General features: G+C 39.6%; 6 protein-coding genes, 1 long non-coding RNA gene and 2 other non-coding genes across 17 annotated transcripts; 7 read left to right on the forward strand and 2 right to left on the reverse strand.

Moving 5' to 3' along the window:
• Positions 1-116,971: 116,971 nt before the first annotated feature.
• On the forward strand, positions 116,972-910,625 carry GRIP1 (glutamate receptor interacting protein 1). The gene is made up of 24 exons (XM_010598620.3): positions 116,972-117,163; positions 676,429-676,509; positions 716,477-716,612; positions 719,376-719,521; positions 730,130-730,213; positions 735,206-735,281; positions 737,920-738,065; positions 787,178-787,325; positions 789,115-789,284; positions 796,807-796,962; positions 797,983-798,138; positions 808,980-809,166; positions 809,946-810,091; positions 818,724-818,804; positions 833,160-833,229; positions 835,639-835,784; positions 848,984-849,128; positions 851,229-851,368; positions 851,539-851,733; positions 871,747-871,903; positions 873,352-873,463; positions 877,915-878,148; positions 907,835-907,981; positions 908,660-910,625. The coding sequence occupies exons 1-24, from the start codon at positions 117,106-117,108 to the stop codon at positions 908,888-908,890; spliced, it is 3,348 nt and encodes a 1,115-aa protein (XP_010596922.3). The 5' UTR covers positions 116,972-117,105; the 3' UTR covers positions 908,891-910,625.
• On the forward strand, positions 143,270-198,298 carry LOC111752972 (uncharacterized). 3 transcript variants are annotated; one of them, XR_010321815.1, is made up of 5 exons: positions 143,270-159,428; positions 164,489-164,643; positions 166,150-166,214; positions 166,292-189,141; positions 192,377-198,298. It is a non-coding gene; the product is annotated as an uncharacterized LOC111752972 (long non-coding RNA). The 3 variants fall into 3 exon arrangements; XR_002787825.2 differs by having other exon boundaries at positions 166,292-166,377; positions 189,043-198,298; XR_002787824.2 differs by having other exon boundaries at positions 166,292-198,298.
• LOC111748451 (U6 spliceosomal RNA) lies at positions 278,009-278,113 on the forward strand. The gene has a single exon (XR_002784168.1). It is a non-coding gene; the product is annotated as a U6 spliceosomal RNA (small nuclear RNA).
• Positions 725,889-726,638, forward strand: LOC111752967 (large ribosomal subunit protein eL37-like). Its single transcript, XM_064285219.1, has one exon. The coding sequence runs from the start codon at positions 726,324-726,326 to the stop codon at positions 726,615-726,617; it is 294 nt and encodes a 97-aa protein (XP_064141289.1). The 5' UTR covers positions 725,889-726,323; the 3' UTR covers positions 726,618-726,638.
• Positions 760,005-760,111, forward strand: LOC111748476 (U6 spliceosomal RNA). The gene has a single exon (XR_002784196.1). It is a non-coding gene; the product is annotated as a U6 spliceosomal RNA (small nuclear RNA).
• A 2,799-nt stretch (positions 910,626-913,424) lies between the features above and the next one.
• On the reverse strand, positions 913,425-953,470 carry HELB (DNA helicase B). Of its 2 annotated transcripts, none has more exons than XM_023558525.2 (13): positions 950,577-950,689; positions 947,909-948,185; positions 947,023-947,192; positions 945,688-946,557; positions 941,862-942,039; positions 940,656-940,797; positions 937,296-937,450; positions 932,157-932,238; positions 931,725-931,784; positions 928,526-928,763; positions 927,243-927,386; positions 925,667-926,161; positions 913,425-921,327 (listed from the first exon to the last, which is right to left on the reverse strand). In XM_023558525.2, exons 3-13 carry the CDS (start codon positions 947,173-947,175, stop codon positions 921,223-921,225), a joined length of 2,622 nt encoding a protein of 873 aa, XP_023414293.1. In that variant the 5' UTR covers positions 947,176-947,192; positions 947,909-948,185; positions 950,577-950,689; the 3' UTR covers positions 913,425-921,222. The 2 variants fall into 2 exon arrangements, with proteins under 2 accessions (XP_023414293.1, XP_003405632.1); XM_003405584.3 differs by lacking the exon at positions 947,909-948,185 and adding an exon at positions 953,103-953,470 and having other exon boundaries at positions 913,429-921,327; positions 950,577-950,984.
• Positions 953,471-997,406: 43,936 nt separating this feature from the next.
• IRAK3 (interleukin 1 receptor associated kinase 3) lies at positions 997,407-1,076,549 on the reverse strand. 2 transcript variants are annotated; one of them, XM_003405583.4, is made up of 12 exons: positions 1,076,330-1,076,544; positions 1,049,710-1,049,892; positions 1,042,950-1,043,014; positions 1,042,273-1,042,327; positions 1,038,702-1,038,853; positions 1,034,753-1,034,817; positions 1,030,088-1,030,202; positions 1,025,849-1,025,967; positions 1,006,489-1,006,687; positions 1,006,165-1,006,227; positions 1,005,913-1,006,077; positions 997,407-1,003,551 (listed from the first exon to the last, which is right to left on the reverse strand). In XM_003405583.4, the coding sequence occupies exons 1-12, from the start codon at positions 1,076,472-1,076,474 to the stop codon at positions 1,003,132-1,003,134; spliced, it is 1,746 nt and encodes a 581-aa protein (XP_003405631.3). In that variant the 5' UTR covers positions 1,076,475-1,076,544; the 3' UTR covers positions 997,407-1,003,131. The 2 variants fall into 2 exon arrangements, 1 of the variants encoding a protein (XP_003405631.3); XR_002787813.2 differs by having other exon boundaries at positions 1,003,438-1,003,551; positions 1,005,913-1,006,016; positions 1,076,330-1,076,549.
• Positions 1,076,550-1,108,039: 31,490 nt separating this feature from the next.
• TMBIM4 (transmembrane BAX inhibitor motif containing 4) lies at positions 1,108,040-1,121,836 on the forward strand. 3 transcript variants are annotated; one of them, XR_010321816.1, is made up of 8 exons: positions 1,108,040-1,108,224; positions 1,113,552-1,113,660; positions 1,115,310-1,115,415; positions 1,115,756-1,115,789; positions 1,117,699-1,117,816; positions 1,119,531-1,119,576; positions 1,120,286-1,120,432; positions 1,120,985-1,121,059. XR_010321816.1 is itself a non-coding variant. In XM_003405183.4 (7 exons), the coding sequence occupies exons 1-7, from the start codon at positions 1,108,128-1,108,130 to the stop codon at positions 1,121,189-1,121,191; spliced, it is 717 nt and encodes a 238-aa protein (XP_003405231.1). In that variant the 5' UTR covers positions 1,108,040-1,108,127; the 3' UTR covers positions 1,121,192-1,121,836. The 3 variants fall into 3 exon arrangements, 2 of the variants coding, with proteins under 2 accessions (XP_003405231.1, XP_010596896.1); XM_003405183.4 differs by lacking the exon at positions 1,120,286-1,120,432 and having other exon boundaries at positions 1,120,985-1,121,836; XM_010598594.1 differs by lacking the exon at positions 1,120,286-1,120,432 and having other exon boundaries at positions 1,108,183-1,108,240; positions 1,113,591-1,113,660; positions 1,120,985-1,121,836.
• A 4,609-nt stretch (positions 1,121,837-1,126,445) lies between these two features.
• On the forward strand, positions 1,126,446-1,133,697 carry LLPH (LLP homolog, long-term synaptic facilitation factor). 3 transcript variants are annotated; one of them, XM_010598580.2, is made up of 3 exons: positions 1,126,446-1,126,555; positions 1,128,140-1,128,351; positions 1,133,058-1,133,697. In XM_010598580.2, the coding sequence occupies exons 2-3, from the start codon at positions 1,128,147-1,128,149 to the stop codon at positions 1,133,225-1,133,227; spliced, it is 375 nt and encodes a 124-aa protein (XP_010596882.1). In that variant the 5' UTR covers positions 1,126,446-1,126,555; positions 1,128,140-1,128,146; the 3' UTR covers positions 1,133,228-1,133,697. The 3 variants fall into 3 exon arrangements, with proteins under 3 accessions (XP_010596882.1, XP_023414271.1, XP_003405230.1); XM_023558503.1 differs by having other exon boundaries at positions 1,126,479-1,126,577; XM_003405182.4 differs by lacking the exon at positions 1,126,446-1,126,555 and adding an exon at positions 1,127,027-1,127,260.
• The last annotated feature ends 19,736 nt before the right edge of the window (positions 1,133,698-1,153,433 follow it).

Here is a 1,153,433-nt window from a genome sequence, read left to right on the forward strand (position 1 = left end):
AGTCCTCAAAGTGACCTCTTTGCTTTTTAACACTTCAAAGAGGTCTTTTGCAGCAGATTTGCTCTTGTAGTATGTCGTTTGATTGTGGATCCAAGTCAAGTGAAATCCTTGACAACTTTATTTTTTCCCTCTGTTTATCAGGATGTTGCTTATTGGTCCAGTTGTGAGGATTTTTGTTTTCTTTATGTTGATGTGTAATTCTTAATGAAGGCTGTAGTCTTCGATCTTCATCAGTTTTAAGTGCCTCAAGTCCTCTTCACTTTCAGCAAGCAAGGTTGTGTCATCTGCATATCACAGGTTGCTAACGAGTCTTCCTTCAATCCTGAGGCCGAGTTCTTTTTCATATAGTCTAGGTTCTAGGATTATTTGCTCAGCATACAGATTGAATAAGTATGGTGAAATGATACACCCCTGACACACAGCGTTCCTGATTTTAAACCGTGAAGTATGCCCTTGTTCTGTTGAAATGACTCCCTCTTTGTCTATGTACAGATTCCTCATGAGCACAATTAAGTGTTCTGAAATTCCCATTCTTTGTAAAGTTATCTATAATTTGCTATAATCCACACAATTGAATGCATTTGCATAGTGAATAAAACACAGGTAAACATCTTTCTGGTATTCTCTGCTTTCAGTCACGATACATCTGACATCAGCAATGATATCCCTTGTTCCATGTCCTCTTCTGAATCCAACCTGAGTTTCTGGCAGTTCCCTGTCCATGTACTGCTGCAACTGTTTTTGAATTATCTTTACCTTAATTTTACTTGATACTATTCAATAATTTCCACATCCTGTTGGATCACCTTTCCAGTCAGCTGGCCAGGTAGCTCTCTTGCAAATTTCTTGGCATAGACAAGTGAGTGCTTCCAGTGTTGTGTCTGTTTGTTCAAACATTTCGATTGCTATTCCGTCGATTCCTAAAACCTTGTTTTTCACCAATGCCTTCAGTGCAGCTTGGACTTCTTCCTTCAATACCATCAGTTCTTGATCATATGCTACCTCCTGAAATGGTTGAACATCTACTAATTCTTTTTGGTACAGTTACTCTGTGTATTCTTTCCATATTCTTTTAATGTTTCCTGTGTCATTCAATATTTTGCCCAGAGAATTCTTCAGTACTGCAACTCAAAGTTTGATTTTTTTTTTTTCTGTTCTTTCAGGTTGAGAAATGTCGAGTGTGTTCTTCCCTTTTGGTTTTCTAACTTTGCACATTTCAGCATAATACTTTGTCTTCTTAAGCTGCCCTTTGAAATCTGCTCAGCTCTTTTACTTGATCATTTCTCCCTTTCCCTTTAGCTAGTCTATGTACAAAAGCAAGTTTCAGAGATTCTTCTGACGTCCTTGTGGTCTTTTCTTTTTAATGATCTTTTGCTTTCTTCAAGTATGATGTCTTTGATGTCATCCCATCAGAATGTAGATAATTTCACCATAACTCTCAGCTCGGTCATATTTTGTAGGGCAAACTCACAAAATCCTGGACTTTTTTATAGTTTAGGATACAAATTAAGGCGAATCAGGGCTTTGGGAATAGCAAATCAGCTATTAAATAAAATAAAACAAACTGACTTAAATTAAGTCATGCCATTTTGACTATAAAAGAGAATGTTTCTCTACGTTCTCTTGAAATAACTTATCTTTAGTCAATTTTCGCCTTCTTAAGCACATCCTTATATAGACCTTCCATTGGTTATTATGTGCCATTTGCACTGGCTTGAGAAGAATTTAGATTATTGTGGTATGAATATAAAGAGAAAAAATATATAAATTTTTATGCTTTTTTGTTAGTTTTAACTTCCCAAATAGAACTTTGAGAGGCAAAATAGAAGTTCCTGAGGATAATAGGACAGAGAATTTAAACCATAACTCTTGTGGTGGACCTGGGATGCAACCCAGATCTTCCTCCAAATAAGGACTTACTGCCTCAACTGCCAGGAGTGCTGTCAGCAGAGAGCCTTTAGCTGTCAGCCCCTTCTGGGACTTCCCCAGCAGCAGAGAGCTGCCTGTCTAAGGTCACAACCTTCCTGAGATAACCCACAGCCAGTAGCTGATGGAGGCAGGACTATAAAGGTCTAGCCCTTTTGGCCCAAGGCAGGACAACTATGATCAGCCATTTTCATTTCAGAGCCCCCCGGGTAGTCAGCAGAGGCTGTGGTCAGGCTGCATGGCAGCTCAGCTCCTTCTTCTGCTGAGTCCTACCTCTTTCCCTCCTTTCCACAGGTATGGATTCCAAAGGGCATGTCTAATAAACATTCTACTCATTGACCCAGTTTCAAAAACTAACATGCAACAACAATAAAATTGAAAAGCAAATAGAGAGGTGGATGATGCTGGCCCCAAAAATTTCTGATGAGGATTTCTTGGGCAAGGAAAGAGAGAAAAGAGCAAGGGTGGGAGAATGGACTTAGGAACATAATCATGCCAGTAGACTACGCCTTTAATCTCAATTAAAAAAACTTGTTGCTGCTGTGTCAATTCTGACTCATTGCAAGCACATGTATTACAGAGTAGAGCTGCTTCATAGACTTTTCTTGTCTGTAATCTTTACAAAAGCAAATCACCAGGGCTTTCTTCCACAGTGCCTCCGGTTGGGTTTGAACCACCAGCTGTTCAGTTAGTAGTTGAATGCAAACTGTTTGCACCACCCAGGGACCTATAAGTTCCAATAAGTTCCCTCAACTGAAGAAAGGCCCTTGACAGTAGTAGTGTGAGAGGGACTTGACAGTGAGGAAATCCACCCCTGCAACATTAATATATCAGTTTCTTTCTTGAAAAATGTCACTTCCTTACTTCAGGATCAATGTCTCAGGTACTCCAAAGGCTAACACTAATTCTTCCCCAGGGGCACTCCTATTCAGAGAAAAAGCCACATAGCTTTGGTCTGAAACAGGAAATAAAATTCTTATGCTGGTCTCTGATTCCTGCCGCCCAGAACCTGGAAAACAGAATGAAAAATGTGTATTTCTCCTCCTATGCATTAGCATGTCTATTGACTTTGAGTCAGAATACCTGAACATCATTAAGGCAGCTGTCTTAGAAATGTCTCAAGAAACAGAAGGTTTTACAGAGTGAAGGGTAGAAGGAAAGGAAGGAATTTTTCCATAAGAAAGTCCAGTTGAGTCCTGGAGTTTGCACTGAAGACATGTTAGGCTGCATTACACAGCATTCCTACCGGGAGAAAATTGCTTCTGGAAGAAAGAAGAGAAAGCAAAGGAAAACTTCAGAGGAAAATCCTTTTCATTTCAGCAAGCAAGCGAAACAGATGGAGAAAGACTTTGCAAAGAGAATTTTTCATTGCAAAGATTCTATTTAGACCTTTTGGTTGCTGTTGTGAATCTCAAATCCAAGTTCAACTATTCCTGCTGATGATGGCAAACAAATGATCAGTTCATATCCTAATGCTCTCATAATAGTTGTGGTTATGGTAATGATGATGATGACAAATATTTTTTATGTTAACTAATATTTTGCTATGTGCCGGGCATTATTCTAACTGAATAAGCAAGTATGCCATAATTTTTCTTTCATTTGTTGATGTACTAGGAGTAGTAGGCAAATTTGTTTCAGAGATTAACCTAGGCCAATAGATGAATGAATCATGTGGTTTTCTATTTTAGTAAGTCTACCTCATGCGAAAACTGGATAATGAATAAAGGAGACCAAAGAAGAATTGATGCCTTTGAATTGTGATGTTGGCAAAGAATACCGAGTATACCATAGGCTGCCAGAAGAACGAACAAGTCTGTCTGGGAAGAAGTGCAGACAGCCATAATATTCTTTGGAGGTGAGGATGGCAACGCTTTGCCTCATGTATTTTGGACATGTTATCAGGAGGGATCTCCTTGGAGAAGGACATCATGACTGGTAAAGTAGAGGGTCAGGAAAAGAGAGGAAGGCCCTCAACAAGCTGGACTGACTCTGGCTGCAACGATGGGCTCAAACATAGCAATGATTGTGAGGATGGTGCACGACTGGGCAGTGTTTCATTCTGTTGTACACAGGGATGCTATGAGTTGGAGCTGACTCAGCGGCACCTGACAACAACAATGACATCCTTAAATTTCACTAACTCCTCTGTGTTACCACAGCGTGGGCAGTTTATTTGGGTGTGATTGAGGATGGAGGGTTATAACTATCCCTCGCAGCACTTACTACTAGGATACAACACTTGTTCAGAAATGTCTGTCAGTTTATTAAATACACCTACACTCTTCTTCTAACAGCTTGCTGGATGTTTCGGTTCAACTTAAAAAACAATTACTTGTACCTGTGATGTAGAGACGCTGTGTATCTCCTGTCAGAGACTCTCAATCTGCTTTGGAGAGACTAGAAATAAACACATGAAATGGGCAGCGAACAATCCGAGAAATGGTATTGCTACATGCCACAGTGTTCTAGTAGTTCTGGAAAGAGGGAAAGAAATCAGGACTGGAGCCTGGTGGGCACAGTAGGGTAATGTGGCTTGGTTGGTGCCAACGGATGAGTAAATGGAAGATACTGCAGCGGGAGAAAACATTTACAATGAGACCTGTGTGGGTAGGGCACAGACTCTACCTTTTCTGAAAGGATAAAAAAATTTTTGCTGAGAGTTCTGACTTTACACAGCACAGGACATCAAAACAGATAATTAAAAACAGCAAAGGAGATACCAGTTACTGATAATTCAAAACAATAAGAGAAATATGGTGTGAGTAGGAGTCCCTGGGTGTTGCAAATGGTAAACTTGCTCTGCTATTCAGTGAAAGGTCAGAGGCTCAAGTCCATCCAGAGGTGCCTTGGAAGAAAAGCCTGGCAATCTACTTTAAAAAATCAGCCATTGAAAACCCTATGGAGCACAGTTCTACGCTGACACACACAGGGTCACCATGAATCAGATTCAGCTTGACAGCAACTAGTTTTGGTGGTATGGGTTATCCCCCAAATTTAAGAGAAAAATATAAACCCAGTGTGATCATTAAGATTGTGTCAACTTGGCTGGGCTATGATTCTCAGTGGTTTGGCAGTTATGATGTAGTCTAGCAGTTGTATAGTGATGTAATTACTTTCACTATGAGATCGGATATAATATGATCACCTTTGTGATGGAATCTGCTGCTGAGTAGCCAGTCAGTTGAAACGGAGTTTCCTTGGGGGTGTGGCCTGCATCCAATATATGTGAACTTTCTCACAAAGCTCACTGGCTTTTGTTTTGTTCTGGATCCTGCATTTGGCTCATCAGCACCTGACTGCCAGCTCTTGGGATCTGGGCCACAGACCACCAGCCTACCATCTTACCTGCCAATCTTGAACACGTCAGTTTTTGTGGTCACGAGTCAGCAGTCTGCAGCCTGACCTGTGGACCTCGGGTTCATCAGCCCCTGCAGCTATGTGAGTTAGGAGAAGCCTCCAGGCTGACACTTGATACCTGACCCTTGGACTTGGGACTTAGTGGCCTCTACAACCACTTAAGCCATTTCCTTGAGATAAATGCCTCTCTCTACATATATTAAACATATATATGTATGTACATACATACATATGTATACGCTTCACTGATTTTGCTTCTCTAGAGAATCCAGGCTAAGACACCAAGATTAATGTTTCGTGATGGAGTAACTCACTTATATTTTAATTAGTGAAGATAATATTATTAGAAATTCACTTATTTTGCCCTCTTTGCCTCAACTATTTCAGCCCTTCATTGCAGTCTGTGCTGATTCAAAGAATGTCACTTTTGAGAGTGATGACTGTCCAATGCAGTGTTTCTATAACTTCAGTAATGTGTATTCTCAATTTAAAGGGAAAGGCATACCCCCACAGCATGTTGCCTTACATTATTCTATTATATTGTGAAATAAATATGCACATATTTTATTTGAATGTAAAAAAAAAATGTGCTTACAACTCCTATCCAACTAAAACACAAAAGCGAATTTGCAACTTAAATACCAACAAAACTAAAAATCCATTAAAATTCAAATTAGGAGCATTAACTCAATGTATTGCATAACTGGAACTACACTGCTGACCTAGCGTTTAATATATAAGGATGCAGCCTCAGGACAGGTTTTATATTTAATCGTTTTTTTATATTTTGACTCCAACAATATTAAAGTAAGAAAAATGCTTTTTCTCCTAAGTATGACTTTGGTCCCTAGTTCAGGATAATCAAAACTCTTCCCATGAATAATGGTCCTTGAATAATTTTCATGAAGTGTCAACTTAGTAAACTTGTTTACTTTAAGGTAAATTTAACATTGTGGCATTAAAAAATATATATGGGTACTCAATCTATTAAAATAATGAATACTTGGTTGCATATTTATTGTTAATGAAGTATTACTACTTAGTATCTGAGAAATATTCCCACTTGCAAAATAAGTATGATATGAGATGCTGTAGCGCAGATTTTTTTTTTAAATTCGGCATACATACACCTTCCTATTCCATGTGACGACACCATTCTCCCACTCCTTTGCTCTAGTCTTAAAACTGAGAAACTGTTGGTCAGTTAGCAGTCCATGATGCTATTTGGTACAAAATCCGTTGCTGTCGAGATAATTTCAACTCATAGAGATCCTATAGGACAGAGTAAAACTGCTCCCCTACCCCCCACCACATAGGGTTTTGAAGGAGCCGCTGGTGGATCCAAACTGCTGAGCTTTGGATTAGCAGCTGCTCTCTTAACCACTGCGCCACCAGGGCTCAATTTGATACAAACACAATCATAAATACAAACCCAAACCCAGGCACTAGAATTACATTGTCAGTGCGTGATTTTTTTTGTACTTTAGATGAAGGTTTACAGAACAAACTAGTTTCTGATTAGACAATACACATATTGTTTTATGATGTTGGTTAATAACCCCACGACATGTCAACAATCTCCCTTCTCAACCTTGGGTTCCCTATCACCAGCTTTCCTGTTCCCTCCTACCTCCTAGTCCTTGCCCCAGCACTGGCATGCCCCTTTAGCTTCGTTTTATTTTATGGGCCTGTCCAATCTTTGGCTGAAAGGTGAACCTCAGGAGTGACTTCATTACTGAGCTGAAAGGGTGTCCGGGGGCCACGGTCTCAGGGTTTCTCCAGTCTGTGTCAGGCCAGCAAGTCTGTTCTTTCTTTTTGAGTTAGGATTTTCTTCTACATTTTTCTCCACCTCTGCCTGGGACCCTCTATTGTGATCCCTGTCAGAGCGGTCAGTGGTGGTAGCCGGGCACCATCTAGTTGTACTGGACTCAGTCTGGTAAAGGCCATGGTAGATGTGGTCCATTAGTCCCTTGGACTAATCTTTCCCTTGTATCTTTAGTTTTCTTCATTATTCCTTGCTCCCAAAGGGGTGAGATCAGTGGAACAACCTGGATGGCTGCTCACAGGCTTTTAAGACCCGAGATGCTACTCACCAAAGTAGAATGTAGAACACTTTCTTCATAAACTATGTTATGCCAATTGAGCTAGATGTTCCCTGAGACCAGGGTCCCCACAGCCCTCAGTCCAGCAATTATCCCAGCAATTCCGTCCCTCAGGGAGTTGGAATGTGTCTATGGAGCTTCCATGACCTTGCCTTGGACAAGTTGTGCTGGCTTCCCCAGTATTGTGTACTGTCTTACCCTTTAAGTAGGTGATCGTTTTGATAAGCCAGAATGTGTTTACATTAACTATTAAATTTATCAATGAAATCAAAACATAAAATTAACAAGCTTTTTCCAAGAACTGAGACTCCACAGAACATAACTATGCACTCTTAGTGCTCCACAGATTATTTTTGAAAATGCTGGTTCAGGGCCTAGTGAAGAGAAGCAGACCAATGAAATAAAGGATTTGAGCTATTCACAAAACTTTTTGAAGTGAAGCATCAGTTGTCAATCACTTTTACTTTTTTTTTATGGCAATGAAGTTGGGGGAAGATAAGCATAGGGGAAGAGACAGGTTTGCTAGGGCAAAGACAGTAAACAAAAAGGAAGCCAAGGTGTAAAGACCAAGAGTGTATTTCAAAGGAATACACAAAGAATGCATTCCAAAAGGAAAAACTCCATTGGTGGGGGAATTTAACGGGTAAACCCAGCAGGTCTAGGGTGCTTATAGGCTCAGCCTGAATGCTGACATTCAGGGATGAATCACATTCATCGTTTCCACACCCAGGTATGATCGGTTGGCACTGATAGCCTGTCTGTTTTACCCAAGGGCTGTAAGTTACTCAAGGACCAGAACAACACCTCATTCATCTCTGTACTTCTAGTGTCTTGCACAATTTCATATACACAGTAGAAGCTCAAATACAGTACATGAATTGAAAGAAATATTTCTGTGTAGGAAGGAACCTGAAAGACCCTCTCTGCAAGTACGTCACAACTTTCAAGCTATAGGTTGGGGAGGTACCCTTTTACCTGCCTAGCAAGAGCTTCTACCTACCATCTTGTAGAGGCAAGACTATATTAATAACATTTATTGAGCATTTACTCCTCAAACCCAGGTCTTTCTGATACTAGAGTCCAAATTATTAACCATTTAACATAATACTTCCAAGTAATTTTAAAGTCATTAGTCAAGTAATAACTTCGAGAAGCCAGATTTTTTTATTTTCGTCTACAAAATGGGACTATAATAGAGATGACTGGTTGCTCCCCAAAATTCTTACTCCCCTTTCTATAATGGTAATATATATATTACCTTTTCATGACATAAAGTTGCTGTTGGAAAGTGGCTGTCTGGCCACAGACTTCATTTCTTAGCCCCACCTTGCATCAAGTTGAAGCCATGTGAGAGTGGAATGTGGGTAGAAGTGTTTTGTGACACTTCTGGGCCAGGACTTTAAGAAGCATTGTGCCTTCTCTAGTTTCTATTTCTTCTTCTTCCAGCTGGATTCAGATGATGTTGTTAAGATTCTAGAACAGGGATTAGCAAACATTCTTGTAAGGCATCAGAGAATAAATATTTTAGACTTTGCAAGTCATGATGTCTCTGTGGCAACTTTTCAGCTCTGCCATCGTAGTATAAAAGTAGCCATGGGCAATACACCAATGAAATGGGCAAAGCTGTGCTCCAGGGAAATTTTATTTGCAAGAACAAATGGCATTCAATTTGCCAATCTCTGCCAAAGGAAACTAAATCCCTGTATCACCGCATGGAGGAGAGTCCTCTGAAAAAGAAAAAGCCCACATTGGATAGCTATGTGAATGAGAAATAAATTTCTATTTAGAGTTATTTATGTTTTTTTAAATCTATTTGTTATAGTCCTTAGGGTCATTCTAACTAGCAAAAATTGATAACTCAAAGTATGATGCTACTGTAATAATAACAACAACAAAAATATATAGTACTGGCTTAGAGGGCACGTGGTGAGCAGTGAGAAAGCAGAGAACTAAACCTAGGAAAATGGAGATACTTGTTAGGCAATGGCAAAATGTTTGGTAAAACCAGGGACGGATTACCCAATAAGCAAGGTACGCACTGGCTTACTTGTGCTTACTTATCAAAGATGTGATGAAACCCATGGGAAATTGTGTACTACAGATTAGTAAGTAAACACAAGTAAGTCTGTGCATATCTTGCCTACTGGTTAATTCTCTCCTGGGTAAAACCATGATCTGCAATAGTTTGGAAAGGAAGACCAAGTGCCTACTGAGTCTGCAGCTCTGGGGTGGGAGTTGGGGGTGGTTAGAAAAAGTCAGAATCTATATTCTACTTTGGTGAGTGGCGTCTGGGGTCTTAAAAGCCTGTGAGTGGCCATCTAGGGTACTGCACTGGTCTCACCCCTTTAGGAGTAAGGAAAAATGAAGAAAACTAAAGATCCAAGGGAACGATTAGTCCAAAGGACTAATGGACCACATCACCACAGCCTCCATCAGACTGAGTTCAGTACAACAAGATGGTGTCTGGCTACCACCACTGACTGCTCTGACAGCGATCACAATAGAAGGCTCCAGACAGAGATAGAAGAAAATTCTAACTCAAAAAGAAAGAACAGACTTGCTGGCCTGACAGAGACTAGAGAAACACTGAGAGTATGGCCCCCGACACCCTTTCAGCTCAGTAATGAAGTCACTCCTGAGGTTCACCTTTCAGTCAAAGATTGAACAGGCCCATGGAACAAAATGTGACTAAAGGGGCACACCAGCCCTGGGGCAAGGACTGGAAGGCAGGAGGGAACAGGAAAGCTGGTAATAGGGAACCCAGGGTTGAGAAGGGAAAGTGTTGACATGTCGTGCGGTTGTTAACCAATATCATACAACAATGTGTGTACTAACTGTTTGATGAGAAACTAGTTTGCTCTGTAAACCTTCATCGAAAGTACAATAAAAAATTTTCTAAAAATGAAAAGCCAGAATTTTATTGTGTGTTGGCAATTGCTTGACTGTTCCTTTCCTAAGACTTGCAGGGTTATATATCACTTTGGCTAAAACAGAAAGAGTAATAAATGACAACAGCTTCACAGAAACATCTCAACCAGCTCAGGTATTTGGTGATACTATTCAGCTGGATCAACATCCCATAAATGACTCTTTGGGTAAAAACAAAAATGGGTAGTAAGGTTTTATTCATATGACCTCCACTGAGCTATTGGTCCATAGTCTGCTTTGCATAGTGCCACCTCCTGGCCAAATCTGAGAAATGTAGGTTAAAAAATTTGGAGGTGTTGGTTAAGAGCTCAGGCTGTTAACCAAAAAGTCAGCAGTTCGAATCCATCAGTTGCTCTTTGGAAACCCTATAGGGTTGTTCTACTTTGTCCTATAGGGTTGCTATGAGTCAGAATCAACTCAACAGCAGTGGGTTTGGTTTTTGGTATAAGTGCCTGGAGCCCTGGGGTAGAGTGGTTAAGAGCTCAACTGCTAACCAAAAAGTCAGCAGTCCGAATCCACCAGCCACTCCTTGGAAACCCTATGGGGCATTTCTGCTCTGCCCTATAGGGTCACTATGAGTTGATATTGATTTGACAGCAATGGTTTTTTTTTTTTTTGGTAAGTGGCTCATCATGTTCCCCACCCCACCCCCCAAATAAGATGATCCAGTGGTGTTAAAGAAAGAGATTGCAATTTTAATATGGAGGCATTCTACAAAAGTCAAGAAGCCCCAGTTACTCCAAAGTTGTTCCAGCAGTAGGTGATTTCTGGGGTTTCTCTGGTCACATATCCCTTATTTCTCTAATCTGGTGGTTCTCAAAGTGTAGTTCCCAGATTAGCATCATCAACATCATCTAGGACGTGTAGCAAATTCACATTCTCAGGCCCTACCTAAGACCTACTAAATAGGAAATTCTAGTGGTGGGGTCCAGCAATCTGTGTTTTAACAATTTGCCCAGATGATTCTGATACACGCTCGAGTTTGAGAACCACTGTTCTAACCTGACTATTCTCTGAATTCTTCATGTGAAAAGGATTTTCTTGGTTCCTAGACATGACTGTGGCCTCATAGTCACTGAATATCTTATTCATCTCAGCTCCAAATCCTACTTACAGCTTTGACGATATCTGAAACACCATTGGAGGAAAGCATATTCCTTCAGAAGTAGATCCAAGCTCTGGTGCCCCTGCTCTTTATAATTCTCTTAGAAGCTAATCCCAGCTTAGGCCAATTAGTCTGTGTGAGAACAAGTGTTATTACAGCTCACGGGCACCTGGATACGTATGCACACTCTCCTAAGGGAACCTGCAGGTTGCTCCCAGACCACTAAGAATAACTGAGGCAAACCTGTAATTCAGATCATGTCAGTTGGAAAGGACCATTTTGCACTAATTGGCTGCATCACCTACATTACATTACATATGTTATATCTGATTTACATACTGGGCATACAGACCTGCCTGATTTTTACTCCGAAAGCCAGAATGTTGGGGGACAGAAGAAAGACTCAACCCCAGGAAATCCTCCGACATCATTGCAGTTAATGAAGATAGTTTGCCTGAGCAGCAGCCACTAAGAGAAATCCAGTTCTACCCAGACACAGTCCTTGAGCTATAGAGTGTTGCTGAGCTTGTACATCCCCACCAAATAGGTCTGACACATAATCAACAGGACCAGCCTACTAAAATTCTGGTGGACCGCATTCTCCACTTAAAATTTAAAATGTAGTACATAAGAATTTTCACTTGATTTGAAACTCTCCAGCACGCCCCTCTCTGCTATATCTGTCATTGGTCAGGGGACCATTGGACTTGCTCACAAACTCAAATGCCCCTGTAACATCATTGCCCAGTGTTTCTAACCTGTCTTTTTCTTAGCCACATCTCCAACCTACAGTTGGGAAACCCTCTCTGCAAAAATACCAGATTTCCTTTTCTTTTATGCATTGCCGCCATACTCAACTCGCCTGGCCCCAAACAACACCAACCACTGCACTTTGTTCATTTTCTGCCTTTTGGTGCCTAATTGTCTGGGTCACATCCATGACCCTTTGTTTGTCTTCTCAGTGCTAATTTATTTTACAAATATTGATTGAATACCTGGCATAAAGGATACAGCAATAGGGGTAATTATGCCTTCTCAATGTCCCATTTCAGTTTTAAGCCCATTTATTGAGAATTTACTATGTGCCAGGTCCTAGGCTGATGGATATATACATAAACTTTCTCATTTAACATGTGAGGCACGCAATAGTAATATCTCTGTTTTACAGATAAGGTAATTAAGGCTCAGATAAGTGGTACAAATGTTTAGCATGCTCAGCTGCTAACCCAAAGGTTGGTCGTTCAAGTTCACCCACAGGCACTTTGGAAGAAAGATCTGGCAACCTAGTTTTGAAAAACTCAACCATTGAAGATTTTATGGAGCACAGTTCTGCTCTGACACACATGGGGTTGCCATGAGTTGGCATCAACTCAATGGCAATTGGTTATTAAGTAAAATAATTTTCTCAAGGTCACGAGCTGGTAACTGAAGGGCATTGGATGAACTGGTCAATGTACTTAAGTGTCGTAGACTATGCTGACTGCTCTTACAAAGCCATTCCACTCCTCAGTGATGGAAACAAAAGTTTAGCTTTTCTCTCCAGAATAGTGGCTGTCCATTCACCCAAACGCGAGCTCCATAAATGAGCCCAAGTTAGCTGTATAACTAAGCAGTAGATGAATACAAGAACCAATAGAGGAAATTGGCATGTGTGGCTGGAAATTTTTAGACCAAGTCTTATTTATTTCACCCATTCTGATCAACAGTTCAACTAATTTTGTTCTTCAGCTTCTGTTTGACTCTGTACCTTCTGACAACCCCTTTGAATAATCTAATTTGGATGGGCCCAGCATTTTCTCTTAGGCCTTTGCTTTATTATCAGGCACAGTGTATCTTGACTGTTGATAAATCACATTTCCAGACCCCTCACCTCATTCCTGCGAGAATACTAGCATGGCCAGCTCCTTGAACAGCCTTCCCATCAGGGGAGACAAAGATCTGACGAAAAATTCATGTATTTACCATGGGTGGTGGAGGGGGACTGATACTACTAAAAGTAGAGTTTTGGAAAACTCTACTTTTAGTATTATTAGTTCATCTTTGCTTGAATTACATCTGTGAGTCAAGTCAAGTAATCCTCAAAGACAAGTTCTACACAACCAGTTTAAAAATGTTGGCTATTCCATTGTTGTGTAGCTTTTCTTTACATTGATTCTCCTAAACTGCTCCCTGGTTTATTTGTTTTTAACCGCTTAGGGTCATAGAACAAATCTATTCCTTTTTCCACAGCACTATAATGCAAATATTTATGTTACCTCCCATGTCTGCTGAGTCAGAATTGACTCGACGCCAATGGGTCCCCATGTTCTTTGCTGTGTCAAATCATCCTTTGAGCAGCAAAAGACAAAATAGATAAACAGGACCTCATAAAAGTTAAATACTTTTGTTCATCAAAGGACTTTATTAAAAAGTGAAAAGACACCTACAGATCGGGAAAAAAATTTAAGAATTATATATTCAACATGGGTCTAATATCCGAATTTATAAAATACTTCTACAACTTAAGAACAAAGAGACAAATGATCCAATCAAAAAATGGGAGGAGGTGGGGCCAAAATGGCGGAGTAGTCAGATACTTCCAGTGATCTCTCTTACAACAAAGACCTGAAAAAACAAGTGAAACAATTAATTTATGACAAGTTAGGAGCCCTGAACATCAAGGGCAAACTTAGAAAATGGACTGAGTGGCAGGGGGTGGGAGAGATGGTCCAGAAATAGAGAGGAGTTTCCAGACCTGAATAGCTGGGAACCCTCAGGCACCATTCCCAGGAGTGACTGTGGCGGGCTGGTGGTACTGTTCAGCAGCAGTCTCCTCAGGGAGAAACAGCCAGCCGCACAGCCTACTCACACGTCCGGAACCAGAAAAGAATGGCACTCTCAGCAAAAGCTAAGTACTTGCATATATTTTACCATGCCCCCGGCCCCCAAGCTGGCTTCGGTGGCTGTCAATTTCCCTGGGCCTGAGATAGGTTCTGCTGAGTGCTCTGAGCCATTCTTCTGCCCTAGGAGAAGAAATAAATTCACAATTAGGGGAAAAGATAATCTGCCAGCTCCTCTAACCTGGGGAGGTCAGGACAGAAGTGGCTCCTGTTCAGGCATAAATGGTCCATGGACTTTGAATACTTTTCCCCACTGAATGGACCTATGTGGGCCTATTTCAGGAGAATAGGACCTTGTCGGTAGACTGCAACTGTTTCAGCTGTGCAATGGAGAGGTCAGTGTTTGATGTTCAACACTACTTTGCCTATTAAACAGGGTCCTCACCTACCCACATCAGGGGCCTAAGGACTGGTGGCTCTGCTCACGTCACCCAGCAACCAATGACAAGGGTCCAAGGATAACTGATATCTCCCAACCTTACAACCAAAAGCACTGGGTGCCCATGGTCCATCTGCAGAGCCCACTCACCTGTGTGCACTAGGGAACAGGGATGCACTTTCCTTACAGACACTTGGGGGCAGTTGTCTGCCCCCTGCCTTGTTCAGACGGTGATCTACAGCTGCAACCAGATACCAGTACCTAAGACTGTAGGACAGAGCCTGTACCACACACTTGATGACCAACTACCTGGACATGTGAGCTGAATCCATAAAAGAAAAGTGAATGGACTCCTAGACAGATATACCTGATAACAGCTCTAGCAATCTGGTGACAAGACATCAGAGCTTCAAAGGCAAAAATGATCAAGCTAGCTCACTCAAGCAACCTATTTGGGCATATCAAAACAAAGAAAGAAGCTAGGATACAGTAAGCAAACATAAAATAAGCTAATACAATAACTTATAGGTGGCTTGGAGAAAACAGTCAATATCAAATCACATAAAGAAGCAGACCGTGATCGCTTCAACAAGCTCTCAAAACAAATACCCAAGGGATCTTCCGGATGAAGATACCTTCCTGGAATTACCAGATGCAGAATACAAAATTTTAATATACAGAACTCTTCAAGACATCAGGAAGGAGATCAGGCAATATGCAGAACAAGCAAGGAACATACAGATAAAGCAGCTAAAGAAATTAAAAACATTATTCAAGAACATAATGAAAAATTTAATAAGCTGCAAAGATCCATAGAGAGACAGCAATCAGAATTCAGAAGATTAACAATAAAATTACAGAATTAGACAACTCAACAGAAAGTCAGAGGGGCAGAATTGTGAAAGTGGAAGCCAGAATTAGTGAGATTGAAGATAAAACACTTGCACCAATATATTTGAAGAAAAATCAGGGAAAAGAATTACAAAAAATGAAGAAACCCTAAGAATCACGTGGGACTCCATCAAGAGAAATAACCTACAAGTGATTGGAGTACCAGAACAGGGAGGGACAACAGAAAATACAGAGAGAATTGTTGAAGATTTGTTGGCAGAAGACTTCCCTAATATCACGAAAGATGAAAAGATATCTATCCAACATGCTCATGGAACTCCACATAAGGTAGATCTTAAAAGAAAGTCACCAAGATATATTATAATCAAACTTGCCAAAACCAAAGATAAAGAGAGAAATTTTAAGAGTGGCTAGAGATAAACGAAAAGTCACCTACAAAGAAGAGTCAATAAGAATAAGCTTGGACTACTTGGCAGAAACCATGCAGGCAAGAAAGCAATGGGATGACTTATATCAAGAGTTGAAGGAAAAGAATTGCCAGCCAAGAATCATATATCCAGCAAAATTGTCTCTCAAATATGAAGGCGAAATTAAGACATTTCCAGATAAACAGAAGTTTAGGGAATTTGTAAAAACCAACCCAAAACTACAAGAAATACTAAAAGGACTTCTCTGGTTAGAAAATCAATAATATCAAATATTGACCCAAGGCTAGAACACAGGACAGCGCAATAATATGTTAACCCAGATAGGGAAAACACAAAAATAAAACAAAATTAAAAAAAAAAAGGCTCGAAACAGGGCAATATCAATGTCATTATGTAAAAGAAGACAACATTAAAACAATAAAGGGAGACTAAGAAATGTGGTCATAGATCTTTCATATGGACAGGAAGAAAATAAAGACATGAAAGAAAATTAGGTATAAACTTAGAAAAATAGGGGACAATATTCAGGTAACCATAAAGGAGACTAATGATCCTACTCATCAAAATAAAGTACAAGAAAAAAATAGAGACTCAGCAGAAACAAAATCAACAACAATGAAGAAGAGGAAAAGACAATACATAAACTACTCAGCACAGAAAAATTAAGTGAGAAAAGAAACTGTCAACAACACACAAAAAAAGACGTCAAAATGACAGCACTAAACTCATACCTATCCATAATTATGCTGAATGTAAATGGACCAAATGCACCAATAAAGAGACAGAAAGTGGCAGAATGGATAAAAAAACAAGATCTGTCTATATGCTGCCTACAAGAGACACACCTTAGACTTACACAAACAAACTAAAACTCAAAGGATGGAAAAAAAATATGTCGAGCAAACAACAATCAAAAAAGAGCAGGAGTGGTAATATTAATTTCTGACAAAATAGACTATAAAGCTAAATCCACCACAAAGGGTAAGGAAGGACACTATATAATGATTAAGGGGACAATTACCAGGAGGATATAACCATATTAAACGTATATACACCCAATGAGAGGGCTGCAAGATACACAAACAAAGTTTAGCAGCATTGGAAAGTGAGATAGACAGCTCCACAATAATAGTAGGAGACTTCAACACACCATTTTCGGTGAAGAACAGGACATCCAGAAAGAAGCTCAATAAAGACACAGAAGATCTAAATGGCACAATCAATCAACTTGACCTCATAGACGTATACAGAACACTCCACCCAACAGCAGCCAAGTATACTTTCTTTCTAGTGCATGTGGAACATTCTCTAGAATAGACCACATATTAGGTCATAAAGCAAGCCTTAGCAGAATCCAAAACATCAAAATATTACAAAGTATCTTCTCTGACCAAAAGCAATAAAAGTAGAAATCAATTTCAGAAAAAGCAGGGAAAAGAAATCAAACACTTGGAAACCAAAAAATACCCTGCTCAAAAACGACTGGATTACAGAAGACATGAAGGATGGAATAAAGAAATTCATAGAATCCAATGAGAATGAAAACACCTCCTATCAGAACCTCTGGGACAGAGTGAAAGCAATGCTCAGAGGTCAATTTATATCAATAAATGCCCACATACAAAAGAAAGAAGGGACCAAAATCACAGAATTATCCCTACAACTTGAACAAATAGAAAGAGAGCAATAAAAGAAGCCCTCAGGCACCAGAAGAAAGCAAATAATAAAAATTAGAGCAGAATTAAATGAAACAGGGAACAGAAAAATAATTGAAAGAGTTAACAAGAACAAAAGCTGGTTCTTTGAAAAAAATAACTGGCAAAACTGACAAAAGAAAAACAGGAGAGGAGGTAAAGAACCCGAATAAGAAATGAGATTGGTGATATCACAACAGACACAAATTAAATTAAAACAATCATATCAGATTACTAGGAAAAGTTGTACTTTAACAAATTTGAAAACCTAGAAGAAATGGATGATTTTCTAGAAACACACTACCTACCTAAGCTAACACAGACAGAGGTAGAACAACTAAATAAACCCATAACAGAAGAAGAGATTAAAAAGGTAATTTAAAAAACTCCCAACAAAAAAAAAAGCCCTGGCCCAATGGCTTCACTGCAGAGTTCTACCAATCTTTCAGAGCAGAGTTAACACCACTACTACTAAAGGTATTCCAGAGCATAGAAAAAGATGGAATACTCCCAAACTCATTCTATGAAGCCACCATATCCCTGATACCAAAACCAGGTAAAGACACCACAAAAAAAGAAAATTACAGACCTATATCCCTTATGAACTTAGATGCAAAAATCCTCAACAAATTCTAGCCAAGAGAATTCAAGAACATATCAAAAAAATAATTCACCTTGACCAAGTGGGATTCATACCAGGTATGCAGGGAAGGTTCAACTTTAGAAAAACAATTAATGTAATCCATCATATAAACAAAACAAAAGACAAGAATCACATATCTTATCAATTGATGCAGAAAAGGCATTTGACAAAGTCCAACACCCATTCATGATAAAAACTCTCAGCAAAATAGGAATAGAAGGAAAAATCCTCAGCATAATAAAGGGTATTTATACAAAACCAATAGCGAACATCATCCAAAATGGAGAGAGCCTGAAAGCATTCCCCTTGAGATCAGGAACCAGGCAAGGATGCCCTTTATCACCACTCTTATTGTGCTGGAGGTCCTAGCCAGAGCAATTAGGCTAGATAAAGAAATAAATGGCATCCAGATTGGCAAGGAGGAAGTAAAAGTATCTTTATTTGCAGATGATATGATCTTATACACAGAAAACCCTAAGGAATCCTTAAGAAAACTACTGAAACTAATAGAAGAGTTCAGCAGAACATCAGGATACAAGATAAACATACGACAATCAGTTGGATTATTCTATACCAACAAAAAGAACATTGGAGAGGAAATTACCAAATCAATACAATTTGCAGTAGCCCCCAATAAGATAAAATACTTAGGAATAAATCTTAACAGAGATGTAAAAGACCTATACAAAGAAAATGACAAGACACTACTGCAAGAAACCTAAAGAGAACTACATAAGTGGAAAAACATACCTTGCTCATGGATGGGAAGACTTAACATTGTAAAGATGTCTATTCTACCAAAAGCGATCTATAGATACAATGCAATCCTGATCCAAATTCCAAAGACATTTTTTAATGAGTTGGAGAAACAAATCAGCAACTTCATGTGGAAGGGAAAGAGACCCCAGATAAGGAAAGCATTACTGAAACAGAAGAACAAAGTGGGAGGCCTCACTCTACCTGATTTTAGAACTGATTATACCACCAAAATAGTCAAAACAGCCTGGAACTGGTACAACGACAGATATACAGACCAATGGAACAGAACTGAGAATCCAGACATAAAGCCATCCACATAACACCAGCTGATATTTGACAGAGGCCCAAAGTCAGTTAAATGGGGAAAAGACAGTCTCTTTAACAAATGATGCTGTCATAACTGGATATCCATCGGCAAAAAAATGGAACAAGACCCATACCTCACACCATGCACAAAAAGTAACTCAAAATGGATCAAAGGCCTAAATATAAAATCTGAAAGGATAAAGATCATGGAACAAAAAATAGGGACAATACTAGGAGCCCTAATACATGGCATAAACACTGTATAAAACATTACTGACAATACACAAACACCAGAAGAGAAAGTAGAGAAATGGGAGCTCCTAAAAATCAAACACCTAAACTCTATGGGGCAGTTCTACTCTGTCCTATAGGGTCACTATGAGTCGGAATCAACTCAGTGGTGGTGGGTTTGGTGGGTTTTTGGTATGTTCATCCAAAGACTTCACCGAAAGAGTAAAAAGATTACCTACAGATTGGGTAAAAGTTTTTAGCTATGACATTTCTGATCAGCGTCTGATCTCTAAAATCTACATGATACTGCAAAAACTCAACTACAAAAAGACAAATAACCCAATTAAAAAATGGGCAAAGGATATAAACTGGCACTTCACTAAAGAAGACATTCAGGTAGCTAACAGATACATGAGGAAATGCTCATGATCATTAGCCATTAGAGAAATGCAAATCCAAACTACCATGAGATTACATCTCACTCCAACTAGGCTGGCATTAATCCAAAAAACACAAAGCAATAAATGTTGGAGAGGCTGTGGAGAGACTGGAACATTTATACACTGTTAGTGGAAATGTAAAATGGTACAACCACTTTGGAAATTGATTTGGCGCTTCCTTAAAAAGCTAGAAATAGAACTACCATACCATCCAGTAGTCCCACTCCTTGGAATATATCCTAGAGAAATAAGAGCCTTTACATGAACAGATACATGCACACCCATGTTCACTGCAGCACTGTTTACATAGCAAAAAGATGGAAGCAACCAAGATGCTCATCAACGGATGAATGGATAAATAAACTATGGTATATTCACACAATGGACTACTACACATCAATAAAGAACAATGATGGATCTGTGAAACATTTCATAACATGGAGGAATCTGGAAGGCTCTATGCTGAGTGAAATTAGTCAGTTGCAAAAGGACAAATATTGTATGAGACCACTATCATAAGAACTCGAAAAATAGTTTAAACACAGAAGAAAATATTCTTTGATGTTTACGAGAGTGGGGAGGGAGAGAGGAAGAGGCGTATTCACTAATTAGGTAGTAGACAGGATCTATTTTAGGTGAAGGGAAAGACAACAGGCAATACAGGAGAGGTCAGCACAACTGGACTAAACCAGATGCAAAGAAGTTTCCTGAATAAGCTGAATGCTTTGAAGGCCAGTGCAGCAGGGGCATGGGTTTGAGAACCATGGTTTCAGGGGACATCTAGGTCAATAGGCATGATAAAATGTATTAAGAAAACATTCTGCATCCCACTTTGGAGAGTGGTGTCTGGGGTCTTAAACGCTAGCAAGCGGCCATTTAAGATGCATCAATTGGTCTCAACCCACCTGGAGCAAAGGAGAATGAAAAACACAAAAGATAACAAGGTAATTATGAGCCCAAGGACAGAAAGGGCCATATAAACCAGAGACTACATCAGCCTGTGACCAGAAGAACTAGATTGTGCCCGGCTACAATAGGTGGCTGCCCTGACAGGGAGCACAACAGAGAACCCCTAAGGGAGCAGGAGAGCAGTGGAATGCAGCCCTCAAATTCTCATAAAAAGACCAGACTTAATGGTCTGACTGAGACCAGAAGGACCCTGGGAGTCATGGTCCCCTTCTTTAGCCCAAGAGAGGAACCATTCCTAAAGCTACCTCTTCAGACAGGGATTGGTCTGGACTATGGGATAGAAAATGATACTGGTAAGGAGTGAGCTTCTTGGAGACTGTGTGGACAGCTCCTGTCTGGAGGGGAGATGAGAGGACAAGGGGGGTCAGAAGCTGGCTGAATGGCCACGAAAATAGAGAGTGAAGAGAAGGAGTGTGCTGTCTCATTAGGGGGAGGGCAACTAGGAGTACATAGTAAGGTATATATTAATTTTTGTATGAGAGACTGACTTCATTTGTAAACTGTCACTTAAAGCAGAATAAAAAATTTAAAAAAATGGGAAACAACTTGAACAGGCATTGCGCCAAAGAGGATGTTCGAATGGTCAATAGGCACATGAAAAGACATTCAACGTCATTAGCCGTTAGAGAGATGCAAATCGTAGCCAGAATGAGATACCATCTCACAGGCTTTAGAATGAATATGGATTAATAAAAAAAAAAAAAAAAAAATCTGGGAAACAACAGGTGTTAACGAGGTTGTGGAGAAACAGGAACCCTCATCCATGGCTGGTAGGAATGTAAAATGGTACAGCCACTGTGGGGAACAGTTAAAAAATTTGAACATAGAACTAACTACCTACCATATAACCCAGGTATTCTACTCTTAGGTATATACCCAAAAGACTTGAAAGCAGCACTATTCAGAATAGCCAAAAGGAGGAAACAACCGAAGTGTTCATCAACAGATGAATGGATAAACAAAATGTGCTACATACACATACGATGGAAGATTACTCAGCCATAAAGGGAAATGAAGTTCTGCCACATGCCGCAACGTGGATGAGCCTTGAAAACATTATGTTGAGTGAAATTAGTCAATCCCAAAAGGAAAAATACTAATGATCTCACTTATATGAAATAAGCAAATATATAGAAACCAAAAATTTTTAGTGGTACCAGGAGTGGGAAAGAGAGGGGAAAGGGGGAATTTTTCTTAGGGGGCAATGAGTTTATGTTAATGGTAGTAGAATAATTTGGAAAAAGATAGTAAGAATGGCTGTACTACTTGAAGAATGTAATCGACGTCACTGCAGTATACGTGTAGAAATAGTTGGATTAGTGTATGTGGTGTTGTGTATATTTTCACCAAGAAAAAAAGAAGAAATCATCCTCTTTACACCCAAGTCTTTTCTATCCGGCTAAACATCCCCAGTCCATTCAACTTTTCCTTATATGCCAGAGTCTACAATCTCATCATTACAGACCTAATCATCTAAATAATAATTATTTGTCTAAATTTCTCCTTAAGTGTGGTATCTGGAATGGCACAAATCTTCTAGGCCTTCACAAACACTTCTTTCTTTTAAATATGATTATGAAATGTTCCAGAAAAACAAAATAATAAATAGTACCATAACAAACACCTATGTACCGATCACCAAGCTTAACAAAATATTACCAAATAGCTGAAATCTCCTGTATAACCTTTCCTTTCACCTCCTCTTCCCATCCCCACAGGTAATCACTATACTTATTTTGGTGTCTATCACTCCAGTGTATTTTTATGCCACTAAAGACCGCTTTGGAAACCCTGGTGGCGTAGTGGTTAAGTGCTATGGCTGCTAACCAAAGGGTCAGCAGTTCAAATCCGCCAGGCACTCCTTGGAAACTCTTTGGGGCAGTTCTACTCTGTCCTATAGGGTCGCTATGAGTCGGAATCGACTCAATGGCACTGGGTTTGGTTTTTTTGTTTTTGGAAAGACCGTTTTAAATTATCCTTTATGCTGTGCATGTCATCTTATGCTAAAAACTACCAGTTTTGTTTTTATAATCCTTTGATAAAAGAGTTAGTTAGTGTAAGAGCTCTTCATCTTATGCTTCCAACTTTTCATTATCATTCCTGTCAATCATTTTTTATGTTAAAACTTGAATTCTTACTATTATCAGTTAACTAAATCTACAGCTGACGTCAGCAGAAATGAAGGATACTTGTTCTCCATCTTCTGATGTAATGCTTATACATATATATATGTAAAAAAAACCCAGTGCCGTTGAGTCGATAAATCTCCTATGCAAATATCTCGTCACCAATTTAAGTAGGTACTAACTATGACCACTTCATGTTTTCTCTAAAGAAAGCTTGAGCCCTGAAAACTGTAATCATTTCCCATTATCAGAAGGGATATCAGTTTGGTAGTCTGAGCCTCTGTCAGGTAGATTAAATTTCCCTACATACCTCTGTGGTTCAGAAAGTCTGTTAATAGGTTAATCTCCCAGCCGGATCCAGCAGATATCTATGTGAGCTTCCCTGAGTCAGAAGCCTTAAGTGATTGCACTTATAACAAATTGTCTGTTCCAAAACCACCCAAACCCACTGCTATCAATTCCAACTCACAGTGATGCTACAGGACAGAGTAGAACTGCCCTATAGGGTTTCCAAGGCTGTCAATCCTTACAGAAGCAGATTGTCACATCTTTCTCCTGCAGAGTGAACAGCTGGTGGGTTGGAACTGCTGACCTTTCAGTTGGCGCCTGAGTGCTTTAACCACTGTGCTACGAGGGCCCACATCTATTCCAAAGCTAGCAGGAAATTGACTAAGTTTTCTCTGTATGTAGGGAGGCTTGATTCTACCGAAATCTCAAACTCTTCAAGGGCCTAATAAAATAGAATACCTCGGGAAGAGATAAGCAGCTTAAGATCTGTCTTTAACATTGTAGCTTCAAGGACACTCTGTGTATATTTTAGAAGCAAATATTCTCAATTTTCTGTTACTTAAAATAGACCTTACAATGAAACTGCTTTGGTTTAGATACTGTTCCCGTTGAATTGTTTTTTCATTTATTAAAGAAAAAATGGTTTTATTCTCTGTTATCAACTAGATTCTATCTTCATTAGCCAGAAAGCAATAGGCAAATCACTTTTGGCACATTATGCAAAGAGAAAGGAGTTAAATATAGATTGTACCTTTGAGAAAAATGATATCTAAACTTTTAAGATGAAATAACCTGGGAAATGTACAAATCTCTGTAGTCATCAAAATGGAACACTAATCAAATGAATTATACAGCTTCAATATTAGTAATAAAGTTTTGCCCTTTAATGATCCAGGAGAGAAGATTATGAAACAGAATAAAATATTTCTGAAAGAAATGGGTTAAATTGGCAAGACTCCAAAATTCACATAGTTGTATTGTTGTTGTTAGATACCATCAAGTTGACTCCAACTCATAGCGACCTTATGTACAACAGAACAGAACATTGCCTGGTCCTACACCATCCTCACAATTGTTGCTATGTTTGAGCCCATTGTTGCAGCCATAGGTTGTTGAATAACAACTATTTTTTAAAAATACACAAAATAATTAGCCAACTCCCATGCATTCATCACTAAAAAAGAAAAAAAATATGTCAACGTTTTAACATTTCTGCTTCAGTTTTTAAAATTTAATTCAGGGAAAAATATTTTGAATGAAGTTAAAATTCCCCTTGGCTCCCTCCCGTGTTCCAGCCTCCTGTTCCTTATCAGAGGCCACTCATACTTCACTGATCATGAATGCCATGTGTATCCTTTATCCATGTTTTTATACTCATTACATATATGTACTCTGTTTGTTTTGAATTTAAATAAATGCTCTTTGTGGTATATGTCATTTCCTAATTTTTTTCACCATCATGTTATTGAATACTATTCATCTTGCTTAATATAAATTTAGGTCATTCACTTTAACGGCTGTATGATATTTCATTTCATAACACAATTTACTTATTTATCTCCTTATTGATGGAAAGGTAGTCTGTTTCCAATATTTTGCTATTTTAAATACTGCTGCAGTAGACATTTTTACATGTCTTCTTGTGCACATGTTGTGGAGTTTCTCTAAAAAGATAAACTGTGAGGTGGGTACATTTTACATTGTATCAGGTATTGCCAAAATACTCTCCATGTAAGTTGTACCCATTACACTTCTACCAAAAGTTCTTGTTTCCCTACATCATGTTTATCATATGGTATTGTCAGCGTAGTAAACATTTGTCATTTCTTGGCTACTTAAAAAAAAAATTTAGCACCCTTGAATATCCTTCCTATGTTTGGGGAATGTCCAAATGATGAGCCTCTATTTCCCACTACGCACACCAAATACTCTCTTTCCCACCCCCACGAGGCATATACTGTGGCTTTTCAGTGAGATTCATCTAAACCAGGCCGTGAATGGAAAGTCAATGACTTAACAGGAAGCAGGTAGCCCTTGGAATCCACTCTTGTTGGCAGCAGCTACATCCACTTTTCAGAGGCCACACAGAGAGACAGAGATTCCAAAGCAACATTATGTGGCTGGCATTGATGGTATTTGTGACACAAATGGTGGTCGGGATCCAGTGTTCCTGATGGTTGTAGAGCTTCATTGAAACGGGATGGTTTGATTTTGGGCGTGGACCCTGCCTCTCTCATAGTCTGTGAATTTTCTAACAGTTGAGGGTGAATTCTAAAACGGGTGAACTCTGGAATCAAGCTGTTCAAGCTGTTGTTTCTTGACAAATAGCTGTGTAACCTTGGACAATTAACCTCTCAAAGCTCACTTCCTCCTCTGTAACACGTGAGAAATAATTCCACCTGTTTTGTAGAGCTGTGAGGATCAAATGAGTGAATACATATAAAACCTTTGGAGCTGTACCTGGCACATAGTGAACAATCACTAAATGTTAGCAACTATAATTTAATACAATTTTTTCTGTTTAACCTAACTGTGGTTGGCTTCTGTAGTTTGCAACTAAGAATCACCTCTGATGGATTCAGACATTTTTATTTTTCTTAGTCTGACGAATGTGAAATAATATCTTACTGATTTTATTGCATTTTCTTCAATACTAGTGAGCCGAAGCATTTTTTCCACATACTTATTGGCCATTTGGAGCTCCTCTTCTGTGAATTGCTTGTTAGTAGCCTTTGCACATTTTCTATTGGGCTATTTTTCTTTTTTCCTGTTCAATTTTAGGCTGTCTTTGTATATTCTGGATACTAAACCTTTGTTTGCTTTATGTGTTGCAAATATCTTCTTTTGGTCTGTCACTTGCCTTTAATTTTGTTTATGGTGTCTTTTACCATGCTAAAGTTTTAAATTTTGATGTGAGCCTATTTATTAGACTTTTATCAGTTAGGCTTTTTGTGCCTCACTGAAATTCTTTCCTATCCTGTGGTCATAAATATATTATCCTTTTTTTTTTTTTCCTAACAGGCTTGAAGCATTCTTTTTCACGTTTCAGTGTTTATGCTATATGAAACATGATTTTTAAAAAAATAAATTATGAAAAAGTTTATAGCAATAGTAAGTTTCCATTATTTCTCAGCTTCTAGCTTGTCAACAATAACTGCAGCAGAGTTGTCTTTTCAGAAATTGCAGAGCCGTTTTACTAAGACACCAGAAGCAAGGAGGCCAACTGTCAGGAAAGGCTGATAACACAAGGTGAGGAGTCCAGTTTTTTTAGGGCCTGACTAAACAATCTGGTAGATACATTATCTTGCCTTCCTTAAAATCTTTCCCATCACATGTAAATGTACCCTACACACTCTTTGGATGTATCTATTTGACTAACAGAGGTCAGCAGTTCAAAGCACAGGCACTTATGTCTAAGATTAGTTTTAATTTCCACTAAGGAAATTCTAGGCAGAAGGGGTTAAGAACAGATTGATGAAGCAGTATAGAAAAACCTTCGGAAGCACAAAGCTGCCAACAGCCTTGCTCCAGCCCTGCTCATGGTCGGCGTGATGTCCTCCAGCCCCTGCATCAGTGCTCTCGGCTCAGGCTTTAAAATGGATTGTGTCATTTTAAATTAATCATTTCCAAACTTCTTTCCATATCTATTTTGGCCCAGAATAGAAGTCTGGTCTTGCAGATTCTTTCTACTTCTCAAATAAAAATGACTGTCTTCGTGTGCCTCCACATCTCTCATCCAGGAGTCCATATAAAGTTGGATTTTGTGCATAGACTGTATAAATATTCATTTATGTAAAACTAGGTTAGTTTTGCTTCCAGTGGAAATGGGAAGAGTGATGATGCAGTGTAATTGGAAAGGCAGAGCTGAGATACTTGGAGACCTCTGCAATCACATTGTGCCAATCTGCCCTGGGCCTGAAGTTCCACCAATAGAGATTTGAGATTTATCCCTATGGGTAAGGCTTTCTTTTTGAAACTCTAGGGCGCATAAGAAACAACAGGAGAGCCTATAGAAGTTCAGATTCTGAGCCTCATTCCAGATTCTAATCCAGTAGGTCCAGAGTGAGCTCCCCTCATCAAAACAAAACAAGAAAACTAAACCTGTTGCCTTTAAGTCAATTCTAACTTGTAGCAGCCCTATATGACAGAGTAGAACCGCCCCACATGGTTTCCAAGGCTGTACTCTTTACGGTGGCAAACTGCCACGTATTTCTCTTGCAGAGCAGCTGATGGATTCGAACTGCCGATCTTTTGGTTAGCAGCCAGCACTTAACCACTGCGCCACCAAGGCTCTTCTGAATGAGTCCCACGCACCTGCAATTTTACGTACATCCCTAACATTGGTCCATGAATCTCTCTTTGAGAAAATGTAGGTTAGGGCATTTCATCTTTAGAAATCTTCTGTTGAGCTCTAAGTATCCCAGAGCAAGGTAGCATGTTTTACATTAAAACAAATCAGTTGTTTGTTTTGCTCATCATCTAATATCCTTGGGGGAGAGAGACCTGAAAACAAATGTTTTTTGGTGAAGACATGAAAGGTAGAGGTAGACGTGGATTTAGAGCATAGAACAAGACTTTCCCAGAAAAGAAGAGCCTCAGCGGATCAGAACAGTGGAGGTTCTAGAGAAAGGCACTGAGAAATGTGTAAATCCTGCACCTGAGAGCAGAGGTGGTTCCCTGGACAAGACCTTGCTGATACAGCCTTCCCAGCTGTGCTTCTCAATATCTGAGTGACTCATGGCTTGGTCCTGGACCTTCTTCTCAAACTATATTCTCTTTTTTCCTGATCTCACCTAGACCTCTGACTTTAAATACACATGCTGAAGGTGCCCAACTTTTTATTTCCTCCACAGATCTCCCCAACTTGGTCCCAGAATTGTATAAACCTACTGCAACACTTCCATAATCTTTCTCAGACCATCACTTCCTATCTTTCTAGCACACTGTTTTGACTTATCCTGAGTCCAATGGTTCCTCAACCTCTCTTGGGCCTAAAATTCATTGAATCTATCACCTTTTCACTTTCCCACATCCTTTCATGTCCTCAATTTCTTGCCCATTTTCCCTCATTATAATAATTAAAGAATAATAATTATAATTAGCTTCCAGATTAAGACAGGCTAGGAAAAAGGATCCAACAATCTACTTCTGAAAACATTATGAATAGCAGCAGAACATTGTCAGAGATAGTGCTGGAAGATGAGCCCCTCAGGTTGGAAGGCACTCAAAATGAGACTGGAAAAGAGCTGCCTCCTCAAAGTAGAGTCGACCTTAAGGACATGGATAGAGTCAAGCTTTTGGGACCTTCATTTGCTAATGTAACGTGACTCAAAATGAGAAGAAACAGCTACAAACACCCATTAATAATCAGAATGTGGAATGTATGAATTATGAATCCAGGAAATTTGTAAGTTGTCAAAAATGAAATAGAATGCATGAAGATCAATATCCTAGCCATTATTGACCTGAAATGGGCTGATATTTGTTATTTTGAATAGGACAATCATGTGATCTACCATGCCAGGAATGACAACTTGAAGAGGAATGGTGTTGCATTTATGGTCAAAAAGAACATTTTGAGATGTATCCTGAAGTACAATGCTGTCATTGATAGTATAATAACCACATGCCTACAAGGAAGACCAATTAATATGACTATTATTCAAATTTATGCATGAACCACTAAGGCCAAAGACGAAGAAATTGGAGATTTTCATCAACTTCTGCAGTCTGAAATTCATAGAACATGCAATCAGGATGCATTCATAATTGTTTGTGATTGGAATGCAAAAGTTGGGAACAAAGAAGAAGGATGGGTCTTTGGAAAATACGGCCTTGGTGATAGAAATGATGTCAGACATCATATGATCGAATTTTGCAAGACGAACAAGTTCTTCATTGCAAATACCCTTTTATCACCAACATAAACAGCGACTATACACGTGGACCTCACCAGATGGAATACACAGGAATCAAATAGACTACACATGTGGAAAGAGACGATGGAAAAGCTCAATATCATCAGTCAGAACAAGACTAGGGGCTGACTGTGGATCAGACCATCAATTACTCATATGCAAGCTCAAGTTGAATCTGAAGGAGATTAGAACAAGTCTATGAGAGCCAAAGTACAACCCAGAGTATATACCACCTGAATTTAGAGACCATCTCAGGAATAGGTTTGAATAGTTAAACACTAATGACTGAAGACCAGACAAGTTGTGGAGTGACATCAAGGACATCATACATGAAGAAAGCAAGAGGTCCTTAAAAAGATAACAGAGAAAAAGAAAACCTAAATGGATGTCAGAAGGGATTCTGAAACTTGCTCTTGAATGTCAAGTAGCTAAAGCAAAAGAAAAAAATGATGAAGTAAGAGTTTTGAACAGAAGATTTCAAAGGGCAGCTTGAGAAGACAAAGAAAATATTATGATGGCATGTGCAAGACCTGGAGATAGAAAAGGAAAAGGGAGGAATATGCTCAGCATTTCTCAAGCTGAAAGAACTGAAGAAAAAATTAAAGCCTCGAGTTGCAATAATAAATGATTCTACGCAGAAAATATTAAATGACGCAGGAAGTATCCAAAGAAGATGGAAGGAATACATGGAGTCACTATACCAAAAAGAATTGATTGACATTCAACCATTTCAGGAGGTAGCATATGATCAGGAACTGATGGTACTGAAGGCAGAAGTCCAAGCTGCACTGAAGGCATTGGCAAAAAACAAGGCTCCAGGAATTGACAGAATACCAACTGAGATGTTTCAACAATCAGATGCAGCACTGTAGTGCTCACTCATCTATGCCAAGAAATTTGGAAGACAGCTACCTCGCCAACCAACTGGAAGAGATCCATACTTATGCCTATTCCCAAGGCAGGGAATCCAACCACATGTGGAAATTATAAAAAAAAATCATTAATATCACATGCAAGCAAAATTTTGCTGAAGATCATTCAAAAGTGGCTGCAGGAGTGTATCAACAGGGAACTGCCAGAAATTCAAGCCAGATTTAGAAGAGGACATGGAACCAGGGATATCATTCCTGCTGTCAGATGGATCCTGGCTGAAAGCAGAGAGTACCAGAAAGATGTTTACCTATGTTTTACTGGCTATGCTAAGGTATTCGATGGTGTGGATCATAACAAATTACAGCTAATATTATGATTCCGGAACACTTAATTGTGCTCATGAGGAATCTGTACATGGATCAAGAGGCAGTCATTCCAACAGAACAAGGTGATACTGATCAGTTTAAAGTCAGGAAAGGTGTGTGTCAGGGTGGTATCCTTTCACCATACCTATTCAGTCTGTATGCTGAGCAAATAATACAAGAAGCTGGATTATATGAGGAAGAAAGGGGCATCAGGATTGAAGGAAAACACATTATCAACCTATGTTATGCAGATGACACAACCTTGCTTCCTGAAAGTAAAGAGGACTGGAAGCACTTACTGATGAAGATCAAAGACAGCAGGCTTCAGTATGGATTACAGCTCAACATAAAGAAAACAAAAATCCTCACAACTGGACCTATAAGCAACATCATGTTGAACAAAGAAAAGATTGAGGTTTTCAAGGATTTCATTTTACTTGGATCCACAATCAGCAGCCATGGAAGCAGCAGTCAAGAAATCAAAAGACGCATTGCACTGGGCAAATCAGCCGCAAAAGACCTCTTTAAAGCAAAGATGTCACCTTGAGGACTAAGGTGCACCTGACCCAAGCCACGGTGTTTTCAATTGCCTCCTATGCATGTGAAAGCTGGACATTCAATTAGGAAGACGAAGGTAGAATTGATGACTTTGAATTGTGATGTCAATGAAGAATATTGATTATACCATGGACTGCCAAAAAAAACTGAACAAATCTGTCTTGGAAGAAGTACAACTAGAATGCTCCTTAGAGGCAGGGATGGTGAGACTATGTGTCATGTACTTTGGACATCTTAGGAGAGATCAGTACCTGGAGAAGGACTTCATGCTTGGTAAAATAGAGGGTCAGCAAAAAAGAGGAAGACCCTCAATGAGGCGGATTGACACGGTGGCTGCAACAATGGGCTCAAGCATAGCAACGATTGTGGGGATGACGTAGGACCTGGCAGTGTTTTGTTCTGTTGTATATAGGGTCACTATGAGTCAGAACTGACTCAACAGCACCTGACAACAACAACAACAATCTTAAGTGAGTCCTTAAGGCAACCTTGCATACATACTATGTTTCCGTGGCCCCTTTATTCTCCCTCTTTTCTAGATGATTACTGTTGATTTTCATTGTTTATGATTGTTATGTTGTATAAAGTTGCCACAAATGCTGAATTAGTGACTACCAAACCATTGCTTCTAGGAGTAATACAGGATTAGGGTCCTACAAGCCTCTGGTCATACATTTTTATCAGCTGATCAATACTTAACCCTGTTTTATGTGTGTTTCTGTTAAAGACACCTTATTTAATACACATTGTTGACTTATTAACATTGAACCCAATGCCTGAATGAAGCTTGTCTAACACAAGTATTTTCTCCATAAGGCACATCCCAACCATAGTATTTATTTAGGTACACTAGACGACATTTCAGAACTACACTTGGGGGTCATTTTAAACAGCAAAATCACAAAAAAGAAGCATAAAAATGTGAAAAATGTTGCACTGAATGGCCTGCAAAATGGACATTTATTTCCAGTATGAAAGCTGAAACGAGTATGCAGACAGTATTGCCTTGTTCCACAATAGCTGGGAATGTGTGCTTCAGGCGACTCAAATTTTTCACCACTCAACACATGCCTGCAAATAACCACAGAAGTTCCTCAAATATTGATTTGGGGGTTACAAATAAAGTTTAGTGAGCTCGTAAATTCACAAATATGAAGTCTATGAATAGTGAGTTTTGGCAGCACTAGGTAACTGATACAAAGGGAATACTATAAACGTCTTTATACCATAAATTTGACAACTTAGATGGGATAGAATAGTAATTCCTCAAATAGTACAATCACCCAATGTGGGATATTTAATTTGAATAGCCCTATCAAAATTAATGAAACTGAATTCATAATTTAAAATCTCCTAAAAAAGAACTCTTCAGGCCCAGGACATTTCACTGGAGAATTCTACAAAGTGTTTAAAGAGTTAACACCACACCTACACAAACTCAGGAAATAGAATAGGAGGGACCACCTCTCAACACAGTCTATGAAGCTGTTACTCTGATGCCAAACTGGTACAAAAAAAACAGTACCAGAAAGAAAAACACAGACCAATATCCCTCAGTTCCAGAGGCTATCTAGATACGGAAGTTAAGAGATAAAGACATGAAAATAATTACGATTAATATGTTAAAAACAAAGAAAAAGATAGACAAAATGAATGAACTATTGAACTATTTAAGTAGGGAATTATAATCAGTAAGAATCAAAAGAACTTTCTAGAACTGCAAAATACATCAGATATAAAGAATTTGTGCTTGCTGGCCCACAGAATAAGAAAAAAAAATTGCAAATTATATACCTGATAAGGGACTTGTTTCCAGAATATAGAAACTACTCTTACAACTCAAAAACAAAAAGATAAATAACTCAATTTAAAAGTGGGAAAATAAACAGACATTTATCCAAAGAAGATATACAAATAGCCAATAAGCAAACAAAAAGATCCTAAACATCATTAGCCATTAGGGAAACCTGGTATTCACCATGTTTAAACAGGAGTAAAAGAAATTGAAACTACATGGCAAAGCACTTTCAAATAAAAATCACAATGAGAAATGCCTTGCACCTACTTGGATGGCTGTAACAAAAAAGACAGGTAAGAACAAGTATTAGTGAGGATGTAGAGAAATTGGAAATCTCATACATCGCTGTTGGTAGTAAAATGGTGCAGCTGCTTTGTAAAATGGTTTGGTAGTTCTTCAAAAAATGATACATAGAATTTCCATATTATTGTTGTTGTTAGGTGCCGTCATTTGGTTCTGATTCATAGCAACCTTACGTACAACAGAATGAGACACTACCTGGTCCTGTACTATCCTCACAATCATTGCTATATTGAGTCCATTTTTGTAGCCATTGTCTTTTTTTCGATGACCCTCTACTTTACCGAGCATGATGTCCTGCTCCAGAGGCTGTTCCTTCCTGATAACATGTCCAAAATACGGGAGATGAAGTCTCACCATCCTCGCTTCTAAGGAGCACTCTGGCTGTAATTCTTCCAGGACAGGTTTGTTCATTCGTTCTCTGGTAGTATATTCAATATTCTTTGCCAACACCATAATTCAAAGCATCAACTCTCCTTCAGTTTTCTTTATTCACATGCATATGAGGCAATTGAAAATACCATGTCCTGGATGAGGCATACCTTAGTCCTCAAAGTGACATCTTTGCTTTTTAACACTTTGAAGAAGTCTTTTGGAGCAGATTTGTCCAATGCTATACATTGTTTGATTTCTTGACTGCTGCTTCCGTGGGCGTTGATTATGGATTCAAGGAAAATGAAGTCCTTCACAACTTCTATATTTTCTCCGTTTATCATGAGGTGGGTTATTGGTCCAGTTGTGAGAATTTTTTTTTTCTATATGTTGAGGTGTAATCCATACTGAAGGCTGTGGTCTTTGATCTTCATCAGTAAGTGGTTCAAGCCCTCCTCACTGTCATCAAGCAAGGTTGTGCCATCTGCATATTGCAGATTGTTAATGTGTCTCCCTCCAATTCTGATGCAGCATTCTTCTTCGTATTGTCCAGCTTCTCAGATTATTTGCTCGGCACACAGATTGAATAAATATGGCAAAAGGATACAACCCTGATACACACTTTTCCTGATTTTAAACCAGAAAGCATCCCCTTGTTCTGTTCCAAAGACTGTGTCTTGGTCTACGTACAGGTTCCTCATGAGCACAATTAAGTGTTCAGAAATTCCCATTCTTCCTAACGTTATCCATAATTTGTTACGATTCCACAGCTGAATGCCTTTACATAGTCAATATAACACAAGTAAACATTTTTCTGGTATTCTCTGCTTTCAACCAAGATCCATCTGACATCAACAATGGTATCCCCTGTTCCATGTCCTCTTCTGAATCTGGCATGAATTTCTGGCACTTCCCTGTTGATGTTCTGCAACCATTTTTGAATTATCTTCAGCAAAATTTTACTTAAATGTGATATTAATGATATTGCTCAATAATTTCCATGTTCTGTTGGATCATCTTTCTTTGGAATGGGCACAAATATGGTTCTCCTATAGTCGGATAGCCTAGTAGCTGTCTCCCAAATTTTTTGGCATAGATGAGTGAGTACTTCCAGTGTTGCATCCGTTTGTTGAAACATCTCAATCGGTATTGTGTCAATCTCTGAAGCCTTGTTTTTTGCCAATGCCTTCGATGCAGCTTGGACTTCTTCCTTCAATAACTTTGGTTCCTGATCATATGCTACATCCTGATACAGTATGACCCCACATTTCCACTTCTGGGTATATACTCAAGAGATATGAAAACATATACCTACACAAAAACTTGTAAAAAAATGTTCATAGCAGTATTATTCCTAATAGCCAAAAAGTGGAATCAACCCAAATGTCTATCAACTGATGAATATAAAAAAATGTAGCATAACAGAATATTATTTAACAGTAAAAAAAGAAAAAGGTACAGAGTGTCATGTTGGCCTAACTCTTAATACACTACATCAGAGTTAATAAAAATTTCCATTATTTTAAAAAGTGGGAGTTACATACTTGGATATCATGTTTTCCCCCAGAAACACTACTTTTTTCCAATTAATTCAAAATTGTTTGCTCTACCATTATAGCCTAGCTTAAGAGTGTTATTTCAAACAAAACTTTAGCTTCTGGCATATCAAACAAGACAGAATAAATGCATTTTGAAAAATTATTTCCAAGGAACTTCTCTCAAAAAAGAAAAAAAGGTATCATTCAGGGTCCAATCAGGAGACAGAAACAAAAATTTGAACAGGGAAAGTATAATATCAAGAATTAGTAACTATCAAAGAGGATTGGAATAATGAGGGATTAGCTAGTAAGAAATAAAGAGAACTGAAGAATGTAGAATTAGCAGACATAAAGAGTAGCGATGGACTCTAGGGCTGATAGAAACCCTAAGGAAGAGGTGACCTCAGGACTGCGTTACAAAGAGTGCCAGAGAAGGAGCTGTGGTACCGTACCAGTGGAACCTGCTGGATATTTGCAACTAGGGTGTTGGGGAAAGCTGTTCACAGGAAGATGTCACACAAAAGCCCTTTCCTACAAAAGTGCCCAAGGAGAGTGCTGGGGGAATCTGCTGGTCAATGGGTGCTGCTGACCACTAGGCACTGCAGGAGTCAGGCAGTAGAGAAGCAGTCTGCTCTGCAGGAGCTGGGTGCCAGAGAAGCCAATCATGTTGCAGAGCTAGCACATAGAACCAGGAAGACCCTTTCTCTAGCAATGTCTCTAGCACCCACTACTGGCGAAATTTAACATCATGCCAGCTGGGAAAGGAAAAATATTTAAAGGACCTGGCTCCATTTTCTCAGAGCATTCGATGAAGGGCGAGTTTGGAGCTGAGGCAATAAATTGATTACTGGCACAGAATGTGGTTTAGGTTACTATTATCTAATACTACAGTATGTTTTAAAACTATAATAATGAAAACAACATGAGGGTGGTACAAGACTGAAAGTACTGATCAATGGAATAGAACAAAAGGCTCAGATATATATATGTATGTATATATTTCTATCTAGTCAATTTCAACTTATGGTGACCCTGTGAGTGTCAGAGTAGAACCGTGCTCCATAGGGTTTTTAGTGATGATTTTTTGCAAGGAGATCATCAACCCTTTCTTCTGAGGTGCCTCTGAATGGACTTGAACCTCTACTCTTTCCATTAGCAGCTGTGGAGTCCATTCCGACCCATAGCAACCCTATAGGACAGAGTAGAACTGTTTCATAGGGTTTCCAAGGCTGAAATAGTTACAGAAGCAGACTACCACATCTTTCTCCCAAGGAGCTGAATTTAACCACCTGAGCTAAGCTCTCTAAACACTGCACCATCAGGACTCTTCATATACACACACAGGCACACATACAAATATAGTCAATTAAATGTAATATGTCAAATCATTGAGGAAAAGAAATATTACTTGTTAGGAAAATTAGCATAAATTTAGATTCCCATTTCATACCATATAAGAAAATAAATTTGAAATGTATTAAAAAATTAAATTTAAAGACACTCGATGCTCCAATTATCATTGCATTGATTCTCTCTGCTCCCACCAGTCTCAGCGTAGCTCCTAGCATTACTCCAAATTCTTGCAGTTCAAAAAAAAGTTCAATTTTCAAAGAAACTTTAGAAAGTCTCAAAAACAAGGTTAAATATTTTTTCAATCCAGAGAGTACAAAGTCTTTCTAAACATAACATCAAATAAAAAATAAGGAAAAAATAGTTACATTACCTAAAATTTAAAATCCCATGTGTGGAAAACCAAAAAAAACAAACCCACTGCCATCAAGTCGATTTCGACTTATAGCGACCCTATAGGACAGAGTAGAACCGCCCCATAGAGTTTCCAAGAAGTGCCTGGTGGATTTGAACTGCCATCCTCTTGGTTAGCAGCTGTAGCACTTAGCTTACTACCCCACCAGGGTTCCCAGACATGGAAAGACACTATAAATAGAATTTTAATACCATTTAAAAGCCATAAAAAAATTTTGCAAAATGAATGATAAATTTTGATTTATCATAATTATATAATTGCAAATCAATAAGAAAGATAAATAAATGGTGGCATAGTGATAGAGTGCTACGGCTGCTAACCAAGAGGTTGGCAGTTCAAATCCACCAGGTGCTCCTTGGAACCTCTATGGGACAGCTCTACTCTGTCCAGTAGGATCGCTGTGAGTCGGAATCAACTCGACGGCAGTGGGTTTTCATCAGTGATTCAAGAAGCACAAATTAAAAGACAAAAAAGAATTTTTCCTGCAAATTGGCAAATATATTTTAACTATATCAAAAGTCTTAGAATTATGCATACTCTTTCATCCAGCTATTTTACTTCTATAACTTTATCTTAAGGCAGTAAGAACGGATATTCTCAAAAGTGTATGGCCAAAGTTGTTAATGGCAGCATTACTTGTAATAACATGAAACTGGAAGGAAACCCTGGTGGCATAGTGGTTAAGTGCTGCAGCTGCTAACCAAAGGGTCAAATCCACCAGGTGTTCTTTGGAAACTCTATGGGGCAGTTCTACCCCGTCCTACAGGGTTGCTATGAGTCAGAATCCACTCAATGGCAACATGTTAAAATTGGAAACACCTTAGCAATTCAACAATAAAATTTGGTAAATTCTGACAGTAAGAGACATATTGTAGTGCAGTAGTTAAGAACACAGACTCTGGATTCAAATTATCTGGATTCAAATCCTGAATCTTCTAATTCTTAGCTTTAGAATCTTGGATAAATTTATTTCCCTAAATCTCAGCATAAAAGATGATCCTAATTGTACTAACATGTAGGTGGTTGGGAGCATTACATAAAACAGTCTACGATGCAAGTCAACCAGAAGGTGCCACTGAAAATGAGCTATCGGTATTTTGCTTTAATAAAGTGTCATGCGGACATTAAAATAGTGTCTCAGTAGACCAAGTAATGGAAAGGAAAAATGTTTATGGTGTATTGTTAAAGGGAAAAAACAGAGTATAAAATTTTATGTAAGGTATAATATAAATCATATAACCAGAGAAACATAATACATATATTTAAAAGCCAGGAAGATGTACATAAAAACATTAAAAGGCTTATCTCTGCATAAGGAGTGATCACCATTTTCTTCATTGTCGTTTTCTACATTTTCTGCATTGCTTTGCAGTGAACATCTATTTTGTAATAAAAAATAATAATTGTCATAAATAAGAATGAAATCTGTGAATTTGTTCAGCTTTACCCTCCTTGGCTATCACAAAATATTACACATCATACTTTTATTCTTCCCATTTTAGAACTTCTACTTCATCAACAAATTTTACCTTCACTGCCTTTCTACTTTTGGCATAAAAAAATGGTCAGGAAGGCTTGTCAAGAATGTGTTTTCCTGTAGGCGGGACCAAGATGGCGGAATAGCCAGATGCTTCCAGCAATCCTTCTTAAACAAAGACCCCAAAATCAAATGAAACAATTATATTCATGACAAACTAGGAGCCCTGAACATCAAAGTCAAACTTAGAAAATGGACTGAGCAGCAGAAGGAGAAAGAGACACTTCAGAAGCGGAGAGGAGTTGCCAGACCTGAATCACCAGGATGCCTCAGGCACCATTCCCAGGAGCAGCAGTGGTAGGCTTGTGGTAGCATTCAGCCATAGTTTCCTCAGGGAGAAGCAGCAAGCTGCACAGCCTACTAACACCTCCGGAACCAGAGAAGAGTGGTGCTCTCGGCAAAAGCTAATTACTTGTGTATATTTTACCGTGCCCCACGCCCCCAAGCCAGCTTCAACAGCAGTTGATTTCCCTGGGCCTGAGATAGGCCCATTAGAGTACCCTGAGCCATGCTCCCAGACTCGAAAAAGGAATAAATTCAAAACAGGGGGAAAAGATAATTTGCCAACTCTGCTAAGCTAGGGAGCTCAGGACAGAAGCAGCACTTGTCCAGGCATAAACAGTCCGTGGACTTTGAATACCTTTCCCCCTGCATGGACCTGTGTGGGCTTATTTCAGGAGAATAGGGCCTTGCTGGCAGACCGCAACTGTTTAAGCTGTGCAGCGGAGAGGAAGGTGTTTGATATTTGACAGCACTTTGCCTATTAAACACAGTCATCACCTACCCACATTAGGGACCTAAGGACTGGTGACTCCACTCAGGTCACCCAGCCACCCATGACAGGGGTCCAAGGATAAGTGGTACCTCCCAGTCCTTACAATCAAAAGTATTGGGTACCCATGGTCCGTCTGCAGAACCCAACCACCTGTATGCTCTAGGAAACAGGGAAGTCTCAGAGACACTCAGGGGACAGTTCTAAGCCTCCTGCCTTGTTCAGAGAGTGACCCCATGCTGAAACCAGATACTGGTACCTACACCAAACACCCCTGCCCCTCTAAGACCATAGGACAGAGACTTGATGACCAGTTACCTGGACACCTGAGCTGAATCCACACAAAAAAATTAATGGACTTATAAGCTCATATACCTGATAACAGCTCTAGCCATCTGGTGACAGGACATCAGAGCTCCAAAGGTGAAAATAATCAAGCTAGGTCACTCAGACAACCCATTTGGGCATATCAAAACAAAACAATGCAAAAAACTAGGATACAATAAACAAACAAAATAAACTAGTACAATAACTTATAAATGGCTCGGAGAAAACAGTCAATATCAAACTACATAAAGAAACAGATGATTATTGCTTCAACAAGCTCACAAAACAGAGAATCAAAGGATCTTCTGGGTGAAGGTGACTTCCTAGAATTAATGGATGTGGAATTCAAAAGATTAATATACAGAACTCTTCAAGACATCAGGAAGGATACCAGGCAATATGCAGAACAAGCCAAGGAACACAGAGATAAAACAGTTGAAGAAATTAAAAAGGTAATTCAAGAACATAATGAAAAGTTGAATAAGCTGCAAGGATCCATAGAGAGACAGTAATCAGAAATTCAGAAGATTAACAATTAAATTACAGAATTAGACAACTCAATAGAAAGTTGGAACAGCAGAATCAAGCAAGTGGAAGGTAGAATTGGTGACCTTGAAGATAAAGCATTTGGCACTACTGTATTTGAAGAAAAATCAGATAAAAGAATTTAAAAAATGAAGAAACCTTAAGAATCATGTGGGACTTTATAAAGAGAAATAACATATGAGTGATTGGAGAGCCAGAACAGGGACAGATAACAGAAAATAGAGAAAGAATTGTTGAAGATTTGTTGGCAGAAAACTTCCCTGATATCGTAAAACATTAGAAGATATCAATCCAAGATGCCCATCGAACTCCACATAAGGTACATTTTAAAAGAAAGTCACCAAGACATATTATAGTCACACTTGCCTCAACCAAAGATAAAGAAAGAATTTTAAGAGCACCTAGAGGTAAACGAAAAGTCACCTACAACGGAGAGTCAATAAGAATAAGCTCAGACTACTCAGCTGAAGCCATGCAGGCAAGAAGGCAATGGGATGACTTATATAAAAAAATTGAAGGAAAAAAATTGCCAGCCAAGAATCATATATCCAGCAAAACTGTCTCTCAAATATGAAGGTGAAATTAGGACATTTCCAGATAAACAAGTTTAGGGAATTCGTAAAAACCAAAACAAAACTACAAGAAATACTAAAGGGAGTTCTTTGGTTAGCAAATGAATAATATCAGTTACCAAACCAAGACTAGAATACTGGACAGAGCAATCATATGTTAACCCAGACAGGGAAATCACAAAACTAAAACAAGGTAAAAAAACAAAAAATGCTCAAAGCAGGGAAACAGTGATGTCATTTTGTAATAGAAACCCAAAAAAATCCACTACTGTCGAGTCGATTCTGACTCATAGTGACCCTATAGGACAGAGTAGAACTGCCCCATAGAGTTTCCAAGGAGTGCCTGGCAGATCTGAACTGCCAACCCCTTGGTTAGCAGCCATAGCACTTAACCGTTATGCCACCAGGGTTTCCATGTAAAAGAAGACAACACTATAATGATAAAGAGGGACTAAGAAATGTAGTCATAGATTTTTCATATAGAGAGGAAGACATGCAATATAAAGAAATAAACGTTTGGTTTAAATTTAGAAAAATAGGGGTAAATATTAAGGTAACTGCCAAGGAGACTAACTATCCTACTCATCAAAATAAAATACAAGAAGAAAATAGAGACTCAGCAAAAACAAAATGGACAACAACAAAGAAGAGGAAAAGACAATATATAAAGATAAACAACTCAGGACAAAAAATTAAGTGGGAAAAAGAAACTGTCAACAGCACACCAAAAAAGACATCAAAAGGACAGCACTAAACTCGTACCTATCAATAATTACGTCAAATGTTAATGGACTAAATGCAGCAATAAAGAGACAGAGAGTGGCAGAATGGATAAAAAAAACAAGATCTGTCTATATGCTGCCTACAAGAGACACACCTTACATTCAGAGACACAAACAAACTAAAACTCAAAGGATGGAAAAACATATATAAAGCAAACAACAATCAAAAAAAAAACAGGAGTGGCAATATTAATTTCTGACAAAATAGACTTGAAAGTTAAATCCACCCCAAAGGGTAAGGAAGGACACTATATCATGATTAAGGGGACAATATACCAGCAGGATATAACCATATTAAATATACATACACCCAGTGAGAGGGTTGCAAGATACATAAAAAAAAGCCCTAACAGCATTGAAAAGTGAGATAGACAGCTCCACAATTATACCAGGACACTTCAACACACTACTTTCGGTGAAGAACAAGACATCCAGAAAGAAGCTCAATAAAGACATGGAGGATCTAAATGCCACAATCAACCAACTTCACCTCATAGACATATACAGAACACTCCACCCAACAGCAACCGAGTATACTGTCTTTTCTAGTGCACGTGGAACATTCTCTAGAATAGACCACATATTGGGTCATAAAGCAAGCCTTAGCAGAATTCAAAACATCTAAATATTACAAAGCATCTCCTCTGACCATAAGGCCATGAAAGTGGAAATCAGTAACAGAAAAAGCAGGGAAAAGAAATCAAATACTTGGAAACTGAACAATACCCTGCTCATAAAAGACTGGATTATAGAAGACATTAAGGATGGAATAAAGAAATTCATAGAATCCAATGAGAATGAAAACACTTCCTATCAGCACCTTTGGGACACAGCAAAAGCAGTGTTCAGAGGTCAATTTGTATCAATAAATGCACACATACAAAAAGAAGAAAGAGCCAAAATCAAAGAATTATCCATACAACTTGAATAGAAAGAGAGCAACAAAAGAAACCTTCAGGCACTAGAAGAAAGGAAATAACAAAAATTAGAGCAGAACTAAATGAAATGGAAAACAGAAAAACAATTGAAACTGTTAACAAGGCCAAAAGCTGGTTCTTTGAAAAAATTAACAAAATTGATAAACTATTGGCCAAACTGACAAAAGAAAAACAGGAGAGGAAGCAAATAACCTGAATAAGAAATGAGATGGGAGATATTACAACAGACCCAACTGAAATTAAAAGAATCATATCAGATTACTATGAAAAATGGTACTCTTAACAAATTTGAAAACCTAGAGGAAATGGATGAATTCCCAGAAACACACTACCTACCTAAACTAACAAACAGAGGTAGAACAAATAAATAGACCCATAACAAAAGAAGAGATTGAAAAGGTATTCAAAGAACTTCCCCCCGCCCCCCCCCCCCAAAAAGCCCTGGCCCAATGGCTTCACTGCAGAGCTCTACCAAACTTTTGAGGAAGAATTAACACCACTACTACTAAAGGTATTTCAGAACATAGAAAAGGACAGAGTACTCCCAAACTCATTCTATGAAACCAGCATATCCCTGATACCAAAACTAGGTAAAGACACCACAAAAAAAAGAAAATTACAGACCTATATCCCTTACAAACTTAGATGCAAAAATCCTCGACAAAATTCTAGCCAATAAAATTGAACAACATATCAAAAAAAAATTCACCATGACCAAGTGGAATTCATACCAGCCATGCAGATGGTTTGACATTAGAAAAACAATGTAATCCATCATATAAAGAAAGCAAAAGGCAAGAACCACATGATCTTATCAATCGATGCAGAAAAGGCATTTGACAAAGTTCAACACCTATTCATGATAAAAAAAAAAAACTCTCAGCAAAATAGGAATAGAAGAAAAATTCCTCAACATAATAAAGGGCATTTATACAAAGCCAACAGCCCACATCACCCAAAAAGGAGAGAGTCTGAAAGCATTCTCCTTGAGATCGGGAGCCAGACAAGGATGCCCTTTATCACTGCTCTTATTAAACATTGTGCTGGAGGTCCTAGCCAGAGCAATTAGGCCAGATAAAGAAATAAAGGGCATCCAGATTGGTAAGGAAGAAGTAAAAGTATCTCTATTTGCAGATGATATGATCTTATACACAGAAAACCCTAAGGAATCCTCAAGAAAACTACTGAAACTAATAGAAGAGTTCAGCAGAGCATCAGGATACAAGATAAACATACGACAATCAGTTGGATTATTCTACACCAACAAAAAGAACATTGGAGAGGAAATTGCCAAATCAATACAATTTGCAGTAGCCCCCAATAAGATAAAATACTTAGGAATAAATCTTACCAGAGATGTAAAAGACCTATACATAGAAAACTACAAGATGCTACAGCAAGAAGCAAAAAGAGACCTACATAAGTGAAATAACATACCTTGCTGATGGATAGGAAGACTTATAGCGATCTACAGATACAATGCAATTCCGATTCAAATTCTAAGGACATTTTTTAATGAGATGGAGAAACAAATCAGCAACTTCATATGGAAGGGAAAGAGACCCCAGATAAGTAAAGCATTACTGAAACAGAAGAACAAAGTGGGAGGTCTCACTCTACCTGATTTTGGGAGGGATTATACTGCCAAAATAGTCAAAACAGCCTGGTACTGGTACAACAACAGATATATAGACCAATGGAACAGAACTGAGAATCCAGACATAAACCCATCCACATAATACCAGCTGATGTTTGACAAAGGCCCAAAGTCAATTAAATGGGGGAAAAGACAGTCTTTTTAACAAGTGGTGCTGGCATAATTGGATATCCATCGGCAAAAAAATGAAACAAGACCATACCTCACACCATGCACAAAAACTAACTCAAAATGGATCAAAGACAAATATAAAATCTCAAACAATAAAGATCATGAAATAAAAAATAGGGACAATGCTAAGAGCCCTAATACATGGCATAAACACTACACACTACATTACTAACAATGCAGAAGAGAAACCAGATAACTGGGAGCTCCTGAAAATCAAACACCTATGCTCATCCAAAAACTTCACCAAAAGAGTAAAAAGATTTCCTACAGACCAGGTAAAAGTTTTTAGCTATAACATTTCTGATCAGCGTCTGATCTCTAAAATCTACATGATACTGCAAAAACTCAACTACAAAAAGACAAATAACCCATTTAAAAAATGGGCAAAGGATATGAACAGACACTTCACTAAAGAAGACATTCAGGTAGCTAACAGATACATGAGGAAATACTCATGATCATTAGCCATTAGAGAAATGCAAACCAAAACTACAATGAGATTCCATCTCACTTCAACAAGGCTGGCATTAATCCAAAAAATACAGAATAATAAATGTTGGAGAGGTTGCAGTGAGACTGGAACACTTACACACTACTGGTGGGAATGTAAAATGTTACAACCACTTTGGAAATCATTTTGGCACTTCCTTAGAAATCTAGAAATAGAACTACCATATGATCTAGCAATCCCACTCCTTGGAATATATTGTAGAGAAACAAGAGCCTTCACACAAACAGATATATGCACACCCATGTTCACTGCAGCACTGTTTACAATAGCAAAAAGATGGAAGCAACCAAGGTGCCCATCAACGGATGAATGGATAAATAAATTATGGTATATTCACACAGTGGAATACTACACATCAATAAAGAACAATGATGAATCCGTGAAACATTTCATAACATGGAAGAACCTGGATGACATTATGCTGAGTGAAATTAGTCAGCTGCAAAAGGACAAATATTGTATAAGACCACTATTATAAGAACTTGAGAAATAGTTTAAACAGAGAAGAGAATATTCTTTGATGGTTATGAGAGGGGGAAGGGAGGGGGGGAAGGAGAGGGGTTTTCAATGATTAGATAGTAGATAAGAACTATTTTAGGTGAAGGGAAAGACAATGCACAATACAGAGGAGGTCAGCACAACTGGATTAAACCAAAAGCAAAGAACTTTCCTGAATAAACTGAGCACTTCAAAGGCCAGCATAATGGGGGCGGGGGTTTGGGGACCATGGTTTCGGGGGACATCTAAGTCAATTGGCATAATAAAATCTATTAAGAAAACATTCTGCATTCCACTTTGGAGAGTGGTGTCTGGGGTCTTAAACGCTAGCAAGTCGCCATCTAAGATGCATCAATTGGTCTCAACCCACCTAGAGCAAAGGAGAATGAAGAACACCAAAGACACAAGGTAATTATGAGCCCAAGAGGCAAAAAGGGCCACATAAAGCAGAGACTACATTAGCCTGAGACCAGAAGAACTAGATGGTGCCTGACTACAACCAATGACTGTCCTGACAGGGAACACAACAGAGAATCCCTGAGGGAGCCAGAGAGCAGTGGGATGCAGACCCCAAAATCTCGTAAAAAGAACAGACTTAATGGTCTCACTGAGACTAGAATGACACCGCAGGTCATGGTTCCCAGACCTACTGTTAGCCCAAGGCAGGAACCATACACAAAGCCATCTCTTCAGAGAGGGATTGGCACTGGGTTTTTTTTTTTTTTCTCTTTATGGGATAGACAATGATACTGGTGAAGAATGAGTTTCTTGGATCAATTAGACACATGAGACTATGTTGGCAGCTCCTGTCTGAAGGGAGGATGAGAGGGTAGAGGGAGTTAGAAGCTAGCGAAATGGACATGAAAAGAGAGAGTGGAGGGAAGGAGTGTGCTGTCTCATTGCGGGGAGAGCAATTAGGAGTATATAGCAAGGTGTTTATAAATTCTTGTATAAGACTCCAACTTGATTTGTAAACTTTCCTTAAAGCATAATAAAAATAAAAAATTAAAAAAAGGGAGAGGGAGATGAGACATAGCAAGGTTGGCAAAATGTCAATCATGATTCCAGCTGTGTGATGAGTCCGTGAGGGTTCACGGTACTCTTCCCTCTGCTTTTTGAATGTTTAAAATTGTTCGTTATGAAAAGTTAATTATTTTTCTTTTTATTTTACCAGAAAGGGAAAAAGACGTGCAGTTTTAAATGTTAGAATGTACAAGTTGCTTCGTTACAATAAAAGCAAATGTATGCATAAAGAAAAGAATGTGCTTCCCTGGTGATAGCTGATTGAGTGCTAGTGTCACATTTAAAGTGACTTTTTAAGTATTCTTTTTTTTCTTGGATCCCTGATAGGACCAAGGGTGCAGATATAATGACCCTCTCTGTTGATTTGCCAATATTCAGAAGAAAAAGTTTCCTCCTTTGTTAGAAATGCAAATACAATATAATATCTATTTTTGCCTTCTAGTATTAAGGGTTTTTTATATTAAGGATTCTAAATTGCCTAAGGAACAAAATAAAATAATGTTAATAATAATGATAATAAAAAAATGGAAATATTTCAAATTTCAAGCATATAATGGATTATCAACAAATACTTGTTCAAGAAAATGGAACTGAAAATAGATACCAGTCACTGTATATAAGATTTTCATATTGAATTTACTAAGTTTTTCTCCAATTTCAGAGATGTTGTACATTTCACTATCTGAAATAAAAGGATTCAGTCAAATTTTGCTTAAAGGATTTTGCTGTCGTTAGGTGCCCTCCAGTCAGTTCCAACATACAGCGACCCTATATACAACAGAACAAACACAGCCTGGTCCTGTACCATTCTTACAATCATTGCTAGACTTGAGCCCATTGTTGCAGCCATTTTCTCAACCCATCTCCTTGAGGGTCTTCCTCTTTTTCACTGACGTTCTACTTTACCAGGCATGATGTCCTTCTCCAGGGATTGATCTCCTAATAATAAGTACATGACGCAAAGTCTTGGTATCCTCATTTCTAAGGAGCATTCTGGCTCTACTTCCTCCAAGACAGATTTGTTCATTCTTCTGGCAGTTCGTGGTATATTCAATATTCTTCACTAACATGATAATTCAAAGGCATCAATTCTTTTAAAAAAAAAAAAAATTCTTCTTAGGTCTTCCTTATTCATTTTCCCGCTTTCCCATGCATATAAGGCAATTGAAAATACCATGACTTGAGTCAGGCACACTTTAATTCTCAAGGTGACATCTTTGCTTCTTAACTTTTACAGCAGGTTTGCCCAATGCAATATATAGTTTTATTTCTTGACTACTGCTTCCGTGGGTATTGATTGTGGATGCAAGGAAACTGAAATCCTTGACAACTTCAGTATTTTCCCCGTTTATCATGATGTTGCTTATTGGCCCAATTGTGAGGATTTTTGTTTCCTTTATGTTGAAGTATAGTACATACTGAAGGCTGTAGGCTTTGATCTTCATCAATAAGTGCTTCAAGCCCTCTACGCTTTCAGCAAGCAAGATTGTGTCATCTGTATACCACAGATTGTTAACAAGTCTTCCTCCAAACCTGATGCCCCATTTTCCTTTATATAGTCCAGCTTCTCAAATTATTTGCTCACCATACAGATTGAATAAGTATGGTGAAAGGATACAACCATGAGGCACGACTTTCCTAATTTTAAACCATGCAGTATCCCTTGTTCTGTTAGGACAACTGCCCTTTGGTCTATGTACAGGTTCCTCACGAGCACAATTAAGGGTTCTGGAATTTCCATTCTTCAAAATTTATCCATCATTTGTTAGGATCCACACAGTTGAATGCCTTTGCATAGTTAATAAAACACAGGTAAGCATCTTTCTGGTATTCTCTGCTTTCAGCCAAGATCCATCTGATATCAGCAATGATATCCCTCATTTCACATTCTCTTCTGAATTCAACTTGAATTTCTGGCATTTCCCTGTCAATGTACTGCTGTAACCTTTTTTTAAATTATCTTCATCAAAATTTTACTTGCATTTGATGTTAATGATACTGCTCGATGATTCCGCAATCCGTTGGATCATGTTTCTTTGGAATGGGCACAGACATGGGTCTCTTCCAATCGGGCGGCCAGGTAGCTGTCTTCCACATTCCCTGGCATAGACAACTGAGCGATTCCAGTATCGCATCAGTTGCTAGGACATCTCAATTGGTATTCCATCAATTCCTGGAACCTTATTTTTCACCAATGCCTTCAGTGCAGCTTGGACTTCTTTCAATCCCATCAGTTCTTGCTCATATGCTACCTCCAGAAACGGTTGAATGTCTACCAATTCTTTTTGGTACAGTAACTCTGTGTATTCCTTCCATCTTCCTTTGATGCTTCCCACATCATTCAGTATTTTCCCCATAGAATCCTTCAAAATTGCAACTCAAAGCTTGAATTTTTTTTTTTTTTTTTTCCAGTTCTTTCAGCTTCAGAAATGCTGAGCATCTTTCTTCCTTTTGGTTTTCTAACTCCAGGTCTTTGCACATTTCATTATAATACTTTATCTTCTTGAGCTGCTCTTTGAAATCTTCTGCTCAGCTCTTTTACTTCATCATTTCTTCCTTTTGTTTTAGCTACTTTACACCCAAGAGCAAGTTTCAGAGTCTCACCTGACATCCATTTTGGTCTTTTCTTTCTTTCTTGTCTTTTTAACTACCTCCTGCTTTCTTCATGTATGATGTACTTGATGTCATCCCACAACTCACCTGGCCTTTGCTCATCAGTGTTCAGTGTGTCAAATCTTTTCTTGAGCTAATCTCTAAATTCAGGTGGGATGTAGTCAAGTTCATAGTTTGGCTCTTGTGGATTTGTTTTAATTTTCTTCAGCTTCAACTTGAACTTACATATGAGCAGTTCATGGTCTGTTCTGCAGTCAGCTCCTGGGCTTGTTCTCATTGATGATATTGAGCTTCTCCATTGTCTCTTTCCACAGATGTAATTAATTTGATTCCTAGGTATTCCATCTGGTGAGATCCACATGTATAGTTGCCATTTATGTTGTTGAAAAATGTATTTCCAATGAATAAGTCATTGGTCTTGCAAAGTTCTATCATGTGATCTCCTGAATTGATTTCTATCACCTAGGCCATATTTTTCCACTACTGATCCTTTTTGTTTCCAACTCTTGAATTCCAATTACCAGTAATTATCAATGCATCTTGATTACATGTTTGATCAATTTCAGACTGCAGAAGTTGGTAAAAATCTTCAATATCTTTATCTTTTGCATTAATGGTTGGTGCATAAATTGGAGTAATATTTGTATTAACTGGTCTTCCTAGTAGACATATGGATATTATCCTATCACTGACAGTGTTGTACTTCAGGATAGATCTTGAAACGTTCTTTTTGATGATGAATGCAATGCCATTCTACTTCAATTTGTCATTCCCAGCAAAGTAGACCATATGATTTTCCAATTTAAAATGGCCAACACCAGTCCATTTCAGCTCATTAATGCCTAGGGTACTGATGTTTGTGCATTCCATTTCATGTTTGACGATTTCCAACTTTCCTAGATTCATATTTTCTACATTCTACATTCCTATTATTAACAGATGTTTCCAGTTGTTTCTTCTTATCTTGAGTCACGCCACATCAGCAAATGAAGGTGCTGAAGGCACCATCCACACCACTAAGGTTGACTCTACTTTGAGAAGGCAGCTCTTCCCCAGTAGTATTTTGAGTGCCTTCCAACCTGAGGGGCTCATCTTCTGGCACTATATATCAAATAATGTTCCGCTGCTACTCATAATGTTTTCACCGGCCAATCTTTTTCAGAAGTAGACCCTCAGGTCCTCTTCCTAGTCTTTCTTAGTCTGGAAGCTCTGCTGAAACCTGTCTACCATGGGTGACCCTGCAGGTGTTTGAAATACCAGTGGCATAGCTTCTAGCATCACAGCAACACGCAAGCCACTACAGTATGACAAACTGACAGACAAGTGAAGGTTAAAGGATTTAGGGACCCATTTTTTTAACTCTGTCAGTAGACTATTTGGAGAATTATTGACTATAGTTGTTATTGACACTTTCTTCTCTCTTTTGTAATTAATATTCTTGCATTTGCGGCTCACCCTACAAGAGTCCCAGTCTCTACTGATCATTCTTTTAGAGCTCCTTATCACTGGTGGAGTCCTCATTTTTATCACTATTCATTTGTATCAGTCAGTAATAGGTTTGGTTGAATACAACAGAAAATTCTACACAAAATAGCCTTGGCTATTTTGGGTAAGTTTAAGTTAAGGAACCTGGGGGTAGCCAGTCCAGGACTGGGTCTGAGAGAAAGGGAGCCAGTAAGGTAGTTGGACAAGGTCTTCAGGAATCCAAGATTCTTCCAACTCATCAGTCTGCCATTGATAGAGGGTATCCTTGACTTCACAATCCAAGATGCCTGATAGAGCTCCAACCAGCACATCCATGCTCCAAGCAGTAATACACATGCTCTCTTCTTTTACGGAGACTTTCTAGAGGTATCCCATTGCACTTCCTTTACATCTGTATTATCCCAAAACAGCAACTTAAAGCAACAAATATTTATTACCTCATAGTTTCTGTGGGTCAGGAATCCAGGTGCAGTTTAGCTGGGTAGTTCTGGCTCAGGGTCTCTCACAAGCTGCAGTCAAATTGTTGGCTAGGGCTACAATCAACTAAAGGCTTATCCGGAGGAGGCTATGCCTCTGAAATTACTCACGAAGCTCTTTGAAGGCCTCAGGTCCTCACTGACTGTTGGCCTGAGATATAAGCTTCTTGCCATGTGGGTTTCTCCGTAGCACAGCTCATGACATGGCAATTGGCTGGCCTCAGAGTGAAAGAGGACATCCCAAAATGGAAGTCACAAAATCTTTGTCACCTAATCTAGGAAAGGATGTTTTAATATCACTTCTGTCATATTCTATTCATTAGAAGTAGGTCACTAGTTCTACCCCAAACTCAAAAGGAGGGGATTGCACAAAGGCATGAATACTAGGAGGCAGGGATCATTGGGGACCACAAAGTCTCATTATATACAACCTACCAAAAATATAGTAAGTGAGGCTTGGAAATGTAGTTTTTCAGTTGTGTAGTAATGTGCTTAACTAAAATTTAGGATTTTATAACTAAAAAAGAAGGGAGGAATAACTGTTTGGAAGCAACTAGCATTCTCTACTACCCTCACTGTCCCTTGGTTTTTTAATCCCATAATCTCTCCTTTTTCTCCTGCCATTCTTTCCTCTACTGAAGTCCTCATCCTAAACCCTTCATTGAACAGAGATCCTATATTTATCATTGTTATGTAAGAATATTAGACCAAAAGCACCCTCTCCTTGATGTTCAGAAATTAGAAGTTTTGCACATTCTACTCTTAGCCATCTCTTTCTTTTCATTTACTTTGCCATTACCTTTGCGTGGACCTTCAATACTTCGTATATGGAGATAATCCGCTTCTCCCTTACGTCTCATCTTTAAATTTGCCCTAAATTATTCTACGAGATTAATTCACCTAGGAATTTAGGGGCTTGTAATCTAGTCTCAGCTTTGCTCCTTACAAGCTGCATGACCTCATAAAAATCACAAACTTCTCTGAGACTCAACTTCCTCATCTGTGACACCAAGGCCAAGTCCCCCATGGTGGAAGGGATGGAAGTACCATGACTTTCAGCTTTCTCCTTCCCCTCAAAACCCACATTCTTTTAAGAACAAGCACAATTATCAGTGGCTTGAATCCAGGTGAGGTACACTTTTAGCTCAGCAGCTGGTGGAGTTAAGGGATAGGAGACTCCCCAGTCTTATTGCTGGGGCATACTGCATCTCATTGCCATATGACCCTTCTAAATCATGTGCCTCTCAAACTTAGAGGCCACCATTTGCTCCTCATTATCCACTCGTACACTTTCTTATCAAAAATATATTGAGTACTTACCATGCGCCAGGGGCTTGGCTGGGTGCTTGGAGAGGACAAAGTAAACAAGACAGACATATTTTCTGCCCACAGAGCATTTTAACAGGCAGTAACAATAAAATATGATATGTGTTTGATAAAGGATAGCATATTAGCATTAAATAGGGGCATCTAGCCTAGTATCGACTCAAGGGCACTGGGTTTTTTAGCCTAGTGTGGAAGATTCGAGAAAAATTACCAGAGGAAATAAAGTCTAAACTCCTTCTTTTCCTGCAAACAACTTCATGTTCTGATTCCACCTACATTTTTTTAACCTATGCTTTTTATTCCCCCTTGCATTCCCTACTCTCCAACTAACTGGCCAATTAACTGGATTAAACTGTGCCCTCCCCCCACAAATATGGGTTATAAATCCTAACCCCTATACTTGTGAATATAATCCTATTTGGAAATAGGGTTTCCTTTATTATGTTAATTAGGTCATACTCAAGTTTTAAATCTAATCATTTCTGAGTTATAAAAAAGAAGCATATTAGACACAGAGATACACACACACACAAGGGAAGACAGGTGCCATGTGAAGAGCACCAAGTAACTACGAAATGCCTGGGTTACCAACAGAGAAGACATTGACATAGCCAAGATCCTCATTTGGACTTTAGTCTCCAAACCTGTGCGGAAATAAATTCCTGTTCTTTAAAGCCATCCACTTGTTGTATTTCTGTTACAGCACCACTAGGAAACTAAAACTCCAAATAAAATCCATTCTATGCTGAATACACACTACACTATTATGAAACTACTGTCGTCGTCTACATTTAAAAGATACATAACCTGGACCCCCTCTCTCCTCCCTACTGCTGAGCTACAGGTATTTCCAAAAAGTATTTCGAACACCAGGAGCTTTTTATTCTGACCTATCAACAAAGTTTAGGGGCCATGTTTTTCTGGGCTGGTTTTGTAACTGACTTGTCTTCTTTACACCCATTTCAGCCTCTGCTGCTCAGCCACCACTGCATAGCAGTCTAAAATCTAAAAATAACTTATTAGACTTGTTGTTCTAGGGTACAATCATTTGCTCTAAGGAAGTTCATCAACAGCTCCCTCAAGGATTCTGGGGATGTTTGAAATCTACTGAGATAGAAAAGTATGCTGGAGACTTGGAAACATATTCTAATAATAGCATCCAGGTCCCTTGTAACGTCAGGCATGGGTGCATAAAATAGATTGAGTCCAATTGTGCCCATTATGTACTTGTGCTACACACCATTAATGATGGGCAAGACATCGAACCAAGCTTTTCCTGCCCTACCGCAACAAGTCATTCTACCAAGAAATCGCCTTGTTCAGTCAATCAGGCACTGGGAAGTCATTTCAAGTATTTGCATCATTGCTATTTCAGCCAAATGTTTGATGTTCTTCCAATAATAAAATCCTTTCTGAAAAAAGCCTAAGATACAAATTGACATTTGAGAGATTACATAGGACAGTGGTTGAACTTAGTTCTTAGCTTGGATTATGCCAGTGATTTGCTCATGACCTATCACAAGTCATCTGCCCACGCACACCCGCTTCCCATTATGAACTACAAAATTGACAGTTTGAGAGAAGTATGTGTGTCCAGAACAATGTCTGAAATCTGTGGAATGCCTTGAAGATTGTTATGTAATTTAAGTTTATTATTACCAATACTAGTTTTAATCAGCCTCATTTCCTAATAAATTATTCATGGTGCCATTTAATTAATATAACCAGTATTACTCAACAATTTTGCTTTTTGCAAGGAGCATAGCATCTTTTTTGCCTTCATTCTTTTTTTTCTCATTACTTGCATTTGGCCTTTTACCTAGCAATCACCAACCATACATATTTCACTCATGGACAAAGTAACACGTGAATCATCAGTCGTTAAGTAGATTCCCTTATTTTTGAGAAAAAGAATATTCCCCTCACACAGCCTCCACTCTCTGCTATGCATTAATATTTTGGCTATTGATAATTGTTCTTGCTATTTCTACCCATAAAAAGCTGAGAGTCAGAAAGCCAACATCTTTCTCATGCCTTAAGCAATAATTCATTTGCCTTAAAACATCAGGATTGGCTGTGGTGATGGATTGAAAATTCTCTTAAATACAAGACTGAGGCATAGACATAGCCTGAAGCAGTTTCAAATTTTGACTTGGAAGGAACATCAAACTTTGGCACCATCACTCTGTGGGCTAGGGAAATATTGAAATAACTTAGGGCAAAAATCATATAGAAGGTAAAACCTACTTTGAATCCCACCCTTCTATCTTCTTTTTTTTCCCCTCATCCTAGTGTTGTCAGGCTGCCCATAGCTTTCAAATTTTAACCAGCTCCACACTTTACTTGCCCTTTTATCTTCCCCTACCAAGGTTCCTCTATTCCCATACAATACTACCTAAAATCCTACAGTCTCTGAGTTGAAATAGAGCAAGAATTCATCTCGTCCAAACCTTTGTCCAGTGTTTCAATTCTGCCTGCAACATTTGTCAGAGAATTTCCCCAGCCTCTACTTGAATCTCCTGAAAATGGGAAATTCACCACTTCCAGAGGTAGCCCATTTCATCGTAGAATGTCTAATTGATTGAAAGGATCTAAGTCCTTGTTTAAAATGCAGCCTTCTGGGCTCTGACTCCAGAATTAATGAATCAAAATATGTGGGAAATCCGCATTTTTTCTTTTTAAACAAAGCCTCTTAGCTGATTCATATGTTCTCTAAAGATTGATAACCACCAAAGTAGTCAGTACTATCGGTTTCCTGAGTCCACTGAAGCTCCCATCCCACCTCTTGACTAAAACTCTATTCTCAAAGGTCATCAATGGGCTCCACACTGCTAAACCCCAGTCTCATCTCTGCAGCAATTCTCCTAAAAATTGTATCCCCTCAATATCTAAAATCACCAAAGGGTAATTCTCCTTTTTCCTCTTGTCTCCTCTCTCTCAGCACTTTTCTCTGGCTCTTTATTTGCTCAATCCTCAAATGAAGTTGCTTCCCAGGCATTCACTCATGACCTTTCTCAGTCTGCATGTGCTCTGACTGCCACCTCTTCACCTTTGATCCCCGAATACCCATGTTCTGCTCCACCTCTATTTCAAGCATTCTAACAGTCATAACAAATCAGCAAACTCAACATTTCAAAAATACTATCCTCCTCACAGCAACCTGTTTCTCCATATTTGGATTAATAAGACCACTGTATCAGTGAGGATAACTTCAGCTGTAAGTAACAGAAAACTCTGACTCAACTGATTTAAAAAATAAGGGAAATTTATTATGTCACTTAACGATAATCCTGGAGATAGGGCAAGTCCTTCATTGGTTAACCCAAAGGCTAAATAACATCAAGGAAGACCCAGCTTGTTTCTACATTTCCTTTCTGTCATTTTCAGCCCATTGGTTTATCCGCAAGCTAGCCTGTTTGAGATGGATGCTGCAGTTCTAAGCATCACATCCAGACATGGTACTGTTCATTGGAAGAAGATAGGGACTATTTCTTTTCCTGTGTCTCTTCTTATCAGCCAAGAAAACCTTTCCCAGGAACCCACTAGAAGGCTTCTCCTCTCATCCCATTGGCCCGAATTGTGCCACTTGCACTTGCCAAAATCATCTACTACAAAAATGAAAAAGGAAGGACCACTGTTATAAACCCACCTATCTTCATATACTTGCCTTGAGGAAGGTAGATGCCTGAACAGGATCAGGGTTCTGTTTGAAAAGAAAGAAGATAGTTGAATCAGTTAGGATTTGGCTTCACTGGTATTAACAAAAACCCAATTCAACAGTGGTTTAAACATGTAAGGGAATCCAGAGGCAGACAATCTAGGGCAGTTGCCTTGGTTCCATGAAGTGACCAGGGATCCAGGCTCCTTCCAAGATTTCTGCTATTCTGTGTGAGGCTTCCGTGCCACAATCCAGGCATTGCATCTGCATTCCAGGTAGTTGTTGTTGTTGTTAGGTCCTGTCGAGTTAGTTCAGACTTGTAGCCACCTTATATACAATAGAACGAAACACTGCCCAATCCTGCATCATCCTCACAAGCATTGTCATGCTTGAGACCATTGTTGCAGCCACTGCATCAATCCATCTCATTGAGGGTCTTCCTCTTTTTTGCTGACCCTCTACTTTACCAAGCATGATGTCCTTCTCCAGGGACTGATCCCTCCTGATTACATGTCCAAAGTATGTGAGACATAGTCTTGACACTCTTGTTTCTAAGGAACATTCTAACTGTACTTTTCCCAAGACAGATTTGTTCATTCTTTTGGCAGTCCATGGTATATTCAATATTCTTCACCATCACCATAATTCAAAGGCATCAATTCTTCTTTGGTCTTCCTTATTCATTGCCCAGCTTTCACATGCATGTGAGGCGATTAAAAATACCATGGCTTGGGTCAGGTGCACGTTAGTCTTCAAGGTGACATCTTTGCTTTTCAACACTTAAAAGAGGTCTTTTGCAGCAGGTTTGCCCAATGCAATACATCATTTGATTTCTTGACTGCTGCTTCCATGGGTGTTGATTGTGGATCCAAGTAAAATGAAATCCTTGACAACCTCAATCTTTTCTCCATTTATCATGATGTTGTTTATTGGTCCAGTTGTGAGGATTTTTACTTTCTTAATGTTGAGGTGTAATCCATACTGAAGGCTGTGGTCTGGTCTTCATCAGTAAGTGTTTCAAGTCCTCTTTGCTTTCAGCAAGCAAGATTGTGTCATCTGTATATCAAAGGTTGTTAATGAGTCTTCCTCCAGTCCTAATGCCATGTCCTTCTTCATAGAGTCCAGTTCCTCAGATTATTTGCTCAGCATACAGACTGAATTCTAGGCAGTAGGATTAAGGAAATGAAAGAAAGGGGCTCAACATCTGTCCTTTAAGGAGACTTCCCAGATATACTAGATAACATTTCTGCTTATATTGCAAGGAATGCTGGTAAATGTCGTTTTCAGCTTGATACATTGTCCAGGTCTCTGTTGTTAAGGCTCCGTCTATTGGGAGGCAACCAGCAAATCTGCTGTGAGGTGAATACTTGTTGGACAGGCAGCCAATAGTCCCTCTTACTCTCATCATTCCCCCAAGCTATCCAAACTAGAAACCAAACATCTTTAATTGCTTCCTCATATCATTTGGCATATTCAATAGGACACTGCGCCCCACTGGTTTTGTCTGCAACAACTTAACAAACCTTTATTTTTCAATCTCAATTTCCACTGTCCCTGCCTTCAATCAGAACTTTATGGTATCTGGACTCCTGTAATAGCTTCTTAACAGTCCTCTCTGTCCCCAGACTGATACTTCTTGTTTCAGTCTATTCCCCATACTACCTTCAGGTTCTTTCTTAAACACAACCTGATTTACTAACATCACTATAACAGCCCTCTGTTGCTTCCAGAATAAAGTTAAACCACTTAGTGGGCCAATCAAAACTCAATACTTTGACCTCAACCAACCACTCCCACTACTCCCTGCCGCACTATAGCCACACCAGACCGAATCCTTTTAGAGCCACTCATGTAATATTGATTGATGATCTGTGTTTTGGTGATATATTTCAATATGCTGCTAATGCATAATTTTTCTCTTGCTCTAAATGTTGTCAAATGCTCTTAGCCAATGGCATCTCAATGTGCTTTTCTAAGTTGTGTCTTTTCTACAATATGTATGGGTTTTTTCCACTATGGTTTCTCTGTCTGTCATTTATTTTCATGATCTGGCTAGAACTTTGGATCCATGATGCCTAACTAAAGGTATGCAAGTTGTATTCCTGGACTTAGCATAAAGGAACAAAGGGAAAATAACTACCTGGACTTAAAATGGAGCCCTGGTGGCACAGTGCTTAAGAGTTCAGCTGCTAAGAAAAAGGTCAGCAGTTTGAATCCACCAGCTACTCCTTGGAAACCCTATGGGAGGCACTTCTACTCTGCTCTATAGGGTCGCTATGAGTCGGAATTGATCCTATGGCAACGGGTTGTTTTTGTTTTTTGTTCTTTTTGGTTTATATCTGAGTTCACACTGATAATTCCAATTCCAATTCCAATCCCAGACTGCAGGATTCACTTTAGTTGGCTTTTTATCAAATTTATAACAATGAAAAGCCGGGCTACCAAAATCTCAATTTACTTACCTCTTGTATTAATTCTGCCTTTTTGTAACCAACCTTCTCCCATACCCTGCCACATGGGTGCCTCCTCACTCCGCACTGACTTTCTCTTCACTGTGTTTGAGCTCTCATACCCTACTCTGAGCTACCACTACCACCACCCCACCCCACCCCACCCCACTCCCAGCACAGACTTCCTCTTTACCCCACTCGAGCTCCAACACCCTGCAGTGTGCCTCATGAATCACCTCCTCGTCCTTCATGGGTTCTGACAGCCCATCTCCGTCCATCTTCCTTGCCCCCCTCACACAGCTGCCATCTTCTTTCACCCCATTTGGGCTTTTTGATACCCCATACTGGGCTATTACCAAAACTGCCACCACCACCACCCTGACAGACACCTACTGTTATGGATTGAATTGGGTCCCCCAAAAAGATATGTTGAAGTCCTAATCCACCTACCTGTGAACATTTTGGCATGGGATCTTTGAAGACATTATCAGTTAAATTAACATGAGGTCATGCTGAAGTAGGGTGGGTCCTAATCCAATCTGAGTGGTGTCCATATAAAAAAGAAGAGACTTACAGAGACAGACAAAGGAAAGACAACCATGTGAAGATGCATCTAAAAACCAAGGAACACCAGGGCTACCAGAATCTGGGAAAGACAAGAAAGGCTCTTTCTCAAGAACCTTAACAGACAGCGTGGTCCTGCTGGCACCCTGAATTTGGACTTCTAGCTTCGAGAAATATGAGATAAATTTCTGTCATTTTAAGCCACCTACTTCATCGTATTTTTTATGGCAGCCCTAGGAAACTAATACATCAATCATGCTGAGCCCTAACCAGTGGTTTTTGGACTAAATTATTCAGGAAATAAGGGAGGGAGGGAAGAAAGAAGGAAACTGGCCGTATGTTTTTGTAAACTTGGAAAGACAAGATATTTATAATCACAATCAGTTAAGGACACTGTCTCTTTCCACGGCAGTACCCTTCTGTCACATGGTCCCTTGTGTTGAGTGGCACTCAGGTGGCCATAAGCATTTTTGAGTTCCATGTAAGGAGAGATTGAGTTGGAATTACATTTGTTGTTGTTAGGCATCATCAAGCTGGTTCCGACTCTTAGCGACCCTATGCACAACAGAACAAAGCACTGCCTAGTCCTGCACCATCCTCACAATCACTACCATGCTTGAGCCCGTTATTGCAGCCACTGTGTCAGTCCATCTCACTGAGGGCCTTCCTCTTTTTTGCTGATCCTCTACCAAGCGTAATGTCCTTCTCCAGGGACTGATCCCTCCTGATAACATGTCCAAAGTATGTGAGACTAGTCTGGCCATCCTTGCTTCTAAGGAGCATTCTGACTGTATTTTCCCTAGACAGGTTCGTTCATTCTTTTGGCAGTCCATGATATATTCAGTATTCTTCGCCAACACCATAATTCGAAGGCATCAATTCTTCTTCAGCCTTCCTTATTCATTTTCCAGCTTTCACATGCATATGAACGCACCATGGCTTGGGTCAGGCACACCATAGTCCCCAAGGTGACCTCTTTGCTTTTTAAAATGCTAAAGAGATCTCTCGCAGCCGATTTGCCCAATGCAAACTGTCTTTTGATTTCCTGACTACTGCTTCCATGGGTGTTGATTTTGGATCCAAGCGAAACGAAATCTTTGACAATCTCAATCTTTTCTCTATTTATCGTGATGTTGCTTATTGGTCCAGTTGTGTGTACAGGTTCCTCATAAGCACAACTAAGTGTTCCAGAATTCCCATTCTCCTCAATGTTATCCATAATTCGTTATGATCCACACAGTTGAATGCCTTAGCATAGTCAATACAACTCAGGTAAATACCTTTCTGGTATTTTCTGCTTTTAGCCAGAATCCATCTGACATTGGCAATGATATCCCTGGTTCCACATCCTCTCCTAAATCTGGCTTGAATTTCTTCATCTTTCACCTTAATGGTTGGTGCATAAATTTGAATAATAGTCGTATTAACCGGTCTTCCTTGTAGGCACAAGAACATTGACCTATCACAGCGTTGTACTTCATGATAGATCTTGAAATGATCTTTTTGACAATGAATGCAATGCCGTTCATCTTCAAGTTGTCACTCCCAGCATGGTAGACCATATGATTATCCAAATCAAAATGATCAGTACTGGTCTATTTCAGCTCACTACTACCTAGGATATTTATGTTTATGTGTCCCATTTCATTATTTACAATTTACAATTTTCCTAGATTCATACTTTGTACATTCCAGGTTCCAATTATTAATGGATGTTTGCAGCTGTTTCTTCTTATTTTGAGTCTTGCCACATCAGCAAATGAAGGTCCGGAAAGCTTGACTCCATTCACTTCATTAAGGCTGACTCTACTTTGAGGAGGTAGCTCTTCCCCTGTCGTATTTTGAGTGCCTTCAAACCTGGGGGGCTCATCTTCTGGCACTATATCAATGTTCCGCTGCTATTCATAAGGTTTTCATTGGCTAATTCTTTTCAGAAGTAGACTGCTAGATCCTTCCTAGTTTGTCTTAGTCTGGAAGCTCAGCTGAAACCTGTCCACCATTGGTGACCCTGCTGGTATATGAATGCCGGTAGCATAGCTTTCAGCATCACAGCAACACACAAGCTCCCACAGTATGACAAACCGACAGACACCTGGGGGGAATTATATTTAGTTTGGATACAGTGGAATATTTTTTATGTGGTTTTGACTTTATTTTGCTAACTGAGAAGCATCTATCTGTGATCGTATTCAACACAGTAAAGCAAATTCTGTTACATTATAACCTACCCCTAATCCACATTTGCAACCAAACTTTGTGACATCACAGCTATTATAAAAGGTGAGGGCAACAATCTTATTAAGATCATTAATAAGTTTTTCAGAATATGGACCACGTACAGCTCATTCCTTTCATCCTGCTGGAGAAAAAGCTGGCTCCACAGTTCCTAAGGTTATTGATTACTTTGATGTTTCATAAGAGATATATGTTTTCTGATTTATTTCATAGGTGGAGTATTTAAACACACATACCAAACTGGATTTTTTTTTTAAGTCTTAATGGAACAATATGATGTGTCCATTATAGAGCTGTTCAAGACTTGCAACATGGATACAAATAAGACCCAAAAGGTTTACTTAAAATTTAATAAAACTCAGGAATACTGTTTTAACTGAAATTTGGCTATCATTTATGAACATTTCAATAAAACAAGTGAGAAACTGCAGATTCCTGATTTGGATATATATGAAGTTGTTGTTGTTAGGTGCTGTCGAGTTCGTTCCGACTCATAGCGACCCCATGTACAACAGAACAAAACGCTGCCCGGTCCTGCGCCATGCCCACAATCGTTGTTATGCTTGAGCCCATTGTTGCAGCCACTGTGTCAATCCATCTCACTGAGGGTCTTCCTCTTTTTTGCTGACCCTCTACTAAGCATGATATCCTTCTCCAGGGACTGGTCCCTCCCGAAAACATGTCCAAAATATGTGCGAGGAAGTCTCGCCGTCTTCGCTTTCAAGGAGCAGTCCGGCTGTACTTCTTCCAAGGCAGATTTGTTTGTTCTTCTGTCAGTCCATGGTATATTCAGTATTCTTCTCCAATACCACAATTGAAAAGTGTCAATTTTTCTGTCTTCCTTATTCATTGTCCAGCTTTCACATGCATGTGATTCCATTGAAAATACCATGGCTTGGGTCAGGTGCACCTTAGTCTTCAAAGTGACACTTTTGCTTTTCTTCACTTTAAAGATGTCTCTCAAAGCAGATTTGTCCAATGCAAATCTCTTGATTTCTGCACTGCTGATTCCATGGGTGTTGATTGTGGATCCGAGTAAAATGAAATCCTTGACAACTTCAATCTCCTCTGCATTCATCATGATGTTGCTTATTGGTTATTTTTTTTTTTTTATGTTGAAGCGCAATCCATACTGAAGGTTGTGACCTTTGATCTTCATCAGTAAGTACTTCAAGTCCTCTTCACTTTCAGCAAGCAAAGTTGTGTCATCTGCATAATGCAGCTTGTTAATGAGTCTTCCTCCAATCCTGATGCCCTGTTCTTCTTCATATAGTCCAGCTTCTCAGGTTACTTGCTTAGCATACAGATTGAATAGGTACGGTGAAAGGATACAACCCTGACACACAGTTTTCCTGACTTTAAAATACGCAGTATCCCCTTGTGCTGTTGGAATGACTGCCTCTTCATTCATGTACAGATTCCTCATAAGCACAATTAAGTGTTCCAGAGTTCCCATTCTCTGCAATGTTATCCATAACTTGTTATGATCTGCATAGTGGAGTGCCTTAGCATAGTCAATAAAACACAGGTAAACCTCTTTCTGGTATTCTGTGTTTTCAGCCAAGATCCGTCTTACAGCAGCAGTGATATCCCTGGTTCCACGTCCTCTTCTGAACCTGGCCTGAATTTTTGGCAGTTCCCTGTTGATATACTGCTGCAGTCCCTCTTGAATGCTCTTCAGCAAAATTTTACTTGCAAGTGATGTTAATATTGTTCAATAATTTCCACATTTGGTTTGTTCCCCTTTCTTGGGAATAAGCATAAATATGGATCTTTTCTAGTTGGTTGGCCAGGTAGTTGTCTTCCAAATTTTTTGTCATAAATGAGTGAGCACTTCCGGCACTGCATCCATTTGTTGAAACTTCTCAATTGATATTCTGTCAATTCCTGGAGCCTTGTTTTTTCCAATGCCTTCAGTGCAGTTTGGACTTCTTTCAGCACGAGTGGTTCCTGATCATATGCTACCTCTTGCAATGGTTGAGAGTCAACCAATTCTTTTTGATATAATGGCTCTGTATTCCTTCCATCTTCTTTTGATGCTTCATGTGTCATTTAATACTTTCCACATAGCATCCTTCACTATTGCAACTAAAGGCTTGAATTTTTTCTTCAGTGCTTTAAGCTTGAGAAATGCTGAATGTGTTCTTTCCTTTTGTTTTTCTATCTCCAGCTCTTTGCACATTTCATTGTAATACTTTGTCTCTTGAGACGCCCTTCGAAATCTTCTGTTCAGCTCTTTTACTGTGTCATTTCTTCCTTTTCTTTAGCTATTCGATGTTCAAGGGGAAGTTTCAGAGTCTCTTCTGACATCCATTTTGGTCTTTTCTTTCTTTCCTGTCTTTTTAATGCCCTCTTGCTTTCTTCATGTATGATGCCCTTGATGTCAATTGAAGTCCAGAGGAGTTGTGGAATGTATATGAAGGGTACCTCCTTTTATCATATTTAAATTTATTTAATAAGGAAATGCAAAAAAAAAAAGATTAAATATGAAATGAGATAAAGATGAGAATAAAATCTATAGAAATGATCCTGACACTGAAACATAATTCATTCATAGGAAAGACAGATTTTGAATAAAAGTAATAAAGAGGCCTTGAATTTTTTTAATGAAGAAGAATGAAGCATATGAATGCAATGAAAAAGCTTTAAATTCCTTCCTGATTTGACATAAATAACTGGCATCAGAGAAGATAAAATAAAACTCCTGATATGCTACCCCAGTGAAAACATTAATGACAACATGATAATGATGTCATTAATTCAAAGAGAATTGAAGATTAGTCACTGAAAAAAGATACTTGAAATGCCTGAACTCTTATAGCTCATGTGTAAAAGAAACTTGATAGATGTTACCCCAAATTTGATCACACTTCTCAAAATTTACATGGCATTTCCAACAAAAAGTTGTGAAATTGAAACAAGTTTTTCTAAACTGTTAATAATAGAAATTAAATTTTATCAACTGCTATGGATTGAATTCTATTACTTCTCTTCCTAAAAAATACTTTGAAGCCCTAACCGAGGGTACCTTTGAATGTGAGCTTTGAAGATGCTATCAGTTAACATGAGGTCGCACTGGATTAGGGTGGGTTCTAAACCAATCTAAGTTGGATAGTACTTAAAAAGGAGGAAAAGAAATACAGATAGACATAGGGAAGATGGCCCCGTGAAGGCAGAGGCAGAGATTGAAGTGATTCATCTACAAGCCAAAGAAGACTAAGGCTCACCTGCCATCACCAGAAGCTAGGAGAGAATCCTGGAACAGATTCTCCCTCAGTGCCCTCAAAAAAAGATCAACACGGCTGACAATCTGATTTTGGACTTCTAATCTCCAACTCATATCAACCCTATAGGACAGAGTAGAAAGACCCCATAGAGTTTCCAAGGAGTACCCAGTGGATTCAAACTGCCAACCTTGTGCTTAGCAGCCAGAGCATTTAACCACTATGCCACCAGGGTTTCCTCCAGAACTTTAAGACACTAAATTTCTAACCTTATAAACCACCCAGTTTGTGGCACCATGTTACCACAGTCCAAGGAACTAATATGTCAACCACACATAATGAATCCTTTCTTCTGTCCATACATAAAAAAAAAAACTACATTATAAAATCATTGTCATATGAAGAAGTTATCGATGAGTACAAGCTCCCAAAAAAATATTGTGGAAAAAAGTTTTATAGAATTCTGTCAATTAATTAATATCATTTTGTTTTTGTGAGGTTTGTGATCTTTGTTGTTGTGAGCTACCTTTTCATTCTAAATAAACATTTCCTTTAGTATTTAATTATATATTCATACTTTTTAATTATTTTTATTAAAGGGAGTCCTGAATATATATAGTCTTCAGGCTCGACAAAGCCTGAATCTACCCCTGTGTCATGGATTGAATTGTGTCCCCCTAAAAAATATGTGTCAACTTGGTTAGGCCATGATTCCCAGTATTGTGTGGTTGTCTTCCATTTTGTGACGGTAATTTTACGTTGAGAGGATTAGGGTGGGATTGTAACACCAGCCTTACTCAGGTCATCTCTCTGATCCAAGGTAAAGGGAGTGTCCCTGGGGTGTGGTCTGTACCACATTTTATCTCTCAAGAGATAAAAGGGAAGGGAAACTAGCAGAGAGTTGGGGGCCTCATACCACCAAGAAAGCAGCACAAGGAGCAGAGCGCATCCTTTGGACCCAGGGTCCCTGCTCCTGAGAAGCTCCTCGACCAGGGGAAGATTGAGGACAAGGACCTTCCTCCAGAGCTGACAGAGAGAAAGCCTTGCCCTGGAGCCAACGCCCTGAATTTGGATTTGTAATCTAATAGACCGTGAGCAAATAAATTTCTCTTTGTTAAAGCCATCCACTTGTGGTATTCCTGTTATGGCAGCACTAGATGGCTAAGACACCCTGCTTATAGTATCCAATCCTTTGCTCATGCTGTTCCCTGTGCCTGGACCTGACCCCAATGGCCATATGATGCTTTTTTTTTTTTTTTAAATCTTGTTGTTTAGATTTCTAGGTCTTTTCCTGAGCTCCTTTGTGCCTGTAATCTGCTCCTTATGGCAATTCTTCTGTTGGTGGAGAAACACTTATTTTCTAAAACTGTTGTTAAGGCGTCTTTTACAAATAAGAAATTTACAGGGGGAGCAGGGGCAGCGGGTAGGAGAAGAAGAAAAAGCTGGATCCATACCCAAAATGCTCAGGGAGAATTCATCATATCTTTGTATTGTGAACAGAGGACCAGGAGCCTCTGAAAGGAATTTCTTTTCATTTCCTGATTACACTGCAATCTATTGCCTTCCTTTCCGTCATACACGAGCATTTTTTTCTGCTTACGTTTCCCTTCCTCCACAGCATATTTCATTTCCTGCCTAATATTTAGCACATTAGGTCTTTCTCTGTTTAATTTCTCTTGCTCTGCTTAATATCAATGTGCATGTAACTGCAGAAGCCACTTGTCAAGCCTGCCTGCTGATGTTATTCATGTTTGTTCCCATCACTGGTTCATGTTCAAGGTGACTTGCACAAAACCATACCTGTCTTTGTTCAGGTCTTTGATGCATATTGAGCCCTATACTGGATGTGACACCACACCCAGGATCCACCTGTCCAAAACCTTCTCTTGGCCATTGCAAAATTAACTGGAGACTCTGTTATTCATAAACAGCTTGTTCATACATTATGTATCTGAATTTGTTTATTGAAATAAAGAGAGCCCTATTATCACTAACAGGGTCACTAAGTAGTTTGATTATTTCTTTCAGTTTACACTCAATATTCATTCATGCATTCACTTATTGAGCAAACTTTTGAGGACTTCTTATGTATTAACCCCAAACCAAACCAACCCCATTGCCGTCAGGTCAACTCTGACTCATAGCAACCCAAAGGGCAGAGTAGAACTGCCCCATAGGGTTTCCAAGGAGTGGCTGGTAGATTCGAACTGCCAGCCTTTTGGTTAGCAGCTGAGCTCTTTAACCACTGCACCGCCAGAGCTCCTCTTATATATATAGTAAAAAAAAATATATATATATAGTAAAAAAAATATATAGTAGGAACTGTTAATATGTTGAGGGTACAAAAATTCATAGGACTGGATCTTCGATCACCAAGAGCTTTATCTGTAATTATAGTTATATAAAGCAGAGAGGCTTTTGAGTCAGAAAACCTAGGGTCTTAATTATGACTTTGCCTCGAAGTAGCTATGAAAGTGTTTAACCAGTCTGGTCTTAAGTTTTGCCATATGTAAAACAGGAGAAATAATATCCATATTCCAATGTAGTTTGAACTAAATTATTTAATTTTCAAAGTATTATTGAAAGATTAGGGTAGGGAGGGTTAGGTCATGCGAATGTCCCAGGGCTTTCTCTATTTTTATTGGAAAATTGCCTTTTTCCCTTTAAGGAAATGAAAGGGCTGGAGTTTCTGAGCAGCACCAAAGACAAGGGAAGAATTGGTCCCAATGCCAGACCCCAACCCAACACCAAGAACAAACCAGCCCAACACAGGGTGGAGACACATACCTGTTCCTCCAGAGCTGGCAGCAGTAGTGACTGGCTCTCAGTCATGGCCCTGGCTAGAGATGCATCAAAGAGAAAGAAGCAGGAGCAGCAGGCACAGGTCCCAGAGCAGCAGCAGCGGCAGCAGCAGCAGCAGTATCACCAACACCCAGGAGGGGGAGATCCTGAAGGTAGGGCATTTTCCTCAGATTCCTTCCTTCCAGACAATTAGTGCAGGAACCTGACCTTGACATTAGCTGTTGGCTGCTACAGATGGAGCCAATGGTCGGTCCCTGAACTCAGAAGGAAATAGAAGGGTCTAGAGTGGAGGCACAGGAGTGGGTAGCAGATTCCAGAATGATTCTTCTGGGCATAGTTAGAAACTACTGGTTTCACTGAATTCTTTATATATTCCCTCTACCATGCTACTGTCTTTCTCCAGTTTTGTGGTTGGGGGGACATCAATTACGATGTGCAGAACTACAAGCCCAATGTATTGAGTGCTTTCCATATGCTGGATGTATGAGTGTGGTCATATGTGTGCATGTGGTCATATGTCTCATATGTGTGCATGTCATATGTGTGTGTGTATGTTCATATATTCCATCTTCATAACTCTTTAAGGTAAGTGTTAGTATTCCCATTTGACAGATGAGGAACCCAAGTTCAGAGAAAAGATAAGCACCTTTCCGAGATCACGCAGCTAGAAAAGCGGAAAACATGGACTTCAACCTAGGTGTCTGATTCACATAGCCAGGCTCCTTCCACCTTCCCCTTTGTAGGTGCTTGGCTTTTATGGCATGAATTTTGAGTGAATCCTAGGCCTGCTTCTCTCTTCACAGAGCCCAAGAGATTCAAATATGGGCACTTAAAGCCTTCATGGCTATTACTTACTTTGTCATCTCCTGAGGAGGGCAATGGAACTATGGATTGTGCCCAAGGGAATTGTTGGAAGTGTTGCTCAATGACCTAGTTCTACTTCAGATAATTCCTTTTTTTGTGCGTGCGAGTGTGTGCACTTGTGTGTGGGTACACACACATATACATACATAAAAAAGTAAAAAAACTATACATATATGCATATACATACACACACGCACACACATATATATATAAAGCTTGCTGCCTAAACTAACATTTCACAGAGAAGACTGGAGTATCTTTGTCACAAGTACATAGAGACCAATGTTGTTTTTAATCAACTCACTGCTTCCAAAAAACCTTTCCTGAATTAATCCACCAGGTTATTCATTCCAACACAACAGCTATATAGAATGCTTTCTCCTAATTTGTACTTCACTTTTCATTCTGCTTTATTTATTTATTTAAATAATTTTTATTGAGCTTTAGGTGAACGTTTACAAATCAAGTCAGTCTGTCACATATAAGCTTATATACACCTTACTCCATACTCCCACTTACTCTCCCCCTAATGAGTCAGCCCTTCCAGTCTATCCTTTCATGACAATTTTGCCAGTTTCTAACCCTCTCTACCCTCCTATCTCCTCTCCAGACAGGAGATGCCAACACAGTCTCAAGTGTCCACCTGATACAAGTAGCTCACTCTTCATCAGCATCTCTCTCCAAACCATTGTCCAGTCCCTTCCATGTCTGATGAGTTGTCTTTGGGAATGGTTCCTGTTCTGGGCCAACAGAAGGTTTGGGGACCATGACCGCCGGGATTCTTTGAGTCTCAGTCAGACCATTAAGTCTGGTCTTTTTATGAGAATTTGGGGTCTGCATCCCACTGTTCTCCTGCTCCCTCAGGGGTTCTCTGTTGTGCTCCCTGTCAGGGGAGTCATCGGTTGTGGCCAGACACCATCTAGTTCTTCTGGTCTCAGGATGATGTAAGACTCTGGTTCATGTGGCCCTTTCTGTCTCTTGGGCTCATAGTCGTCGTGTGACCTTGGTGTTCTTGTTCTTCATTCTCCTTTGATCCAGGTGGGTTGAGACCAACTGATGCATCTAGATGGCCACTTGTTAGCCTTTAAGACCCCAGATGCCACATTTCAAAGTGGGATGCAGTCATTCTGCTTTATTTAAAAAAAAAAAAAGTATATTGCATTTCTAACTAAACAGTTCTAAAGTAAAAGCCATTTTTCTGTTTTGTTGGCATCCATGCAGAATCCTGTAAGTGCTCATTAAATATTATCACTTTAAAATCACTATGTGTGTGTTGAGAGTAGGATGGGCATGGAGAGTAGCTGGGCTTAAAAAAATAAAAGACGCTTAAACTGTATTTCCCCCAGGCCACGCCAGCCTTGGGGAGGGTAGAGAGGCAACAGGATCAAGATATTTTTAACAAAAGAGTGTCTGTTAGGTTCTGGTCCCTCCGGATGATTCATGGGAAACTCCAGCCCTCTAGATGAGGAAATCCTTAGAGGGTATGGTACTACATGGGCTACCAGACTTAATCTCTCTAGCTGTCCTTTGGGATCCTTTGCCCTCTCCACCCCTAATAGTGCTTGCTTGGGTGTCAGGTTGTGGTGATATCCACGGTCCTTCCTCTTTTCCTCATAATACCGGCCAAGGTGATCCAGGTGGCTGCTCTGAATGCTGTTTCCAGTAATAACTGCTGCAACATGAGACAACTGCCTTCAGGTTGAACAGAGGAATTTATCCCTCCCCTCACTTGGGTTATATTCTATTACAGGTCACAGAGCCATGTTGCCCTATCTGTATCTTACAACTATGCTGGTGATCAGCTTCTAATCTGACACTTCCTTCAAGGGCTCTGGCCCTGGTTTCTGGATGTGACTGAGGACAGAGTGAAATCTGAGCAATATAAACCTTGCTAACCTCAGTCCCTCCTCTCTGACAATTCCACGTTGTCCTAGGACCAAGCTTGCACACCTTAGTTCTCTTTGGGTGAATTCCTTCCCACGAGACCACATGGTTCCTCCTGGAAATAACTCCCTGGCAGGCAGAACCTCCTGGCTCGCCCTCTAGACATGTTTGTGGAATATCAAAAATATTACAGTGACTTCCCTAATTCTAGATCTCACTATAGAACTCTGCTACACACCTCTCCCTTTGGTCATTTTGAACAGTGAGTTCTAAGGAACTTCTGTGTGTTACCAGTGCTGCTCTCTCAAAGATCATGCCCCTCACCCTTTATATACATCAGAGTTACAAGTGGATTTGAAAGTTTTTCAGGTTACAAGTTAGGACTAGGAAGCCTTATTGGTGCGACGGTTAAGTACTTGGCTGCTAACCTAAAGACTGGCAGTTCAAAGCCACCCAGAGGCTCCTGGAGAGAAAGACCTGGCCATCTGCTCCCATAAAGATTACAGCCTAGAAAACCCTGCGAGGCAGTCCTACTCTGTCACAAAACCAAAAAAACCAAACCCACTGCCATCGAGTCGATTCCGACTCATAGTGACCCTACAGAACAGAGTAGAACCGCCCCATAGAGTTTCCAAGGAGCACCTGGTGGATTTGAACTGCTGACCTCTCGGTTAGCAGCTGTAGCACTTAACCAGTATGCCACCAGGGTTTCCGGCACTCTGTCACAAGAGGTCACTACATGTCGAAAATCACCTTGATGGCACAGAACAACAACTTAGGACTCCTGTTAGAAAGCTATGTCATTCCTCAATTATTATTTAAGAACCCATTGCCATCAAGTTGATTCTGACTCATAGTGACCCTATAGGACAGGGTACAGCTGCCCCATAGAGTTTCCAAGGAGCAGCTGGTAGATTTGAACTGCCAACCTTTTGATTAGCAGTCAAGCTCTTAACTACTGTGCCACCAAGGCTGTATTATTTAAGTCCTTAAATTATTTAAACAACTAATTCTTGATATTAAATTCATTGGACTGGTTTAATGATTTTATCCTAAATACATGTGAAATTGTTATTAGTAAGGGTTATTCCATTTATGAAAATTTGCTGAAAAATCGAAGAGCAGTACATTTTAAGCCTTCTATTTTGTCTTTTGACCTCAAAGACTTACCTTAGGGGGTTGGAGGGATTTTAATTGATGCCAAGATAAGTTTGAGGGAACCTAAATAATATTTGAGAAAAAAGGAAATGAGTCTGCACTTTAGGAACTCTACAGGGAGAAAAATTGAATTTCAATTGATTTTCCTATGAATTTCATATCCCTCTTCCCACCAAAAAATAAAAGAAAGAAAAAACTTATTCATAATTGTGCTTCATTGATTTAAGGTTTTTTTTTTGTCATTTTTGTTTCTAATTTGGGACATCCTGAGCAGTTTGTTTCACTTTTTGAAATATTTAAATTAAGTAGCTGGAATCTTGAATGTATAATCTTAGTTGTTAAAACATGGCTAATCTTGGTTAAGCTTGTAATGTGTTACTTAGAGAAAGACAACTTAATCTTCTTATTTCTTAGGCCCAAGGAGAAGTTTTATGCATATGTAATCAGAATAATCCTGACTAATAACTAAACCTGGGGTCTTCAAGCTTCATGATATTGTGAACTTACCCCAAACTCTTTTACTCTTTCCAGCAATTCTCTTAATTTGGGCTTTGTCTACATGAAGTATGTACAAGTGAATTGTGATATTCTATATAAACAAGTTTTTTCTTTAACCCATTTCACTTATTTCTATTGGTCTAAATGAAACAGACCAAGAGAAAAATATCCAGATGACAATGCCTGTTTCAATAGCTTAGTAGAGATAATTCTTTCGAATAATGGAAAAAGGGCAATTGCCACAGGGCCCAAAACTTTGGTCTCTTTGTGAAGCAGTAAAAAATAGGTCACTGAAGCTCAGACTGTCACTCAGAGAGACAGGCAGAGAGAGACAGAGGTGTACTGACAGCTGATGACAAACATGAGATCTAAGGCTTGTAGGTAGAGTGTCATGCCATTAATAATTATTTCAAATAATTTATGCAAATTTAACTATGCTTGCTTAGGAGAGGAAGAGAGAGATGCTAAAATGATGCTTGCCTCCCTAACCCCCAGGTCAGTGAGAGACAAGAAACACAAATCTGCTGTGATCTAAACTCTTACCATATTTAAACATTCAACTTGGCCCCTACAATACAAATCAACTATTTTACCTGAAATAACAGAAGTCTATCTCAACGCCAAAAAAAAAAAAACCCAAAAAACCTGATGGTATTAAAATTCCTGAGAGGAGGTCTGCTGGTCTCCAACAGGCATCTTACAGAAAAATTTTCAGGGTAATTTTGAACGTCTCACTTCTGTCTTGAGCTAATTTTAGACCACCACTCCTGAATAATTTGCTATCTCAGTGTATAATCATCTCATTACCATTTTACCTTCATCCCTGCCTCCATCATCTCTAAGGGAAAACCTGTGATTTCTCTTCTCTGTTCTACACACCCTTGTTTTAAAATATGGGACTATATTAGAGGGAGGAAGCGAGAGAGTGAGATGTGGTTTGCCCCCAGAACTCTCTTTAGCTGGGCCTTGGCTCTGCAACCCCATGGGGAACCTGAGCCCATTGTTTACAATATTTATACATATGTAATATATTTTATGGTCCTGCTCAATTTCTTCTCCTTGAAAATCTAATTCCAGCTCTGGTGTCACCTTCTACAAGGCCTGCCCCGACCATGCTATTTAAAATGGTGATTGTGATGGTTACGGTTGTGTGTTAACTTGGCTGGATCATGATTCTCCGTGGTTTGGCAATTACGTAACGATGTAGTTTGGCAGCTATGTAATGATGTAGTCATCCTCCATGATGTGATCTGATGTGATCAGCCAATCAGTTGTGAGGGGAATATCCTCAGGGGTGTGCCTATATACAATACAGATATGGATGTTCTGGCAAAGCTTGCTTGCTTACTTTGGATCCTGCATCCAGCTTGTCATCATCTGATCTTCAGCTCTTGGGACTTGAGCCAGGGGCCTGCCGTATTTCCCGCCAGTCTTGGAATTCATCAGCCTCCACAGCCCATGAGCCAGAAGCCTGCCATCTGACCTGCCAATCTTGGTTCGTTAGCCCCTACAGCTATGTGAGTCAGAGAAGCATCCAACCTGACACCTGACCCACTTGGGACTTGCCAGCCTCCACAACAGCGTGAGCCATTTCCTTGAGATAAACTTCTCTCTCTCTCTTTCTGTACATATATATACATATACACGCTTCCCTGGTTTTGCTTTCCTAGAAAACTCAGCCTAAGACAGTGATGTCACCTATCAACTTCCCAGTGCTCCTTACCCTCTCATGGCACTGTCACCTTTCCACATACTATAGCACTGACTTTTTTTTATTATGTTTATCTTTGTCGCCCTTCTACCCCCACTAGAGGGTAAACTACACAAGGCGGAGATCTTAATCGGTCCATCCACTGATGTGTCTCATCACCAAGAACAGTGCCTGGCACATGTTAGGTATTTAATATATTTACTGTGTGAATCCTGAGGCTTCCACATTTGAATTTCCTGACCAGGAATGTTTTAAGGGGTAGTTACTGACGTAGAACAGGTCTTACATTTGTGCTGAATTCTCTACTTTATCATCATTAAAAACAGGTCATTGGTAATTAGTAAAATTTCCAAAAGTTGTTTACCAGTTACTAGACATACGCAAAGACATACAATATCCAAAACAATCGGCCTTATTGTCAATAGATCAAAATCCATTACAGCAAATAATTTGGAGTAGAAATTTGTTTGATGAAAATGTCTGAATCTAGCTAGTGGCCCATTTATTTTAAATTAAGTTCTTATCCACAAAATCCTATTACAGCAAAGTGATTTAAAGAGATTCTTCATCTTCTCTTAAATGTGACTTAACCTGGGTATTAAGAAGACTTTAATTAAATAGCTTGATGAGGAATCTACATTTTCCAGACCACAAAAATCATTTAAACAAATGACGCTTTTCTTAAGTGCTGCTATTATCAAACTCTCAATAACACCTGTCCCTTACTGACGTGTTAGCAGTGACATTGACAAGGCTAGAATTTTGCCTCCTTAATTTTCAATTACAGGTGCCCTCAATGGCAAAAAATACAGATATTAAGAGGTTTCCAGAGTTGTTTAATACACTAACCCACATTTTTCTTAACCACATTTGAAACACACCTCTGCCTGCTACCTTCAGGTGTAATCATGATGTTTCTGATAAAACTGACATTAGCAAATCAATGAAGTGCCATTTTAGCCCTGTGGGTTACATTTTCCTCTTTTTATTAAAATTCTAGCTTGTCCAGAGTCTCAGTTTTTCAAGTTCAGCCATTACAATTTGTACAGCTGATTTGAACCACAAAGGTGTGGAGACAGACGTTGGTTAGGTTCCTGGATCCATCACTCCACAGGTGGGCATGACTTTAGACATGTTCTCTAATTGTCCTGAGACTCAGTTACTTTGTCCATAAAATGAGTCTACCCCTACTTTGCAGCATCACTGTGGGTATTAGAGAAACAACATGTAAACTTCCAGTAGTGTCTGACATGTAGAGTTAATGTTGTTCCATAAATCACGGCTGTAATCATGATCATTACTTTTTCTGATCTGACCATTTTTTTATTTGAAAATTTTCATAAAGATACAAAGGTTTAATTTTATTAATTATGTTTAATAGCTTTTATTGAAAAACATTATGTGAACTCAGTGTTATCCTGGAAAATTCATCCAAGTCTTAGGATCACTTTTTATAGGTCTTGATTCTTTCCTGAGATCCTGAAAGTAGTCTTAACATTTTAGGGGCCCAGAGACCTCTACTGGTATTTGTTTAAGCAAAGGGGCACGTGTACCAGTTGCTAGCCTGAGTCACACAGTGGCTGCTGAAGGATGAGGGAGGCAGCTCCCAGCATCATTACTACATCAGGGCACTTATCTTCTCGTTCTGAGAGGGCAAGCAGGGTCAAGGGTGTATATTTCATCCGACGATTTAACATACCTTGTCCCTGGCTACAGGATAGAGAGAAGAGAAGAAAGGAAAAAAAGGAAGAGAGGAGGGGAGGGGAGGGAAGAAGAGAAGGAGAGGAGAGTAGAGGGGGAGGGAGAGGAGGGGAGGAGAGGAGAAGGAGGAAGAGAGAGTAGGAGAGGAGGGGAGGAGGGAGGGCTTGGAGTAAGTTGAAGACCAGCAAGCTTGCTGAAGTGTTACCAAAAAGATGGTGGTGTCAAAGAGTTCTTTCTAAGGTCAGCAGAGCAAGGGCGGGGGTTTGGGGACCATGGTTTAAGGGGACTTCTAAGTCAATTGGCAAAATAATTCTATTATGAAAACATTCTGCATCCCACTTTGAAATGTGGCATCTGGGGTCTTAAATGCTAACAAGTGGCCATCTAAGATGCATCAATTGGTCTCAACCCACCTGAATCAAAGGAGAATGAAGAACACCAAGGTCACACGATAACTAAGAGCCCAAGAGACAGAAAGGGCCACATCAACCAGAGACCTATATCATCCTGAGACCAGGAGAACTACTTGGTGCCCGGCCACCATCGATGACTGCCCTGACATGGAGTACAACAGAGAACCCCTGAGGGAGCAGGAGATCAGTGGGATGCAGACCCCAAATTCACACAAAAAGACCATACTTAATGGTCTGACTGAGACTAGAGGAATCCCGGCGGTCATGGTCCCCAAACCTTCTGTTGGCCCAGGACAGGAACCATTCCCGAAGACAACTCATCAGACATGAAAGGGACTGGGCAGTGGGTAGAGACAGATGCTGATGAAGAGCTAATTATATCAGGTGGACACTTGAGACTGTGTTGGCATCTCCTGTCTGGAGGGAGGATGGGAGGATAGAGAGAGTTGGAAGCTGGCAAAATTGTCACGAAAGGAGAGACTGGAAGGGCTGCCTCATTAGGGGGAGAGCAAGTGGGAGTACGGAGTAAGGTGTATATAAACTTAAATGTGACAGTCTGACTTGATTTGTAAACGTTCCCTTGAAGCTCAATAAAAGTTAATAAAAAAAAAAAAAGAGTTCTTTCTCCTCCCCAGCTTCAGGCAAAGAAGTCGTCATCAGGATGGGAATATTTTTTTCTTCTTTACCAAAAGAAGGAAAGCTTTAAATATTTACCCTGCCCACTAACTATGTAACTGAACTCCACTGGAAGCAGCTGAGCAAAGGCTTGCCTTCTGGGCCACGTGGAAAGGAACTGGAGATGGCCTCTAGGAACTGAAAGTGGTCCTTAGCCAACAGCTTGCAACAAAACAGGGACCTCAGTCATACAGTAGCACAGAAATGAACTCTGCCAACAATAACATGAGCTTTGAAGAGGATCCTGGACCTTAGATGAGATTGCAGCCCCTGCTGACACTTTGATTTCAGCCTGTAGAGACTGATCACAGAACCCACCTGAGTCTAACCTACAGAATTTTGAGATAATAAATCTGTGTTGTTTTAAGCCACTAAATTGTGGTAATTTGTTATGAGCTTTTTATAGAAAGAAATACTACATAATATCATATTATGTGGAAAGATATGTTGCACAATAATATGTTGTGTTAGGTAATGTCTAAGATATTTTTAAAAAGATGCAAACATACAGAGGATTAGAGACAATAGGAGTTCACTTCCTTCACACTTTGTAGTTCTGAAGTGAGCAGTCCAGGATGAGAGGTGGCTCTGCTCTATGTGGGCATTCAGGTGTTCACATTTTCCCCATTTTGTTGCCCTGGCAACTCCTTAGAGAGAGCCCTCTCCTTATCTGCATGGTCAAAGATGAGCCCCCCACACACTGAGAAGTGTAAGAGAGACCAAGTCCAGGGTATCAATTTCATTTTAGGCAAATGATGCAGGAGTCTTACTCATTACTTCCATTTACCTTCCTTTTTTGAGAATCCCATAATCATATCTAGGCTCAAATGAGTTTGGGAAGTGCAGTCTTGGGGTATGAGGTGGAGGGGGGAGCATATGCCCAGAAGTAGAGGAGAATGAATTTTGGTCAATAATTAGTAGTTTCCACCACCAATATTATATAAAATAATATTAATCACTGCAATATACTGTCCAATTACTCTCTAGACTTGCTTCCCTGTATGGCACTTTGGTTTGATTACTTCAGAGAGGGCCAAATTTAACTGCACAGGCAACACTTCATAATTTTGTAATGCTGAGTCACTCTTTCATGACGCAGTGTTGACCTCTGCCTGGGATAGAGGTAATATTAACAACTGTACTGCTTGCTGTTAATTACTACAATTCATAATCAAATGTACTTTTCTTAGTGCTTCACAAACAGGTACAAATACGTTCCAATCAATAGGTTTTATCCACCTCCATATCCTCACCTGTGACTTGGTGCTAGGGGGAATGATAAAAAAGCAGAATGCAGAGTTCATACCAACCCTACCTGGCATTTCCCCTTCTCCTCATCCTTTCCCTTTTAAAGTACTATAGGAGGAAGAGCTGTATAGGCTATAGGCTATTTTTGCTGTGATTTAGCCCAAGGGCTGAGAAGAATGTGTACTGCTGGACAGTGTTTTTTTATTTTTATTTTTATTTTTTTGTGGCAAGAAAATTCATGAGGTCAGCTTCACATTTTCTTTGAGGACTAGATTGACCAAAATGCTACTTTGCTGAGACTCCCTTAAAGATTGCAAGAGAATGGACGTTTTACAGGGAAAATGATAAAAGTAATTTTGTTGTTGTTGACCGAGTAATAACAAATGTTTACTGATGTCAATGATAGTATATATATGCAAGTAATCCATCTTAAAATAAAAGAAATCTTCCCACAATTTTCAGAATCCATTCCATGAAATCCTATTGATTGTTGGCTTCCTCTCCTTTGAAGCTGGAGCTTGGATTCCAGGGCTATTTTTCACAAAATAGTATGTATTTTACTAACTGTATATAACTCCATGTCATGTTATCCAGAAATCTGGTTTCTAATGCTTTCTTTTCTGTGTTGTAAGCTAGTGATACCACTAGACCTTGGGGGAAAGTCTGCCTTCTGACAGAATTGTTATAGAGGACAAAACTCTCAGATTCTGATACTACCTTTTATAAAGGAACTCAAAGCATCTTCCCAGATTATAAGCAGTTTCTTGACTTTGTTCTATACTGCCACACCAAGTAAAAAAATAAATAAATAAAAAATAAGTAGCAATGTTTAATTATTATTTCCTAGCAAGAATATTTCTTTTTTTTTTTTTTATTTTTTAAATTGTGATTTAGGTGAAAGTTTACAGAGCAAATTAGTTTCTCATTGAACAGTTAGTACACAAATTGTTTTGTGACATGGGCTGCTAACCCCTTGATATATCAACACTTCCCTCTTCTCCACGCCAGTTTCCCTGTTTCCATTTGTCCAGTTTTCCTGTCCCTTCCTGCCTTCTCATCTTTGCTTTTGGGCTAGTATGCCCAGTAGCCTTGTACACATAATTGAACTATGAAACTATGAAAATTGAACTATGTTCACATCTCGGGGAACATCAAGCTCAATTGGCATAGCATAGTCTATAAGGAAAATGTTCTACATCTGACTATGGTGAGCAGCAGCTTAAAAGCCTGTGAGCAGCCATCTAAGATACATCTATTGGTCCTGTCCTGGCTAGAGCAAAGGAGAATGAAGAAGACCAAAGACACAAGGGAAGAATTAGCCCAAAGGACTAATGGACCACAACTACTACAACTTCCACCAGACTAAGCTCAGAAAAACTGGATGGTGCCCGGTTACCACCACTCTCTCCTCTGGCAGGGATCACAATAGATGGCCCTAGACAGAGCAGGAAAAAAATGTAGAACAAAATGCAAATTCACGTATGCAAAAAAAAAAAAAAAAAACCCCACAGGCTTGCTGGTCTGACAGAGACTGGGGAAACTCCAAGAGTACAGCCCCCAGACACCCTTTTAACTCAGTACTGACGTCACTGCTGAGGTTCACCCTTCAGCCAAAGACTAGACAGGTCTACAGGACCAAGACTGGTCTATAGGAGCTGGTGGAGCAGTGGTTAAGAGCTCTGCTGGTAACCAGAATGACAGTACTTGAAATCTACCAGCTGCTCCTTGGAACCCCTATGGGGCAGTTCTACTCTATCCTATAGGGTCACTGTGAGTTGGAGTTGACTTGACAGCAATGGCTTTTTTTGCTATTGTTTTTGTTTATAGGACCAAGAATATTTGCTAAGGAGCAGAATCCAATTTATTTCAAGTTAACCCACCCCAATTAATTGTCTGATTCTCCGCACACTGAGTTCAATCTCCACAGATGGAAAGCTGGTCCTTGTAAACCCTGGCCTATTAGAAACAGAGCCATGAATTTATGGAATGACTCAAAAGTTGACTAATTGTGTTAGTCATCTAGTGCTGCCATAACAGAAATACCACAAGTGGGTGGCTTTAACAAAGAGAAATTTATTTCTCACAGTCTAGTAGGTTACAAGTCCAAATTCAGGGCATCTGCTCCAGGGGAAGGCTTTCCCTCTGTCGGCTCTGGATGAAGATTTCCCCTAGTCAAGGAGCTTCTCAGGCACAGGGACCCCGGGTCCAAAGGATGTGCTCTACTCCTGGTGCTTCTTTCTTGGTGGTAGGAGGTCCCCAACTCTCTGCTTGCTTCCTTTTTCTTTTATCTCTTAAGAGATAAAAGGTGGTGCAGGCCATACCTCAGAGGAGCTCCCTTTACCTTGGATCAGGGAGGTGACTTGAGTAAGAGTGGTGTTACAATCCCACCCTAATCTTCTCAACATAGAATTACAATCACAAAATGGAGGTCAACCACACATGGCCTAACCAAGTTGATACACAGATTCTTTGGGGGCATAGTTCAATCCATGACACTAATCTCCTGGCCAGAAAACTAGAAGAGATAGGGTTTGAGACAGAATAAGGAAGAAGTAAGCAGTATGACTTTCTTATTCCTTTCTCAATTCCAAAGGCAAGGAATGGACCTATGTTTTATTAAAATAATAGGCAATCATTCAGGCTGGGGACGTGGTTACCAGCCTTCTACCTGCTGAGAAACACATGAAGAAGAAATAACTTGCACTTCTAAATTTCTGAAAACACATGTTACAAGTACCTATCAAGACATAGAAGGAGTGCTCATTCATTCACACCTCTGATGGGCTGCTGAAACAGGTCTAAATCAGAACTAAGCAAATAATAATACGATGAATTTGTATGGTCATTTGTAGTCTCCAAAGTATGATCACATTTTTCATCTCAGATGTTTCTCAGAACAACCCGTGAGAGTAATAATAGTAGCTCTATAATTGAGCATTTACTGTGGCTTACTCATTGACTCCTCACAACAACACTGAGAATCCAGTACTATTATTATCAGCCCCATTTTACAGATGAGGTTTAGGAAGGTTGAGATTCCCAAGTTGGCACAGTGGTAAGTGATAGAGCCAGCACTATGAGCCTAGACAGTCTAGCTTCAAAGCCCAGATGCTAAACCACTACACTATACTGGCTCAGTGGCTTTTAGAAAAATCAAGTGACCAGTAACCAGTAGCACTCAAACAAGGACCTGTTTGTCCTGCTTTGTTCTTATTTCAGCATTCTACTGTTTGGGAATCTTTTTAGGCTTTTGTACTCTAATGACCTTTTTCACCATAGTCTACTGTGGTTGTGGTTTCTCCTATGGTGGTTACTCAAGGCAACCTTTTTTTCTAAAGTCAAGCTCAGGATTTGAAACCTTTAATTTCCTTCCATTTGACATTTCACCATTTCATAGTTCCAAGCCTCCTGCGGCTTTTAAAGGGGTGATTGCAGATATCCACTCCCTACATCTCTGAGAACAATTCATTTCAATCTTGGGACATTGCCCAGAATTCAAGCAAACTTGCATAATCTTCCAGTCTAGTTTTTAATTATGTTTATTAGCTAAAGCTCTGCTTAAAGGCACAAACTACTAGGTAAGAAGTGAGAAAAAATTCAGTATTCCAGATGTTATCTTTGCCTGGTGTTTTGTGTAGGGAAAACAAAAGGTCCAGATACTGGTTTCTTAATCTGGATATTTTAGAGTCATGGAGACAGTGAAAAACTATATCCTATAAGGTTTTGGAAACCTTGGTGGCCTAGTGAAGTGCTAAGGCTGCTAACAAAAAGGTCAGCAGTTCAAATCCACCAGGCCTCCTTGGAAACTCGATGGGGCAGTTCTACTCTGTCCTATAGGGTCGCTGTGAGTGAGAATTGACTCTACAGCAATGGGTTTGGATTTTTTTTTTTAATAAGACTTTATCACCATTTAAAGAACAGTGGTGCTAACCCACCTAATCTAATCATAATAAAAGTTTTTCAATAAATCCTATGAGTCTAGGAAAAAGAAAAGTTTTAATTGTTTGTCCCTAAAAATGGCTTAAGAAGATAAATGTTAGGGAGTGGTGCTTTGGTGAAATGGTCTTTTGGTAACCCAAGAGTATTTATAAAGTGGAGACAGCACAGACAATGGAAATGACTTCAGCAACTTAGCTTGAAATGAACAAAACTACAGCATTCTCCAGGAGAGTCATTCCTGATAGGATGACTATTGATCAGAGTGTTTGAAAAAAGTTAAAGGGGGCTACTGGTTTGAACATTCACTTTACCTGTTCCTTAAATTCTCTATTTTTTCTGTTCATGATTTTTTTTTTAAATATCGACAAAAGTTTAGAGTTGTCAACAAGTAATCCAGTAAGACATTTAAAATTAAATTTAATAACGTAAATCTGTTCTATTAAACATTTGTGAGGTAATTCTTTCAAAAATAAAGCATAAAAGCCCATGACTCCATCAGCAATTCTAGAAACAATTTTAGTGAAAACTAAGGCTTTTTCTTAAATAGAAAAATGAAATGTATTATTTACAAGTTTAATTTTCATTAATTCATAAAACCATCAGCAAAGGAGTTGACCATATCCAACACACTTGGTATAGAATAGTATGGAAAAAAGAAAGGAATTAACATTTAGTGAGTAATATCTGCATATTGAGGAATAATATTAAAAATTATAAGGCCCTGATATTTAAGATAGACAAGCTAAAAATTTTCCAATTTGTTGTCTTCCCCCATTTATCTGATACTGTCTCGCCATACCAAATATTAGCTGTGAATGGCAAATATTGTCCAATTGTTCTTTCTATTTCTATTCCTAATTGCTTTAGAATGATACTCTTGCCCCAACCCAAAGAAATCAACCATTATGATATGGATCGCTTATGTCAATTTTTTTTTGAAAGCCTTATTTATTGGTAGTGTTGAAAATCACAGAAGAGTAAAAGAAGCCAGTCCTTCAGACAAGATGGCAACAGCAAGAAACTCCTTTTCAGCTCTTTTATTTCTATGAAGTACTTCTATGCAAAGAAATTTGGAAGACAGCTACTTGGCCAACTGACTCATAGAGATCTATATCTATGTCTGTTCCGAAGAAAGGCAGCCCAACAGAATGAGGAAATTATGGAACAATATCATTAATATCACATGCCAGCAAAATTTTGCTGAAGATCATTCAAAGGTAGCTACAGCAGTATACAGGCACAGAATTGCCAGAAATTCAAGCCAGATTTAGAAAAGGATGTGGAACCAGGGATATCATTGCTTATATCAGATGAATCCTGGCTGAAAGCAAAGTATACCAGAAAGCTGTTTACCTGTGTTTTATTGACTATGCTAAGGCATTCCACTGTGTGGATCATAACAAATTATGGATAACACTGTGCTCATGAGGAAAATATACATGGATCAAGAGGCAGTCATGTGAACAGAACGAGGGGATATTGCATGGTTTAAAGTCAGGAAAGGTGTGTGCCAGGGTTGTATCTTTTCACCATACCTATTCAATCTGTATGCTAACCTAATATTCTGGGGAGGTGGACTATATGAAGAAGAACAGGGCATGAGGATTGGAGGAAGACTCTTTAACAACCTGCATTATGCAGATGACACAACCTTCCTTGCTGAAAAGTGAAGAGGACTTGAAGTACTTATGGATGAAAATCAAAGACCACAGCCTTCACCAACAAAGAGAATGTCAAAGAGGAAATCACCAAATCAATACCATTTACACTAGCCCCCAAGAAGATAAAATACTTAGGAATAAATCTAACCAGAGACATAAACAATGTACAAAGAAAACTACAAGACCCTACTACAAGAAACCAAAAGAGACCTACATAAGCGGAAAAACATACCTTGCTCATGGATAGGAAGACTCAGCATTGTAAAAATGTCTATTCTACCCAAAGTGATCTATAGATACAATGCAATCCTGATTCAAATACCAATGACACTTTTTAATGAGACAGAGAGACAAATCACCAACTTCATATGGAAGGGAAGAAGCCCTGGACAAGTAAAGCAAAACAAAGTGGGAGGCCTCACACTACCTGACTTTAGAACATATTATACCACCACAGTAGTCAAAACAGCTTGGTACTGGTACTACAACAGATACATAGACCAATGGAACAGAATTGAGAATCCAGACATAAATCCATCCACATATGAGCAGTTGATATTTGACAAAGGCCCAAAGTCTGTTAAATGGGGAAAAGGCCATCTCTTTAACAAATGGTGCTGGCATAACTGGATATCCATCTGCAAAAAATGAATCAAGACCCATACCTCACACCATGCACAAAAACTAACTCAAATTGGATCAAAGACCTAAATATAAAATCTGAAAGCATAAAGATCATGGAAGAAAAAATAGGGACAATGCTAGGAGCCCTAATACATGGCATAAAAGTATGCAAAACATTACTAATGATGCACAAACACCAGGAGAGAAACTAGATAACTGGAAGCTCCTAAAAATCAAACAGTTATGGTCATCCAAAGATTTCACCAAAAGAGTAAAAAGATTACCTACAGACTGGGAAAAAGTTTTTAGCTATGACGTATCTGATTAATGTCTCATCTCTAAAATCTATATGATACTGCAAAAACTCAATGACAAAAAGACAAATAACCCAATTAAAAAATAGGCAACAGGTATGAATAGGCACTTCACCAAAGAAGACATTCAGGTGGCTAACAGATACACGAGGAAAAGCTCGTGATCATTAGTCATTAGAGAAATGCAAATCAAAACTACAATGAGATACCATTTCACCCCAATGAGGCCAGCATTAATCCAAAAAACACAAAATAATAAATGTTGGAGAGGTTGTAGAGAGACTGGCACACTTGTACACAGCTGGTGGGAATGTAAAATTTGGAAATCCATTTGGCGATTCCTTAAAAAGCTAGAAATAGAAATACCGTAAGATCCAGCAATTCCACTCCTTGGAATATATCCTGGAGAAATAAAAGCCTTCACACAAACAGATATGTGCACACCCATGTTCATTGCAGCACTGTTTACAATAGCAAAACAATGGAAGCAACCAAGGTTCCCATCAATGGTTGAATGGATAAATCATGGCATATTCATATAATGGGATACTACGCAATGATTAAGAACAATGATGAATCCACGAAACATCTCATAACATGGAAGAACATGGAAGGCATTATGCTGAGTGAAATTAGTCAGTTGCAAAAGAACGAATATTATATGAGACCACTACTATAAGAACTCAGGAAAAAGTTTAAACACAGAAGAAAATATTCTTCACTTGTTATGAGGGTGGGAAGTGAGGGAGAGGAGTATTCACTAATTAGATAGTAGATAAGAACTATTTTAGGTGAAGGGAAAGACAACACACAATACAGGAGAGGTCAGCACAACTGGACTAAACCAAAAGCAAAGAAGTTCCTGAATACCGCTGAACACTTCCAAGGCCGGAGTAGCAGGGACAGGGGTTTGGGGACCATAGTTTCAGGGGATATCTAGGTCAATTGGAATAACAAAATGTATTAAGAAAGGGAGGTGGATTAAGAAAATGTTCTGCATCCCACTTTGGTGAGTGGCATCTGGGGTCTTAAATGCTAGCAACTGGACATCTAAGATGTATCAACTGGTCTCAACTCACCTGGAGCAAAAGAGAATAAAGAACACCAAAGACATAAGATAAAGACGAGCCCAAGAGACAGAAAAGGCCACATAAACTGGAGACTGTATCAGCCTGAGACCGGAAGAACTAGATGGTGTCCAGCTACCACCAATGACTGCCCTGACAGGGAACAACACAGAGAATCCCAGAAGAAGCAGGAGAACAGTGGGATGCAGATCACAAATTCTCATAAAAAGACCAGACTTCATGTTCTGACTGAGACTAGAGGGACCCCTGAGGTCATGGCCCCCAGACCTTTTGTTTGCCCAAGACTGGAACCATTCCCGAAGCCAGCTTTTCAGACAAGAATTGGACTGGACTATAAGACAGAAAATGACACAGGTGAGGAGTGAGCTTCTTGGCTCAAGTAGACACATGAGACTATGTGGACAACTCCTGTCTGGAGGTGAAATGAGATGGCAGAAGGGGACAGGAGCTGGTTGAATGGACATGGGGAATACAGGGTGGAGAGGAGGAGTATGCTGTCTCATTAGAGCGAGAGCAGCTAGATGTATATGGCAAGGTGTGTATAAGTTTTTGTATGAGAGACTGACTTGATTTGTAAACTCTCACTTAAAAAAAAGCACAATTAAAAAAAAAAAAAGACCACAGCCTTCAGTATGAATTACACCTCAATATAAAGAAAACAAAAATCCTCACAACTGGACAAATAAGCAACATCTTGAAAAACAGAGAAAAGACTGAGGTTGTCAAAGATTTCATTTTACTTGGATCCGCAATGAGCACGCATGGAAGCAGTAGTCAGGAAATCAAAAGACACATTGCCATTGGGCAAATCAGCTGCAAAAAACCTCTTTAAAGTGTTGAAGAGCAAAGATGTCACCTCGAGGACTAAGGTGCGCCTGACTCAAGCCATGGTGTTTTCAATCACCTTATATGCATGGGAAAGCCGGACAACTTATAAGGAAGACCTAAGAAGAATTGATACACTTGAATTGTGGTGTTGGCAAAGAATATTGAACATACCACGGACTGCCAAAAGAACAACCAAATCTGTCCTGGAAGAAGTACAACTAGAATGCTCATTAGAAGCATGGATATGTCTACATCTCACAGATTTTGGACATGTTATCAGGAGGTATTGGTCCCTAGAGAAGGACGTCATGCTTGGTAAAGTAGAGGGTCAGCGAAAAAGAGGAAGACCCTCAACAAGGTGGATTGACACAGCAGCTGCAATAATGGGCTAGAGCATAGCAACAACCGTGTGGATGGCTCAGGACCGGGCAGTGTTTCATTCTGTTGTGCATGAGGTTGCTATTAGTCCAAACTGACTCACAGCACCTAAGAACAACAACTTCTGTGATGACGGGATGGAGCTGCTACTGGAAAGAAGCTAGGCAAAGGATTATAATTTTTAACTCATAAAATTTTCGTGAAAACAACTCTTTACCAACCAAGTTTGGACAGGTTCAGTACCTGAATTTCTTGGTGAAGGGATGCCACATGATAATAAAACCTCCGAAGATTCAGCAATCTTCCAGTCTGTCTTTTTTCCATTTATTCCAGGACCCCAATGGCCAAAACTAGTTTAAAAACTAGGGGGTGGGGGGGTTGGTCTTGGTTGGTTGAATACTATATTTTATGGACCCTTTTTTATTTCATTCTCACTACAATACTTCAAGATAATTAATTAACACTCCCTTCATTTGAAACAAACACTCTGAAAGCTCAGGAAGCTTGCCAGGAGCTAGCAACCTGGGAAGAAAGAAAACCAGGATTCAACCCCGGTGTGTCTGATCCAGAGTCCAAGGCTTTTCCATTGACCCCTTCCTTCTCCCTCTGTGCATGTCATATTCGCTGTCCTCTACTGCTGCCTAAGCAAGGGACTGGAATTTAACCAAGGGTTGGGAGGGAAGCCAGGATGAGAAAAACATCAAGTGAATAGAACAAAGCTCCTTGTTAAAGGACTCTCCCAGATGCACAGTAAGTTCAATGAGCTAGAAGGCAGAATGTGCAATGGAAACACAACAGGCCTTGAACTCAGACATGGGTTCAAATTCTATCTTCACCATGACTGAATGACATCTACTTCCTGGATAGTGTGTTTACATGTGACATCATGCTCCTAGGAGTAATCAATGGGCCACATCTTCTTCATTGCCTCAACTTCCCCTCCAGTGTGTATGTTCCTCTGTTAATTTCCTAGAGCTATTATAACAAAATATGGCAAAGTGGCATTAAACCACAATTTTTTAATTCAACTTTAGATGAAGGTTTACAGAACAAACTAGCTTCTCATTAAACAGTTATACACATATTGTTTTATGACATTGGTTAACAACTCCACAACATGTCAACACTCTCCCTTCTCGACTTTGGGTTATTACCAGCTGTCCTGTTCCCTCCTGCCTTCTAGGCTTTGCCCCTGGCCTGGTGTGCCCCTTTAGTCTTGGTTTGTTTTATGGGCTTGTCCAATCTTTGGTTGAATGGTGAACTTTACAAGTGACTTTATTACTGAGCTGAAAGTGTGTCTGGGGGCCATACTCTCAGGGTTTCTCCTGTCTCTGTCAGGCCAATAAGTCTGGTCTTTCTTGTGAGTTAGAATTTTATTCTACATTTTTCTCCAGCTCTGTCCAGGACCTCTATTGTGATCCCTTCAGAAAGGTCAGTGGTGGTACCCAGGCACCACCTAGTTGTACTGGACTCAGTCTGGTGGAGGCCATGGTAGGTAGTTATGGTCTATTAATCCTTTGGACTAATCTTTCTCTTGTGTCTTTAGTTTTCTTCATTCTTCCTTGCTGCCAAAGGGGTGAGACCAGTGGACTATCTCAGATGTCTGCTCACAGGATTTTAAGACCCCAGATGCTATCCACCAAAGTAGAATGTAGAACATTTTCTTCGTAAACTACATTATGCCAATTGAGCTAGATGTTCCCTGAGACCATTGTCCCCACAGCCCTCAGCCTAGTAATTTGGTCCCTCAGGGATTTTGGAGGTAAGTATGGAGCTTCCATGACCTTGCCATGTACAAGTTGTGCTGGCTTCCCCAGTATTGTGTATTGTCTTACCCTTCACAATTGTCTATTTAGTATTTCTCCTTCCCCACCCCTCCCCCCCTTGTAACCATCAAAAACTTTTCTTTTTGTGTATAAGCCTTTTCATGAGTTTTTACAGTAGTGTTCTTATACAATATTTATCCTTTTGTGGTTGACTTATTTCACTCAGCGTAATACCCTCCAGATTCATCCATGTTGTGAGATGCTTTGCAGATTCAGCATTGTTCTTTATCGTACTCCATTATGTGTATGTACCATAGTTTGTTTATCCATACATCTGTTGACGAGCATGTAGGTTGTTTCCATCTTTTTGCTATTGTGAACAATGCTGCAGTGAACATGTGTGTGCACATGTCTATTCATGTGATGGCTCTTATTCTCTAGGATATGTTCTTAGGAGTGGGATTGCTGGATCACCATATGGTATTCTTTTTCTAGCTTTCTAAGGAAGCACCATATCATTTTCCAAAATGGTTGTACCGTTTTGCATTCCCACAGCAATACATAGGCGTTACAATCTCCCCACAGCCTCTCTAACATTTGTTATTTTCTGTTTTTTTTATTTGTGTCAGTAATGCCAGGATGAGATGGTATCTCATTGTGGTTTTGCTTTGCATTTCTCTAATGGCTAGTGGTCATGAGCATTTCCTCACGTGTCTGTTAGTCACTTAAATGTCTTCATTGGTGAAGTGTCTGTTCATTTCCTTTGGCCATTTTTAAATTGGATTATTTGTCTTTTTCTTGTAGATGTGTTGGATTTTCCTATATATTTTAGAGGTTAATTCTTTGTCAGGTTCGTAATAGCCCAAAATTTTTTCCCAATCTGTAGTTTCTCTTTTTACTCTTTTGATGAAGTCTTTTGATGAGCATAAGTGTTTAATTTTTAAAAGATCCCTCTTATCTAGTTTATCTTCTGGAAATTGTGTATTGTATCATATGGTTTATATCCTGTTAATGCCACATATTAAGAGCTCTAGAGTTGATCCTATTTTTCCTTGTATGATCTTTATAGTTTTTGGTTTTATGTTTAGGTCTTTGATCCATTTTGAATTAGTTTTTGTGTATAGTGTGAAGTATGGGTCCTGTTTCTTTTTTTTTTTTTTTTGCAGATGAACATCCAGTTTTGCCAGCACCATTTGTTAAAAACACTGTCTTTTCCCCACTTGATGGACTTTGGGCCCTTGTTGAAGATCAGGTGACCATAGGTGAACGGGTTTACATCTGGGTTCTCAATTCTGTTCCATTGGTCAATGTATTTGTCATTGTACCAGTACCAGGCTGTTTTGACTACCATAGCTGTGTGGTAGATTCTGAGGTCAGGTAGTGCAAGCCCTTCTACTTTATTCTTCTTCTTCAATAGTGCTATACTTATCCAGGGTCTCTTCCCTTTCCATATAAAGTTAATGATTAATTTTTCCATCTCTGTAAAGAATGTTGTTGGTATTTGAATCAGGATTGCTTTGTATTCGTAAATTGCTTTGGGTAGAACTGTCATTTTCACAATGTTGAGTCTACCTATCCTTGAGCATGGCATGTTTTTCCCTTTATGTAGATCTCTTTTGGTTTCTGGAAGTAGTGTTTTGTAATTTTCTTTGTATAGGTGTTTTATATTCCTGCTTACATTTATTCCTAAGTATTTTATTTTTTTAGGGGCTATTATAAATGACATTGTTTTCCTGATTTCCTTTTCATCATTCTCTTTATTGGTGTATAGGGATCCAACTGATTTTTGTATGTTTATCTTGTATCCTGATATGTTGCTGAACTCTCCTATTAGTTCCAGTAGTTTTCTCATGGATTCTTTAGGGTTTTCTGTGTCTACGATCACATCATCTGCAAATACAGGTAATTTTATTTCTTCCTTACCAATTTGGATGCCCTTTATTTCTTTTTCTTGCCTTATTGCTCTAGCTAAGACTTCCAGCACAATGTTAAATAGGAGTGGTGATAAAGGGCATCCTTGTCTTGTTCCCCTCTCCATTAAGAATGGATGTTAGCTGTTGATTTTGCATAGATGCCCTTCATTACGCTGAGGAATTTCCCTTCTTTGCCTATTTTATTGAGAGTTTTTATCAGGAATGAGCATTGGACTTTGTCAAATGCCTTTTCTGTGTCGATTAAGATGAGCATGTGATTTTTTAAAATTTTCTTTTACTTAAGTGGTCGATTATGTTGATTGATTTTCTAATGTTGAACCATCCTTGTATACCTGGTATTATTATGTTTTTTTTTTTATATGATATTGGCTATTTTGTCGAAAATTTTTGCATCTATATTCATGAGAGATATTGATCTGTAATTTTCTTTTTTTGTGGTGTCTTTGCCTGGCTTTGATGTCAGGGTTATGCGGCTTCATAGAATGAATTTGGAAGCATCCCTTCTTTTTCAATGTTCTGAAATATTTGGAGTAGTATGGTGTAAGCTCTTCTCTGAATGTTTGATAGAATTCTCCAGTGAAGCCATCTGGATCATGGCTTTTTTTGTTGTTGTTGGTAGTTTTTTTTATTACCTTTTCAATCTCTTCTCTTGTTATGAGTCTGTTCAGATTATCAACATCCTTTTGTGTTAGCTTGGGTAGGTAGTGTGTTTCTAGAAATTTGTCCATTTCCTCTAGGTTTTCAAATTTGCTGGAGTTTAGTTTTTCATAATACTCTGCTATGACCCTCTTTATTTCATTTGGGTTTGTTGTAATACCCGCATTTCATTTCTTATTTGGGTCATTTGTGTCCTCTCCTGTTTTTCTTTTGTCACTTTGGTCAGTGGTTTGTTGATTTTGTTGAACCTTTGAAACAACCAACTTTTGGTTTTGTTGATTCTTTCTACTGTTTTTTATCCTCTATTTCATATATTTCTGCTCTGGTCTTTTTTGTTTTGTTTCTTCTGGTGGCTGTGGGCCTCTTTCACTGTTCTCTTTCTATTTGTTTGTGTTGTATAGCTAATGTCTTGATTTTGACCTTTTCTTTTTTTTTTGGTGTGTGCATCTATTGCTATAAATTGACCTCTGAGCAGTGCCTTTGCTGTGTCCCAAAAGATTTGGTATGATGTGTTTTCATTCTCATTTGATTCCAGGAAATTTTTTATTCCATCTTTGATTTCTTCTAATACCCAGTGGTTTTTCAACAGGGTGTTATTCAGTTTCCATGTAATTGTTTTTTTTTTTTTCTTGTTAATTTCTGCTTTAATGGTGTTGTGGTCAGAGAAGGTACTTTGTATATCTCAATGTTTGGGATTTTTTTGAGGGTTGCTTTGTGGCCTAAGATATGGTCTGTTTTGGAGAACATTTCATGTGCATTGGAAAAGTGTGTGTATTTTGCAGCTGCTGGTTGGAGTGTTCTATATATGTCTATGAGGTCAAGCTGGCTGATTGTGTCCTCTAGATCTTCTGTATCTTTGTTGAATTCCTTTCTAGATGCTCTGTCCTTTACCGAGAATGGTGTGTTGAAGTCTCCTACTATTACTGTGGAACTGTCAATTTCTCTTTTCAGTGCTGTTAGAGTTTGTTTTATATATTTTGAAGCCCTGTCATTGGGTGCATAGATATTTGTTATGGATATGTCTTCATGATGGACTGTCCCTTTAATCATTATATATAATGCCCTTCTTTGTCTTTAATACTGGATTTTATTTTAAAGACTATTTTATCTGAGATTAGTGTTGCCACTCCTGCTTTTTTTTGGTAACTGTTCCCATGATACATTTTTTTCCACTCTTTGATTTTTAATAAATCTACATCTTTGTTTCTAAGGTGTGTCTCTTGTAGACAGCATATTGATGGTTCCTGTTTTTTTGTCCATTCTGTCACTCTCTGTCCCTTTACGTGTGCATTTAGGCCATTTACATTCAGTGTAATTATTGATAGGTGTGAGTTTATTGCTGTCATTTTGTAGTGCTTTTCTTCTTTGTGATGCTGACGTTTTCTTTGTTCCTCTTACTCTCCTGTGCTGTCCTTTTGTTTGAGATATTTTTTCATTTCTTTTGTTTTTGTAAATTTTGTGTTTACTGAGACTTTGTGTTTTTCTTCTTTATTTTGACGTGTAGGTTTAAATGACAAATATTTATCCTCTCATAGTTCTGTAGGCTTAGGGTAAGATCACAGTGTTGGTGGTGTTGATTTCCTTCTGAGGCTTTGAGGGAGAATCTTTTCTATGTCTCTCTCGTAGCTTCTGGTCGCTCCAGGTGCTCCTTAACTTGCAGCTGTAAGGTCACATGGCATCCTTCCTCTGTCTCTCTGTGTCTGCTCTTCTCTTTATAAGGACAGCACTCAAATAGGATTAGAGCCCACCGTACTCTGATATGACCTCATGTTAACTGATAACATTGTCAATGACCCTATTTTCAAACAAGGTCATATTCAAAGGTACCAGAAGTTAGAATTTCAACATATCTTTTGTTGGGGACACAATTAAATCCATAACAGTTCCCCAGTGTGCTCCATTCCAATTCTCTCTTAGAGGTGGGCCATCTTGTGTATAACAGACCAGTTATCAGTGAGCTCTGAGACTCCTCTCTCTTAGTCCTGTCAGGCCCAGCTTGGTTTTCATCCTTTAGTTTTTTAGTCAGGATTAGAATTGGATTTGTCATGTCTTGAACTTCCTGATTTGGATGGCAAATATCTCCCTAGATGGGGCCAGTACTTTTGTTCTCAGGTTCCTCTAACCCTGATCCTTTAAGAGCAAGTTATTTCCTTCTTCCAATCCCGGCAAGGAGTTACCAACATGCTACGCGGATGCTGCTCCCAGATATTTCAAACGGTAGCCCTGGAACATATGCTTGACTACACTGGGCACTTACAGGGATCTTGCATTCTCCTAGCATTCACACAAATCATCTCCAGCCTGGCTCACTACATTCCTCTTTACAGTGGCAAGGATAAAGTGGGGAGTCCCCCAAACTAAGAGATAAACCTACCACTTTCCTAGTAAACACATTTCTTCCCACCCTCCAGTCATCAATGTCTACGTTTTAATAGAATTACCAGATTTTTGAAGTTTTGGAGGGAAAGGAGAGAAGAAGTTGGATTCAGAATATCAATCAATACAAAACATAGTGTTAAACCAACCAGGAACACTACAATCCTATAGAATAAATTGCATTTGATATCCTATTTTCCTAGGATGTGCTTCTATCTTGGTATTAGAGTTTTTATTGCATCTGTGGAGCCCTGGTCATGCAGCGGTTAAGAGATATGGTTGCTAACCAAAAGGTTGGCAGTTCAAATCCACCATTTGCTCCGTGGAAACCCTATGCAGTATTTCGACTTTCTCCTATAGGGTCACTATGGGTTGGAATCAACTTCACCGCAATGAGGTTGGGTTTTTTTTTTTTTAATTGCATCTGCAGAGGAATGTTTTAGTTACCGGATCCTTTTAAACTTTCTATTACAAAATTTTTTGAACATATACAAAAGTACAGAGAATAGTATAAGGAACCACCATACACTCTTCATTAGCTTCAACAATTGTCAACACATGGCCATTGTTTTTTCATCTATACCCCACCCACATCTCCCACTGCTAAAATAAATCACAGAGATTATACCACTTTATCCATGAATATTTCATAATATATCATTTAAAAATAAGGATTTTTTCTAAAAAGTATAACCACAATACCATTATTACACCAAAAAAAAAAAAAAATTCTTTAATGTCATCAAATGTCCAGTTAGTCTTCAGATTTCCCTGATTGCTTCCGAAGAGATTATTTTTTTTATACTTCCTTTGTTTGAAGAAGCCAAGTTCACATTTGATTAATATGCCTTTCAAGCCTCTTTTAAGCTGTAAGTACCTTTCCTTTCTTTTTCTTGCAATTTGATGAAGAAAGCAGATAACTTTTCCTGTAGAATTTCCCACATTCTGGATCGTCCTATAATATCCTCTGTCTTCTGTATTTCTTACAAAATTGGCAGTTAGATATTGAGGCCTTGTTGAGAATCTAGTTCAAATTTTTGTATGAGAATATTTCATAGATAGTGCTGTGTTTTTCCTTTTGTACCATATCAGTAGCCTCAGAGTTTCCTTTTGTATAATGTTAAATTTGACCAGTGGATTCTAGTGTTATGAGCTTGACCCATTCATTTTGATATTTCCCATTAGTTTTTCATCTAATGGTTTAGAAGCCAATGGTAGTCATTGTTCAGATTCTTTATTTCATTAAAAAAAAAATTAGGGATTGCTAAATGAAGAGAAGGACACAGCAGCAGGATTGAAGGAAGACTTATAAACAACCTGTGATATGCAGCTGACACAATCTTGCTTGCTGAAAGCAAAGAGGACTCAAAGCACTTACTGATGAAGATCAAATACTACTGCCTTCAGTATGGATTACAACTCAACATAAAGAAAACAAAAATCCTCACAACAGGACCAATAAGCAGCATTATGATAAACAAAGAAAGTATTGAAGTTGTCAAGTATTTCACTTTACTTGGATCTACAATCAATGCCCATGGAAGCGGCTGTCAAGAAATCAAACAATATATTGCATTGGGCAAATCAGCTGCAAAAGTGTTAAAAAGCAAATGTCACCTTGAGGACTAAGGTTCACCTGAGACAAGCCATAGTACTTTCGATCACCTCGTATGCATGTGAAAGCTGGACAATGAATAAGGAAGACCGAAGAAGAATCGATGCCTTTGAATTATGGTGCTGGTGAAGAATATTGAATATGCTATGGACTGCTGGAAGAAATAACAAATCTGTCATGGAAGAAGTACAACCAGAAAGCTCCTTAAAAGCAAGGATGGCAAGACTTCGTCTCACATACTTTGGACATGTTATCAGGACATTATCAGTCCCTGGAAAAGGACATCATGCTTGGTAAAGTAGAGGTTTAGTCAAAAAGAAGAAGATCCCTAATGAGATGAATTGATGCAGTGGCTGCAACAATGGGCTCAAACATAGCAACGATTGTGAGGTTGGCACAGGACCTGGCATTGTTCCGTTCTGTTGTGTATGGGGTTGCTATGAGTTGGAACTGACTCAACGCTACCTAACAACAACGATTATCTTTTCTGCATTTATTAGCTGAAATCAATTTAAAAAAATGACTTTCCTCATCAACTATTTGGTTACTCTAAGGTCAAGTTCACATAAGAAAAATACATAAGCTTGATTCTTTCTTTCTCTTCTCCACCGCCCTTCCCCCCTCCCTGACCTCCCCTCTCCATTATAGATTGAATTGTGTCCCCCAAAAATATGTGTTGTAATTCCCAACCTCTATGCCTGTGCTTATAATCCCACTTGGGAATGGATTTTCTTTGTTATGTTAATGAGGCAGGATTAGCGCAGGGTATACTTTGAGTCAATCTCTTCTGAGATATAAAAGAGAATAAGCAGGGAAGCTAAGAAGTAGAGAATGGGTAAGCTAGATGCTGAGATACATGGAGATCTCCCAGGAACCAGGAAGCAGAAGCTGAAGAGACAAAGACCTTCCTCCAGAGCCACCAGGGAGAGAAAGACTTCCTCTAGAGCTGGCACTTTGAATTCAGACTTCTAACTTCCTAAACTGTGAGAAAATAAATTTCTGTTTGTTATAGCTACCCACTTGTGGTATTTCTGTTACAGCAGTACTAGATAACTAAGACACCCCTCTTTATTTTTTTTTTTTTACCAGTTTCTAAAGCTGACTAATGAGTATTTCTAAGTATAACTATAAACGTGTGTATTCTTAGCATATTTAATGTTCTTCATCTTGCTGAATATTACTATTACTATGTAGATAATATTCTATAGACCACAATTTGTTATTGTGTGGCTTGTGTGTAGCTGTGATGCTGGAAGCTATGCCACTGATATTTCAAATACCAGCAGGGTTACCTATGGTGGACAGGTTTCAGTGGAGCTTCCAGATTAAGACAGACTAGGAAGAAAGGTGTGACTATCTACTTCCAAAAATTAGCCAACGAAAATCCTATAGATCACAACAGAATATTGTCTGAAATCATGCTAGAAGATGAGCCTCCTAGGTTGGAAGGCACTCAAAATACACAGTGGCTTCATCAATGGACTCCAAACATACCAACAATCATGAAGATGGCATAGGACCAAGAAACATTTTGTTCTATTGTACACGAGGTCGTTATGAACCAAAGCCAACTCGATAGCAGCTAACAACAACAACTAATTTGCTAATCTAAATTGGAAAATTCTGGAAGTGTAAAAAGGAAGCAGTTGGCAGAAATATGATCAAGCTACAAAAAGTGGTCATCATCAACAACAAAAACTCTGAAAATTTGCAGCAGAACAGGAAGGGCTGACTAGCGCTCTCTGAGTCTGCATGCCCAGGAAGAAATGAGCCCCATTCAGGGCGCAGTGGAAGCCTGGTGAGTGATGGGCAGACTCAGACACTGCAGAACTTCTGAGTCAGCATCGGGGCAAGTGCAGTGAGGGCAGTTTTAATCTGGAATTAAGAGGGAGAGTTGGGAGCCAGAGAGGAAGGCATGAGTAAATCAAGGAGCAAAGGGAGGAATCTGAGTCAGCAAATCTAGCAAGGAATCTTGAGTGACAGCTTTTGAATCAGAATATAGAGTTAAACCACATCAACCTAGCTTCAGAAAAAAAAAAACCCGCATCTGTACATTGACTACTGCACACATAGTATGTGAGCTAAGATCCCCTCACTTCTGTTACGCAGTTCTGTTGGGCATGTATTACACCTCAGAGAGCTTGTCAGAAGAGCGGCACCACAGAGAGAGAAATACAGGGAGGCCTTGCCTCAAGAATGTAATCTTTGGAGGATAAATGATTCAGTTAGCATCCCAAATACATTAGGAAACTTCTTTGGGGTTTGCCTAGGATCCATTTTATCTCAAAAAGCAGCCATAGCGGCCATAAATATTTCCATATTGTATCTTAGGCAAATATAACTGTGTATATTACTTAATATGATTATTTCAGTATTTTTTTTTTACCACTAACTTTACAAAAAGGCGTAATAAAATCATCAGAGATCACAGAGTGGGAAAGAATCTTAAAGGTCACATAGCTATAGTCTTAAATAAGAATATTAGGACAAAATTCTCATTCCATTATAAAAAACAAAAACACTGACATTTAGCTGAACTAATTCCACACAGGGCCAAGCCCTTTTGCCTCCTGGGCACAGGAGAAATAACAGCTTTATGACAGAGTTTTAATAATAATAATTAACAAGAAAAACCAACATAGCTTACAGCCGTTGTAAATTTTTTTTACAAGGGGCATTTTCATATTTTATGAAATTGCAGATTGTCTACTCGAATTCCTTTTTAGACTTGTTAGTTTCAAGCCAACCTGGAAAAGATTCACACTGAGAGCAAGATTTCAGGAGCATTCTGAATGGAGGTAGAAACTCAAACATAGATTTGGATAAGATTATATTTCCTTGATATTCTTCTTTTTATTAAACTTACCTCAATTTACCTACCTTTAAATAAGGAGGGAAATTTGTGCTTTTAAATGCTGCCTATTTGGGCCCTTTTTTTTTTTTTCCTTCTTCATCTTTCCTTTTATTTTAAACACAATATAAAGGCCTCTGAAACACAGAAAACTTACCGGATACAGCATATTTCCACTTAAAACGTGGTGTGCCTTATGGTAGAATAGTCATGGTCTTAACTTCAAGCTGCCCTTTCTACTTTTCAGCTGCTAAAGGAAGCACCTTCTCAAAAATTGCCTCCAAAAAGTCACGTTTAATGGTTAAAAGCAAAACTACTTATAAAAGTACTTTCACTTTCTCAGCAGAGTACATCCTCATTACGAATATTGAGTATTTTGGGGCAAGCTCACACATGAGCTTGGAGCTCACTTTTCGTCGACGTTCTTCCCTAGATATGTAATCTGCTGTTCTTTAGTGAAAGACAAGATGAATGCCAATAAATACATATATAAATCTGAAAACAAACTTTTAATCATAGCACCAAAAACCAAAAACCAAACCTGTTGCCGTTGAGTCAATTCCAACTCATAGCAACCCTATAGGACAGAGTAGAACTGCCTCACAGAGTTTCTAAGCAGTGCCTGGTGGATTTGAACTGCCAACCTTTTGGTAAGCACTATGCCCCCAGGATTTCCAATCGTAGCACATATTATTTAAAAGCATGTATTTGGGACAACTGTTTTAAAGGGGCATTATTACCTCTTAAATTTTGTATGTGCATATATGTGTGTTCATTCCCAGATGATACCAGAATAACCGTTAATGGGAATGGAATACAAACAAAGAATTCCATAACCAGTCTCTGTACAAAATTTGGACTTAATATGCTCTTCTCCCCTACAATAGTTTTAAAATATAATTTTCATTTGCTATGTAGACACGAGCTTGAATGGGCCAAAAGCCATGTCCTTGCATCAAGTGTCAGAAGACTAAGCCACAGATGTTGAATCTTCTATTCAAATAGCAATAATTTTCAACTTCCAAGGCCTCACTGTTCTCATTATAATATAAATAATAATATCTTTGAACTGTTTCATGGGGATGTGGAACCTCAATAGCCAATAATTTTGTCATTTCCACATCTAAATAAGCTATAGGGGATATGACTACATGAATTCCGTAAGCTGGGCTTGAAAATCTGTCCTGTTATTGTAGTCACCCTTCTTCTGAAAACTTGAGTTACTCTTTAACCAGTCCCCATTTCCCAACAGTATTCTAACCAAAGGAGCTAGCATTAAGTAGAAATCATTTACTCTGGAGAAAAGACTGTTACTCTCTTTATCAAAGTAAAAAGGATGTGGAAAATTTGACTAATCTGATTCAGATAAGAATTATTGATTGTTTTAAACTGCCCTCCCCCCTTTATTTTTCTGGAGTGAAGCCAAATATGTACACAGAGATAGAGTAAGGTGTGTGTGTGTGTTGTATGTGTGTGTGTTGTATGCGTGTGTGTATGTGTGTGTGTTGTGTGTATATGCTTGTGTGTATGCATGTGTCTGCACGCAGGCTAGTGCCTCCATGCTTCTGAAAGGTTACTATAAACTGGAGATAAGGTTAGGCATTCTAAAGAGAACAGCTCTGTGCTTCTCCATGGATCAGAGAATGATAGGGTCATTTTTGACCTCCTGCAGCACAGATACAATAATAAAAAGTCAAGTTAGACTTGCCATTCATTCCGAAGTAAAACTGACTTTGAGATCATTATCAGAAGAAAAGCTCAGTAAACAAACTTTTGAACCATGAAACAAGTAACTCCCAGGTGGTACCTCCTAGAGTCAGGCAATTCTAGCATTCATTTTGCAAGAAGGAAAATGCTCCTGCAGAAGCAAGCCTGTGTCAGCATCTCAGCTCTATAACCTCCTTTCTCTTCTAACCTTAGGAATGGTGTGATACCTGAGGCACTCCCTAGATGCAGGTAAGGCCTGGAAGACCCCTCCTACAGTGTTTTTTATGTAGTCATAATCACTTCTAGATAGACACTGAGTATCATCATGTAGCAATGTATATGGCTGGAGGAATGTGTAAGGAAAAGGGCTAAGGGCAATATGTTTATATTACCCACCTTATAGGGGTAGAACATGGGGTTTTTAGCCCAGTTGCACCTTTGAACCTCTATTGACTAGCAGAATCACCTTCTCCCAGTCTGGCCATGCTTGTGGCAATAAGGATTTAGCTGATAAAGAAAGCATGGAAAGGAGACCATCCCTTTCACCACACCATAGGGACAGCTCTGCATATGACTCATTGCAAAGGTTAAGATGATTCCCTGGTTCCCTACAAGCCTGTGCAATGCAGGAAGCAAAATAATAAAACTTCTGACTTTATTTCATTGGTTACTCTATTTTGTCATTATATATAATCATTTTGAGGCATTGAAAGACTAAGGACTGTTACATGGCTGTTTTGCTCATGATTTCATAATCATTTGCACTAAAGCTGAGCTTTTTTAAAAAATAGTGCAGTATTTTATACTTTTATTCTGCATGTGTTTTCCAAAAAGACAAAACAAAAAACCCACAAAACCAAAGTGGTTGCTGTTGCGTCATTTCCGATACCAGTAGTTACATAATAATTAATTAGTTTCATCCCTCTAATTATGAGGTAAAACACTTATGGAAATAAATAAGGTTTCTATTTCTTCTGATTCAAAAAGCACCTGTCCAAGCACTGAATACCTTATAGACATATAGTTCTTTGATTACACTTTGTTTCAAAATTTAAATAATTGTCTCTTTAATTATAATGCTATAACCTTTATATCACAAATAAATTCTAGCAGTGCTATATTTGATTTAAAAAATCAGTAACAGCTAAGCTATGGAGTATTTATTATGTTCCAGGAAGCAGGTTCTATTACTATCCCCATTTTACAGATGAGAAAACTGAGGCTCAACAATGTTGCTCTCCAGTGCACACAGATCCTACATGAGGGACTCGGATTCCAATCCAGTTCTGTCTGAGTCTATGCTGTGAACTACTAAGCTATTCTTTCTTCCACATTTACACACTTAATGCGAGCCTTCTGTGCTTAAGATTCTATTTTCTGACATTTAATTTTTTTCAATTAAAAAAAAGGATGAGTTGTTGTGGGAAAAGTATTTAATATGGCAACAAAGTGAGGTGGCTGCTAGTTGTCCTTGAGTCCTTAAATTTATCTGCTCATCTATGAAGGATGGAGTGTTTTCAGCCTCTGTTGCTGTCTGTACTTTGAAAGGTCCGTGAAAATAAAGGCTTCTCATCAATGACATGAGAGTGTGCCAAGGAAGATCAGATTGTTGTTTTTCAGCAAGATTGGGGTCCCAGTAATCACCAGTGATTTTTTTTTAAATCAGATTAGGAGTCATTCTACCGATATTCCTGTCAAAATTAACTCCATCTCCAAAGATGAAAAGAGAGCTGCAAAAAAAAGGAAATGCTGCAATATCGTAGCTGATGATATTTGTTCCTTTTCACTGCAGATTTTGAATTTTTTGTTTGTTTTTAACATTTCATTGACTTATAGCATATGCAACAACAACATGGTGTGTGCAGAAAAGCACACATAGTCTAATTGTGTTGTGTTGTTGTTAGGTGCTGTAAAGTCGGTTCCAACTCGTAGCAACCCTGTGCACAACAGAAAGAAACACTGCCCTGTCCTGCGCTGTCCTCACAACAGCTGCTATTTTTGAGCCCGTTGTTGCAGCCACAGTGTCAGTCTATCTCATTGACGGTCTTCCTCTTTTTTGCTGACCCTCTACCAAGCATGATGTCCAAAGTAAGTGAGATGAAGTCTTGCCATCCTCGATTCTAAGGAGCATTGTGGCTATACTTCTTCCAAGACAGGTTTGTTTGTTCTTCTGGCAGTCCATGGTATGTTCAACATTCTTTCCCAACACCATAATTCAAAGGCATCAATTCTTCTTCTGCCTTCCTTATTCATTGTCCAGCTTTCACATGCATAAGAGGCAATTGAAAATGCTGTGGCTTGGGTCAGGCACACCTTAGTCCTCAAAGTGACATATTTGCTTTTTAACACTTTAAAGAGGTCTTTGGCAGCATATTTGCACAATGCAATACGTCGTTTGATTTCTTAACTGCTGCTTCGATAGGCGTTGATTGTGGATCCAAGTAAAATGAAATCCTCAACGACGTCACTATTTTCTCTGCTCATCATAACGTTGCTTATTGTTCCAGTTGTGAAGAGTCTAAGCAATTTTGTTTTGTTTTGTTTGATTTTTATTGTGCTTTAAGTGAAAGTTTACAAATCGAGTCAGTCTCTCATACAAAAATTTATATAAACCTTGCTATATACTTCTTTTTTTATATATACTTCTAGTTGCTCTACCCCTAATGAGACAGCACACTCCTTCTCTCCACCCTCTCCTTTCATGTCCATTCGGCCACCTTCTGACCCCCTCTGCCCTCTTATCTCCCCTCCAGACAGGAGCTGCCCACATAGTCTCATGTGTCTACTTGATCCGAGAAGCTCATTCTTCACCAATATCATTTTCTATCCCACAGTCCAGTCTAAGCCCTGTCTGAAGAGTTGGCTTTGGGAATGGTTCCTGTCTTGAGCTAACAGAAGGTCTGGGGACCATGACAGGCTTTGAATATTTTATTTAAAGATCTCATTGAGAAACCAGTAGGGCTGGCCTCAGAAAAATTATAAGAGATGAGGTTAGTTTCTGCAGGGCCCGTTCCGGCATTACCTGGTGCCACATTCCATGGCCAGGCAATTTCTTCCTGTTGTCTCTCTGGGGACCCTCCCCAAGTCCCTCTTGGTAATTCTGTCTTCTGAAGGACAACTCCATGTCCTGGTTTCCTCTGTCTCCTGGCAATTTTACCTGCAGAAATGATTGTTAGGTGGTTAAAACACAATACATCAGCCTCTGATAATGTCATGTCTGATGCTAGTAAGTTAATGTTACCTATTCCATATGTATGTTTTAGGGTAGACTTTTTTTTTTCATGGAGAACATGACTTGACCCAAAGATCAGTGGTTGGTATCACCTAGTGTGGTAACTCATGGTGTCACCCCCACCATGCTAATTACCACAACAATGTAGTTAAAGCACCAGAAAATTTGACAAAATCAGTGCCTATAAAAATACGGGCAGCAACAAAAACAACAGCAGTGCAGATGAAACCACATGATTCAAAGCATCATTGTAACTGGGTAATAATGACAGCTCTGACCAGAGTGCAGGAGAAGGTTCAAAAAGTAAATTAGCATAGATTTTTAACCTTGTAGGAACACTGATACGTGTAAGCTGGGCTGACAAAAAATTTTTGTTGTTATAACTAACTACAGGGATATTTTTATAAAAAATAATAAATTACTGCTGGAACACTGTACAAAAATTATATAGACAGTCATTTTGGTGTCACCCCCCTCTGACACTGTGTCACCTGGTGCAGCTTGCACTCCCCGAACCCCCTTAATGGCGCCACTGCCAAAGAATCTCGCTGTAGGAGAGGGAAGTATAATCTCAGTAATAGAATAGAGAACGCTGCCACGGTGGTCTAACAGCCAGTATGATTAAATTCAAAGGCAGAAAAAAATTATAGCCCCCAAAAGAGCATTGCTTGGTGCTTATGTCAAATGATTGGGCTCACTGAACAGATCAGGTGGAAAAAGAGGAATAACATTTAAATCTTGTGACCTCATCTGTACATTGTTGTTGTTGTTAGTTGCCATTTAGTTGACCCCCCAACTCATGACACCCCATGCACAATGGAATGAAATGCCATCTGGTCCTGTGCCACCCCCATGACTGGTTGCAGATTGAACTGTTGTGATTCATATGGTTTTCACTGGCTGATTTTCAGAAATAGATCACCAGACCTTTCTCCCTAGTCCATCTTAGTCTGGAAAGGCTGCTGAAATCTGTTCAGCATTATAGCAGCCCTGGAAGCCTCCACGGTCAGACAGATAGTGACTGTGCTTGAGGTGCATCGGCCTGGAATCCTGCCCAGTCTCCCACACGGAAAACAACAATTCTGCTCCTGAACCACCACCACCTCGTCTGTACTTTTGTTAACAATTTTCCCCCTTTAAAGAATACATGGAATAGTGATTTTTTTTTTTAACTTTTTTTTCCCCCTCTCTGGTATCTCAAAAAATGTATAGATGTAGTATAACCATGAGCAAGAAATTCTTACTCTTGATTTAGTAGATATAAAAAAAAAACTATAGCTTAATAAATTATGTTCTTAGGAGCAACCATTGGAGCAGTAAAAGTGGCTAGTCTTTCATTTCAGCTGAAAGCCTTCCTATGAACAAGTTGTTAGAACATGTTCAGAGATGCCCATCATGGGAACATATAATAGGACAAATTGACTGTGGGAGAAGAAGGCTGGGATTAGTCACTCACATGCTGGCAGCATACAGACAAGGTAAAGGGCTGCACACTGGCTGACAACCAGAAGATGAATAGGCACCCTGCCCTGATGTGGGTAGGCACTTATTTCTTAATGAATTAATAACTTTTTCACAGACTATGTTAATAAAACTGCAAAAGTAAAGAATGAAGTTTAGTATACAACACAAAAAGATTTAAAGAATTTCTCTATTCATGGTATATGCCTTCAGGATTACTAGTTCCCCAACAGAGAAAATAATGGTTAATTCAACTAGGCAAAACCTGAAACTGTAGATAAATGAATATGGAAAATGCCAAGTATCAAATGGTAACTTATGAGCAAACCCCTGTTTTATTATGCAACGGCTTGTTTATGTCAAAAATGCCTGGTCTAGGGTAAATTCTCGTTAGACAGACAAGCTGGTTTTCACCAATTCGGTGATAACCAAGAAACCAGCCTACTACCTTTAGGGCAATGCTGGGTATTTAATGTTTCTGTGATAAGGCTTATTTTATTGCTAGCGTCCACTCAGTAATCTCCCGCCATATGCCATGACGCCATGGATTGCAGTGGATATGGCTGTGTAGGACAGTGAATTGCAAGTGATTTTACCTATCCAAGGAAGGGAAGGGTCAGTTGGGGCTGAAAGGAGTTGGAAGTACTTATGAATATGGTTATTGAAAAAAAAAAAAAGAAAATACCATTTTCTCTCTGGAATAGAAGTGCTGAAAGTGCATAAATGCAGAACTGGCTATTCTGAAAATCCCCAAATAAAACTCTCTTCCTTTTTGGTGTTTGCAAAAATGAAGTAAGTACAAATCCCTCCACATTTTTAGAGAAGACACATTCAAAAGACTAGATAAGCTAAAGACAAAGTATACGATGATCTTTTCTAAGTCTTTCCACTGTCTCTGTTCTTAGCCTTATTTAATCTAATAGAATGGAGCCCTAAGTCTTGCTGGCCGAATCAGTTAGTATCCAATTCACTGTCTATTATTTGCACAGGGCGTGATGATTCTCTATAGCATGTACAGAAACACAACATACAAGACGAAGTATTTTCCATTCCCCTTAGCATGTTAGTTCAGTTATAAATTTCTTGCTAAAGATTGTTACAAATACAAGGAACTATCTAAATAGTCTTGGCATTTTTTGTACTATGTCCTTAATTTTTTTAATTGCCAGGAAAGAATAGATTCTAAATTGCTGTAGTTCATCTTTCAGACCTCATTGTGCTATTCTCACAATGTGCATCACAATGAAAATGTCTGACTAAGGAGTTTGAATCCAAGTAAATACAGAAAAAAAATTTTTTTTTTTTTTTTTTTTAAATACAGAAGCTGTATGTAAATCTGCTGGTCGAATCAGAAGAAAAAGCTCCGAGGAGTCGTTGATGCTTTCTTTCATCTGAAGTGCCATTTTCTCTGAACATCAGATAACATATTGATTTTAGTGTACTCCAATTCTCAATTTGCCATAAACCATGAAAACCTTAATGACTTCTCCAAAGCTCAAGTGAGAAACAATCAATTTTCCCAGTAGTTCAACTCTGTCAAAATTAAAGTGCCATTTTAACGAATTTTTCAGACATGTTGGTTGTACATGGCAGCAGTTTAATCCCCCAAATCTTTCTTTTACTGTTGCAGGGAAATTTTAAATATATGCCAATTAAATAGGGAGTTCAAATATCTTAACCTTTAAGACGTGAAAATGCAAGGCACTTTACATGGCATTTCTCTAGAGTTTAACCTAGTGCTGAACCTACAGTAGCTCTGAGCACAACTGTTGCAGAATCATTCATAATAAAACAGTCAAAATTCATCAACTACTATCCTTGTGTACAGTGACATCACTCCCTTTGTTGTGGCTGGAAGAATAACAAAGAGGCTGTCCTATTTCGCCACAGGTCTAATGTCTTACCCAAAATAACCGTTGTGAACACAACCTCTTTGAATTAAGGCATTATTTTAAAGGTCACAGTAAAAATTCCTGGGAGGAAAAAAAGATAGGAAACTAACCTGCTTCCGTTTGCACATTAGTGATTACTAGCGTATTGGCATAGGTTAGTTTTATCAGATTAGTTATCTGTCACTTAGTAAGCAGAGATTACAAAAGGAACAGGTGCCATTTGGGGGCGGAGGAGAGGAAGTACAAAAGGTCTCTATCTTGAAGTGACATTGTGGAAGGCTCCAGGAAGAAAGAGAACAAATAGCAGTGATGAAGAAGAAGGTGCTGAAAAAGGTTGGCTGTTCGAGTTCACCTGAAGATGCCTTGAAAGAAAGGCCTGGGAATCAATCTACTCCCAAAAAAGCAGACATTAAAAACTCTATGGAGCATAGTTCTATTCTAACACTCATGGGGTCACCTTGAGTCAAAATTCACTTGACAGCAACTTTGTGTTTGTTTGTTTTTTGACAAGGGTCAGAATTTGAAAGGCAAGGGGCAGCCTCAAAGTAAAATGACTAACAAAAATAAAACACTAGAATATTAACTGGAACTCTGCAATGAGTTAAAAATAGAACTAAATTACAGATAGAGAGGATACTGTAGTCTAAGTTTCATTAGTAGAATATGGACTGCACTTTGCTAAAATGAAGTTCAGCAATATTGCTTGCTTGGTAAAATTCAATGTTTGGGCCGTGTGAGAATCTACTGTGACCCCGAAGAGATACCTTCATGACGTATCACTTAGCGTCTGTTGGGGATTTTTTGTTTTGCTTTTCTGCTTTTTTTTTTTTAATTCCACCACTTGAGTTATAATGTAAAATTCACTTAATGACTTAGTGAATTTAGGAATGCTGTCTTTCCTGAAACTTCTTTGTTTATAATTTTCCCTTTTCACAAGCCTGGATCTGCTACAGTCCATTCACAAGAAGGAAGCATTTTCCCTCACATACAGACTAATTTGCAATTTGGCCTGTTTCCTGTTAGACTTCAGGGTGACTGTAGATAGTCACTTTTTAAAAAATAATTTGTTTTATTTTTGTTGTTGTTTTTGTTGAGAGTATACACAGAACATACACCAATTCATCATTTTCTACACGTACAATTTAGTGACATTGATTACATTCTTTGAGTTGTGTAACCATCCTCACCCTCCTTTTCCAAGTTGTTCCTCCCCCATAACATAAACTCACTGCCCCCTAAGTTTCCAGTTGCTGTTATCAATTTGACCCCAGGTAGACAGATCTTAAAAGAGTTCAATGCTCAAAGCAGACATTCTTTACTGGTTTAGCTAAACTACTGCTTAGTTTTGAGAAGACTCCAGGAGATATTTTTGGTTTAAGGTTTAAAGATTATCTCATGGCAGTGGTTTCAAGAGTTCATTCACCCTCCATGGCTCCAGGAAATTTGGATTCCATGAGAATTTGAAATTCTGTTCTGTATTTCCCATCTCTTGATTAAAGGTTCTTTTCTGTAGAATCTTTGATGAAACCATTCAGTAATGATAGCCAGGCACCATCCAGTTCTTCTGGTCTCATGGCAGAGAAGGCAGTAGTTCTTCATGGAGGGAATTAGTCTCACATTCCATACTTTCCTTCTATTTATGACTCTCTTTCTTCTGTTACTCCAGGCAAATAGAGACCAATTGTTGTGACAGTCACATTTTTTTTCTTGCTTATCTTGCCCACTGTTCCTTACAATTTTGAAATAAATCCTTTGGTTGCCTGTTAATCATTCATAGGCATTTGCATAGTATAGGTCTTTTCTCATTTCCCATGGGGCTAACTGCATAGTACAGCGTTAGGGTAATTTCTGAGTCAAGCCCTAGGAATTCCTGCTTCTTCACTTACAAAATGCGAGTTGGTATTTCTTTTTGGAAGCTGACCTGCCTCACAGATTCTAGGAGGAGCTGACTTTTTTATCATTCTGAATTGAGTGCAGTTATTTCTTCCCCTATCTTCATTTCCAGCTACACTGTTTTTCTTAAAGCTTAGGCAACTGTGTGGGTGGGCAAATGGAAGGGGCTGATTATCATTCAGGACATAAATAAAAATCAAGAGGCAACTCAGTTATCAAATGCAAGAAAGAAAATCACATCATAAATCTTGTAAGTTATTTCCCATCTACATAACCGGTAGCAAATATCACTTGTAGTGCTTAAATAATGTAAATATAAACTAGGAGCGACTCTATCCATGGATCTTAATGAAACATCGTATATAATAAATGTAGAATGAAAAGGCTCATTGAACAGATTTTAAAAAGTCAAAGAGAATATAAACAAATGCTCACACATGCATAATACATATGTGTCAGGTGCTTTGGTGGAATGCTGAGACGAAATTTGCAGGTTATAAAAATAAATAAGCTTCCAAATCCCTAAGGGGATTTTTTTTTTTTTAAATCTTTTGATACATCAGATGGAAACTGATCTGAGGCTGGGATTCCTGGGGATTTCAATAGATTGGCTGGCCTGGGCCCCCATAGCAAGTGTGGAAATGAATGTTGCTTAGTGATAAGTTAAAGGGGAGATAGATTTGTCTTCACAGAATGCTTTGTTCATACTCTGCTGGGACTCCCTGCAATTATGATATAATCTGTTTCATTTCAGGTGTTCACTCACTGTTACTCTGAAGTAGGTGAGTGAGCACTATCTTGTATTTCTTACATAGGTGGATAGCGAAATCCTAGAAAACTCACAGGATTTGTAAACGATTAGGCTGACAGAAACGAGAATGAAATTCAGACTTCCAAATTTCCAGTTCTTAGCCCATTCGCTACAGAATTGCTTATAGATAATCTAATCCCAGACTAGCTTAAGAAGAAATCTCATCTTCAACCATTTGTTTCCATCACTGTTTATAAAAGCTATACTTATTAAAAGTCCTATTAAATACATATTATTGCTCTTTTATAACAACTGAAAAATATAAAACTGTGTTAAAAAAGGAAAATTAAACCTGTAGATGATGCTAATGCCCAGAGAGAACATATTTTGATATATTTCTCCCCAATTAAAAATACTTTGATTTGTATTTTCTGTACATAGAGTTTCTCATTATCTAGGAGGTTGTCTGTAGTAACAGCAGTATTTATGAACTATTAAGAAAAAAAAGAAAACACTGCCAATAAACTATGAAATAACGCTTCACCACTTAGAATTATTATTTTATACTTTTTTTTTTTACTTATTGAGGGAAGTCCTGTAGACGTAGGCATCATGAAATATCAATATGGAGCTTACATAGAAAAAATAAGTGAAATTAATTCGTTAGGTATTACTAAAACGTCACATTCAAACTTCAACTCTTCTGACTCACTGTATGATTCAGCCTCTTCAATATTTGTGTTTTCCCACACAATCTTCCTTTCTCTCTGCTAGATATTGGTGATGCAGTATTTCCTGAAAGAGTGTTATTATCTCCAGAACGTGCCTTCAAACTGATGTCCCCCATCTGCAAGTTCTAATACACATACACAGGCAATGAAACTACAATAAACATTCTGATTTTAGACACGTAAAAATATTTTTAAAAAAACCATGCAGCTTTGAATCTATGGAATATAGTATACGTAACCCTCCTTTTTGCTGAATTTTATATCTGCTGTCTTTTAAAGTCATGATGATTAACGGTTTTACAACAGTCAACATGGCTTATGTAAACAATCCCCTACCGTTGGACAGTTAGGGCCTTTTCAATTTTTTGTCATTGCAAATAAAGATTTGATAAACATCTTTAAGCATAAACTTTTATCTTCATCTTCAATTATTTCCTTAGGAAGAATTTCCAGAAATAGCTTGACTAGGTAAAATGTGTGTATTTCCCGTATCTAGCAAAACCTGCAAATGCCGGAACCTGTGTAAGGCGGAAACCCATCAGAGAAGGAAGTCTCAAATATTTTCCACTAAAACGAGTGATAGAAAAGTGGTAAGACAGCACCCTGTCAAAGGCGGAAAACTTTAAAGACCTGGAAAAACAAGGCAGTCCCGGGGAGTTCCGGTTCTCACAGGTTTCGCTGTATTGCCAAGCTGCTTTGCGAAATGATTGTATCAGTCTGTATGCTGACCAGTAGAGTAGGTGAGTGCACAGGGTTTTCTAGTCAGTGGTTTTCACTACTCATCAGCAGTATGTTTAAACTACCTCTTAACCAGCCTAAGCTTTCCTTTCTTCCTTTGTTTTTATTTATCACCTGCCCACATTGTAAGTAATTCCTTTTCCTTTTTAGTGTTTACTCCTTTACCGATCCTATAAATTTCATCCGAGAAAGCTCTTAGTCGTTGCTTTGTCAATCTATACCAGATGTAGCTAGCTGCCTCAATTTCTCCTCTAAAGTCAGTTCCTTAATCACTTTATCACTCTAATTTTTTAGGTACTCAAGGGGCTAAACCTGAATTCATTATTAGAAGCTTTTCTTCATGAAGGTAGAAACCACCTATTTTCCTTGAGATATGCTTATTTACACCTAGTCCCCTATTCGATTAGTCATTTTTGCTCTGGTTTGTAATAATAATAATAGTCATTGTTCACCATTCTGACCTAAAAGCTTTCTTTTATACGTATTTTAAAGCCTTATTGAAAAAAAAAAATTCCATCACTAGTGCATTTATGACCTAGGTCTTCTTGATCATTGGGGATTTGTTTAGGAGGTGAAAACTATTCAATGTTCATTCACTCAGCAAGTATCCATTGGGCATGCACCATTTATGAGGTGCAATGCCTGGCGCCTGTTGCAATGCCAAGAAGCATAAGGTACATTCCTATGATGAAAATTATAGCATCTAAAATTTATTGAATTCTCCGTATGTGCCAGGCATAGCTCTAAATGCTTTACATGTAGTAACTCATTCAATCTGCCCAAGCACACTATGAGATTGGTCCTATTATTATCCCCATTTTACAGATAAGAAAATGAAGGTAGGGAGAAGTAAATAATTTCACATGATCACACAGTAAGTGGAGAACCTGGGACTTGAACCTAGACTCCAGAATCTGCTTGCCTAACACTTAATTCCCTATAGAAACTTAGAATACAGATAAGACTTACACATAAGCATAGATAAGGCTCATACACAACATACAACCAAACCAAAAAAACCAAACCCATTGCTACTGAGTTGATTCCAACTCATAGCAACCCTATAGGACAGAGTAGAACTGCCCCATAGAGTTTCCAAGGCTGAAATCTTTATGAAAGCTGACTGCCACATTTTTCTCCCACAGAGCAGCTGGTGGGTTCGAATCACTGAGCTTTTAGTTAGCAGCCAAGTGCTTAACCACTGCTCCACCAGGGCTCCTTCTTAGCCACAACAATGTACTGTAAACAAAGGGATATGGTAGCACAGAGTGTTGAGGAAATAAGATAAACCAAGATTCAGAGAAGAGCTAGAATTTCAGAGGGCCGTAAAAGATGAGAAATGGTTAGAAATGAAAGTGGGTGCAGCATTCTTAGTAGAGGTAGGTAGTTCAATGTGCGGTGAAAAGATAATAAACTTTAGAACTCTCCACTCCTGGGTTCAAATTCTGACTCCAGCATGTAATAGTTGTAAGGTAACTTCTCTCAGCTTCAGGCACGCAAACTATTTTAGTTCTGATAAGCAAAGATATAAAGGTTTGGAAGCACATGATGTGTTTAGGGGATGGAGGTAATGCAGGGTAGAGGGGGTTTAAGAAGGTATTGGAAGGTAGTTTAAGGAAGGAAGGAATGAAGGAAGGGTATGTGCGCGGAGCAGACTTGCAGAAGACATAACGGGAGAGGTCTAAGCTGTTATTGGAAGATTGAAGAGAGTAGAAAGGCAGTTTGGTGTTTTACTTAAAAGGGAAACAACATCAAAGTTGCAGTTTGGAGAGAGGAGAGGCTGAATAGCTGAACCAGGAGGAGGCTACAGCCTTGCCCAGGAGAAAGATAATAAGTGCATGAATCAGGCAGGACAAAGTTCACGGAAAATAAGAGAGATTCCAGAATTATTTTAAGGGTTGATTTGAAAGAACTTGGTAACCAGTTGGAGATTTGGGATTGAGTAAAAATGTTCATCAGGTTTTTTGCCTCAGGTGTCCAAAATGATGATGATCATTCCTTTTACTGAGGCAAGTTGCAGTTTAGTTGAAAACTTGAGTGTCAGGAGTATCGATGATTCTGTGAAAAGTTTGAATGTAAACAGAAAGAGAATGGAGATTTTAAGCGTTAGTAACCCTAATATGGAAACCCTGGAGGTGTAGTGGTTAAGTGCTACAGCTGCTAAACAAAGGGTTGGCAGTTTGAATCACCAGGCGCTCCTTGGAAACTCTGTAGGGCAGCTCTACCCTGTCCTATAGGGTTGTTATGAGTCAGAATCTACTCCACGGCACTGGGTTTTGGTAACCCTAATACTCTGCTAGGAAGGTAAATCTTTTTTATTAACGCTTTCCTTTCTTTAGCAAAACTTAAAGTTAATTATATATTAATGGAGCCTTCATCTCGTGTTTACCAGGGACCTCTGTCTTCTTACTGGGTTAAGCATTCCTTTGAGAAATTGATGAAAGCTATGGACTTTCTCCTTAAGAGTGTGAGGCGGGGGGGCATAAACATATATACAAAATTTTGCATATACTTTTAGGGAGCTCTTGTATTTTTTGATGTGCAGCCCATGAATTCTAAGTCTGCTCTATGTAACTTTTTTTTCCCCAATGCATTAATTTTTTCAGCTACAGCTAACTACGTATCAGGTACTGTGCGAAGTACCTTGCTATATAAGCTCATTTAGACCACGCCACAATGTTGCTATATCAGTACTACCTTTTAAATATTGGGAAACACATGATTCAGGTACTGTGCTAAGTACATTGCTATATAAGCTCATTTAGACCTTGCCACAACGTTGCTATATCAGTTAAAAAAAATATTGGGAAACACATGATTCGTGAGTTAAATAAAGAGCCTGGCCCACAGAGCTCCTAAGGGGTAGAGCAAGGAATTGAACATAGGTCTGACTCCAACCCCTATGCCCTGCATTGCCACTTTTGAACACATTCTAATATTTCGCTTAGATGAACTTTTTTTTTTTTTTTGCTTTTACACCCAGGCCTTACTTAAATTATTCATGTTATAGCTAGCTTCTTCTCCCTTGTTTCCCATTTCCCGTTACGTTCTCTTAATTGAAGATTTTAAAGTGAAAACAACTTGGATTCATTCTGCTTCCTTTCTGTTCTCTTTATTCACCGCGCCCCCGCTGAAGATAAACTATCCAAGGAAACTTCTTTCATTTTAAATGTTCAAAGAGGGCTTTGCAGCTAAAAGTGAGTTAACAATATCTAAAGGACTCCAGGGGTACCTGCTAGGAGTGCATATTAGGTGTTAAAAGGGTTTCCAAATTCCCTGCATGCAAGAGAAAAGAAGTGGTAGTTTTTGGTAGGAGTGGTGAAACTTTCAGGTGTCTGGTTAGTATGCAGTGTCTGTGTTCCTAAAAAGTCAATTCACGATTAAAAATACATATGTTGTGGATTTTTTTTTTAGGCCCTGGAGCAATCCAAGACAACAGCTGGGATTTTACATCTCCTGGGGGACTCCTCAAAATCCCGAAATTCAGTCCCAAGAAGTCATAACACTCTGTTAGAGTGAAGGCTCTGTGAGCAGGAGATGGAAGCTCAGTTATCAGAGCACAAAGGAAATGAAAGGGAAGCCACTCTTTCTATCACACAGATTTTCAGTTCTTTAATGGACTGAGTGTATCCACATAGCTTGACAAAGATGATCAAACAGTAAAATTAAAGCTTTTAGTTTACAAAAAATTTTTTTTTCCTTTTCTATCAGGTAAGGGAGGTACTAACAGTAAAAGAATGTACCTTATCCCTTTATTTTGAGAATTGCAAACAGAAAAGGAGATGAATCAGGGCAACTTTTAGGAGTCTATCTTATGACCTCTGCAATCAACTGTACACCTTGTTAAGGTAAAACAATTAATATTGAATTATGTAAACCCAGACTGCAAAGCCATTCAAAATCACACAAAAACCTGGAAAAATTTCAAAAAGGATCACAGATTCTTAGTGTAAGTGAAATGGTGTCTAGAAACAGACATTACAATTGCAGCTGAAGCTGTAGTATTTAGAGGACCCTGATTTTCAAATTTAATAAAGGAGAAAGATATCTTAGTGACTGGTAGATTTCTTCAAAAAGGTCCTGATAGTCCTACAACTTCCTTGAAATAGATTTATATATAAGATGCTCTGAGTATGAGATGACTTCACACAACAGAACCAAATATATCAGACATAAGTGTTCAGTGATTTAGTCTTTTTTCTGGATTGATACTATCAAATATCTCAGCAGCCTCATCAAAAGGATTCATTAACATCTATTTCCCTGGGGTGGTGTGGTAGGGTAGCCCAAATGAGGTTAAATTCCATCATCATTGACCATCATTTACTTAATGCTTACTGTCCTTGGCTTTGGGTGACAAAGAGGTAAGTCATATTTCCTCTTGCCAAAACTAAGAGCCTAGTTGGTAACTTAGGTGTAACATACAAAGATGATACAAAGCATTGGGTATTGCTGAAGCAGTGTTTAGACAATAAATGTTTTGAAGTGGAATACATTCCTTAAAGAGTTTCTTTACCTGTCTCAGTTGTATACTCTGTAAAATCATACTTGATTATTAACAGACAGGGGAATGTATAAAAATTATTTTGATCTTGCATTGTTGCTAGCTGCCATCAAGTAGATTCTGACTCATGGGTACATTATTACAGAGTAGAACTGCTTCATAGGGTTTTCTTGGCTGTAATCTCAATGGAAGCAGAAAGCCAGGCCTTTTTTTCTGCAGTACCATGGGTGGGTTTGAACCGCCAAGCTTTAGGTTAGTCATCGAATGCAAACGGTTTACGTCACTTAAACTCCTTCTTATATCCCCAGCTCTTAGACAAGTCTAACACATAGTAGGGATTTCACCTATCTGGGCTAAAATACTATTAATGAGATGACAGTTGTGAGCTAGAACTCTCTTTCAACTATAATCTGTCACTCATCTTGGCAGGACAATTACACTGCTAGTTGCAATGTAATCATATGTGTGTGGTTCAGTCAATACCAGTTGAGTTTGTAGGTCTTCCAGAATTATGCTTGTTTCAATAACCACACACATACAAAATGCTATATAAACCAAAAAGCCAAGCCCGTTGCTGTCGATTCTGACGCCATAAAAAAAAAGTAAGCACGGCCAATGTTGCAGTCATTGCTACATATCAAAACCTAGGCCTTTGCCTGTATACATCCACCAGCTGCCCTGGTCATAGTGAAGCTGGCCTTGTTCTTTTGGGGGAATCAATGACAAATGCCTTTATCCAAATGAGGTGGGTGAGTAAGTCTTGAAACAAAGTTAGAACAAGACTGGAGACTTAAGGAGTCTTGTTTATTTCAGGATGGAGGGTGACCCATTTAAGTGCAATAGGTCCAACATTTATACTGATTTTCTGGATTTTACTTCTCAGAATCTGGAAAGAAGATTTGAGCAGCTCAGACAGGACTTTTACTAATAACTCCCCGCACTGGTTAGACTCTGCCTTTTACTTAGCCCTCCAGTTCCTTCACCCTTGAAGCTTCTCGGCCAGGGCCTCTCCTTTGCTTAGGACAGACAGCCACTTGTCTTTGGCAGCGGAGCCATCTGCAATGACATATGGTCACCCAACCACATGGCAGCAGCAGAAGCAAACATCTTTGCCTGATAAGACCGCTTATGCAGTGGCAAGAAAAAGAGGATTCTATCTTTCCAGCTTCTGTAGTTATTACATTTCTCCAACTGTATTATTATGTTTCCAAGGGAAGAGAAAGAAAAGGCTGGCAAGAGCTGTGTCCTCAGTTTGGGAGTGCAAACTGCAGTTCCTTCTGAGGCCAAAATAAACTGCAGGACAGACACTCACCACAGTGCAGAGGTTGGCCCCCAACAGCTACAAACCAGTAGTCCTAGCCTTCCCACTAAAACCAAACCCACTGCCGTCGAGTAGACTCTGACTCATAGCGACCCTATAGCACACAGTAAAACTGCCCCATAGAGTTTCCAAGGAGCGCCTAGCGCATTCGAACTGCCGACCTGACCTTTTGGTTAGCAGCCGTAGGACTTAACCACTACGCCACCAGGGTTTACATCCTAGCCTTAGGGCCCCCAGATTCTTTGGTCCACATCAGACACTCACGAGGTGAAGACACAGGTATTATCTAGCCAGGCCCCCAGCCTTGAGGTAGATGGATGTCATATCCCCTCAGGGGACACAGTTGCCAAATGTCATCCGGAAGACTGTCAGGACACCCCCGCCCCAAGCATTTTTATTTTCAAACCACAAGGAAGCGCCCCCATATCTAGGCAGAATCTTCCAGGCTGTACTGTAAAGCTCCCCTTCCCCCCTTATTTATTCTCTGATGCTTTGAGCCTATGACAAGCGGAAGAAACTAACCATAAAACCTGATCATAAAACCCTCCTTATACTTGAAGACAGCGATTCAGTATTCACTCAGCCAGTCTCCTTGCATCACTTAAAACAAAAGAGGTTCTCCAGTCACGCCCCTCCCATCCCCCCCCCTCCCCGCGCGGGCAAAAAAACGCTTTCCTAGGACCAGCGTTGACCATCTCCGAAGTTGTTATTTCCCTTAGTTGAGGGCAAAGTTAGCGAACCCGTAGCTGTAAGTCTCAACTTGGAAGAGGGGGCGACAGTGGGGGGGGAGGGGGGAGAGCTGCGAGGAGGAGGGACTAGAGGGAGGGATACAGCCCCCTACTTCATCGAGGTCTTAGCCTAAAACGGTGGTAGCTGCCAGTTTGGATTTGGGAGGGAGGGAGTGGCGGCTGTGGGGGAGCGGCGTGGGCTCCGCACCCGCGGCTCTGTGCCAGCGAGGTACCTGGCGGGCCAGGCGCGCCTGGCAGGCCGACCGCCCGGGGCGCGGAGGGTGTGAGCGCGCGCGCCCCCTTCGTGCCCGCTCAGCCTCGCGCGCGTCTCAGGGGAGGCTCCGCTGAGAGGCGCCCGGGGAGCCCGCAGCCTCAGTTCTGCCGCCGGTGGAGCTTTGTGCGGCGGCGGCGGCGGCGGCTCCGAGTCCCACCTGCTGGCGGCGGAGAGACAAGGAAGGGGAAGAAGGAGGAGAAAGAGGAGGAGGGGAAAGAGGCGGCGGCGCAAGCCCACTCCTCCCGCCGGCGCCCACCTCCCGGGGGCTCCGCAGTCCCCCGCTCTCGGCCTCCTCACGCCCCCCGCCCGGCCGCCCTCCCCGAGGCCCCCGCCCCCGGCCCGGCCTCCCGCCCACACCGCGGCAGCAGCTGCTGCAGCTCCTCCGGTCCGGTCCGGTCCGGCCCGGCCGCCGCGCCCGGAGCCAACGGCGAGTTTGAGGCGAGCGCGAAGCGCGCGGCGCCGCCTCGATGTGCCCGGGAGCCGCCTCGGCGCCCCAGCCCTGCTGAACAGCCCCGAGCGCGTTGCGGCCGGCCCGAGAGGGCGAACGAGGAGGAGCGGCGAGACCCGGAGAAAGGGAACGAGAAAGAGCGAGCCCGAGAGCGAGCGCCAGGAGCAGACACCATGCCCGGCTGGAAGAAGAATATCCCCATCTGCTTGCAGGCGGAGGAGCAGGAGAGAGGTGAGTGAAGCGACGGGGCGGGGAAAGGCAGGGAAGGGGCGTCTGGGCCTGGGGCCGCCCAGGGTGCCCCCTCGCCCCCGGCTCCTTCCCGACCTGTCCAGGGGCGGGCGGGGGAGGGGCGCCGCGCCCTCTGGGGCCGCGGGCGAATCCAGGTGGTGTCTTGCGAACTCTGGGCGGTTTATTTGGGGGGGGGGGTGCGGGGGTGGGGAGGGCAGGAGGAAGGGTGCTGCACCAGGGAACTTCTCGCTTGAGGAAAGATTTTTTGGCTTGGACTTAGGGGAAACTCCACCTTCTCCAGGGCCCTCTCGCATGTGGAGCCCCCGAGCGACTTTCTGTGGGTGGGTGCTGGCGTATTGGTGGTGGGGGGGGGGGGGTCCTGCAGCCTTTTCCAAATTGAGTTTTCAAACTTTCCTCCTCCTCCCGCGGCCGCCTTCCCGGCGTCCTCGCCTCAGGCTAGGCTGCCATGGTGCTGCCAAGCTCAAAGTTGCTGGAAATTCATAAAGGAGGAGGAGGAAGAGCGTGGGGACGGGAAGGGGGCGCTGCCGCAGGTCTCTGGAGGAGGAGAGGAGAAGGGAAAGGTTGTCTCTTGGCTGAGGGTCTGGGGCTGGCAGTATTGCCTGGGAGATGAGTTATGCCTCAGCGCAGTCCTCGCTGTCAAGTTAATACCGCAGGACTGCGGGCTTTTCTTAATTACTGTCTATTTTCTTTGTAAAAGCCTGCTTTCCAGGCCAGGTTGCTTGTAGACCTTTTGTGTTTCAGCGATACAAGTGTGCAGGGCACTTTAGTTTTAAGTGACTTGCAGAGGAAAAGTTGAAGGCCTTTTGCACCTTAAAGGTTTGGTTCTATTGAGGCCATTTTATGGTGTTTAGTTTGTGCAGAGGTTGGCCAGGGACTTCAGCTTGGTAACCTGGATATGACATACTGAGTGCACCAGAATTTCCTATACACGCCCCATGGGGGCTAGAAGAGTGTATGCCCTGGCCCTGCTGGCATCCAGAGGGACCCTAGCTGGCAACGTCCACCAGTTTATTCTTCTGCTCCTCCCACCTGGCCTGCCTTAGCTTTCAGGAATCTGCTTTAAAATTAGGTAGGTTTCAGGATGCAGGGTCTCCTTGGGCTATGGCAACAGTCGGCTGAGGTGAAATGGTGCTGCATGGGTGGGAGGGTGAGGAAAGCAGGAGGGGGCCAATCTGTTGTGTGAAGAAAGCAGAGTTGTCAGGGGAGCTTGAACCAACAGCTTTGATGAGCTGGTATGGCTGGTGGTTTGGCTATGGGGCATGTCGAAAGTTTCAGGGGTTTGTAATGACGCTTACCACTGAGGAACCAATGTTGATTTCCAGTTTTTCTCTAGGTGGCACAACCTGTCTTTGGTTTAGATCCTGTTTAATGACTCAGGGAGTTCATCCCTTTTTAACCACTTCCTTATTAGATACATTGCACTGATTTTCCAGCACACTTTCTGGCAGGTGACCTTATGTTTACCCACTCCAAAGGCACCCGGGCTTTAGAAATATTGCTGCTTCTTTCTTTAGTGAACTGTATCTTAGAAGTTGCAAATAGCGGTACTGATGATTTATAACCAGGTAGAAGCACTCAATGTTAATATTCTGTCAGGCATGGAGTGTCTGTCCTATCAACTAAATGTCACAGTACAATCGGCATTAAATGTATCAGTTTGCGTTTAAAAAAAAAAGAAAGAGTGCTGCCAGCAAGTTTTATCAGAATGCTAAAATGGGCAGGTTTTTGGATTGTGACTAGCTGTACTTGGATGTCTTTTAGAAATATATGGTAACTTTGGAAGATGATTGCCTAATCTGCTTGGTGGAGATAAGACTGAAATTCCTCCAGTGCATAAAAATCTGAGTCGAAAATTGGATATTCTGCCTTATCTCCTCCAACTGGAGCAAACAGGGAACGTTTGTTGCTTGGTGTCTTTTTTCACTTTAAAGGATTCTTGCTTTTGCTTATATTATGAGATGCTTTCCTAAACAATTAGATTTTGTTCAGTTGTGCCTTTTTTTTTTGAGGTCTTGCTTTTTAATTTTTTTTTTTGAAATCTCCTTGCCTACCTGGTGTTTGTGTTTGTATTTCAAGAGTGTATGTGGGTGTTGTTGTGTATATATGTATACAGTGTATATATGTGTATATGTATATGAATGAACTGAACTGCTTACGTGACTTTTATTGCATATTTCAGAGGACACACTTGAGCTTGGCTTGTCCTTTTGGAAGAATTTAACTGAAAGTGAGGAGCAATGTTTTCTATTTGTATTTGAAATTGGATTATATTGACCTTTTTCCTTAGAACTAGAAAATTTAAGTGATTCAAATAATGTTGAATTAGGTCTTTATTAAATATAAACAGAAAGATGAAACTGTCAGGTTGGTCAAGAAAATAGTGAATGTAGAGGAAACAAATACATTCCTAATTTTATCTGGGGATAACATTGACCAAAAAGTCAGCTTCTAGTATCTTACTATTACTGTTAAATTCTAAGGCTGGTTGTTCTCATATAAAACCAAAACCAAACCCAGTGCCGTTGAGTTGATGTTCTTATATAAAATAATACAGCCATTGTTATTTCCACCACCCTCCCAATTTACATTTAAACATTCTAAAACCTATTATGGAGACTACTCTAGCATAACATCTTTTCATGTAGATTTTATTTAGCTAAATCTTTTCATGAGCTTAGCACAAATTAGTGTAAGATGCTAGTTCTTTAAGGACCATATATTTGAATGAGTATATTTCTTAGCATTGCTCTTTTAAAAATGCTAATCTTAACTCAGAGATTGAAGGAATGAGCTTTATTGGTATTGTCACATATAAAGAGAGATTTGGCTAATCTATATAATTTTAGACAGTATGTACACACTGTTCGTAACTTCGGTTCGTCTTGAAGGCCTTTGTCAAGATTACACTGAGTGAGCTATTGCTGCTGCCCTGCCCGCGGTGCTGAGCAGAGAATCCGTGACATATGGGTTGTTGCAGTCATGTAGTCACTTCTAAAATGACATGTTAAGACTTACCCATGTATGATGACATGCTATTAAAATTCAGGGCACATTTCTCTGCCCCCCCCCACCCGATTTTCTGCCTGAGTTGCTAAACCCAATCCATTTAGAACCCCTGTAATACACTTTTGGGTGAATGTTTTGGGAGATGAGAGATGATGCTGAAACTGTTCTATTTAATAAAACAGTTGTTTTATGTTCGCTTCTTAGCTGACCATGTATAATAAGCATATAATTTTTGAAGAAAATTTCAGTATAAAGGGATAGGTGCCTTTTTATTGCATTGTAGCTTTCCTTCTGAATTGTGTGGTCTTGGTTAGCAAATGTTAATTGCAGTTTAAAATGTGTAGTAAGGATATGTAATCAAACATCCTGCTCAGGAAGACACACACACACAGGGGTGTGTGTGTGTGTGTAGATGTACATGTGTGTAATGTGTATATATATATAGATACTCAAACGTTCTTCTGGAATTTTTTATTACTGGGGAACAGAAAAATATTGTCGTTTTCTCTAATTTTGTATTAAGACTGAATGAGTATATGAATATTATCTCATATAGATGTGATAAATGCATTTTATGTAAGCATGCATATTCACCATGGGAAAATGTATGCATTTTGTATGTCTCACATCCCTCACCTTTTTATTCTCATAAGTTTTGGAGATCTACAAGTGAGCCTGAGAACCTCTCTTTGGACTTCTGTTGTAGTAATTATTATATCTGGATTTTTGCTTGTATTTTGGCAAATGACAGTATTTGCATCTCTTGAGACATGAAGGATTCACTTTGAAAAAAATCTGAGAAAGCATGGAGGATTTAAGGAGTGTGTCTTCATTACATCTTGGTCATTTCCCACATCACAGAGAGATCTGGTGGGGTAGGAGCTATGCCACAACTTGCTTAACCAGAAGCCAAATTTGCAATTTGGGTTTTAAGGGGGAGTAGTGAGGAGAAGAGCAGAAATCCATACTCATCAAGAGTCTGCTGTGTGTCAGGCACTATTAGAAGACCCACATGTGTTACTTGGTACAGTCCTTACAACGTGCCTGTAAGGTAGGTATTATCACTTACTCTGTCAGATGGAGAAACAGGCTCAGAGAAGTAATGAATTTGCCTAAAGTTTTAAAGCCAAGACTTAGAGCACCATTATCTAAGGAGATGATTTAAAAAGAAGTTGTTACAGTTTCAGAGATGAAGTTTCTAGCATTATATTAAAATTACAGCATCTTATTTTTTTGACAGAATCTTAATACACTGCCACCAAATCTTTCATTAAGAATTCACCAGAAGATTTCTTTAGTTATACACACTGGGGAAATGCTTCCGAAGTGTATTTTGGGATTTTGACAGATTTTGCTGGATAGGTTTAATAGCTCAAAGAATAACAATTTAAAACCCACCATATTTTTGAGTAGAGTTATTTGACTAAACTTAAATAAACTCATTTAGATGAATGGCTTTTTCTACCAAAGACTTGAAGTAATTATATAGTTTTTCTTCTATTCAAACAGTATTTGCCACGGAAGCAAGAATTAACAAGAATTGGGTGTTCTTCCTCACTGTGATGGACAGGAAGGTACTGTATTATTAATAGCCATTGTGCATTTGCCCTTTTGCCAACATTTTATTTAATTAAAGCCATCCATCTGAACTCTCAGCCTGGCTACCTATCAGATGGCCCAGTGGCCAAACAGAGGAACTTCAGACCATGTTTTCTTCTGCAGCAACCTGATTGGCTTCTTTCATGGACAAAAAGAAATTTCAACTTATATTGGTAAAGAAAGTGAGACTTGAACCTTGTGGGTTTTTAAACTTAGGCAGTGTGACTGCAGGCATTTAGGATTTGATCGGTTTATTTTCAATTACAAGAGCTACAGCACCATGTCCAACAGAGTGGGCCATTCAAACTCAAAGCCAAAATCTGGATTTGAATCTCTTGTTTTATCTTTTATTTAAGTTTATTTCTTATTAAACTCCAAAGGTTCCCTAAGTATAAATATAAGAAGTTATCAATACAAATTTCCATATTCAAGAAGCCTACTTGTTTAGGTATGTCAGTGGCCAGAGGGTGCTGTCAGTTTTATGGAAAAGTTTTAAATATGTTGAGAATTATAATGCATCTGATTTAATTTCTTACTGCCTTTCGTTTCACCAGTGATTGAACTGTAAACACCAAATTAGGTGATGTTGAGTAGAATGTGGAGAAGACAAGGGTTGTGTTTTAGATGAATTCCTTAGTGCGAGCACAGTGACTCTTACAAGAGAGTTGAAGTCAGACAACATTGCGTTTAAATCTACTGAAGCGCTTACTAGCTCTGTGGCATTTTAATTTCTTAAAGCCCTTGTTTTCTCTTTAAGATGGGGACAAGGAACGTTTTCCTCCTTGAGTTTTTGTGAGGGTTAAATCAAATTAACAAATGTAGAGAATTTATGAAAGTATCTTGCATGTAGTTCAGGGCTCAGTAATGGCAAATAACCGAGTTGTTATTTTTATGATATCTTGATCTAGACCTATTAACTTGACACTTCAGTGTGTCCTGATGATTAAACTGTTTATTTGTTTAAAAATCTCATAAACTTGTAAAAAGAAAGTTCTAGAGTTTTGTGAAAAGCTACACTGAAATGCAGTACCTTATGAGGCCAAAGATGTTGATAGAGTGGTCCAACTCTCTTATGAAGATGAAAATGCTCCAGTGCAGAGGGAAATGTGTCCAAGGGCACATCTCACATATTTAGTAAACTTCTGTTGATCACTAACTGCCACGATGGGTGTTGGGGATGAAAAGATCATGGTTCCCTTTTCTAAGGGGATTATTAAGTAGAGCTGTAGAGAGCTAACCCCAGTACCGCCTCTCTCCGCCAGTACAGATAAGTGCTAAGGGAGCAGAGTAGATGAGGTGACTGTGCTGAGGATAGGTGGGAGGAAGGAAGTTACTGAGGCCAGCGATCAGAAGAGGTGGCACAGAGGAAGTGTTAAAAGACTTGAAGAAAGGAGTTTAGAAGGTTGAGAGGAAATGGGGGGAGGAGGTGGTGGGAAGGCAGGGGGTGCGGTGTGTTCCAAAGCATTGTGGAACGAACTATTCTAGGAGCCACTACTGGTTTCTTCAGAGGCTGGAGTGTAGAATGTGAACATGTGTATGGTATCCCACAAGGTTGGTAAACTGGGTGAGGGACGGTGAGACTAGAGAAGGCCAGATTCTAGAGGTCTTTAAATGCTAGGGAAACCCTGGTGGTGTAGTGGTTAACTGCTACGGCTGCTAACCAAAGGGTTGGCAGTTCGAATCCGCCAGGCGCTCCTTGGAAACTCTGTGGGACAGTTCTACTCTCTCCTATAGGGTCGCTATGAGTTGGAATCAACTCGATGGTACTGCGTTTGGTTTGGTTTTTTGGTAACATGCCGGATTAAATAGTTCGAATTGTACCCAGCAGGTAATGAGGACTCATCGAAGGACTTCCAATAGAGGAGCTACAGGATCAGATTTGCATTTTAGAAAGATCATCTTGGTTTGCAGCATGGAGGAAAGTTTGGAAGAGAGGGACTGGAGGGGCTGGGGATCAGGTAGGAGGCTATTGCCCTGTTCCAGGCCAGGCAGAGGTACTGAGGAAGAGGACTGGGTGACCAGGAAAGATGAAGGGGTAGGTCTCTGGTTCAAGTACTAATTAGACCTGGTGTCTTGATACAGAATCTGGTGTTCTTTTGACCACGTACTGCCTTTTCTTTACCCAAAAAGAATCTAAGAGGAAAAAAAAAAAATCTAGTAGAATAATGTAAAAATGGAGGAACACCAGGCTGGGTCGTGATAACTTAATGTGCACAAGTTTTTTCTTTAAACTGAAAGAAAAATGGTAGTTATTTCATAGAAATGTCTTCCCTGTAATAGAATTTTACTAGGTGTTTTTTTAATTATTGTTTTCTTAGAACAATAACATTTTTATCTGTGAATAAAGCATTAATATTTCCTTACACTTGAGTCAAAATTAGAAAACCTGGTTAAGTCCTCTCTCAGGTGTTTTAGCTCTTTTCGTTTTTGGCATAGACTGCCCCTCGGGACCTTGGTTGTCTCATCTGCAAGGTTAGAACGACTCTTGGCCTGATGATCTCCTGGAGTGATGTTAAAAGGTAGAAGTTATTGTTTTATTACAATGGTGAGGAGTTGTTGAAAGACTGAGGACTGAAGGTTGGGTAGAGTCTTAAAGTACGTATGTCTGCTTGCAGGCCATCTTGGGATGGGGGTATTATTTGCATAGCTTCTGTTTCACAAACTAGAAATTTTCATGAAAAAAAGTCTTTAATTCTTATTCTTCTAAAATGAAGTTCAAGGGTACTATGAGATCCCCCCACCAGGCTCCAGTTTATAACAGCATAACTCAAGTACTGCAACTGAATTACAGTGGCTGCAATGGTGCACAGTTCCCAGAGGCAGCCTCTTTTCCAGGCTGTAGCTGGGAATGTCCAGCTCAAATGCTGAGTGGACTTTGCTGCTCCCTGTTCAGTTTCTGCTTCTCTCCAGCTCAGACTTCTGACCTCACTCCAATATCCAAAAGCCATTATTTCTCAAATTGAAATAAAAATGGAGCCCTTTCACAGGGAAAAAAAATTTCTTGCTGATTTCCACCGCTGACTCCATTTATTTTTTTCTTAAATATGTACTCATGTAAAACTAGGTGTAAACTCCTCATGCTTATAGCCCTCATACAACCACAAAGCCGAAAAGGATTTTACAAATGAAATACAAACAGAACTATGAAACAAAATCAGTACATTCGCATGAACAACATTAATTCCATGTGACTTGATACTGTTTGCCTAAACCAAAATCTCCTTTTACAGGGTGAATGTGGTACTGTGAAAAGTAATGCCATCACTGTTTTTCTCTTTGAACTCCTGTGAAACCTTGGTTTTAGCAGTATGATGTCACTTGTCTTCCCCGGGCATGAACACATCATTAACAGAAGTCCTCTATTCTCATTTGGTGGCTTCTCCCCTTTCTCATGAGTTTTCCCCTTCCTTGTCCCCAAGATGGTGTCTGGGTGAAGGGCATTTTGTTCATTGTGTGACTCTCACTGAATCCACTGCTTTAGAGCTTGGCACCCTTGGTAACTGGGCGTTGTGCCCTGGTATCCAGTGAGATGAGACTCTTCCCATTTGGTCTTTTGAATGTCATCCTGGCAGCTGATTTGGATGTCTTGGACCTTGCCATTATGTCTGGTCATGAGATCCTTGTAGTCCTTGACCTTGTTGAAACCGAGGCTTTTTCTAGTGTACCAGTCCTATCAGCATTTCTATATTCCTCCTGGGAGCCAGGGAACTCTTAACTGTTTTCCCCAGATCATGATGGGGTTTGTGGGATTGTAGGAGGTGCCCTTGGTTCCACCTGCCTAAGGGACCTTCTGTAGATGGGGTTTGTGGGATTGTAGGAGGCGCCTTTGGTTCCACCAGCCTTAGGGACCTTCTGCAGATATCACTACTCTGTTACTCAAATGCTATGTTGAATGTCCCCAGTGTAGCATGTGCCAGATAGGGGACCTTCATACTAGGGGATGAGGGTTATTAACTGGATGTTCATAGATTCCTTCAAAGATATGCAGGGATTAGTTTCCCTCTCCTGTACCTGTCAACAAGTTTTGAATCCTTTCAGGATACTTACATCTGATCTTTTACCTCCCCTTCCCCACCATTTTTTCCTTCTCTACTGACTTCACCTGTCCCAGATATCTGAAGTGGCTTAAGTGACTTGAAAACTTAAAAGTAGAAGGGATAAGGGTCCGAAAGGTGAATGAATGATAATGGGGGAAAGAAGACTTCTGTTCTCATCATTAGGTCGGCACCCCACTTTAATATCCAAATTTCAGGGAAGAAAGAAAGAGGGGAGAAGTGTCAAACAGCCCAGAGGCAACCAGCACTTCCATCCATTTCTGAGCCCTGCTGATAACTGACATTTCTAATAAGATCCCAGGTGATGCTAATGCTGCTGGTTAAGGGCCAATTCTGAGAACGACTAGTAGACACAGAGTGACCCTATCGAACAGAGTAGAACTGCCCCATAGGATTTCCAAGCATTGGCTGGTGAATTCAAACTGCTGACCTTTTGGTTAGCAGCTGAGCTTTTAAGCACTGTGCCACCAGAGGCCCACTAGTAGAGCAGTGGTTCTCAAAATTTATTATACGTAAGGCTGACCTGGGGATCTTGTTAAAATGTAGATCTGATTCGGTGTATCTAGGGCGGCAATGCAAATTCTCAGCAAGGGGTTCGAACTTGGAACAAACTGGTTCAAAGCCCTGAAGGCAACACAGCTTGAAGATGGCAAGTAATTTTGACCAGTACCTTTTACGGGTCTACCATGTACATAAACCTTTTTCTTTTAGCAGTTTTCCTGGAAATCTGCTGTTTATATTTCATCAGCAAATGTGTAAGTATGAGAACTGACATATTTCTTCTCACAGTCTGGTAGTATAATTGCAGTGAGTATTTTCTATCAGATATTGATGTATTTTAAGGGTTTACTTTGTGTTTTGAATAAAGATGTTTAGAATAGATAACTGTATGTACTAAAGACTTCATGTATGAATAGTTTTAGCATTAATACACCTTTTGATTTTTTTTACTGTTGAAGTGCTAATTTATTTTCACAACTGTTGACTACAGCAGACAATATGAAAATATGATACAGAGATAATTTACTAGGATTCCTGTCCTTTTTAGGTAGAGTTCATCATTTGAGAAAAAGTTTAATGTAGTTTTCACTCTGGCTAGTGCATTAAAAACAAAATAAAACAGTAGCCAATAGGATAAGTAAACATTCAGGTAATAACATTATAGGTGTATATTTGTTTGTTCTGGTATATAATCTGTAACTAGATTTCCTCTTTGATGCCTTCTGATGTTAAGTATTTACAGGTCTCATTGCTGATACTCACAAATTCCATTGAAATAGACTGAGGGGAGTGCACTAATATCCTCATGAAATGAAACTTGGATAGTCATAGAATTTCTGCATTGCCCTCTTTAGAAGTGTTAGGATTGTTGACTAAAAGAGAGTGACATTTAAAATTGGATTTTTTCAGATGAATTCAAGTGTTCCTTTTTAGGTGTATAATTTTCTAGTTGGGCAGAGCACGTTTTCATTAAATGAAAATCTTGGATAAGGCGATATAAATTTGCCTTCTTTGTTACCATTTCACTTTCTTTCCTGTAATTTTAGTTAGGAGAATGAAAATTTGCCAGGCTACAATCAGACACCTGTAGTGCTACATCTGCTGAGAAAGCACCTCATCTGCTTTGCGGGTGAGCTGAAATCCCGATATACACACAAGAGCTCGAACAGTAGCCCTTAGTTTTTACCAACAATCATATGCAATTATCGAGTAGCTTTATGATTTGGGCTCTGCATTCAATGGCTGCCTTTACTCAAACCTTCCACCATAGCCCCCTGTCTTCATATTGAAAATGTAGGAAGGACAGGAACAGAAGTTCAGTCAATGGTTTATACGATGTATCTGTAAATATTGTCCTTCAGGTCTGGAAACGTCTCATTTTGAACAAAGCGTGCTGGGGTGGCTTTCAAATATGACCCCAGAATCTGACAGTTTGGCCATTGAGGATTGTGTTCCCTCCGTTTGAGTCTGGACAGGCTGGCTACTAGTTTAACCAGTAAAGTATGGTGACAATGACACTGTGTGACTTCTGAGGTTGGGACATAAAAGATGATGCACCTTCTCCCTTGTTAGCTGGAACACTTGCTTTTAGTGCCCTGAGCCACCATGTGGCTCTCCTACCACAACTACCTTGGTGCTGCCATGCTGTGAGGAAGCCTAAGCCACATGGAGAGGCTGCGTGCAGGTGTTCTGGTTGGTGGTCATCCCAGCCCAGGCACCAGACTTGTAAGCGAATGGGCCTTCAGATGACTTTAGCCTCCAGTTGTTGAGTCACCCCAGCCTTTGAGTCTTCACAGTTGAGGTTCCAGACATCATAGCATTCTTGCTATACCCTGTCTGAATTCCTGACTTTCAGAATCCATGAGCATAAAAAAATGCTGCCAAAAGGTGCTAAGTTTTGGAGTGATTTGTTACACAGGAATAGTAATTGGAAAGATGCTGTCTGGCCCCATTTTGGGTTCCTATCCCCTCTTCCACGGTGGTCTCTGGAACTTATTGTCCATCTTCAGCAAAACCCCTTATATCCTCAAACTCATCCATTAACTTTTCTTTCACCTTCAACCTCTAACTGAAACTTGGCTCTCTCTACGGCATTGCTTCCTCTTCCACCCTCTTAGGTGGTGGTAGTTTTCTCTCACATACTCTGAAGGAAGGGTAGAAGGTCCTCTTTGCTGCTTCCAGACTGTTCTCCTTCCGTCCTTTCTAAAAATCCCCAATTTTGAATCTCATGCCATCTGACCCCTCCCACTGTTCCTCCTTTTTACAGTCACTTGAACTCCTGGCTCACCATCACCTGTTCTAGTACTGTTGTGGTCATAATTCTTGGTGATTTCAGTATTCATATAAATTATCCTTATACTTTCTTGTCTTCTCAGATCTCTGTCTTCCTCTCTTTAAATTGTTATATCTTCCACTGTACCTCACCTGCTCATTTCCACAGCCAAGCCTTAGACCAGCAGTTCTCAAAGTGTGAGACCTTGGGGGCTCCCTGAGATGCTTTCTGTGAGTCAAAACTATTATGTAATAATACTAAGACATAATTTGCCTTCTGTGTACTCTCATTCTCTCAAAGTGCACTGGACAGATTTCCAGAGGCTACATGATGTGGAATGACGTCTTCCTTCTGGCAGCTCATGGAATGTGTGCTTGTATAGTCTTGGGTTTTAAAATATTTTGTTTTTAATTTCTAAAGATATGGTAAATATTGATAGGCAAAACCTGTGTGAAAAATACTCTTTGGGGTGGTCTAACTTCATGCTGTAACTGAAACTTGGCCCTCAGGGAATTGCTTCCTTTTCCACCCTCTCAGGTGGTAGTAATTTTCTCTCACATACCCTGTAGGAAGGATATTTCAGGAGGCAGACAGCATTCTTTCCTTTTGTTCTTTCTCTGTCTCCTTCAGTCTAAACTGATGGGTTTTCCACTGTGGTAGTTGGTTAGATCCACCAGTCACAGGTTAATCTCTTAAACAAAATATTTTGTAGCCATGTCCTTGGTGAACATTCTAGGACATGTGTTGTTAGTTTGTACGACAGACTTTTCCAAATCTTTAAGTTCTGTTTTCATTTTGCACAATTCATTTTTAAGTCCATCTCTTTCCTCTCACATTTTACTGTAAGCAGCAAGGAGAAACCACACGGCCCCTTTAAGATCTTGCATAGGAATCACATCAGCCAGATATCCGAGTGCATCACTTATAAGTTCCACCTTCCACCAAATATTGGAACATAATTCAGACAAATTCTTTGGCACTGCATAAGAAGCATCACCCTTCTTCCAATGCCCAGTCACGTGTTCATCACTTTCCTTTAAAGCCTCACCAGAAGCATATTCAACGTACACATTTCTAGCAACATTCTGTTGCTGGCACCATATTCTCTAAGACATTAGAGACTTTATAGCCCTCCTCACTTCATTCTGAGCCCTCATCAGAATCACCTTTGATGTCCATAATTCTACCAACAGGCTTATCAAAACAGTCTAGGATTTTACTTCAAGGCACCTTAAAACTCTTCCAGCCTCTACTCATTACCCAATTTCAAAACTGCTTTGGTACTGTTGGAGCAGCACCCTATTCCTGAGGTACCAAATTATTAGTTATCTAGCACTGCTATGGAAACCCTGGTGGCACAGTGGTTAAGTGCTACAGCTGCTAACCAAGAGGTCGGCAGTTCAAATCCACCAGGCGCTCCTTGGAAACTCTATGGGGCAGTTCTATCCTATAGGGTCGCTACGAGTCGGAATCAACTCGACGGCAGTGGGTTTAGTGCTGCTATAACAAATACCAGAAGTGGGTGGCTTTAACAAACAGAAATTTATTTTCTCACAGTTTAGGGGGCTAGAAGTTTGAATTCAGAGTCCTTGTCTCTTTGAGCTCCTGTTCCTGGGCCATCTTCAAGTGGCTTGGTGTATCTCTTCTCCAGTCTTTGCTTCTCTTGCTTGCTTGTTTAATTGCTTTTATATCTCAGAAGAGATTGACTCAAGATACACCCTAATCTTGCCTCATTAACATAATAAACATAACCTAATTCTGCCTCACTAACATAACAGACACAACGCTTTCACTAATGGAATTTTAACCACAGGCAGAGGTTAAGATTTACAACACATCACGAAATGGAGAATAAATTCCATCAGATCACAAAATGGTGTACAGCTGCACAATACTGGGATCATGGCCTAGACAAGTTGACGGATATTTTGGGGGGAGACAATTCAATCCATGGTAGGTCCTGAGACCAAAAGGTTTGAAAATTGCTGCCTGAGACCTTGCCATTACCAGTGACTACAACACTTCTGTGTCTCATTGTCAAGCATCCTCTCCAAAAACGCCTTCTGTCTTTCTCACTCAGTCTCTGTTATCCTGACTCCAATAATCCGTCAGTCCTACCGGGACCTAAAATCCACTGACCCTCCTTTTACATTGCCCATCACCTTGCTCATGTGCTCGCTCCCCTTCTTCCTAACTTACATTTCTTCATATAATCAGTCCTTTATATAATACGTAATATATAAGTAATAAAATTTCTTCACATAATTGGCCCCTTAATTTCCCTTAATTTTCTCATCCCTCTCTCACTTGTGGGACTCATCTGGAAAACCTGATTAAACCCAACTGTCTACCTCTCTATGCCATGCCTTTTAATGTAGCAGGAGAAAGAAACACACACAGCCAAACTGACTGTTTTCACTTTAATTTCATGATTACTGATCTCAAATGACAGAAGCCCGGGTGGTACAGTAGTTAAGTGCTCCACTGCTAAGTGAAAGGTCATCGATTTGAACCCACCAGCCGCTCCACGGGAGAAAGATGTGGCAGTCTGCTTCCGTAAATATTACAGCCTTGAAAACCCAATAGGACAGTTCTGCTCTGTCCTGTAGGGTCACTATGAGTTGGAATTGACTCAACAGCAATGGGTTTTTTAAATCTCAAATGGTCCTTTAGTGCTGCCAGGTTATCAAGATACATTTCTTTGGTTGTCAGTTCATTCTTGTCTCTGCTATCCTAAATGACTGATGACTTCCACTCTCTCCTCTTTCCTCAAATCTTCCATTCTCACCCTTAACTGAACATTTTGTTTCTCATTTCACTTAGAAAATAGAAACAATTAGAAGAGAATTTCTGCCTGCACCTGTGTCCATATAATCTGTCTTCACTCTTGTTACTGTGGTTGAACTGTGTTCTTTTAATGAGCCAACCCTCCACTGTACGCCAGATCCCATTCCTTCTCACTTACTCCAGGATGTGACTCCAGCATATTCTCCCCTCTTTTTAGCATCACCAGTTTCTCCCTCCTTACTGGGTTATTCACAACAGCATACAAACATGTTATTTCACCTACCTTTAAAAACAACCATCTCTTGACTCTACTCCCTCTAGCTACCACTGCACTTTTGTGTTTCTCTTAATAGCAAACTCTTGAGAAATTTGTCTATATTCACTCTGTAAGAGTTATTTTCTTCTTATTCTCCCATGAACCTATTCTGGTTAGGATTTTGTGCCTCCCTATGTCTCCTTCTAAAAGGTCTGTAGGTGGTGCGAATGGTTTGCACTTGACTGCTAACCTAAAGGTGGTGGTTTGAACCCATCCTGCAGTACTGCAGGAGAAAAAGCCTGGTGATCTGCTTCTGTTAAGATTAAAAGCCAAGAAAACCCTATGGGGCAGTTCTACTCTGTAACACATGGCGTTGCCATGAGTCAGAATCAACTCAATGGAAGCTCACAACAAGAACAACACAATTTGTTTTACCAAGATGACCAAAGACCTCCATAATGTTAAGTCTAGCGGCCAGTTCTTGATCACGTTACTTGACCTTTCAGCAACATTTGAGATACTCCATTACTTTTTTTTAGAAACGCTTTATTTACTTGGCCTCTAGGCTATTACATTGTCCTGCTTTTCCTTCTCCCTCATTGATCATTCCTTTTTGTTGCCTTGGTGTTTTCTCCTGGTGTCCTTGATGTCTAAATATTGGCGTCCTCCAGGGTTTGGTCCTTGTACCTTCTCTTCTTTGGTGATCTCATCCTGTCCCATCAGTATATTGATACCTCCTAAGTTTATATCTCCAATCTAGTCCTTTCTCTGAATTCCAGGCTTCCTTATTCACATGACTATTCAGCGTCACTATTGGAATGTCTAACAGACAGACATCTTAAGCCTAATAAAAAAAAAAAAAAAAGCCTAATATGTCCCCCAAATCAAGCTCCTGATTCTTTCTCTCAAACCTGCTCCTCTCTAGTTTTTCCAGTCTTTGTAAATGACAATCCATCTTTCCAGTTGTCCATGTCAAAACCCTTGGTATCATTCTGGATTCCTCTATTTTTCTCATACTCCACATCCAATCTATCAATAAATCCTGTTGACTTTACTTTCAAAATATATTCAGAATTTGGTCATTGTCATGCATCTTCATTAACTTCTAACTTAGTTCAAGTCATCATCATCTATATTTGTCTGCATTTTCTTTCTAACTTGTTTTTCTGCTTGTACCCTGTTCTGTGCTTTCTCTAGCCATTTTCTGCAGAACAAACAGAGCAATCCTTTGAAAATATGTCACACCTGCTCAGAACACTTTAGTGGCTCCCCATGTCATCCAGAGTAATTACCAAAGCGTAAGGCCCTACATGTCCGGCCTCCCTGTTACCCACCCACCTGCCCTTATCTCCCCATGCGTACCCCCTCATTTACTTTGTTCCAGTCATACTGGCCTAGAAACATTTACCTTGTTCCTGCCTCAGGGTCTTTCTGTGCATTTGCTCTTCTCTTTGCCTGTGTGACTCTCTCACCTTCTTCAAGTCTTTGCATAAATGCCACTTTCTTAGAGAAGCCTTCCTTTACTACCTTATTTGCAACTGCAACTTCCTCAACACTGCCTTTATCATCCCTGCTTTATTTTTTGCAGTAACACCATATGACACACTATTTTTTTTTACTGATTTGTTTACTGTATATGTCTGTGTCTATTGCTAATTGAAGCTCCATGAGGGCAGGGATTTTTGTCTGTTTTATTGCTGCTGTGTCACTGATCACAGAAGAGTACTTGGCTCTTAGTAAATATCTGTTGGATGAATTAAGCTTCTAAGGCAGTGTTCTGAGAGAGCAAGAGAAGTGGTTTGTAGACCATGGAGTGAGTAGTTACATTCACATTTAGGTGTTCCGTTGCTTTCAAGGTTCGTGTTTGAGCTATACGCATCTCGATTCCAGAGGAAGAAGAACCAGGAGCAATAAAAAACTGATCTTCCCATTGGGGCTGGAGAATTGAAGACCTAAATAAATTTTACTCCCACCTGAAGAGAGGTAGATGGCAAATGAGCAGGGAGTTTCTCTTCCTTCACTGATAAGGACTGGCCCCTGAAAGGAACTCTTTAATGTCTACAACCACAAATACTTTCTCCTAAAATATAACTGTGTTGATGATACAGTTAATGTTTTAAAGCAGAAAAATAAATGATAGAGGAATGTTTTACAGGACTTTTTTTCTTGATTTGATAGCCGTGTCAGCAGCTGTGTCATAGTTTTCTCATTTGTGTCTTCATTGCCTACCATGGTGCGTGGCATTTTGTAGATACTTAGTATTTGTTAAATGAATGAACAAATAAGAGAAAATGAGTTGACATTATGAGAAATTGTAGTGGGAAGGATATATGTCTACCTTATTTCCTCTAGCCGGAGGTAAAAACTATGTAAAAGTCAAGGGTAGAGTATATTACCACCTGGTATTAGGACCGAGCCTTGGTGGCTCAGTGGTTAAGGGCTCAGCTGCTAATTAAAAGGTCGGCAGTTTGAATCCACCAGCCACCGCCTGGAAACTCTATGGGGCAGTTCTACTCTGTCCTACAGGGTCGCTATGAGTCGGATGGCAATGGGTTAGGTTAGATACTAGGACACATCACTCAATTATACTATGCAGTTGCTTTAAGTGGAAAAATAATTTTAGTCTTCATGATGGGCAGCATTTGATAAAGTTGTGCCAGAAACAAGGTGGTTCTTAAAACAAATCTGAATAGTTGATGTATTTCCTTATCTATATATTAAAAAAAATTCTTAATTCTTAGAAAAGGAATGGATTGCAGAGTTTCTAACAGCCCCCTACTGCCCCTAGATAAGCCCCATTAGTTTTATCAGTATATAATAACATGTAAGTAAAATGAAGATTAGTATAGTTTGCCCTGATTTTTCTAAGCTAATTCATTGTACTCTAATGGAGTGAAATAAAAAACAAGCTTTAATTGAATAATTTATTGTGCCGTTTGTTTTTTTCTTAATATCAAACACAGGAAATAATCAATTTCCTTGCTTATTAGTGAAGCCAAAGGACAGCGTAGGTATATGGTAAACCTATTAGAGAATGTTTGTATCTTTTTATTTTTTAGGAAAGCATATAATGCTATGACAGTAAAACCTGCAAAAGCCAGAACCTTCGTAAGGCAGAAATCTGTCAGAGAAGGGAAACACAAATATTTTCCACTAGTAGAGAATGATAGGAGAGTGGTAAGACTGTACGCTGTCAAAAGTGGAAAACTTGCAGACCCCAAAAAACAAGGCAGTTCCATTGAGTTCCGGCTCTTACAGGTTTTACCATCACTTTTTTTTTTTTTGTACTTTAGAGGAAGGTTTACAGAACAAACGAGCCACTATCACTTTGTTTTAAAGTTGCATTTTCTGTGTACATACAGTCTTAATCACACTTTTTTTTGGTTTATATGTATAGTTGATTGCATGGTGAATAATCTTAAATTCCATGAATCATACTTAGATTAAGGCAATTGATTAAATGCCATAGCCCCCCGCCCCCCACCACCCAGCACCTCTTTAACAACTAATTTCCATGTGAACGGTCCTTTTTTGCTTGTGTTCCAGTGCTTTTCACCCTCAAAGTCCCTGACTCTATTTCTAAGTTCCCAAGATCCAAGATACCTGCTTGCTCTCCCGCTTCACCTCCAACATTGAAATATCAGAATAGTAATCAATTCTACCACTCCACTGGTTTCTTTTGTGATACCTGGCACCACAAGTCTCAGGCATTCAATAGATACTTGTTGATTGATTGATGTCAGCCCCCACCCTCCTCCTGCAGACTCTCTTTAACCTAAGGAAGACTCTTGAGTGGAGCAAAGGCCTCATCATGTAACTAGTCAGTTAGATTGGAGATGTATGTATTGGATGAAGAGTGAATATTAAGTGATTAAAATTTTACTTTCTATTATGGGAAAACAATCTGGGAAATTTCATTTTGCTGCAGGATAATTAGTTGGTTTTGTAGAATCATACTTCGGTTTGAATACTAACTCCTATACTAATTAGCTCTATGACTTTGGGCAAATTATTTGACTTCTTAATTTCTTCATTTGTAAAATGACGTAACACCTACTGTGCAGAGTTGTAGTAAAGATTGAGTATGTGTAAAAGTATCTGCTAGTGGTGGGCCTCCTATTAAGTAACTAGACATAAACCTGTTGCTGTCCAGTCAATTCCGGCTCATAGTGACCCTGTGGTACAGAGTAGAACTGCCCAATAGGGTTTCCAAGGCAGTAATCTTTACAGGGGCAGACTGCCACATCTTTGTCCTACCAAGTGGCTGGTGGGTTTGAACTGTTGACCTTCCAGTTAGCAGCTGAGCACTTAACTACTGTGCCACCAGGGCTCCTTAACAATACATAGAATAGTGAAACTTAGATGAGTGTAGTAATTACACAATTTTTTTTGTACAAGATGAATCCAAGGTGTTCATGTTATTTTGGGTGATACAATTAATTACCTGAGTATTGTTTTAGCATGTTTGTTACAGGATGTTTGGAAATCCCTGTATCTTGTGAGGAATAAGAGGTTGAGGTTGACATGGCGATAGAGAACCTAGCAGAGGCGTTGTGCCAGATACTTACCAAGGCTCTCTCTTTTAATCTTCTCAATGGTTGTTGTTAGCTACTGTGGAGTCAATTATGACTCATGGCGACCCCACGTGTGCAGAGTAGAGCTGCTCTGTAGAGTTTTCAAAGATGTGACCTTTTGGAAGCAGATCACTAGGCCTGTCTTCTGAGACACCTCTGGGTGGGTTTGAACTGCCAGTCTTTCCATTAGTAGTCGAGTGCTTAACTGTTTGTGCCACTCAGGGACTCAATCTTACCAATAGTCCTTATGTTATAGATGAAAAAAAGAAAATAATCTAAAAATTTAGGGTTAAGTGAGTAGCCTGAGGGCGCTCAGAGAGCATTTGGTCTCTGACTTCAGAACTTGAACTTGGTCCTCTGACTTCAGAGAGGGTATTTTCTGTTAATTCCATACTGCTTCTTAAGATTTTGGAAACATAGTGTTTTATGCTTGACCAGAAAGTTCACAGATTTTACATCTTAAGATAAATATTTGGTAACAGTATTTTTTAAAATATTTGGAAAAAAGTAATTATGCACATAACCCAGAACTTACCTAGGCTAATTCATGTGAGACTTAAGGACCCCAAGCTTGTGACAGAATTTTACATATCTAGATAAAAAGATTGATTTTTTTTAAAACCACGTGACTTCATTTGTTTCATTGCTTATATATTGTTCAGCCTGATATCAAGCTCTTGAATTACAATTTTCCAGTTTTCTTCTGATCAGTGACTTAACTTGACAAATAGCTTTATGCACTGCGAGATTTTCAATATACGTTAAGTGAAGACAGTAAACATATCAACTGAACTATTACCTTTGAGTATAGAGAACCGGCAAAGATATGATGAGCTGGATTTTGTCTGAATACTTCAATTAATAGCTTAGAGATAAAGAGAACATCAGTGCTGTTCTCTGATTCCAGGATGTGGAGAACCTTCCCTGGGATCTGTGGGGGTTCCTTTTGGCTGCTCAAACCCCTCTGCCACTGGAACCCTGCATTATTTACAGCCATTAGGAGCTGCCTGACTTTCCTCTCTACTCATAACGAGGTGTACCTCTCTAACCCCACTGTGGACTCAGAACTATTCATTGTCTAGGCCAGTTCCACTGTGTTTGTCAACATGAAGCGTATAGGGAACTCCTGCCTGGGAGAATTTGATTCGTTATAGAGGTCAGTGCCAATGGCGCCCTCTACTTACTACTCAGTCCTGATCATGTCAGGATTGCAGGATCTGCTGCTGAGTACCAGTCTAACTGGGTGCTGCACATCATTGAAATAAATCAGGAACATAGTGCGCATAGCTCAGGTGTCTATACATGCCTTCTCCCACCCTAGCAAACACATGCACAAGCAGAAAAAAAAATTTTATTGTACATTAGATAAAGGTTTATAGAACACACTGACTTCTCATTAAATGATTAGTATACATATATTGTTTCATGACATTGGTTAACAACCCCACAACATGTCAGCTCTCTCCCTTCTTGACCTTGGGTTCCCTATTATCAACTTTCCTGTCCCCTCCTGGCTTCTAGTCCTTGCCCCTGGGTTGGTGTGCCCCTTTAGTCTTGTTTTGTTTTATGGGCCTATCCAATCTTTGGCTGGGTAAACTTCGGAGGGACTCCCTTACTGAGCTAAAAGGGTGTATAGAGGCCATACTCTCGGGTTTTCTCCAGTCTCTGTCAGACCAGTAAGTCTGGTCTTTTTTTGTGAGTTAGAATTTTGTTGTATATTTTTCTCCAGCTTTGTTTGGGAACCTCTACTGTGATCCCTGTTAGAGTAGTCTGTGGTGGTAGCTGGGCACCATCTAGTTGTACTGGACTCGGTCTGGTGGAGGCTGTAGTAGATGTGGTCCATTAGTCCTTTGGACCAATCTTTCCCTTGTATCTTTAGTTTTCTTCATTCTCCCTTGCTCCCAAAGGGGTGAGACCAGTGGAGTGTCTTAGATGGCCACTCACAGGCTTTTAAGACCCCAGATGCTACATGCCAAAGTAGAATGTAGAACATTTTCTTTATAAACTATGTTATGCCAATTGAGCAAGATGTTCACTAAGACCACGGTCCCCACAGCCCTCAGCCTGGCAACTCAGTCCCTCAGGGAGCTTGGATGTGGTCCCTGGAGTTTCCATGACCTTGCCATCCACAAGTTGTGCTGGCTTCCCCAGTATTGTGTACTGTCTTACCCTTCACCAAGCGCAAGCAGAAATTTTTAAACTCCCTCATAGAGTGCATGGGCAGCAAATGATTGGCATCCATCATGAGCCCCTAGTTGTAGTTCAGCCCAGGTCTTGGTGGTTAGAACTGATACTGCTGGCCACTCCCTCCATTCCGTCTTCAGGCCCTGCCTCGGTTCCTGCCTCTTGTTCCTGATGCATTATTGTCCAGTGTGTGATGTTTACTTCTTGTCCACACCACCATCTAGCCCATTGTTGTTGTTAGGTGCCGTTGAATCAGTTCGGACTCATAGAGCCTAAGTCCTGCTAACATTTGTATGTTCTCCCTGAGGGTCTGTGACTCCGGTCATGCTCTTTTCCTGTGTCTCAAGCATGTGCTTTGTCCAGCATCTTCCTGGATCTCAGAATACTGATTTTAACTTTTTATTAGGACACTACTGTCCTCTTAGGAGCCCCTCGGTGGTACAAACGGTTAATATACTTGGCTACTGCTAACTGAAAGGTTGGCAGTTCGAGTTCACCCAGGGGAGCCTCAGAAGAAACCCCTGGCAGTCTACTTCAGAAAGATCAGCCAGTGAGAACTCACTGGAGCACAGTTCTACTCTGACACACACGGGGTTGCCTTGAGTTGGAGTTGACTCATTCATGGCACCTGGTGGTACGTTACCATTTGTTTCCTCCTTCTATTTCACACAGACTCTGACCTTTGCTTCCTTTCTGTCTCCTCTGAAAACTGGTACCTGCAGAATTTCTCAGAGTGTTTAAATGATAAAGTTCATTGTACTTCTGGTGTGTGGGTGGGTTGGGGGAAAAGGCGAAAGCAATGTGTAGTGGTTGTCATTAGAGCATCTTGTAGGGCAACGTAGTTTAGAAGACAACTGGAGAAATGCTGCCAGACAGAGCATTAGTGATGTATGCGGTTTTGTCGCCTCAACCACAGAAGAACGTTAGTGCTATGGAACGTTTGATTTTGTTCTCACAGTGGTTCTGTCATGTCAGTGTAATAAAATCTTTCCTCTCCATTCTGAGGTTCTTTTATTGAGCTTGCCCTTCTTGAATTGCTCCTTTCTCTGTATATGAACAAATGCAACATTTATTGAGAACCTACTACATGTTATGTGCTGTGCTAGTTGCTGGAAACAAATATCAGTAAGCTAGGCCTGCCCTTGAAAAATGAATTTAATGTAAAATGAACATTTTATAAATCCGACCCTACATCAAGCCAATTATTATTATTTTTTTCCATTTCAGGACTAAGACTTTTTTTTTTTTAAACAGGGCTTTTTTTCTCTTTCCACTCCATATAATAAAGCATCTTCTTGGGATAAAGAAGGAATTTCTGAGCATATTGCAAAAAATAGAATAAATTGATAAAGACAGTATTTCTATATGTCAGACTCTACCACAGACACAGTTAAAGGGAAAATAGTAAACTAGGAAGAACATTCGTAAAATAAAAGACAAAATTTTAATATCCTTAATAAAATGAGCTTTGTATAAATCATTGTGGAATGAATGAATGAATTCAAAGTGATAAGAAAAATAAAATCATCCCAGTAGGAAAAAAAAAAGATGTGAACAGTTGCCATAGGGTAAGCGACACACACAAAAAAGCACAAATCCAAATATACAAAAAAGCAATGAAATACAAATTAAGATGAGATAACCTTTCCACATATTATTCACTAATTTGGCAAATACTTATTAAGCAACTGTTATCACCATTCTGTTAATTGCTTTAAAAATGATATTATTTAATTTAAACAACTGCCCATCTAAAATTGGTATTGTTATCCTCATTTTACCAATGAGGAAAGGTCTTAAAGAAGCTAAGTCTTATAGTTAAAATTCTGGAGGCAGCATTTCAGCTCAAACCTGTCTCTAAAGTCCATGGTCTTTTCTGCCCTAGTATTCTTTTAGCATTAAAAATATCATGAAGAGAATTTTATGATATATAGCAAGTTGCTTAGGAAATATAGCAAATATAAGCAAAAACACATTATAAAACAGTATGCATGCATGATTCCAAGTGTGTTCTTTTTAAAATGGTATATGCATAGAACAGAATCTGAAAAGATAATGTGCTAAAATGTGAACAGTGGTTATCTATGACTTTTGAGAATTTGGCTGACTTTTATCTCTTTTTTATTGATCTGTGCTTTCTAGTTTTCCTACAATATGTGTGTACGTATACATATATAAAGATCTGTTATAAGCAACAATATTTTAAAAATTTAATCAATTTGTGTGTGTGTGTGTCTGTATGTGACTATGGCAAAATTAGTTTGAAGTTAATATGAAATAGTAGACAAGCCACAACTTTTTTTCTAAAAAGAAGAAGAAAGAAGAACACCTAGGAGAAATAGAACAGTGTTAGTTCCTGGTGCAGAAAGTACAGCATGAATGAATACATTGATAAATGGCATGAATAGGCAACTCAGAGAAGAGGAATCACAAATGTCTAATACACCTTTAGAGAAATTGTTGTTGTTGTTAGGTGCTGTCAAGTCGGTTCCAACTCATAGCAACCCCATTGCACGACAGAACGAAACACTGTGCGGTCCTGCGCCATCCATACAATCGTTATTACGCTTGAGCTCATTGTTGCAGCCACTGTGTCAGTCCACTTCATTGAGGGTCTTTGCTCTTCAGCACTTTAAAGAGGTCCTTTGCAGCAGATTTACCCAATGGTATGTGTCTTTTGATTTCTTGACTGCTGCTTCCATGGCTGTTGATTGTAAAAAAAAAAAAAATTTTTTTTTTTGATACAAGTAAAATGAAATCCTTGACAACTTCAGTCTTTTCTCCGTTTATCATGATGTTGCTCATTGGTCCAGTTGTGAGGATTTTTGTTTTCTTCATGTCGAGGTGTAATCCATACTGAAGGCTGTGGTCTTTGATCTTCTTAGTAAGTTCTTCAAGTCCTTTTCACTTTCAGCGAGCAAGATTGTGTCATCTGTATAACGCAGGTTGTTAACAAGTCTTCCTCCAATCCTGATGCCGCGTTCTTCTTCTTCATATAGTCCAGCTTCTCGGATTATTTGCTCAGCATACAGATTGAATAGGTATGGTGAAAGAATACAACCCTGATGCACACCTTTCCTGACTTTAAAGCAATCAGTATCCCCTTGTTCTGTCCGAACAACTACCTCTTAATCTACGTAAAGATTCCTCATGAGCTTAATTAAGTGTTCTGGAATTCCCATTCTTTGCAATGTTATCCATAATTTGTTATGATCCACACAGTCGAATGCCTTTGCATAGTCAATAAAACACACGTAAACATCCTTCTGGTGTTCTCTGCTTTCAGCCAGGATCCATCTGACATCAGCAATGATATCTCTGGTTCCATGTCCTCTTCTGAAACTGGCCTGAATTTCTGGTAGTTCCCTGTTGATATACTGCTGCAGCCATTTTTGAATGATCTTCAGCAAAATTTTGCTTGTGTGTGATATTAATGATATTGTTCTCTAATTTCCACATTTGCCTGGGTCACCTTTCTTGGGAATAGGCATAAATATGCATCTCTTCCAGTCAGTTGGCCAAGAAGCCATCTTCCATATTTCTTGGCATAGATGAGTGAGCACCTCCAGTGCTGCATCTGTTTGTTGAAACATCTCAATTGATATTCCATCAATTCCTGGAGTCTTGTTTTTTGCCAGTGCCTTCAGAGCAGATGGACTTCTTCCTTCAGTACCATTGGTTCCTGATTATGTGCTCCATCTTGAAATGGTGGAACATCGACCAATTCTTTTTGGTATAATGACTGTGTATTCCTTCCATCTTCTTTTGATGCTTCCTGCGTCATTTAATATTTTCCCCATTGAATCCTTCACTGTTGCAACTCAAGGCTTGAATTTTTTCTTCAGTTCTTTCAGCTTGAGATTTAGAGAAATAGTCAATAATATTAGTAATTAAAGATTTTCAAATAACTATCATGAGATAAGTATTTTTTACCTATGAGATTAGGAAACCTTTTTTAAAAAGGTTGTTCTGTGCTTTCAAAAAGTATGCTGAAATAGGCATCCCAAAGTTACTGCTTTGGAGAAAGCAATTTGATGATCTGTATCAGAAGACTTAAAATTGCCTGTAGAAATCTTGACCAGTAATTCAACTTCTGGAACTCAATTCCAAGTAAATAATCCCAAATACTGAAAAGCTTTATTATGCCCAAAGATACATATTACCCATATGTGATGGTTGAAGTTGTGTGTCAACTTCGCTGAGCCATGATTCTCAGTGGCTTGGCAGTTATGTAATAGTGTAGGTTGACAGTTATATAATAATGTAATTTGTAAGTTATGTGATGATGTAATTATCATCTATGATGTAATCTGATATGACCTGCCAATGAGTTGTAAGCAGAGTTTCCTCCTGGGTGTGGCCTACATCCGATATATATGTGGATATTCTGGCAAAATGTACTTGCTTGCTCTGGATCCTGCATCTGGCTCGTCATCATCTGACCTCTGGTTCTTGGGAATTGAACTAGCTGCTGATTGATCTTGAGCCCACTGTCTGACCTGCTGATCTTGGATTCATCAACCTGTGCAGCCTGTGAGTTAGCAGCCTCCTGTTTTCCACCTGCTGATCTTGGGTTTGTCAGCACCTGCAGCTACATGAGTCAAAAGAAGCCTCCAGCCTGATGCCTGACCCACAGACTTGGGAATTGCTAGCCTCTATAACTGCAAGAACCATTTCCTTGAGATAAATCTCTCTCTCTCTTTCACTATATATATACACTTCACTGGTTTTACTTCTCTAGAGAACCCAGCTTAAGACACCATAATAGTGAAAAATTGAAAACAAATGCACAGCATTAGGGTCATGGGGCAGTAAATAATAGGATAAATCACTCATTGATTAGTTTGTTATTCATCAAGTGCCTACTCCTGTGTCAGGCAGTGCTGAGATGCTGAGGATACAGCAGCGAACAAAACAGACAAAATCTCTTTCTCAAATGATTTTTAAAAAGAAGATTTGCGTAATATGGGAAATGCTAGTTTTTAAAATGCTAGATATAAAAAGTAGAATATGAAATTGTGTACACATTGACCTCAACTGTGTGAAAATGATCAGAAAACACCCGAAAGGAAGTACATGAAAATATCAGCAGTCATTACTTTGCATTTGGATTGTATATGAGTTGTTTTCTTTTTGTATTTTTCAGTATGTTCTAAATTTTCCATGAAAATATATTGCTTTTTTTAAGTTAGTAAAATAAAGATAAAACTTAATTGGTGTTATTTATTACATGTTTGGAGCATTTTCTTTAAATAGGAAAACAGGAGCTTATGTCCATACAGTGATGAGAATTTAACAGTTCTAATTAAAATTAACAGAATTTGTGATTTTATTGAGCTCTTAAAACATTTTTGGTTTTACTGATATATTTAAAGCCTTTAAGATGCTACTTTCATTAAAACACTTCTATAATAAACGTTAATTGTGTATTGAACAGATAAAAACTACATTCAACAGATCAAAAAGCCCAACATAATGTCAGTTTGATTAGGTAAATGTAAATTTAACAGCAGGGTGATTCTTCAGGCTTCTTATTTTACATGCCATAAAGACTGCAGTACTATGACTATTTAGGGTAATGTTTTTTCTTTCTTTTTTTCCTCTCCTTTTCTTAAAGTAAAATGGGAGAAATGAAATTTCCATTGCAGCTTTATTTCCTATAGTGAAGAATTCCACTACTTTAATTATGTAAACTTTAATTATGTTCTGTACTTTTATGTAAATTTATTTTGAGTAATTGGGTTGTATTTTGAAATGTTTTAGATAGAGTCTCTTAAGTTTTGGAATTGTTTTTATACTTTGTGTTTAAAAATTGGTTTGAACTAATAAAGATATTTTAAATTAAATTTAAAATTATGAGAGATTTCAGTAACAGCTTAAGATTTTTAAACTTAGGCCAGGAAAATCTGTATTTGGGTTGCGTCAAGAGTTTATATGTCCCGTGTAAATGTACATGAGATTTAAAACTGACATCTCAAAATTACTGAAATTAGCGTGAAATTCAATCATGTCAGAGCCACTAAACCAAAACCAAACCCACTGCCCTGGAGTCAATTCTGGCTCATAGCAACCCTATAGGACAGAGTAGAACTGCCCCATAGGGTTACCAAGGAGTGCCTGGTAGATTTGAACTGCCAACCTTTTGGTTAGCGGCCATAGCTCTTAACCACTATCCCACCAGGGTTTCTAGTGCCTAGTCCTGTGTCAGGCAATGCTTAGATGCTTAGTGGGGTTTCTAGTAAGGGCAAAAAGCCCAGTTAGAGAATTGAAAGAATGTCAAAAATCTTGTGTAGACAAGAGGTCTTATGAATTAGGTATTGTTGTTGTTGGGTGCTGGTGAGTCAGCTCCAACTCATCCAAAAAAAAAAAAAAACCCACTGCCATTTAGTCTATTCTAATTCGTAGCAACCCTGTAGGACAGAGTAGAACTGCCCATAGGGTTTCCAAGGCTGTAATCTTTCTAGAAGCAGATTGCCACTTCTTTGTCCTGCAGAGTAGCTGGTGGGTTTGAACAGCTGATCTTTCAATTAGCAGCTGAGTGCTTTTAACCATTGTGCCACCAGGGCTCCTTAGGCCACCCTACATGACAGACCAGAACCGCCTCATAGGGTTTTCTAGGCTGTAATTTTTATGGGAGCAGACCTCCAGGTTTTTTCTCCTGTGGAGCTGCGGATGGATTTAAACTGCTGACCTTTTGGTTAGCAGCTGAACTGCTTAACCATTGCACCACCGGGGCTCCTTGGATTAGATATTGTTGTTAGGTGCTGTCGAGTTGGTTCCGACTCATAGTGACCCTATGCACAATGGAACAAAACACAGCCGGGTCCTCTGCCATCCTTACAATTGTTGTTATGCTTAAGCCCATTGTTGCAGCCACTGTGTCAGTCCACCTTGTTGACAGTCTTCCTCTTTTCCGCTGACGCTGTGCTTTGCCAAGTGTAATGTCCTTCTCCAGGGACTGATCCTTCCTGACAACATGTCCAAGGTATTTAAGACGCAGTCTCGCCACCTTGCTTCTAAGGAGCATTCTTTTCTCTGTTTATCATGATGTTGCTCATCGGTCCAGTTGTGAGGATTTTTGTTTTCTTTATGTTGAGGTGTAATCCATACTGAAGGCTGTGGTCTTTGATCTTCTTATTAAGTTCTTCAGGTCCTTTTCACTTTCAGCAAGCAAGGTTGTGTCATCTGCATAATGCAGGTTGTTAATGAGTCTTCCTCCAATCCTGATGCCACGTTCTTCTTCGTATAGTCCAGCTTCTCGGATTATTTGCTCAGCATACAGATTGAATAGGTATGGTGAAAGCATACAACCCTGATGCACACTTTTCCTGACTTTAAACCAATCAGTATGACATTGCTTTTTCACAAGATGAGGTCATGGAGAGCCAGAGTCTTTCTGAAGATCTCACAGTTGGAGAGCTGGGAACAAAATTCTATTTCCACAGCCAGTGATTGCACCAGCTAACACTCATTTCTGCCCCTTCCAGCGAGTGGGGCATGAGGTGAAGGGTTATTGGCTGCAGCTTCGGGGCTGAACTCAATTGGGAAATGGAAGTCAACTGAAGAGGACTCAGGTTGTTTTCTTTCCAGTTTTATCAGAAAATAAAATGGTGGCTGCACCTCTACCTCCATCTCTTCTCTGTGAGGTGCTTTTCCCTCTAAAGTGTGTAGTACAGTCACATCACAGGGGCGTGCCCCAGACATGTCTATTGTGAACCCCAGAATTGAGAAGTTGGTTGTATGCCTTTCGGGTTAATTTTGCCCTTCTATGGAGTGCATCTGTTGGGGCCTGGCCAGTGCGAGTAGTCACTCTCTCTAATTGGGGCTGGTGGGATTGCTGTCTTTGTGTTGTGGTTGAAGTGCTGACAGCCCTGGTGGCACAAGCTTTTGACCAGAGTTGGTGATCACGGACAAAGCAAAGCCCTCAGCCAGTGTGACATTTAACATGTGAAAGCCCCACCTCCAAACAGTGGTCTGGCCTGCCCAATGCCTCTTGTAGCCCCCTTTTTGTTTAGTTTTTTTCTTAATGTAGTTACAACTGTGAGTTGAAACTTGAGACTACTTCCTCAGTGTGCTCAGCATTCTGTTACAGAGATCTGCTCAGATTGTCACCCCCAGTGTATCCTTTGCCATCACCAGGCTCCAGCAGTGTGCGGGTGACCTCTTTCCCCTTAGGGAATTAAAATGAAAGGACATAGCATTCAGTTTGGCCCTAACAGGAAAACTGTATCCTCTAACAGACCCACTGCTGAGTTGGACATGCAACACAGCAGAAAGAAACTTTTCTCAAGTAATACAGCATTTCCTATTGATTTATTTGGGCTCTAAAGAGTTGGGGGATCAGGATTTTCCTGCTTCCTTATCTGCCTCTATTCCCACCCCCTTGCTGTCCTCTGACACAGAATCAACAGTACTTTCCCTGCTATTTAGGTTAAAGAAAAAAAAAAAATCGGAGAACAGAATGGCCCACTCTCCATTGTATCGTTAGACACTTCTTGATTATTTTATTTAAGCAACATGTTTTTAAGTCTCATCTGCTGTATGCTGTGTTTTATTCTTCTCTATCGGTAGAATAAGGTATTGTTGAGAGCATAGACTCTGGAAAGAGTCTGCTTCTATTCCAGTCCTGGCTCTGCCTTTTGTTAGCTGTGTGACCTTAGTCTTTGAATACTTCTGTACCTCAGTTTGCACATTTTAAGAGTGTGATAATTATGGTATCTTCCTCATTGGGTTATTATGATGATTAAATGTACTAACACATGAAACTCTTAGCATGTAATAAGTAATCAATAAGAATGACTGTTCTGTTGCTAACCAACTCAATCTCTCTTTCTGGACTGTTGTTGTTAGATACCATTGAGTCGATTCCGACTGATAGTGACAGCAGAATGAAACACTGCCTGGTCCTGCACTGTCCTCACAATTGTTGCTCTGCTTGAGCCCGTTGTTGCAGCCCATGTCAGTCCACCTCGTCGAGGGTCTTCCTCTTTTTTGCTGACCCACTAGATTAGTGCATTGCAGAAAGCATTTTAAAATATGTATCCAGGACATGGTTTTTAATATATAACTCTTTGATTTTTTTTCTTGATGTAGAATAGTGTATTACATGACCCTGGATTAGAATCTGTATAAACTCTAAAACAGAAGCGTTATGACAGTCACTAGAGGAGAACTGGAATTAGTTGGTGTCAGTATGAATGGAGCAGAATGAGATAAAGAGCAATTGTAATAGCACACCCTGGGAATCAATGGGAATTTTACAGTAATTGTGATTATGGTAACAGTTGTACTAGATTTTCCCAGTAGCTTTTTATTTCAAAGATTTTCAAGGGAAATGTACAGCCCCTTAAAAAAATCTGCATGAAAAAATTTTTTTATCACTTTTATTTTCTGTGGAAGGTAAAAAGTGAGCAAGAAAATGGTTGAATAATTTCCCCAGGGAATAATACTAGATCAATAAGTGGTGAATCCAAGGAGCTTAATTTCTGATTTGCTTCTTTAAGATCTACAAATCCTAGTTCTCTCAAGATGGGAACAATTTGCATGTGAAATTTAGGGGAAAAGTTGTTTGGATTAAATCCCTTAGGTGAATGTAACGTGGTTTTCTTCCACAAAGATATTTAAATGGTGGAAGAAATGCTCCCCGTCCCCTGCCTGCACCTCCCCCCATCCCCTCAGGAACAAATTGATAGGAACAGCCCTTGGTAGAAACTGGAAGCATCGTTAGCTTTTTTCTAAGCATTAGTATGTTTTTCTAGTACTTTTAGAGCTGAATATTCAGAATTAATAGCCAAATCTCTTAAGATTAAAACTCATGGCTCTATTATAAAAGTTTCTCTTGGGGTCAGCCTTACTCATGGGTGGAGTGAGCCCTAAATAAGTTGTTTCACTTTAGCAGCTGAGAAATGCCTTTGAATTCCCTCCAAATAGCTCTTTTATCTATCCACTCTTTGAAATTCCACATTTTTTTTTTTCCGTGAATTTTCGTGTTCTGAATCTCCTATACAAATATCCCAGGCATAGCTAAGAAATAATATGTTCAGCCTTAAGTAATGTGTTGGTGAATTTAAGAACTCTTTTCTAGATTATGGGATTTTTGTTTTGTCTTAGTAGCACTGAGTAGAGAGAATACCATGGGTGTAGGTCCTGGGGAGTGGGGTGGGATGGGGAGTAAGAAGGTGATGCCCCACAATGGGGCGTGGGCATAACAGAAAAACTGGGTGACTGGAAGGCCAGATGTTTTGTGCTTTTCTCTTTTGCTCTGGGCCAAGTGCTTTTTCTTGGTCTTTGAGTAAACAGAAAAACAAATTCAAACTTTACACCTCTAAAGTTTCATTTATATCTTTGAGAGGGTCTGATGCACTTTACTTCTGTTTGATTAAGAGCTTGGAATCACTCTTTTTTCCTGGGAGGAGAGGGAAGATACCTGAGAACTGAATGATGACAGTTTCAGTGAAAGTGGAAAGATTTTCAGATTATTCCCGAGCTCTCATGGTAGACTTTAGGACTGTTCCCAGAGTTCAGCTATTCCTCCTTTCAGTAGGCTCCAGAAGAAAATTCTAGGTAATAAAGATGAATACTTAATTCATGGCTCTTAAGAGGATAAAAACCGAAGGAAGAGTTTGTGTCGTATCAACTTCAGCAATGGCAATAGAGCTGCAAGGGCTCCCCAGAGGACCTAGCTCCCTGCTGCAGTCACTGGCACCTGCAGAGCTAGCCTTGGCCTCTCAGCCCAGCAGCACACACCTGCCTAGCCCTTGTCTAAGCACACTGGGGAGGCCATTTAAAGCCTTGACAGTAGGCATTCTTGAATTGTGCCGTCCTGTGGACGAGCCTATTTGTCCCATATCTCGAGAGATTCTTCTCTGCCTGTTTCCTTATAAGTTGCTTGACAGATGTATTCTGCTCCTGTCCAGGCATTTTTTCAGAACCCTGACCCATCCATACTTAGAGTCTAACCCTTGTGCTTCACTTTTTCCCAGCTCCAGTTGCTCTGTTGTTACTTTTACCTTCGTGACTCACAGTCATAGCACAACTCCTGCCCATCAGAATGGTCCCTTCAATCTTTTTTTCTACCCTGGTGCCATTCTAATAGTTCCCACCGCTAAATTTCCCTAGGTCCTGGCCTTCCAGCCAGCCTGTGGGTAGGTGTCCACTTGTGACTTGGCCATCTCACAGAGTGGTCTTTCTCTAGAATAAAGAAGCAAAGATATTTAAAGCCAAAGACCAGGCAGGACACTGGAAATTGAGGACACATAAGCCGTGAGGCATGAACAAGTAAAGAAATAAAATGTCTGGCAGAGAAATAAAGATATTTTTATCCCGTGAGTTGAAATAGAATGAAATTACAGGGTTTGGGGATGTCCTCTGACCCTCTGCTAAGAAAAATATGAAAAGAGATTATGGAAAATTCTACACTTAAAAGACACGAAGATCTTTTTTATTATCCTTCAAAGAGAAAGGTTATTTCATTTTATGATGGTTTCATGAGCAAACTTCAGGTTATACAAGTATATGCCAAAAGATTGTAATCATAGGCAGTAAATGAATAACCATGTCGTTAACAGTGCTGTGGGTTTTGCTAGACATAGTATGTCTTCAGGGAGCTTATAGTCTAACATACACAGCAGTGAAACACATAAAAATTAATTCTCTAGTAGATAGATCTACTTACAAGTCTTCTTTTGCTGTGGCTTTTCTTCCTTAAAATTTCTTATTAAAAAAGTGACATAAAAACTAAAGTTATTAAGTTTGCTTTCAATAACTAGAAATGAGGCCAGAGTGATATTTTGTTACCAAGGCATACTTGTGTGCTAAGTGAACTACTTCGGTGCATTTACTTAAATGGCTGGTTTTACTGAGGATCACCTGCTCCTTTTCTGAGCTGAAAGAAAATAGAGGAGATTACACTTTTTTCCCTGTCATGTTTGTGGCTGAAATTAGAGAAAGACCAGTGTATTGGGTTTAATAGTGTGATACTGATGATGATGATTTTCAATAATAAAAATAGTAGCCAGCTTTTATTGAGCACATTCTGAGTGCCTGGCCTTGTGCTACGTTCCTTCCTAACATTATCTCATTCGATTGTCTAATTCTGTGAATTTCGTAGCTTGATTCCACAGCTGAGGAAACCTTAGAGATTGAAGTGGGTGCCTTGGGATTCTCTGGGGAGACAGAACCAGTGTGTAACTATATATATATGAAACCAAAAAATCCAAACCTGTTGCTGTTGAATTGATTCTGACTTGTATACACACACACACACACACACACACACACACACACACACACGTATATATATATGTATATATATACACCGAAACCACATATATGTATATAAAGAGAGAGATATTGATTAATCAATTTACTTCAAGGGACTGGCTAATGCGATTGTGGGGCTGGCAAGTCCAAAATCCATAGGTCAGGTGACAGGCTAGAGACTCTTCCTTGTAGGAGTTGTGGGAGGTTGCCAAATACAAAATCTGTAGATCAGGCTGCAGGCTGGAGACTTCTGTAGACTTACATCTTAAGATCTGAAGGTCAGGTGATGGGAAGAGTGCAGAGTGAAGAAGAGAGTGAGTTCTGCCAGAATACCTATTCATAGTCTGGAGGCTGACCACACCCCCTGTGTATACTTTCCTTTCAACTGATTGATTGATTATGTTAGATTACATTACGGAAAGTGATTAGATTACATTAGACTACCTTATGAAACAGCAGCTAGCATAGTGTTTGGCCAAAGCCCTGGGAATCATAGTCTAGACAAGTTGACACATAAAATTAACCATCACAGAGGTAAGGGCTGTAGGGTCACAATGAGTCGGAATCGACTCAATGGCAATGAATTTTTTTTTTTCAAGGTCCCACAGATAGTGACTGAGCTAGGGCTCAAGTCCTTCTGTTTAACATGAAAACAACAGATTGGCTGAGAATTGTTGGAGATCCCTTGAAGGGACATTTGAGTTTGAAAGCTCTTTGTGAATTCAAATAGTTTATGTACTTACTGAAATTTTGACTTATTTCCACCATAATGATCACAGTAGGGATTTATGTATGTGGGAAGAATCCTAGGAAAAGGCTCAGAAAGAGCACTTGAGAATGTTGTGAACAGACCAAGTAGCAGGAAGTTAAAAAGATATATTTGGTGTTTAAGGTTGAGACAGGTGGTTTCGCTAGTTATATGGAATCGAGGATTCTCTCAACTTGCTGGAGTGGGGTTTGACCTTGCACTATTGGAGCTCACCCATCACACCTTGCTGGAAAGGGGAGATGTCATTATCCACGTGTGCTGTGATTACCCTGCAGCTATCTGGAACTCAGCTAACAAGTGGAGAGTAATGTGGAAAAGGCCCATGAGAAATGAAATCAGATGCCATGAAATTCATGGATTGTAACCCAGGCCTTGATTCAGCCTGTTTGCTCTTACCTGAAACACTGGTTTCCAAGATTAGAGCAGTGAGAGAGGCTGCAAACTATAAAAGACAGAGGGAGGAGAGACTTTGCAATGAGCAGACAGGTTGAGAGTGGTAGGAAATAATAGCTGATTGACTAAACTGGGTGGAAAAAACTTTGAAAAAGCAAACATAAACCCAAAATACACCACAACCAGGGCCCATTTAGCCTAAACTAAAACGTCCTTTCACACCAAAGACCATTTGACAGGAAGTAGTAATTGTCATTCATAATGAGTCACCAGGAGTTCATATCAGGTTTAGAGCTCTCTATTTAAGAAGGTCTAGAACTGTGTAGTACATTCTAGAAGGGACCTTGGAAAATTAGAAAGATGTTTTAGAGCTCAAAGGAATGAGCCTTCATTTACCTAGGGGGGGAAAAAAAGTTTCCCCATAATGTTCCATGCTTCCTAGGGTGCTGGAGAGTTGTCTTTCTGGAACAATAATCCTTATTATTAAACCCTTTTGAATTCCTCCTATTGCTGCAGTCGCAGTGCTCTTTTTGGAAATGGAGCTGTCGGCCTTAATTGACTTTTGACTAGCACCCACATTGGCTGTAGCTTAAATAGGGTTAGAGAGCCCAGCTGTGCAGAATTCATTTCCAGTGTTAGACCTGAAATTCTCACGGACTGTGCAGCTAGCCGGGCTGCCTTTTATCCTGTCTGAAACAAATTTATTTTCACTTTATACACACTCTTGATGGAAGAATCACTGTTTGGAATTTACTTTTTTTCTGCCCATGCCTGATATTAGGGTGACATTTAAAGAAGATCCAGGGTCTGTTTCCTTTTATCTAAACATGTTTCTCAGATGTCTAAAAATAAGCATCAAGTTAAGCTATAACCGAATTTAAATGGTGTATTTGCCAGTATTGCTTTGGGGAATTTCCCAAACTGTCAAAAATAAAATATTCCACTTGACCCCAAATATAAACCTTTTCAAACTCCTCATTTTCAGTAAGATTATAACTTTAAGTTTTCAGGGCCTCTTTTTTCATTTTAAAATTGTCTGAGGAATAAATGATAAGTGTGTATGTAGTGTGTGGTTTGAGGCCACTTTTTAATACATATTTATGAGGATTTGGGGATGAGTTTGGTCATATTTCCGTGGTGCATATTAAGGCCTTGCCTGGTACTTCAGAGTATGCACGTGATATTGATCTGCAGCCAGTACAGAGTCAAGCTGCATTAAAGTATTGATTGATAATATTTTTAAAAGTCAATACTGAATTATCTAAGATGAAATATGTATTTGTGGCAATTGACCTAATTCTAAGAGGAAAATGTTCTTTTGATTTGTACAGAATCTGCCTTTGCCAAGATGAAATGGGCAGACGACGAGGTGATACCATTTTGGGGTTTCCTCTTCAAACCTTCCCTTTCACAACATGTTTTGCCTTAAATTCGAAATGATTTAGTTGAGAAAACACATTGTATTAAGTTTGTACAAATGTATACATTCTTGTTTTTCAAAGTGAACTCTGTGGAGTACTAGCTCAAAGGCTGTTAGTAGATATTATGTTAAAAAAACAAAAAGGTTCTAGCGAAAAAAAGTTCTACCAAAGTTGTACTAAATTGCAAAAAATACTGTGGGAGTTCTCAAATGATTTCACGTTAATGTACTTCGTGACGCTGTAAAGAGAGGGCATACTGTTTTCATAGCTAAAGCTCTTTATTACAAGCCACAGAAACCAACTGGAATTAAGTTAAAGAGGCAGAGAGAGAGAGTTTATTGTAAGGATTCAGGGGTATCTCATGAAACATGAAGGAGGGAATGGATCTGGGTCACAAGACTGTCCTAGAAAACCCTCATGATCCTCTCCCCTTGCCCTTATTTCTGCAGTGCGTCTGCTCAGTTTCTTCCCTTTATTCATAGTTGGCATTCTGTGGTGATTCTCCTGGGAAGTCCGTCTGCTCTTGATAATGATGTCATTGGTTAGTCTTTCACTAACTGGGTTCAGTGCTGGGTAGTCAGACAGCACGTTATAGACATGAGATGACCAGTGTAGGTTGTATTGAAGAGTTTTTGTTTGTCATAATCTCAAATATTTAAGGTTGATAAATAGCTTTTACTAATTTCAGTATATTTAGGATAGTGCATAATTTACAACAGTTTTACTTCTGTTAAACCCCCCTCTGTTAAAAGATTATTTAAAGAAAAACCTATATTAACTTGTAGATGTCCTAATAGTTAGTGATCTAGATCAAACATGGTACAGTCTAGGTTAATATCCCACTGATAGACTGAATTGTAAGTATGAAGAAGAAGTTGAATAAACTTTTCTTGTCATAACCCATGGTAAATGCACTTATACTGTAATGATCTAGGACATAGAGTTAGTCTTTTACATATGAAGAAGTGATAAATGCTGAGTTTAACTGTTCTTGCTTGAAATATAGCTCTTCACATCTGCTTTTGCTTTACTATGAAGAACATCCTAACTCCTCTTTGTCAAAATTCTATAAAGTTCCATTTATTCAGAATCCACGAGCTTAAATAATATATTTTCTTTCTGCAGCAATGCATACAGAGAATTGCTGTTCTAAATAATGCCCTCAAGGCATGGCAAGAATTGGCTTCTGAATCTCCAGAGAAAGATTACATTATGTTTGGTACAGCATCAGCATTAGAGTATTTTATTCTTATTCGTAGAACATTGGTACAATATTTAACTGTGTGTTCATACCCACAAACCATACTGGCTTACACACTTGTGAAAGACCCTGAAGGGTTTTTCATGTTTCCAGAAATAGATGTAGTGTTTATTTAGTGCATTTATGTCTTTGTATTCATATTTTGGTGAAATTTGGAAGAAGTATAGGGGCAGGAGGTGGTGAGGAGACAACCTGAAAAGAGTCTTGGAATCCCTAGATTGTCAGGTTCAGTGGAGTTGCAAGAGGAAAGGAGAATTTTGGAGGCTGACAGTTAATGAAAGAGGTCTAATAGCGATGCCACAGCAGGGAGTTCCCCGAAGGTACAAATGTGTTGACATCTTCATTCCCTATTGTTATGAATGCAAGGTGAGTAGGAAAGGACAATAATCTGGCACTGGCTACTAAGTTTTTAGTCTGAGTCCAGGCTAATTAATTATGAATTTTTGGATGTATCACTTAGTCAGCCCAAGCCTCAGATTCTAATGGTATAAAGATGGAATTGGACTTGATGTCTTACAGCATTAAATTTTAGATCATTTCTGTGGAAATTTTAGATGAAGAGAAGCTATATTTATGTCAACTCTCCTTCCTGTATACTGTTATTTATTCAGCAAATATTTTTTGAGAACCTGTTACGTGGACCATCACCCATCCATCAGATTGCCATACTGTGGCAGCATGTGTGTATGCTGGAAGCTGTGTCACCAGTATTTCAAATACTAGCAGGGTCACGCATGGTGGGCAGGTTTCAGCAGAGCTTCCAGACTAAGACAGACTAGGAGGAAAGAGGCCATCTACTTTAGAAAATTGGTTAATAGAAACCTGATGGATCACAACAGAACATTGTCTGACTTGCTTGATTTGGACATATCATTTGAAAAAAAAACAAAAAAATCCAACCAAACCTATTGCCATCCAGTAGATTCTGACTCATAGTGACCCTATAGGACAGAGCAGAACTGCCCCCTAGGTAGGTTTTCCAAGACTGTAATCTTAGGGTAGCGGACTGCCACATCTTTTTCCCACGGAGTGGCTAGTAGATTGAACTGCCGGCTGAACCAACCTTTGGGTTAGCAGTGAAGCACTTAACCATTCCGCCACCAGGGCTCCTTGGACTCGTCATTAGGAGGGTCAGTTGCTGAAGGAGGACATCATGTTTAGTGAAGTAAAGAAGATGGCCAGCAACGGCAAAGGAGAACCTCAGTGAGATGGATTGGCACAGTAGCTACAATGACAGATTCAAACATGTTGGCAATCATGAGTTTGACACAGGACCAGGCAATGTTTCATTCTCTCGTACATGAGGTCGCCCTGAGTCAGAGTTGACTGAATGGCAGCTGTCTATCTGTGATGCGGAGGTGCTGGATATTCTAGTGCTAAGGGCATAGGACCGCTCATCCTCTCTTGGAGCTTATGTTCTCTTGGGAAGGGATGCATAGCTCACACACCTTTAGAAACGTGTCTGTATATGTAATATGTCAGGGTGAGGTAAATACTTTGAAGAAAATGAAGACAAGGTTAGGGATATAAATGGAGGAGGAGCAATTTTAGATAAAGTAGTCAGGGCTGTCCTATCATGAAGTGACACTTGAGAAGAGATTTGATTGAAGTGAGCTCGTGCTAGTCCTATACCTGGAAGGAGAGTGACCAGGCAGAGGGGAGAAGAAGTGCAAAGACCGCCAAGTGCAAGCATGTTGGGGAAGGCCATGAATATCCTTAGTTACTAAATTCAGGACAATTAAAATACCAATTGTATCTCATTTAGGTTTGTTCAAGTTTTGACAGTGAGGGAAAGAGGGTAAGTGTGGACAAGCCTGAGGAAGGAGTGTGCAGTAGGGAGCCATGGTTGTGCCTGACTCTTCAAGGACGCTTGTGCATTACATGGTCCCTGGACGGTGCAAATGGTTAACACACTTGGCTGCTAACCAAAAGATTAGAAGTCAAGTCTGCATGGAGGCACCTTGAAAGAAAGACCTGGTGATCTGCTTAGGAAAGGCCACAGACTTGAAAACTCTGTGGGATACAGTTCTACTCAGACACATGTGGAGTTGCCGTGAGTTGGAATTGACTTGATGGCAACTTATTTTTGGACATCACCAAGGATCTGGCATGTCTGTCTGTGATGTTTTAAGACATATATGAACATGTTCTTAAAGACATCATAATGGCTGTGTACTCACAACACAATCCTATAGATCAGCCACATCTTCTAGCTGGTGCATTCCATGCCCTGCTAGTATCATTTTCTCTTTAATTTCCTGTCCCTTAGCACCAGTGAATTTCTTACAGCATTTTTCCTCATTTACTTTTCTGCCTGCTTTTGGTATATCTTCTTTAGAAGTTAGTTTCCAATTTTTAAGTTGAATACAATTTATTCCCTCTTGCTTGATGTTATTTTTGATGGCCCCTTGGCAGCCTAACGTCATTGCTAACCTCTCCGCTCCTCAGGATCACGTTTTCCAGCAAACACACCATGAGCACTTATTTAAATGCCTAATCATTGGCAGAAATGCAGCTGTGTTCATCATTGTCAGTTCTGATTTGTATGATGTTCTCATCCAAACATACCTCAGGGTACATTTGCACATCTAATTACAACATTAAAACTAATAATAGCCCGATAAAATACTACTCAGACAAATGTCTAAGCAAACAGCTGGCTGTTTCATTGTGTCCTGAAGGACAGGCAGATTCAGACTTTGTTCCCTAACTCGAGGGCCTGAATTCCAAACCGCAAACCCTCCTCTATGAACACCCTGCTGATGGGAGGCTTAGCTAGGCAGGAAGTATCTAATTCAAAGGCATGTCCTTAGATGAAAGAGCCACCATGAAACCAGACCTTTATGGAACTGCATTGAAGGGAAAAGTGGTTTTCTTTCACTTCACTTGGAGGTAGACTGAGAATAAATTCTGCCTGAACCAAAATGCAACAGAATACTGGTGCAAGGTGTTATGAACGTGCCAACTTTTCTACAGAACCCAGAAAGTTAATATCTAGAACTTCTGAGGGAAGAAGGCTGAGGAATAATTTAATAACACTTTTCAGATATTTGCAGGAGTCATGTTGTTATCATATAGAAAACAGTGGTAGGCTTTATTTGCCACAAGTGATTGAGTTTATGCCTTTGTTGAGAGAGAAGAAATTTGGTAAAATTGGCTTTATCTTACTGGCACAGTAGGCCCTCCTATTATCCAAACCAGTGAAGGTGGAGTATTTAGGAAATAGAAACTAATCATACTTCCCCTGCTGAGATTCTGCACATGGAGCAGGACTGATCCTAACCTAGTTAGGAAATAGAGAATTTTTTCTCCAGGGTGATATGCTCCCTCCAGCAGGTTCCATTTGCCCAGGTGAGTTGGTTTTTGAAACATAGACTAAAATTGTAGATAATGTTAGAAAACTTTTGGATTATAAGAGTTGTCACTTAATGTGTTCTTGAGGGAGGCTTTACAATCTTTTCTTTAAAGCTTTTAAATAATAATTTAAAATTTTATCAGCCTCTATAGATTTTTTTTTTATATAGATTAGGCATAATACTACTGAAGGGTAAAAATAGATTAAAATAAACCCCCAAGTTGCTTCTTGCCTTCTGATTCTTTCAGATGCAACAGACATTTAAAATCACAGGAATACTGTGCTTGATATTTTCACATACATTAAAATTCCTTTAAGATAATTCTCACAAAAACGTGCAAAGCAGATATCATTTACCAGTGGTCAAAGAGGTGAACAAGTTACTTACTGCAAGTTGCGCAGCTTGGAAGGGATGGGAGAGAGGGCTTGGAACCAGGTCTCAGAAACTTGAATGCAGGCTTGTTGTTGTTATTGCTGTCAAGTTCGCCTCGACTTCCACGGTGACCCTGTGTACAACAAACAGACATTGCCGGTCCTGAGCCATCTCCATGATCCAAAGAGTTTTCACTGGCTGCTTTTTGGAAGTAGATCACCACGCCTGTCTTAACCATCAATAGCTACCCGTTGCCCGTAACCACCAATAGCTAGGTGCCATCAATTCGATTCTGAGGTATGACAGCTCTATGTATTTCAGAGTAGAACTGCGTTCCCTAAGGTTTTCCAGGCTGTGACCTTTTGGAGGCTGATCACTCGGCCCTTCTTTTGAGGCAGCTCTGGGTGGGTTGGAATTGCCAGCTTTTCAGCTGTAGCCAAGGGCTTAACTGTTGGCACCACCCAGAGAGCCAGGCCTTTTTTAGACTTCGATTAATAAGCTCCGAAATCTCAGGTGGATCTCTGACCCTCTCTAGACCCCAGTTTCCTTGTAAAGTGGAGAGGTTGGAATGAGAAGATTGGAATAAGTTTACCTCTCACTTTGGTAATGTTATGATCCGGGGGAAACATGAGAGTGGTCAGTAGTTAATGAACACAGCCACATTTTTGTGTAAACTGTGACCGTGTACTATGTAGGATGTATAAACCAAAACCGAACCTGTTGCTGTCAAGTCGGTTCCGACTCATAGTGACCCTATAGGACAAAGTAGAACTGGCCCATTGTGTTTTCAGGGAATGGCTGATGGATTCGAACTGCTGACCTTTTTGGTTAGCAGCTGTAGTTTGCTGTAGATCTTAACTCTGTGCCACCAGGGCCCTTGTGGGATGTATAGATGGATATTATTCTTGGGCTGGGAATTTTGGATGTGGAAGGCAGGTGTAAAAATTAACAATTCTATATGATCTAATGACCAGAGCTAGTAAAGTAGAAGAATCATGTTACAGCCATTTTTTTGATTTTCCTTATTTTTTTTCACGTCTACTTTCCTATCCCAGATCCCCTCTCATGCATTTCCTTTGAAATTTTCTGAGTTTATATCTGATCCTAAATTTTGCTATATTTAATTATAGCTGTGACTGGAAGGCAAGAAAAGAGAAGATTCCTCTATTCTTCCTGAATAGTAAGTTATTGGTCTAAGGAAAACTGTTTGGATTTAAGATGTTCAGCACAGTAGCCAGTAGCCACGTGTGGCCATTAAGAAATTGAAATGTGACTAGTCTGAACTGATACATGCTGTAAATATAAAATGTACATTGGATTTTGAAAATTTGGTAAAAAAAAGAATGTAAAATATTTCATTATTTTTTATATTGATTACATGTATAAATGAAAATATTCTAGGTGTGTTGGGTTAAATAAAATATATTATTAACATTAATTTAATCTGCTCCACCAAAGCTCCAACAGTTTAACAGTTGATACCCTAAATCAGGGATCGTATCTAATTCTGCTTGCCCTTACGCTACTTGGGCTAAGGAGGATATTTCTGGTAAAACGAATAAAATGCAAATAAAACCACCACAGAACAGATAACCTGCTCGTAGTCAGAAGCAAAATCATTTTTTTTTAAATATTTTTTTCTTTTAATTTATTTATTGTGCTTTAGGCAAAAGTTTACAAATCAAGTCAGTGTCATATAAAAAGCCACACACACCCGGCTGTGCACTCCCAGCCGCTCTCCCCTTAATGAGACAGCACTTTGCTCCTCTCCGCCCTGTATTCCCCGTATCCATTCAACCAGCTCCTGTCCCCCTCTGCCTTCTCATGTCGCCATCAGCCAAGAGTCCGCTCACATAGTCTCACGTGTCTACTTGAGCCACGAAGTTCACTCCTCACCAGCATCATCGTCTGTCTTATACTCCAGGCCAATCCCTGTCTGTAGAGTTGGTTTCGGGAATGGTTCCAGTCTTGGGCTATCAAAGGATCTGGGGACCATGACTGTCGGGGTTCCTCCAGTCTCAGTCAGACCAGTAAGCCTGGTCTTTTTACAAGAATTTAAGATCTGAGAAGCAAAATCATTTGATATTTTTATTTGATCTGCTATAGTCAGAAGATTTGGTGAAAAGAGAAGCTGAACTGCTTTATTTTTGAAGCCTATTTAGTACTGAGGATGTATGGGAAATAGCTGAGTGATTTTTAGAATCAAAGAGGAAAAATAATACTTTTAAAGCGTAGTTGCACATTGGAAACTTTTTCTAACTATAAAAATATGTTAAATGGCTTTTTTTTTTTTCTCCTGCATGTATCTTATTGCTCAAGTTATGGTGTCAAGCAAAAGTGGGTGTTTTTCAATCTGGACTGGGTGGGGGACATATTTCTACTTTACCTTGAGGTTTACCTCCCCATACGTGTTACTAATGACAACTTTTACTTCCTGTAGCAATCATCTTTTGATGTCTAAGGGAAAGTTTACATTAAGACTCTACTTAGGACTTTGATTTTTTATTATTGTTATGGGAAATAAGTAAAAATATATAAGCCATTCACATTTGAAGAATTTGAATTTTTTTTAAATACAAAAAGTGTAAAAAAATACACAAATTGTACTTCTATTGCCAGTAGTATAAATGGTCAAAGTTTCAGTCAGCATGGCTTGGCACATGTCAGTTACTGCTTTTGAGGGACTTTTATTCTAAAAGTAGATGGAAAACTATCTTGAAGCAATGTTATGTGGTTGCCAGAATTTTGCTTTGGTGATCAAAAGGTATATGACTTGACTTCTGGATTTGCCAAAGATTCATTATTTGGCCTTGATCAAAGTTTATGTGAACCTATTAACGTTTAAGCCCCAAACTCAATGTTTATAAAATGAGAATAACAATGAATCCCATTATCAACTTCACAGTGATTAAGCCTGCAGTGCTATCTTCTTGTTGGGTGCCGTTGAGTTGGTTCTGACTCATAGCGACCCCAGGTACAACAGAACGAGACGCTGTCTGGTCCTGTGCCATCCTCACAGTGTTGCAGGCACTGTCCATCTTGTTGAGGGTCTTCCTCTTTTTCGCTGACCCTCTACTTTACCAAGCATGATGTCCCTGTCCAGGGACTGGTCCTTATTGGTAACATGTCCAAAGTATGTGAAATGAAGCCTCACCTTCCTTTCCTCCAAGGAGCACTCTGGCTGTCTTCCAAGACAGATTTGTTTGTTCTTCTGGCAGTCTCATTTTATATTCAATTTTCTTTACCATCACCATAATATCTTAAGTGCTGGAATAAATTACAATTACAAAAAGTTGAGAAATTCTGTAACCAGTGTTCTGCACACTTCTCTTGACTAGTTAATTTTAATAGTGATTTGTAAAGTATTAGTACTATAACATATAAAAAGTGTATTTACTAAGTGTATATAGTAAATAGTTAGCACAGGGATTACTTAGTACTCCTTGCTGTCTGCTTTTGGGATATATTCTTAAATAGTTGATATTAGAAACATGTTATGGAGGAAGAAGGGAAAGGATTCTCTACATTTATCTTTTTTAAGAAAGAGCCAAATAGGAAGATTTGTTCAAGTATCTAGTAAAAGATACTGAAGAGGTAGAAACTATTTTATAAAAACAGTTAAAAAAATTATATTTAAATGCCTATAAGCCTGCTAACAGTTTTCCACATTAGAGTATCAACCTTATAGGATAGAGTAGAACTGCCCCATAGGGTTTCTAAGGAGCAGCTGGTGGATTTGAACTGCTAACCTTTTGGTTAGCAGGCAAGTTCTTAACCACTGTACCACCAGGCCTCCAGAGTAGATAATGGGGTATGGGTAATGTTTCCTTTTCCAGAAATCTTTTTAAAATAATTTGTACTTACATGATTGCTGAAAACTGTTAATGTAATTACAAGTATCCATTCAACTCGAAATACACTTGTGGAGAGACTACTAAAAATACATCTATTTAAAAACGCTTCTATTCAAATATGGTTTTTGAAATTTCAGTGTTCAGTCTTAAAAAGGCAATATTTGAAAACTCTGGGTTTGGTGTTTGGTGTGAGCACAGACTTGAGTTCTCTCCAAATTCCAACTGAAATGGCTGGCTGGTTATAGAAATCAGGGAACATCAGTATTAGCAAGAGAAACCAGTAATAGTCCATGCGGCAGGAAATGAGAGGAGTTTTTTTTAGTGGTACCTCAATGGTTCCAGATTGGAGGACTTCTCAGAGCCCCTTTCCCTAATAGAGGTTGGTTGTCCAGAAAATAGCCAGGTGACTTGAGAGACAGTGTTTGGAGGTGAGGCCAGGTTGAGAGACTGCAGGTATGCATGCCACCTAAGGGTATTAAAACTGAAGTTACCTTCTAGTGTGTCCCCCCACATCCATCTTATCCTCTTCCAATTCCTTTTTCTCACTAGACTTCGGTGATCTTTTCAAATGGCATATCTGGCCATGTGATCCCTTTGTTTGTACTGTTCTTAGGATCAAGGCAGACCTGTCTTCCTAGTCTGGTGTCACACCATGCCTTCTCTCCTGCAGCCATACTGACCTCATGTGCACCACTGTCCCTGAGTCTTTGCACCAGCCCTGGACTAATTCCACTGCCTGAACACTTTACTTGGCCTTCTACCTAGTTAATTCCTGATCATCCTTCATGTCTTGGCTCCCTCATTTCTTCTTCCTTAGGGACCGTCAGTGATCTGTGCTCTCCTAGCACCCTGTGCTTCTGTGAGGGCAGGGGTGGTATCTGGTTCTGCATTCCATTGTGGCCCTAGCACTTATCCCACCACTTGGCATGTGTTAGATGTCCAATAAATATTTATGGCATGAATGAATACGTGAATTGGTGGATGGAAGCATTTGCATTTCAGCAACTGTATAAGGTACCCCTGGCCTCTGCTTCCTCTACAGTCAGCTACACCAAGCCAAAGACCAGGCATGGTGATGGGCAAGTTCTTCAGGTTGCTCTTGCTGTGGCTGCCAAAACTGGCAGAGGTTCTGGAAAATGGGAACTTACCCAAGGAATAGGATCCAAATTGGAGGTCTAGGGATGTTCTCTCTTGTTTCTTTACTCTCCCCATTGGCTACTGGATGTTCTTGCTGATAAACCGTTGTCTTCTCCACCCCCTACTGCCTCACCCATTTTCTCTTCAGTGTCTCTGAGAAAGATTGGGTGGGAATTCACAACAAAACCTGTCAAAAGCAGCTCAACTTCTATTAGAAGATTATTTCACCAGAAAGTATGGCACTTTCTCAAAAAAGATAAATGGATTGTAAAAAGACTTCAATTTTATTAAGGGATTTTTTTTTATTCAAAAGAAAGAGATCACCATTTTCCTGACCTGAAGAATTGCTTCCTCTGCAATAGACTGACCGTGAGAAATGAGACGATTTTAGAAGCTATGTTTTTGTGCTTTCAACAACACTTGAGGGAATGTTGCAGCTATAAAACTACAGCTAACTAAGCAGGCCATCAGGAAAAGGATGAAAAGGAGGCAGTATGCAGAGTGGAAAAATGCAAAAGCCAGTTTCAGCAGAAATGACCATAAGAACTAGCATTTGTTGAGCACTTACTAGTCGCCAGGCATGTTCTAAGGGCTTCCGTGCTCTAACTCATTTGATCCTCATTACAGCCCTACGGGGGAGAGATTATTTAAGGCCGTTTAGAAAACCTTTATGGAAGAGTGAATAGAAAATGCGATACTGCAGAATATAAAAAATAGGAAGTAGAAAACAAGTTTGAGGAAAAAATTTCCAGATATAAAGGATGAGAACTGGGGGGAAAAATATATTAGCTCTTAATGATGTTATCTTTGGGTGGTAAGATTAGGGATGGTTTTTATGTTCTTTATACCTTTCAATATTTTGTAGAAAGAACTTTTTAAAAGGCACTTCTTTTAACAAAGAGCATAGTTGACAGAGAACGTGTAAGGTTTCCAGTAAATAATCTTCAGTAATTCAGTGAAAATTAAATTGCTTTGGAGGTGCAGTGTTCAGGAAGTTAGGCAAGATTGAAGCAGCACAAGTAGGAAGGAAACCTCCTAATTGAGAAGACGAGCAAAGGGATTCATGCTGCTGAAGAAGCGCTGTGACTGTGCAGTTTTCCTCCTCCAGCTGAAAAATACAAAGAAAAACAGCATGGTCTAGTTAAATGTATATGGAGAATTTAGAGTGCTGAGAAAGCATTCTTATACATGATAATTAGGGGTTAATAGTTTATACTTGTAAGTTTAATACATATTTATTTTTAAATAGAAAATGCGTCATTGCCTGGATCCTGTGACCTTTCATTTATCCACACCTGGAGTAAACCGTTGTGACCCAAGATACCACCTGGTGGCAGGTGTAGGAATTGCAAGTTAAAACCCTGACAAATCTTAGAAATTCATACCCAGGGGGTGATACTAAAGGTAATGAACACTTGAAAGTGCTAGGACTGGCTCCGTAATATACATTTATTCATTCTATCTCTTATTTTCAGAAATAGAAGGCAAAGTGTAAGTTTACCTAAAAAATAATTATAAATTCAAATGACTGTGGAATTAAAATTCCTTTTTTTCTAGTTTTCTCTTTTTTAAATTACAGAATTTTCCCCCCCACAGGTTGTGCAATTATTCTCTTTTCTCATTGTTATAGAAGAGATTTTATTCTTTTTAATAGTCAAGTGGAGTCCCTGGATGGTACAAACATGACATGCTTGGCTGCTAACTTGAGAGGTTGGTGGTTCAAGTCCACCCAGAGGTGCCTTGGAAGAAAGACCTGGGAATCTACTTCCAAAAAATCATCCATTAAAAACCCTGTGGAGCACAGTTCTCCTCTGACACGTGTGGGGCCTCCGAGAGTCGGCGTCGACTCAGCGGCAGCTGTTTTGTTTCATAGGGAAGTAGAGATGGGATCTTTCAGAAATCGGCGTAGGTTTCCAACCATCTTGTAGAGGGGTCTCCTGAGTGAAATTAGAGAAAATAAAAATGGCAGTGAGAAAAATGTCATGGTTTCTTTAAATTGAAAAAAAAAAAAAAAAAAGTTCGAATATGTTTGATGGGAGAGCCACTGATTATTAGTATAACAAATATATTATTGGAAAGACCCTTTGGTTAAGATACATGTGTATCAATCATTTTCTTTCCTTTATTGAACCAGGAATTAAATAAAACCAATGTGGAAGAGCAGCCATTTCTAGTTTTTGATCTTTTATACGTTTCTCAGAGATACAGAACTTTCAAAAATTATGTGAAGTGATCAAGGTCATAATACTTTTCCTTTCTAAATTTTATCATTTAGACTTTGCACTTAGAACACAAATTGAATAAGATGCTAAGATTTTTTTTTTCTTAAGGGACATTTTATTACAGAGGCAGCCCCTGACTTACAAATACCAAACAAAAACCAAACCCATTGCCGTTAAGTCAATTCCAACTCATAGCAACCCTGAAGGACAGAGTAGAAGTGCCCATAGGGTTTCCAAGGCTGTAAAACTTTACAGAAGCAGACTGACACATCTTTCTCTCCACAGAGTGGGTGGTGGGTTCAAAATGTGGACCTTTCAGTTAGCAGCCGAGAGCTCAACCACCATGCCACCGGGACCCTTGACTTACAAACAGTTCCTATGAATGGGCCTTTAGGAACAGCATACCAGTACTATTTCAGGGTTGCTGCCTCTGCCAGGACTTCTCACCCTTTCTCCTTCCCTGTCCTGTTGTTGCTCTGCTTTGAAGCACTCTCCCGTTACTTTCTGAACTGTTTCCCCCTCCGCTAGTTTCTATGGCGCGGGGTCTGTCCTTCTTATATTCTTCCCCATGTGCTTCCCTAGGTAGCCCCAAACAGAACTCTTTCAAGCAGTTCCCTTCTCAGAGATACCCATGAGTTGCCAATCCTTTGGGCCATCGTGGTTATAATCTTTTGTGCTGTGTCTTTAGAGTCCTAGAAAGTGAAGACAGGGAGGCGACGAGAGATGAGAGGAAAACCCTATCTCTGATAACTGGTAACTACTTTTTAAAAAAGACTCTAAGCTCTTTAATGTGGACAGTCTCAAAAGGCGTTTTTTATATTTTCTTTAAGGACATGAGAGTTGAGAAATAGCTGTGGCATGTTGATCCCCAGCCCTGGTTGGAAGATCCTGGTGGTGACAGCAGAAAGGGAAGCAGGTGAGCAATTCCTAATACCCTCAGGTAAAAGGAAGGAAGGAAAAGGAAAAGGGAAGAAAAGAAAGGAAAGGAATGGAAAAGGAGAGAAAAGGTGAGAAAGGAAAGTAGCCTTGGGTCCCTAGGGAGACTCCCTACTCCTGTGTCTGATCTTAGGCTCTTACTCTCTCTGCCTTGGTGTGCCGGAGCCTAGGGCATTGGTATCCACCGCGACTGGTGTGAGGCTGGCAGTTAGATGAGAGAGGAATTTTTGGATTCCACTTCCTTAGATTAATTATCCTAGATTGAGCTATAGCTTCAGTGCCATTCCATTCAAAATCCCAGCAGCCTTTTTTTTTTTTTTTGTAATATATTGACAAATTTATATGGAGATGCAAAGGGCTTAGACTAGTCAAAACAACTTGGGGACAAAAATAAAAAAAAGAGGACTCACATTACCTGATTTCAGTATTTATTATAAAGTTGTAATAATCAAGGCAGCGTGGTGTTGGTATCAAGATAGACCTATAAATCAAAGTTCATATCAGTTTTTTTCATATTAGCCAAAAGTTGCAAACAGCCCAGATGTCTACCAACAGGCAAATGGATGAATGTTGTTGATGTTAGGTGCTGTTGAGCTGGTTCTCGCCTCGTAACCACCCTATAGGACAGAGTAGAACTGCCCCATAGAGTTTCCAAGGAGTGGTTGGTGGATTTGAACTGCCGACCTTTTGGTTAGCAGCCGTAGCTCTTAACTGCTATGGCACCTTATGAATCTTGAGGTAATTATGCTGAGCAAAAGAAACCAGACACACCCCCATCCCAAAACAAGAGTGCATGCTGTATGATCTCATTTGTATAAGATTCTGGGAAATGTAAACTAATGTGTAGTATAGGAAGCAGATCAGAATGGAAAGGGAATGAAGATTGGAAATGGCAAGAGGAAGGGACTAACAAAAAGTCATGAAACTTCACAATGATGTATTTGTTCATTATCTTGATTGTGGTGATGATTTCTTGAGTATGTACATATGTCAAAGACACCCTGGTGGGGCGTGGTTAAGCACTCAGCTGGTAACCAAAAGGTCTGCTCTTTGAACCCGCCACCTGCTCTGCAGGTAAAAGATGTGGCAGTTTGCTTCTGTAAAGATTGGAAACTCTGTGGAGCAACTATTCTGTGTTGGAATCAAGTCGATGCTAATGGTATACCTATGTCAAAACTTATCAGATTATACACTTTAAATATGTGCAATTTATTGTGTGTTAATTATGCCTCAATAAAGTTGTTAAAAGAAAACTATATTCTTTAACCCAAACTAAACCTGTAGCCATAGAGTTGATCCCAGCTCATGGCAGCCCCATGTGTTACAGAGTAGAACTGCTTCATAGGGTTTTCTTGGTTGCAATCTTTACAGAAGCAGATGGTTAGGCCTTTCTTCCGTGACACTGCTGATTGAGTTCGAACTTCCAGCCTTTAGATTAGTTGCTGAGAATAACCATTTGCACCATTCAGGGACCTTAAGTTCAACCCCTACACATAGATTTATCCTTGGCTGATTGGTTTAAATTGTGCTTTTCTTAAGTGTTTGTTTTTAGGTTAACACTTTCTGGGTTTACGTTAACACTTCGTTGGTGTTACTGAGATTTAGAAGTTTTTGGACTTTAAATATTATTATGCACACACTTAAAATGACACAAACATTGAAGGGCCAGAATTTCATGAAACAGAGAAATTGTGAAATAAAGCAAGATAAATTATTTGTTACATTGAAGCTGTCTATATAGGACAGTATAGAAAGTGCAGTGTAATGCAAAAAAAGAAGTGGCATGGAAGACCTGACCTCTAGAGGAATTTACATTTTAGTTGTGAAAATGAGATTTATGTACATAATCAACAAACTAAGAATTAAAGGAAGGCGTTAACTGAGATCAAGAGTACGGTAGTTGACATTTGTTTCCTACAGGACTTAACTTTCTGAGGTGTTGATCAAGAGTTTCACATTTCTTCAGCAGGAAATAATGGCATTTTCAATGTTTCAGATCTTTACAATACACTTTTAAATCTATGTATTCATCCTGAACCACCTACTGGTCTTTTAGTAATTACATTTAATGAGGGAATTTAATTCTATATTTAATCTCCTTTTTAACATATTTACCCAAGACCTGATGTGAAAATTGCTAATGGTGTTTTTGATCTAGTCACCCTGCCTTGAAATTATAGCAGTAACATTCAGTAATATTAGCATTTTTTGTCGATGTTACCTCTCTGGCTGTGAAGATTTTCTATTGATGATTCCTGTGAAGCTTGGAAACTGAACATACTTTCTGGAGAACCACTTATCTTTTCTGCTGCTCTTATTTTGAGTGACTTTACAGTGACCATTTTCATGATGTATATCTTTAACATATTTCCCTTTCTTCCTTTGTATTTCATCCTTTTTATTACAGCTCCGTGTAATCAAAGCCAGACTAGGTGCCAACACGCCACGTGCCTATCGCTCCCAGGCGAGCTGGCTGAGAAGGAAACGCCTGTATTTATGTCTTGTCATCACTTAGGGCCTCCTGAGGTGCTGACTGTGGTTGCTTGCATTGTGCCACTGCTAAGAAGGTTCTTGGACTGCATGCTTCTTCCGTGGATAGGTATAGATGTATGTGTGCCAGCTGTGGGCAAAATTGTGAAGTAGGAAGTTTACCATTCATGCCTGAGCCATCATTTTTTAAATTGTTTCTCTCCCTACCTTAGGGCTCTTATTCAGCTTCACAGAGCTTTTGTGTTCTGTTCTTATTAAAACTCACTCTTAGAAAAGAACACAAAACTGTTACTAGTCCCACTTAATGTAAATTTCATGACGTCCCAGGGTGGTGCCAACGGCTTGTACCTGAGTGCAAACCTAAAGGTTGGCAGTTTGAGCCCACCCAGCAGCACTACGGAAGAAAAATGGCAATCTGTTTATGTAAAGATTACAGCCGTGAACACCCTATGGAACAGTTCTAGTCTGTAATACGTGGGTTGCCATGAGTTGGAATCGGCTCTGAATGTGGTGTGAAACGCTTTTCTCGCCTTAAATGGAGTGTAGGCTTTGGGGAACAAGTGGAGGGGGAGTGGTTTTGGGGCAGGAGCCGCTTGCTTAGTGCATCTGAAATCATTCTGTGGGTCGATTGTTTTCCAAATGTTTTTAGTCACATATTCCTTTTTGTTGAAGCCTAGTATATAAAAATGGTTTTAAAAAATGGAGGCCTTTGGAAGAGACAGGAATGGAAGATTCAGAGGCACACTCACGCATCCTTCCCAAGGACTGCCCCAAGGCCTCTCTGTGAACCTCCTGGGGTTCCTCAGACCACAGTTTGAAAACCAATTTGTACATCTGGCTTCCACTTGATATGCAGGTAGAAAGAGCATGGCTTCCACCCTGAAAACAAGAAATAGTCTACAAAATCATAACTATCCTTGAACCCATCAGAGAGCGCAGGTTGCAGGGCAGCCAACCTGCCTGAAATCCAAGGGAGAGCAGGCACCTCCAAGGAGAGATTGAACTTAAGCCTTGGCTTATCTGTTGCAGAACTTGAAAGGAAGGCAGGTCTGCCATACAAGCAGGCAAAATGAATTCAGCTAAAACTGGTAATGAATTGCTAATGGCTGATCATGGACTGGCATGGGGGTATAGAACTCATGAGAGTGGCAGGCACAAGGAGAATGTGCACAGACTTCTCCATAGACCTTACTGTGTGCTCACAAGAAAGACTGGGGGCAGGGCGGGGCCTGAGAAAGTCTCCCTTGGTGATACACTCCTGGAGGAGGGGACGAAACTGTCTTGGGCCCAGACCTTTAGAGGCCTCCTACCACTGAATGAGGGGCAGAATCACTGAGAAAGGCCACCCCTGAGACATAAGGATATGGGGTCTGGGGCTGGGCCAGCATAACAGAGAACATCCCCCTCACCTTCCACCGTACCTCAGACAAGCTCAGTGTTTCAGGTATCTATTGCAGTGTAACAAATAACATCAGAATGTAGTAGCTTAAGACATAAGCAGTTTATTCTCTCTCTTAATTCTATAACCTGGGCAGAGCTCATCTGGGCAGTTCCTCAGCTCCACCTGATGTCTCCTAGGGCTGAAATGGTCATGATGGCCTCTTCATCTTACAGGGGATGACTGGTAGAAATGCAGATGGTTTTAATATGCTTACCCCCCTCCCCCCAACCTCTGTCTTGCTAAGGAGGTTGCTCTTCCTAAGAGCCAAAGAAGAAGCTGCCAGGCTTCTTAAAGACCAGACCAGAAACTGGAACCATGTCACTTGTAGTGCATTGTGTTGGTCAAGGTAAGTCACAGATTCAAGGGAACAAGACTCCATTTCTTGATGGGTGGACCAGTGTGTACATATAGGGAGGAAAGATTTGATGATGGCTAACTTCTTATTTTTTTAACTTCATAGATTATCTACTGTACTTAATTTGCCATTTTTTTTTCCCTCCCTGTCTTTGGCTTTCTTGAGCCCCTCTATTACTGTTCTCTCCCAGAATCTCTACCCATTAAAATATGCCCATCCTTTAAGGCCCAACTTAAATGCTGCCACCTCCACCATATAATTTATTTCCCAAATTGGGATAATTTGAGAGTGTAAGGGGCCACTAAAAGGACAATGGGTATAAATTGGGACTGTTCCCGGCAAACTGGACGTATGATGACTCTAATCGTGAACTTTTCCCTGATTTTCCGTTCATGGATGATCTTTCCCTTCTCCGGATATCTTGGTTGGGACACATTATGTTACTCCTTGTATTTTGGATACAAATGGCGAGGAATCGATTCCAACTCATCGCGACCCTGTAGGACAGAGTAGAACTGCCCCATAGAGTTTCCAAGGAGCGCCTGGTGGATTCGAACTGCTGACCCTCTGGTTAGCAGCTGTAGCACTTAACCACTACATCACCAGGGTTTCCGTAATACCTGTCTAAGTGCTCTTAAATTGTAAATCCCTAGAAAGCAGATTCACTGTCTTTATTTGCATTTCTCAGAGCATTTGGCATAGTGCTATCTATGTGGTAAGCTCTCAATTGTGAATTGAAGACAACGTAAAGGACAGAAAGATACCACACTAATGTTCTTAGGTCATTAATACGTCCTATAGAATCAAATTATTCACCAGCAGGTCTAAGTTCTAGTAATCTTACTTTCTTTACTAAAGTTCATATGACCTTGGTCAAATGATTTAATATGTAGGCGTCTAAGCTTCTTCATTTAAAAAATGAAAGAAATTATACCTATACTACATATTTTATAGGGATATGGTAAAGGCAAAATAGTGTGTGCAAAAGCACTTTGAGATATTTTATGTAAAAGTGGCTCTACAGATAAAGACAATATCATTAAAATTAGCTTATTTGTTTCCAAAAAGGAATCAATTGAGTAGTCCAGATAACCTCTTCCTTTATTGTTAAGCTGTTTTTTTTTCCAGTGGAGTTTAGATTTTAATTTCTTTTTTCCAAATTCCTTAACTCTGGTTAAGATAAGATGGAAGGAACAATAGGTCAGGAATAGTAAGATTTAAGTCTCCTTTCATGCATTTCACCTAGTGCTGAGATGTAAGCAAGCCACTTCGCTTTTTCGAGTCGGTTTCCATATCTATAAAGTGAAAATGATACCTACTCTGTCCAAGAGGATATGTGAGGGTCAAGTTAAATGCATGTGAAATATTTTTGAAATAAATATATAGTGGGCTAAGTGGAGGCCCCCTCAAAAGATACATGCACATCCTAATCCTCAGAACCTGAAAAAGTCAGCTTGTTTAGAAAAAGGGTTTAAGTTAAAGACCTTGAGATGAGGAGATCATCTTGGATTATCTAGATGTAGCTCTGAATCCATTGACAAGTGTCAGAAGAGGAGCAGGCTGTGTGATCACAAAGGCAGATACTGGAGTGATGCAACGACAAGCCCACAAGTGCCAGCAGCCATCAGCTGCTGGAAGAGGCAAAGAATGGATTCTCTTCTAGAGCTTCCTGAGGGAGTGTGGATCTGTTGACACTTTGGTTTTGGATATCTGGACTCCAGAATTATGAGAGAATAAATTTCTGTTGTTTTAAGCCACTGAGTCCATGGTCATTTGTTACGGGAGCCCCAGGAAACTAATACACCACCCGAGCTCACGCAACTGCACAGACACTTTCCTACATTTTTTCTGCCTCTCTCAGAGTTCTGAAGGTATTCCATAAATAAATAAATTTCTGTTGTTTTTAGCTACCGAATTTGTGGTGATTTGTTGGGGCAGTATAGAAAACTAATACAAAAGGGTAATGATATTAGCGAGTATTTTAGAACACCCATTTGTTCTGTGGCTTCCTAACTGATGTTTGGTATCTCTTCCTGTTTATCTTTGTATGTGTTTGTGTGTCACGTGAGTATATTTGGCATTATTAGATATTTGGAATTTCTGGGTGTCATAATGCTTTAATTTCTCATATGTTTGGACTGTCTTCTATCTTCTTCAGAGAAAGGAACCATTTTACCTTAATTTTTTACTTATATATAAACACGAACTATGAAACAAAGTGTTTCCCCTTCCCTTTTGAAGTATCATGTGCATTTTAAACAAGTATATAGACAATAAAATATTGTTGTGTTGTTGTGTGCTGTTGAGTCAGTTCTGACTCAAAAAGACCCTATATGACAGAGTAAAACTGCCCCATAGGGTTTCCTAGGCTGTAATCTTTGCAGGAGCAGATCGCCAGGTCTTTTCTTCTGTGGATCTGCTGATGGGTTTGAACCGCTGACCTTTTGGTTAGCAGCTGAGCACTTAACCATTGCACCACCAGGACTCCTTCAACAAAAACTACTGCAGTAAAAGTGACATGAAGAATCTTAATACCTCCTCATAACCCAGAGTTACGTGGTTTCAGGATTCAGTAAGATGCTATTGTGCATTTAAATCCTTGCCCCAGATACCTGAGAGTTCTGTAGAAGCAGATGGCGGCAGCGATGGTGCTGGTGGTGGGGCCAGTGGTAAACCATAGCTTGAACCTCCTGGTAACTGGGACTCATTGACGGTAATCCTCAGACCATTTCTATCATGCTTATTCTAATGCAACTGTTGTTGCCCCTCATGTGGGTATAATATTGTCTCTGAGGCCCGGCAGCATTCTCTGATTTTATGCCAACTGTTCTGTAGCCAGCTGCTGAGAATTCTCCGTAACGACATGTCATGTATCCTTCCTCCTGTAGAAATTGAAGGCAAATTGCTCTCTTGTCTTCACAACATGGATTGTTTGCACTCGGCATCCATCTGAGGGTTATTTGTTTCCTTCCTTGCATGGCTGTGGGTCCTTGATGCTGTAGTCAAGCCATGCATTCTCCCTCCCTCCCCACTCTCTCAGTTTCAGGCGCCCAGTGTGGAATTCCTGTCAAAAGTCTTTTTAGAGTGCTTCTTGAAAGCTCTGAGGACTTCCTGAATTACAAGGATTCGCCAAGTCCAACTTGCAGTGATGATGCCAGTCTGTCTGCTGTAAGCAGGATTTATTTTAGGGCATCCCCAAAGCTTTTTGTTTTGTTCTGCTCAGAGTCAAGAGAACCCCTCTTGGGGGCAGTGAAATATGCCCTGGCACATTTCTCCTGAGCCCATGTTTATGTTTCAGCAAAAAGGTGCCCCCTAAGCTTGCTACAAATTTATCTAGCAAAGATTGTAATTTCTCAAGTCCCTTGTAAAGTCACTATGGTTGAGGTGACCTCTGGGATAATGTGCGTCTTAAAGTACTGCAGAATATCAGCTTACACATTCTTTGATCAGCATAGAACTCTGCTTACACAAAATTACTGGTGTGTTTGTGTGCATTCCTTCCTCACTTTTTTCTCTCCTGAATAATAGGACCTGTGCCCTTGCAAGAGTCATAGGAACTGAGAAGGCGCTATTTTAGTTATGTAGTAGAGATTCTTTCTTTTATTCTTTTGTTCATGGCTCTTACTGAATTAGTCACTGGGAGAGGTGAGTTTTTGTTTTATCATTTATTTACTTATTTATTTTACACTTAGAATTTTTAATCATCACAGAACATAGTCTTTTTTAGAATATATTAAATACTTCTCAACTTTTTAAGGAAACTTGGTGGCACAGTGGTTAAGAGCTATGGCTTCTAACCAAAAGGTCAGCAGTTTGAATCCACCAGCCCTCCTTGAAAACCCTATGGGGCAGTTCTACTCTGTCTTATAGGGTCATTATGAGACAGAATCAACTCAGCAGCTATGGGTTTGGTTTGGTTTATCCTGAAATAGAATGCTGTCAGCGATAGAATAATATCTTTATGTGTATGGGAAAGACCAGTTAATATGATTATTATTCAAATTTACACACCAACCAATAATGCCAAAGATGAAGAAATTGAAGACTTTTACCAACTTCTGCAGCCTAAAATTGATCAAACATGCAATCAAGATGCATTGGAAATTATTGGAATGTGCAAGTTGGAAACAAAGAACGGTCAGTAGTTGGAAAATATGACCTTGTTGATACTAACAACACAGGAGATTGCATGGTAGAATTTTGCAAGACTGGTGACTTATTCATTGGAAATACCTTTTTTCAACAACATAAGCAAGGACTGTGCGTGTGGACCTTGCTGGATGGAGTACCCAGGGATCAAGTTTGCTACATTTGTGGAATGAGACAATGGAGAAGCTTAATATCATCAGTCAGAACAAGGCCAGGGGCCGACTGTGCAACAGACCATCAAGAGCTCATATGCAAGTTCAGGTTGAAACTGAAGAAAATTAAAACAAGTCCACGAGAGCCAAAGTATGACCTTGAGTACATCCCACCTGAACTGGAGACAATCTCAAGAATAGATCTGACACATTGAAATTAATGTCCAAAGACCAGATGAGTTGTGGAATGACATCAAGGACACCATACATGAAGAAGGGAAAAGGTCATTAAAAAGACAGCAAAGAAAGAAAAGACCAAAATGGATGTCAGAAGGGACTCTGAAACTTGCTCTTGAATGTAGAGTAGTAAAAACAAAAGGAAGAAATGTTGAAGTAAAGGAGCTGAACAGAAAATTTCAAAAGGTGGCTCGAGAAGACAGAGTAAAGTATAATGAAATGTACAGAGACCTGGAGATAGAAAACCAAAAGGGAAGAACATGTTCAGCATTTCTGAAGCTGAAAGAACTGAAAAAAAATTCAAGCTTTGAGTTGCAATATTGAAGAATTCTATGGGGGAAAATATTGAACGACACAGTACGCATCCAAGGAAGATGGAAGGAATACACAGTCACTGTACCAAAAAGAGTTGGTCGATGTTTTATCATTTCAGGAGGCAGCATATGATCAAGAACGAATAGTACTGAAGAAAGGAGTCCAAGCTTTACTCAAGGTATTGGTGAAAAACAAGGCTTCAGGAATTGACAGAATACCAAGTGAGATGTTTCAACAAATGGATACAATGCTGGAAGCACTCACTAGTCTATGCCAAGAAATTTGGAAGACAGCTGCCTAGCCAACTGACTGACAGATCTATATCCATTTCTGTTCCAAAGAATGGTGATCAGACAGAATGTAGAAATTATGGAACAATATCATTTACATCACACAGAAGTAAAATTATGCTGAAGATAATTCAAAAGCAGTTTCAGCAGTCCACCAACAGGGGAACTTCCGGAAATTTAAGCCAAATTCAGAAAGGGACATGAAACGAGGAATATCATTGCTTGTGTCAGATGGATCTTGGCTGAAAGCAGAGAACACCGGAAGGATGTTTACCTGTATTTTATTGACTATGCAAAGGCATTCAACTGTGTGGATCATAAATTATGGATAACATTGTGAAGAATGGGAATTCTCGAACACTTTACTGTTCTCATGCAAAAACTGTACATAGACCAAAAGCCAGTGTTTGAACAGAACAAGGGAATACTGCATGGTTTAAAATCAGAAAAGGTGTGCGTCAGGATTGTATCCTTTCACTATACTTACTCAACCTATATGCTGAGCAAATAATCCGAGAAGATGCTAACCCTCAAAAAAGCAATGAGCACCCAAAAGTTGGCAATTCAGATCTACCAGGTGCTCTTTGGAAACCCTATGGGGCAGTCCTACTCTGTCCTAAGGGTTGCTATGTCGGAATCGACTTGCGGCAGCGGGTTTGATTTTTATATTTTGGTGCTAAGTATATAGTCATGTGTTAGGAATTGCAGATCTGTAGATTGGAGGTTCTAGGTGTGATGTTGGAAGAGGGGCTGGTGTGGCTGAGCAAGGCTGTTGAGTGTGTTATAGGAGCATAGGTACAGTTTTATCTGTCTTCCCAGTTTCTCCCTTTATCTTAACATCTCTGAGTCTCAGCTTCCTCATTTGTAAAATAAGGATAATGCCATTTAAACTTGAGGAGTTTTTTCAAGAATTAAATAAATCTTGGCATATAAAACTCTTGTCACAAGATTGGGACTCAGTAAATACATTATTACCCTTAGCGGGCAGACCCTAAGTGATGGCTTACCATACCTTTTGCTGTCGATTTGATTGTGACTCATGGTGACTCCATATGTTTCAAAGTAGAACTGTACTCCACAGAGTTTTCAGTGGCTGTGAAGCACATTGCCAGGCCTTTCTTCCAAGGCATCTCTGGGTGTATTCAAACCGCTAACCTTTCAGTTGATAGCTGAAAGCTTAACTGTTTGCACTACCCAAGAACTCCTAAGCGATGATATAGAATGTTAAATTTGAAGGCATATGGGAAGTCTTCTAGTCCAACTTCCTATTAATGTAAAAATCTTTCCTGGAGCACTTATGAAAAACGGCCATTCAAGTTCTTACTAAACAGCTCAGGGATCCCACTGCCTCAAAAGGCAACCTGTATGCAGCTCTAAATCTTAATGATAACAATGTATATTTTGTTTGTAGTTTACAAAATGCTTTCACATACATTGTCTTAGCTAATATACATAGTAATTCTGTAGGGTTGGTAGAACTGTTAGAAAGCTTTTCCTCACATTGAATCCATTTCTGCTGCCCTGTAACTTGCACTTATTAATCTATAGAGCTATATAGAACAAGTCTATATAGCTTTTTTCAGATAGCATCCATTCAACAAGTACTTACCGTGCATCTACTATCATATGTCAGGCATTTGTCTAGGCAACAGAAGTACAGCAGAGTAAAACAGGATTGTCCTTGCCTTATTCGAACTCATAGTCTAGTACAGAGGTTGGCAAATTATAGTTTTTAGTTCAAATCCAGTCCACTAGTTGTTTGTGTAGATAAAGTTTTATTGGAACACAGCCCTACCCATTCTTTTATGTATTTTCTATGGCTGCTTTTGTGCTATGACAGCAGAGTTGCAACAGAGATCATATAGCCCTTAAATACTAAGGTATTTAGTGTTTGATACTTTACAGAAAAATTTTCTGACCCATAGTCTGGTGGATTAGGTCAATATTAAATCCTTGAACACACCAATACATTTGTCATGGCACATTTTTGCAATGTAGGGTGGTATAAAAGAAAACAGGGTGAATCTAACATAGATTGAGTAGCAGCAAGCCTTCCCTGAATGTCTTAGTCTGGGTACTCTAGAGGATCAGAACCAGTGGGGTGTGTGTGTGTGTGCGTGTGTGTATGCATATGTGTGTGTGTAGAGAGAGAAAGAAAGAGAGAGGGTGATTGATTTATTTCAAGGAAATGGCTCATGCAGTTGTTTGTGGAGGCTGAAAAGTCTCAAATCCATAGGTCAGGTGGTAGGCTGAAGACCTCTACTGGCTCACAGGATTGTGGAGGCTGATGAATTCAAAATCAGCAAGTCAGGTGGCAGGCAAGAGACTTTTTCAGGCTTATGTCCTGGGAACTATAGGTCAGGTGACTAGAAGTGCAGGGTGGTGAGAGAGAGCTTTGCCAGAACATCCATTTATATACTGGAGGCAGGGCATACCCTCAAGGAAACTCCCCTTTCAACTGATTGGCTAATCACACCAGATAACATCATGGAAATTGATTATGTTATAATGCATTATGCAAGAGCAACCATTCCTGTGCATGCCAAACCGCTGAGAATCATAGCCTAGCCTAGTTGACACAAAACATTAACCATCACACTGAGAAAGTGACATTTATGCAGGGCTCTGAAGGGCAAAAAAAGGAGCCAGGAGATTGCAAGGCTATGAGGAGCATATTGGCAGAGGGAGAACAAAAAGAGCTTGGCATATTTGAAGAACTGAAATAAGCTGGAACCCAGTGAATAGAGAAGGAGAGTGGTATGAGGTTGTGCTAGAAGGGCAGGCATGAGCCAGATATGCAGGGCCTTCTAAAATTGTTATTCTTTTCCCAAGATCAGTGGAAAGTTACTGAGGGATTTTAAGTAGACTTGTATTTTAAAAAACCAGTTACTTGGAGATGGAAGCAAGTGGTTGGATTAACTGGTGGACTGCTTGCTTTGATGTGGGAGAAAGCGGGGCAAGGAATCTAGGATGACTTTCAGTTATCTTGTTTAAACAGTTGGGTGAATGGAGTTGCCATTTGTAAGATGGGGGACTCTTGAGGAGAAGCAGGCTTAGTGGGTGACGATGATGATTTGAGTTTTGGACATGTTCAGTTTGAGATGCTAGTAAGATATCTAAGTAGAAATGTTAAGTTCAGAGTACAGATTTGGAGCTTAGAAGGAAAATATGAGTAATAGATATAATTTGGAATTCATCAGCATTTACTATTCTTTGAAGTCATGATGGTGGGTGATATTGCCTAGGGAGATGAGCGCAGAGAGGAGAGGGCTAGGCCTAAGTCCTGAGGACTCCAGTGTTTATGGTTTGGGTGGAGGATGAGGGGGAACCATCAAAGGAGACTGAGATGGAGCAGCTAGAGGAGTAGGAAGAAACCTAGGAAAATTGGGATCTCTATACTAACTGGAGAGATTGTTTCAAGAAGGAGGGCTGGTTTAATATGCCCAATGCTGCGGCTCATATAAGCTTAAGATTGAGGAGACCGTTAGATTAGAAAAATGAAAGACATTGATAACCTTGGCAAGATCAGAATCAGTCGAGTGGTGAGGGCAGAAACCAGATAGGGTAGGTCGAGAAATACATGGGTAGGAAGTGAGCATAAACAGACAAAATTTTTCAAGATGTTGGCTGCAAAAGATAGGAGAGAGAAGGCAGCAGGTAGAGATGGATATCGAGAGTTTCATTTATTTTTAAGATAGGTAAGCCTAGATGGGGGAAATCCTGGTGGTGTAGTGGTTAAGTGCTACAGCTGCTAACCAAAGGGTTGGCAGTTCATATCCTCCAGGCGCTCCTTGGAAACTCTGTGGGACAGTTCTACTCTGGCCTATAGGGTCGCTGTGAGTCAGAATCGACTCAACAGCACTGGGTTTGGGTTTTTTTTTTTGTTTTGTTTTAAGCCTAGATGGGAAGGGAAGAGTAGGGTGGGAAAAGTAAAGAGACAGAAGGGTTAAAGGATAATAGATGGAATGAAGCCCCTGAGAACACTAGAGTGCATGCAGTCTTCACTACATATGAAGGAAATGGTTTTTGATAGGAGGAAGGCCACTTTCTCCATTTTAACAAGAAACAGAGGACAAGATGGATGCAGGTGCAGGTACAGGTAGGTTTGCCCATGTGCTGGCAGAAAATTGAGGGAATGTCATGGTGGCTTATATTTTTTTCTGTGAAATATGAAACAAGGTCACCTGCTAAAAGTGAAAATGGGGGCGATGTCAGGAAGGAGGTAACAAGAAAATGCAAAACATATGAAATAGCTAATTATTGCTGAGAGAAGGAGAACATGTTAATCAGAGAAAGAAGGCAGGATTCCCATTCAGTTGAGGTTGATGATAATGACTTTCTTGTGAACTAATCTCTGGTGTGGTGGTTTTTCTTCAGGAGAGCTCAGATACTTAAGTTCATGGATTGAGAAGGCAAATGGAAAAGTTAGACCGCAGAATGAGGTGGAAGGGCAAGGAAAAGAAAAGTTAATGGTGGCTGGAAGCATTATTGTAATGAAGGATGATGACATCTAAGTTGGATAGGGAGGATAATAAATACAGGGGGGACCTTATGAATAGGGATATGAAGAAGAACGGGGCATCAGGATTGGAGGAAGACTCGTTAACAACCTATGTTATGCAGATGATACAGCCTTGCTTGCTGAAAGTGAGGAGGACTTGAAGCAATTACTAATGAAGATCAGAGACCACTGCCTTCAGTATAGATTGCACTTCAACATAAAGAAAACAGAAATTCTCACAACTGTACCAATGAGCAATATCATGATAAACAGAAAAGATTGAAGTTGTCAAGGATTTCATTTTATTTGGATCCACAATGAACACCCATGGAAGCAGCAGTCAGGAAATCAAAAGATGCTTTGCATTGGGTAAATCTGCTTTAAAGGACTTGTTTAAAGTGTTGAAAAGCAAAGATGTCACCTTGAAGACTAATGTGTGCCTGACCCAAGCCGTGGTATTTTCAGTCGCATCATATGCATGTGAAAGCTGGGTAATGAATAAGGAAGACCAAAGAAGAATTGATGCCTTTGAATTGTGGTGTTGGCGAAGAATATTGAATATACCATGGACTGCCAAAAGAACAAACAAATCTGTCTTGGAGGAGGTGCAACCTGAATGCCCCTTAAAAGCAAGGATGGCGAGACTCTCTCTTACCTACTTTGGCCATGTTTTCAGGAGGGATCAGTCCCTGGAGAAGGAGATTATGCTTGGCAAAGTACAGGGTCAGCGGAAGAGAGAAAGACTCTCAATGAGGTGGATTGACACAGTGGCTGCAACAATGAGCTCGAGGATAACAATTGTAAGGATGGCGCAGGACCGGGCAGTGTTTTGTTCTGTTGTGCATGAGGTCCCTATGAGTCAGAACCGCCTTGATGGCAGCTAACAACAACAAAGATCAGTAGATTGAAGGTGCCTATGACACACACACATACACACACACACACAAGCACACATACATACACTCACAGTATGGTAGTGCTTGAGCTAGCAAGCTGGAAGAATAGTAGCCTGTGAGCAGAGAATGAGATGTTTGGAGTGGTGATTTCAGTTTTGGTGATGGTGAGGTCCAAGGTGTGACAGTGGAATGGCTAACTGTGGGAGTTCAGGAGATGATTATTGAAGGTAAGGAAGTCAAAGAATCTAGATCACAATGTGCTAAACCACATAGAATGACAGTGAAATTTGTGGTGAGAAAAGACTCTGAAGGATTCCTTAAATCTTCAGTGAATGAAGTGGATTTGCTAGCAAAAAGAAAGAGGGGAAAGCAGTATGCATCTCAGAGGAGCAGTGAAACCTTGGCAGAACCCAGATGCCCAACACTGGCCCTAAGTATACAAGATGTGAGACAGTAGACAGCTGCAATGGATATGAATCTTTGAAATCACCGCGTTTCACTACGGTAAGGAGACAAAGGCAAGGAAGTGAAAACGACTGCTTAGAAGATATGCTGAGGATATGGCGGAAGAATGGGTTCAGTGCTTTCTGGAGTTCCACAAGCTGTAGTCAAAGATCATAGGAGGGTGGGATTCATTGTGGAGCAGAAAGTAGCTTGGGGAAGATAATTGGGGAGGTGATAGCTGTTGTAATCTGTCCCAATAAACCATGCCTGCCCGTGTCATGCCTTGTATAGTCCCATTTTCATAAATCTGGTCTGAGTTAGTGACTGGCTTTAACCGGTAGAATGTGGTTATAGTGAGGTAGTGCCAGTTCTAGGGCTAAGCTTTTAATCTTTTGTAATCCCTTTTTGTTGTTGTTTACTGTCAAGTCAATTCTGACTCCTAGCGACTCTGTAGGACAGAGTGGAATTTCCCCATAGGGTTTGTTAGGCTATAATCTCTACAGAAGTAGATCATCAGGCCTTTTCTTTCACAGAGTTGCTGGTAGATTTGAACCACCAACCTTTCAGTTAGCGGCTGAACACTTAACTGTTGTGGCACCGAGGCTCAAGTTATAAGCTCTTAAATGCCATTAAAGAAGTCTGGCTATCCTGCTGGAGAGCCTACATGAAGAGACCATGTGGAGAGGGAGAATCCCTAAGACCACGTGGCGAGAGAGGGAGACTGACTCTGTCATCTCAGCTGAGTCCAGCTCCCAGCCAGTCTGCTATCCGAATATAGCCACAGAATGAGCACTATCAAGATCAACAGAACCATCCTGCTATGCTCAGCCCACATTGCACAGTCATAACCATAAAAAAGCTTTTAGCCCCTAAGTTTTGGGGTGGTTTATTAACATGAATAGATAATTGAAATAACAGGTGAGTGGTGAGGCCTGCTTTAGGAAGTAACCAAGGATTTGGTCTTGATGTTACCCTAGAAGAATGCAGGCCTTAGGACATAACAGGATCTAGATATGGCCTGGACTAAGGGCTCAGAAGTTGTGGTTTGGGACTCTGTGTTCCCATTTCCACCCTCAGCTCTTGTTAACAACTCTCTGGTTAGCTACAGTGAGGAGGTGAACACACCCTTGGCCTGTTCTTCCACAATTTTTTCTTCTGGCTCATCATCTTAATTTCCTTCAGTCCTTTCTCAGATCTGATTTCAAAACTCCTTGACATTCTTATCACCATCCCTTGGTAGATTGTGTCTTGTAAATGGCCGTCTTAAATGTGGCACCTGGAACTGTACTCATCAATTCCTGGTGCGGTCGTAGCTGTACATAATAGAAAGGACTATTACATTTTCTTGCTTTAGGCTCTATTCTTTTTTAATGTAATTTCAGATTGGTTTAGGCTTTTGGGGTAGCTGTACCATTGCTGACTCATATTTAGTTTGCAGGGAACTAAAACATCTTTTTTTTTTTCAAGTATAAACTGCTATTAGGTCAAATTCTGTTCTTGTGGTGTTGATTTTTTGAACCTAGGAATGGAGAATTAAATTCAGTCTGGCATGTTTTGGTCCATTCATCTCATCAACTGTCCCCTTTTTGAATCTTGGTTTTTATCTTTTTATGTTACTTATCCTCTTAGCTGTGCATTGTCTACAAGCTTTAAAAGTATACATTCTCTTACCTTTACCTGAATTAATGATTAAAAACTTTGGGTTGGGGAGAAGGAGGTTGGAGACAGAGTCCTATGGAATACCCATGGAACCTTTGTCTGGGTTCATGCCAAACAATTAAATGACGCGCTCTACCTAGAAATACATCTTCACTTTTGTTACATCTCTCCCTTTAGCAAAAGTTCAATGAGAGGCCAGTAACTACCACCTCACGTTATCACGAGAACTCTTAGAATCCTGCTCCAAGTGATGGATCCTGCCTGATATTTGTTCCACAGCTAGTATTTCTTCTGGATGGACTCAAGGTATAGCCTATGTTCAAAAAGAGTAACAGTCAGTCTCACCCAATTATAGACCTGTTCTTTTGCTAGGTACACTTTCAAAATGTATAGCCTTCTCAGTAGTTTTCACTGAGGTCTTATAGTGTGTCTTGGGTGAGGACCAACAGGTTGTAGTCTATTTTGGTAACATATTCAGGAGCAATGGAGGACTTTCCAACATTTATGGATGTCTGTGGTCAGTCTTTAAGGGCCAACTGTAATTCAGCATGGATCATAAGCTGTTAATGTTTCTTTAACATTTGTGTCATATAAAACCACTTTGAGGATAGAGGTGCTCTTGGTAGATCAAATTCCAGTGCTAAATAGTGTAAAACAAAACTGTCTTGCCGTTTGACATCACCAAATAACTCAGTACAGCTCTTAGATGAGCTGTATGCATGTCCTTCTGTCAAAGTAAATAGAAAGATCAGCACTTTTCTCCATGTTGTTAGCAAGGCAGGCGAATGCAATGGCTAGCTAAATAGGAAAGCTAAATGTCTTCTATGCCAAAGTCTGCAGCAGTTACTTTTTACTTGATTAACATGGGAAACAATTTGTAGCTAATTCATTATAATTTGTATAATGCCAAGGTTTTTATTTTTTAATCATGATTAACATGGTCAGCTGGTAGTTCCTGCTCTTAAAATATTTGAGACCAAAGTCATCCCTGTCCTACTTTATGATATAAAACTCTAGTGTCTCAATTTCTTAGAATCTTGAAATAAGTGCAAAATTAATTCTTGAAACAGATTTTGTCTTACATTTACAGGTTTTTTAATATCCCAACTTTGTGTGAAGGTGAGATGACTTTTTCTCTGGAGAAGAGAAGGGTCAGGTTCTTTAATTTTTATAACTATATGACATGTATGTATTTGTTAGCAAAGCATATAGATTTTTTTTTTAAATAATAAGAACAACCTTGCAGTTTGGGGAGTCCTCTTTTAGAATCGCTAACTACAAAATTAACAGCATCTGTAGTTTATTGAGAAATTTATGTAGATTATTTCTCACAGTCCCCTAAAAAGTAGGTGTTACCCTTTCAGTTTTACAAGTGAGAAAACTGAAGGTTAGGGATGTACAGTACCTTGATCAACGTCACCTAGATAGTAAGAGGTAGCGATAGAGGGTAGATCTCATTCTCTCTCCCTCCAGTCTGGGTTCAGAACCACTGTGCTCAACTGCTGTATTACCAGCTCTAGTTTGATGTGTCTTTTATTGTGCGTTAAAGCACGTTTCTTTTTGAAACTAGGCAGAATATAAACAATGATTTATTGAGCGCCCTTCTGTTAAAATGAATTCATAACCTTATTGTTGGAAGCCTTTAAAGAAATCTTTTTAAGTAATATGGTGAATGGATTTCAGACTTTCTTTTCCAGACTCAGTATTTTTCCCTTGAATAGTTGGCTATTTCTACAGATTTTCTTTGTTTTTTTTTTTATTTCTTTTTATGTGTGTAGAACTGAATTGTGAGCATTAATGGGGCAATACCTCTTATCCTTTCCTATCCCCTATCACACATACGAAGAGGCAGTGGATGTCAGCATTTAGACTGGCAGTGGCTTTTCAATGAGTATAGAACGATTTGACATGTTCTGTCATTTGTCAAAGAGAAAACTTTAAATACATGCATATTATCCTGTGTCATAGAAGCTTTTATTATGATTGATTCCTTCTGAAACAGTATACTATGCAGATGTTTTATTCATGAGTTGTTACTTCTGCAGAAATTCTGTGGGTTCCTATTTCATTTTCCTCAGCTGAATATGCCATGATTTGGGTTTTTGTTAAATTTATCCTTATATAGGCAATATTATTTCTGAGATGTCGATGCATGTTGTAGGGCTAGAACACAGCTGTTTGTAAAACTTAATGATTGTTGCCTGCAGTTAAATTTCCACGAGTTTGTATAGCTATTGAAGGCATTGATTATGGAAAAAAAATTTACCCTTGACTTACATGGCAAGACTGCTGTCACACCATGATTACAATTTTCCTGTGGTGGCAGGGGCGTTGGAGAGGATGGCATCGGAAATAGATGACCTTTAACTGGTAAGAGCAGCAAGAGGAACAGTGGACGTGGAGTAAACTCATCCATCTAATGAACTTTTAAACCATATGTATTTATTAAAACAATGGAATATAAAAATATGGACACCAGTATCATACTTGCCCATCATTCTTTTTCTTTCATTTGCCGTACTCGCCTTTTTTGGGGAATTGGGGAGGGGACATAATTTGCTCATATTGGTAATGCAATGGATTAGTATAAATGATGACAGAAGAAAAGGTAGGTTGTATCTAATGGCCACACATGTTTTTAATATTGCTTTTCTGAATAAATGCTGATTACATTCCTTTTCTTCTCCCCTATGAATCTTGTTTCCCTGAATGTTGGCAGATAATCCTATTAAACAGTAGTACAGGGTATCCTTTTGTACTTGTTGAGTATTTTGTGTGTGTGTGTGTGTGTTAACAGGAAGAAAATTGTAATTATCTGGTTAGCAATTTAGCAGTTCCTGCTTTCTACTGTTTGCCCCCCCAACTCCTTAGATCACCACTGTGGCTTCCATACTAGGGTTTTGTTTTTCATCCTAGAAATTAAAAGGAAAGAGAAAAAGTGAGCAGTGTTGCTCTAATTTGAGCCTAGCTCTGACTTCACAAGAACTAGCGAAAACATTCTTCATGGACATAACTTGCTTTGCAAACCAAGGCTGCAGATTGTCTTTATGAGGTCTCATGGTAAATGGGGAAAACAAAGAAACAAACAAAAACAAAAAATAAACAAAAGCACTTTTTTGTTTGTTACTTATTTCTGCCTTGGGCCACATTATTTTCTCCATTCTTCCCTTTCGAGCCTCCTCCCCTATGTATTTAGGGTTACATCAGCCAACAGCCTCTTGTATGAACAGCAAAGCCCCCTCAGATGAAGACTGGTGACATGGCTTTTTTATTGTCCGTGCCTATCTGACTGGACGCTGCGAGAAAGTGATTTCTTTACTTGCCTTTGGAGCTTGTCTTTTTTCTGACTTGTTTATGGATTCCTTTTTCTAGTCCTTTCTCCATGTATACTTACCCTTACTGTGCCAGGTCATTAGAAATACTGGCACTGCTTTTCCCTTTAAAGTGTATTACAGGTGATGATGCCACTTTATCGTCACATTTAAGAAGCTGAGGAACTGGCTTGTGGATTATTGGAGAGAATGCCAGGGAGGTGGAGGCTTGAGGTCACCAGCCCTCCACAGGCAGATTACCTGGATGGCTAGATTCCTTTTCTGTACTTGAGCAGACACAAGCTTATTAAATGTGACATGAATCACTATTCTTTATTGCCGGTATGATTGTTAAGTATGCTTGCCTTTTGAATCTTCCTTATTGTGTATAAATGATGATCTACCATTTACTGTGTGACCGTGGGCAAGTGACTTAATCTCTTTGTGTGGTAGATTCCATAGCTGAGTTTAATAATACTACCTACCTCCCAGATAGGTTGTGAGGAGTAAGATATGTGTAAGATGCCTAGGACAGTGCCTGGCACACACGAGCATCCAGTAAACAATAGGTGCCACCACACTGCAGCAGCGGTGGATGAGTTTTCCTCTCTGGTTTCAGACTGCCTGGGTTTGCATCCTGGCTTGGCTACTGCTAGTCTTGGGATCTTAACCTTATTTTCCCTTACTGCAAAGTTTCCATACAAACAGTATTTACCGTGTAAGATTTTTGTGAGGATTTAAAGAAATCGTCCAAGTTAAATGCTTCGCATAGTGTCTGGCCTATAGTAATGAATGACAGATAATATTAGCATTGTAGTGGATTTCTGGAAATTTCTTTACTGTCTCTACTTCAGAACCCCTTTAGAGTTGCTGTGAGTTGGAATCTACTCGACGGCAACGATTTTTTGTTTTGTTGTTGTTTGTTTTAGTGGTATATTTTTTTAGTTACCAATGCCATGTCTTTGACGGCTAAAAGATGTTATCAACAGACTGCTCTTTCTCTAGGCTCCAAGTTCAGATTAGATATGTTAGAAGAGATGGAAAATTAGCTCCTGAAATATTTGAGCTTGTCTTTTGAGGTGTTTGGATTTTGGAAAGGGGAGAATACAGGTTTTCAAGTTGCTATGTGAGCTTTCCATGTGGGCTAAAGAGCGTTTCCCTGCCTCCTACTTAGGCTGCTTTGGCCAAATCCTCATAAAAAAGTAAAAATCTTACTTTCATATTTTCTGTCCACAGTGATGAAAATAAATTGATATTTTATTTGCCTTCTTTTAAAGTTAATGCATCAAGGGCAACTTATGACCTTTAAAAAAGTCTCTCACTGTTTCTCTTGGAGACTTTTTTTCCATTGCTTTTAATCCTTTGAGAAGATATTAAATTCCTCTCTTTCTGGTCTATACATATTTCAAATGTTTGTGCATAATTGTGTCCTGTCTTAGATACAGCCTGACTAAATTAGTTATATACTCTGTGTTCACTCACTTTCTCAAAAGTGAATTCCCTTCTTATCTCATTAATCCTTTCATTCCTTCTCTAAGCTTAAAAATTATTTATAGGAGGTTTTGCTGTCAGGAGGTGCTCAACATCTAACTCACAGTTTCTCATGTGATGTCCCAAGAAGGATACTGGTCACCCCTCTTCTTTCATTCCTATCCAACCAGATTATCATGGGTGGATCACATTTCACCATATTATATTTTCATTGTCTCCAAAGCCGGGTCTACTGTTGGTCTTGTAACAATAGAACTTTATCCTATTTATGGAGTGCTTTCTAAACAGGGCTGTCATTAAATTCTGTGAGCTTGGTGTTGCCCATTGAAAAAATTTCTAAATTTAGTCCAACTTGCTTTGTCATCTAGGTGATTTTCCAAATTAAGAATCTTGAATGCTTCATCTACTCAGTGCTAATGGTGACACAACTGGGACCTGTTCAGTAAGAATGTAGTAACCCCATAAAGCAATATACTTGAAAGATAGTAGTTGGCTTGTGCTTTTTAGCCAGTTATTTCACATGTAATACTGTGCTCATCTGTTCTTCACTCTCTTGTTATTCTCATTCTAAAGTAGACGGAGGAAGAACAAAAACTTGTAGGACTTATTATTATTGAAATGCCAATATTTATTACAGAATTGGTTGTGTAGAATTACGTAGTAAGTGAGGAACTTAATTGGACTAGTATCAATCTAAAATAAAAAAATAGAAATGCAGCATATTTATTCCTTAACAATAAATAGTTTGATATTTAGAATCAAAACTGTTCAAATTGGTATGTTGGAGTTGGGGTATAAATGGGGGAGAAGGAAAAGAGGAAACAGTAAATATAAATTACTGAAAGGTGCTGTTTACTTTAGAATTTTACTTTTCTGTAAGTTGTGTGCTTACGATTTTGACACTTTTCTTCCAGGGGGAGAGAAGCAGGCAGACCACCGCAGCCATTTCTTCCCAGTGCGTAGAAGGACCTAACACCTGATGTTACTCAGCCAGGGAAATCAGAAAGGAAATTGTAAGGAGAAACAAATGTGCTGATGGGCAGGGTAAAGGCATGAGTGCTGATTGACTCCCTTTTCCCCAAATAGCCTTCCTTTATGGCAGAAAGTCAGCTGTAACTGAGTGAACGCTGACAGGGACAAAGGACTTTTTATTTAGAGAAGTCTTGAATTATTAAAGAAAGGATAGGAAAGGAAAGAGGAAAGCCAGGATTCCAGTCCAGTTTTACAGGAAAAAGAGTTCCTCAGGAAAAGATAGCATGCTGTCTAAAAATGAGAAGAGAAACTATATATACATGCTGTGCCCTGAATCATGAACCCAATTAATCATATATGACTGTTATAATAAAAAAAAAAAAATTGTTTCTTCTTTTAACTGATTAACCCAGTGCCGTTGAGTTTATTCCCACTCATAGTGACCCTAGAGGACAGGGTAGAACTGCCCCATAGAGCTTCCAAGGAGCACCTGGCGGATTTGAACTTCCGACCCTTTGGTTAGCAGCTGTAGCACTTAACCACTACACCACCAGGGTTTCCATTTTAACTGATTAGAGAATTTTAATTTACTTTATAGCATGAACTGCCTTGTGGAAAAGACCAGTGTTATCTCTTATTTAGCAGATTGGATAACAGAACCTTGGTGATGTTACATATTTAGGAAATTTGCCTAATAAATGTGAGATAATGTGCTACACCAGGATCCTAATGTTCCGGTCTTTTCTACTGTTGATGCACAAGATTTACCAATTATTCTGTTGGTATGGTTTGTGGCAGTGTCTTGCTTATGTTCTTTGTAATATTTAGGTCAGTGAATTGCAACATGAAGATTTGCTGATTTAAATGCTTTGCTTCAGGTTGTCTTCCATTCTTGACAGGTTTACAGTTTACAAATACTACATGTCAAGTAGGAAAAAAGAGTTATGCTATAATTCTTTTGGAATTAGGAGTATTGGTTGCATCTGTCATTGCTGTAAATAATAGTTAAAGTACTGTATTTGTTTTTAGTTTGAATCTAATACTGTTCATTTAATGTGTAGTACTTCCAGGATTCTACACCTCACAATTCTCTTGATTTATAATTTGGTACATATTTTCCTCGGAGTTTTTTTTTCCTTATAGTCTTTGTAAAACTTGATCATTTATATCTCATGTTGAATTTTGCTTCACTTTACACTGGGTGAACATACACATTTATCCAGGTGAGACCTTGTACAAATTAGTAGGGACAGTGGACGGTTGGAGCCTGCTAGGGTGTGACATGCACAATTCACCCATGAAAACTGCAGAGCGAAGAAAGGAGGAACTAGGTTGGTTGGTTGTGTGGATGTGTGAAAAGCAAAAGGTCTGTATGAGGCAATCACAGACTTCAGGGCAGCCAGAGGTACAGTGGGATGCAGGTGAGACCATAGCAAGTCATGGAGGCTTTTGGGAGAGGGATTCTTGGGAGAACACATGTGTGGCCTAACCCAAGGGGGCAGCTCTCTTCAGCTCCAGCCTTTGTTTACCAGATTGGAATGCAAGCTCAAATAGGAATGCTGGGTCTTCTTTGTCAAGAGAAGTCATAGAGGCAGATATTTAGGTATTATCCTGATTATTAAGTTTTGGTAAGTAATTAAAAAACTTTTTTTTTTTTTAAAACACCACAGAGGATTACACGTGTGAGCCAAATAAAGCTTGTCTGGTCCGTGGGTCACGAGTTTGTGATTGAACGTACACTGATTTAATGTACTGATCAGTGTTACCCCACCCTGGGCTCTCATGGAAAATATTATTGCCACTCTTTCCTCAGTTATTGCAGCTGTATCTTGATTCTTCTTTCTCTTTTATTCCTCTAGTCTGTGGGAGAGAATTTAGATAGCTCCCCAGGCCTCAGTGTAATTTATGTTGGGAAGCACTGGTGGAGATCTGGCTCTTTCAAGGCAAATTGCTGAGCTAGAGCAAAATCTGAAGAGATAATCAGAACTCTTTTCAAAATTCTCTGGCAGGGACAGAGCCAGGATAAACAAGTAGAGTTAGAGATTGATAGATTGAATTAACCAGGAAGCATTAAAAAAAAAAAAACACAGGTTCAGGCAGCCTGACATCAGTGCTGTGTGAAGATGATTCTAGAATTATGGAAAGATTAATTTCTTCCACAGTGTAGGATTGTTTGATAAAGTACAGGACACTCAGTTAAATTTTAATTTCAGATAAACGATGAATAATGTTTCCATATAAGTATGTCCTATGTAATATTTTTTAGTGTAAGTATGTTCCAAATACTGCATGGAGCATACTTATACGAAAACATTATTCATTATTTATCTGAAATTCAAATTTAACCTATCATCTTGTGTTTGTATATAATCTGGCAACCTCACACCAGGGGCCTGGGGCAAAATCTAGAGTCTAGGCCAGAATATTCAAAATTCCCAAGCTACATAAAAAAGTTGTATTAAATTCTTTCAACAGTGTTTGGACTGATTGTCTGATGTTGCAGTATCCTTATAAACTTGCTGAATTTTAAAATGCCCTTTACTAGAATGGCTGCAGGTGAGGAGGCAGACCAATCTAAATATATGCAAAGTTAACATGGAAGTTTCTAGAAGAATACAGTTTGGCTATTTGTCCATAATGGAAGGCTCTCTGAGTGAATGACAAAGATGCTTTGGAGGCAGATAGAAGTTATTGCTTAGACATATTACAAACACAATAGTGGGGAGAGTGATTAGATATTAGTGGTTTTTTTTTTTTTTTAATATCTAATTCCTGTTATTTGGCTGGAAATGAAAGATTTGGGGAAGTATAGATAATTCCTAAATATTATGTGTACCATAGAAACATAGGATTCTTTTTTTTATTTATGGACTATTAATAATTGAAAATATATGGTATTCCTCTTGCCTTCCAGTAGTTACCTAATTTATTTATAAAATCCTGTGCCAGGCCCTGAGGAGAAAAAGAGATGTGCAAGACAGATTCGCCTTCCCCAAGATGTCCTAGCCTAGTTCAAGATAACAGAATAAATGTGGGAAAAGATAGAGTAATACACATATAAATGCATACTGCCACGTGGCTTGTTATCTAGTGAGGTAGATAACAAAGTTTTTGAAATCAAGAAAGAAATGCTTGAGCTCTTGAATCTGGAAAAAACTTCGCGGGAGGAGGAAGAAGAGTTGGGAGCTTTGAAAGGAAAATGGCGAGAGAAAAGTTAGGAGTGCAGCAAGGTATAGGGCATGAGTTTGGGGGAATAAGTGTCCACTTTTTTTCTAGTGCTTGTGACCACCTATTACTGTGAAAACATCTCTGGTCATGGCCACAAGTTAACAGAAATTGTGAGTAGGTATTTCTATGATGTATAATTATATCTCAATTCTCTTTTTTGGTGGTGTTGTTCTTACTGCTATTTTTACTTTAAGTCCTCTTTTGTATTTTTTTCTTTAGCTTTCTCTTTTTGCTCTTATATGTGCATTCACTAGTTAGATATTTCTGTACTACACTTTTCCTTATTAGTGGTTAATGTCCCTTGCCACCATCTTTATGACCTTTGGTTGTTTTCAATGTTCACTTCCTTAATATTCTCATTCTTGAGTTATAGTGTTGCTTTGTTTCTTGATGACTTGGTCAAGAGCTTCATTCAGTAAACAAACAAAAAGTGTATTTGAGTACCTGTTATCTAGAGAGGCAGCAAAATATAGTGGTTGAGAGCATGGGCTATGGAGATATGCTGCTCAGGTTTCATCCTGATTCTACCACTTACTAGCTGTGTAACCCTGGGCAAGTTATATAAAACCTCCCTGGGCGTTAGTTTTCTGGGCTGTGAAATAATATAGTACTACCTCAAAGCTAAGTGAAAATTAAATAAGATAATCTACACTTTGACCATGGCAAATTGGTATTCTATTATTATTGTTATTTGCTCCACTGAAGATGTGGGGTATGAACAAGACTGAAAAACTCTCTGCAGTTCTGGAACTTTTTTTTTTTTCCTACTGATATAAGTGCTGGAGCCCTGGTGGTCTAGTGGTTAAGAGCTCGGCTGCTATCCAAAAGGCTGGCAGTTCGAATCCACGAGCCGTCCCTTAGGAACCCCATGAGGCAGTTCTCCTCTGTCCTGTACGGTTGCTATGAATTGGAATGGACTTCATGGCAACCGTTTTGGTTTTTTGGGTTTAATATAAGTGTTATGAAGAAAACAGCCTAATGTGGTAGAGACCATGCGGATGTGAGGTTTGGGCAGCTTTGGATAGGTAGTCAGCAAAGGGTACATTGAGGAGGTGTCATTTGAGCCAAGACTTATATGAAGTGAGCAGAGAAATGGAGTTATTGCTGGAGGGCACTGTTAGGGATTGAATTATATCCCCCCAAAATGTGTATTAAGTTCCTAGCCCTTGATAATAGGGTTTTTCTTGTGTTATGTTAATGAGGTCATGCCACTGTAGGGTGGATCCTAAACCTAATCACTTCTGAGTTATAAAAAGACAGGAATAGATACTGAGACACATACAGGAAGACTGATGCTATATGAAGATTGGCTACAAGCCTGGGAACACAGAGGAACCCAGGAATGCCCAGGGCTACTGACAAGGGAAAAATTAACAAAGCTTAGTCTCTGTCTGATTTGGACATTTAGCATCCAGAAGTGTGAGTAAATAAATTTCTGTTCTTTAAAGCCTCCTGCTTGTGGTATTTGTGCTACAGCAGCACTGGGTAACTAAGACAGGCACTTATGACCTAAATACCTTTTAAAAAAACAAAAAAGTCCATTACAGCATGCTGTAATGCTGGTAGATATGACCCAGCAGAGAGGGAGACATTGATGCTACAGGAGAGAGAGGGAATAATGGCATAAGTGCTGTGTCTGAGGTAGGTGGAGGGCATGGGATCCAGGGCACAGCTGAAGAGCTTAGTCTTTGTTAGGAGCTGGGACTTTTCTTAATTTGTTAAAAAGAGAAGGTAGAACATGGGCCCAGTGCAGATGGGTGGGCACATCTGGGAGTGGGAAGATTAGAGGGCTCCTGTTTCCAGTTGTTTGATTTTCTCTGTGAAGAATGAGGCAAGGTCTTAGGTTGAGAGGAATGTGTGTGTGTGTGTGTGCGTGCATGTGTGTGCACATGTGTGTATGTATGTGTGTATAAGGGGATGGGAGGGGTGGGTGGGCACCAATTTTGTAGGTTTGAGGAGAGAAAAGAATGTGGGAAGTAAACTTATCAGGGATATGTAGTGGGATTTCCAGGCATTTTTAGTGCTCATTTTAGATTTGTAGTCATGAATTTAAAATGAGACTAGTTAGCATGGTTGCATGCATAAACAAACATTATTCTCAAAAAAGTACATGAGTAGTATATTTTCTGAGATTTTCCCAAAACTGAAAAAAATTTTCTCTAACCTTTAAAGAGTAATTGAAACTTTACCATACAGTTATTTGGTCAAGAAATTTTATTCAAAACTCTATAGTCCAGCCCTGTCCAGTAGAGCTTTCTGTGATATAGAAATGTTCTGTATCAGTGCTATCTAATACATTAGTACCCTATAGCTCACATGTGGCTATTGAATACTTGAAGCATGGCCAGTTTAATTTTTTATACAGTATTTTTAGGCAAATAATATGCATCTTCTACTTTTGTTTACCAACTGTGCCCCCCCCCGAGGTATTTTAATAAGTGCTGCTATACCAATCATTTTTTATGAGTTGCTGTAAAAAAAAATTAGTATAGCACGTATAAAAATACCTTGCAGGGGGAGGGCTCATTTTGGTTGAGAATATGGGACTTCCATTAATTTAAATTTAAATAGTCCATATGGCTAGTGGCTACCATTTTGGACAGCACAGCCATAGACGTTACCCCTGTCTTCTGACATTTACTACTGCAGAAGAGAATCCAAGTTCACTCTGTCTTGATTTAGAAATGACGAATATAGTTTTAAAAATATTTTCCTGTAATTTGCTGAGTACTTGGCAATTGCCAGTCCTTTTCCAGGTTTTGAAAGTTTTCTTTTAGTATATCTTTTGGAACCTGTGCTATGTGATTGACAAAAAAATACAGGCTGTGCATACTTGGATTTATATTCCAACTCCACAAATTAAAACTCGGTGACCTTGGAAAAATGCTTTAACCTTTCTCAGAATTATTTTCCTCCAAGGGTTATTATCAGATCAAAATGGAGGATTCATTCATTTTCCCTGCCCTGATCAATTCATTTGCATTGGTTTCTATTTTGAGAATACCAGTTATTCATAGGCAGGATTTCTGATAGTATCTTCAAAATGACTGTCTTCAGGTTCATTCTTTTTATCTATTCATTCCTGGGACATTTTCTCAAGTTTGTTATTTATCCTTCTTATTCCATTTTCTGTTGTATAAAACTTGTGTCTGGTGTGAATTTAATTTTTTCTACTGTATTCTTTGGTCCTCACAACTGGACAAGTAAGCAACATCATGATAAACAGAAAATATTGAAGTCGTCAAGGATTTTATTTTACTTGGATCAACAGAGATGTATTCCATTGGGTAAACCTGCAAAAGACATCTTTAAAGTCTTAAAAGGTAAAGATGTCAGTTTGATGACTAAGATGCAGCTGACCCAGTCACCTCATTTTCATTTGCCTCATATGTGTGTTAAAGCTAGAAAATGAATAAGGAAGATCGAAGAAGAATCGACACAACTGAATTGTGTTGGCAAAGAATATTGAATATACCATGACTGCCAGAAGAAGGAGCAAATCTGTCTTAGAGGAGGTATAGCCAGAATGCTCATTAGAAGTGAAAGTGGCGACACTTCATCCTGCTTGCTTTGGGCATGTTATCAGACGGGACCAATCCCTGGAGAAGGACATCATGCTTGGTAGAGGGTCAGTGAAAAAGAGGAAGACCCTCCACAAGATGTCTTGATACAGTGACCGCAACAGTGGGCTCGAGCACAACAATGATTGTGAGGGTGGCGCAAGTCCGGGCAGTATTTCATTCTGTTGTACATAGGGTCACTCTGAGTTGGAGCCGATGGCACGTAACAGCAACCTGACAAATACTGTACTTTTTTATTTTACTATCTGCTTTTCTTATTCTACCCATTCTTATTTAATAGAGACAGTATCTTCTCGAATCCTGGTAGTAGCATCAAACACGTTTGCTCTATGTATGATGTGCCCTGTCGTAAAAATACTTAAGAGGTGGATTTCGCATTAAATTTTTAGGGAAATGTCTCTTGTGCTACAAATTATTTCAACGCATGCTTTTTGTTTTGTTCCCCTCTTTTATTCTTGAATAAATTCACTAGGTCCAGTGTTGGATAATAGTCAAAATTTAGGGATTACCCTTATCTCTCTGTCAGTTTCTTTGTCCAGGGATTGCCAAGTGCATTTTCTTAGTTCTTCTGCTGGAAGCTGTGTGCTTGTTATGGGTTAATTGTGTCAATCTAGCTAATGGTTTTGTATAGTTAGTTGATCTTTTCAAGGAACCAGAAAAGTTTCTGCAGCTGCCTCTGGGTTGTGAACTACAGGATATACCTGGGGTAATAGGACTCAGCCTTTAGAGAGGATGTGATTCAAGATTCAACTGAGTGCAATCTATGCCTACGAAGAAAATGTACTGATGATATTCTTCTAAATTTGAAGATGGCTAAAAGTATCTCAGAACTACCATGAAATTTCTGTCTGTGAGGTCATATTTTGAGTGGTGTTTGAATGTGTCCTCTTTTGCGAAAGCATTTTCTGTTTCATGAAACTGCTGGAATCAAGGCTAAGAGCTCCCATTAGTGTTGTTAATCTGGAATCCAAATTGAGATGGGCTCTGGCTGAATACACCCTCGAGACTTCAAGAATTGTCCAGTTTGACAAATACTAGGTTCTCATTGATGTTGTTAATAATGATTAACATATACTTATTATCACTAAGTATATTTTTAGGTGGATTAAATTATTTTTGCATTGTGTTCTTGTCACCATTAAAGATTTTACTGGCTGTATTTCAACATTGCTATTAATAAATAAATCATTTGGCTTTGTTGTAGTGAAAAAAACTACGAGTCTGTTTAAGTTTAAAAACAGAGACTTTTATTACAGTGAAAAGGCATTTTGCAAAATGGGAAACATAGTGCTGGAGTAATCTGAACAAAGTGCTTCTCTGAGCTGCAGTGTTACAGAGGCTTATGAAGTAAAAAAACTGCAAACAGAAGGATACAGCTAAAGCATTTTTGATTGGTTAACATTTCCAAAGCTGCAGGTTGCAGGGTCTCGGTTGATTGTCCTTACAGGGGCTGGCTTCCTTTACAAGGATGGCTCCAGGAGACAGGATTTTGCCTGACCACTAAAATCACATGTTTCCTGGTGCCTAGACATTTGCAGCCTGTGTTAATCTGAGTTACCTTAGTATCATGGTGATGAATGCTGCTGAAGTATAAAAGTGAGGTTTGTTAAAGGATTAGGGCGATTATAAGTGAAAGTTCTAACAGGTATTCTAATGTTTGTTAAGGAGAGAAGGAAAAAAAGGCTTTTGATACAGAAAAGTTACAGCTTTGTATTTAACATCTGGCTATTTTAACTCTAAGCTGGGCTAGTTAGAATAAGGTTTGGAAAATTACAAGTATGTTTGAGGGAGTTTAAAGGGGATATCTTCTTAGAATTGGCTTAGCCACTAAAATCACATGTTTAACACTATGTCTAACACTGGCATAAAGCTGGATAATCTCTTCTTAACATTGGCCATTTCTAACCACAAACTCTTCCTTTAGTAGAGTAAAAGGAGTAGGCAGGTAAAACTGCAGTTTTCTGTAGAATTCAAAGTTACAGCAGAAATCTGCAGAAGATAGGCTGTATCGTATGTCTTTAAAAACACAAAACTGAGTCACTTAAGACAGGAAGGAATTTTGGCCTTGACCTTAGGCAGAAGCCCTAGTCTGTCAGTAGCCTTAGTTTTGAAATGCTCTTCTCAGCTTTCACAATGTGAATTTGTATATATGTTGCCCTTTACGGAAAAAATTGGTTGTGCCCAGTCTGTCTTCATGTTTCTCTCTACTCTTTCAGTCAGAAATAATAATTATTTGGAGAAATGAATAAAGTATTTTAGTTAACAATTCCATATTTTACTTTGAAGCTTGGTGTTATTTTTTGAAGCCTGATGTTGATTTCCCCTCACTCAACTACATGGAAGAAATATTTTGTTCTTCAGCTGCCTGCTATGACAATGCCTTAGTCTCCCTAACGCGGAAATGGAAATGAATTCACATCTCTAATCATTACTGATTGATTTTCTTTATTGGAGTTTTTTTTTTTTTTTTGGTAGAGCTCACAGAAGTTAAAAGTTGATTATTCATTTGCATGGTTTGTCTTTTAAGCAACCCCTACTACCAAGCCTGTTGTATGTTTTGCTAACATATATATGTTTGGATACTGAAAAGGGTAGATATAATGGTATAAAGTCCCAGTTGACCCATGTTACTATGTGACCTTGGGCAAGCTGTACTCCTTTTCTGAGCCTGGGTGAGCTTTACTACAAAATGGGAATAATGCCACCTTCTCCAGATTGTTGTGAGCCTTGAATGAGCTCATGGCTGTAAAGGTCCTAGTCTACTGTATGGTACACAGGATACTCAACACGTTAGCTTCCTTTCCGTCCTCTCTCTCCCTTCCAGTGGCAGATACTCTCCTTCATGTTAATAGGTTCATATTAATTATCTGTGTATTTTTCAAACATGGTCCAGTGCTGGACCTTGTTTTTAGGTGCTGTTGAGTCTGTTGCAACTCATAGTGACCCCTCTATGTACAACAGAATGAAACACTGCCTGGTCCTTTGCCATCTTCACAATTGTTGCTGTGTTTGAGCCCATTGTTGCATCCACTGTGTCGATCTATCTCGTAGAGGGTCTTCCTCTTTTTTACTGACCCACTACTTTACCAAGCATGATGTCCTTCTCCAGAGACTAGTCCCTTCTAGTAACATGTCCAAAGTAAGTGAGACGAGGTCTTGTCACCCTTGCTTCTAAGGACTATTCTGGCTTTTACTTCTTCCAAGACAGAGTCGTTCGTTCTTCTGGCAGTCCATATATGTTCAATATTCTTTGCCAACACCGTAATTTAAGTACATCAGATTCCTCTTTGGTCTTCCTTATTCATTGTCCAGCTTTCACTTGCATGTGAGGCTATTGAAAATACCATGGCTTGGGTCAGGCACATCTTAGGCCTCAAAGTGACATCTTTATTTTTTAACATTTTAAAGAGGTCTCTTGCAGCACATTAGCCCAATGCAGTACATTGTTTAATTTCTTGACTGCTGCTTCCGTGGGCGTTGATTGTAGATCCAAGTAAAATGAAATCCTTGGCAGTCTTTTCACTGTTTACCATGATGTTGCTTAGTTGTCCAGTTGTGGTAATTTTTGTTTTCTTTATGTTGAGGTGTAATTCATGCTGAAAGCTGTAGTCTTTGATCTTCATCAGTAAGTGCTTTAACTTCTCTCTGCTTTCAGCAAGAAAGGCTGTATCATCTTCATATCGTAGGTTGTTAATGAGTCTTCTCCAATTCTGATGTCTCACTCTTCTTCATATAGTCCAGCTTCTCAGATATTTGCTCAGCATACAGATTGAATAAGTATGGTGAAAGGATACAATCCTAATACACACCTTTGTTGATTTTAAGCCACTCAGTATCTCCTTGTTCTAACACCTGCCTCTTAGTCTGTGTAAAAGTTCTGCATGAGCACAATTAAGTGTTCTACAATTCTCATTCTTCGCAGTGTCATCTATAATTTATGATCCACACAGTCAAATGCCTTTGCCTAGTCAATAAAACACACGTAAACATCTTTCTGGTATTTCTGCTTTCAGCTAAGATCCATCTGATATCAGCAGTGGTATCCCTCCTTCATGTCCTCTTCTGAATCCCACTTGAACTTCTGGCAGTTTCTTGTTGATGCACTGCTACAACCATGGCAGATGAGCTCTTTTATGTTACTGGTTTATATTAATTATCTCTCTATTTTTCAAACATGGCCTAGTGCAGGAACCTAGTAAGTGTTAAATACATTATTTTTACAGGTTTAATAACGTTTCCCCAGACTCAACAAATTGTCACCTCCCTAGGATTCTAGCTTTTTAGAATTTGAGGCTGTATTTCTGTCATCCTTGTTCTGAGCTACACCTTTTAATGACATAATATGAAATATAGTGCTAGTCAGAAATACGCATAAGATAATTTTAAAATAGCACTAATACTTTAATTCCATGAGATGTTACCAAACAATATCTGGCTGTATTTCTTTTATCATTGTCCTTTGGAATTTGTAATTCCCTTGAAATCTTTTTCACTTTTTTCCCCTGCTTCTCACTTTGCATCAAATAGAACTGATTGTATTTATTTTTCCACTTGTAACTAAATTCCGTTAAAGGTGTTAATGCCGTCAGCCAGATGGTGTTGGAACCAGAAATTTTGTTTCCCGCTATCAAACTAATATCTTCCATTATTTTTCTTCCTTGTGTTATGACAATGTTTATTGTTGTTTCAAAGCCAATTTGAAATTTTACTTTAGGAACGTTGTATTTTGATATGACCATTTGGCTTAAAAAAAAAAAAAGAAAGAAAAGAAAAAGGGTTCTCTAAGAGTGAGATAGAGGTTTTCTGTTTAATGATGATTAGTAATAACTTATTTGGATGTATTCGTCTGAGGAACTGAGATGATTTTGCCATTGGGCCATTTCTATAAGGCACAAACAGATGGGACTTATTCCAGCCCTGAAGGTGAACAGACGTCCCCCTTTAATTGCCTAGGGAAGAAGATTTCAGTGGCTGTGGCTCCCTCACAAGGGCACAGTGGTCTTGACTGTTACGACTTCCAAGTTTGTTACTTTTAAACCCGGCCCAAACAGAAAATAAAACCAGCTCGTTGTATTTATTCAATAAAAAGTTCCTATACTGTGCAGTACACACATGGGGTTGCCATGGATTGTAATCTACTGGAAGGCAACTAACAACAACAGTACTGTGCTGAGGCTAACTATTCAGAGTAACAGCAAAGAAGAGAGCCTGCAGTGAGTAAGTATTCATTTTAATTATGAATTTGTGGCAAGCTTACATACAAGAGTATCAGATTAACAAAGAAGTTTAAAAATGTTAGAAATTTGGTAGGAAATTGCCTGTGGCCCTTGGGAATGACAGCTGTAGAGTCAGGATTTTGTGATTCACAGTACAATCTTCTAGAACCTCCTGTCTCTTGTAATCTGTTCTGTGGAACTGACAGTGCCTTTCTTAGAAGGCTGTTGTAAAGATGAAATACAAAGCACTGGCCCAAGGTAAGTGTTCAGCAACTGGTAGTTACTATGACATTTAGTTTCTGAAAATATTTGTAGATGAAGGTTATGATTGCCACTAGTCATCATTCTAGTTCATAGTTGGAGTTAAACATGTTAGCAAATCTCAACAACTAAACATCTTCCATTATAAAGTAGTGAACTCATCCTTCTTTACTGAGGTCTAATCAATTAACATCTCAACAACTGTCTCTTGAATAACTAGATAAATGAACAAACCATATAGTCTAACAGAATTTGAAATCAAGAACCTAAAGTTCCCAAACATGGATCAAAACTCAAACAGGTATTATTAAAAAATACAAGTTCTGGAACACCAGAGAAGTGGCACAATACTATGCATAGAGTGAGTGCCTAGTAAATATTTACTTATCTATTGATCGAAGAAATAAACGGCACCATTAGATTACAAGAAAGAATTAAATAGCACCATTATTTTACACCATCAAGAGAGATTATTGTTTGGAGTCCTTTCTTAATTACTTATCGATTTGAAGAATTTGTGACTAGAAGAGACTGTTAAGTTTATCTATTCCCAAATACCAGTTTTATAAATGAGGAAAGAGATGCCCTGGGGGTTAAATAACTTGGCTGTAGCTACTTAGTGACTGAGAAGGGCTTGGAAATCAGGGTAGATTTACTGAGGGCATAAAGAAAGAGAAAAAGCCAACCCATGGCCTTCTTGGTCTTATGCACATGGAGTGCTATTGACTGGACATTCTTGAAAGCAATAGCAGCATACAAGAAATGGAGACCTGAAAGGTGAAGTTGTCTAAAAAATAAAATAGTTTAAATAAAGGAAAAGCCTCCTTATTAATTTTCACTGGGTCCACAGTGAGTGGAAAATGTGTGAGTACCACTCTTTGGTGACCATTCTGTTGCCTTACGACTGACCCCGTTAATGGAAGGTCTGCTTAACAACCATTAAGAAGACCAGGCTGCAGGTAATGCTCCTTTACAGAAGGTGGGAGACACTTGCAGTTCTACTGAGTGGCGTCCTATCGTGTTGATGTGGGTAGACTTTCTCTCTGGTAGATGTATATTGTTGTGTGCTATCCAGTCAATTCCAACTCATAAACCAGTGCGTCCCCTATTATGACAGTGTAGAACTGCCCCGTAGGGTTTCCTAGGCTTTATGAGAGCAGATCGCCGGATCTTTTTTCCTCTGGAGCAGCTGGTGGGTTCAGACCACTGACGTTTTGGTTAGCAGCTGATGCTTAGCCACGGCATCACCAGAGCTCCTTCAGATGTATCTAAAAAACCAAAACCAAACCCATTGCCATCAAGTCGATTTCAACTCATAATGACCCAATAGGACAGAGTAGAACTGTCCCATAGGGTTTCCAAGGCTGTAAATCTTTCCAGAAGCAAACTGCTGCATCTTTTTCCTGCAGAGTCAGTGGTGGGTTCGAACCGCCAACCTTTTGTCTGGCAGCCAAACACTTAACCAATGCGTCACCAGGGCTCCTTTTCACATGTATTTAGGTTCCTTTATATTTATGATGGGAAGATGCAGCTCTGCACTCCAGCTCTCCAGACAGGGAGAGAAGGTTAGCCTCCCACTCTGGCTGAGTATGAATACGGTTGATAAGAAGGCAAATGCCTAAAAGACAGTATCTGCTGCTAAGGGTCTACATTCCCATCTCTCACTGCATTGTATCTCAAGGATTATTACTGTGGCTATCATTCGTTCAATCAACAAATAATTGTTGACTATCTGCTACCTGCTAGGCATTGTTTTAGTTCTGGGGGTATCACAGTGAACAAAGCAACAACCTTTGTCTTAACAGAGGTTAAATTATGGTGGGAGAGACAATAAATCATGTTCTGCCCCCCTCCTACCTGCTTACCTTCATATCCTGCTCCCTAGGTTCTTCTTCATCCTTTCCTAGGAACATTCAGGAGGTTACCTTTATTCCAATTTATTTCAACTTCTACTGACCCTTGTATGCTTTACTATATGGTAGAGGGCTCAGGCCCAAACACTCTTGCTGAACACTTTATTTGATTATAAATATGTTGTTGTGTGCCATCGAGTTGATTCTGACTCATAGTGAACCTATGTGACAGAGTATAACTGCCTCATAGTTCTGCTATGAGTTTCCAAGGCTGTTATCTTTATGGGAGCAGATCGACAGGTCTTTTTTTTCCTGCGGAGCTGCTGGTGGGTTCAAACCACTGACCTTTAGCTTAAACATCCAAGTGCTTGATGATTACACCACCAGGGCTCTTTATAAATAGGTAAAGACCCTGTAAAGGGTGGTATCCTTTTACCATACTTATTCAGTCTGTATGGTGAGCATATAAGCCAAGAAGCTGAAGAAGAAGAATGCAGCATCAGGATTGGAGAGAGATTCATTAACAACCTGCGATATGCAGATGATACAACCTTACTTGTGGAAAGCAAAGAGGACTTGAAGCACTTACTGATGAAGATCAAAGACTCTACCCTCCAGTATGGATTACACCTCAACATAAAGAAAAAAAATCCTTACCACTGGACTAATAAGCAACATCATGATAAATGCAGAAAAGAGTGAAGTTGTAAAGGGTTTCATTTTACTTGGATTTACAATCAATGCCCATGGATGCAGCAGTCAGGAAATCAAATGACATATTGCATTGGGCAAATCTGCAAAAGACCTCTTTAAGTAAGTTTTAAAAAGCAAAGATGTCCCTGTGAGGTCTAAGGCATGCTTGACCCAAGCCATGGCATTTTCAGTCTCCTCATATGCATGCAAAAGCTGGACAATGAATAAGGAAAACCAGAGAAGAATTAATGCTTTTAAATGATGGTGTAGGTGAAGAATAGTGAATTTATACCGTGGCTGCCAGAAGAACAAACCAATCTGTCTTGGAAGAAGTACAACCAGAATACTCCTTAGGTGGGAGGATGGTAAGATTTCATCTCGCATATTTTGAACATGTTACCAGGAGGGACCAGTCCTGGAGGAGGACATCATGCTTGGTAAAGGAGAGGGTCAGCAAATAAGAGGAAGACCCTTGATGTAATGGGATGACACAGTGGCTATGACAGTGGGCTTAATCATAGCAGTGATCATGAGGATGGTGCAGGACTGGGCAGTGTTTTGTTCTGTTGTACATAGGGTCGCCATGAGTGGGAAGAGACTCGATGGCACCTAACAACAACAACAACGACAACAAAAAAGACCCTAAACAGGTAAAGCTTTCCTATACTGTCTGTTTGGATATACATGGTATCGCCGAGCTTCTTGGAATTTCAATTAGGATTTCCAAATGTTTCCAAATGATTTTTAGGTAACATTTTTGTTAATACAGGTATAGATCTAACATTGATTTTGGATGTGTATTCAGAGGGAGTACAGAAATGAAGATTTGTGATTGAGTTAAGCAACGCGTATGATTTAGGTCAGTTAGGGGACAGGTGGACAGGGGATTTCAGACTGGAGAACAGTATATCTCAGGGATGAAAGTGAAGGTGAGGATAAAAAATAAGCAGCACTTATAATCAGAATGAAATCAGTAACTGTTGCTGACCATTGAGTGAAGGCACATGAATTACAGTGATGGAGTTGTTTTCCAGTGTCCCCAGTGAAGGATCTACAAATGACATGCCATCTTGGTAAAGTGAACCACACTTTTGATTTACAGTGCATTTCCAGGTTAGAATGAACTGGCTCAGAGGTAGTATGTGTTACTGAAAGTGATACTACATGAATGGCAGTGCTCATTTTTCTATTTTAACATGACAATAGAAAAATCTACTCTCTCATGATACCAGTCCTTATTAGCTTTTCCCATTAGAAGGCAATTTAACCTCAAATTTGGTGTCCAGGAAGTTGAAACCAGATCAGACACAGTTAAGTTGTTCATTGAAATATCTTCGAGCTCTATAATGGAAGGAAATATATATAGTAGAAATTTTATTTTTTAAAATAACCCATGAGGTTTTTGATTATAATAGGATGCTGTTGACATCACTTATTTAATTCCTTTATTTGTTGTGTATATCTACTATCTCTAGCTTTTGAAAAGCTACAGTTGTATTATTGATAGATTATATTTCCCATATGATCTAGATGGCTGCTGATGCTGTAAGCTACTCTTACAATATGATGTTGACAGTTTTTCGAATGAGTGGTAGGGTCTGTGTCTCCTTTCTTTGAACCTGGGTGACCGTTCTGACTGCTTTGACCAATATTTGGAAGTGATACTACCTGATTTCTGAAGCTAGGTCATAAAAGTGCCATGTACTTCCGCCTTATTCTTTTGGGATGTTTGCTCTTGGAATCTAGCCACCATGCTGTCAGGGAGCCAAGTAACAACATGGAGATGCCACGTGTAGGTATTCTGGCTGACAGCCCAAACTGAGGTCCCACCTGACTGCCAGCATCAACTGCCGGACAGATTTGAGTGACTTTCAGATTATTCCAGCCTGCAGGCATGGAATCACTCACCCCTACCCTAGCCTTCAAGCCACCCCACTGGCACTACATGGAGCATAGAAGAACCCTACTTAGGTTGCAGGTTCTTAAGCAAAATAAAATGATTGTTGTATAGTTTTAAGCCTCTAGGTTTGGGATTGGAAATCCTGGTGGCATAGTGGTTAAACATTTGGCTGCTAACCAAAAGGTCTGCAGTTCGAATCTACCAGGCGCTCCTTGGAAACTCTGTGGGGCAGTTCTACTCTCCCCTTATAAGGTCACTATGAGTCGGAATCGACTCGATGGCAGTGAGTTTTTTTTTTTTTTTTTAATAGGTTTGGGGCAGTTTGAGATCATTTGTTTCACAGCAGTAAATAACCTGAGTATATATGTCTAGCATATATAGACAGAAATCAGCCTTATTAGTCAAAATTAAGAGGGCCTGCTTATATAGTTTACCTATAGTAGGGAACAGAATAATCAGATAGAGTCTATGTCATCTCGGCTACAGATAACGTCTAGACAGGGTTTTAGTGTAATGAGTGAGAGTGTGACTCTGTACAGTTCTGCAACCTCCTAGTTTGTGGGCAGGTTACTTCGTTTCTTCATCTGTAAAGTGAGGATGCATTAATACATGTACTTAGAACAAAACCTGGCACACAGTAAAAAAAAAAAAAAACACAGTAAGCACTCAATAAATGTTAGATACTGTTATTATTATTACAAGCCTGGTGCGTTATAAAAATAACCTAAGGATTCATTGAGAGCAATTGAATCCACCACTGATTATGTTTACTTCATAGTTTTCTACATGTTCTTATATAAAAAAAAAAATCTTACATATGATAAATTGTAGAGGCTATTCAGTGGCTTTTGATATTAGTCCCAAGTTTCTCTTTAGTAAGGAACTCTGGTACTCAGTGGAAATAATTCTGGTCCCAACTGGATCCTCCTTGTGCATTTGCAACTGCTAGAATGACCCTTTTTTTGTAGACTCGTAACTATATCTTCATGTTCACTTACGCTCTTGAGGTGTAGTTTTAAAGCATAGACCAGAGGCTTGATTTATCTGTGGATTTCTAAGTGTGGTTTGCTTCTCTTGAGTTTGTTCAGCAAATTGCTGGCTGTGGTCACGCAATGCTGAATTTCTAACCTGTACATCTCCATCTGTGTTTTCTTTGCAGTAATCGATGTCTTCCGTGTGCTGCAAAGATAGGAGGCAGGTTTTAAATCGGCTTTGGTGGGAAGAGGTGCTTCCTCTGGAGCCTGATTTGAAAATAGATACCCATTGCGCAAAAACAGAGACACCATAATACTTCCTGGGCAACACCATTAAGTATACCCTAGATAACAGCAGCCAAGGGCAATATTGCTTAATCACCGCGTGTACAGTACCCTTTGAGTTACATAGATGATACTGGCTGATGAAGTGTAAGTATTGAATTTAATCTGCTGCTTACTGGGCTTATTTAAGATTTTTTATGAATTATTTTGAAGACATAGACATAAAAAAAAGCCCATTAAATTCATGTATAGCATAGATTTGAAAGTTTTTATTCATTTTATTTTTGTTAGTTACATTAAATAAAATTTTATTATGATGCAATTATTAAAATTATTACCTACACATTATTTATTTGGATTTAAAAATATTTATTAGGTTTTAAAAAAAATTTTAGTAAGACTTAAAATTATTTAAATATGCTCACTTATTGTCAATGCTATTAGACCTGGAATGGTCATTAAATAAGATGGTTTATTATACAATATGTCTGCAGTGTTAAAATAAAAATAATAATACCTTTAATTTATATTGTATTTTATGAGATACAAAACACTTCATCACACCTGGCTGAGTAGAAAGGGAGAATGTTATTAACCTTCTATTTTACAGAGGTAACTGGAGCTCACAGAAGTTAAACGACATGGCTAAAGCTGGAACGGAGTAAATCAATTAGAATTGCATCTGGCTGCAAATAACAGGACCCAAAGAAGGATGTCTCTTTCTTTTGTAACAGAATGTAAGAATAAAGCAGTGCGGGACTGAGGTAGCAGCTCAATGGTGCCATAAAAAAAATAAAGGACCCAGGTATTATATTCACGGTGCAAAATGACTCCTCTGACTTCAGGCATCGTGTTGACATCCCAGGAAGGAAGAAGGAAAAACACCAAATGCTTGTAGCAGCTGAGCTTGTCCTTTTTTAAATCAAGGAAACGATGAATTTTCCGGTAGCCCCATTCATCTGTCTTCTGTGTATATTTCACTGGCTATAAGTGAGTCATGTGGCTCCTACCCACTTCAAAGGAATTGTGTTAGTTATCTATTGTTACATAACAAATTAGCCTACCTTATCCCATTTGTTGAGTCAATTCCAGCTCATAGCGACCCTTTAGGACAGAGTAGAAGTGCCCCATAGGGTTTCCAAGGCTGTAATCTTTATGGAAGAAGACTGCCACGTCTTTCTCCTGAGAAGTGGCTGGTGGGTTTGAACTGCTGACCCTTTGGTTAGCAGCTGAGCATTTTAACAACTCTGTCACTAGGATTCCTCTAGCCTGCCTTAAAAAAAAAAAAAATACACACGTTTATTATTTCACATTTTCTGGGGGTCAAGAATCCAGTCACAGTTCAGCTGGTTGCCTCTGCCTCACAGTCTCTTGCAAGACTGCCAACAGGTTGTCACTTGGGGGCTGCAGTCTCATCTGAAACTTGAGTGGGGGAGATCCCACTTCCAAGCTCAGGTACATGGTTGTTGGTAGGATTCAATTCCTAACATGTTGTTTGACTGAAGGCCTCAGTTCCTCATTTGTTGCCAGACTTTCTCAGTACCTTGCCACAAGAGCTTCTCTACAGACAGGTCACAATGTGGCAGCTGTCTTCCCTCAGAGTGAGCAGGAGAGCAAGAGAGAGCATCCCAGGATGGAAACCACAGTCTTTTTGTAACCTGATCTCAGGAGTGCCATCACATCACTTTTGTCCTCTTCTATTCGTTAGAAGTGTCAGTAGATTCAGCACACACTCAAGGGGAGGGGATTACATAAGGGCATGAATACCAGGAAGTGGAGATCTACCCATTGGGAGCAATCCTAGAGGCCCCCAGCACAGGAGTCTAAAAGGACATGAATAATTTTAATTGCTTTGTATTACCTATCTCTGACAAAGTTAGGAAGAAGAGGAGAATGGATATTGGGTAGTCAAATAGCGGTGTCTACCACAGAGAGTAGATAAAGTGCACAGAGTTTGGGTTAGAAGGAATGGATTTGAATCCTAGATCTGCCACTCATTAAATGGATTAATTAACTTTCTTGATCTTCTGTTTTCCTCAACAGAGTCACAGGGTGATTGTCCAAATTAAATGGTATAATATAGCTTAAATGTGTGTTTGTAAGTTTTCAGTAAATGATTTTTGTTATTGTTAGTTGCTGTCGAATCTGTTCTGACAAATGATGACCCCGTGTGTGCAGAGTAGAACTGCACTCTATAGGGTTTTCAAGGCTGTGACTTTTCCGAAGCAGAATACTATATAGTGTAGCTGGAACTATCATCTAGTTTTCCCACGGGTAACAAGAGCAGGATACAGCGCAACCTAGACATACGGATTCTGAGATTGAGAGTTAGGAAACCTAAAATTTAGGTATTTTACTTCCTTATTTAGAAATTACTATCTTTTTGATTAGGCTGTATTACCATCTGGGCAAAAGTAAAGGAGATGAGTCCCCTCTGCTAATGTGCTGTTAGAATACTTACACCGATCAAACAATCCTTCATCTCTGAAAAACTGTAGCGTTTGTTTTTTCCTTTAAATAGAGGCTTTTCCTTGACCCTACTTTTGGGTTAAATAAAGTTTACCTCAGAACCTTGCTGCAAAGCTAAATTTTTTCTCTTATGCTTTTCAGACTTTGTTACAGTTTTTGTAATAGATAGGAACTGATTCTTGAGGTGAAACTCTTTATGTCGCTTTCAGTGGACAATTCAGCATATTATTGCAGGAGTATCACTTGCCCAATATTATGGTCATTGTATATTTATTCATTCAAAGATATATTTTGAGTACCTGCTTTATATAAGGCAGCAAGGAAAGTGTAGTGGGGGAGACAGAATAAGATTTAGGTTTTGACATCAAGGAATTTATGATCCAAAAAGGGAAGTAACACAGAACACAAATAATTATAATAAAATGTAGTTTCTGATAAATATCATAAGAAGTACACTAAATGTTAAGGGGATTTAGACAGAGAGAGCCATCACTTCCAACTTGTGGCTCAAGTAAACTCCTCTAGTGCAACCAGTAGTTACAAACCAATCCCCATAAAGCCTGTTATGTTAAAAATTCGAAGTACTTACAGTGGTTCATAATAAAAAAGGCTCTACTTTGCAACTTGCATGAAAACATTATTATTATTACTGATTATTATGTTAAAGATATTTTAGTGTATCTGCAAGTGTTTTCTTTAATGCTTTTTATGCATAGAAAGGTACACTATATACTAAGACAAACATTTGACTGACTTTAGATACGAACCGTGCCTAACTGTTCCGACTTAGGTACAAATGCAGTTTAAATGCAATTTAGGAATGGAACTTGTTCGTAATCCGGGGACTGCCTGTACTATAATTCAATTGGAATAAAAGGCATTTTAAATCAAAATCCTTAACCTTTCCGCCCTAGGGAAAGTGGGAAACAGCTCATTTGCAGAAAGGACTCAGCTCTGCTACAAGTTAATTTGGGGAAGGTCCAAAACAGAGTAAGGGAGAACAGGCAGGAAGGATGGGGGAAATGAAAGGCCCTGCTTAGTAACAGTGAACACAGATAAGCTGAACAGTCAGAACTTCATCCAGTGTGGATTTATAATGGAGCAGCCGCTGCGTCTTTGCTGTAGTGAAGAAACTGGCTCTGGAGTCAGACTGTCTGGGTTGTCAGACTATAGTTCTGCTGCTATCTGGTTATGGACCTGGAGCAAGTTAATTTCTTATTGCCTCAATTTACTCATCTGTAAATAATAATAATTATTATATAATTATTATTATAATAATTTCATAGGCTTTTTGTTCTAAGAATTAAATGAGATAATACATATAAACTCTAACGCTAGTGCCTGGCCCATGGTAAGCACTCAATATTTGTTACCCATTACCCGTTGCTGTTGAGTTGATTCTGACTCATAATGAACCTACAGGACAGAGTAGAACTGCCGACGTTCTGGTTAGCAGCCGAGCTCTTAACCACTAGGCCACCAGGGCTCCCAATATGTGTTAGGTTTTATTATTGCTTGAGGTGTAGTGGATTTCCAGAATTCCAGTCACTCACATTCAAATGTAAGTCTAAATACAAATATAAATACATATACAGATACAAGTACAAATATAAGTCCTCTTACAAATATGAGGCAGATTGAATAACTGCTTTTAGTATTTCATCTCATCATAGGTATAATGGTTAAGGCTGTATGTCAACTTGGCTGAGCCATGATTCTCAGTGATTTGACAGTCCTGCCTGTGATGGTGTAATCACTTCCATGATGAGATTTGATATTATGTGATCACCTCCATGATGAGCTTTGCTGTGAGTTGAAAAGGAGTTCCCTTGGGTCTGTGGCCTGCATTGAATATAAGTGGATATTCTGGCAAGGCTTGGGGCTTTTGCTTGTTTTGGATCCTGCAGCTGCCTCCTATTCATCCGATCTCCAGTTCTTGGGCCTTCAGCTAGCGGCTTACCTGCAGCCTTGCCTGCTGATTTTTGGGATTTGTCGGTCTTCACAGCCTGTGAACAAGAGCTCTGTCCTCTGACCTACTGATCTGTCGGCCTCTGTGGCTACACACATCAGGAGAAGCCTGACCCACTGACTTGAGCTGTTCTAGTCTCTATAACCGCATGAGCCATTTCCTTGATATAAAGCTCTCTTTCTATGTGTATTTATACGCCTTACTGAGTTTGCTTCTCTAGAGAACGCAACCTAAGACAATAGGTAACTGAGAATTGAGAAAATTCAGTGAATGATACTAGATTATGATTTACCTGATTTGGCAGTCTGGAGTCTTATGAAAGAAGGGGTTCTATAGAAGCTTTGCTGGCACTGTGCTTAAATACACTCATCATAACATCTCTCAGAATTAAGGTTTGGAGCCTCAGGAGGGTCTGGGGTCATGAAGATAGGAGCTGTAGAGCTCTAATTTTTTGGTTGTGGCTCATAAGAGGTATTGCAATATAAACTAGGTTATTAACAAGCAGGTTTCATTCCTGGGATGATTCATTGAGTTTTCTTCTACCTTCCCCAAATATATGAATTCATATTCAAAAAAAAAAAAAAGCAAAAGTAATTGTAGAACCATCTAGTGGTGATGGTCTTTTGTTTTAGTTTGCTACTTTTATTTTTTTTTTAAATAGAAGGTAAGCTTGGTGGCTTGGGGGTGTTTTATGAATCCTCAAGTGAGGCCATGGGGATCAAAATGTTTGGGATTTATTGCAGTATAGGGAGAGCAATGTATTTTCTGCTTAATTCCCTGAGAAAAGTCACACATGGGATCACAGCAGGTTTAGTAAATCATATATCCTGGGGGAGGAACCCAGATGGTGTAAAGCTACTGACCTAGCACAGAGAGTTGAGGCATGCTGCTAAAGGCATAAAGCTGGCTGGCTTCTGCGGGCTTGAGCTGTGGTCGTGTCACGGTCTACCACATTGCCATTTGTCCCTGTGGATTCTGAAAGCTGCAGATAAAATTTTCAAAGGCTTAGCTGTCTGTAATTTAAGAATGAACTTGATTAGAAGTCAGATCAAGTAAAAGAAAACGGAAATGTTATTGCACAAGAGAAAAATGAACAATCTGGTGGGAATTCAGTACTTTAAAAAAAGAGTTCTCTATTTTTAATTTTTTTGTTGTAGTAAGTGTATATGTAACCAAAATGTGCCATTTCAGTGTTTTTTACAAGTAAAATTATTCAGTGACATTATTATATCCACCATGTTGTAGAAGCATCACCACTTTCCATTTCCAAATTTCCTTATTGGAAACTCATTGCTCCCTAAGCCAGGACTCTCTCTTTCCCTCTGCCTTCCACCGCTAATAAAATTCAGTCTCTATACATTTGCCTCTTTTAGATATTTCATACAAGTAGGATCATATAATATTTGTTCTTTTGTGATTGACTCCTTTCACTCAGCATAATGTTTTCAGGTTCATCCATGTTGTAGCAGGCCTTCATTTCTCTTACTTGATTTTACTTGTTAGCTTTTGAGCCTACTACTTCCCTTTTTGGCTTTAATTTAGTAACATTAATGTTTGGGAAAAAGTAGAAAATAACTGATGTGATTGTTAAGGTTGTGTGTCAACTTAGGTGTGCCATGATTCTCAGTGGTTTGGCAGTTAAGTAATGATACAGTTGGCAGTTATATAATGATGTTCTTTGGAGGTTATGTAACGATGTAGCTATCTTCCATTTTGTGATATAATGTAATTATCTCTATGATGTGATCAGCCAGTCAGCTGTAAGGGGAGTTTCCTCAGGGGTGTGGCCTGTATCCAATATATATGGACATTCTGGCAAAGCTTGTTGGCTTTTGCTCACTCTGGATCCTGCATCTAGCTTGTCATCATCTGACCTCTGGTTCTTGGGATTTGTCGACCTCCACAGCCTGTGAGCCAGCAGCCTGTCGTCTTACTGCCAGTCTTGGATTCGTCAGCCTTTACCAGCCTCCTCCTGCCATGTGTCCTGCTGATCTTGAGCTCGTCCACTCCTGCAGCTGTGTGAATCAGGAGAAGCCTCCAGCCTGACACCTGATGCATAGAATCTACAACTGGATGAGCTGTTTTCTTGAGATAAATCTCTCTTTCTCTCTGTACACACGTGCGTGCACACACACACGCGCACACACACTTGTGTTGCTTCTCTAGAGAACCCAGCCTGAGACAACTGGCTTGAGAAAGATGAAATAAAAGAATGCTGAAGTGTGGTCCGTGGGTAGCTGTCACCCAGATACCCCCTCAAGGAAAGAACATAGTAGCATTTCCTCCTTGGTAAAAATGAGGGCTGGTTTGTGGAAGACGGAAGCTAGGACATAGAGAACTACCCAGGAACGAGGGTGAGGGGAGAGTGGTCATTCCAGATTACTTGGTGAAAAATAGGTAAGTCAATGTTACATGCATTTGATTTGATGTAAATCTGTTAATTTGATCTACAATTCAAACCACACACCAGCTCATTCTGTAGAAGTGCTTTTAAGTCAAAGTTCAAAAATTTTAGAGTATAGTGCTTTTTAAAGTTATTTTCCTTGTAATAAAAGTTATTTCTTTTCCTTTTATGTATAAATATATACTTTATCCTATCTAGGGGTCATCCTAAAAATCCCCAGGGTTGAATCCGTTTATTAACTCTTGCTGAGATAGTTTCTAGACTTGAATTTAAGGCATAAAATGTTAAACTTTATCAAAAGAAGTACACCAATTCTGGAACTAACTAGTGATTGAAGGGAGGCATTCTTTAGTGATACATTACAAAACAAGAATGTTTTGACTAGTGCTGCTATCAAAATTCTTGTACATGGTAGCATTATTCATAATATCCTCAAACTGGAAATAACCCAAATGTCCATCAACAGAAGAACGGATAAATGTGGTACATCCATCAATGGAATATAGTACAGCTTTAGAATGAACTGCTATTACATGTACTAACATTATTGTGAGTGAAAGAAGCATGATACAAAAAAGTATGTTTTGCACGATTCCCATTTATATAAAGTTCAAAAATAGGCAAAACTGATCAATGGTTTTATAAGTCAGAATAGTGGTGTACTTTGGGGTGGTTAATTGGAGTGGTTTGATGAGGACTTTCCCAACTGCTGGTAGTACTCTGGAAACCCTGCTGGTGTGGTAGTTAAGTGCTATGAGTGTTAACCAAAAGGTTGGCAGTTCAGATCCACAAGGGGCTCCTTGGAAACTCTATGGGTCAGTTCTACTCTGTCCTATAGGGCTGCTATGAGTTGGAATCGGCTTGACGCCAAAGGGTTTTTTTTTTTTTGGTAGTACTGTGTTCCTTAATTTGAGGGTTAGTGGTTTGAATGTGTTTACTTTGTCAAAAGGAGCTTTAGTGGTGCAGTGATTAAGCGCTTGGCTAATAACCAAAAAGTTGGCGATTTGAATCCACCCAGCGACTCTGTGGGATAAAGACCTGGTGATTTGCTTCCACAGCCTAGAAAACCCTATGGGGCAGTTCTGTTCTGGGGCTTGCTGTGATTTGAAATTAACCCTACAGCACCTAACAAAGACAGCAGTACTTTGAGAAAATTCACCAAGCTGTATGCTTAGTCGTTTGTGTAATTTTCTGTTATATTTATGTTACATTTTAAAAAGAGTGTTACAAAATTTAATGGACACTCAGAAATTTTCTGAAGGTAACTTTATCCAAACCCCAACATGTCCGTCAGTTTTTCATACTGTGGGGGCTTGTGTGTTGCTGTGATGCTGGAAGCTATGCCACCGGTATTCAGATACCAGCAGGGTCACCCATGGAGGACAGGTTTTAGCTGAGTTTCCAGACTAAGACAGAGTAGGAAGAAGGACCCGGCAGTCTATTTCTGAAAAGCATTAGCCGTGAAAACCTTATGAATAGCAGCGGAACATTGTCTGATATAGTGCTGGAAGATGAGCTCCCCAGGTTGGAAGGCACTCAAAAGATGACTAGGGAAGAGCTGCCTCCTCAAAGTAGAGTCGACTTTAATGATGTGGATGGAGTAAAGCTTTTGGGGCCTTCATTTGCTGATGTGGCATGACTCAAAATGAGAAGAAACAGCTGTAAACATCCGTTAATAATGGGAACCTGGAATGTACAAAGTATGAATCTAGGAAAATTGGAAATCATCAAAAATGAAATGGAACACATAAACATTGATATCCTAGGCATTAGTGAGCAGAAATGGACTGGTATTGGCCATTTTGAATCGGACAATCATATCGTCTACTATGCTGGGAATGACAACTCAGAGAGGGATGGTGCTGCATTCATTGTCAAACAGAACGTTTCAAGACCTATCCTGAGGTACAGCGCTGTCAGTGATAGGATAATATCCATATGCCTACAAGGAAGACCAGTTAATACCATTATTATTCAAATTTACGCACCAACCACTTGGACCAAAGATGAAGAAAGAGAAGATTTTTATCAGCTGCTGCAGTCTGAAATTGATTGAACATGCAATCAAGATGCATTGATAATTACTGGTGATTGGAATGTGAAAGTTGGAAACAAAGAATAAGGATCAGTAGTGGGAAAATACGGTGACAGAAACAATGCCGGAGATCGAATGATAGAATTTTGCAAGACCAACGACTTCTTCATTGCAAATACCTTCTTTCACCAACATAAATGGCGTCTGTACACATGGACCTCGCCAGATGGAACACACAGAAATCAAATTGACTCCATCTGTGGAAAGAGACGATGGAAAAGCTCAATATCATCAGTCAGAACAAGGCCAGGGGCCAACTGTGGAACAGACCATCAATTGCTCATATGCAAGTTCAAGTTGAAACTGAAGAAAATCAGAGCAAGTCCACGAGAGCCAAAATATGACCTTGAGTATATCCCACCTGAATTTAGAGACCATCTGAAGAACAGATTTAATGCATTGAACACTAGTGACCGCAGACCAGACGTGTTGTGGAATGACATCAAGGACATCATCCATGAAGAAAACAAGAGGTCACTGAAAAGACAGGAAAGGAAGAAGAGACCAAGATGGATGTCAGAGGAGACTCTGAAACTTGCTCTTGAGCATCGAGCAACTAAAGCAAAAGGAAGAATTGATGAAGTAAAAGAACTGAACAGAAGATTTCAAAGGGCCTCTCGAGAAGACAAAGTAAAGTTTTTTTTTTTTATTAACTTTTATTGAGCTTCAAGTGAACGTTTACAAATCAAGTCAGACTGTCACATATAAGTTTATATACACCTCACTCCGTTCTCCCACTTGCTCTCCCCCTAATGAGTCAGCCCTTCCAGTCTCTCCTTTTGTGACAATTTTGCCAGCTTCCAACTCTCTCTATCCTCCCATCCCTCCTCCAGACAGGACATGCCAGCACAGTCTCAAGTGTCCACCTGATATCATTAGTTCACTCTTCATCAGCATCTCTCTTCTACCCACTGTCCAGTCCCTTTCATGTCTGATGAGTTGTCTTCGGGAATGGTTCCTGTCCTGTGCCAACAGAAGGTTTGGGGACCATGACCGCCGGGATTCCTCTAGTCTCAGTCAGACCATTAAGTATGGTCTTTTTGTGAGAATTTGGGGTCTGCATCCCACTGATCTCCTGCTCCCTCAGGGGTGCTCTGTTGTGCTCCCTGCCAGGGCAGTCATCGGTTGTAGCCGGGCACCATCTAGTTCTTCTGGTCTCAGGATGATGCAAGTCTCTAGTTCATGTGGTCCTTTCTGTCTCTTGGGCTCTTAGTTATCGTATGACCTTTGTGTTCTTCATTCTCCTTTGATCCAGATGGGTTGAGACCAATTGATGCATCTTAGATGGCCGCTTGTTAGCATTTAAGACCCCAGACGCCACATTTCAAAGTGGGATGCCGAATGTTTTCATAATAGAATTATTTTGCCAGTTGACTTAGAAGTCCCCTTAAGCCATAGTCCCCAAACTCCCGCCCTTGCTCCACTGACCTTTGAAGTATTCAGTTTATCCCAGAAACTTCTTTGCTTTTGGTCCAGTCCAGTCCAGTTGAGATGACCTTCCATGTATTGAGTATTGTCCTTCCCTTCACCTAAAGCAGTTCTTATCTACTAACTAATCAGTAAAAAACCCTCTCCCACCCTCCCTCCCTCCCCCCCTCATAACCACAAAAGTATGTGTTCTTCTCAGTTTATACTGTTTCTCAAGATGTTATAATAGTGGTCTTATACAATATTTGACCTTTTGCCTCTGACTAATTTCGCTCAGCATAATGCCTTCCAGGTTCCTCCATGTTATGAAATGTTTCACAGATTCATCACTATTCTTTATCGATGCGTAGTATTCCATTGTGTGAATATACCACAATTTATTTAACCATTCATCCGTTGATGGACACCTTGGTTGCTTCCAGCTTTTTGCTATTGTAAACAGAGCTGCAATAAACATGGGTGTGCATATATCTGTTTGTGTGAAGGCTCTTATTTCTCTAGGGTATATTCCAAGGAGTGGGATTTCTGGGTTGTATGGTAGTTCTATTTCTAACTGTTTAAGATAACGCCAGATAGATTTCCAAAGTGGTTGTACCATTTTACATTCCCACCAGCAGTGTATAAGAGTTCCAATCTCTCCGCAGCTTCTCCAACATTCATTATTTTGTGTTTTTTGGATTAATGCCAGCCTTGTTGGAGTGAGGTGGAATCTCATCGTAGTTTTAATTTGCATTTCTCTAATGGCTAATGATCGAGAGCATTTTCTCATGTATCTGTTAGCTGCCTGAATATCTTCTTTAGTGAAATGTGTGTTCATATCCTTTGCCCACTTCTTGATCAGGTTGTTTGTCTTTTTGTGGTTGAGTTTTAACAGAATCATACAGATTTTAGAGATGAGGCGCTGGTCTGAGATGTCATAGCTGAAAATTCTTTCCCAGTCTGTAGGTGGTGTTTTTACTCTTTTGGTGAAGTCTTTAGATGAGCATAGGTGTTTGATTTTTAGGAGCTCCCAATTATCTGATTTCTCTTCGCAAAGCAAAGTTTTATAATGACATGTGCAAAGGGCTGGAGATGGAAAACCAAAAGGGAAGAACACGCTCGGCATTTCTCAGGCTGAAAGAACGGAAGAAAAAATTCAAGCCTCGAGTTGCAATAGTGAAGGATTCTATGGGGGAAAATATTAAACGACGCAGGAAGCATCAAAAGAAGATGGAAGGAATACACGGAGTTATTATACCAAAAAGAATTAGTTGATATTCAACCATTTCAAGAGGTGGCATATGATCAGGAACCGATGGTACTGAAGGAAGAAGTGCAAGCTGCTCTGAAGGCATTGGCGAAAAACAAGGCTCCAGGAATTGATGGAATATCAATTGAGATGTTTGAGCAAACAGATGCAGCGCTGGAGGTGCTCACTCGTCTATGCCAAGAAATATGGAAGACAGCTTCCTGGCCAATTGACTGGAAGAGATCCATATTTATGCCTATTCCCAAGAAAGGTGATCCAACCAAATGTGGAAATTATCGAACAATATCATTAATATCACACACAAGCAAAATTCTGCTGAAGATCATTCAAAAATGGCTGCAGCAGTATATCGACAGGGTACTGCCAAAAATTCAGGCCGGCTTCAGAAGAGGACATGGAACCAGGGATATCATTGCTGATGTCAGATGGATCCTGGCTGAAAGCAGAGAATACCAGAAGGATGTTTACCTGTGTTTTATTGACTATGCAAAGGCATTCGACTGTGTGGATCATAACAAACTGTGGATAACACTGCGAAGAACGGGAATTCCAGAACACTTAACTGTGCTCATGAGGAACCTTTACATAGATCAAGAGGCAGTTGTTCAGACAGAACAAGGGGATACTGACTGGTTTGCAGTCAGGAAAGGTGTGTGTCAGGGTTGTATTCTTTCACCCTACCTATTTAATCTGTATGCTGAACAAATAATACTAGAAGCTGGACTATATGAAGAAGAACGGGGCATCAAGATTGGAGGGAGACTCTTTAACAACCTGTGTTATGCAGATGACATAACCTTGCTTGCTGAAAATGAAGAGGACTTGAAGCACTTACTCATGAAGATCAAAGACCACAGCCTTCAGCATGGATTACACCTCAACATGAAGAAAACAAAAATCCTCACAACTGGACCAATGAGCAACATCATGATAAACGGAGAAAAGATTGAAGTTGTCAAGGATTTCATTTTACTTGGATCCACAATCAACAGCCGTGGAAACAGCAGTCCAGAAATCAAAAGATGCATTGCATTGTGCCAATCTAGTGCAAAGGACCTCTTCAAAGTGTTGAAGAGCAAAGATGTCACCCTGAAGACTAAGGTGCACCTGACCCAAGCCATGGTATTTTCAATCACATCATATGCATGTGGAAGCTGGAAAATGAATAAGGAAGACCAAAGAAGAGTTGACGCCTTTGAATTGTGGTGTTGGCGAAGAATATTGAATATACCATGGACTGCCAAAAGAACGAACGAATCTGTCTTGTATGAAGTGGCACCAGAATGCTCCTTGGAGGCAAGGATGGCGAGGCTGCTGCGTCTTACATACTTTGGCCATGTTGTCAGGAGGGATCAGTCCCTGGAGAGGGGCATCATGCTTGGCAGAGTACAGGGTCAGTGGAAAAGAGGAAGACCCTTAAAGAGGTGGATTGACACAGTGGCTGCAACCGTGATCTCAAGCATAACAACGATTGTAAGGATGGCGCAGGACTGGGCAGTGTTTTGTTCTGTTGTGCATAGGGTTGCTATGAGTCAGAACCGACTCGACGGCACATAACAACAACAACAACAACAACTTTTTCCAAAAGAAATTTTAATTTTATCGGCTTGCTGATATATCATGGTGAAAGTCTGATCTGACCTTAATCATGGTAGATTTGGGAATACTAGCTTTTATATTTTGTTTTTTTCATAATTGCACCAAAATTGGTGCATCTTGCTCTTCGAACTGTCCACTGATACTCCCTGTAATTAGCAACCTTTTCCAGTTTCTGAAATTGTATTTTAAATCATATAAGTTTGCTCAAATGCCTTAGCAGGGGCCAGAATTTGCTACAGTTTATATTCAGTTCAGAATATAGAACTTATTTCTCAAATTTCTAATTAGATTGGAATGTCATAAACTTGAATGAATATGCGTATGTGAGTTTTAGGAATCTGAGGATTGGACAAAGGAGAAAGATTAAATAGATTTGGAAAAGGTTTAGAGGATTTTGAGAAGAGGGGGTGACAAGTGGAAATAATGATATCAGAAGAAACAGTCTTCAGATGTTTATTGAAAATCAGGATGATGGAATGTTTTATTGGCCTGATATATGTGATTTCCAGAGAGCTGTTTGTATTCCAGTGGTATTGCTTGAATGAATTCTACAGAAGTGGTGGTGGTGTAAGGGATTTAGGTTGTATTTTAAATATTGTTCATTTAATGTGTTTTCTTAAACACTGGAGCCCTGGTCGCAAAGTGGTTAAGAGCTCAGGTTGCTAACCGAAAGGTCGGCAATTTGAATCCACCAGCCACTCCTTGGAAACCTTATGGGGCAATTCTGCTGTGTTCTGTAGGGTTGCCATAAGTCGGAATTGACTCAGTGTCACACAACAACAACAACAACAACAACAACAACAATGAATACTTATTTTGTACTGGGTGAGGGAAATAATATATAATGATACATATCATATAGTTCCTGTTTTCTGCCCATCCAAGTCTTATTCTCTAGATGAAGAAACAAGGCATCTAGAGGTAAAATGTCTAAATGAAAATGTATGAGTGCCAAGATAAATGGTATAAATACATGTACAGTAACATTAACAATATTTGACATTTATTGAGCATCTATTTGTGGACCAATCAAATGATAAAGACCAACTTTCTAATACAAAAATAGTGAAGGACTGGACCGCAGTGTACGAGGAAAGACATATGAAATGTATCCAGCATCACTGGTCATTGAAGTATCTCAAGTTAAAACAAACTACCATCATGTATCTGATTGGCAGAAGTGAGAAAGAACGATAATACCTAGCGTTGACGAACTTTTGAGGAAACGGGGAGTGTCAATTGGTATAATCTTGCCAGTAGGAAAATTAAGCAGCATATATCAAGATTTAAAATGTAAATACTCAGTGACCAGAGGCACTTGTAGGGTCTGTAGCGCTCGAAGCTTATGCAATTCTGCAAGATTTCTTAAAAAAAAAAAAAAAAAAAAAGAATACAAAATTGAATCTTTATTTTGAATGAGAAAAGAAATCCTAACCAATTTTTATAAAATTGATAAATACATCACAAAATCCAGCTCTAAGAAGCAGACTTGAGCTAGTCTGACTCCAGGGCTTGATTCTGACAGCCTCATCACTCATATACATATATTTTAGAGCCCTGGTAGCACAGTGGTTAAGAGCTTGGCTTCTAACCAAAATGTCAGCAGTTCGAATCCACCAGCTGTTCTTTGGAAACCCTATGGGCCAGTTCTGTTCTGTCTTACAGGCTTGCTATGAGTTGGAAGCGACTTGATAGCAACTGGTTTGGTTTTTTTTTTATTTTAAAGACCAAAACATATTTGTAACTTCTTGCCGCCTCTACTGGTGGTACAGTGGTCCAAACCTCCATCTTGTATCTCTTGGATCGATGGAATGGCCTCCTAACCAGTCTCTGTGTTTTGCTGTTGAATGGAATATATCGTATTTAACATTTTTACTAAAAATGTAAATGTTTACCTTACATACAATGTAAAAATTTTTTTTTTTTTGCCTGATCTAAAGTCTAAATTTTTAACTGACATTCCTCTGTAATACTTAATTTCTTGCATTTTAAGTTTTGGTTACTCTTTGATTGCCTTTTCCTGGGATAGTGATTTTGTACTGTTTTCTACAAAGAGGTGGGAAAGGTGATTAAGACTTTTCTTTGGCGTGATAGAAATTTAGTTTTTTAGAAATAGGATCCATAAAGGACACCATGTTTGGTAAAGTGAAGGGTCAGCGGAAAGGAGGGAAATCCCCCGTGAAATGGATAGACATGAGGGCTTCAAGACTGAGCTCAAACATACCAACAATTGTGAGGTACTGTTCTGTTATACATAAGATTGTCGTGAGTTGGGGCCAACTCAGCAACAACTAACAACAGTACTGCTATAGGTTTGTGCCTTACATGGATGGGGATCCTGAAAAATTCTATTTTGTGTGATTCCCATTTTAAAAAATAGAGAAAAAATATGGTATATTTATAATTGCATATGTAGCATTATTGATTATATTCCTGGCAGGAGAGAACTTCCATTTAATCTAGCCACTGATGAGAACTGAATCCCTTGATTACAATTTTAGACATCTGGTGATTGGAAGAATTTTCTGCAGACTAGCTCCTGGCTCTGTACATTTCAAATCATTTTTCTCCTCCAAAAAAAACCCATTGTCGTTGAGTTGGTTCCAACTCATAGAGACCCTATAGGAAAGAGTAGAACTGCCCCACTGCCCGCACAGTGTTTCCAAGGCTGTATGGGAGCAGACTGCCACATCTTTCTTCTGTGGAGTGGCTGGTGGGTTCGAACTGCAGACCTTTTGGTTAGGAGCAGAGTGCTTAACCGCTGCGCCATCAGGGCTTAACTGCTGTGCTGTCAGGGCTCCTTGTTTCTTCTCTACTACCCATATACTTCTGGTGCCAGGGTTGGAAGAGGTGTTTACATTGTGATGCGACCTCTGGGCCTGCAGGTTGAGTTGGAATGATGGGCAGAAGTATTTCTGGCTATTTACACTTGGGAACAGCTAGCATTAACTGTCCCTGGAAATGACCTCAAAGCCCATATATAAAAAGCACTTAACCAAAACAAAACATAAATCCCAGCTCAATTTGCCCTTAGTGGATTCCAAAAATGCCCATGGCTATTCTAGTGCCACTCACTGTGAGGGCAAGCATGATGGAAAGGAAATTGGAGTGGAAGGCAACGATTGTTATCATGGATGCAGTTAAATATCTTATTTTTACAGGTTTTATGACAACATATGGCTATGTGAATACATTTTGAAGGCCCCTTCCATGAGAGACCCTGAAAATTAAGCTTTATTGTTTTGTTGTTGTTAGATGCTCTCGAGTCGGTTCTGACTCAGAGCCACACAGTACCACATAGTACCACACAACGAAACACTGCCCGGTCCTGCACCATCCTTACAATCCTTGTTATGCTTGAGTCGTTTGTTGTAGCCACTGTGTCAGTCCCTCTTGGTGAGGGTCTTCCCCTTTTTCGCTGACCCTCTACCAAGCATGATGTCCTTCTCCAGGGACAGTTACATTATATATATGCGTCTGTCTATGACCAGCAATTCCACTTCTGAGAATTTATCCTAAGGAAAGTGTGTAATAATAATCAGTGATAGCAATCATTGTTATGTGCTTACTGTGTGCCAGACACCCTGCTAAGACTTCATTTTGATTTTTCATAATGAGTGTTTTGATTACTTTTATAATCAAAAAAGTTCCAGAGAATACTCCCAGTATTTAAATGAGAATTCTGATTTAGACAATGTCAAAATTATGATCATTTTTACCTTTTTACTTCAGCATTTATATAGATACGTGTATGAACCTGTGTTCATTAAAATTTTGTTTTGAAATGCTTATTTGAAATTTTTATTGAATGCCAGGCAGTGTTCTAGAAGTTCAAATCCTTGCCTTTATGGAGTTTACACTCTAGTTGGGGAGATACTAAATAATAAGTCAACAAATAAGATTCGTAAGTGCAGTCTATAATATGTTGGAAACCCTGGCGGCATAGTGGTTAAGAGCTATGGCTGCTAACCAAAAGGTTGGCAGTTCAAATCCACCAGGCACTCCTTGGAAACCCCATGGAGCAGTTCTACTCTGACCTATAGGGTCACTGTGAGTCAGAACCGACTCGATGGCAATGGATTTGGCAATGGGTTTTGGTATAATATGTTAGATAGTCATGAGTACTAAAGAGAAACAATACAGCAGACAGGTGAAAGTCAGAAATGTGTGTGTATGTTGAGAGTGGTTGTTGAGATTTTAAATAGATCATGGAGAAGGTGACACTAGACCTGAAGGAATAAGGGAGCTTTGTGGGCCATAGTAGGAATTTTGGCTTTTCCTCTGAGAGAGATGGGAAGCATTTGGAATACGTTGAGGAGGGACATGATTTGACTTCTGATTTAGAAATGTCCCTCTGGCTGCTGGGTTGAGAATAGAAGAAGGTCATGGGCAGAATAGGGAGCTGGGTTAAGAGGTATTCTAACAATCTGCTGGGAGGTGATGGGGATGTGGAACAGGGAGGCAGTGTTGTAACAGGTGGTGAGAAGGGGCCAGTGGTGAGAAGGGGCCAGAGTCTATGTTTAGTCTTTAATAGTCAGGAAGGCATCTGAGCCGTGAATTCCAAGGCACTCAAAGCATAGCTGTTAAGAGCCAACCGTGATGTGTCATCCTGACACTCAGGAAGGGAATGGTGATTTAAAGGAACTGTTGTTCATATCTCATGGTGATTTCTTCCGAGCTGGAGAAACAAAGATAAATGTCCTAGAGTTTGTGCTAAAAGACCTAATTGTGAGGAGATAGACTCAAACCTTTCATACTCTTACTAGTCAATAGTTTAAAAAGTAACCTTACCAAAAATGAAATAAAATAACCTTACAATATTGGCTAACTAACAGCATGGAGTATTTTGTTCATTTATTTATAATTTTTATATTGCACTCACGCAATTACTTGTTTAATATTGAAAAAAGAAAGAAAAGAACGGAAGAAATAAAGAATGCTCTCAAACCCTGGAACCTAGGAAAACTCTAGACTTGAATGCTGAGTATGACCAAGTGTCTTCCTATGTCACTTTAATGCCTGGATTAAATTAGGATGATAGTAAAGAAAAGCCATAACTTCAGCTAGCTGATACACTTTTACTTGCTGTGTATCCTTGGAAAAGGCAGTATGTTGCCTGCAAAATTAATTTTAGTGTTATGTTATACTTGCTCTTTTATTGAAGGGCATTGGAGCAAATTACCATTTAAAGTAACAGAATTATCTTTCCTGGAGTTCTTTAAAAATAAGGTAAACACTGGCATAGCTGTGATGTTTTGATTTAGGTGAAGAGAGGTCAGATAACTTGAAAGACCGCAGGTTCTTTGATTTAGTAAGGAGTATTCATTCAGAATTCAAAAATCTTTTCAAATACGCCCTTCTGTATAGAGACAGCAGGATCTGAACCAAGCAAATTACAAATGTCTTAACACACTGAAAGAAAGGTTTTGAAGTGTATTTTCCTTTTTATTTTTTTCAGTTGTCTTGTCAGCCAGGAAAAGAGATTTAAAAAAAAAAAAAAACCAAGACCCTGAATAAACCTACATAGTGGCTTTTTGGGGGGGGTGGGGAGGGGCAGGCGTGTTAAAGAATGCTTTATTATTATTATTTTAGACTTTTCACTGTTGTTTACAGAAAAAATATATAGTTTTACATGATATGTGTAGATTTATGAAAAATTACCTGTTACCATGTTTATGGAAAAAGAACAATGGGCCAAGTTTTTAAAAAAGAAATTGCAGCAACTTCTGTGTGAAAAGGCATAGGTGGTATTGAAAGAAACAAGCCTGGCATTAGGGATCCTAAGGTCTGCTTTCATCTCAGCCTCTAGTTTGTTAGATGATGTGTCAGAGCTAACTTGAATACTCCCATTGTGTTTCATTTTCTTTTATCTTCCTCTCATACTCCAACCCCCTTTTGGGAGTCAGAGGTTCCTTTGGGATTCTAAAGGCAGCCGTGGAGGCTTTCCCCTCAGAAATGCACATATGTATACAGTAGATTTACAGATAAGCTTAGGGGTTTCATGGTTTCTGGAAACCATCAGTGGACCTCAGCTGAGTGTGAGTGAATTAGAATGTAGCAGTACAAACACGTGGGCTTTAAAATATGCCATGTGAACAATGGTTAGAGCAGTTCGGTGTGATTAGCTAGGAAAAAAATAAGCTTGGGGACAAGTCAATAGTGAACTGTCACTCATATTTGGAGAGCTGCTATGTGAAAGAAGTAAGTTAATTCTGGGTTGTTCTGGGGCTACACTAGCCATGTGTAGCTATTTAAATTAAAATTAAATAAAATTTAAAATTCAGTTCTCCAGTTGCCTTCCCCATATTTCAAGTGCCCAGTGTCCACATACAGCTAGTGGCTACTGAATTGGATGGTGCAGATATAGGATATTTCATCGTACCAAAAAGGTCTATTGGATAGCACTGCTCCTGAGGTTTAAATTTGGAGTAGACCGGGTTATGGAAAGGCAGATTTTGGCTCATTATGAAAAAAAGCATCCTAGCAATTTTAGCTGTCCAGTGCCTGTTCTGTTGAACTGGCTGCCTTAAAGAATAGCCAGCTTCCTGTCATTGGAAGGACTCAAGCAGAGACTGGGCTCCTACCTATTTGGATTGATGTTAGAAGAGATTCCTGCATAGGACTTTAGGATGTTTAAGTGGGAAGAAAACTCAGAGATTCACTTTTTTTTTTTAAACCAAAGATGAGGACACAGGCTCAGAGCCAAGCGATTTTGCTCAAGTGCTCCCTACAATTAGTGGCTAAGCCCTGGTGTCCTCAGGAAGCCTAGTTTGGTACCTTTTTTGTTCCTCCTAGCATTCACTGTTTTAATACCAAGGGTTTGTTGAACCTGATTTTCAATTCTAGCATTAACCAGCTTTTCTGCTGTCCTTTCCCACCACTCCATAATGAAAATTACGCTGCAGTCACGCTGAACTGGCTGTATTAGAATGCATTGTTCTTATGTCTGCCTCCAAGACTTTGCCATTGCTGTGCCCTTTATCACAGTGACATTTTTCACAAACTTAATTCTACTAATTTTTTTTTTTTTAACTCTGTTGAAGTCCTGGGATCCCGGAATACTCAAATCCACACCATTCCTTCTCTTTGCTGAACTACCTTATTACACTGTACTCAAACATATATACTGTCTGTGGTTATTACATTGGCTCACCATTCTGATGAACTTCTTAAAGACTGAGATTATGATGTTCGTGTGTATGTACTTTTTCTGACTCCCCCACTAAAATATGAGTCCCATGAGGGCAATGAACATATCTGTCTTTTTTGTCACACCACTTAGAACCATAAAATGAAAAACCAAACCAGTTGCCATTGAGTCGATTCCAACTCATGGTGGTCTAATGTGTACAGAGTAGAACTGCGCTCCATAGGATTTTCAAGGCTGTGATCTTTCAGATGCAGATTGCCAGGCCTTTCTTTCCAGGCACCTCCAGGTGGGTTTGAACTGCCAACCTTTCGATTAGTAGTCGAGTACTTAACCGTTTATACGACCTAGGGACTCCCTTAGCACCATAACAAAACTCGGAAGCAAACCCGTTGCCGTCAAGTCAGTTCCGACTCATAGCGACCCTATAGGATAAAACTGCCCCATGAGGTTTCCAGGGTTGTAATCATGAAAGCTGACTACCACATCTTTCTCCTGCAAAGTGGCTGGTAGGTTCAAACTGCTGACCTTACAGTTAGCAGCCAATCACTTAGCCACTGCGCCACCAGGGTCTGCCTTAGCACCATAAAAATAGTAGGTGCTTAATAAATACTTGTTGAATGAATGAATGAAATTTTATCTTCTGAGGTACCTGGTACTATGCTATGTTTGTAGTGAGTTCTCAGTAAATACATTTCCAGGCAAACATTTCTGTTCTTTATAAAAATATGAGTATGAAAAAAAAAAAATGTAAGTAGCTCTGATATATAAAGAGTTTGGAAATTTTCACTCCCATCCTTATAGCAAGACAAAGCTGAACAAATTGAAAGTTAATGAGTTTTCTTGGACTTTTCAGCAGCTGCAGGGCAAACCACCACTCTGAAATCTAGAGAGATAAGTGAATACACCGTCACAGATAAAATGTACTTACCTGGATCAGAAGCAGCTGGAGCCATAAAATTGTAGGAACAGTTGAGTCATAATTTTAATGAATTACTAGATAAAGACATTTTAAGAAAGAAAAACTATGGACGAATGTCTTTCACAACATAGATGCAAAAATGCTCAAGGAAATACTGACAGATTGAATACAACAATGTATAAAAAGAATTATACACCATGACCAAACTGAATTTATTCCAGGCATGCAAAGCTGGTACAACATTAAAAAATCAATCAAATAATCTATCTCATCAACAGACTATTCAAGGAAAACACTATTATTATATCAATTGATGAAGGAAAGCACTTGACAAAATCCAACAACTATTCATGGTAAAAATTCTCACAATCTAGGAGAGGAGGAAAACTTTCTCAACTTGATAAAGAATATCAATGAAAAACCTACAGGTATAATCATACTTAATGGTGAAATACTAAATGCTTTCCCCCTAAAACCAGGGACAAGGCAGGAATTTCCTCTCTTATCACTCTTATTCAACATCATACTGAAGTACTAGCTAGTATAATAAGAAAAGAAGATAAAAGAAATAGACATTGGGAAATAAGAATGAAAACTGTCTTTGTTCACAGATGACATGATTGGCCGTATAAAATCCGAAGATAAAAAAAAAAAAAAAAAAATTCCTCCAACATAATAGGCCAGTATAACAAGGTTGCAAGATACAAGGTTAATATACAAATATACAACATTGGGAGATTCAAACTGTCTGATTTTAATACTTACTGTACAGCTACAGTAATCAAGACAGTGTAGTATTGATGAAAGAATAGGTACACACACACACAAACATATGGAGTAGATCAGAGAGCCCACAAAAATATACCGGCAATGAACAGTTGGAATTTAAAATTTAAAAACAACACCATTTACAATAAAAGCTGTTGGCATTGAGTCAATTCTGAGTCATAGCAACCCTATGGGACAGAGTAGAACTGCCCCACAGGGTTTCCAAGGAGTGGCTGCTGGATTTAAACTGCTGAACTTTTTGGTTAGCAGCAGAGCTCCTAACCACTGCATCACCAGGGCCCCCCATTTACAGTAGCATCAGATATAAAACTAGCAAATTATGTATTGGGTCTATATGTAAAAAGCTATAAAACTCTGATGAAAGAAAGCAAAGATCTAAAAAATGGAGACTATTCCATATTTATGGAGTGGGAGGCTCAGTATTGCTAAGATATCAGTTCCCAAAGTACAGTACCAATATTGATCTAAGAAAGCTATTTTGTAGATACTGAGAAACTGATTCTGAAGTTCATATGGAAAGGTAAAAGACCTATAATGTCCAATACAGTACTGAAAAAGAGGAACAGCATTGAGGGATTCAAACTGCCTGATTTGAATACTTATTATAAAGCTACAGTAATCAAGACAGTGTGGTATTGATGAAAGAAATAAGCACACACACATATGGAGTAGATCAGAGAGCCCACAAAAATATAGGCAATTGATCTGTGACAAGAGAGCAAAGGCATTTCAGTAGTCTCTTCAACAAGTAATGCTAGAACAATGAGATGTTCATATTAAAAAGAGAAAAAGAATCTATGCACAAACCTTACACATTTCAAAAAAAATTAACTCAAAATGAATCACAGACCTAAATGTAAAAGATGGAACTGTAAAGCTGCCAGAAGAAAACACAAGAGAACATCTAGATGACTTTGGGTTTGGCAATGAACTTTTTAGATAAAACATCAAAACATAAGACATGAAAAAAAATTGATTAGTTGGATTTATTAAAATCAAAAAGCTGTGAAAGACACTGTTTAGAGAATGAAAAGACAAGCCACAGACCGAGGGAAAGTATTTGCAAAACACATATCCAATAAAGGACTTGTATCCAAACTATACAAGGAACTAATAAAACTCAATAATAAAAAAACAAGCAGCCCCATTAAATGGGCAAAAGATCGGAACAGATGCCTGATCAAAGAAGATATACAAATAAGTTATATGAAAAGGTGTTCAACATCATTTATCATTAGGGAATTGTGAATTAAAACAACAATGAGAAACCAGTATACACCTATCAGATAGCTAAAATCCAGAAAACTGACACCACCAATTGCTGGTGAGGATGGAGAGCAACAGGAACTCTCATTCATTGCTGGTGGGAAGGCAAGATGGTATGTTGGAATACAGTTTGACAGTTTGTTAAAAAGCTAAATGTAATCTTACCATTAAAAACAAAACAAGAACTGTTGCTGTTGAGTTGATTCCGACTTATAGTGACCCTACAGGACAGAGTAGAACTGCCCTGTAGAGTTTCCAAGTTGTGGCTGGTGGATTTGGACTGCCAACCTTTTGGTTAGCAGCCAGAGGTCTTAACCACTGCGCCACCAGGGCTCATCTTTGTTCGCAATAGTACAGTACAGAAAGGGGAAAAGAGTCATTTTACTGTGGAGAAACCTGACAAACAGTACCTTTACCAGATAATCAAGATTAACATTGGGAGTGATAAGTCATGTTGATATTAGGTACTCTTGCTATGGTGTGATGAAAATGGCACTTTACCCCTGTGGTCTTCCTCCCGAAAACACATAACCCCAGTCTAGCAAACAGTTAATGCACTAGGTTGCTAACTAAAAGGTTGGAGGTTCAAGTCCACACAGAGACACCTTGGAAGAAAGGCCTGGTGATCTACTTCTAAAAAATCAGCCATTGAAAACCCTGTGGAGCACAGTTCTACTTTGACGCTCATGGGGTTACCATGCGTCAAAATCAACTCGATAATAGCTATTTTCTTTTTTAATCATGAGAAAAATGTCAGGCAGATCTCAATTGGGGGATATTCTACAAAATCTTGACCAATACTCCTTCCTCAAAACTATCAAGATCATCAAAAAGAAGGAAAGTCTGAGAGAAACCTGCATTATCCTTGATGGGTTCCTGGAGCAGCAGCAAAAGAACATAAGGTAAAAAACTAAGGGAACCTGAATAAAGTATGACTTTAGTTCATAATAATATATTAATATTGGTTAATTAATTGCAGCAAAAGTAGGCTACTAATTTAAGATGTTAATAATAGAAGAAACTGGTTGCAGGGGTGTATGGGAGTTCTCTGTACTATCTTCTCAATGTCTCTGTACATCTTAAACTGTTCTAAAAATAAATTTTATTTTCAAAAATCAATGTAAGTATACCTACTTATAAGGAGCCTGAGTGGCAAAATGGTCAATTAAGCCTTTGGCTACTAACCTAAAGGTTGGCAGCTCAAACCTACCAATCGTTCCACAGAAGAAGAGACCTGGTGATCTGCTCCTATGGGTCAGTCTACTCATCCCATAGGGTTGCTATGAGTTGGAATTGACTCAACAGCACTCAGCAACACCATAAACCCAAAAAACACCCCAGTGCCCTCCATAAAAAAAAAAAGAAAAATTTTTTTTTCCCCCATACCTATGTATTTTGTGTATATATCCGTTTGTCGAACTTGTACCTAAGGCCATTCATTGCATTGTAAGAATTTCTGCTGAATAAAACTTTTGCATTTATGATGGTCAGTTTGTTTTTAGAATACAACGATTCTAGTATTTTTCCTTACAAACATTTGTAAGGACAAAAATTGTCTTTTAGTTGTTGAAATACTGTCTTCCATATATTTTCTAGAATTCATGTTATTCATTGTCATTTTACAACATGCTATTTAAGGACAAAATACGTCTAGTCTCAAATGAGAAAAAAGAAAGGTCCATCTCTTTCATCTACTCCTTTTATCATCACGGTAAGAAGTGCCAGTATGGAGAAGGCATCACTTTGAAAGCAGACTGTCTGGCAGAAAACTGCATTTTGCAATGGTGTCATCCAAACTCTGGGGAGTTCTGTTGTTCGGAAGTCTCCGTGGTTCATTCATGCAGTAAGAGAAAGCCTTCTGCTTTCTCATCCTGACAGAGGAGGGTGTTGCCATGACAGCTGTTAGGAGAGTGGAGATGCTGTAAAGGGCATCCATAACGAACAGAGAAAATAGCCTAGCTTCTCGGATCTCAGCGATGATGCCTGCAATAACATGCATGGATTCTCAAAATGCACCTTGAAAATGCTTTAGTTTCATTTTAGGCATAATTCTTTACACACACACACACACAGAATTCATTTTTCAGTGGCGTTAAGAGGCATGGAGAAAAATTAAACCTCAGCTAGAACCACCATAGAGACCTGCTTTCCCATGTTTAGAGTGTAGACCAAGATGTACCATATTATTTTTAAAATTTGTTTTGTAAATTATTATGAAAAAGGAAAAAAGGATCTTTTGTGTAAAGGTCATTGCTACTCAAAACCAGCAAAGAGGGAATAACCAGAGACCTAAGTAGGACTCGTCTGTTTTGTTCCAGTGAGAAAAATATGTTTTCTTTACCTAAAACTTGAAAGGAATATTTACTGATTAAAGGACATGATATTTAGCATTTGCTTCAAAATAATGTGGGAATGAGGGAAATGGCTAGGGTTATAGGCAAAACAGGATTGGTCTTGAGTTGATGTAGAATACCTATCACATGATCAAGGCAAGTAGTTATGCAATAACATTATAGTGTGGTAAGTGATACAGTAGGGAGGTTTAAGTTGCTTTGGGAGCATTTTGGTGGATAACAAAACCAGAACTGGAAGACTTGCTGGAAGTGGGTAGTAGTCAGCCTGATGCAAAGGGCAGGGGAAAGAGAATTGTTAGTAGAAGGAACAGCATTGCAGAGGCCTGGCTATGAGAACATAGCATGTTTGGAAAATTAAAAGTAGTTCAATAGGGATGGAATCTAAAGTGTGTGTGAATGAAGTTGTAGTAAGATTTGACCCCAGAGAAGTAAGCTTTCATCACTATCAAAAACCCATTACATGTACACATACGCATTTTGTTTAATGAATTGTTTTTTCACTAGAATACAAGCTCCTTGTTTGGTTTTTATCTGTTTTATTCACTGTTAGAGTTTTTACTACCTAGAAGAGTGCCTGTCACATCATAGGTGCTCAACAAAAAATTGCTGACTCAATGAATGAACACCTTGCATGATTTATTTCTTTAGAAAAATCACTTTGGTAGTACTGTGGAAAGTGATTGGGCTATGACCCCATGCAGGGAAAACAGGAAGCTGTTGCAGTAGTCCTGCCGAGGCTGATGGTGGAGCTATGGATGGAAATACTACACTGATGAGAGAGTTACTCGGGAGGTGGAATCAAGAGAACTTGTCATATTATTGGATATAGGGTTTGAGGTGAAAAGGGGAGTCAAGGATCACTCCCAAGTTTTTGGCTTAGTCACTAAGCAGAAAGATAGGGTTATGTCCTGTGGCAAGAAACATCTGAAGAGAAATAGGCTTGAGAGGTGGTTGGAGATACTGAGTTCAGTTTTGGTCACGTGTAGCTTTAGGTAGCAGAATGACCAAGTGAAAATGTCTAGCCAGTGGCGGCTGTAGAGGAAGACTGGACTGGAACTCTAGAGTTAGGAATCTTTAACCTAGAGGTAAAATGAAAGCCACGGGAATGGATTCTGTTGCCCCCCAAGAGTGTGTAGACACAGAAGGTGCATTGAGAGTAAAATGGAAGCAAGAAATCAAAGCAGGCAATGAGATGTTTAGTACCTTCTCCAAGAGTTCCGTGAATTCCTTACTACATTTGTCATTATTTTAAAGAATTTTAAGGAGAAAGCATAGTTCAAAATTTAGCTTTGAAGCTATAACCTTAGGTAATGTACTTAACCTTTTTACTTCTTATTTTTATTCATCTGTAAAATGGATCCAGTAATAATACCCACCTCTATCATTTTTTTTTTTCTATCATAGGTTTGTTGTGAGGACTAGAAGAGATGTCTGTAAAGCCTTTAGCATATAATGCAAACTCAGTAATTGTTAACTCTTATTATTATTTTTAGTTATATTTTCGGTTTGGAACATTGGTGTTAATTGGCTTCCTAGGCCAACCATAGAAGGATTTTTTGGTGTGGATTGTTGAGTGAGACATAATACTTTTTTATGTTATGTTTGTGAATATGTGTATAATTATTCAAAAACACACTATACCTACTAATGATAAATTATAAACCAAATGATATGAAATATAAAACAGCATTTAATAATATAAGTCAACCAAATAATATAAAACGTAAAGCAACACTTAATAAAATACAAACTCCAGAGTAAAATTAAGCATGCTATTGGCAAAACCTTAGTCATTATTATTTAATCACAATCTTACAGTTTTTCCTTTTTGTTTTCAGATGGACCTGTTACATTAATACCTCAAATATCTTAAAGCTCTGGACCCCTACAAATTTACTGGCTCATTACAGTGTCTGCAGTGTTTTATCTGTTATCTCTCATTGACATTCTTGTTGGCATGGTGTCCTAGTGGGTGGCCAGTTCTTACTGCTTCCTACCTGTCTTCTACGGAGAAGTTATTTTCACTCTCCAGTGTCTGTTTTTGGTCTAAATGGCACTGTTTAGCTATCAGAGAAGCTTGTTACAAAGGCCTCATGCTTGAGTTCACTGTAAAACGCTCCCCCATTCCTATCTTTGCCTAATCAGAAAAGTCCGCTCCACTTGACCCACTTTTCCTGCCTTAATTCTATTCCCTTTTGAAGTCCAGTGTAGAAGTTTCTTTGCATAAAGCTGTTTACCATAATATGTTAATCCTGTTAGTAGGTTTCCATACCTTTCAAAATCTCTATCTCTCTGGAAGATTTTTTTTTTTTTAAATTACTAAAGGAAGTAGACTTTTCTTTCTACATTTTAAAACCATTTGTTAGCTTGGGCCACGCTTGCATCACCACTGCCAGAGCCACGGAAAAAATAGAGATATTTTAATATCCCAAAGGGAGGAATAAAAGTATAGCTATAAATATATATACCATTTGAGTGAGGCTGACCCAAGGGGTAGGCTCTCAGGCAGGGCTGGCCTGTTTACGGTGACCTTTGTGTTCAAAACGTCATTCTTCACACTGTTGGGCCATTTTGTAAAAAATGTATGCAGTAATGCTACATAAAAATTCCCCTTTTGAAATACATTAGTGTAATCAAACATCATTTTTTAAAATAGAAATATCTTCATTCATTTGTTCATCATGCATTCATTGATCAATATTATTTTTGGATGCCAGGCAGTCTGGTAGTTTCTTAGTATTCAGTAGTGAACGAAGGAGACATGTACTTGCTCTTATGGAGCTTAGTCTTCAGTGGAGGACAGGCATTGAACAAGTAAGTACATAAATATTCAGCAAATAGTTGATGAACAAATGAGCTTTAAAAAAAAACTGGATGGAATTGAGGGTGTTCACAAGAAAGGAGAAGGAAGCTGATTTTTCTTTACTTCTAAAACTCTTGAACTCATGGTCTTATAGGTCTTGGGCTGTCATCAGTGTCAAAAGATGTTACAGGTAAAGCAGGCTTTGGCAGTTTTTTTCTTAAATCTGCTACTTCTCATAATGTTTCTGTGGGAGGATGCATACAGAATTCCAAACAATAAATGCTAAATGATCATTTGGAATGCTTCATATTTGTAAGTGGGGCTTTCCTTTCCTGTGTAAAGTCATTTATCCTTTCTCCTACCCAAACTCCCAATCTCCCCGTCCCTCCCTAGTCTTAAACCAGAAAACCAAACCCACTGCCATGGACTCATAGTAACCCTATAGGACAGAGTAGAACTGCTTCATAGGGTTTTGAAGGCTGTAATCATTACGGAAGCAGACTGCCACGTCTTTCTCCCACTGAGCGGCTGGTGGGTTGGAACCACCGATCTTTCAGTTAGCAGCAGAGTGCTTTAACCACTCTTAATCCTTCTAAAATAATGGTTAGCTCCCTCCCCTGTGTGTGGTGAGCACCTGAGAAATAGAGAAAGGTTAGGGGTTAACATGAAGCGATGCAAAACTATTTCTAAATATATGCCTGTTTTGTGGTTTGTTGAATAATAACATAGATTTGAAAATTCTTTTTAGGGGAAAATAGATATTTTTCAGTATTAATTAGACTCTAATCTAATATATACAACGCTTTGGTTTGCAATAGCATTTGACACTGTTTGTTGCCCATATCTTCTTTGAAAAACTTTCTTCCCTTGTTCCTGACACCAGACAGATACTCCTGGTATTCTTCCCCATTGTATAGTGGCTCCTCTTCAGTCTCCATTCCTGACCCATCATAGTCTTCAGGTGGAGTTACTGGAAGCTCACATCTCATAACACTGTATGTTAGAGTCCTTCCATCTTGGCACTCTTGATATTTTTGGCTGGATAATCTCTGTTGTGGGGGCCTGTCCTGTGCATTGTAGGATGCTTAGCATCATTCCTGACATCTCTTCACTAGATGCCACCAGTTGTGACAATTGAAAATGTCTGTAGACGTTTCTAACTCTCCCTTGAGGGGAAAAATAGTGGAGAACCACTACTGTGTACTCTTTCCCTAAGCAGCCTCACCCACACCTTTTGATTCAGTTATAATCTGCATGCTAATCATGCTCATTTTATAATCTCCTCCCGGTTCTTGTTTCTGAGCTCCAATGACAACGTGTCTTCTTGGATTTTTCAAAGATACTGCAAATCCAAAAGTTGAAAATGGTGACCTTTTTACCACACTTCCTCTGTTGGTGTTCCCTTTCTCAGGGTAAGGCGCTACCATCCACCCATTTGCTTGCTTCCTTTTTCTGTTAATCACTAACTGCTGTTGACTTTGCATTTAAATTGAACCCCAGATCCATTCTCTTCTCTCCATATCCACCACTCCTACCACTGAAAGTCAAGTTGCCACCATCTTTTGCCTACAGATGAGCCCCAACCCTGGGCATTAGAGACTCTTCAGTCCATTCTCTACATCAGTCAGGAATCTTATAAAAACAGTGAACTTGAACAAGTCACTTACATGCATTTCTATCTGCTTTTAGGTTAAGGACCCAAATCCTTAACAGAACTTATAAAACATTTTAAATTTGAACAAGTGACTTGCATGTGCTTCTATCTGCTTTTAGGTTGAGGACCCAGATTTTTTTTTATTAACTTTTATTGAGCTTCAAGTGAACGTTTACAAATCAAGTCAGACTGTCACATTTAAGTTTATGTACACCTTACTCTGTACTCCCACTTGCTCTCCCCCAATGAGTCAGCCCTTCCAGTCTCTCCTTTCGTGACATTTTTTGCCAGCTTCCAACTCTCTCTATCCTCCCATCCCCCCTCCAGACAGGAGATGCCAGCACAGTCTCAAGTGTCCACCTGATATAAATAGCTCACTCTTCATCAGCATCTCTCTTCTACCCACTGTCCAGTCCCTTTCATGTCTGATGAGTTGTCTTCGGGAATGGTTCCTGTCCTGAGCCAGCATTAGGTTTGGGGACCATGACCGCCGGAATTCCTCTAGTCAGTCAGACCATTAAGTATGGTCTTTTTATGAGAATTTGGGGTCTGCATCCCACTGATCTCCTGCTCCCTCAGGGGTTCTCAGTTGTGCTCCCTGTCAGGGCAGTCATCGGTTGTGGCCGGGCACCAACTAGTTCTTCTGGTCTCAGGATGATGTAGGTCTCTGGTTGATGTGGCCCTTTCTGTCTCTTGGGCTCTTAGTTATCGTATGACCTTGGTGTTCTTCATTCTCCTTTGCTCCAGGTGGGTTGAGACCAATTGATGCATCTTAGATGGCCGCTTGTTAGCATTTAAGACCCCAGACGCCGCATTTCAAAGTGGGATGCAGAATGTTTTCATAATAGAATTATTTTGCCAATTGACTTAGAAGTCCCCTTAAACCATGGTCCCCAAACCCCCGCCCTTGCTCCGCTGACCTTTGAAGCATTCAGTTTATCCCGGAAACTTCTTTGCTTTTGGTCCAGTCCAGTTGGGCTGACCTTCCATGTATTGAGTATTGTCCTTCCCTTCACCTAAAGCAGTTCTTATCTACTAATTAATCAGTAAAAAACCCTCTCCCACCCTCCCTCCCTTCCCCCCTCGTAACCACAGAAGTATGTGTTCTTCTCAGTTTATACTATTTCTCAAGATCTTATAATAGTGGACCCAGATTTTTAACAAGACAAGATAGCATGTGTGATCTGGCCTGTGCCTACTTGTCTTCTGTCTCCTGAACATGCTGTGTCTTTCCACCTCCATGCCCCTGAACATCCCTGGAGTATTTCTAGTCAGCTACTCCTCAAACCCACCATCCTAGCTGATTCCTTGCATTATGGATATGTGTTTTTTTTTCTCTCCTCATTTGAAATTTCACTAATGCTACTTTAATATATATGGTTTCATCAGTTTCTTTTTTGTGTGTGTGTTGCATATTTCTTATTAAATAAAAATTAAATAAACTTGACAACATGTATATCTATGTATATTCTTTTCTAAAAGTGAAAAAAATAATGAAAATAATATAAGAATAAGAAAATAGATATTGAGCTATGTATACATGTATGTATATATTTGGAATTATTTTTTAATGGTATTTTCTGTTTATCAATTTTTGATGTATTTTTTTTCTTTAGAATGTATCAAGATGTTTGTCAAAATGTCTGTGCAAGAAAATATACTATATCATAAAGACTCAAAAAGAGATAATTTGTGGCTACTGAGCCAGAAATGTGTATGAGTCATAAATTAAATCTGACAGACCTGTCATAAAATATAAATTTTAATAGAAGCCTAATCCCTGCTTTCATGACTGTGTCAGAATCAATAATACATCATCAGCTCCTTTTTAGTGCATCTGGAAAACTGTTAAATGTAAATGTGGGTGAGCTCCCTACCTCAAATCTACAAATTAGTTTAAATTATAAGAATATGGAATATGGAAAGTTATTGTTCAAAAAGAAATAGTCCATAAACCAAATTTGAAGACAAAAGACAAACTGAGAAAGATGGCTGAAACATATGTAACAGGCAGAGTCAAATTTTTTAATATACAAATACTCTTTTATTTCAGTTTTTGAAGAAAGTACCTTAGTAGGAAAGTGGGCAAAGTCCTTGAACAGAAGTTTTTTAGGTAGGGGATTCAAATGGCAGATAAATATTGGAAACATTGTTCATCCTCCCTAGGAATGAATTACAGCTACAAAGTAAGTTTTTGTTCATTAAGTGAGAAATGATTTTAAAAAACAACAGTAACCATACCTGATACTGGAGAGAACATAGGGCAATGGCCCTCGTTCTCTGTAGGTAGGATTCTGAAAGACCTTTCCATATTATCTGTCAAAAGTCCTAAACTCCCAATTTCCAACTCTAAGAATTTATCTTAAGAAAATAGTCATGAGTGTGATGATTTTGATGTAAGAAAGTTTATCACAATATTATTTATAATATCTAAATACCTAGAAACAGTCTAAATATCCATCAATAGATGGCATTGTGGTTTATTCACACAATGGAATATTATATAGTTCTAAAAATGATCATGTAAAATGTTTATCCACGTGGAAAAGAATGTGATGAATTGTTAGGTCAAAAGTGATACACCTTAGTTAGTTGCTTCCTAATGCCATTCTCCAAGAAAAGGAACCAGAGTTCTTTGGAAAAATGACTGATTTCAGGACTGGAGCAGGAAACATACAAGATGCACATGGGACATATTGTAGTGCCAGAAAGTAACCAAAAAAAAAAAAAAAAATCCCAAACCTACTGCCACTGAGTCGATTCTGACTCATAGCAACCCTATAGGACAGAGTAGAACTGCCCCATAGAGTTTCCAGGGAGTGCCTGGTAGATTCAAACTGCCGAACTTTTGGTTAGCGGCTGCAGCTCTTAACCACTAAGCCACCAGGGTTTCCCCAGAAAGTAAGGAAGTGCTTCCTTACAACTATGAAATATTTCAAAGGGACACAGGAGCCAATTTAAAGAGCTCCTAATGACCAAAGTTGAAACAATTTAAGCAACAGAATAAAGTAGTATTGGATGATTATAATCCAATGTATAAAGTATCAGTGTTGTCGTTGTTAGGTGCCATCAAGTCGATTCCAACTCATAGTGACCCTGTATACAAGAGAACAAAACACTGCCCGGTCCTGCCCCATCCTCACAATCGTTGTTACGCCTGAACATAAGATTGTTGCAGCCACTGTCAGTCCATCTTATCGATGGTCTTCCTCTTTTTCGCTGACCCTCTACCAAGCACAATGTTCTCCAGGGACTGGTCCCTCCGGATAACATGTCCAAAACACGTGAGAGGAAGTCTCACCATCCTTGCTTCTAAGCAGCAGTTTGGCTGTACTACTTCCGAGACAGATTTGTTTGTTCTTTGGACAGTCCATGGGTTTATTCGATATTCTTTGCCAGCACCATAATTCAAAGGCATCAGTTCTTTGGCCTTTCTTGTTCATTGTCCAGCTTTCACGTGCATTTGAGGTGATTGAAAACACCATGGCTTGGATCAGGTGCCCCTTACTCCTTAAAGTGACATCTTTGCTTTTTTTAACACTTTAAAGACGTCTTTTGCAGCAGATTCGTCCAATGCAGTGCGTCGTTTGGTTTCTTGACTGCTGCTTCCATGGACGTTGATTGTGAATCCAAGTAAAATGAAGTCCTTGACAACTTCAATCTTTTCTCTGTTTATCCTGATGTTACTTATTATCAGTGAGTCCATACAGATATAAATAAATGATTAGATGAATAAATAATTGGGGACAAGGAACAAATCTTTGATGCAGAGAAATCCCTAATAATTTATGTAGATACTCCATGGTCAAGGAGATGGAGTATAACTTGCCACTCCTTAATTGTGGGCTCTACACAGTGACTTTGTTCCAAAGAGTACAGTAAGGAAAGGGAGACAAAAGAATAACTTGAAGTGGAGAAACCTGACAAATACTGCCTCAGCCAGGGGATCAAGATCAATATCAACAGTGATAAATTATGTTTTAGTGTGTAACTATGGTATGATGAAAATGGCACTTTACCTCTGTGGTCTCCCACCCAACAACACATAACCCCAGTCTAATAATGAGAAAACATCAAACTGCAATTGATGGACTTGCTACAAAATACCTGACCAGTACTCCTTCTTTCGTTGTGTCATACAAGTGTCACAATGAATCGGAACTAACTTGAGGGCACCTAACAACAACAGTCCTTGAAACTGTCAGGGTAGTCAAATCAAAGGAAGTCTAAGAAACTGTCACAGCTAAGTGGAGCCTAAGGCATCTAATTCCAGTGTATTGGTCTCAGTGGGATCCTGAGAAAAGCTTGGGTAAAAAAGTAAAGAAGCCTGAATAAAGTTATGGACTTCAGTAAATAATAATGTATCAGTATTGCTTTAGAAATTGTAAGGAGTATACCATACTAATGTAAGATGTTAATAATAAGGAAAACTGAGTCCAGGGTATATGGGAGTTCTGCACTACCTTCTTAATTTTTCTGTAGATTTCTGTGCTTGAATGTCACTTTATCAATGAGGCTTTCCTTAACCAGCCTATTTATAATTGCAACATGCTACCCCCTCCACTACCTGACATTCCCAAACTCCTTTTTTTCCCCATAGTACTTATGACCTTCTAATAAGTCATATAATTTGTATGTTTATTCTGTGCATCTTTAAATGTCTGTCACCCCCTGCTAGATTGAAGCCCTTTGCTGACAGGGACTTTTGTTTTCACTGATGTAGTCCAAGTGCTAATATCAGACCATGGCACACAGTAGGCACTTAATAAATATTTGTTTTCTCAATGAATGGCAGGTATTACTGTCTTTTGTAAGTGGGTTTCAAACAGTTTTTAAGCACATTAGGGCTTCTGCATGTTTGATTTGACTTGTGAAATGGCTTCATAATTAGGCTGTGCTTTTTTTTTTTGATACTAATAGTCTCCAACCCAAATAAGATAAGAAACATTAGAGCTGCTTTGGTTGAAGCAGAATGGGATCCAACCCTGTTGGCTACTCTACACATCCATTCTTTCCCTGGGAACCTAGTGCTCAGGGGCTGGGATTCTGGGAGAGATTTCACTGGCAAAAGGGCTGCATTGCTAAAAGAGTTTGAAACTCATTACATTATACCGTTAAAGTTAGAACAGTTGGATTTCTCCCCTTAAATATTGCTGAACTCTAGTCATTTTTTATTGGTGAGAGAGAGTCACAGTTAAGAACTAGGAAGTTGTTCCTGGCAGAAGGAACAGAGTGGAGATGTCATGAAGAAAGAATTAGGAGAAGGGAAGAGACGAGGCAGAGGGAATTTAGATGGACCAGACAGATGCACAGATAGTGGTTAACAAAGTAGGAGAGGTGGTAAAGGCAAAGCTCTTGTGAGGAGGCTTAGAAACCGAGAAATGTGAACTTTTTTGCAGGGGTATCAGTGGAGAGTTCTAAGAGAGAAGTGTTGTGATAAGCTGTGAACGAGATGGTTTTTGGAAATGTCGTTAACAGATTTGGGGGTTGGGAAGAGATAGTATAATCTGCTGAGCAAGAGACCAGATTTTGAGTGTGAAGTTTTATTACGGGGATAGAGAAAGGCCAGATCTTCGTTATCTAGGTTATAAATGTGTGTGTGTGTGCACGCGCCTGTGTGTCTGTATGTCTTTCTGTCTTTGGTCTGTCACTTAGTAGCTGATACAGTGTTACCTGGTAAATGGTATTTTGTCTACCTTTGTTTTTGCCTAGCTCTCTCTCTCTTTTTTTAAATCTAATCTTTTATGGTACTGCCTCCTTGATCTGTCATTCTTGAGGAGGCAAGGCACCCTCACAGGAAACCATTGAATACCCATGAACATCAAAGCATTAACAAAATCATAACCATACTTTCGTGATAGCATTTCTAAAAGCCTGCCACCTCTGTTATTTTGCTGAGCAAAATTTAAAAATTTTTCTTAATGTCTCAGGATAACCATTGTGAGCATTGTAATTTATGCTTAAAAAAAAAAAAAAAACTCTCTAAACTTTAGTTTCCTTGTCTTAAAATAGAGATAATGACATTACTACCCAATTCAGAAAGTTGCTGTGAGGGTCAAATGAGATAATTTGTATGGAACACTCCCTCAGGGCCTGGCTCGGTTATATGTACAGCATGAATGACGGCCACCAATGTCATCATCATCCTCCTCCTCCCGCCTCCCAGGCTTAAGTTAGATAACTCTGTTACAACCCACCTACTTCCTAGTGCTTTTCCTTCATAGCCTTGGCAAGATTGCAGTTTTCATCTCACATGGAGCATGTCTGTCCCATTCACACCTGTTGTTCAGTGCTGAACAAATGGCAGGAACTCAGCAGATAATCTACAAAATCAATCAATCAATACATGATTATTTTGGATTTTTTTTTTTTTTTAGATTGAAACTCATTCTCCGTTTGTTGTTGGGTGAACTGTTTCTTTAGATACGTGGTACTGTTTCTATGCTTTGAAAACCAACTCCAAGATGACATATTTCTCCTTCTGACTTGTGTTGCAGCTATGCTAAGCCAAGTTTGGAATTTAAATTTTTGTGCGTGGCATAGTTAAGCTATGCAGAACACTTATAAAAGGCCTCATGTAACTCTAATCATAAACTTGAATAACTTTGCAAGTATACTCAATAGAAATAAACTGAAAATGGCATATGTTTACTCATCAGAATCATGTTCCTTTCAGGATTCTAGGGCCCAGATCATGCATACAATTTCTGAAATCATTCATCCAGCAGCAAATAGAGAATTTTTTAAATGAGATGTCAAATCACATTGAATTGTGGTCATGAAAGACGTTGAATATATTGAGTCACAGAAATTTGAACTCTACTGAGATGAAACATTATGCTTCGTGTTAAAATGAAAAAGTAAATGTTTACCTGCCATTTATGTTTTGTTTTTAAGTCCTATTTTATCATACCTAAGTGCAGATTCAGAAGAGGACATGGAACAAGGAAGATCATTGCTGACATCAGGTGGATCATGGTTAAAAGCAGAGAATACCAGAAAGATGTTTACCTGTGTTTTATTGACTATGCAAAGGTATTCAGCTGTGTGGATCATTACAAATTATGGATAACATCGCAAAGAATGAGAATTCCAGATTTAACTGTGCACATGAGGAACCTGTACTTAGACCAAGAGGCCGTTTTTCAGGCAGCACAAGGGGATCCTAAGTGGTTTAAAGTCAGGAAGGGTGTGCATCAGGGTTGTATCCTTTCACCATACTTATTCAATCTGTATGCTGAGAAAATAATCCAAGAAGCTGGACTATGTGAAGAAGAATTGGAGGAAGACTCATTAACAACCTGCAATATGCAGATGACACAACCTTGCTTGCTGAAAGTGAAGGGGGACTTGAAGCACTTACTGATGAAGATCAAAGATCACAGCCTTCAGTATGAATTGCACCTCAACATAAAGAAAATAGAAATCCTCACAATTGGACCAATAAGCAACATTATAATAAATGGAGAAAATATTGAAGTTGTAAAGGGTTTCATTTTATTTTAATCAACAGTAAACACCTGTGGAAACATTAGTCAAGAAATCAAAGGATGCATTGCATTGGGCAAATCTGCTGTAAAAGACCTCTTTAAAGTGTTAAAAAGCAAAGATGTCACTTTAAGGACTAAGGAGTGCCTGATCCAAGCTGTGGTGTTTTTGGCCGCCTCATATGCAAGTGAAAGCTGGATAGTGAATAAAGAAGATGGAAGAAGAATCAATGACTTTGAATGGCGTTGGTGAAGGATATTGAATATACAATGAACTGCCAAAAGAACAAACAGGTCCGTCTTGGAAGAAGTACAGCCAGAATGCTTTTTAGAAGCAAGGATGGTGAGACTTTGTCTTACATACCTTGGCCATGTTATCAGGAGGGACCGGTCCCTGGAGGAGAACATCATGCTTGATAGAGTAGAGGGTCAGCAAAAAAGAGGAAAACCCGCAATAAGATGGTTGACACAGTAGCTGCAACAATGGGTGGAAACACAGCAATGGTTTTTAGGATGGCGCAGGATTGGGCAGCGTTTTCTTCTATTGTATGTAGGGTCACTGTGAGTCAGAATGGACTCAAGGGCACCTAATAAATAATAACACTATGGATTAAATATAAGTTCTTCACCCAGGCAAGGCTTCCTCATTATCTTTCTTATCACACTTCATAGCACGTAACACAGCTATAATTATACCTTATTTATGTGATTATTTGATTAATGTTTGCTAGACTGTCAGCTCTATGACAGCAGGGATTATGTCCGTTTTTACTCACCATTTTTTCCCCGATACCTAACATGGTGCCTGCGTAAAGTAGGTTTCAATAACGCGGGCCATGTGGTGAACATAAGCCAAAGATAACTCATAAATTTGCCACTTGTTCTTCCAAATACCAGATGTTTAGCTGATCAGTATTTAGTTTCAACATATAATATGTAATTTCTTAAGAAGTAGCCTCTTTATCCTGTAGGGTGAGCATGATAGCCAACCTATACACACTGCACGCTAGCCCTAGATATAGAAGTGAATGACCAGCTACTCATCAGTAGTCAATAACTTTTCTTAGTAAGTGTAAGAAAATTAAATATCAACGTGCTTTAGGACAATGTTTTTCCAAAGTTGTTTGCCATGGTTCACTTTACCTCGTGATCGAGTGTACACACTTATGCACATGTGCATGCACACGAACAGAACTGAAGTAAAGCTTTTCATGAATCAGTATATTCCATCGCTACTCGTAGTACGCAGGGTTTTTTTTTTTTTTTTTTCTATTTATGCCACAATATTTTCTTCGTAATGCTGGTTGGAACTAAATCGATTTCAGAAATACAAATATATTTTTCATAAAATATTATTTTTAGAACGTGGCTTTGAATAGATATGTTAAAATTGAATAAATTCACTGAAGTTGGACATATATTTTATTTCAAATTCATGAGAAGTATTTTAAAGAAAGAAAAATGTTTTCGAAGGTCTGGAATACTTTCTCCTAAAAAAAAAAAAAAGAGTTAAAATATCAAAATTGTTTTCCAGCTAGCCTTTTGAAAATGTTAATTTGAGAACTATTGGCTGTTTAAGAATTCCTTTTATTTCTGTATCTACAACCGTGGGGTGCAAAAAGGACATTAAATTTGGTTTTAAGCCCATAAATCAGCAAGGTCTGAAAGGGTTTGGTATTATTTTGATGAAATTTTGGATAAATAAAAAAGCAAACATGAGAAGGAAAATTTAAAGGAAGTAGAAACTTTTATATCTGTTATCAATCCGTGGTCTTAGACTTGTAAGAGCCAACTTCTGAGCAGAGCTGAAAATACCATGTTGAGGTATCCTATGACTAACCAGAGAAGTAAGGGTGGTTGGTATTAGTGCACTGCCATGTCTTCTTTTTAGAATCAGATATATAATTCATTATTAAGAAGCTTAATTTTAGTAATTAAGACAAATCACTCTTTAGAAAATGTTTTTAAAGAAAGAGAAGACAGATGCACTATTCATCCTTTATCACTTAATGGTGACATTAGCTTTTGGGCTTGCGAAGTGCCATCTTAGCCACAGATTTGTATTCACACCAGGTGGGTTCTCAGAGCTGATTGTACACATGCCTCTCATTTAACAGCACAGTTGCTCAGAGTAAAACTGCCTAATGACTCCATGATTTTTTCCTCTAATCAAAAGGAGAATGTTTCTACTTGGCTTTTTAGTTTTTCTTTTCCCTTTATAGAAAATGGTTAAGAATTTTTTTTCTAGGAACCAGGTGCAACTAGATTAATATGCATACTTTTTTTTTGTAATCAGTAATTTAAAATTATGGTATGTTGTCGTTAGGTGCTGTAGAGTCGATTCTGACTCATAGCGACCCTATGTACAACAGAATGAAACACTGCCCGGTCCTGTGCCATCCTCACAATTGTTATGCTTGAGCCCATTGTTGCAGCCACCATCAACCCATCTCGTTGTGAGTCTTCCTCTCTTTTGGTGACCCTCTACTTTACCACGCATGATGTTCTTCTCCAGGGACTGATCCCTCCTGATAACATGTCCAAAGCATGTGAGATGAAGTCTTGCCATTGTCACTTCTAAGGAGCATTCTGGTTTTACATCTTCCAAAACAGATTTGTTGATTGTTCTGGAAGTCTATGGTATTTTCAAAATTATGGTTATAAATAATTATGTTTTAAAATCATTTTCTTAAAGAGCTAATGTTCCTATAAAAAACATTTTCTACAAAATTTAAGTAGTTGCATTTTGACTAGTATAAACTAGTTTAATCACAGCTTAAATTGATGAAAATATTGGAAATGAGGCTAAATTGGAGGGAGGGGTCTTCTGGTCCTTTCCTTAATTTCATCTCATTTTCAGTCTAGCTGTGTGCTTTTGGAGTCCCTAGGTAGTGCAAACAGTTAACACACCTGGTTGCTTATCGAAAGGTTGGTGGTTCCAGTCTACCCAGAGGCACCTCAGAAGAAATGTGTGGCTATCTACTTCATAAAAGTCAGCCATTGAAAACCCTGTGGAGCACAGTTCTACTCTGACACACAAGGGGTTGCTGTGGGTCAGAATCAACTTGATTGGAAGCTGGTATTAGTATAAGTGCTTTCAGTTTATGTTTTTAGCTGCAACACATTTAATAATTTACAATGGAGAGTCTCTAATATTGGCTAACCAGTGGAAATGAAAATAGATATAAAATGAAAATCTCTGATTCCATCCTCCTGTAATAGGAAGTTAGGGATTTATTCTTGTTGCAAATTCGAGAAAAGGTAAGACCTTTAGAAGATAGCTTCCGTTTTCTCCCTTCCTCTTCTTCCACATACCTGTGCATCCTTTGAAATCCAGCTCAGACACCACCTCTATTTGAAACCTTCCTCATAGCTTCCAGCAAAGTTAGTTCCCCGTTGCCTTGTGTTCTCAATATACTCTATTTATTCTTCTGTTTATGTGCCCTGTAAAACAGGGTTCATCTAGTCACGTGGCTGTCTCTCCCCATGGACAATGAGCTTCTTTAGGACAGATATCATCACTTACTCATCTTTGATACCCCTTTCATACTACTGTCCTTAACACACAGTGTCTGCTCAGTAGCATTTGATGATTGAATAGTAAATCTCCACGTCAGGGGTTTCCAAGCACAACCACACCTCAGCTCAGTTGGCTAAATGAAGTGGAGAGAACTGAAGAAAGAACACAGAGACATCTAACAAACCCAATGTTTAGAAATTGAAAATATTTTTAAGGAGAGAATGTAAAAGTCCATCTTCCCCCAGAAGGACATATAATAGCAGTTTACAGTATTAAAATATGTCTAATATATAAGAAACATCAATTTTATAAGTTATTATTTAATGTAGAGGTAAAGTTGTAACACCAACCCCTTTCGGCCTTGACCTTGGGAATAAGCACACCATCTGATTTTCAGTTTTAAGCTTTCTCTGCTGTAATAGGAGTGGCCTGTATGTCTTGATGTGAGTGAACAGATACACTGAGCAGGTGAACCCACTTTATAGAGGGGTGTTACTGGCCAGTCTTTTATAAACAATGAGGTCCTGCTTCCTCATAAAGCCTCTGAGGATAACAAAATATGTAACAGATGACGCAGGAGAAAGACAGGGCAGGACTAACTCTCCTTTCCACACCAGACCTGACGATGGTTCTGTAATTTCAGCCGTGAATGTTGCCTGCAGAGCCTGGCACTGTGTGTGGCTCCATGTGTTATACTTGGTTATTGATTAGGATGGAGTCATGCAGAAATAGCCTGTCTCCGGAGAAATCGCACTGATGAGAAGATGCTAAAACTGTGGATAAAATTATGGTTAAAATTCTCGTTCATGATGCCTTTCAGTGACATTAGGGAAGCAGCCACTGAATCAGAGCATTATTCCTTTCTATGCTAGAAGTCACCCATCTGTCACCTGCTCAGAAGAGTACGAAAATAATTATCACCTCTAAGAACCAGGTTAGGAAACCCTTGTGGTGTAGTGGGTAAGTGCTACGGCTGCTAACCAAAACTCTATGGGGCAGTTCTACTCTGCCCTATAGGGTCACTATGAGTCGGAACTGAATCAAAGGCACTGGGTTTTTGTCTGGGTAAGAACCAAACGCATGGAGCCCTGTGTACTGTATCAACTCTTTTCATCTCCTTCGACCTTCTCACTCTTTACATATTCCTCCCGCCCTCATAGCATTTCGGAGTCGTCAACAACAATCATGGTGATTAAGGGGAAACCGTGGGAATGGAAAATGAGTGTCATCTTCTGAATAGTTCCACATTTATAATGTAAGGTCTGCGCCTATCCTTATGGCTACCGCGATGACAGGGGTCTGGGAGGGATGATTAATATGCAGACCACACCAGCCCTCACTCAGTAGATCTTACAGGAAGTGGAAGTAGAATCTGTGGGAACAGGATGATTCATCACCATATGTGGGCTGAAAAGGGTACAGGTGAAAGTATTTGCTACCTACAGCTTCAGCAGAAAGCTCCAGCCCTTCTGTTAGTAAAAACACTCTGATTCCCTTGCTGCCTGTCTTAGGTGGAGGGATGAGAACGGTAAAAGCAGCGGTTCTTAAAGGGACAGTGCATTGGCAGCACCTGCAATGTGTTTGAAATGTACACTTCTAGGCCTAATGAGTCAGAAACCCCGGGGGGTGTGGCCCAGCAGTCTGTGTTCCCAGAAGCCCTTCAGTTCATTCTGATGCTAGCTAAAGTTTGAGAATACTGTATATAAAGAATATAAAATATATAAAGAATCATGCAGTCTGAGACCTGGGCTTGAGTGCTGGCCAGCGCACCGCATGCGCCATCAGTGGAGACTGGCATGTTGCTATCACACTGAACAGGTTTCAGCAGAGCTACCAGACTAAGGCAGGCTAGAAAGAAAGGCCTGTTGATCTGTTTCCATAAACCAGTCAGTGAAAACCCTGTGGCTCACAACAACTGGATCTGCAACCGATCATGTGGATAGTGCTGGACAGGGCAGTGTTTCATGAGGTTGTGCATGGGATTGCCGTAAGTCAGGGGCTGGCTTCACAGCAGCTAGCAGCAACAACAGCGCCACTTTTTAGAATCCGTGGTAATACATTTAGGCTACTGTGTATTTAGAATGGATGTCCATCATTTAGGGCATATATTTAAATATATTTGTAATGGACAAATGTCATTATTGGAAACTACAACTGCTACTGAAGAATCGATCATTTTTAAGGGAAGGGTAATAATCTTAATCTTTTGACTGGACCCTTTGAAGGGTCCAGTCTGCAAAGCCGGGCCTAGAATCGAGTTTATAAGACAGGCCAGAAGAGAACTGAATTGCTGCAAATAATAAAGAGGTTATTTTAGAATTTTCGTGGACATTCTGGGAAGTAGAGTAATCTGTCTTGGAAGAAGTGCAGCCAGAATGCTCCTTGGAGGCAAGGATGGTGAGACGTCATCTCACATACTTTGGACCTATTATCAGGAGGGATCAGTCCCTGGAGAAGGACATTATTCTTGGTAAAGTAGAGGGTCAGCGAAAACCCTCAGTCAGATGAATTGATGCAGTGGCTGCGACAATGGATTCAAGCATAACGATGAATGTGAGGATGGTGCAGGACCAGGCAGTGTTTTGTTCTGTTGTACATAGGATCACTATGAGTCGGAACCAACTTGATGGCACCTAACAACAGCAACAACAACAACAACAACAGAGGAAAATAAAGGAGCCAGAAAATAGTGAAGGAGCTAGGTGGAGTGACCCAAAGAGAATTCTTGGAGTCAAGGAAGTAGAAAAGTCTTTTAAGAAAAGGTTAAGATGTTGACTTGGCAGTGCAGTGCAGTGCAGAGTAGTAAACCCTCCCCTCTGACTCACCAAGCTTCCCTTAATATTCTCAGTGTGAGAGCTGTGAATAATTAATTAACAGGAAGTAGGGTGGGATCAAAGGAAAGGGAGAGAGCTCCACATTTGGGTCTGTGCTGAGGTGGAGGTAAAAAAAATAGCTGCAGGGTGTTGATCAACTAATTCCGTAGAGCCAAAGGAGAGAAGCTTCCAAATTTGCTAAAAGATTAAGAAGGATATTAGATTTTTTTCCATAGGATGCAGAATGGAGGTTTGAGCCAAACTTTCCTAGATCTTAAAGAGTGACAGCTGACACTTGGGCTCCATTTTCATTGTAACAGTTAGATGAATGTTTTTTGGAAGTGAACGGAGTCTCATTTCCCTGTGAAAAAGAATGGTAATTCCATATTAAGAGCCTCTTGTGTTACTTGATTTTAAAACTTTTGTTGAGGAAAGGATTTGAGGAAATAGCTAGCTATGGGGTCCTCTGAGTGACAAGGCCCTGCGTATGGAAAACACAGTTTCTCTTTTTCTTCTGGGCCCTTGGTGTCACTCTCCTGGTATTTCCCTCCTTTCCCATCAGCTCATTTGGGCCACATCTCAGATTTCTCTTAACTCCCTACTTACTTTCAGGATTGTGTCCCTCCTTTCCCTCTGCTTAGAAAGAATGTACTGACACTCCAGCAAAGTGCCCCGTCAAAAATGCAGAGTGCTCCAACGTGAAATGAATCAGAGCTCCACTTTATCGACTTGAATTTCAAGCTGAATGTCACATTTACTTAAAACGACAGAACCTTTTACAGCTTCTTTATGGTTGCCTCAGGGTCAGGCTATCTGTCAAGCTCTGACAACAAAGGAGGAAACTAAGCCATCCACGGCCCACATACTAAAGCTGGGAGGACCTGAGAGGTCACAAAGCCCAACTCCTTTATCTAGCAGATCAAAAGCCTGAATGGTAAATGAGTTGCCCCAGCTAGAAAGTGAGTGGTCTTTCACAGTCCAACCGTGTCATAAGGACCTTACTGTCAACAAGGTAGGGAGAGGCATCCTATCTCCTCTCCCACTGAAGTTCTACTTGGAACAACCCATGGGAGATTACATTAACCCCTCCAAAGCTTGCGAGATGGAATTAGTGATCATCTCAGGGTGTCAGAGAAAGACTGGAGATCATGAATTTTAAGAATAATAGCGTTTTTCTTTCAGATTACCTGGGTCAAGGTGAACCTCTTAAAAAGAGCTAACCCATGAAAATTTTAGGTAGGAGCCTACTGTGTGCCGTCGAGTTGATTTGGACTCATAGTGACCCTATAGGACAGAGTAGAACTGCCCCACAGGCTTTCCTAAGCTGTAGTCTTTATGGGAGCAGATCCCCAGGTCTTTTCTTCTGTGCAGCAGCTGCTGGGTTCCAACCGCCAGCCTTTTAGTTAGCAGCCGAGTTGCTTAACCACTGCCCCACCATTGCTCCTTAGACCTACTGCCACTTCAAACTGATATAAAGGAAACTTAAAAACTAAGAATATATTGAATCAAATACTTTTACTGTATCAGTTGATTTTTAGTTGCATTGCATTTTAGGGACCACTAAAGTATTTTTTTAAAGTACCTTTCAATTAAAAACAAAACAAACAAAAACCTTCAGTATGTTCTATGGAGCAAAGCTTAAACAGATGATTTATGGTCTCTAGCAAATGAAATTTCAAGAGCAGAATGAGCTGTATGTGTATTTACTGTAATACTGCTTCCCTTTTTAAAAATTATTCAGGGGCATGCTTACTGCCTTTTGTATTTGGTGTGAACTGAAGCAGTTTCACAGAAAAGAGAAACCCAGATTAAAACCTAAATATAATGCTGTCATTTTAGTAAAGATCTCTTTAACGCATATGTACATTTAAAGAGATGAGATCAATTTATCAATATGTTTTTACATCTTCATTCCTCATGTCACTCAAACTGTCTTCTCATCGGAAAGCTCTTCCTTGACAATCCCTGCCCTCCCCTTTCCCCAACCTGGTGCTTGTTCCTGGAATTCCACCTCTGGTGCTTTGCACGTGCTGAGCTGTCCAATGTGAATGTCCTTACTGAGTGCACTCTGCCCCATTCCCTCTCTAGCCTAACTTCTACTTGTCTTCCAGCTGAGGCATTAACCAGAGGAATCCAAGATTAGTTCATTGTAGCTTGCCAACAAGGGAAAATAGAAAGATTCTACATATGGTCAGAAGATAAAAGTATCAACAAAGGAATCTCCCATTTTTTTCATATTTCTTCCCCTTTTTATAAACTCCCATGCTTACAAAGCAGCATCTACAACTGCAGTCTTCAGTCTAACACACACTGCTTGCTCTGATCCTCCTTTCTTACCAACTACAGATATTGCATGAAATGAAAGCTGTCAGTAACAGATGCTCTGAAAGAACATTCCTGCCCCCTAGATGATTTAAAGCATACCTCGTTGTTCAATTCAAGTGTCAACTCAGAACTGGGTTCCCATCTGCTGTCTTTGATCACTTGTATACGTGGAGGAGGAAGAGGGGCAAAGAAAGTGGAAAGAACAAAAAGTAGTAGTGTTGTGCCTGGCAGTCATCTACATACTAATATGAATTTATGAATTAAGAAAATCTCACATTACTTTGTTAGCGTTTGTAAAGACATTGAGCACCCAGAAAATAAGAGAAAAATTAGGGAAGGGAGGACTGGGCAAAGAATGACAAACTACATATTTGGAATTCTTCCCTGAGACCCTGGTTGCAGCTGCTACTGGCTAGGAGACATGGGGGAAACTCAATCTCTCTGGGACTCAGTTTCCTTTCAGGAAATAATGATCAGAATAGTACCTACCTGTGGAGGTCCTTATGAGGATCAAGTGAATTAATACATGTAAAGTACCTAGAATAGTGCCTGACACACAGAATCAAAACTGTTTATCTACTTTTCTGTGGTTAATGTCTACCACAGGGTCTCGCATAGGGTGTGACATGTAATTGGTGTCCAATAAATGCTTGTTGTATAAGTTATTGGATGAATTATGTCTTTGAATGTAAACAAAGAGGTTTATAACTCTATTGACACACGTCTAGATAGTAAATAGTTCTCCATTTCACTGAATTCTGCTAGAGATTTTAGGAAGATCCAGAAGATTCAGGTAGATCATGGTTGTGTTACTGGTTGTTATTTAATTGTGTGTTGTATGATTTATCAGTATATTTATAATTATCTTTTGGATTCCTCAGGGATAGTGTGAAATGAAAATTAAAAAATGGGCAAATATTCAGCTCAGTAATGAAGTCATTTCTAGAGTTCACCCTTCAGCCAAAGATTAGACAGGTGAATAAAACAAGACTAAAGGGGCGCAGCAGCCCAAGGGCAAGGACTAGAAAGCAGGAGGGGATAGGAACGCTGGTAATAGGGAACCCAAGGTTGAGAAGGAAGAAGGGTTGGTATCCAATGTCACAAAACAATTTGTGTACTAATTGTTTAATGAGAAGCTAGTTTGTTCTGTAAACCCTCATCTAAAGTACAGTAATAAAAAAAGTAAAAGAAAAGGACACTGTGTTTGGTAAAGTAGAGGGTCAGTGAAAATCGTCAATGAGATAGATTGACACAGTGGCCGCAACAATGGACTCAGACATACTTTGGGGTAAAGAATTTAACCTTACCCAAAGTAAAGTGGCATTTGTCCTTGGTTCCTGAGAAACAACCCTTGGAGTAATGGGTCTTGACCTAGGACTTCCGGGCCACACCTGAGGATTTGTGCTGTCAAGTGGGGGCTGGCCAGAGCAGAAAAGACTCATCTGGGAGGCTGATATCAACTAGCCTCAGGAGGCATTATTTCACCTGTCACGAAGGACTAGCCAATAAAAGCCTGGAACACAAAGTTTCGGGGAGCTTCCTGATTGGTGAGAGGCAATCATTCATCTGGAAGGGACACGGAAGCTCCACACTGGGGACCCTTACACACTGGGGCAGACCTTGCCCATGCATCTCATCATGACAATCCTGATGTGTATCCTTTTGCTATAATAAATCTATAATCATAAGTTCAAAAAAAGGGACAAATATAATGGGTTGGAAGAAATGAGCAAGGGCTTTCGGACATGGTCCTTTGTTATGCCCATAGCAACACCTCATGGTAAAACCCTATGAGTTGAAGGAATGTTTAGCGTTAAAGTAGAGGAAGCTTGAAGGGGACTGGCTCTTTTATGGAAACGGGATGAGATTTATGCCGTGTAGCTCAGGACTGAAGGATAAAAATAACTGGGGAGAAGATTTAGATTCACTGTAAAGAAGATATTTCAGAATTGGCAGCGGTGACCTTATAAAAGGGGTGAGTCGTTGGAACTGTTACACAGAAACTGAATAACCACATGTCACAAATATTATTGATAAAATTCCTGTGTGGTTTAGGAGATTAAAAAACCTCCATGGTGAATTCCAACACTAAGATTTTAAGTGCTGGCAAATGAATCTGTTGATATGGTTTCTAGTCCTAGAAAGTGCGATCCTGGGCAAGTCACTAACCCTCTCTGAGCCTCTTCATCCATAAAGTTGGTTTAAAAATTCCTTCCTACTGTAAATGGCTTTAAAAAAAAAAATCACATGAATTAATGTATATGAAACTAAGGTGCCATAAAAAGTACGGTCTCACTGCCAACATACTGTTAAAGCATACTTGCTGTTATTGCCTATTTGTCATTTCCTGCATATTCTTTAAGTGCTCCACTCACTGGAGACTGTCCTCAGTGCTGTGATTTATTTTCATAAAATGCATTATTATTTCCCTTAGGTTTTATTTTTAGTGGAAATTGTACTTATTCATATAAAAAATGTACATTAATATCAAAGATGAATAGTTTTACTAAATAAAAAATTTATATATCACTTTTTCCACAGATGGTTTAAAACAGATTATTTTTCTGCCTTGAATTAACACTCTTAGGGTTTTTATATGACATTCTTCTGTTGAACGTTAGATTGTTGGAATTCGTGGGTGAAGTTTATGAGCCTTTATTCAAACTGATAAGGAGAGAGTTCCCATCGGAACTTTTCTGTAATTTGCTTTTTAACTTTGTAGAAACTGAATCAATAGTTTTTGATGACACTCAGGTTTTTTTCTGCTTTTCAAACACCATTCAGTTAGCTTGGATTAATTTTTCTAGAATATCCTCAAGCAGTTACTTTTTAATGGAAATTAATGAAACTTTTATTCTGCAAACCATGCTTTTCCATTTTAATACATACTATCTGGTTTGCTAACTTGGCTGATGCATTGGTACCTTTAGGAGAACGGTATTAAGAAGCAGTCTACTGTGCTGACTGATGTAATTTTGTCATTCATTTGGGGGTAGGTGGGCTTGACAGGGTTGGGAGGGGCAGTGGGACTTGGAGGAAAGAAAAGGGTTTGAGGAACTAACACCGAGTACCTACTGCATGCCAGGATCATCTCATTCAGTTTTCACAGTGCCAGAGGTTTATGGCATGTTGTTCCCATTTTTCTTTAAGGAAGTTGAAATTCTGAGAAGTTGGTTAACATGCCCAAGATTCCAAATTTAATAAGCAAAGAGGTGAGGTTTGGATTTAGGTCTCTCTGATTCTAACTCCCAATGCCTCTCTCTGGCATGCTAGCCTGATCTAACCAGGATGAGCCCCAGAGATTGAGCCTTTGCCCTAAACACACACAGACATGCATGCACACGTGCACGCATGCACGCACTCACGCACACCATCATCAGGAGTTCTTGTCACCTTTACTGTGGTGCCTTTTAGGAAATGATGAGAATAACCCAAAAGGTATACATAGTCTTTTACTGATTTTTTTCCTACCAGTGAGATTTTGCTGCTTCATATTATGCCTTGTAGAACCTAAGTATACCAAACTACTATATTTTTAAAAAGAAATCAGGAAAATGAAAGAAATATTAGTCCTTTTTGTAACCACCAGGTATCTTAAGATAATGAAAGCAGGTAACAGTTATATACACATTTTGTTTTATATAAAGGCCTCTAAAAATAAAATATGATGGTATTTTTAAAGTTTTTGAATGAGGGATAGTTACAGTTTAGATGAGAGATAGAGGGAATATATTTGGAAATTATGAATAATTTTATACCTACAAAGCCCTGTGATTTCTGAGGAAAACACTGTTTTATTCCAAACATAAGTTTTGATGTTTTTAAGTAAAAGCATACATAACCCTCTTTGTAACTTGAAATGTGCCAAATGGACGATTTCTACAGTCCATTCCACAGTTGAAATGACAGTGTACAGAAGGTAAACTGTGTATGTCTTAACTCCTTGCTCGGACCTCAGAGCCTAGTTAGTTCATGCTTAGTTACTGTAATTGCCAGGATATTTACTGGAATTTATGCATTTTATGTACCCATTTGTCGTACTGGTCTCAGAATAATTTGAAGACAGGAACTTATTTTCAGATACCTAGAGTTTTGGTTTTTTTTTTTTAGAGTTTAGGATGTATTAAGCTCTTCATAAATGCTTGTTGATTGATTATATCTATATTATAATTAGATAACTTGTTTCACACACCTCCACCCCACCTCCAGAAAGAAGTTGGTCTTAACTTCCGGAACTACTCTTAGATCTCGAGTCAGCACGGACTAGGTGGGCTTCAAAGTCTGTCTTCTCCGACCAACTTCAGCTGTACCTTTTTTCAAACACCAGTTTACCTCCTCCCTGAAGTTGAAAATCTGCTTTCCGTTGAAGATGCTGCTTCTTTAGCAAACTTATTGAATAGAGGACTACCTTCACCCATTTCTCCAGATGTGTGGGACTAGTATCAAGTCTGCAGAAATTTTTGTACATGCCTTGGACACTCCTAAACCAGCGCTGTCCAGTAGGAAAATAATGGTAACCCATGTATGTAATTTAAAATTTTCTATTAGCAATAGTAAGAACATAAAAAGATACAATTGAAATTAATTTTAATCATGTTATCATTTCAACATGTTATTAATACAAAATTATTGAGATGTTTTACACCTATTTTTGCACTAAGTGTTTGAAGTCTGGTGTGCATTTTACATTATTATAGACATCACAATACAGACTAGCCACATTTCAAGTGCTCAATAGCCCCAGATATCTAGTGGCTGCTGTATTGGAAAGCCAGTGCAAACCATTATTTCCCTGCCATATCTCACTATTTCATAGTCTTTCTCTTAGAGCACCTTTTTCTCATAATTTTTGCTGTGACCACTAAGATTGTTTCTCACTTTTCTGGATTTTTTAGCATCAATTACTATACAAAGTTTTTCTCTACCCCTTTGTCTGTCATCATCTTTGAAAACTCAATACCTATGGGCTTATTATCTCTTGATGTCTTAGTACATTTCCACTTAACCAGCCACCATCATCGTCATTCTTTGGTTCTTATTATCACCTAAAAATCTCTTAAGCTCCTTAGGTTCCTTTATCTGATTATGATTCTTAAAAAAAAAAAAAATCATTGCCGTCAAGTTGATTCCAACTCATAGCAATTGTATAGGACAGAGTAGAACTGAGTTTCCCACAGAGTTTCTAAGGAGCGCCTGGTGGATTCAAACTGCCGACCTTTTGGGTAGTAGCGGTATCTCTTAACCACTATGCCACCAGGGTTTCCTTATGGTTCTTGGCATCCTGTTATTATCTAAAATTGTACTAGTTCTTTCAAGCTCTTTTGGGAATCATTTGTATAGTCATTTCAGGCAAGAGCACGTAGATTGCTTAACTATGCTGCTGTGCTTATTATATCACAGAAAAATACATCATTGATCCATTCAGCAAATATTTATCAAGCACCTTCTGTTTATCTGTCATGTACTTTTCTTGGTGTTAAGGATAAAGCAGTGGACAAACAGCAAAGACCCCTGCCTTCTTGGGGCTTACATTCTGCTGGGGAGACAGATGGGAAACAAGCCATTGACATATGTAATGTGTCAGTTAATGATAAATGTCATGGAGACAATGAAGCAGAAAAGGGAGTGGCTGAGTGTCAGGGATTGACTTGAAATTGCAGAGAACATGGCCAGTGAGGATCAACTGAGAAGATGACATTTATACGAAGACTTGGAGGAAGTTAGGCAGTGAGCCATGCAGATACCTAGGGGAGGTGTGTTCCAGGCAAAGGGAACAGCAAGTGCAAAGGCCTTGAGTCTACCTGTAAGTCTGTTGGGGGAAAACCGTAGAGGAGAAAGCAATCATTGGTTTATCCTCAAAATGGAGGACTAATTAGAGCAATATAAAAGTGGGAAATGGCAGAAACCAGAGTCCAGTCACTGCATTTACTAATGCGAAAACTCACCCTCTGAAATGGTACATGACTTGAATGAGATCACAGAGATGTAAAGTGGCAGATTTGGCCATGGACCACATGTCCCCTGACCTTAAGATTGACTTTTTTATCCGTGCTGAATAAGCATTATAATTGTGTGTTTCCATGAAAGGACAGAAATCTAAACACTGTTTGGTTATGAATTTTGCCACAAGATAGCCAGCTCAGAAGGAATTTTCCATGATCAAAGATCACGTTCATCCCTTGTTTCAAGGGGCAGCTGGTGAGGGTATAAAAGAACGATAAATGAAAACATATTTAACTGTACCTTTTTCACCTAGGCCTCTTCTGGAGGACAGGGCATTGTAGATGGATACAAACTGCTCAGGATAAAGTTGATGTCACCAACTCCTTGACCTGAGGGCTTTGGCAATTCCCCTTTCATTACCTCATTGGTGAAGGAAGATCTTTGCTAATGAAGTTCTTTCTGGTGTCTCCTGGGCAGAGGGTAAATCTCATAACAGATACTTGTTCAGTTGCTTACTGTGTTCCTCCATCATCTTCCATGATCCCTGTAGGATTTTTCAAGTTTAAACAAGCATTTACTTATATTTGATATCTAGTTAAAATAAAAAGCTAAAGAAATAGACAGCTTGTGTTGAAAAAGAAGAAAAACATTGGACAGAGAGTGGGTTTAGGAAACAATAATTTTCACTTGCTACTTTTACTGGTAAAAATTTGTTGATTTTTAAAATTCATTCAAGTGTTTATTTGGCAAAGATTTTTTATTTTCTACCATATATAGGGCATTGTCTGAGACACTGGTATACAAACACAACTAGGACTTGACCCCTCCTTTCAGATCTGCAGCTAGATGATTATAAAACAGTGTGGTAAGTTCAACTAATATAGTTATTTCTTCTGTATTGTAGAAGCACAGAGGAGGAGAACTTGAACTACCCTTGGGGAGTAGAGAACAAGGGTCAGGGAAAGTTTTTGGAGGAGGTAATGTCTGAACTAAGCATTGAAGGATGAACAGACATTTCCCCAGAAAAGATTGTGACCAAAGATGATTCCAGGCAGTGTGTAAAGCTTGAGCAGAGGCAGGGAGGTGAGAAGTGTCCTGCTGTGCTTGGAGAAATACAAGCTATTCTGTAGAATGTAAAGCAAGTTGTAGGAGGTGACCTGAAAAGATAACAAGTGATCACATTGTATGCTACGTTAAGTAGGCTTGGATGAGATCAAGGACAGTAGGAAAGTACCGGTCAAAACAAGGTGCTCTCATGTGTTATACGGATTGTGAGAGGACATTTTTTTGTGCACTTTGGAAGAATGAGTAATGCTACTGGGGGAAGGTGGTGAGGATAGGAATAATAATAATAATAAAAACCTCTATTAAAGATAACTTTTGCAAAAGGGAATAACTGCCACAAGAAAAAAAGCTCGCTGCATATTCTGTGAATCTGCTCAGATTTATATCTGGGCTATAGTTTAATACTGTGCATAACAGAATTTGCTCAGTCACTTGTTTGGATCCTGACACTATCAGATATTTCTAAGTTTATGAAGGAATGAATGGGTTTCCTTTTTCATTTTCCAATTTGAAATAAGTAAACATTAATGCTCTTTAGATACAGGTGGTATATTTATAAGTATGAATGTATGTTTATATTCTCATCCACTAGAATATAAGCTCCATGAGGGTCGGGATGTTGCTTTCTTAATTTGATTTCATTACTGTGTCCTCAGAGCCTACAACAGGTACGTAGTAGGCCCTCAATTAATTTTTGTTGGATGAACTGAATATGCAAAAACTAAGATGTGTGCCCTAGTTAACCTATGCAGAGGAAGAAGTTAAATAATAGACATTATGTATTTAGCATGATAAACGTATTTCAAAATCAACAACATGCTAAGCTGATTTCACCCTAAGACTAGAGTTATGTTTGGAGAAAATTTCAGCAGTCATTCCCGTATAGTGTAAGACAGAATTTATTTTTAGTTGAATTACGCACAAGTGATCTCATCTTTTATTGTAGGTTTCTCTGGAGAATTAATGTGTTGATGATCCCAAACTCCTGAGTAGCTCCTCTGGGAAGAGGTGCATACTTCGTCGTGCCTTTATTGGCATAAGACTTGGAAAAGCGGTGCCAGCCTCAGCCTGTGTTGGTTGTATTCAAGGAAAAAGTTAGATCAAATCATTAAATCTTATTTTGGAAACTATTCAGTGAAGGACATTAAGGTGAATCTACAAGTTCAGCATCTAGAAGAGAAATTAGACTGAAGGCTAAGAACTGTCACGCACAGGAAAGATTGTTAATAAAAATGGAAGACATCACCTGTAGGGATGATATCCATTGCTAGATTCCTGCTGTTAAACCACAGTGGTAATCTGAGTCTCTGTCTCTGATTTTAGCCCCTTGAGCCTAATGCCTTCAGTAGTGTTTCTTCAGTATATATAGTTCTTATTCTTCTGCTTGCTTCACTAAGAGGCTCCCTCCAGTGTTGGTGTCCAACTAAGTCACCTATTTGCTTAAGTCTCAGAGCCTTACGCACAGGAGTCGTCAATAAATATTTGTTTGAGTGAATCCCTTTTTTAAAGTTAGAATATAGAAGCAGTTGGTGGATAGTACTGGTGATTCCTTTCCAGGGTAGGAATTAGTTTTTAGAGTGGTAGACTTTCCAATTCATCACCTTCCCCAAATGACAAATGAAGTAAAGACAATTAGGTGCTAATAGATGGTTAGACTAATGGGATGAATGTGTGCTGGTTTGCACTTTTGTTGTTCCTGGACTGATGAAATCCTCATACTGTGTCTCTTGAGACCATTTGGATTATGGTTCACAACCGAGATACAAGATGCAGTCAGTTCTTGGGTCCCAGTGCCTTTTGAAAATTTGCTTGTGGCCAGGAGCCTTTATCTTATCACTTATTTCTGCTGGGTTATGGTTGATTATTAATAGATCATTGATCCCTTCAGCATGTAAGATACAAAGTAAATATTTAATGAATTTTGCTTACATATAGCAATACGTCTGTTTTTTTCCTCCATTCAAAAGAAATTCAGTTATTCATTTATGGTGGGAATGCAAAACGGTACAGACACTTTGGAAGACAGCCTGGCAGTTTCTTATAAAGCTAAACATAGGCTTACCATATGATCCAACAAGCGTGCTCCTTAGTATTTACCCAAATGAGCTGAAAACGTATGTCTGCATAAAAACCTGCACACAAATGTTTATAGCAGCTTTTTTCATAATTACCAAATATTGGAAGCAGCCAAGATGTCCCTCAGTAGGTGAACGAATAAACAAATTATGGTACATCCATACAGTGGAGTATTATTCAGTGATAAAAAGAAATAGGCTATCGAGTTACAAAAAGACAAAGGAACATTAAGTGTGTCTTAAGTGAAAGAAGCCAGTTTGAAAAAGCTACGTACTGTCTGATTCCAACTATGTGATGTTCTGGAAAAGGCAAGACTATAGAGCCAGTGAAAAGATCAACAGTTTTCAGAGGTTCTGGGCAAGAGGAAAGGGATGAATAGGTGAAGCACAGGGCGTTTTTTTGGACAGCCCATCTATTCTGTATGATACTGTAATGGTAGACACATGACATTATGCATTTGTCAAAACTGGTAGGAGTATGCAACACAAAAAGTGAGCCCTAATGAAACTGTGGACTTTAGTTAATAATAATGTATCAATGTTGAGTCATTAGTTATAACAAATGTACCACACAACTGCAAGATTCCTAATAATGGGAGAAACAGTGTGGAGGGGGAGAGGGTAAATATGGAACTCTTTTGTCTATGCACAGTTTTTCTATAAACCTAAAACTAATCTAAATAAACAAAGTGTATTTTTAAAAAAAAGAAATAAATTTTCTTCTGCTATAGTCTTCATATTAAAAAAGTGAGATAGTGTAGCTACCAAGCCATGCAAATTCACTGTTTTATTTAGTTGTGGAAGTCTTCAGAACTTGGCATATAAACCATAATTGATATTGGGGCCATGTAACAATTTAACAAAACATAAGAAAGGGAGGTCCAAAATTTCCATGGTGATTTAGCATAGTTAAGGAAGAAATCTTTGGATGTAGTGTGAGCAAAATCAAGTGGCCTTGAGGAACAATATTTCTTTACTGATATTTTATCTATTATTCTCAGGATTCTAATTTCTAGGGTTGAATTTCCCTTTCCTCACTCTTGTTACATGTCCCATTATTTTGAAAAGGATGTACATAATGGTTACTCTCATTGTTTTTTAAACCTGAAATATCTTTCCATACTCAAAAAGGGCAACTGTGCCAATTATTTTTGCTAATTGATTTAAATACTGCTTGCAGATTTTAGCATCTCTCTTAATTAATAGCTGGCTATGATCTATTTCTCTTCTGTATTTTACTGTCCACCTTCCTCAACAAAAATCTTGGTTTCTTTCCTTTCCATCATCATTCTTTTCATTTCTTGATCATCTGCCAAAGTGATATTCTTTGTTGTTATTCTTCTAAAAATTTGAAGGACCTTGGGGCCACCTAATCATCCAGTATTAATCCTTTTTCCATAATGAAATAGTTGACATTGGTGGCCAACCATTCGTAGAATTTCAACCCTGCCTCTGCCTCAGGTCATCTCTGCTACATACCATGGTTATTCTTTAACTCTCATATGGGTTCTTCCTTCGCTCTCTTCCTCCAGTCCTTAACTTCAACTATTTTTAAGATTCAATTCTTGACCTCTTGACTTTTCTTGGCCTTTTTCTTCTATTCCGTTTCCTGTGAAGAGGCTTTAATTCTGTTCCTTCAACTCTCAATGTCCATTTGAAAGCAATAAATCCCCTAAAACAGTAGGGAAGACATAGCATAGAAGGGAGTTGGCAGAGGGGCACATTGCATCCTAGGAAATGTTTTACCCTGTGTACACTGGTGGTTGTGTGTTAGCCTATGCTTCTAAACTTCATCGTTTGAAAGAGTTGAGAGAGAAGATCCCTCCCAAGTCCATGAAAGCTGCTCTAACTGACCCTTGACTAGGCTCTAGGAGCCAGGCTGGAGCTGTTACACCAGCCTTCCCTCCAGCTTTAAGTCTGAGATTAGACCTGGTCTTGGGTTGACAGTGAGTACAGCCAAGAGCTCTGTGAATCACCTGTTTGGTCAGTACATGAGTCTGGCTAGAATTCTTCTCCTTCTAGAATGAAAACAGAGGAAAATCCTAAATTTGAGGTATATAAAATACTGCAGATTAAGGGAAAGAAGCATCAAGCTTAAAGACTAGAGGAAAAAAATACTTCTAAATATAATTTATTACAGGAAACAGCATGAAATTTTAAATAATTTTTAGCCACACTACATTGGAGGCAGAATCTCAATGGAGGAGCATAAATTCCATAGGACAGACTGCATCGAGGTTTAAAAAAAAGAGGGGTAGGGAGCTGAATGACATACATAAAATAGCAAGAAAAAAAAACAAATGGAATTATAGAGTTCAAATTCACATTGGAGTCTTTAAGGAACAGAATTGACATGATAGAAAATCCCATCAATCACAAGTAGAATAACTTTAAAAACGTCTTCTAGAACTCAGAGAAAAAGGGCAATTTGATAAGAAAGACAAATGAGCAGGTGACAGGAATGAAGGACAGGGATCAGAGGTAGAACCTCTGTTAGGCTGTGGGAATAAAAAGTGAATGTGACAAGTTTCCTGTTTTCCACATCCTCACAAGGTAGGTAATAGTTCTAGGTGACGCTCCCTGAGAGACTTAAGATTTGACTTGGACATGGGATGGATAATACTTGAACAGGGAAATATGAATGAGGAAAGGCATTTTAGGAGAAGGGCAGCTTGGACAAAGAGGAGCAGGATAGTGTACGAACCTCCCCATTTTGGTCTGAGCAATGAACAAGACAGGAAAGATCTGTTCCTTCATCAAATTTATATTCACGAGGTCAGAGGTAGACAATATACAAAAACCAAAAACAAAACTGTTGCTGTCGAGTTGATTCCGACTCATAGTGACCCTATGGGACAGAGTAGAACTATCTCATGGGGTTTCCACGGAGTGTCTGGTGGATTCCAACTGCTGACCTTTTTGGTTAGCAGCCAAATATACAATATACAAGTAAACAAACAAGTAAGGTAATACATTGTGATATGCACTATGAAGGATCAAGGCAGATGGATATGTCGCAGAGTAACCAGGTTTGGGGAAGACCCTTTAGACAGGGTGTTGAGGGAAGGCCTTTTGGCTGAGGAGGTGACTTTTGAGCTGAGATGTGAATGATGGGATAAAATTAGCCATGCAGAGTCAGAGGAGTCTTCTAGATGGAAAGAGGAGCAAGTTCAGAGACACTGAGGCAGAGGATGTTCAGGAAATGATCCATTGCCCCAAGCATTTGACTAGAGCTGTAGCTGTACTTCTAATTTGGATAGTTCTTGTTTTTGTTTTCAAGAACTGAAGGAAGCATTTGGAGAGAGTGCTAGTCCTAGAAGTTAGTGAGCTTGGTCCTCTTCTCAGCTCTGCCAGCAGCTATCTTCAGGACTTTGGGCAAGTTAATAATCACCCTTGGCCTCAGTTCTTTGATCTGTGACGTGAAGGTAATGGTGTATAGCTGTACTCTTACACTTGGGTAAATATGCCATCTGCCCCTGAGAATACACAGTGGTGGGCCAGTGGGGTCAACCCAAAGCCACAGACTCGATGCTGTGCAACTTCCTAGGCTGTTAATTTCACTAAGGTGTTTGGGAAAAATAAATAATATTCTGCACTAGAATACAAAATTCCCTTGCAATTTTTAAGATTAGAAAGTCAAACGTCAAAGGTATTTCATGCTTTTGGCAAGCCCATTCAGGCACTATTCCCATAGTCATGAAAATGTTTCCCTCATGAATTACAGTGGAAAAGTTTCAGAAGTGTTAATCCAGACAATCTCTAAGGCTTTTTCCAGTCCTTATTCTATGATCCATGATTCTTCATTTTTGGATTATTTCATGTTAACCTCATTTTCTTCTATGAGCGAATGAATTATCCAAAATAGATTGCTGTATATGCCTTCCGATTTAAGGGAACTCCTTTTTCAATTCAAAGAAAGGACTTTAAAACCAAAGTATTTCTAGGTTTTCTGGAGGATATTAAACACCAGGTTTAGAGAGGAGAGAGAACTTAAAAACTAAGCATGGTCAGTATTGTTTTAACTTCACAAAAATAATCACAGATGCCTCCCACCCTCTTCACTTGGGCCTTAAGGAGATATGCTGTCCTTCTCATCATAATTTAATGGAGAGCTATGGAAACCCTGGTGGTGTAGTGGTTAAGTCTTACGGCTGGTAACCAAAGGGCCGGCAGTTTGAATCCGCCAGGCGCTCCTTGGAAACTCTATGGGGCAGTTCTACTCTGCCCTATAGAGTCGCTATGAGTCGGAATCAACTCTGTGGCACTGGGTTTGGTTTGGTTTTTTTGTATTCTAAAAGCACATGCCTTCTCTCCTAATTTGTAGTTCAACCAATATTTTCCACAGGATTATATCTGGATACTTCAAACTGTAAGTAACAGAAAACCCCACACAAACTAGTTTAAGTAATAAAGATATTATCCCGTATAAATGGAAGTCCAGTGGTCAGACAAACTTGGCTCCATTTCCTTAGGATCTCAGCTATGCTCTTCTGTGTTGCCTTTTTTTTTTTTTTTCCAAGCCAGTTCCACTATGATCACAAGATAATCACCACCAGCAGCGGCAATCATTTCTAATTTTAGTGGGGGAAAGGGCTCATTCTCCAGCCATCGACTAAAAATTCTTGCCCCCAGTCTAATTGGCAAACAGAGGCCATGTGTGCACTCAGCAAGGTGAATTATATTATGATCAGAGCAGGCTAATCTGGACTCGGGCTTGGATTTGGGATAATGTCTTCTTCCTCTGAGATCCATGGATTGCATCGGAATGCGGGGGGTGGGGGGGTGGAGGGGTGGAGGGGGACACCTGAACTAAATCATGGCTCTATCAGGAAAGAGGAAGGGGGTAGATACTAGGTGGGTAACCACCTTCTAAGTGTTTATTAGAAACTATTTAAAATACTTCAATAAAAAAAAAAAAATTTGCTCTTTACTAGCAGCACCCGAGTTCTGTGGAGCAGCAGACATTTTCCTTCTTGTGAATAGAAACAGGGAGGGACTGAAAGTTTCCATTTAGAAAATATTTACTGGGTTGCAGTTGTGTTTCAAGAGCTCAAACCCACAGCCTGGTGGGAGAGATGGCCACGTAAACAAATAATAATAACACCGATGGAAATGACCACGAACCTAAGACAGTTCACATTCATCTTTAATCAGTATCTGCTCCATTGTAAGATCTATGGCAGTGGGGACTTTTTCATTACTTTGTTCACTGTGTATCTATAACACCTAATACACTGCTTGACGCGTACTATGCATGCTACACACCTAGATTGAAATAATGTTTCTTGGAATGTTGTTGTTGTGCCGTGGAGTCAATTCCGACTTACAGAGACCCTAGAGGACAGAGTAGAACTGTCCCATAGGATTTCCAAGGAGTGGCTGGTGGATTTGAACTGCTGACGTTTTGGTTAGCAGACTGAGCTCTTAACTACTTTGCCACCAGGGCTCCAAAACAGAGGCATGTAAAACAGAACCTCAGTGATAGGCCTGACTAGTTGGAAGGTTCTGTAAACTAAGAAGTCCAACGGGGTAAATTAATTCCTTCTCTCTCAGAAGGTGTGAGCATCTAATGAAGGAGTTTTGATGTCAGAAAAGCCCTGAGACCTTAACTTGATGTGACAAGTTGAAGTATTTACACCCTAGATGAATTTTTATTGCACAAAAATATTTAGCGTAGCATCTAACACATAGAACATATTCAATAAATAATTGATGAAAGAATGAATGAATGGTGAACTTTCTAATTAGATTTGGGAGACCATTATGATTAGATTAAATAGTTCATATCCCACTGTGCCTGCGTGCATTTATTTTTTTTCCTTGCTTTTATTGGTGTAATTTGTGATAATAGTAGACTTGTTATTTTAATGGAGAACTATATTTCTGATGGAGAAATACAACCAAGTGAATGGTGCTTTGACTCAGTTTTCTGTGCCAAACTAAAGTCTACTTGTTTGGAGCATTTGTTGTTAGTTGCTGTCGAATCGGTTCCAACTTAACGGTAACACCACGTGTGTCAGAACTGTGCATATAGGCTTAGATTTTGCATTGAGCAAAATTGCTTCTTTAGCGCCTGAAAGAATACAACCTGAAAGCCTACCAACCAAATATGTACAGAGATGACTAAAATTATATAGAATAACTGAATGGCATACTTGGAAAGGACCTGAGAGAGCATCTTGTCCAGCTCTCCCATTTTGTAGATGGGAAAACATGAGACCAGGCAAGCAGGATGATGATGCCCTGCTATTTCAGTGCCAGTAAGTGGTAGAGTCAAAACTTGAACTCAGGTCTCTCAGCCTAACTGAAGCTCTCTATATGTGTGAGGAAATAATGGATAATAGATAGCCACAGGTGTATTTTAAAGTTTAATTTTAGGTAATAGCTAGCTTTGAGCCATGGGAGTCTTGCACGTCTTGAATAGACTGTTATTTCGTTAATGGGCCATTTGGAATAAGGAAAAAATTAAAGTAATAGTCTCCTTAGGTGGTGGAGAACATTATCGCATGTAAAAGACTGAAGCCATTGTCAGAGCAACTGGTAACATTGACGAAACACTGAGAACTTTAAACAAAAACTCCTCGGTGACTCCTTCTAAAATACATTGTGGGGTAATGACTTTGCTAATGTTGAAAAGCAGCCTCCCTTTCAGAATGCTTCTTCCCTTGTCTGTGTTGAGCAAAATTTATCTATTCACCTCTTAGAATATGTTTTTCAGTATTCCTATCTTAAAAATATCTAATAAAGTTAGTTAATTTGTTAATTAGGATACATAGTTTCATGCTGTTTCTCCTTATTGTTTAGAAATTTTCTTAAATAGGTTTGATTATAGATAGTTTTTAGGATATTCAGATTTAGAAACATTTGACATTCTGTATCTGCCTAAAGATGTCAGACAAATGAAAACTGAACTCATGTTCATTCATTCTTCTATATCATGGAAGAGGAATATTTTTTATACATACTTGGGATACATACTTGAGAGTATATTTTTACTTCATTTGTTTTTTTCAACATATCTGTTGTTTTCTGGTTTGTCTTTCCTCCTATAATTTGCCCTAACCCTACTTCATTGGCACTCCCACATTCTGTTTTACTTGTGGGCATGAACGTGTGTGTACAGATCTTTATTTAGCTATATTTTTTAAATCTCCGAGTTTTATCTGTGCATCCCAGTGACATGGTGATTTAAAAATTCTTTCAGTATTCATCTATGGAATCTTATGAAATTATTTACTTATATTCTCTTCTTCCGAATCTTATCTTCCCAAGTACCCAAAATCTGCTGAAGTCTCACTATTTATTTTAAAATAGTGAGTGTCAGTAACAATATAATTTGTTTATATTTTGAATGAAAAATATTTTTCTATATTAATTTTTACCTGGCTTCTCTTATGAGCTAGGAATCACTTGTGTTGTGATGCATCTTATGTTTTGTCAATTCATTAGCCCAATATAAAGATCACTGTTAAAATTAGCCAAGTGCATTTTCAATATCAAGTTTTCAAGAACTGCATTATTATATGTTGGCAATTACCTAGAGAAAACAAAAGGAATTTAGTCAATTCAGTTGTCTTTCAGCTGATTGTATGACTCTAGATAAGTTACACAAAACATTTCTGTATTTCTCTGCCTGTAATAGGGCTCAGTCATATATACCAATATTTATTTTTCAGGGATTTTCCCAAGATTTTTTTTTTTAATAATTTTTATTGTGCTTTAAGTGAATGTTTACAAATCAAGTCAGTCTGTCACATATAAGCTTATATACAACTTACTCCATACTCCCATTTACTCTCCCCCTAATGAGTCAGCCTGCTCCCTCCTTCCAGTCTCTCCTTTCATGATGATTTTGCCAGTTTCTAACCCTGTCTCCCCTCCTATCTCCCCTCCAAACAGGAGATGCCAACACAGTTTCAAGTGTCCACCTGATACAAGTAGCTCACTGTTCATCAGCATCTCTCTCCAACCCGTTGTCCAGTCCCTTCCATGTTTGATGAGTTGTCTTCAGGAATGGTTCCTGTCCTGAGCCAGCAGAAGGTTTGGGGACCATGACCGCCGGAATTCCTCTAGTCATTCAGACCATTAAGTATGGTCTTTTTATGAGAATTTGGGGTCTGCATCCCACTTCTCTCTTGCTCCCTCAGGGGTTCTCTGTTGTGCTCCCTGTCAGGGCAGTCATGGGTTGTGGCCGGGCAACATCTAGTTCTTCTGGTCCCAGGATGATGTAAGTCTCTGGTCCATGTGGCCCTTTCTGTCTCTTGGGCTCATAGTTATCGTGTGACCTTGGTGTTCTTCATTCTCCTTTGATCCAGGTGGGGTGAGACCAATTGATGCATCTTAGATGGCCGTTTGTTAGCATTTAAGACCCCAGATGCCACATTTCAAAGTGGGATGCAGAACATTTTCGTAACAGAATTATTTTGCCAATTGACTTAGAAGTTCCCTTAAGCCGTAGTCCCCAAACCCCCGCCCTTGCTCTGCTGACCTTGGAAGCATTCAGTTTATCCCAGAAACTTCTTTGCTTTTGGTCCAGTCCAGTTGAGCTGACCTTCTGTGTATTGAGTATTGTCCTTCCCTTCACGTAAAGTAGTTCTTATCTACTAACTAATCAGTAAAAAACCCTCTCCCACCCTCCATCCCTCCCTCCCCCCCTCGTAACCACAAAAGTATGTGTTCTTCTCAGTTTATACTGTTTCTCAAGATCTTATAATAGTGGTCTTATACAATATTTGTCCTTTCGCCTCTGACTAATTTCACTCAGCATAATGCCTTCCAGGTTCCTCCATGTTATGAAATGTTTCAGAGATTCGTCACTGTTCTTTATCGATGCGTAGTATTCCATTGTGTGAATGTACCATAATTTATTTAACCATTCATCTGTTGATGGGCACCTTGGTTGCTTCCAGCTTTTTGCTATTGTAAACAGAGCTGCAGTAAATATGGATGTGCATATATCTGTTCGTGTAAAGGCTCTTATTTCTCTAGGGTATATTCCGAGGAGTGGGATTTCTGGGTTGTGTGGTAGTTCTATTTCTAACTTTTTAGGAAAACGCCAGATAGATTTCCAAAGTGGTTGTACCATTTTTTGTACCATTTTGCATTGCCACCAGCAGTGTATAAGAGTTCCAATCTCTCCGCAGCCTCTCCAACATTTATTATTTTGTGTTTTTTGGATTAATGCCAGCCTTGTTGGAGTGAGATGGAATCTCATCGTAGTTTTAATTTGCATTTCTCTAATAGCTTTTTTTTTTTTTAATAGCTACTGATCGAGAGCATTTTCTCATGTATCTGTTAGCTGCCTGAGTATCTTCTTTAGTGAAGTGCGTGTTCATATCCTTTGCCCACTTCTTGATTGGGTTGTTTGTCTTTTTGTGGTTGAGTTTTAACAGAATCATATAGATTTTAGAGATCAGGCGCTGGTCGGAGATGTCATAGCTGAAAATTCTTTCCTAGTCTGTAGGTGGTCTTTTTACTCTTTTGGTGAAGTCTTTAGATGAGCATAGATGTTTGATTTTTAGTAGCTCCCATTTATCTGGTTTCTCTTCGTCATTTTTGGTAATGTTTTGTATTTTGTTTATGCCTTGTATTAGGGCTCCTAGGGTTGTCCCTATTTTTTCTTCCATGATCTTTATCGTTTTAGTCTTTATGTTTAGGTCTTTGATCCATTTGGAGTTAGTTTTTGTGCATGGTGTGAGGTATGGGTCCTGCTTCATTTTTTTGCAAATGGATATCCAGTTATGCCAGCACCATTTGTTAAAAAGACTATCTTTCCCCCAATTAACTGACACTGGGCCTTTGTCAAATATCAGCTGCTCATATGTGGATAGATTTATATCTGGGTTCTCAATTCTGTTCCATTGGTCTATGTGCCTGTTGTTGTACCAGTACCAGGCTGTTTTGACTACTGTGGCTGTATAATATGTTCTAAAATCAGGTAGAGTGAGGCCTCCCACTTTCTTCTTCTTTTTCAGTAATAATTTACTTATCTGGGGCTTCTTTCCCTTCCATATGAAGTTGGTGATTTGTTTCTCCATCACATTAAAAAATGTCGTTGGAATTTGGATCGGAAGTGCATTGTATATATAGATGGCTTTTGGTAGAATAGACATTTTTACTATGTTAAGGCTTCTTATCCATGAGCAAGGTATGTTTTTCCACTTATGTAGGTCCTTTTTAGTTTCTTGCAGTAGTACTTTGTAGTTTTCTTTGTATAGGTCTTTTACATCTTTGGTAAGATTTATTCCTAAGTATTTTATCTTCTTGGGGGCTACTGTGAATGGTATTGATTTGGTGATTTCCTCTTCGATGTTCTTCTTCTTGATGTAGAAGAATCCAAGTGATTTTGGTATGTTTATCTTATAACCTGAGACTCTGCCAAACTCTTCTATTAGTTTCAGTAGTTTTCTGGAGGATTCCTTAGGGTTTTCTGTGTGTAAGATCATGTCATCTGCAAATAGAGATAATTTTACTTCCTCCTTGCCAATCCGGATGCCCTTTATTTCTTTGTCTAGCCTAATTGCTCTGGCTAGGACCTCTAGCACAATGTTGAATAAGAGTGGTGATAAAGGCATCCTTGTCTGGTTCCCGCTCTCAAGTTTTTTTCCCAAGATTTTAAATGGAGGTTGATAATGTATAGTTTATTCAGCAAGTATTTATTATGTTCCAACTGTGTGCTAGTCTTTTTGTATTGTGACTGTGACAGATACGGTGTAGATATCATTATGATATGAACAAAGATAGAATATGAACTAACATTGTTTCAGTGCTTCCCATGTTCCAAACGTTTTGCTAAAAATATGATAAAATAATTATTTGATCCTTTCAGAAGTTCTTATGGTATAGATACAACAGGTATTCATATTTCATAGCTAAAAAATGGAAACTTAGATGGGTAAGGGACTTTTTCAAGATTTCTCAGCAAGTAAGTGATAGAGCTGGAATTCCAGCCCCAGGTCCTTCTGAACCAAGAGCCTGAGCTCTTACCCCATACAGACTCAAAATTCAGGTGGGTTGGGAGATTTGTTGTAGGAAGCTGTGGTGGCCATTATTTGGTGATTTTTATTTTTTCTCTGAAGTGGAAGGTGAGGTTTTCTGCTGAGAGTTTAGTGTGGTTAAAAAAGGGAATGGAGGATTGTGGCAAGTTGAGGAGATTTGGAAAACACTTGTTGAGTAAGAGGGAGAGGTGATGAAAGAGTATGAGTGGGTGTGCCAGGCATGTCCAAGGAGTCAGGTGATGCTGTAGATGATGATTTTGTGGTGGTATTATTCCACCAAATAATGTGCAATGTTGCATGAAAAAAAAAATTTTTTTTAAAAGGTCAAACAACCCAATAGCTATCTGTATCAATTAGGATTAGGTTCAGCTACTAGCAGTAGGAACCCAAGATACTAGTTACTTAAGACAGAGGTTCATTTTTTTTTTTCTTATGCAAAAAAAATCTTGAGACAAGTAGTCAAGGGCTTGTATGCTATTTGCATAGCCGTCAGAGTTTTCTATCTTTTGCTCCACTATTCTTAGGGCAGGCTTTCCGTTTCAAGGTCACTTCATAGTCATAGGATAACCACTGGAGTCCCAGCCAACCTGCAGACAGCAGGAGGGAGAAAAGGAAAAGGGCAAAAGACTGCCGACTGAGTCATCTCTCTTCATAGCATTTTCCCAGAAGCCCCAGTCAGTAGCCTCTTTTCACATCACTTTGGCCACTCTTAGGAGCCCTGGTGGTGCAGCGGCTAAGAACTTGGCTGCTAACCAAAAGTTTGGCAGTTCGAATCCACGAGCTTCTCCTTGGAAACCCTATGGGGCAGCTCTGCTCTGTCCTACAGTGTCGTTATGAGTTGGAATCTATTTGACAGCAACAGGTTTTTTTTTTTTTTTTTTTTTTTATATAAGGGAGTTGGGAATTATAGTGTCTTTTGTTTTTAACTTGGGCAATTTGCAGTTTAGAATAATATAAAAGCCTAAAACCAAACCTGTTGCCATCAAGCAGCTTACAATAATATAAGAGCCTGCTATTAAAGATAAAGGAAAAGTAAATGTTGGGTCAGCAACTGGCAGTCTTTGCATCACTTTTCTAACCCAAAATCTTCAGTTATACACCCGATATTTAGAAATATTAGATTAAAATTGAGCATACAAAATGTGCGTTTTGGGACTTTCTCACAAGCTTAGAATATAAAGAATTGCCTCTGTTTTCTGCTTTACAATGACAGGAAATCATGAAGTCCTGGTTCTGTAGAGGACAAACAGGGCAGTGATGCCGATGCTTCTTCCCAGGGCAAGTCTTGCACTGCATAAATTGCTTTAGGGTACTGATGTGTTCTAGAGGTAGGGAAACTATATATGTATATATATATATATATAAAGTGTTTACTGCTGATTGTTTTGTGTATTTATTAATTGGCTTTCTTCATTCTTTCCCAAAGAGAATTTCACAGTTGTTGATTCTTCTTACAAATAGTTGGTTTCTAAATTAAACATAAACCAGCTACATTCTTTGAACTAATTTTTCGCATTGTTGTTCATGGAAGCAGTGATCCCCTTTTTCTAATTCTCTTTCCTTTCACTTGGCAGAAAAATGGGGAAATTAGCAGAAGCCTCTATAGTGACTTGACAGTAACAAAGGGAAGATGTTCAAGATGGCCTGAAATCATAAGGTTGTATAAAGGAGGACTATTCGGTGCAGAGAAAAAAACATACTTTTAGATGTACAGAACTGAGTTAGCAAACATTTAAGTGCCTCCTGACATAGATCACAGTTTCTCCAGATGGTTTTAAGCAGATTCACATGGATTCGATATTCCTGATTTGTGCTTTCAGTCCCAGTTTTGTGCTGGTTGACGTGACACAGTCTTATGCCCTGTCCCAGGAGACCAACAAGTGGCTTGATGCTGTCAGTGGTATGAGCCCACCTGTAGGAGCCTGCAGTGTGCTGGGTTTAAAAGCCAGGTCTGCATCAGTGGGAGGGATCAAGGCACAAAGCCAGGGAATTGGGAAGGTGGGTGTCTTAGGCTGGGTTATCTAGAGAAGCAAACCAGTAAAGTGTATAAATATATATGGAGATTTATGTCAAGGAAGTGGCTCACACAGTTGTACAGGCTGGAACGTCTCAAGTCTTTGGATCAGAATAGAGGCTACTCCTGATTCACGTAGCTGCAAGGGTTGGTGCAACCAATATTGGGAGGTAAGAGATCAGGGCTCTTGCTTATAGGCTGTGAAGATTGACGAATCCCAAGATCAGCAGGCAAGACCACAGGTAAGCTGCTGGCTCAAGACCCAAGAACTGGAGGTCAGATGAACAGGAGCCAGCTGCAGGATCTAGAGTGAACAAAAACCCCTGAGCCTTGCCGGAGTGTCCACTTACATTTGATGCAGGCCGCATGCCCAAGGAAACACCCTTTCAACTGATTGGCCACTTACAGCAGACCCTATTATAGAGGTGATCACGTTATATCAAATGTCATCATGGAAGTGATCATTACATCATAGGACTGCTAAACCACTGAGAATCATGGCTCAGCCAAGTTGACATAGAACCTTAACCATCACAGTGGGTTCACCCAAGGATTAGAAATAAAGACTGAGGTCAAGGAGTTGCTCAGGAGTCTGGCTGGAAGGCAGTCCAAACAGCTCTGGATAAGCCAGGGTAGGGTCTTTTTGTACTAATGTATTGTTGTGTTCATACTGAGGAGCCAGAAACAGTCATCTTTCTCAGCATTGTATGTGGAATCTTGCACGGGGCTTTAGGCATTTGACACATCTTGGATTTATGGAAAACAGTTTTCCTGGATACTTAGTGTGTCTCCCTGAATGACATGTCAGGTCAGAGGCTATCACAGCATTTTCTTTGCTGTTATAAACAGTTCTCTGAGCTGAAAGGCTTCTGCATTCATCTCTTACTCCCCTCTGGGTGGGAGGTGATGTCTCAAGACTGGTAACAAAGGCTCACATATCACCTGCCTTTAATGGTAACATCAGGGCATCTCATTTCCTAGGAGTGTGGCTTTAATTTCCTGTCATCTGAATGGCTGTGTTCAGGGGCTCCAGGGGCTCGGTTCTGCCATCCCAAATGAGAAGAGTGACAGGAAGCATCCTTGCCTCATGTTACAATTTTGCCAGAAGGTAGTCAGAGAGATCCTTTTATGCCTTACTCCAAATGAATGAGTCACACTGTTGCATTCTCATTCTTTAGTGGTGGGACAGGAGTGTTAAGGAGATGGGGAGTATTCCATTAAAATAAGTGGGAATCTTAGCAGGCCAGTGGATATGGTCTTCATTAACATTGATAAGGTGTGAAAAGCAATTGATAGGATCAGAATGCCCTGAAGTTATGTTCAAGCAATAAAGAGATGGGGAAGAAGCGGAATAGAGAGCTATGGATGACTAGAGGCTATGAGATTTTAAGGAAAAGTTTTGGGATCTGGGTTTGATTAAGGCTGTTTATATCTGTTCTTCTTCTACTTGTTAGTTGCTGCTGTCAAGGTGGCTCAGATTCATAGTGACCCTGTGTTCAACAGAATGAAACATTGTCTGGTTGTGTGCCATCTTCGTGATCCCTGGTATGCTCAAGTCCATTGTTGCAGCCACTGTGTATTTTGAGTGCCTTCCAACCTAGGGGATTCATCTTCCAGCACTATATCAGACAGTATTCTGTTGTGATCTGTAGGGTTGTTATTGGTTAGTTTTTGCAAATAGTTTGTCGGGCCCTTGTGCCTAGTCTGTCTTAGTATAGAAGCTCTTAGGAAACCTGTCTACCATGGCTGACCCTGCTGGTATTTGAAATATCAGTGGAATAGCTTACAGCATTGTAACAACATATAAGCCACCATAGTATGACAAACTATAAAATGGTGATTTTATCTACTAGTAACAAGGAACTAAAATACGAATGAGTTACGTAACTTTTTCTGGAATGATAAAAATATTGACTAGGAGTGATGAATAATTGGAAGGTAATTCTTAACCAGACACCAAAAGGTCTCTTTAGTGCTTAGGTTTCTTCCATAATTTTCCTGATGGTACTTTTCATTGTAGCTGTCTTCTCCTGGTAACTCTGAGATTCACCGGGCACTGCCGAGTGCTCTTGAGATTTTTGGACATGAATGTAACGTGTGCCTTGTCATCGCAATTGTGGGTTTCTCTCTAGCAGCATTCAGCTGCTTGAGGGAGGAAGGAAGAAGGCAAATTATTGGATATAGATGATTATGCTGTTGGTAGAGAAGGGCCAGGGTGAGTGCAAAGGAGTGATCACAGTCATAGGCCATGAAACATTAAGCTGGATAAGCAGGAAGATGAGTACAGGTGGAAGAGAACATTACTCAACAATGCTGGACAACTGAGATTTTAGCATTTAATATGTTATTATTAGGTGCTGTTGAGTCGGTTCTGACTCATAGTGACCCTGTGTACAACGGGAGGAAACACTGCCCGGTCCTGTGCCATCCTCACAATTGTTGCTGTGCTTGAGCCCATTTTTGTAGCCACTGTGTCAATCCATCTCTTTGGGGTCTTCCTTTCCTGTATTGTATTTAGTATAAACCCAGTGCTGTCGAGCCGATTGCATATACTAAAACTGGAACAATACAGAGAAGATTAGCATGGCCCCTGCGCAAGGATGACACGCAAATTCGTGAAGTGTTCCATATATTTAGTATAAAAAAATTTGTAGGCCAATATAAATCTTGCATTTTTTTGTTTTCTCATTTTTTTCTTGCCTCATCCTAATTCTTGATAATATTTACATGTTATCTTCTATAGGCTCATTTATCTCTCTAGTAGCCGTAATTTTAATGGTCTTTATAATTTGAGAAGCATTTGCTTCTAAGCGTGAAGTCTCTACAGTAGAACTCACAACAACAAATGTAGAATGACTTAATGGATGTCCACCTCCACATCATACATTCGAAGAGCCAGCCTACGTAAAATCCAATTCGAGAAAGGAAGGAATCGAACCTCCAATAGTTAGTTTCAAGCCAACTCTGTAACATACATGTTGTATGACTCTGATAGACTAACAATTGACAAAAGTAAACACATCAACAAACAACTCATTCTTTACAAACATTTTTTGATTTACATATAAAATCTGTTGGATTTATATTATTGACAGTTGTTTGCTTTTTAATGTTTCTAGTCACTCTGTACTCCTTATATTTCTCTGTGAATTTATACATTATATTAATTTTTTTTTTTTATTCATTGTACAAATAAATTTTCCCACTAGAGATACTGTAACTTGACCTACGTAAGAATTTATTTCAGGTGTTTTTATGTATAGGCTTTTTAAAAAAAATTATGCAACATTATTTTCTGAACATATCTCCAGCCCTTTTATTTATTCAAATTTATACTCTATCATATATTAATGAAGAGATAAGTCAACATTTTACATTGTGATGCATCTTTCTGGCTTACCTTACTTCCTTATCCCTCTCATTGGAATGGCTAATTGAGGTAATTATCTGGGGGAGAAATCAACCCCCAAACCAAATTCTTGCTTCATTTTTTCATTTCATTGGTCTCATTGAGGTGCCTGTCTTTATGTTATTAGGAAGCAGACAACAATCTATTATGTAAGCTAAAATAGGGGAGAATGATGTAATGATAAGTGCAAACAAGTTCCTGTGTAGTCCAGAAAAAAAAAAAATTGAGTTGCAGTGAAAGAATTTTCGGTTTTTCTCTAGCACTTTCCAGAGTTAAGGTGCACTGCTTATTAATGAGTCATCTTGCTCCTTACACAAAAATATCTTAAGGTAGAGAAGGGCAGTTCACCAACCTACATCATCTGATTCCCTGAGAAATATAATAACCTTTGTTCGGTTTTGTTTCCACCAAACCATCTGCCAATTGCTAACTTAGCTTCCGTAATAGATGCTCCATCCCCAGTCCCTAGGAAGTCCATGGCCCATATAGACAGGTCACTAGTACTTGGGCCAAGCCAAAACTTCTATTTAAATAAATGATAATCTGAAGTTTAAATCAGCTTATTTTCCTTAGATTATGGTTAATTGGTTCCATTATACCTGTTACAGTCTGGGAAAAATCAAACAAAATCATTTTTCTGAAACCACAAAAGGTCAGATCCTGATTCATGGTGATTCCCAAAGGTACAGCCCCTGTGAGACTGACCACCTGGCCTCACCCATTTCTGAACCACTCATGATGGATGTTTAATACTTGTTGATTGTTTTTATATACAGTTTAAGGTGAGCCCAAGGCTTAAATGTTAAGATTCTGTGACATTTATATTATTCATGTATACTGAGTTTTCATTTTACATTTCTATAAAAGATCCTTATAGCTTTAATGATATTCTTGAGTTTTGGGGGGAACTTGTCAAATGAAGACTGATATTTGAATTTGGACTTTCTTTTGTTTGTTTATCTTGAGAATATCACTATTTTATTAGGGGAGGTAAGATAAATAATATGGAATTCTTCTAAATATGAGAAAGGATCATTTTTCTGCTTAAGAAAAAAAATTTATTCCTGCTGACAGGGTTTTTCTGAATAATTTAAAAATACTTGTCTGAAAACATTTTCATGCTCTAAAACTCTGCAGTTTGGGAGAATTAGAAAAAAGGAGGTACATTTGGGAATATCACTGGTTGGATGAAGTAGTTTTGATTCAGAGATATAAGAAGAGATGATGGAATATAATTATTTTAAAAATTACAAACATCAGAGGGAACATTATATAAAATGACTTAATTTATCCATTTTAATGTTTTCTACAATATCTGATTTAAAAAGAATGATGCTGAGAAAACAGGGGAAATTGAAATAATGCTTTAAAAATGGCTTAGAGCATTCTTTAAAATGTTTGGTGATTGAAATTAATGCAGTAAATTTCCCCTGTGGCATATTTTAGGTGTTGGATAAATAATGATTAAAATGGAGCCCTATGCTTGGCGTATGATAAAAGGAAATCACATCTTACGGTTTATCAATTGTTGTACCTGAATTATATTATCATGAAAATATGCACTTATAAACCCTAATTTATGCTTGATATGCATTGTGACATAGTTTTACCATAAATGCTTAATAACAGATCCTTTTTGGTAAGACTTTCTCTCCCCAGTTTCCCTGTTACTCAGCAATACATTCTTGGATTAAGGGAAGTGCCTTCACAATGTTTGAAAAACAACCCTTTTCTTTGCTATGCAGGATGGATATATTTGAAATAAACATATTAGGAAAGTGTAGAGATTAGTGGTTACAGAATTTTGCTGCTTTTGTTAATGACTAAAATAGTAACATGTGAAGGTTTCTTGAATTAGGGCTATGCTGATAAAAGTTTAAAAAGGCTAAAAATAAGCAAAGATAAAAAAATGAAATGAAGAACTTGAAGATATTCTTTAAGTATATAAGATGCAGTTTTAAGAACATAGTAACCAAAAACCAAACCAAATCCGTGGCCGCTGAGTCACTTCCAACTTACAGCGACCTTATAGGACAGAGTAGAACTGGCCCATAGGGTTTACAAGGATGGTGCAGTGGTTAAAGCGCTTGACTGCTATCTGAAAGGTCGGTGACTCCACGGGAGAAAGATGGGGCAGTTGGTTTCCATAAAGATTTACAGCCTTGGAAACCCTCTGGGGCAGTTCTGCCCTGTCCTGTAGGGTCGTTATGAGATGAAATTGGCTCCACAGCAATGGGTAATCTTTGCAGACAGGCAGCCTTCTACATCTTTCTCTCATGGAGCAGCTGGTATGTTTGAGCCACTGACCTTTCAGTTAGCAGCCGAGTGCATAACCACTGTACCACCGGGGCTCTTTAGATTCTGAGAAACCCGCTCCACATTAAATTTAGCATATCCTCTACATTTTTTTTTTTTTTTCTACATTTGTCACCAACCACTAGAAAACAGATCATAACATCTGGAACACATGTGAGGAAAAAATACTTTCTGACTTAAAAAAAATCCTAATGCTATGTGATGTCTGTCTTGTGGTGAACAAAATTAATTTTAACACAGCAATGAAATGCGTGTGATCTTTTTAGAATACCAGGACTTCAGGTAGAGTACTGCCTTTAATTCTAGGGAGAAGGGCATAGTACAAGAAACTTGGTTTATGTTAAGATTTCCACCCCTACTCCAGTTCCTGTGTTTTTTCGACTGTTTTTCCTGGCGGTGGCTCCCTGAACAGTTTTGCAAACAGAAAAAGATATCCATATCCTTCCCCTCCCCCCAAGAAATCTGTTGGAATGGGAAATTTGAAGTAATGGTGTGTGCATTTTGCTTTTTTAAAAATATGATGCTTCTAATACTTTTTATTTTGAAATTTTTTTTATTTGTTATGTGAAAGGTACTTTACAGTACACTGGCGGCTTCTGAAGGGGGTTTCTGGAAGGTGAAGTGCTAAGACTGTTCTTGGTACAAAGTCAGGACTTCCCAGGGGAGCTAAGCTCCACACGCCTAAACCTGATTAGGTATAAAATGTGTGTTGGGGGAGGGAAGCAGGGACATGAATGAGGTTTTTCTGTCTTTGATTCCCCAAATAGGAACATTTGAGTCCCATAGGGCCCCTGCTATGAACTCTAGCCCCAGAGGCAGATACACAGACATCGCCTTGTTGTGGGTAGAGGCCGAAGCTTAAAATACCATGTGGAACTTTTTGTCTTTTAAATTAAAAAAAAATATTTACTATTTTCCTTTTTAGTGGACTTCCTTATAAATTCACTTTTATATATTACTTTATGTTTAAATTGTGACCCAGGAGCATGGCATAAGGAGGGGCTGCTCTAAGGATAACTGATACACTAAACAAGGCTGAAAGATGTTTCATTTTCCTTTCACGAATGGACTCTAAAGTGGCCCTTCCTGTACTTTATCGTAAATGCCAACCTGAATCAGTTGCCCTAAAATTAGCCAGGAAAGGTAGCAATATTACCATTGACCTGAGTAATGCGGTAGGTCCCCAAACCCAATCCTTCTCTGCCACAGAATTTCTGAACTAGTGGTCACTTCTCTTGTAGAGCAATGTTATTTCTTAGCACAACAAAATGCATGACTCAACATCCATGATCTCCAATACAGAATACGTAGTCTGGTGAATTTAAAATCCAAAGACAGTAGGAACTGGGAGACCTGAGGATTGTGAGTCAGTGTGACCTTTCAGGATTAATCCTAGTAAACAATCATTTTGCTCTAGGGAGACCTGTGTGGTTGGTTCTGTGACCACTGAACTGTTTGTACTGGCCTAGGATGACATAAATACAAAAATTGAGAGTCAGAATTTAGAAACATTTATAGCAATTTGACACAGAAATTTCATGTCTATTGAATCTAGTAATAAAAAATCTGGGTTTTTATTTTGTGTGTCTTTTTTTATTTCTTTTTTTTTAGCAATTCATTTTCATTGTATTTATAAAAATACTGGCCTACAGTGGATTGAAAATTAAAACACAAAACAAAAAAACCTTGGTTTTCCAACACAGATAGTTGAAGAAGTACTGCTCTAGATTGCTGGATGAAACTCATTAGGAGGAGATAGAACAATTAATTCATAATCAGTTTATTGGAATGGTTTCTAACACCTGCCTTCTCCTCCTTCCAGAGTATAAACAGGATATCACTGAATCATCTTCGCTGTTAGAAGGGTCTTCTAAGTTTTCCTAATTCTCTTTTCTTGACAGGAACTTTAAGGAGACGTTGTGTGGGACTGGCATTATAAGGCAGAGGTAGACATGCTCAGGGCTCAGAGGCTCCATAGTATGCATTGTTGTGTGTGCCATAGCTTTTAGCCAAAGGTTAACAGAACCTTACCCACATACCCCTGCCTCCCACAAAGCTTAAGAACTACAGCTTCAGCCCCTCCCAAGGATTTGCCAGATAACTTCTAGTATGATCACTTCTGCCTCAGTTTCTCACAAAGAACTCCCATGAGAAGGTTGTTCTGAACTCTTCCTATCACTTTGCTTCCAATCTTGGGTGAATGTCAGTAGGTGCTAAGCATCCCGGGGTGAGAGTTGTGGGTTATTCTTGATTTTATCCCCAGTGCCTAGCCCAGTATGTGACCCACATTCCTAGCTATTAGATGTGTTTGTTTAGTGAGGAACTGGAGGCAATCCTGAGGAAAAGTCAGGCTTGAGGTCTTGCATTGCCTTTACCCCGGCATAGACAATGAGGCTGTACCCTAGTTTGCCCCATTTAATGTCTTACTCTTCAACTGAAAACCCCACATGGAGAGGCTTCACAGTTGGGAGATCTGTGCCATCTCTGGAACCTGCCTGTCAGTGCTTACAGTGACTGACAGCAGTATCCATTCTGTCACTCCGTGATTGCTACCCACGTCTCTGCCAGCTGAGAACACGGGCTCTGTGCGTGATTCATGGACTCTGTGCCTGATTCCCGCCCTCTCTCTGTCTTACTCTCCCCTGTCACAATATACTCTTTTCCCCAAAAGCTAGCTAGTCAGCCCCCTCTTCCATCTCCAGATAGCCTTGCCTGAGAAGCCCACAGACTGTCCCACTACCAAGAACTGTTTCCTGGCATGCATAATTAACCAGGTCTAACTCTGATGGTGTGAGTCAGTAAGTAGGCATTTACCAAAAAGAAAATGAGGGCATTCTTCTTCACTTACTGAATTCTGTGGGATGTTTATTCCTTTCAATGGTTAAAACCCTTGGGGCGTGTCAGGATGGATGGGTATCTCAAAAGCAAGATTTTGCTCTGCTGAGGTTACTACTGGACTTGATGTTATTTTCCTGCAGGGCACCTGGATTTTAGGAAGAGTTTATGAAAGCAAAATTTACATTGATACAGGGAACTCCTTTTTTCAGGTGAGGCAGCCATGGTAGAGTGGTGAGTGCAGGCTCTGGTACCTGACTGCCTTGGTTCAAAGTTTCCCAATTGGTCAGCACAGAAGTGGGCCATCCAGAAGGGTGATACATGTCTCATCAAATAGGAAAACTTGTTGCATTCTGGGTTTTACTCTCATTTTCTTTCTCATTTGATCCACCTTCAGTGTCTTCATCTTTGTGGTTCTCCTGCCAGGGGGCATGGAGACTCTTTGGTTTTTCAGGTCTCAGGTTGACAATCTTTAAAACTTTCTGTTACACTGTAAATTGCCAGACCTCTCATCAGGGAAAAGGTGGCCTGGGAAGGCCTTCCTCAAGGGCCAGTAGTTAACACAGACAGTTCTTACCCACTGTGTCATGATATACCAGCTTATCTTGATCAGCTCTGTGGTATACTAGATTTACTAATAAATTCCAAGATTTTCTAATGATTTCATTTTTTATATAATTTAAAGGAGATTTGCATTTATACCTTGTCTTACTTATCTAGTGTTGCTATAACAGAAATACCACAAGTGAATGGTTTTAACAAACAAATTTATTCTCTCACAGTCTAGGAGGCTAGAAGTCTGAATTTAGGGTGCAAGCTGCAGGGGAAGGCTTTCTGTCTCTGTTGGCTATGGGGAAGGTCCTTGTCATCAATCTTTCCCTAGTCTAGGAGCTTCTCTGTGCAGGGACCTCAGGTCCAAAGGACATGATCCCTTCTTGGATCTTTATTCTTGGTGATAGGAGGTCCCTTCTCCTCTCTGCTTGATTCTCTCATAAGATATTGACTCAAGATACAATCTAATCTTGTAGATTGAGTCCTACTTTACTAACATAACTGCCTCTAATCCTGCCTCATTAATGTAATAGAGGTTAGGATTTACAACACATAGGATAATGACATCAGATCATAAAATGGTGGACAACCACACAATACTAGGAATCATGGCCTAGGGAAGTTGACATTTTTGGAGGACACAATTCAATGTGTAACATATCCGTAATAATTCTCATTGCTTTCTAATATGCTTTCATATATGGAGGAGAACAGGGTTAGAATTGAAACTAATGCACCTGGAATGGCCACGTGGTTGTGATTGTGCATTGCTTCTGTGCTAGTAAAAGTTTTGGCAATTCCCAATTATGTTAATAACTACATCACAGTTATAATTAGTAAAACAGCAAAAAAAGTGATGAGTAAGTGAAATTTGTAGTAACATAATTCATATTTATTACAGTTTAAAGATCTATAAATTCTATTTACTGTAATTCAAAACAATAAAACAGTATTTTTTTATGCTTGTTCTTTAATAATGCATGCCTTTTTGCTTAATTAATTTCACCTGTGGAATAACATTTGGGAAAAGAGACTCAAATTAAAAAAAAATTATTTCAAATAATTGTAGTTAATGTTTATTCATTTTGTTCCACGAAAAATGGCAAAATTTTGAGGTCTTTTAAATTGCCGTTTCATTGTCCATATGGTTAGGAAATACTTTTATAAATACCATACCAAAAAATGTGTGACACTCTTTGTTAACTTCATCACAATTTGGTTTATTAAAAATAGGGTAGGTTTTAGGGAATGTTATATGTGAGCATCATTTGTCATGTGTGTTGTGGAGAAAATGAAGGTCCGAAATTAGGTTCACAGATAACAACCTGAGTGAATCAAAGATGAAGATGCCTGGTCAAGAACAGCTCTAACCTTTACCTATATTGTTAAAAAAAAACAAAACTGACAGCCTAAGCAGCAAACCTGAAAGAATTTATCTTATCTCTAATAATGGGGTCAGCATTATTATTTGCGTGTCACAGTCTTTGAGGTGGATATCTGAAATCAAATTAAAAAGTTACCATCCCAGAATTTGCTTTTTGCAGCATAAGAAAAATGTTTAAAACTTAGAGATAAAGAAAAGGTTTCTATTTCTAATAATAGCCTTTCATTGTCTGTGGACTTAACCCAGTGCCGTTGAGTCGATTCCGACTCATAGCGACCCTATAGGACAGAGTAGAACTGCCCCACAGAGTTTCAAGGAGCGCCTGGCGGATTCGAACTGCGGACCCTTTGGTTAGCAGCCGTAGGACTTAACCACTACACCACCAGAATTTCAGTCTGTGGACTTACTAATGTAATATTGTTTTATGTCTTTTGAGAAAAACATGCCCTCCTAAACATAAACCAGCATATCGCCGACAGCTTTATTTATTGCTAAGAGTGTGTGTTCCTTGAGGACAGACTGTTTTACTCATCTTTGTGGCTTTGGGACCTGGCATAGTGTGTGTCGCAGGGTAGGATAATAATAAAAATTTGTTGAATGAATGGATTGAAAAGAAAACATCATTCCAGTTGTTTCAACGCTTAAGTTTAATTATTAGGGCTACAAATGAACAAAGCCATGGACTCCAAAGAAATAGTTTATGAAAGCAAAATGTGCATTGATACAGGGAACTCCTTTCTCCAGGTGAGGCAGCCATGGTGGAGTGGTGAATGCAGGCTCCGGAACCTTACTGCCTTGGTTCAGAGTTTCCTGCAGCCACTACCTGGGCAAGTGATGTGGTGTTTTCCTCTCAGTCTGTACATTCGTTGTGCTATTGTAAGGAATAAATGGTCTAATACATGTGAAACTCTTAGAATGCTTGGCTCACAGGAAACACTTTATGAGGGTTGACTGTTCCTATCATCCTAGGACACTTCTCCTAATTTGATAGACTATAGAACACTTCTGCGCTTGGAAATCACTATCCCTTTGTGTTTAGCAATCTTAATTGTCTCAATGAGAATGTTCACTGCCAGATAATTGAGATTCTGCCCTGAGGAATCTCAGTTCTTGGGTAACAATCCTTGTGTTCTTTGGATGTAGTTTTCTCTGGGCAGCCTCAAAGTGTAGGCTACATTATTTTCTAAAAGTAACCTCACCTCTCCCGTATTATAAATCCATTAGTCTTTTGAGTTGATCATGAAAACTCTTTGCAACCTTTTTTTGAATAATGTGCATGTCTTTCATTTGCAATCAGTTACCTTATATGAAGAGCAAGCTGGTTTAGACCGAACATTATACTATCTTTATGCACTATTATACAAATACTACACTATTTATATGTACTATTATACAAATATTATACTATAATACAATAAGCAACATCATGATAAATGGAGAAAAGATTGAAGTTGCAAAGGGTTTCATTTTACTTGGATCTGCAATCAACGCCCATGGAAGCAGCAGTCAAGAAATCAAATGATGGATTGCATCGGGCAAATCTGCTGCAGAAGACCTTTTTAAAGTGCCGAAAAGCAAAGATATCACTTTAAGGACTAAGGTGCACCTGACCCAAGCCATGTTGTTTTCAGTCGTCTCATATGCTTGCGAAAGCTGGACAATGAATAAGGAAGACCAGAGAAGAATTGATGCCTTTGGATTATGGTGTTGGCCAAGAATATTGAATGTACTATGGACTGCCAGAAGAATGAACAAATCTGTCTTGGAAGAAGTACAGCCAGAATGATCTTTAGAAACAAGGATGGAGAGACTATGTCTCATACACTTTGGACGTGTTATCAGATGGGACCGGTGCCTAGAGAAGGACGTCGTTCTTGGTAGAGGGTCATTGAAAAAGAGAAAGACCCTCAGCGACATGGATTGACACAGTGGCTTCAACAATAGGCTCAAGTATAACAACGATTGTGAGGATGTCACAGACTGGGCAGTGTTTTCGTTCTGTTGTACATAGGGTTGCTACGAATTGAAACCTGCTCAATGGTACCTAACAACATTATACTTTTAACTACTGTTACATTCTTTTTCATTTTTCTGAGACTTCAGCCAAGACCAGTGTCAGACTCTTCACAGCATTCAAGATCTATCTTCAGGTCTCCCTGCACCCACTAATATGGACTGGTTGGCAATGAGCCAAACCATACCAACCCAATGTGGAGAGGTTGCCGAGCCCATGGACTCTGAAGCCAGACAGGCTGAGCTGACATCCTCCTTCTGCCTCTGCCTAACTTCTCTGTGCCTCAGTTTCCTGCTTGGTAAATAGGGGTGATAATAATACTGATCTCATAGGATTGTTGTAAGAGTTTAATGGCTTAATATGAGTAAACCATGGCATACAGCACAATAATATTGTTTATGATTATTATTGAGCCTAGGCTGGTGAAGATTCTTCAAAAAATATATTCAGGTACTTTTTTGATGACAGCACTGTAAAGGAAAGGAATGATCTACTAACAGATTAGATTTCAGTATCAAATGGTATAGAACAGTGTAATGTTTAAGAGTTCTTTCAGCTTATTTTACTCTTACAATTATCAGATTTCTTACTTGAATGACCTCCTGACATAATTCAATAGAAAAATATTCCTCTTTAGGCTGAAGAGATTGAATTTCTATTCCAGCTCTAGGAAATTGGTGATCTTGCTGTCACATTATTGTTTTAAGAAGCAGCTCAATATAGGTTATACCAAACCTATTGTTATTTTGTAGATGATTTTTCAATAATGATAAACAATGCTCTCTTGAAGCCTGGTTCATTCGGTTGCCTGGGGACATGTCTTAAGGTTAATTTAGCACAGAAGATCCTTGAGGAGTCAGTGCTGCTGTAAGCCAAACATTTTAATGGAACAGCACGGAGGTTTTTTTTTTTTTTTTGCTGAGGTGGTGATCCACCACCATCATCACTGCTGTTGGCCATGGAGTCCAGTTGATTTCAACTTATGACAACCCCATGTGTGTCGTAGTGGAACTGTGTTCCATAGGGGTTTCAGTAGCTGATTTTTCAGAAGTAGATCATCAGGCCTTTGTTCCAAGATGCCTCTGGGTGGACCTGAACTTACAAACTTTTGGTTAGTAGCTGGTCATGTTAACAGTACCTCCCAGGGACTCCAAGATGGTAATACCCGTCCAGAAAATATTCTGACTTACATCATCACTGATGGTAATTTCCAAACTATGTACCATAGGCTTGCAAGATGCTTCAAAAAAAAAAAAAACGGAGATTGTAGTCAGATAAGTTTACTGCACATTCTGTGTCTACTTTGGGAGGTCTACATTACATGTCAGTTAATTAAAAGCTCTGAGACATCTTGGACTAGAGAAATATTTAGAGAAATAATACTCATTGTTACGGTACTTTGGAATTTCAAATGAGCAGTTTTTCAGGAACTTTGAGCAGATCCAAAGCTGCTTATTGAGGCCAGTTTTGATCCTAGATGGTACTGTGTCTGACTTGTGTGGAGGTGAGGTGACTCCTTACCTAGGGGAGAATTATAGATGGTTTTCCAGGTTCTAGAATGCAGTGTTAATTTTGTACTTTTACATTTGGCATCTAAAGTTCTTCCTTCAGGCATGATTAAAAGGTAATGCTTAGAGCTGTAATTTACATCTGTCGTTAGTAACAGTTGCACCTGAGGAAAAATAATAAAGGAAATATTAGTTGTCAGTTCTCTTTAAGTCCCACCCATGAATTAATGATCACCAGAGAGCTATATTCCTTAAATTCTTCGATATAACCAGTTGCCAACAAGTCATCTCCAGCTCATGGCAACCCCACGTGTGTCACAGTAGAACTGTGCACCATAGGGTTTTCAGTGGCTGATTTTTCAGTGGTATATCACCAGACCTTTCTCCAAGTTGCCTCAGGGTGAACTTGAACCACAAACATTTTAGTTTGCAGCTGAGCCTTAAATGTTTGCACTACCCTGGGGACTTTGTGGAAAAACCCTCACTAAGGACATTAGGAAACCCTGGTGGCATAGTGGTTAAGTGTCACGGCTGCTAACCATAAGAGTCGGCAGTTCAAATCTACCAGGCACTCCTTGGGAACTCTATGGGCAGTTCTACCCTGTCCTATAGGGTCGCTATGAGTCTGAATCGACTCGACAGCACTGGGTTTAGTTTGGTTTTTTTGGAAGTGACGTTAATGCTATGCCCTCACTTTATTGAAGATCTGGGTAATACATAGTGTTCTGAGGATTGTTTTTCAGTCTACTGTCACATGTTTCTGTTGAAGGCATGATACTGATAAATGCTCCTTTTAAAAATTTCCTCAATTAGTACTTCTTGATAAATCCTGTTTAGAATTTAGTAGTGAAAATGTTTATTCTTCCTAAGGAACATGAATGGTTTGTCTTAACAGATGAACTAAGTATAATTAATTATTCTTTTTATGTTTTCCTTTTTGTCTAGGCTGCCAGGAAGAGCACAGCCAAATTTGATACACATCATAGTAACAGCTACACATGCTATTTTGTTTCATGTTTGCTTTAAACAGGCTTATATGTTACTTCACTTCCCTTAGAAGCAGGTAGTACTTAAATTTTATATTAACAGTAAAACATACTACTTATGCAAAGCCTCTGTTCAGAAAATTCATCTTAATGGATTTTTTTCATAGAAATAAAGTTAAATGTGTGTTAGGCTTTATGCTGACTTTCAAACCTTCTTAATCCATTACATAGCTCAAGTCCCATGCACAGAGATAGTAGAAAAAAGAAAGAAAGAAACATTGAAATGTTCTATAAAATTAGGTACGGAAAGTATTTTGGAATGTTATTTAAGCATGATCATTTCCTTAAAAGCCCCAGTAATTAAAAAGTAACAAAAGGGAAACAGTAAAATTTAATGAAAAATATATGTTGCTCATGACATCTAGAAACACAGATATTTATTTTTTAACAAATTGATCCTACTTAATTGCTTGATCTAGAGTACACAAAAGTGTAGGTTTAGTCAGTGAAAATTAGAGATGTACTTATCACAGGCAGTGTATCTCAGATGTGTATGCACGGATTGACAGCAACAACGTTAAATACACGGTGATCATCCCAGTTTCACATGGCTCTTTGAAGGATGCATTGCTAATGAGAGACAGTGCGTTGAACATAATCATGTATTGTAATGTAACATCAATAAACCATTTTTACATATATTCATTTATGTTTTTGGCCACCCTCTAGATTTTCATTTATTTTGAATGATAATAAAGAAAAATGAACTTTAAAGGTCTTTGGTCCACATTTTATTATACATAATCTCATTTAATTATTTGATATATTTTGATTCCAGGATATCACCATGATTGCTGTTATAGTTATTCCAAATGAAATGAACTGCTCGCCTAGAAGAGCCATTTCTTCAAGTCTCCTTTCTTCCAGTATTCTCTCCTTTTTTGCCTTGCTTAGATGAAACCATGATACAATTCGTATAAATAAAATCTATACAGCCTGGAGGGTGGAAAATCAAGGGAAGGGGAGGATGACAGAACTCAAGTCTTAAAAGGCAATCTCATGGGAAAGGTTAATGGGCATAGTCTCTGTAGAGTTAGAGACAGAACTAGAGCCAGGGGTTGAAGCCACAAGAAGCTCAAGAAGATAGATTTTAGCCCTAAAAGAATTTTAATACTTAGAAGTGTTAAAAATAGAGCTGGCTACCTTGTTTGATTTTCCACCACTGGGAATGTATAAGCAGAGCCTCAAAAGCCAGTTTCTGGATGTCAAAGCATCTTTTTTATGGACTCTTAAAGCTTCTTGTTCTTCGTCCGCCACAGCACCTCTTCACATTGTGCAGTGAGCATTACTTCCTATGTCTGTCTCCCCATCTCCAGGAAGGACTGCTTGAGTGCAGCAACCACACCTTACTTATTTTTGTGTCTCCATCCCTTAGCACAGTGCTTGGCACATAGTAGATGCTCAATTAATGTTTGTTGAATGGATGATTGCATGAATAGCCGCAGGGTGGGGTAATGGTTTTTAAACCTTTTTTTTTTTTTTTTTAATCTGCAGGACATAACCTTTAAATTGAAGTCTGACATGGAGGTCCACTATGTAAAAGAAATAAGAAATGGAGCTTCTCTGGTTAAGGGAAGTGTAAGAGCCTGAAGACTTAACCACTTAGTGCTTGAGGCATTTCTGAAAAACCTCTAGGGACACGGTTTAAGAATCACCATTCTAACAAAGTTGAACAGAGATGACTATTCTGGTTCACTTTTTTAAAACTTCTAATTCTATGCTTCTTGATCTCTTTCAAATTTCTGTGTGTGTGTTTCAGACTTACTCTTTCTTGTCCTCAAAATGGGTTTTTTTAAGATTCGGAGCCAGGTGCTCACTAGATGGGGCCTGTGCTTGTATACCTCACCCCAGGCCCAATTTCGTAGGTACGTAAGCTGGAAAGGTTATAGGACTGACACATTTCTTAGTTCTTTGCTACAAGCTTGTGGCTACGATACATTTTGGGTGTTAATATTATGACCGCAGTGTCCTGGCTTCTGGCCCTAAGTGTGGATAAAGTGGGAGCACTATAAGCCCATGGTCCCTACCGAAACATGAAATCGCATTTTACAGAACCCAGGAGAAGTGAGGAGCTTCAACTCTGAAAATGGAAATAGTCACCTAAATGGTCCCCAGCCATGCTTCATCTTTCACACTGGGGCAGAGAAGAAGGTAAGAACAGAGAAATGCCAGTGATGAACCCCATCAGTCAAATGGCCAAGGAGACAGATGACAGGAGAATAACAGAAGCAGGAAGAGACAGGAAAGATGAGTTGCTGGGCTGTTGCTTCCAAGCAAGTAATAAGTCAAGTGTTTCTATGTCTGGAATTTTATGTACTGCCACTGTCCCAGTCATCCTAGTAATAATGCTCTTCAAATACTGAAGACGCTCGAGAATACGTTAAAAGAAGACTTTGATTAAATGCACTGGTAAGAAATAGTAGTGCACTTGTGATTACAGTTTACTTAGATGAGGTGAGAAATTGAGGTTGTGGGGATGAGATAGATATTTCGGATGGTATCAGTTTTTGGAACTTTTTTATCCCAATTTTAGGAGATTTGACTTATTGTGGAGGCAATTTGGAACTATTTTATTGTGTTCAATCATCTAACTGGGGATAATATTTTAGATAGATTAGAAGAGAACTAGTCTGGGGCAAAGAGAAAGATGGGAGAGGAGGGGAGAAAGTAAAAAGAAATGGAGTCAAATGATGTTTTTGAAGAAGAACCTCACATACCTTGTTTCCGTGCACCTTGTATCCACCTCCATTTTAGCTTCACCTAGAATTACTTGGTTGACCAAGAATGCAAATGGTAAGTGCCCAGTAAATCCTAATTGGTTGCATGTGAAATAAAAATAAGAAGATAGAGTGTGGCGATTCAACTATGACTATTGATGCAAGGTCGGGGAAGATAAGTCTTCAACTGACCTTGTGAGCTGGTGATGAAACAGCCTTGCTGAAATGCTCTGTAAATAGGTTTTAGGTTGAAACTAGTTTTGCATATGAAACAGTTTTCAAAACCCTTATCAGTACTGAACAGGTGAATAGCCTATTTGTCTGGACCATCCTAGCTTTAGCGCTTACCTCAAATGTCCGCTCTACCTCCATGCCCCTGTCTCTCAAGAGACGACTTTGTCTCATTCTTCACAGAGAACATTGGAAGGATACAGTGGCTGGTGTTAAAGAGGCCATTGGAGGTGGAGGAGAGAGAAGTACCAGGAGCTTGGGTCACTAGGAGCTAACGCATCCAAAGAATTAAAAGGGCAAAAGAGTAAATTAAAGAAAGTGCATAACAAGGACGTGTACAAGGGATGATATATAATATATATATATTTTAATTAAAAACAAAGTTGGTCAGTAAGAAAAAATGTCAAATCAGTAAATGGTATTAACACACACAGGTACACACACACACACACATACATAAACAAAAGGAAAATAGCAAAAACATTGAGGAATGTTCCAGAACAAAAGAGGGATGTTTAGTGCTGGGCAGAGTGTATAGTGGAGTCATCACCTCCTTTTAGGGGCAGAGTTACTGTGTCTGAGGCGGCCTTGGTGGAGCTCTCAGATCCTTTTAAATCCAGAGGTTTTCAGGGCCATTGTTCAAGCTGGTCAGTCTCCAAGGCAGATTATCTTGCATCTAGTTCTCTTAGACCTGCAAGAAAAACATTTTCAAGGCTGAAAATTACTGCAGCTGTCTTCATTAGAAACAAACAAACAAAAAAACCGAACAAAAATAAACAAAAAACAAAACTGTTGACACTGAGTCAATTCAAACTTATAGCAACCTTTTTGGACAGAGTAGAACTGTCCGATAGGGTTTCCAGGGACCACCTAGTGGATTCAAACTGCTGACCTTTTCGTTAGCTCTTACCCGCTATGCAACCAGGGCACTGTCTTCATGAGAGGACCCTTGCAAATGTGCAAACCTCTCTCAGCAAACAGCCCTGCCCAGCTTACTCTTCTCCTCAGCCTGGAAACATAATCCCCTCCATAAAAATACTTACTCCACCTGCCATACCTGTGCTTTTTTATCTCCCTCCTTTCGCTCACAGACAAACTCTCTGGAAGAGACTTTTCAATAGTAGTGCTGTTTCTTTAGATCACATTTGCTCCTGAACTTAGCTGAGTTCAGTGTCAAGCCCACTGCTGTTCTGAAACTAAGGAAGGTCATCCGAGGCAGCTTGCCTAAGGGGCAGCTCACAGGAACCATTTTTAGTGCTCATCCTGCTTCGCCCTCTATGGGTAGGGATGCCTCCTTATTGAAAGCCTCTCCTTCTCTAATTTCTTTGACCAAGTTTTTCCCAGACCTTTCACTGTTCTATGGCTTCCGACCTTCAGTGGCTTCTAATCTGCCACCCACACCCTACGTATTAGTCTTCCACTGCCATCTTGCCAAGCTGTGTTCTGTACTCTTTAATCCATCTCATGTTCTTGTGGGTTTTTATATCAAATGTCCTCAGAATCTATATTTTCAGCCAAGACCAAGGCATTTAAAAGCAGTAAACCCTGACATTATATCACCTGTGTGACATAATAAAACAATACCGAGCCATTAAACTGTGCTTAAGGAAGTTTAACATAGTTCTTACAATTTCCATGATGTTGTTTTTTAGGAAAAATAATAAATATCTCTACTTTTCAGGATTTTTTTCTTATTTTTGGTGCCCCAATTTGTTGGTTTCCTAATCTTTGTCATCTTGTAGGAGACCACAGTACTGTTCAGTCCCCAGGTATCTCTTGATCCTTTGAGTGTGTTATTCTTGCATTGGCATGACCTTTCCCTTTTCATTTCTCCAACTTTCTTCCTTCCAGATAACTCAGAAAAACATCTTGGCATGCATTTGATATAGGAATCTCATTGTATTTCACTTTTCTGTCCATATTTTAAATTTCTCATACGTAACTGGCCATTCCTGTCTTTTCCAGTATCATCTAATGCATTCTTCCCCCTACCCTCTTCTAATAAGTGTCTCAATGACACAGCATTTTAAGTTACTAGAAGATGACAAATGCTCCTGATTCTAGCCTTTGTGGATACTATTCCCGCTTCCTGGACCACTCATGCTCTCTCTTCCACCTGACCTACCCCTGGTCATCACTCAGATCTCAGCTTACTGTCATTTCCTCCAGGGAAGCTCTCCTGGCCTCTAAGATGAGGTGAAATCCATTTGCTGAATGTGTCTCTTGTCCTCCTTATCTCCTCTTTGTAATTCTCAACACACTTGTGATGACTTATTTAACATCTCATAAGATGTGTAAGAGCAGAGACCATTATGATAAATACATGTTTGAATTGAACAGATGAGATGTAAATAATACATTGGGAAAATTCCACTTTTCAAGACCAAGTTCAAATGTTACCTTTCTGTGAACCTTCTCACCCTCCCGTCCAAGGCAAAAAATACGTCTCTCATAGAACTTAAACACTCTGCTTTGATTGTTTAAAAGTCAGTCAGCAAAAATGTCAAATCATGAAAGACAAGAAAGGACTGAGGAACTGTCCCAGAATAGTGGAGACTAAAGAGACATGATGACTAAATTTGGGATCCTGGAGTGGGCCCTTGGACAGAAGGACATTAGTGGAAAAACTGATGAAGTGCAAATAAAGAGTGTATTTAGTTGATACTAAGGTCAGTTTCCTACTTTGATAATTGTATGACAGTTGTGTGAGACGTTAACATTAGGGGAAGCTAGGTGAAAGGTGGAGCCCTGGTGGTGCAGTGGTTAAGTGATATGGCTGCTAACCAAAAGGTTGGCAGTTCAAATCCACCAGCTGCTCCTCGGAAGCCCCATGGGGCAGTTCTACTCTGTCCTATAGGGTCACTATAGGTCAGAAAGGTATATGGGAACCAATTCTACAATTTTTGAAGCCCTTCTCAAAGTCTAAAATCATTTTAAAATACAAAATCGAAAAGTCAAGTAGGAGATTTCTGTAAAAGAGTGTATGCATTCTAGAAATTTGGATTCCTAGCCCCTAACAGTGCTGAGCCTAGTAAGTGCTCAGTAAATGCCAGGTTACTTTGTCCTTGCTTGCTCCCGCTTTGGTTATTGCAGTCTATGTTTTCTCCTTTCCCTTCCTGCCTTACCTAGCAACAGCTTGGCTCCTTTAGGGAAGACTTGGTCCCAGAGTGCGCTTGCTTGAGAGGCCAGCATCCTGTCTTTTGATGGTAGTGATATTGTGCTACATATATCCTGTGTATGGGTAATTTGCTTTCATCAAGACTGAGGGTGATAAAGAAAAGATGGACTAGAGAAGAATGAGCTTAAAAAAGGGGGTCTGAGTCTTTGTGCCCTGATTTTAAATTGTATCTATTTCACCTTTTTATTGAAAAATTTTATTAATATTTGCATGCCAAGATATTCCAATTTCTAATTTACTGTTTTTTCATGATTTTCACATTCTCTATTTTTTCATACATAGAAAGCTGAAACTAGCTTTGCACTAATAGCATCTCATCTCAAATCTTATGCAGAAGATGTCCTTCCAAGATTTCTTAAATATATAAAAAGACCAAATCAAACTCATTGGCTTTGAGTCAATTCTGACTCATAGTGACCCTATAGGACAGAGTAGAACTGCCCCCACAGGTTTTCCAAGGAGCAGTAGTTGGAGCCCTGATAGCACAATGGTTAAGAGCTCAGCTGCTAATGAAAGTTTGGCAGTCCAAATTCATTATCCGCTCCTTGGAAACCCTATGGAGCAGTTCTGCCCTGCCCTATAGGGTCGATATGAGTCATAATCGACTCAATGGCAATTTTTTTTTAATCCTAATATATTATGATAGGAATGCAGAACACTATGGCGTTTTTTAAAGAGAATTTGTAGAGGTTGAAGAACAAGTTTAAAACTTCAGAAATCCTTGTAAAAACCTCCCTGAGCATTTGGAAGAGCACTCTGAACTTAGTCCATCACTTTAACATGACTGTATAATAAAAAAACCAAACCCAGTGCCGTCGAGTCTATTCCGACTCATAGCCACCCTATAGGACAGAGTAGAACTGCCCCATAGAGTTTCCAAGGAGTGCCTGGTGAATTCTAACTGCCAACCCTTTGTTTAGCAGCAGTAGCACTTAACCACTATGCCACCAGAGTTTCCGACTGTGTAATAGCACATGTAATTAATGAGAGCCGTAATAAGGCATTCGAATCAGCAAAAAATCTAAGAAAGGGTTTCTAAAGGTTGAATCCTTTATAGAAATTTAGGGTCAGTGTGTAGTTATTTTCCTCTTGCTCATAAACCTCTGGCTTAAAATTATATCCTATTGAAAACACATGGTATTTCATTTTAATCATAACTAAACTGTCATTTGCTGTCATAAACTGTACACTACTAACCACAGAGTAAGATTGTCTTAGCAAAGAAAAGTCCCTCTTGTCTGTTTCTCCGTATCCTCAGGAGGGCTTTCTGCTTTGCACAGCTACCTACTTAAGTATTTCTGTGGCACCTATCATCTTTGTATCTAGGCATTCACACCTCACAAACACAAACATCCACACATGCAAAGTGCAGAGCTTGGAGCAAAGGCTTCCTACAGTGAATGCTTTTACAGTGTTAGACCTCGGTCACTTGCTGTATTCTGGCTCCTCCAGCATGAAATATGGGCATCTGGATGGGGCAATTTCTAGTAGAATTCAAAGATGAAAAGCAGGAAGTCCCCAGTTTTCATATATATTGCAAACCTGAATGCTCAAAAAATACCTACTTTGTGATGTATAACAAATACTTCTGCAAGATCAACATGTGTGGAAACTGAGCAACATTTGCTGTATCCGTAATGGCTGTAAGGGTGAAATCTCCTTTCCTGAGTACATGGTAGAGGTAGCCTGTCTTCTGAACTCATTTGTGTTTCCATTAAAAGGATGAACAAAAGCAGTAGCCTGTCTTCTGAACTCATTTGTGTTTCCATTAAAAGAATGAACAAAAGCAGTCTTACATTTTAACAAGATTCCTGTATTTAATGGGGGTTGGGGGTAGTTTCCACACCCAGATAACTAAATATATAATGAAATTTCTAATTAGATCTATTTTTAGGCACAAGCTTTGAATATAAATTTCCAGCATTCTATACAGTTTCTTTACTTTCATCATTTTAACTAGCAGGTGAACACATGATCATCCAACTCTCAGATCGAGACTAAAGGTCAATTGATTTTCCATTTGAGACCCTTGCCCCTTGTCATTAGAACTAATACCTTCATGACTTCCATTTTTCTTTTCAATTTAATTAAAAAAAAAAAAAGTATCTACTGAAATCCCCAGATAAGTACTGGTGCTCACTTTAAAGTGGCATCATTGCCAGAACTTAAGTGCTGGCCAGTAGGCAGCAGCACCGTGCAGTGGCTTGAAATAATTGTTCAAGAGCTGATGTGCAAATGTCTGGGCTGCAGGAAGGTTGAAGACATCTCTGCTAAGGTTATACCACAGTGCCCTCTAGCCTATAGAACAGGAAGAAAAATGTTTCCCCTCCCTGCTGTTCATTTCTGGAGGTAGATTATTTAGCAACAACCTTTTTGCTGTAGGAAGGCTAAATTTATCTGTTACATAAGAGGTATTAACCTTTAAATACTCCCTAAAATGTCTTTTTTTTTTCCCTTAACATTGGACATGAAGGTTACCTTCTTGAAGAGTCAGCAGCTTGAATGCTGCTTTATTGAAGAATAACCTGTGTCCTAAAGTGTCAACAGGTGCAGAAACTCAGCAGTACTGCTGTGTCTAGACATTGTATCTTTGGAGCCCTTTGCTTGACTGAGTAAAAGCAGAAAAGAGCTCAACTTCCACCTCTCTTCCCCCTCCCCATCAGAAAGCAGCAATCCATACATGCTATTTATCCTTGACCATTTCAAAGGCAGGTGTCCTTGGTCTTACTTAATTTTCATTGATCCCTAACTCTTCATTGTGTATTACCCACATTCTCTCCCTTCATATCATTTTGGAAAAGAAAAAGATCTATAGATAGATTTAAGCCTCCCTGTCTCTGTAAATTTATGTTCAATAAACTAGACTTTAAAGAGAAAATTTAGTATTTCCTAGAACCTTTCTTTGATTACTTAATATCTGTGGTTTCTTCCCCACCTCTCCTTCAAGGAGAAACTTTGAAGACCTAAAAATGTAACCCCAAGAATTTCATTAAGCTAGGCTCATAAAATATATTTTCTTCAAAGAACATTTTTGAAAAATAAGGAATCTTTTTCTTTAAAGTTTCCAAATTGTAGAAGTGGGTAAACAGTAAAACATAATTTGTTCTGCTCTGCCACTTCTTAACCTTGGAAGTTCTCTTAACAGGCAGTCTCTTCCCTGATTATAGAAAGCATTTAATAGGAAAAAACACTCCTGAAATCTTGCAGTGCATAGAGTTTTTACTTCAAAAATATACTGCAGCACATTTGTACTCTCCCATAAAGTACTATAATGAATAATTAAAGCCAAACTAGAATTGTCACAATAAATGATAACTATGGATTGTGGTGCACTGCTCTTAAATTTTTTTCATGTGTTTTTGTGTGTTGATTTGCATAGCATAGTAATCAGCAAAGGATTTCCCAGTCATTAAGTGTGAATTAACAAGATAGTATTTTAATGGGTATTTTGGTCTTATTTCAGAATTTGGTCAGTTATTTAATTCTATAGCCATCTCTTGCATTTGCTGTAAAAAAGAACTTAATGATTTGTATAGAAAGTAAGTGTTTGAAGGTAAACAAATCAGAGCTCCATGGTTTGGAAAAAAAATAGCAATTAATTTTTCACATAGATGTGAAGCTTTCCCTAGAGTTCAATTCTGAGCAATGAAGAAATGAACAATTCAGACAGAATGTGTATCTTTTCTATTAAATAATTCAAAAGCAGTAAAAACAATATGCATTTAAGGTCTCTGTATTTCATTTTGATATATAAGCTCTTAAAACAACAGTACTTCTGTGCCTATAGACAAATGTATTAAATGATTTCAAAATGAATTTTCACAGAAGACTGTCGCTATTTCCTAAGTTAAGTCACTGGGGCTGAAAACTCCAGCTCACTTTCAGCCCCATCCTTTTTAAAACTTTCCAAAATGGTCTTACCTGGTGACCTCAACTCTGAGGTGAGAAGTGGAGCTAGCAATTTTCACAAGTCTTATTTCACTCTGAGATGAGAAGTGGAGCTAGCAATTTTCACAGGTTACCTCCAAGTCCTGAGGCGAAGAGCTGGAGATGGGATGAGGACTGCTGAGTGATGCTGGGGGCCTGTTCAGGTGAGCTGAACTTTCCAACTCTGGCGTTCTTTACATATTCTCTGCACCTTTCCAGAGTCCTCCCCCAAAGTCATCCCTAAGGCGAGGTGTTTTTTGAAGGTCTGTGTCTAATGTCACACTATGAAGGAGCAGAAGGTTTGAACTGTGGCTATGCTACTGGGTTTTACACTGAAGGTTTAGTGGCTGCAGCAGTGGGCTCAAGCGTAACAAGGATTGTAAGGATGGCACAGGACCCCAGACAGTGTTTCATTCTATTGTACATGGGGTCGCTATGAGTCGGAGCCAACTCGATGGCACCTAATAATAACAACATGCTACAGGGTGGCTCAAACTGTTAAGTGCCCAACTACTAACCAAAATGTTGGTGGTTTGCACCCACTCAAAGGCTACTTGGAAGACAGGCCTGATGACCTGTTTCCGAAAGGTTACAGCATTAAAAACCTTACAGAGCACAGTTCTACTGTGACACACATGGGGTTGCCATGAGTTCAGAATCGACTTGACAGTAACTAACAACAAACGACATGCTATCATTGCCACCAACTGACAGACGGGTGGCCATACTGTGGCGGTTTGCATATTGCTATAATGCTGGAAGATAAGCTACACATCAGTATTTCAAATACCAGCAGGGTCACCAGGGTGGACAGGTTTCAACAGAGCTTCCAAACTAAGACAGAGTAGGAAGAAAGGCCTAACAATCTTCCATCAAAAAGTAGTCAGTGAATTTGGACTTGGAAAAAAAAAAAAAGTCAACGAAAACCTCATGGATCAGAACAGAACATTGTTTGAGTCTGTTGCTATGGACAAGTTATCAGGAGGAATCAATTCCTAGAGGAGGACATCGTGTTTGGTGAAGGAGAGGGCTAACCAGGGCGTGGGAGACCCTTGGTGAGATGGATTGGCACAATAGAAGCAACAGTGGACTTGAACATACTGGTGGTTGTGAGGATGGTGCAGGACCGGGTAATGTTTTGTTCTGTTGTACATCAGCTCGCCATGAGGCAGTCCACTCAGTGGCAGCTAACAACAGTGCTATTGTCGGCACCCTCATTTAATCTCAAAATATATTAATTTCATCAAATTGTGCTAAGCATGTGAGCCTAAATCCAAAAGAGTGAATTGTTTGGAATGGGATAGGATAGGGAATGGGAGAGAGGGAAAGATTCTAATATTTGTTGAATACCTACTTAACGCCGGGCGCTTGATAGGTATTATCTCCTTGAATCATTGCAACGTCCTTGTAAGGAAATGGTTTCCCTGTTTGGGAAATGAAAAATGTTAATTGTTTGCCCAGTGAATCCTGGATTCCCAGCCAAGTATTTCTGGCTCCAGATCTCATGTTTTCTCCATTTATTCACGTGCTGAGAAGGATTATCTCAGGAATGAATACTTTTTGTTGTTGAAAGCATTACAGCTCTGAGAAGGCTTTATATATGACAGTGCTCCTCAGATATTACGGTATAATTGTGAAAACACTACATGGATTTTTGGTTCATTATTGTTGTGGAAAGGTAGCAGGAGAATAAAAATATCAAGACTTATTTCTCCTATTGCTCCATGTTTCTTGCCTGATACCAGGTTTTCCTCAGGCCAGCAGTAAAACATGGACCTGGGGTTTAGGTGCTATTGAGTAGAACTGCCCCATAGGGTTTACAAGGAGCAGCAGATGGATTTGAACTGCTGACCTTTTGGTTAGCAGCCAAACTATTTCACCACTGTGTCATCAGGGCTCCAATTCTTAGATAAAGAGGCTCAGTTCCTGATTGTATATTAAAAAAGGTTCACCTTTGTTAAGGCTAATAAACATCCTAGCTTTCCTGAGATAGCTCCGTGTTCAGGTGTTTTTATTCTTGCCATGAAAGCAATCTCTTTAATGTATGCCATTTTACCTTTGTAAGACTATTCTATAAATTTGCAAAAAAGAAAAAATGCCACTCCCCCATCCCCGCCAGTCAAACCATCTAATCTTTCTATTCACCATAGCCATAGGGTCGCTATGAGTTGGAATCGACTCGATGGCAATGGGTTTGTTTTTTTTGGCTTTATAGCCATAGGGTCTCAGGAAGCATAAGGACAACTCTGTGGGATATTCAGGGCTTCCCTTTCACCAGATGTGTGTCACATGTGGTTGAGTGAAGCCATCCACCCTGTCAGCAGGAGGGTTGGCCTTGGGCCCATTTCTGCATCCACTCTTTCTTTTGTCAGTTGCTTAAAATAACTGAATTTTATATTTTCTTTTCCCTCATCATGTGAAATTGCAGATGCTTATTGGTTTCATTCTTTCTTTTGTTGAACTAACTCCCACTCTAATGGATGTTTTTCATTCAAAACAAAGGCCTCTATTTTCAGTTTGAATAGCTTCCTCTGATATGATAGACTTCAGTTGTTTTCCTTACAGATCAAGAGCCCCTTTCATTTTAAAGTTAAAAATAATCTAAAAGATGTGAATGATAAATTCCCATTGACTGACTTAAAAGCCCTGCTCTGTTTTCATCCCCGGGCGTCTCCACTGCTCTGGAGAAGTGTGAGTTAGAAGAAATGGTGGTGCGTGACCTCCTTGCTTTCAGAAACATGCAGGATTTAAGGGTCAAGGCCAAGCGGTTTTGTCTTAGTTTTTAGGGCAGAAACTGCTAGTTATCTACCCTAATCCATTCTCCCTTTACTCGCAGAAACCTGATTTTTTTCCAAGTGGCAATATGCCCACCTAAACTCTAATTTCCCAGCTTCCCTTAGGTGGTCAATGAGATTAAGCTGGAGTCCTTGGGTGGGCTTTCAAGAAGGCTATTTAAAGCAGGCTGACTCAGCTGTGAGGTGCACCTTTTTATCTCACTCCTCTTTCTGCCTGACATGTAGTATCTTGACCTCCACGGCCATCTTGGACTTTAAGCATGGAAGCCATGCAGAAAGATAGGATGCTGGGTTCCTGATAGCTTTGGAACTGCCTAACCCCATGCCATCTTTACCTAAGGGAAAAATAAACTCCTGTCTTGTTTAAGCCACATATTTGGGATTTCTGTTATATGCAAACAAACCTCATCCTACCTGTACTGTTTTGTTTAGCTTTCCCATAGCTGTAATGCAAAAAAAATCTACTATTGCTTCCCCAGCCTTTTTCTTCTCCCAACTCTAATTCCCTCCATTTCTACTTATTGCTAGCATTAAAGAGGACATTTTCAGGCAGGAATTGCCTGTCCAAAAGTCTCATATGCAGGCTAGAGCTGCCCAGGAATGTCTTCTCAGCTGTTTCTGCTGTTTCTTCCTTTGTTCTGCTTTGAACACAGAGATTTCCAAAGAGGCATAAAGACTTTTCACAGTGGCACTTGCTGCAGTAGTTGTGGGATGTGCACGAGGCTGTGCAGTATAGGACGGTTATTTTATATTATCGGTCTGTAGTCTACCATGCAGCAAAGGATGAGTTGTACAGGACTAGAATCTCACATGGGGCAAGACCATAGATTCCAGTGATGTCTACAGGAAGTAGGTCTGTCCTGCCAGAAGCATTGCACAGAGTGTTTCAAGACTAGTGGGTGAGAAAGCTCCCTTTGAGCCTTTACTTGATTCTTGAGTCTCTCACTTGCCTTCCTGCAAATTTCTACAACATTGCTTATGCCCAAAAAGATAGAGGGCAAATTCAGCCTGGAATAAATTAAAGGAATAATCCAGTGAAAAGAAAACATCAGGGGGCAACATGGGCATAAATTGGGAAGGTGGAGCATGTTAGGCACAAACCCAAAGTGAGGTTCAGGGATACAGCATATCAGAGAAACAACCCCCTTGCTCACTTTCAGTGCCACATGCTGGAGGGAGAGGATACAGATGCTGTCACTTGCATGCTATGTCATATTGCCCACCCCCCAGCCTCTATCAAGATGCTTGGTGTTGAGGCCTTACTTAACCCAATCCCTACCATCAGTCTGCTTCCTTCCCAGGCACCAAAGTATTTGGCATGCTTGTAGAGAGTAATTTCAAGGTAGATTGTAATTGTTGATAATAAACACACTACATTGAGCACAAGCTGGACTAGGAGAGAGTGTCATAAAAAGAAATCTGTGATGCTAATGGATTGCAAGTTGATAATATCCTAACAAGATAAAGCTTTTATTAAAATTATGAATGTTTCTCTCTCTCTCTCTCTCCTCCCTGTAAAAACAAACTGGGAGTGGTTATTTCAGCTTTACCTGGCGTGGGCTCTTCATTATAAGAGGAATGTGTATATGTAATACATATATATGTATTTTGAGGGCAGCATCAAGAGCTTGGAAGGGGCCCAAACTGAACCGAACCAAACCAAACCAAACCCATTGCTCTCAAGTCGATTCTGACTCATAGTGACCCTATCAGACAGAGTAGAACTGCCCCACAGGTTTTCCAAGGAGCGCCTGGTAGATTCAAACTGCCCACCTTTTGGTTAGCAGCCGTAGCTCTTAACCCCTCAGGGTTTCCTGGAAGAGAAGACCAAATGCAATTATCAATGGGTTGGAAAATCAGGCCTTTAACAAAAGGTTAAAGGAGGAGAGGCAGTTTAATAACTGTTAAAGAGCCGTTATTAAGGAATACACTGACCGATGTTTGCTCTCCCCTTAGATGAATTGTCTAAACTAGAAGAGAGGGATTTAGATTAAATATTAGGAAGCATTTCTTGAAACTGAGGATCATTAAAAAAAAAAAAGAAAGAAACCATAAGCTGTAACTAGTTATTGAGGAAGGTAGGGGAAACTGTGTCTCAAGATACTAGTGTAGTGGGCATGGCACAGGCTCTGACTTCAGACAGAACTGGTCTGGCATCCCAATTCTTTCCTTAGCTAATGTGAGTAAAATGATTTTTAAAATTCCTCCACTTCTTAGGATTTTGGGGGCTTAGGAGCCATAGTCTACGGGAAAGCATTTAGGTGATAAAGGTGATAAAATCAGTATTATTTTCTTGCCTTAACTTGTGTATTTTTTGTTTGAGATTTTATAGCAGAAGGGATGAGCCATGTCTCCTTGTTGGTACTGGTTATTTTCCTTTGCTTTTTCAAGAATTTGGCTTTTATAGAAAAATGAATCAGCATTTTGTGGCAGGAGATTATCATTACAAAATCATAATAGATGTGTGTGTGTGTGTATTCACACACCATGAACAAAGTAATATAAAAAGCTCTTTCAAAATCAAAGCCAAAAGAAAGTCTGTATTATTAAAAAAAAAAAATCACTGGTCTAAAAATTGTACGCCAAGGCACCGTGTTAATTTCCCGTTTTGCCATAATGATCTATTCGCCTTACCAAGTTTCGTGTTACTTTGTCAACTATTTGCAAACATCTCTATATAGGGACACCATAGCTCTGTTTGATCTTGTCTGCCACCCAGCATTGGCTCCCTCTTATTCATTTATATGTTGGTCTTTGAGGCAAGTATTCTAAAGCTGCTGCTTGCCTGCCTTGGTTATAACGTCAGCCTTTTAATTAATGGAACGGAATATGTATTTATTCCTTAATGGTATTTAAGCACATGCAGTTGTTAAACTAATGCCAATTTTCTATATTGCCAGAAGCTAATAAGAAAGAGGCAGAAAGTCTAAAAGTTATTGATTCTCACCTCCACAGGAGACTCCAAGAGTCTTAGCCTGTGACCCCAAGTTTTCTTGCAGAGTGGGGAACTTGATTCTTAGCTCTCAGGGCAGGGCTCATTTAGTGAGTTGTTTCCTGATACATACATATATAAAAAAAACCCAGATATATATATATATATATGTCATGAGTACCTACTGTGTGCCAGAGGCCAATTTAAATGTTCCATGCATTAATTCATGTAATTCTTCCAACAGTGTTGTGAATTTGGTACTATTTATTTTTGTTCACATTTTACAAATGATAAAATGTAATCACAGAGGACATAACTGCCCTGGATCACGCAGTTGGCAAATGGCTGAGCTGACATTTAGACTCAGGCGAGCCAGCTCCTGAGCCTGTATGCTTAACCACTGAGCTCTACTGCCTCTCAGTTTGAGCAGCTTCCTGTGTCCTTGAACAAAGACTTTGGAAGACTGTCTGGAAAATGCCTTGACACAGTCTAATTATTTGTTCCTTTATCGTGGGAATGTTTTGAAATTCTAGAACTAGAAAACCATTAAGCTATCCTTTTAATCCTTGCTTCGTGACACTTAACTTGGAATACAGAATTTGTTATGGCTGGTTAACTTGGAACTCTCTTGATTCTAAAAACAGCTTCCCTGCCTATTCTTCAGTCTTCAGGGCTGTTTTTTGCAGCAGCCTCTTAACCCGTTCACACCTTTCTTCACATCACAGCTGCTTTAACTTACATCACCACCACCCCTAGCCAGTTAGAGTTAAATTTAGGGTTAGGAGTATCCATTCACAGGCAAAAAGTCTATCACCAGTGACAGATTAGAGTCCTTTGTTTGGAGCCCTAAAGCATTGTCTTGAACCTTCTGTTCCATATAAGGTAGGAGATGCAAGCCCACTAGTTTTTGCACATTCCTGAGGGGTAATATTCTCATAGGGAGTCCCTGGGTGGCACAAATGATTAAGTGCTCGACTACCAACTGAAAGATTGGTGGTTTGAACCCACCCAGAGGCACTTGGGAAGAAAAGCCTGGCAATTTGCTTCTGAAGGTCACAGCCACGAAAACCCTATGGAGCAGAGTTCTATGACACACATGGGGTTGCCCTGAGTTGGAATCAACTTGATGGCAACTTTTTTTTTTTTTTTATGTTTTCACAATCACTTTTAGATTTGCGTTTCAGTTCCGCCTGAAGTCTTTTGCTATTGTATTCCCTCTGCTCCATATTGATTCATACCTGGCTCCCTTCCCCTCCCCACCTAGATTTCTCCCCATGTTACTCACACAAGGTATTTTCAGGTATAGGAGACTTTATTGAATATTTGGGGGCAACAGAGGACATTTAGCAGTTACATTACTACAACACAGATAACCTAGAACTGGATATAAACCTTCCTGGTGGTGTAGTGGTTAAGAGCTACAGCTGCTAACCAAAAGGTCAGCAGTTTGAATCCATCAGGCGCTCCTGGGTAACCATATGGGGCAGTTCTCTGTCCTATAGTGTCGCTATGAGTTGGAATTGACTCGGGCGACAACAGGTTTGGTTTTGTTTGTTCTTAAATGTCCCTCAGCTACTCCATCACAGAGAATTTTCTCACCTTTATAATAGGTTCTAGCCTCTTGCTCAGCCTTATGCAGTTCTCTCTACACGTCAGATTCAGTTTCCCTCAGTCTTTATGCACAGTTGTGTAGCGCACAACCCACTCTTTGGCCTCATGCCTGCCTTTGTCTGTCTGAGGATTCATTAATATCTGGCTAAGCAAAATGGCCATTATTCTTTATCAGTATAGCAGAACTGGCAACGAGTTTAGAGTTTCAGCTTTCTCTCTCCCACTTCCCTCCCATCACCACACTCCTGCTCTGGCTCTGAAAGTGGAAATGATCAGAGGACAAAATGTATTTTTTCTCAATGATAAGAATTTTGACTTTCCTCTTAGGTGGCAGAAGTGGCCATAGTCAGTTTGAGTTAAATACATCTATTCTGACGCAGTAGTTAAAGCGTTTGGCTGCTAACTGAAGTCAGTGGTTGGAATCTACTAGCCGCTCCTTGGAAACCCTGTGGGGCAGTTCTGCTCTGTCCTGTAGGGTCACTATGAGTCAGAATTTTTTTTGTTTGTTTTTAATTCTTTGGGGTAAAAACCCAGTAACAAAGAGTATTATTATAATTAAGGCACATAATAGGAATCACGGAGCCCTGGTTGTTCAGTGGTTAAGAGCTCAGCTGCTAATCAAAAGGTCAGCAGTTCGAATCCATTAGCTCCTTGGAAACCCTTGGGGCAGTTCTACTCTGTCCTGTAGGGTTGCTATGAGTCAGAACCAACTGAATGGCAATGGATTTTTTTTTTTTTGTAGGAATCACAAAATACTACAAAATGTCTGTAACCTGAGTACCTTCTGAGAACTGAACATTAATGTGAAAGTAAACCAGTAGCACGCTTACACTAACCACAGGAGGAAGTGTTAGATCTGAGGCTGCCTTTACATTTGGGGACAGATCCTTGAATAAGGCAATGATTGATAATCAAATCTCATTTTTTGCTTGTTAATATGCTCAGTAGAGCATTGCATTGAGCTCGGGACATGCCAGGCTCAGGGAGAAACAAGGAGAGAATGGATTCAGACCAAGTGAGACTGTGACAGTTGACTGTGCTACAAGGGCATCTGGTCAGTCCAAAGATGTGCCCAAAGCACCTGTGTGGCTAGCTAGTCCCTGGTACCAGAGGTTGATGATCCAGCAGGTGAAGCACTTGGAGGCTGTAGGTGGAGCACAGAGGGCAAAGTCAGGCTCAGCTGAGCCACATCAAACAACCTGTCCCTTCACAGCAGAATTGCAGTCCTTGACTGTGATGGTGGTGAGACCCTGAGGGAGGGGGCTAGGTAGGGCACAGGACCTAATCCTGTTTTAGAGGGGGGCTAGCTTATTGGCCAGGATATCCAGGCAGATTATGGGAAATTTTCCCTCAACACAGTGACTGGAAAATTGCTAATGGGAGGCCTCAGGGATGCCTACTGCTTGTCTCTTGCAGAGTCTGTCTGATTGGCAGCTCCATTTAATTCCGAGGTCTACTGGGAGTCAGTCTGTCTGCTTATCTAATTCTTGCCATTTTCACCATTAGCTCAGGAACCAGAGCAGGCCTGGACCTGTGAGGAGCTGGGAAGGCAAACACTTCCCAGTGTTTGTGGCAGGCCAATGATCATAGAACACCATTCGGCACCTGGTTTTTCTCCCAGATGCAGACAGCTGGAGAGAGCATTGTTCCTGACCTTAAAATGAAAATAAAAAGGCAGGACAAGCTGAAAATTCATGCATTTTCTTGAAGTTATTGGAGAGCTTAGTTGTGGTGCAACTAAGTGACCCCAAATCTAAGTAGAGGCGGATGCCTAAAGGAGGAGACAAAATGTGAGCCCTGGCTTACCTGAGATACATGTTACCAGACAGACACTGGCAAGAATAGCTCTGCTGGGGTTGGCAGATTGGGGGAGGCTGAGTGTGGACTGGTGAGAGGGGGGGAAGGCCCTGAGAAATTGTAGAAATGGTGTAATACACACCCTCTTTAGGGTTTTTCTCCACAAACTCCACTGGGCATTCACAGAAAAGATTTAAGAAAGTTGTAGTGTGGACCCTTAGGGAGAGAGACCATATATAGCTACTGTAGAAGGCCCATGAAACTCCACCTGGACCCTTCTCATCTACAGAACAAAGGCCGCCATCTATGGAGAGAAGGGCAACAATACTGTTGTTCTTGGGACATTGGTGAAAATGCATTGCAGCTCAGGGAAGGGCCCCAGAACTATGCTGAAGAGGGAAAAGAGCACTAAGCAGACTACACCTGAGACCCAGGGACACAGTGCCTCCCTTAGGCAGACGCTAAATCAGAACAACAGGGATTGCCACCTTCCCACTGCCCCCACCCTCCACCAGGGTACCAAGCAACAAGTAGCAAGCAACAGGATTGTTGGGAGTCATACAGGGGAGGGACAAAAAGAGCATAGAAGGAGACTGACTCTGAGGTGCAGTGCCAAGAAAAGAGCTAAAGCTAAGGGTGGAGCCGACATTGTGAAAACAACCCTCCGGCAGCAGCCTCCGCATATACTTTAGTGAAGTATCAGGTTAGATCTTTTGCTAACTGTGTTAAAAAACTGGCTCACAAATTTCCTGAAAAATGAACAACGGGCTATCACCAGTCATTACCAGCTGACGTGAGCTGATTCCAGCATGCCACTGAAGCAGTCTTCTAGGGATGGGGATTAGGAAGAAGGAAAGATGTAAAGTCTCCTGTCCTCCTAGAGCTCACGTTATAGTGGAGGAATCAGAAAACAAAGACATAAGTAAACTGTATAGATGTTAGATGTTGGCAACTGCTGTGGATAAAGTAAAGCAGGAAAGAGATGCTGTAATTTAAAGGCTGGGCTTTGAAGATGAGGGAGCAAGCTTCTTGGACTTTTGAGAGATGAGCAGCCCTGGCAGAGGGAAGAACAAATACAAAGGCCTGAAGTGGGAGTGTCCTGGTTTATGGGAGGAATAAGTAGGAGGCTGGTGTGGCGAGCAGAATGAGTAAGGGCTAGAGTAGTGAAGTAGAGAGTAGAGAGGTGATGGGAGCCAGGCTAGGGAAGGTCTTATAGAGACTTAAATGGACAGTGGCTTCTAACTGTAGTGAAGTAGGAAGCCATTGGAGGGTTTTGAGCAAGAAGTGATGTAACAGGACTTCTTATTTTAAATAATCCCAAATTACAGTGAAACCCGTGAGAGCCAGAACTCGCTGTGACTGCATCGTTTTTCCAGGTGTTATATGTGTTCTACCTTTGACAGGGTTCAGTCTTACCTCTTTTCTGTCATTCTCTGTTAGTGGAAAATATTTTCGTTTTCTGTTTTTGACAGCTTGGCACCTTACACAGGTTCCAGCTTTTGAAGGTTTCGCTGTATTTTGGTAGTTCCTAGTAAAGCTAAATATATACTTACATATGACCCTGCGCTTTGTCCCTGGGTATTTCTCCTAGAGAAATGAGCAGTTAAAAATATTTATTTATTTATTTATTTATTTTAAGTCCCTGGGTATTTCTCCTAGAGAAATGAGAACTTAGGTTCACACAAAAACCCGTACACAAATGTTCATAAAAGTTTTATTTGTAATAGCCCCAAACTGGAAATAACCCAAATGTCCTTCAGTGGGCGAATAGAAAAGCAAACTGTGATACATCCATACGATGGAGTAGTACCTGAAAAGAAAAAAGAAAAAATTGTTGAATGCATACAGCAACTTGCATGGATCTCAAGGATATTATGCTGGCTGAAAAAAGCCAGTATCAAAAGGTATTGTACTATATGATTTCACTTATATAACTGACTCAAAATGGCAGAATTATAGAGATGGATAACTGATGAGAGGTTATCAGGGGTGAGGTTTGGGGGAGGGTGTGACCGTAAAGGAGTAGCACCAGGGAGTGTCTTTGTGGTGATGGAACAGTTCTGTATCCTGATTGTGATGGTGGCTGCACAAATCTTGTGGTAAAATTTCATACACTGATACTGTAAAAATTAGAAAAAAACATAAGAATGCCTGGAAAAACTGATGAAATCCTAATAAGGCCTGTAGTTTAGTTACTATTGTTGTTAGCTGATGTAGAGCTGGCCCCAATACCTTCCTGGTCCCTCTAGGCCTGGAAGCTCCACTTAAACCTGTTTAAGCATTCTACCACTGAACCATATTGTACCAATGTCCATTTCCTTGTTTGATAAGGTAATGTTGTTACGTAAGATGCTACCATTGGGGGAAGCCAGGTGGAGGGTATACAGAAACTCTTTTATTTTTTCAACTTTCTTGTGAGTCTGAAATTATTTCTAAGCAAAAAATTAAAAAGAGTCATTTTGGTGGTTACACTGAATTGACAGTAAAGGGGGAAGGAGAAGAAGTAGGGAGACTGATTTGGAGGCTACTGCAGTAATCCAGGTGAGAGATGCTGGTGGCTGGTACCAGGATGGCACTGATCATGGTATTCTTACCTGTGCTTTCCGGGTTGTGCAGTGGAGCAACTTGCAGACACCCAAGCCTGTCAGTACACCATCACCATCTCTGTTATCTTCTCTGGATCCAGTCTGTCACCAGTACTGATCGTGATGCAACTGTCTGTCAATGTGGCTGCCATTTGAGCCCCACAGCAAGTGTGGGTACCAGTACCCTGAAGATGCAGTGGATCCCTGCTTCTTTGTTGCCAGAATTGCCCTGAGCCTTTGCAGGCCCTTGACCTTTAGTGTCTGTGCTGCATTTCCTCTGCCCATCTGTTAAGAAAGATAACCAACTTGTCCTGTGGGGTTTCACTTGGAATTTTCCACTTGAAGATGTATTATATGTGCTTTTCTTACTCTCTCTTTCTCAGAAAAGATGGTGAGATCCTTTCAGGAAGCTTCTAATACCTTTCCCACCTTCATGGGGGAAGAGTTTACCTCAGGGGTATTTTCTAATGAGGTCTCCTCATCTCTTAGCTTCTTCTCAAGGCACATTCCTATCTAAGAGAAGGAAGAAAAAATATAGTGTCAAAGCATTTTCCTTTCTACTGATTGAATTTTATGCTATTTATCCTCACCCGCTGTCAGGAGTATGGCTAGCTCAGTGATCACTAGGAAAGTATAAGAGGCTCGCTCCTCCTGATTTCCATCCCCTGGGAGGTAGAGAATGCAGCTGCCCCACTTCTATTTTTGACACCTAGCCCTCAGGCATCATTTTAATATCAGCACACTGGCCCACACCCTTGCCGTGCACCCTTCTGGTGGGAGGTTAAGTCGTCCTCATTGACTCCTAACTGCAGCCGGGCCCTTCAGCATCCCATCCTCCAGGAAGCATATGGCGATGGCTCTGCGGCCACTTGGTTATGAACACGTCTTCAGGACTGGCAGACCTGCTTGGCCCTTGTTACTCAGAATTTGGATTAAGTCTTGGAGCAGACAGTTGAATCACAACTGCAACCAATTTTTTAATAATGTCATGAGAAGCCTTGTATACATTTTGAATCATTATTGGAATTATCTCAGAAAAACTGTTGAGTCTTTTGCCAGCCGCTTTTCAAGCATAGTCTAAAACCTCATGGAGAAATAGACAAGTTTTAGCTTGCTTTTCTCAATGCTTTGAGACCCTTCCACTTCCATTCTATCAAAGCAAATTATCGGTTTGATAACAATCATGAAATTGCTATTACAAAATCAAGTATGCAGTTCTTAGAGCAGCATTAAGATACTGCAGTACTTTACTTATTCCCCCATCCACCCTCCTCCCCACATCCCTGTGTTCTCTGTGATGTTACTTAAGTCTCTGAGAAACACATTATAAAGTCATCGACTATCTCTGATGATGCTCCAAGATGGAAGACCCATGGCCTCAGAGTCAGTCCTGGCACCGATGCAGTTCTTGCTACACATAGCACACCTGCTACCCTGTCACAGTCCCTGGCCTTCTGCTACAGTTTATCTTTAGTCAGATAATTTCTTTTTTAGATCAAAAGATGGCTGACCCATTAACATGTATAATAAACTCATTTGTATTCCAGTTACAATCACCTGAATTATTTGCATTTATTAAATATTTCTGTATGCCTGTTTTTCTAATTTCATATTCCCTGGTGCTCACTCTTAGAGCGCAGCATAGATTTAGTTACAGGTGTACCATGTCTGAAGGCTGTATTGACTCTCTCTGTCACTCAGACTAAGAAGGAGGCTCTTCAGCAGCATTAAATTCAGTTTTCACCGCAGTCAGTCTTTATCCAGATTAATAGCATCAGTATTTTTTTTTTAAACAGCTGCATTTTTCAGCCTAAATTATGTTTAAATTTAGCTTTACCTAAAAATTTTCATTTGAATCAGTTTTATATTTAACAAAGTTGAACTTAGACTGCGTCTTAGAGTTCTCTAGAGAAACAGAACCAGTGAGGTACACAGACTAACACACACACACAGACACACACACACTTGTGGGGAGGAGGGAGAGAGAAGAGAGAGCACTTGCTTTTAGAGAAAGAATTGGTTCATAAGATCATGATTGTAGGTGGCTGCAAATTCAAAATCCATAGCTGAGACAAGGAAAAGAGTGAAGAGTAAAAGTTTTCTGGCAAAGTATCTGTAGTCTAGAGCAGAACACATCTTAGGGAAAACTCTGTTTTTTTCTCTTAAGGTCTTCAGCTGATTGACTGAGTCCTGCCCACCTTATGGAAGATAATCTGCTCTTACCTGAGGCCAACCGACTGAATCACATGCAACTACTTTATAATAGCAGCTAGACTAGTGTTTTACTGACAGCTGGGCACCGTAGCCTAGCCACGTTGACACATAAAATTAGCCCTCACAGAATGGTCTTAAATCAATTATTGTGAGGCAGTGTACGGTTTATGGATCAAGCACTGGCTTTGGAACAAAACTGGTCTGGACTAGGATGCTTACTTTGCCAACTAATAGCTTTGTTTGTGAGAAGTTTAAGTTCCCTGAGCCATCTATGAAGTTTATGTGATCCAATTAAAGGTTGTGTGTGTATAGTACAATGCCTGGCATACAGTAGGCACTCAATGGTAGTTACAATTATTGTTAGAAATGTAGCCCCAAATTCAAGGATGTGAACTATAACAGGTTAGTACATTGTAATACGTGACAGCATCTGCCAAGTTTCCTCCACCCAGGAACACAGCCCAGACAACAATTGTGCAAATGGCATAAAATCCAAACTTAATAAAATTAATATTATTTAACTTTTATAAAAACTTGGAGGTCAGTTAACTGCACTCATTGTGATTGGAAGCCAAGGGTATATTTTAGCTTGCATTACTGGCTATTTAGCAAATTTGCTTTGAATTTTGCTGACATATTTTCAAACGAATTAACATGTACAGCATATAATAGTGTCCGGTGTTGAATCACAGTTCTTCAAAATCTGTGAAACTTAAAAAAAAAAAAAGAATGCTTGTGTGTACCACACACACACAGACATACCTAAACTTACAATAGAAAAAATATGGCAGGAGAGGAAAAAAACAGGTTTGAGACTGGACTCTGCCACTGGCTTTGTTCCCTTGGACAGAGCATGTAACTTCTTAGAGCTTGGTTTTTTCTAGATAATCTGTGTTTTCTAACATTAACCTGTTGCTCTTGAGTCAGTTCTGACTCATGAATGACGACCCCATGTGTAACAGAGTAAAAGTGTGCTTGCTCAAGTTTCCTGGGCTGTAACCTTTACAGAAGCAGGTTGCTAGGCCTTTCTTCCATAGCACCTCTGGGTGGGTTTGAACCACCAACCTTTATGTTAGTAAACAAGCACAAGCCATTTGTGCCACCCAGCAACTCTTTTTCTAGCGTTACGTCCTCATTAATATCCCACTGTGACTATAGAGGAACAGATTGTTTATTCAGACATATTCTTCAGACGTTTTTAGGGCATGAATCCTCAGATCAAAATATGGCTTTTTTAATTTAAATGTGGCTTTTTTTTGAAGTCTAATGATAGCAATTGTGTTGTTCAGTGGAAAAGGATAACATCATGGACTCACAAAATTTTAACTCCTCTTAGCTGCTAACTGAAAGGTCAGTGGTTTGAACCCACTAGGTGCTCCACGGGAGAAAGATGTGGCAGTCTGCATCCACAAAGATTACAGCCTTGGAAACTCTAGGGGGCAGTTCTACTCTATCCTATAGGGTCGCTATCAGTCGAAATTGACTTGACAGCAATGAGTTTAGCAAAATACCCAAAACCCCAACCAAACCCACTGCCGTCGAGTTGATTCCGACTCATAGCTACCCTATAGGACAGAGTAGAACTGCCCACTAGAGTTTCCAAGGAGCGCCTGGTGGGTCTGAACTGCTGACCTCTTGGTTAACAGCCATAGCACTTAACCGTTGCACCACCAGGGTTTTCTTAGCAAAATAGGAGCTTGGAAATCTTGCTTGGAAATATTTAGGTCCATAGTTCTTCACCCAGGATGCATGTTCCTGTAACCTGAGTAGCCTTTAAAAATGTCACCTCTTGGGCCTCACCCCCACCAGGTTGAATCTGAATCACTGGGGAGGCAGAAGGATTTTGGCTGTGTTGCTAAGAGCTCCCCAGTCTCCAGATGGTTGAGATGTACACAGAGGACAGAGAACTACTGATTTGGGCCTGTCGTTATCTAAATTAAATTTTAAATTATTATTATTTTTTTTTCCTTCTAGTGGAGGGACATCTCAGAATGAATACCTTCACACACTCGTATAGGTAAACATTCTCTTTGGTTAAGAAGCTATTTAACATAGCAGCCACCTCTATTTCTCTTTGTAAAGTTAACTTTAAAGTCTATTAAGAAAAGTTTAAAATTATCACAGTCATTTCTTCTTTTTTATTATGCTTTAGGTGAAAGTTTAAAGCTTAAGTTAATTTCTCATACACAAATTTATACACATATTGTCCTGTGACACTAGTTGCAATCCCTATAATGTAACAGCACATTACCCCTGTCTATCCCAGGTTTCCCTGTCCATCCAACCAGCTCCTCTCCCTTCCTACCTTCTCATCCTGCCTCCTGACAGGAGCCGCCCATTTGATCTCTTGTGTGTGCTTGAACTAAGAAGCATACTCTTCACGAGTATTATTTTCTGTTTTATAGTCTAGTCTTTGTCTGAAGAGTGGTTTTGGGGTCCACAATCATTTCTTATTGGTTAATTCCTTAAGAGATTTTTTTTGATCATATAATAAAACCCAGTGCCGTCGAGTCAATTCCAACTCATAGCGACCCTATAGGACAGAGTAGTAGCCATACATAAAACATGATAATCAAACACACTGCCAAAGCATAGAGTTTTCAAATTAGTTAAAAGACATCTAAATATCAGATGTAAACATCCTTTACTTCTAGGAGAAAATCTAAAGACCTAGCTGAAGTTTTCCATAGTTTATTGTTCAATCATTAGAAATGACAATACTGCTAGCTAACATTAATGGGGTTCTGATGTTCTAGGGGAAACCCGGATGGCATAGCAGCTAAGATCTACCGCTGCAAACCAAAAGGTCGGCAGTTCAAATCCACCAGGCACTCCTTGGAAATCTTATGGGGCAGTTCTACTCTGTCCTATAGGGTCGTTATGAGTCGAAATCAACTTGACGGCAGTGAGTTTGGTTTTGGTTTGGTGTTCCAGGCAGTATTCTAAGCACGTTAGGGCAGGATTTCATTCAGTCTTCACAGTAATCCATGAGATAGGTACCATATTACCACATTTTACACAGGAAGAAATTGAAGCACAATGAGAAATCTTGGCATTTGTAAGTATTATGTAAATATTGTAAGGGGTAATTCTGCTTTGAACTCTAAGGCTTTTTTCTAAAAAATTTCAGTCCTTTAGCAGCCTATTGAGCCCTGGTGGCGCAGTGGTCAAGAGCTACAGCTGCTAACCAAAAGTTGACATTTCGAATCTGCTAGCTGCTCCTAGGAAACCCAATGGGGCAGTTATAGTTATACTCTGTGTCCACAAGGGTGTTATAAGTCAGAATCGCCTCGATGGCAACGGACTTTTTTTTTTTGGTTAGCAGTCTATTATTTCCAAGTACTGCTAGAATTTTAAATGCCAATCTTTATTAAAATATGTTTTATTCCTAAGGAAAAGCCAGAAGGCAGAGTCTTCAAAGCAGTTGAATCCCCTGTACCTACTGTCTTGGTTATCTAGTGCAGCTATAACAGAAATACCACAAGTGAATTGGCGTTAAAAAAGAGAAATTTATTTTCTCACAGTCTAGTGGGCTAGAGATCCAAATTCAGGGCGTCAGCTCCAGGGGAGGGCTTTCTGTCTCTGTCGGCTCTGGAGGAAGGTCATTCTTATCAATCTTCCCCTGAACTAGGAGCTTCTCTGTGCAGGAACCTTAAGTCCAAAGGACTCACTATGCTCCTGTTGCTTCTTTCTTGGTGGGATGAGGTCCCCCGTCTCTCTGCTTGCTTCTGTCTTTTATATCTCAAAAGAGATTGGCTTAAGACACAATCCAATCTTGTAGATTGAGTCCTGCCTCATTAAAATAACTGCTGCCTATCCCACCTCATTAATATCATAGAGGTAGGATTTACAACACATAGGAAAATCACATCAGATGACAAAATGGTGGCCAGTTACACAATACTGGGAACCATGGCCTAACCAAATTGATACACGTATTTTTGTGGGACACAATTCAATCCATGACACCGACATAGCTAACAAAGCCAGAAAAACAAAGGATAAGATCAAGTGGTTCATACATTACAGTCTTAATTGCTTTGCTTTCTCAATTCCCCAACTTTCAAGATTTAAAATTCATTTATTTGCTAAAGAACCATATTGGGAGATAGCGATGTACAGTGGAAAGAGCACAGGAAGACTTGACTTAGACTTCCAGTCCCAGCTCTCACTTAGGTGTGTGACCTTGCAAAACCCCCAAACCTGTTGAGACTTCATGTATGTGCTGTAAAACAGGGGAAGCAGTAGTGATACTAGTAATGATTAATAACAACAGCAATAATATCTGCCATATCTTCTTCACAGTATTGTTGTCACAATCAACTGCTATATTTGTTAGTACTTTTGGCTATTCTGTGCTGTATGAATATTAACGCTGTTGCTGTCAAGTCAATGCTGATTCATGGCAACCCCATGCGTTGCAGAGTAGAACTGCATCATAGGGTTTTCAGGGCTGTAACCTTTATGGAAGCAGATTACCAGACCTTCCTTTGGTGGTGCCCCTGGGTAGGTTCAAACCACAACCTTTAGGTTAGTGGATGAGTGCAAACGGTTTTCACCACCCAGGGACCTATACAAATGTTTCTTATTGCTCTTTCCCTGTTATTATTGTTACCATTATTATTTTATTGTTTTTGTTTATTGCTGTGAACTGAAAGTAAACCCACAAGTCTAGAATAGATCAAAGATTGGGTAAAGGGGTGCTGGAGCCAGACTATGAAGGAGTCTGTATGTCAAGCTCAGGAGTCTACACTTGTGGACTCAAGGAGTTTTAAGCTTGGGAACACAAGCATTTTCAGCAGGGAAATCTCTTAGACAGATTTGCTTTCAAAGAAGGACATTTTGATTGCAGTGGGAGAAGAGATGGGGGAGGTTGTAATTGGGCTGGGGGTGGTTAGAAATTGAAAACTAGAAGGCTTATCAATCCTAATGCACAAACTGACACTTTTAAAAACCAGTCATTTTATTCTATTTGTTATGAGCATTTTTACCTCAAACACCTCTATTATTTGAGAATAATCTTCTTTTCTTCCCCAAATTACTGTCTATCAGGGGCCATATCCAGTCATGAAATTAACTCTCAGTTTATTAATTTACCATTAAGCAAGTATTTTAGCTTGAGTTTGAGAGAATACATGCTAAAATATTAATAATATATTGTCTTGCACTTACACAAGCTAAATATTTGCTTTTAAAAAGTAGCAAACTTTAAACCTTGCAAATAACATTATTATTTCCAAATACATTTTATTATGACTGAAAAAGTTCAATTTTTAGGTAGTATGAGCTCCCAATTAGTGGCAGACATGTTCATGGTACCTGATCTATTTCTAGGCCTTTATTCTTCTCATTTTCAGGTGCTGACATCACTAAGGTTGATCCTACTTTCAAGAAAAAGAGAGCCTAGACTTTGGGTATGCATTCAATCCTGACTTTTTTCTACCCACAGCCTTTACGACAGGTTCTCATTGTCTCAGATCAACCTGGATTGCATATTGGCCCTGACTCTCAGTCATTTTCTATGCCCCTCTCAAAGGCCCATGGGAACTTTTCAGCTGTCTTTCATGCCCTGCTATCACCAAGGAGACTGGTGTTGAGGGAGGTAGAAAGAGCTAGTCTTCTCTGTGTAAATTTGCCTGCTGGTATTTCTACTCTGTTGCAGGCTTATCATATTGGTGTATGGCACTATTGAGAGTTCCAATTAAGAAGGGGGCATGAGTCCCCTTTGCTTTCAGATACTCAGTTTCCCTGGGGGATCCCCATATACTCTTCTAGGGTTTTTATTTCATTGGGAAGGAGTCACCAGACTTATAGTAGAGTTTTTACTCATTTCTTCATGCTTGTTTTTGATATTTAAAGCATATTTTGGGAAGTGAGGGAAAACCTCTAAGTACCCAGCTCTTATAAGGGAAAATCAGGGTTTTTGTCACAATAGATTTTAAAAGAGAGCTATTTTAAAGCAAAAAACTGGGAAATTACTTCATTATTCTTGCCTGGTCCTGCCCTTTGAGCTTCAAAGAGTGGAAGATACTGAGACAACAAGAATTGCCAGGAATGATGCATATATTAGATGACATTTCAAAATTTATTTTACTATATGTACAAATCACATTTTATTTTTGTTCTTTTCTTTTTTTGCATTTAGTTTCTTTCTTCTTTGCCTTTCTGTCCAAGAAATTATACATGGGATAGTCATTGGGAACGTCTTATATTTAAGACTAGGTTTTAACTACATGAAACTTGCATCTTTTCTTTTTATAATCAATTTATATTTTTCCCCTTAAAGCTTCTCTTTCTTATAACTTCAAAATTTTATGATCAGAAAAAATCTTTGGGAATGATATATCTGGTAAGGGTCTGATCTCTAAAATGTATAGATAACTTCAACAACTCAACAAGAAGACAAACAATCCACTTAAATGGACAAAAGACATGAGAAGACACTTCACCAAAGAGGACATTCAAACAGCTAACAAACATATGAAAAGATGCTCGTGACCATCTTTTCAGAGGGATGCAAATCAAAACTACAATGAGATATCATCTCACCCCTGCAAAAATGGCACTCCTCAAAACAACAGAAAACAACAAACGCTGGTGAGATTGTGGAGAGATTGGAGCCTTTATCCACTGCTGGTAGGAACGTATAATGGTTCAACTACTATGGAGAATGGTATGGCGCTTCCTCAAAAAGCTAAAAATAGAAATACCCTAAGATCCATCAGTCCCACTCCTAGGTATAGGCCCTAGAAACCTAATAGCAGTGACACAAATAGACATGTGCACACTTAAGTTCATTGCAGCATTATTTACAATAGCAAAAAGATGGAAACAACCTAAGTGCCATCAACGGATAAATGGATAAACAAAATGGTAAACATACAATGGAGCACTTCTTGGCTATGAAGAATAATGATGAGGCTGAGAAACATAACATGGATGAATCTGGAGGACATTATGCTGAGTAAAATAAATTAAGCACAAAAGGACAAATATTGTATGATCCCGCTTTTATAAAAAGGCAAAAATAGGCATACATACAGAAATAAACATTTTTTGGTGGTTACCAGGGATGGGAGAGGGAAGGAGAGGGCATCACTCTCTAGGCGGTAGACACTTGTTAGGTTTGGTGATGGGGAAGAAAACACTAAATGTTGCTGAAGTGTGCACAACTTAACCAAGATAATGGATGACGCTAAGAGATACACAAGAATAAGTGATATTATTGGTAAATGCTATACCGTACAATTTGGCAACATCAGCAGAAACAATAACAAAAATATGTGAGTGGTTATATAGATATGTGTGCATATGTATGTATAGGAAGGTATACATATGCATATATGTGTATAGGAAGGTATATGTACGCATATATGTGTATAAGAAGGTATGTGTGTCTATATACATGAGCATACATAGGTGGTGGTGGTGTTAGGCACTGTCGGTTCTGACTCATAGTGACCGTATGTACAACAGAATGTAACACTGCCCAGTCCTCATAATTGTTGCTCTGTTTGAGCCCGTTGGTACAGCTACTGTGTCAATCCATCTCATTGAGGTTCTTCCTCTTTTTGCTGACCTCTTCTTTACTAAGCATAATATCCTTCTCCAGTGACTGGTCCCTCCTGATAACAAGTCCAAAGTATATTCAGTATTCTTTACCAACAGTAGGCATATCTGTATACATGTTTGTGGGTGTTGCACATATATTCATACGTATAATAAAGCATATAGAGGGCATAGTCATGAATACCTCCCAGTCATAACTAAAGACCTGGAAGGATTGGTTTCCTGGGTTTGAAGCTTAGGACCACAGTCTCGAGGGACATCTTGGTCAATTGGCATAACACAGTCTATAAAGTTTATGTTCTGCATCCTAGTCTGGTAAGTAGTGTCTGGGGTTTTAAAAGCTTGCAAGCGGCCATCTGAGATACAACTATTGGTCTCTCCTCATCTGGAGCAAAACAGAAAGAAGGAAACCAAAGACTCAAAGAAGAAAGCAGTTTACAGGACTTAGCCTTCTCTACCAATTTTAGATCCTGAATGATATGCTTTGTATTATTGGAGACTGGAGAAAGACAATTTCTCAAACAGCTCTCTATTCCCTTGTGGTACAAAAATTCTAATACAACAGAGGGAGGTGCAGATCTCTGTTCTCTGTTGTTAGCAAGAGCACTACACTAAGTGGTCCCATTTAAATTATTAATAAAATACACAGGTCCAGCATGCAACCTTTTGCCCTGTTTTTTTTTTTTTTTTTTTTTTATGCTCTTTCTCTGCTCTTCAAAAACATAATGCAGCACAAAAGGCACTCTCACAGGTTGAGATAAAAACCTGATCAATTTGTTGCTGGAATGCGTTGGAAGCTCAACATTTAGTAATTGCGGTTTTTCTGTTCACACGTGCGTGTGCACTGGAGTGACCAACTTGTCTAACTTGGTGATCATAACAATGGCTCACATTTTTGAACACTTACTGTGTGCCTGGCATTATGCTAACTCTTTTGCATGTAACATCTTACTTAATCGTCACAATCCTGTGAAGTAGGTACTCATTTTGCAGATGAAGAAACGGAAATTTAGAGCAGTTGAAAAATTTGACCATGGTCACACTGCAGAAAGGTAATGGAGCTCACATCCAGCATGAATGACCAAGTCTTTGTTTTTCCTCGCCCTGTATTATATTGTTCAAACTGGGACGTCTTTGAAAGTGAAATGGGACATTATTGATGTTTATACTGGGGTGTCAGATATAAACCAGGGTTTTCCAGGACATACGTTAACTGTAACTATAAGCTATAAACTAGGACCTCTGTTAACCATAGTTATAAGACCTCTTACTGGGAAGCTTCCAATCTTTGAGACACTAAAGGAAGATTCTGGGGTCCGTTTCAAAGTCCTTTCCCCAAAGCTGGCAAGTCCCTAGTCCCTAATTAGATCCAGTTTTTACTCTAAGCAGGCAACCTTCCATCAGTCTGTCCACTGATGCAATACTATGTAAACATGATCAGAGCCACACCTCACTCCCTCTCTACTAACAGAGTTTCAGTTTGTTAACGCAACAAACATGTATTGAAAACTTACTCTGGGTTGGGTATTTTGATAGATAACTGGAAAGATGAAGGTGAAAAGACCTGGTCCATTCTCAAAGACTTTATAATCTGGCGTGGAAACTAATGCCAACAATTATAGAACAGGCTAAATGGTGCTGTAAAGGGGATGGTGTGCAGATATGATGGGAACAAGAGTGGAGAAGTCTGTCAGGGTAGGTAAGGGGAGCTCCTGCAGGAGAGTGACATGATGGGTTTTATGTGGAGAATGGTATGAGGGGCAGAGACGAGAGAGACAGGATCCACGTTCAGTGGTAGATGCAGTCATCCAAGTGAAAGATGATGAAGACTGTGACAGTGGGGATGGAGTGGTGGGATCAGAAATGAATGGAATAAAAGGGATAGAGTGCACATGACTTGGTGATTGATGGAATGGGAGGGACGAGAGGAAAAGCTCCTTCCTCCCAGTTTTGCTTTCTTACTTTGCGTGTGTGTTTGTTGTTATCCCCATTTTGGGAGCCAGAATCCAGCAAAGGTATTGGTTTAGTTAATGAACCTTGCAGAGAAAGGCAGAGCAGAACAAGTATTTAAAGCAGCCTCATATTCTTTGTCTGTAAAGTACAGATAATAAACCCTTCCAGCCCTCTGGGTTGTTGTGAAGCCAAAACGATACCATGAGGAAATGGAAAAGCAAAATATCAGGTACTATTATTACCATTGGTATTAATGATTATGATATTCATTCTAGGTTTATCTTGAAATAAAATCACAGTGATGATGATGATGGCAGCAGTGGTGGTGTAATGGTAGTTAATACTTTATTTGGCTTTAATACATTCCCAATCCTAAATGATTTAGATGTTTTGACTGATACAATAACCCCATTTTGTAGATGAGGCAACTAAGGCACAGAGATGTTAGGTAATTAATGGTCTAATGGCCTATGCTGGGCTTCAGCCAAGGTCTACTTGCTCCTCTTACTTCTCTTTTCTCTTATACTACTTGTTGGATCTCAAGTACAAGGTAGCCATTGATTTGCTTCCAGTTTGCCTCTGGTGATCTTGAAGGTGTCCTGTCTCTCTACACTGTCTTGTCCGCTACCTTTCCAGGTGGTCTCCACTTCTAAACTTATTATAAGCATTTCATTGGTTCAAATGCTTTAATGTCTGCATTGATGGAAGAGTTGCCGTTTAAGTGATGGAGGACCATACACACAGGAGGTGCAAGCAGAGGGCCCAAGGGTTTAGTTCTTTGGTGAACGCTTTAGTACAGGGTTTAATATCTGTTCTTTCTGCATGCTTCCAGAGGAAATAAGCAGTGCCAGTGCATAACATCGAAGGCATAATGAAAGGAAGAAGGTTGTAAAAATGTCGGGGCAGCAGTGTCTCACCCCCTCTGATTTCACAAGGGGGAAGGAGAGTCAAGATTAACAGCTCAATGCTAATTCCCATAAGATGGAGATCCGATATGCCTCCTCTTCGCACCTTCTTTACCAGTTCTGACACCAACTGCCCCTCCCATGGCACTCTCTACTTCTCTGCTGGGTTCAGTAATTCATTGCAGTGGCCACATGGGATTTACAGACAATACTCATGATTATGTGGTTTATTAAGGAAATAACAGGTCATAGTTCAGTTTTAGGAATGCTCAGGATACAGTTCTTCTATCAGAACAGCCTCTTCCCAGCTGTGTTCTTACGCAGGCCACTCCCTGGTCCTTGGCCTGCTCAGGCAAGCGTTTCAAAGCTCTTTTCACTCTGCCAGTAAATGCCCCGAGGCACCCCACTCCACCAGGAAGCCTCCTGCTCAAAAGCACTCAGGTTTCTTGCTCTGTGGGCCAGGAAGCCCACCACACCATCTCCTGCTGGTCTCTTCTGTTAGTCTCTCCTACTGGTGTTTCTCTGCTGCGCTTCTTCTCACAGTCTTCAGTGTTACTGCTTTCTCTCTCTGTCTCCTGGTCCCAGAATCTTCTCCGCACAGGGATCTTGGGTCCAAAGACACGCTGTACTCTTGGCTGTTCTTCCCTAGTAGTGATAGGATCATCTCTCTCTCACCTCTGGGATGGCCCACCACAAGCCCGGCAGGATGACAAAACTGACCAACCCCTTTAAACTAAAAAAGAAAAACAAAAAACCAAACCAGTTGCCATCAAGTTGATTCCAACTCATAGCGACCCTATAGGACAGAGTAGAACTGTCCCATATTTTCCAAAGAGCAGCTGGTGGATTTGAACTGCTGACCTTTTGGTTAGCAGACAAGCTCTTAACCACTGTGCTACTAGGGCTCTCAACCAGTTCCTTTGGTGGGCCACAATTACCCTATCTGCACAGCCCTGCCCAGTCACTGGAGTGGGAGTTACAAGATCATGGCAAGAAAAGCCACACAAAAGTGATCCATCACACCACAAAGGATAAAAAGGGAGCAAGTACATAGTAATACCAAAAGTACAGAGAGGAAGACAAGGAAGAATGTGAAATAATAGGAGCTGGGGTTAAGTGTATCCTTAGATACCACCTGTCTGGCTGAGTGAGTGACCGACTGATGGATGAATAAATGAAAAGACAAATTTTGAGTGCCTGCTGTGTACCAGGCACTCTATTAGGCCTTTTAATCTCTGTCATCTCAGTTAATCTTGACAGTGACTCCACTTGGTTTGAGAAAATGCAACCTGGGTATTTTGTTGCCTCTGTTTCTTCTGTGCCTTTGATTTCTGACAGCCCACGGCCACACACTGATTTCCAGCAGTTATTCTTTTTTTCTGGATCCAAAGGTTCTTGAGTAGGTAACTTTTCTAGGAGTTTTCAAGCTGATCAGTCTTCTACAGATTTGTGCTTTAGCCGTTCCCACTCCTTTGTAAAAAGGTCTGTGAGTTTGATTTCTGCAATCCTGGGGTTCTTTTAACAAGGCCTTCAACGATGGTAAAGCTCAGTGGTACATGCGATGGATGGGACAGGAAAAGCGGTTGAAAAAAGTTCTCTATCCCTACCAAATTCTAGGAAGGAAAAAGTGTGAGTAATGGGTTAACTAGAGCTCTTAAGTTATAAAAGCCATAATTATATATGCATGTAATTTTTAGCACAGAGATTTATTAATTTGCATTCAGATCATTAGAGCCAATTAGCAGCTTCAGCTTCTCCAGCTCTGCTTTAAGCTTTTACCCTTTACTACCCTGTGAGTCCCAGATCTCATCTTCACAGACTGAGGTTTAAAATTGAACATTGGTATTAGCGTCCAGAAAAAAAGGAAGCTCTATGTTGCATCTTCCTCCCCCACTGTGATACATGCAAGCTTCTGTTTTTTCTATTTCTGTAGTTTAGCTATCCCTTGGGGCTTTTTCTTTAAAGGCACTCTGTTTACCATTTGTCAGATAGCCCGTTTGGTACAATATTGGGTGGAACTAATAACCAAAAAGAAAAAAAGTGAAAATTCCCTTTAGTCCTCCTTGTCCTGCTTAACTGAGACACATGTTTAGAAGGAAAGGAAAAGAGCTGAAGAGTAACAGAAATTCTGCCTGAAAACCTGACTTCAGCTGTTGGCCCTGGTGAGAACTTGAGATGTTTTCTTATTCACTGCACCACTTTCTTGGCAGTGGTGTTTGTAGAGAACAAGTATTAAAGGAACCTTAAGACATTATCAAAAGTATCCTTAATTCTTAAGGGGATCCCTATGTAATTGTACAGGTCAGTTAATCAGTTCAACATTTCTTTGGGAATCATTTATGCATCTTTGGTGAATATAAATTGATTATACATATTCTGCCATGTTTCCATTATTTATTTCCATGGCATCTTCCTCCTGTGGTTTTACTTTGTTCAAATTAAGTTATAAATTATTTGAGTTGGAGGTCCATTTCTTATTACTATTCATTGACTATAAGTAATTTAAAAATTAGCCGTTGAGGCTTCGTGTCCACCGTTTGTGTCCCTCCCCAGGGTATTCCAGCCATCTCTGTTCCCAGTCCCACACAGTTGAGCATGGGTAGGGGTCTCCCAACTGTGATGTTGACTTACGTAAACACTGACCGATGAACTCAGAGTCAAGGTGTTTCACCTCCACTGCATTCTCAGCTTTATCCTGATGTGTTTACTTTTGATACCCTGAGAATTTCCTGTCAGTTTAATTAAAGTGGCTATTTCTGACCTTCTCTATCCTGAAGCTTTTCTCTATCCCCACCTCTCTTTCTCTTAGCAGATGATCATGCCACTCACAGCCCTAGAAAATATGAAGTTCTCAGGCATGTGTTCATCTGCTCTCTTGTTTGCACACTAAATTTGCTCCCAATTCCACCCATCCTCAGCTTTTTCCCTCCTCCTTTGCATGACTGGGAAACCCTGGTGGTGTAGTGGTTAAGTGCTGCGGCTGCTAACCAAAGGGTCGGCAGTTCAAATCCACCAGGTGCTTCTTGGAAACTCTATGGGGCAGTTCTGCCCTGTCCTATAGGGTTGCTATGAGTTGGAATCGACTCAACAGCACTGGGTTTGGTTTGGTTTGGTTTTGCATGGCTGAAGACCCTACCTCTGTCCTCATGAGCCAACCTCTGTTTACCTCTCAGCTTTACCTTTTGCAAATACTCATAGTCCCTCCTTCTCCCCCCCGCCCCCCCACCACATGAACTACGTGCATTTCTTCAAGTGGACCTTGGTGTAAACACTTCCATCTACTTTGAACAGACATCTCAACTTCTACTTAATTGGTTTCAGTCTTCTTCATCCTGAAGTTGGCTCTGAAGTCTGGTTTTTATATACACCTCGCACAGGCTCTCATGCCATCTGTGCATACCTTAATCATAGCACTAATCCTACTGTAGTCCAGCTGCCCATGAACTTTGGAAGTCAGGAACATACCATCTTATCTACTTCTGTGTTGCTGCAGCTAGCAGAGTGCCTAGCACAAAAGACAAACCAAAACAAAAAAAATGATTTGCTCTTGAGTCCATTCCAACTCATGGCAACCCCATGTGGGTTAGAGTAGAACTGTGCTCCACAGGGTTTTCAATGGCTGAGTTTTTGGAAGTAGATTGCCAGGCTTTTCTTACAAGGTGCTTCTGGGTGGACTCAAAGCTCCAACCTTTTGGTTAGCAGCTGAGTGTGTTAACCATACGTATCACCCACAAATTCTACATGGCCGTATGCTTCAAGACATATGTGTTGAAAGGTTAGCAATGAAAAAATGAATGAATTCTATAACTGGTTGCCATTCAACCCATTCAGCCTTGAAAGTACTTTTTAACTCGGTCACTGCCTTTCTCATTTCTCTGTCACTGCTCCATTTTCTCCAGCTCAAGCTTTTATTACTTATTTTTGGAAAACAGTGTAGAGCAAGTGCAGTGTCTGGAGCCAGGCTACCTTGGTTTGGAGCCTGATGCTGGCTGTGCGGGGTTGTCCAGATTACTTAGTCCCTGTGCTGCATTTGTTTTTATTTATAGCTGAAAGATAATAATAACGTCCCTCCCACAGGATTGTTGTGTGAATTAATTGCGGTAATGCACATGTAGCATTTAATGCCTGGTACATTGTTGTTGTTAGCTGTTGTTGAGTCAGCACCCTGCTCTTGGTGACCCCATGTACAAAATGCTGCCTGGTCTTGTGCTATCCCCATGATTGGTTGCAGCTCTGACCATTGTGATCCATAGGGCCTGGTACGGAAAAACCCACTGCCTTCAAGTCAATTCTGACTTATAGTAGCCCCATAGGACAGAATAGAACTGCCCCATAGGGTTTCCAAGGCTGTAAGTCTTTATGGAAGTGGACTGCCACATCTTTCTCTCACAGATAAGCTAGTTAGTTTGAACTGCTGACCTTTTGGTTAGCGGCCGAGCACTTTAACCACTGTCCCCAAAACTGCTTTAATTATTACTAGCCACCACTTTCACAGTTTTCTTCTTTATTTTGTGAGCTATTTCAGACATGCAAGGATTAGACATTAATGTAGTAAACTCCTATATCCCACCACCAACTTAAGGAAGAAAACAATAAAGATAGTGAAAGCAACTTGAGGACCATTTCCTATATGACATCTCCCTCCCTTTCTCATTCCCTCCCTCCCAAGGGTAACCACTGACCTGAATTTGATGTTTATCATTGCAGGAGTCATAGACACTATATAGCATGCAATACATTGTCCTGCTTCTTTGTCTCCCTGCAACATATTCCTCAAATTGTTACTTCATATTGTTGCTAGACTTATCATCCCAATACACGTCGGATTTTGTAAATAGCTCGAAATTTATTCTTGAATTCCCGTTATGTATATTATCACCTCATATCAGCTGTTATTCAAATGCCACCTGCTCAGTGAGGTCTTCTCTGGACACTCTAAAATTATAACATCCCGCTTCCCCTTCCCTTCTTCATTTTCTCCACAATACTTCTTACCCTATCATATATACCATGTATTTTTTTCTTTTTTGTCTTAGTGTATATTTCTCTAACTAAAATGTAAGCTGCATGAGGTTTAGGATTTTTACCTGCTATGTCCCTACTGCCTAAAACAGAATCTGATACATATTAGGTTCTCTGTCAATATTTGCCTAATAAATGTTGAATATATAGAATAAAGTCCCACTTTGTTGACGTGGCTTTCAAATTTACCTTTAGTTTGGCCCTTACCTGTGTCTCCTGCCTCTCCAGTCCTATGTCTTCACACTAATAGCATTACTTCAGTTTGCCCCTTATTTTCTCATCTCCCTTTCCCCTGTTCAAGCTTTGTCCTTTCTTTGGAATGCCTCCTCTTTCCCACTCAAGCTCCGGTCAAATGCTACCTACTCCAAGAAGCTTCTCAGATCCCCCTAGTTAAAATGGATCTCCCACCCATGTTTCTTTAGCACTTTGTACTTCTCTTATAACTTTGTTTCATAAACCAAAAAACCCATTGCCGTCGAGTTGATTCTGACTCCTAGGGACCCTGTAGAACAGAGTAGAATTGCCCTATAGGGTTCCCAAGGCTGTAATCTTTATGGAACCATACAGCCACGTCCTTCTCCTGTGGAGCAGCTGGTGAGCTCAAACCAATGATGTTTTAGTTAGCAGCTGAGCGCTTAACCACTGTGCCACCAGGGCTCCCTCATTTGTTTCATAGTCTTCCTTATTCAGATTTACTTATGAATATGTTCCATGCAGGAATGTGGAGTGTAGAGTCTTGTTATTTTCATCTCTCTCTTTAGTATCCACCCTGCACACTTTGCCCATGTATTGAGTGGGAGCTTAATATATTTTTGTTTAATTAATTGAATCTGAATGTAAGAAGGAACTTCAGAAAAGTCACTCATACATCTTTGTAAAGAGCTCTCAATTCATGCTTAATAATTGTGGACTAAATGACCCTTTTAAATGGCAAAGCATGGAGGAACATTTGAGCTCTTCTTCAGTTAAAATTACGATACTTTGATATAATCTTCTGAATATTTCCACAATGTTGGCCCACAGAGCAATCAAATGACTTCAACTCCACAGCATTTCTTGCATTTTACTTCCATTGTTTCTGTTGTTGCCTCTTTCACTCAAATTTTTTCTTTCCTTTTTTTTTTAATTTAAAATTAATTTATAAGCATCATCTCACTTCGCTTTTGACTTCAAATGACTTTCTGCCAAGTATGTTTCTGTGTGGATTAAGAAGAAAGAATGAATATGTGGGAGCACATATAGAATGCTATTTCCTGCACCATAGACCAGGAAAAGCATTTCCCATTATAAAATGTGTAAATTAGGGAATTTCCAGAAATAGAAGTGTATGTTCTGTGAGCAGTAATGCCAAGTAAGAGGTGGTGTGCAATTTACTTTTGATTTTGGCTACAGTTACTTTTATAGAAAAAAAAATCACCGATTATGGCTTAATTTAATAGGCTAGAATAGAACCTTAAAAGTGGATTAGATCTTAGTTATCACCTAGTCCAGAATTTCTTCATCATATTGCAATCAGTCCATTCCTTTTATGGCAAATATTTCGTAACGCTGGCCTTAGAAAAATATGTTTCAATGAAATATAATTAACACACACGGGTTTAACAAAATCAATATAATATCCAGACTGAAATATAAAGGAAAACTAAAAAGACAGTAACTTATAATAAAATTAAATATATATAACATGTGTATACACACACACATACATGTACATGTGTCAGTATCAGTATATAAATGGTTGGACATGACTGCTTTGGAGGACATACTGAAGTAGTCAAATAGTTTTACCTGTCTGTAGAGTTGCTATGAATGGGACAGCTACAAATGCTGTTGGCTACAGGTGTGTTGTATTGGCACCTCTAACACCCTGAGGTGGCCTTGTGTCAGTGATATGATTTTCCTAGGTGGTGAACAATCATTGATAAATTTCCAAATAAAGCAGGTGCACTCAGAAATGCACACGCACACAGATACACACCTTGTAACTGCATTCCTGGAATAATCAGTGTGTATTAAAATAGTACAAAACAAAAAATGTCTTGGGTTTATATGTAAAAAGGAGCTAATGTGTACACTCAGATAATTATTAAAATGGTTTTTCTAATACCTGAATGTCTGGTGGAACATTTGGGAAATCGTGTAGCACAGGGGACAGTTCTTCCACGTGTGGCATCATTGTCCCATTCATTGCAGCCTCTCTGATTGACCCTTGCCCACCAGACGCTCATAATAGTGATTCACAATCATTGTGACTTCATGCTTCACCCCCAATGTCCAGATTACACCCTAACAATTGGTGATACCCAGTTGTTAATCTTTGCCTCAGTCCTACCACCTCCTTGAAGAATTTGAGAACTAGGAAGTTTCAGTTACCTGAAACTAGTCACATAACTAGTTAAGGTTCTTGTGGCTCATGAGCTGATTGACAGCAGTATCTGTAGCTGTCATGCCCCTCACATTTACTGTCAGAAATATCTGAACAGGTAATAATTATGAGGAAATATGGAGTCTGACTGCCTGGGGTTTGAGCTTTGGCTGTATTACTTACCATTTTTATTAGGTACCATTGAGTCAGCTCAGACTCTTAGCAACCTATATGTAACAGAATGACACCTTGCCCAGTCCTGTGCCATCCTCCCAGTTGTTACTGTGTTTGAGTCCATTGTTGTAGCCATCATCAATCTGTCTCATGGAGGGTCTCCCTCTTTTTTGCTGACCCTCAACTTTAGCAAGTGTGCTGTCCTTCTCCAGCAATTGGTCCCTGCTGATGGCTAGGTGTAGGTAAGTAATTTGTATTAGTTATTTAAACTGTCTTGGCTCAGTTTCTTAACCAGTAATCCACAGCATCTAACTCACAGAGTTATGTTAAGGATTAATTTAGAAAATGTGAGTAAAGTGCTTGGAATACAGTAAGTATTTAGTAAAGGATAGTGAAGATGAGGAAACCCTGGCGGTGTAGTGGTTAAGTGCTATCTATGGCTGCTAACCAAAAGGTCAGCAGTTCAAATCCACCAGGCGCTCCTTGGAAACCCTGTGGGGTGGTTCTGCTCTGTCCTATAGGGTCGCTATGAGTTGGAGTTGACTCGATGGCAGTGGTGGTGATGAGGATAAAATATTGTACTTGAAATAAAATTTAAGTTCTTTAACTTTTATTTTGTTTCTAATTTTTTCTTTAAGCAGCTAGATTGGTGAGTTTTTACCCCAGTTTGGTCTTTATTATCACCCTTATGGGTTTTTGGTTTATGTTAAATGCTCATAGTTTTCATCTTAGCTAATACTAAAATTTAAATTGCCTAACAGTTGAAATCTTTCTTCACTGATACGCTTGAGATTTCCACATGTGACTTTAAGTGAAGTTGTATTAATAAAATCCTTTTTTACATTGGTAGGGAATAAGTATCTAAATTTTATTGCACCACTGTTTTTGAATAATGTATTTCCATTCACTTTTTCAGAGACTGTATTCCCAGAACTTAGGGGAATCATGCTGTAATGATTTCTTTAGTAGCACACAAATTCTGTATTAATCTCTCAGCAGTTTTCTCAGCTAACTGCATTTTTATGCTTGGCAGGATTAGGATAGTCTAGGAAAATTAGTTTTCTTTTCTTATTACTTTTCCTGTTTAATTTGTAACCAGTTAAAACACCACAGTATGATGGATGACTGTACTGATTCTAGTAAAACTGCAAAGTTAAGGGATAATTGGCAGACTTTCGTTAAGCAATGAAGTCTTCCACTACCTCCCGACAGCTTTCAAGACAACCTCGTTATTACGACATATATACAAGGAAAATTCTGGATGTGCAGGGAATTTAATTACTGACTAAGTAGCAATGATGCCAGGGTTTTATTTTTATGGTAAATGAGTAATGTTTATAAAACAGCATATGGAATGGGTGAGCCCTAGCAACTGCGGAGGAGCTTGCCAGAAAATGGGATTTTGCAGCTAGAAACGACATCCTAGTCACTTCTGGGCAGTGCACTGCAGGGCATGTTCATTTCCAGAGGCATCTGAGTGTTGGACATCCAGTTGTTCAGCTCAATCAAGACTCATTCCTGCAACCCTAGCTCAAATTTACATATTTTGACTGCGGAAATTAAATCCTTCTTGATGATAGCAGCACAAGATGTGAGCCACTTAGTTCCTAAAGAAGCTGACGTTCCGTTTTAGAATAATCTAGATATTCTGCCACCATCACCAGTTGCTGTTGAGTTGATTCTGACTTCGCTCCATCGGGTTTTCATGGCTGTGACCTCTCAGAAGCGGGTTACCTTCTTCTGAGGTGCCTCTGGGTTAGTTCAAACTGCTAACCTTTCTGTTAACGGCTAAGCAATTAACCGTTTGTGCTGCCGAGGGACAGTATGGATATTACCAACTTGTATTTTTAGGATGAGACTGATCAAGTTGTTGAGATGTTGAGTGAACGAGACAAGGTGACCTAAAACCTAAACATGTTTCATCATTCTTTCATTTATTCAGTCATTCATTGCAACGTTTTACAAATGTTCATTAACACCTATTCTATATGAAAGGAGCCCTGGTGGCACTATGGTTCAGTGCTCGGCTGCAAATTATAAGGTTGCCTGTTCGAACCCACCCAGTGGCTCCTCAGGAGAAAGACCTCGTGATTAACTTCCGTGAAGATTACAGTCAAGAAAATCCTATGGGGCAGTTCTACTCTGTCCCATGGGGTTGCTATGAGCCTGAATTTACTCTATGGCACCTGCCAACAACAACGTTCAGTATGAGAAACTGTGAAGGGTGCAGGAGATATGTAAGATAGACGTGGTTCCTAACCTCATGCATTGTATTTCTGGTACTAATGAGTTTGAATTTGCAACATACAGACAAGGTATGTATATGCATGGGACATAAAATACTTTAGAAAGTGATTATAACGACCATCCCATTGAACATAAGCTGCCAGAAGTTTAGAAATCTTAAGTCCTAGCCAAATAGAAAACATCAGCATTGTGGTACGTGAACTATATATTCGAGAGAATAACCGATGAGCCTGTATCTTGAAACAGCATATATCTTCACCAGATCACATACTGATGAGGAGAAATATCCTTCAAGAATCTTAATAGACTTTGCAGCAGAACCTCCTTTTGCCTAGAAGGGAATCGGGAATGATTTCAGTGCACCTTTTGGCAGTAGAGAGATGTAATTGATTTTTTCAGTGGAAAACTTAGCTACACTGTTCTGGTCAGTGAGTATGATATAAATTATCACGTCGTTATCAACACCATCTTCCATCTATACAACTAGAGGAAATACATGAGCATCATGAAAACCCTTTTACCATCAAAGGGATTTTCTATTCATGACAGTGCTGAAAGCAAAACACAAGATTTTTCAAAAGATCTTTAACTATTTTGCAGAGGAAACATAGTCCCAGGGATTTATGATAAGCTGGAGGAAAATACAAACTATATATTAATTTGGACTGTTATGAAGAGATTTTGGTATTCAGAACTCTTAAGTAGTCACTAGATTCTTTAGATGAGTATTCCATAGTTCAGTTATGTGCTGATGGATGAAAAATGGAAAGTAAAACTGAGAAAGTCAGCATATCCTTTGGGAGCTCTACTAGATGCAGGTTATTATGATAGTATCCAGCCTCAAAATACCCCGGTAGTCTATGCATAAGTCAGCCAGCTTCTGATTATGATTCCTGGACATCTTTAGAATTAACATTTCTATGCTAAATCCATTTTTGCCAGTATCACTGTGGCAGATTTTATTTTCCAAAGGTGGATGCAGAAGTACCTATCGTTCACCATGCTCCTCTACAGTGTAACCATGCTATTTCCCTAACAGGAGATGGAGTCTAAACCCCATTCTCTTGAATCTGGGTAGACTGACTGCTTTGGCCATGAGAGCATGGTGGAATTGACACTGTGTGGCTTTCAAGCCTGGTAATAAAAGGGAATGCACTGTCCCCCTTGTTCACGGGCATACTTGCCCTTTGGTCTTGAGCTGCCAATTAAGAAGTCTAATTACCCTGAGGCCACCATATTATGAGGAAGCCAAGAAACATAGAGAGGCCATACGTAGGGAATCCAGTCAGCAGTCCTAGTCTCCTGGTCACCCCAGTTGAGGCACCAGAGAGGCATGTAAAAAAGTCTCCAGGTTAGTACATCCCCCAGCCATGAATCATCCTTCATTTCTTCCCTACTGAGGTCCCAGAAGTCATGAAACAGAGATAAGACGACTCCACTGTTGACCTGTCCAAATTCTTGACCCACAATATCTGTGAGCATAATAAAACGGTTGTTGTTTTAAGCCATTCGGTTTTGAGGTAGTTTATTTCATAGCATGTTGTTAGGGTGCCGTTGAGTCGATTCCAACTCATAGAGACCTCATGTATAACAGAACGAAGTGTTGCCTGGTCCTGCACCATCTTCACAGTCATTGCTATGTTTGAGCCCATTGTCAAAGCCACTGTGTGAATCCATCTCATTAAGGGTCATCCTCTTTTTTGCTGACCCTCTGCTTTACCAAGCATAATATCCTTCTCCAGGGATTGGTCCCTTTTGATAAAATTCCCAAAGTAAGTGAGATGAAGTCTTGCTATCCTCGCTTCTAAGGAGCATTGTGACTGTATTTCTTCCAAGGCAGATTTGTTCATTCTTTTGGCAATCCATGGTATATTTGATATTCTTCACCAACACCATAATTCAAATGAACCAATTTCATAGCATAGTTAACTGGAAAAATTACTGATAAAGTAAACATGAAAGTATAATGGCAAAGTATAATTGTCAACTGCTAGGGCCTGAACAATGCCTTTTCTTCCCTGTGTGAGTATTTATTGAAAATTTAGAGAAGAAATTTGCACATTTAAGGTGGAGATAATTATGTCGTTAGTTGCCATCAAGTCAGCTCTGACTCGTGGCAACCTAATGTATAACAGAAAAAAAAATGTTGCCTAGTCCTGTGCCATTTCTCAGTCTGACTTAGTCTGGAAGCTCCACTGAAACTTGTCCACTAAGGGTGACCCTACTGCTGTTTGAAATACCAGTGGCATAGTTCCCACCATCATAGCAACATGCAAGACACCACAGCACAACTAACAGACTGGTCGTGTAGACATAAATAATGCAGCTGCTATTTCTAAGCACCAGGTGCTTTATATATGTTACTGGTACAGGTTGGTAGTTGTAGCCAAGAGCGGGTTAGTCAATAAGCAAAGTAAGCACAGTGCTTACCTTCCTTACCAGATCATTTGTAGTGAACAGTTTCACATTTTTTCACAACATCAAAGATTCTGCTTTTAGGTATGGCTGGCATCTGTCTCTCTTTCAACCCCACAGCACTTTGGTGCAGGATCAAAGTCTCTTTTCAAATTTATAATGCCTGAACAGGGGCGGATGACTCAGTAAGCGAGGTAAGCATGGGCTTGCTTGCTAATCTGTAATGAACAATTTCATGTGGGTTTCACCACATCTTTGATACCTGCCCCTGGTTGTAGCTCTTAGGGTTTAGTGTTGAAATCTAAACTTACTTTAAATCGAGTATAAACTTACAGGAATAATCTTAAAGCCAGGCTTCAAAACTGGCCTGATGAGGAAACCATTGCTGCTGCTGCTGCTGCTGCTGCTGTTTCCTACTGAACACCAGAAGAAACCCCTGCACTGGCTGTCCCTGAGAGCTGGCTGCCTCTGCTGCCACTTACGCCAGCAAAATGGACTCCACCCCAAAGCTTGTCTCCGCAAGTTGCTTGTTGCCAAACCAAAGATTCAGGAATGTGTGACTGACTGGCAAAACCTCGGCCAAGAGTCCTGTGTCCTAGCTGCAAGGGAGTCTGGGAACTTGAGTTTTCTGGTTTCTACTTTGATGAAACCGAATCTGTAAGGCTACAAATTTCACAAACAAAGCAAGGGTGTTTGAAAGGTGCTGGGTAGCTCAAACCATGACAGACACGCAAGATGAGGTATGGTAAAAGAAGACAGATACAAATCTGCGGCCGTTACTCAGGAGATTTTATTATTCTGGTGGAGCCAAAGAACAAAACTGGAGACAGCTGATGGAGTGTTCAGATCTACCTCTAGGCGGGTGTTCAGTTTTGACAACGGAAAGTTTCTTGCTGCACCACGACATTGCCGAATCTTATTTTAATTTCAAGCCTCTCTCAACAAAACTTGGTATAATATTTGGGGAGGGGGCGGGGAGGGAGAGGAGATATTATCAGAAGAAATGACATGAATAAGCTTAACTCTATAGTCTTTACCCTTTAATACTGGGGTTGGGGTCCTTTGTCCATCATATCCTTTCTCTTGGTATGGTATGATCTTGAACAAATAATAGTAATAATGATAAACAATAATAACTAATATTTATTGAGTGCTTACTATGTTCCAGGCACTCTCTTAAGTGCTTTATTGGCATTAATTCTTTTAAGTCTTTACAACAGCCCTATATTTTTTTATAACATAGGTAATATTATTATCCTTATTTTATAGATAAGGAAACCGAGGCACAGAGCAATCAGACAGCTAATAAGTGGCAGTGCTGAGATTTGGACCCAGATAGTCTTTTCTATGCACTGTAGAGTTTTACTGGATATCTCTGTGTATGGGCTTTGCCCCCATGACTGAGTGAATACCAGGCACTCTTATATTAACATGAATCCCTGAGCGATGCAAATGGTTAACGTGCTTAGCTGCTAACTGAAAGGCTGAAGGTTTGAGTCTATCCTTAGATGCATTGGAAGAAAGGCCTGGCAATCTGCTTCTCAAAAATCAACCATTGAAAACCCAGTGGAGCACAGTTCTACTCTAACGTACATGGGGATGCCATCAGTCAAATCAACTTGACAGCAACTGGTGTTATGTGTTAACTAGAAGGAAAAGTTATCATAGGATGGTCCTGTTTGAAAAAGGAACAGCTAAGAAAACTGCAGCATTGCCTAATTCTACAACAGTCTTAACTCTAGACCGTGACGCCTAAATAAGGGGCCCAGGAGATCTTCCACCCACCATACTTCTATTTGAAGCTTTCCAATATTTTACCTTGTTTAATCTTTACAACAGTGCTGAAAGGTTGGTCATTTAATACCTCCCTCCATTTTGCAGATGAAAAAATGAGTCTCCAAATGGTTGTATACCATGACCAAGGTCACACAATATAAACAGTAAAAACCAGGCCTTGAGTGCAAATCCCATGTTCTTAACTACAGTGCAACGCTGTAGTTTTAAGGTTCTCAGCAAAATGCGATAGTTTAACACAGCAAGACAAGGCTATAAAGCAGCAGTGGCAGAGACCAAATTGGTATGTCATCTTTGGAAATGGAGTGGCTCTTTGTGAAGTGGCATCATACAAAGTCCAGGACTGCAAATCCTAGCATTTACAAACAGTTTACATCCTATAGGTCATGCACATGTTGCAAATAACCCTATCAGGAGTGTGGACTAGACCCAACTTCTGTCTTTTTTTTCATTGCTGTCTCCGTGCCCAAATTTGGCTAACCTCATGCTGAGAAGTAATTGCTGTATTTAGATAGGCACACATGGTGAAACCCAGGACAAGCAAAATCGTCACTTCTAAATTCAAACTGCAGGATATGAGCCATTTCAGCCTAACAGTTTTAAATTCTATACTGTATCAGACTATGCTGACATTCTTTGTTTTTGCACCAAGAGATGCTTTGTGGAGTAACAGCATTGCCCCCAAACCGATCAACATAAAAAAAGATTTGGGGGGGGGGTCTGTCTTCTCATGACTATGCTAGATATTTCTGCAATCTATTTTTTTCAACCTCGGTCTACTTCCTGAAATTTAACTCAAAAGTTTGCATCTTGTTTAGTATTATACGTCTATGATTTTTTGCCTTTTAAGTGTCTCCCGTAAGCTACATCCGTAGTCCTGTAATTTGGCAAACGTGCGTATTTATTTGCACCATTTCTCTGTCATGGAATTTTTATTTCTGTCATACTTACCAGATTTCACCTTCAGCAGGAGAGGCTTATAATCATTTTAGAGCAGTAGTTCACAATCGAGATGATGTTGCTTCTCCCAGGGGATGTTTGGCAATGTCTGGAGACATGTTTGGTTTTCACAGCTGGGAGGGTGCTACTGGCGTCTAGTAGGTAGAGGCCAGGGTTGATGTTAAACACCCTACAATAAACAGCACAGCCTCTCACAACAAAGAATTGTCCTGCCCCAAAGCGTTCATCGTGCAGAGGTTGTAGATGTCTCTCTCTGGATCCTGAGTTACGCAGTATGTCTGTCTTCCAGCACAATTACAGAATCTGGATTTGCTGCAAAGGGGAAACAATGCCCTTTGTTTTTTCAAACGCTTCCTGATGATAGAGGCATTGGGAAGTTTATGGCCATTACATTTAGAAGATGCTTTTTTTGAGCCTAGTGCCTTCATTGCTTCCCTAAGTTGTTACTTACGGCTCAAAGTCCATCCTGTGGAATACTTTTGTATTTTAATCACTAGTTTGTACTTCAGTGAAGCACATCTGTTACTTTTCATTCCACTCAACTCTTGTCATTTTCTTTGCCACTTATGCTTATTAGTTTGACACCTTTTTTATCAGCAGTCTGGAAGACTTCATGGCCAAGTCAGCCAGGTGATTTATATTTAAAAAAATGTTAATTAAGTTCAACTGCAACAGAGACCTTGCTGTTAATTCCCCTCCATTTAGAGAAATTATGTATTTATCCTTTCTTCTTTATAGTTTTTGAACTGGCTTTCTTCCCTCGACAAAACACTTCAGGTAGAAATGGAATATTGTCAGAAGTCTAAAAAAAGATTAGTGAAGTGGCATTTCCCCTAGTAGAAACCACAGTTGCCTTTCCAGCCAGCCGTTGTGCTTACTCATGTGGTCAGGGGTTGATTGATTCAAGAAAAATTGAGCACAGGTCAATGTGCCAGGCTCTCAGGGAATCCAAGATGAATGAGAAATAGCCCTTGCTGAACAATTTGAAGTCCAGTTAGGGTGGTAAGATATGTACATATATAACTGTAACACATTGTAGAAATAGATGTATGAAAGATAGAGTTTCAGTGGTGTGTGGGCCATCATATTGTAGAGTCTGCCTGCCAGTTGTGCATGAAAGTTCAAATTACTGTTCCATACCTCTGCTGTCCAGATTCTATGTTAGATTCGTGCTGGTAATCTTCCAGACCCTTTGCATAAGGGATAATTTGTAAATGACAAGTTGTACGTTTTGGCCGAGTGTCTCACTGTTTCATCCTGAAGTTCCTTGAGACCTCTAAAGTGTATTACAGCCACTCCTGGTGATTTATGTATGTTCCTTATGTCCGACCCAGAACATCATGTATTTTTTTATTTTTATTGTGCTTTAAGTGAAAGTTTACAAATCAAGTCAGTCTCTTATACAAAAATTTATATATACCTTGCTATATACTCCTAGTTGCTCTGCCTCTAATGAGCCAGCATACTCCTTCCCTCCACTCTCTATTTCCGTGTCCATTCGGCCACCTTCTGACCCCTTCTGCCCTCTCATTTCCTCTCCAGACAGGAGCTGCACATAGTCTCATGTGTCTACTTGATCTGAAAAGCTCACTCTTCACCAGTATCATTTTCTATCCCATAGTCCAGTCCAATCCCTGTCTTAAGAGTTGGCTTTGGGAATGGTTCCTGTCTTGGGCTAACAGAAGGTCTGGGGACCATGATTTCCAGGGTCCCTCTAGTCTCAGTCAGACCATTAAGTCTGATCTTTTTACGAGAATTTGGGGTCTGCATCCCGCTGTTCTCTGGCTCCCTCAGGGGTTCTCTGTTTTGTTCCCTGTCAGGGCAGTCATCGGTTGTAGCTGGGCACCATCTATTTCTTCTGGTCTCAGGCTGATGTAGTCTCTGGTTTATGTGGCCCTTTCTGTCTCTTGGGCCATGTATTCTTTACATTATTTGACCTCTCTGCTTGAAAAGATGATTTTAGCTTTCAGATTCCCCTAATAGCTGCCACAGTAAGGATTCAAATACAATTTTTGTGTAATTTCTATATTCTTTCATTATCACAATTAGTTTTTTTGTTTTTGTTTTTTTAGCATATGACTGCCCTCTCTCCCACTATCCCAACTATATTTTGCAGACTTTTCTTCTTGAGGTGGTATGGTGGAGAAATGATGTATTTTAGAGTCAGACTTAACCTGTATTTGAATCCCTGCTGTGACTTTGTGTCTCTTTGGATAAATTTTCCAGCTTCATGCAACTATGATTTTCTCATCTGTACTGACAGGATAATAATGTCTACATTTCATAGGTTTGAGAGGATTAGCTGAGATGACATAAAATTCTTGCAAAAAGAAGGCTATGAGAATCTTCCTCCCCCACTTTTATCTTTCTCAGATAATATTTCTCAAAGGAAGAATTTTCCTTTCTTCTTCTGTATCTCAGTAATGGTCTGGATGGGTGGATGGGTGGATGGGTGGATGGGTTGATGGGTGGATGGATGGATGGATGGATGGAATGTGTTGTGGACCTTTTAAAACTGTACATATAAATTAAGGAGATCCCTTTGTAGCCAGAAATGACTGTATTTTTATTTCTGCCGAAAAGCTACAGTAAAGATCTGCTGTTGTATTTAGGTAGACCATCTTATTGTCCTCCTACTCTAAGATACTTTCCTCTTTTATGAAGGAGTTATAATTTTGAAAAAAATAATGAAATTTGGTAATTAAGAACTGTGTTTATTTATCTGGAATTTGAACACAATAAATCCTGGTTTAATCCAGAGACACAGACAGAAATGTACAGCAAACTCTATTTCTGCTCACAAAAATAAAGTTAGGGTAATATAAACTTTTTCATATTGGATTTTGGAACAGCAATCCTCTTGTCATGCTTCTTTGAACTAAAATATTGAAAGCTAAAATTTCAACTTAGTGCTTGTTTTTTATCTTATAGCTCCCTAATCCAAATGTTTAATTAGCCTCTACTCATTTAACGTAGCAAATCATTACTTCTAAAAATTAACTATAGGTCTGGGACATATGTGGACAAAATGCTGTTTTTTGGTCACCAGATTTCTAAGGGAGCATTTAAATTCTTCAGCTCTACAGGTCAAATTGTGTTATAACACATTTCATTAGAAAGCAGGTCCGTGTGACACTAAGATAGTAACAAATTCCAGTCAATGGAACATGTATTATAAGAGATATGCTGTAAGGCAAGAGATTAGAACTAAAAAATTTTTTGAACCAGCAATAATTTTCTGAATTTGTTATGTAGAGTAATAGGGAGCTTGAAAAATGTTAGTACTTACCGACATAATGTAAACAGATCTTTGAAAAATTGTTTTACATAACTCAGATCATATTATTGATGACTGATCTTTACAGAGTTGGTCTAGAGCTCAATTGAAGAACATTTATTGAGTGTTAGGTTATCATAATAAGTATAAAGATTTATAAAAGTATCTCTGATATCCAGGAGTTTGCAGACTGATGAAATGGACATGTGCTCAAAAACTGTAGTATAGTGTAGATAACTGCCGTGAAGAGGATACTAGAAAAAAACAACAGAAATTCAGAGAGATCGATTACTTTTGACTGCGGTAGAGGAAAAGGCAAAAGATCATGTCAGCATATGTGAATGTGAAGTGCATTGAGGGCACCTGACTCAAGATGCTCTCTGTAAATGGTGTAATTGAATGAGAGAAGCATGACATCTTGACAGGTGGAATGGCATTCGATCCAGAGGAACAGCGTTCTCTACTCAAAACCTGGTGGTGGTACATCTCCCTCAGAATACAATTCAAAGTCCTCAACCTGGCTCACCAGATCCCACCTAAGTACTGTTGAGGGTGTGGTCTCCAGATATTGCCAACCCAGGACCTGTTTGGGTCTACGAAGAGATAGATTCAGGAACTTTTATAGCAGTAGGCATTGCAGTGACATTTTAATTGTATTTTATAAAATTAGCAATCAAATATGGGTTGTGAAATACAAACAAACCACTGGTTCTTTACCACAGAGAGTTTGAGGAGCACTGTCCTACATGATTGCCTCACTGCTCTTCTGCTCTGCTTTCAGATAATTGCCCCGTCCCCATTCCCACTGGTGTACACCTGGCCTCCTAGCTGTTCCTTCAACACAGCGAGCATACGCTTCTCATAGCATTTGCACTTGCTTTAAGTGCACTTCCTCCATATAACTTCATCTTTCTTCCAGATCTCTCTTCAAATGTCATCTTATCACAGACGCTTTCTCAGATGACTTAAACACACCTGTCTCATCATTATGTCTCTTCACCTTGCTTTATCTTCCTTCTTTTAAGTTATTAATCCTTGGCATATATTTATCAGTTTGTTTATTGTCTGTCTAACCCCCACCGACAACCCACTGCCGTTGAGTCGATTCCGACTCTACTAGACCACAAATCAACTCTGTAAGAATAGGGACTTTCTTTATCTTATACACTGCTGTATTCTCAGCACCTAGAACAGTGCCTGATATGTAGTTGGTCTTAATAAATATTTATTCAATGCATGCATGCATGAATGAATGAATAACTAGCAAGAATAATGCAGTGGGGCTAGAAAATGCAAGCATACTTAGGGAGCTTTAAGTAATCTAACTTGAGTAGAAAAGGAAATATTCTAAAGAAGTGAGGTTTTAGTCTGCTCTGGTTTTAGTTAGTTCATGTGAGTAAAGTCGTATTTTGGTTTTAGATTTCAGCATATATAATTAAAGAACATTCTTCTTTTTCTGGAGTTAACCTGATACTGCCTTCTGGATCCTTTTTCTAACCAATTATAGATTTGTTGGGTTTTGTTTGTTTTGTTTGGTATTTCAGTCTTAGTACTGTATTTCATATTTTAATTTTCATCATCTTACCATTGGAAAGTTTACTCACAAAATCCTGGTTCAATTTTCCTGAACCTTCAGCACATTGGAAGTTTTTAATGGATGTGGTAAGGGAAGAGGGATGCTGCCTTAATCATTTATAAGATGGAATCCAAGGTGCGGCCTTTCTTCTAGTAAAGCTGAGTGTTCAGCAAAGCTAATTCATGAAAATTTACAGGTGGGCACCTTCCCTGTGAGGGTGTCGAAGGCCTTTGGGGGGTTCTTGGCAAATGGAAAGAAAGGTCAGTTTTGTCAGGCAACTGAGAAGATCCTACAAATGAGACAAGACAGCTCACTGGTGAGTACGGCTGCCCCCCTTATTCCCGCTGGAGTATACCTGGCCTCCTAGCTGTTCCCTGAACACCAAGTATACGCTTCTCACAGCTTTTGCGCTTGCTTTTCTCTTTGTTCAGAACACATTCCCTGCACGTGACTGTGTCTTTCTCCCAGAGCTCTCTTCAAAACGTGCCCCACCAGTGCTCCCAACCCTCTTGGCATTGCTTCTCCATCCTTCCAGGGGGCTTGGAGAGTGCACTGGTTTCACTAAGAGGAGAAAACAGCCCCGTTTGGAAAGAGCGAGGAAGCCATTTTCTGCTTTCAGCATGGCCTAGTGTACAGATAGCTTACATAATTAATGTGCTCCAGAAAGCTGTTTAAATTAATTATGGGATTGCCTCCTAGAAATATGCCACAGGAGGAAGTGCTTTAGGTGTTTGAAGCCAGGGTCTGGGAATTCCACGTTCTTTTTTCCTCGCCATTAGGACTTTGTGACCTAAGGCAATTCACTTAAGGTTCCTCTGAAGCACCTGTAAGGTACTTTATTGATCCATATTTTATTCATCCTTTCCACTTCTGAATCTCAGGAAAACCTCAGTAGAGCCACTTTGAGGGTCATTGAGTGAATGCCAGTAATGCCCTTTGAGAGCCTCCGTAGAAAATTGCTTAAAAGGGCCTAGTTATATATGTTTTTCTGACATCTCAAAGTAGGTAATTCATAGCACTAATCATTATTATTTAATATGCCCTGTTAATCCCACACATCTGCTTAATTTTTAAAAGTTAGCGTCTAAGACCTAAGCGATCAACTCTTGCAACTAGATTGAATGCTAATTCAGGTAGGAAATTGTTCAGTCATTGCAAAACTATATACTACATGACAGAGAAAGTTGCCTTGTTGCCTTTTCCTTGAAAGATGTCAGTAAGAAATGCTTGTGGAATCCTTAAACATCTTTCTCACTTATTCCTTTTTTGCCATTTGCATGAAAGAATTTTTGCCCAGTTATAGTCCACAAGTGAGCTGGATTAGAAATTTGTAGCGTCTACTAGGCTGCATCAATTTCTTGTTTGTGAGGAGTGCTGCCAAATAATGTGTGCTCATATTTTATTGATGAAGATTCGTGTAAGCTCCAGCAGGTTCCAGAAAACCAGGTTTTTTCTTTTCTTTCTGTTTTTTTTTTTTTATTTGAAGAAGAAACAGTTCTTTCTTCTGCATGGCCATGTGGGATTTCTATGTTCAGCATCGAGCCCTGCACCAGTATGTATGTAGTGCCATAAAAACACCTCTAGTTTTCTAAGCAAAAGAGAATAAACCAAACATGTTGATGTCTAATCAATTCCGATTCATAGCGACCCTATAAGACAGAGTAGAGCTGCCCCATAGAGTTTTTAAGGAGTGGCGGGTAGATTCGAACTGCCGACCTTTTGGTTAGCAGCCGATCTCTTAACCACTGTGCCACTAAGGCTTCAATAGATACTGTAAAACCTTTTTCTCTGCGAATAAACCAGTGCAGAAGTATAGTAGTTTGCTTTAGTCTGCATAAATCTCATTGAAGAGCTTTAGAAAATTGCATATTCTTATTCCCCGAGGGAATCTTGTATTTTTTTTTTTCCTGCTGCATGTCAGCAGCTGAACAGCAGATGGCACTGTGTGGTAACCGAATGATACTGCTTCCTGTGGAAAATGGACTGTGCACTTCTGCATGTATATTTAAAATACTCTGTTAACACTACAGTGAAGGGTATGACACTTTTTCTAATACATGATAGTAAATGTCTCATTTATAAATTTGTATCTTATACAAATATAAATATTATTATATACTACTGCCCTTCAAAAGTACAGTGAAACTCTTAATAGTTCCTTAAGAAGCTTTTTATTTACTGTTAACATTGGAGTTCACTTAACAGCTTGTCCTAATAGGGAAGAGATATATCAGCAAACAGTCCCGCCACTGATATTATCTTGGGTGCCCTGTCCTCTGCGTTGGTGGAGAGGGATGGACACGGTCAGGCCAAGTGTAATAGTTAGCCCTCAGAGAGCTCACAGTCAGTTCACCATTGCCACTTCATGGAATGTTGTGGTAGCCAAAAAGGCTACTCAAAGAAGGAGCCCTTAGGTGGTGCAAATAGTTAAACACTCGGCTGCTAATAATAAGGTTGGAAGTTTGAATCCACCCAGAGGTACCTTGGAAGAAAGGTGTGGCGATCTGCTTCTGAAAAATGAGCCATTGAAGACCTTAGGAAGCACACTTCTAATCGGGCACATATGGGGCTGCCATGAGTAGGAATTGACTTGATGGCAACTTGTTAGTTGAAGTGTTGGTCCTGGAAGCATCAGCCTACCTGGGGGCTTGTCAGAAATGCAGTGTCTTGGGCCCAGAGTTAATGAATGCAGAATATGCAATTCAGTAAGGCTCCCAGGTGATTCATATGCACATTAAAGTTTGAGAAGCATTGATTATTAAGTGCCTCCTATTCCTTTAATGGAAATTCTGGTGGCCTAGTTGTTAAGAGATTGGCTGCTAACCAAAAGGTCCGCAGTTCCAATCCACCAGGCGTTTCTTGGAAACTCTATGGGGCAGTTCTACTTTGCCTTCTAGGGTTGCTGTGAATCGGAATTGACTTGATGGTAACAGGTTTGGTTTGGGTTTTTTATTCCTTTACTGAAAAACAGGTGTTGAGAGCCTACTCCTATGTGTCAAGCAGGGTAGCCTGGGCTTGGGTTGCAGAGATGACCAAATCAGAAGACCAGCGAAGAGAGCATATAGTCAGGGATGGACACGTGTTAAAAATAAAAAACAAAACAGCAATATAGGTGCTAAAACAGGTATGTACTAAGTGCAGGCATGTGTTTAGCAGGCATTGTGCTGAGGTTCCTATTTAACCTTTACAACAGCTCTAAAGACAGAAGTCACTGTCCTGGAAGAGGAAACTGCAAAGTCAGTTACATAGCCAGTAAAGGACAGAGTTAAAGCCTATACATGGCTCAGTTAAACTCCAAGGTCTAAACTTTTTTAATAAGCTGCCTCCTAGAAGGTAGTAAAGAACCCTGGTGGTGCAATGGTGAAAAGCTCGGCTGCTAACCGAAAGGTTGGTGGTTCAAACCCACCCAACAATTCCGCTGAAGAAAAGACCTGGCAGTCTGCTCTGCAAAGATTACAGCCTGCAAAACTGTATGGGGCTGTTCTACTCTGTCACACGGGGTCACTATGGATCAGAATCAACTTGGCGACACCTAACAACAACAGAATGTGATAACAGATGAAAGGATTGATTTCCAGACCAAGGAGCTGAGGACCTTACTTTAAAATGTAAAATGTGGAAAGTTTGTAAGTTAGGCACTTAAGGATGATGTTCCAAATGACAGTGGTGATTGCTCATACCTGGCGTATCGCTTATCTAAGGCTCTACAGCAGGATGTCTGGGACCTAGTGGGCCCATCTGTCCTGAGGAGGTCAGGACTGATGCAGGTGGGTGACAGGAGGGAACTTTTAGATGGAGAATTTGTAATGCAGTGGAATTACGTTAATGCAGAGCTTGGGAGAGCTAAGAATCCAAGTATTCACTCCCAGGTCCAAGCAGGTGCAGCCTGGAGTCAGCATCCATGAGGGTGTTAAGTAACCTGCATCACCCACACAACACTATTTTTAGGAATTGCCCAGATTTATCTCTTCAGAATCATTTTCAGGGTTAATATAGTTGTAATTATCTACACTTATATGATCCTGGTTGTTTTATCTAAGTTCATTGATGAGCCGCCCACAGAGAACAGAATTAGACGTCTCAGTAAGATAAAGATTATGTATTTTCTCCCTCCCTGTGTTTATGAGGATCGTTGCTCAGTCTGAGGAGATTATTTCCTTCAGTGCCTTTTTTCTGTGTGTATTGTCATTTATTAATTCATCGTACAGTATTATACATACTTGTCAGCAGAGCTTACTCTTGTAGTTTCAATAACCACTTAGAAGCAGGATCATATGTAGTTGGCAACAATGAAAATCCCTTCTTTTGCAGAACCTGTGGATCATACAGTAATCTTGAAAGAATTAAATAACCTATATGTCTTTGGTGGCTAATATATATATTTTCTAGAAAATGGAGAAATGTTTATCCTAGTTTTTTTAAGCATCATTTTGTTGTTTCCAGGCAATTTGTTCCATTTAGTGTTCCAAAGTCAGAAATGGTTTGCTTCTGCCTTGTCTGGTATCAGTGGTGAATGCACATTTCAAATATGGCCCATATTCCCAGGTATACAAAGTGGAGTAAAGTGTGGTAAAAAATTGTTAGGGGGAAAAAAAAAAACCTAAACAGCAATTGGGTAGTGGCTGGAAAAATAGGTCAAAATGGTCAGTTATGATGGGACAGTGATAATTGGTCAGTAAGCACAGTTATTCTTTAAAGGAGTAGCTCTGATACATTAAAAGTTCCCAGTAATCATAAAAAGTAGATACTGATTTAATGCTAAAATACTAGATCTTTTTCATAAAGTTGAGTGTTCCCGATTTTTAATTACTGAACAAAAAAACCCGTTGCCATCCAGTCAACTGACTCATAGTGACCCTGTAAGGCAGAGTAGAACTGCCCCATAGGGTTTCCAAGGAGCGGCTGGTGGATTTGAACTGCTGACCTTTTGGTGAGCAGCTGAGCTCTAAACGCTCCATTTTAATTGGTATTGCTCCCATATTCCCCTCAATACCACTAACTCCTTTTTTCCCCTTAATTTTGTGTCCAAGTCTGTCTTGGAAAAAATACAGCCAGAGTGCCCCTTGGAATTAAGGATGCCCAGACATTGTCTCATGTACTTCAGACATGTTATCAGGAGAGACCAGTCCCTGAAGAAGGACATTGTACTTGGTAAAGGAGAGGGTCAGCAAAAAAGAGGAAGACTCTCAGTGAGATGGATCGACACAGTAGCTGCAACAATGGGCTCAAGTGTAACAGCGATTGTGAGGATGGTGCAGGACTGGGCAGTGTTTTGTTCTGTGGTACATAAGGTGGATATGAGTTGGAACTAACTCAACGGCACCTAACAATAACAACAATTTTCCATCAACTATGTTTTCTAGGAGTAGAAGATTTTATTTCAAATGAAAGAGGATAGAGTTAAGATGAAAGCAACTCTGAAAGAGGTCTGTTATGAATTGTATTTGGTTATTATGTGAAAACACTTTCAAAAGTGGTCTCTGACCATTCCAGTGTATTCTCCCTTTTCCGCATAAGAAAATGAAATGTTTCCCAAGGAAAAGTAGACACTGTTAATTAGTATTCCACCATGGGAAATCCATAGTAGTTTATCTGCAGAAGAGACAAAAATACCAAGAAAAGTTCATTTGACTGATTTATATTTTTAAAAGTAGTTCTGGGATCTATCATAGTGTCAGTTCACATTCAGCTTAATTTCTTATACACACACGTCTCAGAGTTATGAAACTTATCATGGTGGTGAGAAACTAAATTATCACAAAGAACAGTGAGCGTGCCGTATGCTGTAAAACATGCTGAGCGTTGTTTTAGTTAAGAACATAAGGAAGATTTGGAAAATTAAAAGTCATCTCTCGTATATATGGAAATCATCTGCTAATCATATTATTTCATTAAACAGAGCATCCCTTTCTTTAACATACGGAATAACTTGATAGTACCAAAATTAAAAAACAAAACAAAACTCATGATAAAAATTGTAGAGAGGATTGCCCTGGAAAATGTGATTAAAAGAAAACTGAAAAGTGCCCCCTCTATATACCACGTGCTCCAGCTACCTGAGCTACCGAGATCCTAGTGAACGTGCTGTGATATTTCACACAACCATGCCCTGCGTTAACGGTGCTTCTGCCCCTAGTGTCAGCTCTGATACTCTGCCCTCTCTGGGCACTTGAACTTGTACTTATCTTTCAAGACTCAGATCAGGTATCTTCTAGTGTCTGAAGCTACCTGATAACTCTCCTCCTCCTTCTCTTACATCCGGCTGTGTTCTTGGCTTAAAAAAAAAAAAAAAAAACTACATTTAAATTATGTCATGATGTATCTGCTTCCCCCCTCCCAAGGGAAAAAAAGGAGTTCCTTGAAGCTAAGAACCACATGATACTGTTTTTTTATATAGCCAGTGCCTATTTCATGTGCCTCCATTCCTAACTCTGTATCTGTGACAGGCATTGCTAATCAGTCATGACATTTTTTTCTCTCTGAGACTAGACACAGCCTCATGATATTTCTGAACGCCACACTAGAGGCAACTACTACAAATTAATTGTAATTGACATATGAGATTAACCCTACTGGCCTAACAAAACACCAGGCTTCTAATACCAGTTGCTGTTGAGTTAATTCCAACTCATGGCAGCGCCATGTGCATCAGAGTAGAACTGTCATCCACAGGCCTTTCACTGGCTGAGTGTTTGGAAGTAAATCACCAAGATTTTCTTCCAATTTGAACTTCTAGTCTTTCGGTTAGCAGCTGAGAGCATTAACTGTTTGCACACCCAGAGACTCCTAGGCTTATAATGTGTCGTTGTTGGTTGCTGTTGAGTTGATTATGACTCATGGTGACCCCACGTGTGTCACAGTGTAATTGTGTGCTGTAGAGCTTTCAAGGCTGTGAACTTCCAGAAGCAGATTACCAGGCCTGTCTTCCCAGTTGCCTTGGAGTGGGTTTGAACGACCAATCTTTCGGCTAGTAGTTAACTGTAGTAGCTTAACTGTTTGTGTCACCCGGGGATTTGCAAACTTATAATAAAAATAAAAAACCAAACCTGTTGCCATCTAGTTGATTCTCACTCTTAGTGACCTTATGGGACAGAGAAGAACTGGGTTTTCAAAGAGTGGCTGGTGGATTTGAACTGCCAAGCTTTTTTTTTTTTAAGTAAAGCAGAAACAAAGTTTTATCTGGCATATGTTCAAAGAAGCAAAAGTGGGAAAATAGACAAGCATGCTGCTAGAGCCACGCCTGTCGAAGTCCAAAGAATATTACAGAATAGGCAAGAGTGGGAAGACAGACAAGCATGCTGTCAGAGCCATGTCTGTCTGAGTCCAGAGAGTACTGCAGAATACACAGGAGTGGGAAAATAGACAAGCATGCTGCTAGAACCATGTCTGCCCAAGCCTAGAGAGTGTAATAGGCAAGAGTGGGAAAACGGACAAGCATGCTGCCACAGCCCTGTCTGCACAAGCCCCTCGAACTGCCGACCTTTTGGTTAGTAGCTGAGCCCTTAACCATTGCACCACCAGGGCTTCCAAACTTATAATCCAAAAAAAAAAAAAAAAAAACTGTTGTCATTGAGTCGATTCCAGTTGTTATTATTTTTATGTTAAGAACTGATATTAAATGAAAATCATCTAAAATCTATGCATCAGTTTGATTTTTAATTTATGTATAAGCCCTTGGAAACCCTATGGGGCAGTTCTACTCTATCCTATAAGGTCGCAGTGAGTCAGAATCGACTTGATGGCAACGAGTTTGGTTTTTGGTTTATTCTATTAAAGTTGAAGCTACAAATAAGTTGTAAAACTTTCTGGGATCTTAACCACTGGGATTTGATGACGTCTTTGTTGTTGTTGTTGTTGTTGTTGTTTTTTTTTGTACTTCCTTTTAGTTTTGAAAAACTCATTTGAGTAGAAGGATGTAGTTTGCAATTGAATATAGGATATCTCATCATTGTAATCTGAAAGAAAAAAAACCTTAAAAATTTGGTCTTGTCAATATCAAAGTAGAGATAAAAGGTATATGACCAAGTTTCTGTGATGCTAGTGTAGATGAGATTTTATGCCTGGGAAGGTGGAAGTGGTAATCAAGTAATAATAGTGGCTTGATTTGAATGTATTGGGAAGCAAAACTTCCGCTCTGAGGGGTTCTTGTCTAAGTAGGAAACAGGTTAACAATAACGAATTGCATTTATGGTAGTACCTGCCTAAGTCTCTAAAGGTTTTTGTGTATATGTGAGTTCCTTTTTTAACTCAGTAATCCTTCAGTGCCAGATGTTTTATTTTATTTAGTCAGTTATTTTACAAATATTTGACAGAAGTGTACTGATACATAAGAAGGATCATTGCACAAATGGGAAATATTAGATATCAGTCTCTCTTTTTTAATGGAATTGTTTTTTGTTAGCCACTGTTGAGTCAGGCCCCAACTCATGGCAACCACCTGCACAACTGGATCAGAGCTTTGTGATCCATAGGATTTTCATTGGCTGATTTTTCGGAAGTAGATCGGCAGGTCTTTCTCCTAGTCTGTCTTAGTCTGGAAGCTCCGCTGAAACCTTTTCAGCATCATAGCAACATGCAAGCCTCCACTGACAGATGAGTGATGGCTGCCCAATATCTGTACAGCATCTGCCACATAGCAACTGCTCAAAAATTCTTGGGTGCATGAATTCTCCCTTCCCTTATTTTTTTTCTTATACTTGTCAACTCAAAGAAAGTGAAAACATAAATCATTTCTTATTAATCCTAATAGCATTGGCCATATTTTAGTAATTTTGTGAATCAGAAAGATAATCTGCTGTTTTTAGAACTAAAAACTGATGGTTTTCTGTGTATGTTAAAAAGAAAGCACCCCACTAACATAAGCCAAGCATATTTATGAATGCTCAAATTATATTCTTGCAGAATTAATGGTAATTGAACTTCAGATATTTAGTTCTTTCTGCTACCTCACCATAGTGTTTATTCTTGGTAATTCAATAAGAGTTCTGTCATTGGAATGCATGCCAATAATTGTTGGCACAAGAATTAATGAAAGATACACACTTGATTTGGGTTTTTGTTTTGTCCCATGGATTATAAATGTATAAATGAGAAAAAAGACATTTCGTAATTTTATATCTCCATGGATGTGATGTTTAGAGCTTCTGATAAGCTCAGATTTGTTAGAACTGAGCTGACATTTATAAAGACATAAAACTTCCGTGTAGCTGCAGTTTTAATTGTTATTGAAGAGCGAAGAGTCCTTAAAATGGCTCTCTCAGATGCGTGAGCTTTAGATTATGTAAGGGGAAAAAAAAGATAAATCTCATAAATGAAGTTCAGTCAAACAGTTTGCACTGCCAGTGACTCTATAATTCTTTTTGGGGACGACTTTCACGTTGGGTCTAGGAATGAAACCAAGTATCAGATGCGTCACTGGCTGCTGACAGGTAATGGTGAAAACTTAAGGGGGGAAAAAAATCTTTACCCATGTGAGAAAGATCTGACAGTATTTATAGAAGTATTTGAGCTTCTTCAAAGTTCACGAACTCCACAGCAACTGAGATTTAGAATCTTCCTTTCCTGTAATTCAGGAACCCTCTCGTGGTTGCCTGAGAATTCTCTCAGTCAGGAGAAAAATCCTCCCATGTTTGGTCTGTAAGACATGAACTCAAAGCTATTAGCATCTTTAGTTGTTGTTACTTTTCGTGTTTATTAAGGGGAACTTGAACAAGAATAGCTGCCTGAGAGGGTTAAGATGCGTTCTGCTAGCTTGGCATGTTTTATTCTTATGCTTGCGACAAATGGAGGTTGGCCTGTGTTAGGATGTGAGTCTGTTCTCCAAAGGTCTATATGCTGATAGCACAAATAATTTGCAATATTTAACAGTAAAACTGTTTTACTTGCAGCGACTCCAGGCTCTGAATTATAAATGGAATCATTTTATATCTTTTGGCATTAGAAAAAAATGCCTGGGAATTGCCTCAGATTTCCCATTAATAATGTAACAAGTAAATGTTTCAAAATCATTACAGTTGATATCTCTATTTAATTGGTATTTGGAAAATACATTTTATTTATCAAACAACTATGTATCTTAAAACTTATGTAAATTTATGCTGATTTGAAAAATATCCAAATTTATTTTGTAATGGATATGGTATCGTTATATATATATATGTGTATGTGTGTGTATATATATGTGCACACACACTATATTATGCTTACTTTAGGAGCCCTGGTGGTGCAGTGATTAAAGCATTTGGCTGCTAACCAACAGGTCTGCAGTTCGAACCCACCAGCTCCTCCACAGGGGAAAGATGTGACAGTCTGTGTCCGTAAAGATTACAGCCTTGGAAACTCTCTGGGACAGTTCTGCTCTGTTCTACAGGGTCACTATGAGTCGAAATCCACTCAACAGCAGGGGTTTTTTTTTTTTTATATTATGCGTATCTGCGTGTATATATATGTACGTTTTTATTTGTCTGTTGGGGTGATGAAAAAATCCAACCTAAACTTAGGGGTCGTAAGAAGTTTTCTACTGTGGCCTCATTCTAAATAAATGACCTTAAATTTAATTTCTTGGGTCGGCATCTAACTGAGAGAACTGGTAAATCTTGGCCTCTTTCTTGGCCTAGGGAAAATCATGCAATTTTGGAAAGACATAAAATTTACTTTTGAAAAAAAATCCCTGGCACAACTAATGTGAGATATGGTTTTCATGACTAAAGTAGGTACAGAAGGGTGCCCAAAAATGGAAAAATGAATTTGTGTTTTTGTAGATAACTCTTTTTACAGTCTTGACCCAGTCCTCTTCTACTAAAGCTGCGAACTCATTTATGAAGACTTAACCGTTAAAATGTAATCGAATTTTTTATTTGAAAATGTATCCCCTCTACTTATAGGTTATGACTGTAATGCATCATGATGTGATGAGGAAAAGGAATGAATATTAATTATACCAAGGTCTGAATTGTAAGTGGTGTGAACTGTCACAGCATGTTGGCTTTTGATAAAGTTTTACAATTATATCTCTATAAGGGTAGAGTCAACCTAAAAAAATTGCAGATGGTTTGAGATTAAAGAAAAAATGCTGGATCTGTTAATAATTTCTTTGCGTGTCTAATGTGAGGAAAAAAAAATCTTAAAAACAGACTAAAATTCAGAGAGCCAAAAACTGAGGATCCAGGATCCTGCTCTGCCATGTACTATCAAAAGCTTGGTTAAATTACCTGGTTTCCATGGCTGGTTTGCTGCTGTCAGGTTGGCCCCAGACTCATGGTGACCCCATGCACAAGAGAGCAAAACGCTGCCCGTCTTACGCATCCCTTTGATTGGTTGCGGATCCATCAGACCATTGTGCTCCACAGTTTTCATTGGCTCATTTTTCAGAAGTATATGGCCAGTCCTTTATCCCTAGCCCGTCTGAGTCTGAAAACTCTGCTGAAATCCGTTTAGCATCAAAACAGCACACACGCCTCCACTGACAGGCGAGTGGTGGCTACACGTGGGCCGCATCGACCCGGGTCTTCTGTGTGGAAGGTGAGAACTCTACTACTCAGCCACCAATGTCCCCACGCAGAGTGTTACTCAGTGTTGCAAGAATTCTACCACCGAGCTAGAAGGGTAGAGGTGTGGAATTTTAGAGCTTAAAGGAGAGCTTAAACTAGCCTACTTTACAAATGGAGAAACTGAGCCCAGAGAGGTGAAATGTTACGTCTGAGATCGCTGAGCTGATCAGTGACCGTGCCCACGTTACCACTGCCTGGTATTCAGTTCTAGACTGGCCCAGCTGGTAAAACTGTAGGGGACAGCTGTAAGGCCTGCATGATGAAGAGTCAGTTAGCTCTTTGGAATATAAACAGCTATATGAATTTCAAATGTAATTATAATGAAATTCTATATTTTGGCTTTGGGCTGCTGAGCTCTTGGATGGACAGCTGCTCTAGCCAGGGAAACATTCTCCTGCCGATAACATCCTCTTTTATAGTATACAGAGATGCCTGCCAATGTTCCTACTTTAGTGTGCAGCCAGCCTCCTGTCCCCACTTCCAGATGTCCTATGTAGGAGATGATGGTCTCGTGAAAAAGTGTCATCCTTTCAGACGGTCAGGTTTTAAAAAAGAAAAAGCTATCGCTTACCAATATTTTACCTCCATGTCTCTGTTCCCAAACTCCCCCTGCATTTCAGTTTATCCTTCCATCTCCATAAAATTGGGGATAATTTAAATGGAGGAAGGAGGGAAGAAAACTAACCTTTATTCAGCACCTTACTGTTTGTCAGGTATTCACCTCAAATTGCTTTTGGAATGAGGTCAGTATGAATACATAAATCAATAAAAGACTCCAGGCATCATGCTAGATATCTTACCTACATTATTAATCACTGTGTAAACTAAGGTTCAGAGAAGTCAAATAAGTCAGGGGAGAGGAATTAAAAAGTCTAGAAGCCCAAAACGGGGGACATTACCAGGAGAGAGTCATACTCCCCTTCCTCATTAATAAAAAAGAGTGCTAAAAAAGAAATATGTTTATATGCTGATTGCTATCTATATGGAAATAGTAAATAAGTATGTATACACATATATCCTTTTGCATAGGAATGTCCATTGGAAATACGTATTAAGAAAATGTGTTCTGAGTTTTTCTGTGTTTGCTAACTCTATTCAGTAACTTGCTGGAGTGTATCTGATGTCCTAGGCATCTAAGAGGCACTTCTGGGTATTCCTGTACTCACTGCTGTTACCGAAATTGCATCAAGATCTGCAATCCAAGATACAAAGTTTGAAATCTACCCTTACAAAAGGTTATAATAAAAACAATGACAACGGCATAAAAACTTTGTAATCTGAAAATCCAGTAGAGTGATGTTTTACTAGATCTTACAATACAGTTTCATCGTTCAACAGAGGGATTTTCTAACTGTAAATCCTGAAGTATTCTGAGATCTTGAAAACTGTGCAGCCATCTCAAGAACCCAGATCTGAGTTCGTCACAAATGCTCTGTGAAGGAACTAAAGTTTTAACTGCTCGATGCTTGACCACCATTGTCAGCTAACTCCGTGGAGGGGTAATGTGTTCAAAGGACGAGCTGTTACCTCACTTTTACAAACAGTTTTTCAAATTCATTTTGGTCTGTTCAGTTTGTAATACAGTTCATCTCTCCTTTTTTCTCATACTGCCTTACATTGACTAGTGCTTCTGTCTTTCTTTAAAGAGTCTCCCCTCTGGTTACTTATATGTGTCCTGGGTTGTAGAGTATAAGTATCTCCATTAGACTGAGACTGAAAAGGGACTTTAACAATTATCTGGTCCAGTCTCTCTCATTTTATAGACGAGGAAATTGTGGCACACAGAGATTGAGAAACTAGGTCAGAATTATCCAGCCAGAGACTGACCAAGCCAGAAATCAAACTTGGAATGCTGGGCCCCTAGGCCCGTACTTGCTCCAGTAGACTACATCTGCCTGAGGAAAGGCCCCCCGTCCTTGAAAAATAAAAGAATAAGAGAGATAGATTGCAGATGTAGGGAATGTTTTGTTTCTTTCAGATCTATTTATTCTAGGTCTAGCCCACATGCCTTTTAGGAGCTAGGTAAAAAATGTGTGCCTTCATTTTCATTTGATTCAGCAAGAAGTTTGGGCCTCACACTGCTATACAGTGGGTGGGAAAGAGGGTGGGTAAATAAAGAATTTCAAGGTCTACCAGAATTTGTAACATCATCATCGAAACAAGAATAATACAAATTAAAGCTCTAGGTTATAAAAGAAGATTGCAAAACAAGTGGGAGAGTAGATGTTTAGAGAGAGGAATCAATGCAGGCTGGAGTGACCTGTGAAGGCTTTGTGGAGAAGGTAGGGACATAAGGTCAGTCATCTAGGACATACAAGAAAGTCTAGATAGGAGAGGAGGGCACAGCTCCTTAGCAGGAAGGAGCAGGTATGAGTGATCTCAGGACTGATGTGTGCAGTTGTAGCCTGTTCAAGCAGAAGACTCATCCTGGGGAGAGGAGATGGTATCTTGAGGGCCACTAAAGATCCTGGGGGCAGAGAAGTGACCTAGGTCAGTGCTGTAGGAAGATGAACCTGGCAACAGTGTGCAGGGTGGATTGGAGTTTGGAGACACTGAGCAGGCAAGAGGTGAGAGGTAATGAAGACTCTGGACTAGTGAATGAAGACATAATGAAGATAACAGACTAGGAAAATTCAGAGATTTAACATGAGAATTCCAGACCGATTTTCTGGCTCAGTCGATCCCTGGCTGGGTAATTCTGACCTAGTGACTCAATCTTTCTGTGCCACAATTTTCAGGTCTATAAAATGAGAGAGATCGGACCAGATAATTGTTAAAGTCCCTTTTCAGTCTCAGTCTAATAGAGATACTTATACTGTACAACCCAGAGCACATGTAGGTAACCAGAGGGGAGATTGGTTAAAGAAAGACAGAAGCCCTGGTCCATGTAAGGGAATATGAGAAAAAGGAGACGTGAAGTGTATAGGAGTTCATTAGGTGCCGTTCCTCGTTTATAGTCTGGGGACCTGTCTTAGTCATCTAGTGTTGTTATAACAGAAATACCACAAGTGGATGGCTTCAACAAAGAGAAATTTATTCTCTCACAGTCTAGTCTAAGGCTAGAAGTCCAAATTCAGGGCGTCGCCTCCAGGGAAAGGCTTTCTCTGTCAGCTCTGGAGGAAGGTCCTTGTCATCAGTCTTCTCCTGGACTAGAAGCTTCTCCATGCAAGAACCAAAGAATGAGCCCTACTCCCGGCACTGTTTTCATTGTGGGTCCCCTCCCCCCGCCCCAGCTTTGTTCAATTGCCTTTCCTTTTATCTCTTATAAGATAAAAGGTGGTGCAGACTACACTCGAGGAAACTCCCTTTACCTTGGATCAGGGATGTGACCTTAGTAAGGGTGTTATAATTCCACCCTAATCCTCTTTAACATAAAATTATCATCACAAAATGGAGGAAAACCACACAATACTGGGAATCATGGCCTAACCAAGTTGACATATATTTTGGGGGAACATAATTCAATCCATGACAAGACCTAACTTCCTTAATCAGACACAAAGGTCAGTCAGGAGCCAGGTGGAGCTAGAGAACCCACATTTTTACTCTAAATAAGCTTTCTTTCTGTTTAAAGTAACTTAAAATTTTAAACCTGAGTGACAAGGTAACATTGAAATAAGTTAAAAATTGACTGGGGGTGGGATGTTTACAAGGGAAGACGATGAATTAGATTCTATCGTTTATTTAAGGGTTCAGATAATATCTGTTAGTGGAATGCCCATCTGGCTAATTCTTTTATGCCAGTTTAGATGTCACATCTTCCAGAAGGCCTTCCTGACTCCTGGGCTCAGGTTATTTTCCCTCCTAATTGCTTTCACAGCACCTTACCATAGCATCTCCCATGGTGAGTTATAATTGCTTAATAGTTGGTCACTCCTTTAGACTGTGAACTTCACAAAGACAGAGCTATTTTCTGTCTCATTGGCTGTTTCATCCCCTAGGGCCTGGTATAATGTCCACCACAGAGGGAAGTACTCAGTATGTTCTTATTGAATAGTGAATGATTGGCTAACTGAAAGAATACATTGAGACCAGAAGATGATTGCAAAGAAAGAAAGAAGGAGAAGGAAAAAGAGGAAGGAAGGGAGGGAGGAGCAGGAGAAAGAGGAGAAGGAGGAAAGGAAGGAAGAAAGAAAAAGAAGGAGGGAAGAAAGGAGAGGAGGAGAAGAAGAAATGATTAAAGATTTAGGAAGAAAAGCACTAAATTAGGGGTATTGCAAAGAACTTTGTTTTCAAGTTGGCCCGTATGTGTTTCCCCAAAGGCCGTTAATATTGATATAGATGATATTGGTATCCTGGCCTTTGAAAGTTCATATGCGATGCAAATCTTATTGCTCATGACTGGTTCTATCTTTTAATGAAATAAAATTTTTTCAAGTTAACGAGGGGAATTATGACAAATCCTATGAGCAGGTAAACTCACTTGCTACCTCTTAAATAAATGTTTTATTTAAAAAGATGATAATGCAGCAACAGAAAAGAAATGAAAACGTATGCTCATAGCCTATTTCCATAATTTAAATACTTTGGGAAAATTTTAATATTGAAACGAGTTATTAACATACCACGTTGTATCTTGAGAATGTTTATCATTTTGACTGAAGTGTCGCACACATTCTAAAGCAGAATACTAGCTCATAGAGTTCCTAGGAAGCAAGAATTTTCTGAACAGATCATTTTCATTGTAAGACATGATCATCAAATTTAAGATGTCTGCCTGAAACCCTACTCTTTATATTCAAATAAATTTACCCATTTTACCTTCAGGGCTCATATTAATGATGCAGATAAGTATGCATAATGAATAACAACATCTGATTAATTAAAGCTAAATGCCATTACTTAATTTGCCAAATAAAGTTAAATCATATAACTGGAATTGACTTAAGGTGTTCATTAGGGTCCTTGCAATTGACATCTTTTTAGTAGAAAGGGAACAAATGACAAGTTATACATGCATGATGGTAAGACCTAAAATGTAACTATCAAGAAGAAAAGTTCTAATTTAAATGTCCTATCAGAAACCCTGGTGGTGTAGTGGGTAAGAGCTACAGCTGGTAACCAAAAGGTTGGCAGTTCGAATCCACGAGGTGCTCCTTGGAATCTACGTGGGACAGTTCTACTGTACCCTGTAGAGTAGCTATGAGTTGGAATGGACTTGACAGCATTAGGTTTGGCTTTTCTTTTTTTGGTATCAGACTACTACTGTGTCTATTTATTCATTATTATTTGAAGTGACTATTGCAAGTGGTTAAGTGCTATGGCTACCAACCAAACGATAGGCAGTTTGAATCTACCAGGTGCTCCTTGGAAACTCTATTGGGCAGTTCTACTCCGTTCTGTAGGATTGCTATGAGTCAGGATCGACTCGACGGCAAAGGGTTTTTTTTTTATTGCATTTGGAAAGATAACTCTGAACAAAAACAGCTGACATATGCTGTATCAATTCTAGATCTAGAGAAAAGTGCTAAGATGCTCAGCTTGTACATATAGTGCCCTCAGTTCTAGAAAGTTTTTCTAGAAGCTTTGGAAAACTGATTAAAAAATTGTTAGTTAAGCATGATTGGTGTAATCGACATCACTAAATTGCACACCTGAAACATGTTGAATTAGCAATATTTTGTTATATATATATTTTTTACAACAATAAAAAATTGTTACTTATAGAATTTGTCATGTATATGGGGTATATAAATTGGTGAAAGGCCTTTAACATTATCTTTGGTTTCAAAAATTTTAACTTTTATCTACTTATATGGGTTTTAGCATTAAATAATAACTATAATCATCAATTAATATTTTAAATGACCTGTCACCATTCATTTGTTCATTTGGTTAATTACCAATCATCTACTATGTACCAGACAGTAGGAATCAGTGGTAATTTTTTTTTTTTTAACATGGATAATGTAACTTCCCTGATGGAATGTTTAGTCTAATGAGAGTGATAGATTTTAAGAAAGAAAATATATAATGAATATAAGATCATAACTCTAGTAAATATTAAGAAGGAGGGGTACAAGATGCTCTCAGAATTCAACTTGAGAGAACTGGGAAAGCTCCCTTGAGGAAGTGATGACTAAGCTAGTATGTAGAGTCTGCATTAACTAGGTGCAGGGGGTAGGAGAAGGATGTGCCAAGCAGAAGAAGAGCCTATGGGAAGAGCCTGTGGTGGGAGGAAGCATAGAACTTCCACTGAACAGTGAAAACGTCAATGTGTGTGGATGCAGTGTGTGGTTAGCAGGAGCATGATGCAACTGTGGCTAGAGGAATAGAAAGGAGCCAGACCTTTAAGGAGTTCATAGACTACATTATAGAACTGAGTCTTTAGCCTAAGAAAATGGGAAACCTCTGACTGGTAAAAGGAAAGGCAATATACAATATGGGGGAAATCAGCAAAACGTGACTGAGGTAAATGGAGACACTGAGAGGCACACAAGAATAAAGGACAACTAGGGTAAATAACATATACAATTCTGCAACAACAGTAATAGCAACCAGAAATTTGTGAGATACAGATTCTATATGGGTGTGAGAGAGCATATGGCAGTACATGCACATGCATAGGTATAGTTGTGGGCATTTGTATATACATATTTGTATGTGCTGTATGTATATTCATATGTATAATAGAACACATAGGGGGCACAGTTATGGAAACTTCTTAGACATACCCAAACACCTAATTACTGGGCTTGAAGCCTAAGGACCATAGTCTCAGGGGACATCTAGGTCAATTGGCATAACGTAGTTCATAATGTTCTTAATCCTAGTTTGGTGGGTAGCGTCTAGAATTTTTAAAGCTTGTGAGCGGCCATCTAAGATACAACTATTGGTCTCTTCCCATCTGGAGCAAAGGGGAGTGAAGGAAACCAAAAACTCAAGGAAGAAATTGGCCACAGGACTAATGGCCCACACGAACCACAGTCTCCTCTAGCCTGAGACCGGAAGAACTAGATGGTGCTTGGCTACCACAACTGACAACACTAACCAGAGGCACAGTAGAAGGTCCTCGTTAGAATGAGAGAGAAATGTAGAACAAAACTCAAATTCTTAAAAAGACCAGATTTAGTGGACTGGAGAAACCCCTGAGACTGTCCCCTAAGACACCCTTTTAACCTGGAACTGAAGCCACTTCCAGAGGTCACCTTTCAGCCAAACAATAACACTAGTGAGAAATATGCTCCTTAAAGCAATCAACTATGAGAGACCAAACGGGCAACATTTGCCCAAGAGCAAAGATGAGAAGGCAAGGAGGGGCAGAGAAACTGAAGGGATGGAAATGGGGAACGCAGGGTGGAAATGGGGAACGCAGGGTGGAAATGGGGAGAGTGTTGGCACATTGCGAGGATAGCAACCAGTGTCACAGAAAATCTTGTGTATAAATTGCTGAATGGAAAACTAATTTGCTGTGTAAACTTTCACCTAAAACACAATAAAATGTTTAAAAAAAAAAATAGAACCTCTGAAGGATTTTAGGTCAGGATGGAGAAGGAACAAGAGGTGGACCATAGTGACTCTTACGAGACCCTTAGAAGGCTTTTGAAGTAAATGTCCAGGGGTGACATGCTGGACTAAGTTGGTGGTAGAAACAGCAAGATGTTGGTGGATTCAGAGATCCCTAGGAGATAAAGTCAACTGAATTACACGGTAGATGGTGTTACTTAGGTAGTGACAGATTTCTGACTTACAGGGGCCAAGAAAACCAGAAGAGGCTTTGATTTGCGGGATAAAGCCTTGAGTTTGGTATGGGGCTTGTTGATATTAGGGTTACTGATACATTCAAGTGGAAATATTAAGGAGACAATTGGATATGCAGTTTAGAACTGGTGGATAGATCTTGTTGAGAAAGGAGGACATATGCGTAATTGAGTTAAGGAAATTATATCAACTGAGTGTTAGAGATTATTGTTGTTGTTAGGTGCTGTTGAGTCAGTTCTGACTCATAGCCATGCTGTGTACAACAGAAGGAAACACTACCCCGTCCTGTGCCATCCTTGCAGTTGTTCCTATGCTTGAGCCCATTGTTGCAACCACTGTGTTAATCTACCTCCTTGAAGGTCTTCCTCTTTTTTGCTGACCCTCTACTTTAACAAGCATGATGCCCTTCTCTAGGGACTGGTCCCTCCTGATAACATGTCCAAAGTAAGTGAGGTGAAGTCTCACCATCCTCTTTTTTGAGGAAAATTCTGGTAGCAATCAGGGTTTCCAAGGCTGTAAATCTTTGCAGAAGCAGACTGCCACATCTTTCTCCCAGGTGGAGTGGCTGGTGGGTTTGAACCACCAACCTTTCAGTTAGCAGCCAAGCGCTTAAACCACTCTGCCACCAGGGCTCCTCTGTTCTTAGTAAGGGAACGTATATCAGAGCACTTGAAATTAATCTCCAAGTTGGGAGTAGCATCAGTGGAAGAGAGTAGTGAAATCACTACTGATCTGACTTTGCCAAATGAAAGTTGTCGGGGCTGTGATGATTATAAAAAGCCTTGGTGGTGCAATGGTTAAGCGCCAGGCTGCTAACTGAAAGGTTGGCAGTTTGAACCCACTAGCAGCTCCGCAGGAGTAAAGACCTGGTGATCTTTCCCCTAAAGTTTACCGATTGCCATTGAGTCAATTCTGACTCATAAAAACCCTCTAGGACAGAGTAGAACTGCCCCATAGGAATTTCAAGGAGTGGCTGGTGGATTCGAACTGCAGACCTTTTTCGTTAGCAGCCATAGCACACCGGAGCGCTTAATCCCTGCACCACCAAGGCCCCCCCTAAAGATTACAGCTTGGGAAACCCTATGGGGCAGTTCTACTCTGTCCTATAGGGTTGCTACGAGGGGAAATCAATTTGATGACACACAACAACAATTAACAAAATGATAATTATAGAAAACTTTGGTCCTTTGCATATTTTTAAAGTATTTTGAATATGTGTGTGTTTAATTAACTTGACATGTGGGCGGAAATGATGTCATCTTTCATCATATGATTGTATTGGTTTTATTAGTAGTATGCTTCCTGAGGACAGGGACATAAATTTCTTGGTATTCCTTAAACCTAGAAGAATGGAAAATTAACAAGGGAAGGAGGAAGAAACTAACACATGGGAAGCACCCATGGTATGCCAGCCACTCGGATTTGAAGTTTCAGTTCCTTTTTACCTTCTGCCCCCACCTGCGAATTTCCCTGAAATCCTTGGAAGCTTAGCTGTGACAGATTTTGGAAATAAAAATACAGAACACCCAGTTAAATTTGAATTTCAGGTGAACCATGAATACTTTTAAAGTGGAAATATAGCTCATGCAGTGTTTGGGACATACTTATACTAAAATATTATTTGTTATTTGAAAGTCAAATTTAATTAGACAGCCTGTATTACATCAAACAACTCAATTAAATTTTAAAATGATTAAAAAAATTTTTTTAAGCCAGTTAAAAAGAAGTAGCTGAATCAGCATAAAAACAGAAAAGAAAGAAAAGGCACGTTGGGCTTGTGTGTATATCAGTTGAGCACTGGAGGACCATTTGTTGTTGTCATTAGATGCCGTTGAGTCGATTCCGACTCATAGCGACCCTGTGTGTAACAGAATGACATACCACCCAGTGCTGTGCCATCTTCACAGTCGCCGCTATGCTTGAGCCCATCGTTGTAGCCACTGTGTCAGTCCATCTCACTGAGGGTCTTCCTCTTTTGGAGGACCAGAGGGTGACATAATGCCTACCCTTTTCTGCCTTTCAGGTACTCCAAATGACTTTCTAGAGGGTTTGGGGACTCCTAGTAGGTATTCATTTTGGTTTCAGTTTAAACAGTAGTGAAAAATCTTAGGTGCTTCAGGTTTAATGCTAATCCCTGGTGTTGTAAAATGAATTCACTTTGCAAGGTGAATAATAACATCACTGCAAGAAAAATGTCAACCAATCAGCTTGGAAAAATTTTACATATGCCTCATTAACAATGCAGCTCTTCCTGTCGTCGTCGTCGAATGATCGTGGCCTTTCCCTGATCTTGTCTAGGACAAATATTCTCCTTTTAAAGCTCCCTCTTAACATTGTTTTCTATCATTTCCCCAGCAGATTAACAGTAAAAATGTTACATTTTCACAATTTCATTAGCGATTAAAGCGACAAGCCCAAATTTATAAACTTATCATTGTCCCTTAATAAGAATAACCTCCATTGCTCTGTACTCAAGATAATGAAGATTGAAATCCCCTCACGTTTGCTTTAGTTAGCGGTCAGTATCAGAAGCTTATTTTATTTTAAATTTGCAAGTAGTCGAACTTTTCTTTAAATTATACATTGAGGAGCCTTTTTATTCTCTGTAGTTGGGGTAGCTGTGGCTTGAGGTGTTGATGGACTTGATGGGAGGGAATTTGTATGCATAAACTGCCGAATAGCAATGCAGGGCTAAAACCTGGAAATGCCAATAACTAAATAAACTAAAATCATTTTCCTACACTTTTGGTCATGGATTAAATTGTATTGTGTTTGCAGCCTTATGGATTATATATGCTAGCTATGTATCTGTTTGGAAACCCTGGTGGTGTAGTGGTTAAGAGCTACGGCTGCTAACCAAAAAGTCAACAGCTCAAATCTACCAGGCGCTCCTTGGAAACTCTATGGGGGCAATTTTACTCTGTCCTGTAGGGTTGCTATGAGTTGAAATCGACTTGATGGCAGCGGGTTTGGTTTTGGTTTTTTGGTTATGTATCTAATACACTACCCAATATAAAAAGGATAAATAGGGGCATAAGAGGAGAAGATTGGTACAGGGATCAATGAATGGGTATCCGTCTAGCCTCTACATTAACTTGAAGCACCCAGCAAAGTGCCTTGCACAGAGCAAGTGCAAAATTAATACTCGTTGAACTGAGCTGTCTCCATATCCCCCCCTCAGTCTGTACTGGTGGGTGTCCTACCCTCCCAGGTAAGCTGTCACCTAATCAGACTGCAACCTGAGCTGTTTCAGGAATCGACTGTGCCATGGATTGCTATCCTGTTTTTGGCTTTTGAAGTCCAAGCTTGTCCCTTTGGGGACATTTCTCCTTGTTTCTTATGCTGTGTAACTCAGACTTGACTGAAGTCACTGAATTTTTCAGGCATTTCTTACATGACTGTGGTGAGTCTACGTATAATCTCATACATATATGCATAGACCAAAGCATGGATGTTGGAAAATGTATGTTTAAAACAAAGAAATGGATATTACATGTTATTAACCTGCAGAATTAAGCCCTTTGGAAAATCCTCATCCTATAGAATTGTATCTGTTACAGGTTGGCCTCATAAGCAGATGACACAGGAGGGAGTCATGTGTGCCTACATAATTTTATTGCTTTTCCACTGTGGTATCTAATAGGTTCATTAGGGACTCCAGAGTCACTTACTTGGCAATTTTGCATGTTAAGTTATTCCAAAAGTCCATTACTTACTGACATTGAATGGGAGAACTCTTTTTCCTTTTCTTCAGTAATGCAAGCATTTCCATTTTTTCTTGATGTTTCTTTTGTATTTTTACCTCAAATATGAGTCTGTTGGGAATTAAATCCAAATTAGTCTAATTTTCTTTCATAGCAATAGCCATATTACAGGAAGTCTCATTATTTCAGTAACCAGCACTTAGTATCTTGATTTCATTGCTGTTTGATATGAAATTTTCAAGTCTGTGGCAGAGTTCTTGTAGTATTTGTGAACCAGGCAGCTAATGATTTCTGCGTCCACTCTGCCTGGCCCTTTAAAGTGTCATACTCAGTGCAGTTTAAAATTGACCTTTATTCATGGGAGGCTGCCCTCATCTAGGACCCCGGTATTTTACCCTGACAGTTCTGTTATCCTTATGCCTCCTCTGTCATCCTTTCTGATTCAGTGGGCTTTTCTTTTTTTAACCTCTTCCATTTTCTCACTTGCCCAGCCACTGCTATTACAGAACTAGAAAGAATTACCCGACTCCCTTGCTTATTTTTTTCAAGCCAAACCAAAGTACGCCATGCCCCCTTCTCAGGTGATGCTCTGTCCTTGTGTTTGCCTCTCCTGTTATTTTAACCCAGTCACTGATCCCAAACATCCCTAATCCAGTTCTGTGGCTTTATTATGTCTAAGTTGATTTGTCCCCACGCATGAATGAGTGTGCTGAGCATCCTGGCAGGATTCTTGTCTGATCCAAGTTTTGCATCTCCCGGGTTGGCTCCAGGCACGCAGAGTCCTGTTTCATTAATGTAATCCTGATGGCCCAGCCTCATCTCTCTGTTAACTGTTTTACTCATTACCCACTAAGTTTTCTCATTTTGAAATACTTGAAGTATTCTTTTAAGTTTTTAAAACTGGTTCTCTAAAAGGTGTAGTTGCACAAATGGTATGCAAAAACAGATTAATAAATGAAGAAGAGTATTTCTTATGCCTCACTTATTGCTGTTCTAGGTCCTGGGTGGTGCAGTATGTGCTTGACTGCTAACCTGAATGTGGGTGGTTTGAACCTACACAAAGGCACTGCAGAAGAAAGGCCTGGCAATTTGCTTCCATAAAGACTATAGCCAAGGAAACCCTATGGAGCAGTTCCACTCTGTAACACATGGGGTCACCATGAGTTAGAATTGACTTGATGGCAATTTTTTTTTGTTCATTTGCTATCCTGGAAAGGATCAACTCAGTGCCTTTTCCCTCAAATTGCTTCTCCTGCTGGATTCTTTATCTCCAACTCAACGCACCCAAGCCTAGAACCGGAGCCTCAACCCTGATGCCTTCCTCTTTATTCTGTTATTAAGTCCTAAACATTTTATCATTTTTCTTTACCCCTTGGTTTACCCTCATCCTCCTCCCCTGCCAATGCCTGGGCTATGGAGTAGGCTTCTAACTGTATCCGTAAAACCATTCTTCATTTCACTCTCCACACTGCAACAGGAATGATTTTTCTAAAGCCCAAATAGGTTGGGGTTATTTTTCTGCTAAAATTTTTCAAAAGCCTTTTGTTACTTGCAAGGTAACATATAAGCTCCTTAACATGCCCTTCCATTACCTTGTCCCTGCCAACAACGTGTCCAGACTCCTTTCTCTCTTCCTTTACCTGCAGCACCCTGAACGTTGTAATTACAGGAGGCCTCCGGGCATTGGTACATGCTGCTCCTGCTGCAGGAACGACCTTCATTCCTGAAAGTATACCAAGTGCACGTCAACAACTGGCTGAGAAAACATCTCCCCCCTGACTCTCTTCACCCACCCAAGTAGGGTCCATCACTTCCTCCTTGGTTCTTTCTCTGTATGTGTTACGCACCTTTGTTATTGCAACTAGTAACCAATTGCTGTTGAGTTGATTACAACTCATGGCAACCCCCTGTATGTCAAGGTAGAATTGTACTCCACAGAGTTTTCAATGGCTAATTATTTTCAGAAGTAGATCTCTAGGTCTTTCTTCCAAGATGCCTCTCGATGGGCTTGAACCTCTAACCTTTCAGGTAGCAGTTGAACACATTAAATGATTGTACCACCCAGGGACTTGTTAATGCAACCTCTCTCTAAATCTCTCCCTTACTCTACTGTGATATTTTTGAAGACAGGAACAATGTCTCATTTACCTTTGCATTCCGTGGGCCTGCTACTGCTCATAGTACCGGTAAAACCAGTTGCCGTGGAGTCGATTCTGACTCATGGTGACCTCATGGATATCAGAGTAGATCTGTGCTCCATAGAGTTTTCAGTGGCTGATTTTTCAGAAGTAGACTACCAGACCTTTTTTCCCAGGCACCTCTGGGGGGACTTGAGCCACCAGCCTTTTGGTTAGCAGTTGATTATTAACCATTTGCATTAACAGGGGGCTCCATGACTCATAGTAGGCACTTAGTAAAAATGTGCTAAATGAATTTGAATGGGAGAATAAAGACTTTTCTGACTTTTTCTCTTGGAGAGAAAAAAGCCATGAATAGTGAAGGGAAGGAACCAAATGGAAGTGACAGATTCTGATGATTCAGTGCACAACGGAAATGAGTCCAGACTAGGTTGTTTGGTGGCAGTTATCATTTGGTTTAAAAGCATGCGTGGCCTCCCTTATAGCCCACCCTTGAAAAAGAGTTTTGAAGGGAAAATAAAAACAACATGAATGCACTCTTTATTTCTTTTGAGAATCAGTGTGCTTCTCTGATGGCTGAGCTCGCCAGCTGTCAGCACTAAACCCCCTCTTCTTCAAATGAACTAATCATCACTCATGCTTTTGGTGGAGCGACCTGCTGCCAGCCTGTAAATGAGGCCTATTGATGATGTTACTCACTTCAAGTCTGTAAATGTGAGCACAAGAGAAGGGGGACCCCAAATACTATGGCAGGCCGTTAATCCGTGCTATTGATGGAGGCACTTTTATCAATACCAGCCTCTCATCCTTCTAATGAAGAGTTTCCTCATTATTTCATTGTTTGCAAGTTAAAAGGATGTGTGTTTCAAAATAGAGATTCATGAGCAGAAAAAAATTACTGCACTTGTAGTATTTTCTCTTTAAATTTAGTGAAACCGATTGGGGGGTGGTTTGAGGGCCTTATAACAACATTTCTACTCAAAGAGCTATGATCCATTTTAAAAGCTGTATTAGAAGAATGCAGTAATGTAATTGCCACTGTGTCACTGCCTGAAAGCTCCCATTAACTAGTAGCGGACATATATAAAAGGGCTGTGGGAAGTCTGGAAGCGAGAGGTGGCCTAGGGAAGGCAGGCACCTTCTGCAAGGAAGTGAGGTCGTAGGTTCTTGGGCCTGGGTTCTTCTCCAAGCATTTAGAAATGTTGAGTTTTGTGAGATTTTTTTTTTTTTTCTATAAGGAATATTTATTCATTATATCTCAGATGGACACAAAGATTCTGAAACACAATGGGGTGATAAAACAATCACGTCAAATTTAATATTGTATTAGAACCTTAACGGCTTACGAATAGCTGTTGTGAGTTGCCATCGAGTCAGCTTTGACTCATGGGGACCCTATTAAAACAGAACAAAACATCGTCCAGTCTTGCACCATCTCCACAATCTCTGGTATGCTCAAGTCCATTGTTGCCACCACTGTGTATTTTGAGTGCCTTCTAACCTAGGGGGCTCATCATTCAGGATGATACTGCACAGTATTTTCCTGTGATCCATAAGGGCTTCATAGGTTAATTTTCAGAAGTAGATCACTGGGCCTTTCTTCCCAGTCTTAGTCTGGACACTCTGCTGAAACCTGTCCACCATGGGTTACCCTTCTGGTATTTGAAATACCAGTGGCATACTTCCAGCATCATAGTAACACACAAGCCTCTACCGTACAACAAACTAACAGGTGGGCAGTGGTTACCAATAGTAGTAGCAGGCTTATAGTCTGGCCAATTATGTGCTTCTATTAAAAGGATATAAATGAACAAACCTTTTAAGCACAACAATACTTTTTAGTACTTTAGAGGCAAATACAATGAAGAACAAGATATGAAGAAATGCTAAGATACAGTCAGCCCTCTGTATCTGCGGGTTCCGTATCCACAGATTAAACCAACTGTGGATCGAAAATATTCGGGGGAAAAAAAAAATTCCAAAAAAGCAAGACTTGAATTTGCCCTGTGCCAACCACTATGCTGAATCCATGCCAGTGAAGGAATGTTTAGGCATCCCCTGCTGTAGCCTCCCGCCATTTCACAGATCCTCAGTCTCTTGCTCCAGCACTCGTTTGAGCATTGCTCACCTCACGTCTTGTCATTATTCCCTAAACAACACAGTATAACAACTGTTTACTTAGCATTTACAGTGTATTAGGTATTATAAGGAGCGCTGGTGGCGCAGTGGTTAAGAGCTCAGGTTGCTAACTAGAAGGTCGGCAGTTCGAATCCACCAGCTACTCCTTGGAAACTCAATGGGGCAGTTCTGCTCTGTCCTGTAGGGTCGCTATGAGTTGGAATCCACTCGATGGCAATGGGTTTGGTTTTTGGTTTTGGTTTGGGCATGATAAGTAATCTAGAGATGATTTAAGTATACAGGAGAATGCATGTGGTTATATGCAAACGCTATGCCATTTTATATAAGGGAATTGAGTATCCTTGGATTTTGGTATCCATAGGGATTCTGGAACCAATCCCCCATGGATAAAAAAACCCAACAAAATGCAAACGCTATGCCATTTTATATAAGGGAATTGAGTGTCCTTGGATTTTGATATCCATAGGGATTCTGGAACCAATCCCCCATGGATACCAAGGAACAAATGTATTTGCTGCTACTTTCATTATTATGAATCACTATTTAACTGAATATTGGCTTTTCCTTGATCTCAAGGAAAGTTTTTAATTTCATCTTCCTCATGGGATTTGTAAGTCTTTATGGAGCTCTATCTTGTATCTGTATTAATTCAGAGTCACTGTTTCCTCATGCACATACTCAGCTGTCAGTGTGGAATGAAAGGCCACGGCTTGATGGCTGCACAGAAGGTGGTGCAGTGTAAGGATTTGAACCCTGGTTCTTCTACTTATTAGCTGTGTAACATGGGGTGATAGAGCGTCTCAAAGTTTCAGTTCGATCAGTTATTAAATGGAGCTAATAATAATACTTACTGGTCTGTATGGAGGATTAAATGATATAGTCCATTCAAAATGCTTTTGATGCCTGGCACATAGCTAGCCCTTGATACATTTTGTCTATTTTTACCTATTAAGACTTTTCTTTCTTCTCCCAATTTTTATGATTTTATGTTTTTGGTTATTGTTTTATTTTAATGTAGGAAATAGAAAAATAATGTTGTGACATGTTTTACTTTGCTGCATGCAGCATCCAACTCCGTGGTGATTTTTGAATTGCAGCAATGATGACAGTAATCACAATGACAATTCACAGTTGAAATTTGGTAGCAAGGGTCTAGTGTTGGAGTGGGGAATGGGTATGTCTGCAGGTTATGACTGAACTACAGGAGAAGGGTAAACCCCTCAGAGTGGCAAAGGGAGATGAAGGAAGGGAGAGGAATTGGGATGAGTTTGGGTCTAGTGATAGAAAAGAGAGCCCCATTTCCCCTAGAGAAAGGGAGACCACAAAGACACCCTTTGGTTTCCTAAAAAACCAACCAAACAACTAGTTGCCATCAAGTCGACTCATGGTGCCCCCATGTGCTTCAGGTTAGAACTATGCTCCACAGGGTTTCCTGTCTACCTAGTGCTGTTGCTGTTGTTAGTTGCTGTCAAGTTGATTCGGACTCATGGCGACTCCATGTGTGCAGAGTAGAAATGCTGCATAGAGTTCTCAAGGCAGTGCTAAAAGAAGAGAAGTGCTGCAATGTCCCCAAGTGATATAAGGAGACTCTGGATCCCTAGGAGGGAAGAGGTGGGGTTTTAGTAGGTCCTACTTGGTGTCAACTCATAATAACCTTAAAGGACAGAGTAGAAGTGCCCCATAGGGTTTCCAAGGCCGTAAGTTTTTATGGAAGCAGACTGCCACATCTAATTCCCACAGAATGGCTGGTGGGTTCAAACTGTCAACCTTTTGGTGAGCAGTTGACTGTTTTAACGACTGCACCACTAGGGCTCCTGTAAGGTTCCTATGAGTCCGAATCAACTTGATGGCAGTGGATTTGGTTTGGTTTACTTGGTGTCCAAGAGAGAGTGGCTGACGATATAGTAATATTTCAGAAGGAAAGGAAAAGCAGCCCCACCTTTATGCCAGAATAAAGAGAGTGTGAGAAGTTGGACATTCCAGAAGGGCTGCCATGGGATGGATGCCCTGCCCAGAGCAGTGACGAGGGTATCCTTGTAGAACAGCCTTTGCCCCACCCAAGACTGTCTTCAGCACCTTCCTTAACACCAGTGCTTGTGGCAGCAGCCAAGAAAGTTGCTGCATCATGCAAAGATGGACCCCGGGTTCAAGGAGGAAATCAGCTCCATAAACGTGGGAATTCCAAGGTTAGACTCTGTCTCTAAACTGACCAAGTTCCATCTCTGTGTCTCAGTAAGCTGGGTGCTCATCAGAAGGAGCATATCTCAAAGCAAACCCCATTCTGCAGGGGGTGGAAAGAACTTGGGAAGTTGGAGTGCCTGTGGGCATGCTGTTGAAATATTATGTCAAACACCTTAACCTTGCTGGCATCAAAGATCCTCCCTTGTGGAAGCACCTGTTACATAGCACTTTACAGTCACTGATGCACTTTATTTAACATTATCTCACTTGATTGTCACAACACGCTTATGAAGTAAAAGGGCAGTTGTCATCTATCAGTTTTCTAGGGTTGCTTAACAAGATACTACAAGTGGGTGGCTTTAAAGAACAAAGATTTGTTTTCTCACAGTTCTGGAAGCTAGAAGTCCAAATTCAGGGCATTTTCAGGGCTATTCTCCGTCTCTCTGTCGGCCCTGGGAGACAATCCTTACTCATCAGTTGATGTTGTGTGCCATCAAGTGGACTGCAACTTAGAGACCCTGTATGACAGAGTAGAACTGCCCCAATCGGTTTCCTAGGATGTGATCTTTACGGGAGCGGATGACCAGGTGTTTTCTCCTCCAGAGTGGCTGGTGGGTTTGAACTGCCAACCTTTTGGTTAGTAGCCCAGTGCTTAATGATTGTGCCACCAGAGTTCCTTTACTTGTCAGTAGCCCTGTGCATTTCTTGGCATCCCTTGGCTTATAGGTGGATTCTCACATGGTGTCTTCCCCCGTGTGTAGCTGTCTGTGTCTGTTCTGCTCTTTTAATGAAACACCACTCAGAAGGGAATTGGATCAGGACCCACTGTACTGAGGTGTGGACTCATTGACATAACAAAAGAAAAGTCCTATTTCCAAACAGAGCCATATTTACAGGTACGGGGTTTAAGACTTCAGCATACCTTTTTGGGGTATACTGTTCAATCCATAACATCATCACACCCTTTTCATTGGTTTGCTTAAGGCCAGATAAACACTAAATGAAGTCGCCTGATCTAGACTCTTTCTCCTTATTTCCAGTCTAGAAGTTTTCTTACTGCAAGCAGTTAAGTTCACCCCCTAAGTACCATCACCACTTGCTCTGCTAAACCAAAAAACCCAATGCCGTCGAGTCGATTCCGACTCATAGCGACCCTATAGGCCAGAGTAGAACTGCTGCATAGAGTTTCCAAGGAGCGCTTGGTGGATTTGAACTGCCAACCCTTTGGTTAGCAGCTGTAGCTCCGCTAACAGGGCTCAATTTGCAGTAAACCACTTCTTTACCAAGTTCTGCAGCTCTAAAAAAGAAATATACATATAGGGAGAGAGAGAGTGAGAGTAAACAGAGTAGACAGATTATATGGCATTTAAGGTGAGACATTCGTAAGAAAGAATGAAAAGCCTTGAGCATTGATTTAGGAGGAAGAATATCAGCTACAGTTTAAGAAGCCCCTTTGTGAAAAGAGCCCAGGTGTCTGTAGAAAGAGCCTAGATTGTATTTTGTGTATTCCTGAACTTGAGCCCCAGTTGAAATATAAGGCACTGTGCTTATGACTTTGGGTCAATCCAAGTCTGACATTCAAATCAGTTACCACAGAAAGCTTTAAAATCCCTTTCTCTGGAGATATTTCATACTGAGGTAAATAATTTCAGAAGGAACCAAGCTACAGCTTCAAGATGAACTTAAAAGACCTTTTGATATTTTCTAAGCATAAAACTAGTTCAGTAGGAATGTACAAGTCCTGAATGTACACAGAGCGAGTCTCCAAAGTTACTTGTCTCAGTTCACAACTTGCCCTTACCTTTTGCATACTAAAATTTCTCTGGACATGACCCTGGATGAAATAAGGAGTAGTGTAAAATGACTGAGGAAATTAACTTATAACTCTAACTTATTAAAAATAATCAGGGTTAAAAACATGCATTGGTCACTTTGTTCCAGAAACTGTGCTAAGCACCAGTATGGATTGAATTGTGTCCCCCCAAAATATGTGTTGTAAATCCTTATCCCTATACCTGTGTTTATATTCCCATTTGGGAATGGGTTTTCTTTGTTATGTTAATGACGCAGTATTAGTCTAGGGTATATCTTAAGTCAGTCTCTTCTGAGATACAAAAGAGTAGGTTAAGCCAGCAAGCACAAACAAAAGAGAGGATACATGCCATATGCCAAGGAACCTAGGAACAGAAGCTGAAAAGAGACAAGGACCTTCCCCCAGGGTAGACAGAGAGAAAGAGCTTGCCCCTAAGCCAGTGCCCTGAATTAAGACTTCTAGACCCCTAAACTGTGAGGGGAAAAAAAAAAAATTTGTTAAAGCCACTCACTTGTGGTATTTCTGTTGTAGCAACACTAGATAACTAAGACAGTGCTATTATTGTCTTGGTTTTATGCCTGAGAAACTGGCTTCAAGACATTAAGTAACTTGGCAAGTAAGAGACAGATCTGGGTTTTATAGCTTGCTCTTCCCCAGGTGCAACACATGCCACTTGGTGTGAAATCTGCAAAGGGCATATATTTCTGAGACTGACCTGCGTTCGACTTCTGCACTGCCGTTTTCCAACTCTGTGACCTCGGCAAAGTTATTTAACTTCTCCAAGACTCAAGTTTTAAACCTGTAAAGAGGATGAAATACCTGTTTTAAAGTGTTGTTTGTAATGGCATATATGAAGAAGAGACTCTTTAGCTATTATAATTTTGAAATATGTCCAGGGAACCTGAATGGGTCAAAGAATGACATTTGGAAAGAAGCTTGATTACTTCTTCCTTCAAACTGAGGGTGACAGAGTCAACTCATTCTTTCTCTTGTCATTCTTGAAAGAAATTGCAAATGTAAGATATCTCAAAGTCCTTGAAAATATCAATAACATTACCATAATGCTAATGTGAATAAATCAGCACGAACTAATCAGCATTCCTGGAAAAACAGAGCCAAGTGTCACCTTGTAGCAGCTTATTCTGCACATCTGAACCTAGGTGGCCAGCTCCCAAGTGGTTGGTCGGAAGAAGGTTCAACAGCGTCAGACTGTGCCTGAGGCCTCTGGAGGGGCTCTGGAGATGGGGGGTAGAGAGCAGGTAGCAAGGCAGGCTGTACCTACCCCTTACCCCCAACACCTTCCCTTCAGAACAGAACTACTTTGATTTCTTTTATACATTGAGGATTCGATGTAAGATTTTGTTTGAAAAAATATATATTTTTTTAATTTGAAAATCACTGCTTCATAGAATATGCTGGGTTGCATTGCTTTGGAACAGTCCTTAAGTGACTTAAATGGTTAAGTGCTTGACTAGTAACTGAAAGGTTGGGAATTGAACCACCCTGCCAGGGGTGCCTGAGAAGAAAGGCCTGGCAATCTACCTCTGAAAAATCAGCCACCGAAAATGACACACATAGGTCGTAATGTGTTGGAATCAACTCAGCTGCAAATGATTTGTTTTTTGGGTTTTGGTATTGCTTTAGAATAGGAATAAAGTACTTAAAATAGTTTTGCAAAATGAATACAAGTAACCAGTCCACCAGTCATCTGTCAGTTTGTCGTACTGTGGTGGCTTGCGTGTTGCTGTGAGGCTGGAAGCAGTATTTCAAATACGAGAGGGCTCACCCATGGTGGACAGGTTTCAGTGGAGCTTGAGACTAAGACAGACTGGGAAGAAGGACCGCGTGGTCTACTTCTGAAAAAAATGGCCAGTGAAAGAAAATAGCCATGGAACATTATCTGATATAGTGCCAGAAGATGAGCCCCTCAGGTTGGAAGGCACTCATAATACGACTCGGGCAGAACTGCCTCCTCAAAGTAGAGTCAACCTTAATAAACATGGATGGAGTAAAGCTTTCAGGGCCTTCGTTTACTGATGTGGCATAACTCAAAATGAGAAGAACAGCTACAAACATCCGTTAATAACTGGAATGTAGATGTACACATATGAATGTGGAAAACTGGAAGTCGTCAAAAATGTAATGGAACATATAAACATCAATATCCTAGGTATTAGCGAGCTGAAATGGACTGGTACTGGCCATTCCATATCAGACGGTCATATGAACTGCTGTGCCAGAAATGACAAATTGCAGAGGAATGGCATGGCACTCATCGTCAAAAATAACATCTCAAGATCTATCCTGAAGTATAACAATGTCAGCCATAAGATAATATACGTAAGTCTACAAGGAAAAACACTTAATACAACAATTATTCCAATTTATGCACCAACCACTAATGCCAAAGATGAAGAAAATGAAGATTTTTACCTTCTACAATCTGAAATTGATCAAACATGCAATCAGTTAATTGTATTCATGCAAAACCTTTGTGTAGACCAAGAGGTGGTCATTTGAACAGAACAAGGGGATATTGCTGGACATCAGGAAAGATGTGCATCAGGGTTGTATCCTTTTACCAAATTTATTCTTTCTGTATGCTGAGTAAATAATCCGAGAAGCTGGACTATATGAAGAAGAACAGGGCATCAGGATTGGAGGAAGACTCATTAACAATGTGTGATATGCAGATGACACAACCTTGCTTGCTGAAAGTGAAGAGGACTTGAAGCACTTACTGATGAAGATCAAAGACTACAGCTTTCAGTATGGATTACACCTCACCTTAAAGAAAACAAAAATTCTCAGAATTCTACCAATACCTCATGATGAACAGAGAAAGTATTGATGTTGTCAAGGATTTAATTTTACTTGGATCCACAATCAGCAGCCATGGAAGCAGCAGTCAAGAAATCATTGTATTTCATTGGGCAAACCAGCCACAAAAGACCTCTTTAAAGTGTTAAAAAGCAAAGATGTCACCTTGAAGACTAAGGTACATCTGACCCAAGAGGTTTTCAATTGCCTCAAATGCCTGTGAAAGCTGGCCAGTGCATGAGGAGAGCGAAGAAGAATTGATGCATTCGAATTATGATGTTGGCGAAGAATGTTGAATATAACACAAACTACCGGAAGAACAAACAAACCTGTCTTGGAAGACGTACAGCCAGAATGCCCCTTAGAAGCGAGGATGGCAACACTTTGTCTCATGTACTTTGGACATTATCAGGAGGGATCAGTCCCTAGAGAAGGACATTATGCTTGGTAAAGCAGAGGGTCAGTGAAAAGAAAATGACCCTCAGTGCGAGGGATTGAAACAGTGGCTGCAACAAGGGGTTCAAACATAGCAACAGTTGTGAGGATGGTTCAGGACCAGGCAGTGTTTCATATTCTGGTACATGAGGTCTCTAAGAGTCAGAACCAACTGGACAGTACCTAACAACAACGATAACCAGTGATGGAAAAAGGTGAAAAAGGAGGAAGGAAATTCAGATGGAGGCGGTAGAGAAGAAAGACTGATGTTGTGGGCTTTGTAGTTGGAGTGCCTGTGTTAGAATTCTGGATCTGTCCCAACAGCTGTGTGAACTTTAGGCAAGTTACTTAACTTCTCTGTCTTCAGTTTCCTTATCTGGAAAATGAGGAGGAGGATGGTGATGTATTAGTTTCCTATTGTTGCTGTCACAAATTACCACAAAGTGAGTGGCCTTAAAATAATAGAAATTTGTTATTTTATAGTCATAGAGGTTAGCTGGTGGCACAGTGGTTAAAAGCTCGACTGTTAACCAAAAGGTCATCAGTTCAAATAGACTATGTGCTCCTTGAAAACACTATGGAGCAGTTCTGGTCTGTCCTATAGGGTCACTATGAGTCGGAATTGACTCATCGGCAATGGTTTTTTTTTTGTTTGTTTGTTTAGTGATCAGAAATCCAGAATGGATTTTTACGGGGCTGCAGTCAAGTCAGCAGGTTCTAGGAGAGAAAACTTGCCTTTTTTCAGCTTCTAGAGGCTTCCTGCATTCCTGGGCTTATAGCCCCTCTTCCATCTTTAGACCAATAGTGTGACATAGTCCAGGCTCACTCTGACTCTGACCCTCTGCTTCCATTCTAACATCTCTGTCTTCTGACTTTGACCATTCCCCTGTCTCCCTCTCAGGGGGAGATTTGTGATTACATTTGGGTCCACCTGGAAAATCCAGGCTAATTTCCCTATTTTGAGATCCTTGAGTGCATCTTCAAAGTCTCTTTTACATGTAAGGTAACACAGTCACAGGTTCTGGCAATTAGGCTGTGGACATCTTTGGATGGCCATTATTTCACTTGTTGTTATTGTTGTTAAGTGCCGTCGAGTCGGCTCCGACTCATAGCGACCGCATGCACAACAGAACGAAACACTGCCTGGTCCTGCGCCATCCTTACTATCGTTGTTATGCTTGAGCTCATTGCTGCAGCCATTGTGTCAATCCACCTTGTTGAGGGTCTTCCTCTTTTCCGCTGACCCTGTACTCTGCCAAGGATGATGTCCTTCTCCAGGGACTGATCCCTCCTGACAACATATCCAAAGTACGTAAGATGCAGTCTCGCCATCCTTGCCTCTAAGGAGCATTCTGGCCGCACTTCTTCCAAGACAGATTTGTTCGTTCTTTTGGCAGTCCATGGTATATTCAATATCCTTCGGCAACACCACAATTGAAAGATGTCAACTCTTCTTCGCTCTTCCTTATTCATTGTCCAGCTTTCACATGCATATGATGTGATTGAAAATACCATGGCTTGGGTCAGGCGCACCTTAGTCTTCAGGGTGACATCTTTGCTCTTCAACACTTCGAAGAGGTCCTTTGCAGCAGATTTGCCCAATGCAATGTGTCTTTTGATTTCTTGACTGCTGTTTCCATGGCTGTTGATTGTGGATCCAAGTAAAATGAAATCCTTGACAATTTCAATCTTTTCTCCGTTTATCATGATGTGTTGCCCATTGGTCCAGTTGTGAGGATTTTTGTTTTCTTTATGTTGAGGTATAATCCATACTGAAGGCTGTGGTCTTTGATCTTCATCAGTAAGTGCTTCAAGTCCTCTTCACTTTCAGCAAGCAAGGTTGTGTCATCTGCATAATGCAGATTGTTAATGAGTCTTCATGCAATCCTGATCCCCCGTTCTTCTTCATGTAGTCCAGCTTCTCAGATTATTTGTTCAGCATACAGATTAAATAGGTATGGTGAAAGAATACAACCCTGATGAATACCTTTCCTGACTTTAAACCAATCAGTATCCCCTTGTTCTGTCCGAACAACTGCCTCTTGATCTATGTAAAGGTTCCTCATGAGCACAATTAAGTGTTCTGGAATTCCATTCTTCGCAATGTTATCCATAATTTGTTATGATCCACACAGTTGAATGCCTTTGCACACTCAATAAAACACAGGTAAACATCCTTCTGGTATTCTCTGCTTTCAGCCAGGATCCATCTGACATCAGCAATGATATCCCTGGTTCCACGTCCTCTTCTGAAACCGGCCTGAATTTCTGGCACTTCCCTGTCGATATACTGCTACAGCCGTTTTTGAATGATCTTCAGCAAAATTTTGCTTGTGTGTGATATTAATGATATTGTTCTATAATTTCCACATTTGGTTGGCTCACTTTTCTTGGGAATAGGCATAAACATGGATCTCTTCCAGTCAGTTGGCCAGGAAGCTGTCTTCCATATTTCTTGGCATAGAGGAGTGAGCACCTCCAGCGCTGCATCTGTTTGTTGAAGCATCTCAATTGATATTCCATCAATTCCTGGAGCCTTGTTTTTCGCCAATGCCTTCAGAGCAGCTTGGACTTCTTCCTTCAATATCATCAGTTCCTGATCATATGCCACCTCTTGAAATGGTTGAATATCGACTAACTCTTTTTGGTATAATGACTGTGTATTCCTTCCATCTTCTTTTGATGCTCCCTGTGTCGTTTAATATTTTCCCCATGGAATCCTTCACTATCGCAACTCGAGGCTTGAATTTTTTCTTCAGTTCTTTCAGCTTGAGAAACGTGGAGCGTGTTCTTCCCTTTTAGTTTTCCATCTCCAGCTCTTTGCACATGTCATTATAATATTTTACTTTGTCTTTTCGAGAGGTCCTTTGAAATCTTCTGTTCGGTTCTTTTACTTCATCAATTCTTCCTTTTTCTTTAGCTGCTCGACGCTGAAGAGCAAGTTTCAGAGTCTCCTCTGACATCCATCTTGGTCTTTTCTTTCTTTCCTGTCTTTTCGGTAACTTTTTGGTTCCTTCATGGATGATGTCCTTGATGTCATTCCACAACTCGTCTGGTCTTCTCACACTAGTGTTCAGTGCGTCAAATCTGTTCTTCAGATGGTCTCTAAATTCAGGTGGGATATACGCAAGGTCATATTTTGGCTCTCATGGACTTGCTCTGATTTTCTTCAGTTTCAGCTTGAACTTGCATATGAGCAATTGATGGTCTGTTAAAAAAAAAAAAAAATTTTTTTTTTTTTTTTTTTCCACAGTTGGCCCCTGGCCTTGTCCTGACTGATGATATTGAGCTTTTCCTTCGTCTCTTTCCACAGGTTTGGTGAGTCAGTTTGATTTCTGTGTGTTCCATCTGGCAAGGTCCATGTGTATAGTCACTGTTTATATTGGTGAAAGAAGGTATTTGCAATGAAGAAGTCGTTGGTCTTGTAAAATTCTATCATTCGATCTCCAGCATTGTTTCTGTCACCAAGGCCATATTTTCCAACTACTGATCCTTCTTCTTTGTTTCCAACTTTTGCATTCCACTCGCCAGTTATTATCAATGCATCTTGATTGCATGTTTGATCAATTTCAGACTGCAGCAGCTGATAAAAATCTTCTCTTTCTTCATCTTTGGCCCTAGTGGTTGGTGTATAAATTTGAATAATAATGGTATTAACTGGTCTTCCTTGTAGGCATATGGATATTATCCTATCACTGACAGTGTTGCGCTTCAGGATAGATCTTGAAACGTTCTTTTGGATGATGAATGCCATACCATTCTTCTTTGAGTTGTCATTCCCAGCATAGTAGACTATATGATTGTCCAATTAAAAATGACGAGTACCAGTCCAGTTCAGCTCACTAATGCCTAGGATATCGATGTTTATGCGTTCCATTTCATTTTTGATGATTTCCAATTTTCCTAGAATCATACTTCGTACATTCCAGGTTCCAGTTATTAATGGATGTTTGCAGCTGTTTCTTCTCATTTTGAGTCTCACCACATTAGCAAATGAAGGTTCCGAAAGCTTTACTCCATCCATGTCATTAAGGTCGACTCTACTTTGAGGAGGCAGCTCTTCCCCAGTCATCTTTTGAGTGCCTTCCAACCTGGGGGTCTCATTTTCCAGCACTATATCAGACAATGTTTCGCTGCTATTCATAAGGTTTTCACTGGCTAATGCTTTCCAGAAGTAGACTGCCAGGTCCTTCTTCCTAGTCTGTCTTAGTCTGGAAGCTCAGCTGAAACCTGTCCTCCATGGGTGACCCTGCTGGTATCTGAATACCGGTGGCATAGCTTCCAGCATCACAGCAACACACAAGCCCCCACAGTACGACAAACTGACAGACACGTTATATTATATGTCGTATTCCGTACTACATATATAAAAAAAAAACAAAAAACATATATACTAAACTAAAAATCAGGGTGGGGGGTAAATCATACTTGATTCTATTTCTACTTATCTGAAATGCAAGAGGAGTTATGAATGTGTTGAAAATGTTAAAGCTGTGGAGATGTGAGGTGTTGGTTATTAATAATGTGTGTAATCTTCAAATCGTGTTATTTAAGTACTGCATATCAGTTAGATAATGGATGGATGGTGAGGTCTTAATATTTTGAAGGGCAAATGCAATGTCAGGAATTCCAAGTATCACTCCTACTTGTTAGTTCTTTTCAGTATGGCCTTTGGCAATCTCTTGGACCTTACACTATCCACACAGGACATTATGCGTAATTGTGATCACGTCATCTGTAATTCACAAGGATTGTTTTGAATTTATTAATGCCTGTAGAAAAAGTGGTATTACGTGAATGTTAAACCATGATGGAGTAATTTCCTTTCCCCAAAGCTGGTAAATTATGTCATCTTCTGGCTAATACTGGGTGCATTTTGTACGCTGAGGCATACAGAATCAGTTGCTATTGAGTCGTTTCTGACTCATAGAGACCCCATGTGACCGAGTAGAACTGCCTCATGTGGTTTTCTAGCTGTAACCTTTATGGGAGAAGATTGCCAGGTCTTCCTCTTGTGGAGCCACTGGGTAGGTTTGAATTGCTAACCCCTTGGTTAGCAGCGGAGTACTTAACTATTACACCACCAGGTCTCTTTTCATGCCGAGGCACAAGAGTCCCAGATTCAGGGCAAGTCCAGTGTTTGACAGTGATGTCTCTGCTCCCTGGTACAGGTTGAAATGTTTCCAGCAGACCATCCTTAGTAAGACAGTACCTTCATTCCCCTTCTCTGCAGCCTCCAGCTACTAACTGAGCACTGAGAAAACTAGAACTTGACACGCTTACTCTGTACTAGGGCAAACAAGCAAGATACGTTTTTATGAAAAATAATTTATTTTTAAGTTTAAACTGTAAGTGAATGTATATCTAGCTTTCACAAATATTTCAAAATAATACATCAAAAGAATCAGTGCTCAATTAGGAAAAAAAAAAGAGAATGGAGAATGGAGGCATTTTCAGGTTTTTTAAATCAATAGTACCAGCCCTCTCTTGCACCAAAGATGAATCTACTAATACATATCAAAATAGGTGAGTGTGGCAAACAGACTCTTAAGTTGGCCCCCATGATCCCGACATTCTGAAATTCACACCCTTGTGTCATCTTCTCCCCTTGAGTGTGGGAAGGACTGTGACTTCCTTTAAACTAATTGAATAAGGCAAAGGTGATAGAATATACAAGATTGTTGTTGTTAGTTGCCCTAAATTCAATTTTGACTTAATGGTAAACCCATGTGTGAAAAGTAGAACTGCTCCATAGAGTTTTCCAAGGTATAATCTTTCAGAAGTATATTGCGAGGCCCATCTTACAAGGTGCCTTTGGGTGGGTTTGAACCACCAGCCTTTTGGTTAATAGTCTAGCATTTAACCATCTGTGCCACCCAGGGACTGCTATATGTGATTACATGCAAGTAATTATGTGATCATGTTACATAAGGTAGTAGCTTCCATCCTGCTGGAAGCTGAGGGCAGCCTACAGCCTATACCTACAGCCAGCAAGAACCAGAAGGTCTGAGTCCTACAACTCTTAAGAAATGAATTTGGCCAACAATTCGTTGATGAGTTTGGAAGTGGACCCTTTCCCAGGTAAGATGAGAACTCAGTGTGGTTGACAGATTGATTACAGCCTTTTGAGACCCTGAACAGAGGACCCAGCTAAGCCTTGCCAAGACTCCAGACCCACAGAAGCTGAGATACTAAACGTGTGCCGTTTAAACCACTAAGTTTGCAAAATATTGCTATGTAACAACAGATACTAGTATAATGAATCTGGATTTTTCTCTCTGCGGATAAACTTTAGTATATACAAAAGACTACCCCAAGGAGGAAAGAGAGAAAAGCCCAGGCCATAGGCATCAAACAGCTGATCACTTCGGAAAATTTTAAAAATATATTTAGGATAGATAATGTATATGTATTGATTTTCCTCTACCCACACTCTATGTTATTTCTTCCTCACTTTTAAGTTATTTTTCATTGGACAGAATTTAATACATTGTTGATTTCCTTTTCTGTAACTTTAATTTCATTTATATATACGTGTAGGGCAGAGATTTCTCTAGATGTTGTTTTAAATATCTAATTCCAGTAGCATTTGAAATAAGTAATAGACTTAATTCCATTGCCACAAAATAATATTTTAATGACTTTTTAGTTCAATCTGCCTAATGTTTTACAAGTACTTTGGGATCATAAAAATCTCAAATACTGGTTAAAAGTTTAGTTCCTTAATTCTTTTTTTTTTTTTTTTTAATAATTTTTATTGTGCTTTAAGTGAAAGTTTACAAATGAAGTCAGTCTCTCACACAAAAACCCTTATACACCTTGCTACACATTCCCAGTTACTCTCCCCCTAATGAGACAGCCTGCTCTCTCCCTCCACTCTCTCTTTTCATGTCATTTTCCCCAGCTTCTAATCCCCTCCACCCTCTCATCTCCCCTCCAGGCAGGAGATGCCAACATAGTCTCAAGTGTCCACCTGATCCAAGAATCTCACTCCTCACCAGCATCCCTCTCCAACCCATTGTCCAGTCCGATCCATGTCTGAAGAGTTAGCTTCGGGAATGGTTCCTGTTCTGGGGCAACAGAAGGTCTGGGGGCCACGACCACCGGGGTACTTCCAGTCTCAGTCAGACTATTTAGTCTGGTCTTATGAGAATTTGGGGTGTGCATCCCACTGCTTTCCTGCTCCCTCAGGGGTTCTCTGTTGTGTTCTCTGTCAGGGCAGTCATCGGTTGTGGCCGGGCATCATCTAGTTCTTCTGGACTCAGGATGATGTATTCTCTGGTTCATGTGGCCCTTTCTATCTCTTGGGCTCGTAATCACCTTGTGTCCTTGGTGTTCTTCATTCTCCTTTGATCCAGGTGGGTTGAGACCAATTGATGCATCTTAGATGGCTGCTTGCTAGTGTTTAAGACCCCAGACACCACTCTTCAAAGTGGGATGCAGAATGTTTTCTTAATAGATTTTATTATGCCATTTGACTTAGATGTCCCCTGAAACCATGGTCCCCAGACCCCTGCCCCTGCTACACTGGCCTTCGAAGCATTCAGTTTATTCAGGAAACTGCTTTGCTTTTGGTTTAGTCCAATTGTACTGACCTCCCCTGTATTGTGTGCTGTCTTTCCTTCACCTAAAGTAGTTTTTATTCACTATCTAATTAGTGAATACCCCTCTCCCACCCTCCCTTCCTCCGCCCCTCGTAACCACAAAAGAATGTTTTCTTCTCAGTTTAAACTATTTCTCAAGTTCTTATCATAGTGGTCTTAGACAATATTTGTCCCTTTGCAAGTAATTTCACTCAGCACAATGCCTTCCAGGTTCCTCCATGTTATGAAATGTTTACAGATTCCTCACTGTTCTTTATTGATGCGTAGTATTCCATTGTGTGAATATACCATAATTTATTTATCCATTCATCCGTTGATGGGCACCTTGGTTGCTTCCATGTTTTTGCTATTGTAAACAGTGCTGCAGTAAACATGAGTGTGCATATATCTGTTCGTGTAAAGGCTCTTATTTCTCTAGGATATATTCCAAGGAGTGGGATTGCGGGATCGTATGGTAGTTCTATTTCTAACTTTTTAAGGAAGTGCCAAATCGATTACCAAAGTGGTTGTACCATTTGACATTCTGACCAGCAGAGTAGAAGTGTTCCAGTCTCTTCACAACCTCTCCAACATTTACTATTTTGTGTTTTTTGGATTAATGCCAGCCTTGTTGCAGTGAGATGAAATCTCATTGTAGTTTTGATCTGCATTTCTCTAATGGCTAATGATCGTGAACATTTCCTCATATATCTGTTAGCTACCTGAATGTCTTCTTTAGTGAAGTGTGTATTCATATCTTTTGCCCATTTTTTAAATTGGTTTATTTGTCTTTTTGTAGTTGAGTTTTTGTAGTATCATGTAAATTTTAGAGATCAGACGCTGATCAGAAATGTCATAGCTAAAAACTTTTTCCCAGTCTGTAGGTAGTCTTTTTACTCTTTTGGTGAAGTCTTTGGATGAGCATAGGTGTTTGATTTTTAGGAGCTCCCAGTTTTCTACTTTTTCTTCTACATTCTTTATGTTTTCTATACTGTTTATGCCATGTATTAGGGCTTCTAACGTTTTCCCTATTTTTTCTTCCACGATCTTTATTGTTTTAGATTTTATATTTAGGTCTTTGATCCATTTTGAGTTAGTTTTTGTGCATGGTATGAGGTATGGGTCTTGTTTCATTTTTTTACAGATGGATATCCAGTTATGCCAGCACCATTTGTTAAAAAGACTGTCTTTTCCCCATTTAACTGTTTTGGGGCCTTTGTCAAATATCAACTGCTCTTATGTGGATGGATTTATGTCTGGATTCTCAGTTCTGTTCCATTGGTCCATATATCTGTTCTTGTACCAGTACCAGGCTGTTTTACTACTGTGGCTGTATAATAGGTTCTAAAATCAGGTAAAGTAAGGCCTCCTACTTTGTTCTTCTTTTTCAGTAATGCCTTATTTATCCGGGGCCTCTTTCTCTTCCATATGAAATTGGTGATTTGTTTCTCCATCTCATTAAAGAATGTCCTTGGAATTTGGATCAGAATTGCATTAAATGTATAGATTGCTTTTGGTAGAATAGACATTTTTATAATGTTAAGTCTTCCTATCTGTGAGCAAGGTATGTTCTTCCACTTATGTAAGTCTCTTTTGGTTTCTTGCAGAAGTGTACTCTAGTTTTCTTTGTATAAGTCTTTTACATCTCTGGTAAGGTTTATTCCTAAGTATGTTATCTTCTTGGGGGCTACTGTAAATGGCATTGATTTGGTGATTCCCTCTTCGATGTTCTTCTTGTTAGTGTAGAGGAATCCAGCTGATTTTTGTAAGTTTATCTTGTATCCCAATACTCTGCTGAACTCTTCTATTAGTTTCAGTAGTTTTCTGGAGGATTCCTTAGGGTTTTCTGTGTATAAGATCATGTCATCTGCAAATAGAGATACTTTTACTTCTTCCTTGCCAATCTGGATGCCCTTAATTTCTTTATCTAGCCTAATTGCTCTGGCTAGGACTTCCAGCACAGTGTTGAGTAAGAGTGGTGATAAAGGACATCCTTGTCTGGTTCCCGATCTCAATGGGAATGTTTTCAGACTCTCTCCATAAAATTTAGGGTGATGTTGGCTGTTGGCTTTGTATATATGGCCCTTTATTATGTTGAGAAATTTTCCTTCTATCCCTATTTTGCTGAGAGTTTTTAGCATGAATGAGTGTTGAACTTTTTCAAATCCCTTTTTCTGCATCGATTGATAAAATCATGTGATTCTTGTCTTTTGTTTTATTTATGTGGTGGATTACATTAATTGTTTTTCTAATGTTGAACCATCCCTGCATGCCTTGTATGAATCCCACTTGGTCATGGTAAATTTTTTTTTTCAATATGTTGTTGAATTCTATTGGCTAGAATTTTGTTGAGGATTTTTGCATCTACATTCATGAGGGATATAGGTCTATAATTTTCTTTTCTTGTGGTGTCTTTACCTGGTTTTGGTATCAGGGATATGGTGGCTTCATAGAATGAATTTGGTAGTATTCCATCCTTTTCTATGCTCTTAAATACCTTTAGTAGTGGTGGTGTTAACTCTTCTCTAAAAGTTTGGTAGAAGTCTGCAGTGAAGCCCTCCGGACCAAGCCTTTTTTTTGGTTGGGAGTTTTTTGATTACCTTTTCAATCTCTTCTTTTGTTATGGGTCTATGTAGTTGTTCTACCTCTGTTTGTGTTAGTTTAGATAGGTAGTGTGTTTCTAGGAATTCATCCATTTCTTCTAGGTTTTCAAATTTGTTTGAGCATAGTTTTTCATAGTAATCTGATATGATTCTTTTAATTTCAGTTGGGTCTGTTGTAATATCACCCATCTCATTTCTTGTTCGGGTTATTTGCTTTCTCTCCTGTTTTTCTTTTGTAGTTTGGCCAATGGTTTATCAATTTTGTTGAGTTTTTCAAAAAGTCAGCTTTTGGTCTTGTTAATTCTTTCAATTGTTTTTCTGTTTTCTATTTCATTTAGTTCAGCTCTAATTTTTAGTATTTGTTTTCTTCTGCTGCCTGAGGATTTCTTTTGTTGCTCTCTTTCTATTTGTTCAAATTGTAGGGATAGTTCTTTGATTTTGGCCCTTTCTTCTTTTTGGATGTGTGCATTTATTGATATAAATTGTCCTCTGAGCACCGCTTTTGCTGTGTCCCAAAGGTTCTGATAGGAAGTGTTTTCATTCTCATTGGATTCTATGAATTTCTTTATTCCATCCTTAATGTCTTCTATAAGCCAGTCTTTTTTGAACAGGATATTGTTCAGTTTCCAAATGTTGATTTCTTTTCCCTGCTTTTCCTATTATTGATTTCCACTTTTATGGCCTTATGATCAGAGAAGATGCTTTGTAATATTTCAGTGTTTTGGATTCTGGTAAGGCTTGCTTTATGACCTAATATGTGGTCTATTCTAGAGAATGTTTCGTGTGCACTAGAAAAGAAAGTATAGTTGGTTGCTGTTGGGTGGAGTGTTCTGTATATGTCTACAAGGTCAAGTTGATTGATTGTGGCATTTAGATCTTCTGTGTCTTTATTGAGCTTCTTTCTGGATGTCCTGTCCTTCACAGAAAGTGGTGTGTTGAAGTCCTACTATTATTGTGGAGCTGTCTTTCTCACTTTTCAGTGCTGATAGAGTTTGTTTTATGTATCTTGCAGCCCTCTTTGGGTGCATAAATATTTAGTATGGTTTTATATTCTTGGTGTATTATCCCTTTAATCATTATATAGTGTCCTTCCTTGTCCTTTCTTTTGGATTTAACTTTAAAGTCTATTTTGTCAGAAATTAATATTGCCACTCCTGTTCTTTTTTGATTGCTGTTTGCTTCATATATTTTTTTCCAGTCTTTGAGTTTTAGTTTGTTTGTGTCTCTAAGTCTAAGGCATGTCTCTTGTAGGCAGCATATAGACGGATCTTGTTTTTTAATCCATTCTGCCACTCTCTGCCTCTTTATTGGTACATTTAGTCCATTTACTTTCAGGGTAATTATGGATAGGCATGAATTTAGTGTTATCATTTTGATGTCTTTTTTTGTGTGTTGACAACTTCTTTTTCCAACTTGATTTTATGTGCTGAGTAGATTTTCTTTATATATTGTCCTTTCCCCATATTTGTTGTTGATTTTGTTTCTGCTGAGTCTGTATTTTTCCTTTGTATTTTATTTTGATGTGCAGGATAGTTTGTCTCCTTTGTTGTTACCCTATTATTTACCCCTATTTTTCTAAGTTTAAAACTAACTTTTATTTCTTTGTATCGCCGTATCTTCCTCTCCATATGGAAGGTGTATGATTACATTTCTTAATCCCTCTTTATTATTTTAATATTGTCTTCTTTTATATAATAACATCGCCATTGCCCTGTGTTGGGCTTTTTTTTTTTTAATCTTCCTTCTTGGGTTTTTTTTTTTTTTTTTGTATTTCCCTGTCTGGGTAGACTTCTAGTTGCTCTGCCCAGTGTTCTAGTCTTGGGTCAGTACCTGATATTATTGATTTTCTAACCAAAGAACTTGCTTTAGTATTTCTTGTAGTTTTGGTTTTTACGAATTCCCTCAACTTGTGTTTATCTGGAAATGTCTTAATTTCACCTTCATATTTAAGAGACAGTTTTGCTGGATATACGATTCTTGGCAGGCAATTTTTTTCCTTCAATTTTTTAAATATGTCATCCCATTGCCTTCTTGCCTGCATGGTTTCTCCCGAGTAGTCTGAGCTTATTCTTATTGGCTCTCCCTTGTAGGTGATTTTTCTTTTGTCCCTTGCTGCTCTTAAAATTGTCTCGTTATTTTTGGTTTTGGCAAGCTTGATTTGTCTTGGTGACTTTCTTTTAAGGTCTACCTCGTATGGAGTTCGATGAACATTTTGGATACATATCTTCTCATCTTTTACAATATCAGGGAAGTTTTCTGCCAACAAATATTCAATAATTTTCTCCGTATTTTCTGTTACCCTCCCTGTTCTGGTACTCCAATCACTTGTAGGTTATTTCTCTTGAAAGAGTCCCACATAATTCTTAAGGTTTCTTCTTTTTTTTTTAATTCTTTTATCTGATTTTTCTTCAAATGTATTAGTGCCAAGTGATTTATCTTTGAGTAGCTTCTACCTGCTCAATTCTGCTCCTCTGACTTTCTATTGAGTTATCTGATTCTGTAATTTTATTGTTAATCTTCTGAATTTCTGATTGCTGTCTGTCTGTGGATTTTTCCAGCTTATTAAACTTTTCATTATGTTCCTGAATAATCTTCCTAATTTATTCAGTTGCTTTATCTGTGTGTTCCTTGGCTTGTTCTGCATATTGCTTCATTTCCTTCCTGATGTCTTGAAGGGTTCTGTCTATTAAATTTTTGTATTCTGTATGTGGTAATTCCAGGAATGCACTTCCATCTAAAAGACCCCTGGATTCTTTGTTTTGAGAGCCTGTTGAGGTGATCTTGGTCTGTTTCTTTATGTGACTTGATATTGACTGTTGTCTCCCAGCCATCTATAAGTTATTGTATTAGTTTATGCTTGCTTACTGTGTCGTAGTTGCTTGCTTTGTTTTGTCTTGGTATATCCGTATGGGTTGCTTGAGTGAGCTAGCTTGATTATTTTCGCCTTTGGAGCTCTGGTGTCCTGTCCCCAGCTGGCTAGAGCTGTTACCAGGTATATTAGTTTAGGATTCCATTCAGTTTTCTTGTATGAATTCAGCTCAGGTTTCCAGGTAGCTGATATCAAGTGTGTGGTACAGGCTCTGTCCTACAGTCTTAGAGGGGCGGGGTGATTGGCGTATATACCCGTATCTGATTGCAGCAGGGGGTCACTCTCTGAACAAGGCAGGGGGCTGAAAACTGACCCCCAAGTGTCTCTAAGGAAAAAGCGTCTCTGTTCCCTAGAGCGCACTGGTGGCTGGGCTCTGCAGAGGGACCATGGGCACTGAAAGTTTTTGTTGTAAGGACTGGGAGGTACTAGTTATCCCTGGACCCCTGTCGCAGGTGGCTGGGCGACCCAAGCGGAGCCACCAGTCTTTAGATCCCTGTTGTGGGTAGGTGAGGACCTTGATTAATAGGCAAAGCAATGTCAAACGTCAAACAGCCAGCTCTCCACTGCACAGCTGAAATGGTTGGAGTTTGCCAATAAGGGCCTATTCTCCCGAAATAGACCCACACGGGTCCATGCAGAAGGGAAAGGTGCTCAAGTTCCACGGACGGTTTATGCCTGGACAGGAGCTGCTTCTGTCCTTAGCTCCCCTGGTTAATGGAGCTAGCAAATTATCTTTTCCCCCCAGTTGCAAATTTTTTCCTTCCCCAATGCCGGGAGGACAGCTCCAGGTGCTCACCAGGGCCTATCTCAGGCCCAGGGATTCAGCTGCTGAAGCCGGCTTGGGGGCGGGGAGGACACGGTAAAATATACACAAGTACTTAGCTTTTGCGGAGAGCGCCCTTCTCCTTAGGTTCCAGAGGCATGTGGCTGGCTGTTTCTTCCTGAGGAAACTGCGGTTGAACGCTAGTCCCAGCCCGCGGCTGCCGCAGCCGCTCCGGGAATGGTGCCTGAGGGCTCCCCGCAATTCAGGTCCGGTAATTCCTGTCTACGTCTGAACAGCATCTTCCTTCCCCTGCCCCTCAGTTCCTTGTCTAAGCTTGCCTTTGATGCTCAGGGCTCCGAGCTTGTCACAAATATACTCGTTTCACTTGTTTTTTCGGGTCTTTGTTGTAAACAGGGCTCGACAGATGTGTCAGTCTATTCTGCCATCTTGGCTCCCTAGTTTTTTAAAACATTTTTGAATATTGTCTAATTTCTTGAAAAAAAGAGGCTTGCTATTAGTCATCCAGAGTCACCAACGTTGTAGTACAAGCATAACAGCAGTGTATTGAGTGCTCAGTACCTGCTAAGCACTGTAAATTCATTTAATCCTCTCAAGCAGCCAGTGATATCGGTACTGCAGTTATACCCATTTTGCAGATGAGAAAACTGTGGAACAAAGAGATTCGTTGCCTTGCCTAAAGTCTCAGATTGGTAGAGCAGGATAGCAAACAGACTTCAGAATCTAAGATCTTATTACTTACTAATCTCCAAAAATAAGAATGGAGGCATATCTATATCAAATTAGCTTCCCTAGGAGAAAAGATAGCTCATGCTCTCTGTACAAAATAATATGATCATGTGGATAATAAGCACTCCATATTTAACTTTTGCAGTGCCTTACATGTATAGTCATATAAGAGACTAAACAAAAAAAGAAAAAACCCACTGCCTTCGAGTCGATTCCGACTCTTAGCGACCCTATGGGACAGAGTAGAACCGCCCAATAGAGTTTCCAAGGAGTGCGTGGTGGATTCAAACTTTTGACCTCTTGGTTAGCAGCCGGAGCACTTAACCACTACACCACCAGGGTTTCCTGTGTAAGAAATTAGGTGGTAATAATAGTAATGTCATCAAAATTCCCATTAAGTGAGCCACAAGGCAAAAATTGTTATAACATGAAAAAAACATTTACTAATGAACTGATCGCTTTAAAACTTGTCTGTGAAAAGATCTCTCCTTTATTAACTCTACAGTCTACTCTTGCCTTGTCAATCTTTTTCAGTAAGTATCTCTTCCTTGTTGAGAGATGTTGTAAATATGTGCTATTATATATATGTTAGTAATTCTTGACAATAAAGAATAGTATAAATTGAAAATCTTGCAAAAATTGAGTTTCATTAGATTCATAAAGAGATATGGGAAAACTCCTCAAATCTGAAGACAGAATTGGACTAAAGGTCGAAAATGAAAAATAAATAAGAATAGTGATAATACAGTAGAGGATCAGCAAAAAAGAGGTAGGCCCTCAATGACATGGATTGGCACAGTGGCTGCAACAATGGGCTCAAATATAGCAACAATTGTGAGGATGCCACAGGACCGGGCAGTGTTTTGTTCTGTTGTACGTAAGGTCGCTATGAGTCAGAACCGACTGGATGGCACTTAGTACAGAGATTCTTACCTGGACCCGGAGCTTCAACAGCACATGCTATGTATGCCCCTAGTCGTGTTTCTTTTCTCTTTCTAGCTTTACCTTTTGGAGCCCCTGTATGGTGCAACCTATTAACACTCTCAGCTGCTAACTGAAAAGTTGCAGGTTTGAGTTCACCTAGAAGTGCCTGAGAAGAAAGGCCTGGTGATCTACTTCTGAAAAATCAGCCACTGAAAACCCTGTGGAGCACAGTTCTCCTCTGACACACGTGGGGTCACCATGAGTTAGAATCAACTTGATGGAAACTGGTTTTAGTAATGCCTTTTAGAACCCCCCAAAAAGAAAAATACTCAACGAGGCTACCTTTCTTGCTTCTATATTTCCCACACCTGTGTGTGTGTGTATGTGTGTGTGTGTGTGTGTGTTTTGGGAGAGGTTGTGAGTGTGTCTAGTTTTTTGTTTGGTGATTAAAATGCCTCATCTTGAACCTCTTAGTGTTTAGGGATTATGTCCCCACTCCCCCTATTTAAAAAAAAAAATCCTGTCTGATTCAGAGTACCTCTGCTGTAATTGTATTATGGAAATCATTGTTAATGCCATTAACATTTGAAAACTTGTCAGGCTTGTACAAAGAATGAAACATTAGGTCCTTATGACAGCTGGAGCCCATTCTATGTACTGTCCTGGAAAGGACACAGCTATTAGTAGAATTAGATCTGATTACCCTTGGGAATCATCGGACCTGCAATTTCAGAGTTTGAGGATGGCACTGGAGTTTCTTTCCTAAATGTTGTTCAATTGATAAGAAATTTAGTTCAAACACAGCAGTAAAAAGCACCGGGGTGTGTGTTGGTGTTTGAGGATGGGTGGGAAGGAGGATCGTGCTCTCCCCTAAATCCTTTCAGAATTCTCTACCACGAGTCCTGCATCCTCTGAGCACTTTCAGTGCCAGGAGTCTTAGAAACTGTTTGAATAGAGAAATGGTTCTGTAGTGTTAACAGTTGGTTTTCCCTGAGTAAATGCTTGATTTCCAGTATTGTTTCTATTAAATGTCTCTACTTTATTTGGTCAAAGTACAAAAATGTAATTTGTCTTCTGTAGAGATACATGTGGTGCCGAAGTAGGTATTTAGTAAATAGTGATGAAGGAGAAAGATGCATCTTAATGGAGGTATAATTTCCGTTAGCAAGAGAAACTTTAATGATCATTGATCATTTTTATCATGAAAATGTTAATGTGCAAAGCACTTTGCTAGCCATTATTGGGTAATTACCCAAATAGAAATCTAGAGATCTCCATCCTTGGAAATTTTAATCTCCTAAAACAAATACAAAGGCAGCTACTTGAGAACCATTACCATCAAGTACCAAATAATACATGATTATAGGAAACAGTTCTTTGCCACATTCTCTTAGTTTTCTAGGAAATTTTGATACTTCAAGATGTTTGCGCAACTGAGAATATATAATCAGACAGTTGTAGAATTTTTGAGCCGCAAAAGACAAATTATAATCTTATTCAGTCCCTTCATTTCAGTGGGATCACTAGAGGGGTGCAGGAAGTACAAACCATGCTGGGTGACATTGTCAGAGGGGTGACACCAAAACGACTGTCTATAAAATTTTCATGCAGTGTTTCAGCAGAAATTTATTATTTTTTATAAAAATATCCCTTGTAGTTAATTATGACAACAAAAACATTTTTTGTAAAGCCCATCTTACATGTATCAATATACCCACAAGGCCAAAACTCTATGCCAGTTTACTTTTTGAACCTTCTAATGAGCGCCGTTTACAGCTGTCATTATTACCTAATTACAGTGGTGCTTCAAAGCATGTGGTTTCGTCTGAACCATGCTACAAGTACACCGTGTTGTTTCCGTTGCTGCCGGTGTTTTTATAGCCGCTTTTTAAATCAAATTTTCTGGTATTTTAGCCATAATATTGTGGCAGTTAGTATTTGTGAGCCTATATCAGTTATTCTTTTGAGAATGAAGTAGTAAATAAAGGAAAAAGAAAAATCAAAAAGGTTTTCCTTTCAATTACTATGTTCTAATAATGTGATTCAGTGTAGAAAGATTTTACAAAACAATTTTGTTGTTAATATTCATATAATCTAAGAAATACTACAATTAAAGAATTTACAACTATATTTATAGATATTATTCTATGATTAAAATTGATAGGGAACATTACTAAGAATTCTGTATGGTCTGGTACAGGAGAAAGTCTATAGAGGGAGGGGTGACACGACGAGTTATTGTGTGACACTAACCCTGATGATACCACTGCCTCATTTTACAGAGGACAAAGTAAGTGTAGAGAGGTTACGTAATTTGTGCAAGGTCAGGCAGCTAGTTAGCAGCTCTGCCGAAGCTAGTAACCAGGTATATTTTCAGTAACAGACCTATTTCTGCATTGATGGCTTTGTCTTTATAAACGAAATGGCATACTGACCTTTGGAACCTTTCACAGGTACGCTGAGAAAGTATATATGTGGTTTCGTTAGACATAAAAACATTATTGGTGAAAATACTAAAACAAAATAATGAAACCACCTTCTACCAGGTTTTCTGCTTCTAGATGCTTTGCCATTTGGCAAAAGTTAAGTCACTTTCAGGCAGCCTATTTCATTTCTTCCTAGCCCACCTACACATTTCAACTGCAGAATGTTAGTTAAAAAGAAAAGAGGCACATTTATTTGGATGTCGTACACAAAAAGAAAAAAGCTAGAAGTGGTACCATCACTGATCCAAGGTTCAAGATACCATCCGGATGTTCTTCCTGGGATGAAGTGGTTGGCAAGGATGCTGCCTTCATAATGCTTCAGGACCTCCACTTTTTGTTGCTTGATGAGATGTACATCACAGACTCACCCCTTCTCCTGATGGGGGTCTGAATCTTGTGTTCAATTCCACTCCTTCCCATCAAAAGCCACCTACTTCCACAAGGCTGCTTCAGAAGAGGAGAGTTGCTGATAATCTCATTGGTTTATTGCCTTCTAAAACCCAGAAGAGTAAGTATGTGTAGTGGCAGTTTCTAATTACTATTGGCTGAATTTCTCTAGGGAGACTAGTTAGTAATAAATAATAGTAGAAATTAAATCAGGTCTTTGGATAAATTTTATTGACAAGGACAAGGCTATCTTTCTGTTGGCTGACATTTGTTTTCCCTATGTTAGAAAGTTATAAATAGAATCCAAATAAATATTCTTTATTTCTCTTGCCAGGAGCAAGAAGTCTGAGAAGAACCATAATTATGTATGCCATGGTGTTTCTCAATCAAGTACTCATGGTATCTATAATCAAATAAGAGATACTATTTACTTTAATTCACCTATAGCATTCTATGGAAACTCTGGTAGTATAGTGGTTAAGCGCTATGGCTGCTAACCAAGAGGTTGGCAGTCGGGATCCGCCGGGCGCTCCTTGGAAACGCTATGGTGCAGTACTACTCTGTCCTATAGGGTTGCCATGAGTCGGAATCGACTCAGCAGCAGTGGGTTTTTGGTTTATAGCATTCTATATTTTTGCGAAAACTCTAGCCTCATTTTTAGAATACTCCTTATCTCATGATAAACTCTAAAAGCAATGTCAAGTAAGAGTTCTTGCTGAATTTTACTTGTCTCTATGAAGTTTATAGTTTTACTATGAATGCTAGAATTGGATTAGGTTGAATTTTGAAAGTAAATATTAAAAATATCACTATGGCTTGACATTTTTAGCATATAAGTCTCAGATAATACCTTGTACTGGCATCATAAAAACAGTTTAAATACAGCAATGTATATTATTTGAGAACTTCCTTAATTATATGTTTCAAAGTGCCTAGCTCAGTTTCTGGTACTTAATTGTTGTTAGGTGCCGTCGAGTTGGCTCCCATTCATAGCGAACCAGTGTACAACAGAATGAAACACTGCCTAGTCCTGTGCCATCCTCACAATCCTTGTTATGCTTGAGTCCATTGTTGCAGCCACTGTATCAGTCCATCTCCTTGAGGGTCTTCCTCTTTTTCGCTGACCCTCTACACCTAGCATGACGTCCTTCTCCAGGGTCTGATCCCTCCTGATAAATATGTCCAAAGTATGTGAGACATAGTCTCACCATTCTTGCTTCTAAGGAGCATTCTGGTTGTATATCTTCCAAGACAAATTCGTTCTTTTGGCAGTCCATGGTATATACAATATTCTTTGACAGCACCACAATTCAAAAGCATCAATTCTTCTGTGGTCTTCCTTATTCATTGTCCAGATTTCACATGCATATGAGGCGATTGAAAATACCATGGCTTGGGTCAGGTGCACTGTAGCCTTCCAGGTGACATTTTTGCTTTTCAAGACTTTAAAGGGATTTTTTGCAGCAGATTTGCCCCGTTTTGATTTCTTGACTGCTGGTTCCATGGGTGTTGATTGTGGATCCAAGTAAAATGAAATCCTTTCCAACTTCAGTCTTTTCTCTGTTTATCATGATGTTGCTTATTGGTCTGGTTGTGAGAATTTTTTTTTTCTTTATGTTGAGGTATAATCCATACTGAGAGCTGTAGTCTTTGATCTTCATCAGTAAGTGCTTCAAGTCCTCTCCCCTTTGAGCAAGCAAGGTTGTGTCATTTGCATAACGCAGGTTATTAATGGGTCTTTCTCCCATCCTGATACCCCGTTCTTCTTCATAGTCCAGCCTCTCTGATTATTTGATCAGCATACTGATTGAATAGGTATGGTGAAAGGGTACAACCTTGACACACACCTTTCCTGACTTTAAACCGTGCAGTATCCCCTTGTTCTGTTCAAATGACTGCCTCTTGATCCATGTATATTGATTCCTCATGAGCACAGTTAAGTGTTTGGAATTCACATTCTTCTCAACGTTAACCATAATTTGCTACAATCCACACAGTCAGATGCCTTTGCATAGTCAGTAAAACACAGGTAAACATCTTTCTGGTATTCTCTGCTTTTAGCCAGAATCCATCTGACATCAGCAATGGCATCCCTGCTTCCACATCCTCTTCTGAATCTGGCTTCAATTTCTTGCAGTTCCCTGTTTATGTGTCACTGCAGCCACTTTTGAATGATCTTCCGTAAAATTTTACTTGCATGTGATATTAATGATATTGTTCAGTAATTTCCGCATTTGGCTGGATCACCTTTCTTGGGAATAGACGTAATTATGGATCTCTTCCAGTAGGTTTGCCAGGTAGCTGTCTTCCAAAGTTCTTGTCATAGGTGAGTGAGCATTTCCAGCACTGCATTGGTTTGTTGAAACATCTCAATTGATATTCCATCAATTCCTGGAGCCTTGTTTTTCGCCAATGCCTTCAATTTAGCTTGGACTTCTTCTTCAGTACCATAGGTTCTTGATCATATGCTACCTCCTGAAATGGCTGAATGTCGACCAATTCTTTTTGGTATGGTAACTTTGTGTATTCCTTCCATCTTCTTTTGATGCCTCCTGCATCGTTTAATATTTTCCCTGTAGAATCTTTCAGTTTTGCAACTCGAGGCTTGAATTTTTTCTTCAGTTCTTTCAGCTTGAGAAATTATGAGCGTGTTCTTTACTTTTGGTTTTCTATCTCCAGTTCTTTGCACATGTCGTTATCATACTTCGTCTTCTTGAACTGCCCTTTGAAATCTTCTGTTTAGCAATTTTACTTTATCATTTCTACCTTTCACTTTAGCTACTCGACATTCAAGATCACGTTTCAGAGTCTCTTCGGACACCCATTTTGGTCTTTTCTTTCTTTCCTGTCTCTTTAATGACCTCTTGCTTTCTTCATGTATGATGTCCTTGATGTCATTCCAGAACTCATCTGGTCTTCAGTCATTAGTGTTCAATGTGTCAGATCTATCCTTGAGACGGTCTATAAATTCAGGTGGGATATACTCAAGGTCGTACTTCAACTCTCATGGACTTGTTCTAATTTTCTTCATTTTCAACTTGAACTTGCATATAAACAATTGATAGCCTGTTCCACACTTGGCCCCTGGCCTTGTTCTAACTGATAATCTTGAGATTTTCCATCGTTTCTTTCCACTAATGTGGTTGATTTGATTCCTGTGTATTCCATCTGGTGAGATCCACCTGTATAGTCTCCATTTATGTTGTTGAAAAAAGGTATTTGCGATGAAGAAGTCTCGCATAATTCTGCCATGCAATCTCCAGCATCATTTCTATCACCAAGGCCATGTTTTCCAGCTACCAGTCCTCCTTTGTTCCCAACTTTTGCATTCCAATCACCAGCAATTATCAGTGCATTCTGATTGCATGTTCAATCATTTTCAGACTGAGAAGTTGGTAAAAATAATCAATTTCTTCATCTTTGGCCTTAGTGGTTGGTGCATAGTTTTGAATAATAGTCATATTAACTGGACTTCCTTGTAGGCATATAGGTATTACAAACATAATAGATTTCAATAAATATTTTTTGACGAGTAATAGTTTAATTCATGTTTTTGCCATAATTGCTCTGAGGACAAAAGTAACTTAAGAACAATATTGAAGAAACCCACCATCAGTCCCACCTCATAAAAAATAGCTACCCTGTATGACAGAGTAGAATTGCCTCATAAGGTTTCCTAGGCTGTAATCCTTATGAAAGCAGATTGCTACATCTTTATCCTGAGGAGGGGCTGGTGGGTTTGAACTGTTGACCTTTCGGTTAGCAGCCAAATGCTTAACTACTGTGCCACCAGAGCTAGTTAATTATAGAAAACATTTAAAAGTTTGGTTATTTAACATTAAAAAATATTGGTGTTTCCTAGTACAGTTCAGTATAGCTACCATCTTCTGCTAGACGTTGCTTTAGTTGATTTCAACCTTTGTAAAATGTCATCCCCGATATTATTGGCTGAAAGGATTGCATTTGTAGTCCCTAACTTTACAATCACCAAAAACATAAAGCTTTGATATATACACACAGTTTGGATGGGACTTACAAAACCCAAAAATAGCCTAATGGAGGCAAATCAGGAGGCTAAGGGTGTCCTCTACCAGTCCATTCAGAAACAGTTGTACACTAAAAATTAAAAATCTTCCAAATTCACAAAACAAAATGCATGCAAAAAACATTTAAGTCAGTTGTTGTTAGCATTCGTACTTCTGAAATTATTAAAGCTTTTAATTGTACTAAGATTTTTGGAACACCCTTTATTGGAGCAAATAACAGAATACCAAGGCTCTTAACTGTGTTTTCCCAAAGTGTATTGTGTGTAGCAGCGTTTCTCAAGGTGCAGTCTGTGAACCCCTGGGGTATCCTTATTATTTGCCATTACCCAGTGGTGAGTAGCACCTCTGCAACCTTAGCACCAAGGGAATGGTTCCAGAGTGCACTAGTAGTCATTGTATTCCTCGCCACCGTGCGATTGCAATTAAAAACAAAAACAAAAAACAGGTTTTACTTAAGACTGTCTCTGATGAAATAATAAACATCTATTTAAATAGCCTGTGTCACAGAATGGAAAGTACTCTTAAAGCACTTCTGTTTTGTACCAAAATACTATGGTTGTCTGGAGAAAAAAAACTAGCTGGATTGAAATATACACTAGTCTAGCCACTTTTTCTTGGTTATTTTTCATAAAATATGTTATTTATGTTAATGTAGAATAGGTTTATTATTTCTAAATAAAATACCTATTCTACATTAACATAAGTAACATTTAGTAAAAATTTTTACTTCTTAGTTTTAATTTTTAATATGTGTCTTAGACTAGGTTCTCTGGGCAGGGAGATTTATATCAAGGAAATGGCTCATGCAGTCGTAGAAGCTAGAAAGTCCCAAGTCTGTGGGTCAGACATCAGGCTGGAGGCTTCTCCTGACTCAGGTAGCTACAGAAGCTGACAAACTTAAGATTGGCAGGTAAGATGGCAGGCTGTTGGCTGAAGTCCCAAGAACCAGATTTCAGATGATGACGAGCTGAATTCAGGATCCAGAGCAGAGCAAAAGCCAGCTAGCTTTGCCAGAAAGTCCATATGTATTGGATGCAAGCCATACCCACAAGGAAACTCTCTTTCAACTGGTTGGCTGCTCATAGTGGATCTCATTGTGGAGGAGATAATATCAGATCTCATCAGGAAGGTGACTATATCATTTACATAACTACCAAACTACACTGTAACTGCCAAATCACTGAGAGACAGGGCCCAGCCAAGTTGACACACAACCTTAACTATAAGAATAAATTTTAATACTGATAGATATAAAATGAAAAGGACTATTTTGCCCTTGAACTGACAGATAAGTAAGCAGATCAGAAGTTTGTAAAGAGCAGCCGTAATATGGTTAATGAATATAATCTGTGAATTAAACTTTGACAGTCATTACTGTGCAAAAATAATTGAATTTTATTTCTTGAAAAAATGCATTACAAAAAGAATACTTACATACCTGTGTCTATAGGTGGGCTTTGAACAAGGAGTTCAGTTTTAACTACATCAGTAAATTCACAACATTGCTGATTGAGAGTCTGAAGTTACTGGGTACTGCTTATGGGAAGAAATTTACTCAGTGATGTACCAGTGACATGAAAGAAAAAGTCAGTATCTATCATGGATTAAATTATGTACCCCCCAAAATGTGTGTATTAACTTGGTTAGTCCATGATTCCCGGTATTCTGTGGTTGTCCTCTATTTGTGATTGTAATTTTATGTTAAAGAATATTAGGGTGGGGTGTAACACCCTTGCTGAGGCCACATCCCTGATGCAATGTAAAGGGAGTTTCCCTGGGGTGTGGCCTGCATCATGTTTTATCTCTCAAGAGATAAAAAGGGAAGGGAAGCAAGTAGAGAGTTGGGGACCTCATACCACCAAGAAAGCAGCACCAGGAGCAGAGCGTGTCCTTTGGACATGGGGTCCCAGTGCTTGAGAAGTTCCTTGACCATGGGAAGATGGAGGACAAGGACCTTCCTCCAGAACCCACAGAAAGAGAAAGGCTTCTGCTGGAGCCAACGCCCTGAATTTGGTCATGTAACATACCAGACTGTGAGAAAATAAACTTTTCTTTGTGAAAGCCATCTACTGGTGGTATCTCTGTTATAGCAGCATTAGATGACTAAGACAGTATGGATCTGGGCTCCTGATTTTGCATTAGGTGAAGGATTAGATAGAAGTCATAGCTGATGTGAACACCTTGGGCTATACAGGATAGAGTTTCCCTACTGGTAAATACCATGTATTGTAACTTTAAAGGAAATTGCTTTAGTACACACCTTTCAGTTTTAATGTTTGATTATTCAAAGAAATTTTCCCTGATGTAAAATCAGCATCAACATTCTTAAACTGTTAAAGTCGTTAAAATAAAACTGATACTGTGTAATGGTTTTAAAAATGAATAAATAAAAATTGAACAGGTAGTCCTCAGTTTCTCACATACCGAAGTTGGACACTGACATCAAAATTATAAAGTGCGTTTTGAGGCTGTTCACTGCCCCCACCCCCAAGTATGTTTTAATGTTGCCTCTTCATTTCATTTACTTGAGTAACTGATGAATGCAGGGTGATTAACGCAGTGGTAGTATTACAAAACCAAGCATTTTTAATAAAGAAAGCTTCCTCTTCATATATATAAAAAAAAAACAAACCGAGTACAATCTAAAAATGTAAGTAAAGATTTATAAATACAGTAGTCACCTAGGACGCTGTAGCAGTCAGTTCTCTTGTAGGTTCTCACCCCACTTCATAACTTAATCATTTCTTCATTGAAGGCATTTTCAAGCTTTCATTGAAATTAATGCAAAATGTTTAAAGAAATTTGCCATTAAGAAATGAAAGTGGAATGAAGTTTCTAAAGGAATTTGAATACAGAAAAATACTTATTTTTAAAAAACCTAAATAGTTCCTACTTGGGTCTCTAATTTGATTCAGCCCAGTCACTAATTATTTGTCTTGTTTATTAAATAAGGCATAGAGCCACCTGCCTAAACAATAATAAATGTAGCCTAAGTTTGCTGGTCTGAAAATTGATGAATAATGTACGCTAATTCATCCATCTGTGAAAGATTTCAAGGTCGACCCTTTACTGGCTATAAGATTTTGAGTTAAAAAGACAGTGGCGGACAGTGCTTATAGTTTGATAATGTTTGCTTACTGAGCGTGAAATGAAATTTAACTGTGGCATGTCTGCATTTGTACATTTATTGTGGTTGTTCAGACTTCTTGCAAAAGGAAATGTCAGGCAGTCGTTCTGAGATTCCAAATGTATTAGGCTTTGAAGAGCTTAGATAACTGAGATGATTCTTTCAGTTTTCAAAAATGGTTTTTCTTCACCATACAAAATTAATTATTATGTTCAGTTAGTAAATGCGGAATGAGCATTGGTGAGTAAACATAAAACTTAGAAATAATTTCCACATTTGAAATGTGAAGTGTACCGTCTGAATATTCTGGGGCTATCAGAAACGTGCAGAGTGTCAGATTTCATATTTTCCCTCAAGATGCCATGTATCTTACCAGGAAAAGATTTAGATCAGAAAGTCTTTCCTAGGTACAAGATGTTACAATTTTTATGCTGCTAAATGCTTTCAAGTGATTAAAAAAAAAATTACTGATTATGAAGCCTTTTTAGGTAATTGTGATACATCATGGACTGTATTTAAGCTCCCTGTTTGTGGTTCCGAAGACTCTCTTACCTAATGGTTTCTACTGTTCTATTCCCTAGGAATAGTTTTTTTTTTTCTCTCTCTCTCCGCCCCATCCTTCCAGGCTACTGGAGAGCAAGAACAATCTATTTTTAAATGGCATCCACTTATTTATTTATTTATGTTTGTTTCTTGGTTGGCTGGTTGGTTTTACTATTGTCATAAAGCTGGCATTTTTATTGATTTATTTGGCTACAGGAACGTTTTCTTGGTATTTAAAATCTTTTCCTGTGGTCTCGCTTCTTTCACAAGTTGTGATGACTCATTTAAATTTCTCCTCTTTTCCTTCTTGTGAATGCTTTGCCTTATGATTCATCTGTCCTACTTTCTTGACCATTTTCTCCTAAATTCCAATTCTAGCTGCCATTTACGGGAACACCTGTTTATTTTGGTATCAAACGTTTTTAAAGTATTAGCTAGTTTTTTAATTTTTAGGAGCTGTTTGTACAAGTGGCATTTAACCAAAGTTCTTGCCTCTCCTCTTTGCTTTTATTATTGAACTTTTGGCTGGTTCATTTCTTTATTCATTCATTCACTCAGTTGTTCCTCACACATGTATTGCACACTCAGTATTTATCATGCAGTGGGTATGGAACAGGAGGTGGAGGGAGAATTCTCAGTCATCTTTCTGCTTGATAATAGCTTTAGTCACAAGTTTAGTGAAGAGTTTAAAATCATCAGCTTAAATAGGCTTTTGTTTTGGAATGTCTCTGGCTTTAAGAATTCATATATTCACTCTATAAAATGTTTTTAGCACCTGTCACATGCTAGTTACTTAATCCATGTCAGCCCTGACCAGTCTTTAGAACTGGCTCTGTTTTATATTCTTGCTGGCTGAGTTTATGTGTTTGACATACTTTGAGGAAAGAAACTTTAAAGGCCATTATATAGGTTAGAAAGTATGTACCCGTGAACCATGAATAAAAAAATAAGAATATGTGCTTATCTTGTACTGAATCTGTAATATGTAGACGTAATAGTTGCTTATTGATTGATTCATCCATTTGACAAATTTGTACTGTTTATTTGCAGTGCTCTGGTGGTGTAGCAGTTAGGAGCTGGGCTGCTAACCAAAAGATTGGCAGTTCTAATCCATGAGCTGCTCCTTGAAAACCTTATGGGACAGTTCTACTCTGTCCTATAGGGTTGCTATGAGTAGGAACCAACTACGAGTTAGACTTTGAGTCAGAACTGACTGGACAGCACCTAACAACAACAACACCACCTGCAGTGCCAGGCATTGTTCATACTCTGGAGATAGAGCAGAGAACATGAGGGTATAGGTCCCTACTCTCACAGAAGTCATGTTCTAGAAGAGGGGAACATAGCACACATGTAAGCACACCATCAAACCAAATCATTTCAGACGGTAAGAAGTAACAGGGTGATATGATGGAAAGTGACCGTGGGGGCCACATGAGAAAGGGGGAACCTGAGAAAGTCTCACCAGGAGGAGAAAAAATTTGAATTGAGACTAAATCATAGAAAAAGATCCACCAATGCAGAGATCTGGGGACAGAAGAGTCCATGCCAAGGGGACAGGCAATACTAAGACATTAACCCTGACATTTTTCTGGGAACAGAAAGAAGGCCACTGTGGAGAAGGAGGTAAAGAAATAGGCAGGGACCAGCTCAAACTGGGCTTTGCATATCCTGATAAGGATTGGACTTTTATTCTACATACATTTAGGAGATCACTGGAGAGTTTCAAGGAAGGATGTGACATGATCTAAGTGTTAATACAACCATAGAGCCCTGGTGGCACAGTGGTTTGTTGTGTGGAAAATGGGGCAAGTGGAAATAGGGTGCCTACTTAGGAGATTTTATGGTAGTCCAGGGCAGAAAGGATGCTGACTGGCTTCGCAGGTAGCAGTGGAGCATGGGAAAGTAGATAGATTTGGGACTTAATTTGGAGGCATAGCTGATAAATTGGATGGACTAAGTATAACAGATAAAGGAGAGGAATCAAGGATGACTTTGATTTTTGGTTTTTGGCTTGAATAACTGGAACCAAAAAAACTCATTGCTGTTGAGTCCATTCTGACTCATAGCGACAGAGTAGAATTGCCCCATAGGATTTCCAAGGAGCGGCTGGTGGATTCAGACTACCAGCCTTTTGGTTAGCAGCTGTAGCTCTTAACCACTGTGCCACCAGGGCTCCGAATATCTGGAAAGGTAATTCTATTTATTGAGATGAGAATGATGGTGGGAGCTACAGGATTTAAGAGTTTTTGACCTCATTATCTTGGAGATGCCTATTACACACCTTAGGAAGAACTTGGATATGAGTATATGAATCTGGAGCTCAGTGGAGGCATAGTGTGTGGATGAGAGTATAAACAGAATAACCCACTGCCGTCGAGTCGATTCCGACTCATAGCGACCCTATAGGACAAAGTAGAACTGCCCCATAGAGTTTTCAAGGAGCGCCTGGCGGATTTGAACTGCCGACCTTTTTGGTTACGAGCCATAGCACTTAACCACTACGCCACCAGGGTTTCCATAAACACAATTGTATTCTTTTATTCAATCACAAGTTATCAATTATAAATTAGAGTAAAATACTGTTATGGATTGAATTGTGTCCCCCAAAAATGTGTGTTGTAAATCCTAACCCCATATCTATGGATGTAATCCTTTTTGGAAATAGGGTTTTTTTTGTTACGTTAATGAGGCCAGGAACCAGGATCTGGTCTCTAGAACCTGTGTCTCACCCTCACATCCCTGTCCAGTGACTTGTTAGCTCAGCGGAACAGACACAGCTAAACTACTGTGTAACAGCTCTGTCACTCTCAGTGAGTGAGCTCAGGCAAATCTTGTCTCTTCAGCCACCATTCAATCAATTATTCATCCATCCATTTAGTCACTCTTCATTCTATCTTTCATCCGCTTATCAGCCATTGAGTATGTAGCATGTCCTCCCAGCTGAGTGAAAGAGTGAAATCACAGCTGAATGAAAAAATGAAATGAAATGTGAAACCACTACACTTAAGGCAGCGGTCTCACGCTTTTGTTGCACCAGAGGAATGTGAAAAAAAACTTCATTTCCCTCACACATTTCTAACTTGACATCTAGACTTTTTCATCATTTATATATTTGCAAAAGGAGCTCTGGTGGCGCAGTGGTTAAGGCACTCAACTGCTAACCGAAAGGTCATCTGCTCGAAACCACCAGGGCTCTACAGGAGAAACATGTAGCAGTCTGCTTCCTTAGGGATTTATAGCCTTGGAAACCCTATGGGGTCACTAAGAATTGGAATCATCTCAACAGCAGTGGTTTTGGTTTGGTTTTATGTATTTGCAAAATATGTCATTTCTAACATATTATAAATTTAAAATCAGATCAAAACTATCCTTTTTTTGTACTTTAGGTAAAGGTTTACAGAACAAACTAGTTTCTCATTAAACAGTACACACATTGCTTTATGACACTGGTTAACAACCCCATGACATGTCAACACTCTCCCTCTCCACCTTGGGTTCCCTATTACCAGCTTTTCTGTTCCCTCCTGCCTTCTAGTCCTTGCCCCTGGGCTGGTGTGCTCCTTCAGTCTCATTTTGTTTTAAGGACCTGTCCAATCTTTGGCTGAAGGGTGAGCCTCAGGAATGACTTCATTACTGAGCTGAAAGGGTATCTGGGGGCCATACTCCCCGGGTTTCTCTAGTCTCTGTCAGGCCAGCATTTCTGGTCTTTATTATGAGTTAGAATTTTGTTCTGCATTTTTCTCTAGCTCTGTCTGGGACCCTCTACTGTGATCCCTGTCAGAGCAGTCAGTGGTGGTAGCTGGGCACTATCTAGTTGTACTGGACTCCGTCTGGTGGAGGCTGTGGTAGATGTGGGAACTATCCTTTCTAACATTAATGCTTTGTGAATCTAAATTCTTGAAAAAATATGTCATTAGATTTCATCTCCTTTGTTAACTAAGGTATTTTGGCATTGCTATCTTTATTTTTTTTTATCTTAAAATGAAATATTTTTTTTTTATCTTATGAGTATAACCAAAACATTTATTGAGTACCTGGACACCTACGCTTCCAGGTATAGTGAACGCCTATCTGTGTGTGAATGGCGTCTGCTTATAGATATATGTTCCTGGGGAGAGTTCAGGAAAAATCTACTTTACATTGAAATTATTTTATTTCAGGCTCTGATGAGTTCTTTCTGGACTGGAGGCTATTTTACATTTTTTTTTTTTAAATAGTGAAAACAAATGTCTTCATTATTTAAATAAACGTAATGAATTAGAGTTGATCGAAGGGCTTTAGTGACTGTTCATTTAGGCTTAGATTTGACTGTACCAACAGAGAGTGTCTTCCTTCAGTAAATCTGAATGTCATTATCAGCAGAATAATAATGATTTAAATGCCTTGGGCATGGTGCGAAGCACTTATTTTTAATTTGAAGCATTTGTTTTGGAACTTGGTTTCTTTTAAATTTTGCACAAATTCATGAAAATCAAGAAGACAGAAAATATTAGTATTATACCATTTAGTTTTCTTAGAATACTACTGGGTTTGAATACCAACAGCCAAAATAAAAATAGTCTTTACACTTCAAGGTGTCTTAAATAAGGAGGAAAAAAATGGTGGCAAGGGGTTTTTACCTTACGTAGGAAGAATGGCAGCATTTGCTGGGTTAATTTAGCTCTGTGTTTATCAGCTGGAGCAAGACTGCCCCTCTTGGTAAGTTTGAGAAGTTACAGGAGCGTTTTGGATTGTCACAATGCGGGGTAGGAGATGGGGGGAAAGAGGTTACTGGTTAGTTGTTGTTAGTTGCTTAGTTGCCACGGGGTAGGTTCTGACCCATGGCAACCCCATCAGTGCAGAGAGGACTGCTCCATAGGGTTTTCAAGGCTGTGCCCTTTCAGAAGCAGATGGCAGGCCTGTCTTCTGAGGCACCTCTGGGTGTGTTCAAACTGCCAGCCTTTAGACTAGTGGTCAAATGCTTAACTGTTTGCACCATCTAGGGACTGTGCCACCCAGAGACTCCCAGCATTTTGTGGGTAGGGAAGTGCTAGAAGTCCTGAAATAAGGGAGAGGTTCTTACATACTAAAAATTTGTCCTGCATCCTGTACAACTTCCAAATATTCATGTGAATAAATATTCCTATAAATGAAAAAAACCTATTTATTAGTATTTGAGTCTAGAAGCTCAAATACTTAAAAATGACTTAAGACATTTTCCACGGTTTTAATATACAGTGAATGCCTACGTTTTTATTCTGGTGTCCACGTCTAGTCATTCCTTGTTTGTACCTTGTATGGAATGCCTTCTGATCATCTTTTAAATTCAGAATTGTTCATTAGAAATAAGTGCAAGAATCTGACTACATCTGGCATAGCCATACCCCTACATTTATTTATTTAAATACATATTATTAAACATACTTAAATAGATAGTAGGATATTATGTTTAAATTATTTGTACATGGGTACATGATCCATGAATTTTATTTAGACTTGTCAAAGGGGGATGTTACAAATCACTTGTTACAATAAGGTGGTGTAGGGTCTGACGGAGTTAAGGACACCATCATTGCTAGGGATCGGGGCACTTTTCCCTTCCAACCGTGCCATCCTCAGTATGTTGGGGTGTCTGCCCTTAGGTCATGGGAAGGGTGCAGCAGTTCTTGACGTCACATGCAGACACCATGGCATCTAAAAGGGCCAGATTGATATAATGTCTCAAAGATTCCTCTGATAGACTGTATGTTCCATACCGCTACTCAGAAAATTTTAGTCAATATAAATATACACAAGGGTACTACTTAATCAGTGATTTAGGAAAGGCTGTAAATTGAAGATTTAATATCAATAATTGGTCCATTGCACTGTCCTAAAAGGGAAGTTCGGAAGAGTATAGAAACCATGCAAATGCTTTATAAACAATTGCCTACTTTTCAGGAAGAAAATAATTGGTTTTAATTTTTTCTTTTGAAATATCGACTAACATAGATTTGCCATTCTTAGTTGAAGCACATTTTGTTCAATAATTCTGCTTTATTTCCTCATTTGAGCAAATTTTTCTAAAAAATGAAATTTTAAAATTTAGTGAACATTTATTAGGTGCCGTTGAGCTGGTTCCGACTCATGGTGACCCTATAGGACAGAGTACAACTGCCCCATCAGGTTTCCAAGAAGCAGCTGGTGAATTTGAACTGCTTGACCTTTTGGTTAGCAGCCGAGCTCTTAACTACTAGGCCACCAGGGCTCTAACATTTAGTGCAACTAAAACCAATTTTTTAAATATAGTAACCTGTTCTCTTTACATGAAAATATAAGGAGAGTTGAAATTTCTTTTAAAGAATTAATGCTTTGACATTGGCTTGTCGGGATACTACCACAACCATGGTTCCCAAGCATAAATGTCAGCAGGGGCCAGGTGGTAACTGGATGAGAGAGTTGGGCCCAGGGGAGGGGACCGTGGCCAAGTGAAAGCACATGTTTACTTATGGATGGCAGTCACCACTCAGCTCGAGTTGATAGATGCTATATGGGAATTGGGCTCAGTGTTACCAGGTCTTCTGAGGTTTCAAGAAAAAAATGTCTGATTTATTTGTGAAATCTCCTGACTTTTAAATGTGGGACCAATTAAAAAAAAAAAAAAAACGCTTGTGTGAACCACACAAAACACACTTTTGTGGAAGAGATCTGATCTGTGAACTGCCATTTGCAGCTTCTAAGCTAGCCCATTTATTTAGAAACTATAGAGTGCAATGATTGGTGAATAGCACTTGCTAATGTTTGTGCAGGAAACGATGGTGGCGTAGTGGCTAAGTGCTATGGCTGCTAACCAGAAGGTCATGCAGTTCAAATCTACCAGCTGCTATGGGGCAGTTCTACCCTATTCTATAGGGTCACTATGAGTCAGAATTGACTCGATGGCAATGGGTTGATGGGTTAATGTTTGTGCTGTGGGGTGAAATAGCAGTTCCCTCTACAGAAAGATGGCACACCTAACTGAATGGACTTGAACTACACTCTACTAATTTGCCAATTCTTGTGGGATAGTCTCACTATTTTGTAATAGCAAGTCTTTAGGGATTTTAAGTTGGTTCACCATTGCTAAACATAGATTATTTAGAATATGAGAAAAAGTCATAGCTATAGAGCCAGGAAGGTTGAATGAAGAATCCCTTCCACCTCCATACCCCATCATCCCCAAGGCAGAGCAGCAAGTGTCTTGCCTTCTAGCTTTGGATTGTGACACATATACACATGCCCCATCTCCCCACATTGTGCACTGCCACATTCTTTCATTCTTTGTACCCCAAGTAAAAACAAAAAAACAAAGCTTGTTGTGGTTGAGTCCATTCTGACTCATGGTAACCCTATGTGTTACAGTGTAGAACTGCTCCAGAGGATTTTCTTGGCTCTAATCTTTATGAGTTAAGCGCTCGGTCAGTGGTTTGAACCATCAGCCGCTCCGTGGGAGAAAGATACAGCAGACTGCTTCTGTAAAGATTACAGCCTTGGAAACCCCATGGGGCAGTTCTACTCTGTCCTATAGGGTCCCTGTAAGTTGGAATCGACTCGATGGCAATGGATTGGTTTATTTAATCTTTATGGAAGCAGATCACAAGGCATTTCTTCCACGGCACCACTGGATAACTTTGAACTGCCAACCTTTAGGTAAGTAGCTGACTGGAAACTTCACCACCCAGGGACCTGTAACTCAGGTAGACCTCTTCTAAACAGTAGTTTCTCTATTCCTGCTTCAGGCATCTATGATTTTTTTAACAGAACTCTTCCCCTATCTACCATGCCTCTCCAAACATATGACTTAATGCCAAACTCTTTCTCGGCATCACCAACCCTCATCTTGTATAAAAATGGTATCATCACAATCTGATACTAAATTTTAACTTCCCAAAATAAAACCCTTCAAAAATAGGGAAATAATAGAAAGGTGCCTAAGCACAATTTCCATTTATTTCTCAAAACAATTTGGTATGTTGGTATTTTTTGCTTTGTCTGCATCGGATCTTGTGCAAAAATGGTTGCTTACCACTGCATTAGAAAATCCCGGTATTTTTAAATACTAAAACATACAAGCAAACAAACCAGTAAACTCTAGTGGAATGTTTTAAGTTGGTCCATGCAAAAGGGATCTTCTGTTTACCGAAGAGTAAAGCATCACCGTTCTATGTCAGTCATTTCAGATTGAACTGGGAGCTCATAACTGCAAGACTTAAATAGTGGGGACCTCAGTAATTTAGGAGTCACAGCAATCCAGGTTTAGTTGGGTAAAACTTGTTGCCTGCATTGTCTCTGGGAGACAAGCAATTGAAAAATGAATCACAAAAACCAGGGTAGATGTTTGGTCTGCTTAAAAATGAAAGTCAACTATTTTCAAATTTCATTTCAACGGTAAACTTGTATTAAGTGAATTACTGATTGCAAATAATGCTTAGATAGACAAGATAAACTCTGAATCCATATGCAAAAAAAAATCTCTGGTACTACCTGCCTTGGCCGTGTTATCTTGGTGATCTTGGACAAGCTCACCACCTTTGAGCCTTCTTTCCTCATCCGTAAAGTTATAATGATACTCATCTGAAAGGGTTTTGGGGCAGATTAAGTGAACAAAAATATATGTATTGTTATTACTTAGTGACCTATTCAAGGTCTAGACTTCAGATCTTTAAATTTCTAGCTCACTGATTTTTAATTGTACTGGTTTGTTTTGGTTGAGGAGTCAGAATACTAAAGAACCAATAGACAAGTGATTTTTTTGTTTAAAGGTCTTCGTAAAAATTTTTATAGCCTGTTTTTGTCACCATGATTAAGTTTTTATTTCTCTTCACTAACACACTCCTAAGGCATAAAAAACAAGAAAAACCCTAAGAGTAGGTGAAATTCGTGGAACCAAGGTAACTTGGTACACATTTCAGAGCTGAAATGCTCTTGTTTGGTGATTATTTACCTCTCTAAGTTTCTCCCTACTCCGTTGTTAACAATTATTATCTGAAAATAGGGAACTGTTTATGTTTAGAAGAGAGACAAACTGCTTGTGGATCAGGATAAAATGCAGTCAGTTCCCTCTGGGTTGGTCCTGCAAACTTAGTATTACATGGATATTGAACAACTGGTATACAGTAAAAAAAAAAAAAAAAAATTTTTTTTTTAAAGCAGCATTAAAATAATTACATTTCTGGGAATATTAAGCCACAGAATATCATTAGTTTAGTAGGTAATATGTCTAACATGCTTCATTAATTGTAAACAAATCTAATTTTTCCTGGTGTTAAAAACCCCCATTCATTTAAAGACCTGAAGAAAGAAGCTAGAGAGGAAAACATTATCTGTGATTAACGCTGACTTGTCTGGACTTTAGAGTACCTCTTTCATCTAGCCTGAAGTGTTTCTGATTGTCGGACTTAAAAAAAAAAAAAAAGCTTGCAAAAGGTTTAAGGATGAAGAGGGCATGAGCATATTTTGAATCTCCTCTCCCTCCCTCCGTCCATCTACACTGAGAAGAATTAAGTTTCGTTTGCTGTTTAGCCAATTCACTTTCGTAGTTTGTAGAAGTGTAACAACTCAGTTCAATTTTATATTTGAGCTTGATGTAAACAGAGTTGGATTATGTGTGCTTCTCTTCCCGGAAACCACAGTTTGCTTTATTTGCTGATTAAGGTATGCGGTTACTAAGCCTATGAGAAGCCTCTCTGTGAAGTACATTTTAATATTTAGATCAAACAGCGATTGGAATATATTAATGCCCCGTGGGTAAACTTGTCATTTGAAAGCAGCTGCTGAGCCTTCTCCCTGCTGCTCCAATTAACACATACAGCACACTTTTGTCAGCAACAGGGCTGTGCATATGGATGAAACCACTTTGCTGCATATTAATATGCAGAGAACACAAAGAGTTAATCAGTCTACCCATTGCAAAGTAAATGGCTTTTCAAGAAGTTTCCCGGGGTGCTTTGAGATGAGGAGTACAAGGATGAGGAAGTAGGATTAGTAGGTAGGAAAGTCAGATGAAGCTCTAGCTTTGGTTCAGTCCATTGACTAAAGTGTTTCCCCGCCCCTCTCTTCTCCCACAACCCGCCCCTGATGATGGAGACGTTGGATAGTGAAATTCTAGTACTGGGACTCCTTTGCCTGAGCTGAATCTCTTGAACTTTGTTCTGTTTAGTTTTGAAGCTGTGTGAAGTCTAAAGCTTTGCTGTTGATGTTTTCTCTTAGTCTTTCATTATTATTTCACTCTTTTTCTTTTTACGTGCACCTTTGACAGTTTATTAAGCTAAGTGAGAAACCTTATCAGGGTACACCCATATTGTTGTTGATTTTTCCCCTCCCGTGGCTCACATCTCTGGGCTGATGGTAGCACCGAGGCAGCTAGAAGGGTAGCAGCGCATTCCGGTCCCAGGTTTGGAGCTGGTCATTCATGCTGCCCCAGCTTCCCTGGCAGCTGGGCTGTTGCTCTGCTCTGGTGCTAGCTGAGCCAGGCTGCTCCAGGAGTGAGAGATGGACCGCTTCCTGGGTTTTGTCAAGCAGATAAGAAGATCTAGGAGAAGAAAGGGGAAAAAGTACCGACCAGAAGAGGATTACCACGAGGGCTATGAGGATGTCTATTATTACGCTTCAGAGCATTTTCGAAGTAAGAGCTTCCCTCCACCCTCCTATTCCTTCTCGCATGCTGGGGCTAACAATAAACCTTATATGGAGCGTTTATCTTAAATGCAAAAGGTTTGCCAGATGGTGTTCTCTGTGAGCAGTCTGTAAGTACTGAAGTGCCACATTTCACTTGATTTGTTTTAAGAATAGCTATCGGCTAGTAGCTGGACAGTATTACCAGCTAATACTCATGATTACTATTTTAGGTGCAATTAATTGATTATGTTATCATTTAATAAGCCAGTCAGAAAAGTACTTTCTCTTGCAAGTCGGTGTAGTAGGTGGTTAGAATATGCTCTGTTGTAGTTGTTTTTAAATAATTGTTCTTTTCTGTCGGAAAAAGGAAGGCTAGCTCATTTGGAAGAAATCCTTGTTCATGTTCAAGTAGATGCTGATGACTAATGCTCCGTGATACAGACTTGTAGACGGCTGTCTGTGTTTAATCCGAGGTGTTATTTGTACAAGGAAGTGCAAATGCTCTTCTCTGATGCATGTTCATAATTTTTTTATTAAGGAGCTCTTATTTGCTGTCAGCTAGAAGCAGCAATACTTGTAGAATAAAATAATATATACATATTGAGACATTTGTAAATTTGCTTATAAATAGCAAAGACCTAGACTTTTTCTTGTACCTGTCAGTGCTTTATGTTCCTGGTGAGGTTTAGACTTGTCCCAGTGGATTTAAAATGCCCAGAAATGCCTAAGGCTGCAGCGAGAAAGCAGCTACATACAGAGATCACCGAGTTTATGATGTGCCCTAAGTGGGGGGAACTGAGAGTTACATATGGTCTCCATTTAAAAAAAGATAATAACTATGTTTTATTTTCTTGAATAAGGATTCTTATAAACTTGTATTTCAGTTATAATTCTTGGCCATTTGATGTCTAACTGTGAATGTGTTGCGTTTACCACCTCTGTGAGTTGACTAATAAATAATTTAGGTTCAATTTCTGTGATATTGAAATCTATGAGAATTCTAGATGCCAGAAATTCTGTTGAGATGGATGAAAGCTGAGGGCTGAAAATTCATGTGGTGGCAATAATACATAATGCGAAATTGTAATTCTTTGACATTGCTTGAATAATACCCTGTTATTGAGTAATCTCAGCGTTTTAGGGATATTTTCCTTTTATAATCCTTTTACATGAATAACCTGTTCTAATGTAGTGACAGCCTAGGTTTCCTAAATTTAGTTTCCATGATATATTCAAGAATTTAACTAAGATTTGTGTCGCCTCAAAAAATACTATCAGCCTGTGTCCTTAATTCTGAACACTTGGAGATTAGGGGAAAAAAAGCATAGAAACTTTTAATTAGATTGGTGTTCATGGTACAGATTTCTTGCAGTTGCTAAAACGAGTCAAATTCATACTTTCTCAGGTTTGTATTGATATATCTTTGTACAAATAAAATCAAATGGTATCTCTCAAATGCCTGTATCATTCAAGTTCTGGTAAGATTAAAAACAATAGGAATACTTTGTAAGTTGACAAAATGTGCCTACAAGGAGAAATATTTATGGAAGTATCGAAGAAATTTCCCCAAACTAGAGTGAGGAGGATGGTATAGCTACACATCAAGTGCAGAAACTCAAAGAGAAGCATGTTTTAACATCTGATTTGTCAAGGTCATGCTAAGGATAAGGTGTTAAACGTCAAAAGCCATTTGCTCTTCCACTGTGCTTTATCAGAAAGCACCCATTATGTAATACGTAACTTTGTGGAGTTAGATGCATACTGCAACTTCAGGCTGCTCCCTAATAAACAGTGTGTTGCAGTGGACTCAGGCACTTGGGATTTGGTATTTCATCAAATGTCCAGTAGTCAGGGCTTTTAAAGGAGACACATCATGTAACAGTACATCCTTTGACTTAAGCTTCAGGACTCTTCTGAATTCAGAAGGGGAAGCATCACGTATTGTACAGCTACAGAATGGATTAATGAGTGATGCTCATTAATCTTTAAAACCAATCCTCTCAAATGTGTAATTTGGTTGAATTCAATTACATCTACTGCATATCTATTTTAATTAGTCTTTGCCATAATTTGCAAGTGTAGAGAAAATCGCTCTCTTTATGCCCTGTGTGTTTCCCCAAATGACTTAGAAAAACTATTTACCTTCAGGCTCAAAAGTTAGTGAAATTTACATCTTAGTTACATCTTAGTTAATGGTGCTAAAGATCTAACAAACCAGAAGTCTTTCCTATCCTGTAGTGTTTATTTTGCTCTTGAAAGAAGCTTAACTCCAGGTCTTGTCAATGTGTCTAACGGTTCAGATTACCACAGGGACTTTAACCCTTGCCATCGATTTTGACTGATAGTGACCCTGTAGGACAGAGTAGAACTGCCCCATCGGTTTCCAAGGCTGTAAGTCTTTATGGAAGCAGACTGCCACATCTTTTTCCTGTGGAGGCCCTGGTGAGTTTGAACTGCCAGTATTTCAGTTAGCAGCCAAGTGCTTTACCACTGCACCACCAGGGCTCCTTGTCCATAGGGTCAGATGCTATGAAAGAGATTTTACTCTAAAAATGGACGACTTTTCTGTAACTGCCTCAAAACTGAGGTTTAGTAATAATAATAGATGATGATGATGATAGACTGATTATAAATCATCCCCGACTTTATGTTGTCTTGATGTCATGTGTCCGTGGGAATGACTGTCTTTGATTTCTTAAAAACCGCTTTTCGTCTCTCATCTACCTTTTTATAAAATAGAGTAAAACTTTAAATAAATTATGCAAGTGCCTTGGGAAAATCACCAAACTTTGCTGGGCCTTAGTTTCCTAAAATGTAACACAGAATGGCTTTATTTGTAAAGATTTTTCCAGGTCTAGAGCTAGAGATTTTAAACTTAACTTCTAAAACAATTCAGATAAAGGTATTGACTGAAGGATTTTAACTGAGATTTGAACCAAAAAATTCACCGGAATATCCCGAGGGAATTGTTTTTTTCTGGCAGGAATTGTCAGTATGGAGATTCTTATTTAATGTTATAAATCTATCTTTGAATATTAAAGGGTTTGGAGAATTTTGATAAACCTATGAAATTCTGCACGCGTTGGAAAATCCTAGACTTCATCTTTTATTTAATCCTATCCACCAAGAAGCACCACTTATGCTTTGAAATTCTCACAGAGATGATTCATCTGGTATTTTTCCTTAAGAATAATAGCTTGTGTTAATGACAAAACTGATTCATAAGCTTGAGTGTAACAAAAAGCTAGATAAAAAGCCACAAATTCCATTTTATTATGTTTGATGTTATTTTTCATTTTTCTCTAAGTGCAGTGTTACAGCAATGCCTTTTCAAGGCCCTGCAGGTTATATTTTAATCAATGTACCATACAAAAAATAAGCCCTCTGTCCCTGTTGTATAAAAAAAAATAAAATTATTATCTATTTTTTATTTAACCACACTGGATAATATTCAATTTATAAAACATACTGGGAGTGCATATTTTACAAGCATTCTTATCACTGTTATTATCCAGGATAGAAATCCTGGCCCGTCAAGGTGCATGCAGGGAAGGCTATTGAATTACTTGGGAAGGAGGGATTTGTTTCTCTCTGATGAATGAAGATATGTGAGCCGCTTTCACTTATGACCCTGGCACCTTTTGCACATGTGTTGTAATGGTGTTGAATTAGGCCTGGACTCCTCCATGGTAACTGCTCTTCTCAGCTTGCATCCTGACTCACCAGGCAGGAGAAAAGCTGTGTGTGGCAGCTGCTCAGTGCAGTCATTAGTGACCATTAACCCTTCTGCTGAGGTCATTGAGGGGTACTAAAGAAAGGGAGGGGGGCATGAGTATGGTTTAGACCTCTTGACAAAGGGTCATTTGTATTTACAGATTATTTTATTAGTGAGTTTTTTTTTGTTGTCGTTATTTGGCTATTTTAATAGACGTTGAGCAGTACTTTTGGAGTATTGTGCATGGGTGTGTGTGTGTGTATAAAAACATCACTAAGATATTTCATGCAACAATATATGCATTTAAAATCCGTAGTTAGGCCAATCATCCTTTAAAGAACCCTAAATGTTCAAACTGCATTTTAAGGGGGTGCTTCATATCCTGTTATCTGTTTCGTTTTTATTTTTTATTTCATGAAAAAACACCCTAACACTTTTTTAGAGGGGAAAAATGTTTTTGGTGCTGCCTGTTCATATTGTGAGAATTTTTAAGTGTTGTAGGTAACAGGTGTAATTTTTCGTACTCCTTCCTTTAAATAGATTGGTCATTGTATGTTCAGGGAACTGACATGTAATTAGGATTGTCTCCTCCTAAGTGTGTTTTTTTTTTTTTTTCCTCCTAAGTGTGCCAAAAGAATGGAGTGGGACCTTGACTTATACTTTGGAAAAATGGTAGGCCCTTCCTATAAAGTGTACAAAAGCTGAACTCACAGTCAAAGGGGCTGTTACTTTCCTTAGCCTATGGGGAAGGAGGGAAGGTGGGGGAAGGGGGGGAGAGGAGAGAGGGAAGCACATTTCATAGGCTCCCCTTACCTCACCGGTGCTCAAGCACACACACCATTTATTTCTATGTTAAAAATAGTGGTCATCAAACTGACAGGTAAATGTCTTGGATGTGAGATCCTGGATGATTCAAACCTTAGCTGTACTTACTTTGACTCGAGAAATCCCAGATAAATTAGAAGAAACATTGATTGTACAGAAATAGGGCAAACTTGCTTGCTTTATGGCTACAGTGCATCATTTTCTTTCCCAATAATTGCTTTCCATCCACAGTTTATTTATTTTGTTGAAAATCAATTGGGTAACATGTTCCATTTGTCCATGGTATTTTGTGTCACCAACTTTATCTCAAGGTGTATTTTTATTTTTTGTTCTTTTTCTACATGGAATAATTTAAAGGAATATTAGAGTTGAAAGGGACCTTGGAACTCACTTTGTTCAACCTGCATATTTTTAGATCGGTCAGCTAAGATACAACAAGCAAGTTAAGTGACTTATCCAAGCCCCACTGATTATTGTGAAACTGAGACTAGCAGCAGACCTCCTAGTAGGGTCTGGTCTCCCCCCTCTATTCCATACTCATCACTTAGCTTTCTGATAACTCTTCTGGTGATATTTAAAGTCCAGGGTGTGTGTGTTGGGGGAGGTGTCCATCTACATATGAATCAGAACTGTTAATTTCTCTTGTAGGTAGCTTTATTCCTTTGAACAGTGGGCCATCTTAAACTCTTGAACAAAAACTAACTCCTAATGTAATTTGTGCAAGTCAGATTAACATGTTGTATCTTATTTATATACTCGTTGCCATCAAGTCGATTCTGACTCATAGAGACTCTAAAGGACGGAGTAGAACCGCCCCATAGGGTTTCCAAGGAACGACTGGTAGATTCAAACTGCTGACCTTGTGGTTAGCAGCTGTAGTTCCTAACCACTGCACCACCAGGGTTCCATCTTATTTATAGATGTTGTTAATAACAGTGATTGTCAGTGACTCAAAAGACCAGCGCCCTCTGCATCACCTCCCATTTGCTCTGTGGTCTGCAATACAGCTGTCTTTGTGAATGAATATTCCTTCAGGGGACTGAAAATAGCATAATTCTATCAGGGAATATTAGAATTAGGAGAAACCTTGGAATTCAATCAGCAAAGTCTGCTGTCCAGTACAGGAAGTCCTTCCTCAGCATCTCTGATATAAGGACACCCAGCTTTTGCTTACATCCTTTCGGTGTGAACACATTCACTTTCAGACAAGGCAAGTCACTGAATAAACCTATGCCTATTTTAAGCAAGATTCTAAATTATGTATTAAGTTGCTTGCACATTCCAACCAATAAAATATATGCTCAAAAATCCAGCTCTTCAGACAAAGATCATACTGAACTATAAGACAGAAAATGATACCCGTGAAGAGTGTACTTCTTAGTTCAAGTAGATACATGAGACTAAATGGGTGAGATGAGAATGCAGAAAGGGACAGGAGCTGGTTGAATGGACACGGGAAATCCAGAGTGGGAGGAGGAGTGTGCTGTCACATTGTAGGGAGAGCGACTAGGGACACATAACAATATGTGTATAAATTTTTGTATGAGAAACTAACTTGAGCTATAAACTTTCATTTAAAGCACAATAATATATATATATATATATATATATATATATATATGCTCAAAACCTGTATCTCAACCCCATAAGTATAGATTCTGTTGAATTTAAAGTGCCATAAGATTTCATGCCTTCTCTCTATTCACATTATTCTTATAGTGATGTAACATATGGCATGTGGAGGTGAGTAATTCCTTCAATGCTATTTTTGTTTTAACTATACAAACCCAGAAGAGCTGTTTCTTGGGCCCACATCCATGTGGTAATTTTTATTTCTGTTTTTTTCTTTTTTGTTTATTTCTAAAAAGTCACCAAACCTTCCATGTATTTGATTAAAAATAGATTCCAGTGCTTTCTGTTTGCATGACCTAGTGGACATCTATTTGTCTGCCCTGTATTTCTCTCTTTTTTTCCTGGGAAGAGCAGCCCTAATATTTAAAATACCCATTTCCACTCCAATTCTGCTATCCTTGATTGATCAAAGCAGACATGATTATAGTACACCATTCCCTTGGCCATGGTGATTGGTCTGGGAATGGCTAGGTAAATCAGAATGCCTCTCCAGGAGATGGCAAATATAAACCAGTGCCCTCAACTGCATGGGGAAAACTAGTCTGGAGTGGGACAGAATCAAACTAATATGCAAAAGAGGTGGAGATCAAAGATTAAGAGAGCCCTTAGAGTATTGCTGTCTCTATTGTTCCAGTCTTTGAGTTCTCTAGAGCTGCCCAAGTTAAAATTCACATAGAAAGGGCCAGAGTCAGTATAGAAACTCATGTTTTGATTTAAAAAGCATAAATCTTTGGCTATTTTTGTTTGATAGAAAAAAGTGCCGGAGATGGAAATTAGATTCCTTCAATTAAAGTTCCTGCCCTTCAAAATTATAATTCTCTTAATGGGACTAAGGAACCTGTGTGCCTTTGGATGAATCACTTGGATCTCCATTTGTTTTCTATTTGTAAAATTAGGGCACTGCATTAGGTGTTTGATAAGGTCCTTCCATCCCAGTACAGAGCGCCCGAGACCCAGAAAGTCTATAGAGCTGTGCGTCTGAGGACAGAACATACCCAAAGCAGCTGAAGAAAGGGAATGGCTAATGAGGAAACTTGAGCAGAGAATTTCACTTAGCAGCATATCCGATATGCAATTAACATTCTGTGCCCTAACTTTGTATTGAGAGTTAAATCTCATTTTAAAGAGGGCCACACAACTTCTTACCACATCTTACCAGGATTCTGCCATCAGTGTCTTACAACTGAATTAGAAGAGGGTTTGGATGGATCTAAGACAATTATTCTTTATCAATATATACCCTGAAAGTGGGTGCTTTAGAATACCAAAGGACTCATGGGAGGGTGTGTATATACACAATACACATACACTGCACATATATAACACTTGTAGGTATTTGTGAGATCAAAAACAACACCCTTTCTTTCCTGTAAGGCAGTATCTGTTTTCACAGAGGCAGTTGTATCATGCTGGTTAAGGGTATGGCACCCGGATAAGACTACCTAAGTTTGAATCCTGGCTCCCTCCTTTGATAGGTAGGTGACCTTGGCAAATAAACCTTCCTGTACCTCAGTTTCTTTATGTGTGAAATGGGGTAAATAACTACCTACAGGGCTATTGTGAAATAAATAACATAATACAGTACTTAGTGCCCATACTGAGCACTTAATAAAACATTAGTAAAAGAAAGCCTTATTTATAAAGGTGTTAGGTAAAGCATACTGAAGGGTTTTGAATCGGAGGTTAAGGAGTTTAAATTTATTGTGCGGGCAATAATGTAGGCTTTTTTTAGTAGATGTGTAACCAGAAAAGAGCTATACCTTGGGAAAATTAGTTTGATAATAGTGTGTAAAAGGGATTAGAGGAAGAGACATAAATAAAATGATAAATATGGCAGTAGTGGAAAGGCATGGATTCGAACAGAAGGAAGATATTCAACATACTGAGTTGGAGTTGCCAATGGGATGTCCAGAGAGAATTGTTAGGAGGCAGAGTAAAAATGACATGAGGGCAGTGTCTGACCTCCTCTAACTTCACAAGGAGGAAGGAGAATCAAGATCAACAGCCCAAGGCTGATTCCTGTGAGGCAAGGGTTAGACATGCCTTCTCTCTCTGCCATCTTTACCAATTCTAACACCAATTGTCCCTCCCAGGACAATCTCTGCTTCTCTGCTGGGCTCGATAATTCATTGCAATGGCCACACAGAAAGCACAGACAGTACTCACGATTATGGGGTTTATTAGGGAAGTAACAAGTTACAATTCAGGCTCAGGAAGACTCGGGATACAGTTCTTCCATCAGGACAGCATCTTCCTAGCCATGCTCGCAGGCTCGCCTCTCCTTGGCCCTCAGTCTCTGCCCAAAGGCACTCACTTTCTCCCTCTGTGTGCCAGGAAGCCCACTGTGCCATCTCCTGCGGGTCTCTCCTGTGGGTCTGCACTTCCTTGGTGGTGGTGGGCTCTTCCCTTTCTTGCCCCTGGGTTGGCCCATTTCAAACCTACCGGGAAGGCAAAACTTTCTGAAGGCTTTGATAGGCCAAAATTACCCTATCACACAGTCCTGCCCAATCACTTGGGTGGGAATTAAAAGACCATGGCTAGAAAGGCCATGTTAAATAATTCATTACACCGGAGGCAGCTTGAAACATGGAAGGTGGAGTTATGTAGAGTGGACAGGGCTCAGAGATTTTAATTCATGTGTACAGATTTGGTGGACGAAATCATGGAAATAGATGAACTTGGCATGGAAAATTCTTTTGACTAACAGTTTTATGCTGACTCTTCTTGGGGCCAAACCAGGATAATGATTAAGCATATAGTTCACATGGTGATATGTTCCAATAAATAAAATAATCAATCTCGTGAATATTTTAATAAGGGAATTTGCAATGAATATATGAATGGATTATCCATTTGATTAATTTCTTATAATGATGAGATAAAAGATTAAATGTTAGTTCATTGTGCAAATGGAAAATGCAACTCAAAGAAGGTGTTAGGATTCAAAAGTGGGATTTTTATTAGTGTTGGACATTCAGTTATGGCCTCTTAGAGACAAGGCTTTTTCTAAATAAGTTTCGAAATAGAGGGACTGATACATGCAACAACATGGATGAACCTCAAAAATATTATGCTAAGTTAAAAAAAGAAAAGCCAGACCAAGAAAGCCATGTATAGACTGCATGAGGTTTCTTTATAGTAAGATGGAAATGTTCTAAAAGACTCTGGTGGTGGTTGTACAACTCTGTAAATTTGCCAAAAATCACTAAATTATTAAAAAGAAAAAAAATAAGGGGATAGACACTCAAATGAATATGTGTAAGGTATTTTTATTTTTTAGTAGCCCTCAAATGGGCAGCCAGAAACATCCAGTACCTGGCTGCCTGACACAATCTGGGCCCTCAGTGGATGTTTCTGGCTTGAACAGCTGTCAGGGAGGAGATCAGTTCCCATAAGCCAACCATGAAAAACAAAACAAACAAACAAACAAACAAAAAACCTATCTTTATATAGGCATTTATCTGAAGTGATTGGGAAGTTTAGAAAACAGTATTCTTTGGCTGTAAGAATTAATTTTTCCCCTTCACCTCCTACTATTCTATGTAGCATAAAAGAACACAACTCTTTTGTTGTTGTTCTTTTTGTAGAAATAGAAAATGTAACACAAAATTTGCCAATTCAGTGTTTTCATGTGTATAATTTAGTGACACCAATTACATTACATTACCATAATCATGTTGTGTAGTCATCACCAATATCCACTGCCAAATTTTCCGTCACCATAGGCAGAAACTCAGTGCTTTCTAAACAATAACTCCCCCATTCTCTCTCTTTCCCACCTCTGGTAACCACTAAAAAACTTTGGTCTCTATACATTTGCTTCTTCTAGATACTTTATAAGGAGCCCTGGTGGGGCAGCTGTTAAGCACTCAGCTGCTAACCAAGAGGTCGGTGGTTTGAACACATCCAGCAGCTCCCTGAGAGAAAGGCCTGGAGATCTACTTCTATAAAGATTAAAAAAAATATTACATCCTAGAAAATCCTATGGAGCAGTTCTGCTTTGTCACATAGGGTCACCCTGAGTCGAAAATCATCTGAACAGCACCGCCACCACCAAGAGATATTTCATATAAGTGAGATCATACAATATTGATTGACTTACATCACTCAGCATAATGTTTGCAGGGTTCATCCATGTTATAGCATATATCAGGAATTCATTTCTCTTAGTGGCTTTATGGCTGAGTAATATTCCACTGTGTGTGTGTGTGTATATATATATATGTGTATGTGCACCACATTTTATTTATCCATTCATTTGCTGATGGACACTTAGGTCGTTCCCACCTTTTGGCTATTGTGAATAGCCAGTGAACGTTGTCTGGTTGCGTCACTGTTTTCAAGTCTCTTGGGCATATACCTAGGAGTAGAATTTCTGGGCTATGTGGTAGGAGAACACAATTCTTACAACATATTTTTAGAGAATCTAAATGCAATGAAAACTGAAGGAAGAAAGGAAACATTTGTATTTTATAACAGTTTATAGATCTGCTTCTCTTATTCAACACACAATTATTGAGCACCTGCTATGTAGAAGGCCCTGAGCTAGGGTTATTCACGTACCAGCTTTGTGGCACTGGGCAAGTTACCAGGTTCGTGATGCTTGGCCTTCTGAGATTAGTGCATGCTGGGCCCTCTGCTAAGCACTTTGTTTGCATTATCTCATTCAATTCTTACAACAACTCTATGACACAGGTATCATTATCTTTATTTTCCAGATAAAACTAGGTCCAAAAGAGCTTAATTAAACATCCCAATTATCAGCAAATATTCATAAAGCACTCCTTGTATGCCGAGAGTTATGCCAAGTGCTTCACCTCTCCCAGCTGCAGTGCTGGTGTGCACTCCTCCCCACGTTGTCGTTCAAGGCTGCCTTAATGAGCGGAACTTGAACCCCTTGACAGGTTGACAAACTTCTTAGTCATCTCGGATATTAATTCCATGACTCTAAAGGTAGAAAAAGCAGCAAAGGCAGCTGCTTTTATGACCGAACATTCTTTGTGATGAGAGAAGTTTTCTTCTCGGTCTTGTTCATTCAATTACTTTGAACCCAGTTGTGCTTTGAGCAGGACAGTTGGCCTTACATTCTAGTGTAATTTTTGTTTTGTTTTCGCTGAATCTGAAATCAAGAACTGATATATATAACTCACAGAATATTTGGACTAGAAGAAGACTTACTGTCACGAAGGTGAACAAACAGTTCCAGTTTAGAGTGGGGCACTTGACCAAGCCCTGTTGAAAATCCCTCAGCAACGTAGAGCTGAGAGAACAGGAGGGCTGTGAGACTGTGCTGTCACATGGGGCCATCTGAATATCTGATTATGAATACATGTTGTATCTGTAATACCTAAAACTCAAGCTATTAAAAGGTAAAACAGTATAAAACCAATGCATCTCTGTAAACAAATATGGGTATAAATCTGTCATAAAAACAGAGTTCTGTTATGGCTCTACATAAATACTAGAATTCATGAGAATTGAAAAATGATATAGGACCTAATTTTATTTATTTATATTCTCCATTACTAAGTCACACTTGAATCCTATCTCCCTTCCTTCCCTCCCCCCCCAGGAAAATAAATACCCATATATCACATTTACTGATAGGACTTATTTCTCAAGAGGAGTGAAATTATTTACTACAAAGCATAAATCTTTTAAGAATGGACACTATTCTGAATCTTGACCAGTGGTTAAGGAACTGCTAGTGTCAGGTTACATCATTTGCATTACCCAGTTTGAGTTTGGTTTTGTTCTTGTGTTTTACATGGAGTTTCTTAATTGCCTCGGATATTTAGCTCTTTATGCATTTGGAAGGATTTTATTTTTTACTTTTTTATTTTTCCTTCTTAAACTGTAAGATTCCCAAATAATCAGCAATTGCAGTATTTATTAACTGAATAGGCATTTCTTAGTTTGAAATGTAATTGCAAGGCTGAGAAATGACCTGATATTACTCGGAATTATTTAATTTTAAGAGCAAACTGCCAATCTTAATTAAGCTTTGTAGAGAAAAGTTACACTGAGTGTATCATTTTTTAAAATGTAGAATCAGTTTTTTTGCTTTGTTAAGGCACTTGGTAACTTTTAATTTCATCAGGTTCTCTATTTTTTAAATCCTTTTTCTCATTAGAAATCCCGTGAAATCCGCTTTTTCTACCTCTCCTTCACCATCACTCCCTCTAAACCTGAAGGTTAAACTCATCAGGCCCTTGAGTTTCTACCCATTCTCTCCACCTGTCGGAATGTCTTTGCCTTCTTTCATTAGACAGCCAAATCCTTGCTGAACCACCAGGCATCCCCTGGAATTAAGCCTCATGAGCTGTCAATGCTTGACCTTAGCTCCACCAACTCATCTGGGGTCTTCACTCTTGATCTCAGGCTTCTGACATTACTGGAAGAAAAAGAATGTATAACCATGATGGCTGGCTGTGGTACAAATTTCTAAGTTCTAGCCTCAGCTGGGCTTTTAGCACTAGTCATCAATCTTTTGACTTTATCTCCAGTCACTCTCTCTCCCTTTCCCTGAACATTGATTCCCAAATTTTACCTCTTCTGAAGTTCCAACCTGCACCTCCCCTTCCTAAACACACTCTTAACTGAAGACATGGACTACTTCTAAGTTCTCCTGACTCTTCTTTCCCTACCTCACCTGCCCCGCTAGGCCCCAAATTTCTTTTACAAAAAAATTCTATATATATAGCTTGTACTTTCCCTCCCCCAAAATGCAAAGAAGGTGCTCAATTAATATTAGACTGATTGAAGCATGACTCATGGCTCTCTGGATTCTGTACCCACCGTGTCACTGAAAATGATCTAGCAGAGAGCATCAGTGACCACCTGATTCTAAATTTAATGGCCTCTAAAAATTCCTGAACTTGGTTGATTTTTCTGTGGTATTTGACAAGTGGCCATCATTTTGGTCTTTAAGTTCTTCTTTTGGCTCTTCTGACCCGTCTTCTTCCTGCTTCTCCTCCCCTTTTGTGATCACCTTTTCTTTCCCCCCTCCCTTTAACTCTTGAGTTCCCTGGAGTTCAGTCTTGCCCTTTTTGTATTCTCACTCTGTAAATTTTTACTGGACAATCTCTCACACCCTCTGCTTTGTAGTTCAGATGTCACACATGAGCTCTGATCCCTATTTCCAACTGCTCCACCATCTAAATGCTCCACCACCCTGTATCTCAGCACTACCTACACTGAACTCAGTTGTTTTATATCCTTCCCTAAACAGGTTGGCTCTACCTTCCTTCTCTCTCTTGCTCTCTTTTTTAGTTAAAGGCATTGCCCTCTAAAAACTTGTCCAAACTAGAATCTTCAAAATCATTCCTCACCCTCTACATTCTCTAAGTTTTTCAATTACATTTTATCTACTTCATCTACTTTGTGCTTCATCTTCCTATTCCCTCTGCATCTAGCCTAGTCCATAGTTAGAGCTTTATAAATGTTTTATTTTATTTTATTTCACACCAAACTATAGACAACTAGAATAGTGGATTCCAAGGGACATATCTATCTTCAACTTTGATGTATATATTAATATTTAGGCCTTCTGGAAAGATACTTGGCAGTTTATGATGCCTTGAGGCTGAAATTTTTCTGAGGTACAGTATTCTATTAGTGTCATGGTATTTCAATTCATGATTTTGACCTTGTTCATTAAAAGCAAAGTGGGTAACTTGAGTCTCAAGGATCTCTGTAACTAGAAATATTAGCTTGGAGTCTAGAATTCAGTAGTCATTGGTTGCTCAGTCCAATGCAGTTTATTGTTGATATCTTTTCCCTAAAATGGAATCAGTTATTCTTCCCTGTGCATTTTTTTTAATGGCCCTGCTATTTGGGCTAGAACAATGAAGTATGGTGGCATATTGAAAATAAGAAAAATAAAGTGTGTTTTTCAGTGACCTCAAAATGCTGATCTAATGAATCAAAGTATACTAGAGGAAGCTTAGTGGAGAAAGGCAATAGAAGTAATGAAAACAGTTAATTCATTCTAAATGGTAGCTCTAAACACTGCTTAAAATTTACCATCAAAGAAAATTCTTTTTCAGAGAACAGAAAGCTTTTTGCTTACAAAAGTTATTAATTGATCCAAATGACTACAGTTTGCATTTTCTTTGTTAATTTTCACTCAGTTTTTCTGTAAGCAATTACCCTGTCTTTTCACAGAGAGTAAACTAAGATGAAAGTATAAACCCCTAAACCCATTGCCATCGAGTTGATTCCAACTTATAGCAACTCAGTAGGACAGAGCAGAACTGCCCCATATGGTTTCCAAGGAGTGCCTGGTGGATTCAAACTGCCAGCCTTTTGGTTAGCAGCTGTATGAGACATTTAAATTCAGGGGAGAAGTAATTCAGACTACATGTTTTTGAAAGAAGTGATCAAGACAGGTCAAATTTGCAAATTTCAAATTTAGGGACACATTTAAATAGTTTATAGAACAAAAATTTTCACATGTAAGTAAGCAGCAAAATAATTATGGATCATCCTTACCTCTTTCTAAAGGAAAGCCTATATATTATAATTTTGGTAATAAGCATTGTAGTAATTATATTTTTACAGTGCTTTTATAAACATTTTCTATGTGGTCCTTCTAGCAGTGTTCTAAGTTGGTAAATTAGCTGCTATTATTGTTATTCCCCATTTTGTATATGAGAAAACAAAAGCACAGAAAGGTTAAGTGGCTGCCCAGGGTCACACAATGCCATGTAGGGTGTTCCTCTTGATTTGTCTCTTTCCAAATCTCATGAGCTTGGTTCCTCTCCTGAATAGACTTTGAGCTCTTTCAAATAAGCTACCCTGTGCTGTCATCCCCCTGTGTCTGGAATGTAGCAGGTGCTCAATGTGTATTTGTAGAATAGATTAGTCTGGACTAGAATAGGATTTCTGCTATGCCAATCTCTCACTTAAAGAATCTTACTATTCAAATACAATACTTATCCACTTAATTATGTTCTCGCTTAAAAATATTGAAACTGTATTTTAAAGTTTTATAAGTAAGGTATTTTTTTTTTACTGGGAGTTGTCATGGAAAACATAGGAGGCAAAGGATAAGTGCATCATTTTTACAAAATCTGTATGGGGTTCATTCCATCATTGCTGCATAACAAATTACCCCCAAAATTAGCAGCTTAAACCAACAGACATTTGTTATCTCACAGTTTCTGAGGGTCAGGAATCTAGGTGCAGCTTAGCTGGGTCATTTGACTCACCATCTCTCACAAGGCTGCAATCAAGTTTTAGGCTGGGGCTGAACCTCAGCGCTAGACGGCAGGAGGTTCCTCTCCCAAGCTCACTCATGTGGCTGTAGGCAGGTCTCAGGTCCCCTGACAACTGATTAGAAACATCAGTTCTTTGCCATTTGGGCCTCTGCATTGGGCAGCTCGAGCTTGGCATCTGGCCCTCCTCAGAGCTAATGAGCCAGGACAGAGCAACAAAGGGTAAACAAGATGGAAGCCTCTTTGTAACCTGATCTTGGAAGTAACCTCCCATCACTTTTGCTGTATTCTCTTTACTAGAAGAGAGTCACTGGGTCTACCCACATTTCAAGGGGAGAGGATTACACAGGAGCATGAGTACTGGGAGGCCAGAATCATTGGGGTCATCAGAGGCTGCGTGCCACATTCATATTACACCTTAATGTTCAACTACCGTAAATCAAAAGAAATACAGTTCCAACAGTCTGACCTCTACCTCATCTAGACTCTTTAAAATAAATGTTGCAGAAAGCCAACTCAAACTGGCTTTAACACAAAACATATAATTTATTTAACAAAAAATGTCAGAGTTGTCCTCGGTAGGATCTTTTCTCTCATTTTTCCCCAACACTCAGCTCTGCTTTTTAAATAGTTCTGAATGGATTCTATTGGTATGTTTTGTGACACATGCCCATCTCCGTGGCCAGGGAAAAGAAATGCACCAATTGACCAGTCCTGGGTCACCTACTCACTTCTGGAGTCCGAGGAAAGTGACAGGAGCAGGCATCTAAGTCAGATGTACGGAGATCAGGGGAAGGGTAGTTTCCAAGAGGAGAAATAAGGTGCTATTGCCACCGTAAGGGAGCCTGAATGGTGGGCTGGCAAATCACTGATGCACACACACTCCACTGTCCCCTTTATGATCCTACTTTTTCTAGCTCATGTCATTTGCTATCTTTGTGGTGGACCTAATGATGTACAGGATGGCACGTCTTGTTTTGGTGGCAGGGAAATGCTAAATAATTGCTTAAAATCAACAACCAAAGGTTTTGCAATGCAAGTATATCCTAGAGAAGCAAAATGGTTCCCAAACGTTTTTGCAAAACATTTAATCACTAACAGCACATCCTTAGGACTGAATCCACTTCACCTGCCTGCAGTTGTAGCATGTAAACAAGGCCTTATTAATGGGTTGACTTAGAGGAAACACAGGTGTGTGTGCATGGATAGCAATTGGCCTCAGCTGGAACGAATCATTCAGGGGTCAAATATTAGGTATCTGAGCACTGGTGTGTAAAATTGAACCTGATAAGCTGTAGTCACAGATTTATGACAGATTGTTGTTGTTTTCTTTTGCCCTCCCCCCAGTCCATTTTCAGATATTTAAAAGATAAGACCTGAGGGGTCAGGAAGGATCCCTGGTAGCGCAGTGGCTAAAGCTCTTGGCTGCTAACAACCAAAAGGTCAGGGGTTTGAACCCACCAGCTGCTCCTCGGGAGAAAGATGTGATAGTCTGCTTCCATGAAGAGAGAAAATAGGAGAGGACATAGAATCAAGAGTCTGCCATTGTGATTAAATTAAATTGTATGAGGTCGATAGCAAAACCAAAGGTCATTAGTGGGACCTTGGTGTAATTTTCCCCCTGTGGTTCCAGGTAAACTGGTCCCAGCTCAGCATGCCCTGACTGTAAGTTCTCCTCTTCCTGCACTTGGGAAGATCCCTGGAAGAAAGTACATTCCTGGGGAGTCAGCTCACCAAGGCTCTAGCCACTCTCCTTCCCGCTGTGGCACCTTGCAACAGGACATTTGGTAGGGAAACTGTTCCACCATCTTTCATCTTGAGTGCTCATCACTAGACGTAGTGTGAAGCTCTAGGGATGCTGAGGAACATAGAACACAGTCCACGTCTGGGGACATAATAAGGAATAAGCGATGTCTGAGCTTGGTCCAGGAAGGAGAAGAAAGAAGCAGCTTGACTGATCCTGCCTTGGATGGGCATGAGAGTTAAATTGCCACCTAAAATGGTCTACAGTCTCTTGTTGCCCACTGGCCTGTCCACCAACAAAGTACTTATGGCTGCCATTTGTCTCAGGTGTTCAGCCACTGTGCCACTTCAAAATTCTCTGTTCTACCATGAGTACTGATTTTTATTTTGCAAAACATGGTCATTATATCCATCCTTCAGAATGGATTTTGACTTTTTTCCAAATCTCCAGACTTCTTCACATCCCTGCGCCTTATCCTGGTCAAAGGCTATACCCTCAATACCAAAACTTAGTGTCCTTCACTCGAATTACTTTTTTTAAAACACTCATTTAAGGAATGTGACTGCCTGGTGACCCAGGCTATTATGTACGAGTTATTCGTTTTGCTTTTGTTTTTGTTTTTTACTAACCCAAATGAGTAGGGGAGAGAGTTTTGGACTGGATCACTTTTACTAAATTTTGCTTCTACAAATATTCTACGTAGATAGGAGAACATCTTGGTATGGTGAATTTTCACCCTCTCCTGCCAGAAATATTTCCATCTCTTCAGTTGTTTTTCTTCAGTCAGTTCTCGACTTTTATTCTGCTTTCCTTTTCTCACATCTAGATTTTTATTTAGACATCAAGGTCTGTGCTGGCTAGTATTAAATTGTATAAATCATTAGAGCTATGAAACTAGTTAAAAAAAAAAACAAAAACACCTATTCTTGGGATGTGTTATGGGAGTCCCTCACTGGTACAAACAATTAACTCTTGGCTTGTAACCAAAAAGTTTGAAGTTTGAGTTCACCCAGAGGTGCCTCAGAAGAAAGGCCTGTCAGTCTACTTCCAAAAAATCAACCATTGAAAACCTTGAAGAACACAGTTCTATTTTCTGACACAGGTTGAATATGCTTAGAAACTATGAGTCAGGATCAACTCAACGGCAGCTGGTAGGTAACTGGTAAGGATGTGTTATAAAGAGAGCCAGAACACAGAAGGTAGGAATAATCCTACTTTAAAAAAAAAAAAAAAAATTTTTTTTTTTTTTTCTATATGGACTGGTCAGTTCTTTACGCATATATCCTTTCTCTAGCATCACTGAGGAGCCCTGGTGGCATAGTGGTTAAGAGCTCAGCTGCTAACCAAAAGGTCGGCAGTTCAGATCCACTATACTCTCCTCAGAAACCCTATGGGGCAGTTCTACCCTGTCCTGTAGGGTCGCTATGAGTCAGAATCGACTCAGCGGCACCTAACAACAACATCACTAACATGTGATCTCAGAATAACCGTGTTATTGCTTTTAGGGAAAAAAAAAAAAGGCTTTTTTCTGAAATACGTTCATTGGTCTTAGCCTTGCTAAAGGTCGAAACAGAAAAAATTCTTGGGGTGCTCATGGCACCGATCTCATTCAGGATATTGTGAGGCTATGAAATGAGATAATGTGTGTAAATCAGGTAGTACAGTGCCTTATACATAATAAGTGCTCAATGTTAGTATTGAGAAAGACTGTGAGATCAGAGAAATCCATGCTTGGTGGGAAAGCAAGCCCTGATTAGTTAGCGATGTCTACCATGGGGGTGAGAGAAAGCATGCCATATATTTATCATCTTTGGTGGATAGTTGAATGAAATGATAATTTATGCTCACTCTTATATTTAATGTGATGCAGTTATCCACTAACTATTGATTAAATTAGAGGGAACCTTGACTTAAGTTTGGGGCCTTCTGCTATCCATATTTCCGTTCCATCCCTCCAATCCAACCCGTGTATAGTAAGTTTAAAATTATGATAATTATTTGGAAGAAAAATACCGTTTTTACTCTACTATTAACCTTAATAATCTTGCAACATGAATGAATTGGAAGGAAATGCACTTTGCAATGCATAATGAGCCTGTACTTGTTAAATTTCTCATACTACTATGAATTAGATATATGAAAAGAATGAGGAAAATCAAATCCTACAGCAAGCTCTCTTTTGCCAAATCAAATATATCTTATCTAAATATACCTTTTAATATTTGTGTTAGACTCAAAATAGCACTTTTCAGCACTTTAGTGTATGAGTGGTCCCTTAGACTCTACTTGGTGAACTTTATCTTAAATATTTGTGGATACTTAAGAAAATTGTAAAATTGATGCATTGGCCATGAATCTGTAACACTGCCTGTCGTATGTTGTCAGGAACATTGCTGGGGAAATAAAGATGTGTCATTAAAGTGGTAACGTTTACAAGGTCATCTTTCTGGGTGTTGAATAACTCTTAGGCCACTAAGCACAGCCACTTTACTTACATGTGTCTGCCAAGAGGAAAATGCTGATGCTGACTGAAGATAGCCTTCCAATATAAATAATTGAGAAAAACTGGGCTACACCATAGAAATAAACTACTCATATATTTGTTTCCATGATATTATACTGATCAGGGAACAACCCATCTATTTACCACTGCCCCATAGGGTTTCCAAGAAATGACTGGTGGATTCGAACTGCAGACCTTTTGGTTAGCAGCTGTAACAACCACTGTGCCACCAGAGTTCCATATATAAATATGATGATGTTCTATTAAATTCAAAGAAGCAGTATTACCCCTTGGTTAATATCAGATTCTGGGGTGAAAACTAGATTGAAATCCTGGCTTCTCTGTTTAATTGATTTATAACCTTGTCAAAATGTCTTAACTTTTCTAAGCATCTTCAGCATCCCCATCTGAAAAATGAAGACAACAGTTATATTTGTAGTCTGTTGTGGAGATTAAATTAGATCAGTGGGAAGGCCCTTATCACAGAGTTTGGTGCAGGGTAAGCAACAACATTAACTATTATTATTAATAGGAAAAGTAGTTTATGAGTCAAGAGCCCTGGCTTCTAGTCCCAGTGTTGACTCTAACTAGTTGTGTAATCTTGGGCCAATCATTTCAGCTCTCTGGATTATTTCTTCAACTGTAAATAAAGTGAAGGAAATTGAATGATCTTGAGTTTTCTTCCAACTCTAAAATGCTACCCTGGTTACAGAAACCACTTACAAACTCGAACTACAACAAAAAGCTTTCATCATTCCGAAGTGGTAGTGAATTATTTCAGTCTTTATTTTCTGTGAGGGAAAGACCTTTTTCTTTCCCCACCTATAATTGACTTGACAGCAATGGGTTATTTCCCTAGGAATTTCATTGCCTCCAGTTCACAGGAAGGGTGTTAAGGAGAAAATTAACATTGTCTCGTTACTCTGTGAACACTAACTGCTCTTAATTACTCTGTTTAAGATACCTCTCTGTTAAGGGACTTGCAAATTCTGTCTCCATCCAGGTTCTTAATATTATTTTATCAAACATAAACCTATCCATTTTTAAGTAAGCTTTGTAGTGAAGCAACAGTCAAGGTGCTCAGATGCTAACCAGAACGTTGGCAGTTCAAACCCACCCAGTGGCTTCATGGGAGAAAGACCTGGAGATCACTTCTGTAAAGATTACGAAGAAAACCCTATGGGGCAATTCCACTCTGTCACATGGGGTTGCTGGCAGTCAGAATCGACTTGACGGCACCCAACAACAACATCATTCATATAGAAAAGTGGACAAATTATAAATGTACAACTTGCTGAATCTTTACAATATGAACACACCAGTGTAACCAGCACCCATATCAAGAAACATTACCAGCACCTCAAAATCCACCCCATGCCAGAGTCCATTTCAGTTATAAACTCCCATCCTGATTTCTAACATGATAGATTACTTTTTCAGTGTTTTTGAACTTTATATAAATTAAATTATATAATAAGTTGTCATTTTTATTGGGTATATACATACCTAGAAGTTGAATTGCTGGGTCATAGTATATATTCAGCTCTTATAGATACAAACAGTTTTGAGAAATGATTATACCAGTTTGTTACACATTCCCAACCAGGAAATGAGAAATCCACTTTTCATTATCTGTTTTAAAACCAAGTTTCTTAAAGCAAGCTCCTGTTTTCAATTAGATTATACAGATTTCTCCCCCACACTTGTAACCTGTACATCAGGTACACCCTGGTTTGCCCTGCTCAGAAGCTGAATATGCCAAGTAATACTGGTTGGCCTTGCATAATTATTACTAATGCTCCTTTCACTTTCAAAATTGTCCTGAGTTAGGGGAGATGAGGAAACCCTGGTGGCATAGTGGTTAAGAGCTACAGCTGCTAACCAAAAGGTCGGCAGTTCAGTTCTACCAGGCGCTCCTTGGAAACTGTATGGGGCAGCTCTACTCTGCCCTATAGGGTCGCTATGAGTCAGAATTGGCTCATTGGCAAAGGGTTTGGTTATTTTTTAGGGGAGATGAAAGTGTTCTAAAATGAGATTGTGATGGTTGCACAAGCATATGAATGTATTAAAAGCATTGAATTATAACCTTTGAATGAGTGAATTGAATGGCATGGGAATTATACCCCAATAAAGCTGTATTGAAAAATTGCCCTACTTTGGTTGATAATCCATTCCCAAATAAATTTTAAAAAAGACAGAATAAACAAGAAAGGAAAAACTAAATGAATCTGGCTCCTGCTTTTGAGAAAAAAAAAAAAAACAAACAAAAACTCCCCAGCATGGTATTTGAATCATTTTCTAGCAAGAGATTCAATTCAAAGCAAAGGAAAATTGATTTTGCCACACCAGTTGGTTAAAACTGCTTATTTGAAAGGGAAATCCTGTCATTAGATTTAATTTCATTTTCTAACTTACCAAAAGTAAGGAAGACTTTTCTGATAAAAATATCTTATAAATTTTGCTACGAGTTCCAAAATATTTGATTAAAACTATAGTATTTCCGTTACTATTACTGGACAACAAACCACCCTAGAATTAGTCATGAAAAAACTACTGTTTCATCATGCTCACTGATTCTATGGTCAGGAATTCAGATAGAGTACAGTACAGAGAACTAGTCTCCTCTCCATAGCTATCTGCGGCCTCACATGGTTGTTGGCTGGAACCTCAGCTCAGCTGCTGGCTAGAATGCCTACATGTGGCCTCTCCCTGTGGGCTCATTTGGGTGTCCTTACAACATGGCAGCTGGCTTCCAAGAGGGCAAGGTGGAAGTGCATGGCGTATATATGATCTGGCCTCAAAAGTCACAGAGTCACTTTTGTCATATTCCATTAATCGATTTAGTCACAAAATTCTGCCCAGATTCAAGGGGAGGGAACACAGACCCCCATCATTGGATAGGTGAGTATCAAAGTAATGCTGTCATAGGAACATGTAGGATGGGCAATAGCATGAGGCCTAGCTCTGGAAACTATACCTCCCCCTTTATCTAGATCTTTTTTTCCCTTCATTGCTACTGTTCTTTTCCTTCTCCATTTTTATGCTACTCTGAACAGTTTCTCCTCAATGTGAGGTCCTGTGCTAGAAGGGAGCACTGGTTGGATTCAAGGGTTCACAGGGGCTAGGCTGCTGTGGCCCCTTTAATCCTCACCATGGGTCCCTTGCCCTCACTAACTTTTGGATTGGGCAGTCTCAGCCACTGTTATCAAATCGGCCAGCAGCACTTTCTAGTGAGTATTTGCTGCCTATTTGGGATTCTCCTTTTCTCGAATCCCTCAGACACTAGGTGCTACCCTCTGCTTTCTCTTGCACGAAGTTATTGTATCTCTTGCACAAAGTTATTGTATCTCTTGGTGGTTTGTCTCTGTCACAGATTGAGTTGTGTCCCCCCAAAATATGTGTCAACTTGGCTAGGCTATGATTCCCAGCATTGTGTGGTTGTCCTCGATTTTGTGATCTGATATAATTATCCTATGTGTTGTAAATCCTAGCCTCTATGCCAGTGGTTATGAGGCAGGACACAATCTACCTACGGGTTTAGGTTTTATCTTAAGTCAATCTCTTTTGAGATACAAAAGAGAGAAGCAAGCAGAGAGGGACCTCATTACCACCAACCAAGAAGAGCCAGGAGTGGAACATGCCCTTTGGACCTGGGGTCCCTGCGCTGAGAAACTCCTAGCCTGGGGAAAGATTGATAAAAAGGACTTTCCCCTAGAGCCAACAGAAAGAGAAAGCCGTCCCTTGGAGCTGGCGCCCTGAGTTTGGACTTCTCGTCTCCTAAACTGAGAGAATAAATTTCTCTTTGTTAAAGCCATCCCCTTCTGGTATTTCTGTTATAGCAGCACTAGATAACTAAGATGGCCACCAACCCCTTATAATTTGGAGTTTGTGAGATACATAGTTTTGTGTAAATATCCCTGTTTGTTTTCTTTAACATGACTGTCTAGTTATTCTGTTTTTATGTAGAGATTTGGGTTGATCCAAAATCATGCTGCCACTGACTACCACCACGTTACCAGAATTCTTCCAGAGTGATTTCCCAGATAATACCGCTGCTGCCTAAAATCCTCCAGTGACATCCCATTGCACTGAGAATAAAATCCAAACTTCTTACCTTGTCCACACAGCATATCAAGATGACATCTCCCACTGCTCCACTCCTGCCTCCCTACGCTCAGGCTTCACTAATCCCTCTGTCCCTGGACTCCTTTAAGCTTACCTGAGGGCCTTTGTACTAGCCTGAGATGTGCTTCCTGAATATAGTCACATGGCTGACTGCTTCTCTTCATGCGAATATCATTTTAAATGTCATCTCCTCAGAGATTGGACCTCCTAAATCTGTAGTGGCTTCCTAAATCACTCTACCACATTGTTCTAGTTTATTTTCACCACAGCGCTTATCATTGCGTGCTATTTTCTTATTTGTTTGTTCATTGAGCTCCCCACCAACTCTACTACTTACGGACCTTGCCTATCTGGTTAAGTAGTGTATCCCCAGTATCTGATACATAGTAGATGCTCACCGAATGTTAGTAAGTTGAATAAAGGAATGAATAAAGAGTGACTAACCCAGATTCCCTGATTATATAACTATCATTATAATCTCTGAACTCTTTTGTCTTCTGGATCTCAGTAGACTGAAAAGCCATTCCATCTCTAATATTCTTTGAAACAATAGACCTGTGTCATTTGTGAGGAAATTTCCCAGGAGGCCTTCTTATACCCACAAATTCACAAACACCGTAACATAAAATGTCCTCTATAAAATGCGGTAAAGTGTAACTGAAAAACCTAAATGACCTCTTAATGTTTCTTTGTTCTAAAATCATTTCTAAAGCCATTAAAGCAAATACAGCCACTAAAATAAATGCTATACTACATTACACAAGCCTTTTTATTTTCAAGAGGTTCTTTTTTGTTCTCCTGATAGTCTATGGTTTGACATATAGAAGAACAGGTCCAGCTTAGTTTTGAAAACCTGACCTATTGACGTGGAATAGGAAAGACAGACAGTCCTTGGCAACTTAAATCTGATTTTATATTTTCTCGTTGAAAATATAAGTTAACAAAGGCATTTTCTTCAAGTATAGTGTTTCATCTTTACTAAACAAGGGCTCTGGTTTCTCTGTCTTCTCTTCCATGCATCTCTTTGACTCAGAAAAACCAAACCCAGTGTCGTTGAGTTGATTCCGACTCATAGCGACCCTGTAGGACAGAGTAGAACTGCCCAATAGAGTTTCCAAGGAGTGCCTGGCAGATTCAAACTGCCAACCTGTTGGTTAGGAGCCGTAGCACTTAACCACTATGCCACCAGGGTTTCCAATGAATCTCTTTATTGTGGGAGAAAAAGCTTCTAAAGCTAGTGGTCAGCTGATGTGGCCCTCTCCTCTTGCCTCACAGTATGTGGAGCTCTTCCCCTACACCTGCTGGAGGTGACATCAGTTCACACTCTGCCCTCGTGGTTTGGCTACCTGTTGCATCTGGACAGTGTTGGTACAAGCCCCATAACTTTCCACCAATTCCTATTTTACTGCCCAGTCTTCACTGAAGTTTTCACTGAGGGTAGTTTTGCACCTTCTGAATACTCCGCAACTGTTTACCATAGAATTACAGTGTCATAGATTGGAGCGCCCTCGACCCTGCACCAAAAATCCAACGTTTCGTTCCTTCATTTATTTCCAGCTTATATTTTCCTGACTAAAATTCGTACCTTTATTAGCAATGTTTACTTTCCTTTCCCATAGGTAATAAAACCTGCACAAGCATGGAGAAAAATGATACTGCCCACTGCTTGATGGTAGAGCTAATTACTTTATGCCAGCTTTATGAACGATTTCCTCTGCAAAAAAAAACCAGGCACCATACCACTGTGTGATATACCTTTGTATATATTTATCTCATTTAATTTCCACCATAATCCTTTAGGGTAGGTGATCATATCTCCATTTTACTGGCAAAGAATACTAAGGCTCAGAGAAGTTAAGTAAAGGCAAAGCTGGTTTTTTGGTCAGGTCTGTGTAGCTTCAAAGTCTTTTCACCATTCTTGGTTATAATATATGTAATTTTTTAGGAGAGAGAAGCACCGTCCAGTAGAAATATAATATCACAAATGCAAGCCATGTGTATAATTTTAGATTTTCTTGTTACTTTCTCACTGTCCTTCTCATTTCTCACATTAAAAAGGTCAAAAGAAACAGGTGAAATTAATGCTAATGATATATTTTATTAAACCAATACATCCAAAATATTATTTTCACATGCAATCAATATAAAAATTATTAATGAACAATTTTACACTCTTTTCTGTACCAATTTTTTGTGAAATTTGTTGTGTATTTGATACATGTTTTACACAGCACATTTTGATTTGGACTAAACCAAACCAAACCCAGCGCATCGAGTCGATTCCGACTCATAGCGACCCTATAGGACAGAGCAGAACTGCCCCATAGAGTTTCCAAGGAGCGCCTGGCGGATTCGAACTGCCGACCCTTTGGTTAGCAGCCATAGCACTTAACCACTACAGCACCAGGGTTTCCTGGTTTTGACTAGCCACATTTAAAGTTTTCAAATCCTTAATAGGCACATGTGGCTGTTGCTTTTGTTAGGTTCTGTCAGGTTTATTTCAACTCATAGTGACCCCATGTGACAGAGTAGAACAGCCCTATAGGGTTTTCTAGACTGTAATCTTTATAAAAGCAGATTGCCAGGTCTTTCTTCCCTGGAACCATTGAGTAGGTTCAAACTGCCAACTTTTCTGCAAGCAGCAGTTAGCAGCCCAGCACTTAACCAGCTGTTAACCATTGCACCACCATGACTCCTTCATATGTGGCTAGCAGCTACTATGTTGGATTGCAGAGGAAGAAAGGGAAGGAGGAAGAAAATGAAGGGAGAGAGAGAGGAAGTTGAGGAAAGAGAGTGGGTTGGGGGGAACGTAATGTACGTGTTAAAACAAACAAAGCAATACTCACAGGACACAAAAGGATTTAAAGCTGGAAGTAAAACTCCTTACATTTCTAATCCTCACTTCCTCAGTACTCTCCAGAGATAGTCTATACATCAGGTATATTTTCCGTTCTTTTTTACATAGAGACATATCATACACACTTTTGTATCTGCATTTGTTTATTTTTTCCCATTTAACCATATATCTTGGGGGGTCATTCCATCATCATGTATATGTGTACTTATGTGTGTGTTTATGTGTGTTTATATGTGTGTATGTATTCAATTGAAATATTTATTGACTACTTACTATATAGTCCTGGTGGCTCGCTGGTTAAGTACTTGGCTGCTAACTGAAAGGTCGGCAGTTCAATCCCACCAGCTGCTCCATGGTAGAAAGATGTGGCAGCCTGCTTCCATAAAGATTTACAGCCTTGAAAACCTTACGGGGCAGTTCTACTCTGTCCTGTAGTGTCGCTATGAGTCGGAATCGACTTTACGGCAATGGGTTTGGTTTTGGGTTTTGACCTACTATATAACACACACTTTGTGGGCACTTGAGTTATATCAGTGAACAAAACTGATAAATATCCTGCCTTAATAGACCTGGGATTTTAGCCGAAGGAGATAGATAATAAATAATAAGCGTATAAGTAAGTAAATTATATAGTATGTTAAAAAAAATCAAAACAGTTGCCTTTGAGTAGATTCTGACTCATGACAAACCTATGTGTGTCAGAGTAGAACTGTGCTCCATAGGGTTTTGAAGGCTGTCACCTTTGAGAAGCAGATCACCAGGCCTGTCTTCCAAGGCATCTGTGGGTGGGTTCAAACCTCCAACCTTTCAGCTACTAGTCGATTTACAGCTTAACTGTGTGCCCCACCCAGGAACTCTCATATAGTATGTTGCTATTGTTTAATGCCATTAAGCTGATTCAACTCATAGCAACCCCATGTGACAGAGTATAACTGCCCCCATAGGATTTTCTGGGCTGTAATCTTTATGGGAATAGATGGCCAAATCTTTCTCCCTTAGAGCTGCTGGGTGGGTTTGAACCTCCAACTTTTTGGTTAGCAGTTGAGCACTTAACCGTTACACTGCCAGGGCTCATATAGTGTGTTAGAAGGTAATACTATGAAAAAAAGAAAAATTGGTGAGGGCAAGTTTTCATTTTAAATGTGGTAGACTTCGTTGAGTAGGTGAGATTTGTGCAGAAACCGAAGGAGGTGAGGAGGCTCTCCGTGGCTACATGTGGGAGAGGAGTGTCCAGGCAGAGTAAGCTGGCAGTACAAAGACCTGAGGGTGGGAGGCTGCCTGGCACGTGTGAGGTGCAATGAGAAGGCCAGTGTGGCTGAAGCGAAGTGAGAGAGGTGCGCAGAGAGCGTGAGCAAGGTCAGAGAGGTGAGGGCAGCGGGTCTCCTAGAGCTTTGTGGGCTACTGTAATGACAGATCTTCCCACCTAGAGAAGGGAAAGCCTGCTGCTTCTGTTTAGCATCCACAAAGGATTCCAATATACAGATGTATCGTAAATTATTTACCAGCCTCATCCTGAGAGGGACACTTAGGTCGTTTCTAACCTGTTTTTACTGTGAACAGTAAACAGTACATATCCTTGAATCGACATGTCTTTGAACACATGTCTGGACTTAGTGTTGGCTAAATTGCTAGTGATAGAAGAGCTGAATAAAGGAATGTTAATTTTTGATTTTCCTAGATATTGCTAAATTCCCTTCTAAAATAGTTGTACAAATTTATCCCCTACCCACAATGCATAAGAATGCTTGTTTTTTTTTTAAACTACTGGTAAAGCAAGTAATCAAAATATATATTTTTTCAGTCTGATAAGTAAAAGTGTTCTCTTATCGCATCATTTTTGAGCGATCCCCCGCCACTCTAAGTCATATAATAACATGAATTCTATCCCATTCCTTTCCCTCTTCTCAGTGCTCTCAAACTGCTGTGCATTTTACACCTATTATAGCAGTATCACTTTATGTTATAACTGTTCATGCCCTTGCCTCCTGTTCTTTATTAGAAATTTCTCAAAAGCAGGGCTAACCTCTGAGTTTTTATACTGTCCTCCAGTGGCCAGGATTTTGTTTAACATGTAATAAGCAGTTATCATATCTTTGTTGATTAATGAGTGAGTGACTTAATGCTGTTTGGAGGATGTCATATAACTTGTTATCAATTTAATAATTTAAATTACAGCAATAACTGCCTGTGGACTCTTTGGTTTAGTAGATTGCATGTTTTTGACTGCTGGCTGAGAACAATTGCATGTTCCATCTATAGTGTTCAGGATGGAAATAGTCAATTTGTTATCTCATTTCTAATCCCTGAAGTAAGCATTTCTTTAAATACAGGAAAACCTGAGGGCTGAATTGGATACCTATGTAAATGACAGTAAATAGAGTTAAATCAGGTTCCTGGAGTTTTATCTGGGTCTATCTGGTTTGTCATCTTGAAACTGAGCAGCAATTTCTGGTATGTAGGGTCGTTCTGAGTCAGAATCTACTGGACAGCAATGGGTTTGGAGCCTTGGATGTCTGGCTCCTGAGGTCATTAGACCAATGGCTGCCTCACCATTTAGTTTTGAGAATCCTGAAAAATGTGATTTGAAAATGGATTTGGACAGAGGCATGTGTGGTGGTTCAGGAAGATGAGAGTATTTCCTGGACTGTGTTTCCCAGTGCATGTAGGTCCCTAGAGAAAATAACAAATATTACATTTGGAAATATTATACTGTATCTCCCTCCCTGATGCACATAAGCACATTAAGAGTTCTGAGAAAACTTTAACCTGGGGTTTCTCAAATTGATTTGACCTCAGAAAGCGTTTTTTTTTTCCCCCCCAAATAACAGCTATCAATATATTACAGGATACCAGTTTTCTATTGAATAAAGTTGGAGGTATACTAGAACAAGTGCTTTTTGTTTTGCATTTTGTATCATTAGAGGTGATTTTATAAATTTATAAATATTTATCATTAAATATATGCGTTTTTAATTTCCTGCTGTGTATTCACCAAATAAAGGGTCACTCTTCAGTAATAGTAGAACCCTGGTGGTGCAATGGTTAAGAGCTATGGCTGCTAACCAAAAGGCTGGCAGTTCGAATCCACCATCTGCTCCCTGAAAACCCTGTGGGGCAGTTCTGTTCTGTCCTATGGGTCGCTATGTGTCAGGATCAACCTGATGTCAATGGGTTTGGTTTTTTGGTTTATTCAGTAATCGGGTTATTTGTAGCTAGTTCACTACAGAAATAGGCCACAGATAAATTGCATGTTTTCATTTAGTGATCTTTTTTTTTTAATAGACTACATGCTAGACCAATTAGAATAAAGCTAGTCTGAGTGTTTAGAAATAGGTCTAAATCTGAAAATTGATATATGAAGAAAAAAAAAGCTACTAATTTTCCCTGATGTATTATAATGATTGTACAAAGACCTAGAGTTAGAAAACCAAAAGGGAGGAACACGTTCAGCATTTCTCAAGCCGAAAGAGCCAAAGAAAAAATACTCTCCAGTTGCAGTATTGAAGGATTCTGTGGGCAAAGTATTGAATGACGCAGGAAGCATTAAAAGAAGATAGAGGGAATATACAGAGTAACTATACCAAAAAGAATTGGCCAACGTTCAACCATTTCAGGAGGTATTATATGATCAAGAGCCAATAATACTGAAGGAAGAAGTCCAAGCTGCACTGAAGGCATTGGAGAAAAACAAGGCTTCAGGAATTTATGCAGTACCAACTGAGATGCTTCAACAAACTAATGCAGCGCTGGAAGTGCTTACATGTCTATGCCAAGAAATACAGAAGACAGCTACCTGGTCAACTGACTGTAAGAGACCCATATTTGTGCCCATTCCAAAGAATGGTGATCCAACAGAACACAGAAATTATTGAACAATACCATTAATATCACACGAAAGTAAAATTTTGCTGAAGATAATTCAAAAACAGTTGCAACAATACATCAATAGGGAACTGGCGGAAATTCAAGCCAGATTAAGAAGCGTACATGGAATGAGAGATATCATTGCTCATGTCATATGAATGTCGGCTGAAAGCAGAGAATTCCAGAAAAATGTTTACCTTTGTTTTATTGACTATGCAAAGGCATTTGACTGTGTGGACCTTAACAAATGATGGATAACATTGCAAGGAATGGGAATTCCAAAACACTTAATTGTGCTCATGCAAAACCTTTACATAGACCAAGAGGCAGTCATTCAAACAGAACAAAGGATACTGCGTGGTTTAAAATCAAGAAAGGTGTGCATCAGGGTTGTATCCTTTCACCATACTTATTCAGCCTGTATGCTGAGCAAATAATCCGAGAAGCTGGACTATATGAAGAAGAACAGGGCATCAAGTTGAAGGAATACTCATTAATAATATGTGGTATGCAAATGACCCAACTTACTTACTGAAAGCTAAGAACACTGACTGATGAAGATCAAAGACCACAGCCTTCAGTATGGATTATACCTCAACATAAAGAAAACAAAAATCCTCACAACTGGATCAGTAAGCAACATCATGATATATGGAGAAAAGATTGAAATTGTCAAGGATTTCATTTTACTTGGATCCACAATCAACGCCCATGGAAGCAGCAGTCAGGAAATCAAAAGATACCATGCATTGGGCACATTTGCTGCAAAAGACCTCTTTAAAGTGTTGAAAAGCAAAGGTGTCACTTTGAGAGCTAAGATGCGCCCTACCCAAACCATGGTGTTTTCAGTTGCTTCGTATGCATGTCAAAGTTGGACAGTGATCAAGAAAGACTGAAGAATAATTGATACCTTTGAATGATGGTGCTGGCAAAGAATATTGAATATACTGTGGACTGCCAGAAGAACGAACAAATCTGTCTTGGGAGAAGTACAGCCAGAGTGCTCCTTAGAAATGAGGTTGGTGAGACTTTGTCTCACTTATTTAGGACACGTTATCAGGAGGGAGCAGTTCCTGGAGGAGGCACCTCATGCTTGGTAAAGTGGAAGGTCAGCAAAACAGAGGAAGACTCTCAATAAGTTGGAGTGACACAATGCTGCAACGAGGGCTCAAGCATAGCAATGATTGTGAGGACGGGGCAGAACCGGACAGTGTTTTGTTCTGTTGTTCTGTCGCTGTGAGTTGGGACCGACTCGATGGCACCAAACAACAACAGCGTACAATATTTTCAGGTACCAGAAATATTGTCAGAGAAGTGCTTTTAAAACATCTGTCGATATTGTCAGAGTTTCTTTTATTTTATATTATGGAGATTTATTTAGCACTGTTATCTTTCATCTATCCTGGAAAAAAATTCAAATGCCCCACCCCTTTTGTCACACTTGTGTTTGTCGGGTTGTCCTTCCTCTTCTCATTTCTTTCTCTTTCCTCTGTGTTACTTAAAAACATCCACTAGCCTGGCAATTAGGGGCTGAACACAGATGCATCCTTTAATTTAATTTCACATTCCATCATTTGAAACATGACCGAGTGTGTGCTGCTTATGGCCTTCAGAGTGCTGGGAAATCAATATGTTAATTTACCTCCATCTTTTGAAATCATCTTTGAGAGGCAGCAAACACCGCCTGTGAAATAAGAGGCTGACAGTGGGGAGTGTGTGGCTGTGTGTAAGAGAAGTGGCCTTAAGCACCTCTCTACTCTCAGGGTCCCCCTTTATGGATGAGTTATGTTCCAAAGTTTATTTGTAAATTGGCTATTTAGAACTTTGAACACTTTTTTTTTTTCTACTGAAAACTGTTGTTTTAGTCTTTATGATTCCAAGCCAGTGCTTAAAGACCTATTAACCCTGTCATTGAATTATATGTGTAGCAACTGTTGAATTGGCAAATGTTTTCTTGTGTATATTTTCATCACAATAAAAAATAACAACGGAAAAAATCTATTAATCCATGGTGAATCTAAAACATGGTACAATTAATGCATTGAGGCTGCAATCATTTGTTGTATTTTCAGCCAAATGGGAAATAACCATTCCATTCTGTTCTACTGGAGTAATATTTTTATTAGTGCAGCCAATGGTTGCATTCCCTTTTAGCATCCCGGTCTTATTGTGTGACTCTGCAGTGCAGTGAATTACTTCATATGGCCCTTCTAGCCATTGTCTTTGTAACTCCCACACAATCATTAAGTGAGACTATGCAAATAAGGTGTATGGAACCCATGGTGGTTAGAGTTGTGTGTCAACTTGGCTGAGCCATGATTTTCAGTGGTTTGGCAGTTATGTAGTCGTCCTCCATTTTCTGATCTAATTATCCTCCATTTCATGATATATTGTAAATCCTAACCTCTATGTCTGTAGTTATGGTCCCTTTTGGGCCTGAGCTCTGCATTATGCTAATGAGGCAGGATTAGAGTGGGATGTATCTTGAGTCACTGCCTTACTAGAGGGTGTGAGTCAAGTCACCACCATTACCCCAGTCACCACCCTTTTACCCTTATTCAAGCCTTGCTTTATTTGAGTCACACCTTTTATCTTACATAAGATAAAAGCAGAGAGAAGCAAGTGGGGGGAGAGGACCCACCACCACCAAGAAGAAGAGCTAGGAGTGGAGCTGGTCATTTGAACCCGGGACCCCTGGGCTGAGAACTTCTTAGACCCAGGAGGCAGAGAGCTGCAAAACCAGTGATAGTGCAAGATGGTAAGAAGTGGCAGCAAGTGTGACAGAAAATGGGCAGCAGCAGACTAGGAGACTAATGCAAGATGGCGCAGTGTGCTTCCTAACCCATGGAGCACGGTGGCTACAGTGGGTGTGCCAACCCCCAGAGCAAGAGAGCTGAGCACCTTTGGGCAGGGGTTTACTGGCAGAGTAGGGTGCCCCCACGCACTTATCGGCGGAGCTAAAGAGATTTGTAACACTTGCCCGAGCAAGGCAGAGGCTGAGCTGAGGGGCAGAGGGCCAAGGGCCAGAGAGAGAGGCCTGTATGTGGGCATGGCTGAGAAGAGGTTGTCCTGATCAAAGAACTGAATCCTGAGTCATTCCTGATCCTGAATTGTAACCTACTACTTCCCTAATAAACTCATAATCATGACTACTATTCTGAGTTTTGTGTGGCCATTGCAACAAATTATTGAACCCAGCAGAGAAGTAGAGAGTGCCAAGGGAGGGACAGCTGGTGTCAGAATTGGTAAAAAGGTTGGAGAGAGGTGTGTTAGGTATTGAATTATGTGCCCCAAGAATGTATGTCGCCTTGGCTAGGCCATGATTCCCAGCATGTTGTGATTGTCCACCATTTCATCATTTGATGTGATTTTCCTATGTGTTGTAAACCCTACCGCTATGGTATTAATGAGGCAGGATTAGAGGCAGTTTTGTTAATGAGGCTGGACTCAATCTACAAGATTAGATTGTATATTGAGTCAATCTCTTTTAAGATATAGAAGAGAGAAGCAAACAGAGAGACAGAGGGACCACATGCCACCAAGAATGAAGAACCAGGAGGGGAACGCCTCCTTTGGACCCAGGGTCTTTATGCTGAAAAGGTCTTAGTACAGGAGAAGATTGATGACAAGGACCTTCCCCCAGAGCCAAAAGAGAGAGAAAGCTTCCCCTGGAGTTAGCACCTTGAATTGGGACTTCTAGCCTCCCAGACTGTGAGAGAATAAATTTCTCTTTTTTAAAGCCATCCACTTGTGGTATTTCTGTTGTAGCAACACTAGATGACTAAGATAAGGAGGTATGTCTGTATGAGGCCTCATGGGAATCAGCCTAGGGCTATTGATGCTGATAATGATTCTCTCTCCCCCTTGTGACGTTAGAGGAGGTCACGTGCCCCTGCCACACCATTTTCGCAGACCCATACTCAACTTGTGGTAAAAATGAAACCTCCAAGAATTTTTCTACATCAAATACACCAAGATTCAGGCTGTACCTCTCTTCTTTCTTGTACCTGTGCAATTAAAATATTTTGCAGTAATGAAAGTACACCCCTGTTACACTCCATTCTTTTTGATTTTGTCTCATTGTTCATGCAAGTGTAGTGCTTGTTAATCTTCATTTAGTCATTATTCAGCACATTAGCTTCAACTCAGCTGTGTCACTTTCATATTTCTGTCTTTGTACAAACTGTGGGTAGAAATGTGGAACAGGACGGCGCAAGGACTCCAGTTGCCAGAACACTTTTGTTACCAATCGCCAATCTGACACAAAGGGTCCTTGTCTTTTCTTGAATAAGAATACACGTGAAAGACAAACTTTATCTTCAGCAAGCTTTTTTTTGCTTGAGTCAAGCAAAAGGAGTCAGCAGGGATCTAAGTCTCTCCAAAAGACTGACTCTGAAACGGGAAGCAAGGCTAGGGCTTATAGGGGTTCCGTGGAGACAATAGAGTAATGAATATTTAGCGGGCTTCTTTCAAGGGGCGGGTACTTCTCAGAATGGGGGTGCATTTTAATTAGGTTGCCTGTGCATCTAGAATCCAAGATGGAACCCACTGATATTCAAGATGGAGTCCCCTCAGCAGCCCTTGGCATCACTTATTATGGGATAGAGCACAAGCGCACTGATCTTTGGCACTACATCACCACCTTCAGAGGGTTAAGGAAAGTTAAACAGTCACGCTTTATTCTTCTGCGAAGGGGGAAGGGACTAGAAAAAGATTAAGAAGGAGATAGTAATTCATGGATTGTTTCAGCCTTATCTCTTGTTGACAGGGTGTGGTTCCTGTTTACCCAACTTGTAGATTGTAATCTTTTAACAGCTCTTTTGTTCTGCCAGCACAGTTAACCCTGTCTGTATCACTTTCAGAAGAGAACACCATCTCATTTGAGCCTCCTTCAAACCGTGGGAGATGGACTAAACTAGTAAATGACTATAATGATCTCCATTTCTAGAGATGGCCAAATGGAGGCATCAAGGATGTGATGTCCCTAGTTACACATCAAGTGATTGGTAAATCTGAACTTACTCTTTATGCATTTGTTTCTTTTTTTTTCCTTTTTCTATGGTTTGACAATATCTCACCGAATTTATTCTCAAATATACTGTTCCCCACTTTTTTTAATTTAGTATATATATTTTTACTCCTTCTAGCACCATTTAAGTTTACAATGACTGCATAGATTAACCTCAGTAGTTCTTGAATCATATCTTCATCTTCTGTATGTCCCTTATCTTCCAATTTAAGCCAATTGGATCTGAAGTCTCCATTTAAATTAAAGCGCTAGGAGCTGCCTCATGGGTATCTTCTTGCCTGTTATGTTCTTCTTGCCTGTTATGTTCTTCCTGATAGAGAAATGAATACAAAAAGTAACTCAGTACTTCTGTTTTCTTTCAGTATTTTCTTAACACTGCAGCAATTAACTCCCTCCCCCAAACAAACAATACACCGGTGGGTTGGTCCTTTCTTTGTTATTGCCAAGACCAGAGCTAATATAACCACCCTCAGCTTCCCAAGGTCCTGCCAACCTGAGGATAAATGAGGGCCTCAGTAACAGAATATTTCTTAGCTTCTGCCTCCCCTCACTCATTCAGTTGTGTGACCCCCACCACTAACAGAATTGCAGGTGCTCTTTCTCCTCTTAAATCTCTTCAACATTCTAGCACTCCAACTTGTTTTGGAAGTCCTTTGCCTACTTAGTCCAGGAAATTCATTTTCCCAGTTGTCATGTTGGGGGTGGGATTGTCCTCTCTTGTGGTTTCGTGAGTCTCCTCCCACTCCTGATGCTCTGATGAGGTATGGCTCCCAGCCTGCTGCTTAGGTCCATCCCAGTCTCCAGTGTGTTTCAAAAGTCGACTCAAATGGGAAACCCTCTCCTCCCCCCCGCTCCACACACATGTGGCTGTACTCTGCCACATGGGCCTTAGAGACTGGCTGTCTGCTCTCAGGAGCCTAAGGGGCTTTAAAGAAGCAATGCTTTTATATCTCCACTCCCCAGAGCTCTGACAGAAGTCCACTGGGTGGGGATAACACACAAATCAGACCTCTCTAACCTGATGCCATTATCTTTTTTTTAGAGCAAGCCTTTGTGTGGCATTAGGCATTTCCCTTAGGACATGTTATTACTCCCTGTCGTTTTTCACCCCTGTGTTAGGCATACCCCATTAGCCCTTCAGATGTGCCCAGCAGTGGCTGAAGCTTGGTGCCTACAAGATTTATGCTCTCAACTTTGGACCCGAATAATAAAATACCCTTTGTATTGTTTTCAGCAATTTTCAAACGATCCAGCTCATTGAGGGTTTTAGTTCACTGCGCTGTCCTTTGGGAGCCCCCTTTATGATTCTTTCTTGACTGTGTGCCAATTCTTCTGTGTTTTGTAATTTTTTATGTAAGATCTAAACCTACTGAGGAGTTCTCTGCCCAATCACTCTCTACTGAGAGGCAGGCTAGTGTGTGGCTGAGGGCTCCAGGGCTGGATGTGACAGGCCCAGGTTTGCATTCTAGCTCTGTCATCTGTGAGTGTATGACCTTGGGCAAGTCACTCAACTCACTGAGCCACAGTTTCTAAACCATAAAATGGTGATGATATAGTACCTATTTCATGGGGCTGTTAGAGGATCAAGTGAGATAACTGTGTAAAACATCTGCACAGTACCTGAAATATAGCTAATTCTCAGTAAATCTTGGCTGTTTATCAACATCATTATTAACATTTTTATTATAATTTAACCCTTGCCATGCAGTCAGTTTTATGAGTCACTTCTTTATGCAGGTCCTGTTAATAAGTTGAAGATTATTCTATCAGTTGTGACACTTAGAGTGAGCCTTTGTGGGTTTAGCATCTGTATTAGATCCTAGACTTTCGTCTGTCTGTGGCCCCCAACACTAAGGATTTCGGCTCTTTCCAGAGCTACTGAAGTAACATTTCTTGTTTATTTTAGGCTTAAGGAACTTACTTTTTCCCCAAACAAATAGCAAAAGATTGTCTGAGGTGCCTTTAAAAAACTCATTGCCATGAGGTAAATTTTGACTCATGGTGACCCCATGTATTACAGAGTAGAACTGCTCTGTACGGTTTTTTTAAAGTAATCTTTGTGGCAGCAGATTTCCAGTCCATTCTTCCCTGGTGTCACTGAGTGGGTTTGAACTGCCAACCTTTAGTAGTCGAGTGCAAACTGTTCAAGCCACCCAGGGACCTTTTGTTACCCAATAATCCCCTAAAAAGCCATGTCAGTTGTATAACCCTCTTAACAGGTTTGAGTAAGTCTTATAAGTGACTTGTTCTTAAGGGCCCTCCTGGACTCGGATTGCCTGAGAGCAGATTGCATCCAAAGCTTGTTAGACCAAAATGAACCCAGATTTAACTCAGTTTTAGCGTACACCCGTGGATCTGTAGCATAGACAATGAATGCGCCTTACTTTATGATGCACTCAGTGGCTTGCTTTTAGTTTCATTATTTGCTTGGATAGGAATTGCTCCATCTATATGTGTTATGTGTGTGTGCAAGATCTTGTAAGCTTATGGTCCAATATATATATTTTTAAATATAGTTGAGACTTAATGGTGCGTTGTCTCACTATATTACGTTTGAGTATCAGGTTGGAAAAATATAATAATGAGTATAGAATATCATCATTAAAAATGAATTTCCTTTAAATGAGCATTTTCTGAACGTAAGTGGGAGATTAGGACTCTGAAAGATGAAATGGGCTGTGATGTTGAGTCTTTGGCATGTCTCTGCATAATGAACCACGCCACATAGACCAACTGCTTGCTTGAGTTCTTACTGCAGGCTGGACTGGTAAAGTAAGTGGGGCTGCGCAGGTACTGTGAGATGGAGAGTATGCCTTTTTTTATTTATAAATATAAATGGAAGGAAATCCTTAAAACATAGTAAAGTTAAACAGATCCCTGATCCACCCAGCCTACCGCTTTTAGCTTCATTATCCTCATTTTCCCAGGCCCCTGCTTCTCTCCGGCCGTTTCTTGGCCATCTCCCACTGTTCTGCCCCACTTTCCCCAGGTGCTGATCCAGTGAGCCAGCCTCAGATCTTTGCCTCCAATCCTGCTTTTTGCCATTCTGTTTTTATTAACTGTTCACCCCATCATATATAAGGCCTGAATCCCTCTCTTTTTTTCTTCTTGGCAAAAGTAACTTTCACAGAATAATCTTGAGTCTGACTCAGCTATAAAAATAAATTTTATAGCACTTCTGGTGATGAACTTCATACTGAATCATACTCTCCATCCATACGCTTTTATATTTTAGATGCCCTGAATCTGAAGTTTCACAGATCTAAGTGACTCTTTCCTGTTGCTTATTTGGTTAGTCATTTGTTTATTCATTTATTCAGTTCTCTACTCAGCATTTGTGGAGTGTCCACTATGTAATAAATCAGCAGCTCACATATAGCAAATACTTGCTATGTACTACAGAGCCCTGGTGGTGCAATGGTTAAGCATTTGGCTGTTAACCAAAAGGCTAGCAGTTCGAATCCACCAGCTGCTCCTTGGAAACCCTATGGGGCAGTTCTACTCTGTCCTATAGGGTTGTCATGAGTCAGAATCGACTGGATGGCAATGGGTTTGGTTTTTTGGTACTATGTGCTAGGCACCATGCTTTGCAGCCTTAGCTCATTTCATGCACATAATAACCTCATGAGTTAAGCATTACTGTTGTTGTTAGGTACCATCGAATCGGTTCCAACTCCTAGTGACCCTGTAGGACAGAGTAGAAACTGGGTTTCCCAGGAGTGGCTGGTGGATTTGAACTCTCGACCCTTTGGTTAGCCACTGAACTTTTAACGACTACGCCACCAGGTGAGGAAGTGGAGGCACAGGCGGTCAAATAATTTCCTCCAAAGCCACCAGCTAGTGAGTGGCATTTTTGAGACACAATCCCCTATTTGAGTAACTCTATCACTAATTTTTAAATTATAAACAAAGTATTCTATCACCTGTTCCCTTATTCCCCATTAATTAAATCTGAGAGTGTCCGCAAAGTTGAATGGAAAAGGAAACATCCTCCTTTCCTAATGCTGTTATTTTTTGTAAGCTGAGGATGTGGACCCAGAGATAAGAGGTGGGTACAGCCAGGAAGACATAAAAAATATATACATCTTCTAAAAAATCACTGGTTGTTAACAGTGAACTTGCTGGAAAGGGAGATTTTTTTTCCTCCCACATTCAGAGGGTTTACAGCAATCAGAGATAATGAAGAGTTTGTGCTCAGCACACTGGAGACTTTTCTCTATGACTGAGTCTTATTTCTCAGACATTGTGTTCTGAGAATGGCGCGTGTGTCCTTGACCCCACAGAAGACGGCAGTAAAGAAGCTGCTCCACAGGGAATACAGGAAGTGGACTTTTTCTCACTTCTCCGGTTGGGGCCTGGTCGTCTTTTCATGCCCAAGTCATCTTGGTTATTAGGGGAGAGTGGTTTCACAAGCAGCAGTCATGAAATCACGAAATCAGACTATAGCCGTGGAAGCAGCAGTCAAGAAATCAAATGATGTATTGCACTGGGCAAATCTGCTGCAAAAAACCTCTTTAAAGTTTTAAAAGGCATAGATGTCATTTTGATGACTAAGGTATGTCTGACCCAAGCCATGGTTGCCTCATATGTGTATGAAAGCTGGATAGTGAAAAAGAATTGATGCATTTGAACTGTGGTGTTGGCAAAGAATATCGAATATACTTTTTGGACCGCCAAAAGAATGAACAGATGAATGTTAGAGGAAATAAAACCAGAATGTTCCCTAGAAACAAGAGTGGTGAGACTCTGACTCACTTACTTTGGATATGTCATAGGGAAAGAGCAATTGCTAGAAAAGTACCTCATGGTTGGTAAAGTAGAGGGCCAGGGAAAACCCTTAATAAGATAGATTGATACAGTGGCTACAACAGTGGACTCAGGTGTACTAACAATCATGAAGGTGGTGCAGACAACCTTGCATGCTGTTGTACATAGGTCTCCATGAGTTGAAGCCAACTTGGTGGAAACTAACAACTAATATTAAAAATAATTTCATAATTAGAGGAAGTAAAGAAGTGGTCCTCAAACTTTGGTAAGCTTAATCAGTACTGAAATAAAATTTATGGGGCCTGAATGAGTAGTAATTCTGATCTACTATATCTGGAGCGGGGCCTAAGCATCTGAATTTTAAAGGCACACCAGACCTTTCTGATGGCAGCGTATCACATACAGCTAAATTCATTGAAGGCAGTGATTCTCAAAGTGTGGCCCCTGGACAGCATCACTATCACCTGGGAACTTGTTAGAAAGGACAATTCAGACCTATTAGTCAGAAACTCTGGGGGTGGGGCCCAGCCATCTGTGTTTTAATAAGCCTCCCAGGTGATTCTCATGCTCGCTCAAGAGCCAGGGGCACTGGGTGGAGGGAAGGAAGCCGCTGTTATGGAGGACCGCACCACTGGGTCTCAAACTGGGCTGTACTTTGGAATCACCTGGCACGTTTCAAAAACTGAGTCACATTCCCAGAGATTCTGACTGAGTTGGTCTAGAGGGTGGTCTGGGTTTTAGGATTTTTTTTAAAGGTGTCCAGGTGACTCTAATGTGCACAAAGATTGAGAACCACTAACTTATAGCCCAGATATACCTGAGTTTCTTTCTCACACTGTATTGTAAAGTCTTTAATGCAAGCATTACCTTTGTCCCTGGTCTCCAGTAATGAAATGCCACTGTGTCAAGAAAAAGATAAATGTTGTTATGTATAAACACTGTCTAGCTGACATGTTTATTTTTCATAATAAACACTTATTTAAAGCTGAGCCCAAAAAAGGTAAGTAACTCCCTACTCCCTCCAAGCCGTTGGGAAAACCAGAGGCAAGGTTGAAATAAGAACATAGTGTTGGCGCCTTCACTCCCTGGGTCTGCTGGCCAGTCCACGGAGCCACACAAACTCTCACATCATTAACTTCTTCAGTCCCCTCAGGTGCATCATCCCCTGTGTTGGCAATCCTTGTCTTATTACCATGGAAGCAATTGGCAAGGTTGCAAGCCCCAACCAACAAGGTCTGTCATGTCCCCAGCTGCACTTGGCTGTATGTGAGCATGTCTTTGTAGACAAATATTTAGTAATTGGTAATAAAAAAAAAAAAAATTTTTTTTCTTTTAAATAATTGTAAAAAAAAAAAATGTAATTTGGTAAAGCAGATACCGGCTACACTGAGGTTATATCAAATATTAATTTTAGTGAAGTCCATCAGAAAGCGCCAGTATTTTGTAAATGACATCCACTGACGGGAGACATCTTTCCCCAGCGTTCTCAGTTTTGCTCCTCTAAGCACCAGCAAGCAATATTAATGTGCATCCCCACCTCTACCTTCAAAAAAATATATGGCAAATAAAGCATTTAATCAGTGTCACTGGATGGATGTATAGTTCTGTGACTCCAGCATTTCTCGAAGTGCTTCTTCAAGGACATAGAAGTTATTACTCATTGCTGAAGTGAATTGATTTTCCCTTTTATAAGCCACCAGGATACAAACATTTGACAGGGCTTGTAGTGATTCTTCATCCTCCCTTCTCTTACGAGATCTGAAGTTATTTTATCCAGGCTTATCACAAACTAGTTGTTGTATCTCCACATTGTTCAAAGGGGGAAAACCCAAGGCCGTTGTCTTGTTAGGAAACATTACCTCAGTGTGGTACCAAGGCATGTGTGTTATACCCCTGGTGGATACAGCTGAGGAGAGGCAAACCACATCCTGTCAGTGCTCACTATCTCAATTGACTCATGTGTACATTATTTTCTTGTCTTCTGCTTCAGTGATTATGTAATTTTCTCTCATGTTAGTTGCAGCTTTTCAGCCTACTGTGAGAAATCATGCCTGGTAGCCAATTCATCCTGTCAAAGGTCACTTATACTGATTAAAGCTATTTTTTAAACATGGAGATGGCCCCTTGCTGGGAAGGCAAAAAATGATGATGTATATAGCATTCTTCTTCAGCTTCTGTAGTCTAATTAGATATATCAGAAAACATCTAGTGCCTTTAACCCTGTTCCTAGACCTTTCTATTGAAATAACTCTCTTAACATCTCAGCATCTAGGTATAAATTATGAAAGTAGTTTTTTCTATTCCCAAGTCCTTTACCCCAGGTGCTGCTTTTTAGAACTTCCTCCCTCCTTCTTCTGCCCCTCCTACTCCCTCTTCATCCCCCAGAATTGATAGGCTTCTGATTTGGAGTGTTTCTGGAGATGTCTTGTTAATGTGAAGTACTTGTATTGTAAAGCTGCAGCAGTAAAAGTAGCCAGGAACTTAAAGAGGCATTTTTGTGGCAGAAATAGTATTTAAAACTGAATTTTTAAAACAATCAAATTGAAGCATTTGTGATAAGAATCTAAAATGGCTTTCAGAGATTTAAAGCTTATTAGATTGGTAGCAGGATTAACCAGATCAATTCAGAAAATTATGAACCATTCTTTAAACCTGTTTCATTTAATAAATGTACTTACAAACAAAAAGTTTTACTGAAGGATATATATGCAAGCATACCTCAGGAAGTTGTTTGCTAACTTATACATCACTTCATAAATTTATTTCGTCAAAGTTTCCCCCATTTCATGGATGAAGAAACTGAGGCAAAGATATGTTATGACCTGCCCTTGAGCCAGTGATTTCTAAGTTAGGTTTTTCTTTGGGGTTCCTTTTCCCCTTGAGATATAGAAGAGATTCAAGACTCACTTGTTAGCTCCGATTTTATAGATTCACTTTTTATAATGTCATCTGATTTGAAAGTGGCATTCCTTTAGATAATGGGAAGTGTGCTTGCTGTAATTAGTATGTTGTTGTTGTTGTTAGGTGCCTTCAAGTCGGTTCCAATTCATAGCCACCCTACGTATAACAGAATAAAACACTGCCTGGTCTTGTGCCATTCTCACAGTCGCTGCTATGTTTGAGCCCGTTGTTGCAGCCACTGTGTCAATCCATCTCATTGGAGGTCTTCTTCTTTTTCGCCCACCCTTTCCTTAACCAAGCATGATGGCCTTCTCCAGGGACTGGTCTCTCCTGATAAACCAAAAACTTGGTGCTGTCCGGTCAATTCCAACTCATAGCAAGCCTATGTAACATGTCCAAAGTACATGAAATGCCGTCTCACCATCCTCAGTTCTAAGGAGCATTCTGGCTGTACATCTTCCGAGATAGACTTGTTCTTTATGCATTGTCCAGCTTTTGCGTGCATATGAGGCAATTGAAAATACCATGGCTTGGATCAGGTGAACTTTTAGTCCTCAAAGTGATATCTTTGCTTTTCAGCACTTTAAAGAGGTCTTTTGCCACAAATTTGTCCAATGCAATATGTCGTTTGATTTCCTGACTGCTACTTCTGTGGATGTTGATTGTGGATCCAAAAAAAAAAATTGGTTCCTATTATTAGATGAATTTCAAACATTATTTTTATTAAAATAATGATTTTATTTTTGTCAAATTGGAGGCCAGTATTAAAAAAGGATCCTATTCCACATCTCCGCTGTCTTTTACCTAAGCTAAATTGACTTTTAGTCACTTTATTATTTGAGCTGCTAGTCATTTTTTTTTTTTAATACCAAAGCTATTAGGTCACCTGATCTATTAGTCAATAGCCAGGCTTATCTTCATTTAGTTAGTGGTATCAGATTTACCTTGTAATCATTTCAAATTTTATTTAAATGCCTTAAAACTAAACCATTGAACTGTAGAGTTTGAGTCTCCGGTAACTTAAAGACAATCAAACACTACCTATTTTAAATGGATAGCAGATTCCAGTGGAGAGAAATAGGAGTTAGTCCCTTATCCATTTATCATTCCTTTATTCATTCATATTGAATGCTTGCTTAATTGTGGATGGATTTCTCAGTAGGCATTACTCAAAACTTCAGTTGCTGGGAATATGCTTGCATGAACATCAAATTAGGAAGAGCATGATGGAGCTCCATCAAATAAAAATCACAACTATGTCATTAACAAGTGTATAATAATAAGATTATTATAAAGATTATAAAAAATAATCTTCTTATAAAAATAAGATTAACCTGTCGTGGCCTTGGTTGTTGGATCTGTAAGTAAAAGGATTAGCAATACCCTGAGGACCTCCTGTACTGTTATTGTATCTCCCTAAATGGAAGTCTGCCCCATGCAGAGCTTCATCGTGTGTTTGATTCCTCACAGGGTTGGCCATGTAGAAAGAATGGATGATCGTGCAGGCCCCATGTGAAGTGCTGAGAATATAAAGATGACCATGACACAGTATCTGCCCTCAAGGAGTTCACAGTCTAGGGGGAGACAGACATGTGAATGGTAAATGGTTCAGGGGAGGTGTGTGTACAGTGCTGTAATTAGAGAGCCAAGAAGGGAGTGGCAATCCTGCCTAGAATGCCATCCACCTTCTCAAAAATGATGCCAACAGATCCAAAAGCATACCACATGCAGAAATATGAAAAGCTTTTATATGAAATCCAGGGTAGCCGCAGGAGAGGAGGCTGGACCTGGGAAAGACCACTGACCCCAAAATATCTCTGCCACCAGCTGGCTGATACATTAAATTCAGTAGCTGGTATTTCACCCTTTAGTTTTTAATCCCTGTTACAAAAATGCTTTTGATGCTGCTAATGTATCAAGTTGTCATTATTTACGTCTTAGTGTGAATGACCTTCAGGTGTTTTCTCTGAGCATGTTCTGATAGTTTAAGGGGGAAAAAAGAGAGCTGTGTTGTACTAGGTGCTGGAGGAGGTTGGATGAGGGGATCCAGAAAGACAGATGACAGCACAGTGTCGAGTAGTCTGCAAGCTCTGAAGACCGACTATGCCAACACAGTATTTACCTAAGGATGCCCTGTCTGCCTGTTTTTTCCTCCTTGTTTATCCTTATCCTTCAGTTTCTCCTACCTTCCCTCTTTCTTTCCCCGATTTATTCCTCAACTAGAATACATAATTCTTTCACTGAAAGAGAATGGTGTCGGCACGTTTTCACACGATTTTTAAAAGAAAAGAGACAGCTTCAGCTTTACCTATCAAGACCTTTCCAATCAACATAAGTTTTACATATTACTTGTTTCTAGTGTGTTTTTACTACGGCAAAGTGAAGGAGTCCTAGCACGTTCAACAGTGGAGGAGCCAGATGAAGCTGACAGAGAGTTTGAAGCAGGGGGAATGTGATTACCAGAAATGAGGATCAGATATCCCAGCCCACAGTTGAAGACCAGCCTTCTAAAATTTGCATTCCCTAATATGGAATTTTGTAATATCACACTCTTGATTTTAGTTAACACCTATTAAAACAAAAAAAAAACTGTGGCATAGCTCCTGACTGTTTTATTTACATAGAGTAACACTGCAAAGGAAGATGTTCTTGGTTGACTAGAAAAGAGCCATGTCAAAGACTGCCATGAGTGCAAATCAACAAACTGTGGTGACAGAGTTCTCCTTCCAAAGGTAGGCTGGAGATGTTCAGGTAAAGGCTGAAGACCCATTTAAAAAGAATGGTTCCTGCAGTAGGTGAAACATTAAATGACTTTGAGATCTTTTTCAACTTCAAGAGTGTATGAGCCTATAAAATGTCATCACCAGAACATGTGAACAGGCTACGTCTAAGAGCCTGTCCCATCAACCAGAAAGACCAAGTATGTTTTCAGCAAAGGGCATGTATTTAGTGAGATCAGGAACTTCATCTCCTTCCTAGTTTTGCACTCTATTGAAGTTGCAAGAGGGTAACCTATTTCATGGGAAAAAAATATGTAAATATGTGTACTTTGATTTCCTCATCTGTTGAATAGGGATGATAATAAGAGCGTAATTCGTAAGATTTTATAAGGATTAGGTGAATCAGTTCATGTAGAGCACTTAGAACAGTGCCTGAACATAGGAAACACTAGATATTAGCTGCTATTATTGTGATATTTTACAGACTACTTAAGCTGCCCTTCTTCTAGGTAGGGAAACAACAATGGCTGTGCAAACCAGGCAAGAGATGGAGAGCTTTGCTTATGTTCAAGTTGAAGTTCTTTGTCCCTGGTTACCCTTTATTCCAACAGGGAAGAATATAAAACAAAGAAAAAGAAAACACAGTTCTGTTCTCTACCCCTCATTATTTCAAATAACTGAATGTTAATAAGTTTTGATAAATATAAAACCTTCTAGAATTTTTATCTATGACTGAAAATCATAGGTGGGATTTCAGTAAGTGTAGCCCATTCATTTGCTCTCAATTGTAGGTGAACTTTTTTTTTTTTTTTAACAATTTTCATTGTGCTTTAAGTGAAAGTTTACAAATCAGGTCAGTCTCTCACATAAAAACTTACATACACCTTGCTACATATTCCCAATTACTATCCCCCCCATGAGACAGCCCGCTCCCTCCTTCCACTTTCTCTTTTCGTGACCATTTTGCCAGCTTCTAAGCCCCTCTACCCTCGCATCTCCCCTCCAGGCAGGAGATGCCAACGTAGTCTCAAGTGTTCACCTGAACCAAGTAGCTCACGCCTCAGTAGGTGAACTTCTTATTATGAAATATAGCACATCCCTGAAGGGTTGAGCTTCAGTTAAATTTTGGTCGAGGATCTTAGTGTAAACAAAGTAACAACTATGTTGACTGTATTTTCCTAAGGCATGCTTGAGGTGGCAGTAGGCTCATAGCAGTATGTTGGTGCTGTAGCCTTTTGACTGAAACTTAGAGCCAAGATGAAGGAATTCTAGCTTCTCCCATCTTTAATGTTCATGTTAGATTTTACACTCCTTACATTAGTCAGCTATCAGCCTCTGGTTCTTTCCCATTTATTTTCATTCTCTGCCAATTTTTTTTCTGTGGCCAGAAACACAAATGGAACCTATTTTCCAAATGATTATTTATGTCCAATTTTGATTTGGACAGCCAAATGGCCTCTCTGCATGGTCTAGATTACACTTGGCTTTCTTCTTCCCAGCTGCACAGTCCTCTTGGCACAACAAATGGTATGGGGAGGCATGATGTCCCATTGCTGTTCATGGCAGGTTGCATTTGCCTTGTTAGGCAATGTAAGTGCTTGCTGCTCCACTTTGTAATTTGTGTCTCTTGAATAGAAGTGGGAAGACTTTTAGAGAATTTCCAGAGAAAAATATAAAACAAACTCTTTGAAAATGTGAGAACATAATACATGCTTAGCAGATGGCATTGTCATTGGTGATTTGTGGATAATTATTGTTCAGTTTTAGGTAGTACTTAAGTCCTTTGTCCACAATGAGAAGATTCATTTGTATACATCATCATTATCCCTCCTGACATGTGCTTTGGTGACATTAATCTGTGTTTTATTTCCTGCAGCAGTAATGATGGGGTTGTCTTCCGTGGCTTTATTATGTTGTCATGTTTTTGCACTGATCGTCCTCACAGTACAAAAGAAATATCTCATGTGGGGATAAACTCCAAAATAGCTGACATTTAGCAGTCAGGCTGGCAAGCATCTAGTTTTGTTCCACTTCTTTTTCTTTGTCAAGCTGAGTCCTGGGGAATTATCATTGATTTTGGCCGAACTGGTAGTTGTTTGTCATTTTATGGCATCAAACATTGCTGAGGTGAGCTCGTTTGCTAAAGACCGTATAGCTTGCACAAGAGTAAATGGAACACGAATTCAAACCTCTGTATGACTAGCTGATTTGAGAGAAGGTTGGGAAAAAGAAGGGATCGCCAGGGTTGCTGGTGAAACCACCAGTATCGGAGATATTGAGCTGCAGCTGTAGTCACTGGCCCTTGCAGTTCAGGGGGTCAGCTTCTAAATCCAATGGTGGAAGCACAAAGGGAAACAGATGTACCAGGGCCTGCTTTGAGGGCAGCAGGGATTAGCTTAACAGTAAACATCTAAAAATCCAATTTTAAAGCTCCGATTCTTTAAAAAAAAAAAAAAAAGTCTTATCACTTTTATTTGTAGATTTGCATTAATAGAACAAATGAGAGCATGGCTTATGTAAATAGAATATTCAAGAATGTGATGATCAGTGACTATTCTCTGTACTTTAGTTCAACAGCCCCTGATAACAGCTTCACACACAAAGCGCATTAAACACAGGGAATGATGAAATGAAATCATTTGATATTGTTTATTAATTTGTTAGATGTTTTAATAAAGCTGATCCCCAGGGCAGAACCAATCTGTGTTACCATATAGCACATTGTATATACTACTACTAAGGCATTTAACTTATTACCTTGCAGTTGTTTGTTTTCATATCTGTCTCCTTCAAATAAATGTGAGCTCCTGGAGGGCAGGAACTTGCCTTGTTTGTCTTTGATTCCCTGGGATAAGCACAGTGCCTAGCACAGAATGGTGCTAGTGGTGTTTGGGGAGTTGAAATGAACCAGATATTTCACCTGTTCTCTGAAGGATTTAAGCAGATATTGAGCTACAGGTTTTAAGTGATACAGCAGGCATTGTGAAATTACAAATAAGTGGGGAAATAGGAAGGGAAATAGAAGACTGGGAAAGGAAAACTGCAGACATACTTCAGGCATCGAGCCCCTCAGTTGTCACTGTCAACATCTCTGACCCAGGAGGTGGGCTTCTGCCCTTACAGTCTCCTCTGACCAGGGGAAAATGAAACTCTTGACATAGTTGTGTAGCAGGAAGCTTCTTCCAGGCTAGGTAAATTGCCCGCAGTCTAGAATCTCCTTGTTGACAATTATACCTTGACACTTAATGTTAAATAAACCTCATACTAAGCAAGTATAAATCACCAGAAAGTTTCTACAGATTTCACCAAGCCATTAATAAAGGTGAGCCTCATGGAAAAAGCAGAAACATGAAGACCCAGTTTTAATATTATTTTAATCAATTTATTAAGCACTGAGTATATGTCATGCATATAAAAATATTACCTCATCTCTTTTTCTTAACTCCATAGAGTAGGCAATATAATTATCCTCTTTTTACAGGTGAGGAAACTGGGGCATAGAGAAATAAAGCAAGTTGCCCGAGGTCACATAGCCAGTGTTCTACAGAGCTGGGGTTCATCCCAGGCAGTCTGGTTGTAGAATCCAGGGGTTTCCCCACTACCCTACGTTGCTTCTCTCATTCAGTTGTTTGATGAAACACAGACACTTGAAGAAGCTTCTAGCTCTAGGATTTTTTCAAAACTCAGAGTTCTTGAAATTACTATCTTTAAGCTTCTATTTCTGTTAAAAATATATTGAATGGGCCCTGCTGTGTGCTAGACTCCAAAGGAAAGTCAAAAATAATTATGACAGTTCCTGTCCTCAAGAAGCTTTTGACTGAGTAGGGGAGATAATACGTGGCAGGGTTAATTGGGTGTCGTAGGAGAGGCCCAGTCTGAGTGTGGTAGGATCAGGAAAAGGCTCACATTTAGTTGAGGGGAGGAGATAAGGTTTTGTGGGACACTGGAGAAGGGTACTGAAGGATTAGCAAGACTTGGAGGTGAGGCAGTGGGAGTTTAATTTTAGGTACAAAAAAGAAACAGATGCCGAAACAGGATGGAGCAGAAGGCTTAGTGGAAGAACATGCATCTAGCACTGGCTGGAGAAGAGGCAGGTGTGGGCTTTGGATGACAGACGAAGATGCGTGTCCTTAATTTGGAAGATAGAAGGGAGAGCCCATGGACGTTTTTGAGTAGGGAAATAATTTTGCTTAAGAAAGATTTATCTATGGTGATGCTTAGGATGGGGGAGAGACAGGAGGTGAGTAAGGATGTGTCACCGTGGTGCCAAGCAAGAAGGGATGAGGTAGATGTCTTAGTTATCTAGTGCTGCTATAACAGAAACACCACAAGTGGATGGCTTTAACAAAGTGAAATTTATTCTCTCACAATCTAAGAGGCTAAAAGTCCAAACTCAGGGTGCCAGCTCCAGGAGAGGGCTTTCTCGCTGTATCGGCTCTGGTGGAAGGTCCTTGTCATCGTTCTTCCACTGGTCTGGGAGCTTCTCAGGTGCAGGGACCTTGGGTCCAAAGGATGTGCCCTGCTTCTGGCACTGCTTTCTTGGTGGTACGAAGTCTTCTCTGCTCCATTCTCTCTTTTATATCTCAAAAGAGATTGGTTTAAAACACAGCCTAATCTTGTAGATTGAGTTCTGCCTCGTTAATATAACTGCCACTAATCCCATCTCATTAACATCATAGAGAGAGGATTTACAACACATAGGAAAATCACAAAATGGTAGATAATCACACAATATTGGGAATCATGGCCTAGCCAAACTGATACACATATTTTTGGGGGACACAATTCAATCCATAACAGTAAGATAACAGGAAAGGAAAGGGATGAAAGTAAAAGACTGATTGCATTTATGAATTACAAAGGCAAAAAAGCATGGATTATCTTGCCAAATTGGGTGAGGGGTATGGACTAATAAATCTGAAGGATTAGAAATCATATACCATGTCATCTTATACTGAGTAGTAGTTTTTGGATTCTGTAGCGCTCAGAGGTTCACTGAGTTTTACTAGCTATTTGGCTTCCTGGTCAGAGTCAGTGGTGGCAGAAAATGGTGCCTCAGACTGTTTGTGAGGACTGTCAAACAGAATGTAGTGCTAATGTGGAAACGAATTCCAGATCAAATCGAAGATCTCAAGACCATTGAGAGTGTGTAATCTTCATCGCGTATATATTTTTATCTCAAATTAATTCTAAAATACTCCTATTTTTAGAACTATTTCTTTTTAGGTTTCCAAACTAACTATATCCTGGAGGTATATATTTTTGCAAATCTCATAAACTGTCTGTTCTTTTTCTAGTAATATGATATATGGGAAGGTTTTATTTTCCTCCTTGATTTGTGCGAGGAAAAATAATAGGATTTTTTATTCATCAGTGGGGCTTTTTTTTTTTTTTTTTTCCTTTCATAGACTCATTTTTGGGATTTAACTCCCTCCCCAACCCCCCCAAAAAAGGTGCATGTAAAGTAATTGGCAAAGTTCCTGGCACATAGAAGGACTCAGATTTGTTTGATATTTTAGAGAGAGGCGGTGTCTATCATACACGTGGTTAAGGGGCAAGCTCTGAGGACAGAAAAGCTTAGATTCAAATCCTATTTCTGTCAGTTGTTGGCTCTGCGGCCTCAGACAAATTATTAGTTTACCTTGATAGCCTCAGTTCTACGTTTGCCACGTGGTGCTGATAAGACAACTCAAGGTAGAAAGCATTAAATGAGATGATACGTAGTACTTTCTCAGAGAGCTCAATAAAAGTTAACTTTTTCCACTACTAGAGTCTCTGGGTGGTGCAGGCAGTTAACATGCTCAGCTGCTAACCTAAAGGTTGGCATTTAAAGTCCACCCACAGGCAACTCAGAAGAAAGGTCTGGCATTCTACATCCACAAAAACCAGCCTTTGAAACCCTGGGGAGCACAGACTCAGTGGTGACTGGAAAAGTTTCTACAACCACCACACTGCTGCCGCTGCCATCACTACTGCCCTTACTGCCACCATTGCCACCGTTATTGAGGCTCTTATTGCTGGTTTAATTTCAACAAAAAAAAATTTTATTAGATAAGTATCATGCACTTAAGCATAAAAGTGTAGTTATGAAATGAAACATTGTTCTGTGATGCAAGTTTCTAGACAAGTCCTAATACCCAAGTCAGGAATCTGTTTTCATAGGACAGGTTTGCTGCTCAAATGAGTTAATCCTCAGTTATGCATCTAGCCAGGATTTTCTAGAGACTCAACCTGAGGCAAGGATTGAGGAGTTAATACTTTGAGATCTACAAATCCAGGTCAGCGAGGTGATGAAAATGGAAGGGAGGCAGGAGAGGAGGTGAAGCACTGTGAAGCAATGAGATTCAGTGCTGGTTACTACTGCACAAAACTGAGAAGAGACACAGCTGGTGGTTCGGCAGCTGCATCCGCTTGGCATGTGGCACTTTTTTTGGACAGGGTGGAAGGAAGAGCCATGTCTCAGAGGAGTGTGTGGGAGGGAGGGGAGGGAATTTATCTGCCCAGCTCTCTTCCATCTCAGGGCCAGGATCTGCCCTCAGGGAGTTAACTCCCCTGCACCACCAGGTTGCGTTGGGTCACTTCAGCTGTCACCTCCCACATCTGTAAGTAGTGGGAGAACCCAGAAACTCCAGGTGTGAGACTGATAGGCCCAGCTGCCCAGGGAAAAGTTAACAAGGTAACTTTTAACAGAGCAGGTAACCCTGGTGATGGAAACTTAGCTGCCCAGGAGGGAGGCCGCATGCTCAGGGAAACCTGAGGATGAGCGTAAGACTTGTGTTTGATACGCACTGCTAGCCCTTTTTGTGCTAATGAAATAATTGCTATTATACTCTACTTTTTCTTTCTTTTTTTATTTTTTTAAACAACATAAGTGCATTGCTCTTAGTGTGCTTCATATTAGAAACCACTGGTTAAATGCTTGGTTGTTAACCAAAAGGTTGTCAGTTCGAATGCACCCGCTGCTCCTTGGAAATCCTACAAGGCAGTTCTACTCTGTTCTGTAGGGTCGCTTTGAGTTGGAATTGACTTGACGGCAGTTTATTTGCTTTGGTTTTTAATATCATTGTTAGTTGGCTGGATGCTGCAAAGCATGATTTTAAGATTGTTCCCCACATTCTTTGCCCTCTTTGCCTTTGGAAATGTATTTATCACATAATGCAATGAGAGATAGCAATTTGTTCTAAAAAATATTAAAGACTCGATTTTGTCACGGCCCTTCGAATGTTCTAAATGTTAACAAGTATCACTGTAGCAACGTGTTCTCGGTTCCTACCCTGAGCTTTTTTAATAGGAAAATTTCCTGATGATGATCCCAGGTTTCCTTCTGTTTTCTTTTGGAGCACTTTTGTTTTACTAAAATATGTGAGGATGACACAGAACCAGGCAGTGTTTCATTCTATTGTACGTAGTGTCACTATGAGTTGGAACCAACTCGACAGCACCTAACAACAAGAACATGTTTGGGACTGGTGCCCTGGTGGCACTGTGGTTAAAATGCTTGGCTGCTAACTGAAAGTTTGGTGGTTTGAACCCAGCAGCCACTCCACAGGAAGCAGATATGACAGTCTGGTTCTGTAAAGATTACAGCCTTGGAGACACTATGAGGTAACTCTGTTCTGTCCTATACGGTTGCCATGAGTTGGGATCGACTCTACGGCAAAGGGTTTTTGTTTTGTTTTTTAAGTCTATGTTTGGGAAGCCAGATCAGTCAGTGTTTCCTGGAGGAAAAAAAATGAAATGTAGTGGCATTTTAGAGAATGTAAAAGCATTTCCCATTCAGAAAACGGGAGAATTATGCTTGTTTGCCTCTTGATAAATGGTCGCATAGTTTTGTGTATAGGGAAATGAATTTTGATCATAGCCCTTGGATCAAACTCATATGACAGCTGACTAGATCAAATGGTGTCAGAATAAAGCAAGCAAACCCAAGGAAATGGGCTTCCCAAAATGCTGGAATGCAAAGATGTTTTTAAGGGCACCTGGGCCTTCTACCTTCCACTGTTTTCTCTCCTCTACTTGCCTCTTCTCCTGTGGGAGGATGGGACATTCTGGGTGCTTAAATTGGTTAAAGAATAAAGAGAACTCAATGTTAGTCTGAGTTTTTCTGGCATGATGATATAAGCCCTGAGTATTAAAGGACAGTGGTTTCAAAAGAACCATGCTTCTCAGATCCTGTGAGACCTTACCTTGAATGGACAGTGTACTGACATCTGTCTGCCCTTGCTAGGAGTCCTGAGACCAGTAGCAGCTGCATCGAGACATATTGTCTCTTTCTTTAATTAAACCAGGAACTTAATCCAGTAGTATTCTTTGTGTGTTCCTGTGAGTGAGTGCGTGTTTGGTCATTGCACGCCCATTTGTGACCCTCAAGAAACCCTGCAGTATGGTGATGCAGCTCGGGAAGGGAGGGGGCACACAATACTCATAAATTCCTCAGAAATACATGGGTCTAGTTTTTGATATTATGGACTAAAAAGAATCTTTGTATATTTTCTGCTTTTCATTAACACTTGTTTTAAAGACCCTTTTCAATTCTTTGCAGCTAGATTATTTTTGAGTAATGCCGGAGGTATCCACCATCGGTCTTTTCTTTATTTGTCAAAAAGAAAAATAAACCCCTTCCGAAATATCACAACAGATCATATTTATTTACCAGCAAGTTATCACTTAAACCCTAAAGGGCTATTAGGAGAGTAAGAGCAGATGCATTTGTGATGGTTGTGTTTGATGATTCTCATTGTTAAGCATCATAAAGGGAATGAAAAAATGTACCATGTTTATCCAAGGGAATGGTACAGTTTAAAAATGGCATTCAAGTGTAAGTCAAATACATTGCTGAATCCAACAATAGTATTTTCTTACCAACCATAAAAAAGTATTTTTTCTTGTATTCTAAATCAAATTCATATATAAGCTTGCTACTAAATTAATATAGCATTCTCAAATGCCATCACTCACTCAGCAACTCTCAATAAACATTTATTGAGCATCTACTATGGGTTACTCTGTCCTATAGGGTTGCTATGAGTCAGATTTGACCCGACAGCAATGGGTTTTTATGGGTTAGGATTCACAGATGACTAAAACAGAGCATCTACCCTCAGAGAACTCACAAGCTAGCGTATGATTCAGATAGCAATGAATAATGAGTATAACATAATAAAGGCTCTGAGAACACAATGAAGAGCGTGATTAATTCTGCCTGTGGGGGTGGAAAAGACTGCAGAGGAGGAAACTTTGATTTATGATTAAAAGATAAGTAGGTGTAGTAGTTAAGGTAAATAATGCTAGCTACTATAACAGATAAAGTCCTATAAGAAAGCAAGGTCACTAACCCATGGTACTGTATCTAAATAACTCAGGAGTTCATACTGACCAGCAACAAAGGGACATACGTATTGGATGATCAAATCAAATATGTTAATTGCTTTGAGCCGGACATAATAGTGAAGACAAATCCTTGTTCTCTAGGTGTTTAAGATCTCAACTAAATACATGACTGTCATTGGAAAATTGTTATATTTTATATTCAATCTTAGAATGTTTGGTTTAATTTACTATAAAACTCAATGTTATTTTCCATTTCAAACTAGAAAACATTTTAAGTATACATGTGAATTTAGTCCCCCCTGAAAAGGGTAGATTAATGGAACTCTCAGATAGAGGACTACGTAGGTGTTTGATAAAAAACACTCCAACCAGTTCATTATGTTCATTCCATGCCATAGTCATTATTACCGTGGTCTTGGTTGTTAAATGGAAACTTATAATCATTATAAATTGTTATGCTGGACTTGGTTATGTTTACAATGTGGATAAATACTTCCTCTATGCAAGAAGCATTGTCATTAGCCATTTGCTCAAAAATTGAGGGCCCGCCAGTAAGAACGATGACTTCGTATTCTCTTCCCATGCCTAGCCGGTTGGTCTCTTGCATTTGTGACATGCTTACCTTATTGACAGTTATTCATTATGGTTTCGTGCTTTGCTTTTATTTGGAATTGTAGCAGGGTTATTAAAGTCATTTAGATTTCACTTTCTACCATTTGTTCACCATGTAGACATTAAACAGGTGACACATGCTGTCAGCACTTTCAGATTATATGTGAAACTTAAAAGCGACTTTGCCAAGTTTGTAAGTGAGGTAGATTTGGCGCAAGATCTACATCTAAACAAACTATGAAATGTTCCTCATTGAGGTTAATGAAAGCACCACATTCTTATTTAATTCAGCACTTGTTCATGGAGCATCTGCCTAAGGGCCAGTCTGTGGGAGGGTGTCATCAATGCCAAAGAGAGGAGGACCTAACTCTCACCCTTGAGGTGTTCACACAGTGGGGAGAGAAGACATCGTGAAGGGTGTGAGCCAGATTAGAACTAACATACACTAAACTAAGCACTCAGTAATTGTTCTACACAGTTCACTCCCTGTGGAAGACCCAATCCTGAATATTCTTTTACCTTCTATTTATGAAGTGGGTGGACTAGGTTGGGGATGGAGGTGGTTAGAGAATGAGAATGTAGGAAGCTTAAATGGCTTCCCAGCTATGTTGGTTACTTCTCTTCTTCCCCTACTTTTGAACATCCATAAACAGTAATAACTCTCGTTAACTTCCCTACTCACCTCTCCATTCTGTGTGCCTTAGTTTTCCTAATGTTTTATCCTTTTGTTCTCCACTTCCTGTACATTAAATCTAGAGGTGATAAAGAGAAAATTGATATAAACAAAAAGAGAAACAAAAACCCACGTTGATGTCGAGTCAATTCCAACTCATAGAGACCCTATAGGGTAGAGTAGAACTATTCTACAGGGTTTCCAACCCTGGTGGTGTAGTGGTTAAATGCTACCACTGCTAACCAAAGGGTCGGCAGTTCGAATCTGTCAGGGCTCCTTGGAAACTCTGTCGGGCAGTTCTATTCCGGCCTGTAGGGTCACTTTGAGTCAGAAATGACAGCAGTGGGTTTGGTTTTGGTTTTAATCCTTACAGAAGCAGGCTTTCTGTAAAGGCCTACACATCTTTCTCCCATGGAGCAGCTTTTGGGTTTGGAGCACTGACCTTTTGGTTAGCAGCCAAGCGCTTAACCACTGTGCCACCAGGGCTCCTTAATCATATGACCAAAAAAAAAAAAAAAAAAAACCAAACCCAGTGCCATCAAGTCGATTCCGACTCATAGCAACCCTATAGGACAGAGTAGAACTGCCCCGTAGAGTTTCCAAGGAGCACCTGGCAAATTTGAACTGCCAACCCTTTGGTTAGCAGCCGTAGCACTTAACCACTACACCACCAGTGTTTCCAATAATGTGGTAGCAATACCAAAATACCTTAAATGGATATGATGGAGTGCATAGTACTGTTGGGGACAACCAGTCCAGTGTCCCTACCTTAAGGTCTGATAATAACTCTGGAGGGTTCCACATGGTACATTTATATTTTTTTCTCAATTTCTCGCTTCAACTGTATTTTTATTTTAACTTACGACCTTTTTAAAATCAACGTTATCCCACCAAAAGCAGACTACTATATTAAATATTTGAAGATGAAAGAGAATAAAGTTACAGCAGCCTTCTAATGTTTCAGCCTTTATTGGTTTAAATCAGTCTTCCTGTTACTTTAGGAATGAATAAGAGTTCATTGCCTATGCTGTTTTAATGATCACGTGTGAAGACTTTATTTTAAATTCTGTGTGATATTTGTAGTTTGATGACTTAACCCCTATTTCACTAGTCTTTGCTTATTCTGTGAAACTCTGTTGCTGTTAGTATGTATCATTTAAGACTGGTTTTAGGAATGTGTTCCCTTTGCTATCTATAGGTATTTTGACATTCTGATCTAAGAGGCTTATTTAACATTGTTATTCAAAAGCAGGTACATGCCTTTAGAATTGTACAGAAGAAGTGTCTGACAATGACCCTGGGAGCTTACCCTGGGTTGCCTGGACAACAAGCCACCAGGGACAAGGTGGAGGAGGAGGGGCTGTCTCCTTCTCCCGGTGTGCACAGCTGTACAAAACTCAGCTTCCTACAGGACCAGTGGCTTCCTCCTCTTGATGGGTGAACTGCAACATCCGGGTGCTTGGGTTACTCAGCCAGTTCATATAAAAAGCTGGTGCCCCTCACTGAGACTGCTGTGGACAAGGAGGTGGGGAGGAGGGTACAAATTTAGAGATTGCCCCTGTGCACTCGTTACCCTTGCTATGCTTCTGTGGCAACCATATTGTGTCAGGTTTTTAAGGCTGCAACCTTTCAGAAGCAGATTGCCAGGCCTTTCTTTTGAGGCGCCTCTGGGTGAGTTCAAACCACCAACCTTTCGCTTAGTAGTCGAGCATTTAACCATTTGTACCACCCATTGGCTCTGTTTGCACTATTGTTGGTTGTCATTGAGTTGATTCCGACTCATGGTGACCCCGTGTGTGCAGAGTAGAACTGCTCCATGGGGTTTTTAAAAAGGAGATCGCCAAGCCTGTCTTCTGAGGTGTCTCTGGGTGGGTTTGAACCTACAACCTTTCAGCTAGTAGTCCAGTATTTAACAATTGGTACTACCTGGGGACTCCCATTTACACTATAGACATATACAAATTGGAATGCATTGTCTCCAGTTTGTTGGAGCTGGCTTTGTAGAGGTGGTAGATCAGTATCGGATACCACTATTAGAGCTTGACTATCAGCCTGAGAAATGGGAGTAGTATAAAAGGCTAACCTGATGAAACGTTCTGCTTTCCTAGTAGTTACAAGATTAACTAAGGTATAAATTTACCTCTCTTGTACCTGTCTGGAGATAAGCAGTCTACAGGGACGGGGACCCAGGCTCCTTCTATCCTGTTGCTTTGCCACCCCAGAGCACTATCTTTATCCAAGATGCCTCACCACAACTATATCTGTATTTTAGACAACAGTAGGGGTAAGAGGGAAACCCTCGTGGTGTTGTGGGTAAGAGTTCGGCTGTTAACCAAAAGGTCAACTGTTCAAATCTACCAGGCACTCCTTGGAAACCCAATGAGAACAGTTCTAGTCTGCCCTGTAGGGTCACTATGAATCAGAATTGCCTTGATGGCTGGGGGGTTGGTGGTTTTTTGGTTTAGGGGTGAGAGACGAAAGGAAAGACATCCAGAAGATGCTGAAGGGGAGACTGGGAAATGAAGTCATGCCCACCAAATCCCAGGTGACAAAACTGCCAAATTATCTTGACCAGAGGTCTGATTATACCAGTTGCCATCAAGTGGCGTTTGATGCATGGAGACCCCATGTGTGTCAGACAATATCTGAGCTCCATAGGGTTTTTAGTAGCTGAATTTTTGAAGTAGGCCACCAGGCCTTTCTTCCAAGGCACCTCTGGGTAAACTCGAGTCAACAACCTTTCAGTTAGCAGCCAAGCATTTAACTGTTTTTACTATCTAGGGACTCCTGACTACTATATCCTAGTCAGTCAAAAAGACTGCAGTTTTACAGAACCAACATTTAGGAAGAGTCAGTAAAACCCAAGAGAAAATATAAAAATGACTTACAGAAAACGCATTTAGAGAACAGGAATTAGCCTCATCAGTTTACCCATAGATGAGCCATTGTCTAAAATATGGCTGAGAAAAGGCAAAATTGTCTCGGGTGAATGATAAGCTGAGGGCGATTGAGAATTGAGTTGGTTCTTTCATAAACTATACTGAATAAACAGTATGGAAAAACAGATGAATCAGTAAATGGGGTCATTCATTCAATATTTATGCCTGGTAGGTGCCAGATATTGTGTTAGGAATTATGAAAAATGAGACTAAATGAGACATAGTTTTTCTTCCTGGATAGCTCACGTTTTAATGAAGGAGACAAACATGTAATTGGAAGATTATAGTGAATAGTCCCAGAAAAAATAAAGCTTTCAGTAAAAGAAAGGAAGAACGGATACTGGTGGGCAACTAGCAATCTCTGACCCAGTTTGTATATTAATTAATTTTCTTGACAAACGTTTACTAAGTCTCCCCTAGGTGCTAGCCATGCCCTAGGTGTTGGTGTTACAGCAGTGAGCAACATACAGTGATATATGTATAGTGAAGAGTTGGGTTTATACATGCAAAGTCTACAAGAGCAGTAACCTCTGAGGGTGGATACTCTTCTGAACAGTATAACTATTTTATAGAAGGCATGTCTTTTTAAAACGGGGACCGTGACCATTGCCGTCATGTCGATTCTGACTCACAGCTACCCGATAGGACAGAGTAGAACTGCTCCATAGGGTTTCCAAGGAGTGGCTGATGGATTCATACTGCCCACCTTTTGGATACCAGCTGAGCTTTTAACTACTGCGTCACTGGTGCTTCTTTAAAATGGTAGTAACAATCAAATAGGAACGTGGAGTGTCAAAATACTCAGGAGCATCTGAAAAGAGCAAAATCACATGGCAAATGAACACAGCCAGAAGACAGCAGACCATTTGTGAACTCAGAGTTGCTCATGGATCATTGTATAAAGGAAAGAAGATTTAATTTTCTGCACAGCAAAGATAGACCAAGACCTGAAATCTTAACCTTGGACCATATCCTAAGGCCGTTCTGTAACACAGTGTTCTCAGTACGAGTTGTGATTAGTTACTGATGGGTACACACCGTAAACACTGGGAGTGAAGGAATGAGTTGCTGCCAGGTAAGTGTAAGAGTTAAAAGGGGATCAGGCAAAAGCAAATACTATGGGGAATGTGTGGAATACAGGAATTGCCATTATCCTTATTTTACATTTGAGGAAGCTGAGCCACAAACAGTTAAATACATCTTCTAAGATTGTACAAATATATGATGCTGGGATTTGTACTCAGGCAATCTGTCTCTAGAGTCTTCATACAAGTAATTGATACTGATGGTTTAAAACTGTGGAGAAGTGGTAGAATAAGAATGCAGAATACACAAATTTAATTAGTTTAATTTGCATCATAGGTGCATAGTATTAGCGAAGGAAATCATCATTCTAGAAAATCGAAGAAGTCTTTATAATTTATTAATTCCTTCTTAACTTTGCTTTTTTGAATGCATATTTTTGAATATATTACATTTCCTCAAAACAAAGCTCACTCATGTTCTTTATGTCAATTGTAGTACACCAGGGTTCTTCATACATGGCAAAGCCTTGTAATAAATCTTATGTAAAAAGAATAATATGACACAGTTTCACTGACTCAAGGCCTGTGGAATAGTTGACAAGGGCAAAGTCAATTGAGCTGAAGATAATTATGAATATTTTTTAACATGTAAATATTTTGCTGGCAATATTCCTGGAATGGTTCAGCTGATCTGTTCACATGTATGTGTAAGAGACAGCAGGTGGCGCATACAGTGCTAACCTTAAGGATGTGTTATGTTTATTTTATTTTTTTATTTTTTAGATGGAAGTTACAACTTAATTTCGCATTGAAAAATTTATACAGGTATTGTTTGCGACATTAGTTGCAATCCCCACAATGTGATATAGCACACTCCGCCAAATTATCTATCCAGCCAAGAAACATGTATGTGTATGTCTATGTAAAACCAAAAACCAAACCAAACCCATTGCCATCGAGTTGATTCTGACTCATAGTGACCCTATAGGACAGAGTAGGACTGCCCCCTAGGGTTTCCAAGGAGTGCCTGGTGGATTCGAACTGCTGACCTATTGGTCAGCAGCCATAGCTCTTAACCACTACGCCACCAGGGTTTCAGTATGTATATATATATAGAGAGAAAATATATAGATAGATATATAACTTTTATATATAATTTATATATAATTTTTCACTCTTATAATTTTGAACTTTTATTGAATGCAAATTGTAGTTATTATAGTCAAAGTAATATTTTAACCCATGTTTTATTTTCTTGGGAGTTCAAGAAGAGATTAAGCACTTACAGAGTTATGGAGCCAGACCCTCTACATTTTACACTGGGTCCTTTAAACACAAGTAGGTATTGTTAAACCCGTTTTGCAGATTAAGAGACCAAGGCTCAGAAAGGTTAAATAACTTGGTCAAGGTGTCACGTTCAGACCTGTGGTTCTCCTTGCCTCTTTCTATAAGTCTCTGTTCAAATCTGAATGAACACGTATACATGTATAGACTTTCTTATTTGGTTGCTATCCCATCTAATTTCCTATTCTCTATTGTTCTGAAATTAAAGTCCCTTTTAATCTATTTTATTTTTCTCTTGAAAAATTTGTGTAGTCACTCAATGAGAAAGCATTAAAAAAATGCTTCTTCTCATGTTTATCAGTGATAATTTAAATTTTGGGCCCTTGTCAAGAACATGTAGATTGCTTGATTTTAGAAGCTTCTTCTGAAAGATATTTTTTCATGTACATAGTTGCCTCTTGGACCGTGTGGGCAGTAATGCTATATAGTTATTTTTCAAGCCAGTCACCAATTTTAAGTAGTATGTTCAGCCAAACAATTTAGGTGTAATTTTTATTTACTCACCTGGTCTGTCCCTTGTATTCTTTCTGGAGATATCTTAAGGTTTATTTTTTTTTTTTTTAGTAGAGTATATAATTTGTTCATTTCCCTCTCAGTTCACTTCTTTCCAACATCCAACTAAATAAGCTTTATCGGTTTTCCCAATCCCAAATCCAATTTTCTGTTCTATCTAGTCATGCTCTCTTTTACTTACCATCATATATAATTTAATCTTAGCTAGACTGGTTAGACTGTCATCACCATCATTTCCATAACTCGGATGAATGTGGCTTAATGTATTATAACACTGTTTGGCCTGTAAGTGGATTCTAGTAATTTATTGTTCTGCTAGCAGTGGCCCACAGTAGGTAGGGACAATAGATAACTGCGAGCCTTCCCAGCTCAAAAATAACTCTTTCCCGTAGACCACCAGTTAGAAATCCATTTGGATTAACAAATTCCCTTAAAATGTCAATGCTTGCTGGGGAGTTAATCCAATCAGCCTTTCACACCTTCCTTAGTGCATGAGATATTACTTTAATAAGATAATCATATCCTTTTCCTCTGAGTACCTAATGAAGCTCAGTCACAATGATGTAAGTATTCAGGTAGTAGATGTAAAGTAATGCCTTCGCAGCAGCTTCCGTGCCCTCTTTGTAGCATGGCCAAAAGACCCCTTCTAAGTTTCCCTAATGTATAAACAGCACTTCCCAAATGTGCGTGAGATTCACATGGAGAGCTTAATGAACTGCAGACTGATTGAGCAGGTATTGGGTGCAGCCCAAGATTCTGCATTTCTGACAAGCTCCCAGGTGATGCCGATGTTGCTGGTCCTGGGACCACATTTGAGTAGCACAGCCATAAAACACCCAACGTGTCCGTGAAGTTATGGAGATAAGTGGCTTTTTTGGATATTCTTCCATTTCTAAATTTTCTTTTAGTTTCTCTTAGAAAAATTTATTTCCCTTCTAAATAAATTTACTCTCTCAGCAAGTTCAACAGCTTTTTTGTTTTCACTTTATTGTTACAGATATATACATAACACACCAATTCAGCATTTTTAAATGTACAATTCAGTGGTACCAGTTACATCAGTCATGTTGTACAACCATTCAAGCAATGAGATTTCTGATCTGTTTCCTTTCTAGTTCTCTTTCTTTTATTCAATAGATATGACTGCCAGGCAGATCCTGCCAGTGCAAAATTCGTCTTTTCTGGTGGCTGGACTGGTCCTTCATATGATGTTTTCTTTGAGAAATGTTCGAAGCTCATACTTTTGAGAACTAACTTCAAGTGGATAAACTTGCCCTTTTTAAATCTGAAATTTTCAGTATACTCAGCAGCAGCCAGAGTGCCTCATCTCTCTGATCTGGTGTTATTGGGCGATAGAGCGTTGCCTCTCACAGCCCCAGCTCTGCCGTTTCTGACCCTGCTCACCACGGCTCTTGTGGCTTCTAGGATCCTCTGTGTCCTGTTCCTCCTGCTGCTTTCTGACTAGTCCTTTGCAGTACACTTTCTTAACTTTGCCTCCTTCCTTTGGTGTTGCCGACTTCTTACACTTTGAAATGTTGTCCCAGTCTTTGCATGTCATTGTATTCCTTTTTAAGATATTGCTCACACGTTGGTCACATTACCCTGCTCTGTAAAGTGGTTTGCATAATTCTCCTTTAGCACTTACCATCTATTACAATCTTTTATTTACGTGTTGTCTTAGCACTGGGATGGGAGCTACTCAAGAACAAAAACATTATCTTGTTCATCTTTATTTTTGGAACTCCTAGTATGATATCTGGGACCTATAGGACACAGAATAAATGTTGAATAAATGACTATATTTGTTGATGAGCTTGTTTTTCCATATTATTTACTCTGTATGATTTATGTTTTTTAAAAAAACTTCATTTTGAATTGCTCCTAATTTATCATTTTCCCCACATAACTTGTCTTTCCTCAGCTTTGTTTCATCTACAATCATGGCCAAACCAATGAGGTCTTTCTGTTCTCTACATGAATTAGCTAAAATCGTCTGTATATTTTTTTTACTAGGTTTCACTGACTGTTCCTCAATGCAGATTCTGTAAAACTGTGACCCTTTTTACTGACTAGTTTATATATGCTGTAGTCAGACTTCCTGTAGAGGTAATTTAGCAGTTTTGCCACCTGAGAGCAATAGACACTCTTGATGTTATTCGCTATCTATGGCCTCGTGTGATGAAGCGCTCCTTTCAGTTACAGCTGTCAGGTGATACATGGAATGTTTTGTCCCTGACATTCAAATGGCCCCTGCAATGTGTCCCACCTTTTACAGGATCAGAATGACTTTCTTAAAACCGGAAGCCCAATTCATTAATTTCCTGCTGGTGATATATAACATAGCCTTATAGTATTATGCATTCAATAAACGTCAGCAGTACTAACAGGACTGTTTGTAGTATAAGTGGGTAAGATCCCTGTGTATGAAACTAAACTGTGATGAATGAGTTGCTCGATAGATGAGGGAAAATAACCTTTAGGTAGTATCAGAGACCGGGTGGTTCTGGATTGTATATGCAGAAGGAGGTGCTGAGACTGAAACACTAATAGGTGGGCTGACATGCTAAGACAGGTGATGTATAGGGTGGGGGCCAGGTCTCAAGAGGGACCTGGGAATGAAGGGTTAGCATGAAACTCAAGGTCTGCAATAAGGTTAACAGTCTAGAGCTGACTGCCTCGTAATTAGGCATTGTCGTTCAGACACATCTTGGAGGTCAGAACTCACTTAAGACCCAAACCGAGCAAGACAGACCAGGCAGCAAAAGCCCAGCTGAGGAGTTCAGGAACAAGAGGAACCAGAAACTCAGCAAAATTACCTGTGTAGGAGAGATGGGTCACCGTGGTTTTTATCTGTCAGGATAAGCATCGATAAAACAACAAGAAAATCAAACCCACTGCCATTGAGTCGATTCTGACTCATAGTGAACCCTTAGGGTTTCCAAGGCTGTAAATCGCTCCGGAAGCGGATAGCCACATTGACGTGTTCTCCTGGAGAGTCAATGGTGGTTTCAAACCATTGACCTTTCGCTTCACAGTTGAGTGCTTTAACCACTGTGCCACCAGGAATCCTTTTCCACTCCCCAGAAAGGGTAGGCTAAGGAGTGCCAACAGAATTAAATGACTAGAGAAAGAGTAAAGGGGAAGGGAAGGGCTATTCTTTTTTTTTAAATAATTTTTATTGTGCTTTAAGTGAAAGTTTACAAATCAAGTCAGTCTGTCACATTTAAGCTTATATACACCTTACCACACACTCCCATTCACTCTCCCCCTAATGAGTCAGCCCGCTTCCTTCCTCCAGTCTCTCCTTTCGTGACCGTTTTGTCAGTTTCTAACCCTCTCTACCCTCCCATCTCCCCTCCAGACAGGAGATGCCAATACAGTCTCAAGTGTCTGCGTGATATGGGTAGCTCACTCTTCATCAGCATCTCTCTCCAGCCCATTGTCCAGTCAGAAGGGCTATTCTTAATAAAAATCGACCTTTCCCCCCCACCAGGAATTCAGAACCATCTTAATAAATGTATTGGTGAGGAATGAAAGGAAAGGGGGGCATAAAATGAGATTGTTGTTTTTGTTAGTTGCCATTGAGTCAGTTCCAGCTCATGGTGACCCCATCTGTGTCAGAGTAGAACTGCTCCATAGGGTTTTCAAAGCTGTGACCTTTAGGAAACAGATCACCAGGCCTGTCTTCTGAGGCACCTTTGGGAGGATTCAAATCTTTCGGCTAGTAACTGAGCACTTAACCATTTACACTGCCCGGGGACTCCTATATAGCTATAGGGTGTGTATTTTTGACTGGATGGTAGAGCTACTGGTGATGAGAATTCTCCTTCTTCCCCTAAAACATGTAATGGAGGAAAAGTCCTCTGCAAAGGGTTCAGTCTTTTCATAGCTGTGCTACTTGTGGTAATCCACTGGGAAAGGGTGAGTATGAATAGAAGATTGATTAGTGTATTGGCATTCTAATCTTAATCATCATTAACTCTGGTTTTATTACATGTTAATAAATCTTACAACTTCTCTTTCCCTCTTGCACAACTTTCTAGAAACTCCTGGACAGGATCCCATTAAGTCTTGGTAAAGGCCAAGTGCCAGTCCTCAAAAAAGAAAAAAAAATGCATAACATTTTTTTTTTTTTTTAAAGGCCAAGTGCCAGTCCTCAAAAAAGAAAAAAAAAATGCATAACATAGTTTATGAAGAAAATGTTCTACATTCTACTTTGGTGAGTAGTGTCTGGGTCTTAAAAGCCTATGAGCAGCCATCTAAAGATATTACACTGGTCTCACCCCTTTGGAAGCAAGGAGAATGAAGAAAACTAAAGATACAAGAGAAAGATTAGTCCAAAGGACTAAGGGACTACATGTACTACGGCCTCCACCAGGCTGAGTCCAGTACAACTAGATGGTGCCCAACTACCACCACCGACTGCTCTGACAGGGATCACAACAGAGTACCCTGGACAGAGCTGGAGAAAAATGTAGAACAAAATTTTAACTCACAAAAAAAGACCAGACATGCTGGCCTGATAGAGACTGGAGAAAGCCAGAGAGTATGGCCCCTGGACATGCTTTTAGCTCAGTAATGAAGTCACTCCTGAGGTTTACCCTTCATCCAAAACTGAGACCAGCCAATAAAACAAAACAAGACTAAAGGGGCATACCAGCCCAGGAGCAAGGACTAGAGGGCAGGAGGGGACAGGAAAGCTGGTAATAGGGAACCAAAGATCGAGAAGAGAGAGCGTTGACATGTCCTGGGGTTGTTAACCAATGTTGCAAAACAATATGTGTACTAACTGTTTAATGAGAAGCTAGTTTGTTCTGTAAACCTTCATCTAAAGTACAAGAACAACAACAACAACAAAAAAGCTTATATACCTATGGACATCATTTGCTCAACTTGCCCCATGGAGAGCGTGATCTCTGTTTCATACTGATTTATATACTGACTTCTTCCCAGCCCCTGGCTCCTGATCCATGGATCTAGCTAGGTCAGGCGGACTTTGGCTTCAGATAGGGTTCCTCCTCATGACGCCACCTCTGTTTTGGGGATTTATAATAAAGCTTCCTTGGTCACCCCACCAGTTCAGATAATAGCAGGACTCCTGTTGCCGCCCAGACTTAACCTTTCCGCTTTTGAGGAATTCACCACTGGCCCTGTGGTTCTCAACGTTTTTTCTACCCCAGGATTTTTGGGGATAGGAATATGCCTAGTAATAACCTGCAGCTATATCCATTGCTTAAAAATACCTTCAGCGAATATTTCATGAGTACCTGCTATATGCCATGTAAGATGCTAGGCCTTGGGGTGGATATGAGGTGAATAAAATGCAGCCCTTATACCCTAGCTTCAGACCGGATCTGATAGTAATTTCTCCTTTTCATCTCTGTCATCATTATAACAGTGGGCTTTTGAGACTTACTAGTTTGCTTTGAGGCATAAACCAATTGCTGTTGAATCGATTCCTACTAGTGGAATTGTGCTCCATAGGGTTTTCGATGGCTGAGTTTTCAGAAGTAGATTGCCAGGCCTTTCTTCTGAGGTACCTCTGGGTGGACACAAACCTCCAACCTTTTGGTTTGCAGACGAATGTGTTAACCGTTTGTACCACCTGGGGGCATTAACTGTACAAAATTAACAATTATTTTTAATTGTGAAATTATAGGTAATAAATTTGACTGCCATTCTGCCTTCATTTTTTATTGCCTCATTGTGTTTCACTTGCCCTTTTCTTCTCTCAGCTTGCAGTGGTGTGTTATCATCTGAGGAGAACACAGCCATTTCCTTATGTGTTACTGTTTCCTGGCCCCCCTTCTGTATCTCTCAGTTGGAGCAACTTTACAATACAATTTTTTTGCTTTTTTTCTGAGTCAAATATGTATAGTGTGATATGCCAGAAATGGCCACAGATCCATCCTATCCAAAGAGTATAAATCTGTTTCGTCACTTCCGTTACAATTAACCTTTCTCTAGGATGATCTTGGAAATGCTCTGGTTGTTTCTTCTTGACTTTCTAATTATCTCCCTGTGATAATATATTCTTCTTCCAGAGGGACTGGTGGTTTGGTTAGGATGCTCTTCTGGTTAGCATAGCTCCTTTTGGCATCTTCATACCAATTCCTTGATGATTACCACCAAATATTTCTGTCCAGTGTCTGTTCTTTACTTGGACTCTACTCTCTGTCTCTTTCTGTCTCTTTCTCTTGCTTGCTTGCTCTCCAGGTTTTTCCTAAGAAAATTATTTTGTTAGTTCTTTTATAACAATATTCCAACTTCTTTGAAAGAAAAGATGAGTTGAGACTTCCAGTAAAAATGCAAATAGAGCAGGACAGTTAACGTCAGAAAGAAAGATCAAAACTCTCCTAGAGGAAACTATGGAGTTTTTAGTAGTAAATCTCTGAAAACTGGCAGCCCCTATAAATCAAAGACAAGAGGTATGAAAATAAAACAATACAAGAGCAGAGAGAGAACCTGTCCTTTATAAAACAGAGGAGAAAAAGTACAATGGTGTGTAATTCTCAGTATTCGGTATTCAGGGGATTCGTTGACAGAAAATTATTTTCTTTAGTATGAGATGAGTAAAGAATTATTGATGAGGATAGGAAACAGTGAAGGGAAAAATGCCAGTCCGAGAAAGAGGTGAGAGAAGACTATTTTCTGAAGCCATGAAGTTCTAGAAACTTGAAGAGTACTCACATATTTGTGACATCTAGCCCTGTACTGTCTATTATGGTAGCCACTAGCCACATGTGGCTATCAAGTACTTGAAATGTGGCTAGTTCAAATTAAGATGTGCTTGTAAGTGCAACATACATACCAGATTCCAAGTCTGGATACTAAAAAAAGAGAGAGAATTTAAAATACCTCATTAATAATTTTTATATTGATTTATATGCAGAAATGATAATATTTTGGATATATTGAGAGAAATAAAATGTTATTAAAATTAAATTCACTTTTTAATGTGACTAAATTTAATATTACTTACGTAGCTCATATTATATTTCTATTGGACAGTGCTGGTCTAACCCTCTATCATGTTAGTATGATTATCTTGTATCTCTGTGATTTATTTTATCTTCCAGCAGTTAGCTTTCTTGCATGATTGATTTCACTTTTTATCATATTTTCCCTGAGTTATTTTTTTTAAGGTAGTGATTTTATGTATTTTAGAAACCATTTTTAAAGTAGGAGATGGATACGAGTAAAGAAAATAGTTGGAGGATTATTTTTATAGACAGGCCCTGGAGACAATCTTTTGAAATTAAAGATTTTTAAATACTTCTTAAGTAAAAACTCCTGTTAAATTTTCATTATTGATACATAAACTACACAAATAGCACCTAGGAAGGTAAATTGATTCAGAATATGAGTACTGGTTGCCATCAAGTCGATTCCAATTCATGGCGACCCCATGTGTGTCAGAATAGAACTCTGTTTCATAGTTCCTTCAGTGGCTGATTTTTCAGAAATAGATCCCCGGGCCTTTCTTCTGAGGTACCTGTGGGTGGACTTGAACTCCCAAGCTTTTGGTTAGCGTTTAACCGTTTATGCCATCCTGGGACTCCTGTTTCTAAATAATTCCTTTTCATTCTTATTAGTAGGAATAGATGTTGAATCTTTGAAAAAGAGAACTGTGAACAGTTATTAAAGAGGCAGGAGCTGTTTTCCTGAGCATTAGTCTTCACCCAGTCTCCTTCTTGTAGATTCACGAAGGCTTGGCCACATTGTACACGTCTTTTTTAATTACATTTCTAACTTTGAATTTTAATTTTGCATACCTTTAAAATATATGTGTCCATGTACATGTCCTCATTGTATTTGACTATTCTGGAAAAGAAAAAAAATATGAACTCTCTCATCCAAGGTTGAGGAAGAGAACAATATTGAATGATTGATTTGACTGGTTCCTAGCTCCATCATGCCCTAGTTCTGTGATCTTAGGCAAGTTCCTTCATCTCTCCAAGCCAAAGTTTTCTCAAATGTAACATAGAGATAATTATAACAACTAGATTGTTGTGAGGATTAAACGTGATAACTATCTAAAGCATTTATCACATTGGCTGGCCCATAGGTGCTCAGTAAATATTAACTAGTTTTATATATAACTTGGATTCTGGAAAACACAGCCTCCGTTTAGCTCACCGTATTTTGGCCCTCTTTTCTTTTAATGGGATAAATCAACAGAAGGCAATGTGATTTTTCCAACATCTTTAATGAATTAAAAGCACTCTTGGCATTGGACATCAAGCTTCAACCCTTCCATGCCCTGGGCCAGGAGCCAGAAATTATTGCCAGTCACAGTTCAGATTCTGGGGAAGAGACTGAAGTGACTTCAGCTCTGACTCCCTTTGTTGAAGTCAAGAGCCTTACATGATGCTGACACTGACATTTGTATCACTTATGCCTCCTAGGCACTGACAGGGCTGAGGATGACCCAGTTAAACTCAGATGGCTGGACCCAAATGAAGGGGGAATGACCTGGAATTAGATCATTCCATTGTGGGGTGACGGTGGGGATAGGAAAGACAGGCACACCGTAAAATCAGAAACTATTGCAACAAATAGGTTGGTATTCATTATCAGGGGCCCAGCGTACGTGGCAGAGTAACAAGAGTATGTGACCACCAGACCGTACCCAGCCACTGAGCTTTCTCGACACTGGCAGTATTTGAGGATCCACTCCGTTCACATCAGAGTCATCTGTCGGAAGAACCTGGAATAAAATGCCAGGACTCAGGACTGCAGGAGAGAGCTTACAAAAGTAGGATCACAGGCTAGGCATGCTGTGCATGCTGCTGGGGTGGAGGCTTAGATGGGATATCTTTACTAGAATTCAGGTATGAGGCAGATGGGGGCCCTCAATAACAGGTAGAGGCTGGGTTTTAGGATTGAGCCACAGCAGACTTGTAGCAAGATTGTCTGGTGCTGACCATTCCTTAAGGCGCGAGCAGTATTGCTCCAGATTGTCCCTTGCATCTCTCTTGCCTGAGTTTCAGAACCTAAAATGAGGCTGGATCTGCAGACTGGAAGGGAGGAGTGGTTAAAAGGCTATTAAATACCCTTCTCCCCAAGAAGAAGAGAACTAAGAGGAGGAGTCAAGTTATGACACCCTCCATAGTCAGTGTGACAAATACAAATATCACAGAGACTGTTGGAAATATCAGTAATGCCTTTAACTGTTGAATGAGACTTGGAGCCAAGAATTCCTCTATAGAAAGTGAAGCCTCTTATTGTGAGGTGCATTGTACCTCAGCAGAGAAACAAGGCAGTTGTAGAATCAGGCTGCTGGTTCCACTCTTTGTGCCTTTGTGCACATTACTTTGCTTTTCTAAGTCTCAGTCTCTTCGTCTGTAAAACAGACATCAGTTGTAGGACTCACCTCATTGGAGTTCTGTGATGTTTAAATAATCCACCTAGAATACCTAGCATATGTGTAGGTACTTAGTAAATGTTAATAATTACCATTCTTAAATAATCTCTAATCTTAATTTTACTGTTGGCAGGATTTACAGTAGATAATTTCTTCTTTGATGACTTCAATAATGTAGTCTTTTAACCTAGAACTTCATTGTGACCAAAGCAAATTATAGACCCAGTATTTGCAGTTGCTGGAAGTGTACTGACTCATTAATCTCATCCATTTATGAACAGGACTTTCCTGGTCAAGGACCAAAGTTCCTGAGGAACTTCTGAACAAATGAAGGGCAGAATAACAGGAAATATGTAAGGAAGGAATTGGGAAGGAAGGGTTTCTAGCAGGAGTGGAGAGACAGTGTGGGAAAGTAAGCTTCCATCCAGGCAGTAGTTTTGCACCTTCGTGTTATCACAATGGGAGATTTATTCTCCATTCTTAATATATCCATTCTCACCCATGTCCATTCATTCTCACTGCTAGCATGCTAAGGTAAGCCTTCAGCATCTTTCACAGGGACTCCCACCATGGCCTTCTGCTTACTCTCTCCATCTCTACTCTTGCTTCTTCTGATCCATCCTCTCCATGTCATGGAAATGATCTTTCTCAGATCATATAACTGACCTGTCTCCCCTTACTGCTTAAAATCCTCCAAAGTCTTCACGTTGCTCGTGGAAGAATAAATAACATCATTGAAGTGCCTCAAAGACCCTGAACGTTCTGACCCCTGCCTGCATCACCAGCTCGTCTCCCACTCCACCCCCTCTCAGCTCATCTCTGCACTTCTTTCCAGTCTCAAACACACATGCTCCTCTCTCAGGACTTTACAGCTGGGGGCACCAGAAGTGGATTCCCCCAACTCCCTTCCAGTCTCCTGCCCTTCTGCTTCCTGGACTTAAGCCTTTCTTGATTTCTTTGACCTGGTCACCTCCCATTTTTAAATGCTCTCTCTGCATCCTGCCTTTCTTCTTTGTAGTATATTATCGCAACTATATTAAATAAATCACCTGTTTAATGTCCGCCTTCTCAGCCAAAATTTAAACATCATGAGGGCATAAAATCAGTCTTTCTCTTCCCTTGAGGTATCCTGAGTGCCTGACATGGCACCTGGCACATGGTGGGTGATGATTAAATATTTGTGAAAAGAATGAAAAAAGGAAAGAGTAAAGAAATAGGACCAAGACAAAGAAAAAGAGATATGACAGTGTTATTAGCTTTTAAAAAATAACCTCAAAGGGGATGCTGGGTTGGAGGAAGAAGAAGATAGAAGTTATATTAGAAAGACTAGAGAGGTAAGGGGTAATGAGGTGATTTTATGAGGTGAGAGTGTGTAAAAGAGACAGACAGAGAGTATCCTGGGATCACTAGAGGTGAAATAAACCACAGTTTGCAGAACCTAGAAAGAAAAAAAGGCAGTCAGTCATAATGAACTGCAACCTAAGCAAGCAAGCATCTTGTGCAGCTTAGGGTAATGACTTAATAACCTTTTTGTACAAAAGCAAAGGAAACTGACCCTTGTTTAGCTCTGTGCTAACCACACCAGGATGCACACAAGATCATGGTCAACTCTTCAATCATTAGTCTCTCCTGCTTTGCAGCTGCACCTGAAAATCCCCAGTGAATAGTTGTCAGCCTGAATAGCCCAGTGAATGTTAGGATGGTAGTGTTTTAACAAAACTGGGGGTGGCGGGCGGGGGGGGAAGCCTGCAAAACAGCTGAATGCCAGAGCAAGCACTGATGTATATTCAGTTTGAAGCCTTCTGTTCCAGAAAATGCCACAGTGGATCTTGTCTAATTTAAATGCGTCTTTATGGCACCAATTCGTCTACCTAGCAAACCCCTTTTCTTGTGTTATTGTTTTTTGTTAGGTGCTGTCAAGTCAGTTCCAACTCATAGTGACCCCATGTACAACAAAACAAAACAAAACACTGCCCAGTCCAGCATCATCCACACAATAGTTGCTATGTTTGAGCCCATTGTCATAGCCACTGTGTCATCCCATCTCATTGAGGGTCTTCCTCTTATTCGCTGACCCTCTCCTTTATCAAGCATGATGTCGTCCTCCAGGGACTGGTCCCTCCTGATAACATGTTCGAAGCACATGAGACAGAATCTCACCATCCTTGCTTCTGAGGAGCACTCTGGTTGTACTTCTTCCAAGACAGATTTGTTCGTTCTTCTGGCAGTCCACGGTGTAGTCAGTATTCTTCATCATTACCATCGTTGAAAGGCATCAATTCTTCTTCAGTCTTCCTTATTCATTATCCAGCTTTCACATGAATATGAGGTGATTGAAAACACCATGGCTTGGGTCAGGCTCACCTTAGTCCTCAAGGAAAAACGGCCTGGTGATCTACTTGTGAAAATTGGCCAGTGAAAACCTTTTCCTGTATCTCTTTAAAATTTTCACATTCCTCTTTTTTTCCCTCCCAAGGAATTTAGCTGCAGATAAGTATCAACTCAAATGCTTAAAATATATGTTCATCTTTGTCATGTTCCTGGGTGTCACACTGCATATCTGTCTCTAGATTCCTCTTCTTATTCATTTGCTTCCTGGTAAGGGGGGAGTGGAGGGCAGAGCCTATAGTTACAGTGTAATGTGGAGGCATATTCCCTCTGGAATGGATTCATGCTGAAATTGATTTAAAAAAATGGAATTACGAAAGGATTTGTCTTAGTAATGGCAGCTTTTGTATTTGAAAGTTCTGCCAGTTATGATTGAGTACCTCTCTCTTCCTGGAGCCTTCTTTATTCAGCCTGTTTTCTTTTAGCAGGCAGCTTCTTAATGGTCTCTTTCCCCTGACACCTTACTTTTCCCCTTCCTTCTACCTTTGTTCTTCAGGTTTTCTCTCTTCTTGTCACCTCTATTCCTTTTTTTTCTCCTGCTGCCACTTAAACTTTTTATCTTTCTACCAAGTTTGATCAGATTTTCCCTTTTGTCATAAAGGAGTCTTAGAATGACTCCAGGCAATATGGAGCAAGTCAGAAATTTATGTCCAGACTGTGGGCTTGTTATCCTGCCAGGCTCCCCTGTTGCCACCACCACTGGGCTACCGAGAGTTTTTATTGACTTCGCAGAATCTTTTATTGACTTTGTTCCTATAACTTTTCTTTACTCCGAAGTTTGTTCTCCTTCCTACCTTTATTTTTTTTTATGCCTAGGAAATTTCTTACCATCATTTTGACATTGTAAACATGTAATCTTTAATTACTATATGAGTAGCTTAAAATCTGCCTATTCTTCTTTCATAAATCCCTGGAAGTCTGTTATAAAGTTTACTATTGAATAAATTTACACAGGTTCAGGGCAGTCACATTCCTTTAAGGAGCCTTGAGAAGAACACAGGCTCCAGTCATCTTAGTGCCCATCACTGCTGTGAGGACAAGTATTTGAACATTTCTTTGCCTCACTTTCCACATCTGTGAAATGGGAATAGTAAAAGTACCTACTTCATGGAATAAATGAGTTAGTATGAGTTAATACATGTAAGAATGTTATCAAAAGGCCTATTATATAATTAATGCTCAATAAATGGTAGTTATTGTGTTATGTTTATTATTATTATATTAAAGTACTACATAGTACTTTAATATAATAAGTGTAATTAACCTGTTATGTCTTTAACGTATTATCATATAATTAACATATTATCAGTCTTATAGAAAGATTGTACTATTCCTTAAGCTTATATTCTAGTGATAATTCTAGTAGTGAATTCCCTAATGTTAACATTTTCAGTGTGTTTTTATAACTGTCTTCCCACTGTTCACAAAACTTAGATGTTTGTTCCCATTTACCTGTTGAGAGTTCCATTTCCGAATCATTTTCTTCTCCCTGATCTGACTCAATCTAGCCCTTCTTTAAATCTCTTGCCCATTTTGTTCCTCAGAAACCATTCCATCATAGATCCGTGTACCAAGCAAATTAAGACTTCTGTACCATGACTTTGGTTTGCCTCTTTTAAAGTACAGTTCAGAGGAGTGCTTTTTAATTTTTAAGCACTAATCAGTTTGAGCCTTTATTACCATAGAAACCACATTTCTCACCCTGAAACATGACAGCAGAGATCATCACTGACAGTTCACAGACCTGAATTTCAGACAATCAAAGGCAAAGCAATTTGAAAGTCTGTTCGTTTAGAATTCTCTTTTTCACAATTTCAAGGAAGCACGTTGCAGGCTCTCTTCCAATTTGTCAGAACCAAGAAAAGCCTGTAGATGCCGAGAGCAGAATACCAACTTTCAGCCCAAGGTAACAGTCTCAAACACATTTTTATGATTCTCTAGAAAATAAGGTTGTAAAAAGTAATGGCGGACACAACCTTAATGATGACACTTTAAGTATGCTGCTGTAATTAAAATAGGAATTTTATGATACTAGACCTCCGAGGGCCTAGTGTATATACCACGTAGATCTCAGGGAAAGCAAGCAACTTTAATTCCTGCTGCTTTTGCTGTGTGGGCTACACATTTCCTTTGTCTCTCTCCTGCTTGTGGTTTATGTAGAAAGCCACCTCACTCCTGGCAAAAAGCAATAAGCATCTATGTTTTGAATAATGCCCTGTGGTGATAGTACTGTGGCTTTCAGCACACTTAGCTCTGAAATGTCACAAAAGGAGCTGCTCTTTGTCCTTTGATTTCCCTTGGAATAAAACTTCTATGTGTTCTGCGATGGGGTTAAAATCCTACAAGACATTTTGGTTAAAATTTGAAGAGGTCTTTCTTATGTCAGTGGAATGTCATATCCATTTTATTCCTCTTCAGCCTACTATACCAATAACCGGTTGCTGCTGAGTCGATGCTAACTCATGGCAATCCCGTATGTATCAGAGTAGGACTGTGCTCCACAGGTTTTCAGTGCAGGCTGACTTTTCAGAAGTAGATTGCCAGGGCTTTTTTCTAAGGCATCCCGGTGTGGACTTAAACCTCCACCTTTTCAGTCAGCAGCCTATCCCGTTAACAATTTGCACCAGCCAGGGACTCCTTAACCTGATATATTGGTTAAGAATTGTGCACAAAAGATAGTGGCTTAAAAAATTAGTCATTTATTTTTCTCCTGTGATGAGAACATTAGAAGTTGGCAGTCCACAGCTGCTGTGCTGATGACACAGCCCCTGATGGGACCCAGGAGCCTACCATATGGGACTCTTCTGCTTTTCCTGGTTGACCATATTTATCGTGTGGGACTCAGGCCCCAAAACAGCTGCCAGAACTTCAGCTGTAGGAGGAAGTCCCAGGAAGAAGAAGGGTAAAGGAAAGGTCACATCCTGGGTGTCAGCCCTCGTTTTAAGAAGCTTTCCCCAGAAGTCCCATGTAAAAATTTCTGCTCACTTCTTATGAGCCAAAACTTAGTCATATGGAAAATGTAGCTTATCAACTGAGTATATTGCCAGCTCTTTAAAAAAAAAAAAAAAGAAAAATCAGTGCTTTGTTTTAAGGGAGAAGGAGAGAAGGGATATTGGTTCAACAATTAGCAGTCTTGGCCAGAACAGACAACATATAAAAACAAATACAAGTACCAGATTCCTCTCTCTCCCCATTGTATTTTTATTTATCATGACCTAATTCTTTTCTTATCTACCCTAGTATCTGGCGTGAAATAGGTACTCTTTCAATGTTTGTTTATGCAGAGGAGTTTTTACCTCAAAAGTGATTATTTCCCCATCAGACTTATCTTTCATTCTAATGACTTAATAAGTGGCCATGTTTTTGTTGTTAGTTGCCATCGAGTGGGCTCTGACTCACGGTGACCTCTGTGTAACAGAATGAATTATTGTCTGATCCTGCCCCATCTTTCTGGTTGTTGGTATGTTTGAGTCCAGTGTGCCAATCCAACTCATTGAGGGTTTCCCTCGTTTTCATTGGCCCTCTGCTTTAAAAAACATTACATCTTTTTTGTAGCAATAGGCTTTTCTTGATGACAGTAAGCAGGTCTAACTGAACCATGTACTTAATGAACTTTCTAATCCATAACAGTACACAAGTGATGTTATGCAGTTATAACATCTTCGTCCCATAGTCCCTAGAACTAAAGTTAAGACATGTCAAACTCCAGATGGCTAAGAACATTTTTTATGACATGAAGAACTTAAAATCTCTTCTGAGTCTACTAGCTTCTTAATGATAGTCCAAAAACACTTCTCAGTTGTAATCTTTTTTTAATGATAATTTAACAAATACCTCTTTTCTCTTAATACTCTCTTCTGTTTTGCTTTAAGCAATAGAGCCTATTCTTGTTTGGCAACCCAATAGAACTTTTTAAAGTAATGCTATCCACCAGCAGAGAAAATATCTAATGCAATCTCCCTGAGGAAAAATATGTGCATAGAAGACATTATGAGCTTTTTATGGCCCTAAAGCTAGAATGGAAACCCTGGGGGCATAGTGTTTAAGAGCTATGGCTGCTAACCAAAAGGTTGGCAGTTTGAATCCGCCAGGCGCTCCTTGGAAACTCTATGGGGCAGGTCCACTCTGTCCTGTAGGGTCACTATGAGTCAGAATCAGCTTGATGGCAATGGGTTTGGGTTTCTTGTTTGTTTGTTTGTTTAAACTAGAATAGTGGCCCTCCTGTCTCCCTTTGTCATTTAACCAAGTAAGATAAAGCAACTTCAACATTAATAATAATGCTTCCCATACTTACTTTATGTCTCTTTTTTCCAGGGATACAGAATATTCTATTTTGATATAATGCCATTAAATTGTTGGTAATGAGTAGAGTAACCCAAGGCACACACAGAGTAAGATAATATAATTATTTTGCAAATTTGAAGCAAGATGTCAATTTCCCTACATACCAGCTCAGCGCTGTGCCCTTTCTCCCTGTGCAAAGGGCATGGGAAATACTACATGTGAGAGAAGTTTCTTCTTTGTAAATGGCCCTCCTGGAATATCATTCTTGGACTAGCACCCTGTTAGGCTCTGGGCCTTGTTGTTAAGAAAAGGATATTTTAAGTTAACAATTTGACTTTTTTTCCAGTAACCAAATTTTAGAAAAAGAATATGCAATTCACATATATTTTTTTGAAACTTGAGGCCTTTTTTTGATAGATAATTATAACTCGTAAACTCAGGAGATCACTTTTGATCTTTTAGTTAGATACAGGAATTGTGAATATGATGGTATGCAATAAATAATGCATTTTCTAATTGTATTAGTTATCTAGTGCTGCTATAACAAATACAAATGGATGGCTTCAACAAAGGGAAGTTTATTCTCTCATAGTCCAGTAGGCTAGAAGTCCGAATTCAGGGTGCTGGCTCCAGGGGGAGGCTTTCTCTCTCTGTCTGGTCTGGAGGAAGGTCCTTGCCATCAGTCTTCCCTTGGTCTAGGAGCATCTCAATGCAAGAACCTCAGGTCTAAAGGACGTGCTTTGCTTCCAGTGCTGCTTTCTTGGTGGTATGAAGTCCCCAACTCTCTGCTTGCTTCCCTTTCCTTTTTATGGCTTAAAAGATAAAAGGTGGTGCAGGCCACAGCGCAGGGAAACTCCCTATATATTGGATCAGGAATATGACCTGGGTAGGGATGTTACAATCTCACCCTAATCCTCTTTAACATAAAATTGCAATCACAGAGTGGAGGGTAGCCCCACAGTACTGGATATCATGGACCAGTCAAATCGATGCATGCATTTTTGGGGGGACATAATTTAATCCATGACACTGATCAGTGTTCCTACCCCTAGAATGTTTCAGTAAACTCTGTACAATGTAAAGGGTGGATATTAAAATGTTTAGAATTATAGCTATTTATGAAATAATTTGCAGTATTCTAAAACACTCAAAATTAGCATGTTTTGTCTGAAGAAGGATTTCTCAATCCAATTAGTAGCCATTAGTGACAGATGATAGTTTTTTACTAGAAATTCAAAGTGGTAGGATTGTACATAATGTTGGGAAATGTTTATGATTTTAAAGAGTTACTGCAAAATAAAATCCATTAGTATGGTACAAAGGTATTGAAAAGTAGATTAAAAGTACTAATAATAAGCATAATAATTTCACATTTCAGTCAGTCATTCCTCAGCTGTTGAGTGGCTATTATATATGACTGACTCACTCTGCTGTGCCCTGCTTTTGTGATGAAGTGGAAGAGGGTTTTCTGAATATTCATTTGACTAAAAGATGATGAGAAGACAATGAAGAAGTATAAAAATAAGGGCAAAGATATAATTACCTAGTTATCTTCAAATACATACCATTTTCCTTAAGATACATGCTGCAGTAAGGCAGTGATTAAGCTTGCGTCTTGGAGTCAGAGAGACAAAATTTGTATTCTGGTTTCACCTTCCATCATTGAGTGAATATGGGCAAATTACTCCTGAGTTTCTATTCCATAAATTGGAAGATATACTATTCCCCATATCCAGGTTTATTTTAGAAAAAGGAATGAAATGAAATGAACAATGTTAGGTGCAGAGCATAGTGCTGTTTGTCACACAGCAAGTGTTCACTATATGCTCACTATATTTTCAGTACAGGTAAACCATATACTATTTGTTAGGGAAAAAAACTCTTTTTAGTGTGTGTCATAGATTGAATTATGTCCCCCCCAAAATGTGTGTATTAACTTGCTTAGGCCATGATTCCCAGTATTCTGTGGTTGTCCTCCATTTTGTGATTGTAATCTTATGCTAAAGAGGATTAGGGTGGGATTTTAACACCCTTACCAGGTCATATCTCTTATCCAATATAAAGGGAGTTTCCCTGGGGTATGGTCTGCACCACCTTTTATCTCTCAAGAGATAAAAGGAAAGGGAAGTAAGCAGAGAGTTGGGGACCTCATACCACCAAGAAAGCAGTTCCAGGAGCAAAGCGCCAGGAGCAGAGCGTGTCCTTTGGACCTGAGGTTCCTATGCTGAGATGCCCCCAGACCCAGGGAAGATGGATGACAAGGACCTTTCTCCACAGCTGACAGAGCTGACGACCTGAATTTGGACTTCTAGCCTACTAGACTGTAAGAAAATGAATTCCTCTTTGTTAAAGCTGTCCACTTGTGGTATTTCTGTTATAGCAGCACTAGATGACTAAAACGGTATGCATTAAATATGGTGTACTTTCAAAAGAAATATATGTGTAGGAAAAGGTTAATGTCAACATGGTTTATCTTAATATTAGCTAAAAACCTTTTGGGTAAAGTTAAATATCGGAAAGGAAAAGATAATATGTGCTTCTTTTCATCAAATTCAGACCACTGAATTTACACTATTAATTCTAGCAATCGAGATGAGCATGTTTTGTCTAAAGAAAGATTTCTCAATCCAGTTAATCTACAAACCCTTTTCGATCTGACTCATAAGATGTTTTGGATAATGTTGGTGAATCCTGGACTTTGAGTTTTAAATAATGCCAATAAAAGAGAAAAGGAAGAAGGGAGAGAGGGAGGAGAGGACACGGGGGAGAAGTAAAAAGATTGATAGATATCTTAGTTATAAAAAAAAAAGTTATCTAGTGCTGCTATAATAGAAATACCACAAATGGATGGCTTTAACAAAAGGAAATTTATTCTCTCACCGTCTAGGAGGCTAGAAATCCAGCTCCAGGAGAAGGCTTTTTCTCTCTGTTAGCTCTGGAGGAACGTCCTTGTCATCAGTTTTCCCTGGTAGAAGAGCTTCTCAGCTAAGGGACCCTGGGTCCAAAGGACAAGCTATTCTCCTGGCTCTTATTTCTTGGTGGTATGAGGTCCCTATGTCTCTCTGCTCCCTTCTCTTTTGTATATCATGAAAGAGATTGATTTAAGACACAGTTTAATTTTATAGATTGAACCCTGGCTCATTAACATAACTGCCACTAATCTCACATCATTAACATCAAAGAAGTAGGATTTACAACACATAGGAAGATCACATCAGGTGACAAAATGGTGGACAGTCATAAAATACTGGGAATCATGGACTTGCCAAGTTCACACACATTATTTTGGGTGGACATAATTCAATCCGTAACAATAGATGTCACCTTAGTTTTATGTATGCTGGGATTTTATGGGTTAATATTGGTAGGGGTTGTTTAGATCTCAAAATGATACGCGATTGCTTTATTTCTGTAAGTTTCTTGGATTTCCATAGTGATTTAGGGCAGATTGTTGGAAAACTGCTTGCTCCTTGCCTATATATTTGTACTCTTGACACAATTAGAATTGTGGCAGAGTCTACTGGTTCTCTATATCCATTCTTTGTTAATAATAGAACCCCCAGTTTTTTACCTGAAGACATTTATTTGAAGCTACCCATGAATCTAAGTTCTGGCAAATATGACATAAGCTAAAGTGTCACATGTAACATCTGGGAAGCACCCTTACAGAGAAAGGGCATGACAGTTTTATCTTTTCCTCTCTTTTGCTGCATGGAATATGGATGTGATGGCTGGGGCTCAGGAAGCCACCTTAGACCTTAAGAGGGAAAACTATGCTGAGAATTGTGGAGCCACACGATGGAGGGATCCTGGGCCTCTGGCATTGTGTCGAGCCATTCCAACCCCATGTTTAGAGTCTTTCATACAAGGAAAAAACATCCTACTGTGTTTAAGCCACTGTTAATTTGGATTATCTGTCACTCATAGGCAAAACTAATCCTAAAAAATAAAAATAACATAAGAAATTTTTTATAGATTGTAGAATATAGACTACATTAAAATATGAATTATTTTCCTCCCTTTCATTTTCTTCACACGTTGATCAAGGTGGATCTTTTGTCTTTGGCAGTGTGTCAGCTGTGTTTTTCTCTTTTGAATGCCTAGTCTCTTCTGGAAAACCATATTGAAATCTATAGTTATTAATTGTCATTTCTGAATTTAAAGATTTAACTTAGATCAAGATTTAGAGTCATCAGAAACAACATTGGTAAAACATTAGCATCTTTCTTGCCCATGTTCTTAAGCAAGCTAAAACCCCTCTCTTTACCTAGAATGTGTTGCAGCCTTCTCAGTCTATCAGCAACTCCTCAGAAATTGTATGCATATAAATTTTTAGCTTCCACATTTTATCTCATCAATTCTTACAAGATCATCATTAATTTCCATAGTATTTCTATTATTTTTCTACCTTCTTTCAGAAGGCTGTGCCTTTAAAGAATGGAAAATTTGTGCAAGCCATTTTGGGAATAAATAAAAGAAAAAGATTTGATTTCTGTGTTTTTCCCATTTGGTTTTATTCCATTAATGCAACCTAACAGACAACCTCAAGATCTCAGCACTCACAGCGATCTCCATTTATTTTTCTCACCCTGTTGGATGGCTGGGGCAATTTTGCTTCAGGTGCAGGTTGGGTTCAGATCTGCACCACTTGTCTCTCATAGTAGGACTGGCAGCTCTCCAGTTCTTATTTTTCTGACAGATGGCAGGGGACCAAGAGGACTGAGCATAAACACATGATCCCTCAGCCTCACCTGAGAACTGTCATTCAGTCATTTCTGCCAGAGTCCACTGGCCAAAGTCTCTGAGGCAGGGATGTGTGTTCCACCTATTCCGCTTAAGGGTACTGCAGGTTACATGGCAGAGGGCGCAGATCTACAATTCTCTCACAGGGAACTGAAGAACTTGAAGCAATACTTCACTTTACTATACCATTGTGAATAAATGCACGCTTTCTCTTGACATGCACACCTGCGTGCGCACACACACACATGCACGCCATCATCAAATTCCAACTTTATGATCCAGATGGAGTAAAATCTAGAAAGGAGTTGTACTTTGGGAGCTTAGAGCCATATGTTAGAGAATTCTTTATTTTTATAGTCTTTAGAAAGGGATATTTTACATTTTATAGTATTACAATATAAATGGTTTGGTCAGTTGACTGAACTACATACTGTATGTGTTTAACGAATTCTAAATGTCAAGGCTATCAGCCAGTGTATCCTGAAGGGCATACTGGGTCTCTTGAGAAAATTTGCTTTTGCTTCTGATGACTGAATTACTTCATATTAGGATCCAGCTGATCTTATTGAATAGACAAAATGAAGATAGTGGCTAACTTTACTGCCTCAGATTCTTCCAGTTCAGTGATGCTATGAGAGCTATATTAAAAATAGTCTGCTCAACAGAGTATAGTTTCTATCTATGATTGCAGTATACTTTGGGACCTCCGTGGGCATAAAATATTATAGCTCCATGACAGGCTGCTTCAGTGGTTGTTAGAGGTCAGACCAATTATACATAGGTGCCTAAGCTTTTAAAAATTTATTGCTCCTGTTCCCAGATCACAGTTTGAAAAACAGAAATGCTAATGGGGATGATATGTTGGCCACTATAGTTTTATACTAGTGAGCTAAGGGATATGCACTGATGGAGCTGATTGTAATTAGTTTCTGACAATTTTGGCATCGTTACTTGTGGGAGAAACATTTGCTGCTCACAGCATATCCTTTTGCTCCCTCACATTTTCTGGTTTCTTTGGAGTTGGGCAGGGCCAGTTACTGGATCTAGTCAACGGGCTTTGAATAGATACTATTTGTGATATTACCAGGCCAATGCTTTTAAGAGTCAGTGCACCACCCTCTAGCTTTCTTTTTCCCCTGCTGTATCTGAGTTGGTGGTACCATAAGATTGGAGCAGCCTGGGTCACGGAATTGCCACGTGGAGTGGAGCCACCTGGATTCTTACTAAGCGTACACTGGAATTGGCCAAATAAGAAATAAAACTTTTTGGAGTTATGCCCTTAAGATCTGAGGGGGTATTGTGATCATGGCATGATCTAGCTGGCCTAACCTTAATAATACATTGATATTTCTAAAAGGTTTGTGTATACGTATTTCCATGTTTTATATTTATAAATTATATTGTTATAAAATACTTATATTCTTCCATTTCATCCCTACATTCTTTCAAGTATGTAGGACAGTCATTTCTATTTTACAGATAAAGTAACTGAAAGTCATAAAGTCAAGGTATTTTGCCAACCCTGTACCCCATTGCTGTTGGCTCGATTGTGACTCACAGTGACCCTATAGGACAGAGTAGAACTGCCCCGCAGGGTTTCCAAGGAGTGGCTAGTCGATTTCAATTGCTGATCTTTTGGTTAGCAGCTGAGCTCTCAGCCATTTGCCAACCCATATAGTGATAATATCACATACTCCACAGGGCTGTGGCTTAAAGTTCTTCTAGCTGCTCATTTGAGTTGTAATAGCTTGATATTTACCCAGTTGTGGAAATTTACAGGACTGGCTCCTTTAGAAAATTGTAAAACAGTATAACAAAACTAACTCATGGATCATAAAATAAATATTAATTTATTTTTGTCATGGAAAATGTTCAGCATTTTTCCTATATATTTAAGGGTGCTATTTTTTTTTATGTGCCCCCCCCGCCCCATACATACATGCACACAGACATCTCTGTCTACCAGTAGTTAGTGATTCAGAATGGCTGAGAGATATAGAGACGGTGTGGGCTGAGAACCAGGAAATCTGATGCTGGTTTTGAATATGCCACTTATTCACCGTGTGATCTTGGAAAACCACTTTACTTCTCTGGGACTCAGTTTTCTTCTCTTTAAAAGGAGGGGTTTGATTAGATTAATGTTTTTCAACTTGTGTGTTGTGAGTCATAAATCTGGTCAGAAGATTTCCACCAGTACTTTTTTTTTAACACACAAAGAGTAAAATAGAAATTTTAAGCCCGCTTTTTCTTAAGTATTAAGGGTAAGTGTTATTACATGAAACATTGGTTTCTGTTGTGTGTGCATAATGTGAATGTGTGTATTTGGTTTCAGTATAAAATATATTTTTTAATGTAGGTTGTTGTAAAAAATTTGAGAAACACTAGAATAGATGACCTCTTGCATACCTTCACACACACACAACCACACACACATAATTTAATGATTTAAAAAGATATTTGCAATATACTAAGTGAAAAAAAAATTCAGTTTCATACTATTTATGTATATGTATGCACGCTTGCATGGAAACCCTGGTGGTGTACTGGTTAAGTGCTACAGCTGCTAACCAAAGGGTTGGCAGTTCGAATCCTCCAGGCACTCCTTGGAAACTCTATGGGGCAGTTCTACTCTGTCCTATAGGGTTGCTATGAGTCAGAATCGACTTGACAGCACTGGGTTTGGATTTATGCATGCTTGCACACACACGTGCACACAAACAAAATGAAAATAAAAAACATCATCCAGGACTAATGATGATACTAACTGTACAGTTTTGTTGTTGTTGTTCTTTACCATGATTAGTCCTGGGTAATGTTTTTTATTTTTGTTTGTTTGTCTTTACATTATGTACTGTTCATATATCACTTTTAATTTATTTTTATAAGATTTTTTTCTTTCTAAAAGGAAGCCCTAATTGGTAGGACTTCCATTTGGGCGTCAAAGTGGAGAGAAGTAATTTAGGCAACAGCGGTGCTCAGTGTGGCGCCAGCATGCAGTCAGGGAGCTAGCCTGCACTGCTTCTCATGCGAGGGTGTCTGCCAGAGGGGCAGCTCTCCTAGGCAGACTCTGCTTTCACAAGTGTCTCTTCCACTTCTGTGGGCAAAGATTCTCTGAGCTCCCTGTGGGTTTTTTTTTTTTTTTTTTGCTTTGTTTTGTTTTTGGAGCAGCAAATGGTGATGTAAATCCAGGGTGATAGTAGCTTTTAATATTTATCTATTTCAAATGGACATAGAAACATGAGGCAATTTCTGAAGGAAGGGTTGCATGGTGCAGTACACCAAATGGTCATCAAACTAAGAGAAGTTACCTGTTATTAGCAGTGTCCCTGAAGTCCACTTTGGCCTAAAACCCCATGACTGAAGCAAGAAGATATCAGGTTTTAAGGTACACTGAGCTGAAAGGCTGGTAAACTTTTCACTAAAATGTTCTATGCTTGTATGACATGGGTGATGTTAGGCAAGAAAGACCTAAAGAGCTTTGGTGCAGCTAATTTCCCTGTGCCTCAGTTACCCAGAACACACAGAATAATGCTGGTGTGAGGGCATTGGTGGCTCAGTGGTAGAATTCTTGCCTTCATATGGGAGACCTGAATCCATTCTTGGCCAGTATACCTCTGTGCAGTCGCCACCCATCTGTCAGTGGAGGCTTGCCTGTGGCTATGGTACTGAATGGGTTTCACACTAAGATAAATTAGGATCAAAGGCCTGCTGAATTACTTCTGAAAATCAGCCAGTGAAACCCCTATGGATCACCATGGTCTGATTTGCAGCCAGTCACGGGATTGGTGCATGACAGGACAGCATTTTGTTCCATCATACGTGGGGTCACTACGAGTTGGGGCTAACTCGAGGGCAGCTATCAATAACAGCAATGCTCAGGGTGGCTTAGTACTCCTGAGCCCTTCTGCCCGGGCTGGCTGGAAAAAGATCAGGCTAGTGGTCTGATGCTGAGGTTGTCGGTGGCACTGCTGGTGTTTATGGAAATACCGCAGAGAGACATTTGCTAAAAAACTTGCTTATATGTGTAGAGAAATGACTGCTAGCACCCAGATGTATCAGAAACTTCTCACTGTTAGAGAGCTGGATCAAGCTTTCCAAAAAGCTATTTCCACCTTAGCACTACTGCATAGAAACCGTCTTCTCCCACTACTCAAGTATGAATTCCCAGAGTCTCCTGAATGTACTTGGGTACTAATTCAAACTCCTAAACTATTATTTTGAACTGGGGGAACGTCAGGGTATTATGACGTGAGGCCATGATGCTTTCCTACCTATCATTTCTGTAAAGCACCATTTCTGTGTTTTGTTTTGCTTTTATTTTCGAACCAACCTTTCCCCCTTACTGCTTTGCTGCTTATTCTATAATATGTTGACCTAATGGAGGAAATGCCCATTTTACTGAACCATTGTGCTTTATTCATCAGATGTCTGTTTGCAGACAAAAAAAAAAAAACAAAAACCCAGTGCCGTCAAGTAGATTCTGACTCATAGCAACCCGACAGGACAGAGTAGAACTGCCCCATAGAGTTTCCAAGGAGTGCCTGGTGGATTTGAACTGCCAACCCTTTGGTTAGCAGCTGTAGCTCTTAACCACTATGCCACCAGGGTTTTCCTGTTTGCAGAAGGGCCCCAAATTGGTCACTATATTTGAATTCTTTGTACTGAAGCTATCTCTGACAATTTCTAATTCCATATTTCTCCTGCCTTTTCTTGGCATGAAGTATCTAACATTGTTTTACATGTAGATACTTTGCTGTTGTGTTGCCGTATGCTGCTGTTAGGTGTCATCAAGTTGATTTTGACTCATAGCGACCCCATGTGACGGAGTAGAACCGCCTCATAGGGTTTTCTTGGCTGTAATCCTTATGGAAGCAGATCACCAGGTCTTTTTCCCGTGGAGCTGCTTGGTGAGTTCAAACCACCAACCTTTCAGTTAGCCACCAAGTGCTTAACCACTGGGCCACAGAGTTCCTTGTTGTCTTATAGTGCCTCCGAAAACTGTATGGTGAAGCCAGGTGCGTGCAGAAAACCCCTTAACTTCTTGGCATTTTCAAGCCAAAAAAAAAAGAGAGAGAAATTCTGATTTAATAGAGGAATCCAATGAGTATAAATTTGACTTATCATGTGCTTTCATTTTTTTTTTCCTCCCCAAAAAAGATATTTGTAGAGTGCTGCCCAGGGGCTACCCCTGTGCCAGTTCCTCCAGTGACTTGGTTTAGGGTGAGTGAAGGCCTAAGGACAAGTGGATCCACTTTGTGTTGGGTATTCTGTTTTGTTTTTCTTTATTGATTAAAGTGTTTCAATACCATGGATTATCAAAAATAGCTTTGGAAAAATGAAAGTTTTTATAGCAGACAGTCAACTATTATGGAAATACTGCTACAGTTGTCTGCAAGTGATCTGACTGGAGTTAGAAATCCAGTTCTCATTATAGCTATTTGACCCTGGCCGCATCATTTGCCTTCTCACCTGTAAAATGGGAAGTTTTGATGCTATATTACTTTATAGCATTGTTAGTAAACAACGTGCGAGCTGAAAAGATGAGCTACTTTTGTACTGTCTTTATTTTGAAGTTCCTTTTCTATGAACTAGAAGGATTAGAGATTTGGTCTAGAAACCACAGAAATGACCACCTATTTTGATAAAATGACAACCTTACAATGCCTGAAAATTAATCTCCATTTATTAACAAATACTATTTTCTTATGTAAGAATAGGTAAAATGATTTCAACCTTCTGTACATAATCTACTCGTTACAGCCCTGGGTTGTGACTTCAACTCTATTCCTAGTTTACTGTATGATATTGGACAAGATGCTTTATATCCCTGGGCTTGTATCTTTATGAGCAAACAATCTAAACTGAAATGGCTTTTGAGATTCCTTTTACCCTCCACACTGTTCATCTATAAATTGGGTCCAAGTGTGAACCTCTCAGTTCTTTAATTCTAACGTTGTGGCCCCTGGGCATTTTCAGTGTTAATTCTTACATAAAGGCAGTGACCTCTTCAGAGACCAGGGCCTCATGGCAAAGCGTTCAGCGTGGTTCAACTTGTAAGAAGCCCAGTTACTCAAGTTGATGATTTTTCGTTTGTTAAGTAATACATTCTTCGTACGCCTTGTGGCAAAATAGTAAATTGGAAAAAATTGGATTATAAAACATTTTGAGTCTTCCCTTGAAACAATCATGTTTAGTTGGGTTGGTTTGTGGTAAGTGTCTCCAGGACTTGAATAAGTTCCTATGAGTCAAATCATGAAATCCTAAAGATACTAGCTGATTCTTGAAACTCCTAGCTCTCACACAATGCAGAAATGCAGCACTCCTCACCGGTTAACATCTAGCCTCTGTTTGAATACCTCTTGAGAGAGAAAGGTGCCCACCACTTCCTAACAGAATTCATTCTCTTTGGGGTAGATCAAATTGCTAGAAAATTCCTTTTTACATTATGTAAAAATCTCCCTCCATATAACTTCTTTCTGTTCTTATTTATTTATTTATTTATTTGCCTGCTATAGCAATACAGGAAACCCTGATGGCATAGTGGTTAAGAGTTTGGCGGCTAACCAAAAGGTTGGCACTTTGGATCCACCAGGCACTCCTTGGAAACCCTATGGGGCAGTTCTATTCAGTCTTATAAGGTCTCTATGAGTCAGAATCGACTGGATGGCAATTAGTTTTTGTTTTTGTTTTTGTTTTATTGTCAGAAAAATACCCATCCCTCTTATGATTTATAGCTTTCAAACCTTAAAGTTGAGGATCAGTATTTGACTCCCTTTTGCTTATCTTTGCTGGACAAAGATGTGGCAGTCTGCTTCTGTAAAGACTTGCAGCCTTAGTAACCGAATGGGGCAATTCTACTCTGTCCGGTAACGGTCTCTGTGAGTTGAAATCGACTCAACAGCAGTGGGTTGGTTTTCTTACCTTTGTGAATTCCTGGGTGGCACAAATGGTTTAGCACTCGACTACTAACCTAAAAGTTGGCGGTTAGAATCCACCCAGGGCTACCTTGGAAGAAAGACTTGGCGATCTTCTGAATGGTCACAGCTTTGGAAACCCTATGGAATGCATACGCAACTTAATGCCAACTGGTATTTTGGTCTATTTTCTTTAGCCCCCAAAATGTTTTGTTTTATGCTTCTTTGTGGTGACCATACCTCCCTGTTGGGACAGTCTCAATTTATGCCTGCTTAAAAAAAAAAAAAAAAAAATTTTTTTTTTTTTTACTAATAGCATCTCCTATCATTCTCAAGAGTTTCCTAATTGGACATAAGTTATATGGTCACTCTGTGCCCCTCTAATAGTGTCTTCCAAAGTTTGTTCTAGATGTTTCTAGATATCAAGCATACTATATGAGAAAACAGCAAAAAGGTTAGGAAATACTTGTATGTGCTGTCCCCCTTCCTATAGATTCACAAGGAATATTAGTAAAAATTCTACAGGTAAGGAAATTTGCTTTACTTTGTTTACGGTACTGTTTCCCAAATTTATTTAATCATGTAGACGCCTGTTGTTCTAAGATGTTTAAGAAATACAGCTTGGAAATCTCTCTTTTAGAAACATAACTTAGGATAATTTTAATTTTATTTCCATTTATTATGACTTTTTTCCTAAACTATTGAAAAATTACCTTGGATATTAACCACTCTAGCTCTCAGTTTGTGATCTGTAAAATGAGGCAGTTACAGTGGGCTTCTAGGATCAAAAAGTTAAAAAAAAAGAACCTTGGTAATCATCTTAGGACAACCTCCATGTTTTATTCCACCAGTGTTGGTAATTAATGTGGTCAGGATAAACAGGACGTTAGGAGTAGTGGCCCCATGAATTCTCAGTTTGTTGTACTGTGGTGGCTTGTGTTTTGCTGTGATGCTGGAAACTATGTCACTGGTATTACAAATACCAGCAGGGTCACCCATGGTGGACAGGTTTCAGTGGAGCTTCCAGAATAAGACAGATAGGAAGAAGAACCTGGTGGTCTGCTTCTGAAAAAACTGGCCAGTGAAAACCTTATGAATAACAGTTGAACATTTTCTGCAATAGTGCCAGAAGATGAGCCCCTCAGTTTGGAAGGTACTCAAAATATGACTGGGGAAGAGCTGCCTCCTCAAAGTAGAGTTGATCTTAATGATGTGGATGGAGTAAAGCTTTCAGGACCTTCATTTGCTGATATGGGACAACTCAAAATGAGAAGAAACAGCTACAAACATCCATTAATAATCGGAACAAGGAATGTATGAAGTATGAATCTAGGAAAATTGGAAGTGGTAAAAAGTCAAATGGACCACATAAAGATCCATATCTTAGGCATTAGTGAGCTGAAATGGGCTGGTATTGGCCATTTTGAATCAGAAGATTATATGGCCTGCTATGCCGGGAATGACAAATTGAAGAGGAGTGGCGTTGCATTCATCATCAAAAAGAACATTTCAAGATCTATTCTGAACTACAGTGCTGTCAGTGATAGGATAATATCCATACACCTACAAGGAAGACCAGTTAATATGATTATTCAAATTTATGCACCAACCACTAATGCCAAAGGTGAGGAAATTGAATATTTTTACCACTTCTGCAGTCTGAAATTGATCAAACATGCAACCAAGATGCATTGATAATTACTGGTGATTGGAATGCAAACGTTGGAAACAAATAAGGGTTGGTAGTTGGAAAATAATGGCATTGTTAATACTAAGGATGCCAGAGATCGCATGATAGAATTTTGGAAGACCAACAGCTACTTCATTCCAAATACGTTTTTTCAGCAACATAAACGGCGACTATACACATGGACCTCGCCAGATGGAATACACAGGAATCGAATCGACTAAACCTGTGGAAAGAGATGATGGAAAAGCTCAATATCATCAGTCAGAACAAGGCCAGGAGCCAACTGAGGAACAGACCATCAACTGTTCTTATGCAAGTTCAAGTTGAAGCTGAAGAAAATGAGAAGAACTCCTCCAGAGTCAAATACAACCTTGAGTATATCCTACCTGAATTTAGAGACCATCTCAAGAATAGATTTGAGGCCTTGAGCACTAATTACCGAAGACCAGACAAGTTATGGAATGCCATCAAGGACATCATATGTCAATAAAGCAAAAGGTCATTAAAAAGACAGGAAAGAAAGAAAAGACCAAAATAGATGTCAGAAGAGATGCTGAAACTTGCTCTTGAACATAGAGCAGCTAGAGCGAATGGAAGAAATGATGATGTAAAAGAGCTGAACAGAAGATTACAAAGGGTAGCTAGACAAGAAGTTTGATAATGAAATATGCAAAGACCTGGAGTTAGAAAACCAAAAGGGAAGAACATGCTCAGCATTTCTCAAGCTGAAAGAACTGAAGGAAAAACTCAAGCCTCGACTTGCAATATTGAAGGATTCTATGGGGAAAATATTGAGTGACCCAGGAAGCATCGAAAGAAAATGGAGGAAATACACAGATTCACTGTACCAAAAAGAATTGGTGGATGTTGAAGTGCTTCAAGAGGTAGCATATGGTAAAAAAAACTGTTGGTAATGAAGGAAGAAGTCCAAGCTGCACCAAAGGCACTAGGAAAAAACAAGTCTTCAAGAATTAACAGAACACCAGATGCTTCAACAAACGAATGCAGCGCTGGAGGCACTCACTCATCTATGACAAGAAATTTAGAAGACAGCTTCCTGGACAACTGACTGGAAGAGATCCATATTTGTGCCCATTTCAAAGAAAAGTGATCCAACAGAATGTGGAAATTATCTAACAATATCATTAACATGACAAAAAAAGAAAAAAAAATATGACACACAAGTAAAATTAATATGACACACAAGTAAAATTTTGCTGAGGATGATTCAAAAAACACTTGCAGCAGTGCATCCACAAGGAACTGTCAGAAGTCCCAGCCGCATTTGGAAGAGGACATGGAACTAGAAATATCATTGGTGATGTCAAATGGATCTTGGCTGAAAGTAGAGAATACCAGAAAGATGTTTACCTGTGTTTTATTAACTCTTAAAAGGCATTGGACTGTGTGTATCATAACAAATTATGGATAGCAATGAGAAGAATGGGAATTTCAGAACACTTAATTGTGCTCACGTGGAACCTGTACATAGACCAAGAGGCAGTTGTTGTGATAGACCAAGGGGATACTGCATGGTTTAAAGTCAGGAAACGCATGTGTCAGGGTTGTATCCTTTCACCATACTTGTTCAATCTGTATGCTGAGTAAATAATCCAAGAAGCTGAACTACATGAAGAAGAATGCAGCATAAGGATTGGAGGAAGACTTATTAACAATCTGTGTTATGCAGATGACACAACCTTGCTTGCTAAAAGCTAAGAGGACTTGAAGTACTTACGAAAATCAAAGACTACAGCCTTCAGTATGGATTATACCTCAACATAAAGAAAAGAAAAATCTTCACAACTAGACCAATAAGCAACACCATGATAAATGGAGCAAATATTGAAGTTGTGAAGCTTTCATTTTACTTGGATCCACAATCAATACCCACGGAAGCAGCAGTCAAGAAATCAAGTGACGTATTGGATTGGGCAAATCTGCTGCAAAAGACTGCTTTAAAGTGTTAAAAAGCAAAGATGTCAATCTGAGGACTAAGGTCTGCCTGGCCAAAGCTATGATATTTTCAATAGCCTTATATACATGTGAAAGCTGGACAATGAATAAGGAAGACCAAAGTAGAATTGATGCCTTTGAATTATGTCATTGGCAAAGAGTATTGAAAATACCATGGACTACCAGAAAAACGAACAATTCTGTCTTGGAAGAAATTCAAACACAATGCTCCATAGTATCAAGGATGGTGTGATTTGTCTCACGTACTTTGGACATGTTATCAGGAGGGATCAGTCCCTGGAGAAGCACATTATGCTTGGTAAAGTAGAGAGTCAGCAAGAAAGAGGAAGACCCTCAACAAGATGGATTGATACAGTGGCTGCAACAATAGGCTTAAGCATAGCAACAACATTGAAGATGGTGGAGGACCAGGCAGTGTTTCGTTCTTTTTTACATGGGGTTGCTATGAGGCATAACTAACTCGATGGCACCTAACAACAACAGGGGTAGTGGGAATTCTTTGGCATTAATGAGGGGCATTGCTGTAGTCTAGGAGAAGTGACCAGCCATTGTGTGAATGGTAGCTGGAAGAATCTACAGGTGGAAGCTAGTCAGGGGATTTGAAGTAAACTGAAGAGCAATCACCAAAGTATGATTCCAGGAACAGATATCCATAGGAACTGTGTTGCGATGGCCCCAGGGGGCACTGATTGGATCAGTGCTCCTGTGTCCAGAAATGCATCCCTCAGAAAACAGGATGCACCCATTTGCCAGTTGTCCTCCCACATAAGGGAACTACAGTAGTCATTTGTTATCTTCTAATCCAAGAGTCCCCCACATGTCTGTCAGTTTGTTGTACTGTGGGGGCTTGTGTGTTGCTGTGATGCTGAAAGCTATGCCACCAATATTCAGATACCAGCAGGGTCACCCATGGAGGACAGGTTTCAGCTGAGCTTCCAGACTAAGACAGACTAGGAAGAAGGACCCGGCAGTCTACTTCTGAAAAGCATTAACCAGTGAAAACCTTATGAATAGCAGTGGAACATTGTCTGATATAGTGCTGGAAGATGAGCCCCCCAGGTTGGAAGGCACTCAAAAGATGACTGGGGAAGAGCTGCCTCCTCAAAGTAGAGTCGACCTTAATGACGTGGATGGAGTAAAGCTTTCGGGGTCTTCATATGCTGATGTGGCACAACTCTAAATGAAAAGAAACAGCTGCAAACATCCATTAATAATCAGAACCTGGAATGTATAACGTATGAATCTAGGAAAATTGGAAATTGTCAAAAATGAAATGAAACGCATAAACATCGATATCCTAGGCATTAGTGAGCTGAAATGGACTGGTATTGGCCATTTTGAATCAGACAATCATATAGTCTACTATGCTGGGAATGACAGCTCAGAGAGGAATGGTGTTGCATTCATCGTCAAAAAGAGCGTTTCAAGATCTATCCTGAAGTACAACGTTGTCAGTGATAGGGTAATATCCATACACCTATAAGGAAGACCAGTTAATATTCCAAATTTACCCACCAACCACTATGGCCAAAGATGAAGAAATAGAAGATTTTTATCAGCTGCTGCAGTCTGAAATTCATCGAGCATGCAATCAAGATCCATTGATAATTCCTGGTGATTGGAATGCAAAATTTGGAAACAAAGAAGAAGGATCAATAGTTGGAAAATATGGCTTTGGTGATAAAAACAATGCCAGAGATTGAATGATAGAATTTTGCAAGACCAACGACTTCTTCATTGCAAATACCTTCTTTCACCAATATAAACAGTGACTATACACATGGACCTCGCCAGATGGAACACACAGAAATCAAACTGACTCACCAAACCTGTGGAAAGAGACGAAGGAAAAGCTCAATATCATCAGTCAGGACAAGGCCAGGGGCCAACTGTGGAAAAAAAAAAAAAAAATTTTTTTTTTTGAACAGACCATCAATTGCTCATATGCAAGTTCAAGCTGAAACTGAAGAAAATCAGAGCAAGTCCATAAGACCCAAAATATGACCTTGCGTATATCCCACCTGAATTTAGAGACCATCTCACGAATAGTTTTGATGCATTGAACATTAGTGTGAGAAGACCACATGAGTTGTGGAATGACATCAAGGACATCATCCATGAAGAAAGCAAGAAGTCACTGAAAAGACAGGAAAGAAAGAAAAGACCAAGATGGATGTCAGAGGAGACTCTGAAACTTGCTCTTCAGCATCGAGCAGCTAAAGCAAAAGGAAGAATTGATGAAGCAAAAGAACTGAACAGAAGATTTCAAAGGACCTCTCGAGAAGACAAAGTAAAGTGTTATAATGACATGTGCAAAGAGCTGGAGATGGAAAACCAAAAGGGAAAAACACACTCAGCATTTCTCAAGCTGAAAGAACTGAAGAAAAAATTCAAGCCTCGAGTTGCAATAGTGAAGGATTCCATGGGGAAAATATTAAACGACGCAGGAAGCATCAAAAGAAGATGGAAGGAATACACAGTTATACCAGAAAGAATTAGTCAATATTCAACCATTTCAAGAAGTGGCATATGATCAGGAACCGATGGTACTGAAGGAAGAAGTCCAAGCTGCTCTGAAGGCATTGGTGAAAAACAAGGCTCCAGGAATTGATGGACTATCAATTGAGATGCTTCAACAAACAGATGCAGCGCTGGAGGTGCTCACTCCTCTATGCCAAGAAATATGGAAGACAGCTTCCTGGCCAACTGACTGGAAGAGATCCATTTTTATGCCTATTCCCAAGAAAGGTGATCCAACGGAATGTGGAAATTATAGAACAATATCATTAATATCACATGCAAGCAAAATTTTGCTGAAGATCATTCAAAAACGGCTGCAGCAGTATATCGACAGGGAACTGCCAGAAATTCAGGCTGGTTTCAGAAGAAGATGTGGAACCAGGGATATCATTACTGATGTTAGATGGATCCTGGCTGAAAGCAGAGAATATCAGAAGGATGTTTGCCTGTGTTTTATTGAGTGTGCAAAGGCATTCAACTGTGCGGATCATAACAAACTATGGATAACATTGTGAAGAATAGGAATTCCAGAACACTTAATTGTGCTCATGAGGAAACTTTACATAGATAAAGAGGCACTTGTTCAGACAGAACAAGGGGATACTGATTGGTTTAAAGTCAGGAAAGGTGTGCATCAGGGTTGTATTCTTTCACCATACCTATTTAATCTGTATGCTGAGCCAATAATACGAGAAGCTGGACTATACGAAGAAGAACGGGGCATCAGGATTGGAGGAAGACTCATTAACAACCTGTGTTATGCAGATGACACAATCTTGCTTGCTGAAAGTGAAGAGGACTTGAAGCACTTACTGATGAAGATCAAAGACCACAGCCTTCAGTATGGATTACACCTCAACATAAAGAAAACAAAAATCCTCACAACTGGACCAATGAGCAACATCATGATAAACGAAGAAAAGATTGAAGTTGTCAAGGATTTCATTTTACCTGGATCCACAATCAACAGCCATGGAAACAGCAGTCAAGAAATCAAAAGACGCATTGCATTGGGCAAATCTGCTGCAAAAGACTTCTTCAAAGTGTTGAAGAGCAAAGATGTCACCCTGAAGACTAAGGTGCGCCTGACCCAAGCCATGGTATTTTCAGTCACATCATATGCATGTGAAAGCTGGACAATGAATAAGGAAGAGCAAAGAAGAGTTGACACCTTTCAGTTGCGGTGTTGCCGAAGGATATTGAATATACCATGGACTGCCAAAAGAACGAACAAATGTGTCTTGGAGGAAGTCCGGCCAGAACGTTCCTTAGAGGCAAGGATGGGGAGACTGCGTCTTACATACTTTGGACACGTTGTCAGGAGGGCTCAGTCCCTGGAGAAGGACATCAAGCTTGGCAGAGTACAGGGTCAGCGGAAGAGAGGAAGACCCTCAACGAGGTGGATTGACACGGCTGCAACAATGAGCTCAAGCACAACAACAATTGTAAAGATGGCGCAGGACCGGGCAGTGTTTCGTTCTGTTGTGCATAGGGTCACTATGAGTTGGAACCGACTCGACGGCACCTAACAGCAACAACAACAATCCAAGAGTAAGGAGCAGTGGTGGTGCAGTGTTTAAAGTAATTGACTGCTTACCAAAAGGTTGGTGGTTCGAAACCACCAGCTGCTCCGCAGGAGAGAGATGTGGCAGCCTGCTTTCATAGAGATTTATAGCCTTGGAAACCTGATGGGGTCACTATGAGTTGCAATTGACTTGAAGACAGTGGGTTTGGTTTTGGTTTACTTCAAGAGTATATGTGTTAACCAAAACAAAAATGTGAAAGAGATTTACTCTGAAACAACAAATAGCATTTAAAATCACTATCTCTTAAGTTCTAATTTAATTCTGTTTGTCAATGAGTACATTGGATTTAAATGCACTATCATTTATAATTAAAGACCAACACAATTACTCTTTAACATGCACTGTCATTATAAGTAAATGCTGTACTTTCATAGGCAGCCATAGAAAGTCAATTAAAAGATGATCTACTGAAGATCAAATTCTTAATTCTCTTTCAAGAGTCCTGGTATAAATCACCTTGGCACTACATTACTCGGATTTGCAAAATGACAGAGTATGACATGATCAGTTACCATTTTTAACTCTGAGTTTTTTGACACAGTGCTTGCCATCACATCTGTGTGCATACCCTTTCCAATGCCAGGGTTGACATCGGATGCATTCTTTTGCTGAACTGAATATTTAAATACCTCCTGAGCTATCTAGAGATTTTTTTTTTTCAGTGAGCAAAAATGCCAAACCACTATAAATGACTAAAGATATTTTGAGGTTATAAAGTACCATTACATAAAGTCATCTTGAGGAGAGGGCTTTCTGCAAAATTGGCACATAGGCTTTTCTTGTGCAGTTGGCTTGTACATGCTGCCCTCTGTCTACAAAATTCCAGAAAAATAACTTTCTGCCTTATGTTTTCTAATAATAAGAATAACCTTAGATTTCACCCTATAGGACGGAGTAGAATTGTCCCATAGGGTTTCCAAGGAGCACCTGGTGGATTCGAACTGCCGACCTTTTGGTAGGCATCCGCGGCTCTTAACCACTGTGCCACCACGGTTTCCCAGTAATAAGAATGGGCTATGATTAAATGTGTGTTCTGTAACTTTACTGAACTAATCTTTCTTGAGTAAGAGGAGCAGTTTCACATCTAACAATGAGTTGTGTTTTTAAAGGTCAGAGGCCACTAGGGTTTTTGGAACTTGGAACAGATTCTGTCATGGAAACAAAGTTATATAAATAGTAATCAAGTTCTCAGTCAGTTTCATCAATTTCTTGCCTGGTGTGCGTGTTTGGTTGTGAGAAGGGTAGGGAGGGGAAAAAAGGGTAAGGATGGAAGTAGAAATGATACCATTACAATAGCTGAATTAGAATACTGAGAACAAGCCCCAGTTTCCTGCCTTGAGAGTTGGGTATCTTGGAACTTATGAGGGTGTTGAAAACATAAAAGTATTTCCAGCTCATTTTTTTTTTAATTTTTATTGTGCTATAAGTGAAAGTTTACAAATTGAGTCAGTCTCTCATACGAAAATTTATATACACCTTGCTATATTCTCCTAATTGCTCTCCCCCTAATAAGACAGCACACTCCTTCCCTCCACTCTCTATTTTCGTGTTCATTCGGCCAGCTTCTGACCCCTTCTGTCCTCTCATCTCCTTGCCAGACAGGAGATGCTAACATAGTCTCATGTGTCTACTTGATCCAAGAAGCTCATTCTTTACCAGTATCATTTTCTATCCCATAGTCCTTTGAAGCAAGTGGAATTTAGACCTTATAGTTCCCACCTCCCACCTCCCTTTACTTCACTTTTCTTTCACTAATGCCCCTCACAGGTGGCATCACTTCCACTCAAGCCCCAGTTACTACAGTCATAGATTACAAACTGTGTGTGTGGAAAAGCCATGAGGGGGTTGGAGAGGCATGTTTAAACATGTAGGTTTCAGTCCATTATGTCTGAGGCCCAGATGTCTGTGTTCTTAACACGTCTCTATTTTGAGAAACATCTTCCAATAGGATATTAGGGAGTCCTTGAATGGTGCAGTTAATGTGTTTGGCTGCTAACTGAAAGGTCGCAGGTTTGAGTCTATACAGAGGCACCTCAGAAGAAAGACCTGGCAATCTACCTCCAAAAAATCAGCCATTGAAAAACTCTATGGAGCACAGTTCTACTCTGACATACATGGGGTCACAATGAGATGGAATCGACTTATCAGCAACTGGTTTTTTATTAGGATTTGTTGTTATTCGGTACCATCAAGTCGCTTCTGACTCATAACAACCCTATGTACAATGGAATGAAACGCAACTCAGTCCTGGAATTTGACTTAAAACAGCGGTTCTCCAGCTAGCTCGTTGTCATAGTCCCATGCAGATTTCTAGGCTTTGCTCCTGGAGCCTCTCATTTACCAGGTCTGTGGGAGACCCGGACATCTGTATGTCCCCAGGAGATTCTAATGAACAGACAGCTCAGGGGATCAATAATTAAAAGACCTGAATCCCTTCCCTCCATATCAAAAACCCTATTCCCAAATCTTACGAAAGATGTAAAAGACCTATACAAAGAAAACTACAAAGTACTACTACAAGAAACTAAAAAGGACCTACTTAAGTAGAAAAACATACCTTGCTCATGGATAGGAAGACTTAACATAGTAAAAATGTCTATTCTACCAAAAGCCATCTATACATACAATGCGCTTCCGATCCAAATTCCAATGTCATTTTTTAAGGCGATAGAGAAACAAATCACCAACTTCATATGGAAGGGAAAGAAGCCCCGGATAAGTAAAGCATTACTAAAAAAGAAGTAGAAAGTGGGAGGCCTCAGTTTACCTGATTTTAGAATCTATTATACAGCCACAGTAGTCAAAACAGCCTGGTACTGGTACAGCAACAGGCACGTAGACCAATGGAACAGAATTGAGAACCCAGATATAAATCCATCCACATATGAGCAGCTGATATTTGACAAAGGCCCAGTGCCAGTTAATTGGGGAAAAGATAGTCTTTTTAACAAATGGTGCTGGCACAACTGGATATCCATTTGCAAAAAAATGAAGCAGGACCCATACCTCACACCATGCACAAAAACTAACCCCAAGTGGATCAAAGACCTAAACATAAAGACTAAAACGATAAAGATCATGGAAGAAAATATAGGGACAACGTTAGGAGCCCTAATACAAGGCATAAACAGAATACAAAACATTACCAAAAATGACGAAGAGAAACCAGATAACTGGGAGCTCCTAAAAATCAAACACCTATGCTCATCTAAAGACTTCACCAAAAGAGTAAAAAGACCACCCACAGATTGGGCAAGAATTTTCAGCTATGACATCTCAGACCAGCGCCTGATCTCTAAAATCTGTATGATTCTGGTAAAACTCAACCACAAAAAGACAAACAACCCAATCAAGAAGTGGGCAAAGGATATGAACACACCTCACTAAAGAAGATATTCAGGCAGCTAACAGATACATGAGAAAATGCTCTCGATCATTAGCCATTAGAGAAATGCAAATTAAAACTACGATGAGATTCCATCTCACTCCAACAAGGCTGGCATTAATCCAAAAAACACAAAATAATAAATGTTGGAGAGGCTGTGGAGAGACTGGAACTCTTATACACTGCTGGTGGGAATGTAAAGTGGTACAACCACTTTGGAAATCTATCTGGCGTTTTCTTAAAAAGTTAGAAATAGAACTACCATACAACCCAGAAATCCCATTCCTCGGAATATACCCTAGAGAAATAAGAGCCTTCACACGAACAGATATATGCACACCCATGTTTATTGCAGCTCTGTTTACAATAGCAAAAAAGCTGGAAGCAACCAAGGTGTCCAACAATGGATGAATGGTTAAATAAATTGTGGTATAGTCACACAATGGAATACTACGCATCAATAAGGAACAGTGACGGATCTGTGAAACATTTCATAACATGGAGGAACCTGGAAGGCATTATGCTGAGTGAAATTAGTGTCCTTGCAAAAGGACAAATATTGTATAAGACCACTATTATAAGATCTTGAGAAATAGTATAAACTGAGAACACATACTTTTGTGGTTACGGGGAGGGGGAGGGAGGGTGGGAGAGGGTTATTTACTGATTAGTTAGCAGATAAGAACTACTTTAGGTGAAGGGAAGGACAATACTCGATACACGGAAGGTCAGCTCAGCTGGCCTGGACCAAAAGCAAAGAGTTTCCGGGATAAACTGAATGCTTCACAGGTCAGCGGAGCAAGGGCCGTGGTTTGGGGACTATGGCTTAATGGTACTTATAAGTCAATTGGCAAAATAATTCTATTATGAAAACATTCTGCATCCCACTTTGAAATGTGGCATCAGGGGTCTTAAATGCTAACAAACGGCCATCTAAGATGCATCAATTGGTCTCAACCCACCAGGATCAAAGGAGAATGAAGAACACCAAGGTCCCACGATAACTACGAGCCCAAGAGACAGAAAGGGCCACATGAACCAGAGACTTACGTCATCCTGAAACCAGAAGAACTAGATGGTGCCCAGCCACAACCGATGACTGCCCTGACAGGGAGCACAACAGAGAACCCCTGAGGGAGCAGGAGATCAGTGGGATGCAGACCCCAAATTCTCATAAAAAGACCAGACTTAATGGTCTGACTGAGACTAGAGGAATCCCGGCGGTCATGGTCCCCAAACCTTCTGTTGGCCCAGAATGGTTCCTGAAGACAACTCATCAGACATGGAAGGGACTGGACAATGGGTTGGAGAGAGATGGTGATGAAGAGTGAGCTACTTGTATCAGGTGGACACTTGAGACTGTGTTGGCATCTCCTGCCTGGAGGAGAGATAGGAGGGTAGAGAGGGTTAGAAACTGGCAAAATTGTCACGAAAGGAGAGACTGGAAGGGCTGACTCATTAGGGGGAGAGTAAGTGGGAGTATGTAGTAAGGTATATATAAGCTTATATGTGACAGACTGACTTGATTTGTAAACGTTCACTTAAGGCTCAATAAAAATTATTAAAAAAAACACACATGCACGCAAAAAAATACTATTAAAAAAAAAAAAAAAAACCCTATTTCCTCCAATCAGTTAAACTGAGCTAAGGGAAAAAAGAAAAATACAAATTAACTGTATTCACACTAAGCTAGGAGTAATATGTTAGATTTACTTGATTTTTTATGCTCCTCAAAGTAATCTCACTTTATCACGTCTCAGCCTCACAGAAAAGGAGGGAGATTATTATCATCCTGAATTTTTAGGTAAGGAAACTGACCTCAAAAAAGGGAAGGATACTTAGTTTTTCATAGGAGAACACCCGTTAACCTAAATGTATCAGCTTCAGCAAGTCTTCCTCAGTACCAAATAGGTAAAAGTCTTCCTCAGTACAAAATGGGTATAAATAGATAAATCTCAAAAACATCATCAATGGGGGGAATTATAGATGAATGAGTAAAACCTTCATGTTGGATGAGAGATTTTTTTTTTTTTTTTTTTTTTTGGTAAAAAGGGTTGACCAGGTCTGATTGAATGAGTTCCTTTGTAGGAAAACCCTCTTAAATTACTCCAAGTAGGCATAGTTTTCTTCCTTCTTAAACTTCTAGATCTAAACTATCTTCCTCAAAGCTCACACTTTAGGATCAGTGAGAACTGAAGAGAAGGACAGAGACAAGTACAGGTGAGGTCGGGCAGGTGGCAGCAATTCAAGATTCTCGATTAAGCTTTTTATAACTCTGCCTGTATGCCCTTTATTGCATGTTTTAATTTTTTCATGTTTCTGGCATAGCTCTTCACGGGGTCAGCTTTAGGTGTATGCAAAGTAAACAACCATCCATTCGTTCAACCTGTGTTTTTTGATTATCTTCCTTATGTAGGCGTTCCACTTGACACTGGGCAACAGAGAAGGAAAGAAGTGCTCCTGCCCATGAGCTGTTTAATCTAGAAGGGAGACAGACACACAAACAAACAAATCAAACTTCAGTCAGATGGTTGCTGTGGTGGAATTATGCGTAAGCTCAGATCTTGTAGACAAAATAGGAGTTTGTGAGTTGGGTGAGGAGAGGGTTCTAGGGACAAGGAATAGCATGAGCCCTGCCTAAGGAGGAGCAACACCACATGGAAGTTCCAGCAAGTACAAGTAGCATAGTGAGTGAATTTCTGAGGGGCCAAAGGTAAATATAAAGTTGGTCTGGGCTACAGATCATGCAAGCCCTGTGTACCTTGCTGAAGAGTTTAGATTTTTTGTCCTTGATGATAGAAAGACATTGAAGACCTCTCAGATGGGAAGTTAGAGGGATCATTAGCCACAGTTGAAGAGAGGCAGAAAGGCAGATATGGAGGCCTGAACAAGAGCAACAGAAGTGGGCATGTATGACGGATGGGTGGATGGGTAGATGGTGGATGGGTGGATGAGTGGGTGGATGGGTAGGTGGATGGATTGGATGGATTGGATGGATGGAGAGGGAAGAATCTGGGCTGACTCCCCATTTTCTGGCTTTACCAGCTACAGGAATGGGAACACCATTCACCAGCTGTACAGAAGGGGTAACACTTGAAGAAGTTACCTTAACAAAAGCTCATCAAATAAGACTTAATGACATAGTTTTTTTTTGTAGTATACTGAATAAGGTAAGGTTTATTATAAAGTGTTCATGCAGTGATTATTTAATGGTCATCTTTTGATAGTTTGAAAATTATAAAAGGAGCAAATATTTTGTTCTGATATCCTTTGAAGAGGTCATTTAGTAAATTTACAGAAGAATTGAGATTGTATGACATTTAATTTAGATAGATGCTGACACAAATTTTTATAGTAACAGAATAGAAAATAAAAGATTTAGAGAGAACACCTGGCAATCAAATTGACAGTTAAGCCAGTTCATATTTTTTTACTGATGTTCTGTGTCTTATGTATTTCTATTAATTCTTATAGTTTCTTATGCTTATAGTATTTCCAAGAATTATGTTATAATTTTCATCAAAATATAATGAGAATAAAAAAAAATACTTCCAATATTTCACATCCTGATTACACCAAGTTCTTAAGTTGTGAATTGGATTCTGCTTTCATTATCTTAAAAAAAAAAAAAAAAAGCCCTCATTTGGTTTAAATCAGACCAAGTTGATCTGATGGGTGGAATTAGAAAGTAAAACAATGATAATTTTTCACATTCGTTTAGAATACCAAGTTTTGAACCTTAAAAATTATAACTGAAGACATCCTGCAGGAAATTTTTAAATAAGGATAAAAATGTATGCCTTGTCAAAATAATCCTGCAGTGTGGAGACCTGGGAGAGTGCTAGTTCACTGAAGTGGCAACAGGATGAATTTAAATGAATGTTTACCCTTTCCTAGCTCTGACTGGGGAAATTCCCAACTCTTTTTATCAGGTAGTTTAAGATTTAGTATATGTTTCCCGACTATCCAGCGTACACAGGCATTGTGCTAGGTACCTGGATACAGAGGTGAAGGGGCTGCTTCTGGTGACAGAGCCCCTGGACTACATAAAGGAAGCAGATGTGTAAACAGTATGCTAGGTGTGTTGTCGGTAGAAATGGACACAGATGTAGAAAAGGTAAAGAGAGAAAGAAGGAATTAACTCTCTGAGGGGCAAGGGTGGGCAGGGAAGTCTTCTAGAGGAGGTCACGTCAGAGCAGGGTTGACAAGGTAGGTAGGACAAGTGGGAGGACTTTCAGACAAGCAGATGGACAACTGCACTGAGAGTAGGAGGTGCAGGAGACCAGGTTGCTGACTTCCGGTCTCTGCTGCTAGGAACTGTGCTTCCACTGTTCTGTGGAAGAATCTAAGAATCTACATTTTTAATAAGCACCTTAGTTGACTCTTAGGCACACTAAGGTCTAGAGTAGTGCAATCATTCTTTAAATTTATTGAGAGAAGAGATTGTTTTATTATCACTGTTTCCTCAATGCCTAGCAGACTACCTGGTCCGTGGTAGGTGATCAGTAAATGTATGTTGAAGAATGAGACCAAATAATTGCTCAAAATTTGAATGATAAGGGACCAGTCCTGCTCAGTTTCTTAGGGATGTTCTGCTTTGGCTGTGAATTTATTGCCGCCCTGTCCTACTTTGAGAACATAGAAGTGTTGACTGTCATAAAGACAAAGATTAGGGGAGGAAATTTTGATGGAAGGGGGGTACTAGGTTATTTTAGCAGAAGAAAAAGTAGGCTGTTGATTTATTTTCTGTCTTTTCTGCTTGGAAAGCTTATAATAAAAATAAGAGAAGTGGTCTATAAAAATACTTTGAATATTCAGTGTTCATTCATTTGTTTTGGACTTAATAGTCTGATGCTGTGTCTCTAGGGATTTAGACTTAGCCTCTGTCCTCAATGAGTTCACCACCTAGAAGTGAAGACAAATAAGCAAACCCCGATTCCTAGACAGGTTGATAGGTGCCAGGACTACAGAGTAAGTGCCAAGCACTGGACCGAACACTTTCCATAAGTTATCGCATCATTTAATCCTAATAGCCTTATAAGTGAATATTTTACAAATGTTGAAACCGAGGCTTAGAAGTAATTTGCCTTAGGCCACATAGAGGCAAGAGGTATACCAAGGTGAATTAAGTCTGAAAAACTGCAGTTACAGACACGTTATTATTACTCACTGTGTTTCTCCACCAGTATATCCTCCTATTGATTGTGTTTGGCTTCATTTGTTCATTCCCAAATAATCACCAAATATAATTGAATAGTGCACTGACATCTTTAATTTCCTCAAAATTCAAATACCGAATTGAAAGATGGAATACATGTGTCATTCTGAACATTCTATCTGACCTCAACAAGTCATTTGACCTCCCTGTGTACAACTTCCCAAATTGTTTCATGATGAAAATTAAGGTATTGCCATTTTCCCAATTTTTATGGGATCTTAAGAATATTAGTAGGTCTTATACATGAGTTACACCCATTTCCTTTGACAAAAATACCGTATTTCTGCATGTTGATAATATTAATATACAATATTTCAGCATTCGATAATTACCAGGTTTAACTTAACATATGAAATATAAATTGAAGTCAGAAATCAAACCGCTTGGAAACAGTACATTTCATTGTAGGTTAAACAAGAGAGGTAGAGGATTTTATTAAAATTCAAGGTTTGTGAGCACCCGCAGTTTTTTAAAACTTGAGACTTTAAAAAAAAATTGCCATTAACGTAATAAGTATACCACTGTTATTATACAGCTAAATTCAATGGATTTATCACTGATGTGATAGTTTTATAGGAATATTTATTTTAAAAAATGATACTGGTCCTAAAACATTTGGGATTCTATCTATTCATATCAGCTAATGATTCAGTTTTGATTTACCCATTTACAAACTATGATTCAGAGTGTTCTGTATAGCCTGGCAAACAACTGTTTGGGTATTCTCAAACTCGATCTAGTAATGTTGGTAGTCATAGTTTCTCATGTATAATTCATGGCGGCATACTCAAACAATTCTGAGTTCCAAAAGGATACTATTGGCATGTAGATTTTTAGTTTATCCATTACTTGTGCATTGACACCCTTGGATTTGTAGTTATTCCATTTGTAAGACATATAAATATGCCAAGGTTTGCATCAGTGTGAACTGTAACCCAGTTATTCTATTAAGAAAAATCTCAGTGTTGGATATAAATATGTGTTACACCTCTCATATTTTAGGCTTTTTAATATCTAAGAGCACAGTGGATTTTGTTTTATTGATATATTTTAAGGCTTGGGCAAAATTTAATTTTCTTGATGTCAAAACCTTTTGTTGATCTGTGGTGAGATAAAATTTATTATGCTCAGAAAACTTTCTTGATGATTTAATTATGCCCATAAATTCTTCAAAGATCTCTAAATAATTGATGTATAAATGTTTACAAAACTGTGTTTCTCAGAAACATGTATTAGTACTGAGCTGCATGAATTTTTAATCCGTTTTTAGGAAGTTTGTTTTTCATTTTTTTCAACAGAAGATTCTAGGAATACCCTTCATTGAAAGCCTGTGGTCTCATGATTTCTCTATTGAATACATTTTTAACCATTTTTAAAATACTTCTTCTTAAAGCAGGAATGTGAGCGAGCAAGTTCTAAAGCAGGTTATCCATCTGAGCGCTAAATGAATACCAAAAGTTGTTTATGTTGTCTAATATTTTCAGAAAGCCAGTGCTTTGTACTAGTATCATAAACTATACTGAAGTGATCCAGAAAGGCAGGAGCCTGTGGAAGATTTTCCTGAAAATCCCTTTCAGAGATATTCCGACTCAGTCGTATATTATATTCCTTCCCCTTCAGAGGCCCCAGTCTGAATTGCGATTTGTGGTTTTCTTTTTTTAAAAGAATGGCATGAATTTTTTAAATGTAATTTGGCATACCATGTTATTGATCGTGCATCATTTATGTTAAGATTCTCTTTAATCATATGCCTTGCAAAGTGTATGACAGGAGGAATGGGTTGAATTCCATCTTTGTGTTTAGGGTCATTAACTCAGGAGTTATAGCAACAGTAAATTCTTGCAGGAAGTGCCTCTGTGGCTCGGCATTTTGTTTATAGATGTGGGAAAGTTAATATAAAGGTTTGAAACAAACCAACCTGGGACCACCATTTACCACATTCGTACATTTTAATGAATAAATATTAATTTACCTCAAGAAAAAGACATGTTTGCAAAAGATAGAAGGAGCATAATGGCTGACCTGCTTGTTTCCCGTGAAAAAGAAAACCATAGAATTGTTCTCTTCTTGCAAATGTCTTAGACAGCAAAGCTCCACTTATTTCTTTAGAAGACTATTATTCAGAGATTTCCCATAGCTAGTTTATAATCTCCCAAAGAGCAAGCTGTATTTTGCTTATTTTACCCAACCATTCCTCCTCTCTCTTGAGACATAATTCTACCCCCTTCTACTTTTAAAAACACTCAAGAGAGGTGGACATAACTCCCACCCCTTAAACGTGGGCTGTGCACAATGACTTCCAAAGAATACAGTATGGAAAGGGGAAAGGAATAACTTTATAATGGAGAAACCTGACAAACACTGCCTCAGCCAGGAGATCATGGGTGACACCAGCAGTGATAAGTCATGGTGATAGGATGTAGTCTTGATATCATGTGATGAGAGTGGTGGCCTTCCTCCCAATAACCACAGTGTAATCCTGAGAAAAACATCAGGCAAATCCTAATTGAGGGGCATACCTGACCAGTGCTCCTCAAAACTGACAAGGTCATTAAAAACAAGGAAAATACAAGAACCATCACAGCCAAGAGGAGCCTACAGAGGCATGACAACTAAAATATAATGTGTTATTCTGTATGGTATCTGGGAACAGAAAAAGGATACTAAGTAAAATTAAGGAAATCTGAATGAGATACGGACTTTAGTTAATAATAATACATCAATATTGGTTCATTAATTGTGACAGATGTACCATACTAATATAAAACCCACTGTCGTTAAGTCAATTCCTACTCATAGAACCCTATAGGACAAAGTAGAACTGCTCTATGGGGTTTCCAAGGAGCGGCTAGTGGATTCCAACTGCTGACCTTCTGGTTAGCAGCCGAGCCCTTAACCACTACACCACCAAGGCTCCAATACTAATATAAGATATTAATAATTGTGGAAACTGGGTGTGGAGTATATGGGAACTCTGTACTTCCACACTTTTTTTGTAAAAAGTTTTTACAAAAAACTCTCGAAAAGTTGTTGTTGTTGTTAGGTGCTGTCGAGTCAGTTCCAATTCATAGCAACCCTATGCACAACAGAAGGAAACACTGCCCGGTCCTGTGCCATCCTTACAATCGTTGTTATGCTTGAGCTCATTGTTGCAGCCACTATGTCCATCCACCTCGTTGAGGGTCTTCCTCTTTTCCGCCAACCCTGCACTCTGCCAAGCATGATGTCCTTCTCCAGGGACTGATCCCTCCTGACAACATGTCCAAAGTATGTAAGACACAGTCTCCCCATCCTTGCCTCTAAGGAGCATTCTGGCCACACTTCTTCCAAGACAGATTTGTTTGTTCTTTTAGCAGTCCATGGTATATTCAATATTCTTCACCAACACCACAATTCAAAGGCGTCAACTCCTCTTCCATCTTCCTTATTCATTGTCCAGCTTTCACATGCATATGATGTGATTGAAAATACCATGGCTTGGGTCAGGCGCACCTTGGTCTTCAGGGTGACATCTTTGCTCTTCAACACTTTGAAGAGGTCCTTTGCAGCAGATTTGCCCAATGCAATACATCGTTTGAAAAGTTATGTACATGAAATAGCTTCATTGTCACCACTGTGTGCCCAGAGGATCATATCTGCATGGGGTTTATTGGGTTTTTCTCTCATTTTTAGAAAGAGATACCTAGTTCTAGACGTTCAGAATTAGTACTCCATATGATCAGGAGCCCTGGTGGCACAGTGATTAAAACACTTGGCTGCTAACTGAAAGGTCAGTGGTTCAAACCCATCAGCCACTTAATGGGAGAAAGATGTGGCAGCCTACTTCCGTAAAGATCTCAGCCTTGGAAGCCCTATGGGGCAGTTCTATTCTGTTCTATAGGGTCGCTGAGTCTGAACCGACTTGGCAACAGTGGTTATAATACGATCAGCATTATCTGCAAGTCCTGATGTCACGTCTGAGCCCTAAGTTATCTAAATTTGCGTTTCTTGGTCAAGAAGTACAATCTTAGAGCTCAACTCTATGTGTAGTATGGTCTCAGATGTTCACTTTTCTGTTGCATATAAAGAACTGAGGTTTTAAGGCAATGTTTTTTGCTCAAATGCAATAGTTGTACAGCAAGTCAGAGTAACCATCATCTAACATTCATTTACACATCCATTCACTCAACAGGCATTTGCTAAAATGACATTCCTGGACTTCAAAGAGGTCACTCAACTAACAACAGACAGCAGAACTCACCCCGAGCCCCACCCCAATATTACCAGTGTTATTATAGACCAGCCCTGGAGTGGGGGCGGGGAGGGGGGCAAGAGTGGAACGGCTTCCAATAGTCAAATATATTAATATTTCCGCAGCAAAACCTACGGATAGTCAAACTATGTGGGGTGAATACTTAAACCACCACTTGTCAGCCCAGGTTGGGTGTTGCCACCAAAAGGTTAAAAACAACTTTCAGTTTGCAGTTCTTTTTTTTTTTTTTTAGTAGCCATGCAGTTTAACTCTTTGCATCACCCAGGTACTCCCCACTTTAGAGCAACCTGCGTTATTGACAGGAGAGGTGGGCAATGCCTCCACCCCTGAAGAACTGGGAGATGGGAGATTTGTGGCTGGAAGGTCAACTCTGTCTATGTCACCTTGGCCAAGCTTCTCCTTTTTGATTTCTACCTCTGTATGGCACTAGTTTTTCTTTTCTTTTTTTTTTTTTTATGTTAAAGAAGGAGCTCTGGTGGCGCAGCGGTCAAGAGGTTGGCTACCAACCAAAAGGTCAGCAGTTCAGATCCACCAGGTCTCCTTAGAAACCCTAAGCGGCAGTTCCACTGTGCCCTGCTATGAGTCAGAATTGACCTAATGGCAACAGGTTTGTTTTGTTGTTGCTGTTATTTTTGGGTGCCATTGAGTCGATTCTGACTCATAGTGACCCTATAGGTCAGAGGAGAATTGCCCCCACAGGGTTTCGTAGGCTGTAATCTTTATGGAAACAGACTGCCACATCTTTCTCCCACGGAGTGGCTGGTGGCCTCTAACTGCCCACCCTTCGGCCAGCAGCTAAGTGACCAACTGCTGAGCTACCAGGGCTCCTTAGCATTCTGCATTAGGATGGTACATTTGTTACAACATAGGGTTTTCTTTTTTTTTTTTAATTGTTCTTTAAATGAAGGTTTACAGAACAAACTAGTTTCTCATTAAACAGTTAGTACACATATTGTTTTATGACATTGGCTAATAACCCCATGACATGTCAACACTCTCCCTTCTTGACCTGGGGTTCCCTATTACCAGCTTTCCTGTCCCCTCCTGCCTTCTTGTCCTTGCCCCTGGACTGGTGTGCTCCTTTAGTCTCGTTTTATTTTATGGGCCTGTCTAATCTTTGGCTGAAGGGTGAACCTCAGGAGTGACTTTATTACTGAGCTAAAAGGGTGTCCAGGGGCCATACTCTTACGGTTTTTCCAGTCTCTGTCAGACCAGTAAGTTTGGTCTTTTTTGTGAGTTAGAATTTTCCTCTGCATTTTTCTCCAGCTCTGTCTGGGACCCTGTCAGAGCAGTCAGTGGTGGTAGCCGGGCACTATCTAGTTGTGCTGGACTCATTCTAGTGGAGGCCATGGTAGTTTTGGTCCAGGTTTTCAGTTGTTTTTGATTTGGGGACCTGTAGATGAGGGATTGTTAACTTTACTCAATCAGATATGCCTCCCTGTTAAGTTCATTTTGAATCCTGAGTCCACCAACAATACATTAGTGTTTTCTCCTCTTTTTGACTCATTAACACCTTTCATATATATATATATACACACACACATATGCTCTGTGTATCTTCATTTAAGTCACTGATTAAAAAAAACATACTGACCAGAAACATTTTTCTCATAGATATTTCACCAGATCCTGAGATTTTCTTCTTGCTTTTTATTCATTTTTAAAAGTTATTTATCTTTGAATGTGATTGCCAAATAAATAGGCTCTAAAAGCTTTTTAAATACTTTATTTTGATTATTTCACTTTCTGTGCTTGTGGTAAATACCCTGGAAGCTTTTTCTTATTTTTTACTGTGTTCTAACTCATGAAGTTATGTTATTTTTCTTTTATCTTAATTTTTCTGTGGTTATGAATGTCATAGAATTTCAGATTCAATAACTTAACGTGATTTTATTAATTTATTTGATTTTGCAAGTTATGTTTATTTCATGTGTCAAAATCTTTACCAACAGTGTTTTCACATGCACACAAATATCATTTTTAGCCAGCAGAGGGAGTCAATTACAACTAAATATAGTTTAGGTCAGCTGTTCAAAGGTAAGAAAAGTAAATATAGACTAATTTGTGGATTTTAAAATGTGTAAGCATATAAACATATATATAAACTAATTTCATGAAATTCCACTGGAGACAGAACCAAGTTTGTCTTTCCATTTGCAAAGTTAGTTTGTTTTACTTTGCTGCATCGGTGGAGAAATATAAATAGCAGTGTCTTAGCAAACCTGGTGATCTGTTTTTTAAATTATTTGATCATCACTTGGAAACACTGGATTAGTGTCGATCTCCCTGGGCCAAAACTAGGAAAATAAGCATTACAAAGTAAAATTTCCTAATAACAGTTAGGAAACCCTGGTGGTGTAGTGGTTAAGAGCTCAGCTGCTGACCAAAAGTTCGGCAGTTCAAATCCACCAGATGCTCCTTGGAAACCCTATGGGGCAGTTCTACACTGTCCTGTAGGGTCATTATGAGTTGGAATCAACTTGATGGCAACCAGTTTTTAATAAAAGTTAAAAATAAACTAACAAAGCCTAACTGTGGAGTTGTAAAGCTTGAGCATTGTCCTGAATTAATCACCTTATAAAACACTCTTGTCTATATTGATACCTAAAAATTTAAGCAAATGCAATTTTAGATAGGGGTTAGATTTTCTTTTCTTTCTTTCTTGTTTTTGTTTTTAATTACCTTTAATTTGCCTGTATTCTGTGCTGTGGGGAGCTGTGTTTAATTTCTGTTTTTCAAGTTTGGTGTGAAAAAGCGTTATACAAAACATCATTGAGCTCTTTCTTATTGTGTACATGTGCTGTGAATGCTGTATGTCCCAGGAGGCATTCCAGTGCTTCTGAGGGCTTCGAAAATTTTATAGACCAGTTCACTTTAAATATTCAAGAGACAGTAACGGGATTCTGAAAATACTCCCTTTTAGACTATTAAAACCAGTATTATTACAGTGACTGTTATACAAATACCCATTTCTGTTCTCTGCTTCTCTCTTTTTTTAAATTGTGAATAACCCCCCGAGTCAAGATGAACCCACAATTAACATTTAGTATTACCGCACACAAGAACAACATTACAAATAATTAGACTAGTTTGTCTAATTTTTTTTTAATTCCTGCATAGTATATTATTTTAAACATGCTTTTAATGACACTAGTAATTTCTTTTTTATTCTTTAGTATAACAGTAAAATGCATGGTACAAACAGTTAATGCACTCACCTGCTAACTGAAAGGTTCGAGTTTCGAGTCTACCCAGAGATGCTTTGGAAGAAAGACCTGGCAATCTACTCTTGAAAAATCGGCCATTAGGAACCCAGTTCTACTCTGGCACACATGAGGTTACCATGACTTGTAGTTGATTCAACTGCAACTCTGTGTGTGTGTGTGTGTGTGTGTGTGTGTGTGTGTGTGTGTGTATGAGAGTGAGTATTTTAAAGATGTAACATATTCAAACTGATGGGGGATTGTTTTAGCAAAAGTGCCTGGAGTTTCAATACATAGCATTACAAGGCATTGTGGTTGAATTATAGGGAAATTCGCCAGGTTCCAACTTTGTAGGAATAAGTAGGAAGGAGGTGGTGAGAGGAGGCGCTGACATTTTTTCCCCTACTTTCACAAAAACTTGCCTCTTTAGAAGTTCCATGGGTGCTACAGTCAGTTAAGCGCTTGACTGCTAACTGAAAGGCTGATGGTTCAAACCCAGTCAGAGATGCCTCAGTAGAAGGGCCTGGCAATCTGCTCCTGAAAGGTTACAACCTTGAAAACCCTATGGAGCAGTTCTACTCTGCACTCATCGGGTCACCGTGAATCGGAATTAACTTGTCGGCAACTGGTTTGGCTTTCTGGTCTTTGATTTTTTGTTTAAAGAAGTATGACTTGAAGTGCTAAGAGAGGGTCACTGTACATGGCCAGTGTCTCTAGATAAGCCAGCGCAAGCCTCCCATACCTTTCTTTTTTTTTTTGAATCAGTGATTGCCTCAGTCAGTAAAATCGCAAGGCTTATCACTATTACTCAGAGAAGGAAGATTGCGTTTACTACTTTTAATCAGACTTCAGAGACTGAGTGTAAGCAAGTTTTTATCCGTGGTGCTTATTTACATGGTATGTTTTAACCTGCCATTCAGCAGTAGTAATAAATCATTCCCTCCATTTCATAATCTCACAGCCAACTAAAAAAATTTTTTTTTTCATCTCATAATCTCACAGCCAACTGCAGAAGTTCTCAGAGCAGCAAGTCCAGCACGGAAGCTGTGGCACGAAGGCTGTCAGGTTGAAAGTCTCCCAGAACACCTGGATGGGCTTTGGGAGCAGAGTGGACGGTTATAGAGGGAACATAACTTGGACAGCTTTGCGCTTGGAGAGCCACTTGCACATTGAAAACTCGTTCTGTTTGATTTCATTTTCCCCCGTTAAAAATTAAAAACAAATCTGAAATGAAGGTTTTTACTAGTTTTAAATCCTATGTAGTCAGTATTTCCCAGTTTATTTAAAGAGTATTGAGTTTTCTTGCAGTAGGCTAACATTTACATCATGATAAACAGAGAAAATATTGAATATGTCAAGGATTTCATTTTACTTGTATCCACAATCAATGCCCATGGAAGCAGCAGCCAAGAAATCAACTAATGTATTGCCTTGGGCAAATCAGCTGCAAAAGACCTCATTAATGTGTTTAAAAAGCAGAGATGCCACTTTCAGGGCTAAGGTGTACCTGACCCAAGCCTTGGTGTTTTCAGTCACTTCATAGGCACACAAAAGCTGGACAATCAATAAGGAAGATCGAAGAAGAATTGATGACTTTGAATTATGATGTTGGCAAAAAAGTATTTTATATACCATGGACTGCTAGAAGAGCAAACAAATCTGTCTTGGAAAAAGTACAGCCTGAGTGCTCCTTAGAAGTAAGAATGGAGAGACTTGTCTCATGTACTTGGGCCATGTTATCAGGAGAGACCAGTCCCTGGAGAAGGGCATCATGCTTGGTAGAGCAGAGGGTCAGCAAAAAAGAGGAAGAGCCTCAACCAGATGGAGTCCTGATGATCTATTTCCCAAAGATCATAGCCACTGAAAACTCTGTGGAACACAATTCTACTCGGACACACTTGAGGTCTCCAGGAGTCGGTCAGAATCTACTCAATGGCAACTGATTTTGTTTGATGTTTTTTGTTCTGTTTTATCGTGTTGAGTGCATAGCAAAGAAGACCTTCATGGAGCATAGTGTCTAGACAAGAGGAAAACTATCGGCATAAGGAGTGGGATAAAGGGGATTGCAGGATGCCATGGCACTGTGTAACAGGGATAGCAATATGGGTAAGGGTGCAGGACTGGCTGAGACATCAAATAAAAGAAGGGATTATCTAGAGGAATAATGGGAGAAAGTGTTATAGGTAGAAGGCTCCACAAGTCCTTTTTTTTTAACATAGAAAAAAGACTGTGATGAAAACCTATATGCAAAAATCTTGGCTATATTCCTGGATATTTCTTCAGAATGGATTCCTGCTTTTTTTTTTTTTCTTTTCTTTAGATAAAAGTTTACAAAGCAAATTAGTTTCTCATTAAACAATTAACATGCATATTATTGCCAACCCCACAATGTGTCAACACTCTTTGCTTCTTGATCTTGGGTTCCCCGTTACCAGATTTCCTGTCCCCTCCGGCCTTCTCGTCCTTGCCTCTGGGCTGGTGTGCCCGTTTACTCTCATTTTGTTTTATGGGCCTGTCAAGAGAACATTTTAAGGCTCTTGATATAAGTTTTCAGGGAGCTCCCTGGAAAATTGGTACTCAATTGACCTTCTACCCCTGATGCATAGGCATTCGTATTCTGCAGAGTACTCACCAAAACTGGATAAATCTTTATAATTTAATAGATGAAAAATCACATCTCATTGGTTTATTTTGCAGTTCCGTGATTATTCATGATGCTGACAAGTTTTCCATATATGCATTAGTTACTTTTTTACTGGACTGTTTCTTCCTGCCCTTTGTCTATTTTCCTGTTGAGGTCTTAGTGATATATGTTATTGAGTCTGTGTTCTTTTGTAGAATAATATTAATCCTTTTCATATTTGTGTCTAATTCTTTACAAATTGTTTGCCTTTTAATTTCATTTTTAACATTAAGATGTTTTAAGTATAAAAATCTGTTGATATTTTCCTTCATGATATCTTTTATTGCTTTGAAAGTTCTTCCCCACCCACAGATCAAATACGCACCTAAAGGTTTTTCTAGATATTTTATGGTCTCTTTTTTTTTTTGTTTGTTTGTAGGGTCGCTATGAGTCGGAATCGACTCGACGGCACTGGGTTTGGTTTGGTTTGTTTATATGTTATACTTATCAAATTGGAGTTTATTTTGTATTTTATGATGTATTTTAATTGACTTTTTGGGTGGAGTTAGGCAATTTCACCATCTGTTTTCTATTGATGTATCCTTCCTTTGTCATCTACTGCATTCTTCTGTGTATTAGGCTCTCCTTTAGGTCTGTCATTCTCTTTTATTGGCATGTGTGTACCTCTCACAGCTCTGTCACATGGCTTTAATTATCAGAGATTTGTAATATGTTTTAATGTCTGATAGGTATATCATCCAACCCATTGCTCTTCCTTAAAATTAATACTCTTAATTGTGCGTATGTGTAGTATTGCTTTAAAGGCTTCTCCTAGTTTATTTTCTGTCCTGTGAATGACTCCATCCATCACCAGTTACCCAAGCATGAAATCTGGGTGTCATGCTAGGGTCTTCTTTCTTCTTCTCTTCCCACATAAACTCAGTCACTTTTCCTGTTGATCTTCTGCTGTTAATATTCCTCAGATCTCTACTTTTTCCTACTGACCCCAGTACCCCTGCCCTTGTTAAGGTCCAGGAATATTGTCACTACCTCCTAGCAGATTTTCCTTCCTCTCCTTTGGCCTTCTGCCATCCACCCTGAACACTGGTACCACCATAATTGTCTTTATAATACAGATATAATCAAGCCACATTCCTGGCTAAAACCTTTCTGCAGTTCTTCACTTCCCAGTATAGAGTTCAGATTCTTTGGACCTTCGAAGTCTTATTACTTCTCTTTTACCCAAAGTCTACACCTTCCGTCCCTCACACATACATTGCCTTACAAGTTTAAGTCTTATGGAATTCACACTCCAGGAGGGTCAATCCCTAGCAAGGTGCAATAACTTTGCTCATACCTGGAAACCTTGTCTGCTCTACTTCCACCCCCCACCCCCTTAGTCCCTTCTCCATCCCACCACTCCCTCAGGTTATTAGGTCTCCTCTGCTGTGCTCCAAGCGCTATTGTCAACTCTAGCCTGGGAACCACTCATTGCAGTGTAATTGAGTGTCTCCTGCCCAAAGATTCCATGAAGGCAGAATGCCAAGCGCAGTAAATGGCACAGTAAGTATTTGTGGAATGAGGGTGAGGGTATAAGTATTCATCTGTGTTCACTAGCATTTCACGCATCCCATGGTATTTCTTTAAAACCGAGTGAAGTTAACAAGAATTGTCTGAAATAATTTTTCACAAGGTTACTGTGAATTGTTTTCTTCCTTGAATTCTAACTACTGCCTTTTATTGGTCACAGAAGAGATCCTGACCCTTCCTACTTCTCTTCTTGTTAAATAGAATGATTCATTAACTTGTACATGAAAGAAACTTCCTTTTTCTACCACCCACTCTGTATTTAGCTTTTGAATAAGCTATTTATTAATGTGCATTGCATCGTATCTCTTTTTGCTTTGTTATGGTGACTTTTAATTGAGGCTGCCTTTATTATACTGCCTCTTATGGCCGCTTCGTTGTAACTTATTTCCTAGTAATTGGATATGTACCTTCTCTGAAATGTAATTTTCTTTGGGCTTGTAAAATGCAAAGAGCAAGCCATACACATGAACCCTTTCATAGAACTTTTGCTGTCATTAAAAATAAGGATAAAAATTACTGCTCTGAAAGTAGAACTGCAGGTATTCAAACTGTGGCTAGAAGCTGTCAAGAGAACAAAGGAGTGAAATTAACACAAGAGATCCCAAATTAAGGGAGGAAAGTGTAATTCTAGAGCATTATGAAATGAAAGCATCATTGCATCAGAGTGAAAAAAGCCTTTGGTCTTTCCCTGACAGTTTATACAAGATTCATTCCCATGAAGAGTAAATGAAATGAGTCTGAAAGTATCTTCTTTAATAGAATATAATGAATATTAAAAAAAAAAAACCCAGAAAACAAACCCACTGGCATTGAGTCAATTCTGATTCATAATGACCCTATAGGACAGAGTAGAACTGCCCTATGGGATTTCCAAGGCTCCAAATCTTTATGAAGCAGACTATGACTTCTTTATCCCGTGGAGCAGCAGGTGGATTTGAACCACCGATCTTTTGGTTAGCAGCCCAGGGCTTTAACCACTGTGCCACCAGCGCTTCTTTGAATATAATAAAGCAAACATTTAAATTTAGTCTAGTTGAGTACATGTTGTTGTTGTTGTTAGGTGCTGCTGAATTGCTTCTGACTCATAGTGACCCTATGTAGAACAGAACGAAACACTGCTCGGTCCTGCACCATCCTTATAATTGTTGTTATGCTTGAGCCCATTGTTTACAAGCATTGTGTCAGTCCATCTCGTTGAGGCTCCTCCTCTTCTTCACTGACCCTCTGCTTTGCCAAGCATGATGCCCTTCTCCAGAGACTGAACCCTCCTGATAGCATGTCCAAAATGTATGAGATGAAGTCTCACCATCCTCACTTCTAAGGAGGTTTCTGGCAGTTACTTCTTCAAAGGCAGATTTGTTTGTTCTTTTGGTAGTCCATGGTATATTCAGTATTCTTCACCAACACCATAATTGGAAGTCATCAATTCTTCTTCCATCTTCCTTACTCGTTGCCCAGCTTTTACATGCATATGTTACATGTTATATGTATATGTTAGCTGCCCGCAAGTAGATTTCAACTCTTAGCCACCCCATGTGACAGTGGAGGACTGACTTACAGGATTTTCTAGGCTGTAATCTTAACAGAAGCAGATTCAATCACTTACGTTGTTTAAAAAAGGTATTTGCAATGAAGAAGTTTTTGGTCCTGCAGAATTCTATCATGTGATCTCTGGAGTCATTTCTATCACTAAGGCCATATTTTTCAATTACTGATCCTTCTTTGTTTCCAACTTTTGCATTCCAGTTGCCAGTAATTATCAATTTATTTTGTTTCCGTGTTTGACCAATTTTGAACTGCAGAAGTGGGGAAAAATATTCAATTTCCTCATCTTTGTCATTAGTGTTTGGTGCATAAATTTGAATAATAGTCTTATTAACTGCTACCATCTTCTTTGTAGAAGTGTAGGTATTATCCTATCACTGGCAGCATTGTACTTCAGGACAGATCTTGAAATATCCTTTTCGATGATGAATGTGACCCCATTCCTCTTCAATTTGTCATTCTTGGCATAGTAGACCATTTGATTGTCTAATTCAAAATGTTCGGTACCAGTCCATGTCAGCTCACGAATGCCTAGGATATCGAAGCTTATGCATTCCATTTCATTTTTGATGACTTCTAATTTTCCTAGATTCACACTTCATACATTTCATGCTCCGATTATTAATGGATGTTTGAAACTGTTCTTCTCATAATGAGTTGTGCCACTTCAGCAAATGAAGGTCCTGACAGCTTTGCCTCCATACATGTCATTGAAGTTGACTCTACTTTGAGGAGGCAGCTCTGCCCCAGTGGTATTTTGAATGCCTTCCAACCTGAGGAGCTCCTCTTCTGGCACTATATCAGACAGTGTTCTGCCACTATTCATGAAGTTTTCATTGGCCAGTTTTTCCAGAAGTAGACCTCCAGGTCCTTCTTCCTAGTCTGTCTTAGTCTGGAAGCTCTGCTGAAACCTGTCCATCCTGAGTGACCCTGCTGGTATTTGAAACACTGGTGGCATAGCTTCCAGCATCACAGCTATGTGCAAGTCACCACAGTGCAACAAACTGACAGGTGTGTGGTAGAATTGAGTGTATAACCTAGTGTAAATGGGTAGAAATGGCATACGTAATAATATTGTTGGTGTGATGCAATAGGAATCTTCATCCCATTTTATCATCAGCTACCACTAAGACTTCTCAAAGCGGGGTTAGAATTTGTGTTGTGTGATCAGCTCTATGGTACGTGAGTTTCTTGAGATTTAGCTTTTTGGTTTTATTCACTGTAACATCAGCATCCATAAAGATAACTTTTTCAGCTATTTTTACAATTGTAGTTGTAAAAAGTGACTGATGACCAATTAAGTAGATAGCTATTGCCAATATGATCACATAAAAGTTATGGGAATGTGTTCTGTTAAAAGTTTGCTTGAAATATGCTATTTAAGCTAGTGTGAAGGTAATATAAGAAAGTTTAATTAATCAGCAGGTATTTATTGAACACATACTGTGTGGCTAACACTGTAAGGATTATGTAATAGTTGTTGCTCTCAAGGAAATGAGCTATTTGAGGAGATGAGGCTAATATTTATGAAGCAATTTGTGAGTAATTGTGTGCTAAACTCTGGGGCATTGAGCTATGGATGATAGGAGGAATCCAGAGACAGAACAGAGCAGTGAAGACAGGAGTTGGAAAAGCCTTCCTGTAGGCAGCCTGAAGAGCGTGTAACAATTTATATTTAAATATGTCTTGTGTAAGGAGCCTCTGGTGGCACAATGGTTAAGTTCTTGGCTGCCAAATGAAAGGCTGACAGTTTGAACCAACCCAGCTGCTCCATGTTATCTACTTCCATAAAGATTATAGCCTAGAAAACCCTATAAGGCAGTTCTGCTTTGTTATATGGGGTCATTATGAGTCGAAATCGACTAAATGACACCTAACAACAACAATATGTGTATCTTAGACACTAGGCTTATCTTCTTAAGAGTGAGGACTTTCTCTTATCTTTGTATACTCAGCACCCAGCACTACTGGTGCAGTACGGCACTTACTCAATGAATGCTTGCTTGTTGAATACATGTTGTAATCCAGTGTGAAGTGGCCTAAACTAGGGCTATGGTGAGAATACAGAAGAAAGAGTGGATGGTCGTGATGATAACAACAGCTAGCATTTAGTGAGCCTACTACAGGGCTAAGTACTTCACGTATGTTGCTACATAAGCTTTCCCACAACCCTACAAGGTAACTTGGCTTTTTCCCAGTTTCTTATGAAAATATGAGTTTGCCCACAGTTACATAATAAGAATAGTAGTTCTGGGATTTCAATCCAGTTAGTCTTACCCCAGGAAAAAAAGAAAAAAAGTCAAAGAAAGAAGTAACAAGGTTTATTATGGTGACAAGGAACCCTGCTGGCACAGTGGATAAGTGCTCTGCTGCTAACCAAAAGGTCAGCAGTTTGAACCCACCAGTTGCTCCATGGGAGAAAGATGTGGCAGTCTGCGTTTGCATAGATCACAGCCTAGGAAATTCTATGGGGTAGTTCTACTCTGTCTTATAGGGTTGCTATGAGTCAGAATCTATTCAATGACAATGGTTTATTATGGTGACTCAGTAGAGGACATATATGATCCCACCTACTCTATCGTGAACTTTCTGAGCAACCAGATAAGTTGGATAGACTCATATTAAGCCCTTAATGGAACAAAGAAGGAGGACCACCCTATTGCCAACAAGGGGATGGGAAGCTGAGCAAGACGATTATTTTTATCTTCATTGAACAAATGAGGAAATAAGGACTCAGAAGTAAAATGAATTCTCCCAGTATAAATCTGGGTGTTTTCTTTTTACAGTTCTAGTGGTGTCAAGGTTCTAGAAGGTGAAAAGAAAAGAAAATGAGGACACCTAGATTTTTAGCCCAGGAGACAAGAAGATTGGTGGCTCAACTGGGAGAAAGGAGATAATTGAAATGCAACTATCTTGGGGAGGATTTGTTAAGCTCTGCTTTGCATATATGGAATTTGCAATGATGGTAGAGCTTTCAGGTGTGATGCCCTGTGTGCAACTGAAAATATGCCACAGGTACAAGTATAGTTTTTACTATTCAATAAATAATATTTTTTAAAAAATCAGACATCCTCATATATAAATAAAAGTTGTTGCAAACTGGTAGAGCTTTCTTTCTAAGCCAGGTATAATTTATTGTGATCTTATTCCTGGTCATACTTTTGATGTATTTAGTCTTTCCATTGTCTACTCAAGCCCAGGTGGATACTGATAGTACAGTGATTGAGGAGAATTTTGATACAATTCTCTTGAGCCTGCACATCTGATGGCACAAGTCCCACTTTGCAATGTCTTTCATTCTTTTTTAACCTCCTAATATCTGGTTATTTTAAATATGGTAGAAACCATTGTTTTTCATTTTCTTTTCTCCATTTAATTTTGTACATTAAATTTTTTTTTTTTTTTTTTTCGATCTAGGGTCCAGGTAAATCTAGATGTAGGGTCCAGATCAATAATAAGAGGATCAATACAGTTTTATTTTTATTTCACTTCCTTTTTCTGAGGGAGCTTGATTTGCATTTGCTGATTAGAGCAATTTGTCTGCAATGTTGACATGATAAATGTAGTTTGAATAGGGTTAGAACTTCCTACAAAGAGATTAAACAATAAAATTGCCATCAAATTGACTCCGACCCACAGTGACCCCAAGCATGTCAGAGTAGAACTGTGTTCTGTAGGGTGTTCAATGGCAGTAACCTTTCAGAGGAAATGCTAGTGGCCTAGTGGTTAAGTGTTACAACTGCTAACCAAAAGGTCCTTATTTCAAATCCACCAAGTGCTCCTTGGAAACTCTATGGGGCTCTATGAGTCAGAATCCACTCGATGTTAATGAGTTTGGGTTTTTTTTTTTAATTGAGCCTTTTGGAAATAGCTCTCCAGGCCTTTCTTCTGAGGTACCTGTGGGTAGACTCAAACTTCTAATCTTTTGGCTAGCAGCCTAGCATGTTAGCCATTCGCACCACCCAGGAACTGTAACCTAACTAAAATACCCTCAAATCCATTGCTTTTCATGTTCCTGTACCTTCTCTTTCCTGGAATTTAGTTCAAAATCAGGGCTTCCAGAGGGCCGAGAAAAATGTGTCTGTTTCATCTCTGTTCTCCACTCAACCCAGTGCAGGTCTCAGCACACCTCTCAACTCTTCACCACACAACTGACAGTAAGGACTTAAAGTTGTTATTGCCCTCATACTGAGCCCAAGTGAATCCAAGGCTGAGGACCAAGTGGTTTGATTGGCTTTGCTGGCCATTTTCCCTGTTGCCACATGGCCCTTTCCATGTTCTAGTTGAAGATACTTGAGATATCATTGAAAATGGTTTGTTTAAAGGTGTGACAGCTGTGTTTTCATGAGAAGCTTATAATAATGAAATTAATACCTGTAGTGTCCAAAAGATAAAGCCATTGAAGATATTTACCAGCTTCTTCTACCTGAAATGAATCAAGCATGCAATCATGATACACTGATAATTACCCGTGATTGGAATTCAAAAGTTTGGAATTCAAAAGATTGGAATTCAAAAACAGAGACTATACACGTGGACCTCACCAAATGGAATACACAGAAATCAAATTGACTGTATCTGTGGAAAGAAACGATGGAGAAGCTCGATATCCTTGGTCAGAACAAGACCAGGGGCCAATTGTGGAACAGACCGTCAAGTTCAGGTTGAAGCTTAAGAAATTTAAAACAAGTCCATGAGAGCCAAAGTACAACTTTGAGTATACCAAAAACCTAAACCAAACCTGTTGCAGTTGAGTTGATTCCAACTCATAGCAACTCTATAGGACAGAGTAGAACTGCCCTATAAGGTTTCCAAGGAGCAGCTGGTGGATTCAAACTGCCAACCTTTTGGTTAGCAGCTGAGCTCCTTACCACTACACCACCAGAGCTTTAAACTTGAGTCTATCTTGAATTTAGAGACCATCTCAAGAGTAGATTTGACACATTGAACACTAATGGCTGAAGACCAGACAAGTTGTGGGGTAACATCAAGGACATCATACATGAAGAAAGCAAAAGGTTATCTAGAAGACGGGAAAGAAAGAAAATACCAAAATGTATGTCAGAAGAGACTCTGAAACTTGCTCTTGAACATGGAGTAGCTAAAGGAAATGGAAGAAATGATGAAGTAAAAGAGCTGAACAGATGATTTCAAAGGGTGGTTCAAGAAGACAAAGTATCATAATGAGATGTGCAAAACCCTGGAGTCAGAAAACCAAAAGGAAAGAACACGCTCAACATTTCCCAAGCTGAAGAAACTGGAGAAAAAATTCAAGCCTTGAGTTGCAATTTTGAAGGATTCTGTAGCGTTTTCAGTAGCCTCATATGCATGCAGAAGCTGGGCAATGAATAAGGAAGACTCAAGAAGAACTGGTGCTTTTGAATTACGGTGTCAATAAATATTAAAAATACCATGGACTGCCAAAAGAACAAATAAATCTGTCTTGGAAGAAGTACAGCCAGAATGTTCCTTAGAAGCAAGGATGGTGAGACATCATCTCACATACATTAGAGATGTTATTAGGAGGGATCAGTCCCTGGAGAAGGACATCACGCTTGGTAAAGTAGAGGGTCAACAAAAAAGAGGAAGGCCCTCAACGAGGTGTATTGACATGGTGGCCTCAACAATGGGCTCAAGCATGATGATGCTTTTGAGGATGGCACAGGACCAGGCAGTGTTCAGTTCTGTTGTGCCTAGGGTCACTGTGAGTCAGAAGTGACTCTATGGCACCTAACAACAATAACATTGAACAAATTATTGAATGATGCAGGAAATGTCAAAAGAAAATGGAAGGAATACACATAGTCACTATAGCAAAATGAATTGGTTAATGTTCAGCCATTTCAGGAGGTAGCATATGATCAAGAACCAATGGTATCGAAGGAAGAAGTGCAAGCTTCACTGAAGGCATTGGCAAAAAACAAGACTCCAGGAATTGACAGAATACCAATTGAGGTGTTTCAACAAATGGATGCAACACTGGAAGTGCTCACTCATCTATGCCAAGAAATTTAGAAAACAACTACCTGGCCAACTATAGTGGACTGAATTATGTCCCCCAAAAATATGTGTCAACTTGGTTAGGCCATGTGTGGTTGTCCTCCATTTTGTAATTTTCCTGTGTTATAAATCATAATCTCTGCCTGAGGTTAAAAGGTTTAGGGTGGGATGTAACACTCTTGCTCAGGCCACATCTCTGATCCATTGTAAAGGGATTTTCCCTTGGGTGTGGCCTGCACCGCCTTTCATCTCTCAAGAGATAAAAGGAAAGGGAAGCAAGCAGAGAGTGGGGGACCTCATACCACCAAGAAATTAGCACCAGGAGCAGAGCGCATCCTTTGGGCACGGGGTCCCTATGCCTGAGAAGCTCCTCAACCAGGGGAAGCCTTCCTCCAGAGCCAACGGAGAGAGAAAGTCTTCCCTTGGAGCCGACACCCTGAATTTGGACTTGTACCCCACTAGACTGTGAGAAAATAAATTTCTCTTTGTTAAAGCCATCCACTTGTGGTATTTCTGTTATGGCAGTGCTAGATGATGACTAAAACACCAACCAACTGGAAGAGATCCATATTTGTGCCCATTCCAAAGAAAGGCGATCCAACAGAATGTGGAAATTTTCAAACAGTATCGTTAATATCACACACAAGTAAAATTTTGCTGAAAATAATTCAAAAATGGTTGCAGCAGTACATCGACAGGGAACTGCCGGAAACTCAGGCCAGACTCAGAAGAGGACATGGAATGAGGGATAACATAGCTGATGTCATATGGATCTTGGCTGAAAGCAGAGAGTACCAGAATGACGTTTACCTGTGTTTTATTGACTGTGCAAGGTGTTCAACTGTGTGAATCATAACAAATTATGGATAACATTGTGAAGAATGGTAATTCAAGAACACGTAATTGTGCTCATGCAAAACTTGTACATAGACAAAGAAGCAGTTTTTCGCATAGAACAAGGGGATACTGATCAGATTAAAATCAGGAAAGGTGTGTGTCAGGGTTGTATCCTTTCACCATACTTATTCAATCTGTATGCTGAGCAAATGATCGAGAAGCTGGACTGTATGAAAAGGAATCAGGATTGGAGGAAGTCTCATTAACAACCTGCGATATGAAGATAACACAGCCTTGCTTGCTGAAAGCGAAGAAGCCTTGAAGCACTTACTGATGAAGATCAAAGACTACAGGCTTCAGTATAGATTACAGTTTAACCTAAAGACAATAAAAATCCTCACAACTGGACCAATAAGCAACAGCATGATAAACGGAGGAAATATTGACGTTGTCAAGGATTTCATTTTGCTTGGATCCACAATCAACACTGATGGAAGCAGCAGTCAAGAAATCAAATAACATATTGCATTGGGCAAATCTGCAAAATACCTATTTAAAGTGTTAAAAATAAAGATGTCACCTTGAAGACTAAGGTGCCCCTGACCGAGCTGGGTATTTTCATTGGCCCTATATGCATGCAAAAGCTAGACAATGAATAAGGAAGACCGAAGAAGAATTGATACTTTTGAATTATGGTGTTGACAAAGAGTATTAAAATATACCATGGACTGCCAGAAGAATTAATAAATCTGTCTTAGAAGAAGTACAGCCCAAATACTCCTTAGAAGTGAGGATGGCAAGACTTTGTCTTACCTGCTTTGGACATGTTATCAAAAGGGACCAGTCCCTGGAGAAGGACATCATGCTTAGTAAAGTAGAGGGTCAGCAAAAAAGAGGAAGACCCTCAACGAGATGGATTGACACAGTGGCTGCATCAGTGCGCTCAAGCATAACAACAACTGTGAGGATGGCGCAGGACTGGGCAGTGTTTTGTTCTATTGTACATAGGGTCGCTATGAGTCAGAACCAACTTGATGGCACCTGACAACAACAACAATGTCCCTCTCCAAGGAGCTCCAGAAGCTTTGCACATATTAACATCTTTATTCTTCCCACATCGCTCTGAAGTGAGGAAAAAGTCATTTCTGTGCTTCTCTTAATGCAGGGGAGGTAAGACATGGCAAAGGTAAAGCTTTAGGTAGGTCAGGAGAGAATGAAATTTGGTCTTTGTCTTCTTCCCTTTAGATTTTACTCCCTTTTTTTATGATTGCTAAATTCAATTAATTCTTCCTCTCTGTTCATTAATATATTTACCTATTCCTTCATTCATTTCCTGCCATATGTTTGTAAGCACCTGCTCTATGTCAGGTACTAAGATCTAACTTGTCTTCATAGCAGTTTAAGCAGTCATTGTATAGAAATTACTCCGTGGTTTGAAGTGGAAGCACAGTTTATAAGCCACTGAAGTTGAATATCATTCATTCCTTCATTCAACAAGCCTTTTTTGAGCACCTGCCATGTCCTGTTAGGCACAAGTTGTCTAACATTCCCTCCTAGATCCAAAATTCTTCAACTATAATCACTTATTTAAGGAGCCCTGGTAGATTTTTTTTTTTTTCTGGTAGCACAACGGTTAAGTGTTCAGCTGCTAAATGAGTGGTTGGTGATGGAATCCACCCAGTGGCTCTATGGGAGAAAGACTTAGAGACCTGCTTCCATAAAGATTAAGCCCTGTGGGGCAGTTCTACTCTGTTACATCAGGTCACCATGAGTCAGAATTGACTCAGCAGCACCCAGCAACAACTACAACAGCAATCATTTATTTAATTTCTTTTTCATATTGAATATATTCTTTTTCTTATCTTCTGTTTGTTTTCTGACCAGTATGTCCATCAAAAATATAGGATTTGTAGAATTTCTTCTTCGTTACTCTGTCCTTAATGTTTAGATTAGTATTCTATGTAAGGCTAGAATCTTACTTATCAGAAAACAAAACAAAAAAGAATGAAAGGAGCATCACTCCTCAGAGTGAGTTTTCTCGTCAGGAATCTGGATGAGTTGACTTGTATTTCTGCATTTCCACTGGGTCGGCGGGCCATTATTGAGACATGAAGTATCCGGAATCTGTAAAAAGCCCCACAGATGGAAAGCGTTTCCATGATTTGTCCTCTTAAGAAAAATGGAGGTCTGAGATATTAGTGACTTTTGCTTATCATTAGCTATAATTTCCCTGTAAGTAGTATATATACAGTACATCACATATATTAGCCATATTGTAATTTCGTTCTCCAGTCCCTTCTTCATTTAATTCTCTGAATTACTTTGATGCTTCTTTCTCATCTGCCCATACTACATGCTGTTTTCTCTGCTTGGAATACTTGCCTCCTCTTCCTTGGACAAACTCCTACTTTATCCGTCAAGGTCCAGCTCCACTGCCTCCTCCACTGTGCAACTTTCCCACACTTTTCTCACATCCTCATTTATCTGTTTCCTTCACTAATTTCTTCTCTCATCTTTGCTCCCCTTCCACAACATCCTATGATAGTACCGATATGACATGTATTCCATTGAATTATTGTTACCTGTTTAAAGTGATCCTGCATATGTAAATTATATTGTGGAACAGGCATCCATTAAATGCTATTTCCTTTCCATTCTATCATCTTCTGTACCTCCCTCCCCTAGAAGTTCCTTAAAGATGAGGATAACCATGCTCACTTTTGTACCTCCAGCACCTTATCAAGTGCTCAAAACATTTGCTTTTGGACTAGTAACAGTACTCAGTAGTGATATGAGACAGGATGACCTCCAACAGGCTTTTCAGATTTATGCTCGTGGATCAATCCCATTAGCGGTGGATGTGGACTAGAGCCAAGAGGGGGAATAGGGCCAACCGCTGACTGAGCTGCAGGATCTCCTCCTCACATGTGGCCCCAAGCCCGTGTAGTGTATGCCAACCCTGGGCTAATCAGTCCATTTCCAGAACAGGTGTTCTCTGTCCTGCATACTGTTGCTAAGAGCAGAGGGGAAGAGTTTGCCACCTGGACAGAATTTGTAGAAACAGATGCCGTAAAGAAAAACCTTAGATTGCATGCTGTGTCAGCAGTTCGAGAGTGCTTTGAGCAAAATGGCTTCCGCTCTGAGAGCAAGGCTCCTCTTCACATTTGCCCTGCCCCCTTCTCCACCCAGGGGAGTCAGAGCCTGTTCTGTGGGCCCAGGTAGTTTGTAAAGCTTATTTCTCCTATTCAATATCTGGCACACCTCACTGCACGGGGAACTTGATGGTCCTTGTACCTTGAATATGGATAGATGATTTGGAAGGGAGGAATAAAAAGGATTTCTTCCTTATTTTAAAAAGATTGCCTTTTTTTTCATGAGATTAAAAGACAACAGCAACCAGTAAGACTTCAGTGCCCCAGGAAGTCTGTTAGCCTCACCCTCAGCCTGGAGCTGTTTTGCCCTTTCCTCTGGGCATTCCTGGTCACTGTGATGCCTGCTGTGGTCATCCAGAAATTGGTCACCATCATCTACCCCTTAGGATATGGAAGTATATCAGTAGCAGTGACTACTTACGATTTTATACCTAGAAAACTAGGATCACAGTGGCAGGGGGAGGCACTAGAGCACAGAAATAAGAATAGCTAATATTACCACCATTTATTGGGTTTATTGAGCCTTTACTGTTTGCCAAGCACTGTGCTAAATACTTTCTGTTTAATTTAATATAACCCTGATACTTTGTTGTTGTTGGGTGCTGTTGAGTTGATTCTGACTGGTAGCAACCCAAGTGACAGAGTAGAACTGCCCCATAGGGTTTTCTTGGCTATAATCTTTACAGGAGCAGATTGCCAGTCTTTCCATTACAGAGCTGCTAGGTGGGTTCAAACTGCCAACTGGTTAGCAGCCGAGCACTTAACTGTTGTACCACAAGGGCTCCTTCAACCCTTATACTATGTATTTTTTATTATCTTCATTTACAGTTGAGGAAACTGATGCCAGTGGATAATAATAAAAACATATAATACCTATTGAGCATTTACTGTGTGCAGGCACTGTGTTCTTCTGCCAAGACCTTGTCAGAAATTATGATTCAAACCCTGGTTTTTATGGCTATAAGACCAAAGCTTTACAGACTGCTCTCTGCTTCCCCCTCTAGATAACAGGCTTATGTAGTAATGGTTAGTCCATGTCAGGGATGCTTAGGAAACCCTGATGGCCTGATGGTGTAGTGGTTAAGTGCTACAGCTGCTAACCAAAAGGCCAGCAGTTCAAATCTACCAGGGGCTCCTTGGAAACTCTATGGGGCAGTTCTGCTGTGTCCTATAGGGTCGCTATGAGACATAATCGACTCGATGACAACAGATTTAGGGATCCTTACACTTGAATCATGCTGGAAACAGTACAGCTGTGCCTTGCTCAAGGGCACCATGTTGGGGGGTGCCATTCCCATATTAGACATGGTGAATATATATAGTTTTACGGTACTTTTTTCCAGTGGTAAAATGTATTGAGAAAGCAATTTTTTTTCCCTAATGCTCATAATAAATAGTACCATCTGGGCTAGCAGTGGCCCTGGCAATGATAGAGATATGAAGAATAGATGATGGAGTTGAGAAGTGTTAAGGGAGTGAAATTGGCGGGACTTGATTAATGACTGGATTTAGTAAAGGAGCTGAGACAGAGGACAAAGACGAGGATAATTCTTGAAGTACTGACTATAATCTGAATCTTTCTTCTGAATGAGATTTCACGCTCATATGATATTTTTATTTTAAAAATGCCAAATTTGACTTCAGCCAAGGCAACCAGTAAATTTATGATCAATACAAAACATCTGATTTTTCTAAGCATAGTCCTTGATTTTATGCATGCACACAACTTATTCTTTTGTAACATAGTCTCTGCCTCCACCAGTGTGAGATACAATTGTAATTTAAAGAATAGTGAGGAGTAATGGAATTTTCTTGTCCACAAATAAACCTTTAAACGAAGGAGGTGTTTCTATGACTGGGTTTTAGGGGGTTCATGATCCCCGTGGACTTTCCTGTCATACGCTGTGAGTATACATATATGTGTACATTTTACTGGGAAAAATTTCCCTAGCATTCATCAGATTCTCAGAAGGGTTCAGGGCCTTAAAAATCATATTCTGCCTGAGATCATGTCACAAGGACACCTAGAATAGATTCAAGAGGACAAAGGCAAGTCCCTGCAAGGGTCCAAAAGATAACACAGCATATGAAGTAGACCTGGTGGGGCGGAGTGAGCTGGAGAATGTATGCCCCCAAATATCTAAAATGGCAGCCATTTCTCAGCTCCAGCTGAGAGTTGCTTTGCAGACATGCAAGCCCAATGTGGCCAGACCTCTTGACTGTTCAAGAAAAGCCATGAATACATAGTGGACTCTGGGAATTTTTTAAGTGTACAACTAATTAAAAACCTGTCGTGACGTTGTTATTGTTGTTGGGTCCCGTGGAGTCCTTTTTTTGTTTCCAGCTTTCACATTCTAATCACTGTATCCTGACTGCACATTCAATCAATTTCAGACTGCAGAAGTTGGTAAAAATCTTCAGTTTCTTCATCAACACCCATGGAAGCAACAGTCTGGAAATCAAATGATATATTGCATTGGGCAAATCTGCTGCAAAAGACCTCTTTAAAATGTTGAAAAGCAAAGATGTCACTTTGAAGACTAAGGTGCACTTGACCCAAGACATATTTTGAACTGTCTCATGTGCATGGAAAAGCTGGACAGTGAATAAGGGAGACCAAATAAGAATTGATGCCTATGTTGGCAAAGAATATTGAATATATACCATGGACTGTTAGAACAAAGAACAAATCTGTCGTGGAAGAAGTACAACCTGAATGCTCCTTTGAAGCAAGGACGGTGAGACTTCGTCTCATGTACTTTGGACATGTTATCAGGAGGGACCAGTCTCTGAAGAAGGATATTATGTTTGGTAAAGTAAAAGGTCAGTGAAAAAGAGGAAGACCCTCAATGAGATAGATTGACACAGTGGCTGCAACAATGGGTTCAAGCATAACAATGATTGTGAGAACCAGGCAATGTTTCGTTCTGTTGTACGTGGGGTTGCTATGAGTCAGAACTGACTCAACGGCACCTAACAACGACAACATCATGAGGTTGCATTATTATGATGATATTTTAACATAGCTCAGGCAAAACAAACATATCTACGGGTCATTCGTGATCCTTGAGCTGCCAGTTTGACAACCTTGAGTTAAGACATCAACCTGTGATTCATAAACTTAAGATCTGGCTCTCTGGGGGTACGGAGACATGCCACGTTAGGAACTACTCTTGCTGCTTATAATGACAACATTCATAATAACAATGGCGAACACTTGAGTGCCTCCTATGTACCAAGCAGCATTCTAAATTTATTATTTATAATAACTTTTTAAACTGTCTCAGCAGTCTGGTAAGATAGGTTACTATTAGTTTTCTTTCACAACATCACCGTGAAACTAAAACCAAAACCCATTGCCATGGAGTCTATTCTGACTCATAGTATTAGTTTGGCAAACCATTAGGTAGCATTTACCATGTGTCAAGTGTTAGGTACAAGACTAACTCATTTAATCCTCATAACGAACCTGAGTAGCTGGGGAAACTGAGGCACAGGATGATTTAGTAGCTTGCCCTAGATCATACCCTAGATTCAAACCCAGCCAGCCTGGTTCCAGGGCCTACACTCTTCACCACTGTGGTGTTCTGCTAGCCTTTGGGGTGCTCTAGGTACTGGGCACCCTTCATATAACGCTCTGCTGCAGTGCTCAGTGGTCCCAGAGAAGCCCTCTGCACATTGGCATGACGATGAGGCAACTCTGACCAAGTATATTCAGCCCCAGGCCTTCTGTGAAATCCATCTCATTTTCATGCATCGCCAGACGTGCTTTATTCAATTTTTTTTTAATCTCCTCTGAAATGAGCAGATCATAAATCCTTTGCTGTATGAGATTTCCAAATAATGGTGATAGATGGCCTTGTCTTTTGCCTTCCGACAAGTTTGGCCCTGTCATCACAATAGTCAAAAAGGGTTGTATTGAATAAGACGACCTCTAGATGCAGTGCCAGAAAAGAAGGCTACAGCTGAATTCTCCACTCAAATTCCTGTTTCATCTGAACTCCTTCAAATGAGTGAGGCTTCCTAAAGGTTTGCACAAAGGAAACTCCCAAGATAAGTGAGAAATTACAGTTGTAATGACAGAGAATTGACTTTAATCTGCAACGACAACATGGAATCTCCGTCTGATGAATGAAGACAGGATTATGACTTGGGAACGTGCTGTGATTTGCAGAACACACTGGGTTCCAATTCGGTTTATTAGTGCCAGTGCTGAAATCCAGACCCTGCTGAGAGATTGACAGTGGAACCTTGAGGAAGGGAGGGAAAAAAACAGGGTGTGAATCTACTCCAAAGCTGTCACATGCCGTAAATTATACCAAACAGGTCTCTAATTTTCTACTTAGAAAATTCCCCGTATTTAAGAAAAAAAAAGTGGATTTGGCTGTTACTTTACAGCTTTGCGTTTCCATCAGCTCACCAGTTCTATGACGCTTCCAGTAAGCAGTGGGTCTTAGCAGTTGGTGTACTTCATTAGCATATGCGTCTGCAAAATATCTCATCCTTCTGTGACTCTGTGACTCTCTTTTGATCAATTAAGCTCCTGTATTTCCCTTCCCAGACAAGTTCAAAGAGTGGAGGCATGGAAGGTGTGTCTTCCTGGGGACTAGTGTTCATGTCAGTCCTGAAAATAAAACATTAGACATGAAGCCAAGAGAAAGATAGCTCTAGAATAAAAAATGCCTGTAAAGAGAACTTTTTTATTGATCACTGGAACTCACAACCAAAAATATGGAAGAATGAGTGAGCAAGGGCATGGCGGGAGTGTTGTAGAATCCCAGGCTTGATAGTGTAGCTAACCATTAAGAACCACTTGGAAATCTATACAAACAGAGAGTTAAGTTAATAGGTCTAACTACCTTTTGAAAAGTGGATATATTTTTTTAATATCCTGTAAAAACGAAAGTAAACTTTTTAAAAACAATATTTTATTATATTTTCAGTGAAAGTTTACACAGCAAACTGGGTTCCCGTTCAACAATTTCTACATAAGTTGTTCAGTGACACTGGTGGCACACTTCACATTGTGTCAACATTCTCATTATTTCTGTCCTGGTTGTACCGTTTCCAGCTAGTTTCCCTGCCCTTCCACCTTCTCATCTTTGCTCTAGAGTAATTGTTGTCCTTTTGGTCTTATAGATGATTTTTTAAAGCAGCCCAGTATTCATGAATGATATCCTTTATTTTATGAGCCAACTTGTTATTTAGCTAAAAGGTGACTTCAGGGGATAATTTCGATTCAGTGTTTAAAGGGTACCGTAGGGCAACAGTTTCAGGTGTCCTCTAGTCTCAGCCAGTCCAGTAAGTCTAGATATTTTTAAGAATTTGGAGTTTTGTTCCATATTTTTCTATCAGGATCCATCTATTGTGGCCTGATCAGAGCAGTCAGTAGTTGTAGCCAGGTACCATCCAGTTCTTCTGGTCTCTGGGTAGATGAGGCCATGGTTTGTATAGACAGTCCCTCTGCACTAGTTTCTTCTCTGAGTCTTCGGTTTCCTTCTTTCCCTTTTTTTTTTTTTTTTGCTCTGGACAATACTTGTATCTTAGATTGTAACTTGCAAGCCTTTGAAACCCCAGACACTACTCAGCAAACTAGAATATAGAACATAAACTTTTATGAATTATGCCAATTGACTAAGTTGTCCCACGAGAATATGGCCCTAAACCCTCAAACCAAGAAAACCAGTCTGGTGAGGTGCTTGGTTATGTCTAAGAAGTATTCATAACTGTGCCCTTGTGTACTTTATTACATATATATATGAATTTATATGCAGGCACACGTGTATGTATATGTATACATATTACCAAAACCAAACTGATTGCTGTCAAGTTGATTTTGACTCATAACAACCCTATAGGACAGAGTAGAACTGTCCCATAGGATTTCCAAGGAGCAGCTGGTGGATTCAAACTGCCAACCTTTAGGTTAGCAGCTGAGCTCTTAACCACTGTGCCACCAGGGCTCCTATGTATATATATATATATAGGTATGTGTATGTATGTATATATGTGTGTGTATATATATATGTATATGTGCACATATATACATACCTATATGCATATATGCATGCATACATGTATATATGCAAACACATATATTTTGGTTGTTGTTGCAAAATTATATATGCCATAGCATTTACCAAACATCCTTTTTATTGTGTACATCTTAGTGGCACCCTTTACCTTGGTTAAGCTGTACACACTTTGCCTACATTCTGTGTTACCTTTCCCATCACCCAAAATAACAAGTGTTTACTATCTGGAGAATGATCCCCCTCCTACCCCTGGTGACCAGCAATGAATGTTGGCCTCTGTATCTATCTATATATATATATATCTTTTTCTTGTTCTGTAAAACCGAGACCATACAATATTTGTTCTTTTATGATTAACTTATTTCATTTAGCATAATGTCATCCAGATTCAGATTCATTCACATAATAAGATGTTTCAAGAGCTCAACATTCTTTATGACTGCCTAGTATCCCACTGCAAGTACGTACCACATTTTGTTTGTCCAGTCATCTAGTGATGAGCACTCAGGTTGTTTCCATCTCTTTTGCTCTTGTGAATAGTGCTACAATGAACATAGGTGTGTGTATGTCTGTTTGTGTGTCTTCTATTAGATGTCTAGGGTATATACCTAGAAGTTAAACTGCTGGGTCTTAAGAAAGTAAACTTTTTTCCTGCTTTATTTTTAATTAAATCTTTTTCGTTTTTCCTTGCATTGTTAAATTAAAATCTAATGTGTCCATTTGATACTTTTTCTAATTGGGCCTAAACATAAATCACAGGATTTGTAGGGACCTAGAGCTTCTAGTAGTTTGTGCTCTTGTCCTCAGCCAGGACTACAGATCTGAGGAATTGAAGGCATGGTGCTTAAAGAAAAAAAATGAGAAATGACATCATCGAAACTGGTAGAAGGTCCGACAGTAGTGAATTCCAGTAGTAGTTGCTTTGGAGTTGAGTATGGGAAGTTTTAAAGTTAGAAGGCAAGACAAAAATCCAGTAAAGTCAAGATTATCCTTGACCAACCGTTGTATTTCTTGGGTTGAGCAGATGAAACAACTGGCCAAAATATAAGTGCTGTGTCATATTCAAATGGAGAATTACATTCAATGTAATGCCTACATTACATTTGTATTGAATTAGCACCACTCTAGAAAATCAATATATAATATATATTTAAAAGCCTTAGGGTAGGGAGGATTTGAGAGCAGCACCTTGGAATCCCTTCTAAGTATGTCCCTCATATGAAGCTGATTTCCAGTTGTCCCTCAGGGATATTTTTAAGAGCTCTCTTGACAGAGTGGCCTGGAATATGTTTGGAATCTGTTGGTCTGGAAAGTACTTCTTCTACATATTCTGAGACTAGGGTGTTTCTAGAACTTTCTAAATAAGAGAACTCTGAAGAGGCTGGGATCATATGACCAAGATATATGCATGGGGAGAGGTAAGAGGCATGGGAAAGCCTCTGGGACCAAACAAAGGACTCAGAAATGAAGAGAGAAGCCCTAGACCTGACGCTGCCTAACAGAATTCTCTTATCCAAGCTCCCTAGATGGTCTAGAGGCACCCTAACCCTTCAGGTGAGCTCACACTTGAAAGCCCAGCCTGTTCTAGAATTATCTATGCCAATGCCTGCCCTACCCACTGCCATGGAGTTGATTCCAACTCGTAGTGACCCTATAGGACAGAGTGGAACTGCCCCATAGGGTTTCCAAGGAATGGCTGCTGGATTCAAACTGCTGACCTTTTGGTTAACAGCCAAGCTCTTAACCACTGTGCCACCAGGGCTCCACCTACCCTACAAAAAAATAAAAACAGCTCTTAGTTAATAGAGAACTCCCTAAAATGTCTGTTTTTTCTGCTTCTGTAGTGAAAGGGCCTGAGAAAGAAAAGGTCCTGTTGGTAATAAGGACCTCCTGAGCCTACTACCTGGGGCCCAGGTTCCTCTATTAGAGCTTTTCTATGGGAGCACAAGAGTGAGAGCTGCAGCGCCTTTGTGGTTAGTCCTCTGTCTTTTATATCCCAGTGTACATTGATTATGGCATTAATTATACACTTTTACATAGTACTGTCTTGTTCTCTCAGCCTTCTCCTCCTATACCCCCTTCACTCATTCATTCTTTCATTCAAGAAACATTTACTAAAAACCCACTGTTCCTCAAGTCCTGGGCCCTGAGACCACAAAAATGAAAAGACTGCCTGTGTCCTCCAGAGGCTTTCTGTGCCTGGGAGAGTTGACGGCAAATGTACAATCGTTGTTCCAAAGTGCAGTTGGGAAATAGAAGGAGCATCCTTAGCTGCAAAATGGGAGCGATAATTACCCCTCCCTGCAGAGAATTGTTATTGAGGATTAAATGAAGAAATGTGTTTGGAAGAAAGGCCTGGCAATCTATTTCAAAAAAATCAGCATCAAAACCCTATGGAGCACATTTCTACTCTGACACGTATGGAGTGGCCATGAATCAGAATTGTCTCCACAGCAACTGGGTAGGTTAGGTTAGGTTATGTGCAGGCTTAGACCACGCCGAGCACGCAGTGAGCACCTGTGAACTTGAGTGGTTCCTTGAATTCTAGCCAGAATCCCCTTTGCTTGACACTGACTCCCCTTCCCCTTAGCTTTACCCTGTTGTCATTGTTAGTTGGTGTCTAGTTGATTCCGACTCATGGTGACTCCAGGTGTGCAGAGTAGAACTCCATCATAGGGTTTTCATGGCCGTGACCTTTTGGAAGCAGATTGTCAGGCCTTACTTCCAGAGCACCTCTCAGTGGTTTTGAACTGCCAAGTTTTCAGTTAGTAGTCCAGAAATTAACCATTGCACCACTCAGAGAGCCCCTAAAACTCATTGCTGTCGAGTTGATTCTGACTCATAGGAACCCTATAGGACAGAGTAGAACTGCCCCTTAAGGTTTCCAAGGAGCAGCTGGTGGATTTGAACTGCTGACATTTGGTTAGCAGCCAAGTGCTTAACCACTTTGCACTGGAGAGCCCCTAGGCCCCTGGTTTCTTGGGAACTTTCTGCCTCTGCTCCTGTCACTGGGTACTCAGGTAAGTCCTTGGATTTTTGTCAATACAGGCATTGTCACAAGCTTGTAAAGAATTTAGGGCCACCCTGAAAGTAAACCCTCCCTGACTTATGATGGGGGGCTGGACCCAAGACTCGCTCCAGGCCTCTGGCCTCAGGTGCCCTGGTCAGTTCCCAGTCAGCCGTAGGAGCCTCGTGCTCCCGTTTCTGATGCTTTGCTGCCCTCTAGTAGCTGCTCGCCCCACTGCACAGCCGGAACAAAAAACAGACCGTTAGCTCCCAGCATCACAGGGGCTCCCTTAACTGAGTGTTAGAGAGAATGCCTGAGGAGGAAAAAAGACCCAGTTTAGAATGTCCCTCCGCCCCGGCTTCATTCTCTTTTTTTCCTTTTCTACATTCTTTCCATTCTTATAGAGCCCTTCCCTCCCCCTCTTCCCCTTTAGGCATTTTTAAGGAGTTTTCTCCTTTGGAGGAAAATAAAAGAAACACCTTGACTTTTTTTTTCCCCCCAGAGTCAGTGATCAGTGATTGAAAGTTGCTTACAAAACATTAAAGGAGTCCTTTAGTGTTATTTGTATGAAAAATTAAAGAGAAAAATAATAAGCACTATTAAATAAAAAAAAAAAAAAAAAAGAGAGAGAGGAAAGGCCCTTGTGGGGTGTGGTAAAGAGTTTCGGAAGCCAGGACTTGGTTAGTAGAAACCTTTGGGATTTGGTAAAATGTGGATTTTCTATGGTCTTTTACCAGAACAAGCGAGAACGTTTTCCTCCTTATTTTCTGAGGCTGTATCCTTATACAATGGTATTACAAATGAAGTGGACTCTGGAGGCTACTAATTTTGTAGGGGTGTGTGTGTGTGTGTGTGTGTATTTTAAGATTTGAATACTATTATTCTCATAAATCCTCATACTCTTTGTAGTGCACCTTTAAATTGACAAAATCTTGCACGTTTAAATTCCCATTCATTGTGTTCATTTGATCATCACAACAACCCCTTAAGACAGCTAAATTCAGTATTATAAAAGAATGTCAGCATGGCAGAGGATCTTAGAAACACAACCTCTTTACAAATCAGGAATGTGAGGCTGAGGAAGTATATTAGACAAAGATTTTTTTGATCTCAAGTGACAGAAGCCCAACTAAAGTGGATTAGCAAAAGGAGGATAATATGGACTCATATAACCAAAAAGTCCAGGGAAGTATGACTTCAGGAATGGGTGGATCCAGATGTTCCAACAATATCACCAGGAACCTGTCATTCTCCATGTCTTGACTCTATTCTCATCCGTCTTGACATGGTTCAAAGGAGCCCTGGTGGCACAGTGGTTAAATGCTTGGGTGCTAACCGAAAGTTCGAAGTTTTGAACCCACCAGCTGCTCCACAGGAGAAAGATGTGGCAGTCTACTTCTGTAAAGATTACAGCCTTGGGAACTCTATGGGGCGGTTCTTCTCTGTTCTGTGGGGTCGGTATGAGTTGGAATCGACTCCATGGCAATGGGTTTGGTTTGGTTTTGGCATCGTTCAAAGGCAACTTCTCCCCAAGCAGTGATCAGATGGCAGGTCCATACTCATAACGCAGCATTCCTAGTGGAACGAGATCATCTCCTTTACAGCAGTTCTAACAGAAGTCCTGGAATTGCATCTCACCAGCCTGGCCTGAATCACTGTCTATTTCTGAACCAGTCTCTGTTGTCAAAGGGGTGATACGCTCTACTTGGTGAGGCCTGAAGTCCACCCCTGGAGTGGTAGTGGGCGTGGGGAAGGTGCCAGCCCCACCCACACCACATGGGCTGAGAGTGGGTTCTGAAAAGGAAATCAAAGTGTTATTATCTTTAAAAGGGGAGGGGGACATTGATGCTACATAGACATAAGCAATTTATACAGTTAAACGACATTTTGTGTAAAAGTGGTTCTCAAGTTTTTTAGTTGGAATTCTCTACTAGTGTATAGTGCCCTGAGTTAGAATATCCCCCACTAACGTAAGCTTTTCCAGGAAAGGGATTATATCTTTTTCACCTATGTGCTCCCAGAGTCGATGGTGGTGAAGGGCGTACGGTACTGAAGATCAAACAAGTAATATACAACTGCATCCAAATTTTGTTGTTGTTAGGCGTCGTCAAGTTGGTTCCAACTCATAGTGACCCCATGTACAATAGAATGAAACACTGCCCTGTCCGACGCCATCCTCAGCCTCGTTATACTTGAGGCCGTTGTTGCAGCCACTGTGTCAATACATCTCATGAAGGGTTTTCCTCTTTTTTGCTGACCCTCTACTTTACCAAGCTTGATGTCCCTCCTGATAACATGTCCAAAGTACGTGAAACAACTTTATTATGAGACTTTTTATTCCTTTTTTAGACTTCTTAAAAATTTTTTTAATTTTTTTTTTGCAACTCTGCTATCCTATTTCCCATGTTTAATTTTCCTTTTTTGTACTTTCACAATCAGTATAATCAGTGTAATTTGATTAAAATATTCAAGTGGGTGACTGCATTTGTCACATACTTGCATGCATTTAATGACCTGTAACACATGTCACTGGAAGCTGTTTGTCCATTTTGTTGAATCAGAAGTGATAATTATATCAAGACTTAACTTTTCCCTCATTTAAAGTCCTTAGATATTTATGTATCTAGAGGATATCTTAAAGAATGGCCAAGACAATTTTATTTGATGAATAAAATGACTTAGAATTAAGGAAACTTTGTTGCTGCTTTTGTTATAGCTTGTTGTTGGTCTTCTGCTTCTTTATGTTTAATGCATGCATTCTTACTGTGAAAAGCTTAACTCCTGTTTCCACAAATGAGACCCATCAACATAGCAGCTAAATAGCAAGAAGGTCAGTTTGGAGCCTAATTGTTATAGTACAAAGCCCTATTTTAAAAAAAAAACCAAACCTGTTGCTGTTGAGTCAATTCTGACTGATAGTGACCCTGTAGGACAGAGTACAACTGCCCCATAGGGTTCCAAGGAGCAGCAGGTGGATTCAAACTGCTTACGTTTTGGTTAGCAACCGAGATCTTAACCACTATGCCACCAGAGCTCCTCAAAACCCTATAGAAGACTGCAATTACAAAGGTTTTTAGTCATGTATCACAGGATATAGAAACTTTTTAAAACAGACACATCCCTTACTTTAGAGATATGTTTTTGACATACTATAATTATGTATGTTAGAACTAAATCTACTATCACGATGAGTATCTTATTTGCTACTTCCCTCCAATGGTGTCACTAGGGAAATGCAGGGGGTGCAGACTGCACCAGGTGACACCGTCAAAGGGGGTGATACCAAAATGACTGCCTATAAAAATATCCCTGTAGTTAAACAACAAAATCATTTTTCATAAGCCCAGCTTACATGTATCAATATACCTACAAGGCTAAAACGCTATGCTGACTTACTTTTTGAACCTTGTAATGAGCTCTGGTCAGAGCTGTCATTATTACCTAATTACAATGACTCTTCGAATCACATGGGTTCATTTGCACACGGTACAAGCATGCCCTGTTGTTTTCATTGCTGCCGGTGTTTTTATAGTCTCTGATTTTGTCAAATTTTCTGGTGTTATAAGATTGTGGTAATTTGTATTTGTGAACCTATGTCAATAACTTTTTTGAGAATGAAGTAGTAATTAAAGGAAAAGAAGGAGTGATATATATGTACGGGAATTAAAATTTACAAGTTAACGTTAATACAAAAAACATTACTGAGGATTCTGTATGGTGTGGGGGGTGGAGGTCACACCATGAGTTACCACACTGGCTGACACCAATCTTAGTGATGCCACTGCTTCCCTCATTCAAAGGGCAAAACCAAAGAGAATTCTCTTTAATTTTAGCATCTTTTATTTCTTCTTTTTCCTCTTTGCTGTTCCTGCTGCCTCTGACTTCAGTGAAAAACTAGCTGGGCTGTGTATTTCTTCATATTTCAAGAACAACAGGGTCCTATGAATCATCTTGTTGAATGTACCAGGAATAAATCTGTGGTGTACTCTGGAAAGGAGGGCGCTCAGCACATCTCTTTCCCCTTTTCCCTCTACAAGCAGGTGATATTCAAGAAACATGTTGCCATTTGGGAAATTTGCTCTTAAAGTGACCGAGCTTTTTTTTAAAGTAATTAAACTTCCCCTTTTGTAGAAGAACTTTAGAAACAGTATTGGTTATAAATGCAAGTCCACTAAAAGGGAAACGCCTACAAATTTATTTATTCAGTGAAAATTTATTGAATACTGGTTATATGCTCGGTGCTGCTCTAGACAATGAATGAATTAGACCGTAGGAGCTCCAGTGGTGGGAGGCAGACAAGAGAGTAAACAAATAAATAATTTAAATAGGTAGTGTATTAGATGGTGCTTAGTGATGGGGAGGGAGGAAGCAGAAAAGGATGCTAAAGAGACTATGGGGGGAGAGATGCTGGGAAAAACCACTTTATCCAACCTGCTTTTAGAAATTTCATTTCTCCCCTTGATATAACATGGTTTCAATGAGGTTTTGATTGTTTTTTTTAATTTTTGTGTTTATTGCCTTCTCAGTGGCACATAAGTTCATGGACAAGTCCTGGGGAGTATGGAAAGTTAATGTTCCCTTAAATCAGCCTTAGTCTGTTGCTTTCATAACCACAAAACTCTTCCCTTTTGGATTTCAAGTTGTTTATGCTTCAAATCAGAATCAACTCAACGGCAACTAATAGCAAACAACTTACTTCGGATAAGGTACTTGTCTTCCAGAAGACCTGTAGTTGGTTGGTCTCAAGTACTTGATATAACTTCGATGATTTTAGTTCCTACCTAGTAGACATCAGGCTCAGCTGGGACTTGGTTTGGTCCTGATATGTAGGTGGAGGTGGCCTGTCCCTCCCCTGAGCTGCAGTGTTAATATGTATCTTGTGGTTCTGTCTTTGCCCTCTTTTCTCTATACTACAAGACTGGCATATCCAAGAAATGGGATCCTTCTTCAGCTTTGGTCCTAGAATAAAGAGCATGTGGAAGCCAGTTTCAGCCAAGCTGCAGCAAACTTGCAACATGAACACTGATCATTGTTATATTTTTCTAAGTACATGAGGTTATTTATATGAAAGTACTCTTTAACTTATCCCTAAAAAAAGGACAGAAATTTTACTAAGACTATAAAATTCAAAGGGTAATTCTACCCCTAAGGAACTACTCGGAATTAAGAAAGATGAAACGTGTTTGCCACCGATTCTGGGGTGAAATAGGAAGTATCCCTGGCATGGGGCCCAGTGCCCCAGTGACTAGAACAAAACAAAAAACACCAAACCCATTACCATTAAGTCGATTCTGACTCATGACAACTCATGTGTTACAGAGCAGAACTTTGCTCCATAGAGTTTTCTTGGCTGTAATTTTTATAGAAGCAGATTCCCAGGCCTTTCTACCATGGCACCACTGGGTGAGTCTGAACTGACAGCCTTTAGGTTAGTAGTCAGGTGCAAGCTGTTTGTGCCAATCAGGGACCTGGGACTAGAACAAAATAATCCATAAACATTTGTAAGGAAAAATTCCTGTGTGCAATGACCATGCAGATCTGAACTAGAGTTCTTGTAGTCAGAACTGGAATGAGTTGAGAGGACCTACAAATGGGACTTGGAGGGGACAGACTGTTGAGGAAGAGGGTGGTGACGTCAGTGAGTTCATGGAAGAGGAACATGTGCCTCCCCTTGGGGAGAAAATGATGAGCTCAAATTTGGTTCAATTTAGTTTGAGATGATCGTGGCGGGCTCTCATAGTTCTGGTAATCAACTACCAGGAAGGTGGTTTCGGAATGAGAAATCAAGTTGGGGCTGAAGATTGAAACTTAGAAGTCAAAGCATAGAGGTGATTGCTGGAGCTCTGGGAGTAAATAAAATGCTGAAAAGGAGGACAAAAGTATGTAACAAAACTTGGGGGAATTCCATCTTTTAGGAGCAAGAGAAGGAGAAGCATGAGAGCAGGAAGCTTCAGGAGTTAAAGGCAATCATGGAAGAGTTCACGGAAAAGGAATTGTTCTAGTTGTTAATCCTAACGTCCACCTCCTTGTGATTTCTCTGACCAAACCCAATCCATGGTAACCTCATGGCAATGTAAGGAGGAGCCTGGGCTCTGAAACCAAATGCCGGACTGTACAATTGCATTCCCTACCAAACACATAGTGAGTTTTACGATTCCCTGTTCTAAGCACTTTATACAGATAAACTCAGTTAATCATTAGAAATGATTTTCACTATTTTACAAATGAAGAACAGAGAGGTTAATAAACTTGTTCAAGGTCACACAGCCATTTAGTAATAAAGGCAGGATTCAAAGCCAAGCAATTTGATTCTAAAGCCAGCACTTTTTACCTCTATACCCTTCTTTCTCTACATAATTCCTCAGTAAATAGTTGGACGTAAACTGGGCTTTGGCGGGGCGATGGTTTCTGGTAGGTTTCCTGTTGTACTGCATTTCACATTTTCTGCATATCCCCATCTAACACTTCCAGCCAGATGCATTTAATGGACAAATTTCTAAGGTTCTTACCTTCGTGAGAGCTTTTCTGGCCTTCTCATGTTAAGTGGAGGCAACTCTCTTCCCTTGGCACCGTGAAGGGCATTAGAGCCCCGACTAGATAAGCAAATAGCATGCAGTGTGTGCATTTATACTCATCCATTCATATCACAGCACAGCAGAGGCTCAGAGCCACTAAGTGCTTTTTAATCACCCTGGATTTGCAAGAGCATGTCCTAATGACACTTCCTAAAGGGCATCATTACTTCTACGACAATGTTTTCTTATAAAGTATTTGTAAAAAATGCTTAATAAATCCTGTCTTGGGTAATTACACCAAATCTCCGCACCCTTAGAACCCCTGTCAGCAAATTAGGTGTTGCTTTTCGTGAGAGTCTTCAGCTACAGTCAGTCAGTGCTGAGTTCTGCTTGGAGCACACTTCCCTTGCCTCATCCTAATGTTTGATCTCACATTGACATACTCCATGAATTAAGTGACAGACAGCGGTAATGAGAATTAGAACATGTTTGAGGTTTGTAGCTGGTTATAATAAGGATGAGTCAGTGAGGTCGTTCATAAGTAACTGAGAAGGGTCATTGTTGTTAGCTGCCATCAAGTTTGCCCCAACTCATAGTGACTCCGAGCACAATGGAACTCAACGCTGCCCTGCCTGTGCCATCCTCATGATTGGTTGGGGATTGGACCATTGTGATCATAGGGTTTTCGTTGGCTGACTACTAGAAGTTGATCTCCAGGCCTTTCTTTCTTCCTTAGTCCATCTTAGTCTGGAAGATCCGATAAACCTGTTCAGCATCATAACAACACGCAAGCTTCCACTGACGGAAGGGTAGTGGCTGCACATGGCTAGGGATCACATCTTTAGATCCCCGTGAACATTGTGTTCCAAATACCCATGACAGCTTGAAAAATGGCCAATAGATATTAAGTGTGGCAGGCGGGGGGTGGAACTTGTATATTCAATACTAGCCAACTCAGGACCTCCTATGCTATTTAAATAATGATCTAAACATGGTATTTGGCATTTTGGAGCAACTGCGTTTAAAGAAAAAGAAAGGTAATAATTTAATAAGTAATTGAACAAATGGCATTTATCAAGTATATTTTATAATATAAAGGTTTATGAAATCAGTTGAGATAAGGAAGAAAGTGCAAATTATTTTGATACTTTAATCAAATTTCTTCTAATAACATAAAAGAGTAGAGTCAACCCTCTTTTTAAAAAAATGAATTTTCCAGGTATAGGTATATGGAAGGAAACTTGGGGCTTATGATCATTCTTTCCTATTAAGAATCAAAAGAATCTGCAAACAGCTGTGCTTAATTTGGGGGCAGCGTTATTATCGAGAAGAATGAACCCAAAAGAGGAGAATTAAGTAGATGAGAAAATTAGCAGAATGAGGTAACGGAGGTGAAGGGAGTGCCCACCCCCTGATGCCTCTGTGGGATGCTTTGATTTTGAGAACATATTGGAATCTTTGAGCCAACCTAATGGTTTTCTTGTGTGTGTGTGTGTGTGTCAACACTTCCTACCCTCATCCTATAATGAAATTGCGACCACACTGACCCTGGGGTGATATTGAAACTATTTAAAAATCAGTGTGACAAAGATACCAACCAGAGAGAATGGACAAACTGTCCAGTTAGAATACCACTTGTGGCACATGCTTGGTACATATGTTCTCGAGCCAGGAGGTGCCTGTCCTGACTGCCTCTTCATTTCTGGTTCCTTTGGTCACAGTTTTGGTCACATTAGTTGTGCTTCAAAGGAATGGCCAAGGAAGAAGAAGAGTTGGAAGTGGTTGACTCTACATTTGTCTCTTGTCATAAAATACAGCCGTACTTAAAAGTTCTTAACTAATTGGATTCACCCCCTTGCCCCTGTCCCCACCCCTGCCCCGAAGCTGGATCATATGCCCTGTGAGAGGAAAAGGAGCAATGAGAAAGCAAAGAGTTGAAAGAATATTCAGCCACGGACAAGAAGGTTTGGATTCTTTTCCGTTCTTTACTACTTACTAGCTGAGTGACCTTGATGAAAAACACTGTGTCTGAGAACCAGCTTCTTTATCTGTAACAAAAACCATAACAGAGCCTCTCCAGTGATATAATATGTGTGAAAGTACTTTGTAATCTGTTAAATTCTAGATGAACGAAAAATACGCTTATATTATTTCTTAGGCAAACTAATATTTTAAAGAAGCCCTGAAATAATTTCTCTTGTCATGCAAAGTATTATCATTTAAGGGAAAAATCAGCCCCAAATCCATTAAGCCCGTATTTTTATATGTTGGATTTTTTTTTTTAAGAGAGATAAACGTCATGAACTAACTCTTCCCAGGATCACTTTGGAGCTTAATCAGAAATACAGTTTGTAACATTTTGCCTGCTATACATTTCCTTAGACCCTCATTTGGACCCGCAAAAAGCATGTTATAAAATCTGAATTATGTAGACAGCTGAGCCAACCATAATTAATGTGGGTTGACTGTAGGGTCCCAGAGACACGTGCTTATGTTAATCTGGTGGCAAGAAATATAGGTCACTCTGGCCCAAAGGTGGCTCATGGTAGTAGAGTATGGTCCAGTTCTACCAGTCACCTTGGCTGTTTGGAACCTTAGTTGTATAGATCAATAAGTTCTGAGATGGAGCAATTTGCACTGGCTGGAAGGCATTTTCCAAGCATACAGTTTAAGATCTCAGCCCGCTAAGCAAAAAAAAAAAAAAGCAAAGGGGGGAGGAGATGCCTAGGGCAAGAAGACTGACCTGGGAACAACTCCCAGGAGAAATTTCTGAAGATTCTCCTGGAGAGGCCAAAAATGGAGGAAGGTTGTAATACCTGACAGTTTCTTTCATTTCCTGGAAAAGGGTTACTGTCGGATGACACCATTTCTGTAAGATCCCTGGAGCTGAGCCTGAGCTGACTAATAGGATATATGTGAATTGGCAGCCATAGTATCCAGAGAGAGAGGGGAAAAAAAAAATCCGAAATTAGGCCCTCAGGAGTCTTTCACAGGACTCCAGGATGGGTTATTTCTCCTGCCAGAAAAATAGGACATTTTAATAATTCTGAAGATCTTTCTTGGGACCAGAGGACAAAGGTAAAAAAAAAAAAAAAAAAGGGGGTAGGGACATACTGGTAAGAGAGGGAATATTTGATCACTTTAGCTTTAAGGAAGAAGCAAATTAGATCTGAGTATGCATAATAGCATAATAGCAGAGGGACAAGAGATTCCTATATGATTTTGAGTTTTATTTGAATAGACATTAATAAAATGGACTAGAGTGGTGATGTTCTGTGGGCAAGCTTTTACTATTTGACAGCTGCATATTTTCAGCGCCTGGATTTTAAGAAAGATGTTAGATTTTGGGAAGGATCTTAAAGAGCTAACTATAAATATTTATCTTGCTTTAGCTGATAACCCAGTTCTCTGGCACTAAGGTACGTTTCTATTTAGGGCAAAAACTATCAAGGAAGTGAAAATATTACTAGGGGTGGCCTAATAGAGGTGGCAGTGGAATGGGTTGAAATTAAAAAATGATTCATGCTAATTGAGACAATATAAAAATTGATTCTGCGCTACAATCCGTTTAATACACTCTTCTATTGATTTGCAATGGTAGATTGCTTTAGCTAGACCATCCTTGGTAAGGGAATTCTGTTTCTTTTCAAAAACGTTTAAAGTAGGCGCTTTGACTATCTAATTTTTCACACAGAGATGATTTTTGTATTGGACCTAAAATAGAGTGCATATGCATTTCAGTATCATTGGATTGAAATTGCTTGACTTAATGTGGAATTTGTGAATGAAGAGGAGAAAGCTCTGTCACTAAATTTGGAAAATTGGAAGTTACTTTAGAAACCAGCTTGAAAGGTTTTTTTTTTTTTTTCCTTTTTACAGCCTTAGAGTAGAGAATAAAACTGTGTGAATAATTCATATAGTCCTAGAAATGTTAATCAAATATTTTAGACAGTGATGAATCTTTTCATTTTGACTACATAACTGATGTTTTAAAGTTCCTGGGCAACTGTCTGATTTTTTGATGTTCTGAATGTCTATGTTAAGCCCTGCGGGAGATGCGTGGATTTTGATTTAAATTCCATACCAAATGTTGGTTTGTATTGACTGTGCGCTGACTAGGCTGGTGCTGGCAGGAAGAGCTGGGGTCCACCTTCTTGTCATTTCGTGAATGGATTGTGAAGGGTTTGTTAATTTGCTCTTCACGCCACTGGAGCAGATACCCACAAATATCTGCTATGTCACAAGACTGTTTTATTTGCTTAATGAGAAGAATGGTTTGGGGGAGGGTTGTTTGGGAAATTGGATAATAAGGTACATTAAAAATAGAAATACTTGGCCCTGTTTGCTTTTATTCCTGGTATCTTTAGAAACAATCTTGACTGTGCTGCTTTCCAGCCAAGTCCTTTTTTGGAAAGGGTGATTTAAGGGGCTGGAACTCCATCTGCCTGACGATCTGCCTTGCCTGCACCCTTCTCTTAGCCCTTCTTGCATTTCGTCTCTAAACCTGGGCTGCCTTGACTCTTGTATATTTATAAAGTGCCAGATAGGTCTCTCTGACTCTATCATAGGGATGGTTCCTTTTTATAGGCAAAAATACCATCCTCTCCTGGTTTCCAAAGACAAACTACCTCCCTCCTTTTTGTTGTTGTTAAAAGAACATAGTACATAAAAAAAAAAAAAATACATATGATAAATACATTTCTTCCTAAAGTAAGAGTGCCAGCGTTTAACTTGCATTTCCTGCTAAATGAGTTACATAAAGGACACTGACTTGAGGCTGACAGGGGTGAGGGGTGGTAGAATGGGGGCTGAGTTGGCTGAAATACATAGCCCTTTGCCTAAAACAGAATGCATTGCTCAGTGCTTAGTATTAGATTTATGGAATGGCTCCTCGCCCAGCGTCGTCCCTGCTTTATACAATTTGGTGCTTTGTTGCTGTCGAAACAGCTGTACTTTCTAAGCAATTGTGATGGTGCAGGGGGAGGAGGCTGTGCTGGGCAGGGGTGGCAGTAGTAGTGAATGACACAGCTTTGCCAGATGACATGTAGCGGACCTCTGCATCAGTTAAGAGGAATTAAGCTTTGTCACTCCCCACTGGGACTACCTTTCTCCTGGTATGTGCACAAGGAATTCATATGCTCCTGCTGCTGCAGCCGCCAGAGCAGAGCCCTGAGTACACTTTGCCACAGAAAGCAGTGAGCAAGAATGATAGCTGTCTCTTTTAAATGCCGTTGTCAAATTCTGAGGCGACTTACGAAAGGTATCGTGCTTTGCTTGTTATTCACTCAGCGAGTCTGTTGCAGTATTCTGTGAACACAGTTTAGTGGTTTTTTACTTTCGAATATGACTGCTTTTACAATTTATTGTCAGGCAACAAAGAACTCAGTGAAATATGTGTATATATATATATATATATATATATATATGCAGGTAGACTTGGCTTTGCTTTCCATCCTTACATCCTGACTGTGTTCATGCTGAATTCATGAAACCGGCATGTGTGTGGGCGTGGGTGTGGGTGTGTGTGTTTTTAAACGACTTCATTCATTGCCGACAAGAAAATGTGTTTGAGTCCGGTGCTGAAGTTATTATGGGGAAATGGTCATTTTGCATGCTGATTAACTGGTCAAGAGGAGTCAAGTGTGGGTTACTGTGCTTTCCATGATACATGTTACTAAATGCAGCTTTCAGGAGCTGCACAGCTGGTGAATCCACGGAATAATTGTTTATTCTATTAATTTTCAACATCTCATGAGCTTTTTCCCAGGGCCCCTTTAAATTTTTTATGTGTTAGAATTGTATGTTCAGAAATGTAGGCAATTCACGATGCTTTGGTCCTTGGTTAGGATGTAGCCATGTGATATTTGAAGAAGTTTATTTGAAAGTAAAAATCATTGCTCTGTATCTTATCATCCAGAATTACTGGCTTGAGATTGTCTCTCTGAGAACTCTAAAATACTAATTAAATCCCTCTGTAATATCTAAAATAAGCTTTTCTTTGAAATCACTCTAGCTATACCATCTCATTTACTTTGTGTGCGTTCTATTACAAAGTTAGTGAACGGTTGCATTAAAAACTCTATCTACTCTCTTGTCTTATTTCCTTTATATAGAGTCTTCTTTAGAGAAAATTTATTATTTAAAAAAAAAAAAACACTTCATTTTGAGTAAAGGTGTGTAGCTAGCTATGCCTTTCTGTTTCAGCCTGTAATGTAGAGTACTGTCAGGTAATTAATGGATGTAATTATGCTGTAGAAGCTCTGAACCTATAAATATGTTAATGGGTGCTATTTCTATCAGTTTAGCTTGACATATCAGAGTTCTTTGATCCCCAGCAGTGCAGCTAAATATGCAATTAATATTTTATTTGGCAGAAGAATGAGCGCAAAGCAAATAGTGAGAAATGGATCTTGAGTCAGTAACAGGAAAGGGAATAAATACTATAGTCCAACTTACTTGAATGCATTTGCAATTTGTTTAGATGGAAGAGTTGAGTCTTTTAAAAGGTACTTTGGGGGAAATATAGGAAGCACTGTCCATTTTACATTGGGTTGTTAGTCTGGGGCAGTAAATTCAGTTTTGACTTTCTACCTTTGCAGTTTTTACAATTGCAAAGAAATGTACAATTCTGTTTATAGAATGTACAATTTCTGTTTCAGAATCACTTTCAAAAGAATTTACTTCACGCTATGGTTTTGGCTAAGATTTTTAAAGGCAGATATCTTATTCTCAAAAGTTCTTAGCTGATTTTACTGTTTATCTTGATGTTGGGAAATTGATGCTGTTCTTATTTTATAATCATGAAACAATATTTTCTATTGCATGTATATTGGAAATTCTTTTATAAGTCCCTCATATTAGGAAGAAAGTGTTCTTATAAATAACTTTAACTTTTTTATAATGTTCCCAGTTTTATAGAAGCCTTGGTCTCCTGCATTGGAAGGAGATTTAAATATTTACTAAGATAACTGCTGAAAATCTAGATAAATGAGGAAAGTATTTTGTATCTTCTTTGTAGTGGCTACTTCACATTTCCTTTTGAAACCTTTGTATCTTCTCTTTTCTAGTTGATATTTAGAGTAAGATTGCCAATTGATTAAAATAAAATCTCTGTGGAATCAATTTACAGTAATTCGGTTGCTCTTAGTGTTTGGCTGGATGTTCAAACATTTGCGAGAATGTGCCTGAGTAACGCAACCTTGCCATCCACTTACAGTCCTGCCTAATACAATTCAAGTCCCATCAATGCTTCCTAAACCTGTTGTTCCAATGTAGGTTAACTGAGTTCTAGCAACCTTAGCTGTAGTGCTGTTTTTCTTAGGCTGTTATAATAAAACCATGAAGTATGTACAGTTACAACCTTAAATGTCCCTTCTTTGGTGTTTGGGAGGAAATATGAATTTGGATGAAGTGTCTTTCCTATCCCATCCTCCCAACATCCAGCCCCCAACCACACACATTTCTCGTGTTTGTGCACACCAAACTCCCTTCCACCAGATACATAACACACCGTAGGCACTCAGTAACTGTTAAAATGAGTTAGATTTGCCTAGTTGAAAATGGTAGGACATTTGAATTTTTTGTGAATTCTTAGGAAATGTTGCAAGTGCTTTATTGGACCTCTTGCAGCTAGAAGGTTTCCCAGATCTTAGCGGGAAAAAGTTTGCTTTGTGTTTCAGGAACTACCTAACTACCTTACTGTTTGTGCTTGATGTTACCCACAAGAAGAAGCAATATAGCAAATGCAACAACTTTTAAATTCTCTTAAGGAAAGAAGGATGCAATTAAAGGGAGACTTTTCTACATGCACGTTGACAATCTTAGCATTTCACATGTTTTTTTTCCTAGGTTCTTTAATCATCTATTGTCCATTTAACAAATATCAATTGAGTGCTTACTATGTGTCAGGCACTGCTATTTTTGCAGCAGAATCCTGGACTGGGGACATTTTATATCTGTAGTAAGCATTTTTTTTTTTTTTAATATCAGTATATTAACATACTGTTCTTTATCTGAGAAATAATTTTTAAATATCTATAAAATATGTGGAAACCCTGGTGGCGTAGTGGTTAAGTGATACAGCTGCTACCCAAAAGGTCGGCAGTTCGAATCCACCAGGCGCTCCTTGGAAACTCTATGGGGCAGTTCTACTCTGTTCTATAGGGTCACTATGAGTCGGAATCAATTCGACGGCAGTGGGTTTTTATAGACTACGTATTTTATAGACAGGTCTTCTGCTCACCCCACATAGAAGCATGACTGACAGTATTATGGCAGAACATGTTTCGGGTGGACTTAGCACTTCCCAGGCTTGAGAACTGAGTCTTTTTCTTATTTCTACTTCAAGTGACTATTTCCATTTATTTACCTCATCAGCTCGCTACCAATGTAGAATAAAAACAAGAGAATAACCTTTACCCAAAAGGCCTGTCCCTGTTGTGAATGCCATTATGACAGGAACTTTAAGGTCACTAAAAGACTAAGCACTGTCAAAAGTATTCTTTTACATTTAAAACAGAAATCTAGAGAAGAGATGCTATCTTCTGCTCTTCATCTCTTCCTCCAGAGTGAGACTGTCTACTGACTACCTATCCTTGGAGCTGAATCTAAAAATAACATTTTCTCAGCTTTCCAGCCACATCTGACAAAGGAGTTTTCTTGAGCGAGTAAAGCCTGCCTTCTTGGCACCCACCTTCACAGCTGCTTACCTCTGAGAGCCCCGCTCTCTCTGCCAGGAGCTACAGTACCTCAGGAGATGTGAATTGCTACTCAGAGAAGGGAATGTATTGTTATGGCTTTTACAACAGGCTTAGTTCTTTTCCTTTCGTCATGGTTGTGTCATTTTTTCTTGCAACTGGTCAGCGTCATATGCAAAGAATCATTTTCTGTGGTGACAAGTGTTGTGACTCTACTTCTTTCTCGGGTGCTACCATTTTTAGTTCAGAGATCTAAACTTTCATGCTCTACCGTGTGTGACATTTTCTTTTCATCAGCTTTACTCTGTCTACCAAAGTCAACATCAGCCATCAAATATTTACTGGCATTCCACAGGAAGCCTGGCTCTGGGTGCCTTTTGTGCTTTCATCCCATCCACTTTATCTTCCTCTCCTTCCTACTGGCTCAAAACTCATGTCCAAAATCTCTGCCTTCACTTAGTATAAATTTCAAAATTGCTCATTTATAACTGGCCTAAATGTCATTTTATTTTCTACTTGTACAGGCAGCCCTCTTGACCTGTGTCCCAGTGGGTTGTCTGCATGAGATGCTTGTGGTTTGCACCCAACTGCTCTTGCCTGTGCATTCTGCTTTCTGTCTCTTTCCTTGCTCATGTCCCTCTCTTTCTCCTTCCCAGATTCTCCTCCCAATCTTGATAGCCTTTCCTCTTTTCTGCTGCCTGGGCATGCATGGATATTGCTTTATCCACTGGCACTGAGCAGAATTAAAAGGCTGTGTTTTAATCATATCTGCATTCTCTTCCTCTCATCCAGTTCTTTGGGAGAGAATCATCATGCTTGAAAGGGAAGGTCAGACATTAATCTAGGTCAGCGCCCTGAGAGAACTGAAACTCAACCATTTTAGACAGCCAGAAATCTTACTCGTAATTCTCTCCAACAAGAGCAATCTCAAAATTTGCCTGATACTCTCTCGAAGGGTTATTCAAGTGACCTCTGAATCCCTTTAAACTCTGAGATTCTTTGACTCTCATCTAATGTTTAAAAATTCCTTCATTCAGAAATTCATTTTCTATGCGTAATCTCAATCAGCTGTGACAAGAAGCAATACAGCAAATGCAACAACTTTTTTTGTCTTAATGGAAGACATCCCTTCCCTTCTGCAGCATCTTTTAATGCAAGGAACTCTATATCAGTCATTGAGTTCAGTGTCATTGTTCTGAACATGCTTGCTCCTCTTCAGCCAGCTTCAAATTTTCTGTTCAGGTCCCTCTGCACTTGCCCATCTGTCTATGTCTAGTCTCCTGGCTCCTCCGGCATTCTCCTCTAATGGCTCCTCGTCCACTCCGTGATATGATTCAGAATTGGTTATCATCCGAGATGAGAATGCTCTCTCTGCTGAATCTCATTTCTCCCATCTCCCCATCGTCATCCCTCCTGCTAACCCATGCTGGCCCCTCTGTCAGATCCTGCCATCTGGAACAGCTTGACTGTATCTCTCCACTTCATTAACTTTCCATCCCTTTTCAAATCTCACCTGAAAACAGATCCTTTCTCCTTTGCCTCTACCTCTTCATTTCATTTCATTTCATCAAAGCGAGTATTTATTATTCTAGCCTATAAACTTTTGAAAATAGAATTCATTTAAAAGATATTTCACAAAAGAAGGTTGTTTTATTTTGTTGGGATTTTGGTCTATTGCTAGGCCATGGGGCATATTTCTCTCACAAATAGAAAACCTGTTGCTGTCGAGTTGCTTCCGATTCATGGTGACCCCAAGTGTCACAGAGTAGAGCTGCTCCATAGGGTTTTCTTGGCTGTAAGCTTTCAGAAGCAGATCACCAGGCTTTTCTTCCACGGTGCTGCTGGGTGGGTTCGAACTGCCAACCTTTGAGCACAAAACGTTTCTGCCACCCAGACCACAATTGACTAGGAGAATTCTGCAACCTATTGCCAATCAGACCTTGTGATTCTTGCACAAGTGTTGCTGGTGACGGTGTCTGTGATGTGTTTCTTGCTGTGTTTCTCATCCAGTACTTTCAAGGAGTTTACACTGAACACTCCTAGTCATCTGAATCTTTTCCTTTATCAACTTGCTAGGCTTATGATAATGGCAGGCTTGTTTCTCCCCCATCTTCCAGATGAAATTACATGCTGAAAATACTTCATTTCCTTCCAGGAGGCACCCATCCTTTAGATGGAATATTGGGCTATGCCTCATATACCCTCAGCTGAACAAGAAAGAGTCTGGAACCCTTCTAATATGATTATAGCTAGTCAGGAAAGAAAGGCTGGTTCGTTACCACAAAAAGTGAGGTCAGTTTAGGGCAGGCATTCTAGTTTATTAACTTATATGTTTTAAGCAGATGTTTAGGAGGAGGAATAACGATAATGATAGCTAACATATATTGATCACTTACTACAGACCAGGCATTATTCTGAACACTTTACATGTACTAACTCATTTAATTCTCACGACAATCCTGTATTGTTATTATCCCCTTATACATGTCAAAAAAGCAGAGACTCCAAGAAATTAAAGGACTTTCTTAAGGTCACAAAACTTGTAGGAGTGGTGGAGCTAGTGCCCAATGTTTCATTTTTGCCACAGTTTTCTATACTAGGAAGTAGGGTTGGGAACCATAGACCTCTTGTCTAGAATGATAAAGAGAAGTCAACCAAGGCACTACATCACTAATCCCTCAACATTCCAGGTGGTATAGAAGGAAATACTGTAGACTTAGAAGTAGGGAGAGGTAGATCCCATCCCAACTTTCCCCTTTTTACCTGTGGGACATAAAAAAAAAAAAATCACTGAACTTCCTCAATAAATCTCAGTATCCTCATCTGTGAACTAGAAATCATATGTGAAAGTGCTTTACATGGTTTTATACCCATGTTAGTTATAACATAATGATTTCATTTTACTTTTCTACTGTACTTGATTCATTAAAAAATGTCATTAGGAATTTTTTATCTCAATAAATTCACCTTATCCTGGCAGAATATTTTGGTAATTTCTCATCATTTTAAGAAAATGGTATTCTGAAATTTTATAGCAGTATAAGGTGAGCAGTCAATGTTTGATCCTATCTCTTTCTTTTAAACTCTTTTATTTAGTCTCTTATTGACATTATTTATCCATATTCATGAAAATTATATGTTAACCTCAAAATTAATAATCATGCTGTTTAAAATCTATTGAAGAAAACTTCAGTAGAATTTCAATATCATGTATATCCAAAACCATGCACCAGATGTTTATTACATTTAGCTTCTTGAGGGATATTACTTCACTTTTGCAATGCAAAGAGGAACTTTGACCTAGCTGTTACAAAAAGCAATAAAAACAAAATGGGCTCATATTTCTTACTCAGTGCTCACCACCTAAATTCAGACAAAGCTTCTTGGGCTAATAGGAAATGGGAAAAAGCTTCTTATTAATAATTCAAACCAGATTATTAAAGAATTCCAAAATTTGATAGCTGAGTATATAAAGAAGAGTATAATAAGTACAACAAGGAAATTTCTGTTCCATTTTCAAAACAAAGATGAATTAGAAGAAAGGGTGAACTATAATGTCATTAAAGATTTTGTTGCCAGTGTTATGGTGGAAACCGATGGGAGAGACAAGTTGATTTATAATTTATTCTGTGTGCTTTTTAATAAGTTGAAGTTATACTATATGTGTAATACATATTTTTGTCCTACATTTTCCTCTTAATATTCTACCCATTTGTGCATGTTAGCTCACACTTATAGGAAAATTTTACGTCTCTATAGTATTTTGTTACATAAATTACCATAATTTGCATATTTCTCCAGTTTTTCCAAATGTTCACTCTAATAAGTAATACAGTGTTGAGTATTTTTAAAGGATCTCTTTTGTGCTTTAAACTGTCCCTGTAATATATTTTCATTTTAAAGTCTCTTGATACATATTCCCTGAGAACTATCTTTAGGATACATATCCCTCGCATTTTCCCAAGGGTTTTTTAAGCTAAAAAGGTGAAGAAAGAAAAATAGTGAGAGAAGCAGAGTTTAGATACCATAACATCCAAAAATCAAAGTGAGGGCAATGCTTCAAGCAGGCAGAGGAGAGAACAATCTTTAGTGAGAAAGTGAAACAAGAAACAGTCATTCCATTTTGTAAGTGGGTCATTGCTGACCTTTGAGAGAACACCTTCAGCAGAGTAATGATGTCCAAAACCAGATTACCCGGGTTTTAGGCATTCCTAAGTGTGTACGCACAGACCGGTGTTTTAGAATGTTGAGATGAAGGTGAGGCTAGAGAAGGGCCAGTAGCTTGCAGGCGTGGAGGGTGGGTTAGCAGGGACTAGAGAAGGGTATTATAGGCTAGGAAAGATCAGGCAGTTTTGTGGTTCTAGAGGAAAGATCCAGTAGGCAAAGCTGTAAGATGCAAACTGGAGGAGGGATGATTCCTAGAGCCAGGCAAGGCAGGGTGAGAAAGGTAAGATATGGACACTGATGGACACCAGCCAGGTAAGCAAGGGGAACACTCCATTTCAGAGATAGAAGAGCATGGGAAGAAAGGCATTGAAGTAGAAATTAGAACACCTAACTTGACTTTCTTGGTAAACTAGGAGACTCTAAAAACTCATATTTTTATAAGTCCCTGTTACAGAGGTTTCTAAATTTGCCTCCCATACTGGGTGCCATATTGGAATCATTTGGGGAGCTTCAAAGAATAGTGGTGCCTGAAATTGTGGTTTAATTGGCCTGGGGTATGGCCTGGCCTTTGGGATTGTTAAAGCATACCAGATGATTCTGCGGCACAGATGAGTTGGGGAGGCACTGACTGAACCATTTAGGCAGCTTTATAGAGGTGCCAGAAGACCGTGAGTGATGCAAACAGTTAATGCTCAACTGCTAACTGAAAGGTTGGCACTTAGAGTCCACCCAGAAGTGCTTTGGAAGAAAAGCCTGGTGATCTACTTCCAAGAAATCAGCCACTAAAAACCCTATGGAGCACAGTTGTACTCTGATGTCAACACATGGGGTTGCCCTGAGTTGGAATCAACATGATGGCAACTGGTGAGTGGTGCAATAGAGATGCCACACTGGATGTTTGGAGTCAGACACATTTTATGCAGAGGCAAGCCCAAGATTTTTATTTAAATGCTGGAAGGAGAAGCTAGGAAGGTATAAGGGCTGGAGCTACTCTATCCTTCCTGTGACTATGAGAGCAAAGCCCATCTGAAAATGCAGTGGAAACTGGTTTTGGGTATTATCACCTGAGCCTCTGGCCGAGAACTACCTTAAGTGTGAACTCTGAGTTGTACCCCTAGAATTCTTTAATTATGTGACCAATAAATCCCCCTATCACTCAAGGTAATTAGAGCCAAATTTTCTGTCACTTGCAATCAGATTAGCCCTGATATGGGTTATAACACATTTGAATGGGCACATTTTGATAAAAGTTAAGATGATAGTTTAAAAGTGACTGTTGATGCAGCCATTTGTGGACTCCTAAAATCACTCCCATTTCACAGAATACAGTTTGAATGCCAGTGCACCCTCAGCAAACCCTAATACCCAGCTCTGTGTTACGTTCCTGAGCACCACTGCTAATTTAGGGGTTGCCAGTGGATCATTATGTGTTGTGGATCATTGGCTGTACATCAGCACCAAACTTGAAGGAATTTCCAGATGGGGATGGAGATGACTGTTTCATTTCCATGTGATTTTTCACCATTTTAGCAAGCTAATGGAGTCCCCTGGTGGCACAAACATTTACGTGCTCAACTATGAGCCAAAAGGTTGACAGTTTGAAACCACCCGGAGATGCCTCGGAAGATAGGCCTGGTAGTCTGCTTCCCAAAGGTCCCAGCCTTGAAAACACTATGAAGCAGTTCTACTTAGCACATATGGGGTTGTCATGAGTTGGCATTGACTCGATGGCAACTAACAACAACAACAAAAGGCCAGCTGATACCTCCCTTCCTCCTCCTCCTAAGCAGGTAATTGATTAGAGAGAGAGTTGAAGAGCAGGGATATGAAGTTGCCCTGCTTCGGTTGTATGTAATGCAGTGTTTCCACGGGCATTGTCCACTTGTCTCATTACCCCCTCTTCCCTTCCATTACCTTTCTCCTCCCAATTATAACTGGCATAGACCTACTTATGGTAAAGGCTGCTCCTCCTTTAAAGGAGTATCCTGCAGAAAGTCTGTCCTCCTAGCCCCCATTTGGGGGTAAATGTAGTGGAATGCTGGAGCCAGCTCATCACAAAAGATGATTGTTAAATTTCACAGGAAGCTTGTGAGCTGGTTGTTAAACACAGCTGCTATTAAAAATTACGTGAACTTACATTTAAATAAATTATATTTAAAAACAAAAGTAATAAATGCTCAAAAATTCATCATTTCCTAATTATTATTTTACTTTTTAATTCCCATGATCTTGAAGTTATTTAAGTCTGTTGTATGTGTACGGTAGAAATATGTACAGCACATACCAACTCCACATTCAGAGACATCAATTTGGTAGCTTGAAATTGGCTATAGTGGGAGTATTTACACCATGGAAATTGGCAAATGCTACAAATCACTCCCAGCCCACCATGCCCAGAAAGCCAGCTGTTAAGTACTTACACACATACTGCTAGATAGGTACCCCTGTTATGAGTGTTCATAAAAGTCTGTGGAGATGCCATTTGTCATGCTAACTTGAATTGTAATTATCAGTTTATGTATGTTTCCCTCCATTGCTGTGAATTCCTTGAAGTTAATACCCATGCTTTATTTACTGCAAAAGAAAAAAGTACCCAATAAATGTCTGTAAAACAGATAGCGTTAATTTTCAAACATCTCCTGAATTAATCAATCTCACATGTTCTTTTTGGACCTGGGATGTTTCAGGTCACTCTGTCCCTTTTCGTCAGATCTCTTGATTTTTGAACATATTCTTTCAGGTTTTCATATCATATGAGGGAGTAAGCCCCAGGAATATTATTACCAGGGTCTTTAGCTTCCTCTAACACCTGCTAATTTCCTAATTTCCCTTTTAACAAGAGGGGTGTTCCATGCCCTCCTCCTTTCCCTCCTCCTCCTCCTACCCAAGTCTGCTCAGGATATCTGGAGAAAGATACTAGCGAGAGGCCAGGAGCAGCCCCAGGGAGCTGGAAGCTGAAGGACAAACTATTGTTAAATTCTGCATGACAAAATTCTCAATTGAATTCTGTCCAGGGAATATCTAGGACCCCACAGAGTTTCTGACAGAATTGAGTCTTCTGCATTCTATACAGCTAGGTGACCTCATACTGATCAAAAATGAATTTCATTTATTGCCTTTGTTTTCTAAATGGTTTGTTGATAAATTTGGTTCATAAACTGTGGAAATTCAGTTGTATAGTCTCAGAATCAAGACGATTTCCAGGGTGACTAATTACTAATGATATCTTTACATAGATGCTATTTACGTGTTTGTTTTAAATGTCTGCCTCCAGATGTAAAAATCAGTGTACATACTAGCTGTTCAAGGCACACTGACTGCAAACTTCCACCTCAGCTGCACTCCAATGTCAGCATGAAAGTAAAAAAGGGAGTTCTAAAAATGAGAGGTTTGGATAGCAACAGACTAGAGATTTCCAGAAAGTTCCGGAAGATGGAAAGTAGAAAAATCAAAGCGGACGTCACAGTCCTGAGCAAATACATGAAATATGGAGTGGGAGTCATGCTTCTTGCCAACAGAGCCACAGACTTGTGTTGGTCTGAGAGATCAGAAACAGCTGAAAACAAGGTGATTGTTTGGAGGATAAAAGTGCTAAGGAATGTCAAACACCACCCTTCCATCCTCCATGTATCACTGTCTGTTGTAGTCTTGCTCCCTAATGTAAAACTAGAAAACCAATCTTTTAAGAAATTCGTCGATCCGTAGTGATGATGGTTCCCAGAGTAAAGCCTTCCCTGTGTTGTCACGAAGTTGGTGGGGAATGGGCAGGTATAGCACCTGCCTGCCTTACAGCCTATTCCTAGCCCCCAAGCCTTTCAAGTAAAGCCTGCCAATTATCATGCTCTGTTCTTCTGGGGAAAGGTTGGTTGAGAAAACATATCAATATAACCCATACTCACAACGTGTATTAAGTAACCTGGTTCTTTATTAATAAATATATACTGATAAGCAGTTATCACTGATATTTGGGGGAAATAACTGACCGGAAGAAAACAGAGGTGATTCCGGAACAAAAGTAGAGAGAAGTATAGGTCTGCTAATTACCTCGTCTTATGTACAGGATGCCTTAAGAGAATATCTAAAGTTGACATGTTAAGAAAAAAGAAAAAAAAAAAGCCACAATGAAAAAGACTGACAGTAGTATCAGTATCTGATAACAGGGTGGAAACAGGAAGGGGGCTTATAGGATGCTGGTACTGGTCTATTTCTTATCCTGAGTTGTGGTTACACGGGTCTGTTCACTTTGTGAATACTTATCTAGTTATTCACTTTTCATTTGTGCACTTCTCTTTGTGTATGCTGTGCTTCCATTAAAAGTTTATTAAATGTTTATGTATTTTATATTTTGTAAACCTAACAATAAAAGAACTACTAATGACAACTAATAGGTGGAGTGAGGAAGAGAGGGCAAAACATATACTGTTTAAAATTGATAAAGAAATTGTAAAATTTATTTTAGTATTGTCAGAAGTTTAAAAACTGAAATAGTAAAAAAAGAAAGTCTCCTTTTGAGGAATGGAAGCAAGTAGGAGAAAGAATGGGGAAAGGAAACTTTTACTTTTTCCCTTTTATTCTTATGTACCATTAACATTAAAAACTGAAAGGCAAAACAATTAAAAGTAATATTAATATTACTAATAAACCCATTGCCATCAAGTTGATTCTGACTCATAGCGACCCTATAGGACAAAGTAGAACTGCCCCATAGAGTTTCGAAGGAGCGCCTGCTGGATTCCAACTGCCGACCTTTTGGTTAGCAGCCATAGCTCTTAACCACTACGCCACCAGGGTTTCCATTAATAATAAAAAAAAAAAAAATTTTTTTTTTTAATAGTTACCATTTATTTCCACATTCTGTTGGATTACCTTTCTTTAGAAGGGATACAAATATGGATCTCTTCCAGTCAGTTGGCCAGGTCTTCCGAATTTCTTGGCATAGACGAGTGAGCACCTCCAGCACTGCATCCATTTGTTGCAACTTCCCAATTGATATTCCGTCAGTTCCTGGAGCCTTGTCTTTTGCCAGTGCCTTCAGTGCAGCTTGGATTTCTTACTTTAATTCCATTGGTTCTTGATTGTATGCTACCTTATGTACTTTGGACGTGTTATCAGGAGGGGTCAGTCCCTGGAGAAGGACATCATGCTTGGAAAGATAGAAAAAAAAAAAAAAGGTCAGCTAAAAAGAGGAAGACTTTTGATGAAATGGATTGATACAGTGGCTGCAGCAGTGGGCTAAAATATATCAACGATTCTGAGCATGGCACAGGACCAGGCAGTGTTTCATTCTGCCGTACATAGGGTCACTATGAGTCGAAACCTCCTCAAAGCCACCTAACAACAGCCATTTATTTAAGGAGCCCTGGAGGTACAATGGTTAAGTGCTTGGCTGCTAACTGAAAGGTCACCAGTTCAAACCCACCAGCAGCTCCTTAGGAGAAAAGACCTGGTGATCTGCTCCCGTAAGGATTTATAGCCTAGGAAACTCTAGGAGGCAGTTCTGCTGTGTCCTGTAGGGTTCACTGTCAGTTGGCGTCGACTTAATGGCACACAATGACAGCAACCATTTACTTAATGCTTACCATTATTGAGACACCAAACTAAATATTCTTTACAACTTATCTCAATTAAATCTTCACACCTTATATTCTTCACCACATTTATTAAAGTGGGAATTATCAACCCAGTTCTAATAATAAAGAAACTGAATATCAGAACACCCAATTTTAATATAAAAGATATTAAATGTTATTTAGAAAGAAAAGTTCTCAGTGACCCAGAATATGTTCATTATTATATTAAGGCACATTTGAGTTTAATCTCCCTAGCAGTCAAGGAGGAAAAAAAGAATTCCTAATTGTGTTTATAAATCTCATTGTCCATTAAAAAACCAAAGAGATAATCAGTACCTAGGAATAAATTCTAGAAGGAATGTACACTATGGATATTCATCTAATTTATGTTAGGTACTATAATTATGTTACAATAAAAAGATAGTAAAGCATTTTAGAAACTCTTTCTCTTGTTGACTGTCTATAAAATCCAAGGGTACATTATACCAGAATGCAGAGAAGTAATTTCTTCAGGAGATACTGATAGTAGAGTATGAACTGATTAATTTCTGGAGGTCTAGCTGATGTTTCCCAACTTTTGGTCTTCAGAAAACTCATTCTGCTAGATGTTAATAGTTACTCTGTAGAAAATATGTTCAAGTTAAATTATTTTTGAAAATGCAAAAAAAAAAAAAAGTGATTTCCCTTTTGTAGATTCAAAGCCATATTAGCATATTAAAAACCCTTAGAACTCCAATAGGAAAGAAAGCTAATTAACTTTGTTTAACCCAATGTTCCCCCAATTTTTCCTCCAATTTTTTTGCTGATGGGACCTTTTCCCAAGGAACATTAACACTGCAGAAACAAAAATTTGGGAAACACTAGTATCTTAGTGACCTAGTGCTGCTGTAACAGAAATACTGCAAGTGGATGGCTTTAACAAAGAACAATTTATTCTCTCTCATTCTAGGAGGCTGAAGTCTGAATTCATTGTACCAGCTCCAGGGGAAGGCTTTCTGTCTCAGGCAGTTCTGGGGGAAGGTCCTCATCATCAATCTTCCCCTGGTCTAGGACTTTCTCAGGGCGAAGACCGTGGGTCCAAAGACGCGCTCCCTCCCAGCCCTTCTTTCTCAGTGGTATGAGGTCCCTCTCCTCTATGCTCAATTCTTTTCTGTATCTCAAAAGAGATCGACTCAAGATACAGTCTAATCCTGTAGATTGAATACTCCTCTAATCCTGCCTCATTAACATCATAAAGGTTAGAATTTACAACACATAGGATAATCACATCAGATCACAAAATGATGGGCAACCACAATACTGGGAATCATAGCCTAGCCCAGTTCACACATTTTGAGGCAACACAATTCAATGCATAACAACTAGCTAACCTCAAAATGGGTTGGAGCATAGTGAACCTAGAAACATCACTCATTAATGGATCCTTAGGCTAAACCAAAAAACCAAACCCATTGCCATTGATTCCGACTCATTGCAACGCTGTAAGACAGAGTTGGGGTTCCAAGGAGCAGCTGGTGGATTCGAACTGCCAACCTTTTGATTGGTTAACAGCTGATTTTTTTTTAATAATTTTTATTGTGCTTTAAGTGAAAGTTTACTAATCAAGTCCGTCTCTCACACAAAAACTTATATATGCCTAGCTACATACTCCCAATTACTCTCCCCCTAATGAGACAGCCTGCTCCCTCCCTCCACTCTCTTTTTTCAAGTCCATTTCACCAGCTTCTAACCCCCTGTACCCTCTCATCTCCCCTCCAGGCAGGAGATGCCAGCATAGTCTCAAGTGTCCACCTGATCCAAGACGCTCACTCCTCACCAGCATCTTTCTCCAACCCATTGTCCAGTCCAATCCATGTCTGAAGAGTTGGCTTCGGGAATGGTTCCTGTCCTGGGCTGACATAAGGTCTGGGGGCCATGACCACCAGGGTCCTTCTAGTTTCATTCAGACCATTAAGTCTGGTCTTATGAGAATTTGGGGTGTGCATCCCACTGCTCTCCTGCTCCCTCAGGGGTTCTCTGTTGTGTTCCCTGTCAGGGCAGTCATGGGTTGTAGCTGGGCACCATCTAGTTCTTCTGGTCTCAGGATGATGTAGTTTCTGGTTCATGTGGCCCTTTCTGTCTCTTGGGCTCATACTCGCCTTGTGTCCTTGGTGTTCTTCATTCTCCTTTGATCTAGGTGGGTTGAGACCAATTGATGCATCTTAGATGGTTGCTTGCTAGTGTTTAAGACCGCAGACGCCACTCTTCAAAGTGGGATGCAGAATGTTTTCTTAATAGATTTTATTATGCCAGTTGACTTAGATGTGCCCTGAAACCATGGTCCCTAGACCCCTGCCCCTGCTACACTGGCCTTCAAAGCATTCGGTTTATTCAGGAAACTTCTTTGCTTTTGGTTTAGTCCAGTTGTGCTGGCCTCCCCTGTATTGTGTGCTGTCTTTCCCTTTACCTAAAGTAGTTTTATCTACTATCTGATTAGTGAATGTCCCCTCCCCCCTCCCCCTCCCCCTCCCCTCTCATAACCACAAAAGAATGTTTTCTTCTCAGTTTAAACTATTTCTCAAGTTCTTATAATAGTAGTCTTATATAATATTTGTCCTTTTGCAACTGACTAATTTCACTCAGCATAATGCCTTCCAGGTTCCTCCATGTTATGAAATGTTTCACAGATTCTTCACTGTTCTTTATCGTATTCCATTGTGTGAATATACCATAATTTATCCATTCATCCATTTTTGGGCACCTTGGTTGCTTCCATCTTTTTGCTATTGTAAACAGAGCTGCAATAAACATGGGTGTGCATGTATCTGTTCTTGTAAAGGCTCTTATTTCTCTAGGATATATTCCAAGGAGTGGGATTGCTGGATCGTATGGTAGCTGTATTTCTAGCTTTTTAAGGAAGTGCCAAATTGATTTCCAAAGTGGTTGTACCATTATACATTCCCACCAGCAGTGTATAAGTGTTCCAATCTCTCCACAGCCCCTCCAACATTTATTATTTTGTGTTTTTTGGATTAATGCCAGCATTGTTGGAGTGAGATGAAATCTCATTGTAATTTTGATCTGCATTTCTCTAATGGCTAATGAGCGTGAACATTTCCTCATATATCTGTTAGCTAACTGAATGTCTTCTTTAGTGAAGTATTTGTTCATACCTTTAACCCATTTTGTAATTGGGTTAATTGTCTTTTTGTAGTTGAGTTCTTGCAATATCATGTAGATTTTAGAGATCAGACGCTGATTGGAAATGTCATAGCTAAAAACTTTTTCCCAGTCAGTAGGTAGTCTTTTTATCCTTTTGGTGAACTCTTCGGATGAGCATAGGTGTTCAATTTTTAGGAGCTCCACTGGGTGGGTCCCAGTTATCTAGTCTTTCTTCTGCATTGTTAGTAATGTTTTGTATACTGTTTATGCCATGTATTAGGGCTCCTAACATTGTCCCTATTTTTTCTTCCATGAATTTTATTGTTTTAGATTTTGTATTTAGATCTTTGATCCATTTTGAGCTCATTTTTGTACATGGAGTGAGGTATGGGTCTTGTTTCATTTTTTTGCAGATGGATATTCAGTTGTGCCAGCACCATTTGTTAAAAAGACTTTCTTTTCTCCATTTAACTGTCTTGGGGCCTTTGTCAAATATCAACTGCACATATGTGGATGAATTTATGTCTGGATTCTCAATTCTGTTCCATTGGTCTATGTATCTGTTGTTGTACCAGTACCAGGCTGTTTGGACTACTGTGGCGGTATAATAGGTTTAAAATCAGGTAAAATAAGGCCTCCTACTCTGTTCTTCTTTTTCAGTAATGCCTTATTTATCCGGGGCCTCTTTCTCTTCCATATGAAGTTGGTGATTTGTTTCTCCATCTCATTAAAGAATGTCGTTGGGATTTGGACCGGAATTGCATTAAATGTATAGATCGCTTTTGGTAGAATAGCCGTTTTTATAATGTTAAGTCTTCCTATCCATGAGCAAGGTATGTTTTTCCACTTACGTAAATAAAGTCTCTTTTGGTTTCTTGCAGAAGCGTGCTGTAGTTTTCTTTGTATAAGTCTTTTACATCTCTAGTAAGATTTATTACTAAGTATTTTATCTTCTTGGGGGTTACTGTAAGTGGCATTGATTTGGTAATTTCCTCTTCGATGCTCTTTTTGTTGGTGTAGAGGAATCCAACTGATTTTTGTATGTTTATCTTATATCTGCTAAACTCTTCTATTAGTTTCAGTAGTTTTCTTGAGGATTCCTTAGGGTTTTCTGTGTATAAGATCATGCCATCTGCAAATAGATATACTTTTACTTCTTCCTTGCCAATCTGGATGCCCTTTATTTCTTTATCTAGCCGAATTGCTCTGGCTAGGACCTGGAACACAATGTTGAATAAGAGCAGTGATAAAGGACATCCTTGTCTGGTTCCCCATCTCAAGGGGAATGCTTTCAGGCTCTCTCCATTTAGGGTGATGTTGGCTGTTGGCTTTGTATAAATGCCCTTTATTATGTTGAGGAATTTTCCTTTTATTCCTATTTTGCTGAGAGTTTTTATCATGAATGGGTGTTGAACTTTGTCAAATGCCTTTTCTGCATCAATTGATAAAATCATGCGATTCTTGTCTTTTATTTATGTGATGGATTACATTAATTGTTTTTCTAATGTTGAACCATCCCTGCATACCTGGTATGAATCCCACTTGGTCAGAGTAAATTATTTTTTTGATATGCTGTTGAATTATATTGGCTAGAATTTTATTGAGAATTTTTGCATCTAAGTTCATGAGGGATATAGGTCTATAATTTTCTTTTTTTCTGGTGTCTTTACCTGGTTTTGGTATCAGGGATATGGTGACTTCATAAAATGAGCTTGGTAGTATTCCATCCTTTTCTATGCTCTTAAATACCTTTAGTAGTACTGGTGTTAACTCTTTTCTGAAAGTTTGGTAGAACTCTGCAGTGATGCAGCCCGGTCAGGGTTCTTTTTTTGGTTGGGGGTTTTTTGATTACCTTTTCAATTTCTTCTTTTGTTATGGGTCTATTTAGTTGTTCTACCTCTGTTTGTATTACTTTAGGTAGGCAGTATGTTTCTAGGAATTCATCCATTTCTTCTAGGTTTTCAAATTTGTTAGAGTACAATTTTTCATAGTAATCTGATATGATTCTTTTAATTTCAGTTGGGTGTGTTGTAATATCACCCATCTCGTTTCTTATTTGGGTTATTTGCTTCCGCTCCTGTTTTTCTTTTGTCAGATTGGCCAGTGATTTATCAATTTTGTTGATTTTGTCAAAGAACTAGCTTTTGGTCTTGTTAATTCTTTCAATTGTTTTTCTGTTTTCTATTTCATTTAGTTCAGCTCTAATTTTTAGTATTTGTTTTCTTCTGGTGCCTGTGGGTTTCTTTGTTGCTCTCTTTCTATTTGTTCAAGTTGTAGGGATAATTCTTTGATTTTGGCCCTTTCTTCTTTTTGGATGTGTGCATTTATTAATATAAATTGGCCTCTGAGCACTGCTTTCGCCGTGTCCCAAAGGTTCTGATAGGAAGTGTTTTCATTCTCTTTGGATTCTATGAATTTCTTTATTCCATCCTTAATGTCTTCTATAAGCCAGTTTTTTTTTGAGCAGGGTATTGTTCAGTTTCCAAGTGTAGGATTTCTTTTCCCAGCTTTTTCTGTTATTGATTTCTACTTTTATGGCCTTATGGTCAGAGAAGATGCTTTGTAATATTTCAATGTTTTGGATTCTGCTAAGGCTTGCTTTATGACCTAATATGTGGTCTATTCTAGAGAATGTTCCATGTGCACTGGAAAAGAAAGTATATTTGGTTGCTGTTGGGTGGAGTGTTCTGTATATGTCTATGAGGTGAAGTTGGTTGATTGTGGCATTTAGATCTTCTAAGCCTTTCTTGAGCTTCTTTCTGGATGTCCTGTCCTTCACTGAAAGTGATGTGGTAAAGCCTCCTACTATTATTGTGGAGTTGTCTATCTCACTTTTCAGTGCTGATAGAATTCATTTTATGTATCTTGCAGCCCTGTCACTGGGTGTGTAAATATTTAACATGGTTATATCTTTGTGGCATAAATCATTATATAGTGTCCTTCCTTATCCTTTCTGATGGATTTAACTTTAAAGTCTATTTTTTCAGAAATTAATATTGCTGCTCCTGCTTTTCTGATTGTCCTTTGCTTGATATATTTTTTCCATCCTTTGAGTTTTAGTTTGTTTGTTTCTCTAAGGTGTGTCTTTGTCAGCAGCATATAGACAGATCTTGTTTTTTAATACATTCTGCCACTCTCTGTCTCTTTATTGATGCATTTGATCCATTTACATTCAGCGTAATTATGGATAGGTATGAATTTAGTGCAATCATTTTGATGTCTTTTTTGTGTGTTGACAGTTTCTTTTTCCCACTTAATTTTATGTGCTGAGTAGATTATCTTTATATATTGTCCTTTCCTCATATTCATTGTTGTTGATTTTGTTTCTGCTGAGTCTCTGTTTTTCCCTTGTATTTTATTTTGGTGAGTAGGATAGTTTGTCTCCTTTGTGGTTACCTTGTTATTTGCCTCTATTTTTCTTAATTTAAACCTAACTTTTATTTCTTTGTATCACCATATCTTCCTCTCCATATGGAAGATCTATGATTACATTTTTTAGTCCCTCTTTATTATTTTAGTATTGTCTTCTTTTATATAATAATGTCAGTGTTACCCTGTTTTGAGCTTTTTTTTTTTTTTTTAAATATTGCTTTGTTTTTTTGATTTCCCCGTCTGGGTTGACTTCTGATTGCTCTGGCCAGTGTTCTAGTCTTGGGTTGATATCTGATATTCTTGATTTTCTAACCAAAGAACTCCCTTTAGTATTTCTTGTAGTTTTCGTTTGGTTTTTACGAATTCCCTAAACTTCTGTTTACCTGGAAATGTCCTAATTTCACCTTCATATTTAAGAGACAGTTTTGCTGGATGTATGATTCTTGGCTGGCAGTTTTTTTCCTTCAGTTTTTTAAGTAAGTCATCCCATTGCCTTCTTGCCTGCATGGTTTCTGCTGGGTAGTCTGAGTTTATTCTTATTGGCTCTCCTTTTTAGGTGATTTTTCATTTATCCCTAGCTGCTCTTAAAATTCTTTATCTTTGGTTTTGGCAAGTTTGATTATAATATGTCTTGGTGACTTTCTTTGAACATCTACCTTATGTGGAGTTCGATGAGCAGCTTGGATAGATATCTTCTTATCTGTCACAATATCAGGGAAGTTTTCTGCCAACAAATTTTGAACAATTCTCTCTGTATTTTCTGTTATCTCTCCCTGTTCTGGTACTCCAATTACTCGTAGGTTATTTCTCTTGATAGAGTCCCACATGATTCTTAAGGTTTCTTCATTTTTTTTTTTAATTCTTTTATCTGATTTTTTTTTCAAATATATTAGTGCCAAACGATTTATTCTCGAGTTCAGAAATTCTGGCTTCTACTACCTCACTTCTGCTCCTCTGACTTTCTATTGAGTTATCTACTTCTATAATTCTGTTGTTAATCTTCTGAGTTTCTGATTGTTGTCTGTCTGTGGATTTTTCCAGCTTATTAAATTTTTCATTATGTTCCTGAATAATCTTTCTAATTTCTTCAATTGCTTTATCTGTGTGTTCCTTGACTTGTTCTGCATATTGCCTCATTTCCTTCCTGATGTCTTGAAGGGTTCTGTATATCTATCTTTTGTATTCTGGCACTGGTAATTCCAGGAATGCACTTTCATCTAGAAGATCCCTGGATTCTTTGTTTTGAGAGCTTATTCAGGTGATCATGGTCTGTTTCTTTATGTGTCTTGGTATTGATGGTTGTCTCCGAGCCATCTATAAGTTATTGTATTAGTTTATGCTTGCTTACTGTAGCGTAGCTTCTTGCTTTGTTTTGTTTTGATATACCCAGATGGGTTGCTTGAGTGAGCTAGCTTGATTATTTTCACCTTTGGAGCTCTGACGTCCTGTTCCCAGTGGCTAGAGCTGTTATCCGGTATATCAGTCTAGGAATCCATCCACTTTTCTTGGATGAATTCAGCTCAGGTGTCCAGGTAGTTGATCATCAAGTGTGTGGTACAGGCTCTGTCGTACAGTCTTAGAGGGGCAGGGGCGATTGGTGTGTGTACTGGTATCAGATTGCAGCAGGGGGTCACACTCTGAACAAGGCAGGGGGCTGAGAACTGACCCCCGAGTATCTCTGAGGAAAGTACATCCCTGTTCCCTAGAGCATGCAGGTGGGTAGGTTCTGCAGGTGGACCATGGCCACCCAATGTTTTTGGTTGTAAGGACTGGGAGGTACCAGTTATCTTTGGACCCCTGTTGCGGGTGGCTGGGTGACCTGAGTGGAGTCCTTAGGACCCTGATGTGGGTAGGTAAGGTCCTTGTTTAATAGGCAAAGCAATGTCAAACATCAAACACCCCCCTCTCCACTGCACAGCTAAAATGGTTGGAGTCTGCCAACAAGGGCCTGTTCTCTGAAATAGGCCCACACAGATCCATGCAGAAAGGAAAGGTGCTCAAAGTCCATGGACCGTTTATGCCTGGACAGGAGCCATTTCTGTCCTGAGCTCCCCTGGTTAGTGGAGCTGGCAAATTATCTTTTTCCCCAATTGCAAATTTTTTCCTTTTCCAGTGCCGGGGGGATGGCTCTGGGTGCTCAACAGGGATTATCTCAGGCCCAGGGAATTCAGCCGCCGAAGCCAGCTTGGTGATGGTGGGGCGTGGTTAAATATACTCAAGTACTTAGCTCTTGCCAAGAGTGCCGTTCTCCTCAGGTTCTGGAGGTGTGAGTAGGCTTGTGGCTGGCTGCTTCTCCCTGAGGAAACTGCAGCCAAACGCTAGTACTAGCCTGCTGCCACCGCCACTCCGGGAATGGTGCCTGAGGGGTCCCAGCAATTCAGGTCCGGTAACTCCTCTAGGCTTCCAAACAGTCTCTTCCTCCCCTTGCCCCTTCATTCATTTTCTAAGCTGGCCTTTGAAGCTCAGGGCTCCCAGTTTGTCACAAATATACTCATTTCACTTGTTTTTTCAAGTCTTTGTTTTAAATATGGCTCACCAGAAGCGTCTGTCTATTCTGCCATCTTGGCTCCTCCTCCAATAGCTGATTTCTTAACCACTGCACCACCAGGGCTCCGATCCTTAGATAGTTGCTTGCAAATGAGTTTTGTCTAGTCCTGGAAGGTGGAAAATTTGCAGTTAAATATTCTGAGCATTGCCTCAGTTGCCAGTATTCTCTGGTGTTGTTTATAAAATTAGATCCATATACTTTAGGGTTCAAATGTGTAGAAGGCAAAGTTATCACCCTGTTACAAAAATGTAGGAGCTTAACACATTTTTGCCTAGACAGAGTCCCCCCACTCCACACAGAAATGAACTGCAGGAAGGTCTGCAGCTAGATCAGACCCTTCCTCTGCCCGCCTCCCCCACACACACACACCTCCCAAATTGAGAGCCTTGAATCTGTCAAATCATTTAAGTCACTTCCATGAAACCACTTAGTTCTGTGCCATGAAGCACGAAAGAAACGGTTTGAATTTATGGCATTTACAAGGCAGCTGTTACTAATTGTCCACTCAGAAGATAAGAGAAAGAGAAATGTTACCCTCAGACACTGTCTAGTTTTGAACAACTACTTCCAGATGAGCCTAGCAAATTTAATTCGCTGCAAAGTATGCCCTCTCCCCAGGTAGCTGAATGAGTAAAATTTTTTTTTGGAGGGGTGGGGGTTTAGGGATCAGTTTTTCACTTACACATCAGAGAATGTCTACCAAATATAAACATTTTGCATTCTATCATTAGTATGTCTTATACTAAGTTGTTCTTTTTGGCAATAACTGATGAATATATTCTGATAATGAAACACTGGCATAGAGGAAGATAGTCATCTTTCAATTTGGTGGGGAAAAACGGAGTCCTGGGTGGTGCAGTGGTTAAGTGCTCAGCTGCTAACCAGAAGGTTGGCGGTTCAAACCCACCAGCCACTCCATGGGAGAAAGATGTGGCATTCTGCTTCCGTAAAGATTTACAGCCTTGGAAATCCTAGGGGGCAGTTGTGCTCTGTCCTATAGGGTCACTATGAGTTGGGACTGAAATGACAGCAACTGGTAGTATAAATCCAACTGATCTCAAAACATCAAGTTATCTTGATAAAGGTTAACCAGAAGGGGAATACTATACCATTTAGAATTAGAATTTGATCTGTCAAACAAGCTTTCTTATCCATGCACTGATTCTGACAATAGTATTATGGCATACACTTTGAAAAAGCTTTAATAGCCTGGGTTTTAATCCAAGATTGTACAGCTTGACTCATACATAGTTCCTGTTTATGGAATCAAAGGCAAAAAAGATCAATGAACACAACAAAAAGTCTTACCTCGTCTCAGTGCAAGAAAGCAAGAGGAGAGCAGGAATCAGCTGTGGGATCTTTGCTCCTTGGGTGTAAGATATTAGAGTGAGTGACCCAGGCTTACTGTTTTTGTTTCCAGGAAGGAAACGAGTTGTAGTTTTACATTTTGAGTGAAATGTAAGGTTTCCCATTCAGAAAAGAAAGGCCCTTGACTTGGAGCCTACCATGAAGGGATTATGCCAGAGACATCATTAGAGTGACCTGACGAAAGGCACACCACTTGGGATAGATGCCTGTTTTAATAGAAAGTGATATGTTCCTGAGATCTTTTTCAACATTTAAGTGGTAAAAAATTTTAAAGTGATTGTCTTACTAAATCCTAGGAAGGGACAGGCCTATAAACCATAAAATGTGGAGAGACATCCTGAAATAATTCACCTGGTCATCTAAAGAAACATGTGTTTCTCCACTTCCCCTAAAGTAGTTATAACTTGGTGACAGTGCACAAAAAATTTCCACAGCCTCAATGGCTAAATTAAAGCTTTTCTTAGGAACTAAGTAGAATCTTTTTTTCTCCAAAGAAATGTGTTACTTTGAAGAGATTCAAAGTTAGTTTATGCACAATGTCCCCCACACTGTTTTAAGAGAGTCACCTTAACTTGGATAGATGTTGGTAGGTGGGTGGAGTGCAGAAGTGGGAATGGGTCACTGAGAGTGATAAGGAGGAAGCAGAATTCCTGATACTATAGACAGCGAACTGAAAAATAACAAGGCGGTAGTCAAGATTAGTAGTGTCATTCTAAATATATGTTGTTGTTAGATGCCATCAAGTCGGTTCCGACTTATAGCAACCCTGTGCACAATAGAGCAAACACCGCCCTGCCCTGCGCCATCCTCACAATTGTTGCTATGCTTGAGCCTCTTGTTGCAGCCACTGTGTCATTCCATCTCGTTGAGGATCTTCCTCTTTTTAACTGACCCTCTAGTTTACCAAGCATGATGTCCTTCTCCAGGGGCTGATCCCTCCTGATAACATGTCCAAAGTATGTGAAGCACAGTTTCACCAACCTTGCTTCTAATGAGCATTCTTATTGTACTTCTTCCAAGACAGATTTGTTTGTTCTTCTGGTGGTCCATGGTATATTCAGTATCCTCCACAGACACCACAATTCAAAGACATCGATTCTTCTTCAATCTTCCTTGTTAATTGTCTGGCTTTCGCATGCATCTAGATATATACCAAAAACCAAACCCACTGCCGTCAAGTCGATTCCAACTCATAGCGACCTTAGAGACCCTAGAGGACAGAGTAGAACTGCCCCATAGAGTTTCCAAGGAGCGCCTAGTGGATTTGAACTGCCGACCTTTTGGTTAGCAGCCGTAGCACTTAACCACTACGCCACCAGGGTTTCCCTCTAGATATATAGGAATCTATAATTCGTTACATACAATGAATGCCTTAGAACATTAGGGCTTGTTTCTCTCATGGAAACTAGGGTGAGAAAGGTTGTAATGTTACTTATGGGAAGGAAAAGACCCTTACTGTATCTAAACCTTGTTTTTGTTAGCTGCCGTTGAGTGGGCCTCTAACTCATGGTGACTCATGCACCATGGTATGAAACATCATCAGGTCCTGCACCGTCTCCATGATTGGTTGCAGACTGGCCCTTTGTGATTCATAGAGTTTTCATTGGCTGATGTTTTAGAAGTAGTTGGCTAAGCCTTTCTTCCGAGACCTTCTTAGTCTGAAATCTCCTCTGCAACCTGTTCAGTATTATAGTAGCACACAAACCACCACTGAGAGATGGGTGGTAGCTATGCTCAAGGCACGTTGGCTGGAAATCAAACCGAGGTCTTCCACATAGAAGGCTAGAATTCTACCATTGAAACACCAGTGCCCCCATCTAAATCTTACCTGCTGGGAATTTTGCTGGTCCAACTGCTGTGTATTGTGAAATCTTGGAATAGTAATGCCAAAGAGTATCTTTAGGATAAAGTAATCATTTTATTTAAATATCTAAAGAACAGAGGTGGAATGAAAAATGTGTTGATAATTATAGAAATAGGACGTTGACCATTATAAAGCCTTGAGATGGTGCTTCAGTAATGCTTAAAGCAAAACTAAAGGAAGACTCAGAAAAAGATCAGTTTTGGAAAAAAGAAATGTATAAATTATCTTTCCTGTCACTTCAGTTAATTATAGACAATACTGCTTATAATCTAAAATTATGTACTGTCATGTAGTATATAATATATAAATGAAGACCCTCTCAGGTTTTAATAAGTATTATGATGAATTGTCTGGACAGGGATACCCAAGTCAAATTGAAAACAGTGGTAGATCTGGTTTGTTTTGATTTTGTTCCCACCTCCCTATCTTTCCAGAATCTGACCAGGTTTAATTTCCAAAGGACTTCACTCTCAGCTGGTTTTCTTAGAGGGAAGCAGTCTCTTCTTTGAGAAACTAACTCCTAGGAACTTTGATTGTTTCACCGCTCCAGGACTTGGCCTTTTGCAGTGGGAATTTTAGGTAACCAATACTCCTTCAAGAGTCAAATCCCCAGAGCAGAACTTTAAGCTATTCGGCAGGCCTACATTTGGCATAGGAAGTTCTTTCTAGAATTCCTCAAATCAGCAATAAGTTGCTTTCTACTTTGAGGGGCAATTCTGGATGGAAGACATTGTGTCAAATATCACTCAATTTCTATAAAGTCATAGATCTTGCATTACAGCTGAAGATTTGCCTGTGTTTCTGAGGTTTCAGGAATACTACCATATATCTGCATGTTAAGCTTTTATCTTCCTGAAAATACAGCATCCATTCCAACTTTAATATTCATATGTGTTCAGAGAATATTATACCTAATGACTTATATTCTAGAAAGCTCAGATAATACATATAAGTATAATTTTTATTGTATATACATATTTGTATATATGTAATATGGTGGCACAATGGTTAAATGTTTGGCTGGTAACTGAAAGGTTGGTGGATCTAACCCACCCAGTGGTTCCACGAGAGAAAGACCTGGTGATCTGCTTCCATAAGGATTACAACCAAGAAAATCCTATGGGGCGGTTCATGGCATTTTATGGGATCACTATGAGTTGAAAATTGACTGAACAGCACCCAACAACGATATGTATATATATAATTTTGTGTGTTTATACACACACCTAAATTTATTGGATGCTCTGAAAAGTACATTTACTTTTTTCTATACCTAAACAGCCATTATTCAAATGCACATAACCCGTATCCTTCTCCTCCCAGGATCCCCAGCACCTAGCACAGTGCCTGGAGTGCTGCAGGCAATCAGTAAATATTTGTCAAATTAAATTGTAATCAAACTAATATCTTAGCCTCCTGTTCATACTTCATTCCAGAAAGCAGAAATGTGTTAGTACGTGTTGCCATATTAAACAGTGAACTGAGAATGGTTTATGAGAAATGCTTGTAATATCACTTTGTAAAATTTTGTACAAATACAAGGTAGTCTTACATTCCTGTTAAATATAAATATCTGAAATGTCATAATATAGTTGTATAATAAAAGTATAGTTTTAACAATAGACCCTGGATTACTAATAACCAGTTGAAAAAAAAAATTTTTTTTTTCCAGGTCATTAGCTGAGGGACAAGTTACTGATTTAAAATATCAGTAAAAGAATACACCATGAATTTAATCATTTTTCTTTCTTCCTTCAGACAGCATTAAATGTCTAGCTGGGACACAGGAACAATTTTTAAAAAATATTCTAATACTATGATATTACCATTCATTTGACTATATAGACCCACCCAAACCCAGTGCAGTCCAGGCGATTCCGACTCATAGCGACCCTATAGGACAGAGTAGAACTGCCCCGTAGAGTTTCCAAGGAGCACCTGGTGGATTCAAACTGCTAATCTTTTGCAGCCATAGCTCTTAACCACTACGCCACCAGGGTTTCCATTATAATAGGAGGTATGTTATATTATGATATAGATTTCAATATTTAGTATTTGTTATTTTAGGTTATGAATGTTAGAGATCATCTTAGTAGCAGAATTGAGGTTTGAAAATGTAAGAAGAAAATTCTAACAAAGACACAATATTGGTTCTTTAACTGCATCGGTGGCCAGAAGTTCACCACAGAACCATTGGGCCTGGGGCTGCTGCATCTTATACAGTTTAGGCACCAACATAAGAATCATAGAAAACAATAGGTAGTTTGGTTTCTCTCTTTAGAGAAGCATGGGCATTGATTTGTCTTGACGGCTATCTTTGTACAGCAACAGAATCGTTTTAATAGACAATCATTTGGGGTGTTTTTGTGTGTGTGTGTGTGTGGTACCTGCATGTTAACTTGAGTTATGTTTAGGGAGTTTGTACTATGTTAGGCCATTTTTCTGGTCTAAGAGCAAGGTAGACATCCTTTCCTTTTCCACTAGAGAGAGTTTATAGGAGAATCGCGTGGCAACAATTCACCACCAGTTAGCATTTATTTAGCCTCTAGTGGGTATGTGGTACAAAACTGGGTTCTTCTTGAAATTTATCTTCTAAATGACCATGTTTAGAGGGCATACTAGATAAACTGTCAGAATGAACAATCATTTGAAATGAAAAAGAATTGTTTTATTAGATTGCGTTCAGTATACATATACGTGTATAAAAAAAAAAGTGTATAGTTTATGTTAAATCAGAATCCACACAGAGAAATGGGTGTGGTTGTCTTTTTTTTTAAAAAAAGTCTTTTTTAGTAGGCTATAAAATGGATTTAGCCATTAGTATTCATATCCTCAAGGTTTGTGTGTCACTGTATTACATGCATGTGGACATGATGCTGTTAAATGTTGTACTTGAAGAACTAATAGAAAATGGAACAAAGTTGTTTTTAAAAAAGGAATATAAAATGGCAGCTTCATTAATTTACTCAGAAATACTTACTGAGCACCTATGAAGTGTGAGCTAAAGCTCTGGGTGCTGGGGTTTGCACAGAAGTGAACAAAACAGGCATTGTCCTTGCATTCATGGAGCTTCACTTTTAATGGGAGAGGCAGAGAGTAAATAAGTATAAAAATAAATGCATACTCTCAGTGTTATACAGAAAATCAAAGGAGGGTGTGGGATTAGGTGAGGGGGAAGGCACTGTTTAAGATGGTGTACTCAGGGACAGCCTCTCTGATGAGGTGAAATTTGAGCTGAGACAAGAAAGCCATGTGAATATCTAGGGGAAGCATGTTCCATGCAGAGAACAGCAAGTACAAAGGCCCTGAGGTAGGAATGAGCTTGGCATGCAAGGACCAGTAAAGGGAACAATATTGCTACAGTGGAGTTTGTAACGGAAAGTCTTCAGGAAAGCCTTTTTAAGTGATGGATTTTTAAAGTGAGCACTTTATCATCTCCGTATGCAAGCGTACCCCCTCAATGCTCCCTAAAGGAATAAATTGCAAGACTGCAGGACTTCACAAGGAATTCACAAAATATCCTTGGAAACAGCAAAGAGAGCCCTCATCCCAGACCTATAGTCAGCACAGATTGCATTAAGTTCTCAAAGTAATGTTGCATTAAGTTCTCAAAGTAATTTCTTTAATAGTACTGATAATTTTATACATCATTTGCATCGTTCTCATTGATTTCTTTTGTCTTTACTCTGCTGTTTTTTTAACATTAGCATGTCAATTACATAAGCATTCTTCAAATGAATTGTTTATTAACTACTAAAGTAATTGTGTACTATTAATTTCACTAATGAGTACATTTTGAATTTAAGAGAATTTGCTCTCCCAGGGGTTTATCAGCAAGGAATTAGACCTTCTTAGGGCAAGGACAGGACAGATGGTAAACTATTCACTTATACAATTTGAAATACCTTTTATATTTCTATAAGAACCAAAATTTAGATTAAATCCTCCAAACAAATGACCTTTTCAAGCATTTAATGTACAACAGAGTAAAATTTTAAATCACCTAAATTAGAGTCCCTACTGTTGTCTGGTAGATATTTAGTATGGCTAGTACTTTGTTCCTTTGTCTTTCTCTTATCCATCTTTTGAAGGTTTTACTAATTTCTATGGCGTTTTCCTACATATTAAGTCGGGGGGGGGAGGACTTTAAAATGCAGTGAAAAGGAAACCTATTGTAGTTGGAAGTAAATATGGTTGAACCCACATAAACATGAGATGGGGGATGGTACAGCTTTTAGCATCTGTTCTCCAACTACAGTCAGGAGTCTCCCACTTTTGACCCTGGAAAAATTATTTTCTAATCAGAGATCATCTTTCTCAATAAAAATGATCTTCTAATGATGTCAAAATACCTGAAAGGACCTATTTTCGTTGAGCAGAAGATTGGAGTAAGGCCTGTATCATTTTTGGCCACAAGGATACCACAATTCCAGACATTATCCCCATCACCTTCTCTGACACTCCATTCTGTCTGCTATGAGGATTAAGCACCAAAGCAACTGCCTTCCCTCCTGGAGACAGAAGCAGTAAGCAGCTCAGCTGGTACTTGGAGGTCTTCCTGAAGTCCAGGTAGTTACTTTTCCTGGGGCCACACTGTATGCCGATGGGTACATACCATCATCTTCCTCCCTTCAAGACCCTCCCTAGTGATGAATCCCTGATTAGAGAGCTATTTTGCATCGTTTAAAGGTAACTATTAGAAAAAAAAAAAAAAATTTTTTTTTTTTATTAGATAAGGCAAATCTAACCTTGTAATTAATTCCCTACAACTGGCAATGCTAGAGGCAGAGTTAAAATACACTGCTCTCATGTTATTTAAATCAAAATCAGACTACCTTCAATTTTTAGAAGAACTGCATATGCTGCTAATAAATTCTGCCAGAATGGTACCAGGGTCAGTCTAATAGAGGAAAAGTAGGATTAGGAAGGTTTCCGGATTGTTAGAGAGGATTTTCTACTGGGATGAAGCATGTGTGAGACTAAATATTAAAAAGCTAAAGAGAAATTTCCTTTCTTTAAAGTTCATATAAATATTGCATTTCTAAAAGTATCTGAGATGAGGTAGTTGCAAACTCTAATGCCTACAGGAGGCAGCCATTTAACATAAATAATAAATAAATAACTGCTACCCCTTATGACCTAGACCCACACTGTTTGCATATTAAACACCTAAGGATACAGTCTTCACTTTCACAAAGAAATATATTCTCTCCAATTTTTCATGGAACACTGAGCCCCCTCAGTCCATGTTTATTTTTCCCCCTCTTTTTTTTTTTTCTTAGAGGCTAGGATACGAAGAAATATTTTTACCATAAGAAAAACAAGAGTTCAAGCAGTAATAGGTGGTTGCTGACAAATGGCCTTGGTGTCAGAATGGCAATGGGAAGGGGTGGTATCAAAGTGGGAACACCAGCCCATTTAAAGGTAGTTGCAGCTACTTTCTTTGATTGTTGCTAGGCAGAAATATAAGATAGGTATTTCCACATAGTTAAGTTTTGCAAGAAAAGCCAAGAGTTCCATTTTTAAATGGGAAACTTTCCAAATTTAAAGCGTTCATTCTGTTTACCACTAGTCTGTCAGTTTGGTGTACTGTGATGGCTTGTGTGTTGCTATGATGCTGGAAGCTATGTCACCAGTATTTCACATATCAGCAGGATCACTCATGGTGAACAGGTTTCAGTGGAGCTTCCAGATTTAGACAGTCTGGGAAGAAGGACCTGACAATCTACTTCTGAAAAAATTGGCCAGTGAAAACCTTACGGACAGCAGAGGAATATTGTCTGGTTTTAAAAGCAGGAAAGGTGTTTACCAGGATTGTATCATTTCACCATACTTATTCAATCTTTATGCTGAGCAAACAATCCAAGAAACTGGACTATATGAAGAAGAACGTGGCATCGGGATTGGGGAAGACTCACTCGTTAACAACTTGTGATATGCGGATAATACAATCTTGCTTGCTGAAAGTGAAGAGGACTTGAAGCACTTACTGATGAAGATCAAGACTATAGCCTTTAATAGGGACTACACCTCAACATAAAGAAAATAAAAATCTTCACAACTGGACTAATAAGCAACATCATGATAATTGGAGAAAATTTTGCTGTTGTCAGGAATTTCATTTTACTTGGCCCCACAATCAACACCCATGGAAGCAACAGTCAAGAAACAAAACAACGTATTGCATTGGGCAAATATGCTGCAGAAGACCTCTTTAAAGTGTTAAAAAGGAAAGATGTCACCTTTAAGACTAAGGTGCCCCTGACCCACCCATGGTATTTTCCATCACCCCGTATACATGTAAAAGCTGGATAATGAACAAGGAATACCAAAGAAGAGTTAATTCCTTTGAATAATGGTGTTGATGAAGAATATTGAATATATCATGGACTGCCAAAAGAAAAAAATAAATCTGTCTTGAAAGAAGTACAGCCAGAATGCTTCTTAGAAACAAGGATGGTGACACTTCATCTCACGTAAAAAAAAAAAAAAAAAAATTAGGATATATTATAAGACGGATGTTATAACAGTGTCTGGAGAAGGACATCATGCTTGGTAAGTAGAGGGTCAGTGAAAAAGAGGAAGGGCCTCATCAAGAAGGATTGACACAGTGGCTGCAACAATGAGTTCAAACAGCAACAATTGTGAGGATGGTGCAAGACCAGGCAGCGTTTCATTCTGTTGTACATAGGGTAGCTATGAGTCAGAACCAACTTGGTGGCACCTAACAACAACAACAGCATTGTATTTGAAAAAAATGAATACTGTGTCAGCTAACAAAATTCATTTGTAGTTCAAATTTCTCTTGTGGCTGCCAGTTTCCAAGCTGTATATTGAATATTCTTCAGCAGGGAAAAAAAAATTATCCATTCATTCATTCAATGAACATTTGTTGAGTATCACACCATGTCTGATGCTCTTGGACTTTCAAATATGAATAATATAGAGATACTGCTCTCAAAGAAATCAGAGTACAGTGGATGCCTCAACCTAGCCTAGAAGACAAACTCGTACTCATTAGCTAACTAATCTCTCTATGTTTATAGGCTCCAAAGCAGTGATTACAATTCCAGTCTCTCACTAGACCTTCAGTATATCTGTTGTTGTTATTAGTTGCCATTGAGTTAGCTCTAGCTCAGGGCAACCCAGTGTACAACAGAATGATATGTTGCCTGGTCCTGTGGCATCTTTACAGTCAATTGGTATGCTCCGAGTCCATTGTGGTGGCCATTGTTCATTTTTGAATGCCTTTCAACCTGGAGGCTCATCTTTCAGCACTATTTTGGACAGTATTCTATTGTGACCCATAGAATTTCCACTGGCTAATTTTTTTTATTATTATTATTTTTTAATTTTATTTTTAAAAATAAAAAAAAAAATTTTGGACATTAGATCACCAGGCCTTTCTTCATAGTCTGTCTTAGTCTGGAAGCTATGCTGAAATCTGTCCACCATGGGCATCCCTACTGGTATTTAAAATACCAGTGGAATAGCTTCAGCATCGTAGCAACATGGAAGCCACCACAGTACAACAAACTGACAGATGGGTGGTGGTCCGGTACATCTAACTTTCTTTAGCTATCATATATCAATAAACAAGGTCTACATGTATAAACATGAATACATGGCCAAACATAATAAGTAGAAAAAATTTTTAAAGTTGCAAAGAAAGATATACAGAATGATTTTATGTGAATTTTTAAAGCACACAAAACAATATTGTACATTATAGGTACATCCAGATGTAGGGAAATATAAAAAACCTCTACAGCTGAAAGTTAATTGCACTCACTTGAGGACTGTGCTTGCCTCTGGGGAAAGGGCCAGAGAAATGCGGTGGAGATGTTGGGCTTTAGTTGTATGTACAATATTTTATTTCTTAAAAAATATCTAATGCAATTTTGATAAAATATAAACATTTGTTACATCTTGATGATGGGTACTTGGGTATCACAGTTTTTCTATGTTCCTTTTACAATATTTAAAATAGATACTAAAAACAAAATAAGAATGTAAAAGAAAAAACAGCATGACTAAATTAATTTTTTTTCCCTATGTTCCTAAGGGAATGCCTTTTCTAATCTTCACTATTTTCTGTGGTGGCACTAGCCTTTTCCCAAGCTTAAGATATTTAAATTTTCCCTCTTGTTTTTCCCCAGTGGCTAAATAAATCAGTTCTTTCTTTAATTCTACCTTCAAAATATCTCTCCATTTTTACCATAGCACTGTGGCACAGACATCATCACCTGACATCTCAACCACCATCATCACCTCCCAAGTTGTCTGATCACCTCCAGAGTCCGCCCACTCCATCCTGTGCGATGTGACTAGAAAAGTCTTTCTGAGTACCTCCTTCATTATGTTTTTGTCGTGCTCCCATTGGTCCCAAATGAAATTCGACTTCTCTGTCTGGCACTTCAGTGTCACCATAGTTTGGCTTCATCTCAATTTATAAAGCATGTCTCCTTCTCTCACTGTCTCTAACTTATCTTTACTCCTCAACTCTTCAATCTCTCTATGAAACCAAGCTCTAATATACTTTTCAAATTCCATAGTTTAGCATATGGTGTTTCTCATTCAGAAAGTGCTCCTTCCTTTTCTACATTTTGAAAACTTCCTACAGGCCTGGTTCAAGTTCTACTTCTTGTCTTATATTGGTTTTTGTTGTTGTCATTATATTTCTTGGTATTGATTGTATATAGCTTGGTACTTTATTCAGGGCTTCAAATCGGTTCTTTCCAATTTGAACCCCTGCTGACACTTTGCATTTCTAAAAAGTTGCCTACTGAGAATTTGCATTTCCACTCCAGATATACTGAATCAGAATCTACATTTTAACAACATTCCCCAGGTGTTCCTATGTATAACTTCCTTCAGTCTTGTTAGAAATGCAAACTCTCAGCAGGCATTCAAATTGGAATGAATCATTTTGAAGCCCTGACTTTATTATACTTCATGTTTTCAAGTCCATCTTGAGTGGAGGAAAAAAAAAATTTTTTTTTTTTGTTTGCTTCCCCCCCCCCCCCTTATTAAGCTGAACTTCCGTGTCCAAAATTTTTGTAGCTGTCACCTTCTGGCCCCTGGAGAGTCAACAACAATTCTGAAGTAGGTCTGATGTCCCCTAGGGGCTCTCTTCTACAAGGCTGTCTGAGACAGTTTAAATCTAGTATCTAGGCTTGGCACTTTGTAGTTCTGCTCCTTCGCTCTACTTGAACAGGCAATTCTTACCAATCCCAGCCCTAGGCAGTGATCACAGCATTTTATACTTCTGCTCACTGCTGCTTTGTGCAGTGATCCTCAGCTGCTGCTTCATGAAGTGATCCTCCTTTTAGTCGCATGTGCACATGAAGGGCTGTGAGTCCCTGTCGCAAGGGTGTGACCATGAGCAACTGCACGTGTATCCAGTCCTGAGACAGGAGGCTTGCTGCTCTAATCTCCACCCAATGTTGTACCTTCTAGCTCAAAATTTTGTTCTGCCGAGATGTTTATCATAAGTTTTAATTTTTTGTTTTTTTAATTTTCATTGCTACATATTTGAAATGAGCTAGAGGGGTTCTGTGTGTTCTCATTCGAGTCTTTATTGGAAATACCTCCTGAATTGCAGGGTTTCAGTCAGGTAACTCTCTTGGATGAAGTTTATGATGGATATTTCTTATCCAGATTTTTATAGCAAATAGTTTCTACCTTTAGGTCTAGTGCGGATCATCAAATCTTGGGTTCAGTAGCCTCTCACAATGGCATAAATGTTGACATGCCAGATGAGGTGTGCAAGAAACTAAAGAAAAAACAATACTGGGTGAAGCTTCTATTCTACTACATCAGGCTAGTAGGTGGAGGAATTCTTAATGTAGAGGTATTTGATTGATCACTGATTATATTTCCCAAATTAGTACTCACTCTTTGTGGTATTTTCAGGGTATTGGTTGGCTGAAATATTCTGTGAAAACATGGGCTATTCCGCTTACAGGGGCATCTGAAGTTTATAATATTTCTGGTTTTTGCTACTTGGTTGTTTTCCCCACAAGGCAGGTATTCGGAAAATTATAATATGGTAGTAATTAAATGGATTACATATTAATGTTTGTGCAAAAAGAGATTTGCTTTTTATTCCCTTATGAATTTAGAACCTCTGTGAAAACTATATGTGGAAACTGAGACCCTGAGATTTAGGTATCAGTATCAAAGAATCCAAGGACTGAGCTCTTACCATCCACTAAACCAAGAGTGGTGAAGCCGTCATACATTGACCACCTCGACTTTTCTAAAACAATATAGTTGTGAGCACAATAGAATTTTTTCCAAAACAACCAAATTAAAACTTTTTAGCACTGAGCTTTTTAAGATAGCCTCATCTACCTCTGTAATTTTTCAACTAAAGGAATTGGCATTCCTACCCTGCTGATCAAACAAATGAGAGAGGACAAGCTGTAGCCTGTTTCGTAATCCTCATGTAGGCCTTTTCACTATCTACTAGGCATGGATAGGCCCACATAAGGGTCTCTGGAGTAGAAATCTTTTCATAAAATTCTAAGAGGAAAGGCTAGACTTCTCACTGGTCAAATCAGCTTTGACTGCAGGGACATGCTCCCTAGTAGTGAGACACTTTCCCCAGCACCCATGCAAGCAAAGTCTCTACCAACTGTTGGCCCTACTCATTGATAATGCGGTCCTAACTGCCTAATACTGACTGCCAACTTTCAAACACATTTCTTCTCTTCCTGCTGTGTTGGATCTCTATGAAGGTAACCCACTATCTCCTATACTTCCTTGTTTTCCTCCAGAGCTCCCATGGTAGGACTTTGCATATAGGAGTAATGGAACAAGAATTTGTTTCACATCATTTGGTTTTTCATTGAGAAGAATCAGCTTTCCTTGCAAGTATTTTTCCCAAAAGGTGGAATACTTTTTTCCATTAAATTTACTCATACTATTCAGAACCCCCTTTGTTTCCTAGTATTTTCATTTTTCTCACAATGATTTCCAGATGTTACAACCCCTGTTGAGAAAACTCTTTAAAATACAGCGTGCATTATAGTAGGAAATGGGTCTGGGCAGCCCCATGTGTTGCCCTCTTAACACTAGATTTTTTTTTCCTTAATTAAAAGAAAATGTATTGAGAAATAATGGATGATATTATTTAGTTTAGAAATAATGAGTAAAAGCTCCCCTCCCGCCTCCTTAAAATTATGCCTATACTTAAATGCTAATAAGCGCCCATCTAAGATGCATCTATTGGTCTCAACCGACCTGGAGCAAAGAATGAAGAACACCAAAGACATTTGGTGAAGATGAGCCCAAGAGACAGAAAGGGCCACATAAACCAGAGACTACATCAGCCTGAGACTAGAAGAACTAGATGGTGCCCAGCTACCACCAATGATTACCCTGACAGGGAACACAACAGAAAATCCCTGGTGGACCAGAAGAACAGTGGGATCCAGATCTCAGATTCTCGTAAAAAGACCAGTCTTACTGGTCTGACTGAGACTAGAGGGACCCTGGAGGTCATGGTCCCCAGACCTTCTGTTAGCCCAAGACTGGAACCATTCCTGAAGCCAACTCTTTAGACAGGGATTGGACTGGACTATAAGACAGAAAATGATACTGATGAGGAGTGAGCTACTTGGCTGAAGTAGACACATAAGACTATGTGGGCAACTCCTGTCTGGAGGAGAGATGAGAAGGCAGAGGGGGACAGGAGCTGGTTAAATGGCCATGGGGAATACAGGGTGGAGAGAAGGAATGTGCTGTCTCATTAGGGGGGACAGCAGCTAGGACTACATAGCAAGGTGTGTATAAGTTTTTGTCTGAGAGACTGACTTGATTTGTAAACTTTGACTTAAAGCACAAATATATATATATATATGTATATATATATACACCCATAGAGATTTCCACCAAGCAAAGGATTTTTTTTCCTCCATTACCCAGTACTGTAAAATTCCACTTAACATGTTGCCAGTGTGCCGATGAATGGTTATAGGCCTACAGACATAATCCTAATGTGCTCGTTTGCTGTTTTCCCCAATCAGTCATGGTGTATTAAAGTGAATAAAATCTTTTAAAGTCGTTTGGCAGCTATTTTTGCTGAAGTGCTCATATCCATATTAAAAGAACAACGATTGTCAGTATTCTGATTTGGAAATAGAGAGAAATTGAGAATGTTGGAAAAAAGCTAAATGGCATTGGGAGAAAAGCAGTCCCTAGAGCAGAACACAATAGCTCTTAAAGCTTAAGATTTAGGAAATAAATTAAATTTTGCTGATGCCTCTCCTTCAGCCCCAGGGTTTCCTGGGCTTTACAGAAGATTCTAGGATGTGAAATGAATCAAGTATTGATCCTGCTTTAGGATAATCCTTTCATCTGTGGAATATGAAATTTAAGTAGATAAATGGATCCAATGAATATAATTCTAGGTTTCCTTTTTGGTGCTTAATATTCTAGAGTTGCTCTACCACCTGTTGACTGGGCAGGGTAGATTCACCTAAAACAAAAAGCATATGTATCCCAATGGGAAATCAGTGACCTACCAGGAGCACCTAGCACATCACCTGGAGCATACTAACCAATAATAACAACAACAACAGCTGTTTACTGAGCACTTTCTATGCGTATTAGGCGCTGTTTTGTGTTTTGCACACATCAACCCCTTTAATCCTTACAACAATTGTATAAGTTAGGTATTGTTACCATGCTCATTTTAGAGATGAGGAAATTTAGAGACGGAGAGGTTAGAGGTTAAGTAGTTTGGCCAAGATCACACTGCTAGATTGAACTCAGGATCACCATGAGTCAGAATTGACTCAATGGTAACTAATGACCACAGTGTGGTATTCCCTTTCTGTATTTGCAATAAATAATTGTTGAACAAATGAGGGGTAGTAAGTTTGAGGGTAGAGCTACTCAAGTGTATAAGGGTTGGTCATTGGCTTTGTTAAAGAAAATTACAAAGCATTGCAATAATCTCTTCATCTAAAATATTACATATTTGAAACAGTAAAATACAAGGGTAGCACTGGCATATATTTGTGTTCATTGCATACCATGTACCAAATTGTTGTTGTTAGGTGCCGTGGAGTTGGTTCTGACTCATAGTGACAGAATGTACAACAGAATGAAATACTGCCCAGTCCTGCGCCATCCTCACAATTGCTGTTATGCCTGAGCCCATTGTTGCAGCCATTGTGTCAATCCATCTCACTGAGGGTCTTGCTCTGTTTTGCTGACCCTCTACTTTACCAAACATGATGTCCTTCTCCAGGGACTGGTCCCTCCTGATAACATGTCCAAAGTATGTGAGACGAAATCTTGCCATCCTTGCTTCCAAGGAGCGTCTTGGCTGTATCAAATTACTAGCAGCAAAATCTCAAATCACTGATCTGTAATGACCTTTGTGTTTCCAATATTGATTTCTCCTATAATTCCTTCATGACAATTGAGATCAGCTTGTGGTCTGAATAATTAATAACAGTGACAAGTATATGTAAGCTGTCTTTCGAAGGAGGTGTTATTTCTCACAGTGTTCAGTGATTGAGATAATGTGTGGGACATTTCCGTTAGGTCCTTCCTACTGAGAAAACATGCAACTCACTGACTAGAATAAAATTTAAATTCTGTAACATAGCATGTTCATAACTTGATTTTGGAGGGCTCAGAATTTCATCAGAGTCAGACTGAGAACAGATAAGATAGTATCTCTCTAGTAAAATATGTTTTATTTGTTTATTAATTTGCTTGAACAAGATCTATAAGATTAAGGAAGAAATCTGTCCTGGTGGCTCTTGTCTGCCTCAGGCATCCCAAGAGTTAGGTGGTATAGATGGACACAGCTATGTTATTGGTCAGATGACCCAAGTAGACATAAAAAGTATTATTCTAATTCTTTCAAGGCTTACACTGGAGTATGGATTCTGAGAGCTGTAAAAGTAGGGTGGGACATCCTTGTTTGAATTTGGAGCTAACACTGTAGTGTACAGGGAAAGTGATAGTCAGTAGACCCTGCGCTTAATTCATTCAGGTATTTTGGTAAGATGGATGGAGAGTGGACACTGTGGTGTGGTGGAAAGAATATGAGCTTTGAAGCTTTAAGTCCCGGATATATCACTCACTATCTATATTATCTTAAACCAGGTGCTGTCGAATCAGTTCTGAATCATGGCAATCCTATGAGTGTCAGAGTAGAACTGTGATCCATAGGGTTTTTAATGACTGAATGTTTCAGAAGTAGATCTCCAGGCCTTTCTTTCAAGGTGCCTCAGGGTGGTGTCAAAGCACCAGCTTTAGCTTTCTGAGGCTCAGTTTCCCTTTTCTGTGAAATAGACATAATAATACCTAGCTTTAAAATTCACCACTCTAATCCATACTACATTTTCAGCCTCTTCTCTTACTACCTGACAGCCCAATCAACGAACAACACAAATATGTTGTCGTTATATGCCATCGAGTCAGTTCCAACTCATAGCAACACTATGTACAACAGAATGAAACACTGCTGGGTCCTGCGCCATCCTCTCAATTGTTGTTATGTTTGAGCCCATTGTCGTAGCCACTGTGCCAGTCCGTCACATTAAGGGTTTTCCTCTTTTTCGATGACCCTCTACTTTACCAAGCATGATGTCCTTCTCCAGGGACTGGTCCCTACTGATAACATGTCCAAAGTATGTGAGATGAAGTTTTGCCATCCTTGCTTCTAAGGAGCATTCTGGCTGTGCATCTTCCAAGACAGATTTGTTCATTCTTCCTGGCAGTCCATGGTATATTCAGTATTCTTGGTCACCACCATAATTCAGACGCATCAATTCTTCTTCGGTCTTCCAAATTCATTGTCCAACTTTCACATGCATATGAGGCAGCTGAAAATATCATGGCTTGGGTCAGGCGAACCTTAGTCCTCGAAATGACGTCTTTGCTTTTCAACACTTTGAAGAGGTCTTTTGCAGCAGATTTTCTAATGCAATAAGTCATTTGATTTCTTGCCTGCTGCTTCCATGGATGTTGATTGTGGATCCAAGTAAAACGAAACCCTTGACAACTTCAATCTTTTCTCCATTTATCATGATGTTGCTTACTGGTCCAGTTGTGAGGATTTTTGTTTATGTTGAGGTGTAATCCACACTGAAGGCTATGGCCTTTCATCTTCATCAGTAAGTGCTTCAAGTCCTCTTCAGTTTCAGCAAGCAAGGTGTGTCATCTGCATATTGTAGGTTGACCATGAGTCTTCCATGAATCCTGATTCCACATTCTTCTTCATATAGTCTAGCTTCTTGGATTATCTGCTCACCACACAGATTGAATAAGTATGGTGAAAGGATACAACCCTGACACATGCCTTTCCTGGTTTTAAACCACTCTTATTCTGTTCAGATGACTGCCTCATGGTCTCTGTACAGTTTCCTCATAAGCACAGTTTTCTGAAATTCCCATTCTTCGTAATGTAAGCCACAATTTGTAATGATCCACACAGACGAATGCCTTTACGTAGTCAATAAAACACGGGTATTCTGGTATTCTCTGCTTTCAGCCAAGATCCATCTCACATCAGCAATGATATCTTTCTTTTCACATCCTCTTCTGAATCTGGCATGGATTTCTGGCAGTTCCCTGTCAATGTACTGCTGCAACTGCTTTTGATTGCTTTTCAGCAAAATTTTACTTGCATGTGATATTAATGACATTGTTCAATAATTTCTGCATTCTATTGGATCACCTTTCTTTGGAATGGGCACAAATATAGATCTCTTCCAGTCATTTGGCCACGTAGCTGTCTTCCAAGTTTTTTGACTTAGATGAGTGAGCACCTCCAGTGCTGCATGCATTTTTTGAAATATCTCAATTGGTATTCCCCCAGTTCCTGGAACACAAATGTGTTCCTCTCTATATATGTATATGATTTTTCTACTTAAATGCCTTTGATTATGTTGTATCTTCTTCCCAGCATATTCATTTTCCTCATTTCCTTGTGTTTGAAACCTACCTCTTTTTCAAGGCCTAATTTAAATTCCTTGTTCAAAACAAACCTTTTCCTAATTCCACCAAATAGAAATAATTTCTCTTTTCACTGTCTTCTAATCCTCCTTGGAAGCTCTTGATGGCATTTAGCATGTCCTTCCTTAGGTTACACTTGTTTAAATGCTGCATTTATCTTTCCCACTGGACTACAAACTCATTGTGAGGGAAATAATGTCCAGTTCACTATACAGTGCTTAGCATAGTTCCTCGCACTTTGGCAGTCAACAGTATCTATCTAATTGAATTGAATGAAAGAGAGAAATTAAACTTTGTGCATATCTCTGGGCCTTTCTCTCTGCCCAGGCTTGAGAGACTCTGCTTATTTTATAAAGTGATTTAGACTAAGGTAATAAGGGATATAAAGTTGATGGCTTTCCCTAGTCCTCCAGGTGGCAATCTTCTATATTCTTCAGGAATCAGGTGGCCTCCTGGTAGATGGATACGCACTGAGAATTTTATAGATTGAGTACATTTTTAAAAATACAGTCAAAGAGAATTGAGCCAGGTCAACTTCAAACATGACGTCGCTGGGGGAAACATCCAGTCTGTATTTTATTTGATTTACAGTTAAGGAATGTATTGATTCTTTTTCTTCTTTACTCAATTATTGCATATGACCCTCTTTTATTTTATTTTTGTGCTTTAGACGAAGATTTACAGCACGAATTAGTTTCTCATTAAACAATTAATACACGTATCGTTTTGTGAAATTAGTTGTCAACCCTGCGCCGTGTTCACACTATCCCCTTTTTGACCGTGGCTTCTCCATTTCCGTTCACCTACCTTTCCTGTCCCCTCCTGTCTTCTCATCCTGCCTCTGGGCTGGTGTGCCCTTTTACTCTGTTATATGTCGTTAAATTATGTGTACTGTTGTTTGTTTTATGGGTCTGGCTAATCTTTGGCTGAATGGTGAACCTCAGGAGTGACTTCACTACTGAGTTAAAAGGTTGTTCAGGGGCCATACCCTCAGGGTTTCCCCAGTTTCTGTGAGACCAGTAAGTCTGGCCTTTTTTTGTGTTAGAATTTTGTTCTACATTTGTCTCCAGCTCTGTCTAGGACCCTCTATTTTGATCCCTGTCAGAGCAGTTGGTGGTGGTACCTGGGCACCATCGAGTTGTCCTGGACTTAGTCTGGTGGAGGCTGTGGTAGTTGTGGTTCATTAGTCCTTTGGACTAATCTTTCCCTGTGTTTTTGGTTTTCTTCATTCTCCCTTGCTCCTAACAGGGTGTCACCAGCGGGGTATCTTAGGTGGCCATTCTCGAGCTTTTAAGATCCCAAACACTACTCACTAAAGTAGGATGTAGAACATTTTCTTTATAAACTGTGTTATGCCAATTGAGCTAGGTGTTTCCTGAAGCCATGGTCCCCAGGCCTCCGCCCTCCTTTTGCTTTTTAAACTACAAGAATGTTTGTGTATGACAAAAAGCTGAAAGAATAAATTTGCATGTTGTCAGATATATGATAAAATGGAAGTCATAAAATAAATCTGTTTATAAATAGTGTTAAATTATCAGGATTTTTTTATATATTGATTTCCCCCTCTAGACTGCTTTCAAAATATTTAGTTGTCAAGTTTACAGTGTTCACGCAACTAGGTGGATATAGAAAATGCTCTTTAAGTCTGCAGTTAAAACTGGGCTTGGAGCTGTAGATGTACATTGTACAGTTTGATGCTAAAATTTTGCCACAGGTGAGCCTTAAAAATATTGCCTACATGGGTGATAATCTCTCTGGCTATCTCATTAACTCCTTGCCCTCTCTGCACTCATCCCGTCTCTGATTAAATTCTTGACTTGAATACTTTACTCTGTTCACCTGTTTTGTTGCTTCTCAGCAGCTACTAATAAACCCAAAGGACTTATCCTTTCTGAACATTTTCAAGGAATGCTTTATAGTGGAAGGAACGTTTCGGCCGAAAGTCAGTTCAACAAATATTTATTGAGCAACTGCCATGTGCCGGAACTGGGGATACCTATCCATCCCTTTTTTTGTTTGTTTGAACTTCCAGAGGGAAGAACTGTACCCAGCTATCTTATAGGTCAAACCTTGATAAATAATCAGGAGAAAGGAAAAGATTTAAAGATGAAGGAAGGAAAGACTCTAGTACTTATTACATACAGTATCCTCTACAACCTGAATGGCTAGGTCTAGGAGCTCTTGTGTGCAGTGGTTAAGAGCGCAGCTGCTAACTGAAGGTTGGCGGTTCTAACCCACTAGCTGCTCTGTGGGAGAAAGATGTGGCAGTCTGCTTCTGTAAAGATTTACAGCCTTGGAAACCCTATGGAGCAGTTTTTACTCTGTCCTATAGGATCACTGTGAGTTGGAATCAACTTACTGGTAACAGGTTTGGGTTTGGGTTTTTCTGTAGCTAGATCTGGGCTAGACAGAATGGACATCAGCCATAACCTGGAGCACCTATTCACGTGCCTTAGGTTGCTAGACCATGGGAAGGCCTTAGGGCCTGTGGGTAGACAGGGGCCTAGGTGGCAAGGAGGCACTGGTTAGGCAGGGAAAAGGGGGTGGGAGAGAGCACTCAGGGCAGCAACTTTTACCAGATATTTTTGAAGAATTTCAGAATTTTGGCCACCCTTACGCAAAACAGATAGATATCAAACACAACAATTCTATGAGCTAAGTATTATTGTGCAGAGTTTAAAATGAAGAAATTACATATTAGGAAGGAGATTGAGTCACATAGCTAGTAAAAGAACTGGGTTTAACCCGGGCCACCCTAATTCCAAAGTTCGTGGTCTTTCGTCTGTAATAGTCACTGATTCATACCAACAAATCCAGGGGAACATGATCATAATGTACAAAGTAAGTGCCTTTTAAGTGGGACCTTTAAAGTAGAAAGATATTTTGCTACCATACATCCAAAAATATGTGATCGCAGGTTACTTTGTTCAGTCTTTTTTTCCTGATTAGTCTCTTTCCCTTCCTTTTTCCCATATGTATCACTTTCTTTAGATCAAAACTTCTTAATCCAGGGTTCAAATGCAGGGGACCATGAATGAACTTCAGGAATCCTAGGACCCTTTGTGGTTGTGTCTGCCAATATGCATTTTTTGAGGGAAGGTGATCCATAGTTTTCTTCTGATCCTCAAAGGCCTCTCTGTAACTCCAAAAGGTTAAAACCTTTGCATTAAAGGAACAAAAAATTTTTTTTCATAGATGGGAATTTTAGTCATTATGATGTCAAATAATGTAACATTCTGAAAATACAGCACAGCCAGTTGAATTGCAAAGGACTGAAAAAGTGAGTACTCCCTATTTCACCGTTACACATGTATTTACTGTCAAATGAATAAGCATTTTTTCAGCACATACCAATAAATACGAATGAATGAGCATTTAGCAAAATTAAAAACCAATTGCTGTCGAGTCAATTCTGACTCATAGTGACCCTATATTAGCAAAATTAGAAACTACAGGTATGTACCCAGCCTTGGCTGACACTGCTGCCATGTTAGCTGTGGCCGACACCACCACATATGTTGTGGTGTCTAGTACAGTGGCTAATTTCAAGCTTAGGATCTGACTACTGGAGTTCAACCTTGACTCTTGATTACCTACTCTATAACTTTGTCAAGTTTCTTAATCCCAATGTGCCTTGATTTCCTTATCTGGAAAATGAGGGTACTAATAGTACCAACCTTTTACAGTTATTATGAAGAGTAAGTGATTGATGTAAAGTGGGTCTAAAGAGGTCCACAGGTGCTCACCTTTGCACCAAGGCCAAAGTGGCAGAAGGCTGGAGAATTCACTGAAGTCTCCTTGCTTTCAGCACTCACCTTTCCTTCCTCCCTGTACTCTACATACCATCTACCATCGTAATTGTGCCAGGACTTCCTGTTGTTCTTATCACCGTATCTAGTTACCCTGTCTCAGCAGTGGGGTGAGGAAGGGGGTAGGGAATGAAAACGGTGACACAATTCTGGAGGCTTGTCATATTTTAATGTAATAAACGGATCTCAATATTCCAGAACTACTCATTCAATTGAGTTAAAAGGAAAACAACACCTCTTTTTTATGCTTCTCATACAGTTTAACCATGCCAATGAAACTAGCCATCTGTCAATCAACAAATATTACTTGTGTGCCCAACTTTTACACAAAGCATAAAGAGAGATAAAAAATAATTTCATTCATAAAAAATAATTGCACAGGATACACAGATTAGCAAGGAATCCATGAGTATTGTCATCCACTCTTATTTAACTGAAATCTTATATACTTTTTTTGTGTTTAGAGTGTTTTGAAAGATGAATGGATATTGCAGCCCATTTTGAGAAAGCCACGGCAAAATCAGTTAAGAAACATCATGTTATCACTTCTGAACCTTCTCTTCCAGCAACTTTAACCCTGGGCCGCATCTCCTTTAATGCTGATGGTTCTATTCAATATAAAGAAAAGCCGTATTCTTCTGCCTCTGAAGCCCTAGCCGCTTACATTAATGATTTTGATTTAAGCTGTGAGTCTCCCGATATTAATGATACAAAGGTTAACCTGGATCAGAGTCCTCTTGAATTTCTTGCTAAACTAAACAGTGGTAAGCTTTCATTATTCTCTGGTTCAATTTTTAATTATCTGTAGAAAACTGATGGTTTGCAAAGATATGGTCTCTGACTTTTTTTCTTTTCTTGGAAAATGATTGTCTTATGATTCTTGAATCCTTTTATAAGATTGTTATATAACTTCATAGTTCCAAAACTTTTTCAACAATGGGTTCCTTTGAATTGTGAGTTCATTACAGAAAACAGATCCTAGCCTTGATTTCAGACTGGAAAAGTTCCGACCTTTGAGGCTAAAACCTTGGGCTTTGTGACTAAAGTTGTTACAAAGTCATTTAAATTGGCCTAGCCAAAATTACCCTAGCCAAAATTACCCCTGGTTAAGGTGAAACTAATAATGATACCCACCTCATAAGGTTATGATGGGAACTAAATGTATGTGAAAACACCCTATAAATTGTTACTGATGTAGGATCCTCAGGTTCTTTCCGTAGCACAATGAAAAGAATGCTATAATAGGGGTCAGGTAGCTTCAGGTCTGGTTTGCAATTTCCTAATTACAGTTGGGATATTGCAAGAGTCATATATGCTCTCTGAGCTTCAGTTTCTTTGTCAATAAAATTACACGATTCAGCTATATGAGCTCTGTCTTAGCTAGTGCTGTCATAACAAAATAACACAAAGCGGGTGCCTTTAAAGAACAGGAATGCATTGTTGCACAGTTCTGTCGAGTCGATTCCGACTCATAGCGACCCTATAGGACAGAGTAGAGCTGTCCCATAAGGTTTCCAAGGAGCAGCTGGTGGATTCAAACTGCTGACCCCTTGGTTAGCAGCCAAACTCTTAACCACTGAGCCACCAGGGCTACAAATTCAGGGCACCAGCAGGGCTGTGCTCTCTCTCTCTGTGTTGGCTCTAAGGGAAGGTCTTTCCTTGTCTGGCATTTCTTGGCATTCCTTGGCTTGTGGATGGACCTTTACATGGTGTCTCCTCCCTGTGTGTGTGACTGTTTCTGTGTTTCTTCTTGCCTTTTATAAGACAACACTGAGGAGGTATTAGTGTTAGGATCCGCCCTATTCTAGTATGATCTCATTTAACTCAACTGATAACGAAAGAAAAATCCTATTTCCAAAAAGATCACATTCACAGGTGCAAGGGTTACATCTTGAACGTATCTTTTTGAGAGACACCACTCAATTCAAAACAAGCTCCATAATTTTAAAATTCTGTATTATGTAGATTAAAAAAAAAACACAGAAAAAAAAAACCGTTCAACTCCAGTATTTCTCATTAAAAACGTGTCATTTATAGGAGCTGAAAAAATACCACATGAAAGCAAAACTGGGTGCGAATCTTAATTTGTGGCTGATTGTGAAACGCTTTGGGACGTAATTAACCTCTTCTGATACTAACTTCTTTCCATAAACATAGGGTTAATGATATTATTAATAATGCCTGCTCTTCCTCTAAACATGGTCTTTTTAAGACTATATATTAGTGTACACAAAAGAATATTGGAGAACAATACATTACTCTAAGGAGCCTTGGTGGCACAATGGTTAAGCAGTCAGCTGCTAACTGAAAGGTCGGCAGTTCGAACCCACCAGCCGCTCCAGGGGAGAAGAGACCTGGAGATCTGCTCCCGTAAAGATTACAGCCTAGGAAACCCTATAAGGCAGTTCTACTCCGTCATACAGGGTTACTCTGAGTCGGCATTGACTCCAGGACACACAACAGCAACAACATACATATATTATAAAAATAAGATGACATTCTTTTATTGTTATTGGTTTTTAGATTTATTTAAACAACAAATCATGGTCCCTATACTTGATATACAAGTTATAGATGAAACGGCTTCTTATTATTTCCCAAGTGAAAAAACATAGAGCTAAATGAGAATTCATGAATGTGAGACAAAGTCCTACACAAGAGAAAGCCATGTTTCTTTATATAAGTTGTATTGCTTGTATTATTTGACACAGCGTGATACATGAGGCGTCATGATATGGAAACTGAATGTGAGAATGTGGTTTAAGTACCTATATTGTCTATGCAATTGGAGTACAAAATATATTATAATTTATTCAGAAATACTGTTGGTTTTCCTGACGGGAACTTTCATTCTTTTTCTGAAGTTCAGTGGTGGAAAGAGTTTTTCTGTGTCAGTTCTTATTGAATCCACAGAGAAGAGGCTGTATAGCTGGCAGTTGTTAATGACTTGGGATGTGATACAGGCAATTGCTCCCTTCCTGTTGTCCTCCTGAGTTATTAACTCTACCCTCAATATTATTCTTGCACCTTTTTATTTTTTTTCTGTTGACAGACAGCCCCCAGGTTACAAATGTCAGACTTACGTACAACCAGTGGTTACAAGCCAGATCCCTTAAAGCCTGTAAAGGAAAACCAATTCAATGTGGTGTTTGGCCCCGGGCTCCTACAACACAAGGGGTCCTTGGGCACCTGCTGGCCACCAGTGGGCCCCTGCAATGTGGTGCACCTAGCCGCAGCCTGTGGCAGCAAGCCAAGAGCCCACATGCACATGCCTCCCTGGGAAGGGGCTGGCCTCACTGTCCGCATGCCCCAAACGCCGCTGCTGTGCTCCACAAGAGACGCAGACACTGTGCTCCATGGGCAGTGCGTTGTACTTAGGCACATGGCCAGGCCTCTGTGTAGACCACTTACCCAGCTCCGCCCAACCCCATCCCACCTGGCCCTCCATGCTGTGCAGCCTGGGCCATCACAGTACCTCTCTGGGCTTCTGTTTTTCCCATCTTACACATGTGGGATTTTATTATTGGCAGCGGTTCTTGGCCTTTTGGTGGCTGGAGGGGAGGGTTGTCTTAGATTCCTGACCTCTGTGTGGTCCATATGGTTTCTGGGGGCCCATGGAAAACTTTGGATTTTGGTTTCCCTAAGCGTCCTCTTCCCACTTTTGGGCCCCAGGCTCACTGTTAGCACATCCTAAGCAACACTTTCTCCCTCGTACCTCGAGGCAGAGGCCTCACAGTTGATGCATGAGGTTTGGTGAGAAGGTGATGGGGAAACGATCTGTTTGACCCCAATACCATCCTACCCATGCCCCCAAACCACCCTGCCTCTGCTGAGGAGGGTTCAAAACCCAGCAGAAATGCAGCACCATGGTACAAAGTAGATTTTTTAGTTCAGAATCTACAATAAAGTATCTGATTGGTCTCAAAGAATTTATAGAACAGAATCTTCTGCGTATTTTGGGTAACGTTTGCCCTGTAGGTATATCTTCAACTGTGGAGAAGGTACATACAATAATAATAACATACAAACATAATAACAAACAGATGCTACTTTGCAATGCCCATTAAAACATCATTATTGTTATTACTGTATTACTATGTTAAAGATGTTTTAATGTATTTGGAACTGTTTCTTTAATTTTTTTACGCATAGACAGGTACCTATATACTATATACTAAGACAAACATTTGACTGACATTAGATACGAACTGTACCTAACTGTTCCCACTTACATACAAATTTAACTTAAAGACAAACTTAGGAATAGAACTCATTCATAATCTGAGGTCTGCCTTATAAAAATAACATGTACTCTACAATGCACTTCCGATCCAAATTCCAACGACATTTTGTAATGTGATGGAGAAACAAATCACCAAATTCATACGGAAGGGAAAGAAGCCCCAGATAAGTAAAGCATTACTGAAAAAGAAGAAGAAAGTGGGAGGCCTCACTCTACCTGATTTTAGAACCTATTATACAGCCCCAGTAGTCAAAACAGCCTGGTACTGGTATAACAACAGGCACATAGACCAATGGAACAGAATTGAGAACCCAGATATAAATCCATCCACATATGAGCAGCTGATATTTGACAAAAGCCCAGTGTCAGTTAATTGGGGAAAAGATAGTCTTTTTAACAAATGGTGCTGGCATAACTGGATATCCATTTGCAAAAAAATGAAGCAGGACCCATACCTCACACCATGCACAAAAACTAACTCCAAGTGGATCAAAGACCTAAACATAAAGACTAAAACGATTAAGATCATGGAAGAAAATATAGGGACAACCTTAGGAGCCCTCATACCAGGCATAAACAGAATACAAAACATTACCAAAAATAACGAAGAGAAACCAGATAACTGGGAGCTCCTAAAAATCAAACACCTATGCTCATCTAAAGACTTCACCAAAAGAGTAGAAAGACCACCTACAGATTGGGAAAGAATTTTCAGCTATGACATCTCCGACCAGCGCCTGATCTCTAAAATCTAAATGATTCTGTTAAAACTCAACCACAAAAAGACAAACAACCCAATCAAAAAGTGGGCAAAGGATATGAACACACGCTTCACTAAAGAAGATATTCAGGCAGCTAACAGATACATGAGAAAATGCTCTCGATCACTAGCCATTAGAGAAATGCAAATTAAAACTACGATGAGATTCCATCTCACTCCAACAAGGCTGGAATTAATCCAAAAAACACAAAATAATAAATGTTGGAGAGGCTGCGGAGAGATTGGAACTCTTATACACTGCTGGTGGCAATGTAAAGTGGTACAACCACTTTGGAAATCTATCTGGCGTTTTCTTAAAAAGTTAGAAATAGAACTACCATACAACCCAGAAATCCCACTCCTGGGAATATACCCTAGAGAAATAAGAGTCTTCACACAAACAGATACATGCACACCCATGTTTATCGCAGCTCTGTTTACAATAGCAAAAGGCTGGAAGCAACCAAGGTGTCCATCAACGGATGAATGGTTAAATAAATTATGGTACATTCACACAATGGAATACTACACATCGATAAAGAACAGTGACGAATCTCTGAAACATTTCATAACATGGAGGAACTTGGAAGGCATTATGCTGACTGAAATTAGTCAGAGGCAAAAGGACAAATATTGTATAAGATCACTATTATAAGATCTTGAGAAATAGTATAAACTGAGAAGAACACATACTTTTGTGGTTACTAGAGGGGGAGGGAGAGGGTGGGAGAGGGTTATTTACTGATTAGTTAGTAGATAAGAACTACTTTAGGTGAAGGGAAGGACAATACTCAATACATGGAAGGTCAGCTCAACTGGACTGAACCAAAAGCAAAGAAGTTTCTGGGATAAATTGAATGCTTCAAAGGTCAGCGGAGCAAGGGCGGGGGTTTGGGGACTATGGCTTAAGGGGACTTCTAAGTCAGTTGGCGAAATAATTCTATTATGAAAACATTCTGCATCCCACTTTGAAATGTGGCATCTGAGGTCTTAAATGCTAACAAGCGGCCATCTAAGATGCATCAGTTGGTCTCAACCCACCTGGATCAAAGGAGAATGAGGAACACCAAGGTCACACGATAACTATGAGCCCAAGAAACAGAAAGGGCCACATGAATCAGAGACTTACATCATCCTGAAACCAGAAGAACTAGATGTTGCCCGGCCACAACCGATGACTGCCCAGACAGGGAGCACAACAGAGAACATCTGAGAGAGCAGGAGATCAGTGGGATGCAGACCCCAAATTCTCATAAAAAGACCAGACTTAATGGTCTGACTGAGACTAGAGGAATCCCAGCAGTCATGGTCCCCAAACCTTCTGTTGGCCCAGGACAGGAACCATTCCCGCAGACAACTCATCAGACATGGAAGGGACTGGACAATGGGTAGGAGAGAGCTGCTGATGAAGAGTGAGCTACTTGTATCAGGTGGACACTTGAGACTGTGTTGGCATCTCCTGTCTGGAGGGGAGATAGGAGGGTAGAGAGGGTTAGAAACTAGCAAAATCGTCACGAAAGGAGAGACTGGAAGGAGGGAGCGGAGCTGACTCATTAGGGGGAGAGTAAGTGGCAGTATGGACTAAGGTGTATATAAGCTTATATGTGACAGACTGACTTGATTTGTAAACATTCACTTAAAGCACAATAAAAATTATTAAAAAAAAATAACATGTACTCATGGCAAGAATATTTTCAGAAAAAGTGTAAGAAGAAAACAGAAACCAACCATATTCCCAATACCTGAGAAAACCATGGTTAATAATTCTATATAAATTTCCCTTTTTCCTGTGTATATATTTGCACATATACACATATATATGTATATATAATTATATTCTACCTAATTATACTATACCCACTGTTCCGTAACCTTGTTTATTCACTTATCAATATATTGTCAATGTCTTTTCATGTCATTAAAATAATTCTGTATCTTTTCATTAAATGGCTCTGTAGTATTTCATTGTCCCTGTCAGGATATTTTGGTTGTCACTAATATCTTTGTTTGAAATCTCCATTACTACCTTTTTACATGCATATTCAGGTAGTTTTCTAGTTATTTCCTTAGAATAAATTTCTAGGAATGGAGTAGCTAGATCAAATGGCATGCATGTTTTAAAGGCTTCAATTCATATCATTAAATTGTCTCCCATAATTGGTTTACCAATTTTATACACTCCCACTAACTGAGAATAGAATTCTTATTGCCCCACAGTCTCACTACCCATACGTATTATGAACCTGGTTAATCCTTGACAATCTGCTGGGTAAAAGTTGGTATCTGTGTTTATTGGGAATTTCCTTTTTGTTCTTTTGTGAATTGCCTAGCAATGGTCTTTGCGTTTTCGTCTTATACATTTAAATATTTACTTCATCTGGAATTTATTTTGCTGTTAGGTATGGGAAAAGCCTAATTATTGTTTTAAGTCATCTCACTCGCTACCTTTATTATAACCTAAATTCCCATGTATACTTAGAATCATTTCTTGACTTTCTGTTTCATTCTTCCATTTGGGTACTGTTATCATTGTATTTTAATTAAAGTGAATTTAAAATAACTTTAGTGTCTTGACCAGCACAGAGGATGGGAGGCTTGGAGGGATCCTATCTATTCTCATCAATGTGTTCTTCCAAGTGGATTTAAGAACCATTCTTCACAATTTCTAAATCCTGGTCTTTGGATCACTTGGATTCCTGACCATCCTGCTGGGCCCTGCCCAGCCATTTCCAACCAGTTCTCCCGCTTGCAACCAGAGGGATCTTTATAACAAATAAATCGGCTTCTGTCATTTGTGTGCTGAAGGTACTGTAATGGCTCGTCATTAACCTGAAAGGTAAGGCTCAGACTCCTTAATGTGGCCTCAAGGCCGTTGATGATTTAGCTCCTACTTAACACTCTACTTTCCATTTCTCATCTCTGCAGCCGCCAGCCCTCCCCCCCGCCCCCCCCCCCACACACATACACACTGTTCTCCTTGTTCAGCCATCCTGATCGACCTCTCACCCATAGAACGCACAGAGCACAGATTGCCTCTCTGCCTCACACACCGGTCCCTCTAATTGGAGTTCTGTCCTCCTCCTCTTCTAGTAAAGTCTTCTCTCTGGGCTCAATTTAGATGTCACTTCCCTGACATCCTCCTTTTCCCAGCAAAGTCCTGTTTAGTTGTTCCTATTGTGTCTTCCGTTTCGCACCTGTTAGGTCTCCTAGGATGGCATGTAATGCTGTTTTGTTAGAAAAAAGTAAACAAGCCTGTTTACTGGCTTGTCTCCCCCACTATATTAACGAGGTCATCTAAGCTGTACATCTTGTTTATCATTCTGATTCACCTTGGAACTTACTGAAGAATGAAGTAGGAAACGGTACATTGCTGCTACAGTCACACTGTGTATGTCTAAGACACCAGGATCCCTTTTTTTTTTTTTTTTAATTCCGAGCTAATCTTTCTATTGATAGTGTGGATGTTACAGAAACTAGTTTTTAAATAATGGTTCTCTCCTGTATATCTTTTATTATTAATCTAATTTTTTATTTAGTTACTCTGATGAAAGCATAGTAATACTTGTTTCAGGGGCTCCCTGGGTGGTAGAAATGATTTGTGCTTGACTACTAACCTAAAGCTTGGCAGTTCGAACCCACCCAACAGTGCTGTGGAAAAAAGCCTGGTGATCCATTTCTATAAAGATTATAGCCAAGAAAACTCTATGGAGCAGCTGTACTCTGTAACACATGGGGTCGCTATGAGTCAGAATCAACTTGATAACAGTATTTTTGGTTTTAATCCTTGTTTCCACTTCTCATATGATCAGCATAAGCATGGTCTGGCTGTGTAGGACCGGGTACCGATAGCACTGAGAATGTTATAAGGCATGTATGTCCACAGTGAGGGAGAGAGATGACCCACAGTATTAACGTGTTTTCTGTTCTTTACAAAACTCTCAACTGATGATTTCCTTGAATCAACTTCTTGAGACTCATACCCGCCACTTCGTCACTTTATCTGACTTATTTAGGCTCATCCTTTAAGACTCACCTCAAAGCTCCAGCTGACTGGTTTAGCTGCTGTTACACCTGGGGCATGGTTGCGCCTGTGCAGATCTTTGCACTCACCACGTTTGACGAAATGTCTAATTCTGTATCTGGGAGTAAGTTCTGTGAGGCATCAACAGTGCCTCAGTTATCACTATTTCCACAGCACCTGGCATAGTTAATTAAACTGAACTAAAATGACAAATTACTCAAGGATTACTACCTTATATGTCAGATAAAGATACATACTTGTCTAAAGTGAGGGCAAGTGTGGCTGTATCTACTGTCAGTCCTTAATACTCAGCCTGCTCAGGCATATCTTACTCATTGCACAGAAGTTTGGGGGATTCTCCCCCCCAAAAAGTTATTGATACCTTTTTCATGGGCTTTTTCATTATCTACTCCATTCTAATGTTTTTCTGTTCCTGTTATATAAAGAACTTTTTCTCTGCAATGGGGTTTGCAAAGTCTTTCCGTGTAATATTTTGTTTGGTTTTTGCCTTCAAAATCAAGTGATTTTCCTTTACTGGAAAATGTTCTTTGGGGAACCAGAGAGAAGAGTCTACTGAAAGATTATGGCAAAATTCTGTATGGCTTTTCCTTGAAACATTAATTCCTTGACTACTCCTCTTTTAGTTTTTATGCTCGTGTGTGGGGAAAATGATCCAGCGAAGTTGTAACAGCCTGTTTTGTGGATGAGAGAGTTGTGCTTCTTTCACAGTAATGAAAAGTCATGACAACTGATGTGAAGATAGACAGATCTGGAAAACAAAGGAGAATTTCAATAGACATAAGAAAGAAAAGTTCTTCCTACTCCCCAAAACAACTATGACATGTATTATCTGAGTCTTCCATCCTACCTTGAGTATCTCTGGAACATTTAGCCATATAACCTATTTATAGTTTTGAAGTGGAGAAATAAGAAATCTATTTAACACTCATCTTATTATTCTAAAGATGATTAAATTATTTTCAATCTATGCTCATCTGATGTCATCAAACTATGAGCATCTGTTTGTTGTTGTTGTTATTAGGTGCCTTTGAGCCGGTTCCAACTCGTAGTGACTGTATAACATTTATTTAGTGCCTAATATGTGCTAAGGAAACCCTGGTGGTGTAGTGTTTAAGTGCTACGGCTGTCAACCAAAGGGTCAGCAGTTCGAATCCGCCAGGCTGTCCTTAGAAACTCTATGGGGCAGTTCTACTCTGTCCTATAGGGCTGCTATGAGTCAGAATCGACTCGACGGCACTGGGTTTGATTTTGGAATATGTGCTAAACTCTGTGCTTTGAATTAGGGGCTTGAAGTATGGTCTCTGCTTGGAATAACCAGGATTTCTGCCTTGGAGGATCTTTATATTATTGAAATACAAATAAATATAACACCAGTGATTATAATACAGTGTGGTGAGTGCTAAGATGGAAGTATTCGCAACTGCTATGGAAGCTGAACACCTAAATAAGCACCTAAAGCAGGTTGGAAGGTTGGAGATGGCTTCCCAGAGGAAGTAACCCTTCAACCGAATTTTGAAGACAAAGTAGAATATCCAAACTAAAACCAAACCCATTGTTGTTGAGTGAATTCCAACTCATAGCGACCCTATAGGAATGAGTAGAACCGCCCCATAGGGTTTCCAAGGAGTGGCTGGTGGATTCAAACTGCGAAACTTTTGGTTAGCAGCTAAGCTCTTAACCACTGCACCACCAGGGCTCCAAGTAGAAGATATCCTAAACCTTACCCATTGCCATCGAGTCGATACCGACTCATAGTGACCCTATAGGACAGAGTAGAACTGCCCCATAGAGTTTCCAAGGAGCACCTATTGGATTTGAACTGCTGACCTTTAGGTTAGCAACCATAGCACTTAACCACTGTGCCACCAAGGTTTCCAAGTAGAAGATAGCAGGCCAAAATAATTCTTTCTTTAACATTTGTCTCAGCTTCAACTTCAATTCTACTGGTGTAACTGCAAGTGAGAAAATAGTTTTTACTCATTTTCACGTGTGGTAATTTTTAATAGAAAAATAGTAATGAGACTATTTCATGCAAATGTTTTCTACAGCTTTTATCTCTGAAATGTTAAACTTTCACACCAGAAAATACAAAAATTAAGAATTTAAATATGAATTTGATCACAGTTCAAGTAGATTATTTTATGCTGGATTATTTATTGGTCTGTCTAATCCATGGCTCTTTCTAATGCCTAGAATGATTTTTAATCCTTTCACAGTTTACTTGCCTCAAAGAGTTATCTCCCGCTTGCTACCCGGTCCCTTATACCTACCTCAATTTTATCTCCACTCCTATTACTGCTCTGAAATCGGTCCCTTGATGCTGATGTCCCACCCTACCAACCCACCTACACAAGCTGCTGTTTCATGCCATGTGCTTTTACAAACACCCACCCCTCTCCTAGAATGCCCTCACCACCACCAACACACGCCGTCTTCGTGTATCTAACTCCTATTCACCCTTCTAAACCCAGTTCAAGCTCAGCCTCTTCTAGAAAGCCTTCTTAATCCTTTTCTGCCCAGATGCCTTGCCTCTGTGCTCTTCCTCATGGCACCCAAGTGCTATACAGTAAAACCTGTGAAAGCCAGAGCCCATGTGAGGTGGAAACCTGTCAGAGGAGGAAAACTTAAATATTTTTTGCTAAGACAAAAGATAGATAAGTGGTAAGACTTCGGAAAACTTATGAAACCCAGAAAAACAAGGCAGGCCTGTTGAGTTCCAGCTGTCACAGGTTTCACTGTATATGTATATATATGTATGTGTGTGTGTATAGCTAACCTTTATTAAGGTATGTGTCAGCAACTACTAAATGTTTTATCTACATCATATCATTGAACCCTCACAACCACACTATGAGCTGTTAGCCCCATTTTACAAAGACGCAGAGAGAGTATGTAAAATGCCCAAGGGCACAGGGCTATAAGGGTTGCCCAGACAGTCTCACTCCGAAGCCCACGCTCTGGGCCAGCACTGTACTACATGCAATTCATATGTGTTATAACTGAAGCAATGAGATAGAAGGCTGAGACTTTTTTTTTTTTAATCCTAAAAATCATCTTAGACATGATCATCTGAGTTTTGGAGAAGGACCTAAATTGACAAACACAGTTCCATATTTTACTTCCTTGGTGCCTCTTAGAACGAATTAATGAGCAGGAAAATAACCAAAAAGATAGGAAAAGTTCTTAAACTTTGGGGATGGGGAGAAGCAAAGAGCCTGGCTGATTAGTTCTTGACTTGTTAATTATTTTGGTTCTCATTACGAAAATTGTTTTTTAAGGCGGTAAGAAGAAACAGTATGGTGGCCACAGTACTGGACTTTGAGTCAGAAGAACTAAGTCTAAATGCCAACACTTTCATTTGCCCACATTGTAACCCTAGGCAGGTTATTTCATCTCTTTCTCTTTTCACACATAAAGTGGGAAAAGTAATACCTATCAAGGATGATATATTGAGGATTGAATAAAATGATACATGTGAATGTACCTAAAATAGCATATGTCATCTTGTCAGTGCCCCCAATATAATTTTTTTACCCTAGTGGAGTAAAATGTAAAATATGGCATTTTTCACTGGTTATGACATTATTTTCCTTTAACCCTTTGCTCTCATTCTTTCTAAAAATCTCACCATAACTCCCACACCTAGCTATAACAAAAATGACTGTATGTTTTCATATGAACAGCTACATTCTCACCCCAAGGGGGAAACGGTGCTCTTCATGGCTGTGTATAAGCCTGTGGCATGTGTCCAAACGGCCCTCAGACTTTACATACACGATGAGGAGTCTCAGTTGACGGCATCCCAAAGATTTTTTTACTCTTCACAGTGTATTTGGTAGCTGGCATGGATTTTGCAGCACTTCTGGTAAAATTGTGATTTATGTAGCTGACTCTTTTAGGCAGTTCGAGTAATTTATTATATCAGAGTTCTGCTTGCTTAGTTATCTGTCCCAGTTATGCCCTGCAACTTGAAGTTTTATACACTATTTGTTTATGGCCTTCCATTTCTCTCTCTCGTGCATTATCATATGATAGACACACTGGGAGATTGTATAACAGGGCTGAGCGAGACAAGGAGAATTTCTGAGATCAGTAGAGGATTCCATGAGCTTAATGGAAAATTGGTTCCCAGAGGGCTCAGTTTTTTAATGGAGAAAATAAAAAAGCAGAGATCTTTAATTTGAGTACAACTACTTTAACTATCATCGTCTGTGAAACACACACATAACAACAACAACACAGGAAGGGGACAAAGATAAAACTATTAACAAAATTTTGGACCAAGATAATGAAATTTAATTAAGCTATATGCTTTGCGTATTGCATATTGTAAGTAATTTCTTGAATTTTTAATAAATATTCTATTTATGTAAAATAAGAATATGTAGAATGGATCTATATATTTTAAAGAATAATAAGAAGACATCCTTCAGACAGGGATTGGGCTGGACTATGGGATAGAAAATAATACTGGTAAAGAGTGAGCTTCTTGGATCAAGTAGACACATGAGACTATGTTGACATCTCCTGTCTGAAGAGGGGATGAGAGGGCAGAGGGGGGTCAGAAGCTGGCCGAATGGACACGAAAAGAGAGAGTGGAGGGAAGGAGTATGCTGTCTCATTAGGGGGAGGGCAATTAGGAGTATATAGTAAGGTGTATATAAATTTTTGTATGAGAGACTGACTCGATTTGTAAACTTTCACTTAAAGCACAGTAAAAATTAAAAAAAAAAAAAAAAAAAGACATCCACGTGCCCACCCCAGCTTACAAACTGGTATGTTGGTACACCTGTGAAGTCCCTAGGTGCCCCGCAATACCTCCCTGCAATGTCTTCCCAGATATAATGTTATCCTGAGTTTTAAATTTATTATTCACCTGCTCTTCTTTATATTTTCTATTCTCCTGTCAATATACATGTTTCCAGATTTTGCTAGTACAAACAATGCCCCAGTTATCTTCCTTGTACTTGTCTCATGTTACACACGTGCTGGAGTTTCTCTTAGAGGGCATTGGTAGTTCAGTGTTAGAATTCGCACCTGCCATGCAGGAGACCCAGGTTCGATTCCTGGCCAATACACCTCAAGTGCAGCCACCACCCATCTGTCAGTGGAGGCTTGTGTGTTGCTGTGGTGCTGAACAGGTTTTAGGAGAGCTTAAAAAAAAAATTTTTTTTTTTCTAGACTAAGACAGACTAGGAAGAAAGGCCTGGCAATCTGCTTTCAAAATCAGCCAGTGAAAACCCTGTGAATCACAAGGGTCAGATTCCATTGTGCATAGGATCCCCATGAGTTGTAGGCCACTCATCGGCAGCTAACAACAATCACAAGAGTTTCTCTAGAGCACATACCATGCAGTGTAATTACGGGGCTGTGGGAGTATACCTCTGCAGCTTTGCTAGACCAGGCCAGACGGCGCTGCATACACTCTGGTCTGTCGTATGTGAGCTCCATTGCTCCACTGTTGCTAAGACTTGCTATTGTCAGGTGGGTTTTTTGGTCAGTCTAGTGGATATAAAATGATATCTCATTCTGCTTTTTAATTTTCATTTCCTTGATTACAGAAATTGAATTTCTGATCTTACTTTTATTGGCCATTATTAGCCATTTGTGTATTTTGTATTTAAAATACACATTCATATATCTTACTTTTTTTTTTTAATGGATTACTTGTATTTTTCTTGATTAATGAGTTCTTTATGTATTCTGGATGCTTATCCTTTCTTGCTTATATGTACAGCAGTTTTCTCTTAATATGTAGTTTGTATTTATAATTTCTTTATGATTTTTTTGTTAAATTGTTTGTTATGTGCCATCAAGTTGATGCCAACTCATAGCGACCCTATAGAAAAGAGTGGAACTGTCCCATAGGGTTTCCTAGGCTGTAATCTTAACAGGAAGAGATCACCAGGTCTTTTATCCTGCAAAGTAGATGGTGGGTTCGGACCAAGTGGCTGAGCTCTTAACCATTACACCACCAGGGCCCCTTGTAGAAGCCCTTAATTTTAACATAGTAGAATTTATCTTTTTTTTAATGGTTTCTTGTTTAAAAAATCTACCTTGAAGACCTTAAAAGATACATATTTTTTAAAGTCCAGTTAAAGTAAATATGGATATATGAAGAACAAAATATAAACAGGGGGAAGGGTTAAGATTAAATCTGAGACTTCATTTAACAAGTATTTATTGAATCCTCTGCCCTAACACTACCTGTCTGTCAGCTCGTTGCACTGTGGTGACTTGCACGTTGCTATGATGCTGGAAGCTGCACCGCTAGTGTTTCAAATACCAGCAGGGTCACCCATGATGGACAGGTTTCAGAAGAGCTTCCAGACTAAGACAGACTAGGAAGAAAGACCTGGCAATCTACTTCCAAAAATTAGCCAATGAAAATCTTATGGATCACAACAGAACACTGTCTAGCTTACTTGCTTTGGACACGTCATCAGGAGGAATCAATCACTAGAGGACGACATCACAGTTGGTGAAGTAGAGGGCCAGGAAGGGTGTGGGAGACCGTTGGTGAGATGCATTGGCAACATAGCCGCAACAATGGTCTTGAATGTGCTGGCGGTTGTGAGGATGATGCAGGACGAGGCAATGTTTTGCTCTATTGTATGTAAGGTTGCCATGAATCAGAGTCAACTCCATGGCAGCTGACAACTCCATGCCATATGCTGTTGGAGGTCATAGGTTCTTTGCCTTCATGGAACTTACATACTTTGGAGAAGAAAGGTAATAACCAAATGAATATATCATATAATGCCAGGTAGTCATAAATACCATGAAGAAAGACTGAAGGAAATTCCTGTTTTGGGGTCAAAGAACCTCCCACCCATATGGGTCATGTGGAAAGCATGTGAGAGGAAGGGTACAACCTGTAAGCAAGCAGAGTGTGGCTGAAAGGGTATAAATAGCATCCCACATACAGGGGTTCTAGTCCCAGGCTTGTACGTTCGGTGAAATTCATCTTATTTGTCAGTTAAATGTGTGGATTGAATTAAATAGTTGTATGATTCCTTTTACCTTCAGAAATTTTCTAGAATTCTGAGAATTTAAAAAGTTGTGCTTTTTTAAACCTCTTTGGGATAAACTAGAGGAAAGAATATGGTAACTTTAAATTTTTCTAATGGTAAAAGAACGTTGTTCACCTCTAGTCTAGATTCTTTATGTCTTGGAAAGAACAATTTTTCATCATTTCCAATAAAACCAACTTTAGATTCAGCTGAAGTGCTGTAAATGGAAGCCCATTTGTAAAGGATTTCCCTGTAATTAAGATGACTCTGCAGAGAAAGCTATAAAAGCAAGTCTTCCATGATTGGCTGCAAAAAGTAAAGCACTAAAATTGCTAAGTAATACTATAGATTTCAAAATTTATACGTATCTTTAGAGCTAGTCTCATAAAAGGAATGATTACTTAACAGTCTAAATTCCTGAAAATGGTTTTCATAGTGGGAAAAAATGTAATACGCACGGCTATACTTCTTTTTCTGTGGACATTAAAATGTAAATTTCACCTTGGAACGTGTAGAAAATCTTTCATGGAATGAATGCTAAATTAAGTGTGACAGGTGATTGTGATTAATCACTACGTATTACCAGGAGAGGAAGAAAAGGAACTTTTGGTGCCTAATGAAATATAACGCGATGCAAGAGGAAAATGCCAAGATGGACCATTTTTTAAGTCACACTTAAACCATTTCATATCTCTTTGAAAAACTGAATGAAAAGCATAAAAGTCTCACACTTCCCATCCACCCAAGGGTTACTCTGGATTTCTGGCTTTCTTAAAAGCTTTAAGGTTTCTTCAAGATAATACTCTTAAGTGTGTTTAAAGGGAGCCATTGGTAATTTCAGTTAAAGATTTTGCCAATGAAGATGGATGAAGGCAGAGGTTGCACAGGCTATGGAAGAGGTCACATAGTAGAGTGGGTAGGAGCACAGCTTCTGGAGCCCAACTTCCTAGTTCAAACCCTCGTTCTGATACTTATAGCCGAGCTAACTTGGGCAAGTTTTATTTAACCTCAGGTTGTTTGTACTCTTCTGTGAAACAGGGATGGTAGTGTTGTTATTGTTGTTAGTTGCCCTGACTCACAGCGACCTTATATATGACAGAATAAAACGTTGCCTGGCTTTGCGCCATCTTCATGATTGTTGGGAAACCTTGGTGGCGTAGTGATTAAGTGCTACGGCTGCTAACCAAAGGGTCGGCAGTTCGAATCCACCAGGTGCTCCTTGGAAACTCTGTGGGGCAGTTCTACTCTGGCCTATAGGGTCGCTGTGAGTCGGAATCGACTCGGCGGCACTGGGTTTGGTTTGGGTTTGGGTTTCATGATTGTTGGCATATTTGAGTCCATTGTTGCAGCTATTGTGTAGTGCTTTCCAACCTAGGGGCTCATCTCCCAGCACTACATGAAACAGTATTCTGTTGTGATCCATAAGGTTTTTGGAAGTAGATTGCCAGGACTTTCTTCCTAGTCTGTCTTAGTCTGGAAGTGCTGCTGAAACCTGTCCACCATGGGTGACCCTGTTGGAATTTGAAATACTGGTGGCATAGCTTCCAGCATCATAGCAATAGCAAGCCACCACAGTATGATAAACCAACAGATGGGTAGTAGAAAATAGTTATCATTGTAACCTAATCCATGACTTTATGGATTAAAAGAAAAAAGCCATGTATTTAAAAGTTATAGTTTTTTTCTTCATTCTCTCCTCCTTGGTTTTTTGAATTTGTGATAAATTTTTTATTTTGTTCTTTTTATAACTTCTTTTTTTTTTTCGTTGTGCTTTAGGTGAAAGTTTAGAGCTCAAGCTAGTTTCTTATACAAAAATGTATACACATACTGTTATGTGACCCTAGTTGCAGTCCCTATAATGTGACAGCACACTCCCCGTTTCTACCCTAGGTTTCCTGTGTCCATTCAACCAGCTGCTATCCCTTTCTGCCTTCTCATCCCGACTCTGGACAGGAGCTGCACGTTTAGTCTCATGTATCTACTTGAACTGGAAACCCTGGTGGTGTAGTGGTTAAGTGCTACAGCTGCTAATCAAAAGGTCGGCTGTTCAAATCCACCAGGTGCTCCTTGGAAACCATATGGGGCAGTTCTACTCTGTCCTATAGGGTCACTATGAGTCGGAATCGACTCGATGGCATTGGGTTTGGTTTTTTGTTGTTGTTTTTTTGGTATTGAACTAAGAAGCACACTCTTCACGAGTATTATGTTTTATAGTCCAGTCTAATCTTTCTCTGAAGAGTTGACTTCAGGAATGGTTTTAGTTCTGGGTTAACAGAGAGTCCAGGGGGCATGTCTTCTGGGGTTCCTCTAGTCTGGTCTTTTTATATGAATCTGAGTTCTGCATAACAGTTTTCTCCTGCTCCATCAGGGACTCTCTGTTGTGTTCCCTATCAGAGCAGCCATTGGTGGTAGCTGGGCACCATCTAGTTCTTCTGCTGTCAGGCTGATGGCATTTCTGGTTTATGTGACCCTTTTGTCTCTTGGGCTGTTTTCCTTGTGCCTTTGGTGTTCTTCATTCTTTGCTCCATTTGGGTTGGGACCAATCAATGCGTCTTAGATGGCCACTTGCAAGCTTTTAAGACCCCAGACGCCACTCACCAAAATGGGATGCAGAACATTTTCTTAATAAACTTTGTTATGCCAGTTGACCTAGATGCCCCCCGAAATCATGTTTCTCAGACCCCCGCCCTTGCTACTCTGTCCCTCGAAGTGTTTGATTGTGTTCAGGAAACTTCTTAGCTTTTGGTTTAGTCCAGTTTTGCTGACTTCCCCTGTGTTATGTGTTGTCCTTCCTTTCACCTAAGATAATTCTTGTCTGTTACATGGTTAGTGAGTTCCCCTCTCCCTCCCTCCCCACCCTAGTAACCATCAAAAAGTGTTTTCTTCTGTGTTTAAACCATTTCTTGAGTTCTTATAATAGTGGCCTCATACAATATTTGTCCTTTTGCGACTGGCTAATTTCACTCAGCATAATGCCTTCTAGATTCATCCATGTTGTGAGATGTTTCAAGGATTCGTCATTGTATTTTCAGCATAGTATTCCATTGTGTGAATATACCATAATTTGTCCATTCGTCTGTTAACAGGCATCTAGGTTGTTTCCATCTTTTTGCTGTTGTGAACAGTGCTGCAATGAACATGGATGTGCATATATCTATTCGTGTGAAGGCTCTTATTTCTCTAGGATATATTCCAAGGAGTGGGATTTCTTGTGAGGATGGCACAGGACTGGGCAGTGTTTCATTCTGTTGTGCATAAACTCAATGGCACCTAACAACAACAACAAACAACATGGTACTTCTATTTCTAGCTTTTTAAGGAAACGTCAAATGGATTTCCAAAGTGGTTGTACCATTTTAAATTCCCACTAGCAGTGTATAAGTGTTCCAGTCTCTCCACAACCTTTCTAACATTTATTGTTTTGTGTTTTTTGGATTAATGATAGCCTTGTTGGGGTGAGATGATATCTCATTGTAGTTTTGATTTGCATTTCTCTAAAATTTCTGTAAATATTTTTATTTTTAAAGAGTGATCTTAAAAATTACAAGTACCATTGTATCCACTGTAGAGACTGCTGGATTCCCTATCCTTCCGATTACTAGCCCTTGAGCAAATCACTTAACCTCCTGACTTTCAGTTTTCTTATTTATAAAATGGAACTGATACCACTGCATAAGGATTGTAGGTTCCCCATGGACTCTGAGCGTTAAACTTTTTAATATACAGCAAATCAGAGTAGGAATATGCAGTTATCTTAAGCAATGGTTTTTAACCTTAGAATCAAGTATGGGTTTCTAGGAATCTTGAAATCCCTGGAAATTATAAGTATTTATGTTTGTGTATGTCTGTTTTTCTGAAGAGAAATTCTGTATCTTTCAAAATATTCTCAAAGGAGTTTATGTCCCAAAAAAGGTTAAGAACCACTTTCTCAGCATGAGATAACTTCCTAAGAAGCAAGACTTGACTGTAACCTGGCCAAATGAGCTAATATAACTTAATAAGGAGAGTATTCATCATAATAGGGCTTGGTCTTCATTGGAAGCATAGTAAAACAGAGGGCCAAGAAGTAAATACTGGCACTGTCCAAGGAGGAAAGGAAATCTTAGTTAATGGTCTGTAACTATTCCAAGCCCAAAAGTTAGATCATACCTAACGTAAACATACAGGGAAATTGTTGTTAGTGGGCGTCAAGGGCCCCTCTCAGAATGCCATTGCCATCCCTTTAGATATAGCTCCTTTTGTTTCCATTTCCTACTCTCCCAGCAACCTTCTGATTCTGTTTTGCTTCTCATGTAGTTCTTCCTACAGTAAGTATTCTTGTTCCTGTGACAACGAATTTCTCATTATATATCAGTCTCATTATACATCAGCTTCCTCAGTTGGGTAATTTGAGTTGCCTCTGAGAAATGGGAGCGCCCTTGGTGTGCTAACTAAGCAAGTTTGTAGACCTACATACAAGACAGAGGGGCAGAATGAGAACCATGGTAAAATAACCAAGGAGTTGATGACACCTTGGAATGCCTTGTAGGAGATAGGCTATAGAGATACCCTCAGTATACTCACCTCCTTTTTGCAGTACTGCATATGTCTTTTTCCATTTTGAACTTCTGTGGGAAAGGATACCTACCTCATAAGGTTGGACAAGAATTAGATAAAATAATATACGTAAAATACTTAGCCTCCCCATGGCACATATTCAGTATTAATAATATTCATTCTGATTTTGCTTTCTTGTGACACTTTCTGACAGCCTTTTGCTTAGATAGAAATGTCTGTATCAATTGGCACACATGGGTGGGATGTTACCATTCTGAAAAGTGTCATTAGTCTCCCATAATAATGACAAAGGATGGTCTCACTTGTCCTTTTCCTTTTGTTCCACAGAAAGTCAGATGACCACAGCAAATGGCATGGTATTAAAAAGAGAAATGGAGAGAAACCTTGCCTATTCCCAATGCTTACTAAATGAAAGAAAACAACAGCAACAATCAAAACAGATAAACACTGTATTCATCTTTAGTGTTGTTCCTTCGAAACCTTATGGGGCAGTTCTGCTTTGTCCTATGGGGTTGCTATGAGTCGGAATCGACTCGACAGCAGTGGGCTTAGTTTTAGTTTATTGCTATTATACTCATTAAAAAAATTTATAGTCATTAAAAAAATCTAGGGATAGGTAGTGTTTATTTTTCTCATTAATAAATCTCCATGTTCTTTGAACACCATCTGTAATATCCTTTTTATCAGAGCAGTAAGCAAAGCCAATAAAAAATACTTGCTATCACTTACAATGTGTATAAGATGCTGTGTGAGGAACAAGATAATAAGAAATAGCCCCATCTCCAATAATTGTGAATCAACTCTACACCCAAGGAAATTCTATCTTTCCTGATTACCTTATTATCATTATAGTATAAAGAAGCTTTACTTTTCTCGTCTATTACCCCCAAAGTTATCTCAATAAATACAGCCAACATATATGGAGATTTGGCTTTGGAGGAATGCCTTTTGGTCTTCTCTGGAGAGAAATATCAGTAAAACCCTAAGAGTAGACAGTGTTTTTCATAGAGGCTTTCACCTATCTGAGAACACTTTTTAATGCACAAAAAGTGTAATGAAATGCAGAAGCATACTATTGTCCTGTGATTCATAAGAGACTAACCAAACCATTTTAAACGTCTCCCCTCCTTCGTGGACTTTGCGGTATCATGATGGTAGATCAACTAGGCTCTGAATGCGTTGCGTTAAGAGAGCCAGGAAGGTATCCTCCGTTTTCAGATACTTTCAACTAACTTACCTAAGCTTTACTTTTCATAACTAACTGCCAAATTGCAGTCATTCTTCCACTCAAAAATATTTCTCTGCTAATTGAACTTTAAGGTCCATGTTTTTCTGTTCCACAAGCGTTTAAGCTCTTTGAGGGCACAGATTAAGAACTATCCAGGGAAGGCTCTAAGTTGAGATGTGATAACAGATATTCTGAATCATTTTTATTTTCTCCAATACCTAGCTAAAAGGGCCTTACATATTGTAGCTGGCGAATAAAGAAACTAAAGGTATCTTAAGGTCCCTAAGGCCTGACCTATATCTGAGAATATGAACCAGAGGCTTGTGGATTTTAGGAAGAACACTGTTTTTAAGTTCAAAATTGAGCTTGTATTATTTGAGGTGTTTTTTCATATAAAATATAGAATTTTGAGGTGTTTTTTCATATAAAATTTCATCATAGAAATATAATAATTTAGTGGTGCTGTTGAATAAAGGCTGTTTGTACATTTAAATAATTCCCTTCCTCATGGAGAAGGTAAACATCTCCAGATGAAAAAAGGTCCAGTGTCTTTGTTTGTAACGTGCCTTGAAGGAAACGGTCTTGGTCTATAAACTAGTTCCTTTTGATTTTTATGAAGTAGTAGATTTTAGTTCATTGTTTTAGATTCCATTTATTAATTAGCCACTTCATTTTCTCAATGTTTTTACTTTGTAGCTCTTCCAGAAATTGATTTCAACATAAAAATTCATTTGTATGTTCACTTGAGTTAAACTCTTAAAGCACATATTATGACGTAAGGCTATTATTAGAGGCTGTAAAGCTATTAGAGGCTGCAGCAGTATATTGACAGGGAACTGCCAGAAATTCAGGCCAGTTTCAAAAGACACGGAATCAGGGATATCATTGCGGATGTCAGATGGATCCTGGCTGAAAGCAGAGAATACCAGAAGGATGTTTAGCTGTGTTTTATTGATTACGCAAAGGCATTTGACTGTGTGGATCGTAACAAACTATGGATAACACTGTGAAGAATGAGAATTCCAGAACACTTAATTGTGCTCGTGGGGAATCTTTACATAAATCAAGAGGTGGTTGTTCGGACAGAACAAGGGGATATACTGATTGGTTTAAAGTCAGGAAAGGAGTGTGTCAGGGTTGTATTCTTTCACCATACCTATTTAATCTGTATGCTGAACAAATAATACAAGAAGCTGGGCTATATGAAGAAGAACAGGGCATCAAGATTGGAGAAAGACTCATTAACAACCTGTGTTATACAGATGACACAGCCTTGCTTGCTGAAAGTGAAGAGGACTTGAAGCACTTACTGATGAAGATCAAAGACCACAGCCTTCAGCATGGATTACATCTCAACATAAAGAAAACAAAAATCCTCACAACTGGACCAATGGGCAACATCATGATAAACGGAGAAAAGATTGAAGTTGTCAAGGATTTCATTTTACTTGGATCCACAATCAGCAGCCATGGAAGCAGCGGTCAAGAAATCAAAAGATGCGTTGCATTGTGCAAATCTGCTGCAAAGGACCTCTTCAAAGTGTTGAGGAGCAAAGATGTCACCCTGAAGACTAAGGTGCACCTGACCCAAGCCATATGCATCATATGCATGTGAAAGCTGGACAATGAATAAGGAAGACCGAAGAAGAGTTGACACCTTTGAATAGTGGTGTTGGCGAAGAATATTGAATATACCATGGACTGTCAAAAGAATGAACAAATCTGTCTTAGAAGAAGTACAACCAGAATGTTCCTTAGAAGCAAGGATGGCGAGACTGCGTCTTACGTACATTGGACATGTTGTCAGGAGGGATCAGTCCCTGGAGAAGGACATCATGCTTGGCAGAATACAGGGTCAGCGGAAAAGAGAAAGATCCTCAATGAGGTGGATTGACACAGTGGCTGCAACAATGAGCTCAAACATAACAACGATTGTAAGGATGGCACAGGACCGGGCAGTGTTTCGTTCTGTTGTGCATAGGGTCGCTATGAGTCAGAACCGACTCAACGGCACCTAACAACAGCAACAACAGTAGAGCTCTTCACCGTTGAAGACACAGCCCAGGTTTATTAGATAGCAGATATGAAGCACAGGACTGGCATTATCATTCATTTCAAGGATAATTTGATGATGCCACTCTGATAACTCTCTGAAGTGCTGGTCATTACACATTGGACCTCATGCCATTTGTATCACTAAAGCTTGTCATCCCTATATGCTATAAGGTATGAGGGACTACTGCAACCGCAGCCATATATTTTAATATGCCTTGTCAACTTTCCAAGGATATCCTCCTATGTTAAACAAATATTTTTATAGGGAATGGAGCCTCTTTTTAAAGCAAAATACAGCCATGCAACCAAGAATTTTGTTTCTAGGAAATAATAAATGAATACAGAGAATTAAATTTTGCATGCTAGTATATGTACTGCAGTGAAGGAGAAATGATTTGAATACTGTGCTGTTTCCAAGAGTAGATTTACCATTTCATTAATGACAGCATTGAACAAATGATTATTGAGGCCCTACTTATGAGTCTTTGAGAATATAACATGCAAAATTGACTTAATTCCTGCCCTTATAGAACTTATAGTTTAGTGGTAAAAAAAGAAAATACATTAATCAAATAATAACAAAAATAGATCAATAGCTCCAAATTGTGATGATTTCTATCAGGGTTTCTCAACTCAGCGCTATTGATATTTGAGGCCATGTAATTTCTTCTTGTAGGGGAGCAGTCCTGTGTATTACAAAATATTTAGCAGCATCCTTGGCCTCTACCTACTAGATGCCGACAGCAACCCCCCCCCCATACACACACAGTGCTGACAATCAAAAATTTCTCCAGATATTATCAAATGTCCCAGGGGGAGGTTTTTGTTGTTACGTTGTTGTTAGGTGATGTGATGGTAGTTCTGACTTGTAGTGACTTGTAATGAAACACTGCCTGTTCCTACACCATCCTCACAATTGTTGCTATGCTTGAGCCTTTTCTTGCAGCCACTGTCAATCCGTCTCATCAATGGTCTTCCTCTTTTTTGCTCACCTTCTGTTTTTCTAAGCATGATGTCCTTCTCCAGGGACTGGTCCCTCCCGATAACATGTCCAGAGTATGTGAGACAAAGTCTCACCATCCTTGCTTCTAAGGAGCATTCTGGTTGTACTTTTTCCAAGGCAGATTTTTTCATTCTTCCGGCAGTCCATAGTATATTCAGTATTCTTCACCAACACCATAATTCAAAGGCATCAATTCTTCTTCGGCTTTCCTTATTTATTATCCAGCTTTCACATGCATATGAAGTGATCAAAAGTACTATGGCTTGCCTCAGGTGAACCTTAGTCCTCAAGGTGACATCTTTGCTTTTTAACACTTTAAGAGGTCTTTTGCAGCAGATATGCCCAATGCAATGCACATTTGATTTCTTGACTGCTGCTTCCATGGATGTTGACTGTGTATCCAAGTAAAGTGAAATCCTTGACAACTTCAATATTTTCTCCCTTTATCATGATATAGCTATTGGTCCAGTTGTGCGGATTTTTGTTTTCTTTATGTTGATGTGTAATCCATACTGAAGGCTGTAGTCTTTGATCTTCATCAATAAATGCTTCAAGCTCTCTTCACTGTCAGTAAGCAAGGTTGTGTCATCTGCAATAATGCAGGTTGTTAATGAGTCTTCCTCCAATCCTGATGCCCCATTCTTCTTCATATAGTCCAACCCATTGCTTATAACCACTGACTTATATGAAGGACAAGTTCAAGGTATTTTGAGAATATATAACAGGGGAACCTAGCCTAGTCTGGTGAGACATCCCAATAAGTGATGTGGTGACATTTATATTAAGCTCTACTGGAAAAGTAAGAGTTAACTAGACAAAGAGGGCTGGGAACATGGAGAAGATGGGGGAGGGGAAAGGGGAAAAAAAATAACAAGTTATTTTAGGTTTCTTTCTGAAGGCCTGTTCTCAGTACATGTTTGTTACCTTGGTGAAGTCCTCAAGAGCAAGGGTAGCATCCTGCTCTGTTTTTGAAATCCTCTCATTCACTGTAGAGCTGGGTACATAGAGGCAGTCAAGAAATTTGTGTTGAAGGCATAATAGATATCCAGTCTAGCAGGCACAGTGCTAAACAGCAGGAGGCATAAATATGACTAAGCCATGCTCTCTGGTATCTGTGAGCTCACAGTATACTTAGACCAGAATAAAGAAAGTGAGTAACCGTTCTGGGGAAAAAGAGGTCTGAGGACGTGGCCTTTGAAGAATAGTGAGGAATAGGCAGGTGCCAGCTGGCTGCGGCCTTTCCCCAGTGGCTCTGGCAGAGTGGGGTGCTTCCTCTTCAGCATTCATTTTGTGGTTCGTCAGTGCTTCCGTCATTGCCCTTGGACTATATTTTAACTAGTTACTTTTTTGGTCAGGTCCTTTTGGTTGCTAGTGGAGGAGTTTGTTTCAAAGCAAAATTAGTTCACATGACTAAAAAGTCTAGTTGTAGGTCTGACTTTGGGAACAGCACATCTAAATGCCCAAATGTTGAGATTAGTTTCTCTCTCTCTCCTTTTTTCCCTCTCCCACACACATTTCCACCTCTCCTTTGCCCCTCTCCCTCATTCCCTCTCTTCTTTTTCCCCCTCTCTTCCTCTCCCTCTCTCTCCCTCATTACCTCCCCCCTGCAACCCTCCCTCGGGTTGCCTCCCTTCCATCCTCATTCCCAGGCAGGCAGGCCTTCTCCCCTTGGTGGCCTTATACTCTCTCAGCTCCAAGCCTAGCAGAAGACGTTCTTTCTTCCTAACAGTTCCAACAAAAGACCACAAATGGAATCATGTTGCAGCTAATGGAATCACTTAGGATCCCTGAGCCAATCACTGTGCCCAGGGGGATACAGTACTCTGGCCAGGACTAGGTCCTACACCCACCACCCCCTCCCCACCCCCTCAAAAAAACTTCAGGTAGAATCAGTTCTACCCAAATAGCATGGGTTCAGAACAACGGAGAGATGTTTTCCCAGTTTAATAACAGTTACTGTTAAGGGAAAAGGGAGAAACAGCTGCTAACTAGGTAAAAACATTACTTGTCTTCTGTCGTTACCTGCCTGATTCTCCTCTGCCCAATACACTGTAAGCCCGCTACAGTCAACTTTGACCTTTGCAAGGCATGTACTTGGCGCATAAAAAATATTAAATAAATATTGTAGACATTTGTTGAATTAAAGAATGAATGAGCAAATGAATGAACATTTTCATTTTGTTTTAGGTATAGAAATCTGGTGAGTTGGAGAAGAGTCAAGGAAACCAGATAGGAATCTGTTCAGTAGTCCAGGCTAGAGATTTGGTAGATCTGGTCATCTTGTAGAATGTCAGGGCTGTAGTCTCCTTCCTTGGAAATCCTGGTGGCGTAGTGGTTAAGAGCTATGGCTGCTAATCAAAAGGTCACCGGTTCAAATCTACCAGGCACTCCTTGGAAACTCTATGGAGCAGTTCTAGTCAGTCCTATAGGGTCGTTATGAGTTGGAATTGACTCGATGGCAACAGGTTTGGTTTTAGTTTTTTGGGATTCTCCTTCCTAGCACAGAAACATGTCACCCGCAGATTAGACACTGATATCTGCCACAAAGAAACCAAGTGACAAAGAGCAAATAATAAAAATTCAGTCTTCCCAAGGTGAATGTCTACCTTTTTGAACAATAAGGGAGAACACCTGATATTCTCTATCAAGGGAAACTATACAGCTGTCTTAATGTTCGGAAGGACAGATAAATGGCCCAGCAGCAAGTGGCAGATTGAGCAAGACCTGATCTGTAAGCACCTGTGGTTAGAAAATGGGAAGGCACAGTGTGCAGTGACATTTGGAGCTTAATGTCCATGCAAATGAATTATTTGGCCCAGGTAGAGGTGGCCACAGAGCTCACAAGCTTGAATACTGGCAAGTAGCATTTATGCCAAGTCCCCAATTGTTCGAGCTCCATGCCCTTTCTTCTTGACACCTGCAGAGTCATCTCCTTGGAAGGAAGCAGACCCTCTCTCCTCAGGGTCCTATGCTCATTTCTACAGTGGAAGCATGGAGTTGTGACACTATGTCTCTTTTTAATTGAGACAGTAAGGCCTTCTCACCTTCCCACGCTCACTCGGGAGAGAATATGAAACATTGGAAGGAAGAGAGGCCAAGAGAAATTAAGGACAAGACAGAATTATTAGAAGAAATTGTAACCAAAATGTTTTCAGGAAATAGGTTACCCAGCTACTGTAGCTACTGCTGGCATATATTCAAAACATTTAAGAAATTTCCTCTCGGTTTTCTCTATGGAAATATTAATTTATACATACATATTCAGTATACATATATATGTATTTTTATATATTGTCAGAACAAAATATATATACACCTTACTTATAGGTATATTAATTGGTAATGAATGTATTGTTTGGCTCTTTTAGCATGTGGTTTTTAGAAATAAATATACCCTTAATTTATCAGTGCTTTTTCATCTAATTTAATTTAATTTAATCAGTGCTTTTGAGACTAACATGCTTGCTATCAGCTCTGCCTGGAACACTCCTCCCCAGATGTTGGGCTAGCTCTTCTCCTTATTTGGGTCTCAGCCCACATTACCTCTAAAGAGAGACCTTCCCTACCTGATGCTACCTCAGTATTCTCCGTATCTGAAATTCTTGGTAGGCATGAAGTAAATATTTGTTGAATCCTGTGTAAAAGACTAGAGCCCTGGTAGCACAGCGGTTAAGAGCTCAGGCTGTTAACCAAAAGGTCGGCAGTTCAGACCCACCAGCCGCTCCTTGGAAACCCTATGGGGCAGTTCCACTCTGCCCTATAGGGTCACTATGAGTTGGAACCGACATGACAGCAAGAGAGTAAATAGAAGATGCTTTCAAATGTCTGTATGTTATCTTTATGCTGTTTTTATTTTTTGGCAGATTTCTTATCTAAATACTCTTTGACCCCTCAAATTTGTTACATTATCTTAAAGTAATTCCATTTTGGAAGTTTCATTTAAAATTGATGTTTGCAAACTTTTTCTATCTCAGTGGCATTTCCATTAAAGTCTAACACTTAATAAAAAGCCACACATAATGCTCAAACTTCCAGGTTAATTCTGTCATTTTGGATTTCTTCATTTTATCGTCAGTTCCTAACGGGAAGTACATATGTGAAAATCTGTCCATTTGCAAGTACGATACATAGCCAAGATTAGGGATTCTATTCAGTTTGGGAGAAATATAATGTAAGCCATCCATAATAAAAGCTTATGAAGTGTAAAGCACAAGATTTGAGTTATAATGGTTAACAAAACATGGAGCTATTATAATACATGTGACTTAGAGAACACAGCAGCCCATCTGGTCATTTGAAGGCCTGTCTTCAGATGGGAGATTTATAATAGAGGGTCATGACACATAGTAACATTTTTCCCCTCCTCCCTGAGAAAGTTGGGTCTTCTGTTTTATACAAAGAATGATTTTACAAACTCACAACCTACTCCAAACCCACTTTTCTGGAAAAGGAACTGAAAAACACAATCTAAGCTACATATAGCCTTACCTTGGTGTTCATTTGCATTTGGCTTTTAAACATGGCAAAAATCAATAATAGGTTTTCACTTTAAGCTATTTCTGAATGTTATGTAGGAAATCAGCTGCAAATGTGACATTCTCTGGAGCAAGTTAAATTGAAAATGCTGCCCATGCTAAATGAAATATAACCATAAGCATTTTTAACTATGAATGAGAATCCTGAAAGAAAAATGTACTTTTCATATAACTTTTAAAGATTTGCTACATTGTATGAAAAATTTAACATGGGGGAAACCAAATAATAACTACTGTCTTTCTTTAGAGAGAGATTAAAAAGGGCAAGAGGTATGAAAAAGAATGTATGTTCTATTAGCCATCAACCTTATACTTGCTGCAAAGAATAATTACAGTTCTTTGCTGTACTATTGAAGACCATGTCCTTAGCATAGACGATTATTTTACACGCTTTATTTCTCTAACACATTCAGAGAGAATCAATAAATTGTATTTATTATTCAGATGAAAGAGATGTTTTGCAGTCTGTCCAATAGTGAATTTCTAATATATTCATCTTGCTTTAAAATGTTACTTCTGTTTTTTTCTCACTTTAGGGATTAATTCACAACTATAGCAGCCTATTGTATATTTTGATTTAAAATTCTAAATCATCCTGAAATGAGACATATTGTTTACTTATTTAAACCAAAATAATGGTACCAACGTCTATGCAGCATGTAGTCTAGCCTTTTGAGAGGGCAAGTATGCATACAGAAAAAGGGGAATTAACTGAAAAAATGTGTTTTCTTACAAAAATTTGTTTAAATATCCAAAATCATGTTGTTGTAGGTGTTTTTAGGTGCCATCGAGTTCATTCTGACTCATAGTGACTCTGTGTACAACAGCATGAAACACTACCCAGTTCCGTGCCATCCTCACAATCATTGCTATCATTGCAGCCACTACGTCAGCCCGTCTCAGTGAGGGCCTTCCTCTTTTTTGCTGACCCTCTACTTTACCAAGCATGATGTCCTTCTCCAGGGACTGGTCTCTCATAATACAGCCCAAAGTACTTGAGATGAAGTCTCACCATCCTTGCTTCTAAGGAGCATTCTGGCCGTACTTCTTTCAAGACAGATTTGTTCATTCTTCTGGCTGTGTATGGTATATTCAATATTCTTCGCCAACACCATAGTTCAAAGACGTCAGTTCTTCTTTGGTTTTCCCTATTTATTGTCCAGCTTTCGCATACATACGAGGCGATTGAAAATACCATGGCTTGAGTCAGGTGAACCTTAGTCCTCAATGTGACATCTTTGCTTTTTAACACTTTAAAGAGGTCTTTTGCAGCAGATTTGCCCAATGCAATACATCATTTGATTTCTTGACTACTTCCATTAGCATTGCTTGTGGATCCAAGTAAAATGAAACCCTTGACACCTTCAGTATTTTTTTTTTTTTATGATGATGTTGTTTATTGGTCCAGTTGTGAGGAGTTTTGTTTTCTTTATATTGAGATGTAACCCATACTGAAGGCTGTGGTCTTTGAACTTCATCAATAAGTGCTTCAAGTCCTCTTAGCTTTCAGCAAGCAAGGTTGTATCCATCTGCGTGTTATAGGTTGTTAATGAGTCTTCCTCTAATCCTGATGCCACTTTTTTCTTCATATAGTCCAGCTTCTTGTATTATTTGCTCAGCGTACAGATGTGAATACCTGTGGTGAAAGGATACAACGCTGACACACACCTTTCCTGATTTTAAATGATGTAGTATTCCCTTGTTGTGTTCAAGGGACTGCCTCTTGGTCTATGTACAGGTTCCTCATGAGCACAATTAAGTGTTCTGGAATTCCCATTCTTCACGGTTTATCCTTAAAGTGTTATGATCCACACAGTCAAATGCCTTCACATAGTCAGTAAAACACAGGTAAACATCTTTCTGGTATTCTCTGCTTTCAGCCGAGATCTATCTGACATCAGCAATAATATTCCTTGTTTCAAGTCCTCTTCTGAATGCAGCTTGAACTTCTGGCACTTCCCTGTCAATGTACTGCTACAATTGTTTTTGAATTATCTTTAGCAAAATTTTACTTGTGTATATTGTTCAATAATTTCCATTCTGTTGGATCACCTTTCTTTGGATGGGCACAAGTATGGATCTCTTCTAGTCCATTGGCCAAGTAGCTGCCTTCCAAATTTCTTGACATAGATCAGTGAGTGCTTCCAGTGTTGTGTCCATTTGTTGAAACATCTCAATTGGTATTCTGTCAATTTCTGGAGGCTTGTTTTTCACCAGTGCTTTCAGTGCAGCTTGGACTTTTTCCTTCAATATCATCAATTCTTGATCATATGCTGCCTTCTGAAATGGTTGAACGTCCATCAGTTCTTTTTGGTACACTGACTCCGCATTTCTTCCATTTTCTTTTGATGCTTCCTGCGTCATTCAATATTTTCCCTGTGGAATCCTTCAACATTACAACTCAAAGCTTGAATTTTTTCTTCAGTTCTTTCAGCTTGAGAAATGCCAAGCATGTTCTTCCCATTCGATTTTTGATCTCCAGCTCTTTGCACATGTTATTATAATACTTTACTTTGTCTTCTTGAACTGCCCTTTGAAATCTTCTGTTCAGTTCTTTTACTTCATCATTTCTTCCTTTTCCTTTAGCTACTTGATATTCAGGAAACCCTGGTGGTATAGTGGTTAAGAGCTATGGCTGCTAACCAAAAGGTCGGCAGTTTGAATCCACCAGGTGCTCCTTGGAAACTCTATGGGGCAGTTCTACTCTGCCCTACAGGGTTGCTGTGAGTCTGAATTGACTTGGTGGCAATGGGTTTTTGAGTTTACCTGATATTCAAGAGCAAGTTTCAGAATCTCTTCTGACATCCATTTTAGTCTTTTCTTCCTTCTTGTCTTTTTAATGTCCTCTTGCTTTCTTCATGTATGATGTCCTTGATGTCATCCCACAACTCGTCTGGCCTTAGGTCACTAGTGTTCCGTGTATCAAATCTGTTCTTGAGATGGTCTCTAAACTCAGGTGGGGTTTACTCAAGGTTTTATTTTGACTTTCGTGGACTTGTTCTAATTTTCTTCAGTTTTAACTTAAACTTGCATATGAGCAATTGAGGGTCTGTTTCGCAGTCGGTCCCATGGCCGACTGATGTTCTGACTAATGTTACTGAGCTTTTCCATGGTCTCTTTCCACAGATGTAGTCAATTTGATTCCTGTGTATTCCGTCTGGTAAGGTTCACATGTATGGTTGCCTTGTATGTCAGTACAAAAATGTATTTGAAATGAAGTCGTTGGTCTTGCAATATTCTACCATGCGATCTCCAGCATCATTTCTATCACCAAGGTCATATTTTCCAACTATCAGTCTTTCTTCTTTGCTTCCATCTTTCACATTCCAATCACCAGTAATTACCAATGCATTCTAATTGCATGTTTCATCAATTTCAGACTGTAGAAGTTGGTAAAAATCTTCAGTTTCTTCATCTTCGGCCTTAGTGGTTGTTGCACAAATTTGAATAATAGTTGTGTTAACTGGTCTTCCTTGTAGGCGTATGGATATTATCCTATCACTGACAGTGTTGTACTTCAGGATAGATCTTGAAATGTTCTTTTTGACCATGAATGCAAAGCCATTCCTCTTCAAGTTGTCGTTCCTGGCATAGTAGATCATATGATTGTCCAATTCAAAATGACCAGTACCAGTCTATTTCAGCTCACTATTGCCTAGGATATCAATGTTTATGCGTTCCATTTCATTTTAGAAGATTTCCAATTTTCCTAGATTCATACTTCGTACTTCCCATGTTCTGATTGTTAATGGATGTTTGTAGTTGTTTCTTCTTATTTTGAGTTGTGCCACATCAGCAAATGAAGGTCCCGAAAGCCTGACTCCATCTGTATCATTCAGGTTGACTCTACTTTGAGGAAGCAGCTCTTCCCCAGTCATCTTTTGAGTGCCTTCCAACCTGGGGGCTCATCTTCCAGCACTATATCAGACAATATTCTTCTGCTATTCATAAGGTTTTCACTGGCTAATGCTTTTCAGAAGTAGACTGCCAGGTCCTTCTCCCTAGTCTGTCTTAGTCTGGAAGCTTTGCTAAAACCTGCCTGTCATGGGTGACCCTGATGGCATTTGAATACTGGTGGTATAGCTTCTGACATCAAAGCAACACAGAAGCCTCCAAAGTAGGACAAACTGACAGACACATGAGGGAAACTCTGGTGATGTATTAGTTCAGTGCTACAGCTGCTAACCAAAAGATCAGCAGTTCAGTCCGCGAAGTGCTCCTTGGAAACTGTATGGTATCAGAGTTCAGTCAAAATAGGAACGCTGTGTCCTGTAATTGATAAAATATTTTCCCAAAGATAAACTATAACTTTAGTAAATACAGTAACCTCTTCAAAAACTTAATTCACTCATCATCTGCTACCCCTAGGACTTTGAGGGCATGAATCTGAGCCAATTAGAGAAGTTTGGGCAGGAAAAGGTGTTATGAGTGAATAATCACACGCTTGAGCTTCCAGACTTCAAAAGAACTTCTGGAACCCATCCCGTAATTTGCCATGAGGGAGGAGCCCCTTACACCACTCTCCATCTGATCATTCAGCCAAAGAGGCCTTAGGGGAGTGGGTGGCACAATAAATAGATTAAAAAAAAAAAAAAAAATGGTGCTAGTCTGCAGCTTCCTGGTTGTCTTATTTTTGTTCTCACTCTCAAAAAAAGGTACAAATGTCCTCAGAGAGCTCTTACCTGGAGTATAAGACCTGTATGGCTTACTAGTTAATTATGTTTATTGTTCTTTGAACATCTCTAATTGTTAACATCCGTCTGATATTGAAGTGGGATGTCCAGCAGGTGAGAGCAAAGCTTTCCCAGGCTTCTAGAGCAGCCTACTCGGGAATTTGAGTCAGAGGAAAATTAATTCCTTGCTCAACTCATGGCTCAAAACTATATGGGGCTTTTGGGTGCAGGGAGTCAAAGGTCCTGGAAGGTGACAGTGCATCAGTGTGTCTTCATAATTAACACTAAACCTATATGAGAGCTCCCTTAGCAGACCATTGGCACAGATCCTCACAGTCCCTGGCTGGTCACTCTAGAAAAGAATTGAATGCCTTATTTTCCTAAGACCACATATTTTTGAGTTTCTGTGGAGGTGGTTGTTGTTGTTGTTGTTGTATGCCATTGAGTCAATAATAGCGACCCTATAGGACAGAGTGTTAACTGCGCCATTGGGTTTCAAAGGTGGATTCAGACTGGCAGACTTTTGGTTAGCAGCCTGAGCTCTTAACCACTTCACCACCAGGGCCCTACACAGAATTTGTGGAATAATGAAGTAGGTTTGAATCTCTGCTCCACTTCTTACTGCCTATGTGAACTTGAGCAGATAGCTTAATCTTTCTGAGCTTTGGTCTCTGCATATTATCAGTGTTATAAAAAATGATAAAATTCAAACTCATTGCCATTGAATCGATTCTGACTTGTGGCAACTCCACGTGTTACAAGGTAGAACTGCTTCATAGAGTTTTCTTGCCTGTAATCTTTACTGAAGCAGATTGCCAGGAATTTCTTCCATGGGGCTATTGAGCGGGTTCAAACTCCCATCCTTTAGGTTAGCAGCCAATCACAAACTGCTTGTACTGCCTAGGCAACTTCATCAGGGTTGTAGGGATGATAACATTAACTCATTAAATGAAATAATGGCCATAAAGTTGCACTGAAACCGTAAAGTGCTTTATAATAGTTATTCTGATTAGAAATATGTGAGAGGCAGTAAGTTCACCCCCAATCAACTAATTTACTTCTTTTTCAACAATAAAAACCATATAGTAGTAAACCAGTACTTTTGTTTTTAATCTCATGTACTTATTCTCTGTACAGACAGATTTCAGATGTTTGCTCTCTCACTGGGGAATGAAATTAGGTGGACAGTATCTATTGTTATTAGTGGCCATGGAGTCAGTTCCAACTCATAGTGACCCTATCTACAACAAAACAAAACAATGCCCGGTCCTGCACCATCCTAGCAATCACTGCCATGTTTGAACCCATTGTTGCAGCCACTGTGTCAGTGCATCTCACTGAGGGTTCTCCTCTTTTTTGCTGACCTTCTACTTTACCAAGCATGATGGTTCCTCCTGATAACATGCCCAAAGTACATAATGCGAAGTCTCACCATCCTCCTTTCTAAGGAGCAATCTGGTTGTACTTTTTTCAAGACAGATTTTTTCCCTTTTCTTGCAGTCCCTGGTATACTCAATATTCTTCGTCAACACCATAATTCAAAGACATCAATTCTTCTTTGGTCTTCTTTATTCATTGTCCAGCTTTCACATGCATATGAGGTAATTGAAAACACCATAGCTTGGGTCAGGCATATCTTCGTCTTCAAGGTGACATCTTTGCTTTTCAACACTGCAAAGAGGGCTTTTGCAGACTTGCCCAGTGCAATGCGTCTTTTGATTTCTTGACTGCTGCATCCATGAGTGTTGATTGTGGATCCAAGTAAAATGAAATCCTTGACATTTTGATAAAGAAATTGCTTCAAAATTACCCTCAAATCTTTTTTTCTTTCATCTTTTGGTTTTCTTGTACAAAGCAGGTAAAAATGGAAAAGTTCACTGTTTTGACCATTTTATACTCTTTTTTGTACAGTATTCATTCATGGCCCTCCTTTCTTTTACTCCCGATAGGTCGCAAAGTCTGGGAGCTTACTGTTCTGTTCCTTTTGAAGTAGGCCTTGAATACAAATATTGTAGGCTACAATTTTTGTCAAGGATGCCACCAGGAAGAAGAAAAAATTCCCTAAGATATATTGTTGATTCAGGGAGACCAAGGAAAACTGCCCATAATGGCTCTCTCTAATTTTGTCTGTTTTTTCTGGCTCTACAATGGCCCATTAGGCCCTATGATCTAGTACCTAGTTCTCCAACTGTCATTTTAGAATTGTGAATTTTGAACATTATGCCCATCTAAAAATACCCTATGTAGGTTTTTGGCTCCCCCCCCTTTTTTTTTTCTTTTTAAGAAAAATGTAACTTACATTGTAATACTGCTTATCCTATGGCTCCTGAACTCTTTCTCTATTCACAGTGTTTTACTGGAATTTAGTGTATATGTTTTAGCTTATGTTGTCTTATAACTTGATCCTTAATACCTCGCGTTTTTTTTTTTTTCTTTAATTACCCAAGAAAGACCTTGAATAACTGCAACAACGATAACAACAAAAACCTTGAAGGAAATGTCTTATATCTGGATATTTTAAATACCCTTGGTTCATATCTACCTGAACAGCATTTTAAACAACAATAGAGTATGATTTTTCCAGTATTAAAACCTGTAAAAAATAAAATTAAATTACCAATACTAAGATGGTATGTGATAGCCACTGAACTGCTTTTCATTTTTTGCCTTTTACTGTAGATGATGGTGGTGTCTTGTTTCAGAAGGCTTCATCTAATAAGCTTTGGTTCCTAATTGTTTTACAAGTCTGACATTTAATCAGTGTTAATTCTCAGGAAGTTTAATTCGCTACATGCGTTAGTGGATCTTTATAAGTGTTTCATTATACATATGTATTCATGAAATGTCTTTCAGTGTTTATCTTTTCATATTTATTAGATGTCCTTGGCAAAGAAAGTTGCCAGAGAAAATGTTAAGTGTATTCAGGAATATATATGCAATATGTTTTTGGAAAATCCAGAAATTGCGGCATCGTAATCAATCATCCTTTATTTTTACTGATTTTTTTTTTTTTGAATAGGTAGATTTTAGTACAACTAGAGGGTTTAAAACTCAAGACATGTAAAACATATATAGCAAAAAGATTCCCTCTCTTCCCTATCCCCCAGCCAGCCAGTTCCCACTGCTACATACATAAAATGAAAACCACTTTTTTTAGTTTCTTAGAATTCTTCCAGATGTTCTTTATGCAAATATAAGCAAATGTAAATTCATATTTTTAATTTTTCACTTTTAAAAGGAAACATAACATTCAATGCACGCTGTTCTGCAATTTCCATTTTTCAATGAAAAATATATCTTTCCATATTGGTACATAAAGTGGTTCATCATTCTTATTTATACGTGCATGGTATTCCATTGCATGAGTACACCCGAATTTATTTAACCAGTCCCTCGTTTACAAACGTTAGAGTTGTTTCCTGTCTTTATTTATGAACATTTGAGTTCTTTCCAATTTTTTGCTATTATGAAATTGCTGTAATGAGTATCTTACTTTATACGTGTGCAAGTATATCTGTAAGATAAATTGCAGTAGTGGAATCCCGAGTCAGAGGATGTACACACTTATAATATTGATAGATATTGCCAAATTGCCTTCTTTAAAGGTGATACCAGTTCATATTCCCACCTGCAATGCATGAGAGAATCTGTTCCCAATAGCCTTACCATCAGTGTATTTTATCCAATTTGCAGGTTTTTGCCAATCTGAGAGGTAAAAAAATGGTATTTCATTTTTTATTTAAAATACTATTTTAATTTGCATTTTCTTATGAGTGTCTTAGTTATCTAGTGCTGTTATAACAGAAATAGCTTTAACAAACAAAATTTTATTTTCACACAGTTTAGGAGGCTAGAAGTCCGAATTCAGGATGCCAACTCTAGGGGAAGTCTTTCTGTCTCTGTTGGATCTGGAGGAAAGTCCTTGTCTCTTTGCACTTCTGCTCTTGGGCAATCTTTATGTGTCTTGGCATCTCTCTTCCGCTATCTCTGCTTGCTAACATGCATTTAATCTCTTCTATATCTCAAAAGAGATTCACTCAAGATACACCCTACACTAATTCTGTCTCGTTAACATAACAAAGACAACCTTTTCCCAAATAGGATTCTAACCACAGGCATAGAGTTTAGGATTCAAAACACATTGTCTGGGGACACGATTCAATTCATAACAGTGAGGTTGACCCATCTTTCTTTTAAAAACCATCTCTATTTCCTTTTCTGTGAATTTTTGGTTGAAATCAGGAGCACATTTTCCTACTGGGTTTTGGTTTGTGATGTGTTAAAATCAAGTATATGTAAATATCTCAGACTTGAGCAAATTATGGAAACTGATCTCTAGCCAGAACCAGTCTCTCTGAGGCCTGTCAGGGACTTGGAATATGTCTAACATGGGTGAAAAGTGGGGTCTGCAGCTCATCCCTGAGACTTCCACTTTTTGGGGGAAAAGATTCTAATTAATATTGAGAGAAATAGAGAATGTGATGAAGCATTCATATTGTAAATTAATTCATGTGGTGATTCAAGTTCCCTGACATCATTAGCTTTGATTAAACATCATTCTTGTAAATTCAATTAAGAACTGGAGCTATTAGATAGATAATGTCACTAAAAAAGATGAACAGGGCCACCATTACAGTACTTTACAAGCATCTCCTTTTCTCTTTGGCTTTGTGGAGGAAGCAGCCAAATCTGAGTTAGGGTCTTTTGGGTAATTGAAGCTATTTCTCAGTCCCACTCTGGGGGTGATTTTCTGCAGTTGAAAGGGACCTCAGATTATACATCCCTCTACCACACGTGCCCTGGTGGCACAGTGGTTTAAGCATTTGACTGCTAACCAAAAGGATGGTAGTTTGAATCTACCAGCTACTCCTTGGAAATCCTATGGGGCAGTTCTACTCTGCCTTATAGGGTCACTGTGAGTCAGAATCGACTTAGTGGCACTGGGATACCACACACATGCACACATACTCATGCACACATACACACATCCACACACACACACACATGCCTCCCCACCTATTGCTTGAATTCTGTCTGTAAAGTGTTAAGTTGTTGCCTAACTCTTGAGGAAATCGATTTGGTTTCCTTTCTTCCTGTCTCTTATGACTCACCTCTCTAGAACCGATAGATGTTTCAACTCTAGTAAGGACTTTACGGATTTATTCTAGTAAATAGGTATCTCGCTGTTGTGGATTGACTTGTTTCCCCCCAAAATCCAAACCCACTGCCGTCGAGTTGATTCTGACTCATAGTGACCCTATAGGACAGAGTAGAACGGCCCCACAGGGTTTCAAGGGAGCACCTGGTGGATTCGAACTGCTGACCTTTTGGTTAACAGCAGTCTCTTAACCACTACGCCACCAGGGTTTCCCCCCAAAAAATATGTGTTATAAATCCTAACCCTTATTCCTGTGGATATAATCACATTTGATGATAAAGGTTTCTTTGTTATGTTAATGAAGTCCTATCAGTATAGGGTACCTCTTAAAGCTAAGAGCAGATTAGGTGTAGAGAGAAGCAAGCACAAATGAGAGAAAGGTAGATGCCACATGGAACCCTGGTCAAGAATTTTCCCCCAGAACCCACAAAAAGAGCCTTCCCCTAGAGCAGGGGACCTGAATTCAGACTTCTAGCCTCCTAAACTGTGAGAAAATAAATTTCCCTTTGTTAAAGCCACCTACTTGTGTTTCTGTTATAGCAGCACTAAGACATTGCTTTAATTTCTGTTCATGGCTGGATTGTGTGTGTCAGGATTTGGCCACAGAGCAGATGGATTAGGCCACAATAATTGTAAGTTCCAAACGGCTACTCATTTTTCCCTAGAGAATCAGAGGGAGACAATGGGCTGAGACAGATGACAATAGCCAGTCACTTGTTTTTGCTTGTTTGGTTCATTGGTTTGAAAGTTCTGAGACCAGAAAGATTTGGCCCCCCTTTCACCTTTTGTATTCTTGGTTATAGCTGCCTAACAACAACAACAGACCTGTCATGGAGGCTAGAGGAGACACTTGGCCCAGGTCTCACCTTCTCATCAAAACCAAAAAAACCAAACCCAGTGCCGTCGAGCCAATTCCGACTTGTAGCAACCCTATAAGACAGAGTAGAACTGCCCCATAGAGTTTCCAAGGAGCGCCTGGCAGGTTTGAACTGTAGACCCTTTGGTTAGCAGCCATAGCACTTAACCACTACGTCACCAGGGTTTCCAACCTTCTCATAGAGCCTCTAATTTAGACTTTTGCCATGATATGCATGTACAAAGGAGCTATGGTGGTGCAGTGGTTAAGCGCTTGGCTGCTAACCCCAGGGTCAGCAGTTCAAACCCACCAAGTGCTCCAAGGGAGAATGATGTGGCAGTTTGCTTCCATAAGGATCTACAACCTTGGAAACCCTTTGGGGCAGTTCTACTCTGTCCTATAGGGTCGCTATGAGTAGGAATCGACTCGGCGGCAACAGGTTTCGTTGTTTGTTTGTTTGTTTTTTAATGCATATACCTGCCACAGAGATTCATGGACTGCATTGTATGGAGTAGGTGTTCACCTTACAGCTTTACGATGTGTGTCCCAGCAGCAGATCACAGACCCTGTAGTGCACTAGGAATAAACATTTTTTTGAATGAATCCTATAATTACAAGACATTCATTTGGGGGGTTGAAAATATTAATGTGTTCAATGTAAATATTTAAAATATTCCATAATTTTGGTAACTTCATTTCATCATTTTTTAATGAAAAATAAAATTACTAGGCATCTCAAAAATTGAAAGTGGCCCACTCCTCTGTCAACTTCCAGGAAAGCTGTGGGTAGTCAAGAGGGCTGTATTAGCCACATCATTAGCTCCCTTAACTAAAAAAAAAAAGCCACCCAAAAGCCACCCAAATAACGAGATGCAGCTATGCAGATGTTTGGAAGTGACATTTAGGGATATTTGTTGAGAGCAACCGTGTGAGTCAGAACTTTCCTGATTATGTTTTTAAGAGACAGATGTCATTCACTTTTCTCTGAAAAGGTCTTCTATGTTTTAATGCAGGCAAATTGTTAATTAAAAGTTTGCCATTTATTAGGAGCACTAGCGTATTCATTTAAGATAAATCAAAGTTATGATTTAAAGTCACATTTTTACTTGCTATGCAGAATGCCACCACCTGTCTGTCAGTTCATTGTACTGTTGTGGCTTGCATGTTGCTGTGATACCAGAAGCTATGTGACTGTTATTTCAAATACCAGCAGGGTCACCCATGGTGAACAGGTTTCAGTGGAGCTTCCAGACAAAAACAGACTAGGAAGAAAGACCTGGCAATCTACTTTCTAAAATTAGCCAATGAAAACCCTGTGGATGACAACAGAATATTGTCTGGTATAATGCTAGAAGATGAGCCTCCTGGGTTGGAAGGCACTGCACAATAGCCATAACAATGGACTCAAATATAACAATGATCACAAAGATGGCACAGGATTGGGCAGCATTTCATACTATTACACATAAGGCCTTCAGGAGTGGAAGCCAAGTCAATGGCAACTAACAATGACAGTATGCAGAATGGTTGTGCACTTTGGTGCCAAATGTTGGATTTCCTTGTATAGTCAGTGACTTCTGTGTAATCACCCCACGTATAATACGTTTATAGGGTGCAGCCAGCTGTACTTGATTCTGCAATGGGGACCTCACTAGGCTTGACTGCTCCTCTCTCTCTTTGTGAAGTTTTGTTAGCTCACTGCCTCTCTCTGAGCCGCAGAGCATTGTAAAACAAGGGGGCTACAACATAATTTCTAGGCCTTTCCCACTTCTTGAACTCAGCAACCAGGAGCATGGTTTCGTTGTTTTTACTGTAAAATAGTTTGGTTGTCATGTTTTGACTTTATTGTATAGGTATGTGTGTGCGTATATATGTATATATATATATATATATCATTACATATATATATAACACTGTGAATACATTCAAAATATTCGTTAAACAAATACTTGTTGAATACCTACTGTGTGCCAAAACAGGGAGACAAAATTTACATGACCTCTGCTCTCATGGAGTTTATATTCTAGTGGAAGAGATACACACTAAACAAATAAATAATAAACATTTCAGGTAGTGCTCAGTGCTGGGAAGAAAACGAAAATAAAGTAATAAATAGAGAGTGACTTGGAGAGAAGGAAAGTTTGGGAAGGGATGCTCAAGGGGAAAGAAATGACATTTTACTGAGATTGGGCTAATAAGAAGGAGCTAAAAAAAATAAGAAGGAGCTAGTCATTAAAAAAAAAATTTTTTTTTTTTTTAGTCATTCAAAGATTTAGGGGAAGAATGTTCCAGGCAGAAGGCAGAGAAGAAAAGCTTTAAGGTGAGAACGACCTTAGCATATACAAGGAGTGGGAGGAAGTCCGTGGAGGTGGAATATAAAGGGGAGGAGAAATATACAAGACCAGGTGAGAAAAATAGATAGGCCCAGATTCCATAGGATGCTGTAGACCTTGGTCAGGGATATTATACTAAGAATAATGGGAAACTGCTGGAGAATTTTAAGCCGAGGAGTGATGTGATTTGTTAGGTTGTAAAAAGCTAACTCTAGCAGTCTTGGGGACAAGGTCAGGGAGCTGTGGCAGTAGTCCACGTGAGAGGTCGTGGTGGCTTAGACCAGGGTGTAAGTAGTGAGAAGTGGATGGGTTTGGGATAATTCTACGGAACAGCCATCAGAACTTGCTTATCGATTCAAGTAGAATGTAAGGGCGAGAGAGGATCCAAGATAGCGGGAGTAACGGGGGCCTGAGTAACTGGTTGAATGGGGATGTCATTGGGAGATATCAACAATTTTGCTTTGGTTGTGTTAAAATTGATGCCTTTTAGATGTTCAAGCAGAGGTGTCAGATAGCGACTTACATGTCCTGGATCTGGATCTCAGGTGGGAGGTCACAGTTGTCGGTGAGGTAGGTGGGAAACCTCCATAAAGGACTTTATGGTGAATCTGAGGACATGGGAGGGAGTCACTCCCGGAATGTTGCCAAGATGTAAGGGATGAAGAGGTCAGGGAGTATTTTAAAGCAGCGTGTAATGCTGTGTTTTATGATAGGAGTTCTGACCAGAAGTGGGTACCACCTGTACTGCATTTTAAGTTTGTGATATTTCTAAAGTTTTAAACTCAGGATGCAGAAACATTTTATTTTATGCTTGCACAGAACAAACCTAAAGCCAATGAAAAGTAATTGCACTCTAATGGTGATTCAGGAAACGAGAACAAATTGGTGTGCCCTGGGCAGCCTTCCAGCGGATCTCATTCCCTAGCCGGAACATGATTTATAATGCCCAAGAGCATTCGCCTTTTCCCACATTTCACTTTTCAGAACAGTATTTTATAGAAAGAAATGAGAAAGTTCTTTTTTTCCATAGTTGTTACTAAATTGGTTAATAACGCCACCCTGTCCTTTGTCACCATTTATGATGCAAAGCAAGGAGAGTAGTAGGTATTCATTATTTAAAGGTTGTGAATGACTTGTTATTCAGTTGTTTCTCATATTATTTAATTATAGTTCCAAAAAGAATTGCAATGCATAGCTAACTCTCTACGTGTAGACAGAGGGTGCATCTCAGAGGTGAGCTGCATGCAAAATGATAACATTGGAGGCACTTAATGAAACAAATACAAACCAGATTTGAGCAGTTATTGATACCTATGCATAAAGGATCAGGTGAGCCAATCTCCCTTGCTTTAATGTAAACCTTCACAAGCAGCATTAGTTCTAGGGCCACCAGGGCACTATTAAAGTGATAATTTAGTAAATGATATCATAGTACCCTGAAAGAATTAGCATTTTCCCACCTGATGTGTCTGGATTATGGAACTAAGTTATGCCTCAGGGAGGATTTACTATGCTGCATTTTAAAGATATATTTTATATTCAATAGGTTTCATGTGTATTTTTTAGATTATTTAACTGGGCTTTTAAGGAGCTATTTTTAGTTCTCTCAGAACTTATCTCAAATTAATTCAGATTATTTTGTATGAACAGCAATACTTTTGTTCTCTGCCGTTTGGGTTCTTTCTCTCACAATAAAATAAATATATATAATATTATATATATATATAATTCTGGGCTTTAGATAATCTCCATTTGCATGATTTTTATTTTACCAGACATGTGTGATCAATCATCATGTAGTCAGTGCCCCCAAGGGGTGCTTGAAATCACACCAGGCCAAGGTGGCATAGAGAAGCTAGAATTTATTGAGCCTGTGCTCTGTACTAAGGGAGCCCTGGTAACCCAGTGGTTAAGAAGTGCAGCTGCTAATCAAAAGGCCAGCAGTTCGAATCCACCAGCCTCTCCTTGGGAACCCCATGGGCAGTTATACTCTGTCTGACCTTGCTATGTATATCAAGGTCTTTACATGCATTATTGCAATTAATTCTTACAAGTTTGAAAAATAATGTTATCCCCATTTGAGATGTGAGAAAATGGAAGCTTAGAGGATTTCTCTAACTTGCCCAAAATAAATGGAGAAACCAAGTTTCAAACCTTTTGTGATTATAAAGCCCAATGTGCTATCCACATTACTGTGTTAACTCTCCGCAAAAAGAACCCGTTTCTGTGTTCCAGTTGTTTGCAGTCAGATTAGCTTGAGAGAAGCACAGACACACTAGGCATTGTGTGAGTGTGATTTAAGTACAGTATACAAATGCACTCTATTGCTATAAAGCTTAAGAAGAAAAGCTCTACAAGAAAAATAAAGAATTGCCTTTGCTCGCCTATTTCCAATTTGCTTATTGTTGCTGGTGGCAGGGGAAAAAAAAAAAAAACTGTGGGAAATGTATGCCTCCTTGACATTTATAAAATTTGTAGTAGGCCTACGTGATTCACAACCTAAGTGAAAAGAGATCTTTTAGTGGATATACCCCCGTCCTTAAGTTTGGTAGACATTATTCACAGGCCAGCTCGCCCTAAAATGCTTCTCAGGGCTCCTGGAATGAGAGTCCAGCCTTTGTACATTATATTTTGTCTCAGTTACATAGAAATATGCAGCGCAAGAAGGAAGTGCTCTGGTCAAAAGAAAAGAAGATAATGGAAATGGGAAAAGATAGTTTAATTATGCAGCTTCTTGAGGCTTTCTAGTATTTCTCTACCAAATTTAACATCTTTTTTTTCCTTTCAGGTAAGTTTGTAGATATTTAACAAAGGTGGGAAAGCTCTCTACTTCGTTCAAGAAAGAATTTTTTTTTTTTTTTTTTTAGCTAAAATCTCTCATAATTAGAATTTTTTTAAAATATCATCCTTGAAATAGTTTCCTAGAGGGAAGATGCTGACAAGGATAGCACCAGTATTTCAGTTTTACAACCTCTGTTTATGTAAATGTGACGTTTTTCAGATGATACACAAATGCTTTTACTTATTTCAAACAATATACATTCCTAAATCTGAGTTTTATCGTACCCAGAATAGCCATTATGTGTTGTTTGTTCTTTCTGTTACAATAAATATCGCATGTTTTGTTAAGTTTGTCTTAAGCAAAACAGAAGCCAATAAAGCCTGCAGTTATACATTGGAGAAATGCGAAGGCAAGCTGTGCTTAAAGTCAGTACCGAACTGTTCAACAGAGCTAGATGCAAATATGTAACCTTTCTAAGCTACTTTTTGTATGCAGTAGGTGTGTAGACAGTGCATTTTAATGGTATTCCTACCCACCTCTACACTGTCTGCTGTGCTCTGCTTGAGTTATTCACATTGTACCATGGAAATAATTTCTCACATAGCCGTACTTCTACAAGCTATGGACCTGCACTGCATATGCTTCATACTTGTAGGCTATGTCTCCAACCTAAATTAAAATCTCTCTGCAGTCATATCTAGATAAAATACAGCAATCTTAAATGTAGAATTCCTAGAGCAATGAATTATATACACTTAAGGACTGAGGACTACAGTGCATCTGACCCAATTCATGGTATTTTCAATCATATCATATGCATGTGAAAGCTGGACAATGGATAAGGAAGACCAAAGAATTGATGCCTTTGAATTATGGTGTTGGCAAAGAATATTGAATATGCCATGGGCTGTCTGAAGAATGACCAAGTCTGTCTTGGAGGAAGTATAGCCAGAATGCTCCTTAGAAACAAGGATGGTGAGACTTCATCTCACGTACTTTGGACATGTTATCAGGAAGGACCAGTCCCTGGAGAGGGACATCACGCTTGGTAGGGTAGAGGCTCAGTGAAAAAGAGGAAGTGGATTGACACAGTGGCTGCAACATGGATTCAAACATAGCAACGATTGTGAGGATGGTGCAAGACGGGGCTGTGTTTCGTTCTGTTGTACATAGTGTCACTATGAGTCAGAACTGACTCAGTGGCACCTAACAACAATAACAAGGACAAATTTGAAGGAGTCCTGGTGGCACAGTTGTTAAGCATTCAGCTGCTAACTGAAAGGTCCATAGTTCGAACCCACCAGCTGCTACACAGGATAAAGATGTGGCAATCTGCTTGGAAATCCTATGGGGCAGTTCTACTCTGTCCTATACGGTTGCTATGGATTGGAATCAACTCAAGAGCAACAGGTTTGGTTTGGGCTTTTTAAGGACAAATTTGGCATATATGTTCTAGAAAGTTGAAATTTCTGGAACTTTACTGAAGCTCTGTACCTACCATCTTGGTTCTTGCCATTGGTTACAAGTTCCTGGTCATTCTATGTCAGGGCCCAGTAAGAAGTCACAGGGATGAAGATGGTGGTCTCCAAATTCTGCTCACTGTATTTTGCCAGGTAGGATAGGATGTTGTTGTTAGGTGCCACTGAGTCAGTTCTGACTCATGAGGCATCCTGGCTTTTCTGTTCATATGTACTTTTTCCTAGTAGTGGTCATCAGTAGATATATATGTATATAATAAATATATATGAGGCATACATATCAAATATATACATATGTGTGTGTATACCCCAAAATCAAACCAAACCCATTGCCATTCAGTGGATTCTGACTCATTGCAACCCTACAGAACAGAGTAGAACTAACCCATAAGGTTTCCAAAGAGTGGCTGTTGGATTCAAACTGCTGACCTTTTGGTTAGTAGCTGAGCACTTAACCACCACACTACCAGGGCTCGCTCTCTCTATATATATGTGTGTCAGTTGCCCCTGAGTTGATTCTGACTCATGGCAAGCCCATGCGTGTCAGCGTAGAACTGTGCTCCATAGGGTTTTCAGGGGCTTATTCTTTGGAAGTAGATCACCAGGCCTTTTTTCCAAGACACTTATGGCAGACTTGAACTACCAACCTTTCTGTTATCAGCCAAGCACATTAACCCTTTGTGCCACCCAGGGACTCCTATATAAATAAAATCAAAACTAAGCCTGTTGCTGTTGACTCGATTCAGATTCATAGAGACCCCATGTGCTTCAGAGTAAAACTGTGCTGCACAGGATTTTCATAGCTATAATCTTCATGGAAGTAGATTACCAGGACTTTCTTTTGTAGCATCACTGGGTGGCTTTGAACTGCCAACCTTTTAGTTAGTAGCCCAGCGCAAACTATTTGCACCACCTTGGGATATATATATATATATATATATATATATCCATATATATATATGTTTTACATATATATGTATGTAAAACCCATTGCCATCAAGTTGATTCTGACTCATAGTGACCCCACAGGACAGAGTAGAACTACCCCACAGGATTTCCAAGGAGTGCCTGGTGGATTCGAACTGCCGACCTTTTGGTTAGCAGTCATAGCTCTTAACCACTATGCCACCAGGGTTTCCACAGTATGTATACTATGTGTGTGTGTGTGTGTGTGTGTATATATATATATATATATATGTTGTTGTTAGGTGCCATCGAGTTGGTTCCGACTCATAGCGACCCTACACACAACAGAACGAAACACTGCCCGGTCCTGCACCATCCTTAAAATCGTTGTTATGCTTGAGCTCATTGTTTCAGCCACTGTGTCAATCCACCTCATTGAGGGTCTTCCTCTTTTCCGCTGACCCTGTACTCTGCCAAGCATGATGTCCTTCTCCAGGGACTGATCCCTCCTGAAAACATGTCCAAAGTATGTAAGATGCAGTCTCGCCATCCTTGCCTCTAAGGAGCATTCTGGCCGCACTTCTTCCAAGACAGATTTGTTCGTTCTTTTGGCAGTCCATGGTATATTCAATATTCTTTGGCAACACCACAGTTCAAAGGCGTCAACTCTTCTCCAGTCTTCCTTATTCATTGTCCAGCTTTTACATGCATATGATGTGATTGAAAATACTGTGGTTTGGGTCAGGTGCACCTTAGTCTTCAGGGTGACATCATTGCTCTTCAACTCTTTGAAGAGGTCCTTTGCAGTAGATTTGCCCAATGCAATGCATCTTTTGATTTCTTGACTGCTGCTTCCATGGCTCTTGATTGTGGATCCAAGTAAAATGAAATCCTTGACAACTTTAATCTTTTCTCCATTTATCATGATGTTACTCACTGGTCCAGTTGTGAGGATTTTTGTTTTCTTTATGTTGAGGCATAATCCATACTGAAGGCTGTGGTCTTTGATCTTCATTAGTGAGTGCTTCAAGTCCTCTTTACTTTCAGCAAGCAAGGTTGTGTCATCTGCATAACACAGGTTGTTAATGAGTCCTCCTCCATTCCTGATGCCCAGTTCTTCTTCATATAGTCCAGCTTCTCGGATTACAGCATACAGATTAAATAGGTATGGTGAAAGAATACAACCCTGACGCACACCTTTCCTGACTTTAAACCTAGCAGTATCCCCTTGTTCTGTCTGAACAACTGTCTCTTGATCTATGTAAAGGTTCTTCACGAGCACAATTAAGAGTTCGGGAATTCCCATTCTTCGCAGTGTTATCCATAGTTTGTTACGATCCACACAGTCGAATGCCTTTGCATACTTAATAAAACACAGGTAAACATCCTTCTGGTATTCTCTGCTTTCAGCCAGGATCCATCTGACATCAGCAATGATATCCCTGGTTCCACATCCTCTTCTGAAACTGGCCTGAATTTCTGGCAGTTCCCTGTCAATATACTGCTGCAGCAATTTTTGAATGATCTTCAGCAAAATTTTGCTTGCATGTGATATTAATGATATTGTTCTATAATTTCCACATTCGGTTGGATCACCTTTCTAGGGAATAGGCATAAATATGCATCTCTTCCAGCCAATTGGCCAGGAAGCTGTCTTCCATATTTCTTGGCATAGACGAGTGAACACCTCCAGCGCTGCATCTGTTTGTTGAAACATCTCAATTGATATTCCATCAATTCCTGGAGCCTTGTTTTTCACCAATGCCTTCAGAGCAGCTTGGACTTCTTCCTTCAGTACCATCGGTTCCTGATCATATGCCACCTCTTGAAATGGTTGAACATCGACTAATTCTTTTTGGTATAATGGCTCTGTATATTCCTTCCATCTTCTTTTGATGCTTCCTGCGTTGTTTAATATTTTCCCCATGGAATCCTTCACTGTCGCAACTCGAGGCTTGAATTTTTTCTTCAGCTCTTTCAGCTTGAGAAACGCCAAGCGTGTTCTTCCCTTTTGGTTTTCCATCTCCAGCTCTTTGCACATGTTATTATAATGCTTTACTTTGTCTTCTCGAGAGGCCCTTTGAAATCTTCTGTGTATGTATATATATGTACATATATATATATACATATAGTGCCCAGATAGTGTGTATAAAGAAAGTAAAATATATACCTGTATAAGTAGATAGGTAGGTAGACAGATAGATAGATTTTACTCTTCATGATTTTCTTATATGGCACTGCTATTATAACTGATCTAGAAAATATAAACAATGTTTACAGTGAAAAAGATTGACCGATTTGGCTGTCAATATTGAATTTCCTGAAACTCTCTGTTTCAATATATACTGCGGTTCAGAGTTAAGTGCTTAGGAGTACCCTCCTAAAGGTCTGACAATGTGATTCTAAAATACCTTAAGACAAACTGCATGTCAGATGAAACCGAGGCAAAGAGAGTTTCAGTTATCATAAATGGACCTCCTCTAAGGCATTATTGCTAACAGAATCCAGTATAGTTTTTATATGATTACTTTCATGATTGACATGCCCCAAAGCAGAACCAAAATTCAGTCATGAAAATGACAAACAGTGATAGAAGGAAAGGTTTCTTTTATTCTAGATGTTTGTAAATGATCATAACTCATTAGTTGAGAAATTGGAAGAGTCCTACTGAGTATAATATGACAAAATCAGCTTAAAATTAAACATTCACATTTTGTAGAGCTGTATTGCATTTTCCCTTTTTATCCTAATTAACTTTAAAAGCTGAATCTTTTTTCAGGCAAGATTTATTAAAAAAAAAAAGTAGTGAAGTTGATGAAGTAGACATAACCTAGAAGAGTTAGACAAGCAGGTTGTTCATGAGGAAATTGTATGTCTGAATTATTTGTCTCAGAAGCAAATGAAGATACTTTTATAATCTTTGAACTATTAATTCTCTTAAAATTTTTAATTTTTGTTTTGCCACTGACAAATTGAGTGATAATGAACAGACCATTTAGTATTAATGAACTCACTAAAAACTCAGTAAAGGCTATCCCATAGGATAAAAACAAAAATATGTCAAGTAGCTGCATCTTTATTATGATAGAAAGGAGAGGGACAGTTTGAACAGCATTCAGACTGGCCTACAATGGTCAGAAACAAACCTCTTTTCTACTAATGGTGGTTTGCTTGTTCAAACCCTCTTTTTTGAGGCAGAATAGCAATACTGGCAAAAGGAGGGACTTTGATATCAGGCAGACCTGGGTTAGAATCATGTTTCTGCCACATATCAGCTATTTAGCTTGGACAAGTTTTTCACCTCCTTGAGATTCAGTTATCTCATTCATAAAAATGGAGATAATAATACCTATGAATATAAATAAATCATTGGGTGAGGCAAACTGTTAACCTGCTTGGCTGCTAACCCAGAGGTGCCTTGGAAGAAAAGTCTGGTGTTCTACTTCTGAAAAACCAGTCATTTAAAACTGTATGAAGCACAGTTCGACTCTGGCACACATGGGGTGGCTGTGAGCCAGAATCAACTGGTTGACAACTGGTTTTTGTGTGTGTATGTGTGTGCGTGTGTGTGTATGTTTTTATGAGTGTAAGAACAAATCTCTATTCAAAAATTTCATCAGGCTGGGATAAGCAGGTAATGGTTGCAAAGTAGCACTGTATCATAGAAACACGTGTTTGCTGCTGTGGAATTCTGCTGGCCCTTGTCTATTACCCTGCTTCCTTACATGCCAGATAAAGGGACAGAACCACCACCTCTTGAATATACACCAGTGCCAGTGCTTTGGGGCCTTATTTACACTATTTAATCCTCATAGTAAAACTGTGGGGTCAGCGTAAAAACCAAACCCAATGCCATCGAGTCATTTCCAACTCATAGCAACCCCCTATATTACAGAGTAGAACTGCTCCATAGGATTTTCTTGGCTGTGATTAATTACGGAATTACATCACCAGCCTTTCTTCCACGGCACCACTGGGTGGATTCGAACTACCAACCCTTTTGGTTAGCAGCTGAGTACAAACTGCACAACCCAGGGACTCAATATGGAGTAGATAATATTTCCATTTTGTAGGTGAGAAAACTAAAGCTCAGAGAGAATAAGTAACTTGTCCAAGATCACACAGCTAGTATGTGGTGGAACAGTATTTCATTATAGTGAAATGCTAGTGAACTAAAAATGATTTCAGTGTTTGTTATACAGAAATTATTTCTGGTCTAACACCCTTGTGAGGTTTTGTCTGTATAATCACTGCCTTTCACTGTAAAACCAGAAAGTATCCAAAGTAGGGCTTTAAACAGCAAAAATCATAGACTCCCTGGATTCTGACAGCTATGATAAATCCTGCTTTAATCATGCATTTAGAACACATGTCATCTGTTTGATAAGCAGTCATCTGCTATTGCTTGGCCTAGCAATGAATTAGTAAAGCAAAATATATGACAACTCAAGACATATGTATAAAATATATTATTCCCAAGACATCCAAATGTAACTTTTCCTTGGAGCAAGAAGGTGTCAGTTATAGAGAAATTGAGCTTAAATCTGAACATTTTCCAAACTAAAAACCATAAAGAAGTGAGTTCAGAGAAAGATCCTGAAATTAGCCAAGGTCAGGAGAAATGACAGCCTTGGAAAGGCTGCCTAGTAAATGTCAATTGCCTTGGCTTCAAAAGCCGCCTGTGAAATTCTTGAGTTTAACAAAGAGTCCATGCTTGTCTACCCAGTGATTGCTGCTCAGAGCCACCCCTGAGTCTAAGAACTGAGGTTGGAGTCACCTGAATTTCCTCTGTAGTGCTGGGCTTGAGGAACTAGAGGGAGAGGCAAGACAGGCTCATGATATCCTTTGCCAACCCCACAAGCCATGCCACCATTTCTCCACTACTTTGCTAGATGTCACGTGGTCACAGATTCATTTCCCCCCTCTGGCTACATGATCATTAATAAAAAGGTTTGAAATATTGTGAGCAACAGACCATGAGCATGTTGTCTGGAATACTAAGGGGAGAAAGAGTGTGTCCCAGTATTTATTCATTTTAAGTTGATAAACCACTTGTTCGAACCAGTTCATAAATGCTCCATCAGTAGAGAATGGTTGGCACAGAGTGGGAGTTAGAGAGATAAATTCAACCAGATTTCATCCCCTAAAACACTAGGAGCTTCTTGGCTAACAGGCCTTCTTTCAGGTGATTTGTTTATGTGCCTCAAAAACCTTGATTCTTACATCATAAATTAAACCTGGAATTCATGGCAAGGAAGTGAGTTCGAAAATTAGATGAGATGGTATTTTATTGCCTATACTGAAATTCCAGGCGATCATCAAATGCAGCCCCAAGCCCATACGCCAGTGATTTTTAGGATATGCCTGGTATTAACTGCTGCGTGAGGCTGCACCTCTCTTACTTTGCATCACAAAATAAATTTCCAACAAAAAGTACATGAATCAAATTTTGTCAAGCAATATATCATGGTGGTTAAGAGCAGACTCTATAAAGACATGTAAGTTAACAGCCCAATTTATGCATCTTGCTCCCTGGGTAGATTTAAGCACAGTACTTCCCCTCTGTAAGACTCTGTCCTTATACTTCAAGCAGGACAGTGTACTTGCATAATTGCAATTGCATTGTTGTGAGTGTAGATAATGCCTACGAGGTATGAACGGAGCTCAGTACCGATCATATAGTATGCCCTCCTGCTGCAGGCTTTCATATAATTTGTTGTTGCATCTAAAATTCCTCATGGAATCTACTATTTAGGATGAACGATGGCAAATTCTTCTGTAAAACCAGGGTGCCTCTTCTAAGGTGAATTTATCTGGTTTGCAATTATGAATTTTTCTGGATTGTTGTCAGATACATATAAAGGATTAGGCTGTTGCTATCATAGAGTTAACCAGTTGTCATAGAATTAATTCTGACTCATGATGACCTCATGTGTGTCAGAGTAGAACTGCCCCCCGTAGGGTTTTCAGTGGCTGATTTATTGGAAGGAGACTCAGGCCTTTCTTCCAAGGTGCTTCTGAGTAGACTTGAACCATCAACCTTTCAATTAGCAGCCAAGCACAGTACCCATTTGCATCATCCAGGGACTCACCATGAGTCGGAGTCCACTTGACAGCAAGTGACGTACCAAAAAAACCCAAACCAAACCTGTTGCCATCGAGTCAATTCCAACTCATAGTGACCCTGTAGGACAGAGTAGAACTGCCCCATATGGTTTCCAAGGAACGCCTGGTGGATTTGAACTGCCGACCTTTTTGGTTAGCAGCCGTAGCTCTTAACCACTGCAACACCAGTGTTTCCAACTGACATCCAGTTAGTGCTTAATAAATATTAGCTATAACTATTTATTTTTTTTATAACTATTTATTTTTAGTCTTGTTATTATTACCATGAAAAACTCTTCTGGTTGACTGAAGTATGCTTGAACTACTTATTAAAGTTAGCAAAAACTCAGAAGTAAAGGTCTGTAAAATTATTTAGATTACCTTAGAGAAAATTATGGCATTGATGTATAATGAAAGAAATATCTAGACATATGATTACCAGCAAATCCTAGTTTCTGTACATGTAAGTTACGTCCCTTACATATGGCCAGAGTCTTCCATCTGTTGCTTACTTTTCCTTCCATGTATTTCGTACTCCAATAACTTTTGGGTTAACCTATTTTCTCTATTACCACAAAGTGCCATCTCTTGTTTCTCTCTCTCTGCCTCACTGTTTTAAATATTAATGAGAATAGCCTCCTAGAAAAAGCTTGGGTTTTCCTCAGCATGTCTAAAACATCCTTCGGAGCATTGTTTCTAAGGCCACACACTTTGGACATGACGAGGGAGTTGGGAATCTGTCTTAGTTATCTAGTGCTTCTTTAACAGAAATGCCACAAGTGGATGGCTTTAACAAACAGAAACGTATTTTCTCACAGTTTAGGAGGCTAGAAGTCTGAATTCAGAGCGCCAGGCTTTCTTTCTCCATCCTTTCTGGAGTAAGGTCCTTGTCTCTTCAGCCTCTACTTGCTGTGTCCTTGGAGATCCCCATGTGTTTTGGCACCCATTTTACCCCATCTCTGCTTGCCTAACCTGTTCTTTTTATCTGTAGTAAGAGACTGACTCAAAACACACCCTACACTAATCCTGCCTCATTAACATAACAGAAAACTCATTCCCAAATGTAACCCCAGGCTTAGAGGTTAGGAATTAAAATACATATTTTTGTGGGACGCAATTCAGTCCATAACAGAGTCACTCAGTGGATTTTAGCAGCACCTAGATAGTCACTATGAGTCGGAATCAACTCAACAGCACTGGGTTTGGTTTTTTGGTTAGGCAGTCACAGGAGAGCCTGGTGGTTAAGAGCTAAGGCTGCTAACCGAAAGCTCATCAATTTGAATCCACCGGTTGTTCCTTGGAAACCCTATGGGGCAGTTCTGTTCTGTCCTTTAGGGTCCCTGTGAGTTGGAATCGACTTCACGGCAACAGGTTTTTTTTTTTTTCCAGGTAGTCACAAGTATCCCATGTTCTTAGTCACATCAGTTACCTTGGCAAGAATGGTCTGTGTTTCTGGCTCTGAGACTTTACCCCAGGTTATAAACATATACTATGGTATTATATACTAGTAAAACTAGTATACATTTTTCCCTTTTTATTACTCCAGGATGCTAGATATAGATTTTCAACTTGTATAAAGGAAACTGAGTCTGAACATCGGTGGTAATACTTTTTTTATATTACTTTATTTAGAAATTCTCTCGCAGTAAACCAAAAACAAACCCATTGCCATTGAATCAATTCCAACTCATAGAACCCTATAGGACAGGGTAGGACAGCCCCATAGGATTTCCAAAGCTGTGATCTTTCGCAAGCAGACTGCCAGGCCTTTCTCCCATGAAGTGGCTGGTGGATTCCAACAGGCGAGCTTTCAGCTAACAGCTGAGCACTTAACCACTGCACCACCAGGGCTCCTTTTGCCAGCAGTAGTGATTATCTAATCATTTATTTTTATGAAGTAATTTGCCAGCAATTGACATTTGTTGCAGTTGACACTAAACTTTAAGAGGTTAAGAAGGAAAAAAAAAAAAGGAAGAAGAAAATCAGAAGACCTCAGAGTTGCCTGAGCTCTAAAATTTCATCATGTCACTGATTGTAAGAGAAACAGGTGAAGGCTTTAAAGGCTGTTTTCTCCATAATCAACCCTAGAGGGAAAAGCTCCACCCCAGAGACAGAAGTGAATCATTCTTTATCTAATGACACCCAGTGTTCTTTCCCACCCTGGCCCAAGATTTAGATCCCGTAAAATAAAGTAATACTGATGGCATTTTACTTTCGCTTGGTTTTTTTTGTTTTTTTTCCCTATCAGATTTGACCTCATTCTAGCAACTATCATATTGAAAATTTCTAAATGTAGAAAGCTTCACAGTAAAATCATGTAGAAGAGAATCATAGGTCTTAAAGAGCCTTTATTTAACAAAAAATACAATATTTTTCTCTACAATTTACATCATAATGCAAAAAAGGTCCTAGAGGGGACATAGTTAAAGTGATATAAGTAATCAAAAAGTATAGTCATTTAAGTGATCTAATTTTCAATCTGGTCATCATCGTCATTAACCAAAAAAAAAGCCAAACCCGTTGCCGTTGAGTCGATTCCGACTCATAGCGTCATCGTTATTAGACTGTTAAAAAAAAAAAAAAAAAAACCATCAATGTTTTTCATGAAGTAAGGACATTTTAAATATTTTGCTTCATGAGCTCTTACTCAAGAAGACCTAAGTGCTATTTTAAGTTATTTTCCCCCAAATTTACTCCAGTCTAAGTTGTGATCAAGATAAATTAAAATAACTATTTAATCTCCTTTTATTTATTGGTCAAAAAATTGAGGGAAACTTTTCTCTAAATGTCTTCTTTTAATTCCATCACTCAGCTCTAGTTTCTATTACATAAAACCAAACACTAATTTTTTATGTCCCTCCAAAAATGTTCCAGTATAGGTAACTTGTTTATACCCACATAAAGATCCCTGGTGGTACAATGGTTAAGCACTCGGCTGCTAACTAGAAGGCTGACAGTTTGAATCCACCAGGAGCTCCAAGGGAGAAAAGACCTGCTGATCTGTTCCCCTAAGGATTAGAGCCTGGGAAGCCCTGTGAGGCAATTCTATTCTGTCATACGTGGTCGTTAGGAGTCAGAATTGACTCAACAGCACACAGCACAACAATATACCCACATAAATGCATTTTTTTCCGAAGAATGGTGCGCTTTTTAAACAAGAATTTGCAAATGTAGTTGTAAATAGCCAATACGCACTACCCTGAGGTAGTTCATATTTTTCTCCAGATTTTTATTCTAATGCTAAGAACTTATTGAACATATTAATATTTCCTAGTGTGAGACTGCCATAGCGAGAATGCCAACTGGCATAATCTAATGGCTAAGCCAAGTGTTTTGAGTATATAAACCTCCCCACCATGTAGAAATTGTGGAAGCTGTACTGAATGTGTAAGACTTTCAAAGTTTTAAGTTGGGATCTGATACCGTAATGAAAATAAGCTTTATAGAATAGAGTCTGGCCCTCTAGAAATTTGAATTCTGTGGTAATGAGGCAGGTCTGTGACTGTGTGACTGCCATGACTCTTGCTCATCTGTCCTTGCTGGAAACAATATGAGGAAGGAGCATAGGGGTTATCATTTGTGATTCAGACATTTCAATAGGAATGCCAGAGGCAAAAAATGTGCAATTTCACGCTCATCAATTTCAGAGAGGATTTACAAGTTAACCTGCCTTGAGATATTACTCTTTCTGAAGGCCTGCAGGCATCATCAAGAAGCACAGTTACCACAGACACTTCCGCGAGGTTGACCAGATGCTCAAGGGGTGCCCTGGTCCTATATTTATCCCTCTTCGTAGATCAGAGGTCTGGTTCTTTGCTGGAAGCTTCCCTGGTTCCGAGAGAGCCGTGCAAATGCAAGGAAGAAAACTCTGCATCTGAAGAGAAAGCATCTAAGGAGCTAGTGCCATCTTCCCCAGATCTCTTATTATGAGGCAGGAAGTGACTTCCCATTTTCAGCTGCCCTTTGCTAGCTAGGTCCTTGGGTGGCATTTCCAAGGGCAGTATTTTAATATTTCTCCTCTTTCCACCCTAAAGTGTAAGTTGACTATTAAATTATTATTACAATCAATTGCCCAGTTCATCGGACTTTAGATGTATCCAGAACCCCTATAACTCAGCCATTTTAGAACTGTTGAAGGGTTTAAGGTAGATCAGGAAGAGATGGAATTCACTTGAAACCATAACATTGCCACAGTTTCCTTACCATTTGAGAAAGTCACTCCATAACCACCTTGATAAATGCAGTGTTGGAGCTCTGGAAATACTATTGGAGACATTCTGGCACTGACACGACCAGAAGAGACATCAGGACAGGTGTAGGCTCACTACCTGTGCACCTTCTGTTGTTCTTATCAGTTGGAGCAGAGCTTTCCATACTTGAGTGTACACGCAAACCACCTGAGATTTTGTTAAACGCAGATTCTGTAGGTCTAGGGTGGGGCCTGAGATTCAGCATTACTGATAAGCTCCTGGGTGATGCCCATGCTGCTGGTCCATGGACCACATTGTGAATATCAAGAAGTTAGGTAATGGATGAGTGAGGGAGAGCAATGGTGTTGTATACAAACAGGCCTCCACAAACACAAGCCGTGTGGTTGACATTCTTCTTACCTGTAGTATTTAATCCCTGAAATGGTTATGAAATTGTGATTAATGTAATTTTTATAGGCCACTCTGTCATTGTTAAGGAACCACTGTACATTTGTTTTTAAAATGAAGTTGTGCTCTATTTGGATGACTTTTTTTAAATATTCCAAAGCAAAAAGACCTGGTCCCTTTAAGAATAGAAGGCACATCTGTGTCTGAATGGTAAAACTCTAAGGAAACCTGCAGAGTCAAGGATAGAAATTAATGTCATGCAGATGCAAAACAAATAACAAAAGAGTAGAGGGGAAGTGGATGGATGAGGGGGAGAAATCATCTCTTGGTAGGTAAGAGGCTGCTCTGATGGAACTGCACGCTGCCTCCACCTCCTGCCATCAAGCTCACATCATTCCTGCTCCCTTCCGGTTTGAGCCTAGCTGTGTGGGCCGGTTTATCGGGTTAGGAAAGGAGATAGAAATTAATTCGTTCTCAATAATTGGTTGTAAGCAGGTATGGTATTGTGTGATACTCCAAAGCAATGGAGCTAAAAGTTTATATAGGACCCAGGAGCCTTTGGACTCTAGGAAAGATAGAGAGTGTACCTTTTCCTTGGCCCTGGAAAGACAGAATTATTTTAATCGAGGTTTAAGAACTATTTAGGCTTGAAGAAGGCTATTTGGCCAAATCTTTGAGTTTGTATTTCTTTAAATTATGCAGGACACTGTATTTGTCATTATACATGATTTTAATAAAAAGAGAAAGAGATAATTAAGTTCTACTGTCAAAACCCTCTGACAGCTAATCCTACAGGAAGTCTTTTATTTTTTTACACTGACGTCAAACCACCAAGGCAGCAAAGTGAACTGGAGGCTTAGTGCCTCATACAGCAAAATACCTGTGATACAGTCACGCTCAGCTGCGATAAGAGGTTCACAGGACCCAAGTGCTGAAAATATCGTAGTTCTCCACTGTATAAAATCCCCATGCTAGCTAAAAATTAAAATGGCTGGTTTCTAGATTTTCTGATGGCAAAATTCTGCGTAAATTCATTGTGGTTGATCTCCCTTTCTCTTCTCATACTCCGGCTCCACCAGCACCCTAAGCTCAGCAGCTCCCTGGGGGTAATGCACTATGTTTCTGTCTCAATCCTGTGAAGTAATAAAGATTATGCAACCACCATTCCACTTGACGTTTACTATCTTTTATCCACTTTGATTCAGTTTCTTAGTTTGCACATAGTAGGCACTAAAGTTGGTGGAATTGAGTTCAAGTAACAGATTATTTCCTTTGCAATGGACTTCATTTTGTTCACTGAGGGAAAACCAAGTTTTCTTCTGAGCTTGTAATGACGTGCACGAGCTGTGGCTTGAGCTGCCTGTCTCCCCGCTGCCAGGAAATTCTCATGATGTTTAACTGCACAAAGTGCCTTTTTTTTCTAATGAAGAAGTTAAGGGCTCTGCTGGCTTAGCAGGTGCATCAATTGCATAAAAGTAGTTGCTTGGAATTGTTTAGCATAGGCTGATTAGTCTCAGCCAGAGGAGATTAATCTTTTTTTTTTTCCTTCAACAAAGCTGTGAACACAGCTAGAGAATCCTGAAATCATAGTCATATCTTGTTACTCTAGGAAGCTTAGCCCCGGTAACGGGAGAGGCAGGAGATGGAGAGAGCCAGCGTGATGACACATGGATGCTATTTGATGCCAGGCAACCATTTAAGAACACGAGAACATGAACGGACCTGAGTCCATTCCTCAAGATGTGACTCTCCCACTCCAGCATGGGCTTTGGTTCCTGCTGTTTGCTTTCCAACTTTGTAAATGCCAGCTTCACTTGGAACACGTAATCAAAACAAATGAACAGCATTTGCCTCCTCTGTGTTTGGCACATGAGGAGACTGACCAAATTGGAGGGAATGAGGGAGACAGATGGTCCCCCCGCCGCCACTCCATTGTTCCACTTCTGTTTTAAATGTACGCTTGACTAAGCCATTTCCGGGCCTCCGTCAGTGTCAATTCTCCCCACTAATGCAGGGCATTTTTCATAGCCCCATGGGATGTCACTATAAAAGGGACCCATGCTATTCCTTGTTATGTCCCATATGCAGTGGGAGGTGATCACTGTGTGACAGTGATTATCTAGCTGCTAAAATGTCATTCAAAAAGGCAGACAGTTTTGATACCCTGAGATGCCCTTAATGATTGCCTACAGCATTCATTTTACTAAGAAATAGCTTACCAGCTGAATGCCTGTTTTGCCCCTGTATAATGACTTAAAATAATACGCTTCACCTTCAAAGCCAAAGCTGGGAGTCTGGTATGAAAATCAGAAATCCTTTATTTAGAGGCAGCATTTTCCAACAAATCCCTCTGTAATTAGAATGAATATGAAAGAAAATATATTTTAATATTGGTTTTGTAAAGAATCAGCGGTATTTTGGCTGTTGTTTTGTTTTAAATTTTCTTATTTTGGTGAAAATGTACACAGCCAAAGATACAGCATTTCAACGATTTCTACACGTACAATTCAGTAACATCGGTTACATTCTTCAAGTTGCACTACCATTCTTGCTGTCCTTTTTCAAATTATTCCACCACCTTTATCTTAAACTCACTGCCCTCTAAGCTTCCCATCCAGCCTTTTGAATTGCCATTGTCAATCTGATCTCACATAGATAAATTTTTAAAAGAGCACCATGCTCAAAACAGATATACTTTACTACTTAAGATAAGCTATTTTTTGGTTCAAGGAGGACTTCAGGGAATCATTTGGGGTTAAGATTTAAAGTTTGAAGATTATCTCAGGGCAATAGGTTCAGGGGCTCATCTAGCCTCAATGGCTGCAGAAAGTCTAGAAAGAATCATAGATTTTTAACATACAGTAAGTCAGTGCTGGGTGATGACTTGACTTTAGAAGGAATAGGCTATAAATCTAGAAAAAGAAAATCAGGAGTAAAGTGTGGTTCATGACAAATGTTCACAGGCTGCTTCTTTACAATGAATGCTCTAGTTTAAAAAGTTGAATATAATTCATTCATCCATCTGCACATATTTAATGAATGCCTACTATGTGCCAGGTATTGTTCTAGATATATTATCTACTGGTTGATTCCTTTCCTTGTTATTTGATCTGTTACTTATTTATGTAACTGGATGGAATTTGAAAGTCTGGTGTCTCCCTGATAAAACAAAGGAAAAGTATTAGCATACATCTTATAATTTAGTGAACATTTTGAAGCCCATACTGGAAAAGTGAGTTGTATTTAAACAAACAAAAAAATGTTCATTCAAAAAAGTGAATTGGAAAAGTAAAAGTCAGTTCTATAGCAAAATGTAAGTGTATTTCACTTTAGACAAGTATGTGGGGCTGAGGGTGAGAAATGAAGTCTGTATACTTACACCCAAAAAGAATTGACTGTGATTGTTCATTTTCATAAGCTTCTTCATGTTTAGGAACTGACTTATACTGTGCTAGGTCTCTGCTGATATGGAGTGTCCCGTCACTTACCTTTGTAATACTGAATTCTACATGGGATCTGATGAACTTTCAAATTTCATTTTCCCACCAACGGCAAATAAGATAAAGATGAAAGAGCATGGAAATAAGAATAAAAGAAATTCAGATTATAGATTCAGTTTAGATGTCTGTCTTTCTATGAATTTACCTCTCTGGGCCTCAGTCCCGACTATAAAATGAAAGAATGGCCTAGATCATCCCTTATAACATGAAGCTCTAGAGATATATCTACAAATCTGTTAAAGTGCTGTTAAGGAACACACGAAAAGACCATGATAGAAACCTCCATAGCTCTGTACGACTTTATGCTCAAGGATGTAAAATATACCCTAGACATTGTCCTTGTCCTTTAGGATCCTATTATGGAGCCAATGACCACTGATTTATTCAGTGTCTCCACTCTATTTCTATTTTCAACCAAAGTTTGAATCAAGAATTGACTTATAGTAAATCACATCAAAAGAGCTGATACTCATTCTGTGATGGGGAGCTTTTTTATAAAAGACCCACAATTCCTCTAAAGTATTTAAAATAGAGAGATATTCTTAGGAAAAGTTTCTTTAAAAATCAAGTACTAAATTGGTCTATGCTGCTCTGTTGCTATGCTGTCCTTAACTCTCATGATAAATGTTGTCAAGACTCTGCCTTACTTCCAATAGGAGTTATTGCTTTCACCTTGATTGACTTTGGCAAGCTATTTTTAGATAATATTGAACTTATTTCAAGCAATACAACTTTTGGCTTCAAGATAATTGTTTACTTTAGCCTCTGCTCAGTAAGGACACTCTTGATCCTCGGAATGAGGGTAGGAGCTGGGGAATGGAGATGCAGAGAAAGGCCAGGGAGCCATCTATAATTCAGTTTCAACCTTTTAAGGATGTGTATAACCAGACTATCTCAGCTCTAAATCAAGGAAATTGTTTTCAAATATAAATGAGAAAACAATTTTACCAGGGTTGACTACTTCTGTAATACAAACTAGGTAAATTTCTTTGAAAATGGCTTCTTAAAATAGAGCATCAAGTAGAAATAACCCCACAGTCCCTTAGACAAAATCCCTTGTTGCCCTTTAAGAAAATCAACACTGGATTCAACCCAAGACTTATTGGTTGGAATCGTGACAAACTGAAGCTGAGGGAAGTCTTTGGGCTTCCAAAAATGCTGTTCCTAAACTTGGTTGTTATGATCTCTGTCTCCTTATGCAATGCTTTGTACTCGTAAATACAGTTTCAAAGTCATGCATAATAAAAGGAAATAGATTTTAAAATCAGTGTTACAGAGAATCCCAGATTTTAACATATTGTGGGTTTGTTTTTTTTTTAATAGATCCTACATAAACTGCCACTGTAAGAAGAACAACCAAATATGTGAGAATGGTGGGGCAACTGGAGACTTTTTGTAGTGTAATACTCATACTTTGTTGCGTGGTCTGTAATTATACTCAAAATTGTGTTTGAAAAAGGGAAGAGTCAGAGAAGTGGTATACTGCTTCATGAGCAAAAATGATTCTGTGGGTTGTATTGGTATCTGAAAGTTGGTATTTTATTGTTATGGTTGGAAGAATATAAAGAATTGTGTGACAACTGGGATGTAAACATGAAACAGTGTGACTTCAGTTTTTTAAGTTAATTGCAGCTTACGGCTTTGTCAATCTTTTCTTTATGTCATTGTTTGTAAAGACCTTGTTTGTTTTATGAAGAAATCCTGAATCATTTCAACTGGAAGCACATCCTGAAGAGGAATCTAGTTGCTCAATTTTGAAAACAAGCCACTAAGTTGGGGGAATTACTGTTTTCGGATGATAAAGCTTTGTTGTGGAATTAAATCCTATTTAATAGCTTTCCAAGCACAATACAGCTCTTTCTAATCCTTTAATGATTTCCTATTTAAAAAAACAAACAAACAAATCTCAGTGTGGCCAGAAGCAACATTTGGGTCAGCTAGCTTGACTGGATATGCTAGATAATTTTATACTATGTTTATTCAGGCCGTAGACATCCTATTCTTGAACCTTTTTAAAGTTGCTACTCAAATATCTTTTTCGTTTTACAGACATAACCCTCCCTCATCCAAACCAGGAAGAATTCTTCCTTTCTATTTTATGTCTAATATTTGCCATGCTAGATCATTACTGCTTTCCAAGCCAGAGCAAATTCCTTCCCGGATTTAAAAAAGAGAAAAACTACTGTGACTCTGAAGGATCCATCAACTCTATGATCTTCTCACCTAACTTGCACAGATATACTGAGCTTTACTCTTTCACTCTTTCGGTTACTCTTTTTATGGTGCTGCAGATTATTTTCATCTCTTTCTAAAAGAGTCCTAATAAGCTCATTGCAATATACTTCCTCTTATACCAAACCATCCTTCTTCCCTTTTCTTAACCCAGCTTCTCTACTCTTACCTCTGAAGGTACCTCTCCATCCATTTTGCACTGGATGCCAGTTTATACACTGGGAGGAACCCACTAACTCCATGTGTCTTTATTCCCTCGCAATGTGGTACTAACACTGTCATCTTCTTATCTGAAATATAACCTTTCCTTCTATTTCTTTTGTTCTTGTTCTTGATTATTCTTAGTGCCCATTGAGCCATTTTATTCCTTCTTTATCTTCCTGTTACTGGTATTCACCAATACTTATTTATCAATGAATGTAGGAGACAAGCAAATAATTTGTATACTTCTTACCACATTATAAATGTTTTCACATGCACTATTGCTTTTGACCTTGACAACCCTAAGGGGTGGAAAAGAAAGTATGCTCTTCTTTTATAGGGGAAGAAACTGATGTTCAAAATGTTTTAAATGACTTGTCCCACAGCTAAACCAAGGCTAGAATCCAGGTCTACCAACTCTTTCTACTGTTTCTTTCTGCAAAAGGATTGCAGTCCATTAAAAGTCTTCACTATACTAGAAACTGGATGGAAATTAACCAAACCCTTCGTTGTACCTTTGCAGATGAGAGTCCCTACACTAAATCCGCCAGCCAGACAAAGCCGCCTGATGGAGCATTGGCTGTGAGGAGACAGAGCATCCCAGGTTAGACCAGACTGTTGGATTTTTCAGCTGTTTTATTTTTGAACCCTGTTATTTGGTGATCCTTAGTAATTCCAACTTGGTAATAAGAATCATGTTATTTCACAGAGCTTAGAATGCATTCTGTACAACTTGTTCAAAAAACAATTTCCATAAAAGGTAGACTTTGGAAAAGCTTGCCAGCTTGTGAGAATTCATCTAGTGTACAAATCCTTTGTAACATGACTTGAATTTATATCAACTCTCACTCATTCACTTACTCTCACCTCTTCTTTTGGAGAATGACTTTCGCAGCAGCATCTATTTCTTTACCGAGAAATACCCAGCAGAACAAAGGAGTTCAAAATCACTGTAGCAGATCATGGATGTGCTGAATAAAATATTATTCCTTTCTTCTCATCTCTTTGAACCTATATTTACTTCCGTTAGACAACTTGTAAAATTCTGGGACTTTTTTTCTGTATGAAGCTTAAGGTTCTTGTCATACCAAATAAATGATGTGCATGTTTTTCCAACAAAACCTTTTGGAGAAATATTTTTAAATGCCTGGACCCTAAAACTTCAATATTTAGGAGCTTTGAATTTGAAAATGACACAAAACCATGCCAATTCTAAAATTAAACCGAGAAGAAAATTCAGAAAATTAATTAGTCTTTTTCTGTACTAGATAATTCATGGGGTGAGGGGAAAATATTTGTGGAAGCAACTATACTTAAGAAAAAGATTAAAAGTATTAATACATTTAAACATTTATTTTAAAAAGTAATGTATCTATATACTTTACACAAGCAAATTGTTTACAGCGAAACCTTAGCTCCCCAATTTTAAAGTATAGTAGTCTTAGCAATTCAGGAGAAACAAAACAGTATTTCCAACATCAAATTGAATGGTTTGGCAAATTTGTCAGTGAAAAGGGAATTTTCTGTTTGAACAGAGATCAAGATGAGTCCAGTTTCTGAGCAACTGTGTTCATTTATTTCTACAAGAGCAACATGTAGTTATTTTTACTTCTATTCTGACGGCTTATATTCATTATGAGATTACATGGCTTGTAAAGGGACATAATATAAGTATGTTAGACATTCTTGTTTTGATGCTTTGAAGATTCAAAAGTAATTTAGATTTGGTAATTAGATGGCATCACCCAGTGGTGAGATTTCTTGCATTCTACCCTATGAAAACATCATTCTTAATGCTGGTCACGTTTAGAAAAACTATTGCAGTCAGCTATGGGCTGTTTTCTTTGCCTTCTCTTTGTCAGCAATAAGGAAGTACCCAAAGTGTGAAGTTCAAGAACACCAGTTATCCATCAATTCCTTCTTGGCTCCTTTATATTAGCTGGTACTCAGTATTGCTCTGCTGGAAGGAGGGAAGACACTTCCCAATGTCCTTACTACTTTATGTGAAACGAAACTCAAGCACCAAAAAAAAAATAAATAAAAACACAAGCTCGAGCACCAGCTATTATCACTGTTTTCCTCTTGCAGGTTCTCTTGTGTTCCATACTAAATTTAATCCATGTTTGAGGGCCAGGCTTTTTCTTAAAGCCATCAGGTATTTTTTATTTTTGATACACAAAATTAGGCTAACCTTAATTCTTGGTTTATGACACACTCTTCACTATAGAATTTTACCTTTTGTACCTTTTTATCTCAGAATTAAAAGACACTGGAATCAGGAAACTTTTTTTTTTTTTAGGCTTCATGGGCTGTTGTCATGGAGTTTTACCACAGACAGATAACTTTTTGTTTTTTAAAGCAGAGGCTACAAGGGGTTGGCAGTCCTTAAAATCTGCTTAGATGTTTGGAAAGGTCCAGGAAAAAAAGACTGCACCAGCCAAAAGGCTAAGAAACCAAAGTGGCTAATAGCTAATTAGTTAAAAGAAAAAAACAGCTGTTGTTGAGTTGATTCCGACTCAAGCCGACCACATGTGTATCAGAGTAAAACCTTTATCAGTGGCTGATTTTTCTTGAAGTTCTGAACCCTTACCTTACTGTCTTACTTAAATGTACCTATTGATCACGTTTTGGCAAAAATAAGGGGGTCTCCCTAGACCTTTTGCCAAGAAGTCACTTAAATCAAACAGATATCTAACCCAGCATCCTGAAGTCTTGACCAGCCACCTACCGTGTCCACCTTGCCACTACTAAGTCCATGAAAGAGAAATACACAGAGGAAAAAAAAACTACCCGTCGCAATGGAGTCAATTCCAACTCATAGCGACCCTATAGTACAGAGTGGAACTGCCCCATAGGGTTTCCAAGGAGCGCCTGGTGGATTCGAACTGCTGACCTTTTGGTTTGCAGCCATAGCTTTTAACCACTACACTACCAGGTTTTCAGCTAGGTAAATACAAGTTCTTTATTATTTGCTGGAGCTTCCACTGAAAAAATCCCAAAGTAGTCTCCTGATGTGCAATGTTGGATTATATGGAGCTATAAGAAAAAGATGCAAGCTTAAAGCTTTTTGTCTGTGCTCATCCCTCAATCTTAACTTCCACCCTGTTAGTGAGGAAAGATGAGTCCAGAGAAAAGTGCACCAGGGAAAATAAGGCCTAAGGGAGATCTTGCCTCATTTGCTAGCCATGGGTCTCCTCAAAAGGAACCCTGGTGGTGCAGTGGTTAAGTGCTCAGCTGCTAACCTAAAGGTCAATGGATCAAACCCAGCAATCCACCAGCCCCGCTCCGAGGGAGAAAGATGTAGCAGTCTGCTTCCATAAAGATTACAGCCTTGGAAACCCTGTGGGGGAGTTCTAGTCTGTCCTCAACTCTAGAATCAATTCAAGGGCATTGGGTTTTTTGTTTGTTTGGGTCTCCTCAGTACAGAGACATTTCCCAAGCCAGATGCAGCCCTCAGGCTATTTTCCTCCCCCAGCTACTGGAGAGTGAGCAAACCCAAGGAAGCTGAAATTTTAAAGGAGTTATAATTTCCCCCCACATCTACCTCAAAGCCTCATTCTCTAAAACTTTCACCTGTTCTTTGGAACTTATTCTACAAATGTACACCTGATGCTCTCTGAAGTAAACATTTATACACATATATGTAGAGAATCGCTGATAATAAGATTTCTTAACATAGGCTCCACCATTTCCATGATACAGTAGTTATTTTTAATAATCCTGTTCCAAAAGGTAACCTTGAATGTTAACATAAATATAATTTGCTTTTCTTTCATGTCAAAATTCACTACCTCTGTCTAAACTCAAAATTTATTCCACAGTTACTTGATCATCCTAAGTTAAATATGTGTCTTTCATTAAATGCCAATTCCAACTGCAAATCCTTTCATCCCCCTCCTTTTCTCTTTCCAAAAAAGGGAATGGATTAAACATCTCTTAGGAGCAAAATGCATTTGCTTTGGATAAGGGGGAGATACATTATTCATGTTATTTGGGAACTTATCGTTTTAATCATGTCTCCTATGGTACAAGATGTAAAAATAAAAAAATTTTTTTAGTCTTTCACAAAGTTTTGTAGAATTTTTAGTAACGATGATAGTGAATAATGGCATGAGTGTCCTTATTACATAGATGTTTAAATTTAGATTGGAGGCTTTACATTCTGTTTAAAAAAAAAAATTAAGGAGGTGTACTTTAAATCTTATTTTTGCCCGTGTTTCTTTCCCCCAAAGATAAGATGAATTCCAACTGCAAAGGTATTTTGAACTCAGAGATTTTACCAAACATCTGTCTATTCAAAAGCATCTGTTGATCTCATTTTCTTTTATTGGACAGATTATTGGTAAATTGAAGTTTGACCACGTGAAGGGTTTGTCCATGTTATTAAAGGAAATCTGTACAGACTCTAGACTTGACAGATTTTGCAATAATTTGTGGGTTTGCCTACTTAGAGATAAGACATTCAGTCATGTTCTGTCTAATGTTAGTTAAGGGAAAAGGCAGGATACCACACTAGACCTCAAGGTCTAGAGTTAGTATATTATTTATTTGACTCACCATATCTTTCCAGGTAGAATATCTTTCTTTTCTTTTGCTCATCTTGACAAAGAATTCTGGGCAATTCACAGATGCAGGAGATGTCAAGTCCTATATCTGTTGCATTTCCAAACATTAGGGTCCCCCAGAAGAAATATCTTAAATCTGTAGCCGGAATGAGGCTGCAAAAGTTTGCACAAGATTTTTCCCCCCTAGAATATGAGAAAAGACACGTATCAATTTGGTCATCGTGGAATGAAGTTGATATCCTTCTCTTTCTAGATTCTCACCTTTAGATATTTTGGGGAAAGTAAAAATATATAGAGAGCTGAGAATCTGAAACTTCTAATACCTCCAGTACCCCAAGGTGTATACAGTCAAGCTGTTTAGAATGCGTCAACAAAGGGCCAACACCTATTGAAAAATTAAAGTCTGGAAATAATACAGTTTTCTTGACACCATGGAGAAACTGGCAACCTTGTACTAAGTGGTAAACGACAGGAATTGTGAAGGTTCTGCCCTCCTTATTCAGCATTTTTCTGTATTTGTAATGCACACAATTCGATGCTTCATTGGACCAAATTTTCATAATTACAGCAACTATATAGTGTGACATCTACACTAGGACTTCATAACTGTAACACCATACAGGCCTATGAAGGGCATTTACTTTGAATGTTGGGCCTGGTTCTGCCTTCTCTGTTTAGTTCTGCCATTGAGCCCTTCCCAAAAATGAGTGAGTCTCATTGATTAGAAACCAAAGTCAACTGGATCCAGCAAGCATGAAAAATCATAAAAAGAATGAAGGTACTGCCCAAACGCATTAAGTTAAACTCTATTGTTAGTGAGAACATAACCAAGGCAAGAAAATACTAAGTGGCAAGCACCTTTGCTAGGCAGGCAGCAAGCATCCCAGTGGGCCAAGGTGAGGACTGTGGGCTAAGGACCAGGTGTGTCCTACCAAAGCCCCTCACTGTCAGCATTAAGAAAGAACCCCAGACAGTGATGTATATGAGTATTAAAAACACTGCACATTTAAGAAATTAGCTAAACCATAACATTTCTTTAAAGATAATTTTCCAAGATTATGAAGTCCTTTGTCTGGACAATTAGTTAAAAACAAAAGCAAAAAAAAAAAAACCCGTTGCCATCTAATTGATTCTGACTCATGGTGACCTCATGTGTTACAGAGTAGAACTGAATCACATAGAGTTTTCTTGGCAATAACCTTTATGGAAACAGATCACCAGTCCTTTGTTCTGTGGTGCCACTGGGTGGGTTCGAACCGCCAACCTTTCAGTAAGTAGTCAAGCACAAATATGTCTGAGATTCTGCCCCGACCCTGTTTGCATCTTTCTTTATTTCTGAGATTAACTGATAAATTTATTTTTTTTTCGGAGTCTACACTAAAATGTAAACCCTACAGAGGCAGCCACTGTGTATGTCCTGTTGTGTACATCCCCAGGACATAGAACAGTGCTTGGCAAATGGTAGGAGTCAAACAATACTTATAAAATGAATAAACAGGCAAAGTTCTGCAGGCAAGATTTCTTGTACAGAATCTGTTACCTTATGAGGAGTATAACTTTATTACAAAAAGGCACAACACAGTCTCTGTTTACCACCTCTTTCCTGACTCGTGGTACGCTGTGCAGCAAATACTCATGTTGGCCTTGAGGCTACACCAATATAACATTCCTAAAGGAAATGTCTGCTGTCCAAAACTAGTGAATGGAATACAGGTCAGCTAGAAGCTGGAGAATTCTAAAGGCCAGAGACCTTTCCACAATCTCCTTCGCTTCTGTTTGTGCAGAAAATGTCTGTGCAGTTCTGTAACACTAAAGAGAAATTTTGAACATAATTTAACAATAAAATTGACAACATGAAAATGATTCATTCAAGTGTTCTGCTACAGGAAAGGGCTAAAAAAATGTGTGAAAATAGCCGGAGTCCATAAATAGAACAATGCAAAACAGAACTTATTACTTATTATGGCAGGTACACATCAAGGATTTCTCTGGAGAACTGATCCAGTTTGTGAGGCGGCTGGGTGTACATACTGATTCTCCTTCAATAGCAGCAGGCCAAACAAGCAGCTTGACTTGTGTGCTCAGTGCTGCTGCTTTCATTAGAAATTCAATGAAATGACCGTCAATTAAGTTAGAACATCGCTCATGCCTTCTTCATAAACATGGTAAAATATAATAAAGTGGTACATATGAAGCAAATGATTTTTAAACAGTAATTCTTCTGCTGTACAATTGAAGCAGGGCTTGGAACTGGTTCAGTAATTGCTAGCGTAAACAAGGGCAGAGTATCCCTTGCATAGCAACCAAATCTGTTGCCCGTCGTATTTTGACCAGAGTAGGAAACAAACAGAGAGCCCGCTCGAAGATGGTGGCCGACCCCTGCTTTGAATGTGTGTCACTCTTGACAGTCCTGCCAATACTGCAGTCTCCCATATCAGGGTCCTGAAATTTTGGGATCCGAAAGACTGGATTATTGGCAGGAGTGTGGAGAGTGACACATATTCAGAGTGGTGGGGTCAGCTGCCATCTTTGAGAGGGAGGGCACTGCCGTTTGTTTACTACTCAGGTCAAAATCCAACGGGCAACAGATTTGGTTGTTATGCAAGGAGTACACTGCTCTCGTTTATGTCAGCAATTACTGAATCATTCAGAACCGGTTCGAAGCCCTGAGTTGAAGGAAAAATGACTTGCGGGTAAATAGTACTGTGCTTTAATATTTCCTGAATGCTCCTGTGTTGCAGGAATGGTGGCACTTAGGCAATGTCGTGCTTCAGGTACACATGGTAATTAGATGGACGTGCCCCTGATGGAGGCTAACAACGCCTCCCCGTGTCTAAGGAACATTTTACAAGGAGGCTCCAGGATATGTCCATAAGGGCTGCAAGGAGAAAAACGTTTCCTTCTACTACTTTTCCACTGAAGAAAAAATTCTACTCTCCAGGTTAGGGAGACCTTTAACTGGGGTTTTAAAATGAAGTTAACTGGGTGAAAGTTGTACTGTATGCTTGACATTGAGGAAAGTGAAGAATCATCTTATACAGTTTACTGTAGAATCGGATAGTTGGCCAATTAATACTCCTTTTTTATCCATCAGCCTTAAATGGTTTAAAATACTTTGTAAATTTCAGTTACTCACATGTCACCTTCATGCATTTGGCTTTCTACTGGGGGAGACAGACTGTGGACAAACATTGGCTGTCTAACATAGTCAGGCTCTGCTTAGTACAGTGAAGGGAAATAAACTGGTTAGGGAGTAGAGAGTGGCGAGAGCAGGAGGACATATGCTCTATGTTAGAAAGAAAAGTCAGGGACAGCCTCTCTGAGGAGGTGACATTTGAGTGAGCGTGAAATGAGGGGTGAGCCACCTGATGATCAGAGGAAGAGGGTTCTAGGCTTAAAAAAAAAAAAAGCAAGTTCAAAGACCCTGAGGGAAGGTCAGCATGGCCAGAAAGGGGAAAACAAGGCCGAGAATGGCAAGATAGGAGGTTAGAGAAATGGACAAGGATAGATCCTGGAACACTTGTAGGTCATGGCAAGAATTTGGATTTTATTGTATAATAGGAAGCCAGTGTAGGGGTTGAGAAAGAGTACTAACATACCTTTGGTTAAGAAAAAAAATCACTCTAGCTGCAGCATGGAAAATAGACTTTAAAGGAGACAAGAGTGAAAATAAGAATACTGGTTAGCTGGCTGTTGCGATAGTTCAGGACAAAAATGATGGTGGCTTACATCTCCTGCCTGGAGGGGAGATGAGAGGGTGGAAGGGGTTGGAAGCTGGCGAAATGGATACGAAAAGAGAGAGTGAAGGGAGGGAGCAGACTGTCTCATTAGCGGGAGAGTAATTGGGAGTGTGTAGCAAGGTGTATATGGGTTTTCGTGTGAAACTGACCTGATTTGTAAATTTTCACTTAAAGCACAATAAAAGTTATTATAAAAAAAAAAATGATGGTGGCTTAGACTAAGATGGTGGAGGTAGAGATAGTGAAAAAATGGTCATTTTGAAGAAAGAGCCCAAATAACTTATGTACTGATGAATCGGTGTAAGAAGTAAGAAGAAAAATGGCTTTAGGATAATTCCAAGGTTTTTGCTCTTCACAACTGGGTAAATAGTGGCGCCACTTACTAATGCAGAGAACCACTGAAGAAGAAATGGATGGGTGGAGAGGGGAGTAGGGAGCTCAGAGCAGAGCTTAGTTGGAGATAGAAATTGTAGAGCTATCAGTTTGTCGATAGTACTTACACCCTTGGAGATTGCATGGTAACATCTAGGTAGCACAGATCATCGACTGAGGTCCAAGGACTGAGCCTGGGGCACACTAACCCTCAGAGGTCAGCAACAGGAGGAATATTCAGCAGAAGACATGAAGAGACAGAGGCAGTGAGGCAGGAGGAGAGCCAGGAGAAGGCAATGCCCTTGAATCCAAGTTAAGAACAACGTGTTACTAAGGAGGGAGAAACCAACAGAGTCAAGTATGAATGATAGGGTGAATGAGGTGAGGACTGAGAATTAGTCTTAGGAGTCTGTAAGAAGAAAGTTTTTAGTGACCCTGACAAGAGCACTTTCAGGGGAATGATGGGAGCGCAAGCCTGATTGGAGTGGGCTGAAGTGCAAATACAGGAAACAAGAAACAGGATATAGACAACTCTTTTTTTTTTTTTGAAAGAGTTTCTCTATAAAGGCAAACAGAGAAATAGTACAGTGGCTGGAGGGAACATGAGGAGAGCTTTTTTATTTTTTAATATGGGAGAAGGTACAGTATGTTTCTATGCTGGTGTAGTTGATTTAGTGGAGCAGAAGGGGGCCATCCAGCATGAGGAGGGGCCCAGCAGGGGGGAAGTCAGAGTATGAAGGCACAGAGGCCAGAGCAAGGCAGATTTCATGCTGAGAAGATGTGTCAGTACTCTTCTGGTTGCTCTATTTTGTCAGTGAAATAAGAGATGAGACCATCGACCGAGAGCAAGGGAGGGGGGAACCTAACCCATTGCCGTCGAGTCAATTCCGACTCATAGTGACCCTATAGGACAGAGTAGAACTGTCCCACAGGGTTTCCAGGGAGTGCCTGATGGGCTCAAACTGCCAGCCTTTTGGTTAGCAGCCGTAGCAATTAACCACTACACCACCAGGGTTTCCAAGGGGATTAAAGGGTTGTAGAGAGAGGAAGAGATGTCACTTCAAAGAACAGATGAGTGGGTTGCCTGGGGCAATGTCAGAGGATTACCCTATATGCTGCCAGTCCTATATCCCCACCTAAACGTCACCCTCTGCCCTCTTACAAACCCGATCTGTTAAATCACCCAGACCCAGTGCCGTCGAGTCAATTCTGACTCATAGCGACCCTATAGGACAGAGTAGAACTGCCCCATAGAGTTTCTAAGGAGCGCCTGGCGGATTCGAACTGCCAGCCTTTTGGTTAGCAGCTGTAGCACTTAACCACTACGCCACCAGGGTTTCCCATCACATTACCCTTTTAATTCTAATGCTCCTATTCCTCTCCATATATCATATTGCATGTCCCCTGGAAGTTTCCTGCAACTTCTCCCTTCCTTGACTATCATTTCTTTTATGAACACCCAAAATATTATGTCTTTACTGAACCTTTTGACAGTTTAACTCATCCTGCTTCAAGTTGCTCTGCAATTCTTTTCATGGGCGCTAGACTTATCTCCCTAATTTAAGAAAAAAAAAAGTGTTTCTTTTTGAAGAATTCCCCTGGCAGAATTTTGCCCAGCAAAGTTCTTAGCTGGTGGGCAGTCCCTGTTTGTTGAATTAAAGACCCTGCTTTTATCACTTAGGATCTGTGATGTACCAGCCCTTACAAAATGACAAGATGGAATGATGGAGTGGAGCTCATAACATCAGACTCTTTTTTTCTCTAATGAACACCTAAACAGGTACACACGCACAACACACACACATACATTTTTGTCTTTGCTTTTCTCTTTTAATATAGGGAACCCCCACATCTAACTTCTGTTTCATTTTTAATGACAGGAAATATATTATCTTTCAAGTTATCCATTGCCATTGAGTCGATTCCAACTCATGGCTTCCCCATGCGTTACAGACTAGAACTGCTCCATAGGGTTGTCTCAGCTATAACCTTTACAGAAGCAGATCACCACACTTTTCTTCTGTGATGTCACTAAGTGAGTTGAAACCACCAGCCTTTCAGCTAGTGAAAAAACAAACCCATTGCCATCAAGTCGATTCCAACTCATAGCAACCCTGTAAGACAGAGTAGAGCTGCTCTATAGGGTTTCCAAGGAACGGCTGGTGGATTAGAACTGCTAACCTTTTGGTTAGCAGCCCAGCTCTTAACCACCACACCAGCTAGTAGTTGAGTGCTAAACCATGTGTCTTAGTCATCCCGTGCTGCTGTAACAGAAACACCACAAGTGGGTGGCTTTAACAAAGAGAAATTGATTTTCTCACAGTCTAGTAGGCTATAAGTCCAAATTTAGGGCATCAATCCCAGGGGAAGTCTTTCTCTCTCTGTTGGCTCTGGAGAAAGGTCCTTGTTGTCAATCTTCCCTTGGTCTGGGAGCTTCTCAGCACTGGAACCTCCGGTGCAAAGAATACGCTTTGCTCCTGGTGCTGCGTTCTTGGTGGTCTGAGGTCTCCCTGTCTCTCTGCTCACTTCTGTCTTTTATATCTCAAAAGAGATTGGCTCAAGACACAATCCAATCTTGTAGATTGAGTCCTGCCTCATTGGTACAACTGCCGCCTATCCCACCTCATTAACGTCATAGAGGTAGGATTTACAACACATAGAAAAATCACATCAGATAACAAAATGGTGGACAGCCACACAATACTGGGAATTATGGCCTAGCCAAATTGATACACATATTTTGGGAGGACAAAATTCAATATATGACACCATGTGTACACCATTTTTTTACATCGCTGCCTATTAGGAAGTATTCCTTAGGCCACTGAGCTGAAGTTTCCTGCCTTGTACCTCCACCCAATGGCTCTAGTTCTTTTGAACATCCCCAAAATAAGTCTTTCATTTACTTGAATACAGCTATCATCTCTTCCCTAAGTTTTCTTTTAACAGGATAAAACATTTCCCTTCCTTCAACTCTGCCTTGTGTGACATGTTTTCCACAGCCTGGTAGTCTTTCTCCTGTATATCAATGTTCTTTCACATGTGGTAGCCAAAACTGAACACTTCTCCCAGCTGTTGTCTAAAGAGAACAGTGTGAACCATTGGATGTTCTACTCAACTAATGCCATTAAGATGATATTTTTATGTATTATTATTATATTATTTTATTTTATATTGTTATTAATAAAGTAATGTCTGTTCATATTGAACTTGCAGTCAAATAAAACTTACAGCTCTTGTTCACAAGAGCTAGGTTCTTGTTCTTAAGGCCTAGGCTTCTTCTATATTGAGTAGTGGCACTCTGTATGATGTTGGATACCTTTGTACTGTTCTTTCTGTCATCTGTACATTTATTTTAATTATATTCATCCAGAAATATTTGAGAAGAGGAGAGGAGGAAGGGAACTAACCTTTATTGGATACCTACCACGTACCAGAAATCATCTAAAACCAAACCAAACTTGTTGCCGTCGAGTTGATTCCGACTCACAGTGACCCTAAAGGACAGAGTAGAACTCCCCCATAGAGTTTTGAAGGAGTGCCTAGTGGATTTGAACTGCTAATCGTTTGGTTAGCAGCCATAGCTCTTAACCACTACGCCACCAAGGTTTCCAGAAATCATCTAGGTCTTAATTATTTAAAAAAGAGAGTTATTTCCCCAGTTTTAGGGAGGAAGAAATTAAAGCCACAGATGCTTAAGTAACTTGCTCATATTTTTCCACCAACAGAGCTGGTATTTAAGTTTAGGGTTAGCCCCTGATCTTTCAGCCATGTACACCAGCTTTTGAATGATTCAGCCCATCTTTCCAACCTGGTGTATATAGTCTTGATTCTTCATCATCACCCATACTTCCTACATTCCTAGCAGTGCATTAACAAAAAATTTGATAAGCATCGAATAGAGTGGTAAGAATTTTGAGTCTTCCCTCTACATATCATTTTGTGTCTCTTCATCTCTTCTCATAAGGACACCACTCATATTAGATTGGACCCACCCTACTCCAGTGTGACTGCATATTAACTAATAACATCTTCAAAGACCCTATTTCCAAACAAGGTCATACACGTACCATGCATTAGGACATCAACATTTCTTTTTGGGAAACAGCACTCATAGGAAACCTTGCCCCCTTCCACATTAACGTTCATCCGCATGTTTCTGGTATCATTCTCAGTGATCTTCAAAGCCACCATTCTTCAGCTTTTATTACTCCATCCTGACCACAAGCAACCATGGGAGATCTTTCCAAAAGCCCACTGGAGTACTAAAATACTCTGTCTACAGTATATTGTCTTTATATGACATGATTTCCTTACTCTGTTCTTTTTGGTGGTCCTTGTTTGCCATATCTTATTCTTCTGTGGTCTTTTGAAAATGTTGCCATGATATGACATCAGTCCTAGCAGTCCAGGATTTCCAGAGCTCCTCTTTGTAGAAATCAAGATACTCACTCATTTTTAGTCTTTTGGCATATCTTTTCATTTTTATTTATTTCACTATCACATCTTCATGTTCTTTTAATTCTCTGGGAGGTAATTGCTAGACTCTAGAAATTCAGTATATTTAAACAGCCTAGGGTATTCTCAGTCATATTTTGAGTGCTGTTCAACCCGAGGAGCTCATCTTCCAGCACTTTATCAGACAATATTCAGCTGCTATTCGTAAGGTTTTCACTGGCCAACTTTTTTAGAAGTGGACTGTCAGGTCCTTCTTCCTAGTCTGTCTTAATCTGGAAGCTCCACTGAAACCTGTCTACCATGGGTGACCATGCTGGTATTTGAAATACCAGTGGCATAACTTTCAGCATCACAGCAACATGCAAGACCATAGTACAACAAACTGACAGACCAATGATGTATACTCATTTGGAAATACCCTTTTTCAACAACATAAATGGTGACTATACACATGGACTTCATCAAATGGAATACACAGGAATCAAATCAACTATATCTGTGGAAAGAAACTATGGAGAAGTGCAACATCATCAGTCAGAACAAGGCCACAGGCCAACTGCAGAAGAGACTATCGATTACTCATCTGTAAGTTCAAGTTGAAGCTGAGGAAAATAAAAACAAGTCCACGAGAGCCAAAGTACGACCTTGAGTATATCCCACCTGAATTTAGAGACCATCTCAAGAATAGATTTGACCCATTGGACACTAATGACTGAAGACAAGATGAGTTGTGGAATGACATCATGGACATCATATATGAAGAAAGCAAAAGGCCATTAAAAAGACAGGAAAGAAAAGATCAAAATGGATATCAGAAGAGACTGAAGCTTGCTCTTGAATGTACAGTAGCTAAAGCATATGGAAAAAATGATGATGTAAAAGAGCTGAACAGAAGATTTCAAAGGGCACCTCAAGAAGACAAAATAAAATATTATAATGAAATATGCAAAGACCTGGAGTTAGAAAACCAAAAGGGAAGAACACACTCAGCATTTCTCAAGCTGAAAGGACCGAAGAAAAAATTCGAGCCTCAAGTTACAATATTGAAAAAAAATTTTTTTTTTAATGTGCAAAATACTGAACAACGCAGGAAGCATGAAAAGAAGATGGAAGGAATACAGAGTCACTGTACCAAAAAGAATTGGTTGACATTTAACCGTTTCAGGAGGTAGCATATGATCAAGAACCGATGGTACTGAAGGAAGAAGTCCAAGCTGCACTGAAGGCACTGGTGAAAAACAAGTCTCCAAGAATTGACGGAACAACAAGTAAAATTTTTCTGCAGATAATTTGGAACAGTTGCAGCAATACATCAACAGGTAACTCCCAGAAATTCAAGATGGATTCCAAAGAGGATATGGAACAAGGGATATCATTGCTGATGTCAAATGAATCTTGACTGAAGCAGAGAATACCAGAAAAATGTTTACCTGTGTTTAATTGACTATTCAAAGGCATTAGACTGTGTGGCTCATAATAAGTTTTGGATAACATCATGAAAAATTGGAATTCCAGAACACTTAATTGTGCTTGTGTGGAACCTGTACATAGACCAAGAAGCAGTCCTTCAAATAAAACAAGGGGATACTGCATGGAGAATCAGGAAAGGTGTGCATCAAGGTTGTATCCTTTCAACTTACTTATTCAATCTGTAAACTGAGCAAATAATCCAAGACGTTGGACCGTACACAGAAGACTGCAGCATCAGGGTTGGAGGAAGACTAATTAAGAACCTGCAATATGAAGATGATACAACCTTGCTTGCTGAAAGTGAAGAGGACCTGAAGCACTTACTGGTGAAGATGAAAGACTACAGACCAGTATGGATTATACTTCAACATAAAATCCTCACAACTGGATCAATAAGCACTATTACAATAAACAGAGAAAGCATGGAAGTTATCAAGGATTTCATTTTACTTGGATCCACAATCAATGACCATGGAAGCAGAAGTCAAGAAATCAAATGACATATTGTGTTGGGCAGATCTGCTGCAAAAGGCCTTTTTAAAGTGTTAAAAAGTAAAGATGTTACTTTGAGGACTAAGGTGTGCCTGACCCAAGCCATAATATTTTCAGTTGCCTCATATGCATGCAAAAGCTGGGCAAGGAATAAGGAACACTGAAGAATTTATACATTTCAATTATGGTGCTGGCGAAGAATATTGAATATACTATGGACTCCCAGAAGAATGAACAAATCTGTCTCAGAAGAAGTACAGCCAGGATGATCCTTAGAAGCAAAGATGGTGAGACTTTGTCTCACATACTTCGAACGTGTTATTAGGAGGGACCAGTCTCTGAAGAAAGACATTATGCTTTGTAAAGTAGAGGGTCAGCAAAAAAAGAGGAAGGCCCTCAATGAGATGGACTGACACTGTGGCTGCAACAATGGGCTCAAACATAGCAAGGACTGTGAGGAGGACCAGGCCGTGGCGCAGGACCAGGCTGTGTTTCATTCTGTTGTACATAGGGTCGCTATGAGTTGGAACCGACTCAGCGGCACCTACAACAACGTGGAAAAGAGGTTAATTTGCTTTCCGTGATTTTGGAGTCAGAACTAGAACCCATATGTCGGAGGCTACCAACTGGCATCGTCCCACTGGCTGAGGGAGACCCACGGATGTGTTTCGTTTGGACAGTGAATACTGTGAGGCAGTATCTCTTGCTCTTCAGCATCCACACTACTATTGATCACATTACATGCAGCCCGCTTCATTCATTTATGTTATCTGACTATCCTACACTTGGATTTTTGACCTGTGGTGTAAGGGTAAGTTACAGGAAATCAGATTTGGAAGCAACCTGAGGAAGACTCTCTAAGAAGTACAGAAAGGCAGCATAACTTACTGATTAATAATACAGACTGTGGAACTACCCTGCTTTGTTTGAATTTCAGCCTTCCCACCTATGACTCTGTGGTCTTAGGCTGGCTGCCTAAACTTCATGCTACATACTTCAGTTTTCCTGTTGTATGAAACGAGTATATTAGTTTCCTACTGCTGCCATAACAACTATCACAAAATTAGTGGATTTAAGGAAGAAAAATTTTTTGTCTCACAGTTCTGGAGGGTAGAAGTCCAAATCAGGGTATTGGCCATTTCAGTTCCTTCTGAGGGTCCTGAGAGAGGAACTGTTTTTTCCATGCCTTTCTCCTAGTTTCTGGTGGTTCTTGGCAACCCTTGGCATTTCTTAACTGCTTATAGATGTATCTTCACATGGCACATTCACCCTACGTGTGAGATTGTCTCCACGTCTGTCTTATTTTTTATGACATTAGTCATATAAGGAAACCCTGGTGGCGTAGTGATTAAGAGTTATGGCTGCTAACCAAAAGGTGGGCTGTTACATCCACCAGGTGCTCCTTGGAAACCCTATGGGGCAGTTCTGTTCTGTCCTATAGGGTCAGATCCACTCAAGGGCAATGGGTTTTGTTTTGTTTCAGTCATATAAGATTAGGACCCACCTCACTCACGGAGGACTTTGACCCTGTTTTGCCAAACAAGGTCACATCCACAGGTACAGGGGTTAGGACTTCAACATATGTTGTTTTGGGGGACATGATTCAATCCATGTAGAGGGTAGTTAGGATTAAATTTGTTAGTACATGTGGTGTTGTTGTTGTTAGTTGTTGTCAAGCCAACTCGTGATTCATGGCGACCTTACATGTAACAGAGTGAGATGTTGCCTGGTCCTGTTCCATCTTCATGATCATTGGTATGCTTGAGTCCATGTTGTGGCTGTTGTGTTATTCCATCTCACTGAGAGCTTCCCTCATTTTCATTCACTCTCTACTTTACAAAACATGATATCCTTTTCTAGCGATTGGTCTTTCCTGATGACATGTCCAAAGTGTCCAAAGTAGGTAAGCTGAAGTCTTACCATCCTCACTTCTAAGGAGCATTCTGGTTGTGTTCCTTCAAGACTGATTTTTTTCGTTCTTTTGGCAAACCATAGTGTATTCAATTTTCTTCACTAACACCACAATTCAAATGCATCAATTCTTCTTTATTAGTTATCTTTTGGTGTATAGCAATATTGCCACAAATTTAGCAGCTTAAAACAACACACATTTATTATCTCATAATTTCTGTGGATTTGAATTTGAGGCATGGTTTATCTGGTCCTCTGTTTAAGCTCTCGAAAGACTGTAATCAAGATGTCAGCTGGGGCTGCAGTTTCATCTGAGGTTCAGCTAGGGAAGTATTCAGCTGCCAGACTCGCTCATGTTGTTGGCATAATTCCATCCAGGGCTTCAGTTTCTTGCTGTCAGCCAAAGGCTGCCTTCAGCTCCAACATGACCATCTGCTTCCTCAAATCCAGCAAGGGAGGGAAAGATCATCTGTAATTTCACCTAGCCAGGCAAGGTGAACAAACTGCCCTACTTCTTTCTCAGAGTCTTCTCAGCTATCTTTCTGGGTTCACTGCTGATTGTCTTCTTAAAAGCTATCTTTTTTCATAGTTTACCTGATTTCACTTGTGGAAAAATGGGGAGTAGAACATTGTATGTGGTTTTCTCTGAGAATTCTGTCCCTTTTAGAACAGCCAAACTTGGGTGTGAGGTAGTGAGGAAGGAGAGAAATACATTTTATCTCTACTAAGATTTGCAGGCCTGTCTCCTAAGGAAAGCGGCCCAGGCCACATTTCCTGCTGCTTCTCCGAACCTGAACCAGGTTTGTGTACCTAGACTGCACTCAATAAAAGCCATCTAACATTACTAGGCCTCTCCTGGAAAAGGGAGAGATGATGAATTAGGCTCTCTCTAGATCTTGCTGCTGATAAATGAGGGTTTTACCAGATACACTCCGCACTTGAGTCACGTGCCTCCAATGTTTGTGTAGTAGGCCTGGTAAATAGAACCCTTCTGGTTTAATAGCACTGCCCTGGAAGAAGACCTGCAAGGCGGTTCTGGTGGTGGCAGTGCAGCATCCAGAAATGTGTTTTTACACCCCATAAGTTATCAACTTAATACGTAAGTAGACTGCATATTGATTTCCTAGGTGCATATGCCAGCTCTGTTTCCTGCTTCAGCCTCTGAAATGTGGCTGAGGAATGACATGTGCTGCATATGCAAACACCCAGACACTCCCTGTGTCACGCACACACCTAACTCCCGGCCCTGTTGACTGAGGCACTCGACAGCCATGCTAGTAACTAAATATTAGAAATAAAATCACCGTGAAACATCCCTATTATTTCTTTAATTCAGGCAATTTCCCAGTAGAGCATTGAGGTGTTAATTGCTTCTGCACTTCTTTAGTTGACAGATATGTCCTTTTTCACCTGGTTAAGAGAAGCAATTATTGTAATGCTCCTGTGGGCGCGGTGAGATATTCGTTAATGGATTTTAAAGGCATTGGTAGGGCATTGTGCTTTTAAAGGGAAACTGTTCTCTCTTCTGTTCGTGCTTGATAACAAGAGTGGATATTGTCGTCAGACCACATGATGAATCTGTTAAAGGAAGATATGCAATGGAAAAAAAAAAAAAAAAGACAGTGGTAATATTTTTTCAGGGAATATGTGTCCAGACTTCAGACAGAAAAATATGTTGGTACACATGTGTGTATATCGCCAAGTTGAACAAAGAGTAATCAAAACAAACAAACAAACAAAAACAGTAAGCCATTTTCTTTAGATCTTCAGCAGGGCATATTTTTCATGAATTTCAACGCAAAGTTATCATTCCTGGAACTGGTTTGGCCTTCAGATGAAAGTCTGACATGTCGCTAACTCAATATAAATCAGTAAATACCTTTTACCTGTTGTGTGAAAGTGACTTTCACAATTCACATGCACTACAACTTGTTTTAATGTTTCATATTTACATTCAAGAAGTAAAAGAAAAAATGTCTTAGAACTTACTATTAGAATTTGGACGCTTTTTTTAATTTGATGAGTCACTTTGGCAACTTGTCAAGCCAAGACAAGCCATGTTAATCCAAGTGACGTAGTGGAAAGAAGACTGAATTTAGAGTTAGAACACCTGGTTTTAAGTTCTAGTAAAATTATTTGCCTGATATATGTCCTTAGACAAGTCATCTAACCTTGCAAAACTTCAGAATTATCATCTTTAAGATCCTGGGTTTCTGTGAGAATCAAATGAGATAATGTACCTGGTGGCGTAGTGGTTAAGAGCTTGGCTGCTAACCAAAAGGTTGGCAATACAGATTCACCAGCCACTCCTGAAAACCCTATTGGGCAGTTCTACTCTGTCTTACAGGGTCACTATAGTCTGAACCGACTTCATGGCACCTAACAGCAAAAAGACAACATGTGACTGTACTTGGCAACTTAAGTGCTATAAAGATAAAGGTGATATTATCAAAGGAAGATAGATTTTTTTTTAATTTAACCTTTATATTTCTACATCAATTCTTTGGATTCCTTTTCTTTTTATTGTAGTTAATGTATATGGAGCAATCTAGATTTTGTAGTGCCTAATTTTAAAGCTTATGCAAAACCTACGGCTGCTAACCAAAAGGTCAGCAGTTCGAATCTGCCAGGCGCTCCTTGGAAACTCTGTGGGGCAGTTCTACTCTGTCCTATAGGGTCGCTATGAGTTGGAATCAACTCGACGGCAGTGGGTTTTTTTGGTTTAAAGCTTATGCAATTTGGAGGAGGAAGTTCTTTAAGAAAAAAATACATAAATATCTATATCAAATTTTACAAAAACAAGTGAACACATTGCTAGGATTTCTCTCAAGGCCTTGGAAGAAGCTTGTGCCAGTGAAAGACTTGGTGGTGCAAACGATTAACATACTCAGCAGCTAATCAAAAGGTTAGAGGTTCGAGTCTACTGAGAAGCTCCTTGGAAGAAACGCCTGGTGATCTGCTTTTGAAAAACCAGGCGTTGAGAAGCCCTATGGAGCACAGTTCTAGTTTGACATAGTTGGGGTTGCCACAAGTTGGGAGCAACTCAATGGCAACTAGTTTTATTAATATTATAGACTTACATTTAAGAACCATTTGAGGAAGGAACATGTATTATTGTTTGAAAACATTTTGTTAACATTTTCCAGTAAAATCAAGGAAGTATAAGCATCTGTCTTGCCAAATGGGTCCCAGCAGCTTAGGAAAAAATCCAAGCCAAATTAACAAAGCACTGTTTTAGAAATGCTGCATCACTGGTGCCCAGATGTCAGTATCATGTGGAAAATGTGGGTATTTGGTGACTGAGGAAACCCTGGTGTCATAGTGATTAAGAGCTACGGCTGCTAACCAAAACGTCGGCAGTTCGAATCCACCAGGTGCTCCTTGGAAACTCTATGGGGCAGTTCTACTCTCTCTTACAGGGTCGCTATGGGTCAGAATCAACTCTATGGCAACGGGTTTGGTTTTTTGTTTTTTGGTTTTTTTGGTTTTATGGGTCTGAAAGTGAGTGTGAAGAAGTTGTAGGAATACCTCAAACAATTTATTTCACTTACAATTTCCTTTTCATGTATGCATTTTGAGTTCCTTAATAAGTATAAAATAAAAAGTATAAGTAACGGAGGCAGAGCCAAGATGGCGGAATAGACAGACGCTTCTGGCGAGCCCTCTTTACAACGAAGACAAAAAAAAAAAAACAAGTGAGACGAGTATATTTATGACAAGCTAGGAACCCTGAGCTTCAAAGGCAAGCTTAGAAAATGAACAGAGGGACGGGGGAGGAAGAGACGGTCCAGAAGTGGAGAGGAGTTACCAGACCTGAATCACGGGGAGCCCTCAGGCACCATTTCCAGAGCGACAGCAGCGGCAGCCGGTACTAGCATTCCGCCGCAGTTTCCTCAGGAAGAAGCAGCCAGCCACACAGCCTACTCACAACTGCAGAACCAGAGAAGAATGGTGCTCTTGGCAAACGCTAATTACTTGCGTATATTTTACCGCGCACCCCCAACCCCAAACTGGCTTCAGCGGCTGATTTCCCTGGGCCTGAGATAGGCCCTGTTGAGGACCTAGAGGCATCCTCCTGGCCTTGAAGGAGGAAAAAATTTGCAACTGGGGGAAAAGATAATTTGCCAGCTCCATTAACCAGGGGAGCTCAGGACAGAAGCGGCTCCTGTACAGGCATAAATGGTCCGTGGACGTTGAGCACCTTTCCCCTCTGCATGGACCTGTGTGGGCCTGTTTCACAAGAATAGGTCCTTGTTGGCAGACTCCAACCATTTCAGCTGTGCAGTGGAGAAGTGGGTGTTTGATGTTTGACATTGCTTTGCCTATTAAACAGGGTCCTCACCTACCCACATCAGGGGCCTAAGGACTGGTAGCTCCACTCAGGTCACCCAGCCACCCACAACAGGGATCCAAGGATAGCTGGTACCTCCCAGTCCTTACACCCAAAAGCATTGGGTGCCCATGATCCATCTGCAGAACCCACCCACCTGCACACTCTAGGGAACAGGGACATGCTTTCCTCAGAGACACTCGGGGGTCAGTTCTCAGCCCCCTACCTCGTTCAGAGTGTGACCCCCTGCTGCAATCAGATACCGGTACATACACCAATCGCCCCTGCCCCTCTAAGACTGTAGGACTAAGCCTGTACCACACACTTGATGATCAGCAACCTGGACACCAGAGCTGAATTCATACAAGAAAATCAAATGGACTCCTAAACTGATATACCGGATAACAGCTCTAGCCATCTGGGAACACGATGTCAGAACTCCACAGGTGAAAATAATCAACCTAGCTCACTCAAGCAACCCATTTGGGCATATCAAAACAAAACAAAGCAAGAACCTGTGACACAGTAAGCAAGCATAAACTAATACAGTAACTTATAGATGGCTCGGAGACAACAGTCAATATCAAGTCACATAAAGAAGCAGACCATGATCACCTCAACAAGCTCTCAAAGAATCCAGGGATCTTCTAGATGAAAGTGTATTCCTGGAATTATCAGAGGCAGAATATAAAAGATTAATATCCAGAATCCTTCAAGATATCAAGAAGGAAATGAGGCAATATGCAGAACAAGCCAAGGAACACACAGATAAAGCAATTGAAGAAATTAGAAAGATTATTCAGGAAAATAAAGAAAAATTTAATAAGCTGGAAAAATCCATAGACAGACAGCAATCAGAAATTCAGAAGATTAACAATAAAATTACAGAAGTAAACAACTCAATAGAAAGGAGCAGAATGGAGCAAGTAGAAGCCAGAATTTCTGAACTTGAAGATAAATCACTTGGCACTAATATATATGAAGGAAAATCAGATAAAAGAATTTTAAAAAATGAAGAAACCTTAAGAATCGTGGGATTCTATCAACAGAAATAACCTACGAGTGATTGGAGTACCAGAACAGGGAGGAATAACAGAAAATACAGAGAGAATTGATGAAGATTTGTTGACAGAAAACTTCCCTGATATCGTGAAAGATGAGAAGATATCTATCCAAGATGCTCATCGAACTTCACGTAAGATAGGTGTTAAAAGAAAGTCACTAAGACATATTCAAAGTTGCCAAAACCAAAGATAAAGAGAGAACTTTAAGAGCAGCTAGGGATAAACGAAGAATCACCTACAAAGGAGAGCCAATAAGGATAAGCTCAACTACTCGGCAGAAACCATGCAGGCGAGAAGGCAATGGGATGACTTATTTAAAAAATTGACGGAAAAAAAATTGCCAGCCAAGAATCATATTTCCAGTAAAACTGTGTCTTAAATATGAAGGTGAAATCAGGACATTTCCAGATAAACAGAAGTTTAGGGACTTCGTAAAAACCAAACCTAAACTACAAGAAATACTAAAGGGAGTTCTTTGGTTAGAAAATCAATAATATCAGATATCAACCCAAGACTGGAACACTGGGCAGAGCAACCAGAAGTCAACCCAGAGAGGGCAATCAAAAAAAACAAACCAATATTTAAAAAAAAAAAAAAAAAAGCTCAAAACAGGGTAACAGTGATGTTAGTATATAAAAGAAGACAACATTAAAACAATAAAGAAAGACTAAGAAATGTAATCATAGACCTTCCATATGGAGAGGAAGATACGGTGATACAAAGAAATAAAACTTAGGTTTAAATTAAGAAAAATACGGGTAAATAATAAGGTAACCACAAAGGAGACAAACTATCCTACTCATCAAAATAAAATACAAGAAAAAAATAGAGACTCGGCAGAAACAAAATCAACAACGAATATAAGGAAAGGACAATATATAAAGACAATCTACTCAGCACATAAAATTAAGTGGGAAAAAGAAACTGTCAACAACACACAAAAAAAAAGGCATCAAAATGATAGCACTAAATTCATACCTATCCATAATTACGCTGAATGTAAATGGACTAAACGCATCAATAAAGAGACAGAGGATGGCAGAGTGGATTAAAAAACACCATCCGGCTATATGCTGCCTACAAGAGACACACCTTAGACTTAGAGACACAAACAAACTAAAACTCAAAGGATGGAAAAAAATGTATCAAGCAAACAACAATCAAAAAAGAGCAAGAATGGCAATATTAGTTTCTGACAAAATAGACTTTAAAGTTAAATCCACCACAAAGGATAAGGAAGGACATTATATAATGATTAAAGAGACAATATACCAAGAACATATAACCATATTAAATATTTATGCACCCAATGACAGGGCTGCAAGATACATAAAACAAACTTTTTCAGTGTTGAAAAGTGAGATAGACAGGTCCACAATAATAGTAGGAGACTTCAACACGCCACCTTCAGTGAAGGACAGGACATCCAGAAAGAAGGTCAATAAAGAAATGGAAGATCTAAATGCCAGAATCAACCAACTTGACCTCATAGACAAGTACAGAATGACTCTACCCAACAGCAACCAACTATGCTTTCTTTTCTAGTGCACATGGAACATTCTCTAGAATAGACCACATATTAGGTCATAAAGCAAGCCTTAGCAGAATCCAAAACATTGAAATACTACAAAGCATCTTCTCTGACCATAAGGCCATAAAAGTGCAAATTGGTAACAGAAAAAGCAGGGAGAAGAAATCAAACACTTGGAAACTGAACAATACCCTGCTCAAAAAAAAAAACTGGGTTATAGAAGACATTAAGGAGGGAATAAAGAAATTCATACAATCCAATGAGATTGAAAATACTTCCTATCAGAACCTTTGGGACACAGCGGAAGCAGTGCTCAGAGGTCAATTTATGTCAATGAATGCACACATACAAAAAGAAGAAAGGGCCAAAATCGAAGAATTATCCCTACAACTTGAACAAATAGAGAGCAACAAATGAAACCCTCAGGTACCAGAGGAAAACAAATAATAAAAATTAGAGCTGAACTAAATGACAGAGAAAACAGAAAAACGATTGAAAGAATTAACAAGACCAAAAGCTGGTTCTTTGAAAAAAATCAAAAAAATTGATAAACCATTGGCCAAACGGACAAAAGAAAAACAGAATAGGAAGCAAATAACCCGAATAAGAAATGAGAGGGGCGATATTACAACAGACCCAACTGAAATTAAAAGAATCGTATCAGATTACTACGAAAAATTGTACTCTAACAAATTTGAAAACCTAGAAGAAATGGATGAATTCCTAGAAACACACTACCTACTCTTTTACCTGAACTAACACAAACAGAGGTAGAACAACTAAATAGACCCATAACAAAAGAAGAGATTGAAAAAGTAATCAAAAACTCCCAAACGAAAAAAGCCCTGGCCCGGACAGCTTCACTGCAGATTTCTACCAAACTTTCAGAGAACAGTTAACACCACTACTACTAAAGGTATTTCAGAGCATAGAAAAGGACGGAATACTCCCAAACTCATTCTATGAAGCCACCATATCCCTGAAAAGAAAATTACAGACCTATTTTTTTTTTTATCCCTCATATAGGGATATATGCAAAAATCCTTAACAAAATTCTAGCCAATAGAATTCAACAACATATCAAAAAAATAATTCACCATGACCAAGTGGGATTCATACCAGGTATGCAGGGATGGTTCAACATTAGAAAAGCAATTAATGTAATCCATCATGTAAGTGATAAAACAAAAGACAAGAATCGCATGATTTTATCAACCGATGCAGAAAAGGCATTTGACAAAGTGCAACACCCATTCATCATAAAAACTCTCAGCAAAATAGGAATAAAAGAAAGATTCCTCAACATAATAAAGGGCATTTGTACAAAGCCAACAGCCAACATTATCCTAAATGGAGAGAGCCTGAAAGCCTTCCCCTGAAGATCGGGAACCAGACAAGGATGCCCTTTATCACCACTCTTATTCAACATTGTGCTGGATGTCCTAGCCAGAACAGTTAGGCTAGATAAAGAAATAAAGGGCATCCAGATTGGCAAGGAAGAAGTTAAATTATCTCTATTTGCAGATGACATGATCTTATACACAGAAAACCATAAGGAATTCTCAAGAAAACTACTGAAACTAATAGAAGAGTTCAGGAGAGTATTGGGATACAAGATAAACATACAAAAATCGGTTGGATTCCTCTACACCAACAAAAAGAACATTGAAGAGGAAATCACCAAATCAATACCGTTTACAGTAGCCCCCAAGAAGATCAAATACTTAGGAATAAATCTTACCAGAGATGTAAAAGACTTATACAAAGAAAACTACAATACACTTCTGCAAGAAACCAAAAGAGACCTACGTTAGTGGAAAAACATACCTTGCTCGTGGATAGGAAGACTTGATATTATAAAAATGGCTATTCTGCCAAAAATGATCTATACATTTAATGCAATTCCGATCCAAATTCCAACGACATTCTTTAATGAGATGGAGAAACAAATCACCAACTTCATATGGAGGGGAAAGAGGACCTGGATAAGTAAAGCATTACTGAAAAAGAAGAACAAAGTTGGAGGCTTTACTCTACCTGATTTTAGAAACTATTATACCGCCACAGTAGTCAAAACAGCCTGGTAGTGGTACAACAACAGATACATAGACCAATGGAACAGAATTGAGAATCCAGACATAAATCCATCCACATATGAGCAGCTGATATTTGACAAAGGCCCCAAAGCAGTTAAGTGGGGAAAAGACAGTCTTTTTAACAAATGGTGCTGACATAACTGGATACTCATCTGCAAAAAAATGAAACAAGACCCATACCTTACTCCATGCACAAAAACAAGCTCAAGATGGATCAAAGACCTAAATATGAAATCTAAAATGATGACGATCATGGAAGAACAAATAGGGACAAAGTTAGGAGCCCTAATACCTGGCGTAAACAGTATATAAAACATTACTAACAATGCAGAAGAAAGACCAGATAACTGGGAGATCCTAAAAATCAAACACCTATGCTCAGCCAAAGACTTCACCAAAGGAGTAAAATGATTACCTACAGACTGGGAAAAAGTTTTTAGCTATGATATTTCCGATCAGCACCTGATCTCTAAAATCTACGTGATACTGCAAAAGCTCAACTACAAAAAGACAAATAACCCAATTAAAAAATGGGCAAAAGATATGAACAGATACTTCACTAAAGAAGATATTCAGGTAGCTTACAGATACATGAGGAAATGCTCAGGATCAATCAAAACTACCATGAGATTTCACCTCACTCCAACAAGGCTGGCATTAATCCAAAAAACACAAAATAATAAATGTTGGAGAGGCTGTGGAGAGATTGGAACACTTATACTCTGCTGGTGGGAATGTAAAATGGCACAACCACTTTGGAAATCGATTTGGCACTTCGTTAAAAAGCTAGAAATAGAACTACCATACGATCCAGCAATCCCACTCCTTGGAATATGTCCTAGAGAAATAAGAGCCTTTACACGAACAGATATATCCACACCCATGTTTATTGCAGCACTGTTTACAGTAGCAAAAAGATGGAAGCAACCAAGGTGCCCATCAATGATATGAATGGATAAATAAATTATGGTATATTCACACAATGGAATACTATGCATCAATAAAGAACAGTGATGAATTTGTGAAACATTTCATAACATGGAGGAATCTGGAAGGCATTATGCTGAGTGAAATTAGTCAGCTGCAAAAGGACAAATATTGTATAAGACCACTATTTTAAGAACTCAAGAAATAGTTTAAACAGAGAAGAAAATACTCTTTGATGGTTATGAGAGGGGGCAGGGAGGGAGGGTGGAAGAGAGGTATTCACTAATTAGATAGTAGATAGGAACTACTTTAGGTGATGGGAAAGATAACACACAATACAGGTCAGATCAGCATAACTGGACTAAACCAAAAGTAAAGAAGTTTCCTGAATAAACTGAATGCTTCGAAGGCCAGCGTAGCAGGGGCGGGGGGTTGGGGACCATGGTTTCGGGGGACATCTAAGTCAATTGGCATAATAAAAGCTATTAAGAAAACATTCTGCATCCCACATTGGAGAGAGGCATCTGGGGTCTTAAACTCTAGCAAGTGGCCATCTAAGATGCATCAATTGGTCTCAACGCACCTGGATCAAAGGAGAATGAAGAACACCAAAGACACAAGGCGATTACGAGCCCAAGAGACAAAAAGGGTCACGTGAACCAGCGACTACATCATCCTGAGACCAGAAGAACTAAGAGGGTGCCCGGCTACAACCGATGACTGCCCTGACAGGGAACACAACAAAGACCCCCTGAGGGAGCAGGAGAGCAGTGGATGCAGACCCCAAATTCTCATAAGACCAGACTTAATGATCTGACTGAGACTAGAAGGACCCCAGTGGTCATGGCCCCCAGACCTTCTATTGGCCCAGGACAGCAACCATTCCCAAAGCCAACTCTTCAGACATGGATTGGACTGGACAATGGGTTGGAGAGGGATGCTGGTAAGGAGTGAGCTTCTTGGATCAGGTGGACACTTGAGACTATGTTGGCATCTCCTCCCTGGCGGGGGGATGAGAGGGTAAAGGTGGTTAGAAGTTGGTGAAATGGACACAAAAAGAGAGAGTGGAGGGAGGGAGCAGGCTGTCTTATTAGGGGGAGAGCAATTGGGAGTATGTAGCAAGGTGTATGTAAGTTTTTGTGTGAGAGACTGACTTGATTTGTAAACTTTAACTTAAAGCACAATAAAAAAATTTTTAAAAGTATAAGTAATAAGAAAACATTACATTGTAATGAAATTGGCAGCATACTCTTTCTCAATGGTAAATAAAATAAATGTACCTTAAAAGTGATCACGTCTTGAAGTCAGTGAAATATGGTCTTTTTAAAACACGTAGTTCAATTCTCTCATTTTACAGTTCAGAGATTCAGGTCCAGAGTGGGTTTAGTGACTTCCCCTAGGCAATATGGCTCATTTATTCTAAAACATAATGAACCGGTTGGAAATATTTTTCAAGGAGTACCCCCTAGTTAGCCTCAGACTAGAACCCTTCCCTTTTGTTTCACCAATAATCACTAATCATATTTGTTATGATTTTAATTGCTTAAGATAATGTATTTCTTACTAGAATATAAATTCCTTGAGGAAGGGACTAAGTCTATCTCATTTATTCCTAGATACCAAGGTGCCTAGCATTTAGCAAATGATCAACACATATTCAATGGGAGGGAGGGAGGGAGGGAGGGAGGGAGGGAGGGAGGGAGGGAGGAAGGAAGGAAGGAAGGAAGGAAGGAAGGAAGGAAGGAAGGAAGGAAGGAAGGAAGGAAGGGTGGATGAACAGTACTGAAGCATCTTATACTGAAAATGAAGCTAGAAAATAATTACATTTGGGAAGGGTGTGTGGTGTATGGTGACTGAGGTACTGATAAAAAGGGCTGAGCCAAAGAGGAAATAGTAGTGACTCTGGTTATCTACTCCTTCCCTTACTGCTCACCCTAATGGGGAGCCTTTTCCTTTGGGACACAAATATAGTTGTGCCTCATGTGAAACAGAAGAAAAGAGCTGGACCAGGAGAGGGACCAGGAGAGAAGGCTGCCCTCCTTGTTAGGATGGAGGAAGCCAAAGGTAGGACATGAAAGCTGTCCTTGATGTGTACATTCCAGCCTCCTCTAGTTCTAAATTCCAGTGGAGTCACAGTAGAGCACTAATAAAACTCAAAGTCACTGCACAGTCTGGCTTTCTCCATTGAGAGAGTCCACAAGCTCCCTTGATGCCTTGCCTCTTGGTCATCTGCGGTAACTTCACTATTAGTTTTCCATCAGTTTCCTTATTTGGAAATGGATCAAGACTCACAAAGGGAGGGGGAGCAGCAATCAAATAAATGTCTCTGACATATAGGTATTTGTCACAAAACAAGAGGGTCTAATATACTGTTACCTTTAATGGCTTGGAGTCTGCCTAAATCTGGCCTGATTTTTCAGCCTTTTTCTCAATAGTATTTAATCTAGACACTCTTATGTTGATTGTTTTGCCATTATTTTTTGATGGGTCTCAAAATTTGTAGCATTCAGTTATATACAGAGGAAATTTCATATTCTTAGAACAGATTCAAAGTTCTACTTAACAACAACAAAAAAAAAACCCATAATTTTCAAGTCTCAGTTTCCTAATCTGTAAAATGGAAGTGTTATCTTCTTCACAGGGTTGTGGTGAAGGTTAATTTAGATAACGGATAGGAGAGCTTTTTGGAAAATATAAACTGCTTTAAAATGATAGATAATCTTTAAAAAGTATTTGGGATTTCTTTATTCTAATTTCTTTGTTTAGACAGGTTGTCTAGCTTCATGCTGGTTTCATGAATACTTATGTTATTCATGGAAGGAAGAGGCCAAGCAAATATAGCTCTAAGTCCTACTTTTCCCTGATTATTTAAGAAGTCTGATTTCTTATTGAATTTTACCCTTCCCCTGGTAGTGCGGTGGTTAAGAGCTCAGATGCTAACCAAAAGGTCAGCATTTCAGACCTACCAGCTGCTCCTTGGAAACCCTATGGGGCAGCTCTACTCTGTCTGTAGAGTTGCTATGAGTCAGAATCAACTCAACAAGCAACGGGTTTGGTTTTTGGTTTTTTTCCATCCCCTTTCAGGCATAGGACCCCAAGCATTGTTCTCTCAATTATTTTTGAAGAAGAATAGCCCCTAAGTGGTGTTTAGCTCCCTATCCTGGGCACCAGCTAAGCTACCTGCCCCACTGGTGAATAGCTCTCTGCTAGTATAGCAGGGTCTTCCTCCTCCCCTTCAGCGTTCCTTTCTTCTCACATATCCAGCTGGACGAGACATACCTTTTCTCCCTGCTTGTTCAGCTGGAATACCAGACAAGCCACCTGATCATTCTAATCTTAGCCCAGTAGCTCTTGTTTTTAGTATCTAAATATTTAATATAAGATAGTGGCCAAAAGGATATCCAAAAAGACAAGCACAAATAAAAGTTTTCTGCCTAAGAATATATTTTTAATTTGTTAAGCAACTTACCTATCTCCATTTCTCTGACTACAGAATGAAAATGATAGCAATACTGCAAGCAAATTTCCTGCTTTAATCTAAAGAAAAACTTACCTCTCTAAGCCTATAAGGAACTTTCCTGTGATCACAGATTGAGCTGTTACTGTCCTTCAATCTCCCAGTCACACTGGGCACTAACCATACTTTATTGGAATTATTAGTATAGACCTTTGTCTCACGTACTTTGGACATGTTATCAGGAGGGACCAGTCCCTGGAGGAGGACATCATGCTTGGTAAAGTAGAGGGTCAGTGAAAAGGGGGAAGACCCTCAACGGGACAGATTGGCGCAGAGGCTGCAGTAATGGGCTCAAACATAGCAACAATTGTGAGGATGGCTCAGGACCAGGCAGTGTTTTGTTCTGTTGTAAGTAGGTCGCTGTGAGTCAGAATTGACTCAGTGGCACCTAACAACAAGGCAACACACAGATATTAATCCAACCCTCCCCATCATCGTGTGAGATAAATCAGATGATAATTTTGTTTCACATGAATATTTGTGTTGGGTAAATTTATGTTCTGTGCGTCCTTGCCATTAATCTAACTTGTGCTCAGACTCCCAGGGGAGAAAAGAAATTCTCGTACATCCCTCATGTCGCTATGTAAAGGTGAGAGGTGTCAAAAGGCCTTTCTCTGCTGGTCTGGGTGGCAAGAACTAAGGCTGAAAATGCAGCGGTTCATTGCAGAAATCCAGCTTTGATCCCAGCAGCTTTGCTGACCAGGGAGTGTTAGGAAGAGCTTGAAATGAGTATTGGAAAAAGCATCGGTTTATTTCCCGAGGGGGATAAACTTCCTAGTGGCACCACTAAAAGTAATATAGAGATAAAACTATGGTGTGAGCAACAATATTCTGCACAAAAGAAATACACAGACCTAGCTACAGTACACTGGCGTGAGCACCAGTCTTCCTTAGTAAGACATGTATAAATCAAGAAAGCTTAGGGAAATAACTGTCTACTCCTGTTCAAATTTTGCTCCTTTATCATTTGCTTCAGCACCATCCAGCAATTCTTCTGTTTGCCACAAGGCAATGCTCATCACCTGGTCATAATTCCCTGTATTGGGACTGATGTGCTCATTCATTCAGCAGTTACCAGAAAGCACCTAAGAATGTGCAGGGCACATTGGGGATACAGCAGGAAACAAAACACTATCTCTGTCAGCAGCTGGTCAAAATCTGTGACTTAGTGAATAGAGTTTTCATCAACTGTATTTTTGTTTTTCTAGTGTTTAAAAAATCTATGCAGTTGATGGAACTTCAAGAATTAAAGAGCCTCATCAATACCTGTTTTGCTGAACGTGTCTCCTATGGGTGCTTTTTTTTTTTTTAATTGTGCTCTAAGTGAAAGGTTACCATTCAAGTCAGTTTTTCATACAAAAACTTATACACACATCGTTATGTGACCCTAGCTGCTCTGCCTACAATGTGATAGCACACTCCTCTCTACCCTGTATTTGCCTTGTCCATTCAACCAGCTTCTGTCCTCCTCTGCCTTCTCATCTCACCTACAGACAGGAGATGCCCTGTGGGTGCTTTTAAAATGTGTTTTCTCTTTTTATGCTACAAGTATGGGGTGAGGGTCTTATAAACCACTTTGTTTGCAGTGTAAAAATTAAAACTAGGTCTTTCCCTGGTCTTTAAATCTCATTAAGCTCCTCCCTATATGACTTTACATCATGTGCCTGCCCCTGTTCATCACTCACAACAACACAAACCTCTCCTTGTTTTCTAGATTCCCTACCTCAGCGAGAGACACCAAAACCAAAACTTACTGCCATAGCGTTGATTCCAACTCATAGTGACCCTATAAGACAGAGTAGAATTGCCCCATGGGGTTTCTAAGGCTGTAATATTTGTGGAAGCAGACTGCCGCATCCTTGTCCCTTGGAGCCACTGGTGGGTTTGAACTGCCAACCTTTCAGTTAGCATCCAAGTGATTAACCACTGCACCACCAGGCTTCCCTTGAGAGACATCAGTATCCTCCAATCAAAGGAGCCAGAAAACTTGAGGTCCTCTTGACCCTCACTCTTACTCACTCTTCACATTTTAATTAGTCTCTAACTCATGGCAGTTCTTCCTTGTTGATATGTCTGGAGTCAATGCCATTCACATGATGGATTTCAGTCTCTTAGCTGTTGCCTGGGTGTTGCAGAGTCTGCTCCCTGTCCCCCAAATCTCTCCTACCCCTATTCCTAAAGCATCTATCTAGACTCCAGTTCTCAGCTTCCCTTGAAGTTAGGTGTGGACATGTAACAAGGTCTTGCCCTTGCGATGTGAACACAAGGAGCTACTGAAGACTTTTAAGAGAGTCCTCCCTCCCCTTCCACCAGTTGAATGCAGACAGGATAAAGTCCTAGGGAAGAAGTTTCCAAAGTTTCTTGGTTCACAGAGCCCTTAAGGTCTCGGTAATTTTTTTCACAGTGCCTCTAGGCCAAATGAATTACTAATAATTCCATTTATTAAGTAGTTGTTGTTGGGTGCCATCAAGTAGACTCTGACTCATAGCGACTCTATGTGACAGAGTAGAACTCCTCATAGGGTTTTCTTGGCGGTAATCTTTACGGGAGCAGATCTCCAGGTCTTTCTCCCACAGAGCCACTGGGTGGGTTCAAACTACCAACCTTTTGGTTAGCATCTGAGCACTTAACCATTGTACAATCAGGGCTCCTTATTAAGAAATTAGGTCCAAACAATTTAGTGTGAATTTTGTCCTACCAACTTAGTAAGCTGTTTGAAAAAATAATAATAATAATACATAGAAATTAAAAAATATATATATATGTTTCGTTCTGTACAAGTACTTACTAATGGGATGTGTGTGCTTATTGGGTGTTGCACAGTTTCTCAAACCTTCAAATCCTGTTTCATACTGCTACATTCATTTCCTGTTCCACAGGGTTTTTTCACATGGAACTTACTTTTTATCACAGCAACCACCAAAAACCCAGCCTAGAAAAGATATGACATCATTGAAAGCAATGTAGTGTGTGGCTTAATGTTGGAACCAAACTATCACAAGCTAGTAGGTCATATTGTGTCCACCAGCTATCAAGTATATCTGTGTTTCCCTCAAAAATTAATTCAAAATGGATGTGGTACAGTGAATTGCTTTTATGTGGCCTTTTTAGCCATGGTCTTATAACTCCCACAAAATGATTGGCTAGGCAACATCTTTCAAGAGACTGATCAATTACTATGCAAATTGGGTGATTTGTGGTCTTCCAAGGGGACTGGTCAGTTTATAGCCCTGGTGGAAGGACCATGCCTTGAAATTGACAAGGAGTAGGCTTATATAAAGGTCAACCCCACAGGGGTTCATGGGCATCTCCCTACCATCAAGAAGAGTTTGCAGAGGAGCATGTCCTTTGGACCAAACGCTCAGGGTCCCAGCACTAAGAACCTCTTAGCACCGAAAGAGAGAGCTATAACAGTGAAGATGGTACAAGACCACAAGAGACAGTGGCGGTGAGCTTCCTAGCCCACGGAGCAAGAGCTGAGCACCTTTTGGGAAAGAGGCTTCCTGGCAGAGCTAAAAGAGTTGTAATACTTCCCTGTGCAGGGCAAGAGTGGTCTGAGTGTGCCCTGTGCAGGGTCTGCACGCCTGCTCCCTGGACAGTGTGGTCCCAGGTAGTGTGGTGGCAAGAGAGCCCTGCTGGCCTGGGTAGTTTGGCGAGAACTGGCAGCAGAGGCCAGTGAGGCCCAGTGGTAGACCAGAAGCCTTAGGAGCTGTGCAGGCAGCCTGAGCAACATGGTGGTAGCTGGAGGCAGCAGTGACATGAACATAGTCCTGAACCACGGCCTTCCTGCCCAGCAACATAACAATGGGCATGGGTATTTTGGGGGAGTCAGAAGCATTTCCCATTTGGCAATCTTACTGTTTTCTTTCTATAAATAATAATGGCTTTTACTTCGCCAACACCGTATATCTCATGTGTCCAACTCGATCACAGATGAACATAGCACCCATAGAATGTTGATCCTAGTGGGTGTTTGTGTCTCATTACTAGCAGTCTAATGGTTGCCTAGAAGTTTGAGGCGCAGCCTGCCTGCATGTGCAGTGCAAATAGACAGAATATACAATAGATTACAGATTTAGATGTAAACCACAAAACTATAGACCTTCTAGAAAAAAACAGGAGAAATTTTTCAAGATCTATGACTCAATAAAGAGTTCTCACACTTGGCAAAAGCACAGTCCATAAAAGGATAAATTGGACTTGATCAAAATTCAAGACTTTTGCTCTGTGAAAGATCTTATTAGGATGAGGAAAAGACAAGCAACAGAGTGGAGCAAATATTTGCAAACCACATATTCAACGAAGGATAGTATCTGGAATATATAACAAGTCTCAAAACTCAAAAGGAAAGAAAAAATACAGTTAAAGAATGGCCAAAAGACATGATGAGACATTTCACCAAGGAGATATACAAATGGCAAATAAGTACATGAAAAGATGTGCAGCAACATCACTAGCCATTGGGGAAATACAAATTAAAACCACAATGACGTATCACTATACGCTTATCAGAATGACTAAAATAAAAAAAAAAATAGTGACAACATCAAATGCTGGCAAGGATGCAGAGAAACTGTATCACTTATCCTTTGCTGGTGTAACTATAAAATTATATAGTCACTCTGGAAAACGGTGGCAATTTATTAAAAAACTAAATACGTAACTACCATATTACCCAGCAATCATCCTGGCCATTTATCCCAGAGAAATGAGTACTCATATTCCACAAAAGCCTGTATATGAATGCTTATAGAACCTTTATTGGGAATAGCCCAAAACTGGAAGCACCCGAAGTGTCCTTCAACAGGAGAACGGTTAAAGAAACGGTGGTACATTCACACCATGGGATACTATTCAGCAATAAAAAGGAACAATTATTGATACACAAGTCAGATTGAATGAATCTCTAGAGAATTATACTGAATGAAAAAAGCCAACCCCAAAAGGTACACATAGTATGATTCCATTTATATAACATTCTTGAAATGACAAAATTATAAAAATAGGGAATAGATTAGGGGTTTCCGGGAGCTAAGTAAAGGATGGGGCAGGAGGGAAGAGGGCATTGGTGTAAAAGGGCAACATGAAAGATCCTCGTGGTGATAATATCAGTTATGATATTGTACTATAGCTTTGTAAGATGTTAGCATTGGAGAAGATTGGGTAAAGAGTACGAAGGATGTCTATTATTTTTTGCAACTGCCTGGGAATCTACAATTATCTCAAAAATAAAAGGTTAATTTAATCCAGAGAGGGGAAGTGCAGAACAGAATTCCAAATTCTTATGGAATCCAAACTTTCTCGAGCCATGGAGGCTGGATGAACCCCTGAACCTATTGTCCTGAGATAATCTTTAAACCTTAAACTAAAAATATCCCCTGAAGTCTTCTTAAAAACAAACAACAGATTAGTGTCATGGATTGACTTACATTCCCCCCAAAATGTGTGTATTAATCTGGTTAGGCCCTGATTCCCAGTATTCTGTGGATGTCCTCCATTTTGTGATTGTAATTTTATGTTAAAGAGGATTAGGGTGGGATTGTAACACCCCCCCTTACCCACGTCACATCTCTGGTTCAAAGTAAAGGGAGTTTCCCTGGGGTATGGCCTGTACCACCTTTTGTATCTCAAGAGATAAAAGGAAAGGGAGGCAAGCAAGCAGAGAGCTGGGAAACTCATACCACCAAGAAAGCAGCACCGGGAGCAGAGCGTGTCCTTTGGACCTGGGATCCCTGAGCCTGAGGCGTTCTTGACCATGGGAAGATTGAGGACAAGGACCTTCCTCCAGAGCCGACAGAGAGAGAAAGCCTTCCTCTGGAGCTGATGCCTTGAATTTAGAATTTTAGCCTACTTTACTGTGAAGAAATAAATTACTCTTTGTTAAAGCCATCCACTTGTAGTATTTCTGTTATGGCAGCACTAAATGACTAACACAATTAGCTTAAGTAGTAAAGAATGTCTGCCTTGAGCATTATGCTCTTTTAAGCTCTATATGGGATCTATATGGGATCAGATTGACAGCACCAACTCGAAAGGTTCCCCCTAGGAACCTTAGGGGGCAGTGAGTTTATGTTAACAGGGAAGCAACACCTCAGAAAAGGAGGGTGAGAATCATTGCACAACTCAAAGAATGTAATCAATGTCATAGAATAGTACATGTAGACGCTTGAATTGGTGTAAATTTTTGTATGTATGTTCTCAACCACAACGACAAAATTAATTATTAAAAAAAAAGTTTAATTAAAAAAAAAAATACCAATGCCAGTTCTCCATCTATAGGAATTCTGGTTCAGTCAGTCTGAGTGGGTGCAGGCATCAATATTTTAAAAGCTTTCCAGGTGATTCTAACAGGCAGCCAGAGTTAAAAAAAAGAGAAAAAAGCTTCAAATTGAACTGATGGACTTGCACTCCCCAGAATGCATGTAATCCCCTCCCCCTTGTTTTTCCTCTGCCTGAACCTGAACCATCTCATTCCTGGCCGTCGTTTGTTCCCTGTGCTGCTTGCTAATTTGAAGATGCTACAGTCTTTGCTACGAGGTCCTGCTTAGTTTGGAAGGGGGTATTTGCAATTTAAATCACAAAAGAAAAGCTGTCAGTACACGCTGACTTGCCTAAGCTGCCCTGCTTCACTGCAGTGCTCTGTTCAGTAAGCCTGATGTAGAAGTGAACTCATGCAAATGAATGCATCTGTCTTTATTTCTCTTTGCCGTTAGATCATTATGCAAACATTAAACACCAAAAAAGACATAAGATGATTGATTAGTTGAGTAGAGGGCTCAGGTTGGCAGAAAGGAAACTCCAGAAGCATATTCCTCCCTCTCCATATAGCTCCTTCTCCCCCACCCCCTTTGGAGACACCTACAAAAGATTTAGTTAATCCTTCAGGGACCAAAAACACTTATTGGCAATTAACGTTCTTGTGAATCAGCACATTTTCCTGCAACAATATTCTGTCTTTACTCTTGAGTTTTGCCTCATTTAAATTCCTTCTTTGGTCTCCCTTCTGCTCTGCTAATCCTAATCAATAAATACAGATTGAACAGAAGCCAAAATTGTGAAATAGATGTTGCATTTGGAACCTCAAGTCTTTCTGTTTACAGTTGCTACTCTCATCTACTCTGTGGCTGCCTTCCCTGCATCCACACTGTGCCACAGTGGTCTGTGGGTGGCTTGTTTGTCTCTGTGACTAGGCTGGCGGCATCTTGAGGACTATAGTTTTGACTTTTTCCATCTTTGCGTTTTCATGGTTCGGTTTTTAGTAGGCGCTAGATAAATGCTTGAATCAATGAATGAACAAATTCCTCAATTAACTGGTACTTAACATTTTCTTTCATGTTGTTAAAACTAGATTTTAGGTAAGATTTGAAATATTTCTAAATTAGAGGGTAATTGACTATTAGCAGTTTAAAAAATAGCCCAGATGACTGGACTTATATTCTAATGGAGATCGAATTAAACTAAAGAAATTGAGCTTTCCAGGTAGATTTTCAGATTTCAGCCAGAAGGCCGGGAGAGACCTGAGTTCCTTCTTCAGAAACCTGCATTACTTCCTCCTGTAAGGCTGGACCCAGGTACTGGTAGCCTATTTTATGCAGGAAACATGCTCTTGAAAACCTGAATGTGAATAAAGCTTTTATGAGTTGAAACTTATTTTTCACTTGCCTGGAATCACTATTTCATAGTTGCTTCTTTGTTCCTTTCTGATTGACCCTTCAGACAGGCACTGCAAAACTATGCTTCCAACTCTTCAAGTAAAGATCAATAATCAAATGCTTAAATATACCAGGATCACTCTGCATTTTAAAGGGATACAGAGAATTCTTTTGTTGGGCAAAATTGACAGGCACATTATGTCTTTCTTTATAATGTGAATAGCTACCATCTACTAATACTATACCATTTTGGTTACTTTTAATTATAACTTCACTTTTGAATAATTTATACCTAGGATTCTGCCACATGGATTATAAAACCAAAATCCTTTGCCATCGAGTTGATTCTGACTCACAGTGACCCTACAGGACAGAGTAGAATTTCCCCATAGGGTTTCCAAGGCTGTAACCTTTACAGGAGCAGACTGCCATATCTTTCTCCCAGAGTGGCTGGTGGATTTGAACTGCTGACCTTTTGGTCAGCAGCCGAGTGCTTAACCACTGTGCCACCAAGGTTGCTTACAAGGTTTATAAAACCAAACCCATTGCCATTGAGTGGATTCCAACTCATAGTGACCCTATAGGACAGAGTAGAACTGCCCCATAGAGTTTCCAAGAAGTGCCTGGTGCATTCAAATTGCCAACCTTTTGATTGGCAGACAGCTCTTAACCACTACACCACCAGGGTTTCCTACAAGGTTTATAGGGGTTGTTTATTACGTTAATCTCTTAAATATCAGTTGAACCTTTGTATGTTTTGTAGGATGTATAGGGGGTTGTTTTGTTTTAATAGGGTTCAGTTGGAATGAAAGTGATGGTCTTGTTGCAAATTCTGCGAGTAAATGATGTAAAAGGTCCTGTGCTTTTATGTACTTGGCAAGAATTTTCAGAGGACTCTCCTGAATTTGAATCATTATTTAGTCTCTTCTCATATAAAATGTAGTAGGTGAAATGACATCATACACTCATAGGTTCTCCCTCAGCTTCTCCTTTAAAGAGCAGTAACAACTTACATAGGAAGTATCGTCAGACATAATGTAGCTGACTTCCAGAGATGGTATGCTGGACCTGACAATCTTGAAAGCCACACTTGAAATGATATTTTGTAAATTTCTGAGGAAGATAGTGGCCTGCCACCCCTTCCCTCTCTCTCCAAATCCTCTGTTCCCCTCACTAGTTTAGATGAGAGATGATTTCTTTCCCTGACATGATTTGATTTTTCATTGGCTAGTAGGATCGTATACTAGCTGCAGCAGTTTAAAAACCTTTAAATAAGCATTCATATAGATTTTTGAAATTATAATTAACTTGTATGTAATTAAGGAAGGGCCAGAGGTATACAAATAATATATATTTTTGAAATTATAATTAACTCTTACATGTAATTAAGGAAGGGCCAGATGTATGCAAATAATCTTTTTTTTTTACTTTGGAAAAGCAAATGTGTTCTTGCATTTTAATGTGAGTATTTTCGGTGTTCTAAAAGCTCCTACCTGAAATTCAGATTCAGGAAGAGCTGGAAAAGTATCCAGCCTCCCCATCCCTACCCAGTATGTATGTTTGCAGAGAGGGGAAATAACATCACAGAGAATTTCAAAACAGTATTTATCCTAATTACCCTCTGGATAAATAAATGTTGACTCTCCTCCCTTTTATATCCAAAAGGAATGATATTTGTAAAGTTTTCTAACCTTGTGCTGTGCCTAAAGTCCAAAGATGTGCTTTCTCAATGCACGGACATTACCCCCATGGGATCTGTGAGATTTGAAATTTTGAAAGTAGGGAATGAGGGATTTGCAGAAATTACCTGGGGATTCTGGAGACCAACCCTGCCTTGCCATATTATGACACATTCTATAATGAAATGCCATGTGGTGTTACACGAAAGGCAGTATATTTTGTTTTCTGAATGACAGCAACAAAAAGTGGAGAGCCATTAGTGTTTTCCTGGGACCTGTAGGAAGCTGTCTTTTCTTTGTCAGTTAGTCTCTTCTCCTGAAATGTACCAAGAGCCTAGAAGCTGCTGCTGCACTGTATGTATTTGTATTATTGTCTAAAATTCTGTTCTAACCTCTTATCTTATAACCTTCAACTGTACCCTTTGGAGTTACCGAGAGAAAAACCAGAGGAAGTCACTTGAGAATGGCAGAAAACAAAGGGTGAATATTATGGTTTATACACAGCCATGCTGGACTATTTATTGTCAACCTAGAATGAAACACCCCACTGGTGCCCATTTTAATAACCTAAAGTGGAATATCTGCCTCGGCTTTAACTGCATGCAAATCTTTATAACTCTGCAAATTGCAATGGAAGGAAGCCGTAGATACCTTTTCTCATTAAAAAAAAAAGTGAGAAGTTTATGGGGAGAAGTCATTTAACCACACACAAATAACATCTGTGATTCGACCCTTGTCTAATAAGGCAAATACTTTTCTTTTAACAGAGGAATTCAAGGGCTCCACAGTCGTTGAATTGATGAAGAAGGAAGGCACGACACTGGGTCTGACAGTATCTGGAGGAATTGATAAGGATGGCAAGCCAAGAGTATCTAATCTGCGGCAAGGAGGCATTGCTGCTAGGTAACTGCATCTCACGGAAATGTAGAAAAGGAAACAGAGGATGTAATTAATTCGAAAATCAAAACTTCATTAGGAAAGGTCACTAATAAATAAATGACATCTACCGTTTGCCAGGCACCACCTCTGTGCAGAAGCACAGAGAGCTATGTTTCAAAAGCTGCCCCACTGGCCTGCCCACGTGGCTTTTCTGGCCAATGCCAGAGCCACTAGGAAGATTCTCCTGTCATCTCCAGAGCAGCCAGGCCCTCATAAGTTTTGAATTTTAAAATGCCTGTACGGATCTAGTCCCAAATGTACCACTGAACAGTAGATGGACAGCAGTGGGGAATGAGACACTGGAATCATCTAAATGTGGAATATATGATATATATGGGGGGGCAGTGGTTAAGAGCTACGGCTGCTAACCAAAAGGTCGGTAGTTCGAATCCACCAGCTGCTCCTTGGAACCCGATGAGGCAGTTCTACTCTGTCCTATAGGGTCGTTATAAGTCAGAATTGACTCAGCGGCAATGGGTTTTGTTTTGGTTTTTTGGTATGGGGGAAACTGCCATAGAGGGAAATAATAGCCTAGGAAGAGTGGGAATCTCAACTCCAAGTTTCTAAATAAAACTTTACCTGTCCCACATCTTCTTACTTTTCTCCTTGTGGTATTCTCCTTTTCATCAAGATAAAAAGGTGGTTTCCGAAAGGATGAAAGGCTTAGATCAGGATGTCTCGTTTTGTCCTTCTTCCCATGAGCTGCAAGTTGTACTAATATTGCCAACGATAGAATGTCCTGGATTGAAGGAGGGTGTTGAGAAGAGAGGAAGCTTGCTTTATAGCGAAATTCTCAATTTGCCTCGGAAAGGAGGGATGGAATAGTCAGGTTTCATTAAGAAAACAAAAAACAACAACAACAGAAAAACCACATTGCTGTCGAGTCAATGCTGACTCATAGTAACCCTATAGGACAGGGTAGAACTGCCCCACATAGAATTTCCAAGGAGCACCCAGTAGATTTGAACTGCTGACCTTTTGGTTAACAGCTGTAGCTCTTAACCACTATACCACCAGGGCTTCCTTGTTAAGACTGAGGTTAAATTACCTTAAGGCTTGGACATCAGTATTCTTGTCCACAGAATCCCAAGTTTTAGAGTTCTTGCCTTTATAAAGTTTGATCTGAAATAGTGATGACTTTGGATCATCCACCTTTTCATACAATTTATAAGCTTAGCCCGATGGAGTGCTCCATGACCTGAAGGTATTGTGTGGAAGAGAGGTTGACAGGAACATGATCACCTTAATCTGTTTTCTTCAGGCTTTTAAGAGACTTCTTTCCACACCTATAGCCTCCTTTATTTTATCACAGCTATGACCAATCTGTGATGCTAGAGCTTCATACTTCTCCAGTGCTTCTTCAGATGTAGCCCTTGAAACAAGTGTGAATAAGAGGGAAAAATGGCATTTTGTGTAGCAATAATGCTGTGATTAAAAGTAGTACTATGCCAGTTGTATGTCAATCATCTAATATTTATTTAAGACACTACCACTTTACAGATAGTAAATCAAAATAGTTAAAGATAGGCTCCCTGCCCTAAAGGGGCTTATAATCTATCAGGAAAGATCAACCAAAACCAAACCAAACCCAGTGCCGTCGAGTCGATTCTGACTCATAGTGACCCTATAGGACAGAGTAGAAGTGTCCCATAGAGTTTCCAAGGAGTGCCTGGTGGATTTGAACTGCCGACCCTTTGGTAAGCAGCCGTAGCACTTAACCACTACACCACCAGGGTTTCCTTAGGAAAGATAAGATTAAAAAAAAAAAAAAAAATTGACAGCAATGACAGCATTGTGTAATAGTGAAAAGCAACAATGCGAGAGTTGTCACAGAGCAGCATGCGATTAAATAGCCAAACAAGTGGCAGTTAGCCTGCGGTGGGAGCAACAGAATGGGCTATACACTGGCTCAGATTAGGAAGACTCTCAGAAGGAAGAATGATTTGGGCTGAACTTATATAAATTAGATATTTTTATTTTGAGAGAAAATGTCATTGAAGGCCCTTATCGGTAACACGAATTTTAACCCCTTTCATCGGTCTTGCTATCTGCTCTTGGTTTAGAAGTAGAGGGCAACCAAGGTTTTGTTATGGTGGTGAAGAGAGATGGCAATATTACTGAAACCCAATATTCTCCCTGTAGTTTCTCCTTCACCAGTATTCTTTTTATCAGCCCTGTGGTTAGCAATAAATAGCAAAATAAGCTGACTTTCCTTGGCCCTGGACAACCACCCGCCTCTTGCCCCCCCCCCCATGAAGATGCTGAAAACTATGAAATTTCCAAAAGGCATGGAGCAAAAATTAGAGTGAATGAGAAGAAAGGAAAAATCTGATGTGTCCAGGATCTGGGTAATCTGCCCCCAAAGAACCAGCCTTTTATAGGCAGAGCAACTGAAACAGATTTTCTCTTAATTTTATTTTGTGGTTCTCCTTAAAAAATGAAAGAGCCAGAAGGTTAGGAAAAATCTGAACAGCAGCAGACTCCGTGCAGGAGTTCTAAAGTAGAACAGGCAGCACAACTAAGAGGGACCCATTGTATCTTTCATCCACCCTTGGCTGTACTGTGCTCTTATTCTTAGGGACCAGCCATAGCCTAGGTGGTAGGAACTTCTCCTGCTAGTCAAGCTTCTAGCCTTAAATACTCATTTATGAGAACTAAGTGGAAAATACCATCAGACTAGCCTGTGGAGAGGATGGGTCCCCTGAATAGACATTCTCTATTTTGCAGAAGTGATCAGCTGGATGTGGGTGACTACATCAAAGCGGTCAATGGAATCAACCTGGCCAAATTCCGCCATGACGAGATCATCAGCTTGCTGAAGAATGTCGGGGAAAGAGTGGTTCTTGAAGTCGAGTACGAGCTGCCCCCAGTCTGTGAGTAATCACAACCTAGGAGCAGAATGACTACATCACAGTTTTTTCTAAAGCAGCTGGTTCCTGCCCTCCCCCCCCCCTTTTTTTTTTTTGCAATCAGTGTCTCATTTTAGGAATGGTAGGTTCCTTGATATTTAAAAATATTTGAATGGAGAAACTTATAGACTACTCAGGAAGAATTAAAAAGACCATAGGTAACAATGATATTATAGGGTGGGTGCTCCATTAAGATGATCTGTGCATGTCTTATAATATATAACAGAGTATTAAGAGCTTGGACTGTGGCACCAGTTAAATATCAGTAGGACTTCTCTGATGAGTCAATGCTATAATCATGCCAAGTATTTAAAAATCACTATCATGTATTTAGTAAGCAACTAATAATATTAGCTATTATTGCCATCAGTGTTATTATTACACACAAGGCCCTGTATTTTTTTGAACTTTAAAAGAGTCAGTTTGCATTGGAATTACTCTCTGAAACCATTGCCAGAGAGTTAAGGGAAACCAGATATCTGGAGCTAACGCACTTTGATTATGCATTTTAATCCACCAGGGATATGACTATAATAAAACACAACACTTCCTAAAAGGAACTCTTAGTATAGTTTCCAAAAGTAAGGGCAATAGTGAAGATTTGCTGAGTATTACGGGTGACCCAGAGCTGGGGGCTCCTGGAAAGACTTGAAGGAGATTATGCAAGCCAAGCAGGAAGAGGGACATTCCAGGCAGGGAGGTCAGAAAATGGTCCACCACACAGGCTGAACTACAAACAGATTGGAGTTGGTGGGGTGCAAAGGGAAAGACAGAGAGGGCCGGGAGAGGGATGAGGCCAGAGAGGTAAACAGGAGCTAAATGACTGCGGGCTTTGTGGGCCGTGTTGGTGGAGCATAGGTGCATCTAGCTGGCAATAAGGAGCCTCTGAAAGCTTTTAAAGCCAGGAAACAACATCGTCACACCTGAGTTTTTCAGTCTCTCATAGGAGAATCACTCAGAGGATATAAGCCAGAGTACAGTTTTCCAAAATATAAAACAGTAGTAGGGTTAAAGAGGCGAGGGGGTGTATGAGAAATCCTTAGGGCTTAAAGCCTGCCATGCATTGGTGATTAGGACAGCTTTTCCTTCTTCACGCAATAAAGCCGATGGAGAAAAGAAAAATATATCTTTTTCTAAAGACAGAAGTGGAAATAAAAGAGATCTGTTTTCTAAGGATTATCCCTGCCCTTTCCTATTATATATATATATTTTTTTTTTTAGTTTCCTATTATATTAGGGGATATTAATAAGATCTTTGAGTTCACAAGGCCGAAAAAGATTAACAAGCCTCCCCTTCACTTAGCTCAGACAGTTAGAGCTGAAGGAGGCTGCCCACCACTGAGGCCCTGTGAAGAAAGATGATTGCTGAGAGATAAGCCACCCAAGGCTGAGACTGGCAGCTCTCTTGATAATCACAGCAATTTGAGGCTTAGCCACCCTAGACTCCAGAAAGAAGCACAAAGGAGAGTGTGTGTGTGTATGATCTGATAGAGGAAAAACTGAAGTTTAACCTTGGGCTGGCCATTTGTCTTTTCTGAGATGCAGTTTTATGAAAAAGGAATAATGGACTTTCAATGTTATTTTTAATTAAAGATTATGTGATGTTTTGACACTGTATTTAGGGAGAATATTACCAAATGGCATCTTAGGTATTTGCATTAAAAGTTGGTCTAGAGCCATGCCTTCAAACATTTTTTTGTCAAGTAACTACTAAAAGAGTTTTGTAATATTATTTGACCCTCACCCACTTCTGACTTGTTACTGTTGTTGTTAGGTGCCTTCGAGTTGGTTCCGACTCATAGTGACCCTGTGTACAAAAGAATGAAACACTGTCTGGTCCTTTACCATCCTCACAATCATTGCTGTGTTTGAACCCTTTGTTGAAGCCACTGTGTCAGTCCATCTCATTGAGGATCTTCTTTTTCAATGACCATCTACTTTACCAAGCATGAGGTCCTTCTCCAGGGACTGACCCCTCCTGATAACATGTCCAAAGTATGTGAGATGAAGTCTCACCATCCTCACACCTAAGGAGCATTCTGGCTGTTCTTCTTCTAAGACAGATGTGTTCATTCTTCTGGCAGTCCATGGTATATTCAATACCCTTCACCAGTGCCGTAATTCAAAGGTATAAATAATTCTTCATTCCTCCGTATTCAATGTCCACCTTTCTCATGCATATGAGGAGATTGAAAATACCATGGCTTGGGTCATGCACACCTTAGTCCTGAAAATGACATCTTTGCTTTTTAACACTTTAAAGAGGTCTTTTGCAGCAGATTTGCCCAGTGCAATACATCATTTGATTTCTTGACTGCTGCTTCCATGGATGTTGATTGTGGATCTGAGTAAAATGAAATCCTTGACATCTTGAGTCTTTTCTCCATTTATCATGATGTTGCTTATTGGTCCAGTTGTGAGGATTTTTGTTTTCTTTATGTTGAGGTGCAATCCATACTGAAGGCTGTGGTCATTGATCTTCATCAGTAAGTGCTTCAAATCCTCTTCACTTTCAGCAAGCAAGATTGTGTCATCTGCATATCACAGGTTGCTAACGAGTCTTCCCCCAGCCCTGATGCCATGTTCTTCTTCATGTAGTCCTTGAATTATTTCCTGAGTACACAAATTAAATAAGTATGATGAAAGGATACAACCTGATGCACACTTTTCCTGATTTTTAGCCATTTTTTTTTTTTTAGTATCCCATTGCTCTGTTTGTATGACTGCCACTTGGTCTATGTACAGGTTCCACATGAGCACAATTAGGTGTTCTGGAATTCCCATTCTTCACAATCTTATCCATAATTTGTTATAATCCACACAGTCAAATGCCTTTGCATAGTCAATAAAACACAGGTAAACATCTTTGTGGTATTCTCTGCTGTCAGCCAAGATCCATCTGACATTAGCAATAATGTCCTTGGTTCCACATCCCTTTCTGAATCCAGCTTGAATTTCTGGCCATTCTCTGTTGATGCACTGCTGCAACAGCTTTTAAATGACCTTCAGCAAAATTTTACTTGCATGTGATATTAATGATATCCTTCAATAATTTCTGCATTCTGTTGGATCACCTTTCTTTGGAATGGGCACAGATATGGATCTCTTTCAGTTGGCTGGCCAGGTAGCTGCCTTCCAAATTTCTTGGCATAGACAAGTGAGCGCTTTCAGCATGAAATATCTCAGTTTGTATTCCGTCAATTCCTGGAGCCTTGTTTTTCTGCAATGCCTTCAGTGCATCTTCAGATTCTTCCTTCAGTACCATCGGTTCTTGATCATAAGCTACCTCCTGAAATGGTTGAATGTCAACCAATTCTTTTTGGTACAGTGACTCTGTGTATTCCTTCCATCTTCTTTTGATGCTTCCTGCATCATTCAATATTTTGCTCATAGAATCTTTTAATGTTGCAACTCGGTTTACATTATGTCTTCAGTTCTTTTAGCTTGAGAAATGCCAAGCATATTCTTCCCTTGGTTTTCTAACTTCAATTCTTTGCACGTTTCATTATAATACTTTACTTTGTCTTCTCAAGCCACCTTTGAAATCTATTCAGCTCTTTTCTGTCACCATTTCTGTCATTTGTTTTAACCACTCTATGTTTAAGAGCAAGCTTCAGTCTCTTCCGACATCCATTTTTGTCTTTTCTTTCTTTCCTGTCTTTTTAATGACCTTTGCTTTCTTCATGTATGATGTCCATGATGTCATCCCACAACTTGTCTGGTCTTTGGTCATTGGTGTTCATTGTGTCAAATCTACTCTTGAGATGGTCTCTAAATTCAGGTGGGATATACTGAAGGTTTTACTTTGGCTCTTGTGGACTTGTTTTAATATTCTTCAGCTTCAGCTTGAATTTGCATATGAGCAATTGATGGTCTGTTCTGCCATCAGCCCCTGGCCTTGTTCAGACTTGATGATACTGAGCCTCTTCATCATGTCTTTTCATAGATGTAGTTGATTTGATTCCTGTGTATTCCATCTGGTGAGATCTACATATATAGTCACTGTTTATGCTGTGGAAAAAAGGTATTTCCAATGAGTAAATCATTGGTCTTGAAAAATTCTATCATGCAATCTCCAGCATCGTTTCTATCATCATGGCCATGTTTTCCAACTGCTGATCCTTCCTTGTTTCTAGCTTTTGCATTCCAATCACCAGTAATTATCAATGCATCTTGATTGCATGTTTGATCAATTTCAGACTGCAGAAATGGTAAAAACCTTCAGTTTCTTCATCTTTGGCGCTAGTGGTTAGTGCATAAATTTGAATAATAGTCATATTAACCAGTCGCCCTTGTAGGCGATGGATATTATCCTGTCACTGACAGTGTTGTTCTTCAGGATAGATCTTGAAATGTTTTTGATGATGAATGCAACACCATTCCCTTTCAATTTGTCATTTCTGGCATAGTAGACCTTATTATTCTCTGATTCAAAATGGCCAATATCAGTCCATTTCAACTCACTAATGCCTAGGATATCTGTCTTCAAGTGTTCTATTTCATTTTTCACAACTTCCAACTTTCCTAGATTCATACTTCATTTTTCACATTCCATATTCTGATCATTAATGGATGTTTGCAACTGCTGCTTCTCATTTTGAGTTGTGCCAGGTCAGCAAATGAAGGCCTTGAAAGCTTTACTCCACCCACGTCATTAAGGTCAACACTACTTTGAGGAAACAGCTCTTCCTGAGCCTACTGTGAGTACCTTCCAACCTGAGGGGCTCATCTTCTAGCACTATATCAGACAATGTTCCACTGCTATTCATAAGGCTTTCACTGGATGAATTTTTTTAGAAGTAGATTGCCAGGTCCTTCTTCCTAGTCTGTCGTAGTCTAGAAGCTCTACTGAAACTTGTCTGCCATGGGTGACCCTACTGATATTTGAAATACCGGTGACATGGCTTTCAGCTTTACAGCAATACACAAGCCACTATTGTACAACAAGCTGACAGATGAATGGTCAATTTTTTACTCAACACCTAAAAATATTTATCATAGTTTAAACACTTGGAAATGATGTAATTTCCAGCAAGTTATTTATTTTATTTCTTTAAATACTGTTTTCATTCAAACCTTAGAGCTACAGATTTACTTCGTTTTTTTTTTTATGGAAGTGTCATATAATTGGCAAAGGGAGTCTCTCTGTTAAACCATCAGCTAAATCAGACTAATTTTCTATCAGGATTCCTTTTTTAATTAAAATAAATATGCTAATGCATATCCCTGTGACAGCCTTCTAACTTCCAGATTCTAAGATGGATAGATAGATGATTGATGATGATGATGGTAATGATGGCAGGTGGAAGAGAAAGAAAGAACACAAAACTTTGCTATGAAATTGGTCTGACTGAAATAGGGTCCTTCCTCCTTCAGTATTCCTTACTGAAGGTTTCTCTGCTTTGTTCTCATGCAGCTCACGTTCGGAGCAGTTGCATTCTCAAATTTCCTCTTCCTTTCATGGCTCAGAGTTTTTACATGCCAGGGCAATGCATCCTCCTAAGATTGCACCTAGTTGGGTGAGAAGTGTGTCTTTGGTAAAGTAGGAGAAGGTTGATTATAGAAGCAGAAGTGGGAAAGAACTGGCAGACTACAAACTCATTCTCAGGTGCTTCAATTTCAAGAAAATGCACATAGAGAAGCTTGGGATCTGCAAAATTATTTCCTTGAAGGTGGCCATGCCCAGAAAGCCTCCAGAAATTCTTCAGGTATCACCAAGAAATAGGTACTCCAGTTTTAACACTACTGGTCCAGAGTACCTACCATCTTTGAAACTGATTAATAACATTTCATATTAATTGATATATTTTTATCAACTAGGAAGTCCAGATTATATGAGCACATAGTCTAACTGGCTAAAAGGCGAAGCATCCACTTTGTAGTTCTGACAATAGGGCCAAGGCATCCTCGTTAATAGCCTAGAAGTCCCAATGTAGTTGAGAGGAACGAAAAACATGGGTTTTATAGGCATTTTGTATCTTAAAGGTTTAAAATATAAAATTAAAGCTAAGAAGAGATAACAGTGTCCTGATGCTATTTTCCATTCAGCAGTATCTTACATTGTAGTGATTAAGGAGATTAATTTTAGAATCAGCTAGATCTAAATCTTCATTCTACCTCTCCTCATTTTGGCGTGTGACTTTGGGCAAAGTTTTTAACTTCTCTTTGATCTTCAATTTCTTCACATGTAAATTGAAATTTTTTTCTTAAATCTACCTCATAGGGTTATTTATGGTGAGGAATAAATAAAGTTTTATATCTAGAATATAAAAGATACTCAAAAAATGTCACTAAGTAGTAGTTTTTATAACAGTAATCATTGTTGTATTGTTATTAGCAAATACTTATTGTCTCTGGCTATATTCAAGCATTGTGCCAGGTACTGTGGAAATAGAGAAATTGGCCAAGGTCCTGCCTCAAGGAGTTTACATTCTAATTAGCAAAAGAAATACAAACACCTAACTAGCAATCCAAGCAGAAAAAAATAAATTCTGTAAAAGTAGCAAAATCAAAAGGAACCCAAGTAATTGAAACTTAGTTTGAACTTGTGTATGGAGGAAACCGTGAAAGCTGAGTAGGTTTTTGATAGTTTGAGAACAAAGATGGAGGCCATTCAAGAGAGAGAAAATAGCTCAAGCAGGCTCAAGGAGGTAGGGCATATTTGGTCAGTTCTCAGCAGAGAGAATCATACTAAATGGTCTGTTTATTGAGTATGAAGTATATCTAAGCTGAAAAGGTAGTTTCAGGTCTTGGCTGCAGAAGCAAGATGACGAAAGGAACGTTATCATTTGGAAAGTGTCATAATAAGATGCACATGTTGTGCAGCCACCGTGCCTCTAAGGCCTACCACCTTCAGAAGTCGACGTGTGGCAAATGTGGCTACCTTTCTGAGCGCAAGAGAAAATATAACTGGGGTGTCAAGGCTGAAAGACGAAATACCACTGGTACTAGCCAGATAAGTCACCAAAAAATTGTATACCACAGATTCAAGCATGGATTCCATGAAGGAACAACAGCTAAACCCAAGAGGGCAGCTCTTGCAGCATCCAGTTCATCTTAAGGATTTTAATGCTTAAACGTGTTGCTGTCGAGTCAAATCCAATTCATAGTGATTCTATAGGACAGGGTAGAACTGCCCCGTAGGGTTTTCAAGGAGTGGATGGTGGATTTGAACTGCCGACCTTTTGGTTAGCAGCCTGAGCTCTTAACCACTGTGCTCCACGGTTTCCTTTAATGCTTAGTTGTATAATAAATTGTTCTAGTATTATATGTGTGTGTGTGTGTGTGTAATAGTTTAGGGCTGGAGTTATAAATCATTTATTTTGAGTAAATAACATACCAAGGACCTTGGGTTTTATTCTGTTGGCAATAGGAAGCTGCTGACTTCTGAGATTTCTTTTCCTTTTCTTTCTTTCTGTTTTTTGATGGGAGAGTAGAAATATCCACATATCCCTTCCTTTCTTCCCTTACCAAGAGAAGAAAAAGATCACGTACTTAATCAAGTTTCTTCAAGTGGAAATAAGAAAACATTTAGTTTGAACTCAGTTTTTTTTTCCTTTAATTAAAACTGTACCTCAACACTTTCAGCTGTTTGTATGTATTGTTCCTAGTTGATTAGAATAAACTGAAACTCCCTGAGAGCAAGAATATGACATTTCATTAAATCAGCAGTGTACCACCTAGTGACCTGATATAATTAACATTTTAGTAAATGTATCAGAAGCTATTGCTACAAAGCAATTTCCCCCCAAGCTCAGTGGCTGACAACAACACTCATTCATTCTCACTCACATGTCAGTGTGTTGGCTGATCTGGCTGGACTTGGGCAACTCCTTTTCAATCGTTGGGTTCCATTTGGCTCAGGTTTCCTCCAAGTGGTTCATTGTAGGATCCAGTCTGAAGGAGAGGCAGCTGCTCAGGGAAAGCTCTTATCATGCCAATGGCAGAGGAAAAGAAGGACAAGCCCAACCACATGAGCACATTTCCAGTGTTTGCTTGCATCTCTTAACAGCCCATTGGCTAAAGCAAGTCACATGGCCAAAACCAACATAATGAGATTGAAAAATACACAAATCCTATTCTCCTACTGAGATGTGGGGTGGGGGTAAGGGTCAGGGAAGGAGTATGTAATTTAGAAAAATCTAACCTGTCATAGTAAAATAACTGTATAGAGGTATATGCACATTCACATATAGAAACAGGAACAATAAAAAAAAAAAATAGAACAACTAAAATACTGGGGAGAGGTCTTTCTGAGTTGTGAAATTCGTTTCTGTCTTACTCTTCTGTGTACCTGCTTTGATTCTTTGGGTTAGCCACTTAATTTCACCTTTAGATACATATACACATGTATGACATAATGAGTAAAATTCACATGGCAATACAGGATGTCTGGTATTGAGTGTAAAAATCCAGCTATCAAAAGCCAGTCATGCAAATAGAACTTATAAAAGCCAAATCTATTTCATTAATTATATTCAAATGTAGCTGGCATTCACATTTATCTTTGCAAATGATGGAGAGCAATGGTGTGGATAATCTAAAGCTGTAGATAATCCAAAAATTCTTTATATTGACTTTAGATGAGATTTTAACATTTTGTGGTCAAAAAGATTAGTTCAAGAAAATCTAAAATTATACTACTTTGCATGCTCAGAATAGGCACCCTTCCAGCAAGGAAAGCTGGCCCAGAAATTGAATTTGGTCACACATAATTAAAAGTTGATTTAATGATTAAATGAAATAATGTTTGGGAACCATTTGAAAAGTTCCTGGCACCTAGGAGATGCTCATTAATTATTTCTCCCATGTCCTTTCTTTTTCTCCCTTACCAAGACAACAAAACGGTCATGTTCTTAATCAATTTCTTCAAGTGGCTGGTGGGGCATGGAAATAAGAAAACATTTGGTTCAAACTCAGTTTCTTTCTCATTTGATTAAAACGGTGCCTCAACCCTTTCAACTATTTGTATGTACAGTTCCTAGTTGATTAGAATAAACTGAAACTCCCTGATAGCAAGAATATGACATTTCATTAAATCAGCAGTGTACCAAAACATTTGTTCCGCTGTAGGTTTATATTGTTTTCAGCAGATCAAAGTTTTTATTGCACCTTATATCCCAGCCGTGTAATGTGCAATTTTCTGAATTTAAATATGTACTTTTCATAATCATGTCCATTCCCTTGAGTGTTCAAAATTACTGATAACTAAAAATAATTGTAATTAATTCTTAATTAAAACCATTTGCTATTTGTATAATGGCAAAAAAAAAAAGTTCTGTTAAAATAGGCCTTTAAATTTTATCTGTATATTTCTTTTTGATAGTTTTATGTAATAAACTCTTGGTATCCAGTAATATTAATGTAAAAAATATATTATTAATAGTGAACACAGAATTAGATAATTAGATATCATGTACAAATTCAAAACAAGGACCCAAAACCATCAACTTATGCAATTAACAACTTTTCCTGTCTCCATGAATAAAAACCTATTTGCATCCATAACGATAAAATACTAATCTGTGCAAATTTTACTTTTTAAAAATGCAGCAAGAGTATACTTACTGTACAACCAGAATCACTCACCAGTTTCTTGAAAGTAGTCTTTCAGGATATTTAAGTGATTTATAGCTTCATACAACTTCTACCCTCATACATGTGTGTAATGTAATTAGAGAATGCCACTCGGAACACAATTTCATTTTTTCAAATGAAAGCAATCATCAGGCAAACACAGCATAACCATGATGGTATCAACTAAAATCAGGTAAATATTTATTTTCCATCAATAGTAATAGTCTTGAAAGGATTTAGAATTTCTTTTGTCCTCCAAGTTTTATTTGGATTGTTGATGGCTTTGTTTAGTAGCTATTTATTATGTCCGAGCATCTTTTGAATCAGCCTAATCTATTAATAGGAGTCCCTGGGTGGCACAAATGGTTAAGCGCTCTACTACTAAAAGTTGGCATTCTCAAACCCCCCAGAGGCACCTCAGAAGAAAGGCCTGGTGATCTACTTCCAAAGGCCACAGCCTTGAAAACCTTACGAAGTGCAGTTCTGCTATACAACACATGGAGTTACCATCGGTCAGAATCCACTTAACGGCAACTGGTCTTCAGTTTAATCTATTTAATGGCAATCCGAGAGTAATGTGCTTTTCCTGGGCCAGTTTCAAAAATAAAAATAAATACATAAATTAGTAAGTTTTGCAAGAATCATACTTCTTTTTGCGTTTTCGAAAGAAAAGCAATTCTATTTATCATATAAGATTGTCCTCTTGTTATGTCGAGTTGAAAGAATATAAATATTACCCTTTCCCAGAAATTTTCCACACAGGAGGAAAGGAAGTAGCTATGATTTTGGTTTTACTTGTGTAGGTGACTATGTTCTGATATTTGTATGACATAACAAATTTTTTTTCCTAAGATTTTCTTTAACAGAAAATTATTGCTTTTTTATTATTGAAAACAAGAATTATTTGCAATAGGAGTATTTTACACCACATGAAGAAATTTAAATGTATTGTTATGACTTAATACTTACAGTCCCTTCTGTCTTTCCTATATTCAGCTGTACAAGGATCAGGTATCATTTTCCGAACGGTGGAGGTCACATTACATAAAGAAGGCAACACCTTTGGGTTTGTAATACGAGGTAGGTGGTTGTTAGGAAATATGAACCATCAGATATTCCTGGAGAATTTATCAATGAAATGTTTGGAGTGAACTAGAAAGCCATCATCAAAAAAAATGATGTTCTCAATGTATAAAGTCACCTTATAGTATTTGCACCCTTTTTTCTTAAAAATAAATAAAATAATTCATGGGAATCAAAATGGAGTCCAAATGATCTAGCTTCAGTTTCAATCCATTAATACAGAGTAAAAAGTCATTATTTGTAATCCTTGTCAATCAACATTTTACTGATTTTTTAAATTTTCAACATGTCTTTTGCCATCGTTTTTATACTTTTCTGTATTGCTGAATCGAAAATGTTGATTATGGATTGATTTGGTTTAATACGCTAGGATCAAGCAACTTGGTTTAAATTATTTCTCCTGAAATACATTTTGTTATTGTAACCCTACAAAAATGGATTAAAGATCATTTAATCCTTTGGGCACCTATGTGTATTAGATGTACAATTGGTTTATTTAGATTTAAGCCCAACTTATCTTCTTATGAGGTGACTTTGATAATAAAGATTTTAAGCAGCTCGAACTTGTCTTTAGAACCATTAATTCAGAGCTATAATTCTGGTTTTTAATATTTAATTTTTCTTACTAGTGATTTCAGTCCTTAAAGACTATGCCTACATTAACAACTTGTACTTCTTACTATGACAGTGGAGTTCAACAGGAAACTATGTAAGCATCAGGGATTTCACATTTCTCAATTTTGCTGTTTTTACCTATAACGTTTTGTACTTCACCAAAGTGAAAATTCTACCAAAATTATTAGAAAAAAAATTTTTTTTTTTGTATTAATATTAGCTAAGCATTTTAGTAAATATATATGCTTTGGAATATGCTTCAAAGATTAAAGAGATGTGTTCATTTGTGTAGACTTGGCTTAAATGACTGAGCTGTAAGTGTTCAGTACCATTGTATATCGATCATTTAGCAAACCAATCAATCAACTATTTATTAAGCCCATGACAACAGGCTCAGCATAGGACAAAGTACTCTGGAGTCATAAGACAAAACTCCTATCTACGGAAAATTACAGTCCAGTGGATTTAAGCCATAAATTGATAAAGCGCCTGAGTGGTACAGAGAACAGGGAACGAGGAGCTCACTGAGTGGTTTAGACCAGTAGTTGTCACATTTTTCTGACCAAAGCCTATTTTTAGGTAGAGCAACAGACCCCAAGATCATATTTATCCTTCTTATCTCCCAAATTTTTGTATAAGAGATAGGTGAATACGTGAAAGTCATTGTACAAATAATTTTGAATCAGGGGTGATATATACAAATCTGTTTCACAATATAGGTATGAAAAAGAGGCACTTGAATCACATGTGTACAAGCCTAATTATTGAAAAGCTGTAGTAAAAAATGCTGCTGATACAGACATTCACCATTAGTTGCTGTAGGGTTAATCAGTAACAAATAAAGTTGCTAACCAGAGCTAAACCAACAATTGTTTATTACTAAGAAATTAAAAGAATAGGAGCAATTGAAGTCCACAACCACTTCAAGACAACTGATGATGTAATGTTAACAAAAGTCCTTCCTGTAATTTGCAGAAATTTCAGATATCTCTGTGTGTGTGTGTGTGTGTGTGTGCGTGCGTGTGGTATATCTGTGCACACATGCATGTACCTGCATAGTGTAGTAGTTTCATAATACAGGCCTAGAATACTGCCTGGTACATTTTAGGCACTTAATGAATGAATGAGTAATCAAATGTAGTTTAGTCTTAGGTAAATATCAGACTTCTTAGCAATAATGAACTAAATTTAGTTTATGAGTGCTACATTTTTGTAGGCTTTAATAACTACCTTAGTACATTGGTTGTACATAAAAATAAAGGTTTGTGGAATTTTGTGTAATTTCTCAATGAGAACCAAATAAAAAGCTTACATTTTCAGATCAGTTTGAGGTCGATCTGTAGGGTCTTCACTGGTCACTTCACTCCCTTTAGAACCATTAGTTAATTACAAAAATAGCTGTTCTGGCAGATAAGACTTAATGGTGTAGGGAGTATTTGAGCTGAATTTAAGTCAATGGAGAATACCAACCCGGTCAGGAAAAAGGGGAAGACATCGAGGATGAAGCATATTCACTTAGTACTGGAGAATTTCTTATCAGCCATTTAGAATGGGACCTTGAACATTAAAACAAGCTTTTAGCTAATGAATGGATTACATTTCTAATGCTCTAAATCAAAGATTTTAAGCCTTGACTCTCCAAACAATAGAACGTCAGATCCATGGGACGAAAAGTGGTGTTCTGACCTAAACCATTCATAGTTTGATTTCAGTTAATTGCCTTGCCACAAAGCTAAGGGAGATGGTTTGGGCTAATAGGAAAATCACTCTGCCAGTAAGCTGGTTTTCACTTTGAGCAAGGAAAATGTCTCTGATGAGCATCTCAACTATAAAATTTTAGGTGAGTCCACTCATTTAGCATATGCTGCCAGACATTCAGATTTGTTCCACATGGTAGCTCTGGCGTTGATAGTTTTACAAAGGGTCCCAGGTGATGCTAACGTGCAGCCAGGACTGAGAATACCACTGGTCTCTGTCTGGCTGATCTCTGCGTTCCTTTGCAGCTTCAAACTCCTAAGACATAATTATAAATTAAACTTGTTTCATTACTTTAAATAATAGTCAAATGCCACATATCAAAAACTTTAGAGCTATCTTAGACTTTATCCTGCATTCATTGTTATGTATTTAAATTTAGACCTCCAAGTCACAATTATGGAAAGGTCTCTTGCCCTCTTCAGCCTCCATCCTTTCTCTGTGAACGCTCCTCCAGGAGAAAGCATACCCAGTCTTTTGTGATCGCCTTGAAAAAGAGAAGCTATTTAATAGTATTGATATGAATATGGCTAAGTATTTGCTATAAGTTATTGTCATCATATTCACTGAAAACAAAATTTCTGAATCAGTGGTGAATTCCCAAATTTAGATAAGGAGGCATTTTTAAAGTTATCAAACTAAATGAAAGAATAAAATACTGAAAGGGATTGGAACTGAAGCCATTCCCGGAGACCACCTTTCAGCCAAACCGTAGACAGGCCCATAAAATAAACAGTGACACCCAAGGGGAATGTGCTTTTTAGAACAACCAATTATAGGAGATCAAAAGAGCAACATTAGCCTAAAAGACAGGGAGAGGTAGAAAATCAGTAGGAAAGAAAGCAGGGAGCCTGGGGCAGAAACGGGAAGAGTGCTAACACGTTGAGGGGAATGAAACCAATGTCATGGAACACTTTATGTGCAAACTATCCAATGGGAAATTAATTTGTTCTGTAAACTTTCACCTAATACACAATAAAAAAAATTTTTTTAAGTTAAATATATATATGTATAAACCTGAAATGGAGTTTTTATCAATCAGCTGGACTGAATAAATTACCTATAATAAAATTGAGCATAAAAGATGCATTTGTGTTCACCAGGGAAAGTGAATGTCTTTTAATTTTTCACTTTTGCTAGATTCTTTAAGTTGACCTTTCTGCCTGTGCCAAGTTTAGGAAATGTCAGTCTGTTCTACCAGGCAAACGTTAAGGAAATAAACTTTACATTAGCATTTATGTTCGATAAAAAAATCAAAAACCAAACCCGCTGCCGTCGAGTCGATTCCAACTCATAGCGACCCTATCAGAGAGGGTAGAACGACCCCAGAGGGTTTCCAAGGAGCACCTGGTGGAGTTGAACTGTCTACCTTTTGGTTAGCAGCCGTAGCTCTTAACCACCATGCCACCAGGGTTTCCTTATATTTATCAGATACTGGCAAACTGAGTCCACCAGATGGGCAGCCAAGATGGTGATATTCATGTGACCTGAAGAGTAGTAACGGAAGCTGGAAATGTTCAGCCTTAAGACGATGAGATTTAGCAGGCATATGCTCACTTTTTTCAACTTCCAGAAAGACTTCCTTGTGGAAGAGAGTATACATTTTTGCTTTACTGCTCTAGGTAATAGGTCTAGGACCAGTGGATGAAAATTACAGGATCAGTTGAATATTAGAAAGAAATTTCTAACACTCATACGTGTCCAAATGCGAAATGGGGCTGCCTCAAATGTAGTATGTAGGTCAACACTGGTGATTCTGAAGCAGAAGCTGGGGAGCATAGATTAAGGAAACTGTACAAATGGGGCCCTGGGTTAAGAAGGGAATTTATAATAAATTACCTTCCATCTTGAAGTTTCTAAAAATTTTTGTGGTAAAATTTTCCTTATACAAAATAAATCCCCATCTAAGCACTGTAGGAAACCCTGGTGGCGTGGTGGTTAAGAGCTACGGCTGCTAACCAAAAGGTTGGCAGTTCAAATCCACCAGGTGCTCCTTGGAAACCCTGCGGGGCAGGGTTGCTATGAGTCCGAACTGACTTGATGGCAACAGGTTTGGTTTTTCAATCATTGTATCTAGCATGGCATGATTCTCCAAATTTGCCAAAAAAAATTTCGAACACCTCCCATTTTAATGGGTGCCACTTCAGCCACTTAGATTTTTCCCATTTTCTTTCTTTTTTTAATACCTGGCCTTTTTATTTTACTTTAGTTTTTGTTTCTTTTATGTCAAGTTGTAAATTTGCTCACATGAATTACAGCCCAGGTTGATTGTCACCAGGCAGACACACCTGTACTTTGTTTATAACTGGAGGCTGTCTTAACTGGCCAATATTTATTGCACTTAGTTGGTACTCTTGCCATTGCCAGTTGTCAAATAGGTTATATATCATCCCTGATTATTGCCATATATTTATTGAGAGGTGAAGAAATGGTGACTTCAAAAACATACTCTGAAATGAATAAGACCTTTAGAGTTACTATATGCCAGAAGGAAAACTTCACATGTTTTTCTCAATACATCAACAAATGTACTTCGGTTTCTCAGCTGGCGTTTTGTAAGTGAATTTTTTAAATGGCAACAATGAAAGCATTTCAAGCCTTATTTCTTTCCTTTGCTAGGGGGAGCGCATGATGATAGAAATAAATCTCGTCCGGTTGTGATAACATGTGTTCGTCCTGGAGGGCCTGCTGACAGGTAAACTTCATCTTTATGTGTCACTATCTAAATAGGTGAAGTAAAGCTGGGGACTTTTGGCATAGAAGTTGATAAGCTAGAACTTTTATAAAAAAAAATAGATACTAAGAAAATATGTTATAATGTGAAAATTGAAAGAGTTTAGGCTGTGGAGTCAGAAACAACAAAGGTTTGACTCTAGCTTCTGTTACTTACCACCCTCTCATTTCTAAGTGGCTTAACATTCCTGAGCTCAGTTTCCTCCATGGTAAAATGTAGATAGTAATACCTACTTTGCAGGGTTGTTAAGGAGCCCTGGTTGTGCAGTGGTTAAAGCGTTTGGATGGGAACCAGAAGGTTTGCGATTTGAACTCACCAGCCACTTGCAGGAGAGGATGTGGCAGTCTGCTTCCGTAAAGATTTACAGCCTTGGAAATCCTATGGGACAGTTCTACTCTGTCGTATAGGGTGGCTAGGAGTCGGGACCCACTCGATGGCAATGGGTTTGGTTTGGTCTTTGTGGGGTTGTTTAGGTTTATCAGAGATTGGAGATACATGGTGCCTTGCAGAGGGCCTGCCGTATTGAAGGCCCTTAAAAAAAGGCAGCTGAGTCGCTCCAGGCATGCATTTGAAATGCACTATCTCTAATTGCTCATCACTCAACCTAGAAAGGTAGGTGGTGGTGATCTGATAGTTACTATTATCAGCATCCTTATCATTATTGCTATTATTATTACCTTTTGATGATAATAAGATATGTCAGAATGGAAGTGACTTTTAGTAAGATGGAAGAAGTATTGTCAATCTCTAGAGCCTTCTTTTGCCTGCTAATGAATATATAAAATGACAGCTCCCTCAGCTTTCATATCATGAACCTTGTGGGGTCCCAAGTAAACTCACAATTTAGGGGTCTCAGGACATATTTATCTTTGTATTAGTTCCCCACAGCAAAAGTTGACTCCTGCCATCAGATATTATTGAAGGGTAGGAGAAATACACTGCTTATCCCATCTCTGTACTGTGTTTCAGACCAGGAATAGGTTTTAAAATCTTAAAAAAAAAAAAAAAAAAGGAAAAGATAGAGTAATATTAATAAGTAGTATTTATTGAGCATTTACTATATGCTGGGAACTATACTAAGTGCTTGGCAGGCACTTTTTTATCCTTACAGACACCCTTCAAATAAGGTGTATTTACCCATATTTACAGATGAAAAAACTGAGGCCCAGTATGGTTAAATGTCTTGGCAGCTACTAAGCAGAAGGACTAGGATAGGAAATCAGGTATATTTTCCTTCAAAGCCCACTCTGTTAGCTCACCTTTTAAAAAGATGATGTTTAAGATCAAATAAGAAAATATGAAGATAATGGTCTCAATTGTGTTTAAGTGTCATAACAAAAGATAACACAAAGTCAAAAGTTCCTGGGAAATTGTGTCTTTTTCCCTTCTCATGCTTCTCCTAAGCAAATAAGAATATTTCCCTTTTTTTATATATTAAAATTGAGTTGGTTTGACAGAAATATCAGAAACAGGCTACTAGTTTGTGAGCAACTTATTATCAAATTAAATTAGGACTAAAAGAAAACTAAAAATTTAAGATAAAAATACAGATTCAAAAACCAAAACCAAACCCACTGCCGTTGAGTCAATTCCGACTCATACTAACCTTGTAGCACAGAGTAGAACTGCCCAGTAGAGTTTCCCAGGAGCACCTGGCGGATTCAAACTGCAGACCTCTTGGTTAGCAGCCATAGTACTTAACCACTACACCACCAGGGTTTCCTGCACAGATTCAGAATACCTAGAGAATTATCTAGATGAAATACGAAATATATTATCTAGATGAAAAATACTAATTGTCTAGATGAAATTACCTGCAGGAGAAATATATTATTGAAAGGAAATTTATTATCTAGATGAAATAGATAATTTTTATTATTTCTGAGTCCTAAACTTGCAATTCCCCCATTTGATTTTCTCATCTCTGTGGCCCTTCTGAGGCAGGGCGAGTGTAATCTGGATCCCTCCCTAGGTTACCTGTGTCACTAATGTGTCATGAATATCCTGAGGCATCTTCTCCCAGTGCCTTGAGTGTCTATGGTCACAGCAGGGAGAATAGCATTTGCCTGCCTCTTCCAGGGAATGAGAGACTGAATCAATTTAACGATTGCCAATGGTCTTATAAATCATTAGGAAAATTTACAGACTACGGAAATTTTTCACCAGCATTCTCTATCCAGCTTGGGTTCACAGGTGATAAATTGAATGAAATCAGCAGGCTTATCTGCTCATCTGGCTTTGGGAAAAGAGGTGAATGCTATTTCATGAGCTCTAATAAATCAATTTTAGACAATTCAGGCAAAAAAGCTAGAGAAAGGGAAAATGTGCCCTCATTACTTTTGTACCCCAAGATTTAATTGTGGGTAACTTGGTTATTTGCTACTGCGTAGTTATTTTCTCATTACTGATTTTCATACTGCAGCAATTTTCTGTTCAGGGTTACCTCTTAGCTGTCTTACTGTCACACTTGATGTTTAAAAGGAAATGCAAATAGGATGAATGGCAGAACGTGTGAAAGAACCACTTTGGCTAAGTGACTATTAATAATGAACCCCATTATGCTAAATTCATAAAGGCTGTTCCTTTGTTCTCTCTTCAGAGAGGGCACAATCAAACCTGGCGATAGGCTGCTCAGTGTGGATGGAATTCGGCTTCTTGGAACCACGCATGCTGAAGCCATGAGTATTCTTAAACAGTGTGGACAAGAAGCAACGCTGCTGATAGAATATGATGTCTCAGTAATGGGTATGTTGGAGTCCAGAGTGTGATCTCTAAGATCTAGAACAATGTCACTGTCCATTCCTGGTAGCCTACTTTGGATTAAGCATGAACTGTTATGCCCTCGTGCGTGTAGCAGGTGGAATTTCATCAGTACTGTATCATTGTTCTGGTTGGGTTCAGGTAGAGGTGAGTGGTACTTTTCAGTAATTTAGAGTTCTCACGTTGATAAGTTCTATAATAAGGTCTCATTCTGTCAGTGTTGCACCCAGCATTCAGCTCCTATGTATGGATTACCCTTTGGCAGCAAATTATTTTTCTCTTCCAAATCACAGAAGATAGTATTATTCACCTAGGGACTGATATTTTTTCTTTTACTACGTGGAGACTGGGAGCAATAGGAATTCCTTTTTTTCTTGTAACTTCACAATATGAAGCCAGCTAATCAGGATTAATGGAAAGTATCATTCATCTATTATGCTTAGAAGCAAGAGAAGGCATGGGGAGATTTAGTATCATTGAGTAAAATGAGAAGTACAGTACCTTCTTTAAATAAAAGGTAACTCTGTTTCTACCCTCACACCTATAGTAAAACTAGGACGATATTCTCATGTGGCTTTTAATGTTAAGAGAGAGACCAAGTTTTGTATTATGTTGACTAAGGCAGAAAAATTATGAGAGAATGAATTAGAACCTGAAATTGAAAGTTAAATCGTGTTACAAGTACTCCTTACAATTACCAGACTTGATTTTGTGACCTGACCTCACCAGCAAAATTTACCAGCAAATTTTATGTGGCAAAATGTAGCAGAGAAACAAAACTTCTTCTATTACTATAAACTCCTTTATTTCCCACTTTATGATTCATGTAAGGAGCCCTGATAGTACAGTGGTTAACCACTTGGCTACTAACCAAAAGGTTGGTGGTTCGAACTCACTCAGCAACTCCACAGGAGAAAGACCTGGGAATCTGCTCCAATAAAAATTACAGCCTAGAAAACCCTATGGGGCTGCTCTACTCCATCACATTGGGTAGCTGTATGTCATCAGAATTGACTCGATGGTACCTAACAACAACATGATTCATGTCGAACATTGTTGCCTAGGAGTATTCTTAATCTGTCCACTGGCCTAAAATGTTTTGGAGAAGTCTGAAGTTTCCTAAAGGGCTTAAAGTATAGGATTTATCCTCAGCAGGATAAATGGTGTAATATGCCCTTGACAGATAAAGTTCAGGAGTGAATATTTCGTTTTCCTTCCCTCCCTTACTTTTCTCTTCCTTTTTTCTCTCTTTTCTTCCATCTCTCTCCCTCTTTTCTTTCTCTCTCTTGTTATATGATATTTGAATGAGATTTTCAGTTAGCTGATTTTAGTTCTGTTTTCAATTCTACCAGTTACTAGCTATTGATTTGGATCATGTTACTTGATTTCTCTGGACTTTAGTTTTCTCAATTGCCAAATGGAAATAAGCAATGTCTATTTTAAAAGGCAATTATGAGGAAGGATGCCATGGGCCACATTGTTCCTAAGCTGGCTTGGGTAGAGACAGACTGAGCTGCAGATATTACTGCTGACATGTCTAGGACATCAGTAGAAATCATCCAATCAGGCGGAGCCAACATGGCACTGTAGACAGAGAAGCACCATGCCGTCCCTCCACAGCAAAGACCCAAAAAACTAAAACAGAGACAAACATCAATCCTGGAACTCTGAGTACCAAACTGAAGAGATAAAGAATTCAACCAAGCACCAGATAGAATAAGAAACCGACAGAGAATAAAGAGCAAGGAGAGATACGGAGCGAAAAAAAAAAAACAACAGAGGTCCCTTATCAGCTAACACAGCACTGATTTGCCATCTTGGACTCCTATTGGATGTCAGCAGACAGGGAGTATGGAAAGTAGCTTCACAGAGCTCCCAGCAGGAGACAGAGCACCCGGTAACCAGCGATACAAGCTTTCCCATTCCCCGCCCTTCAGCCTCCTGCTCAGCCTCTGCCAGTTCCCAGCAGGCCACCGGCATGCAGCAGAGAGGCACTGGCTCCATAAAGCTTGGATTCGCCCTGCCCACGTAGGCCGACTCCTTCAGTGACATTTCTTTGTTGCTTTCTTCAGCTTCTTTTGGTTTCTTCCTTGTTTCTCACCTCCTCCTCCTCCTTTCTCTTGAACGCCTGGCTCCCTGTGCCATCTTTGCTTCTTCTTGACAGGCTGTGAAGCACCGCTCGGCTGGGGAACTGCTTCCCTGGTCCGCACCGCTACACTGGTGAGATCCATGGGGCTTTTTTGTTTTGTTTCATTTTGCTTTTCTTTTTTCCTTTTTGTTTTTCTTCATTTCTCAGTTTCTCATCTCTCTCTCTCTACTTACCTTCTTTTCCTGTCTCTAAATACCTGTCGCTATGTGTCATCTCCACCCCTTCTAGCTGGGCTATACTGCTCAGCTCAGGAGCCTCTTCCCCAGTCTGCACAGCCACGTCAGTGGGACCCCTGGGGGCATTTCTTTGTACTTTTTTTTTTCTTTTTCTTTTTTCCTTTCTGTTTTTCTTCATTCTTCAGTTTCTCATCTTCCCACTCCAACAGGAGGCACTCTCGGCACTTTTTTTTTGGGGGGGGCTCCTATTTCTCTTTTCTCTGTGTCTTCTTTCCCCCACCAACTTAGCTCCACACATCACAACCTCCCCCCACCCACCTATCTGCACTGTGCACTGAGCATCACACCCCTGAGCAGCACAGGCACAGCCTATCAGAACCTGCCCTGCACTGACCCCCATCCCACCTGTCAGCCTCAGTATGTGCCACAAACAATCCATCCCAGCCCCTCCCCTTCAGCTGGACCTGCCTTGCTGCACCTTAGCTGAGCAACTGGCCCCTGCCAGTTGGACAAGGAGGTGAAAAGTATTGTGCCCACAGACAAGCAAACACCAAATAATGCACAGCCTGCCTGCTCAGACATAAACAAATAAAACAAAAAATCAGGATGAAACAAACAAACCTATGATCAATAAATGAAGAAAATAACTACTGAATGTCCTGAAGACAGCAAACAATATCAAAACATTAAAAAAAAAAAAAGGGGGACAGGTTTTTTTGGTTCTAGTAGGTGTCCAAATAAAATACCAGACAGCTTTCCAGTAGAAGAAAAGGCACTGTAACTACCTGATAGGAAATTCAAATCTCTAATATTCAGAGCTCTCCAAGAGCTGAAGCAAAATGCAAACAAAAATGAGGAAAAAATAGACAAATTCATGGAAAAGGCAGACAAAATCATGGAAAATACAGAAAAAACAATGGAAGAATTCAGGAAAATAATACAGGAACAAAATGTCAAAGTAAATTCAAAACTAGAAATCATTTTAAAAAAAACAATTAGAAATCCAAAAGATAACAAGATTTCAGAAATGGACAGTGTCATAGAAGGTGTGAGGAGCAGGTTTGAAACAATGAAAGACAGGATCAGCAAAATTGAAGACAAATACTTAGATACCAATTTGGGGAAAAATTAGAAAAAGAATGAAGAAAAATGAAGAAACCCTGAGAATTATGTGGGATACAATCAAAAGCAAAAATTTGCAAGTGATCAGAGTTCAAGTTCTAGAAACTTGAAAACACAGAGAGGATCATTGAAGAATTTGTCTTTGGTTTTAACGAGTGCGATTATGATATGCCTTGATGATTTTCTTTTCGGGTCTATCCTATATGGGGTTTGTTTTCTGTCAGCAATTCTTCAATGATCCTTTCATTGTTTCAAAGAATCCTGAGAGTAGCTCAAGAAAAGTCACATACAGAAGGGAAACAATAACTCTAAGCTCTGATTACTCAGCAGAAACCATGCAAGCAAGAAGTCAATGGGATGACATATATAAAACCTTGGAAGAAAAAAATTGCCGACCAGGAATAATATAACCTGCAAAACTCTCATTCAGATATGATGGTGCAATTAGGACATTTCCAGATAAACAGAAATTAAAGAATATGTAAAAACCAAACCAAACTTATAAGAATTATTAAAGGGAGTCCTTTATTCTGAGAACAAACAACATCAGACGACAGCCTGCATCTAGGACACAAGATCACACTAGCTAGATACCAACCTAGGAAATGACCTCTCAAGGACTAGTCAAAACTAAAAAATTTACAACTGGGAACCAGAAAGGGTTAATCTGTAAATGACAACAATGTCAGAACAACAAAAGAGGGAATAAATAGTGTAGGTATAGACCTTTCTAATGGAGAGGAAGGCAAGGCAATACCAAGTAATAATAGACTGGTTCAAACTTAAGAAGATACGGGTAAATTTCAAGATAACCATGCAAGCAAGAAGGCAGTGGGATGACATAGACTAATAGAAAGTTAACAAACATACTTATCACAATAAAGAAGAAAAATATAAAATCTCAGTACAAACAAAATCTAGAAAAACAAAAGAAACAAACAAAAAAAAATCCACAAACAAAAGGAATTCAGCACAAGAGAGTAAGAGGAACAACAAAAAAAAAAAGCACCACATAAAAAGCACTACAAAATGACAGCAATAAACTCACACCTATCAATAATTACACTGAATGTAAATGGCCTAAATGCAGCCATAGAGAGACAGAGTGACAGAATGGACAAAAAAACAGGACCCATCAATATACTGCCTACAAGAGACACACCTTAGAAACAAAGATGAAAATTTATTAAAAATTCAAAGTATGGAAAAATATATATCAAACAAACAGCTACCAAAAAAGAGCAGAAGTGGCAATACTAATCTCAGAGAAAATAGACTTTAAAACAGAATCCACCATAAAAGACAAAGAAGGGCATTATATATTGATTAAAGGGATGATGCATCAGGAAGATACAACCATAATAAATATCTTTCCACCCAATGACAGGGCTCCAGTATACATAAAACAAACTCTAACAGCACTGAAAAGAGAAATTGACAGTTCCCCAATAGTAGTAGGAGACTTCAACACACTACTCTCAGTAAAGGACAGAACAACTAGAAAGAAACTCAATAAAGATACAGAAGATTAAAGGCCACAGTCAACCAACTTGAACTCATAGACATATACAGGACACTCCCCACAACAGCAGCAAAGCATACATTCTTTTCCAGCGCACATGGAACATTTTCCAGGACACATGGAATGTTCTCCAAAATAGACCACATCTTAGGCCACAAAGCAACCCTCGACAAAATCCAAAACATTGAGATAATACAAAGCATCTTCTCTAATCAGAATGCCATCAAAGTAAAAATTAACAACAGAAAGAGCAAGGAAAAAAAAATCAATTACATGGAAACTGAATGACACCATGCTTAAAAACCACTGGGGTAATAAAAGAAATCAAAGATGGAATCAAAAAAATTCCTAGAATCAAACGAGAATGGAAAGACATCGTACCAAAACCCTGGGGACACAGCAAAGGCAGTCCTCAGAGGTCAATTTATACCAATAGATTAACAAATCAAAAAAGAAAGGGACAAAATCAAAACATTAGCTACACAACTTGAACAAATAGAAAGAGAACAGCAAAATAAGCCCATAGCCACCAAAAGAAAGGAAATGATACAGATCGGAGCAGAAATAAATGAAATAGAGAATAGAAAAAAATAGAAAGAATCAACAAAACCAAAAGTCAGTTCTTCAAAAGGATCAACAAAACCAACAAACCACTGGCCAAATTGACAAAAGAAAAACAGGAGAGGACACAAATAACCCAAATAAGAAATGAAATGGGGGACATTACAACAGACTCAATTGAAATGAAAATGATCATGACAGAGTATTATGAGAAAGTATTCTCCAACAAATTAAAAAACCTATAGGACATGGACAAATTTCTAGAAACATACAACCTACCCAAACTAACACAAAATGATGTTGAAAATCTGAACAGACCTGTAACAAGAGAAGAGATTAAAAAGGTAATAAAAGAAACTTCCAAGAAAAAAAAAGCCCTGGCCCAGATAGCCTCCCTGGAGAATTTTACCAAACATTCAGAGAAGAGCTTACACCAGCACTACTCAAACTATTTCCGAACATAGAAAAGGGATACTTTCGAATTCATTCTATGAAGCCAGCATAACCCTGATACCAAAACCAGGCAAAGACACTACCAAAAAAAAAAAATCCGTTGCCGTCGAGTCAATTCCAACTCATAGTGGCCCTATAGGACAGAGTAGAACTGCCCCATAGGATTTCCAAGGAGTGCATAGTGGATTCAAACTGCTGACCTTTTGGTTAGCAGCCATGGCTCATAACCACTATGCCACCAGCGTTTCCAAAGACACCACAAAAAAAAAAAAAAAAGAAAATTATAGACCAATATCTCTCATAAGTATAGATGCAAAAATTTTCAACAAAATTCTAGCCAATAGAATTCAGCATTATCAAAAAAAAATAATACACCATGACCAAGTAGGATTCATACCAGGTATGCAAGGATGGTTTAACATTAGAAAATCAATCAACATAATCCACTACGTAAATAAAAAAATCACGTGATCATCTCACTCGACACAGAAAAGGCATTCAACAAAGTCCAACACCCATTCCTGATAAAAATTCTCAATAAAGTAGATATAGAAAGGAAATTCCTCAACATAATGAAGGGCATCTATACTAAACGAACAGGCAACATTATTATTAATGGAGAGAGGCTGAAAGGGACAAGACAAGGATGCCCTTTATCACCACTCCTATTTACCGTTGTGCTGGAAGTTCTGGCTAGAGCAATAAGGGAAGAAAATGAGAAAAAGGGCATCCAAATTGGTGAGCTGCAAGATACTGGATAAACATACAAAAATCAGTTGGATTCCTATACAGTAATGAAGAGAATGACAAAAAGGAAATCAGGAAAACAATACCATTTATAATAGCCCCCAAAAATAAAATAGGAATAAATCTAACCGGGGATTTAGAAGACCTATACAAAGAAAACTACAAAACACTACTGCAGGAAATCAAAAGAGATCTACATAAATGGAAAAATATACCACACTCATGAGTAGGTAGAGTCAACATTATGAACATGACAACTCTACCCAAAGCAATCTACAAATACAATGCAATCCTGATCCAAATACCAACAACATTCTTTAAAGAGATGGAAAAGCTAATAATTAACTTTATACGGAAAGGGAAGAGGCCCTGGATAAGTAAAGCACTATTGAAGAAGAAGAAAAAATTAGGCAGACTCCCACTACCTGACCTCAGAACCTACTGTACAGTTACAGTAGTCAGAGCAGCCTGGTACTGGTACAATGACAGATACATTGACCAATGGAACAGAATTGAGAACCCAGATGTAAATCCATCCACCTGATCTTCGGCAAGGGCCTAGAGTCCATCAAATGAGGAAAAGACAGTCTTTTTACAGATGGTGCTGGCAAAACTGGAGTCCATCTACAAAAAAATGAAACAGGACCCATACCTCACACCATATATGAAAACTAATTCAAAATGGATCAAAGACCTAAATATAAAACCAAAAACTATAAAGATCATAGGAGAAAAAATAGGATCAACGTTAAAGGCCATAATACACGGCATTAGCAGGATACAAACCATAACTAACAACACAAAAACTCCAGAAGATAAGCCAGGTAACTGGGACCTTCTAAAAATTAAACATTTATGCTCATCAAAAGACTTCACCAAAAGAGTAAAAAAAGAGCCTACAAACTGGCTGGGAAAAAAATTTGGGCTATCACAGATCCGACAAGGGTCTGATCTCCAAAATCTACAGGAAAATCCAACACCTCTACAACAAAAAGACAAATAATCCAATTAAAAAATGGGCAAAGAAAATGAACACTTCACCAAAGAAGACATTGAAGCAGCTAACAGACACATGAGGAAATACTCGTGAGCCATTAGAGAAATACAAATCAAAACCCCAATAAGATACGATCGTACCCTGGCATTACTGGCATGATTTAAAAAAAAACAGGAAATGACAAATGTTGGAGAGGCTGTAGGGAGACTGGAACCCTTATACAGTGCTGGTGGGAATGCAAAGTGGTACAACCATTTTGGAAAACAATATGGCGCTTCCTTAGAAAGCTAGAAATAGAAATACCACATGATCCAGCAATCCCACTCTTAGAAATATCCTAGAGAAATAAGAGCCATCACATGAATACACATATGTACACCCATGTTCATTGCAGCATTGTTCACAATAGCAAAAAGACAGAAACAACCTAGATGCCCATCAGCAGATGAATGGATAAACAAACTATGGTACATACATACAATGGAGCACTACACAACAATAAAGAACAGTGATGAATCTTCAAAGCACCTCACAACATGAATGAATCTGGAGGGCATTATGTTGAGTGAAATAAGTCAATCACAAAAGGACAAATATTATATGAGAGCACCACTATAAAAACTCATAAAAAGGTTTACACACAAAAAGAATCAATCTTTGATGGTTACAAGGGAGGGGAGGAGTGGGGATGGAAAAACACTAGAACGATACGTCAGTGGTAACTTTGATCAAGAGTAGGACAGTACACAGTACTGGGGAAGCCAGCACAACTTGTACAAGGCAAGGTCATGGAAGCTCCATAGACACATCCAAACCCTCTGAGGGACTGAATTACTGGGCTAAGGGCTGTGGGGACCATGGTCTTGGGGAATATCTAGCTCAGCTGGCAAACCACAGTTTATAAAGGAAGTGTTCTACATTCTGCTTTGGTGAATAGTGTCTGGGATCTTAAACGCCTGTGAGCAGCCGTCTGAGATACTTCACTGGTTTCCCCCATTCGGGAGCAAGGAAGAATGAAAAAAATTAAAGATGTAAGGGAAAGATTAATCCAAAGGACTAATGAGCTGCAACTACCAAGCTCTCCACCAGACTGAGTACAGCAGAACTAGATGGTGCCCGGCTACCACCACTGATCGCTCTGACAGGGATCACAATAGAGGGTCCCAGAAAGAGCGAGAGAAAAATATAGAACAAAATTCAAACTCACAGAAAAAGGCTAGACTCACTGGCCTGACAGAGACCAGAGAAACCCCAACAGTATGGCCCCCAGAGACCATTTTAGCTCAGTAAAGAGGTCACTCCTGAGGTTCACCCTTTAGCCAAAGATTAGACAGGCTCATAAAACAAAATAAGACTATAGGGGCACACAAGGACTAGAAGGCAGAAGGGGACAGGAAAGCTGGTAATAGGAACCCAAGGTCAAGAAAGGAGAATGTTGACATGTCATGGGGTTGTTAACCAGTTAAAAAAAAAAATAAACAGTACACATAAAACAAAATGTGTACTAACTGTTTAATGAGAAACTAGTTTTTGTTTTGTAAACCTTCATCTAAAGTACAATTAAAAAAAAAAGTGTAAAAAGGAAACATACTTATATTAAAAAAAAAATCCAATCAGTCATCCCTAGCAGCTCTGGCTCAGCTACAGCCCTTTTTAGGGGAGAACACTGAGGTTATTGCCCCTAATCTTGTATCTTATGCAGTCCTGTTATGGATTGAATTGTGTCCTCCCCAAATGTGTGTCAACTTGGCTAGGCCATGATTCTCAGTATTGTGTGGTTGTACTCCATTTTGTGATCTGATGTAATTATCTATGTGTTATAAATTCTAACCTCTATGATGTTAATGGGAGCCCTATGGCGCAGTACTACTCTGTCATATAGGGTCACTATGAGTCAGAACTGACTCAATGGCACATAACAACAACAACAACATGATGTTAATGAGGCAGGATTACAGGCAGTTAGGTTAGTAAGGCAGGACACAATCTACAGGATTAGGTTGTATCTTGAGTCATTCTCTTCTGAGATATAAAAGAGAGAATCGAGCAGAAAGGAGAGGGACCTCATTACCACCAAGCACAAGCCAGGAGTAAAACTCATCTTTTGGACCAGGGTCCCTGTGCTGAGAAACTCCTAGATCAGGGGAAGGTTGATGACAAGGACCCTCCCTTAGAACCAGCAGAGAAAGAAAGCCTTCTCTGGAGGTGGTGCACTGAATTCAGACTTCCGTCCTCCTAAACTGTGGGAGAATAAACTTATGTTTGTTAAAGCCAAAAAAAAAAAAAAAACCCAGACAATTATGAAGATAAAGGAAGATTATGCTAGTAAAATGCTTTATAAGTGTTCAATAATGATGCAAGTGGATTAGCATTAAAAATTAAAACAGATGTTCGACATACTTAACTCATTCTTTCAGTCTACAAGTATTTACTGAGCTAAGTGGCTAAGTATATTACCACAAACTAACTGTATTACCATGGATGCAGAGGTAAACAAAACACACCTGGTCCCTGCCCTCATAAAGCTTGTAATTTGATAGGGAAAATAGGCAGTAAACAAGAACATTACCAAACAATTACTCATAAAAGTGTGATCATGACTGTCTTAGTCATCTAGAGCTGCTGTAACAGAAATACCACAAGTGGATGGCTTTAACAAAGAAAAAATTATTTTCTCACAGTCTAGTAGGTTAAAGTCCAAATTCAGGGCTTCAGCTCCAGGAGAAGTCTATCTCTCTCTTTCAGCTCTGGAGCAAGGTCCGTGTCCTCAATCCTTCCCTGATCGAGGAGCTTCTCAGGCTCAGGGACCCCAGGCCCAAAGGACATGCTCTCTTCCCAGTGCTGCATTCTTGGTGGTATGAGGTCCCCAACTCTTTGCTTGTTTCCTTTTCCTTTTATCTCTTGAGAGATAAAAGGTGGTGCAGGCCACACCCCAGGGAAACTTCCTTTACATTGGATCAGGGAGGTGACCTGAGTAAGGGTGATTGTACAATCCCACCCTAATCCACTTAACATAAAGTTACTATCACAAAACAGCAGATAACCACACAGTACTGGGAATTATGGCCTAATCAAGTTGATAAACACATTTGGGGGGGGGGGCATAATTCAGTCCATCACAATGACTATGAAAAGCATGAACAAGATTCTGTAACAGGAAATGAGGGCAGGTATAGGTGAGTGTTGACAAAGAGAAACTGCTCTAAATAGGGTAGTTAGTGAAGACAGTCCATCAGCTCCCAAACCAAAGACAATGATAGTCAGTAATGGCCTGAGCAGTCCACTTCAGAAAGACAAAAGTTCTCCCATGGGGACTGATACCACTTCAAAGCACAGCCCTCCATGTTTCAACTGTGCCAGGCAGGATCAGCAGGTGATAGAATGACCTACCCCTCTGCCTTCTCCCCAACTCAAACTCACATCCAGAATGAAACCTGATAGTATTGACACCCAAGATTTCCCAGACAGCTCGCTAATGTAGGAAAATGGAGCGCCAAGAAGGAAACTCAGTTAAGAGTTCCTCAGGATTGCTGGATATAAGATCAGTATACAAAAATCAGTTGCCTTTCTGTATACCAGCCAAAAACAGAAAGTTAATTTTTTTTTTAACTGTGTTTTAGGTAAAAGTTTACAGAGCAAATTAGTTTCTCATTTAACAATTACTACACATTGTTTTGTGACATCGGTTCCCAGCACCATGACATCTTGACACTCTCCTCAATCTTGAATTCACCATTTCCATTCATCCAGCTTTCCTGTCCTCTTCCTTCTCCATGTCCCTGGGCTGGTGTGCCCATTGAGTCTCGTATACATGGTTGCACTATGTGAATTATTGTTTGTTTTATGGGCCTGTCTAATCTTTGGCTGAAGGGTGAACCTCAGGAGTGACTTCAGTACTGAGTTAAATGGGTGTCCCAGGGCCATACTCTTGGGGTTTCTCCAGTCTCCGCAGGCCAGTAACTCTGGTCTTTTTTTGTGAGCTTGAATTTTGTTCTACATTTTTCTCTACGTCTGTCTGGGACCCTCTACTGTGATCCCTGTCAGAGCAGTCAGTGGTGATAGCTGGGTACCATCTAGTTGTTCTGGCCTCAGTCTGGTGGAGGCTGTGACAGTTGTGGTCTATTAGCCCTTTGGACTAATCTTTCCCTTGTGTCTTTAGTTTTCTTCACTCTCCCTTGCTCCAGACCAAGTGGGACCAGTAGACATATCTTAGATGGCCACTCACAAACTTTTAGGACCCCAGGTGCTGCTCAACAAAGTAGGAAGTAGACCATTTTCCTTATAAACTATGTAAGGCCAATTGAGCTTGATTTCCCCTGAGACCATGGTTCCTAGCACTCAGCCCAGTAACTCGATCTCTATGGGAGTTTGGATGTAGACATCTATGAAGCTTCTATGACTTTGCCTTGGTTAAGTTGTGCTGGAAAGCTAAATTTTTAAGGTATCATTTATAATAGCAACAAAACCATAAGATTTCTATAAGGAATAAATCTAACAAAATTTTCATAGCTCATTATAGATATAAATATACATAAAAGAATATCTAAATAGGTAAAGACCTGTATCATGTCCTCGAATGAGTAGTCTTAATATCTAAAAGATGTCATTTCTCTCAAATTCATCTATAAATTCAACTCTATTCAAAATCTCAGAAAGATCTTTGGGAAGATTTTATTTTCTTTTTTTTAAATTGTACTTCAAATGAAGGTTACAGAGAACATTAGTTTCTCATTAACCAATTAATACACATATTGTTTTGTGACGTCGGTTGCCAATACCATTTGTTGAAAAGACTACCTTTCACCAGTTGAATGAACTTGGCACCCTTGTCTAGAACCAATTGTCCATAGATATATGGGTATTTTTTAAATATTTGACACATAATTCCAAATTGTCCTTCAGAAAATTTTTACCATATTGTATTACTACCAGCAATGTTTCAAGTATACTTGTGTTATTAGAGCTTGTCAACATTGAATATTCCTATTTTTAATCTTCCTGATTTGTTATGTGAAGATTGTATTTATATTTATGTAACTTTTCTTTAATTGCTAGTAAGGGTGAATAGTTTTTCTTATGCATATTAGTCATGCACAATTTTATTGTTTGTTCACTCCTTTATTTTTCTGTTGAGTGGGTCTTAGTTTTTTGTTTACTGGCTTGTATAAACAATTTACATATTAAGAATATTAACTTGTCAGTTTTTTGTGACAACTTATGTCACTAGTTTATTTTCCCTTTCTGACATACTGAAATTGTCTTATGTTTTATTTTGATCTCATATTTTTCTTGGGATTTCATTGATTGATTTTGTGCTTATAAAGTCCTTATCAATTCAAAAGATAAATATTTAAGCATACTTTACTCTATTTTCTTATATATTTTTACAGAAAATTCTTTAATAGACCTTGATTTTATTTTTATCCATATGAAAGTAAGGATTTAAATATTATTATTTCAGAATAGTCACCTACTATGCCTGGATCATTTAATAAAGAATCCATCACTTACCCATGATTTGTGATTTTTTAATCATGGATTAAGTTACTAAATTCTACAGCTGGTCTGATTGTTCTGACCTCTGTATTATAGTTTCACAGTAGAACTTCAGAGAGGACTTTTGAATTGAAATCTTTGCATAAGAGCTCTTATTATCATAAAAAGACACACATTTTTATTGGGAAATTACCTATATCTTGCATTTGTTGTATTTTTCAAAGCTTTGTTAACTTTGAATAGCAGATAAGCACACTTTAATTTGGATTTCTTTTTAAATTTCTTTTTCTTTTCTTGTTTTTACCCTTCTTGTGTGCCTGCTTCCTGTCTTTCTCTCTCAACTTTTCTCTTTCCCCCTCTATTCCTCCGTCTTTATCTCCCTTTGTTCTTTTATAAACACTTCACTTTCCAGCTACTCAATCATACTTTTAAATTCTGTTCTGTTTCTTACTTATCAATATGCTTTTCTATTCTAATTGCCTTACGTGGATTTTTTTCCCATTCTTCCCCCATAGTCATTCTCTGTTTTCTTGGCATTATCTTTCTTGCCTTTTCCCATTCCTGTTTCCCTAATTTGGGTCAAGTTTGGGATTTAGTATAGAAAAAGTCAGATAACTGAAAAGGACAATTTGAGAAAAGAGAAGTAAAAATGGGAAGTAAAATGAATTATTGTTCATCAAATAATAACTAATCTTTCCTTTTACGACAACAAAAAAAAACATATTTTTGGCAACACTTTGGAATTGGTTCTCTTCAAGAGGAGTAAAATGAGCTACTTATACGACATAGTGTACAGCTAGTTACTCTGAAAGGCCCAGTTAACATCTTTTTATACTTCTTGGAAGTCAGGCTCATTAAAAATAGTTTAACCACTCTCATTTTTTTAAGTGATAAAAATCTCTCACAATTGTAGAATTAGTGTTTAATCACAAAAAAATAAGTTTTACAGAATGTCTTGATTTTCTTAACAGGATATGGGCAGAAACAAAGGATTTTTTAAATGGGAAAATATTCAGTATACTGGAAGATTGGTAACCAGATCCTGAAATTCTATTTGCTGTACATAGAAGTGAATCTGTTTTATATGTCCTAGTAATCTAGGTTGGGTGCTTGCCTAAAGATGATCAATTGTCTTTATACACGATTGTCTTTATATATTCACAGAAGCATAATGGAAAATGTATTGAGATAGGCATTAGATTGTGTAGATGTCTGTTTTCTACCTTTTGTCATCTCCTTTGATATTAGACTCAATGATTTCATTTATTTGTTACATCTTTTCCTTCTATAAAATAAGGATAATGTTTTTTACCCCACCCAGTTCGTTGGGATCTGAAAATCCTCAATAATTAAGCATTTAAAACAAACAGCTATTCGCTGTAAAAGAAACTAGGGAATATTTACAATTACAAAGAAAATGAATATGTGAAACAATGTATAAAACTCAAACATTTTATTAACCTCCAGGAAATTAAAGTTTACTATTTCCCCCACTACCCTAGTTAGGGTTAAGAAGCAGCTAATTCTTTATTTTGGGATAACATTGGGTCCTTACTACAAAGAATATTTGGGAAATGATGTATTCTAGATGATTTTATTTTCAAAAAGTTAATCAGAACACCCATTTTGTAAATCTTTTCTGAAAATATTTCTAAAATATACTTCTGAGAACTAAAAAAAACAAACCCATTGCCATCGAGTTAATTTCGACTCATAGTGACCCTATAGGACAGACTCGAACTACCCCATAGCGTTTCCAAGGAGTGGCTGGTGGATTCAAACTGTCAACCTTTTGGTTAGCAGCCAAACTCCTAAACACTGCACCACCAGGGTGCCATAATTTTGAGAATGTACCGGTATAGTCAGTCTTCTTCATTTTAACCATTCTAATGGATGTGTGGTCTTAATACACATTTCTCAGATGAAAAGTATGTTAAGCACTTTTTCATTATTGGCCGTTTGAATATTCTTCTTTGTGATATGTCTGGTCAAGTCTTTTGATCTATATTTTTCTATTGGGCACCTCTATCATTGTTTTTAATTTATATGAATTCTCTTAATATTATGTATAAGGCCCCTTGTTAGTTATATGTATTACACATTAACCCTAACTATTGAATACCAAAATAGGTAGGTATAAGCTATGACATTCCAGTGAACTCTGTTAGGCTACTTCTGGAAATTTCCTAAGAATTAGATACACAGAACCTGGAAGAGGAGGTAAATTTCTTTTAGTTTATTTTCCAGTTTTCACATAGGAGAAACAACCAATGTTACCATTGGTTTTTAGAACTATGTTAGTTTTCTATTGCTGTGTAACAAAAGACCACGAATTTAGGGGCTTAAACCAACACCCTTTTATTATCGTACAGTTCTATAGGTCAGAAGTCCAGGCAGGCTCATCTGGGTTCTATGCTTGGGGTCTCATAAGGCCAGTGTCAAGGTGCCAGCCAGGATGAGCTTGTATCTGAAGGAACTGGGAAAGAATTTGCTTACAGGCTCATTCAGGTTGTTGGTAGAATCCAGTTCCTTGGGATTGTAGGTCAGAGGTCCCTGTTCCTTGCTGGCTGTCAGCTGAGGACCAAACTCTGCTTCTTACACGGCCCCCACCATCTTCAAGTCAACAATGGTGTGTTGAGTCCCTCTCACAGTTTGAATTTCTCTGACTTCTTCTGCCTTCCTCTTCTACACCCAGATAATCTTTTTTTAAGGTCAACTGTGCCCTATAACATAACACAATCATGGGAGTTATATAGCATCACCTTAAGAGTTTTAGAGATTAGGACATGGTATCTGGGGTGGGGGGGAGGGGTCAGAAACCACAAGGATTGTCTACCAGACTAGATGAGAGGTTTAAACAGCTGTTTAGAAGTGATTAGCCAGGCCAACCCAGTGCCTAGCAAAGTGTCTGGCATAAAGTCAATATTCAATGATATTTCTTGAATGAACGAGTACCTTTTAAGATTTCCTTTTATCCCCATATCTAAGTATTGCCTGTTATATCATCTTTCTATAAATATTCTTTGACAAATAAGTTGAGATAATATCTCAAAACTATATATATTATGGAAACCCTGGTGGCGTAGCGGTTAAGTGCTATGGCTGCTAACCAAGAGGTCAGCAGTTCAGATCCACCATGCGCTCCTTGGAAACTCTATGGGGCAGTTCTACTCTGTCTTATATATATATATATATATACACACATATATATACATATAAAAAAATACATATACATATATACATATATACATATATACATATATACATATACATATATATACATATATATACATATATATACATATATATACATATATATATACATATATATATACATATATATATATAATATGTGAGATTCATCTAGATCAGAGAGAGTCAACAGTTTTCCATTTTTCATGTCACCTCTGATTAACTGGTAGTGGCTGTCTGAACTATGTGGAGGAGGATTTCGAAGTTTCAGCCACGTTCGGTGGAAAAGAGCACTGTGATCATTTCCACTGTTGGCCTAAACATTACAGGTACCTGTGATTGCAAATACAGTCTTATCTTATACCCACTCGGAGGTCCAAGTGGCTCAAGAGACAAGAGAATAGTCTATAAGTAATTCAATTATAGAAAATTTATGTCTGATAACTCTGAATAATAAAACATTTTGTCATTTTCTTTTCACTTTAACTAGAGCCTTGTCTGTTTCTTTCCTCAAATGCACACACTAATCTGTATCTTCCACCTTCCCTAGCAGAGGAAACAAGCTAGAAACCATGGCTCTGGAACATCTATTGTTTGGTCTGCACAGTGTTTTTGAAAAGTTGGAATTAGTTTTCAACGTTTAGAAATAAGGACCTTTCATCTAAAAATAAATCTAAATATCTGACTGCTCTTAATAATTTGACAATACTGGGCCAGAATTTCTGCATGTAACTATTGGTCTGAGTTGAGTGTCAGGCTGCCTCTAGGAAGAGGGGATTATATTAATTTTGTAGGGCTACCATAACAAAGGAAAAAAACATTTTTTTTACCAAAACAAAGGAAACCCTGGTGGCATAGTGATTAAGAATTCGGCTGCTAACCAAAAGGTCAGCTGTTCGAATCCACCAAGCGCTCCTTGGAAACCCTGTGGAGTTCTACTCAGTCCAATAGGGTCGCTATGAGTCAGGATCAACTTACAGCCCTGGTTTCGTGGGTTTTTTACCATAATGAATTACTACAAACTGAGTAACTTAACACAACAGAAGTTTATTCTCTCATGACTCTGGAGGTTAGAAGTCCACAGTCAAGGTTCAGCAGGGCCATGTTCCCTCTAAAGGCTCCAGGGAAGAATCTTTCTTTGCCTCTTTCTAGCTTCTAGTGGCTCCCAGCAATCCTTGGTGTCCCTCAGCTTATAGCTGCATCACTCCAATCCCTGTGTCTGTCTTCACATGGCCTTCTTCCCTTGTGTTCTGTGTGTCCCCTCCTCTTCTCGTAAGGATACCAGTTGTTGGATTTAGGGCCCATCCTAGTCTAGTATGACATCATTTTAGCTTGATTATCTTAACTTGATTATGTCTGCAAAGACTCTATTTCCAAATAAGGTCACGTTCACAGATACCAAGGCTTAGGACTTGAGTACATCTTTTTGGAGAACACAATTTAACCCATCACAGCTATGTTCTCTCCATTTTGCCCAAATTGTGTCCTGCACACTAAAGCCTTACATCAGATCTACATCTTGCTTGTATCATATAAGTGTTTGGGTTTGTGATCTCTGCTCTACACTATGACCTTTATCTTTCAACCAGCCTAGCTACAAGATAGTCTGTAGCTCGTGTCGGCTCTCAGAAAGTTCCTATTCTAAGCAGTCAACGTTCTTCTCCATCTAGCCTTGTATTTCCCAAAAGAGGTGTGTGAGGGCTCCTGGGAAGAACTCGAAGATTTTTGACAGAGTAGCAGAGCTGGGAGCTGAGATGCTCAACCTAACTCACTAGCATGGCCAACTCTCTCAATTTCTGTCTTCTGTGCTATTGTTGGCTCCTCCATTCTATTCCCTGTTGGGCCTGCTGCCTTATGCTTGTCAAACCCTGATTGTGTCCTTGGACTCGTGAGCCCATACCTATTTTGAAGTTTCATCCCTAGTACATTATTGTTATTTTCTGGGCTTCTGAAGTGATTTGGAGAGTCTCATTTTAGTTTAAGAAGTATTCATTAACATGTTTAAATACATGAGTAACACTAATGTACGAATGTAAAATGTTCTAGAATGCCATTCATCGTGAGCTTCTTCTAGAAGCTTAGTGTTAGGTGTTAAGGCAATGAGTGGTGTTATCAGTATAGGGTTAACATGGATTAATAGTTTAATATTTAAATTTCTGCTTCGGGCCCAAGTGATTATGCTTTGTTTTTGTTGTTATTTTTGTTAGTTGCCGTCAAGTATATTTCAACTCATGGCGATTCTATGTCTGCAGAGTAGAATGGTTCCATAGGGTTTTCAAGTATATTGCCAGGCCTCTGGGTAGATTCAAACCACCAACCTTTTGGTTAGTAGTCAAATTCTTAACCATTTGCATCCCCCCTCCCCCAGGCCTCAAATTATGTGTTAGGTGATATCTATTGTGACAAGAGTCAGAAAGGGTCTTTTATACCTTTTAGACCACTGTTCCTAACTGTAGGCATAAGAGGATTAGAGTAAATCATCTCAATGTCCCTTCTAATACTAACATTCTATGCCACTTTAGACTTAGTAACTTCTAAGAAATCTGAGAAGCTACCACCGCTACATTTTTCATCTATGTAACTATATATCCAAAACAAAAAGCTATAAATAAAGAAGTTTAAAATAGCATTTAACTATAGTTTAAACAGCTTTAACATGGTAACATCTCAAACTACTACCTAAAAAGGAAACTTGGCATTTCCCTCATTAAGCACATCAAACCCAGCAGTCCCACGGACAGTTACAAATTTTCCAAAGATTATATCCCGGCATCCCTACAGCAGGCATAAGGCCAACATACTGCATGAAGCCATTATCTGCAAGGATCTTCATGTTGGCATTCTGAAACATTTAGCAAATTAATGGAAATTTAGTTAAAATTCCCTCATTTTCAGATTGTATGTGAATGCTTCTAAGATTAAACATGCCCCATGAGGGGAAAATCAGCCCTTTAATTTTACTATATTTTAGAAAGATGAAAAACTGACTGAACTCTGTCAGGGGTGAAATCTTATCTTTTCATGATAAGTTTCTCTGAGGTCATGTGCATGTATTAGTTAAACTGCAATTGCTTTTCCTTTTGAGAGGAATAGCAACACTTCTATTGGTCATAAGGTCACTTCTTGGCCATCTTTCATAGAGTGCTACCAAAGTACCAGTCAAAATTACTTTTCTCTCTTATTGGATACTGATTTTATATTTCTTATTGGAAAATGAGCCCAAACAGTCTTTCACGGAGGAAAAATCACTGAGCTGCCCTGAACATCCTCTAATTTCAACTTTCATCAGTTCCCTGTTATCTCTGCCCTTAAAGGTAACCAGTTGTAGTCAAGTTGATTCTAACTCGTGGCCCCAAGTGTGTCAGAGTAGAACTATGCTCCATAGGGTTTTCAATGCTGCTTTTTCAGAAGCAGATCACCAGGCCTTTCTTCCAAGGTGCCTCTGGGTAGACTCAAACTTCCAGTTGTTCAATTAGTAACTGAGCATGTAAAGCATTTGCATCAGTCAGGGACTCTGCTCTCAAGGGTAAAATATATATATATTATTATTATTATTATTAATTTATTTATTTATTTACAGGTGTCTTTTTTCAGCTTCTTCACCATACCAGGCTCTTTTCCTCAGGAGCTTTGCAAGTGCTGTTACCTCTGTCTAAGAAATAACCCTCTAATATCTTCACGCATTCCAACACACATTCCTTACCTGTCTATATGTACACACCCTTTAATCTCAGCCTAAGTGTTAATTCCTCAGAGAAACCTTTACCAACATGGTGCGGAAATTCGGCCTCTGTGTTGGCTCATCCATGGAGCACTTACTTTTCCTTCACAGGAATTAACACAATCGTCATCATAATTTGTCGGTGGACTAATCTGCATATCTCTTTCACTAAACTGTAAACTCCATAAGGGCAGAGACAGGGACATTGTGTATACTTTTTAACCGTTGTATGTGCAGTATATACCTGGCACAAAAAAGATACACGCTCACTATTTGTTAAATGAATTCAGGACAGATAGTTTAAAACCATTGCTTTCACTGTGTTTCATCTAAATTGAGAGTAAATATTTACACTTCCCTGAAGAACTCCAAAGGTAGCATTAAAAGATACAATGACAGCTTAAGTGAATAATGTATACTCATATTCTGATAGTCTCATTCATTCTCTTCCCTCCCCTCCTCTCCTCTCCTCTACCTCTCAAGGAAGCATTCCTCCAGACCCTAGAGTAAAAAGCTTCAGAGTGCCTGAGTTTAAGGTGACTCACTGGTCCACCAACAGTGAATTTTTTGCCTGAATGTTCATCAGCTATTTTCAGTGATTCTGGAACACCATAGCTCCAGGATCTAACAGTGAATGTTAGTCTGGAGATCCACACACAGAGGGAATGTCCCTGAGTCCCCCCAAAGAAGGCACACCAGTACACAAGCAGCAAATGGCCTTTCTCCAGTTCATTGAAGATTGGGGAGTACTGGAATTAGATTTCAAAGTGGCCTGCATCGCCCGATGTCCAGTGTTCATGATGTTGTTGTGTGTCATCGAGTCAATTCCTACTCATCCCAATGCTATATGACAAAATAGAACTGCCCCATAGGGTTTTCTGGGCTGTAATCTTTACTAGAGCAGATCACCAGGTCTTTTTTCTCCCACAGAGCAGCTGGTGGGTTCAAACTGCCGACCTTTCAGTTAGCAGCTGAGTGCTTAACCATTTGTGCCATCAGGACTCCCTAATTACATGCTTTTTGAAAAGTACCCTGCTGTGTGATATGGTACCTTGGCTGGTAGAAAGCTTGGTACTCTGTAGCCCATTTGAGAATCTACAAACCAAAAAAAAAAAAACACATACACGCACAAACCAGTTGTTGTCGAATTGATTTTGACTTATGGTGATCCCATGTGTGTCAGAGTAAAATTGTCCTCCTAAGATTTTCAATGGCTAATTACTTGGAAGGAGGTCACCAAGCTTTTTTCTCAAGGCACCTCTGGGTGGACTCAAACCTCGAACCTTTCAGTTAGCAGTCAAGTGCGTTAACCGTTTGTACCACCCTGGAATCTGCAGGCTCTCTTTGTTGTTGCTAGGTGCTGCTAAGTCGGTTCCGACTCATAGCGAACCTATGTACAACAGAAGGAAACTCTGCCCCTTCCTGCACCATTCTCACCATCATTGCTATGTTTGAGCCCATTCTTGCAGGCACTGTATCAATCCATCCCACTGAAGGTCTTCCACTCTTTCGTTGACCCTCTGCTTTACCAAGCATGATGTCCTTCTCCAGGGCCTGGTCCCTCCTGATAACATGTCCAGAGTACATAAGATAAAGTCTTGCCATCCTCACATCTAAGGAGCATTCTGGCTGTACTTCTTCAAGATAAATTTTCTAGTTCTTCTGGCAGTCCATGATATATTCAATATTTTTTGCCAGCACCATAATTCAAAGGCATCAATTCTTCAGTCTTCCTTATTCATTGTCTAGCTTTCACATGCATATGAGGTGATCGAAAATACCATGGCTCTGTTCGCTTCAGCAACACATATACTGAAATTAGAAATGATACAGAGAATGTTAGCATGGCCACTGCACAAGGATGACACACAACTCATGAAGTGTTCCATATTTTACATATTATAGGGGAAGTCAGCACAACGTGACCAAGGCAAAGTCATAGAAACTTCATAGGCATATCCAAACACCCTGAGGGACTGAGTTACTGGGCCGAAGGCTGGGGACCATGGTCATGGGGGACGTCTAGGTCAACTGGCACAACATAGTTCATAAAGAAAATATTCTACATCCTACTTTGGTGAGTAGTGCATGGGGTCTTAAAAGCTTTAGAGCAGCCATCTAAGATCCATCTACTGGTCCCATTTTGTCTGGAGCAAAAGAGAATGAAGGGAAAACAAAGCCAAAGGGAAAATGTTAGCACCAAGGACTAATGTACCACAAGTATCACAGCCTCCATCAGCCAGAGCCCAGAACAACTAGATGGTATCCAGCTACCACTACCAACCGCTCTGACCAGGATAACAATAGAGAGTCCTGGACAGAGTGGGAGAAAAATGTAGAACAAAATACAAATTCCAAAAAAAGACCAGACTTACTGGTCTGACAGAGACTGGAGGAACCTCGACATTATGGCCTCCACACACCTTTTAACTCAGAACTGAAGTCACTCCCGAAGTTCACCCTTTAGCCAAAGATTACACAGGTCTATAAAACAAGCAGTAACACAAGTGAGGAACATGTGTCTTAGTTCAGTCATATAAATGAAACCAGATGGGAAACACCTGCCCAAAAGCAAAGAAAAGGCAGGAAGGGACAGGAAAATGAGACTAATGGAAACGGGGAACCCCAGTTAGAGAAGGGGAGAATGCTGAGACATCACGGGGATTGCAGTCAATGTCACAAGTCAATTTATGTATGAAGTGTTGAATGAGAAACTAGTTTGCTCTGTGAACTTTAACCTAAAGCACAATGAAAAAAAAAAAAAAAAAGGAGGAAAATACCATGGCTTAGGTCAGGCTTACCTTAGTCCTCAAAGTGATATCTTTGCTCTTCAACACTTCAAAGAAGTCCTTTGCAGCAGGTTTGCCCAATGCAATATGTCATTTGATTTCTTGACTGCAGCTTCCATGGGCATTGATTGTGGATCCAAGTAAAATGAAATCCTTGATAACTTCGATCTTTTCTTTGTTTATCATGATGTTGCTTATTGGTCCAGTTGTGAGGATTTTTCTTTTCTTTATGTTGAGGTGTAATCCATACTAAGTCTTCGTCAGTAAGTGCTTCAAGTCTTCTTCCCTTTCAGCAAGCAAGGTTGTGTCATCTGTATATCACAGGTTGTTAGTGACTCTTCCTCCAATCCTGATGCCACATTCTCATTCACATAGTCCACCTTCTCAGATTATTTGCTCGGCATACAGAATGAATAAGTACAGTAAAAGGATACAACCCCGATGTACACTTTTCCTGATTTTAAACCACACAGTATCCCTTTGTTATGTTTGAATGACTGCCTCTTGATCTATGTACAGGTTCTGCATGAGCACAATTAAGTCTTCTGAAATTCCCATTCTTCTCAAGGTAATACATAATTTGTTATGATCCACACAGTCGAGTGCCTTTGCATAGTCAATAAAACACAAGTAAACATCCTTCTGATACTCTCTGCTTTCAACCAAGATCCATCTGACATCAGCAATGATATCCCTGGTTCCACTTCCTCTTCTAAATCTGGCTTGAATTTCTGGCAGTTTCCTTTTGATGTACTGCTGCAACCATTTTTGAATGATCTTCAGCAAAATTTTACTTCTGTGTGATATTAACAGTATGGTTCACTAATTTCCACATTCTGTTTGATCCCCTTTCTTTGGAATAGGCACAAACATGGATCTCTTCCAGTCATTTGACCAGGTAGCTGTCTTCCAAATTTCTTGGCATAGACGAGTGAGCTCTTCTAACATTGCATCCATTTGTTTAAACATCTCATTTGGGATTCTGTCAATTCCTGGGAGCCTTGTTTTTTGCCAGTGCCCTCAGTGCAGGTTGGACTTCTTCCTTCAGTATTATTGGTTCTTGATCATATGCTGTCTCCTGAAATGGTTGGATGTTGACCGATTCTTTTTGGTACAATGACTCTGTGTACTCCGTCCATCTTCTTTTGATGCTTTCTGGGTCATTCAATATTTTGCCCAGAGAGTCCTTCAAAATTGCAACTTGAGGCTTGAATTTTTCTTCAGTTCTTACAGCTTGGGAAATGCTGAGCATGTTCTTTCCATTTGGTTTTCTAACACCAAGTCTTTGTACATTTCATTGTAAATGTGTTCTCAAGCTGCCCTTTGAAATCTTCTGTTGAGCTGTTTTACTTCATCATTCCAAGTTTGCTTTAGCTACTCTACATTCAGGAGCAAGTTTCAGAGTCTCCTCTGGCGTCCATTTTTGTATTTAATTAAAAAAAAAAAACTTTAATTACTGCTAATTGGCGATGTAAATCTATTATACATACTAATTCTCCAGTCCTTGTTGTATTCCATGCCTTCCACGTGTAAAAGGAACGTTCTCTTAGACACTCCTGGGTATGATTTCAGATAAGTATCACATTTTTGAACCGAGTATTTGACACCTTACATTTCTTCTCAATGGAGACTTTCATTCTGGTATGTTTAAGTTTGTGACTCTCAAAAGTAAGAAAAAAAATACTAGCCATACACCCTCTCATGTAGAATGTGAGGAGTGGTTATCATTAGTTTACAATGGACACAAGTACTAGTCATATTTCATCTGCACTCATGTTAAAATACCATCTTCCTTTGCTTTGTACACTTTGATTAATCACTACTCGTTGACTCTTTTGAAGTTTTGCTATAGATGGTAGGTATATGAGATGTGTCACACTGTGTGGAGACACACCATGGGAAACTCTTGGAGCTCTTATCTCTCTGAGGTAATTTTCTTTACTTTAAAGCATCTGTTGAGTTCCTTAAAAGACAATTGAAATGTGTTTTTTTTTTTTTTTTTTTTTTTGCTGAGTTGTACATTCATCTTGTGGAATCTGCTTCACTTAAGTCTTAAAACTATCCAAAAAAATTACAGGATAAAATATAGCCACCTCTCTGCCTGAATTCTCATACTTGGGAATTCTCATGTGGGGGGTAGAGGGCTATGATAGGTTTTGGTTTTGTTCATCAAGCTGAAGATATCATTTGGCAAAAATATTAAGTAGTCCTCCTATGAAAAAAATGTTTAATTTTCATAATTTATGTAGTTCAGAAGCTCCACATGTAGATGTTTTTTAAGTACCATGTCCAAGATATGGATTCATTAGTTATAGATTATAAAATGCTATCCATAGCAGTGTAGATAATCTCAAATTGCACATAGGGTAATACTGAAATCATTCACAACACTTAAAGCTAACTAAGTGGAACAACACGTGAAAATCTAACTAATGATACACTAAAAAGCTATCTAGCTACCTCACCCTGCCCTCCCGTCTCTCTCTTCTGTTAAAACTTTACGTTAGTATTAACACCACTGTATCTTACATAGAGGCAAAACACTAACTTAAGGTTCTGGGGGTGTATAAATAATTTAATGCTTTTTTTTTTTTTTTTCCTGCTTAAGATCCTTTTTTCTATTTTTTTCTGGGCAAATAAAAACAGTAATTTTTCACATCAACTAGGAAATTAATTAAGCAGCATAGATGGCAACAGTGTGCCACTGGATCAACCCATGAAGAAATAGAGGAGCGAATTTAAACCTCATTGTGCAGCTGTCTTAGGCCAGATTCTCTAGGGAAGCAAAACCAGTAAAGACTATAAATATACAGAGAGAGCGAGTTATATCATTTATATCAAGGGAACGGCTTACATGATTGTAGAGGCTGGAACACCCCAAGTCCATGGAGCGGGATACAGGCTCCTCCTGATTCATGTAGCTGCAGGGGCTGGGAACCCAAGATTGGCAGGTCAGAGAGCAGGGCTCTTGTTCACAGACTGAGAAGACTGACAAATCCCAAGATTGGCAGATAAGTTGCCAGCTCAAGTCCTAAGAACCAGAGGTCAGACAAACAGGAGGCAGCTGCAGGATCTAGACAGGGCAAAAGCCCGAACGTGCACTTATATTCAGATACAGGCCACATGCCCAAGGAAACTCTCTTTCACTGATTGGCTACTCATAGCAGATCCCATCATGGAGGTGATCACATATAAATACTGAGAATTATATAAACCAGCCAAGGTGACACACAATATTAACCATCACAGCAATTAATATCTGCCAAGCACTGTGCTAGGCACTTTACACGTTTTATTAACTCAAATTCTCATAGGAACCCTGTGACAGATACATTATTATCCATATCTTTTATAGACAAAGTAACTAATTACTGAAGAGGCTAAGCTAATTGGCCAAAATCACACATACCATAAGTGTTAAACCTAGAATTAACCCCAATATACCTCACAAATCTGATAAAGTATCTACAACAAATTGAGAGTAATTATAGCATATGTAACATAAACAGCAACTATACATGTGGACCTTGCCAGATGGAATACACAGGAATCAAACCAACTACATCTGTGCAAAAAAGACGATGGAAAAGCTCAATATCATCAGTTAGAACAAGGCCAGGGGCAAACTGCAGAACAGAGCATCAACTTGCTCATATGCAAGTTCAAGCTGAAGCTGAAGAAAATTAAAACAAGTCCAAAACCAAATTAGCTGCTGTTGAGTAGATTCCGACTCATAGCAAACCAATAGGACAGAGCAGAACTGTCCCATAGGGTTTCCAAGGCTATAGTTTTTATGGAAGCAGACTACCACATATTTCTACCACAGACTGACTTGTGGCTTCGAACTGCCGACCTTTAGCTTAGCAGCTCAGCAACTGAGCTCTTTAACTACTGCACCCCCAGTGTTCCTTAAAACAAGTCCACAAGAGCCAAAATATGACCTTGAGTATATCCCACTTGAATTTGGAGACCACCTCAAGAATAGATTTGACACATTGAACACTAATGACTGAAGACCAGACTGGTTGTGGAATGACATCAAGAACATCATGTATGAGGAAAGCAAGAAGTCATTAAAAAGAAAGAAAGAAAGATCAAAATGAATGTCAGAAGAGACTCTGAAACTCATCCTTGAACAATGAGTAGCTAAAGTGAATGAAAGAAATAATGAAGTAAAAGAGCTGAACAAATGATTTCAAAGGGCAGCTCAAGAACACAAAGCATTACAATGAAATGTGCAAAGACTTGGTGTTAGAAAACCAAATGGAAAGAAAATACTCAGCATTGCTCAAGCTGTAAGAACTGAAGAAAAATTCAAGCCTCAAGTTGCAATTTTGAAGGATTCTATGGGCAAAATATTGAATGATGAAGTAAGCATCAACAGAAAATGGAAAGAATACACAGAGTCACTGTACCAAAAAGAATTGGTCAACATTCAACCATTTCAGGAGGTAGGATATGTTATAAGAACCAATGATATTGAAGGAAGAAGTCCAACCTGCACTGAAGGCACTGGCAAAAAACAGGGCTCCCAGGAATTGACAGAATCCCAACTGAGATGCTTCAACAGCGCTGGAGGTGCTTACTCGTCTATGCCAAGAAATTTGGAAGACAACTACCTGGCCAATTGACCGGAAGAGATCCACATTTGTGCCCATTTCAAAAAAAGATGATCCAACCGAGTATAGAAATTATTGAACAATATCATTAATATCACAAGCAAGTAAAATTTTGCTGAAGATCATTCGAAAGAGGTTACAGCAATACATTGACAGGGAACTGCCAGAAACTCAAGCCTGATTCAGAGGAGGACATGGAATGAGGATATCATTGCTGATGTCAGATGGACCTTGGCTGAAAGCAGAGAATACTAGATGCTTACCTGTGTTTTATTGACTATGCAAAGGCATTCGATTGTGTGGATTATTACAAATTATATATAACCTTTCAAAAAATGGGAATTTCAAAACACTTAATTGTGTTCATGCAGAGCCTTACATAGACCAAAAAGCAGATGTTCAAACAGAACCAGGGGGTACTGTGTGGTTTAAAATCAGGAAAGGCGTGCATCAGGGGTGTATCCTTTCACCATACTTATTCAGTCTGTATGCTGAGCAAATTATCTGAGAAGCTGGGCTATATGAAGAAGAACGTGGCATCACAATTGCAGGAAGACTCCTTAACAACCTGTGATATGTGGATGACACAACCTTGCTTGTGGAAAGCAAAGAGAACTTGAGGAACTTACCGATTGTGGCGTGATAGATCAGTTTTCCCCCACGTGTCTGTCAGTTTGTCGTACTGTGGGGGCTTGTGTGTTGCTGTGATGCTGGAAGCTATGCCACCAGTATTCAGATACCAGCAGGGCCACCCATGAAGGAAAGGTTTCAGCTGAGCTTCCAGACTAAGAAGGACTAGGAAGAAGGACCTGGCAGTCTACTTCTGAAAAGTATTAGCCAGTGAAAACCTTATGAATAGCACCGGAACATTGTGTAATATAGTGTTGGAAGATGAGCCCCCCAGGTTGGAAGGCACTCAGAAGATGACTGGGGAAGAGCTGCCTCCTCAAAGTAGAGTCAACCTTAATGTCGTGGAGGGAGTAAAGCTTTCGGGACCTTCATTTGCTGATGTGGCATGACTCAAAATGAGAAGAAACAGCTGCAAATATCCATTAATAATCGGGATCTGGAACGTACGAAGTATGAATCTAGGAAAATTGGAAATCGTCAAAAATGAGATGGAACGCATAAACATCAACATCCTAGGGATTAGTGAACTGAAATGGAGTAGTATCGGCCACTTTGAATTGGACAATCATATAGTTACTATGCTGGGAATGACAACTCGAAAAGGAATGGCGTAGCATCCACTGTCAAAAAGAACATTTCAAGATCTATCCTAAAGTACAATGTTGTCAGTGATAGGATAATATCCATATGCCTACAAGGAAGACCAGTTACTACGACTATTATTCAAATATACCTACCAACCACTAGTGCCAAAAATGAAGAAATAGATTTTTTATCAGCTGCTGCAGTCTGAAATTGATTGAACATGCAATCAAGATGCATTGATAATTACTGGTGACTGGAATGTGAAAGTTGGAAACAAAGAAGGATGAGTAGTTGGAAAATATGACCTTGGTGATAGAAATGGTGCTGGAGATCAAATGATAGAATTTTGCAAGACCAACAACTTCTTCATTGCAAATACCTTCTTTCACCAACATAAACAGCGACTATACACATGGACCTCACCAGATGGAACACACAGAAATCAAACTGACTACATCTGTGGAAAGAGACAATGGAAAAGCTCAATATCATCAGTCAGAACAAGGCCAAGGCCCGACTGTGGAACAGACCATCAATTGCTCATATGCAAATTCAAGCTGAAACTGAAGAAAATCAGAGGAAGCCCACAAGAGCCAAAATATGATCTCGAGTATATCCCATCTGAAGTTAGAGACCATCTGAAGAATAGATTTGACACATTGAACACTAGTGACTGAAGACCAGATGAGTTATGGAATGACATCAAGGACATCATAGATGCAGAAAGGAAGAGGTCATTGAAAAGAGAGGAAAGAAAGAAAAGACCAAGATGGATGTCAGAGGAGACTCTGAAACTTGTTCTAGAACATCGAGCAGCTAAAGCAAAAGGAAGAATTGATGAAGTAAAAGAACTGAACAGAAGCTTTCAAAGGGAGTCTCAAAAAGACTAAGTAAAGTATTATAATGACATGTGGAAAGAGCCGGAGATGGAAAACCAAAAGGGAAGAACACGCTCGGCATTTCTCAAGCTGAAAGAACTGAAGAAAAAATTCAAGCCTCGAGTTGCGGATAGTGAAGGATTCCATGGGGAAAATATTAAATGACTCAGGAAGCATCAAAAGAAGATGGAAGGAATACACAGAGTCATTATACCAAAAAGAATTAGTCGATGTTCAACCATTTCAAGAGGTGGCATATGATCAGGAACCGATGGTACTGAAGGAAGAAGTCCAAGCTGCTCTGAAGGCATTGGCGAAAAACAAGGCTCCAGGAATTGATGGAATATCGATCGAGATGTTTCAACAAACAGATGCAGCGCTGGAGGTGCTCACTGGTCTATGCCAAGAAATATGGAAGGCAGCTTCCTGGCCAGCTGACTGGAAGAGATCCATATTTATGCCTATTCCCAAGAAAGGTGATCCAAGCAAATGTGGAAATTATAGAACAATATCATTAATATCACACGCAAGCAAAATTTCACTGAAGATCATTCAAAAATGGCTGCAGCAGTATATCGACAGGGAACTGCCAGAAATTCAGGCCAGTTTCAGAAGAGAATGTGGAACCAGGGATATCATTATTGATGTCAGATGAATCCTGGCTGAAAGCAGAGAATACCAGAAGGATGTTTACCTGTGTTTTATTGACTATGCAAAAGCATTCAACTGTGTGGATCATAACAAATTATGGATAACATTGCAAAGAATGTGAATTCCCGAACACTTAATTGTGCTCATGAGGAACCTTTACATAGATCAAGAGGCAGTTGTTCAGACAGAACAAGGGGATACTGATTGGTTTAAAGTCAGGAAAGATGTGTGTCAGGGTTGTATTCTTTCACCATACCTATTCAATCTGTATGCTGAGCAAATAATACGAGACTATATGAAGAAGAATTGGGCATCAGGATTGAAGGAAGACTGATTAACAACCTGCATTATGCAGATGACACAACCTTGCTTGCTGGAAGTGAAGAGGACTTGAGGCACTTACTAATGAAGATCAAAGACCACAGCCTTCAGTATGGATTGCACCTCAACATAAAGAAAACAAATATCCTCACAACTGGACCAATGAGTAACATCGTGATAAATGGAGAAAAGATTTAAGTCGTCAAGGATTTCATTTTACCTGGATCCAAAATGAACAGCCATAGAAGCAGCAGTCAAGAAATCAAAAGACGCATTGCGTTGGGTAAATCTGCTGCGAAGGAACTCTTTAAAGTGTTGAAGAGCAAAGATGTCACCTTGAAGACTCAGATGCGTGTGACCCAAGCCATGGTATTTTCAGTCCCATGATATGCATGTGAAAGCTGGATAATGAATAAGGAAGACCGAAGAAGAATTGATGCCTTTGAATTGTGTTGGTGAAGAATATTGAATATACCATGGACTGCCAGAAGAACAAATAAATCTGTACCAAAATGTACCTTAGAAGCAAGACTAGCAAGACTGCATCTTACATACTTTGGACATGTTCTCAGGAGGGACCAGTCTCTGGAGAAGGACATCATGCTTGGCAGAGTACAGGGCCAGCTGAAAAGAGGAAGACCTTCAAGAAGCTGGATTGACACAGTGGCTGCAACAATGGGCTCAAGGATAACAACGATTGTAAGGATGGCACAGAATGGGGCAGTGTTTCGGTGTGTTGTTCATGGGGTCGCCGTGAGTCGGAACTGACTCGACGGCACCTAACAACAACAACAACATATCAGTTTTGTGTGTGACCTTTCTAGCCATGATCTTATAACTCCCCCTCCAAGTGATTGGACAGGGCTGTGTGATTGGGTAACTGTGGCCCATCAAAGGGATTGGTCAGTTTTGCCATCCTGCTGGGCTTGTAATGATCTGTCCCAGAGGCAGGAGAGAGGAGAGCCCACCACCACCAAGGAAGAACATCCAGGAGCCAGCACACCCTTTGGACCTGGGTTCCCTGTGTTGAGATGCTCCTGGAAGCAGCCATGGAGAAAGAGTGAGCTGTAACCCTGAAGATGATGAAAAGTGGTGGCAGCAGAGACACAGCAAGAGAGACCCAGCAGCAGAGACCTGGCAGCAGGAGACAGTGCAGTGGCCTTCCCAGCCCATGGAGAGTGAGAAAGCTGAGTGCCTTTGAGCAGAGACTGAGGGCCAGGGAGAGATGTGCCTGCAAGCACAGCTGGGAAGAAGCTGTTCCGATGGAAGAATTGTATCTTGAGTGTTCCTGAACCTGAATAGTAACCTGTTACTTCCCTAAAAACCCCATAATCACAGGTATGGTTTGTGAATTCTGTGTGGCTATTGCAACAAATTATTGAACCCAGCAGAGAAGTAGAGAGTGCTGTGGGAGGAACAGTTGGTGTCAGAATTGGTAATGATGGCAGAGAGAGGAGGCATATCTGACCTCCGCCTTGTAGGAATCAGCCTTGGGCTGTTGATCTTGATTCTCTTTCCCCCTTGTGAAGTTAAAGGAGGTCAGACACCGCCCCTCATCGTTTTTACAGTTGATGAAGATCAAAGACTACAGCCTTTGGTACACCTCAACATAAAACGAAAATCTTCACAAGTGGACCAATAAGCAACATTATGATAAACAAAGAAAAGATTGAAGTTGTCAAGGATTTCATTTTATTGGATCCACAGTCAATGCCCATGAAAGTAGCAGTCAAGAAATCAAACAACATGTAAAAAGTAAAATATAGTGCTATCGGCGTGTAGCATTCAGCAAATCTGCTGCAAAAAAACCTCTTTAAAGCATTGAAAAGCAAAGATATCACTTTGAGGATTAAGGTGCTCCTGACCCAAGCCATGGTATTGTCAGCCACCTTATATGCATGTGAAAGCTGGACAATGAATAAGGAAGGCAGAAGAAAAATTGATGCCTTTGAATTACGGTGTTGGTGAAGAATATTGAATATACTATGGACTGGCAGAAGAAAGAAAAAGCCTGCCTTGGAAAAAGTATAGCCAGAGTGCGCCTTGGAAGGGAGCATGGCAAGACTTCGTTTCCCATACTCTGGACATGTTATCAGGCAGGACCAGTCCCTGGAGAAGGACATTATGGTTAGTAAAGTAGAGGGTCAGTGAAAAAGAGGAAGACCCTCAACAAGATGGATTGACAAAGTGGCTGCAACAATGGACTCAAACATAGCAATGACTGTGAGGATGGCACAGGACGCATCAGTGTTTCGTTCTATTGTACACAGCATCACTATGAGTCGTAACTGACTCAATGGCACTTAACAACAGCAACAAAGGATATGAATGAAACAATATGTTTTAAGCACAGATGGAAGTTTTGAAGGCAGCAGAACAAGAAATGGAATATGTCTTTGAATATTCTGAACTTACATTCTGAATTTGAGCAGTGAGAATTAGTTAATGTTCTTCTAAAAATGAAAGTCTTACAGGGAGTATTTAAAAAATAGAAGTGGAACCTCAACATTTAAAACATAATAGTTTTAGGCTTAAGTGCATCATGGAGGAAAAAAAAAATCCCAGAACATTAAATATTTAACATTAAGCGCGTAAGAGTTCTGAGTAAAAGGGAAGAAAGTGAGACACTGAATTAATTATCTCCTGGTGTTTAATCATTCAGGCATCTTTATTGATTCAAATTATCGTAAAGCTACTCAGCCTAAGGGAGTGAGGCATAATTTTCCTGGAATTCTGCTACCTATTTTTTACTTCACTCTCTTAATATCTTCAGTAAACCCAGAGACATGTTTGCAGATTCCGGGGCACTACACCTGCCGCGCAGGTTTCCATAATGAACCAGAAGTATTAGGAATCTGGCTTGCCTCTCCAAAGAAAGGAGAGAAATAAGTAACCTAGGGAAAGGAGCACAAGTGTCTCCCCAAAACAGACCTGTGTTCACTTTTTGACATAATAAAGATATTATGAGCAATCCCTTTAGTGCCATCATTAAAATCATGGTTCCATATTGAATGCTTGAAAATGGAGCAGTCTGTTAACTCTCCCCTTTTGACAAGGCTCTTGCCTTCCGAATTTTTTAGGCATGTGCAAATAAAACTCCATACATCCTCCAGTTCCCCTCAGAACTAGCTGGATATCCTTTCTGCTGTGTGTACTGATTTAGAAAAGTTTTCTACTTTTGTCTTTTGAAGTATTTCAGGAGTCTCTCAACTTCTCTTCAATGTATATAGCAGTATATCTTACAGTGGCAATCTCACAGCTTTTAAACTTGGATCCATTGTTGTAAGGCCAGCCTGAATGGTGATAAATTGAAGAGTATTTAAAATGCTATTTATCACTTTCAAGTACCCTCCCTATCTGAAATGTGGTCAAGAAACAGTTGCCTGTAGAAGACCTATCTAACTTAAGAGATAAAAATATAACATTCAAATCATGCTTCCAAAGCCATGTAATGGTGCTTGAGATGGTGGTCTCCAATATTGTTAAAACACCACAATCTTTGTATCTCAGCATTATTTACCTGGACCACTATGCAATGCTGGAAACCCTTTAGGATCTTCTTTACCAAGCTCTATTCAAATATCTCTAATAATGGACAGCTTACTGCAACGATGCCTACATCTTAAGGCAGTAGTTCTCAGCCCTAGTTGCACATTGGAATCACAACTGGAGAGTGTTTAAAATGCCCAGGCCCATCCCAGAGTGTTGTTGTGAAAAACAGAATGAGAAGATATATGGGAAAGCATGCTGTAAACTATAACTTACCATAAACATGTGAGACATACCATCGTTTACCCTGTTAAATCGCAGCTTCTAAATATTTGCCTACCATTGTAGCCTGTCTAAACCTTTTTAGATTTGCATTCTGACATCCAGTGTATTTGCTATTTCTTCCAGCTACATGTCATATTGTTGAAGACCTACTAGAATCCAGACACCGGACTGTGTGCTTATTTTATCTATCCAGTGGCCAAACTGGTCCAACCAGGGGCCCTCTTAGTACCTTTGCTCTGTTTATCAGCCTGCCTTTGTTTCCTCATTTATTGGCATTGATTGTTTTAACACTTAATTGTCAAGTTGTTCTCTTTTTCTATATAGCCATGTCTTTAAATTTGTACATTTTTCCAGTTTTTTTTTTTCTATATTGTATTTACTTTGTGTAAAAGCCCAGGTCAGTCAGAAATATAGAAGTTTTAAATACTTCTAACTATATTTTTGGTAACTTACAAGTAAATTGGCATTTTAGAATGTTGGCTGCAAAAGACCTCTTTAAAGTGTTGAAAAGCAAAGATGTCACCCTGAGGACTAAGGTGTGCCTGACCCAAGCCATGGTGTTTTCAGTCGCTTCATATGCATGCGAAAATTGGACAATGAAAAAGGAAAACTGAAGAAAAACCAATGCCTTCGAATTATGGTATTGACAGAGAGTATTGAATATACCATGGACTGCCAAAAAAAAAAATCTGTCTTGAAAGAAGTACAACCAGAATGTTCCTGAAAAGCACGAATGGCAAGGCTACGTCTCACATACTTTGGACATGTTATAAGGAGAGATCAGTCACTGGAGAAGGACATTATTCTTGGAAGGTAGAGGTCAGTGAAAAAGAGGAAGACCCTCAGTGAGATGGATTGACACAGTGGCTGCAGCAGTGGGCACAAGCATAGCAACAATTGTGAGGATGGTGCAGGACTGGGCAGTGTTTTGTTCTGTTGTGCATAGTGTTGCTATGAGTTGGAGTCAACTCGACAGCGCCTAACAACAACTGTACAAAGTGACCCGTAACTGTTTGTCTTGTTTCAGATAACAATTCCTAGAGAACTGGGATATATATATATATATATATATATATTTTTTTTTTTTTTTTTTTTAACTGTAAACATGAAGCCAAGTCTAGCACAGATGCCAGAGAGGGTTTACCTCTTGCTATTGAGCCCTGGTAGTGCAGTAATTAAGAGCTCAGGCTATTTACTGGGGTAAATGATCATATGTCTCACATGTTTATGGTAACTTAAGTTTACAGCGTGCTTTCTTCACGTAAACATGAACCCAAGTCTAGCACAGATGCCAGAGAGGATTCACCTCTTGCTATTGAGCCCTGGTGGCACAGTAGTTAAGAGCTTGGCTGCTATCCAAATGGCCAGCAGTTCAAATTCACCAGCTGCTCCTTGGAAACAGTATGGGGCAGTTCTACACTGTCCTATAGGATCACTATGAGTCAGAATCGACTCAATGGCAACAGGGCTTTTTTTTTTTTTTCCAGCCATTAATTCTTCCTAACTGACCATTCCTTCTCAGTATAGGGAGGTTAACAATCTTGAGTAGTGAGGATTCTTTTTCAGGCTGGCAGACACTTGCTCCTACTTAAGTGGTTTCTCTGCCTCAGCAGAACCTGTTGGAGACACATTCCATTTTCTGTGTGGATCACTTATGCACTTTAGAAAAAGACTTGGCAGTGACTATATTTAGACTGAAGAGCAATCAGACTTTCCAGAGAATGATAATATGGAATATGATGACTGTGCAGTGGGCATGTATATATGCCAAATCTTTTTGACAGGCAGGGCAAAGAATTTTTTACTTTTGGGGCAAATATTTCCTCTTTCCCGCTGGTATTGGTCACTTAAATGCCAGAGTGGTTTGGCTGTTCACATTTTTTAAAGCGATGAGGAATTCAGCTTTGTTTTTTCTGAAAGGTTACTCCTCATAGAATCATGCCCTTTCTTTGTCCTTCATATTAATACTGAAAATGGAGGCTCTCGGAGCAGGTGTGGTGAGGGACATGGTGGGGGCTAAAAAATGTGCCACAAATCACTACGTAAATCTGTCCTGTACAAATTTTGTGGCCTGACTTTTCTCATCCTCTGTTTTAAAAGTTTAAAAAAATATTTATTGCTTAGCTACACAGGACAAGATTAGAGCCCTAGAAATCTAAGTTGGAAGACCTTTATTAGTATTCTGCAAAGCATGTTTAAATATCCCTAAAAATTGTGTCAGTCTATCAAATTTAATACCAGGTTCTGTCATAAGTCCTAACATGATTATTTCATATATTATTATTCTATTGCCCAGGGCCCAAAACTCCCTCACTTATTTAATAACTGGGCTCTAGTTACCCTTGAATTAAAAGCACAGTGTAACATCATTCTACAAAGGGCCAGGGATAGCCAAGGTATTATTGAAGAACACCAACAAAACTGGAAAACATATACTTCCAGATATCAAAATTTATTAAAATGCCAAAGTAATTAAGACAGTTTAGTACTGACACAAGGACAGACGAGCTGACCAATGAAACAGAACAGAGTCCAGAAACAGAGCTACCTGTATTAGTCATCTTATTTATGACATAGTCTGACATTATAATGCAGTGAGGAAAGAATGGTCTTTTCCAAAAATGGTGCTGGATCAATTACATCTATATAGAAAAAACATATCTTGACCCTATCCCACACCTGTACAGAAATCAGTTCCAGATGAATTACAGATCTAAATGTGAAAATTAATTAATAAATCTTGTAAAAGGAACATGGGAGAGCATCATCATGACTTTGTTATAAGCAAAGATTTATTAAATAAATAGGACATGTAAAGTACTAATCATAGGAGAAAACAGCAAATAATTAAGAACTTTTTATCGTCAAAACACACCATTAAGAGACTGAAATGGTAAGCCACAGAGGGAGGAAAATATATTTGTAAACTATATATCCAACAAAGGACTCATACCAGAATATATATTTTTATATTCCCACAAATCAAGAAGCCAGACAACCTAATAGAAAAATGGGGAAAACACTCGAACAGACACTTTATAAAAGAAGATACCCATATGACCAGTAAACATATGAATAATTGTTCAACTAGTCATCAGGCAAATGCAGATTGAAACCACAATGCGATATCACTATACACACAACTGAGTGGCTACAGTGGAAAAGACTGACCACAGCGAGCAGTGGCAAATATATGGAGCACCTAGAACTCTCATTGTTGCTGGTGGGAAAGTAAATTTGTACAACTCCTTTGTAAAACTCTTTGATACTATCTACTGAAGCTGAACATTTGCATACTCCATGACCCAACAATTTTACTCCTAGTTATGGCTCCTACAGAAAGCATACATATATTCACCAAAAAATATATACTAGAATGTTCATAGTAGCACTGTTTGTAATAACCAAAGCCCAAAAAATAAATAATGAAGTGGATAAATGGTAGCATGTCCACTCAGTGGAATACTAGTCAGAAATGAGAATGAATGATCTAAAACTAAAAAAAAAAAAACTACCCCCAACAAAATGTATGAATCTCACAAGCATTATAGAAGAAAACTGTACATAGAGTACAAACTGCTTGAGTCTATATACATAAAATATAAGAATAAACAAAAGTAATGTACTCTGTTAGAAGTCAGGATAGTGGTTACCCATGGGATGGGGGAGTGATTTAAAGGGTATGGCGGGGGTGGGGTAGATTCTTTGGTGCTGGTAATGTTCTATTTCTAGAACTGCGTGTGATTACACAGATATTGTTCAGTTTGTAAAAATGTATCAAGCAGTAAACTTTTATGATTTATGCATTTCTCCATGTATTTGTTATATTCTGCAATAACCAGACACGCTATAACCGAATAAGCTGGTTGCAAAAAAAAAAAAAATCAGTCCCATAAAATGGGGAGGGGGTCCCAAGTTATTCCAAAGTTAATGCAGTCATCAGGGTAAGCTTGCTGGGGGAATGAGAGTCAATCACCAATCATGCCTTATCCAAACTGTTAGCGCGGGGTGTGTTACCGAGTTTCACTCACCTTGGACTCTTCTTGCAATATAGTATAGTAAATGTTCAGGTTGTCTCTTTAGCTCTCCAGGAAAAATTAGGATTTAAGATGAAGCTCATTTGCACATGGAAGGTGCACGTTTCCTTGTATATGAGTATTTCCCGAGTGGCACTCCTTAGAAACTCTATGGGGCAGTTCTCTGTCCTACAGGGCCGCTATGAGTCGGAATCGACTTGACAGCAACGGGTTTGGGCTTTTTTGGTTTTTTATATTACAATAGGCAAAAAGAAAACAACAATTTTAAAAAGCCTTTTTTAAGTTTTCTCACTAGTGTTTGACTCATCAGAAAAGGTTGAAATTATTAGTAGCATTATTTGAATAGGAAATCATTAATAAAGATACTTTTAAAAAATGGGTAAACTTGAAAACGCCCCCCACCCCCCCTGCTCCAAAGGTACTTTTTATCTAAAGGAATGAATGTACGGTCAGGCAAAGCTGACATTACCGTGTAGTCTCAGCTACCCCCAGGAGGTGCTAATCAAGCCTTGCACTCTGATTGAAATGCAAGGCACGGAAGTGGGAAAACTGATTAACAAAATAAAAAATCCATAGTGTTTTCCACGCAGTCATCAGCTTATCTTATGTAATTATGTAGCCCATAAATCAACACAGCGTGCAAGGGCTTCACTCGTGGTGTAAATATCTTAATGACTGAAATATCTTTAACCATGAATAATTTATATCTGTAGGATCCATTTCTGCACCATGCCTCACTTCGGTAGGATAAACTAATCTTCTGCCAGGGAATGGGCTCCTGATGATTTCCTCCTGATTTCTTCTCTGTTTATTTTTCTTATTTTGACACACTCCATTTTTTCTCTTGTGCTTTCTCAAATAAGAGTGCAGCATCCATCCACCCTGCCTGTTTTCTTTTTACTTTTCCTATGCATCTTGCTAGACATCTTGGAATAAAGCCAGGGCTGTTGGAATCCTACTTTTCATAAGGCCCTCTGTGAATGGAATTGGGTGGCAGCTAGGGAAATAAACTAATGCCAGAAGGCAGTATGAGCTTCTTGATGTTGTTGTGGGGAAACATTTATTATGGAAAGCAATTGCCAGAAAAGGCTAATGATCAATTAAATGTTAGCATTTGTAGATCCCCTTCTGTGATGCAGAAAGTAACTGCTACATGGGCAATGCTGGGAAGCAGTACTTGCTCGAATAGTTTGTTGTTTACCTAGACTCCATTAAAATAAAGGTAGCTGGGAAACATGTAGACCAAGCTCCAGCTTATCTAAGCATCCCAGCGTCACCACACTCAGCCCCCTTAGATCCCTATGGCTCTTAATGGTACCACCATATTCTTGACAATTACCATAGTTGTTTGATAATAATAATTGCCTCTCTATAGACAGCCCTTGTAGACAGGGAGTTTCAGTCACCTTCTGTAGATCTTTTTACACCTTTTTTTTTTTCTAAATAATAAAAAGTATACACAGCAAATTAGGTTCCCATTTTACAATTTCTATACAAATTGTTCAGTGACCTTTTGAGAATGTTTGGCATGCTTGAGTAATTTTCCTAGAGACCTGGAAATCATATCCTGCTAAATAACCCATTTTTTTAAATTTATAAGCACTTTGACCATTCTGTATTAAAGTAGGTTTCATTAGGAGAAAAAATGCAAAAATTATGTGTCCTACAGTTAGAAAAAAAAATAGTAACTAGAACTTTAGGAGATTCAGCAGAATATATTTCCATATTGGAATCCTGGAGTTTCACCCCACTGCCCTACCTTCTTGGCATGGGATCCCAAGAGGTTACTGAAGGACAAAGATAATATGTTTTCATCTTTGAATCCCCAGTAACTTCTGATGTGCCTGGCATTGAATAAATGTATTTTTAATTAACGTAGTTTCATGAATGATGGCTTAATTTATAGACTTAGAAAGCCCTCTTCTGTGAGAACGTGAGGTAAGTGGTCTTCTATCTAGCAAGAAGCTAGTTAGGCTTCCCAAGCCTCCTGATAGGATGCTAATTCTCCCACTGATTCCTCTGATGTCCAAAACATCTGGATATGGTTTCAGTCACCTGTATAAAATGCCAGCATACCAGCATCTTATCCATACCAGGGCAGGATAAACTAATCTTCTGTCAGGGGATGTGCTCTGGATTATTTCTTACTGATTTCTCTTCTGTTTATTTTTCTTAATTTGACACACTGTTTGAATTATTTCTTGAATTATTTGGACATTCAGCTTCTCTTGGAAACCTTAGCGAGAGAAAAGATTGATATCTAGGAAAGATCCCAAAGGGACATTCAGTCTGTCTGCTGTAGGATCTGTCTTTAGATCAAGTTGACCACTACAGTAGCTTGTTCCATTCTAGAAGCACCATTGTTAATTTGCTTTTTGATCTTATGCCTCAGCCTTGATCAAGGAACAGCCATTGGAAGCCACTTGTACATCTGTTGTAAAAATGCATAGAGTACATTACTGATTACATCACTTAACACTGTATATAAAACCCCATGGGAGAGAGAATGTTTTAGAGCTCCCTGTTAGAAGAATCTATTTCAATATTAGGGACTAGTGGACTTTCTCCTTTCTAATACCAAGAACTGCATTATTGATAGGATTTCCATTATCGTCCTGATTGCCAGGAAGTTCAGTCATTGTTTTTATTGAAGTGGAAATCACAAACCAAAACCAAACCCATTGCCATGGACTCGATTCCTACTTATAGAGAACCTATAGGACAGAGTAGAACGGCCCCATAGGGTTTCCAAGGAGCAGGTGGTGGATTTGAACTGCCGACCTTTTGGTTGGCAGGCAAGCTGTTCACCACAGCACCACCAGGGCTCCAGAAATCACATAACATATAATTATTTTAAAGTATATGATTCAGTAGCATTAGGCACATTCACAATATTGTACAACCATCACCTCTATCCAGCTCCAAAATATCTTCATCACTGAAAAGGAAGTGCCATACCCATTAAGTAGCCACTCCTCATTGCCCTCTGCCCCCAGCCCCTGGCCACCAATAGTCTTCTTTCTGTCTCTAGAGATTTACCTGTAGTTCAGGGTCATTTATTTATTTTTATTTTTTTAATTTAGTCATAGCATCTCTATTACCCTTGTGGGTAGGATATTTGTATGCTTTTCTTTCTTCCTCCTCATTGTTTCCTTATATTACGTATTTTGTTTAAGTGTGCAGCCCGAAGACTTTTGTGGAAAGAAGATGGAGATAAATGCAAATAAGGATATCCTCTTTTTTGTCTCCAGAGCTCCTCACCACACTTCTCCATGCTGTGCTATGACCTGGATAGCCTGCATCAGTGGGCTCCCTTACTCTCTGGGTTCCAGTTGGGTTTGGCTAATAGGAAACCACAACAGGAAATCAGAGGGAGAGAGGAAAGTGGTTTAGGGTATTATTGCACTGCCTTCCTCCTCATGAACTCATTGCAGGCTTGCTGTACCCCTTGATAGAAGTTCCCAGCTCTTGACAGGGAGCCCTCTCCACATAATCCTTCTGAATCCAGGTTCCACTAGTAACTTTATCCTTTGCTTCTTCAAGCACAGGGGTGTAATGGTGCCCTATTGTTTCTAGCCCTGGAGTGCTGCATTACCCCTTATAGTTTCCTTATGCCCTTCCGTATCTTTCTATTTCATTCCTTTATTGAGCTCTCCTCAAATTATGCTCATTTGAAGGTACCATCTGTTTCTTGGTTGGGCCCTGACTTGAACAAGCACACTCTGGTTCTGTTCAGCCCTCAGTCAACATGATTTGCTCAGAGTCCTCAGCAGATTAGCTGGTCTGATGGATTCTCCTAGGGCCAGGCAATGTCCTTTCCTAGGCATCCAGTGGAGTCACATCTCTTCATAGTTTTTAGGCACAGGATCTATATATCAACCCCTGAGTGACACCAGTCTCTTTTAAGACCTCATAAATCCTGGAGATGGCTTATTTACCTGATGATTGCCCAGTGATATAATGTTCTCTTTCTGGGGAGTGGTTGGGGAGGATCAATTAGTTCAAGTTCCACCTGGAAGGAGGTGAGCTACCTTTCCCTAACCCTTCAGCTATCATATCAACTCAAGTAGTTCTCAGTCTGATATTATGAGGCACTGAATTTTGACAAAAGAAAAAAAATAACCTTCCACATTACCAGCATCATCTGTGTATGTGAATGTATCCTGTATTCCCAACAACACTGGAAACTATTTCAAGCAAAAGAGAGTGACTTAAATTTCTGCATCATCAGTACCATTAGCATAGTGCCTTGAGTATAATAACAGGTGTTTATTCTTTAATTCATCCTACCAACAAACATCATTGAGCACATACTATGCCTAGGTGCTGTGTAGACAGACACTGGGGATAAAGACCTGAGCAGGACACACATAATCCCTGCTGCATGGAGCTTACATTTTTGTCAAAGAGAATTAAACAGCTAATTAAACAATCAATTATTGCGTTACATTTACCATTAAGTGTTGTGAAGGAAAAGCCCATGTCCTTTAAAAGCATATCACAGGCAGGTTGGTCTGGTTTTCATGTCACGACAGGAATTCCTGAGGAAGTAACATTTGAGCAGAGCAGTGGTGAAGAATTAGGCGAAGGAGGGGGAGGGAGACCTGGTGGTGCAGTTGTTAAGAGCTCAGCAGCTAACTTGGCAGTTCGAATCCACCAGCTGCTCCTTGGAAACTCTGTAAGGCAGTTCTAGTCTGTCCTAAAGGGTCGCTGTGAGTCAGAATCGACATGATGGCAATGGGTTTGTTTTATTTGTTTGTTTTTGAGGCAGGAAAGCACACAACATTTTTCAAGAACTGAAAGGCGGATGGGGGGCTGGAGCAGAGAGAACAAGGGCAGAGTGGTGAAAGATAAAATTGGTGAGGTGAGAAAGAGCCAGATCATGCAAGTCCTTGTGGATTGTGTAGAGATTTTTGACTCTGTTATAGGAACAGCTGTGGAAGATTTTAAGCATGGTGGTAACATGATCAGATATGTACTTTTTTTTTTTTTGGTGATAGATTTATTGAGATATAATTCACCTACCATACAATTTATCCATTTAAAGTGTATGGTTCAAATGATTTTTAGCCTACTCACAGAGTTGTGCAGCCATCACTACAATCAATTTTAGAGCATTCTCATGAATCCAGGAAAGAAACACTGTACTCCTTAACCACCACCCCCAAGTCTTTCCTTCCTTCCCCTATACTAGGCAATCACTAATCTACTTTCTGTAAACTCTATGGATTTGCCTGTTCTGGACATTTCATATAAACGGAATCATACAATATGTTGTCTTTTGTGACTGGCTTCTTTCACATAGCATTATGTTTTCATGGTTCCAAATATGTACTTTGAAAGATTAGACTGAATTGGGGAAAGTGAAGAGAATGAGAATATGTGGGGATATCCTATGAAGGCAACTTGGACTAAAATGGTAATCATGGAGATGGAAAGAAAGAATGAAATTGAGAGCTACTTAAGAAGTAAAATCAAGAGGAATTCATGATTGTATATGGAAGATGAGGGAGAAGATGGAGTTGAGGATGACTCCTGGGTTTTTGGTTTATGCAATGGATTGTAATGCAAGCCACTCTTTGGGAGAGGGTAACGTGAAGAAGAGCCAATGGAGTGGGGTGGACTTGTTATTCACTTTTAGATATTTTGTGTTTCATATGCCTGTGAGACATCCACAAATAGTTCCAAGTGGTAGTCGGAGCTAAGAGGAAAGATTTGTCCTGGAAAGATAAACTTAAGAGTGATCGTGGTAAGTGAAGACTATGTGCTGCTAAGGAGAGAGAACCAAGAGCTGAGCTCATGTTTGGTAAACTGTTTTCAGCAATCCCTGATCATCTTTACGTGAGATAACTTTCCTTTCCTCACCATACAATCATGTTAGAAAGTAGAAGCTGTGCCCTGGAAATGCCTTAATATGAAAGCTTAATGTTCTGTGGTGAGTGTACAAAGGTAGGAGAGTGTCCCTCACAATCAACGTTAAAGGAAGTTATTGTTTTTATGAATATATTTTAAATCGAGGGGTTTTCCTCCCATCGTGATAAACACAGTGGTCTAGTAGGTATTGCAATTTAGATTCTAGCTATTCTGTACTTTTTTTTTTCTTTTTTGTTGAACTTTAGATGAAGGTTTACAGAACAAGCTAGTTTCTCATCAAACAGTCAGTACACACATTGTTGTATGACATTGGTTAACAACCCCACCACATGTCAACACTCTCCCTTCTCAGCCGTGGATTCCCTACTACCAGCTTTCCTGTTCCCTCCTACCTTCTAGTCCCCACCCCAGGGCTAGTGCACCCCTTTAGTCTTATTTTGTTCCGTGGGCCTGTTCAACCTTTGGCTGAAAGGTGAACCTCAGGAGTGGCCTCATTACTGAGCTGAAAGGGTGTCCGGGAACCATACTCTCAGGGTTTCTCCAGTCTCTATAAGGCCAGGAAGCCTGGTCTTTCTTTTTGAGCTAGAATTTTGTTCAACATTTTTCTACCCTACTTTTTTTTTTAAAGTTTATAAACCTTCCCTAATTTTCTCTGGCTGGCCATTAACCTCTTATTGACTTAGCATTACTCTCTCTCTGTAGGCTCGTAGATTGTTGGGGCTAGTGAGCTTTTATTTGAATCCCCTAATTTTATAGTTAAAGATAATGAGATCTAAGATGGTTGGGGTCACATGGCAAGCTGGTGCCTATTTAGGATCACCCCCTAGAGCCCTGGAAGGTGTCAGCTCTGAGCCCCACTCAGCACCACACTGCCTCTCCCTTAACCATGACTTTAAATTTCTCTCGTCTCAGAATTTTGAGGCTTTTTAAGTTTTAGAAAAAGCCCACAAATTGCACGTTAGCTTCCTTAAAATAGAAACATTATACTTATTCTTCTTCCGAAGTCTTAATAAGAAAAGTACTCCTTAAAGATAGACTGTTATTCTAGTTTCCAGACAAAGAGCTTTGGGTGTGGGTCCTCTCTCCTCTCTCTAAATTAATGACAGCAGAGAATCCAGCGCCTGTTTCCCAAGCTTCTTGATATTCCTATTCCTGTCTTTTTTCCAGAATAATTTGAATATTAACTCTTCACTATAAATGGAGTATTGGAACCATACAAGAATGTGATTTTTAATACTTTTGCAAGTATATAGGCTAAGAAAAAAGAATAGTAATTTAAAGAATATATTGAAATAATTTTTGAATATGCTTGATAACGTTTTTTAAAACCCTGATGTTTAATCATGATGTAATACTTTTAAGAAAAATGAACACCTAGTGTGTGTATTGGGTAATGGTTAATTGTCGTTTTATAAAATTTGTGTCTGCAAATATGTAGTTTGAAATAGCTGCTTCTTAGAATAAGAGTTCAAAAAAGTGCATTGATGGGATCGACTCAAATGAAAAGGCCTATCAGGATGCAGATTCAGCTGTAACAAACAAACTAACAACGGTAGCTTCAGTAAGACAAAAGTTGATTTCTTGAGAGTTTAAGCAATTTCTGGAGATAGAGTTTCAGGAACTTAGGCCTCCTCTATCTTGTGGCTCCATGCCCTTGTCTGCGAGATTAAAGATGGCTTACCAGTTCTGGGTTTACATTCCAACAGCAAGAAGGAAACAAGGGAAGAGAGGGCACAGTTTTTCCTTTAAGCACATCCTGAAAGTGTCCCATCACACTTCTACTCATTTCCTGTAGGCTGGAACTTAGTCACATGGCTATACCTTGGTACAAGGAGGGCTCAGAAATGTCCTTAGCTGGACAGCCATTTCCTCAGCAAAACTTAGAAATCATATTACTGAAGAAAGAAGGAAATATGCAATACTTAGGAACAACTACCAGTTTCTGCCATTTGTAAGAGATTGTTATGAATAACACAGAAACTTTAATATATTACTTTCATCTGCAAAACCAAATAAGTTTCTCTTTAGACATGAGAAAATCATGTGGAAGAGTACAAATGATTGTAACCTCACAAGCCTATCCACTAAAATCCAACAGGACTATGGCAAATGGTTCGAAAAATCTAAAATTAAGTCATTCTAAAGGTTTAGAAAGATCATGCAAGAAAAGGCCTGGCGGACCAGAGTTTATGTGAGGTTCAACCTGAGCCAGAGGACAGGTTGCTAGGGAGTGTGCTTAAGGAAGAAGAAGACAACAGGCTGCTGGGAATGGAGCTAGAGGTATCAGATTATGTGCCCTTGGACTCAGCGGCAGATCTGTGGTTGTTAGAGTTGATAGGTTTGCAGAATCGACCACTCTAATGATGCAAGGTCAGCTAACACAGGGGTGGAGGGACTGACTGGAATTCTTTACCAGGGAGTCCCAACTGAGGCAGGTGCAAACTGCCATTGCATATGGCCATGGGGCCCCACAAGGTGAGAGTTAGGCAAGACCCTGGGCCTTACCGTGACCACATGAGACACAGAGTAGGAAATGAGAGAGAGGGAGGGAAAGAAGCCAGGCCGTTGTCAATGGCCTGGTCTGACATCAGAAGATGAGGGGAATTAACCCAGCAAGGTGAGCAAGACTAGAGAGCAGCAGCTGCCATAGGGCAAATTATAGCCATAACACCCTAGAACTAAAGAGTTCTCCTAGTAAGGTAAGACCTCTGGCTCCTCCCAGCTGTTATTAACGGGACTCTGCCTAAAATTGACAGGAAGATGTACAAGTTCTAGTGCTCTCTTAACATGTTTTTAGGGCAAAGTTATTTCAGTATCAACAGTCATATAAGAGGAAACCCTGGTGGCATAGTGGTTAAGAGCTACAGCTGCTAACCAAAAGGTCACCAGTTCGAATCCACCAGGCACTCCTTGGAAACTGTATGGGGCAGTTCTACTATTCTGTCCTATAGGGTCACTATGAGTCGAAATCGACTCGACTGCAGTGGGTTTTTTGGTTAATCATATAAGAAGAATAGTACATACAGGAATCCTTAGCACTGGAATGTGTATGTTGTTGGTATGAATGTTCTCATCTTTGTCATATTTAAAGATGTATTTTGTTTCATCTTGAACTGAAGATGGCTCTCTCCATAGAACTTGGAGCCCCTTTGTCAGTGCCTACCTCCTGTGCTCCCGCAATAATAATATAGACTTCCTAGCTGACTATTTTTGAGCAGTGCATTGGTGATAAAAATGTACTTGAGGAAGGACAAGATTGTATTAATGAAGTCTCAAACACTACAAACACTAGAGCAGCAGAAAATCAGAAAAATACTGCAGACCAATGTGCAGGCTTAAAAAATGAGGTAACTCAAAGGCTTGAAGCATAACATATCAATAATAATAATATGCTATATGTATTGCACTTTTTAAATTACAAAATGCTTTATGTGTTGTTGTGGCTGTAATAAACACTGTGGAACAGGTACTATTGTATAGGTAAACAAGTCATCTTAGAAAGTTTTAGTAACTTGCCTAAGGTGCCCTAACCAAAATATTATGAAAAGAAGAATTAAATACAGGTGTTTTAACTTATGTCCAGGGCCCTTTCCCTTTCGGCTTCTGCCTCGTCTAAGCTTTAAGCAATGTCATAAATTTTTTCATTTGTTCATCCACTCATACTCATTTGACAACTGTTTATCGCACACCTCTGCTGTGCCAGTCATTATGTCAGGCCCTGAGGATGCTGTGATCGACAAGATACTATCTCTGCCTTCACAACAAGCTCATAGTCTGGAAAAGGCGAGAGACATGTAACGCAAACCAACCATTATGAAACAGTGAGGTGTATTGTAAAACCAAACCAAACCCCTTGCCATCGAGTCAATTCTGACTCAGAAAAACCCTACAGGGAAGAGTAAAACTGGCCCATAGAGCTTTCAAGGAGCGGCTGGTAGATTCAAACTGACAACCTTTTGGTTAGCAGCTGAGAATTTAACCACTGCACTATACAGCAGGCTGTGAGAGACCACATGAGAAAGGCATCTAGCCAGATCACAAGTCAGGAGAGGCTTCCCAGAGGTACTGATATTTACAGGGTCCCAAGGGGGGAAAAGAGGAAGGCCCAAAATAAAGCATGTATAAAGCCACTCCGTAGGTGAAGTGACCTTAGATCAGGTCCAGAATATGGAAAGACCCAAGGGGTTTACAAATTCCATTTAGTATGCCCTTACCCTTTCCTACTATTCATTTAAGTAAAGCCATCACCAGTCCACCTACCAATCCATTCATGCATTCATGCATAGTAGTCTCTAAGATATTTATTGAATTAATTAATTTTTAAAAATGTTTATTGAGAGAGCTAGTATGCGCAAGGAAACCCTGGTGGCATAGTGGCTACATGCTACGGCTGCTAACCAAAGGGTCAGCAGTTTGAATCCACCAGGCGCTCCTTGGAAACTCTACGGGGCAGTTCTACCTTGTCCTACAGGGTCGCTATGAGTCGGAATCGACTCGACGACACTGGGTTTAGTATGTGCAAAGCACTGTCCCAGGCAATATGAAGGATATAAAGATACAGAAGACATTATCCCAGCTGGTATAAAGCTTAAAATCTAATTGAAGAGATAAAGGTGCACATACATCCCAACAAGCTAGAACGGAACAGGTGCCCTAAGAGGTTACCACTGACTGTGGGGATGTTATATGGAGGGAAATCTAAGTTTCATTGATAAAATTATTAGCAGACTGTCATCCATCTTTCTTCTTCTCTTCTCTGCTTATTTGTTTTTGTTTTGTTTTCTAAAACTTGTTCTTTGATAGATTCTGTGGCAACAGCATCCGGGCCACTACTAGTTGAAGTTGCCAAAACTCCTGGTGCCAGCCTTGGGGTTGCCCTAACTACCTCGATGTGCTGTAACAAACAGGTCATTGTCATAGACAAAATCAAATCTGCAAGTATTGCGGACAGGTGAGTGTGGCAGAAAGCACCTACTTTTCAAAATGACGTGTGTTTAAAAAAAAATGTATATAACATATGTGATACATAACATGCACATATATATGTACACACACACATACAATAAAAAACAACTTTCTTGACAGTTTATATACGTTTCATATAGGGAAACAAGTTTCTGTTGCGGGACCTAAAAATTCACCTACCTTAATCAGCCACCCCGTGATGTAAATGTCACCTCATCAGATGTTTAGCGTGGCCTTTAGCGATGGGGGGGAAAAGAAAAAAAAGCCAAGCAACCAAGCCAGTTTTCCTAGGACGATAACCTGTTCTTGACATATGGTAGCTGAGCAGATCTTTATTATGCTATATGCAGTGAAGTCCCAGGTTCTTCTGAAATGTTAACAACTAAATCCTACCACTAAAAAAATCTTATTCCTTTTTTCTTAAGTAAATAAAACTTTAAAAAAAAAAAAAAAAAGGAATCTTTAAATAAAGGTCCTGTGCTGTCATAGCACATTTATCTTAGGTTTGCATCATCTTCGGGGGTCCCTGAAAACATCATTAATTCCATAACAATAGAAACAAAATTCCTTTTTCTCGAAATATTTTCTGTTTCTAACTAATATTTTAGACTTATTAAAGTAGAAGGAAAAAAAGGCTGCCTTCCCACCTAATAAATGATTTTTACAGCTTCTGTTAAGAACACCCCCACCTCCCAGCGCGGACGACTCTTGAGTGCATCTACATGAAATGACCTTTTTTGATGGAAAGGAGGACTTGAGACACTTTTGTCTTGAGAAGTAGACTAATTAAACGATGAACATTTTTATACATACTCCAGCAACCAGTCTCCCCCACATGTTTCCAGCCCCCTTCTCCACGTGCCTTTGCCCTGCCTGGGAAACCTCTGACTGTGGGGCCGTGATCTGCAGCAACCCCTGTCATGGTCAGTCTACAGCTCCACTGTGGTCTTACCCTACATTCAGTCCTCTAACAGAGATGGCCATTGATCCAGGGGTGTTCTCCAGCTCAATGGTGCAGGATACTTTAATTCTCTCCCTCTGGTTCCCTGCCCCCCGCAGGCCCACCCCTCCTTCCCCCCTCCACCCCTCCCCTCACTCCCTGCATTCCATAAGGGGTAACCAGTTTAAGGAGATGTCCACTTGACTGGTTCTTCAGAAAGCTGACTGACTGCTGTGTCTGATTTTCTCATCTCATCCAGTAGTCAGTCTTTTGAGTTCAGCCAAGATACAGCAGCTAGCCCCACCCCTAAGTTATTCCCATTCACACGTAAAATAGTTATAAATGATCCATTTCCGATTCTTGAGATTCTGAATATTTACCAACTCATATTTAGAGACATAAAAACACAGAAGGAAAAAACCACAGAAAAGTCCAAGGGAAATTTTTTCCTGTTTTTCATTCCTCTCCTGCCAACCAAAAGGTTGGCAGTTCAGCCTTTGGAAACTCTGTGGGGCAGTTCTACTCTGTCCTATGGGGTCACCATGAGTCAGAATCGACTTGATGGCAATGGGCTTTATGGATACCCCAAACTAATATTTTAAAAAAGAGAGATAGAAATAATTTCCTTGAAGTTTTCTGTATTTTCTACAAAGCTTTACATTCCTGTTCATGCCCACAGTACTTAAAATGTGACAGATGGTGTTTCCTATAACACTCAAGCTTTTCCTTTGTTTTAAGTAATTGAAAACTGTGTGTAAATTTAACAAGGAAGGATGAGAATGTCATATTTCAAACAGGAAGGTGCTTCCTGGCACTGAGTGTTTCTGTTCTGTAGATGTGGGGCGCTGCACGTGGGAGATCACATCCTGTCTATCGATGGAACCAGCATGGAGTACTGTACACTAGCAGAAGCAACCCAATTCCTGGCAAACACCACCGACCAGGTCAAGCTAGAGATTCTTCCCCATCATCAGACCCGCCTAGCCCTGAAGGGACCTGAACACGGTGAGAAGACCCGTCTGCATGAATCTGTTTATCTTCCCCTGCCACTTATGGCTTCCAGCCTCAGACTTAGAAAGCACAAAGGCGCTGAGTTTATTTCTGCCTTTATCATTTCTTTTCAAAATTACACATTATCTTTGTTTTTTCTTCTTTTTTCTAAATCCCTTTTTCCAAGCCACACGTAATTTATTTGAAACCCCAAAATGGAGGAAAAACTTTAAAAAAAAAAAAAAAGTTCTCAGTCTAGTACTACTTAATATTTAAAAAAAGAATTAAAAAGCCTCTGGTACAAATTGAATATGGAGAGAAAGGAAGTAATTTGACTTCCTGTATTCATGTTGAATTTTGACTCCACATGAAGGACAACGAAGGCAAATAGGACAACTTGCACATATTTTTTGTACAGTTATGCAGTAGATGGAAACCATAGTGGCGTAGTGGCTAAGTGCCAACCAAAGGATTGGCAGTTCGAATCCGCCAGGCGCTCCTTGGAAACCCTATGAAGCAGTTCTACACTGTCCTGTAGGGTTGCTATGAGTCGGAATCAACTCAACAGCAATGGGCAACAGGTTTATACAGTAGATATTAACAGCAGACCCTGCAAATATTTGGGGAGAAAAAAACTTTATGAAGGGTTGACTTTATATTTTGTCAGTTTGACAGAATAATTTTTTTTGGGGGGGGGATGGAGAATAACTATCATTCCAAATAAAGATCTTGCTTGGAAGAGTCAGAATATTTGACATTTATTCACTAAAAAGTGTAAACTGGGTGAATCTGCATTCTTGGCTCCTTGCAGCTCACAGATGTGCTTTTTGCATATCTTTATACTCTCCACCCCAGGCATCTTTAAACATCTTTAAACAGAACTTGGTGCATTTTTACTTGAGCCCAAAATCAAATGAAGAAAGGGTTTTCCAATGGGGTTTTTGTCTCAGTCCCTTTTCCTTTAGTTAAATCAAGTACACCCACTCGCTCTTTTTTTTTTTTTTTTTTTTTAATTTCTTGAAACCAGAGGTCTCGCTAGTATTGCAAGGGTGGCCTAAAGGAGGAAAATGCATTTTTGTATGTTTAGAGAGAGACTAATTTTCTCTGGAATTGGAATTTTGCTTATGAGGAAGTCAGTTGTATTATGTGTCTCCAGCCTACTAAGACACACTGCACTTGTCCACAGCTGGAAAAAAACAGGGACCAGTTAATTTTCATACTGAATGAGTCAGCTGGATGCAACCCTTTTAATTAAATGGAGCTTAGACAGCCCTGGAGCTAATGAAAATCTCCAGTACAGCAGTACCCTTATCAGATTTTAATTTTACACATTGAAGTAGAGAAATGATGCAGCATAGGGAGGTTATGAACAATTCAGCAACATTTGAATAGAAATGATAAGGAGCTCCAGGAGGGTGCCCTTGGTGGGAGTGCACACCGCTCCTATCAGGAGGCCCCATGGGCCTTTCCACATTCTGGCAGGAAGCAGAGATTTCTAAAGCTCTGCGTGTCCCCTAAATTAATCTAAAGTCATCATTGGACTTGGAGCACAGTAAACCAAACCAAACCCGCTGCCATTGAGTCGGTTCCAACTCATAGCGACCCTATAGGACAGAGTAGTACTGCCTCATAGAGTTTCCAAGGAGTGCCTGGTGGATTTGAACTGCCAACCTTTTGGTTAGCAGCCATAGCGCTTAACCACTGCGCCACCAGGGTTTCCTGGAGCTTGGTAGGTATAGGACTACACACTGTGCAGTGCTTTCTGCTGGGATTATAGTTATGAAATTCCGGTATCAGTGAATCAGAAATGTGTAGCACACCTCATGTTTTTTTTTTTCCTTTTACTTACACTGTATACAAATCAGAAATAGTTTCCACCTTATAAAATATTAGAAAATTTTTTTACCAGCCAACACCATTTGAGAGGATGAATTTATACAGTGAAATGTATGGACCAAGAACAGAAGTTTTCCTTAGCTGTGGAAAACCTGATGGCATTTGGGGAGTAGCCTAGTGGTTTAAGTAATTCTGGCTTCTACTTCTGACTCCACCACCTACTTTTTTGCTTAAAGTCGGGCACCACGTTCCTTACCTAGCATTCCCCCTACTTTTAACAGAGTAAAAATTAGACTGCATTTCCAAGAATAAATAAATATTGGCACCTAATCATAAACAAATCACAGTTAAGAAGAAAAAAAAAAGAACATTTTGATTGTTTGTAATTCTTAAACGCCTTTTTTGTTATGTAAGAGAATTGTTACACAGTTTTAACCTTTTCCACAAGAAAGTTCTAGTTATTTTTTTCAGAATCTCTGATGCCTGAACAGTGTGTTTCTAAACCCAGGGGTGGATGGAGATACAGAATTTCCCAGATTGTGTTTAGCAGCAAAGCATTCACTACAGTGTTTTCTGGGAAATGTAAAACAATGGCCTGATCAACTAGGAATAAGAGATCAGCCATGCCTTTTGCTGGTAAATATCAGCACTAAAGAAGCAGAGTTTTCAATTAGTTTAGAAATTGTTTCCATTCACAGTTTTGGAAGACATAGTCACAGATGAAGGAAACAGACTTTGAAAACGTGACCAGAGTTACTAGGTTTAATACATTAAGTACCAGGAGGAGCACCCACTCTGTGGGGTCCAGGAGCAGCGGCTGGAGCAGCTGTTATCTGCTTTCGCAGACATCCTGAGCAGGGCAAGCGGGCACAATTAGGCAGAGGAACACAGAAGTGTATTCTCTGTGTCAGAACACATTTAAGACTTCTGCAGTAATGTCACTATGGAATGGTTTGAAAAGCTTTATTTTAACCTCACTGTTTTCTTATTTGTAATAAGGGACTTGGAAGAGCCCTGGTGGCACGATGGTTAAGCACTCTGCTACTAACTGAAAAGTTAACAGTTCGAACCCACCCACTGGCTCCATGAGAGAAAGACCTGGTGATCTGCTCCTGTAATGATTGTAGCCTAGGAAACTCTATGGGGCAGTTCTACTCTGTCCAATGGGGTCACCATGAGTCAAAATCGACTCAACAACACCTCACAACAACAAGGGGCTTAAGAACACCCACAGGAAGAGGCAAGGTTGTTTTGTGGCTGAGGGCAGAGACTCTGGAGTCAGAATTCCTGGACTTTAATTCTGGCTCCACCACTTGAGACCTTAAAAAAGTTACCCAATTTTTCTACACCTCAGTTTATTCATCTGTAAAATGTGGGTTGTGATAATGTCTATCCCATAGGTATGTTGTGAGCATTTTCTGAGGTAATCCATGAAAAATCACATAGCACAGTGCCTAGTATATAGTAAGTACTCAGTGAAAGTTGGCTGTTATTATTAGAACTATTAAATGAACGTCTTAGTCATTTTATCTAGAGGACAAAACCAGTTAGACTACATATATATATATATACACACAGAGAGAGAGAGAGATTTACTTCAACGAAATGGCTCATGCAGTTGTGGGGCCTGGCAAGTCCCAACTCCCCAGGTCAGGCAGCAGGCTGGAGACCTCTGCTGGTCCACAGCCTTGTGGGGGCTGGAAAATCCAAAATCTGCAGGCAGCAGGAGATTTCTGCAGACTTACATTCCAGGAACCAGAAATCAGTCGACAAGAAAAGTGCAGTGTTGTCACAGAGTTGAGAGAGAGAGATCTTTGCCAGGTCATCCATTTATGTACTAGAGGCTGGCCACATCCCCAAGGAAAGTCCTCTTTCAACTGATTGGCTGATCACATCAGATCACATCGTTTAAGGTGATTACATTATATTATGTTATGGAAGAGCAACCAGTCCAGTGACTGTCAAAACTCTGAGAATAATAGCCTAGCCAAGTTGACACATAACATTAACCTTCTCGATGAGAGAATGTGTATGAATGTTCTTTGCAAGATGAAAGAGCATACCAAAAATGTAACATCTTATTATTAAACTTCTGAAGTACTTGCCTAATATATAAATATCAAGTACACCACCATAAAACATAACAGATTTTGGAATGTACATTCAAAAAATAACTCTTTTCTGGCCTACATTATTTGTTGAATACCTTTTGCATTCATTGTGTGGAGTGGTGATTAAGAGTTCAGCTGCTGACCAAAAGGTCGGCAGTTTGAATCTACCAGGTGCTCCTTGGAAACCCTATGGAGCAGTCCTACTCTGTCCTATAGGATCACTATGAGCTGGAATAGACTTGATGGCAATGAGTTTCTTTTGTTTTGTTTTGTTTTAATACATGGCATGCAGTTTTGTGCACTGTTTTATATCATTTTTGTCTCTTAATTATTTCATGGAGCCTAGTGGTTAAGCATTTGGCTGCTAACCAAAAGGTTGCCACCAGCCACTCCTTGGAAACCCTATGGGGCAGTTGTACTCTGTGCTGTAGGGCTGCTATGAGTTGCAATTGACTTGACGGCAACAGGTTTGGTTTGGGTTTTTTATTTATTTTGTATGTATGAAGATTCAGTCCCCAGTAATAGTTCAAAGTCAGGGTAAAAATTATGACCTACATTTAACCTTTCTGCAACAGTTGACATATAATAGATGGTCAATAATATCTTGCTTATTGAGTTATTAATTGGGCTTTACAGTCCTAACCAAAGCCTAGTAATTTTCAAAGCACTCTTGAAGAACTGAGTCAAAAAGTGGATGTTGAATGCTGAAGTCCACTCCCTGTACTCTGGCTTAGTTGCAAGGCAGGCAATACTTTGTGAAGAGTACAATAGAGTAACAATGGTTGTAGATTATCAAACCCCAGTGATTGCATCTTGCTAAAAAGGCTTTCTGTATATCCCTAAAGTAGAATGAGAAGGGTGAAAGAGAATCCACTAGGGACTTCCCTGGCAACACAGTCTTTTATCCCAAGGAAAATGCTGCTGCCGGGCAGAAATAGATACTCAGGCTGATACTCCTATTTATGTATGTATTCGTTCATTCATTCGTCAGTCATTACATACTAGGCACTGTTCTAGTTGCTAGACTATGTAATGAACAAGACAAAGTAGATTCCTATTGTCATGGAGTTTATATTTTAGTATGGAAAGACAAACATTAAAAATATGTTAAATAAATAAAGCCATTACTGACAGTAAGAAGTGCTATGATGAATATAAAATAGTAATGAGGTATCATGGGGTCAGGGCAGCTATTTCAGCCAGGAAAGTCAGCAAGGACTTCTCCAAGGAGGTGCCACCTGATCTGAGACCTGAATGATAAGAAGGAGCCACCCAGGCAAACAACTGAGGGAGGAAACTTAGAGGCAGAAGAACTAGCCAATTGTAACAGCCCTAAGGCAAGAAGAAGCCTGCCTCGTTCTGCGAGTAGACATAAGACCAGTGTGACTGAAACATAGTGAATGATGGAGGAGACAAACCTGGAGAGATAAGGAGAGGCCAGATTGGATTCTCATTTAATGGTAAGCCATTGACATAGTTTAAACAAAGTGACATGGTCTAATTTGTATATTCAGAAGATCACCCTGGCTGAGCTGTGGATACTGCAAGGTAGGTATGAAGGAGTGTAATCTAGAAGCCAAGTCCAGGTGAAGCAAATGGTGGCTTGAACTAGGATGGTGGTGAGGGAGAGGAGCCCAAACCAGAAACAGCAGTAGGATAGCGGGAAAGGCCAGGTGGTATGTTGTTGTGTGCTGTGGAGTCAATTCTGACTTACAGCAACCCTAGAGGACAGAGTAGAGTTACTCCATAAGATGATGAAATTATGGTGGCTATCAAACTGTTCTTTTACATCATGGATTTCTGAGATTCTCAAAGATTTAAGTGTCTAATGAGTGAAATTTATTAAGTGGGAGATATAGCTATTCATTTTAAAAGATACTTTGTTGGCAGGCAGAATTGATGCTGTTGCTAAGAGCTGATATGTATTTATTCTGTGTACCAGCACCATGCTACGTACCTGGCATGCATAATCTCGTTTAACCCTCACAACAGTCCTTTCATGATCTCCATTTGACAGATGAGGAAACTGAGCCTTAGAGAAGCCAAGTAACTGGCTAAGGTCATATAGATAGGAAGGGATGGAGCTAGAACTGAAGCCCAGGTCGGCCTCACCCTCATCTGACATGCCAGTGCTCTTGTTCCATGCTCTTTCTCATCCCAGAAAGGAAGTGAAGTGGCCAGTGAGCCTGGTATCAACAGATGTTATAACTTAAGCTCTCATCTAAATAGCCCTCCTTTAGATATGCAGTGTTCTACCTCCCTACGTGAATTAAAAAAAAAAAAAAACCCGATGCCATTGTGTAGATTCCGACTCCTAGCGACCCTATAGGGCAAAGTAGAACTGCCCTATAAGGCTTCTAAGGAGTATCTGGTGGATTCGAACTGCCGACCTTTTGATTAGCAACCGTAGCTCTTAACCACTGCTCTACCAGGGCTCCAACATGAATGAATACTGTTAAGGAATTTACATGCAAGACATCTAACATTAGAGTCACGCAAGTACAAGATGTGAATTCGTGTTATTTTTAGCTCTTTAAGATCTTATGTCAGACATAGTAAACAATATTGGTCATATTTCAGAATGTTGGGTAGAAAATCAAATCTTAATGTTCAACATAGAGCTGGAGCTTGATAAACATTTCTTTGAAGATAAAGGGAGGGGACATCAAGACTTTGAAATAAACTTTATTAAAATTTGTATGGCATCTTCAGGAAACAATCACAGGTGAAGTATTTTTTAAATCAAACATTTATTTCAAGTTTAAATAAAGCTTTCCAAAAATACTGTTAAAGAAATTATAAAATATATTGCCACTTTTTTTTCCTTTTTTATTAGTCAGGATAAGATAAGATTCTTATAATGACAGATGATTAGAAAAAAAAAAAACCCACTGCCGTTGAGTCGATTCCGACTCATAGTGACCCTATGGGACAGAGTAGAGCTGCCCCATAGTTTCCAAGGAGCACCTGGCAGATTCGAACTGCCGACCTCTTGGTTAGCAGCCATAGCACTTACCCACTGCATGATTAGAGCAGTCTATTATTGAGGAAAATCAAGTGCACATGATGGATCGTAGTATAATTAAAACGTCAGAGCAGTAAATTGTGATGTGTGAGTAGTAAACCGCTTGATTCGTGAGCCCACATGATTTATTGTGCTTTCTTTGCTTTTTCTCTAAACAAGCGCTACTAACTGACCAAGATTTGCAAATCTTTGATTACTAATCGTGTGCAATAGATCTTTATGGGGTCGGCTTTTAAGTGTAACAAAAAAATGTTTCTAATCTCTGCTGTGAAGCACAGGGGGAGATTAGAAATTGATTCAATACTCATTTTAAAAGGAGGAATAAATGGGCTGGGGAAAGACATGCATTATTCTCGGGTACGTGAAAAGTTGCCATCCCTGATGTTAATCACCTGTTTTGCTGACCACTGAGAAAGGGCAAAGCCTAGTAGATTTTTTTTTCTTTGCAAGCAGCTTTCATTTTGCAATACTTTTTATTTGTACAGTTCAGTTACCTTTTCCTTTTTTTTGGTTCTTTTTTTGTGTTGTTTTTGTTTTATTTCTCATCATCACTTCATATGGGCAGTGAAAATTCAGAGGAGCGACAGGCAACTTACCTGGGATTCCTGGGCCAGCAACCACAACAGCCTTCACACCTACCATCACTATAACACGTACCACCCTGATCATTGCAGAGTGCCAGCCCTGACATTCCCGAAAGCGCCTCCTCCAAACAGCCCTCGTAATGTTCCAGGCTTTCTCCTCCTGGTCTTTTATTTAAATTATATCCTTCTCACTCCTTCCTTATCTAATTCGTTACATCTTGGGCTTCATGTGTGTTGTGTGCTTTTTATGTAATAGCAGATTATCATTTTTTTAAGTCTTTTTCTTTTCCACCATTTGTTGTTAGAAAAGGATGTAAATGTTCAGCATGATTTATATGTGGTCAGGAGATAATAATTCAGAATATTATAGACAGTCAGGGGCAGATTATCCAAGGTAGCACAGTGCTACCTTGCCTTACCAGATCATCTGTAGTGAATGATTTCACATGGCCTATAGCAAACAATTTCACCAAAGATGTGGTGAAACCCATGTGAAATTATTCACTGCAGACTAGTAAGTAAACACAAATAAGCCCACGCTTACCTTGCTTACTAAGTCCTCACCCCTGTCAGGGATTGTAAATGTGAAGAGAAGCTTTGATTCTGTAGGAAGGTGCTGTGGGGTTGGGAGAGAGGCAGATGCCAGCCACACCTAGAAGCAGAGTCTTTCATGTGGTGAGAAAATGTGAAAATTTTTCACTACAGACGATCTGGTAAACAAGGTGAGCGTACCTTGCTTACCTTTCCTATTAGATAATCCGCCCCTGTATAATGTTCTCAGATCTTCTTTGTATATGTGGAATCATTTATGAAATTCATGTCAGAAAATATCTATGAAAATAAGATTATATTTCTGATGCATTAAGTTGTTTATGGCGAAACTTGTTCTAATGTTTGTTTTTTGTCTAAAGCAAAATTCATAGAGCTTCTCTGTGTTCCATTGTACTTATGAGGATCCTGCTCTTGTCAGGCATTTATAGTCAGTCTCTTTTAACTCTGAGATTCTAAAGTGCTGTCTCCATGGCTCCTGAGCCTGGTCTTTGCCTGGCTGGGGGACTTACTAGCCATTGCTGTGCATCTTGTGTGTCTCTGCATTGTTACTGGTTGGCTCGCACCCACCTGAGAATGCTCTGTGCCAAGTCTTCACTCTCTTACAGCAGCTTTGGTGTCTTCATCTTTCTCTCCTACCTCCATGAGTGCATACAGCCTGAGTTCCCTGAACATGGGGACTTTACCACGAAGCCTGTACTCCACTAGCCCACGCGGAACCATGATGAGGAGGAGACTGAAAAAGAAAGACTTCAAAAGTTCATGTAAGTGAAACATTAACCAATATTGTTTGGCCTGGAGAAGTTGTATGGGCATTGACAGCCTTGAAGTACTGAAACCAAAGGGAAGTGTGTTTTATGATGCCTAAGAAATCAGGTCCTTGCATGGTGCAAATGGTTAACATACTCGGCTGCTAACTGAAAGATTGGAGGTCTGAGTCCACCCAGAGGCACCATGGAAGAAAGTCCTGGCAACCTACTTCCAAAACAACAATCCTTGAAAATTCTGTGGAACACAGTTGTACTCTGACACACACAGGATTGTCATGAGTTGGAGTCAACAGCAACTGGGTTTGTTGCTGTTGTTTTAAATAATCAGGTAAATGCTAATTAGCTCACAGCTCTGTGCCAAAGGCCATTAAAATGATATCCATTATCTATATGCTACTGATTGTACTGAATACAACTTCAACCTGCATTAGTTAGCTAATACTACCTTTACCTATAACTTCATATTTAAGTTTTTTTCTTGCTCTTTCAACCTGATAAAATAACCAAAAATGTGGGATTTTTTTTTTTTTCTTTTTCATTTAACAGTCTTTCCTTATATTCTGGGTAGCTTTCCACATGAAATCTTTGTTCTTATTCACTCTAAATCAATCTTTTGAAACCTATGTCCCCTTTTGAAAGATGTAAGATTCTCATGCATTTTAAACACGTTATTATAAATTTCATATTAAACTACATTGCATGAGGAAAATACTGAAGTGATGATACATTTAAATATGCATTTTCAAACTATATCCCATTCCTCAAGATTCTGACACTTTCCGGAGCAACCAAGTCCCTGCCCCCCATGTTAGCCCTTTGAGAGCCACTGCTCTAAGACATACAGTTCCTCATTGCTTACTCCAGCCTTCGGAAAGGTGAGGGGACGCTCAGCTTCATAACATGCATCTTACAAGCTTGGAATTTCATCTGTGATTATTAGAAATATGATCTTCTGAGACAGCCAAGCACAATATAGACTAAGCGGGACTAGGAAGATGTGCTCGGCTACATGCTTTTGGATAGTTTGGTGTATGTATAAAAAAAAGGGTGATAGATGTCTTAGCAGAGAAGAAACACAAGTGATTCCTGAATTGTCCTTTTTTATTGGGGAACACCATATTCTCTTAGCTGATCACATAGCTTTGGAAGGAAGAGAGCACATACCTGTCCAACCAGCTCAGTCAAATCATAATCTAGAGAGGTGTGAATATTTCTTGTCCTATGTGTCCTTTTTTGATGGCCATAATCATTACTATAAAAGAAACTCAAAGAATTGGGAGTCTCTTCTCGTGCTTACCATGGGAATACTAATAAGGAACGTACTTAAGTTACTTAAATAAAATCAAACCAGTTACTTCTAGGCTAGTATTGAAGAGAGAATGTTCTTGTGAGAAAAGGTGGCTGATGCTATTGGCTCTTTAGCTTGTTGGTCAGAGATTCATCTTCCCAGGAGGGTATCTCACCAATCCCACCAATGCCACCACCATCAGTGTGGGAGACCAGCCAACCCTCACTCTAGAAAATAGTGTCTTCCTGCTACAGTAACCTACAGGTTTCCTTACAAAGAAAACCATTGCCAAAGATAGGGTACCATGTGATATATTCATGATTTTGCCTTGTATGTCCCATCAATTATAAGGAGATGCATCATCTTTAATATATGTAAATGACAGTAAATTTGAAATTAGAAAAATGGAAAGAAGACTAAGTTTAGTCAAAATGAGAACAAGGAGCTTCTAGAATCCCATGTTTCTTAGCAAACATTAGAGTAAGTTATTTTCAGCAGCTGAAGCATGGTTATAAGCATGGATTCTGACACTAAGCTGCCTGAGTTCTCATCCAAGCATCGTTACTTTCTAGCTGTAGGACCTTGAGGAAGTTTCTTAAGCTCTCTATGTGTTGGCTTTCTTATCTACAAAAATGGGGATAATTACAGTACTTAACTCATGGGTTAATTTTGAAGTGTAATAACATATATGGTCAGAACTACACATGGTAAATAGTACCAAAACCAAAAACCAAACCCAGTGCCGTTGAGTCAATTCCGACTCATAGCAACCCTATAGGACAGAGTAGAACTGCCCCATAGAGTTTCCAAGAAGAGCCTGGTGGATTCGAACTGCCAGCCCTTTGGTTAGCAGCCATAGCACTTAACCACTACGCCACCAGGGTTTCCAGTAAATAGTAAGCACTACTTAATTGTTGAAAGTGTAAGTGTTAGCTTTTCTTACGCCTGTATCTGAATTAGGAAACCCTGGTGGTGTAGTGGTTAAGAGCTATGGCTGCAAACCAAAAAGGTCAGCAGTTCAAATCCACCAGGTGCTCCTTGGAAACCCTATGGGGTAGTTCTACTCTGTCCTATAGAGTCGCTATGAGTTGGAATCAGCTCAATGGCAACAGGTTTGGTTTTTTGGTTTTATATCTGAATTGTCATGTATAAAAATCTGCTGATGTTACTCTCATATCTAGACATTTTCATAATGGCTCACTTTAGCATAATACATAGTTCTTGAGTTTTCCATGTAATGCCTTCAAAGTTGGTGGACATTTGTATATGAATTTTTTTTTACATAAACGGCTTCATGTACAGCACTCATAAGTGCTAGAAACAGGCTAAGAGGAATTAAAATGAATTCAGTAATGTTTGTACTTCTGCTTCAAAGGCTAACCATTTGTTTGTTTTAGGTAAGACTTGCTTTGTTGATTAAGGCTATTAGCTTTTAGTGAACATAAATGAATGATAATATGTTTGACTATCTCAAGTTGATATTTACACGTCTTGAATTTTGTAGCAGGGAACAAAGCTGAGGCCACATTGTCACCAGTACCCATACCCAACTCATAAATTCTTTCTTGAACCAGCCCATTATTCTCCAGCATAAAAGTGTAAACAGAAACCTCATTCATGAAATTTCTAATTGTTCGTGATTGCAGCAGACACTAGCCAGTGGAGTGCCACTGACAAGATACCTACCAGAATGTTTATAAATGTGTCTCAGGAGAGCATACATTTTATATTTTAATCAAACAATAAAGTTCAAAATGCTATGAACTTTTATCCCCACTTCAAAAAGACCTGAAAAACCAATGGTGGTATTCTAAAATCAGCTTTAAAAAATGAGGATTTTCGTTTCTATCCTTTTTTTATTGCTTAAGCTTGGTATGGTCACACTTTAGGTATGAAGATTTTCCTGAATAACTGATAATAAAAGTTTTATTACCATTCTTCCTATACCATGGTTTATTTCCACCTCTGTATTTATGTCTTTGTTCTGTGCCACCATTTACTGCCCCCTTTCTAAGACTTATGTTTCTATAGCAACCAGGCCATTTGTATGGATGGTGAATCATGGCAAAAGCCACGCATACAGTAAAAAGTCTCTGCAATATTGGCGGTGACTTGAGGCTAGAACCTTCAAACAGAAGAAAAAAAAATCTCACATGTATTTCTATTACAGAGGAAGCAGATGACCAGGAAAGAATGAAGCTATCTCACATAAATATTAAAATATCCTGTATCATTGACCAAAAGGGAACACAGAAGTCTGTACCAACATGTTAAAAAAAAAACAGTTGCAACCCCATCTGTGTCAGAGTAGAACTGTGCTCCATAGGATTTTCAGTGGCTAATGTTTTCAAGTAGGTAGCCAAGCCTTTCTTCCAAAGCACCTCTGGGTAGACTCCCACCTCCAGCCTTTTGGTTAGCAGCTGGGTGCATAAACTGTTTGCGCCACCCAGGGACTCCTCATAAAATGAAGATTAAAACAGCGAAGTAATGCTTGTTTGACAGGGGGCAGGATGAGTACAAGCACTAGGCTTTCAGGGAGTGTCACAAAGCCCTGGGCAGGCTAAAGAGCCATGTCACAGAGGGAACCCTTTCATCACCCCTTCCAATACTTACTGACCTTTCCCCCACTGCCTGGGCTGCCACAGAGGACCAGGCTTCTACCAGAACCCAGTCATCCCCCTGTCATGGTGGCATGACTGACAAGTGGGTCTGGCTAGTTGCCCCTGCTTTCAGCTTCCTGTTCCTGCACACAGAGCCAGTGTAGAGACTCTGCCTGTTCCCAGTCCAACTGAATGTTAGCAAAGAGCAGAAGCTAGAACACGCCCCCAAAATGGTCTTTGCCTCTTTTGTCATCACCACTTGCCACTAGGGAAGACAGCCTTGAAGAGAACTGAAAGGAAGAGAATGAGAAAACTTAACAACTTTTCTGGTCTTTTCTATCTACCTCTGAAAAAAGATTGGAAGATACAGGCAGCTAATGGTAAGCTTTTATACATGACAGTGCAGGAAGCCCTGGAAGGGAGTATCTTGAGAACTGCCCCACTATTTGGAGAATGGAGCTGCTGGCCACCACCACTGTGCCCTTGAACTGGATCATGTGACACTTGATGTGCTGGGTCTGCAGCAGGTTGACTGTAATGTAGAGCACTCGAGACAAAGGTCACTAACCCCAAATTACAGGACCAAGTAACAAAAGATGTGTTATATTAATACATTTTTGAAACCTTGTGCTTTGTATGCTTTTTAACATTTTTAAATGTTCTTCCTATTTGATAGTAAACCTCACAACCTTGTAAATTAAGGAAACATTTGGCATATTTTTAAACTTTCGAACCAAAGAGCTGTCTTTTGTTTCTCTCCCGTCCACTAGGAAAGATAAGAATTGACAAAAACACAAGCCCATTCCCTGAAGAGCTGTGAACAGAAGCCTTTATACATGAATGGGAACCAGACAAAGCAGAGATGAATCCTAAACACAACCTCTGCACACACCAGTTAGTAGTATTCAATCACAGTATGTCCACCATTTAGTCATTCCCATCTTCACCTGTGAGTAGAAGGAGCCACGCCTCAGGCCACAGCCAGGAGCTTCCAGCTCAGAGCCAACTGAATACCTTGCAGGGAGGGGTATGAGCTACTGGAGAGAGAATTCATCATACGCACTTTTAAACTACAAGATTAGAATTCATATATCACCTTTATTTTCTTCTGCTGGTTGACCACATTAATGAAGCAGGATAATCAAGCTCATCTTTTTTGTCCTCCACGTAATACTGATTAATCTTCTTTCTGGCTCATCATCTCTAAATCAAAAATTTATCTTTTCCATGTCTGGTAGTAGTTTTCAGAACTTCGGTATGTGTGAGTAATCCATACATACAGTTTTCCAATGAAGTTTTACTACGTCAGAGAACAGAAGGCTTTGAGTTAATTGTAAAATGTCAGAAGGCTTTGAGTTAATTATAAATTCTAAGTTATTTAATATAATCTTTACATTACAAATTATAACTTTACATAATTATTTGTATACTTATAAACTATGATACATAAATTTCCTAATAATTTCTACTGCCTCCAGATAGAGCCCAAACTGAATCAGTACTTATTTCTGTTTTCAGAATATTTTAGGAAATGGAACTTCTCAACTGTCTTCCCTAACAGTTCCAAAAAATATAACAAGTCTTACCTTTGAGAAGGTCATCCCTGTATCTAACCTAATCCCCTCTCATTATTAAGTTTCTTCTTAATTCTTTTTTAATGAAGGTAGTAAACAGATGTCTTAACTCAAAAGTTCAAAAGCAGTTTTAAACACCAATTTAACAGCCAAAAAATCAATACCAAATTCAGGTCTCGAATGGAAAAAATATATTCATGTGAACCTATAGAAAGATTGACAAAATGTAAAGTGTTCCTGTTGAATTCCAAAAACCTTTACCTAGAAGATGGAGTGAAAGTAATCTGCCAAACAGATGATGTTCTAATATTATACTCCTGCCTGCTATGAGTAATAACTGAAAAGAAACTCTCCAGATTAAGACAGGAAAGGACACCTTCTAATGGTTTTGTACAACTGATAACAAAAAGTATGATCTGGAAGGCAATCGGAGTATACTTGGCGTCAGCAAAGCCACACTGGAAAATCTAATCTGAATTCATGTGAGAACCAGACAGAGCAGAGATGACTCCTGAACACAGTCTGTGTAGTCCATGTGCCAGACCTTGGAATTGTAGGCCACTCACCTGTAAAAAGCTTAGTGTTGGAGGCTACCTTCACCCCTCTCACTATAGGCTGTTTTAACCTTGTTGACAATAATACTGCTGAGACAAAACAACGATGGTGATTCTTAAGCAGAAAAAGATTTTTCCTGATTCTTCCTAGAGGAATGATCCACCTCACCTCTTCCTGCCCTGTCAGCTACAATGCTGGAGTGATCTCCCACAGTAGAAAATTTTAGATCCTGAAGAGTGGCTTTTAGTTCTTGTAGCAACTCAGCAGAAGCAGCATGAAGTGCTAATTCCAAAAAGGAAAATATAAACAATATTACAAAATTTGATACATTTAGCCAGAGTTAATTGAATGTCCCAGGCTCTAGGATTTCAGAGATTAAAAGATCTGGACCCAGTTTTGAAAGAACCCAGAATCAAATGAATAGACAAGCCACCATTAAAATAAAAATTGTTGTCGAGTCAATTCCAGTTCATAGTGACCCTATAGGACAGAGCAGAACTGCTCCATAGAGTTTCCAAGGAGCACCTGGCAGACTTGAACTGCCAACCCTTTGATTAACAGCCATAGCACTTAACCACTACACCACCAGGGTTTCCAAATAGACAAGCAGGCAAACAAAAAATTGATAAATGCTGAAATAGGGCCATATATTAGAAGCTATGAAAATGTAGAAAGGGAAGTGCCTAACTCTGCTTGGATAAGGCTGGGACAAAGTTAATTCTAGAACAAACTTGAAAATAAGAAAGTGGCATTGAAAACACAGAGGAAGGGCCAAAGAGCAAGAAAAACAAAAACATGTTGCCATTGAGTTCATTCCAACTCATAGCAACCCTATAGGACAGTTTCCTACAATACTGCCCCATAGCATTTCCAAGGAGCAGCTGGTGGATTCAGACTGCCAACCTTTTGCTTAGCAGCCATAGCTCTTAACCACTGCATCACCAGGGCTCCCAAAGAGTGAAGGCACAGTATATATGAAGGCTCAGAGGTAGGAAAGCAGGGCTAGAGCACATGGTACGTGAAGGGAGAATGGAGGCACAGGAGGCTGGGTGGGTTGGAGAAAATTAACTTATGAAGGACCTGTGTGCTACGCTAGAATTGAAGATTGTGTTCTATAGGAAATAGGGAGCCACTGGAAGATTCAAAATTGGGGCATGACATTTCATATTAAGAAGGTCTTTCTGGCAGCAATTTGGAGGCTATGAGTAGGAATCGACTCAATGACAATGGTTTTTTTTGTTTTTTAGCTGAAGACAGGAGGCAGGAACATTAGTTAGAAGTCTATACAGTGTACTAGTGATGATGAGGTCATCGTGAAGGGAAAATCATCTGGCAATAATATGTAGAAAGCCTTGGACATGAGAGGACCTAGAAGTTTGGATATTATATTAATTATAAGATAAAAAGTAATGAAAGGCTAAACTAAGGTATTGACAGTAGAATGAGAGGAAAAAAAGGATTATACAAGATATATTTCAGTGATCATCCTGAAAGAATTTAGTAATTGATTGAATTTAAAAGACAATGGACAGTTGTGAGTCAAAGGCTACTTTGAGATTTCAAGTGTGGAGAACTACAAGCATAATGGTCCCATTGATAGAAATAGTAGTGGCAATGAGGAAGGGACTGTGATTAACTTAATTTTGAAAATGTTGAGTTTGAGGAGTTAATGAGACCTCTTTATGGAAGGAATATCAACAGGTGAGGAAATTCAAACCTGGACCTTGAAAGACACTAGACAGATTTGAGAAGATACATGCATAGATCATATTAGAGGACTTAAAAGTGAATGAGAGAAAGTCTGAGAATGAGAGCAGATAAACAGAACCTCGGGGTCTTGTGTTAGGAGAGCGGAAGGAAGCAAAGGAACCGGAAGGAGCTGAAAAAGTAAGAATCTAAAAACACAGTTTCACTGAAACAAAGAGAAGAATTTCAGAAAGAAATGGATGGTTACAGAAGCCAGTTGCTTCAGAATGACTAGAGAGGATGAGGCCACTGACTTTGGAAATCAGGAAGTTATCAATGACTGTCAGGAGAACAGTTTCATAAAGGGTGAAAGGAGAAGACAAATTTTAAGCCGTTAAGGAACCCATACAAATCTGTAGACAGAGGCCAGGAAGTAGGGGAGTACATAGGAAAGTTTGGAAAAACAGCAAGAGAGGAGGTTTTTATGGCACAAAATAACAGAGAAGGTGGTAGGGGACAGTACCAAGGACACTAAAAGGAGTTAGCCGTGAAACAGAAGGACACATCCTCCAGAAACAGGAAAAAAGGAAGAGAGAACAGGTGATGTTACAAATTGAGGTTGAAAAGAAGGTTGTTGAAGGAAATCTTTTCAGTGGTTGGATCTTCTCAGTCTTATAGGAAATGAGGTGAAGAGTAAAGTTTGACCCTTAAAAGGGCACAAATGTTTGAGAAAGACTGTGAGGAATCAAATAAGGTGTCAAAATGTTACACAGCAAAGGATTCCAGTGCCCAACAAAAAGTAATGTGAATGTGAAAGATAATGTGAGTTTCTCTAGCATCCTCTGGCAACTCAGAAATAACAGTGGAGAGAGTTGACTGGGAATTACCAAAGAGTGTAGAGTATTAGGATAGAAAGTCACGTGGAATTGAAGAGGCTCTGATACTAACAGAAGTGTTATCGAAATGGTCACCATGAAGTCCAGGTGGAATACAGAGGGAAATGAAACCAGTAGAAGGCAAAAATGGGTGAAGACAATGACTTACTCAGATTGCCACATGAGGCAGGGGGAGGGCTCTTGGGTCTCCCATTCCTTTCTCAATTTCAAGTCTGTTTTTAACTGGAATAGGAAGATATCCCTTGTCTTAGTCATCTAGTGCTGCTATAACAGAAATACCACAAGTGGATGGCTTTAACAAAGAGAAATTTATTTCCTCACTGTAAAGTAGGCTAATAGTCCAAATTCAGGGTGTCAGCTCCAGGCAAAGGCTTTCTCTCTCTGTTGGCTCTGGAGGAAGATTCCTTGTCCTCAAACTTCCCCTGGTCGAGGGGCATCTCAGGCGCAGGGACCCAGGGTCCAAAGGATGTGTTCTGCTCTGGTGCTGCTTTCTTGGTCCCCAACCCTCTGCTTGCTTCCCTTTCCTTTTACTTCCTGTAAGATTAAAGGTGGTGCAGGCCACACCCCAGGGAAGCTCCCTTTACATTGGATCAGGGATGTGATCTGGTAAGGGTGTTACAATCCCACCCTAATCCTCTTTAACATAAAATTACAATCACAAAATGGAGGACAACCACACAACACTGGGAATCATGGCCTAACCAAGTTGATAACGCACATTTTTGGGGGGGGACATTATTCAATCCATGACATCCCTTATATGCTTTTACTTGAATGGGAAAAAATCTGCTGCTAAAGTATTGTCGAGATAGCGTTAGACTAGGAGGCAAGTGAGAAGGAATAGGATTTGAAGTCATAAAAAGAAGAAAGAATTAGAACAGTGGGAACTGGAAAAGGTGGCTAATATGGTGTATGAAATGAAGGAGTAGGATTCAGATACTGAGTTCTTGCAGATCTATCCATTTTGAAGGAACATGGGGTCTAGCATAGGGCCCTGATGGCAGAGAGCTGTAATAAAGCAGAATTGCTGGTAATTGGCGTCGAGAGAGCTAAGGAGATTTCAAGCCAACACGTTGGGAGGTTATCACCATGGATGTCAAAGAGGATGAGGACAAGGGCTGGCTACAGTCCTGAAGTCAGTGAGGAAATTGGGGGAATTTATTATAAGTCGGAGGACTGCAGATTTGAGGATGACATGAAGGAGAAATAAGTAGAAAGGATGTCATTTTTAAAAGAAGAGATTTGAGGGAAGAGTACTGCAAGTATTGTAAACCATTCACTCTCCTTGCCCCATGCAGGGGAAGTGAAGGAAAAAGGCTTCTGATTGGAGAGGGGCTTGAGGTAAATGGTGTCACCAAGTTTCAATTAAAGTAAGGAAGTGAGAAGACTCTTTTTTGGTGGAGGTAAGGGTCCAGTATAGGACTCTGCAGACAGGGAGTTTGCTGTCTGACAGACAGCAAAGATGGCTGAATCCCAGTGGGCAGGGCTGAGGCAAAGGCATCCAGGAGTGAACCAGCTCTTCCCCAGTGTGGACTGGAGCTAGAAACAAGACAGATATAGAGATGTGTGACTGGGGACTGATATATAAGTATCAGAGGGATGAGGGAAATAGGGCTTTTCTAGGTAAGGTAGGCTGGAAACTGGGTAGGAAAGAACAAGAGCTGAAGAGACCAAATTTAGGGGCAGGAGGGGTTTGAGGGAAAATTTAAACAACTTTATCATGCCAACCGAATGCTAGAGTAAGGTCAAGGGCCAGCACAGCTTCACCACTCTAGGAACTAAAGGTCAGATTGTTTTTAAAAAGTCAGTAAAGCTCAGGTGCAGGAGGCTAAATGCAAAAAAATGTAAGACCGGTTACCCCAGCTTCTTTTTTTTTATATAGCATACAAACGCACAAAGAGATTAAGTGACTTACCTCAAGGTCACCCAGCTGGTTGTTTAGGGACAGAATTGGGACTAGAATCCAGGCACACTATCCTCAAGGCTAACCTCTTCCCACAGCCCCCACAGCTGTTTCTAGCTTGGGGAAACAGTGAAGAAACAGCAGCTGAAATGCAACAAGTATTGGGAGATTTGTTTATCTTGTTCATCTCTAGCTTTTTCCAGAAGACCAGCATTTAGCCTACCGCCATTGCCAATAAGCTTTTTTTCAAAGATGTGATCTGTTTTGGAAATTCTGGTATTCTTCATACTTCTTCCAACCTAAAGCCATTCTTTTTCATGTTTGTTTCTCTAGTGTCTTTAGCCTCTAGTACAGTTGGCTTGGCTGGGCAGGTTGTTCACACAGAAACCACAGAGGTTGTGCTGACAGCAGATCCTGTCACAGGATTCGGGATACAACTACAGGGCAGTGTGTTTGCCACAGAGACTCTCTCTTCTCCACCTCTGATTTCCTATATTGAAGCTGACAGCCCAGCAGAGAGGTGAGACACATCCTTTCACAGCATCTTTCTCTGCTCGGTATTTCTGGTGCTGGCCATCTCTGAGTGGCTAATAAATTATGAAACAGTGCTTGATGCAGGAAATGCAAGATGTGATGAACTCTCTGTTCTGACAATAAAATTTTATGTTCTTGATCACGTTTGGGAAGAATAACAAGCTTGGATGCCTTTATCTAGAAGATTTTGCCCATCAGGGGACCAGAGACTATATTAATTAGAAAGGAGAAAATCCATCAAAAAAAAATCTCTGAAGTTCAAACTTTAATAATTTCTCTGCCATGGGGGATTGGTTCAGATCAGATTATAACAAATACCGTTGTGCTGAATTATTAATTACTTGTCTCAATGCTTCAGGATTCCCTTGCTTACATAAGTAGCCATGAAATGCAAGAGTGCAAGACATTGCATTGACCTAATATGATCCTTGGGTGGCACAAGTTAAGTGCTTGACTACTAGCCAAAAGGTTGGCGGTTCCAGCCCACCCAGAGAAGACTGGGAAGACAGAACTGGCGATCTGCTTCTGAAAGGCCACAGCCTTGAAAACCCTAAGAAGCAGTTCTACTCTGCATACATGGGGTCACCATGAGCTGGAATCAACTCGACAGCAACTAACAACAGTAGGATTGGTGCCCACAGCATTGGATAAGCAAGAAAAAATGTTTATGCTTTTGTGCAAGGATCACACAAGTTAGATTCGGCAATCTCAGCTTGGTAATTTTTTACTCTATCTACAACCTCTAACATGTGGTTCTAAATTTAGATGTGGGGTACTACAGATTGGAGACCGAGTGATGGCCATTAATGGAATTCCAACTGAAGACAGCACCTTTGAGGAAGCCAGTCAGCTCCTCCGAGACTCTTCCATCACTAACAAGGTCACGCTGGAAATCGAGTTTGATGTTGCAGGTAGGATCATGTAATTTCAACTCAAAGGCAGAGTCAGGAGTCGACTGCCTGTGAATTATATTCATTATGTAGCAGAGGGGGACATTTTTTTAAATATATAAATAGGTTTGGGATGTCACTTTGAATTGAATTTTTTTTTTGTATTACTCATTAAAACATCACCATAAGAACAACTGAAAATAAATGTGACAAATTGAATAAGTCATAGCCACTATAACCAAACCAAAAAACAAACCCATTTTCTTTGAATTGATTCTGACTCATAGAGACCCTATAGGACAGAGTAGAGCTGCCCCTTAGAGTTCCCAAGTGACAGCTGGTTGATTTGAACTGCTGACCTTTTGGTTAGCAGCCGAGCTCTTAAAATAGCTGCTATAGAGGTGATTTAAAAAAAAAAAAAAAAATCATGTAACCCTTATACTTTCTGAATTCTCCCTGTCTGCTAGGGAAATATTATTCTTCAGTCACAGAGGCAAGAAAAGCCTCTCTTTGTCGCTTCCCACAATCTCTTTGGTCTGCAAAGCACTATCAAAGTTCTGTAGGGAGCAATGAGAATTCGTTAGGTGGATTTATACAAACCCAAGAGGTAAAAATTTGGCCTGTAACTAACAAGTGTGTAGGTTTTAGAGATTGGCGCTCATTCCCATGTAAGAAAACTGTCTTCACACAGTGAAATACTGCCCCACAGACCCAATAACCCTTACTACCTGCCTTTGGACACCTCACATCATCTCAACAAATATTTACTGAGTTATATGCCAATTAGGAGCCCTGGTGACCCAATGGTTAAGCACGCAGCTGCTAACCAAAAGGTCAGCAGTTCGAACTCACCCAGGGGCTCCTCAGGACAAAGACCTGGCCATCCGCTCACGTAAAGATTATGGGCTAGGAAGCCCTATGGGCCAGTTCAACTCTGTCCTATAGGGTCACTGTGAGTCAAGATTAACTTGAGGGCCCACAACAACAACATATGCCGGTTACTCTGCTAGCAGTCGTAAACAGGAAAGAAAAAAGCTGCTGTCCTGATGAAACTTGTGTGATAGCAGCACAGAAAGGTAATAAATTTAAAATATCGATTTAGCTACTGATAAGAACTATGAGGAAAATAAAACAGGGTAAAGGGGTAAAGAATGACTGTGGGAGAGCTGTTCTTGTAAGATGACCCTACAAGAAGTGACATTTGAGCAGAGACCTGAAGGTTGAGAAGGAGCCAGCCGTGCAAAGATCCAGGAGGAAAGCATGCTTTCGGCAAAGGGATCAGCCAGCATAAAGGATGTGAACCAGAATAATAAGCTTGATGTATTTTAGAAACAGCAGAAAAAGGCTGTTGCTGGAATGTATAGTGGAGGTGGGGTCAGATTTGGAGATGGGGTTGAAGAGGTTGGAATGGGCCAAGTCATGTAGTGTCTCAGTAAAGAGTCTAGATTCTATCCCAAGTGTAATGAAGCCATGGAGCATTTTATGCAGAGGAGTGAGACAATTTGATTCATGTGTTGAAAGGATTTTGAAAGGTGCCTCTAAGTGGAGTGGGAGTGAATCTCGTTTAACCAGGGAGGCTCTGGAAATTGAAAATTCAGTGTAATGGAAGGACCGTCCACACAGTGAAGTCCTTCACAATGATGGCCAGACTTGGGATGAGGAAAAAGAATAAGAACCAGTTGCACTTGACATGCCAAGCACATTCCTGCCTAAAGAACTTTGCAGAATCTGTTTCTTCTGCCTGGACAGCTCTTCCCTGGAGTAGTCAAGGGTTTGCTTTCTCCCTTCATTCAGTCTTTGCTCAGATGTCACCTGCTTCAAGAAGCCTCTCCTGATCATCCATCACTGTCTCTCCTCTTGCCCAGATTTATGTGTCTTCAGAGGCCTTCTCATGCCCTGATGCTATATTGTGTATTTATTTATTGTTTCTCTTCCCCAGTAAAAAATCCAGGATGACGGGGATGTTTTACCTTTTGTTCACAAATGTATCTCTAGCACCCAAAATAGTGATGAAATACAGAAAGCGTCTCTTAGTATTTGATGAGTGAATGAGTGAGTGAGTGAAGTGCAGTTGGCTCTCCTGAGGGCCTGGAATCAGGAACTTGGGTTTCCATCAATAACTGAAGTCATGCCTGCTGTTTCTCTGGGGCTCCTGGCTTCTCAGTGCTGATTCACTCCACACATATACTCCATTGGTCTCTGTAGGCAATTCTTCCCTGACTTTTTATTGTACACGATTCTCCCATCCCTTTTAAAGTGTCCCGCGAGGACCAGCCACCTCTAATCTCTAATTCCCAGGAGAAAGAACATAACTGGCCCAGCTTGAGTTTAGTGTCCCCGCCCCCCTCCTGTCAGCTATGGCCAAGCAGGAATCAGGTAGAAGGTAGGACCCTGTAAGGATCAGTCATGTGAGGGAAGGACGTTCAAAGAAGAAGGCTGTGTCGCTTCACCAAAATGTACTTATGACAGTCACAGAACATTCGTGGTGAAAGGAATCTTAGAATCCAGTACCTTCATCTCTTTATATGGAGAAAATGAGGTTCAGGTAGGGAAACTTAAGATCATACAGCGAAGTGAATGGTAGATCCCAGGTCTGATGTTTTCATCGTGTCTTCTCCGTATCCTGTTGCATTGCTGCTTCTTTGCAAAGAAATGTTAGAGCTAACCAGCATGAAACAATGAGAGCAGGATTTCTCAGCCTCCACACTGCTGACACTTTTCCTTGTGGGAGGTGGCTGCTTTGTGCACTGTAGGATGTTTAGCAGCATCTACCCACTGTATTCCAGCACAATTTGATCTCTATAAGCAGTATATACCGTATTTTATACAAATAATACATGCTTTCCACTTTTTTTGCCAACCACACTCTCTCCCCAAGAGGTTATTTTCATAAGCACCGCTATGCCATTTTTTTTTTAACGTGCTATTTTTTTTTTTTTTTACTGTAAAAAAATTAGCAAAGCTTACAAAAATACCTCACAGGGGGAGGGTACATGCAGTTGGCAAATGTAGAAGGTGTGTGTTATTTGCGTAAAAATGCAGTAAGTATTTACTTGTGCTACAAATGCATTTTTATTTTATTTTAAATATCTTTGATATTAATTATTTACTTAATGCATACTTAATGTGTATTTTCATATTTGTTGATTAAATGCTTTAATATCCTTGGTTTATGCTCCTAAAAAAACAAGAACTATGTCTGTTACACTTGCTTTGTTCAATACTCAGCTTTGTTGATAAGAGCCAGGAAAAAGGAGCCTAAGACCACTTCCCCCTGCCCTGAGTTGTTTCAAAAATCACCAACCCATTTCTAATGTATAGAGATCATCCAGAATAAGACCAGAAAAATTACTTCCCATCCTGTCATTTTCTCCTCCCTTGCTTGTGGTGAACATCACGAACTGACCCCAGCGTCTTCCCGTTGAGCAGAAACACAGCATCAGACTCCTCAGTAAGACACTCGCGATAAGTCATTATCAATCTATGGAAATCTTTTGGGATCTGTTGGAGTCAGAAAAGTATTTTTTTAGCCATTCAAGAGCTAGGAACATTGTTAGGGAATCTCTGGATGTGAGCTATTGGAAAACTTCCCTGCCCTTCTGGATCCAATCTCAATTGTCTGGATGTGAGCCATCCAGTTCCAAAATTCTTCCTCAAAAATATACCTGGATATCAATTCCCAAACCCTTGAGTTCAAATATAAGCTCTTCATTGTATAAATATTTTAAATGACATAGAGAATGGATGAAAAGCTTGAATATGACTACACTTTGGCCTAAATCTATTTCTTTAAGTAGTTACTACTATACAAACAGCATTGTGATAATATTAATGGAAACTTTTTTTTTCTTTTTTTTTGAGTTAAGGTACTTATAACTCCATCACTCTAGTAAAATCCAAGTTAACTTTTTTTTTACATTCTTTTGCCATGTCCTTTACCACACATATAATTTAATAAAGCTATACTCATGCAAGAAGGAGCCCTGGTGGCATGGTGGTTAAAGTGGTCAGCTGCTAACCAAAAGGTTGGTGATTTGAATCCACCAGCAGCTCCACAGGAGAAAGATGTTGCAGTCTGCTTCCATAAGATTTACAGACTTGGAAACCCTATGGGCCAGGTCTGCTCTGTCTGTAGGGTCGTGGTTCTGTAGGGTTGCTGAGTCAGGTTCGACTCAATGGAGTGGGTATACTCATGCAAAGCCACCACCCGTCTGTCATTGGAGGCCGTTGTGTTGCTATGGTGCTGAACAGGTTTCAGTGGAGCTTGCATGCTAAAGGCTGACTAAGAAGAAAGGCCTGGCAATCTACTTCTGAAAATCAGCTAATGAAAACCATATGGATCGTAACGGTCTGATTCATAGCCGATCATGAGCATCATGCACGTCGTGTGTGGCGTCACCAGGATCCGGGACCGACCCATCAGCAGCTAACAACAACAATCATCATAGCATATGCACAGTGTACATTTTGCCTCATCTAATACTGCCTTTTAAATACCAATGGACAATTGATATCATGAATATTTGAAGTTTCTACTTTAATTCTGAAATCATTTTGTTGGAAAAAAAATACCACTTTGTTCTGGAAAGAAGTCCCAGTGAAAATCCTATGAAGTGGATGTTTGCCATCATTACTAGCAACCCTAGTGCTTTTTCTGAGTGGATGAAAGTTAAACATTTGTATTCACCCTCTTATCATCCCTTAGTTTTTTCAGATCTCACAAGTGTGTTCAGGTTGATAAATTCTGATTTGGTGTTATCTCACCGTGCCAACAACAAGTGATTCAGGCAGAAAAGCAACCAGTTGGAAAGAAGAAAGGCTTTGCTTACTCAAATGTACTTTTAGTTGTAGTATTAACAAAGATAAACAAACCCAGAGAAGCACAAAATAATCACATGGAATTCTAACAAAATAAACATCATTTGTTCTCCGATTCTATTTACTTTCTCTAAGCTTATATTTTCTAAATATTGGATTTTTTTCCTCTTTACTAGTATTTCTTTAAGAAACCACAACTTAAATGAGCCTTTGCTTTAGCAATCAAATAGTTATATAAGGGAACACACACACACACACACACACACACACACACACGCCCCAAATGTAAAATAAATCATGTTGCCATTTAAAGATTAAAATGAAGCCAGAGCTTGATCAAAGAGATTAATTTGTTGATATTTGATCATCATTATGAATATTTCAAAACTTATGTAGTCAAAAGTGATCCATTGCTGTTTTCCAGGAAGTGATAATATCTCTTCAAGTGTCATTAACAATGTTAATCTTGGTCAAGGTTGCCTGCATTAAAAATGTATAAAAGCAAAATGTTACTGTAGTAACTGCTCTAGTTCAGTGTTTCCCAGCCCTCCTGATTCAAAGACCTTGCTAGTGGTATAAGCATAGCATCCTGGGCCAGATTTTATATACAAACATACATTGTTGCTGTCAGTTGCTGTCGAGTTGATTCTGACTCATGACAACCCCACGTGTGCAGAGCAGAACTGCTCCATAGGGCTTTCAAGGCTGTGACCCTTCAGAAGCAGATTGTCAGGCCTGTCTTCCAAGACATCTCTGGGTGGGCTTGAACTGCCAAACTTTCAGCTAGTATTTGAGCACTTAACTGTTGGTGCCACCCAGGGACTCCCAAACGTATATACAACGTGCTCCCCTCCCCATTTACAGAGAACTTTTTGTTAAAACAGAAAACACCGAAACTGTCAAACACACATAAAATGAGTTCTATAACTAGCGAAGGTATTTGTTCTTCTAAAGCTTCTAACCCATTTACTTATGCTCTATTTGCATGCTTTATCCAAATAATCAAATAATTTATTCATGCTATGCTCTCACTCACTTGTGGGAGGGAGGAGGGAGGAGGGCGGTTCTGCTTAGTTCCCATCCCATTTCCTACTCTGGATCAATGTGTTTATCAGAGATCTTTCAGTTGCAAACAACAGAAATGCACTCAAGCTAGTTTAGGCAAAGAAGAAGCATTTATTGGAAGCATCCTAAGTGTTTCTCAGCCCCTGAGGACAGAAGCATAGGCAGCTCTTGGAAGGGCTGGAACCAGGGATGTCAAGGCCAAGAGCAGGCTCTCTCTTCAGGACCTCGTGATCTCTCCTCATGTACACTTGTTTCTTTCTTCTCCCTGCAGACTGGCTGTTGGTGCAGTCTGCATGCTGGGGCACTTAGCTTTCCATTGCTAGGGTGGGGAGTGGGGAGGAGTCAGGAAGAAGATGGAGGAGGAAAGGCATGGAGTTGAAAAATCTTTTGGAAGTAAATATTTGTAACACTTGCAACACCTGAAGTAAGGATGTGAAACATACCTGTTTCGCCTTTTTTTTATTTTTCTTACTTCACTTCTCTTTTTCTTCCCCAATACATCAAACTTAGCTAGTCTTTTGAAATCTTTTGGAGAAATAATTGTACCTTCCTCAAATCCTGTTGAAAAATGGGAAGGACACAAAGTTTTAGTTTTATTGTGGTAAAAACATACACAAAACCTTCAATTCAACAATTTTCATCTGTACAATTCAGTGACATTGATTACATTCCTCATGTTGTGCCAATTATTCTGCCACCATTCATAAACTCAATGCCCCCTAAGCAAAAGCCTCCCCTTTCCCCTCTCCCTTCCACCCTTGGTAGCCACTAATAATCTTTGGTTTGTTTATATTTGCTTATTTCATGTAAGTGAGATCATACAGTATTTGTCCTTTTCCAACTGACTGATTTCACCCAGCACAGTGTTTTCTAGGTTCATCCATGTGTGGCATGCATCAAGACTTCATTCCTCTTTATGGCTGAGTAATATTCCAGTGTATGCGTCTGCCACGTTGTACTTATCCATGCATCTGTTAATGGACATTTCAGTTGTTTCTATCTTATGGCTATTGTGAAAAGTGCTGCAATGAACATTGGTGTACAGGGTACAAGTTCTTAATGAATAAATAATCAGGTAAATATAGGTGGGCTCACTTACTGGCTGATCCAAGTGTTAGTTGAGGACAGCAGTGAAATTAAAGGTATTAACTCACATTTATGACACTTACCCAGTCACATCTGACAGGACAGGAGAGTTAAGAAGAGTGGGAGGAAGTGGGAAAAGATAGCAAATTTTTTTATTCCACTGGGAAGTGAGCAAAAAAACAGAATGGAAGGAGGAGACCAGAGAAGAAAGACTTCCCTTCTCCCGGTAGCACTAGCTGAGACTGAGAAGGGGCAGTTTGGGGATCCTGTTTTACAGGTGGTACAGTTGTTAAGAGCTTCTCTGCTAACCAAAAGATGAGCAGTTTGAGTCCACCAGCCACTCCTTGGAAACCCTATGGGGCAGTTCTGCTCTGCTCTAAGGGGTCACTACGAGTCAGAATCAACTCAATGGAAGCGGGTTTGGTTTTTGTTTGCTTGTTTTCTCTAACTGAAGGCCTCCCAGATGGTTAAAGCTATTTTAGGAATGTGTTTAAGAATGTGTAGCAATTTCTTGGCATCCCTGGATAGTGCAAATGGTTGACATGCTAGGCAGTCAATTAAAAAGTTGAAGGTTTGAGTCTACCCAGAGGCCCCTCAGAAGGAGATGCTGATGATCTTCTTTGAAAAATCAGCCATTGAAACCCTGTGGAGCACAGTTCTGCTCTGACACAAGTGGGTCACCATGAGTGGGAATCAACTCGGAGGCAACTGGTTACTAATAGCAATCCCTTCCTTTTTCAAATTCTAGCCAGTCGCTGATAAAATCAACTTAGTTCTATATAGGGTTGAGATTCAGCCAGTGCACACTGGTTCTCTCTCAGTTACCGTACTGATTGGCCAATATCTGAGCCCGCCTTCACTCTGCTCCAGTGCCTCTGCCCCCTGATTTTCCCTGGAAACCATGCAGCTCCCCATGATTCAGATACTCAAGGGCCCTTGGCCCACCTGGGGCCTCTTGGACCCCTGTGTTCTAACACTATGATCTGTGTCAGTCCAACTGGTTATGGTCAGTACCATTCTTGTAGTTAAATATGTTGAATATGACCCCTGGTTCTGCCTCTTTAAGTGTATTTTTCACTGTCTGTATTACAAATTAAAGTCACACCCCACACATACACAAACTCCAAAACCCATAACCATCACAACAAACTGAACTGTCTCCTGAAATCTACTCCCTCCAGCTACCTTCAAAAATCAGATGAAAAAACAAAAGAGTGCTGAATAGTAAATTATGGGAAAATACAGTTGGGGAAAAAAGAACGTAACTAGACCTGTGGTTCATAAGCTTTACTATGCCCAAGAATCCCCTGGAGAACATGTTTAAAATGCAGATTCTTGGGCTGTATCATCAGAGATCCTGATTCCGTAGGTCTGAGATGGTTCAGGAATCTCTTTTTTACTTGTATCCCAGTAATTCTGATGCAGCTGTTGCCTGAATCACACTTGAGAAATACTGAACTCTACTATTGCTGAGAATTGTGCTTAGTTACCTATATGTGGGTCATATATTTGTCACCACAAATTTAGTTTACTAGGATTTTACAGAAATTCATTGTACTTCAATTTCTTTAGTTTTAGTTACAGATGATTATAAACCAAGTATCCCTGATGCACTTTCATTAATTGGTGCTACATTCTTCTTGATCTTCTATAAACATGCTTTTTTTTTGCTTTGAAATTATAGAGTCTGTCATCCCAAGTAGTGGAACATTTCATGTAAAGCTACCTAAGAAGCATAATGTGGAACTTGGAATAACCATAAGCTGTAAGTAGAAACAATTTTTTTTAATAAATTTTTTTAAAAAAAAGACATTAGCAAATTGTGTCGTCAAATGGTTTACAGGTGTCTTACTTACCTAGTGCAGCTATAACAGAAATACCACAAGTGGATGGCTTTAACAAAGAGAAATTTACTCTCTCACGGTGTAGTAGGCTGCAAGTCCAAATTCAGGGTGTCAGCTCCAGGGTAAGGCTATCTCTGTTGGCTCTGGGGGAAGATCCTTGTCATCAATCTTCCCCTGGACTAGGAGCTTCTCTGAGCAGAAACCCCGGATCTAAAGGACACGCTCTTCTCCTGGCGCTGCTTTCTTGGCAGTATGAGGTCCCCCATGTCTCTCTGCTCACTTCTCTCTTTTGTATCTCAGAGAGTTTGGCTTAAGATACTTTCTAATCTTGTAGATCTCATCAATATAACTGTCACTAATCCATTTCATTAACATCATAGTGAGAGGATTTACCACACATAGGGAAATCACATCAGATGACAAAATGGTAGATAATCATACAACACTGGGAATCAGGACCCAGCCAAGCTGACGGATATTTGACAACAGGTGTGGCAAATGTTTTAAGTGTCATTGCCAACTTTCTATGTAAAGATACAAAAATGTGAGCCAGTCACACCTCAGTCACTTACTGGCTGTGTGAATGGGACCAGTTACTTAAACACTCTCCAGTCTTGTTTCTTTATCTGTAAAATGATAAGTAAAATGATAGTTATCTGTCTCACATTCCCCATAAATAAGTAAAAAAAAAAAGATGAGCATAAAAACGCATGTAGGTTCCCTACATTTTAGTATATTATGAATTAAAGTTTCACAATAAGCTATTTAACTATCAAAAATATGATGGTTTAAGATTGTCTTCTCATCTATTCACTTCTTATTGTTGTTAGTCGCCATCAAGTCGGCTGTTACTCATGGTGACCGTACATAGAACAAAACATGGCCCGGTGCTATGCCATTTTCATGATCATTGTATGTTTGAGTCCATTGTTGTTTGTTCACCGTACATCAACAGTCCCTTTCACTAAACTAATACAACGTCTCTTACCTTAGTAAACTCCTGAATTCCTCCATGGTGCAGGATATCTGGGTAACCAAACTGAAAGGAAAAGCCAAACACATAAAATTCTTTCATTTTTTTTTAGGTTCTAGGCTTATAACTGCTTTGATAAAACAACTTTGAAAATGTCAGCCCCAATGAAGTTTTATAGAAGTTGAGATTTTTGTGCTTTTAATATCCATAGACTAAATTTATCCATAAGTGAAACAAGAAAATGAAGCATATGATTAATGCATAATGACCAAAGGAGACATAGAGGCAATATCGTGACCAAGAGGTGGTTCCATCAAGAAACAGTGAAAAAGCCCACATTAAAAGTGCCTCACTACTATCCTAGGTCAGACAGCATTTATATCAGCAGCTAAGGCAAAAATAAAAGAGCTCTTGATTGAAATGAGATGGTCCAATTCAACTTTGACCATATAAATTTAACACTGAAAATGAAATTTTATCTGGTTCAACACTAAAAAGGAGTGGTATTATAATTCTGAACAAATGTTAAGAACAAGAAAGCCATATACAGTGAAATCTGTGAAAGCCAGAACTCAGCGGGACTGCCTTGCTTTTCCAGGTCTCTCGAGTTTTCCGCCTTTGACAGGGTGCAGTGTTACCACTTTTCTATTGCTCGTTTCAATGGAAAATATTTGAGTTTTCCTTCTCTGACAGGTTTCCGCCTTACACAGGTTCCAGCTTTTACAGGTTTTGCTGTATATGAGAAAGAGCCTGTATACTGTATTCCCCCCAGTGTGGCCTAATGAGAGAAAAGTAGGACTGATGGCCTGATGTGTCTTTATATAGTAAGCAGAAAGATGAGATGGGGTTTTGGAAGCTTTAGCCCTATACTAGGTGCTACTAACCGTGTCACTTCATCTCTCAATTTGTTCATCATGAAAGAGGTATTATGTCATTCTCTGTCAACAGCTGTGGCTGTTGGGATTCAGGGAGAGCACAGCAGTGCTTGCTATTCAAAAACTCTTTGCAGGCCCCATGTAACTTGCAGGCTGATCTCATTTATCCTATTTATTCCATTCATTTATTTTATCAGAGCTAGGTGTGAAAGCGGTACCTCCTGGAAATGTGTACAGTGTATAAAGGCCGGCCTTCCATTGCATTCTTTCTTTCTTTTGCCTGAATTCAATAAACACCTTCTGGGTGCTCACCATGCACTAGAACCTATGCAGTTTTGAGAACAGAGCCCCTGTCCTGAGAGATGCATACTGCTAGTAGGTATGCTGAAGATACCCACTCATCAGAAGTGCCTATCATCATTGCCACACAGTCATTTTACTCTCAAATTTTAGTTAGGTAGGATTTGTCATCTTTTCATTGTTTTATACAATAGTTTTATTCTCAAAAATTTATATAATTTAACTAGGGGAATGCCTATTTAAAAAATATTCTTGTGATATACTCCTTTTGAAAAATAGATGTTTAAGTTTGTTTGCAATGTAGTCATGTGAAATACACAGAGCTACAAAATACTTGTCTTATTCATGTGAAAAACTGCTTTAAAGTATGCATGATAATGGTAGGAGGCATGTACTAGGTATTGCTTCTAAAATTGATTTTAATTCCAATAATGGCAACAACCCAAACCCCCACAAGAATAGCCTGAGTTTTAGTCAGCTGTAAGCTAACACTATTCATGGAAGCTAAATGTGTTACTCTATTCCTGGATGCAGAAATGATACATAAGCTTGTCCAGCATGCTTGTCACCCCTTCTAGAGTTACAGCTCCATTTACACAGCCAACATCATCATGCTGAGTTTGTGTCTCCTCGTGGGAAATATTCATATTTTGCCAGTAAGAAAGCAGAATTTGCTTTAAAAAAAAAAAAATTGTCCACAGTTCATTTTCATTATATGAGATAGTGAACTCCTAAGGCCTAGTGCAGTTCCTGGCACATACAAGGTGCTTATTAATGCCCTGCAGTTGTTGAATGAATGAATGAGAAGGCTTTATCTGCAGACGATCCTGTACTAAGCACTATGTAATCCAGGAAATGAACCTTTAAGGGGGATGATGAATCTAGATGTTTGTGCAAAAGCTGTTGAGTGACCTAAAGAATCACTAACTTAGGAAGTGATTAAGAGCATGGACTCAGTGCACAGGCTGCCCACCCTCCTTTTCCTGTGGACCTGGGACGATTTCTTTTACCTCTCTGTACCCAGTTTTCTCATCTATAAAAGCGGGTACATATTACTTTCCTCACAGCTTGTTGAGAAGATTAAACTAGCATATATAAAATGCCTAGAACATATTGCGAACGGTAATAAATGTTAGTTGTTATGCTGATGATCGTTCTTGTTAATACCTTTATTATTTATTTTACACACAGAAAAAAAATAGAGCCTGGTGAAATATGTTAAGTAAAGAGCTAGGCTACAAAATTTAGTGCCGGCTGTACTTGCGTATGGCATCCGCCATGAGTTAGAGTCAATTCATAACAACCAGTTATTTTTATTTATTTATTTATTTTGGTTTATTTCTCAAGTGACTCTCTACTCAAACACACTGCAAGGGCTTGTTGACTTTTCTCACCATCTTTACACGAAGCTCCACTTTCTGTCTTCTTCACGTTGTGAAAACTCTGAGTATAAGAAACGGGTCTCCAAAATTAAAAAAAAAAAAAGAAAAGAAACGGGCCTCCATCTCTTGAAGCGTACCATCTAAGCTTTCACACTCGGCTTAGGGCACACTGTCTTACCTAATTAGCTGAGAAATGAGTCCAATTTTGGATGTGGTGAGCAATTTTAGACTAATTTTCTTAAGTTCCCAATGAGACATTCATAGCACATTAGCATCAGGCATTACTTTTATTGATGTTATTGCCATAGTACGAGTGATTAATCATAGAAAATAAAGTTGAACGACCTAGCAGAAGCATGGCGCTGGAAGGCACATTCTGATTGGCCGCACACCACAGCCAATCAGAAACCAGACCCACATCCCCTGGGCTGCAGCCCACCTACCTTTCAAGTCAGAGAACAATGGTTGTCTCTGTCACTTGCACTTGTCAGTCAAGCCCTTTTGATAGTGGTGTTTTCTTTCCAGGTTTTAGTACAGGGATTTGTATCTACTTTATATTGGGCACACCGTTAAGCAATTTATATGCTTTTTCTCATTTAATCCTTAAAACAACCCTGTGACACCTATTCCCATTTTATAGAGAGGAAAGTAAGGCTCAGCTGGGTAACTGGCCCAAAGACACAGAGCTAAGAAAAAGGTGAAGCAGGGATTCAGATTCATTCTGCCTGATTTAATACTGGCTTTACTCTCACAACTTCACTCATCCCTGTCAGCATCTGATTGATGAACCTTTCTAGATCCTATATCAGAAAAGCAGAGGCAGCATTTTGTGAGTGAAGTTAATTTGTTGGCTTTCCTTTTTAGTTGTGGCATTCCTTTCTAGTTGTGACTGAATCATTTGCAGGAACAAAGGCTACCTTTACTTTTTCTTTTTTATATAAAATCATAAAGCAGCCTTTATGACAAGCACAACAAATCTGTCATTTTCCCTTTAAGTCTTAGATGTATTTAGAAGTGAATGGCTTCTGCTTTTTGCCAACTTTGCAATAAAAACCCTACTCACAGCTGCATTTCCAATCAGCCAACTTGTTTTACTTGCCATGTGTTGTCACACTTAAAATAAAGCTGAGTGATTTGATTGTGTGCGTGCATGTGTGTGTGTTCCTCCAGTATAGTTCGGAAACTTTATGAGCCTCTTTGAGCAAAGTACCTTGACTAACAGTAAGTTCCAAGAAAGGCTGGATATTATAGAATGTTCTTAGAATACTTTGTTGCTTCATAATTAGCTTAAAATTTCAGATTTCACCTCTTTTCAAGAAAAGAAAAAATTATTTAAACCAAGGGTAGAGAATGTCATTTTCTCCTTCGTCTGACACTATATGAGAGAAAAAGAACCCATGTTCACTATAAGAATAGCTTTCTGATAGTGAGATATAAGCAGTGATTTTAAAACATCAAAAGATGGCAGATTTAGTTCTGCTCCCACCCAATACTCTAATATGAAATATAAGATTTTTGAAAGAGCAGAATCTGACTAGGAGAAAAATAAAAGGAAAATAGATAAGAGCAACCAACTTTAGAAATTACAAAGAAGATGGTGAAAAATGAATTTAACTTAAAAAGCAGAGGGAAAAGCTGTGAATGAGCCTGATTTACACCTTAAACTCCCAAAAGGCTTAGGAACTGGTAAACTCAGGAACTTCTGGAAGTGAGAGTAGTGGTAGAGCTAGAGCTAAGACAGGAATATTAGTTGAAAGATTATTGAAAAGGAATTGGTTCCTCAGATGCCATCCCTATTCAGCACAGCTAACTATCCCTACCCCACTCAAGGAGTAGAAACCTAGAGCTTTATTCCCTAGAAAGCATGAAGTAAAGGGCCTCTGAACCGGAAGAACAGAGCTGAGTCCAGCAGTACTGTTCTAAAAGTAGAGATAAGGAAAAGTTTACATACTGAATGTTAAGACTGCCAACCTTCTTTCCCCAGTAAGCTCACAGAATCTAGGAAGCCTGGCTTAACATACTCCCAGTGGAAGACAAAATCAAGTCCATATTACTCAAAGAAACAACCTGGTCTGAACTATATAGTGAAACCCACAGTCTACCACCCCCAACTGGATGCACCAAGCTGCCAAGTAGCTTTGTAGTGCCGCAAACTTATATATGAGCAGACAGTCAAGAAAATGACAGATGCCTGAGGAAAGAGTCTTATAAGTAAGACTATAACCAAAACAAAGAAGGAAAAAAAAAAAGAGGAAATGGCACATTCAGGAAGAAGAAAACTTCAAAAATAAAAAATATTATTAATGTCATTAAAAAAAAAAAAACCTAAAAGATATTACACAAAGAACAGCTACAGTGGAGCAGAGAGCTCTTGATGTTAAGAATATTGCAGAAACGATGTGAAAAAGGTTGAAGTGGCAAATGTTTTTGTTATATATTTTCCATAATAAAAAAAAAGAATATGGCAGAAATGGAAAAACTCAGTAAAAATATTGGAAAATAAAACTGATGAAAAATTCTGGAAATTCAAACAAACAAACAGGAATTAGAGAATAGATAAAATTATATGTGAGTCCAAATGATACATGTCATGGATTAAATGTGTGTCAACTTGGCTAGGCCATGATTCCCAGTATTGTGTGATTGTCCACCATTTCGTCATCTGATGTGATTTTCCCGTGTGTTGTAAATCCTATCTCTATGATGTTAATGAGGTGAGATTAGGGGTAGTTATATTAATGAAGCAGGACTCAATCTACAGGATTAGATTATATTTTAAGCCAATCTCTTTTGAGATATAAAAGCGAGAAGTGAGCAGAGAGACATGGGGACCTCATACCACCAAGAAAACAGCACCAGGAGCAGAGCATGTTCCTTTGGACCCAAGGTTACTGTGCAGAGAAGCTCCTAGTCTGGGGGAAGATTGATGACAAAGATCTTTCTCCAGAGCCAACAGAGAGAGAAAGCCTCCCCCTGGACCTGACACCCTGAATTTGGACTTCTACCCTACTAGACTATGAGAAAATAAGCTTCTGTTTGTTGAAGCCATCCACTTGTAGTATTTCTGTTACGACTGTACTAAATAAGACAATACAACACCCAAATAATACGTGTTACAGAAAGAGGAGAGAAAAGCGTCAAAGAAATAATCTCATAAGATTTCCCAGAATTGACTGATACGAGTTTCCAAATTGGGGAATGCACAACCAACAGATGAAAATAGTCTCGTACCAAGGCCCGTTAGCATGAGATCGCAGAACAGTGGGACAAAGACAGTCTTACTGGCTTTCAGAAGGGGTTGGGAAAGAGTTTTTATATGACATATCAGAATAATACAAATAATAATCAAATAATCAGAATGGCATCAGATTTTCCAAGAGCAACACTGGAAGCTAGACAGCAATGGAAAAGTGTCTTCAATATTCTGAAGGAAAATGATTCCTAACCTAGAATTCTCTACCCAGAGAAGTTATCAATAAGTGTCAAGGTAGCAAAACTCATTTTCAGATATGTGAGGTCTCAAAAAACTTTCCTTTCATGCATTCTTCCTCAGAAAGCTACTGGAGAATAAAAAAAAAAAAACCTGTTGCCATCAAGTCAATTCTGACTCATAGCAACCTTGTAGGACAGAGTAGAACTGCCCCGTAGAGTTTCCAAGAACCACCTGGTAGATTTGTACTGCCGACCTTTCGGTTAGCAACCATAGCACTTAACACTACACCACCAGGGTTTCCACTGGAAAATATGCACCACCAAAAATGAGAAATAAATCCCGAAAGAGGGAGAACTAAGAATCAGGATACTAGGGGCTCCAAGGATGCAAGTGAAGAGAACCTCTAGAATGATAATGAAGGAGGCTTCTAAAATCTATGCAACAAGCTTAGAAAACAACCCATCCAGACAGTGGGAAGGCTCTGATAGAATTCCTAACATGGTTTAACATATTTAGAGATTTACATAACCTGGAATATGTGAAGAGTTGAATTAATAATAAACAAAGAAAATTAAGCAGACAAACAAACAAAAAAAATCAAGACCATAAATAACTACAGGGAAAAATATATTCTACAGAAAAGAAAAAGTAATCATGGCCTGCAACGTGGTTTGTCTGCAAATACTATTTAGAGAGTCATACTAAGTAAATACCAATTATTAATCTTACCAAAATTATGATGAAACTCTATTGAGAGAATAAAAAAAGGGAGATAAAAAATGTACATGTATGTGGTGGGGGTGTAGATGTGTAAGAGAATTAAATCCTCATTTTCCATAATAGAAAGTAAATAAAATAAAGTAAATAGAGCATGACTAAAAGTGAAAATAATTAAGTAGTAATCGTTATATGTTATTTAGCAATATGGAAGTAAATGCTAAAAGAAACAGTCAGAAGATTGGAGAGTAGTTGCATCTGGGAAAGCAAGAAATGGGGGACTGCTCTTGTAGGACTTTTGACTCTTTAAATTGTATGCATGTATCATTTTGGTGTACATAAAGAGGAAATTTTAGTTCTTTTCAGCCAGGGCCAAGCAGTGGGCATCTCCTAGGACAATTGGCACAAGTGCTGCAAGACCCAGGCAAAAGAAAGCCCTACCACAAGAAGTGGAAGTTTGAGCTGAAAGGCCTCGCTAAGATTGACCCCCGCCACATATGCAAAAGACCCTTTTAAAGTGTTAAAAAGCAAAGATGTCCCTTTGAGGAAGAAGGTGTGCCTCACCCAAGCCATGGTGTTTTCAATCATGTCATATGCTTTCGAAAGCTGGACAATGAATAAGGAAGACTGAAGAAGAATTGATGCATTTGAGTTATTGTTTTGGCGAAGAATACTGAATATATCGTGGACTGCCAGAAGAACAAAGGCATCTGTCTTAGAAGAATGCTCCTTAGATGCAAGAATGGTGAGACCTCATCTCATGTACTTTGGATATGCTATTAAGAGGGACCAGTCCCTGAAGAAGGACATCATGCTTGGTAAAGTAGAGGGTCAGCGAAAAAGAGGAAGAATCTCCATGAGATGGAATGACGTAGTGGCTGCAACAGTGGACTCAAATATAACGACTATTGTCAGGATGGTGCAGGACCAGGCAGTGTTTCATTCTGTTGTACATAGCGTCGCTATGAGTCAGAGCCAACTCAACAGCACTTAACAACAACAATAACACATACACACAGTTCTTGTGAAAGGAGGCCCTGAGGCTGGATGTGGAGAGCTTTTCCTTGGGCTTTGAGTGTTGTACCTGTGAAACGAGGATCACCAATGTTGTCCACCATGTGTCCAGAAACGAGCTGGTCACGCTGGAACCCTGGTAAAGAACTGTATCTTGCTCACTGACAACACATCATACCGGCAGTGGTATGAATCTTGATATGCACTGCCCCTGGGCAGCAAGAAGGGGACCAAACTGATTCCTGAGGAGGAAGAGATTTTAAATAAAAAGCTATTGAAGAAAATTCAGAAAAAAATATGAGGAAAGGAAAAAGAATGCCAAGATCAGCAGTTTTTTGGAGGTGCAGTTCCAGCAGGGCAAGCTTCTTGGGAGTATTGCTTTGAGGCCAGACCAGTGTGGCCAAGTAGATGGCTATGTGCTAAAGAGCAAGGAGCTGGGGTTCTATCTGAGGAAAAGCAAAGCCCGGAAAGGCAGATAAATCCTCCTCCCTCCCATCTTAGCTCATGTATTAAAGGTGTTTATTTAAAAAAAAAAAAAAAAAAAAAGACTTTTAAAAGGAATATAGCTAAGTAGTTTCCTTTTAGGGTTAAGAACATACAGCTGTGAGCAGCATGAAAAAAAATCAAGTGCTATAATGTTATGCAGTGGGCACTTGAGGTTTGGGATAAAATTTCCAGGGACATAGTCATTCATGGATTGTAAAAGAGATGGAGACACAAAGGACAATGATGAGTCCTGGAAAAGTTTGTGAGTGACTCAAAAAATGCGGCTCTGGCAACTACAAAAACACAGACATTGAAGGTAGAAGTGTAGAGTTTGAATTAAAATTATTTTGTGAAATGTGAGTGGGGAAAAAGGCAGTATTTTGAACTTAATAGATGTCATATCACATGGGATTTTGCTTTATTGGTCTTTCTCTTTTGTCAGGCTTTCAGTCCTATTATGTTTGGCCAGTTAAAATGAGATTTCAAGGAGTTGTTACTGATTTTTTTTTTCTTTCTTTTTCAGAACTTAATAACTTTTTGTTACCCTTCCTTTCTAAGTCACACTCTTTTTTTTTAACAAAGGAAATAAGTTTTATTGAAATTCTGTTATCTAAATATTTACAACAAATTTGTGACATAATAATACATGTGCTTCTTTATTAACACATAAGTAGAAAGATCTAAGGGCAAGTGTAATAACTATTATTATTTTTTAATATTTTATTGTGTTTAAGGTGAGAGTTTACATAGCAGATTAGATTTCCATATAACAAGTTCTACACAAATTATTCAGTGATATTGGTTACATTTTTTACAATGTGTCATTCTCATTCATTCCGTTCTGGTTGTAGCATTTCTAAGTCATACTCTTAATCTATTTGGTGTACCCCTCTCCCCTCTCCCCCATATGACGTGTTTGTGTGGCCTTCCAAGTAAAAGTCCATCACAGAAAAAACTATTTCATGCCTAATGACCTCCTGAGACTTCACCAGCCCTACCTCTCTTTTTTCTGGGGTTTTATGACCAGCACGCAGAGCAGAGGTTCCTGGCTCATAGTGGATGTTCAGTAAATATTTGTTAAATGAGTAAATGATTCTGTGGGGAGCTCTAAGCTAATTCAAAGCACTAGGGGTGAGTGATAGTGAATTCTCATTCAAAGGGTCACAAGCACAGGAGCACCGAGAGGTGAAGCAAGTCATTGAGTAAAATCAGCCCTGTGAGGACTGTAGCAAATGAGAGATGGAAGAAGACTCCATCTAAAGGGCGGAGTGGGAAAGTGAGCCCAATGTTGTTGGATAATAGTAATAACAACAGTAATAAACAATTATTTTATATGCATTCTGTATGCACTGGCCCAATCAAATTACATGTAATAATTCACATCATCCTTACAACAAAATCTGCATGAGGTAAACACACTTATTACTTACTCCTCATTGCCATTTTGCAGAAGAGGACATTAAGGTACCTAGGCTCAAGGGGTACCTGTAGTATTTTTTTTTTTTTTGTAAGATGAAAGTTTACAGCTTAAATTAGTCTCTCATACAAAAATTTTGTACACATATTGTCATGTGACACCAGTTGCAATCCCTACAATATGGTAGCACCCTCCCCCTTTCCACCCTGGGTTTACCTTGTCCATCCAACCAGCTCCTCTCCCTTTCTACCTTCTCATCCCGCCTCTGGACAGGAGCTACCCGTTTGATCTCACGTATCTACTTGAACTAAGAAGCACAGTCCTCATGGGTATTATTTTATGTTTTATAGTCCAGTCTAATCTTTGTCTGAAGAGTGGTCTTTGGGAATGATTTTAGTTCTTGGTTAACAGAGCATCTGGGGGCCCTGGCTTCAGGGGCTCTTCCAGTCTCAGTCAGACCATTAAGTCTGGTCTTTTTATGTGAATTTGAGTTCTGTTCCACACTTTTCTCCCACTCCATCAGGGACTCTCTGTTGTGTCCCTTGTCAGGGTGGTCACTGGTGGTAGCTGGGCAGAATTTGGACCCAAGCAGAATTTGGGTAGATGCAGAATTTGGACCCAAGCACTCTGGCTGCTGAGTCCAGGCTCTTAACTACTGCACCATACTATTAAAAATAAAATAAAATAAATTTGTTAAGTATATACAACATAAAATTTGCCATTTTAACCATTTTCAAGTGTACAATTCATTGTCATCGATCACACTCACATTATTGTACAACTATCACCACTATTTGTTTCCAAAACTTTTTCATCACCACAAACAAATGGCTGTACCCCTTCCCCTAGCTGGTGGTAACCACGAATCACCTTTCTACCTCTATGCATTTGTCTCTTGTAGGTATTTCATGTAAATGGGATTCACCTTTTTGAGTCTAGCTTATTTTACTTCACATAATATTTTTAAAACTCATCCATGTCATAACATGTATTAGAATTTCATTCCTTTTTATGGCAAAATAATATTCCACTGTATGTATATGCCACATTTTGTTTATCCATTCATTGCCTTTCTGATTTTTTAGGAGAAGCTAGATATCTGTATGAAACCTTGTTGTTATTGTTGTAAGTTGCCATTGAGTCAGCTCCAATCCATGACAATGCCATGTACAACAGAACAAAACAATGCCCAGTCCTATACCACCTCCACTGTCACTGGTATACTCAACTCCACTATTGTGGCCACTGTTTTGGGTGCCTTCCAACCAGGGGGACTCATCTTCCAGCACTATATCGCATAGTATTTGTTATGATACATAGGGTTTTCAATGGCTAATTTTCAGAAGTAGATCACGAGATCATTCTTCCTAGTCTGTCTTAGTCCGGAAGATCCACTGAAACCTGTCTGCCATAATTGACCCTGCTGGTATTAGAAATATTGGTGACATAGCTTCCAACATCATAGCAACACGCAAGCCACCCAACCTGACAGATAGGTGGTGGATATGAAATCTACCAGTTTTTAAATGTTGGCAACTAATTCAATAGTTTTAAAGCATTACAAGCCAAGCAAAGCATGCTTGGTTTGTGACTGCTTCCCGGGTAGCAGAGAATTAAAACATGGTGCTGGCTGGCATGTGCAAACCGTGACTGAGCCTCTGCAACAGGCACTGCCACAATTAAGCTCATGGTAGTTACAGAGTTAGGAGCTGATTCAGAATCGAATCCACCTCTGGGTTCAATTTCATCACTCCAGTGGGCATGAGCTGTCTGTACTTGGTAAAAGGAGAAAGAGCAGAATCTGGTAAATAGAATGGCTGCCATATACATTTGTAGACCATAAGAAGTTTCAAACCGCTCTGCAAAGCTCTGTGGGTTTTTCAGGAGGTCACAGTGCTGTTTTCCTCTGTTACAAAGATGACAGAGGTGGATTTGATGTATTTTGTTGCCTCTACTGTTGTTTTCTTTCACAGACCATTTCAGTGGATCATGGATTTTTTAAAAAGCCAAAGGAAACATTGAGAGCTATGTGGTGGTTACTTTAGCTTGGCAAATATTGTGTGGATACACTGGCAGGTGCTAGAAAAATTATACTTGCTGGTAATAACAAAGTTTTTATTTTTGTGCCCTCGGTCCAAAACACTTTGCAGTTTTGAAATATGACGTGAGTAAAAATGCTAGATGTTTATATTTCGCCAGAGGGATTATATCAAATCATTAAGTGCAGGTTTCATTTATGAATTAATTGTAGCTAATAGAATGTTTTGCATACTTTACTAGCAGCTAAGAATAATGATTCAATGAAGTCCCGTTGACATTTCCTGTAGACCAGTTTAGACAGTGGGTAAAGTGTTGGTATGTGTGTTTGCTTTTTCTTCACATGTTGTGTTGAGATATTAAACCATCTGTTCTTATGCATAAACATTTTCCTGGGATTCACAGGGGATTATGGGATATGATGTGGTTCTATGATTATTATAGGGTTATCAGGCTGTTTATAATAAAATCTTACTTGAGGGGCCTTTTAGTGATCTTAAAAAGGAAATCATTCCAGGCTTCAGGTTGGCAAAACATCTCCCCACAGAGGCAAATTGTTTTTTTACAAATGTTGGTCTTTTAAGTATCAAGTGCCTAAATTAAATGTAAACTTTCTAGGGCAAGATGATATTTTTATACCCTTATGAGCTATAATTTATTTTTACAGTCAATTCTAAGTAGATTCTTCTCTCTATTTGCTCTTCATTCTCATCAAATGGAAATATTTCTATGAAAGGCTGTAAAGCCCAAAGCTGACCGCCATACAGGATAATCGTTTTACCTGTGAAGTCGATGAAAGTTAGATGTGCATGTTTAGAATTTGAGCATGTATCAAAATATAATTAAGTAAACCTGCTCCCATCCAGTCAATTCCGACTCACAGTGACCCTGGAGAACAGAGTAGAACTGCCCCATAGGATTTCCAAGGAGCAGCTGGCAGATTCAAATTGCTGACCTTTTAGTTAGCAGATGTAGCTCTTAACCACTGCGCCACCAGGGCTCCGTATAATTAAGTAGCAACAAAATATTTATTATTGTCAATAAAATTAAATGGTCACATTTGAGAACTTTTCAAAGATTTCTAGGTATGAATTTGTGAGCAGAATTTATGGATTTATAGTGTATTTAGCAAAAAAAATTCCTTCTGGGAGAAAAAAAAAGGAATTTAAATCAGTGATTTCTATCCATTTTCCTATCCAGTACACTTGAGGAAATGTGCACAGTCCCATCAACAGTGGTGTCTCATCACTGGAAGGAAGTGAAGGAAAGGGTAGGAGAAAGGACCACTTGTCAATACCTAACTGATTTTAACTCTTTCCTATTAGGTTACCCAGCTTTCACCTCCCCACTTGAGAATCGCTGACTAAAATGGTTTAAACCTGATGGGCAACTTTTGTCATTATGCTTTCTCTGGTTACAAATTTTAAATGACTTTGCTTTAGTTTTTAAGTTTATCAGTACTTTAACACAAACGTAATTTTAGATCAAGAGGATATAGTGTGCATGTTTTCTAATTTGCTGATCATCTTTGCTTTACATACAAACTGTACTTGCATTAGCAGTTGTTAGAAAATGGGGAAATATACAGTAGTGATTGATCCATGGATATCAAGATGTCGCTATTCTGTCTTCATTATTACAGCGCCATCCAGTAGAAAACCAGGGGACCCCCTTGTCATTTCAGATATCAAGAAAGGCAGTGTGGCACACAGGTAAGGAAAATGGATTACCTGGTCCATTCCAAGGCATCTCTTAAATAAAGCAGCAATGACCCCCTTCTGTACCCAAAGAAGACCTTGCTAATGGATCACTGGATTCTCAATATCAGGCTCTAGGCAGCCCCTATTAATTGATGAGATTTGACATACCTTATAGCAATGGCTGCTAAGGTGTTTCCTCTCATGTCAATTTATTTCTGTACCCAGTGCAGACAATTCATAGCCGATAGTGTTTTTTAGGGTTTTTCATGAGTTCAGCAAAAGCTCTCCTTCACTGATCATCCTTTAATCTTCTTTTATTTTCTAGCTTAAAAAAATGAAATTGGTCTTAATTATGAGAGGTGCTCACATAGAGAAAATAGCCTCTGGAAGAGTTTTGCTCGATGCTGAGCATGTCCTCCCGGGGAAAACCAGATCCTTGAGCCTTAAGCTCATGTCCATGTTTCCTGTTTGGTCTCAGTCCACTGAAACTTAGCCTATCTGGATTAAAGAAAAGGTTCACTGGACACTAACTTCTTATCCTCCACTCTCCAAATCCCATCACAATCAGAAGTTCTCAAACTTTTTATTTCACAGATCAAAAGTATTTTTAAATGATGGGGTGGGTACTGCTATAAGATTGTTAACTTTCTTTTAATTTTTCAAATAAGAACACTTTTTTAAAAAACATCCCATCTATGATCACAATCATTTCATTAAAGAAACAATATTTAACATTAAACCTGTTGCCATTGAGTCAATTCCGACTCACAGCTACCCTATAGGGTTTCCAAGGAGCAGCTGGTGGATCAAACTGCCAGCCTTTGGGTTAGCAGCCTGAGCTCTTAACCACTGCAGCACCAGGGATCCACAGTATTTAACTTTATAATAATAGAAAGGATATTGTATGAATTAAAGTATAGGCTAAGTACTGTGAAAGAGAGACTCTTAAGTACAATGGTTCAAATAAGAGAGAAGTTTGTTTCTCATATAACAGTTGGAAGGTAGACAGGCAATCCAGACTTGGGGAGCAGCCCTGCCATCTGCACCTGTATCTGCTGGCTGTGATCATTGCAGTTGTCTAACCAGAGGGGATGGGAGGGGGCAGGCAGGGAGAGTCCAGGGCAAGCATCTTAAAGGGATGACCCAGAAGTTGTATGTATCGCTTCCTAGTTCCAGTGCCAAACTTAGTCACCTGTTCACAACTGTCAGCCATGGAGGCTGGGACCTGTACACTGTGACCCTGAGCCCATGCGTGTACCCATCTAAACCTTGGGTGGGTTTTCTACTAAAAGAAGGAAGAGGAGAGTGGATGCTGCGAAACAAGCAGTAGTTCCTGTCACAGACCTAATGTTTAAAGGATAGTTCTTCCCAAAACATTACAGTTGTTAACCTTTCTTACAAGTAGACTTGTGTGTTTATATATACGTTGTTATTGTCAGATGCCATCGAGTTTATTTCGACTCAGAGTAGAACTGCCCCATACATTTTTCAAGACTAATCTTTATGGAATCAGATCACCAGGTCTTACTCCACCAGAGCTGCTGGGTGGGTTCAAACCGCCAACCTTTTGGTTAGCAGCCAAAACGCTTAACTGTTGTTCTGCCAGGGCTCCTTTAAACACATATAAAATTAAACCAAACTCATTGCCGTCAAGTTGATTCCAACTTACACCAACCCGATAGAACAGAGCAGAGCTGCCCCATAGGGCTTCCAAGGAATGGCTGGTGGAGCCAAGCTCTTAACCACTGCACCACCAGGGCCTTCTTAAATACACATAGTCATGCACAAACACATATATACTTCAGTCTCCTTATTTTTCTCTTTTCACGGGTAGATGTTGAAAACTTTCAACAGGCCTGCATGGCTCATGATCAGTATTAGAGTCTCTAAGGCCACTTCCTAGATAGGTAGCACCGGATTCATCTGTACCCTTCCTCCCTGCCCCAGGCACAGGTACAGGTGGAAATGGCAGAGACTCCAAGCCTCAGGCCTCCACTCTTTCCATCCTGCCTTGCCTCGCCGCACTCCCTCATCCGCCTTCTGGCATCTGGACTGCTAAGGATCAAAAGCAATGCAATGAGCAGGAGCATTAGGATACTGGGTCTCTGCAGACTCCAGCCCATTACCTCCCTTCCTAGGAACCTTAGGCTCCCTGAGTGAAGCGTATATCAATGTCCTGATTTAATTGAAGAAAGGATAAGAAAAAGATTTTTCATACTCTGAAATTTAATGCCACAGCAGTCATCCAAATAAAACTAGACAAAAGGCGGACAGGAGTGTTCATAAAGTGCAATTTAAGAGCAGTTGAGGAACCTCTTTTCTCCTGGAGACTATCACAATGCTGCATTATGTTACTGCCTCCTAAAATGGCCAGATGAAGTGCTCATTATTAGTCATGTGTTGCTATGCATTTACTAACAGAACTGGAACTCTGGAACTCGGGGATAAATTACTTGCAATAGATAACATCCGGCTGGACAACTGTTCCATGGAAGACGCAGTTCAGATCCTCCAGCAGTGTGAAGACCTGGTGAAGCTCAAAATCCGCAAAGATGAAGATAATTCAGGTATTGATAGCATCCTTAGTTAAAACTGATCCTTTTAACTGCCCATCTGTCACAAAAGATATTAGATCTTGATGTTTTACATACAACAGCTGGTTAGTGACATTGCAGCAATGTTTTACATAGTTAAAAGGGTCTTTAAATTGAGAGTCGAGTAATGAATTTTAAGTAATGGTGCTTTTAAATAATATAATTAAGGTATCTTCATTATATAAACATTATTATAACTATTAAAATATTTTTTGAAGATGAGAACTAAATCATCATCTAATATCACCCAAATACAATGGAACTAGTAATTTTCTAGTCTTTGTTGGTATTTATTATTGCATAATTGTAAGCAAAGCAAATGTTACATTTTTACTTAACTTTATATTATAAATATTTCACCATGTTGTAAGGCCTTAATATCTGTAATTTTTTATAGACTGCCTATAATTTATTTACTATTTTCTCCTCTTAGATCGTTAGAATGCTTCCATTTTTAAGAAATTATTTTAGGTAGTACTACCATGGATATTTTTATGCATCTTTTCTTCTGGTTTAGAGTTATTGTCTTAGGAAAAATTCCTAGAAGTAGGATTGCTTAGTCAGAATAAAAAGGAAATTTTTTTTATTTTCTTGTGACGTGTTGCTTTCTAAAAGGGTTGTATCTTTTAGTGCTTCCCCTAGTGTGTGACTATGATGGCACAGTGCTTTTGAACTTTTGTAGGCCTCAGAATTACCTGAAGGTTTGTTAAAACACAGATCCTGGACATTATGATATTTTTACACAAATAATGCATGCCTTCTACGTTTGTTTGCTGACCATGCCCTCCTCCTCCCCCACCTTTAGGTATTTTTGTAACTGAGCGCAAGTTCTTGTCCTTTCGTATTAGCCGATGGAAATAAAACAGTGCCTACACCACCAGCTGCAAGGGAAACAGAAAGTGGAAATTTATTGTTTGCACAAACAAGGAGCAGCTGGGGCCTAGCAGCCAAAAGACCATGAGCTCCCTGCCCCAGGGGAGCTTGGAGTTTTTATGTCCTCAAGTCCCCAGGGGGCAGGGATTGGCACCCAAAATCCAAAACTCCTGAGCCCTCCCATACCCAAATTAGGAGATCTGAGTGCTGAGGCATGCTGCAAAGGAAGGGACTTTTCACTTTGTAAATGGGCTTGGACACCACGGTGTGTTGGAAAATATCTTCCTCTCTGTTCAAGTCAGGGGTCAAGTTCAGGGCCACAGTTCCTCAGGTCTTGGTTTGCGCATGCGCAGGATTCTGGCACCAAATTCAAACAGCAGTTGGGGGCCACAGCTTGGCAGGCTTGGGCCAAACCACACTTAAAAACTGTGGCTTGGCAGGCTGCAATTGAAAGGGGAGAACCGTGGAGTGGGGAAAGTCTCTGAGGCATCTTCATTTTCATAAGTGTGCTATGTAAATTTTTTTACATCAACATGTTAAAAAAATTGGCATAGATGCATTTATGAAAATACCTCGCCAGGGAAGGGCGTGGTTGGCACACAAAAAGGCGTGTGTTATTTGCTTAAAAATACGGTACTCAAAGGGGGAGCTGCAATTCTGCATTTCTAGCCAACTTGCAGATGCTGCTGCTGCTGCTGTGGTCCAAGAACAATTCTCTGTGTAGTGGAAGCCCTTTTCTATGCGTGTGGTTAAGTGTTGATAGTTAACTAAAAAATTCTGTTAATTGAAAAATTCTGGTAATGTGGGGAATTATAGGAAGTGATGTATGTCCATAGCATAAACATTTAATTTAAAATTTTGCCTATCTTATGGGTGAATCCAGGGCCTTCCCTATGAATAAAAAAAATGAATATGTTCTGTTAATTAGAGTTATGGATCTTTTTTTTTGGTTCCTAATTTTTTTTTAAATCATACTCTTAGTATATAATGATTTCCAGTTTGATTTTTTTTAATGTAGTGATAATTTAAAGAAGTACTTTGAATGCTTACTCCATCTAGATTTTAATGATTTTCCCCAGTGTTTTAACTTTTTCTCTGTATGTAATTCACAGTAGATTTTTGCCTAATTCCTTCCCCACCCCCTACACCCCCTTATTGAGTCTTTCCAAAGCATTTGACTTTGGTTTTATAGTACCACTACACTCATGTTTCATAGGTTATTTGAGATTAAATTACATAGCTAAATAACAAGCACAAATGGCATAAGCAGGCTTAGGAATCAACATTATTGACTCTAGATTTTTAAGCTTACAACTCAGGTTGTAGCAGGAGAAGAAGTACTCACAGGTACTAGAGAGAGAAACTTTTTATTCTTGAGGATTCCGTGACATTGGTCAGTATATTTTACCAAGAGGATGGAGGACCACAATTAATCCAGAAAATTGGTTAAGGAGATTGGTTAAGAGAGCTTCTACTATGTACAATTTCATCTCAACCGATAATAAGTTATTGTTAATAATCTCGTATTTACATAATCCAAATCACCTAGGTCTAAAGTTCATGGTCATGTCAGGTCATGTATTTATGATGTCTGTTCAAAGTCAAAACAGGTCGCTATTACATTCATCAGTACAGCTGGTGATAATGATTTCATCCAAGTACATTTTATATAGCCAACATTTAAAACTATGCATAAGTTTGTACTTACTGTTATTTCTCAAGCAAGTGATTTTCTGTGCCAACATTTGCATCCCTTTTCTTACAAGCCTGCTTCAAATGCATTTTCTTTTGGGGATTTATTTCAAGAGAAGGATAAAGCCTCCAGCGTGGGTCCAGGTTCTGTCCTAGTGAAGATGCAAAGCCCTGTGGATAAACCTGGTTTGCATGATTTGCCAAGCTAAGCAGATCTCAGCTACCTTCCTTGCAGAGTAGAAAAGCCAAGCCAAAGATGAATATGTATGGTGCCAGGGTATGCAGACAGGTTGGCAGGAGTTTCAGAAACAACTGAGCACTTGGAGAGCTAGATCTTATTTTCAGTTGCTGATTTCCATTAACTCTTTTTTTTTTCTCTTCCATACTTTTCTCCCTACAATCTTTATGCCTAACATTTTGGTAATTTTTATACTTATTAAGTATTTTTTAATTTTTAAGACTTTTTAAAATCCTAAATCTTCCCATTTAAAAACAAACAATACCCAAAACGAGACTATAAAGATAAGGGAGAGACGTATTTACCCAAACCAGATTTTCTTAAATTGGTGTACCAAAACATACACTCAGTGTATACTCATGACATGTTTTTATAATGAATTGCTAAAATTATCATCTGATCATCTATTTGGAAGAATTTGGGTGATCCTAATGCCCTCTTCTCCCCATTAGAATATAAATACAATTTCAGTATCTGAATTCTTTTTTATTCAGAGTAAAGCAAGAAAAAATATTATCCAAAATGTAAAATGTGGTTACAGATTTGTTTAAGGTAGTGTGCTAGTTTAAGGCAAGGTTTTAAATTCCAGCTTTACCTCATTTGAGCTGTGCAAGTTTGAAAAAGTTACTTAACCTGACTGAGATTTGGTTCCATTTTCAGTAATGTGCACACAATATTACCTACCTCAGTAACTTGTAACTTGTTGAAAACTGGCACAGTCAGTATTCAGTATGTGGGGCTTATTTTTATTTTTATTACACCTTGAAATGCCTTTCCCCACATTTGCTCTGATCTTTTATCAAGCTGTAACTGAGTGGAAGATAAACACTAATCATTACAACAATCACTGATTTTAGAAATTTCATTTTGTACTTAATCTAAAATAATGCTGGTGGTTTGAACTATCACATTGAATCGTTGCCCTCCTTTGTCTCAGTATTTTAGGATAGTAATATTCAGTGTATATTTTCCTGAAATGTTCCTCATACTAATATTGGGCTTTCTGTACATCAGAAGTCTTCTGGTTCTTTCTTTAACTGTGTGCTGTCCTCCATTCCGTGGTGGTGATTCCCTCATGAGTTACAGAAAGTGTTTAACCACACTTGATGTAACTTGGTTTCCTCAGCTAGCAAAGTACTGCTATTGGGTTTAACAGGCGTTGCTTCGAAATGTAAGCATTTCTTCCAGGTGCAACAGCCTCATTGCTCTACCATGACCTTTACCCAAGGAGAAGCAAAAACTACTCCCAAATGTTGTTAAAGTCATTTTTCATTCAGCCGTACCATCAGCATTTCTTTGTTGCCTATCAGGTGCCAGGTACTGTGCAAGAGACTGCAAGGTCTTAGGTAAAAAGGAGTCAATCCCTGCCTTTAAGTTGGTCACCGCCTAAAAGGAGAGATCAAAGAAAATCAATAATTAACAATATGATGAATGCTCCTGGGGTGTGTCCAAGCTGTTGAGAGAATGTGGAGACACCCATTTCAGCCTGGGGAGCTCGAGGAAATGCTTCTAACAATCTTGGTCTTGAAAGACTGTGGGAAGTGTCCCCAAAATGCAATTGTTGTTGTGTGCCATGGAGTCAATTCCAACTCATAGCAACCCTGTAGGGCAGAATAGAACTGCCCCACAGAATTCCTAGGCTGTAATCTTTATGGGAGCAGGTTGGCAATCTCCTGTGGAGCTACTGGTGGGTTTGAATTGCCGACCTTCTGGTTAGCAGCTGAGTGCTTAGCCACTGCACCACCAGTGCTCCTTCAAAATGCAGGTAACCCACTTGAAATAAAATCTGTCATTTGCCTTGATTGCACCTGGTTGTATTGTCAATGAAAGAGGGAGAGTTTGGAGTACAAGCTACAAACTGAAAAGGAACCCTGAAGCAAAACAGTAGAGAGTTTTAGGGGTTTGTGGGAAGATATGGAGATTTCCAAATCTGTCACATATAGTTCCCTGTGATCCGCTTTGTATTACCTACTTGTGCTAATCAAATGTACAGCTGCTAATGATTTCTCTCTTGATTTAGTGCACCTCACTTGTGAATATGGCGTTTTTAGAAACCATAAATTCAATGCTTTACCTTCACGGACTCTAATTTGTGCAGAGAAGCTCTTCCAGGCTGCAGCTTGCCCTATCTGAAGCAATTACCTTTACACATTTCCAAGAAGAGTCTTATGCAATAATAGCCTGCCATTGTGTGCCCTGGAGCTGATTCTGACTCATAGCGACCCTATAAAACAGGGTAGAACTGCCCCATATGGCTTCCTAGGCTGTAAATCTTTGTATGAGCAGATCACCAGGTCTTTTCTCCCATGGGGTGGCTAGTGGGTTTGAACTGCTGACTTTTCTATTAACAGCCAAGCACTTAACCACTGCGCCACCAGGGCTCCTTAGCTAGCTTCTTAGGAGACTTAAAAATTAAAGAAAGAAAATTGAATTTCTACCCTTAAACACTTCAACAACTCCTTGGAGCAGAGATATTCTCGGTACATTGTTCCGACATAGGCAGGTAAAATGACCACATGACAGAACGGAAGCTGTAGGGAGCGTGGTTCTAAATGGTTTATTTTGTCAAGCCTGTCTAACTCCAAGAAATTTAGCCAAACCCAGAAATTAATTCCATCACTTTTAGTTGAAATGAACTTTGGTTGACCTGCACATTTACGCTTTCTAAAGGCTGTCTACCACATCCAGGCCTCCTATTTGGCCACAGACACAGCTGCCAGTATGGATTCAAGCCAGATAGTTTTCATTTTGTTAAACAGACGGCACTCAAGAAGCCTGAAAATAACATTGCAGATAAGTAATGCTGCAATTTTGCATCTGTTCCGTGGTCACATTAATTTTCTTAACTAGAGCTGAGCAGAACAAACAAGTAGGCTGGCCCCCTTTCACATCTTTCACTAATAGTTGTAAACCTTCTGTTGTGATAGAAAAGCTCTTTATAATATCATTAACATCTGTTTAGGCTCACTCTGAAACTTACTGGTGATCCTGCATTTCTTCTTCTCAGAAAGTTTCTGTTCTGGTTAAACACTCTAGTTGCTCCTTTCCAAGCCAGAGAAGCCACATGGAGAGAGTGTTTTGGAGCACTTCCACCACCAAAATGGCCTAAGCACCCTGTCCTAAATGGCAGTTATTACTCTCCTCCGAAGCTGCAGGGTCTTACAGGTGCCAGTTGGGCAGAAGCCTGAAAAAACAGATGGAATTGGAAGTGCAGCCTGAAACACTCAAACTCACTCAGCACTCTTGGAACTGTGGAGAGAGGGTGTTCTAGGCTTACTGGTCTCCACAATGGCAGCCCAGGTCTTATTCTCACTTTGAATGAGCCAGACTGGGTTTACATCACCTGCCTTGGAGAAGGAAACTAGAGCTTGGCCTCGCAGGGAAGCTCGCTCACAAAGCTTCCTTAGAGTCCTCTTGCCTCAGGACTGCATGCCAACATTCATTCATCTGTGTATTCATTTGTTCAGCAAGCACTTAATGAAGTTTCCTTGGGCCCAGACATAGTTCTAGGCTCTGGGAATATGAAGATCTCTGGAGGACATATGTAGAGAGATAATTAAAATATAGAGTAAAAAGTGCATACTAAGACATGCATTCTCAATGGGGGTGATATCGCCCCTAAGGGGGCAAAAATTGATTTGCGGGGAGCAAAAAAATCAAAGATTTTATGTTGACTTATAGCCCTCTAAAGCTCAACTCTACCTGACTAAATCTAACTCCTTATTCTCATTAAAAGAAAAACAAAACTCATTACCTTGGAGTCAATTCCAACTCATAGAGTAAAGCTGCCCCATAGGGCTATAATCTTTATGGAAGCAGATTGCCACATCTTTCTCCTGCTGAGTGACTGGTGGGTTTGAACCATCAACCTTTCAGTTAGCAGCCAAGCACTTAACCACTGCACCACCAGGGCTCATGTCTCTCATTAGGGATAATTTAAGTTTCTCCTGGTAAGGGGCATGGATGAAAAGAAAAGGTTAAGAAACACAAGAAGAACACACAGCAGCTGTGGGATCTCATGGGCAAGGCTTTTAGCCCCAACTAAGGAGCCCAAGAAGATTTCCTGAAATATAAGACATCTGAGTTAAGCTTTAAGATAAGAGTAGGAGTTATCCGGAGGAAGAAATAGAAGAAAGATGTTTGTGTATGGGGGTGGCGTGTTCAAGGCTTAGAGATGTTAGAAAAGCATTTGTCAGGTAACTGCAGATGATTCAGTGAGAAGTCAGGGTGAGGTGGGGTGGGATGGGAAAGTATGGTGTGATCTTCTGAAGAGACAGAGGCTCCAGTTTGACTCATGCATAGGAGTTGTATTTTATCTTTAAGGCATTAGGAAACTAATGAAAAGCTTCAAGTAAAAGAATAATATGATCAAATTCATGGATTAAAATTACTCTGGGGGAAAAAAAGAGATGGAATTAGTATGTTGGCAGCACTAAAGAAAATAGATGGGGGTGGGGGAGACAAAGGCTGGATCCCAAGACAAAGGCTACGTGCATACTAAAAAGCAATTTAATATGGTAGCCTGGGCAGAGCCAAGATGGAGGCCTCCTCTAGATCAGGTGGCAGTGCAATCCCTGGGAACCTTGCCTTGTGGGCAGATGGGCCATAAGGGCCTGGATAAGACAGCGTGCAAACAGCTGCCACCACCATCGTCCCTGAAAGTAAGGAAGCCAGACTATTTAAATACCTGTTTACTCACAGCATCCACACAGGATTTTCTGAAGAGTAGTTTGTGTTCTTTTTAAAAACCTTTTTATTATGAAATTTTTGGATACATACAAAAATAGAGAAAAATAGTGTAATAAACCACCATACATCATCCAGGATCAACAATTGTTAACTTATGATCGGTATTGCTTGGTTTATAACCTACCCAAGTTTCCCTGCCCCACCCGCACACTGGGTTATTTTGAAGAAATTGCAGACATTGTATCATTTCATCTGGTAAATATATTTAATATATTCCTAAAAAAGACTTTTAAAACACATAACTAAATAATATCACGTTAAAAAATATTAACAGTAATTCTTAGCATCATCAAATATGTACTCAGTGTTCACAGTTCCCTGATTTCCATATATATATGTTTTGTTTTTTTAAAAAAGCACGAAAGGAGAGACTGAAAGGGCTGACTCAATAGGGGAAGAGCAGGTGGGAGTACGGAGTAAGATGTATGTAAACTTATATGTGACAGACTGATTGGATTTGTAAACGTTCACTTGAAGCTTAATAAAAGTTAATAAAAAAAAATGCTGGAAGGGTTTTCAGCAAAAAAAAAAAAAAAAAAAAGCTTGTTTATTTGAATCAGGATCCAAAAAGATCTACTAATTGCTTTTGGTTGCAATATCTCTTAAATCTTCCCATTCTCTTTTTGTTTCTGGCAATTTGTTGAAGGAATCAGAAACCAGCTTCATTTCTGTCATAATCGAAATACAGCTTTACTTCTTTTTCCTGTTTCCTCCCCAATATGATCACAGGAATGTGTCTCTGTTAGTGAAGACACCGACACTTTCTTGATTTGAGACACCTTTACTATCAAAACTCATTGAGTGCCCCAACAATTGCATTCTAGTTATAGTGAGGCCACAGATGTCTAATAAAAAGGTCCCTGTATGAGGCTGCCTGAAACCAACTGCCCTATACCTGTTTACTCAGTCTCAGGTGTTATTCTGTCCTCTGTGATACAAGGTGCAGAAGTGACCAAAAATAACACAGGATACTCATTCTGGGCTATCTGAAGGATGAGCTAACTAGAACCAGGGTCTCCCTGTTCTCCCAGCGAATGGGACTACGCCCAAACTCAGCTTCCTATGAGAAGTGAGACCAGTGGTTGTTTTATATGGACTGAGGAAACAAATTTCCATGGCCCCAGGGTCTCCAGGTGCTGGGCAATTGGCGTTCCCAGAAAACTCCCATAGAGAGCTGAAAACATTTAAAACTCCAGAATGCTTGGTGCCTATTGACAAGGTTATGCTCATGCTTGCATTGCATGGGAGAGCAATAGGGAGTCAGGTTCTTTCACTGGCATATACACGCAACTGAATGGCCAGCGGAGTGCCCAACCGTGACTAATATTTATGCCAGGATTTACTAATCAAGATCATCATCCAGAATTTTATCCAGAATATACTTGGTGGTGCAGGCTGAAAAGCACGTATAACGTATCCAACAATACTTCCATACATTTATGTCAAAGCCAGCTCCAAAGAGTTTATGATATGTTGTTGTTGTTGTTAGGTGCTGTCTAGTTGGTTCTGACTCAGCAATGCTGTGCACAGCAGAACCAGACATTGACAGGTCCTGGCGCAGAACCTGTCAATGTTCGGTTCTGCTGTGCACAGCATGGTACGCATGAACCCGTTGTTGCAGCCACTGTGTCGGCCCATCTCATTGAGGGTCTTCCTCTTTTTTGTTGACCCTCTGCTTTACCAAGCATGATGTCCTTCTCTAGGGACTGATCCCTCCTGATAATATGTCCAAAGTACACGAGACATAGTCTCATGTGCTCATCTAAGGAGCGTTCTGGCTGTACTTCCTCCAAGACAGATTTGTTCATTCTTTTGGCAGTCCATGGTATTTCAAAAATCTTCGCCAACACAATTCAAAGGCGTCAGTTTTTCTTCCGTCTTCCTTATACGTTGTCCAGCTTTTACATGCATGTGAGGCCACTGAAAACACCATGGCTTGGGTCAGGCGCACCCTGGTCCTCAAGGTGACATCTTTGCTTTTCAACACCCTAAAGAAATTTTTCGCAGCCGATTTGCCCGATGCAATGCGTCTTTTGATCTCTCAACTGCTGCTTCCATGCGGGTTTATTGTGGATCCAAGTAAAATGAAATCCTTGACAACTTCAATCTTTTCTCTGTTTATCATGATGTTGTTTACTGGTCCAGTTGTGAGGATTTCTGTTTTATTTATGTTGAGGTGTAATTCATACTGAAGGCTGTGGTCAGTAAGTGTTTCAAATCCTCTTCACTTTCAGCAAGCAAGGTTGTGTCACCTGCATAACGCAGGTTGTTAATGAGTCTTCCTCCAATCCTGATGCTCTGTTTTTCTTCATATAGTCCAGCTTTTCAGATTACTTGCTCAGCATATAGAATGAATAGGTATGGTAAAAGGATAAAACCCTGACACACACCTTTCTTGACTTTAAACCATGCCATTCCTCTTCAAGTTATCATTCCCGGCATGGTAGGCCAGATGACTGTCCCATTCAGAATGACCAATATCAGTCCATCTCAGCTTACTAATGCCTAGGATATAGATCTTTATGTGTTCCATTTCATTTTTGACGATTTCCAGTTTTCCTAGATTCATACTTCATACATTCCAGGTTCCAGTTATTAATGGATGTTTACAGCTGTTTCTTCTCATTTTGAGTCATGCCACCATCAGTCCGAAAGCTGGACTCCATCCATGTCGTTAAGGTCAACTCTACTTTGAGGAGGCAGCTCTTCCTCAGTCATATTTTGAGTGCCTTCCAACCTGAAGGGCTCATTTTCTGGCACTATATCAGACAGTGTTCTGCTACTATTTATATAAGGTTTTCACTGGCTAATTCTTTTCAAAAGTAGACTGCCAGGTCCTTCTTCCTAGTCTGTCTTAGTCTGGAACCTCAGCTGAAACCTGTCCACCATGGGTGGTGACCCTGCTTGTGTTTGAATACCGGTGACATAGCTTCCAGCATCACAGCAACACACAAGCCCCCACAGCATGACAAACTGACAGACATGTGGGGATGATATAGTGTAGAAAAATTTAGACTTTTGATCTCTGCCCATTATCTGACTACCCTGTATCCTGATACTCCTCTCAGCATCCGCTTAGCAGACCATTCCCAACCTGGTGACCACAACTTAAGCAGTTGCCTGGGAGAAGTTTTGGAAGTCATTAATATGATATGATATGAAGGTTTCTCAGCTGCCAGTATAAATTTGAGTCTAATATTGTAGAAGTCTAAGACGTTGATTTAAGCACTGCAGTGTGTGGTATATGGTCTCTCATTCTCTATGTATGAAGCTTATTAGGAGTAGAAGCATTCGGAAAGTAGAGGCCCTAGGTGCATTCCAGAACTCCCACTCTATACCCAGAAAAACCCAGTGCTGTCGTAGCCAGAAGTAAAGAAAGTGCTGGCAGAAGAGGACACACCACTAACTACATTACTCTTAAGACCTTTCATTTTATGTTCACGGTAATTCTTCACTGCTCACACCGATAATTGAATTGTTAATTCAAGCTTTTCTTTTCCTCCTTATTTTAGGGGTTCATATCGTAGATGACCAGCTGCTCATTGCAGAAATGTGACCATGTTAATGCCTCACTATGATGCAGTCTGACTGTAAAAGCTGACTGTTTTGTTAAAGTGGCTACTGGACCATTTCATTGCATCCTTAGGTACCAAAATGAAACAGCTCCTTAACCATTCACAGCTCCCAGGCCTAAGGAGTAAAACAAGAAATCCTTAAGAACTTTAAGCATGTCATAAGCAAATAAAACCCTTTGAATTGTGAGACTTCATATTTGCAGGCCTGACACAGTCAAATCACCGCCATGATACCAGTCATTCGGATCAATGCTTTAGGCAGAATGCATTCACAAACGTCTTCCCTCATACCAATGTTTAATAACCAAAATTAGTTCATGATGATGTGACAGCCTGGTATATACTACTGAAACATAGCTGACAACAACTCTGCATTTCAAGGGCAGAGGAGAGATAATTATTCAGACTTCTGATTTAATATCCATTAGCTCATCAGTGGAAACCCTGGTGGCGTGGTGGTTAAGACCTACGGCTGCTAACCAAAATGTTGGCAGTTCTGATCCACCAGCTGCTCCTTGGAAACTCCATGGGGCAGTTCTACTCTGTGCTGTAGGGTCACTATGAGTTGGAATCTACTCAGCGGCAACGGATACAGTACCATAGCTCATCAGTAGGAGATACTCTTTAGGACAAAGTTAGTGGAATGATGTATAAGAGAGAAGCCTCACTTAATCAAGTGTGTGATATCATTTGTTCCAACTCTGAGCAAAGTCCACTTTTCCAAATTAAAAGTTGGCTTGCTTGTCCATCAACAGATGAATGAATAAGCAAAATATGGTACAGCTACCCAGTGGAATATTGTTGTTAGGTGCCGTCAAGTTGGTTCCAACTCATAGCAACTCTGTGTACAACAGAATGAAACAATGCATGGTCCTGTGCTATCCTCACAATCGTTGCTATGTTTGAGCCCATTGTTGCAGCCATAAAGAGAAAGGAAATTTTGATACATGCCGCAACATGGATGAATTTTGAAAATATTATGCTGAGTGAAATAAGTCAGTCATGAAAGGACAAATACTCTATGATCTCACTCATGAAATAGGCAAATATACAGAAACCAAAGTTTATCTGTGGTTAACAGGGGTGGGAGTGATGGGGAAATGGAGAGTTACTGTCTAGTGAGCACTGAATTTATGTTAATGGTGGTGGAATAAGTCAGAAAAGGATAATGACAATGGCTGCACAACATGAAGATTATGATCGTTGTCACTGAATTATACATGTAAAAATTGTTGAATTGGCAGATGTTTTGTTACGTATATTTACATGACATAAAAAGGCCCCCCGCCAAAAAAAAAAGTTGGCTTTCTTATAAATCCCGAACTAGGAATTGCATGGCCCAACCTCTTGTCACTGAATGACTCTCTCCTCTCCTGTTGCCTGCTCAGCCATGTCTTCATTCACAGTTATTTATTGCTCCCCTGCAATACCCTTGGTAAGCACTGTGCTAGGTATAGGGACACAGTATAAAGGTCCTGCACACCAGTTGGGTGGGTCACTCACAGATTTAAAGCATAAATCATTGAGCAATGCCCCCCTTCATTGGCGTTTCACCTCTGTTATCCCAGCTGTTGCTGCCCAGCACAGCTGCCCACATAGACCTGAAGTAAGCTGTGGTCAGAGCACTCAGCCACAGGCAACTCTCTGAGTTAATTCCTATGTTCACAGTATTCAAGCCTCATAAAGGCTAGTAGAACAGGAGGCTAGACTAGCAGAGGTGATTCAGGCTCTGTAGCCCTCCACCCAGGTGTAAACCTATAGGTAAAGAGTACTATGGCTTACAACATAGATCTTTCATAAACTGGAGATTCTTTATGAAAGCTTAAAGAGATCGTCTCCTTTTCAGGAAAAAAAAAGTCCTTTTGAGAGGAGCATAGAATGTAATATCCTACTAAGGAAATGCTACTTCCCAAAATAATTATTTTCTGAGACGTAATGCTTTGATGATGCTGTTTTGAATTTCCTGTTTTGTGTATGAATATATGCGTCTTATTGCTTTGCTTTTTCCAAAGAAACCAATTATGATTCCTTGACATTTATTGCAGATGAACAAGAAAGTTCCGGAGCAATTATTTACACCGTGGAGCTTAAGCGCTATGGGGGCCCCCTTGGCATCACAATTTCAGGAACTGAAGAGCCGTTTGATCCTATAATCATTTCAAGTCTCACTAAAGGGGGATTAGCTGAAAGGTAAAATGTGAAAGGAACTGCTACCATTACCTGTTTCTGAGATGGCTTCCTTCCTCATAGCCACATAAAGACCTGCTGTCCTCTCCTGCTTGGTTATCTGTTGACTTTTTCAAATCTGCACAAAAGATTGATTTTAGAGCATGAGAACTTCCAGGGAGAGCTCCAACTTGACTTCGAGGAGCATCTTCCAGACAGTAAAAGATGCCATGAGCTTAACATTGATATTACTCTCCAGAAATGTATAAACAGACCACAATTGACCGGGGTAGATTTGTATTGTGTTCATTTTAAGTAGAGGAGACTAAAGTTCGGTGAGGTTAAAAGGCTTGTCCAATTCAATTCGGCAAACATTTACTGAGCCCTTGTTATCTGACAGGTGCTGTGCTTAGCTGCTATGTTTTCAGGAATGAGGATGACACAAGTTTTTTTTCTTCAAAGATTTCAGGAAACAGTATAGTGACCTGTCTTAATGATGTCTTGTAATTTGGAACGTTCATTTATCCCTTTGGCCATGATGAACTGCATTCTCCACCACCCTAACTGCATTTTCTTGAGACATGTTGTGAACACATTCCAAACTCCATAACCAGACCTGTCCTTGAGTAAACTGTCTCAGGAGTGCACAACACATCCTTAATGCTGACATGTGCTAACAAGGGTTTTCAGAATAGGGACATAAAACTACAGAATTTTTGGAGTCGGAAGGCACCTGAGAAACCAGCTAGTCCAACACCTTCATCTATCAGATGAAGGGACTGAGACCATCAAAAGGGTTACCCTGTGGAATTAGTACCTGATATTAACAGAGATACCCATGATATGATATTCTTTAGGCATCTTCCTCAATTCCAGTCCTAGGTATCTCTGTTAGATAACAAGAAAAGATTGGTATTGACCAGACTCAACAACCTACATGTAAAGTGTGCTATGGCTTACAACATAGATCTTTCATATACTGGAGATTATGAAAGAATGAAGAGATAGATCATCTTTTCAGGAAAAAAAATCCTTGAGAGAAGATGAATTAATTGTCTGACTCTGTGTCACTTCTGTTGTCCCAGTTGCTGCTGCCCAGCACAGCTGCCCACACCCTGCTGTGGTCAGAGCACTCAGCCAGCCACACGCAGCTCTCTGATTTAACTCCTATGCTGACTGTATTCAAGTCTTATAAAGGCCAGTAGAACAGGAAGCTAGGCTAGCACATGGGACTCAGGCTCTATAGCCCTCCACCCCGGTGTAAACAGCTGAGTTTTTTTTTTGTTTTTGTTTTTACCATCCCTGAGCTTCCCTGCAATGATTCTACTCCTTCCCTACCTTGTGCCACCAAACAAAGATAGATACGGTGAACATCAGAACTATACATTCCAACCTGGTAGTTCAGAATTGGCATGAGAGCTGGGGATGGGAAGAGAAATGGTCAAGTGTTTACTAATTTATTCATCAATAAATTAATTGATTTTTCCATGTTCCAAGCTGCGTGCTATACTCTTCACATGTGTTGCCTATTTAATCCTCATAGATGCCCTTTGAGATGACTCACCCCACCGTCAGGAAACTGACACTCAGAGGGGTTAAACGAAGCAATGCTCAAGGTACCCAGGTCACACAGCTGATGGGTGGCAGAGTTGGATTCAAATGTAGTACTAATTGATTCCTAAATTCAGCCTCTTTCCGTTCTTAGAATCATTGACAGGGTCTAGTGTGTGTCCCCATCTTTCCCAACCTCACTCCTGGTGAGCTGGGGTACTGATGGTGTGAAAGCTTAAATCCATAGAAAAAAGCAACGCTCCATGCTAAATATTGCTGTCAATGGTTCATGTTCTTGAGATTTTTGAGGGGATTATCAGATGACTCAGCTTTTTTGGAATTTAAAAGCACACAAGTCCATTTTAAAACTAATTAAAACAGTTTTTCCAATTTTATTTGAAACTAAAAAGTAATTCAAAACAGATGCAGTTATAACATTGCCCAGAGAAAGCTAGAAGTAATCACAAGAGACCTTTGCCAAGTTTTTATGAATTTGTAAAGTGTGTCAGGGAATTTATATTCAGTGGCATGCAGGGACTATTTTTATGTTTCCTATACTGTTTGGTGTTTCAGAACTGGTGCAATCCATATAGGAGACCGAATCCTCGCCATCAACAGCAGCAGCTTGAAAGGGAAGCCTCTGAGTGAAGCCATCCATTTGTTACAGATGGCAGGAGAGACTGTCACCTTGAAAATTAAGAAACAGACAGATGGTGAGTGGGTCAAGAGCCATAATTAAGGATTTCTAGTGTATTTCCTTCCTTAAAAGAATGTGCAAGTGTCTATGTGTGTATTGCTATGAAGTAACTCTAGCCACGGAGTATTAGAATATATTTTTAGTTAGACCCACTCTGATTCTTAAATTCCTTTCCTGTCTTTAAAGCCCAGTCAGCATCAAGTCCCAAGAAATTCCCCGTTGCCAGCCATTTAAGTGACCTGGGGGATGGGGAAGAGGACTCCTCTCCTGCACAGAAACCAGGCAAACTCTCCGACATGTACTCCTCCACAGTGCCCAGTGTGGACAGTGCCGTTGACTCATGGGATGGCTCTGGAATAGATGCCAGCTATGGGAATCAAGGTATGTCCTAGCCTTGGGAATGGGGAACAGAGGACTTGTCATTGTTGCATCCCATGTTTCTCAAAGATTCATCTGTTGCATGAAGAGAATGTCTTTATTTAACTTGTGTTTACAACAGTGCTACCACATTGAACATACTGAATACTTTTAATCAGCTGACTTTGCATTTCCTTCTTCTTACTGTTGTTAAAAATTAATTCATGGACATTTATCAAATACCAACAGGCCCCATTAGAGCTACTGATGGCCAACTTTTCAATCCAGAGCTTGTCCTTCAACCTTACTTTAATACAAGGCAAGCCATACAATAAAGTGGTTCACTGGAAAGGCCCCAGTGTTTTCTTTTTAGTAAGCTTTCCACAAAGATGGATTGGGGAGTGCTGAAGATGTGCATAGGAGATCAGCCAATGATTTGTAGCCTCCTTTGTTTCTGCCTCCTCCTGACTTTTAAGTAGAAACTTGTAGGGGTTTCCCCCAATAGTCATTATTAGAGAGTTATAATCATAATATATGGGTATATAGTCAATTTTTCTTCACAGACATCATCTTCATAGGAAGAACTATAAACTTAACCTATGTTAAAACTTTAACCTCACTCACAAGATATAAACCCACAGAAGTGCTGGACCTTAGGAATGATTAATGCCACTGGATTGTATACTTGAAAATGTTAAAACCATAAATCTTATGTTGTATATATTTTACCACAATAAAAAAAAAATCTTGGAATGAGCACAGAACACAAACTAAAAGTTTCTTAAAAAAAAAAAAAAAAAAATGCTTCTTTCCCAGTAATACCTAGCATCAAAAAGTAGTGTGTCAAAAATTTTTCACAATAAGTTCATATTTCTCCTCACCTGAGTCTTCCTTTCTATCTAATGACTTGTATAAATCCCACCCTCCAAAATCCTTTTCTGCTCTGATTTTCATCGCCTGAAGAATGAACTACATAAGTAAACGGTCTGGAAGGAGCACGTTTGGGTGTGAGGGTTGCTTTGAAAATTAATTAACCAGTTTGCTCTCTTCCTTGTTCTGCTTTCCATTTCTTGGTCTGCCTTTGTCTTTGTCACTCTCTGTGAAGTCTTCTGAAAGGTGGGAAAAAAATCAAAGGCAATGACATTTCCAAGTCATGAAGGTGTTACTTGTTAGATGCGATATTAGAGTTTGATAGAGAAAATATTGTGAACACCTAAATTGGTGCTTTCAGTTACCTAGAAATTAATTTTTCCAAGTCATAATGCCTTGTGGCAAGTTAGCTATGACCCCAAATAACACACAGTCTCGTTGCGTGGAGGTTGATGGGCCACCAGAGGACATTGCAGATAAAGGATACAGCAAGTCAAATCCTACCAGAGTAGACTCTGAGAGGTTATACAAATTGTGCTTATTTATAAAAATGAGTTGCTTGCTATTTGAAATATGGAGACTTTTTGTTACAGAGTTTCTCGTGAGGATACTATTTTTGTTTTATTTTGTGGTAGATGCTATTGATTTTAATGACTTCTGCCCCATAAGGCGATGTGTAAGAACTTAGCTACTCTGTCCCTTCACAGCATAAGATCAGAGCCACAATTCACATATTAAACATAGGACCTTTTCCCTCATTGGTAAAAAAAAAAAAAAGAAAGGAAGAACTGTTTATTATTTATGAAGCATTTTGAAAATGTGAAGTCCTTGATAGGGAATAGTTGTAATAATATTTAATTTGGCACTTACAAACTAGAAATCTTTAAGAGGTTGGAGAGAGGTAAGTGGAAATAATGTAATCAGGACAGAATGTAAGTCCTCAAAAATAAGTAAAGAATAGTAATGATACCTTACATTTGGAAAACACTTCAGAATTTACATAGCACTTTCACAGAACTAATCTCAAGTGATTTTCATAATCAATGTGGAAGTCAAAGGGCCAGTGTTAAACACCAAGTTTCAGAGTTAGGAGAAGGTTTAGAAGTCTTCTAGTCTGACATCCAGTTCAGCTCTTGGTGCCCTCCCCAGCTTCCCTGCAAGCCATCACGTTGCATGGGCTTGAGGGCCTGCAGTGACAAGTTTTCCTAACTGTTGAGGCAGCTCTCCCATCTCCGTGTAACTCTTACGGCTTGAAACGGTCACTGGTATTGAGCTGAAATCTGTCTGCCTGTAACTTCTGCCTATTAGTCCTAGTTCTCCCCTCAAGGTCACTCAGAACTGTACTGCCACTTGTACTTGACAGCCCTTCAGATAAGGCTATCATGTCTCTTTAGAGTCTTGTCTTCTCCAAGTAAAATAGCCCCAGTTTCTTTAACTGTCCCTCACAGGAGCTTACTTTTGAATATCTTTATCATTCTGGTGCCTCTCTTCTGAATATGTTCAAGTTTAACTATACCTATTAAAGTGTAGTGCTCAGGAGGAAAGACTGACAGCCCACAGCAAAGCAAGCCTGTCACCTTCCCCACAGAAGATAGTAGAACCTATGAACGTAGCCTGTCTATCAGAATTTCGGTAGTCACATCATATCTGTCACTCATCTTGACCTTAATGTTTGCTAAGATCTCAAAGTCTTTTTTTTAAACTTGTGATACATACTGTATTAAACCAGATCTCCAGTCTGTGCTTGTGGAGTTGACTTTTTAAAAACAGGGCAGAGGACTATATATTTTTTTCCTGTTAAATATCATTTTGTTAGTTGTAGCTTGTCTCTCCAGCCTGTCTTTCCAACCTCTCAGCAAGCTCTCTGTCATATCCCAGGAAGACCTTGTGCATCCTCCCTGTTCTGTTTAAGTCTGTTATACTTGCCCCATTACCAATAGGATGTTGCCAGCCTTCATAATGCACATCTCCCACTCTGGTGGGGAATCAATCTCTTTGCTGCCACATTTCTTCTCTTCTTCTCCAGAATGTCAGACTTACCCCACTCACTCATTCAGTGAACATGTGATCACTGGCACAATATAAGGCCAGTATATGATGAGTATACACTGGTGGACAAAAGAGACAAGTTCCCTGTTGTCATGCAAGAGGTTACCCAGCTGAAGGGCCAGATAATAAGCAAGTAAACAAATAAGTAAGTCCAAATGGTGCTAAATATTATTTAGTTAATGAAAAGGGAAATAGGATGGAGTGGGCAAAGAACTAAAGAAATCCCACAACGAGGTGACCCTGACTTCTCCTGTGCAGCTCCTAGAAGTCAGAATTTCTTCTTGTCTGCCTCTACATTGGCATTTTCCGCTCCCCTTTTTCTCAAGTCTTGTGTTCATACCCTGATGCCTTATCAAAATTTATGCTTTTGACTCCCTTCTGCTAACCCTGAGAAATCCCTATGATTGTTTTACTTGGATTTAGGGAAGGTCAATACAAGAAGAGACTGACAAATTGACAGTTCTTGAACTCTGCTGATCTCATGGACTGTGAAGTTCTGTTCTCTGTAACTATGACTCCCAATTCAGGTAGCTCTGTTTCTGTATTGCTCTACCTCCTATAACTGTATGGCTGAAAGCCTGAGTTCACAGTCCTTTCCTCCCAGAAGAAAGATGTCTGGGCAAGGAGTCTAACCACCAAAAAAAAAAAAAAAACACCAAAGATTATCATAAATTATGTTTTTTATTACCTGCTCTTTGTATATCTGGCAATCCTGTATATCAGTCAGAATAGGCTAGATTATGCCAATAACAAACAACTTCCAGAGCCTAAAATGATCAAGGGTTATTCTTGCTCACTCTGCAAGTTTATCATCGATGGGCCAGGAAACTCAGCTCTGTCATCTTCATTCAGGGTCCCAATTAGCTGTTGCATCTCCATGCTTTCATGATTATCAAGACAAGAAAAGGGAAGATATTGTTTCTTGTGCACTGGCTCTTAGCACTTCTGCCCAGAAGTAACACACATCACTTTTGTTCACATTTTATTGGCCAAAGAAGTTCTGTGGCCACCTCTTAATGTCAAGGGAGCAAAGTGCAATGTCATCTTGTCCCTGTAAGAGATAAGAACCCTAAATATTTGGTAAACTGCATTAATGACTATACATCCTGAAATGATTAACCTAAAATGAAACTTGTATTACCCTCTTCATATATATATATATATTTTTTTTTTTTTTCCAGTAGGGAATGGTGGTGAGGCAGGTGCAGGATGTGTTAAATGTCTATACTCATTGCCTTTGAGTCAATTCTGACTCATAGTGACCCTATAGCATAGAGTAGAACTGCCCCGTAGGGTTTCCAAGGAGGTCCTGGTGGATTCAAACTGCTGACCTTTTGGTTAGCAGTTGAAGCTCGTAACCACTTTGAGCTCGGCTGCTAACAGAAGGTCAGCAGTTCATAATCTGCGAGCCGCTCCTTGAAAACCCTATGGGGCAGTTCTACTCAGTCCTATAGGGTCGCTAGGAGTCAGAATCAACTCCATGGCAATGGATTTGGTTTGAGTTTATGTATCTCATATTTAAGAGTGTTGATCCAAAACATGTAATGAAATTAAGTGACTTCAGTTTCTATGAGGTTAATTATATGATTTTCTGTATCTATTCACATAGTAAATTAAAACATTTCCTAATATTGGACCAGCCCATCATTGCTAATCACACTTGGTCATAATATATTACTCTTTTTATTGTGTGGCTAGATTCCACTTGCTAATATATTGTTCAGGATTCATTTTACTGATATTTATAAGTGAGAATGATCTGTGTCATTCTTGTGTATGTGTGGGTACATGCAAGCTTGCATGGGCCATTTTTCTGGAGTTTGTATCAATGTTTTAGTGGCTTCTTTAAAAAGAATTTGGAAGCTTTCCCTCTTTTCAATGCTCATATCATTAGAGTTCTTTCTTTCCCACCTGTGGTCCTGGTTGGTGCTTTTTTTAGATGGTTCTCTTTGATAGTTTTCTCTATTTCGTCTATAGTAATTATTCTCTTTAAATTTTTCTGGTTTTACAATATTTTGCTCATTTTATATTCTCTCAGGAAAAAAAAATCCATTTCATCCAGGTTTTCAAATATATTTGCATATAGTTAACTAGGTAATCTTTCATTTGATTCATTTTAGTTTCTCAGTTTCTATAATTATGCCCTCAATACTATTCTTTATTTAGTGTATCTGTGCTTTTTCTCTTTTTTCCCATCATTAGATAAGTTAATGGTCTTTATCATTAGTATGTTTATCATGCCCCCCCCCCCCGCCGAAAAAGTTGACTTTTATTTACTGGTTCTACTATGTTTCTCCACCACACACCTGTCAGTTTGTCATACTCTGATGGCTTGTGTGTTGCCATGATACTGGAAGGTATTTTAAATATTGGAAGGTTTGCCACCAGTATTTAAAATACTGGCAGGGTCACCCATGGTAGACAGGTTTCAGTGGAGCTTCCAGACTAGGACAAACAAGGAAGAAGGACCTGGCAGTCTACTTCTGAAAAAACTGGCCAGTGAGAACCTTAAGAATAGCACTGGAACATTGTCTGATGTAGTGCCCGAAGATGAGCCCCTTAAGTTGGAATCATTCAAAATATGACTAGGGAAGAGCCGCCTCCTCAAAGCAGAGTAGATCTTGATGATATAGATGGAGTCAAGCCTTCAGGACCTTCATTTGCTGCTGTGGCATGACTCAAAATGAGAAGAAACAGCTGCAAACATCCATTAATAATAGGAATATGGAATGTACAAAATATGAATCTAGGAAAATTGGAAGTCATCAAAAAGGAAATGGAATGCATAAAGATCAACATCACAGGCCTGAGTGAGCTGAAATGGACTGGTATTGGCCATTTTGAATCAGACAATCATGTGGCCTACTATTCCAGGAATGACACATTGAAGAGGAATGGCGTTGCATTCATCATCAAAGAGAACATTTTAAGATCTATCCTGAAGTACAATCCTGTCAGTGATAGGATAATATCCATACGCCTACAAGGAAGACCAGTTAACACGACTCCTATGCAAATTAACGTACCAACCACTAAGGCCAAAGATGAAGAAATCGAAGATTCTTACCAACTTCTGCAGTCTGAAATTGATCAAACATGCAATCAGGGTGCATTGATAATTACTGGTGATTGGAATGTGAAAGCTGGAAACAAAGAAGAAGGATTGGCCGCTGGAAAATAAGACCTTGGTGATAGAAAGGATGCTGGAGATCACATGATTGAATTTTGCAAGACCCAACGGCTTCTTCATTGCAAATACCTTTTTTCAGCAGCATAAACGGGGATTATACACGTGGATCTCACCAGATGGAAAACACAAGAATCAAATCAACTACATCTGTGGAAAGAGAGGATGAAAAAGTTCCGTATCATCCGTCACAACAAAGCCAGGGGCCACCTGTGGAACAGACCATTAATTGCTCATCTGCAAATTCAAGTTCAAGCTGGAGAAAATTAAAACATGTCCATGAGAGCCAAAGTACAAACTTGAATATATCCCACCTGAATTTGGAGACCATCTCAAGAATAGATTTGACACATTGAACACTAATGACCGAAGACAAATGAGTTGTGCAAGGACATCATACATGAAGAAAGCAAAAGGTCATTAAAAAGACAGGAAAGAAAGAAAAGGCCAAAAGGGATGTCAGAAGAGACCCTGAAACTTGCTCCTGAATGTAGAGTAGCTAAAGCGAATGGAAGAAATAATGAAAGAGCTGAACAGATTTCAAAGTGCCACTTGAGAAGACAAAATAAAATATTGTAATGAAATGTGCAAAGACCTGGAGTTAGAAAACCAAAAGGGAAGAACATTCTTAGCATTTCTGAAGCTGAAAGAACTGAAGAAAAAATTCAAGCCTCAAGTTTCAGTTTTGAAGCAAAATATCGAATGATGCAGGAAGCATCAAAAGAAGATGAAAGGAATACACAGAGTCACTGTACTAAAAAGAATTGGTCAGTGTTCAGGTATTTCAGGAGGTAACATACGATCAAGAACCAATGGTATTGAAGGAAGAAGTCCATGCTGCACTGAAGCTATTGGTGAGAAACCAGGATCCAGAAATTGATAGAATACCAATTGAGATGTTTCAACAAACAAATGCATTGCTGGAAGCACTTACCTGTCTATGCCAAAAAAATTGGAAGACAGCTACCTGGCCAACTGACTGAGAGAAATCCATACTTTTGCCTGTTCCAAAGAAAGGTGATTCAGCAGAATGCGAAAATTATCAAACAATATCATTAATACCACGTGCAAGTAAAATTTTGCCGAAGACCATTCAAGAGCTGTTGCAGCAGCATATTAACAGGGAACCGTCAGAAGTTCAAGCCGGATTCAGAAGAGAAGATGGAACCAAGGATATCGTTACTGATGTCAGATGGATCTTGGCTGAAAGCAGAGAATACCAGAAAGGTGTTTACCTGTGTTTTATGGACTATCCAAAGGCATTCAATTGTGTAGATCATAACAAATTATGGATAACATTACAAATAATGGAATTTCAGTAGACTTTGTTTGGCTCACGCAGAAACTGTACATAGACCAAAAGGCAGTCATGCAAACAGGGCAAGGGGATACTGGGTGGTTTAAAATCAAGAAAGGCGTGCATCAGGATGGCATCCTTTCACCATACTTATTCAGTCAGTATGCTGCTGAACAAATAATCCAAGAAGCTGGACTATACGATGCAAAATGCAGCATCAGGATTGGTGGAGGACTCATTAACAACCTGTAATATGCAGATGCCATAGCTTTGCTTGCTGAAGGCGAAGAGGACTTGAAGCACTTACTGATGAAGATGAAAGACTACAGCCTTTAGCATGAACTACGCATCAACATAAAGAAAACAAAAATCCTCACAACCGGACCAGTAAGCAACATCATGATAAATGGAGAAAAGATTGATGCTGTCAATGATTTCATTTTACTTGGATCCACAATCAACGCCCGTGGAAGCAGCAGTCAAGAAATCAAATGACGTACTGCCTTGGGCAAATCTGCTGCAAAAGACCCCTTTAAGGTGTTAAAAAGCAAAGATGTCTCTTTGAGAACTAAGGTGCGCCTGACCCAAGCCAAGGTATTTTCAATTGCCTCATATGGTGTGAAAGCTGGACAATGAATAAGGAAGAGGGAAGAAAAATTAATGCCTTTGAATTATGGTGTTGGCAAAGAATATTGAATATACTATGGACTACCAGAAGAATGAACTAATCTGTTTTGGAAGAAGTACAGCCAGACCGCTCCTTGGAAGCAAGGACAGCAAGACTTCGTCTCACATATTTTAGACGTGTTATTGGGAGGGACCAGTCTCTGGAGAAGCACATCATGCTTCATAAATTAGAGGGTCACTGAAAAAGAGGAAGATCTTTCATGAGATGGATTGACACAGTGGCTGCAACAATGGGCTCAAGCATAACAGCAATTGTGAAGATGGTGTAGGACCAGGCAGTGTTTCGTTCTTTTGTGCATAGGGTTGCTATGAGTGGTAACCAACTCGATGGCACCTAACAACAGTTTCTGGTATTTTTTAAATAAAGTTTAGCTTTTAATTTTTATTAATTATTTTGTTCTTTTATTTGTAGATTTACCTTATTCCTTTTCTGTTTGAATTGGATGTATAATTCATTTCTGTCTTTCATCATTGTAATTTTCATAACAATGATGATGATTGACTAAAGACACCATCATGTGCAACTTTTTTTTACCATACTTTAAGAATACAACATTCTACATACAGAGAGTTGCACAGAACAAGAGATTCAACAGTATTCTCCCATGGTGAGATTTTATTTTTCTCTTCTGTTCCTTTCCTGATCTTTACAAGTTCATGTTTCTTTTTTTTTTTTTTTAATCTTGCCTTGCCCAGTTGGCCATGAGTTCTTATATTTCTGCTTTGACTTCTTGTTTTATAAAGTTGATGGCTTCATTGTATATTTTTAAAAATTTGTGGTGATCTATTTGGTCATACTTACCATTTGCTCACTAGCAGATTTTTCTCATGGTTATCCTTTATCTGCTATTGCCTTGTTCTTCTGTCCCCCTTCTCCTCTTTTTGGTGGTAACTTAGTATATGTCTAACATTGGTCACTTTTAGATTATGTCTCATATTTGAATGAGATGAGTTCTTCCTGAATTAGAAGTTTACTAGAGGTTCTAAGAAGAACCCATGTTGTGTTCCAGGCTAACAAAAATTACCCCTGATTCACAGTATTATATTCATGTGGGTGAGTTCTTAGCCATTAATTCTTGCCAGCCAACAGAGATCAGTAATTGCAAGCTGCTCAAAATGCAGAACTCCTCCCTACTACTCTGCCTAAGCCTGGTTGCATAGTGGTTAAGAGCTCGGCTGCTAACCAAAAGGTTGGCAGTTCAAATCCGCCAGGTGCTCCTTAGAAATCTCATTGAGCAGCTCTGCTCTATCCTATAGGGTCACTATGAGCTGAATGGCAACGGGTTTGGGTTTTTTTTTTCTTGGTACCCTGCCTTACGGATAGATTGCTTTTTCTATAATTGGTAGCATGTCTGTATGTATTGGCATTCAACCTACCTTCCCAACTTTACCCTGGTGCCACACTGGGTCTAGAGCACTTCCTACCACCAGCCCATGCAGTCCGTTCTACGTTCCAAACAAAGCACTGATGTAGTTGCCTCATGTCGTGGCCCCTGATTTGGAGGACTGGGTCTACTCTGAAATCTGTAGCCTTAGGTATCTCCTCTCAACCTCTTACCCACCCCCTGTTTGAATCTGGCAACTTTTCTTATGTATTATGGTTTTAGATTACAGAAATATTCTAGTTTTCTTGAAGATGGGGTTTCATCGTTTTATTATTTGCCATCCCTTTTTGTTTTGAGGTTATTTCTGAAAGAAAGCAAAAGTATCTTTTTTCTGCCATTTAACGACAATCTCATCTAAATACTTAGACTGTTTATTGGGAAGAACAATTAAAAATAGTTATACAAATATATGATGTGATTTTCTCATTCTTAGCTAAATTGGGTCTTTGGGAAACAAATTTGGCAGGGAATTGTTTGGCTCACTTTCCTGTGCTAAGACTGGTTTCCAAAAATGCAAGTAATGGCAGGAGTTACCATCCCAAAATTAGAGAGTTGAAGATTGAATTCTGAAACCATTCTCTGATTTCAAACTTTATGAATATGAGCCAACATTATTTAGTTCACTTTTCTAAATTAATATTGAATGTGAATTAAGAGCTACAATTGGAAGATATTAATCTGTACTATACTGTGGTACTGAAAACCAAATATTATAATATTGGAGTATCAGAACTTTGTAAGCGTCTAAGGTATATTTACCCTAAAAATAAAAATCACCATACCCAGATTCCATCTACTTTCATAAGTACCTACATTGCTGAAAAGCCATTTTCCACTATGCAAATGGATAAAAGTAAACGTTACTCTCAGTGAAAGGAATCAAGACTGAATTTAAGACCTCACATTATGATATAAAATGTAAGACCAGATATTGAAACCGAGATGAAAAAAAAGAAAGAAATATAGACAGACAGGTTTTCAGTGGAATTAGAATTTTAGTAATTTTCTTTCTTTTTAGATTTGTTTCTTTTATCAATTTTGATTTTAAAATCTAGTTTCCAGTATCATTCATTTTTTTTAATTTGTTTTATGTACTGACATCATCGTTCAGTAAAAACAAAGTTTAATCCTACCCCTGGCAGCTGGTTTTTCTTACACCTGGACTGCCTCATTTATTCCATCCATACCTGGCTTTTAAGCTTGATTCCTGGTGTAAAGAAACATTCCTCCGGGCCTGATACTTTCTTCTCGACTATGGCAGTCAGCTTGCCTTCTACCTACACCTAATTTTCCTCAAAAATTCCTTACTTTTAATTATGGTATTAATATTCACCTGGATCAGTTAGAGATTGAGTTCTGCCACATAATAAAGAAAATCCAAAGGATGGGGTTTGAACAAGATAGGGGTTTATTTTTCTCCCACTGTAATAAAAGGCCGGAAGGAGACAGTAGTTCTGCAGTATCATCAGGAGCCAAGCATCTTCCTACTTTCTACTAGCTTAACATTTCCACATCTCTCCGTGGCCAATGCCTTTGTTAAAAGCCTTCATCAGGCCTGAAATACTGTAACCACTTCCTCACTCATCACCTTACTTGAAGTATTTTACCACTTTACATTACTAGCACTCATCTTCCTAAAATTCAAGTTCAAATCTTATCTTGCCACTCCCTTAACAAAAAAAAAAAATTTTTTTTATAATAATAATTGTTTTAGGATAAAGTCAGTGGTCCTCAGCCTAAAACGCAGAGTTCTTTGTAATCTTGTCCCAACCTACTTTATCAATCTCTTCTGACACCTGCTTGTTATTGTTGTTAGGTGCTGTTGAGTCAATTTTGACTCACAGCGACCCTGACTCATAGCAGCCCCATGTGACAGAGTAGAATTGCCCCCATAGGGTTTCTAAGCTGTAATCTTTATGAGAGCAGACTGCCAGGTCTTCCTTACTTGGAGCAGCTGGGTAGGTTTGAACCACCAACCTTTTGGTTAGCAGCCAAGCACTTAACCATTGTGCCACCAGGGCTCCTTAACACCTCCTGGCTATAGTCTTTATTCTACACACCCTAAACTTCTCACTGTTCTCTAAGCACACCTTAGTCTTTGGTAACTTGCTATCACTAGGTGTTTTATATATTAATCCATCCATTCTTCTTATCAATTCTGAATCAATTAAAAAACGGAAATAGCAGTCAGCTATAGATTTTTTTTTTATAGATTAAAATACCAGGTTTTGTTTTTTGTTTGCTTCTAGAAAAGCTGTCTCTGACCTGAAACCAGAATCAGGATTATCATTTCCCTACCCCAAATCAAGTCTATGTGTTGGGACTCATATAAATGAAGGGCAAGTCAGATCTACAGAGGAAACCCTAAGCCAGCATGTCAGTTGGATTTGGTTCAGCTGAATGGGACTCCATACCCTAATATTACAGTGACTTAGATAATAAAGTAGGTATTTCAGAGCTGCTACATGTTTACACAGTGTCCTCAGGGGTCCATTCTCCTATTTCTACTCCGTTATGCTTAGCCACTTGGCTTTCATCTTTGGGATCACCTCTTGGTCCAAGATAATTACTGGGACTCCAACTATCACATTTACATTCCAGGCAGGAAGAAAGAGCATTGTAATGAACCTTCCCAGAAGTTCTATTTACATACCACTGGCAAGAACTTTTCACATGGTTACACCTGGCAGGGAGGCTAAAAAATACAGTCTTCCTTTGAGCAGCAGAATGCCCAGCTGAAAACTAGTAATCTGGAACTGAGGAAAAGAGAGAATAAATATTTTGATAGGTAACTAATAGTTTGCTGTAGCCAGCTAACTGTACAATCTTGGCCTCCCTGCCCCACTGAACTCAGGGAGTCAGGTTTGCACACCACACAGCACAGCAGCAGTGGAGAGCGTGAGTCCAGAGAAAGCCAAGGGCGCTGAGTGCACATTCTCGGTGTTCTTTCAAAACTCACAAATTAGGAAGTCACTGCTCCCCCTGTGGGGAGGAATAAGAACAGGTGCTAAGTGGAACCAGAAGCATTCCTAGAATACTGCTGTCTCCTTTGAAGTGGGGCAGAAACCCACTAATAGAAGCAGGAGAAGGGACAGGGTTCACCATAACTGCACCTTTGCCAGCCAGGTCTTTCTTCTGCTAGACCTACACCATCTTTCCCAGCACTTCTGCCTCATAGATGCAAAGTCATCCTCTTAATTTCAAGATGATTTGTCACTTTCCCTTTGTCACCTTTCTGACCCACGTTCTGACCCCCAGCAGGTCCCTCTTCTTCCATATCAGTGTGTTCAGGCTAAACAGAGAGCTTTTATCACATCACACTGTTAGAACTCCTTTTATATACCTGTTTCTCCTCCTTTCTCTCCCATACATGCACTAAGCTGTGCAGTTTTTGAGGGCAGAAGCTTTGTTTTATTTATTGTTTCATTTCAGCCCCTCCTGTAGTACCTGCGAAACCCTGGTAGAGTAGTGGTTAAGAGCTATGGCTGCTAACCAAAAAGGTTGGCAGTTCAAACCCACCAGGCATTCCTTGGAAACTCTATGGGAGAGTTCTACTCTGTCCTATAGGGTCACTGTAGTTGGAATCGACTCGATGGCAACAGGTTTGGTTTTTTTTGTTTTTTTGTTTGGTGTAGTACCTACACTTAAAAAAAAAAACACTTAAGAGGCACTTAAATGTTTACCAAATTAATAATGCTGAGAATTACTGTCCTTTCCTGGTCTTCCTATTTTCTGGATGTAGAAACTGAGATTTTAAGAGGTTGCAGGGCTCAGAAAATAGTAAAAAAATGGACATCTTTGCTCATTAAAAACTGATTGTGCTCTAGGTACTTTCCTAAGTATGTTTATAGATAGTATTGTCCTTCGTTCTCATAGTAACCCCGTGAGGTACATATCATTATCCTCATTTTACACTAAGACACAGAGAGGTTAATTTTCCAATGCTAAAAAACTGAGAAGACACAGAGCTGGGATTTGAACCTAGGTCTTTTCTTCAGTCCTTATGTCAGCATCACTGGGACTAGGACAGAGCTGGGACTAGACTCAGATCTAACTCTCCCCCTGACCCAAAGAGATTTCAGTTTTATCCCCTTTTGTTTCCTGCTCTATTGGAATGCAATAACTACTTAATAGTGCTTATTAAAACGAAGCATCCTTGTTATGGACAGACATGCCTTTTGGGGTTGTTATTTTCCTAGTAATAAGATTGCACATCTGCTCAAACATAGTCTCGTCCAGGACACCAACAACTACTTACAAACCACAGTTGGAAGAAAAATCGAAAAGTTAATCTGCTTGGTCAAAAACATGTTAAAATTTCTCCCAGGGAACTTAATGGTCATATGAGTTTAATGCTTATCAGAAAACAATACCCCCAGGAGGACACTATTGTTTAGTTTAACATTTGGTTCTTGGATGTTTAAAGCCAGTTAAGGAAAGTGAGATGTAGTCTTCCCTAATTCTTTCTGTATCACAAGAAGTGAGACTTCATGTATTTGGGGGTGTTTATTTGGCTTGGGAGGAGAGAGTGGGTAGCTTTTTAGAGAGAGCCAGGATAAAATAGAATGTTACCTCGTCACTCACTGTCTTGGTTATCTAGTGGTGCTATTATAGAAATACAACAAATGGGTGGCTTTAACAAACAGAAATTTATTCTCTCACAGTTTAGAAGCCAGGAAATTCGAATTCAGGGTGCCAGCTCCAGGAGAAGGCTTTCTCTGTTGCCTTACTGGGAGAAAGTTCTTGTCATCAATCTTACCCAGTTGAGGAGCTTCTCAGTGCAGGTATCCCAGGTCCAAAGGATGTGCTATTCCCCTGGGTCTTATTTCTTGGTGATATGAGGTCCCCATGTCTCTCTGCTGGTTTCTCTCTTTTATACCTCAGAAGAGATTGATTTAAGACATAACCCAATCTTGTAGATTGAATTCTTCCTCATTGACATAACTGTTTCTAATTCTGCCTCACTAACATCATAAAGGTAGGATTTACAACACACAGGGAAATCCCCCCACGTGTCTGTCAGTTTGTCCTACTGTGGGGACTTGTGTGTTGCTGTATGCCACCTGTATTCAGATACCAGCAGGGTCACCCATGGAGGACTGGTTTCAGCTGAGCTTCCAGACTAAGACAGACTAGGAAGAAGGACTAGGAAGAAGGACCCGGCAGTCTACTTCTGAAAAGCATTAGCCAGTGAAAACCTTATGAATAGCAGCAGAACATTGTCTGATATAGTGCTGGAAGATGAGCCCCCCAGGTTGGAAGGCACTCAAAAGATGATGGGGGAAGAGCTGCCTCCACAAAGTAGAGTCGACCTTAATGACATGGATGGAGTAAAGCTTTTGGGACCTTCATTTGCTGATGTGGCACGACTCAAAATGAGACGAAACAGCTGCAAACATCCATTAATAATCGGAACCTGGAATGTACAAAGTATGAATCTAGGAAAATTGGACATTGTCAAAAATGAAGTGGAACGCATAAACATCGATATCCTAGGCACTGGCCATTTTGAATTACAAAATCATATAGTCTCCTATGCTGGGAACAACGACTCAAAGAGGAATGGAGCTGCAATCATCATCAAAAAAAACGTTTCAAGATGTATCCCGAAGTACAGTGCTGTCGGTGATAAGATAATATCCATATGCCTACAAGGAAGACCAGTTAATACGACTATTATTCAAATTTACACACCAACCACTAGGGACAAAGATGAAGAAATAGAAGATTTTTATCAGCTGCTGCAGTCTGAAATTAATCAAATATGCAATCAAGATGCATTGATAATTACTGGCGATTGGAATGCGAAAGTTGGAAACGCAGAAGGATCAGTAGTTGGAAAATATGGCCTTGGTGATAGAAACAATGCCAGAGATTGAATGATAGAATTTTGCAAGACCAATAACTTCGTCATTGCAAATACCTTCTTTCACCAACATAAATGGTGACTATACACATGGACCTCACCAGATTGAACACACAGAAATCAAATTGACTACATCTGTGGAAAGAGACGATGGAAAAGCTCAATATCATCAGTCAGAACAAGGCCAGGGGCCGACTGTGGAACAGACCATCAATTGCTCATATGCAAGTTCAAGCTGAAACTGAAGAAAATCAGAGCAAGCCCACAAGAGCCAGAATATGACCCTGAGTATATCCCACCTGAATTTAGAGACCATCTGAAGAATAGATTTGACGCATTGAACACTAGTGACTGAAGACCAGCCGAGTTGTGGCATGACATCAAGGACATCATAGATGCAGAAAGCAAGAGGTCATTGGAAAGACAGGAAAGAAAGAAAAGACCAAAGTGGGTGTCAGAGGAGACTCTGGAACTTGCTCTCAAACGTCGAGAAACTAAAGCAAAAGGAAGAATTGAGGAAGTAAAAGAACTGAAGAGAAGCTTTCAAAGGGCATCTCGAGAAGACAAAGTAAGTTATTATAATGACATGTGCAAAGAGCTGGAGATGGAAAACCAAAAGGGAAGAACACACTCAGCATTTCTCAAGCTGAAAGAACTAAAGAAAAAATTCAAGCCTCAAGTTGCAGTAGTGAAGGATTCCATGGGGAAAATATTAAACGACGCAGGAAGCATGAAAAGAAGATGGAAGGAATACACAGAGTCATTATACCAAAAAGAATTAGTCGATGTTCGACCATTTCAAGAGGCGGCATACGTTCAGGAACCGATGGTACCAAAGGAAGAAGTCCAAGCTACTCTGAAGGCATTGGCGAAAAACAGGGCTCCAGGAACTGATGGAATATCAATTGAGATGTTTCAACAAACAGATGCAGCACTGGAGGTGCTCACTCCTCTATGCCAAGAAATATGGAAGACAGCTTCCTGGCCAACTGACTGGAAGAGATCCATATTTATGCCTATTCCCAAGAAAGGTGATCCAACCAAATGAAGATCAAAGACCACAGCCTTTAGTATGGATTGCACCTCAACATAAAGAAAACAAAAATCCTCACAAATGGACCAATGAGCAACATCATGATAAATGGAGAAAAGATTGAAGGTTGTCAAGGATTTCATTTTACTTGGATCCACCATCAACAGCCATGGGAGCAGCAGTCAAGAAGTCAAAAGACGCGTTGCATTGGGTAAACCTGCTGCAAAGGACCTCTTCAAAGTGTTGAAGAGCAAAGATGTCACCCTGAAGACTAAGGTGTGCCTGACCCAAAAAAAGGTATTTTCAGTCACATCATATGCTTGTAGAAAGTGGACAATGAAGACCGAAGAAGAGTTGGCTCCTTTGAATTGTGGTGTTGGCGAAGAATATTGAATATACCATGGACTGCCAAAAGAACAAATCTGTTTTGGAAGAAATGCGGCCAGAATGCTCCTTAGAGGCAAGGATGGTGAGACTGCGTCTTACGTACTTTGGACATGTTGTCAGGAGGGATCAGTCCCTGGAGAAGGACATCATGCTTGGCAGAGTATGAGGTGGATTGACACAGTGGCTGCAGCAATGAGCTCAAGCATAACAACGATTGTAAGGATGGCTTAGGACCAGGCAGTGTTTCATTCTGTTGTGCATAGGGTCACTATGATTCGGAACCGACTCGACGGCACCTAACAACAACAACGACAAGAAAATCATATCATTTGAGAAAACGGTGGACAACCACACAATACTGGGAATCATGGCCTAGCCAAGTTGACACATTTTTGGGGAACACAATTCAATCCATGACACTGTCTTTGAAGAGAAGGTTTGTGTGTGCTTCCTTAATTCAACACATTTGTCAGAAAAGTGCACATTCATCATATAAGACTTCTCCCCAAGTGGCTGGCCACACTTCTAATCCTTGGTGTTCTAATATAGAAAGTTCATGGTGTATTTCCATCGTGTGACTCTAGGCATTTCCCTGGGTTCTTGAGATGTAATCCTTTTGATCAGAGTATTTTGTCCTTTGGGCATTCTACTTTTCCTGAGCTCTAACTTGTAGCAGGAGTTCCTAGGTGGTGCAAACAGTTAACTTGCACAGCTGCAACTGAAAGGATTGAGGTTCTTCGAGTCCACCCAGAGAAGCCTCAGAAGAAAGGCCTGGTGATCTACTTGTGAAAAGTCAGCCATCGGAAACGTTATGGAGCCCAGTTCTACTCTGATATGCATGGGGTTGCCATGGGCCTGGGTTAACTCAACGGCAACTGGTTTCAAGTTGTAGCAAGGATGTCACTGTAGGCCTAACAAGTGGAGAGAAAGTGAATGGGGAGGATAGCAGGGATGTCACTGAGACATCGTTTTACATGATCAGGTCATTTAACATACATGAAGAATGGGCACAGGCATGTTTGCTATATTAGGTGTTTGTTAAACACAGTAAGAAATATATGTTATATTGAAAACCAGTACATAAAATAATTTTTTTTTTAAATTGCCATTGAGTCGATTCCAACTCATAGTGACTCTATAGGACAGAATAGAGCTGCCTCATAGGGTTTCTAAGGAGCAGCTGGTGGATTCAAACTGCCAACCTTTTGGTTAGCAGCCTGAGCTCTTAACCACTGTGCCCCCAGGGCTCCACCCAGTATATATATACACACACAAATGGGCCACAACCTGAAGTGTTAGATGAAGCAGTATTTGGTGATTAATAGTACAAGCTATACAGTCAGACCGAAATCAAGCTCCTGGTCCCATTTCAGCCTCCCCCCTAATTTTTTGAAAGCCTGCATATCGCATTGCACATTTAAAGTTGTTATCTAAAATTTGTTCCCAAAATTCAAATACCCACAAATACTGTAATTTCCAGTTTGTTGTGCATATGCTTTAAATATATTTTTGTCAAAATCTTGAAGCCACAGATTGAGCTCATTCAAATTCGGGGAAACCATCCATTATATAAGCTAATTACCAAAGCCAGTCCTCACTGTCTCACCCATCAAGCTAATCAAACTTAACTCCCTGTCAGAAAAGAAGTCAGTCTTCATTTTGCAATTCAAATAAACATAATAATACACCATCCTTCCAACCCTGACAACTCTCGCTAGTACTTCTGAATTTTAATTCTAAGAGACAGAGATAGATGAGTAAGAGGAGCAAAAAGCCTTGCCATGAGACTGTGCCTGGTTGAAATAAGGCGCTTCTCCCAAGAGACCTTCTCTCAGGAGAGACGTTTTCTCAAATTATGCCTGGACTTAGAGGCTGAGAGTTTTTATGCCCCCGGGCAAAGCTCTATCAAACTTTTGAGATGGATGAGAAATTTGAAAAGTAAGAAAAGGACAACTGTGAAGGGGGAAGTAAGAAAGGAGACCTAGACCTCAGACCCCGGGCACTTTCTCGGCTAGGTAAGTTTTGGGAAGAAGTTCATATGGAACTTGAGGACCTGGAAACTGAGTCTCCATAATTATGCCTGGAACCCCTGGCAAATTTGCGAGTACCCCGATACTTAAATACTGTCCTAAGCCTTCAGTATCCTCATCTGTAAAATGCAAATGTTATTAGTACCTACCTTCAAAGATGGTTGTGAAGAATAATTAAAGTGATACAAATAAAGCACTTACTGAAGTCCTGGGTCCATAAAAAGCAACCACTGTGTGTTCACTGACCTGCCTGTCAGTTTGTTTTGCTGGGGTGGCTTGTACATTTCTACGATGCTGGAAGCTATGCCACTGTATTTCAAATACTAACAGTGTCAACCATGGTAGACAGTTTCAGTGGAGCTTCCGGGCTAAGACAGACTAGGAAGAAAGGCCTGGTGATCTGCTTCCAAAAATCAGCCGTGAAAACCTTACAGATCACAACAGAGCATTGTTTGATACAGTGCTGGAAGATGCAAACATGTCAACAATCATGAAGATGGAACAGGACTGGCCAACGTTTCGTTCTATTATGCATAAGGTCACCATGAGTTAGAGTCAACTCAGCCGCAAGTAACAACACAATAACCTGTGTTTGATATTGTTGTTGCTGTTGTTTTCGACCCCCATTCTTGCTAACAATGTCATTTCTCATTGGACTAAGCAGTCCTCAGGCCCACTCCGAACATTTATAGGCACTTACCCGCCATGTCCAGGCTCCATCCACACCCCCATAACCAGCTGTCCCTTGGCCACTCTTAGGTCTGGGATCCACATCCAGTAAAAAATTCCATTCTCAGGAGGGCAGACTTGGGTAAGATGCCCTCACACTCCCTACAGCTGGACATAGAGCCATCTGGGCAAGAAATTCAGGGCTCTGACTTTCTGGAGCTTGCTCTAGAAAGGGGTGGGTGCAGTTCTGGTGGGCACATCCTCTTGGCCCAGCCGATTTCTTGCTCAGACAGAGGAGAGCAGGAGCCATATGAAGCACAGACCAGAGCAGTGGCCGCTCCTGTGTGGGTCTAAGAATCTTACCTCAGGGTTACTGTAAGAGTCAGTTGAGATAATATGTGTGAATGTGCTTTGAATGTAAGATTGTAATATTATCTTAATGGTCATGATCCCAAATATAGCTACAGTCTGCCCCCTTCAACAAAATAACATAAATGATGAAAGATACCACGTTACTAAACAGGTCTTTCTTCAGGTGTTCTCAAAAGCAGACTGTAACCCCTTGTTTATGTTTTAGGCACTGGCTTTCAGGCCTCAGGATACAACTTTAACACCTATGACTGGAGGAGTCCGAAACAGAGAGGCAGTTTGTCCCCGGTCACTAAGCCACGAAGCCAGACCTACCCAGATGTGGGGCTGAGTAATGAAGACTGGGACCGGTCCACAGCCAGTGGGTAAGGTTCTCATCCATTGCTGCCGTTTCAAAGATGACTGTGATAATTTAGGCCAGATCTGACTTCCTGAGTTCCAGGGGCACAGACTGTTGGCACAGGCTTCTTGAAACTGCTGTCATTGCCCATCCTGGCCACATGGCAGGAATCTAAAACTTGTGCCTGTCTACAGCCTGGGCACCACCACACACAAAGCAAGAGTTGGGTTCCCCTAATGAAATAGTAGCAGCACTTGGCAAAATAGGCCTCTGTACTGTGTGTCCTCACTTGGTGACAACTAGCCCCCTTTCCTCTCTCTTAGAAGGTAGTTTCACATTGAAAACCCACTGTCGTCGAGTCAATCCTGACTCATAGCGACCCCACAGGACAAAGCAGAGCTACCCCATAGGGCTTCCAAGGAGCATTTGGTGGATTCGAACAGCCAACCTCTTAGTTAGCAGCTGTATCTCTTAACCACTGTGCCACCAGGGCTTCTAAGTTACATTTGAAATAAATAAATAAAGACACTTTGAGGGCCACATATTTTTAACTGAGAAGTATATTTTGGCATTTTGTTCCTCACAAAAATATTTTAAGGAAATTCATAAACAGTGATAGCACTTAATTGATTTACAATGATGCTCATAACATGTGGAAAAAACTTTTTTCTCTATGTTAGAGAAAATTTAGATTTAGATTAATCTTTCCCTGTAGATACAGCAGCTGAAAAATATTCCGACACAGTGCCATGTTGGTACAGCTCATTCAGCAGGATCCATGAATATTCTGAAATTCAGTTAGTAAGACTGTGATCCATCATTTCCTTTTTCACAACACTTTGTGTTTCTTAAAACAACAGTAAGGAGCCCTGGTGGTGCAATGGTTAAGCAGTTTGGCTGTTAATGGAAAGGTCAATGGTTCTAAACCACCTAGTGGCTTCTCAGCTCCTCAGGAGAAAAGACTTGGCCATCTATACCCCTAAAGACTAAAAAAAAAAACCAAACCTCTTGCTGTCAAGTCAATTCAAACTCATAGCGACCCTATAGGACAGAGTAGAACTGCCCATAGGGTTTCCAAAGCAGAAATCTTTGTGGAAGCAGACTGCGACATCTTTCTCCAATAGAACGGTTGATGGGTTTAAGCTGCCAACCTTTTGGTTAGCAGCTGAGTACTTTAACCACTGTGCCACCAAGGCTTCTTCCCTAGAAATTATAGCCTAGGAAACTCTATGGAACAGTTCTAGCCTGTCACATTGGGTCACTGTGGGTCAAAAATTGACTCAGTGGCACCCAGCAACAAACCATCCTTACACTGGACCTGGCTTTACTTGGAGTTCACAGTTGGAAGAAAGCCAGATCCAAAATGAGTCTGTCTCTATGGTGTGTTTGAGGTGAAGGAGAGAGATTCTGGACACAGGAAAAAGAAATCACGTTTATAAAGTTCTTAACCCAGACTGTGCTTCTTGACAACAGTTTTGCAGGGGCTCCTGACGGTGCTGAGGTGGAGCAGGAGGAGAATTTCTGGTCTCAAGCGCTGGAGGATTTAGAAACCTGTGGACAGTCAGGAATTCTGAGAGAACTTGAGGTAGCCTCAGTCCTGCTACTTAATTTTATCGTTTCTACATTCATTTTTTTTTTTTTTTTTTGGTCCTTTTTCTTTTGCATTTATCATACCAGTTCATTTAAAAGCTTTAACCCCTTTCCACAGGAGAAAGCTGACAGGCGTCTGTCTTTGAGAAACATGACTCTCTTGGTACCTACCCTTTATGTTTATATTTTTGCTTGTGAAGCTGCCTTCCCTCCCCTCTTGCCTTCTGGAAAGCGATTTGACTTTATATAATGCAGTTGAAAGTATTTATTTCCCTATTTCCACCTCCCAAGCTTACTGACTTGTGGCTTCTGCCATTGCTCCCCGCTAACCCTGACTGTACCTGACTGTTTCCCTCCAAACCGCTAAGAAGCAAGCTAAGTCTCCCAGCAGTGGCGCGTCTCATTCTCTTAATTGCTTTAGAAAGGAGTCTTTGGCATGTTTTCATTTGTACCTGGTATAGAAGTTAATTTGATCGTTAAGAGGAACATAAGAGGAAATTTTATGTATTTTGCCCTTAAAGTAGATGCTAATATAGCTGGTGAAAAAGGCTGGTCTGTTTTATAAGCAGCCAAAATATTACATACTACTGCCCTGTTAATTGAAAATCCTGATTCCATATTATAATTTAGTGTGAATTCAAGGAGGAGTGAGATGGAGTATAATAGCCCAACTCCTGGTGAGTTCTTGAGTCAAAGCCATGAATTTGCTGACAGAATTCACGCTTTGGTCTGGGAAGTCCTGGACTGTTTCCTTTTATGTTCTTTTAAATTTTCTGAGCTGTAAGAAATAAAGTGGCAAAAATCTCATTTTTATTTTGATGTCATATGGGGTCCCCAGGTCACCGTAAGGAATGTGAATGGCATAACTGGGTGAAACTATTGCAATTCCAAAATGGTTACTCATCTTTATATTATTTTGCTTCTCGATCGCATGCGTGGATATTTTGTGTGATCCTAATGTTTGTGAATCTGCAAAGAGAATTATAAAGAAAAATATTAGTTTGAATTTGTAAACATCATGGTCTTACCTGGCATGAATTTCAGCTTCAGAGCACAGTTAAAGGACCCGGAGATGGATAATCCAAAAAACTTAAATAAATCAAGATGTTAGCAATTGATTCCTTTTTATGCAAGTTTCAAAAAGAATAGAATGTATAAGTATCAGATGGCTTATTTAAGCTTTTACCACTTCCTGTATGTAGAATGATCAGGTAAAGGGGCCCAAACTGAAAAATTAGCACGAATGATTAGTAATTCCTGAACATACCCCTGCTTTTGAAAGCTTGTTCTGGCTTGTACATCTTTTGTATTTTGAATTCTGATACTTCTCTTTTGAAGCTATTCTTCTGATAGCTTCTTTTACATAAAGTAAAAAGATGATGTAGAAAGTAATACGATGAGGTTGTATTTTCACCTAGAAATTGAACTATCTTATGAAAACAACATCCATCATCATAGAAATTAAGTTGCAATAACCTGTAAGTTTTCTCTAACCTAGTTTGAGGCGGGTGTGGCCCTTGAAATCATAAGTGCAGAAAAGAAATGAGTTGAATTTATAAACCAAAGAGAAATTAAAGTCTTAAGCTAGGACAAATGACTGGGGAATTCATAAATAAGTTAACTGATATATAATTTTTATCATGTACAATAAATATTCTTTATTAGTTTAAATGAACTCCAACCCCTTGATTGAAAGTACAGTTATATTAAAAAAATAATATTGGAACTAGATTTCTGTATATGAAATCTATATCCAGTACAGTATTAAAAATTAAAGCACATTATAACAGTAATAAATGCAGAAGATTAGCTAAGACCAAAAATGATTAGAATTGACATGAAAATGAATTAATTTTGTATTTTCCCTATTGCTAGCAATAATTTTAATTCAACTTTAGCACTGAAAATGCATAGTTTTAACAAAGAGGAAAAATTCTAACTAGAAGACTGGGCAAGTTACTTAACCCTTCTTAGCAGATATTTCTTCTCTAAAATATTGGGAGTATAATGAGCTAATGCTTATATGACACCTAACACAGTTTATAACACTTAATAAATGTTCAATAAAAATTAACTCTATTATTATTTTGCCATTTCTTGATTAATGAGCATTGATTTGACTTTCAAAGTATTTCTTGCTGGTCCCATAAGAGATGAATATAGAAGCTAGATATCAACAAAGCAAATAATTAATCTAAGTAGGTGAAAACAATAGATGATAGTCACCACAGTAAGAAAACAATCATAGGGTGCTTATCTGAAATAAACCATAATATAGATAACCCCTATACTCATTGCCATCAAGTTGATTCCAACTCACAGTGACCCTATACAACAGAGTAGAACTGCCCCATAGGGCTTCCAAGAAGTGGCTGGTGGATTTGAACTGCCATCCTTTAGGTTAGCAGCCGAACTCTTAACCACCATGCCCCCAGGGCTCTAGATAACCCTTGCACTTGTTTAAATATTAAGTTGAACCATATGAAATTGTTATATGGTTCAACCTAAGACTGAGAAGCAATATAGCCTGGTAGTCAAAAGCAAGGGTTCTGGTAACAGATTGTTAGGGTTCCAACCCCCAACTCTGAGGGCAAGTTGCGTATCATCTAGGCATTCCTTTCCTTAACTGAAATGAAAGGTATAATAATTGTAATAGCTACCCTATAGGGTTTCATGAGTAATAAATGGTGTTCTACACACACACACGCATACATACAGCACTCAGCATGTTAATGCTCCATAATCATAAGGTGTTTTTTTTTTTACAATAATAACTTTTGTTTTTAAAATTATCAGGGAAATAACCAATCTGGTCAGGATATTGATATTTATTTTTTGTGTTTTGTTTTTCAAAAGACTTAATGTCCATGTGTGCCAATACTTAGCTGTCATTCAAAGTATCTTATTAGTGACACATGTATACCTGAACACCAAGTGAATCTTGGAATTATAAAATCTCAGAGACATGACAAATGAAAACGCTATTCACTTTGCAGTGTGCTCTCAATAGTTTTAATAGTGCTTTGGCAGGTTTACTAGCTCAGTGACCTTAAGTAAGTCAGCCTCTTTGTGCCTCAGTTTCCTCACCTTTAAATTAGAAATAACAGTGCCTACTTCCTAGAGTTGTGAGGCTTAAAATGAGTGAAAACATTCTCATTATTCAATAAATTAAGCTTCTGTTGTTAGTTGCATGAGTATTAATATAAACAAGTAGACCACGCAGCCAATCACAGTATATGGAACTTGTTTTCTGTTCCCATTATTTAAGTCATACTTACTTATGCTAGTTTATATAGCTATCACATCTAGGACCATAGAGCTAGCTATAGTCATATTTTCAAAATTTTAACATCTTCTAAGCATGGGAAATGAATATCCCAACATGATACTGCTTTCACATCCTTTTTATGTTTCGGTTCTGAAACACGGTCATATTTGAGATCTAATCTTGCCATTCCTTCTGTTATTTGGGGAACGTATTTGAAACTGGGGACCCTGGGTGGCGCAAACAGGCACTGAACTAGTGGCCAAAAGGTTGACAGTTCAAAACCACCCAGAGGCACCTGACAGACCTGGCAATCTGCTTCATAAAGGTCACACCCTTGAGAACCCTATTAAAACAGTTCTACTCTACACACATTTAATCACCATGAGTCAGAATCAAGTCGACAGCAACTAACAAAAAAAACAAAAAACAACATTTGAAACTGAGAAGACTTCCCATTTCAATTGTTAAATTCAATCCAAGTCTTAAACAGCTTTTTAGCAAAGGGTTGAATTCAATAACGAATACTTTTTAACTTCTCCATAGATCTGACACGACAGCTCTATGTCTAAGACACACTGACCCTCACCAAATGATGTGGAGGCCTACTGATCTACAAGCTTCTGGGGCAGGCCACTTGGCCAAAGGAAAAAGACAACATACAAGTGCTCAGCAGGCAGCACTGGGGAGAATCCCTCTCCTTTGTATCAGTAACCCCCTCCCAGCCAAGTGTTAGCTCCAGTTGGAGCTGGAGGCAGCGCTGCAGAAAGAGACAGCCTGGCCCCCACTGGGAAGTTCTTAGTTCATTTCTGTAAGATCTGTTGAAGGCGGCCTCGTGAATTCCACGCCATAGAAAGCTAATGCTTGAAGTGTAGATTGCAGTAAGCAAATATTAGAGCTTTTCAATTTGCCTCAAAACTGCCAGGGGTGGTATTTGATTAAATAAAGTCAGTAGCTTAAGTACTTAAATTAAATTTGAGATGTGCGTTATAAATGTCACTTGCAAAGAATTTCCCCAGCCTTTCATAGTTCAATTAGTACATCCATTCTCCAGCCTTTGGGTATGCCCTGAAGAGACTGTATTTTGACTGGGCAAAGGGAGAACTGTGCTTAATGTTGAGCAACCAGACACTTTCTTTAGTCCCTGGCTTAATTGTTTCTGAAAATTGTCAATGCCACAGGCAACAATCATGTCGGGGAGCACGATGAGTTTGAATCACGAGGCCCCAGCACCCCGCAGTCAACTGGGGCGACAGGCCAGCTTCCAGGAACGGAGCACCTCTCGACCGCACTATAGCCAAACGACTCGAAGCAACACCCTGCCCTCAGATGTGGGCAGGAAGTCTGTAACCCTGAGAAAAATGAAGCAAGAAATGAAGGATATCATGTCCCCGACTCCTGTGGAGCTACATAAGGTCAGTAAGCTTTCTTCTGTTTCCTTGGGGTCAAATTGAGTAATCATTCTGCACAGTGTGAACATCCTGATGCAAGGAGAGTAATGACATTTTCCTGTGGGCTCAGCCAAGGAAAGAAGTCAGAGCTTAGCAGCAGGTCTGCAGAGACCTTCTTGTTCTCAAAACATGATCTCTGGGAGATTATTCTAGAAAACATTATCAACTGGCTTTCAAGCAATGTATTTATCAAAAATATATTTAAATATATAAAAATAAGATGGACCAAATCTTCTTTTAAAAGTTTAAGACTCCGTTGTCACCTGGAGCTTTGATGAACTGGTCTATTATTCTGTAAAACTTTATTGGAAGAGAGGGAGGATTTTTCTGAACATCATAATACACTCATAAATTCACTGAAAGGGAGATTTCCAGTTTAATGTGCGAAGGCTTAGGTCTTAGTTAAAAACTTATCAGTAGAAGGTTGGGTTATCCAGGGGACATGAAGGTCTCTTTGAGACAGAGACATAATTTAGATGTCTTGGGCAAGGACAGACTAAGCCCTGCCTGTTTCTTTCCTTGTCTATGACATGTGAATAGTTGCCTCCCTTTAATTCATGGAAGAAAACGCACAATTGCGCACAGAGCTGAATGGTAGAGGAGCCAGCAGAGTTTAAACAACACTTCTTATGATGGAGGTCTGATGGCTAAGTGGTTAAGCGTTCAGCTGCTAACCAAAAGGTCGGCAGTTCGAATCCACCAGCCGCTCCTTGAAAACCCTACAAGCAGTTCTACTCTGTCCTATAGGGTTGCTGTGAGTCAGAATCAATTCAACAGCAATGGGTTATGAAAGTGAGTATTTGTGGAGCCCTTGGAAACCCTGTGGGGTTGCTAGGAGTGGGAGTCGACTTGATGGCAGTGGGTTTTTTTTTTTTTTTTTTTCTGGCCCAAAGAGAGCAGTGGTAGGAAGGTATCTTAGTTTTTCTTTTCTCCACCACCACCATATCTAATGCTTTATGTTCTGGTAATACACAAAGGCGTGTAGATAGTAAAAATCCCAGCCCAATTTTCTTGAGAACCAAGACCCTCCATGCAGTTAATAATCATTAACCAAAGATTAGTTGTCTCACCAGGAAGAGTAAATAAATGTCAGACTGAGAGAAGGTAACAGTCAAGCCACTCCCTTTTCCTTTTTCGGTATCCCCGACTACCTTATCCCCCACCTGTCTGTCAGTTTGTCGTACTGTGGGGGCTTGCGTGTTGCTGTGTTGCTGGAAGCTATGCCACTGGTATTCAGATACCAGCAGAGTCACCCATGGAGGACAGGTTTCAGCTCAGCTTCCAGACTAAGACAGACTAGGAAGAAGGACCTGGCTGTCTACTTCTGAAAAGCATTAGCCAGTGAAAACCTTATGAATAGCAGCGAAACATTGTCTGATATAGTGCTGGAAGATGAGCCCCCCAGGTTGGAAGGCACTCAAAAGATGACTGGGGAAGAGCTGCCTCTTCAAAGTAGAGTCAACCGTAATGACATGGATGGAGTAAAGCTTTTGGGGTCTTCATTTGCTGATGTGACACAACTCAAAATGAGAAGAAACAGCTGCAAACATCCATTAATAATTGGAACCTGGAATGTACGAAGTATGAATCTAGGAAAATTGGAAATCGTCAAAAATGAAATGAAATGCATAAACATCAATATCCTAGGCATTAGTGAGCTGAAATGGACTGTTTGGCCATTTTGAATTGGACAATCATATAGTCTACTATGCTGGGAATGACAACTCGAAGAGGAATGGTGTTGCATTCATTGTCAAAAAGAACGTTTCAAGATCTACCCTGAAGTACAACGCTGTCAGTGATAGGATAATATCCATACGCCTACAAGGAAGACCAGTTAATACGACTATTATTCAAATTTACACACCAACCACTAGGAACAAAGATGAAGAAATAGAAGATTTTTATCAGCTGCTGCAGTCTGAAATTAATCAAACATGCAATCCAGATGCATTGATAATTACTGGCAACTGGAATGCGAAAGTTGGAAACGCAGAAGGGTCAGTAGTTGGAAAATATGGCCTTGGTGATAGAAACAATGCCAGAGATTGAATGATAGAATTTTGCAATACCAATAACTTCTTCATTGCAAATACCTTCTTTCACCAACATAAATGGTGACTATACACATGGACCTCACCAGATTGAACACACAGAAATCAAATTGACTACATCTGTGGAAAGAGACGATAGAAAAGCTCAATATCATCAGTCAGAACAAGGCCAGGGCCTAACTGTGGAACAGACCATCAATTGCTCATATGCAAGTTCAAGCTGAAACTGAAGAAAATCAGAGCAAGTCCACGAGAGCCAAAATATGACCCTGAGTATATCCCACCTGAATTTAGAGACCATCTGAAGAATAGATTTGACGCACTGAACACTAGTGGCCGAAGATCAGCCGAGTTGTGGCATGACATCAAGGACATCATAGATGCAGAAAGCAAGAGGTCATTGAAAAGACAAGAAAGAAAGAAAAGACCAAGATGGGTGTCAGAGGAGACTCTGGAACTTGCTCTCGAACGTCGAGAAACTAAAGCAAAAGGAAGAATTGAGGAAGTAAAAGAACTGAAGAGAAGCTTTCAAAGGGCATCTCGAGAAGACAAAGTAAGTTATTATAATGACATGTGCAAAGAGCTGGAGATGGAAAACCAAAAGGGAAGAACACACTCAGCGTTTTTCAAGCTGAAAGAACTGAAATTAGTCAAAAAATTCAAGCCTCGAGTTGCAGTAGTGAAGGATTCCATGGGGAAAATATTAAACGACGCAGGAAGCATGAAAAGAAGATGGAAGGAATACACAGAGTCATTATACCAAAAAAGAATTAGTCGATGTTCAACCATTTCAAGAGGTGGCATATGATCAGGAACCAGTGGTACCAAAGGAAGAAGTCCAAGCTACTCTGAAGGTATTGGCGGAAAAAAAAAGGCTCCAGGAATTGATGGAATATCAACTGAGATGTCTCAACAAACAGATGCAGCACTGGAGGTGCTCACTCCTCTATGCCAAGAAATATGGAAGACAGCTTCCTGGCCAACTGACTGGAAGAGATCCATACTTATGCCTATTCCCAGGAAAGGTGATCCAACTGAATGTGTGAATTATAGAACAATATCATTAATATCACATGCAAGCAAAATTTTGCTGAAGATCATTCAAAAACGGCAGCAGCAGTATATCAACAGGGAACTGCCAGAAATTCAGGCCAGTTTCAGAAGAGGACGCGGAGCCAGGGATGTCATTGCTGATGTCAGATAGATCCTGGCTGAAAGCAGAGAACACCAGAAGGATGTTTACCTGTGTTTTATTGACTATGCAAAGGCATTCGACTGTGTGGATCATAACAAACTATGGATAACATTGCGAAGAATGGGAATTCCAGAACACTTAACTGTGCTCATGAGGAACCTTTACATAGATCAAGAGGTGGTTGTTCGGACAGAATAAGGGGATACTGATTGGTTTAAAGTCAGGAAAGGTATGTGTCAGGGTTGTATTCTTTCACCATACGTATTTAATCTGTATGCTGAACAAATGATCCGAGAAGTTGGACTATATGAAGAAGAACGGGGCATCAGGATTGGAGGAAGATTCATTAACAACCTGTGTTATGCAGATGACACAACCTTGCTTGCTGAAAGTAAAGAGGACTTGAAGCACTCACTAATGAAGATCAAAGACCACAGCCTTCAGTATGGATTACACCTCAACATAAAGAAAACAAAAATCCTCACAACTGGACCAATGAGTAACATCATGATAAATGGAGAAAAGATTAAAGTTGTCAAGGATTTCATTTTACTTGGATCCACAATCAACACCCATGGAAGCAGCAGTCAAGAAATCAAAAGACACATTTCATTGGATAAATTTGTTGCAAAGGACCTCTTCAAAGTGTCGAAGAGCAAAGATGTCACCTTGAACACTAAGGTGCGCCTGACCCAAGCCATGGTATTTTCCATCCCATCATATGCATGTGAAAGCTGGACAATGAATAAGAAAGACCGAAGAAGAATTGATGCCTTTGAATTGTGGTGTTGGCGAAGAATATTCAATATACTATGGACTGCCAAAAGAACGAACAAATCCGTCTTAGAAGAAGTACAGCAAGAATGCTCCTTAGAGGCAAGGATGGTGAAACTGCGTCTTACATACTTTGGACATATTGTCGGGAGGAATCAGTCCCTGGAGAGGACATCATGCTTGGCAGAGTACAGGATCAGTGGAAAACAGGAAGACCCTCAACAAGGTGGATTGACGCAGTGGCTGCAACAGTGAGCTCAAGCATAACAACGATTGTAAGGATGGCTCAGGACTGGGCAGTGTTTCGATCTGTTGTGCATAGGGTCGCTGTAAGTCGGAACTAACTCAACGGCACCTAACAACAACAACGACAACTACCTTATATAATCTGCCTATTTATCTCACATCCAGCAATGGATATGTTGAAAGAAATCGTAGTATGGCAGTTTCAGCTCTAATAACTTAGTGTTCCAATCCTGGGTTTATTCTCTCACCACTCATTCATTCATTATTTCACTTAGGAGTGGATTGTACATTTATTCACTCAAACAACATAATGTACATCCTCAAGGAAATCATAGTCTAGTGGGAGACAGTCTGGGAAACCGTGGGAAGACAGTGGGATAAGTACAATGATAGAAGTAAGCCTAGGCTGTTTTGGGGACATGGAGAGTAACGCACCAGGAAGGGGAGAAGAAAGGCTTCCTAGAAGTAGGCATTGACCATGCAGAGGAAGGTGGAAGATGGGAGGGCATTCCAAGCACAGAAAGAAGCAGGTACAGGGCATCAAAGATTGGGGTGCTCTGGGAGAATGCAGATATTCCAACATGACTGGAACTTAGAATTTAAGTTGAATCCCTATGCACAGAGGCTAGAGAGAGCATAGTTTATGAAGAGTGTGATGGGCCATAGAGATTAAAAGCATGTGTCCTGAAGCCAGATTGCCTGAGTTCATTTCCTGGTTCTACCAAATATCAGCTAGATGCCCTTCAGTAAGTTGCTTAGCCTCCCTATGTCTCATTTCCACACCTGTGAAGTGAGGGTAGTAATAGTATCCAATTCCTTAGGTTGTGTTCAGGATTAAATTAACACCTATAAAGAGCTTTGGAGCCCTGGTGGCACAGTGGTCAAGCGTTGGCTGCTAACCAAAAGGTTGGCAGTTCGAATCCACCAGCCGCTCCTTGGAAACCCTGTAAGGCAGTTTTACTCTGTCGTATAGGGTCACCATGAGTTGGAATCGACTTTACGGCAATGGGTTTGGTTCTTGGTTTATAAAAAGCTTAGGAACCCTGATGGTGCAGTGGTTAAATCATTTGGCTGCTCACTGGAAGGTCAGCAGCTTGAACCCACCAGCTGCTCCACAGGAGAAAGATATGGCAATCTGCTTCCGTAAAGATTTCAGCCTTGGAAACCCTATGGAGCAGTTCTACTCTGTCCTATAAGGTCGCTATGACTCGGAACTGACTCAGTGGTAATGGGTTTGGTTTGGTTTGATAAAGAGCTTAGAAAAGGGCGTGACAAAGTTGATGCTTGATAAATGTTAGCTGAAGTTATGATGATGATGATGATTTATTAACAAGTTTGGTTGTTAGAGTGAAAGCTAGAAATCACATTGAAGCACTTTCAGAAGAAAAGAGACGTGATCAGATTTGTGTTTTTAAAGTATGCGTTGGGAGCAAGGAGACTGGAGACAAAAGGACTAATTCTATGGATGTGTGCATTTACATCTTGCTTCATTTCATAAAGAATGTGAGGCCCTAAGAGTATAGCCCCTGAACACCCTTTTAGCTCAGTAATGAAGTCACTCCTGAGCCTCACTCTTCAGCCAAAGATTAGACAGGCCCAGAAAACAACAGGAGACTAAAGGGGGGGCACACCAGCCCAGGAGCAAGGAAACGAATTTAAATATTCTGAAGAACTCAGTAAAGTGCATCACAAAAAAAAAAAATTTCTGTGGAATTCGGTATAGATCCAAACAACTGGAAAAGACTGAAAAAACTAAAAAAAGAAAAAAATCCAGAAGGATTCTACATTCAAATTGCTTTGCAAGTATTTTGAAGTCTTCACTAGATTTTAAAGAATCCCAAACTGTGAATTGTAGATAATGGATTATGAATGAATTTATTAGAAAAAGACGATTTATAACTCCAACCAAATTTCATTCAGCTTACCAAGCACGTATTAAGCTCTGGACTCTGAGTGCTGTGCTCTGCCTGGGAGGCAGGGTGGAGAAGGCACAGCACATACCATCATGGGGCTGGACAGGAGGAGCCAGAAATTCCACGTTTTTCTTGCCAACCACAGGTTGGAAACGGCAGACATAAAGAAAAACAAAAAGGTTTCTGACATTTTAGTACAAGGACCCAGATTTAACCCTATGCCACAGGTTGGCTTGTTCATCCAGATTACCCTGCATCGATGTGCGCACTTGGTAAGCACCCAGTCTCACTGCCTGTCACATATCCTAACAAACACTATTAGGATTCAAGGCTAATTCTGCTGTTCCAAGAAGGGGCCTGGCCCCTCCCGGTTCCCTCAGTGTCTGTGAACACTGTCTTCCTCTCCTCTCTAAAGCTTCTACTGCCCAGACGAGAAAAGAGCACACATGATAAACCACCCTCCTTCGGCCGGAAAGGGAAAGAATATCATTATGTATTGAGTGTCTAAAACCAAGAAACCAAACTCATTGCCGTTGAGTCGATTCCAACGTCACGGTGACCCCATGTGTTACAGAGTAGAACTGCTCCATAGGATTTTCTTGGTTGTAATCTTTTTTTTTTTTAATCTTTATGGATGGTCCTTCTGTAGTACAAAAGGTTTGTGCTAGACTACTAACCTAAAGGTTGATGGTTCAGACCTGCCCAGTGGCACTGTGGAGGAGAGGCCTGGTGATCTGCTTCCGTAAAAATGGTTTTGGCAATGGGTTTGGTCTTTAGGACTCTTGACTGAAGCAGATCACCTGGCCTTTCTTCCACAGTGCCACTGGGTGGGTTCAAGCCATAAACCTTAGCTTAACAGTCAAGTACAAACCATTTGTACCACATAGGGCCCTATTGTGTGCCTAAAAAACCCCGGTGCCATCGAGTCAATTCCAACTCTTAGCAACCCTATAGGACAGAGTAGAACTGCCCAATAGTGTTTCCAAGGCTGTAATCTGTACAGAAGCAGACTGCCACATCTTTCTTCTGCAGAGCGGCTGATGGGTTCGAACTGCCGACCTTTTGGTTAGCAGCCAAGTGCTTAACCACTACACCACCAGGATTCCTTAATGAGTGCCTACTATGTGCTAAATATTTTTTTTTTTCGCATTCACAACATTCCTCCTTAGCAGGTATTTACTATACCCATTTACTCAAAACTCACTGCCATCTAGTCAATTCTGACTCATAGCAACCCTATAGGATGAGGTAGAACAGCCCAATAGGATTTCTAATGCTGTAAGTCTTTATGGAAGCAGACTACCACATCTTTCTCCCGCAGAGCAGCTGGTGGGTTCGAACAGCTGACCTTTTGGTTAGCAGCTGAGCGCTTTAACCACTACACCACCAGGGCTCCTATCCCCATTTACAGACTACAGGAAATATACCCATTGCTGTCGAGTCAATTCTGACTCATAGCAACCCTGTAGGATAGAGTAGAACTGCCCCATATGGTTTCCATGGAGCGGCTGGTGGATTTGAACTGCCGACCTTTTGGTTAGCAGCAGTAGCAGCTAACCACTACGCCACCAGGGTTTCCGAATAGGGAAACAGCAGGTATAAAATAGTCATTTTCCTTCTGCACTGAAACAGTCTCCTCAAAGGAAGATTATTGATAGCCCAGCAATACAAAAGACCTGTCTCCCCATCCCTCCTTGCGCTGAAAGCATTTAGCAAAGATAATGACAGTGGACTTGATGGACTAGTTGTTACAGTTGTCACATACAAAAGATGGCTGTGCTGAAAATCTTGTACAAAAATAAAATGAAAAGTATCATCCACTTACCAGCAAAATGAGTGGCAGTGGATGGCCTGGTTGGAAGATTTATATAGCAGAGCATGAACTAGGAGGTCACAAGCTCATAGACTGGGCAAGGCCAACTTGACCTACTAAACAAGATGCTTGTTTTTCCATGGTGGCAGTAAGTGCATTTCCCACGTAGCTTCGTTTTTCTTGTGAATTGATCCCAAACAAAATAATACTTTCAGAAGTAAACAGTAGAAGGTGTCTTATACATTATGAGACTCCTAACATTATCTAGTAAAGTGACGGCATGGCAGAGGGGCCTTGGTTCCACCATGAAAATCTTGGTATGATCTGTCCTCACATCTGGGGTATCTTTGTTTTTTTTTTTTCTTTTAATGAATTCAGTTACTCTGACAGGCTATCCAAAAAGCTTGTTGTTAAATATCAAAAACCAAATCCATTGCCATCAAGTCAATTCTGACTCGTAGGAACCCTATAGGACAGAGTAGAACTGCCCCATATGGTCTCTAAGGAGTGGCTGGTGGATTTGAACTGCTTACCTTTTGGTAGGCAGCTGTGCTCTTAACCAGTGCACCACCAAGGCTCCTATTGTTAAATACCCCCTCCAATTCTAAAGTGCTCAGGAAGAGAAATGGCCCTTAGAAAAGCCAATTATCTCAGAGCAAAGACTGGTAACTGTGCTTGTGTCTTACATGTGAGTATCTTTTGAACACTGGAAGATAACCTGTCAAGGTGAAAAAGCACAGGGACTTGTGGTTGGAATTGAATTATCCTCTCACTGGGTTGCTACTGGAGCCCTGGTGGTGCAGTGATTAAGAGCTTGGCTGCTAACCAAAAGGTCGGCAGTTCGAATCCACTGGCGGCTCCTTAGAAACCCTGTGGGGCAGTTCTACTCTATATAGGGCTGCTATGAGGCCGAATTGACTACACGGAAACAGGTTTTTTTTTTTTTTTTTTTTGGTGGCAGAGGTTGCCACTAACCAGTTGCCCTCAAGTCGATTCTGACTCATGGCGACCCTGTGTGTTTCAGAGTACAACTATGCTCTATACAGTTTTCAATGGCTGATTTTTCAGAAATAGATCGCAAGGCCTCTCTTCTGAGGTGTCTCTGAGTGGACTTGAACCTCCAACCTTTCAGTTAGCAGCCAGCACATTAACCTTTGCACCACCCAGGGACTCCTGGGCTGCTACTAAGCCTGTACTAAACCTTTGTGGAAATCATGGGTAGTGGGGTGAGAAGGGGGTCAGAGAATTAGAAAACACCCATTCCTCTAGCTGAAAATAACTCCAAGCCAGAGTTCCCAGCTTGGCAAGCAGAGCGAGGACTGGATTTCAGTGCCCTGAGCCCCTTCGTCAGGCTTTTCTATATAGATGTAGTGGTGGAATTCCCAGGGGCTGCAAAGACCAGAGTGGAGAGGCTGGGTGAGGTAAATCAACACACCGTTCTGAACACACGTAGTGTCATTTTCTTGTTGCTGCCTCTCTTATGACTGTTTCCCACTTGGCTGGTTATGTTTCCTGTTCATATTCAGGCCAGCACCTACCAAAACCAAAAAAAAATAGAGTTGCCAAGGAGCGCCTGGTGGATTCAAACTGCCAATCTCTTGGTTAACAGCCGTAAGCATTTAACCATTATGCCACCAGCGTTTCCTCAGCACTTACTATTTTTGCTAAAAGGTGAATCAAGAGGATGTGAATGAGCAAGGATTCATCCCCATTGCTAGGGAAGGGACAGATTCCATCTCCTGATGGTGGGTTACTAATATCATCTTCATACAGAAAGAATAAAGTATTGGCTTATCTTCCAGTTTCTTGGGCTTCAACTTACTCTCCACTTGCGCCTCTATTTCCATCCGTTCTTCCCAGCCCTTCCTTGTCTTCCTGTCTAGCTTAGCTAAGAAGGTCCCCAGTTCAGGTCAGAATCAAATAGTTTTCTTTCTTTCACATCATCTGTTGTGTCTAAGGCTCAGTCAGGGTCGATGTAAGGTCTTCTGTCAAGTTGTCCACATTCATTCCTCAAGCCAAAAAGCTAGTTGTCGTTCCTGACACTTGAGGACAAACTTCCCTTTCTGGCAACATGGATGGGAGAGACGTTGAAGCTGGAGTGATAATTCGGTCATTTGTGGGAGTGGGGGATTCCCTGGGTGGTGCAAACTACTAGCCAAAACGTTTCCAGTTTGAACCCACCCAGGGAGCCTCAGAAGTCAGGGCTGGCGATCTGCTTCTGAAAAGTCACAGTCATGAAAACCTTGTGGAGTAAACACATGGGGTTACGATGCTATGGAGAAGTTCTCCTCTGCATAGATGGGGTTGCCTTGAGTCAGAATCAGCGCCATGGCAACTAACAGCAGCAGGTGGGGATGGGGAGAGCAGTGACAGGGTCACAAAAAAGGGATACTGATATTCTCTTAGGCCACTGCTTCTTTTGAATGAGACGCCCAGTGTGAAATATGTTTTCCTTCACAATTCAGTACATACATATACCTTTACTTAAATATATCAAAATTTTACTGTCCAGTTGTTAGTTGCCATCGAGTCAATTCCGACCCACGGCAACCCCATGCGTGCGGAGTGGAACTGCTCCATAAGGCATTCAAGGCTGTGGCCTTTCTGGAGCAGATCGCCAGGCCTGTCTTCCCAGGTGCCTCTGGGTGGGTTAGAACCACGGACCTTTACGGCTAGTAGTTGAGCTCTTGACTCTTTATACCCAGAGACTTCCTACTGCATCAAATACACTGATACTTTCCATTTCTTTCTTTTTCAAATACTGATCACCTTGAACTGATTTCAAGATTCATTAGTGGGTCTCAACCAACAGTTTGAGAACTATGCCCTTAGATAACAGTTTGAGGTGTGACCCTCTGAGGATTTCTATCATGACCATAGTGGGTACCTGTTGAAATGCAGATTCCTAAGCCCCCTCCCAGACCTACCTTGTCAGGATTTTAGGGGAGTATGGGCCAAGAGTCCACATTTTAGCAAGCTCCTCAAGGGATTCTTTTGAGCAGTAAAGATTGAGACTCACTCCCTTAGGTTATAGCTAACTGGAGATGATTATTCTGTTTCAGGAAAGTCATAGGCAACAGCTGGGTGACAGGATAAAGAAGAAAGGAGGGCAAGCTTAGACCCTGGGGCCCATGCATTTTATCTTTAAAATGAATTCTGGTTTGTACTGCAGCTTATCACAGATTCTTCCCCTTAGAAGATAAGGAACCTGTGATCTTAGCTACAATTCACTGATAACTCTTCTTTGCTTTCTGAAGCTTAAATATCCTTTGGTGTCCACTTAATCTATTTCTGAGATGAAGTCTAGCTTCACTTCTTTGCATACTTTCAGGCAAAAGAATTTGTAGAATGGGAAGTTGCCCACATTCAGAGTTGCCTGAATTTATTTCTTTCTAATCATATCTCAATTTCTTATTATCCTGCTATTTGTGATATTCAATAAAATTATATTCCTTAACTGTAGGCAGCTATTTTTTTTTTTTCTTACATAAAGGTTTTTAGAATGCTTTTCCAGCATCTTCTTTTATTTGTGGCCACTAGTAGCATGGCTCTAGAACATTGGAGTCACTCATAAGGACCCCTTTATTTTATGCAGCTGCTTTTACTCCCGTCAACTTTACCCCCACAGAAGTATGTCGTTTTTTTGGGTTTTTTTTTCCCAATATATTTGAGTTTTTTAAGAGAGGAGCTTTGTTCTTCTTGATATGGAAAAATTGTTTTACTCCTTGGAAGAAGTGTCATTTTCTGTATTTAATGCCAGCTTCTTTCGCAGTAATGGAGATATATACATATTATTTTCACATATGTCTTTTCCTTCACTAAATATTTCGAGTTAGCCCTGAAGATCAAGCTAGTCCTCAAGATCAAGCCTAGACCTTCTTCTAGTAGCTAGCGTTGCAATTGTCTTAGTATGGAAGCCACTAGAAGCTAAAAACAACAAGCCGAATATATGAACTTTTTGCTTTTATCTAATACACTTTTCTAGGAGTCCCTGGGTGGTTCACATGGTTAAGAGCTTGGCTGCTAACCAAAAGGTTGGAAGTTTGAGTCTACCCAGAGGCACTGGGGAAGAAAGGCCTGGCAACCTACTTCCAGGGAAATCAGCCACTGAAAACCTTATGGAGCACAGTTCTATTCTAACACACATGGGGTCGCCGTGCATTGGAATTGACTCAACGGCAGCTGGTTTTTAACACTTTGCTAGATCCAGCTTCTCTTTCTTCAAGCAAGGAGTGGTAAATTAGAACACAAAGTTCATCATCAGACAGACATAGGTTTGGGTCACAGCCTGTCTCTTATTAGTTGTATCACTTCTCTGAACCTCAGTTTTCTCGTTTAGCAAAGTTAGGGCAGGACTGCCTTTTATCAGGAGAGGGAGAAGTCTCAAGACAGCATTTTCCCTGGTGCAGTCACCACCATTCAGTCTAGCCACAGCCTTACTTTCCCAAAAACCCAGACAATGGGATCTCCTCAGTATCCCAGACTTCAATAAGCTCCAGACTGCTGCCTTAGCACCACCAGAGGCTGAACTGTGAACCAGACTGAAACTCCATGTACAAAGAGAAATAGACATGTTTCTAGTTACCAGTCACTGTGTCAGTCTGACAAGCATATTATCTCCAGTAAAACCAGGACACCTGGTGATCAGACGTTGTTGGGGGAAACATGGAATTTTGAAACAAAGGTTGGAGTTTGGGTTGTACATTTGAATGAGTAATGACATCCAGCCTGGATCAATCCTGAAAATATATCATTTCCGTCACCTTCCATTGTCTAGGATTCTGCCCAAACATACTTTATACAATGTAAAAAACATGGTTCTTATACAAGTAATTGGCTCATGTCAAAATTTTGTTTGTTTTTCTCATTAATAAGAAACCAACAGGATGACAAACTTGTTCAAAGGAGGATAACGAAACTTCGTAAATATATCTCAGAGTCGGGGGAGCGGGGGGAAGTTGGAATAAGATTTCTCCGACTCAGAGCTGCTCAGTGACTTACAGGGGAATAAAATCATAGCCTTTGAGCCTATCTTTTCTAGGGGACAGAAACTATTTGCATTTCTACCAGACAGAACTCAATTTGCATCTTATCAGTTTTCTACAAGTTACCATCCACCTTTCAGAGTCTGAGCTCTAAGTAGTAGAACTGGAAATTCAGAGTTGCAGTCCCCTACACTCAAATGACCCTTAGGCGACCTTGTTAGATAGTGTTCTAGTGTGCCTTACTCCTAAGTTTTTGATCATTTGTCTTATCACTTCTAACATGAATCCACCATCCCCTCTTCAGAAATGTTAATAGCTTCCCTTAAAACTGACTCGGACCTGGGAACTATTCATCTCATTCTGATCTTTGTACATCTCTGTTCTGAGCAAATATGTAATATGTTTATTTATAAGTTTTTTATAAGTTATTACGTATTGTTTTATTCATAGGATGTCCACTTATGGAAGATGGAACTCTTACAGGGTCACACATTATTTCTAATTTCCAGGTTCTTGGAGATTAGCCTGTGGCGTGGATTGAATTGTGTCCCCCAAAAACGTGTCAACTTGGCCAGGCCGTGATGGCCAGTATTGTGTGGTTGTCCACCATTTTGTGATCTGATGTGATTATCCTGTTGTTGTCAATCCTAACCTCTATGATGTTAATGAGGCAGGATTAGAGGCAGTTATGTTAATGAGGTAGGACCAATCTACAGGATTAGGTTGTATTTTGAGCCACTCTCTTGAGATATAAAAGAGAGAATGAAGGACTTCATACCACCAAGAAAGTAGTACCAGGAGCAGAGTGCATCCTTTGGACCCAGGGTCCCTGCACTGAGAAGCTCCTCAACCAGGGAAGATTGATGACAAGGACCTTCCTCCAGAGCTGACAGAGAGAGAAAGCCTAACTCTGGAGCTGGCACCCTGAATTTGGACTTCTAGCCTACTAGACTGTGAGAGAATAAATTTCTGTTTGTTAAAGCCATCTAATTGTGGTATTTCTGTTATAGCAGCCCTGGATAACTGAGACAGTCTGTTCTTGCTCTCTACCACCATTGTTCTATCTATATTACACATCTTACAGGGCTATGGTAAGGATTAATTGGTAACCATCTAGCCCAGGGCTTGTCACATTGAAGGTTTTGACACATGGGGATCCCCTCTCTAATTCTATCTCTTCCTTCCCTTAGATGAGGAAAGAGCTTTCTTTGTCAGAAGCCCTGAGTAGTGTCAGCAAGCAACACCTGAAATGAGAAAATAAAATCAATGCTTTGTCTGATATCAAGTGACTGTGTGCTCAGTGTGATGGGAGTTCGGTCAGTTGTTGTCATTCCTCCACCCCAGCAAGGGTGAGCCTGGCCCTGAATTTCCACAAGCCCAGAGGATGGGTGGAGGGTGTATTAGTCAATGTTCTCCAGAGAAACAGAATCAATAGTGTGCATAGATAGACAGATAGATGATAGATAGATAGATGGATAGACAGGCAGGTGGATAGATAGATGTGTGTGTGTGTGTGTGTGTGTGTGTGTGTGTGTAGATTTATTTTAAGGAACTGGCTCACACACTTATGGGGTGTGGGGATTGGCAAGCACAAAATCTGTAGGTTAGGTAGCAGACTGGAAACTCCTCATTTTAGCTCTTAAGGTCTTCAACTAATTGGATAAGGCCCAGCAACACTATCAAGAGTAATCTCCTTTACTTAGTCAACTGATGATGTTAATCACATCAACAAAATACCTTCACAACAACAACTAGACTATTGTTTGACCAAACAACCGGACACCATAGCCTAGCCATGTTGCCACATAAAATTAACCATTACAGAGAGTGTGTTTACCACCCAGAGCTTCAGGTGGCTTGTGAATCAAGGAGGCCCACATGGCCCAAAGGGGAGTGGAAGTCAGTAAGTTCCAGAAGGAATTGGAGCAGAGTGAGAGCTGGTAGAGGGCCAGGCCAGAGCACATCTGGAGCTGGAGAGCAGAGACAGGCACAGAGAGGGGAAGGTGGCCTGAGTAAGGTGGTGCCTGGGGCAGGGGTAATAGGCCAATGTCAGAGCTGACAATAACCAGGTGATCTTCCCCTACCCATGGCTTGGTTTCCTCTCCTGGAGAATTGGGCTAATGACATAGCTCTTTCCTCTTTGGTATTCTTAGAGCTGATAGATGTGAAAGTGCTCTGAGGTGAATCTGGAAAGCAGCTCATGAACCTGCCACACATCTCAGAAATGCTATGCCCCCCTGGTTAGGACTCAGTTCTCAAAAGGCCAGGTCAGCCTGGTCTTGCCTGGTCTTTGGGCCAAAACCCGAGCTACTGATTATTTCACTGTTGAGCCCTCATTTTTCAAGTCCTCGTTGCCACACCATTGCCAGAGAGCAGCAGAGGGGCAGTGTTTGAAGCAGCTGTCCCTTTCTTTTCTCAGCCAAGGGGACTTCCCAGACAGGAGGGCAGCAGCTGCCTTTTCTGACCCAATTTATCTCGAAACTCAGGAGTTTCGAGTGGCATAGAAACTGAGATTACTTCCTTTTGGGCTGGAAGTATGCAGTTGACAGACCATACTTTATTTATTTTCTCCAGCTGCACACGTAGTAAAAGATAATCCTCAAAACCCACATTACTTGAATTGTCAGGCTTAAGGAACAGGGCTACCCCAGTGGTACCTGCAAAAATAAATCCACGTGCCTACTGATTTATGGGAAAACCAGTACCATCTCTGAGAAGAATGTGTCAACCTGGTCCTTAAGGCCATTTGGGAAAGGGGATGAACCTTTGGGAGGCAGCCAGGGTTTGGGAATCGCTTCTGGGGATGGCTGTCACTAATTCAATCGTAGATAAAATTGCCCTTAAAAACCAAGTGAGGAGAACTCGTTGTGCTGCTAAAGCTTTTCACGTGTATCAAAACAGAAAACACAAGCATTGGGTTCCTGGTCTTTGCCTCGAGGACGTTGTTCAGACATATGTGTAGACTTGCTTAGAAACACCAAACAAGGCTGGACTGGAATCATGGTGAACCCCCTTGCCTCCTGTGAAGGCTTCTGTTCTGGGGGGAGGGAGGTTGGAGGCAATTGCAGCACATGCTGCTGGAGAGTTAAAATTGAATGGAGCGCTGTAGAACTGTATCCCGGCCAGCCCAGAGTGTTATATGTTCCAAGAGGCTCATTGCCTATTTTAGAACAGAAACATCTAGCAATTGTGTTCACAGTCCAAGTTCCCCAGGGGCGTTCTCTGATTGGCACAGAATAGAGACCCCACAAGACCCTACATGGGCTAGGGTGGAACTCGAAGCAGACTGACAGGATTGCGAGCTGTAGAAGCAGGAGCAGGAATTTCTGGGCATGTTTCTGAAAAGCCACAGAGGGCTCTGAGGAGAAGACTCAAACAGCAGACATGATAAATTATTCATCTATTGTTTCTTGGGCAGTTGGAAGTGGATAAAGGCTCCTTGGCCAGCTAGGAGATTATATGTCCAAAAAAAAGCTTGATTTCATGGGAGGAACATAACAAATGAGTTCCAGTATTCCAATGTTGAATCCTAAAGCTTATGCATTCTAACTGAGCAAATCAGTCCATCAACTTCTCCAAGTCTCAGTGTCCTCATTAGCAGAGAGGGAATCGCTCTGCTGCAGAGTCGCTGAGAGATCAAAAGCAGTCATACATCTATGAATGTGCCTGAACAAGGGATTCATCCATCTGTGAAAAAAAATGTGACTTCAGCCTTGGAAACCTTAGAATTATTTTTGGGCAGGAAATAAATCCAAAGTAAACATTACCAATCACCAGCCAAAGAAGGTTACATGCACAATTTATTGTTACTGCTTCGAGAGCAACCAGCTGTGCCCCCCCCACCCCCGATTTTTTGTGAATTATGAATTCCTGGAGTCTTCTATGTAATTTTAAAATAATTTCACTTTTGTTATTTGCTATTTCCAAGCTATTTCCAGGAGAACCATAGAGCTGGCTATTAAAATTCAATATCCACTAAGCTTAGGAAACCTTTCTAGAGAAACAGATTACTTTCAAATCTAAACCATTTTATAATCTCTCACCCTGAAGAATTTGCCTTAGAGATACATCAAGTCTGACGCTCAGGAAAGCCAAGCCCCTTGGCCAATAATTTTGACCCCAAAGTTAATGAGCAAAAGTTAATGACCTATACCCAAAGCTAATCTGCTAACCTGCCCTGGTTGACATCTATCTCTAATAATGTTTTGGTTAATGTATTACTACTAATTGCTTCATCGTCAGAAAGAATATTTCAAAATCTATCCTGAAGTACAGTGCTGTCACTGACAGGATAATATCCATATGCCTACAAGGAAGAACAGTTAATACAACTATTATTCCAATTTATGCACCAACTACTAAGGCCAAAGATGAAGAAATAGAAGATTTTTACAAACTTCTGCAGTCTGAAACTGATCAAACATGCAGTCAGGATGCATTGATTGGTGATTGGAATGCAAAAGTTGGAAGGAAAGAAGGATTCGTAGTTGGAAAATATGTCCTTGGTAATAGAAATGATGCCAGAGATTGCAAGACCAACGACTTCTTCATTGCAAACACCTTTTTTCACCAACATAAATGGCGACTATACACGTAGACCTCGCCAGCTGGAATACACAGGAACCAAATGGACCACATCTGTGGAAAGAGATGAAGGAAGAGCTCAATATCATCAGTCGGAACAAGGCCAGGGGCTGACTTCGGATCAGATCATCAATTATTCACATGCAAGTTCAAGTTGAAACTGAAAAAAATTAGAACAAGTACTGAAGGAAGAAGTCCAAGCTGCACTGAAGACATTGGTGAAAAACAAGGCTCCAGGAATTGACAGAACACCAACTGAGATGTTTCGGCAAATGAATGCAGCACTGGAAGTGCTCACTTGTCTATGCCAAGAAATTTGGAAGACAGCTATATGGCCAACCGACTGGAAGAGACCCGTATTTATGCCTATTCCCAAGAAATGTGACCAAACAGAATGAGAAAATTATTGAACAATGTCATTAATATCACATGCAAGCAAAATTTTGCTGAAGATCATTCAAAAGCAGCTGCAACAGTACATTGACAGGGAACTGCCAGAAATTCAAGCCGGATTTAGAAGAGGTTGTAGAACCAGGGATATCATTGCTGATATCAGATGGATCTTGGCTGAAAGCAGAGAATACCAGAAAAATGTTTACCTGTGTTTTATTGACTATGCTAAGGCATTCAACTCTGTGGATCATAACAAATTATGAATAACATTGCAGAGAATGGGAATTCCGGAACACTTAATTGTGCTCATGAGGAATCTGTACATGTATCAAGAGGCAGTCATTCGAACAGAACAAGGGGATAATGCCTGGTTTAAAGTCAGGAAATGTGTGCATCAAGGTTGTATCCTTTAACCATACCTTTTCAATCAGTATGCTGAGCAAATAATCCGAGAAGCTGAACTGTATGAAGAACGGGGCATCAGGATTGGAGGAAGACTCATTAACAACCTGCATTATGCAGATGACACAACCTTGCTTGCTGCAAGTGAAGAGGACTTGAAGCACTTATTGACGAAGACCAAAGACCACAGCTTTCAGTATGGATTACACCTCAACATAAAACAAAAATCCTCACTACTGGACCAGTAAGCAACATGATAAATGGAGAAAAGATTGAGGTTGTCAAGAATTTCATTTTACTTGGATCCACAACACCCATGGAAGCAGCAGTCAGGAAATCAGAGGACTTACTGTATTAGACAAATCTGTTGCAGAAGACTCTTTAAAGTGTTGAAAAGCAAAGATGTCACCTTGAGGACTAAGGCATGCCTGACCCAAGCCATGGTATTTTCAGTCAGTTGCCTCATATGTATGTGAAAGCTGGACAGTGAATAAGGAAGAGGGAAGAATTGTTGCCTTTGAATTGTGGTGTTGACAAAGAATGTTGAATATACCGTGGACTGCCAAAAGAATGAACAAATCTATCTTGGAAGAAGTACAACCAGAATGCTCCTTAGAAACAAGGATGGTGAGACTACATCTCACATACTTTGGACACGTTATCAAGAGGAATCAGTCCCTGGAAAGGATGTCATGTTTAGTAAGGTAGAGTGAAAAAGAGGAAGACCTTCAATGAGATGGATTGACACAGTGGCTGCAACAATGGGCTGAGGCATAGCAACAATTGTGAGGATGGTACAGGGCTGGTCAGTGTTTCATTCTGTTGTGTGTGGGGTCACTATGAGTCAGAATTGACCCAAGGGCACCTAACAACAACAACAACTAATTGCTATTGGCAGTTTGCTGCCACTCATCCTTCTGCTCCACCAGAGCCTGTGGAATAGATAGACACCAAAGGATCACTGGGCAACTATGCAATGAAAAACTTCAGTATTAGTCCAGGCACACACCCAGCGTTCCCCTGAATGCAAGGATTCTGATTCACTGTGTTGGAAAATACGCGTCAGACCTAGGACAGAACTGGGCTTTGTAACATCCATTTCAGGCATAGGCTTTGGGACCCTCACATTCAGATTGGCTCACAAGTATGGCTAGTCCTGCAGAGCAGACCCTGATCTACTTCTGCAGGTCCATATGCAGAGGGTTCATAGGACTGTCCCCACCCCCCATACCTAGCTGCAAGTAGAACAGAGATAGCTAACAGGTTGTACCACCCTCTAAAAAAGGTGGCAATGGTCTCTGCCTCAGGGAGAGAAAATGGCTGGGAACAGAAATGGAAAAGGGAAACAAAAAGACAAGAGATCCCAAGGTCCTTACACAGAGAAAGCAGAGTGAGCAACCAGGGACCTCAAGCCATGAAATTTCATCCACTAGTAAGGAGGGCCCAAAGAATGTTAGGCTACTGTTAATCCTATTAGCTACTCTTCCTCCTCCCCTCTTTCTCCTCTTTGTTCTCCTTTCTCCCCTGCCTCTTCTCCTCTTCCTTTCTTTGAGAAAAGACTATGGGTATGAAAGGAAAGGAACTAGGATATAACAGAAATATTTCCTCCAATCAAGGCTCCCTGGAGGAATGGCTGACTCCAGACCTAAGGCAGGAAATATTATCTTGTACCAGAAGGTAGAGAAGCTATCAAAAATTAATGGGTCATATCAAAAGGACAGAGAAATCAAAATGTAGGGCTCCCAGTGGCCAAAGATAAGACAATTTCAGCATCAAAAACAATAATGAATGCAAATGATTGAAATACATTGAATATATAGTTTTATAGGTTCATGTTGATACTTAATAAAAGCCCTGGTGACACAGTGGTTAAAGAGCTCAGCTGCTAAGTGAAAGGTCAGCAGTTCAAACCCACAAGCAGCTCTGCAGGAAAAAAAATGTGGCAATTTGCTTCTGTAATGATGACAGCCTCAGAAACCCTATGGGACAGCTCTACTCTGTCCTATACGGTCATCATGAATCAGAATCGACTCAATGGCAGTGGGTTTTTGGTTTGGACCTCCCAAAGAAACTCATTTGGACACCATTGGAAATAACGAGTGTACTAATTCCTTATTCTGAAAATGAAAAGGAAAGAATTTAAGCATTTATCCTTCCTTCCTTATACAAACTGCATTTCAAAGTAAGCAAACAGCACTAATTGATGGAGAATTCTTTACAAAAGAATTCTAGCTGATAAATATAGAAGAAATGATGATTAGAAAAAATCATTTTCGACCCCTAATGAAATTATTGGAGCCTTGGTGGTGCAGTGGTTAAGAGCTCAGCTGCTAACCAAAAGGCTGGCAGTTGGAATCTACCAGCTGCTCCTTGAAAAAAAACCCTATGGGGCAGTTCTACTCTGTCCTATAGAGTTGCTATGAGTCAGAATCGACTCAATGGCAAAGGGCAATGAAATTATTAGTTCAGACGATGGCCATCAGTGGGTGAAACCATTCGATTAAAGGTTAAAGGCTGATGGGAAACTTTGCAAGGGAGGAATTAGCACTTCATTACCTGAACCCACCGAAAGTGGGACAATTAGACATTGAATGATGTTATGTCATAGGGAGCACACTGTACCACCTATGATCTATTCATGTCCCCCCACCCCCCAGAAAAAGCGACCCTGACTCAAAGCAAGCAACCAGAGCTAAATTCCATTTAGAAGAAATGTGAAGGATAGAAGAGTCTATAGGACAAATAACACAGTTTCTTCAATATATTAATAGTATAGGGGAAAAAGATGGGAGCATACTCTAGATAAGAGGATATTTAAGAGATCTGACACAAATGTAATGTGTGGAGCTTGTTGATATTCTGGTTTGAACAAGCCAAGTCTAAAAAACCGTTTTTGAGACAATCAGCGGAAATTTTATTATTAGTTAGGTAATGGAAAAAATTTAGGAATAAGAGTTAATTTTATTAGTGAAATAATGGCATTGAGGTTATATAAGAAAATAATCATATTTTTTAGAGATGCATGATAAAGGGGTGAAATGGCACAAGGACTGGCATTTGCTGTAAAATACTCCCCCAAAGAATAAAAAAGGACGTATGAAGTCAGTTTGGTAAACTTTTGATGGTTGTTGGATCCGAGTGGTGAGTATATGGCCATTCATAGTTTTAGGCTCTCTACTCTTGAATATGTTTGGAATTTTCTATTTAAAAAATTGCTGCCTCTTTACTAATTAGACAGTAGACAAGAACTATTTTAGGTGAAGGGAAGACAACACACAATACAGGATAGGTAAGCACACTGGACTAAACCAAAAGCAAAGAGTTTCCTGAATAAATCAAATGTTATGAAGGCTAGCATAGCAGGGACAGGGGTTTGGGGACCATGGTTTCAGGAGACTTCTAGGTCAATTGGCATAATAAAATCCGTTAAGAAAACATCCTGCATCCCACTTTGGAGAGTGGCGTCTGGGGTCTTAAACGCTAGCAAGCAGCCATCTAAGATGCATCAATTGGTCTCAACCCACTTGGAGCAAAGGAGAATGAAAAACACCAAAGACACAAGGTAATTATGAGCCCAAGAGACAGAAAAAGGGCCACATAACTCAGAGACTAACTACATCAGCCTGAGACCAGAAGATCTAGATGGTACCTGGCTACAACCGATGACTGCCCTGACAGGCAACACAACAGAGAACCCCTGAGGGAGCAGGAGAGCAGTGGGATGCAGACCCCAAATTCTCGTAAAAAGACCAGACTTAATGGTCTGACTGAGACTAGAAGAACCCCAGAGGTCATGGTCCCCAGACCTTCTGTTAGCCCAAGACTGGAACCATTCCCAAAGCCAACTCTTCAGACAGGGATTGGACTGGACTGTCAGATAGAAAATGATACTGGTGAGGAGTGAGCTTCTTGGATCAAGTAGACACATGAGACTATGTGGACAGCTTCTGTCTGGAGGGGAGATGAGAAGGCAGAGGGGGACAGAAGCTGGCTGAATGGACACAGAAATTCAGGGTGGAGAGCAGGAATGTGCAGTCTCATTAGGGGGAGAGCAATTAAGAGTACATATCAAGGTCTGTATAAATTCTTGTATGAGAGACTGACTTGATTTGTAAACTTTCACTTAAAGCACAATAAAAATTAAAAAAAATAGCCTCCTCCAGTAACTGCTCCCCCCACCCCACTTAGGAAAGAGAGCAGAAGTCTCCTGTCCTATGGCCTGAGGCAAAAACATAAAATTAGGGGGGCCAAAACATCCCTCTCTGCATTGAGTATTTGTTAAACAACAGCATGGCAGATGAAGAGAGAGTCAAGCTTCACAGTCAGAAACCTGGGTTTGAGCTACTTCTCTGTTTGATCTGGGCATGTTTCTTTTCCCTGTATCTCTCCCTGTCTGTGTGATCTGCTCCAGAAATTTGGTACAGATAGTCACTTCCTGTCTTTTTGTTTTTTTTTTTTTTTTTTTGCTCCCCCAGGTTCCACAGGCCTTATTAGCAGGAAGCCCTGAGCGTTCATGTGGCTTGTATCTTCCCCTCCATTTATGCTTGCTGGTTCAATCTGCTCTTTTATATATCAAAAGGAATTAACTTTAAACACACCCACCTCCCTTGCTGTCTCAGTTCATAGGAGGGACAAGCCTGCTCCAGTGTTAGATGTGCACTGACTGCCCTTTGCCACACGGTGTCGCCATTGGAGCCTAGTCCTGCCCTGCATCCTGCAACATCCTAGCTATCTAATTCCTATCACAGCAATGGGGTGGAGGTGGGGGTGGAGGGGCATGGTTTGAACCTTGAAATTAAATCCCTCTTTGGTCACACTCACATTCTCAGCCATGGCTCACAAAGCACAGCCCAAGGCCACCTTGGCCCGTTCTCACTGGCTTCCAAATGTGACCACCTGGTGTGCCAGAACCAGCCCTTTCATTTATTCAACAATATATTTACTAATCCTACTATGTGGCTGGCGCTGTTTTAGGAGTTTGTGAATTTTATCAGTGAACAAAACAAAGATCCCTGCCCCCCTCAAGGAGTTTGTGGGGGCATCTCCAACATACTCCCTGGTCTTAGGCTGGGTTCTCTAGAAAAGCAAATCCAGTAAAGTGTATACATGTATATATACAGAGAGAAAGAGAGATTTATCTCAAAGAAATGGCTCACGCAGTTGTAGAAGCTGGCAAGTTCCAAGTCTGTGGGTTAGGTGTCAGACTGGAGGCTTCTCCTGACTTATGTAGCTACAGGGGCTGACAAACCCAAGATTGGCAGGTCAGATGGCAGGCTCCTGGCTCACAGGCTGTGCAGAGGCTGACGAATCCCAAGATTGGCAGGCAATATGGCAGGCCTCTGGGTCTAGTCCCAAGAACCAGATTATGATGAGATAGATGCAGGAATCAGAACAAGCAAGCTTTGCCAGAATATCCATATATACATTGGATGCAGGCCACACATCCCCTGAGGAAACTCCTTTTACAACTGATTGGCTGATCACAGCAGATCACATCATGGAGGATGACTACATCATTACATAACTGCCAAATTACATCATTACATAACTGCCAAACTACACCGTTACATAACTGCTAAACCACTGAGAATCATAGTCCAACCAAGTTGACACATTACGTTAACCATCACATCCCCTAAGGCCTTAACCTCATCCAGGTCACCAACAAAGACTTCTCTTCTCCTCACAAGTTTTGCTGTAGGGGGTGACTTAGTTATCTAGTGCTGTTATAACAGAAATACCATAAATGGGTGATTTTAACAAACAGAAATTTATTTCCTCACAGATTAGGAGGCTAAATTGGAATTCAGGGTGCTGGCTCTAGGGGAAGGCTTTCTTTCTGTTCTGGGGGAATGTCCTTGTCTCTTTTTCAGCTTCTGTTTCTGTGTTCTTTGGTGATCATGTAGCTTGTATCTTCCCCTCCATTTGTGTTTGCTGGCTAAACCTGCTCTTTTATATATCAAAAGAAATTAACTTAAAACACACCCTACACTAATATTGTCTCATTAACATAACAAAAAAAACCATTCCCAAATGGGATTATAACCACAGGTATACGGGTTAGGATTTACAACGCATATTTTTGGAGGACACAATTCAGTCCATAACAGGGCACTCTCTCACTTTTGCAGGTCGTACCTCCTCCCCATGTACCATCTGTGTACGTGTGGGGGGGGGATTCTGCTAAGTTGCACACACACATACATATACACAAGGCATTCATACATCCAGGCGCACACACACACACACACTAAACCCTTATTATTTAGAAAAGAGGGACTTACTACTTTATACTTGTTTAAATGAGTACCACTAAAGTCATCTTTCCACAGAAATCAGACCGATTTCTTCAACTTAAAAAATTACATATACATCACCTCATTTAGAATTTTACCCATCTTGCAGGATTATGAGAATTAAGTCGGATACCTTCACATGACAGCTATGTTTTCCACTGTTCTGTCTGTGCTTTTTTTCCACCGGTATATCCTCCGTCCCTAATAAAATGCCTCACACATTCGTGCTCAGGTACGTGTACACAGATGCATGCACTCACACACACACAGTGATGGAATATGCCTGGGAAGCATGGCATCTCAATAAACACTGGCTCCCTTGTTTCCTTTTCCAGACATGTAATAGCCCCTCTGGTGTGTAGAGTACCACATAGAGCAGACTCAGAGTGCACGCGAATAACTGGGATCTGCAGACACAGATTCTGTTAGTTTGGGGTGGGGCCTGAGAATCTGCGTCTTAACAAGCTCCTGAGACGTGTTGATGCTTCTGGTGGGATCATATTTTAACTGGCAAAGGCATTGAGGTGCATTTTTCTTTTGTTTTTGTTTTTCTCTTAAAGCAAAGTTGCAAAAAACTTCTCACCTGTTCTTCTGGTGTATTTGTGGGATATATGGGGGTATGGGCATTATGTTAATGTACGATATTTCATAGGCTCAAAGATGCGATCAAGAGCCCTGGTGGCACAGTGGTTAAGATCTCGGCTGCTAACCAAAAAATTGACAGTTCGAATCTACCAACTGCTCCTTGGAAACCCTATGGGACAGTGCTACTCTGTCCTTTAGGGTCGCTTTGAGTCGGAATCAACTCAGCGGCAACTGGTTTGATTTTTGGGGGGGTTTAAGGTGCCATCAAGGAGCGCTGTGGCACAGTAGGTAAGCACTCAGCTGCTAACTGAAAGATCAGTGGTTCGACCCTGAGAAAGATGTGGCAGTCTGCTTATGTAAAGATTACAGCCTAGGAAACCCTATGGGGCAGTTCTACTCTGTCCTATAGACTAAACAGCCTAATCTCAGAGATCTTAAAATGTGGGGAGAAAGTACATTTAGAATTAATGAAATAAAGTGTTTTGAGAGGCAGTAGAGTATAATGGTTAAATGCTTGCTATGAGGATCCAGACAGACATGGCCCCATCACTTCTTACTGTTGTAGCCTTGGGCAAGTTACTTAACCCTGGTAAAACTGAATTTCCTCACCTCTAAAGTCTCTATGAGTCAGAATTGACTACACGGCAATGGGTTTTGGGGTTTCATTAATATGGCAGTAACCACTAAGGCTGCCTGATAAGTGATATTGACCCAGCCAGCTTGATATTTCAGTTCTCTGTCCAGTAAAATAAAAATCCACAAACTGACCACTTTTATATTACTTCAATATTCCATACCTTTCTGAAGTAAAATTACTAGGTATAAAAAATAAACATGCTATAAGAGTTTTAATCTTCATATTTTTCCCTTTGTAGCTCTGAATATTTTACTGTAAGAGTGTGTTAGTAATCTAGTGCTGCTGTAACAGAAATACCACAAGTAGATGGCTTTAACAAAGAGAAACTTATTTTCTCACAGTCTAGTAGGTTACAAGTCCAAATTCAGGGCATCAGCTCCAGGGGAAGGCTTTCTCTCTCTTTCACCTCTAGAGGAAGGTTCTTGTCCTCAATCTTCCCCTGGTCAAGGAGCTTCTCAGGCACAGGGACCCTGTGTCCAAAGGATGTGCTCTGCTCCAGGTGCTGCTTTCTTGGTGAGAGAAAAGGTAGTGCAGGCCACACCCCAGGGAACTCCCTTTACCTTGGATAAGGGAGGTGACCTGAGTAAGGGTGGTGTTACAATCCCACCCTCATCCTTTCAAGATAAAATTACAATCACAAAATGGAGGACAACCACACAATACTGGGAATCATGGCCTAACCAAGTTGACACATATTTTTTGGGGGACACAGTTCAATCCATGACATACCACCCTTTGGCTCCCCCAAAATCACATCTTTGTAACATGCAAAACATATTCACCCCATCGTATCATAGCAAAAGTCTTAACTCCAAGTCCAAAATCTTAAAAATTCTTCTTCATCTGTGAAATCTAGAATACAAGTTATCTGCTTCCAAGGGTACAATGGCAGAACAGACACAAGCTAGACATTTCCATTACAAATGGGAGAAACTGAAGGGAAAGAAGGCATAACAGGCACTAAGCAAATCAGCAGAACACACTGCATTAGCCCTCAAAGCTTTGAAAATAATCCTCTGTTCTCTGAGACAATTTACACAATAAGTCTGCCTTCCAGCCTCTAGGTATTGGCCATACTCTCTGGATTCTCAGTGGAGCCCTCTTCACTTTGGGCTTCAGTTCCGCCTTCCAGGCCCACTGGCACAGCAGCTCTGCTCCCTCGGCTTTAGGCGCACCATTCTCCGAGTCCATCTGAGTGGCAACTCCACCCTTAGAAACACTAGCGGCCATGGCTTCACCCTTTGAAACCCCTGAGGTCATGGCCATACCTTTTGAGACTGAGGCAGCTCAGCTTCTTGTGTTCCTTGTTTCTTCGGCTTCTGTTTCCTTGTTTCTTGGCCCCTCGGCTCCTCGGGCCTTACGCTGGCATCTGCCCTGCTGAGGCAAGTGTTCCAAAGCTCAGTAGCTCCAGCAATAAGTGCCTGGAGGCACCCCACTCCTCCAGGAAGACTCCTGTGCACAGGCACTCAGCTCTCTCGCTCAGTGGGTCAGCTCCAGCACCGTCTCACACTGGTCTCCTGGTGCTGCTGCTACTGGTTCTCTGCTGTTGGTGCTTCTCTGCCACTGCAGGCTCTCTGCTGCGCTGGTCCTCTGCCTCTGTCACAACTCTGTCCATTCACAGTTTCAAAACCGCTTCCACCTTTTAGGTCTCTGTTAGAGTGTTGCGGAGCAAGGCTTCCCAGCTTGGGACTAAGCCCTGCCTAGGTTCTTGCCTTCTACTGACCAAGAATGACCAGGAGAGGCTCAGCGATTGCACATGAACAAAGGTTTATTAGTGACAGAAAGAAAGCAGAGGCTCGCAAGGGAGAGGTGGAGAGGGGCTTCTGCCTATGCTAGCCTCCAGACTCTCCCCCAAACAGGGATTTTCCTGGAGTTTATAAGGGATTTTAGATGGGAAGGATCTTATGTTTTATTCATTGCTTTCAGGGGGAGAAGGCGGGGCTCTCTGGGAAATGGCGGCGTTAAAGAAATTAGGTGTGTGCACATCTGGAATCCAAGGTGGCGTCAGTTTGGCCAACATCACCCACCACTCTGCAGTCTCAGTGGCCACTTGACATGACTGTAAGGTCGCACCCATTTTCACCACGCGTGAGGGGTCGGCTAATTCTGTTCATCTTTGGCAAACAGCTTGTAGGGAAGATATGTAGAACTCCAGGCATCAGGGTCCAGGATGTGGGTTATCTTGTGACACCACTCACTATGGCAGAGTCCTGAAAAACAACTTACAAGAGAGGTATGCAAAACTTTGTGCCTCCCGGGCTGCATGGGTGGGTTATCTTGTAACAACACCCCTGGAATAGAGTCCCAGATCAATGGGCCGGTTATTCCGGCCTTGAGGGTGTCCAGCCTTCTGTCCGTTTCTTAAGAGCAGCAGCCCCCTCTCTCAATACCAAATTCTGTCTTAGTCATCTAGTGCCACAAGCGGATGGCTTTAACAAAGAGAAATTTATTTTCTCACAGTCTAGTAGGTTACAAGTGCAAATTCAGGGCATCGGCTCCAGGGGAAAGCTTTTTCTCTCTGTCGGCTCTGGAGGAAGGTCCTTGTCTTCGATCTTCCCCTGGTCAAGGAGCTTCTCAGGTGCAGGGACCCTGTGTCCAAAGGATGCTCTCGGCTCCTGGTACTGCTTTCTTGGTGGTATGAAGTCCTCCACTCTCTGCTTGCTTCCCTTTTATCTCTTGAGAGAGAAAAGATGGTACAGGCCACACCCCAGGGAAACTCCCTTTACATTGGAACGGGGAGGTGACCTGAGTAAGGGTGGTGTTACAATCCCCCCCTCATCCTCTTAACATAAAATTACAACCACAGAATGGAGGACAACCACACAACACTGGGAATCATGGCCTAACCAAGTTGACACATATTTTTTTTTGGGGGGGGGGGCACAATTCAATCCATGACAGAGTGTATTTATGTATTAGTTGTGTAGGGGGAAAAATTAATAAAGAAAAAAAAATTAGGGTCAAAAAGTAAGCCAAAATGATTGCTCAAAGTGTGCGGCAGTGGCTGGCTGTTTTGTGGAGGGCCTCCAGCAAACCTTAGTAAAAGACGACGTCCACCTTAAAGCGTTAAATGAGTGTAAAGTGCGTAGTCCAACACCTGGCGCGGTGAGCACTCAGTGAATATTAAATGTGAAGGTGTTCGCCTCTTGAGAGCAGACTTTTCTCTCTCTTGTTCACTGCCGTTTCTGAGTGCCCAGAACTGTGCTGGGACATAAACTCAGTAAACATTTGATAAATGTATGAATGATTTATTCCTTTAGCCTCAGACTAACTCTTGCAGGTGGTCAGGAATGAGGCCTCGGGGAGGCTTTAGCTGGCACTAATTGGTCTTAGGCGCAAAGAGAACCAGCTGAGGCCCGCAGCATAGACACGTGGATACCTTGGATCACTAAACCAAGCCCTGGACTTGTTGTTCTGAGGGAGCTATTCAAGCCAGGCTTCAGAGAAAGGTGTTTATTACATGTACTAACACTTATGTTACTAATCCATTATGTTATTAAAAATAATTTGAAAAGATTGCTCATCAAGATATTTTGTGTATGGGTGGTTATTTCCTTGAATTTATTTACTTATTTATAACTGTAGTTTAGATGAAGGTTTACAAATTAGTTTCTCATTAAACAAATAATACACACATTGTTTTGTGACATTGGTTGCCAACCCCGTGACATGTCAACATTCTCCGCCTCTCGACCTTGAGTTCATCAAGATATTTTACAAGCAGAAGTCTCCAGTCTTGCTAAATTTTCCCCTTGCACTTTCCCATTTTTCAGGTCACCTTGTACAAGGACTCTGACATGGAAGACTTCGGGTTCAGTGTAGCAGATAGCTTGCTGGAGAAAGGAGTGTATGTCAAAAATATTCGCCCAGCTGGACCAGGAGATCTTGGTGGCTTAAAACCTTATGACAGGCTCTTACAGGTAAGACCTCAGGTGGGATTTTAATTTCCTGGGACTAATTTAGAGCTGAGAATATCCTTCAAATCATCCTGTACTTTAGGGCCCTTTTGCTTTTTTCCATTCAAACTTTGTCATCAAGATTATGGAATTAGTAGTAGTGAAAGAACTGAATAAATAATTTTCAGGCCTAGTAAATTTTATCCCAGCCCAATAAATTTTCTGGTTTCTTATCTCTGTGGGTTTAGTTTTATGGCACTGAGCTCAAAGCCCTCTTTCCCAATCTAACGCTTACTCCGAAGACCCCACCCAACCATGGAGCCATTTCCCCGATCTACATAAGTATTACGTAGTTATTTGACTGCAATCTAGTCCTTCCCAATGCTCTTCTTCAGCATGACTTACAAGACCCATGTTGTTTGGCTTCTTGCCAGCATCTTCTCTTGCTTCTTCCTTCATTTATTGTTTATTGTTGTTAACTACAACCCCTACAACATAGGAGGGGCCCCTAATCTAGTCTTGAGGCAAAGAGGGACAGGGGCATCTGTCGTAGAGAGTAAGCCAGTAACTATTTGATAGTATGGTCAGAGCAGAGCAAACCTCTGCACAGAGTGAAACTTGTTATACCTGAAGTATTATTCTGGGTTCTGTGGATTCTTCTATGGTTACAACAATTCAAAATGGTTCTTCTTGAACTTACAGGTTAATCACGTCCGCACAAGAGACTTTGACTGCTGCCTCGTTGTGCCCCTCATCGCCGAATCTGGTAATAAGCTGGACCTGGTCATTAGTAGAAACCCACTGGCTTCACAGAAGTCGACAGAACAACAGACTCTCCCAGGAGGAGAATGGAGTGAACAGAACAGTGCTTATTTCCAACAACCTAGCCACAGTGGTAATCTGGAGACACGGGAACCCACTAACACATTATAGCAACGCTTTTTATAAAACAGGACAAAAGACGTTATCTACATGGTGCTAAAAATCCCTTTAAGATTTCTGTGACATTTGAAGCACAGATAACCACGTGGCATTAAGTACAAGCACAGGGGTCTTTGAAATCTGTCTCACGGCTCATGTTCACTTCCCTTTTTTGGTTACCACTATGGTGTATGGTAGGAAATTTCCTGCCACCCCAATGGTAAAAAAGAAGAGAAAAATAGGTAGTCTGCCCCTCCCCACAAATTAACATCTGAGGAAATTTTTTATAAGTTCATCTTACTGTCACTTTTTAAAAAGAGAAATGTCTGTTTGAAAATATTCTCTATGGTAATTTCCTTAATTCACTTTGAAATCAGTTTCTTACTATGAAGTCTTTAATGTAAGAACTTGACCAACAAGGCTTTTCACAATGAAGCTGGCTCTGCTAGGGGAACTAGTGTTTTGTAAGCTGCAGGGACTGCTGCCATGGGAGGGGTACAGGTATACGATTAACTTATCTTAAAACGTTTCAGCAACGATGCACGTAGGAGACCATTATAGGTGGTGGGAAAATGTTTTGCCCAAGTAGAGGAATGATCTTAACTAAGACGTATGCTATTCCCTATGCAACCAATTATCAAACAGGATATGTCTTGTGACCTGTTTTTTTTTTTTAGGACACATTTTTAATAGCTGAAAATCTCTGATAATGAATAGTGTTTAGTAACACTGAGAATTAGTTACCTTATTTTTAAAATTCAAGACTAAGAACTTAAGGAGAGAATGGAGAGTCTATTAAAATAAGGCTCATCTTAAATGATAGGCAAATCAAATTCATACTGCTTGACATGTTCTGAAAACTGGTAATATTGGGGGGTGTACAGCACATGGACTTGAAAATGACACTGGACTATCTTTTGTTCTGAGCCATGCCACTTACCGAAATTGTAAATACATTTTTCACAAAATGCATTGCCAATTATTGCCATCCCTCAAAGCAATAAATTGTAACAGTTGCTTTTTATGTTTGTCAGCAACTGTTTTCATTTGTTCAGATATTTTGAATAGTTACACTAATAACTGTTATTTGGTGAATATAAAAAATAATCTGTATATTGATTGTTGAATTTCCATACTGAAACGATTATTTTCCAAACATTTTCATTTTGGTCAATAATTCAAACCATCACTTACGTAAGACATTCAAACACTGTGTCCTTTGTTTAAGGAAAAATTTCACTTTTCTTTTTGTGCAAAATATATATATATATATTATTTTAATCACATTTCAGAATTGCCAGGGCAAGAAAGTATAGAGCAGATCATGTTGAGAAAAAAAAAAAAGATCATGAGTCACTTAAATATGTATTTTTATTTGTAACAAGTATTAAACTGTAAAGTATTTTTGTACAAATTTAATACTTTAATAGCATGGTATTTATCGTCTATGTATGTTTTGGGGAATTCAAAATTGTTGCAGATATTTGTATGGGGGGAAAAAACCCTCTACCAAATGGAATAAACAGTGATTTTAAAAAGCCAAAAAATATGACATATATTTTTGGTGCCTAAATATATTCAGAGTCGTAGACTGAGCCGTTTACAGTGTTTATTTTTATGTAATTTCTAATGGGGGAAAGTTTTGCCATAAACTTGAGACACAGCATGGAAGAGTTGGAAGAGCATGGGTTTTGAAATTGGACCTTGGTTTGAATTCCAGGTCTGGTACCCATTAGTGGTGCGGGCATGTATTTCCTCTGCATCGGTTTCCTCACCTGTGATACTGAAGGTTATGTCTGCACTACAGGACTGTGTTGAGGACTGTGTGAAATATGTATGAAAATGCCTAAAACAGCCACACTCACAAACACGTCCATTCATGTTAGCTGACAAAGTTGGAGAGATCTTAACTCAAGGATCACAACGCCCTCAGAGAACATTAACATGTATCCCATGAAATACATTTACATAAACTGTTAAAACCTACAAATTTTAATTAGGCTAAAAAAAAGACAGCCACATCTATAGTCCTGACATTTCCATTTTTGGAGATTGCCCTTGCAGGCCTTGTAAATTCATTCATTTTTATACAGTCCATTCAGTGTGCCCAGGGTTACATTCTTAAAGACTGAGGGTATTTTTTAGCAAGTGAGAATCACATGACTCCAACTGAAGATCAAATATAACTACAAAATCTAAGAGATGGTTCAAATTTTCACTGTACTTTTTATATAGCTACAGTGTTATAAGCTGCATGCCATCAAATCAATTCCAACTCATAGAGACCCTGTATGACAAAGTAGAACTGCCCCATAGGGTTTCCAAGGCTATAATCTTTATGGAGGAGCCCTGGTGGCATAGTGGTTAAGAGCTTGGCTGCTAACCAAAAGGTCGGCAGTTCAAATCCATCAGCCGCTCCTTGGAAACCCCACAGGGCGGTTCTACTCTTAGGGTCGCTATAAGCTGGAATCGACTTGACGGCACCTGACAACAATCTTTATGGAAGCTGACTTCTTCATCTTTATACCACAGGAAGGCTGTGGGTTCCAATCACCAACCTTTCCATTAGCAATCAAGCTCTTAACCACTGTACCACCAGGGCTCCTTACAGAGTAAAGCCGCCCCATAAGGTTTCCAAGGCTGTAATCTTTACAGAAGCAGACTTCCACATCTTTCTCCTGAGGAGCAGCTGATGGATTCAAACAGCAGACCTTTCAGTTAGCAGCCAAGCACTTAACCACTGCGCCACCAGAGTTATAAAAAACCAAACCCGTTGCTGTCTAGTTGGTTCTGACTCATAGCAACCCTGTAGGACATAGTAGAACTGCCCCATAGGATATCGACCTTACCGGTGACCTAATTTCTTCATAATGACAGGCTGAAGCCAATGAACTCAAGTTTGGTAAGAAACTACTACATGAAAAGGCAGGTGAGAAGTTGTAGCTCATGTGAAAAACTCCTATTGTTGTCCTAAATCAAAATGAATCAACGTTAGGAATGGCTGTTTAAAAACAAACAAATGAACAAACGCTAATGATTTCAGGTAGCACTGTTCAAATATAGTAACCAGGTCAAAGAAACAGTGCCTCTATGGTATGCTCAGCAGGTAAGTTTTGAACACCCCATGCCTCTAAACTGGGCAGTGGCAAACTATGAACTGAAGGTATTTGGCACTGTGCCACCAGAAAACTGGTGGCGGAAACCAGGGATAAATGGTCAGGTGAAGCAGGAGAGGCAAGGTCTGTTTTTATTTACTGAATCAGAACCAGGACACAGGGATGGGAGCTTTAATGACCCAATTTCTAAGAACTGGTGCTCTACAATGGTACCAGCTATCCAGTAAAGTCCTTCAGCATTGAAATTGTTCAGTCCACTGAAGACTCACAGACATCTAGTGGAATAGGAGGTGGGATAACACGGCCCTTACAGTTTTAACATGCTGTGATCAAAAACTATTCGCTTTAAATCCAAATCATGGGCTTCTAGAAATGTCCGCTTTTCATGACATCTCATAGAATTTTGAAATAGATAAGTTACTTATATTTTGACCAAATACACATTTATAATATAAAGACTAGCGCTTTGCTTTGGAATATTCAGTTACATAGTACTACTAAGTTCACTGTGTTTTAAGGAAAAAAAGGCTATTTTCAAATTCTCTTCGACAGTGTTAAGCTTTGCCTGAGCAGAGAACACACGCACTCACACCCTTTGTGATCCATGGACTGGCTTACTGCAAAGAACCACCCCCACCCCCTATGACTTAGATGCTCCCTTTGTTTGCCTATGACAAGGCCAGACACCAAAACCAAACCCGTTGCCACTGACTCGATTCTGACTCATGGTGACCCCGTGTGTTACAGAGTAGAACTGCTCCATACTGGTTTTTGTTGGCTGTAACTTTTACAGAAGCAGATGGCCATGTCTTTCTTCCAAAGGCCTGCTGGGTAGGTTCAAACTGTCAACCTTTAGGTTAATAGCCGAGCGCAAACTGTACCACGCAGACCCAGGAAATGCTATTCTATGCCTCATAAATGATTAGCTGAACTATTTGTACCTATCCACTGATTTGGACAAAATAACGGACTAAATTAAACTTTTAAGTTTCTCTCCTTCCTCCAGATGCCAGAACTTTGACCTACCCTCAGCCTGAGCCAGCACACAACCCCTCCTTAACCATCCCTCCCGAGAATCAGCTGACAGCCAGAAAAGATATTCCCTGATCAACTGTCCTAGCACACCACCCACTCCCTCACACCTGGTTCTTTCTAGGTGTGTTTACCCAGAACCTTTGAGATCTTGCTGCTCTTATGATCAGAACATGCTCCCTACTGCAACAACCTTCCTCCTTTATTGCAATAATCCTTGTGAATAAAGTCTCTCCTTACCTAAGTCTGGATTCATTTTTATTTGACATCCACAACTAATTATTAATTCCTGGCTTGCTTTTCCTTTGTCTCTGGGTTGATGCTTCCAAATATCAGTCAGTCCTATTCAAGGGATGTAAATTTATTTTAATGTTAATCTAAATAAAATCATTAGGACACAAGCCAGAATGTTTGGGCAAGGGGGTTGGCTATAGCAGAGGGGGTTGGAAAATGCTTTCTGTCTTAGTTATCTGGTGCTGCTGTAACAGAAATACCACAGTGTGTTAGTTATCTACTGCTGCTATAACAGAAATACCAGAGTCTTAGTTACCTAGTGCTGTTATAACAGAAATACCACAGTGTCTTAGTTATCTAGTGCTGCTATAACAGAAATACCACAAGTGGGTGGCTTTAACAAACAGAAATTTATTTTTTCACAGTTGAGGAGGCTAGAAGTCCAAACTCGGAGTGCCAGCTCTAGGGGAAGGCTTTCTCTCTGTCGGTTCTAGAGGAAGGTCCTTGTCTCTTCTGAGCTTCTGCTTCTGGGCGATCTTCATGTGGCTTGGCATCTCTTCCCCCATCTCTGCTTGCTCACGTGCTTGTTTAATCTCTTTTATCTCAAAAAGAGTTTGACTTCAGACACACCTTTACACTAATTAATATAACATTAATATAACCAAGAAAACTCATTCCCAAATGGGATTATAACCACAGGTACAACCACAGGTATAAACCCACTGCCACTGAGTCGATTCTGACTTACAGGGACCCTATAGGACAGAGAACTGCCCCCACAGGGTTTTCAAGGAGCAGCTGGTGGATTCAAACCGCTGAGCTTTTGGTTGGCAGCTGTAGCTCATAACCACTACACCACCAGGGCTCCAGTTGGGGTTAGAATTTAAAACACATTTTTGGGGGACACAATTCAACCCATAACACCTTCTAATTTCAAAGCTATGTAATCTATTTGCCATTGTCTAAAACTTGTTACAATCCTTTCTTTGTAATCACCCTCACAACCAGTTTTTGAATCATGGGAAAAAAGCAGTCTGAATGCTTCAACCTGTGCCACATTTTTGATGAAAAAGTTAAAACTATGCAGAAAGAAAAAAAAAAAAAGGAAGAAAATACACATATAAAAACATTGGGATAGACTTTAAGTATTACAACATGAGGAACTCAGTGGACCCACTCCCCATTAGGCAAAACTGGTAGAAACTACTAAACCCACACACAAACACACACACAGTCTCTCTCTGGAAAAATTCTAAATGTATACAACAAATGAAGAAACATCTATTCAAGAAAATCTACTAAAACTTGGCAAAAACAGCAAGACTGTTTTTGAGCCACAACACACTCCCTATCCCCCTAGCCTGCTTGACAAAAGTTCAACTCCAGGCAGGTAGAGCCAAGAAAACTGGGCTACCTCTTACCTTAGCTCCCAATCAAAGTTTACTGTATGACACCAGGATGGGCAGGCTACAAAACATTTCTTATCCTTTCCAGCTTCCACTTAAACCCATTGCTGTTGAGTCAATTCCATCTCATAGTGACCCTATAGGACACAGAACTTAGAGTTTCCAAGGAGTGGCTGGTGGATTCAAACTGCTGACCTTTTGTTTAGCAGCCGATCTCTTAACCAATGTGCCACCAGGGATCCACCTGATAAGGCTAAATTCCTGGTGAATGTGGTCAAGAGTTCAAGGGCTCCCTTCCTCCACCTAGTGCCCATTCATAGGATAGAAACTCTGCCCAGGTATAGCAGGTCTAGAATAGTGGGGTCCCAATCATCCTTTCCCCAGCTCGTTCCACAATGGGAGACAACACACTCCTAAATAACCAATAGGTGAAAGCAAAAATAAAAGGAAAATTAGAAAATACTTTTAGATGAATGGAAATGAAGACACATCAGACCAAAACTTATGGAATGCAGTTAAAGCAGTGCTTGAGGAAAATTTATAGCCATAAATGCCTACATTAAAAAAGAATCTATACAAGGAAAATTAAAAACCTGAGGAAAAAAAGAAGATCTAAATAAATGAAGATATAATCCATGTTCATGGATAGAAAAACTCAATCTTGTTTAAGATGTCAATTCTTCCCAACATGATCCACAGATTCAATGCAATCCAAATCAAATCTCAGTAATGATAAGTTAGAAATTAAATATCGAAAACTGATTATAAAGTTTATATAGAAAAGCAAAAGACCTAGATTAGCCAACACAATACTGTACTGGCAAAGAAAAACAAAGCTGAAGGACTAACATGACCTATCTTCAAGGCTTACTATAATGCAACAGTAATTAAGACAGCATGGTATTGGCAAAAAAAAAAAAAAAAGACAAATTTTTGGAATATGATAATGAGTCTAGGAATAGACCCACGCAAATATAGCCAACTGAACTTTGATAAAGGAGAAAAAGGCAAAGGCTTTTTAATAAATGGTGCTGTAACAAGCATACATTCATATTACAAAAAAAAAAAAAGGAATCCAGACACAGACCTTACACTTTTCACAACAATTAATTCAAAACAGATTACAGACCTAAATGTAAGATGTAAAACTATAAAACTTCTAGAAGATAACATAGAAGAATATCTACGTGACTTTGGGATGGGCGATAAGTTTTTAGCTACGACAACAAAAGCATGATCCATGAGAAAAAACTGGTAAGTTGGACTTCATTAAAATTAAAAACTTCTCTAAGAAAGACATTGTTGAGAGAGTGAAAAGACAAACCTATAGGAGAAAAATATCTGCAAAACCTGTATCTGATACAGGACTTGTGTCCAAAATATACAGAGAGCTCTTAAAACTCATCAAGAAAACCAACAACCCAATTACAAAATGGTTAAAGATCTTAACAGATACCTAACCAAACAAAACACAGAGATGACAAATAAACGGACGGAAAGATGCTAAACATCATACATCATTAAACCAAACTCATTGCCACAGAGTCGATTCCGAGTGTCCAAGTCACAGCTGGTGGATTTGAACTGCTGACCTTTTGGTTAGCAGTCAAGAGCGTAACCACTGAGCTACCAGGGCTCCCATACATCATTAAACAAAACAAACAAACCCACTGCCATCGAGTCAATTCGGACTCATAGCAACCCTATACAAATTCTATACACCTACCGTTGTTAGGTTCTAGATTCCAACCCCATGTGAGAGTACAACTGCCCCATAGGGTTTTCTTGGCTGTAATCATTATGGAAACAGATTGTTAGGTCTTTCTCCTGCAGAGCTGCTGGGTAGGTTCTAAAATCAAAAACAATGACAATACCAAATGCTGGATAGGATCTGGAACAACCAGGAATACAAAAGGATACAGCCACTTTAGAAGACAGTTTGGTAGTTTCTTACAAAGCTAAACGTAGGTTTACCATTTCTTTCAGTAAACTCACTCCTAGGTATTTACCCAGTTGAGTCCACTCAAAAACCTGCACGTTTATTGCCACTTTATTCATAACTGTCCCAAATTGGAAGCAACCCAGATGTTCACTAGGTAAATGGATAAACAAACTAACATATAGCCATAAAATGGAGTATCATTCAGCAATAAAAAGAAATGAGTTACAAAGACATGAAGGAACTTTAAAAGCATATTGCTAAGTAAAAGAAGCCAGTCTGAAAAGGCTACACATAGTATGAGTCCAAATATAAGACATTCTGGAAAAGGCAAAACTATAGCCAGTAAAAAGATTAGTGGATGCCACGGGCTGTGTGGTAAGGTGGACGGATGAATAATGAGGTACAGGGGAGGTTTAGGGAAGTGAAACTCTGTCTCTCTCTCTCTCTCTCTCTCTCTCTATACATATATATATATAAGACCTTTGTTAACAAGTGCTTGCAGTTTGTTGACTTTTTTGAAAAAATCAAGTTGTAAACTTTTATTATAAATTAAAAATGAGGTTCTTAAAAATCTCAACTTGACCAGATACGAAACTATTTAAAAACCTTTAAAGGTGTATTGAGAAAAACCAGTTCTGTTTTTTTTTCAAACACATCTGTCATTACCAAAAAGAGACGTCTTCAGGTAAAAATAATAAAAATCCCATGCTGCAGATAGTTCTAGTTATCTGGTCAATAGGTAAAAAACAAGCACTTAAGGTCTTCGGCTCCAATCTTTTGTTCATTTTTTATTGCTGGAATTTCATATTTATTTCTTGTTGGATGTCCAAACCAGATGATGGTAGAGATGGTAAAAAAAAAAAAAAAAAAAAAGCTGGCAGTTATTCAGCCCCGCCCTGCTCAGCCTCGGGAGCTAATGAAGTCTCAGCTGGCGGATCCGCTGCTTTTGTCTTTGGCATCATGTGGTTTGGAGTTTCCTGGGTGCCTCCATCGGGAACTGAAGTTGTGCCAGCACTGACGCTGCAGTCACTGCCATCTTGGTTAGGTCTCGTTTCCATGATTTTCCTTATCCTCTTAATTGCTGTCCTTTCTGTCTTTGGCGAGAAGGACCCCTGTGAAACCGTGACCTATAAACCTGATACATATTCTGTCTCACTGGTCTACTTTGTTCTCCTGCACCCTGGCTGTCAGCACCCTCCATCACTTCTCCCGGCACAGGGAGGGGACGGTGGAAGGTTATACCAGAACTGTCTGAACACCATCTGCTCAGTTCTGTAAATCTAAAACTGTTTGGTTTAAAGACCTCAAACCAACAACCTTGGATATTATAACCTTTCACCTTAAGACATAAGAAAAATAAAAGCAAACCAACCCAAACCAAACGGAAAGAAGGAAATAATAAAGATTAGAAATAGAGAAAATCAGTGAAACCAAAAGTTGGTTCTTTGAAAACATCAACAAAATTAACAAACCTTTAGCTATATTGACCAAGAAAAAAAGAGGAAAGGCTCAAATTATGAAAATCAGGAATGCAAGAGGGACTTTACTACCAACCATACAGAAATAAAAAGGAGTACCCCATTGCCATCAAGTGGAGCTGCAGTTCTATATAGAGAAGAACTGCCGCACAGGGTTTCTAAGGCTGAAATCTCTGTGGGAGCAGACTGCCACCTCTTTCTGCCCTGGAGCCACTGGGTAGGTTAGAATCACTGACCTTTTGGTTAGCAGCCAAGCGCTTAACCACTGTGCCACCAGGACTCCTAAAGAAATACTATGAGCAACTGTACTCCAACAAATTAGGTAACTTAGATGAACGGATAAATTCATACAAAGACACAAATTATCAAAACTGACTTTAGAAGAAATCGAAAATCTGAGCACTTAACCAAAAACAAAAAACCAAACCCACTGCCAACGAGTCAATTCCGACTCATAGCGATCCTATAGGACGGAGTAGAACTGTCCCATACGAGTTTCCACGGAGCGCCTGGTGGATTCGAACTGCCGACCTTTTGGTTAGCAGCTGTAGCACTTAACCACTACACCACCAGGGTTTCCAAGGACTTAAAAAGAGACTGAATTAGTAATTTTAAAACTTCCCACAAGGAAAAAAAACCCAGGCCCAGATGACTTCGCTGGTTAATGCTATGAAATAGTTAAGAATTAATATGAATTCTTCAAAAATTCTTCCAAAAAACAGAAGAGGAGGGAACACTTTCCAACTCCTTCTATGAGGTCAGTATTACCCTGACACCAAAACCAAACAAAGACATCATAAAAAAGAAAACTTCAAACCAGTATCTCTTACGAATAGTAGAGGCAAAAATCCTAACAAAATACTTGTAAATCAAATACAGCAACATATAAAAAAGGACTTTATACTATGATCAAGTTAGATTTATTCCAGGAATGCAAGGATGGCTCAACATAAGAAAATCAATTAGTGAAATATACAATATCAAGAGAATAAAAGAAATAAACCCTCATATTTATTTTTGACAGGAGTCTCTGGGTGCTATAAAACAGTTAACACAGTTGGCTGCTAACCAAAAAGTTGACAGTTTGAGTCTAACTATAGGCACCCTGGAAGAAAGGCCTGGCTTTACTTCTGAAAAAACCAGCCATTGAAAACCCTATGGAGCACAGTTCCACTCTAACAAACATGACATTGCCATGAGTCGGAATCAACTCAAAGGCAACTGATTTTTTAAATTTTTGACAAGGGTGCCAGGACAATTCAATGGGGAAAGAATGGTCTGTTCGACAAATGGTGCTGGTATAACTGGATATCCACATGCAGAAGAATGAAGGTGGATCCCTACATCACATCATATGCAAAATTTAACTCGAAATTGATCAAAGACCTAAATGTAAAAGCTAAAACTACTAGGCTCTTAGAAGAAAATATAGGACTAATTTTTCGTAACCTGAGCTTTGACAATGGTTTCTTAGACATCACCAAAAGCACAAGCAGAAGCAACAACAAAAGTAGACATGTTGCACTTAATCAAAATTAAAAACTTCTGTGCTTTAAAAAAACACCATCAAGAAAGTGGAAAGACAATCACAAAAATCAGAGATAATTTTTACAAATGATGTATCTGATAAAGGACTTGCATGTAGACTAAAGAATTCTTACATCCTGATAATAAAAAGACACTCAATTTAAAAATGGACAAAGAATCTGAATACACATTCCTCCAAAAAGGATATACAGACGGCCGCTACACACAAGAAAAAAGGACCCACATCATTAGTCATCAGGGAAATGTAAACCAAAGCCATAATGAGATACCACTTCACTCCCACTAGGATGGCTGTAATCAAAAGGGCAGATAATACTAAGTGTTGGCAAGGGTGTGGAAAAACTGGGAGCTTCATCCGTTGCTAAAGGGAATATGAAATAGCACACCTGCTTTGGAAAACAGTCTGGCAATTTCTCAAAAGTTTAAACACAGAGATCCCATATGACCCAGCAACTCCACTCTGAGATTTTTACCCAAGAGAAATGAAAACACATGTCCACACAAAAACATGTACATGAACGGTCACAGCAGCATGATTCATAATATCCAGGAAGTAGAAACAACACAAATGTCCACCAATTGATTAACAAATAAAATGATATAGATAACCATACAATGGAATACTATTCAGCAATAAAAAGAAATGTATTGACATATGCTACAACATGAAGTTTGAAAACACTGGCTACGTCAAAGAAGCCAATAACAAAGAACCACATATTGTATGATTCCATTTACATGAAATGTCCAGAATAGGCAAATCTAGAGAGACAGGGCCAGAGAGGATGTCGGGACCGCAGCTCAGGGGCACAGGGTTTCTTTTGGGAGTGATGAAAATGTTCTAAAATTAATTTTGGTGACGGTTGTACAACTCTATAAATACACTAAAAGCTATTCAACTGCACACTTCAAATGGGTGAATTGTAAATATGAATTATATCTCAATAAATCTATTTTAAAAATTAGGATAACAGGTACATTCTTCCTAACTTTTACTGTTTAACAATAAAAATCTAAAATACTCAAATCACTCGGAGATAAAAAAAGAAATTCCAAAATGTAATATACTCAAAATAAGGTTCTCCCAACATGGAAGGCACTTCCGGGAAGATGCCCCAGGTACGCTGGCCGGGGCAGCATTGATGGAGTTGAGCAGCAGCCCTGTGAGATAATGGCTCTGCAGAAGACATGATGCCCTGGAACGTGGACCAATAAAATCAACTGATGCAATTACAGTTCATCTTTGCCATTGCTTCAACCCACTGGCAAAGATAACCCACAATGATCATGGCAGTTAATAAGTCATTATCCTAAAAATAAAACATTTTTAAGGTACAAAGTTTTTAAAAAAATAACATCCTTTTCCCCTCATTTACATCCAGTGCTACTATCGTTCTCATGATGATACGCACTGAAGTCATTCAGGTTTTCTTTGATCAAATATGTTTAAAACATCAGCTAACACAACCTTAATATAAAATTTCACTCATACACATCCTCCTTTATCTTGATACTTCAAAGACATGATGTTTCATTTTGTCTTGAACAGAAAAAAAAAAATAGTAATTTTGAGCTATCTGAAATAAAATTAAGTTTCTTGATTACATCCAGGTTTGAAAAGTTGCTTCGGGGTTAAACTATTCAGTCTTAAATTCTGAAATCTGGAAGATACTTGCGGAGATGATTTTCCAACCTGTTAGAATAACCAAACACAAAGTTAATGTTGTAAAACTGTAGTCAGTCTACCCTCTGTACTTCTGTTCTTTCTGACTGCTTCTGAAGAAGACATAACACATTTTTCCATACCCTTCGGAAGACTAGAACAGACCTGAAGAACTGGCTGCCAGTTCCTTGCAGGATTAGGTCTAGTTCTACTCACCATTGTACAGCACCCAGCTCTGGGTCTAGCACGTAAAACAACTGAGTACTTGCTGAGCGAGTATCTGTGTTTAACTTGGAAAGGTGTGGCCAGGGACCACTTTGTAAAATTTGGCAGCCCAGTACAAAACGGAAATGCAAGTCCCTTGTTCAACACTGAAGAATTTCCAGATGGCAGCAACAGAGCATTAAACCAAGCACGGGGCCCTTCAAAGCACACAGCCCATCAGACTGCACAGGTCTCATGCCCATGAAGCCAGCCCTAAGACAAATCACTGCAACCCCACAATCATATTCTTGGCACCACTGGTGATTCCCAAGCACAAGCCACTGGACCAATGTAGTCATCCTGAAGTTTCACCCCCACAGAGAAATGAGACAAATAAGGACAATTCAATTAATCTTTCATAAAACTTGTTTTTGTTGTTGTGTGCCATTCAGTCAATTCCAATTCATAGCGACCCTACAGGACAAAGTAGAAATACCCCATAGGATTTCCTAGGCTGTAATCTTTACAGGGGAGCCCTGGTGGCACAGTGGTTAAGAGCTTGGCTGCTAACCAAAAGGTTGGCAGTTCAAGCCTACCAGCAGCTCCACAGTGAAGATTACAGCCTTGGAAACCCTATTATGCAGTTCTACTCTGTCCTGTAAGGCCGCTATGAGTAGAAATCAACTGATGGCAATGGGTTTGGTTTTTGTTTTTTAATCTTTACGGGAGCAGATCACCAGGTTTTTCCTGCTGCAGAGCAGCTGGTGGGTTCAAACCGCTGATCTTTTAGTTAGCAGCCAAGTGCTTTACTCATTGCATCACCAAAACCAAAACCCATTGCCATCAAGTCGATTCCAACTCATAGCCAGCCTATAGGACAGAGGAGAACTGCCCCATAGGGTTTCCAAGGAGCAGGTGGTGGATTCCAACTGTCGACCTTTTGCTACCAGCCATAGCTCTTAACCTCTGCAACACCAGGGTTCCACCAGGGCTCCTAAATTTGTTCAATTTAGAGTAACCCAACCCAGTGCCGTTGAGTCCTGTCCTTTATTCAGGGATTATGTAATTATATCCCTCCTAGTTATTCTGGATATCACTGCTTTATATGAAAATTTTTAGCAATGTTTACTCATATGTGTTCTTCTAAAGGAACCTTTCTGTTTTTCTTCTTTTTTGTGTGTGTGGAGGGTGGGGAGGAGCTAGGTAAAAAAATTAAGTCAAAATTTCCATTTAAGATTTTTTTTTTTTCAAAAGTCAAAGATAGTAATCCATGGGGAAGCCCAAAAGTTTTCACTTCGGAGTAATTCAGTAATTAAAGAATTTAAATGACTTGGCTTTTATGTAGCAATGGGAATATGAAAGAAAGATACTTGGGCAGCCCTTGTCATTGAGTCTGATCTTTCAAGAATGACAAAGCTCAATGTACCTAAAGGTCTATAGTTACAGAAATGCAGAAATTCTTAATTTATCAGCCCTGTAGCTTTGAATTCTTAGTTTCCTCATCTGTAGGGATTCCTGCAGATGTCACATGTTTTTGACAAACATCCCTTAAATTACAGAACATTGTCATTATGCAGTGACATAAGCCATCGCTGGGCTGTCATTCTTTGTGATCACATCAGGGCTTCGAACCAGTTCTGCCCAGTTCAATCATAGCTGAGAAAGATAAAATGGAACAGACCCAAATTTTTTAAATTTGGGTGAACCACAACGGTAACCAGAACAGGAAAAATTACAGGTGGAAGCCCTGCTACAAACTTAATCTCCACCTTAGAAAACAAGGGTAGCGTACACATTGCATAGCAACCAAATCTCTTGCCTATCAGATTTTGCACACAGTTGCAAACAGCAGTGCTGACCATGCCACTTTGAATGTGTGTCACTCTCCATAGTCCTGTCAACAATCCATTCTTAAGCATCAGGCTTCTGAAAGGGCTCACTACGCCTCTTCCAAGTCTCCCCATCCAGGGCTTCAAACCGTAATTTTTTCCATTTCGGTTACTGGTCTATATCACCCAAATTTAAAAAATTCAGGTTTCTTCTGTTTTGCTTTGTCGGCCATGACTGGACCAGTTAGAACCGGTTTGAAGACCTGGTTCATATCCCCCACTGTCACTCTTTGCATTCACAGACCTTCTGCAATATTGGCTTCAGCCAGAGCTTAAAAGCTCTAGCAAGCTCAGAACTTAGGGTGGATAATGCTACCTTCGTACCACTTTTGTACCATCATATAAACCATAAACCCCCATCCCATGTCATGCTAGGAAATATAAAGAAACTTTTAGAAAAAGACTTTCTTTGCAAGGCTTTTTTAAGAGTCGACAAGTTTAATTACAGACAAAGATGTTTTGCTAAGAAATTCCTTAACAAAGAGTTGATCTGTGATACTAAATGAAGCTTTAGAGCTAGTCACCAAGGATTCTACTACTTCCAAGAGTGAAAAAGGAGAAGCATTTTTTTTTTTCCCAGCATGACCATTTTAACTAATCCCTTTCCCCACAAAACCTGTTCCTCTGCCTCTTTTCCCCATTCTTATTAATGGTACCTGGATCCACAGTGATACCCAAGCCAGAAACCCATGAGTCATTCTACAGGCCCAATGCCACACAAACCTAACTGATCACTAAGTCCCAAAAACTCTGCCCCTCAGTATATCTTTTCCATCCCCACTGCTACTACCTAATGGTACAGCCTAATCATTTTGTCCAGACTATTGAAACAATCTTTTTGCTGAGCACTCATTCCCTAGTTTCTCCCTACCTATAATCCATTAAACTACAGTCAAAGTCACCTATATAAATTTCAAGTCTTATCAATTCACAGAGCTCTTAAAATACTTCAGCTGTGCTCCCTTACAATCAGAAGTAAGTCTGATCCAGTAAAAATACTGGGCAAGCCAGCACAACTTGCCCAAGGCAAGGTCATAGCAGCTCCATAGACACATCCAAACTCCCTGAGGGATTAAATTACTGGACTGAGGGCTATGGGGACCATGGTCTCAGGGAACATCTAGATCAACTGGCATAACATAGTTTATTTATAAAGAAAATGTCCTACATTCTACTTTGGAAATAGCATCTGGGGTCTAAAAAGCCTGTGAGTGGCCATCGAAGATACTCCACTGGTCTCACCCCAAGGGAGAATGAAGAAAACTAAAGACACAAGGGAAAGATTAGTCCAAAGGACCAGTGGAACACAACTACCACAGCATCCACCAGATTGAGTCCGGCACAACTAGAGGGTGCCTGGCTACCACCAATGACTGCTCTGACAGGGATCACCAAAGAGGGTCCCAGCCAGGCCTGGAGAAAAATGTAGAAAAAATTCTAACTCACAAAAAAAGACAAGACTTACTGGCCTGACAGAGATTGGAGAAATCTTTAGAGTACGGCCCCTGGACACCCTTTTAGCTCAGTACTGAAGTGATTCATTAGGTTCACCCTTCAGCCAAAGATTAGACAGGCCCATAAAACAAAACGAGACTAAAGGGGCACACCAGCCCAAGGGCAAGGACTAGAAGGCGGGAGAGGACAGAGAAGTAGGTAACAGGGAACCCACGGTCAAGAAGGGGAGAGTGTTGACATGTCATGGGGTTGTAACCAACATCACAAAACAATATATGTACTAATTGTTTAATGAGATGTTAGTTTGTTCTGTAAACCTTCATCTAAACAATAAGGAAAAAAAAAATCTGCTCTTTTTAGAAGAATCTTTCTCTGTCTTTCCTGATTATTCCCGTGTCCTCACCCCTACAACCTTCCATCTGCACTCAGTGTTCCAGCCACCATCCTATACTTGCACTTGTTGATTATGCCAGTACCTCACACACCGTGCCCTTTATCTGGCAAACTTTTAGAGGATAGGCAGGACAGAGCAAGGAAAATATGCAGAAAGAAGGTGCAGGATGACAGAGGTTTCTTCTGGCACACCACCTCCCATCAAATCAGTGGAGGTTGCCTAGAGTGGCAGCCTCAAGCACAGTGAGGAAGAGTGCTATTATTAGCTGGGCAGAGGAGAGGGGAAATTTGACAGGGAAGAGAGAACAGCTATGTTTTTAAGTCCTACACTACCATATAACACTAGTAAAAATATGTGGTCATTTACAAGCACACTGAAGATAGTAATATTTAAGGACAACGCAAGCCCATGCTAACATCACTCCTACCATAAGAACTTTGCTTGGACTTTCATCAACATTCACACCACAGGTTCTTTTGGACCCTCGTCCTTTTGATGGGCTCTCATCTGTATCTACTTCATCGGATGATGATAACTGCCATCTTTCAGCAGAAGTGAACGTCCAGCCATTAGATGAAGAGGCCCTGCTTTTGGTGACGTCATCTGTACCAGTGTCAGTCCGAGTTGTAGGAAGTGGGGATGCTGATGGCTGTTTACAAGTTTCTCCACTTTCTCCAGAGCTTTTTGATGGGGATGGAAACTCTGCTGGAGATGCACAACTTATGGAAAGATTGTTTTGCAAAAAGTGTTTCAAACGTGTTTTTCTGGGAATGCTGTGTCTCTTAATTGCACTTCGGAGCTGAGATTCTTCTGCAATTACATACACTCTAGAGCGGCCCCTGGTCACCGCGGTGTAAACGTGCTGCCAGTGCTGGCGGCCCGCCTTCCCAACGACGTACACGACTGTTTGCTCCTCAGAGCCCTGGGAGAGAATAATAGATTATGAAGACTTCATACTGTGTCAGAGGTTCATTGCTTCGGACAGTTGAAAAGATGGAAAAGAGACACTCCTCAAAAGGCTCACAAACACCCTCTACCTGGCTAGAGTATTCATATAACTCCATCTTATGGATTCCATTTTATTTATTATCTAAGAACTTACATTTATAGCTACTAAGTTCAGGTCTCATATAGGTCCTCAACTGGCTCGTAGAAACTTTAGAGCAGCGCTAACCAATTATTACACAGGTTTTATGTCCAAATGTGTTATCCCATGGTTACTTATAATGGCAAAAAATGTATGCCCTAAATATCTAATAATAGGGGAATAGATAAGGTAAACTTATTTTACACACACACAAGCATCAAAGAGGCCTTAAAACATAACAAAATTTTAAAAACTAGATAAAAAAGTATTTCTAAAGAATGGTCCTAAGTATGTAACACAACGTCAGTCTGATCCAAAAAAGTATACAAAAATGATCATAACTACATTACAGAAAACAAAACTAATCCCCCTAAAGGAAGGAAATTGTACCAAAATTTTAATAAAACTATCTTTAGGTGGTAAGCAAGTGAAGCACTTGCTTCAGGTAATTTAAAGCGTTGCCCCCCCCCCAAAAAAAACCCTCAGTAATCAAGATAATCATATTCTACACAATTTTTAAAAAATCAAAATTAATGCAAAAAAAATAGGACTAACAAAGTATCGAAATTTTAAATAAAAACATGATCAAGAACAATGCTCTGCTGAGCCACACTGGAGACTAAAGGATAAGGAAAATTTAGTGATGCTGATCCTGACCCTCCCTGGTCCTAGTAGGAAGGGAAGGCCTGAAGAATGAGGCTTACCTGGACCATCTATTTAAAATTACAATCGGCATCCTTAGCTCCTAGAAATAAAAAGAGCTCTGAAGCATACAGAGCAAAAGATTATCATCTACATTATTTTTGTGCATTTTATTTTCCAATTTAAAAAAAAAGAAGACAACAATTCAACAGAAAACAGTGCAAGGTGCTCTATGCCAAGCTATTTAAGCAACTTTATGAAAGTCTACTCTTACCTGGAATGTGTGAATAGTTCTTGCCCATGCATGTTTTATGCGACAACATTGCATTAGTTTTCCAAAATCCACAGTTACTTCCAAGCCAGCATTATTATTAATGGTTAAGAATCTTCTCTTTCCAAAAGTTATATCAGTTTTATCCTGCCACCAAAACAAAGGAGAACTATTTTCTGTCTTTATATATGTGCACAGTAAGGACACATTACCTTGTTTGAACATAAAATTCCAGCCCCCTCAACCCCCTTATAAGTAAGATATCACGTATATTCATTACAATGGTTAAGAATTTCAAAAGGCAATAAAATCTATACTTGAGCACAAACTGTGAATGTATCTGCACCCAAATATTTTATTTTTAATATATTTACTGTGCTTCAGGTGCAAGTTCATAAATCAAGTCAGTCTCTCATACAAAAAGTTATATATACCTTGCTGTGTACTCCTAGCTGTTCTCCTAATGAGACAGCACATTTCTCCTCTCCACCCTGTATTCCCCGTGTCCATTCAACTAGCTCCTGTCCCCCTCTTTCTTCTCATCTCGCCACCAGATGAGTCGCCCACATAGTCTCATGTGTTTACTTGAGGCACGAAGTTCACTTCTCGCCAGCATCACTGTCTATTTTATAGTCCAAGCCATGCACCCAAATATTTTAATAAACACAAAAGTTTTAGTCCTCAAAAGTTAGGTTTAATTGCAACTCTCTGAAGGAGAGCCTGTGTTCTCTTTATTTTGAAGTCTACATCTTTCATTTTTTGTACTGACTATGTCAGTCTCTATATACACTAGGGAGAGGCTACTTTTCTTCACTTAACATCTTTTAAGGAAGATTCTGAGTTTAGGAGTGGGTCTACACTATGAGAACAAACACAAGATGACCATTTCTTCAGTTTCTATGTTTAAGCCACAATCAAGGAGATGATGGCTTAAAAAATATAGTAAGTGTCTCATTTGTGCCTTGCTTTTTGTTATTCAAGCACTTCAAGCTTATTAAAAAGTATGCCTGTTCACAAACTCTTCCAGAAAATGTAAGAGGAAGGAATATTTTTTAATTCACTTTATGAGGCCAGCATTCATCTCATACCCTAACCAGATAAGACACTACAAGACTACATACCAATATTCCTCGTAAACCCAGAGGCAAAAACCCTTAACAAAAAATTATGGAACAAGAATGTCAACTCTGATATTAGTTTCTCAATCAATCCTAGGACAGTAAAAAAAAATAAATATATCTCTAATAGGTTAAAAAAAAGAAGTATTACTTTCTATTATCACTTACTTCTGTTATAAAAAATACTTCTCCATTGCATAGTCGAATATCACTTTCAAAGGTACGCTTCTTGTTCTTATTTTTATCAAAATCATGAGGAGAACCATCAAAGTCTTCACCATTGGCCTCTAGTTCATTATTCTGCTGACTTTCAGAAGTATCTTCAGGGAGTAAATCAGAGAGATACGCATTCCTGGTACAACAAATTTTATCACCAACTCCAAATATAAGTCTATTATGATGGTCTCTAGGTGAGGAAATGAGGATACAGTATATCAAAGTTTGGAAAATCTCAGTCTCATTTTGTTTAAACATTACCTCCCACTCAGACTGATCCTAAAGAATTTCCACATTTTCTCTACTTTGCTTTCATTCTCCAAAGGTCAACAAGAAATCAGGTTCCCATAGTTGTCATCTCATTAATTAAACATACTTCCTGCACCACGTCGAACTCAATGTTTCCCACTGTTATGGATTGAATTGTTTCCCCTCAAAATACGTGTTTTAAATCCTAATTTCTATGCCCGTGACTGTAATTCCACTTGTGAGTGAGTTTTCTGTTATGTTAATGAGACAGGATTAGTGCAGGGTGTGTCTTGAGTTAATTTCTTACAGGAAATAAAAACAGCAGATTAGGCCAGCAGAAATGGGGGAAGAGGGATGCCAAGCCACATGAAGATCACCCACCAGCAGAAGCTCAGGAGAGACAAGCACCTTCCTCCAGAGCCGACAGAAGGAGAAAGCCTGCCCCTAGAGCTGGTGCCCTAAATTCAGACTGCTAGCTTCCTAAACTGTGAGAAAATAAATTTCTGTTTGTTAAAACCACCCACTTGTGGCATTTCTGTTACAGCACCACTAGATAACTAAGACACCAACTTAACTTTTCATCTGAGCAATCTTGGCATAAATGCTGAAAAACACTACAGGACAGAGTAGAACTGCCCTCAAAGGGTTTCCAAGGAGCAGCTGGTAGATTCAAACTGCTGACTTATTGGCTGACAGCCAAGCTCCTAACCACTGTACCACCTGGCCTCCTTTATTTTAATAGTTACCAAAATCTTAATGATTCTACCTTTTAAATTTATCCTCTGCTCTCCAATGTCTTCTATCACTACCCTATTTCCAGTCCTCATTTTCTCTTACTGTGGCTGTTATAATCTTTTTTCTATTCTTTCTCTGCACTAATGCAACCTCCACACAAGCAGAGAAAGATCTGAACATGCCATTCCTATGCATGAGAACCATCAATCAGACAAATCCAACATCTTCAGCAGGATATATCCAGATTGGCTGAGCCTAGCCTTTCTCCTTTGTGCCCCATCTTGGCTGAGCAGATCTTATACTACAGCCCAACAGTTTTTTTTGGCCGTTTTTTTCAAAATGTTCTTTAAAAAATATTCATATGTCTTTGTGAGTTGCTCATGCTGCTTGCTTCACCTGAAATGCTCTCCTCTACTTGGAGGGCTTTTATTCATCTTTTAGGACCAAGCTCCATTGTTATCTCCTCACAGAACCTTACTGGACATTCCACACACAGTAGAATCCATCCTTTGTCCTTGTTCCCACAGCACTCATTCATATTTCTATTATTACATTTATAACACTGTATCAGAATAATAGCAGCAAGTGTTGACTAAAGGTTGGCAATATGCCAGTTACTGTGATAAGTGCTTTAGGAATGTTATTTCATTTCATCCTTACAACTCTGTGAGGGGAAATTCTGTACAAATATTTTCTTTTACATATGTGGAAGCTGAGGCTTAGAAAGGTCAAACTATCTGCTCAAGATCACAGTTACCGGGACCTAGACTGTATGGTCTAAAAACCCATGCTTCAATTCTGGGGAAGCCAGCACAATTTACCCAAGGCAAGGTCATGGAAGCTCCATAGACACATTCAACCTCCCTGAGGGACCAAATTACTGGGCTGAGGGCTGTAGGGACCACGGTCTCAGGGAACATCTAGCTCAACTGGCATAACATAGTTTATAAGGAAAATGTTGTACATTCTACTTTGGCAAGTAGCATCTGGGGTTTTAAAAGCTTGTGAGTGGCCATTAGATACTCCACTGGTCTCACCCTGTCTGGGGCATGGGAGAGACATGAGGGAAAGATTAGTCCAAAGGACTAATGGACCACAACTACCACAGGTTCCACCAGACTGAGCCCAGCACAATTAGGTGGTACCCGGCTACCACTACCAACTGCTGACAGGGATCACAATAGAGGGTCCCAGACAGAGCTGGAGGAAAATGTAGAACAAACTTTCTAACTCACACACACAAAAAAAACTCACTGATCTGACAGAGACTGGAGAAACCCCAAGTGTATGGCCCCTGGACACCATTTTAACTCAGTACTGAAGTCATTCCTGAGGTTCACCCTCCAGCCAAAGATTAGACAGGTCAATAAAACGGAACGAGACCAAATGGGCACACCAGCCTGGGGGCAAGGACAAGACAGCAGGAGGGGACAGGAAAGCTGGTAATGGGGAACCCAAGGTCGAGAAGGGGAGAGTGTCGACACATTGTGGGGTTAAAAAACAATGTCACAAAACAAGATGTGTATTAATTATTTAATACAGAAACTAGTTTATTCTGTAAACCTGCATCTAAAGTACAATAAAAAAATAAAACCCTGTGCTTTTTAACCCACTGTTATGCTACTTGACAGGGTTTTATGTGTCTTCTCTCAGCAGACATGGAGCTCTTCTTGTATTCTGCACATCTCTGGGTCCTCTGCACTTAGTGAGCAGTAGGTATTGGTAAATGCAAGGGAAATGAATAACTTTGCTGTACCTAAACAGTAGCTACTCACACTCATATTTCTCTGATGGATGTTCACAAAGGCACCCTCTGCCAGCATCCTGCTGCTAAGGTTCTTGGAAGCACTATGCACATAATTTTAAAAACTCTGCTGAACTCCCCAAGCTCATCTTGGATAAGCTAGAGCTTGCCATCTTGGAAACCACAAAGAAGATTTTACCCTTAATTTTCTTCTTGTTACACTGACAACCAAAGAGTCATTTTTTTCTATCAGTCTGTATTATATTTCAGTGATGAGATACTAAAACTTCACAAAGGAGAAAAAAAAAAAAGGTTTTTAAATATTTAGCTACAGCTGACAAATTTCAAGAAAACAAAACAAAACAAAAAACAGCAAAGCAAGGAAAGAGTGCCCCCAAAGTTCCCATTCTTTAAAGCACTCACTTGATTAAGTGGCCTGTGTAGTGCTTGGAACAGCAGTGGTTGATTAGATCACAGTCTCGCCTGAAACATGAAAATACAAGGTCACTTTAGTGGTATCTGCTGTGAGCTTCTTTACGTTATCAACAATTATGATATACGTGATTCTATGAAAAGTTTCCAGGACTTTCTCCAAGGAAAAGCATTCTGCAATTTTTATTTTAATATAAACTTTTGTTCTAGTCAGATTTCCAGTGAGTTTCTAAATAAATATGTGGTAGAAAGAGCCCTGTTTAGAAACTACCCTCTGGTACATGTAACAAAGAAATTCCCCCAAATAAAAGAGAATTAACATTGATGAACTACGACAGTCTCACATCCAATTAGAATCTATATTAATAAGTTACAAGATTTAAAAGCTAGATTAAAACCTTTAAATTATTGTAAATGCTTTACCTTCTAAATGCAATAAATTGTGATGTTTTTTCATTTTTTAGGTCTTCTTCTTTGAGTAAAGTTCCAACCACAGAATATAAATCTGATAATTCAAGAGAAAACAGTTTAAGACAGAAAGTCACCAAATTACAACACTTTTTCTGTGGAGAACCTAATTCAGAATTCCTGCCAAGGGGCCTAGGAAAACATTTTAACAAAAGGAAAACAAGTTTCTCATGGGTACATCCAGCTGATTCCCTACATTAGCCACAACAATAGGAAAGAGATTAAGAGAAGGGGTCCAGATACCCCACCCTCAACAGAGGTCAGTCCCTGGCCAGATCAGCTCCTAATTTGTGTATACTTACTTCATATTCACAGATGGTTTGTGAATGCTGGGTATAAGAAATACGCAAACGAACAATGTCTAACCTAATTACTAATGTTGTAAAACTTTCTGTTTTAAGTCAAGGTGGTACTGATGGAAATGAGTTATAATTTGAGGATCTATATATACTTCATATATGTTACCTCACTTAATTTAATCTTCACAATACTGTACGAGATAGGTGTTATTAAATCCAGGGCTGATAGTTAGCTGGCATGCCTATATTGGTTGGAAAATAGCCACTTCCCAAAGGCCACAATACTCACGCCCCACCCAATAATCTCCTCCCTTCCCCCAGATCTCTCGTACATGATTAAGCAACTAAAAGGCCAACTCTAGCACAGCAGGGGCATCCTTTCCAATGGTGTCCAAGCCCTCCCAGTTAGTTTAACTACCACCAACTGCCATCAAGTCGCCTCTGACTCATGGCAACCCCATGTGTATCAGATGGCTATGCTCCATACAGTTTTCAACGGCCGATTTTGCACCAGTAGATTGCCAGGCCTTTCTTCCAAGGAAACTCTGGGTGCATTCGAACCTCCAAGTTTTGGGTTAACAACCGAGGATATTAGCGTTTGCACCACCCGGGGACTCCAAATGGTTTAACCCTCACCATGTCATCATGTTACCAATGTGAAAACTAAGGCTTATGGAAGTAAAAGTCATTGTCCAAATGGGTTAAGGTGGCCTGCCTCCCTCTTCAACAGCCCAGATGATGGACAACGATGACATGTTCTTATAACTTTTCCTATCTGGTTGAAGCACTGAGAAGCTGGCTTTCTCTACTCTCTCTTAGCGATATTACAAACCACAAACATTTCTCAAGAAAGAGAGAAAATATAAAAACTTGGGCACAAACCTTCCAGGCTTTTGTGCCTTCCCCTAGCAGCAGATGAATTAAGGGGAATGAAAAAGCTGCAGCCTGTGATGCCCTCCTCTAGGAAGCCTCAATTAGTTGCTCTTGGGCCCTTCGTTTTCCAGACAATTACCATACGGAAAAGAGCTAAGACACAATTCACTCCTCTCAAGCCCTGCCAGAGCAGGAATTTCCAAAGGTCTCCTGCAAATTCTTTTTTTTTAGTACACACAGGACCCTGTGTTCTGTACCTTGCTTTATTTATTTTAATCTCTCCACATCTCACAGGGCTTTTCAGATCAATACATACACTACCTTTCACTGATTCTAAGATATATATTTTTTTTCACATTTTAACATCAATGAAATTCTAGCCAAGCCATGAATCTTGGCTTAGGTACATGACCTTTTTCATAATGGGTGTAATTTACTCAAGAACTTAGTTATTAACAAAAAAATATTATATGCCTCTCTAACCCAAACCAAACTCACTGCCATTGAGTTGATTCCGATTCATAGCAAACCTATAGGAAAGAGCAGAACTGCCGCATAGTGTTTCCAAGACTGTAATCTTTACAGGAGCAGGCTGCCACATCTTTCTCCCATGGAGCAGCTGGTGGGTTCGAACTGCTGACCTTTTGGTTAGCAGCTGAGTGCTTAAATGCCTCTCTAAGGGATATTTATTCAATTATTTTAAAAAACAGACAAATTTTCCAGTTAAAATTTTTAGTTAAGATAGAAAAACAGCACCACCTAAGCTCTGCCTCCATTCTGAAGTGAACAACTTTTTTTTCCTTGGTGGCATAGTAGTTAAGAACTATGTCTGCTCTCAGGGGACAGCTAGGTCAACTGGCATAACACAGTTTATAAAGAAAATGTTCTACATCCCACTTTGGTAAGTAGTATCTGGGGTCTTAAAGCTTGTGAGTGGCCATCTAGGATACATCTACTGGTCTCATCCCACCTAGAGAAAAGGAGGATAAAGAAAACCAAAGACACAAGGAAAGGACTACCCCAAAGGACTAAAGGACCACATGAACCAGAGACTCCACCAGCCTGAGACCAGAAGAACTAGATGGTGCCTGGCTACCACCAATGACCTCCCTGACAGGGAACACAACAGAGAGTCCCAGACAGAGCAGGAGAAAAATGTAGAACAGAATTCAAATTCATGTAAAAAGACCAGACTTAATGGTCTGACAGAGACTGAAGGAACCCCTGAAACCACGTCTCCCAGACACTCTGCTAACCCAGAACTGAAAGCATTCCAGAAGCCCACTTTTCAGACAAAGATTTGAAAGGCCTCTAAAACAAAAAATAATACACGTGAGAAACGTGCTTCTTACGTCAACCAAATACACGAGACCAAATGAGCAACTCTTGGCCAAAAGCAGGATGAGGAGGCAGGAAGGACAAGAACTGGATGAATGAACATAGGGAACCCGGGTGAGAAAAGGGAAGCATGCTGTCACATCGTGGGCAATGCAACCAATTTCACAAAAAATGTGTATCAATTTTTGAATGAGAAATTAACTCGAGCTGTAAACTTTCATCAAAAGCACAATTAAAATAAATAAAGAACTATGGCTGTATGGTCGCTAACCAAAAGGTCGGCAGTTTGAATCCACCAGCTGCTCCTTGGAAACCCAATGCGGTAGTTCTACTCTGTCCTATAGGGTAGTCATGAGTCGGAATCAACTCGATGGCAGAAGGTTTGGTCTGGCCAGAAATAAAACTGTAAAAATATTTTAGGTAGATCTAAATGAAGTGACAAGGAAGGAGAGATACTTAACCATCTAAGTCTCTTTTCTTTATCTATAATAAACCAGTTGCCGTCAAGTCAACTCCGACTAATGGCAGCCCCACGTGTGGCAGAGTAGAACTGGGCTCCATAGAGTTTTCAGTGGCTAATTTTTCAGAAGGAAATCGCCAGGCCTTTCTTCTGAAGCATCTCTGTGTAGACTCAAATGGCCAGCCTTTGGGTTAGAGCATTACCCTTTGTCCTCCTACAGGGACTTGTCATCTATAACAGTACCTACTATTAACTAGGCTGTTGTGAGAAAACATATTAGCTATTAATTATTCATGATATACTCCATTAAAAAGCCATAAAACAATAGGTAGATTACAACCCAATTTATATAAAACTAAATAAATAATATGTATGATATGCATATAGTAAGGTTTAACAGGATAAACACCAAGCAAGCGCTGAGCTTACTACGTATATGATCTTTATGGGGTTGTCTTTGGAGGAAAGGGGAGAGAAAGATTATGGGGGAATACTAATTTTTACTTTAAATGTTTCTGTATTGTTTGACTTTTTTTAATGAGTATAAATTATTTCTAAAATCAAAAAAAGACAAAAAGGCATGTTATGGAATATTATATGTACTACAGGATTCCATGTATTAAAATAATATTTTACCCTGTAACTAAACATTAAGTGAAGGGAAGTGAGATCAATGGTATACACAAAGCAGGAAAAGACAGACAAAGATGACTTACAGATGATGTAATTTCACATTCAGAGTTGAACATAGTAAGTGCGAAGGATATACCCTTGAAAACTGTGGCAACTACAATAAATCCTCAATAATAACCATTAAAAAAAAAATCAAACTCGTTGCCACTGAGTCAACTCTAACGCATAGTGACCCTACAGGACAGAGTAGAACTGCCCCACAGGGTTTCCAAGGCTGTAACTTTTATGGAAGGAGACTGCCACATCTTTCCCCTGTGGAGCAGCTGGTAGGTTCGAATCACCAGCCTTTCGGTTAGCAGCCGAGTACCTAACCACCACCACACCAGGGCTCCTCAATCTTTACTAATTTTGGGTAAATCATTGCATTATAAAAAATGTTTGCTGAGTAAATATATAATACAAATAAGGATAAACAGAGGTTTAATCTATTTAAATAAATTTGTAATAGGTAATTAAAAAAATCAATTATTCACAAAAAAACTAACATGCATATAACCAAAAAAACCAAAACCTATTGCCATCAAGTCAATTCTGACTCATGACAACCCTATGGGACAGAGTAGAACTGCCCCATAGCGTTTCCACGGAGTGCCTGGTGGATTCGAACTGCTGACCTTTTGGTTAGCAGCTGTAGCTCTTAACCACTACACCACCAGGGTTTCCAACATGTACTGCCTCATAATTGATGAATCCTCACAGTCCTCCACAAGGCAGTGTCATTACAAGTACCATTTTACAAGTGGTTAGGTGACACGACACAGGTCATACACAAAAGGGAGAAAATTCCCTACCCCATGCTCTTTCTAGGCTCTGTCATCTTGTCATCTTAGCACCCATAGTTAAAGCAATGCTTGCCCATTCTATAAAACATAGCTACAGTAAAACCTGCAAAAGCTGGAACCTGTGTAAGGCAGAAACCTGTCAGAGAAGGAAAACACAAGTATTTTCCACTAAAACGAGTGATGGAAAAGAGGTAAGGCTGCACCTTTTCACAGGCAGAAAACTTGTGAGACCCAGAAATACAAGGCAATGCTTTGATAGCCATAACTTCTCATAAATGTACTCAAAATAACAAATGTATTTGCTTTTCAAATTGCTGTTAAAAAAAAAAAAAAACTATTAGTTCAGACACGCTTTCTCCTGAATGACCTTGAATCAGTGGAGTGTTGCTTTATTTTAAATGAAATCACCTACATCTATTTATTCACTCAACAAGTATTTACTGAGCCCTACTACATGCCACTTATTCACAAAATTCTAGGGTAATCTGATTCTGATGATTTATAAATTAGTTTATTTATTTTCAGTGCCTTATTTTTTATTAGCGATATTTATCTTCACAGTAAAATAAAATTGTTAACTAGTCATTTAGAAACTGTATGACAAAACTGAGATAGTTTAACCTTCTATATCTTAAGAGTTTACACTTACAAGGGTGATGATCACTTTTAGATGACTGAGAACCAGCATCCTCTTCTGGAAGTCGGACAAAAATAAATGTCTTATCTTGAATTGAGATGGGGAGCATTAGGTTATCAGATATATTTAATTCTGCATCAAATTTTGGAAATTGGCATCTTGAGATTCTTGAATAAACATAAAACATATACACAAAGAATACCATTCAAAACTGTGTCTTCACATATGATCAGAGCAAACTGCATCACGATAATTTATATCTGTTAATAAATACTAAATAAGGAGAAAAGGCCACCTGGATACGCACTATAAATAGTAAATGAGTTTTATAATGAGAATTAGCAAGACTATATACTATGATACTACATTTAACAATCAATCCTCTTCCCCTAGCAAATTAAAAGTTAGGAAAAGCATCAGAAAAAAATCACCTTCAAAACCCACTGGGGTTGTACAACAGAAAGAAACAAAATAGTTGCTACTGAGTCGACTCCAACTCCTGGTGATCTCACGTACATCAGAGCAGGCCTGTACACCAAAAGAAACTTCCATGGTTGATTTTGCAGAAGCAGATCACCAGGCCCTTTTTCCAAGATGCCTCTGGGTGGACTCAAATCTCCAACCTTTCAGTTTAGCAGCCAAGCTCATTAATGGCTTGCACAGCACAAAGAGTGAACTGTAATGTAAACTATGGACTTTAATATTAATAATGTACCAATACTGGCTCTTCAGGTGTAACAAATGTACATAGAAATGCAAGATGCTAATGATAGAAGAAACAGTGTGCAGGGGGATGGAGGTATATGAGAACCTATAGTTTTTTTTTTTTTTAACAATTTTTCTGTAAACCTGAAAGTGTTCTAAAAATGAAGACTATTTAAAAAAATTATCAGAAAATTTATGAGCACCATTCTCATAACTTGGCCTACTTATCACCAGACCTCAAAACCCATAACAGTAGGTACTACCCTCATTTCACAGGTGAGGAATATGAGGCTCAGCCAACTTTATCATGTTGTCCAAGGCCACAGAGGTAGAAAGCAGGGGATCTCAAAGGCAAATCTAGGCCCATTTGGCTCCATATCCCTTTCTACTTAATTTGGACTCTCGGAGCTTTTCCATGTGTTTACATCATAATCTTTATTTTCTCCTTTTTTCTGCATGCATCATATATATGACTCCACTTCCCCAGCTGAACGAAGTATCCACATCTTCTCTTTGCTGCTATTTCCACCTCATCCTTCTCTTGTTCTTGTACTTTCTAAGACTCGCTAGTCGTATCAAAAAAATAGAGTAAGGCACAGATGCCTTGTCTTAATAAAGCTTTTCCTTGGATACTTGGGAGAAGAATGGTTCCCTGAACCTACCTAACAACAACCTGGTTATCAAACCAAAAAAAAAAAAAAATTCAAACCCATTGCCATTGAGTCAATTCTGACTCATAGTGATCCTACAGGACAGAGTAAAACTGTCCCATATGGTTTCCAAGGATTCGAACTGCCAACCTTTTGGTTAGCAGCTGTAGTTCTTAACCACTATGACACCAAGGTTTCCTGGTTATCAGAGGTGAGGTGGTGGTAAACTACTGTGTCGTTGTCACTTCTTCCTAAATAAGGATTGAAAGGACGGATAGGGTACGGAAAAAGGCAGTGTGGTAACTGCTGGAAATGTCTCAGATTTAATTTGGGGGGTCCTGAGAACCATCATGGATTTGCTGTTTTGCTTCTGACTCAAGACATATACCTTACTTCTATCTCTAGATGCTTTTCCCCTGTATATCACAGAGATCCTTCACAGTCAATACATATTTGGCGGTAATGATTAAGAAAAAAGGTAGAAAGCAGCACAGCTAGCCCAAATGATACTGAAAGGATTACTAAAAGGAATTCCTGGGTCTCAGACAAAACTGGGTTCTAAGAAATCTAATGTGCTCTAGATTCTCCCAAGTTTTTTGGACTTTAAAATAATCCAATCATCTACCAACATCCCAAAAATAAAGTGGTCTTTTTAGGTAGGTGCAGAAGGGTAACAGGAAGAGAATATTATACATCCAACTCCATTATTCTTAATGATGTAATAAGAGCCCACACAAACTACCCTGTGCCTTCCAATTCTTCCTCTACTCTGTCTGTATAGGGAAAGTAGGTTTTGAATGTTCTAGCTTCTGCTGACATCCAGTCAAGGAGCTGTCCAAGCACCAAATATATACACACACACACACACACACACACAGTCAAAAACAAAGCTAAATTTTTGTCCAATGCACAGAACAGTCTTTTAGTATTCTGAGGTCCTGCTATATCTATAGGTTTTAATATTAAAAGAAATGTCAAAAAATAGGAATAACTGTGATTTTCTGCCATATGACCTATGGAGAAACCAAAGTCCTAAACCCACAGAGGCTCACTCCAAAGGCTTATGCTAAGACTAAGGGAAGAGAAGGAGTCTGTTCTGCTTTAACAGGAGTGATAAGCCATGAGTGCCATGAGGATTCATCAAGGAGTGAAATGGCACATTTAATTTTTTTGCTTTGGGCTTTTCCCCCCAGAAATCAGAAAAAATTTCTTCCCCAATTCTCCCTTGAATTCGAGAGAACTAATTTCCAAGTAAGGAGCCCTGGTGGGGCAGAGATTAAAGCACTCAATTGCTAACGAGGTCAATGGTTTGAATCAACCGGCCACTCTGTGGGAGAAAGATGTAGCAGTCTGCTTCCACAAAGATGTACAGACTTAGAAACTCTATGGGGCAGTTCTACTCTGTCCTATAGAGTCACTAAGAGTTGGAATCGACTCAATGGCAACAGGTTTGGGTTTTTTTTGTTTGTTTTTTTTTTTGGGTTATTTACCAAGTCTTTGCTCCCCTTGGCCTTATTTCATAGTCTCTAAATTTGACACAACTTTAACTTATTTTATACATACTGTCTTTTGATTGAGGTAAAATTCACACAACATAAAATTAACCACTTTAAACAATTCAGTGGCATTTTGGCACATTCACAATGTTGTCGGTGCAACCACAGCATCTACCTAATCCAGGTCCAAAACATTTTCATCACACCAAAAGGAAAGCCTGTACCAATTAAGCTGTTGCTCCTCATAGCCCTCCCCATATATACAGACATATACATTTTAAATCAGAAAAAATCCATCCTGAATTTCAATAATTATTTATGCTGAACCAATAACAGAAAATAACTGTTTTTCTAAATGTTGAGCAAAAGCTACATACCTGAAGGACAGAATAGGTTTGCTAAAAGGTTATAGTAAATGTATTGCCCTGAATTGCCCTAATAAAAAGCTAATATACACATATGTATATGCTTTTTATTTCTAATATAACAGAGAGAAAACTCAAAACTTAGTTATGTCATACCTTGTAGCATTATCCACAATCAGCTGAGATTCTGCTCTATGGTTTGTCTTTAGCTCAACAGCACAATTTCTTGATTTAAGAGTCTCAAAAAGATCTTTCAGCAAGTTACCAGGCTCAATGCTGGGTAACTGTCTAATATCACCTAAAAGAGAGAAGGAAAAAAAAATAGTTACAGTAGGTTTTAGGAACTGGGAACCTGAAATTCAAAAATTATTTTTATTTCTCCCACAGATATATGCTATAATTACAATGACTTACCTAACAGAGAAAAATAGCCAGAAAATTTTTCACTTAAATTTACTTAAGAATATAAATCTTTAAAAATATTTAACAAAAATAACATTCAAATTAAACAGTATTAGATATGAAAACAGTAAAAAACAATAAGGTACAAAATCTAAACTGAACTTCTTACATATTATTACAACAGATGAACTGTGTAGGGGCCCATCTTTTAGCTGACATTTTAAAAAACAGGCCTTAGATATATAGTATTTAGTCACTTGTTCGTTCTTGCTCAGTACCTTACTGAACATGGAACAATCTATGACCTCAAACACATAATATAAACATATATGGTATAAAATAAACAAACCAAATGTATTAGATAATGAATAAATTCCAGTAACATAATTCTGTTTTTTCTGTTAAAAATCTTTCGCTTTAAAAAAAAGAAAAACCCTAGAGATAAGAAAAATATTCACTGAGTTGCAGCTAGGAGAATGTTTAAGCCATTAATGGAGTCAGCTGCTTATAAAATATCCTCAATACTTAAAAATATTGTTTATATATGATTTGATTCTCAAAATTTTGTTTCTTCTCCATTAAATCATATAGCCTACACAGATCACTACTACCCAAATCTCATCAGACTTGGAAGGAATTTAAGAGACCGATGAGGTCTAATTTGAGTTATTAGCTTAGAATAATAAAATTACTTTCAAATGGTCTTTAATTCAGACTTCTTACAGTTTCCAAATGATCTGCTCCCTGATTTCCTCTGACTCTGTAACCCCTTACAACTGTTCTTCATTCACATCCTAGCCTGGCCAAAACAAAGACCCACCTGAGCACGTTAGAAGAGTGGTCAGAACTAACTCAGTGTAGCTTTGAGAAATCGCTTCCTGCCTTTAAAACGGTACAAAGGACCTACTAACAACGGTGCTTTGAACTAAACATCAGAATTCTAAAGACATTTTAACTTACCAAGAACAATCAGCTTAGAAAGTTTGGAGTGCTCACACAATATATTTAAAACCGATTTGAAGATTCTTACAGATACCAAACTCCCTTCATCCACAACCAGAACTCGAATTGAAGAAAATTTCCATGGTTTGTTCTTTGTCATCTTATTTTTCTTCCATAAGTAGAAGCTGTAATTGACCTAAAAGCAAAGTATATTTCTAAATTCAGGTTTAAAAAATTTGTACAAAAAATTTTAACAGCATGTTATTTTAAAATAAAAATCTTAAATGTGGGCGGCGGGGGAGAGACAAACAGGGAAAAGACTAAAGAAATAGACAACACAAAGTTATAGTGATGAATATGCAGAAAAGATAGATCAAATGTTTTTTTAATCAAATAGTTAAAACTGCTTCCTAATGAGTACTTTGTCGTTGTTGTGTGCCATGGAGTCGATTCCAACTCATTGCGACCCAAAGGACTGGGCAGATCTGCCCCATAGGGTTTTCAAGGCTGTAATCTTTACGGAAGCAGACTGCCTCATCTTTCTACCGCGGAGCAGCTGGTGGGTTTAAACCACAGACCTTTTAGATAGCAGCTGAGTGCTTAACCACTGTGCCACCAGAGCTCCTTCCATGAGTACTTAGTATGTTTAATTTCACAAGCTTCACACAGAGTGCTGATCTATTGCTCTCATCACTCTTGACCAGAGAAAACCTCCTTTTCTTTTCCAAATAAACCCTGGCCTCTTGAGATACCCCAATCACTTAAGCTCTCTTCCTCTCCCAATTTGATTACTCCATTCTAGGAATAAAGGGCTGCCTTCCCAACCTAACTAAGAAAATACTATTTTCTCTTTCTAGTATTCTAAACTTCTTCATCTCCCCAAAAACCACTACCACCGACAATAATGAAACATGCAACAAAACTATTTATTCCAGAGGTAATATCACTGTTTAAAAAATATGGATGAGGAAAAAAAATTGTTTACAAAATTACAACCAGAGACCATTTTGGTATACATCATTCCAGAAATGTTTCTGCATTGTGAGTGTGGATATATATGCATATACAAATGATAACATATCTTTATTTTACTGAAACTAAATTCAACGTGTCTATAAATAAAGCCTTCATATTTCTCACCCAAATGCACTGATTCCCTTCAACAAAACCCCCCATTCTCTCAGTGACCTTGGCTCACAGTAGAACAGTTTGGAATCACTTTTGATTGTTGCCTTTCTTTTATTTTATATATTCAATTAGTTATCTTAGGCGTGACTGATGGACACTTTTCACTACGTTTCTACTGCTACCAACTCAATATAGGCCTCTTCTATGAGGACCTAAATCATCCCAACAGCCTGATAGCCAGGTTGTGTTACACACTAGCCCAAGACAAGATGGCCAGGTAAAATACAAGACACCCAGTTAAAATGAATTTGCAGATAAAGAACAAATAACTGTTAGTATAAGTATGCCCCATGCAATCTTTGGGACATACACTAAAAAATTATTCGTATTTTTTTATTTGCTAATAGCAAACTTAAGGAGCCCTGCTAAGTGTTAGGCTGCTAACCAAAGGTCGGTGGTTAGAACCTACCAGCCTCTCCATGGGAGAAAAAACATGGCAATCTGCTCCCATAGAGATTACGTCCCAGGAAACCCTAAGGGGCTGTTCCGCCTTGGCACATGGGTTGCTATGAATTGCGATCAACTCAATGGCACACAACAAAAACAATGGCAAACTTAGCCCAAGGAAGATAAATAAGTTGCATAAGCACCACCCCAGTCCTTTTCATATTCCCTAGCACTCTCTCCTGAGCCTAAATGTGGCTTAAGAAATGTTCTCCCAGGATCTCAAGCAAATATTAAGATACTATCAATTGGTCAGAATAGGTACGTGAAGTAAAACTTAGTAATGATCCTTGTCTGGTCTCTCCCCTTCTAATTCAATCCTGCAGACTAATCAGGCATGAAGGCATAGTGCAAAAACCATGAACTGATCAGAAGACTGTCGCCAGTGAGCTATATGGACAAGTCACTGAGCTTCTCTATGCCCCCATTCACTCATCTAACAAACGAAGGTAATGGCCAAGACGATTTCTGAGGCGGCTTCTTGTTCTGATTCTATGCAATCTTCCTTAAAGTTGCTTTCTTCATTTTACTCTCCTCCTCAGAAACATAAACTGCTCCCTTATAAATCAAGTTTCAAATTCTTTGTTAGGAGTTCAAGGTCCATAATAAATAAGGAAATTATAGCACATGGAAAGAGTAACAAGAGGTCAGAAATCTGAATCAGCATCTGTCTTAGTTATCTAGTGCTGCTATAACAGAAATACCACCAGTGGATAGTTTTAATAAACAGAAGTTTATTCTCTCTCAGTTTAGGAGGCTGAAAGTCCAAATTCGGGGTGCCAGCTCTAGGGGAAGGTTTTCGCTCTCTGTCAGCTCTGGAAAAAGGTCCTTGTCATTAATCTTCCCCTAGCCTAGGAGCTTCTCAGCACAAGGACCTCAAGTTCTGGTTCTCCTTACTTGGTGGTAATGAGGTCCTTCTTTCTGCTCACTTCTCTCTTTTATCTCTCAAAAGAGACTGACTCAAGATACAACCTAATCCTGTAGATTATATCCTGCCTTGTTAACATAATTGTCTCTAATTTTGCCTCATTAACATCATAGAGGTTAGAATTTATAACACAGAGATAATCATATCAGATCACACAATACTAGCAACCATGGCCTAGCCAAGCTGACACACATTTTGGGGGAACACAATTCAATCCATGACAGCATCCTAGTTCCTTAATTGAGATTCTGGGCAAGTAGTTTAACACCCCAAACTTCAGCCTGCTCTTCTATAAAAATGGAAATAACATCACTTACCCACGTCACAGGATTGGCAAAGGTTTAATGAGATATTGTCAAAATACTTTACAAACTTTAAAGCTCAAATTCCCTGTCTAAGCAAAGTTAAAATGTCCATTATTCTGCAATACGAGGCCTTCGTTCCCATCAAAGGAGTCACCTCCAAACCTTTATATGCCCTACCATCATTCTACTCAAAGCCTCTGTTAAGGCCTTTCCCCTAAATAAAATGTTCTCCTCACCGGAGCCTACGGTCCTCTGAAGTCCAATTCCGTTATTACATCCTTGGTAAATCTTCCAACCACAAGGTCTATAAAGGTCTTTATCTATAAAGGTCTATAAAGGTCAGGGCTAAAGGAACTGCTCCAACCCTTTACAAGTCTCAATCTCCATGACTCTGAATTATGGCCAAACTATTTGTTCAAGCATATGATTCACCTGAAATTTTTGTTAAGTGTCTACTATTTACAAGGCAATGTTTTAAGGAGGAGGACATGAAGAATGAAACCAGATCAACAAAGCCCTCACTCTCAATAAGCCTTCATTCTAAAAGGCACAAACCTTTTTCTTCAATCTCCAATGCTACTCAAGGTGTGGTCTGTGGACTAAGACATGTTTATAACCAGTTCCAATGAAAAATTGAGCTTGTGCCAGAGTTTAACTAACTACATCACTAAACATACACCTCAGTTCATAAACATACACTTTTTGTTCAAAAGACTTTCTCAGTGAAGGAAGCAGTGCACCCATTTACTCTCTGGCACTAGCTCCTTTCTCATTACAAACTGGTAACAGTTCACGCACTGGTTGTCTTGAGTAGCACAGATCTAAACTATTATCTACTACAAGGCAGGGACCCAGCAGACAATCAGTAAATACCTATTGATTGTCATCAGGAAGAAATAAAAAAAAAAAAGCTTGAACTCTCTAAATAAAGTTTGTCTTTAAGGCAAATATTTTATCTAACAAAACGTCAATGTTTTACCTGACATAGCGTATAAGCATGAAGACCGGTTTTCTGTCGCAGTAAGCCAGCTGCTTTCCCTGTGGGTGCTGTAAGTAAAACTTCTATAGCCTTGCCCGCCTCTAGTTGGCTTTGCTTAGTAAAGGTCATCCACTCTTCAGATACATCCTGGTCTTGCTCAAAATCTTCACAAGCTTTTTTTACTTCTCTTTCTTCTAATTGCTCTATATGCTTAAAAAGGTGGCTGACAATTGTGGTCTTTCCACAACCACCCTTTCCACTTATGACTGTCACGGCATTTGCACAAATCATTTCCAAAGCAGTCACCTGATCCTGATCCAGGAGAACTTCACTTATTTCTGCATTAAGTTCATTTTCACCATTACGATCACTATTGTCCTGTGTATCTGGAATGTGCACAGAATTTTCTAATCTTGTCTCATCCAGTTTACTTTCATTCAATACATCATCACTTTCGGAATTCTCAGGTTTGCGGGCATGAAGAGATGCAAGCACCTTTTTTACATCTACATGTAGCTCCCATGGAGGTTTCATCATCAGGTGGCAGAGAGAAGAGGCAATGCCTCTTTCTGCCTGGTAAAGGTCATAAAGAAAGACACAGCCTTTCTCGCATGTCACCACACCAGAATCCTGCAAAAACTTCAGAGACTGCCACACATCATAAAAACACACTTGGTCTGACAACTGAGAAGTTAATTCAGCTTCTTCAATACAAGTGTGCCCATGTTCTCTACATATCTGCTTCAGTTTAGAGTAGATTATCAATGCATTCTTCTCTAGGTCAGTCATCAACTGGAGAAGAGGCTTGCACTGACAAAAGGCTGTCCAACTTGCCTCACATCGCAAAAGCTTCAATTTTCTGTAGGTTATCTTTAAGGAAATAAAGTTCAAATTGCTGTATAAAAAAATTCTACTGATGAATAGTATTAAACTTACAGTAAAAACTATTTTTCTTTATAACTTTTCTATTTCCCATGAGATATGCATTTCACTTAAATGTGGAGGAAAAAACCATGTGTCTCATTCATCACTTTAAATGTACTGACTGTGATTAGAGATATGTGTAATTTTTACATTAAAATTGTAATTTATCAAATCAATACATGTATAGTTTCAAAAGCCAAATAATATTGAGGCCTGCAACAACAACAAAATACAAGAATTCCCTGCTTTACCCCTCCCCATGCTTTCTAAAAGCAATCACCTTCAACTCTTTGAGTTATTTTTTCCAGAATTTGCCTCCACATTTCTAAATAGTTTATATTATTCTTTGATTTCTTTTTTTTTTTTTTACATTTTAGGCATTTATTATTAACTCCCTAACTCACTACTTACTTTACTAAATCCAAGCATCCATGGATGTGTACCCAAAATCTCTTCTATCTCTTCCAACACCGTTGTAGAGCCTGAGCCTATGAGCTGTTTAAAGTGTCGAGGCAGAAGAACTGGAAGGAATTCCATTATTTTCGGAAATTGCAAAGCTGTCATAACACTTGTAAACGCAACTACAGGATATCCAAAAAGAACAGATGAAAACATAAAAATGAGTCCTCAGACAAACTGATTTGAAGTACTTTCTCATTTAGCACAACCAGTTCAAGAAATCCAAATCAGAGAGATGAATGAATTTACTTTAAACAGCAACAATATTGATCAGATTCTAACAATTCCTTTTGCACTGAGATGGTTTCTCATTATGTTTAACACCAAAATTTATGTTCTTCAAAAGCTTGGATAACTACTTCTTAGCCTTTTGTTTATAATATAATCAGAACCAAATGTTTTACTCGGTGATACACAATTTAAAGCTAAGCATAAAAAAGATCATTTACATGGTAACTTTTATACTCATTTTTCCAACTGTAATCATGATTCTTTTGCCATTGAAGACATTCAGTGGTGTACTGTCAGATTTATTTCATATAACCAAGATATGAAATGTCCATAGATATAAATGCCCAGATAACAAATTCACCATATTTTAAAAAATTATTTTAAACCATTTGGACTGAAATCTTTCCAAAATAAATTACTCATATCCTTGCCTTTCCCCTCTGCCTTCTTAAACAGAATTAAACTGAACTTTTTCTTACAGACTCAGAATAATTCCTACTGACACGGAAGTTGTTGTTGTTAGTTGCTGTCAAGTCGCCTCCAACTCACAGCAACCTTATGTACAATAGAACAAAACACTGCCTGGATCTGTGCCATCTTCACAAACCTTGATGTGCTCAAGTCCATTGTTACGACCACCATGTATTTTGAGTGTCTTCCAAGCTAGGAGACTCATTTTCCAGAGCCACATTGGACAATATTCTACTGTGATCCACAGGGTTTTCACTGGCTAATTTTCGGAAGCAGATCACCAGGCCTTTCTTCCTGGTTTGTCTCAGTCTGGAAGCTCCACTGTAACCTGTCCATCACGGATGACCATGCTGGTATTTGAGACATCAGTAGCATAGCTTCCAGTATCACAGCAACATGCAAGCCATCACAGACTGACAGATTGATGGGTGGTGGACACAAAAGTTAGATAGTTACAACTATGATTTTAGAGCCGGAAAGGAGCTGAAAGGACCTTAAAGGTCATCTCATCCAACCCCTTCATGTTATGGATGAGGAACCTGAAATCCAAAGAGGTCACTTATTTGTGATGCATTCAAATTCATGTAGTGTTTACTCTCTGCTACATGGATGCAGACTTCTAGTCTCCTTTTTAGAATTTTTGTTTATTCCCTCCATGTCAGCTGTCTCCTAACACTTAAGGCTCTTTCACTCCACCTTGCCACATACTCCCCTCTGCTCCAAAACCTAGGGGGCTTTACCATCCATATAGCTGGCCTGTCCAAGACCCCAGGATCTCAGCAACTGAACTCCTCAGTTCCCATGACCCTCAGCGCATGGAAATCGTCCTCCCTAGAGCTGCTTCCAGCAATAATCTTAAATTGAAACATCCTACCCTCCTCAATGCCCTACCCTTCCAACACCCTGGCCCTCCCTCCTCACTCATTATTCACCGAGATTATTTTAAAACTTCCCTCTACTCAGCCCTCCTTCTTATCCCCATCAATCTCAAGTAACAGTAACCTATCCCTTAAAGAAGAAATAAAGGCCGTTGCCTCAAATTTCCTCAATTTCCTGCTCTCCCACTTACAAATTTAGTTGCATCTGTGCCCATCCTTTTCTCTTGCCTCTGTGACAATGGGAAGAGCTATTCCTCCAACCGTGTGCTTTATCACTGCCTACACTCCAGCCTTCATTAACTCAACACATATTTACTGAATGCCTGTTATGTTTCAGGTACAGTCCTAGGGTACTTATGATCCAGCTATGAACCCCACAAAGTCCCTGCCCTCATAGAGCTTATACATTCTAATGAGAAAATCAAACAAATAGCAAATAGATACTACACTGCTGGTGAAAAGTGCAATGGAGTAATATAAAATTTACCCATTTAAAATTGGAAAAAGCACTGAGGGACAGGGGAGCGCCGACTGCATTACTATTTTATGTAGACGAGGAACGAGGAGGTCAGTGTAGCTGAAGGAAATGGAGCAACAGGAGAAGTTATCAGAGATGTGGTCAGGGAGGGAACAGTAATGAGAGCAGGTAGGGCCTTGGAATTTTAATTTGACTTTATAGTTTTACTTTAAACCTAATACTTTAGATTTTACTCTGACAACAATGGAAAGCCACCAAAAGATTTTGAGCAGAGGGATAACAAGATTCGACTTATGATTTAAAAGGATTACTCTGGCTGCCACGCTGAGAAGAAACTTAAGGGTCTGAAAAGAAGTAGTCAGGAGACAACTGCTAAAATTTAGGTGGAAATGATGGTTTGCATCTGGGCCGTAGTGGGAAAGGTGAAGAGAATTCTGGGACTCTGGGTATACTTGAAAGGTGAAGTCAACAATATTTGCAGATGGACTGGATGTGGGGTACAAGGGAAAAGAGAAGTCGAAGACACCACCAAGGATATTAACCTGAATAAGAGGAAGAGCTGCCATTTTCTAAGGAGGTGAAAGCCTGAAGAGAAACAAGCCTGAGGAGAGAAAATCTGGAATTCAGCTTTGGACATTTTAACTCCATGTTAGTGGAGAGCTTGAGGAGGCAATTGGACATTCCTATTTATAGTTCAGGAGAGAGGTTCAAACTACAGCTGTCTGCAAACCACCTTTTCATACAGGTGGTCTGCAAAGCCATGTGACTAGAGGACATCATCTGGGAGTAAGGAGACACAGAGAACAGGTACAAGGACTAAGTCTTAGAACACATGGATGAAGCCTGTGAGGTCAAGTAAAAACCAACAGAGTGATGTTGCGGAAGGCAAGAATTTTAAGAAGGAGGGAGCGACTCACTGTGTCAAATGTTGCTCACCGATGGGGGCTGATAATTAGCCTTTGGATTTAGTGAAGAAGATCATTAGTAACCTTGATAAGAGTTGGCGGCTTAGTGAAAATGAAAGTATAGCTGGAATGTGTAATATTTGTCTGAGAGTAGAAGAGGATACTCTAAAGAACTGTGGGAGGCCAGGCAAACAGCAGTTGAGTCCACTTGACAGACTCAGGTACATCTTTTAGAAGCAAATGACAGAGTAGTGTCTTTTCTCCAGCCATGTTCAGCTATACAGGTGTGGTATAGGCAGATAGTTCTGTTAAAACAGGGTTGGTGGGGCTGTGCATAATGGTGATCTTCCTAAAACACAAAGCTGAGCTTGTCATTCCCGTTTATACCCATTCCATGGTTTCCCATGACATTTATTATCACATTCATACTCCAAAAGCAACATAAACAAATGTTCATCAAACCAATTTAAGAATATTATGCCAAGATACCAGAGTGATAAGTATCTCAATTACACTAAAACTCAAAGGTGAAATCACACTTACTTGTATTCTCCAGGGGAAGACTCATCTCGTGATCTGGTACTGACTCTTCCTGTTCATTCTGTGCTGATTTTTTTTTACTTTTCCTTTTATTTTCCTTTTGGAAAGCTCTTAATGTTTCTCTAATATTTTCAAAGTTTAGGTATTTATAGCTTGATACTTCATTTACCCATTTTAAAAAGTGACTTTTAAACTCATCGGAGACCTGACACTCCTTAAGAAAAAGGGAACAGATGTGCTCTTGATTTGGTGGTGACATATCAGACTGTAAAAAGTAAGATGGAAATCCTTGAGTATGATACCTCCTTCCCACAGGCTTCACTTGTACCTTTACTCGCCACCAAGGATCCGTTAATGGAAAACGTCCAAATACTTCACATTTCTCTTGAGTGTCTTCATCATAAATTAAAACTTAAAAAAAAAAAGTAAATTTAGGATATTTTAAAATTCCTTCCCCAATGTTTTATCACACACACACCACTCTCTTTAATCTCCCCACAGCACCCTGTAGAGATGTCCATTAGGACGTGTATAACATTTTATTCCACCTACATGTTTATTTCTCTCTACCCCACTGAAACTCTCTAGAGTGGGTACTGCATTTCATTTGTCTTTGGAAACCAAGAGGTGAGCACAATACACAGCGAATGTCTGCTCCTCCTGTTCTAAGGGCAATCCTCTCCCTGCTGTTCTGATCTCAGCCAATATTGGCCTTCGTGCAGTTCCTAAAAATATACTACCTCCTATCACAGGGCCTTTGCACAAGCTGTTCCTTCAACCTTAAATGTTCTCATTACATCCATTTCACTACAGACATCAGCTTGTCATTTCATTAGGAAAGCCATCCCTGAATCTCATGAATCTAACTTCTCATAGCACCATTCGTTCTAAGCACTAAGTAATACTATAGTTACTTCTGTGATTATCCTAAGAACATCTATTTAATTTATTAGACTGTAAGGTCCATTAAGACAGGAACTGCGTCATTTTATCTCACCAAGCACCTTGCTTAAAACATAGCTGTTGTTGCTGTTGTGTGCTGCTGGTGTGTGTTGTTGTTGTGATTTCAACTATAGTGACCCTATGAGTCGGAACTGACTCGACAGCCATGGGTTTGCATACCAGTTTTTCTGTGCATATTCTCAACAACGAAATAAATAATATATATATATATATATATATATATATATATATATATATATATAAACAAGTGAACACTCCACAGATACTTGAAAACTTTCTGTCTAAACCTGCACTTTCAAAATTCAGCTCCTGAATTGCACTAGCCACATTTCAAGTTCCCATTAGCCACATGGAAACCCTGGTGGCACGGCGGATAAGTGCTACAACTGCTAACCAAAAGGTCAGCAGTTCGAATACACCAGGCACTCCTTGAAAACTCTATGGGGCAGTTCTACTCAGACCTATAGGGTCGCTATGAGTTGGAATTGACTGGATGGCAATGGGTTTGGTTTGTTTTTTAGCCGCATGAGGCTAAAAACCCACTGCCTTCGATTCCAACTCACAGCGACTCTATAGGACAGAGTAGAACTGCCCCATAGGGTTTCCAATAAGCAGCTGGTAGATTCAAATTGCCAACCTTTTGGTTAGCAGCTGAGCTCTTAACCGCTATGCCACTACATGAGACTAGTGCTATGGTGCTGGACAGAGCAGTTATAGAACATTTCCATCATCACGGGAAGCTCTACTGGACAGCACTAGCCTGAACATTAAAATAATTTTTAAATATCAGTCACATGTACATATAACAGGTATACAGGTAGTTCCCAACTTACAGGGTTCCACGCCGACAATTACTCAGGTTGTTCTGACTTAAGTTGAATACTTCACTTTTTTATTATTATTGCCTTTTATTATCGTTATCTTTATAAACCTGATCTTTATTTGTCTTTGGGGGTTGGCATGAGAGTGATAACATTAGCGAATTACACATTGCAACATTATATGTAGTACATATTACTAACAATAAGAAGTAAAAAAAAAAAAAAAAGACAATCATTTGTTGTAACTCAAATACATCCTAAGTCGAGGACTACCTGTATTTCATAGCACAGAAAACTACACAAGGTCAAGACCAATTAGTTGAATTTGTCCTTGTGTTCTCTCCTAACTAGCTGAAGAACAACCCCATATTTGACTCCAGGCGGAATAGGTTTAAAGTTGAAGGCCTTGATTCTGGGTGTTAATACAGGCTGGACATCCACCAGCTGCCTAATCTTGCACAAGACTATACAGCCTCCCTATGACTATTTCCTCGTCTGTAAAACTACCTCAAAGGATTGTGAATACTGAATGAGATTATATAGGTAAAGTCCAAGCTTAACACATAGTATATGCTCAATTAAAGTCACTGCTGCTATCATTTTACCCTAAGTAGGACCAAGCAGCTAGGCCATCCCAAACATAAGTCTTAGCAGTGACCGGGAGCCTTTCTAGGGACAAGGCTAGGACGGGAAACACTAGACTCGTCCTCCTGTGCCATCCCCCGAGTAAAGCCTGTGTCCTCACCAGGAAGGCGACCCGGGAGGCAACCAGCCTTTACGCCCCCACTGCAGAGCTCCTCGGCGTCCACAAACACTGGGTCTTCATCCTCCTCCATATCCTCTTTTAAATAGTCAGTGTCTTCCTCCACTAGGTCCTTAGGCGGACACAGAGGTCCCCGCAGTTCCCGCAAGGGCTGATTTAAGCCATCCATGTTCCTCTGCCCGGAGTCGATACAAACAAATCGGGAAAACCCGGGCGGGGAACACGGCCACGATCAGCCAATCAGGTTCGCGACTGGAAAACGTCAGCTTCCGGGACCGCCCAGGCGGCGTCCAGCGTGCGCGAAGGGGCGGGGCGGTGGCGAAGCTCCGCCCCAAGTCTCCAGTTAGAAGTGGAGGAGGAGTGAGGAGGAAAGGGGGCGGAAACAGGACGGAGCCCGGCGAAGCGGCAAGGGAGCGCAGGCGTACTGACTGCAGGACGCGGGAGGAGGCCAGGCGGGCAGGGAGCCGGAGGTGTGGCGCCTGCTGAGCCGCTTGCTCACGGCGTCTCCCCGGAGACAGAAATTGGGGAGAAGACCACAAGCCAGAGAACCCGAAAAAATAACAGCCGCCTCCGCCCCCCAGCGAAAGGGTAGCTGGCATCCTGCAAGGTGGTCGGCCACCATCCACTTAGAACAATGTCCAATCGATTCACTTTTCTAGTCGTGACTGCTTTGGGGCCCGTTTCCTTAACTATAAAAGGGCCGCGGAAACCAAACCAATCTGCCATCGAGTGGATTCGGACTCATAGCACCCTTTAGGACAGAATAGAACTGCCCCGCAGGGTTTCCAAGGCTGGAATCTTTAGGGAAGACAGCACTGCCACGTCTTTCTCCCGCTGATCTATCCGTTAGCAGCCAAGCGCTTAACCGCTGCTCAACCAGAACCAAACCAAGCCCATTGCGGTGGAGTCAATTCTGACCCATAGCGACCCTGTAGGACAGAGTAGAACTGCCCCCAAGGAAAGGCTGATGGATTAGAACTGCCGACCTTTTGGTTAAGGCTGTAGCTCATAACTAATGTAGCAGGAGAGCTATGCTAAAAGGGGCGGAGAGGGAGGAGTTTGTATCATCTAAGCCACTTACTAAGTACGGAGTTCAGGATCCATTCCAGACCTACTGAGTGGGATTCTAGGACTGGGGCCCAGGATTCTGTCTTTTTAACGCACGTCCCAGGTTGTCCATTTTGATGCTCAGCCAGGTTTGGAAACCACTAGATTAGATAACATCCAAAGTCCGTCTCATCTTTTCCTCTGTGAGTACACCCTGGTCTCCCAAACTTCTTTAAGCTAGGGTCCTGCTGGTTCGTGTCATGACAAAAAGCATCCACTTGCAGCCCAGAGAATAAGTGATGATGGGGAGGAGGGAGGGCATAGAAATAGAGTGGTTAAAAAAGAAAGTATTCTGGATCCATGGTTCTCATACTTGGTGAAGATAGTATTTGAAAGTCATGATGCTCTTTGAGAAACACCATAAAATATACTACTGTATTGACTCTACTAATTACTATGTTTTTTTTTTCATTGCTAGGTGCAGTCAAGTTGATTTTCAGCTCATAGTGACCCCATGTGACAGAGTAGAACAGCCCTGTAGGGTTTATTAGGCTGTAGTGTTTACAGAAGCAGATTGCCACATCTTTCTCCATATTAAACCAAAAACAAAACTAAACCTGTTGCCTTTGAATGGATTTCTACACATAGCAGCCCTACAGAACAGAGTAGAACTGCCACATAGTGTTTCCAAGGTTGGGCTGGTGAACTCCAACTGCACACTTTTAGATTAGCAGCCAAGCTCTTAACCACTGTGCCACAGGGCTCAACCTAAAATAACTATGCATTCATTGCTAAGTCCAAAAGCTATAATGTTAATAGAGGTAAATAACAGCACAGATTTAAGAAAAATTTATGGGAAAAAATACTAAAATTGATTTTTTTTTCTTTGGGTACAAATTGACAAATGTCCACTTTTGTTGCTTTTAGAAGAAAAGCTCTTTGTTCGGGCCAGCAAAACATCAGTGTTTCCAAGGATCATGCAGGTAAGATTGAATTTCTTCCTTAACACTCACATGGCTACTGTTTCGACCACAACCTTGAATCTGCTCTGACAAAGATCATACTAGTGATCTCTTTTGTTGCTAAATCCAGTGATACCTTCTAGCCTTTATATTACCCAACCTCTCAGCAGTATTTAAATTGTTAACTAGTCTCTGCTTGTAACACTGTGTTCCCTGGGCTCTTGTGACTTGTCTTCTCAATTTTTCATCCTATCTCTCTAACTGTTAATAGTACCCATTGGGCTTCTCTGCCTCTGACAGCCTCTTAAATATTGGTGTTCCCCAGGGTTCCATCCTAAGTGTCCAATGCCTCTATTATCCTTCCCTCAGTAGTCTTTCCAGTACCGTAACTCTATCCCCTACATGCTGCTGATTCCAAATCCAATCTCCAAACCTGTGAAAACAACTGTCAGTTAGATATCATTAGTCTATCCCTTGGCTACTTCAGACTCAAGATACCAAACAGAAACGTATCCACTGCCCAGATCTGAGCCATTTATGTGTATACACATGTGATATCCTTGTTATCGGCATGGTGGTTTGTGCATAAGATTCCAGTTGTTAAGCTTCTGTATATATACCTCAATCACATTCTATCAGGTAGTACAGATGAGTCAAGATCATGAGAACCCTGCTTCCGTATCTTTTGTTCTTTGGATTTTGTTGTTTAAGAGTTACAGTTCAACAAGAAAAAAGCAACAACCCAATTTAAAAATGGGCAAAGAACTTGAATAGGCATTTCTCCTAAGAAAAGATTCAGATGGGCGATAAGCACATGAAAGATGCTTAACATCATTAGTCATCAATCATTGTTAGTTGCCTTCAAGTCCGCTCTGACTCATGGTGGCCTTATGTTTAACAGAATAAAATGTTGCCTGGTTCTGCACCATCCTTACCGCAATTGGTGTGGTTGAGTCCATTGTTTCAGGTATTGTCCCAGTCCATCTCACTGAGAGTTTCCCTCATTTTTGCTGACCTTCTCCTTTATCAAACATGCCCTTTTGCAGCAAGTAGTCTTTTCTGATGAAGTGTCCACAGTAAGCAAGACAAACTCTTGCCAACCTCACTTCTAAGGGGCATTCTATTTGTATTTCTTCTAGCACTGGTTTGTTCATTATTTTGGCAGTCCAAGGTATTTTCATTATTCTTCACCAACATAACAATTCAAATGTGTCAATTTTGCTTCTGTCTTCCTTTTTCATTGTTCACTGTCTGCTTTTCCGGTGCATATGACGTGATTTAAAGGACCATGGCCTGGGTCAGGCATGACATCTGCAAGTCAAAACCATAATGAGATGCTACTTCAGACCTGCTAGAATGCTATAAGAAATAAAAGACTAAAACTAAAATGACAAGTGTTGGTGAGCTCGTGGAGAATTGGAACCCTCAAACATTGTTGGTGAGAATGTAAAATGGTATAGTCAGTATAGCTAACAGATGACAGTTATTGCTTCCTCAATAAATTAAACATTGAATTAGCATATGACCCAGTAAATCCACTTATAGGTATAAAAAACAAACAAAAAAAAACACCAAGTGCCGTATATAGGTATATACCCAAGAAAAATGAATAATTATGGCAGCATATTCACAATAGCCAAAAAAGTGGAAACAATCCAAATATCCATCAAGTGATACATAGATAAATAAATTCCTACCATACAATATCATTCAGGCATAAAAATGAACGAAATACTGATACATGCTACAACTTGGATGAACTTCAAAAATGTTGCAAAGTGAAAGAAACCAGACAAAAGGTTGCATGTTGTGTGATTTCTTTTATATGATATATGCAGAATAGACAGAAAGCAGATTAGACATTACCGGAGGCTGGGATGAGAGGAGAATGGATAGTGATTACTGCATAGGCACAGGGTGTTTTTATGAGGTAATGAAAAAAGTTTTTAAACTAGAGAGAGCAGGTGGTTGCACAACATTGTGAATACACTGAGTACTCCCGAACTGTACACTTTAAGATGGTTGATAGTATGTTATGTGAATTTTACCTCACTAAAAAAAAAAAAAAAAAAACTGAATAAATAAAAATTGATGCATCCATTGTGGCATGCACTAAAAAAAAAACTACAGAATACAGTTAATAAGAAATTTAAGAAGACATTCTGAAAATAGAAAAGCACCGTTTTGCAGCCTCCGATATGATAACTAATTCAGGCAAACATCACCAATGGATACCGTGATGGTTAATTTTAATATGTCAGCTTGACTAGGCTATGGTGCTCAGGTTTTGTTTTTCTTTCTTTTTTTTTTTTTTGTCAAACACTATTCTAGATGTTGCTGTGAAGGTATTGTGTTGATGTGATTAACATTTATAATTACTTGACTCTAAGCAAAAGAGTTTACCTTGGATAAAATGGGTGGCCCTCATCTAATCAGTTGAAAGTGTTAATAGCAAAAACTCAGATTTCAGAGAGGGGGAAGAATTCTGTCTCAAGACTTTAACATAGATATCCTACTGGAGTTCCCAGCCACCACCCTGGCCTATGGATTTTCGACTTGCCAAAATAAATCAATCATATCTCTCTCTCATCTATCTATCTGTCTGTCTGTCTGTCTGCCTATACTATTGGTTATGTTTTTCTGGAGAACCTGACTAATACAGATATTAAAGCCAGTAAGTGAAAAATCATTGAGAACTGGATAGTCTCATGTCAGTAATAGATTACTAATTCTGAAGAGGGAAATGTACTTTACAATGGAGATACTTGTCAATTCCCGCTTAATCAAGTGATCAGACCTAACATCACTAATAATGAATGGGACAACATGACATTGTATGCCTCATGCTATGATTCAATATCATGTTCATAAGATTGTGTCTTAATAATCTAGTGGTTCTATAACAGAAATACCACAAATGGGTAGCTTTAACAACCTGAAATTTTCTCACAGTTGAGAGGCTAGAAGTTCCAATTAAGGGTGACAGCTTTAGGGGAAGGCTTTCTTTCTTCGTGGGTGCTAGAGGAAGGTCCTTGTTTCTTCTGAGCTTCTGTTCCTTGGCAATCTTCATGAAGTTTGGCATCTATCATCCCTTGTCTCTGCTTTTTTTGCTGCTAGCTTAATCTGCCTTTATATCTCAAAAAAGGTGGACTTAAAACACACCCTATACTAATACTGCCTCATTAACATAAAAAAGAAAACTCATTCGCAAATGGGATTATAACCACTGGTATATGGGTTAGATTTACAGAACGAATTTTGGGGAGACACAATTCAAGCCATATTGGATCAACTATGAAGTATTCTTACCAAAAATAATTAACCTGATTTTTATGAAAGGCCTAGACCAGCATTGTCCAATAGAAATATAATGTGAATCATGTATGTTATTTAAAATTTTCAAAGAAAGAAGTAACATGAATTTTAAGAATAAATTTTTAATCCAATATATCAAAAATATTATTTCATGTGGCGTCTGGGGTCTTAAATGCTAACAAGCGGCCATCTAAGATGCATCAATTGGTCTCAACCCACCTGGATCAAAGCAGAATGAAGAACACCAAGGTCACATGACAACTAAGAGCCCAAGAGACAGAAAGGGCCACATGAACCGGAGACTTAAATCATCCAGAGACCAGAAGAACTAGATGGTGCCCGGCCATAACCGATGACTGCCCTGACAGGGAGCACAACAGAGAACCCCTGAGGGAGCAGGAGATCAGTGGGATGCAGACCCCAAATTCTTATAAAAAGACCAGACTTAATGGTCTGACTGAGACTAGAGGAATCTTGGCAGTCATGGTCCCCAAAACTTCTGTTGGCCCAGGACAGGAACCATTCCCAAAGACAACTCATCAGACATGGAAGGGACTGGACAATGGGTTGGAGAGTGATGCTGATGAAGAGTGAGCTACTTGTATCAGGTGGGCACTTGAGACTGTGTTGGCATCTAGTGCCTGGAGGGGAGATAGGAGGGTAGAGAGGGTTGGAAGCTGGCAAAATTGTCAGGAAAGGAGAGACTGGAAGGGCTGACTCATTAGGGGGAGAGTAAGTGGGAGTATGGAGTAAGGTGTATATAAGCTTATATGTGACAGACTGACTTGATTTGTAAACGTTCTCTTAAAGTTCAATAAAAATTATTAAAAAATATATTATTTCAACTTGGTAATCAATATAAAAATTTTTAAATCATATCTTCTATACTCTTTTTTTCATCCTAGGTATTTGAAATCTGGTGTGTATTTTAAATTTACAGCGCATTTCTATTTAAAGTCACCACATTTCAAGAGTTCAATGGCCACATGTACCTAGTGGCTTCCATATAAAATAGTACAGTTCAAGACATAACTTTCAGTTTACCCAAAATCTAAGGAATTGAAACACAAGCTCAATAACATGATGAAACAGAAAGATCTAGACAAAGGTTGGAAACTTTCTACAAAGAGCCAAATAGTAAATATCAGGTTTTGGAGACCACGTTTGATCTCCGTCACTACTGCAGCTTCTCATTCTCCTATTTCCCCCTCCTTCTTTCTTGTTATTGCTCTTCATCTTCCTTTTCTTCTCCTTTTTCATTTCTCCTCTTCCTTCTTTTTACAACTCTTTAAAAATGTAAAAACTGTCTTAAGTTCAGGTTCCTCCAAGAATAAGCTGTATTGCCTACCCCTGATCTAGAAAATGGGAACCCTGGTGGCATAGTGGTTAAGAGCTATGGCTGCTAACCAAAAGGTCAGTAGTTTGAATCCACCAGATGCTCCCTGGAATCCCTATGGAGCAGTTCTACTTGACAGCAACAGACGGTTGTTTGGTTGGTTGGTTGGTTGGTTGGTTGGTTGGTTGGTTGGTTGGTTGGTTGGTTGGTTGGTTGGGTGGTTGGGTGGTTGGGTGGTTGGGTGGTTGGTTGGTTGGGTGGTTGGTTGGGTGGTTGGTTGGGTGGTTGGTTGGGTGGTTGGTTGGTTTTGATCTAGAAAATGGGACATTCTACAAGACGACTGATCTGGATTCTTCAAAAAGCCAATATCACAGGAAAAAAAAGTGGGAGACCAATCTAGGTAAAATATACTTGATAGTCTTATGTGTCAATTTGGCTAAGATATGTTGTTGTTGTTGGGTGCCATCGAGTTGATTCAACTCATAGTTACCTTAGAAAACAGAGTAGAACTGCCCCATAGGGTTTTCCTGGCTGTACTCTTTGTGTGTGTGTGTGTGTTTTAGGTGAAAGTTTACAGCTCAAGCTAATTTCTCATACAAAAATTTATACATATATTGTTATGTGACGCTAGTTGCAATCCCTGTAACAGCACACTCACCCTTTTTCCTCCTGGCTATCAGTGTCCCTCCAACCAGCTCCTGTCCCTTCCTGCCTTCTCATCCTGCCTCCAAACAGGAGCCGGCCATTTGGTTCCGTGTATCTGCTTGAACTAAGAAGCACCTTTTCACAAGTATTATAACACTTTAATCTTTCTCTGAAGTGTGGGCTTCAGGAATGATTTTAGTTCTGGGTTAACAAAGCATCCAGGGGCCATGGCTTCAGGGGTTCCTCCAGTCTCAGTCAGACCATTAATTCTGGTCTTTTTACGTGAATTTGAGTGCTGCACACTTTTCTCTGGCTCCGTCAGGGACTCCCTTGTGTTCCCTGTCAGGGCAGTCATTGGTGGTAGCTGAGCACCATCTAGTTCTTCTGGTCTCAGGCTGATGGAGTTTCTGGTTTATGTGGCCCTTTCTGTCTCTTGGGCTAGTATTCTCCTTGTATCTTTCGTGTTCTTCATTTTCCTTTGCTTCAAGTGGTTTGGGACCAATTGATGCATCTTAGACGGCCCCTTGCAAGCTTTTGAGACCCTAGATGCCACTCACCAAAGTGGGATGCAGAACATTTTCTTAGTAAGCTTTGTTATGGCTGTAGTCTTTATGGAAGCAGATCACCAGTCTTTCTCCTGCAGAGCCACTGGGTGGATTCAAACTGCCAACTTTTTAGGTAGCAGCTGAGTGCTTAACTCTTGCACCATAGTCCCCAATTATTCAATCAAATGCTAATCTAGGTATTCCTGTGACGATAATTTGTAGATGTGATTGAAGTCTATAATCAGTTTAAATAAGAAATATTATCCTAAATAATCTGAGTGGGCTAGATTCAATCAGTTGAAAGGTCTTAAGAGTAGAACTGAGGCTTCCCTGAAGAAGAAATTCCGCCTGTGAGCTGGAGCTTTAGCTCCTGCTGCGGAGTTCCAGCCTGCTTTTCCTGACAGTCTGCCCTATGGATTTCGGACTTGCCTAGCCAGCCCCCACAAATGCGTAAACCAGTTTCTCACGATGAATCTCCTAATATGTATTTCTTACTGGCTCTGTTTATCTGGTAGAATCTTGACTGATGTGGGAAAGAAAATATACATAACAATGAATGCAGGCACTAAGTCTTGGTTGAAAGCTGGTTTCAAAAATAAAGCTACAAAATACTTGGGGACAATTAGGAAAATTTGAGTAATAGGGTATTAGATAATACGATCATTTTATTTTCATATTTTCGTATTGAGATTGTCTTCTTGATTTTAGGGAATGAATGCTGAGGTGTTTAGAGGTATGGCATCCCGATGTATGTGTCTTAGTTATCTAGTGCTGCTGTAACAGAAATATCACAACTGGATGGCTTTATTCAATCTGTATGCTGAGCAAATAACAATCCAAAATTTATTCTCTCACAGTCTAGGTGGCTAGAAATCTGACTTCAGGGCACCAGCTCCCAGGGAAGTCTTTCTCTCTGTCAGTTCTCGGGGAAGGTCCTTGTCATCAGTCTTTCCCTGGTCTAGGAACTTCTCAGCACTGGGACCCCTGGTCCAAAGGACTAGCTCTGCTTCTGGCACTCCTTTCTTGGTGGTATGAGGTCCCTATCTCTCTGCTTGCTTCTTTTTCCTTTTGTTTCTTGTAAGATGAAAGGTGATGCAGGCCACATCCCAGGGAAACTCCTGTTACATCAGATCAGGGCTATGACCTGAGTAAGGGTGTTATATACTACCCTAATTCTCTTTAACATAGTCTTCCTTCATTAAGCACAGGCAGAGATTAGGAATTACAACACACAGAAAATTACATCAAACCTCGAAATGGAGGACAACCACACAATACCGGGAATCATGGCCTAGCCAAGCTGACACGTTTTAGGGGAACACAATTCAATCCATAATGATATGCAAATGACTTTCAGACGATTTTGCAAAAACAAAGTGTGTGTGAATCCTAACCCAAACCTATATGTATGTGTATGTTTGCGTTTTAAATATGAGTGTGTCTGTGCAAACATGCAGAGAAAAGACAAAAATGGCAAAATATTAATAGTTTTTAAATATATGTAGAGAATAAATGGGATATCTTATTCTTTTAACTTTCCATGTATTTGAAAATGTTCATGATAAAAAATTGGAGCAAAAAGTAAAATTGAAAATAGCCAAAAAATAAATAATACATAGGTTCTTGGGAAACCCAGCCCAGGATGAACTGGAGTCTCTATGAGGTGATTTCTGGGAATCTGAATTCTCTAGATGTCCCACAAGTGATAGTGATTCTGACACATCAGGTGCCTAGAGCTGCATCTGAGAAACAACCTAAGAATCATCTGGATCTTGACATCTCAGAGCTATCCAATTCATTCAAACAACAAATACATACTGAACGATTACTATGTGCCAGTGGGAAACAAGGAAGGCACACCATCACTGCTTCCATGGAGTGTCCAGCTTTCTGGGGCAGGTGGGCAGGGGAGACTGATTTTGAACAAGCCAAGTATTAGGAAGGAGAAGTACAGAGTCTATGAGATCTAATGGGGAGACCTGGTTGGGTGGTAGGTATGGTCAGGGGAGCTTACTTTGCAGGTGTGTTTCTGGCAGAAAGAATAGCATGAGAATAAGTGGGAAAGAGCAAGAGGGATTCCAGGTCTAACAGGAGGCCAGTAGCTAAAGTCTAGAGTGTAAGGAGCTGGGCAGGAGATGAGGCTAGAGAGAGGTGGGCTGGAGCCAGAACTTGTAGTGCTTTGGGAGGCCGTGGTAAGGTCAGTAAGAAACCACCGAAGGTTTTAAGCAGAAGCTTAAGCACTTTCTCCTTGATATATGATTATTAATCTCATATAATCTAAGTTCTCGTTTTAATGTTCCCTGGAAATCAATTCTAGAAAATGCTTGTTAAGTATATCAATTAACCTGAATTATAAAGCAAAGTATTTCAGTGTCTCATTCATAATGCTTCTCATGTAGATATTTTCATATGTCACGTATAACATGTGTTTTCTGGTTATGTTGAAATGCATTTGTTCTTATCTGGATGGTATCAAGACAGTGAACGTATCAAACGTTGCAAAATTATCATTAGTAAAACCTGAACATTTTAGGGGGCGGGATAAGCTTTATTGGCCTCTTTAATTAATGTAATGAGGTAAAGGATGCAATTAAGGTGTAGTCGTGATAATGATGTAGAAGCACTTCAAATTGTTTATCCTGATAAATGTTGAAACTAGCATTTTGTCTGTTTTCTTTGTTAAAGTAGGGCCCATAGGGGAATGGTAGAATTAAGACAAGAAATGAATTCCGTAATAGGATTACCACAGAGACAGGCAATTATATAAAACCAAAAAACCAAACCCACTGCCGTCGAGTCAATTCCGACTCATAGCGACCCTATAGGATAGAGTGGAACTGCCCAATAGAGTTTCCAAGGAGTGCCTGGTGGATTCAAACTGCCGACCTCTTGGTTAGCAGCCATAGCACTTAACCACTACGCCAACAGAAATTATAATAAAGATCTGTTAGATTGCATTCAGTTGGCAGACACGCATATGTGTGGCAGGTACCTCTCTTTCAATTCACACAGTAGGATTGCACTTCCCCGACCGTTTGAGATTAGTCACGGCCATTTCATTTGATTTGCCCAATGAAATGGGAGCAACATGTCACTTTGAGGTGGAACCATTTAATTGCTAATCCAACCCTGACTGTTACTTGCTTTGCTGATTATGGGAATGGAAGGTATAACAATGAGCCATCCTGTAATAGACAACTGCCCTAAAGAGTCCTATGGTCCCATAGTAGACTTTGCATAAATGTTTGTTGTGTTAAGCATTAAGGCTGTGGAGTTGTTTCTTACCTTAGCATAACCTATGCTATTCTTCTGACATAATGCTGGGTATCTGTTAGATGCTTGTCTTTGCTCGGTACTGTGAGAGACATAAGAAAACATAATAATTGTCCTTGCCTAAAAGTTTCTATAATTTAATTAAGAAATATATTTTATTTATTGTGCTTTAGGTGAAAGCTTAGAATTCAAATTAATTTCTCACTCAAAAATTTATACACGTATTATTTTTCAATGTTGGTTGCAATCCCCACAATGTGACAGCACACTCCGCCTTTCCACTCTGGGTTTCCTGTGTCCGTTCATCCAGTTCCCGTCCCTTCGGGCCTTCTCCTCCTGCTTTTGGAAAGGAGCTGCCCATTTGGTCTCGTATATTTGATTGAACTAAGAAGCACATTCCTCACATGTATTATTTTTTGTTTTACAGGCCTGTCTAATCTTTGTCTAAAAAGTGAGCTTCAGGAATGGTTTCAGTTCTGGGTTAGCAGAGTGTCCCAGGGACATAGTTTCAGGGGTTCCTCCAGTCTCTGTCAGACCATTAAGTCTGGTCTTTTTATGTGAATTTGAATTCTGTTCTACATTTTTGTCCTGCTCCATTCAGGACTCTGTTTTGTTCCCTGTCAGGGGGGTCATTGGTGGTAGCCGGGAACCATGTAGTTCTTCTAGTCTCAAGTTGGCGGAGTCTCTGATTCATGTGGTCCTTTAGTCCTTTGGGCTAGTGTTTTTCCTTATGTCTTTGGTTTAGAAATCATGTGTCTTACAAGTTAGTAGGAATAGAGGCTGGAAAACTGCAAAGAGCCTGATTCAGAAGAGCTTTGAGTACTATACTAAAACACGATACTACCATTGTGTAGTGCCAATTGGGCATAAAAAAGGTTAAAGCCCTATCAACAAAGAATTAGCATCTAGTTCCATAATTCTCTATCTGGATATCCAGATTTCTAGTAGGTAAGCATGATATACCAAAGGGCAGGAAAAGACTCAAGGTAAAAGGCTTTCTAGAAAGTCCAGTTTACTATTTAACATGTTATTTTTATATTAAACCTTAAAGGATATATCATGTAGAATGAAATTTGTGTATTTATTTAATACTTAAAATAATTTTACCTTTGAGGGGACAGGTTTGGCAATACTCCAAGACCCTATGGAGCATTCATGTCCTCTTCCCAGCAATATTGGGTGCTTCAGTGGACATTTTAATCCAATTAGCTGACACTGATGTTAAACCTTTGTTTCTAAGTGTTTCACATCAATAATGGCCCCAATCACCTCAACTGCAATACAATGTAGTTTGTATCATTGCATAATTTTTTTTTTACTTGAGCTAAAATATTTATAGGACTAAATCTATGTCTTTATATTTCTGTTTCAGCATATGAGATTGTAATTTGTAGAAATGTGTATTAATACGAAATTAGTGCCTCCGTAAGTACATTTTGCAAGATCTAGAAGCTCCTTTCCTTACAAAACTGCCGTGATCAAGTACAGAAGCACCAAACAAAAGAACATCAACTCTGCTACTACTGAGAAATGGCACTGGTAAGCCATCCCTAGTCAGCCACGTTGGTCTTTATTCTTTAGCATTTTAGAAAATTTTTTTATCTCATCTTGTATGATAAGTGGAAAAAAAAAAGGGGGAAACTGTAGAAAGTGTTAGTAAAAAGCAAATGATGGCAATTCATGTATTCAGTCATCAAATATTTCAGGACAGTTCTAGGCACTGGAGAGTAGCACTGAGCATTGAAGCACAGCGGTGAGCAAAACAGTCCGAGTCCTCCTTGTGCATCCTAGGGGAGGAGATAGTCAAAGAGCACATAGATGTAAATATCATGTGAGGATAAGTACTGGGAAGAAAATGAAAGAGAATAAGAGGATAAAGAGTGACTGGAATTGAGGTTTGGTATTTCAGATAGAGTCACAGAAACAGAGGTAAAAATAATGAACACTGGCATCGATGAGATAGTGTGTTTTATTGGATATGGCATAAATCATTGAACAGAGGGAATGCAAATGCAGGAATATGTGAGAAGTGCTATGCTCATGCAATCCACAATCAGCAAAAGATAAAGAAGACTAACTTGTAGAATGGAACAATATTTGAATGCTGCAGAGGGCCAGCCTTGTTGGAGAAGACAAAATGCATCAGATTAGCAGTTGTGATTTCCTGGATTTATTTTAAATGACTGGAAAATTTCTTCCATTTGTGAGAAGATTCTACACACAACATCTACTTCTGGCCAAGGGCACACACACACACACACAATCACCAGCTTTTGGAGCATTAAAGTAAGATATGAATAAACTAGCTTGGGATGATAAGATTCAAAAAAGAGAAGGAATGACAGAAAGAGAGACAAGAAGAAAAATCCAGAAAAAGAATTACAATGGGGACAACAGAAGCAGCTGTAGGATGGTAGAGATAAGTATTTGAAAATTCTCCTTTTAAAAAAAAAAAAAAAAGCCACAATGCTAGAGTAACAAATCATTTTACCCAGTGACAGATTTCATTATGCAATATAAAACTCTGAAATTTAGTTTTGGGAGGAAGAGAACATGAAGAACTTGGGAATGCAAAGAAAATGATTTTATACTACTAAAACAGCATTTGTATATTTTATATCTTCTTTGTTTAATTTTTTTGTTGTTGTTTAATTACCAAACCAAAACCAAACCCACTGCCATCGAGTCGATTCCGACTCACAGTGACCCTATAGGACAGAGTAGAACTGCCCCATATTTGAACTGCCGACCTCTTGGTTAGCAGCCATAGCACTTAACCACTACGCCACCAGACAATAATAATAATAATAAGCTAATATTAATCAAGTGTTTATGATGTACCAACCACAAAATGCTTTTTGCAAATTAACTCATTTACTCTTCACAACAGCCCTGCGAAGCACCACCATTAAAACACCCATTTTACTTAGGAGGAAGCTGCTGTTGGGAAGTTAAATAACTTGCTTAAGGTTGGAAGTGGCCCAACAAAGATTTGAGCCTAGTGACTCTGGCTCCAGGGCCCATGCTCTTTGCTGCTACATGTTCAAGCGTAGGGCTGTGTTCTAAGTATCTGTGCATGTACCCAAGATACACTGGGGTTATAAGCAGGCACATATTGCAACTGACTATAAATTCTAATATGCCTCTTCCTTGTTTGTTTGATATTTGTAAAACAGACACACATTTCTTTGGCAATTTATTGTTGTTAGGTGCCTTGGAGTTGGCCAGACTCATAGTGACCTTATGTATAACAGAATGAAAGGTTGCCCAGTCCTCACAACAGTAGGTATGGTTGAGCCCATCGTTGTAGCCACTGTGTCAGTCCATCTCATTGAGGGTCTTCCTCTTTTTTGCTGACCCTCTATTTACCAACTATTATGTCCTTCCCCAGGGATTGGCCCCTCCAAAGTAAGTGAGACGAAGTCTTGCCACCCTCACTTTTAAGGAGCATTCTTGCTGTATACATCCTTCAAGACAGATTTGTTTGTTCTTCTGGCAGTCCATGGTATGTTCAATATTTTTCGCCAACACCGTAATTCAAAGGCATTGATTCTTCTTTGGTCTTCCTTTTTTACTGCCCGGCTTTCACATGCATGTGAGGCGATCGAAAATGTCATGGCTTGGGTCAAGTGCACCTTAGTCATCAAAGTGACATCTCTGTTTTTTAAGGTTTTAAAGAGGTCCTTTGCAACAAATTTTCCCAATGCAATACTTCATTTGATTTTTTGACTGCTTTTTTTTTCTGTTTGTTTCCATAGGCACTGATTGCTGATCCAAGTAAAATGAAACCCTTGACTACTTTGATTATTTCCTCCATTTACTAAGATGTTGTGTATTGGTCCAGTTAGAGGTATTTTTATTTTCTTTGTGTTGAGATGTAATCTGTACTGACAGCTGTAGTGTTTGGTCGTCATTAGTAAGTGCTTCAAGTCATTTTCACTTTTGGCCAGCAAGGGTGTGTTATCTGCATGTCACAGATTGTTAATGATTTTTCTTCCAGTCCTGATGCCATGTTCTTCTTCTTATAGTCCAACCTGTTGGATTATTTGCTCAGTATACAGAGTAAATGGAAACCCTGGTGGCATAGTGGTTAATGCTACGGCTGCTAACCAAAAGGTCAGCAGTTCAAATCCACCAGGCGCTCCTTGGAAACTCTATGGGGCGGTTCTACTCTGTCCTATAGGGTCGCTAGGAGTCAGAATCGACTCGATGGCACTGGGTTTGGTTTAGTTTTATGTATATATATATATAAACAGATTAAATAAGTATGGTGAAAGTATACAACCCTGCTGGCACACCTTTTCTAGTTTTAAACCATACAGTATCCTTTTGTTCTTTTCAAACCACTGTCTTTTGGTCTATGTACAGGTTCTGCATGAGAACAATTAAGTCTTTTGGAATTCTCATTCCTTGCAATGTTATCTATAATTTGTTATGATCCACACAGTCGAATGCCTTTGCATAATCAATAAAACACAGCTAAACATCTTTCTTGTATCAGTCAAGATCCACGTGACATCAGCAATGATATCCCTAATTCCACATCCTCTTCTGAATCTAACTTGAATTTCCAGAAGTTCTCTGTCAGTGTTCAGCTGTAGCCATTTCTTAATTATCTTCAGCAAAATTTTGCTTACATGTGATATTAATATTGTTCAATAATTTCTGCATTCCTTTGAATCACTTTTCTTTGGAATAGGCACAAAATGTGGATCTCTTTCAGTCGACTGGCCAGGTAGCTCTCTTCCAAATTTCTTGGCATAGGTGAGTCAGTGCTTCCAGCCTTGCATTTGTTTGTTGAAACATCTCAATCGGTATTCCATCAATTCCTGGAGCCTTGTTTTTCACCAGTGCTTTCAGTGCAGCTTGGACTTCTTCCTTCAATACCACCGGTTCTTGATCATAACCTACCTCCTGAAATGGTTGAACGTTTGAGACCATAGAGTAAATTTAAAACAATTATAAAGATAACTGCAGCGTCGTGTCATCAACAAATGATAAATAACTCAAATAGCATGGAGGTTGTTGTTTGCTGGATCAATCTGTAAGAATTTAGGAGTCCAAGATTAATAGCACATGTGGGAGAAATGAATGCTCTTTACCTCTTTTCTGACTGGTTCTGCTTTGGAGAGATTATTGTTGGCTGGCACCTGGCCCGTGGTATTTGACCATGACTTCATATGTGTATAATTACTCCCTTACAACTCCCACACTGCTCTTCAGAAAGCTTCTGCTCTTGTTATCTCTTTGCCAAATGACAGTACCCAGCTGGATGGGGGTAAGCACAGGGTTTGGAGCATTTCTTTTGTGGGTTAATTCACCTGAAAAATGACACTTGTGAGGCATTGCGAAAATATTTGCTGCAGGGCCACTGTTTATATAAACAATTTAAGCCATTCCCAATCAGCATCTCAGTGCCATTCTAGCAGCCCAATCTCATACAATCCTGAAAAAAAAACAAAAAACTGCACTTGTCAGGGAGAGTGATTGGCTTGCTAAATTGCCCTTTTGAAACCAGGGCTGGTCACAGAACCCCAGGATGACTCAATAGACATGAGTCACAGAGAACGTCAGGGCATCTGGTCAACCTGACCCATGGAACAAATGGTCTAGAGCACTCCAAAAGGGAGAAACAGGATCTGGGGCCCATAGGGATTCTTCTCCAAGCTTGGAGTACCCCACCCAGATGGCACTGAAAATCTCAGCTGGTCTCAAGTACCAGAGGGAGGTCTTAGATAATTTGAGGAAAGCACTCCGTGGAGTTAGCTAGGAGCTCTGCTTGCTCAAGTTTGTTGTACTAACACAGTATTCTTAACCCTCTCACCTAACTTATTACAACTTCCTCCTGGGTGATCTCACAACCTCCAGTTTCTCTCCTTTGTGTCCATCGTTCCCACAGTACCCAGAATAATCTTCAGCAAACTGATTAGCACCCAGGATACACTGGGGTTGTCAGGAGGCACATACTGCAGAAGAAAGTAAATATTCCTTGATTTGTTGCCTCTCTCTCATTTGTTTAAATAAATAATAAAACAGTAAAGAATATTTTACTCTTACTTTATACCATGATTCTTGTTATTGATTTTATCAAATACAAACTCCTTGTTTATAGTCCAAATTCAGATACAGTCTAGATCCAATCCTCTCTCATCTACTAAGAGACATCACTCTAGTAACTCTCACCTCTCTCCTATGTCATTAATTTTTTTTCTTTTTCTACTGAATTGTTTCCATCAGTACACAGTTGTTTTTACCATCTTAAAAAGGCCTTTCCTTTGTCCTCACGCCCACTATCAGCTGCCACTCCATTTCTTTGTTTTCCTGCAGCAAAACTGCTTGGGAGAGTTGTCTATACTTATTACCCCAGTTAGTCTTCTGCAAAGCTGGTTTTAATTCAAGAGGTGCCCTGCACAAGGTGATTTGGTAGAAGGGGCCCAGGTAGAGGCTGAAATCTAGCCCATGTTCTCCTTGCCAAGAACAATGCTTGACACTGGACTTCCTCATCTCTGAAGAAGGAACATTTTAGAATTGGTCTACCCAGAGCGCCATCATTTCCAATTGATCAGTCTGAAGGAGACAACATTTTATAATTTGTACAAAGGTCTTGTATGTGCTAATAATAGCCTTGTTCTCCTTGGGTCTTTGTTAACCCACTCAGCAGGCTTTCACCCCCACCACTCCACTGAAATTCTTCTGGTCCAAAGTCACCAATGACTTCCACTTGGCTAAGCCCAATGGTTAGTGTATTCATTTCCTGTTGCTTCTGTAACAAATTGCCACAAACTTAGTGGCTTAAAACAGCACAGTTCATTGTCATATAATACCTGACATCAGAATTCCAATATGGGGCAGCAGGGCTGTATTCCTCCTGGAGGCTGTAGGCGAAAATCCATTCCTTGTCTTTTCCAGCTTATAGAGGCTGCCCACATGTCTTGGCTTGTGGTCCTATCACTCTGACCTCTGCTTCTGTTGTCACATGTACTTCTCTGACTCTGACTCAGACCCTCTTGCCTCTCTCTTATAAGGACCCTTCTGACTGCATTTGAACTACCTGGAAAATCTAAGATAATCTTCCCATCCCAAGACCCTTAACTTAATCACATCTGCAAAGTCCTGTGCAAGGTAATGTATTCACAGGTTCTGCGGATTAAGAAGTGGACATCCTTGTGGGAGCTACTATTTGGCCTACCACAGTTCTCAGTCCTTCTCTTACTTGACCAATGACCAGTATTTGACATGGTTGATCTCTCCTTCTATATGGATACATTTCCATCTCTTGGTTTCTGGAACACTAAAGTCTCTTGGTTGTCTCCCTACCCCATGGCTGTTTCTTCTGAATAGCCGCCTCTTCTGGCTTCCCCTATTCTCTCTGACCACTTGGCCCATGGTCTTCTCTTCTCTGTCTAAACTTCCTTCACCTAGTCTAATGACTTTAAATATCACCTAAAACGAAAAACAAAACAAAACACTGCCATCAAACTAATTCCAATTCATAGCAACCCTATAAGACAGAGTAGAAGTGACCCATAGTTTTCCAAGTCTGTCACCTTTATGGAAGCACACTCCCACATCTTTCTCCCGGGTTTGAACCCCCAACCCTTCGGTTAGCAGCTGTGCGCTTAACCACTGCACCATCAGGGCTCCTTACATATTGCCTACACGTTAATATGTCTTAAATTTGGAAAGAAATCCACAATAAATTGGATAGTACTTTCTTTTAAGGATATATATATATATACACATAATGTTTTGGCATTTCCTATATGCTTAGCGCTGTGCTTACCTTATGAAGTAGGTATTATTATTAGTTCCATTTATTAATTACTAATACCATCTCTCCATTTTACAAATGAGGAAACTGAGGCTTAGAGAAGCTAATTGATTTACACAAGGCCTCACAGGCAATGATACATAGCAAACTAGAGATTCAAACCCAGGCTTGCCTGATTTTGTCCAGCCTTTTCCTTTCTTCCAAAAAGATAAAAACAAAAACAACTATTGTTGAAAAGGGCAGTGATCCTTCTTTCCTGTTGAGGATAAACCCATTGCCATCGAGTCAATTCCCACTCATAGGGCCCCCATAGGACAGAGCAGAACTGCCCCATAGGGTTTCCGAGGCTGTAATCTTTATGGAAGCAGACTGCCACCATCTTTCTCCTGTGGAGCTAGTGAGTTAGAACTGCCACGCTTTTGGTGAGCAGCCCAGCACTTAACCACTGCACCACCAGGGCATCTTCTACTAAGGATCTATTAAGGATAAAGCTCTTAAATAGTTCGTTAGTTGCAAATAGGTTTCCCAGAAACAGGAATTACATCATAGTCATCTTTGTATACCTTCCTTTCACAGTGTAAGCACTTAATACATACTCGTTGCTGTTGAGTCAATTCCAACTCAAAGCGACCCTATAGGGCAGAGTAGAACTGCCCCATAGGGTTTCCAAGGAGCAGCTGGTGGATTTGAACTTCCAGCCTTTTGGTTAGCAGCCAGGCTCTTAACCACTGTACCACCCGGGCTCCTTTAATACATACATATATGTTAAAGTGAATATGAATGCAACCTTATCTGAGCAGCTGAGAGCAACAACTAAGGCTTATTAAACACTTACTATGTATGATGAAGCTGAGGTATTGGCGGTTCAGTGATTGAATTTTCACCTTCTGTAAGGGAGACCTGGATTCCATTCCTGGCCAATGCACATGATGCAAAGCCACTGCCCATCTGTTAGTGGTAGAATGTGTGTTGCTGTGATGCTGAACATGTTGCAGCAGAGCTTCCAGACTAAGATGAACTAGGAAGAAAGGCCTGGTAGTCTACTTCCAAAAACCAACCAATGAAAACCCTATGGATCCCTACGGTCCAATCTCCAGCCAATCATCGGAATGGTGCAGGACCAAGCAGCATTTCATTCTCATGTGCATGGAGTCGCCTTGAGTCAGGAGCCAAGTCAACCGCAGCTAACAATAACAACATTAAAATATATTGACACATCCTTTATTGCAGCAGTTCCATTTGGGGGGATCTTTTCTACTATAGGAATAAAAGCACCACTGTGTAAAGATAAACCCATTGCCATTGAGTCAATTACAGCTCATAACGACCCTATAGGACAGAGTAGAACTTCTCCATAGGGTTTCCAAGGAGCAGCTGGTGGATTAGAACTGATGACCTTTTGGTTAGCAGCTGGATTTTTAGCCACTGTGCCGACAGGGCTCCGTAAAGATAAATTATATATATATACATAAGGATATTTATTGCACCATTTTGCATAGGCCAAGATGCAACTAGGAACAAGCTAATTGCTCATTAACAGAAAAATGGTTGAATAAATTATGATAAATCATATTTAAGAGCATGAAGTAGGTATTAAAAAAGGATGAAGTTAAATATATAGCTGCTAAGCTGAAGGATGTCTATGTTGTATAATTAAATGAAAACAACACATCGCAGAGTAATGTGTAAAGTATGCTTCCATTTTTGTAAACATTAAAACAAGACAAAAATGTCTTAAGGCCATGGGAAAAGTGTGGATAGTCTAGATACACACCAAGCTGTTAACATCAGTTACCTAAAAGGTATGGAAATGGAGGAGGGCAATAATTAACTTTTTCTTTAAAGATGTTTGTATTGTTTCAATCATTATAACATGCATATAATAACTCAACAAGTACAAATTGTTTTAATATACACTACAAATAATACAGTAAGGATTATTTATATATTTTAATACCGTAGTGGCATTTGGTGCTTTTTTGACTTCTCAGCGATGGTTGCTTGCAACTGAAGACCTCTAACTGATAAATGGGGGTACAATTACTATTCTAGTACATTTTTATTATATACTGAACTCTGGTTATATCTATCGGTCTTTGTACTTTGTTGCTCATCTGTTACAGGAATCAGCTTCCTTGGAAATTCAAGGAAACATTTCTCTTCAGCTTATGTTGAAAACCATCATCTCACCTTCCTTTCTTATCCCAGCCAACTCCATCCTTTACCCCTCAGCACTGTTCCGTGGCTCTAGACAAAACTCTTTCAGATGTAGGAATGATGATCAATGTGTAAGAATATGGTTTTATTTCCCTAAAACTGCACTTGATTTTTATCTCAAATTCCTATTCCTTCTGATTAAAAGAAACTTAATCAAACAATTCCAGTGAACTCAGTAACTTTAAAGATCTTTTTTTTTTTTTCATTTCAAGTTTAATATCAATAAGAAATTTCTTATACCTGCTCCTTCTCTCTCGGGTGGCATCCATGTTCTAGGAACTTGTGGTATTGGAGGGGATGCCTTGTCTGTAACTGTCCTTTTCCCTGCACCAGCATTTGGTGACTTATATCATCTTACCTGACGCTGGGCATGGTGCCCACTGTAGCATCCATACCCCTATCTGGTCAGGGCTACAGGGTCCACACTGTTCCCTGTGGTACTTCCATGTCACAACTGCATAAGATCCTCATGGTCCAGATTCCTGTCTCAGATAAAGGTTGTATCTTTTCTTGGGGACACAAGAAGATATGGCTATTTTCAAGACTACAGGAAATATGGTAGAGCCACCTTGAGGCACCTCACCCCTGGCACCCCATCCAACCATCCATATCCTGACTTCTCTTCACCAGAGTACTGTAGGTAACTCCCCTGAGGCCACTACCTCCAAGGGAACCTGGCCACAAGCAGGACACAAGTTCTTTCTTCTCAAATCCTCAGACTTTTCTGAAAGTCGTATCATCCTCCTCCTATCCCTGCCTTGGAGCTAAAATCCTGGAGTGAGCCCTGGCCCCCTCCTCAGAAGTCCCACTGGTGCCTAACTCACTTGCTTACACTTCTTCTCTTCTCTTGCCCTTGGCCCCATTTTAAAGGATTATTTTCTGGTCTTGCAGTGTTGTGTTGGGAAGAGGATGCATTGTGGTGGGGGAGCAGAGGACTCAACCAGCAGGTATTCTGATATCTTTCTGTCTGACACCTACACTAATTTTTTTTGCACATAAAAGCTAAGAATTTGAAAACTAATATCAGCTGCTAAGTTTATGGCAAGTGTTGGGTCTCAGGGCCCTGCATGAGTGAAGAAAATCAGTGAATTGAAAATCAAGGAAAGTTCATTGATTAAAATTTCACATATCGTCCTGCCATATTTCCATACTCCATTCTCCCTTGTGACCTTCACATCTAGCTTGCCTTCTTATGACCTCATAAGTCCGTTTGTATTCATTCAAGTATTTGTTGATCAGTTACTGTATGCAGGCACTGTGCTGGATGCTAGAGCTACAGGGGTGGATAAAGCTCGGCCTTTCCACTTCAAGGAGCTCACAGCCTAAAGAGAGAACAGCCACATAAATAGTAAGTGCAACTTAATTAGAGGAAGGTACATTTAAGGAGTGGGCTATCAGAAAGTCCTTTAAGAAGAAAATGAGCCTTAGGGAAGAGGAAATGTAGGAAATCTTACGAAAAGTGGCAGATTCTGGAATAAAAGATTTGCTTGTGATGCAAGGTGAAAGGCTGCAAAATCAAGGAGGGAGGTTGATACAGGCTATACTGCCCAGAGTTAACCAGTTATTACTCAGCGTATGCCCATGTATTGAGATATTGCACACCATTTTTCAACTGTCACTGTATGTTTCATTGCTTGCACAGATGACCACACCTCATGCAGGAAGTGACAGAGGAAGGATCTGTGGTCCTGGTCACTTCCAAGTTTCACTGCAAAATCTTTTCTTCCAGGGCAGCGCTGCCTTTAATAGTGGCTGACCTTAAGATGGACAATCCCTTGTTTGATAAACACTCATGTTTGATTTTTGTAAGCTTATCATACACCTTCCCTATCAAATTCCTTATGACAGGTTCCCAATAAAGACCAAGGCCACTTTATGAACATCAAGTTAACGTATCTCCAAGAACTGCTGCTTTTTGGCAAATAAGCCACTATTAAGTCAGGGATTAAGTTTTAATATTGTTGCAGAATGCTGCATTTTTCCTCTCATTTACAATCCCTCTGCCAAACACATATATATAACCCAAAACTAAAAACCAAACCTGTTGTCTTTGCCATGAAGTCAATTCTGACTCATAGTGACCCTATAAGACAAAGTAGAACTGCCCCATAGGGTTTCTAAGGCTGTAATTTTTACAGAAGCAGACTGACACATCTTTATTCCGCAGGGTGGCTGGTGGGTTTGAATCCTGGACATTTTGTTAGCAGCCAAGCATTTAACCACTGTGCCACCAGGACTTCTTCATATATGACATATACCCATAATCTCACATTCTTATTTTTCACAATACCTTTAATTTTTAATGCACCAGGGAATAGAAAGACTATATTTTGTAATATGCCAGTTCTTTCCAAATTAATTTTAGAAAGGTTTGATGCATTTACAATCAAAGTACCGATGGCATTTGTGGATGAAAATTTATGAAATGACTCTAAAGTTCATTTTAAAGATTTAACAGGCAAGAATAGCTAAGAAAATTTTGATGAAGAAGAGTAATAAGGGGAAATTTATTCTACTGATGTTTAAAAGTATATGAGTCTATAGTAATTGTATGAGCACTGTAACTGACATGGCAGTGTAACAAAATACCCCAGGAACAGGTGCTAATACATAAAAGAATTTAGTGTATGCCAACAATGGCATAATAATTTATCTGTGTTGTTGTTATTAGCTGCCATCAAGTTGATTCTGACTCCTAGTGACCCTACCTACAACAGAACAAAACACTGCCTGGTCCTGTCCCTTCCTCACAATCGTTACTATGTTTGAGCCCATTGTTGCAACCACTGTGTCAATTCATCTCATCGAGGGTCTTCCTTTTTTTTCGCTGACCCTTTACCAAACATGTTGTCCTTCTCCAGGGACTGGAGTAATTTGTAAATAACTGAAATTAGAATGTATGATTATATTATATTAAAAAACTGTTATCCACGGAATCACTAAATATTTATCGAGTGCCTGTTATCCACCAGGGTCTCCACTCTTTGACAGCAGTGAACAAAACAGGCAACAATCCTGCTTTCAGAGAGCTTATATTCTACTGGTGGGAAACAGACATTAAACAAACCTGTAGTATAGGGTGCCAAATGATGACAAATATCACGGAGAAAAATAAAGCAGGGAAGATGGTGGGGTTGGGGTAGACATGGGTGGTGGCTATTGTATTCTGGGTGGTAAGAGACAGCCTCACAGAGAAGATGACATTTGAGCAGAAGTCTGAAGGAAGCCAGGAAGCAGGCCATGCAGAATTCTGGGGGACAAGTGCTCTAGGAAGAGGGAGCAGGAAGTATAAAGTCCCTGAGGCAGGAGTGTGTTTGGCAGTCGGAGTGGGAGCAGGAAGGCAGGAGGACCAGAGTGGAGTGGTGAGGGGAGAGAAATGGAGGATGAAATCCTAGAGGCTGCAGGGAGGGAATGAGGGGAGGCTCTCATAAAAATTCGCTCCCTACCTCACACATCATAGGAAAGGAAACTCAAGCAAATTAAAGAGTTAAAAAAAGGAATATATTCTTTGATCCAGTATTTCGACTTCCTTGAATCTGCCCTAAGGAAATAATCAGAGATATAAAAAAGAATAATGTAAAAAATATTTATTAGAGTGTTATATATAATATAAATGACCTAAATTTCCAAGAATAGGGGAACAGTAAGGCATGTTAGGCTACTTCTGTATGGCAAACCATTTTATAGCCCTTAAAGTAAACTTCTAAAATTATCTAGTAACATGGGAAAATATTTTTAATGTAGTATTTACCGAAAAAAATGGGAAAAAGTTCTATCTTATATCATATTCTTAGTTATGTTTCAAAAAATAAAAATATGCAGGGATAACTATATCAGTTAGTAGTTGTTTCCTTTGGGTCATAAGCTATCTGGTGAAATCCATTTTTTTTTAAAATTTTTATTGTGCTTTAAGTGAAAGTTTACAACAAATCAAGTCAGTCTCTCATACAAAAATTTATATACACCTTGCTATATACTCCTGGTTGCTCTCCCCCTAATGAAACAGCACATTGCTTCTCTCCACCCTGTGTTTCCATATCCATTCAGCCAGCTTCTGTCCCCCTTTGCCTTCTCATCTCCCCTCCAGGCAGGAGTTGCTCACGTAGTCTCATATGTCTGCTTGAACCAAGGAGCTCATTCCTCACCAGTATCATTTTCTATCTTATAGTCCGGTCCAATCCCTGTCTGAAGAGTTGGCTTCGGGAATGGTTTCAGTCATGGACTAACAGAAGGTCTGGGGACCATGACCTCCATGGTCCTTCTAGCCTCAGTCAGATCATTAAGTCTGGTCTTTTTACGAGAATTTGAGGTCTGCATCCCTCTGCTCTCCTGCTCCTTCAGGGATTCTCTGTTGTGTTCCCTGTCAGGACAGTCATTTGTTGTAGCTGGCCACCATTTAGTTCTTCTGGTCTTGGGTTGATACAGTCTCTGATTTATGTGGCCCTTTTTTTTTTTTTTTTTTATGTCTCTTGGGCTCATAATTACCTTGTGTCTTTGATGTTCTTCATTCTCCTTTGCTCCAGATGGGTTGAGATCAATTGTGAAATCCATTTTTAAATAGTCTATTACAGTCTATTTTTAAATTCGAAAACAGAAATACTATTGGAATATTATACAAATACTAAAATTAGGGTGTTTGAATCAATGGTGTACCATTGAGGATATTTATACTATGTTACATGAAAAAACAAAACATAAAATTTTGTGATCTGTGTGACTCCAATTCTGTGTAATCTATTCATAGATGTATGCATAGCAAAAGACAAGAAGGAAATACCCCAAAATGTCAACTACAGCTTGAAAGTTTGGATTATACTTTTAATAAGATTTCTTCAGGTTTCCTCCAGTGAGCCTTTACCTCCCATGACAAACAGTAAAATCTATTTTAAAACTTACTCCAATTCTACCTTGCTTAAAAATCATTTGAGGCAGCTCACCAAGAGACAGACTATCCTGAAAGATAAAACACAAGTAGACCAGGGAATCAGGACAGGGGGGGAAATGAGGCAGAAGGAGGCACTGAAGAAGGAAAAGGAAGGTTACTCTGTAAAAGGCACACCAGAAATGCCTGAGTAGTCACTACAGGGGTCCATCAATTTGGCTGAGCTTCCTGGCCACAAAAGCAAAGAGGGAATGTAATCCTTTACCAGATCCACAGTGTCCCCAAGACCAAAGTAAACCAGGTAGCTCAGAAGTGGTATAGATGTTCCTGGTGCTGAGGCCTAAGACAAGTCTCCAGTTTATAAGAGGACATAATGTGATGAGCTTTAACAACGTCACTGAAGTAACAACAGCTGACATTTGTTAGAAGCATTGGTGGTTCAGTGGTAGAATTCTCGCCTTTCATGCAGGAGACCGGGGTTGATTCCCGGCCAATACGCCTCAGGCACAGCCACCACCCATCTGTCAGTGGAGGCTTGCATGTTGCTGTGGTGCCGAACAGATTTCAGTGGCCCTTCCACGCTAAGATGGACTAGGAAGAAAGCCTTAATGATCTACTTCTGAAATCCAGCCAATGAAAGCCCTATGGATCACAATGGAAAATCCAAAACCAATCATGGGAATGGTGTACAACCAGGTAACACTTCGTTCCATTATGCATGGGGTTACCAGGAGTCAGGGCCAACTCCAGGCAGCTAACAAAACAACATTTATTAAGTATTTATCATGTTAAGTACTGTTCTAAACATCTTCTTGTTGTTGGGTGCCATTGAGTTGCTTCAAACTCATAGTGACCCCATGTACAACAGAATTGAACACTGGCCAGTCCTGCACCATCCTCACAACTGTTGTTATGCTTGAGTCCATGGTTGCAGCCACTGTGTCAATCCATCTCGTTGAGGGCCCTCCTCTCTTTCCATGACCCTCTATCAAGCATGATGTCCTTCTCCAGGGACTGGTCCCTCCTGATAACATGTCCAAAATACGTGAGATGAAGTCTCTCCATCCTTGCTTCTTAGGAGCATTCTGGCTGTACTTCTTCCAAGACAGTTTTGTTCATTCTTCTGGCAGTCCATGTTATAGTCAATATTCTTCACCAACACCATAGTTCAAAGGTGTCAGTTCTTCTTTGGCTTTCCTTATTCATTGTCCAACTTTTTCATGCTTATGAGGTGACCGAAAATACCCTGGCTTGGGTCAGGTGTGCCGTGGCCCTCAGAGTGGCACCTTTGCTTTTCAACACTTTGAAGAGGTCTTTTGCAGCATATTTGCCCAATGCAATACATCTAAGCATTTTACAGATATGAATGTATTTACATGTGATGACAACCTTATCAAGCCCATTTTGTAGATGAGAAAACAAAGGCCTAGAAGGTTGAAAGCTTGAACTAGATCACACAGCTGCTAAGGGATAAAATATTTGAACCCAAAGAGTCTGGCTCTAGAACTTGGAGTCTTAACTAGTACTTTATATTGGCAAGTTTCTTAGGCCTATAGCTTACAAAGTCTATAATAAAAACTGATAGCATAATATCTAAGCATATTTTCCGAAAAGCCATTCTATAAGGAATCAAAGTGACCCAGCATGTACAGGTAGTTTATATAAATATCTAATTCACAGCCAATACAATACGGTAACTTGAACAGGGTTTTGGTAATGAGAAGAGGTTGAAGCTGGGATTGGGTAAGGTGGGATGTGCAGTCACATAATTTATTTGATTCTAGAAGGTCTTTAGAATAAAACATGAAGGGCCAATGGATAAGTAGGGTTATGAAGAGAGATAAGATTTGGCTTAAATAGCAATCAGGAAAGATAACAAGAATATCACTTAAAATATAGAGTATAAAGCAGAAGGTGCAGAAATCCAAGTTGACGATCTCTAAGAGTTAAGTTCAAAGAGTTATATAAAGGTCAAAATATGCTATAGATAAGGTAACAGCAAACATGCAACTTGCAGTCCCTTATAAAACTTCTATTTTGCTTTGTTCTCCACAAGTGAGAAAGGGATGGATCCTGATGGATCTTTCCAAGGTAATTGACTCTGCTTTGACGTTAAGAACTAGAGAAGCACTCAGGGGAAGGTCATGGCGCTTCAAATATTAATATCTGGCAGGCAGCAATTGTCTTCTGACCATATTCTACAATTATTGCCATTCCTTCCTTACCTGGTGATTCATGTATTTCTCTGCTTAAGCCTTCTTTCATTCAATCACCTTTATTTTATTTTATTTCAATTTTTATCCTTTAAGCATCCACCTATTGCCATCCAGGACCTTACATTCCAGATGCCATTTAGGGCTTTCAGATAAAATTCAGGACCCTTGGATAAGTTGAATTTCAGGTAAACAACAAATAATTTATTGTTGTTAAGTATGTCCTAGGGTGCCCTTTATTTTTATTTGCTATATCTGGCAACCCTACGCTGCATGGTCCATGAACTGATTATTCTGGCTTTGACTCGGTTACAATACTTTAGCGGTTTCCTCCAGGGCTAGTGCTTGTGCAGCTCTGCTGCCCTCTGCTGGCCACAGCTGATCACCGGTGCTAAAGAGAAAGGTCTGATAGTTTGGGCCTAAAGAATATGGTGGAGGGTCAGTGGAAAAGAAGAAGACTCTCAACGAGATGGACTGACACAGTGGCTACAACAATGAACTCAAATATGGCAACAATTGTGAGAATGGCGCAGGACACAGCAGTGTTTCGTTCTGTTGTGCATAAAAACACCCAGTGCCATTGAGTCGATTCCGACTCATAGCATATCCAAACAAAAACCAAACCCATTGCCGTCGAGTTAATTTTGACTCATAGCAACCCTGTAGGACAGAGTAGAGCTGACTCCTAGGATTTCCAAGTCTAAAAATTTATCACTGACAAGCTATGTAACCTTGAAGTAATTTAGCTCTTGGGGGCTTGTGTTTTCTCATCAAAATAGAACATACAACAAGAAGAAAGCAGCTATTTGCCAAGTACAGCAGAGTTCATCCTGGGGAGATAGTACCTTTAGGGAATCTCCCCGTTATGCCAGACAAGACCCAGAGTGTAGTGAGGATAAGAATAGAGCTGTTGTGGATAAAATGTAAAAGGGTATTGTCCTTAGGGGAGTTCACTGGATAATAACTGATTTGGGAAAGGGGCTGGAGACAGAAGGTTGAGGCCTCAAAGAATGAAGAAGAAAGGAGGCAAGTGAAGAGATTTACTGCAAGTAATGGCACTTCTAGCACCATGGCACCTGGTCAGGCCAAGGAGGCTGGCCGATATGATCAGTGGAATTAAGGGAAAGTCTGATACCTTACGAAGGAAAGATGTCACTTTGATTACTAAGGTACACCTTAACTCAAGCCGTTGTTGAGAACTCTTGTTTAGGAAACAATGAAAGAAAAGGCTCTGAATTATACTGGATACGTGGGGTTGAGAAAAAAGTAAAATGTTCTATATAACAAGGAAACATAAACACTAGCTGCTTTCCTTTTGCAACCCAAGAAACTTGTGATATGGAATTCTAAAGGCAAGAAGGGACAAGATGGGAGCAGAGACTTGGTAGGGTGGGAGTGAGCACAGGCGAGAGGCTGAAGAGAAATATAATTCTACTACTACTTCTCTTTCTCTTCTTCCTCCTTATTTTGTCCTTCTCTCTCTCTCTTAGTTTCTTAGTACTGCTGTAACAGAAATACCACGAGTGGGTAGCTTCAAAGGACAGAAAGTTGTTTTCTTACAGTTTAGAAGTCTAGAAGTCCAAATTCAGGGCACTGCCTCTAGGGGAAGCCTCTCTCTGTGTCCCTTCTGGCAGAAAACCTTTGTCTCAGCTTCACTAGCGTTCCTCTCAGTTCCTTCATGAACTCCAAGCAGCATCTATCTTTCTCCCCTTTGTGCATACTTCTGTATGTCCCATCTCTTCTTTTTATGCTTCCAAAATGGTTAGGCTTAAGATACACCATCTGCTGATATATTCTTGTTAACACAACAAACAAAAAATTATTCCAAAGTGGGATTATATCTATAGGTATAAGGGTTAGAAGTTCTGCCTTTAAAGAAATCAATGGGAACTTTGAAGATAAGTTTTTCTCTAAGCAGGGCTCAAAGTCGAAGGATCCCTGCTCACCTCTCTCACTGCAAGCGTCTCTGAGGAGAAAGGATAGTATGCATTTATGCTCCCCTTTTCCAGAGTGGCATAATTGTTAAGAGCTACGGCTGCTAACCAAAAAGTTGGCAGTTCGAATCCACCAGCTGCTTCTTGGAAACTCTGTGGGGGCAGTTCTACTCTATGAGTCAGAATCGACTCGACGGCTCAGGGTTTGATTTTTTTTTATTTTTATTTTTCCAAAGCAAAAGAGCTGTCACATGGCACAGCGGGTAAGTACTCAGCTGCTAACCGAAAGGTCGGCGGTTTCAGCCCGCCAGCAGCTGTGCGGGAGAAAGATGTGGCACTGTGCCTCCTCAAGATTTACAGCCTTGGAAACTCTATGTGGCACTGTGCCTCCTCAAGATTTACAGCCTTGGAAACTCTGTGGGGCAGTTCTACTCTGTCCTGTAGGGTTGCTATGAGTCAGAATCAGCTTGACAGCGGTGGGTTTCCAGAGTAACCCACAGATGTCACAGCTTAAAAAACTTATTTATTCATCCTATGGAACATTCATACATGCATTTATTTATTCAACAGATATTGAATGTTTATTTTGTGCCAGGCACTCTGCTAGGCTATGGTGAGCAAAGAGACGCATGTGGTCCCTGTTCTTCTAGAACTTTCAGCTGAGTCTGGGACACAGTAACTAATCAAACAATTACCAGCAAAACAGTGCAAAATTGCAACAGTGGTAAGTGCTACGAAGAAGAGGTATTAAGAGCAAAAAGAGTACTTAAAACAGAGGCTTGGCCAAATCTGAGAGGTCAGGGAATGTTTTCTCTGAGGAAAGGGTTGGGCCAAAACCTGGAGTTGCCCTTCTGTTAGTGTCCAGAGGAAGAGAAAGAATTCACTCCATTGTGGAGCAGGAAGAGGGTTCTCAGCAGAGGAACAGGAACGGCTTTAGGGATTTGGGGCAGAGCTGGTGAGAGGCCCACAAGTGGGACAAGATTGCTCCAAGAATTCTTTTTAGAACTGGGGGAGGGATGGGCGGAACTAAGGGAGGAGAAGCAAGGTCTCTTCTGGTTCAATAACTGTTGGGGGTTTTCCAAAGCCATGAGGCACTCCCTAAAACTAAACCCCCTTTGCAATATGCTCCCACACACTGTTTACATAACGTAGATACAGTTCCCCTAACATACTGTGGAGAAATGACACACATCCCTTACAGTTATTAGAGAGGGAGGCTTCCGTTACGGGGTAGAGACATTTCCCAGGGTTTTCCCAAAGCTTGCTGTTGCTGTTTGGTAGCACTGAGTCAATTTCGACTCATAGTGACCACATGTGACAGACTAGAACTGCCCCATAGGTTTTCTTGGCTATAATCTTTACAGGAGCAGATTGTCAGGTCTTTCTCCTGCAGAGCTGCTGGGTGGGGTTAGAATCGCCAACCTTTCTGTTAGCAGCCAAGTGCTTAACCTTTGTGCCACCAGGGTTCCTTATGGGGAATTATTCCTTGGAACCTGTTATGGGTTGAATTGTATTCCCCCAAAATACATGTTGGCACCCCAACCCCTAACCTGTGGAGGTAATCCTATTTGGGAATAGGGTTTCTTTGTTATGTTAATAGCCCATATCAATAGGGTGTGTCCTAAACCTAATCATCTCTGGTTATGTAAAAGGGAGCATAAACACAGAGACTGGAAAGCACAAACAGGGGAAGATGGATGCCACACGAAGATCACTAAGGAACCAAGGATTTGAGGCTACTAGAAGCTGAAATAAGGAGCCCTACTGGTGCAGTGGTTAAAGCGCTCGACTGCCAACCAAAAGGTCAGCAGAACCCACCAGCCACTCTGTGGGAGAAAGATGTGGCAGTCTGCTCCCATAAAGATGTCAGCCTAGAAACCCTATGGGGCAGGTCTTACCTGCCCTATAGGGTCGCTATTAGTCAGAATCGACTCCATGGCATGCTGCAACAGAAGATGAAATAAAGAAGGACCTCCTCCCAGAGCCATACTCTGAATTCAGACTTCTAACCTGAACTGTAAGGAAATGAACTTCTGTTCTTTAAAGCCACCCACCTGTGGCCTCTCTGTTACAGCAGCGCTAGGAAACCAAGACAGAGCTCATCTGATCAGGCAGCTGTCTCACCTAGTTCCCCGTTTGCCCAGCGCTCGTTGCTGCACCTACCTCAGCACTGAGCCGTTGCTGATGCCTGTGAAGGCCGAGTGAGCGTACTCTCCATGCTCTCCTGTTAGCTGTGTCTTTACACCTTCAGTGTAGCTCAGAAAAACATTTTTCCTTTAAAGCAGAATCTTGGCACAACGGTTGTTTTGGAAGCCAGTCAAGAATATTGTATTAGCACAAAAAACCAAAATATTAAAGCATATGTCTGTACAAGTGTATTATCCCTGAATTTAAGTGGCTATTAATTGCTAGTAAAATCATCTTTTGCCTTTCAGCCACTCTTATTAAAATCTCTGTGGTTTTAGGCAAATCGAGATGACTGGTAGGAGTATGCCATTAATTTTGCAGCTGAAGTTAAACGAGAATAAGTGTGGCAAAGAAATAAATGTTTAGAAGAACAGCTCTTTGTAATAATGTATAAACCGAGAACCAAACCTGTCGTTGTCGAGTCGATTCCGACTCAGAGCAACCCTATAGAACAGAGTAGAACTGCACCATAGGGTTTCCAAGGAGCAGCTGGTGGATTTGAACTCCCGGTTAGCAGCCGAGCTCTTAACCACTGCGCCACCAGGGCTCCAGTAATATATAAACATACTTGAAATGAGCTAATTAAATATTAACCTTATCTAAGGATATTAACTTAAAACTAAAATCGTTTCATATGAATTCAGTGATCTGAACTCTTAATATGCGAAATTAAATGCCATGTTCAATTTCAGTTTTTACACAAACATGAATATTGACGTTATCCATAAAACCAGAAAAAGCTGGCAATGGAAGAGGGGCTTGAGGTTTGTACAGCATGGCAGAATTTCAGTTTCCATTAAATAAACAACACATGACTTTAAAAATTAAACACAAAGCTGAATTTTTCATAGCAAATTGATTTAGTAAGTACTTGCATTATTTATTTATTTATTGCATTATTACTTCTTAAAGTGTAGGGAAAGTGACCCCTAGTGGAATTGCAATGGAATATTTCTTCAGTGTTTTACATTTATCTATTCAATTGATGGAAACCTTGGTGACATGGTGGTTAAGTGCTATGGCTGCTAACCAAAAGGTCGGCAGTTCAAATCCACCAGACGCTCCTTGGAAACTCTATAGGGCAGCTCTACTCTGTCCTATAGGGTCGCTATGAGTTGGAATCAACTCGTTGGCAATGGGCTTGGGTTATTCAGTTTGATATGTAGAAGCTAAAAGATCTGCAGAGTGCCAGGCATCATACTAGGCACTAGGGACAAAGACATAATTGAAAACTGAAATTCAGTATGATTACAAGGCAAGCATTCACAGGAAAGACTGATCAGAACTGCAGGAGAGATAGAGTGGAACTAGCTAATTTGGCAAGCATCTGGGGCAGAGATGGTCGGGGGAGGCTCCACAATGGAGTGCAGAAAAGGTGGAGAAAGACGACCCAGGGAGAAAGGTTTGGCCAACATGGTGTCTTCCAGAAATTGCCAGTGGTCTCACTTGGCAAGACATAGGCACTTGTAGGAGAGTGGATACAGTTAGAAATGTAGGCAAGGACCAGTCATAACATGCTACAGGGTTTGGCCTTTATCCTGTCGAAGAATGTCTCTCAGTGTTCTTTGGGTATTGTTAAGACAAAAATCATATTACGCCAATAGTGGAAACTGAAGTTTATCTAACACATGATTTGCAAATAGGGGTAACATTTCGACTAGGGAGTCAAGAATGTTCCAAAGGGGAAAGAAGCTGAATACAACACTCTTAGACCAAATCTTACAGACAGTGCCATGGAAAAAGGGCTGGAGCAAAACGGATGAATAATTTGTGGTTAGGAAGAATTTCATACGGCATTGTCTTGAAGAACAACTAGAATAATTACTGATTTACCCTAAAACATAGCTCTAGTCTGACCTTTGAAATCTCCGTTTCCCAAAACTGACTGAGTTCTTCAAAAGAGCACTAGGTCACAGGCAACCGGTCTCCAGTAGGCTGTTTACTAGGCTATTGTTTGACTTGAAGGTGAATTTAGAAAATCAGTTTCCTCAAGGCTCAAGGTTCAAAAGGACACCTAAGCTCAAAATGGCCTGGGTGGGTCTCCCCAACTCCCTGGACCCAGAAATCTGCATTCCAGGAGAACTAAAATGGTTTTTCAGTATTAATAGAGCTGTTAACAAAGGTTGCACAAAAATATACTCGGAATGCTAATATCAACCAGGCCTTACCTAAGTATAGGAAACTTTTAAAAATGGACTTCTTTAATAGTTTTAAAACCTCAAAAAGACCATCTCACAAAGAGTAGAAGTCCCTTCAAGTCAGGGAGCAAAGGCAGAACTGGGAAGAGGATTAGGCGTGAGAGGAACTAGAGAAAAAGTAACAGTGTAAAGTGTTGTGACTATGAGCAGAAAGGCTCCAGTGGGCCGAAAAAGGTGCTACACATACTACTACCAGCTGATGTGATGCAGTAGGTATGGGGGAGATCTCACAAATATCCAGCAGGAGCTGATAGCAATTTCTTTTAAAATAGCATCCCTGCAACCATTTACTTTCTCTGCAGTATGTTAATCCTTACGACAAGCCTAGGAGATGTATATTATTAGTTCCATTGTACAGATAGGGAAACTGAGCCTACAGAGATTAACTGATTTTTGTCAAGTTCATTTACCCGGTAAAGGATGTGGCTGATCAATGCTCTGAATCCACCAATACGCCTGGAACCCAGCATTTGGGAGTAAACCAAACCAAACCCAACCCATTGCCGTGGACTCAATTCCGACTTACAAAGACCCTATAGGACAGAGTAGAACTGTGCCATAGGGTTTCCAAGGAGTAGCTAGTGGATTTGAACTAGCTTTTGGTTAACAACCAAGCTCTCAGCTGTGTCACCAGGGCTCCAGAAAATAGGGAGAGTGGGAAAAGAAGAGGGTCAGAGACAAAAGCCTGGAAAATGGGAACATCTGAGGGAACAGCAGAGGAGGTGGTTAAGAATGCAGAGAGGGAGGGGTCAAAATGGTAGAAACATAACCAAAAGGGAGCCATATCCTGGAAGGGGGAGAGAGTAGGGGAGAGAGAAGAGAAAGGGAGAGTGAGAGTCCTGGAGAGAGAAAGAGAGAGAGATTGAGAATGAACGAGAGAGAGAAATTAACATTCTTGAAGAAAGTAGAATTCAACAATGTCAGATGCAGTAGAGAAATCAAGTGTTGATCATTAAAATCAGCAGTTAGGGGGTCATTGGTCGTCTCAGAGAGAAGTTTTAGTGGAGTGGAGGGCAAACCCTTTATTAAAGGGACTGGAGGAACAGACAGGAAGTGAAAGAAGGGAGAGAACTAGGGCAACCTACTTATCAAAAAGCTTGGCTGAGAAAGAAAGGAAGCTAGTTGAAGATATGTGGTTAAAGAAGGGTTTTCCCCCTTTAAATACTGAAAAAAATAACCAGGTTTAAATGTTGAGGAGAAGCAGACACAGAAAATAAGAGTTTGAAGGTAAAGTAGAAAGGATAAACTGATAAAAGTAAAGGACAGAAAAATAATCTACAGCCAAGAAGAAAAAGTTTGGATTGTCCAAAACGATGGCTGGAGGAAAGGAGGGAGGAATATATGATCTGCCTAAACGCAGAGTGGGGAGGAAGAGTCGATCCCATCCCCTGCTTTTTTCATCTGTGGTAGAAAGCAGAGACAGTGGCTGAGAGTCCAAGGGGTAGAAAAGGCAAGGCTTGAAAGAGAGGCTTTCTTACAATTGCTGTGAAGTATGGGGTGACAGATGACCTGAGACAAGCAAAGAGACTGCTGAGCAGCACTGAGGGACCCGCTCGAGTGGAGACCACAGTTGCGTTATGGTACAAGTCAGCACAGGGGTGTGGTGGACTCTAACAGTCCACAGGTACAGGAGCTGAGACGGCAGATCATAGGACTGACATTTTGCAGATTAGATATGGCAGAAAAGAAATGGAAGATGCTGCTGAGATTAAAAAATCATAATAATAAGGAAAGTGAAGTCTGGCGTTGGGGGAGGGGTGGCGTTATGATAGTCTGAGAGAAAAGGAAAGATGGAGGGTCCAGACATCTTGGTGTTGAAGGGCAGCCGGGTGGGGATAAGAGAGTGTGAGCTGGAAGGATAGGAAGCTGTGGGTCCAAGTGAAAAATGCTAGCAATTTACTGAGAACGTCTTATATGCCAGGCACCATGCTAAACACTTCACAGGAATTATTTTGTTTACTCCTTACAGCAAACTTATTATTCTCCTTATTTTATGGATGAAGAAACAGAGGCTCAAATATGTCAGCTAACTTGTCCAGTGTCACACAGCTGGTTGATTTGCCCCAAAGCCCATGCATTTAAATCACAACACTAAGGTTGAGAGGTGAAGCAGCCGGGTGATGAAGAGGACTGGGTGGATGACAAGAGTGAATTGTTCTCCTAGACTGGATTTGAAAGGCAGTGAAATAGAGGAGATTTGTAAACGGGTCCTACACATTAATACTAGATCAGCACACCACAGTGGCTGAGAGTAGGGTTAATGGTACCAGCCAGCGGGGGAAACTGTATGTATAGAAGCAAGATTACTGAGGAAAGCCAGATTGCCAAAAACATCCACTACCATAGAGTCGATTCCTACTTGTAGTGACTTTATAGGACAGAGTAGGACTCCCCTGTGAGGTTTCCAAGGAGCGGCTAATGGGTTTGAACTGCTGACCTTTTGGTTAGCAGCCGAATGCTTAACCACTGCACCACAGGGGCTCCGAGGAGAGTCAGATTGCAGGGACCCTAAAAATGGTGACATTTTTGTGTGGGGCTGGGCAGGGCTGGCTACATAATTTGTGGGCCTAGTGCAAAATTAAAATGTGGGGTCCCATGTTCAAAGAGCAGGATAAAGTGCTGTTAAATATACTAAAGTATAAAACTGTTCCCTTTCTTCTGCAGTCTCTCTTGATTTATCATGCATTTTTTGCTCTTTAATGTCACATTTCCCACATGAAGATACCTGCAGGGTGAGTACAGACCCTTGCAGGTGCCTGAGAGGCAGGGAGTTGGGGTGGGTGACAGTCCCATGACTCAGTGAATGACCCATTGGCTTCTGAGTTCTCTGTCTCACCAGCTGCTAGACCAATGTGCTGCACCCCAGCTGGGGACAGGGAAGTCAGTCTCCCCTTTCCATAGCCTGCTGTCCCAACCCACAGTGGAAGGGTGACCATCAATGAATGGCAGCCTCAGCACTAGGACACACTTGGTACCTGGATCAGAGATGGGTTGGAGGTTCACCTCTCTGCCAAGTTACCGGCCAAACACACTGTGGCACTTCTAGCCTGGAGCAGGGATGGCCACTCCATGCCCCATGCCAAGACACCAGGGCACAGGCACTCAACCTTGACTGTACCCGCACCCATATCCAGTCCTCCTCTAGGGCAACAGCAGAACACGGTCCAGTTTCCCCTGCCAACATGACCTCCCCACTGCCCTGGGGGAGCAGGGGAAGGGGCTCGGGGAACCAGGGGGTGGGGAACGAGAGACCAAGAACCCAACCCAGAAAGATGGGGAGTCAGTGGGGGCTGGGATTGCATATAGACTGAGGCTTCAAGCCCCTGGTGTATGCCCTATTGTCCCATGGACTTCACTTATAAAACACAAATTAGAAGATAAAATTGTTAAGCATTTCAAGATGGCAACTGTAGAGCATTAAACCCTAACCACGGCGCCCTTCTGTGCATACACATGGCCCTGTGCAGCTGCTCTGGTCACACACCCATTGTCTTAGGCTGGGTTCTCTAGAGAATAATGTATAAATATATGTAGAGAGAGAGATTTAAGTCAAGCGAATGGCTCAAGTGGTTGTAGAGGCTGGAACAGCCCAAGTCCATAGGTCAGGATAGAGGCTTCTGTTGATTCATGAAGCTGCGGAGACTGGTGAAAGCAAGATGGGCAAGTCAGAGAGCAGGGCTCTTGTTCACAGGCTATGAAGGTCGATGAACTCTTAGATCAGCAGGCAAAACCACAGGTGAGCTGCGCGCTGAAGTCCTAAGAACTGGAGGTCATAGAAACAGGAGCTAGCTGCAGGACCCAGAGCAAGCAAAAAGCCCCTAAGCCTTGCCACGATGTCCACTTATATGTGATGCAGGCCACATGCCCAAGGAAACTCCTTTTCAATTGATTGGCTACTCACAGCAGATCCCAAATGATCACAACATTGAGAATCATGGCCCAGCCAAGATGACACACAATCTTAACCATTACACCCAGGAGGCCAGCCCTGGGGCTGGAAGAGCAATGGTGTAGGAACTGCAGCATGGAGTGCAGGGGGATTCTCACCCTGTCCCCCCAGACCTAGACAAGTCAGGCTCATGGGAGAATGAGTACCCTTCTCTGGACAGAGTTGTAAAGGAAGCACAGCAGTATCTTTGGAGGAGAACCAGGTTTTGTTAAGACCACGGGAAGGATGAAAATGATCTGAATGGCCTGAGAATGAAGAGGAGTCTCTTTGCAAGCAAATGAACATTCCGCTGTACATGGTAGAAATGTCTGGGAGGGAGGTGAGCAGTGAGAGAATAAACCTTGGAGGGAAAAGAAGTGTATGTATGATGGTGAGATACGGGAGAGAACACATAATGAAAGGACTTGATATTACAATGGTTTCCAATTCCTTGAATTCAGAAATTAAATTAACATTTAATTTTAATTAAATATTAATGTTCCTTGTTATAACTGATGCAGCACTCCACATACAAACATGACATTACTGATTGACCAGTAGAAGGATATTTCATGCTGATCTATGCTTGTTCTCTTGTGGTCGCCATTCCAATTAACGCAACATTTAGAGAGGCTGGCTGGTGAAGAGGCCCATGCGGTAGCTTTAGCGCATAGCTCACTCTCGCACACTGGAAACAAAATCGTAATTGTTATCACATCACTATAATACTCTAACAAATTAAGCTTAGTCTCTTGAATATTTGCTTGGGGGTCATTATCCTCAATATCTTATTAAAGACTCTCCCAGATAGCAAAAACAAGAGCCTTCTCTGCATTATGTGAATGGAAATACAGGCAGTTAATAAGTTTAAAAAGCTAAAGCAGTGGAATATCACTACAGGAAATTAATAACACGTGAAGTAGCGAGATAAAAGCAGCTTTCTTACACGGAAGGCTACGTAATGAAAATCCTGATGAATTCTTGCATACGGTTTTTATTTCATATTCAAATCCCATGGAACAAGATTACAAAAATTAATTTTTAACTGTTCTAAAAATGGCATTCATTTTAAAAATTAAAGTAATAAGTGTTCATTGTTAAACCATCATAAAATATAGGTAAGCAATAAAGAAAGAGGATATTGCTGTAATCCTGATACCCACTTACTTTTAAATAGTTTAGCTTATTTATTTCTACTCTTTTTTTCTATGCATATTATCCATACACTTTCTTTTTGCAAAAAGTAGGATCGATATTTTATATAGTGTTTAGTAACCTATCCTTTATCACCCAATGATGTAGGACGAACATTCTTGTATAACATTGTTAATGACTACATTTAGTTGTAATTTATTTAATCAATTTCTGTTGTTAGACGTTTAGGTTCTTTTCAGTTATTTACTATTATTATAAACAACACAGCAATGAACACCATCGTAGCTGTATTTTTTGCACCTCTATGATTATTTTCATAGGATATATTCATAGAAATGTCATTAATATGTCAAAGTATATGGATACTTTTAAGCCTCTTGAAAAAATACTTCTAAACAGGTAGAAAATTGCTTGAATAGTCCATGAGTATCTAAGCCCATATCCTGGAGGAGGTCACAGTCTTAGCACAGGAAAGAGACCCATAAATACTATGGTAACAACTACAAAACAATAGACTAAGTGCTACAGGAAAGAAACATGTAAATTACTGAGGAAGAACAGGAGGGAGCCACTTGGGAAAGTTTGAAAAGTATTCGTGGGAGAGGTGATACTTGTATTAGTTCGTGAATGATGGGTGAAGATCCAACTGGCTGGCGGTGGGGGTGGGGAGAGGAGGGCATTCCAGGTAGCTGGAACAGCATGTGTAGAGGCATGGAGGTGAGAAGGAACATGGCATGCTTGTTGTTTTGTTGGGGGTAGAAAAAAAGACACTAAGACTGAGGAAAGAAGCCAGTAAGAAGTGAGTCTGGAGAGTTAGCCAAGGGCCACCTTAAAAGATTGGATCAATGAGTCAAGACAAACAAGATGGTATTTAACCACAATGCATATAAAGCCATTTAAAAATAGTTTGATAGTGTTAAAACAATAATAATAACAATGTACGTAATAAGTTCTTGGTTTTATTTTATAAAATCAATTACACAAGCGTTACAACAATAACAATATAATAAGTTCTAGGTTTTATTTCACAAAAATCAATTGTACCAGGCAGCGACGAAACTGTGTTATCAGCAGCTTATGTAAAAAAGACCTCAAAGCCTTGGGAGAACCACTCAGTACGAGCTAGCGTGACATAATGACTTCAACACACACACAAGCCTGTAGGTACGGGAACTTACCACGAGCAGGCTACACGGTATTAACAGCACTAGTTGCTATCAAGTCTATGCTGACTTATGGCCAACCACATGGGTGTCAGAGTAGAACTGCGCTCCACAGAACTTTCAGTGGCTGACTTTCCAGAAGTAGGTTGCCAAAACTTTGTTCCAAGGCCCCCCTGGGTAGACTCAAACTGCCAAACTTTCAGTTAACAGCAGAGTCCTTGACCATTTGCTCCACCTTGGGATGCCAACAGAAACGTGCCTAAATTAAACAATTTGATAAACTAGTATTCTTTTCCTGAATATATTTAAAGCATTACATTTGATTTAGGGGACTACATTTTAGGAGAGCTGTTGATGAAAATTTTCCCACTCACCGTGATGAAAAAAGAAGGTTATTATACTGGCTCTGGGTATTCATTGCATTTTTCAAGGGGAAATAGGGTTGGTGAGCACAATGAGGGCAGGAAGGGCTAAGTTTGGAGTCAAGTAGATGCTGGGTACTAATCCTTCCATATCCTGTAGTGAAAGTTAATGTTAAGATTACAGCATCCCAATAAAGGCCAAAAAAAACCCCAAACCAAAAAACAACAACAACAACAAAAAAAACACCAAACCCATTGCTGTCGAGTAGATTCCAACTCATGGTGACCCTACAGGACAGAGTAGAACTGCCCCATACAGTTTCCTGGGAGTGCCTGGTGGATTCAAACTGCCAACCTTTTAGTTAGCAGCTGTAACTCTTAACCACTACACCACCAGGGGTTCCCCAAAAAAGGCAGGACCCAATAAAGGCAGGAAGAAAGGTTTGGTGCACACTGGCAGGTAAAGAATCCCAAAGAGCCAATGTGCTGCCTGAGGGCAAAGGGAACATGGGGAGATGATGGAAGGAACACATTATAAATATAAATTGTAGTCTTATGACAAGTTAAGAAACAAGGACTATAGCAGCTGCGCATATTTCGTTTTTTTGCTTATTTTGTATTTATTTGTATATATGAACCGATTATTTTTTTCTCTCTCACTTCTCCTGTGTTATACAGAAAATATTCGTGATGTTTACCTTTATTCTTAGAAAATTCAGATGGGGTATGACTAAACTGGAAGAAAAATTAAGGTCACCTAGAGATGAGAATGATGACTGATGAGCCCGTGTCTTTGAGAGAGTAACAGCATCTTCAATTATTTGAGGGAAGCTTGTATGGTATTGTAATTGTTACTGGAAGTTTAAATATGGGGTTGAAGGGTAAGAATAAATGCTGAATAGCCAAAGGGTAGGATTTGTTTATTGGCTCTTAGCTCCATTCTTGACCTTCTGTGCTGTTCTCTGTAGTTCAGAGGGCTGGATGCCTGAAAACTGTATTTCTTAGATGCCCTTCTCAGCCAGCTTCTCATGGAAAGTGGAAGAATGGAGAGGCTTTTTCCTTTCCTGCTTCTTATTGGGCCTCTGGAAGTGACGGTAGCAACAGCACAGGTGGTGGGTCAGTCCATGTTCCTGCTTCTCTCCTTGGAAGCGCAGTTCCAGAAGCATCAGCGGCAGGTTCTCAGCAGCCTCTGCAGCATAATGGTCATGGATTCTGAGTTATAGTTTGTCTTTTTAATCTTTTATCCCTGTGGGTGAGAGCAGCTTCCTGGAGGTATTACTCTGGATAACTTCACAGTTTTCCTTTTTGCTATTCAAGTCCTTCCAACCCTTTGATAACCAGTTCCCAATATTAAATTCTCTCTGTTTGAAATAGAAATCCTTAGGGTTTCTGATCCAGAAGAAACAAAAGCCCAGCCTACACAAACAGAAACATGGAGTAGGGGGATGAGGAAGAAGATGGTGGTTGATGGGCCAGGAAAAAAGACAGACAAATTGGACGGTAGGATGTCTTTACCAGGTCAAAGACCACCTACTGTGATTTCCGATGTGTAGCAGCTTCGGGGTGACAAGGGCCTGGGTGTGGCCTTGTGAAAAGTGGATAAAGAAAAATGGAAGTGTAGTTTCACTATAATCAGTGAGATCTTTTAACTGTGAGACTATGACACCACTTGGTTGATTCAGGTGACTATTGAAATCAAGAAAAACAATGCCAGAATAGGAATTAAGGAAAAAGATGGAGAAATGTTGGAGTATGTCTTCTAAACTACGATGATGATTTCATATTAAAAAACATATTTTAATGGCCAAGATAGGCTACTAATAATCACAGGAATTATTTTTCCCCTCTTCAAACTGCTAGGCCAATGCATAAGGACAATGTCAAAGATTGCTGTGCCTCTTGTCTAAAGCGATAGCCTTAGACTTGGCAGCAGTGAGTTACTATAAACAGTACTTCGCTTTGTAAACACACTGGAATCTTAAAGTTTCCTCCAGGGTTTACAAAATAAAAACACTAAAAGGTCATAGATTAATATTTGCCCTTGGCTGAAGCCATTTCAGCTCTTCTAAAAATTCTTGTGCTACAATCATAAAAGAAAAATATCACAAGATCCAGTGTTTAATGGTCCGGCAATTGCACTATAATTAGCCCATACACTTTTAAAATGACATAAAATTATCATTAGAGAATAATGGGACTAAGAAGACCACCAGAGGTTATTTATACCTCATTCCAATGTGCTGTTTAGAAGTGATTTTATTTTCCATTGTGCTATTCCATGTATTCGATTCCTTAACTTCTCTTTTGCTGAAATCTTTGCAGTGATGGTTTGTGCAGTTGTTATCATCTGGCATTTCCCTTCCAGGAAACTCAAAACAGCACCAACACATTCATTTGGTATCAAAAGAACAAAATGTGTAGCTGTGTTATGCTCTTAAAAACCCATCACTCGCTTATCTTTTAGCTGGATTTGACTAGCAAGTGCTTTTATCATATTTACACATTCTGTAACTTAGTTATGTCCACAAAACAGTCCCTCCAGATAGAACTCATTGGAGTTGGTATTTTACTCTGGAGTATACTTTGCAATTTCGCTTTATAATTAACGCACCATTGTGGACCCCGTTAGCAACGTTACACAGGCTCCATCTCTACCTGCTAGAGGACAGCACTGTATTCAGTCACACTTTCTCTGCACTGTGGCAAGTTTTTTTTTCCAACTGATAAGTACAGTTCAGAGTCTACTAAATTCAGCAAGTCAAAAATTTTACATAGGCTAAAAACTGATAAAACTCATTCTCGTCGAGCCAATTCCAACTCAAAGTGATTCTGGCACAAATCTGGGGAATGGATATTTTATGGTCTAAAAATTGATCTTCCCAAAGATCTTTTAATTTAACTATACATTACTGCTTTAAGTGCTGATTCATAAGTATAAATATTAAGGGTAATTGTTTTTAAAACTTTACCGAAATCAACTAAAAAAAAAAGTGCACTGTGATCTATTCTCCACCCGTCTGTATCTCAGCTTGTCTGGTTTTTGCCTCTTGGATTGCTTTCTTATACGCCCTCTTAAAGCTCATTACTCAAAGGGTACCAGACAAATCCATTTGGTAGCTTCAGTTACTTATTATTTATTAAAAATAATAAAGAGCAATGAAATACAAGCGTTATTACTAGTTGCAGATCATTACCAAGGATACAACTAAGGTAGACAGCAAAGGACAAAGCAAATAGAGAAATTTTTCCAAAATAAAAATAGCTTTATTCTTTTTTGATAATAAAAATGATAAATGCTCATTATAAAAGTTTCACATACATAAAAGTACAAAAAAAAGTAAAGACCACCCCAAATACCACAGACTGGAAAAAAAAAAAAACATTAGCATTTTGGTGAACAACTCTTTATCAAACCTATGTTGTTTTAAAATACCCAATGTTATAAATGGCCTCATATTAAACATGCTATTCTCTAATCTGCTTTCTTCATTCTGCAATATTTCAGGGACGAATTTCCATAGCAATAAACATAGAACTACAAAATTTTTAATGACAGATGCATACTATTCAATTGTATATAAGTGCTATAACTCATTTATTCCACCTTCTATTAGTGAATATTTAGGCTGTTTTCCAATTTTTAACAACATAAATATCATGAAGTACATCTTTGGGCTCATGTTTACACATTTGTGCCATTTTTATTCATTGGGATAAACTCCTAAATAAATTGCTAGGTAAGGGTATCCCCATTACATTTTTGATATAAATGCCTTCTAGAAAGGTTGTATCAATTTTCACTACTGCCAACAGTGAACTAGAAAGCCCGTTCATTTGCCCGTATTCTTGTCAACTGTTTAAATTCTTACCAACCTGGGTGGACAAAATTAATAATAATAATAAACTTATAAACATTCACATTAAGTAGCTATTTTTATTTTCAAATTGGTGATACTTCTACTTTTTAAGTTACTTCTTTCCAGGGCAAACATTCCCTGGACTTGAATGACGAGTTTCAGTTTGTTTTCCCATTCTATCAGTTGTGTGACAAAGGACAAGTGTCAACTTCTTTAAGCATCACATGTAAAACCCATTTCAATAGGTTGTTTAAAGCTTAAGTGATATACGAAAGCACCTAGCACATAACTAGACACATAAAAGTTAACTGAGTCTGAATCTCCTATAGGGGAGCTCTTCCTCCCTCCTTGCCCCCTGATTCAAATTAATATTGATATGTAAATGGGCCAAAAAAGCTCTGGAAATAGTCTCTTGCTATTTATGGAGAGGACCGCAAAAGTTTGCAATGAGGCAGATGACCTCAGTAAGAAGGCCCTTAAGTGAAGGTTTAGTAGACAGTATAGATCTTTGGACTAAAAATACCTCCCAGTAAAATACTTGCAAGTCAAGTCCATGAACAAGCAAATACACATAAATAATTTGGGATAGAAAGGCCAAAACAAAACACAACAGACATTAGTTTATCCTCTGCTAAAATGTTGGTTTATCATTGCTTACATATGGTTCAGGAATATTTTCCGCCATGACGCAAATTTATAAGCAATTTATACTATGTCTAATTCTTCTTTTCAAAGGTATCTCATATATTAATATTTAAAATTAATAATTTCTGTCCAAGAATGGTGACATGAAACCATTTAAGTAAATGACTGATGATAGTCTGAACATTAGACAACCTTTGGGAAAAACCCAGATGAATGTCTTGAAGTACTAAAAAAAAATACTAGATACCAATAATTTTGAAGACAATTTCATTCATTCACTCGACAAATATGTATTGTGCCATATGATGTGCCAGGTACCGGGGATATAAAAACGAGCAGGACATAGCCCCCGCCCTTAAGAAACTTTTAGCTTTGTAGAGGAGAAGAGATAAGTCAACAGGCAAATTCCAGTGCAGTGTGATAGTGAGGTGAATTGCATGTAGGTGCTTCAGGTTCCTTAGAAGCAGCTCGCTGAAGTTTCCATTAGTAGCCAAATATATGCCCTGAAGAAAACATAAGTCAATAGAATAGGGTAACCTGTCATGACTACCAAACAGCATGCTACAGACTAGCTAGTGCATGTGAATAGCAAAGCCATAGGCCACCAAGGGGTCATCAAAACAGGATGAGGAGGAAACATCTCTGGACCTCTTCCAAAGAGCTGGCAGAGAAGCTGGGGCCTACATCCAGAGAACATTCTGAGATAGCACACTGCAATGCAGCAGGGCTCAGGGAAAGCAATCAGTTCGTGTTAAAATTGGGATTAAATCTCTCCCAGGGTTTTTCCTATTCACTCACTCATTTATTCACTCAAATGTAAACACTATGAGGGCAGGAATTTTTGTTGATCTTCACAGTATCCCCAGTTCCTAGAACAGTGCCTGACATAAGGGAGGCCACTGATAAATATTTATTCAATGAATGAATGGATGGATAAATTCATTTAATTCACATCAAATGACTGCAGATGTGGGTGCTTGTAGCAGAGTAGCAGGATGGTGAAAAGGCAGAAGCCATGGGGAGCCCTGTGTGTCTAATGATACATGTGGAATTAGCAAACGACTTTTCACATTCCTTTTCATATGAGTTTGCACCTACAGTGGCTTCTTTGTGCAATGTGGAGTACAAGAAAGAGGAAGGGCTTTGAAGTCAATGGATGTGTGTCCAAATTCTGATCCCTCCAGATCCTGGGAGGACCTTAGACAAGTTACTTAACCTCCTTGTGTCAGTTTCCTCACCTATAAAATGGGATCCATACCTTCAGGGTGATTTGAGCTTTAAACAGGAAAAAAATTAAGTTCCTGACACAGTTACCTTCACTTCACCCCAGAGACTGGGTTGTGCAGGACTCTGGAAGAGGTGTGGGCCTCCAATTCCCTGGATAACTCTCCTGGAATGCTTCTCCAGTACTGTTTTCTATTTTCTTTTAATCCCTTCTCTTTCCAATAAGCCATCTCTAAGAAGACTTCCTTACCCCCTCTAAAGTGCACAGTAATCTCTGCCTCCTTCTTGCTCTTTTCAGCACTTACTTTCAGTTCCACTGGTTTGTGGTTCAAATGACAGATGACACCAAAGTTAACTGTTAACTTAGGTATATGCCTTTTTTCCCTTACTAAATAGCTTGCTCCTTACTTGTTAACTTGGTAGCTAACACAAGTGCCTTGATTCTAGTGTTGTTCTTGTAAGGTGCCATTGAGCTGATATCGACTCACAGTGACCTCATGTGACAAAGTAGAACTGCCCTGAAGGGTTTTCTAGGCTGTAAGCTTTATGGGAGCAGACCATCAGAGCTGCTAAGCAAGTTCTAACTGCCAACCTTTCAGTCAGCAGCTGAGCACTTATCCGTTGTGCCATCAGGGCTTCTTTTTGATTATAGCAGATGCTCAGTAAATGCTACTCGTGATAAGCCTCACTTCCTATACAACCTCACGCCGGGTCATAAAAGTTGTTTTATACAGGCTGATGTATTACCCCATAAAACTCCACTATTACGCAGTGAGTCACAGATCATTAAAACAGCTCTCAAGAGGTCAATAAAATTGATTACGTCAGAAATTACAAACCTATTTTCAAAAACAAAATAAAACAACAACAACAAAAAAACATTTTCTCCATGTTTTGGGCATTATAAATGGGACAAAAGGCCTAACAGCATAATAAATAGGACTTGCCTGGAGGATTGCCCATGGTGTGTTACAAGGATGAAGACGAGTGAAATTCTTTACTACTTCATATTTGCTGATCAGAAGAAACACTCATTCTTGTTTTGTGTGTGTGTGTCTGTGTGTGTGTGCATTTTAGTCTCCACATCATAAAACCATAAAGATATCCTCCTATTACCTATAGCAGTATGGAAGACTTAATTTCTAACGATTGACATTTATTAAAGCACCCACTAGAAGGCAAGTCTGGTCAGGAGGACTGGATCACTCAATAGAAGATTCTGGTATTCCCAGCCATAGGGGCATCTGTTCACCGTATCATTAATCAGGTCACTTCCAGCTAGTATGACTTGGTCTTTAAGTCATCCAAACAGATCCTAGCAGGGTGATCTAGTCAATAAGATCATTGGCCAATAATATTTTTAGAGCTCTGCCTTAGTCATCTAGTGCTGCTATAACAGAAATACCACAGTGGATGACTTTAACAAACAAAATTACATTTTCTCACAGTTTACGAGGCTAGAAGTCCAATTTACAGTGCCTGCTCCTGGGGAAGGCTTTCCCTCTCTGTCAGCTCTGAAGGAATGTCCTTGTCTTTTGAGCTTCGGCTCCTTGGCAAACTTCACGTGGCTTGAAATCTCTCTTCCCTCACCTCTTCTCCTTCTGCTTGTTTAATTTTTTTATATCTCAAAAGAGATTGACTCAAAATACTCCCTACATTAATCTTGCCTCATAAACATAACAAAGATAACACATTCCCAAATTGGATAACCACAGGCATAAAAAAACAAAACCAAAACAGTTGCCGTTGAGTTGATTCTGACTCACAGGTTAGGATTTACAACACATATTTTGGAGGGACATAATTCAACCCATAACAAGCTCCTACTGTATGTTAAGCAGCATCCTAGATAACAGGGTGAATATAAAAGAATTAAAAGAAATGGTTCTTTTCTAAAAAACATACGACCTAGATGGAAAGGCAGAACACCCTGACCTGTACCAATGTGAGAACACTCTAAGGAAGTGGTTCTCAAAGTGTAAGCCCCGTATCAGCAACATCACCAACACCTGGGAATGTGTTAGAAAGGCAAATTTCTCACCTCACACCTAAGACATCAGAAACTGGGTTGTGTTTTTAACAGGTGTTCTAAGTTATTTTGCTGTGTGCTAAACTTTGAGAACCACTGCTTTAAAGTGACTAAGCATGTTCAAAGCAGCGTAACACCAACTGGTGACACACGTGCTGAGTAATAGCTCAAGCCAACCAAACCAAACCCGTTGCCGTCAAGTCAATTCCAACTCATAGTGACCCTATAGGACAGAGTAACTGCCCCCTGGGGTTTCCAAAGCTGTAGATCTTTACAGAAGCAGACTGCCACGTCCTTGTCCCTCAGAGTAGCTGGTGGGTTCGAACTGATGACATTTTGGTTAGCAGCCAAGTGCCTTAACCACTGTGCCACCAGGGCTCCTTGAATAATAGCTCAGCCTGATGTTAATCAAAGCTTCTTTAACGACCCTTCACTGAAGGTACTGGGTAGGTCCAGATTCAAAGTGAAAAAGAGTTTCTTGAGTCAATTCTTGATTATCTCTTCTGTGAATTATTTGTGGCAACTTCACATGATTCTAATTTCCCCAAGTCAGCCGAGACACTTTTTCAGACCAGTCAAAATAAGCAAAATGGTAATTACTTTAAAAGACATCTATTAATATTTACAAATGAAGACCTTTCCTACAACCTTTGCAAGAAAGGAAACCAAACAATCAAATCCAACAAAACATTAGCAGAACAAAAACTCACACTGATGACTAGCTGGAAGAAGACATTAGAATTCAGTCCCTTTTTAATAGGTTTTGAGTGTTTTGTGTGTCTTAAGTCATAGGTCATGATCTCAAGTGAGTTTGAATGGCTCTAATTGTTTTCTCCATAATTTAATTTGGGTTTGATCATGAGGCAATTATCCTGATGAAACTATTTTTTAAGCCACTCTGTTTTGGGGGCTGGGAAGGAAAGAGTGGAATTGTCTAGATTGCTTATCCACACCATCCAAACTCACCATCAAATCATTGTCTTGGCATTACCTATGAGGCAATACCTGCCCAAGATGATACATATAGACAGGGGACTCAACATAACTTGCTCTTTATCTTCTGGTGAAATCCAGTGCTTTTCTACTGTTCACATTCATTCCAGGAAAATTCAAAGGAGCAGCCCTACTCCACCAGCCCAGTCCCATGAGAATCGGCGGCAGCCTCTGAAGAAGTGTCCACATTCATATCACAGGCCCCTAAGTCCTGGGATGGTGCTTCATGCTTTGGGGACCAACTTTTTTCACAAGAACCACGTGTGTTGCAAGCATCCTCATTTCTCCAGCTCCCCGCCTTTCCATCAAAGCCTAGAAATGTAACCTCAGACTGGCTGCATTCAAAAGGAATTTTCTGAGTCATTCTATCTTCTCTCAAGTCTTTACCATGAGGCAGTGAACGAATATTCTGGTTTTCATCATCTTCCACGGGAATACTTGGTACATTATCCAAGAAAAGAGGAGAAGGACACCGGAAGGACTTTAGCGATGTAGGAGGGTCTTCCGCAAAATATAAGCTGGCTTGAGTACTTTCAAGAGTATTTAGGACCTGATTAACAAAGAAACAAACACCGAGTTAAGCTTGAATAACTTTTCTTGTTTCCTTTCTTAGTCTTCCTACTGAAATATTTTCCCTCACTTTCATGAGATAAGTTCAACTATAGAATTTTGAACTAGAAGAGACCTTAAGGATTAGCCGCTATTGTTATTACCTGCTATCAAGTTGGCCCCTGACTCATGGTGGCCAAATGCACAACAGAATGAAAATTTGCTTGGTCCTGCACCATCCTCATGATGGGCTGCAGACTGGAACACCGTAACCCATAGGGTTTCCATTGGCTGATTTTTGGAAGTAGATGGCCAGGCCTTTCTTCCTAATCTGTCTTAGTCTGGATACACTACTAAAACCCAGCAACACACAAACCTCCACTGACAGGTGAGTGGTGACTGCACTTGAGGTGCATTGGCCAGGAATTGAAACCAGGTCTCCCATATGGAAGACAAGAATTCTACCACTGAACCATCAACGCCCCCAAAGATTAACTAAACCTCTTCCTTTTAATGATGAATAAATTAAGTGGCTTGATGCAAACTATAAAGTAAACTGCACTGAATTAAATATCAAGAGACTTGAATGTTAGTCCTAGGCTTGCCACTACCCCCTTCGTGATCTTGGGTGAGTCTATTTACATTTTTTACTTCAATCATAATATATGGAGGATTGGGGTGGGAGGTGGGGTGGACCAGACCCAATCTGTAGTTCTCAAATGCCAGTTGGTGTATTGTTGAGTCAGTATTATCTAGGGAACTTTCTTATGATACAGCTCCCTTAGACCCATTCTAGAGATGCTCATTCCAAAAAACCTGAAGGTTGGGACCCAGAGATTTATACTTTAAAAACTCCTCGGTTGATATGAATATGCAACTCAATTTGAGAACCCTAGGCCGAAGATAATATAACATATAACATACCTTCACACACACAAATGCACACACACACTTTTTAATAACACAGAAAGCTTTATAATTTACAAAGTGGATTTACAAACATTACCTCATTTAGTCTTCACATAACATTATTATTCTCATTTTATAGATAGTAAAGCTAGGGCTCACAAAAGGTAATCAACATCTGCCTGACCTCAGATCACCTGGTTTCCAATTCCATGTTCCCTCCACTAAACATCTCATAGGTCTTTTCTGGGCCCAAGATTCCAGGTCACACAGCTCTTATTGGTGATATCAGTCCTGGAATACAGGTCTCCTGACTTCCAGGAAACCTTGGTGGCGTAGTGGTTAAGTGTTACGGCTGCTAACCAAAGGGTCTTCAGTTCAAATCTGCCAGGCGCTCCTTGGAAACTATATGGGGCAGTTCTACTCTGTCCTATAGGGTTGCTGTGAGTCGGAATCGACTCGACGGCACTGGGTGTGTGTGTGGTGTGTGACTCCCAGGCCAAGGCTCCTCTACAGTCTGATCATGTCAACTCCTTGTTTCAAACCTTCCATGGCTCTACAATGGACTCGGGATAAAATCTAAACTTCTATCATGGATTTCATGCCCCTTTATCACCTAGAACCTTCTAGTACTTCAACCACTATAGCCATTCCCTCACTCCCATTCCACTTTCTCTTGCAGTCTTAACGCCATGAAACATCCTTATTGCTGCCTAAATCCAACGTGTTCTTCAGGTCATAATTTAAACTGTCACCTCCCTTTACGAAGCTTCCTTGAGTTCCACAGGCTACTAGGTATTCTGACTCTATGCTCCACTATCAGCCTGGACTTCCATCTATCATAATGCTTATCTCGTGTTCTGAAATTCCATGTTTATTGTTCTGACTAGCCCTCTGGACATGAGGGCCGGAACTGGATTTGATCACTGAGGTATCCCCAGTACACAGTATGGCAAATATAATACAAAAAATACAAAGTAGTCACTAAATAAATATTTCTTGAATAAATAGACAAATAAATCAACGGATATTATATTCAACTACTCACCTATGTCTTTTTACTAAATCTTTTACGATGTCCTGGTTTCACCCAATAAATGACCTCTACCAGGATCTAGTGGCGTAGTAGTTAAGAGCTACAGCTGTCAACCAAAAGGTTTACAGTTCAAATGCACCAGGTGCTCCCTGGAAACTCTATGGGGGTAGTTCTACTCTGTCCTACAGGGTTGCTATGAGTTGGAATCGACTTGATAGCAACAGGTTTGGTTTTTGGTTTACCAGGGTACCAAATGATAGGATTTTTTGATCTCGAAAAGCTATCTATTAGGTTGGAATTCTCTGTTGGGGGCTGGATTTGTCTCTCAATAAAGAATTCACTTAGATATACAATTAATCCAATTTAAATTTTCCATGGTTCTGTGGGTGCAATTTTGGATAAAATCATGTGTATACGTACTTCATCCATCAGTGGCCTTAACTTGGCCCTTGTTGTAGCACACTGGCATGCCAAAGAGAATAGCTTGGCAGAGAAATTCCGAGGACATGGGTCTACTTTCTTATCTAAAAATGAAAGACATGAATCAAGGCCTCTCTTCTCCATCAGTTCCATAAGAAGATCCCTCTAGGAAGAGAAGGAGACAACCTTATCATACAGGACTCTTTCAGAAAAATGACCGAGAGATAGATGCAGAGACGAAGAAATTCTTACCAACTGGATATGTTTTGGATCATCTAACACCACTTTACAACCTGTCAGAACCTCCATTATTACCTACAAGGAATATAGAGAAAGTTAGGCTATATCTTAATACAACACAAATAGCAGTTGCAACTATTAACCATGACAATGAAGAGTTCATTTTAATTAATCACTTTATGTTTTATTACTGAATTAAATGTATTCAGAATTAATGTATAAGACGAGTAATAGGAATTAAGTCTAAGTTACAGGCCTTTAAAAAATTCTTATTAGAATTTAGAATATTCTTGGTGATAAGCTCTCCCCCTTTGTTAACTGGTAGTTGGCACTTACAATTCCAAAGCTGTAGACGTCTGTTTTAATGGAAAGTTTGCCCTGTCTGATATACTCTTCCGGCATGTACCACAGATGTTTACTGCTGCTGTTGTTCATGTTTATGGTAGAGCTCTGATGTTCTAGGTGGGGTCGGAAGTGTGCCATGCCAAAATCAGTTAGTTTGGGTTGAAACTGATCATCCAAAAGTATGTTTGCACTAAATTGTGATCAAGCACAAATAAGACAAAAGATCATAAAGGCATTTCAGTGAAAAGCGACATGACCAGCTTACCTTCATAGCTGGTTAATTCCAAACATTGACAAAATAAAGCAAAACATAATTTCTCATGAACTAGAAGACATTTACTCATTTTTCTTAAAGAATAAATTCAAAAGTTATAGAAAATCTAAAATAGAAACTTGACCTAGGAATAACGGTCATTTAAAATTTACAGAAGGAGCCCTGGTGGTACAGTGGTTAAGGGTTAAGCTGCTAACCAAGAGGTCAGTGGTTCGAATCCACCAGCTGCTTTACAGGAGAAAGATGTGGCAGTCTGCTTTTATAAAAATCACAGCCTAGGAAAACCTATGGTGCAGTTCTCCTCTGTCTTATAGGTGTGCTATGAGTCTGAATTAACTTAATGGCAACAGGTTTGGTTTTGTTTAAAATTTACAGATACATATTTAGAGTTGATGGATAAAGTTGATGCTTTGTCAGTAGGAGAAACTATAGTTAACCAAAAGAGCCTTCCTTCAGCTCTTTTTTAGAAGTAATGAAAACATTAACTGATTTTTAATCAGCTGATCAATTAAGTGTCCACATTGCCAAGGATTTCACTCTTCTTGGATCAACAATCAATGCCCATGGAAGTAGCAGTCAAGAAATCAAATGACCTTTTTAAAGCATTAAAAGCAAAGATGTCACTTTGATGACTAAGGTGCACCTGACCTAAGCCATAGTATTTTCAACCACCTCATACACATGCAAAAGCTGGATGAAGAAAAAGGAAGACAAAAGAATTGACATGTTCGAATTGTGGTGTTGGCAAAGAATACTGAATATACCAGGAACTGCCAGAAGAATGAACAAATCTGCCTTGGAGGAAGTACAGCCAGAATACTCCTTAGAAGTGAGGATGGTGAGACTTTGTCTTACTTTGGACATGTTATCAGGAGGGACCAAGAGCCGGAGAAAGATATCATGCATGATAAAATAAAGGCTCAGCAAAAAAGAGGGGGGCCCTCAATGAGATGGACTGATAAAGTGGCTGCAACAATGGGCTCATACATAGCAACAATTGTGAGGATGGCACAGGACTAAGCAACGTTTCTTTCTGTTATACACAATGTGGCTTTGAACTGCAGCCAACTTGATGGCATCTAACAACAACAATGTACATAGAACTGTGCTGTGGAATGCTAGGCTTATCAGCACAAAGCCACTGACCTGGAGTGATTTGAAGAATCGTAAGTAGCCCCTGCCTTAATGATAACCCTGACATCACTGTTCCATCACTACGGCTTTTCTGTTTTTGAGTTATTTAAATACTAACATTCGTAGAAGCAAAGGGAAAGTGCTTAGAGTTAGTTTATGCTGTTGTTGTTGTTAGGTGCTGTCGAGTCGGTTCCAACTCATAGCAACCCTATGCACAACAGAACAAAACACTGCCTGGTCCTGCACCATCCTTACAATCGTTGTTATGCTTGAGGTCATTGTTGCAGCCACTATGTCAATCCACCTCGTTGAGGGTCTTCCTCTTTTCCGCTGACCCTGTACTCTGCCAAGCATGATGTCCTTCTCCAGGGACTCATCTCTCCTGACAACACGTCCAAAGTATGTAAGACGCACTCTCGCCATCCTTGTCTCTAAGGAGCATTCTGGCCACACTTCTTCCAAGACAGATTTGTTCATTCTTTTGGCAGTCCATAGTATATTCAATATTCTTTGCCAACACCACAATTCAAAGGTGTCAACTCTTCTTCGGTCTTCCTTAGTCATTGTCCAGCTTTCACATGCATATGATGCAATTGAAAATACCATGGCTTGGGTCAGGCGCACCCTAATCTTCAGGGTGACATCTTTGCTCTTCAACACTTTAAAGAGGTCCTTTGCAACAGATTTACCCAATGCAAAGCATCTTTTGATTTCTTGACTGCTGCTTCCATGGCTGTTGATTGTGGATCCGAGTAAAATGAAATCCTTGACAACGTCAATCTTTTCTCCACTTATCATGATGTTGCTCATTGCTCCAGTTGTGAGGATTTTTGTTTTATGTTGAGGTGCAATCCATACTGAAGGCTGTGGTCTTTGATCTTCATTAGTAAGTGCTTCAGGTCCTCTTCACTTTCAGCAAGCAAGGCAATGTCATCTGCATAACGCGGCTTGTTAATGAGTCTTCCTCCAATCCTGATGCCCCATTCTTCTTCATATAGTCCAGCTTCTCGTATTATTTGTTCAGCATAAAGATTAGATAGGTATGGTGAAAGAATACAACCCTGACACACACCTTTCCTGAATTTAAACCAATCAGTATCCCTTTGTTCTCTCCGAACAACCGCCTCTTGATCTATGTAAAGGTTCCACATGAGCACAATTAAGTGTTCTGGAATTCCCATTCTTCGCAGTGTTATCCATAGTTTGTTATGATCCACACAGTCGAATGCCTTTGCACAGTCAAGAAAACACAGGTAAACATCCTTCTGGTGTTCTCTGCTTTCAGCCAGGATCCATCTGACATCAGCAATGACATCCCTGGTTCCGCGTCCTCTTCTGAAACTGCCCTGAATTTCTGGCAGTTCCCTGTCGATGTACTGCTGCAGCCATTTTTGAATGATCTTCAGCAAAATTTTGCTTGCATGTGATATTAATGACATTGTTCTATAATTTCCACGTTCAGTTTGATCACCTTTCTTGGGAACAGGCATAAATATGGATCTCTTCCAGTCAGTTGGCCAGGAAGCTGTCTTCCATATTTCTTGGCATAGACGAGTGAGCACCTCCAGCGCTGCATCTCTTTGTTGAAACATCTCAATTGATATTCCATCAACTCCTGGAGCCTTGTTTTTTGCCAATGCCTTCAGAGCAGCTTGGACTTCTTCCTTCAGTACCATCGGTTCCTGATCATATGCCACCTCTTGAAATGGTTGAATATCGACTAATTCTTTTTGGTATAATGACTGTGTGTATTCCTTCCATCTTCTTTTGATGCTTCCTGCATCATTTAATATTTTCCCCATGGAATCCTTCACTATTGCAACTCAAGGCTTAAATTTTTTCTTCAGTTCTTTCAGCTTGAGAAATGCTGAGTTTGTTCTTCCTTTTTGGTTTTCCATCTCCAGCTCTTTGCACGTCATTATAATACTTTGTCTTCTCAAGCTGCCCTTTGAAATCTTCTGTTCAGTTCTTTTACTTCATCAATTCTTCCTTTTGTTTTAGCTGCTCGGCGCTCAAGAGCAAGTTTCAGAGTCTCCTCTGACATCCATCTTGGTCTTTTCTTTCTTTTCAGTGACCTCTTGCTTTCTTCATGGATGATGTCCTTGATGTCATTCCACAACTCGTCTGGTCTTTGGTCACTAGCGTTCAATGCGTCACATCTATTCTTAAGATGGTCTCTAAATTCAGGTGGGATACACTCCAGATCATATTTTGGCTCTTGTGGACTTGCTCTGATTTTCTTCAGTTTCAGCTTGAACTTGCATATGAGCAATTGATGGTCTGTTCCACAGTAGGCCCCTGGCCTTGGTCTGACTGATGATATTGAGCTTTTCCATCATCTCTTTCCACAGATGTAGTCAATTTGATTTCTGTGTGTTCCATCTGGAGAGGTCCATGTGTATAGTCACCATTTATGTTGGTGAAAGAAGGTATTTGCAATGAAGAAGTCGTTGGTCTTGCAAAATTCTATCATTCGATCTCTGGCATTGTTTCGATCACCAAGGCCGTGTTTTCCAACTACTGTTTCCAACTTTCGCATTTGAATAGTCAGGAATTATCAATGGATCTTGATTCCATGTTTGATCAATTTCAGACTGCAGCAGCCGATAAAAATCTTCTATGTCTTCATCTTTGGCCCTAGTGGTTGGTGCGTAAATTTGAATAACAGTTGTATTAACCGGTCTTCTTTGTAGGCATATGGATATTATCCTATCACTGACAGTGTTGTACTAAAGGACAAATCTTGAAACGTTCTTTTTGACGATGAATGCAACACCATTCCTCTTTGAGTTGTCATTCTCAGCATAGTAGACTATATGATTGTCCAATTCAAAATGGCCAATTCCAGTCCATTTCAGCTCACTAACACCTAGGATATCGATGTTTATGAGTTCCATTTCATTTTTGACGATATCCAATTTTCCTAGATTCATACTTCGTACATTCCAGGTTCTGATTATTAATGGATGTTTGCAGCTGTTTCTTCTTATTTTGAGTCATGCCACATCAGCAGATGAAGGTCCTGAAAGCTTTACTCCCTCCACGTCATTACGGTCGACTCTACTTTGAAGAGGCTGCTCTTCCCCAGTCATCTTTTGAGTGCCTTCCAACCTGGGGGGCTCATCTTCCGGCACTGTTATGAGATAATGTTCCGCTGCTATTCATAAGGTTTTCACTGGCTAATGCTTTTCAGAAGTAGACTGCCGGGTCCTTCTTCCTAGTCTGTCTTAGTCTGGAAGCTGAGCTGAAACCTGTCCTTCATGGGTGACCCTACTGGTATCTGAATACCGGTGGCATAGCTTCCAGCATCACAGCAACAGACAAGCCCCCACAGTACGACACACTGACAGACACATGGTGGGGGGGTTTATGCTGTAGTCACTTAAAAACCTTGATAATCACATAACATCTTGGCCAAGAGTAAGGATCAGCTTACTATTACCTCAGAAGGGCTGTCTTAGCAGAGATGGGAAAGGACAAACCAAGAGGGAGACACATTCCACATGCCCCAGCTCTGCCTTTTCCTTGCTGGGTGACTGTTGGTGGGTTACTTTACCCCAGAAGCCTCAATTTCCTCTTTTCTCACATGTGAAATTGAGGGAAACAACGAAACTTATAGGACTGATATGGACAATATAAAGTGCACAGCCTAGTGCCTAATGCTGAGCTAAAGGAGGCTGACGATTGCGAGGCATTGGCGGTTCAGCCGTAGAATTTTTGCCTTCCATGTGGGAGATCTGGGTTTGATTTCTGGGCAGTGTATCTCGTGTGCAGCCACCACCCGTCTGTCAGTGGAGGCCACTCTGTTGCTATGATGCTGAACAGGTTTCAGCGGAACTTCTAGACTAAAATAGGCTAGGAAAAAAGGCCTGATGGTCTACTTCTGAAAATCAGCCAATGAAAACCCTATGAATCACAATGGTCTGATCCACAAAGTATCATAGGGATGGTGCAGGACCAGGTAGCATTTCATTCTGTTGGGTATGGGGTCATCACAAGTCAGAGGCGACGCGAAAGCAGCTAACAATCACGAAGATGACAATTAGTAAACAGTCATAAGAGAGCAGATGGCTATTGACAGAGAAGGTGGGTAGGCCAAGAAAAATTTGCCTTCTTCTCAATTCTCCTTAAGGCTATTCAAGGCTTGCTTTTTGTACCACCCACCCAAGGTGTCAGTAGGTATATTTATAGTACTCCATATTATTATTAAAAATGGTAATAGATACTGGATAAGAACAATGAATTCTCAATTCTGAAGCAAATAGTGGATCTTACAAAAAGTCCCAGAGGTCTTGCTGTTCCTGTATGAGCAGGCCAACAGGCAGTTCCAAAGATCTGAATTGTAGGGGTTATTACTACTCAGAGTTGTCGTGTTGTAAGGTGCTGTTGAGTTGATTTTGATTTGTGGCGACCTCATGTGACAGGGCAGAACTGCCCCATATGATTTTCTAGGCTGTAATCTTTACAAGAGCAGATCTCCTGGTCTTTCTCCCTTGGAGCTGCTGGGTGGGTTCAAACTGCCAGCCTTTCAATTAGTAGCCCAGTGCTTAACCATTGAGCTACCAGGGCTCCTAACTGTTCTGAATACTACCTATATAGAGAGAAATTGCAGTTTGAGGAATCCTATATGAAGCTAAGGCCACAATAATCTAGCCCATACTTTGTCTAAGATTGGGTTTTCAACAGGGAAAATAAAATGACTCCCAAGAGCCCTTGGAGTATATATAGAGAATAACATACATTAGCGTTTATTTCACTCTTATCTCCTTTAAGTGTGGCAGGAGAATTGCAATATCCAAAAATCCTACCTTATTGTAAGCCCTAATTCCCCTTATCTTGCTGTGACCCTTGCATTTATAGGGAGACAGTCAGAGAGGCCCCAAGATGTATATCATTGAGCATAGTTCTCATTCTTCTCCTTACCGTATCGTTTCTCTCCAGATATTCCAAACCTGGCAGCTGCTAAGGCCAGCCTGGGTCTTACCCAGGCCCATCTGGGTCACTCCTTACCATTCATTTTCCTACTTCGAAAAATATTGATTGTCCTGACACCCCTTTCAAGGTGAGGACTCACTGGAGTCAGATTCTACCTTCTTCACAGTGCTAGACAAGAACAAACATTCAGCTCTAATTATTTTCCCCAAAGGTTTACGATGCGCATGCTCAGATCAAGTCTGGAGCTACTGGCGGTACCCTGATCCTTCAGGATGTCGCGGCATTTTAATACAAGATTTTGCTGGGTTCACCAGGAGGTGAGGTGGGCAGAGAGGTTCACTCACTCTTGCTGCCAGGACCCAAGACCCTGGCTCTCTTCCATATACTCCCACTTCATTTCAGGATAGGAGAAGGATAGAAAAGCTCTGAATTCAAGATTTCCAATACTGAGCACCTAGCCCTCTTCTTCCTCCACCCCAGCCAGCAAACAAGAAGGTATAGAATCATAACTTAGAATGCCGCGAGAACCATGAGAATACAAAAAGCTGACTTTGTGATATGCTTGGTATCCCGGAAGATCTTCTCGAAGTACATACAGACATACACAAGTAAAACAAAGCCCATAATCTATTCCATCTCTTTGACCCTCCCCCAAACTGGTAGAAAGCTTTCAGCAACAGGTGGCTCATGCTTCCATTAGAGTTAGGCAGAGGTGAGCTCGGAACCACAGACGATGTGTTATATGACAAAACCCACGAAGGGCTTAAACTCAGCGAGAAGCCATCGGTAAGAATCTGAAATCGTTCCAGGGCACTGAATTTACACTTTGAATAATGATATTTGGTGAAGAGACAAGTTGTTTACAAGCCAACTTCAGAGTATAACATAAATTTTCAGTCCTGTGATTTACGCTGCTCTAAATAAAGGTTAATGGTAGCTGAGGAAGAGGGATGTTCTGTTTTAGAAAAGTGGGAATCACAAAAGGCCCTTCAACAATCAATTCTACCCTAATTCTTTCTCCTTGAACAGAATTTTCAAATATAAAGTACGTTCAGCTACCAAGCAGGTCAACTGACTACGTTTATCCTGTGGGGAGAAAATGGACTAACAAAATAAAGACAACATAAAATAACTAAAATCATAATATAATGAAAAAGGACGGCTTTTCACTAGAAACAGAAAAAAAATCCAAGGTTTCCATACCTTCAGTTTAGCGTTTTTACAGCCTCTTTCTTCTCTTTTTCCCTCACAAGGCCATTTCCAGCAACAGAAAGGCCATCACCTCTCTGGATAATTCTTCTAGCAGAAGGAACAGTGGTTTGTCCATTGAAGAGATGGTGAGACCCTACATAAGTTGGTGACTTTGGATCATGATTGGGAATGTTGCTTAATTTTTCTATCTGCAGGGGTCTCTGGGACAATTATTTCAGGGGCTTTCACTCAACTACTAACCTAAAGGTTGGTGGTTCAAACCCACCCAGCAGTGCCATGGAAGAAAGGCCTGGCAACTTGCTTCCATAAAGACCACAGCCAAGAAAACCCTATGGAGAAGTTCTACTCTGTAACACATGGGGTTGCCATAAATCAGAATCAACTCAACAGCAGTGGGTTTGGGTTTTTTTTTTTGCACACCTGCAAACAAACGCCACTTTGTAATGAGACTTGCTTTCTTTGGTCACCAGTTTGTGTCCTGATTTAGCAGACTCTCTCAGACCTTAAATATAAAGTGAGACAAAATGCCTAGATTATAATCCAGGATTTGAATTTAAGTGTAAATGCTGTGTTTGCCACGGAAAAGCATGATTGTTTTTAAACGTATATATATATATTTAAATCTGGGGAACTTTGGGTCTTCAGGACAAGTGCTGAACCAGGTCTGCCGGCTTGGTGTCCAGTAGGGCATTGCCCTTCATCTAGAAGGGGCCAATCTGTGGCTCCCTATCCCTTTTCCAGCCACTCAGGCCTTCTAGTTCCTCAGAAGGGAAATGATCTATACACTAATTTCCCTTTTTAAGAAATCCACATTTCGGCAACTAGCTTCTACCTTCCTTTCTTTCCCAGACCACCTCCCTTGTATGAGAAACCGTTTCACTTGGCAGGAGACAAACAGCAATACCTATTAGAGAACATGACCTTATAGAAAACATGAGAAATGCTCACCAAGACTATCTCCTTGCTTTGGAAACATTAACAGGAACAAATGTCAGGGATGAAAAATGCCAAGGATGAAAAGCCGAAAGCGATGCTGTGAGACAAAATGCATTTCCATTTAAAATTGTTCATAAATGTGAAAGCAATTAAGCTCACTAAGGGACTGGATGTAAATAACAAGGAGGTTCACAGCTTTCAGATGCTTTTATGTGATCCAGTAATTCAAAAACGTCTTCGTTTCCCAAATAAAACTGTGAGGGTCTTTTGCCAAGAACACAGACTGCAACTCTTCAAGATTCTTTTCTTTAAATCCTTTTCTTCCTGAAATTTTGCCATCTGGAAGCAAATGTTGTTTTTATAACATTCTCTTTGAAGGGTTCAAATTACTAAGACATTTTTGGGCCAAATAAACCACCAGACATCTTGAAAATATTTTTGAAATGTGGCTTTGCTTCCTCCTGTGGGTGTTCTGAGCCCTGCCCTTGACAGTTTCTTCTTAGAAAGCTATTATTGACTCCCTCACTCCTTGAACAAGGCTACGATTCCAAATACTTATCTCCAGGCCTAATCTCCACCGCAAGATCGGCTGCCTACTGCCCCGTTCACTAGGGATCCAACATCAACATTTCCAAATCTGCACATACTAATTATGTTCGTTCTCCTCTCCTTTCCAATTTCACCATCTCTGCTGATGAAGCCAACTTGCTCCCAGTAATCCCGGCCAGGTATGCTCAGTAATGCTTCCTAGCTGCTGTCTAGTCGACTCTGACTCATAGCGACCCCATTGTGTCAGAGTAGAAGTGCTCCCTTTGATTTCTCCAAAGTAAATTGCCAAGCCTGTCTTCCAAGGCACCTCTGGGTAGACTAGAACCTCCAACTTTTCAGTTAGCAGCTGAATACGTTAACCATTTGCACCACCCAGGGTCTCCCCCAATAATGTTAACGCAAAAAACCAAACCAGCTGCTGTCAAGTCGATTCTGACAACACAATGGCAACCCCGTATGTTTCAGAGCAGAACTGCCCTACAGATGGTTTTCAGTGGCTGTAACCTCTCAGAAGTAGGTCACCAGGCCTTTCTTCTGAGGTGCCTCTGGGTAGATTTGAATCGCCAACCTTTCATTTAGTAGCCGAGCACTTAACTGTTTGCACTCCAGGGATTCCTCCAGGAAAGCTAAAACCCATTGCCGTGGAGTCAACTCTAACTCATAGTGACCCTATAGGACAGAATAAAACCACCCACAGAGTTTCCAAGGAGGGGCTGGTGGATTCAAACTGCAGACCTTTTGGTTAGCAGCCATAGCCCTTATCCACTGTGCCACCGGGGCTTCCCAGTAATGCTAAACCAAAACCAAACCCATTGCGGCTGAGTCGATTCTGACTCATAGCGGCCCTATAGGACAGAGTAGAACTGCCCCACAGGGTTTCCAAGGAGCATCTGGTGGATTTGAACTGCTGACCTTTTGGTTAGCAGCCAAACTCTTAACCACTATGCCACCAGGGTTTCCCCTGTAATGCTAACCTCCCCCCCTCAAAAAATGCTGCACACCTTTAATTACCTAATAAGAGCATGACTGTTGGACTCACACAGACATAGGATCAGACCTCTCAGCCGGGTGACAGAGGCAAGTAACTAACCTCTCTAAACCTCAGTTTTCTCTGCGGTCAAACTGAGATAATAACAAAAATACCTAATCTCAGGGTTGCTGAGAGGATTAATAATAAGTTATTCAGTGAGCTTTTATGTCTAACGTCCTCTGGCTTGCATCATGCTCCTTAATCCTCCTACAGGCTACCAGCTACCCTTAATATAACAGTGTTTACCAATGTAGTCAGGAGAAACTGGGCTTGTTGCTGCTTTGGGCTTGCTTTCATCTGTTCCCCTCACCTGCAAAGCACTCCTCATTCCCTTATTTTTATTCAAATCTTCTATGCAGCCATAAGACTCCTTCCTTCATGAAATTTTCACTGGATTACTCTGACTCCTTTCTCCAAGCTCCTATTGTACATCTTGTACTATGCCCTTTGGCACTTACATAGATACCATCTTATGTTGTTTGCATAAGCATAACATTGACCCTAATAAACCCAAGAGGAGTCCTGCCGGTGCAGTGGTTAAGCACTTGGCTGCAAACTGAAAGGTCAGCAGTTCGAACCCACTAGCTGCTCCATGGGAGGAAGGTGTGGCAGTCTGCTTCCGTAAAGATTCCAGCCTTGGAAACCCTATGGGCAGTTCTACTCTGTCCTACAGGATCGCTATCAGTCAAGATCAACTTGATGGTACCAACAACAATAAGCCAAAAAAACCAAACCCGTTCCTGTCAAGTCGATTCCCACTCATGGTGACCCCATGTGTTGCAGAGTAGAATTGAATCCTATCGAGTACTCTTGACCATAATATTTACAGAAGCAGATCACCAGGACTTTCTTTGGAAGCACCACTGGGTGGGTTCAAACTGCCAACCTTTAGGTTAGTAAGTGGAGCGCAAATCAGCTTCACCACATAGGGACCTGAAGTCTATAAGATACTAAGTAAATATTTGTTGATAATCAATTTGTTGATTAAGAAGACTTGAAACCATGAGTAAGCTTAGATCACTCAGTATAGGAATGGAAAATATGTGGCCCCAAACCAAACCCATTGCCGTTGAGTACATTCTAGCTCATAGTGACCCCACAGGGCAGAGTAGAACTGCCCCATAGGGTTTCCAAGGAGCCACTGGTGGATTCAAACAGCCAACCTTTCCAGTTAGCAGCTGTGCTGTTAACCACTGTGCCACCAGGGCTCCATATATGGCCCAAGTATTGCCAAGTCATCCTCCCATATCCTTGGCAAACACACTGAGTTCAGACAGCACTCACCCCAGACTCCCTTTCAACACTGTGCCTGGGAAGTCACTACCAATCAGTCAGAGATGGAATGTGAGATGAAACGGATTTGTCATCAGTATAACTGCTGCTTTTTCAAAAGAGGAAAATGAGGCCCAGATTGTTGAAAGGACTTGCTCTTTGCAAAATAACTTGTTAATGGCAGAGCAAGGACTAAAACCTAGCCCTACTTCCCTGTCCTCTTTAATTTACTACAGTTAACTGAAAGAAGCATCTTTTCCTTCAACTACTCATAAAAGTTTATGAAACTGTTGATTATAAAGCAGAATTGAAATAAACTTTTATCTCTTTTTTTTTTTCCTTTAGCTGTATACACATAATTCCAGTGGTAAAACAAAGCTAATGAGCGATTCACAGGATGACAGATTTCAGCTCAATATAAAAGAAGTTCTAATAACCAGAGCTGCTCCCAAATGGAGCAGGCCAGCTTACAATGTACTGGGCCCTCCATGATGGCAAGGGTCCAAAGACAAGTTAGATGAGACGCTTAGGGAGGTGGAAGGGGCAAGCGCAAACTGTTTGTGCCACACAGGGACCTCCAGTCTTGCATTAAACCAAAACACACACACATGCAAAACAACCAAACCCATTGCCATTAAGTAGATTCCAACTCGTGGCGAGTATGTCATGTTATAGAGTAGAACTGAGCTCAATGGTGTTTTCTTGGCTGTAATCATTAGGTAAGCCTATCACGGGGACTCTCTTTCATGGCACTATTGGGTGGGTTCAAACTGCCAGTCTCTGTTAGTAGTCAAGTGCAAACCATTATTACAGCTTATCGTCAGGCCCTGGGCTGTGCTTATTTAATTATCTCACTCACTCCTTGTAACAGCCTTGTGAGGAGACCAGGTACTATCATGCCCAGTTCCAGACAAGGAAAAACAGAGCTCCAAGGAAATCAAATAAGATGTGGTGGCCTGCGTCTGTGAAGATTATAGCCTAGGAAATCTTATGGGCAGTTCTACTCTGTCCTATAGCCTTGTCATGAGATGGACTCGAGTCGTCAGCAATGGGTTTGGTCTTTTTGCTTTGGCCCAAGGTCAAACTACTAGGAAGTGTAGAGCAGGGATTTGCTCTGATATCTGTGTGACCCCAAAGGCCATACCTTTAACAAGAGATAGAGACAACAATGAGGTCACTAGGGTGGTTGTTGATTCTGGGGAAAGGCAGAGAAGAGAGCAGGGAAAAGGTACTTCTGGACAACAGGCATTTCAGGGTTTTGCCTAAGGCCTGCCCTCGGATGGGCTGGTCTCTGAAAGTACCTCCCTAACTGATCATCCCAGCTCAGAAGCTGATGGGGGAAGGCTTGGCCAGGCTATAAGAGAGTGTGGGGTCACATCACCCTCCTCACAATCCCTAGATTTGCGAGTATAGAGCACAGTATGAAGACATGCAGGTGTAAATGTCACAGAATTTGTAAGGGAGACATTCCACTTGGGATCACCCTCGTTGGCTTTAAATGTACACGCGAGAAAACTGTGGCCCAAGCGCATGATGTAGGACTCGAGCTTGAGTCCAGATTTCCTGTGTTCTTCTCCCTCCCCAGTGACAAAGTCGACACCATTTCATTTTGCTTAGACAAAAGTATTGCTCATACTTTGGGTATCTTGCAATCTCCATTTCTTAAACTATTTTTAAAAACCACAGAGGTATAAGATTATCAGGCTTCTTTATAGATGGGATTAACTACAGAGAATGAGTCAAATTGTAACATTAGGATTTCATTTAGTAACTTCAGACTCTTTCTTGGACCTTCTACTAATTATTTGCTTTAAGAGTGAAAGGTTTTAATGCCAAATCATTTTTTTATAATTTTTTTTAAATTTTAAGAGTAGAACATCCTTCTTAAATATTTTAAAATATAAAAAAGCAGAAGTAGAAAAGAGTTATAATAAATAAATAAATAAGCCAGAGCCCCTCCATCCAAATAAAGCCTTACTGATATTTTGGTAGGCTTTACTTTTAATCTTTAAAAAAAAAAAAAAATTAATACTTTATTTTATTTTTATTGTTGAGAATATACACAACAGAACATCAATTCAGCAATTTCTACATGTACAATTCAGTGACATTGATTACATTCTTCAAGTTGTAACCATCCTCATTTTCCTCCCCCCATTAACATAAACTCACTGCCCCCTAAGTTTCCTTCACAATCTTTCGAGGTGCTGTTGTCAGTTTGATTCTATAGAGACAGATGTTAAAAGAGCACAATCCCCAAGGCAGACAAATCTTCTTTTATGCAAGAATTTTTGGTTTTACAAAGTTATATACTGTATACTACTTCAATTCAGCTTTTTTCACTTAATCTCGCTTTACGCACATTGTTCCATGTTATTTCATTTTATTAAAAACCATTATTTAATAATGTCAAATGACTTATGATAAAGTCTCCTGTGACTCATCAGCCAGAGGCCCAAATACAGAAAAGAAAATAAAGATAACACTATCTTCCATTTCTCACTCCAACAAAACAGAGCCCTCACTCACTCAAGGAAAAGGTCACTATTGAACACAGATTTTGAGACGCCCTTTTTTTAAAACCAAATACCGTGGCTATGCAATGAAGTGGCATCCCTCCGAGAAGCTGCCTTTCTTACAAAGATTTAGAAAATTCATATGACAAAAGCAGAAGAGGAAGGAATTTCAGACCTTCCTAAAGCACAGGGCTGTACACAGGGGAACCAAGAACCAAGGAGGTCCAGGTTTAGCGCTAGGTGAAGAATTCATTTAAAAGAGCCTCAGGAAGGTAATCTAGGTCAGCCAATTCACACTGGGCTGTGACTACTGGGAACTGAATGTCATTACCATCTGACAGACATTCAGTGGCCTGAATGAAATGAATTGGTTTCATTCCAGTTTCCAGAGAACAGGTGTGCACATCACCAAACAAAAGAGGGTGACTCTACCGTTATAAAAAAAAAATCGTTATAGTTGGCACTAATTAACATCTCTGCTGGCAGGCTCAGCAGAAAGGTGAGAGTTCAATGCCTGATTTGCTTTGGAACAGGCAGGGATGCACTGATGAGCCCTTGTGAAATCACAATCCTCTAACAAATGTCCACAGCCCCAGAACTCCACCCTTTGACATATGCCTGGGTGGTAAAGTCTACGGGTGAACTGTTTATGCTGGGAAAGTAGGAAAGCAATCTATGGTGCACCTTTCCAACCCCGACCTGGACTACCTAAACAGAAGCCTCGAGCCCTGATAATGGAGTCTGGGAATGATGTCTCTTTCTCTCTCCCTCTTCCTTCTCATTATTGGGAAAACTCCCTCCCTGCTACAGCAAATAAGCTCTCTGGCTCTGTTCATGTGTGTGTTATATGGCACCTGGCCAATCCCATTCCTATATCTACTCCTGGCGAGGCATAAGAGGAGTATGTGCAGAACACCAACCCTGTCTGTCTCTTCTCCACGTGAGTACGGCATTGTTACACTGCCAGTGTATGTAAGTTATGCTTTTTATTGGTGACCCCGAACCTTAGCTCGACAGTTTAAGTCCTTGAAAACCAAACAAACCCACTGCCGTCAAGTCCATTCCGACTCACAGAGACCCTACAGGTCAGAGTAGAACTGCCCCATAGAGTTTCTAAGGAGTGCCTGGTGGACTTGAACTGCCGACCTTTTGGATAGCAGCCGTAGCACTTAACCACTACGCCACCAGGATTTCCCTGAGTCCTTGAATGCTTTGGAAAACCCAGAATGTCAACAGTCATCAGCAGCACTCTCACCAACAAAAAATATGTTGCCAGTTGCATTTCCAGTTCAAATCCTACCTCCTCAATGTAATTCTTTCTGTTTCTGATCAGATCTCTTTTGGTACTTGCCTTAGTACTTGCCTGGGTTTTCTGGAGGAGCAAAACCAGTGAAGCGTATGTATATAAACATATATCAAGAGAAATTTATTTCAAGGAAATGGTTCACACAGTTATGGAGGCTGGCAAGTCCTAAATCTGTGGGTCAGGCATCAGGCTGGAGGCTTCTCCTGACTTACATGGTTGCAGGGGCTGACAAACCCAAAATCGGCAGGTGAGATGGTAGGCTGCTGGCTCATATCTCAAGAACCAGAGGTCAGAGGACAATGAGTTGGATGCAGGATCAAGAAACAGAGAGATCTGACAGAACATTCATATATATTGGATGCAAGCCACACCCCCAAGGAAACTCCTCTTTCAACAGATTGGCCACTCACGTCAAATCACTAAATGATGGATGATTACACAATATCTGCCAAACCAATGAGAGCCATGGGCTAGCCAAGTTGGCACATAACTGTAACCATCCCAGTACTCTGTATCTACACTACCCGTTCGGCATTCTGTCCAGTAGTGGTATTTAAGATTTTACTGTTTGGTACATCCAGCCATGTACCTGGCATACCTGCTGGAAATCTGGCCTTCTTTTAACTGGTAAGACCACCTAAGAGACTCGGAACCTTTGTACTCCAACCTATGCTCCATATATGCCTCATAGTCCCTCCCTAGAGCCTGATTCACCAGCCTAGTTAGCATCCAAGGCTCCCATACAATCACCTGCCCACCATATTCCTTATTCTTCCTCAGTCTCATCTTGGCTTAGTCCTTTCCCCTCCAACCAACCAATTTTTCTCGCTTTCTTTATATATTTGTCAATTCCTTACTCTATTCCCTTGAGAAAATGATTGCCTCCACTGGGAATACTCTCCCTACTTCTTTCTACCAATCTACTGTCATGACCCATCTCTTCGAAGTCTTGGCTTAGAACTTCCTAACTAGAGGAAGTCTTCTCAGACCAACCACGCATTGGGCATATTTGGTTTTGTACTATATATTTTCTAGGTTTATGTTATCCCTCTGGTCACCAGGTTGAACCTTTAAGGAGAAGACTGTTATTGTCAATGCCTCCCCCCATTTTGGCCTAATACAATGCTCTACACACAACAGATGTTCCAGAAATATTTATAAGCTAAAAGATGCTCTGTAAGCATATGTTAGCAAAGGAGAAGTGATTCTACTTAAAATAGAGCCTAGTTTGTGGGCTCACTTTTGAAACACAATATACTGACAAGAGAGATAAGTAACAGCATTGATTGGCCACCACATCTCTTAGCTTCTGCCACAACCATCCCCACCACTTCTTGACCAATAACAATAGGAGCTACCATTTCATAAGTGCATACGCTTTGCTAAGCACTGTGTACATTATCTCATTTAATCCTAAGAGATAGAAATGATTATTCTATTATTAGCATTTTGCAGAGGAAAAAACTGAAGCTTGGAGAAGTTAAGCAACTTGCTCAAAAATCACATTTTAAGTGGAAGATCTGATTTAAACATTAGGAGACATGGAGCTAAGAGGAAAGGATGGGAAGAAGGTGGGGAGAAAGGTACATGAAAAAGAAAAATCCCTGGGTCACTTTTCTCAGAGCTCTTTCCTGTCAAACCTTCCTCCACAACTGTGGTGGCTGCAGTGGTGCCCAGCCAGGACCGATGCACTTGTGCCCCAGCACAGCAAGGACTGGCTCACAACTGAGTCCCAACCTGGGAACTGTCTTTGGCGGAAGGGACCTGCTTTACCCAAGGTTATAGCCCTACTCCAAGACTGGTGGGAAGCAGGGGGTGCAAATACTTGATAATCTTAACTGGGTTGGAATATCGTTGAAGGGCTAACACAGCTTCAGTGCTCCACGTGGCATCAGGTGAGGCCTCTGTTACAGTAAAATCACAACTCGATTTCTCCCCCTGCCCAATCCTGTCCCCTTCCCTCCCTCCCTTATGTTCGTTTTTCATAAGGGCACTCCCTAATGGGCCTCCTGCAGGCAAATCTCTCCCTCTGAGACTATTTTCTGGGCACCTGCCTAGAAACTAACCACTAAGTGAAGACACTAAGAGCCACTAAGATGCAAACCAAGAGTGAAAATGGTGGAATCAGGGCCGACAGCCTGTGCTCTAACTAACACCTGGAGAGAGATGCTGGAGAATCACATCCAAATGGCCTCAGCCAATGCTGGCATGAAAAACAATTGTGAAACAGCCAGTGCACGTATTGTGCCCCTCTCCACCCTGATGCTCCAGGTGCTGGCCTTCCCTTCTCCCTCACCCTTCAAGTACCAGAACCCCAACACTCTCTTCCTTCTTCCCACTCTCCCAAACTCTACATTTAGGAAAGGATTTGCTGAACTCAACCACACAAAATGAAAATTAATAAAATTAATGTAGTACTGCTTGGGATTTCAAATAAGCTAATGCTTTTATTTTTAAAGTTTACACCAAAGGAAGAATATTGTCTTAGTTTCCTAGTGCTGTTGTAACAGAAATACCACAGCAGAGTGGTTTTAAAGAACATAAATTTGTTTTCTCACAGTTGAGGAGGCTAGAAGTCCAAATTCAAGGCACCAGCCATGGGGGGAGGCTGTCTCTCTGGCATCCCTGTTTCCGCTTCTACAGCCCCAGTGTTCCTTGGTTCCTGGCAACTCTCGCATGTGCTTCTATCTTCCCCAGTTTGTGCTCCCTTCTCTCTGTGTCTATGCTCTCTTTATAACTCAGCAGCGACTAGGTTTAAGACACAACCTTCACTGATAGGGCTTCATTAGCATAACAAAGAAAACCATATTGCCAAATGGGATTAATCCACAGGTATGGGGTTAGGATTCTAACACACATACTGGGGGGACACAATTCAATACATAACAAGTATGTACAGCAAAACTCCAGACATTATGCTGGCTGGGTGGAAAAGGGGTGTGTTAGCTTGGGGGTGGCCATCTCAGCCCTTCAGAACACAACCCTAACGGGTGATTCCACCAACCCCTGGGATCCTCACTGTCCCACAATGTCCCAGGTGCCATGAGGGTGCGTTGATTCTATACTGATACTCTGGAGTCACTAGCAGTTGATGAATTACCACACTGCAACTGGAGCAGACATCTGTCGGTGTCCCCTCGGCCCCCATGTCTAAGGGAAAATCTAGAGTCTTTATATGGAGCTAATTTCACCAGAAAAACAAACAAATAAGCAATCAGTTCCTCTTTTGTTCGAGTCAAAAGCACATGAAAAGCCTTTTCAGGATACTGGGAGATGTTTCAGAAGAGATAGCAGCCTTTAAATTCACTCCTCACTGCTCTTCAGCAAAGGCGTATTTACCTACTTTTGGATAGAGTCAAGAAAGTGCGCATAGGAAAAATTCACCAGGTGGGGCTTTGCTACAGGATACCTACTCTATCTGAATGATTCTTTATGTCTATTGGAGAAGATAAAAGATACAACACTTTGCTTCTAATATTCTCATGTCTCAAACATGAAGACTAGAGGACAGCTCGATTTATCACAGATTAATATATAAAGCTACGAGGCAGCAGGCTCAGTGGAATCAGGGACACTGGAGACACAAGGACTAAGAATTTTAATTGCTATTTAAAAGAAACTCATTGCCGTTGATTCTGACTCATGGTGACCCCACGTGTATCAGAATAGAACTGTGTTCCGTAAGGTTTTCAATGGCTGATTTTTCAGCGGTAGATTGCCAAGCCTTTCATTCAAGGCACCTCTAGGTGGACTAGAACTTCCATCCCTTCAGTTAACAGCTGAGCACTTAACCATTTGTGCCATCCAACGCTGCCTTAATTGCTGTTTACTGCTATTATAGGAATTCCCCATACGTTACTTAAACCTCAATCTAAAAAAAAAAAGTGAGATCAATACGATTTTGCTCTCAGGTATAATTAATAAAATGCGTAGAACAGTCTATCACACATTGTTCATTAATAATTCCTAAAGATAATCTAAGCTCTCCCTTTGGCAGTATAAATTTAGCTTTTTTACTTTGGTAGACACATTTTCATTAACAAAAATGTAAGAAGTTAAATACTTAGATGAGATTTCTAAAAACACACACATACATACCGGGAAAACGACAGAGAATGGTGTGAAGTAGCACTCACCTTCAGTGATAAAGGAGGCTTTCAGGTATAAAGAACTCTAGGATAATTTACCTTGATATACTGCCACAGATGACTGAGCATGGTTCAGTGTTGTGCAAGTACTGAATGGCTTTGGATGTTCCAATTAATACCTCGATTCGAATGTGCCAAGAGAGTGGGGCTGTTTTACCCTAAAAAGACAACAGTAATTGGTTTGCTTGCATTTTCTGAGTTAAAACTATGCATGTATACATACATTATACAGAAGTGTGCCAAAACAGATAATGAAGTGGAGGTGTGGTTGGGTGAATCAACATTTTGGTGTGCCACGACCTTTTTTTTTTTTTTTTTTTGCTTTAGGTGAAAGTTTACAGAGTAAATTAGTTTCCTATTCAACGATTTATACACAAACTCTTTCATGACATTGATTGCAATCCCTGCAATGTGTTAGCACTCTCCCTGTTTCTACCCTGAGCTCTCTGTTTCCATTCCTCCGGTTTCCCTCCCTTCCTACCTTCTCACCTTTGCTTCTGGGCATCTGCTCTTGGGTACCTAACTGTTCCAAGGAGCACATTCTTCACATTCCTCACAGGTGTTACTGTTTGTTTAATATACCTGTCTAATATTTGGCTTTGGCTCTCATGGACCTGTTCTAAATTTCTTCAACTTCAACTACTCAAGGTCGTACCCTGGCTCTCGTAGAGTTGTTCTAATTTTCTTCAGAGCCAGACTACAACCTTGAGTATATCCCACCTGAATTTAGAAACCATCTCAAGAATAGATTTGACACGTTGAACACTAATGACCAAAGACCAGATGAGTTGTGGCATGGCACCAAGGACATCATACATGAAGAAACCAAGAGGCCATTAAAAAGACAGGAAAGAAAAAAAAGACCAAAATGGATGTCAGGAGAGGCTCTGAAACTTGCTCTTGAACGTCGAGCAGCTAAAGCAAAAGGAAGGAATGATGAAGTAAAAGAACTAAATAGAAGATTTCAAAGGGTGGCTCCAGAAGACAAAGTAAAGTATTATAATGATATGTGCAAAGAGCTGGAGATAGAAAACCGAAAGGGAAGAACAAGCTCGGCATTTCTCAAGCTGAAAGAACTGAAGAAAAAATTCAAGCCTCGAGTTGCAATTGTGAAGGAATTCTATGGGGAAAATATTAAACGACGCAAGAAGCATCAAAAGAAGATAGAAGGGATACACAGAGTCATTATACCAATAAGAACTGGTTGAAGTTCGACCATTTCAAGAGGTGGCATATGATCAGGAACCGATGGTACTGAAGGAAGAAGTCCAAGCTGCACTGAAGACACTGGCGAAAAACAAGGCTACAGGAATTGACGGAATATAAATTGAGATGTTTCAACAAACGGATGCAGTGCTGGAAGTGCTCATTCATCACCTGGCCATCCAACTGGAAGAGATCCATATTTATGCCTATTCCCAAGAAAGGTGATCCAACTGAACGCAGAAATTGTCAAACAATACCGTTAATATCACATGCAAGGAAAATGTTGCTGCAGATCATTCAAAAGTGGCTGCAGCAGTACATTGACAGGCAAACGCCAGAAATGCAGGTCGGATTCAGGAGAGGATGTGGAACCAGGGATATCATTGCTGATGTCAGATGGATCCTGGCTGAAAGCAGAGAACACCAGAAGGATGTTTACCTGTGCTTTATTGACTATGCAAAGGCATTCGACTATGTGGATCATAACAAATTATGGATAACAACCTGTACATAGATCATGAGGCAGTTGTTTGGACAGAACAAGGGGATACTGCGTGGTTTAAACTCAGGAAAGGTGTGCATCAGGGTTATATTCTTTCACCATACCTATTCAATCTGTATGCTGAGCAAATAATCCGAGAAGCTGGACTATATGAAGAAGAACGGGGCATTAGGATTGGAGGAAGACTCATTAACAACCTGTGTTATGCAGATGTCACAACCTTGCTTGCTGAAAGTCAAGAGGACTTGAAGCACTTACTAATGAAGATCAAAGACCACAGCCTTCAGTATGGATTGCACCTCAACATAAAGAAAACAAAAATCCTCACAACTGGACCAGTAAGCAACATCATGATAAATGGAGAAAAGATCGAAGTTGTCAAGGATTTCACGTTACTTGACCCACAATCAACGCCCACGGATGCTGCAGACAAGAAATCAAAAGATGCATTGCAGTGGGCAAATCCGCTGCAAAGGACCTCTTTAAAGTGCCAAAAAGCAAAGATGTCACCTTGAAGACTAAGGTGCACCTGACCCAAGCCATGGTATTTTCAATCGCATCATATGCATGTGAAAGCTGGACAACGAACGAATAAGGAAGACCGAAGAAGAATTGAAGCCTTTGAATTGTGGTGTTGGTGAGGAATGCTGAATATACCATGGACTGCCAAAAGAACGAACAAATCTGTCTTGGAAGAAGTACAACCAGAATGCTCCTTAGAGGCAAGGATGACGAGACTGTGTCTTACATACTTTGGACATGTTATCAGGAAGGATCAGTCCCTGGAGAAGGACATCATGCTTGGTAAAGTACAGGGTCAGCAGAAAAGAGGAAGACCCTCAACGAAATGGATTGACACAGTGCCTGCAACAATGGGTTCAAGCATAACAATGATTGTGAGGATGGCGCAGGACCAGGCAGTGTTTTATTCTTTGGTACACAGAGTCGCTATGAGTTGGAGCCAACTCACTGACACCTAACAACAACAACATTTGGCTGAAAAGTGAACTTTGGAAGTAGCTTCAGTTCTGAGTCAGAAGGGTGTCTAGGGGCCATAGTCTTGAGGGTTTCTGTAGTCTCTGTCAGACTAATAAGTCTGGTCTTTTTTGTGAATTTGGATTTTATTCTACACTTTTCTCCCATTCTGTCTGGGACCCTGTACTGCGATCCTGGTCAGAGCGATATGTTCAGTGGTGGAAGCCAGACACCATCTAGTTCTTCTGGTCTCAGACTGGTGAAGCCTGTGGTTAATATGGTCCATTAGTCCTTTGGGCTAATTGCTTCCTTGTGTCATTGGTTTTCTTCATTCTGCCACAACCTATTTTTAATTCAAGATGAGTTTTCCTCTATTTCCAGTAATGGCTGTAGGCCTCTTTAGAGACAATAGAAATACCAAATAATTTTAATATTTATTAGCTTTATCAAAACATGGATACTGAGGTAACTATGTTTAAATTTCATTAAGATTTTTAAATTATTTGTGGCACAATAGTGTGGGTAGTTGAGAGTAATCTGTTTTTATTTTCCTCCTAACTGAAACACTCTATTGAGAATTGATTTTCAAGTTTATCCTTCAAAAATATCATGTGAAGACTAATAGCCTACAGGAGTCACAACCTCAACTATCCTGAGACCAGAAGAACTAGATGATATCCAGCTACTGCCACTGACTGATCTGACCAGGGTCAGAATAGATGATCCCAAAAAGAATGGGAGAAAAATGTAGAACAAAACTCAAATGCTTAAAAAAGGCCAGACTAACCGGACCACCTGAGACCAGAGGACTCCTTAAGATTATTGCCCTGAGACACTCCTTAAATCTCAGACCAAAACTATCCCTTGAGATCACCTTTTAGAGAAAAGCAGAGGGACACAAAAATAAAGGATATTATTCATTGGATCGGTGCTCTACTAAAAAACCATCTGTATGAGTACAAAAGATCAACGTTTAACCTAAAGCAAAGATGAGAAGATAAGGGGGCAGGGAAACTAGAGATGGAACAACCAGAACACAATTAAAGAGTTCGCTCACACATTGTGAAAAATTTAACTAATGTCACTCCAATTTATGTGGAAATTGTCAAATGAGAACCTTACTTGCTGTGTAAGCTTTCACCCAAAACACAACAAAATATTATTTAAAGGAAAAAAAAATCTTGTGAGAAATCATGGTGTTCTTCAAACCTCTCCTCTTTCAGGAGTTTGTATCACCTTCATATCTGTATTTTGTATTGAGTGATACTTCTTATAAAGTTATACAAATAAAAATTATTCGAGAAATAAGCGTGGTTGATATAAAGTCTCTAGAGATATATAGAATCAATAATGAGTAAGGATTAGCAAATTTTTGGCAACTGTGTGGCACAACACAGAATAACTCAGATATTTATATAGCCTTTTAAGAGTAAGAAATTAGTTCATGCAGAAGTGCTGTCCTTCCTTGGAAAATGCATCCTTTGCTATCCCCTCTTGTGAACACACCTTGGCCTCCCGGCGCGCTCAGGTTTCTAGCAGCTCCCCTGGGGTTACACAGAATCAGAGGACCAGGCAGAGTAACAGATATGACTTACTACACATTGCAATCTGTCAAAAAGTGATCCATTTCTCATATACGGATAAACCAGACAGAACTTCTCAGTCTCTGTAAAATATGCAGCCAACTCCAGTATGTTTGGATGATGAAACCTTGAAACAAAAGATTTTCAAAGCCATATTCAAATAGGAAATGAACAATACTCTGGTTTGGGGGTTAGGAGGGGATGGGGAATGAGCCTAAAGCAGGATACAAACCCGACCAAGGGAGAAGTAATTTCATTGGACCCATCACACAGAGATATGCTTTCCAAATTGGTCTACAGAGTTCTAAAAATACTAGGTACTCTTTTTGACTGGCTGTGGTCATAGAACTATGAATAAAATATCCTAATGTAAAACAGAAAATTTAAAGAAAGTGAAAATTTTTAAGATTTAGGATGTTGGAAACTTTACAAAAAATATACAACACTATTTGATATTAACTTATTATTATTAAGCACAATATGACTTATTTATTAAATAAATTAATATATTAAACATAATGCAACTGAAATTATTCACTTCATTGCTTTAGGCATCATGTGTAAGTAAATTAACGAAAACAAAAGGAAACAGAGACTGTTTTCATTAAACATTTATTGAGTACTACCAGGTTAGACGGAGCCCTGGTGGCACAGTGGTTAAGAACTATGACTGCTAACCAAAAGGTGGGCAGTTTGAATCCACCAACTACTTCTTAGAAATCCTGTGAGGCAGCTCTGTCCTATAGGTTGCTATGAGTTGGGAATCAACTCAACAGCAATGATTTTTTTTTTTTTTCTGGTACTATGTCAGGTACTGTGCTAGATGCCAGTCACACAGCTAAAAGAGACATCCAATATCGTCACCAAATTTCATAATCCATGTGAATAGTAAAGTTCAATGCTGTAAAACATCACTAATTTTACATCACAGATTTTTATGTTACTACATTTTTTTTTTTTTTACAGTATACATTCCTCAGACTCCTTTCTAGTAATAATTTATTAGCTTATTAACAAAGAGGAGCCCTGGTGGCACAGCGGTTAAGAGCTCGAATTTACCAGCCACTCCTTGGAAATTCTATGGGACAGTTCTACTCTGTCCTATAGGTCATTATGAGTCAGAATCAATTGGAATTGGTTTTAGATTAACAAAGACTCTACGTCTTGAATGAATGTATCATCACTATAGAGACCAATGGAACCAAGTAACAATCGTGAAATACAAAACATGAAATTCACGCACACGGTGAACCTGGTTCAATTTGACAATTAGTTCTTGAACACCTACTATGCCTTGGCATGCTTGGGTATATTAAAATAAAGCCGTTCTAAAAAAGTTTTGAAATACAGGTCTATAATTCATTTCTTCAGTAGTAAAACTTTCCTATAAACACATACACAAACACAGAGAAACTTTAAAAAAAAGTCAAAAACTTCAGTGACAGAAGGTATGTGTAAGATTCGTACACCTATTATGATTCAGACCATATCAAAATGAAAAGCACTGGACTGAAAAAGGAATTGAGCTGGTGTCTCTGGCTGTCTAAACAACTGATCTATACCACCAGTTGGGTGATTCTCCTGCAATTTAAGACAATTCAAAGAGAAAGAAATCCTTTGGAAAGCAGTAGATAGAAGACCTCATATAGACACAGCCATAGTTCAGTGCCCTGATCTCTTACTAACAGAGCAGAAAGGACCAACTGCTTCTTTTAAAATATTATTGATCAAGCAGAAAAATGGATCCTTTGGGAGTTAGCAAGGTATGGAACAAGGAGATGCCATGAAGAGAGATCATGGGTTTAAGCCTACGGACCTGCCCTATCCATCCTTTTGCTACAAACTTTGAAACCAGTAGGATTTTAGATTATACAGACCTGAAGGTTGGCAGGATTTGATACCTTTCAAAATCGGTTCCATAAATATTTTTGAGTACCTACTATAGACTACAGACTGAATTTGGCATAAGGCACCACGGTGTGGCAGAGCAAGCCAACTTGAGTGACAGAAAAACCTGGGTTTGAATCTCTGTTCTTCTATTTATTAGCTGTGTGAATTTGGGCAAGTTATTTAGCATCTCCGAGCCTGTTTACTCAAACGCAAATAGTATTTAAAATGTCTACTTCCTGAGGTTCTTATGAAAATTCAATGAAAGGTAAAACTTAGACAAGTGCCAAATCAGCAAAAATTATTAGCTCCATTTCCTTCCCTTGAGGAAGGAGGGATAAAAGGCAACAGAAGCCAGATTCTAAAGAGTTTACAGTACAAAGTCTTAGGTCTTAAGTGATTCTCTTAACATTAAAACAGAAATACTCAACCTTCAGGTCAGCTTAGAAGCCTAATCTGCTGCTCCCCTACCCCAAGTCCAAGTGATCATTTCCTCTTTCTCCCAAGCTCCATACTACCTCATCTCATCACTCAGTTTACTGAAATTGCCTGTTCACTCACATACTTCTTTCCCAACCCCACTCCAGATGGTATGCTCCAAGAAGAGAGGGCTGTGTCTGCCTTATCCATACCTTAATGTCTAAGAAGAGGAAGAAGGACAGAGTAGAACTATAGGACAGAGTAGAGCTGCCTCATAGAGTTTCCAAGGAGTGTCTGGCTGATTCAAACTGCCGACCCTTTGGTTAGCAGCCATAGCACTTAACCACCACGCCACCAGGGTTTCCAACTTTAAAACAGTATATTTAAAAAAAAAAAAAAAACCAAACCCACTGCCATGGAGTCGATTCTGACTCGTAGAGACCCTATAGGACAGAGTAGAATTGCCCCATAGAGTTTCCAAGGAGTGCCTGGCGGATTCAAACTGCCAACCTCTTGGTTGGCACCTGTAGCACTTAATCACTATGCCACCAGGGTTTCCTATCTCTTAAATGTATGAAAAGATTATTAATCTCACTTATAATAGAAAAGGAAATTTAAAATACACTGAGAAATCATTTTTATCTATCAGAATGGCAAAAACTAAAAGGTAAGAAAACACACTAGCTTGGCAAGAATGTGGGGAACACCACAATCTCATATATTACTGGTATTAGTGTAAACTGGTATAACACGTATTGGAGGATAATTTGGTAATATGTAATACACATAACCATTTGATCTGTAATATTATTTATGGAAATTTATGTATTTAACCATGTACAAAATAACATACACACAGGGTTTCCTCATTTGCAGCATTATTTTTTAATAATAAAAGAAAAAATTTAAAATCCATCAATAAAATACAGAATTCTAAAACAAGCAAAATGAACTATCTGTGTATGTATATGCTACCTCTCCTGAGAAAGGAAGAAAATAAGAAAACAAAATGCGTATTTCCTTATGCAAAAATGTAATCTGGGAAGATATACAAGAAACTGATAACACTGATGCCTTTGGGAAAATCAACTGGGTAGCTGTATGATAACAGTGGGAGAAAATCTTTTCTCAGTTTACCCTTTTGTACTTTTCAAAGGTTTAACTCTCTTACTTATTCGTAAACAAATAAAGCTTAAACATAAAAATCCTCCACTATTACAATTTTGGTTTTTTATGGACTAAATGGTATTGTTATGGATTGAATTATGTCTCCCCAAAAATGCATGTTGTAAATCCTAACCTCTCTGTCTATGGTTATAATCCCATCTGGGAATGAGTTGTCTTTGTAATGTTAATTAGGCAGGAGTATCTTGATTTAATCTCTTTTGAGATATAAAAGAGAGAAAAAGCAAGCTAGCAAGAGAGATGGGGTATGACAGATGCCAAGACACATGGAGATATCCAAGGAACTAGGAAGCAGAAGCCAAAGAGACAAGGACATTTGTTCTAGAACCAACAGAGAAAAATTTCCCCTATAGCCGGCACCCTGAATTCAGACTTCTAGCCTCCTAAACTGTGAGAATATAAATTTCTGCTTGTTAAAGCCATCTACTTGTGGTATTTCTGTTATAGAAACACTAGCTAGCTAAGACACGTATATATTAAGTTTTTAAGATTAGCACCTCTTGGTTTTTGGTCCTGGATATAAAAAGAGAGGGACTCAGCATAATGCTCCCCCCCACCCCCACCACCACATTGGCTCAGAAAACATCTGAAAAGAACATTTTGTACTGGTAAAGGGTGATGAGTGGATTCTATAGGGTTAGGGGCCTTTGATGAAGCAGGCTGCACAGCTGCAGATATGAATATATATGAAAATGAAGTCATTTTAATTTGTCTCCAAGGACCCTTAGACTCATAAATGAATTCCCAGAAAATAATATGCACATCAAAAGCACTTGAGTCCTTTGTCTGAAACTCTTTCTGCAAAGGACTATAATGATGAAACAGTTTCTGGACTCGAATGTCTCTAAGGAAAGGGTGAAATATATACAATTCTAATGTTCTTTTTTTTGTTCTAAGGATTATTTTACATTGAACCATGTTAGTCACACATGATTTAACCCACTTCCTGGTGGCAGTTTCAATGTTCTTGCTAAAATATGGTCAAGTGAATTATATAAATGGTCTATTTTAAAATGTATTTTAAGGAATATACTAAAGCAGATGTCAAAAATTTACCCAGAGTTCTAACATCTGACCCACATTTATTATAGCCAACCATGCCAAGCACTGTGCTGTAGAATCAAAGATGAACAAAGATGAAGACCAGGCAAAAAGGGCAGGAAATTCCAGACAAAATATACTCACAGTAGTAAAACTTCAAGCTCAGATAAAAACTTCTTCCACTGTTTCTTACATAGCATTTTTTTCTCCTAAATATCATATAAAAAGACAAGAAAAAAAATTAAGAAAAGCATCTCTATTTCTGGGATCCTTAAGCCAGGGCCCGTGGTCTCCCTGAAATGATAGGCACGTTCTGATGTACGTGCATATGAACATTTTTCCGGGCAGAGCAGCCTCAGCTTTCATCAGATTTTCAAAAAATTTATTACATTGCCAAATGTTATATTCAAACTCTTACCATATTTTGCAAACATTTACATAAATTCAGATATAGTATATGTATTCAAAGAAAATCCCATGACAGAAACACCCCACTTGATCTCACAAAGAATCTAATTCACAATGGCTATATTTTGGTTAGAAGTGGCAGCTTCTTTGAGACTTGCCATTGCTGCAAAATTTCACTAATTCGGCATTTGAGGGTCATTTGGATGTGCAGGCTCGAGTTCACCTTTGTATTAATTTTGGAAAGACAGGTTCATGATGCAAAGGAAAAATGTATCCCCTTATTTCAAAGAAGCTTCAGAAGCTAGTTCAGAGGCTGACGCATGAATTTTTATTGAGCAAATAATGAATTCACACCTACTCTGTACCTGGCACTGTTGTCCATACTTTAATACACTTACATCACTGCATGTGTCTGGGCCTCAGGTCCCTAACCTCTAAAACAAAAGAGAAAGGGTTGAAGTTAAGTATGGTGCTGAGGGCAGGAGTAGAATGCTTGCCTCCCGTGCCGGGGATCCAGTTTGCCAACGCACCTCACGCATAGCCACCACACATCTGTCAGTGGAGCCCTGCCTGTTGCTACAGTGCAGGTTCTGGTAGAGCTTCCAGACTAAGACAGACTAGGAAGATCTCCTTCCAAAAAACCCTGTGGATCACAATGGTCACATCTGCAACTTTGACTTACAGGCAGCTAACAAGTATGCTCCTACATCCTATCATTTGAAAATCACTAAAGAGGGCAGAGTTTTTAGAACCCTATTCTCAGGAATACTAACAGAAATCCAACGGGAATTCTGGAAACTATTTTCCAAGTGAAGCCAGGAAGTCAGAAGCGATAAGCCAGGCTAACAAGCCATTTTCAAGGACCACTTGATCAGAATTTACATTTTAAAAGAGCATGGGCCTGGGAGCCAAGAGGATTGTTTATCAGTCCCATGTCTAACACTAAGTTAAAAACTAAGTTAAAAACTAAGTTAGGTACCTATTAATCTTGCTAAGGTCATAGTTTCCTTCACCTGAAAAATGAAGCAGCTGTTTTTTGTGTTTATGCTAACCTAGCACTCTAATGGCTCGCTGCTCAAACTGTTTGTTGGACAAGGAGCGTGGACTTCTCTGAGAGCTGGTGACAATGCTGAATCTCAGGCCTGGCCCAGACCTGATGAATCAGAATCTGCATTGGCAGAAGAGCCCCAGGTGATCCAGGTGCATATTACAGTGGAGAAGCACGGCTTTAACACATCTGGTGTATTTCACCACCTCAGTCCCTCTAAGAAGGGTGATTGAAATTAATGTCCCAATATTACAAAATCGTATTTCTTTAAACACTGCTCAGTCTGTGGTTTCAGTAAATCTTTCCTGATAAGTGTGTGTGTGTGTATATGGAAATGTGCGTGTGTGCATGCATACACACATGCGTTGAAGCAGAGGAGGGGCTGGAGATAAAATCAGAGAGCAAAAGTCCAACCATACTTTTATTCACCCCCTTAAAACCAAAACAAAAAACTATACCTGTTGCTCTCGAGTCGATTCCAGCTCACAGCAACCCTACAGGACAGAGTAGAACTGCCCCACATGGTTTCAAGGAGTGGCTGGTGGATTCAAACTGCAGACCTTTTGGTTAGCAGCTGTAGCTCTTAACCACTATGCCACCAGGGTTTCCTTTACTACCTTAAAAGGCAGTTAAAAGACAGTGTGGGAACAGGGTTTGCAGGACTTAGTACATTACCTCCTGTCTATTTACTCCTAGTGATTAGCAACTAAATTCATGAACAGGGCATATGTGCATCATTCAATTCATCCAACAAACATTTACTGAGAAACTACTATGGACCAGGCCCTGCAATAAGGCACTGGGACACAAAGATAAATAAGAGCTCTTGAAAGAACTTAACAACCTAGTCCGTTGGGAGAGCTGGTTGAGAAAATCAACACTACGAGATAATGCTGGAGGGCGAGGTCAAGGGCAGTCAATAAAATGACACCCGTCTTCAGGACAGGAAGGGATGAGGATCTTGAGCCAATGGCACACTATTCTGAAGCCATACTTGTGGAGAGAAAACTCACAAAGAGTGTGACTTGGTGGTAGCTGCAAAGTAAGGAAAAAAGTGGATGGAGCCTTTGGGGAGGTGTCCTTGGGACTCAACTACGGGAAGTGTACAAATGGAGCCACGGACCCTCTGACCCTAAGAAACAGGCTTCAGTAGGCCACTTCTACAGTAACCCCATTCTATCTGGTGAATGGTTTTACCAGTAGATTGTCCCATTTCTTGATTAGATGGCTTACCTCTTAGGAGTCTTGAATGCCTATAATGTGGAAAACCTTTGCATCTCTACTTTGTATACCTCAAAAATCCCCCCTTCTTTATTTGGGAAGTCTTTGTGAACATTTTTGGTTCCTTCTACCACATTTTGAAAGAGTGGGGCAAAACACAATTTGGGAAAATGGAGAAACTGAGTTAATAATAGCAAAAAGGCCCTATAACCTAAGCTGCAAACTAGGGAACACCTTAGATTTCTCCTTCTTTCCACTTCCCCAGTCCTACCCAATGGGTCACCAGATTTGGTCCATTTCACCTCATCTCTTACACTTATCTTCTCCTCACCATTCTATTGCCTCTGCCCTGACTTACAGCAGTGGTTCTCAGCACTGGCTATACATTCAAAGGACCTGGGGAGCTCTTAAAAAATACAGCTGCCTGTCACCACCACCCCTTTCTGACTTAACCAGTTGCCTCTACTGGGTTCATTTTTTAAAAGCTCTCTAGATGATTCTAATATGCAGTTAGGGCTGAGAATGACTGGTTTAAGCCCTATCCATTTCTTAGTTTACACATCTGAAATATAGCTCTACCAGATCTTTCTGCCTCCAGTCTAATTCTTGTCGTCTTTTCCCCTGCCCAGTTCTAGTCCATCATCTAACCTGTGACCAAAGTTATACTTCAAAAACACAAATCTAGGCCTTTCACTCTCTTACTGAAAAACCACCTACAGACTTTATCTTTCCGGTATCATCTTCTGCCGCTACCTCCCCACCCCGACACTACACTCCAGATACACTAAATGATCTGTTACTCATGAACGAGACATATGTTTTCATACATGCATATCTAGGTCTTTGTACCTGCTAAGAAAGGATTCCCCCTCGTGCCTTTGGAGATAGCATGGTCCTGCTGACTCCCTGAATCCAGACTTCCATCCTCCATCCTCTGTGACACAATAATTTTCTGTTCTTTTAAGTTCTTTTAAGCCACCTGCTTTGTGGTACTTTTGTTACGTCAGCCCTGGGAAACAAATACAGCTGTCTTCTAACCTCCTATTCTGATTGTTGGCTTACCGTTCCTACTTGAAGCTTCCTCCTTCCCACGCTCCCGAACTGTGACAGAAGACAATTTATAACCTGACCATCTTAAACAAAGTCCCAGGAGTCCCATAAGGTTTGTCAGAAAAATATTTCTTATGCAATACATCTGGGCCTGGGAAGGATTTAACTTCTATGTTCCTGCAAAATAGGCATTCATTTTCCAGTCATTTCTCTAGACACCTGAGGCCACACATCTTATTTCCATTTATGACACTTTATTTTAAAATATACTTCCTCTCAATATTGGTGAAAAAAATGACACATTTTAATATAAAATCTGAACAAATAAATGGAATTGATATCCTGTAGTGGTAATTCTTTCCATACCTGTTTAAATAATTTAATGGCATATGCTCGGTTTTGAATCTCCGCTCTGTAGACCTCAAACACCTCCCCTTCTCCTATTAGGAAGCCTTTGTGGAAATTTTGGGTTCCTTCTATGATGCTTTGAAAGCTGATGGAGGATCTGAGTAACATTCCTTAGGAAGAAAAGCCAGGAGAAGATAAGTTACTTTTTCACTTTTAAGAATCTAAGCCATCATTATAAAGAACCAAGATGAACATTCAGAAACAGCCCAGTTGTAGGTCAGTAAACGTGGGCCCCAGGAACCATAAGTGAATCCCCCTAAGGAGGCAGATGTCCACATGCTGTCCACACATAGACTGGGTCTGGGTCCCAATTTTCCACAGAGCAAGTGTGGCATTTCGGATATTTGAACAGTAGCATTGTGATTCTATCACCTCTCCAAAGAGATCAGCCAAAACACTTAGTTGGGAAAGCTTTTCCAAGGTTCTGTTTCCTTAGCATTAAGACAACGTATCGCTGTTGACCCACTATGAACCTAAAACCAATATGAAACTATGGGAGTGGAAATCTTGATTTGCCTAAACAATAGTCTCCAAGCACGACTTAAAGATACCACTTTTCATGAGCCAAATTCTCTAAATGTCTAATTCACTTCCTCAGAGTAAATTAGGAAGCTGCTTCAATTTTCCTTTTTTAATCATCCGAAGTGGAGGTTGGGGAAAACATTTAAAAGGTAATCAAATAAAAATTCAAAAGAAAAAGCTTGGCTAAATCCTGCAGAGCCCAAGTTTGGTTATATCTCCACAACTAACACAATATGCTCTCTAAAGACATTTAACGTTTAGTTTAAATCTTATTGCTGAAGAACTAAAGCCTTATCTAACTTTTCTAATTCTCTTTTGAACCAAAGAAGCAACAATCAGACCTGGTGGCTAAGATTAGGCAAAAAAAAAAAAACCAAACCCATTGCTATAGAGTCATTTCTGACTCATAGTGACCCTATAAGACAGAGTAGAACTGCCCCATAGAGTTCCCGAGGAGCAACTGGTGGATTCGAACTGCCGACCTTTTGGTTAGCAGCCATAGAACTTAACCACTACACCACCAAGGTTTCCAAGGCAGCCTTAAATAGTCATTTAATTTTATTAGAATAATTCCCAGGTGGGACTAAATTATTCTCCATGCTAATAAAGTAGGAGAGTTGACATGGAAAATGTGGGGTTAACATTAACTTTACCTAAAGAAATTTGGTTTTTGTCCTTGGTTCCTGAGAAATAACTCTAAAACCTTGGAATTTCTTGAGTAACTGAGGTGCCACTGTTACATACGGTAAAACCTATGAAAGTTGGAACCTGTGTAAGGCAGAAACTTGTCAGAGAAGGAAAACTCAAATATTTTCCACTAGAACAAGCATTAGAAAAGTGGCAAAACTGCACCTGGTCAAAGGAGGAAAACCTGTGAGACCTGGAAAAACAAGGTAGTCCCATGAAGTTCAGCTCTCACAGGTTTCACTGTATAGGCCTCCAGACCAGACCTGAGAATTTATGCTGATGAGGTGACTCAGGTAGAGGCTGGCCAGGCCAGAAAGACCACCTCTTGGTATCAGCTGACCTCAGGGGAAGCAGGCTGATTGAATCAATCCTGACTACATAAAGGTTCTGGACAGAGAAGCTCCTTGGGCTTCCTGGTTGGTAAAAGACATTGATGCAAGTGGGAGGGTACAATGTCCTTTTTTGGGACATGGAGCCCTCCCAGACCTTGCCCTATGTGTCTCTTCATTTGTATCCTTTTTCCCGTAATAAGCTGTAATCATAAGTATAGCACTTTCTGTGAGTTCTATGAGTTGTTCTAGCGAATTATCAAACCTGAGGGAGTAGCGAGAGCCAGCAGGTCAAAAGTGAGGGAGGCTGGGGACCCTTGAGCTTATGGCTGGTACCTTAAGGGGACAGAGGGAACACCTGAGTTTGTGGTCAACAGGTCAGAAGTTGGTGGGAGGTGGGGGTGCAGATAGGGACCCTCCAAGCTTGCGGCTAGCATCTGAGGTCTTGGGCAGACTTGGCAGTCTGGAGGACTGTGCCCGATAACTGGTGCGTCAGCGGAGGACTGTGCCCGATAACTGGTGCACCAGCGGAGGACTGTGCCCCATAAGTGGTGCGCCAGCGGAGGACTGTGCCCCATGACTGGTGCGCCAGCGGAGGACTGTGCCCCATGGCTGGTGCGCCAGCGGAGGACTGTGCCCCAAGGCTGGTGCACCAGTGGAGGACTGTGTCCCATGACTGGTGAGCCAGCGGAGGACTGTGCCCCATGACTGGTGTGCCAGCAGAGGACTGTGCCCTATAGCTGGTGTGCCAGCGGAGGACTGTGCCCTATAGCTGGTGTGCCAGCGGAGGACTGTGCCCTATAGCTGGTGTGCCAGCGGAGGACTGTGCCCTATAGCTGGTGTGCCAGTGGAGGACTGTGCCCTGTAGCTGGTGTGTCAGCGGAGGACTGTGCCCGATAGCTGGTGTGTCAGTGGAGGACTGTGCCCCAAGGCTGGTGCGCCAGCGGAGGACTGTGCCCCAAGGCTGGTGCGCCAGCGGAGGACTGTGCCCTATAGCTGGTGTGCCAGCAGAGGACTGTGCCCTATAGCTGGTGTGCCAGCGGAGGACTGTGCCCTATAGCTGGTGTGCCAGCGGAGGACTGTGCCCTATAGCTGGTGTGCCAGCGGAGGACTGTGCCCTATAGCTGGTGTGCCAGTGGAGGACTGTCCCCGATAGCTGGTGTGTCAGTGGAGGACTGTGCCCTATAGCTGGTGTGTCAGTGGAGGACTGTCCCCGATAGCTGGTGTGTCAGTGGAGGACTGTCCCCGATAGCTGGTGTGTCAGTGGAGGACTGTGCCCTATAACTGGTGCATCAGAGAAAGAAGTACTGCATGCACAGATGGTGTCAGAACAGAAACGGGAGAGAACTGAATTGATTAGATTGATCCTTACAGTTTGGTCAGAGAAGTGAAAGTAGAATTTGGCTGATTTTCCACACAGAAAATAACTGGGTTTTCATACTGACCCTTGGTATTGCTCTGTAATCACTTCTAGAGATCCTTGCTACAAAATTTTCCAGAACTATTTAAGATCTAATGTAATTTTTAAAATATTTTCTGATGATACATAAAAACAGCAAATTTCATTCATGTACAATACGAAATCCCACTAAGTGAAGAGACCACAATTATTTATTTGCCAAACATCAGTCAGGGAGCCCTGGTGGCACAATGGTTAAGTGTTCGGCTGCAAACCAAAAGGTCGGAGGTTCAAACCCGCCAGTGGCTCCGTGGGAGAAAAGGCCTGGCAAGCTGCTCCCATAAATATTACAGCCTAGAAAACCCTATGCGGGCAGTTCTACTTTGTCCTATAGGGTCACTACGAGTTGGAATCAATTCCACAGCACACAGCAACAATAAAGGTCAGTCAATATTATGAACATTTCAATAACTACAAAAAATTTTATACTGAATCTGCATATTAATAAATAGACAACATGTTTACTGACATTTCTCCTTTTAAATTAACTTAAAGGAAGGCATGATTTAAGGAAAGTTTGTTTTGTTTTTACCTTTTTCATTACGTTCAGGAACATGAACATTATCCACTGTGACATTTGCTGTTTCCTATGAGAAGAAATACATACTAAAGTAATTCCATTTCATAAGTCTAGAAAGAGCAGAGCCTCAAAAGAAATCCAAAGCTCCCCCGGGACTATACAGTGCAATAAAGTGAATTTTAATTTAGAAGAAAGCTAGTAGAAGGCAATGTTCTTTCACTTTATTCAACAGCATTCATTGCCATGTACATTTAAGGCTTCCATACCTACTATAAAGTATCAATGTCATGGTCCATTATAATCAATTTGAAATGACATCTAAAGCTATATAAATGATTGCTGCTAATTTTCTCTAATGAAAATGAATAGCAACATGCAAAACACTAACTAGAACAGGAAAATGAAAATCTGAGTTAAGTCAAATGCATAACTCACAGTCCCCTTAGTAACTCTGCCTTAACTCTGAGAGATCACTAAAAGGAGAAAGTGCTTAACTCTTCAAACACTTATGAATCTCTAATTCCCTGATTCTTTACCTAAACAAAGAGGAATGAGAGAACTAAGGCTTTTCTGATTTTAGAAAAGGGTTCTGAAAATCCAGCATTTTTCTGTCTGATAATTTCATTCTTTATGCTCAATTATATATATGACCGAGTTCAAGGGTCATTATCTAGGCACACACACTGTACCTTGGATGGCATGTTTGGAAATTCATTTCTCTGATGACTCTGCACTGAAGGATTCCAGGCTGCTCCTGAAAAAGAAATAAAAAGATTTTTGCATCATATTCATAAGGGGTTAAATAAAAATTATGTCCCTAATGAACATTTTTTAAATTTCTGAGACTGTGTTAATATATACCTTGATAAAACCCAAACCAAACCCATTGCCACTGAGTCAATTCCAACTCATATAAACCCTATAGGACAGAGTAGAACTTTCCCATAGGGTTTCCAAGGAGCCACCGGTGGATTTGAACCGCCAACCTTCTGGTTAGCAGCCAAGCTCTTAACCGCTGCACCACCTGAGCTCCAAATACCTCAATAGTAGAATTCATTTCTAAAGTTCAGTTTTACTCCCATAGAATAGTTACAAAATTACATATGTGTAATAGTTTTATTACGATCAAATATAATATAAACATAGTTTCATTCATTTAAAACATGAATACTTTATTATTATTATTAGACATCATAGATATTAAAACATAAAGTGGAAAACTGAAAGGATAAAAGCAACATTGTTATTGGCTTTTTGAACACATACTTTAAATTGTACAATTACAGGATTATATTTTCCTGGTTATTTATTTTTTATACCATCTTGTGCCATGAGTTATTAGAGGTGGTTGTATATGTGTGTGTGTGTCTGTGATTAACCACAGATAACCACCACAATCCCCAAACTCAAGCCCACTACCATTGAGTCAATTCTGACTCATAGCAACCCTATAGGACAGGGCAGAACTGCCCCATAGAGCTTCTAAGGCTATAAATCTTTACAGAATCAGACTGCCACATCTTTCTCCCTCAGAGCAAAAGCTGGGTTCCAACCACTGACCTTCTATACCACCAGGGCTCCTTCCACCCATCCCCAATTGTAGACTCTAGCCCAATGTTTAGATTTCAGTCTGCACCGAGGTAGTCTATGTAGCTTTCCCTACAAGAGTAAAACCTGCCATGTTTTGCTGTTATTTCTGACATTTCAATTCTGACTTTAGAAAAATTTTTTTATCATCTAGTTTTTCTGAGATTAATTCTAGTGTTTCTTAGATTCTTTTTCTTAGACGATTAGCAACAAAACATTATAAATTAATAAGAAGCCTCCTTGAACATACTACAAACTAACTAGACCTAACAGACATCCACACACTCAGGAGAATACACACATCCTTCTCAAGTGCGCATTAAACATTCTTCAGGAAAGATCATATGTTAGGCCATAAAATAAGTCTCAAAAAATAATGAACAAATCCATCTTGGAAGAAGTACAACCAGAATACTCCTTAGAAGCAAGGATGGCGAGACTGTGTCTTATATACTTTGGACATGTTGTCGGGAGGGATCAGTTCCTGGAGAAGGACATCATGCTTGACAAAGTACAGGGTCAGCAGAAAAGAGGAAGACCCTCAACGAGATGGATTGATACAGTGGCTGCAACAATGAGCTCAAGCATAACGACGACTGTAAGGATGGCATAGGACCGGGCAGTGTTTTTTCTGTTGTGCATAAGGTCACTATGAGTCGGAACCAACTCAACGGCACCTAACAACAACAACAGTAAATTTAAAAGGATTTAAATCAAACAAAGTATATTCTCTGACCACAAAGGAATTAAAGTAGAAATCAATAAGAGAAGGAAAACTGGAAAACTCACAAATTCGTAGAAATAAAACAATAAACTCATAAATAACCGATGTGTCAAAGAAGAAATTGAAATAGAAATTAGAAAATACTTTGAGATGATTGAAAACAAAAACATAGCATACCAAAACTTATGGGATATAGCAGACGCAGTGCTTAGAGGGAAATTTATAGCTGCTAACATCTACATTCAAAAAGAAGGAATATCTCGAATCAATAGCTTAACCTTTCACCTTAAAGAACTAGGAAAAGAAGAGTAAACTAAACCCAAGCAAACAGAAGGAATGAAATAATTAAAATTTCAGAAGAAATAAATGAGAGGCTAGAAAAACAAAAGAAAATGTCAATAACATCAAAATTAGTTCTTTGAAAAGATCAGTAAAATTGACAGTCAGCTAGACTGACCAACAAAGAAAAAGAGGGGACTCGAATTACAAAATCAAGAATAAAAGAGTAGACATCACTACCAATCTTAAAGAAATAGAGATTGAAGTTGTCAAGGATTTCATTTTACTTGGATCCACAATCAACGCCCATGGGAGCAGCAGTCAAAAAATCCAAGGACATACTGCATTAGGCAAATCTGCTGCAAAAGACCTCTTTAAAGAGTTAGAAAGCAAAGATGTCACTTTGGGGACTAAGGTCCGCAGAACCCAAACCATGGAATTTTCAATCACTTTATATGCATGCAAATGTTGGACAATAAATAAGGAAGACTGAAGAAGAATTGGCGTCTTTGAATTATGGTGTTGGTGAAGAATATTGACTATACCATGGACTGCCAGAAGAATGAACAAATCTGTCTTGGAAGAAGTACAACTAGAATATTCCTTAGAAGCAAGGATGGTGAGACTTCATCTCAAGTACTTTGGATATGTTATCAGAAGCGACCAGTCCCTAGAGAAGGGCATCATGCTTGGTAAAGTAGAGGGTCAATCGCATCATATGCATGTGAAAGCTGGACAACGACTAAGGAAGACCGAAGAAGAATTGACGTCTTTGAATTGTGGTGTTGGCAAAGAATATTGAATATACCATGGACTGCCAAAAGAACGAACAAATCCGTCTTAGAAGAAGTACAACCAGAATGCTCCTTAGAAGCAAGGATGGTGAGGCTGCGTCTTACATACTTTGGACATGTTGTCAGGAGGGATCAGTCCCTCGAGAAGGACATCATGCTTGGCAGAGTACAGGGTCAGCGGAAAAGAGGAAGACCCTCAATGAGGCGGACTGACACAGTGGCTGCAACAATAAGCTCAAGCATAACAACAATTGTAAGGATGGCACAGGACCGTGCAGTGTTTCGTTCTGTTGTGCAAAGGGGTCGCTATGAGTTGGAACCGACTCGACAGCACCTAACAACAACAACAATACTAATCCCTCACAAACTCTTCCAAAATAGAAAAGAAAGGAACAAGTTCCAATTCATATTATGAGGCTAGTATTACCCTGATACAAAAACCAGACAAAGTCATCACAAGAAAGGGGAACTATAGACCAGTATCCCTTACGAATATGATGCAAAAATATTCAATAAAAATACTAGCAAACCAAATCCAGAAACTTCTATGAAGGATTAGACACCATAACCAAGTAGGATCTGTCCCAGGAATCCAAGATTTGTTTAACATCTGAAAATCAATAAATGTAATACACCACGTTAATAGACTAAAAGACAAAACTCAAATGATCATCTAAATAGATGGAGAAAAAACATTTGACAAAATCCAATATCCTTTCATGACAAAAACACTAAACAAACTAGGAATAGAATGGAATATCTTCAACCTGATAAAAAAAAAAAAATTATGAAAAATCCACGGTTAACATCATGCTCAGTGGTGAAAAACTGAAATGTTTTCCCCTTAACTTGCTGCTTTTATTCAACATTACACTGGAGGTTCTAGCCGGGGCAATTAAGCAAAATAAAAAGAAATAATAAACAACTTGAATTAGGCATTGTTGTGTAAAATAAAATTTAAAGTTTGGAGGCTGTAAGAGCACTAAAAGTCATAGTCCTTTTGTTGCTGTTCATGAAAGAAGACATAATACGTCAATGTCATATAAAATGGAAGATTCAAAATTATTCTTCTAAGAAGCAAGCAGAAAGCTGTGAGTTGCATGTCAAAACTGGGACACAACTGCTGATAATTGAATGAAAGAACATGCATGCCAAAAATATAAAACAGTAAGTAAACATTCTAATTCCTTGAACGATTTGGTCATGTCCTTTTGTGTTATCAAAAGGACAGGGTCTTCTGTCTACTGCCCCACAGGGATTCCAAGGAGCAGCTGGTGGATTTGAACTACTAACCTCTCAGTTTGCAGCCAAGATCTTAACCACTACACCACCAGGGTTCCCCTGTGATCTTGAGGACTGTTTTAAGGATATGAAGAAACCACCTAGTGGCAGCCACCTGAATTGCAGGAATAGTGCCTGGAAGGAAATAAAAGGCCTTTCTTAATAAGACCCCTCTAAGAAAAAAATGGTTGTCGTTGAGTCTATTGCAACTCATATAGGATAGAGTAGAACTACCCTATAGGGTTTCCAAGGCTGTCATCTTTATGGACCAGACTGCCACATCTTTCTCCACGGAGCGGCTGCTGGGTTCAAACTATCAATCTTTTGAGTCCTGTAAGGAGCCCTGTGCCCCCAGGGCTCCTTATAGGACTCATAAGTAAATCCAAATCCACAAAATGACCTCTGCTACCACTGACTGCTCTGACAAGGATCACAATAGAAGGTCCCAGACAGAGCCAGAGAAAAATGTAGAAAAAAATTCAAACTCACAGAAAAATACCAGACTTACTGGCCTAACAGAGACTGGAGAAACTCCAAGAGTATGGCCCCTGGACATCCTTTAAACTCAGTTCTGAAGTCACTCCTGAAGTTCACCCTTCAGCCAAAGATGAGACAGACCCATAAAACAAGACTAAATGGACACAGCCCAGGGGCAAGGACAAGAAGGCAGGGGGAGACAGGAAAGCTGGTAATGGGAAACCCAAGGTCAAGAAGGGGAGGATGTTGACATGCTGTGGGGTTGGCAACGTCTGTCACAAAACAATATGTGTATTAATTGCTTAAGTACAATTAAAAAAAATTTTTTTCTCTAAAATAAAAGCCATGCCACCAAACTAAACAAAATTTTAAGGAAAGGTAGGAAAAAATGGATTATTTGGATAACTGATAAACCTGCTCATCAAAGAAAGATTAAATCTTTTCATGCATTTTCAATTAGGAGCTCCAACTCCTAACTCAGTGAGTAACTATCATAGGGGACACCTGCTCAGCAAGTTACCTGCATGTTTCCAATGAGTCATTGTATCTTTGCCTTGAACAACTTACATAATTTTTTCAAGGTTGTAATTTAATTCAAAATATCAACTCAATAATTACAACTGAATAATGCTGTATTACTTAGTAAAGGACTCAGAGCAAGACACTACCTCCTCTTAATCTGATGTTTTCCTCTCTCTTTGTAATAAGCCAGTAAAGGAGTGTTTTTCCACCAAGTAGCTAATATCGCATTTAAAAAAAAATCAACTTGGCACATGCAACAAACTGGGAGCTAGCCAAGAATGTGGAATTTTTGTCTACTCACAGTCCAAATCATTCTCCACGGTATAAATAAACAACATAGAGAGTGAAAAGATACCCTAAAATCTGTTCCAGAACACTGAGGTATAAAACATACCCACACGTCCTGTCAAAGTGGTATGAGTTTATATTGTAAACAGCAAGCTATGTGGATGGTTTCAGTGACTGGAAAAGGCCCAGATAATGACAAGGCATTGCATTTAATAGTTCTCAGGTACTCACTGCATTTCACCGGACCAATCAGCTTCTGTACCAAACTAAGTGAAGAGACAGGGTACAAAAGACAAAAGGGCCTAGCCAAGAACATAGATGGTAGAAATGTACTGGCAACTGTCTAATAGCCTATTAACAAGAAAACCCCACAACATAGAAGTCAATCTGAAGTTTCAGTTTTCTGGTACAAATCTCTCAGGATTTCTTCTTTGTTACATGCAAAGCTTCTTTGTGTGATAAGGTAGAGGTTCGTGTGCACTAAATATACTATTAAAGAACAAGTGTGCAAATATACAGAACTAAAAATATGCCCGGATGAAAAGAATCAAAGAACAAAGATGTTAACCCCAAAGAGTTTCCAACCTAAAAGCCCTGCATCTATAACTTCAGACCCAATACCACGCACTACCATTACTGTTGGTGTGAAAAAATCTAAGTGAAACAAACAGAACAAGGGACACTTGGAGGCTTATTGACAAAGAAAAAGATTGGAGAACACTTCATGACCTTTACTTATGAAGTTGTTCTAAACATAAGTCATGACATAGACGGACAGACAAGCCAAACAAAGGAGAGAATTAGGGCACTGTGGAATGGATAGTAAACAAGTTAGGCAGAGTTAGAGACGGTGGCATAAAAACAGCAGTGAAGATAAACCTCAGGATTACTCTGCAGGTATCATTTGCACCAAAATATAGGAGGAAACAGTCCCAATTTTCTTTTTAGCTTCTAATCATATGATAAAACAAATTATAACAATAGCTATATTTTACCCAGAAACCCTGGTGGCATAGTGGTTAAGTGCTACGGCTGCTAACCAAAAGGTCCACAGTTCGAATCCACCAGGTGCTCCTTGGAAACTCTATGGGGCAGTTCTACTCTGTCCTATAGGGTCACTATGAGTCAGAATCAGCTCACAGCAGCGGGCTTTATATTTTACCCAAATGTGATTCTGATTATGTTTATGACTCAGAGTCTCAGAGTTTTGGACAGACAGCTGATTCTATTAGCAAAAAATGAGATATATAGGGAAGTATAGTTCGTAAGTAAAGGTTAAAAATGAAAACTAAATTGGTAGGAAAAAATGTGTTGTAATAAGTTAGACAATGAAGGAAGAAAGTATGTGTCACAAAAAAAATGTGAAGCTGCAGGGGGCCCACCAGATAAAAGCACTGACATAGCATGACTAGTCAATCTCTTGGAGAAAAGGCAATATTTACACTTACAATTCCCATAAGATGGATAGAGAGCCATATTATAATAATAAGTGTTTACCATGGTTTGTGATTAAATGGATAGCTCGATGATGACCCATCTCCTGAAGAATCTGTAAAAGGTCACCGATGGTCTTGTTTTTCTGCGCCCAGGACCAAAGTAATTCTCTTGTTCCACTTTTACCTTGTTCTACATGTTTTTCAATATGACGAACATCCAGCCAGCTGCTTGAAAGCCGCTCCGCTGTGGACATTGCAAAAGGAAGAACCAGAGAATAGTTTACTTTTATTGGAATGCTTGTTGTTGTGTACCTTATATGTTTTATTTTATTTAAAACTTTTAGTTTTGAACTAATTTTAGTGTATACCCCTCACTGAACCCCCTCTAACATTAGCATGTTACATAACCACAGCACAATCATCAGAACCAGGAGATTAATATTGGTAGAATACTAGTAACTAAACCACAGACCTTATTTGAATTTCATTAGTTTTTCCACTATCCTTTTTCTGTCCTAAGCACCTATCCAGTTTCCCACATTGCAATTAGTTATTTCTTCTTGTTGTTGCTATGTGCCATTGAGTCGATTCTGACTCATACAACCCTATTCTACAGAGCAGAAATGCTCCATAGTGTTTTTTTTAATAATTTTTATTGTGCTTTAAGTGAAAGTTTATAAATCAAGTCAGTCTGTCACATATAAGCTTATATACACCTTACTCCATAATCCACTTACTCTCCCCCTAATAAGTCAGCCTGCTCCCTCCTTCCAGTCTCTCCTTTTGTGATGGTTTTGCCAGTGTCTAACCTTCTCTACCCTCCCATCTCCACTCCAGACAGGAGATGCCAACATAGTCTCAACTGTCCACCTGATATAAGTAGCTCACTCTTCGTCACCATCTCTCTCCAACCCATTGTCCAGTCCCTTCCACGTCTGATGAGTAGTCTTCGAGAATGGTTCCCGTCCTGGGCCAACAGAAGGTTTGGGGACCATGACCACCCGGATTCTTCTAGTCTCAGTCAGACCATTAAGTCTGGTCTTTTTATGAGGATTTGGGGTCTGCATCCCACTGTTCTCCTGCTCCCTCAGGGGTTCTCAGTTGTGCTCCCTGTCAGGGCAGTCATCGGTTGTGGCCGGGCACCATCTAGTTCTTCTGGGCTCAGGATGATGTAAGTCTCTAGTTCATGTGGCCCCTTTTGTCTCTTGGGCTCATAGTTATCGTGTGGCCTTGGTGTTCTTCATTCTCCTTTGATCCAGGTGGGTGAGACCAATTGATGCATCTTAGATGGCCGCTTGTTAGCATTTAAGACCTCAGACACCACAGTTCAAAGTGGGATGCAGAATGTTTTCATAATAGAATTTATTGTGCCAAATTGTTATTGACTTAGAAATCCCTTTAAGCCATAGTCCCCAAACCCCCGCCCTTGCTCCGCTGACCTTCGAAGCACTCAGTTTATCCCAGAAACTTCTTTGCTTTTGGTCCAGTCCACTTGAGCTGACCTTCTGTGTATTGAGTATTGTCCTTCCCTTCACCTAACGTAGTTCTTATCTATTAACTAATCAGTAAATAACCTTCTCCCACCCTCCCTCCCTTCCCTCTCTCGTAACCACAAAAGAACGTGTTCTTCTCAGTTTATACTGTTTCTCAAGATCTTATAATAGTGGTCTTACACAATATTTCTCCTTTTGCATCTCACTAATTTCACTCAGCATAATGCCTTCCAGGTTCCTCCATGTTATGAAATGTTTCACAGATTCGTCACTGGTCTTTAACAATGCGTAGTATTCCATTGTGTGAATATACCATAATTTATTTAACCATTCATCCATTGATGGACGCCTTGGTTGCTCCCACCTTTTTGCTATTGTAAACAGAGCTGCAATAAACATGGGTGTGCATGTATCTGTTCATGTAAAGGCTCTTATTTCTCTAGGGTATATTCCGAGGAGTGGGATTTCTGGGTTGTATGGTAGTTCTTTTTCTAACTTTTTAAGAAAATGCCATATAGATTTCCAAAGTGGTTGTACCATTTTACATTCCCACCAGCAGTGTATAAAAGTTCCAATCTCTCCGCAGCCTAACATTTATTGTTTTGTGTTTTTTGGATTAATGCCAACCTTGTTGGGGTGAGATGGAATCTCATCGTAGTTTTAATTTGCATTTCTCTAATGGCTAATGATCGAGAGCATTTTCTCATGTATCTGTTAGCTGCCTGAATATCTTCTTTAGTGAAGTGTGTGTTCATATCCTTTGCCCACTTCTTGATTGAGTTGTCTTTTTGTGATTGAGTTTTAACGGAATCATATAGATTTTAGAGATCAGGTGCTAATTGGAGATGTCATAGCTGAAAATTTTTTCCCAATCTGTAGGTGGTCTTTTTACTCTTTTGGTGAAGTCTTTAGATGAGCATAGGTGTTTGATTTTTAGGAGCTCCCAGTTATCTGGTTTCTCTTCGTCATTTTTAGTTATGTTTTGTACTCTGTTTATGCCTTGTACTAGGGCTTCTAACGTTCTCCTATTTTTCTTCCATGATCTTTATCGTTTTAGTCTTTATGTTTCAGTCTTTGATTCACTTGGAGTTAGTTTTTGTGCATGGTGTGAGGTATGGGTCCTGTTTCATTTTTTTGCAAATGGATATCCAATTATGCCAGCACCATTTGTTAAAAAGACTATCTTTTCCCCAATTAACTAACACTGGGCCTTTGTCAAATATCAGCTGCTCATATATGGATGGATTTATATCTGGGTTCTCAATTCTGTTCCATTGGTCTATGTGCCTGTTGTTGTACCAGTACCAGGCTGTTTTGACTACTGTGGCTGTATAATATGTTCTAAAATCAGGTAGAGTGAGGCCTCCCACTTTCTTCTTCTTTTTCATTAATGCTATACTTATCCGGGGCTTCTTTCCCTTCCATATGAAGTTGGTGATTTGTTTCTCCATCGCTTTCAAAAATGTCATTGGAATTTGGATCGGAAGTGCATTGTATGTATAGATGGCTTTTGGTAGAATAGACATTTTTACCATGTTAAGTCTTCCTATCCATGAGCAAGGTATGTTTTTCCACTTATGTAGGTCCCTTTTAGTTTCTTGCACTAGTACTTTGTAGTTTTCTTTGTATGGGTCTATTACATCTTTAGTAAGATTTATTCCTAAGTATTTTATCTTCTTGGGGGCTACTGTGAATAGTATTGATTTGGTGATTTCCTCTTCGATGTTCTTTTTGTTGATGTAGAGGAATGCAAGTGATTTTTGTATGTTTATCTTATAACCTGAGACTCTGCCAAACTCTTCTATTAGTTTCAGTAGTTTTCTGGAGGATTCCTTAGCGTTTTCTGTGTATAAGATCATGTCATCTGCAAATAGAGATAATTTTACTTCTTCCTTGCCAATCCGAATGCCCTTTATTTCTTTGTCTAGCCTAATTGCTCTGGCTAGGACCTCTAGCACAATGTTGAATAAGAGCGGTGATGAAGGCATCCTTGTCTGATTCCCGTTCTCAAGGGAAATGCTTTCAGGCTCTTTCCATTTAGAATGATGTTGGCTGTTCGCTTTGTATAGATGCCCTTTATTATGTTGAGGAATTTTCCTTCAATTCCTATTTTGCTGAGAGTTTTCATCACGAATGGGTGTTGGACTTTGTCAAATGCCTTTTCTGCATCAATTGATAAGATCATGTGGTTTTTGTCTTTCGTATTATTTATATGGTGGATTACATTAATGGTTTTTCTAATATTAAACCAACCTTGCATACGTGGTATAAATCGCACTTGGTCGTGGTGGATTATTTTTTTTTATATGCTGTTGAATTCTATTGGCTAGAATTTTGTTGAGGATTTTTGCATCTATGTTTATGAGGGATATAGGTCTGTAATTTTCCTTTTTTTGTGGTGTCTTTACCTGGTTTTGGTATCAGGGATATGGTGGCTTTATAGAATGAGTTAGGTAGTATTCCATTATTTTCTATGCTTTGAAATACCTTTAGTAGTAGTGGTATTAACTCTTCTCTGAAAGTTTGGTAGAACTCTGCAGTGAAGCCGTCTGGGCCAGGGCTTTTTTTTGTTGGGAGTTTTTTGATTACCTTTTCAATCTCTTTTTTTGTTATGGGTCTACTTAGTTGTTCTACTTCTGATTGTTTTAGTTTAGGTAGCTAGTGTTTTTCTAGAAATTCATCCATTTCTTCTGGTTTGCAAATTTGGTAGAGTACAATTTTTTGTAATAATCTGATATGATTCTTTTAATTTCAGTTGGGTCTGTTGTGATATGGCCCATGTGGTTTCTTATTTGGGTTGTTTCCTTTCCTGTATTTCTTTAGTCAGTCTGGCCAATGGTTTATCAATTTTGTTAATTTTTTCAAAGAACCAGCTTTTGGCTTTGTTAATTCTTTCAATTGTTTTTCTGTTCTCTAATTCATTTAGTTCAGCTCTAATTTTTATTATTTGTTTTCTTCTTGTGCCTGATGGATTCTTTTGTTGCTCGCTTTCTATTTGTTCAAGTTGTAGGGACAGTTCTCTGATTTTGGCTCTTTCTTCTTTATGTATGTGTGCATTTACCAATATAAATTGACCTCTGAGCACTGCTTTTGCTGTGTCCCAGAGGTTTTGATAGGAAGCGTTTTCATTCTCATTGCATTCTATGAATTTCTTTATTTGCTCCTTAATGTCTTCTTTAACCCAGTCTTTTTTGAGCAGGGTATTGTTCAGTTTCCAAGTATTTGACTTCTTTTCCCTAATTTTTCTGTTATTGATTTCCACTTTTATGGCCTTGTGGTCTGAGAAGATGCTTTGTAATATTTTGATGTTTTGGATTCTGCAAAGGTTTGTTTTATGACCTAATATGTGATCTATTCTAGAGAATGTTCCATGTGCACTAGAAAAAAAAAGTACACTTTGCAGCTGTTGGGTGGAGTGTTCTGTATAAGTCTATTAGGTCAAGTTGGTTGATTGTACCAATTAGGTCTTCCATGTCTCTATTGAGCTTCTTACTGGAAGTCCTATCCTTCTCCAAAAGTGGTGTGTTGAAGCCTCCTACTATTATTGTGGAGGTGTCTATCTCACTTTTCAGTTCTGCTAAAGTTTGTTTTACGTATCTTACAGCCCTGTCATTGGGTGCATAAATATTTAATATGGTTATATCTTCCTGGTCTATTGTCCCTTTAATCATTACGTAGTGTCCTTCTTTATCCTTTGTGGTGGATTTAACTTTAAAGTCTATTTTGTCAGAAATTAATATTGCTACTCCTGCTCTTTTTTGCTTGTTGTTTGCTTGATATATTTTTTTCCGTCCTTTGAGCTTCAGTTTGTTTGTGTCTCTAAGTCTAAGGTGTGTGTCTGGTAGGCAGCATATAGATGGATCGTGTTTCTTTATCTAGTCTGAGACTCTCTGTCTCTTTATTGGTGCATTTAGTCCATTTACATTCAGCATAATTATAGGTAAGTATGTGTTTAGTGTTGTCATTTTGATGCCTTTTTGTGTGTGTTGTTGACAATTTCATTTTTCCACTTACTTTTTTGTGCTGAGACGTTTTTCTTTGTAGATTGTGTGCTCCTCATTTTCATAGTAGTTGTATTTATGTTTGCTGAGTCGTTATGTTTTTCTTGGTTTTTATTTTTAGTTATGGAATTGTTAGACCTCTTTGTGGTTACCTTACTATTTACCCCTATTTTTCTAAGTAAAAACCTAACTTGTATCATCCTATATCACCTTGTTTTCCTCTCCATATGGCAGTTCTATGCCTCCTGTATTTAGTCCCTCTTTTTGATTATTGTGATCTTTTACATAATGACTTCAGTGATTCCCTGTTTTGAGCATTTTTTTCTTTTTAAAATTAATCTTGATTTGTGTTTGTGATTTCCCTATTTGAGTTGATATCAGGATGTTCCATTCTGTGACCTTGTGTTGTGTTGGTATCTGATATTATTGATTTTCCAACCAATTTCCTTTAGTATTTCTTGTAGCTTTGGATTGATTTCTGCAAATTCTCTAAGCTTGTGTTTATCTGTAAATGTTTTAATTTCACCTTCATATTTGAGAGAGAGTTTTGCTGGATAAATGATTCTTAAAACACCTGCTGGCAGTTTTTCTCCTTCAATGCTCTATATTTGTCATCCATTGCTTTCTTGACTGCATGGTTTCTGCTGAGTAATCTGAACTTATTCTTATTGATTCTCCTTTGTAGGAGACCTTTCTTTTATCCCCAGCTGCTTTTAAAATTTTCTCTTTATCTTTGGTTTTGGCAAGTTTGATGATAATATGTCTTGGTGATTTTCTTTTTGGATCAATCTTATATGGGGTTCGATGAGCATCTTGGATAGATACCCTTTCATCGTTCATGATGTCAGGGAAGTCTTCTGCCAACAGATCTTCAACTATTCTCTCTGTATTTTCTGTTATCCCTCCCTGTTCTGGAACTCCAATCACACGCAAGTTATTCTTCTTGATAGAGTCCCACATGATTCTTAGGGTTTCTTCATTTTTTTTAATTGTTTCATCTGATTTTTCTTCAACTATATTGGTGTCAATTGCCTTATCTTCCAACTCCTCCACTCTGCATTCCAACTGCTTGATTCTGCTCCGCTGACTTCCTATTAAGTTGTCTAATTCTGTAATTTTACTGTTAATCTTTCGGATTTCTGAATGCTGTCTCTCTATGGATTCTTGCAGCTTATTAATTTTTCCACTAGGTTCTTAATCTTTTTGATTTCTTCAACTGCTTTTTCAGTGTGTTCCTTGGCTTTTTCTGTAGATTGCTTTATTTCCTTTATGAGGTTATCCCTGATGTCTTGAAGCATTCTGTAAATTAGTTTTTTATATTCTGCATCTGGCAATTCCAGGATTGTATCTTCATTTGGGAAAGATTTTGATTCTTTAATTTGGGGAGTTGTAGAAGCAATCATGGTCTCCTTCTTTATGTGGTTTGATATTGACTGCTGTCTCTGAGCCACCTATAAGATATTGTAGTGATTTATTTTATATTTGCTCACTGAGTCTTATCTTGTTTTGTTTTCTTTCAATATATACAAATGGGCTACTAGATTGCGCTGTCTTGATTGTTGTAGGCTTTGAATCACTTACGTCCTATTACCAGCTGGTTTGGGCTGTTACCAGATGTATAAGCCTAAGAGTCCATTCACTATTCTTGAGTAGAATCTGATTTTGGGTCACCAAGTGTGTGGTGTAGACTGTCACCTATTCACTTAGAGGAGTAGTGGTGATAGTTGTGTGCACCAGATTCTAGTAGCAGCAGGGGGTCACACCCCGGGGGGGAAGGATGCTGACAGGCTTCCCCCAAGTGCCAGTGAGGTAGGTGTGTCTCTATTCCTAAAGCACTTTGGTGGGTGGGCTCTGCAGCTGTACCTTAGGCACCCAATGCATGTACCTCTACAGATTGGTAGGTGTCACTATCCTCAGACCTGTATGGCAGAAGGCTAGGTGGTTTGAGTGGAGCTTCAACCCTCGGTTCCCCATTGTGGGTCAGTGAGGGCTCTGTTTAATAGGTAGAGATATCAGACCCGGGACACTTGTCTTTCCAGTAATCTACTAAAACAATTACAGTCAGATCACTATCAGAAGTACCTTTGCATTATAGTAGCCACCTTGTTCCCTGTAGGGATGAAAGCCCAAGACTGTGGATCTCCTATGCTTGGCTGGAGCTGGTTCTGTATTTTTAGTCCAATTTCGGGAACTTAGGGAAGGATTTTTGGTCCCTGCTTCTCTCAGGCCAGGAGAATGGGTTGTTAGGAAAAGACAAACAAACAAAAAAAAAAACCGCAGAGCACTTCACTCTCTGGCCCAGGAAATTCCAATGTTAATAAAGCCGCCTGGGAAGGGGAGGGGAGGGATCAGAGAGATAGGAGAGAGTAGCACCCAGGAATACAGACAAAGTTACTTATCTTGCCTGGTGATGGCTGTTTTATTTGAGATTCCTGAGGGGTGTGTAGCCTGTGTGCGTTGGCTGGGTCAAGACTGCCCCCGAGGGTCAGGCCCACGTCCTGTGCTTGTGCTGTCTCAGAAGCCGTGGTCAGTTCTTCCACTCCCAGTCCAAAGCCCAGTGCCAAGGTTCCCCAGCTGGTACGCTGCACTCCAGGCTCCAAAACCAGTTGCTGCCTCCCGATGACTTCTCCTCCTGTCAGCCGCGTCACTGCACTGCCTACGTGCACTGGCTGGGCTTCCCCCGAGGTCACTTCTTGGGGCTAGGGCTGCGTCCCGTGTTTGCGCCATCTCAGGATGCCTTGCTCAGCTCCCCTGCACCCAGTCCAAAGCCCAGCGCCAAGGTTTTCTGACTGGGACACTGGCTCCAGGCTCTGAAAACAGTCGCTGCTTCCCCGTGGTTGCTCATTCTCTCGTTAGCCGCGTCAGTGTGCAGCCTGCTTGCGCTGGCTGAGTCTCTGTCACTCAGGTCAACCCTTTAGATCTGTGTTTGATGATCAGGGTTCATAGATTGTCATGTATGTGATCAATTCACTTGTTTTTCTGAGTCTTTGTTGCAAGAGGGATCCGAGGTAGCATCTACCTAGTCAGCCATCTTGGCCCCGCCTCCTCCATAGTGTTTTCAAGGCTTTACAAAAGAGAACTACCACATCTTTCTCCTGAGGAGCAGCTGGTGAGTTCGAACTGCCAACCTTTCAGTTAGCAGCTAAGCACTTAACCACTGTGTCACAAGGGCTCCTATATTTCTCCTTAGTCTTCTTCAATCTGTGACAGTTCCTCAGCCTTTACTTGTCTTTCAGAACAGTAAAATGATGTGTTCTCAGGGCACAATATCAACGGGTTCATGATGTGGATGTCTCATTACAGGTAAGTTACTCTTATTATACTTGGCTAAGGTAGTGTCTGGAAACCCCGGTGGTGTAGTGGTTAAGAGCTAAGGCTGCTAACCAAAAGGTCAGCAGTTTGAATCCACCAGGCACTCCTTGGAAACCCTATTGAGCAGTTCTACTCTGTCCTAAAGGGTCGCTATGAGTCAGAATCGACTCGACATCAATGGGTTTGGTTTAAGGTAGTGTCTGCCAAGTTCCTACACTAAAAATTTATCTTTCTCTTTATAAATAATAACTACATTGGGAAGATACTTTGAGACTCTGGAAATATCCTCTTTCTCCACAAACTTTGCCCACTAATTTTAGCTTTCATCAGTGGATCGTGTTCATCACAATTATCACCTTGATGTTTGTATAATGGTGGTTTTCTATTTCACTTTTCCTTCTGTGTTTATTAATTATTAATTCTTCAGCTAAAAAAAAAGCTGTTCCATCTCCTCCATATATTTATATACTCGATGATTTATTTATATCAGTATGGACTTGTGTACATCTATTTTATTTTGTAAGTTAAATTCCAACTATCATTATTTATTTCATGGGTAAAATTGTTTAACCCTTGTCCATTCAGGTTGGTGCCTCTGTCTTTTTGACAAGTTCCCACACCCTTTTTTGAGCACTTTCTTATATTCTAGCACAGCAAGATAATCCAGACTCATTTTACATTTCCCCTGCTCTAGCCCTAGAATTAACTACTTTTGCAAGGAGCCTTGATTCCTTTTATTGTAGAATGGTGTTTAAAAGCCAAAATATGGATGCTAGATGTGCACATTGCTGCCCAGGTTTCATTGCTTGTACGTTCTCCAAGCAGACAGAGCTAGGAAATATATGTATGTATACTAATCCATGCATCTATATTCCTCTGTCTGTATACATATTAACCACCACTCACCTGTCAGTTTGTCATACTACAGTGGCTTGCATGTTGCTGTGATACTGGAAGCTACACCACCAGTATTTCAAATACCAGCAGGGTCACCCATGGTGGACAGGTTTCAGTGGATCTTCCAGACTAAGACAGACTTGGAAGAAGGACCTGGAGATCTACTTCTTTAAAAAATGGCCAGTGAAAACTTTATAAAGAGCAGCAGAACAATGTCTGACATAGTGCTGGAAGATGAGCCCCTCAGGTTGGAAGGCACTCAAAATATGGCTGGGAAAGAACTGCCTTCTCAAAGTAGAGTTGACCTTAATGATGTGGATGGAATAAAGCTTTTGGGAACTTCGTTTGCTGAGGTGGCACAACTCAAAATGAGAAGAAAGAGTGGCAAAATCCATTAATAATCAGAACATGGAATGTACAAAGTATGAACCAAGGAAAATTGGAAGTTGTTAGAAATTAAACTGGCCATTTTGAAATGAACAATCATATGGTCTACTATGCCAGGAATGACAAACTGAAGAGGAACAATGTTGTATTCATTGTAAAAAGGGATATTTCAATGTCTATCCTGAAGTACAGTGCTGTCAGTGATAGGATAATATCCACATACCTACAAGGAAGACCATTAATATGACTATTATTCAAATTTACATACCAATCACTAATGCCAAAGGTGAAGAAATTGAAGATTTTTACCAACTTCTGCAGTCTGAAGTTGATCAAACAGGCAATCAAGATACATTGAAATTTCTAGTGATGGATGCAAAAGTTGGAAACAAAGAAAAGGGATCTGTAGTTGGAAAATGTGGCCTTGGTAACAGAAACAACACTGGAGATCACATGATAGAATTTTGCAAGACCAACAACCTGTTTATTCGAAATACCTTTCTTCAGCGATATTAATGACAGCTATACACGTGGACCTCACTAGACAGAATACACAGGAATCAAGTTAACTACATCTGTAGAAAGAGACGAAGGAGAAGCTCAATATCATCAGTCAGAACAAGGCCAGGGACTGACTGTGGAGCAGACTGTCAACTGACCACATGCAAGTTCAAGCTGAAACTGAAGAAAAATAAAATAAGTCCATGAAAGCCAAAGTAAGACCTTGAGTGTATTCCACCTGGATTTACAGAACATCTCAAGAATGGATTTAATGCACTGAACACTAATGACCAAAGACCAGATGAGTTATGGGATGGCATCAAGGACATAATACATGAAGAAAGCAAAATGTCATTAAAAAGACAGGAAAGAAAGTAAAGCCAAAATGAATGTGAGAAGAGACTTTGAAACTTGCTCTTGAGCTTAGAGCAGCTAAAAAGAAAGAAACGATGAAGTAAAAGAGCTGAACAGAAGATTTCAAAGGACAGCTCGAGAAGACAAAGTAAAGCATTATAATAAAATGTGCAAAGATATGAAGTAAGAAAACCAAAAGAGGAGAACACACTCGGAATTTCTTAAGCTGAAAGAACTGAAGAAAAAATTCAAACCTTGAGTTGCAATACTAAAGGATTCCATGTGCAAAATATTGAACAATGAAGGAAGCATCAAAAGAAGATGGAAGGAACACACAGTCACTGTACCAAAAAGAATTGGCTGACATTCAACCATTTCAGCAGGTTGCATATAATCTAGAACCAACAGTATTGAAGGAAAAAGTCCAAGTTGCACTGAAGGCATTGGTGAAAAACAAGGCCCCAGGAATTGATGGAATACTGATGGAAATGTTTTTAACAAATGGATGCATTGCTAGAAGCACTCGCTTGTCTATGCCAAGAAATTTGGAAGGCAGATACCTGGCCAACCAACTGGAAGAGATCCATATTTGTGCCTATTCTAAAGAAACGTGATCTAACAGAATGTGGAAATTATCAAACAATATCATTAATATTACATGCAAGTAAAATTTTGCTGAAGGTAATTCAAAAATGGTTGCAGCAGTACATCGACAGGGAACTGCCAGAAATTCAAGCCAGATTCAGAAGAGAATGTGGGATAAAGGATATTGTTGGCTGATCTCAGATGAATCTTAGCTAAAGCAGAGAATACCACTGTCTTAGGCTGGGTTTTTTAGAGAAGCAAACCATATAAATATACATAGAGAGAGACTGATATTAATGAAATGGCTCAAGTGATTGTAGAGGCTAGAATGTTCCAAGTCCGTGGATGAGGATAGAGGCTTCTCCTGATTCATGTAGCCACAGGGGCTGGCAAACCCAAGATCGGCAGGTCAGAGAGCAGGGCTCTTGTTCACAAGCTCTGAAGATCAATGAATTCCAAGATTACCAGGCAAAACTGCAAGGCTTCTCCTGAATCACATAGCTTCAGGGGCTGGCAAACCCAAGATCAGTAGGTCAAAGAGCAGGGCTCTTGCTCACAGGCTGCGAAGATAGACAAATCCCAAGACTGGCGGACAATCTGCTAGCTCAAGTCCCACGAACCAGAGGTCAGACGAACAGGAGGCAGCTGCAGCATCCAGAGCAGGCAAAAGCCAGAGCGTCCATTTACATTCAGATGTGGCCACGAGCCCAAGGAAACTTCCTTTCAACTGCCTGCCTATCAGACCAGATTCCATCCTGGGGGTGATCACATATAAACACTGAGAATCATGGCCCAGCCAAGCAGACACACAATCTTAACCATCACAATCACACAGTAAAATACTGGGTTTTATTGACTATGCAAAGCCATTGGACAGTGTGCATCATAACAAATTATGGACAACACTGAGGAGAATTTCAGAACACGTAATTGTGCTCCTGCAAATCTGTGCATAACCAAGAGGCAGCCTTTCAGACACAACGAGGTTAACTGCATGGTTTAAAATCAGGAATGGTGTGTGTCAGGGTTGAATCCTTTCACCATACTTTTCAATATTTGTGCTGAGCAAATAATCCGAGAAGTTGGACTATATGAAGAAGAACACGGCATCAGGATTGTTGGGGGACTCGTTAACAACCTGTGATATGCAGATGATACAAACTTGCTTGCTGAAACTGAAGAGGACTTGAAGCACTTACTGGTGAAGATCAAAGGCCACAGCCTTCAGTATGGATTACACTTCAATATAAAGAAAACAAAAATCCTCACAACTGGATCAATAAGCAACATCATGATTAAAAATATATATATACAGAAGATGTCAAGGGTTTCATTTTACTTGGATCCACAATCAATGCCCACGGAAGCATGAGTCAAAAATTGAAACGACACATTACACTGGGCAAATCTACTATAAAAGACCTCTTTAAAGTGTTAAAAAGTTAGGATGTCACTTTGAGGACTAAGGTGCACCTGACCCAAGCCATGGTATTTTCAATCACCTCATATACATGCAACAGCTGGGTAATGAATAAGGAATACCAAAGAAGAACTGATGCTTTTGAATGATGGTGTTGGTGAAGAATATTGAATACTGGTATACCATGGACTGTCAGAAGAACGAACAAATCTGTCTTGAAAGAAGTACAGTCAGAATACTCCTTAGAAGCAAGAATGGTGAGATTTCGTCTCAAGAACTTTGACCATGTTATCAGGAGGGATCAGTCCCTAGAGAGGGACATCATGATTGGTAAAGTACAGGGTCAGCAAAAAAGAAGAAGACCCTCAAGAAGCTGGATTGACATAGTGGCTGCAACAATGGGCTCAAACAGAGCAACAATTGTGAGGATGGTGCAGGACCTGGCAGTGTTTCATTCTGTGGCAAATAGGGTCACTATGAGTAGAAACCAACTCAATGGCACCTAATAATAGCAACAACAGTACGTACTAAAATGAGTTTACAAGGGGATATCTAGATCAATTGGCATAATGAAGTTTATTAAGAAAATGGTCTGCATCCCACTTTGGTGAGTGGCATCTGGGGTCTGGCATCTTAAAAGCTTTAGAGCGGTCACCTAAGATGCATCAATTGGTTCCATTCCTCTTGTTGCAAAGGAGAATGAAGAAAACCCAAGACACAAAGAAAATATTAGCTCAAGAGACTAAAGGACCACATGAACCAGAGATTCCACAAGCCTGAGACCAAAAGAACTAGATGGTACCTGGCTACCACCAATGACTGCCCTGACAGGGAACACAACAGAGAGTCCCAGACAGAGCAAGAGAAAAGTGTGGAGCAGAAACCAAATTCTCATAAAAATACCAGACTTCATGGTCTGACAGAGACTGGAGGAATCCCTGAAACTACGGCCCCCGGACACACTGTTAACCCAGAACTGAAACCATTCCTGAAGTTCACTCTTCAGACATAGATCAGACAGGACTACAAAATAAAAAATAAGACATATGAAGAGCCTGCTTCTTCCTTCAATCAGATACACGAGACCAAATTGGCAGCTCCTGTTCGGAGGCAGGATAAGAAGGCAGGAAGGGACAGGAACCAACGAATGAACACAGGGAACCCAGGGTGGAAAGGGGGAGTGTGCTGTCACAGTATGGGGATTGCAACTAATGTCACAAAACAATATATGTATAAATCTTTTTATGAGAAATTAACTTGAGCCGTAAACTTTCACCTAAAGCACAATAAAAAATAAAATGAGTTTATACTGTTGTTTCTGGTCCCAATCACATATTTGTAGCTTTTCCTCATTATAACTTTGTTCTCGATTAATGAGAAACTCTGCCCTCACTATGTACAATATATTTACTTGATTGTTCAATTCAACTATACACATAGTTTCAGAATTGCCCTGTGAGAAACATGTTCACTAACTAAATTAGAGGGTTTACGTACAAATCCTTTTTGCCCTTAATCTTATTCAGTTAAGATACTATTTTCCATAGTTATTTGGGTTGGTTCTTTTCTTCCTCACACCCTTCAGTGTGGTTACTCATTTGTAATACAGTTAGAGTTATTTTAGTTAGGAATGCTGCTTTAAATTTTGTCCCATGCATCTGGGTAGGATCAGGAAAATGTTCTGTGAAGACTCTTGGCTTTTAGTTGCTCAAAAACATTATATATGACTTATTTCGGGTGTGCTATAAATATCTTAAAGTTGTACTGAATGTATATGAGTTTTACCGCACCTGAGTTAACAGAGTTCTTCAAGTAAAAAATTATACTGCCTTTTTGTACAACTTCCGAATTTTAAAGCGTACTTTAAGGCAAAGGAGGGAGAAAGAAGGCAAGTCTAGAGCCAAGTCTATAATTACGAGTATGTCTAGAGAGAGGCCAATATTTAAGGAATTGTTGGATAGGGTGTGCTCTCCTGAGGGAGGGGAGGAATCACCTGAGTTTAAGTTTGAAAATTCCACAAAAGAATGAACTCTGAGCCCCAGAGACTATACTATCTTCTAAGGAGAAAAGCCACCAGTGAAAATAGAGCATTGCTGCAGGCCTCTGGGTGCATGTGGGTGCACCCAGGTTTAGTGGGAGCTCTACCACCCACCTACAGTGCAGCATCAGGCAAGTCTCAGCCTTAATGAGCAATCTCAAGCTTCTCATTAGTAAACGTCCTTTGGGAAAAAAAATAGTTGCTATAGAGTCAGTTGGAGCCCTGGTGGCGGAGTAGTTAAGAGCTCAGCTGCTAACCATAAAATCAGCGGTTCTAATCCACCAGCCACTCCTTGGAAACCCTATGCGTCCGTTCTACTCTATCCTGCAGGGTCTCCATGAGTTGGAATCAACTTGATGGCAATGGGTTAGAGAGTCAATTCTATCTTATTTAGTGACCCCATGTGTTACAGAGTAGAACTGCACTCCACAGAGTTTTCAAGGCTGTGACATTTCGGAAGCAGATCACCAGGCCTTTCTTCCCAGGAGCCTCTGGGAGGGTTTGAACTGCCATTCTTTCAGTTAACCATTTGCACTACCCTGGGACCCCAGTCCTTTGATGTAGTCCCACCAAAAACATACACTAAATTTAGCTGCTCTTCCTTGCACTGCACTTGAGGTGATTTTAAAACACCTCAAATCTTTAAAATACCTCCTTGCCTCAAAATTAACATTCCAACAAGGGAAGTCTATCACATTTCAGCAAAGTGAGGGAAGGAAAGCAAGGGTGATCGGACATCAGCTGGTTCTGCAACAGGGGTGGATGGCGTAGAGCAAGGTTTAAATAGGCTGATGGAAGAGGAAAGGCCTGTCGCACACATGGAGTTGTTCCAGTAATGGCAGAGGGCATAAGCGGGCAAATTCTGGCAGGTCCTGGGTATAAGCATAAGAAATTAAACTTCATTCTGAAAGCAATTGGACCAGTCTAAGATTTCTGAGAAAGCGATTCAAAGACAGAAGTTTTATTTTTTTGGAAATCCATCTGGTGGCAATAGTAGCAGTCTTTTATACAATATTTGCACATTCAAAGGCAAAATCATTTTATAGCTTATGACAGTTCTCACAGTAGGAAAGGGACAGTTCATAACTATTAAGGAAATTCAGGGGTTGTCAGCTTTCCCAAATCAATCCATTCCCCATATTGCTTCTGCTTTTTAAATTTTCTGATTTTCCCTGTTAAAGTGCAACAGGTCATGGCTCTGTGCTCTCCCACCATTGGTGTGGCTGAGAAACTGCTCATATAAGAGGCTCTCGAGCACGTGTCTGAGATTCAGCTGGAGGGTAAATAAGCAGATGCCAAATGAGCTGGGCTTTTTAGTTCTCCAACACTGATGCTTCCATCTTCACATCACCTTCTCAGAACTCTTGGTTCCGAGTTTGTACTAAGGCTAAAGAAAGCTAGATTAGGCCAAGGCAGCTTTCTAGTCCTACAAATTCATGGTGTGAAACTGACCCAGGGCTCAGTTAAAATGGATGCTGGCTCCATGCATAGATTGCTTCAAAGATTAGAAATGAAATACACTGTCCCTTTCTCTACCTGGAGATGCACAGTGCAACCTTAATAGCTTTTCTCTAATGATGATGCATTCTGAATTGAAACACCACTAAAGACTATTATTAGCATCCGTACTATGTATAATCCATGTAGATCAAATTCTATAAAACAATAGCTGCAATTTGATGCTCCGGGAGTGCAAACTCTTGACATGTTAATTATCTTCCTTGATATTCATAGGCTCTTCCATCCTTCCTTCCTTGTTTCCTTCCAAAACATAGGATCTTATTTATTCACAGTATAAAACAAATAAAAATTAAGAGGAAGTTCAAAATGACTAATTGTGTTGTAAACTTGAGAGCATTATAAAATAAAAAGGCAAATTAAGAAAAATGTGCCTAAGTTAAGCAGAGTTTTAGAAAGCAAATATTCTTTTGTTCCAAGACATCTTGGCATAATATAAGCCAAAGAGTCCATCTGAGAAGTTCAGAAATCAGTTCACCTGAAGATAACTGATGGTTTTAACAACTACTCAGCACTCAGAGGTCCACAGAGGATATTTTGAGAATGCAGGCTTGTCTAGGTAACATTAACCCCTGCGGATTCCAGTTGTAGAAATCACATCTCCATATGCAAATATGTATTTAAAGGGGTTTTTCAGACCAATGCAACACACCCTATTTACAGTCTTTATATTTGCATATAGCCACATGCCAAAACCCCTAGGAAATTGACTGCGTTCTTGCAAGGTTTGTTTTAAGAACGTAATAGAAAAAGGAAAGACGACCTTTTTCTTTCTTTCTATAAAGCATACAAAGAAATTAATGAATTTTTAAAAAAAAGAACATTCAAGATTGAAGATATTTTTAGTTCCATAAATAAATAAATAAAGAAGAAGAAAACAAAACTCAAAAGTGTAATTTAGCTCGACTGTTCATATTAATCACTCAGCTGCTAATCATTAGGTTGGCGGTTTGAACCCATTCAGCAACTGCCCTGTGGGGTTCCAAAGCTGTAATCTTTATGGAAGCTGATTGCCACATCTTTCTCCCCCAGGGCAAGCTAGTTGGTTTGAACTGCTGATCTTTCAGTTAGCAGCCAAGTGCTTCACCACTGCACCACCAAGGCTCCTTCGGTAAAGATTTGCTATTTGTTGTTAGGCACAGTCAAGTCGCTTCCAACTCATAGCAACTTTAGGTACAACAGAAAGAAACACTGCCCCATCCTGTGCCATCCTCACAATCGCTGTTATGTTTGAGCCCATTGTTGCAGCCACTGTGTCAACTCATTTCATTGAGGATCTTCCTCTTTTTCATTCACCTTCTACTTCACTGAGTATGATGTCCTTCTAAAGGACTGGTCCCTTCTGATAATATGTTCAAAGTAAGTGAGACAAAGCTTCGCCATCCTCGCTTTTAAGGAGAATTCTGGCTGCACTTCTTCCAAGAAAACCCTATGGGGCAGTTCTACTCTGTCACATGAGTCGCTATGAATTGGAGTCAGCTCAATGGCACGGAACAACAACAACAACAACAGTTAAGTTTTACAAAAAAATAATATATGCACGCTTAAGCCTATCTGTATTTTTCACCCCATACCTGAGTAGGACTCATACCCCACAACTGGGTAGGACTGTGCGTGATTTTTCAGTTGTTCCTCCTCCATCTGACCTGCTCGTATTCCTAGACCCAGGTAAGGACCTGACAGTAACTATCTCTGGGAGAGAATTTAGTAACAGTTCACTCCTCAACACCACGATTTCAGCCTAGACCTCAAAAGCTGTGTAATTCCATGCCGAAAAAATCAAACCTGGTGCCATCAAGCTGATTTCAACTCATAGCGACCCTACAGGACAGAGTAGAACTGCTCCATAGTATTCCCAAGGATCTGGTGGATTTGAACTGCCGACTTTTTGGTTAGCAGCCAAGCTCTTAACCACTGTACCACCACACCCAAGCTTTAATCCCTACTATTTCCTCATACTTTATTCCCTTGATAAACTTCTCTGTGACATCTGTGAAAAAAGAGTGTGTTGCCTACATTAAATTGGAAATGCCTTAAGAAGCAGGGACTATGACATTGTATCTAACAGTGCTTTGTCTAAGATTCTGCCCAACAAGTTTTGGGTGCTTAATAAATGTCTGTTCATTCATTAATTCATTCAGCAACAAATGTTTACTGAATGCCTGCTTTGTGCTAGGTGTAATTTTAGATGCCAGGGAATTCAGCAGGGTACATTGAAACAAGGCAAACAAAAATTCTTGCCCTCATGAAGCTTATTTCCTAGTGGGATAGATGGGCAGTAAACACAAATATATATAAACACAAAGTATGTGAGAGGCGATAAACGCTATTGAGAAAAACAAGGTAGAAAATGCTCTTAAGGAAGTAAGGATATCATTTTAAAAGAGTGGTTAGGGTAGGTAATGTTTAAACAAACGCATGAAGAAGGTGAGGAAGCAAGACTCACGGTTACCTGAGAGAAGAATGTTCCTTGCATGTTTAAGGACCAGCAAGGGTGGCCAGTGTGGCTGCAGTTAATGGATAAGAGGGAGAACAAAGTGAGAAAAGTCATCTAGGGCTGTGCTGTTTACTCTGATGAGACAGGAAGTTATTGGAGGGTTCTGAGTAGAATTATGGTGAAATAGATTTTAATGTTTAACAGGCTTACTGGCTGCTGTGTTGATGATTGACTTAAGGAGGACAAGGGCAGTAGCAGGAAGTCCAGTTAGAAGACTGCTGAAATAATTCGGGGGGGATCTCATAGTGGTTTGGAACAGAATGGCTGCGGTGGTGGTGGTAAGAAATAGTCAGATCATTGGAAACATTCTGAAGGCAAAGCCAACAACATTTGCTGACAGACAGGATGTGGGTTTGTGAGAGAAAGTGGGAAGTCAAAGATGACTCTAATATTTTTGTCCAGAACAAATGGAAGGATGGAGTTGCCAATAACTGAGATACAGACAACTGTTTAGTTTGAGATGTCTATCAAGTAGACAAGTAGATGGATGAGAATGGAGTTTAAGAAAGAGACCCGCACTAGAAATTTGGGAGTTATTAGCATATAGATGGAATTTACAAGGTAATGGGTGTAGTAGATAAACAGAAAAGGTCCATGGGCTAAAACCCAGGGGCACTGTCTTAGACATCTTGTGCTGCTTGCTATAACAGAAATACCACAAGTGGATGGCTTTAACTAAGAGACATCTATTCTCTCACAGTCTAGTAGGCTAGAAGTCCAAATTCAAGACGCTAGCTCCACAGGAAGGCTTTATCTCTCTGTCAGCTCTGGGGGAAGGTCCTTGTCATCAATCTTCCCCTGGACTAGGAGCTGCTCAGCACAGGCACCTCAGGTCCAAAGGACATGCTCTGCTCCTGGCACTTCTTGCTTGCTGCCATGAGATCCCCATGCCTTTCTGCTTGCTTCAATAGAGACTGGCTCAAGACACAATCCAATCTTGTAGATTGAGTTCTGCCTCATTAACTGCCGTTAATCCCATCTCATCAACATCACAACCAAAAAACCAAACCCACTGCTGTCGAGTTGATTCTGACTCATAGCAACCCTATAGGACAGAGTAGAACTGCCCCACAGGGTTTCCAAAGAGCATCTGATGGATTCAAACTGCTGACCTTTTGGTGAGTAGCTGAACTCTTAACCACTACGCCACCAGGGTTTCCATCAACATCACAAAGATAGGATTTACAACACATAGAAAAATCACATCAGATGACAAAACGGTGGACAATCAAACAGCACTGGGAATCATGGCCTAGGCAAATTGATACACCTATTTTGGGGGTACACAATTCAATCCATGATAGGCACTCAAGAGATGAGAGAGATAAAGAGGAACCTGTAAGGACAAAAAATAGGACTGTCATGTCCTGAAAGTAAAAAAAAAAAAAAAGTGCTTCAACGTGTTAAATAAGGTGAGGACGGAGCACTGATCATTGGATTTAATCTTGTTGACCTTAGAAGAGAGGAATCTCAGTGGATCGGTAAAGGTGAAAGCTGTATTGGAGTGAGTTCAAGGGAGAACCCACCACCCATCTGACAGTTTGTTGTACTGTGGTGACTTTCATATTGCTGTGATGCTGGAAACTATGCCACTCGTATTTCAAATACCAGCAGGATCACCCACGATGGACAGGTTTCAGCAGAGCTTCCAGACTAAGACAGACTAAGAAGAAAGGCCTGGCAATCTACTTCTGAAATTCAGCCAATGAAAACCTCATGGATTACAATAGAACATTGTTTGATATATTGCTGGAAGATGAGCCCCCTAGGTTGGAAGACACTCAAAATACACAGTGGTTGCAACAACGGACTTTAGCATACCAACAGCCATGAAGATGGCGCAGGACAGGGTAACGTTTCATTCTGTTGCACAGAGGATCGCCATGAGTCAGAGCCTAACCAGGGCAACAGACAAGGGAGAATGGGAGGAGAGAACCTGGAATATAGATAGACATTTTGAAGAATTTTGCCTTTAAGGGGAACATAGAAATGGGTGGTAGATTAGACTGGATGTGAGGTCTAACGAGGACATTGTAGGACACAAGAAAAAAGTGATCAAAAGAACACAGACTGCACTCAGCCTTCAAAGAGAAGGAGCATAATTCCCTCCTCCTTAAGTTTGGGGTATACATAGTGACTTTCCTTCAAATAGTACATCAGTATGAAGAGCGGGGCTAGGGTAAAGAGCAACTTTACAATGGAGAAACCTGGCAAACACTACCTCATCCAAGTGATCAAGGTCAACATCATCAGTGATAAGTCATGTTGATAGTATCTACCCTTGATACTATGTAAAGAAAATGACATTTCACCTGTCTGTGATTTTTCTTCCAAAAACCCAGGACCTCAGTTTAACCATGAGAAAAACACCAGGCAACTCCCAGTTGAGGGACATTCCACAAAATACCTGACTCCTCAAAACTCCAAGGATAGCTCTGACTGGGAGTACAACACAGAGTACCGAACAGAGCAGGAGAAAAATGCAAAACAAATGACCAAATTCACAAAAAAGACCAGGCTTTCTGGTCTGACAGAGACTGGAGGAACTCTGGAAACTATGGTACCTGAACACCCTTCTAACTCGATAATTGAAGCCACTTCTGAAGTTCACCTTTCAGCCAAATATTAAAAAACAAAAAAAAAAAAATTTTTTTTTTTTTTGGCCTATAAAGCAAAAAAGAATATTGAATATACCACGGACTGCCAGAAGAACAAACAATCCTGTCTTAAAAGAAATATAGCCAGAGTGCTCCTTGGAAGGGAAAATGGCAAGACTTCATCTCACTTACTCTGGACATGTTATCAGGAGGGACCAGTCCCTGGAGAAAGACATCATGCTTGGTAAGGCAGAGGGTCAGCAATAAAGGGGAAGAAGACCCTCCATGAGATGGATTGACACAGTGGCTGCAACAATGGGCTCAAGCATAGCAAAGATGGCGCAGGACCCAGCAGTGTTTCGTTCTGTTGTACGTACCGTAGCTATAAGTCAGAACCGACTTGATGGCACCTAACAACAACATAAAACAAACAACGACACACGTAAGGAACGTGCTGCTTAGATAAATCAAGTATAAGAGATCAAGTGGGCAACACCTGTTCCAAAACAAAAGCAGGAGAGAAGGGACAGGAAAACTGGACAATGGAACCCAGGATGGAAAGGGAAAGGGGGAGAGTGCTGACACAACATGGGATTGCAACCAATGCCACGAAACAATTTGAGTATAAATTTTTGAATGAGAAACTAATTTGTTCTATAAAATTTCACCTAAATCACAAACAAAACAAAAAACTATCAAGATTATCAATAATAAGGAAAGTCTAAGAAACCATCACTGCCAAGAAGAGCCTAAGGAAACAGGGCAACTAAATGCAATGTGTTATCGTGGAGGGAATCCTGGAACAAAAAAAGGACACTAGGTAATAACTAAGGAAATGCAAAAAAAGTATGGACTTCAGTTAACAATAATGTATCAATAGCAACAAACGCACCATACTAATGTAAGATGTTAATAATAGGGGAAAATGAGTGGCAAGGACATAGAGAAGAGTGTGGACTACGTGGGAACTCTTTGTATTATCGTCTAAATTTTTCTGTAAATCTAAAACTATTCTTAAAAGGAGGAATACAGCTTCTGGAGTCCACCTGATTAGAACCCTAGTTCACTATTTATGAGACTGTGACTGAAGGCAAGTTACTTAAATTCTCTGAGACTCAGTTTCTTTGTCTATAAAATGGAAATAGTAGGAAAACCTGCCTCATAGAATTTTTTGTGCTAAGTAAATGAGATGATTCATATAAAATACTTAGCACAGTGCTTGGCAGATAGTAAAGCACTCAATAAACCAAAAACCAAACCCACTGTTGTCAAGTGGATTCCAACTCATAGAGACCCTGTAGGGCAGAGTAGAACTGTCCCATAGGGTTTCCAAGGCTGCGATCTTTACGGAAGCAGACTGCCACATCTTTCTCCTGTGGAGCAGCTGGTGGGTTCGAATTGCTAACCTTCTGGTTAGTAGCCTAACACTTAATCACTGAGCCACCAGGGCTCCAAGCACTCATAGATGGCAGCTGTACTTACAATTACTATTATTTTTATCTTTATTGAATATTCAACTACAAATTTAATGTGATTCTACATTTAACTGTTTTAAAGTTATTAATAATAATTTCCATGATAGTTTTTTTTTTTTTTTTCTTTCCTGAGAGGAAGAAAATTGAATACAACCTATCTGGAAAAAAAAAAAGTTTCTTAGTGTACTGTAAGTGTTGAGAGGTTTTACGGTATGAACTAAAAAAAACAAAAAAATCCATTGCTGTCGATATGATTCTGACTCATAACGACCCTATAGGACAGAACAGAAGTGCCCCACAGGGTTTCTAAAGAGTGGTTAGTGGATTCGAACTGGTGACCTTTTGGTTAGCAATGGAGCTCTTAACCACTGTGCCACCAATGAACTGCTCCAAACAATTTAAATACCCATCTATGGTAATGTAATGAAATGAACTGTCACCAGAGGCTCTGCGTAGACGTTATCATGTCTGTAAGGCGTTATAAGTTAACATTTTCCAATCTAAGTTCCCGCTTTCACTATAAAACCACAAAATCATCAATGTCAGCCAGAAGATACATTATCTTGACATTCCATATTTCTAATAGCAGTACTTCACAAAAGTGATTTGAAGATCATATGTAGAATATGTTTAAAGATACAAAGAACTAAGTGCAGTAGCAAAAGAGTATAGCAAACTAACTTATATTAAGATACTATTAAAGAGGAGAATTTGACCTAAGCAATGGCTCCCAAACCACACTGCATAACAATCACGGTGGGGCCTGGCAATAACCAGAGAGGTGCTGTACCCTCAACCCAGACCTACTGAATCAACAGCTTCAGGGGGAGAGCTTGAGCATTTGTATCTTTACCAGACTGCAAACCTGCACTTAAGAAAAACAAAGATTTTTGTCTGAATTATTTCTGATGATTACACTTAACACTTGCCCAACTTTCCTCAGCTTTCAGGCTTGTGAACATCTGGCCTACTTAATCCTGTACACACTGATGATATCATATATATTGTTATATGATCTGTCTTTTTCTGAGCCACCTTCGTAAACACAGCTCTGATATTCACTACCAAGAATCATGATCAGTTTGAGGCAGCTTTGCCTATCCTTGTTCCAGTTGTCTTCTATATGGAATGTGGGGCCCTCTGTACCTTTAGGCCCTGAGCTGTTCTGAGCATAAAAGGGACTGTCCTTAACTCAAGGAGCCCTGGTGGCACAGTGGTTAATGTGTCCAACTGCTAACCGAACCTACCAGCCGATCCACAGGAGAAAGATGTGGCAATCTGCTTCTGTGAAGAGTACAGCCTTGGAAACCCTATGCGGCAATTCCACTCTGTCCCATGGGCCGCTATAAATTGGAATTGACTCAAGGGCAATGACTTTGGTTTTGGTGCTTAATTCACTCTTCCAACGCTTTCCCGTTCCCCTCTAGGGTCCTGCACCTCTTAGCCCTCTCTCCCTTCACTGTACCAATATGAAAACACAGTTGTCCTCAAGGGCCCTGGGCTGAGCCAGCCTTCCCTTTTCACCAAGCCAACAATTCATGAAGCGGCTTGTCAGTTCCAGTCCTTTTCAGAGCTACGTGGTCCAGGCACTCAGTAGACACAACCTCTTGCCCAATAAATTACAGCTGGAGTATGAAGGAGTAAACAACACTCTAGCCCTTTCCACTGGGAAGACAAGGCTGTATGCATGAAATGGCTCACTGAATTGTTCTTTCCTGTCAGAAATGGCTGTACTTCAGGGAGGCTCTGAGACGCAGCAGGAAAGAGCATAGCAGTAGCTGTAATCTTGAGGAAGTTGTCGGGGGAACTGTGGGGCGGATGTGGTTAAGGCACAGGCTCTGAATCCAGACTGCCATGGTTCAAGTCCTGGCTCTGCCTCCTCTTAGCTGCTGAACTTGAGCAAGTTACTTAACCTCTTTGTACTTCAGTTTCATAACCTGTTAAAACATTGGTGGTGACAACAGCAACTGCTTCACTGGACAAGTGGAAACTGAAATAGGAGACAATCGATGTAAAGCATGAATATCTGGATTTCTCTGGCTATTCAAAAATAAGTTAAAAATAAAAAAAAAGATAAGATCCAGCAACACTGGGCTGTACTTCCGAGAAGCAGCAATGACCTGGGGCTGAGCGCTGTTCTTTTAGATGGGGCGTATGTATTTTTTCGTTTTCACAGTCTCCACCAACCTGCTTCATGAACGTTACCTACCTGGTCCCCTTCACTATCCATGGACTGAATGAATGAAGAGCATTTTTCTCTCACAAATTCAGTAACTGTAGAAAATTTGTGGGTGCAGATACTGCTTACACCATCATCCATTTAAAGGAGATCTGGTGGCGGAAGGATATTATCCCTCAAATGACTACTGGAAGTTTCCCTTTTTTTTCCTAGGAACCAAAGAGTTGAGTATTCTTTTCTGAGATGTTTACTTAAGGGCCATAATTTAAAACTACAGAGTTTATAATATATAAACAATTTATAAAATAACTGGAAGCCCAATGCTACAATTCCAGAAAGTGTGACTACCTCGTTCATCAACCAACAAACAACAAAACTGTTCTCTTCATAGGTCTTCGCTATTCTTGGAAAGAAAAATAGCTATTTCAGAGAATTTAATGTTTTGACATAATGTTTATTATGAATTAGCATTAAAAGTGATATAACGAAGCATTAAAAACCAACAGCAAAAAGCCTACACTTAATAAAACAAAAGGTTTTGTCTGAATTATTTCTGATGATTACATTCAACACTTTAACACTTCTGACATTTGCTCAGCTTTCCACAAGGTCTGCATAAAATGAAGTTTTGCAGCCAATTTTGTAGATTAAATTAAACAGCCATTCTTTAACATAAACCTTCATTCCACCAAATTGGAAAAAATAAGCAAGATACATTTATTTAAGAAAATTGGAAGGAAAGTTAATTACAAATAATACTTTAACCTAGAATTTCACCTGCAACTTAATTGAGGACTTGGGGGTGCACTGAAAACACCAAAGAATAAATATTCTAGAGTTATAAAAATGTTTTAACATGTAAATTATATTCTGGGGTAATTGTGCGGAGAGAAAAGACGACAAAATATTCCGAAGCAGATAAAGCTGAAAAATGATAGAAACAGGATGGTATCACGCTGGTTTATCTTCCTTTTCCAAGCCGCCGTTGTTGTGTGCCCTCAAGTCATTCCACAGAGTAGAACTGCTCCCCATAGAGTTTCTTAGGCTGTCTTTCCCGTGGGAAGTGGCTGAGTGGGTTTCGACTGCCAATCTTTAGGTTAGCAGCCAAGTGCTTAACCATTGCGCAACCAGGGCTCCTTTTCCAATCCTCTGGTCGCTAATATTACGATACCCGACGTTTCCTTAAAAGAGGAGTGGGAGCTATTGTATGGGTCTGAGGGAATATTCATGCCTAATTCCCAAGGAACGGAAAGGACGGTTCCGACCGTCGGAACCTTCAGTAGGCGGTGCCAGCCAGACGCACCGTCGCAGTTGCCCAGAGCCGCGCAGAGCTCATCCAGCAGCGCGAACAGCAGCTCGCACGGACCTTGCGCACTGCGGCCCCCGCCTCCCCGACCCCTCCGCCCCCGTGAGGGGGCCGCACTCACCGAGGCCGCGCCAGCCCAGCGGGCCGTCGCAGCTGTCCAGGACCGCGCAAAGCTCGCCTAGCAGCGCGGGCGGCAGGTCAAACAGTAAGGTGCGCGCCGAGAGCGCGCCGCGGGCTCCGCGGTTCCCCGCCGCCGCCCAGGCCATGGTTCGGCAGCCGAAGACCAGGGAAAACAAAGGAGGGATGCAAAGCCCAGTCTGCCTCCACGCCCGCGAGCTACTGTTTCACAACCGCGGAAATCCTCCTTCCACGACAGAGGCCAAGGCAGCAGAACTCGCTGTGCCCAGGCCGTTCAAGGGGCGGACCCACATGACGCAAGGCGCCTCTCCCCAGGGATGCGTCCGCGGACGGCCAGCCTGGCTGTGGGGTCTCCCTTCCTCTGGTTATCCCTTCCTTTTTGACTTCCTGTTTCGAACAGAGTCCTTTCATACTTCTGGGTTTAGAGTGTGATGGAAGAGACAAGGCAAAGAGTAAGAGCTGGAGAAAGACCAGAACTGCAGAACTAATTCTTGGGTGGTGCAGACAAGTGCTCAGCTACTAGCCAGCAGATTGGTGGTTGGAACTCACCTAGAGACAACTGGGGAAACAGGCCTGGCGATTTGCTTCTGAAGGGTCACAGCTGCACAAAATGGGACTCCATGAGTCAGAATTGACTCAAGGGCAATTCACAACAACATCACCATCCTGTCTGCCTGCCCTAGGATGGGCTGTCTTGTGGTGTGAATGGATATGGAAACAGCCATTACTTTTTTTTTTTTAACAACTTATTGTGGTTTGGGTGAAAGTTTACAGAGCAAATTAGTTTCCCATTTGACAATTTATACACGTTTTGTTTCATGACAGTTACAATCCCCTCAATGTGACAACACTCTATCTGCTTCCTTCCTAAAGTTCTCCATTTCCATTTGCCCAGCCTTTCTGGCCCTTCCTGCCTCCTGAACTTTGTTTTTGGGCAAATGCTACCCTTTTGGTCTCCTATGGTTGATTGTTCTGAGAAGCACACTCCTCACAGGTGTTACTGTTCACTTTATAGGCCTGTCTATTGTTTGTGGCTGAAAGGGGATCTTCAGGAGTGGGTTCAGTTCCAGCTTTGAAGGGTGTATGAGGGCCATAATCTCAAGGTTCCACCAGTCTCTATCAGACTAGTAAATCTGGTCTTTTTTATGAGTTTGAATTTTGTACTACATTCTTCTCCCACTCTGTCCAGGACCTTGTATTGTGATCCTGATCAAAGCAGTTGGTAGTAGTAGCCAGGCATCATCTAGTTCTTCTGGTCGCAGGCTGGTGGTTCAGGTGGTTCATTAGTCCTTTGAACTAATTGTCTCCTTGAGTCTTTGATTTTCTTCACCGTTTGCTACAGAGAGGAAGACAACAATAGTTGCGCCTTAGATGGCTGCTTATGAGTTTTTAAAACTTCAGTCACTACTCACCACAGTAGGTTGTAGAACATTGTCCTTAGGGACTGTTATGCCAATTGACCTAGATGTCCCCCGAGACTATGATCCTAAGCCCTCAAGACCAGTGACTCAGTTCCTGAAGGTGTTTGATTATAGCTAAGGAGTTTTCATAACTGTGCCCCTTGTGTGCTCTACTATATACATAGATATTTTGCAGCACATACAGATATGTATGTAGAAATATCCTCTGCCAAACCTGTATATGCTCATGAGTGTACTCCCATACACTGTCCCACACCTGTTCAGCTTACATATCTACCTATGTATCCACTCAAATTATTTGTTATTATTGTTACTGCAGGATTCTGTGTATAGCAGTATTTACCATTGTTGCCTTTTACTCTTGCCTACCCCCAGTGTCTTCCTTTGCCTTGGTCATACCATGCTCATGGATAGGAAAACTTAACATCGTGAAAATGTCAGTACTACCCAAAGCAATCTATAGGTGTAATGCAATCCTAATCTATCAACATTCTTTAAAGAGATGAAAAACTAATCATCAACTTTATATGGAAAGGCAAGAGACCTTGGATAAGCAAAGCACTACTGAAGAAGAAGAACGAAGTAGGAGGACTCATACTTCTTGGTCTCAGAATCTACTATACAGCCACGGTAGTCAAAACAGCCTGTTACTGACACAATGACAGACACATAGACCAATGGAATGGAATTGAGAACCCAGAAGTAAATCCATCCACCTGTGGACAGCTGATCTTCAGCAAAGGACTGAAATCCATTAAATGGCAAAGAGAGAGTCTCTTTAACAAAAAGTGCTGGCAAAACTGGATATCCACTTGCAGAAAAATGGAAAAGGACCCATACCTCACACCATATACAAAAACTAACTCAAGATGGATCAAAGACCTAAATACAAAACCTAAAACCGTAAAGATCACGGAAGAAAAAATAGAGGCAAACCCAGGGGCCCTAATTTATGGCATAAATCAACTATCAAACATAACTGAAAAATGCACAAACAACAGAAGATAAACTAGACAACTGGGACCTTCAAAAAATTAAACACTTATGTGCATCAAAAGAGTAAAAGAACCTACAGACTGGGAAAAAGATTTTGGGAACGATGTATCTGACAAGTGACTAATCTCTAAAGTTTATGGAAATTTTCAACATCTTAACAACAAAAAGACAAAGAATTCACTTAAAAAATGGGCAAAGGATACGAACAGACACTTTTTCAAAGAAGATATTCAGGCAGCCAACAAATACATGAAGAAATGCTTACAATCATTAGCCCTTAGACAGATGCAAATCAAAACAGCAATGAGATATGATCTCACCCTGGCAATAATGGCACTGATCAAAAAACAGAAAACAACGAATGCTGGCGAGGTTGTGGGGAGATTGGAACTCATACATTGCTGGTGGGATTGTAAAATGGTACAACCACTGTGGAAAACAGTATGGTGCTTCCTTAAAAGGTTAGAAATAGAGATACCATATGATCCAGCAATCCCACTACTAAGTATATATCCTAGAGAAATAAGAGCCGTGACATGAATAAATATATGCGCACCCATGCTCATCACAGCGTTATTCCGAATAGCAAAAAGATGGAAACAACCTAAGTGCCCATCAACTGATGAATGGATAAATAAACTACAATACATAGACACAATGGAATATTATGTAACATTAAAGAAAAATGATGAATTCACAAAACATCTCACAACGTGGACGAACTCGGAAGGTGTATGCTGAGTGAAACAAGTCAATCACAAAAGGACAAACATTGTATGAAACCACTCTTATAAAAAGTCAAGAAGAGGTTTACACACAGAAGAACATTCTTTGATGATTACCAGGGATGGGGAGGTGGGGGGAGGAGCAGGGAAAATCATTAACCAGACACTAGACACGTATTAACTTAACGAAACCGCCAAACCTGTTGCTGTCGAGTTGATGCCAACTCATAGCTTGGGTAAGGGGAAAGAAATACAAAGTAAGGGGGACATCAGCACAACATTACTTCTTTAAAAAGTCTTTTTTTTTTTTCTGTCAGATATACATTCATTGAGGAATACTTAGAAAACATAAAAATTGAAAGAAGGAAGTAATTACTCATAACCTCACTCAGCTGAAGACAACCACTCTAAACATTTTGGCATGTTTCCCTCCCAATTTTTCCTGATTTTTAACAGATAATGTGCATATATGGCGTGATTATTGGATTATATAGGTACCAACAAGAGAAAAACAGAAGAGATACCAAATCAGAATAAAGTTGTGTTCCTTTTCACAAGGCTGCCCCTCATCCATACTGCTATTTGTTTTTGCTGTACTCGCTTCTACCTGGGCTTCCTGATGAAATGTTTGACCACTTACTCCTTCCTCAAGGTGCTTCACAGAAAAATATATATATATATATATATATATATATTTCCCTTTATTTTTCAGCATGAAGTTTAGGTAAAATTGACTATTGTTTCTAAATCTTCTAACATTTATACCTGTAATATCCCCCACAGCAGGCATGATACAAATGCTACTGTCAAAAAGAGGAAATACTGGGAGAGTGGTGAGAAAAACCCCAACTTTAATGAGCTGAAAAATGGGCAGTGGCCATGAACTGGAAAATATTAGCAACACCTATGTGAAATCTTTACTTTGTGGTTTTGGGGAATGGTGCTTCCTAGAGATGAACAGTGATGACACACTATCATTTAGTACTCTTATCTGAATTTTCAGCTAAAGCATTCCACAAAATATATTAGAAAATTGGCAAAGCCAATAATATTGTTTAGGCAAGAATTTCAATATCCCTGTGTTCAAATTACTAGGGCCTTCACTGCCATTCTGTACACACTTAAGAAACCCTACACCTGACTGAGGGACTAGCTGCCTGAGCCAAGCGACAGAGGCAAGACATAATTAAGTATAGAGTAATTCTTGAATTGGTAGAACAGGGAATTGTACTGCAAACTAAATACAGAGAAAAAAGTCAGAGAGGAGCCAGGAAATCACTGTAAATGAGGGAACTGGTCAATAAGGCCTATTTTGCCCACCCTCACAACCCCTCCCCCCCAAAAAAAATTGCCATCGAATTGATTCCAATTCATAGCCACCCTACAGGACAGAGTAGAATTGTCATGCCACCATAGGGTTGCCCAGGCTATAATCTCTACAGAAGCAGACTGCCACATCTTTCTCCTGCGGAGCGCCTGGTAGGTTCAAACTGCCAACCTTTCTGTTAGCAGCTGAGCATTTAACCACTGTGCTACCAGGGCTCCTCTCCTATTTTGCCAGATCTTCTAATTTACCAAGGACAGCCAGGCTTGTGAGACCTAGGTTATTTGTTGGTTTGGGAAATAACTTTGAAAAAATGATCATTAACCTATCTGTTATGGATTGAACTGTGTCCCCCCAAAAAGTGTGTCTATTTGGCTAGGCCGTAATTCCCTGTATTGTGTGGTTGTCCTCCATTTTGTTATCTGATGTAATTATCCCATGTATTATAAATTCTAACCTCTATGATGTTATGAGGCAGGCTTAGAGGAAGTTAATGAGGCAGGACACAATCTACAGGATTAGGTTGTATTTTGAGTCAATCTCTTGAGATATAAAAGAGAGAAGTGAGCAGAGAGGAGAGGGACCTCCTAACCCCTGAGAAAGAAGCACCAGGAGCAGAGCATGTCCTTTGGACCCAGGGTCCATGTGCTGAGAAGCTCCTGGACCAGGGGAAGATTGATGACAAGGACCTTCCTCCAGAGCCGACAGAGAGAGCAAGACTTCCCCTGGAAATGGCATCCTGAATTTGAACTTCTAGGCTCCTAGACTGTAAGAGCCATCCACTTGTGGTATTTCTGTTGTAGCAGCACTGTTCCATCTTCGAGCCTCTTCCGGTTCCTGAGCCTTACCCCAGAAGGTCATGGGTGTGTTGGTATAAAAATGGCGTGGTAGGGGCATCAGGCCTGCTCATCTAACTTCACAAGGGGAGAGGAGAATCAAAATCAATGGCCCAAGGCTGATTCCTATGACATACCTCCTCTCTTCAACCTTTTTACCAATTTTGACACAAGCCATCCCTGCTACAGCATTCTCTATTTCTCTGCTGTGTTCAATAATTCATTGCAATGGCCACACAAAACTCACAGACCATACTCTAGTTATGGGGTTTATTAGGGAAATAACAGGTTAAATTCAGGATCAAGATTGACTCAGGCTATAGTTTTTTGTCAGGACAGCTTCTCAGCCATGCATGTAGGGAGGCCTCTCTCTCGGCCCCTGTGCCCCTAGACCTCTAGACCCCTGGGCCTGTCTTTTTCCCTGCTCCATCAAACATTACAAAGCTCTTCAGCTCCACCAATAAGTGCCTGGGGGCACTCTACTCTGCTAGTAAGACTTTTGTCTAAAGGCACTCAGCTCTCTCACTCCATGGGTTGGGTAGCCCACTGTAACTGCCATCTCACACCAATCTCTTAGTTCTGCTGCCACTGTCTCTGTGTCACTGTTTCACACTGTCTCCAATGGTACAGCTTTTTCTCTCTATCTCCTGGGTCTAGGATGGTCTCAATGAAGATACCCCAGGTCCAAAGGACATGCTTCGCTCCTGTCTCTTCTTCTTAGTGGTAGTGAGGTCCCCTCTCTGGGATTGGCTCTCTTTTAAGCCTAGCAGGATGGCAAAACTGACCAATCCCCTTGTTTGTGTGGTTCCACCCCCACGGGGGTTCCATGTGCCTTATTTGCATTATTAACAAGCTGTCCATGCTTCTTGGTGAGCTATAAGCACCATATTTGCATAGTCCCACCCGATCATTTTGTAGAAGTCACAAAACCATAGCAAGAAAGACCATATAAAAGTGATTCTTTGCACAACAGTTGGGGTTCAGGAATAGGGTGAAGATCAGGAATGGGGTTAGGACATTTGTAGTATACATTACTTGGTAATTAAAAAAAGTGAAAGTTGAATAATTTCTTAGTTTTTCACCAAAATGACCTTATTAAAAAAAGAACTAATTTATTCCTCCAGTTATATACATAATATTCAAAAAAATTATGGTTTCATTGTCTTATAACTCAACTTTTTCCATTTACAATATCAAAAACGTTTTTCTAAAAACTATTCTTTAACAACATGGTATATATTAACATTTTAATGATTATACTTTTAGGGCAATGGAAAGAATTATTAATAATTTATTTTTTTTACTTGTGCTTTTCGTGCTTTCAAAAGTTTCTGCAGTTAACGTTTATTGTCCCTGCGATTAGAAAACCTTTGTCTATAAAAAATAATTTCTTCTAATACTTTCATGGTTGACTTAATTGACTGTTCTTTTTTCTTGATCATTTCCATGGTACTTTTCAACTCAGGGTATGTTGCTATAATGACCTTTGCCTATTTACCAGTGATTTTTTAAATTCTGATTTTTATAATTGAATAGCTTTCAACCAAGGGCCCTCCATAATTTTAATATTAGCTAAAGTGCTATTTTTTAAGCAAAAGTTTATCTCTGGAAGAAGCCAAGACATGAAGAAATATGAGATTATAACAAAAATATTTCTCTGGCAATATAATATTTACTCGGACTGTAGTTTGAGGCTGGAAAAAAGAATTTAGAGGTCTGAGTTCAACTGCTACATTTTACCGATGAAAAAACTGTCAACTGGCTGTAAGAATTCTAGGTGTAATATTTTTCAGAAAAATGCTTACAAAAAGACTCATTCAAGATTTCCAGAAATCCCTTGGCGTATTACGGGTATAAATCTTGTGTATTTTCCTTCTCAAGGATTTGGCTGTCTCTTCCTTGCTAGTGGGTAAATCCCCCAAATAAACCCACTGCAGGAAGTTCAAGAAATTATGTTACAACACCAGGTTTCAGAGTACACATACTAACAATGATTTGCAATTAGTTATTCACATCTTTTAGCCATTGATAGTGGTCGTAGTTCCTCTTGTTCTTCTTTTACAGAATTTACAGCATTTTTTTGAGCTCTTGAAAGAAAAATAAAAGATTAGAATTTAATTTGGTTTCTTAATAGTGAAAACAACAATAATGTTTGTATAAGAAAATATTCAGTATATTTAGGTTAAAAGTAACAGTCATTTTTCAGGTCCAATGTTCTTTCTTTATGCCTTATTCTGTCCATTCCACAGTATGTGTCCCTCAACACTCTTCTTCAAATTCTGTCTTTTTGACTTCCGCAATGATATGCAATATTTTCTTCCTACATTCCTGACTGTTGCTTCTGTTTCCTTCCCTGGCTCCCCCTCCACACTCTGGCCTGTACTATGCACACAAAGGCTGAATTCTTTGACCTTTTCATTTTAGGCCTTGAACATCTCATCTGATCTCATTCTTCACCAGTTATCTCTAAGAGGATCACTTGACTGATTGTGCCCTCAGCAATACCTCCTGGCCAGAAAATTCCATTCTCAACTCCTGTCTCCAGTATTTTTCAAACAATTCCATTTGGAGTTCTTGCTTTCAACTGAAATTGGCATGCCCAGGGCTGATCATCTCCCAGAAAGCCAACTTCTTTGTTTCTGGTCACATGAGCCAGGGGACCTCTGAGTAATTTTGGCTGATATATTCAAACACCCAAAAAACCCATTGCGGTCTAGTCAATTCTGACTCATAGCGACCCTATACTACAGAGTAGAACTGTCCCATCGGGTTTCCAAGGAGTACCTGGTGGATTTGAACTGCTGACATTTTGGTTAGTAGCCATAGCTCTTAAACACTACTCCGCCAGGGTTTCCAATATATGCAAAAGGAATTACTAAATATCCACTGTGTCAGGCGTTGTGCTAGATCCCTATATCCCAATCTTGTTTTTCTTCTCTAAAGTCTCTCATACCATCTGGCTCTTTTCCAATTTGCCTGTACTAGTTACTTCACATTTGGAGTAACTCAGTATCTCCAGCCTGGTGAATCCCTGTTTATCCTTTAACATCTAATTGAAAAGTCACAACCTCTGTGAAGCTATTTGTAATCTCCTCAAAGTTAATCATTTCTTTCTTGGTTCCATAACACTCAGCCCTTATTTCTGTTATAACCCTTACTTTTTTTGTTATCATTTGTTAACATTTTTTCCTGTTGGCTTGATGATGGTAGGGGTATGGCACAGATAAACTACTCAATAAATATCCAGCAAATGAAAGAAGTGATGGCTTTGCTCTTCTCAAAAAAAACCCATTGCCGGCGAGTCGATTCCAACTCATTGCCACCTATAAGGTAGAGTAGAACTGCCCCATAGGGTTTCCAAGGAGCTCCTGGTGGATTCCAATTGCCGACCTTTTGGTAAAGGGCTTTACTCTAGCCAATTATAATTATGTTGTTAGCTGCTGAGCAGACAGTCCCCGACTCAGAGACCCCATACACAGAAAAAAATGCTGCCTGTCCATGATCAATTATGGATCAGATGCTGTAATCCATAGGGTTTTCATTGGCTGATTTTTGGAAGTAGAATGCCAAGCCTTTATTCCTACTCCTTGTTAGTCTGAAAGCTCCCCTGAAACCTGTTCAGCATCCTAGCAACACACAAGCTTCCATTGACAGGTGGAAGGTGACTGCACATGAGGAGCATTCCCCGGGAATCACACGGAAGGCAAGAATTCCACCACTGTATCATTGAAAACCCATTGTCATCAAGTAGATTCCAACTCATAGCGACTTTATATAACAGAGTAGAACTGCCCTATAGGTTTTCCAAGGCTGTAATCTTTATGGAAACAGACTGCCACACCTTCCTTCTGTGGAGCAGCTGGTGGGTTGAGAGCACTGACCTTTCAGTGAGCAGCCGAGCTGCTTGTTACTTAACCACTGCATCCATAATAGCTGTAAAAACCAAATAAACCAAACCTGTTGCCATCGAGTCAATTCCAACTCATAGCGACCTTATAGAATAGAGTAGAACTGCCCCATAGGGTTTCCAAGGATCAGCTTGTGGATTCACAGTACCAAACTTTTGGTTAGCAGCCAAGCTCTTAACCACTGTGTCGCCAGGGCTCCATAACAGCTATTAAAAAAAAAAAAAATCCGATTGCCATCAAGTCAATTCTGACTCATAGCGACCCTGTAAGATAGAGTAGAACTGACCCATAAGGTTTCCAAGGAGTGCCTGCTGGATTTGAGCTGCTGACCTTTTGGTTAGCGGCCATAGCACTTAACCACTATGCCACCAGGGTTTCCATAATAGCTATTGCTACCATCTATTGAGCACTCACTGTGTTAGCACTTTATATATGTTATTACACGAGGACTCCTTAAAGTAGGTCTCATTGCCACCTGTACTTTACAGACAAGGGAGCTGAGGCCTAACCACCAAACATACTGTCTCTCTAACCCTGTGCTCTCACAATTCATCTTTCTTTCTTTTTTTAATTATGCTTTAAGTGAAAGTTTACAATTCAAGTCAGTTTCTCGTACAAAAAACTTATATACACCTTGCTATGTACGTGTGTAGCTGGTCTCCACCTAATGAAACAGCACACTCCTCTTCTCCACCCTGTATTTCCCTTGTCCATTCAACCAGCTCCTGTCCTCCTCTGCCTTCTCATCTCACCTCCAGACAGGAGCTGCCCACATAGACTCTTGTATCTACTTGAGCTAAGAAGCACCCTCCTCACCAGTACCATTTTATGTCTTATAATGTGGTCTAATCTTTGTCTGAAGAGTTGGCTTCAGGAATGGTTTTAGTTTGGGGCTAACAGAGAGTCCAGGGGCCATGACCCCTGGGGTCCCTCCAGTCTCAGTCAGACCATTAAGTATGGTCTTTTTACCAGAATTTGAGAATTCGAGGTCTTCATCCCACTTTTCTCCTGCTCTATCAGTGACTCTCTGTTGTGGTTCCTGTCAAGGTACAATCTAGTTCTTCTGGTCTCAGACTGATGGAGTCTTTGGTTTATATGGCCCGTTCTTTCTCTTGGGCTCACATTTTCCTTGTGTCTTTGATGTTCTTCATTCTCTTTGCTACAGGTGGGTTGAGACCAATTGATGCATCTTAGATGGCCACTTGCTGCTTTTAAGATCTCAGACACCACTCACCAAAGTGGAATGCAGAACATTTTGTTAGTACACTTTGTTATGCCAGTTGACCTAGATGTCCCCTGAAACTATGGTCCCCAGACCTCCTCCCCTGCTGCTCTGTTCCTCGAAGTGTTTGATTGTATTCAGGAAACTTCTTAGGTTTTGAGTTAGTCCAGTTGTGTTGACTTCCCCTGAATTGTGAGTTGTCCTTCCCTTCACCTAAAATAATTCTTGTCTACTATTTAATTAGTGAATACCCTCTCCCATACTCACTCTTCTGTGTGTAAACCTTGTCTCGAGTTCTTATGATAGTGGTCTCACAATACTTGTCCTTTTGTGAGTGACTAATTTCACTCAACATTACGCCTTCCAGATTCACAGATTCATTGTTGTTCTTTATCACTGTTGTTCTTTATCATTGTGTAGTATTCCATTGGGTGAATATACCATAATTTGTTTATCGATTCATCAGTTGATGAGCACCTTGGTTGTTTCCTTTTTTTTTTTGCTAAACAGTGCTGCAATGAACATGGGTGTGCATATATCTATTTGTGTGAAGGCTCTTATTTCTTTAGGATATATTCTAAGGAGAGGGACTGCTAGATCGTATGGTAGTTCTATTTTTAGATTTCTAGGGGAATGCCAAATCGATTTCCAAAGTTATTGTACCATTTTACATTCCCATCAGCAGTGTATAAGTGTTCCAGTGTCTCCACACCCTCTCCAACATTTATTATTTTGTGTTTTTCTGATTAATCTCAGCCTAGTTTTTTTTTTTTTTTTTTTTAGTTGGGGTGAAATGGTATCTCATTGCAGTTTTGATGTGCATTTCTCCAATGGCTAATGATTATGAACATTTCCTCATGTATCTGTTAGCCTCCTGAATGTCTTCTTTAGTGAAGTGCCTGTTCATATCATTTGCCCGTTTTTTAATTGGGCTATTTGTCTTTTTGTTGTTGAGGCTTTGCGGTATCCTGTAGATTTTAGAGATTAGATGCTGATCCGATTTGTGGTAGCCAAAAAATTTTCCCAGTTGGTAAGTTGTCTTTTTACTCTTTTGGTGAAGTCTTTTGATGAGCGTAAGTGTTTGAGTTTTAGGAGCTCCCAGTTATCCAGTTTCTCTCCTGGTGTTTGTGCATTGTTAGTAATGTTTTATATACTGTTTATGCTATGTATTAGGGCTCCTAATGTTGTGCCTATTTTTTTCTCCCATGATCTTTATCATTTTAGATTTTATATTTAGGTCTTTGATCCATCTTGAGTTAGTTTTTGTGTATGGTGTGAGGTATGCATGGGTCTTGTTTCATTTTTTTGCAGATGGATATCCAGTTATGCCAGTACCATCTATTAAAGAGACTGTCTTTTCCCAATTTAATGGACTTTGGGCCTTTGTCAAGTATCAACTGCTCATGGGTAGATGAATTTATGTCTGGATTCTCAATTCTGTTCCATTGGTCTGTGTATCCATTGTTGTACCAGTACCAGGCTGTTTTGACTGGTGTGGCGGTATAAGGTACTGAGAGGCCTCCCACTTTGTTCTTTTTCAGTAATGCTTTACTTATCCGGGGCCTCTTCCCTTTCCATATGAAGTTGGTGATTAGTTCCTCCATCTCATTAAAAAATGCCATTGGAATTTGGATCGGGGTTGCATCGTATCTGTAGATCACCTTGGGTAGGATAGATATTTTCACAATGTTGAATCTTCCTATTTATGAGTAACGTATGTTTTTCCACTTTTGTAGTTCTCTTTTGGTTTCTTTCAGTAGTGTCTTGTAGTTTTCTTTGTACAGGTCTTTTACATCTCTAGTTAGATTTATTCCTAAGTATTTTGTCTTTTGGGGGCTATCGTAAATAGTATTGATTGGGTGATTTCCTCTTCAAAGTTCTCTTTGTTGGTGTACAGGACTCCAAATGATTTTTGTATATTCACCTTGTAGCCTGATACTTTGCTGAAATCTTCTATTAGTTTCAGTAATTTTCTTAAGGATTCTTTGGGGTTTTCTGTGTACCAAATCACATTATCTGCAGATAGGGACACTTTTACTTCTTCCTTACCAATTTGGATGCTCTTTATTTCATTTTCTAGCCTAATTGCTCTGGCTAGTACCTCCAGCACAATGTTGAATAAGAGTGGCAATAAAGGGCATCCTTATCTGGTTCCTGTTCTCTGGGGGAATGATTTCAGACTCTCTCCATGTAGGGTGATATTTGCAGTTGGCTCTGTATAAATCCCCTTTATTATATTGAGGAATTTCCCTTCTATTCCTACTTTGCTGACAGTTTTTATCATGAATAGGTGTTAGACTTTGTCAAATACGTTTTCTGCATCTATTGATAAGATCATGTGGTTCTTGTCTTTTGTTTTATTTATGTGGTGGATTACATCAATTGTTTTTCTAATGTTGAACCATCCCTGCATACCTGGCATGAATCCCACTTGGTCATGGTGAATTATTTTTTTGATATGTTGTTGAATTCTATTGGCTAGAGTTTTCTTGAGGATTTTTGCATCTAAGTTCATGAAGGATATTGTTGCTGTTGTTGTTAGGTGCCGTCGAGTCTGTTCAGACTCACAGTGACCCTACGCACAACAGAATGAAACACTGCCCAGTCCTGAGCCATCCTTACAATTGTTGTCATGCTTGAGCTCATTGTTGCAGCCACTGTGTCAATCCACCTAATTCAGGGTCTTCCTCTTTTCCACTGACCCTGTACTTTGCAAGCATGATGTCCTTCTCCAGGGACAAATCCCTCCTGACAACATGTCCGAAGTATGTAAGATGCAGTCTTGCCATCCTTCCTTCTAAGGATTGTACTTCTTCTAAGACAGATTTGTTCGTTCTGTTGGCAGTCCATGGTATATTCAATATTCTTCACCAACACCACAATTCAAAGGTGTCAATTCTTTTTCGGTCTTCCTTATACATTGTCCAGCTTTTGCATGCATCTGATGCAATTGAAAATACCATGGCTTGGGCCAGGTGCACCTTAGTCTTCAGGGTAACATCTTTGCTCTTCAACACTTTAAAGAGGTCCTTTGCAACAGATTTACCCAGTGCAATGCATTTTTTGATTTCTTGACTGCTGCTTCCATGGGTGTTGATTGTGGATCCAAGTAAAATGAAATCCTTGACAACTTTAATCTTTTCTCCGTTTATCATGATGTTACTCATTGGTCCAGTTGTGAGGATTTTTGTTTTCTTTATGTTGAGGTGTAATCCATACTGAAGGCTGTGGTCTTTGATCTTCATTAGTAAGTGCTTCAGGTCTTCTTCACTTTCAGCAAGCAAGGTTGTGTCATTGCATAACTCAGGTTGTTAATGAATCTTCCTCCAATCCTGATGCCCCGTTCTTCTTCATATAGTCCAGTTTCTCAGATTATTTGCTCAGCATACAATTGAATAGGTACGATGAAAGAATACAACCCTGATGCACACCTTTCCTGACTTTAAATCAATCAGTATCCCCTTGTTCTGTTCGAACAACCACCTCTTGATCTATGTACAGGTTCCTCATGAGCACAATTAAGTGTTCGGGAGTTCCCATTCTTCGCAATGTTATCCATAGTTTGTTATGATCCACACAGTCGAATGCCTTTGCATAGTCAATAAAACACAGGTAAACATCCTTCTGGTATTCTCTGCTTTCAACCAGGATCCATCTGACATCAGCAATGATATCCCTGGTTCCACATCCTCTTGTGAAACTGGCCTGAATTTCTGGCAGTTCCCTGTCGATATACTGCTGCAGCCATTTTTGAATGATCTTCAGCAAAATTTTGCTTGCTTGTGATATTAATGACATTGTTCTATAATTTCCACATTCGGTTGGATCACCTTTCTTGAGAATAGGCATAAATATGGATCTCTTCCAGTCGGTTGGCCAGGTAGCTGTCTTCCAAAAGCTTGTTCTTTGAAAAGATCAATAAAACCGATAAACCATTGGCCAAACTGACAAAAGAAAAACAGGAGACAAAGCAAATAAACTGAATAAGAAATGAGATGGGCAATATCACAACAGACCCAACTGAAATTAAAACAATCATAAGAGAGTACTATGAAAAATGGTACTCTAACAAATTTGAAAACCTAGAGGAAATGGACAAACTTCTAGAAAAGCATTACCTACCTAAACTAACACAACAGAGGTAGAACAACTAAACCTATAACAAAAGAAGAGATTGAAAAGGTAATTAAAAAACTCCCATCAACAACAACAACAACAACAACAACAAAAAGCCCTGGCCCTGACAGCTTCCCTGGAGAGTTCTACCAAACTTTCAGAGAAGAGTTAACACCACTACTACTAAACGTATTTCAGAGCATAGAAAAGGACAGAATACTACCAAACTCATTCTATGAAGCCAGCATAACCCTGATGCCAAAACCAGGTAAAGACACAGCAAAAAAAGAAAATTACCTACCAATATCCCTCATATAGCTATGCCACCAGTATTCAGATACCAGCAGGGTCACCCATAGAGGGCAGGTTTCATCTGAACTTCCAGACTAAGACAGACTAGGAAGAAGGACCCAGTAGTCTACTTCTGAAAAGCAGTAGCCAGTGAAAACCTTATGAATAGCAGCAGAACATTGTCTGTCTGCTATAGTGCTGGAAGATGAGCCTCTAAGTCTAAGGTATGTCCCTTGTAGGCAGAATATAGACAGATCTTGTTTTTTAATCCATTTTGCCACTCTCTGTCTCTTTATTAGCACATTTAGTCCATTTACATTTAGTATAATTATTGATAGGTATGAGTTGTTTTTTTTTTTTATGAGTTTAGTGCTGTCATTTTGAGGTCTTTTGTGTGTTGTCAACAATTTCTTTGTTCCACTTAATTTTCTGTGCTGAGTTGTTTTTCTTTATATATTTTCTTTTCCTCTTTTTCATTTTTGTTGATTTTGTATTTGCTGCGTCTTTATGTTTTTCTTGTTTTTTTATTTTGATGTGTAGGATTGTTACTTTTCTCTGTGGTTACCTTCATATTTATCTCTATTTTTCTAAGTTTAAAGCAGTCTTTTGTTTCTTCATATCACCTTGATTTCCTCTCACATGAAAGATCTATGACTACATTTTTTTAGTCCCTCTTTATTGTTTTAATGTTGCCATCTTTTACATAACTATGTCTGTGTTTCCCTGTTTTGAGCATTTTAGCTTAGATTTATTTTTGTGATTTCCTTATCTCGGTTGATATCTGGTTGCTTTGTCCTGTGTTCTAGTTTTGGGTTGTTATCTGATGTTATTGACTTTCTAACTGGAGGACTCCGTTTAGTAATTCTTATAATTTTGGTTTGGTTTTTGTAAGTTCCCTAAACTTCTGTTTGTCTGGAAATGTCCTAATTTCACCATCATATTTGAGAGACAGTTTTGCTGGTTATATAATTCTTGGCTGGCAATTTTTTTCCTTCAAGCCTTCATATACGTCATCCCATTGCCTTCTTGCCTGCATGCTTTCTGCTGAGTAGTCAGAGCTTAGTCTTATTTACTCTCCTTTGTAGGTGACTTTTTGTTTATCCCTACCTAAAAAAAAAATCGTTTATCCCTAGCTGCTCTTAAAATTCTCTCTTTATCTTTGGTTTTGACCAGGTTGATTATAATATGTCTTGGTGACTTTGTTTTGTGATCTACCTTGTGTGGGGTTCAATGAGTATCTTGGATAGATATCTTCCCATCCTTCACAATATCAGGAAAGTTTTCTGCCAACAAATCTTCAATAATTCTATCTGTATTTTCTGTTATCCCTCCCTATTCTGGTAGTTCAATCGCTCGTAGGTTATTCCTCTCGATAGAGTCCCACATAAATCTTAGGGTTTCTTCATTTTTTAAGATTCTTCTATCTGATTTTTCCTCAAATTTGTCAGTGCCAAGTGCTTTATCTTCCTTGTCACTAATTCTGACTTCCAGTGCCTCAGTTCTGCATTTATGACTTTCTATTGATTTGTCTAATTCTGAAATTTTATTGTTAATCTTCTGAATTTCTGTTTGCTGTCTCTCTGTGGATTCTTCCAGCCTATTAAATTTGTCATTATGCTCTTGTCTAATCTGCTTTAGTTCCTCTAATGCTTTGTCTGTGAGTCCTTGGCTTCTACTGCATTTTGCCTGGTCTCTCGAGGCGTTCTGTATTTTAATTTTTTGTATTCTACCTCCAGTAATTCCAGGAAGTTCTCTTCATCTAGATTTCTTGATTCTTTGTTTTGGGAGCTTGCTGAAGCCATCGTGGTCTGCCTCTTTATATGATTTGATATTGACTGTTGTCTCTGAGCCATCAATAAGTTATTGGACTCATTTATTTTATGTTTACTTACTGTGTCCTAGCTTCTCGTTTTGTTTTGTTTTGATATGCCCAAGTAGGCTGCTTGAGTGTGCTAGTTTGATTATCGGTGCCTTTGAAGCTGTAACATCCTGTCGCCAGGTGGTTAGAGCTGTTACTAGATATGTCAGCCCAGGAGTTCATTCACTTTTCTTGTATGGATTCAGCTCACATGTCCAGATAGTCAGTCACCAAGTGTGTGGTGCAGGCTCTCACCTAGAGTACTAGATGAGCAGGGTTGATTGGTGTAGGCGCAGGTATCTGGCTACAGTAGGGAGTCACGCAATGAGCAAGGCAGGGGGCTGACAACTACCCCTGAGTGTCTGTGATGAAACAGTGTCCCTGTTCCCTAGAGCATGTAGGTGGGTGGGTTTTGCATCTGAGCTATGGGCACCCAATGCTGTTGGCTGTAAGGACTGGGAGGCAGCACTTATTCTTGGACCCCTGTCGAGGGTGGCTAGGTATCATGGGTGGAGCTACCAGTCCTCAGGCCCCTGATGTGGATAGGTAAGGACTCTGCTTAACAGGCAGAGCAGAGTCAAATGCCATGAATTTGCCTCTTCACCGTGTAGCTGAAGCAGTTGAAGTTAGGCTTCAGGTACATGCACTGTTGTACTATGCTAATGAGGGCCTACCCTGTTGAAATGGGCCCACACAGGGGTGAAAGGCATTCGAAATCCATGGACCCCTTATGCCTGTGCCCAGGCAAAGGAGTTCTTTTGGCCTGAGTTCCTGGCTTAGGGGATCCAGCAGATTATTTTTTCCCTGTTTGTTAATTTGTACCCTCTCTAAGGACAGGAGAATGGCTCAGAAGAGTGCAGAGTCCCTCTTCTGGCCCACAGAATGTAGCCAGCTGGGATCCAGTGCAGAGCAGGAAGGGAGCAGGTACATGGGTTAGAGGTTTTTCCCAAAGGAATATTTTTGTATCACGGTAGGTTAAACACAGGTATTTATCGTTTGCTGATTTTGGGCCACTTCTAGCTTGTTCTGGAGGGTTGAACAGTCTCTCCACTCTTTGGCCTCCCCTGATGTGGAAGACGTGTCCTGAGTGCCTCTGCTTGCCTCACGGTGCTCACAGCAGCAGCAGAATTGGCCTGCGGGGTACCAGATCCTGCCAGCTCAGGCCTGGGGACTTCTTGCTGCTTCTGAACCATTTCTCACTCCTACTGCCACTCAGTCTGATTCCTGAACTTTGCCTTTGTTATTCCGGGCTCCTAGCTTGTCATATATAATTGATTCACTTGTTTTTTCTGATCTTTGTTGTAAGAGGGACTACAGGAAGTGTCGGACTACTCTGCCATCTTGGCTATGCTCCTCATCTTTCTTTTTGTTGTTGTTAGTTGCCATTGAGTTGGCTCCAACTCATGGTGACCTTAAGTATAGCAGATGAAATGTTGTCTTGAGCCATCTTCGTGATTGTTGGCATGTTGCTACTGCCTTCCAACCTAGGAGGCTCATCTTCCAGCACTATATCAGATGATATTCTGTTGTGGTCTATAGAGTTGTCAGTGGTTAATTTTCATAGGTAGATTGCCAGCCTTTTTCTTCCTAGTCAGTTATAGTCTGGAAGCTCTGCTTGAAACGTGCCCCCATGGATGATCCTGCTGATATTTAAATATCAGTGGAATAGCTTCTAGTGTCAGAGCAACACACAAGCCACCATGGTATGACAAAATGACAGATGGGTGGTGAAACTTTCTTTTATCTCCAGTTTAAACTTCAGAAAACAAGGTTTTCATCACATTGCTTCTTTGGTCTTCCGTGGCTCTCCATTACATGATAAAGCCTTACCATTCAAGGCTCCCTAAGTCCATTTCACAGTTGGTGTGTTCATTCCTCAACAGTGAACAAATCCTAGGTTCAGTGAGGGAGAGAAGTAACATGTATTGAGCACCTTCTATCACAGAGATATGTGTTTTACATATATTATCTCATCTAATTCTCCAAAAAATCCATAGGTTAGATATTCTAATTCTTATTTTACAGTAAAGAAAAGTTAGGCCTAAAGAGATTAGGTGCTTAAAAGTTAGTAAGTGACTGAGCTAAGACTCTGACTTAATTTTATTTGGCTCTAAATCTCACGCTGTTTTTCAGAAACCCACAAGACTTATAAACCTCCACTGGTCTGACCCTAAAGTTCCATTACAGGTAAAACTCTATAGATGAAAAATTGAAAAAAGATCATTGCAGCTTAAATCTCCATTGCCTTCAATGATGAAAGTAGGTTATAATCTAAAAGCCAAAAAAAAAAAAAAAAAGTGTTTTCTAATCGGCCAAGGAATAGGGACAGAATTATTATAGAATGAGAATAGCCTAGAAGAGATTTTAGCCTGGGTTTGTAAAACAAACAGATGAAAAAGTTGAGAGAAACAGGAAGAAAAGTTTAGGAGGAAGGTCATTAAAACCACTAAAATTTGTTTTAGATTAGTGATTTTATTTACAAAGCACTTTCCTTGAAATTGCAGCTTTAAAAGAAATAGAGGAACAATCAGATATTGAGTTACTGGATTCCAGGTCTGTAAGTAAATGCTTTTTTTAGTGTCACAAGATGACTTTCTTATCTAAACAAGGAGGGAACAAATAATTTTTTTCACTCTTTTAAAATAATTTTTAAAATTCAAGAATAACATGTAAAATGGTATATGCATCCTATATACAGCTTGGTATATTATCACAAACTAAAAACATGTAATCAGCCAGGAAATAGAACATTATCAGGATCCCAGAAGCCCTTCTAAGTGCCTACTCCCAATTATTACCCTTCTCACCTCCTCAAAGATAAATACTTTCTGGACATCTAAGACCACAGATTAATTTTGTTTGCTTTTGAATTTTACATAGTCATGCAATCTGTATTATTTGTATCTGATTTCCTTTGCTCAGCATTATGTTTGTGAGATTCACCCATGTTGCATGTAGCAGTAATCTGTTTATTTTCATTGTATAAAGTATGCAATTATATGAATATATCGCAATTTGTTTTTTCATTGGTGGACATCTGGGTTGTTTCCAGGTTTGGGCTATTATGAATAATGCTGCTACATGCATCCTTTTACATATCTTTTGTGAACATATGCATGCATTTCAATTGGGTCTATGCTTTACCTAGGAGCAGAATTGCTGGATCATAGAACTTGTGTATATTTTAGGAGCCCTGGTAGTACAATGGTTAAGAACTCAACTGGTAACTGAATGGTTGGTGGTTCGAGCCCACCAGTGGCTCCACAGGAGAAAATACCTGGAAATCTGCTCCTACAAAGATTACAAAAAACCAAACCTGATGCTGTCAAGTTGATTCTGACTCATAGTTACTCTATAGGACAGAGTAGAACTGCCCCATGGGGTTTCCAAGGAGCGACTGGTGGACTCGAACTCCCAAACTTTTGGTTAACATCCGAGCTCTTAACCACTGTGCCATCAGGGTTCCCTGGTAAAGACTGCTGTTGTTAAGTGCCGTGAAGTCAATCCCGACTCACAGTGGCCCTATGTACAACAGAGCAAAACTCAGTCCAGTCCTGCACCATCCCCTTGATAGTTGCATGCTTGAGCCCATTGTTGCAGCCACTGTGTCAGTCAGTCTCATTGAGGGGCTTACTCTTTTTCACTGACCCTCCACTTTACCAGGACGACTGGTGCCTCCTGATAGCATGTCCAAAGTATGTGAGATGAAGTCTCCTCATCCTTGCTTCTAAGGAACTTTCTGGCTGTACTTCTTCCAAGAGAGATTTGTTCATTCTTTTGGCAGTCCATGGTATGTTTGATATTCTTCACCAACACCACAATTCGAAGACATCGATTCTTCTTCAGTTTTCCTTATTCTTTGTCCAAGTTTCACATGCATATGAGGCAGCTGAAAACACCATGGTTTGGGTCCAGCACACCTTAGTCCTCAAAGTGACATCTTTCCTTTTTAACACTTTAAAGAGGACTTTTGTAGCATATTTGCCCAATTCAATGCATCATTTGATTTCTTGACTGCTGTTTCCAGGGATGTTGACTGTGGAAACCCTACGGGACAGTTCTATTCTGTCCTGTAGGGTGTCTATGAGTCAGAATCAACTTGATAGCACACAACAACAAAAGATAGTGCCAAAAAATTCTTCAAGGGTGTTTCTCCATTTTACACTCCCACTAGCAGGGCTGGCTACATAATTTGTGGGTTGAACTGAAAAATAAAAATGTGGGACTGTTGTTCAAAAAGTAAGGCAGAGCCAAGATGACAGAATAGACAAATGCTTCCGGCGAGCCCTCTGTACAACAAAGACCAGTAAAAACAAGTGAAACGAGTATATTTGTGACAAACTGGGAGCCCTGAGCATCAAAGGCAAGCTTAGACAATGAACTGAGGGGCAGGGGAAAGAAGAGACTGCTCAGAAGTGGAGAGGAGTTACCAGACCTGAATAGCGGGGAGCCCTCAGGTACCGTTCCTGGAGCAGTAGTGGGGGTGGTGGCAGCAGCAGCGGGCTGGTACTAGCGTTCGGCCACAGTTTCCTCAGGGAGAAGCAGCCAGCCACACAGCCTACTCACACCTCCAGAAACTGAGGAGAACAGCGTTATTGGCAAAAGCTAAGTACTTGTGTATATTTTACTGCACCCCCCCGCACTCCCAAGCCAGCTTCAGCAGCTGAATCCCTGGGCCTGAGATAGACCCTGGTGACCACCTAGAGCCATCCTCCCAGCCTTGGGAAAGGAAAAAATTTGCAACTGGGGGGAAAAGATAGTTTGCTAGCTCCATTAACCAGGGGAGCTCAGGACAGAAGGGGCTCCTGTCCAGGCATAAACTGTCGTGGACCTTGAGCACCTTTCCCTTCTGCATGGACCTGTGTGGGCGTATTTTGGGAGAATAGGCCCTTGTTGGCAAACTTCAATGATTTCAGCTGTGTGGCGGAGAGGTGGGTATTTGATGTCTGACATTGCTTTGCCTATTAAACAAGGTCCTCACCTACCCACATCAGGGACCTAAGGACTTGTAGCTCCACTCAGGTCACCCAGCCACCCGTGACAGGGGTCCAAAGATAACTGGTACCTCCCAGTCCTTACAACCAAAAACTTTGGGTGCCCACATTCCCTCTGCAGAACCCACCCACCAGCACTCTTTAGGAAAAAGAGATGCGTTTCCCTCAGAGACACTTGGCGCTTGGTTCTCAGCCCCCTGCCTTGTTCAGAGCATGACCCCCTGTGGCAATCAGATACCGGTATATACGCCAATCACCCCTGCACCTCTAAGACTGTAGGACAGAGCCTGTACCACACACTTGATGATCAGCTACCTGGAAACATGAGCTGAATTCATTCAAGAAAACTGAATGGACTCCTGGACTGATATACCTGATAACAGCTCTAGCCAGCTGGGGACAGGACACCAGAGCTCCAAAGGTGAAAATAATCAAGCTAGCTCACTCAAGCAACCCATAGGGGTACACCAAAACAAAACAAAGCGAGCAGCTATGACACAATAAGCAAGCATAAACTAATACAATAACTTATAGATGGCTCAGAGACAACAGTCAATATCGAGTCACGTAAAGAAACAGACCATGATCACCTCAACAGGCTCTCAAAACAAAGAATCCAGGGATCTTCTAGATGAAAGTGCATTCCTGGAATTACCAGATGCAGAATACAAAAGTTTAATATACAGAGCCCTTCAAGACATCAGGAAGGAAATGAGGCAATACACAGAACAAGCCAAGGAACACACAGATAAAGCTACTGAAGAAATTAGAAAGATTATTCAGGAACATCATGAAAAGTTTAATAAGCTGGAAAAATCCACACGCAGACAGCAATCAGAAATTCAGAAGATTAACAATAAAATTACAGAATTAGACAACTCAGTAGAAAGTCAGAGGAGAAGAATTGAGCAAGTAGAAGCTAGAATTTCTGAACTTGAAGATAAATCACTTCACACTAATATATTTGAAGAAAAATCAGATGAAAGAATTTTAAAAAATGAAGAAAGCTTAAGAATCATGTAGGACTTTATCAAGAGAAATAACCTACAAGTGATTGGAGTACCAGAACAGGGAGGGATAACAGAAAATACACAGAAAATTGTTGAAGATTTGTTGGCAGAAAACTTCCCTGATATCGTGAAAGATGAGAAGATATCTATCCAAGATGCTCATCGAGCTCCACATAAGGTAGATGCTAAAAGAAAGTCACCAAGACATATTATAATCAAACTTGCCAAAGCCAAAGATGAAGAGAGAATTATAAGAGCAGCAAGGGATAAACGAAAAGTCACCTACAAAGGAGACCCCATAAGAATAAGCTCGGATTACTCAGCAGAAACCATGCAGGCAAGAAGGCAATGGGATGACGTGTTTAAAAAACTGAAGGAAAAAAATTGCCTACCAAGAATCATACATCCAGCAAAACTCTCTCTTAAATATGAAGGTGAAATTAAGACGTTTCCAGATAAACACAAGTTTAGGGAATTCGTAAAAACCAACGCAAAACTACAAGAAGTACTAAAGGGAGTTCTTTGGTTAGAAAACCAATAGTATCAGGTATCAACTCAAGACTAGAACACTGGGCAGAGCAACCAGGAGTCAACCCAGACAGGGAAATCTAAAAAAACAAAGCAAGATTACAAAAAAAAAAGAGCCCAAAACAGGGTAACAGCGATGTTTTTATATAAAAGGAGACAACATTAAAATAATAAAGAGGGACTAAGAAATGTAATCATACACCTTCCATATGGAGAGGAAGATACGGCGATACAAAGAAATAAAAGTTAGTTTTAAATTTAGAAAGATAGGGGTAAATAATAAGGTAACCTCAAAAGAGACAAACTATCCTACTCATCAAAATAAAATACAAGGGAAAAACAGAGACTCAGCAGAAACAAAATCAACCACAACAAATATGAGGAAAGGACAATATATAAAGAAAATCTACTCAGTACATAAAATCAAGTGGGAAAAAGAAACTGTCAACACACAAAAAAAGACATCAAAATGATAGCACTAAATTCATACCTATCCATAATTACACTGAATGTAAATGGACTAAATGCACCAATAAAGAGACAGCGACAGAATGGATTAAAAAACAAGATCCATCTATATGCTGCCTACAAGAGACACACCTTAGACTTAAGAGACACAGACAAACTAAAACTCAAAGGATGGAAAAAAATATATCAAGCAAACAACAATCAAAAAAGAGCAGGAGTGGCAATATTAATTTCTGGCAAAATAGGCTTTAAAGTTAAATCCATCAGAAAGGATAAGGAAGGACCCTATATAATGATTAAAGGGACAATACACCAAGGATATATAACCATATTAAATATTTATGCACCCAATGACAGGGCTGCAACATACATAAAACAAACTCTATCAGCATTGAAAAGTCGGATAGACAGCTCCACAATAATAGTAAGAGACTTCAACACACCACTTTCGGTGAAGGACAGGACATCCAGAAAGAAGCTCAATAAAGACACGGAAGATCTAAATGCCACAATCAACCAACTTGACCTTGTAGATATATGCAGAACACTCCACCCAACAGCAACCAAGTATACATTCTTTTCTAGTGAACATGGAACATTCTCTAGAATAGACCATGTATTAGGTCATAAAGCAAGCCTCAGCAGAATCCAAAACATCGAAATATTTCAAAGCATCTTCTCTGACCATAAGGCCATAAAAGTGGAAATCAATAACAGAAAAAGCAGGGAAAAGAAATCAAACACTTAGAAACTGAACAATACCCTGCTCAAAAAAGTCTGGATTTATAGAAGACATTGAGGATGGAATAAAGAAATCCAGAGAATCCAGTGAGAATGAAAACACTTCCTATCAGAACCTTTGGGACACAGCAAAAGCAGTGCTCAGAGGCCAATTTAAATCAATAAATGCACAATTCAAAAAGAAGAAAGGGCCAAAATCAAAGAATTATCTCTACAACTTGAACAAATAGAAAGAGAGCAACAAAAGAAACCCACAGGCACCAGGAGAAAACAAATAATAAAAATCAGAGCTAAACTAAATGAAATACAAAACAGAAAAACAATTGAAAGAATTAATAAGACCAAAAACTGTTTTTTTCAAAAAATCCACAAAATTGATAAACCTCTGGCCAAACTGACAAAGGAAAAACAGAATAGGAAGCAAATAACCTGAATAAGAAATGAGAGGGGCAATATTACAACAGACCTAACTGAAATGAACAGAATCATGTCAGATTACTATGAAAAACTATACTCAAACAAATTTGAAAACCTAGAAGAAATGGATGACTTCCTTGAAACACACTACCTATCTAAACTAACACAAACAGGTAGAACAACTAAATAGACCCATAACAAAAGAAGAGATTGAAAAGGTAATCAAAGAGCTCCCAACCAAAAAAAGGCCTGGTCTGGATGGCTTCACTGCAGAGTTCTACCGAACTTTCAGAGAAGAGTTAACACCACTACTACTAAAGGTATTTCAGAGCATAGGAAAGGACGGAATACTACCAAACTCATTCTATGAACCCACCATATCCCTGATACCAAAACCAGGTAAAGACACCACAAGAAAAGAAAATTTTACACCTATATCCCTCATGAATGTAGATGCAAAAATCCTCAACGAAATTCTAGTCAATAGAATTCAACAACATATCAAAAAAATAATTCACCATGACCAAGTAGGATTCATACCAGGTATGCAGGGATGGTTAACATTAGCAAAACAATTAATGTAACCCACCACATAAACAAAAGACAAGAATCCCATGATTTTATCAATTGATGCAGAAAAGGCGTTTGACAAAGTTCAACACTCATTCATGATAAAAACTCCCAGCAAAATAGGAATAGAAGGAAAATTCCTCAACATAATAAAGGGCATTTATAGAAAGCCATGGAAACCCTGGTGGCATAGTGGTTAAGTGCTACGGCTGCTAACCAAAGGGTCGGCAGTTCAAATCCGCCAGGTGCTCCTTGGAAACTCCATGGAGCAGTTCTACTCTGTCCTATAGGGTCCCTATGAGTCGGAATCAACTCAGTGGCACTGGGTTTGGTTTTGGTTTTTGGATACAAAGCCAACGGCCAACATCACCCTAAATGGAGAGAGCCTGAAAACATTCCCTTTGAGATCGGGAACCAGACAAGGATGCCCTTTATCACCACTTTTATTCAATATTGTGTTTGATGTCCAAGCCAGAGCAATTAGGCTAGATAAAGAAATAAAGGGCATCCAGATTGGCAAGGAAGAAGTAAATGTATCTCTATTTGCAGACGACATGACCTTATACACAGAAAACCCTAAAGAATCCTCAAGAAAACTACTGAAACTAATAGAAGAGTTCAGCAGAGTATCGCGATACAAGATAAACATACAAAAACCCATTGGATTCCTCTACACCAACAAAAAGAACATCGAAGAGGAAATCAGCAAATCAATGCTATTTACAGTAGCCCCCAAGAAGATAAAATACTTAGGAATAAATCTTACCAGAGGTGTAAAAGACTTATACAAAGAAAACTACAGTACACTTCTGCAAGAAACCAAAAGAGACTTACATAAGTGGAAAAACATACCTTGCTCGTGGGTACGAAGACTTAACATTATAAAAATGTCTATTCTACCAAAAGCGATCTATACATTTAATGCAGTTCCGATCCGAATCCCAATGACATTCTTTAATGAGATGGAGAGACAAATCACCAACTTCATATGGAAGGGAAAGAGGCCCCAGATAAATAAGGCATTACTGAAAAAGAAGAACAAAATGGGAGGCCTTACTTTACCTGATTTTAGAACCTATTATACCGCCACAGTAGTCGAAACAGCCTGGTGCTGGTACAACAACCAACAGATACATGGACCAATGGAAAAGACTTGAGAATCCAGATATAAATCCATCCACATATGAGCAGTTGATATTTGACAAAGGCCCTGAAACTCTTAAATGGGGAAAAGACAGTCTTTTTAACAAATGGTGCTGGCATAACTGGAATTCCATCTGCAAAAAAATGAAACAAGACCCATACCTCACATCATGCACTAAAACTAACTCAAAATGGATCAGAGACCTAAATATAAAATCTAAAACGATAAAGATCATGGAAGAAAAAATAGGGACAACGTTAGGAGCCCTAATACATGGCATAAACAGTATAGAAAACATTATAAAGAATGTAGAAGAAAAACTAGGTAACTGGGAGCTCCTAAAAATCAAACACCTATGTTCATCCAAAGACTTCACCGAAAGAGTAAAAAGACTACCTACAGACTGGGAAAAAGTTTTTAGCTATGACATTTCTGATCAGCGCCTGATCTCTAAAATCTACATGATACTGCAAAAACTCAACTGCAAAAAGACAAATAATCCAATCAAAAAACGGGCAAAAGATACAAATAGACACTTCACTAAAGAAGACATTTGGGTAGCTAACAGATACATGAGAAAATGCCCTCCATCATTAGCCATTAGAGAAATGCAGATCAAAACTACAATGAGATTTCATCTCACTCCAACAAGGCTGGCATTAATCCAAAAAACACAAAATAATAAATGTTGGAGAGGCTGTGGAGAGGTTAGAACACTTATACACTGCTGGTGGGAATGTAAAATGGTACAACCACTTTGGAAATCGATTTGGTGCTTCCTTTAAAAGCTAGAACTAGAACTACCATACGATCCAGCAATCCCACTTCTTGGAATATATCCTAGAGAAATAAGAGCCTTTACGCGAACGGATATATGCACACCCATGTTTATTGCAGCACTGTTCACAATAGCAAAAACATGGAAGCAACCAAGGTGCCCATCAACAGTTGAATGGATAGATAAATTATGGTATATTCACACAATGGAATACTACACATCGATAAAGAACAGTGAGGAGTCTGTGAAACATTTCGTAATGTGGAGGAATCTGGAAGGCCTTATGCTGAGTGAAATTAGTCAGTTGCAAAAGGGCAAATATTGTGTAAGACTACTATTATAGGAACTTGAGAAATAGTTTAAACTGAGAAGAAAACATTCTTTTGTGGTTATGAGGGGGGGGAGGGAGGGAGGGGGGGAGAGGAGCATTCACTAATTAGATAGTAGATAAGAACTACTTCAGGTGAAGGGAAAGACAGCACACAATACAGGGGAGGTCAGCAGAATTGGACAAAGCCAAAAGCAAAGAAGTTTCCTGAATAAACTGAATGCTTCGAAGGCCAGTGTAGCAGGGGCAGGGGTCTGTGGACCATGGTTTCAGGGGACATCTAAGTCAATGGGCATAAATAAAATCTATTAAGAAAACATTCAGCATCCCACTTTGAAGAGTTGCATATGGGGTCTTAGCGCTAGCAAGCAGCCATCTAAGATGCATCAGTTGGTCTCAACCCACCTGGATCAAAGGAGAATGAAGAACACCTAGGACACAAGGTGATTACGAGCCCAAGAGACAGAAAAGGACACATGAACCAGAGACTACATCATCCTGAGATCAGAAGTACCAAATGGTGCCCAGCTACAACCGATGACTGCCCTGACAGGGAGCACAACTGAGAACCCCTGAGGGAGCAGGAGAGCAGTGGGATGCAGACCCCAAATTCTCATAAGATCAGACTTAATGGTCTGACTGAGACTAGAAGGACCCCGGTGGTCATGGCCCCCAGACCTTCTGTTGGCCCAGGACAGGAACCATTCCCAAGGCCAACTCTTCAGACATGGATTGGACTGGACAATGGGTTGGAGAGGGATGCTGATGAGGAGTGAGCTTCTTGGATCAGGTGGACTCTTGAGACTATGTTGGCATCTCCTGCCTGGAGGGGAGATGAGAGGGTGGAGGTAGTTAGAAGCTGGCAAAATGGACATGACACGAAAGGAGAGACTGGAAGGGCTGACTCATTAGGGGCAGAGCAAGTGGGAGTATGGAGTAAGGTGTATATAAACTTATATGTGACAGACTGACTTGATTTGTAAACGTTCACTTGAAGCTCAATAAAAATTAAAAGAAAAGGAAAGGGAAAGAAGCAGAGAGTTGGGGACCTCATACCACCAAGAAAGCAGCACCAGGAACAGACCGCATCATTTGGATCTGAGATTCCTGCACTGAGATACTCCCAGACCAAGGGAAGACTGATGCATCACAAGAACCTTCCTTCAGGGCCGACAGAGAAAGAAAGCCTTCCCCTGAAACTGCCGCCCTGACTTTGGACTTCTAGCGTACTGGACTGTGACAGAATAAACTTCTCTTTGCTGAAACCAAAAAAAAAAAAAAAAAGGACATGAAAAGAGAGAGTGGGCTGTCTTATCAGGGGGACAGTAACTGGGAGTGTGTAGCAAGGTGTATATGGGTTTTTGTGTGAGACACTGACTTGATTTGTAAACTTTCACTTAAAGCACGATAAAAGTTATAAAAAAAAAAAGTAAGTAGAAGTTTCCATCAAAGGTACTAAAAATATAAAGCTTTTTTCTTCCTTCTACAATCTCTTGACTTGTCATGTCCTCTTTATTTGCTAAGTAATATCATTGTAAGTTGGAAACCCTGGTGGTGTAGTGGTTAAGAGCTACAACTGCTAATCAAAAGGTTGGCAGTTCAAATCCACCAGGTGCTCCTGGGAAACTCTAAGGGACAGTTCTGCTCTGTCCTATAGGGTCGCTATGAGTCGGAATTGACTTGACAGCAACGAGTTTGGTTTTTAGTTTTTATCATTTTAAGTAAGAAAAAATATTACTTTAAATTATTAGCACAAATTTTTACCGTTGATCCTATATGTCACAATTTCAGTTTTAAAAGCAAATCTAAAAAATCACTTAACATGTATATGAAATTATCAAAATTACATAATTTGTATTTTGTACCTTGTACATGCATATGTATTCCATTCTTATCGGAACAATAAAAAGGCTGGACAAAGCGGACTCATCTATTTTTATTTCATTTCTTGACACACACACATTCTACCATTTAGTTTGTTGATAAGGATGGACTGAAAGGGAAAGTCCCTATGGTTGCCTTATCTTTCACTTTTTTTTCTAGGCATTGTTTTCAATGTAAGTGGTTGGCTAACTCAAGTAAGTAACACAAGTAAGAAAGGATATGAAGGATTCCTTGCTAGTTTGTGTTTTTTAGACACTGTCGCCTTCGTGCAAAAGTAAATTCTGGTTCATAAGCAAAGCTTGGCCTCTTGGAGCTACCACTCTCCCTTCCCCCAGCTTACTCAGTGGTAGATGAAACATGTTTCTCTTGTACTGGCTTTAAGTCTAGTTAAACTGCCAGTCACTGTAGGTCCAGCAGTATTCTGTGCTTATGGGGCATCTTGAACATTACATGCGAGTAGATCGGTTAGGTCCAGTGAACACTCACATTGTACGCATCTCGTCTGCTCACATTCATGCTCCATTGTCCCTTCAGGCTTCACTTATAAAACCCACATTCAAAGAAAAAATTTTAAGAATTTCAAGATGGCAACAGCGGAGCATTAAAACAAGCATGGAATTCTTCTGATTGCAGGGCCTTATGCAACTGCATAGGTTACATATCTATGAAGTCAGTAATGGTTTAAGAGTTCCAGTTAATCCACAATCTTGCCACCATCTTCTATTGTCAATCTCTTAATTTTAGCCATTTGTTTTAGGCTGGGTTCTCTAGAGGAGCAAAACCAGTGAAGTGTATACTTAAAAAAATATATAGAAAGAGAGGTTTATTTCAAGAAGGTGGCTCATGCAGTTGTGGAGGCTGGCAAGTCCCAAATCCATGGATCAGGCAGCAGGCTACAAACTTGTCCTGACTCATGCAGTTGCAGGGCCTGATGAACCCCAAATCTGCAGGTAAGGTGGCAGGCTGCTGGTTCTTGGGGTTGCAGGAGCTGGTGAATCAGAAATCTGCAGTACAGGCAGCAGGCTAAAGGCTTCTCACATCCCAAGAACAGGAAGTCAGAGAATGATAAGATGCATGCAGAATTGAGAGAGCAGCAAGCTTTGCTACAACCTCTGTTTATATCATGGATGCAGGCCACACCCCCCAGGAAACTCCTCTCCCAACTGATTGGCTGCCCACATCAGATCACAAAATGGGAGGTGATTACCCAGTGTCTGCCAAATCACCGAGAAGCACAGCCTAGCCAAGTTGGCACATAACATTAACCATCGCAGTAGGTGTGAAGATATCTCTTTGTGGCATTTATTTACATTTATCTGATTATTAATGACAGTAAACAACTTCTCATACTTTTATTGGCCTTTTGGATATTATTTTTTGTGATATGCCTGTTTAAGTCTTTTACTCATTTTTCTATTGGTTGGTTGTCTTTTTTTCTTAATTTGTAACAATCATTTTTACATTCTGGATACAGGCTCTGCAAATTATGTACCTAGCAAGTATCTTCTCCCACTCTATGGCTTGCTTTTTTACTCTCGTGTATGTTGATTAGTAGAAGTTCCTACTTTTAATATAGTTTAATATGTCAATCTTATCCTTTGTGGTCGAACACTTTTATATCTGGTTTCAGAATTCTTTGGCCTTCCCCCTAATCATGAAGATATTCTCTTACATCATCTACTTGAAGTTTGATTGTTTTGTTTTTACATTCAGATCCACAATCCATTCTGAATTTATTTTTTGTAATTGCTGAGAGGTAGGGGATGAAGACTGGTTAATGTCGTTTTTGGTTAATAAAAACATGAAGATGATGATTGTGTAAAATAAAAGAATTAAAAGTGTATTCCCAGTGTGACTATTGAAGGAGTGGGTGAATGAGATGGGTATTCGATGACTGATGGGACAGCGCGACAATCACTTTTAGCGACTCTCCAGATGCAAGAATTAAAAAAAAAACTTTTGAAGGGAAATCTGAAAAACGTTTCACCTCAGATGACGCTGGAATGTTTTTTTTTTTTTCTCTCCCATTCTAACTTGAAGCAATCTCCTTTCTCAGATTGACTGAGTTTAGGAAGCCAGGCAATCGAGTAGCTCGGGGCTCGCTCCGCCCAGACGACTCGGCTAGTTCAGGCTGCGTTGCTTCATCCCGGAACTGGTTGGGCGTCGGTTTCTCTAAGTGTCGTCTCTGCTCGACTTGGGTGGGTGGGGGTTTCCTCGCCGCCATGGCTAGCCCAGAGCCCCGCTACCCCTCTTCCTCGATCGTGGATGACTTCAATTATGGCAGCTGCGTGGCCTCTGCCAGCGTGCACATCCGAATGGGTACGGCTTCCCTTTAGTCCTTGCCGACAGCCTGTCGCAGGTCTTGCTCTGCCGTCGGCCTCTGGAGGCGGATTTCCGGCCTGGCGTGCTGTCCCGGTTTCGGGGGGAGACCGTCCACAGCGCCCTTCCCCTCACCCCGGGGATTAGAGGGGGCGCCCGAGCCCAAAAGTTCCGATGAAGAGATCTGTTCCCTCCCTCCCCAGAGGCTCTGGAAGGGAGAGTGCCCAGAGCGGCAAGATGGACCTGTATCTCTGAGCTCCGGAGCTTCTTCTACTTCAATATTGTCTCTTTTTCTGTGCAGAGAGGGCTCGATGAAAACCTCACGAGCCTTAACTGGTCTAATTTGGGTGAAAATAGGTTTATTGTATGATATTTGTAACGTGCAACTGAAGAAAGTTATCTGTTTCAATGTTTCAGCTTTTGGGGTGGGAGGACGCGTCCTTAGTTTTTGTTTACTAGTCTCTACTGTGAGAGTCTCTGCTTAACTCCATAGGGGCAGGAATCCTGTCTGTCTTGTTGACTGCTTTCTCTCCTCAAGATCTAGAACCTAACGTATGTTTGGGGATTATTTTTGAGACGGTTGCTGAAAACGGAAGCTTCCTGTTGTTGCTGTCGTTAGGTGCCCTGGAGTCCTTTTGACTCATAGTCAAACTGTGTACAACAGAAGGAAGCACTGCCAGGTCCTGCGTCATCTTCAATCCTTGTTATGCTTGAGTCCATTTTTGCAGGCACTGTGTCAGTCCATCTCATTGAGGGCCTTCGTCTTTTTCGCTGACTCTCTCCTGAAGCTTCCTAAGTCAGCCAAAACACCATTATTTTTTGCTCTGCGTATTAGTTTTATGATGCAGTATTCAGTGAGAAGTTAATTTGAATGTGAAATGTTCAGCTTCATGCAAGTGGAATTCATTGTCTACTCTTGTTCACCATTTGATCACATAAATTGCCCGAGGTTTTCACCCTATTTTAGCAGCTGGAATTGTTTTTGACATGGAATTCTGAAGATAGTTCTCACACACTGAGAATCTTGGTGTTCAGCATTAATGTTTCTGGAACTGAATTTTAAAATATTGTGGCAAATGAGCTCAGCTTTTTAGTGTGTGGCTTTTAAACTAAGAAGGCATTCTGAAATTTCAACTGTAAAATGGATATTGACAGTGTGGTACAACAAAAAAAAGGAGTAATTAACTAATACTGAAGTCAAAAGCCACTCAAAGGCGACTGACAACGCTGGAAGTTCTAGGGAGTGGATTCCAATGCCTGGCTACCTCATAGACAGCAACGGGAGAATCAGGGTTCCTGCTGGTCCCCAAAATGAGGAAGAACAAGAATAGGTGACTTCAGAGAAGGACAGGGATAGAAAATGGCAGCCACTGCAGGAAACTAAATTTCTGTGGACATGGTGTCAGGGGTGTGTGAATAGAAGGCCTTTCTTAGAGGGGCCTTGGTCAGTCAAGGTACTGCCAGTATAAGGAAACATTTGAATTATTAACATACATTTAAGAAACAAACTACATTTATTGAGCAGCCCTTTCATACTTCATGTAAAGGCAGTGGAGTAAACAAAAGTTTTGGAAGTCCAGTCCCTGTCATCAAGGCATTTCAGTTAGGCTGGCCACTAGCAGGGGCAGATTATCCAATAAGCACTGCCTTACTTATGCTTACTTACTAATCTGTATTGAATGATTTCACATTTTTTCACCACATCACAGATTGTGCTTCTAGGTACGACTGGCATCTCTCTCCCAACCCAAAGCACCTTCCTATAGAATCAAAGCTCTTTTCAAATTTACAGTCTCTGACAGGGGTGGATAACCCAGTAAGCCAGGTAAGCACGGGCTTACTTGTGCTTAATTACTAAGCTGTAGTGAACAATTTCACATGGGTTTCACCGCGCTGTGTTTCCCTTGCATTTTGGATAATCTGCCCCTGGTCCGGATGAGAGATCATGCAGATTTTGGCTAGGGTAGTAGCAAAGGAGACTGAAAGAGGTAGACCTGTTCTACTTTTGAAAGTAGTAGCAGTTATGGTTAAGAGCTGTGGCTGCTAACCAAAAGGTTGGCAGTTTGAATCTACCAACTGCTCCTTGGAAACCCTATGGGGCAATTCTACTCTGTCCTGTAGGGTTGCTATGAGTTGGAATCAACTGGACGACAACAGGCTTGGTTTATTTATTTATTTTTTTAGTAGCTACAGCACTTGCTGATGGATTAGATTTGGGGACAAGGAAAAGGAAGGGGAATCAAAGATGATTCCTATGTGGGGGACGGTGGTGCTGGTTACTGACGAGAAATACACATTTGGGGTAGAAATTCAGAGTTCCTGTCTTGGCTGTGTTAAGTATGAGATGTCAGGAAGGAGAGAACAGAACTCAGAATAAAAATTAGGAAGATGTTGTTTAGCTGGTATTCTTTTCATACTGAATTTTTTTTTCCCTTGTGAATTGTGTATACATGTCCTTTGCTGTGTTTATATTAGTTGTTCAGAATGGTATCAAATGTTGGTTTTGCCTGAGGTTGATTTTAAGGTCCCGTTTTTAAAGTGTATAGAAAAAGTGGTAGTCCAGAAAACCTGCGTAAGGATAATTTCCTATGATGGATTTATAGGCTTAGCATAAATTTCTTTAAAATGTTTTTCCATTAGAAATTTAATAAATGTTGGTGATATCTTAAAAACAGATTAGCAAAGAACTGAACATGAAAGTCATCCTTAGTCATACTGCCCAGAGAAGCCATTGTTAACATCTTGGCGTATATTCTTCCTGTCTTTTATTACAGGCGCACATGTGCGCACACATGTACAAATAAACATTAGCTCCTCCTGTATATGCTGTTTTGTAAAAACATTCCATAAAATGATAAGACTTAACATTAACTTTCAGTGCTTAGTCAAGAATATATATATGGGGTAGATCTGAGTTACATAATGGGATACCAAAAGTAACGAATTTCTTTTTCTTTTTTTTTTGAGCCCAGAAAATCCCTTGGGGGAGTAATGGTTCCATCTTTGGTTTAATAATTAAATTTTTAGAAAGATAGCCCAAATAACATTGCGTGGTAGTAATATATATTTTTTCTTTCTACTTTTATGTTTTACAGAACATATAATTTAACCATTGATTCACAGTATCAGTTGTACTTTGGCCTAGGTGTAAGTATATATAACCATCAGATATCAGGGCCTTTTTACGAAAGTAAATTGTAGATCTGTTCTTGGAGATTAGCACTATTTACCTTTTTTCAAGATATGTACCTACACTTAGGCCAAAGTACAACTGATACTGTGAATCAATGGTTATGTGTTCAGTAAAACCTGTTTAAGATGTTGGTAGCTGCTGTGAAGTTGGCTTCTGATTCGTGGTGACCTCATGTACAACAGAACAAAATCCTGCCTGGTTCTGAGCCGTCCCCATGATCACACTGCATCATTGTGATCCAGTGGGTTTTCATTAGCTGATTTTTTCAGAAGTAGACTGCCAGGCCTTTCTTCCTAGTCCTTCTTAAGTCTAGAAGTTCTGCTGAAACCTGTTCAGCATTATAACAATACCCAATGCCCTTGTTAGGAACTATATATTTTGGAAAGAGTTCCAGAGGGGAAAATTATTAAGATTTAATGTTTGGACTTTTGAGGATTAAATCTTTAGTACTCATGAAAATTCCTTTATCCTTATAAAAGATTTATTACTTGCTAATTTGTTGACATACCATCAAGTTAAGTCACCCTTCATTGGGAAGGCAAGTCTTTAGTAGGAATTTTTTAAAAAAGGAATTTCTACCATATGAGTATTGTCGTAACAGGCAGGAGACAACAGCGCATCTTCTTCTGTTGGGTAAAAGCCATTTAACAAGGTTTTTATTGTCTGTCTAAGCATGGTGTTCTAAGTAGGTCATGTGGTTCCATTATTCTTAATCAGAATATTTTTTTCTCTTCCATGACTAGCAGAAGTCACCATTCATTCAATATAAATTTATTCAAAACAAAAAAATTTTTCTGTGCTATCTACTGCACTGGGTGCTGTTGTTATTGTTGGGTACTGTGAGTGTATTCTGACTCATAGTGACACAATGTGACAGAGTAGAACCAAAGGATTTTGTAGGCTGTGGTCTTTATGGGAGCAGATCACCAGGTCTTTCTCTCACAGAGCTGCTGGTTGGGTGTGAACCCCCAGCCTTTTGGTTAGCAGCCAGATCTGCTACGGGTATGAAAAATGAATAAGACATGTTAGGGAACTTTCAGTCTTTATTGTTTAATGGATCTGAAGGACAAGTAAACTTCTCAATTGTAAAATAAAGTGATGAGAAGTATGTTTAGGATTCCATGGGAGCATGAAAGATGAATATCTAATTCAGGCTGGGGGCTAAATTTTCTTTTTGGGGGGGATGAAAATATACACAGCAAAATGTGCACCAGTTCAACACTTTCTACATGTACAATTCAGTGACAGTGGTTACATTCTTCAAATTGAACCACCATTCTCAATATCCTTTTCCAAATTATTTTACTATTATTAACAGAAACTCATTGTGGGGACTGCATCTTGAAAGATAATTCGTAGTTAATCGGGGGTGAGAGGAGAGGGATACTATCAGCATGTGTGTACAGACAGTAGGTGGGAACTGCGGTTACTCCTCCACCTCTGAAGATGGAGTGGTGGGTTCTTTGGTGTTCGTTGTATTAGTTATACCATCTGTGTATCAGAAGACTTTTGTAATAAGTATTTTTTAATCATCAGAGCTTGGCATTCATCTATGTATGTTGGTAATAAGATATCCTGAAAGGTAGAAATTTGCTCTTTTATAGAAAATACAGGCAGTGATACTATGTGTGAGAAAAAAAGATGAGTGAAGATAAGCTTATATATTTACCTTTGAAGGATAAATTTCATTTTAGAGAAACTTTTTTTTACTGCTGCAGAAATATTTTTTAGAAAGTTTTCTATGTAACCATATGTTTTCTATTACTCCTTTTCAGTTTTAAGACAGAATCTTTCTTTTAAAATGTCCTGTCTTTAATCTTTTTTGTTGTATGCTGCTACGTACAAATAGACATTTAATACTTTCTTTTGATTCTGATGAAAATGTTTACATTCTGGCCCTTTGACTTAATGTTCATTTTTTAAGCTCATGCGTTTTGGAGAATTAGATACCACAATTTCTGAATTACTTTGGAAGCTTTTTCTTTTTTCTAGTTTTAGTTAAAGAATACATTGTTTAGATTAAGATTTAAGAAAGAATGAGTGTACTAAAAGCTTAGTTTTTCTAAGAAGAAATTTGATCTTAGAAATATGACAGCTGCTTAAATAGTCATGTAATTTTTTTTCTCCCTTTCAGCCTTTCTAAGAAAAGTCTACAGCATCCTTTCTGTGCAAGTTCTCTTAACTACAATGACATGCACAGCTTTTTTATACTTTGAGGCTATACGGACATTTATACATGAAAGGTAAGCTAACGAGGAATTTTGAACCATTTTCAGACATTGCGTATCAAGAGGACATATTATACTGAACCACATCTACCATGGCTGCACCAAACTGAGTTCAGTACAACTAGATGGTGCCTGGCTACCACCACTGATCTTTCTATTAGTTCCAATAGTTTTCCATGATCCCTGTCAGAGCAGTAAGTGGTAGTATAAAAACGTAGAACGAAATTCTAACTCAAAAGGAAAGACCAGACATGCTGGCCTGACAGACACTGGAGAAACCCTGAGAGTATGGCCCTGGACACCTTATCAGCTCATTAATGAAGACACTCCTGAGGTCACCCTTCAGCCCAAGATTGAACAGGCCCATGAAAAAAAAATGAGACTAAAGGGGCACACCAGCCCAGGGGCAAGGACTGGAAGGCAGGAGGGGACAGGAACACTGGTAATAGGGAAACTTAAGGTTGAGAAGGGAGAGTGCTGACATGTGGTGGGGTGGTTAACCAATGTCATAAAGCAGTATTATGTACTAACTGCTTAATGAGAAACTAGTTTGTTCTGTAAACCTTCATCTAAAGTACAAAATAATAAAAAAGGAAAAAAATTAATAGATGCTTAGGTTTATTTTACATAAACTCATTTAGTTTATTATAAGGTGGTCATAAAAAAAAAAAAGAGGACATTTTAAAAGCAAAGCTCGTTATTTTTTCTATTAGCTTTTAAGATAGGAATGTAAGAAAAGTTCATTATCTAACGCTTATGAGATTTGTTTTTACAAGGAAGCTGCTCCACAGCTTGGTCATTTACCTCTGCTTTTTTTTTTTTTTTTTTTTGCTTAGATTCTTTGAGGCTTAAACCTTTATCTCCTGAGATAGTATGAAGAATTTTTACTGCATAAAGCTTATCTTTTTAAGTGTTAATTTTTCTGTTTTATTAGATTATATGCCCTATTGCCTCATTCATCTTTATATCTCCAAAGTCTAAGTACTTGGAAAATATTTATCTTTAATTAATTAAATACATTAATTTTGGTTCATGTCTAGGATAATTTTGTGGAGAAGCTTTCTCAAAAGAGCTATATTTGATTCATCCCTAATTCATTTAAGATCTGACCTCCAAAATAATTATTTCCATGGCCAAAAGTAATGCAGATTCTTTTTATTAAAGGAAAGGAAAAATAAAGAATGAACATTTTCTGAGAAGTTTCTATCCTCTCTCCCCACCAAAAAGGGGAGTATTAAGCTATTCGTTTGTTATTTGGGATAAATCCTTTCATTTAAATTACAGCTATATGGTAAAGACCCTAAAAAAGAAGTTAGGTTCAAAATTTGTTTATTATTTAATAGTTTTATTTACTGCATTTTAGTTAAAAAGGTTGTATGCTACCTGTAAAAAAAAAAATTCAAATACAATAGAAGCTCATGAAGTAAAAAAGGAAAACTCTCCCCCATTCATTGTAGACTCTTCTTTGTCCTGATCTGCCTCTCCACTTCACACCCCTCAGGTTTTCCAGATGTAAAAATAATTCCTTTTGACAGTTTGGTGTGGATCTTTCTGGACATTTTTCTGTGTTTTCATAAACACATAAAAGACATGTTTTATTAAGTTGGATAATGCTATTTATGCTATTTTAAACTGGAAAGCACTTTTACTGTTTTGTCTTTCAGTCCTGCCTTAATTTTGGTGTTTGCCTTTGGATCTTTGGGTTTGATTTTAGCATTGACTCTGAACAGACATAAACATCCCCTTAACCTGTACCTCCTTTTTGGATTTGTGAGTACTTTGACAATGTCTATTCCTTTAATGTTCATTCGTGAGTTTTAAGTACATTTATTTAATTCTATGCACATATATAACAACAGCAGAACAAATTTTGAATTAGGGTATTTTAGGAAATTACTTGTAATTTTGTGGTTTTCTATTATTTTTAACTCAGTTTCAAAGGTTTTTTGTTTATGGTAGGCATAATATCTATCCCATGTCTTTACAAGGCTGCTCTGAAACTACAATGAGATCATGGATGTGGAACTACACTGAACTGCTAGAAATTAGAAAAACGTGAGATAATATAATTTTACATGCATTTATATAATTTTAGTTTCTTTTTTTTTAGACAGTACTGGAAGCTCTGGCTGTGGCCACTGTTGGTAAGCTGTGATTATGCTGCTCTTTTAGAGTATCTTTTTAATGTGAACAAATCTTGAGGGTAAAAAGGTGTTTGGGGCTAAAGCTTAGCATCATGGAATGTCATATTTAAGAAATATGGCATAGGAGGAAGGATTCTTAAAATACAAGCAAAAGTCAAATGTTTATACTTTATATAGTTCAGTTTAGCCTGGAGGCAATGGAAATTAACGGAAATGAGGAATAGAGGACAGTATTTCATCTGCATTTATCCATTTATAAAACTAAGACAACTACAGCTAGTCTTTTCCATAATTTAAAGGGAGCTTATGGCAACTGATAACATGTGTTTTGGACCATATACTTTGATCACAGAAGTTTAGCCCCTGGAAGTACTGCCTACATTGAGCTGTGCTTTAATGTTATATCCTCATATTTTATCAGTTGGCACCATAAGAAACAGTGGTGATTTTTGTTTTCGTGTTTGGTGATAAGCGTGTGTTTGAAGGCAAATGTCTTTTATAATTATAATTGATGTACTCTATGTAATGCCTCAAGTAAAAACTTCATTATTTATTCTGATTGTCTTGATGAAATCATTAACCTTGTCAGCCAAAAAAGGTCAAAGTCAGCCATTATACTCAGTAACAGTAAATTGTTAATCCTTATGGTTATTATATTTATCTTCTCCTTTTTGTCATTACTGTTTTTACCTTTTCTTCCAATTTTATTGAATCTATGTATTTTGGTAACCCACCTCTTTTATAAGAGAGTCAGAGTGTGTATAAATAGTTATAAATACTAAAATAAATAAAATTGAAATTTCTCAACTTAGAACAGAGTATTATTGTTTACCTACTATTAATTTTATTATCAAGTCCATCTTCTGCCTCCTCTTTCCCTCAGCATGTGTAAGGGATATAGGAGAGAGATTTGTTTCAGTGTTATTGAAATCGGGAGTAGAAATACATAGACGGGATAATCTGATAAATCATTTTTCTCATTAATTATAACATCATTTTCTATCTAATTGTGTTCTGAATTTAATGGCAAGTATCAAAACTGACTTCATGTTTTATTTTTCTGCTTTAACTTCCTACTCCCATAATGACATAAACAGAGAAATTCCAATAATGTATCATTTAGGAATAGAAAGAACTTGGATAATTAACCTCTGAAAAATTAAAAACTGCTTAAATAGTTTTGGGTTCAAAGCACTTCCTTTTAAAAGGTTATAAGTTATCTGTTAAAATGTTAAGCAGTTGTATTATCATAGTCATAGTTGATCCATTCTAAAATTATAGAAGGGAATTTGCTACATACTCAGAACTAAATACCAAACGTACAATAATGCATACCAAGATAATTTGGATACAAGGCAATTAGTGGTTGGTTTCTATCCTCTGCAGGGTAGGGGAATGGCAACCAACCCCAGACAGCATCAGTAATTTTTCTTGCCCAATTTCCTTGAATTGGACTGATGAACTAAGTGGCAACAACAGGTGATTGCTGGAATTGATGCTACTATCCAAGAATTCCCAGCCTGCCACAGGATGCAGAATTATCACGACTAATATTTAAGCCACCACCAGAGGTGGTGATAAACTGTAGCTGAGACAGGAGCGGTTGACAATTATTCCGTCATTATTGCTGGAACTCCTGACTGGCTAGCTGTGCAGTGTCTCGCCAGTCATTTCATAATATGAGCCCTTATTTTGTATGATTGAATTTTTTGGAGCCTCTTTATCGCATTAGGGGCATATACCAGTATTCAAGGCTGAATAAGGAATCTTGCCTTAATTGTTTTTACTGGCAAGTCGTATAGAAGCAGATATAAAGTATTTCTGTTAAATGTCAAAAAGAGCTGTTTTTTACTGAGTATGTTTATATGCATTTTTATATGCATTTTTAATCAATATTTTAATTTTACAGTCACTTTCTATGATGTGTATATTATTCTCCAAGCTTTCATACTGACTACTGCAGTATTTCTTGGTTTGACTGCATATACTCTCCAATCTAAGAGGGATTTTAGCAAATTTGGAGCAGGGTAAGTTATATATTCTTTATAGATGTCTTTAATAATATAGTTTTGAAAAAAATGCCATGTTTTTATCTTTGGGTACTAACTTTTAGTGTTAGGCAATGGGAGATCATCTCCTTGAATATTAGGGCCAGGTCCTGCTCTCTCCCAGAGCACACAAGGAGAGTGTACGTGATGGAGTCATTTGATTCTTCCGTATAGTGAAAAAGAAGTGAAAGTCAAAAATATCAGCTTTTGAGAGGTTAGACTTGGAAGCTTTATGAAAGGTGTGAAATTTACCTAAATTTATAGGCCTTTGTGTTAGAAGAAACACTATCAAGACCATCCACATTTTTGTAGCAAAAGCAAGGTAATTCTCCCAGGTGTTGGAGATGTATGCATGAACTTCAAACTTTTTTCAATCCACCTCGATTAACTTGCATGCTTCTTCAAACAAACCAAGAAACAAGTCTATGGAATGATGCTTTTTATATTAGGCTAATGGTGCTCTGTTGCCCTCACCTGGTAGGAATGCACACACTTTTTTCTAAGCTCCCCAATGGCTTCTTGTTGGCATGTTACCAATCACCGAAACATTTTCTGTTCTTTTTCCTGTTACAACACTAAAAATTTACAAAAGTCTGCTCTTGCAAAACTTCCTTTCTTCTCCTTATTTTTCTGGTAATTCAGATTACCAGAATTCTTTATCTGGATAAAACATAGTTGGTCAGCCAGTACTGATCATTCATTGTGCAACCTGCTTAAATAGTATTAGAATGGAATTTGAATTAGGGAGAGGAACATTTTCTTTTTGGGGGAGATATTTCATACATATTTTTGTGATGTATGTGATAAAAGGTTTACTCTTCCCAACACCAATTTCCTCCTGTTCTGTTCCCTCCCATCCATTCTGGTATACTCTCTAGAACTCCTGTTCTGGTAAACAATCTTTTCTGTATTTCAGCCTCTTCATAATACATTCTTTCTTTTTCCTTTTCCTCCCTGAGAACACTATTCTGTAGCTGCTGTTTCATACATTTTGCCTGGTTTTTAGTTAAGAAGGGAGGGTAAATTTGGCCCTTGTTACTCCCTTGTGACCTGAAGCAGCTGATAGGTGTATTTGGGCTTCCAAGTTCCATATTTGATAACAAAGGACTGACTTCTTAGACATCCGTTGTTGTACAATTATACTTTCTCTATAACAGTTGAATGGTAACTCAAAATTATAGCAGTGGCAGATTATGCACATAAATTAAGTTCTAAATAAGTATAGAATAGAAAATACATGGGGGAACTTTGATACCCATGTTGTCAGAAAAGCTTGCTATTATTATTTGATTTAAAATGCAATTACATTTCATTTGTTCATGTATGTATTTTCTAGGTTTTACAGCTTTCTGAATTAAAATGCATACAATGATATTTCTGCTTATATCAATATTTTGTTTCAATTAAAAACTTTAAAAATGACACTCTTAACTAGTTTTGTAAACCCGTAAAAACAAGTGTTGAATAGACAGCTGTGCTTCCAGCTTCCTTAAAAAAAAAAACTCATCCAAAATGGGAATTGCATAGCAGTCATTATATGTTTATGAATTGTTACGTTTTAATTATTCTTTGGCAAAAATATGGGTGGATTTCTTTTTACAAGGCTGTTTGTTTTCTCAGAAAAATTTGAGTGGGGTTACAAACTTTTTTGTTGCGAATAATACTCTAAATTATTAATGTTTTGTTTTTATAGACTATTTGCAGCTTTGTGGATTTTTTGCTTATCAGGATTCTTGAAGGTAAGTTGTTTTAGAATGGTGACTTGAAAAATAATTCAGACTGTGTGGATACAGCTAGTCCTTGACTTATGACAGACTTCCATTTCGATGACTCCATCATAAGTCAGTTCTAATGCAAGTCGGATACTTAATTTTTTTTTTTTCCATTATTATTGCTTTTTATTGTCAGTATCTTTATAAATCCAATCGTTATTGGGGGTTGGAAATATTACATGTAAACTTACAGATATATTTAATACATACTCACATAAAAAAATACACAGATCATAAAATCATAAAAATTTACTCTGGGGATGAAATTAACAATTGATGTTTCTGATGGTACAAAATGCTGAATGAGATCATGCTGTAGGCCTTGGTGGCACAGTGGTTAACGTGCTTGGCTGCCAACCAGAAGGTGGGTGGTTCGAACCCACCATCTGTTCTTCAGGAGAAAAAGTGGCAGTCTGCTTCTGTAAAGATTTACAGCCTTGGAAACCCTATAGGGCAGTTCTGCTCTGTCCTATAGTGTCACTATGAATTGGAACGACTTGACGGCAATGAGTTTTATAGGCCTGGCCTACAATGAAGTTGGCGTCACTATCGTAAAAATGAAGGCAGAGTCATAATGGCTATCAGGCATGTGAGTGGTTCAAATGTCATTATGTTGTTAAGAGTTACATATGCCCTACTTTCTATCCCATATGATTCCCTTATGACTTCACTGCAGACCAGGCCATAGCCTGCTGTATGGCAGTGTTCAGAACAATAAATCATAACATTGAACATCTGAGAATGATGACATCGCAGATTACGCACTGCAACATTGTATATAGTACATATTACGAAGGATAAGATGGACAAATAAAGAAACACGGTAATAACTGCAGTTTGCCATAACTTGAATATATCATAAGGTGGCCACTACCTGCATATTAATCTTAAAAAACCCGTAATAGGTACTGTTAAAATAGTTATAATTTATCTGGAACATTTATATATAAATGATTATAGAATAATCTCTTTATAAAATCAAGGTCTTATGTTGATCAGTATTCAGTATTGTTGATTGAAAGAAAGATGAAATGAGCTAAATCATATTAAAAGCCCTTGTAATTGTCAACCTCCATGTGGCATATTTTATTCAGAAAAGAAGTATATTTCTAAATAATTTATATTTGAATGCTACTGTTCAAAGTCAAGTGGGTAGCTTAATGGAAAGGAAGCTATCCATCCATTCATTCATGTAGCCATCCTTCCATCTAATAGAAGCAAAGGTAGACCTACCTTGGCTTTTTCTGCTTTTAACATTTATATTCAAAGTTGTACACTAGTATGAAATACATATGTAGCAGCAGATCAGTGCAGCAAGTAATTTAAGTGCTCTTATTACTGTTCTCAAATATAAACTTATTACTGTTGCCTATAGTTATTTTTTTATAGCGAAACAATGGAGCTGGTTTTGGCTGCTGGGGGAGCCCTTCTTTTCTGCGGATTCATCGTCTATGACACTCACTCACTGATGCATAGGCTGTCACCTGAAGAATACATACTGGCTGCCATCAGCCTTTACTTGGATATCATCAATCTGTTCCTGCACCTGTTACGTTTGTTGGAAGCAGTTAATAAAAAGTGATCGAAAGCAATGTACAGAAACTGTTTTATTAAGTATTAAAGTTTGAGATATAATTGCATATAAAATACTTTTATAATCTTTATTTGCACTCTACTTTGGAGGTTAAATATCAAAATTCTGTTACTTTTTTCAACCCTAAATTTGCCATACGTAGATTGTTCATCTGCAATACAAAAATAATTTCATGAGTAGATTAGATTAAGAATATTAGTTTGTTTAAAAAAAAAAAGAATATTGGTTTGTTTTTGTCTAATTTAAATTTTTCCTTAATTAACATTAGATTTTATGAGTCTAAAATACTAGTGTCTTTACTATTATAAAGTATAAATCTCCTTTTACTAGATTTTTATTTAGAAAAAAATATATAAAAGATAAATTTCACAGATAATCAGCACAGTATTAAAATGTTAATGCCATTTCATTATAAAATAATGTATTCAAAATTAAAGATCTGCTTTAAAGTCAGATATTATGACATAAAATTTTATTTTAATTATTTTTTTAAGTACAGGTTTCACTTTTAAAATTATAACCTTCTCGTGTAGAGGACCCAAAAATACTCATTTATCGTTAGTCATATTTATTAGGGGCTGAGCTGTTCATATGTCATTAAATATATTTCAGAATAAAGATATCTGAAAAATAGTGCTTTGTGGTTTCATTTGTGTTGGGCCACACAGCATGTTAGGTTACCACTAGCCAGCGAAGCTTTGGCAGATTCCCTCACTAAGCACCGTTTCCCAGATAAACCAAAACAAAAACCCATTACCGATGAGTCGATTCTGACTCACAGCGATCCTATAGGACAGAGTAGAACTGCCCCATAGGGTTTCCAAGAAGCGCTTGGTGGACTCGAACTGCCGACCTTTTGGTTAGCAGCCGAGAGGACGCTGAAACAGTACTACACATTTAGCTTCCAGAGGTTTTTAGATGTAAATTTGACTCCCTCCTCATTACTGTTGAATACCCAAATGTGCACAGCTCTGTATTCAAGTTTAACCCAGCACAGTGCGTAAGAGCATGTAGGTTAGAACTTGCTGTGCAGCCAACGTTCTGATCTTGGGTGAGTTACTTACCCATTCTTGCTTAGGTCTTTTGCCTCATCTTTATGATTTAATCAGTGTGCCACCAGGGGTCCTTTATAATAGGAAAAATAATAATGCTTTATATATTGGGTGGTTGTGAGGATTAAATGAGATATATATATATACACTTATATAAAAATAACTGCTTAATGTCAGTTTTATTAATACTATTAATTTTTATAAACAAAAGGCAGAATAGACTTAATTGTGAATCAAAGACACTAAGAAGCAGATTTGATATTTTTAAAATGTAAATGCCATTCTTTTCACTAAATTATTTTCTGGTTTGGAAAATAGCTATTTTTCATAAAAAATGTTAACATGCAATGAATTTATCATTTTTTAATTAAATTCTGTTTTAATTTCTGATATGAGTAATATAATTTTTAGGAGTAAAGGGATCTCAAGGACAAGAAGTTTAAAAACCTCTGGTGTAGAGAATTATATTTTATAAATGAACTATAGTTATTTTTACATTATTCTGTCAATGAATTTTGTATGTTTTCTTCACTATCACAATGAGTGCTACCATGTCTGTCCCTGTAGATGGCTCACTGTAAGTAGGTGTGAGAGTTTGTCTAGGCTGAGGAATAAGCAGAATTGCAGGATAAGGGCATGGTGCAATTTCAGTTTTTTACATCAAGTAAAGTCTGGTGCAGACTCCAGAAATATTTAGAAGTGGAACTACCAAGACTTGGACAGAGCCACAGGCAACTCAATGTGTGAGGGACAAAGGAAGAACAGTCAGAGAGGAAGGAGTAAAGTGAGGAGAGAGCAGTATCTGAGCACTTCTGTATTTACTGAATGTAATCTGGGAAAAGGCCTAGATGCAGTAGGCCCTGTCATCTGCTTTTGTTTCTCTTCTGCAGGCCCCAGAACTAGCTTTGACCTACTTAATGCAGTTCTGGAGATTAGTGGTGTCAGCACCGACCACAGGACTTTTTGGAGCAGCTGGGAACTTCCTGCTTTGTTCCTTTCACCTTTATAGAGCTTTGTCTTGAAGTATTCCCATTACCTAGCATCTGGACAACATGGGGTCACCATCTGGAATCCCAGAAGCCCTTCCTGGTCGTTACTAGTCAGGAAGCAGATCAGGGGTTCCATGGAAGAGGCCTAACTGCAGGGGCCCATAGCATGCCTTTGAGATGGGGAACCAGACCACCTCTTACCAGGTATTCAGTGCTACCCACTGTACCTCCAGCTCCATAAACTCCTTCCAGCTTTGCAAGAAATCAAAGCAATACCCAGTTGGACCCTTAAACCTTGTCCTGGCATCAGGGGATAAGTTTCCTGAAGACAGTAGCTTAAGTTTCCTTCATCTTTGTATATCTACCTGTTGCTGTCGAGTTGATTTCTGACTTATAGTGACCCTATAGAACAGAGTAGAACTGCCCCGTAGGGTTTCCAAGGAGTGGCTGGTGGAGTCTAACTGCTGACCTTTTGGTTATTGGCTGTAGCTTGCCGTAGCTCTTTACCACTGCAACACCAGGGCTCCATATCTAGTATAAAAAAACCCATTGCCGTCAAGTCGATTCTGACTCACAGTTACCCTAAAGGACAGAGTAGAGCTGCCCCATAGAGTTTCCAAGGAGTGCCTAGTGGATTCAAACTGCCGACCTTTCTGTTAGCAGCTGTAGCACTTAACCACTACACCACCAGGGTATGGATTTGTGTCTGTCAAAGAGTACATATTCACATACACTTTAATGAAGGAATGAATTAAGGAATTTTAAATACACTAAGGGGGCAGTGGAAACCCTGGTGGTGTAGTAGTTAAGTGCTACAGCTGCTAACAGAAAGGTCGGCAGTTTGAATCCACTAGGCACTCCTTGGAAACTCTATGGGGCAGTTCTCTGTCCTATACGGTTTCAGAACTGAATTGACTCACAGCAACGGGCTTGGTTTTTCTGGTTAAGGGGGCAGTGGTGGTTCAGTGGTAGAATTCTCACTTTCCATACAGGAGACCCGGGTTCGACTCCAGGCAATGAACCTCATGTAGTCACGACCCATCTGTCAGTGGAGGCTTGCATGTTGCTATGAGGCTGAATAGGTTTCAGTGGAACTTACAGACTGAGATGGACTAGGAAGAAAGGCCTTGTGATCTACTTCTGAAAAAATCAGCCAATGAAAACCCTACGGATCATGGTCTTATCCACTACTGATCGTGGGGTTGGTGTTTTGTTCCACTGTGCACGGGATTACCATGAGTCTGGCTGACTTGATGGCAGCTAACAACAAACATACTAAGACCATTTAACTATTCTGTTTGCTTTTATACAAACTGGTGAGTGACATAAATTTTAAAAATTTCAATAGTGCAGACCATGATTCAGCTTTGTAAAGCATACCCAACCCAGTGCCGTGGGGTCGATTCCATACTAATGCTGAATTATCTTGTATATTTTTAACACCATGACATTTTCATAATAAACCAAAAAAAAAAAAAAAAAAACCCAAACCTGTTGTCCTCTAGTCGATTTGGACTCATACCAACCCTATAGGACAGAGTAGAACAGCCCCATAGGGTTTCCAAGGAGCACCTGGTGGATTTGAACTGCTGACCTTTTGGTTAGCAGCATAGATCTTAACCACTACGCCATCAGAGTTTCCAACTATGAGTCAGAATCGACTGCAATGGGTATTTTCATAATAAAAAAATAGGTAAGTTTCATAATAGGTAAGTTTTTTTCTCTTAAAAATCTCTGGTATGTGTAGCCAAGATGCAGTCAATTTGGACTATCTGAAAGTGAGCTTTCTCTAATTTCAAATGCACTGTGTGTATATATTTTTGGGAGAGGTGGCTAAAATCTAATTTGAAAGACTTAGATATATGGTTAACATGTGAAATAGAAAATTCACATCCTCTATAAGAATTTCATCTCCAATTTAAAGAATTCAGTTTCCCAAGCATATTTGTTTTTTTGAATACCACGTGATTTTGGGGGGGGGCGGGGGAGTTAGGGGACTCTGTTTAGAAAAACAAAAGCCTATTCTGAATTGAGTAATTTCCATGCTATGCATGGTTTCAGAAAAGACACAAATTTAAAGGAAAAAAAGATATCCACTTCCCACTCCGCAAGAACTCTTCTTTACTTGCAGCTAGACAGGAATTAACTGTTTTTAGGTGCCATCAAGTGGATTTTCAACTCATAGTTACCCCATGTGACACAGTAAAACTGCTTCAGAGGGTTTTCTACACTGTAATATTTATAGGAGGAGATTGCCAGGTCTTTCTAGGTAACAGCCCTGGGCTTAACCACTGTGTCACCAGGGCTCCTGAGGAATTAACTAGACCATCATTAAAGGCGATTTCCTGCATTTTGGTGTACGTTATAAATCTCTAGAAAATACTAAGAAATAGTACTGTGTAGCTATGTGCTTACAACTAAAATGCAAAAAGAGCCACCATTTGTTCAGGTCACCTACCCAGTATCTGTGTTAGTAGGGAGCTCTGTAGTGTCTTCACTTTACGACGAGGAAATCCAGGCTCTGAGACGTTAATTAATAATCGAAATCGCTCACAAATAAGTTTTGGAGCCAAAAGTACAACACAGACCTGTCTGGTTCCAAGGCCTACGCTGTCAGGTGCATATGTAAAATAAAAGAACTGGTGGTGTTCGCGACCAGTGTGATTACCACCTAAGATAACTGTCCTAGGCTTAGCACTAGTACACAGTGAGTAATCAGCCAGGTAACATTGACTGAACTGAATTAATTTGATCATTTTACCATTTGGACCTTTCTTTGGGATGAGAAAGTTTTTTTTCTTTGGTAACAGCTTTATTGAAGTACAACTGACATACCACAAACTGCACATATGTAAAGTGAACAACTGATAAGGCTACAAATAAAGAGTAATTATCCCAACCTGGCAGCTAGAAGAACTTAATGATTCTGTCTAAAGAGAACCGGGAGTATCAGGTGACCAGTGGGCCTGGGTGTGAGATCAAAAGGTCGGCTCCGAGCTCCTCCCGATTCACTTCTTCGGTTTGAGTCTCAGGGTTACCCAACCCACGTCTGGGATCTGGGAAACGGGCGTAGCAGGGGTCCGAAGTGCGAGCGACATTCTCTTCCGCATTCCCAAAGCCCGCTTACCACACCAGCCTAGTAAGAGCCAAGCGAAAGCAGAAGCTCGTCAGCGCCAGACACCCTTACCGCCCGCCTCTCGAGGCGTTCCCGGGCCGCTTTGGCTCCCGTCGTGCAGCGCGCCCACTGGAGGCGGGGCCTGCCCGGAAGGCGGAAGTGTGGGCTTTCCGGTCGGTGTGATCTTCCGCTGCATGTGAGTTTGTGAATCTTTCCAGGTTAGTTCAGAGTTTTCCAGGTCTAGTGAGGCGTGGAACTTTTTTTTAGTGAGGCGTGGAACTTGGCCTAGAGTCTGCCGCCTAGAGTCTCTTCTCAAGCCTCGTTTTTCTCTGGGCCAAGCTTGGTCTTGAGGCTCAGGTCTCCCTCAAGGGCGAGGGATTCCCGTGGTCTTAGCGGCGGCCATCCGCCTTCCCCGTGTTCAGGTTAACGCCGACCTTCAAGGTTGTTTGTTGTTGTTAATTGTAATCAAATTGATGCTGAATCATGGTGACCCCATGTGTGCAGAGTAGAACTGCTCCATAGGGTTTTCAAGGTGTGACCTTTCCGAAGCAGACCAGCAGACCTATCTTCGGAGGCGCTGCTGGGTGCGTTCCAATTGCGAACCTTTCAGCTAGTGTCTAACGCCTAGCCTTTTTTTTTTTTTTGGCCTCCTTCAGCTTCCTTCGCAGCCCTCTGTCTCATCCCGCTCACTGGGCTTGGGTTGTTACAGACAAAGGGCAGAGTGAATTTGTGGTTGTTGGCGTCCAAAGAATGTCACTGAAGGAGTGTAGTTTTCAGTTATCCATTCAGTAAATATTTATCCTTTGCTGTATGCAAAGCGCTGTGCATTCTGGGACCCAACTGTGAACAGGACCTACATAGCCGCAGCCTTCGTGGGTACAGTTGGTAACAGAAAAACTAGGTAATTTCAGATTGTAGCACGTATTATAAAGGAGATAAATGGATGATGTGAGAGTGAATAAAGGGAGGGGAGCTTATCGAGGTCAGAGAAGCTATCTCTGAGAAGCGAAATTTACACTAACGTGAGGAGCGCTCGAGCCTAGGGAAGAGCAATTTCCTGGCAGAGGAGCAACAAATGTAACGGTACTGAGGTGGACATAATTTGAAGTTTTTTCATGTGTAATTGGAGCTTGGGGGTGGTAGTGGAGAGTGAAATGAGATAGAGTTAAGGAAGGAGGCAGGGGCCAGGTCTAAAGGTAGTGACATAGTTCAAACTTTTAAAAGCTCACATTAACCCCCTTGTGGAGATGTTGGGGCTGGGACTGAGGGTTAGAAAGACAGCAAGAGTAGAAACAGACACGTTTAAAATTGGTTGGCTTGAGGGGGTGAATAATGATGAAGACTGGGGTAAGGGAAAGGGTAGGTTTGAGGAAAATCATTCAGTTAAAAGAGATGATGTTCATAAAAACATGTAATTTATAAGCTGTTGTATAAATGTAAGGTGATGATGCTCTTTGCATTTCTGGAAAAATTGCATTTCTGCATCTTGTAAGGAAGCTTGAGGACCTTTTAGAATTGGCTTGATTTTAAGTTTGTTGGTGGACACAGGAAGGTTTGATTCGGTCTTCTTAGTTGTTATTTAATGACCATACATGCAGTGTTGATCCTCACATAAATTGCATGTTAAATCATCATAAATCATGAGCAGAGTGAAGCGTTGTACTTTGCCTTTGTCTTTTGTAGAGGTATGTGTTGGCCTGATTTTCCAAGGATTTGCTTTTTTTTTTTTTTTGGATAGTAAGTATTTGTTTTTGCATATGTATTTTTGTTAACTTTGCAGTTAAAACATGGCTAAAAGCTTACGGAGTAAATGGAAAAGGAAGATGCGTGCTGAAAAGAGAAAAAAGAATGCCCCAAAGGAACTAAACAGACTTAAAAATATTCTCAAAGTAGATGGTGATGTTCTAATGAAAGATGTTCAAGAGATAGCAACTGTTGTGGTACCCAAACATAGCCAAGAGAAAATGCCATGTGAGATGAACGGTGAAAAAGGTGAGTTCATGGTTCTATCATCTTCTTGTGACTGTCTTTCTGTTTTTTAACTTTCCTTCACCCCACAGGCTCCCCTACAAACCTCTTCCTGCCATGGCCACATTTTTATTCTTTGAAGGCTTGTACTACTAGAGATTCAAGGCTGAACTATTTTAAAGTCAGTTCATGTGAATAGGCATGTTTTGGATCGTTCAGGATGGGACTTGGGTGGTTGCCTAAACGTCTCAGGAATGGGTATATTGTTGTTAGGTGCTGTTGAGTTGGTTCCAACTCATAGCGACCCTGTGTACCACAGAACGAAACACTGCCGGATCTTGCACCATCCTTACAGTCGTTATGCTTAAGTCCATTGTTGCAGCTACCAGGAGTAGGTATACTAAAGGAATAAACAAATATGGACACACCCTGATTGGAAAGGTTCACAGTTCAATCAGGGCCTAGGCAGGATCCAAAACCAAACCCACTGCCGTCGAGTCGATTCCGACTCATAGCGACCCTGTGGGGCAGAGTAGAACTGCGCCATAGAGTTTCCAAGGAGCGCCTGGCGGATTCAAACTGCCGACCTTTTGGTTAGCAGCCGTAGCACTTAACCACTACGCCACCAGGGTTTCTGGAGGGCTTTATTTACCCTTTACAAGATCTAGTTTCCATTCTGTGAGTCCTACATCCTTATACTGTTATTTTTAAAACCACAGGCTTTTGCTGTATTTGATTTTGACAGGTTCTAAGGACCTCTGTATCTTAATCATGTTCTACAGTTTGAAGCTGTGTGTGATGCAGATTTCAGCAGACAAGTTTCATTGGTTTTCACATCCTAATGCACCAGTTTGGCAGCACACTGACTTAAGTACTCTCAACCTCCAGGCTCTTAAAGTATATTTATTTGGTGTGTTGTGATCAAGGGAGAAAGCAGTATTCTTCAACTTTGCAGTCCTGGAAGTTTCCTCTCCCATTCTTCAGAATGTCCATTTCTTATTTTCTTTTCCTTTTCCATCCGTCTGCCACCCCACACTAATAAAAACCATAAAAAACTTTTTACTTCATTTTCTCTGAAAAATAGCAGCAATCAAGAGAAATACCCTTATCTCCCCAGTACCCAAATCTATAAGCCTCTGAATGTATAGTTTCTGAGTTATAGAAGAAAGACGCAAAAGGCCACTTTCCTTCTTTATTAATGCTTTTCTCAAAGGCAGGTTTCTCCACTTGTGTTCTGAATTCTCTCCTCCCTCTGCCTTCTCAAAGACTGTACTCATGCAGTTATAATCTCGGCAGCATAAATGTGTGCTGGGGTTTCCCATCTCACGAAAGAAAGAGGGAGGGAGGAAGAATGAACCTTCCCTTGATCTAACAGTCTCTCAATCCGCTGCTTTATTTCAGCTATACTTCTTGAAACTTACTGAAACACTTCCCCATTGCTTGGTGCCTCCATTTTCTCAAACACACACCACCCCTGCCCGTTCACTGTTTTTGTTTTTTTTTAATTGAGGTAAAATTCACCTAACACAGAATTAACCATTTTAAAGTGTGCAATTCAGTGCGTTTACAGCTTTCACAATGTTGTGCAACTGTCACACGTGTCAAGTTCTAAAACATTTTTATTACACCTCCCCCCCCCCGCAAAAAAAAAACCCCATACCCACTATAGCAGTCTCATCCCTTTCCCACCTCCTCCCAGTCCCTTGCAGCCTCTTAGCTGCTTTTGGTCTTTATAGGTTTACGTATTCTGGATATTTCACATAAGTGGAATCATACAATACGTGGCCTTTTGTGTCTGTCTGCTTAAACTCAGCATGTTTTTGAGGTTCATCCATGTTGTGGTGTGCATGAGTACTTCATTCCTTTTCATGGCTAAATAATATTTCATTGTATGTGTACACACATTGTGTTTATTCAGTTCATCTATTGACGGGCATTTGAGTTGTTTGGATTTTTTGGCTGTTGTAAATAGTGCTTCTGTGAACATTGGTGTACAAATTTTTGTTTGAATATGTGTTTTCACTTCTTTCTGGGCATATATACTGGTGAGTGGAATTCCTGGGTCAGATTGTAATTCTATGTTTAACTTATTGTGGAACTGCCACACTGTTTTCCACATTGCTGCATTGTTTTACATTTCCAGCAGCAGTGTAGGAGGGCTCCACTTTCTCCGCATCCTTGCCAACACTTGTTATTTTTAGTTTTTGTTGTTGGTGTTTTTACTATAGCCATCTTAGTAGGTATGAAGTGGTGTCTCATTGTGGTTTTGTTTTTCATGTCCTCAGCAACTAATGAATAGCCACAACAGCGGACTCAAACATATCAATGATCAGTGAAGATGGTGCAGGGCCAGGCAGCGTTTTATTCTGTTACGCATAAGCTTGCCATGCGTTGGAACTTACTCAACACCAACTAACAACAATAACGACTAATGCTGTTGAGCAATTTAGTGACCATTCATATATCTTCTTTGGAGAAATGGTCTGTTCAGGTCCTTTGCTCATCCTTTCAAATTGGGTTGTTTGTCTTTTTGTTGTTTAAGAGTTCTTTTTATAGTCTGAATATTAGATGCCCATTCATTCTTGAATTTTTTGATCAATCGTCTAATTTTCTTTCTCTCCAGTTTTCTGTTTATTTTCCTTTTTGTTATATTTTCTGACTTCCTCAACTTTATCTTCCAGTGTTTGTTGAATTGTCTTATTTTTGCTATAATATTTTAATATTTTCCTTTTCCGTAGTTCTTTTTTATTCTTTTACTTTTTTTTTTTTTTCTAATAGCTTCCTGTTCCTTTTGGGTTCCCCCCTTTCCATTCTTTCATTTTTGTGTCTTTAATATTAGAGGTTTTTCTCAAATGTCTAATGAATGGTTGTTTGCATTCAAAAGTGAGGGACTAAAATGATGATTGGATGCTGGGGGGCTGGCATGAGGGAATGTTTATTAACTGATAGGCTTCATTGTAGAATGACTGGACAGGTCCCAGGAGGTTTTATTGGGAGATCTGCTATACCTGTATCCGTATTTTGGGTCTTTTGGGTTGATCATCAACTCTAGAGAGGATTCCTCTCATCTGCTGGAGGGAATGGCTTGCTGCCCTAATTCCTGGAGTATTCCAGGAGCTAAATGGGGGATGAGACTGGGGGCAGGGGCATCTCCTCACTTAGTAATCTACCTGTGTAAGTATGACTCCTCATCTCTGCTTCAGTTGAACTCATGTATCTCCTTATTTCTATTTCTTCATCTGCCCCTCTGCCACTACTAACCCAATTTCTTAAGCCACAGGCCTCATGGTCAGTCTTGATCCCTCTTTCCTTTATCCCTTATATCTGGTCTTACTGATTATCCCAAAAATACATCAGGAATCTATCCATTTTTCTCCATCTTTCATGCTGTCCCCTTTATCCAAACCACTGTCAACTCTTGCCTGTACCGCGACAATAACTTTTTTGCTTCTTTCTGCTTCAGCTCTTGTTCCTCTCTGATTTACCTTCTACATAGCAGCCAGGTTTTTTTTTTTTTTTTTAAGAACATAAACCAGATTTTGTCAGTCCGTTTTTTTTTTTTTTTTTCTTTAAACCATTCATTGCCTTTCCATGTGCTTCCCAGAGCCTACCATGTTTTTGGTCAGGCTCTTTTTCCTCTCCTACGAATTACTTATTACAGGCTGAAATTTTGCTTTTGTTTACTTGTTTTGTTATTCTTCCCGCAAAAGAACATTGTAAACTCCATGAGGGCAAGGAGCTTATAAGGACCACTGTATCTCTAGTCCCTGGGATAGTACCTGAAGTTTCCATTCAGCAGTTCATTGCATGGCTGTATATACCAGGCAGTATCCTAGGCACTGCAGAAACAGTGATGAATATGAGAGAAATGGCAGCCATCATAATGGAATTTACACTGGAGGAGACAGAAAACAAACCAGATAAATTATATAATGTCAGGTAGCAGAAACCTTGTAAGGCCTTGTATACTATGCTGAGGTCCTGCGGAGGGACACACTGGTTGATAATAGGTAAGGTGGGTGATGGATGTGACCACGACGTGGCTGTGCTGAGCTTCCTGACAAGCCTCTTGTCAGTAGAGCTGGCTCTCTGGGTGCTGTCTGATAGAAAAAGTGTTGTTTGCAGGATGTATTTGTGTCTTCCCTCTCTCTGGCCCATCTCTTCATCACAAGCCTGCTGCTTACTACTCCACTTCTTCCAAGTTCACTTCATTATAGGTGGGCAGTCATTCCTAATCAATCCATTTACTAAGGCCTATCGGTTAGAAATATGGGGCACCCTTCTTATTGGCTCAACTTAATCTTATTTAGCTCAAGTAACCTGAGAAATGTTTTTATAATGCACATGTGCTCAGAACTATAAACTTATTTCTAAAGCTCAAAGCCATATACTGGTATCTGTTTCCTATTTAAACTTTACTATTCCAAAGGACAATCATGATAATATTTTTTAAAACATTTCTCAGTGACTGACTAGGTGGTGTCCTTAGTTACAAAGACTTTTTATGTTTTTCATGGTTGCAGAAACACGTGACAGCATGTGTATGATTCTGCTAGTGTGCTGTAAGGAGTTTTCAGAGTGTTAGTCAAAGAGCATTCCACAAATAAAGGATTTTCGTTATCTTTTGTAGTGTCAGATCTTCAGTTCTGACACTCTCAATGTATTAATGTATTTTCACAGGATTGATGTTTGATATGCGAGTGTTAATACTACTTCTATTCTTTATTCAGATGACACGAAAATGGAGACTGATATTAAGAGAAACAAAAAGAGCCTTCTAGACCAGCATGGACAGTACCCAGTATGGATGAACCAGAGGCAAAGAAAAAAGCTGAAGGCAAAACGAAAGAAAGGAAAGGGAAAAAACAAAGCAAAGGCAGCGAAAGGTTTAGCCTGGTAGACTCTTAAAAACTTGAAAATATGCCACATGGGGCAGATATTTGATTAAAATGTGTACATTGATTTCAGCTTCTACCAGGTGAAAAGTATTTATTTACATATGCTAACTTGGCCTTTTTCTTTGATTCGAACCCGGTGCAATTCAAGTTTGTTTGGGGAACTTGAATAAAGTATTTTCTTTGGTGAATAAAAGCTATACTGATGTTTTAATTGGATATTTTCCAGTATCCAGGTGTTCTCAGACATTAAAATTCTATTAAGTATTAATCATTGTAATTGTTTGCTCTTACAACTTGATAATTATAGTCAGTAAATATAAAACAAATGTTATTATGATAAATTTAAGCTCAGATTTACAGACAGCTATTATGCAAACATAATTTTAAAATATGTCACTGAATCTTTTAAACTGATTGGAGTTTGAATTTTGTATAATTCAGAATAAAAGATATTTTGTGTGTAGGTCTTGAAGTTTGACTTTTTCTTTACTAAATCCTTAATCAATTTTTATATCATGTAGCCTAGCCCTGGTGGTGAAATAGTTAAGAGCTCAGATTGCTAACCGAAAGGTCATTAGTTCGAATCCACCAGCTACTCCTTAGAAACCATGTGAGGCAGTTCTCTGCCTTTTAGGGTTTGCTGTGAGTCAGAATCGACTCAACAGCACACAACAACAACAACAATATAGTATAATGCAGTATTTCCCGGAGCGTGTCCTTCAGAATAAGTTCCTCCGAATGGTTGATTAAAAAAAAAGAGTTTCATGGTCACATCAATTTGGGAAATGCTACATGTTTGAGGAATTACCGTATTAGCAGTAGTCTTGTAGAGACCTGTTAACTTTGACTCTTGGAAACTGGTATTCTGAGGACTAAATATACTGTTGGAAGTGCTGATCCAGTGAAATGATTGATTAAGTCTGTCTTGCTACAGTTTATTCTAATTACACTTGATTTAAATTTATTTTCAGTTAAGCAGTCTAAATTTGGCATTACCCTTGAAATTTAACATAATCCAGTTTGTTCATTGGGATAATACTGAGCACCTCCTGTGTGTCAGGGACTTTTCTTGGTACTGGGGACGCAGGGAACAAGACAAAGTATCTGCCCTATGGGGCTGACAGAGCTGTGCATCTGCTCAGAAGAAGGTGTTAACTTCAGAGAACACCCAAATTAAAAGTGAGATTCTCTAGAATGAGGTCACTTAGTCACCAGTTCACACACTTTGTGCCAGGCACACTGCTAGGCTGGGGCACAATGCAGAGATAAAGGCAACATGACCAGGTCTTTTAGGAGATGGGGATGTATAAAGTTGAATTCCAGTAAAATCTTTAAATTATTTTAATGTAATAGATTTCTCAATTTACTCAATAGCTAGTTTACTGAAAAGTTGTAGATAATTTTGAAACACTTAAATTTTCTCAAAAGAAGCTATGAAAAAAGACGTGAATTAAATGTCATTCATAGCCTTTTTTGCTTTTTGGTATAATAAACAGCAAATAGAGTTTGTGGGAAAAAGTGAATACCCAAATGTTTACTCATGAAATAAAAAGTTGCGAATATCCAATTAAACTACTGACAATATTACCTAAATATACTAGCTAAATTTTTTACCTTTTGTTTTTCTTTGTAGGAATTGTCTATATCAGTAATGTTATAGTCTTAGCACTTAATTAAATTTGGGCAGCATTGTCAGGCATCTTCTAATTGACTTTTCATTAAGGTGAAGTGAGAGACCCGTGCCAGGGATGTGTTCACGTGTTCTCTGTCTGATAACATTTAATTGACTCTGATGATAGTAGCTATTGAGCAGTTTCATCCAGGACCTCTTGATGATGATAGGACGTTTGTCCAGTCATGATTTAACTTGAAAGTTAACAAAAAAAAACTACTATCAAAAAACTCATTTGGGTCTTTTTAACAAATGATGCTGGCATAACTGGATATCCATCTGCAAAAAGATGAAACAAGACCCATACCTCACACCATGCACAAAAATTAACTCAAAATGGATCAAAGACCTAAATATAAAACCTAAAACGATAAAGATCATGGAAGACAAAATACGGACAACATTAGGAGCCCTAATACATGGCATCAACAGTATACAAAACATTACTAACAATGCAGAAGAGAAACTAGATAACTGGGAGCTCCTAAAAATCAAACACCTATGCTCATCGAAAGACTTCACCAAAAGAGTAAAAAAAACTGGCTATAGACTGGGAAAAAGTTTTTTAGCTATGACATTTCCAATCAGCGCCTGGTCTGTAAAATCTGCATGATACTGCAAAAACTCAACTACAAAAAGACAACCCAATTAAAAAATGGGCAAAAGATACAAATAAACACTTCACTAAAGAAGACATTCAGGTAGCTAACAGATACATGAGGATATGTTCACGATCATTAGCCATTAGAGAAATGCAGATCAAAACTGCAATGAGATTTCATCTCACTCCAACAAGGCTGGCATTAATCCAAAAAACACAAAATAGTAAATGGTGGAGAGATTGGAACACTTATACACTGTTGGTGGGCATGTAAAATGGTACAACCCCTTTGGAAATCGATTTGGCGCTTCCTTAAAAAGCTAGAAATAGAACCACCATCCGATCCAGCAATCCCAGTCCTCGGAATATATCCTAGAGAAATAAGAGCCTTTACATGAACAGATACATGCACACCCATGTTCATTGCAGCACTGTTTACAATAGCAAAAAGATGGAAGCAACCAAGGTGCCCATCAACGGATGAATGGATAAATAAATTATGGTATATTCACACAATGGAATACTACGCATCAATAAAGAACAGTGAGGAATCTGTGAAACATTTCATAACATGGAGGAACTGGAAGGCATTACGCTGAGTGAAATTAGTGTCCTTGCAAAAGGGCAAATATCGTATAAGACCACTATTATAAGAACTTGAGAAATAGTTTAAACAGAGAAGAAAATATTCTTTGCTGGTTACAAGAAGGGGGAGGGAGGGAGGGTAGGAGAGAGGTATTCACTAATTAGATAGTAGACAAAAACTAGGTGACGGGAAAGACAACACACAATACAGGAGAGGTCAGCACAGCTTGACTAAACCAAAATCAAAGAAGTTTCCTGAATAAACTGAATGCTTCGAAGGCCAGCGTAGCAGGGGTGGGGGCTTGGGGACCATGGTTTCAGGTGACATCTACGTCAATTGGCATAATTAAAGCTATTAAGAAAACATTCTGCATCCCACTTTGAAGAGTGGCGTCTTGGGTCTTAAATCCTAGCAAGCAGCCATCTAAGATGCATCAATTGGTCTCAACCCACCTGGATCAAAGGAGAATGAAGAACACCAAGGACCCAAGGTAATTATGAGCCCAAGAGACAGAAAGGGCCACATAAACCAAAGACTACATCAGCCTGAGACCAGAAGAACTAGATGGTGCCTGGCTACAACCGATGACTGCCCTGACAGGGAACACAACAGAGAACCCCTGAGGGAGCAGGAGAGCAGTGGGATGCAGACCCCAAATTCTCCTAAAAAGACCAGGCTGAGACTGGAAGGACCATGGTGGTCATGGCCCCTAGACCTTCTGTTGGCCCAGGACAGGAACCATTCCCAAAGCCAACTCTTCAGACATGGACTGGACTGGACAATGGGATGGAGAGGGATGCTGGTGAGCTTCCTGGATCAGGTGGACACTTGAGGCTATGTTGGCATCTCCTGCCTGGAGGGGAGGTGAGAGGGTAGGGGGGTTAGAAGCTGGCGAAATGGACAGGAAAAGAGAGTGTGGAGGGAGGGAGTGGGCTGTCCCATTGGGTGGAGAGCAATTGGGAGTATGTGGTAAGGTGTTTTTGTGTGAGAGACTAACCTGATTTGTAAACTTTCACTTAAAGCACACACACAAAAAAACTCATTTGGGAAACGTTCCCAAATGTCATATGACCTCTGCAAAGATGGCTACTGGAGAAAAGTTGTCTTGTACCATGTCCTGAGTTGGGTCTCCAAGGTACTGAGTTCTGAACTATACCACCAGCAAGATTCCTCCTGCCCCCAAATTTTGGCAGGAATTTTAGACTGGTATTCCAAATTAGTGGAGGGTTATGTTTAAAAGATGACCACTTTGTTGTTTTGTTCCTGAAGATTATAAATTGGTATATGTAGTGTAGACCTTTAAATCTTCTAGATGATTAGCTTCCCCTTTTAAAATTTGTTATCTTTTGATTTCACTGATGTTTTCCAGAGAATTGCTATAAAACCACCAGATGGAGCTCAAGTGAAGCACAAAATCATTCTTGGAATTAGATCGAATGGCTAAAACACATTAGGAATTGAATGTAACATTTTATTTTTGTGTTTAAAGAAATTAAGTTTAAAATATTTAAGGACAATCAAAATTGCTCTCATTTATCAAGAATTGGTCTAAATGATTTAATCCTAAACTATTCTAAGTATTAATTAATTCAACCCACTCAGCAATCCTTTGAGTTAGGTAGCAAGATTTATACACAGAGAAACTGAGACAGGCCATTTAGCTAAAGTTGGGAGAGCTGGGATTCAAATTGAGGGAGCCTGGATCCAGAGCCTACACTCTTACAGTGCTATTCTACCTCTCATGGGTGTGTAAACTTTTGGAGGACAGGAAGGTAATTTTAAAGTAGAATGTCTATTTTGGGGTCAATCCATGATGGGTTGGGATGATGCACCCTCAGGATCAAATAAAGAGCAGGTTTCAGTGGAGAAATGATTTGTAGAACTCACCTCAAATCTCTAGCCCTAAACTAGACTGGAGTTCTGTATATAGCACTCCCTTAGGAATGGCCTGCTCCCATCCTAAAGGCAGATTTATAACCCATGATCAGTGATACCCAAGCCACTAACAGAGAAGAAATGCAAGCTGCAGGTGAAGCTCTACGGTGGAATCCAGTAGTGGTTTTGATCAAGGTCTTTTTTTCTAATGGCGCATTGATGTAGATTTTTTTCCCATTAGCTCACGTGCTGCCTGAAATAAGTATACTGCAGTGTATTTGTGCTTGTAAGGATATCGTCAACGTTTGAATCTATAGAGCTGGGATGTGATTTTCAGGAGTTGGAAAAGAAACCACGCTATAAATGACTTGATTTATATCTGAAATGGACTGGTGGTGAGGGGTGGGGGTATGTAGTTTAGACTAGTGAAATGTAACCAAGAATAAAAAATTGGAAGGAGTCTAAAGAGACGTCAAGGAATTCCCATAGTTATAAATACTACATTTGAGATACAGATATTGGGCTGTTGGCAAAGCTTGCTAGCTAAGTAGTCACTTCTGACACCAGCTGGCAGAGTTACACAAATTTGTGCTAGACACAAAATATGCTTTTCCCCTGTATTTGCCAGCATATAAAACACCATTGCAACAGACTTCACCTATACAAGAAAGTAGGGGGTGGGGCCGTTGTTGTTAGATGCCATCCAGTTGATTCTGACTCATAGCGACCCTATGTACAACAGAACAAAATACTGCCCAGTCCTGCACCATCCTCACGATTGGTATGCTTGAGCCCACTGTTGGCAGCCACTGTGTCAGTCCATCTCATTAACTGTCTTCCTCTTTTTTACTGACCCTCTATCGACTATAATGTCCTTCTCCAGAGACTCATCCCTCCTGATGACATGTCCAAAGTAAGTAAGGCAATGAAGCCTCACCATTCTTGCTTCTAAGGCACTCTGGCTGTACTTCCAAGACAAGATTTTTTTGTTCTTCTATAAGTCCATGGTATGTTCAACTTTCTTCGCCAACACCATAATCTAAATGCACCAATTCTTCTTCAGTCCTCTTTATTTACTGTCTAGCTTTTGTATGCATATGAGGTGATTGAAAATATGGCTTGGGTCAAGCACAGCTTAGTCCTCATAGTGACATCTTTGCTTTTTAGCACTTCAAAGAGGTCTTTCGTAGCCAGTTTGCCGAATGCAATGTGTCATTTGATTTCTTGGCCACTGCTTCCATTAGCATTGATTGAGGATCCATTATTGGGGGCAGGATAGAGGTAGTTAAGTACTCACAACAGGTCAGAGCCCATTCTGCTGTCACAAGGGGCGTGTCAGGCAGCCACAAGGGCCAGGGCCAAGTTTGGTTGGCCCTGTTTGCAAAAAGAAGTCCAAATTTTACATGGTTGAATGCCAAAGGAACATAAAGTGATATTAAACTGATTTTGTAGAATGATAGTAATAATAATAGCCAACGTTTAGAGAATGCTTACCTATATGCCATGCACTGTGCTAAATGCTTTACACGTATACTTCGTTTAATCTTTAAAACAACTCTATGGGATCAAAATACTTATTATCCCTATTTTCTGATGAGGAAACTGAGCTTTGAAGAGGTAACTAAACTTGTCCAAAGTCATGCAGCTGTTAAATCGTGGAGCAGCGCTGCCCCAGAGAATAGAATGAATACCTCTGATGCGAAACTACAGAGGCAGACTTTGGTTCCATACAAGGAAGAACTTCCTAACCAAGATGTTGGAAGATGGAATGGGCAGCCTGGGGACTACTACCCTGTCAAGTTAAGGTGGACAGCCACTTGGCTGGGATGTAGCTGAATGGATTCAGACATTGTACTTAGAATTTGGGTTGAAAGCTGTGAAAGTCCTTTCTAGCCAAGCAATGCCTTACAGGAAGTTATCACATCTGAAATGTATCATGCTTATTTTGCTCTTACATGTCTTTTGGCACTACATGATTGCAGACTTAAGTATCTTCTTGGTGGAAATCACAAAATCTAAAATCTCCTTAAATTTGTTAATGTTAGGTCTGGTATTCATTCTACTAAGTTCTCTTTTAAAGTATGGAAAAATGCTATAAACGTCTGCTTTAAACAATGAATGGGGTAAAGTCCCTCGAATTTTAATTTAAAGAATGGCATAGTTTTATAATACATTAAGTTTATAATGTGTAGAATGCATTTAACTTCCTAAAGCGATGAATTGTCTGGGCATTATGCTATCTTATGAAACACTTTCTCACTCTCACTTTGTGTCTCTATAATTTGCAATATCGGCAAAACCTTTAAATAAGTCTTACTTGGGTGTTGTGTATCATTGTACAGTAACTGCTAGTACATATGGTATTTCTGATCCATGTAATAAAGTACATTTGTCACGTATCTTGTGATCTGCATACCCTTCAGCTGTTACTTCATAAATCTGTTCCATCAGAGAATGGCTTTGTACAGCAATGGCTGAAGCTGCTTTTAATAAACTAATATTTTGTGTCTTTTATATGTAATCAACAGGGAGTATTATAGACTTGTGCCTCTGTGGAGAAACATTCCACTAAACTTCTTTTCTCTTGACAATAATGGAAAAAAAAAAATAGGTTGGGAAAAGCACAGATGTTCAAGAACATATGTTCTTTACTCCTAAAAGTCAGCTGAAGATCTTTTGTATTGCTCTTTTTTTTTTTTTTTTTTAATGCTTTAGAGAAGAAACAGTTTGAGATATGGGGGGAAGACAGAGCTACAACATTTCTTTGAGAGACTGACATTGGGTGCTCTTTGTCAGAATTCTAAAATACCTCACCTTGCTCACACAAAGAGGTGATGTTCTTAAGCAGAGCTGTAGGCAGTTGGCCAAAGATTGGTCATGCTTCTCTATTTAGACATAAGCACTCTGCTCTGGTTTTAGTCTTTGTTTCGTCCTAAACTTCAAATTAACAGTGGCTTCTTAAAAGCAGGTGTTCAATAATTCAGGTAAAAGCCCTTATGCCCATTTTCCCCTTGACTTATTGGATACAGGCTATGGTCTTACTTCAGCTGTAGAAATTTGAGTCAGGTCTCCATGGACTTGGAAATTGGTTATTGATGCATATATAGGAAAATATTCTTGAAAAATGCTTTAGAGAATAGAGCTATCTACCTGAGGTGAAGTTGGTATGGAGGTCTTTTATAAGCCTATGAATCTTTAAGGAGGGTTGCCATAAAGAGGATGGGAACCAGCTGCTCCAAACCTCCACTGAAAACCTGGGTTATAACTACCAGGAGGGAATTTAGGGAAGATGTAAAGAAGAACTTCCTGAATGTGAGTGCTATTTAAAGGCAGGTATGAATTTTTTTTTTTTTTTTATGAATTGAAAAGACGCTGTCGAATTGTCTCTGGAGGTGAAGAGGAAGGGAGTAGAGGAGACAGCAGAGAGAGAGTTCTCCACTTGTTTGAGATGGCTTAAATGTAATGCTGTCCAATGGTTCCAAGGCCCTTACTGTCTTTTCTTAAAATCACTTCTCAGGTTCTGAGGTTTAAAAGGTCAGTCCTGAAGAGTAAGTCATTTGAACCAAAGTGCCACAGGACCCCTCACCCCAGGTCTGTAGACCTTTTTGGTATAATTCTTGCTTAAAAGATGTGTTAAGATGTGACCAGTGGTTACACCCATGGTTAATTGTCCATCCTTGTCATTGAAGACCAGTGCTGATATATGCACTGTACATGCTGAGCTCACAGTGCCAGGGAGGAATTTGACAGTGAGCCACTCTGCAAAGAGTGGATGGCAGGCCGAGGCCATTTGAGCTTGGGATGAATGGAGGGCTGGGGAATGAGTTTGGCTGCCATGCCATTACTGGGCATGTGCCAGCTGAGTAGTTTGACCAACAGGTTGCAGATCAAATTTTGCACTTGGAATTCCCAGGAGCAGGGACTGAATGGACAGGAAAAACCAACTCTGTCCTTTTTCTTTGTGCCTTGCTGTCACCACCCTGTGCTATTTGGTACTCTCCTTGGCAACAACCTTTTCTTTACTTGCATCCCTTTACTTTCAGTCTTTCTTCTTCACTCTGTTTTTCTTGCAAGTTGCTTTTTTATTGTGATTTAAAAAAAATAATAAATTAAAAGCTGTGAGTCAAACATATATTTACTTCTTGAGGAAAAAAAAAAATCCACCAAATTTAATTATGAGTGCTTTTTGTCTATAAATGACCACAAATGTTTTTCCTTGTGGCCCAGTGATCATCGTAAAAATAGGTTTCCTGCCTCTGTGCTGTTTTTCTACATTTCTGTGTCTTTCTCTCTTTCTATCTGCATTTTCCTTTTACATGGACCTTTTTTTTCTGTGTGAGTTTTTAATTTCTTTCTTAGGCTGAAATCACTACCCTTACCCATTCTGTCTCTACCTCCCCACTTGCTATTCCCCTTTCTTCTCAGTCTTTCTAATAACTTTGTTTTCTTCTTTCCCTTTTTGCCCTCCCTTCCTAACCTTAACTGGATGCAATACGAATAGAAAATATGCTTTAAAAAGGGTCAGCAAAAGAGCTGGCTGACTGTTTTTGTAAATAAAGTTTTATTGGCACACAGTCAAGCCTATCTCTTCATGCTACCTGCGGAGTTGCGTAGTTGTGACACAGACCCTCCTATGGCCTGAAAACCTAAGATAATTACTGTCTGGAATTTTAAGAAAAAGTTTGCTGACTCCTACTTTAGAATATTTTCTGTATTTATTGTAAATCTTTTGCACTTTATTTGGAAATTCAGGTCATTGGATCTGTTTTATGTCTCTCATCACTATTTCGTGCAATTAAGTTGCATTTTATTTTTATGAGCTCCCCCCGTATTTCTTACTTGAAAGCAGTAGTATCCAAAAGAAAAAAGACAATCAAGCTGACCCTCACTGAGTATCAAAGCAAGGGGAATAGCATGAAAGGTTTGTTGTGTGTGATGAGTATGTGTGTGTGTATTTAGGTGTGTACCCCACTTCCCACCACCTAGCCTGTTGGCGTCAAGTTGACTCTGACTCATGGTGACCCCATGTATCTCATAGTAGAACTGTGCTCCATGGGGTTTTCGCTGGCTGATTTTTTGGAAGTAGATCACCTGGACTTTCTTCTGAGGAGCCTCTGGGTGGACTTGAACTTCCAACGTTTTGGTTACCAGTTGAGTGGTTAACCATTTGCACCACCCAGGGTCTCCTTTTAGCCTTCGGACAAAAAAAGGATGATTCCATTGTAAAACTTTTCACAAATCTCATAGCTAACTTTTCCTTTAAATCTACAAACATTTTGGGAAAAGTTAGATGCTGAAGAAAAGATTCTTTTAATTTAATATGGCACCTAGAATACTAAAAAAAAAAAATACTAGCAAGTATAAATTTAGGTTAATTTGATGGGTGGTCTGGCTGAACATGTTTTACTCATAAACTTAACACGTTGGTTTCGTTAGCATGAAACTAACATGGACTAAAATAATCATAGAATTTAAGGCTGGAAAATATTTTAGAAATCACCTGTGTTAACCCTGTACTTTTAACAGATGAGAAAACTGCGGTCCTGACTTTTCCAAGGTGCTATAAGCTTGTGGCAGAGTCCAGAAGACCAGATTGGTTTACTTGCAGATTTATCTTTTTCTAACTATAATGTGGTGACAACTAGCCACACAAACATCAAAATTCATTCTATTACTTTTCCTTTCTATAAAGATATTGGGGCCATGGTAGCACAGTGACCCATACGCTTACAAGGAAGACCAGTTAATATGACTATTATTCAAATTTATGCACCAACCACTAAGACCAAAGATGAAGAAATTGAAGATTTTTACCAATATCTGCAGTCTGAAATTGATCAAACATGCACTCAAGATGCACTGATGATTACTGGTGATTGGAGTGTGAAAGTTGGAAACAAAGAAAAAGTATTGGTAGTTGGAAAATATGGCCTTGGTGACAGAAGCAGCACTGGAGATCATATGATAGAATTTTTCAAGACCAATGACTTATTCATTGCAAATACCGTTTTTAAAGAACATAAATGGCAGCTATACATGTGGACCTCACCAGATGGAATACACTGGAATCAAATTGACTATATCTGTGGAAAGAGACAATGGAGAAGCTCAATATCATCGGGCATAAGAAGTCCAGAGACCAACTGTGGAACAGACCATCAATTGCTTCTATGCAATTCCAAGTTGAAGCTGGAGAAAATTAAAACAAATCCACAAGAGCCTGAGTATGGCCTTGAGTATATGCCACCTGAATTTAGCGGCCATCTCAGGAATAGATTTGAGACACTGAGTATTAATGGCTGAAGACCAGATGAGTTGTGGGATGATATCAGGGACATCACACATGAAGGAAGCAAAAGGTCATTAAAAAGACAGGAAAGAAAGAAAAAACCAAAATGGATGTGAGAACAGTTTCTGAAACTTGCCCTTGAATGTAGAGTAGCTAAAGTGAATGACAGAAAGGATGAAATAAAAGAGCTGAACATAAGATTTCAAAGGGTGGCTTGAGAAGACAAGGTAAAGTATTATAATGAAATGTGCAAAGACCTGGAGTTAGAAAACCAAAAGGGAAGAACACACTCCGTATTTCTCAAGCTGAAAAAACTGAAGAAAAACTTCAAGCCTCAAGTTGTAATATTGAACAATTCTATGGGCAAAATGCTGAGCAATGGAGGAAGCATCAAAAGAAGATGGAAATAACACAGAGTCACTGTACCATTATGATCAAGAACTGATGATACTGAAGGAAGAAGTCCAAGCTGCACTGAAGGCATTGCCAAAAAACAAGGCTCCAGGAATTGATGGAATACCAACTGAGATGTTTCAACAAACAAATGCAGTGCTGGAGGTGCTCATTCATCTATGCCAAGAAATTTGGAAGACAGCTACCTGGCCAACTGACAGGAAGAGACCCATATTTGTGCCCATTCCAAAGAAAAGTGATTCAACAGAATGCAGAAATTATCGAACAATATCATTAATATCACATGCAAGTAAAATTTTGCTGAAGACAATTCAAAAACGATTGCAGCAGTACATTGACAGGAAACTATTCAAGCTGGATTCAGAAGAGGATGTGGGAACGAGGGTTATCACTGCTGATGTCAGATGAATCTTGGCTGAAAGATGTTTACCGTTGTTTTATTGACTGTGCAAAGGCATTTGACTGTGTGGATCATAACAAATTACGGATAATATTTTGAAGAATGGGAATTGCAGAACACTTAATTGTGCTCATGAGGAACCTGTACACAGACCAAGAAGCAGTCATTCAAACCGAACAAGGGGATACTGCATGGTTAAATATCAGGAAAAGTGTGCATCAAGGTTGTATCCTTTCAACATATTCAATCTGTATGCTGAGCAAATAATCCAAGAAGCTGGATTATATGAAGAAGAACACAGCTTCAGGATTGAAGGAAGACTCGTAAATAACCTGTGACATGCAGATGACACAACCTTGCTTGCTGAAAGTGAAGAGGATTTGAAGCACTTACTGGTAAAATCAAAGACTACAGCCTTCAATATGGATTACTCCTCAACATAAAGAAAACAAAAATCCTCACAACTGGACCAATAAGCAACATCATGATAAATGGAGAAAAAATTGAAGTTGTAAAGGATTTCATTTCACTTGAATCTACAATCAACGCCCATGGAAGCAGCAGTCAAGAAATCAGAGGACTTATTGCATTAGGTAAATCTGCTGCAAAAGACCTCTTTAAAGTGTTAAAAAGTGAAGATGTTGCCTTGAGGACCCAGGTGCACCTGATCCAAGCCATAGTATTTTCAGTCACCTTATATGCACGTGAAAGGTGTACAGTGTATAAGGAAGGCCAAAGAAGAATTGATGCCTTTGAATTCTGGTGTTGTTGAAGAATATTGAATATCCCATGGGCTGCCAGAAGACCCTCAACAAGATGGATTGACACAGCGGCTGCGACAATGGGCTCAAGCGTAACAACGATTGTGAGGCTAGCACAGGAATGGGCAGTGTTTTGTTCTGTTGTACATAGGATCGTTATGAGTCAGAACCAACTTGACATCATCTAACAACAACAACAAGCCAGGAGAAGGAACAAATCTTTCTTGGAAGAAGTACAGCCAGAATGCTTCTTAGAAGCGAGGATGGCAAGACTTTTTCTCATGTACTTTGGACATGTCATCAGAAAGGACCAGTCACTAGAGAAAGACATCATGCTTGGTAAAGTAGAAGATCAGCAGGAAAGAGGAAGACCCTCAAGGAGATGGATTGGCACAGTGGCTCCAACAATGGGTTCAAACATAGCAAAAATTGTGAGGATGGTGGAGGACCGGCTAGTATTTGTTTTCTTGTACATAGGATTGGTATGATTTGGAAGCAACTCAATGACATCTAACAACCACACAGGAACATAAAAAGAAGGGTTGCTAAATGGAACTATGGTGTATGATTAGTGGACTTTTCTATAGGTTTATTTTTGTTGTGGTTAATAACCAAATCTTTTCCATTGGTGGCTGTGCCGTTTTGCCTCACAGGCATTATAACATTTTTTTCAGTTAAAAACAAACAACCAACTTTCCTTCTTTTCCTCCAATCCCCCAAAAAGGCTAGATTATTATTATAATTTATTTATTTATGGTCTCTACCTTGTTACTTTTAATTCATCCACCATGGTTGCCAAGTTTTAGAATAATTTTATTATCATTTTCCTCATAAAAGTAACACATGTATGTAGAAAACGAGAAAACCAAGGTACGTCTAAGCGAAATAAAATCATTTGTAATCCATCTACCCAGAGAACATGTATGTGTGTGTATATTTTCATAATTGTCTTAACACTCTATAGTTTGATATCCTGCTGTCTTAACTTTATATCATGGGGATTTTTCCCATGCCTTAGGAAACTTTTCTGAAGCAGTATTTGTAAATATCTGTCATATTCTGTCTTATGGATAAATTCTACGTTTTCTTATTTGCCCATTTTTGGACATCAGAATTGTTTTCAATTTTTTCTTTTTTTGCTATTAAAATACCTCTCTGTGATATTAATGGCCTTAGATATAAATCTAATCCTAATCTGACTATATCCTTCTGGAAGAGTTCTAGAAGAGTATAAACTTTTTCTCAAAAAGCCTCCTGATCTGTATTGCCAAACTGCCTTCCCAAAATATTGAAGCAATTAATCCTTCTAGGAGCGTGTGAGAGGGCATGTCTGGGGCACACTTGAAGGGCTGTAAATTAAGGCTTTAAAATATTCCTTTTAATATGTCACTTTCTTGCAGGAAAACTTCCCATGGCTGCAGGATCAAATCTAAGCTTCTTAGCACACAACCTTCCATTTCTTCACCTACAATTTTTTCTCAGCCCCTGCAATCTGGCATCTGTCTTCCTACGTCTGCCTGGAGGCATCAAGGAAATGGCACCGCATTGTCAGGAAACTGTGGTTCAAGTCCCAGCCCTGCCACTTGCTAGTATGTGACCTTGGGCAAGTAACTTAATTTCTCTGAGCTTGTTTCCTCAGCTTTAAAGTGGAAATACTAAAACAGACCTTGATTTGTGAGGCCCCAGTGAGACAATATATGTAGGAAATGTTTTTAATGTGTGGAACACTATATAAGTGTTAGGGCATATATTGATATTGAGGCTATTCCTGGGGGTAGTGTGGTGATTATTGGTGCCGTCCACCAAATATTTCTGGTTTCTTTTAGGTCTGTGGTAGGGTTTTATTTCCCCACCCCTTTCATTTGGATGGAAACCCTGGTGGCGTAGTGGTTAGGAGCTACGTCTGCTAACCAAAAGGTCAGCAGTTCAAATCCATCAGGTGCTCCTTGGAAACCCTATGGGGCAGCTCTACCCTGTCCTATAGGGTCGCTATGAGTCGAAATCAACTTGACGGCAACGGGTTTGGTTTTGGTTTTGGTTTTTCATTTGGATAAGGCCACTTGATTTACGTTGGCCGGTGCAGTATGAGTAGAAGTCGTGTGTCAATTTTGGGCAGAAGCTTTCAAGAGGTAGACCTTAACTGGCCACTCTCCCACCCCCTCTGCCATGGCAAAGGGCAATGCTTCAGATGGTAGTTTCTCCATGATCCTGGGTCCTGGAAAAAAACTCAATGTGGAGAGAAATCCCCAGCCAACCAGTGACGAGCATGAGTCTTTTTAAGCCCTGAGGCTTTGGGATTGTTTATTATTGCACTCTAACCTAGTAGTAAGAGCCTAGTCTCAGACCTTCTTTCCCTGTAGAATTTGATATTAATGAAATTCTTCAAACCCTCTTCTCCTTTGACTCGGTGTCACTAACATTCTTTGTTCTCTTCCTACATCTCCAACGACTCCTCAGTCTCCATTGTATTCTCTTCCTTCACTCTCCACTTAGGTATGAATAATAATTGAGTTTCCAACCTCATCATCTCCTTTCGGTACATGCTTATTTTTGCCAACCTTGTTTACTCTAGGAGCTTTAACTATTATGTCTCTTAAACCCTATATATTTGAAACAGGTTTCCAGTTTGAGGCTCACTGGTCTATCCTTCATGTTTCAGGGTCTCTAGATTAGAACCAGTCTGCCAGCTGGTTCTTCTACTTAACCAGCTGTGAGAGATTCAGCCTCTCTGTGCCTTAGTTTCCACATCTATAATGGGGATAGTTGTACCTCCTACCTCATAGTTTGTTATGGGAATTAAATAAGAAAATACAATCATGTGCCACATAATGTCCTTTGGGCAACGTCTGACCGTGTATACATCAGTGATCCCATAAGGTTATAATAGAGTTCAGAAAGCCCCATCGTAGAACCAGATGTAGGGAACTCACCAGCTTCCTGAATCCAAATGTGCTTGTATACAAAGTGATTGCACTGCCAGGTGTATAATGGTACAATACATACATATGTTTAATAGGTATGCCTTGATGTTGTTGTTGTGGTTAGGTGCCGTCGAACCGGTTCCGACTCATAGTGACCCTATGTACAACAGAATGAAACGCTGCCCATTCCTGTGCCATCCTAACAATCGTTGTTATTCTTTAGCCATTGTTGCAGCCACTGTGTCAGTCCATCTCATTGAGGGTCTTGATAGTCATAATAAATGCCTGTGTTACTGGCTTATGTATGGACTGTACTGTACTTTCCATCTAAAAAGTTTACCATATAAGAGTGTATGTTTGGCCTAGTAGGCAGCAGCATCCAATCTCATGCATTGCACATCTCTTGAGTGTTGCAGCGTTATCTCTCTGTTTAAATTTCTTTCAAAAATATTGCTGTGAAGTGCATCATGGCTCCCAAGAGCAGCAGCAAAACCAGTGCTAGTGATAGCAGCAAGAGGCAAAGGAGAAGTATCAATTTGGAATTGAAATGAAAGGTTATTAAACAACACTAAGGTGGAAGGTCAGTGAATGATATGTTGCTTGAAATTTTGGCATGTCGTGCTCAACAATCATGATGATCCTCAAAAATAAAACTTTCTAAGCTGTTAAAGGATCAGCTCCACTGAAAGCTCAAGGCTAGCTAAAAGGCTATCGGATATGGAGAAATTGCGAATGTGGACTGAGAACCAACCACAAAAGCGAATCCCTCACAGCGCATTGGTGATCACTGCTAAGGCACGAAGCTGTTCAAGGTACTTAAAGAAAAAGCAGGACCAAGCTATGATATGGTGTTCACACAACATCCAAACCACATAACATCCTGTTTCACAGAACATATGGTGGACGTCAAGGGACCCATGACTGTACATGTAAAACACTTCCAGTGTCTAGCCCATGATAAGCTTACTATAAATGAGTTGATGGTGGTGGTTGTTACATGTCTTCTTTTCTCCTTCCCTCCCTCTCCAAGTTCTACCTCCAGCTGCTGGTAAGATATGCTTAGAGGTAGAAGCCCCATAATAAATATTTGTAGTAGGTCTAATTATGCACTGATGTCTTATACCAGTGGTGAAAAATTGGTGCCCTTGCCCTGAAGATACTTTGTCTGTGCAGTGTTTGTTTTGTCTTATATTGAATTATTGCCTTGAGGTGGGACAGACATTCCTTGTTGTTTTATACACAGTTACCTAGCCTTGGGAGGAGAGCTGTCTCGGGTAAACTAGCTTAGAGGTGTAGCCAAGGAGTTAGAGGGGGGCATTTGCTCCTGGGTGCAAGTCCAAGGAGGCACCAGATGAGGCTGGTGAATCACCTCCATACCCTATCCACAAGGTCTACAGGGGGTTGGAAGGGGAGGCACAAACTTAGAGATTGCCCTTGGCACTCGTTACTCTTCATACACCTCTGAACCTGCGCTAACCACACTCACTATTTATTTTCCTTTCCTTGCACACTCCAGGTCCATCACTGCTGGGCACTTTGGCCACTACTGACTTTTCCCTTGAGACCCAAGGTCCTTGTTCATCCAAGTTCCCCATTATCAGAAACCCTCCCTTCTCCAAACTCCTTCTTAGTCTGTACCCCTTGTCTGGTATATGACAGAGATCAAGGTCATATACTGAGTGATAAAAATATTGGGGGAGGTGGTTGGGAAGGAGCAGAGAGTTCACAGACTATATGGATGTGACAATGAGAGATTTATCTCTTTTTGCAAAAAAACTGTACGTTATGGATTGAATTGTGTCCCGCCTCCCCAAATATGTGTTGTAAATCCTAATCTGTATGCCTGTGCCCCTAGTGACACAATGGTTAAGAACTTGGCTGCTAACTAAAAGGTCAGCAGTTCAAATCCACCAGCCACTGCTTGGAAACCCAATGGGGCAGTTCTACTCTGTCCTATAAGGTGGCGATGAGTCCAAACAGACTCCACCGCATCAGGTTTTATGTCTGTGATTATAATCCCATTTGGGAATGGGTTGTCTTTGTTACGTCAATGAGACAGGATTAATGTAGTGTTTGTCTTAAGTCAGTCCCTTCTGAGGTATTAAGGAGATTAAACAAGCAAAGGGAGAACACAGAGATGGGGGAAGATAGATGCCAAACCACATGAAGATTGCCCAGGAGCTTCTACTCAAAGAGACAAGGACCTTTTCCCAGAGCCAACAGAGAGAGAAAGCCTTCCCTTAGGGCCAGTGCTCTGAATTTGGACTTCTAGCCTCCTAACTCTGAGAAAAAAAATTTGTTTGTTAAAGCCACCCACTTGTAGTAATTCTCTTATAGCAGCACTACATAACTAAGACAGTCTGTGATTTTAAAAATACTCTTGGTAAATAACTGTAATCTTGACACAAGTTTCACTTTTTTTCGGTGACTGATTTCATGTGTTTTTCAATGCTTTCAATGGCTAAACCCAGCTTTTTTGGTTCAGAAAGCTGGTGGTGGAGGGTATACAGAGCACCTCAATGCTTCCTTATACTGACTTGTGACATCTATTATTTCACTTGGCGATTTAACTTCTGGATTTTTTGGCTCATATATCTCATGTCTTTGGCACTATGTTTTAAATTTATCAAGGGAGGAGGCCATTCTATGGTTTGGTACATTCGACGTTAAAATCAGATAACGAACAAATATTTCTTAAAGGACGTGATGTATATTTGGCACTCTTTAAAGTGTTTCCTTTTACTTTCTGTTTCTTCCAGCAACACACAATAGTAATATCGTGCGGATTTTTACCTATTGCCCTAGGTAATTTTTGAACAATAAATCAATGGTTTACTGCATAACAAATTGCTTAGTCTATTGATTCCAGCTTTCCAAAGTGCTGGGGAGTTTTTGTTTTGTTTTATCTGTGGGACACTAGAATGTATAAAAGCTATATCCACCATTAATGTTTATCCTCTCTTTTTACTGCAGACATTCTAATTCGGATATTTTTAATACTGATCTTGAGTTATAAGTTTATACCTAGCTTAAGACAGAAAAAGCCAAAAATCTTTAGGAGCAGAGGGTGAAGTTTTTTCTTAGTAAATTTTAACTTTCTCTATGGGCCTATGCTAGTTTGCATCCCTGATTTACAAAGTAAAATATTTTACTTTTTATTATAGTATCTTAACTCCCTGAGATTTACCAAGGACAAATGTGATCTTAATATTATATTGAATTTCATCTCACAGGTTTGTTTCATAACCTCAGTAGTGATTTCTTGTTGCAATTCTGTTTCCTTTCTAAATGTGTTAATAAAGTGCTTGCATTAAGATTGGCTTGACTCCAAGATGTCATATGATCAAGCTTCAAGTAAGTGATAAAGCTCGTGACGGTATAGCACTTGGAGATCTTTGGGTGCATCCTAACTATACAAGCGGGGGAAACTCTTAGTTCCTCATAGAGTTAAATTAAGGTCAGACCTGGTTTCCGACATGGAGTTCAGATGTATTGGCAGATCCCCATGCTTGCATTTATTATACTGTAATTTGGGGCTTAAAGAGTTATATCCAGTCCATCCCCAACATCTGGATAGTGTTTATAACGATCACATTTGATCCTAATGTAATTTTGTTGGGGAATTCACTAGAATTCCTCTGTTGGCCACATTACAACCGAACATGAGATCTGCTAAAATATTACAAAAAAAAAAAAAACTAGTGAATATCCATAGAGAATACAAAATAGATTTCATCCACTCCCCCTCACCCCTCCCTACCACTAACCCATCATGTTCATCTATCTGGGCTTCTTTGTCTCCATTGATAAAATGGGGATGATGTTTAAACAGCAGCCAACATTTGTCAAGGGTTTGGAACTTTGAAAAGCAGAGCAGGCACAGAAATCTTTCAAGGATGATTATTGTACATGTGTACACAAATACGGCATCATAGACTCAAAAGATATGGATGATATGAGTTCGATGGAGATTTTTCCTTTCATTTTCATTTTGATTTAGATGTAATTCCTTAGGGTTAGAAAAACACCATTTGGGAAGTAGAGCCAAAGGATTGGTTTTAAGCACACTTCTCCTTCAATGGAAGCCCCAACTGAATCAAGTTGAACCTTTTAAGGGCTGAGAATGGAGGCTTTAATTATGGGAGACTGAAAGGGGGGAGGGCACGCAGGAAGTTTGGCAAGGCAGTTTCAGGACCTCCCAGCCCTGCCAAGAGGAAGATTATTAGCATATTTCATGTAATTTGTGCGTAGCTATGTACCCTTCCCATGAAATAATATTCAAAAAGAGACAGATGGGAAGAGAAAAAGACAGATAGGGAAGGACAGAGTATAACAGTCTTTAGAGAGGGAAAATTATTTCATTAAATCTAAAGAGCATGTGCTTTTCTGATGTCAAACATATGCAAGTCTATGCAAATTATTTAATAACAGTGCACTCAGAGTAATTTCCATTTCCTCCCCAGCTTGTGACGGGAATATTCCTTTTAATCAGATTAGATGACATCCTCTGCAAACTTTTGGGGGTTTCAACTTAATTTACCATGCTAAGTAGTTAGGGTAATTTGAAATAAAGCAATCAGTGGGTTGAAAAGAATGAAGCCAAACCTCATTTCTGTTTTAGAGATGAGGGGCTGGCTGGTTGTGTGAGCCCCACAGGACTTCCCCCCCCACCTCCCCTTACCCCGCTCC

The sequence above is a fragment of the Loxodonta africana genome, chromosome 4 (assembly GCF_030014295.1).
Source record: "Loxodonta africana isolate mLoxAfr1 chromosome 4, mLoxAfr1.hap2, whole genome shotgun sequence".
Classification (NCBI taxonomy): Eukaryota; Metazoa; Chordata; class Mammalia; order Proboscidea; family Elephantidae; genus Loxodonta; species Loxodonta africana.

What these genes read in the sequence shown, in the direction of transcription:
- GRIP1 (XM_010598620.3), top strand. Translation starts at nt 117,106, where the DNA reads ATGCCCGGCTGGAAGAAGAATATCCCCATCTGCTTGCAGGCGGAGGAG. An exon ending in GGCGGAGGAGCAGGAGAGAG is followed by an intron (nt 117,164 to 676,428) that starts GTGAGTGAAGCG and finishes GTACCTTTGCAG; the next exon opens with ATGAGAGTCCCTACACTAAA. An exon ending in TCTGCAAGTATTGCGGACAG is followed by an intron (nt 787,326 to 789,114) that starts GTGAGTGTGGCA and finishes TCTGTTCTGTAG; the next exon opens with ATGTGGGGCGCTGCACGTGG.
- LOC111752967 (XM_064285219.1), top strand. Translation starts at nt 726,324, where the DNA reads ATGACGAAAGGAACGTTATCATTTGGAAAGTGTCATAATAAGATGCAC.
- HELB (XM_003405584.3), bottom strand. Translation starts at nt 953,289, where the DNA reads ATGGATGGCTTAAATCAGCCCTTGCGGGAACTGCGGGGACCTCTGTGT. An exon ending in TAAAAGTGATCATCACCCTT is followed by an intron (nt 932,239 to 937,295) that starts GTAAGTGTAAAC and finishes TTGAATTATCAG; the next exon opens with ATTTATATTCTGTGGTTGGA. An exon ending in AAGTATTTTTTATAACAGAA is followed by an intron (nt 927,387 to 928,525) that starts GTAAGTGATAAT and finishes TTTTGGTGGCAG; the next exon opens with GATAAAACTGATATAACTTT.
- IRAK3 (XM_003405583.4), bottom strand. Translation starts at nt 1,076,474, where the DNA reads ATGGCCTGGGCGGCGGCGGGGAACCGCGGAGCCCGCGGCGCGCTCTCG. An exon ending in GCTGGGCTGGCGCGGCCTCG is followed by an intron (nt 1,049,893 to 1,076,329) that starts GTGAGTGCGGCC and finishes CAATGTCCACAG; the next exon opens with CGGAGCGGCTTTCAAGCAGC. An exon ending in TCCTGAACGTAATGAAAAAG is followed by an intron (nt 1,038,854 to 1,042,272) that starts GTAAAAACAAAA and finishes TTTCTTCCTAAG; the next exon opens with GAATGTTACTCAGATCCTCC.
- TMBIM4 (XM_003405183.4), top strand. Translation starts at nt 1,108,128, where the DNA reads ATGGCTAGCCCAGAGCCCCGCTACCCCTCTTCCTCGATCGTGGATGAC. An exon ending in CAGCGTGCACATCCGAATGG is followed by an intron (nt 1,108,225 to 1,113,551) that starts GTACGGCTTCCC and finishes TCTCCCTTTCAG; the next exon opens with CCTTTCTAAGAAAAGTCTAC. An exon ending in CGGACATTTATACATGAAAG is followed by an intron (nt 1,113,661 to 1,115,309) that starts GTAAGCTAACGA and finishes TTTGTCTTTCAG; the next exon opens with TCCTGCCTTAATTTTGGTGT.
- LLPH (XM_010598580.2), top strand. Translation starts at nt 1,128,147, where the DNA reads ATGGCTAAAAGCTTACGGAGTAAATGGAAAAGGAAGATGCGTGCTGAA. An exon ending in TGAGATGAACGGTGAAAAAG is followed by an intron (nt 1,128,352 to 1,133,057) that starts GTGAGTTCATGG and finishes TTCTTTATTCAG; the next exon opens with ATGACACGAAAATGGAGACT.